Source organism: Corythoichthys intestinalis, chromosome 2 (genome assembly GCF_030265065.1).
Source record: "Corythoichthys intestinalis isolate RoL2023-P3 chromosome 2, ASM3026506v1, whole genome shotgun sequence".
NCBI lineage: Eukaryota > Metazoa > Chordata > Actinopteri > Syngnathiformes > Syngnathidae > Corythoichthys > Corythoichthys intestinalis.
This window is the reverse complement of record NC_080396.1, coordinates 65,213,317-66,334,234: the sequence shown is the minus strand read 5'-3', so window position 1 is coordinate 66,334,234 and position 1,120,918 is coordinate 65,213,317. Positions and strand designations below refer to the sequence as shown.

Here is a 1,120,918-nt window from a genome sequence, read left to right as displayed (position 1 = left end):
TTAATTTGTTTTGATTTTAGCAAGGCACATATGTAGATTAGGGTTGCAAGATAGTGTCATATTTATGTGCCTTCTCAGTTCTTTTCTTTCCTTTCCAGCACATTATGCAGCTGGATGGGCGGGGCTGTGCTACACACCTGTGGCACATTTGGAGCACTCATTATTTAAAGACAGCTGTCACAGTGTACGAGTGTTGGACTATTACATTCTACTTGCTTACTGCTGTGTGCGTCTTCTGGAGATCTCTTGCCTGTTGTATCTTTTTGTTATCACATTGCTGTTAGTATTTTTCGTTGGACTTTGCTGTTATTTGAATCAGCTTTTTCTGGCCATTGTTGCCTTCCTCTTAGTTCTCTCGCCGACTAGGTTCGTGCCCTTTTTGCGTTGCATTTTTCTCTCGCGTGTTTTAGCGTGCTCCCTTTGTTCTCGTTTTTGTAATAAATACTTCTAATTTCAAAGTCTGTGTTTGGATCCATATTGTAACAGAATAGTCCGACCATGGATCCCGCAGATTCTGAAAGTACTCGCCGTGTAATCGCCTGTCACGGTCACATGATAAGCCAGCACGAACAGTCACTGCGTGAACTAGCAAACGCGATCGGCTCGCTAATAGGAGGGTTTCACGTGACGTCACAGCGCTGCCTTGGGAGAGCGCCAAAATCAGATGGAGGGCAGGAAGTGAAGTACCGCTATTTAGAAACAGGATTTTTCGTCTGGAAAAATGCCAATGTTCTGTGTTGTTTACGGTTGCTCCAATCGTTCTAACCGAGAAAAAGAAAATAAGTTTTTTAGAGTGACAAAGATTGTCGTCCACAAAGGTGAGAGATGTAAAAAAACTCACAAAACAACGCCGTAAAAAGTGGATTTCAAACTTACGTCTACTCTCGGGGGGAGCTGAGTCTGCTAATGCCCGAGTCTGCTCCGACCACTTCGTCAGAGGTATGTTAGCCAGCCGACTTATTTTTTGTGGTTGTGCTTATAAGACATTAGGTTGTTGTTAGAAGTTATCTGTTAATTACCGGTGGTGTAATATAGACTTATTTGGGACTTTTTAGGCTGCCGCAGCGCTTTGGGTGAGGTTGACTCGCTAGACTGGGCTCCGGCGGTCAACCTCGGTTACCAAAAAACTAAGTCCAAATCAGAGGCATCCCTGAAACAAGAACATAGGATGAAACTCAAGGAAGACCAACAGCGACGGTGGGAATGTGCAGAGGCTATGTTGGATCTACAACAGACAGCTGAGAGCCGGAGTATGAGCCCGGACCTGAGGCAGACAGCTGCGAACTCAAAACCGATGCAGCTAGCTGACAACTCACTATCAGAGGACATCAGTGGGAATGGGACATTAAATAATCTAGGTAAATTATTGCAGTCCTACTAAGGTGTGTAAACAGCATTAAAAGCAAATATTACAAATGTGATTGACAGCAGATTAAGACTGTCAGTTGCATACTCATGAATTAACTAATATGGTCCCCACTGCTGTGTGTGTGTGTGGGGGGGGCTGTTAATCAGTCCCGCACCTGAGCTCTCACTCATGGTCCAACTGTATTAATATGTTATTTGTAGTTAAATGGATTCCAATTTATTATTGCACACTATGTTATTGTATAACAATTGTTGAAAAATCTTATCTTGTAAATAAACCACCATGTATTACTGTCTCAATGGCATTTAATCTTTTCAATAAACATCTTCAGTGCTATTCAATATACAACCCAATTACAGTGCTCTCACAAAATGTGAACCAATTCTGACAAGTAATGTTAATTTAATTGTCAAGGAACATTATACAACAGCCAGAACTATATTCAAAACGTCATCTTGTCTCATAAAACAGTATTGATTTAATAATATATTGCCCACTTTCAAGAGTGTGTGGATGTACATATTTACAATTGAATTACACATCTAAGTTTGTAACTTGCTGTCCCAGTATTTCTGGAAGTAAACTTTTTCTAAAAAAAAAAAAAACAAAAAAAAAAAACTCAGCTTTGGGAATCACATTATCCCAAAATGCAGGATCAGGCAAAATCCTTTGAACAAAAATATCATGGCGGTTCCACACAACAAAGTCACAGTACTCAGCATCTACAATGTGAAGCTGTGCCTGAATTTGGTAATAGTAGTCATGACTCCGGTTCAGTATGACATTTTCCCCATCGTTGATGAGGCAGAAGCCCTTTCCTCCAGCACACAAGCGCAGATTGGCCTCATCTTGGTGAGAGTGTGGGCACTAAAATCACAGTGAGAAAAATGTGAATACATTAGCAGATATTTTGTGCCTTTTTGCTCTGTTGTATGGAAAGAGGTAACACTAATAGTGTTAACTATGGCCCGACCTCGTCTCCACAACGACTGTCAGACTCACGTCTATGATCGTTAAGATGTAATGCATGTTTGTTAACATTACAGCAGGTACTGCTAGCATCTTAACACGTCAAACAATAAATGAGTAAATACTCACCCTGGCAAAGACCAATCGATGATTATCGCGGAGCCATTTAGTACCGAGGTGATTTACCCACCCGCTGACAAAAAAATTATATGCCTCCAGACTTTTGTAGGCTTTCATCTGCTGTCTGGTGTAGTATGAGGTATGTAGGACCAGATAGTTCGTAATAGAACACCGGTAAATCTCGAAGTTCTGTCGAAAACTCGCTCATTTTCATAACATACGGGTCGCTTCCAACATATTTGCTAATTAATTTTGTATATCTTTGTTTTGAAATTGGGTCTAAATCCTTACAATACAGACTCTCCGCAACAGTTTCCACCATAGACGCATTCTCCATTTTAACTTCCTGCCCTCCGTCTGAATTCGCGCGTCATGACAGTGACGTAACTGAAACCCTCCTATTACACGAGTAGAAAAGATGACGTCACCTTCACAGTCTTGTGGCGTAGTTGACGCTGCGGTGGCGCCCGATCAGCTCCCTCCCTCTTCGATGGGCCCGCCGGCGTCCTTTCGGGAGCCGGTGTTGCCTATGGAGGACCAGGAGTGCAAAAATTCAATAAATAAATACACAATTAAATAAATAATTAAAAGTGTCATTAAAATGCTTTTATTTCAATATTTATTTATTTATTTCAATATTTATTTCAATTTTTATTTATTTATTTCAATTTATATTTATTTATTTCTATATTTATTTATTTCAATTTTTATTTATTTATTTCAATTTATATTTATTTATTTCAATTTTTATTTATTTATTTCAATTTATATTTATTTATTTCGATTTATATTTATTTATTTCGATTTTTATTTATTTATTTCAATTTTTATTTCGATTTTTATTTATTTATTTCAATTTTTATTCATTTATTTCAATTTTTATTTATTTATTTCAATTTGTATTTATTTATTTCAGTTTTTATTTATTTATTTCATCATTTATTTATTTATTTCAACTTTTATTTATTTCACTTTTTATTTATTTCATTCTTGCACTCTTGTTCCTCTGGAGGTGCAACCATGCAATAATTTTATCTGTCACGTTTGCTCGTCAAAGTTTCTAACGTCTGATTGGTTGCTCAGCAAAGCAAGTCTTAACTAGTCGATCTCAGATAATAGATTGACGCCTGAGACGGTTCTTGTCTCGTGACGTTTCTGGCGCAATGCATTGTGGGTTTTCGTGTATTGCAGAACAACAACAAGCCCGCGACGTGATCCTTTGCTAGGCATCCATTCTGCGTGATAATCGTTGAAAATGGTACACTCGTGTTGTGTGAAAGACTGACATTCTAGGTCCCATGATAGAAACGAATGCAAAAAGGATGGGATAGGTTTTTTTTTAGCATTCCCGCCTGGAAGAGAAGATATGGAACTCAGATGAGTTGACCAAGAGGCTTCGAATGGTTGCAGCGGTGAGAAGAAAGGCCATCACTTTTTATTCATCAACTGAAAACATCTCGGTCTGTTCCCGACATTTCCATAAAGGTTAGTAACTAGAAGTGTTAATGTTCTTCGGATGCTGATACTGACTGCATTTAAACGCTTATGGCGTGTGGTTGTGTTGTTTACTTTGGCTAACCACGCTAGTGTCTAAGAGAGGCTAACTGTAGCCCTACTGGCTAACTGTGCATAAGCAACAGGCGTTCATCGTATGGTACTAGTACACAAAAAAAAAAAAAAAAAAAAAAAACAGTTCAAGGGTAAAAAAGTAAGGGTAGTAATGAAGATGTAACAGCACACAATGAATGATTATAAGTATGGGAGATGTGTTAGAAAAAAATGCGATATTTACCTCCCGCTTAGACTACTGATATGCTTGACCAAGCACTCTGTGGAGGAGACTACAGATCTACTAAATCACCAGAAGAATCTTCTGCTTGTTTGTTATGCCTAATGATCAGTTAAACTTTAAAAAAAAAAAAATTTTTTAAGTCTGTTGCATACAAATCAGTGCCATATGAGGGCAGGTCCCACCAGTTTAGACACACTACAAAGCTTTAAAATCCATTTTAAGTTACTAATGTTAACCTGTTGTATAACTGATACGACTTTTATAATTTCAGGAAAACCAGCATATGAAATAAATGAGGCAGACCCTGACTGGGCACCATCCTTACGCCTGGACACACATGTGTTCAGCCCACCAACGTGGACCGCTCTTTTAGGCGAAGTAGGCGTGAGAAATTGAGGATGGAGGAAGACGTTGGTGAGCTACAGGAGGAGCCGTCAGCACCCTTTAGATCAGCGGTCTCAAACCGACTCCACAAAGGGCCGCAGTGGGTCCTGGTTTTTGTTCCAACAGATCCAGCACAAACAGTTCAACCAATGAGGTTTCTACTAACATAAGCAGCACCTGATTGCAATCAACTGATTACACTTGTAAGAAACCAGATTGGTGAAAAGGTATTTGTCTCGTTTGGTTGGAATGAAATCCAGTACCCCCTGCGGCCCTTTGAGGACCGGTTTGAGACCACTGCTTTAGATGCTCCTTCTGACCTTCATGTGCCTGCGTTTGGACCTGCCTACACTACACATTGCACACAAATTCCATGTTTCCCGTAAGACTGTGTATTGAGTGTTCAGTGGCATGGTGCCCTTTTTACATGCTAACTTGAGACGAGCAATTGTTTGGCCCAACAGAGAAACACTCTATAAAACAATGCCTCACGAGTTTGTTGAGTTCTTCAGACGCAGAGTTGCAGTGATTATTGAGTTTTTTGAAATTTTTACAGAGAAACCATCAAATCTTAAGGCGCATGCGCAAATGTTTTCTAGTTACAAGCATAACTACACCATGAAATACCTAACTGGAATCACACGAAAGGGGGGAATTTGTTTGATGTCAAAAGGTTGGGGTGGTCGCACAAGTGACAAACATATCACCTTGAACAGTGCTTTTTTTAATAACTTTTTGCCCGGGGACATTGTCTTGACTGACAGAGGCTTTGATATTCAAGAACATGTGGGTATGTTATGTGCAGAGGTCAAACTCCCTGCGTTCACAAAAGGTCGCTGTCAGTTAGCTGGTAGAGATGTGGAGGAGACTAGGAAGATAGCACATTTGAGGATTCATGTTGAACGGGTAATTGGTAATCTTTGCCAGAAGTATAAGATCCAACAGGAACTATACCTATTAACTTGGTTCTGCCATGTGACGGCGAAGATTGCACATTGTTGGATAAGATTGTTTATGTATGCGGTGCCCTTACAAACCTTTGCCCAACTGTTGTGTAGTTTGTACTGTTATGACATTTATTATGCTAACCGTTTCAGCCTTTCAAACTTAGCTGTTATTGATATTTTGTATTTTGTTGTGACTTGATTGTATTTAATAAAAAATATTAAGTCATCTTGAATCCTATTCTTTGTAAGTACAGCATGTGTCAATACTGTATTATATATATATATATATATATATACACACATACACACACACACATAATAATGTTTATACAAAGGACGACAGTTAACTACTTTGGCCAGGTACTTTTAATGTTGCCAAATTGTCAGTTAAAACAAATCACAAACTAGCAACCACCACTAACTTAAGTGGACCACAGAGAGCAGAACCAACACGTCTTTATCTGTTTCATGCGGTGTAGACCAACACAGGTTAAATAATAATGGGGCAGATCTCATTATCACACGCAACCATGTCATCTTTGGTCTCCAGACCACAGCAGAGGCACCATAACTGACAAATACCGATCTCTCGCTTCCTTTTCAAGCTTCTCCACATAAAGAGTCTTGTCGTTCTTCTGGCTTTTTCCCATTTTGATGTGACATTCGCGTGGCTGCTTACCCGCAAAATTGTCAACAAAACAAACGTGACCGGGGCGGATGTAGTCCAGGTCACTGAGATACACGAAAGATGGCGGCTCAGGTGGTCGTGATGACGTAGGTGACAACAACGTAAGGTGGCAGTGTAGATCCGTACAATCTGAAAAATAATTGCTCCCTCAAAATCACAAAGACGACGAAGATTAGTAGCGTCATGAGCGTGGTCAGTGTAGCGGTAGTAGGCTTTGACGCATTTCGCGTGTTGTCCAAGCAAAACATACATATGTCCAAAATATACCCGGAGCTGCTCAGAGAAACAGCAAATTTAATCGAGGACACTCTGAGGAGAACTCCACCAGCAGCCCATGGTGGAGTCCAGTCTGTGGCTTCTACATCGCACGGGCCAGCGCCTTTAAACGGGCTGATGTCTGCATACGAGAAACTCTAGTATAACTCAGAAGTGGAACGGTCCTTGGATATTTACCAGATTTTATTTTATTTTTTTATCAAGTTTTGAAATAAAGCTAAATGACAGAAATAACTAGCAGTTTTCTAAGTAGTTTTACTCTGAACTCCGACATCATTTTTACATGATCATGATTTAGTTTGGGTCTAGGGGTGCTCCAGTGTCTCTCTAAAGTGGACCAGTTGTCGAATAGGTCACCGTTTTTTCCCCATATAATTAATAAAGGGACTTGCGCTCTGAAGCCACCTCATTGCATTCTGAAGCCAGCGCATTGCATTACCGTAATGCACATAATGCAAACAATAATCCAAATGAGGGGCGGCTGGTTTGACTTCGTTTTTACGAGTAGAGGCTGGCTTGACCGCAGTTCTAAACTATCGAACACTCGATCAACATCTTGATCTGACAGAGCCGAGATGATGCCAATAACGTTAATTAATTGCTCTGTTTTGTAGGACACGTACTCAGGGTCCAAATGTCCTGCTTCAATTTGTTCTGAGAAATCTAACATGTCCCAAGGGAGCTCATGCAAAATCTCAGAAAATGCCGCCATGTTGGGAAGAAATGGGACGAAGCAATCGCTTATTACTCGATCAACTCAAACCCCGCCTAGTTCACGCCCGCCCACCGAGTTTGATGAGCCAATGAAAGATAAAATTATTTCATGCGGCCACACGGGGAACTATGGAGGTATGGAGGACCAGGAGTGCAAAAATTCAATAAATAAATACACAATTAAATAAATAATTAAAAGTGTCATTAAAATGCTTTTATTTCAATATTTATTTATTTATTTATTTCAATATTTATTTCAATTTTTATTTATTTATTTCAATTTATATTTATTTATTTCAATTTATATTTATTTATTTCGATTTATATTTATTTATTTCAATTTTTATTTATTTATTTCAATTTATATTTATTTATTTCGATTTATATTTATTTATTTCAATTTTTATTTATTTATTTCAATTTTTATTTCGATTTTTATTTATTTATTTCAATTTTTATTCATTTATTTCAACTTTTATTTATTTATTTCAATTTTTATTTATTTATTTCAATTTTTATTTATTTATTTCATCATTTATTTATTTATTTCAACTTTTATTTATTTCACTTTTTATTTATTTCATTCTTGCACTCTTGTTCCTCTGGAGGTGCAACCATGCAATAATTTTATCTGTCACGTTTGCTCGTCAAAGTTTCTAACGTCTGATTGGTTGCTCAGCAAAGCAAGTCTTAACTAGTCGATCTCAGATAATAGATTGACGCCTGAGACGGTTCTTGTCTCGTGACGTTTCTGGCGCAATGCATTGTGGGTTTTCGTGTATTGCAGAACAACAACAAGCCCGCGACGTGATCCTTTGCTAGGCATCCATTCTGCGTGATAATCATTGAAAATGGTACACTCGTGTTGTGTGAAAGACTGCCATTCTAGGTCCCATGATAGAAACGAATGCAAAAAGGATGGGATAGGGTTTTTTTTAGCATTCCCGCCTGGAAGAGAAGATATGGAACTCAGATGAGTTGACCAAGAGGCTTCGAATGGTTGCAGCGGTGAGAAGAAAGGCCATCACTTTTTATTCATCAACTGAAAACATCTCGGTCTGTTCCCGACATTTCCATAAAGGTTAGTAACTAGAAGTGTTAATGTTCTTCGGATGCTGATACTGACTGCATTTAAACGCTTATGGCGTGTGGTTGTGTTGTTTACTTTGGCTAACCACGCTAGTGTCTAAGAGAGGCTAACTGTAGCCCTACTGGCTAACTGTACACAAGCAACAGGCGTTCATCGTATGGTACTAGTACACAAAAAAAAAAAAAAAAAAAAAAACAGTTCAAGGGTAAAAAAGTAAGGGTAGTAATGAAGATGTAACAGCACACAATGAATGATTATAAGTATGGGAGATGTGTTAGAAAAAAATGCGATATTTACCTCCCGCTTAGGCGACTGATATGCTTGACCAAGCACTCTGTGGAGGAGACTACAGATCTACTAAATCACCAGAAGAATCTTCTGCTTGTTTGTTATGCCTAATGATCAGTTAAACTTTAAAAAAAAAAATTTTTTTTAAGTCTGTTGCATACAAATCAGTGCCATATGAGGGCAGGTCCCACCAGTTTAGACACACTACAAAGCTTTAAAATCCATTTTAAGTTACTAATGTTAACCTGTTGTATAACTGATACGACTTTTATAATTTCAGGAAAACCAGCATATGAAATAAATGAGGCAGACCCTGACTGGGCACCATCCTTACGCCTGGACACACATGTGTTCAGCCCACCAACGTGGACCGCTCTTCTAGGCGAAGTAGGCGTGAGAAATTGAGGATGGAGGAAGACGTTGGTGAGCTACAGGAGAAGCCGTCAGCACCCTTTAGATGCTCCTTCTGACCTTCATGTGCCTGCGTTTGGACCTGCCTACACTACACATTGCACACATATTCCATGTTTCCCGTAAGACTGTGTATTGAGTGTTCAGTGGCATGGTGCCCTTTTTACATGCTAACTTGAGACGAGCAATTGTTTGGCCCAACAGAGAAACACTCTATAAAACAATGCCTCACGAGTTTGTTGAGTTCTTCAGACGCAGAGTTGCAGTGATTATTGAGTTTTTTGAAATTTTTACAGAGAAACCATCAAATCTTAAGGCGCATGCGCAAATGTTTTCTAGTTACAAGCATAACTACACCATGAAATACCTAACTGGAATCACACGAAAGGGGGGAATTTGTTTGATGTCAAAAGGTTGGGGTGGTCGCACAAGTGACAAACATATCACCTTGAACAGTGCTTTTTTTAATAACTTTTTGCCCGGGGACATTGTCTTGACTGACAGAGGCTTTGATATTCAAGAACATGTGGGTATGTTATGTGCAGAGGTCAAACTCCCTGCGTTCACAAAAGGTCGCTGTCAGTTAGCTGGTAGAGATGTGGAGGAGACTAGGAAGATAACACATTTGAGGATTCATGTTGAACGGGTAATTGGTAATCTTTGCCAGAAGTATAAGATCCAACAGGAACTATACCTATTAACTTGGTTCTGCCATGTGACGGCGAAGATTGCACATTGTTGGATAAGATTGTTTATGTATGCGGTGCCCTTACAAACCTTTGCCCAACTGTTGTGTAGTTTGTACTGTTATGACATTTATTATGCTAACCGTTTCAGCCTTTCAAACTTAGCTGTTATTGATATTTTGTATTTTGTTGTGACTTGATTGTATTTAATAAAAAATATTAAGTCATCTTGAATCCTATTCTTTGTAAGTACAGCATGTGTCAATACTGTATTATATATATATATATATATACACACATACACACACACACATAATAATGTTTATACAAAGGACGACAGTTAACTACTTTGGCCAGGTACTTTTAATGTTGCCAAATTGTCAGTTAAAACAAATCACAAACTAGCAACCACCACTAACTTAAGTGGACCACAGAGAGCAGAACCAACACGTCTTTATCTGTTTCATGCGGTGTAGACCAACACAGGTTAAATAATAATGGGGCAGATCTCATTATCACACGCAACCATGTCATCTTTGGTCTCCAGACCACAGCAGAGGCACCATAACTGACAAATACCGATCTCTCGCTTCCTTTTCAAGCTTCTCCACATAAAGAGTCTTGTCGTTCTTCTGGCTTTTTCCCATTTTGATGTGACATTCGCGTGGCTGCTTACCCGCAAAATTGTCAACAAAACAAACGTGACCGGGGCGGATGTAGTCCAGGTCACTGAGATACACGAAAGATGGCGGCTCAGGTGGTCGTGATGACGTAGGTGACAACAACGTAAGGTGGCAGTGTAGATCCGTACAATCTGAAAAATAATTGCTCCCTCAAAATCACAAAGACGACGAAGATTAGTAGCGTCATGAGCGTGGTCAGTGTAGCGGTAGTAGGCTTTGACGCATTTCGCGTGTTGTCCAAGCAAAACATACATATGTCCAAAATATACCCGGAGCTGCTCAGAGAAACAGCAAATTTAATCGAGGACACTCTGAGGAGAACTCCACCAGCAGCCCATGGTGGAGTCCAGTCTGTGGCTTCTACATCGCACGGGCCAGCGCCTTTAAACGGGCTGATGTCTGCATACGAGAAACTCTAGTATAACTCAGAAGTGGAACGGTCCTTGGATATTTACCAGATTTTATTTTATTTTTTTATCAAGTTTTGAAATAAAGCTAAATGACAGAAATAACTAGCAGTTTTCTAAGTAGTTTTACTCTGAACTCCGACATCATTTTTACATGATCATGATTTAGTTTGGGTCTAGGGGTGCTCCAGTGTCTCTCTAAAGTGGACCAGTTGTCGAATAGGTCACCGTTTTTTCCCCATATAATTAATAAAGGGACTTGCGCTCTGAAGCCACCTCATTGCATTCTGAAGCCAGCGCATTGCATTACCGTAATGCACATAATGCAAACAATAATCCAAATGAGGGGCGGCTGGTTTGACTTCGTTTTTACGAGTAGAGGCTGGCTTGACCGCAGTTCTAAACTATCGAACACTCGATCAACATCTTGATCTGACAGAGCCGAGATGATGCCAATAACGTTAATTAATTGCTCTGTTTTGTAGGACACGTACTCAGGGTCCAAATGTCCTGCTTCAATTTGTTCTGAGAAATCTAACATGTCCCAAGGGAGCTCATGCAAAATCTCAGAAAATGCCGCCATGTTGGGAAGAAATGGGACGAAGCAATCGCTTATTACTCGATCAACTCAAACCCCGCCTAGTTCACGCCCGCCCACCGAGTTTGATGAGCCAATGAAAGATAAAATTATTTCATGCGGCCACACGGGGAACTATGGAGGTATGGAGGACCAGGAGTGCAAAAATTCAATAAATAAATACACAATTAAATAAATAATTAAAAGTGTCATTAAAATGCTTTTATTTCAATATTTATTTATTTATTTATTTCAATATTTATTTCAATTTTTATTTATTTATTTCAATTTATATTTATTTATTTCAATTTATATTTATTTATTTCGATTTATATTTATTTATTTCAATTTTTATTTATTTATTTCAATTTATATTTATTTATTTCGATTTATATTTATTTATTTCAATTTTTATTTATTTATTTCAATTTTTATTTCGATTTTTATTTATTTATTTCAATTTTTATTCATTTATTTCAACTTTTATTTATTTATTTCAATTTTTATTTATTTATTTCAATTTTTATTTATTTATTTCATCATTTATTTATTTATTTCAACTTTTATTTATTTCACTTTTTATTTATTTCATTCTTGCACTCTTGTTCCTCTGGAGGTGCAACCATGCAATAATTTTATCTGTCACGTTTGCTCGTCAAAGTTTCTAACGTCTGATTGGTTGCTCAGCAAAGCAAGTCTTAACTAGTCGATCTCAGATAATAGATTGACGCCTGAGACGGTTCTTGTCTCGTGACGTTTCTGGCGCAATGCATTGTGGGTTTTCGTGTATTGCAGAACAACAACAAGCCCGCGACGTGATCCTTTGCTAGGCATCCATTCTGCGTGATAATCATTGAAAATGGTACACTCGTGTTGTGTGAAAGACTGCCATTCTAGGTCCCATGATAGAAACGAATGCAAAAAGGATGGGATAGGGTTTTTTTTAGCATTCCCGCCTGGAAGAGAAGATATGGAACTCAGATGAGTTGACCAAGAGGCTTCGAATGGTTGCAGCGGTGAGAAGAAAGGCCATCACTTTTTATTCATCAACTGAAAACATCTCGGTCTGTTCCCGACATTTCCATAAAGGTTAGTAACTAGAAGTGTTAATGTTCTTCGGATGCTGATACTGACTGCATTTAAACGCTTATGGCGTGTGGTTGTGTTGTTTACTTTGGCTAACCACGCTAGTGTCTAAGAGAGGCTAACTGTAGCCCTACTGGCTAACTGTACACAAGCAACAGGCGTTCATCGTATGGTACTAGTACACAAAAAAAAAAAAAAAAAAAAAAAACAGTTCAAGGGTAAAAAAGTAAGGGTAGTAATGAAGATGTAACAGCACACAATGAATGATTATAAGTATGGGAGATGTGTTAGAAAAAAATGCGATATTTACCTCCCGCTTAGGCGACTGATATGCTTGACCAAGCACTCTGTGGAGGAGACTACAGATCTACTAAATCACCAGAAGAATCTTCTGCTTGTTTGTTATGCCTAATGATCAGTTAAACTTTAAAAAAAAAAATTTTTTTTAAGTCTGTTGCATACAAATCAGTGCCATATGAGGGCAGGTCCCACCAGTTTAGACACACTACAAAGCTTTAAAATCCATTTTAAGTTACTAATGTTAACCTGTTGTATAACTGATACGACTTTTATAATTTCAGGAAAACCAGCATATGAAATAAATGAGGCAGACCCTGACTGGGCACCATCCTTACGCCTGGACACACATGTGTTCAGCCCACCAACGTGGACCGCTCTTCTAGGCGAAGTAGGCGTGAGAAATTGAGGATGGAGGAAGACGTTGGTGAGCTACAGGAGAAGCCGTCAGCACCCTTTAGATGCTCCTTCTGACCTTCATGTGCCTGCGTTTGGACCTGCCTACACTACACATTGCACACATATTCCATGTTTCCCGTAAGACTGTGTATTGAGTGTTCAGTGGCATGGTGCCCTTTTTACATGCTAACTTGAGACGAGCAATTGTTTGGCCCAACAGAGAAACACTCTATAAAACAATGCCTCACGAGTTTGTTGAGTTCTTCAGACGCAGAGTTGCAGTGATTATTGAGTTTTTTGAAATTTTTACAGAGAAACCATCAAATCTTAAGGCGCATGCGCAAATGTTTTCTAGTTACAAGCATAACTACACCATGAAATACCTAACTGGAATCACACGAAAGGGGGGAATTTGTTTGATGTCAAAAGGTTGGGGTGGTCGCACAAGTGACAAACATATCACCTTGAACAGTGCTTTTTTTAATAACTTTTTGCCCGGGGACATTGTCTTGACTGACAGAGGCTTTGATATTCAAGAACATGTGGGTATGTTATGTGCAGAGGTCAAACTCCCTGCGTTCACAAAAGGTCGCTGTCAGTTAGCTGGTAGAGATGTGGAGGAGACTAGGAAGATAACACATTTGAGGATTCATGTTGAACGGGTAATTGGTAATCTTTGCCAGAAGTATAAGATCCAACAGGAACTATACCTATTAACTTGGTTCTGCCATGTGACGGCGAAGATTGCACATTGTTGGATAAGATTGTTTATGTATGCGGTGCCCTTACAAACCTTTGCCCAACTGTTGTGTAGTTTGTACTGTTATGACATTTATTATGCTAACCGTTTCAGCCTTTCAAACTTAGCTGTTATTGATATTTTGTATTTTGTTGTGACTTGATTGTATTTAATAAAAAATATTAAGTCATCTTGAATCCTATTCTTTGTAAGTACAGCATGTGTCAATACTGTATTATATATATATATATATATACACACATACACACACACACATAATAATGTTTATACAAAGGACGACAGTTAACTACTTTGGCCAGGTACTTTTAATGTTGCCAAATTGTCAGTTAAAACAAATCACAAACTAGCAACCACCACTAACTTAAGTGGACCACAGAGAGCAGAACCAACACGTCTTTATCTGTTTCATGCGGTGTAGACCAACACAGGTTAAATAATAATGGGGCAGATCTCATTATCACACGCAACCATGTCATCTTTGGTCTCCAGACCACAGCAGAGGCACCATAACTGACAAATACCGATCTCTCGCTTCCTTTTCAAGCTTCTCCACATAAAGAGTCTTGTCGTTCTTCTGGCTTTTTCCCATTTTGATGTGACATTCGCGTGGCTGCTTACCCGCAAAATTGTCAACAAAACAAACGTGACCGGGGCGGATGTAGTCCAGGTCACTGAGATACACGAAAGATGGCGGCTCAGGTGGTCGTGATGACGTAGGTGACAACAACGTAAGGTGGCAGTGTAGATCCGTACAATCTGAAAAATAATTGCTCCCTCAAAATCACAAAGACGACGAAGATTAGTAGCGTCATGAGCGTGGTCAGTGTAGCGGTAGTAGGCTTTGACGCATTTCGCGTGTTGTCCAAGCAAAACATACATATGTCCAAAATATACCCGGAGCTGCTCAGAGAAACAGCAAATTTAATCGAGGACACTCTGAGGAGAACTCCACCAGCAGCCCATGGTGGAGTCCAGTCTGTGGCTTCTACATCGCACGGGCCAGCGCCTTTAAACGGGCTGATGTCTGCATACGAGAAACTCTAGTATAACTCAGAAGTGGAACGGTCCTTGGATATTTACCAGATTTTATTTTATTTTTTTATCAAGTTTTGAAATAAAGCTAAATGACAGAAATAACTAGCAGTTTTCTAAGTAGTTTTACTCTGAACTCCGACATCATTTTTACATGATCATGATTTAGTTTGGGTCTAGGGGTGCTCCAGTGTCTCTCTAAAGTGGACCAGTTGTCGAATAGGTCACCGTTTTTTCCCCATATAATTAATAAAGGGACTTGCGCTCTGAAGCCACCTCATTGCATTCTGAAGCCAGCGCATTGCATTACCGTAATGCACATAATGCAAACAATAATCCAAATGAGGGGCGGCTGGTTTGACTTCGTTTTTACGAGTAGAGGCTGGCTTGACCGCAGTTCTAAACTATCGAACACTCGATCAACATCTTGATCTGACAGAGCCGAGATGATGCCAATAACGTTAATTAATTGCTCTGTTTTGTAGGACACGTACTCAGGGTCCAAATGTCCTGCTTCAATTTGTTCTGAGAAATCTAACATGTCCCAAGGGAGCTCATGCAAAATCTCAGAAAATGCCGCCATGTTGGGAAGAAATGGGACGAAGCAATCGCTTATTACTCGATCAACTCAAACCCCGCCTAGTTCACGCCCGCCCACCGAGTTTGATGAGCCAATGAAAGATAAAATTATTTCATGCGGCCACACGGGGAACTATGGAGGTATGGAGGACCAGGAGTGCAAAAATTCAATAAATAAATACACAATTAAATAAATAATTAAAAGTGTCATTAAAATGCTTTTATTTCAATATTTATTTATTTATTTATTTCAATATTTATTTCAATTTTTATTTATTTATTTCAATTTATATTTATTTATTTCGATTTATATTTATTTATTTCAATTTATATTTATTTATTTCGATTTATATTTATTTATTTCAATTTTTATTTATTTATTTCAATTTATATTTATTTATTTCGATTTATATTTATTTATTTCAATTTTTATTTATTTATTTCAATTTTTATTTCGATTTTTATTTATTTATTTCAACTTTTATTCATTTATTTCAACTTTTATTTATTTATTTCAATTTTTATTTATTTATTTCAATTTTTATTTATTTATTTCATCATTTATTTATTTATTTCAACTTTTATTTATTTCACTTTTTATTTATTTCATTCTTGCACTCTTGTTCCTCTGGAGGTGCAACCATGCAATAATTTTATCTGTCACGTTTGCTCGTCAAAGTTTCTAACGTCTGATTGGTTGCTCAGCAAAGCAAGTCTTAACTAGTCGATCTCAGATAATAGATTGACGCCTGAGACGGTTCTTGTCTCGTGACGTTTCTGGCGCAATGCATTGTGGGTTTTCGTGTATTGCAGAACAACAACAAGCCCGCGACGTGATCCTTTGCTAGGCATCCATTCTGCGTGATAATCATTGAAAATGGTACACTCGTGTTGTGTGAAAGACTGCCATTCTAGGTCCCATGATAGAAACGAATGCAAAAAGGATGGGATAGGGTTTTTTTTAGCATTCCCGCCTGGAAGAGAAGATATGGAACTCAGATGAGTTGACCAAGAGGCTTCGAATGGTTGCAGCGGTGAGAAGAAAGGCCATCACTTTTTATTCATCAACTGAAAACATCTCGGTCTGTTCCCGACATTTCCATAAAGGTTAGTAACTAGAAGTGTTAATGTTCTTCGGATGCTGATACTGACTGCATTTAAACGCTTATGGCGTGTGGTTGTGTTGTTTACTTTGGCTAACCACGCTAGTGTCTAAGAGAGGCTAACTGTAGCCCTACTGGCTAACTGTACACAAGCAACAGGCGTTCATCGTATGGTACTAGTACACAAAAAAAAAAAAAAAAAAAAAAAACAGTTCAAGGGTAAAAAAGTAAGGGTAGTAATGAAGATGTAACAGCACACAATGAATGATTATAAGTATGGGAGATGTGTTAGAAAAAAATGCGATATTTACCTCCCGCTTAGGCGACTGATATGCTTGACCAAGCACTCTGTGGAGGAGACTACAGATCTACTAAATCACCAGAAGAATCTTCTGCTTGTTTGTTATGCCTAATGATCAGTTAAACTTTAAAAAAAAAAATTTTTTTTAAGTCTGTTGCATACAAATCAGTGCCATATGAGGGCAGGTCCCACCAGTTTAGACACACTACAAAGCTTTAAAATCCATTTTAAGTTACTAATGTTAACCTGTTGTATAACTGATACGACTTTTATAATTTCAGGAAAACCAGCATATGAAATAAATGAGGCAGACCCTGACTGGGCACCATCCTTACGCCTGGACACACATGTGTTCAGCCCACCAACGTGGACCGCTCTTCTAGGCGAAGTAGGCGTGAGAAATTGAGGATGGAGGAAGACGTTGGTGAGCTACAGGAGAAGCCGTCAGCACCCTTTAGATGCTCCTTCTGACCTTCATGTGCCTGCGTTTGGACCTGCCTACACTACACATTGCACACATATTCCATGTTTCCCGTAAGACTGTGTATTGAGTGTTCAGTGGCATGGTGCCCTTTTTACATGCTAACTTGAGACGAGCAATTGTTTGGCCCAACAGAGAAACACTCTATAAAACAATGCCTCACGAGTTTGTTGAGTTCTTCAGACGCAGAGTTGCAGTGATTATTGAGTTTTTTGAAATTTTTACAGAGAAACCATCAAATCTTAAGGCGCATGCGCAAATGTTTTCTAGTTACAAGCATAACTACACCATGAAATACCTAACTGGAATCACACGAAAGGGGGGAATTTGTTTGATGTCAAAAGGTTGGGGTGGTCGCACAAGTGACAAACATATCACCTTGAACAGTGCTTTTTTTAATAACTTTTTGCCCGGGGACATTGTCTTGACTGACAGAGGCTTTGATATTCAAGAACATGTGGGTATGTTATGTGCAGAGGTCAAACTCCCTGCGTTCACAAAAGGTCGCTGTCAGTTAGCTGGTAGAGATGTGGAGGAGACTAGGAAGATAACACATTTGAGGATTCATGTTGAACGGGTAATTGGTAATCTTTGCCAGAAGTATAAGATCCAACAGGAACTATACCTATTAACTTGGTTCTGCCATGTGACGGCGAAGATTGCACATTGTTGGATAAGATTGTTTATGTATGCGGTGCCCTTACAAACCTTTGCCCAACTGTTGTGTAGTTTGTACTGTTATGACATTTATTATGCTAACCGTTTCAGCCTTTCAAACTTAGCTGTTATTGATATTTTGTATTTTGTTGTGACTTGATTGTATTTAATAAAAAATATTAAGTCATCTTGAATCCTATTCTTTGTAAGTACAGCATGTGTCAATACTGTATTATATATATATATATATATACACACATACACACACACACATAATAATGTTTATACAAAGGACGACAGTTAACTACTTTGGCCAGGTACTTTTAATGTTGCCAAATTGTCAGTTAAAACAAATCACAAACTAGCAACCACCACTAACTTAAGTGGACCACAGAGAGCAGAACCAACACGTCTTTATCTGTTTCATGCGGTGTAGACCAACACAGGTTAAATAATAATGGGGCAGATCTCATTATCACACGCAACCATGTCATCTTTGGTCTCCAGACCACAGCAGAGGCACCATAACTGACAAATACCGATCTCTCGCTTCCTTTTCAAGCTTCTCCACATAAAGAGTCTTGTCGTTCTTCTGGCTTTTTCCCATTTTGATGTGACATTCGCGTGGCTGCTTACCCGCAAAATTGTCAACAAAACAAACGTGACCGGGGCGGATGTAGTCCAGGTCACTGAGATACACGAAAGATGGCGGCTCAGGTGGTCGTGATGACGTAGGTGACAACAACGTAAGGTGGCAGTGTAGATCCGTACAATCTGAAAAATAATTGCTCCCTCAAAATCACAAAGACGACGAAGATTAGTAGCGTCATGAGCGTGGTCAGTGTAGCGGTAGTAGGCTTTGACGCATTTCGCGTGTTGTCCAAGCAAAACATACATATGTCCAAAATATACCCGGAGCTGCTCAGAGAAACAGCAAATTTAATCGAGGACACTCTGAGGAGAACTCCACCAGCAGCCCATGGTGGAGTCCAGTCTGTGGCTTCTACATCGCACGGGCCAGCGCCTTTAAACGGGCTGATGTCTGCATACGAGAAACTCTAGTATGACTCAGAAGTGGAACGGTCCTTGGATATTTACCAGATTTTTTTTTTTTTTTTTTTATCAAGTTTTGAAATAAAGCTAAATGACAGAAATAACTAGCAGTTTTCTAAGTAGTTTTACTCTGAACTCCGACATCATTTTTACATGATCATGATTTAGTTTGGGTCTAGGGGTGCTCCAGTGTCTCTCTAAAGTGGACCAGTTGTCGAATAGGTCACCGTTTTTTCCCCATATAATTAATAAAGGGACTTGCGCTCTGAAGCCACCTCATTGCATTCTGAAGCCAGCGCATTGCATTACCGTAATGCACATAATGCAAACAATAATCCAAATGAGGGGCGGCTGGTTTGACTTCGTTTTTACGAGTAGAGGCTGGCTTGACCGCAGTTCTAAACTATCGAACACTCGATCAACATCTTGATCTGACAGAGCCGAGATGATGCCAATAACGTTAATTAATTGCTCTGTTTTGTAGGACACGTACTCAGGGTCCAAATGTCCTGCTTCAATTTGTTCTGAGAAATCTAACATGTCCCAAGGGAGCTCATGCAAAATCTCAGAAAATGCCGCCATGTGGGGAAGAAATGGGACGAAGCAATTGCTTATTACTCGATCAACTCAAACCCCGCCTAGTTCACGCCCGCCCACCGAGTTTGATGAGCCAATGACAGATAAAATTATTTCATGCGGCCACACGGGGAACAAGAGTGCAAGAATGAAATAAATAAAAAGTGAAATAAATAAATGTTGAAATAAATAAATAAATGATGAAATAAATAAATAAAAATTGAAATAAATGAAAAAAATTGAAATAAATAAAAGTTGAAATAAATAAATAAAAATCGAAATAAAAATTGAAATAAATGAATATAAATTGAAATAAATAAATAAAAATTGAAATAAATATAAATTTAAATAAATAAATATAAATCGAAATAAATAAATAAAAATTGAAATAAATAAATAAAAATCGAAATAAATAAATATAAATTGAAATAAATAAACAAAAATTGAAATAAATAAATATAAATTGAAATAAATAAATATAAATTGAAATAAATAAATAAAAATTGAAATAAATATTGAAATAAATAAATAAATATTGAAATAGAAGCATTTTAATGACACTTTTAATTATTTATTTAATTGTGTATTTATTTATTGAATTTTTGCACTCCTGGTCCTCCATACCCGTGTAGCATATGCCATGAGTCTCCTCGCCGGTAAAGCTGCTACGTGGGCCATGGCAGTAAGCAACTCTAGACCTCGAATCGTGGGGCAATACTGCCACCTACTGGGCTGACGGTTTGGCGCGAGGTCAGGCAGTTACAGACTAAAATTATGCTTCATGATTTTTTGACATCAGGCTTAATCTTCGAGTTAGGGGGGTTAATTAGTCAGTGGAGTATTTAGGGGGGTGAATTAGTCAGTGGAGTTGATTTAAAAACATTCCATATCGTTTGTTAGTCTTTTATTATTTTCAGGGCTCCAGAGTGGCTATGCTAATGCAAGTGTATGTGGACAATTAGCATACTAATAAAAAAGACACAGTCTATGCACGCAGGAGAATCACCGATGACGCATGCTATCAATAGTGTTGGCTATGTTTTCAGGATAAAGTTATGAAAACTTACCATTGCATGTCAAGAAGTGCGGTAAGAACAGCAACATTTGGAATTCAGTAGCTTTGCAGAGAACAAGCTGCCTGCAAGCAGGGCGGAGGGATATCACATTGGTCTTTTCACCGCTTGTTTTTTTTTTTTTTTTTTTTTTTTTGTGGCGACGAAGCAACTTCCCTCCCCCAAAATCAGTAGACTGGTGGTGATGGTTTAAATCAGGGGTTCCCAACCTATTCCACTAAGGCACACTGTGGGTGCAGGATTTCATTCTTACCAAACAAGATGACAACACTTTTTCCCCAATCTGGTGTTTTACAAGTGCAATCAGTTGATTGCAGTCAGGTGTGGCTTGTTTTAGCAGAAGCCTCATTGGTTCAACTGTCTCTGCTGGATCGGCTGGAACAAAAACCAGGACCCACAGTGTGCCTTGAGGACTGGGTTGAAAACCCCTGGTTTAAATTAAAAAAAAAAAAAAAAAAAAAAAAAAAAAAAAAGGCGTCGAAATAGCAACAGATGGGGAATCTTTTTGCTGCAGGGAATGGGAGTTGGTTAATCAACAATTGCAAGAATTGGAGCTGGACCCGAGTTTTTCGGAACTCAATATATCGTTGCAAGTGAATCCTAAGACTTTTTACCACTTCTCAACAAAGGTGTTCTTGAAACTTTTTTCTACATAGACAAGATCAACTGAAAAAAAAAAAAAAACAAGGCCAGCAGGCCCAGATTGGCAGCTATCAATGAGGTAAGTGGATTCCTGCATGCCTGTTTTGCCGTTGGGCAAATATTCGTCATGGTGTCATAATAAAAACACCTACAATATACTCCAGGCTTAGTTCTAATTCAGGAAAGCAGCTATATCATCACAACAGTAATGCAATGTGAGCGTAAAAGCATGATGTCAATACAAAAAGCAGTAGCAGTATGGCAATTATTTACGAGAATGTGCCTAAATCATCACGTGATACGTCAAAAATGAGAAACGTTATAAAACTCTGAGATAGGCAAATGTGTGTTGAACATAACTTCAAGTACGACTTCATGCATTTCAAGTGCTGGTGATGGTCTCCTTAGAGCACTCGATTTAAAAACTTAAGTTACGTTATTTGCGAACTATAAGCCGCTACTTTTTCCCCCTCATTTTGAATCCTGCTGCTTATAGTCAAGCGCTGCTCATTTGTTGGGTATATTGAACATGAGTCCAAGCTAGAGTTCTCTAACTTTTTTATAAATACTTTTGGTCTATCACGTGATGATTTGGGCACTTTCTTTTTTCATCACCCTGTATTATGGTTTTCTTGTTTTAGGCAAGTCCGATTGGTGGCATATAGAGTTGTTCTCGATTGGGCGTTGAAAGGCCAACATCTGGGAAGAGGCCAGCGACGTGTTCTTCCATCGTGTGTCGTCTCCTGCATCCGTGACAAGTAGCCTTCTGTCAGTGGGAACTACAATGGTTTTAGGGAAGCTGAAGATGATCTGCAATTGTTCCAAGTACAACTCCTACATACCCAGAAACTTTTGATCTTTTAAACCTTCACATTTCACAAATAAGACAACGTGTGGGTGGGTGTGGTTTTTTTTTTTTTTTCTTTTCTTTTCTTTATTGTAGCGCATTCAAAAGCATCTATTAAAAAAAAAAAAAAGGAAAATGTCAGCCTACTTATTTTTTTCATCTATACTGACATGTTGTAAGATAACTTTTACTCTATCAGACCTTTCGATGCCTGCCATGTTTTGGGGAATTGTAGTTGGAGGCTTGAAATAAAAGTCTGGATCAGCAAACTTCACTGATGAATCCTGCCGTCTTTCCAGGACACGCTCCACCAAATTCTGTCTGATTGTCTGCGTTGTTGGCTCGTAACTCCACCAGGCAACCCATCTTTTTGTGACCTTTGGAAACTCCAAGCTGTATCTCAAAGTCCCTAATAGGGTAAATTTGATTGAGATATGTACACATAAGAAAGGTAGAGTGTGATTGCTGATGGGACAAATGTTGATAGATTTCAATTTGGTCCATGTCGTATGAGTAAGCTCACCATCAGCGTTCCTCACTTGCTGGCGGCCAACATTTTCATTGTGGTCCATCACAGACACGAGTGTCCTTGCCTTCATGGAGTTGAAGACAAAGTGGAGCCTCTTCTAGGTGTAATTCAGCATCGCACTGTGGTACACTGCCAGATCACCACCTAGAGATCACAGTAAAAAGTAGCTTGTTAGATCTGTCATGATAATATGCCTGTGTTGTAGACACAACCGCACCACGGAATAAGGTACACCCTAAAAAAAAAAAAAAAAAATACAGGATTGTCATGTTCAGCAAAAAAACAAGTTTTAGAAATTATTCTTTTTAATTCTTACTTGGGAGCGTTGCTCAACACCTTCCCAAAGACCAACTCGGAGGTTACTTCTTGGCTTATTCCTTTATTGATTACAAGCTAGGTAGGTGTCACTTATCTAAGGACATAGAAGACTAACAGTTATCACCAGGGGGGAAAGTGGATAGAATTTCTTGCCGGAACTCCCAGATGTGATGGTCGCCACGGAGCCAGAAATTTTATTTATTTATTTCATTTTGAGGGGGGGTTCAAACTTCTTAAACTACTGAAATGCAAATAAAACTGTTTTATTTCTATAACACATACAAAAACTGATTTTCTTTCAAAATTGTATTTTTTCAATGATTTGCAAAAATAAAAGTTGACAAAAACAGCAATAACCCCAACCTCTATCTCCTAATTTTTTATTTTCCCTCATTTCCTCACATACTAAATGCCAAATCTTAATTTTATCTAGTTAAGAACATAGGATGTTTATTAAAATTGAAGTTAATGGAAACATTTACTTTTTTTTGTTTTTGTTTAATAATAATAAAGACACAAGTAACATACATTCAGAAAAAAAGTACAAATGACTTATATTATGCAGAGTGAAATGGAATATATTTTGAAGATCGCGTGAACAAGGACCTTTTTTTTTTTTTTTTTTAAATCATAAGGAAATGAACAAGTAGCCTAACATCAATGAACAAATATAAGTCCAAAGTGCACATTGACAGCTAAGATGTTCTGAACCTCCCCATCAGAGCAAATAAAACTAAATATGATAAATAGGCCTCCTCAACTCTTTCGTTGCGCTTAAAGATTTGATTCTTTTTATCTTGCATTGCCCTTTTTTTGTTGTATCAATTCAACAACCTTTTTTTTTTTTTTTTTGCGGTTCCACAAAACATGCACATTTGAACACATCAGAGCTAACTATCTCTGCCGATCACATGTCAGTATCAGGCATGAAAATCTCCCACCTTTCGGCGAAATTCGCCGTTTTGAAGTCAAAAAGGGCGACCTACGTGAATTGCGTAGATCCGAGGAGAAATTATTTTTGGGGGGGTGGTCGGGAGGTTTTATTTAATTATTATTATTATCATCATGTGATTAACTTAGTACGTAAACTGAGCACTTAAGAACACAGTCAGCAAATCCTTCTAGATGCTTCGCTGACGAGAACCAATCATCGGCCCAAGCTGCGTTCCATTATTCCAAACGCGCGTACTCCTTACTGTACATGGAGTGCTCGGAGAGCCTTTGGTTGCATTGCAAAGCTGCGAAACAAAAGGCTGGCCTTATCCACACCGGGGCAGACCAGAGCGCAGCATACACACTTGCCTCTATTTGCCAGCAGATTGAATTTGGTGAGTAATGGTTTCAATCTTTTTCACATTTTGCGATATAAAAAAGTTACTGCCATTCGTTGCAGCTTGCGTTGAACACTGCCAGAGCTAGCCAAATCTCCCATGAAAAAAATAGCTCCCGTTAAATTGGCGTCAAGCTTGTGTATTTAGCGGTAATATAAACGAAGAAACACACTGTTGAGTCAAATTAAGCGGCGTGCTGTCGGATGGAGGTGGCGCCTCACATCGCTCCCGTCGTCCGCCGGAGACGCGTTATTTTCGGCTTGGATTTGAGCTGACAGCCGGTGTCGGCACAACACCGGCCCGACGAGTGGTGGGAATGAGTCCTGCTTCTTAAAGCTTTTCAGAAATACAGGGATCCCTCGTTTTTTGCGGTTAATGGGGACCAGAACCCGCCGCAATAAGTGAAAACCGCGAAGTAGCGCCCCCCCCCCCCCCCATTTTTTTGTGCGTGTTCAATGCATTTATTCAGATTTTACATTGGAAAAACCATACATATATATATAAGGCATGTTTTTCACTTTTTTCACCAAAGTATCATTTATAAATGGTTTTCAAGCACTTCAAAATGTAAGAATTATGATAAGATTTAAACATGTTACTGCCCCACCGAATTATTTTTTAACAAGAATAAAGTAGTAAGAAAATGCTTGGCTTTATTAAATGCTTCATAGTGAGTCTACTCAAACCCTCTCAGGCTTTGGTAAGCGGTGATTGACACATGTGCCAAGTTTTTCTTTTTATATATATATTTTTTGTTTGAAGCAACTTATTTGATTGAATAATAAAGACACAAATGTCCTAGCCAAAATGTGGCCCAAACGCAAAACAACATTACTTCAATGGAAATGTTTCAATCAAGAAAAATAGTTTTCAAATGCTTTTTTTGTCTCAAATTTATTTTTGCAATCAAAAACAATTGTTTTCATTGAAGTGACTTTTTGGGGATCAGGGGTCGCGTTAACCGGATATTTTCCGTCGTTGACCGGTTTTTTAAAACGGTGACGGAAAAAACTGAAATCCGTCCGTCATTTTGACAAGTTGCAATTCACACCCCAGACCACAGGGTGACAAGTCAGCATATTAGCTATTGTCTCTCTTAATGCATGACGTCGTTGGCTCTTCTGTCAGAATATTGTAGCGTCACCGGGGTCTGGCGGCGGCACCGTGATTGACACATCAACGCGAGGTTCTTATTGGTGCGCCCGGTGTGCCAGCGCGTCATCCAATCACCCAATCACATGACGTCACAACTCCGCCCCCCTGACCGGAGCCGCCATATTGTGTGTCAGCTCGTCATATTTACACATTACCGCTACGTACATGCCTCCTATTACGGCGTGTTTTTCTGCTCGTTAATAATCAAAATGGTGAAGGCGTGTGTGGCGGTTGGTTGCTGTAACAGAGAAGATAGACGGAGAGACTTGAAGTTCTACCGTATTCTGAGAGACCCGAGATGAGAGCGAGATGGACTGCTGTAATTCGACAAGAAATCTGGGTACCAAACGATCACCACAGACTATGTAGTAGTCTTTTTATATCTGGTAAGATGCATTTAATATATATTTAGAAGTTTTTGGGCTGACAACCACAATTAAGATCGTTGTGTGACGTTGGTGATTGAGGTCTATATCGTTGCCTCTTTTTCTTTGGGGGCGGAGTTGTTGGTAAGCAGAGTAAAAAGGGAGAAAAATACCACGACTTCCGTGTCTAATTTTTCGCCGCCAAGCAAGTGTTACAATATTAATTAAAAATGAATGAAAACTAAATACTATTGAATATGTCATCATTATCATTTAAAAAATTCAAGTGACGGGTAAAAATAGACTATGACCGGATTTTTATGACCCTGTCAGTCAAAATGACAGACAACGAAAATGTCTAGCGCAATCTCTGTTGGGGATTAAAAGTATATACTGTATTTTGATTGAAGCAACTTTGTTTTTGATAGAAGTAACTTTGTTTTTTGATTGAATAATAAAAACACAAATCTACCTCCATCGTTATTGAGAGAGAAAGAAATTAAGAAAGCTTTAAAACTAAAAGCCACCGAGGAGTCTGTTTTTTTTATTTTTTTATTTTTATTTTTTAATATTTATATTTCATTACATAGACATGCCTCGTAGGGAAAGGAGATTGAGGGATAAAAAAAGGAGTTGGATGAGGCTGCTAAAGGCAGTGGATACCTCATCAGCTGGGTGAATAGCAGACCTGGTAAGAACAAGTTTGCAAGGATAGTCGGGTATTAAATACAATTATAAACACAATTACAATGTTATTTTTCTATAAGATTTTTATGTCATTGCTTTATTAATCATTAGGTGCTAGAGTTGTTAAGTATGGATAATAATGAAATAATAGTTTTAAGAAAATTGTGCTGTTGGTGGCTCAGTGACCATCTGATGTGGTTTGTTCTCAGATGAACAAGTTGAGGAAGGAAGTTTTGATGCAGAGGTTGAAGGAAGAAAATAGGCAGACTGACCGAGTCAGAGCCAGAAAGTGTTGATGACGGTTTTGATTTCTATTCACTGTTGCCCCCTCCCAATTAAAGTATGTCACAGTCGCAGCCAATTATCATCTAAAGCTGGTTAAAATTGAAGTTATGTTGTTTTAAGGTGTATTAAATACTTGTTCATGTGCCCCTTTTGATCTACGAGCACCCGCCCCTCCACCGGTCTCTGCACGGCCCTGCTGAAACACAGTGTGGGTCGACAGAGCTCAATATTTTGTTGGGGTGTACAGTGTACTGGAACATATTTCCTCCACACCCTTCTCACCTTTTTAACCCCTGACCCATTTTCATGCCTGCAGTATGTCAGCCAATTGAAGGGATAAACGAGTCCAGGAGTTTTGCTTCGCTGCGTGCTTTCGCACATTGACGTGACTCATCATCGTCAGCCTCAGATAACTGCAGCAGCTGCGGAAACCTCCATGCCGTCCGTGGAATAAAATAAAATTATAAATATTGGTTCGAAACGGATTACGCTACACAAGCACTTTATTATGCTTGTTCTTAACACTTGTGTACCGTAATTTCCGGACTACAAGCCGCTACTTTTTCCCCTCATTTTGGGTCCTGCGGCGTGTGCAATGATGCGGCCAATTTGTGTATTTTTCTGACGGCCGCCAGGGGCGCTCGAGCATGGGATGTGGGAGTGAGACACGTGGAATATACAGTATGTGTCGAGGGAGACGCTAGTTGGCACTATTTCCGGTAGTTTAACTTTGTGCGTTGTGCATGAATAGAGGTGGCGGACCCTCGTCTTTGTGCATGAGTAGAATTGGCAGACCTGCATCATGGGAAGTGCTAGAAGAAATTAAATTGGCCATCCGAGTTGTATGGGACGCTTTGATGACGAGCGGCGAGAGATCGTTTGCCAAGACTCGCCGCATGCGAAGAGCAGCTTTTGCACAGGTTTGCCGGGGGAGCCTGGCAGCGTGAAGCGCTGTGAAAGAGTCCGCCATCACCAACGGGTTTCGAGGGGCCAGTCTGCTGCGTGACGAGGCGAGGAGGACGGCACAGGCTGGCAGTGAATATGCCTCATTATGGGAGACATTGAAGGCGACGGCGAAGGAGAGACTGAGTAAGTGCGTGGCGAAGTGCATCTGAGAGTCTTCATATCCGACACTGAGGGTGAAGACTTCCATGGTTTGAATGCACAGGAGGAAGATGAAGATTGCTAACAAAGACGTTTATGTTTTTGTTAACCAGCACAATTATGGGGAGAGATTTGTTTCCAAAATATTCTCACAAATACATCCGCGATTCACACCTATTTTTTGTAGATGCACAAATATATCCAAGATTTTCATTCGAGAGCCACAAATATAGTCGCGAGATTCACATGTGTTTTTGTGATCCACAAATATATCCGTGAGTTTTACGTGTGGTTTTTTTGTGTTGTGCGTGCACACATCATGAATTATTCTTTGCAAACATTCAAATTGTATTTGTGAATCGGCGGCCGTGTGCATTTATTTTTGAGACAAACATAACAAGAAACGGTCAAATTCTCACACACAAGCGCATTCGCGATTCACACGTGTTTTTCAAATTCACAAATACATCCGCGATTCTCACAAATACATTAGTCATTTTCACATGTTTTTCAGATCCACAAACACGTCCTTGTTTTCCACATGTATTTTTCAAATCCACAAATACTTCCGCAAATTTCACATGTGTTTTTTAATGATGTGTGTGCAATTACCACGACTTGACATTTTTTAAGTATTCAATTTTGCTTGTGAATTGTTGGAGCTGTGTTTTTTAACAGCGAACACGCGCATTTCTTTTTGAGACAAACGTCACTCGATGCTTGACCAAGATTTTCTCACACACAAGCCGACAATTTTCACGTGTCTCAAAACACCTCCGCTTCCACCCGATAGGTGGCAGTATTAAGCGCATAGACTATAAAGGTATGATTCCCAAACTTCAAGAACTATCAAGACGGTCCGTGTACCTTTTGGCCGTTTGTTTTTCCTTGTATATCTATGTCCTTTTAATATTTGTTTTCCTCCGAGTTTGCTTTTACGATGAGACTTGACCCGGAAAAAGTTCCTCTTCAACAAGGCATCGTCTTCCGGGTCTTGGCTTATTGAATTCTTTATAAAAACAAATCTTTATTCTTGGACAATTAGATGCAGAAGAAAATCATTTTTGTGTCACAACTTTTGAACTGCAACGGGCACCTGATGTTTTACGCAGAGTGTTTGGATTATTTTCAGTTACCAGTTAGACCTCAGCAATATGCTATTGTTTATGATGCGATTCCTTCAGGATTCATTATGCTGTGCAGAAATGTAAACACGCCATTTCAAACTTTATCTCCTCCAAATATACTAAATTCAAGTGTGGGTAAATTATGTTAACTACATTACAAAAATTCGAATAGATACACTCGATCTCTATTTCAGAATGAGATTAGATCCACACCATATCTTAAGTCTTTTTGGAATCAATTTGTTGGAGATATCATTTGGTCTAAGGCAGGGGTGTCCAAACTTTTTGCAAAGGGGGCCAGATTTGGTCTGGTAAAAATGTGGGGGGCCGAACTTGGCTGACGTCTTTTACGAAGAAGAATATATTTAAGCAAATTTTAGCAACCCATTCTGTGTGTCACATTTGCTTTATTTTTTTTTTTTTAAATCAATAATTTCAACAATCTCGCAACTAGCCTTTGTGGCGTTTTCTTTCGACTCTCGAGCTCTTGCAAAATACTACTGCTGTGAAATTTAACTAGCTTCAAGTTGCTTCAATTTCTCGCTGCGTATCTTCCCTGTAATCTTGTTGTACATGTCAGCATGTCTTGTTTGTTAATATCGCCTCACACTGAACTTTTTAAAACCAGCGACTGTCTCTTTGCAAATGAGGCAGACACAGTTGTTGCATATTTTAGTAAAGAAATAGTCCAATTTCCACTTATCCTTGAAGCGTTGGCCATCATCGCAGTCAACTTTATTTTGTTGATTGTCGCCATTTTAGAAAATTGGAAGTAAAGGGTCACACGGGGTAATGTTGCTTAGAGTGCTGATGCCTTATAGTGGATAAATGAGGAGCAGCATTTAGTGTGTTAACTACGTAATATGCTGGTAGCAGTACTGCTGACCAATTTATTAAGTGTGTGCGGGCCAGACATTATTGATTTTATGACAGAGGCTGGGGGCCGGATGAAATTTGACCACGGGCCGCATTTGGCCCCCGGGCCGGACTTTGGACATGTCTGGTCTAAGGTATGGACTATCCCCAATATGTTTCCGTTGACAAGTAAGGTCAAAGAAGTCACTTTCAAAATTATCTATAGATACTGTCCTGCAAACCACTATATGAAAAAATTCAAGCGGGACATTGAGACAAACTGTTTTTTTTTTTCTGTGGAAATCATCCAGAGACAGTTCAGCACCTTTTTTGTACCTGCTCTTTTTCCGATAAATTTTGGAAAGAACTTTGCAAGTTCATCATCAGGAACCTACATGAGGACTTCAAACTCAAATGGGAAAATGTCATTTTTTTGTTTCAATAAGAATCGCAAGAATGAGTGTTTTCATTATTAATCTTCTCATTTGGCTATCGAAATTCTACCTCCACAAATTTATATTTAGCAAGGTTTTTTTTTCTTTTTTTTTTTTATCTCACTTTCATAACGAGAGTGTGTGCTACATAAATCGGTTTTTAAAAAAATCAAATAATTCACTTTCATAACGAGAGTGTGTGCTACATAAATCGGTTTTAAAAAAATCAAATGATTCACTTTCATAATGAGAGTGTGTGCTACATAAATTTGTTTTTAAAAAAAAATCAAATCTAAAAGCGGAAAAAACATTATTTGTGAAAAACTTTGTGAATAATTGATGACAGCATTATTCATTGTTTTGTTTTGTTTTTCTCTGATTTGTAATGTTTGAAATGTTTATGCCCCCTGCCATATTTGTGTTTGTGTTGTTTTTGGTTTGTATTAAAGATGCACGATAATATCGGTTACCGCTAATTATCGGCCGATAATGGCAATTATGACGACACACAGATAATCCAGATTTTTTAAAAATTCAACCGATAATGCAATCCGATAATCATATACTTGATTTAGCCTCCAAATGTGTGCAACTGAAGCAGTTTTGTCCACTTCTGCAAATTATACTATTATGACAATGCAGCGAACAGGAAGGGGTCATGGGGGAACAGAAGAAAAGAAACACAAGAAAGAAACGAAACACAAACAATAATAAGAAATACATTGAACGCCTACATTAACTATGAATATGTTGGTGCTATCGTTAGCTAGATGTATTTCCGGTTGACACCATGTGGGGGGCTTGTTGACCAGGGAAAGAAGGGGGGGGGGGGGGGGGAGTCTCAAAGCTAAGTGATTGGGAGGGGTAGAGTGTACACAAATCAACTTTGTGATCTAGAACCCAGTAATCGTGTGAATCCCTTGTGAGTGTAAGCCCTTTGGCAACCGACCCTTGAAGTAAATATTGCCATTTGTTCTTATTAAGCCCATACATCAAAAAAAAAAAAAAAAAAAAAAAAAAAAAAGGTAATTTTTCACCTAAATCATGAAAAAATTGCTTTCAAATGGTTTGAACCATACCTATTCTTGAATTAAGAACATTTCTGACATGTTTTTTTAGGATTAAGTCAAATAATTTATTGTTCAAAATAAGGCTGTTAAGATTATTTTCAGCTAGCTATTTTTCTTCAAGAAGTCTGAGCGAAATACTCTTGAAGCTCTGGCAGATAATTTCACTTATTTCCAATAGATTTACACTGAAAACAAGGGAATTTAACTAGTTTGAAGGAGGTGTGTTTTTGCAGTGTTGTAATGTTTTTTTGTTAGGAATGGCTTACTTTTAAAGGCATTTTTGTGCAACTTAGGTATTTACTTTGTAAGTACAGTGGGGAGAACAAGTATTTGATACACTGCCGATTTTGCTGGTTTTCCCACTTGCAAGCCATGTAGAGAGAGGTCTGTAATTGGTATCATAAGTTCTCTTCAACTGTGAGGGACGGAATCTAATACAAAAATTCAGAAAATGACATTTTATAATTTTTAAATAATACATTTGTATTTCACTGCATGAACTAAGTACAGTGGTACCTCGACATACGATCGCTTCGACACACGATCTTTTCGACATCCGACGTAAAATTTGACTCGCCATTTGTTTCTACATCCGACGACATGCTCGAAATACGACGACATGACAGCACTGCAAACGAACGCACGGTGGATTTTCTTGTGTGAGAAATCAACACAGTTTTCAAGAAAAGTTGATACAGTTGGAGAAACAAGGAAAAAAGTGATGCTTACCTTTGAAATGAAGATGCAAGTTATAGAAAAATATGAGCTTGGGGTGCGTGTCCCTGAACTGGCTCAACAATACAGCTCCATGGTCCTCTTGCGACCACCGTTCGCCACTATTTATAAGTTAAGGTGACAATTATTATTGTGGTAACATTGCCAAGGAAATCGCCAGCTTCGTCACGTTTTTATCATTTATTTAAGAACTTATCCAACACAAAACGCCCATTGTCTTAAGCAGTTGACTGCTCTCAAGAAAACGAAAGTATTATCTCTACCGCACCGACCTATCTCACTGAGACGTCAGCTTCGCGGTGCGTTCAGGGACAGTAAAAAGTGTCCGCCATATTAGAATCCGATTCGTTACATTATTTACAGGAATAATTATTAATTCTTCTTATTATTATTATATTATTCTGAATTATTTATTTATAACTTATTTGTTTCTCTATGTTTAATTGCCATTTGTAACAGTGCCAGCAGTATTTATTAAGAATTGAGTGTATGTTTTTAGGCTTTGGAACGAATTAATGGAATTATAATGTATTCCTATGGGAAAATCCTGCTCGACATACGACCATTTCGACTTACAAACAAGGTCCTGGAACGAATTAAATTCGTATGTAGAGGTACCACTGTATTTGATACATTACCAGCTAGTAAATATTTCGGCTCTTAGTTCTTTTTTAAGCACCCCTCCTGTTCTCCACTCATTACCGGAAGTAACTGCATCTGTTTGAACTTGTTACCTGTATAAAAGACACCTGTTCACATGCTCAGACAAACAAACTCCAACCTCTCCACAATGGCCAAGACCAAAGAGCTGTGTAAGGACATCAGGGATAAAATAATAGACCCGCACAAGGCTGGGATGGGCTACAGGAAAATAAGCAAGGTGGTGAGAAGGTTGGAGCGATTATTAGAAAATGGAAGAAGTTCAAGTTGACGGTCAATCTGCCTCGTTCTGGGGCTCCATGCAAGATCTCACCTCGTGGGGCATCACTGATCATGAGGAAGGTGAGGGATCAGCCCAGAACTACACGGCAGGACCTGGCCAATTACCTGAAGAGAGCTGGAACCACAGTCTCGAAGAAAACCATCGGAAACACATCACGCCGTCATGGATTAAAATCCTACAGCGCACGCAAGGTCCCGCTGCTGAAGCCAGTGCATGTCCAGACACGTCTGAAGTTTGCCACTGACCATCTGAATGATCCAGAGGAGCAATGGGAGAAGGTCATGTGGTCGGATGAGACCAAAATGGAACTTTTTGGTCTAAACTCGGCTTGTCGTGTTTGGAGGAAAAAGAAGGATAGTACAACCCCAAGAACACCATCCCAACCGTGAAACATGGAGGAGGAAACATCATTTTTTGGGGCTGCTTCTCTGCCAAGGGTACAGGACGACTGCACAGTTGAAGAGAACTTATGATACAAATTACAGACCTCGACATGCTTTGCAAGTGGGAAAACCAGCGAAAATTGGCAGTGTATCAAATACTTGTTCTCCCCACTGTAATTGTTGCCAAAAGTTTACCATTACACAATGTCAGACAATCTGTCTTTATTTAGATGTTGGAATTGACTACTTGTTCACATTTGATGTTGAAAAAAGAGCAATAAATGATAGTTTTGCACAGTAATGTTTTCCCTTGTGTATACTTTAAAATTTTACATAAATCTTTGAATAGAATTATCGGCTTGACATTATCGGTTATCGGTATCGGTTGAAAACGTATTAACGTGCATCACTAGTTTGTATTGCTGATTCTTCATTTTTCAGTTTTTTGTTTTGTTTTTTGTTAGTAAAAAAAATATTGGACGCATTTTGTTTTTCGACTTCCTTTTAAAAAAAACAGTTATTGGAAAGATGGATTAAGGCTCGTTTCCGTTATTGAATTAGCAGTTTTTAATTGGGAAACGGGAGAGGATTCATTCCTCTTTTTTTGTTGTTGTTGTTAACACACATAAAAACAAAAAATGGAACTGGGCTTGTTTTCCAAAATGAGAAGAAAAAACGAATGGCCAACGGACCCAAGACAGCTGTTTATCTGTTGCCCGGTGTAATGTCACCCACTTGGTGTGTGTGTGGTGTGGTATGTGATCACTTTTGGTGGGTACTTTTACTTACGCTGCTATATAACTGCCGTGTTTGCCGGCGCTGTTTGGAACGAAAAGTTAAGGTGTGTTATGAAAAGTTTGAAAACTGTATTTCTTTGTCAACGTCTCTTGTTACTCAGTGGGCAGGAGAGGCTTATGTATGTACAAAATGGTTTTTTTCTTTAAAAACGTCCTGGATGAGGCTTGTAATCAGGGGCGCCCAATAGTCCAGAAATTACGGTATGTAAATCGGATGTTGGTAGATTGTTTTCTTCTTGGAGATGAAATGCATGTGTGGCAGCTTAGCATTATTATTAATTTTTTGACATAGCGTTTTGACAGTTGCCGTCATAATCAGAATCAAAGCACAGTGTACCGGTGTTCTGCCAAAATCTGCTACGTCGGCGAAACGTCCTACATTGGTCGACTTTGACACCCAAGGTACTACCGTGCGCTCTAAACTTGCTTTGTTTGGATGCATACAGGAATAACGCACTAAAAAAATGCCTGCAGAAAATAATTATATCTAGTTATATCAAATAAGGACGGTTCAAATACGCTACGTGACTAATGTGGTCAATTGCTTCAAAGCTTAACACAAAAAAAAACACAATGGTTAAAAGTATGAGAGGGGTAATACATGCAAAAAGTATCTTTGAGGCAGTGAAAAGGTTCTAAATAACTAAAAACAAAAATAGTGAGTACTCGCCGCTTCTAACCGATGTGCGCATGCGTGTGGATGCTTGCGCAAGCGCGCTGAGCATTGTGTAGGACGTTTCGCCGCGTAGTAAGGAATGGCCGAACACCGGAACAGCATTCCGGCCCTGAATCTTATACTGGAACTGCGTTCTGGCCCTGAATCTTATACCGGAACTGCGTTCCTGACCGTTCTGGCCAGGGCCGGAGTGGGACTCATTTTCGGCCCTGGAATTTCATGCCTCAGACCGGCCCACTCATTTAAAATTATGTCATTATGCATACACGTGTTAAGTTCAGTGTTCTCTAAAGCCGTGTACTGTAATTCTGTGTATTCCAATTCAGTGCAGGTCATGGTTGTTTAACAAGGTGGCTTTATTTTAACAAGTGCAACACAACATATTTTGAACAAATTTAAAAATGGATTTAAAAAAAAACTATATTAAATGATACATTTGAAAAATAAATTAGGCCTGTCAAATGATTAAAATTTTTGATCGAGTTAATTACAGCTTAAAAATTAATCGTAATTAATCGCAATTCAAACCATCTCTAAAATATGCCATATTTTTCTGTAAATTATTGTTGGAATGGAAAGATGAGACACAAGATGGATATATACATTCAACATAAGGTACATAAGGACTGTATTTGTTTATTATAACAATAAATCAACAAGATGGCATTAACATTATTAACATTCTGTTAAAGCGATCCATGGATAGAAAGACTTGTAGTTCTTATAAGATAAATGTTAGTACAAGTTATAGAAATTTTATATTAAAACCCCTCTTAATGTTTTCGTTTTAATAAAATTTGTAAAATTTTCAATCAAAAAATAAACTAGTAGCCCGCCATTGTTGATGTCAATAATTACTTACACAATGCTCATGGGTGCTGAAGCCTATAAAATCAGTCGCACCCAAACGCCAGCGGAGGGCGGCAAAACTCCATAAAGCACAATTAACAAGTGGGCATGTCATTGTACTGTCATTTAAATCTGTCTGAGCAGGGCATGTGCGTTAATTGCGTCAAATATTTTAACGTGATTCATTAAAAAAATTAATTACCGCCCGTTAACGCGATAATTTTGGCAGCCCCAAAATAAATGAATAAATAAGACCTTTTCTGCAACATCAAATATTAACAAAATGAGTGCTTACAGATAAAACATAGCAACATAACAATATGAAAAATAAAGAATACGTATTGCACATTGTAACAACTTCTAATGATACTATTATCCATTTTCCATTTCCACTTTAAAAACGCCACGTAATTGATTATATTAATTCTAATGTTCACTCGCTGAACGACATGGCAATCCTACCTTCCAGCTCTGCACCTGTGGTGTGTTCATTATGGCTAATGCTTGCTGCTACATATCCCTTGTGAGCAGTGGCGGAGCTAGAGGGGGGGCCGGGGTAGCACTGGACCCCCCTAAAATCTGATTGGACCCCCCAGGTGCCACCCCAGATGATTGACAATGACATATCGCGGCACCGACTGCTAAGTCCTTCCTGTACCGTAGTTGGCGCTATGTACCATAAAGCGTTGCAAATTCGCTTTGATGAGGAGAAGAAGAATCGCCACTGAAACGGAGGAAGATTTGAGATTTGAGTACCGTTTGAGTATCGTTGACGGAACGGAACACGGAAGATAAACAAAGTGACAAGAACAAACAAGGAGACGAACTTGGATACCCTGCCTTCAAGCCACTGAAATCCTCGTCGTAATGTAAGTTTTATGCTGGTGTCCTAATGAGTCAATGTTTAAATTTGTAGGAGGGAGATTTTTTGTTGTCGCTAAAAGAGAGAGCCACGGCATCAAGCAAACGTTAACGTTATCTCATGTCGTCCAGCTTCCAACAGCCGCTCGATATTAACGTCTATATTTAATTCATTTGGGTCGCTATTTACATACATGTTTCTCGTATAATTGTAGAGCATTAGCCAGCTGTCTCATGCTCTCTTGCCTTAAATGAAACATCACGTGAACACGGTAGTTGGCCGGGCCTGCTGTCAACTAGCTTGAAAGTCAGAATATTATGTCTATTATGTATTATTATGTATATATGTATTATTATATTATGTAATATAATGTCTACGGTGGTTTATTTGCCCTGAATTTTTTAAGGCTTGAAGTAGGGATTTAATCATTTACCAACATTGTGTGATTATGAGTGATGCTAGGAGTAACGTTAACAGGACTGGCTCATTGTTTCATAGGGACAGTTCAGAATGAAAAGGCAGGGGGCGAAGATTTCCTCTTTTTAAAGCGATCAAAGTCTGGGACGAGTCAGGCTCAGGATGAGAAAGAATCTGGCACACACTGCCCATCACCAGGTCAGTCAGAGCAGAGAAGCAGCTTCTCTGGTCTGAGAAGCAGTCACATGCTCACTTCAGCAGTCATTTTTCAGATACAGGTTTCCTACATGAGTATGGAAAGTATGGAACTTGATTTTTTATATTTAGTTCTATAGTAGTAGTTTTACGATATATTTCCATACAATGGCTTCCATACCACTAGTATGGAAGCCATTGTATGGAAATATATTTATCTTAATAGTTATCTTAAAATATTTGGATTAATTATTTTGCATACATCACTTATCTACAATCTCTTGGAAATAATTTAGTGACATAATGACATACAAATTCAGACTAATAACAAATGATTTGCATGATGAATTGCATCATCTATTCATAAGATAGATTGATAAGAGAGAAGGGGGGGGGGTCGTATGAGTAACTGTGAATGTGTTGGTGCATTTTCACCATTTTTGTAAAAAATAGTTATTATCAAGTTAATAAACAAATTATATACATAAATCTCATCACCTGTGTGCTTAGTATGTACATTTCAACATTTGACACTCTGATAGCAATTGATAAGTCAAGAAACAAATGTATTGTTATAGTCTGTGGACCCCCTGAAATAGCCTCGGCCACCCCCTGGCCACCCCAAGAATAAAAGTCTAGCTCCGCCACTGCTTGTGAGGTGCTACAAGAAGCCAAAGTTTCCACAATTACATATTGTCGTATCACACGGTGCAAGTTGCATTTTATTCGCCATCTGGCCTTACCACTTTCGTTGTAATCCTCTGTAGTTTGAGGCAGCAAGGTCGTTGCATGAAAAAAATTAGCTATTTTCGCGCATTTTGCCGATTCTTTCACGAGTGCTTTTCTCTTTTTAATTCTTATTTTTCAGCGCCACCCTTGCTCTTTTTATCCATCCGAGCACCGAGATAGCAGCTAATTTGGCTCAATACAGACTACAATTAGGGGGCGGAGCTGCATGCTGTATTTTTCGTCTGCACACGTGAGGATGAGTCTGGAAAAAAAAATAATACTGTTTTTTTTTATTTTAAGACGGCCCACAGGGACAGCGGTTACAGAATGTAAGTTATACTCAGTGACACTGTCATAAATAAATACCAAACAAAAAATGATAACAGTGTAATTTTTTTTTTTTTTTTTGATAAAACGCGGACCGGCCCATCTGGCCGGCCGGCCCTTCTGGAATCGTCCAGAAGCTCCCGATTAGTCACTCCGGGCCTGGTTCTGGCCCACTTTCACCCCTGGTTATCACTCGGTGTACGCTCAAAAGGTTTCCTCTCAGTTTTTCATGATAGTGATAAAGTATTCCAATATCCCCCAGTTCACTCACAACCCTTACTATAAATAACCCTTTAATAACTGATTGCGGGAAGTGTCTGGGGCGAATAGTAAAGCATTAAAAAAATATATTGTATGATTGACATTTTACTTACATACTACCGACTACGAGTACCAATGAGGAAGAGTCAGAGTACGTGTCTGTGTGTGGGGGTGTGCAAAAAAAGGCGGTTGCTCACGCGCATAACCTACGAACCATTCGTATACTGAATCCCAAACCGAAGTGGAATGATTTACTGCATTCGGGATGGTGATCTGGAATTTGGCTGTACTATTCCCCTTGTGTGACAGTGTTGTATCGGTCGCGAACGATTCGTTCTTTTTGAACGAATTGTTTTGGTGAACGAGACCGAACTAATCATCATCTGCACTGATTCGTTCTATGAAGGTGGTGCTTGTTCGCTGCGTGGGAGGGCGTTGAGCAAGCGGCAGCGTCTTCTGACATCGCACACGACCAATCAGACGCCAGCCTCATCGCGGGCAGGGGAGGGACCGGAAACAGAATCAGGGCGTTTGTCACTCACGTCCACGTGTGGCCAATAAGCAGCCTGCGTGCAGGCAGGGGGGCAAGACTGAGTTTTGTCACTTCCCGTTCAGTGACTCGGTCCTCCGGTTCCTGACCTAGCTTGCTGCTAACTTGATTTTCCAGTAATGACTATGCGGTGAATGAATCAGAAAATGAAAGGAAATGACTTTGTCACATATTTGTTAACGTGGAGCCTATCAAATGCTGCTCAAACAGACAAAAACACCACACAAATCTAGCGAGCATTGTTTAGAGTAGTACTTTTCTCAACAAACTCGTGACTGCCTATGACGACATACTATCAAATTTACAGTAATTTAAAACACGGGTAGCTACGAGGCAAGCAAAAGCTGAGCTGCGGTCGCGTGACGGCAGTGAAGCGGGCAGAGAACTGTCACTATATGGAGGCTTCATGGCAGCGATATTTACCTCACATGTGCACAGAAAAAAATATTTAGTATGATCACCATAATACTGATTTGCAATGAAACTGCATATACATGTCAATTTTTTCCCGAGTGTTTTATTTATTTTTTCGTGTCAGCGTGTCGGGTGTTGGTTGGTTTGACAAATTATGTCAATCCGTCCATCATGTGCTACTCAAGCGCCCAAAACAACGCACGCAGACACGGGAGATGTCGCAATATGTCTACATTTTTCTTAACAGACTAATGAGAGTAGAAAGGCGACATCGTAAAGAGCTAACAATTATTTCTCGTCAGCATTTGACGATCTGAGATGCGGGGACGACAGGGGAGCTGACCGGATTATTTTATTTATTAATACCAGTGCAAAAAAACAATATGATCACCATAATACTGATTTGCAATGAAACTGTATATACATGTAATTTTTTTCCGAGTGTTTTTTTTTTTTTTTCTTCTTCGTGTCAGGTGTTGGTTGGTTTGACAAATTATGTCAATCCGTCCATCATGTGCTACTCAAGCGCCCAAAAACAAAGCACGCGGACACGGGAGATGTCGCAATATGTCTACATTTTTCTTAACAGACTAATGAGAGTAGAAAGGCGACATCGTAAAGAGCAAACAATTATTTCTCGTCAGCATTTGACGATCTGAGATGCGGGGACGACAGGGGAGCTGACCGGATTATTTTATTTATTAATACCAGTGCAAAAATTCAACACGATCATCTTAATACTAAAAAACAAAAATACAACAGAGCGAGATGTAAATATGATGTGTTGGTCGTTCCATATTCAGAAATTAAACTTTCGATGTATTTTTATTTTCGTGACAGCAAACATGCTGTATATGTGATTGTATGTGTGATCAAGAACCTGCTAAAGAAAGTCCGTGCGCCCCCGCCCCCTACTCCCCTCACAAAAGGAAAATGTTTAACCGTGTCCTAAATCGAAATGCAAGCACGAGCCATGACTTTGAGCCCATAGAACTAGGACAGACGACGCGGAAGTTCTCCCTCGCTTTTGCAGCAGCAGGAGGGAGTAGTGTTGTATCGGTCGCGAACGATTCGTTCTTTTAGAACGAATTGTTTGGGTGAACGAGACCGAACTAATCACCATCTGCACTGATTCGTTCTATGAAGTTGGTGGCGCTTGTGGGAGGGCGTTGAGCAAGCGGCAGCGTCTTCTGACATCGCACACGACCAATCAGACGCCAGCCTCATCGCGGGCAGGGGAGGGAGCGGAAACAGAATCATGGCGTATGTCACTCATTTCCACGTGTGGCCAATAAGCAGCCAGCGTGCAGGCAGGGGGGAAAGACTGAGTTTTGTCACTTCCCGTTCAGTGATTCGGTCCTCCGGTTCCTGACCTAGCTTGCTGCTAACTTGACTTTCCAGTAATGACTATGCGGTGAACGAGTCATAAAATGAAAGGAAACGACTTTGTCACATATTTGTTAACGTGGAGCCTATCAAATGCTGCTCAAAAAGACAAAAACACCACACAAATCTAGCGAGCATGGTTTAGTGTTCTACTTTTCTCAACAGACTCGGGACTGTGCCTATGACGATATACTATCAAATTTACAGTAATTTAAAACACGCGTAGCTGCGAGGCAAGCAAAACCTGAGCTGCGGTCACGTGACGGCAGTGAAGCGGGCAGAGAACTGTCACTATATGGAGGCTTCATGGCAGCGATATGTACCTCATATGTGCACAGAAAAAAAATAATATTTAGTATGATCACCATAATACTGATTTGCAATGAAACTGTATATACATGTCAATTTTTTCCGAGTGTTTTTTTTTTTTTTTTTTTTCGTGTCAGAGGGTGTCGGTTGGTTTGACAAATTATGTCAATCCGTCCATCATGTGCTACTCAAGCGCCCCAAAAACAAAGCGCGCGGACACGGGAGATGTCGCAATATGTCTACATTTTTCTTAACAGACTAATGAGAGTAGAAAGGCGAAATCATAAAGCAAACAATTATTTCTCGTCAGCATTTGACGATCTGAGATGCGGGGACGACAGGGGAGCTGACCGGATTATTTTATTTATTAATACCAGTGCAAAAATTCAAAACGATCATCTTAATAATAAAAAACAAAAATACAACAGAGCGAGAGGTTAATATGATGTGTTGGCCGTTCCATAATTAGAAATTAAACTTTCGATTTATTTTCATTTTCGTGACAGCAGGCATGCCGCGTTGGCTGTTAGCAGCAGCATTGTATATGTGAGCAAGATCATGCTAAAGAAAGTCCGTGCGCCCCCGACCCCAAACCCCGACTTCCCCCTCAAAAGGAAAATGTTTAACCGTGTCCTAATTCGAAATGCAAGCACGAGCCATGACTTTGAGCCCATAAAACTAGGACAGACGACGCGGAAGTTCTCCCTCGCTTTTGCAGCAGCGGGAGGGAGACGAGGCTGTCTCTGAGAGCAGAATGATATCGCCTGTCACTCATTTCTGAAACTACGACGAGTGGTCAATGTGCAAGAGAGGGAGGGACCAAGCAATGTCACTTCCCGTTCAGTTATACTGCGAAGCGGTCTTTGGTGATTCGTTCGGCAACGTCACTTCCCGTTCACTAACCGAACGATTCATTTGGGTGGGGAGGGAGATGAGGGGGGCGAACGATTCGTTGAACGATTCGTTTGAACGAATCGTTTTACTGAACGAACCGGAATGGATTCGTTTACTCAAGTGAACGACAGATCCCGTCACTAGGAGGGAGACGAGGCTGTCTGTGAAAGCAGAATGATACCGCCTGTCACTCATTTCTGAAACTACGACGAGTGGTCAATGTGGAAGAGAGGGAGGGACCAAGCAATGTCACTTCCCGTTCAGTTATACTGCGAAGCGGTCTTTGGTGATTCGTTCGGCAACGTCACTTCCCGTTCAGTAACCGAACGATTCGTTTGGGCAGGGAGGGAGATGAGGGGGGCGAACGATTCGTTGAACGATTTGTTTGAACGAATCTTTTTACTGAACGAACCGGAATGGATTCGTTTGCTCAAGTGAACGACAAATCTCGTCACTATTGTGTGAGTGAGAGGGTGAGAGAGAGAGAGAGAGAGAGAGAGAGAGAGAGAGAGAGAGAGAGAGAGAGAGAGAGAGAGAGAGAGAGAGAGAGAGAGTACACAAGTGTACAGTCAGCCAAACTCCATTCATAATGAATACGGGAGTCGGGCGGTAGCGTCCGAGCTCCAGGTGCTTTATTGTGCTGCACTGTCGCATCCAAAAATGAATCAGAGTGAAAAGACGATGCCTTCAAAAGGGCCAACAACACAACCAGCTCGCACCAAACGACGGACTGACGAAAATACTACAAAAATGGCCGCCGCAGTACTTCCTTCCTGTCAAACGGCTGCTAAAATAATAGCACGAAGGAAAAATGCACTTCGTGAGATATTGGACAGAAATTGTTTCCAATTTAAAACCGCGAACCATAAATATGCATGGTCTTTGTTACAAGCCTCACTAACGCGAGCTGCGATGTTGAGGCGTACATGCACATATAGGCAATATATTTTCATATACGATTTTTTTTTTTTTTTTAAACCTGTTTATCAGAAGCTCTTGAAGACGTTTGGATAGTCGAAGGCACAGCATTTGGTTTCAGGAGAGGATAGCGAGAAAAAATGCGCGCTGCAAATTCTCCAAAGCAGTACTTTTTCCACCGGTGTGTGTATAAATCCATATCCAGCAGAGTAACCACAGTTAATATAGTTCCTCGTTCTTCACAGGCAGGCGGTGGAAACTTTCCTTTGTCCGTTTGTTGAGGTAATTATCGGGGTTTGATTGATTAAAGGTTTGCTTGGTTGATTGATTGAATATTTGCTTGTGCTCATATATACCATAAATAATACATATTGCCATATTTTTCTTACTTATATATTTGCTTGTGCTCATATATACCATAAATAATACATATTGCCATATTTTTCTTACTTATATAACCAGTAAATGATTATTGCTTGCTATACCAGTTGTAGTATAATGCTCAAGTGTTACAAAGAGTAAAAGAGGGTCGGGATGACAACTATTTTGCCTCATGGCCGCACCATTGCTAACTAGACCTTCCGAGGCATCTTCAGCACCTGGCGTCTGGACTTTCGTCTAGACCTCCGAGGACAATTTTCCATCCGAGGACATCTTCCATGGCCGCAGCGTTGCGTAACTGAAGTGTCTGGATTATTTTGACTGTTTATATGATTGTAATGACTGATTACATGATGACTTAGTTCCACCTACATGCACACACATATCCAATCGAAAACCACATGGGTGTCTCCAGCTTGCTCCCCCTCCCTTAGGACGGCATCCATCTTTGTTTAGGACAAACCCCTAAATAAAATACCAAGGAGGGTTTTTTACTTTAGACCAATTTTGGTGACTCACGAGTCACATTTTGTTCTCCTTGGCCAAGAAAACTGAGTGTCTTCTCTCCTTATTTTTGGGTAATTTTACAATGTCTACCTAAGGATCTATTTTTGAACCTGACACCGTTTGTTCAGGGAAACTTTCCTTTGTCCATTTCTTCTGTATGTTTCCCCAACTTCTACAAGAACATTTCGTGAACCTTCAGCATGGCAGACTGAGGTGAAGACGAGTGGCCGTAGCACTGCTCTCTAGTGTAGTGTCGTTACGCATACCGTATAAAAAAATAGAATAAAATTAAATTGAAAAAAAAAAAAACAGTCCCGCTGATTTAAATGAATTACGGCAGTTTGGTGCGACATTGTTTTGGCTGCAGGGGATTTTTTTGAATTTATTTGACTATGACTTTGACATTTGTCATTTGATTATGACTACATCCGTCGCAATCACGTTTGTTGTGTTGACAATTTTGCGGGTAAGCAGTCACGCGAATATCACATCGAAATGGAAAAAAGCAAGAGGAACGACAAGACTCCTTAAAGGGTAAGTACAGATTTTTTTTACATCAGGCTTATTGTTCGAGTTAGGGGGGGGTTAAATAGTCAGTGGAGTTGATTTCAAAATATTCCGTATCGTTTGTTAGTCCTCTATTATTCTTCAGGGCTCCGGAGTGGCTATGCTAATGCTAACCAATATGGCCAATTAGCATGCTCAAGAAAACAACATATGCACGTAGGAGAATCACCGATGACGCATGCAATCAATAGTGTTGGCTATGTTTTCAGGATAAAGTTATTAAAACCTGCTGCATAGAGTAGAGTGCTGCTTATTTGTTGGGAATAGTGGCTCACCTGGGAGTGCACCTGCAGCTCATCCGTGATCTACACTGCTTATAAGGAGCGGCCTGGGCAGCAAGCAGGTGCCAGATGACTCTGCCAGTCACCATTGGTACATCGGCCAACCAAGCCTTTAGTTTGTCACTCTTGTCTTTGAACGCTTAACTAATTCTGTTCTTTGCCGTCAGGACACCCACCTATCAAAGCCCTCGCCGTCACAGCCACAGCCAGCGACCATCCAATCCACCAGCCGCTCAACACCCTGCCCTTGTACAATAAATATCACTTCACACTTCATCTGTTTCCGGCTCGCATTTTGGTCCACATTAACTTTGCCTACCCTGCCTTAACATTTTGCATTGCAACGACGCAACTTCCAGCCCCCAAATCAATAACCCGACTCATTTTAGTTTATTCTGAACAAGACATGGCTTCGTTTGAACCGCATGCGTATTTTTCGGACACGGAACGAGATGATATATAGGATATTGTTAGTATTATAAACATTTTACCATATCAGTTTGAGCCGGAATACACAGATGAAGAACCGAAAGACATGGATGAAAAGCGAAGACTGACAAGCACAGACCCTGCAGAAGCTGCCGCAGCCTTGGACACCCCCGTCAGGACAACAGGAGGTTTCGTTGCAAAAAATGCATCCAAATGCCAACAGATGTGGAATCTTTTTGCTGCAGGAAGTAGCAATTGGTTAATGAACAATTGCAACAATCGGAGCTGGGCGCGAGTTTTCACGAACTCAATATATCGTTGCATAGTGATAACGAAGAAAAAGCATTACGATGCACAAGTGAACACGAAGACTTTTTACCACTTCCCAACAAAGTTGTTCTAGAACTTTTTTTTTTCGTCGACAAGATCAACTGGAAGAAAAAAAGAATGCCAGCAGGCCCAAATGGGCAGCCATCAATGAGGTAAGTGTATTCCTGCATGCCTTGTTTTGCCGCTGGGCAAATATTCGTCATGGTCTCATAATAAAACCACCTCTGATGTGCTCTAAGCTTAGTTTTACTTCAGGAAAGCAGCTATATCATCTCAACCGTAATGCATTGTGAGCGTAAAAGCATGATGTCAATATAAAAAGCAGTAGCTGTATGGCAATTGTATTGGCATTTTAGCAAATTCAAAGTCAAGCCAATACCGAGAACACCTTCGGAACCTGAATGCAAGGGCGTAGGTTTGGTCTCAATATTGGCAGGGACGATATAACAGCAGAACCTCCATGTACACTCTTTGCTTGAGACGGTACATTAATAAGACCAAGCAGATTGGGTGAACGGCGGCCACGGCTACACTTCTCACCGATGTGAACCAAATTAATTGATAGGCTCAATTAATAAATGCAAAATAAATCAATACAAATGTATTTGACTTCCGCACTGCAAATGTATAATGTCTTAATCTGATAATTTTTCTGAAATCTAGTCGAATAATTTTCTCCATCTTGTTCTGAGTGTTAAAGGCTGGTTAACAGATTAATGCGTCAGATTCTTCCACTTACTTTAAGTAACTATTACTACAGCATTTGTTCTTACAAAGGCCATACAACTACAAGTTGGTCTTTTTTCACCTAAATCAAGAAAAATATGCTTTCAAATAATGTTTTGAACAATATCTATTCTGGAATTAAGAACATTTCTGACAAACATTTTTTTTTTCTTTAAATATTAAATTTACAAACGTTTTGCTTAAAATAAGTCTGTTAAAATAGCTAGCTGAAAATAAGCTTATTTCAAATCTGAGAGAGCAAAAATTCTTGTAGAACCCGGCAGATAATTTCACTTAATTCTTGTAGATTTACGCTGAAAACAAGGGAGTTTTGTAGTGCATGTGTATTGATTTAGGTGGTACTCCGTTCGATTCAAACCTTTGTTTTCAAAAACTACTATGGAAACCTTTTGATAACTTTCAGAATAAGTGCCTGGATTTTATAAGCAAATTCAAATAACAATATTGAAACGCGGAGGTGGGTAGCGTAGCCAAAATTTTTACTCAAGTAAGCAGGGGTGAAAGTGGCGTGAATTTCTTGCCGGAACGCCCCGACGTGAAGGTTGCCACGGAGCCAGAAATTGTATTTATTTATTTATTTTCTTTCTTTCTTTCACCCCCCCCCCCGGGTGGGTCAAACCTCTTAAACTACTCAAATGCAAAGGAAACTGTTTTAGCACAGTTATTTTTATACCACATAAAAAAAAATATTTTCTTTCAAAATTGTGTTGTTGTTTTTTTTCAATGATTTGCAAAATAAAAGTTAACAAAAACAACAATAACCCCAACCTCCTTGTCCTAATTTTTATTTTCCCTCTTACTCACATACTAAATGCCATGTCTCAATTTTAACTACTTAAGAACATAGGATCTATATTAAAATTGAAGTTAGTGTAAACATTTACTTTTTCTTTCTTTCCTTTTTTTTTTTTTTTAAAATAACAAAGATATAAGTAACATACATACGTGACGTCACAACTCCGCCCCCCTGACTGGTGCCGCCATATTGTCCGTCAGCTCATCGTGTTTACATATCACCGCTACGTACATTCCTCCTATTACTGCGTGTTTTTCTGCTTGTCTAAGCCTAGTAGACGAACCCAAAAACCCTCCTGACAATCGTTAACATTGATTAATCAAAATGGGGAAGGCATGTGTGGCGGTTGGTTGCAGTAACAGAGAAGATAAACGGTCATTTTAGTAGTTGCTGTGTGCCCATTGTTAAAAGGACAAATCTCTAAAGCAGCACGGTTTGTTTATCTCGGTCTATGATGCGTTTGTGTCGACAGCCGTCAGACAGCGGCCAAAACATTAATATGCTGCCAACACGATCGCAGGCATCATCAGACGGAGACTACGAAGCTCGTCGCCACGGTCCCGCAGCAAGAAGTTGAGCGCAACAACGGGTGTTGTGCCGAAAATAGCCCCCCCTGCGTGAAATGTCCCCCCTGACGGGAGCACCCACACGGAAACTACTTTCTTGTACCCTTAATATGTATTATTTTACTCTGCTTGAACTAATAAATGTCATACCTGTGTGATTGTCATTGTGATATGGTCGTGAAAACCTGTAGACTAATACATTCCTGTTCAAAGATGGTTATGCGGCCCAGTCCACGGTTTGCTACTAAAATACAGTCCTAATATTTTGTGTAATTTAACTGTTTAAAACTGATCTTACAGTCGTAAATCCATTACTGTAATGCGTCCATGAAAACATTTGATGTTTTCACGTCAGTAAAGCGTGATAAATAAGCGCTCCGTCAGGGGGGACATTTCACGCGGGGCAGCCATTTTTCGGCACACACCGGCCCGTTGTCGACCAAGTTTCATTTTACAATCGTGACAACGGTGACGCTTAGCTGACCAAAAGTCGGTTTATTTATTCGGGCCGGTGCCGATTTTGGGTACCAGACTCCTCATCGTGACATAAACTGGAGTATGATTGGAAATTTTGTGGTCTCAGGACGAGCTCTGACGCACGGGATGGGACCGGACGGGAGGAAACATCGGTTTGGGCATCAAATATGGATCTGGCGACTGGATCGCCCGAAGCTTTTCCAAATAACGGCTTTTATGCAATGTGTTTACAGCGTCTGAAAGCACCGGGGGTTCCATAATTTGCAAGTGAATCCACCTTCAGAAACTACGATCATTGACAATATGGACACACAATGACGGACAATACAGCGATCACGTGATTGTGTGACGTTGGTGATTGGGGTCTATATGTCAGAACAGAGAAAAATGGAAAATTTAGACAAACGAATTAGAGATCTGGAGATTAAACTCAATGTAAATTATGATCCTATTCAAGAAAAAGACTTGTTGGGACTGAGAACTAGGTACAACAAGCTTTCAGCTGATAAGGTGGCCATTAGCCTTTTACGGTTGAAACGTACCTCTTATGATCTTGGAGAGAAGGCCGGAAAATTGTTATTCTGGCAAATAAAAAAGATACAATCTGAGAGAACTATTAAAGGTATAAAAACTTCATCTGGCCATTTGACCAGAGATCAGTTTCAGAGAATATTATCAATTGATATATAAATCAGAATGATCAAAAACCTTTGATGAAACACATTGAATTTCTGGATCAATATCAATTTCAAACATTAGGAGAAGACTTTAAGACTGAATTGGAGAGTAATTTAACGATTGAGGAAATTTCAAAAGCAATTCAAAATACATGTAGTGGGAAAGTGTGTGGACATGATGGCATACCGATTGAATTCTATGAAATATTCAACGACAAGTTGGTAATCCCATTACTAGATATGTTTCATGAATCATTTCAAAATGGAGTGCTCCAACCATCATTACGATTGGCAGTTGTAACACTGATTTTAAAACCAGGGAAACCTCCTACAGAACAGTCCTCTTATAGACCAATACGTTTGATGTGCTGCGACACTAAGATACTTTGTAAATTATTAGCCCAGAGGTTGGAAAACTGTATTCCTTATTTAATACTTGAAGATCAAAGTGGTTTTGTGCAAAAACGCCAAGGGTCTTCTTATCTACTTACATTTATATGTTCACTTGTATGCATAATGTAGTCTTTTATTTTTAGTCAAAGCAATCATACATTCACATTCCGCTTAGTTTTAACATATACCATTTGGTATCTTAAGAGTAAGCTCAGCCATCTTAGTCGTTTGAAGACCATAAAAGGTGTAACATGAATCCCCCTCAGTCGACTCAAGTCTTTGTTCATCTAAGCAGGGGAAGTCGCAAGACACCCCCCAGAACTGTTCCTTGTTGACCACTGGTTTGAATGAGTAAACGCCCACTAGATTGCAAAATGTGAGGTATTTATTGGAGTCAGATGCTGTAATGTGTGTGCCTCGTTCATTAAAACGTGTTTGTTGTTTGACCGCACCCTGAGACTCTCAGTATTTGTGTGTCGATTCCGTTTTTATTAAAGCCTCCAGAAGAGAAAAAGAATGCGCGGCGTTGAAGGTACAAGGTCGAGAGCCAACGCCAAGAAAATGGTGACCGCCGAGGTGATGTTCTGGGGGTCCAGGACGAACTGACGATCTTCTTCACAGACTAGTGGCCACATACTTAAATAGGTGAGCAGATTTTACGTCTGCGCCATTTACACAAACATCCACATTTTAATAGAGTCTGTGAGGAGTGATCTGAGGAAGAAGTCCCGGTAAAGAAAACTTGTTATACACGGAGTTTGTATGTCAGTGTCATTGTTTTTTACCTTCAAAGGAAAAATTAGTGTTAATGCGGTAAATCTGGGACTATGGTAAATAAGATAAATCGGGGATTACCTTAAATAAAATCAGTTAGGAAATGAATGCGATAAGTCTGGGACTATCGTAAATAAGATAAATCGGGGGTTATCTTGAATAAAATAAGTTAGGAAATCAATGCGATAAGTCTGGGACTATCTTAAATAAAATAGGGGATTAATGCCATAAGTCTGGGACTATCTTAAATAAAATAAGTTAGTCCCAGACTTATGGCATTAATTCCCTATCTTAAATAAAAAAGGTTAGGGAATTGATGCGATAAGTCAGGGACTAGCTTAAATAAAATAAGTCAGGGAATTCATGTTAATGCGATAAATTTGGGAAATCTTAAATAAAATAGGTTAGGGACTTATTGTAAATAAATTAAGGATCCACAAAAACTAACATTTGTGTTTGCTTGTCTGTGTGAGTGAGAACCTCCCAGGATTTGACATAACCGGGAAGAATGTTGTGACTTTTTCCCGAAGTGAATTAAAAGAATGTAAAGAGAAAAGGTGCAGTATTTATACTATAGAAGCTTCCTTTTCTGCACTTTTCATTCGCCACATGGCATTCACTTTTCTACAAAAGAGTCACCATTTCATAAACTGTTATTAACACCACAGCATTGTGAATACCAAATACGTGAATAAACAAATAAATATACGAATAAATAAAGTAGCTCATGAATAAGTAAGTAATGCTGAAAGAAAGCAAAGTAAGTGAATAAATGAAATGAATTACAATGGGTGGCGTATGGCTGAGTACAAGACTCTCCTTATCAATTAGGCTAGACAGAGAGTAGCGGGGGTCAAAGAAGGAGATAAGATCAGTCAGAAGATAAGAGACTGGCTTAAAGGGGATGTAGTGCCCTGGGAACATTTTAATATTCCATCATTTATCCATAAACGCATGCCTTTTGTATTCATATCATGCCACTTCGTGTAATTACACACAAGAAAATGAGAGAAATTTGGCTCGATTGTCAAGCTAAAACGACCGGCGCCCGAGATCTGGCAGATTGTGTGCGTGACGTCACGACAAGTGAAGAGAGTGCCACCGGCCACTAGGGGGGCAGCGCCTGTCTGCATCAATATAATTCCTTCTAGTGAGGGGAGAATTAGGGGTGTTTTGAGCTGTTTATGCTGATGCATTGTGTTCGTCCTGCACCTATTCCAGGTTCCCTCATGAAGAAACACCCCTCGTTGTCAATAAAAGAGAATTCAGAATTGACAGTGAGGGGTGTTTCTTCAACAAGAAAAAGGCTCAGTGCTTTAATACTGAATGGCGGCGATGATGGCAGACAATTTCGTTTCTAGTTTCAGCGACGAATCCGACGTAGAAGGACGTAACGAATGTTCATCTAATGGTGACGAGGAGAGTTACGAAGCTTTAATCGGGGTTTTAGGTTACCAATTTGAGCCCAAACGAACGCCAATGCAGCGTAATGAAACGGTCATTGAGGGGAGCAATGACACTGATGAAACGTCGGCAGCAGATTGTGTGGGAAACACCAATGATTTGTTTTGCATTTCTTTTTGTGAAGCTGATACACCGTGACTGCATAATAAAGGAATGCATAGAATAATTATCGTTTATTGCGCTATCATAGCTTTTCGCTCTGCCAACAGACACAAATATGAATGGGATCAGAGGATTTGTTCTATATATTTTACGAACGATAATGTATACATGTGTCCAGTCCTGTATCCAATGCGTGACATTTTTTTATTATAAAAGAGTACTCACTCTGGCCATTTCGAGCTTGGCTGCTCCCCTTCTTTGCTTAGCCTTAGCCTCCTTTGCTAGTCATCATCCTCTTTCTTGATATCTCGGGACAGTTAGGTCGCTGCGCGTGTATGGTCGGCACCGCATCTCCTTTGAGCAGCAATCTTTTAGCAAAATCCGATTTCACTTGTCCATAGTTCGAGAAGCTTTCAGGTGGAAAATGCGCACCACAGAAAAGCTGTGTCTAGAAAATTAGCCCTCTTTGCACAGACGAACTTTACCCATCGTCTGCGTAGTCCAGCTTTTTTTTTCGCGTTCTGGAACTCATGGATACTATATTCCGATCAATAGCTATTTGTACACCACATAGCACAGCAGTTTTGAACCATTTTTGAGATGTTTTCGTCAAACAAACCCCAACGCTACTCTCTCGTCGTTAAAAAACAATGGCACCTGGCTCCGCCTCGACTGTCAATCACTTGTCGTGACGTCGCCGCCCCATTCGGCTGTTTCCGGAACACTTTCGGGAATGTTCGTCATTTTCGATCTATTTTCGATAATTGCTCATTAATGTGATTGTTTTTTTGTTGTTGTTGTTGTTAACTTTACCAATATTTGTTATCTTGGCACATAACGGTTCTATTGATGTCTCACACCCCCTTTGCCGCTACATCCCCTTTAAAGAGAAACAAAATAATGTTTTGAAAAGGGAGAAATATTAAAAATAAAAATAAATAATAATAATGTAGAGGATTATAATATGTTGAAAACACAATTAAATGAGAAGAACACTGCAAAAATACACCTTGAAACTAGCTCAATTCAATTAAGTGAAATTATCTGCCAGTGTTTGAAGTATAAATTTTACTCAGATTTTTTGAAATATGAAAAATAGCTTTTAGACTCTGATGAAGGCGTAAGTGTTTGCAAAAAAATATGTAATTGGACAATCTAAAACAATTGTCTGGGATAGATTAAAAAACAAACAAACAAAAAAAAACATGTTTTTTTTTTTTTAAATCAGCTAAGGAAAAATAGCTATTTGAAAATAAATTTAACAGATTTACTTTAAGAGTTAGTATATTTAATAAAAAAGAAAATTAGATTGTCAGAAATTTTCTTTATTCAAGAATAGATATCGTTCACAACATTATTTGAAAGTAAATTCTTCTTAATTCAAGTGAAAAATGACCAACTTTTAGATGTATGAGGCTAATAAGAACAAACAGTAATATGTACTCCAAGTAAGTGGAGTAATCTGACGCATTAATCTGTAAACTAGTCTTTAACATTCAAAACAAGATGGAGAAAATGTTTCGGCTAGATTTAAGAAAAATGATCTGAGTGAGACATTCTCAAATTTACAGTGAAGAATGTGATTCAGAAATAGACAAATGTGCGCACTATTGGCAGATTTAAAGAGAAAAGGAATCACACATGATGACATAGTAGATGGATTGACTGAATTAGATTTTGAAGAAAAGATATCAATACAAGTCTTATAGATAAGAAGAGGTCCAACTGTTGATCAGCAAATGCCTATTGAGGAAGAAGCAGGGTTTTGGTGTATGTAAATAAAATAAAATAAATATTAACAGCCGGTACAGAATCAGTTTTAGCAGACGTTACAGCCATTTTAAAAACGGGCGGCTTTTTAAGATGGACAGAAATTGAGAATGCCGAATATTTAAGTGTGAGAGATGTTTTTCACAACCGTTCACAGGAATTGTTTGCAATAGAATATTGAAATGGACGCCTTTCCTCCATCCAAGGCCGCTAAATCAGGGGTCCCCAACGACCGGTCCGTGGCGCATTTGGTACCGGGCCGCACAGAAATAATAAATGATTTATTAACGGCTGCATTCTGGCCGATTGACTTTGGCCTGTGCCGCTTAACACACCAATATCCCTGTCTACTCTAGATATACAACTACAGGATAGGAGGTCGTCACGGAAATGCATTGATTGGACTGTTAGCAGTACATCTTGTTTTGTATCTCTACAGTGGGGAGAACAAGTATTTGATACACTGCCAATGGGTGGCCGTGTATCAAATACTTGTTCTCCCCACTGTATGTGCGCTTGGCCTCGATAATAACGTAGGACGTCGCCCATCACATTCGTTCCCAGAAATAATTAGCCCCCACGGTAGAATGACTGAAAAACAGACGTCTTTTTTTACGGGAAAAGGGAAGGTGAGCCTACAACCTCGCAGAAAACAAAATCTATGCTACTTCCCAATCACTAAAGACCCACGAACTGCGAAGGAGTGGATTCGTTACCCGTATGTGAGTAAACCGAGTGATTTGAGCATGTCTGTGCAACAGAAATATCAGCTTGTACGGATCGCAAATGACGGCGACTTTAAGCCTACATTTGAGACAACAACTCTTCCAGGTTCTGGATTAAAGTCATTTCGGAATATCCTGACATCACTAGGAGAGCAGTAAAAACTGTGCTACAATTTCCAACATCGTATCTTTGTGAAGCGGGCTTCTCTCACTCTCCCATCTCGGGACCATCTCGTCTTAACGAAACGAGCTCAGGCCTCCCATTCAGCGGGTGAGTTGTGTTTTCCCTGCACTTAACATTTGTTCGTGTTATTTTATATTTGTGTAGTGTATTTGCGGCAGTGTATTTTTCTGCCGCACATTGCCGGTGTTCTGACAAATTTGTGCATGCACGTAACGTTATAAATGACCGCGAATGCAGCGATTCCAAAGTACACACTACAAACTTTCTTTAAAGAAAGGAATATTAACTTACGTTCGCCATGTAAGCTGCACACAACAACTGCACGCAACTCTGTCACTTAACAACTTCTCTGTGTCGTTAAGCATTCATTTACGCCATGTTCGTGTTGCACATGCACAGCGGGAGTATTTGATACACTGCCAATGGGTTTTCCCACTGGCAGTGTATCAAGTACTTGTTCTCCCCACTGTATGTTTATGATGTAGTTTTTTAGCACCGTTGGATAACATTGAGGGTCCAACTGAATATAAAAGAGGGCTTTTTTTTCACCGTCACAAAAGCTTTGGGAGCAAAATTTTATAAGGGTGCAAAATTTGACAGAACACCGGTCCGTGAAAATAAAGACCCAAATCACACCGATCCGTGGTGTAAAAAAGGTTGGGGACCCCCTGGTATATACCACGATGTGATCGTGAGATTTCACACACCTTCCGTGCCGGTGTGACCAACTGATGCCGAATCACGTTTTTTGGCATCGCCATTGCCAATGATGTCAGCAAGAAAGTCCTTGTACTTCTGGCGAGAGTGTCCGTCTTTCTGATGCACACGTTGCATTGTAACATTGACGTTGTTATGCGTTGAAATGGCTTTCATCCTGGGAGGCATCTGAAGTCTGTAATGTCCATTCCGAGGCTGGGCAAAGCTTTCCATTAAGTCCAGAAACCCTTTGTTTTCCCTTGACGTTGCATCTTCAGTGGATGCTTGCTCAGTGAAGTCAAAGTCGCTGTTTAACAGTTCCTCAATCTTTTCAGTGGCGATTGCGTTGGCGTTAACCGAAGGACTTTCCTGTTCACAGTCGCTACCGCTCCCTAACGGACCGTTTGTAACCCACCCCAATGGGGTTCTGAACGCATATGGTCCAGCTTCAGGGCTGTTTATGACAGCCAAGGGCTCCAACAACTTGGATGCATTTGTGCCAGCCAACCAGCAGGTCAACAGAGGCGAAAGGAATCTCTATGGAATTTGAATAGGGCAAATTTCTCAGCTCCCTCTCACCGATTACGTTGGTGGTAGAGACAGGCATTTGCTCATCGGTGCACACTGCGGGAAGACTGTGGAGGCCTGTTATCCGATTTTGTTCTTGTAGGGTTTGTAATGAGTGTTGGTCTTTCCTTGGTGGAATTCCTTGAGTGAAGGTTGTGTTTGGTTTTCACTGAAGTGGTTGGGAGGCTTGCCTGACAATTGGGTTTGTTTGTGATTGAGAATAGGTGGGTTGTTTTGGCGGATCAACTTGCTTGAATGAGATATGGTTGTGGGCACAACCAATGATGAAGCATGACTTTGCAGTGGTGGAAAAGCTTGCTGCGGTGTTGGTGGAGGCACGTATGTTGCAGCCTCTGGATTGTGCGAGGTGAGGTCGGTCTTAGGTCGAGCCCCCTTTTGATAATGTAGGATGCCATTCCATAAGATCGATTTGAATGGATGCCGCTCCCATCCTGAAGCGCCGCTAGCTTAGCCGAGGTGGCAGCGATTTCAGCTTTCAGCTCAAGCTGCTCATTTCCCTCCTGCTCCTCCAATGCTCTCCTCGCTGCGAGCTCCTGCTCCTCTAATGCATAGCCCGTTCTGCCTCCGCCCTGAGTCTAGCTGAAGAAGTGGCGGAACTGCTACTCGATGATCTACTTGAGGAGTGACCGCTTGAGCCATGGTTCTGTGACTGCACATTTGAAATGCTGTCTTGTCGTATTATTGGATTTTTCTCCTCCTCCTCATCCTTGATGTTAGCAACTTTATTTCCATTGCAATTGTTCACAGTGCTTTCCGTTTCTATTGGTCCCATTTTATTTCCACTTTAGACCCTTTGAACTGCCGTTTTGAATGAATGAAATATTTATTGTCGTCATCATCGGTATCATTGACAATCACAAAATGTGATGTGATTTGCCCGAAGGAAGAACCGAAGAAAAGGACAAAGGCAGACGGGAGGAAGCATATGCTTATCATTTTCCCCGTCGCCCCATACAGCTCAAGACGCACAATCAGACATGGTACAGTTACATGCATCACATGGCCACAAAGTGTACAATAGCACAATCAACAATAACTCAGCGTCCAGTCAAGCGGTTGTCGAGCATACAGCAGTCTTGTGCACAAAATTAGTGGTCTGAGTTTCAGGGCGTACAAGGTTATGGCTTTGTCATTGTCCCTGACATTATCGCTGTACTGACTGATCCCTGTTCCCAGTCTAGTACTGGATGATAGTTAGGGGATTGTAGTGTTGACGTGCGCTCAGTGCAGTTGGAGACGCGAAGCAAACACCAGCGAGTCCATTTCTCCGTTCAACTAGTTTATTCTGGTGGCATTTAGTAAGTTAACTCAAAAGCACTTTGTCCAAATAAAAGTAACAAACCAAAAGACTCAAAACGTATTCACAAAAGAACAAACAAAATGAGTAATTTCCATTCCTGCACGCTGCACTAAGACACAGTCAAAAACTGTTTGCCCTCCTAACTATGGAGGTAGATTTGTGTCTTTATTATTCAATCCCAAAAAAAAGTTGCTTCGATCAAATAAAAAGTTGCTTCAATCAAAATATATACTTTCAATCGAAGAAAACGTCACTTCAATCCAAAAAAATGTGTTTGAATGCAAAAATAAATTTGAAACTCAAAAAAATATATTTGAAAACTATTTTTCTTTGATTGAATTTTATTTTTTTGATCAAAGTCAAGTTTTTTTTTAATTGAAACACCATTTTTGATTGAAGTCATGTAATTTTCCGTTTGGACCACATTTTGGCTAGGACATTTGTGTCTTTATTATTCAATCAAAAAATAAATTGCTTCAAACAAAAATATATATATTTTCAAAAGAAAAATCACCTCAATCAAACTTTTTTTTTTAAATCAATCGTAGAAAAAAAGGTTTGAATGTGAAAACATATTTGAGACTCAGAAATTCGCATTTGAACACTTTATTTTTCATTCAAACTGTTTTCTTTGATTGAAGCAATCCTTTTTGTGTTTGAGCCATATTAGGGGTAGGACATTTGTGTCAAAATCATTCAATCGCAATAAAAGTTGCTTTAATCAAAAAACTATTTTTAATCAAAGAAAAAAATCATTTGCAAAAACTTTTTTTTTTTTAATATATTTTTTATTTGAAATATATATATATTTCTTTTATTGAAGTGTCACTTTTTTTGAAAAGCAAAAAGTTTTAAACTTATTTTTTTCAAAGTGGAAAAAGTTTTGAACACACTTTTTTTTTTTGAAGTGGAAAAAGTTTTGAAGGCACTTTTTTTTCAATTGAATCATTTTGACACAAAGATTCTCCTTCAACGCTAGTTCCGGTGTGTTTGATTGGCAGGTATCGTCATCGCCAACACATAGTTTCGCCGGTGATTCGAAATGAAGTGGCGCACCGAGACGACAGGTGACACTGACACACCCAGCTCGCATCTTCAAACCTAAATTCAATCGGATTCATTTTGCAATGGACGCACTGTCCAACATCGAAAAAGAAGAGCGCATCCCCTGTCTGGGACCATTTTGAGCAGTTCTCTCCTAAAAAGGTACAAATTAATAACCAGTGTGAATATATAATTGTAAATTATTGTGACAACACAGTGTATCCCTCGTTTTAATGTCTTTCTTCTACTTGCTGATTTTTCAAAAGGTGACGTGCAAACTTTGTTCTAAAGAACTTGGGTACCAAGAGAACACTTCATCTATGTTGAGGCATTGTACCCCGGCCTCATCCGTCCCTTGCGAATGACTATTTTCAAAAGCAGGAGAAATTCTATCTTTAAAAAAAAAAAATAATAAATGAAACCGTTGCAAGCCAAAAACTTTAATTATTCCTAAGAAATTAGGAAAGTTTTCCTCAATAAAAATGAATGAAAGGTGTGCCTTGTTTCTTGTTTATGTGTCAATGTCTAATATAAGGCAATCATTCTTTCAAATAGAGCCTAGATCTTGAGCTCAGGTCGGGCCAAAAATGTCACTCATTTACGTTCGGGTCGGGTCGGGCCGGACTTCTTCTCTCGCTAACTTTTTTTTTTTTTTTTAGAATAAATGTATATTTGTGTATGGATGTTAAACTAAGGAATACTTGTTATAAAATAAATAAATTGGATAAAACAGAGAAAGGGCGCTGTGGTAATCCAAAATGAGCCGCATGCAGAGCCAGTGCATTGTTTGCGCACATGAAGGCTCAGCATGGGGCTCTCCGCGAGTCTGCAACTCTGCATCCTGATATTTCCTTTTCGAATTTCGATATGGATATATTAGTCAAACATCTTTATTATCATGTGTTTCGAGGCACGTACCTCTTCGTGCAAAGCAGGACTTCGTGGTGTTCTTTAAAATGTTCTTATTTTGTTTCAGTGCTCCTTAAGGCAGGTTGTTCTTTTGGCTGTTCTGATGCGAGTCATTAAAATAAAGAATGTTATTTAAAAGTATTTTAGTTTATTTTTGTATATGCTGCTGTTCCTCTCCTTGTCAGAGAGGTGCGTCCATGAGAGCACAATATCCCACACAGAAATATACAGTGGTACCTCTACATACGATCGCTTCGACACACGAACTTTTCGACATCCGACGTAAAATTTGACTCGCCATTTGTTTCTACATCCGACGACATGCTCGAAATACGACGACAACGGCAGCACCGCAGACGAATGCACGGCGGATTTTCTTGTGTGACAAATCAACACAGGTTTCAGAAAAGGTTGGTACAGGTGGTGAAACAAGGAAAAAGTTGACGCTTACCTTCTAAATGAAGATGCAAATGACAGAAAAATATGAGCGTAGGGTGGGCATCCGTGAAATGGCTCAACAATACATCTCCACGGTCCTCCTCCGACCATCGTTCGCCAGTCTTTATAAGTTAAGCTGACAATTCTTATTGTGGTAACATCTCCAGAGAAATCGCCAGCTTCGCCACGTTTTCATCATTTCTTTCACAACTTATTCAACACAAAACGCCTGCTGTCTGCCGCAATTGACGATGTTCTCAAGAAAGCATTGAAAGCGAAAGTAAACTTTCACCCGCTCCCCTCCCTCTTAGTCACGTCAGCGCCGCGGTGCCTTCAGGTACAGAAAAAAACGTCCGCCTTATTAGAACCCGTTTCGTTACACTATTACAGGAATTATTATTATTATTATATTATTAATCCGATTTTTATTTATTATTTATTTGTTTTGCTATATGTAATTGCCATTTGTAATAGTACCAGCAGTATTTTTTAAGGATTTAGTGCAGGTTTTTGGGCTGTGGAACGAATTAATGGAATTATAATGTATTCCTATGGGAAAATCCTGCTCGACATACGACCATTTCGATTTACAAACAAGCTCCTGGAACGGATTAACTTCGTATGTAGAGGTACCACTGTATTTAACAAACCTATCCAGCGTTATTTCGTTGTGTACATGCATTTATTATTATCATAAAAATATGTAGACTATTTAAACGTTAATAAAAATTGCATTCTTTTCTGCCAACTTGAAGAAATTAAAATAAATGTCTGTTGCTGCATTTTACCAAGGAAATGACGCATGAACTATCCACCTGATAGAACAGACACACAAATATGAAAGATATAAATGTTTATTGAATATGCATTTTACAGTCTTGTTCAACTGGGAGAATTTGTTATAAAAGACAGGCTTTAATTTGTTATCATTATGCACATAGGTGTTGTCACAAGTGTGATCACGCAAAATGCAGCCATTTTCCAAGCAGTGCTCTGTCCAGGTCTGAGTGATGCATTGTATCCCTGCATTTCCTTCTTCTGGGTTCTCACAAATAAAAAATAAAATTTCGGCTTTTTTTTTCGGGCTCGGGTATACAAATTAAAAAAAATACAATTTCGGGTTTATTCGGGCTCGGACCTGACAGTTAAGTTCATTACTCGGGCCGGGTCAGGCTGGATTTCTTAGGCCCAATCTAGGCTCTATTTTCAAGTAACACACGCACATTCATTCACATAACTCCCTGCCCTTTTGACCCCATCAAATCCATGGTATCATTTTAATCACTCTCTCTGTCATGACATTTATTTTCCACATGAAGGCGCAATAGAACAAATGAAGCCTCATGATGCTTCGGCCCAGGAGCGAACCAGTTTGATGGAAAGCCTCATTGCTTCATGATGCTTCAGTTTGCCATCACTAATTTTTTCACATTCAAACCTTTTTTTCTACGATTGATTTTTTTTAAAAAATTTGATTGATTTTTCTTTTGAAAATATATATTTTTTTGTTTGAAGCAATTTATTTTTTGATTGAATAATAAAGACACAAATGTCCTAGCCAAAATGTGGTCCAAACGGAAAATTACATGACTTCAATCAAAAATGGTGTTTCAATTAAAAAAAACTTGACTTTGATCCAAAAAATAAAATTCAATCAAAGAAAAATAGTTTTCAAATATATTTTTTTGAGTTTCAAATTTATTTTTGCATTCAAACACATTTTTTTGAATTGAAGTGACGTTTTCTTCGATTGAAAGTATATATTTTGATTGAAGCAACTTTTTATTTGATCGAAGCAACTTTTTTTTTGGATTGAATAATAAAGACACAAATCTACCTCCATACCTAACTACCAACACCTGTGACATGATTAGCTGTCATTTTAAGCATACCTGGGCCTATTCCAGGTCAGTGGAAAGACGCGATTGACAGCCTCCAGTGGCGAGGAGTAAAATTACATATAATCATACAAATCAGGAATATGGCTCTTACAATAGCATCTTTTTGTTGTGGCTATTTTATTACCAACACCATGATAATCACCCACCAAAGCATTCTTATTGTCAGACAACCATTGAGTTGTACCACCAACACATTCATTGAGTCACAACATTTTGCCTTTGTACCATACATCATGTTTGCCTGCTTCATCGGCAGGTAGCAACCCCAATATAGACATATGAACCTTTTGTATTTTGTCACACAGCTCATTAAACATGTTAAATTCGGTTTCTACCCCATTTGCGTGCCTTTTATTGCACATAAATTCTGCAATATTTTCCTTTACTCTTGACAGTTCAAGATATCCAGGCATCCTTTGCTTTTCTAAGTTACCCTGGTTTTCCATTAAAACCTTCGGTGATCACACGTTTTTTTTCCCGTACACCCGCATAAAGTTCAGTCTTGTGACGTAGTTTTCCTTTTTCCTCTTCGGCCATAACGACCACGAAAGTTTAGTTGGCTTTTTATTAGCCCGCCAAGAAGTGTTGCGCAACTCGTCTCGACGGAAAGTTTTAGACGATCGCGATTTCGATGACGTCACCAATGCATCGGATTTGCGTGAATGTGTGCACACCAATTAAAATGGCCATTCAAATCAGCGCTGATCACCACATAGCCCAGGGGTCAGAAACCCTGGTCCTCGAGTGCCACTATCCAGCTTGTTTTCCATGCCTCCCTCCTTTAACACACCTGGATCAAATAATCATGATCGTTATCAGGCTCCTGCAGAGCTTGCTGATGAGCTGATCATTTGATTCAGGTGTGTCAAAGGAGGGAGAGATGGAAAACAAGCTGGATAGTGGCACTCGAGGACCAGGGTTGCTGACCCCTGACATAGCCCAATCGAGCGTTGGCCGGCTTGATGAAGGGCGCTCCTGTGCGATGACGATCCGCTGCTGGTCTCGTAAGAAGCTCCAATTAGCGATCGGTGACTCCAAACGTTGCCCAGCTCTTCCCAGCGGTCATCCGTTCCTCCCAAACGAGCTCGTAAATCCACAACGCTGCGTTCAGCTCCGCGTCCTCTTGACGATCGTTTTCCACACCAAAAAAGGCAGTTTTTGACCTAAATTGTACTGACTAATCCCTGTATTTAGTCAAGTACTGGATGATAGTTAGGAGTCTGTGTTGATGACGTGCGCCTGGTGCAGTTGAAGAAGCGAAGCCAGCACTGCGAGTCAATTTCTCAGTTCCAATAATTTATTTTAGGCGGCGTCTAAGAACATAACTCAAATACTCTTCATCCAAATTAAAAAAGCAAACCAAAAGACTCCAAATGTATTCACAACCAAACAAACCAAAGTGAGTACTTTCCTTTCCTGCACGCTACACTAAGCCACAGTCAAAAACTACCAACACCTGTGACATGATTAGCTGTCATTTTAAGCCGACCCAGGCTGACTCCAGGTCAGTAGACAGACACGACTTACAGCCCCCAGTGCCAAGGAGTAAAATTACAAATAAAAATACAAATCAGGAATGAATATGGCTCTCACACTTTATTACTTGTACTTGAGTACTTTCTTGGATGACTACTTTGACTTTGACTTGAGTAATATTACTTTTTGAAGTAACGCTACTCTTACTCGAGTCAAATTTTTGGCTACTCCACCCAATTTGGAGAAGCACTGTTTTACCTTCAGTTGGACTTTCATTATTCAAAAGGTGCCCAAACAACATTCATATGCAACACGATACGCCATAAACATATGCTTAAGATGGATTAGCGACACGGAAAACGAATGAATGCATTCAATGTTTGATTGCTGGCTATTTGTATTCTTATTTCTGCCAAAGAGATGATAACGACGCCTTACTTTGCACATTGAGCTATAAGAGGACTGTCAGGCACATTATTAGTACATAAAGCGGGTGATAGTATGTGCAATGTTTATCGATCGATTAGCTGCAATCAGGAACAAGTCCTCAGATGAAAACCAACAAATCGGAACGTTTGACCAACTCGTGAACTTAAATAACTACTACAGGCTTGACATGCATAATAAATAGTATGTCAACATGCCTTGTGTAGGAATTGACCTTAAATGCAACATATTGAAAGTCGAAGCTGTCAGTCATAGATAGATAGATCACAACTGATTTTATTTTCAAGATTTCCATCTTTAATTGCCCTCTCCGGTCTCGGAAACAGTCGGACCGGGGCGATTGGGCTGCCCCCTCCGGTAATCTCCCCTGGAGTTCCCCGCAGCAATGGTCTGACTGACCAAGATCTGCAGGTTAGCCGGGCTGAAATGGAATCAAATGAATCTTTTATTTCACTCGTCCGGGTGAGGGGCGGATCGTACCCTTACTTTTGCCCCGGGAGAAAGTTGGGAGGAGGTGGGTTCTGCGTGGAGCCCGCGGCGCCCCCACCCAGGCTGAAATGGAATCAAATGAATCTTTTATTTCACTCGTCCGGGTGAGAGGCGGATCGTACCCTTACTTTTGCCCCTGGGGAAAGGTGGGAGGAGGTGGGGCCGGCGGGTTCTGCGTGGAGCCCGCACACCCTGCGGCGCCCCCACCCAGGCTGAAATGGAATCAAATGAATCTTTTATTTCACTCGTCCGGGTGAGAGGCGGATCGTACCCTTACCTCACTGTGGCGCCCGCTTGGCCCACGTTGACCGCTTCCTGCTGCTCGACGCGCCGGTTCCTGCGGAGGCGCCTGCGGAGGCGCCCCCAAAGCCCACGACCCAAGTTGTGGCCGCGCTGAACATTAGGACTGCCGGATGCCGTGATGTTGCCGAGACAGTTGTCAGAAAGAAAAGCGTTAGTTTTTAACTGTACAAAAGTCCGGGTGAGGGCCGGATCGTACCCTTACCTCTGCGGCGCGGGCGGGCCCCCCGCGTCGTTGCGCCGGCCACGAGTCACGCGGCGTATGAAGGAGCCAAAGGTCTGAACCAAGGTCCGGTGGCGCCGGCCATCATTACTGCCGGATGCCGTGTTGCTGCCAGTGAGAAAAGTGTTAGTTTTTAACGCAACAAAAGTGTATAATGTTTTTAAAACAATTTCTTCTTTTTGATATGAACACTGTAAAATTCCATATGGTTAACGGCGTTGTTAATCTTGCTTTAAAAAAAGCAATTAATTACACTTACAAATTACTTCTCCCAAAAAGTAATTGAGTTTGTAACTCGGTTACCTGTATGTAAGAGTAATGAGTTACTTGGCAAAGTAATGGGAGTTACTTTTAATGTTTGTTTGTTTTTTCCATTCTAGGCAACCATAGAATTGGTCATGTGACCACAGATTTTTGAAGACTCAGTCATTTCACTCATCCTGAAAAGATAGGCTCAGTGCATGAGAGGTAGCACATTTAAGTTTAAAAAAAAAAAAAAAAAAAAAAAAATGTAAGTAAAATTTCTAAGATCACATTTTTTTGATTGTTTTGTCTGAACAGTTATAGACAAGTTTGAAAACATTTCACACCTTTTAGTGCTTTGCTAAGCTACTCGATGTATCTGTACAGCTAGCATGATGGATGAAGCAATTTTTCCAAAGTGGTGGGGTTGGGGTGATTTGTGCCACAGGGCCTGCACTTCTGAATATTTTTAAGCATACAATTTTATTGTAATTCTGCATTTTACAGTGACATTTTTCATTTTAGACCAAAAATACAAATACAGTACACCATCATGTCAAGGAGTTATATGACTGACAGGGCCTCCACTCCTCTACAGGACAGACACAAGATGAGAAAAGTAATTAATTACTCACCACTGGGGGACACACACACACAAAAACGCCGTTATTAACGACACTGATGGTTAACATAGAACCAGGGGTCGGGAACCTTTTTGGCTGAGCGAGCCATGAACACCACATTTGTTTCAATGTAATTCTTTGAGAGCCATACAAGGTTTAAAACTAAAAATACATGTAATATGAGTAATATTGGTCATGAAAAGCCGTTTTATTTCGTCAAAGTAAATCATTTAACTTGTTCAAAAGTCGTTTCTTTACAGGCTCGATGATAATCCAAACAATGATTGCGAGCAAAGAAGTAATAGCTAGTAATAGCTTCATTGGTGCGAAAGAATTTGGAGTCTAATCGCTGTACGAGTAACGCGTGCGTCAGGGGATACAATTCACGCGGAGGAGATATTTTTCGGATCCCACCTCATCTTTATCTCCTGCTGCTGCCTTCGTGTGGAGAGAATGCGTTGTTCGTTTTGGCCGTTGGGAGGGCACAAATGATTTCAAATAAGAAACCAAATTTAAATCTTCTTCTTGTTGTTTGAATGGTATTTTACCCCTCGAATCGTGGGGCAATACTGCCACCTACTGGGATGACGGTTTGGCGCGAGGTCAGGCAGTTACAGACTAAAATTATGCTTCATGATTTTTTGACATCAGGCTTAATCTTCGAGTTAGGGGGGTTAATTAGTCAGTGGAGTATTTAGGGGGGTGAATTAGTCAGTGGCGTTGATTTAAAAACATTCCATATCGTTTGTTAGTCTTTTATTATTTTCAGGGCTCCAGAGTGGCTATGCTAATGCAAGTCTATGTGGACAATTAGCATACTAATAAAAAAGACACAGTCTATGCACGCAGGAGAATCACCGATGACGCATGCTATCAATAGCGTTGGCTATGTTTTCAGGATAAAGTTATGAAAACTTACCATTGCATGTCCAGAAGTGCGGTAAGAACAGCAACATTTGGAATTCAGTAGCTTTGCAGAGAACAAGCTGCCTGCAAGCAGGGCGGAGGGATATCACATTGGTCTTTTCACCGCTTGTTTTTTTTTTTATTTTTTTATTTATTTATTTATTTTTTTTTTTTGTGGCGACGAAGCAACTTCCCTCCCCCAAAATCAGTAGACTGGTGGTGATGGTTTAAATTAAAAAAAGTAAATAAAAAAAAAGGCGTCGAAATAGCAACAGATGGGGAATCTTTTTGCTGCAGGGAATGGGAGTTGGTTAATCAACAATTGCAAGAATTGGAGCTGGACCCGAGTTTTTCGGAACTCAATATATCGTTGCAAGTGAACCCTAAGACTTTTTACCACTTCTCAACAAAGGTGTTCTTGAAACTTTTTTCTACATAGACAAGATCAACTGAAAAAAAAAAAAAAAACCAAGGCCAGCAGGCCCAGATTGGCAGCTATCAATGAGGTAAGTGGATTCCTGCATGCCTGTTTTGCCGCTGGGCAAATATTCGTAATGGTGTCATAATAAAAATACCTACAATATACTCCAGGCTTAGTTCTAATTCAGGAAAGCAGCTATATCATCACAACAGTAATGCAATGTGAGCGTAAAAGCATGATGTCAATACAAAAAGCAGTAGCAGTATGGCAATTATTTACGAGAATGTGCCTAAATCATCACGTGATACGTCAAAAATGAGAAACGTTATAAAACTCTGAGATAGGCAAATGTGTGTTGAACATAACTTCAAGTACGACTTCATGCATTTCAAGTGCTGGTGATGGTCTCCTTAGAGCACTCGATTTAAAAACTGAAGTTACGTTATTTGCGAACTATAAGCCGCTACTTTTCCCCCCTCATTTTGAATCCTGCTGCTTATAGTCAAGCGCTGCTCATTTGTTGGGTATATTGAACATGAGTCCAAGCTAGAGTTCTGTAACTTTTTTATAAATACTTTTGGTCTATCACGTGATGATTTGGGCACTTTCTTTTTTCATCACCCTGTATTATGGTTTTCTTGTTTTAGGCAAGTCCGATTGGTGGCATATAGAGTTGTTCTCGAGTGGGCGTTGAAAGGCCAACATCTGGGAAGAGGCCAGCGACGTGTTCTTCCATCGTGTGTCGTCTCCTGCATCCGTGACAAGTAGCCTTCTGTCAGTGGGAACTACAATGGTTTTAGGGAAGCTGAAGATGATCTGCAATTGTTCCAAGTACAACTCCTACATACCCAGAAACTTTTGATCTTTTAAACCTTCACATTTCACAAATAAGACAACGTGTGGGTGGGTGTGTTTTTTTTTTTTTTTTTTCTTTCTTTTCTTTATTGTAGCGCATTCAAAAGCATCTATTAAAAAAAAAAAAAAGGAAAATGTCAGCCTACTTATTTTTTTCATCTATACTGACATGTTGTAAGATAACTTTTACTCTATCAGACCTTTCGATGCCTGCCATGTTTTGGGGAATTGTAGTTGGAGGCTTGAAATAAAAGTCTGGATCAGCAAACTTCACTGATGAATCCTGCCGTCTTTCCAGGACACGCTCCACCAAATTCTGTCTGATTGTCTGCGTTGTTGGCTCGTAACTCCACCAGGCAACCCATCTTTTTGTGACCTTTGGAAACTCCAAGCTGTATCTCAAAGTCCCTAATAGGGTAAATTTGATTGAGATATGTACACATAAGAAAGGTAGAGTGTGATTGCTGATGGGACAAATGTTGATAGATTTCAATTTGGTCCATGTCGTATGAGTAAGCTCACCATCAGCGTTCCTCACTTGCTGGCGGCCAACATTTTCATTGTGGTCCATCACAGACACGAGTGTCCTTGCCTTCATGGAGTTGAAGACAAAGTGGAGCCTCTTCTAGGTGTAATTCAGCATCGCACTGTGGTACACTGCCAGATCACCACCTAGAGATCACAGTAAAAAGTAGCTTGTTAGATCTGTCATGATAATATGCCTGTGTTGTAGACACAACCGCACCACGGAATAAGGTACACCCTAAAAAAAAAAAAAAAAAATACAGGATTGTCATGTTCAGCAAAAAAACAAGTTTTAGAAATTATTCTTTTTAATTCTTACTTGGGAGCGTTGCTCAACACCTTCCCAAAGACCAACTCGGAGGTTACTTCTTGGCTTATTCCTTTATTGATTACAAGCTAGGTAGGTGTCACTTATCTAAGGACATAGAAGACTAACAGTTATCACCAGGGGGGAAAGTGGATAGAATTTCTTGCCGGAACTCCCAGATGTGATGGTCGCCACGGAGCCAGAAATTTTATTTATTTATTTCATTTTGAGGGGGGGTTCAAACTTCTTAAACTACTGAAATGCAAATAAAACTGTTTTATTTCTATAACACATACAAAAACTGATTTTCTTTCAAAATTGTATTTTTTCAATGATTTGCAAAAATAAAAGTTGACAAAAACAGCAATAACCCCAACCTCTATCTCCTAATTTTTTATTTTCCCTCATTTCCTCACATACTAAATGCCAAATCTTAATTTTATCTAGTTAAGAACATAGGATGTTTATTAAAATTGAAGTTAATGGAAACATTTACTTTTTTTTGTTTTTGTTTAATAATAATAAAGACACAAGTAACATACATTCAGAAAAAAAGTACAAATGACTTATATTATGCAGAGTGAAATGGAATATATTTTGAAGATCGCGTGAACAAGGACCTTTTTTTTTTTTTTTTTTTAAATCATAAGGAAATGAACAAGTAGCCTAACATCAATGAACAAATATAAGTCCAAAGTGCACATTGACAGCTAAGATGTTCTGAACCTCCCCATCAGAGCAAATAAAACTAAATATGATAAATAGGCCTCCTCAACTCTTTCGTTGCGCTTAAAGATTTGATTCTTTTTATCTTGCATTGCCCTTTTTTTGTTGTATCAATTCAACAACCTTTTTTTTTTTTTTTTGCGGTTCCACAAAACATGCACATTTGAACACATCAGAGCTAACTATCTCTGCCGATCACATGTCAGTATCAGGCATGAAAATCTCCCACCTTTCGGCGAAATTCGCCGTTTTGAAGTCAAAAAGGGCGACCTACGTGAATTGCGTAGATCCGAGGAGAAATTATTTTTGGGGGGGTGGTCGGGAGGTTTTATTTAATTATTATTATTATCATCATGTGATTAACTTAGTACGTAAACTGAGCACTTAAGAACACAGTCAGCAAATCCTTCTAGATGCTTCGCTGACGAGAACCAATCATCGGCCCAAGCTGCGTTCCATTATTCCAAACGCGCGTACTCCTTACTGTACATGGAGTGCTCGGAGAGCCTTTGGTTGCATTGCAAAGCTGCGAAACAAAAGGCTGGCCTTATCCACACCGGGGCAGACCAGAGCGCAGCATACACACTTGCCTCTATTTGCCAGCAGATTGAATTTGGTGAGTAATGGTTTCAATCTTTTTCACATTTTGCGATATAAAAAAGTTACTGCCATTCGTTGCAGCTTGCGTTGAACACTGCCAGAGCTAGCCAAATCTCCCATGAAAAAAATAGCTCCCGTTAAATTGGCGTCAAGCTTGTGTATTTAGCGGTAATATAAACGAAGAAACACACTGTTGAGTCAAATTAAGCGGCGTGCTGTCGGATGGAGGTGGCGCCTCACATCGCTCCCGTCGTCCGCCGGAGACGCGTTATTTTCGGCTTGGATTTGAGCTGACAGCCGGTGTCGGCACAACACCGGCCCGACGAGTGGTGGGAATGAGTCCTGCTTCTTAAAGCTTTTCAGAAATACAGGGATCCCTCGTTTTTTGCGGTTAATGGGGACCAGAACCCGCCGCAATAAGTGAAAACCGCGAAGTAGCGCCCCCCCCCCCCCCATTTTTTTGTGCGTGTTCAATGCATTTATTCAGATTTTACATTGGAAAAACCATACATATAAGGCATGTTTTTCACTTTTTTCACCAAAGTATCATTTATAAATGGTTTTCAAGCACTTCAAAATGTAAGAATTATGATAAGATTTAAACATGTTACTGCCCCACCGAATTATTTTTTAACAAGAATAAAGTAGTAAGAAAATGCTTGGCTTTATTAAATGCTTCATAGTGAGTCTACTCAAACCCTCTCAGGCTTTGGTAAGCGGTGATTGACACATGTGCCAAGTTTTTCTTTTTATATATATATTTTTTGTTTGAAGCAACTTATTTGATTGAATAATAAAGACACAAATGTCCTAGCCAAAACAACATTACTTCAATGGAAATGTTTCAATCAAGAAAAATAGTTTTCAAATGCTTTTTTTGTCTCAAATTTATTTTTGCAATCAAAAACAATTGTTTTCATTGAAGTGACTTTTTGGGGATCAGGGGTCGCGTTAACCGGATATTTTCCGTCGTTGACCGGTTTTTTAAAACGGTGATCGAAAAAACTGAAATCCGTCCGTCATTTTGACAAGTTGCAATTCACACCCCAGACCACAGGGTGGCGAGTCAGCATATTAGCTATTGTCTCTCTTAATGCATGACGTCGTTGGCTCTTCTGTCAGAATATTGTAGCATCACCGGGGTCTGGCGGCGGCACCGTGATTGACACATCAACGCGAGGTTCTTATTGGTGCGCCCGGTGTGCCAGCGCGTCATCCAATCACCCAATCACATGACGTCACAACTCCGCCCCCCTGACCGGAGCCGCCATATTGTGTGTCAGCTCGTCATATTTACACATTACCGCTACGTACATGCCTCCTATTACGGCGTGTTTTTCTGCTCGTTAATATTAATAATCAAAATGGTGAAGGCGTGTGTGGCGGTTGGTTGCTGTAACAGAGAAGATAGACGGAGAGACTTGAAGTTCTACCGTATTCTGAGAGACCCGAGATGAGAGCGAGATGGACTGCTGTAATTCGACAAGAAATCTGGGCACCAAACGATCACCACAGACTATGTAGTAGTCTTTTTATATCTGGTAAGATGCATTTAATATATATTTAGAAGTTTTTGGGCTGACAACCACAATTAAGATCGTTGTGTGACGTTGGTGATTGGGGTCTATATCGTTGCCTCTTTTTCTTTGGGGGCGGAGTTGTTGCTAAGCAGAGTAAAAAGGGAGAAAAATACCACGACTTCCGTGTCTAATTTTTCGCCGCCAAGCAAGTGTTAACATATTAATTAAAAATGAATGAAAACTAAATACTATTGAATATGTCATCATTATCATTTAAAAAATTCAAGTGACGGGTAAAAATAGACTATGACCGGATTTTTATGACCCTGTCAGTCAAAATGACAGACAACGAAAATGTCTAGCGCAATCTCTGTTGGGGATTAAAAGTATATACTGTATTTTGATTGAAGCAACTTTGTTTTTGATAGAAGTAACTTTGTTTTTTGATTGAATAATAAAAACACAAATCTACCTCCATCGTTATTGAGAGAGAAAGAAATTAAGAAAGCTTTAAAACTAAAAGCCACCGAGGAGTCTGTTTTTTTTATTTTTTTATTTTTATTTTTTAATATTTATATTTCATTACATAGACATGCCTCGTAGGGAAAGGAGATTGAGGGATAAAAAAAGGAGTTGGATGAGGCTGCTAAAGGCAGTGGATACCTCATCAGCTGGGTGAATAGCAGACCTGGTAAGAACAAGTTTGCAAGGATAGTCGGGTATTAAATACAATTATAAACACAATTACAATGTTATTTTTCTATAAGATTTTTATGTCATTGCTTTATTAATCATTAGGTGCTAGAGTTGTTAAGTATGGATAATAATGAAATAATAGTTTTAAGAAAATTGTGCTGTTGGTGGCTCAGTGACCATCTGATGTGGTTTGTTCTCAGATGAACAAGTTGAGGAAGGAAGTTTTGATGCAGAGGTTGAAGGAAGAAAATAGGCAGACTGACCGAGTCAGAGCCAGAAAGTGTTGATGACAGTTTTGATTTCTATTCACTGTTGCCCCCTCCCAATTAAAGTATGTCACAGTCGCAGCCAATTATCATCTAAAGCTGGTTAAAATTGAAGTTATGTTGTTTTAAGGTGTATTAAATACTTGTTCATGTGCCCCTTTTGATCTACGAGCACCCGCCCCTCCACCGGTCTCTGCACGGCCCTGCTGAAACACAGTGTGGGTCGACAGAGCTCAATATTTTGTTGGGGTGTACAGTGTACTGGAACATATTTCCTCCACACCCTTCTCACCTTTTTAACCCCTGACCCATTTTCATGCCTGCAGTATGTCAGCCAATTGAAGGGATAAACGAGTCCAGGAGTTTTGCTTCGCTGCGTGCTTTCGCACATTGACGTGACTCATCATCGTCAGCCTCAGATAACTGCAGCAGCTGCGGAAACCTCCATGCCGTCCGTGGAATAAAATAAAATTATAAATATTGGTTCGAAACGGATTACGCTACACAAGCACTTTATTATGCTTGTTCTTAACACTTGTGTACCGTAATTTCCGGACTACAAGCCGCTACTTTTTCCCCTCATTTTGGGTCCTGCGGCGTGTGCAATGATGCGGCCAATTTGTGTATTTTTCTGACGGCCGCCAGGGGCACTCGAGCATGGGATGTGGGAGTGAGACACGTGGAATATACAGTATGTGTCGAGGAAGACGCTAGTTGGCACTATTTCCGGTAGTTTAACTTTGTGCGTTGTGCATGAATAGAGGTGGCGGACCCTCGTCTTTGTGCATGAGTAGAATTGGCAGACCTGCATCATGGGAAGTGCTAGAAGAAATTAAATTGGCCATCCGAGTTGTATGGGACACTTTGATGACGAGCGGCGAAGAGCAGCTTTTGCACAGGTTTGCCGGGGGAGCCTGGCAGCGTGAAGCGCTGTGAAAGAGTCCGCCATCACCAACGGGTTTCGAGGGGCCAGTCTGCTGCGTGACGAGGCGAGGAGGACGGCACAGGCTGGGAGTGAATATGCCTCATTATGGGAGACATTGAAGGCGGTGGCGAAGGAGAGACTGAGTAAGTGCGTGGCGAAGTGCATCTGAGAGTCTTCATATCCGACACTGAGGGTGAAGACTTCCATGGTTTGAATGCACAGGAGGAAGATGAAGATTGCTAACAAATACGTTTATGTTTTTGTTAACCAGCACAATTATGGGGAGGGATTTGTCTCAAAAATATTCTCACAAATACATCCGATATTCACACATATTTTTTGTAGATGCACAAATATATCCAAGATTTTCATTCGAGAGCCACAAATATAGTCGCGAGATTCACATGTGTTTTTGTAATCCACAAATATATCCGTGAGTTTTACGTGTGGTTTTTTTGTGTTGTGCGTGCACACATCATGAATTATTCTTTGCAAACATTCTGTTACGGCTCACTCACCTTCACCTCCTCCCACTCCTCACTGACTCTGCTGTGCACACCTGTCATCAATCTCCACACCTGCCTCCACTTCACAATCAACAGCCTGCCACTACAAAAGACTGGTCTGCACGTCATTCAACGCCAGAGCTTCACCTAACCTCACATGGTAAAGTACAGGCCACTCAATCCACCAAACTTTGACTCATTGATACTCTTTTTTTCTTCACAGCAACTCCAAGCCATCCCAGCCCTTCCAGCACTACCAGAAAATCCACAGAGCCACAGCTTCGCACTGGTTTTCTTCTGTTTTTTTGTGTTCAATAAACGCGCCCTCGGGCTGCTTTTATTAACTGACTTCTCACTGCTGAGCTTTTGGGTCACATCCTTCAGCCAACATAACACATTCAAATTGCATTTGTGAATCGGCGGCCGTGTGCATTTATTTTTGAGACAAACATAACAAGAAACGGTCAAATTCTCACACACAAGCGCATTCGCGATTCACACGTGTTTTTCAAATTCACAAATACATCCGCGATTCTCACAAATACATTAGTCATTTTCACATGTTTTTCAGATCCACAAACACGTCCTTGTTTTCCACATGTATTTTTCAAATCCACAAATACTTCCGCAAATTTCACATGTGTTTTTTAATGATGTGTGTGCAATTACCACGACTTGACATTTTTTAAGTATTCAATTTTGCTTGTGAATTGTTGGAGCTGTGTTTTTTAACAGCGAACACGCGCATTTCTTTTTGAGACAAACGTCACTCGATGCTTGACCAAGATTTTCTCACACACAAGCCGACAATTTTCACGTGTCTCAAAACACCTCCGCTTCCACCCGATAGGTGGCAGTATTAAGCGCATAGACTATAAAGGTATGATTCCCAAACTTCAAGAACTATCAAGACGGTCCGTGTACCTTTTGGCCGTTTGTTTTTCCTTGTATATCTATGTCCTTTTAATATTTGTTTTTCTCCGAGTTCGCTTTTACGATGAGACTTGACCCGGAAAAAGTTCCTCTTCAACAAGGCATCGTCTTCCGGGTCTTGGCTTATTGAATTCTTTACAAAAACAAATCTTTATTCTTGGACAATTAGATGCAGAAGAAAATCATTTTTGTGTCACAACTTTTGAACTGCAACGGGCACCTGATGTTTTACGCAGAGTGTTTGGATTATTTTCAGTTACCAGTTAGACCTCAGCAATATGCTATTGTTTATGATGCGATTCCTTCAGGATTCATTATGCTGTGCAGAAATGTAAACACGCCATTTCAAACTTTATCTCCTCCAAATATACTAAATTCAAGTGTGGGTAAATTATGTTAACTACATTACAAAAATTCGAATAGATACACTCGATCTCTATTTCAGAATGAGATTAGATCCACACCATATCTTAAGTCTTTTTGGAATCAATTTGTTGGAGATATCATTTGGTCTAAGGTATGGACTATCCCCAATATGTTTCCGTTGACAAGTAAGGTCAAAGAAGTCGCTTTCAAAATTATCTATAGATACTGTCCTGCAAACCACTATATGAAAAAATTCAAGCGGGACATTGAGACAAACTGTTTTTTTTTTTCTGTGGAAATCATCCAGAGACAGTTCAGCACCTTTTTTGTACCTGCTCTTTTTCCGATAAATTTTGGAAAGAACTTTGCAAGTCTCGGACGAGCAGTCACTCAGATATTTTATCATGTATCAACTCGGATAAAAAGCTTTAAAAAAAAAAAAAAAGAATTAGTTCAAAAGTGGAACTCTTCAGCATTCAGAAACACTAAAAGAAATGACTAAAAAAACACTGTGGTGGTATGTCAATGTTATTTTTATAGAGTAAGTGCAGGGAAATATATATGGAATCACTCCGTTCTGAGGGAAAAAAATATGGAATCGTGAGAAACAAACAAAGAAATAACAATCAAAACACATCTGTAGTATTTAGTAGCATCACCTCTGGCTTTTATGACAGCTTGCAGTCTCTGAGGCATGGACTTGATGAGTATTTTTCATCAATTTGGTGCCAACTCTCTTTGATTGCCATTGCCAGATTATTTATATGTATATATAAATATATATACTGTATATATAATATGAGGCAACTCATTAAGTAGTACAGTGCAATAAATACAGGATATCATCAGCTTCCTCTGTCTCAAGCCAACAAATTAAATTGTGAACACAAGAATTCATTATTACCGTCATCAATTATGTAAATTATGATTTAGTGACGGGAAATGGTAGTGCACATGTTAAAGTTTCATGTTTAATCAGTTTGTGATATCATAATCATATTGTGTTAATTTAATGCCCACGCCCAACTGCAGATACTTTCACACACACAAAGTGTAAGTTGAGTTGTCTGATAATGACTTTTTAACCGATACCCAATATTGTCCAACTCTAAAAATCCGACACATATATCAAACGGATACCAGACCTAACATATTATGGCTAATTGTACTGTCATTCCCCACTGGATACTTTAATATTGATAAATGTAACAACTTAAAGGTTTTCCAATAAGCACTCTGTAAAAAATAGGAACAACTTTAACTGAAGTTATGAAAAAAAGGGCCTATATCGCACCACTATATTTTTGTTGAAATCAAAATAGTGCAAACATCAGTTTTTTGGATGAAGTGTAAAGTGCCAATAAGACACTGCCATATCACATATGACTCACACAGTGCTTGTGGCTCAAAATAACAACAAAGGCACACAGCTTCACGTCAGTGAATGAGGTATGTAATGACTTTATCAATTATTGTTCCTTTAATTTTTGCACCCTTATTGCAAATTGAAAAACCGCTGTCAATAATATCAGATATCATTTTAAAATACGTTTATTGGCCGATATTGTCAGATAGCCGATAGTATCGGCTTTCTTATCCCGTAATGATCTTATGTTCTCTTATCCCGGGTTCCCGATAATATCAGACCAAGTTTATAATCAGACAACTCTAATAATTTTTTTTTTTTTTTTTTAAAGTTGTTGTTTTTAACTGTAAAGTTTACAATTTAATGCCTCAATTTTTAATGCTTTTCAATGTCTTTTAGGGCTTGAATTTTGACAAAATCCATTGAATGACTTTTAATGCTTTTTAATGAACCGGATAAACCCTGTTTAAAGAAAAAATGAAAGGGTACATTATAATTTGGTTAAAACCGAGAAAGGATCGAGCTAGACATGTTTAATAACAATCCCCACTAGAATTAATCTGGCATATTTGGGTTAAATTATACAGGACATTCTTGTTTACTCTGAGATTTGGCCCTGTATACCTGATGCAGCATGAATAGGCCACCTTTTGTTACTATTCAGCAGTACCATTACCTGAAATGAGATCTGGTTGGTCCTGCAGGAAAGTGCAGCTTGTGGTATTATTGCACTTTGGGACTGCTTCTGAGCTTGAACCTGAGCCAAGGATTGTTGGTCAATCATCAGAAGCTGTCCACTTTCACTCCTAACGAAAACCATACCTGAAAGAGTCAAAGGGAGAGAATTCATAAGCCACCTAAAAATTCTAACAATCATATCACTTTCTGTTTGAGAATATATTCACTTCGGCAGGAAAGCCTTTTTCTGCCAATCCAACACAGAAGGATAATCTATCAACGCACAACTAATCTCTTTTGTTCATTTCTGTTTGCATGCATGTGTTCCAGAGATTCTGACATAAGGAAAATTTAAATAATATGACAGCTTCCAGGAAGTTACCTGCAGGGAACCTGATATTTTGGACATTTGCGCCAGGTGGGAGGGACGAGGTGCCAACGCCTGTGGAGCAACAGATTTTAAATCACCCGCTGGAGTTCGAGTGGAGGGTACAGGAATCCCAGGGTTCTGCACCACGGTCGTGCTACTGATTGTCATTGACCCAGTTGTTAAACTTGAACCTTCCACAGATTTTCCGGTTTGCACTGCTGTTCTGTTTGCTAGTGTGACGGCGGAATATTGTGAAGTGATGAGTGATTGTAAAGACTTTCACAAGCGCCCCTGTAACAGGGCTATTCCCACTCTTTTTAATTACCGTATTGGCCCGAATATAAGGCGGCCCTGATTATAAGACGACCCCCTCTTTTTCAAGACTCAAGTTTGAAAAAACACTTTTTGAACAGCAAATTAATTTTTATACAGAAAATAATAACAGTACATCTGAGACAAATGATGATAACAATATATTTGAGAGAAAAAGCGTGTTATTTTGTCTCATTCAAATCTTCATATCTGAACATTTAAATATGTAAACTAAAGTGCAATCACATTCATAAATGAATGGCTTCTGGTTTTTGAAATGTAAATAAACCAATTTATTGTGATGAAACAACAAAATTTCAGTAACTGCATTAACCATCAAAGTGAGGTCTAACTGTAACTGTGGTCTTGAAACAAATCTGAATAAGGAAAAACATTGCAATAAAATAATGCAAACTGGTTAAACTTGAGAGTAGCTGAGATCTGTCATGACAGAACATTACTCCTCAAGTTCAGCATTGGCTTCAATGATATCTGGCGCCATCTAGCGTCATGAATGGGTATAATGTCTATACCCCGAATATAAGACGACTCCCACTTTTTCAGTCTTATTTCAATGCAAAAAAACATCTTATATTCGGGCCAATACAGTAGTTAAAATTATTGCACTGGCTGGTGCGGACACGCTTGTAATGTTCCCAATTTGTCGGTCCGCTTTTCACATCAGTGGTGGAAACTGTGGAACTGGACAGTGGAGTTTGGGCGTGAAGCCTGAGTTATGCTTCTGCATTGCGGTGACGACGAAGCTACTAAGGCGTCAATGAGCATTCGATAGTTCTGCGGCAAGGGAACGTGTTGCTCTGTAATTCACCGCCAAGCCACTAGAGGGTTGTGGCGTTGTGTTGTTGTACGGTTTGGGGGGGACACTTGTCAACCTCCTCTAGTTTTCTTCCAGTTACACAATAATGCTAACGGACATGGAACGCTTGAATATGGAAACTAGTATGCGCGAGTCCTTTAAGAGGCGATCAGACTGGGGAGCGGGAAAGAACTGCAGAAAGCGAAAGTTAGCGGTCGCATGTTGCAGCAGCCTGCTATTATTTTGTTATTTCTTTATTTTATTGTTGCCTCAATGAAGTGGGGAAAGCCGTCATTGACTACTCTCCTTCTTCCCCCCATCCGGGGCTATAAGAATACAAATGTTGAGGCGCAGGCGACGCAGAACTTGGTTGCGATAGAAGCCAGCAAGCTGTGTTGTCCAGCATTTTGTCCGATTTCTTTCTTATTTCCCAAACTGCGTTGAAAGCCTCGATGGTAAACACATTATCATAAAAGCACCGAGGCACTATCAATCATTGATGATGTATCAAGTGTGTGAACTGTCTTGTTAAAAATTAAACGTCAAAACAACTCTTTTGACACCAAACCTGTGCTTTATTCTTCATGTACTTGAAGTGTCACGTGTAAATAAGTCACAGACTCACAGCAAACATATGCACACAATAAATATTGAAGTGCAGCAACAAAAAATACGACATAAAGTGATAAAAAGCTGGCAGTTTTTGGCCGATTGGGCCACCGCTTCGGGTGGCCATTCGCTTCCGAACACACACATACTTGTCTCTGTGGTTCTTCCTTTATTGTATGCAGTCGCTGACCTTGCCATTTGGGAATCTTTATAATGTCTTGACGAGAAATTGTAGAAGTTTTCGTACTTGCTCTTCGATGATACTCTCGTCGGCTTGGTCCATTTTTGTGTGTAGCAAAACAATGTTTGAAAATGCCAGTGATTTTGCGTTGAACCGGTGTTTTGCCAAAATCTGCTACATCGGCGAAACGTCCTACATTAGTCGAATTTGACACCCAAAGTACTACTGTGCGCTCTAAACTTGTTTTGTTTAGATGCATACAGGAATAACGTACTAAAAAAATGCCTGCAGAAAATACTTAAATATAGTTATATCAAATAAGGACGGTTTAAATACGCTACGTGACTAATGTGATCGACTGCTTCAAAGCTAACACAAAAAAAACAGAATGGTTAAAAATATGAGAGGGTAATACATGCAAAAAGTATCTTTGAGGCAGTGAAAAGGTTCTAAATAACTAAATAAAAACAAAAATAGTGAGTACTCGCCGCTTCTAACCGATGTGTGCATGCGTGTGAATGCTTGCGGAAGCGCGCTGAGCATTGTGTAGGACGTTTAACCGCGTAGTAAGTAAAGATACACGATAATATCGGTCACCGATAATTATCGGCCGATAATGGCAATTATGACGTCACACAGACAATCCAGATAATAAAAAAATTCAACCGATAATGCAATCCGATAATCATATACTTGATTTAGCCTCCAAATGTGCGCAACCGGAGAATTCAGCGCGCCGCCTCCTCAACACCTCCCCTCTCTTAAGCCCCTGAGGGAGGAGGGGCTGGGTACATGACATCTCGCTCTTTTGAGTTAATCATTTTCACAGTGAGCAACAAAGCATATAACATTAGCAATCACTTTTCAAATTAATTTAACTTATTTGTCTGCTCAATTACAGTCACAGTAGATAATTAAAACTTATTGGCACTTATTAACCCTTATCAATTTTTATATGCACATACCTGTTGTAATGAAATAACAATAATATTCTGTAGCCACAAATATTATTCAAAAACTTTCCTTCTTCCAAGTTTTTTTTTTTTTTTTTGGATTAAGTATAATAATGTATTGCTTAAAATAAGGCTGTTAAGATTATTTTCAGCTAGCTATTTTTCTTCCAAGAAATCTGAGAGAAATACACTTGAAGCGCCGGCAGATAATTTAACTTATTTCCAATAGATTTACACTTAAAACTGACGAGTTTTAAGGCGGTGTGTTTTGCAGTGTAGTAATGTTATATATGTTAGGAATGGCTTACTTTTAAAGGCATTTTTGTGCAACTTAGGTATCTACTCTGTAAGTAATTGTTGCCAAAAGTTTACCATTACACGATGTCAGACAATCTGTCGTTATTTAGATGTTGGAATCAACTACTTGTTCAAATTTTATGTTGAAAAAAAGAGCAATAAATTATATTTTTGCACAGTACTACTTTCTTTTGTGTATACTTTAAAATTTTACATAAATCTTTTAATAGAATTATCGGCTTGATATTATCGGTTATCGGTTGGAATGAGGAGGAATTTATCGGTTATCGGTATCAGTTGAAAAATGTAATATCATGCATCACTAGTAGTAAGGAAGGGCCGAACACCGGAAACAACACTCTGAGCGGACCAATCACAGTCCATTTGCGTCACGCTACCACCCGTTGACGCGTCGACCTGTCATAAAATTGTGGAGACGCACATCAGGCTACGGCGAAGGGTCGTAAACCGGGTTTGCCTTGGTGGCGTAGGTCTGCTGCAGAAGCATAAAGGCCAAGTTAGGCTTCCGCGTCAGACCTGTGCCGTCAAGGAAGACCTAATTTACGACCCTGCGCTGTAGCCTGACGTGTGCCTATTTAATTTTCAAACCCTAGCGTCACGTCGACACATATGTGTGTTTTGTGTTGTATTTTTCCTAGTGTGACTTGTCCCTGTGATTACCCATTGATTTCACCTGTTGTGCCTGCACATAGTGAGTCCTCCTGTATTACCCAGCTGTTCCTCGTGGTCTCGTTACCCCTTGTCTGCATGTGTGTGTATATAAGCACCCAGTTTCTTTTCAGTCCTTCTTGCGTCATTGTCAATGTCAGTGTCTATGTCAATGTTGAAGTCAAGTCCCGTCCAAGCCCTCGTTACCCGTCCCACCGTTTAAGTAAGTTTTGTTTGAAGATTGCCTTTTGGTCCCTAGTTTTTTGTTTGTACTTTGTGATTTTGTTAGTTATTATTAAAACGTTTTTTGAGTTCACTGCCACCTGCCACGCTGCATTTTTTGTTTCCCTGCATTTGGGTCCACACAACCTGCCTGCCCGCGTTCCTGACAATATGACGTGGCGGAAAGGGACTGTAATTGGTCCGCTCAGGCTGTTGTTTCCGGTTCAGTGCGAAATCACCGCAGCCCTACGAATTGGGACACCCCTTCACACTCACGTACGTCAGAAGTTTCAAGCCCTACCCCTTGTTGCTTCTTTGGAAGGGCCAAAGGGTAGGAGTAGAAAAATAGAAATGGGATGCGGCCGGCGGTGCATAAGTAATGGCCTCATTTACAAAACAAAGGCTATGCTAGGCTAGGCTTAGGGTGGATCCCAGGGTGTCCTAAAATGGGACAGCCTTGGTAAGATTAGGGAGCACCAAAACCCCTGGTACTTCTAGTCGGAGAAAAAATAAACAATGCAAGATGGAACGCTTGAATGGGGATCTTCAGCTCATCAACATTGAATAAATGTTGATCCTACAAATGTTGAGTTGCAGGCGACGCAGAAGACGGTTTTGAGGCGTTCTGTCCAACCTTTGATGCCGCATTGAGAGTTCTAGCCTCGGGTGGAAATTTGCAAGTAAAGAGAAAGTAGCTTGACTTAGGAAGGGCCAAACCAGTCAGGCAGATTTTGAAAGTAGCTTGACTTAGGAAGGGCCAAACCAGTCAGTCAGGCATTAGCTCAGGAGGGGGTTGGGCGAAACCTTCTTCAGGCAGGCTACTTTCAGACACTTTTACTTATTACTTGACACTGAACTGCTAAACTTCTGAGGATATTTTAATAATAGTATTTTAATAATTCTAATGTATTCGAATGTGTTTGTTTGAACACCCTCTACATGTTAAAAAAAACATTTTTGAAAAGATCAATTAACAATTTGCTGTGGATATACATTGATATACATAGATATTTATATATACTACAACTAAGCACACCAAGCAACAGTGGTAAAAAGAAAAGCACCTCACATGAAATTGCTGGAAAAAAACATGCAAGATTAGTAAATACCACTCTTGGTTCAGAAACAAACTATCATTCAGGTTTCATACAATGTTGTAAATATTCCATTTAATTTGAAACCAAATTAAATTAAACTGAACTAGTGCTCCACATCTATGTGCACGTGTTGTGGACCCTTCCGTTAGTTGCAAGTGTTTGTTTTGTTTGCTTTGCTTAAATTAAATGAAGCAAGCTTGATACATCCAAATAATAATCTAACAGCTGATGACCAGTATTATCTACTCTCAATGTGTTTTTTTTTCACTCAGAAAAGTAATAGTTAAAAAAGATTAATCACGTTAAAAAGTGCACTAATTAAATAAATATGGACACTGTAATTGTAATGTTAGTTCATTGTTCATTGTGTTTCTTCATTTGTCATGTTTGTTTTGTTTTTAGGTTTTGCTAAACGCCCAAGTTTCCTTTTTATCATCGCTTTTGGTTACGTAACAACTGGCCGAAAGGTCTTCTAACGTACGAGAGTGTGAAGGGGTGTCCCAATTCGTAATGCTGATGTTTCAAGCCCTACCCCTCATTGCTCCGTTTGAAGGGCCATAGGGTAGGAGTAGAAAAATAGAAATGGGATGCGGCTGGCGTTGCATAAGTAACGGCCTCATTTACAAAACAAAGGCTAGGCTAGGCTTGGAGGCGGATCACACCCTTGGGGATGATCCCAGGATGTCCCAAAATGGGACACCCGTGGGACTTCTACTAGACAAGAGGAAGTCAACAAGCATGCCCCAAAACGTACAAACATAACGCCACACCCCTTTAGTGGCTTGGCAGTGAATTACAGAGCAATGCGTCACCTGGACGGAGAACCATCGAATGTCGAATGACGCCGTAGTCGCTGCGCCGTCATAACTCAGGCTTAACTCAGCCTTTGCTGTCAACAGATGCAGGTTTGTCAGCAAGGACAGTCGCAGTTTTGTTGTCAACACCACGTGTCGCATCCGATGCATCCAAGCCGGTCTCCTGAGCAGCTGTCACATTTGGTGCTCTTACGGATGCTGATCAGTTTCTTTCAGCCATGCTTAAACGGTAGAGTCCCGCGCTGCCAAAAGGACATCTGTCCACTTGAATGTTTGGTAAAGTCCCATTTTGCGACTTTCAAACAACATTTGAAATACCAACAACAGCTGCATTTGCGGTGTCAATATCGGTCAAGACAACTGTGGTGGTAGTTGTCAAAGTGACCTGGTATAAATCTGACTGAGCTATATTACTCACTACTTTTTTTCCTCTCTTGAATCGGAAACCGATGCCATCTTTGCCTAGCTGCGGAGCTTCGTATGACGCATGAGTCGATGGATGCCGTGTCATTGACGTAACATTAAAAATAATTTTCATTGGTTATTTGAATATAATAAAGTGTGGTGCCAATATGGAGAGTTTTATGTTTATGACAGACAGTTCTGTACTTAGTGCAGACCTACAACACTACAATAATCCTGTAATTTCATTGCAGGTATTATGTTTGAAGTTTCAGTTTGAAGTGATTTTCTGATAAATGAGCTACTACAGCGTACTTTACCAGTTGTCAGAGGACTTTTAGTAGAACTAAACTTGTCATAATGTGTCCTCGGCAGTGGTGGTTCTAGGATTTTTCTGAAACACGGGTCAAGAAGTCAAAATCTTGACTTGAATCTATCTTTAAAGGATGAAACAGTTTTAAAACTTTAACACGTCAAAAGTAGACAGAAGGGAACTAATGCAATAACGCGAGCAATTTTAACAACTCTAATGGTTGATACACAAAATTAAATGACTTCAAAACATAGGAAAGATTATTATGTTTTTTTTTTGTTTGTTTGTTTTTTTGGGGGGGTGGAAAAAAAAACATGAAAGGTAACACCAGTTACTTTGCAAAGTAACTAATTACTTTTACATTCAGGAAACTGAGTTGCTAACTCAATTACTTTTTGGGAGAAGTAATTTGTAACTTTAATTAATTACTTTTTTAAAGTAAAATTAACAACACTGGTGTTCAGTCAGCATAACATGCACATTTTTGGGGGGTTTTGTGACGTGAAAGGAACCCGGAGAATAGGGATGGGAATCGAAATCCGATTCCAATTCGGAACCGGTTCCTAGTGTTTCGAGGCCTCGACATCACAATGAAAAAGCCTTAACGATCCCTTTAACGAGTCCTGAAGACGCATATTGCGTCGTGACTGTCTTGTTGTCCAAACGCATCAAACTAGCATGGCGCCAAGAACCACCCGCTCCAAAGTTTGGCTACACTTCACCAGGAAAGAGGGTGAAAATGAAAGGTTACGATGGTTTAGAACGAAGCAAGCACTGCAGCCGTAAACATAACAATGACAGCACGTAGGTTCAAACGTTCGAAAGTGTGTCTTCACTTCACGAGGAAAAATTACAACAAAACGACTCGCAATCATTGCAAGGAGGAGATAACTGCATCGGGAGGGAATAGACTGCACTGTCCTCTCCGAGACAGTTATACAGCTAGCTAAACTCCGAAATGACGATACAGAAGACGTTGGTATAATTTGCTGACTTTATTCAACCATCACTTGAAGAGTGAAACTGAAAATAGAAATGAAACAAATCAATTTCGTCCCCAATAACAAACAGGTTTGCATCAACGTAAATCAGCGATGATTAGCTGCTAATTCAATAATAATAAAACAGTTAGCATGCGTTCGCTACCATTAGCACATCGTTCAAACCACTACACAACTGGATTTAAGTGTCCGATCGCGAGTGGAAACACACAACAACAACAACAACAACACAAAAGATGATACATGCAGGCGTTGCCTCTGTAGATATTTTACAAGCATTGACAAAGAACGTAGGGTCGTCGCAGTGCTTCCCTCTCTCACTAACTCGCTCACTCGCTTGGATGCGGCATTTCTTCTTCTTTGCGTGTAAGCGGGCTCTTCTTCACGTGAGCGCGTTCTTCTTCGCATGAGGAAGCGAAAGGGCGCCCCCACATTAGCGTGAAAGCGCCATAAAAACTAAAAGGCCTGCATTTCAATATACTGGTAAATAATACACTTTAACAGGGGTCCCCAAACTACGGCCCGCAGGCCGAATACGGCCCGCCCGACATTTGGTCCAGCCCCCTGAACAATACCAGAGAGCTTTTTTTTTTTTCCTAATAGTGTTATTTATTTTCTGTCCTTTTTCTGTGAAGAACTCAGAGAGGGTTATTTGGTTATTATCTATTTGAATTATAATGTTATTATTATTAAATATTATTATATTATATTATTATTTTTATTTTATTTACTTTTGTTCCGTGAAATATCCAGAAAGGGTTATTTGATTGTGGCTCTCTGAAAAACAATATTTTTTTTACATTTAGGCACTCCTGCAATCGTCACACTTTTTCTGTTACAAACTGACCCCGGCCCCTCATCAGAGAAGGGAAAAGTTATGCGGCCCTCACTGGAAAAAGTTTGGGGACCCCTGCAAGTTTAACACATATTGCTAACGGCAGACCAACGACCTATATGCCAATATATACCAATATTTTTTATTTCTATTAGAAAAATGTTTCAGTAAAATGTTACAAATTCTTGTGCATTTGCCACTTATTGCCACAGTTAATATTGAGGCTTTGGGCCTCTTTTGACCTTGTTGAGAGTTTGTAAGGTCGTGACTTCTGATTAAACAAACTCGATGCCAATCAAAACATTTGTTGTTCTTTTCCCCCAAATTAGAATCGATAAGAGAATCGATAAAGAATTGAATCGTTAAGCAATATCGATAATGGAATCGGAATCATAAAAATCCTATCAATTCCCATCCCTACCGGAGAAAACCCATCCTACCCACCTTCATAATGTGAATTATTTCTGAACAAGAATAACGTTAAAAACAATGGTTGTCTAAATGCTTCATTGAGTGAGTCCACTCAAATTCACTCACGCTTTGATGCTCACGCTGGGGAGAACCATTCTCACTTACCCAATGAATGAGTTGCCAAAGCACACTTCAGACTGGGCTATCGCAAGTGTATTACAAGCTTAACAATGATTAACACATTTGTGCATTTGATCCTAGAACTACTGAGTCTTCTCTGGTCAGATCAAAGCTACCAGCCTGTGAATCATTGTAAACTTTAAGTACCAAACGCTAGCTGCAATGGTGACCATGAAAAACAGTTTGGTCACACTGCATAGCACAAGGGAGGGTGAGCGGCTGTGGCGCTGTACAAGCATGAAGCAGAAAAACAAGTTTGCGTCATCAAAAAAAAATAATTATCGCACGTCCTTGCGTTGCTCGGGTTGTATTTACAAAGTGTGTTGAAAACTTTTTGCACTTCAAAAAAGAGAAAAGAAAGTTCAAAACTTTTTGCACTTAAATAAAAAAGTGAATTCAAAACCTTTTGCACTTCAATCAAAAAAATAATAATTTCAAATGAAAATAATATTTAAAAAATATATATTGTTTTTAGAGGAGGGCAATTTAAATTTTGCAAATGATTTTTATCTTTGATTGATTTTTTTTTTTTTTTTTTTTTTTAATTGAACTTTTGGGGGAATCCACATAATATGGCCAAAACACAAAATGTTTTGCTTCAATCAAGGAAAACATTTTCAATGAAAAAAAAAAAACTGTTCAAATGCAAATTTTTGAGTCTCAAATATTTTTTCGCATTAAAAAACTTTTTTTTTCTATGATTGAATGTTTTTTTGTGATTTTTCTTTTGAAAATATTTTTTGTTTGAAGCAACTTATTTTTTGATTGAATAATAAAAACACAAATGTTCTAGTTAAAATGTGGCCCAAACGCAAAACAAAACTACTTCAATCAAAAAAGTTTCAATCAAAAAAAACCTTCATTTCAATCAAAATTAAAATAATTCAATCAAAGGATAATAGTTTTCAAATGCTTCTTTTGAGTCACAAAACACATTTTGTTTTTTGATTGAAGAGACTTTGTGTCTGCAAATATATATTTTGATTGAAGCAACTTTTTTGGGATTGAATAATGAAACACAAATCTACCTCCATAGGACAGCCACTGAAAAGTTTACGCTTAATACTCGGTAAAGTGGCTATTTTGGTCACTAAAAAAACACTTAAGACCTCTTCTCTAACCCTTTACAGGGTGACTAATTTTAAAAATTATTTTTTAATGTAATTATAAATTAATTGATGAATTAATACAATGTAAAAATAAATACATAAAAAGAAGCTTTATCAATACAATTAAAATGAAAAAACAAAAAAACAAAAACGGAAATATACATTTGTTACAGCCCTAAGTGAAACTCTAAAGTAGATTTCTTTTTCATATACCGTATTGGCCCGAATATAAGACGGTGTTTTTTTGCATTGAAATAAGACTGAGAAAGAGAGGGTCGTCTTACATTCACGGTCTAGACATCATACCCTTTCACCACGCTAGATGGCGCCAGATATCATTGAATTTATGTTCTGTCATGGCAGATCTCAGCTACTCTCCCCATTCACGACGCTAGATGGCGCCGGATATCATTGAAGCCAGTTTTAAACAATTTGCATTGTTTTATTGCAATGTTTTTCCTTATTCAGATTTGTTTCAAGACTACAGTTACAGTTAGACTTCACTTTGATGGTTAATGTAGTTATTGCAATTTTGTTGTTTTATCACAAAAGATTGGTTTATTTACATTTCAAAAACCAGAAGCCATTCATTTAGGAATGTGATTGCACTTTAGTTTACATATTTAAATGTTCAGGTATTAAGATGTGAATGAGGCAAAATTACATGCTTTTTCTCTCAAATATATTGCTATCATCATTTGTTTTGCATGTGCTGTAATTATTTTCAGTATAAAAATTAATTTGGTGTTCAAAAAGTCTTTTTTTCAAACTTGAGTGTTGAAAAAGAGGGGGACGTCTTATAATCAGGGCCGTCTTATATTCCGGCCAAAACGGTAATTTAATTCATTGCATGCCATTGACGGTGATAGATGCCCAATTCGTTTACACTGGGAGGACTCGCCGTGGTCATCTTTCAATGAGTTAAATGGGTTAAAAAAGAAAAAAAGCATGAAAGCATTAAATAAAGAAACATTGATTTCAAACACTACATTTATTTCCATTCATTTAAAAAAATAGCTTCATGGTTCAAGTTGTCACGAGATGAGTCACACCCAAACAATTATATTTAAGGATGAAAAGTCAAAGCCTCATCATGACCAGGTGTGATGAAGCATTTGTGGGTGTGGCTTAATGTTATCTTAGAGCAGACCTTTCAAATTTCAATTTGTTGCTTGCACTGCCTGATTCAGGCTTGTAAAACTCATGAGGCCTTTGAGAAACGGTCATGAGTTCTGTGAAGCCATATATTGGCTGCAAAATAGGGCTACTTTCAAGAGCCCAAAATCGTTACGAGGGGATTTTGTACACAATTGACAAAGTCAACTCCACAGTTGTTCTGGCAAAAGGTGAGTAAAAACAGCAACTCAAGCAGGGACTTGCTCTACAACAATTAAGCCTCATTGATACATCTCATCTAGTCAAATGTTTTGGAACGGAAGGACGACCTACCGATAGACCCACACCTCCCAAAGATGATATTCACGAGTATATCACGTTCCGGGGAAGTGATATCCGAGACATCACTTTGTGTGAAGCTCCAAAGCACCATGGTCTACCTGCAGATCCAGCAATAGTACAGGTGAGATAGATTTTTGTTTAATGGTTTCACATTTGTTTTGTATAGAGAATCTTTAATGGGTTCTTTTAACAGTCATACAATTCATCATTATTAGTAAGTGTTTTGCAGATTAAAGCTTTGATGGTAAATTGTGAAATTATCGACTGTGTTTTTTTTTTTTTTTTTTTTTTTTAATTTTTTGCCAGTCATCAAGTGTAGGTCCTTCAAGTGCCTACCCACCTTTTAGTCCAATGCAGATGCCTCCCTACAGCCAGCTTGCTGCCAGTTCGCTTCTTACTCATCAGTATGCTGCAGCTCTTGGCCTTGGTATGCTAGTGGCAAATTTCATCATGTATTTGACGCTTATACTTTAATATTTTTCCATTCCCATTTATTTCCACTTCAGGGTCCATCCTTCCAGGTTTGCATGTTCGAAAAGGCTTCATGGTGGAAAAGGCAGTTCAAATTCTGAGTGCAGAAGAGTTTAGAGAGTTGAGTGTTACTGCACCTCAGGAGCAAGATCAGCAGTGGGAGAAGAGAAGGCCTTTACGAGTGAGAAGAGAAACCAGAAGGGGCACTGGGTCCAGCAGTGAGTGTGAAGTGCATTACTTTTCAAATCTGTTAAGCAGATCGGTTTAACTTTTTAATTGGGAATGAATCGAGCTGTGTTGTTAATGTCATAAACATGTATGTTATTTGAAGTGAGGTCAGTCCCGGTTGTTTCCAATTCACAAGAATCCTCTCAGCAGCAAAATGGCAATGGGCCTCCTACCAGACGGCAAGGTAAATATTCCTAAAATACCAGCAGGCGGATTTGGAAATGAGTAACTGATTCCTCATGATTGGACTATAGGTGCCCGAAGACGCAGGAACCGTAATAGGGGCCCGCTGATGGTAGCAAAGGGTCCCTCAGCCACTCTCAAATTTGACACGGATTTTGATTTTGACTACTCAAATGCACAGTTTAATAAGGAGTTGGAGCGGGAGATACAGGATAGGTTGAATATGAAAGGTTGGTTCACATAGCATAAATTGCATCTATGGTTACTCAAAGATGTTTTTTTTTTTTTTTTTTTCTTGGATGTGTATTTAAGTAAAAAATAAGTGACATTGCTAAAACAGACCATTATCATAACTTGGATCTGTACATTTTCTTCAGATGGAAATACAGACATAAAACAAAGCAATGAAGCGCATCTGAATCCAGAAGATCATTTTGGACCAAAATGCTACTATGACAAAGCAAAATCCTTCTTCGATAATATATCTTCTGATAATAAACTTAGGTATTCTACCTTGTACGGTTCAACACCTAGCTCAAACTGGATTAACTTGTTCATGGCTGTTTTTGTCCAACATTTGTTTCAGATTAACCTGGGCAGAGGAACGCAAGCGCAATCTGGAGACATTTGGGGTGCCTGGATGGTTTCGCAGGGGGCAAGGTAGCAGAGGGGGCTATGTCGGGAGAAGGGGACGAGGCCCAACTCGTCGAATTCCTTAAAGAACGGTCATGGACAGCTGTACAGGTCAGGGATGATTGTATGTGCTCTGGTTATTTTTTCCAAAGTCTGTTTTCTATAATTATCTTCTGGAGAAATTGATGTAGTAATTGATGGAGAATCTTTGATAGCTATTTCTGACTCTCTCATATTTCCATTCCGCTGTGTTTTTAATTTTCATTTGACTGTCACTTCTGATTGCATGTCTGTTATGTAAAATTAATTTCTCACCCCCTAATTGCCCAAGGTACTTTTTCGTTATCGTGTTTTTTTGTGACTTATCTAACTGGAGTGCAGGTTAGGTTAAATCCCCCGCACTCACATATGAGTTTTTTTGTTTTTGTTTTATCAAATCTGAATGATAGCCTGACCTTGAGGTTCATGAAGTTGTATTTTGCGTTGTGGAAGCTGTGTAGAATATATGTAAATAAAAAGGAATTATGTCAAACAGGATGCCTATTGCATTTATGACATCAATATGAATGCCAACAAATTGTAAACTTTAACAAGCAATTTAATTTACTCTGATCATACAGAAAATTCAGGGGGGCGGAGGTGACTGTTTCAAACGCAATGATTTTTGACCAAGTGGCTTGGAGTGTTGGCATAGCATGCTCGTTATCGTTAGTGTTGGCATTTAGCGTGGCGAGTGTAAAGGGCTTTTTATTTATTTTTTTTAAACATAGTTTGTGGCGTTCTGGTGGGTACAATTGGAAATAATGCACACTCAGTAGGAAAATTGTATATTATCATCTCCAAGTTGGCATCCTTGTAGATGCTACAATATACAGTAATTTGGTTTTTTTTAATCAAAAATAGTCACTTTCCCTAAACGTTTATTGAATGACGTATCCTTTTGTCATGGCCTCAGTCCCTGCTGCAGCATTGCCTGATTGCCTTCAATTATCCCCACCTGTTTTCAATCCACCTACTCACAGCCCAGCCAATAGCACTGCTTCACTCAGCTATCAACCTGTGTATTTAAAGCCTTGATTTTTCAGTTCCACTCTGTCAGACCGTCTGCAAAGCCTGCATTTTGCCTGCATGCCAAGCTGTCCAAATCTGCCTGACTTCGCCCTGCTCTCCTGCCCCGGTACCTTGATTCTGCCTTTTAGAATTCTGCCTAGCCCTTTTTTGTAGTGCTGCCTGCTTTTTGCCTGGCCTGCTGTTGTGTGTGGGCCTCACCATCCCTTCAATAAAAGGAAAGAACTGTAAACGTGATGCATTTGTGGTCCTCTTCTGTCTGGCCCCTGACACCTTTGTTTTCAAAAACTACTAAAACATTATAGAATAAATATAAATGTCCAGAATAAATGTCTGGATTTTATTAGCAAATTTAAATTGCAATATTCAACATAAATTATACTTACGTTTTACCTCGACAATGATTAATGTATGAATATCTGAAAAGTCTGCACAGGCTGCAAATAACAATATTTTAAGATAATTCATGTAGAAAATCAATTTTAAATAAATGCAAGTCATCAGCCAATCAAACGTGCATTTGAGGGGGAAAAAGTGGACTGGCACATTCAAGAGAAGAGGAAAATGTAAGTCTTAACGAATAATATTCACCTAATATTGGTAGGATCAGTTCTAACAGCATTTTGGAAGACAAAATTACACAAAATTACCTGTATAACTCATTATTTTATGCAAATAAGGTTGTTTGAAAGTTGGTGGGGACAATTTGACCATCCTAGTGTTATGTCCCTTCCGTTCCTATGCAAACCTACGGCCTTGGTATCCATGAACCTTATGTGATTTTTTTTTTTTTTTTTTTAATTAAAACAACTAGAGCAAAGATAGGAGAGGCAGGAGATTCAGAGCCTCACCTGCATATTAAATAGATATTAAGGGTTTGACTAATCGATACAAGTCACAGTTCAATACCTCGGTTTGGGGGTCACAGTTTGGTACGGGTTCAGTACAACAGGAAAAACAAGGCTTTTTTTTCCCTCAGCATTTGAAAGTTTGTATACTATTACACACTTATATAGGTGATTTTAGGTGGTTTTTTTTTTTTTTTTTAAAGTGTGAGCTACCGCAATTTCCCGAATATAACGCGCACTTTTTTCCCCCAAAATCAACTTGTAAAATCATGGTGCGCATTATACACGGGTACAAGGATGGAGACAGAAATATATATATATATATATATATATATATATATATATATATATATATACTTTAATAAAAAACGATTTAAATTTTTTTTTTTTATTGACACGGCCATGTGTTGAACAAACATGCGGCGATCCGTTGCCGACCATTACGGTACATGACGTCACCATTTTGTTTCGGTAATACTTCACTCTGATCGGCCGAATGATTTCGTCTGTGTTAAATTCTGCTTTTTTCACTCTTCAAAAAGCACAAAATTTAGTTTCTTGAACTCATTTGAGTCAACGTTTATTGCAGCTCCGCAAGTCGGACCATAACAAACGTAACAACAAAGACTTCCTGTGTGTGTCCCTCAATATCTGTCCCTCGGGAAACTCAAACCCAAATACCAATAGTTCCTATTGTTACTGTCGTGTCGACAGCGATGAGCTCTCAGATTTCCGACTTACGTTCTCACTTTCATTTTACCGTATCAATCCATGGAGTAAACATTTATTCATCATGATGAAACGAGCAAGTTATACAGCAGCCTTTAAAAGAAAAGTCACATCTGTTTTGTTTTCTCCTGGATTCTGGTAAATTCAAGAAGTTATTAGATCATATTATTGCCGTACATATTGTCAGTTTAAGGTAATGTTTTGAACTACAAATGTGCATTGCTTGTGCTGTGTTTCACCAGTCATGAAAATTACATTTCTGTATCTACACGAGCTCTGTTTCTTGTATTCTTCTATTTATTGGTGCTAAAATTAGGGTGCGCGTCATACACGGGTACAATAATTTTCCCTAGATTTTTCAAGTAAATTTGGGGTGCACGTTATACACGGGTGTGCCTAATATTCGGCAAATTACGGTATGTTTTTTCAATGAAAAAAAAAAAACAGTTCAATCAGTTAATAGTAATTAATCTTTGATGTGAAAGATGTCATAGAATAAATAATGTAGTAATGCGTAAAACATGAAAGGTAACGTTGACCAGTGACTTTGAGTAATTACTCTAACAAAGAGGTAACTGAGTTACTAAGTTTTGGGGAGAAGTAATTTGTAACAAATTACTTTTTAAACAAAGATTAACAACACTTAAAATTACCCATATTGGTGCTCTGGACATATCTGGAACTAAATTCATGAATGAGAAGACTAATTTTGGGAGTCGTGACAACATTACAAGGGTGGAGAATTACAATGAATTTGTTTTTGTGGTCATTATTTTGTTGCATGGACTTGGGAAAACAATACCATTATTTTCGCATGCGCTGTGCTTTGATTGAAACAGTTCTCAAATGTTATATCGCCAACGACAGAACTGTTTTACCACTCTTGTTGGCTGTCATGCCTCCTACATACCTGAGGATGGCAGTAAAGTACAAAAAAAAAAAACACCTTGTCAATATTAGTTTTGTCTTTCCGTGTTTCCCGTAGTGATAGTTGACGTTTCTTCCGCTGAAGTCACATTGTTGATTTGTTTTCCTGAGCGGTAGGACATTATTGGATTTTTATGCCTAGAATAACTAAATGGAGCGATGCAAACGTCTGAGACCGAATCTTCGAAATGCTAGCTACATTTTTGAGTTTTCAGAGTCCTCTTCGGCTTCTTTTAGACCGAACTTTTGGACCCGCATGTCTTTTGGCTGGGAAGAGGCTCACCTTGTCAGCTTACCGTCTGCTTCCAGTGGCGTGGAGACAGAGAGTCCCCAGCAGATATATTGGCACTGCTACTCCACTGCATGCTAAAGCCCAATTCAACAGAAGAAGACGACAGTTTCCGAAAAGAAGCTGGTAGGTTTATAGGGTGAAGGTTTGGTCTCAAGGTTGGTAGGGACGGTACAACAGCATAACCTGTGTGTACACTTTTTGCTAGGGATGGGACATTAATAAGATCAAACCGGTTGGGTGAACGGGGGTCGGGGCTAAATTTTTCGCACATATACATTAAATAATGTTAATGATCAATGCAAAAATAAATCTATTGATTTATACTGTACTAACTTTCATGTGTATTGGTCAAGTGATACGCCGTTTGATTCAAACCTTTGTCATCAAAAACTACTTAAACAATTTGAAAACTTCCAGAATAAATGTCTGGATTTTATTGGCAAATTTAAATTGCAATATTTGAAAAGAAATTATATTAACATACTTACATGCATTTTACCTCGACTATGATTAATGTATAATTATCTGAAAAACAGCCACCACAAGTAACAGTCTTGCTGACAAATTCAATGATTACTTTGTCTCTATTGGTAGTAATATACCTAGTAAAATCAGTCAGCCTCAAGATGCCTCCTTTAGAGACTGTTTATCAGGTAACTAACTACCTGTGCTCTTTCTTCCTGAATCCAACTACCTATGATGAAGTGTATAAAACAATCATGAACATAACGAATTCAAATTCAGCTGCAGCAGATGGAATTTCAAAACAGAATTCAGGGTTCCCCCTAGGATTTTTTTTTTTTAAGCTGCGGTGGTGGGCTGCATCGGAGTCGGAACCGCCTCACCATGTCGTGCCACGGCAAAATTGCGTCATATCATGATTTTTTTTTTTTTTCACATTTTGTTTCCCCAAGAAGAACCATATTAAAGATCTATTTGAAATATTTCTTTAGCCAGGCTAATGTAGCTCACAACAACAGTACATGTAAGTAAAATGCGTAGCTGATTACAGCTACATTACCCTACGTGATAATACTTTTTTTTTCTTGAAGCAATAGTACTACTTACATCTCGTCCTCCTTTTTCATTTTTTGGCCGTAATATGTACTACATTAACACAATAATATTCATCCTTCTGTTAATGGACCAATGGCATAGGTTTGAATAGGGAAAAAATAAATGCCAGTCATCAGCCAATCAAACGTGAATTTGAGGAGAAAAAATAGACCGGAAAATTGAAAGACGTAAGTGTAAGTCTTAACATAATGAAAACAATTCATTTAATAATGGTAGGGTCAGTTCTATCCTTACAACATTTGGGAAGACAAAATCACACAAAATTACCTATATAACTGGACTCATTATTATATGCCAATAAGGTTGCTTAAAAGTTGGTGGGGACAATTTGAACATCCTGAAAAGTTGGTAGTGTTATGTCTAACTTGCAAACTTACGCTCTTGGGTTTGTCAGAAACTAATGGAAAACACTAATGGAAGGGTTGTTCCGATCATGTTTTTTTGCTCCCGATCCGATCCCGATCGTTTTAGTTTGAGTATCTGCCGATCCCGATATTTTCCGATCTGATTGCTTTTTTTTTTTTTTGCTCCCGATTCAATTCCAATCATTCCCGATGATTTTTCCCAATCATATACATTTTGGCAATGCATAAAGAAAAAAATGAATAAAACTCAGACGAATATACATTCAACATACAGTACATAAGTACTGTATTTGTTTATTATGACAATAAATCCTCAAGATGGCATTTACATTATTAACATTCTTTCTGTGAGAGGGATCCACGGATAGAAAGACTTTTGACTTTGTATATTGTGACTAAATATTGCCATCTAGTGTATTTGTTGAGCTTTCAGTAAATGTTACTGTAGTCATGCCCAAATGCGTGATGGGAAGTGGAACCATGACTGTGCGTAGTGCTACCAATTGATATATCTTCTCTGCGTTGGCAAATAACATAAAGTGTTAAGATGAAGATCAATTGCTACCTTGCTTTCCCACATTGCTTCCCATGATATTTCTAATCGTAGGGAGAGGGATTGTAAGGTTCTAGCCAATTATAAAAGGCTCCAAAGGCTGGCAAAATTCACGGCGCCATTACAGATTGAGCGCGACAATGCGTGAATGGGTCGTGCAGCGCATGCATTAATTGCGCTAAATATTATAACGTGGTACATTTTTTTGAAAAATTAATTACCGCCGTTATTAGGATAAATTTGATAACCCAACCTTAAGCCTAAACTAAAGACTCTGGAAGAGTGAAACATATGTCTGTAACGTTAAATACAATTGGAAAACGATTTAATAAAAAAATTAAAAAAAGAATATATTTATATATGTTCAGGGGTGCACATAAGTGGTCCGCATGCGTACTGGACGTAGACAAACGCGCTGGCCCTCAACGGCTTCCATACGCTTTTGCGGACCGATGGCTGACCACTGTATTTGCGGCGGACACGCGAAAATAACTTCTCAAAATGTCGAAGAGGCAGGCCACACTGAGTAATTACTTCCGTGTTCCCCCACCCCCGTCAAAAAACAGACAGACGACAGAGACGTCACCGGAGCTACCGAAAAAAAGGACTTTTGCTGAAAAGTGGCTACAGGAGGTTCCATGGCTAGAAGCATATGATGCTCGCACGGAAATGAGGTACAAGATGTGCCGTGAGAATCCCAATGTCGCCGATAAGAGCAGCGCATTTTATGTAGGGTCAAAGAATTTCAGCCATCCAAACTTTGAAAAGCACGAAAAAAACAGAGAGCATGTGGCAATTAAGCAAACTATCTATGTCAAACAGGACCCCACTCACCCTATGGACAAGTGACGGAATAGGGCGGAATAAAGGTAATGAACAGCTACATGCACTGACAAACGTGTTTTTGCTCGCATTTTACAAAGCTAAACATGCACGTTCAACGAGGTCTTATGAGGAGGACATCCCACTTTTAAAAAGGCTTGGAGTTAATGAGGGAGCTGCATAATGCCCTTTATTTTTAATTGGTGCTTTTTTTTTCTTTACATTTCACTTCAAAGTAATGGCAATTTTGTTGTGCCAGTTGATGTTAATCAAGCATTAATTGTTAATATAATTAATTAAAGTTAATTGGCTCTAAGTAAAGCTTGTCATAAATTTATCGCATCAGGCGGGTCGGCTTTCAAGCTCAATGAGGACCAAGTCACATCTCCAGGTCCTCCTCTGAGAACCTGGGCAAAAAAATTATGTGCACCCCTGTATATATTTTAAAAAATGCATGGCCGATATTTTTTTGCCGATTCCGATACTTTGAAAATGACGTGATTGGACCCGATCGATCGGCATCCCAATCAATCGGGATACCTCTAGAAAAGACTTTACCAAACAAAAGTGTCGCAAAAAAGGCCCCTTTGGCAGTACAGTGATTCTTGTCATATGTTCTAGAGTGGGAACCTCCTGGGTACCTCTCGCTATCATTTACAATGCAAGGCTCACGATAACGAGTATCTTACAATTTAAAAAAAGGATGTGAAATTCAAGCCAAGATATTATGCTTCCCTGTATTAAATAAATGACAATTTTAAGATGTTGATTGGAAGATAGTCATGAAAGCGTAAAATATATGGCAATCGACCCCATTCTACCTTATTTGTGAAGAATCCACCACTCTTTGGCACCCTCTGCTGCTGTATTGTTTACGATAACAAGTGAGACTTGTTCTCTCTTTACATTAAACTATTGGAGCAGAAGAAATGAAGTAGCAAAGATTTTATATTGGGTTGTGTGAATTTTGTTGTCGTTTATTCACAGACTCGCCACTTTGTTGACTACAAACGTGTGCGACTTGTAGCCGGTTCGGGTGGAAAATGGGCCTGCTGCTTTCACAGTGAGCCTCGGAAAGAGTGGGGTGGGCCTGATGGAGGAAATGGGGGTGATGGAGGAAAAATCTCCTTCAAGGGTGAGAAAATAGTTTCAAAATTTTAAAACCCAGACGTATTTTGAGTTAAAAGTCTGTCTTTCTTTTATAACTCAGCTGATCGAATGATCAAGTCTCTGGCTGAAGTAATTTCAGTATACACGGCAGAAGATGGACAACCCGGAGGGAGCAAGAACTGCTATGGTCGGAATGGACGCCCAACCATTATTTCTGTGAGATGAAACTGTACTTTTCAAGTTTCAACGAGCCGTCTTGGTTATTATAAATTACTGTGATCCTTTTTTTAAATTTTATTTTCTAAAGGTTCCAATTGGCACTGTAGTGAAGGAGCAAGGCAAGACACTAGTTGATCTTTCTGAGAATGGCCAAGTTTATCTGGCAGTATTTGGAGGGGCCGGAGGTAAAGGAAACAGGTTTTTTCTCTCCAATGAGAATCGCGCTCCAATGACTGCAACCCCTGGAACTGAGGGCCAAGAGAGAATCCTTCAATTAGAACTGCGCACGATGGCCCATGCTGGACTGGTAACAGCGTTATTCAGTTTGAAAGTGCATGCTTTTTGTCTTTGCAACAAGTCTGCAACTGTTTAAAGCCCAACTACAGTGCCCTCCATAATTATTGGCACCCCTGGTTTAGATGTGTTTTTTAGCTTCTAATAATTTTTTTAAAATTCAAATAATATGGGACCTTATTAGAAAAAAAAGAGGAAAAATCCAACCTTCAATACAAGTGCATTTATTGAGTGGGGAAAAAATCCCACATAAAGAAATAATGATTTGACATCAAATAATGTGTGTCACAGTTATTAGCACCCCTGGTGTTAATACTTTGTACAACCCCCTTTTGCCAACAAAACAAGGTCTGGGGACTGAGATGGCCATGGGAGGAGCTTGATTTTGTGTCTGGTGAACCATTTCTTTGTAGATTTGGCCATATGTTTGGGGTCATTGTCTTGCTGAAGGACCCAGTGATGACCCATCTTCAGCTTTCGGGCAGAGGGCAACAGATTTTGATTTAAAATGTCCTGGTATTTCAAAGCATTCATGATGCCATGCACCCTAACAAGGTTCCCAGGGCCTTTGGAAGCGAAACAGCCCCACAGCATCACTGACCCACCGCCATACTTCACATTGGGTGTGAGGTACTTTTCAGCATGCGCATCTTTCGTGGCACGCCAGACCCACTTAGAGTGTTTGGTTCCAAAAAGCTCAATCTTGGTCTCATCTTAATATGTAGGCTACATTAATTATCAAGCACACGGTCCCAGTTGAAGCGTGAAGACCGTCATGAATGCTTTGAAATACCTGGACATTTTAAATCAAAATCCTTTGCCCTCTGCCCAAAAGCTGAAGATGGGTCGTCACTGGGTCTTTCAGCAAGACAATGACCCTAAACGTATGGCCAAATCTACACAGAAAAGGTTCACCAGACACAAAATCAAGCTCCTCCCATGGCCATCTCAGTCCCTAGACCTTGTTTTGTTGGCAAAAGGGGGTTGTACGAAGTATTAACACCAGGGGTGCTAATAATTGTGACACACATTATTTGATGTCAAATAATTATTTCTTAATGTGGGATATTTTTCCCCACTGAATAAACGCACTTGTATTGAAGGTTGGATTTTTCTCTTTTTTTTCCATTAAGGTCCCATATTATTTGAATTTTTAAAAAATTATTAGAATGGTAAATGGTAAGCTATAAAACACATCTTAACCAGGGTTGCCAATAATTATGGAGGGCACTGTATCCTACTTTTTCACCCTATTTAACACAATTTTAAGAAAAAAATGTCCATTAAGTTTGTTGTTTGCAACTCAGTCCAAAATCAGGAGTTAAAACGAGCAGTTGAGAATTTCCAGGGTTTTCTACGTCAACCACACTTACACACGGTTGCCATTACTAATCGGACCGCTCCCGCTAGAAGTTTGACATGTTTAACTTTCGCTGGTCTTTCTTCTGATTGTTTGAATCATCTTCAGTGTCTAAAGCTGCGTCAGACCGGCCGCGTTTTTACGCGCAACATCACTTCACACACCCTACGTCCTTTGCCAAATGCTGTTTGTGTTCACACCAAACTTTACGTTGCCAAAGGTTGAAGTCCGCGTATCCCGAACAACTTATGGTTCATGTAACGTATATGAGTAATATAACAACTTTAATCTTATATTTTGACAGGTTTTTTCTCCTAATATTACTTAAATCTCCTAATATTGTGCCAAAATGTTTTGTGTTCATAAAAACTTTAGGTTGGTAAAAGTCTCAACTCGTGAAACAAAACAACTTCCGGTTCACATAACGTTAAAATACACAACAAAATGGCTGTAATCTCATAATATTATTATTTTAATTAGAAGTGGGAACCTAATGGTACCTCACGATACGATACGATTGGCGATACAAAGCTCACGATAACGATTATCTCACGCTATCACGATACAGTGATTATCGATATATTGGTCAGAAATTTGATACATGATATTCTACGATACAACTGTTGAAACGAAACAAAAAGATATTTAAAAAATAAACAACAGTGCTGTAGGTGTCAGTCAGCAGTTGAGCTTGGATTGGGCCAATGATGAAATTGGTGGGTCTTTTCTATGTATATGACCTTTGTTGCCAAAAGCATTGGTTTGAACACTTCCACCATCTGCTTCAGCATTTAAGATGTCGGACTCAGTCAGTCACATTCTTCCTCACCTTAAAAACAACAAAATAAAATAAAAAAAATTAGTTACTTAATAGCTTTTGAGTTTAATCTTGACTTTTTTTTGTGTTGAAGGTATAGAGTGAATTTAAAAAATATTAATTGAATGTATAGAAATTAAAAATGCAATAATTACCTACTTTTAATATGTAGGCTACATTAATTATCATGCACATCACCTTATATATCTTGGAAGCTATTCAAACCCTTTTTATAGTTTATTGTATCAAAATGGCTGTAATAACAGTTTGTGTAGTAAACTAGATTGAAAGTGGTTCTCAAATAATATCAAATAAATCAGTGGACTCATGTAGGCTTGTTCGATATTCATTTTCATCCAGTTTAGGGTCCTGGTTTATTTTATATTATTCAACACCAAATGTCATCAAAATAATACATGTAAATTAAAAAATCAATTACATTGCAAAACTTTCTTACCTGAAGTGATGAAAGTGAAGCACTCCGTCACCAGCTGCCAGTGGACCTTATTTTTGTTTGACAATTCTTGAATACAGCAAAGTCCTTGTTCACCTTACTTCCTTTCTTGTTGGTGTAAAATCTAAAGTGTGTCCACATGTGTGATTTGTAGCAATATTTTTCTCTTTTTCCTCCACAGTTCTAACGAAAATTATTTTTTTTCCAATCCACTTGGAGCTTCCTCTCTTCTTCTCTAGACGACTTGTGCGCACTTTACCTTCACCGCTACTCTTGAGCGCCCCGAGTGGACCGCCAAGGAATTGCTCAACAAACATTTAGCAGTTTACAGCATCCATACTCCATTGTTTGGCCAATCTGTCAAATAAAAGTTTCGATACTTGGCGGGAGCATATCGATAACCAATCGGGTTGCAAAATATCGCGATATATCGCTGTATCGAGATATTGTCACACTCTTAATTTTACTCCTTAATTTTACAATATATGACTTAATTCTCATAATGTGGCAACTTTTATTTCCTAATATTTTGACTGTTCTCGTAGTCTTATATTTTTTTCTTTCTTTCTTAAGACATTTGTTGACCTTAATGAAGCTGGCCCCCTATCAGACACAAATGTATATAAAAATGTCAAATGTTCAAATGTGCTTGTTTGTGCTGTAAAGTTTCGTTTTTGCAGCTTTTGTTTTTGAGATATTTAAAATTCTTCTATAGGTCAATTTGAGGTCAACCAGCCCACCATTTTGTTTAAAAATGGCTAAAAATGGTATTGATCGTTTATTCTTCATTTGTGCTGTAAAATTTTTGGTTTGTGCTGCTATCATTTTAGAGATATAGGGATATTAATTTTGAGTGATGATGTCAATCGCAGCCTCTCCGTCGCGGCCGACGGAGCGTACTAACTCTCTCAATAACAGAGGGATGTCCCAACATCGAGCACAAACAAATTGAACCCCTTCAGGTCCATTTAGCAGTAAATGGGAGGCTGGGAGTCACATCATCACTCGAAATTAATGTCTCAAGCCTAGTGATATGACTAAAATTGTCATCACGATAAAAATGTTCTTGTAAGCCGAACGCTTTTCTCTTTCAAATCAAGTCTGCTTTTTGCTCCTTAGTGAAAGTTGACAAAACCAGATGCTGCTTTAACCAATCTTTAATGTCAGAACAAATGTGAATGGTGACTAACTACTGCACAGCATTCCACAAAATTAAATGTTAACTGAATGCAGAACATTTCACATGAGTTAATCAAAATGCACAACATTGCACAAAATCTTGGTGGAATCCCACTCGTGCTCATCAGTCTTCTGGGGAGTTCCTTTCGTTCCCACCATAAAAATCTGCGGTGAAAAAAAAATGTGATATCATTCCGCCCTGCTTGCCTAAAAAGCCTGTTCCCTGCAGAGCTGCTGGATTACAAGTGTTACTGTTCATACTAAAATAGTGCAATGGTAAGTTTTAATAACGTTATCCTGAAAACAAAGCCAACACTATTGATTGAATGGGTCATCAATGATTTTCATGCGTGCATACAGTGGGGGGAACAAGTATTTGATACACTGCCGATTTTGCTGGTTTTCCCACTTGCAAAGCATGTAGAGGTCTGTAATTTGTATCATAAGTTCTCTTCAACTGTAAGAGACGGAATATAATACAAAAAACAAAAACAAAATCATGTTGTATGATTTTTAAATAATAAATTTGCATTTAATTGCATGAAATAAGCATTTGATACATCACAAAAATCGAACTTAATATTTGGTACAGAAACCTTTGTTTGTTATTACAGATACCAAACGTTTCCTGTAGCCCTTGACAAGGTTTGCACACACTGCAGCAGGGATTTTGGCCCACTCCTCCATGCAGATCTTCTCCAGAGCCTTCAGGTTTCGGGGCTGCTGCCGGGCAACACGGACTTTCAGCTCCCTCCATAGATTTTCTATCGGGTTCAGATCTGGTTACTGGCTAGGCCACTCCAGGACCTTAAGATGCTTCTTACGGAGCCACTCTTTAGTTGCCTTGGCTGTGTGCTTTGGGTCGTTGTCATGCTGGAAGACCCAGCCACGACCCATCTTCAGGGCTCTCACTGAAGGAAGGAGGTTGTCAGCCAAGATCTGGCGATACATAGCCCCATCCATCCTCCCCTCAATACGGTGCATTCGTCCTGTACCCTTGGCAGAGAAGCAGCCCCAAAAAATGTTTCCTCCTCCATGTTTCACGGTTGGGATGGTGTTCGGGATGGTGTTCTTGGGGTTGTACTCATCCTTCTTTTTCTTCCAAACACGACGAGCCGAGTTTAGACCAAAAAGTTCAATTTTTGTCTCATCCATCCGACCACATGACCTTCTCCCATTGCTCCTCTGGATCATCCAGATGGTCAGTGGCAAACTTCAGACGTGTCTGGACATGCACTGGCTTCAGCAGCAGGACCTAGCGTGTGCTGTAGGATTTTAAGCCGTGACGCCGTAATGTGTTTCCGATGGTTTTCTTCGAGACTGTGGTTCCAGCTCTCTTCAGGTCATTGACCAGGTCCTGCCGTGTAGTTCTGGGGTGATCCCTCACCTTCCTCATGATCAGTGATGCCCCACGAGGTGAGATCTTGCATGGAGCCCCAGAACGAGGCAGATTGACCGTCAATTTGAACTTCTTCCATTTTCTAATAATCGCTCCAACAGTTGTTACCTTATCACCAAGCTGCTTGCTTATTTTCCTGTGGCCCATCCCAGCCTTGTGCAGGTCTATTATTTTATCCCTGATGTCCTTACACAGCTCTTTGGTCTTGGCCATTGTGCAGAGGTTGGAGTTTGTTTGTTTGAGCATGTGAACAGGTGTCTTTTATACAGGTAACAAGTTCAAACAGGTGCGGTTACTTCCGGTAATGAGTGGAGAACAGGAGGGGTTCTTAAAAAAGAACTAAGAGCTGAAATATTTACTAGTTGGTAATGTATCAAATACTTATTTTATGCAGTTAAATACAAATTTATTATTTAAAAATTATACAATGTGATTTTCTGGATTTTTGTATTAGATTCCGTCCCTCACAGTTGAAGAGAACTTATGATACAAATTACAGACCTCTACATCGCTTGCAAGTGGGAAAACCAGCAAAATCGGCAGTGTATCAAATACTTGTTCTCCCCACTGTATGTTGTTTTTTATTGGCATGCTGAGCAGGCGCCATTGACTTGCACTAGCTTAGCCACTGTGGAGCCCTGAAACTAACAAATAACTGACAAACTGCATGGAATTTTTTTAAATCAACTCCACCGACTAATTAAACCCCCACTAACTCGAAGATGAAGCCTTATGTCAAAATTCTGAACTTCCCCTTTAAGGTGCCTGACAATTTCAGCAATATAAATACACAAAAGGAAACGTTCCGTTTAAAAAAAATGTTACAAATAAACAAGACAGCCATTGCTTGGAAGGTTACAGGCCAGAAAAATAAGTCTGTCCACAGTATCAGGCTTCAATGCTGCTCTGTGACGGATCACAATGATCCCTCTTGGACCGAGTACCCTCTCTGAGCTAGCGTTCACACCGCATCAGCGCCCCCGTTGTCTACGGTGTTTGGGTGGTGTAGTTACACATTAAATCTATCGACTTATATTGAACGTTTTTATTATTTATGTTGACAAAAATTATATGGCGATGATTATCGTTTTATCGCCCAGGGTTACTCAAGCTCCCAATTTACTGTAAAATGTACACGAAGGGGTGCCAAGTGTTTGTGCTATGGTTGCGCTAGCTGTTGGGACACCCCTTATTCAGAGAGTTGGTACGCTCCATCAGCTGGATACGGAAAAGCTGTGAGTGATGTCATCACTCAAAATTAATATCTCAATATTTTTTAAGCGAAGGCAGCACAAACAAAAGTTTTTACAGCACAAACGTAGCATAAACGAATGGTACCATTTTGGATCCATTTTGCAATAAATAGGGGGCTGTGTGAAGTCATCACACAAAACTAATGTCTCAAAAACAATAGCATAAACAAAAATGTTTACAGCACAAACCAGCACACACAAAGAATAAACGATTGACACCATATTTAGCAATTCTTAATCATGGGGGGGCTGGTTGACCTCAAATTGACCTATACAAGAATTGACAATATCTTAACGTTAGCAATATAAACAAAACTATTTACAGCACAAACAGGAACAAACGTAGCACAAATGATTGCCACCATTTATAAATTTGCATCTGGTGAGGGGCCAACTTCACGGAGGTCTTTTGTTGACTGTATGTTGGGGAAGGTTCCCAGCCGTCTCCAGCAACTGAAGTCACGTGAATGAGAAAACGTATTTGATTGTCTGCTTCCTAGCCGTCGCTGTTGTCGGTCGCAGAAAGATCAATTGAGCCATCTCAGCGCCAAAATTTTCACGCGCAGGGTGCGGCCTATCTGGTCGAACTGACGACGTTGCGCAATTACATTGACTTTGAATGAGAATCCGTCGTGTGACGATGAAAAAAAAAACTGCATCCTGTCTAAACACAGCTTAAAGCTGTGGGGACTCAGTTTCAACAGTGTCGTGAACCAAAACTACTATGGTGTTTTTCCGCCTTTGCACGTCGCCCCTGTGGCGGAGCCTCTATGTGAGAGACAGATTCGTTTTAATGGGGAAAAGTTATACGTTTGTTCACACCATATACACAATGTTTGTTTCACAAACTTAGCCCAGTTCACTGGAGGTTTTGCCAATGAAGTTATACTTGTAGCTGGAGCTATATCTGAAATTTGACCCCCACCCCCTCCCCAAAAAAACTTAAAAATGTCAGCGATATGTTTATTTTCCTTGAGAAATTGGTTCACAAAATATTAGTGCAAGTATATGACTGGGAACAAGTGCTTTTTCAGTGGCTGTGATGGGAGATAAAAAGGTTGAAATGTCAAATGTTGAAAGATTGAATGTCATACATTGGCAAGTTGCTTAACTAATCAAAGGACTGGTTTGCTGTGATGTCAATCATTCACTTCAGAATTTGACACCAAACTAAAAAGGATTGGTTTGTTGAGAGATCAATCATTCCCCTCATGAATGAGCCTCAGAAAACGAGACATTTTGGAAACAGCACAGAAGGTGCGTCTATTTAAAAGCCTTGAGGTTTTTGGAGCAATCAGTTGCACGTAGCGATTTTAGATGATTAAAAACATTTAAATTTAAGTTATAATAGGATAATACTTGGGCTCTAATTTAAACACATTTTGTATTTATTAGGTCGGTTTTCCAAATGCTGGCAAATCCTCTCTATTGAGAGCCATCTCCAATGCCAGGCCTGCTGTGGCTGCTTACCCTTTCACAACTCTCAACCCACATGTCGGGATTGTAAAATACAGAGATCATGAGCAAGTTGCAGGTAGGTGAGATAACACGAGTATTTTTTTTTTACATTTTGGTTATTGTATGATGGTAACAGATCTTGCTGTGTTTGTAGTTCAATCTTCTTCAAATTGTGTGGAAGCAGAATCAAGATTTTGCCAATTAATCATAAATAACAGTACAGGGTTTCCCCCAGTGCTTCCGCCAGTTTTTCCCTTGCATTTTGTTATTTTATTTTACTGTTAAAGTGACCAGTAATTGTTTTAAATAAATCACTGGGATTTATTTTAAGTGAAAACAAATGTATATATATGTACACAGTGTTGTCAGTAACGCGTTACTAAAGTCAGTTTCCTTAACTCATTCACTCCCAGCCATTTTCACAGAAGCCACCCCCTTTGCTCCGGGCTGTATTAGTGGATTTTGACTGATTTTGCAAGGACCACATAAAATTCTGTTCTATTGCTATATAAACGTGGAACCCACCAAAAGAAAGATTTGACTCTCTTTCAGCAGGGAAAAAAGTTAGTTCATATCGTTTTCCATTCTTTAGAAATCAGCATTAGAAAATAGCTCAGTTTGAGCGATTTTCCAATTTATGATGAGAAAACAGAGGAATTTAGCTTTTTGTAAAAGCATACATTTCAAACATAACTTTGACTTTAACACAGCTATTTTTTGCTTTTGTGACATCTGAATAATGTTTTTCTTCTACAAAATAACATAAACAACAAGACAAATAGAGCTTTTGATAGCAAGGTAACAATGTATTTACACATAACTATTGAACTGAGAGATGACGCTGTTGTGGCCGCGGCTGTATCGGCAGACTGGGTAAATTTTTCCCTCATTATCACCTGTCTCATCAAGATGGATTTTTTTTTAATGTTTCCTTTGTAGTGACCACTACCTCATAACAGAATTCACCTAGGGAAAAGAAAACGTAAAAGACGTATAAATACGTTTTTGGGACATTGAAATAATTAAAAATAGAACGTATTTATACATTTTTAGGAGCAAATGAGTTAATGTCTGTGCGTTACTATTTTGTTATTGCCTCATAATGTATGTTGAATGAAGAATACTAGTCATGTACGAAGAGCATTTCTAATAGAAATGTTACTCTTGCGTTCGGAAGTGACATCACATGTCACGTCTTTTTCATCGGAGAACAAAAAAAAACTGTTCACGGTTATTACCATGCCGTGTGAGCTGCGCTGAGAGTGCGGCCAAAACAATAGCCTAGCTACCTCGTCAAGACGCGACTAATGACTAATGACCGAGCCAGGAGAGATACTACAAACGGCTGCATTTGCTCACTGGAAACACAGCCATTACTTCACAACTCTGTCCTGTGAAGATGAAAAAAAATATCTGTCTGCATTGCAAACTTTGCGCTGGCTCAAAAACACTGTGGAGTGATAAAAATTTTACATCCAATTCAAGAACCTTTTGGAATTACAGCACAACGCATTAAAACTCAAAGCAAAGCCTACAGGTAATGAGAGCACTTCTACAGTTTGTAACCAGGCTTTACTTACATTTTATAGTTACAGTTTGTAACCATAGGCGGAGTTTGACTTTTTGGGGAGTGTGGGGTGGAGGGGCCCGAAATTTTGGCCTTTACTGTACATATATACACCTAAACACTTCTTGTTCAATTCTCGGTTCAAGCTCAGCTGTTGTTGAAGCTTTTGAAAGCTTAGGTTTAGAGAAATTCTAAATATCTTCCCTCAGCTGTAGTTTTGGCTAAGCAAAGCAAAGGACCATCCCTAAGGTGCTTGTCACATGATCTGTTCGAAAGATCATTTTGACAGATTATGAAATACTACTGTAGGATTCTTTTTTCATTCATTTTTACTGTTTGTTTTCTTGCTTTAACGCTTTTATTGACAATATTTTAACGGCTAGGTCTTTATTTCAAAGGGGAAGTTCTGAATTTTTGACATTAGGCCTAATCTTCGAGTTGGCAGGGGTCCTTGGAGTTGATTTGAACAAATTCTGTGTAGTTTGTCAGTCATTTGTTAGTTCCAGGACTCCGGAGTGGCTAATCTAGCGCGCGTCAACAATGGTTGAAATCAACTCCATCGACTAATTAAACCCCGCTAACTCGAAGATTAAGCCTCATGTGAAAGATTTGGATTTTCTCCTTTAAATTCAATTCTCGGAAAGTCAATTACATGTGATGACATTTTTCTGTTGTCATTCCTATGTTGAGTTAGCAAAGGGGGGAAATTGGTCAAAAGTAACTGATAAATTACTTTTAAAGTAACTTAGTTACTTTGATTATGAAGTGATCAGTAAAGTAACTAGATTACTTTTTTGAGGCGTAATCAGTAATTACTTTTTCAAGTAATCGGTGACAACACTGTATATATATTTTAATGTTGTTTGTTAAAGCTGTATTAACACTTTTTTTTTTTTTTTCTCAAAAACATGAGTTTTCTGGGGGAACTATTCCTGTAAATAACCTTTAAGAAATAGTATACAGGATTTTACAGGTATACACGATTTTGTGTACTTATAGTTTGTGTAAAAATACTGTACTTTCCAAATGCATTATTAAACGTAAATGACATGCTTTTAAAAATATCGGTGCTGTCTGATACAGTTGCTGACATCCCAGGCATCATTCAAGGAGCACACCTAAATCGAGGGTTGGGCATCTCTTTCCTGCGGCACATTGAGCGTTGCCGATTCCTCCTCTTTGTTCTGGACTTGTCCTCTCCAGACCCCTGGAGCCAGCTCCAACACCTGCACTATGAACTGGATCAGTATGACCCTGGTCTGTCTCGGCGGCCTCATGCCATCATAGCAAACAAAATAGACCTACCCCAAGCCCGGGAGAACTTAAAGACTTTAAAGAGCCATGTAACTCAGAGAATCATTCCTGTGTCAGCTGTGACAGGGCAGAACACAGAAGAACTCATCCTTCACCTTAGAGAGCTTTATGATGGCTATCTACATGGAAATGGTAGCACAGAGAAAGGAAAGATCGTCAGGTGGTGATAAGAATGCTGCAAAGTTTGTCAGAAAGGTTCCCGTATCAGTGTCACCAAAGATTGAAATTGAAATTTCAAACCAAGAATACATTAATCGTAAGGATCATAATTTGATTTTTTAAAAACTTTTTATTTATTTTTTGTGACCCTAACCCTGGAAATTTAGTCACACCTGTTTATATGAGTGTTCAGCTATTGAATAAATGTAAACGAACAAATGTTGGAAATTTTTGTTTTGTGAATTCATGCAGTTTAGGATGCAACACATTCCACATTTTTATTTCAGTATTTACTGTATAAGCTTTTCATACGTTGTCCACAATGGCAAAAAAAAAAAAAAGAGTAAACTTAAAAAGCAAGTATGCAACCCATATCTTGCAAATAAAAAATACCGTGATCCCTCGCTACTTCACGCTTCAAACTTCACGCCCTCAGTCCATCGCGGATTTAATAAAAAAAAAAAAAAAAAGCATTATAAAATGTTAAGATGTATACGTGTACAAATCATTGTTTTTATACAAATAATTGTTACATTTGCAGTCCTTAAAAAACATTTATAAAAATAAACATAAGGATGTTTTTTTTTTTTTTTAATACTTTGGGGGGGTCCCCATTAACCGCGAAAAATGAGGGATCACTGTCGATGCATGCATTACTGTAAGAATTGCCTGCATATGGCAGAGGCCACCCCCCCTTTCCTCAGGCAAATCATAAAATGTGTGTTTATATATATAGCAGAAAATACAGACAAGGCTGAAAAAACATTTTCTGCTCTTGGACCCCTCTATAAAACAAACTACTGTATTTTAAGCCAAAAGAATTGTTGTCTCTGACAGAATAATAGCAGATTCATGGCGCATTAAGTCCCCGAACTATTTTTAATTTGTCCGTTTTACCCTGAAAACCCCCGTTTACAGACATCGCGCAAGCGCTTGTTTCAACCCAGCCATAAAAAGAAGGTATGCAATTATATTTATTATTCAAAATGTCATTTTTAACTTAGAATCATTAATTGATGTCTACTATTTCGTTTAAAAAAAAAAAAACCCTAAAAAAAATTATTTACTTGCATATTTTAAAGTTTTAAACGAATTGTCACAATGAAAAAATTGGCATCTGTAAAAATGTCAAGGATATCTCTACCTCATAACTATCACTTAATTGTATTTTTTTCGTTGCTGTCGCATTTTCCCCAATATTTTAATGATAAATAATTGATCCAAACAAAGAAAAATTGGGAAAAAAAATAAATAAAATTTAAATAATAAAATTAAAATTAAAAGGGTAAATATATGAAAATCTCGATTACTCCTTGACGTCTGCGATTTCTGCATCGCGACGCTTGTTATATTACCATGTTTCACCCATAAAATCCGGAAAAAAATCCAGTTTTGGCCACTCACATCTGTGCCATGACACTCGATGATACAGTGCCTTGCAAAAGTATTCGGCCCCCTTGAACCTTGCAACCTTTCGCCACATTTCAGGCTTCAAACATAAAGATATAAAATTTTATTTTTTTGTCAAGAATCAACAACAAGTGGGACACAGTCGTGAAGTGGAACAAAATTTATTGGATAATTTAAACTTTTTTAACAAATAAAAAACTGAAAAGTGGGGCGTGCAATATTATTCGGCCCCCTTGCGTTAATACTTTGTAGCGCCACCTTTTGCTCCAATTACAGCTGCAGGTCGCTTGGGGTATGTTTCTATCAGTTTTGCACATCGAGAGACTGACATTCTTGACCATTCTTCCTTGCAAAACAGCTCGAGCTCAGTGAGGTTGGATGGAGAGTGTTTGTGAACAGCAGTCTTCAGCTCTTTCCACAGATTCTCGATTGGATTCAGGTCTGGACTTTGACTTGGCTATTCTAACACCTGGATACGTTTATTTTTGAACCATTCCATTGTAGATTTGGCTTTATGTTTTGGATCATTGTCCTGTTGGAAGATAAATCTCCGTCCCAGTCTCAGGTCTTGTGCAGATACCAACAGGTTTTCTTCCAGAATGTTCCTGTATTTGGCTGCATCCATCTTCCCGTCAATTTTAACCATCTTCCCTGTCCCTGCTGAAGAAAAGCAGGCCCAAACCATGATGTGCCACGACCATGTTTGACAGTGGGGATGGTGTGTTCAGGGTGATGAGCTGTGTTGCTGTTACGCCATACATATCGTTTTGCATTGTGGCCAAAAAGTTCAATTTTGGTTTCATCTGACCAGAGCACCTTCTTCCACATGTTTGGTGTGTCTCCCAGGTGGCTTTTGGCAAACTTTAACGAGACTTTTTATGGATATCTTTGAGAAATGGCTTTCTTCTTGCCCCTCTTCCTTAAAGACCAGATTTGTGCAGTGTGCGACTGATTGTTGTCCTATGGACAGACTCTCCCACCTCAGCTGTAGATCTCTGCAGTTCATCCAGAGTGATCATGGGCCTCTTGGCTGCATCTCTGATCACTTTTCTCCTTGTTTGAGAAGAAAGTTTGGAAGGACGGCCGGGTCTTAGTAGATTTGCAGTGGTCTGATGCTCCTTCCATTTCAATATGATGGCTTGCACAGTGCTCCTTGAGATGTTTAAAGCTTGGGAAATCTTTTTGTATCCAAATCCGGCTTTAAACTTCTCCACAACAGTATCTCGGATCTGCCTGGTGTGTTCCTTGGTTTTCATAATGCTCTCTGCACTTTAAACAGAACCCTGAGACTATCACAGAGCAGGTGCATTTATACGGGACTTGATTACACACAGTTGGATTCTATTTATCATCATCGGTCATTTAGGACAACATTGGATCATTCGGAGATCCTCACTGAACTTCTGGAGTGAGTTTGCTGCACTGAAAGTAAAGGGGCCGAATAATATTGCACGCCCCACTTTTCAGTTTTTTATTTGTTAAAAAAGTTGAAATTATCCAATAAATGTTGTTCCACTTCACGATTGTGTCCCACTTGTTGTTGATTCTTGACAAAAAAATTAAATTTCATATCTTTATGTTTGAAGCCTGAAATGTGGCGAAAGGTTGCAAGATTCAAGGGGGCCGAATACTTTTGCAAGGCACTGTACATGCTATATGGAGTTTTTGGATCGAAACAAGGTAAGTATGCGATATCCTGTTAAATCATGGCATCTTTAATTCTGCTCTCGCGTGCTCTCACCTCCCATTAGGGTTTTGCTGTTTCAAAAAAAAATTTTTTTTTAAATGCCCTCCTGTTCAAAATTTTTCTTCCCCCAGAAAATTGAGATTTTAAGCTTTCCAATGATGTATCACACGTGCATATCGGACAATTTTGAAATTTGGCCAAATTGGGGGTCTTAGAGCAGAACTTCAAGTCACCTGAGTGTTTTCCGCCATATATATATACAGTATATATACAGTGCTGCTCAAAAGTTTGTGAACCCCCTCAACATTTTGGAATTTTCTATTATTTCAACCTGATTTCCTAATCAATCAATTCAGTAGTTTTTTTTTTTTGTTTTTTTAACAGTTGTGTTGTCGAGACTAAATTAAAAAGAGTTTTCATCAACTGATGTAGGTGCAAAATTGAACTGTTTGGTCACAACCAAAACCGCCATGTCTGGCAAAAAGTCAACACTGCATACCACCAAAAGAACCTTCTCCCAACAGTGAAGCATGGAGGTGGGAATGTCAAGATCTGGGCTTGCTTTTCATCCTCAGGACCTGGACAACTCCACATAGTCCAGGGAATCATGAATTCTGAGGAATATTGTCAAATCCTAGAACATAACCTGACGCCATCTGTTTTGAAGTTAAAGCTTGGCAGAAGGTGGATCATGCAACATGATAATGATCCAAAGCATTCCAGCAATACAACCAAGGAATGGCTGAAAAAGAAGAAGATTCGTGTTCTGGACTGGCCCAGTCAAAGTCCTGACCTAAATCCCATTGAAATGCTGTGGCGGGACCTGAAGCGAGCAGTTCATGCCAGACGCCCATCAATCCTCTCTCAACTGACTGCGTTCTGCAAGGAAGAATGGGCAAAAATCCCCCAAAGTAGATGTGAGAGGCTGATTAGTCACTACAGAAACCGTTTGGTTGAGGTAATCTCTGCAAAAGGAGGCGCAATATCCTATTAACTGAAGGGGTTCACATACTTTTGCACACATGATATCTGAGTTTTTCTTAAATCAACCACTTTTGTTAAATAAAGAATGACAATATAACTATTTCTTTTATTTCAGTCCATTATTTGGAATGTCAGTATTGTGGATTTGGGTATAACTTAACATTTAATAAGGTTATTTTAGTTTTTTTTACAAAAAATCTGACCATCGCTGTGGGGTTCACAAACTTTCGAGCAGCACTGTATTTAGGAAGACATTTCTTGATTTCATTCTCCAAATGAACTGCCCTGTGTTTAATTAATAACATTGTGTATTAGACCACTAGATGGTAGTAGATGATGAATTGTGTCTAATTAAATGTTTACAATTGCAAGACAGTGGCTTGTCTTTTCGATTAGGCTACGTAATTTTCGGACTGTAAGCCGCTAACTGCACACACACACATTTAACCGTGCGGTTTATAGTCCAGCTCAGCTAATTTATGGATTTTACGGGCAAATGAGTTCCATATCTTTTGGTATAAATATCCCGTAAGGTAATACGGATACCTGCGGTCTTTACATCGCGTCTTATATGTGAAGAAAACGTGCGTTTTGTAGTAAAAAGAAGAAAAAAAAAAGACCACACTGTGTCCAGCCTTGTGCTTGTTTTACCACCCATGCATTACAATTGTGCTCTTGCCTTTATGACTTTCTCCCCAAAAATATTTGTACCAACATTAATATACCCAGGTTCACAGGCGTCATAATATATACAGGCAGGACCGGCCCAGGCCATTTGGGGGCCCTAAGCAAAATAATGTCAAGGGGCCCATATTTTTGTAAAAATGTATTAAAATTGTAACTTAATGTGCATTTTTCTTGATTCTTGATCTCATAACTATGTAAGCGACATTGCCGAGCATTACCTTGAATTGTACATTTGGGGAAATCATCACCTTGTGAAGAGGACGGCACTCCACCCCCAATTCTAGGATACTTCTCAATAGCTCCTTTGAATCATCCAAAGGGCAAACTATGATTACATGGAATAAAATTCAGCCCAGGAAAATATTCGTCAACAAACACGTGTACTGTGGGGAGTGCGTAACTAATTAAGTAGATTCACCGTAGCCTGATACATGGCATACTACTTGATAATAATGTCCAGGGTATTTTGCCGACTATTTTTATACCTGTCCACACTTCGTTTAAAGGCCTGCCCGCTTCCGCGAGGTACGCCTGCATTTGCGCAAACTGCGCTTGTTTTACGTCATCGCCCGCGCGGTTTATCTCTGAAACGGAAACTCATCCCTAGCCCACGGAAAATTTCAAAATTACTACTCCTTCTAGACTGTCATTATTTTTTGATCACTGTTTTTTTCGTGATCGCAATTAAACGCATCACACAGGAGCGAGAGTAGAAGGAAGAGCAGGCTCCGCTTTTACATGCAGGCGCCGTGTTGTGATTGGAATAAATCTTTGTAAAACAATGGAAGCCTGACATCATTACTTAAGATGTTACAATGGATGCTCAGTTGCGCTCTCACCACTAGGAAAATAACAAATAGAAGCATATGGTGTGCCTGCTTGTGCAAACGTGGCGATCCTGGAAGTGGCAACAGTTTTGACAGGCAGAAATGTCTGGGGAAAAAAATTGATCGCACACCTCTTTGACTGGGGGTACCATGCAGGTCACTCTTCGGGTTTAATTCTCCTGTACGCATTTTTATATACAGTACTCATGTTCGGTCAGTACGGAGTTGGGAGGGGCCAGCCCCGCAGCTGACTAATCTGAGACAACTCGGGAGACGAGCGCTGTAAAAAACGCTCATCTCCACCTTATCCGCAATGGGAGGACCCCAAATGGGCACTGAATTGAAGCATATTATTGAGACATAGTTTGAAGGGTTGTTACGTGCCAAAGATGGCTCGCGAAAGGCGTAACATAAAACAATCCACACAAATGGACAAGTGGACACAAATTTATTTACACAATAATCAAACTCGCAATGAATATGTACAAAATGCCGAGGAAGCGTGACTTCAGGGTAAGCCCAGGCCAAAACAATAAACAAAAGAAATTACACTCAAACCCCCACCCGCTAACTAAGCCCTGATCATGTAAAAGGAACAAAGAAAAGACAGCTTTTAACCTAACTTCCTACTCTATACAAAACAGGAGAAAACGGGTTGAACAGAAATGGCGACTTACCCTTACTTGCTTCAGTGCTCTTATTTACAGTGGTGAACAAAAACGATCCAATAACGAATAAACACAAAAGACCTCACCGAAAAAGCGGGAGTGTATCAAACTAGCGATGAAAATGCAAACGAGCGTGAATGGCGAGCAAATAGCTAGCGAGGAGGAACGCGACAGAATGCTGCCAAATTGCGACCTCCTAGAACGTTGACAGCGGCAGGTTTTAAGAAGCTTGGCGCCTTTTCCGGTGGCCAATCAGCGGTGGTGACGTCGTCGGTCCGTCCTGCGTCGATCAGCTGTCGTCACAGTGGGAGGGGAAGCAGCCAGCTGGCGGAGGCGACGATCAGCTGACTGGAAGAATCTCAGAAAATTAACCATTAAACGGCCAGGGCCGTCACAAGGGTCAAGAAAAATATGTGGAAAAGAAAAGAGCAGGAATGCCACGTCTAAGGCCATTATACGTCCTAGTGTAGTGTAGTGTGGTGCCTATATCTACGCTCTCCAGTCCAAATGCATATTATGCCAATATTTCGTGTTACTAATATCAGCGGGAGCCGTACATTTGCCGTTGCCGACAGGTGACAAATTGCTCGGCTTTACTTGATTCGCTCCAGGCCTTCGCCCTGCCTTACCTAAAGAAACGATATGTCCGACATCCAAGCGAGAACGCGAACGCAGCGCAGCAGCTCCAATTTAAGAATTTACCGGTAATTCCTCACAATGGCGTCCTCATCATCTGGGCAACCTGCAGGTGCAGGTACAGGTACACAGGTAAGAAATGCTCTCTAACGATAAAGTACAGTGGAAAGTAGGCAAAAAAACCAAGTACTGATTAACTTCTGAGACGTAGCGTTATCCAGAAAGGCATTTTTGTTAATGTGTCTAGTCTACGAAGTAGGTAAGCTTCAGGTTAGCATGAGCTACGTTCATTCGAGTACTGTTCATGTTTAAGCTTTTAAAGTGTTCATATGGAACTTCTGTCTTCTGTTGTTTCTGTCAAGACTTTTTTTTTTTTTTTTTTTTTGCCAAAATGTCGAGGGTAATTCCACATTGACTGCAGCAGCACAAACCCTCATCAATGTGCTTACACAGAATCTTACTCAGGGACAGCAGCAGCAAGAGCCAAAGACAGGCAGCAACAGGGATCAACCATGTGTAGATCAGGAAATGTCCAGGTTTCTGTGTGTGCGCGTTTGTGCATTTTGGAAACCTCTTGTACATATACAGTGGGGAGAATAAGTATTTGATACACTGCCAATTGGAAAACCCATTGGCAGTGTATCAAATACTTGTTCTCCCCACTGTATCAATTTCTAATCACTTATTGAAATAGGTAATACATATATACATTTCTGATCATGTTGTAAATTATTCAGAGCATTCCCAGGGTTTTTTACAAGGAGAATTGGACTTGGAAAGCGACGGACACAGAGTTTGAAGCCATATAGCAAAGCATCTACCAAACCCTGGAAGCCTTTTAGTTTCTATGCGTACCTGCTCAATAGAAATTCAGAGGTAACTCCAGTTTCATCTGAGGAGTTTGAACTTGCCTAGGCTGGTCTTGGCAAAAGACATGTCACCATGTCAAAAGATATGTGCCATGAAGAGGTGAGATTGGACAATACATATATAGGTGTGTGTGTGGGGGGTAAAGAAAAAAATTAAGTGCAAGTAATGTCTATAATTTAATTGCTCATGTCTATACAGCTATAGTAGCTGATGTTTTACTATTTATCCTTTCAGATCTTTGGACTATTTCAAAATGAATTTCCAAAGATGCAGGGGCTGACAGGAGGATGGCTGCTACACAAGGCTACAGGTAATAAAAATAGTAATATTGTAACAATGGCACAAAATTGTCATTTGGTATGCATATCAAATAAAAAAAAACCTCTCTAAAACATACAAATACCTTGTCTCTTCAGGTGGCCAGGGCAAAAGAAAACTAATAATGATCCCCCCGGATTCTAATGGTTACACTGGGACCCAAATCCGCAATGTTACAGGGTCAGGAAAAATGACTCTCTATATTGTGCCTTTGCAACACCAGTTTGACCTGACTCCACTACCCCCAGATGCCATTGAATTTGAAGGCATGCCAAAAGCCCAATGCCAAACCTGCAAAGTATCATTTCCTTTCCAAATTTTGGCCCTTCATGTAAAGGAATGCATGGGGTCTCAAACTTCAGAAGAAGATACTGAGGTGAGTGTAGGTCTGAAATACATTTAAGTTGACTTTAAGTATGATTTCAACTCATTGCGTTGTAATAAAGGATAATTGTGGGTCATATTATAGCCAGGTCAAAGTGAGTCAATTGTGGGTCATATTATAGCCAGGTCAAAGTGAGTCAGAGGTTCTGTGCCATGGAACAAAGAAATCTGATGAAGAGGTACAGTACATTACTTAAAATTTACTGTTACGTGGTGAAATGCCTACATGATTGGGATTGTGGCAAATGTTTAACATTAAAAAAAAAAAAAAAATCTCTTTTAGAAGTTGCCATGTCCTATCTGTTTCCTGAAATTTACACCAGAGTTCCTAGAACTCCATGCAAGCATGTGCGGAGAAAGGTAATTTGGAGTGGAGACCCACCGTCCCAAACCTAATTTTATGTGTATGCAACTTACAATACCTTGTTTCACTATGAATTCTAATAGGTGTGTATTTTATTTTTTTAGAGAAAAGGCAGAGCTCATAACTGATGACACAAATGGCATGAACCAGGAGAATGAAGAGGAGCTGATCAAAAGGTAAATATAGGGTTTTTGTAATACAGAACATTAAGGCCGTTTAGTGATTTGTCTTTAACATTTTCAGTTTGTATCTCCCCCCCGCCCCCCCCCTATTTGGCAGTGTTGATGATGTCTTGGAAACCATTTGTGGGAGAGTTGATGCTGAGAAGCGCTTTACCATTCAGATCACCAGAACAAACCTCTTTGAAAGAGGTCTTCTGCAATGGCAGCGACAGAAGAAGAACTCGCCCACTTCTACTTTGGAAGTGACCTTCCTTGGAGAGGCTGGGGTAGACACAGGCGCCCTTCGAAAAGAATTTCTCACTGGTAGACTTAATTTTTTTTCCTTTTTAACCTTCATTTTTATAAGTTTATTTGTTGATGTAACAAATTATAAGAAACTGGTTCCCCTTGAGCACCACAGTAAATGCTGTTTGTATTGCTCCATGTAGAAATGGTGGCTGAGATTGAGCGTCGAGGGACTACAAAATCAGAAGAGCCCACGGTACTCCCTGAATGACTTTGACAATGGTCTTTACAGGTGTGTTTATTTTCAATGAAGGCAAGTAAAAGCCGATGATTAAAAATGCTAAAACTTCCTGTCTATAGGACTGTCGGAGAAATTTTCGCAGTCAGTTTGGCACAAGGTGGCCCAGCCCCTACCTTTTTCAGTCCATGGACTTACACTTACCTCAGTGGTGGGCAGACAAACCCCACAGTTCTTAACAGCGATGCTGTGGCCGATGTCCAGTTAAGAAATTTAATTGACCAGGTATTCCCTCCTTAGGTAGGAACTGATAAGTTGGCATGGAATAGAAGAGTATTTTGCATCCTGGAGTAGATTGTAATGAAGTAGATTTACTTCAGTACTGCACTGAAGTACATTTTTTGAAGTATACGTATGTACTAGAGTTTTATCAATTCTGGAAAATGACTTCTACACCTAAATTTTGAAAGACAAATATTGGACAGTTACTCGATACTTTTAAGTAATGCTTTGAAGTCAGCATACGAAATTCTCTTCTATAATGTGATTTGTTCAGGTGGTGATAACATGCCTGTACCTTGTGCATGCACTTCTCAGATCAGGCATGTAAATGCTGAACTAAGATAGCTAAGATGACGTGCATCAATACTTTCGTCAAAGTAATATGGTTGAGTAGTTTGTCCTTCACTTTTTTTTATATCAGACAATAATGTCCAGTTAAATATATATTTTTTGCCATGCTATTTTTACTCAGGTTGAGCTGTCGACAGATGAGACACTGCCACATCTAGCTGATGAAATCCTACTTTGTGGATATACTGGAGTTATCTCCATTCATAACAAGCATTCTATTGTTCGGTATGCAAGGACATTTCTTCTGTTTGGATGGAAATAATCTTCATTTTATCCCCAATTATATATACATATTTTTTTTTAGTGCCATCATACTAAGTGCAGTGCTGAGATTACATCCCATGCTAGATCAAATTAAGGAAGGCCTGCAGCTATATGTTCTCCTCTCATTGATGAAGCAGTACCCGGATGTGTGCCAGTCCTTGTTTGTTGCTGCTGAAGATGTGAAAGTAAGGAAAATCAAAGACAATTTAAAAACTATTTATACTGTGTTTCTTCAAAATTGTACTCAACATATTTTGTTTCATCACAGGTGACTGCAGAATTTATAATGGCATCTATTTCTCCAGTACTGAGTGACAAAGGGACTACCAGGCGTCAGACTGAACTGGAGTTGGTAAACTACATTCAAGACTTTCTTTATGAAGGAGGTAAGTATTTTATTAGTTAGTAAACCACATTCAAGACTTTATTTATGAAGGAGGTAAGTATTTTTATTTTTGTAGTTCTAATGACTCAAACTGTTTTTTTGTTTTAAATTTCAGATCTACTTGATTATACTGATATTTACCAGGTTTTTTTCTTTAAGCAAGGCCATACTCAAAATGGGTATTTTAATTATTTAAACCAATGATTCACATTTTCCCTTAACCCTTAAATACCTGCAACATGAAGCAATTATCAGAGAATCCCAAAATTAGGAAAAATAAGGTCCTAATGAAAGCTTTTTCCAAATTTCTAAAAAGTCAAAATGAATGTGTATTAAGTGCTCTAATATCTATAACCCTTGCTAAATCCTGTTTTGTTTTGTTTTCTCATGGAACCTGCAGATGCATGTGTCAGTAGGTGAATAGTGAGATAGTGTAAAGCGCTTTGAGCGCCTTGAAAGGTGGAAAAGCGCTATATAAGTATAACACCATTTACCATTGACTTGCATCGATCATTTTTTTTCTCAAAAATGTCACAATTCTGAAGTAGTCTCAATCATGAAATTTTAGGTGTATCAAATGTGATACATTTGGCAATAAAGGGCTAAACCTATTGTTCTTAAAACTTGCCACTGTCATTATCACCATCTATTTTGTGTGTGTACCAAATTGCTGTCAATTAAGCTGAATTGCAACATTTTCTTGTGTATTTGTGATAGCTGAAGATCAAGAGGAAATAGAGCCAAGGCACGGCATTACACCTTCCCGGTTTCTGCAGTGGATCACAGGCCAAGGTCACATCCCAATTCTCCCTTCAGAAAAGAAGGATTTTGCTGTGATTGTCGAGTTTAACCATGACTGTAGTGAAGAACATGGCCTTCACAGGATCTGTTATCCTGTTATCTCAGCATGTGCCAAAACTATTACACTACCTGTAAAGCACATGAGGTCCTATGAAAGCTTCAAAAGCGTTCTTACTGAGGCTTTTCATTTAGGCCAAGAATTTAACATTGTGTAACTGAATTACTGTTGAATTAGCTGTTCCATGTGTTTGAAGAAAGACCAATGTGCCTGAAATTTGTTGTAAGGCCAGTTTATTGTATTACTGTTGAGCAATTAAGATTGTCCTCCTGATGTTAAATGGTTAAACCCATTGAATGTTTCATTTACTGCACATTATGTTGGACATATGGCAGAGACATTTATTTAAATATATTGCACTAAGACTCTGATGGTCTCGTGATATCAAAAGATGCTCTGAGATCCTCCATTGCCTGCTCAGAGAGGGGGCATTCAACAGGAGGAATAATCACTCCAGAACTGCCTGCTTCCTCCGGCTCACTGGAAATGTTGAGAAGAGGATCCCCATCTTCAATGTCCTACAATCTATAAAATTAAAAAAAGACACTTTTCATGAAATAAGAAATCACAGTTCTACATTCACATGTTGACTAAAATATTTTGTCAAAATTCATAGGCGCCTTTTATGGTTAGGGTTTAAGGTCGCTGTATAAAGGTCAAATAAGTAAAAACATGCAATACGAAACAAAGTCGTAAGTCCCAAGATATGTCAGTTCGTGAATGTGCTTGTCTTAAAGGTCAATTTTAAGGCGTGATTTGAAAGTGGTGACAGAGTTGGTGTTGAATGTCCAGTGGCAGTGCATTCCAGAGGTGAGGCGCTGAGCGGCTGAAAGCTCTTGACCCCGTGGTGGACAGGTGGAATGGAAAGATGGATGGAGGAAGACCTGAGAGTATGGGTGGGTAATCTTATGTGGAGGAACTCATTCATATACTGGGGAGCGAAATTGTTGAAAGCCCTGAAGGTGAGTATTTTATAAATTATGCGGAATTTGATTGGATGCCAATAGAGCTGCTGCAAAACTGGTATTATATAACTGGAGGAGGGGGTTCTGGAAATGACACTCCATTTAAGTGAAAGAAATACTAGCGTTATTATGACAGAAAACCTCGTCGGAATTATGAGTGCCCTTGGAATTTATTTGATCAGTACCTGTGACAAATCTGGTGTATCGATTGGATTCTGGAGTAGCCCGACAGTCCACAGTTGTTGTGGGGACAGATTTTGTTCAGTCCTCAGTGGGTGATTATCCCAACCAAACCTGAAGACATCAAGGTCCCTCTGCAGGCGTGGAAGAAAAACATGCTGGGCACAGAAGAGGTGGATGCTGTCAGAGGGATCTAAAAGACCTTCATCCTCAAGGCTGTGTAGAGTCTCATAGTGCACGTTTGTTACAGCCATCCAAACATCTCGCCACAAACGCTCTATCCTATTAAAGGACAAGACAACTCTCAAATGTCAGAGTGTATTCAAAGTTTTGGCCCAGGTTATTTGTATAATGAAAATACATACCGCTGATTGTGCACACTCTTTCCTGACAGGAAACTGCCCCTGCCACAGCCCCTGATGGTGAACATGCACCTTGCAATGTCAATGTTTTCAAATCCTTGGGCACCTCTTACTCTGAAGAATTGTAAAATCCAGAGAGAAATTAGATGAAACACCTATCTGTGTGTGTTTTGTTTTTGTTTTTTATAGGCAAAAGAATATGGGATTGTAACTTTCATCATTTATCAACAAATTCTCATGTGCTCAGCTGCCTATAAATCCAATGCGGCATATTTTTGGTTAACTATGCCAGCCATCTTTAGGCTCAGAGCCAGATTCTTGTCTTGTGGATTAATCACTCAATGCTAATTCCACAACACCCATTATCAGCCAAATCTTTGTTATATGTCCAGACGTGAAGTCAGTTTTTGAAGCACTGTGTGTTTTGTTTACTAGGAATCAAACAGGTTTAGATGAATAGGTTTTGGTTTGTTTTAATTAGACAAATACTAAATACAATATTTGTTTGACGATTCGATGACCTTACCTTAATGGAAAGCCATACTTTTGTGCAGCCTCCAGGAAGAAGTCAAGTGCAGTAGATGCTTTGTTATTGTTTGCAGCAGCCAGGTACATGATCTGGGGCCAAGAATAGGATTCAGCATAATTTTCATACATTTTAGATTTTAAAATATTTAAAATCAACCAACACTGATACAAAAACACATTTTTCTAAAGCATCACTACATCCTACAGCAACCAACACTATATCGATAAAACTATTTGCAACTTACATCACTTTAGTCCCAAACGAAAAAAAAAAAAAAAGTATTACCTTTCGTCAAAATCCATCAACTCCTCCAAAAATGACAAGGCCATATCTGTTTTATAAGGGATTAAAAAAATCAAACTATTAGTGTTTGTGTCAAAATTATATCAGGGTGCTGAATAACAAAGTAAAATGTAAATAACTTAAATCTTTTGACATAGACTTGGTTGAAAACAATGTTCATTGAACTTAAATTATATTGATAAAAGCTGTTCTTAGATAAATATTTGTTCATCAATCTGTCAGCAGTAAAATGCTCACGAAAGTGGGATACAGGCAACAAAACAATGTAAAAGTTATAGAATGTTTTAAAAACTGAAGCACTCCACAGGTGAACAGGTTTATTGGTACTATGATATGGAAAATTAATTGGATGTAAATTGGCAACAGAGCCATTCTTGAAAGATGTTCACATGCATGAATAACAGGAAATTGTTTTCCAATTTTTCACACAAATAATATGAATGTTAGTACACCGACCAGAAAATTTGCATCATCTGATATGCATGTTAATACTAAATGACCTACCTGATGAGCTTATGGTTAGTATCAATATGCATTAAGTGCAGAGGACCTGGAACAGAGTAAGTTCTCCTTGCAACACACCCCATGCTTGTCATTCTTGATAATATACCGACAGAGTCAACACGATGCATGGATGAAGCTATTCTTTGCCACTGAACTCTGTGTCCCATAGCTTGCAGTATTCCTTTCATAATTCTGTATCCCACATGTGGTGTCCTCGCCTTTACTGACTTCACCAAACTGTCAAGTTGCTCATTGGTTAGGTGACTGTAGGACAACTTGACGCAAATCCCATTGTCATGCATCCGCCGTCTCACTGTTCTCTCAGAAACCTCCAGAAATTTTGCAATCCATGTCACTGGCATGGACATATCTACAAAGTTTTTAAGGTCTTGAATAGAAATATCAAGTTTTGGGCGTCCAGTCTCTCCATATAGCTGGTGCACCTGGTGAGGAGTTAAAGTTGTGTTGTTAATCCTAGTAACCAATGTTGACAACTCAGTCAAAGCACTGATTACATCGAGTGGCATCTCAATTTGGCTTGAAAGTGTTCTTAACAGAACCATCTCCTGGTTGACCACAAACTGTAAATAGTCCACATCAAGTGGCAGTCTTTGTATGGCCTGTGAAACTTTGCTAAGAAGTCTCTGAAGATGCACCCTTCTCACGACCTCCTGTAAAAAAAAATAAAAAAAAATAAATAAATATATGTATGTATGTATACATGTACATATATATAATTTCAATTTCGTGTGCTGGTTAAGAAGTAATGAAAAGTGAATTGAGCACATTTTAACTCTTAAATCACAAATATAGACAGAAACAATGGAAGACCGGAGTTTTAGCTGAACACTTTAAAGGCTTAAACATGAACAGTACTCGAATGAACGTAGCTTATGCTAACCTGGAGCTTACCTACTTCGTAGAGACATTAACAAAAATACCTTTCTGGATAACGCTACGTCTTAGAAGTTAAACAGTTCCGGGATTTTGCGTAATTTTCACTGCATTTTATCGTTAAAGAGTATTTCTTACCTGTGTGCCTGTACCTGTACCTGCACCAGCAGGTGATGCAGATGATGAGGACGCCATTGTGAGGATTCAAGTTCTCAAACTAGCGCTGTTGCGCTGCGCTGCGTTCGGGTTCTGGCTTGGATTTCGGACAAATGGTGTCTTTAGGTAAAGGTCTACATCCTGGCATATTTTCCAATTGTTATTTATCAAAACTGACCAACAACTGTCCAGAATGACTTACAAAAGTTCCCCCCACCCTTAGCATGACTTTAGCTACAGATTCCAAGAAAACTAAGTGGAGAGAGTGTGGAGTCATAATTCATCAAAGTACCCACGTTACCTGAAGGCAACATCATTCGGGGTTGCTTTGATAGGCTGTCTCTCACAACTCAACACGCCTCCCGTCGAGGCCGCGCCCCCCACGTTAAAACACGGCCAAAAGTTTTGAAACTGAAAAAAAAAGATCTGAAAGCGAAAAAAAGATTCGAAAGTGAAAAAAAGATTTGAATGTGAAGAAAAAAACTGAAACTGAAAAAAAAAGACCTGAAAGTGAAAAGAAAATCTTTGAACCTGAAAATAACAACTTTGTAACTGGGAAAAAAAAAAAAAAAAAATCGCTTTTGAAAGATTCAAGAATAAAACTTAAACATTCAGTTTCAAACATTTTTTTTTCAATCGTTTCTTTTTTTCAGATTACAAAACTTTTGGCCTTGATTTAACACCATATGGTTCCCAGAACTTTTCTCTCGGTGTTTGAAAAATACAGGGAGAACAGTCTGGCCGTGCCAGGCAAGGATTGAGAATAGCACGGGTAGCGCCGGGTGCACATTTCAGACGAGTGCAGCCACCTGTAAAGACGTGTGCAAGGGAAAGTTATTCCGTGTGCGTCATTGAACGAACTTATTTCCCCTGCAAGTTTTATGAAGTTTGTGCAGTTATAAGCACGACCGTTTTCGTAACTTTACAGGTACGTCGGCGGGTAGTCATTGCCCGCTCGTCCTCGCGTCTCCTGCTCGTTCTTGCTGCGCCGAGGAGAGCATTGTTACGTTGTGTTTGTACAACACATTTGTGCTAGGAGAAGATGTGCTTGTCTAGCATCTTTGGATGTTATGTACATTCACGTGAGTGTGGAATGCTTTAGTTTTCGCCACCTTTGTGGATAAGTTGGCCGCACGTGCGCGCAACGTGCTTCCTGGTTGTGCGCGCGCACCCGCGCACCACCTTTGTGTTTAGTTTACTCTGCGAGTCAGATATGCGTGTATTAGTGACTGCTTCCACTCAATGTGAATTGTTATTGCATAATATGCTGTATTTTCTCTCCTTTAGAACCACACACACTCCTTGCACACATATTAAAGTCACACACATATATTCCTCCACACGCAGCTAACATACACATAGTCAAGCCTTCACACACTCACTCAGCTAAGTCTTCCTCCTCACATCAAGTGCCATTCCTGTAAAGAGTTCTGCGTGTTGCCACCCTGTTGCCAAATTTGAATTAAAAGATGCAAAGACAAACTCCGCTCTCCTTCTCCTTTCTCCTTCTGACCAACACCCCGGGGCGAACAGACCATAACCTATATTGAATCAGAACCTCCATACAGTCCATAGTCTGCCTCTCCAACAGGTATAATGTTGTAGAAATTAATCCCACAGAGAATAAACTCTTAATTCAACAATACCTGTAAATGCAGTGACATGTCAAGCAGGTTTGGGTTGAGCACAATTCTTTTGAGTTGTGGGTGGGCCGGGATGATGCTAAATGTAGTCCTGTTATGATTGGATGTTAGTAATTCACATAGGTGTAATTCTATTTAATTTTATTTATTTACTTGTGGGTGTGTGTGTGTGTGTGTGTGGGGGGGGGGGGTTGACAAATCAATGTGGAGCCCGTCCATCCTGTGCGCCCAAAATCAACGCACAGGAGGTGTAGCCATATGCCTCCATTTCCTTTACAGACTAATGGGAGTGGAAAGGTGACATTGCCAGCTATTTACACTTAAGTTTTAATGAGTTACCGAAAATAATTGTGGAGCATAAAAACAAACAATACAACAAAGTGTGAGGTAAATATGATGTGTTGGTTGTTCTAGATTTCTAAATTAAACTTTCGATTTCACTTATAATTCAGTCACGCCGCAGGAAGCGTGTCACGTAGGCTGATAGCGGCAATATTGTATGTGTGATCAAGATCTTGGTAAAGAAAGTCTGTCATTTTGATTCCAATTGTGATTTTATTTCCATTAATTATGCTCATTCTCATCTGGAAATATTCAAAAACACCGCCCTGCCTATGAGGCAGCTGGTGAGGAAGGCACAGGGGGCTGAAGGGAGATCCGAAGGAGCCGACGGCCCTCCTAGGCCCTGCCCTACCGGACATACGCCCCCCTGACACCCTGAAAGCCCTGGGGACCAGGTCTTTGTGTTCACATTCTGTTGGCAGAGAGAGAAAGTGTTAGTTTTTATCTCTACTTAAGTCTAGAATGTTGCTTGAGCAAAATAATTTGTCTTTGAGATGAACACAGTAAAATCTTTAACCTAAAACTATAAAAATGGCAAGAAAATAAATTGAATCGGGTTGTGATAAATGGAATCAACTATCCTGACAGCAAGTGTGCAAGAATCGGCGTCAGCTCGCCAGCTCGACATAGCAATCACGCCCGTTGAATGTCTCAGTAGCTACCTGCACCGTAGTTTTCACGAGAGATCAGAACGTTCTCTCAAGAAGCAGAAAGTTATCGCTATTTGATCCACCTGTTCACCAGCCCAAAAAGGCTCACACCGCTCTCCCTGGTGTAGCAACAAAAGTCACGTGTTATATGAAACATGCTTTTTTTGTCATATACACTATATTAAGCATCAAAAGCATTGTACTCTCGTTTTTGTTTCATATGTGTAAGCCCATTTGTAGGTGTAAAACCTTGTTGCACCCTTTTTTTTTTCTGCTATGAACCTATATATAATTTTTTTATTGCAAACATGCCCTCTGATAATTTTAGATGCTCATTAAATATTTGCATTTAACAATGATTGTTTCAAATAAAGTCGATTTACTGATGATTTATTGCAAGAAATATTTGAGTGATTGATTGCCTCTTAACATCTGCCTTGTTGTCATTTAGACCGGCCTTCATTCCAATTGCATTGTATTGTTCTCCTTGCAAGTTTCTCACAAGCTGAATTACTTCTCTCCTTATTTTGGGTAATTTTATGAATGCCATCCTAAGGATTTGTGTTTGAACTTGCCATGTTCCAAGTTTTTTCCCCCCTTGTTTAGTTGGCTGCAGCAACGTTCCATGAAAGGGCGTAGGTTTGCATAGGGACATAATATGACCAACTTTTCATGACGCTCAAGTAGTCCCCACCAACTTTTACGTAACCTTACTTGCATTATATAATGACTTCAATTATATAGGTAATTTAGATTGTCTTCCCATGTTGTCAGGATATAATTAACCCAACCATTATTAAGTGAATTACAGTACTTTCAATATGTTCAGACCATAGACCAGAGGTCACGGAACCGCGGACCTCGGTCCGGTTCTGGACCCCCAAGCCGTCTGGACCGGATCTCAAGCTGTCCGGACTAATACACGTTGCAACAACAAAAATCTTTTTTTTTCTGCGGGTTTGCAGAGCGGAGGGAGGCAACAAACAAAAACCTTAGCGGTGACGCGCGTAAGCCAGCCAATGGGAGTGAAGCATTTGAAAGTTATTTTTAGAACAGTATGTCTCACACTCGCTTTCCAGACTCCGCGGAGTGACAGCCATAAACTGAGCCGAATGAAGTTGGAGGATGAGGCGAAAAGGTACAACAAATGGCGTGCTCAAAACTACGCAAGATTGATGCAGAAAACAGTGTTTAAGGAGGAGTAGACCAACACATTGTTGTTAATTTTACCTGGCGGCAGCACAAGACCACTAGGCCTCATCGAACGTCCTATATTAGTCAAATTTGACACCCAAAGTATAACCGTGCGCGCTAAACTTGTTTAGTTTGGATGCATATTGGTAGAACGTAATAAAAATGCCATAAGAAAACACTTAAATGCAGTTATACCAAATAAGAACGGTTTAAATACGCTACGTGACTAATGTGGTCAACTGCTTCAAAGCTAACACAAAAAAAACACAATGGTTAAAAGTATGAGAGGGTAAAACATGCAAAAAGTATTTTCGAGGCAATGAAAAGGTTCTAAAAAAACAAAATAAAAACAAAAATAGTGAGTACTCGCCTCTTCTGACCGATGTGCGCATGCGAGCGGATGCTTGCGCAAGCACGCTGAGCGTTGTGTAGACGTTTCGCCGCGTAGTAAGGAATGGCCGAACACCGGTAGCGCTTGTAAAAAGCAGCACTTTGAAAAGGCACTATGAGACGAAGCACGCAGCTTTTTCGCAAAGTATCCCTATGAACTCTGCCATCCGTTCTCAAAAAATAGCGGAATTAAGGGCTCAATATGAGCTCAGTCAGGTCGGGGGGCTTGCTGGTCGGTGGCCTGCAAGTTCCCTGCTACTGGTATTCTGTAATCCAGTACTACCTGTTTCAGGGTCGGGTTGACGGCGACTAAACCGTCTCACCCACTATCTCCTTCTGGAGATTGCTGGGGAGGGTGGCTGGACACCCTGATGGATTGAAAAGTAAGATCCTTCTACAAGGGCGCAGGTTCAGGTGAGCCAACAGCGGCCATCCAGCAAAAAGGACAAGGACAGTCTGTTATAAAACCTACGACTCGAGGACCTCACTGCCACCGTCCCAGCTTGCTAGGCCATGACAGATGAACCTCGGGTGTAAAGCGTGGGGCCAGGACCGCGCACACTGTACTCCACCTTAAAACTCCACTGCGCAGGCTTGAAGGACATGCCCACATTCTCGGACAAACTTTACCAAGCCCTGTAGCGATGGGAACGGGGCGAAAATGGCAGGTGGAAGATGTCACTGGAAGCCGCAGTTCCAATCCTGCATGCAGGCGGTTCAGGACATTGGTCGCCTGATGTTGACCCGGAGACGACAGCATCATTCGGCAGCACCCTGAACGACCAAGCAGCCTTATCTAGGGACAGCACTGCTTGCTCCACATGGACAGGGGCCTAGAAAATGTGGCCTAACCAAAGCTCGTCTCCCATCCCCCAGTTGGCTAGCCGCGGTCAACGGGCATCTTCTCATGCGGTAGAACGACAACAAAGAAAGGAAGGTACGCACTCACCTGTAAGGGTGCAAAAACAGAGACAATGAAACTGGCATGCTGGAACATCAGAACCATGCTTGACCAAACTGACAGCAAACGACCTGAGCGTCGCTCTGCTCTGATTGCGCATGAACTGTCCAGGCTTGATATCGACATTGCTGCCCTCAGTGAAGTTCGCTTCCCAGAAGAAGGCAGCCTACAGGAGCATGGCGCTGGATACACCCTCTTCTGGTCAGGGAAACCTGTAACAGAAAGGCGTCTCGCTGGCGTTGGCTTCATGCTCAGGACCTCCATCGCATCCAAGCTGGAAAACCTGCCATCCGGTCATTCTGACCGCATCATGTCCATGCGCCTTCCTCTGGAAAACAAGCAGTATGCAATAGGCCTGAACGATATATCGTTTAAACATCGCCATCGCGATGTGCGCATGCGCAATAGTCCCATCGCAAGGACCTGCGATAGTTTTTTTCATTTCATTTTTTTTAATCCACAAACGTTTGTTTTGAGGAAGGAGAGAGAAGGAGAGCGCACAGCTGCTCTTTCCCTCCAGCAAGTCATCGGCTCCTCCCCCTCCCCCCGCGGCAGCGTGGGGAGGGAGGAGGGGCCGAACAGCAGAGCGGAGGGAGGAGGGGCCGTTCTCAAAGTGAAAGCAAGAAAGCAACACGTTGAAGCAAGGAAACGAGGCAAGACCGTCTCCAAAAGGAGTTTTGGAAGTATTTTGGCAAGAAAAAGACTATAAGGGACAAAAAGCAGCCCTGTCGACAGTGCCTCGCCATGGTTGCATCAACAAGAAGTAATCTGTCGAACATGTGGGACCATTTAAAACGCAGGTATCTATGCATTCCTGCTAAGACCTTTCCATCAGAGGCTTTTTAGTACAGGTGGGAACATTGTTACGTGCCAACGTTCTTGTCTCAAGCCTGCAATAGTGGATAAACTAGTAGTCTTGGCCAAAAACCTATGAGACCCAGTTGAGAATTGCTGAGCAAGGAAGGTGGACGATATGCTGACAAATACATAACACAGCTGGAGGAATGTCTTTTCTTTTTATTCATGTGACAGCTATCAGGAAGGCAGGAAATTTGGTTCTGTTATTCATCAGTTATTCAGGTCAATTATTTACAAGTTCAATTGAGTTTCTGTTTCTTTTATATTTATTGTAAATCGTATTTTTCAAATAACTATATATAGTACTGCTGCACATAAAGTTTTGACACTTAATATTTTTGTTTAAATATTTTTACAACTTTGTTGCCGTTTTGCAGTTTTATATTGTAATATTTTGTGTAAACAGCTCGGGACTAATGCACTTGCACTTTTATTAGTCAGATTTAATATTTAAGTTCAAATATGTTGACAACTTTGTTGTTTTACTGAGGTTTTTATTTATTGTTATAGTTTGTGAACAACTCTTTTATTTGTCATATTTAATATTTTTGTTCAAATATGTTTACAACTTTGTTGTTATTTTACAGAAGTTTTTATTTATTGTTATATTTTGTCAAAAACTTAGGGGACTAATGCACCTGCTCTTTTATTTATCATTTAATGTATTTGCTGCTGTTGAAGTGTAAAATATTGTGTTCAATAAATGATCTATTTTGTGCAGACATGGCTTCCTGGATCCCTTCATAAAGCAATCTTCATCATTCACAAATGAAACGGTATTATATGAATACACTGTGGTCACGGTGTGTCAAGTAAAGTATTTCCAAACAGCTATTCAAGTCATCTAGTGAAAATTTCTTTAAAAAAGATAAAAAATATATATATATAATATCGCAATATAATATCGCAATATATTGCAAACCTCAAAAAAATTGCAACAATAGTTTTTTCCAATATCGTTCAGGCCTAGTATGCAACGCTTTTTAGTGTGTATGCTCCAACTCTTCAAGCTGAGCCTGCAGAAAAAGACAAGTTTTACTCAGAACTCCGCAGCCTTCTCCAAAGCACCCCTGCAGACGACAAGCTACTAATTCTTGGCGACTTCAACGCTAGAGTGGGCCAAGACACAGTTGCCTGGAAAGGAGTACTTGGCAGACATGGCGTTGGAAACTGCAACGACAATGGGCGCTTACTGCTGGAGTTCTGCACGGAACAACAACTTGTCATCACCAACACCATCTTCCAGCAAAAGGACAGTCTGAAGACAACCTGGATGCATCCTCGGTCTAAACACTGGCACCTCATTGATTATGTTCTAGTGCGCCAACGAAACCTAAACGACATCCTACACACCAGAGTGATGCCCAGCGCAGAATGTCATACCGATCATCGTCTAGTGCGCTGCAAAATCAGGATCCACTTCAAACCCAAGCCAAGGAAAGGAGGGCCCCACAAGAAGAAGTTCAAGCAGCTCAGCAAGCTACAGTCAGCTGAAGTGAAAGCTGCCTTCCAGGAAGGCTTACAGGCCAAGCTGGGAAACAACAACTGCCCAGAAGATCCCTCTCCTGAAATACTCTGGGACCAACTGAAAACCACCATCCTGCAGACATCTAAAGAAGTCCTTGGGTTTACCACTAAAAGAAATAAAGACTGGTTTGACGAAAACAACGAAGAGATCCAGAAAGTGCTAGCAAAAAAGAGATCAGCCCACCAGGCCCACCTGGCTTACCCATCCTGCCCTGTTAGGAAAACTGCCTTTCGCCACATCTGCAACAATCTCTAGCTCAAGCTTCGAGTGATGCAAAATGATTGGTGGACCAACCTCGCAGTGATAACTCAGCAGTGCGCAGATGCTGGTGACTTCAGAGGCTTCTATGAAGCCCTTAAGGCAGTGTATGGCCCAACACATCAGACCCAGAGTCCTTTGCGCAGTGCAGATGGACAGGCACTCCTCAAAGACAAGACATCCATCCTGAGCCGTTGGTCTGAGCACTTCCAAGCACTCTTTAGTGCTGATCGAGTTGTCCAGGACACAGCACTACTCCGTATCCATCAGCTGCCAGTCAAATTGGAACTGGATGAAATGCCTACTATGCAGGAACTTACTAAAGCCATAGAGCAGTTAAAGAATGGCAAAGCAGCGGGAGTTGATGGAATTCCACCTGAACTTTGGAAAAGTGGAGGCCCAGCGCTACACAGCAAGCTCCACAAACTCCTCGTTTGTTGTTGGGAGCAGGGCAAACTGCCAAGAGACCTCCGCGATGCAGTCATCATTACCTTATACAAGAACAAGGGGAAAAAGTCTGACTGCTCCAACTACCGGGGGATCACTCTGCTCTCCATTGCAGAAAAAATATTTGCTCGTGTGCTCCTGAACAGACTAGTACCTATCATTGAAGAAGACCACCTCCCAGAAACCCAGCGTGGCTTCAGAACAAACCGGGGAACCACAGACATGGTTTTCGTCCTCCGGCAGCTCCAAGAAAAGTGTCGGGAGCAGAACAAAGGACTATATGTAATATTTGTCGATTTAACCAAGGCGTTTGACACGGTGAGCAGGAAGGGTCTTTGGCTAATCATGGAGCGCCTTGGCTGCCCCCCAAAGTTCCTCAGTATGGTCAAGCAGCTGCATGAAGACCAGCATGGCCAAGTTAGGTTAAACAGCGACCTCTGAACCCTTCCCCATTATCAACGGCGTGAAACAGGGTTGCATCCTGGCACCGACTTTGTTCAGCATCTTCTTCAGCATGATTCTCAAGCAGGCCATGGAAGACTTTGACGATGAAGATGCTGTCTACGTCCGCTATCGTCTTGACGGCAGTCTATTCAACCTTAGGAGACTGCAGGCCCACACAAAGACTCGTGAGCAGCTATTTCGAGACCTTCTCTTTGTCGACGACGCTGCCCTAGTTGCACATTCCGAAAGAGCCTTGCAGCGCCTGACATCCTGCTTCGCAGAAGCTGCCCAGCTCTTCGGACTAGAGGTCAGCTTGAAAAAGACGGAAGTCCTCCACCAGCCTGCACCTCGAGAAGAGTATCGCCTTCCTCACATCACCATTGGCGAGACTGTGTTGAAGACAGTTCACCAGTTCACCTACCTGGGATGCACAATTACATCAGACGCCAAGATAGACAGGGAAGTAGATAACAAGCTGGCCAAGGCAAACAGCGCTTTTGGCAGACTGTGCAACAGAGCCTGGAGAAACAAACATCTGAAGAAGGGCACTAAGATCAGCGTGTACAGAGCCGTCGTACTCACCACCCTACTGTACGGCTCCGAGTCGTGGGTTACATACCGTCACCACCTGCGACTCCTGGAGCGTTTCCATCAGCGCTGTCTCCGTGTTATCCTCAACATTCACTGGAGTGACTACGTCACAAATGTTGAGGTTCTTGAACAGGCTGAGATCACCAGCATTGAGGCCATGCTGCTGAAGTCACAGCTACGCTGGGCAGGACATGTCGCCAGAATGGACGAACATCGCCTGCCCAAGATAGTCTTGTACGGCGAGCTTTCCACTGGCCACCGTGATAGAGGGGCACCAAAAAAGCGTTACAAAGACTCCCTGAAAAAGTCCCTCGGTACCTGCCACATTGACCATAGCCAGTGGTCTAATCTGGCTGCTGACCGCGACTCCTGGCGCCACATCATCCACCAGGCTGCCTCCTCATTTGAGGATTCCCGCAAAAACAACCTGAGGGATAAACGCAGCAGGAGGAAAACTAGAGAAGCCTCAGCAGTCGTAACTGACGTGACCTTTGACTGCAGCCGCTGCGGCCGCACCTGCCTATCTCGCATTGGCCTTGTCAGCCACGAGCGTGCTTGCAGTCGACGTGGGAAACCTCCTTCATGAAATCTTGGTTCGCGAAGCCAAGCCGAGAGATGATTGCTTTATTATCTATTACTAATTAATTATTATTAAATATTATTTAATACTTACTATGAATGTATTTTTTATATTTACATTTTTGAATGCTGTAATTATCAGCATGGCCACGTAAAGATACGTTTGTATTTTTGGGAAAAAAAGAAGCATTAAAAATATTTCCGGACCCGAGATTGTTGTAATTTTTTAAATTCGGACCCAGAGGATTTTTAATTCATGACCCCTGCCATAGAATTAATAATGTATTGATGGGGCACGGGGCACAAGGCCTTTAAATAGGGGGCCTGCATTGTTGGCGAGGCCGTCAAAGCTGACCGAGTAGAATCTCAGACAAAAAGCTTTTTTCATTGAAAATTATTGTGAATAAAGGCTTAAATCCCTGAATTCTTAATAGCAATGGTCGTAAAACAGTCTCAATTCTTGGTTAAAAGGAAACAACAAAACGGGCAGTTATTTTACATAAATATGTAGTATAATGCTACTCTGTCAGTGAATGTAGCTAGCGCCATCCTTATGTAAACAGCTTTTCTGGTGAAAATTCTTGTGAATAAAAGCTTAAATCCCTTATTCTTTTTATAAATATGGACGTAAAACTGTCTCGATTCTTGGTTAAAAGCAAAAAAAAACGTGCAGTTACTATTCATTTTACGTAAATATTGCAAACTATGATGACAATGCCGTACCGGCTAATTTCTCACATTGATTTTTTTTTCACAACGTTTCCAAATGCGTGTATGGTACATCAAATATACAAATCACTCCTGAGACAATCCTTACTGTTTGTATGCGGTACCAGCTTTCCTACTTTTTAAACCGATATCCGGCGTTAGATTGAAGATAGATAGAAGTTATGAAGTCTGTTCAGACTTACATTGACCCCTTTTCACTTACTGATAGTCCATTTTCCCCCCTCAAACGCAAGTTTGATTGGCTGATGACGCCTCAGCCCCCCTCCCTACACACAAGCGTTCACAGCCAGTGTTCTGTCGAATTTTTCACCCTGATAATATTTTGCTCCCGAAGCTTTTGCGGTGGTGAATAAGCACTCTTTTAGATTCAGTTGGACTCTCAATGTTATCAAAGGTGCTAAATCAACAAGTTACATCATAAACATACGCGTGCAACATCAATATGGCTTAAATAAATGCTTAAAGACGTGGCTAAGACGTTAAAAGTGAGAGAGCGGCGTGCAGTTGAGTTGTGTGCAGCCATATGGCAGGATGTGTCTGAGGCGAAATTTTCTACACGTCCGTCCTTGATCAAACGTAAGTAAATTTTCCTGTCATTATCGAAAATTTGTAGTGCTTACTTTGGAACCAATGCGTTCGCAGGCATTTTTTAAATTTATTTTTTAGCATTCCTGGACAAGTTTGTATTTCTCGTGTATGTTAATATAATTTGTGTTCAAATATTGCAGTTTAAATATGCTTATAAAATCCAGATGTCTATTCTGGAAGTTTTCAAAATGTTTCTTTAGTAGTTTTTGAAAACAAAGGTTTGAATCGTACGGTGTACCACCTAAACCAATACATATGAACTGCAAAACTCCACCGCCTTAAAACGGGGGGTGACCCCGACCCCTAGTTGTCAGTGTAAATCTACTAGAAATAAGTGAAATTATGTGCTACTACTTCGAGTACATTTTACTCAGACTTCTTGAAATGAAATAGCTGGCTGAAAATAAGCTCAACACTTATTTTTAGCAAAAAGTTTGTATATTTAATATTCAAAAACACGTGTTTGTCAGAAATATTCTTAATTCAAGAATAGATATTGTTCAAAACATTGGAAAGCATTTTTTTTTTTTTTTTTAGGTGAAAAATGACCAACTTTTAGATGTACGGCCTTAAGAAAAAATACTGTAGTAATACTTACCGTATTGGCCCGAATATAAGACGGCCCTGTTTATAAGACAACCCCCTCTTTTTCAAGACTCAAGTTTGAAAAAAGACTCTTTGAACAACAAATTATTTTTTATACAGAATATAACTACTGTACATCTGAAACAAATGATTATAACAATATTTATGAGGGGAAAAAGCATGTTATTTTGCCTCACACAAATCTTAATATTTGAACATTTAAATATGTAAACTAAAGTGCAATCACATTCGTAAATGAATGGCTTCTGGTTTTTGATATGTAAATAAACCAATCTATTGTGATAAAACAACAAAATTGCAATAACTGCATTAACCATCAAAGTGAAGTCTCACTGTAACTGCAGTCTTTAAACAAATCTGAATAAGGAAAAACATTGCAATAAAATAATGCAAACTGGTTAAACTTGAGAGTAGCCAAGATCCATCATGACAGAACATCGCTTCAATGATAATCTGGCGCCATCTAGCATCGTGAATGGGTATAATGTCTAGACCGCGACTATAAAATGACCCCTACTTTTTCAGTCTTATTTCAATGTAAAAAAAAAAAAGTCTTACATTCGGGCCAACACGGTATTCAACATAAATGGAATAATCTGAAACAATCTGTTGACTAGTCTTTAACACTCAAAATGGAGAAAATGAGTCGACTAGATTAAAGAAAAATCATCAGATCAATACATTAAAATCAAACTAATTAAATTTGCAGTGTGAAAGTTAGTAAAAGTCAATACAGATATATTTTGCATTAATCCTTTAGCCTATCAATTAATTAGCTTCATATTTTGGTCCTAGTTTGCTCTTATAATGTCCTGTCCCCAGCACAAAGTGTACATGCAGTTTATGCTGTTATATTTTCCCTACCAGTGTTGAGACCAAACCTACGCCCTTGCAAAGTGTTTCTAATTGCTTCAAAAGAATGGATGTAAATATTTTATAGTCTGTATTTAAAAAACTTATTTGGTGACAGCTACTACAATTTAATACAGCTTCCCCTTCTTTTGGCAGTATTGATATTATTGCTTCCCTCAATGAATTTGGAATCTCCTTTTTGCCCCCATCACCCAGTTCAATATTTGTAGCAAAGTTGGTATCAGGTGGATCTCCATTGATTTGTACCATTCGGGACCAACTCCATCAGCCCCCTGCTATTTTTCAACCTCTTAATGGCCCAGTGAATCTCTTCTTTTGTAATATCCGCTTGAAGTTTAACGTTCTGTTCATCTGTCAAAGTTGGTCAACTTTAATCTAGCTACCAAAAAAAGGAGTCAATTTGTTCATGGTTATCTATGCTTGATTGAGAGTATAGATCTCTGTAGGAATTTTGAAAACATGGTTTGATTTTGTTTTGTTCAAATTCTATTTGCTAATTTAATTTCTAATTCTGTATATTTTTTCAATTAATAGAATCTTAACTTAATGTTTATTCTTTGAATTGATTGAAACATGGAAAGCATTTCCACCTATCAAATGGCTTCCCTTCAGTATATTTTTATTTTTTTCATTTAATAGAGACAGTGCACACTGATGAACATCTAAAATACGCCTCATAATCAACAGGGAGTGACCAGAACTCAACAGGAAATGAACCGAAATATCGCAAAATTAACTTATAGGCTGTCATTGACATGCTATAGACGTCCAGTCCGTTTGAACTGGGTGGGATGGCAGCAAATATTCATTCACTCGCTGCCACCCTCCCACTTCATATGAATTGGACGTCTACTTGTCATAAACTCATTGAAAGTCACTGCAGAAGGATGAAAAGAGCTTCATTTTTTTTGTTGTATTGTAGGAATTCGTTAAATGATTCCCTGACCCATGTATTGGATGTGGCAAACAAAGGTTCCCAGCCTAAACGTATATGGCACTTTATTCAGACTTTTTTTTATAGAAACGTTAACTTTAAACTGGCGTATGTACTCACCTTAAGTAATCCACACCACAAATAAATACACCACACAAGCGAACAGCAACACTGCTCCCAGGATCACTTTGATAGAAAACCCCAGAAAAATGGTGGATCTCCGGACATTACTGTCATACGGCACGGCTGCAACAAGAGCACAAACAGGCAGTGTTTGCACAATGTACTGATCTTAAATCAAATCCGAATTAAAGTGGCCTGTCATAGATCAAGGACGCCCAGAAAATACGCCGGTGTGGAGGCGCTGATCTTCATCCCAACCGCTTAACACTCGCCTGCGAACCGCTCCAGTGAGAGTTGTTGGTCACGGCTTGATGAAGCCAACAGCACCACATCATCTGCAAAAAGCAGAGATGCAATGCCGAGGCCACCAAACCCCGACCCCCTCAACGCTTCGGCAGCGCCTAGAAATTCTGTGCATATAAATTATGACCAGAATCGGTGACAAAGGGCAGCCTTCGCTGAGTCCAACCCTCACTGGGAACGAATTTGACTTACCGCCGGCAATGCGGACCAAACCCTGGCACCGGTGTTCTGCCAAAATGTTCTACATCAGCGAAATGTGCTACATGAGGCGAATTTGACACCCAAAGTACTACTGTGCGCTTTCAACTTATTTTGTTTAGATACATACAGGCAGAATATACTAAAAAATGATGGTGTAGTGCTGGTCCACTGTTCCACGGCCGGGACAAAAACCACACTGCTGCTCCTAAATCCGAGATTAGACTTCCTGACGGACCCTCCTCTCCAGCACCCCTGAACGGACTTTACTAGGGAGGCTGAGGAGTTTGATCCCTCTATAATTGGAGCATACACTCCGGTCTGCCAATCCAGAGTCACTGTCCCCAATGTCCACGCCAAGTTGTACAGGCATGTCAGCCATGACATCCCCACAACATTCAGAGCCTTTCGGACAGGGGTGTCCAAACTTTTAGCAAAGGGGGCCAGATGTGGTGTGGTAAAAATGTGGGGGGGCGACCTTGACGGACATCCTTTACGTAGAACAATATATTTAAGCAAATTTTAGCAATCCATTTTGTGTGTCAAATTGGCTTTATTATTATTTTTAATTAATAATTTCAACAATCTCGCAACCATCCTTTTTGGCGTTCTCTTTCGACTCTTGGGCTCTTCCGAAATACTGCTGCTGAAAAATGAACTACCTTCAAGTTGCTTCAATTTCTCGCTTGTAATCTTGTCGTACATGTCAGCGTGTCTTGTTTGGTAATATCGCCTCACATTGAACTCTTTGAAAAACAGCGACTGTCTCTTTGCAAATGAGGCAGACACAGACGTTACGTATTTTAGTGAATAGTTCAATTTCCACCTATCCTTGAAGCGTCGGCCGTCGCAGTCAACTTTCTTTTTTTTGTTGATTGACACCATTTTAGAAAATTGGGAGTAAAAGGTCACACGGGGTAATGTTGCTTAGAGTGCTGCTGACTTTTAGTGGGTAAATGAGGAGCAGCATTTAGTGTGTACGCTATTTCATATGCTGGTAGCAGTACTCCTGACCAATTTATTAAGCCTGTGTGCGGGCCAGACGTTATTGATTTTATGACAGAGGCTGGGGGCCGGGTGAAATTTGACCATGGGCCGCATTTGGCCCCCGGGCCAGACTTTGGACGTGTCTGCTTTAGGAACTCCGTGTGGATCTCATCCACCCACCACCCCCGGGCCTTTGCCACCGAAGAGCTCTCCAAAACACCTCAGTGACTTCGACCCCAGAGATAGGCAAGCCCACCTCGGAGTCACCAGACTCTGCTTACTCAAAAGAATGAAGGAATTCATCTGCTACCCTCTGGCAGGCGATACAGATCCATATTGGCTAGAAAAAACAGACTTAGAGACAGCTTCTTCCCTAAAGCTGTCACAATACTCAACTCCAGTCTGCACTGAGTAACAATATCGTAAATGTATTTTTTTTGCACTGTTAATAACCAATATTTATTACTGAAAGCTATCACACGTCACTTTACCTATACTACTGCGGCGATCTACAAATGGACTCATACCGTAAACTGAAATCTGTTTTTTATTGCGCTTTTAATAACAAATATTTATTACTGATGCTGCTATCAAATATCACTTTATCCTTACCACAAGAGTATCACTATTACAAGTCATTGACTCCTCTCTGATGCATTTTATATTGTTACATACTTTTTTAAAATTTTGCATATTGGAGACTGTATATACTATTATTCCATTCTATGTGTAAGTATGTGTGCACTCTATAGGGCAGCTTTGAATTTCATAACACTTTGTGTAATGACAATAAAGGCATTCTATTCTTTTCTATTCTGAATTGAAGGTTGGAATTGAGGTCTTTGAAGTATTCTCCCCACTGTCCCGAGTCGAGGTAAGCAGCACCCCACTGCTTTCCTCTCCTGAGACGCCAGATGGCTGACCAAATTTCCTCGAAGCCGTCCGGAGGTTGTTTTGTTTTTTTAAATACATTTGAATGATAATGCTGGGGACTATGTCTTGTTAAAAATGCCCAAGTCAAATTTTTATAGGAAAAGATAAAAAGATTACTTACTCTCTGGTTTTTTTTCCGCCAACAATATTACTTCCACTGAAAAAAAAAAAAAAAAACTGGTGTGATTTACTTGATCAAATCTTTGTAACATTTTGCACAATCAATTACATTTGACTTACCACTGAACCTACTGTTTTCTTAACTATCAAGTAAATGTTACTTTGTCGTACTGAGTTAATATATGTGAAATCTAGCAAGAGAAATGAAATAAAATCGATTGTTTTATTTCCAGGAGCCGAACTTTAGGTTACATGTAGCAACAAAAAGAAAATGATTACAAGACAGGAACCAAATTTTATTATTTTCTGTAACATGGTCTAATGTACTGTATACCAATAACAACGTATCACCCTTTGATAAAGACAATCATATTTTTTTATTGAACAATTGGTGAAATTGGTGTCATTGGTTCATCCATAATGAGTGGAACACACAGGCGCAGCCTCCTTTGGCGCCCGGTCCACACTTTGCACCTCCAGGCTGCACCCCGCCATGCCAGCATACTCCACCAATTGAATGAAAGATCAACAAAGTGATGACAAAAATTATCCTCTCATCTACGTCGTGCCACATCCATTTGTGGAGATTCTGTGGGTTCCTCTGGCTTGATTTCACAGTTGTAACTTAATCAACACACTGCTAACTTCAACCGCAACTCATGAGGTTTTTTCTGAACCGGCTCCAGTCTCGGGTTTAGGACGAATTCCACTGTGACGTCACCCGGGCCAGCATCTAACAATACAGCGTTGCTTTATAGCAGAGTTCACTAAATCCGGACCTCGGTGCCACTTTTCCTGTCGTGTTTTCCACGTCTTTCTCCCTTAACACAACTGAATCAAATGATTATGCCATCAGCAACCTCTCCAGAAGCCTGATAATGATCCTGATTATTTGATTCAGGTGTGTTGGAAGATGGAGACATGGAAAACACGACAGGAAAAGTGGCACCGAGGTCCGGATTTAGTGAACCCTGCTTTATAGCATGCAGATGGACTGCGGATTCAGCTGATTTTGCGGATTAATTTGTTTTTTTTTTTTGCATCACGCCAGCCAAACGGCTGCAGGCTTTTGTAGCTGCACCAGGGAGAGACGTGTGAGCCTTTTTGGGTTTCAGAAAATTCCCGTTCACCCCGAGATCGGCCAAGACAAGTGTGCGACAACTGTGGGACCATTGGACTTACGAGGAAGTAAGTAAATATCGTGTTTTGTATTATGTCAAATACTGAGATCATGGCACACTGTTTAATACGGAGGTGGCTCGCATTTTGTGGCCGACAATGCTGCTTGTCCACCGAGAATGACATTCGGCCGACAACCGGCAGCTGGTCGCACCCCCCACCCCCACCCCCGCCCCCCGGCGGGGAGAGCGCTATACTCGGCTTATTACCTTCTTCCTGTGCCCAGTGTTCTGTCAAATTTTCCACCCCACCAGAAATTGCAACTTTGTGTTAAAATGGCCACAAATACAGCGATTATAAAGTAAACACGACAACCCCACGCCTTTCGCTGGCTGTTTACGTCTTCAATGTTTAGTTAAGCATTATTTATGCCATATTCGTGTCAGCCGGTTTGTCCAGTGGTCATTGTCCAGCTGCTTTCCCGCAAACGAGTTCTCCTTTACCAGGGGAACGCCGAGCTGTAACTTGCTGGCCGCCGGGCGGGTTACTGATCGGCGAAGACAATCGACAACCCTGCCGCTGTGTGACATGAAAAAAGCGAAAATAAGATTTTAAGACGTCACTCGGTTCGGGTTAGCATGTCGGCTAGCTGTCACGCCTCTTAGTTTGTTTACATTTTCCGAAGCCGGGGCAAGGAAATGACAAATGCCGGACTAACTCCGGTGGCATAAAATATCGTTCGGGAGGTGCGACAGTAAAGGTGAAGTCGACAGTTGTGACTATTGTGGAGCAATTTTGCCATGTCGTACTGAATAAATGCATTTTTAATATTTCATATTCAATTTAGCACAAGACTGTTTTTTGTCATGACAATACCATTTATTTAGCAATTGGGGAAAAATACTTGGATAAAAAGAATATCCTGTAAAATACTACTGAACAAATGCATTTTTAATATTTCATTCAATTTATTTATTATTTTTCATTTCAATTGGAGTACAGAGATTGAAACTTTGACATTTTGCTGCTCTTTTCGTCGCATTTTCCTCGTTCTGAATAATTCCCCCTCAAGGGGCTGAATTCTAAATCAGCTGAAATCCTGATCCTGCCAATGTCATCCTCCAGCTGGGGACGTTAAAGCGCTATAATGACAGGCGTGGCTAAACGGTAGATTAAAAAACTAATTTCTCGTCATCTGCGCTTTGCCAAATTGTTGTACTTACTCAAATCGTCTCCAAATATGATTCTAATTTACATTCATTCATTCATTCGTTCATTTTCCATGCTGCTTTTCCTCACGAGGGTCGCGGAGGTGCTGAAGCCTATCCCAGCTAACTACGGACAGAAGGCAGGGTACACCCTGACCTGGTTGCCAACCAATCGACATACAACCATTCACACACACACTCAAATTTAGAGTATTCAATCAGCTTAACATGCATGTTTTTTGGAAACCGGAGTTCCCGGAGAAAACGGGAGAACATGCAAACTCCACACAGGAAGGCCGAAGGGGATTGAACCCTTGATCTCAGAACTGTGAGGTGGACGTGCTAACTACTCAGCCACCGTGCCGCAAGAATTCACATAATAATGCTATTTTAAGAGCATACGACACGAGAAAAAAAGTCTTAAATGGCATTATTATGTGAATTAGAATCATATTTTGAGACGATTCGACTATATACAACAATTTAACAAAGCACAGATGACGAGAAATTAGCCTTTTAATCTGCCAGTTAGCCACGCCTACCATTATAGGGCTTTAGCGTCCCCAACAGGTGGATGACGTCAGCGGTAGACTGGGCTCATCGATTTTACTATTCAGCCCATTGAGGGGGAATTATTCAGAACGAGGAAAACGCGACGAAGAAAGCCGCCGAATGTCATTGTTTCAGTCTCTCTACTCCAATATTTTTACAGGATATTCTTTTTATCCAAGTATTTTCCCCCAATAGCAATATAAATGGCTTGAGAAGGACCAGTCAGCCTGTCGAGGGGGAACTATTCACAATGAGGAAAACGCGACGAAGAGAGCGGCAAAATGTCATTGTTTCTGTCTCTTTACTTCAATATTTTTACAGGATATTCTTTTTATCCAAGTATTTTCCCCAATTGCTAAATAAATGGCATGGTCATGACAAATAACAGTCTTGTGCTGAATGGAATATGAAATAATAAAAATGCATTTATTCAGGACGACATGGCAAAATTACTCCATAATGGTCAAAACTGTCGACTTCACCTTTACTGTCGCACCTCCCGAACTATATTTTATGACACCTAAATCGGACATATGTCATTTCCCTTCCCCGGCTTCGGAGAATGTAAACAAACCAGAAGGCGTGACAGCTAGCCGACATGCTAACCCGAACCGAGTGATGTTTCAAAGTCTTCAAAGCGGAAAATCACACATAACTCTCCTGGATTATTTGACATGACGACCCGGTTGTCTATTGTCGTCGCGGATCGGCAAACCGCCCGGCGGAGAGCAATTTACAGTTCGTTCCCCGGAGGAGGGTGGCTGGAGCTAACGCAGCTAACGTGCTGCTGCTAATGCATTAGGACAGCTTTTTACATGCCTATCAATGATCAAACGTAAGTAGTCCTTCATTTAAAGGAAGTTTGTAGTGTTTACTTTGTAATCGCTGTATTCGTATTTGACATAATACAAAACAAGATGTTTACTCACTTCCTCGTAAGTCCAATGGTCCCACAGTAAATATCCACGGTGAATGGGAACCTTTTGAAACTCCAAAAAGGCGCATACGCCTCTCCCTCATACAGAATGATTTTTCTGCAGCCGTTTGGCTGGCGTGATGCGAAAAATAAACGTATTAATCCGCAAAATCAGCTGAATCCTTCGTCTTCATACACAACAGTACACTGTAGCGTGAAGAGGACGTCTTCTACCGTACACGTCACAGCGCCCTCCTCCTTAATGCAAGACCGAAGCCGGAAGTCACTCATTTTCCTGGCGCGGGATTAAAAAAACTAAATAAATATAGCGATCGCTTCCACACACATCCAAGCGGTCCATATCATTCAGGAGCATAAAATACCGCGTGTATTATGAAATAAACATGCTTTTTCGTGTCACAGGCACTTTAAAGGGATCCTCGATCTTAAAGACATGTAGGCTCTAATAAACCATAATTGTTCTCTTGTATTAAAATGAAGTTGTTTGAAACACATAAAATGTTAAATCAATGGCAATATTTTATAATATTTAGTACATATTCTGACCGTTAGTTGGCGCCATGTTTTGCGGGCTCGGAGTGATGACGTAAATGGAACATTTCTTGCCTGGAACACCAGACTCACCGCTGTTCCAGCTATTGAGTCTGGCCACCATTCAAGCGGATACAATTTCCAGGGCGGAGCAAGCCACAGCAAACAGACAGCGGAGTGGACCAATCAGCGACGGGCAGACGTGACGTTAGTAAACTGACGAGGGAAGGACGAGGGACTTGCGCGCGGAAGTAAACATACGAAGAGAGCGGAGTTTATTCAACATGGCTAGCGCGAGACAGACTGCTGTCAATGACTCGTGTCGATGTGTTTTTGGTAATTTAAAACTGATTTTACCGTGGATTGGAACATATTCTCGGCTCTCCCGTTGACCATCTGTGTTGTGGAGACGACTTTCGACGCGCAAGAGTGACGTTGCTCGTTAAGAACACGTCACGCAAATAAACAAATCTGATTTGTCGATTGATTTTGTACCTGCTCGAGAGGCCATTAATTGGATGGTTCCCAGACTATTTCTCTCAGTGTTTGAAAATTACAGGGAGAATAGTCTGGCAGAGCCAGGCAAGGACATTTCCAATTGTGTACGACAACGATGTGCTGCTTTTGGATGCAATTCCCAGTCAAATGGAAACAAGGGGAGTGATGTGTGTCTCCACAGATTTCCTATTGACAAGAAGAGGAGATAGGTTTGGGAAAATGCCTGTACACTGTCAAGACTTCCCGAAGACCCAAGCCTTTGTTCTCGTCATTTTTCTCCTACCGCATTCGAGGCTTTTAGTCGACGACAACTTATGAAAGAGCTCACCGGAGCCGGTGGATGTAAGCGGAGACTAAAATCAAATGCTGTTCCAACTATTTTCCCTTAAAAGAAGCCTCAACGCGCTCGGATAGCGAGCGAAATGCGCGCAATAGAGCGCCAAAGACAAGAAACTCTGGCCGTTCGCAAGCCGCTCTTGTCGTTACACCGGTAGTCGAACCTGCGGTCTTACCGCTAGTCACAGAGGAAGCTAATAATTCACCTCTACTGTCAGTTCATCAGGCAGTAAGTGTGTCTGTGCAGTATTCACCTAATATGAGACATGCTGCCACTCAAACTGATCCGGACACGTCCGATGCAGCGGTACAGTGGCCAGCTGATGCGCGCTGAGCACTTAATATGGAGCACCCTTACGTAGCTAAACGTGAGTTAGATGTACAAGACATGGAGGACAGTCGATCCCAGGATTTGTTCCTGTCAAATGATGAATTTAATGAGGACAGTCACCCACGACAATTCCAACCATGACTATCACATGTGTGCATTCATGGTTTTATTATCTTCAGTGAGAGTTTACAATGTCAATATTCATGAAAATAAAAATGCACGGATGACAAGGTGTGTTCAATCTTTTGACCTGTACTGTATGTAGAGCACACGGCAGCTCTGGATGCTAACAATCTACATAATTAAATTGGAGTAAGTTTGATCATGCAATAGCTCTCCTTGAAGATCGGCGAACAAAAGCCGAAGTTCTCGACAGCATACTCTCTCTCTCCATTGTCATTGAGATGCACTTGCCGCAAGTACACCACCAGTTATGCCCAACTCTTGTCTCATCAGGTATTTCCTGCTCTGCATTTTGCCTTTGCTGCTCGTCTTGTGAACGACCGACAGTGCTGTCCTGCTCTTCTCTTTTCTGCTCTGGTTCAAATTGGAAGGGCAGAACCGACGACATGTTGGGGTAGCTAACGAGTGACATGCGGGAAGTTCAGCAGCAGCGGACCATGTGACGTCACTGCGCTGCGACGTCAACAAGAATGGCAAACTATCAGTTAAAATAATTTTTTTCATTTTATTAAAACGAAAACACTAAGAGGGCTTTTTATATCAAATTATTATAACTCATACTAACATTTATCTTTTAAGGATTACATGTCTTTAAGATCGAGAATCTTCATTAACTTTTCTTTATCCTGTTATACGCACTTTAAAGTAAAATATGAAAGCACATTTAATTCTAGGGAGATTATAATGACGCGCCAAATTTTCTTATAGATCATATAGACGGCGGTACGCTATTTGAGGACCACGGTCCACGACAAACCTCTCTGTGGACCCAGAAAAAATGGCACTTTTCGAAAAAGGCACTTGTTTTTTTTAACATTTATTATTTGTGTGAATCGCCGATCTATCACTATGTCCTACTATTCTATCGCTAAATTCGGTTTCATTTTTAGTCAAATATCTTCCATTTCCCACTTTTGCTGTCATTTCTATAATGGTGCGCTGATTGGCTGAGAAAGCCTGCATAGATGCGCTGATTGGCTGAGAGAGCCAACATGCTGGTAGCTAGAGTGGATAGACAGTGTAAACCGCGAGTCGCTCGCGGCACTTTGCAATCTTTTTGTTTACATGCCACCAGTGAAAGACCAAATCTAACAAAATGGCATGCTCAAAGTTGACCAAGAGAAGAAAAGTGGACAACGAAAATCACCGTTTCCATGAGGAATGGACTGACAAATATGCATCCATTTTACCAACTACAAGTACCAAACAATTGTGCTTAATATGCTTAAAGAGCATATGACACCAGAAAAAAAATCTTAAATGGCATTATTATGTGAATTAGAATCATATTTTGAGACGATTCGACTATATACAACAATTTAGCAAAGCGCAGATGACGAGAAATTAGTCTTTTAATCTGCCGGTTAGCCACGCCTACCATTATAGGGCTTTAGCGTCCCCAACAGGTGGATGACGTCAGCGGTAGACTGGGCTCATCGGTTTTACTATTCAGCCCATTGAGGGGGAATTGTTCAGAACGAGGAAAACGCGACGAAGAGAGCCGCAAAATGTCATTGTTTCAGTCTCTCTACTCCAATATTTTTACAGAATATTCTTTTTATCCAAGTATTTTTCCCCAATAGCTATATAAATGGCTTGAGAAGGACCAGTCAGCCCGTCGAGGGGGAACTATTCACAATGACCAAAACGTGACGAAGAGAGCGGCAAAATGTCATTGTTTCTGTCTCTTTACTTCCATATTTTTACAGGATATTCTTTTTATCCAAGTATTTTTCCCCAATAGCTATATAAATGGCTTGAGAAGGACCAGTCAGCCCGTCGAGGGGGAACTATTCACAATGAGGAAAACGCGACGAAGAGAGCGGCAAAATGTCATTGTTTCTGTCTCTTTACTTCCATATTTTTACAGGATATTCTTTTTATCCAAGTATTTTCCCCAATTGCTAAATAAATGGCATGGTCAAGACAAATAACAATCTTGTGCTAAATGGAATATGAAATAATAAAAATCCATTTATTCAAGACGACATGGCAAAATTACTCCATAATGGTCAAAACTGTCGACTTCACCTTTACTGTCGCACCTCCCGAACGATATTTTATGACACCTAAATCAGACATATGTTGTACATATGTCATTTCCCTTCCCCGGCTTCGGAGAATGTAAACAAACCAGAAGGAGTGACAGCTAGCCGACATGCTAACCCGAACCGAGGGATGTTTCAAAGTCTTCGAAGTGGAAAATCACACGTAACTAGCCTGGATTATTTGACATGACGACCCGGTCCCAAATTGCTAAATAAATGGCATGGTCAAGACAAATAACAATCTTGTAGTAAATGGAATATGAAATAATAAAAATCCATTTATTCAAGACGACATGGCAAAATTACTACATAATGGTCAAAACTGTCGACTTCACCTTTACTGTCGCACCTCCCGAACGATATTTTATGACACCTAAATCGGACATATGTTGTACATGTGTCATTTCCCTTCCCCGGCTTCATAGAATGTAAACAAACCAGAAGGAGTGACAGCTAGCCGACATGCTAACCCGAACCGAGGGATGTTTCAAAGTCTTCGAAGTGGAAAATCACACGTAACTAGCCTGGATTATTTGACATGACGACCCGGTTGTCGATTGTCTTCGCGGATCGGCAAAACGCCGTTTACAGTTCGTTCCCGGGAGGAGGGTGGCTGGAGTTGCTAACAGCTAGGCTAACGTGCTAACAGCTAACTGCTAATGAGCATGAGGAGAGCTTTTTACATGCCTATCAATGATCGAACGTAAGTAGTCCTTTATTTAAAGGAATTTTGTAGTGTTTACTTTGTAATCACTGTATTCGTATTTGACATAATACAAAACAAGATGTTTACTCACTTCCTCGTAAGTCCAATGGTCCCACAGTAAATATCCACGGTGAATGGGAACCTTTTGAAACTCCAAAAAGGCGCATACGCCTCTCCCGCAGACAGAATGATTTTTCTGCAGCCATTTGGCTGGCGTGATGCGAAAAATAAACGTATTAATCCGCAAAATCAGCTGAATCCTTCGTCTTCATACACAACAGTACACTGTAGCGTGAAGAGGACGTCTTCTACCGTACACGTCACAGCGCCCTCCTCCTCAATGCAAGACTGAAGCCGGAAGTCACTCATTTTCCTGGCGCGGGATTCAAAAAACTAAATAAATATAGCGATCGCTTCCACACACATCCAAGCGGTCCATATCATTCAGGAGCATAAAATACCGCGTGTATTATGAAATAAACATTCTTTTTCGTGTCACAGGCACTTTAAAGACAATTGCGCTATTAAAAGTGAAAATATGAAATGCCATTATGTTAAAAAGCACAGCTCTTTTGAAGAGAAGTTTCCTTCTAAGAAAGGCAAGAAATTAACAGGTTGAAGCAGTCATATCAAGACTCAGGCAAGGTTTTTGTTAAATCTATGACACCACAACAAATTGCAACGGACTGCTCACTCAGTGTCGTGGATGTTGGGCACACAGAAAAAGCCGTTCTCTGACGAAGAAATAATAAAATAGTGCATGACTGAAGTGATGGCAGCAATGTTCAAAGGAAAAGAAAAGAAGGAAATGACAAAAAAAAAATCTGACAAATCTCACTCCCAGGTTCATCACCCACAAGACACACAGAAGTAATGGCTGGTTATGTAAGTAAACAGCTTTGTGACCGCCAAATGCCATTTCTCTCATTGAGCAGTTAGTTACTGTCAATCATTATTATGCTCACCTCTTAATGGCAGAGCTTGTCATTTATGTTCTGAATATGTGAACATGTACTGTACTACTTGCACACGTTTTCTTTTGTCCTTTTTTTGTCCACCACTGTTTTGTAGTTACAAAATGTACTGTCGATAGTTATTGTTTGCACCAAATGACAGATCTTGTAATTATTTAGTGTACATGTGTAAACATTGTACTTGCATGGTTTTTTTTTTTTTTATTTTAAGTCAAGAAAATGTTTTTGTTAATTTATTTTTATTTAACCACAATGCGCATTGTATTTTTGTTTGGTCAAAAGAAAACCACCTTCAACCTGCCTTGTACTTGATCGACATTAATAAATGGATCCATGCTTGAATGAAAAAAAAAAAAGCAATTGTGGACCTTCAATATTTGTATTTGAGGACCCCTGTTATAGATAGAATAGCAGTAAAAACTACTCAACACTCCAGATTTAAGAGTAGAGCATTTATCAGTGAAAGACTTTCAGTTGTTGATTTATGACAGTTTTTGAACCCTGACAAAAGGGAATCCACATGGAGTAATGCTAAAAGGTCTTTGCAGTCAAGTATTGATTTGTGTCTTATTTCACCATCAGGTTTACTATACAGTGGGGCAAATAAGTATTTAGTCAACCACTAATTGTGCAAGTTCTCCCACTTGAAAATATTTGCGAGGCCTGTAATTGTCAAAATGAGTAAACCTCAACCATGAGAGACACAATGTGGGGAAAAAAAAACAGAAAATCACATTGTTTGATTTTTAAAGAATTTATTTGCAAATCATGGTGGAAAATAAGTATTTGGTCAATACCAAAAGTTCATCTCAATACTTTGTATGTACCCTTTGTTGGCAATAACGGAGGCCAAACGTTTTCTGTAACTCTTCACAAGCTTTTCACATACTTGCTGGTAATTTGGCCCATTCCTCCATGCAGATCTCCTCCAGACTAGTGATGTTTTGGGGCTGTCGTTGGGCAACACGGACTTTCAACTCCCTCCAACAGATTTTCGATGGGGTTGACATCTAAAGACTGGCTAGGCCACTCCAGGACCTTGAAAAGCTTCTTACGAAGCCACTCCTTTGTTGCCCTGGCTGTGTGTTTGAGATCATTGTCATGCTGAAAGACCCAGCCACGTCTCATCTTCAATGCCCTTGCTGACGGAAGGAGATTTTCACTCAAAATCTCACGATACACGGCCCCATTCATTCTTTCTTTCACACAGATCAGTCATCCTGGTCCCTTTGCAGAAAAACAGCCCCAAAGCATGATGTTTCCACCCCAATGCTTCACAGAGGGTATGGTGTTCTTTGGATGCAATTCAGTAGTCTTTCTCCTCCATACACGAGAACCTGTGTTTCTACCAAAAAGTTCCATTTTGGTTTAATCTGACCATAACACATTCTCCCAGTCCTCTTCTTTTTTTGTTTTTTTTAACCGGTCCTGTTCAGCTGTTTGAAACGGAGAATGGAAGTCTAAGTGCCCGGATAGTATGAAGAGTTTTAATGTTTCACATTGAGAGTTTGACATACTTACTCCCTTTGTGATCATTCAACATACCTCATTTATTATGACAAAACAGCGAACAGGAAGGGGTTATGGGGGAACAGAAGAAAAGAAACAAGAGAAGAAAGAGAAGAAACACAAACAACAACAAGAAACCGACCCTACGCCGCCCCATCGCCAATCTCGGCACCAGGACCCCCCGCCCGAGCGCGCCCAATAACATCCAGCCGCACGCGAGCCCCGCCGGGCACGCAGCAGCCACGCAGAGGAGCGGAGACGCCACGCGGGCACCGACACAGGGCCACGGCCCCCAACCAGCCAGCCCGGGGAGGGGGGGTGGACCTGGGGGGGCAGCGCAGCCCATCCCTCCTCCCGCAGCCTAGCAAAGGAGCCCTCGTCCACCCCCCCCGGAATCCAGGGTGGTCCCCCAGGCCACCCGCGCGCCCATTTACCGGCCCTTGGGGATGGCAAGAGGGGACGCACCACCAACCCCACGCCCGTCCCCAAACCCGTCCGCCCACCCGGGCCACGAGCTGCCGCTGCAGCCCCCCAGCCGACACGGCACGCCACGGGGCCCCCAGCGGCCCACCAAGCCCATGGCAGGGCAGGGTCCCCCGCCGTAGCAGGCAACATCCAGCCGATACTCCGCCACCCAGCCAGTGATCCACGGCGGAGCACAGGGCGGATACCCAGTTAGAGAAGAGAGGGGAAGGCGGAGGCAGGAGAATGCTGAGGAGCCGCCGTGGGGCGACGCGAGACCGGAGCCCCGACCTCCCCCCACTCCCGCGGCCGGCAGCCCAGGCAGAGAGGAGGCCACGCCTTGGGAGCCATGCCATAGAAAGACGTGTGAGACCCACCTACCACCCTATTACTGTGGCTGCCAGGTTCCCGGCTGGCAGTCATAACCCCGCACCGTGATGGGATTGTGAGGGGAGGGTATAGCTATGTATGCATTAAAATAGGAGATCTTGGCTTGGGGTAGTGGGACCGCAGCATGGGAATTCAACACAGCTGCCCGCCCACCGCCCTTTGCCAGAGCTCTCCTGTGTAGTATGATGTGTGTGGTACGTTAAAAAAATGTGCAAGGATGGTAGGGCCTGCCGTGAGGAGGTAACCGTATGTAAGTGCCAGGGTGAAAGATATTTACAGTGCTGAAGTGAATAGTGCGTGAGTTAAGAGGCAGGCTCCCGCGGGCGTGGCCCCGTCCACTGGAGCAAACGGCCGCAGGGCGGGAGAAGAGCCAGGGCCCCGATCAACCCCCGCCCCAGACCACCCACGGCGCACCCGCAACCGACCACCCCTCCCGCTCCCCGAGCAGGCGCAACGCCAAACGCCAGGGGGCACCTCCCCTGTATCCGGTACAAGGAGACGCGGCTCTGGCAGGGCCGTCCCGGGAGGGAACTATGGCCGGCGCACACACCACCCAACCCCTGCCCCACTCCACCCCACCCCGGCCGGGGAAGGGCCGCGGCCCACGACCGGGAGACCAGCGCGCGCCAGACGTGATCCACGCACGGCCAGACGCCACCAGACAAGCCCTAGCCTAAAACCCCGGGGCCAGGACCGCCGACGGGACGGCACAGGGCAGGACGCCAACAAACTCCACCAGTGAAGCTGACAGAAGGATAGGTTATCAAACACCCTTAGATGTATGCCAAGGACCAGTAAAGTGTATTATTTAAGCATAGTTCCTTAAATGTTCAGAATCTGGTAATTAATATACAGTGCCTTGCAAAAGTATTCGGCCCCCTTGAATCTTGCAACCTTTCGCCACATTTCAGGCTTCAAACATAAAGATATGAAATTTAATTTTTTTGTCAAGAATCAACAACAAGTGGGACACAATCGTGAGTTGAAACAACATTTATTGGATAATTTAAACTTTTTAACAAATAAAAAACTGAAAAGTGGGGCGTGCAATATTATTCGGCCCCTTTACTTTCAGTGCAGCAAACTCACTCCAGAAGTTCAGTGAGGATCTCTGAATGATCCAATGTTGTCCTAAATGACCGATGATGATATATAGCAGGGGTCGGCAACCTATGACACGCGTGTCAGCACTGGCACGCGAAGGGTTAACCAGTGACACACAAGCGCATGGCAAAATAAAAGAAAACAACATATTTTTTTTACCTGAAATTAAGACATTTTTAGTTGCGCGCCCTGTTATTTAGGGCTTTATGGGAGCGTCCCTCCCACCCCCTCTGCCTATAGCGTTATTTGCGAACAATAATGGATTTTGAGCACACTTCCAGCTCTTCCTCAATTTCTTGATTCCTGCGCTCGTCGTTTTTTTTTTCTCTCTGCGTGCTCAATTCAGCACCCGCTACTAACGTGTCACGAAGCCAACCAATCAGAGAGCTGGAGGAAGTACACGGTGTTACCAATCTGCACTTTTTGGTGCTGTTACTCCCCGCACCAGCGTGGAGGCCAGCGAGTGGCCCGACACTATCCGGCCCAGTAAGTGAGTAGACATCCGGCAAATCGCCGGCGTCCGCGCCGGGAGCCCCGTCGCTTCAACTTTGAATTGAGATCCCGATGTCACACCCCCGCCCCGGTACGGAGGCCGGTCGCTTAAGATACGGGGCAGCGCATTGCGACACTCCAGTTGGACCCCGATTGCCAGCCGTCAGGTAAGGGCAGCGGGTGAAGCTGTGCTTTCAACTCCGCACTGTAGTATGGAGTTGACCGGCGATTAACATGGCTCGTTGACGTCGATTCGTCCAGTGCTTACTTCGGAGGGGTGGCAATGTGTATAAAAACACTGTGACGCGTTGGATGGGGTTTTATTGGATACTTTTATTAAACAAAACAAAAACCAGCGGGGGACACTGCCTCTTCTCTCATTTTCACGGCGCCCTCCGCTCTCTCTCAACACCTTGCTTCGCTCCCTCTCTTTTTCTCGCCCAAACGCCCAATTCTTCTTCTACGCTTAACTAGTAAGCCGATCATATTGTAGGGGACAGTGGCCCCTTGGGGATACCAGTAACAACTGGTTGGCTGGTTACCTCCGGTAGCTCTTTTTGTGCATCTTGCCTCGAGAGCGTTGTGTGTCGCACAACAAGTGTCAAACGCCACTACGAGACAAAACATGAAAATTCATACAAAACAGGGCCAAGAAACACTTTAAGGTAGGCATCTTTTATATTTGTAATATAAAATCTAAATTTGTGCATATAATTCACTGTTTAAGTTGCTAGTGTACAAGACAAAATGTAAGAGTCGGCTGTTCTGACTTTGAAGGCTCTCTGTACTGTGAGAGACCTGCACTGAGAATCACACCTGTTCCCCTTTGCGTGCTGGATTGTGTGTCTATGTGTGTGTGATATGTTTGCATAAAATGGTGCAGCTGTACAGCTGTTATTACTGTTGCACTTATTTTCAAGTTTTGATATTTTCTACAATACGCATTAGTTTTTAGTTAATTCATAAAGAAGAATGGTAGTTATACAAATTAAATGTATGTCCATTTTTTTTTCCTTTGGAGTAAAAGTACAGCTCTGCCGGATATAAAAATTCGGATGTGCGTCATTAATCTTGGGGTGGCACACTGATTGACAAGAAAATTTGAAAGTGGCACTCCACACCAAAAAGGTTGCTGACCCCTGATATATAGAATCCACCTGTGTGTAATCAAGTCTCCGTATAAATGCACCTGCTCTGTGAGTCTCAGGGTTCTGTTTAAAGTGCAGAGAGCATTATGAAAACCAAGGAACACACCAGGCAGGTTCGAGATACTGTTGTGGACAAGTTTAAAGCCGGATGTGGATACAAAAAGATTTCCCAAGCTTTAAACATCTCAAGGAGCACTGTGCAAGCCATCATATTGAAATGGAAGGAGCATCAGACCGCTGCAAATCTACCAAGACCCGGCCGTCCTTCCAAAATTTCTTCTCAACTAAGGAGAAAACTGATCAGAGATGCAGCCAAGAGGCCCATGATCACTCTGGAGGAACTGCAGAGATCTACAGCTGAGGTGGGAGAGTCTGTCCATAGGACAACAATCAGTCGTACACTGCACAAATCTGGCCTTTATGGAAGAGTGGCAAGAAGAAAGCCATTTCTCAAAGATATCCATAATAAGTCTCGTTTAAAGTTTGCCACAAGCCACCTGGGAGACACACCAAACATGTGGAAGAAGGTGCTCTGGTCAGATGAAACCAAAATTGAACTTTTTGGCCACAATGCAAAACGATATGTTTGGCGTAAAAGCAACACAGCTCATCACCCTGAACACACCATCCCCACTGTCAAACATGGTGGTGGCAGCATCATGGTTTGGGCCAGCTTTTCTTCAGCAGGGACAGGGAAGATGGTTAAAATTGACGGGAAGATGGATGCAGCCAAATAGAGGAACATTCTGGAAGAAAACCTGTTGGTATCTGCACAAGACCTGAGACTGGGACGGAGATTTATCTTCCAACAGGACAATGATCCAAAACATAAAGCCAAATCTACAATGGAATGGTTCAAAAATAAACGTATCCAGGTGTTAGAATGGCCAAGTCAAAGTCCAGACCTGAATCCAATCGAGAATCTGTGGAAAGAGCTGAAGACTGCTGTTCACAAACACTCTCCATCCAACCTCACTGAGCTCGAGCTGCTTTGCAAGGAAGAATGGGCAAGAATGTCAGTCTCTCGATGTGCAAAACTGATAGAAACATACCCCAAGCGACTTGCAGCTGTAATTGGAGCAAAAGGTGGCGCTACAAAGTATTAACGCAAGGGGGCCGAATAATATTGCACGCCCCACTTTTCAGTTTTTTATTTGTTAAAAAAGTTTAAATTATCCAATAAATTTTGTTCCACTTCACGATTGTGTCCCACTTGTTGTTGATTCTTGAGAAAAAATTAAAATTTTATATCGTTATGTTTGAAGCCTGAAATGTGGCGAAAGGTTGCAAGGTTCAAGGGGGCCGAATACTTTTGCAAAGCACTGTATAGGGTGTCCCAGAAAAATTGCATACGTTCCGCAGCAGCTGGCAACCAAATTGTCAATGGGTTTCTTTGTAGATTTAACCCATGGACTGACTAATCTTTGGAGGAAGAAAATTATTTATCATATGCTGCTGGGAGTGTGTAAAGCGGTTCAGGTTTAAACATATCCAGTTTTCAGCCGCAGAAGGATGCATACAACTTCCCTGGACACCCTGCGTACATCAATTTATGTATACATATTTATTATTTTTATGGCATTCCTTCGCAGACGAGAGAGAATCCTTATTCTATGTTCATCATTTTTGCGACTGTTTCCAACTGTTGTTCATATTTGTCCATTTTATTTGACTGTTTGGCAGATATTTTTTCTAATGTTATATATTCAATGATTAGATTTAGCCATTGGTTCATGCTAACATTTTGTTTGTTTTTCCAATTCAGCAATATTGTTTTTTTGGCTATCGTTAAACTTGCTAGTAGTGGATGGCCTTGATGGTTTGAGATATTCACTGTATTCAGATCGCCAAGCAGACAAAGAATTTGAGACAATGGAATCCTGCAGTTCAATAGGAAAGAAAGTTTCTTGGTTACCTGTGACCAGAAATCTTGTATTGGTTTACATTGCCAAAGAGCATGAAAGTATGTATCTGAAGTATCTTCGTTGCAGCTTGTACATTTATCGGATTGGGAGAACCCCATTTTGTGTATTTTAGATTGAGTAATATGCCATCTGTGCAGTATTTTGAACTGTACAAGTTGAAGGTTCTTATTCTTTGTCATTATAAATGTATTTTCACAGATGTCGGACCAATGTTTATTATCTAATGTTACCGGAAGATCGTTACTCCATTTTTCGATTGGTAGACAAGTAGAGTTGCTACATGAGAAAGCTTTATATACTTTTGAAAGTATTTTTTTTCTTGAGGATTGATATTTACTATTCTATTTACGAAAGGTGCCGGGTCTAACATACCCATTAGTGATGGGAGTTTGCTTTAGATGGCTGCTGTTAGGTCTAAACTTAATACTTGAACTAAGAAAACAACAAAAGACCTAGGAAGGGACGGAGGAAGAATCAGACTTGAGACGAAGATAAAGCTTTTACGCTAACGGCCGTCAGGAGAAAGATTGATGTGGAGCATGTGGCTCACAACAAGCTTATCTAACCTAACCCCTGAGGAGCGCAGCCTTTTATTGAGAACAGAAACATTATGGTGACGTCTACTGAAAAAGGAAACATTATGGGGACGTCTACTGAAAACGGAAACATTATGGTGACGTCTACTGAAAACAGAAACATTATGGTGACGTCTACTGGAAAAGGAAACATTATGACTCTTTTCATTGTGTAAGCACTAAAGCACAAGCGAATAGACTGTTACATGAGAAAACATAATCATAACACCTAGTTTTAAACACACATAATTGCTTTAATTATTATAAATACTGTTATTGTGAATACTGTTAATACTGTTATTGTGCAAAAGCATTAAAGCACATCTCACAGCTGCCCTGATTTTATTGTATTGAAGGAAATTGACCCCTTTGATTTGGAAATCTTGGACTATATTTTCATATGACATGAATGTATCATCTTTAAACAAATGCTGTAACTGGTTAATTCCTGTATCTTCCCATGTTCTAAAATAAATAGGAATTTTATTAACTCCAAAGATTGGTGAAAATTTACACAGCGCAAATTGTGATTGTGTAATTTCCATACCTCTCCACCAGGCTTTCAAGGTACATGCTATCATAGGATTCTTGAAGCAGCTATGGGGCTTAATACTAGGACTAATAAAGGGGAGGTTTGCCAGTTGTATTCGATCGCAGTCAGTTTGCTCTAATTCTAGCCATGACTGTTGTTCAATGTTAAGGTTTAAACACTTAATAAGATATTGTATTTGATTTGCTATATAATAGTGTTGGAAATTGGGAGCTTCTAAACCCCCCTCTGGTTTATTTCTTTGCAAATTGACAAGGCTAATTCTATTTTTCTTGTTTTTAAAGTAGAATTTTGTTACGGCTGAGTGTAGGTCTTGAAACCATTTTTGATTAGGTTTAAAAGGAATCATTGCGAACAAATAATTAATTTGTGGTAATATTTTCATCTTGACTGTTGCTATCCGGCCCAGAAGTGAGATGGATAGATTATTCCAGTGTATCAAATCTTCACATATTTTTGCTAAGAGAGGAGTGTGATTTAGCTTAGTTAATTCTGTCAGTTTTGGTGAGATGTTTATTCCAAGATACTTTATGTTCCCTACTGGAATGTTATAATTTAGATTTTGATCTGCAGGATTCCATGAGTTTGTCGATAAGGGCATTATAATGGATTTTGACCAATTTATAGCATAATCTGGTATTTGTGAAAATTTCTTTATAAATTTAAAAACCTCACGAAGAGAGGATTCTGTTTTTTCTAGATATAATAATATATCGTCTGCATATACATTGATTTTATGTTTCTGATGTTTGCAAGCGGATCCCTTTAATATTAGTATTTTGTCTTATTGCAATTGCTAAGGGTTTAATAAATAGAGCGAATAATAGGGGGGAAAGTGGGCAGCCTTGTCGAGTTCCCCTTTGACGACAGTAACTTTGTGAGATTACCCCATTTGTGTTGACAGTGGCCTTTGGGGCGTTGTAGAATGTTCTTATCTAGAGGATAAATGGCTCACCAAAGCCAAATTTTTTCAAACTTTTAAAGAGAAAAATCCAGTTGACTTCGTCAAATGCTTTTTCTGCGTCCAAAGAGAGGATAATTGCTTTATCTTTATTATCCTGTACTCTATTAATGAGGTTTAACAGTCGTCTTATGTTGTTTGTAGAGTTGCGTCCTTTAATAAAGCCGGTCTGGTCATTATGAATTATAGTGGGAAGAATTTGTTCTAAACTAGCAGCTAAAGCCTTTGCAATAATTTTAATATCTGTATTCATTAAAGGGGAAATGTGAACTAAGGTTTGCCAACCATGTTTTTGAATAATATCAATGGCTAAACAGTTATAAGCATATTTTCATTATTATTTTTAACGGAACCCTTCCAGATTCTTTCTTTAACCCATAGCAACGCCCTTGACAACGAAAATGCGTTTCTTCAGCAATCTTCGGAAATTACGTCACACCAGGAAGTGCGAGGGAAGTCCGCCATAGAACAGTATTGTTTGTTGCATTGCTTCTCGGTAAGATGCCACGGCGTTTTGTGGCGATGTTTTGTTCTCACTCAAACGAAAAGTTGTATGAGTGGCCAAAGGATAGCAGGGCATGTAAATGGACATCTTTCCTTCGCACAAAGTGAATGAATTTCACGCCATCATCGAGTAGTGTTCTCTGCTGCAAACACTTCGAAGATGCCTGCTTCCTTAACCGGTCTGCTTATGATCAAGGATTTGCCAAAAAGTAAGTGTGATTTTTGGATAGATGACTTATGACTTTGTCAAAGCAGAGCTGCCAACTGTTGTGGAATGAACAGTATAAGCTGGCGAGGTTAGCCGAAAGTTAACTCGTGGCAATCCCCGATCATAGTTGTTGTTACGTTTGCTAGGTTAAGCGTGTTTAAATTGTGCGTCATCAACGATCATGTCCGATCTTGTCCGGGTTAATCCACTGTCAATCGGGAAAGGGGTGTGGATGTGCATATAAGCGGGTCGGCGTCGGGGTAATTCACGGTCACGTTGCCGTAAGAGACACACACCGCCGGTGAGTTTGTGCACATTTATTTGTATTTGTATTATGCATTTCCACCTTCATGCTTCAAGCATTGCATTGCATTCGTACGGTTCGGCGTTTCTTTCAAGGTGATTGCTTGACAGCCTTCTAGTTTGTGTTTTATGTACGAGAGCCGCTGACAGGTGACAACAACAAGCGTGTTGGTTTTGATTTCTGGCAGCAAATCAGCGAGCGCGCAGGTCACGCAGTGAATCATGGGAAATGTAGTCTCGGGACAACACTGAAGTGGCGCTTTGTAATCTGTTCGCTTGTGTGAAAAAACTACATTTCCCCACGCCATTAGACGCCACTTCCTGCCGAGAGCCCCAAGCTGTGTTCGTGCTGTTAGCTCCATGTGTTAATAAAGAAACAAAGTTGTCAGCACGTCATGTGTTCGATACATTTTTAAACAAAAAGCTCATAACAAGACACTGCACGATCTATTTAAGAGACGCTGGAGTAGTAGGAGGCGAGGACGAGATCAGCGAGAAGCAAAACGTCGCGGTCAAATGTGGCGGCAGTCCGCTATTATTTTGTTTTCTTATTGTTGCCACAATAAAGTGGAGAAAGACGTCAATGACTCATCTACTTCTTTCCCCCCAACATTTTTATATTATTATTTTATATATACACAAGAGCTGTCAGATCTGCCAAAATGAACATGAAGTCTGACTATTATTTTTTTTTAACAACGTCAGATAGACAAAAACATAAAATTATGTGCAAATGTCTGCATCTTCAAATCATGAAAATAATAACAGCCTATATTTTACCAATCTTGTAATCTCAAAGGGTCTTGTATCCATTCCATGTCAGGTAGTCTAGGCACATTGTTTGCATCCTGAATAGCGTCTGGCTAATACATGTTAGGTCCAACATAAAATTCCAACCTCCTCTTCTTCCTCCAACTCTTCAAAACTTGGATCTCCTCCCTTGCGCTCGATCTATCGCTTATATCGCTGTTTGAATCATTGTTTGAAGGGCTTTGTATGGCGGCCGTATGTATGGAGCTGCCATCGCTGTTCCCGGTGTGACGTATCACTTCCGGGTTCATCCCCTTTCAGGCTCGAACTTCGGAAACGCGATTATTTTGTCAAATATACAACATGTAAATTATTTTTTCATGCTTTATTTGTTGGACAATGTTTGATTACTTTAATTGTGACCCTATTTGGCATGTTATGAAATTACTTCACATTTCTGCTTTAAGGATATTGGTCTATAGTTTGCTGGTTGGGTTGGGTCTTTCCCAGCTTTTGGTAGTAGTTTGATTACTGCAGTGTTCATAATGTATCTAATTTGACCCTTGGCCCTGATTTCTTGCACCATTCTATAGAAAGGTGGTGCCAGCATATTCCAAAAGTATTTAAAATAAGACGTTGAGAACCCGTCGGGCCCCGGTGCGCGACCTGTTGGCATGTCCTTAGCAGCATTCCATAATTCAGCGACGGTAAGGGGGGTATCTAGCAATTGTTGGCTTTCTAAAGTTATTTGGGGGATGTCAAGATTACTAACGGATAAAAGGTTCGAATTACAGCGCCAGGTTGCGTGGGGTGTCGTGCGGGAGTCAATTCTAAGGGCTAAAGAGATTGGTGCATGATCACTGATGATTATTGGATGTATTTTTGGCGAAATATTGTTAATAGCGGAGTTATTAGCTAGAAAAAAATCGATTCTTGAGCACGAACCATGAACTAGGGATTGAAAGGTATATTCCCTTTTTGTTAAATGTGTTAGCTCTCCAAACGTCACTCAAGCCGAAATCATCCATATATTTCCTAAGGGTTCTTGCAGTTTGTGACTGTTTAGTGAGTTTAAAATTAGAACTGTCTATACTGGGATCAAGTATTGTGTTAAAGTCCCCTCCTATAATAATTATTGAGTTCACTGACATGTCACTCAATTTACCAAAGATATTGTGGAAGAACTGTGTATCCTCGTTGTTTGGGGCATATATGTTCACTAATGTGAACAGTTTATGACTTATGGTAGCTTGTACTATTATGAATCTACCTTCAGGGTCTGCAATTGCATTAATTAATGTGAATAAGATTCTTTTATGTATTAGTATAGCTACTCCTCTTTGCTGTTATAGCCGGCTGAATACATCAAGTTAAAATTGGAGTTACTAAGATAGTTCTCTTCGGATTTGGCTAGATGTGATTCTTGCATAAAGAAGAGGTCTGCCTTTAATTTTATAATGTATTCCATAATTTTAGTTCTCTTTGCCTGCGATCGGAAGCCATTCACATTAAATGAAACAAAATGTATATATGTCATATTAGGGCTGGGCGATATGGCCTTAAGTACGTATAACGATAAATTGAGCAAATTTACCTCGATAACGATAAATGACGATAAATTCGCCCAAGCGGACTGTTATATAATTTGAAAATTGGAATCAATGCATGGAATACAAATTAACCGTTTCTTGTTAAATTTATTTCACCAGCTTTCAATTTAACAATTGCACATGCAGTCTAAACATTAAGTATTAAAAAAATCTTGTAAACAATAAGAATTTTAACAATTGCACATGCAGTCTAAACATTAAGTATTAAAAAAATCTTGTAAACAATAAGAATTTTAGTGTGAACATTTATAACAGCTTGTAGGACTTGAAAAATGTACATTATAAAAAACAATATGACGACAGTGCAAACATGTCATTCTAACACAAATGACTTGCAGCTTTAACAGTACACTTCAGACAACTTATTGGTAATGGCTGCTGTGACATAATTATTCAAAACAAGTGTTTACGTCAAGGTTTCAGGTTTTTTTTTCCCCCAGAACATTTTTTAATACATGCACCCCCACACAGACACAACCACATTAAAGCTGTATTGCACTGATGCCAATGAAACATTTTGGGTTTTATGATGTCAGATTAAAGCAAACACATACAGAAAAATAGCTGTGGCCATTAAACTGTCATATTTTATATACGCTTCACTGTAGGATTATTTTCCATGCTCAGTGCTTTGCCATCATGAAAGCTTTCAGAGAAATCCCACACCAAATAACGCGACATAATGATTGCTACATGAAGTCCGTGCCCAGTCCCCTCATTAATTTCAGCCGTTTCGACCAGGTTAGAGCCGCTATCCGACTCCATCACGTTCATTTGTAGCCGCTATTAGCCGCTAGCGTTAGCCTGTGGCTTTGCTACAAAGCACTGAAAGCATCCTCTCTTGAAATCGTGAGAACCAGGGAGGACAGCAGGTGAAAGCCCGTCTGGAACCCGCCAAGAGTTTACTTAATGTCGGGTGAAAGTTTGGCGAAGCTAACTTAAGCCCGACTCCATCCTGTTTACTTGTAGCGTTAGCCGCTAGCGTTAGCCTACCGGGCTTCTGTTTGTTTGGCTTCCTGAATACCACGTGACTCCACATAAGCACACTGTCTGCTTTCTTAAAGGGGAACGAACGTAGCCGAACAACACAGAGTCAAAGCGGGATGAAAAGACTATATTTTCTTGTTTTATTAAATTACCGAATTTACCGACATGGTCAAAATTACGTCGGTCATCGTGAAGAATTTCGGTGCCGTTGAATTTTCGGTTTACCGCCCTGCTCTATGTCATATGCAGATATTTATAAGTATCTTAAAGAAAGTAATGATCTCAGGAAGTGTATTATAATATTCGGTCCTGAATGTCATTAACCATTCACATTCAGTGTTTCCCACCAATGAACGAGACTGTGGCGGGCCTCGTTTGCGCCCCCCCCGCGGAAAAAAAAAAAGATACTAATTAGATGCGTCAGTCAGCTGATTACACAGCTGTAGCCCACTCCACTCTACTACCCGCGCGAGCGAGAGCAGCATTTTAGAGTAGTATTTTATTTATTTATTTATTTATTTAAGAGACGCAAGGGGAACGAGTAGGAAGAATGGGAGAACGAGCGAGATAGCGAGAGATAGCGGTCGCATGTCGTAGCAGCCCGCTGTTATTTTGTTATTGTTTTTCTTTATTATTGTTACCACAATCAAGTGGGTAAGCAAATACAGACTTCTCTCCTTCTTCCCCATATCCGGGGCATTACAATAATTTGGATCGGACTTTTCGGCGAAAGTGAGCGGTGGACGGCCGTCTTGGACGGAAAGCAAACTTTGATTGAACTGCGCGGAGAGGCGGGGCCCTAAATAAAGCCTTGCTCTATTTTCAGAGCGTTGGTCACAGTAAAGTATTTATTAGTTCAAGCAGAGTAAAATGATACATATTCACGGTACATGAAGGTCGTTTCCGTGTCCATCGATTGGTAAGAAAAGGCTGTTTGTACGAGTGACGTGTGGCCGCTCCCGTCGGGGGGACATTTCGCGTGGAGTGGCTATTTTTCGGCACAACACCGACGCGCCAACTTCAGACAATTACGGCTGACCAAACTCTCCTTGCTAAGTTAATGGTACCTCGATGTGCGGCCGTCTGGAAATTTAGTTCACGAACAACGGGGAAAAAACTATTCACCTTCTCACCGAATCAAGAAAAACTCTTTACACGGCACACGGCCATTAGAATTCCCCCAGTCCTGTAAATGGGTCAGTTGACAGAAGGACTGTTATTGTTGTGGTAATGTAGTACTTATGAGGGTCAAATAAAAAGGAAAAAGGAGGGCTACGACGGCGGTCTGAAACCCGCGGCTCTTGGGCCGCATGCGGCTCTTTAGTGCTGCTTCGGAGCTTTTTTTTTTTTTTTTTTTTTTTATGGAAAAAGATGGGGGAGGGAAATATCTTTTTTGTTTTAATATGATTTCTAGGAGGACAAACATGATACAAACAGTCTTTCAACTCATTAATATTGTAATGAAGTTAAACTTGTGGTGTCATCGTACAACAGAGTAGTCACGTGGTGCGCTATAGGATCCACTGCAGGGAAAATAAACATTTAATCATGAAGGCTAATTATGTATTTCTAACCAACTTAAGTCATTTTTATAGTAGGCTAATATAGCTAGTATTGATAATTATAAGGCTTGTACAAGGCTTTTAATTTTTTGCTGCTCCAGACATACTTTATCAGTTTTTTTTTTTTTGGGGGGGGGGGTCAAATATGGCTCTTTCAACAGTTTGGGTTGCCAACCCTGAGTCACTACGAGATGTAAGTCGTACTATTGCTACGAGAAAAAAAGTCGCATTATTACATAGGGTAACGTAGCTGTAATCAGCAACGCATTTTACATACATGTACCGTAGCTGAGAGCTATAACATTAGCCTAGCTAATGAAATATTTCAAATATATCTTTGTTATGGTTCTTCTTGGGGGAAAAAAATAATGAAAAAAAAAAAAAAATTCGCCGTGGCACGACATGGTGTGGCTGTCCGACTCCGATGCAGCCCACCACCACAGTTTCAAAAAATCCTATGGTCAGAGACCCTCCCACCACAGTCTCCTAAAATCCTGTGGGAAACACTGCACATTCATTACAAATCATACAAATATGTAGCAAATCAAATTCTAATATAACTGAATGCAATTTTTTTTGTAAACTGCTTGGGATAATTCACACGACATTAAGACGTTGTTAGAAGGATTAAATACATGGGAAGCAACAACAATGAGCATTAAGGTTTTAAAATGTGTACTTAGTGTGTGTTTGAAAATTGCAGTGCAAAAGGAGAGGTGAGACAGATAACCCAGAAAAAGAAAAAAAGATATGCGTGGCGGCACAGGAAATTGTAGTGTGAGGCATGCGTGACTCTTATAGACTGAGTGATTATCATGCAACCCTGATCTGTACATGTGCATTGCTTAACTCAGATCGACTTAATACGGCATTACGTACATATTGGAAGTGTTTAGGAAGTACAGACAAAGTGATTATCATGCAATCCTAATCTACACGTGTGCCTTGCTCAAACCAGAACACACGTGTGCCTTGCTCAAACCAGAACAACCTAACTCAGCATTATATACGACCCAGAAGTGCCTAGAAAGTACAGACAAAATAACTATCATGCAACCCTAATCTACATATGTGCCTTGCTAAAATCAAAACAAATTAATTCAGCATTAATTCAGCGTTGTATGCATACTGGAAGTGATTAGGAATAGCAAACGAAGTATTAAGCATCTCTAATCTATACATATGTCTTACTTAAATCAGAACAGCTTCAGTCAGCATTATATACAATGGGGAGAACACGTATTTGATACACTGCCAATGGGTTTGGGCAGTGTATCAAATACTTATTTGCCCCACTGTACGTTTCTGAGTCTTCTCATTATCTAGCTCCTTTATCCGACCACAAATTAAATTCAATTCATAAAATAGGATCAACACTACACAGGAGCAGTTTTGGAGACGAAATAACGATTTGTTAACTTAAAAGACAAGTCATTTTGTGATATGGTAAAGCGGACAGGGAAACAACTACTTGGGGAAATGGAGATGAACCCAGTACAGAAATGGGAATATTTCAAATTTAAAATAAGAGAAATAGCAATAAAACGTAGTAACGAAATCAAGACAGATAATTCCGTCGAAGTAAAAATGATGTCGGAAAAAAATTATTTGATGATAAAAGAAAATCTAACAAAGGATGAAGTAATCAAATTTTTTTTAAAATAATAAAGAAGAAATTGAAAATGCTTAAATTAATTTGGCTAAAAGAGCCTTTATAAGGTCAAAAGAAAAATGGCTAAAGTCAAGTGAAAAAAAGCTGGGTACTTTTTTGGTCAGGGGAAACGAAATAGCAAAAGAAATAATACAGTGGGGCGAATAAGTATTTAGTCAACCACTAATTGTGCAAGTTCTCCTACTTGAAAAGATTAGAGAGGCCTGTAGTTGTCAACATGGGTAAACCTCAACCACGAGAGACAGAATGTGGAATAAAAAAAACAGAAACTCACATTGTTTGATTTTTAATTTATTTATTTCCCAATTATAGTGGAAAATAAGTATTTGGTCACCTACAAACAAGCAAGATTTCTGGCTGTCAAAGAGGTCTAATTTCTTCTAACGAGGTCTAACGAGGCTCCACTCGTTACCTGTATAAATGGCACCTGTTTTAACTCATTATCGTTATAAAAGACATCTGTCCACAACCTCAGTCAGTCACACTCCAAACTCCACTATGGCCGAGACCAAAGAGCTGTCGAAGGACACCAGAGACAAAATTCTAGACCTGCACCAGGCTGGGAAGACTGAATCTGCAATACATAAAATGGTTGGTGTAAAGAAATCAACTGTGGGAGCAATTATTAGAAAATGGTAGACATACAAAGGGCGGCGGTGGCGCAGTTGGTAGCTGGAGTTGTCCTTGGACCGAAGAGTCAGGGGTTCCTGGCTACGACTGCCAACTGTTGAAGCCCCCTTGGGCAAGGCACTGAACCCTGACTTGCCTCCAATGGGTTGACAGCGCCTTGCATGGCAGCAGCCCCATTAGGTGTGTGAATGTGTGCGTGAATGGGTAAAGCGCTTTGGGCATGGTAACCATGCAGATAAATGCGCTATATAAGTTCTGTCCATTTACCATTTTTACAAGACCCCTGATAATCTCCCTCGATCTGGGGCTCCATGCAAGATCTCACCCCGTGGTGTCAAAATGATAACAAGAACGGTGAGCAAAAATCCCAGAACCACACGGGGGACCTAGTGAATGACCTACAGAGAGCTGGGACCACAGTAACAAATGCGCCGCCAGGGACTCTAATCCTGCGCTGCCAGACGTGTCCCCCTGCTGAAGCCAGTACACGTCCAGGCCCGTCTGCGGTTCGCTAGAGAGCTTTTGGATGATCCAGAAGAGGACTGGGAGAATGTGTTATGGTCAGATGAAACCAAAATAGACTTTTTGGTAGAAACACAGGTTCTCGTGTTTGGAGGAGAAAGAATACCGAATTGCATCCGAAGAACATAATACCCACTGTGAAGCATGGGCAGGCATGAAAATTGGTCAGGGGTTAAAAAGGTGAGAAGGGTGTGGAGGAAATATATTCCAGTACACTGTATTGTACACCCCAACAAAATATTGAGCTCTGTCGACCCACACTGTGTTTCAGCAGGGCCATGCAGAGACCGGTGGAGGGGTGGGTGCTCGTAGATCAAAAGGGGCACATGAACAAGTATTTAATACACCTTAAAACAACATAACTTCAATTTTAACCAGCTTTGGATAATAATTGGCTGCGACTGTGACATACTTTAATTGGGAGGGGGCAACAGTGAATAGAAATCAAAACTGTCATCAACACTTTCTGGCTGTGACTCAGTCAGTCTGCCTCTTTTCTTCCTTTAACCTCTGCATCAAAACTTCCTTCCTCAACTTGTTCATCTGAGAACAAACCACATCAGATGGTCACTGAGCCACCAACAGCACAGATTTCTTAAAACTATTATTTCATTATTATCCATACTTAACAACTCTAGCACCTAATGATTAATAAAGCAATTACATTAAAATCTTATAGAAAAATAACATTGTAATTGTGTTTATAATTGGATTTAATACCCGACTATCCTTGCAAACTTGTTCTTACCAGGTCTGCTATTCACCCAGCTGATGAGGTATCCACTGCCTTTAGCAGCCTCATCTAACTCCTTTTTTTTATCCCTCAATCTCCCTTCCCTACGACGCATGTCTATGTAATGAAATATAAATATTTAAAAAAACAAACAGACTCCCCGGTGGCTTTTAGTTTTAAAGCTTTCTTAATTTCTCACTCAATAACGATGGAGTTAGATTTGTGTTTTTATTATTCAATCAAAAAACAAAGTTACTTCTATCAAAAACAAAGTTGCTTCAATCAAAATACAGTATATACTTTTAATCCCAAAAAGTAGCTTCAATGAAAAAAAAAAAGTTTTTGATTGCAATAATAAATTTGAGACAAAAAAAGCATTTGAAAACTATTTTTCTTGATTGAAATAAATTTTTCCATTGAAGTAATGTTTTGCGTTTGGGCCACATTTTGGCTAGGACATTTGTGTCTTTATTATTCAATCAAATAAGTTGCTTCAAACAAAAAAATATATATAAAAAGAAAAACTTTGCACATGTGCCAATCACCGTTTACCAAAGCCTGAGAGGGTTTGAGTAGACTCACTATGAAGCTTTTAATAAAGCCAAGCATTTTCTAACTACTTTATTCTTGTTTAAAAATAATTCGGTGGGGCAGTAACATGTTTAAAACTTATCATAATTCTTACATTTTGAAGTGCTTGAAAACCATTTATACATGATACTTTGGTGAAAAAAGTGAAAAAACATGTCTTTTATATATATGTATCTTTTTTCCAATGTAAAATCTGAATAAATGCATTGAACACGCACAAAAAAAATGGGGGGGGGGTTGGGGCGCTACTTCGCGTTTTTCACTTATTGCGGCGGGTTCTGGTCCCCATTAACCGCAAAAAACGAGGGATCCCTGTATTTCTGAAAAGCTTTAAGAAGCAGGACTCATTCCCACCACTCGTCGGGCCGCTGTTGTGCCAACACCGGCCGTCAGCTCAAATCCAAGCCGAAAATAACGCGTCTCCGGCGGACGACGGGAGCGATGTGAGGCGCCCCCTCCATCCGAGAGAATGCCCCTTAATTTGACTCAACAGTGTGTTTCTTCGTTTATATTACCGTTAAATACACAAGCTTGACGCCAATTTAACGGGAGCTATTTTTTTTCATGGGAGATTTGGCTAGCTCTGGCAGTGTTCAACGCAAGCTGCAACGAATGGCAGTAACTTTTTTATATCGCAAAACGTGAAAACGATTGAAACCATTACTCACCAAATTCAATCTGCTGGCAAATACAGGCAAGTGTGTATGCTGCGCTCTGGTCTGCCCCGATGTGGATGAGGCCTGCTTTTTGTTTTCGCAGCTTTGCAATGCAACCGAAGGCTCTCCGAGCACTCCATGTACACGCGTAAGGAGTGCGCGCGTTTGGAATAATGGAACGCAGCTTTGGCCGATGATTGGTCCTCGTCAGCGAAGCATCTAGAAGGATTTGCTGACTGTGTTCTTAAGTGCTCAGTTTACGTACTAAGTTAATCACATGATAATAATAATAATAATTAAATAAAACCTCCCGACCCCCCCCTCCTCCCAAAAAGAATTTCTCCTCGGATCTACGCAATTCACGTAGGTCGCCCTTTTTGACTTCAAAACGGCGAATTTCGCCAAAAGGTGAGAGATTTTCATGCCTGATGGGGGTGGAAACATCATGCTTTGGGGCTATTTTTCTGCAAAGGGACCAGGATGACTAATCTGTGTAAAGGAAAGAATGAATGGGGCCAAGTATCGAGAGATTTTGAGTGAAAATCTCCTTCCATCAGCAAGGGCATTGAAGATGAGACGTGGCTGGGTCTTTCAGCATGACAATGATCCCAAACACACAGCTTCATAAGAAGCATTTCAAGATCCTGGAGGGGACAAGCTAGTCTCCAGATCTCAACCCCATAAAAAAATCTGTGGAGGGAGTTGTAAGTCCGTGTTGCCAAACAACAGCCCAAAACATCACTGGTCTAAAGGAGATCTGCATGGAGGAATGGGCCAAAATACCAGCAACAGTGTGTGAAAAGCTTGTGAAGGGTTACAGAAAACGTTTGGCCTCCATTATTGCCAACAAAGGGTACATAACAAAGTACTGAGACAAACTTTTGGTATTGACCAAATACTTATTTTCCACCATGATTTGCAAATAAATTCTTTAAAAATCAAACAATGTGATTTTCTGGGGGGGGTTTTCCACATTCTGTCTCTCATGGTTGAGGTTTACCCATGTTGACAATTACAGGCCTCTCTAATATTTTAAGTGGGAGAACTTTTAGTTAGTAACAATTAGTGATTGACTAAATACTTCTTTGCCCCACTGTACCTTGTTCAGGCAATAATTCAAAACGTGTTCCTAATCATGTTTGTGTATTCTTGGTACACCAATGGCTTATAGTAATCACTACATGCCGAGCTGAACATCGGTCGGTATATTGTGTTACATTTGCATAGTGTAAACATCTTTGTTACTTTACTTGTAGGAATCAGAAAAAGTTAAACTCACCAAATCGAATATCCATCGCCCGGAGAACCGTCCAAAACACCTGGTTCATTCTTCCGACCTTGTATGAGAAGTGAATGAATTTTCAAAAGATGTGCTGAGCGCTTTGACAGAATTTTTAAAAATAACCAAAACTTAATGTAAATGGTGCTCATGGCAGCCAAAAGCGTTGCGGGCTCCACCAAGTGGCAGCCGATGGCGATACGAGTCGAGTCTAAGCCTGTCACAATATTCCATAATTGAATTTATCGCACGGTAAATAAAAATGAAGGCGGTAATTTTTCCGCTGCAATTTATCGCCTCGCGTGCACGTGTGGCAGACGTGCTGTTAAAGGTTCGGCTTCTTTGTTACCAACAACGCAAAATGCATCTACATTCCAGGTCTGGCAAAAAATAGTGCCGGAGCCAATCAGTTTCCATTATATCCTATTGTTGTACTCCGGATTGACTGCGGACCATCTCCACCGTGCCGGAGCCCACAGGATGGTTAAGGGACCAAATACACCAGATGCATGACCGTTCCGGTTCCAGTTGTGCCAAAAAATGTACCCCCCCCCCCCCGGGTGAAATGTCCCCCCTGACAGTAGCGTTTATTGATGATGCTTTATTGAGGTGAAAACATCCAATGTTTTCTTGGACGCACTACAGTAATGGATTTACTACTGAAAAATCAGTTTTGAATAAATAGATTACGCAAAATACTAGTACTGTATTTTGGTAACAAATCGTGGACTGAGCCACATACCCATCTTTGAACTGAAATGTATTAGTCTACAGGTTTTCACGACCATATCCCAATGGGAATCACACAGGTATGACATTAGTTCAAGCAGAGTAAAATACATATTCACAGTACAAGATTTATTAATTCAAGCAGAGTAAAATAATGCATATTCACACTACAAGAAAGTCATTTCCGTGTCCATCGATTGGTAAGAAAAAGCTGTTTGTACGAGTGACGTGTGGGCGCTCCCGTCAGGGGGCACATTTCACGCGTTGGGGACATTTACCGGCACAACACCGGCTCAGTGTTGACTGTGCGCCACGCAGTAAGTCAAAACCAGGCAACAGGCAACTAATACCCGCTGCGCACGGCTGCGGTCCGCCACCTCTGTTCCCTCGTGAGCTCTCGAGTGATCGCGCGCTATAACGTGCCATTTAAAACAACGAAAAACACACGGAGTCTGTACTCAGCAGAGAAGCAGAGAGAGAGAGCACATTTTTTCTTTGCATATTGATGTTTTAGTTATGTCTATCTCTTAATTGCAGATTGACTGCATCATGTTGAGATCAGGGCTCCATGTGTGGGGGGTAGGAGGCGGGGCCCTATTATGCCTTTGGTTGTGTCGGTGGGCTTATATCTTTGTGCATATTTAAAATGTATGGCACATAACATCTCATAGAGCTGTTATAAACAACTGTTAAATCATCTGTAATATTTATAAAATGGATAGCGAATTATATCCTACACGAACTAAAAAACAGCATACTTGGAATTGGTGTCTCAACAATCCAGATTCATGTGCCCAGTGCAAACTGTTGGTCTTTCTATGAAAAGTCAAGTAAAATGTAGGAAAGAAAAAGGAGAAACGTCTTGAATAGACCACCAGGTCGAAACTTGTGGGTGTCTCTTTATTCCCTTTCGTACTTTTCCCCCTTGACTCTGTATACAAACCGACATTGTGTGTGCGCCGGGCACGAGAATTTCTGCAGTGGAACCACTTCCAGATAGGCTGCATTTTTTTTTTCCCGCTCAAAGTTGTTAGCACGTCGTGTGTTTGATATCATTGCCAGAAAAACACACATTATAGGACACAAGGGCGTAGGTTTGGTCTCAACATTGATAGGGACAATATACAGTGGGGAGAACAAGTATTGTATACACTGCCGATTTTGCTGGTTTTCCCACTTGCAAAGCATGTAGAGGTCTGTAATTTGTATCATAAGTTCTCTTCAACTGTGAGGGACGGAATCTAATACAAAAACCCAGAAAATCACGTTCTATGATTTTTAAATAATAAATTTGCATTTAATTGGATGAAATAAGTATTTGATACATCACAAAAATCGAACTTAATATTTGGTACAGAAACCTTTGTTTGCTATTACAAACACCAAATGTTTCCTTTAGTCCTTGACAAGGTTTGCACACACTGCAGCAGGGATTTTGGCCCACTCCTCCATGCAGATCTTTTCCAGAGCCTTCAGGTTTCGGGGCTGCTACCGGGCAACACGGACTTTCAGCTCCCTCCATAGATTTTCTATCGGGTTCAGATCTGGTGACTGGCTAGGCCACTCCAGGACCTTAAGATGCTTCTTATGGAGCCACTATTTACTTGCCTTGGCTGTGTGCTTTGGGTCATTGTCATGCTGGAAGCCCATCTTCAGGGCTCTCACTGAAGGAAGGAGGTTGTCAGCCAAGATCTGGCGATACATAGCCCCATCCACCCTCCCCTCAATACGGTGCAGTCGTCCTGTACCCTTGGCAGAGAAGCAGCCCCAAAAAATGTTTCCTCCTCCATGTTTCACGGTTGGGATGGTGTTCTTGGGGTTGTACTCATCCTTCTTTTTCTTCCAAACACGACGAGCCGAGTTTAGACCAAAAAGTTCAATTTTTGTCTCATCCGACCACATGACCTTCTCCCATTGCTCCTCTGGATCATCCAGATGGTCAGTGGCAAACTTCAGTCGTGTCTGGACATGCACTGGCTTCAGCAGCGGAACCTTGCGTGCGCTGTACGATTTTAATCCATGACGGCGTAATGTGTTTCCAATGGTTTTCTTCAAGACTGTGGTCCCAGCTCTCTTCAGGTCATTGACCAGGTCCTGCCATGCAGTTCTGGGCTGATCCCTCACCTTCCTCATGTTCAGAGATGCCCCACAAGGTGAGATCTTACTTCCCAACGCAGAGAAGATATACCAATTGGTACCACAACGCACGGTCATGGTTGCACTTCCCATCATGCATTGGGGCAGAAGTTAAATGGCTACAGCAGGGGTTTTCAACCCAGTCCTCAAGGCACACTGTGGGTCCTGGTTTTTGTTCCAGCCGATCCAGCAGAGACAGTTGAACCAATGAGGCTTCTGCTAAAACAAGCCACACCTGACTGCAATCAACTGATTGCACTTGTAAAACACCAGATTGGGGAAAAAGTGTTGTCATCTTGTTTGGTAAGAATGAAATCCTGCACCCACAGTGTGCCTTAGTGGAATAGGTTGGGGACCCCTGGGCTACAGTATTATTTACTGAAAGCTCAACAAATACATTAAATGGCAGTATTTAGTCACAATCCACAAAGTCCCATTTATCCTTTAAGAATTACATGTCTTTTTATCCGAGGATCCCTCTCACAGAGAGAATGTTATTAATGTAAATGTCATCTTGAGGATTTATTTTCATAATATACAAATACAGTACTTATGTACTGTATGTTGAATGTATATATTCGTCCGAGTTTTATTCATTTTTTTTTTTCTTAATGCATTGCCAAAATGTATATGATCGGGAAAAATTATCGGGAATGATTGGAATTGAATCGGGAGCAAAAAAAAAGCAATCAGATCGGGAAATATCGGGATCGGCAGATACTCAAACTAAAACGATCGGGATCAGATCGGGAGCAAAAAAACATGATCGGAACAACCCTAATGGATGAAGAACGCTTCATCATGGAGGTGGAAAGTCACAAAGTGATTTGTGATGCAGCATATCATCATTGTAAGTGCAACATTAAAGCTGTATGGTGTCATATTATGTGTGTTTTTCTGGCAATGATATCAAACACACTACGTGCTGACAACTTTGTTTTTTATTAACACACGGTGCTAAGAACACTTCCTCAACCTGTGGCCCTCGGCAGTCGGCAGGCTGTATCTCTCTCACTGCCACGTCACATGAAAAAAACAACATCACCGTTGCGTTCAGGGTGCCTCGGAAAACATACAATCAGGATATTACACATGGAACGCCATAGCAGAAGCTGAGAGGGAGAAAATTTTCATTTGCTTAAATGCTTAAGTTATTAAGTGCAATTTAATTTATTTTCTTGAAAAATACATGTTATTTATTCTGTGTTTCTGTGCGGTATCAATATTATTGTCTTTTACTTAAAAGAAGCATGGTCTATTGTTTTTAGTTGTGATTTCTTAAAAAGTATTTTTGAATTTAAGAGTAAACATTTATCGCGTTTAAATGGGTGTACTTGATCTATTAATATATACTGTATTGTCATTGTGCTATTGTAAATTGGTTTAAAAAAAATAATAATAATAAAAATTGGGGGGGGGGGGGCAATAATATCCCATATCCCAATAATTTATTAGATAAATTATCGCACAGTAAAATTTGTTATCGCGACTGGCCTAGTTGAGTCTTAAATTCATCCTACCATTATGGACATTTTTTGAAATGGCAGCCAATAGCGTTCCCATTTCTTGGAATGGCAGCCAGAGTTACGCTAAAGTGGCAGCCTATGGCGATACAAGTTAAGTTGTAAAATCATCTACGGTTTCGGACAACCTTGCACAAAGGATAGATTGCAATTTTCCGATGATGGCCTCTGACGAAATAATTGAAAACGCTGAGTTTATTCAAAGTTAAGGTTTTAACCATGTTATTTAAAAAAATATATATGTGTTTTTGTACCTTTTAAGAAGGTAAACCATAGACTTAATCATGTAATTGACAGAAAATGGGGCCGATAAATAAGGGGCCTGCATTGTTGGCCAGCCCATCAAAGCTGACCGAGTGGAATCACAAAGAGCTTTTATCCTTGAAAATTCTTGTGAATAAATGTTTGATTTCTTTATAGATATGGATGTAAAACAGTCTTGATTCTTAGTTAAAAACCAAAAAAAATTGTGCAGGTAGCATTTATTTTATGTAAATATTTCGAATGTGCGGCACATTTTTAAGTTCACTGTGGCCCCTTACCACAACAAAGAGCTTTTTACGTTGAAATTGTCGTGAATAAATGCTTAAATTCTTTATAGATATGGACGTAAAACAGTCTCGATTCTTGGTTAAAAGCAAAAGAAACGGGCAGGTAGCATTTATTTAACGTAAATATTGCGAACTATGATGCCAATGCCTTAGCGGCTAATTCCTCCATGTTTTTACACAACGTTTCAAAATCCATGGATGGTACGAAAAATATAATAATTACCTTGAATCCTCGAACAAATCACTCCTGAGACAATCCTTCCTGTTTGTATGTAGTCCAGCTTTCGTACTTTTTGAACCGAAATCCACCGTTAGTTCGCTGCGTGCGTGTTTGTGAATAGCTCCTTTTGATGTGGGCGGCCCTGGCCTGTGGTGGGGGAAAATGTCTTTCATGCGTGAACTGTTTTCCCTGACGGGGGCACCCACGTCACTCATACAGCGTTTAGAACAGGGCCAAGAGGTTTGCGACACTCTCTGATCTCGCCGTGGGTGGTCACGTATGGCGTGAGTAGTTCGGACAAGCCGCGCTGTAGTGGTTTTCAATGGAACCGACAGGAAAAATGAATAGAATCACGTATCTAAGTACAGTACTTGTTTGCAACGGCGTATGTTTGCATAGGGGCGGTAGGGACATAACAGTACCACTTGTCAGGATGCTCACATTGTCCCTACCAACTTTTAAGCAGCTTTATTTGCATTATAGAGAGAGTTCAGTTGGATAGTTAATTTAGATTGTCTTCCCATATGTTGTAAGTATAGAATCAAGGTCGTGGGTTTACATAGGGACGGTAGGGACATAACACGACCAACTTTTCAGGATGCTTAGATTGTCCCGACCAACTTTTATGCAACCTTATTTGCATTATATAATGACTTCAATTATACCAATCAGACGCAAGCTTGCCGTTCTAGCTTCAAGCGAGCCTGCTGAATCATGTGGTGTCCTGAGCACCCTAAAAAAGCTCTCAACATGACTCGAAAGTCCGAATTTCAACCTCTCTACCAATTATTATTTGGCACTGATTGACCAAGGAAAACCGGATATATGCTTTTAATTTCCAAATTGTAATTATGAAGGAACTCTTCACTATTCAAATTAGGAACTATTTTGTCCACCAGAGGGCACTCATGCTCTTTGGACGAATCATGCCTCATTTGATTTTTCTCATTGGAATTCAATGAGTTTTTGTTTGTTTGTATTTCCTTGGCTTAAAGCGGAAATGTGAACTAAGGTTGGCCAACAACCATGTTTTTGAATAATATCAATGGCTAAACAATTAAAAGCATATTTTCGTTATTTTTTTAAACCCAACCCTTCCAGATTCTTTGTTTAGCCCATAGCAACGCCCTTGACAACGAAAATGCTTTTCTTCAGCAATCTTCGGAAATGACGTCACACCTAGAAGTGCGAGGGCAGTCCGCCATAGAACAGTATTGTTTGTTGCATTGTTTCTCGGTAAGATGCCACGGCGGTGTGTGGCGATGTTTTGTTCTCACTCAAACGAAAAGTTGTTTGAGTGGCCAAAGGATAGCAGGGCATGTAAATGGACATCTTTCGTTCGCACGAAGCGAATGAATTTCACGCCATCATCGAGTAGTGTTCTCTGCTACAAACACTTCGAAGATACCTGCTTCCTTAACCGGTCTGCTTATGATCAAGGATTTGCCAAAAAGTAAGTGTGATTTTTGGATAGATGACTGATGACTTTGTCAAAGCAGAGCTGCCAACTGTTGTGGAATGTACAGTAGAAGCTAGCGACTAGCCGAAAGACAACTCGTGGCAATCCCCGATCATAGTTGTTGCGTTCGCTAGGTTAAGGATGTTTAAATTGTGCGTTATGTACGATCTTGTCTGAAAGTGTTAATCCACTGTCAATCTGGAAAGGGGTGTGGATGTACATATAAGCGGGTCGGGGTAATTCACGGTCACGTTGCCGTAAGAGACACACACCGCCGGTGAGTTTGTGCACATTTATTTGTATTTGTATTATGTATTTCCACCTTCATGCTTCAAGCATTGCATTGCATTTGTACGGTTCAGTGTTTCTTTCACGGTGATCGCTTTGATAGCCTTCTAGTTTGTGTTTTACGAGAGCCGCTGACAGGTGACAACAACAAGCGTGTTGGGTTAATGTCTGGCAGCGAATCAGCGAGCACGCAGGTCACGCAGTGAATCATGGGAAATGTAGTCTCGAGACAACACTGAAATGGTGCTTTGTAATCTGTTCGCTTGTGTGAAAAAACATTTCCTCACGCCATTAGACGCCACTTCCTGCCGAGAACCCCAAGCTGTGTTCTTACTGTTAGCTCCATGTGTTAATAAAGAAACAAAGTTGTCAGCACGTCGTGTGTTCGATACATTTGTAAACAAAAAGCTCATAATAAGACACTATGCACAATCCGTTTAAGAGACGCTGGAGTAGTAGGAGGCGAGGAGGAGATCAGTGAGAAGCAAAACTTCACGGTCAATGTGGCGGTAGTCCGCTATGTTCTTATTGTTGCCACAATAAAGTGAAGAAAGCCATCAACGACTCATCTCCTTCTTTCCCCCCAACGTTTTTATATGATTATTTTATATGCACGAGAGCTGCCGGATCTGCCAAAATGAACATGAAGTTTGATTATTATTATTTTTAACAATGTCATCAGATAGACAAAAACCTAAAATTATGTGCAAATGCCTGCATCTTCAAATCATGAAAATAATAGCCTATATCTTACCAATCTTGTACACTCAAAGGGTCTTGTATCAATTCCATGTCAGGTAGTCTAGGCACATTGTTTGCATCCTGATTAGCGTCTGGCTAATACATGTAAGGTCCAACATAAAATTCCAAACTCCTCTTCTTCCTCCAACTCTTCAAAAACTTGGATCTCCACCCTTGCGCTCGATCTATCGCTTATATCGCTGTTTGAATCATTGTTTGAAGGGCTCTGTATGGCGGCCGTTTGTATGGATCTGCCATCGCGGTTCCCGGTGTGACGTATCCCTTCCGGGTTCGTCCCCTTTCAGGCTCGAACTTCGGAAATCCGATTATTTTGTCAAATATACAACATATAAATTATTTTTTTCATGCTTTATTTGTTGGACAATGTTTAATTACTTTACTTGTGACCCTATTTGGAATGTAAAGATATTACTTCACATTACTGCTTTAAATTCATATGCACAGAACATTTCCCTGCTACAAGTTGTATTTGATCAAATTTTAATCTACCTAAGTTAAATATTTTGTATTTAATTAAAGAAGGGATTAATAGTAGCATGTTACCACCCTCTAAGGACAGATCATTGAAAACAAATCCAATAAACAATTGTCACTTGCAATTAAAAAAAAAAAAAAGGAATAATAGCTAATGTTAGAAATACAGTACGGGGAGGTCTGTGTGTTTAAAATTTTAAGTAATAATTCATATATTTTTTATACCCAACTTGCTTGCTAGTAGTTCACTTGACTATCCCATGGAATGTGATGTGGGCTGATTTGTCCTCATTGTATCACAAATGACTAAAACGGAGACTCACATTTAGGTTACAGTAATACTTCACTGTTGAATATGTCACTATGGTCATTTTACCGTTTTTATATAATGCAGTATGAACTTTGCTTTTCACAAACAAGATGTAGCTATAACTTTCCATTACAAAGCATATTCAATAGTGCTGAAAAGTTCTTTATGTGAGATGACAAAAACACCATATTTATCGTTTCATATTGCACTTCAGCCACTAATGCTTATATCGTCTCTGATTATCTATTAGCACCTACGTTACTTGGATAAGTCCTGCCTTTCGCAATCGCCCCTTCTAAAGTACTTTGCTGTGCTTCGGCAGCGTGCTCGTCTTTTCTCGTGTCCTCCTCGGCTTGAGCGGCATGTTTTTCATTTAATTCGTCGTGTGCTTCGGGATGCACGCTTCGTAAGTGTTTCGTGAGGCTTTTGGTATAACCAGAATATCTGACAGTTTCGGCACAAACTGTGCACTTAGCCTCGTTGCTATTTATTAAAATGAAACATGTCCAAACCAGACTTCTTTTACGATCCGTCGTCGATGCGCCCATGCTACCATTAGCTTCCAAATGTTTGTTTGTTTGTTGTGACTGTGTTGGTGCCTCGTGAGCGGGGCGGGGGAAAAGCATGCCGATCGACATATGATAGGGACGTAAATGGGGCGGGAGCAGACACCGGTGCTCTGCTTATGTGCGTGCACTGCTTACGTGCATGTAGAACGCGAAAGGCAAAAGTTGTACAAAAAAGTGCACAAAAATATACCCAAAAAACAAAGAAAATATACTATATTTATTCCAAATATCGATACTTTTGCTTGGGGATCGATACCTAAAACCTAACGCGCTGGATCGAAATATCGATATTTTGGTATCAATCCGCCCATCCTTACTTTCAGCTCAAGGGGCTCCCTTTTCCTCTTCAATGTGAGCTCCTGAGTCCCGCTCCTCCAATGCTCTCCTCACTGCGAGCTCCTGCTCCTCTAATGTATGCTGTTTTTTTAATACAGCGGCTTGAGGCAAGGGCACAGCCCGTTCTGCCTCCGCTCGGAGTCTGGCTGAAAAAGTGGAGGAACTGCCACTCGATGATCTACTTGAGGAGTGACGGCTTGAGCCATGGTTCTGTGACTGCACATTTGAAATGCTGTCTTGTCGTCGTTGGATTTCCCTCCTCCTCCTCATCCTTGATATTAGCAACTTTATTTCCATTGCAATTGTTCAGTGCTTTCCGTTTCTATTGGTCCCATTTTATTTCCACTTTGGACCCTTTGAACTCCCATTTTATTACCAACACCATGATAATCACCCACCAAACCATTCTTACTGTCAGACAACCATTGAGTCGTACCACCAACACATTCATTGAGTCACAACATTTTGCCTTTGTACCATACATCATGTTTGCCTGCTTCATCAGCAGGTAGCAAGCCCAGTATAGATATATGAACCTTATGTATTTTGTCACACAGCTCATTAAACATGTTAAATTCGGTTTCTACCTCATTTGCGTGCCTTTTTTTGCACATTAATTTTGCAATATTTTCCTTTACTCTTGACGGTTCAAGATATCCAGACATCCTTTGCTTTTCTAAGTTACTTAGGTTTTCCATTAAAACCTTAGGTGTTATTTTAATCACACGTTTTTCACGTACACCCGCATAAAGTTCAGTCTTGTGACGTAGTTTTCATTTTTCCTCTTCGGCCATAATGACCACGAAAGATTAGTTGGTTTTTAATCTGGGAACCTTGTTAGGGTGCATGGCATCATGAATGCTTTGAAATACCAGGACATTTTAAATCAAAATCTGTTTCCCTCTGCCCGAAAGCTGAAGATGGGTCTAGGTATGTGCCGGTATGAGAACTTTTTTCTGGGATTTTTTTATTTTTCAGAAAATATTTGCAAATTGGAACATGAATATTATGTTAAAATAAATAAATAAAACATATAATATTTCAAATAAAATTAAAATAAATAGAACTTATAGACTACCCACAGCTCACGTTGCTCAAGATTGGAGCAAGAACTAAATTAATTGCTATAAAGACGTAAAAACACTTGTAATAAAATTGAAAAATATTGACTACTTTTTTTTTTTTTTTTTTTTTTTGAGGGGGCAAAAGCTCAAGTGAAGTTTCGCCATTTTCAGCCACTGTGTCAACTCTCCTCTACATGTCATGCTTTTGTGTTAAAAAGAACACAGAATTCATGAGTCAATAAGTTAAAAATGGATAAGTTAGTTAAAATGTGAATGTTGTTGTGCAAAGGTTTCATCTAAAAACACTGGGAGTGAGACCTCTCCTTGTCCAGCGAGCGTACATTTGTGCTTAGGGCAAGATCATCTGTCGCAATTAGCGATCTTTGATGTTATCCCTTTTCCTTCATTCAAGCTTGTTTCTCAGTGGCCGTGAGATTTATAACCTCGACTAAGTTGCTCTCCCAGCTAAGACTAGGCTAACATTAGTCTTTGTAAGTTATTAGTTATTTTTTATTTTGATTTTGAAAGGAAAATGTGTGTTGTTTTTAGCGAACTTTTTCATGGATGACTTCCTCACATTCTGTTGTGTTTATGCTAATGAAGCTACTCACACGTGTAAAATACTATTGTGCAACGTTTTAAAACTGTATATTTCAGTTACCATGATTTGAGACCTCCATAAATTCAAGAAAAGTACGCCTTTTATTTGGAGTGTTTCTTTCTTGGTGTTTAGCAGAATGGCGTCAATGACACATACACATCAACTACCGGAGAGGGAATATACTCCTGGCTGCATTTTTGAGACTTGTAATATAGCGAATACCGTACTACCTTATGACGGAACATTCTAGTGGCTTTGAAACCGTGACGTTTTCATACCACAGTAAACCTTGAAACCGGTAACCGGCACATGCCTAGATGGGTCTTTCAGCAAGAAAATGACCCTAAACATATGGCCAAATCTACACAGAAATGGTTCAACAGACACAAAATCAAGCTCCTCCCATGGCCATCTCCGTCCCCAGACCTCAACCCCATTGAAAACCTGTGGGATGAGCTGAAGAGGAGAACAGATGAGAGGACCCAGGTCTCTGGATAATTTAGAGAGATTCTGCAAAGAGGAATGGCTGAAGATCCCTCTTTCTGTCTTTTCCCATCTTGTGAAACATTATAGGAGAAGATTAGGTGCTGTTTTGTTGGCAAAAGGGGGTTGTACAAAGTATTACCACCAGGGGTGCGAATAATTGTGACACACATTATTTGATGTCAAATAATTATTTCTTTATGTGAGATTTTTCCCCACTGAATAAATGCACATGTATTGAAGGTTTGATTTCTTTTTTTCCATTAAGGTCCCATATTATTTAGAAGAAGAAAAAATATTAGAAGCTAAAAAACACATAATTATTATAAATCCAATAATTATGGAGGGCACTGTATTTGCCCCACTGTACATCCCACTGAAAAACGACCTGATAGTTAAAAAAAAAAAAGAAAGCACCACATCTCTTTCCAAGAATCATTACTTTATTCAAATTTAAATTCTATTTCACTTTGGTCACCATCAGGGGCGAACTGGTAATCTGTGGGTTCTGGAGGATCACAGAAAGGCCGGTGCCCTGGAAGGCCGGCGGGCGCCATTCATTACACATCACTGTTTTTATCCCCCCTAGCCTCTGATTATCTACAGTTCGCATCCAATCCGACAGGTGGCATCAGTTCGCATGCTGTTCATCGCCAGTCTGATAGAAGAACGAAGAAAGCACAAAGTAGCCTTCATTGGTTCTTTGTGGAAGCAAACTAGCGACGAGCGTCAATGCACATGGTGGTGGCATAAAAAGAAAAGAGAAGGGTGGCGCGGAGAAGGTTAGGGAGAAAAAAAATAAACTGGAGAGCGAAGCATTAAAATGTCACAAGTTGACAAATATTTTCGCAAGCAGCAGTCCATACAACGGCCACGTCGGGTAACAGCAGCTCAGCCCCCGGCAATGGTGAGAGGGGGAACGGGAGCCGCTCTGACGTGCAGCCGGTGCAGGGAGAGAGAAAAGAAGAGGGTGTAATGATAAGCTGGTGGAAGTTCCCCAGACAAGCGCAGGGCAAGTAAAAAGGGATGAAGAGGGTCACTTGCTCGGTATAGACCCTACCCACGTGACGTCACAACTCCTTCCTCCTGACTGGTGCCGCCCAATTGTCCGTCAACACATCATGTTTACCTGTTACGGCTACATACATTCCTCCTATTTACGACGTGTTTTTCTGCTCGTTAACATTAATAATCAAAATGGTGAAGGCGTGTGTGGCAGTCGGTTGCAATAACAGAGAAGAAAGACGGAGAAGACGGAGAGACTTGAAGTTCTACCGGATTCCGAGAGACCCGGAGAGAAGAGAGCGAGATGGGCTGCTGCAATTCGACGAGAAAACTGGGCTCCAAACGATTACCACAGATTATGTAGTAGTCATTTTATATCTGGTAAGATGCATTTAATATATATTTAGAGGGTTTTGGGCTGACAACCACAATTAAGATCATTGCTAGGCTAATCGCCGACAACATACACGTATGTATGTAGTGAGAGTGCTATCGCTAAACCATATAAACATTAAAAGCCCTAGCTCCATTGACAAACGACATGAAATACATTAGACTTAACAGTGGATGTTAGCAATAACAAAAGATTTTGAATTGAAAATTTCGTAACTCACCTTTCCAAGCACAAGATAGGTTCCTGCCGAATTTTCGTGGACGAGGACCTGTTTCACCCAACCAGCAACGAAGTATTTATAAGCCTCCAAGCTCTTAAAGTTTTTCAAACTTTCGTGAGAATAGGCTGACTTTGTGTGGACAAGATAGTTGTACATATCAGGGTAGCTAGCAGATGTCAGGCAAATACGGCGGAGACAGCGGGTCGAAAAACATCGATTTAGGCATCAAATATGGATCTGGCGAATGGATAAACTGAAGCTTTTCCACATAACGCCTTTTATGCAACGCATCAAGTGAGTTTACGGCATCCGAAAGCACCGAGTCTTCCATGAAATGCATTATAAATTGCTCGATCAATTGAGACCATTGATAATACAGACACAATATGACGGACAAGGGGGCGGAACCATACAGTGAGCACGTGATTTTGTGACGTCGGTGGGTAGGGTCTATACTGGCAATTGTTATCCACCAGGTAACTACATTTTAAATGAAATAAATGACAATTAAAGGGTTAGTGCCAGCTAGTCCATTTGCAATTGTGTCAAGTTACAGTATGCTAGTCCTACTATCACTCTCCTAAGGAAAAATATTTTAGCTGTAAAACAACGTATGCAGCAATATTAATTCAGAAGAAATATAACAAAATATTAATAAAATGAATGGTTTTACTTTAAAGTTTAGTTAAATTGATATGATATATATTTTTTAATCATGTATATATCGTTTTGTTTTCTGGTTAATACTTTCCAAAAAAGGTTATGGGGCTGGGCCGAGTCAAAGTCCAGGGCAGCTTTTTAGTCCCAGTCCGCCCCTGGTCACCATATGTATCGATGAAGAATGTCAGAGGAATTTGTCAGTCAAAATCTAAGTGGCTGTCTTAAAACTTAAAGAGGAACTGAAGACCTTTCCGGACTTTGGTGTAATTTTATGAATATAAACTTGGGACAAGTTCGTCAAAACAACCATGACATTATCAACACGTAATTGTAAGGATAATTTGCGTTTTTTTTTATTTTTTTTGCACTCCGTTAATGGTCCCTTCGCAAACCTGGAAGTGTGACGTAGGCAACAGAAGACTACCCACAGCTAACATAGCAGCAACAACGATGTCAGTGATATTTCCACCAAAGGTAACCATTCAGGATCGCTCTTTCGTGACGCTACCGATGGCAAAGGCTCCCAGGAAAGATGAACTACAATTAATCCCTACATGTTTGAACCTGAGGCGTCAGATGACGGCGATTTACTTGACACAGTAGATGGCGTCATGACGCCAATTGACAGCTCGACACTTCACGAACGGGAGAGTGAGTGGTAAGTCCAGCATCGTGATTTTTTTTTATTAGAATGCGATTACATGGTTGTATTTTTTTTTTTTGGCCCACTCCTAGAGTCTCGAGTCTTCCTGTGAGTAATTCATATCGCTACACATCGAGATGGCATGACGAATCCCGCGAGTAAAACCCAGAAAATGTTTGCAATATATGGCGAGGATAGCGTGGTGCTATATTTCCGTGTTCAGAGTGGTGGCGAGGCTTCCTGGAAGTTACGTCACGAGGTAGGGGTCGGCAGGACGGCGCGTCCCTCGTTGCTATGGTGTTGCTATGGCCATAACTCAAAAACTACGCGGTCAATTATTATTATTTTTTTTTAAGTGACTTTTTGAGAGAGCGAATGACGCATTTAATACAATTCAACTGAGTAAAACACTTAAGAGCGAAATCTGAAAACCTCTTCAGTTCCCCTTTAAGCCATTCTTAATGTTTTTTGCCAGTCTGTCAAATGAGAGAGAAAAAAGATAGCCTCAGGTAATGATTTTGAAATTAGAAACCACCCACTGGTGAAAAGTAATTAAAAGCAGTTTTCTTTTACAAAAAAACGAAAATAAAACTGTACCAGAGATTTTACTCGTGTGTGCTATAAAAAGGAGGCGTTTGGGTCAGCCAGATAGCAAAGGTATTTCTCTTATTCAAACCGCACAGGCGTTGCATTTACATGACAAAGTGTACATGCTGCACAAAATGTTGAAAATGTAATATTAAAAAAAAAAAAAAAAATCCCTGCCTCTCCCATACAGGCCTATTACCCATCAATCAAGCCCCCTTATTACAAACACAGACACTACACATTTGGCTACATGGTTTTAATTTTCAATTTGGAACTGATATCGGTACATATTGAAACCGTACTTGATGCATGAACTTGCTCTCACAGTATAGTCTGTCAACGTCAACAAACAGCCACAAGTCCTCTTGTCATCATAGTAATTGTCATTTGTACAAGTTTACAATGTCATTCCTGTGCATGTGACACATTGTGAAAGAAAAAAAAAAAAACATTCCAAACCCTTTTTCAAATACAACGTAAACACGATGCTACATATATTTTCAGAGGGGCTCTTTTTTTGTTTTTTGTTTACATCATAACATCTTTTTTTTCCCCTTGCTTGAACAAATGGGTGCAAAGCTTAACACATTGGCAATTGGAGAACAAGCATCCCTCAATTTGGCGGAGGAGTTACTTGATGCCGTACTTCCTGGCTACCTCAATCCGGGCGTACGCTTCTTCGCACTTTGCGTAGATGTCGGTCATCTCCATCTCCGTTTTAGTCAAGTTGATAACCTTGTTGAACATTTCGATTGCCTTGTCCAGATTTTTACTAAAAAGGAAGTTATGCATAGTTATTTCATGTCAACATAAAGTGGGTCAGAAGACAATTTGTATTTTATGTGTGCTAGGATCAGACTGTCAACCCATTTTGGCAGTTTATGGATGAACACGGCTGTTATACTGGTATCCTGTTAACATTTTGAAAATGAATGTGCACTGGTGGATGTGTCTATCCCAAACAATAGATCTGCTCTAAAAATGAACTTTTTACATTGACCACATTGTAATTTTGACATATTGCCAGTTACAAAACTCAAAGGAAACAGATCACCAACCTTTCTCCTGTTCTAATTGCTTTAATGTTAATTCATATATAAATACACATCGAATCCATTTGGACTTGGAGGCATGTGAATGATCATGTTTTTCTAATGGAAAAAAAGTTCCATTAAAAAGATTGTATTATTTTGATTTTTTTTTTAAATCAAAAACTTTTTTTTTTTTTAAATTTAAAAAATAATACTTCAGTGTCCATCAACTCAGTGGCACTGAAACATGATTATTTACTGCTATCCTCCGAGTTCAAATTGATTGACTGTCAATAGCAGCAAGTGTTAAAATGCGGACTAGCATATACAGTGTATCACAAAACTGAGCACACCCCTCGCATTTCTGCAGATATTTAAGTACCTTTTCATGGGACAACACTGACAAAATGACACTTTGACACAATGAAAAGTAGTCTGTGTGCAGCTTATATAATAGAGTGAATTTATTTTCCCCTCAAAATACGAGCCATTAATATTAAAGATACACGATAATATCGGTCACCGATAATTATCGGCCGATAATGGCAATTATGAAGTCACACAGATAATCCAGATAATAAAAAAATTCAACCGATAATGCAATCCGATAATTATATACTTGATTTTGCCTCCAAATGTGCGCAACCGAAGAATTCAGCACGCCGCCTCCTCAACCCCTCCCCTCTCTGAAGTCCCTGAGGGAGGAGGGGTTGAGGAAGCGGAGTTACAAGACAAGAAGTACAGTAGTTGAATATTATGGCGGCTGTTACTAAAAAAACGACGCTCTCGCCATCTGCGAAACATGTACCGTAGAAGTTCCACGAGGCAGAAAGAACGCGTCCTCATTCAAAACCACTAACCCAGCAGCCATTTAAAACTGCATCACAAAGAATTTTGGAACAAATACGAGGCTGCTGCTAGCAGGAATGCTAAAGCTATTGTAAACACTACAGGGCTTGTGACGATACAGAGTCGGGCTGTTTGGGAATGCAGCCCAAGGCGGGTGGTAAATTCGCATCTCAGGCTAAACACCGGCACTACTTGAGACCGATAGTCGGCAAGTAGCCGTCTTCCGACGGAGCCCGCCGCTCTGGTCAGTCCGGCAGGCCGCCGCCGCCTCGCCATAGGCGGGGCGGGCCGAGCACGGTTCCCCGACCTCTGGACCTCCGGCGAACACCCCGGTTTCTCGAGCGTTCCCCCACGGCGTGCGAGCAGAGCCAGGACCCGAATACGCCGCGGCAAACCGGCCGGGACGGGCGGATTATCCGGTACGAACGTAGCTGCCGCCGCCGCCGAGGCGAGACACAGTTTTTTTTTTTTTTACCTTAATGACCCGAGAACCACAGCCCTGGATAAAACAAAATAATGCAGTTTATACGACCACCATTCTTCATGAAAAAGTGATGTCCGGTAAGCAAGCTTATCATGACGGCACAGTGGTTATAAGATAATTTAAACATGGAGAAAACGAAGCCAGCCAGTCAATAATGCATTCAGAATGTGAAATGACGAGCGGTCAGATGACTTTGTAACGCTGCCTTTATTTTCGGCTTAATAAAACTCAGGCACAAAACAACACGCACGCGGATGCGAGCTCCAACTCCGTCCAAATAGTACTGCCGTGTAGCAGTTTAGCTGCTGTAACGCAAATGTCGTGAAAGCCGCAAATGTAAACAAAGCGCTGCAGAATGGGTAAATGACATCTCGCTCTTTTGAGGTAATCATTTTCACAGTGTGCAACAAAGCATATAACATTAGCAATCACTTTTCAAATTATTTAACTTATTTCTCTGCTCAGTTACAGTCACAGTAGATAATCTAATTCTTAAATCAATATTCTGTAGCCACAAATATTATTCAAAATCTTTCCTTCTTCGAGTTTTTTTTTTTTTTTTTTAGGATTAAGTATAATAATGTTTTGCTTAAAACAAGGCTGTTAAGATTATTTTCAGCTAGCTATTTTTCTTTCAAGAAATCTGAGAGAAATACACTTGAAGCGATGGCAGATAATTTCACTTACTGCCAATAGATTTACACTTAAAACTGACTAGTTTTAAGGAGGTGTGTTTTGCAGCGGATTAATGTTATATATGTTAGGAATGGCTTACTTTTAAACGCATTTTTGTGCAACTTAGGTATTTACTCTGTAAGTAATTGTTGCCAAAGATTTTCCATTACACAATGTCAGACAATCTGTCATTATTTAGATGTTTGAATTGACGACTTGTTCATACTTTATGTTGAAAAAAAGAGCAACAAATTATATTTTTGCACAGTAATATTTTCTTTTGTGTATACTTTAAAATTTTACATAAATATTTTAATAGAATTATCGGCTTGACATTATCGGTTATCGGTTGGAACGAGGAGGAAATTATCGGTTATCGGTTTCGGTTGAAAAATGCATTATCGTGCATCACTAATTAATATCCAAAACCCTGGCAACAAGAGTACACCCCTCTGAAAAAACATACATCCCTGAATGTCCAAATTGAGTACTGCTTGTCATTTTCCCTCCAAAATGTCATGTTGCTCGTTACAGGGGTGCTGTCAGCATTGCTGCAGAGATTAAAGAGGTGGGGGGGGTCACCCTGTTAGTGCTCAGACCATACGCCGCACTCTACATCAAATTGGTGTGAATGGCTATCACCCCAGGAAGAAGCCTCTTCTGAAGACGGTACACAAGAAAGCCCGCCCGTCTCATCAGACCGTAGGATATGGTTCCAGTAATCCCTGTGATTTGTTGACATGTCTTCAGCAAACTGTTTGCGGGCTTTCTTGTGTACCGTCTTCAAAAGAGGCTTCCTCCTTTAGAGATTGGTGTCGGCAACCTAAAATGTTGTAAGAGCCATATTGGAGCAAAAACACGTATGTCTAAAGCCGCAAGAAATTAAAAGCCTGATAATTAAGGCAACACATACCGTATGTATCTATATTAGCTATACTAGCCTACGATCAAAATGACTAAGTTGGCTACAAATACATCATGAGCATTCATGATTAAACGTTTATTTTCCCTGCAATGCATTCTATACAGAATGACGCACCACGTGACTACAAGTACTCTGTTGTATGATGCCACTTAAAAGGCAGCTGAAGAGTTTTTGGGATTTCGTTCTTGAGCGTTTTACTCAGTTGAATTGTATTAAATGTATCATTCGCTGTCTCAAAACTCATATTACAAAAAAAATCAAATGACCCTGTAGTTTTTGAGTTACAGCCATAGCAACACCTTAGCGACGAGGGACGCGCCTCGCTGCCGACCGCTACCTGATGACGAAACTGCCAGGGGGCCTTGACTGCGCTAGCGCTCTTAACACGAAAGTATAGCACCACGCTATCCTCGCCATATATTGCAAACATTTTCTGGGTTTTACTCGCGAGATTCGTCATGTCATCTCCATGTGTAGCGATAAATTGCTCACACGAAGGTTCCAGACTCTAGGAGTGGCCCATAAAAACGTCTACTGCAAAGATTTGGATCGTTTTTGTGATCATGCAAACAGCTCCCCGATCGGCCCTTTGTTTTCATCATTTCAACGACGACAGCTTTGAAATCCTACAACAATACAACCTTAATTTTGCAAAGACGTAAGTAGACCCTTACTGGCTTTTTGTAATTCTAAAATTTGATGCACTTCTGTTGATAAACAAGGGGAAATCCTACTGCCTGCCTCATAAATTAACCATCGATAGGCTCCACCCATTTTTTAAAAGAAAAATCTAGTTACCTTCATACTTTAATAATTATATAAATTTATCTTTGGAGAAGACACTAAGTGCTACGGAACAAAAGTGTAAATACATTTTTTCCACTCTAAACGGCTTCTCAGTCTTTTGCCATTATCATTTTTTACTTTGTTGCATTACCTGGAGGTAGGTGTGGGCGATATGGCCTTAAGCACGTATCACGGTAAATTGAGCAGATTTACCTCGATAACGATAAATGACGATAAATTTGCCCAAGCGGACTGTTATATAATTTGAAAATCTGAATCAATGCATGAAAAACAGATTAACCGTTTCTCGTTGATTTATTTAACAATTGTACATGCAGTCTAAACATTAAGTATATAAAAATGTATTGTACACAATAAGAATTATGAACTAAGAATTAAGAAGTATGAACATTTATAACAGCGTAATGTATGGCTTGTGACAATGTACATTGTCAAAATCAATATGCCTGTGCAAACATGTCATTGTAACACAAATGACATGCAGCTTGAACTTTTGAAGGGTCACTTCAAAAAGACAACTTAATGTTAATGGCTGCTGTGACATAATTACTCAACACAAGTGTTTACTTCATGGTTTCAGGTTTTTTCCCCCAGTGCATTTTTTAATACAAACACGCACACATGAACCCCCAAACAGACACACACACATTACAGCTATATTGATCTTCTGCAAATGAAACATTTGAAACAAAGATTTTATGATGGCTGTAATGACACAGACTAAAACAAGCACATACAGAAAAATAGCTGGGGCCATTAATCGGTCAAATTATAAAATTCACCCTTGGATTGTACTTTATGCTGAATGCTTTACCATCACAAAAGCTATCAGAGAAATCACAGACAGATACAAAATAACGCGACATAGTAATTGCTAGATGCAGTCCGTGCCCAATCCACTCATTAAGTTCAGCCGTTTTGACATGGATAGAGCCGCTATCCGACTCCATTGTGTTCATTTGTAGCCACTAGTGTTAGCCGCTAGCGCTAGCCTGTGGCCTGGCTACCAGTAGAAAACACTGAAAGCACCATCTCCGGAAATCGTGCGGGGATGGGCATACTTATTGCACCCCGGCTTGGAGCTTGTTGGCGAGAGGGTAGACTCACTCCGCCTTCGGGTGGGGGGACGGGTTCTGACTGCCGTTTGTGCCTATGCACCGAACAGAACCCTTTTTGGAGTCTTTGGAGTGTGTACTGGAGAGTGACCCCGCTGGGGACTCCCTCGTCCTTCTGGGGGACTTCAACGCTGACGTGGGCAATGACAGTGAGACCTGAAGGGGCGTGATTAGGAATGGCCCCCCCTAGTCAAAACCCGAGTGGTATTGTTATTGGACTTCTGAGCTCGTCACTGTTTGTCCATTGCGAACACCATGTTCAAACATAGGGGTGTCCACATGTGCACTTGGCACCAGGACACCCTAAGCCGCAGTTTGATGATTGACTTTGTAATCGTGTCATTGGACTTGTTTTGGACACTCGGGTGAAGAGAGGGGCGGAGCTGTCAACTGATCACCACCTTGTGGTGCGTTGGCTCCGATGGCGGGGGAAGTTGCTGGCCAGCCCTGGCAGGCCCAAACGCATTGTGAGGTTATGCTGGGAACGCCTGGCAGAATCCCCTGTCAGAAAGAGCTTCAACACCTACCTATGGCAGAACTTCTCCCTTGTCGCTGGGGAGGTGGGGGACATTGAGTCCGAGTGGGCCATGTCCCGCACCTCCATTGTTGAGGCGGCCGATCGGCGCTGTGGCCGTAAGGTAGTTGGTGTCTGTCGTAGCAGCAATCCCCAAACCCGCTGGTGGACACCAGAGGTAACTGATGCCGTCAAGATGAAGGAGGAGGCCTACTGAGCCTTTTTGGCCTGTGGGACACCGGAGGCAGCTGACAGGCATCGGCTGGCCAAACGGACTGCAGCTTCGCCAGTCGCAGAGGCAAAAAACTCTGACATGGGAGGTGTTTGGCGAGGCCATGGAAAACGACTGCTGGACGGCTTCGAAGAAATTCTGGTCCACCATCCGGCGTCTGAGGAGTGGAAAGCAGTGCACTATTAACACTGTGTATAGTGAAGATGGGGTACTGCTGACCTCGACTCGGGACGTCATGAGTCGGTGGGGAGAATACGTCGAAGACCTCCTCAATTCCACCGACACGCCTTCCTTTGAGAGACCAAAGTCTGGGGACTCCGAGGGGGGCTCTCCAATCTCTGGGGTTGAAGTCACTGAGGTGGTTGGAAAACTCTTCGGTGGCAAGGCCCCTGGGGTCGATGAGATCCGCCCGGAGTTCCTTAAGGCTCTGAATGTTGTGGGGCTGTTGTGGCTGACACGCCTCTACAACATCGCGTGGACATCGGGCACAATGCCTCTGGATTGGCAGACCGGGGTGGTGGTCCCCCTTTTTAAGAAGGGTGACCGGAGGGTGTGTTCCAATTATAGAGGGACTCCTCAGCCTCTCCGGTTAAGTCTATTCAGGGGTGCTGGAGAGGAGGGTCCGTCGGGAAGTCGAATCTTGGATTCAGGAGGAGCAGTGTGGTTTTCGTCCCGGCCGTGGAACAGTGGACCAGCTCTACACCCTCGGCAGGGTCCTCGAGGGTGCATGGGAGTTCGCCCAATCAATCTACATGTGTTTTGTGGATCTGGAGAAGGCCGTCGACAGTGTGCCTCAGGGAGTACTGTGGGGGGTGCTCCGGGAGTACGGGGTACCGAGCCCCTTGTTAAGGGCTGCTCTGTTCCTGTACGACCGGTGTCAGTTTGGTCCGCATTCCCGGCAGTAAGTCAAATTCATTTCCAGTGAGGGTTGGACTCCGTCAAGGCTGCCCTTTTGTCACCGATTCTCTTCATAAATTTTATGGACAGAATTTCTAGGCGCACCCGAAGCGTTGCGGGGGTCCGGTTTGGTGACCATAGCGTTGCATCTCTGCTTTATGTGGTGCTGTTGGCTTCATCAGGCCATGACCTCCAACTCTCACAGAGTGTGAAGCGGTTGGGATGAAGATTAGCACCTCCAAATCCGAGACCATGGTCCTCAGTCGGAAAAGGGTGGATTGTGCTCTCCGGGTCGGGGATGAGATCCCGCCTCAAGTGGAGGAGTTCTTTGGGGTCTTGTTCACGTGTGAGGGTGGGAGGGAGCGCGAGATCGACAGGTGGATCGGTGCAGCGTCTGTAGTAATGCGGACTCTGCACCTGTCCCTAGTGAAGAAAGAGCTGAGCCGAAAGGTGAAGCTCTCGATTTACCAGTCGATCTACGTTCCTACCATCACCTATGGTCACAAGCTGTGGGTCGTGACTGAAAGAAGATCCAGGATGCAAACGGCCGAAATGAGTTTTCTCAGCAGGGTGTCCGGGCTCTCCATTAGAGACAGGGTGAGAAGCTCGGTCATCCGGGAGGGACTCGGCGTTGAGCCGCTACTCCTCCGCGTTGAGAGGAACCAGCTTAGATGGTTTGAGCAACTGGTTCGGATGCCTCCTGGACGCCTCTCCGGCAAGGTGTTTCGGGTATGTCCCACCGGCGGGAGGCCCCGGGGACGACCCAGGACACACTGGAGAGACTATGTCTCTCGGCGGGCCTGGGAACGCCTTGGGATCCCGCCGTAGGAGCTGGTTGAAGTGGCTGAGGAGAGGGAAGTCTGGGCTTCCCTGCTAAAGCTGCTGCCCCCGCGACCCGACCTCAGAGCAAGCGGAAGATGATGGTATGGTAATGTTGCACTAGTCCCTTGCTATCCTAACTTTGTGCTGCTTACTACATTTATGTTCTTTGATGTTTGCGGTTGTTTGCTTGGCATAGCTTAGCTTTCCATCTTGTGTCACAATCTGACAGTGAAAGCTGATGCTGATTCAACATAAATTTGTTGTCATTGTTATTATTGTAGCCTATTGAATATTGTTTCAGAATGTCATATATTTACAATATTTTACATACCAATAGAATAAGTTACTTCACTTGCAATTTTGGTTTATTTTAGGGCTGTCTAACGATTTAAATTTTTAATCGTAATTAATCGCAATTCAAACCATCTATAAATTATGCCATATTTTTCTGTAAATTATTGTTGGAATGAAAAGATAAGACACAAGACGGATATACACATTCAACATATGGTACATAAGTACTGTATTTATTATAAAAATCAACAAGATGGCATTAACATTACTAACATTCTCTTAAAGCGATCCACAGATAGAAAAACTTGTAGTTCTTAAAAGATAAATGTTAGTACAAGTTTGAGAAATTTCATATTAAAACCTCTCTTAATGTTTCCGTTTCATTAAAATCTGTAAAATTTTTAATAAAAAAAATAAACTAGTAGCTCGCCATTGTTGATGTCATTACACCATGCTAACTCCCCAAACCCATAAAATCATTTGGACCCAAGCACCAGCAGAGGGCGCCAAACCACAAAAAACAAGTAACAAACAGACATTACTCTGCTGTCATTTTAATCTGAGCGGGGCATGTGTGTTAATTGCGTCCAATATTTTAACGTAATTAATTAACAAAATTACCGCCCGTTAACGCGATAATTTTGACAGCCCTAGTTTATTTACATTTCAAAAATCAGAAGCCATTCATTTACGAATGTGATTGCACTGTAGTTTACATTTTTAAATGTTCAGATATTAAGATTTGAATCAGGCAAAATAATATGCTTTTTCTCTCAAATATATTGTTCTAATCATGTTTCAGATATACTGTAATTTTTTTCTGTATAAAAAATTAATTTAGTGTTCAAAAAGTCTTTTTTCAAACTTGAGTCTTGAAAAAGAGGGGGTCGTCTTATATTCGGGCCAATACGGTATATCACAGAATGACTAGTGAAAGAAAGGCTTAAAGAAAAATCATGCGGCTGGATATAGGCTTACAACTCTCCCGTTGGTGAAGTGTTGAGCTATCAATCAGCATCATCACAACGTCTGCTGTGTCAAGTAAATCGTCGTCATATGACGCCTCAGGTTCAAACATGTAGGCATTAACTGTACATCATCTTTCCTGGAAGCCTTTGCCATAGTTCGAAAGAGCGATCCTGAATGAATACTTTCAGTGGAAATATCACTGATATTGTTGCTGCTGCTGCTGCTACGCTCGCTGTGGATAGCCTTCTGTTGCTTACGTCACACTTCCGGGTTTGGTAAGCAGGGCCGGATTATGGGGGTCATGGCCCCAGGGCCAAAAGTTTGCAAGCCCCCCCCGCCAACCTACCGTACCTACGGATCCTACAAAAGTTTCTTCCTGCTCGTCCTTCTCGCAAAGTCGTCCACTAACTCATCAAAGTTGAGCTGTCGAACAAACTCTGATTCTATTGCAAGAAGGGAGAGTGAATTCAACCGATTTTGGCACATTTTCATCCTGAGCTCATTTTTAATTCGAGTCAGTCTGGAGAATGACCGTTCCCCTTCACAGTTTGTTATTGGCAGGGTTCAAAAATAGTCTGACTGCTATGTAAACGTTTGAGAACGTGGACTATAAATCCAAATTTACCATGGTGTTTAGCATTTGGACACTTTTGTTCCTCTGAAATGAATGATGAATGATTTGTACTGAACAAGTTCATCTGGCAAGCTGATGGTCAGATCAGTGGGATATGCTGCAGCAAGAGATTTGGCCCCTCAAAGTGAGCTCACTCTTGGACATATTATTAGGCATGAAAAGAACATGAAAAAGATTGGTCAAGTGTGTGTATGCAGTTAATTGATGGTAAGACAGGACACAAGTTTGTCAATTAGAAAATTGAACGTTTCAGTTCGAAACTTTTCTTTTCCAACACCTGGCTCTACACTTTCATCAGCCATACATTTGCGCTTCTTTGTACATTGGAGGTATTGTCTGTAGACTTGGGAGACTGAATCAGTAGCATTTAAAGCTTGTCTCTCTATGCTGCCACAAAGTCATGAAGTGAAAGGAGAAGCTGTGCAGCTATTTGGATGTCAAGGTCATGTTTCTGCAACTGCAGGTTCGTGGCTTGGAACCGCTTCAGTATTGTATCCCAAAAGTGGGCCATGAAAGCTATCTCTAAGGTGTCCAGCTTGCCACAGAGTGGGGAGGCCTCACTCCTAGTTTCACGTTTCTCCTGTGAATCTTTGGAAATATTGTTCAATGCCTCTCTCAATTGTGCATAATCTTTCCAAAGAGCCTTTGTTGATTCAGCTCTGGAACTCCAGCGAGTACCTGACAAAGATTTCAGGGTGAGTTTTACATCCGTATCACAGAACACCTTTCCTGTCCCAAATCACACACTGTCATTTCCACCCCCGGCCCCCTGGATCCTTGGGCCCCTGGGCGCCGGCCCCACTGGCCCAGTCCGTAATACGGCCATGTTGGTAAGGGACACTGATCGGAGTGCAAAAAAAATTGGGGAAAAAAAATAAATAAAAAAACAACACAAATTATCGTCTGAGTGTCGCGTTAATCATGACATGGTTATTTTGACGAACTCTTCCATAGTTTATTTTCGTAAAATTACACCAAAATCGGAAAAGCTCTTCAGCTGCCCTTTAATGTTTAACTTCCATATGACATTAATGAATTGGAAAAAAATGTTTTTGTCATTTTGGTCCTCCTACAAAAACCTACTACTCCTCCTAGTAAAACAAAAAAAATACATTTCCCTCTCCCATCATTCTCCATTTTCAAGAATTTTTAAAAAAGATACAGAAAGCCACTTGGGCAGTGCAAAAGAGCTGCACGCGCCCCTAGAGCTGCGACCCCCGACCTAAGCAGACAAATTCTCACTACCCCAAGATGTAATAGCCGCTTCAGTTTCATGTTACAAACATAAGCTTGATCAAGTTTGATCATTCCTTTTTTCATTCTAGGTTATCGCAAAATTCTTTTTCAAACCTTTGTGACCCTTGACCTCATTACTCCAAAATGTTATCACCTTTTTTGTTTCTTATTACCAACATATCCTGCAAGTTTATCTTTATTTATCCTTCAGTTATCTTGAACACAAACATACAAACAAACATGCACACAGAACCGAATAAATAACCCCTTTCTGTTGGTTTCACCAACGGTTGGAGGTAAAAATCCATCCAGACAGTTGTGTCCTTACCTAAGAAATTCGATTGTTCCTATTGCTTCGTATGCAAAGTCACATTTGTTGTCAATTTCAATGGCTTTGTTGATGAGGTCCAGGCCCAAGTCAGACAGGCTTCGTTTCCACTGGAGCTGTAATAATCTGCAACAAAACGGGGACCAAGAACTAGCGCATACGTTTAACATCCTTTTAAAAGTACCATAACATCTTTTCAGCTGACACTTTCCACATTCAAGTTACAATGTGAAAGGCAAAAATCCTCATATCGGTTATTGCTTGACATTATAAGGTCTCGATATGTGCATGTGTGGTACTTAATCCAAGCCTTTGCAACTGCTTAAAGGGATCCTCGATCTTAAAGACATGTAGGCTCTAATAAACCACAATTTTTCTCTTGTACTGAAATATGTTGTTTGAAACACATAAAATATTAACATAAATGGCAGTATTTTTTCATATTTAGTGCATATTTTGACCGATAGTTGGCGCCATGTTTTGCGGGCTTGATGTGATGACGTAATTGGGACGTTTTCAATTGTGTATTGCTGCCTAAACTCTGTAGGCAAAATGCCACGATGTGCTGCTTTTGGATGCAATTTCCAGTCAAATAGTAACAGGGGGAGAGATGTGAGTCTCCACAGTTTTCCTATTGACAAGAAGAGGAGAATGGTTTGGGAAAATATCTGTAGACTGACAAAACTTCCAAAAGACCCAAGGGTTTGTTCTCGCCATTTTTCTCCTACCGCATTCGAAGCTTTTAGTCGACGACAACTTATGAAAGAGCTCACCGGAGTGCCTGGATATAAAAGGAGACTAAAATCAAATGCTGTTCGATTTTCCCTCACAACAAGCCTCAACACGCTCGGATAGCAAGTGAAATGCGCGCAATAAAGCGACAAAGACAACCTGCTGGCCTCTCTGTTAAGCAGGCGAGCCGCTCCTGTCGCCACAGCGTACCGTTAGTCACAAATAATAATTCACCTCTACTTTCAGTTAATCAGGCAGTAAGTGTGTCTGTTCAGTATTCACCTAATGTGAGTGATGTTGCCACTCAAACTGATCGAGGCACGTCCGATGCAGCGATACAGCTAATGCTCGCCGAGCACTTATTATGGACCACCCTTACGTAGCTAAACGTGAGTTGGATGTACAAGACATGGAGGACACTCGATCCAGATGGCGAATTTAATGAAGACAGTCAGCCACGACACGACTCCGATCTTGACTATCACACATGTGCATTCATAGTTTTATTACCTTCAGTGAGAGTTTATAATGTCAATAGTCATGAAAATAAAAAGGCACGAATGACGAGGTGTGTTCAAACTTTTGGCCAGTATGTAAAGCACACGAAAGTTCTGGGTGCTAACAATCGACATAATTATATTGGAATAAGTTTGATCACGCAATAGCTCACCTTGATAATCTGCTAACAAAAAACGGAGTTCTCAACAGCATACTCTCTCGCTCCGTTGTCATTGAGACACACTTGCCGCGAGTACATCAACAGTTTTGCCCAACTGTTGTCTTATCAGGTATTTCCTGGTCTGCATTTTACCTTTGCTGCTCGTCTTATGAACGACCGAAAGTGCGGTCCTGCTTTTCGCTTTTCCGCTCCGGTTCAAATTGGAAGGGCAGAACCGACAACATGTTGGGGTAGCTAACGAGTGACACGCTGGAAGTTCGGCAGCGGGCCCAGTGACATCACCGCACTGTGACGTCAACAAGAATGGCGACCTATCACTTAAAATAATTTTACAAATTTTATTAAAACGAAAACATTAAGATGGGTTTTAATATCAAAATATTTTAACTAATACTAACATTTATCTTTTAAGAATTACTTGTCGGGGATCCCTTTAAGAGTGTCACCCTTACCCTTTGTAGACATATTTGGTGGCGTTGTCTGGTTCCAGTTCAATACACTTGTCGTACATCTCGTCTGCCTTTTCGTACTGTTGCTCAGCGGTTAAAACCTGGGAAAGACAACCGAGAATGTTAAAGTTTAGATGTCACAATAAGAATGAATACACATTCCTACCCAAGCGTATAGTGTGTAGCCCTCGGCACACTTGGGAAACCTTCTGATAATGTCCTCGAATCCATCCAAGACTATCTGTTGTGATGGGTTGTTGTTCAATGCTTGTGTGTACTGGAGAACACAGTTGTCGCTTTTAACCCAAAATAATCAACAAATGTGATGGATGATCATTAAAACTCACCAGAGCGAAGCACCTGAGCGCATGGTCGAGAGCAAAGTCCCATCTTAGCAGGATGCATTTATCAAAGTCTTCTACAGATTCATCTATATTGCCCAACTTGAGGTCAAGCTGAGAGTAAATAGAACCGCAGTACATCACCTTTCGGAGAGATTTCCAGCGGAATGAAAAGCTGCTTGCTCCTACCAGCCCCCTGTGATGGTACACATCGGGATTGCGTGTGTCGATCTCTGCTGCCATGTTGAAGTCCTGTGTGGCAAGCAACGGTTGCATCTGCTCCATGTACATGCTCCCACGCTTAATGAGGGCATTGGCTCGCAGCTGCAAACAACAATGGACAAGAAAATGAATGAGCAGGTGTATGAGGAAGCATTTTAAATAGGATTTGACCCAGCGCTTTATAAGCCTGGAATGCCACAATGCTTAGATCTTGGGGCTTTGGGTAGATTTAGTGTCTCTGCCTACTAGCAGAAGTGTGCCATTATTCAACAACACTCTTGAGTTATCAAGTGTAGCAGTGCGTGTTTATCGTTGACTGTCAAAGGCACCCTCATAGTGTTAGCATTCCCAAGGAATCGTTTGTGAGAAGGCGAGCGAATCACCAGTAAAGGCTGACAAGAGGAAGATGTTTAATGATAATACAGATGAAGAATTTAAGGCTAACCATTTCTTTGTTATACGTCAATAAATAGTCACATTTTGCTTCGACGAAGTTGCTATTCTAGCGAGCCGCTTGCTGTGTTCATGAGGCACTATAGGTATTTAATTGCTAAAGAGGACTCTAATGATTTCTACCACGAGAGAAGAACAAGTTAAAGTGCCTGTGACAGAAAAAAGCATGTTTATTTCATAATACACGCGGTATTTTATGCTCCTAAATGAAATGGACCACTTGGATGTGTGAAAATTTTTTGAATCCTGTGCTTCGAAAATGACATACTTCCGGCTTCGGTCTTGCATTGAGGAAGAGGACACTGTGACGTTTACGGAGGGAGGAGTCCTCTTCACTATACAGCCGTACTGTTGTATGAGAAGGACTAAGGATTCAGCTGATTTTGCGGATTAATACGTTTATTTTTCGCATCACGCCAGCCAAACGGCTGCAGAAAAATCTTGCTGTACTAGGGAGAGGCGTGTGCGCCTTTTGGGGGTTTCAAAAGGTTCCCATTCACCGGTGGATATTGGCCAAAACAAGCCCTACTACTGTGGGACCATGCGACTTGCGAGGAAGTCGGTAAACATCGTGTTTTGTCAATATGTCAAATACTGGGATCATTTCAAAATGTAAGTGGCTTGCGTTTGATCATGGATGGGCATGTAAAAAGCTCTCCTCATACACATTAGCTGCACATGTTAGCTGCACAACAACTGCAGCCGCTCTCGTATGACTCTCGCTGTTTACGTCTTCGCCGTGTATTAAAGCATTATTTTGCCATAATCGTGTTGACCATTTGGCAGCTACACGCTCCTATGACGTCGGCCGGTTTGTTCGGCGGTCATTGTCCAGCTGCTTCCCCGGCGAGCTCTCCTATCTGTAGTAGCAGGGGAACGAGCTGTAAATTTATGGTAATCAGGGCATCGATAGTGAAAGCTGATGGCAGCCCAGCTCACTCCCAACCCTGTACATGTTACTATCTTTACGTTTCCTGATATTACAACCATTCATCCATCCATGGGATCTGGCGCTATTAGCACATCTACCTTGACGTTGGCTTCCTGCATATTGATGACGCGGTCCAAGTCGGGCTGAGCGGCTGTGTCGTTGCAGGTCAAAAGGTAAAAGGTGGCACGCAGGAGCAGCGCCTCAGCCATGTAGCGACCCTCAGAGTCCACCTCCTTAGTGCATTCGCTGATGATTTTGTCGTAGTCCTCCTCATCCATGTAGTGCTTGGCTTTCAGGTAGCCCGAACTGAGGCGGTGACACAGACCAAGTATTAATAGGGTTGTCCTGATGCTCATTTTCTGACATCCGGGCTGATTCTTTCCAAGATATGTTTTGCCAATCAGATACCTATATTTTTAGACCAGCGGTCTCAAACCGACTCCACAAAGGGCCGCAGTGGGTCCTGGTTTTTGTTCCAACAGATCCAGCACAAACAGTTCAACCAATGAGGTTTCTACTAACATAAGCAGCACCTGATTGCAATCAACTGATTACACTTGTAAGAAACCAGATTGGTGAAAAGGTATTTGTCTCGTTTGGTTGGAATGAAATCCAGTACCCCCTGCGGCCCTTTGAGGACCGGTTTGAGACCACTGTTTTAGACCAATAAAATTAAAGCCCCCCCCAAAAAAATCATACTTTTTGTATTAAAATGAGCTCTGCTGCTACCTTTTGAATAGAATAGAATAGAATAGAATAGAATAGAATAGAATAGAATAGAATAGAATAGAATAGAAAGCCTTGATTGTCTTACTACAGAGTATGAGATTTAAAGCTTCGCCATAATGTGCATCACATACAAAAAGCAGTTCAATAAGGCTTATATAAAAACACAGGTTATAGTGTACACAGATTGGGAATAAATTGAATAAGTGCAGCAAGTGGTGATGTGGTGGTAATGTAACAGAGCGCAACAGTGCGCATGTGACATTTTACTGTACTTAGACAAGGAGGCAGATGGCTGACCTGATATGATAGTGAAAATTACAGTTTGTGCATATATATTGATGTAACATTGCAAAAATGCTATAACTGCAAATATTACATACGGAGTACTCAGACTGAGAAAGATGCCTGAGAACATATGGCTTGGTGAGATGCATGTGACAATGTTGTAGCATTACCAGTGCAACTACAGTGACATTTCAGTGCATACTTGAGTATGGCGACAGCTCTTGGAAACAAAGAATATTACACGATGCGCTGTTACTAACGGTAGGTTTTTAAAAAAAAAATTTTTTCAAAGCAGTAGTCTCACTCAGCTTATATATTTGCCTAGTGGTTTGATTTACAGCAGCCGAAAAGCCCAATGCTACTGAAAACACGCGACTACTGGATCAGATTCGATCTTGTAACCAATTCCGATACTGTCCGATACTCGAAAAATAGTCATATTGGGCGCCAATACAGATACAGAGTATCATATCTGGATATCACTAGTTATTAACCATTAGAGGTGTGCAAAAGCTCCGATTCTTAGATTATTTGTGATTCGGCCGTGGAAGATTCGAGAACGATTCACAAACATCCAAATTCTGATTATTTATTTATGCTAGGTAAAGCAGAACTAAAAGTCTTTGGGAAGCAATAGGGAACGGATCGAGAGTAGAAATTACGTTCAACTCAGTGCGCTAGATAAAAAAACAATAATACCTGACTGCGGCCGACAGCCGCTACAAACAACGGCCAGTTGTTACAAACTATGGCCACATAATGCTACGGTAGATATCACATGTATATAGATCTGGATGCGAAATGACAGACTTGCCGGCATTAGTAAACAGCCGCCATCTTAAAGCAGTAGACTATTCTGGAAGGCTCTGATGTAGCGAACCTAATTAACTTTTTATCTAAAATACACCTAAATCGGCAAAATCTTGACTTGACTCTATCTTTAAATGATGAAACAGTTTTAAAACATTTAAATGTCGAAAGTAGACAAAAGGGAAATCGTGGAACAACGGGAGCAATTTTAACAACTTTAACGGTTGTTTCACAGCATTATTTATCTATTTTAAACCTGTCCTGTTTAACTGTTTGACACAGAGAATCGAAGTCTAAGTGTCCTGTGGCCTATAGACCCTACTCACATGACGTCACAACCACGCCTCCGCGCCATATTGTCCGTCTACTCGTTGTGTTGACGCATTACCGCTACGTAAATTCCTCCAATTATGGCGTGTTTTTCTGCTCGTTAACATTAATAATCAAAATGGTGAAGGCGTGTGTGGCGGTTGGTTGCAATAACAGAGAAGATCGACGGAGAGACTTGAAGTTTTACTGTATTCCGAGAGACCTGGAGAGGAGAGCGAGATGGACTGCTGCAATTCGACGAGAAAACTGGGCTCCAAACGATTACCACGGATTATGTAGTAGTCATTTTATATCTGGTAAGATGCATTTAATATATATTTAGAGGTTTTTGGGCTGACCACAATTAAGATCATTGCGAGGCTAATCGCCGACAACATACAGTTTCAAATTCAAGATGCTTATTTCATCCACCATCATTACATTTTGAATAATATTTAGCTGGTACCAAGTGAAAAGCTGGCCTCGTCTACGGATCATCAGTTAAACAGGTGTGTCCAAACCTTTTGCAAAGGGCCAGATTTGGTGTGGTAAAAATGCGGGGGGCTACCTTGGCTGATTTACATAGAACAATATATTTAAACACATTTTAGGAAGCCCTTCTGTGTGTCACATTTGCTTTATTATTTTTTTTAATTCATAATTTCAACAGTCTCGTCTTTGTGGCGTTCTCTTTCTACACTCGGGCTCTTGCGAAATACTGCTGCTGTGAAATTAAACTAGCTTCAAGTTGCTATAATTTCTCGCTGCGTATCTTCCCTGTAATGTTGTCGTACACGTCAGCGCGTCTTGTTCGGTAATTTCATCGCGTCACATCGACTGTGTCTTTGCAAATGAGGCAGACACAGTTGTTGCGTATTTTATTGAAGAAATAGTCCAATATCCACCTATCCTTGAAGCGTCGGCCATCGCAGTCAACTTTTTTTTTATTGATTGTCGCCATTTTAGAAAATTGGAAGTAAAGGGTCACACGGGGTAATGTTGCTTACAGTGCTGCTCTTAAAGTTTTTCAAACTTTTGTGAGAATACGCTGAGTTTCTGTGGACAAGATAGTTGTAAATATCAGGGTAGCAGATGTCAGGCAGAGAGGGCGAAGACAGCGGGTCGAAAAATATCGATTTAGGCATCAAATATGGATCTGGTGAATGGATAGACTGAAGCTTTTCCACATAAAGCCTTTTATGCAACGCATCCAATGAGTTTACAGCGTCTGAAAGCACTGGGGCTTCCATGAATTGCACTAGAAGGTCATAATGACAAATTGAAACCATTGAGAATACGGATAAACAAAGACGGACAATATGGCGGCCGGATACAGCGACACGTCATTCTGTGACGTTGGTGAGTAGGGTCTGTACTACGAAGCCGGTTTTCTGGCTTAGCAGGGTAACTTAGAGAGTAACTTAATCACGTGCGGCCTAAGTTCGCAGCTAAGCGAGACTACGAAAGGTGGATATGTTGGAACCGAGAAGTGATGCCACGGCAACATACGCCACACGCCAAATCTGGTCTCAGAGTTAGATCTTTCTTAACACCAGGATTCCGATTAACCATGCTCTATTCAAACAGCACTCCTCCGCGGATGTGTCCTCTTGACAATGAAAGCGAACCTGAACGAACTGTACGCCATTGGCGAGCGAATTGTGAGGGGCTCTCTTCGGAGGGCACGGGTTTTTGGAGACCGCCGGAATCCGCTGGCGTACCCGGAAGATGTTCTCCATGAAAGATATAGATTTTCAGTTGAGGGAATTCGTTACCTGTGCCAGCTGATCGAGGCGGACGTCACTAATGTAACCCGCCGAAGTCAGGCCCTCACAACCGCGTAGATTGTGTGCCTGTCCTTGTGCTCTTTCGCCAGCGACAATATATGCATTCCATCGGTGATGCTGAATATCTGAGTAGGAACACTGTATGCCTTGCGATTCGGAGTTTATGGAAACGCTTCAAATTGATTGTTGAAATCGCTGAATGTAAACGATTTATAATATTAATAAAAATATGCAGACTATTTATACATTAAGAAAATTTACATTTTTTTCTGCCTACTCGAAGAGATTAAAATCTCAAATCCACTGATAGGACAGACACACAAATATAAAAGATTTAAATGTTTATTGAATACGCATCTTACAGTCTTGTTTAACTGTGAGAATTCGTTACAAAAGACGGGCTTTAATTTACGCAACCACGCATGGACTCTCCTGAGTCCTCACAAATATAACATAAAATTTCGGGCTCGGGCCTGCAAATCAAGTTAATTGATCGGGCCGGGTCGGCCTAGATTTTTTTTAGGCCCAATCTTAAAAAAAAAAAAAAAAAGGACATACGTATTCATACAGTCAATGGGACTAAACTTACAATCATCCTACTTCATGTGGTAATGCACGATAAATTATTTCTTACAGTTAACAAACTAAATCTTATTTTATTGCCGACAGCAGGCTTCATTTCTTTTAATGGACATAAGTAAACTGGCATATTGACGCATTCACAAATCACACGATCTGTAAATTCGCTGCCAACAGACCAGTCGCGCTGTACTCGCCAAAGCGGTGTTGGATTTCGCGGTGAGGGTGGATTTTAATTCCTCATAACTCCGCATGATTATCGCGCATTCCTCCTCCGTGAAGTAAGGTGCCCGTGCCATCGTCACAAGTAGTGTTTGACTCTGGTCTCCGCCCCCTTTTATGTGAACGCGCAGTAACTCTGACTGGGTTGACACAGGTTTGACTAATCAACCTCATAATCAGCGTCGTAGCACCAATTGACCACAAAGTAGATAACGAGATTATGTCAACTCCGGTTACCCGCTGGTAAACAGGATTACTTCTGGGGAGGTTGAACTCCGTTCGTAGTATAGGCCACAGTTGGTCTGAACAGTTTTAATGTTTCTAATTGAGAGTATGGCATACTCCCATTGTGATCATTCAACATACCTCATTTATTACGACAAAATAGCGAACAGGAAGGAGTTATGGGGGAACAGAAGAAATGAAACACAAATAAAATTGAATAGAATTGAAAAGAAACACAAACAACAACAAAAAATACAGTGAACGCCTGCACTAGATATTAGTATGTTGGTGCTATCGTCAGCTAGATGTACTTCCGGTTGACACCATGTGGGGGGCCTGTTGACCAGGGAAAGAAGAGGAGGGGGGTGGGGAAGTCTATAAACTAAGTGATTGGGAGGGGTAGAGTGTACACAAATCAGCTCTGTGATCTAGAACCCCGTAATAGTGTGAATCCCTTGTGAGTGCAAGCCCGTTGGCAACCGACCCTACGCCGCACCACCGCCAATCCCAGGACCGGGACCCCCCACCCGAGCTCGCCCAATCACATCCAGCCGTTAGTAAACAGCTGCCATCTTAAAGCAGTAGACTTCTCTGGAAGGTTCTGATGTCGCAAACCTAATTAACTTTTTATCTAAAATACACCTAAATCAACAAAATCTTTACTTGAATCTATCTTTAAATAATGAAACCGTTTTAAAACTTTCACATGTCGAAAGTAGATAAAAGGGAAATTATGGAATAATGGGAGCCATTTCAACAACTTTAACAGTTGATTCACAAGATTTAATATTTTAAAGCTACTGATACAGAATGGGGATTTCAGTATTTTATATACTGTTTTGAACTGTTAACTTCATTCTTAAGTAGTAGTTTATTAAAGCCTGAAAGGATTTTTGTACAATTTTGGAACTAATGTACATCAAATTAAAAGCAGCTAAGAGTTGCATCAATAATTGATTTATAATCGGATTGTAGCCTCTGAATCATAATCGAATTGTTAGGTGACCCAAGATTCCCCCCTCCATTAACCATAGTGGCAAAATGTTCTCTCGTACCGAGCTATGACCTCGTAGGCCTCGCCCTCGTTGTCCTTGTCTTCATCTTTTTTCTCGCCCTTCTGCAGTGGCTGCGAGATGATGTCATCGGTGAAAGAACCAAAGTAGGATTTGATGAACTGAGAAGAAGGCATCATCGGCTCTCGGTTCTGGATCCCAAAGAAGATTTTACTTTTTTTTTTTTTTTTTGAGAACAACTTGGGCGTTAATAGCAAAAGTACTTACCTTGTATTTGTCTTTGGCCTTCTCGAATCCCAGCTGGTCGGATACGTTGTTCAAAACCAACATGGTCTGCTGGTTCTGGATGTTCTGTGTCTCCTCCAGGATCAACACAGCTGTGACATCTGACAGAAGTAACGCAACAACCATTAATGTCAGGCCCGATCAATATTTGACTAGTTTTACTCACCTTCCAGGCATTCTTTCTTATTGCCCAGTTGCTCATGAGCTTTGGCCCTCCTGAAGAGAGCTTCCATGTAAGGTGGGTTGAGCGTTACTGCCTGTGAGCAGTCTTGCACCACCTTAGTCCATTTCATCTATGGTGAAAGCCAACCGTTGGTAACAGAAAAGTCTCCCATATGCAGCAGACACACATTAAAGCGCTCTTTGCTAATGTAGTAGAGTAAGTGCCAACCTGCTGCTCATACGCTGCTGCTCGGTTCTGATAGAACGTCGACAGGTCGCTCTTCTGTTCAGTGGGGCAGAGTGCAATGGCCTCTGTGAAACACTGGATGGCGTTCTCGTACTTGCCCGCCTCAAAGTATTTGTTGCCTTTGTTATTTGTCGCTAGGGCACGACCCAAAGGACTCTAAAAGGGGAGACAGATATCTATTAGGCTGTAATTGTCATTTAGCAGCAAAGATAAACTATATTGCGCAGATCCTGTGGCATCAACAATCAACTACAAACCCCTTTCAGGAGAAGTGTCAATTATTCACGTGTTCACATTACAGACCACAAAAATGGCTAACAGATTTCAACTGATATACGGAAAATTGTTCACACGTTAACTAAACTATATTATAGAACCGGGCGGTTTACCAAAAATGTATCATTACCTAGATCACAGGTATCAAACAGATTCCAGAAAGGGCCAAGTGGGTGCTGGATTTTGTTCCAACCGATAATGCGCAGAGTTTAACCAATGAACTTCCTGCTGAAACAAGCAGCACTTGAAAACGTTTAACTGATTACACATGTAAAAGATCTAAATGGTGAAAAGATGTCCTGTTCATTGGTTGGAAAGCAAACCTGCACCCACTTGGCACTTTCTGTAATCGGTTTGACAACTGTGACCTAGATGGTTCACGAAGACCGACATGATTTTCAACATGTCGGTAAATTTTTTTTTTTTTTTAATGAAATGAAAAAAATGAAGTCTTTTCAGCCCGCTTTGGCTAAGTGTTATTCGGCTAGGCTCATTCTCCTTCCAGCCAGAGCGATAACGTGTGAAGTTACGTGGCTATCAGAAACTCGAAGCACGTTGCTATGAACCGGGGCGCTAATGCTACAAGTGAATATGATGACGTCAGATAAAAGTGAAACTGCTATCGGTAGCCAGGCCACAGGCATTTCGAGTATTGCATTAGTCTACGCTCATAGTGGTGCTGGCGCCAAGAAAAAATATAATCCAACAATGTAGCCTGTAACATGACCGTTTAATGGCCACAGCTATTTTTCTGTATGTGATTGCTTTATTCTGTTATTACTGCCATTTAAGATGCACCATGATATCGGTTACCCATAATTATCATCCGATAATGGCAATTGTGATGTCACACAGGTAATCCAGATTTTTTTTTTAAATCAACTGATGATGCAATGCGATAGTTATATACTTGATTTAGCCTCCAAATGTGCGAAATCGACAAAGTTTTGTGCGATTCTACACCGCGTGGCCTCAACCCGTCCTCCCTCTGGAGCCCGTTGCATGAGTGACGTCACACGAATGGCTTGATATCATGTCGGCTCCGTCACAAGTGTGCGTTTCCTTTTACGTGGGTGAAACAAATTACGCTCTCGCCATCTGCAAAACACGTACTAGAGAAGTTCCGCTAGGCGGAGAGAAAACATCCTCATTTAACACCACCAACCTAATTTGCCATCTAAAGCTGCATCACAAAGATTTGTGGAACAAATATGAGGCTGCCGCTAGCACGAAACCTAAAGCTAATAGTAAACAAACAGAAAAGCTATCGGAGACACTTTTGACACGCCAGGATCAGTAGGAGGATAGCATCTGGGGACCTACTACTTTTCGGATGCGTGTTTTCCTGCCTTATATGACCACCATTCTTCGTGAAAAACATGCCGATCACATCAGATTTACCACGGACAAGGGATGTCAGTCAAGTAAGCATGCTTATCAGGACGGCACAGTGGTTAGATGATTATTTCAACATGCACCAAACCACACTCACAACAGCAGTAGTGCACTCAGAACACTGCAACTTTATAACGTTTTAATCAGATTATTTTTCTTAAATCTAGTCAAATAATATTTTTCACCCTTGTTTTGAGTGGTAAAGAGTAGTTAACAGATGATGAATGCGCCAGATTATTTCACTAAGTAAATATGAGTATTTGTTTATTTAGTCCATACATCTAAAACCTGGTCATTTTTTACCTAAATCAAGAAAAATCTGATTTCAAATAATGTTTTGAACCATATTTTCTTGAATAAAAAACATTTTTAATAAACAAGTTTTTTTTTAGGATTAAATGGTAACTCTGATAGAAAGACATGTAGTTCTTAATAGATAAATGTTCACGTGAGTTACTACCCTTTAAGTATAATTTATTGCTTAAAAGAAGACTGTTCATCTTATTTTCAGCTAGCCATTTTTCATATTTCAAGAAATCTGACAAATTTACTTGAAGCGCTGGCAGATAATTTTACTTATTTCCAATAAATTTACACTGAAAACAAGGGAATTTAACTAGTTTTAAGTAGGTGTGTTTGAGCGGTGTATGATATAATTGTTAGGAATGGCTTACTTTTAAAGGCATTTTTGTGCAACCTAGGTATTTACGCTCTAACGAACTGCCATCATTCTATCTTTAATGTTTTATTGGCATAGGAATAAGAGAGTATAGCTTCATGCGTGCATGTGTTGGGTTGGGGCGTGTAAATGAGAAAATACTCTGAAGAAACACCTGAAACCATGAAGTAAACTAAAAAACACTTGTTTTGAGTGATCATGTCACTGCAGCCATTAAAATTAAGTTGTCTGATACTCGGTCCTCTGTTTGAAGTGCACTGTTCAAGACCTCTTGCTGTAAGTCATTTGTGTTACAATGACATTTTTGCACAGTGGCCACTGGCCATAGATATATTTACAATGTTGTACATTGTTCAAGTCATACAAGGTGTTTTATATATTTATACTTGAATGCTTATGAATGAATGTTTTGCTTTATTTGGACAAGAGAAAACAAAAATAAACAAAATAAAACATTTTTAAAAATCTGACAAAACCAATTAAAACACTTGAGATAACAGCAACAATATTAAAGACAATAATAATAATAATAAATAGTATCAGAATGTATTCATTGTGTCCTTCATTGTCCATGATTAGTATCTGTGTCGGGCATCCCTGTCACTTGCTGGTACTAATCCATTACTTCTCGAATAGCAGCGATGCCGGAGGGAGCGCGTATGACCCCCGTGAAAAAGGCTTTGCTTATGTCGTGTAAAGTGTAAACATCCACGGCAGCATGTAGTGCAGTTGGGCACCTCCAGGCGGTGGGAGACAGTATGGTGTGGACAGCAACTATAGGGTTAACCTTGTCAAACTCCTTACAGCACTTTAGCGGTGACTGACGTCGGCAATATAAAAATTCAGCTGTCCTCAGGCCATTGTCATTGAAGTCTCTAACAAACAACTCGAGAGACATCGTGAAGACTTATTTAACAGTAAAGGAAAAGACAGTGAGATGGAGGTAAAGAAACAAACGAAAGACTCCCAAAAGCTAAAATGAGATACGATGAACCTTATCTGGTGTGCTCTCTGTGTCCTAAAATGTGAACAGCAGACAGCATGAGGCCAAATAAATCAAGACGTCACCTTCAGACATTACATCCCCAACACGCTGACAAGTAGCTGGAGTTTCTCCAGCGAAAACATGCAGAGTACATCCAACAATCATCTCGCTTTGTGGCCGCTACATCGGTACACAGTTTTGCTGTGTGTCAAAATCACGTTAATATTCATTGAAAGTTAATTTATTTTGTTTTGTCTTTTGTGAATGTGAAAAGGATACAATATTAAGTATATTAAAAAAAAAAATTATAGGTATTAATCTTTTATAGTCTACGTGGTGTTGGGGGGTGCAAAGTATTTTTCTTTTCTAGGGGGGCTTTGTAAAAAAATAACTGAGAAGCACTGAACTAGTCAAACGCAACTATCAACTATTGCAGTTTTGCACGAATGACACACGGTTATCCTATTATGCAAGAGTTGTGCTACCAGTATGGAAAGAGCATGGCTATCAAGCATATCAAAGACATTTTCAAAATTTGAGTAAATTTAAAAGCTCGCACAGCTTCCCATATGTAACTCTAACTTGCCTTTCATCATACAAAACTTTGCGGAATATTGTCAGATTGCACAGTTGTCTATTTTTATATATATTTATTTCTTTTTACTTGCCACTGAAGTGAGGGAGTGACGCAATTTCAAGTCTCTGTCTGTCCTTGCACATGTGGTAGAATTGCCAATAAAGCAAACTTTGAACTTTATTGTTGGAGAGGCTTGATTTGGACTGTAAGAGGTTCTGGGTTCAATATGGTTTATATTTCACTCGTCTCTGGGTGTCGGTTAGAACACAAAGAGTGGAGTTGGTCTTTGGCACTTTTAATGCATTGGCAACACCAAAGTCCATCCCTCCTCCCGCAGTATGGCCCCGTCCCTACTCTCCCCGGAGGAATGAATGAGTATGTAGGTGCCAGGGTGAAAGATATTTACAGTGCAAAGTAAGTGAGGAGTGCGCGAGTTAAGAGGCAGGCTCCCGCAGGCGTGGCCCCGTCCGCCAGAGCCACCGGCTGCAAGGCGGGAGAAGCGCCAAGGCCCTGATCAACCCCCGCCCCAAACAACCCCCACGAAACTTACTCAGACTTTGGTCAAAATCTATCCAAACATGTTAGCAAATCGTTTAGCTCAACAAATACACTGGATGGCAATATTTAGTTACAATATATACAAACTACGATGCTAAGAGCCATTATGAGGAGTCTTGAACGTTGTGAAGGCAGCACTCAAATGACCGTAAAGTTAAATGGACCCAGTAAACAGGGAACTACGGCGTCAGTTGAGGGACACAACGCGCTCATTGGCTGGAGCTCCAATTAATTTAAAAACTTGTTATTGACACATTGGGATGTATTTAAATCACTACCTTACATAGTTAAAGAGTGACACTGTAAAGTACGGCTTCGTGGCCACATGACGTCACCGCCGTGCGACCTCAACAACAATGGCGAGCAACTAGTTTATTTAAAAGTTTAAAAACATTTATGAAAACGAAAACATTAAGAGGGGTTTTGATATCAAATCATTGTAACTTGCATGAACATTTATCTTTTAAGTACTACATGTCTTGCTACCCGAGGTACCCTTTAATCCTAAAGTAAACGTGTTTATCTCAAATGTTCTTTATTCAAAAATATTTGGTTCAAAACAGTATTTGAAAACAATTTTTTCTTGATTTAGGTGAAAAATGACCAGGTTTTAGACGTATGGACTAAATAAGAACAAATACTCATATTTACTTCAAGAAAGTGGAATAATCTGGCACATTCATCATCCGTTAACTAGTCTTTACCACAACAAGGTGTAGAATATTATTTGACTAGATTAAGAAAAATAATCTGATTAAGATGTTATAAAGTTGCAGTGTTCTGAGTGCATTACTGCTCTTGTAAGTGTGGTTTAGTGCATGTTGAAATTATCATCTAACCACTGTGCTGTCATGATAAGCATGCTTACTTGACTGACATCACTTGTCCGTGATGAAGCTGATGTGATCGGCATGTTTTCCACGAAGAATGGTGGTCACATGAGGTAGAAAAATACGCATCCGGAAAAGTGGCAGGACACCAGATTCTCTCGTCCGAGCGAGCCTGGCGGCGTCTGCCGCCTGTGGTCTTCTGTCCATTCAGCCCCTAAATGAGCACCCGTGCCAGGCCTCAGTCTGGCCTTGGTGCTTACGTTAGCTTTTCCTTTTGTTTACAATTGGCTTTAGCTTTCGTGCTGGTGTCAGCCTCCTAATTGTTCCACGAATCTTTGTGATGCATCTTTAAATGTGATGCGCATCGTCATCTAGATTAACCGGTGTGTCAGTGCCGCCCCGCGTTCCGCTCCCACCTCTGACCAGGCCGGGACGCGAACCGCGCGCCACGTCGCTAACCACTGCGCCAATAAAGCTCGAGCCAACGGCACAGCCGTCAGCGTCTCTACATGAAGGAATCGACAGGGAGGTTTCCACGCTCCACAACGGAACTGCGTGTACCCGTTACTTAGAGACGCTAAACAAGCACATACCCTTTTTACACAAATGTGCGCAGCGAATACAATGTAAACAACGCTCTCTCCGACGCATCAAGGCAAGGAGAAGCGGAAGCAACGAGCCGACATAACAGTAAACGCAAGTAACGGTCGGACATATAGCGGCTCTAGATTATCACCACAACTTTATAGTATGAAGGGGAAATACTAACTTTCGTTCATGGACGCACACAAATTAACATTCCCTCGCACGCATCTAAACAGGTGCCCGGACTCTGCTCGAAATGCGCACCATGTGTGATATAGGACAAAAACAAGAAATAACTGACTGGTTGCCATGGGAACAAACGAACAACAGGAATCTTTCTAACCGTTAAAAATTATTAATTCAACTCAATTGTTTGTTAGAGCCCATTTTTAAGACAAAACGTTCGCAGCAAGGTTAGTTTCATTATTAATGTGTAGCATTAGTCCTACCATCCGTTTCCATAGATATAAGCCTACCACCCCGAGCACTATGGGCACGCCGATCAGCAGAGCTAGCTGCAAACGGGAGACGCCGGTGGCCGACTGAAGCTCGACTGGCTTGGAGCCATCCATGATGAGCAACCCTGGTGACAATAGAGTAATGACAAGCAGCACTGGGCCAGTTGTCTTTGTCATTACCCGAATGACAGTCTTCTTTATGCGTGCGCAGCGTACGTCATGAGGAACTCTGGGATATGAGATGATGGTATATGGAGGTAGATATGGGACAAAAAGATTTGTTCTCGTATTAACACATTAATGTTCGTATATAAAATATTTGTGTTCTTATAGAAATATTCGTGCTCATATTTACGGATCCGTTTTCATAATTAGGCGGTCACTCAAATGGATCTAGATGAACTTTTCTTTATACTATACATACGTTGCTATACAGTACCAAATAAAAGTGCTACCCATTTTTAGTAAATAGCGTTTTCGTGTCAGTCTTTTTTTCCCCGTGACGCAGTGATATTGATTCGGGCGGAGTCTTATCCTCAGTGTGTGAAGCTATTTTAGATCACGTGCACCAATAGGAGACGAGGATTGTATCTTCGCTCGTGCCGTAGCTTGTCAGAGGTCGCTGCCATGTTGTTTTAGAAACCAATAGACCCAATCACGTGACGTCACAACTTCGCCCCCCTGACTGGTGCCGCAATATTGTCCGTCAACTCATCGTGTTTACATATTACCAGTGTTGTCACGGACTACTTAACGTAATTTAATTACTGATTACACCTCAGAAAAGTAATCTAGTTACTGATTACTTTATTATCAAAGTAACTAAGTTACTTTAAAGAGCATACGACAGGAGGAAAAAAGGAAGGAAAAAAGTCTTAAATAGCATTATTATGTGAATTAGAAACATAATTTTAGAGGATTCGACTATATACAGCAAATTTGCAAAGCACAGATAACTATAAATTAGACTTTTAATCTGCTGTCCGGCCCCTCCTCCTATTAAAGCCCTCTGGCGCCGCCATCTTGCTGATGACGTCGACGGTAGAACGATTTCAGGGAGCTTTAGCATTGAGCCCAATGGAGGAGGAAACATTTTCCAGCGATTCTGGTTCAAGTGTGGAATTTTCTAACATAATTGGCTATCCAGAGGAAGTATGTGCCATACAGCCATATAGGTTTGAGCCATATTTGGAGGAAAAAGATATGGAATCAGAAAGCAGTGACACAGACGAGACTGAGCCAAACTCCCTGATGACCACAGCAGACTGGGCAACACTGCATGGTGAGTAGCTGAAAATTAGAACAGTTTTGGTATATTCTGTTTTGTTCACATACAGTGGGGAGAACAAGTATTTGATACACTGTCAATGGGTTTTCCCATTGGCAGTGTATCAAATACTTGTTCTCCCCACTGTATATCTGTTCATTTTTTTATAGTAAGAAATTTTCATTGTTATTACTTTTTTTTATTTGTGGAGACCTGAGAACATTACATTTTTCTTGCAAGGAGTCTTTCACTGCAATCCATGTTCTGCATTTAGATTTAAAATTTCATTTATTTTTCTGAAGGTGTTCATGTGAATGCTGTGCAGTGATGCCCACAGTAGATGAGTGTGTTTGCTGTGGTGAACAGGGGCGAGTCAGGGAGAAGATGGAGGGGGCTGGGGTCCAATGTATTACCCAACACCCTGGATTTCAGCTCGTCTGCCTGAAGGTAGACGTCCTTCAGACAGCCTATTATGCCTACAAGCAAAACTATGAGGACTAGGGACTAGGAGGAAACAAGTATGTGTCATATATATGCACTGATCAGAATTTCATAAGCAAACCTTATTTGTGATTGGCAGTCACTTAGGCTATTTAGGATTGTCTCACAAATTACAATGTAAAATAACGGTTTGCATTACTGTGTTGGTTTTCAAATGGAAAAGGAAATGAATGACCCCATCCTATTGTTCTTTCAGCTGGAAACGTTACACGGCGTATCGCCAGTTTGTGCGCTGGGTGTACGAGTTCCTGGGGCGGAGGATCAGGGTTCCTCTACCAGCCTGTGTGGTCGCGCAGATCAGGACAAGCTACCCATCACCTGAGTTTGTTGGATACCAACCTCCTAAAACTCCTTAAAACTCCAAGTTTAATAAAATATTGTAATCGTTCCATTATACAGTCATCCTGATGTGATTTCTAAAAGCCTCAGTGGTTAGTCTTATTACATATTTACTAAGTGCAAAACAAAAATGGTATTTCCATGACAAAGTATTGTGCTGAATGGAATATGGAAATATGACCGATGCAAGGACGTTATAGGATACTTATTTCTGACATGCTGATACAAGTATAAAAACAATTACTACTGTATCAAGCTCAAGACAATAATGTAGCAAAACACACAAAATGTTTTTATTCACCAGAATTTAAGTGTGCCATTATATTTTATGTATACGAACATATTTACAAAGTGCTCGAACCGATGATACCTTATAATTTCAAAAAACTAGCTCACATTTTCGAAAGATGACAACGAAAGAACTGGGGAACACAATTATACAAAATTAAAGGTTCAATCATGGCACATTAAAACGTGTGACATGATCCCGGACCGCCTGTTCTTTGTCAGGTCGCTGAAAGCTGCTGCTGAGGGATAACCTATCATTTTGACACCACGGGGTGAGATCTTGCATGTAGCCCCAGATCGAGGGAGATTATCAGGGGTCTTGTATAAATGGTAAATGGACAGAACTTACATAGCGCATTTATCTGCATGGTTACCATGCCCAAAGCGCTTTACCCATTCACGCACACATTCAAACACCTAATGGGGCTGCTGCCATGCAAGGCGCTGTCAACCCATTGGAGGCAAGTCAGGGTTCAGTGCCTTGCCCAAGGGGGCTTCGACAGTTGGCAGTCGTAGCCAGGAACCCCTGACTCTTCGGTCCAAGGACAACTCCAGCTACCAACTGCGCCACCGCCGCCCTTTGTATGTCTTCCATTTTCTAATAATTGCTCCCACAGTTGATTTCTTTACACCACCCGTTTTATGTATTGCAGATTCAGTCTTCCCAGCCTGGTGCAGGTCTACAATTTTGTCTCTGGTGTCCTTCGACAGCTCTTTGGTCTTGGCCATAGTGGAGTTTGGAGTGTGACTGACTGAGGTTGTGGACAGGTGTCTTTTATAACGATAGAGTTAAAACAGGTGCCATTTATACAGGTAACGAGTGGAGCCTTGTTAGACCTCGTTAGAAGAAATTAGACCTCTTTGACAGCCAGAAATCTTGCTTGTTTGTAGGTGACCAAATACTTATTTTCCACTATAATTTGGAAATAAATTCATTAAAAAAATCAAACAATACGAGTTTCTGTTTTTTTTATTCCACATTCTGTCTCTCATGGTTGAGGTTTACCCATGTTGACAACTACAGGCCTCTCTAATATTTTCAAGTAGGAGAACTTGCACAATTAGTGATTGACTAAATACTTATTCGCCGCACTGTATTATTTCTTTTCCTATTTCATTTCTCCAGAGCAAAAAAGGATCCAGTTTTTTTTCACCTGACTCTAGCCATTTTCTTTTGACCTTATAAAGGCTCTTTTAGCCAAATTAATTTAAGCATTGTCAATTTCTTCTTTATTATTATTTTTAAATTTGATTCCTCCGTTGTTAAATTTTCTTTTATCATCAAAGATTTCTTTTCCGACATCATTTTTACTTTGACGGAATTATCTGTCTTGATTTCCTTACTACGTTTTTTGCTATTTGTCTTATTTTAAATTTGAAATATTCCCATTTCTGTACTGGCTTCATCTCCATTTCCCCAAGTAGTTGTTTCCCTGTCCGCTTTACCATATCACAAAATGACTTGTCTTTTAACAAATCGTTATTTCGTTTCCAAAACTGCTCCTGTGTAGTGTTGATCCGATTTTATGAATTGTATTTAATTTGTGGTCGGATAAAGGAGCTAGATAAGACTCAGAAACGTACAGTGGGGCAAATAAGTATTTGATACACTGCCAATGGGAAAACCCATTGGCAGTGTATCAAATACTTGTTCTCCCCATTGTATATAATGCTGAATGAAGCTGTTCTGATTTAAGTAAGACATATGTATAGATTAGGGATGCTTAATACTTCGTTTGCTATTCCTAATCACTTCCAGTATGCATACAACGCTGAATTAATTTGTTTTGATTTTAGCAAGGCACATATGTAGATTAGGGTTGCATGATAGTTATTTTGTCTGTACTTTCTAGGCACTTCTGGTTCGTATATAATGCTGAGTTAGGTTGTTCTTGTTTGAGCAAGGCACATGTGTAGATTAGGGTTGCGTGATAATCACTTTGTCTGTACTTCCTAAACACTTCCAATATGTACGTAATGCCGTATTAAGTCGATCTGAGTTAAGCAATGCACACGTACAGATCAGGGTTGCATGATAATCACTCAGTCTATAAGAGTCAAGCATGCCTCACACTACAATTTCCTGTGCCGCCGCTCATATCTTTTTTTCTTTTTCTGGGTTATCTGTCTCACCTCTCCTTTCGCACTGCAATTTTCAAACACACACTAAGTACACATTTTAAAACCTTAATGCTCATTGTTGTTGCTTCCCATGTATTTAATCCTTCTAACAACGTCTTAATGTCGTGTGAATTATCCCAAGCAGTTTACAAAAAAAATTGCATTCAGTTATATTAGAATTTGATTTGCTACATATTCGTATGATTTGTAATGGATGTGAATGGTTGATGATATTCAGGACCGAATATTATAATACATTTCCTAAGATCATTACTTTCCTTAAAGTGCCTGTGACACGAAAAAGCATGTTTATTTTATAATACACGCGGTATTTTATGCTCCTGAATGATATGGACCGCTTGGATGTGTGTGGAAGCGATCGCTATATTTATTTAGTTTTTTGAATCCCGCGCCAGGAAAATGAGTGACTTCCGGCTTCGGTCTTGCATTGAGGAGGAGGGCGCTGTGACGTGTACGGTAGTAGACGTCCTCTTCACGCTACAGTGTACTGTTGTGTATGAGGACGAAGGATTCAGCTGATTTTGCGGATTAATACGTTTATTTTTCGCATCACGCCAGCCAAACGGCTGCAGAAAAATCATTCTGTATGAGGGAGAGGCGTATGCGCCTTTTTGGAGTTTCAAAAGGTTCCCATTCACCGTGGATATTTACTGTGGGACCATTGGACTTACGAGGAAGTGAGTAAACATCTTGTTTTGTATTATTTCAAATACGAATACAGCGATTACAAAGTAAACACTACAAACTTGCTTTAAATGAAGGACTACTTACGTTTGATCATTGATAGGCTTGTAAAAAGCTCTCCTAATGCTCATTAGCAGCAGCACGTTAGCTGCACAACAACTCCAGCCACCCTCCTCCGGGGAGCGAACTGTAAATTGCTCTCCGCCGGGCGGTTTGCCGATCCGCTAAGACATTTGACAACCGGGTCGTCATGTCAAATAATCCAGGATAGCTATGTGTGATTTTCCGCTTTGAAGACTTTGAAACATCACTCGGTTCGGGTTAGCATGTCGGCTAGCTGTCACGCCTTCTGGTTTGTTTACATTCTCCGAAGCCGGGGAAGGGAAATGACATATGTCCGATTTAGGTGTCATAAAATATCGTTCGGGAGGTGCGACAGTAAAGGTGAAGTCGACAGGTTTGACCATTATGGAGTAATTTTGCCATGTCGTCCTGAATAAATGCATTTTTATTATTTCATATTCCATTCAGCACAAGACTGTTATTTGTCATGACCATGCCATTTATTTAGCAATTGGGGAAATACTTGGATAAAAAGAGTATCCTGTAAAAATATTGAAGTAAAGAGACAGAAACAATGACATTTTGCCGCTCTCTTTGTCGCGTTTTCCTCGTGAATAGTTCCCCCTCAACGGGCTGACTGGTCCTTCTCAAGCCATTTATATAGTAGCTATTGGGGAAAAATACTTGGGTAAAAAGAATATCCTGTAAAAATATTGGAGTAGAGAGACTGAAACAATGACATTTTGTGGCTTTCTTCATCGCGTTTTGCTCGTTCTGAATAATTTCCCCTCAATGGGCTGAATAGTAAAATCGATGAGCCAAGTCTACCGCTGACGTCATCCACCTGTTGGGGACGCTAAAGCCCTATAATGGTAGGCGTGGCTAACCGGCAGATTAAAAGACTAATTTCTCGTCATCTGCGCTTTGCTAAATTGTTGTATATAGTCGAATCGTCTCAAAATATGATTCTAATTCACATAATAATGCCATTTAAGACTTTTTTTCTCGTGTCATATGCTCTTTAAGATACTTGTAAATATCTGCATATGACATGTATACATTTTGTTTCATTTAATGTGAATGGCTTCCGATCGCATGCAAAGAGGACTAAAATTATGGAATACATTATAAAATTAAAGGCAGACCTCTTCTTTATGCTAGAATCACATCTAGCCAAATCCGAAGAGAAATATCTTCGTAACTCCAATTTTAACTTGATGTATTCAGCTGGCTATAACGGCAAATAGGAGTAGCTATACTAATACATAAAATAATCTTATTCACATTTTTTTTTTTAATTTTATTTTTTATTATTTTATTTATTTATTTATTTATTTAAAAAAAAAATTTTTTTAATTTTTTAAATTTTTATTTTATTTTATTATTTTTAAATTTATTTTATTTTATTTATTTATTTATTTATTTATTCACATTAATTAATGCAATTGCAGACCCTGAAGGTAGATTCATAATAGTACAAGCTACCATAAGTAATAAACTGTTCACATTAGTGAACATATATGCCCCAAACAACGAGGATACACAGTTCTTCCACAATATCTTTAGTAAATTGAGTGACATGTCAGTGAACTCAATAATTATTATAGGAGGGGACTTTAACCCAACACTTGATCCCAGTATAGACAGTTCTAATTTTAAACTCACTAAACAGTCACAAACTGCAAGAACCCTTAGGAAATATATGGATGATTTCGGCTTAAGTGACGTTTGGAGAGCCAACACATTTAACAAAAAGGGAGTATACCTTTCAATCCCTAGCTCATGGTTCGTGCTCAAGAATCGATTTTTTTTCTAGCTAATAACTCCGCTATTAACAATATTTTGCCAAGAATACATCCAATAATCATCAGTTGCCACGTTTACATGGAGCCAAATATTACAATTACAATCGGAATATTTGTTCAAACCGAATAAATGTGTTCCATATAAACACCTCATTCGGAATGAACAGGCCCAAACCGAATGGAATTTCATTCCGATTCACAGGGGTGGAATATTCCTTTTCCCAAACCGATTAGAAGTAAAATTATATCATGTAAACAGGGAAGCGGAATGGTGTCTGGTTGCGTTCTTTCTGCGCATGCTCCGTACTGACGTGCTGACGTCACTTGGTGACGTAAGTAACGTCACTTGCAACATGGCTTCCAAGCACACGCACAGCGCACCCACACAACTTTTTAAATGAACGGCGTATCATTCTGAAGTTTTGTTTCCACTCGAAAAGTTAAAACAGCAGCTGATCTGACGATCGATCTCCATGTTTTGCAACGTGACGCTTTGTTTTGATTAATCTGCGCATGTCAGACGGCAGTTGTCAAACGTCCTTTCGGAATAAAGGCAGTGTCACATGTAAACGCTGGATCGGAATAGATGAAGTGACATGTAAACAGCTGATGTGAAATTTCCACTCGGAATGATTTGAATCGGTATGAATAAAAGTCAGCATGTAAACGTGGCTATTGATCATGCACCAATCTCTTTAGCCCTTAGAATTGACTCCCGCACGTCACCCCACGCAACCTGGCGCTGGCTGTAATTTGAACCTTTTATTCGTTAGTAATCTTGACATCCCCCAAATAAATTTAGAAAGCCAACAATTGCTAGATACCCCCCTTACCCTCGCTGAATTATGGAATGCTGCTCAGGACATGCCAACAGGTCGCGCACCGGGGCCCGACGGGTTCTCGACGTCTTATTTTAAATACTTTTGGAACATGCTGGCACCACCTTTCTATAGAATGGTGCAAGAAATCAGGGCCAAGGGTCAAATTAGAGACATTATGAACACTGCAGTAATCAGACTACTACCAAAAGCTGGGAAAGACCCAACCCAACCAGCAAACTATAGACCAATATCTTTAAAGCAGAAATGTGAAGTAATTTCATAACATGCCAAATAGGGTCACGATTAAAGTAATTAAACATTGTCCAACAAATAAAGCATGAACAAATAATTTATATGTTGTATATTTGACAAAATAATTGCGTTTCCGAAGTTTGAGCCTGAAAGGGGATGAAGCCGGAAGTGATACGTCACACCGGGAACAGCGATGGCAGCTCCATACATACGGCCGCCATACAAAGCCCTTCAAACAATGATTCAAACAGCTATATAAGCGATAGATCGAGCGCAAGGAAGGAGATCGAAGTTTTTGAAGAGTTGGAGGAAGAAGAGGAGGTTGGAATTTTATGTTGGACCTAACATGTATTAGCCAGACGCTAATCAGGATGCAAACAATGTGCCTAGACTACCTGACATGGAATGGATACAAGACCCATCGAGATTACAAGATTGGTAAGATATAGGCTGTTATTATTTTCATGATTTGAAGATGCAGGCATTTGCACATAATTTTATGTTTTTGTCTGACATTTAAAAAAAAAAATAATCAGACTTCATGTTCATTTTGGCAGATCCGACAGCTCTCGTGCATATATAAAATAATAATATAAAAACGTTGGGGGGAGAGAAGGAGATGAGTCGTTGATGGCTTTCTCCACTTTATTGTGGCAACAATAAGAAAACAAAATAATAGCGGACTGCCGCCACATTCGACCGCGACGTTTTGCTTCTCGCTGATCTACTCCTCGCTTCCTATAGGCCGTCAGGTCACCTACCTTTTTGTTCAGTTTCGCTCCACTACCAGGGGCACTAAACCAGGGGCACTAAATAATGTTTTCTTCATAAAATAGATTTATTAGTTCTAAGTAAGAATCCGTGGAGTTCACCCTCTGAAAACGTGCCCATTTTTTGTTCACGGTGGTGAAACCCCGGGAGTATTTTGCGTTGAGGCGCATTGATCTCTGGTGTGCGCGTAGTGCCATTAGGTCGGGAGTGGTGTGATTTTGGTCACATGAGCCAATCAGGTAGCCGCTTTCTCCTCACCATCACAACCAGATTTCAAAAATGGCGACCACCTCGTCGGAGAGCGAAGAAGAGCGAATGGAGAAAAAAGTTAAAAAGAGAGCGCAGAAAGTGGGAAATAAACGATGCTATATGCATCTTTTTTCCGTGAAGAATGAGAACGTCTTGGACTTCACTTTTCAACGGTGGAACAGGTACAGAACCTGCTTAAAAAAGTGGCTTTGTCTTCACGGTGCTAACAAGGATCTTGCAGGAATATACAAACATTGCGTGGTATGGATTTTGAAAATATTCCTGGCGACGCTGGATTCCACACTACATGCTACCGGCGTTTTACTGATAAACAGAAATTGTTAAAGGCTGAGAAAAAATCTGCGCGTGCTGGGGGAGAGCCATCTGCAGCCGCGAGCCATTCTGACCCCCCTGCGAGTACTAGCGAAGTTGCAGAAGCGTCTGAAACTCCCAGAAAAAAAACTTCGTTCCCGTTCTGGTTTGCCCATCGCTTCTGCTGGCCCTGTCCTTCAAGCCATCTGCATCGTTTGTAAAAAAGTGTCAAAGCATGCTCGTTTGGGATCGGAAGGCAAACGGCAGCGGGATCATCTCGCCAAAGCAGAGACATTGTCGGCAGGTATGTGCCTCGCACACACGCGCCCATTTTTATTTACAATAGGACCGATATTTATTAATGGACTGAAAATGATTTGTTGTTAAGTTAATTTTTAAGGCTATAGTTTAGTAAAAATGCGAGCTGCTGAATGATTTATCGAGTGAATCCAGCAGTTGTTACCAAACTCGGGTTAGCTGTGCCCCTCACAGGCATAGATCACAGCCCTCCTGTCACCAACCTCAACAAACCCTTTACTTTTAAATATGTGATGCATATATACTGTGAAAAGCGGTGATGTGACAATAATACTTATTTATAATATACCAGTACAGTGGCGGTCCTGGCTACTTTCGCGCCCTGGGCGAACCACCCCATCAGCTTTCTTTCTTTCTCTTCTCTCTCTCTCTTCTCTCTAATGAGCTGGCCTGTGAAAACCAACATCACAGTAAAGGCTGGTCCTATCGGTCCTAGTGAAACACCCCTTGCACATAATTATAGGGTCAAAACTGACTGGAGTCTAGTGATGGGCGATACCAGTGATTTTGGATTTGATCCGATACCAAGTAATACCAAGGCCAAATACTGCGATCCCGATCCGATATCGATACCGGAAGTTCATATTTTTATGTATGTGTACATATATATATATATACGTATATATATATGTATATATATATGTATATCAGTGTTTCCCATAGGATTTTTTGAAACTGTGGTGGTGGGCTGCATCAGAGTCGGACAGCCTCAACATGTCGTGCCACGGCGAATTTTTTTTTCTTCTTCATTATTTTTTCCCCCCAAGAAGAACCATAACAAAGATATATTTGAAATATTTCATTAGCTAGGCTAATGTTATAGCTCTCAGCTACGGTACATGTATGTAAAATGCGTAGCTGATTACAGCTACGTTACCCTATGTAATAATGCGACTTTTTTTCTCGTAGCAATAGTACGACTTACATCTCGTAGTGACTCAGGGTTGGCAACCCAAACTGTTGAAAGAGCCATATTTGACCCCCCCCCCCCCCCCTAAAAAAAACCCAAACTGATACAGTATGTCTGGAGCAGCAAAAAATTCAAAGCCTTGTACAAGCCTTATAATTATCAATACTAGCTATATTAGCCTACTATAAAAATGACTAAGTTGGCTAGAAATACATAATTAGCCTTCATGATTAAATGTTTATTTTCCCTGCAGTGGATCCTGTAGCGCACCACATGACTACTCTGTTGTACGATGCCACCACAAGTTTAACTTCATTACAATATTAATGAATTGAAAGAATGTTTGTGTCATGTTTGTCCTCCTAGAAATCCTATTAAAACAAAAAATATATTTCCCTCCCCCATCTTTTTCCATTAAAAAAAAAAAAAAAAAAAAGCAGCGCTAAAGAGCCGCATGCGGCCCGAGAGCCGCGGGTTTCAGACCACCGTCGTAGTCCTCCTTTTTCCTTTTTATTTGACCCTCGTAAGTACTACATTACCACAACAATAACAGTCCTTCTGTCATCTGACCCATTTACAGGACTGGGAGAATTCTAATAGCCGTGTAAAGAGTTTTACTTGATTCGGTGAGAAGGTGAATAGTTTTTCCCCCCTTGTTCGTGAACTAAATTTCCACACAAACGCACATCGAGGTACCATTAACTTAGCAAGGATAGGTATGAGAGTCATTTTTCGAGTGTCCCAGAGCTCGCGAAATTGGGGGCGGGGGCGCATTTATCAAAGTTTCGTCAGCCGTCTGCAGTCTGAAGTTGGCGCGCCGGTGTTGTGCCGAAAAATAGCCACTCCACGCGAAATGTCCCCCCTGACGGGAGCGCCCACACGTCACTCGTACAAACAGCCTTTTCTTACCAATCGATGGACACGGAAACGACGTTCTTGTACCGTGAATATGTATCATTTTACTCTGCTTGAACTAATAAATATTTTACTGTGACCAACGCTCTGAAAATAGAGCAAGGCTTTATTTTGGGCCCCGCCTCTTCGCGCAAGTTCAATCAAAGTTTGCTTTCCGTTCAAGACGGCCGTCCACCGCTCACTTTCGCCGAAAAGTCCGATCCAAACTATTGTAATGCCCCGGATATGGGGAAGAAGGAGAGAAGTCTGTATTTGCTTACCCTCTTGATTGTGGTAACAATAGGGAATGGGTCGTACTACGTCATTGTTTGGACGCGCCTCCATGCTGGCAATATGATTCACTTCCGGGCCGGCAGAGTCAATGCGGATTGTAACGTGTGGTAGTGCTAAGCTAACTCTTTCGGTGTTTTAGAAAGAAAATATGGGTGCTTATTGTTGCGTTACCGGGTGCAACAGCGTCTCCTACGACAAAAAAAGGGGTTAGGAAAGATGGACTCACTTTTCACCGTTTTCCTGCATGGAGGACCAAATATCAGATCACGAAGGTACGACGGATGGCTGGATTGCAGCGGTTCGTCGGAAAAGCATTTATGATCATATTTCTGCTGGAATGAGAGTGTGTTCCTGTCATCTCTACTCTTGTAAGTTGAACGCTTTATCCACTTTTGGTTTCAATACGTTTTTGTTTTTTTACACCGTTGTGTAAATCTGCCTCGGTAGCATTGCTCGCCTACTACGACTCACCTACCTGTTGTGTTCCTAGGTAAACCTGCTGACAACACATCCCGATTGGTCACCATCTCTCTTCTTGGATCATTTGACAAAGAAAATTTGTTCATTGGAGTGGTTCCATTTGTCCTGTGTCGGACTCAAACAAGCCCCTGCAGCAGACGCCATCTGGGTCTGCCCTTCTCGTCGATGAACTGCGGGCTTTTAACTTGTGAAAATGCAAGAACTTTAATGCACATATTTATTCTGCCTGGCTATTTAACTATGGCCAGTGACGTATTTTTTTTTTTTTTTTTTTTTTTTTAAACCACTTTGACAAAGACACGTTTCATTGTAATGTTGAATTTATATATTCTATTATTATTTTTAAATTATAATATTCTTATTTGCACTTATGGAGACTTTAGACTGTCAATTCAAATAGTGTTGGAAAAGTTGCAATACCTAAAATAGAAATGCAAGAACTGTAAAGTACATATTTATACACCTTTATTTACCTAAGGCCACTGGATGTTTTTTAACTGCTTTGAAAAAATACAGGTTTTGTTGTGATCTTGTATTTATATAGTATATAGCTTTTTATAATGTATTATGTATTATAATATTTGCTGCCCCCTGCCAGAGTGTGGGCCATTTTGTACTAAAAGGATTTTAAACTGTCAGTTCAAATACTGTGTTGGAGACTAGTACTTGCAATACTTAAAATGGAAATGCAAGAACTTTAAAGCACATATTTATCCTGTCTGGCAATTTACCCAAGGCCAGTAAATAGTGTTTTAAACTGCTTTGACAAAGACACGTTTATTGTGATCTTGTATTTGTGTATTACTTATAATTATATAATATTTGCTGCCACCGTCAGAGGGTGGGCCTTGTTTGCACTAATTTAAAGATTTTAAACTGTCAATTCAAATATCGTATTGGAGAAATTGCATTACTTGAAATAAATCTATTGCAACTTATCAGTCCCAGTTCTTGTCTACAACACTGTCCAAAAATTGTCAATGCATATTCCAAATAGAATAACAAAATTAAGTCACCTGACTTTGTAATTATTACACCTGTTTATTATGAAGACCTGAAGTAAACAACAAGCAGTTACAGTTTGTCAAGAAGTTGTTCAAGTCATGTTTTGGTATTCATATTTTATTGACTTTTCACAACAACACTTGGGATCGTGTATGTAAGAGCAGAGCAAACTGAAGTTTCAGCGTGCACTCTTCACCTTTCCAACCTCTCATAACGCTCCGATGTGGTGCGCTTGACCTCAGAATAACCCAAGAAGAGATATGGTGACCAATCGGGATGTGTTGTCAGCATTTCATATGCAGGTTTTCCTAGTAACACAACAGGTAGGTGAGGAGGAGGAGAAGGTTAGCATTGCTACCGAGGCAGATTTACACAGTAAAATAAACAAAAAAAACAAAAACGTATTGAAACCAAAACGGATAAATCGTTCAACTTACAAGAGTAGAGATGAGGGGAATACACTCTCATTCCAGCAGAAATATGATCAAGAGAAATGCTTTTCCAACGAACCGCTGCGCCCCAGCCATCTGTCGTGCCTTCGTGATCTGATATTTGGTCCTCCATGCAGGAAAACGGTGAAAAGTGAGTCCAGTTTTCCTCGCCCTTTTTTTAGTCGTAGGAGAAGCTGTTGCACCCGGTAACACAACAATACACACCCATAATTTCTTTCTAAAACACCGAAAGAGTTAGCTTAGCACGACCACACGTTACAATCCGCATTGAGTCTGCCGGCCCGGAAGTGAATCATATTGCCAGCATGGAGGCGCGTCCAAACAATGACGTAGTACGTCCCATTCCCTATAATACAGAAAAACAATAACAAAATAACAGCATGCTGCTAAGACATGCGACCGCTATCTCTCGCTATCTCGCTCGTTCTCCCATTCTTCCTACTCGTTCCCCTTGCGTTTCTTAAATAAATAAATAAATAAAATACTACTCTAAAATGCTACTCTACTACCCGCGTGCGCTCTCGCGGGTAGTAGAGTGGAGTGGGCTACAGCTGTGTAATCGGCTGACTGACGCATCTGATTATTATCTTCTTTTTTTTTTCGGCGGGGGGGCAAACGAGACTGTGGCGGGCCCAAATGAGACTGTGGCGGCCCGCCACAGTCTCGTTCATTTGTGGGAAACACTGTGTATATATATATATATATATATATATATATATATATATATATATATATATATATAGGCGATACCAGTGATTTTGGATTCGATCCGATACCTAGTAATACCAAGGCCAAATATTGCGATCCCGATCCGATATCGATACCGGAAGTTCATATTTTATATATGTGTGAGTGTGTGTATACATCCCTGCAGAGTTCTCAGCCATTCTGATGATATCTACTGTACAACAACAGCAAGCACTCAAAAACTAATAAAAGTCTCTTTGTGTTAAACATGCATTGCAATGGAAAAACTGCTGCTTTTAATAACTAGCAAAGCAGTTTCCCTACAAACTCACAAACCAATCCATCAACAACAAAATCTGATTAGTCAGTCTCACTCTTTAAACATGACCTTTAAATTCATATGCACAGAAAATTTCCCTGCTACACATTGTATTTGATCAAATTTTAATCTACTTAAGTTAAATAAATTGAATCTAATTAAAGAAAGAATTAATAGTAGCATGTTACCGCCCTCTAATGATAGATCATTAAAAACAAATCCAATAAACAATAATCACTTGCAATTTAAAAAAAAAAAGGAATAATAGCTAATGTTAGAAATACAGTAAGGGGAGATGTGTGTATTTAGGGGAGATGTGTGTATTTAAAATGTTAAGTAATAATTCATATATTTTTTTTATACCCAACTTGCTTGCTTGTAGTTCACTTGACTATCCTATGGAATGTGATGTGGGCTGATTTGTCCTCATTGTATCAAAAACTAATAAAATGGAGACTCACATTTAGGTTACAGTAATACTTCACTGTTGAATATGTCACTATGGTCATTTTACTTTTTTTATATAATGCAGTATGAACTTTGCTTTTCACAAACAAGATGTAGCTATAACTTTCCATTACAAAGCATATTCAATAGTGCTGCAAAGTTCTTTTTATGTGAGATGACAAAAACGCCATATTCATCGTTTCATATTGCACATCAGCCACTAATGCTTATATCGTCTCTGATTATCTATTAGCACCTGCGTTACCTGGATAAGTCCTGCCTTTCGCAATCGCCCCTTCTAAAGTACTTTGCTTTGCTTCGGCGGCGTGCTCTTGTCTTTTCTCGTGTCCTCCTCGGCTTGAGCGGCATGTTTTTCATTTAATTCGTCGTGTGCTTCGGGATGCATGTTTCTTAAGTGTTTCGTGAGGCTTTTGGTATTACCAGAATATCTGACAGTTTCGGCACAAACTGTGCACTTAGCCTCGTTGCTATTTATTGAAATGAAATATGTCCAAACCAGACTTCTTTTACGTTCCTTCGTCAATGCCGCAGCCATATGCTACCAGCCTACCAGCTTCCAAATGTTTGTTGTGGCTGTGTTGGTGCCTCGTGAGAGGGGCGGAGGAAAAGCATGCTGATCGATACACAGAATAGGGACGTAAATAGGGGCAGGAGCAGACGCCGGTGCACTGCTTATGTGCGTGCATTGCTTACGTGCGTGTAGAACGCGAAAGGGAAAAGTAGTACATAAAGTGTGCACAAAAATATAGCCAAAAAATAGACAAAGAAAATAATAATACTCTATATTAATTCCAAATATCGATACTTTAGCTTGGGGATCGATACCCAAAATTTAACGCGCTGGATCGAAATATCGATATTTTGGTATCGATCCGCCCATCATTAATATATATACAGTGGTACCTCTACATACGATCACTTCGACACACGATCTTTTCGACATCCGACGTAAAATTTGAGCCGCCATTTGTTTCTACATCCGACGAGTTGCTCGAAATACGACGACATGACAGCACTGCAAACGAACGCACGGTGGATTTTCTTGTGTGAGAAATCAACACAGTTTTCAAAAAAAGTTGATACAGTTGGAGAAACAAGGAAAAAAGTGATGCTTACCTTTGAAATGAAGATGCAAGTTATAGAAAAATATGAGCTTGGTGTGCGCGTCCCTGAACTGGCTCAACAATACAGCTCCATGGTCCTCTTCCGACCACCGTTCGCCACTATTTATAAGTTAAGGTGACAATTATTATTGTGGTAACATTGCCAAGGAAATCGCCAGCTTCGTCACGTTTTTATCATTTATTTAAGAACTTATCCAACACAAAACGCCCATTGTCTTAAGCAGTTGACTGCTCTCAAGAAAACGAAAGTATTATCTCTACCGCACCGACCTATCTCACCGTGACGTCAGCTTCGCGGTGCGTTCAGGGACAGTAAAAAGTGTCCGCCATATTAGAATCCAATTCGTTACATTATTTACAGGAATAATTATTAATTATTCTTCTTCATATTATATTATTCTAACTTATTTATTTATAACTTATTTGTTTTTCTATGTTTAATTGCCATTTGTAACAGTGCCAGCAGTATTTATTAAGAATTTAGTGTATGTTTTTAGGCTTTGGAACGAATTAATGGAATTATAATGTATTCCTATGGGAAAATCCTGCTCGACATACGACCATTTCGACTTACAAACAAGGTCCTGGAACGAATTAAATTCGTATGTAGAGGTACCACTGTATATATATATATATATATATACCGTATGTGTATATACAACCCTGCAGAGTTCTCAGCCATTCTGATGATATCTAATGTACAACAACAGCAAGCACTCAAAAACTAATAAAAGTCTCTGTGTCAAACATGCATTGCAATGGAAAAACTGCTGCTTTTAATAACTAGCAAAGCAGTTTCCCTGCAAACTCACAAACCAATCCATCAACAACAAAATCTGATTAGTCAGTCTCACTCTTTAAACATGACCCTTAAATTCATATGCACAGAAAATTTCCCTGCTACACGTTGTATTTGATCAAAATTTAATATACCTAAGTTAAATATTTTGAATCTAATTAAAGAAAGAATTAATAGTAGCATGTTACCGCCCTCTAATGATAGATCATTAAAAACAAATCCAATACACAATAATCACTTGCAATTTATAAAAAAACAACAACAAAAAAAAAAAAAAAGGAATAATAGCTAATGTTAGAAATACAGTCAGGGGAGATGTGTGTATTTAAAATGTTAAGTAATAATTCATATATTTTTTTATACCCAACTTGTTTGCTTGTAGTTCACTTGACTATCCTATGGAATGTGATGTGGGCTGATTTGTCCTCATTGTATCAAAAACTAATAAAATGGAGACTCACATTTAGGTTACAGTAATACTTCACTGTTGAATATGTCACTATGCTCATTTTACTTTTTTTATATAATGCGGTATGAACTTTGCTTTTCACAAACAAGATGTAGCTATAACTTTCCAATACAAAGCATATTCAATAGTGCTGCAAAGTTCTTTTTATGTGAGATGACAAAAACGCCATATTTATCGTTTCATATTGCACATCAGCCACTAATGCTTATATCGTCTCTGATTATCAATTAGCACCTGCGTTACCTGGATAAGTCCTGCCTTTCGCAATCGCCCCTTCTAAAGTACTTTGCTTTGCTTCGGCGGCGTGCTCTTGTCTTTTCTCGTGTCCTCCTCGGTTGAGCGGCATATTTTTCATTTAATTCGTCGTGTGCTTCGGAATGCATGTTTCTTACGTGTTTCGTGAGGCTTTTGGTATAACCAGAGTACCTGACGGTTTCGGCACAAACTGTGCACTTAGCCTCGTTGCTATTTATTGAAATGAAATATGTCCAAACCAGACTTCTTTTACGTTCCGTCGTCAATGCCGCAGCCATATGCTACCAGCCTACCAGCTTCCAAATGTTTGTTGTGGCTGTGTTGGTGCCTCGTGAGAGGGGCGGAGGAAAAGCATGCTGATCAATACACAGGATAGACCCTACCCACCGACGTCATAAAACCACGTGCTCGCTGTATGGTTCCGCCCACTTGTCCGTCATTTTGTCTCTGTATTAGCATTGGTTTCAATTGATCGAGGAATTTAAAATGCATTTCATGGAAGACCCGGTGCTTTCTGATGCTGTAAACTCATTGGATGTGTTGCATAAAAGGCATTATGTGGAAAAGCTTCGTTCTATACAGTCGCCAGGTCCATATTTGATGCCCAAATCGATGTTTTTCGACCCACTGTCTTCGCCCTGTCTGCCTGACATCTGCTACGCTGATATTATCTTGTCCACACAAAATCAGCCTATTCTCACGAAAATTTGAAAAACTTCAAGAGCTTGGAGGCTTATAAATACTTCGTTGCTGGTTGGGTGAAACAGTTCCTCGTCCACGAAAATTCGGCAGGAATCTATCTTGTGCTTGGAAAGGTGAGTTACGAAATTTTCAATTCAAAATCTTTTGTTATTGCTAACATCCACTGTCAAGTCTAATGTATTTCATGTCGTTTGTCAATGGAGTTAAGGCTTTTAATGTTTATATGGTTTAGCGATAGCACTCTCACTACATACATACGTGTATGTTGTCGGCGATTAGCCTAGCAATGATCTTAATTGTGGTTATTTGTCAGCCCAAAACCCTCTAAGTATATCTTAAATGCATCTTACCAGATATAAAATGACTACTACATAGTCTGTGGTGATTTTTTGGTGCCCAGTTTTCACGTCGAATTGCAGCCGTCCATTTCGCTCTCCTCTTTGGATCCCTCGGAATACGGTAAAACTTCAAGTCTCTCCTTCCATCTTCTCTGTTAGTGCAACCAACAGCCACACACGCCTTCACCATTTTGATTATTATTGTTAAGGAGCAGAAAAACACGCCTTAAATAGGAGGAATGCACGTAGCCGTAACAGGTTAACACTATGTTTTGACGGACAATTGGGCGGTACCATTCAGGAGAGCGGAGTTGTGACGTCACATGGGTAGGGTCTATAGGGACGTAAATGGGGGCGGGAGCAAACGCCGGTGCACTGCTTATGTGCGTGCATTGCTTACGTGCGTGTGGAACGCGAAAGGGAAAAGTAGTACATAAAGTGTGCACAAAAATATAGCCAAAAAATAGACAAAGAAAATAATAATACTGTATATTAATTCCAAATATTGATACTTTTGCTTGGGGATCGATACCCAAAACTTAACGCGCTGGATCGAAATATCGATATTTTGGTATTGATCCGCCCATCATTACTGGAGTAGAATACACATGATTACTCTTTGGAACTGATATCAGAAATGAAAGTTAATTTGCTAAATAAATCCATGGTGTTTGATCATAGCCAATCGGTCTTTGTCAGGTGACGTAACGCTGTCAAAAGCCGCAGTGCATTGTGGGTTGAATCGCCATTTTGAGTGCACTTATTGTAAACAACTGAGCAGCAGTGAGAATCGTCTTTGCTTTCATCATCGTCTTTGATAAATGGGACACTCGTGTTGTTTGAAAGGCTGCCATACTAAATCACACGACAAAAATGGCAGCAAAGTTGACCACGACTTAAGATTTTTTCGTTTTCCCTCTTGGAAAAGAGGTTATAGACAGCAGGTTGAGTAACTAACGAAGCGGCGTCGGATGGCCTGGGTCGCAGCGGTGAAACGACTTTCTACACCATATCTCCCTTCCGGCGTGTTTGCTCTCGGCATTTTCATAAAGGCAAGTCAGTTTTTTTCAAAGTATTGATACTGAATATGCTGTTTTTTTTTTTGCTTTCTAAAGTCACAATTTTCTCATTGGCTAACCTTAGCTAGCTTGCCTCACTTGTAAACCACAGGCAAAGAGGGAGGGCAGTTGAAATGGGTTAATCTGTACGTGATAAATCAGTGTTTAATTTATTCAGTCATCGTTTATAAAAACATTATAGAGTGAATGATTTAAAAGATACAGGTAAACAGCAAAAATGCACAGAAATATTTATCAATGCGAGAGATTTCCTTTTGTGATCTGAGAGATCTGATGGGATGGTAGCATGTCTGATTAAGTGTTTACGAAAGTGAAATGCCATGGAAATATCCAATCTTACCTAGCTTTCTAAATAAAACCTGTGATTGCAGGTGAACCAGCTTGTGAAATGATGGAGACTGACCCAGACTGGGCACCATCCCTACATCTGGGACACACATCTGTTACACCGACAAACACTGCACGCTCTGCAAGACGAACGTGAGCAGCTACAGAAAGAGACACTGCAAGCACCAGAGATGGGGGTCCAGCAGGATGCAAACATTTAAGAGCTGCAGACCAAGGAGGGACCATCTGAGCCTGGTGAAATAAACAGTCACCAACAGAATGAGGAAGGGACACCTGACGCTGGAGAAGAAAGTGGTCAGCTACAGATTGAAGAGGGGACACATGAAGCTGGAGAAGAAGGTGATCAGCTAATCACAGAGGATGTGACACAGACTGTGATTATTGACCGTTTTGAAATTTTCACAGAAAACCCATCAGATCTGAAAGCACGTGCCCAAATGTTTTCCAGCTACAAGCACCACCACACTATGAAGTATTTAATATGTATTACACCCAAGGGAGCATTTTGTTTCTTATCAAAAGGCTGGGGAGGGCGTACAAGTGACAAACATATAACCCTGAACAGTGATTTTTTTTTTGGTGATAATTTGTGAACAGTGATTTTTTTTTTGGTGATAATTTGTTACCTGGGGACATTGTCCTGGCTGACAGAGGTTTTGACATACAAGAATGTGTGGGCATGTAGTGTTCAGATGTCAAACTCCCAGCATTTACAAAAGGCCGCTGTCAGCACATTTGAGAATCCATGTTGAAAGGGTCATCGGAAATGTTTGTCAGAAGTATAAGATCTTAACAGGAACCATACCCATAAACATGATTCTTCCATGTGAAGGTAAAGAAGCCACAATGTTGGATAAGGTCACTTTCTGCTGTGCCCTGATAAGCCATTGCCCAACAGTAGTATAGTACAATTTTCTTTGCGTAGTGTTTGTACAAGCAGTTTTTTATACGTTTGTAGATGACTTAAACCTGTTTAATAAAGTATGTCAGTGACAATTTTGAAGTCTTGACTCCTTGCCTCTCTTAGGTACGTAAAACACTAGTGCTGGTTTTGATAATGAAAAGTACTTTTTTTTTTTTTTTTTTTTTTTTTTTTTACTAATTACATTCAAACAATTTTGTGGAGATAAACACTGAATAGGAAATACAATGTTTGCTAACAAAACGAGATGTTTGACAGGTTTACTTTTTTTGGATTTATAATTTTTACTAAAATAATCAAAACAGCAGCAGCACAATGGTAAACAGAAAATAGCAATACAAGGAAATATAAAACATCTGCATATGAAGTAAAATAACACTAGTTGTAGAATAACGTGTTCAAGTAAAGTTGTCCCACTTCAGATGATAAGTCCTACATTGAGAGAATTGCACATCTTTGCATGGCAATGTCAACACTGAAACAATATATTGTGCAATATACATGAATTTGCATGTCATTATGACAGATCCTTCACCTGTTTTAGTCATGTGATGTTTAAGATGATATTCAAGGTACAATTCAAGTTCAAGGATGTTCAAGTAAGAGCTGTATCATGTTTCTGAGAGTAGCAACGAGTGAAGACTGTGTTGTCGCAGTCCTGTGGTCGAAATGCGAAGATCCTGCACCGAGCCATTCGTTAAATGTCCGTGAGCTTCGAGAGATTTATAGTTTTTAAAATGTAAGCGCTGATACCGTAAACGAGGGTCTTTTTTATATCCAGCGATGAAGTTGGAGGCAGTAATGTGGCGTCGGAGCTACTCCTGTTCTGGTTTGTTTACATCCGTGATACACTCAAAATGGCGCATGGGGGCGTGTCCGCTAGTTTGGGCACGTGACTGACAAAGACCGATACGTATATACCCTACCCACCGACGTCACAAAACCACGTGCTCGCTATGTGGTTCCGCCCACTTGTCCGTCATTTTGTCTCTGTATTAGCATTGTTTTCAATTGATCGAGGAATTTAAAATGCATTTCATGGAAGACCCGGTGCTTTCTGATGCCGTAAACTCACTGGATGTGTTGCATAAAAGGCGTTATGTGGAAAAGCTTCGTTCTATACAGTCGCCAGATCCATATTTGATGCCCAAATCGATGTTTTTCGACCCACTGTCTTCGCCCTGTCTGCCTGACATCTGCTACGCTGATATTTACAATTATCTTGTCCACACAAAATCAGCCTATTCCCACGAAAATTTGAAAAACTTCAAGAGCTTGGAGGCTTATAAATACTTCGTTGCTGGTTGGGTGAAACAGGTCCTCGTCCACGAAAATTCGGCAGGAATCTATCTTGTGCTTGGAAAGGTGAGTTACGAAATTTTCAATTCAAAATCTTTTGTTATTGCTAACATCCACTGTCAAGTCTAATGTATTTCATGTCGTTTGTCAATGGAGTTGAGGCTTTTAATGTTTATATGGTTTAGCGATAGCACTCTCACTACATACATACGTGTATGTTGTCGGCGATTAGCCTAGCAATGATCTTAATTGTGGTTATTTGTCAGCCCCGTAGACGAGGCCAGTTTCTTTCACTTGGTACCAGCTAAATATTATTCAAAAAATAACGATGGTGGAAGAAAGGGAAGTCACAAACATCTTGAATTTGAAACTATGTCGTACTACGTCGTATGTTGTCGGCTATTAGCCTCGCAATGATCTTAATTGTGGTTATTTGTCAGCCCCGTAGACGAGGCCAGTTTCTTTCACTTGGTACCAGCTAAATATTATTCAAAAAATAACGATGGTGGAAGAAAGGGAAGTCACAAACATCTTGAATTTGAAACTATGTCGTACTACGTCGTGTGTTGTCGGCGATTAGCCTCGCAATGATCGTAATTGTGGTTATTTGTCAGCCCAAAACCCTCTAAGTATATCTTAAATGCATCTTACCGGATATAAAATGACTACTGTGGTGATTTTTTGGTGCCCAGTTTTCACGTCGAATTGCAGCCGTCCATTTCGCTCTCCTCTTTGGATCCCTCGGAAAACGGTAAAACTTCAAGTCTGTCCTTCCATCTTCTCTGTTAGTGCAACCAACAGCCACACACGCCTTCACCATTTTGATTATTAATGTTAAGGAGCAGAAAAACACATCTCCTCTCAGAAGATGTGCCTACAACCTCAAAGAAAACAAAATTTATGCTACTTCCCAATCACTAAAGACCCACGAACTGCGAAGGAGTGAATTCGTGACCCGTATGTGAATAAATCGAGTGATTCGAGCATGTCTGTGGAACAGGAATATCAGCTTGTAGAGATCGCAAATCCCGGCGACTTAAACGTACATTTGAGACAACAACTCTACCGAACTTCTGGATTAAAGTAATTTCAGAATATCCTGACATCGCTAGGAGCGAGCTGAAAACTGTGCTACAATTTCCAACATCGTGTATTTGTGATGCTAGCTTCTCTCACTCTACCATCTCGTCTCAACGAAACAAACTCAGCCCTCCCATTGATTCAGCGGGTGAGTTGTATTTTTCCCTGCACTTAACACGACGGGGCTAAAAACAAATGCTATTTTATATTTGCTGTATTTTTCTGCTGCACATTGCCGGTGTTCTGACAAAGTTGGCATGCGCGTAACATTAAAAAGGACCGCGAATGCAGCGATTCCTAAGTACACACTACAAACTTTCTTTAAAGAAAGGAATATTAACTTACGTTTGCCATGTTTGGCGCACACAACAACTGCACGTAGCCCTCTCACTTAACGACTTCGCTGTGTCGTTAAGCGTTAATTTACGCCATTTCCGTGTTGCACATGTATGTTTGTGATGTAAATAGTTTTTTAGCACCATTGGATAACATTGAGAGTCCAACTGAATATAAAAGTGGGACACCGGTCCGTGAAAAAAAGACCCAAATCACACCGGTCCGTGATGCAAAAAAGGTTGGGGACCCCTGCTCTAATCCCATTCATATTTGTGTCGGTTGGCAGAGCGAAACCCATGATAGCATATTAAAAGATAATTATTCTATACATTACTTTATTTTGCGGTCACGGTGTATGAGCTTCACAAAAAGAAATGCAAAACATACCATTTGGTATTTCCCACACGAACTGTTGTCGGGGTTTCATCAGTGTGATTGCTCCTCTCAATGATCCTTTCATTAGGCTGCACTGGCTTTCGTTTGGGCTCAAATTGATAACCCAAAACACCAAAGAAAGGTTCATAACTCTCCTCGTCATCATTAGAAGAATGTTCGTTTCGTCGGATTCGTCGCTGCAAATAGAAACAAAATAGTCCGCCATCATCGCCGCCATTCAGTACAAAGCACTGAGCCGTCTGTTTCCCGAAAGTGACGTCACGCACACAATATGCTAGATTTCCGGCATCTCGGGGGCGGGTCCTTTTAGCTTGACAATCGACCTAATTTCTATCATTTTCTTGGTGTTGTGATGTGTGTAATTACACGAAGTGGCATGATATGAATTGAAAAGGCATGCGTTAATGGATAAATGATGGAATATTAGCGTTTCCCCAGGTGTTGTCATACCCTTTAAAGTGCCTGTGACACGAAAAAGCATGTTTATTTCATAATACACACGGTATTTTATGCTCCTGAATGATATGGACCGCTTGGATGTGTGTGGAGGCGATCGCTATATTTATTTAGTTTTTTGAATCCCGCGCCAGGAAAATGAGTGACTTCCAGCTTCGGTCTTGCATTGAGGAGGAGGGCGCTGTGACGTGTACGGTAGAAGACGTCCTCTTCACTATACAGCGTACTGTTGTGTATGGGGACGAATGATTCAGCTGATTTTGCGGATTAATACGTTTATTTTTCGCATCACGCCAGCCAAACGGCTGCAGAAAAATCATTCTGTATGAGGGAGAGGCGTATGCGCCTTTTTGGAGTTTCAAAAGGTTCCCATTCACCGTGGATATTTACTGTGGGACCATGGGACTTACGGGGAAGTGAGTAAACATCTTGTTTTGTATTATGTCAAACACGAATACAGCGATTACAAAGTAAACACTACAAACTTCCTTTAAATGAAGGACTACTTACGTTTGATCATTGATAGGCATGTAAAAAGCTGTCCTAATAGTCATTAGCAGCAGCCCGTTAGCTGCACAACAACTCCAGCCACCCTCCTCCGGGGAACGAACTGTAAATTGCTCTCCGCCGGGCGGTTTGCCGATCCGCAACGACAATAGACAACCGGGTCGTCATGTCAAATAATTCAGGATAGTTATGTGTGATTTTCCGCTTTGAAGACTTTGAAACATCACTCGGTTTGGGTTAGCATGTCGGCTAGCTGTCACGCCTTCTGGTTTGTTTACATTCTCCGAAGCCGGGGAAGGGAAATGACATATGTCCGATTTAGGTGTCATAAAATATAGTTCGGGAGGGGCGACAGTAAAGGTGAAGTCGACAGTTTTGACCATTATGGAGTAATTTTGCCATGTCGTCCTGAATAAATGCATTTTTATTATTTCATTCAGCACAAGACTGTTATTTGTCATGACCATGCCATTTATATAGCAATTGGGGAAAATATTTGGATAAAAAGAATATCCTGTAAAAATATTGAAGTAAAGAGACAGAAACAATGACATTTTGCCGCTCTCTTCGTCGCGTTTTCCTCATTGTGAATAGTTCCCCCTCGACGGGCTGACTGGTCCTTCTCAAGCCATTTATATAGCTATTGGGGAAAAATACTTGGATAAAAAGAATATCCTGTAAAAATATTGAAGTAAAGAGACAGAAACAATGACATTTTGCTGCTCTCTTCGTCGCGTTTTCCTCATTGTGAATAGTTCCCCCTCGACGGGCTGACTGGTCCTTCTCAAGCCATTTATATAGCTATTGGGGAAAAATACTTGGATAAAAAGAATATCCTGTAAAAATATTGAAGTAAAGAGACAGAAACAATGACGTTTTGCTGCTCTCTTCGTCGCGTTTTCCTCGTTCTGAATAGTTCTCCCTCGACAGGCTGACTGTTCCTTCTCAAGCCATTTATGTTGCTATTGGGGAAAAATACTTGGATAAAAAGAATATCCTGTAAAAATATTGGAGTAGAGAGACTGAAACAATGACATTTGGCGGCTTTCTTCGTCACGTTTTCCTCGTTCTGAATAATTCCCCCTCAATGGGCTGAATAGTAAAATCGATGAGACCAGTCTACCGCTGACGTCATTCACCTGTTGGGGACGCTAAAGCCCTATAATGGTAGGCGTGGCTAACTGGCAGATTTAAAGGCTAATTTCTCGTCATCTGTGCTTTGCTAAATTGTTGTATATAGTCGAATCGTCTCAAAATATGATTCTAATTCACATAATAATGCCATTTAAGACTTTTTTTTCTCATGTCGTATGCTCTTTAAAAGAATCACATTTCTTTTTTACTGTTGTTTGATAAGTGTAGTATCACGGCCCGTTCCATTTACCATTATGAGGGGTAGCATTTGCGTCTCTTAACTCCGCTGTACTGTTATTAGCTAGCTAACTTGCGTGGCGCGAATGGGCAGGGCTTATATGCGCAACCCCGTCAACGCTATGATTGGCTGCGTAGCCAAGTGACATGAACTGTATCATATTATTGGCTAGCTGCTCATTCGTGCTTGCAAAAATTGACAACTGAATGTTGCTTCAGTAAATCAGCACTAGGCATGTGCCAGTATGAGATTCTGACGGCATGATAACCTTAATCAAAGATATCACGGTTTCACGGTATCACAGTATTGCAATTACAGCTCTAAAATGTTTTGAGATTTCTGGTTTACAAAAAAGAACTTTTTTCCATTGAACAAGATATTTTATCTATTTTTCAGAACAATATATTAGCAAATTGGAATATAAGTATAATGTTAAGTTAAATAACTTAAAAATAAAGATTTAATTAAATATTCTAAATAAGATTAAATTAGCATGCTAATTAGCCACATTATCTGCCTGTAAGTTTACCTTACAGTATGTTTTACCACTGCTAGACACAATATACACGCCGGAGTTAACTCTCGTAGCTACTGGGAAACATTCATGACAGTGTTAACTAGAGGTGGGCATTAGAGACTCGGGTACCCGCACTGCTGGTTGCTGTGTTTTGCATCTCAGGTTTGCAGACAGTGGAGAGACAAGAGCGACCGCCCAAAGGACGTTGGACTCCACCTGGCCAAGATCAACTTCGAGTGCCCTCCTCCAATTGTTGGCTTGTGACTTTTATGGTTTTAGCCCTTTATCATTTTTTTTAGCCCTTTAGCATTTTTTAGCCTTTTTAGTTTTTTGAAATTTTAATAAATATTGTGAACTGTGAAGTCTCGAGTATCTCCTTGGTCCCATGGTGTCGCTCTCCACCCGGTTTCTCACATTTCCCCCCCGTGACACGGGCAGGCAGGTGTGTGTGGACCCAAACGCAGGAAAAGTGAAGCGAGGCAAAAAGGCGGTGCAAAAATGATTTAATTAAGGCCGACAGAAAAAACAAAGTACAAACAAAAACCGAGGTGATCCCAAAAAACACAGTAGCAAACCAAACTCAAGTTAGTAACAAAAGGCTGGGTATCAAAAACTTACTGAGGTAGAGAAACACGAGGGCTGTGACGTAGGAACGAGCAAGAATTAACACTGGCATGAACGAAGATATTGACGTTGACAGAGACTCTGACATTGACAATGACGCAACAAGGAGTGAAAAGAAACTGGGTGCTTATATACACATATGCAGACAAGGTGTAACGAGACAGCGAGGAACAGCTGGGTAATACAGGAGGACTCACTAGGAGCAGGAACAACAGGTGAAATCAATGGGTAATCACAGGGACAAGTCACACTAGGAAAATACCAACACAAAACCTAACAGTACCCCCCCCCCCAAGGGACGGATCCCAGACGCCCCCTAGAAAAACAAAGTCCCAAACATGGCGGGCAGAAAGGGGCCCGGAGGAAGGCGCAACATCAGCCCATCAAAGCTAGTCAGGCGGGCGTCCTGGTCGGCAGACATGGGCCGACCGCACAGGTCGATCGGGAGGGCGCCCGGGGCGCCAGACGTTGGGCGAGCGCACGGGCCGATCAGGCGGGCTTCCCAGACGAGGTCGTGCTCGGCCGTCCATGCCGCCAAGCCGTGGCAGGAAGCGGGGAGCAGCATCGTCGGGGCGAGGGTCAGGAACTTCGGAGTCTGCTGGCGGGACAGCAGCGGTGTCGTCGGCGTCTGCTGGCGGGACAGCAGCGTGGTCGCAGGCGTCTGCTGGCGGGACAGCAGCGTGGTCGCAGGAGTCTGCTGGCGGGACAGCAGCGTGGCCCACGTAAGCCACGGCTGTCCTTAACTTTCCTTTATCCGAAGTATTCCCATACCAGCGACTTCTTTTTCTTCGATAGGGGAAAAAGTTAAGGTGTTTCATGTCCTCCAGCCAACGTTCAGCACAGCTGACTCACTCACACTGAGCAACAACTTGAGCGGGAGTGGTGAGCCCTGCATTTTTGGGCCATAAAAAATAGTGATGCACGATAATGCATTTTTCAGCCGATACCGATAACCGATAATTTCCTCCTCGTTCCAACCGATAACCGATAATGTCAAGCCGATAATTTTATTAAAGATTTATGTAAAATTTTAAAGTATACACAAGAGAAAATATTGCTGTGCAAAAATAATATTGCTCTTTTTTTTTCAACATCAAATGTGAACAAGTAGTAGTAGTAGTAGTAAATTCCAACATCTAAATAAAGACAGATTGTCTGACATTGTGTAATGGTAAACTTTTGGCAACAATTACTTACAGAGTAAATACATAAGTTGCACAAAAATGGCTTTAAAAGTATGCCATTCCTAAAGTATAACATTACTACACAGCAAAAACACAGCTCCTTGAGACTAGTTAAAGTCCCTTGTTTTCAGTGTAAATCTATTGGAAATAAGTTAAATTAACTGCCAGCACTTCAAGTATATTTCACTCAGATTTCTTGAAGAAAAATGGCCAGCTGAAAATAAGATTAACAGCCTTATTTTAAGCAATAAATTATTATACATAATCCTAAAAAAAAAATTAAAAAAAAAAAAAACTTGTCAGAAATGTTCTTTATTCAAGAATATGTACTGTATGGTTCAAAACATTATTTGAAAGCAATTTTTTCTTGATTTAGGTGAAAATGACCTTATTTTTTTAGATGTTTGGGCTTAATAAGAACAAATTGCAATATTTAGTTCAAGTAAGTGGAATAATCTGGCGCATTCAACTAGTCTTCAACACTTAAACAAGATGGGGAAAATTATTTGACTAGATTTAAGAAGAATGATCTGATTAAGACGTCATAAATTTAAAGCGTACTGAATGCATTACTGACTGGATGACTTCTTTGTGTCGTTTGGTGCATGTTACAATTATCAACTAACCACTGTGCCGTCATGATAAACATGGTTTGTTGACATCACCTGTGTAAATGTCCGTGGTAAAACTGATGTGATCGGCATGTCTTTCACGAAGAATCGTGGTCGTATAAACTGCATTATTTTTTCATCCAGGGATTTGGCTATCGGGTCATTTCGGGAATTTCCTCCCGCCTGTGCCCTTCAGTCCGCCCGGCTGCCAAATTAGCACCCGCGCCAGGCCTCTCTCTTGAACCGGAGTGGCGGCGGCAGCTAAGTTCGTACCGGATATCTGCCCGCCCCGGCCGGCTCGCTGCGGCGCATTCGGTGCATGGCTCTGCTCTCATCCTCTACCCACCTAGGGCGAGGCGGCGGCCTGCCGGACCGGCGGGCTCCATCGGAAGACAGCTACTTGTCAACTATCGATCTCGTGAGGTGTTTAGCCATAGATGGGAGTTTACCACTCGCTTTGGGCTGCATTCCCCAACCCCCCGACTCCGGGAGGACCGCAGCGTCTCTGTATCGTCACAAGCCCCGTAGCTTCCTTTATAGTTTATTTGTTAACAACAGCTTTAGCATTCATGCTAGCAGCAGCCTCATATTCGTTCCAAAAATCATTGTGATGCAGTTTTAAATGGCTGCTGGGTTAGTGCTAGTGGTGTTCAATGAGGACGTTTTCTTTAGGCCTTGAGGAACTGTTTTGTAGATGGCGAGAGCATCGTTTATTTCATTTCACACACGGGAAAAGCAACGCACGCTAGTGAGAGCGCCTCAACAGTGTCAACACTGATGTGTAACACCGCCTCCTCTATGACGCCGTACTCCTAAACCCCTCCTCCCACAGGGGCTTCAGAGAGGGGAGGGGTTGAGCAGGCGGCAGTGAAGAAGTGGAGAAAACTGCTTGGTTGCGCACATTTGGAGGCTAAATCAAGTATATAATTATCGGATTGCATTATCGGTTGATTTTTTTATTATCTGTATTATCTGTGTGACGTCATAATTGCCATTATCGGCCGATAATTATCGGTAGCCGATATTATCGTGTATCTTTAATAAAAAATAGCTAATACCGTAGGGACGGTATGACGGAAAATTTCAGTGGTTTGAAACCTTGACGTTTGCAAACCGCGGTATACCTTGAAACCGGTAACCGGCAGACGCCTAATCAGCACAGGAGTCTAGGTCACTTTTCACTCTTTATTTTTCTCTGTACTCACACAGGTCATGCAAATCACAACTATATACAATCGTGGCGTAATAACCCACCAATGGGAGCGTCGAGCTGCTGTATCCGACGTACCAATAAGAGTGTTGCGCTGACACATCACTGCGGCGCTGACAGTAGTCCTAGTGATGCTACAATAGGTTTCTGTAGGACTTTATTTTGTGCGCTGCATAGATTTTATGTGCAAGCAGTGCGCGATTGCGCACGCGTGTAGCTTAGAGGGAATATTGGACACAAGCTCTCAGTTTTGTCTTGAGTAATGCTCACAATTTCTGTAACATCTGAGAGTGCAATTTGTCTAACTTAAAAAGATACAAATTGTGTTTTTGTTTTGTTTTGGCAGGCTAGAATGAATTACTGGCATTTCCATTCTTTTCAATAGGAGAAAGGTGATTTGAGTTACAATGTTTTGCATTACAAGCTTGGTCAGTAAACGAATTTAACTCCAATTTTGTTAAGAATGACAAAGAAACATCTGAGTTAAGTATGGAAATGAATATGTGGTCATTAGTACTGTTAGTACAACTGCATAAAGTTTTTGACTTATTTCTGCATCAACCAGCAAGATACCAACTGAAAACATACTGTACAATAGTACTTTTGTTTTAAAGACAGGCCATTTAATAATTTGTTCAGTTGCTGTACCAATAATCACAATGCAGAACTAATGCAGTTTAATTTGAATGAGATTGTGTGACCCAGTTCACAGAAGAAACAGATGAGGCCAAAGCAGGAAAACAGATTGCACAGGGATTTATTCACAAAAGTGTAAACTGACACTAACCTCTTTTACAATGCCTGTTGTTATTCAATACAAGCAACACTGACATGGAAAGGATTAGCACAGCACAGTATCTCGTCTACCTTCCAAGATATTGCTGTATGCATAAGCGTATATACAAGAAAAGCATAGGCTATGTGTAAAACGGAACACTACAAAGATATTGATGTATTAATTAGAGGTGGGAATCTTTGGGCAACTAACGATTCGATTACGATTCAGAGGCTACGATTCGATTACGAATCGGAAATTGTGCACACCTCTAGTATTCATGTCAAAGTCACTCCCAATTTCTTATATTGACAAGTAGGCATGTGCTGGTATGAGATTTTGACGGTACGATAACCGTGAGCAAAAATACCGCGGTTTCACGGTATCGCGGTATTGCAATTATAGCTCCAAAATGTGTTATTTTGAGATCTATGGGTTAAAAAAGAATAACTTTTTTCCATTGAACAGGATTTTTTTTTTTTCAGAACATAGTTGCAAATTGGAATATGAATGTATTGTTAAAATACATAAATTATCAATAAAAAAAACAAATATTTTAAATAAAATTAAAATATAAAGTAGACTATACCCACAGCCACAGCTCAAGTTGCTCAAGTTTAGAGCAAGAACAAAATAATTTCTATAAAAAAAGTAAAAACTCTTGTGAATAAATTTTTTAAAAATTTATACTGCATAATTTTTTTTGAGGATTGAAAAGCTCAAGTGAAGTTTCGCCATTTTCAGCCACTGTGTCAACTCTAGTCTACATGATGTCATGCCTTTGTGTTAGAAAGAACAAAGAATTCAAAAGTTAATAAGTTAGTTAAAGATGTATAACTTAGTTAAAATGTAAATATTGTTGTGGAAAGGTTTCACCTAAAAAATTTTTTTTTTAAATCATTGGGAGTGAGACCTCTCCTTGACCCAGCGAACGTGGTTTGTGCTTAGGGCAAGATCATCTTTCCTCAATTAACGATCTTTGTTGCTATGCCTTTTTTCCCCTTCATTCAAGTGAATCAAGCTTGTTTTCTCACTCTGCGACTGTAACACTCGACGAAGTTGCTCTCCCAGCTAAGCCTATGCTAACATTCGTCTTTTATAAGCTTTTAGTTAGTTTGTATATCGAATTTCAAAGAAAAATATGTGTTTTGTTTTTGGCGAACTTTTTCATAGTGCTAATCTGTTTAGGAAAAATACAATTGTACAACGTTTAAAATGTATTCATTTTGTATAGTCCCTTTACCACGATTTGAGAGCTCAATAAATTGAAGAAAAGAACGCCTTAAGTTTGGAGTATTTGTTTCGGGTTCGCTGGCTGTTTAGCCGATAGTCACTTTCACACACAGCAACAAACGGGAGGGGGTGAGCGCTGCCGCGCCACGCGACTTCTGGCTGCATTTTTGACACATGAAAAATGGCGAACACCGTACTACGGTCTGACGGAAAATTTTATTGGTTTTGAAACCGCGACGTTTTCACACCACGGTAAACCGTGAAACCGGTAACCGGCACATGTCTATTGACAAGTAATTTATGAGTTGACTGTTTGACATTCACGCCCAAAAGCAGTAAAATTATTTTCAATTTAATGGCAAAGGTGTAATTAGTCCTATCAGAAATGTTTAGGTCTGCATCTATTGATTATTCAAGTAAATTAGTTCAAACAATCGATTAATCGGATTACAAACATTTAATGCCTTGGAGAATAAAATTTAGGGGATGTAAAACAGCAGAAACAAGCGTGTATACTTGCAATAATATTTATTTTGGCTTGCTAAGATTGCCCTTTCAAAAGAACATTAAATGCGAATTCAAAATAAAATTCCTGAGTGTTTCTTCAAGCTATGCAGGATTGCACTTTCATTTCACAAGAGCAATAAATGCCTTTAAAACTAAATTAAAATACCTCAGCTTAGCCTCAAACTAGGGCTCCAACTAACGATTATTTTTATAATCGATTAATCGGATGATTAAAGGGTATGACAACACCTGGGGAAATGCTAATATTCCATCATTCATCCATCAACGCATGCCTTTTTGAATTCATATCATGCCACTTCGTGTAATTAGACACATCGCAACACCAAGAAAATGATAGAAATTAGGTCGATTGTCAAGCTAAAACGACCCGCCCCCGAGATGCCGGAAATCTAGCATATTGTGTGCGTGACGTCACTATAAGGAAACAACCGGCTCAGTGCTTATTACTGAATGGCGGCGATGATGGCGGACAATTTTGTTTTTCTAGTTGCAGCGACGAATCCGACGTAACGAACATTCTTCTAATGGTGACGAGGAGAGTTACGAACCTTTCTTTGGCGTTTTGGGTTATCAATTTGAGCCCAAACGAAAGCCAATGCAGCCTAATGAAAGGATCATTGAGGGGAGCAATCACATTGAAGAAACACCGGCGGCAACAGAAACACCGAATGGTTTGTTTTGCATTTCTTTTTGTGAAGCTGATACACCATGACCGCAAAATACAGTAATGTATAGAATAATTATCATTTAATGTGCTATCATCGGTTTTCGCTCTGCCAACCGACACAAATATGAATGGGATTGGAGGATTTGTTCTATATATTTTATGAGTGATAACTTATACATGTATCCAGTCCTATATCCAATGCGTGATATGTTTTTTATTATAAAAGAGTACTCACTCTGGCCATTTCCCTCCTTTGCTTTGCCTGGGGTGGTGGGGTGGTCTCATCAGAGCCAGTCATCGTCCTCTTTCTTGTTATTTCGGGACATTTAGGTGGCTGCGCGTGTAAGTGGGCACCGCATCTGCTTTCAGCAGCAATTTCCTAGCAAAACCTGATTTCATTTGTCCATAGTTCGTATAGCTTTCAGGTGTAAAATGCGCACCACACAAAACCGTGCCGGAGGCTGGGTCTGCAAAATTAGCCCTCTTAGCACCAGTGTTGTTAATCTTACTGAAAAAAAGTAATTAATTATAGTTACAAATTACTTCTCCCAAAAAGTAATTGCGTTACTAACTCAATTACCTGAATGTAAGAGTAATTAGTTACTTGGCAAAGTAATTGGTGATAATTACTTTTTTTTTTTCTTCCTCAAAAAAAAAAAAACCTTGGCCATACTACTGGTATGTGAAGTTTTTTGTGGAGGTTTTTGGTACAATTGGCCCGAGCCCAATTCTTTACCCTAATTTACCCTTTACCTTGAATCATCTGTTAAAAGTTGTTAAAATTGCTCCCATTATTGCATTAGTTCCCTTCTCTCTACTTTCGACATATGAAAGTTTTAAAACTGTTTCATCATTTAAAGATAGATTCAAATCAAGATTTTGCCGATTTAGAAGTCTTTTAGATAAAAAGTTACTTAGGTTCGCGAGGAAGGTTCTCTACAACAGAGCCGTCCGAAAAAGCCTACTGCTTTAAGATGGCGGCTGTCATTTTGCATCTAGTTATATCTATAGACCCTACCCACCGACGTCACAAAACCACGTGCTCGCTGTATGGTTCCGCCCACTTGTCCGTCATTTTGTCTCTGTATTAGCATTGGTTTCAATTGATCGAGGAATTTAAAATGCATTTCATGGAAGACCCGGTGCTTTCTGATGCCGTAAACTCACTGGATGTGTTGCATAAAAGGCGTTATGTGGAAAAGCTTCGTTCTATACAGTCGCCAGATCCATATTTGATGCCCAAATCGATGTTTTTCGACTCACTGTCTTCGCCCTGTCTGCCTGACATCTGCGACGCTGATATTTACAATTATCTTGTCCACACAAAATCAGCCTATTCTCACGAAAATTTGAAAAACTTCAAGAGCTTGGAGGCTTATAAATACTTTGTTGCTGGTTGGGTGAAACAGGTCCTCGTCCACGAAAATTCGGCAGGAACCTATCTTGTGCTTGGAAAGGTGAGTTACGAAATTTTCAATTCAAAATCTTTTGTTATTGCTAACATCCACTGTCAAGTCTAATGTATTTCATGTCGTTTTTCAATGGAGTTAAGGCTTTTAATGTTTATATGGTTTAGCGATAGCACTCTCACTACATACATACGTGTATGTTGTCGGCGATTAGCCTAGCAATGATCTTAATTGTGGTTATTTGTCAGCCCAAAACCCTCCAAGTATATCTTAAATGCATCTTACCGGATATAAAATGACTACTACATAGTCTGTGGTAATTTTTTTGGTGCCCAGTTTTCACGTCGAATTGCAGCCGTCCATTTCGCTCTACTCTTTGGATCCCTCGGAATGCGGTAAAACTTCAAGTCTCTCCTTCCATCTTCTCTGTTAGTGCAACCAACAGCCACACACGCCTTCACCATTTTGATTATTAATGTTAAGGAGCAGAAAAACACGCCGTAAATAGGAGGAATGTACATAGCCGTAACAGGTTAACACTATGTTTTGACGGACAATTGGACGGTACCATTCAGGAGAGCGGAGTTGTGACGTCACGTGGGTAGGGTCTATATACAGTACATGTGATATCTACCATGTCTACCATATCTACCATAACATGCGGTCGTAGTTTGTCGGCTATCGGCTACAACATGAATTATTGGAGCTACCTGGCATCGCGTTTGCTCGGCGTCACAACTTTCTTGCTTCCTCCCCGCTCCTGCTCTGCTCTTTCGTCTCGGTGAGTCCGTCTCCCTCAGACTTTTCGACCAATATAGTAACGCATAGTAACGCATGCCTTTCCGTCCTCAGTAACGGTAACGGCGTTGCCAAGATGAGAAAAGTAATTAAATAGATTACCCACTACTGAAAAAAATAACGCCGTTAGCAACGCCGTTATATTGTAACGCCGTTATTAACAACACTGCTTAGCACTGACGAACTGTACTCATTGTCTGCGTAGTCCAGCTCTTTTTCTCGCGTTCGGGAACTCATGGGTACTACATTGCGACAAATGGCTATTTGTTAACCACATAGCATGACAGGTGGGTCATTATCAATATACGGTGCCTTTGAGAACTTCCAACTTGCCCAAAAAAAAGCTGAGATTTTCCATTCAACTTCACATTTATAGTATCAATTACCTGTTGTACTGTTAGGAATGCACGTCGGTCAAGCTCCCACACTTTTTTAATAATAACTACAAGCAGACAAAGTACACGTAAACAGCAAATTATGTCAACTCTGTCATGGACAAATTCAAAGCAGAATAAATATATTCTAATTGCATAGTGATTATAAAATGTATATTTTGAGGAAGGTTTTTTGTCCTTATCTACAGCCTACGTTTTGTTTAATTGGAAAAGTATTTGGATAATAATTAAATTAGGGGAAATTATTTGATTTTCCTGAAAATCAGCAAAAATTCTACATTCTTTTCTTAATAAAATCTGTCAACAAAGATATGTGGTCAAATTTTCAGCTGATACTATAAGGCCCTTACTTGTTCATGCAGAAATCGCACAAAAAGTTTGCTAACTTGTGAAAAAAAATGCATTATTTTCCTAGAATATAAAAAATAACAGAGTGGACAGTAAACTGACAGGGTTGACCTAGCATGACAGAGTGGACAAATTGTGAAAGATCGTTGAATGAATCAAATAATTTAAATGTAAATATATATACCAGAGGTCCTATCCCCTTCAGATGGAACTACCAGAACCTACCAAAACACCAAAATGAGCCATAATTGTGGCATTCTACAACTTAACTCCATGGATGATTCTGCTGAATCAGCCAAACATTGAACTGTACAATGAGATGGTAAATTGCTGAATAATGATTGACCTGAAGAGAAACAAATGAACATAACTGAACACCAATGAGGCACATCTATAAACAAATTTTATTTCTGCAGAGGCATGGCTTAAGATGGTTCAATCTGTACAGAGCGCTTGTTCACACCCTGTGGTTCTGGTATTCGGCAAAGTACCTGCCAGTCATGGTACCAACAAATGTCATCCCAGGTACTTGGCCAATAGAACTTGTTTATGCAATGGCGGTGCATGCACTGAACTTTCACACTGTGCCCTTAGACCTCTCTGATGACATCTGAATATGCTTCATTGTCATTATTAACGACACACCAGTTTCCAATGTGTTTTACCGCAATCATATTTGGTCTCCAAGTATTTTCTGATGTCTTTCCACATGATGGGGACTCGTTAGATGAATCAGCAGGAGTGACCTCTTAAATGCTTGGTGGATTCTCATGGTGTCCTTTATGGCAGCTATTGCAGGTACTTCACTTTTGGATACAATATCCTTTTCTGAGATGAAGAGCAACTCGACAGATGTGTCAAGGCTTTTCAGCTTGTCATACTAGGTCTGAGCATCAGGGATATCTGTATCTGCTGAGCTCATGAGGACCCCACCCACAGCATCTGGTGCCCCTTTGCCATGACTTGCCGCAAAGTAATTCCATGTCATTTCGTTGAATCCATACTAGTAGGGCTTTGCTGAGAGGGAAGTTATATGTCCTTTGTCGATACCGCATAGCAGGCCCATAACTGATAAAATTATTGTGACGTGTAGGTGTCGTTCTGTCACTACCTTCAAAACTGGATCGAGGTGGGCCCAGACTGACAAGGGATCATGTCTTTCGGAGGGTCATTTGGAAGCCCTTTCTTTTTCCAGATATTCTCTTCTTCTTTCAGTGTCAGCACCACGACTTTCCTGATTATCTCCTTACTGTCTTAGCTCCTTTTGATCTCGTACCTTGAAAATGTCAACACAAAAAGTGTAACTTAACCAATTTAATGGGGAGTAAATCTGCCTTGCCCAATCAAACTAGGCTTTCTGTAGTGCTGCTCTGATCCATTTTTACCATGTCTAGCATGACCCATTATAAAATGTACGTAATAACTCTTATCATATTAGCACGTTGACATTATCAGTATGTGACTTAAACTTTTAAGAACCCTGTCCACCCTGTCATGGAAGCTTTGCTGACAGGGAGGACAATGACAGGGTGGAGATTTTTGTCTAATATTGGTATTTATTAACCACATGGTGGACCTTCAGTGCGCAAAATGGTTAAATTAGCAAGCAGACTGTGGACGTATTTACATACAGCTTTCAAATATATCAAATGTTTTTATAATAATTGATATTTTATAATGACAGAGTGGACACCTAATATGACAAAAATTGCGAAACATAAGTGTAAATACATACTCAGCAACTAGCCTCTGTTTTAGTCACCGATAAAGGAAGACAAAATTGGTCTTGTGACATCACTGAAAAAATCAGCAGGTTTTCTAAAGAGGCAGTTTTCCCTAAATGACAGGGAGGACAATTTTTTCAGGGACATTGTATTTTTTGGGGAAAATGTTAAATATTTTCATGAAAGTAAGGATATGCATGGTCAAAATGACCAATTCTATCAAATAACTTGCTATGGCAATAAGTTAATATGTAAAAACGTTTCATTTTTTATCATTTAACCATTTATTACACACACTGAAGTTAGTAGTGCAGTGTGTGGGACATGCCAAAATGGAGTATATCAAATGGAAAACGTACACATAAAATAAAGGAAACAGATTTTAAGAAACATATTGTTGTCCAGGTATGTGTGAAAATCTTTGTTCTCCCATAATAAGACATAAGATTTTAATTATTTGTATACATTTTCATGATAACTGAGTGTTTCTGATGAGGACACCAAAAGGCACTTTATATTGATAATGACCCAGGTTTGAACCATTTTAGCGATTTTTTTTGATAAAACACGAACGCAACTCTCTCGTCAATAAACAACGATGGCACCTGCCTTGACCTTTTGTTTCCTTGTTATGACGTCTCCGCCCCATTCGGCTGTTTCCGGAATACTTTCGGAAATGTTCGGAATTTTCGATCTATTTTCGATAATTGCTCATGAATGCGATTTATTTTTTTGTTAACTTTATTAATATTTGTTATCTTGCCACATAACGGTTCTATTGATATCTCACAGCTGCTTAGTGTTTTCATACCCTTTAATTAAACGATTAATTGATTCCCCCGATAAATGTCACTTTTTTCAATGACATTCACAATTTAACTTGGACGTTGTTTAAGGCATGTTTTAAGTAACAATAAAGACAAAATGTATGCGTATTTCCTTAAAAATTAATATTTTATTACAGCTTCCTGACTTAACTGTAGTCTACAATTTTAAGTACATAAAACGTCGATCCATCCCATCCATTATCTTCCGCTGAGTCCGGGGTCGGGTCGCGTGGGCAGCAGCTTTAGCAGGGAAACCCAGACTTCCCTCTCCCCAGCAACTTCAGCCAGCTCCTCCGGCGGGATTCCAAGGCGTTCCCAGGCCAGCCGAGCGATATAGTCTCTCCAGCGTGTCCTGGGTCGTGCCCGGGCCTCCCGCCGGTGGGACATGCCCGGAACACCTCTCCAAGGAGGCGTCCAGGAGGCATCCGAACCAGATGCCCGAGCCACCTCAACTGGCTCCTCTCAACACGGAGGAGTAGCGGCATTAAACGTATTAAAGTTTTTAATAAAGGTTTTGCGATTTCACAGGACACAAATCAGACAAAAGTCCTGTTCATTCTAATTAAAAAAAAGTGCTGCTGATTGAGATTTTTTTTCTTGTGGGCAAAGCGCTGATATATAAATTGTGTCAATAACTGATTTATTTTCTTCATACAAGAAAAATAACAAAATTGAACTAGGCCTGCAAGCAGGACTGAACGGGCCCTCGCAATCTAGCGCAACTCGGACGTCACGCAACTCGGACTGTGTGCAGGTCAGGGTGGTGGCAGATCCTCCTCTCTCATCATCTCATTAGAACCTAACATGCTCGAAAGTCGCCTATTTACATTCCCACACCCAAGAGATAAAAACCCCTATTGGAGAGAGTACTACAAAAAAGGAGCCACTACTGAGCTGTGCAGCCAAGCCCTTATTCAAAACCAAAATTAATCTTCTAACTGGGCCAATTCGACCAAGTGTGCCAAATATTGTGGCTATATAAACTGCCTGAGTCTTTGAAAAAAAATATTTCCTTTAAATGGCGAATAAAGGGTTGTCACGGCAACAGACAGAGACACGTGGACATGGGCCGTAAATAAGTATTACAATAGGTCTTCAAACTACAATGACCAACCTGAAAAGAACTGGACATGTATTGGAAAAACGAGTGACTTTCTATTGCCACTAGTTGGCGCTGTAGGGTTGATGCAAATGACCCCTACAAGGCCCTTCAGGGCATGACTCTCAACAAGCACGGGAAGTTTGGCGCAGATATGTTGTATATCTGCCGAGTTATGACTGTTCAAAGTTTTTGGAGAGAAAAATTGTTGACAGTCATTTTCACTTTCCTGTTTGGACCCCTCCGCTTCAACGAAACTTCAATATTTTTCATCAGGCACCTGAAGACAGGTCTTAAGGCTACCCTTATGCAGGTTTGAGGTCAACAGATTTTTTTTCCTTGGAGGACGAACCTGTCTCGTAAAAAAAGGCATTTCCTGTTCTCACTAGGGGGCGCTAGGCCTAATGGGTAATATTTCAATGCACTCGTGTTAAGGGTGGGATGTCGCACATACATGCCAGATATGAAAAAGATTGAACGTTGTGTGAAGGAACTATTAGTCATTTACTGAATTTGTCATTTTGCCGAAAAAATGGCCGACTTTGGCACCCCGCCCAGGTCAGGCCCGTGAATGAAAACACACCATTTTGATAACTTAAGATTTCATATGCCTCATGAACAGTCTCGCCAATTTTGAGAATGATCAAACTAATTCCCTAGGTGCCAAGGTGTAAAATGTGCACACTGTAAATCGATAAAAAATTCGCATTCAAACCAAAATACCCGATTTCCTGTTGGGTTTGGAATACGCATGCAAGAGACTTTTTGGAGCAGTTTTGTACAAGGTATCGACTCACCGAATTTCATCCCTCTACGTAGAAAAAACCTAAATGGAGAGGCCTTTTTGAAAATTTCAAGGGGGCGCCACTGAGCCATTTTGTTACATGTTTTCGTAACGTTGCAAGATTATTGAACGTTATGGAAAGCCGCATTTATGTCCAAATTTTTGTGAGTTTTCGTGCATGTTGAAGCTTCCAAATGTAAACTCCTACTGTGAACCGATAAAAATTTCACATTCGATTCAAAATACCCGATTTCCTGTTGGATTTGGAATACGGGTGCAAGAGACTTTTTGGAGCAGTTTTGCATAAGGTATCTACTCCCCAAATTTCCTCGCTCTATGTTGAAAAAACCCAATAGGAAAGGCCTTTTTTAAAACTTCTTTCTGTCGCCACTAGTTGGCACTGTAGAGTTGATGCAAATGACCCCTACAAGAACCTTCAGGGTATGACTCTCAACAAACACGGAAAGTTTGGCGCAGATATGTTGCATATCTGCCGAGTTATGACTGTTCAAAATTTTTGGCGAGACAAATTGTTGACGGTCATTTTCACTTCCAGTTTGGACCTCTCCGCTTCAACGAAACCTCAATATTTTTCATCAGGGACCTGAACACATGTCTTGAGGCTCCCCTGAAACAGGTTTGAGGTCAATAGATTTTTTTCCCTTGGAGGAGGAGCCTGTCTCGTAAAGAAGGCCATTTCCTGTTCCCACTAGGGGGCGCCAGGCCTAATGGGTAATATTTCAATGCAGTCGTGTTCAGGCTGGGATATCTCATATACATGCTAGAAATGAAAAAGATTGAACGTTGTATCACGGAGTTTTTAATCATTTTCTGAATTTGGTATTTTGCCCAAAAATGGCCGACTTTGGGACCACGCCCAGGCCAGACCCTTGAATGAAAACACACCATTTTGAAAACTTAAGATCTCATATGTCTCCTGAATAGTCTGGCCAATTTTGAAGACGATCCAACTATTTTCTTCAGCGACAAGGTCTCAAATGTAAATCGATAAAATTTCACATTTGATCCAAAATTTCTGGCTTCCTGTTGGGTTTGGAATATGGGTGCAAGAGACTTTTTGGAGCAGTTTTGCACAATGTATCGACTCGCCAAATTTCATCGTTCTACGTTGAAAAAACCTAATAGGAAAGGCCTTTTTGAAAATTTCAAGGGGGCGCCACTGAGCCATTTTGTTAAATTTTTTTGTAGATTATCAAAATTTACGCAAAGTTGAATGTATGTGCAAATTTTGGTGAGTTTTCGTGCATGTTCAAGCCTCCAAACGTAAACTCCAACTGTGAACCGAAAAAATTTCACATTCGATCCAAAATACCCGATTTCCTGTTGGATTTGGAATATGGGTGCAAGAGGCTTTTTTGAACAGTTAGGCATAAGGTATCTACTCCCCAAATTTCATTGCTCTACGTTGAAAACCTGAGAGGAGAGGCCTTTTTGAAAATTTTAAGGGTCAAGGGGGCGCCACTGAGCCATTTTTTGACATTTTTTCAAAACGACGCAAGATTATCGAAATTTACGCGAATCTGCACGTATGTGCAAATTTTGGTGACTTTTCGTGCATGTTCAGGCCTCCAAATTGGCCATTTTCATTTGCCATGAAGAAAGAATAATAATAATAATAATAATAATAATAACTAGGCCTGCAAGCAGGACTGAACGGGCCCTCGCAATCTAGCGCAACTCGGACGTCACGCAACTCGGACTGTGTGCAGGTCAGGGTGGTGGGAGATCCTCCTCTCTAATCATCTCATTAGAACCTAACATGCTCGAAAGTCGCCTATTTACATTCCCACACCCAAGAGATAAAAACCCCTATTGGAGAGAGTACTACAAAAAAGGAGCCACTACTGAGCTGTGCAGCCAAGCCCTTATTCAAAACCAAAATTAATCTTCTAACTGGGCCAATTCGACCAAGTGTGCCAACTATTGTGGCTCTATAAGCTCCCTGAGTCTCTGAAAAAAAAAATTTCCTTTAAATGGCGAACAAAGGGTCGTCACGGCAACAGACAGAGACACGTGGACATGGGCCGTAAAAAAGTATTTTAATAGGTCTTGAAACTACAATGACCAACATGAAAAGAACTGGACATGTTTTGGAAAAACGAGTGACTTTCTATCGCCACTAGTTGGCGCTGTAGGGTTGATGCAAATGACCCCTACAAGGCCCTTCAGGGTATGACTCTCAACAAGCACGGGAAGTTTGGCGCAGATATCTTGTATATCTGCCGAGTTATGACTGTTCAAAGTTTTTGGAGAGAAAAATTGTTGACAGTCATTTTCACTTTACTGTTTGGACCCCTCCGCTTCAACAAAACTTCAATTTTTGTCATCAGGCACCTGAAGACAGGTCTTAAGGTTTCCCTTATGCAGGTTTGAGGTAGATTGATTTTTTCCATTTAGAGGAGGAGTGTGTCCCGTAAAAAAGGGCATTTCCTGTTCCCACTAGGAGGCGCCAGGCACAAATGGTAAATTTTCTATCCAGTCCTGCTCAGGCTGGTATACCTCACACACATGGCAGATTTAAAATAGATTGAACATTGTATGAGGGAGTTATCAGTCATTTTCCGAATTCGGTGTTTTGGCGAAAAAATGGAAGAATTTGGCGCCCCGCCCAGGTCAGGCCCGTGAATGAAAACACACCATTTTTATAACTTAAGATTTCATATGCCTCATGAACAGTCTCACCAATTTTGAGAATGATCAAACTAATTCCCTAGGTGCCAAGGTGTAAAATGTGCACACTGTAAATCGATAAAAAGTTCACATTCAATCCAAAATACCCGATTTCCTGTAGGATTTGGAATGTGTGTGCAAGAGACTTTTTGGAGCAGTTTTGCACAAAGTTTTGACTCTCCAAATTTCATCACTCTATGTTAGAAAAACCTAAATGGAGAGGCCTTTTTGAAAATTTCAAGGGGGCGCCACTGAGCCATTTTGTTAAATTGTTTCGTAACGTTGCAAGATTATCGAACGTTATCCAAAGCCGCATGTATGTGCAAATTTTGGTGAGTTTTTATGCATATTCAAGCCTCCAAATGTAAACTCTTACTGTGAACCCATGAAAATTTCACATTCGATCCAAAATACCCGATTTCCTGTTGGATTTGGAATATGGGTGCAAGAGACTTTTTGGAGCAGTTTTGCATAAGGTATCTACTCCCCAAATTTCCTTGCTCTATGTTGAAAAAACCCAATAGGAAAGGCCTTTTTTAAAACTTCTTTCTGTCGCCACTAGTTGGCACTGTAGAGTTGATGCAAATGACCCCTACAAGAACCTTCAGGGTATGACTCTCAACAAACACGGAAAGTTTGGCGCAGATATGTTGCATATCTGCCGAGTTATGACTGTTCAAAATTTTTGGCGAGACAAATTGTTGACGGTCATTTTCACTTGCTGTTTGGACCTCTCCGCTTCAACGAAACCTCAATATTTTTCATCAGGGACCTGAACACATGTCTTGAGGCTCCCCTGAAACAGGTTTGAGGTCAATAGATTTTTTTCCCTTGGAGGAGGAGCCTGTCTCGTAAAGAAGGCCATTTCCTGTTCCCACTAGGGGGCGCCAGGCCTAATAGGTAATATTTCAATGCAGTCGTGTTCAGGCTGGGATATCTCATATACATGCTAGAAATGAAAAAGATTGAACGTTGTATCACGGAGTTTTTAATCATTTTCTGAATTTGGTATTTTGCCCCAAAATGGCCGACTTTGGGACCACGCCCAGGTCAGACCCTTGAGTGAAAACTCACCATTTTGAAAACTTAAGATCTCATATGTCTCCTGAATAGTCTGACCAATTTTGAAGACGATCCAACTATTTTCTTCAGCGACAAGGTCTCAAATGTAAATCAATAAAATTTCGCATTTGATCCAAAATTTCCGACTTCCTGTTGGATTTGGAATATAGGTGCAAGAGACTTTTTGGAGCAGTTTTACACAATGTATCGACTCACCAAATTTCATCATTCTACGTTGAAAAAACCTAATAGGACAGGCCTTTTTGAAAATTTCAAGGGGGCGCCACTGAGCCTTTTTGTTAATTTTTTTCAAAGATTATCAAAATTTACGCAAAGTTGAACATATGTGCACATTTTGGTGAGTTTTCGTGCATGTTCAGGCCTCCAAATGTGAACTCCAACTGTGAACCGAAAAAATTTCAGATTCGATCCAAAATAACCGATTTCCTGTTGGATTTGGAATATGGGTGCAAGAGGCTTTTTTGAGCAGTTAGGCATAAGGTATCTACTCCCCAAATTTCATTGCTCTACGTTGAAAACCTGAGAGGAGAGGCCTTTTTGAAAATTTTAAGGGTCAAGGGGGCGCCACTGAGCCATTTTTTGACATTTTTTCAAAACGACGCAAGATTATCGAAATTTACGCGAATCTGCACGTATGTGCAAATTTTGGTGACTTTTCGTGCATGTTCAGGCCTCCAAATTGGCCATTTTCATTTGCCATGAAGAAAGAAGAATAATAATAATAATAACTAGGCCTGCAAGCAGGACTGAACGGGCCCTCGCAATCTAGCGCAACTCGGACCTCACGCAACTCGGACTGTGTGCAGGTCAGGGTGGTGGCAGATCCTCCTCTATAATCATCTCATTAGAACCTAACATGCTCGAAAGTCGCCTATTTAAATTCCCACACCCAAGAGATAAAAACCCCTATTGGAGAGAGTACTACAAAAAAGGAGCCACTACTGAGCTGTGCAGCCAAGCCCTTATTCAAAACCAAAATTAATCTTCGAACTGGGCCAATTCGACCAAGTGTGCCAACTATTGTGGCTCCATAAGTTCCCTGAGTCTCTGAAAAAAAAAATTTCCTTTAAATGGCGAACAAAGGGTCGTCACGGCAACAGACAGAGACACGTGGACATGGGCCGTAAAAAAGTATTTTAATAGGTCTTGAAACTACAATGACCAACATGAAAAGAACTGGACATGTTTTGGAAAAACGAGTGACTTTCTATCGCCACTAGTTGGCGCTGTAGGGTTGATGCAAATGACCCCTACAAGGCCCTTCAGGGTATGACTCTCAACAAGCACGGGAAGTTTGGCGCAGATATCTTGTATATCTGCCGAGTTATGACTGTTCAAAGTTTTTGGAGAGAAAAATTGTTGACAGTCATTTTCACTTTCCTGTTTGGACCCCTCCGCTTCAACGAAACTTAAATATTTTTCATCAGGCACCTGAAGACAGGTCTTAAGGTTTCCCTTATGCAGGTTTGAGGTAGATTGATTTTTTCCCTTTAGAGGAGGAGTGTGTCCCGTAAAAAAGGGCATTTCCTGTTCCCACTAGGAGGCGCCAGGCACAAATGATAAATTTTCAATCCAGTCCTGCTCAGGCTGGTATACCTCACACACATGCCAGATTTCAAATAGATTGAACGTTGTATGAGGGAGTTATCAGTCATTTTCCGAATTCGGTGTTTTGGCGAAAAAATGGAAGAATTTGGCGCCCCGCCCAGGTGAGGCCCGTGAATGAAAACACGCCATTTTTATAACTTAAGATTTCATATGCCTCATGAACAGTCTCACCAATTTTGAGAATGATCAAACTAATTCCCTAGGTGCCAAGGTGTAAAATGTGCACACTGTAAATCGATAAAAAGTTCACATTCAATCCAAAATACCCGATTTCCTGTAGGATTTGGAATGTGTGTGCAAGAGACTTTTTGGAGCAGTTTTGCACAAAGTTTTGATTCTCCAAATTTCATCACTCTATGTTAGAAAAACCTAAATGGAGAGGCCTTTTTGAAAATTTCAAGGGGGCGCCACTGAGCCATTTTGTTAAATTGTTTCGTAACGTTGCAAGATTATCGAACGTTATCCAAAGCCGCATGTATGTGCAAATTTTGGTGAGTTTTTATGCATATTCAAGCCTCCAAATGTAAACTCTTACTGTGAACCCATGAAAATTTCACATTCGATCCAAAATACCCGATTTCCTGTTGGATTTGGAATATGGGTGCAAGAGACTTTTTGGAGCAGTTTTGCATAAGGTATCTACTCCCCAAATTTCCTTGCTCTATGTTGAAAAAACCCAATAGGAAAGGCCTTTTTTAAAACTTCTTTCTGTCGCCACTAGTGGGCACTGTAGAGTTGATGCAAATGACCCCTACAAGAACCTTCAGGGTATGACTCTCAACAAACACGGAAAGTTTGGCGCAGATATGTTGCATATCTGCCGAGTTATGACTGTTCAAAATTTTTGGCGAGACAAATTGTTGACGGTCATTTTCACTTCCAGTTTGGACCTCTCCGCTTCAACGAAACCTCAATATTTTTCATCAGGGACCTGAACACATGTCTTGAGGCTCCCCTGAAACAGGTTTGAGGTCAATAGATTTTTTTCCCTTGGAGGAGGAGCCTGTCTCGTAAAGAAGGCCATTTCCTGTTTCCACTAGGGGGCGCCAGGCCTAATGGGTAATATTTCAATGCAGTCGTGTTCAGGCTGGGATATCTCATATACATGCTAGAAATGAAAAAGATTGAACGTTGTATCACCGAGTTTTTAATCATATTCTGAATTTGGTATTTTGCCCAAAAATGGCTGACTTTGGGACCACGCCCAGGTCAGACCCTTGAGTGAAAACTCACCATTTTGAAAACTTAAGATCTCATATGTCTCCTGAATAGTCTGACCAATTTTGAAGACGATCCAACTATTTTCTTCAGCGACAAGGTCTCAAATGTAAATCGATAAAATTTCACATTTGATCCAAAATTTCCGGCTTCCTGTTGGGTTTGGAATATGGGTGCAAGAGACTTTTTGGAGCAGTTTTACACAATGTATCGACTCACCAAATTTCATCATTCTACGTTGAAAAAACCTAATAGGACAGGCCTTTTTGAAAATTTCAAGGGGGCGCCACTGAGCGATTTTGTTAAATTTTTTTGTAGATTATCAAAATTTACGCAAAGTTGCATGTATGTGCAAATTTTGGTGAGTTTTCGTGCATGTTCAGGCCTCCAAACGTAAACTCCAACTGTGAACCGAAAAAATTTCACATTTGATCCAAAATATCCGATTTCCTGTCGGATTTGGAATATGGGTGCAAGAGGCTTTTTTGAACAGTTAGGCATAAGGTATCTACTCCCCAAATTTCATCGCTCTACGTTGAAAACCTGAGAGGAGAGGCCTTTTTGAAAATTTTAAGGGTCAAGGGGGCGCCACTGAGCCATTTTTTGAAATTTTTTCAAAACGACGCTAGATTATCAAATTTTACGCGAATCTGCACGTATGTGCAAATTTTGGTGACTTTTCGTGCATGTTCAGGCCTCCAAATTGGCCATTTTCATTTGCCATGAAGAAAGAAGAATAATAATAATAATAATAATAACTAGGCCTGCAAGCAGGACTGAACGGGCCCTCGCAATCTAGCGCAACTCGGACGTCACGCAACTCGGACTGTGTGCAGGTCAGGGTGGTGGCAGATCCTCCTCTCTAATCATCTCATTAGAACCTAACATGCTCGAAAGTCGCCTATTTACATTCCCACACCCAAGAGATAAAAACCACTATTGGAAAGAGTACTACAAAAAAGGAGCCACTACTGAGCTGTGCAGCCAAGCCCTTATTCAAAACCAAAATTAATCTTCTAACTGGGCCAATTCGACCAAGTGTGCCAACTATTGTGGCTCCATAAGCTCCCTGAGTCTCTGAAAAAAAATATTTCCTTTAAATGGCGAACAAAGGGTCGTCACGGCAACAGACAGAGACACGTGGACATGGGCCGTAAAAAAGTATTTTAATAGGTCTTGAAACTACAATGACCAACATGAAAAGAACTGGACATGTTTTGGAAAAACGAGTGACTTTCTATCGCCACTAGTTGGCGCTGTAGGGTTGATGCAAATGACCCCTACAAGGCCCTTCAGGGTATGACTCTCAACAAGCACGGGAAGTTTGGCGCAGATATCTTGTATATCTGCCGAGTTATGACTGTTCAAAGTTTTTGGAGAGAAAAATTGTTGACAGTCATTTTCACTTTCCTGTTTGGACCCCTCCGCTTCAACGAAACTTCAATATTTTTCATCAGGCACCTGAACACAGGTCTTAAGGTTTCCCTTATGCAGGTTTGAGGTAGATTGATTTTTTCCCTTTAGAGGAGGAGTGTGTCCCGTAAAAAAGGGCATTTCCTGTTCCCACTAGGAGGCGCCAGGCACAAATGGTAAATTTTCAATCCAGTCCTGCTCAGGCTGGTATACCTCACACACATGCCAGATTTAAAATAGATTGAACGTTGTATGAGGGAGTTATCAGTCATTTTCCGAATTCGGTGTTTTGGCGAAAAAATGGAAGAATTTGGCGCCCCGCCCAGGTCAGGCCCGTGAATGAAAACACACCATTTTTATAACTTAAGATTTCATATGCCTCATGAACAGTCTCACCAATTTTGAGAATGATCAAACTAATTCCCTAGGTGCCAAGGTGTAAAATGTGCACACTGTAAATCGATAAAAAGTTCACATTCAATCCAAAATACCCGATTTCCTGTAGGATTTGGAATGTGTGTGCAAGAGACTTTTTGGAGCAGTTTTGCACAAAGTTTTGACTCTCCAAATTTCATCACTCTATGTTAGAAAAACCTAAATGGAGAGGCCTTTTTGAAAATTTCAAGGGGGCGCCACTGAGCCATTTTGTTAAATTGTTTCGTAACGTTGCAAGATTATCGAACGTTATCCAAAGCCGCATGTATGTGCAAATTTTGGTGAGTTTTTATGCATATTCAAGCCTCCAAATGTAAACTCTTACTGTGAACCCATGAAAATTTCACATTCGAGCCAAAATACCCGATTTCCTGTTGGATTTGGAATATGGGTGCAAGAGACTTTTTGGAGCAGTTTTGCATAAGGTATCTACTCCCCAAATTTCCTTGCTCTATGTTGAAAAAACCCAATAGGAAAGGCCTTTTTTAAAACTTCTTTCTGTCGCCACTAGTGGGCACTGTAGAGTTGATGCAAATGACCCCTACAAAAACCTTCAGGGTATGACTCTCAACAAACACGGAAAGTTTGGCGCAGATATGTTGCATATCTGCCGAGTTATGACTGTTCAAAATTTTTGGCGAGACAAATTGTTGACGGTCATTTTCACTTCCAGTTTGGACCTCTCCGCTTCAACGAAACCTCAATATTTTTCATCAGGGACCTGAACACATGTCTTGAGGCTCCCCTGAAACAGGTTTGAGGTCAATAGATTTTTTTCCCTTGGAGGAGGAGCCTGTCTCGTAAAGAAGGCCATTTCCTGTTTCCACTAGGGGGCGCCAGGCCTAATGGGTAATATTTCAATGCAGTCGTGTTCAGGCTGGGATATCTCATATACATGCTAGAAATGAAAAAGATTGAACGTTGTATCACCGAGTTTTTAATCATATTCTGAATTTGGTATTTTGCCCAAAAATGGCCGACTTTGGGACCACGCCCAGGTCAGACCCTTGAGTGAAAACTCACCATTTTGAAAACTTAAGATCTCATATGTCTCCTGAATAGTCTGACCAATTTTGAAGACGATCCAACTATTTTCTTCAGCGACAAGGTCTCAAATGTAAATCGATAAAATTTCACATTTGATCCAAAATTTCCGGCTTCCTGTTGGGTTTGGAATATGGGTGCAAGAGACTTTTTGGAGCAGTTTTACACAATGTATCGACTCACCAAATTTCATCATTCTACGTTGAAAAAACCTAATAGGACAGGCCTTTTTGAAAATTTCAAGGGGGCGCCACTGAGCGATTTTGTTAAATTTTTTTGTAGATTATCAAAATTTACGCAAAGTTGCATGTATGTGCAAATTTTGGTGAGTTTTCGTGCATGTTCAGGCCTCCAAACGTAAACTCCAACTGTGAACCGAAAAAATTTCACATTTGATCCAAAATATCCGATTTCCTGTCGGATTTGGAATATGGGTGCAAGAGGCTTTTTTGAACAGTTAGGCATAAGGTATCTACTCCCCAAATTTCATCGCTCTACGTTGAAAACCTGAGAGGAGAGGCCTTTTTGAAAATTTTAAGGGTCAAGGGGGCGCCACTGAGCCATTTTTTGAAATTTTTTCAAAACGACGCTAGATTATCAAATTTTACGCGAATCTGCACGTATGTGCAAATTTTGGTGACTTTTCGTGCATGTTCAGGCCTCCAAATTGGCCATTTTCATTTGCCATGAAGAAAGAATAATAATAATAATAATAACTAGGCCTGCAAGCAGGACTGAACGGGCCCTCGCAATCTAGCGCAACTCGGACGTCATGCAACTCGGACAGTGTGCAGGTCAGGGTGGTGGCAGATCGTCCTCTCTAATCATCTCATTAGAACCTAACATGCGCGAAAGTTGCCTCTTTACATTCACACACCTAAGAGATAAAAACCCCTATTGGACAGAGGACTACAAAAAAGGAGCGAATAAAGGGTCATCACAGCAACAGACAGAGACATGTGGACATGGGCCGTAAAATAAGTATTTTAAAAGGTCTTGAAACTACAATGACCAACCTGAAAAGAACTGGACATATATTTAAAAAAATGAGTGACTTTCTATTGCCACTAGTTGGCGCTGTAGGGTTGATGCAAATGACCCCTACAGGACCCTTCAGACTATGACTCAACAAGCACGATATGTTTGGCGCAGATATGTTGTAGAAGTTATGACTGTTGAAAACTTGTGGTGAGACGAAATGGCTTCAGTCATTTTTACTTCTCCTGTTGGACCCTTCTGCTTCAACCAAACCTCAGTATTTTTCATCAGGCACCTGAACACATGTCTTCAGGCTCCCCTGATGCAGGTTTGAGGTGAATAGATTTTTTTTTCCTTGGAGGAGGAGCCTGTTTCGTAAAAAAGGCATTTCCTGTTCCCACTAGGGGGCGCTAGGCCTAATGAGTAATATTTCAATGCACTCGTGTTCAGGGTGGGATCCCGCACATACATGCCAGATATGAAAAAGATTGAACGTTGTTTCAAGGAGCTATTAGTCCTTTACTGAATTTGTCATTTTGCCGAAAAAATGGCCGACTTTGGCACCACGCCCAGGTCAGACCCATGAATGAAAACACACCATTTTGAAAAGTTTAGATTTCATAGGTCTCCTGAATTGTCTAACCAATTTTGAAGATGATCCAATTGATTCCCTCTGTGACAAGGTCTCAAATGTGCACCCTGTTAATTGATAAAAATTTCACATTCGATCCAAAATACCCGATTTCCTGTTGGGTTTGGAATATGGGTGCAAGAGACTTTTTGGAGCAGTTTTGCACAAGGTATCGACTCCCCAAATTTCATTGCTCTACGTTAAAAAAACCTAATAGGAAACGCCTTTTTGAAAAATTCAAGGGGGCGCCACTGAGCCATTTTGTTACATTTTTTTGTAACGTTGCAAGATTATCGAAATCCACACAAAGCCGCATGTATGTGCAAAATTTGGTGAGTTTTCGTGCATGTCCAGGCCTCCAAATGTAAACTGTACTAGAAATGGACAGAAATTTCACATTTGATCCAAAATACCCGATTTTCTGTTGGATTTGGAATATGGGTGCAAGAGGCTTTTTTGAGCAGTTAGGCATAAGGTATCTACTCCCCAAATTTCATTGCTCTACGTTGAAAAAACCCAACAGGAAAGGCCTTTTTTAAAACTTCTTTCTGTCGCCACTAGTTGGCACTGTAGAGTTGATGCAAATGACCCCTACAAGAACCTTCAGGGTATGACTCTCAACAAACACGGAAAGTTTGGCGCAGATATGTTGCATATCTGCCGAGTTATGACTGTTCAAAGTTTTTGGCGAGACAAATTGTTGACGGTCATTTTCACTTCCAGTTTGGACCTCTCCGCTTCAACGAAACCTCAATATTTTTCATCAGGCACCTGAACACATGTCTTGAGGCTCCCCTGAAACAGGTTTGAGGTCAATAGATTTTTTTCCCTTGGAGGAGGAGCCTGTCTCGTAAAGAAGGCCATTTCCTGTTTCCACTAGGGGCGCCAGGCCTAATGGGTAATATTTCAATGCAGTCGTGTTCAGGCTGGGATATCTCATAAACATGCTAAAAATGAAAAAGATTGAACGTTGGATCACGGAGTTTTTAATCATTTTCTGAATTTGGTATTTTGCCTAAAAATGGCCGACTTTGGGACCACGCCCAGGCCAGACCCTTGAATGAAAACACACCATTTTGAAAACTTAAGATCTCATAGGTCTCCTGAATAGTCTGACCAATTTTGAAGACGATCCAACTTTATCCTTCAGCGACAAGGTCTCAAATGTAAATCGATAAAATTTCGCATTTGACCCAAAATTTCCAGCTTCCTGTTGGGTTTGGAATATGGGTGCAAGAGACTTTTTGGAGCAGTTTTGTACAATGTATCGACTCACTAAATTTCATTGTTCTACGTTGAAAAAACCTAATAGGAGAGGCCTTTTTGAAAATTTCAAGGGGGCGCCACTGAGCCATTTTGTTAAATTTTTTTGTAGATTATCAAAATTTACGCAAAGTTGAATGTATGTGCAAATTTTGGTGAGTTTTCGTGCATGTTCAAGCCTCCAAACGTAAACTCCAACTGTGAACCGAAAAAATTTCACATTCGATCCAAAATACCCGATTTCCTGTTGGATTTGGAATATGGGTGCAAGAGGCTTTTTTGAACAGTTAGGCATAAGGTATCTACTCCCCAAATTTCATTGCTCTACGTTGAAAACCTGAGAGGAGAGGCCTTTTTGAAAATTTTAAGGGTCAAGGGGGCGCCACTGAGCCATTTTTTGACATTTTTTCAAAACGACGCAAGATTATCGAAATTTACGCGAATCTGCACGTATGTGCAAATTTTGGTGACTTTTCGTGCATGTTCAGGCCTCCAAATTGGCCATTTTCATTTGCCATGAAGAAAGAAGAATAATAATAATAATAATAACTAGGCCTGCAAGCAGGACTGAACGGGCCCTCGCAATCTAGCGCAACTCGGACGTCACGCAACTCGGACTGTGTGCAGGTCAGGGTGGTGGCAGATCCTCCTCTCTAATCATCTCATTAGAACCTAACATGCTCGAAAGTCGCCTATTTACATTCCCACACCAAAGAGATAAAAACCCCTATTGGAGAGAGTACTACAAAAAAGGAGCCACTACTGAGCTGTGCAGTCAAGCCCTTATTCAAAACCAAAATTAATCTTCTAACTGGGCCAATTCGACCAAGTGTGCCAACTATTGTGGCTCTATAAGCTCCCTGAGTCTCTGAAAAAAAATATTTCCTTTAAATGGCGAACAAAGGGTCGTCACGGCAACAGACAGAGACACGTGGACATGGGCCGTAAAAAAGTATTTTAATAGGTCTTGAAACTACAATGACCAACATGAAAAGAACTGGACATGTTTTGGAAAAACGAGTGACTTTCTATCGCCACTAGTTGGCGCTGTAGGGTTGATGCAAATGACCCCTACAAGGCCCTTCAGGGTATGACTCTCAACAAGCACGGGAAGTTTGGCGCAGATATCTTGTATATCTGCCGAGTTATGACTGTTCAAAGTTTTTGGAGAGAAAAATTGTTGACAGTCATTTTCACTTTCCTGTTTGGACCCCTCCGCTTCAACGAAACTTCAATATTTTTCATCAGGAACCTGAAGACAGGTCTTAAGGTTTCCCTTATGCAGGTTTGAGGTAGATTGATTTTTTCCCTTTAGAGGAGGAGTGTGTCCCGTAAAAAAGGGCATTTCCTGTTCCCACTAGGAGGCGCCAGGCACAAATGATAAATTTTCAATCCAGTCCTGCTCAGGCTGGTATACCTCACACACATGGCAGATTTAAAATAGATTGAACGTTGTATGAGGGAGCTATCAGTCATTTTCCGAATTCGGTGTTTTGGCGAAACAATGGAAGAATTTGGCGCCCCGCCCAGGTCAGGCCCGTGAATGAAAACACACCATTTTTATAATTTAAGATTTCATATGCCTCATGAACAGTCTCACCAATTTTGAGAATGATCAAACTAATTCCCTAGGTGCCAAGGTGTAAAATGTGCACACTGTAAATCGATAAAAAGTTCACATTCAATCCAAAATACCCGATTTCCTGTAGGATTTGGAATGTGTGTGCAAGAGACTTTTTGGAGCAGTTTTGCACAAAGTTTTGACTCTCCAAATTTCATCACTCTATGTTAGAAAAACCTAAATGGAGAGGCCTTTTTGAAAATTTCAAGGGGGCGCCACTGAGCCATTTTGTTAAATTGTTTCGTAACGTTGCAAGATTATCGAACGTTATCCAAAGCCGCATGTATGTGCAAATTTTGGTGAGTTTTTATGCATATTCAAGCCTCCAAATGTAAACTCTTACTGTGAACCCATGAAAATTTCACATTCGATCCAAAATACCCGATTTCCTGTTGGATTTGGAATATGGGTGCAAGAGACTTTTTGGAGCAGTTTTGCATAAGGTATCTACTCCCCAAATTTCCTTGCTCTATGTTGAAAAAACCCAATAGGAAAGGCCTTTTTTAAAACTTCTTTCTGTCGCCACTAGTTGGCACTGTAGAGTTGATGCAAATGACCCCTACAAGAACCTTCAGGGTATGACTCTCAACAAACACGGAAAGTTTGGCGCAGATATGTTGCATATCTGCCGAGTTATGACTGTTCAAAATTTTTGGCGAGACAAATTGTTGTCGGTCATTTTCACTTCCAGTTTGGACCTCTCCGCTTCAACGAAATCTCAATATTTTTCATCAGGGACCTGAACACATGTCTTGAGGCTCCCCTGAAACAGGTTTGAGGTCAATAGATTTTTTTCCCTTGGAGGAGGAGCCTGTCTTGTAAAGAAGGCCATTTCCTGTTCCCACTAGGGGGCGCCAGGCCTAATGGGTAATATTTCAATGCAGTCGTGTTCAGGCTGGGATATCTCATATACATGCTAGAAATGAAAAAGATTGAACGTTGTATCACGGAGTTTTTAATCATTTTCTGAATTTGGTATTTTGCCCAAAAATGGCCGACTTTGGGACCACGCCCAGGCCAGACCCTTGAATGAAAACACACCATTTTGAAAACTTAAGATCTCATAGGTCTCCTGAATAGTCTGACCAATTTTGAAGACGATCCAACTTTATCCTTCAGCGACAAGGTCTCAAATGTAAATCGATAAAATTTCGCATTTGACCCAAAATTTCCAGCTTCCTGTTGGGTTTGGAATATGGGTGCAAGAGACTTTTTGGAGCAGTTTTGCACAATGTATCGACTCGCCAAATTTCATCGTTCTACGTTGAAAAAACCTAATAGGAAAGGCCTTTTTGAAAATTTCAAGGGGGCGCCACTGAGCCATTTTGTTAAATTTTTTTGTAGATTATCAAAATTTACGCAAAGTTGAATGTATGTGCAAATTTTGGTGAGTTTTCGTGCATGTTCAAGCCTCCAAACGTAAACTCCAACTGTGAACCGAAAAAATTTCACATTCGATCCAAAATACCCGATTTCCTGTTGGATTTGGAATATGGGTGCAAGAGGCTTTTTTGAACAGTTAGGCATAAGGTATCTACTCCCCAAATTTCATTGCTCTACGTTGAAAACCTGAGAGGAGAGGCCTTTTTGAAAATTTTAAGGGTCAAGGGGGCGCCACTGAGCCATTTTTTGACATTTTTTCAAAACGACGCAAGATTATCGAAATTTACGCGAATCTGCACGTATGTGCAAATTTTGGTGACTTTTCGTGCATGTTCAGGCCTCCAAATTGGCCATTTTCATTTGCCATGAAGAAAGAAGAATAATAATAATAATAATAATAATAATAATAATCCTTTGCATTACAATAGGGCCTTCGCACGTCTAGTGCTCGGGCCCTAATAATAATAATAATCCTTTGCATTACAATAGGGCCTTCGCACGTCTAGTGCTCGGGCCCTAATAATAATAATCCTTTGCATTACAATAGGGCCTTCGCACGCCTAGTGCTCGGGCCCTAATAATAATCCTTTGCATTACAATAGGGCCTTCGCACGCCTAGTGCTCGGGCCCTAATAATAATAATCCTTTGCATTACAATAGGGCCTTCGCACGCCTAGTGCTCGGGCCCTAATAATAATAATAATAATCCTTTGCATTACAATAGGGCCTTCGCACGTCTAGTGCTCGGGCCCTAATAAGGAGGAGGCGGATTGTAATGAATGTTTTTTTTTTTTTTTTTTTTTGTTATCAAACAGTTGTTCATGAATACAATCCAAATCCAATTTCAAAGGACACTGTTGGATGACATTTTACAGAGTTTGTGTTGAAAGGAGACTCTTGGCTGATATGAATGGGTTTATGTGTGTGGTTTCTTTATTAAAAGGAAGGAGACAACTTTACTATTGAACAATAACTCAAGTGCTAATACAGTGCCTTGCAAAAGTATTCGGCCCCCTTGAACCTTGCAACCTTTCGCCACATTTCAGGCTTCAAACATAAAGATATAAAATTTTAATTTTTTCTCAAGAATCAACAACAATTGGGACACAATCGTGAAGTGGAACAACATTTATTGGATAATTTAAACTTTTTTAACAAATAAAAAACTGAAAAGTGGGGCGTGCAATATTATTCGCCCCCCTTGCGTTAATACTTTGTAGCGCCACCTTTTGCTCCAATTACAGCTGCAAGTCGCTTGGGGTATGTTTCTATCAGTTTTGCACATCGAGAGACTGACATTCTTGCCCATTATTCCTTGCAAAATAGCTCGAGCTCAGTGAGGTTGGATGGAGAGTGTTTGTGAACAGCAGTCTTCAGCTCTTTCCACAGATTCTCGATTGGATTCAGGTCTGGACTTTGACTTGGCCATTCTAACACCTGGATACGTTTATTTTTGAACCATTCCATTGTAGATTTGGCTTAATGTTTTGGATCATTGTCCTGTTGGAAGATAAATCTCCGTCCCAGTCTCAGGTCTTGTGCAGATACCAACAGGTTTTCTTCCAGAATGTTCCTGTATTTGGCTGCATCCATCTTCCCGTCAATTTTAACCATCTTCCCTGTCCCTGCTGAAGAAAAGCAGGCCCAAACCATGATGCTGCCACCACCATGTTTGACAGTGGGGATGGTGTGTTTTTACGCCAAACATGTCATTTTGCATTGTGGCCAAAAAGTTCAATTTTGGTTTCATCTGACCAGAGCACCTTCTTCCACATGTTTGGTGTGTCTCCCAGGTGGCTTGTGGCAAACTTTAAACGAGACTTTTTATGGATATCTTTGAGAAATGGCTTTCTTCTTGCCACTCTTCCATAAAGGCCAGATTTGTGCAGTGTACGACTGATTGTTGTCCTATGGACAGACTCTCCCACCTCAGCTGTAGATCTCTGCAGTTCATCCAGAGTGATCATTGGCCTCTTGGTTGCATCTCTGATCAGTTTTCTCCTTGTTTGAGAAGAAAGTTTGGAAGGACGGCCGGGTCTTGGTAGATTTGCAGTGGTCTGATGCTCCTTCCATTTCAATATGATGGCTTGCACAGTGCTCCTTGAGATGTTTAAAGCTTGGGAAATCTTTTTGTATCTAAATCCGGCTTTAGACTTCTCCACAACAGTATCTCGGACCTGCCTGGTGTGTTCCTTGGTTTTCATAATGCTCTCTGCACTTTAAACAGAACCCTGAGACTATCACAAAGCAGGTGCATTTATACGGAGACTTGATTACACACCGGTGGATTATATTTATCATCATCGGTCATTTAGGACAACATTGGATCATTCAGAGATCCTCACTGAACTTCTGGAGTGAGTTTGCTGCACTGAAAGTAAAGGGGCCGAATAATATTGCACGCCCCACTTTTCAGTTTTTTATTTGTTAAAAAAGTTTAAATTATCCAATAAGTGTTGTTCCACTTCACGATTGTGTCCCACTTGTTGTTGATTCTTGACAAAAAAAATTAATTTCATATCTTTATTATTGAAGCCTGAAATGTGGCGAAAGGTTGCAAGATTCAAGGGGGCCGAATACTTTTGCAAGGCACTGTATGCTTCTCCAGACCACAATACACTTAAGACACTAATTAGCATTATCGCTAACTAGTTTAAAGGGATCCTCGGACTTAGACTTGTAGGCTCTAATAAGCTACAATTGTTGTCTTTTCCCAAAATATGTTATTAGAAACACATATATTTTACATTACTCAAAAACAAGGACCCAAACAATTCAAATCGATTATCAAATTAGTTGGTAACTAATTTATTAAGCCATTTTTATCGATTAGACGGTGTAAACAGTATTGAAAAAAATAATAAATGAAATCTAAGTACAACAAAGAACAATTGACTAACTTGCAAGGGAATTTCCGCTAGCTTAAATGCTATTTTTTTTTTCAACAATGCTCCTAACAAATCGTTCAAACACATATTGCCACAAAAAAAGCGCTAAATATGCCACTAAACTATATGATGAATGCATAAGCAATCATATTAGACAAATTAAGACACAAAGAGATGACACATTAAACGAAAAATTACAAGCTCATGTTGACCTTAACAGGGAAGCAGTTGGATTCAGCCGTTAGACGAATTATGTCATATTCACTATTCCAACTAGAGGGAAGTGTACCCAACCAAATAAATAAAACTAAATACAAACACTTTCAAAACAAAACATGACAACACCACTGTAATTAAATGAATCCTCGTAGCAGCAAAATTTGATTTCAAGCTTTTTTCTAGTCAAATTACTGGAGTTAATCGATTAATCGTGACAGATGTTCGTCCCTTATCTAACATTGGAACATTCTTATTTTTATAACTGCTTTTAGAGGTAAGCGTTGCCAGTAGTTTTGGGGAAAAAAAAACAAAAAAACCCCAGAATGATTATCTCTTGTGTTTCTTTAAAGCCCTGAACTGATTTGAGCTCAGAGTATGATTGTGTAACATCTGACTAGTAATCAAATGTGCATGGCGGGTCAGAAAGGATTAATTGTTACTGGGCAGCTTTTCCATCTTGAGTGGGAAAATCTGTTTTCTCCTGTTGTTGGTAGATTAGTGAATTTGTAAATAGATTGCCATCATGCCTTGAATATTGTTTCTCAGTGAGTAAGGGCCTATCCAAGGTGTTCCAGATACTGGCCTGAGCATGCTGGTGAAATGGATCCTAACTCAGGCATCCGCATCCTCTTTTGAAGGTTACCAGGATGAAGATTTCACTAATATTCTGTGTGCTTTGGTGACGGAGTAAATTTCGCCAGTGGTCTGGTTGGGACCATAATCAAGTGTCAAGTAGCCAACAGTAAAATAGCAATCAATGTGTCTGGGTACAAAATGATACACAATCACCCTACAATAGACCAGAACCAGCTTCAGCTAGCTGTTTATTGTCATCAAGTCGAAAGTCACTCTCTTATTTTTACTCAACTGCTTATATACTGTATGTTCACTGAAGTTAAACTGCCATCTACTTCTCACCAGTCCAGGGCTCCAGACTAACATATTTTACCAGGAGCACAGTAGCCTTTAACTTAAAATTTGTTTTAGTTAAAATTTGCCTTATGTACTTGTCACAGTAAATTGAGCAGATTTACCTCGATAATGATAAATGACGATAAATTCGCCCAAGTGGACTTATATAATTTGAAAATCTGAATGAATGAATGAATGAATGAATGAATCAATCAATCAATCAATCAAACATAAATTAACCATTTCTCATTTCTTTACCAACTTTCAATTTAACATATTTAACAATTGTGCATTCAGTGTAAACGTTAACTATAGAAAAATCTCTTGCAAACAATAAACATTCAAGTGTAAATATTTAAATAGGCTTGTCTGACTAATAAGGGTGTAACGGTACATGTAGTAGTATTGCACCATTTCGGTACGTGGTGCTTGGTTCGGAACGGACCGTACCGAACGAGTTTCTGACGTAATGTAACCCTTACTTTTCGAGGCTGTGAGTTGATCGGGTTACAGTTTCTCCGTGTAGATTATATTTAATCCGTCTTCTCTACTATAATGGGGATCAACACGGTTGGACAGTATAACCCAGAAACATCAACGGCGCGTCAACTTGGCTGCCGCGAGAATGCAGTGAAGCGCGGACGTTAGAGTCAATCAGCCAATGCACACTAGTCGCAGTGCGGCCGCGTGTTAGATGCGTCCCAGAAGCGACTCAACGCGACGCACGCAAGAAGAACGGCAGAGTTTATTATTTGACGCGAGACGCGGCCCTCCTGCGTCAATACTACTACCGGTAGCTAAGATCGGGCTGGAAGTCACTCGTGTAAAAATACGGTGGATCCAGTCGATTTTCAAACTAATATGCAATCGTAACCTACTTTTTGACTCCATCAGATCTCTTGAGTGGTAGATCGGGGCACAGTTGACTTGTCTTTGTTGATGTAGTGCTATCTTCTCTGCTATAATCATAACCAACACGGCCCCGTGTTCAATACAAAACCCTCCAACCACAACAAAACAAGTAGGAACTAATATTCACATAGGAACTAAAGTTATACAACATAAAATATACAATATAAATGAATACTACATCACATTGGTAAAATATAAACAATAATAGCCCATTTAAATAAAATAAATTGAAATGAGCTAAAACACCTGTAATTAAATAATAAGAATAATACACATATCATGCTTACACAATTAAATTTATTAATTTCTGTGTGGCACTTTAACATGAGAAAATCCACCAACAAAGCTTTTGAAAACCGTTCATAAGAAAAAAAATGTTTCATTGAGGCATTTCATTTGTAAAATACATGTTAAAATCTTTGTCATTGGGATTGCTTTTCTCTTTAGCACAGGACTTCTTTTTTCTCCTTTCTTTCAGAAAGAAAGCTGACCAATACGCGGGGTCTGAACGGCAAATTGTTGTTGGGTTATCTTTAAATACCCGCTACTTTTTGAGCAGAATTCTAGCTTTGTATAGGCTACTGTTGAAAGCACAAAAGTGTGTAATAAACAACTAGCACATTCATATTTTGCATTTTGTTTTCTCACTGTACCAAAAATGAACCGAACCGGGACCTCAAAATCGAGGTACGTACCGAACCGAGATTTTTGTGTACCATTACACCCCTAATGACTAACAATGTACAATATTGTAACTATTCCAATGGCAACTGTACAAAAATGTCATTGCAACATAAATGACTTACAGCAAGAGGGGATTGAACAGTGCACTTCAGTGGACCGAGTATCAGACAACATATTGTTAATGGCTGCTGTGACATGACGCATGTGTTTACTTCTAGTTCCTACTGCATGTTAAACTAGCATGTTAACCATTTCCAGTTTGATTTTTTTTCAAAGCATTTTCTAAAATGCACGCACACACACACACACCCCACACATTAAGCTTTAGTGCTCTAACTCTTATGTCAATGAAACATTTAACATTTTATGATGGCATACACATACAGAAAAATGGCTGTGGCCATTAACCCTTTAACACCTAAGCCTATTTTGGCCGAATTTGCATGCATTTGATGTTGCCTTTATATTTCAAAGAAAAAATTGTTCACAATGGCCAAGTTGGGTCCCTTTTTTAAGGACACCTTGAACTTCATGTCCAAACTGTTGTTTTCTTCACTGACCAATTATAATCCACATTTTGGACCCAAAAAGACAAAAAAATCCCAAAATATTTTTTCAAAATTTGTAATGTTGATGTCCCATTGACAACCAAACATGCTCGACCAAACGTTTTGAAGCCTGATAATATTTATTCTACTTGTTAGGATAAACATTCAATAGAAAAAAATAAGATTGAATAGTTTTATGTTTGACAATTCAACACAAACAGCAAGTATGGTCATAGGCGTTTTTGGCATTTACACATACTATGGTCAAAACGGGTTATATACAGTGCAAAATAGTGAGAGAAAAAAATATATATATATCATCTAACACAAAAAGGGCTTGTAGGATATCTCTTTGTGAAGTTAGGTATTATACCCATCACCTTATCTAAAGTATTTACGTACATGCAACCAAGCTTCTCGAACACTCATCTTTATAAGATTTTCTTGAAGAAAAATATATATAACATTGAAAAAAAGTATTGACAAGTAGTTCAGTTCAATTCAAATTTTTCTGGCATACGACCCAATAAAGTTTTTTTTTTTTTTTTTTTGCGAACTCAATAAAGCTTCTGCATGAACAGGTCACGGAGCTGCGTCACACACAACGTCACACAGCCTACTCCGTCCCGTTTGCGTGCTGCTGTCAGCCTGTCACTTCTACTAGTGACGGGATCTGTCGTTCACTTGAGTAAACGAATCCATTCCGGTTCGTTCAGTAAAAAGATTCGTTCAAACAAATCGTTCAACGAATCGTTCGCCCCCCTCATCTCCCTCCCCGCCCAAACGAATCATTCGGTTACTGAACGGGAAGTGACGTTGCCGAATGAATCACCAAAGACCGCTTCGCAGTATAACTGAACAGGAAGTGATATTGCTTGGTCCCTCCCTCTCTTGCACACAGGCACCGCTCGTCGTAGTTTCAGAAATGAGTGACAGGCGGTATCATTCTGCTTTCACAGACAGCCTCGTCTCCCTCCTGCTGCTGCAAAAGCGAGGGAGAACTTCCGCGTCGTCTGTCCTAGTTCTATGGGCTCAAAGTCATGGCTCGTGCTTGCATTTCGATTTAGGACACGGTTAAACTTTTCATTTTGTGAGGGGAGTAGGGGGCGGGGGCACACGGACTTTCTTTAGCAGGTTCTTGATCACATATACAATGCTGCTGCTACCAGCCAACGCAGCATGCTTGCTGTCACGAAAATAAAAATACATCGAAAGTTTAATTTCTAAATATGGAACGACCAACACATCATATTTACATCTCGCTCTGTTGTATTTTTGTTTTTTAGTATTAAGATGATCGTGTTGAATTTTTGCACTGGTATTAATAAATAAAATAACCCGGTCAGCTCCCCTGTCGTCCCCGCATCTCAGATCGTCAAATGCTGACGAGAAATAATTGTTTGCTCTTCACGATGTCGCCTTTCTACTCTCATTAGTCTGTTAAGAAAAATGTAGACATATTGCGACATCTCCCGTGTCCGCGTGCTTTGTTTTTGGGCGCTTGAGAAGCACATGATGGACGGATTGACATAATTTGTCAAACCAACCAACACCCGACACGCTGACACGAAAAAAAAATAAAACACTCGGGAAAAAATTGACATGTATATACAGTTTCATTGCAAATCAGTATTATGGTTATCATACTAAATATTTTTTTCTGTGCACATATGAGGTAAATATCGCTGCCATGAAGCCTCCATATAGTGACAGTTCTCTGCCCGCTTCACTGCCGTCACGCGACCGCAGCTCAGCTTTTGCTTGCCTCCTAGCTACCCGTGTTTTAAATTACTGTAAATTTGATAGTATGTCGTCATAGGCAGTCATGAGTTTGTTGAGAAAAGTACTACTCTAAACCATGCTCGCTAGATTTGTGTGGTGTTTTTGTCTGTTTGAGCAGCATTTGATAGGCTCCACGTTAACAAATATGTGACAAAGTCATTTCCTTTCATTTTCTGATTCGTTCACCGCATAGTCATTACTGGAAAATCAAGTTAGCAGCAAGCTTGGTCAGGAACCGGAGGACCGAGTCACTGAACGGGAAGTGACAAAACTCAGTCTTGCCCCCCTGCCTGCACGCTGGCCGCTTATTGGCCACACGTGGACGTGAGTGACAGACGCCCTGATTCTGTTTCCGCTCCCTCCCCTGCCCGCGATGAGGCTGGCGTCTGATTGGTCGTGTGCGATGTCAGAAGACGCTGCCGCTTGCTCAACGCCCTCCCACGCAGCGAACAAGCACCACCTTCATAGAACGAATCAGTGCAGATGGTGATTAGTTCGGTCTCGTTCACCAAAACAATTCGTTCAAAAAGAACGAATCGTTCGCGACCGATACAACACTAACTTCTACTCGTAGAAACGCCGACTCATCCCAGGAAAACAACGGCAAATACGGCTCATCTTCTTCTTTGAGTAAATGAAATAATGCATTAGCTTGCGCTAAATTTAGTTTTAGATTCATTCTGCACGTTTCAAAGTCGCTCGCTCAAACTGGCCGTTGTTTGCTTCAGCATGCCTCCTTTTCCTTAGTTGGCGCCTCGCTCGGAAATTTATTATTTTATTTTTCAACAAATGTCCACATTCGGTTCGTCCTTCTTGACATCACAACAACTGTTGGGATATGTAGTCTTTCGTGCTTCTTTCGGTTTTGAAAAAGGACAAGAAATGATGGAAATATGGAGATAGATACATGGTCCATGCAGCGTTTTAAAACATATTTATGAGTGCAATAAAACTATAAAACTCAAATGACAATATCTCCCGTTTTTCTTGGTCGATTGACTTCAAATAAAAACTGGTGTGGACATCAACTTCCGTACTTTCAAATGAGACCAACCAGCGGCACGTGGGTGACGTAATTACAGCGTGACGAAGCTTCTAAGACGACATGGGTAAACGCGTCGCTGCCGACACGTTCGGTGTTAAAGGGTTAAACAGTCATATTGTAGGCTACGCTCTTGGATTGTACTTTATGCTGAATGCTGAGCTGATCCGTTGTAAATTGTACCATCATAAAAATTATCAGAGAACTCATACACACACACACACACACAGAAACAAAATAATGCGAGATACGTGCAGTCCGTACGTAACGGGTGTACGCGGATCCGTTGTGTGCGGTGCATAGAAACCTCCCTCCCGATGCCTTCAAGAGGGTGCGCTGGCCTGCTCCCCTGCCGTGCTGGACACGCTGTGTGGCGTGTTGCCAGTCCTGACCTGGAAGAGGGGGCTGGGCGGCTCCATGCAGACGGTTTCGCGTGCCCAAAGCACTGCTTCCGCATCAACTCATTGAGTTAAGCCGCTGTCGGTGGTGATGGCGACTTCACGTCCCACGCACTTTCTGGGCCTGGGCAATCATTTCACCCGTGTATTTGTCCAAGAAACAGGATGTATCCAGCACCCCTCCCACTTGTTTATGAAGTGGACCGTCGAGCTGATGTCGGGCTCCATGGTTTGTCGTCCTTCTCGAATTAAAAATACAACCTACGTCGAGTTCTTTCTAGACACCAACACCACACTATGAGCGTCAACTAATGCTATACTCAAAATGCCTGTGGCCTGGTTCCGGTAGCCGTTTCAATATTATAGTACTCAATCACATTCACTTGTAGCTTTAGCATACTGGCTGATCGCAACATGCTTCTGTTTGTTTGATTTTCTGATAACCACGTGACTTACACACACACGTAAGCACACTGGCTGCTTTCTTAAAGGGGAATGAGCATAGCTTAACAACACATAGTCAAAGCGGGCTGAATTTTTTTCCCCCGTTTTATTAAAAAAAAATGAATTTACCGACATGGTCAAAATTACGTCGGTCATCGTGAACCATCTCGTTAAGGGAAAATTTTCGGTAAACCGCCAGGCTCTAAGATGCAAGCAGAAGATTCTGGGCCACACACTGTAAATTGACATGCAAAGTTTTCCTCTTAATTTTCACTGTTTAACTGATAAATATTTTTCTCATAAATACATAAAACTACAAACTAAGCCTGTCGCGATATTCAATAGGTCAATTTATCGCAGGGTAAATAAAAAAGAGGTCGGTAATTTTCCCAGCTGTGATTTGCGTGCGTGCTAACATTTGTGCGTGCGTGTTGCGTGTGCTGCGTGCATTCGGGACACGTGCGTGTTGATTGCATATGATACTCACAGACGTTTATTGGTAATCAACACACCGTAGAATTAAAATTCAGACATACAAAATAAGAAAACAGATCTGTATTAATAAACATTGGAAGCATTGTTTGACTGTCTTATGACACCGCTGTAAAATAAAGTCTTACCCAAATAAATCAACAAATAAGCCACACTGGACTATAAGCCGCAGAATTTAAAATGAGGGAGTCCGAAAATTACGGTAATTAAAATATGGTTCATACTTACACAAATTTGGCAAAATGTATATTGAATGAGTAAGTGTGCTGCTACCCTCTTGGCTAGGTCTCTCTTGAAAAGGAGCACTTTGATCTCTTTGAATAAGATTTTTAAAAGTGCACAAGAAATTCCAGCCAAAGAATTATTAATTTGAGAAAAATTCATTTAATTACAGTTTGCATTTGCTGTTGTAATTTATTACTGTTAAGAATAAACTTTTCCTCCCACTGTAGATTGTACAGTGAATATTTGCTATAAATGTACCAATAGTTCTTGTGCACGTTCCCCCAGCACTTTGACTTTTCACCACCGTTTGAGTACCGCATGATAGGTACCCCTTTGACAAACCTGAAATGACCATCTCAAAGCATCAAAGACCCTTTATATTCACTCCTCAAACCATATGTACGCCATGGCTGAAATGAAAATCATAAAGCAGTAATAAAAAAAGCTTAGGAGAGAGTAAAAATGTTATACTGAACATCATTTTCTTGATTTAACAGAGCTGCAAAAAGTAATAAACCCAATGACTGTTTCAGTTAATCAGTGCAGTCAAGTACTGTGTATTTATTCTATTCCGAGAACAGTACACTTCAGAGAAGTGCACACACACAATCACACCACAGATCATTTGTCATATCAAAACTAACATTTTTAGATTTGGCCAGCAAAAGGGGATGTGCATTATGATGCAATTTTGGTACTCTCTTGCTTTACTGGTATAGTAAGTACATTCCACGAATTAACTGGACACTTCTGTTTAACAATGTAAAACTCAGCATTCTTTTTTATAGTCAGGGATGTAATGTTAAATTTTAGGCGACTTTGATTTCATTTTGTCAGATTTCCCAACCGTGAGCTAATGCTGTATTAATTATGTTCAAAGTCGTAATCTATAAATCTTTACGATATGTGTCTGTCATGTCTATCATTGCAATAGAGATTAATGAGAGTTTAATTTTCCATCTGCCAGTTGTGCACGTTCACTATCTATTGAACTACAGCATCATGTGATAAAACTAGCTTGATTGTCTTCCTGGGTTTTTGAATGATGCCGTCTTCACGTGCTCAGGGAAAGACGATCCTTACCACTTTTTAATTGATAATTGCAAGTGCGTCCTGTTCATAAGTAAAAACACGGCATACACAAATTTGTTTTTTGTTTTTTTTTTGTGGGTGGACAAAAGTGTTTAAGACCTATTAATTCATCTATCATAACCAGGGGTCGCGTTAACCGGATATTTTCCGTCGTTGACCGGTTTTTTAAAACGGTGACGGAAAAAACTGAAGTCCGTCCGTCATTTTGACAGGTTGCAATTCACACCCCAGACCACAGGGTGGCGATTTAGCATATTCATTAGCTATTGTCTCTCTTAATGCATGACGTCGTTGGCTCTTCTGTCAGAATATTGTAGCGTCACCGGGGTCTGGCGGCGGCACCGTGACTGACACATCAACGCGAGGTTCTTATTGGTGCACCCGGTGTGCCAGCGCGTCATCCAATTGATGGACAAGATCGCCGCCTGTGTATAGACCCCAATCACATGACATCACAACTCCGCCCCCCTGACTGGAGCCGCCATATTGTGTTTCAGCTTGTCATGTTTACACATTACCGCTACGTACATGCCTCCTATTACGGCGTGTTTTTCTGCTCGTTAATATTAATAATCAAAATGGTGAAGGCGTGTGTGGCGGTTAGTTGCTGTAACAGAGAAGATAGACGGAGAGACTTGAAGTTCTACCGTATTCTGAGAGACCCGAAGATGAGAGCGAGATGGACTGCTGTAATTCGACAAGAAATCTGGGCACCAAACGATCACCACAGACTATGTAGTAGTCATTTTATATCTGGTAAGATGCATTTAATATATATTTAGAAGATTTTGGGCTGACAACCACAATTAAAATCATTGTGTGATGTTGGTGATTGGGGTCTATATCGTTGCCTCTTTTTCTTTGGGGGTGGAGTTGTTGGCGGTAAGCAGAGTAAAAAGGGAGAAAAATACCACGACTTCTGTGTCTAATTTTTCGCCGCCAAGCAAGCGTTACAATATTAATTAAAAATGAATGAAAACTAAATACTATTGAATATGTCATCATTATCATTTTAAAAATTTAAGTGACGGGTAAAAATAGACTATGACCGGATTTTTATGACCCTGTCAGTCAAAATGACAGACAACGAAAATGTCTAGCGCAACCTCTGATCATAACATTCCTCCAACCACATCCACCACTCATTACAGTGTCTTTGTTTGATACAGTAAACTGTCTTTAGCTAGCGGTCCTGGGCGCACCATTTGTAGTGCAGTAATGTCTTGAAAACCTTTTTTTTAGTTGATGATGTTTCAGCATTTGCGTAGTTTATCCATAGAGTGGTATGGGAATGCGGCTCCACTTACAACGTGCCGTCTCAAGTGGCAATACTCTGATCAGGCATGCCCAAATGAATTTTTGAATCGATTAACAAGAAAGGTGGAGCGACTCATTGCTGAGTCCTCTTGATAATTTTTATATTCTGCTTTGGAGAGGATTTTTTTTTCATATTTTTTGAGCGATGGAAGTTTTTGACAAACTGATAAACGGAATAGTTTAATTGTTGTTTTCAATTATTTTCTTTTTCAAAGTGCTTCATGTCACACTCCCCTGTCTTGCTTTTGCACATTGTAGTTCATTAAGATCCAAATCTGCAATTGGTAACTTCTAGCTACATTTCATCTGGTTTTAAAATTTTGATCAGGTCTGTATTTGAGATACAACAGAGATACCTAGCAGTCATTTGTCAAATTTGCTACAAATGAAACAAGAGCATCTTCAATGGAGTCCAGTCCACATATAATCTCTTTGGAGTTTGCAACAACTCATTTAAAAAATGTGAAATCCAATGTGACTGTTGACACCTGCCATGTGTAACTGGATTTTCTGCTTCTGAGATGCATAGCCTCAGAGTTCCTTGCTTCGTCAGAAGTCTTTGTTTATCACAGTGTAGGAAGGACCTTCTTAGAAATCAAAGCAAATAGGATCCTGCTGTGAAGATAAAAGACTGGGAATGTTGACTTTCTCTGATCTCACTTTGAAAACACAAATGAAAAGGCAAATATCAAAACCTAAACAGGCATGTCTGGGAGCTATGTGATCACGTCAGTGCAAAACCACTTGCTATCAAGACAGACTTTCAGTATTTGTAAAGTTTTCTCCCCTATCGTTGCTCTTTAGCCTTTCTCGGTGTGTTGAGCACACGGTTGGCAGCAGGGTGCTCTAAAGCTGGCATGCCTGGGTGCTATCTAAAGAGAGAACGCATGTTTGGGATATCGGCACGGCAAGACACTGCATGTCAATATTGCACTGGTGGGCCGCTGATGGAAACAAAAGTTCTTATGTAGTGGGGAAAAAAATCATATCTGCCAATGATTGGCCATAAGTGACCTGGCCTGCCAGCTGACAGCCCTAGTGATAGTATACAGTACAGAAAATGCAACTCAGGGCATTGAATCACAATAGCCTTTCCGAGCTGTTCTAGTGGTAAGTACGATCTTGCAAGTAGATTATGTATAGCACCAGCATGAGCATGTTCCTCCCACTGGGCGTGTCCTGATGTGCTGCCTCAGCACTCCTCTATAAGAGGCTTGCTGAGATGGGCGTAGAATTTATTTCTTACATCTTTTCAAGTCATTATTTTTCCATACTCATTGAATTTTACATTTTGGAATGGAGGTAAGGGTTATTTTACATTTGTCCGCCAGTGTTTTCCTAAGGACACACAAAACATAAATTTGATATTTTTAAAAATGGTATTCCTAGCTATGAATTGTAAATAGCCAATGTTTTTTGCTATTATTATCATATCCTTATCAGAGTTATGGTATATGCACGTTTTATGACATTCATAATTATCTTTCAGTCACTGCTGTATTGGTTCACATGCCTGACTGTGCAGGCAGCTTGGGTTGACTCAGTGGTTGCGAGCTTGAATGGTTGGCTATCTCTCCATTCTCTGTGATTGACTCTTGACCAGATTTCCAGGTTGTAGTCAGCCTTTTTCCAAAGAATGTATTCATTTTTACGATGGCCACATTATGTGATGCTACTATTTAAACAATAAGTTAGTTTAACATATTCATTCATTCATCTTCCATATCCTCACAAGGGTTGCGGCGAGGTACACCCTGACCCTGAAGTGCTTGCCATCCAGTTGCAGGATAATAATGAGAGATACATGAACGTTCATTATCAACCCTATGGACAATTTCGAGCAGTCTTACATATTGAGAGGTTAATTACATTGTACATCTCGAAATTATCTCTAAAAGGACATTTTAACCCTATGATTTTTTTCTCACAAATGTTAAAAAAATCTGATTTCATTCCTAAGATCATCAGGCAAATATTACCTGGCGGAGATTTTAAAATGTTCAAAGCATAGCAAAATATTGTTTGAAAATGGTTAAGAGAGGAATGTCAGTTAAACTATGAAAACAAGTTATCGCAAAGGTACCTTTAATGATTGACTGATGTAAATGTCTAGCCAGGCATCTTTTCATGCATTTTTTTCCTTACAAAATGAATTCCTCTACATACCAGTCATAATGATCTTCAGTATTTCTTTAAATACTTGATATGCTGCTCTTTTGTTTCACACATTTTTCACAGTAGGTAGCTACAACCTCAAGTTTAAAAGTAAAATTATAAAATAATTTTTCTTAAATGCACCTAATTTTGTCATATTTTCCTTCAAAGTGAATTAGACAATGTAAGAATATACAGTTATGTCTGCCATTTATATCATGTGTTTTCTTTTTAAAGGACGCCATGAGTAGCGTTGCCTTATAGAGCACCAGAACAGCCTTAAGACACCCTCAACGTTGTGGATGGATGGGATAAATACACAAGAAAGAAGCCATTCAATTTCACTCACCTGCTGGATTAAGATTTTATATATTTGACCATCTTCAGTTTTTCTACTACCTTAAGTTGTTACACAAGTACGTTCCTTAGTAATCTCCAAGTAGTTTCCACATTCATGCCTACATCTCAGCCTAAGACAATGCTTAGTGCTGATGCCTCCTTCAGCTCCAGGCAGGAGCTCCTTGACCTTCATGGCCTCTCTTTGACCAGAGGTCCCTCTCTGGACACACCCAGCCCTGTGGACTCTCATCTCACAGACTCAGGACCCAGAAGCGCTGAAACTCCCGTTCAACAATGCATTTTCACTGGAGCTTCCACCTTTCCAGAACAGATTCATGGGAAGCAAGCGACCCCTTGCACAGAGTCACAGATTAGATCAAATCAAACACCCACAGAGTCGGTTCAACTTTGTGGCTGGGGGGCTCTGACACCCAAAGCTATCCAAGTCTTCAACACTCCACGCTGGGTGTTGTTTTTTCTGTGTGTGGCCTCTTTCCTCCAAGGGATGATCATAAATGGCTTGATCAACACAGTGGTGACAACTATTGAGAGGCGCTTCGACCTGCGAAGCTACCAAGCGGGTCTCATCGCCAGCTCCTATGATATAGCAGCATGCGTTTGTTTAGCCTTTGTCAGCTACTTCGGCGGAACGGGCCACAAGCCTCACTGGCTTGGTTGGGGGGTGCTTCTCATGGCACTGGGTTCTCTGGTCTTCGCCCTGCCTCACTTCACCACGCCACCTTACCAGGTCAATCTTCCTGAACAAACTGAAATATGCTCTGCCAACCGGACCAGCTCGTGCCAGAACCAAGAAGTTGGGGGATTGTCCAACTATCGATTTGTATTCATGCTGGGACAATTTCTGCATGGTGTCGGTGCCACACCTCTTTACACCTTGGGAGTCACGTATCTGGACGAGAATGTTAAGTCAAGCTACGGGCCTGTTTACACCGGTGAGTCATTAGTAGGAATGTGCCAAAATATCAAAATGTTGATATATCGTGATACTTTGTATCCCAAAAGGTTATCTTTGTGCTCCTGCCAAGAATACATATATCGTTTTAAAATGGGTTCACTGTTTAAAACAAAAAGGAAGCAACAAGTTGATACCAAAATATTTCACTAGAATAGTGTCAGTTGCCTCAGTGGCTGCTGTCCATTTAGACTGGGACCGGACCAGAGAATCGGCAGCCAGGCTTTCCAATTTTCATTTACATTTGCATTTACAGGTCACTTTCTGTTCATTTTAGGGCATATACAGGGCACTTATTGTTTTGTAACCCAAAATAACAGGAAGTGACCCATAAATGCCCTTGAAACAAAAGGGAATTACCCGGAAATGTGCCAAAATCAACAGGAAGTGACTGAAAATCAACTGCAATGACCTGAAATGCCCCAAAATTAACTTATTGGCTGTCACTAACAGCCACAGACGTCTGATCCATTTAAAGTGAGTTCAAATAGATTGGATGTCTACTAGGGTTACAGTCATTTCAGTTCAAAGCTAAAGAATGAAAAGAGCTTGGTTTTCTGTTCCATTAGTTATATTGTAGAATATTGTAAAATGATTTCCTGGGCCATGTATCGATAATCGTTGAATCACAATATTGTGAAATTGTTATCATGATCCTTGTATCGGATATTGTATCGTGGGATACCCAGAGGTTCCCACTCCTCGGCATGAGTGAATGAGTTAGCCCACAATAAATTAACTGGACAACCCACTGGGTAGTATTTTGTAGATATTAAAGAGGCAGTAAGGTTACAGTATTTTCCAAACTTTAAACTGTTTCATATATAAGATCGGTCGAAATGGGAGCTCAGGTGTTATCTGGGTAATTTTTTTATTTGATTGCAATTGTGTTTCTAGTAGGGATGTCCCGATCACATTATTTTTACACACGAGTCCTAAGCCCCTTTCCCATACTCTGAAAACCGGGTATATCGCAGGACTTAACCGTGCAGCGGTTATGTGTGAAAACAATTCCCTGTGTCGACTGACACGGAGATTACGCAGACATTTCACGGGTCGCATCCTAGTATCATGTCCGAGACATTCCTGGGAAGCAGTGTGCATGAAAGCAGGCGTTAAATTCCTGGGTCACAGCACGATGACTGATGACATAAATATCATGGCGGGCCGATCGTCACTTCCTCCTTCTTCGCAGTAAGACGAAAAACGGTAAACAAACATTGCAATTATAAACATAGCAAGCTGGTAATACCTAAATTAAACTGAAAACAACAAAATTAAAGACCAAATGTGAAGTAATTTCATAACATGCCAAATAGGGTCACAATTAAAGTAATTAAACATTGTCCAACAAATAAAGCATGAAAAAATAATTTATATGTTGTATATTTGACAAAATAATCGCGTTTCCGAAATTCGAGCCTAAATGGGGACAAAGCCGGAAGTGATACGTCACACCGAGAACAGCGATGGCAGCGCTCCATATGGCCGCCATACAAAGCCCTTCAAACAATGATTCAAACAGCGATATAAGCGATAGATCGAGTGCAAGGGAGGAGTTTTTGAAGAGTAGGAGGAAGAAGAGGAGGTTGGAATTTTATGTTGGACCTAACATGTATTAGCCAGACGCTAATCAGGATGCAAACAATGTGCCTGGACTACCTGACATGGAATGGAGACAAGACCCATCGAGATTACAAGATTGGTAGGATATACTGTAGGCTGTTATTATTTTTGTGATTTGAAGATTCAGGCATTTGCACATAATTTTATGTTTTTGTCTATCTGATGACATTGTTTAAAAAAAAAAAAAAAAATCAGACTTCATGTTCATTTTGGCAGATCCGGCAGCTCTCGTGCATATAAAATAATAATATAAAAACGTTGGGGGGAAAGAAGGAGATGAGTCGTTGATGGCTTTCTTCACTTTATTGTGGCAACAATAAAAAAACAAAATAATAGCGGACTGCCGCCACATTCGACCGCAAAGTTTTGCTTCTCGCTCATCTCCCCCTCGCCTCCTACTTCTCACAGCTCTCCAGTCCCAGCGCCTCTTAAACGGATCGTGCATAGTGTCTTGTTATGAGCTTTTTGTTGACAAAGGTATCGAACACACGACGTGCTGACAACTTTGTTTCTTTATTAACACATGGTGCTAACAGTACGAACACAGCTTGGGGCTCTCGGCAGGCTGTGCGGAGCAATAGATAGAGCCTGTGCCTCTGTGTCTCACTCACGCGTCACGTGACCAAAACAAGAGTAACGTTGCGTGCACTTCAGGGTACCACGAAAAACATTATATCAGAATATTACACGCAGTTACGACATTACAGTATAAAATAAAATAATAATGGTGCACTGAGAAGCTGGACCAACAAATCACACTCCTGATATTTAAAAAAAAAAAAAACAAAAAAAAAAACTTGAAATTTGCGGCATCTTGGGAGCAAGCAGCCAGGATCAAACGGTATTTCAACATGCCAAAAAGACTGTTGCATTTACTGTCTTTTTCAAAAAGAAGGAAGATGGTTCAAAACGAGTCAGAAAAGCACATAGAAAAGAAAGAAAAAAAGGAAAGTCCCACAGCATGGCAAGTGGGCATTTGCGTTTTGTTTTCAGCACCATTTTCTGCATAATGTTATGTCCGTAATTGTGTTCGGGCCCTTGAAGGGGCCATCGGACAGCAGAGTGGTGACGTAGCGGGAAGTGAGGAGAAGAGTGCGGCGTGAGAGCGAAGTTGGCGGTCGCATGTTGCAGCAGTCCGCTGTAATTTTTGTTATTTGTTATTTAACTGTTACCACAATAAAGTGAAGCAAGCCATCATTCACTTCTCTGCTTTCTATTTCCCTATTCGGGCTATTACAATATGTTCTGGGACCTGTCCGCGTGCCGTCATCCCTGCGCTGTCATATGTACTTTGCGTTCCGGCACCTTATGATTTACAAATTAAGCACTGTTCCACAACAGTTGGCAGCTCTGCTTTGACAAAGTCATCAGTCATCTATCCAAAAATCACACTTACTTTTTTGCAAATCCTTGATCATAAGCAGACCGGTTGAGGAAGCAGGCATCTTCAAAGTCCTTGTAGCAGAGAACACGACTCGATGATGGCGTGAAATTCATTCGCTTAGTGTGAACAAAAGATGTCCATTTACGTGCCCTGCTATCCTTCAGCCACTCATACAACTTTTCTTTAGATTGAGAACAATACAGTACATCGCCACACACCGCCGTGGCATCTTACCGAGAAGCAATGCAACAATACTGTGTGTATGGCGGACTTCCCTCGCAGTTCTCGGTGTGACGTCAATTCCGAAGATTGTCGAAGAAAAGCATTTTCGTTGTCAAGGGCGTTGCTATGGGTTAAACAAAGAATCTGGAAGGGTTGCGTTAAAAAAGATAACGATAAATATGCTTATAATTGTTTAGCCATTGATATTATTCAAAAACATGGTTGGCCAACCTTACTTCACATTTGGCCGTTAAAATGTCAATTATTACGTTCGAGTCGGGCCGGGCCGGGGTTCTCTCTCGCTAACTTTTTATAATAAATATATATTTATATATACCGTAATTTTCAGACTATAAGCTGCTACTTTTTTCCCTCATTTTATGCGGTTATACCCTGCGGTTTATAGTCCAGTGCGGCTTATTTGTTGATTTATTTGGGTTAATAGGTAACACTTTATTTGACGGCGGCGTCATAAGACTGCCATAAGACAGTCATAATTATGAGATGACACTATCATGGGCATTAATGAATGCTTATGACATATTTCATTTAGTATCATGCAGCAAATTATGTCACTAAGACCATTTATTTCCAGCTCGGATCTTTTGCATCCATTCATAAGTGATATAATTTTGCCGGCTGGCACAAAATGACACCTGTCATAAGTATGATGATGGTCTTATGACAGTCTTATGGCACCAATGTCAAATACAGTGCTACTATATACCATAACTAGCAATTAATGAAACAACTGGAGCAGTAACTGAAGAAATAATTATCAAAGAACATGAATTTTGATTGTTATTTACATCTGTAGCGCTGCAATGCATGATAGGAGGCATGCTGGATGACAACAGTATTGACAGCAGGTGGCAGCAAAGGTTGACGGTCTCCCCCAAGAGAACAGTGATGACCAAATGAAGCGAGAACAATGAAGGCCAAATGAAGCTTCTTGAAGCAATGAAGCTTTGCAGCCAATTGTTTCACGGTGGTTCATTTGGTCTAATGACAGCCTTATGATGCTACTGTCAAATTAAGTGTTACCGGTTTATATCTTTATGTGTAACTATCTCATACTACAGTGAGGACAGCTGTGGCTTATAGTCCAGTGCGGCATATCTATGAACAAATGCAGTTTTTGTGTCAAACTTGGTGGGTGGCGGCTTATAGTCAGGTGCGCCTTATAGTCCAGAAATTACGGTATACAGTGCCTTGCAAAAGTATTCGGCCCCCTTGAACCATGCAACCTTTCGCCACATTTCAGGCTTCAAACATAAAGATATAAAATTTTAATTTTTTGTCAAGAATCAACAACAAGTGGGACACAATCGTGAAGTGGAACAAAATTTATTGGATAATTTAAACTTTTTTAACAAATAAAAAACTGAAAAGTGGGGCGTGCAATATTATTCGGCCCCCTTGCGTTAATACTTTGTAGCACCACCTTTTGCTCCAATTACAGCTGCAAGTCGCTTGGGGTATGTTTCTATCAGTTTTGCACATCGAGAGACTGACATTCTTGCCAATTCTTCCCTGCAAAACAGCTCGAGCTCAGTGAGGTTGGATGGAGAGTGTTTGTGAACAGCAGTCTTCAGCTCTTTCCACAGATTCTCGATTGGATTCAGGTCTGGACTTTGACTTGGCCATTCTAACACCTGGATATGTTTATTTTTTACCCATTCCATTGTAGATTTGGCTTTATGTTTCGGATCATTGTCCTGTTGGAAGATAAATCTCCGTCCAGTCTCAGGTCTTGTGCAGATACCAACAGGTTTTCTTCCAGAATGTTCCTGTATTTGGCTGCATCCATCTTCCCGTCAATTTTAACCATCTTCCCTGTCCCTGCTGAAGAAAAGCAGGCCCAAACCATGATGCTGCCACCACCATGTTTGACAGTGGGGATGGCATTGTGGCCAAAAAGTTCAATTTTGGTTTCATCTGACCAGAGCATCTTCTTCCACATGTTTGGTGTGTCTCCCAGGTGGCTTGTGGCAAACTTTAAACGAGACTTTTTATGGATATCTTTGAGAAATGGCTTTCTTCTTGCCACTCTTCCATAAAGGCCAGATTTGTGCAGTGTACGACTGATTGTTGTCCTATGGACAGACTCTCCCACCTCAGCTGTAGATCTCTGCAGTTCATCCAGAGTGATCATGGGCCTCTTGGCTGCATCTCTGTTCAGTTTTCTCCTTGTTTGAGAAGAAAGTTTGGAAGGACGGCCGGGTCTTGGTAGATTTGCAGTGGTCTGATGCTCCTTCCATTTCAATATGATGGCTTGCACAGTGCTCCTTGAGATGTTTAAAGCTTGGGAAATCTTTTTGTATCCAAATCCGGCTTTAAACTTCTCCACAACAGTATCTCGGACCTGCCTGGTGTGTTCCTTGGTTTTCATAATGCTCTCTGCACTTTAAACAGAACCCTGAGACTATCACAGAGCAGGTGCATTTATACGGAGACTTGATTACACACAGGTGGATTCTATTTATCATCATCGGTCATTTAGGACAACATTGGATCATTCAGAGATCCTCACTGAACTTCTGGAGTGAGTTTGCTGCACTGAAAGTAAAGGGGCCGAATAATATTGCACGCCCCACTTTTGAGTTTTTTATTTGTTAAAAAAGTTTAAATTATCCAATAAATGTTGTTCCACTTCACGATTGTGTCCCACTTGTTGTTGATTCTTGACAAAAAAATTAAATTTCATATCTTTATGTTTGAAGCCTGAAATGTGGCGAAAGGTTGCGAGATTCAAGGGGGCCGAATACTTTTGCAAGGCACTGTATATATACTAAAACGATGTATGGATGTTAAACTAAGGAATACTTGTTATAAAATAAATAATTTGGATAAAAAAGAGAAGGCGCTGTACTGTATGGTCATTGCAGAGCCAGAGCATGCCATGCGCCCTCTTTTTAATCTTCCCCTCTGCGAGCCCGCAAAACCGCATCTGTTTATTTATATTTAACAAACTTTTCCAGGGTTATTTCATTCTGTTTATTTAATTTATTTCCTGACCCGTTTTTGAACAAAGAACCCCAATAACAAAGGAAAATTGAACTTTTATCTTAAATAGGAAATGCTTGTTAATAAAAAGGAACGAGAAAGTACCGAAAGTATCACACATGCTTTGACTTTCTGCCCCCAGGAATCTTTTATACTGCAGCCATTGTGGGTCCAGCAGCAGGTTATCTGCTCGGGGGTTACTTCCTCAACATTTACACTGACATCAACCTCAAGTAAGTCTTCATTTGTGTGTGTATTTGGAGTCAGATTTCATGGGGGAACTCAACTAGGATGACAAACTCCATAAGATCAAAAAAAGTGGCCATATTTTGAAAAAAATAATCCATCAGACTCACGTGTACTTTCATCAACAATAAAGCAGGCATGAAAATCTCTCACCTTTCAACAAAATTCGCCATTTTGAAGTAAAAAAGGGTGACCTATGTGAATTGTGTAGATCCGAAGAGAACATTTTTAAGGGGGGGTGGGGGGTTTCGGGAGATTTTTTTTTTTATGTCGCTTGGTATGCAAGCAGGGAAAGCGGCACAAAGCCAAAAAAGCGCACCAGAGTGGCCAAAACATATTTCAATAAAACACCTATTTCAATAAAACAAAGGAGGGTACACTGTTGTGTCCTGTCTCTTCAATGCCAAGCTTGGCTGCTTGTCAGCCGTGATTGAATTCCTAAAGCGCCGTCACCCAGTTGTAATGTTGGAAGACGACAGAAGACAATTACAAGATGGTTATTAAAAAAAAAAAAAAAAAAAAAAACGCTAGTAAGTACTACGAAATCTGAATGTCAAAAATTGTTATTCGATATTTTCTGCGTCCTATATGGTACACTGGGGGCAGGATTCAATAAGCTTCGGCTTCTCTCGTCTGGCCTTTTCGGGTTGAATTAATTGTAAACACATATAAATACTTTGGATTTGTCATGCCTGAAGGGAAAATAAATAAAAATGAAGATTAAAAAAAATAATTAAAAAAAGATTGTAAGTCCATCTAACTAACTAACGACATGTTTTATTGAAGTTGCTAAGCCTGTCGCGATATGCAATGAGTCAATTTATCGCACAGTAAATAAAAATGAGGGCGGTAATTTTCACGGCTGCGTTTTATCGCTGCGCACGCACGTGCATACATTTATGCGTGCGTGCTGATAGCATATTAGACAACAGTTCATCACAAGCACTTTATTAGGCTTGTTTTCAACACCCGTGTATGTACACATCTAATTTTTGGATATTATTTTTTTCTTGGCAGGGGCGCCGTATAGGGGTAAAGTGATACTGATTCTAAGGGCCCGTGCCTTGATGGGGGCCAACAATGAAAATTAGAACATTAGGTAATCGTTTGCAAATTTAAATATTAATCATTATAATTTTAACATGAATAAAACTAAGGGTTTCGTTTTCTTGTTTTGTTTTTGGCAAAACGTAAACAACCAGAGAGCATATGTATTGCCAGCCACCCCCACCCCCCCACCCCGCATTCCCCCACACCACCATATTTTCATTAAATGGTTTGGTCCGCCCGGGAGAAGCGGTGCGCACTTACCCCAGTCAATGACTCGAAGCCCGCAGAGCGCGGTAGTGCAGAAATGTTTTCAAAACAAAAATCAGGTTTTCAAAAGAGGAAAGAAAAGAAAGCAAAACAGGAGATGGGTAGAAAAGGCCAACAGGATGTGACAAAGTACTTCACAAAGCAAGGTTGGTGTCTTGTGTCAGTGTAGTGCTGAAAATTAACCTGTTATCTTAGCTCCGAAGTGAGGTCCCAGCTTACTCCGTAAGAAATACGGGGTTTTCCAGGCCTCAATGAGCGACATGCACCTATTCAAAAACATGAATTCCAAATAATGATGACATTTTTTGGTATCCTACAGATGTTGAAAGTTGGTGTGGAAATTTTCTTTTTTAAAATCGGCTTGAATCCAGTTTGTCAAGAATTTATTCAATTTAGTTTGTCATTAAGTGAATTTAGTTTGGTAACAAGGGACCTCACTTCAGAGCTGTAGCCTATAGTGGAGATTGCGAGTTTCCAGATGAGGCTAAGCCTACTCTATAATGAAATACTGTAATTGTTTGCTTGCTAGTGTTTGCTTCACTTTTAGCTTACATTTAATCAGTACAGCAGGCAAATCCTTAGCAATCTCTTCATACTAAAACATTGTATACTGTAATGTACAGTATACTGTAGTATAGTTAAGTTCAAACAAAACATTTATTCCAGTGCTTCTCAATTATTTTCTGCTACGCCCCCCCAAGCAAGACGTAAATGTTTCGCGCCCCCCCAAACTCTCTGCCGCCACTGTAAATAGTATTATTTGTCTATAAAATTACTATTATAAATACGCATCTGCCTAATATTGTGTCCTTTTTTTCTAATAAAGAAAAAAAGTAACATCGATCAACTTATAATAAAGTATAACTTTATTAACATTGTTTTGTTTGTAACAGAGAAGACTTGACGTGCATCAATTTGCCTGAATTAAAAAAAAAAAAAAAGTCACATTCAAACTGTAAAAATACACTCAAGGTACATTTTTTACCATTTGATACAGAAAAATAAAATGTAATAAAATCAGTAAATAATAACAAATTCAAATTGATTAGAAACATTCACTCATGAGGACAATATGCCAAAAAGTTTGACCGAAAAAACAAAAATGAATAAAGGAAAAAAAAGAGTGTCCTTGGACAGAAGGACAGTTTTTATTTTTGCTGCTCACACTCAGTATTACCTCCTTTGCAATGGTGTGGAGTCATTTTGCAATGACCATGCTAACAATGCTCACTGGTTTACTGATATAACACTGACAAAGCAGGACGATTGTTGGCAATATTCGGCACGTTTTCGCTGGAAAACAATCAAGCGGCTTATCAATGAGATTGGGGTCGAATGTCTTTAAGTGGCGTCTTAATTGATTTGGCTTCTGGCGGTCCGCTATAATTATTTTTAGACACAGTAAACAGTCTTTCCTCATCACCCACAGTATTAAAAGTCAAAGCTAAAAGGCAAATGGCACAAACAAAGCGCATTCTCGGCGGCCGAGGTAGAACCGTAGGTGAGGGCGGTCGTCGTTACGATCCCAAGCCGAAAATGGCACTTATCGGGCGGCGGCGTGAGAACCGGACAAGACAGTGGGTCGCTGCGTGAGTGAGTCCGGTCGGAAAACGGCTTTCGAAAACGGCGGCGGCGCACTGCTCTTCATATTTGTTTTCTGTGTGATGAGTGCTCTTCCTTAGTTCAAAAATACTGCACGCACTCTGAAAATGAGAGCGCCACTGCCACCCACTGATTGGATGCGCAAGTACACTTTATTCCAGTACGGCAGAAAAAAAAAAAAAAGCATGTTCCCCAAGGTCACACGCGCCCCCCCTGGCATCGCTCTGCACCCCCCCAGGGGGGCGCGCCCCACTATTTGAGAAGTACTGATTTATTCTAAGTCATTCATTATGGTATTTGCTTTGAGAATATTTCTATAAAAAATATATTTAGATTGTAAAAGATGGCCTTCAGTACATTTCTTATGGATGTTATCAGTCCATTCATTATTGCTCTATACACTGTATGTTTACATAAATATATTTTCATCTCAAACTAATGCAGAAAATGCACAAATTAGTGGGTAAAGATTCACCAGAATGCAGGAAATTACATAGTTGATACTCTAAATGTGTGTGTGGGTGTGTGTGTCCCGGCACTGGTGGTGGGGCCCAAAGTGATTTTTTTTCATGGGGCCCAAAATCCCTGGCTGCGCCCCTGCTTCTTGGAGATGTGTGTGGCAGCCCGGCAGATTTTTTTTTAACATGGAGGTTTGACAGTTGCCGTCATATTTTCGGGATCAAAGCACCGTTCCGCCTACGAATATTAAACTGCAACGGTGTTCCGGCCCACTTTCACCCCTGAAGCGCAGCCACAAAGCTGCTGATAACCATCAGACTACTTTTCAAAGGCAGTTTCATAGACAAAAATGAATCTGCAGTGCACACACTTCCCTTTGATGCTGACAACATTACGCAGTTGCATTTTTTCTTGTGTCCAAGATCATTTTTGAACAAACCAGGCTTGTTCAGTGAGGAGGTAAACAAGGCAAGACATCATATTTGTCGGTAAATGAGAGAAATGACTTTATACCGTATTCAGAAACTCATTGACAGTCTGGTGGTTAGGAAGTGTAACTGACATTTCTCAAGTTCAGGGATTTTTTTTAAAGTTAAAAAAATATTAAAAACCTTTGTAATTGTCAAAGGAATTTTTACTGTAATTTGTGTATTTATGTTTGGTGACAGGACAAGAATGACTCCAGAGAACCCTTTGTGGGTTGGTGCTTGGTGGATTGGCTTCCTTGTCGGAGGAGCAGCAGCATTGTTGGTGGCCTTTCCCATCCTGGGCTACCCAAGGCAGCTGCCAGGTACTCATAATGCATAGATCTATAGTGTAGATGCACGCGGATGGTCACCGGTGGAGATAAATAATGCCATTAGGGCTTTAAACACATTTCAGTAAGATATGAACTCCTCCATTCCACTACTTTGTCAATCCATCGGCTGTCACAGATGTGCTGAATGAATTGAGTAATTGCTAAATGCTAAAAATAAATAAATAAATAAAACACACCTCTGTATAAAGCTCAGTATCGATAAAATTATAAAAATGATCACTTACCCTCTAAAACTATCTCCGATTGATATATGTTGTCCATAAGGACAACATACTGTGATATAGAAACGGAATCATTGCACCCTAGGTTTTAAATTACAACCCCAGTTTTAATGAAGTTGGGACGTGTTAAACATGGGGGGGGGGGGGGGGGGGGGGGGTATTGAGAAACAAAACAATTGTTTGCAAATCATTTTCAACCAATATTGAATTGAATACGCAACAGAGACAAAATACTGAATGTTTAATTGATAAACTTAAACATTTAGCAAATAATCATTAACCTAGAATTTTATGGCTGAAACAAAATCCGAAAGTGCTCGGTCACATGGCAAAAAAGGCTTACATACATTGGTACCTCGACATACGATTGCTTCGACACACGATCTTTTCGACATCTGATGTAAAATTTGACTCGCCATTTACTGTATAAGTTAAAGTGACAATTCTTATTGTGGTAACACGCCAAAGAAATCACCAGCTATGTCAGGTTTTTTAATAATTTATTCCATCAACTCGCCTAGTGTCCGCTTCTGTTGACGCCAGGTTTGAAACCGAAAGTAAAATAGCGCTCTCTTGCCCTCCGTCACGTTAGCCCCGTGGTGCGTTCAGGTACAGTAAAAAAAGTCCGCCACATTAGAACCCGATTCGTTACATTATTACTGATATGATTATATTATTGTTATTCTGATTTTTATTCATTATTTATTTGTTTTGCTCTTTGTAATTGTAATAGTAACAGCAGTATTTATTAAGGATGTAGTGTAGGTTTTTGGGCTGTGGAACAAATTAGTGGAATTATAATGTATTCTTATGGGAAAATCCTGCTCGACATACGACCATTTTGACTTACAATCAAGTTCATGGAACGAATTAACTTCGTATGTAGAGGTACCACTGTATTTGAGAAATGCTCTTCAAACACCTGTTCCTAACAACCCACCGGTAAACATGATTGTCTATAAAAGTTGCTCAGTCATTCACAAGCAAAGATGGGACAAGGTTCACCTCTTTGTGAATAAGTGTGTAAGAAAATAGTTGAACTCTTCAAGGGCAGATGAAGAGTTTGCCAGATTTTGGTGTAATTTGACAAATTTAAACTTTGGACGAGTTAATTGAAACGACTACGTCATTTCTAACGCGTAACTGGGAGAAGAATTTGCTAGGCCTGAAAGATATTGGAAAAAAACTTTTGTTGCGATTATTTGGGGGTTTGCGATATATTGCGATATTAAAAAAAAGATATATACTGTACATATATATATATATGTATATATATATATATATATATTTTTTTAGAGACATTTTCACTAGATGACTTGAAAAGCTGTTTGGAAAGACTTTGGATGATTCACCGTGACCACAGTGTTCAGTGATCCCTTGTTTTTCGCAGTTAATGGGGACCAGAACCCGCCCCGATAAGTGAAAAACCCCAAAGTAGCCCAGTCGTGGTGTGTGTTCAATGTATTTATTCAGATTTAGCATTGAAAAGAGATACATATAAGACAGGTTTTTTTTTTACTTTTTTTTTTCCCAAAGTATGATTTATAAAAATGTATATATATATTTTAATAAATGATTTTTAAGCACTTCAAATTTAATAATTATGATCAGTTTTAAACATAACTGTCCCACTGAATCATTTTTAAACAAGAATAAAGCACTGTAGAAGAAAAATGCTTGGCTTTATTAAATTCTTCTGTTTACCTACCTTGACTGTGACTCCTAGAGTGACATGTAGAAATTACAAATTCAAGATCACGTCTGGCGTTTATTGCCGCGACACAACATGTCTGGCTGCGCACACACACACACACACACACACACACATTCATTCCAGCGCACGCTTCCTTGCGCAGCAACTATTTAACAAGTTAAACGATAATTGACATATGCCGTGCATGTGAAGTCCGGTTCTCTGGCAAGATCAATCAACCATCTGTCAAAGAGCTGGGAGACGGAGGAGGGAGGCTGTGCGGAGCGCATGAAGCAAATCAAAAGTTTGTGGATTTAAAAAAAAAAATAAACCAAAAAAAACGCACACGTCCTTGCGATGGGACTATTGCGCATGCGCACATTGCGATGGCGATGTTTTAACGAAATATCGTTCAGGGTTAGAATTGGCATCTTTTTAGTTTTTCAGCACTCCGTCAATACTGCCTTCTAAGCCTGAACGATATATCGTTTAAACATCGCCATCGCGATGTGCACTTGCGCGATAGTCCCATCGCAAGCACGTTGATAGTTTTTTTTGTTTTTTTTTAAATCCATATACGCCTTGCTTTCTACTCTGCGCACAGCCTCACACCCTCCTTCTCCAAGCCCTTTGTTCCTCTCAGTCACTGCGGCACTTGCTTATTAAAGTTAACAATGGCTTTGATCTGGCCAAAGAAGCAGACTTCACACGGGCATCTGTCAATCATCGTTTAACTTGTTAAACAGTTTCTGCAAGGAAGCTGTGCTGGACTGAATGTGTGTGTGTGTGTGTGCGTGCGTGCGTGCGTGCGTGCGTGTGTGTGTGTGGAGACGTTGGAAACATATAAATGCCAGAAGTGATCATGAGGAGTTTGAAATTTCTACATGTCACTCCAACGGTCACAGCTAAGGTAGATAAACAGAAGCATTTAATAAAGCCAAGCATTTATATACTACAGTACTTTATTCTTGTTCAAAAATGATTTGGTTGGACAGTTATGTTAAAAACTGATCATAATTTTGACATATGAAGTGCTTAAAAACCATTGTATATACGTTTTTTAAATCTCTTTGGGGAAAAAAGTGAGAAAAAACATGTCTTATACTCTTTCCAATGCTAAATCTGAATAAAAACATTGAGCACAAAAAACACACACACAAAAAAAAAAATTGGGGGGTGCGCTACTTCGCGGTTTTTCACTTATTGTGGCGGGTTCTGGTCCCAATTAACTGTGAAAAACGAGGGATCACTGTGCACTGTGGTGATGGTAAGAAATCCAAAGTCTTTCCAAACAGCTATTTAAGTCATCAAGTGAAAATTTCTTTTTAAAAAAAAATATATTTTTTTTTTAACATCGCAATATAATATCGCAATATATTGCAAACCCCCAAAAAATCACAACAATCATTTTTTCGAATACCGTTCAGGCCTACTGCCTTCCCAAACTCGGAAGTGTGACGTCATTTTCAGAAGGCATCAGAAGACATGGCAGACTTTATCCATAGCAGCACCAGCGATAGTGATATTTCCAGCGAAAGTACCTGTTCAGGATCGCTTTTTCGTGACGTTAGCAATGACGAGGGCTCCCAGGGAAGATTATCTAAACTCTAATCCTTACATGTATGACCTGAGGCGTGAGTTAGATGACGCCCATTTACTCGGCACAGCAGACAGTGGTGATGACGCCGATTGGCGCATCGACACCTCGCGAAAGGAGGATTGGTAAGCCTTTGTCTAACACTGTGAGTTCACTCAGAAGCTTTCTTTCTCCAGTCATTCTAGTCATTGTAATTATCAGTAATTACAGACGAGTAGTTATATAGATCCAGTAATAAATGTATCAAATTCACATAATTATGTGACGTGTGAGCTGTCCTATCTACTTATGACAGGCCAGCAGGAACAACAACAAAACCAGGTTACACTTCAAGAACAAGCAGTAGGATTTGCCCTCCTATACCACCAGAATTGCATCATATTTCAGAATTTTAGCTTGCCAGATCCGCATAGTAATCACGCCTGCTGAACATACAGTACTGTGCAAAAGTTTTAGGGAGGACACCTGCCTAAAACTTTTGCACAGTACTGTATATATATATTTTTAATTATTAAATTTATTAGGATCATGGAAGCTTCCACTTTGGGAAAATATATACATACAGTATATCCTGTATATACATAATTTAATAAAAATATACAGTACTGTGCAAACGTTTTAGGCAGGTGTTTTGCACAGTACTGTATGTGCGCCGTATGCAGCGGGGATCATCAATCTGACAGCCCAAATGATGGTTATGCACTGGACCGTACAGACCGGACGCGCAAAAAACCTGAACTTTAAAGTTCGCCGTGTGACGTCACAACAGCGCGCACTGTACTTTACTTTTGTTGCTTTTTAAAAATATTATTTATTTTGCCATTCATGTTCATTAATTGATTTCAGGTTCTCAGGAGCATAAGGCCATGCGCGTGTCTGAAGCCCACCAGCTCAAAGATGGCAGTCATACCACAGCTTCTGACCCTCAGTTTGGCAAATCTGTGAAGGACATGCCAAAGTAAGTGATGCGTCGCTCTGCAGTTGTATGGAACTGTTCAAGTCAACATATGGAAGTTGCTCAGCCCATTTCCTAAATGTAAGAAATTTTGATGCAAATCTATAAAAAAAAATTACAGAGGCTGAAGCTCAAAATATTTTTGCTTGCCTTACTGACGAACCTTTTGACAAACAAATTACCACTCCATACAATTAAATAAAAATTAAACAGCATCTTGAACCACTGATCGTAGCTTAAACTAAAACTGTATACAAAAGTAGAACAAAGCACAACTACAGCATGAGGTACTGTTATTAGTTTACCTATTTTTGTTGGAGGAATTATTTTTCATTTTTTTAAATCAAGGTTTCACGTGGTTTGGAGCCAAAATAGTCTGGTGCCCTCTTTTTTAGCATTCAATTTTGATAAAATTCAGTGCTCTACTCCCATTACAGTTGTTAATCGCAACTTACTAAAATACTTGTTTTTTCTTCTTCTTGTGAATAGATGAACTACCATTCTAATTTCAGGCTATGCTATAATATACCGGTAGTGCTGTGCTTTAGCGTTTTTGACAGCTATCCCATTGCACAGTTATAAAATGCTGTTTGATGCAGAGCTGATTCTTTTTTAACTATTATCCATATTTTCCGCACTATAAGGCGCACCTAAAAGCCTTCAATTTTCTCAGGAGCCGATAGTGCGCCTTATAATCCGATGCACCTTATATATGGATCAATATTAGTTAATCATGGCATGACATTCCCTTTAACGTAGCTTCATCTAGTGGATGCATAATGCAACCCCAACAACTACTACTACCGCGCCTTATAATGCATTGTGCCCTATGTCTGAAAACAGTTTTCAAATAGGCCTTTAATTGAAGGTGGGCCGTATACAATAATTAAAACATGAACCTTCAACAAGAAATATCATAAATTTTATATCTGATTGTTTGAGAAAAGGTCTTTGCATTAAAACATTTCCAGTTTCACAAGTTTCAAGGTTTAACTTTATTTCAGATAATCCACTGTGATTAATCAGGGTGCATTATATAACATCACGTCTTTCAATGTTGTGCCATACCAATGTATACTGAGAATGACTCAGAGCAGTTGGTATTAGAGCAGCAGGGTTTAATCAAAATAGTTCATTCACAGAGCTGGGCCTTAATCGTCCATCCAGTTAACAAACATTTCTCAAACAATATGGTGGTTTTCAATATATTCAATTTTTCCTTTTTTGTAGATCTGTACTACTTCTCCTAAAGAATCCCACCTTCTTGTTTTTGTGCTTGGCTGGTGCTACAGAGGCCACCCTCATTGCTGGCATCTCTACATTTGGTCCAAAATTCTTGGAGTCTCAATTCAGTTTCAGTGCATCTGAAGCTGCCACATGGTTTGGTGAGTGACCAAGAAACATTTGAGGATTAGGGGATTGATTCTGTTTACACCAGTGAAAATGCAAAAAGGGAATTTTACCTGTATGCCACCCTTGTGTGATTTTTTTTTTTTAAGCATCAAAAAGTTGCCGTACATGTGAACTGTGACTCGTGACGAGTCCTTCACTTAGTGCTCTGTTCTGCCTTCTCCTTCTGTCATCGTTCAGGTTTAGCCTTACGGTCTGTTGTTTAGGGCTTTTTCTCTGCCTTCTACACTTAGTGAGGGACAGACTAAAAAACTTGTCAGCAATAGTAAAACCTCAGTGGGCATGGAACAGGAAGCATATGCATGCATGTCCTGGCATATCACTGTCATTCCAAGTTGGGTCACATTCTGTGGCATTTGGTGCGCATTAAATCAAACGTGCAATACTGCACATTGCATTAGTCTATATGGTCTAATGCAGTAAGCATGGTCTTTCAAGGGTTTGTCATCTCTGAAGAAAAGTTCCTCGACTATCTAAAAGCAAAACCATGTACTGTACTTCATTTACGGTTCAATAGCCAATAAATGAGGGTAATGGGAATGGCATTGTCATTCATTTTACGGATGTGAGCTATTTTAGGACTGTTCTTTTTTTCTCCCCTGTTAATATTTCCAGGCTTCATGGTGGTCCCCGCAGGAGGCGGGGGCACCTTCTTCGGGGGCTATATCGTAAAGAAACTGAACCTCCGCTGCCGAGGCATCATTCGTTTCTGCATGATCTGCGCCATAGTCAGTCTGATCGCCATCTTCATCTTTCTCTTCCACTGCCCCAATCCACCCTTGGCCGGCATCACTGCTCCTTATCAGTCTGCTCTCAAGAGCCCGATGGACCAGTTCAAACAGCTTTATGACCAACCCAATCGTCTGGGTCCAGGAAACAGGTAAACATCTACTTTGTAATTTGTTAAAATTGCGTGGTATGTGACAGCAAGGGTTGGGATGGTTAGCACGACGCCTCACAGTTCTGACATCAAGGGTTCGATCCAAGGCTCTAGCCCTCCTGTGTGGAGTTTGCATGATTTCCCCGTACCTGCGTGGGTTTTCTCCAGTTTCCTCCTGCATCCCAAAAACATGCATTCTAAGATGATTGAACACCCCAGATTCTCCTCTGAGTGACAGATTGTTTGTCTATGGCTACTCTGCGATTGGATAGCAACCAGTTCAGGGTGTTCCCCTAGTTCCTCGTAAAGCTAGTCTTATTTTTCCCCCCTTTACACTTCACCCAGACAGAATAAATGGAAGCAAAAATTAATTTCTTCCTTTTGTGATTCTTTCAGCAGCTCTTCTGTACCAGAGGGCTTAATAGTGGGCTGTAATGCAGGTTGTGGCTGTGTCGAGGAGCTATACAACCCAGTGTGTGGTTCTGATAACATCATGTATTATTCCCCCTGTCATGCTGGTTGCACCTCCATCAACCACACAGAAAACGCTACAGGCAAAAAGGTACAGCACACCAATTTTAGTGAAGTTTCCGGTGTTTCTTAAAGTTTCATTTAAAGTATCCATCAATTCTCTGCAACACTTGTCCTTTTTAGGACAGGAAAGTACACTGAAGAGGAAAAAAACATAAAAGTCACACTGGATTCTAAGTCATATTTTGGGGGTAATTTCAGTAGAGAACAAGTACGAACATTGTGCGTTATAGTAATACCAATAAAATGGAAAAGAGTGTACGCAGAGAGTGTAAGCCAGTACTTCTCAAATAGGCCAAGGGCGATGTCGGCTGTGGCGCATGTGACCTCAGGGAACAACTTTTTGCCACGCTATAATAAAATAAATTTCACATCCACTCAGTGGGTGGCAGTGACGCGCTCATTTTCAGAGTATGCGCAGTCTTTTTTGAACCAAAAAAGAGCACACAGCAAAGATCACTGGAAATATGAAGAGCTAAGACGAGGAATTGTGACGAAGTGTATGTCGCGTTTAGATTTGACTTTTAATACAGCTGGACATGAGTAAAGACCAGTCTGTTTCCTGTGTCTAAAAATGTTTGCTGCGGACAGCAGGAAGCCAAATCAATTAAGACGTCACTTAACACTTAAAGACATTAGACCCCAATTACATTGATAAGCTGCTTGATATTTTTTTCCGTGAAAACGTGCCGAGTATTGCCAACAATGGTCCCGCTTTGTCAGTGTTACATCAGTAAACCAGTGTGCACTGTTTCATATAAGATAGCATAGTTGCTTAGTGCAAAATAACCCCACACTATAGCAAAGGAGGTGATACTGCCTGCAGCAAAAATAAATACTGTCCCTCTGTTCAATGACACTGTCGATTTTGTTTGATTAATTTTTGTTTTGTTTTTTTCGGTCAATTTGTTTAACATATTGTCCTCATGAGTTCAATGTTGCTAATCAATTTGAATTTATTGTTATTTATTAATTTTTTTTTTCTTTTTTTTTTTTCAGTATCAAATGGTCAAAAAATTGAGCAATGTGCCTTTTTTAAATTCAGGCAAATTGATGCACTTTAGGGGCATAACAGAAAATAATTGAGAAGCACTGATGTAAGCCATCAATAGTTATTAGTTACTTAAATAACTATAGCCTAAACAACACAGCATAGCTTGTTTACCAAATATTAATTTATTCCAAATTACTATCAAGTACATTAAAGTCTTCATCTACAGTATCACTTCCGAATAAATCCACCAACTATCCAAGTGGTTGAGGGCAAGCCCAGAATGCTCTTCCCATGGCTGTCAGTGTGAAGATATACATGAGTCGCACCTGAGAATAATAAATTGCGTCCCCAGCATCCATCCATGCACCCATTCGGCTATATCCCCTCAGGGATCACAACAGCGAAACAGTCGATTCACATAACAGATTTGCTACACAAGTTTTAATTGCTTCTTAGAGATAATATTTGAAAAAGTTCTGATGGGTAAAGTTATTTTATTTGTGACATTCATAATTGTCAAATAAAGATTTTGGCTCGTAAAGTGAACCAATTTGGTCTGGTGTTGTTTTACGAGACACTCATGAGATCATTAAAGCTAACTCTAAACAAAATTAGCAAGAGGGAGAATAGATGGATAGAATGCAAAAAATGGGAGGGTAAGGATGAGACAGCCAGTGTGTTACATCATATCCTGTGGGGTGTTTGTAGGTTTACTCTGAGTGCAGCTGTGTGGATGTAAAGAACGTCTCCTTGGACCAGAATGGAATTGCTACAGCAGGAAAGTGTAGTACCACCTGTCACCATATGCCAGCCTTCCTATCATTCCTCTTCATCCTCATCCTCTTCACCTTCCTCTGTAGCATCCCGGCGCTCACTGCCACACTCAGGTGAGGTTGTCAAATGTAGCATGTTTGCCAAGAAACTTTTGTGTCATATATTTTGCCTTGACAAGAGTCAGAATTCTCTCTTTTGATTGAAGTATTCATTTACTACATCATGCTACCAAGTCTGTGTAATATTTATAAATACTGTACTTTTTTAGGTGCATGCCAGACAGTCAGAGATCCTTTGGACTTGGCATCCAGTGGATTGTGGTGCGCACATTAGGTAAGTGTCATGTATACTGTCACTTTGACGCCAAAGGAACCACAGTGTAGAGAAAATTAAAGGGATTTTCTTAACATCTAATGAGCGCATAATCATAGACTTCATAATGATATTGACTGGACACGGTGCCGATTATTGGGGGCCTGCATTGTCGGCGTGAATAACAAAGAGCTTTTGTCTTTGAAAATTCTTGTGAATAAATGCTTAAATCCCTGAATTCATTATAGATATGGACATAAAACAGTCTCGATTCTTGGTTAAAAGCAAAAAAAAGTGCAGTTAGTATTTATTTTACGTAAATACAGTATGTCGAAGTACGATGCTAGTCTGTCAGTCAATGACATATGTAAACCAAGCTTTTCCGGTGAAAATTCTTGTGAATAAATGCTTAAATCCCTGAATTCTATATAGTTATTGACGTAAAACAGTCTCGATTCTTGGTTAAAGGCAAAAAAAACGTGCAGGTAGCATTTATTTTACGTAAATATTGTGGTCTATGAGGCTGGTCAGTAAGGAAATTAGCGTCCGCCATAGTAAACAAAGCTTTTTCCAGGAAAATTCTTGTGAATAAATAAATCCATGAATTCTTTATAGATATGGACGTAAAAGAGTCTTGATTCTTGGTTATAAGCAAAAAAACGTGCTGGTAGCATTTTACGTAAATATTGTAACGTAATGTTGATGTTGTAGCGGCTAATTCCTCCCATTGATTTTTTTTCACGTTTCAAAATGCATGCATGGTACGGAAAATAAAATAATTACCTTAATTCCTTGAACAAATCACTCCTGAGACAATCCTTCCTGTTTGTATGCGGTACAGCTTTTGTACTTTTTCAACACAAATCCGGCGTTGGATCGCTACATGTGTCGCTGTGACCGACTACGAATAACTGAAGCAGATTGTGGGATGGCCCCCTACTTGAAGGCGTGGTGCACTGAAGGTCGAATCTGACCCATCAATATCATTCTGAAATCTATGGCGTAGTAAACCTGCATGTGTTAAGTTTTAATGGTGTTGGGAGCCACTTAGGCTAGGTTCATACTGCAGGTCTTAATGCACAAATCTGATTTTTTCATGTTTTTCTGACTCGAGTGAGGCATTAACTTGACGGTCTGAACAGGACAAGTCGCATAGAAGTGGACCATTTCAAATCCGATCAGGATCACTTTCGTTTGTGGTTTAAATCCGATCCGGGCCACATTTATCCAATATGTCGCGGCGGTCCGAACTGTCAAGTCTTCCAAATCGGAATTCATGCAGCAATTACGTCATCAAAGAGCGAGAAAGACGGGGCGCTACTGTAGCGGTGCAGCTTTGCGTTATTAGAGCCAAGCCTGCCTTGAACACTGCTTTTGGGGAAGGGTCAGGCTTGGCAACAGTCCTAAAAAAATTAAAATGGATTGAGGACAGGGCCGGAGTGGGACTCATTTTCGGCCCTGGAATTTCATGCCTCAGACCGGCCCACTCATTTAAAATTATGTCATTATGCATAGACGTGTTAAGTTCAGTGTTCTCTAAAGCCGTGTACTATAATTCTGTGTATTCCAATTCAGTGCAGGTAATGGTTGTTTAACAAGGTGGCTTTATTTTAACAAGTGCAACACAACATATTTTGAACAAATTTAAAAATGGATTTTAAAAAAAACTATATTAAATGATACATTTGGAAAATAAATTAGGCCTGTCAAACGATTAAAATTTTTGATCGAGTTAATTACAGCTTGAAAATTAATCGTAATTAATCGCAATTCAAACCATCTATAAAATATGCCATAGTTTTCTGTAAATTATTGTTGGTATGGAAAGATAAGACACAAGATGGATATATACATTCAACATAAGGTACATAAGGACTGTATTTGTTTATTATAACAATAAATCAACAAGATGGCATTAACAGTATTAACATTCTGTTAAAGCAATCCATGGATAGAAAGACTTGTAGTTCTTAAAAGATAAATGTTAGTACAAGTTATAGAAATTTTATATTAAAACCCCTCTTAATTAAAATTTTCAATCAAAAAATAAACTAGTAGCCCGCCATTGTTGATGTCAATAATTACTTACACAATGCTCATGGGTGCTGAAGCCTATAAAATCAGTCGCACCCAAGCGCCAGCGGAGGGCGGCAAAACTCCATAAAACACAATTAACAAGTGGGCATGTCATTGTACTGTCATTTAAATCTGTCTGAGCAGGGCATGTGCGTTAATTGCGTCAAATATTTTAACGTGATTCATTTAAAAAATTAATTACCGCCCGTTAACGCGTTAATTTTGACAGCCCTAAAATAAATGAATAAATAAGACCTTTTCTGCAACATCAAATATTAACAAAATGAGTGCTTACAGATAAAACAAACATAGCAACATAACAATATGAAAAATAAAGAATACGTATTGCACATTGTAACAACTTCTAATGATACTATTATCCATTTTCCATTTCCACTTTAAAAACGCCACGTAATTGAATATATTCATTCTAATGTTCACTCGCTGAACGACATGGCAATCCTACCTTCCAGCTCTGCACCTGTGGTGTGTTCATTATGGCTAATGCTTGCTGCTACATATCCCTTGTGAGGTGCTACAAGAAGCCAAAGTTTCCACAATTACATATTGTCGTATCACACGGTGCAACTTGCACCGTGCAAGTTGCATTTTATTCGCCATCCGGCCTTACCACTTTCGTTGTAATCCTCTGTAGTTTGAGGCCGCAAGGTCGTTGCATGAAAAAAATTAGCTATTTTCGCGCATTTTGCCGATTCTTTCACGAGTGATTTTCTCTTTTTAATTCTTAATTTTCAGCGCCACCCTTGCTCTTTTTATCCATCCGAGCACCGAGATAGCAGCTAATTTGGCTCAATACAGACTACAATTAGGGGGCGGAGCTGCATGCTGTATTTTTCGTCTGCACACGTGAGGATGAGTCTGGGAAAAAAAATAATAGTTTTTTTTTTTTTTTTTTTTTAAGACGGCCCACAGGGACAGCGGTAACAGAATGTAAGTTATACTCAGTGGCACTGTCATAAATAAATACCAAACAAAAAATGATAACAGTGTAATTTTTTTTTTTTTTTTTAATAAAACCCGGACCGGCCCATCTGGCCAGCCGGCCCTTCTGGAATCGTCCAGAAGCTCCCGATTAGTCACTCCGGGCCTGATTGAGGATAAGCCTGAGAATGCTCGGTTTTCTCTCTGCTCCATATTAGCAATATTTCAAGAATGCTTACACGGCCGAGAGTCGGGGGAAACTGTCTGTATGTGTGTGTGACATGCATGGACAGTGCGTGCATGCTATCGATCCATATAAACTTTGAATATAAGCCTAAACGGGGATTATTTATCTCTGTTATTTGTGTCTTCTTTTTGGAAATCAAAACATGCTCTCCCTGGAATGACGGATGACAGCCAGCATGTGTAGTTATTTGTTTTGATGCTTCTGCACATGCGGGACTTCTTGCTCAGCACGTGTCGGACTACGAAATGCTTAATAGTTGAATGGGCTCACTGGACAAAGGCAGTCTGAACGGGCACGCCCAAAAAACATATAACAAAAAATCAGATTTGTGCATTAAGACCTGCGGTATGAACCTAGCCTAAGGCACATCCTTAAAGGGAAGGACATCACCTTTATCATGTGCATCCCAGTGGAAATATTTTTTTTTAACAAATTGAAAAAACAGGATTTCATTTTTTTTGTAATAGTGGGAAAAACGTAAATAAAAGCTATTATTTCCAGGAAGTGGCCGTCCGGCATTCGTGCAGACTTTTTATCAATGCCAGTACTATTTTAGCCAATCAAAGCAAGTATTCCAGATTGCCCACCCTTTCTCATGAAGTCATCAATACTCATTATCACATACACCTGTGCTCAAGTCGATCATTGTGTATGTGCGTGGGTATAACTGTTATTGGCTGAAGGCCTTCCAAGTCGCCACTCAGGTAGTTGTTCTTCTTGTGGACACTAACTTTGAAGTCCTTCTCCTCTGTTATTCGTGAACTGATCACGTTGAAATTTGATATCTATATAACATGGGCCCTGATTTATTTTTATTTTTTTATTTATATTTTGTGCGTGTCAGGGCTTATTAATTGAATGCGAACTTATTATGCCTGCAGGTTAAAAATTAGCCAGTAGAGTGCAGCATTCAGCCTGTAATAGCACACTATTGCTTATTCATAACAGTTCTATATATTTCTACTTTAACTAAGTAGTTTTACTTCCATTTCATTAAATTGGTGAAAGTTTTACTTTCATTTGCTTGTTCATAACAAAGTTCTTTTATTTGCTAAACATTAACCAATTTAAAATAGCTAATTGCAAAAATGAAATGAAATTGAAATGGCTTTTTTTTTTTTTTTAATTATTAAACATATTGACTAGTTTACCAGATAAATCAAAGAGATTCTGATTTGTTCTGATTCGTTCTGATTGCTTGCTAAAGGCAAGATGATGCAGCAGTGGTCAGAGAGTAACATTCATGCAGAAATCTCAATTTGGCCCAAAAATGACTTGGCTATTTTGCTATTAGGCTAACAGCATTGTAGTTTTGTTCATTTGACGTGATTTCAATTGTCATTTGCTGTTCCCTCACAGGTGTCATCCCGGGACGCATTGCATTTGGATCCATGATTGACATTTCCTGCTTGCTGTGGCAGGATCAGTGTGGGGAGCAGGGCTCCTGCTACCTCTATCAAAACTCTGCCATGAGCCAATACACACTCCTTGCTGGAGTCATATATAAGGTAGACATACATGAAGACCTCATCGAAACCTGAACACTGAAGGGGCTGTATATATTGTTTTTGTCCAATTCTGAGGCTCAACTGGCCAAATGGACATTGTCTAGTTAAAATAATGTCATTTTGCATCCTGTGATTTGTGGGTCTTTATATTAATGGTGGCAAAAAGGGGACCAAACGCAGGGACGCTCTTTGGTCTTTTTTAAAGGACATAAGAGTATACAGTACTGTCCAAAAGTATTGGCACCCCTGCAGTTCTGTCAGATAATGCTCAATTTCTCCCCAAAAATGATTTCAATTACAAATGCTTTGGTAGTAATTCTTCATTATTTTGTTTGCAATAAAAAACACAAAAGAGGATGTAAAAAAAATTAAGTCATTATCATTTTACACAAAACTCCAAAAATGGGCCGGACAAAAGTATTTGCACCCTTTGAAAAATCATGTGATGCTTTTAATTTGTGTAATTAACAGCACCTGTTACTTACCTGTGGCACATAAGAGGGGGTGGCAGTAACTAAATCACACTTGCAGCCAGTTAAAATGGATTAAAGCTAACTCAACCTCTGCCCTGTGTCCATGTGTGTACCACATTGAGCATGGAGAAAAGAAAGAAGACCAAAGAACTGTCTAAGGACTTGAGAAGCAAAATTGTGAGGAAACATAGGCAATCTCAAGGCTTCAAGTCCATCTCCAAACACCTGAATGTTCCTGTGTCTACTGTGCACAGTGTCATCAATAAGTGTAAAGCCCATGGCACTGTGGCTAACCTCCCTAGATGTGGACGGAAAAAAAAAATGGACGAGAAATTTCAACAAAAGATTGTGAAGATGGTGGCTAAAGAACCGCAACTAATATCCAAACAAGTTCAAGCTATCCTGCAGTCCGAGGGTACAACAGCATCAACCCGTACTATCCGTCGGCGTCTGAATGAAAAGGAACTCTATTGTAGGATACCCCGGAATACCCCACTTCTGACTCAGAGACATAAAAAAGCCTGGCTGGAGTTTGCCGAAACTTACTTGAGAAAGCCAAAAACGTTTTGGAAGAGTGTTCTCTGGTCAGATGAGACAAAAGTAGAGCTTTTGGGGAACAGGCATCAACATAAATATACAGGGAAAAAAACAAGGCCTTCAAAGAAAAGAACACAGTCCCCAGTCAAAATTGGCGGATGTTCCCTGATGTTTTGGGGTTGCTTTGCTCCTTCTGGCACTGGACTGCTTGACCGTGTGCATGGCATTATGAAGTCTTAAGACTACCAACAAATTTTGCAGCATAATATAGGGCCTAGTGTGAGAAAGCTTGATCTCCCTCAGACGTCATGGATCTTCCAGCAGGACAATGACCCAAAACACAATTCAAAAAGCACTAGAAAATGGTTTGAGAGAAAGCACTGGAGACTTCTAAAGTGGCCTGCATTGCGTCCAGACCTGAATCCCATAGAACACATGTGGAGAGACCTGAAAACGGCAGTTTGGAGAAGGCACCCTTCAAATCTCAGAGACCTGGAGCAGTTGGCCAAAGAAGAATGGTCTAAAATTTCAGCAGAGAATTGTAAGAATTTCATTGATGGACAACGGAAGCGGTTGTTCGCGGTTATTTTGTCTAAATGTTGTGCTACCAAGTATTAGGCTGAGGGTGCCAATACTTTTGTCCGGCCCATTTTTGGAGTTTTATGTAAAATGATAATGATTTTTTTTTTTTTTTTTACATTCTCTTTTGTGTTTTTTTCATTGCAAACTAAATAAATGAAGATATTACTACCAAAGCATTTGTAATTGCAATCATTTTCTGGGAGAAATTGAGCATTATCTGACAGAATTTTAGGGGAGCCAATACTTTTGGTCAGCATTGTATGTCATAATATTTACCTACTGCCACACCCACACATTGCTTATTTACAAAGCAGTAGCAATTGAAAGGTTGCTTAGTAGACTTCAAATCTTACCCTTAACTGGTATTTGTTCATCCTAGTTTTTGGGGGTAATCTTCTTCATGCTGGCCAGCATCCTGTACCAGCCTCCTCCAGAGTCGCCTCAAAGCAGCAATGGAAGTAGTGACCACGAAACCTGTGACAAGAGCGACTTTCCCGTCGACCTGGCTACAGACGTTGTCATCGTCAACCCGCATGCCAGGTTTTGACAACAGAGACCTTCATCTGCTGATTCTCGGTGCTTCTTGGATACCTCCAGCCTTCTCTTAGTCATAGGGAGATCCCCTCCAAAACACTCTCGGTTCTTCCTTTACAGTTTGACATCAACATCACCTTCAAAGGGGCGATCGAGTAAAGGGAAATTAACTAAAATCACTTAGACACCAATTTCCTAATGTAAAGCATGAAGAATGCATGAATGTTGAGAAGAATGAAAGTGAAGTCCATCTCTAAACATATTGCCTTTGCTGTTACCAAATGTTAAAATGCATTTCCGCCACCAAATATTGTTTCAGTGTTGTATGATTTCTTTAGACCTAGACGCCAGGAATGTGGGCCAATTGGGAAACATTCCAGTGGGAAGGTCGATTTCTGAGGACATGGTTGGACTGCAGAGGATTAAGTCGCTTCTGGAGTTATCGTAATCCTTTTAAAATCTTTATTCAGTCAGATTATAATGCTATAAGAATATTTTATTTTGATGGTGGCATCAGCAGCATAAATGTGATTGCCACCCACCCATGAGTCAAATATAGTCTTTAAAACCTTTAAGGATGAAAGAATCCTAAAAATTTAAAACAATCCGTCCCAATTAAGAAGTAGCTAAAATTGACACCCATACTGAAAAGTACTAAACAGAACCAGACTGAGTTAAAAAGAATGCATGATGGCCGACAAAGTTAAATGACTGTTAATATCTAGTTAGTTTACATTCTTTAAATTGAAAATTTACCTTGCTCATTTTGTCTATGCCTCAGTGCCAGAAGATAGAACAACTTTCTTAATTGCTCTCTACAAATATAGACCCTACCCACGTGACGTCACAACTCCGCCCTCCTGACTGGTGCCGCCCAATTGTCCGTCAACACATCGTGTTTACCTGTTACGGCTACGTACATTCCTCCTATTTACGGCGTGTTTTTCTGCTCGTTAACATTAATAATCAAAATGGTGAAGGCGTGTGTGGCGGTCGGTTGCAATAACAGAGAAGATAGACGGAGAGACTTGAAGTTCTACCAGATTCCGAGAGACCCGGAGAGGAGAGAGCGAGATGGGCTGCTGCAATTCGACGAGAAAACTGGGCTCCAAACGATTACCACAGATTATGTAGTAGTCATTTTATATCTGGTAAGATGCATTTAATATATATTTAGAGGGTTTTGGGCTGACAACCACAATTAAGATCATTGCTAGGCTAATCGCCGACAACATACACGTATGTATGTAGCGAGAGCGCTATTGCTAAACCGTATAAACATTAAAAGCCCTAGCTCCATTGACAAATGACATGAAATACAATAGACTTGACAGTGGATGTTAGCAAGAACAAAAGATTTTGAATTAAAAATTTTGTAATTCACCTTTCCAAGCACAAGATAGATTCCTGCCGAATTTTCGTGGACGAGGACCTGTTTCACCCAACCAGCAACGAAGTATTTATAAGCCTCCAAGCTCTTTTTTCAAACTTTCGTGAGAATAGGCTGATTTTGGTGGACAAGATAGTTGTAAATATCAGGGTCAGGCGAAGACAGCGGGTTGAAAAACATCGATTTAGGCATCAAATATGGATCTGGCGAATGGATAAACTGAAGCTTTTCCACATAACGCCTTTTATTCAACGCATCAAGTGAGTTTACGGCATCCGAAAGCACCGGGTCTTCCATGAAATGCATTATAAATTGCTCGATCAATTGAGACCATTGATAATACAGGCACAAAATGACGGACAAGGAGGCGGAACAATACAGCGATCACGTGATTTTGTGACGTCGGTGGGTAAGGTCTATAGCCATGACCCTCCTCTGGAAGTAAATGTCTTCCAATTTAAGTCAATTCCACTTATAGGTCATATAATGAAAGCACTTTAAAACGTTGGCAATCACAGCAGTTCAAACATACAATCGAAACATATAAGCACATTTGCATTTTTGATATCTATTTGCACACTTGCGATTTTTTTTTTAAAGGAGTTGGTCCATTTCAAGTCATTATTTTGTTTGATTTGCAATGGTTTTGACTGAAGAGGTAGCAACTCGCTCGTTTCTCCTTGAAGCCCTACAAACCTAGTAGCTGCACAGTAATTGAATAGAAAATAATAATGGAGCTTCCAGTTTTTTTTTTTTTTTTAATGAGCTGCAATAGAAATGTGACTACAAATGTGCCAAACTGGATTTCTATTTTTCACTGCTGTTCTTGGAAACGCTGAAGCGTATACAGTGCTATATAATTTCAACACACTTTTAATTTTACATTAGTTATTTAATTTTATTAGGAATACGGCTTACATTCTCGTTCATCTGTTTTCGGAACAAAATGTTGTCTCTTGTTGTGATGGAAGAAGTATGTTGTTAGTGTTGTACTGACTGCTAGCTGTGCTTTACTGACTTATTTTTTGTCGCTCTTGTTGCTTTGGGTTTCATGTTTTGTTTTATAATGAAAGCTAAAGCTGAATTCGAATATATTTTTAAGCGATGATTCAAAGATGTCAAATGTTTCATAAATAAAGATCCACATAAAGTTTTACCTGTGTGCTTGTATCTAATTAAAACCTTGCAATGCATCGTGCAAAGTCTCAATCGTCTTTGTTGGATATGTTGATACAGACTAGGCCTGAACGATATTGGAAAAAACTATTGTTGCGATTTTTTTTAGGTTTGCAATATATTGCAATATTAAAAAAAAAAAAGATCTATCTTTTTAAAAGAAATTTTCACTAAATGACTTGAATAGCTGTTTGGAAATACTTTACATAACACACCGTGACCACAGTGTATTCATATAATACCGTTTAATTTGTGAATGATGAAGATTTCTGTATGAAGGTATCCAGGAAGTCATGTCTGCACAAAATAGATCATTTATTGAATACAATATTTTACACTTCAACAGCAGCAAATACATTAAATGATAAATAAAAGAACAGGTGCATTAGTCCCCTAAGTTTTTGACAAAATATAACAATAAATAAAAACTTCTGTAAAATAACAACAAAGTTGTCAACATATTTGAACAAAAATATTAAATATGACAAATAAAAGAGTTGTTCACAAACTATAACAATAAATAAAAACCTCAGTAAAACAACAAAGTTGTCAACATATTTGAACAAAAATATTAAATATGACAAAAGAGTTCACAAACTATAACAATACATAAAAACCTCAGTTAAACAACAAAGTTGTCAACATATTTGAACTTAAATATTAAATCTGACTAATAAAAGTGCAAGTGCATTAGTCCCCTGAGTTGTTTACACAAAATATAACAATATAAAACTGCAAAACGGCAACAAAGTTGTAAAAATATTTCAACAAAAATATTAAGTATCAAAACTTTATGTGCAGCTGTACTATATATAGTTATTTGAAAAATACGGTTTACAATAAATTTAAATATAAAAGAAACAAACTCAATTGAACTTGTAAATAATTGAACTGAATAACTGCAAATAACTGTGATGAATAACAGAACCATTTTAACTCCCAAATTTCCTGCCTTCCTGATAGCTGTCACATGAATAAAAAGAAGAAAAGACATTCCTCCAGCTGTGTTATGTATTTGTCTGCATATCGTCCACCTTCCTTGCTCAGCAATTCTCAACTGGGTCTCATAGGTTTTTGGCCAAGACTATTAGTTTATCCACTATAGCAGGCTTGAGACAAGAACATTGGCACGTAACAATGTTCCCACCTGTGCTAAAAAGCCTCTGATGGGGAGCTCGTAGCAGGAATGCATAGATACCTGCGTTTTAAATGGTCCCACATGTTTGACAGATTACTTCTTGTTGAGGCAACCATGGCGAGGCACTGTCGACAGGGCTGTTTTTTGTCCCTTATAGTCTTGTTCTTGCCAAAATACTTCCAAAACTCCTTTTGGATACAGTCTTCCTTGCTCCTCCAACGTGTTGATTGCTTGCTTTCACTTTGAGAACGGGCCCTCCTCCCTCCGCTCTGCTGTTCGGCCCCTCCTCCCTCCACTCCGCTGTTGCAGGGGGAGGGGGAGGAGCCGATGACTTGCTGGAGAGAAAGAGAAACTGCGCTTTTTTCCCCTCTCCTTCCTCAAAACAAACGTTTGTGGATTAAAAAAAATGAAATTAAAAAACTATCGCAAGTCCTTGCGATGGGACTATTGCACATGCGCACATCGCGATGGCGATGTTTAAACGATATATCGTTCAGGCCTAATACAGACCCACTTAAAAACGGGATGAATCTAACCAAATGAATTTATATATGTTGTTCATCCTCATGCAACCGTTTATATTGTAGTGTGAATGGATCATAGACATGTTGATGAATAGATCATTAGAGAGCCAATGTAAAACAAGCATATTCAACACACAATTTACAGGTTCTACTCTTCTTTTTCCTTTCGGGTTTTCCCTTCAGGGGTCGCCACAGCGAATCAATTGTCTCCATCTAACCCTGTCCTCTGCATCCTCTGCTCTCACACCAACTACTTTCATGTCCTCTTTAACTACATCCATAAACCTCCTCTTTGGTCGTCCTCTAGACCTCCTGCCTGGCATATAGAAATTCAGCATCCATTTTGGACATGCCAAACCATCTCAGCCTGAAGTCTCTGCCTTTCTCCAAATTCTGTAACAAGCGCTGTACTGCTGATATGCTCATGTCTGATCCTATCCATCCTGGTCACCCCCAAAGAGAACCTCAGCATCTTCGTCTCTGCCACCTCCAGCTCTTCCTCCTGTCTTTTCTTCAATGGCGTTGTCTCCAGACCAAACAACATCGCCGGTCTCACCACATTTTATAAACCTTTCCTTTCATTTTAGCTAAAGGGGGGGGCATGAAACCATACTGCTGCTCACAAATGTTCACCTCTGCCTTCAGTATAGTTTCAGCGAATGAACTCTTTCTCATAGCTTCATTGTGTGGCTCATCAACTTTATTTCTATGTAGTTGCCACAACTCTATACGTCTCCTTTGTTCTTAAGAACGGGCACCCCGCACTTCCCCATTCCTCAGGCATCTTCTCAATATCTAACATCCTGTTGAACAACCCAGTATCAAATTATACTGCTACCTTTCCTAGACAATTCTACTCATATTTATTTATTGTTTTGAGCAGTCAAGTTAAAGAATAAAACAACAATTTTTGTTCATGTACAAAACTTTTATTATTGAAGAGGAAGGCGTAGTTACATAAGGGGGTTGAAAGTCGGCCCTTTGGCTGATAGTAAACATGCCAGTGGGGTGGGTTTGTCTTTTTTTTCCATTTGGATTTTGGATCTGTTAAGTCTTAAGTGTTTATTTATCTGTGTTATTGTCACGTTACAGTAATGGGTGAACAGCTGAATTGCTTTTCTGTGAATGAGGTTTAGAACATGCTTTGTCCCCTTACATCCCATGCTCTTGGTGCTACTATGGCTACACGTATTACTTGCAACAGTTGCTGACTTTGGAAATTTGCTTAAAAGGATGTCAGTTATTTTAGAATGAATTAAACAATTCTGTAAAATATCCTGATTGCTTAGTTGGCTGCATTTAACTGCATTTTCTCATTTAGAATGGAGCAAACATAGCAGCAATTTGATCAATTACATGGAAGGCAAAAAAGTCTGCAAACCACAATTTAAAAATTAGTACTCGATCCATCAAGAAACCTGAGAACGTAATCAAAAGAGTTGAACATGCAGCATATTTTGATCAATTTCTCACTCATATCTGCACACCCTCTACCAAAGTCTTTTGTAGGGGGCTACGGAAATCAATTATTTACAAACCATGCAAGGGCTTCTTAAATTAGCAACTATCATGGAGAGATACTCTGTACTTAAAAACAATAATGACACTGAAACTCCCTCTAAAAACTCCAATTTCAATGAAGTTCGGACAATGTGTAAAACACATTAAAACAGAATACAACTAAGAGAGATATAATCACCTACTCAGTTTCATATTCCAAACATAACCTGCAAAGTTGATAAAAATCCATCTCTTTGTTCTTAAATTATCTTGAACACATCGTACATAAGGACAAACAAACAGACATATGGAACCATATACATAACCAGTGATAATGATTTCCTAAACCGTTTCAACATATATTCAGTTGAAGACACTATTAGGATAAGAAACTTAATGTTTTACATTTTTTGGGTTTTCATTCCAAATTTGATGCCTGCGACACATTCCAAAAAATTGGCACAGGAGAGACCGCCAGTGATTTCCGACCACTGAGCCGGAAACTGGTACAGGGCCCGTGCTGCCTCTTGTCTAATCCGAGTAGAGATTTGTGTTTGTCGCCCTCCAGTGGTTGACCGCCATTACTGGGGTGTTTGCACACTTATAGCAGCCCAGCCTCAGTCCATGTAAACAGTAACGTAAGCTGCTGTTGACTGTGTGCTGCGGGCGGCAACATCTTGGGATAGGCCACCTGCTGAGCCGGAATAGGAGCCTACAACCATACCCATTCTGCATAATATGTGGCTAAAAGCTAGCAAACGAGGCAATAAAAGTAAATGCACTGAGAGCATCATACCTTGTGGTGAATCGTATTGCTAAAGCCAAGAAACCTTTCACAATTGGAGAAGAACTCATTATGCTTGCGACCAAGGATATTTGCCGTCAAGTTTAGGAGAGGCCGCTGGTAAAAAAAGGTTTATTCAGCGTATGGTGACTTACATTTTCCCTGCACTTGATCGTTTTTTAGCCTCGTTGTGTTATTTTATATTTATTTTTTGCCACACATTGCCGCTCCGTGAAAAAAGGCCCACATCATACCGGTCCGTGGTGCAAAAAATGTTGGTGACTACTACTTACTTCATGTGTGAAATCACATGGGCTTTATAACATTTAGGAAATCAGTTAACATTTCATTACAACATTGTCAAATGCAAGTTAAACCACCACCATGCAAGCAATATAAGAACAACAGTGAGAAACACTGCCAGCTTCGTTGGGCCTGAGCTCATCTGTAATGAACTGATGCAAAGTGGAAAGCTGTGTCATGGTCTAACCAGTTCAAAATGTCCTTTCCTCCAGATTGCAATAACCTCAAGATTCAAAAGCCAGCATCTGGGATGCTACTGAGGTGTGTTTGTGTCCATGGGCACATCTGAGAAGGCACCATTAATGCTGAATAGTACAAAGAGGTTTTAGAGTAACATATGCTGCAATCCAAGCAAATACTTCTTCTGAGATGACGCTGCTTATTTCAGTAAGACAATGCCAAGCCAGATTCTTCACGTATTGCAGCAGCATAGCTTTGTAGTAAAACATTAAGTAACACTTTATTTGTACTCTGTGTCATGAGACTGTCATAAGACCGTCATAATTAAAACATGACACTGTCATGAACATTAATGAATGCATATGACACATTATTATGTGTCACAACTAGTGCTGCAACAATCAATCGATTAACTTGAGTAATTCGATTAGAAAAATGTTTTTTAAAAATTGCTGCTTCGAGGATTCGTGTAATTAGTGGCGTTGTAATGGTTTATTGTGAACGTGTTTGCATTTAGTTTTATTGATTTGAGTGGATATGCTCCCCTCTAATGGCAACAGTGAATATGACATAACTCATCAGATATGGCTGGATCCAGTGGCTCCCTGGTAAGACCAACTTAAGGTTGTAAGTTTTTGCTTATACTAATATGGCTGTTTATGCATTCGTCATTTAGTTTCGAGGTATATTTAGCAGTTTTTTGTGGGAATATGTGTTTGAATGATATGTTAAGCACATGGTAAAAAAAAAAGTTAGCATTTTATACCATTTAATCTAGCAGACTTTTGCTTCGCAAGTTAGCCAATTGTTCTTTTTGCGGTTCGATCCTCATTTTTTTTTTTTTTTTTTGGATACCATTTGAGGCAAAGCTCAGGTATTACAATTTATTTTTAAATGCTTTTAGGGCTCTTGTGAAATGAAAGTGAGACGTTGCATAGTTTGAAGAAACACTCAGTAATTTTATTTTGTATCGCATTTAATGCTCTTTTGAAAGTAATCTTTGCAAGCCTGTTAAACATCTCCTAAAATTTCTTCTGCTACACATTAAATGTTCCAATCCAATTACTCGATTTAAAAAAAAAAAATTGATAGATTAATCGATGATTTAAATAATCGATAGCTGCAGCCCTAGTCCTAACACTGTTCCTAAATTCTAATAACAACTCAAAGACATTTGAAAAATCTCAATATTGCATCAAAATAAATTAACATTTAACAACATTCAAAACATAATTTATTAAATCACACTCAATGACATCTGTCATAAGCCCTCCATTATATTCATGACAGTGTAATGCCATCATCATGACAGTCCTATGACGGCAAGTTCAAATAAAGTGTAACCAAAGACTGCGACTACAACACAGGCTTGCGAATAATTCAGACGCGATCCCCATTGAAAATGAAATATCTTGCTTTTTATTGTATTCAATTGAAGACAGGTTGAAAAGTAATTTTGGAAGAAAAAATATATTTACATACAGTGTATCACAAAAGTGAGTACACCCCTCGCATTTCTGCAGATATTTAAAGAATATGTTTTCATGGGACAACACTGACAAAATGACACTTTGACACAATGAAAAGTAGTCTTTGCGCAGCGTATATTATAACAGAGTTCATTTATTTTCCCCTCAAAATTTCGCCATTAATATCTAAACTCCTGGCAACAAAAGTGAGTACACCGCATGGGAACTACGTACATCTAGATGTACTAGATGTCCAAATTGAGTACTGCTTGTCATTTTCCCTCCAAAATGTCATGTGACTCGATACAGGAGTGCTGTTAGCATTGCTGCAGAAATTGAAGAGGTGGGAGGTCAGCCTGTTAGTGCTCAGACCATATGCCGTACTCTACATCAAATTGGTGTGCATGGCTGTCATCCCAGGAGGAAGCCTCTTCTGAAGATGGTACACAAGAAAGCCCGCCCGTCTCATCAGACCATCGGACATGGTTCTAGTAATCCATGTACTTTGTTGACATGGCTTCAGCAAACTGTTTGTGGACTTTCTGACACAATGAAAAGTAGTCTGTGTGCAGCTTATATAATAGAGTTAATTTATTTTCCCCTCAAAATAACTCATTATATAGCCACTAATATCTAAACCCCTGGCAACAAAAGTGAGTACACCCCATAGTAAATACGTACATCCCTAAATATCCAAACTGAGTACTGCTTGTAATTTTCCCTCCAAAATGTCATTTGACTTGTTACAGGAGTGCTGTCAGCATTGCTGCAGAGATTGGAGAAGTGGGGGGTCAGCCTGTTCGTGTTCAGACCAGAGGTTGCTCTAGACTTTTTCGTTGTCTGTCATTTTGACTGACAGGGTCATATAAATCTGGTCATAATCTATTTTTACCAGTCACTTAAATTTTTAAAATGATGCTAATGACATTGTGGTAACCCTTTGTTTGGCATAATTCACCTTCCGTACTTGTGTGTCCATTTGGCCGAGCGCGTTACCGGCTACGACACAGTCACGTGACAGAGACATTTAAGAGCCGCGCGCGTTCCGGCGTGAATAGAGAGTTCACAGAGAGCAGCAGAGCTTCAGCGGTTGGACACAGCAATTCGAGCTAACAAGACTCTTAACATTGCATACCGCTTCAACAGTATTTAGTAGTGATGGCCAAATGAAGCCTCATGAAGCAATGAAGCTTTGCAGCCAATCGGTTTGCACATGTAGCAAAGCTTCATTGTGCTTCATTTACTCTATGGCGCCATCAAGTGGTCTACAACAGGGGTCCCCAACCTATTCCACTAATGCCCACTGTGGGTGCAGGATTTCATTCTTACCGAACAAGATGACAACACTTTTTCCCCAATCTGGTGTTTTACAAGTGCAATCAGTTGATTGCAGTCAGGTGTGGCTTGTTTTAGCAGAAGCCTCATTGGTTCAACTGTCTCTGCTGGATCAGCTGGAACAAAAACCAGGACCCACAGTGGGCCTTGAGGACTGGGTTGGAGACCCCTGGTCTACAAGCCCAAGTGGTCAACATTGTTAAGAATTCAATGGTTATTTGATTATGACAAAGATATGAATGTGCTTATGTTAGTAATTTAGTATGTGAACAAAATACAACAAGTGCTAAGGATAATTTGTTATTCATTTTTGTTGAGAAATAATAGCTTTGCCACAGTGGCTGGCTACACAAATGGATTGTTCATTCTGTTGATGTTTGGTTCAGATAGGTTCACACACTCACATTTATATTAATGAAGTTCTTCTCCCTTACCTTATTGAAAGCAATCAAATGAAAATGTTCCCATACAGGGGAGGGTCGCTTTTTTTGCGCAGATTCCATCGCAAGCAAAGGACAAGGCTCGAAAAAAGATTGCACTGGTTGCACTGTTGCGCACAGATCATGCAACAAGTACAGGAGCCCGAAATGCACAAAATGTGAGATAACAGGCGATCGCCATTGCGTTTTGCAACCAATTTATACCGTAGTCTGTAGCCTACTGTGTTTGCAATGCGCGCCGAACGTCGGATCACTTCCGAAGCGTTCATTAGATTCAACCGGCCGGCGAGGCTTCTCACGACATCATTTCCGGGTTCTGCCGAAATGACGTGCGCCACGCTACAAGCTTCGTGGAAACACTCCTCCCATTACTCGACACAAGCTCCGGAACCTCGGCCCATTTCGTCCCATCACGAGTATTTAGTTTTCATTCAAATTAATATTCTGTCCGAACAAGTTTAACAGAGAATCCACACCGTGCCATCACACATCAAGCAGAAGAATATGTAACTTTTTCTCCGCAGTGACAAAAACAGCTGACTGTGGCCCAGGTCGGTATGGAACAATGAAATTAATAGTTCACCTGCTGTGGCCTGAACGCAGTCTTCCTCCTGGTGCGCGTGGACTTGAATTGCGTGCCCGCTTGTGCAGTCCCTGTTTTTTCACCTCTTTTATCAACACCATCGTCGTTTTGGGGCTTTTTGAAGAAACTTCGGACACTCAGTTGCCTTGACATTTTTCAGAGTAAAGCCAACGACGTCATGCATCAAGAGGGACAATAGTTAATTAATATGCCCACTCGCCACCCTGTGGTCTGGGGTGTGAATTGCAACCTGTCAAAATGATGGATGGACTTCAGTTTTTTCCGTCACCGTTTTAAAAAATCGGTCAACGACGGAAAATATTCGGTTAACGCGACCCCTGATATATATATATATATATATATATATATATATATATATACATATATATATATATATACATACGTATTACTAATCTTGTCAATTGAACTCATTGGTGTAATTTTTTGTGTGTCATCGTAATGTATAAACCTTTGGATACTTTATTATAGGATACAGTGTCAACTGTTCATTGTGTTTTTAAAATTTGTCCCATTTGTGCTTAATTGATATTTGCAAGATAGAATGGATTTCATGTGGAATTATCTCTGTGCATTTGGTACGCAGTTGGTGAATTTTTTAGTAATGTTTGCTTCCCCCGTTATCAGATTATGTTGGCGAGCTGATGTCGGCGGTGGAGAGGCTGGTGCAGGACATCAGTGACGTAGAGCTGGATGAATGGGAGGTGATACCGGCTGTGCCCGACGCTAGGAGGTTACCCATCAGCAGCAGCTGTCATCGACCTGACAAAGAACCGGCGGTCCAGGACCATGTCACAAGTTTTAATGTGCTACGAATGAGCTTGTTCAAGAACCTTTAATTTTGTTTAGTTGTGTTCGCCGGTTCTTAAAGTGATCCTCTCACTTAAATACATTGAGGCTCTAATAAACCACAATTGTTCTTTTGAACTAAAATATGTTGTTAGAAACACATAAAGTGTTAAATCAATGGCAATATTTTATAATATTTAGTCCATATTTTGGCTGTTAGTTGGCGCCATGGTTTGCGGGCTTGCAGTGATGACATCATTGGTATCTTTCCAAATTTGTAGCGTGTTAAACAATTGCCTATTGCTGCCTAAACTCGCGAACTAAAATGCCACGATGTGCTGCTTTTGGATGCAATTTCCAGTCAAATGGAAACAAGGGGAGTGAAGTGAGTGGTCAAGGTGGAATTATTATTTTTAGTGAATAAATGTGCATAAGTGGAAGCTTCTCCCCCTTTTTGGTCCCTGTATGCCCGTACCCTAACCACCACGCGTTACAACTGGCGCCCGAACATGTTTCCTGGATCCTCAGTCAAGTAAGGGATCTGTCTATTTTCTGGATCCGACGTTCCCACCACGTCTGCAATATTGGTTTCGGATCTGTCCATTTTTTGATTCGTCGGTCCCACAATGGCTTTTCGGATCAGTCTATTTTGTGGAATCGACGGCTGCGACATTGCCTTGGGATCGGTCTAATTCTTGGATCTTCGAGTGAGTAAAAAACGCGGATTTGGATTACTATTGCTATCTTTTATGTTGACTATTCTTCGTGGGAGTTTTCCCAAATCATACTAAATAATTAAAGCACTATGGCACGGTACAGTGACGACAGTGACTCTGACGTGGATCTCACAACAATGTTGGGAGTTCGTCAGAGAACGCTTGTTTGCTTACTGCTGAGCTCCCGAGTAAAGAGTGGTCAAGGTGGAAATATTTTTTGTGAATAAATGTGCATAGTCGAGGCTTCTCCCCTTTTTGGTACCTTTATACACGTATCCTAGCTACCACGCTTTACAATGTACAAGACATGGATTACACAAGGTGTGCTCTTTGGCCTGTACTGTATGTAAAGCACACGACAGCTCTGGATGCTAACAATCTACATAATTATATTGGGATAAGTTTGAAAACGCAATATGCTTACCTTGAATATCTGCTAATAAAACCGGACAGCATACACTCTCGCTCCCAACCGGAGTTCCCAACAGGACTCTCTCCCATCACCAGTTTTGCCCAACTTTTGTCTTATCAGGTATTTGCTGCACGCATTTTTCCCTGAAGCTCATCTTGTGAACGACCGACAGTGCTGTACTGCTCTTCACTTTTCAGATCTGGTTCAAATAGGAAGGGTAGAACTGATGACCTTGGGAAAGCTAACGAGTGACACGCTGGAATTTCGGCCACGGGACCAGTGACGTCACGCACTGCGACGTAACAAGAATGGCAACCTATCACTTGAAATAATTTTACAAACTTTATTAAAACAAAAACATTAAGAGGGGTTTTAATATCAAATTATTATAACTCATACTAACATTTATCTTTTATGAATTACTTGTCTTAAAAATAGAGGATCCCTTTAAGTTGTCATCTTTCCAAAAATGAGTATGTGAGCTACTTTTTTTTTTTAAAGGGTATATTCGGTTCGAACCCTTTGTAAATATGTTAGTATTAATACAATATAATCGTACAGTTGAATTCTTGTGAGTAAAAACATATTGTGTACGTTGCTACATCTTTGTCTTGAACTTGATACAGTAGCAATTCAGTTTTTTATTTGTATTAGCTTGTCAACATGAGTATCTTATAACGTCCTTGCATTTGTCATATTTCCATATTCCATTCAGCACAATACTTATGTCATGGAAATATTATTTGTATGGCAGTTAGGAAATAATATGTAATAAGACTTAACCGCACCAACCACTGAGGCTGTTATCAATACTTATACAAGGAAAATCTTGCAAAAATACTGTAAAAGGAAACAATTAAAATATTTTATTAAGCCCACAAACTGGCCATAAGCTGTGTACCGGTTCCAGCTGAAAGAAGAATAGAATGGGGCCATTCATTTCCCTTTCCAACAGAAAACCAGCACAGTAATGCAAACCGTTTTTTACAATGTAATTTGTGTAACAATCCTCGTTTGTAGCCTAAGTCAGGGGTTTTCAACCCAGTCCTCAAGGCACACTGTGGGTCCTGGTTTTTGTTCCAGCCGATCCAGCAGAGACAGTTGAACCAATGAGGCTTCTGCTAAAACAAGCCACACCTGACTGCAATCAACTGATTGCACTTGTAAAACACCAGATTGGGGAAAAAGTGTTGTCATCTTGTTTGGTAAGAATGAAATCCTGCACCCACAGTGTGCCTTAGTGGAATAGGTTGGGAACCCCTGGCCTAAGTGACTGGCAATCACAAATAAGGTTGGTTTATGACACTGATTGGTGTATATATATATATATGTATGTATATTAGAGCTGGGAATCTTTGGGCACCTAACGATTCGATTACGATTACGATTCAGAGGCTCCGATTCGATTATAAAACGATTATTGATGCACCCCCCTCCTTTTTTTTTTCTCTTTTTTTTTAATGTACATTAGTTACAAAATTGTTCAAAAATACTCTCAGGCTAAACCACACTACTATTTCAATATCAAGTTATATATACATATATTATATACATATAGCAGTAAACAAATATACAAAAATAACATTAAATAAAAAACTCCAGTCCCCATTCTGTATCAGCAGCTTTAAACTACATTCAATTAATTTAATGTTGTGAATCAACCGTTAAATTTGTTAAAATTGCTCCCGTTATTCCATAATTTCCCTTTTGTCTACTTTCGACATGTGAAAGTTTTTAAAACTATTTTAAAGATAGATTCAAGTCAATATTTTACCGATTTAGGAGTATTTTAGATAAAAAGTTAATTAATTTGCTTGGAAGGTTCGCTACAACAGCCTTGCAGGGAAGTGTACTGCTTTAAGATGGCGGCCGTTTATAACGTCCGCATCTAGCTTTTTGTAGATGTGCTGCTAACACTACCAAATCTGTATTGCATCTAGTCCTATATAAATGATATCCACCGTAACATATGGATGTACTTTGCAGCAGCTTTTCGGCAGCAGTCAGGTATGTTGTTGTGTTGTTTTTTTTTTATCTCATTGCATGAGTTGCGCTAGAGCCGTGAGTTGAGCATTGGCATTACCCGAGGGGCCGGGTAATGGGAAGCATGATGTTTAGCTACTCTCGCTCCGTTCCGTCCCGAAGACTGGGCGGCGCGCTGAGTGTTGTGTACTTCCGCTTTACTTCGCATATTTCAATAATCGGAATTTGGATGTTTGTGAATCGTTCTCGAATCTTCCACGGCCGAATCACGAATAATCTAAGAATCGGAAATTTTGCACACCTCTAATGTATATATATATATATATATATATATATATATATATATATATATATATATATATATATATATATACATATATATATATATATATATATATATATATATATATATATACAGGGATTCCCTTACATAGAGAACATTGTGGCGGGCCGCCACACCAAAATAAAAGCCGCCACGCCTCGCAAATGAGATGATTTTTTTTTTTATTTTATTTTTTTAGCTGCATTTAATTTACAATGTATGTAATTCAACATGACCTCTAAATGAATGTATATAGCTCATTTTACGCACTATTCGCCGTAAGTTGTCTGAAATGGCACGTCAAATACACGCTTTATTTTGAAAATCACATCGGCTCTCGCGTTGCGAGATTGCACCTGACATTGCCGAAGCGAAGTTCGAAAGCGGGAGAAAAACCGACAGAAAGGTATTTCAAGTTAATGAATCAATGTAATTCTGGTTTATTCCTATGATAACGACCTCAATATTATCATTAGAAGTAAGTTACTATTTTTATGTGTCCTAATTTCGTTACGGTAACGTTTAAATTCTTAATTGCATGTGTTGACCCGAGTCGTCCTGTTTTAGCTTAAAACGAGTTCGTTGCTAATTCGTCACCGGTTGTAATTTCAGATGAGTATTTTGAAGTATTTTGGCAAGAGAAAAATTCCTGAGGACGAGGTCCAGGTAACAAAAGGACTATTATTGTTGTGGTGATGGAGACCGTCACGTTCCGAAATATTTAATTAGCCAGCGTAACTTCCGTAATAATTAATTAGCCTGGGCTAACGCTGGCTAGTTAAAATTTTCCTTTACATAAACCTTTTTTTTTGCCAACCGTTACTTGAAAAATTGAATCGTACCGCATTCAGAAACAAAAGGTTTCAAGAGACGCTGTACTTGAGACGGCGAGTGGAGGAGGGGAGAAATCTGGACACGCAGATCTTGAAAGCGCACAGACCAGGGAAGAAGTGTCAACAACAAAAAAAAGCAAACACCGGGAGTCTGGCTGGGACCCAACGTGGGCTGAAATGGCTAAATTCAAGCCCTGGCTGTACCACACAAATCAAGGTGAATATTAAGAATTGTGCAAGTATTATTTTTCATAGTCAGACATAATTGTATTGTTTTAACTTAAGTTACGGTGTTGTAAAAGGATTATTGTTCATAACTTGACCCCCCCCCCCCCCCCCCCAAAAAAAAATATATATATACAAAACATGGCGAATTTGCATTGGAATGAGAATTTTTCATTTGTAACAAATCACTATTTTATATTAGTTTGCATGAGGGAGTAATTTTAAACAATCAGAAATGTATCTCCCACAAAGACACTTGATCTTAAGTTGAATTGATTCATATTAATTTTATTGTCCCGCTCTGCAGGAATGTTCTGCAGGTTATGCCGCCAACATAGGCAAACGATTAAACAGGGGAATGCCATGCGTCCATTTATTGAAGCTGGAGCAACAATATACCGTGCTGATTACCTTGACCGGCACATGGCAACAGAGCACCACAAAAATTGTGCCAAGTCAGAAACCTTACTGCAACAAGGTTAATTTGTTTGAGTTAAATGTGACATGATGCCAGAAGTTTTCATAAGGCATTGTCTAAGACAAGCCCGCAGATGGATTTATTTTTATGATTTTGATTTAGTTTTTCCAATAATGGGCTAATTAAAGTATTTTAAATTGAATTGGAAAAAAATGCTTATCTCTGCCTGCTTTACACAGGAACTTCAGTTATTACTGCATTTGACCCAGTCATCAGAATGGAGCATGATGCAATCCTGGGTGGCTTCAAGTGCCTTTATTTCTTAAACAAGAGGGAACAGGCACACCACACAAACTACCCAGCTCTTTTGGATCTGGCTGAGTTGCTGGGCTGTGACTATTTTAAAAAGCTAAAAGTAATTTTCTTTTGTATTTTTTTTTTTATATACCTCACAGCCTTAAAATCTTAATATGTGTTTCCTTCACTCTTAGGTTGGCAAAAAGACAAACTACAGGTCTCATCGAATAATAGATGAAATGCTGGAAATTTTAGCCACTGTGGTGGAAGAGCCAATCCTCCAGGACATCCAATCCTCTGTTGCTATTGGGATAGAGGTAGATGAAAGTACAGATCTGTCTGTCACAAAACAGCTGGATCTGCATGTTAGGTATGAATTGTAGGAGGAGTATCATCTTAAAAATCAATTCTGATTAAAACAAAATAAATAGACTCTGTTTGTGTATGTTTTTTTTTCTTTTTTTCTACCCTTTAAGATATCTGAACAAGGAAGGAGACCTTTTCAGCCAGTTCCTTGACCTTGTTCCTATTAATGATGGAAAGGCAAACACTATTGTGGCTATAATAAAAGAGGTGCTGTACAAAAAAGGGATCCCTACTGGACGGCTGTATGGGTTGGGGACGGATGGAGCAGCTGTGATGACTGGTATGTGAGAACTGATACAAAAAGCTGACCTGAACAAGAAATACTTTAAATATTTTACTCTTTTTTTATTGTTACTTTTGTTTTTAACAGGGAAGACGAATGGTGTGGCAAAACAGCTGCAGGATGACTTCCCCTGGTTGCTGCCAGTAGCGTGTGCAGCACATCGCCTGGCCCTGGCATGTAGAGATGCTTCATCTCATGTTGCCTATATGTCCACCTTCAGAGACCACTTGCAGCAGCTACATCTGTATTTTCACAACAGTGCCAATAGAACAGCTGTCTTAAAAAGTGCAGCACAGTCCCTTGGATTGGATGCCTTGAAAGTAACGGTGAGATTGACAAAAATGGATATTTAGAGACATAAAATATCGCAGTTGTATAGAAGCGGTGTATTTTATCTCATGTAAACAGGAGGTAAAAGACACCCGCTGGCTCTCTCAACATTTGGCAATCGCCAAACTGCAGAGAAACTTACCTGCAGTTTTGGCTGCTTTGGCTGAAGAGACCGAGGTCAACAAATGCCCTTTGGCCAAGGGCCTTTATAGTTTTTGTTGCACATATAGATTTGTTGCAGCAGTCTACATGCAAGCTGATGTGTTGCCACATCTGGCTCACCTCTCAAAGATTTTTCAAAGGGAGAATGTAAACTTTTTAGCCATCAAAGATCAGGTAGATAATAGTCACAAATAATACTGTTAATGATTTTTATGTACTATTTAAAAAATGTATCATGACTGCCATCATTAGGTCCCAGTGACAAAGGGATGCCTGAGATCAATTAAAGATGCTGCAGATAAACAGCCAATAGGCTCTTTCCTTGCTCGGCTACATGAGGACCTGGAAGCACCTGCTGGCCTGGGTGCATTTCAGATTACACATGAAGAGGAGAGGCACAAGAGATGCAGAGGCCAAGAAGAGGAGCAGACAAGGAAGGGGCATTGGTTTCGCTTTAGAACTCAGGTACATTTTGGATGGGTGTATAAAATTGATATTACAAATTGGGAATCAAATAGATTTCCATTTTGTCTATTTAAAATGTTAATTGATTACAAATGTTTTAACGTGTCATAATATTTAGGTAATGGAGCCTTATCTGGATGGCCTGGTGGAAAATATCAATAGACGTTTTCAACACTTGGATGTGCTTGGAGCATTTCATGTACTGGGACCCCAAGCAACCAAAGAGGATGATTCTGTTAATATACAACATCTTCTGACCCTGTCTGCTAAGTTTCTTGGAAGGCCAGACAATCCAGAACTTCTCCAAGAATGGTTAGCATACAAGCATCTGCAAGCCGGTGCCTTCAAGGTAAAATAAGAATTAAACCATTAAGGTAATTGTGAAAACAGGTGGGATTGAAGCAGTGTAGTCCTAATGGGTAATCCATTGAATGTGTTTCAGAATATGGACCAGCTTGGCATGATGTCGAAGATGGCATCACAGAGAGAGGAATGGGGAGTACTGTACCCTTCCTTGAGTCAACTGTCTGCCATTGCATTGACAGTCCCCATTTCAACAGTTAACTGTGAGAGAGATTTCTCTACAATGAACAGAGTAAGACATTTGCTCAACTGTACAATGTAAGTTAGAGATGCTTGTGTGCCTTCGTTCTCATTTTGATATTCTTGTGTAGGTGAAGACAGACCTAAGGAACAGGCTGCAGGGGGATCACCTAGCAGCTTGCCTTACATTAAGTATAAATGGACCACCTATTTCCGATTTCCCGTACGATAGAGCCCTCAAACTGTTTTTTAAAAAAAACAGGAAAATCAGGTGTTCACAGACAGGGTGTACACTTTGTAAATAGTTCATTTGTTATGGTTTGTTTTTGGAAAAAATAAATGTTGTAATGTTAAAAAAATATTTGTCATGATATGAAACAATTTTGCCGCGGCACGACATGGTCGGGCCGTCCGACTCCGATGAGGCCCACCCACCACCACAACATAAAAAAATCCTAGGGGAAACACTGATATATATATATATACAGTGCCTTGCAAAAGTATTCGGCCCCCTTGAATCTTGCAACCTTTCGCCACATTTCAGGCTTCAAACATAAAGATATGAAATTTAATTTTTTTGTCAAGAATCAACAACAAGTGGGACACAATCGTGAAGTGGAACAACATTTATTGGATAATTTAAACTTTTTTAACAAATAAAAAACTGAAAAGTAGGGTGTGCAATATTATTCGGCCCCTTTACTTTCAGTGCAGCAAACTCACTCCAGAAGTTCAGTGAGGATCTCTGAATGATCCAATGTTGTCCTAAATGACCGATGATGATAAATAGAATCCAAATGTGTGTAATCAAGTCTCCGTATAAATGCACCTGCACTGTGATAGTCTCAGGGTTCTGTTTAAAGTGCAGAGAGCATTATGAAAACCAAGGAACACACCAGGCAGGTCCGAGATACTGTTGTGGAGAAGTTTAAAGCCGGATTTGGAGACAAAAAGATTTCCCAAGCTTTAAACATCTTAAGGAGCACTGTGCAAGCCATCATATTGAAATGGAAGGAGCATCAGACCACTGCAAATCTACCAAGACCCGGCCGTCCTTCCAAACTTTCTTCTCAAACAAGGAGAAAACTGATCAGAGATGCAGCCAAGAGGCCCATGATCACTCTGGATGAACTGCAGAGATCTACAGCTGAGGTGGGAGAGTCCGTCCATAGGACAACAAACAGTCGTACACTGCACAAATCTGGCCTTTATGGAAGAGTGGCAAGAAGAAAGCCATTTCTCAAAGCTATCCATAAAAGTCTCGTTTAAAGTTTGCCACAAGCTACCTGGGAGACACACCAAACATGTGGAAGAAGGTGCTCTGGTCAGATGAAACCAAAATTGAACTTTTTGGCCACAATGCAAAACGACATGTTTGGCGTAAAAGCAACACAGCTCATCACCCTGAACACACCATCCCCACTGTCAAACATGGTGGTGGCAGCATCATGGTTTGTGCCTGCTTTTCATCAGCAGGGACAGGGAAGATGGTTAAAATTGACGGGAAGATGGATGCAGCCAAATACAGGAACATTCTGGAAGAAAACCTGTTGGTATCTGCACAAGACCTGAGACTGGGACGGAGATTTATCTTCCAACAGGACAATGATCCAAAACATAAAGCCAAATCTACAATGGAATGGTTAAAAAATAAACGTATCCAGGTGTTAGAATGGCCAAGTCAAAGTCCAGACCTGAATCCAATCGAGAATCTGTGGAAAGAGCTGAAGACTGCTGTTCACAAACACTCTCCATCCAACCTCACTGAGCTCGAGCTGTTTTGCAAGGAAGAATGGGCAAGAATGTCAGTCTCTCCATGTGCAAAACTGATAGAAACATACACCAAGCGACTTGCAGCTGTAATTGGAGCAAAAGGTGGCGCTACAAAGTATTAACGCAAGGGGGCCGAATAATATTACACGCCCCACTTTTCAGTTTTTTATTTGTTAAAAAAGTTTAAATTATCCAATAAATTTTGTTCCACTTCACGATTGTGTCCCACTTGTTGTTGATTCTTGACAAAAAATTAAAATTTTATATCTTTATGTTCGAAGCCTGAAATGTGGCGAAAGGTTGCAAGGTTCAAGGGGGCCGAATACTTTTGCAAGGCACTGTAGGGTGTTCCAAAAAAAGTTGCATATGTTCCCCAGTAGCTGGAAACCAAATTGTCTATGAGTATCCTTGTAAAATAAGCCCATTGACCAACTAAACTGTGAAGGAAGAAAAATTATTTATTACATGCTGTTGGGAGTGTATAAAACAGTTCGGATTTAAACATGTCCAGTTTCCAGCTGCAGAAGGATGCATACAACTTCCCTGGACACCCCGCATACATCAATTTATGTATACATTTTTATTATTTTTGTGGCATTCCTTCGCAGGTGAGAGAGAATCCTTATTCTATGTTCATCATTCTTGCGACCGTTTCCCACTGTTGTTCGTATTTGTCCATTTTATTTGTCTGTTTGGCAGATATTTTCTCTAATGTTATATATTCAATGATTAGATTTAGCCATTGGTTAATGCTAATGTTTTGTTTGTTTTTCCAATTCAACAATATTGTTTTTTTGGCTATCGTTAGACTTGCTAGTAGTGGACGGGTTTGATGGATAGAGATATTCACTGTATTCAGATCGCCAAGCAGACAAAGAGTTGGAGACAATGGAATCCTGCAGTTCAATAGGAAAGAGAGTTTCTTCGTTACCTGTGCCCAGAAATCTTGTATTGGTTTACATTGCCAAAGAGCATAAAAGTATGTATCTGAAGTATCTTCGTTGCAGCTTGTACATTTATCGGATTGGGAGAACCCCATTTTGTGCATTTTAGATTGAGTAATATGCCATCTGTGCAGTATTTTGAACTGTATAAGCTGAAGGTTCTTATTCTTTGTCATTATAAATGTATTTTTACAGATGTTGGACCAATAGTTATTATCTAATCTTACCGAAAGTTCGTTATTCCATTTTTCGATTGGTAGGCAAGTAGAGTTGTTACATGAGAGGGCTTTATATACTTTTGAAAGTATTTTTTGTTGTTGAGGATGTATATTTATTATTTTATTTACGAAAGGTGGTGGGTCTAACGTACCCGTTAGTGATGGAAATTTGCTTCTGATGGCTGCCCTGATTTTATTGTATTGAAGGAAATTGACCCCTTTGATCTGGAAATCTTGTAATATTTTTTCATATGACATGAATGTATTATCTTTAAACAAATGCTGTAACTGGTTTATTCCCGTATCATCCCATGTGCTGAAATAAATAGGAATTTTATTAACTCCAAAGTCTGGGTTGTGCCAGATTGGTGAGAATTTACACGGGGCTTGTTGTGATTGCGTAATTTCCATACCTCTCCACCAGGCTTTCAAGGTACATGCTATCATTGGGGTTTTGAAGCAGCTATGGTGCTTAATACTAGAACTAATAAAGGGGAGGTTTGCCAATTGTATTTGGTTGCAGTCTGTTTGCTCTAATTCTAGCCATGACTGTTGTTCAGTGTTAAGATATAACCACCTAATAAGATATTGTATTTGATTTGCTATATAATAGTGTTGGAAATTAGGGGCCTCTAGACCCCCCTCTGGTTTATTTCTTTGCAATTTGGCAAGGCTAATTCTGTTTTTCTTGTTTTTAAAGTAGAATTTTGTGACGGCTGAGTCTAGGTCTTGAAACCATTTTTGAGTGAGTTTAAAGGGGATCATTGAGAACAAATAGTTTATTTGTGGTATTTGTGGTATGTCCTATCTCTCATGTGAGCAGGGTCTATATTTTGTTTGAAGCCATTTTTTTTGGGGGGGGGCGGGGGGGGGGTTGAACAATAAAGACACAAATCTACCTACAACTTTATCAACCAACATTAGGCTCTCAAAGCTGTGACTGATTCTAATAAAATATAAAAACATATCATAAGCAAAATAAATTTACCGAACACAACAATTATTTTGTCTATCTTTTCATTTTAGTCATCATGCAAAATACATGGTGTCTCAGCGGTGGTGCTGACGTATTCTGTCTGGGCTGTCATAACAGGGTTGGCACTCCAATGCCGGCTCCTTCTTGCATTTGCCACAGGTGTGCAAAGGGGTGGGCCAAGGGGTAGAAATGAGATAGGCTTGGTGGAGGATCTCCTTATAAGGCTGTCCCAAAATGGGACACCCTTGGGGATGATCCTAGGTTGTCCCAAAATGGGACACCCATGGTAATTCTAGTGTTAATAATTATAAGTCGCTGGAAGCTCATGAACAGTTTACAAGTGGCTTGGTACAAGACCTTGTCACATTTCGACCACCGGGTTGTACTAACACAGTCGTCTTCGGAAAGGTGAGTTTACGCTGATCTAATCGTTCTTAGTGGCAGAGCATACATGTGTTTGAAAGCAAAATATCTTTTCGTGTAGTCTTGTCAGTAGGCCTAGGTGACAACTACTTATACAGATGGCAAAGGCTCCCAGGAAAGATGAACTACAATTAATCCCTACATGTTTGAACCTGAGGCATCAGATGACAGCAATTTACTTGACACAGCAGATGGCGTCATGACACCAATTGACAGCTCGACACTTCACGAACGGGAGAGTGAGTGGTAAGCCTAAGTCCAGCATCCTGATTTTTTTTTATTAGAGAGAATGCAATTACATGGTTGTATATTTTTCCATGCTCTCCAGATAACTAAAACTGGATATTAGGTAATGGGACAGCTCCTACCGATCTAAATATGGTAAAGCTAGCCCAAATGTGGCTAAATGAATGATATGTTATTGATTTTTCAAAATAAATGACAAAACAATTTTATTTTCCAGGTGTTGCTGTAAACCGTCACGTAATTACCCTTCCAAAAGTATGCCTGTGTCGTCAGGAGATCCCAGACGTGAGAGCCAAACTTGAGGAGGCTGAAGCAGTGACAGGTGCATGAATTACATTCAAAAAATAAAACCATAAATTGTAAACAACATTGACACATTTTGTTGACTGTTTAATGTATTCTATTTGTATATAATATATTGTAATTATATTACATTCTGAAAAAATATTTAATACGCCACAATAATAAATGATACCAGATATATGTTGAATCCGCATCAGCTTTCGCTGTCAGATTGTGACACAATATATAAGCTAAGTTATACCAAGCACACAATGGCACACATCAAAGAACAAAAATTTAGTAAGCAATACAAAGTTAGGATAGCAACAGACTAGCGCAACATAGAAAAATGATCATGGCAGTGGGAAATATGTATTTACTCTTTTCTGTAGCATTAAGTGTTCTCTACACAAAGATAAATAATTATCATTAAAATATGAAGGTAACTAGATTTTTCTTTTAAAAAATGTGTACTGTATATATGACTAGTTTATGATTTCATGTCATCAAAATTAGCTACATTTATTTCTCCTAAGTCGTCGTCATCTGATGTCGCAGACGGAAGAAATTCAGCATCTGGCAGGCCTCATAGGATCTCTTCAGTCGTCATCGCTGAACACCGCATCACTTGGGTCATCATATGACTCGACCCACTCTCTATATTTTGGGAAACTGGGTGGCGACTGACTTGCAACGCTTTTTTCACCGTGTTGAGGGTTTCCGCCGCTTAATTTTTTATGTTTGGCTTGCTGGAGAAAAAAAAAAAATCACTGCAGCATGAAAATATTGGATGAATCCTAATTTTAATTTAATAATAATTTCTTGGTGATCAAATAATAATGCACCAGTCAAAGCACCATCTATTTGATGCTATTGTTCCCTCTTCAAATAGGCAGACCTTGATGTTTATGCTGTAGTACAATAGTTATTGTTTTATTGAGATGTATTTGATACATTAGGGCCTGGGAGGTGGATTGTTTTATATATAGGCTTTATATTTATCCTGTGACAGGCCAAAAAACAATGAGCCAAGGACCTATTTGTGTTTTTGGGACATTTGAATTTACAGAATACCTATTGATATAGTAATAAAATCACATGAGTAGACCTGTCAGCAAACCTATCTACTTATGACAAGTCAACAGCAACAAACAAACAAAATGTCGCGCTTCAACAAACAGGCAGTAGGAGTCACCCTCGTTTATCAACAGAAGTGCATCAAATTTTACAATCAGGGGTCTACTTACGTCTTTGTAAAACCAAGGTTGCATTGTTGTAGGTTTTCAAAGATGTCGTCGCTGAAATGATGAAAACAATGACCCGATTGGGGACCTGTATGCATGCTCACAAAAACGGTCCAAACCTTTGCAGATGAAGTTTTTTTGGACCACTTATAGTCTCGAGTCTTCCTGTGAGCAATTCATCGCTACACATCGAGATGGCATGACGAATTTCGCGAGTAAAACCCAGAAAATGTTTGCAATTAGGGCTGTCCCAAACGACTAATTTTCTCCCGATTAATCAGCCGACTATTTTTACGATTAGTCGACTAATCTTTTTCAAAAACATTTTTTTTTTACTAATTAAGCAATGAAATTTTTGTTGACGCTTATCAATTCACAAAAACATTTTGGAACACTTAAATTCTTTATTAAAGTACAAATAAACAGATAAATAACAATAATAAATCACAAACAATGAGTTCAAATGCTGATAGAATTAACTTGTGCAAAAGAATGGAATGTAAACAGATTCAGAACACTGACTTCACCTTTCCAACATGATTCAAAACAATTCTTAAAAAACATACCTAGCATTAATATTATAGTATACTGTAGTACTATATATAATCGTATTATAATAATTATTCATTGCCAGATTTTTCATAAAGGGTGTCATTTTTAAAGTATTCTTAGTGTAGAATCTGAGGTATGTGGGATTAACTCCAGAAATCGTTATTTATATGACGAACATGACATGCTTTTATTTTGAAATGTTCACCGGAAGTACGCTCACTAAACCGCTAATTTATGCTTTACAGTCCACAAAAAAAAATACTATTTGTCATTGCATGTGGTGTCAGTAATAGATTTTTTGTCCTTTTGCAAATGCTGTTAACCAGCGATTTTTCATGTTTGAAGTGTCACCTTTTAACTTCAAGTTTTGGACAAGGCTGCTTGTTTTATAGCCGGCTAAAGTAGGTCGTCTTTTTTCCCATTCACTTCAATGTAGCAATGCTAACGTATATAGTGTTTAATATAGATGTGTTTTCTTATTTTGTATGTCTGAACTTTAATTCTACAGTGTGTTGATGACAGAAAAGAACTGGAGTTTAATATGCCATCAGCACGCACGCACAAATGTACGCATGCACGCGCGCAGCGATAAAACGCAGCCGTGAAAATGACCGCCCTAATTTTTATTTACCATGCGATAAATGGAATCATTGCATATCACGACAGGCTTAGCAACTTCAATAAACATGTCATTAGTTAGTTAGATGGACTTACAATCTCCTGTCGTTATCATCCACGGCCGACGTGCAGCCAATCTTGGCATTGAAGAGACAGGACACAATAGTGTACCCTCCTTTCTTTCTTTAAAAATAAGTCAATGTTTTGGACTCTCTGGTGCGCTTTTTTTGGCTTTGTGCCGATTTCCCCGCTTGCATACCAAGCGTCCGACATTCTGAACTTTCCACGCATATATTTTTTTAACCCTTCATTAACCGTCGACGGGATGTTGTGCCCGTCGACGGATTTACGTCATCGATGACGTCGACAATGTCGACTAGTCGGGACAGCTCTATTTGCAATATATGGCGAGGATGGTGTGGTGCTATATTTCCGTGTTCAGAGTGGTGGCGAGCCTCCCTGGAAGTTACGTCATCAGGTAGCGATCGGCAGGGCGGCGCGTCCCTCGTTGCTATGGTGTTGCTATGGCCATAACTAAAAAACTATGCGGTCAATTATTATTATTATTTTTTTAGTGTGACTTTTTGAGACAGCGAATGATGCATTTAATACAATTCAACTGAGTAAAACACTCGAGCGAAATCCGAAAAGCTCTTCAGTTGCCCTTAAAGTGCAGATTGGGTGAACGGTGGTCAGGGCTACAATTCTCACCAATGTGAACCAAATTAATTGATAGGCTAAATTATTAAAGCAATACAAATTTATTTAACTTCGATTTGACAATATCTATTCTTGAATTAAGAACATTTCTGACAAGTTTTTTTAAAGCTTATTTTCAGCTAGTTATTTTTTTCATTTCAAGAAATCTAAGTGAGTAAAATTTACTTGAAACACTAGCAGATAATTTCACTTATTTCTCATAGATTTACACAGAAAACAAGGGGAGTTTTTTTTGGGGGGGGGGGGTTGCAGTGCATATGTATTGGTTTCGGTGGTACACTGTTTGATTAAACCTTTGTTTTTAAAAACTACGAAAGAAACATTTTGAAAACTTCCAGAATAATTGTCTGGATTTTATAAGCAAATGATTTTGCAAGATTTAAACGCAGAGGTGGGTAGAGTAGCCAAAACTTGTACTCAAGTAGGAGTAAAAGTAATCATCCAAAAAATGTAGTGAAGTACAAGTAATAAAGTATACAGTGAAAAGAATACTCAAGTAAGAGTAACATTTTGAGTAACTGCTTATTTTTGTTAGATTTTTTTTTTTTAAACGATTGTATATGAATTGTTGTTATAATGATACTGAACAATAACAAATTACATCACCACATTAAGCCGGAGAAATACAAAAAAAAAAAAAAAAAAAATCATTGAATTCCAATGAGAGAAAAAATAACACAAATGAGGCATTATTCGTCCAAAGAGCATGAGTGCCCTCTGGTGGAGAAAACAGTTCCTAGTTTTAATAGTGAAGCATTCCTTAATTATTACTATTTGGAAATCGAAACGAGCATATATCTGGTTTTCCTTGGTCAGTCAGTGCCAAATAAAAACCTGAGATAGAGGGTGAAATCCACACTTTCGAGTCATGTTGAGAGCAGCGCTCAATATCAAAAGTGCTTAAGACTACATGAATGAGCAGGCTGGCGTGAAGCTGGAACAGCAAGCTTGCGTCTGATTAGTATCTATTATTTTTTTCATATACATATATATATACATACATACATACATACATATATATATAATATATATATATATATATATATTAGGGCTGTCAAACGATTACAATTTTTTAATCGAGTTAATTACAGCTTAAAAATTAATTAATCGTAATTAATCGCAATTAATCGCAATTCAAACCATCAATAAAATATGCCATATTTTTCTGTGAATTACATATATATTCTATAAAATAAATTGTTGGAATGGAAAGATAAGACACAAGATGGATATATGCATTCAACATACGGTACATAAGGACTGTAGTGGGCATTTCACTCTACTGTCATTTAAATCTGTCTATGCTGTCCTCACTCCGAAGCATCTACTTTTTCCAAAGCTAGACAGCTAGTGAACAACGCCTTAATAATCAGACTTCTTCCTTTTTCATCTGACTTATTAATAAAATGGCCTCAAACCATTGTCCTCTTTTGACCGTCGTAAAACTACAAAAAAAAGTACACAAGCATTGCATTAGCAACAACGTTAGCTTAGCACGCTATACAGGTTCACTAAACAGAAACAAAAAGCGTCTCATACAAAAAATATAACATTTCGCTTACTAACATAATATGTACATTCTTTACAACAACCATACTTACAGACAAATCTTGTCCAAGGATCATATAAGCACAACGTTACAACGTAGGCGTCAGCCCGAGACGTCGTGCAGCCATATTGAACTGGCAAGAAAACAATAAACCATGTCGCAAAGCGACCACAAGAGTTTGCTGTTAGACAGCACAAAAAGCCTTGCTGTAAAACTTACCAAAAGGCAGAATACTGTCTGAGCGGGACATGTGCGTTAATTGCGTCAAATATTTTAACGTGATTAATTAAAAAAAATAATTACCGCCCGTTAACGCGATAATTTTGACAGCCCTAATATATATATATATATATATATATATATATATATATATATATATATATATATTTGTATATATATAAAAAAAAAGTTACAGAACTCTAGCTTGGAGACATTTTCAATATACCCAACATATAAGCAGCACTTGACTATAAGCAGCAGGATTCAAAATGGGGGGGGGGGGGGGGGGGGGGGGGGGAGCGGCTTATAGTCCGCAAATTACGTAACTTCAGTTTTTAAATCAGGTGCTCAAAGGTGCCCATCACCGGCACTTGTAATACATGAAATAATACTTGAAGCGGTCCTTTGCTAGGCATCGATTCTGCGTGGTAATCATTGAAAATGGTACACTCGTGTTGTGTGAAAGACTGCCATTCTAGGTTGGGGTGACCAAACGTCTTCTTTTGCCCGGACAAGTCCTATTTTCACGTAGTATCCTTGTGGTCCGGGCGGGTTTTATAAATTCATAAAAATGTCCGGTTTTTATAATTTTTCACAGGATCAATTTGAAGAGAATCCCTCCGGCCGCTGGGTGGCAGCGCCTGGCACCTGCCTGCAATGACATGGCTCCTAGTAGTAGGGAGGGAAGTAGTTCTTCTTGTTTTTGTTGGCAGTTTACCCCTATTATGAGGCATTATCGCCATCTACTGGGTTGACGATTTGGCCACAACGCCTGAAGTTTTTTACGATAAATACTAATATAATGGCAACTGTTGACTTCAGTCGGAGCTTTGACGGTAAAATCCCGTTTGGTGTTGCATCGTTGCGCTGCCGATGATTGTAAACTTTTATAGCAAAGTTTGATTTTTGCCTCAGCTAGCTATCAGTAAGCTAAACCGCGCTAGGCATTATGGGAAACGTAGTTTTGAACTGCTACGTTTGGAAACATGCTGGTTGAATAGTTTGTCAGTTTGTTTTTGTTTGTGTGCAATCCAGAACATTGAATGAGAATATCAATTGAATGGGAATAACAATTTGTCAAGGACAATTGCCGTGATAGTAATTTATAAAAATGTTTAGTTGGCACATAGCCTTCTGTGTGTATGTGTATTGAATAGACTACATTTCTCTCTCTCTCTCTCTCTCTCTCTCTCTCTCTCTCTCTCTCTCTCTCTCTCTCTCTCTCTATATATATATATATATATATATATATATATATACATATATACATATATATATATATACAGAGCCTTGCAAAAGTATTCGGCCCCCTTGAACCTTGCAACCTTTCGCCACATTTCAGGCTTCAAACATAAAGATATGAAATTTAATTTTTTTGTCAAGAATCAACAACAAGTGGGACACAATCGTGAAGTGGAACAACATTTATTGGATAATTTAAACTTTTTTAACAAATCAAAAACTGAAAAGTGGGGCGTGCAATATTATTCGGCCCCTTTACTTTCATTGCAGCAAACTCACTCCAGAAGTTCAGTGAGGATCTCTGAATGATCCAATGTTGTCCTAAATGACCGATGATGATAAATAGAATCCACCTGTGTGTAATAAAGTCGCCGTATAAATGCACCTGCTCTGTGATAGTCTCAGGGTTCTGTTTAAAGTGCAGAGAGCATTATGAAAACCAAGGAGCACACCAGGCAGGTCCGAGATACTGTTGTGGAGAAGTTTAAAGCCGGATTTGGATACAAAAAGATTTCCCAAGCTTTAAACATCTCAAGGAGCACTGTGCAAGCCATCATATTGAAATGGAAGGAGCATCAGACCACTGCAAATCTACCAAGACCCGGCCGTCCTTCCAAACTTTCTTCTCAAACAAGGAGAAAACTGATCAGAGATGCAGCCAAGAGGCCCATGATCACTCTGGATGAACTGCAGAGACCTACAGCTGAGGTGGGAGAGTCTGTCCATAGGACAACAATCAGTCGTACACTGCACAAATCTGGCCTTTATGGAAGAGTGGCAAGAAGAAAGCCATTTCTCAAAGATATCCATAAAAAGTCTCGTTTAAAGTTTGCCACAAGCCACCTTGGAGACACACCAAACATCTGGAAGAAGGTGCTCTGGTCAGATGAAACCAAAATTGAACTTTTTGGCCACAATGCAAAACAATATGTTTGGCGTTAAAGCAACACAGCTCATCACCCTGAACACACCATCCCCACTGTCAAACATGGTGGTGGCAGCATCATGGTTTGGGCCTGCTTTTCTTCAGCAGGGACAGGGAAGATGGTTAAAATTGACGGGAAGATGGATGCAGCCAAATACAGGAACATTCTGGAAGAAAACCTGTTGGTATCTGCACAAGACCTGAGACTGGGACGGAGATTTATCTTCCAACAGGACAATGATCCAAAACATAAAGCCAAATCTACAATGGAATGGTTCTAAAATAAACATATCCAGGTGTTAGAATGGCCAAGTCAAAGTCCAGACCTGAATCCAATCCAGAATCTTTGGAAAGAGCTGAAGACTGCTGTTCACAAACACTCTCCATCCAACCTCACTGAGCTCGAGCAGTTTTGCAAGGAAGAATGGGCAAGAATGTCAGGCTCTCGATGTGCAAAACTGATAGAAACATACCCCAAGCGACTTGCAGCTGTAATTGGAGCAAAAGGTGGCGCTACAAAGTATTAACGCAAGGGGGCCGAATAATATTGCACGCCCCACTTTTCAGTTTTTTATTTGTTAAAAAAGTTTAAATTATCCAATAAATGTAGTTCCACTTCACGATTGTGTCACACTTGTTGTTGATTCTTGACAAAAAATTAAAATGTTATATCTTTATGTTTGAAGCCTGAAATGTGGCGAAAGGTTGCAAGGTTCAAGGGGGCCGAATACTTTTGCAAGGCACTGTATATATATATATTAGGGCTGTTAAACGATTAAAATTTGTAATCGAGTTAATTACAGCTTAAAAATTAATCGTAATTCATCGCAATTAATCGCAATTCAAACTCCAAAATATGCCATATTTTTCTTCTATTTAAACCCTAACCCTATTGTTGGAATGGAAAGGTAAGACACAAGATGGATACATACATTCAACATACGGTACATAAGTACTGTATTTCTTTATTATAACAATAAATCAACAAGATGGCAATAACATTATTAACATTCTGTTAAAGCGATCCATGGATAGAAAGACTTGTAGTTCTTAAAAGACAAGTTATAGAAATTTTATATCAAAACCCCTCTTCATGTTTTCCTTTTTAATAAAATTTGTAAAATTTTCAATCAAAAAATAAACTAGTAGCCCGCCATTGTTGATGTCAATAATTACTTACACAATGCTCATCATGGGTGCTGAATCCTATAAAATCAGTCGCACCCAAGCGCCAGCAGAGGGCGGCAAAACTCCGAAAAACACAACAAGTACACCTTTCACTGTGCTCTCATTTTAATCTGTTTGAGCGGGGCATTTGTGCGTTAATTGCGTCAAATATTTTAACGGGATTAATTTTAAAAATTAATTATCGCTCGTTAACGCGATAATTTTGACAGCCCTAATAATTATATATATATATATTTTGTTGTTGTTGTTGTTGTTGTTGTTGTTGAAGTCATTATTATTTTATTTTTTTTCAAACTGCATTTTTCCATCCAGAGTGAGGGGGCACACTTTAAATATTTTAAAGTGATATAGGCATCTTTGAGTGAACTTCGAGTAAAATTCAAGTATCTTGAGGCCGGGCTGAGTGTAAAGGATAAAGGATGGGATGCGTTTTTTAGCATTCCCGCCTGGAAGAGAAAGTATGGACCTCAGATAGATGAGTGGCGTCGAATGGCTTGGGTTGCAGCGGTGAGAAGAAAGGCCATCGCTTTTCATACATCAACAGAAAACATGTTGGTCTGTTCCCTACATTTCCATAAAGGTAAGTAACTGGAAGTGTTAATGTTCTTCGGATGCTAATACTGACCGCATTTGAACGCTTATGGCGTGTGGTTGAGTTGTTTACTTTGGCTAACCACCCTAGTGTCTAAGACTGGCTAACTGTAGCCCTACTGGTTAACTGTGCATAAGCCACAGGCGTTCACCGTATGATACTAATACACACAAAACCAGCTCAAGGGTAACAAAGAAAGTAAGGGTAGTAATGAAGATGTAACAGCACACCACGAATGATTATGACTATGGGACATGTGTTGGAAAAAAATGCCATATTTACCTCCAGCTTAGGCTACTGATATGCTTGACCAAGCCCTCTGTGGAGGAGACTACAGATCTACTAAATCCCCAGAAGAATCTTCTGCTTGTTTGTTATGCCTAATGATCAGTTAATCTTTTTAAAACAAAATCTGTTGCAAACACATAAGTGCCATGTGAAGGCAGTTCTGACCAGTTTAGACACACTACAAAGCTTTAAATAAATTTTAAGTAACTAATATTAACCTGTTGTATGACTGATACGACTTTTGTAATTGCAGGAAAACCAGCATATGAAATGAATGAGGCAGACCCTAACTGGGCACCATCCTTACGCCTGGGACACACATTTGTTCAACCAACCAACGTGGATTGCTCTTCTAGACGAAGTGAGCAATTGAGGATGGAGGATGACGTTGGTGAGCTCCAGGAAGAGCCTCCAGCGCCCGATGAGAGGCATCAGCAACAGGGAGAGGAGGATAGTATTATATTTTGTATTTTGTTGTGACTTGATTGTACTTAATAAAACATCATACTAAAGTGCCTGTGACACACAAAAAAAATCTTAAATAGCATTATTATTGGAATTAAAATCATATTTTGAGACGATTCGACTATATACGACAATTTGGAGAAGCGCACATGATGAGAAAAGCGTCTTTGAATCTGCCGTTCGGCCCCTCCTCCCATTATAGCCCTCTGGCACTGCCATTTTGCTGATGACGTCAGCGGAGTCAGGCTTTCAGGCAGCTCTAGCATTGAGCCCAATGGAGGAGGAAACATTTTCCAGCGATTCTGGTTCAAGTGTGGATTTTCCAAACATTATTGTTGGTCCAGAGGAAATATGTGACGTACAGCCATATAGGTTTGAGCCATATTTGGAAGAAGAAAACAATTTAGAGGGTGAGGAGGAGCATGCTGTGACGTCGTTACTCTTGCGAGACTCCGTTGACGCATGACGCAATCAACTGGCTAGGCTAGCAAGTAACTTTGCTCAAGAAGACTTCAACTAATTTTTCCCTAAAAATTTTCACGATCGTGATTTACCTTTTTTCTCCGACTCCGCCACACATCAAGGAAACGCCATGGCAACATCCAGTCAACGCAGTGATCTCCCGACGAAGCGTAAAAAGGCAGATTCTATTGATTCGGCTACATCGACCGACGATCTGTTGTTAGCAAGCCCACCCGAATACACAAAGTCACTTAGCGAGGGAATTGGATCAATCGATAAGAAAATATCGATAGCATTAGAAATCCTTCAAGCCGAGATTAAAGAGTTAAAAGAAAGCCTCGTGTTTACTCAGCAGGAGGTAGTATATCTCAAGTCGCAAAACGATACCCTTAAAGGCACCTTCGAGTCGACGACAGGTCTATTATAATCCCTGAAAAAAGAGAACAAGATAATGAAAGAATCTATTTTGGACCTTCAATCAAGGAGCATGAGGGACAATTTAATTTTCTCTGGCATCGAAGAAAACACAGTAGACAAACCAGAAGCCCTCGTTAAGTCATTTATGGCAACATCTCTCAAGCTGCCCAAGGAAATGGTGGATTCAATCAAGTTTGCGAGGGTACACCGTCTTGGGAAGCCAAGAGGAAGCGGTCCGCGTCCAATAATCGCCAAGTTCGAGCTCTACCAGCAGAAAGTACTGGTGAAATCCAACGGAAGAGAATTACAAGGAACAAGATTCGGTATGAATGATCATTTCCCGCGCGAGATTAACGAAAGACGGAAAATCCTCTAAAGCGGTCCAGAGCAGAGGGCAAACGTGCAATTATCACGTTCGACAAACTTTTGATTGATGGTCAACTATACCGAGACCAAGTACTCACCCCATGGCTATTCTGACCGATAAGTAATGCCTAAATATTTCTATTATGCATACAATGCTGAATGTAGCTGTCTTGATTTAAGCAAGACATATGTATAGATTAGGGATGCTTAATACTTAGTTTGCTATTCCTAAACACTTCCAGTATGCATATAATGCTGAATTAAATTGTTTTGGGTTGATTAAGGCACATATGTAGATTAGGGCTGCATGATAACTATTTTGTCTGTACTTTCGAAACACTTCCAGTTCGTATATAATGCTGAATTAAGTGTTTTTTTGTTTGAGCAAGGCACATGTGTAGATTAGGATTGCATGATAATCACTTTGTCTGTACTTCCTAAACACTTCCAATATGTACACAATGCCGTATTAAGTCGATTTTATTTCAACAATGCACACGTACAGATCAGGGTTGCATGATAATCACTTAGTCTATAAGAGTCACGCATGTCTCACACTACACATTTCTGTACTGGCGCTCATATCTTTTCTTTTTCTGGGTTATTTGTCTCACCTTTTCCACACCGCTGTTTTCAAACACACACTAAGTACACGCTTTAAAATTGTAATGTTTAGTGATGATGCTACCCATGTATTTAATCCTTCTAACAACGTCTTAATGTCGTGTGAATTATGCCAAGCGGTTTACAAAAAATTGAATTTGATTTATTACATACTCGTATGGCTTCTAACGAATGTGAATGGTTGATGACACTCAGGACCAAATATTATAACACACATCCTGAGATCATTACTTTCCTTAAGATACTTAGAAATATCCGCATATGACATATATAAATTTTGTTTCATTTAATGTGAATGGCTTCCGATCGCAGGCAAAGAGAACTAAAATTATGGAATACATCACCAAATTAAAGGCAGACCTCTTCTTCATGCAAAAATCACATCTAGCCAAATCCGAAGAGAAATATCTTAAACACTCAAATTTTAACTTGATGTATTCAGCCAGCTATAACAGCAGACAAAGAGGAGTATCAATATTAATAAATAAAAGAATCTCATACACATTAAATAGTGCAATTGCAGACCCGTAAGGTAGATTCATAATAGTTCAAGCTACCATAAGTAATAAACTGTTCACATTAGTGAACATATATGCCCCAAACAACGAGGATACACAGTTCTTCCACAATATCTTTTGTAAACTGAGTGACATGTCAGTGAACTCAACAATTATTATAGGAGGGGACTTTAACACTACACTTGATCCAAGTATAGATAGCTCCAATTATAAACTCACTAAACAGTCACAAACTGCAAGAACCATTAGGAAATATATGGACGATTTTGGCTTAAGTGACGTCTGGAGAGCAAAACATTTAACAAAAAGGGAATATACCTTTCAATCCCTAGCCCATGGTTCGTGCTCAAGAATCGATTTTTTTCTAGCGAGTAATTCCGCTATTAATAATATTTCGCCAAGAATACATCCAATAATCATCAGTGATCATGCACCAATTTCTTTAGCCCTTAAAATTGACTCCCGCACGATATCCCACGCAACCTGGCGCTGTAATGATTCCTTATTAGATGACCCAGCATTTGATACATTCGTTAAGAAAGAATGGAAAGACTTTATGGAACTTAACGATTCCCCAAACATCTCACCGTCATTGCTTTGGGAAACAGGAAAATGCGTAATTCGAGGCAAGATTATCTCATATTCATCATATAAAAAAAAACAAGAACAGAAGTTGGAAAATGAATTAGAAATAAAAAATCAAACAACTGACGGAGGAATTCACCAATAATCCCACAGACAATACCACAAAAGAACTTTTCAGCGCCAAAGAACGGCTCAATAGTATTCTGTCTAAAAAAACTCAGTTTCTGTTACAACAACTACGATATACCAATTTTGAGCATAATAACAAATCCGGGAAATATTTAGCAAACCAACTCGAACGTAACAAAGAAAAAACATTAATTACAACAATACAAGATTCAGCCGGCATAATAACACAATCACCAGAAAAAATTAACAAAACTTTCTATAGCTACTACAAAAACTTATACTCGGGGACAAACGATCATAATGAAGACATTGACCTATTCGTTAATAATCTTGACATCCCCCAAATAACTTTAGAAAGCCAACAATTGCTAGATACCCCACTTACCCTCGCTGAATTATGGAATGCCGTAAAGGACATGCCAATAGGTCGCGCACCGGGGCCCGACGGGTTCTCGACATCATATTTTAAACACTTTTGGAATATGCTGGCACCACTTTTCTATAGAATGGTTCAAGAAATCAGTGCCAAGGGTCAAATTAGAGACAATATGAACACTGCAGTAATCAAACTACTGCCAAAAGAAGGGAAAGACCTAACCCAACCAGCAAACTATAGACCAATATCCTTAATGAATACAGATATTAAAATTATTGCAAAGGCTTTAGCTACTAGATTAGAACAAACTCTTCCCACTATAATTCATAAAGACCAGACCGGCTTTATTAAAGGACGTAACTCTACAAACAATATAAGACGCTTGTTAAATCTTATTAATATTGCACAGAATTATAAACAGAAAGCAATTATCCTCTCTTTGGACGCAGAAAAAGCATTTGACAAAGTCAACTGGTTTTTTCTCTTCAAAGTTTTGGAAAAATTTGGCTTCGGTGAGCCATTTATCCGCTGGATAAAAATATTCTACAACGCCCCAAAAGCCACTGTAAACACAAACGGGGTCATTTCACAAAGTTTCTGTCTTCAAAGGGGAACTCGACAAGGCTGTCCACTCTCACCCCTATTATTCGCTCTATTTATTGAACCATTAGCAATTGCAATAAGACAAAACGCTAATATCAAAGGGATCTGCTCGCACACATCGGAACACAAAATTAACTTATACGCAGACGATATACTTTTATATCTAGAAAAACCAGAATCCTCCCTACATGAGACTTTTGAACTAATAAAGACATTTTCACAAATATCAGATTATGCTATAAATTGGTCAAAATCAATTATAATGCCCTTATCAACAAACTCATGGAATCCTGCAAATCAAAATCACAATATTCCAACAGGGAATATAAAGTATCTTGGAATCAACATTTCACCAAAACTTACAGAATTAACTAAACTAAACCATACACCCCTCCTAGCAAAAATATGTGAAGATTTGACACACTGGAATAATCTACCCATCTCACTTTTGGGCCGGATAGCAACAGTCAAAATGAAAGTATTACCACAAATAAACTATTTGTTCTCAATGATCCCCTTTAAACCCACTCAAAAATGGTTTCAAGACCTAGACTCAGCCGTCACAAAATTCTATTTTAAAAACAAGAAAAACAGAATTAGCCTTGCCAAATTGCAAAGAAATAAATCTGAGGGGGGTCTAGAGGCCCCTAATTTCCAACACTATTATATAGCAAATCAAATACAATATCTTATTAGGTGGTTATATCTTAACACTGAACAACAGTCATGGCTAGAATTAGAGCAAACAGACTGCAACCAAATACAATTGGCAAACCTCCCCTTTATTAGTTCTAGTATTAAGCACCATAGCTGCTTCAAAAACCCAATGATAGCATGTACCTTGAAAGCCTGGTGGAGAGGTATGGAAATTACGCAATCACAACAAGCCCCGTGTAAATTCTCACCAATCTGGCACAACCCAGACTTTGGAGTTAATAAAATTCCTATTTATTTCAGCACATGGGATGATACGGGAATAAACCAGTTACAGCATTTGTTTAAAGATAATACATTCATGTCATATGAAAAAATATTACAACATTTCCAGATCAAAGGGGTCAATTTCCTTCAATACAATAAAATCAGGGCAGCCATCAGAAGCAAATTTCCATCACTAACGGGTACGTTAGACCCACCACCTTTCGTAAATAAAATAATAAATATACATCCTCAACAAAAAAAAAAACTTTCAAACAGGGGTCGCGTTAACCGAATATTTTCCGCCGTTGACCGGTTTTTTAAAACGGTGACGGAAAAAACTGAAGTCCATCCGTCATTTTGACAGGTTGCAATTCACACCCACAGGGTGGCAAGTGAGCATATTAATTAGCTATTGTCTCTCTTGATGCATGACGTCGTTGGCCTTACTCGGAAAAATGTTAAGGCAACTGAGTGTTTGCCTTGCACGGCCAGACTGTTCTCCCTGTATTTTTCAAACACTGAGAGCAAAGTCTGGGACACAGCCTCTCGAGAAGGTACAAAATCAATCGACAAATCAGATTTGTTCATTTGCGTGACGTGTTCTTCACGAGCAACGTCACTCTTGCGCGCCGAAAGTCGTCTCTAGAATAACACGGATGGCGAACGGGAGGGCCGAGAATATGTTCCAATCCGCGGTAAATTCAGTTTTAAATAAGCTAAAACACAACGAGTCATTGACAAGTCTGTCTCTCGCTAGCCATGTTGAATAAACTCCGTTCTCCTCGTATGTTTACTTCCGCGCGCAAGTCCCTCGTCCTGCCCTTGTTGCTTTGCTAGCGGCACGTCTGCCCGTCGCTGATTGGTGAACTCCGCTGGCTGTTTGCCTCTTGTTAAGTGTAGAAAAGGCTACAAAGTTATGTGATTGTTTGCTTAAGATGTTCACAGTTGCTCGTTCAATGCCTTCAGCATCATTTGATTCCCACATTTGGCTGACGTAAATAGGTGAAAAGTTGGATTGCGCATGCACCGTACCAGAATGCGGATGTCAATAGTAAGAAAGTCACGGGTGGATGCACGACATGAGCGTGCGTCTAATTGTGTGTTTGTTCATTGCTGTGCGTAAATGCAAAGTGAGTATCACAAGCAGCATTCATATTTACGTAGACAATTTGTTATGATTACCTTTTGCTGTTGTTATGATAGTTCGTCCGATTGTTTTGCGTGGTAGTCCGTTAGCGTGTTGCTATGCTGCGATTCTAAAATAGCGACAAGTTGCGGCATAGCGCACCGGAAGTAGAGTGAATCCGCCTTCACAATAAGTGCCCGAAACCGGAAGTGCTTAGCTGGAGCGTAGAAAATAGTTCAAGCTTAACTTCGAATATTCCATCTACATGTTTAAATGTAATTAAGTTGAATTTAAGCAATGTATATTTATTTATTGTTTCTTTTCATGTCTTTTGTACAGATAAACCACACACACAGATACACACATATATACACACAAACACCTACTCAAGAATATAACCATTTCGACATCTACATGGACAGTTGGGATGAATGGACTGTATAAAGTTGATTTAAGAGGATTTGCCTGAAAGAAAAAGGAGAAATCCAGCCACCTGTCCAAGTGCCGTGATTGCCTCTACTTTGAGTGGGCCTTAAGTGGTGTTTGGCCAACACACTGACGTGAACACAGCTAAAATCAACCTGAATCAGCAAGAATCCAGTTTTCTCCACTACATTAAGCTTATTCGGACAGAATATTAATTAAAAATGAATGAAAACTAAATACTATAGAATATGTCATTATTATCATTTTAAAAATGTAAGTGACTGGTAAAAATAGATTATGACCGGATTTTTATGACACTGTCAGTCAAAATGACAGACGACGAAAAAGTCTAGCGCAACCTCTGCTTTCAAAAGTATATAAAGCCCTCTCATGTAACAACTCTACTTGCCTACCAATCGAAAAATGGAATAACGAACTTTCGGTAAGATTAGATAATAACTATTGGTCCAACATCTGTAAAAATACATTTATAATGACAAAGAATAAGAACCTTCAGCTTATACAGTTCAAAATACTGCACAGATGGCATATTACTCAATCTAAAATGCACAAAATGGGGTTCTCCCAATCCGATAAATGTACAAGCTGCAACGAAGATACTTCAGATACATACTTTCATGCTCTTTGGCAATGTAAACCAATACAAGATTTCTGGGCACAGGTAACGAAGAAACTCTCTTTCCTATTGAACTGCAGGATTCCATTGTCTCCAACTCTTTGTCTGCTTGGCGATCTGAATACAGTGAATATCACTATCCATCAAACCCGTCCACTACTAGCAAGTCTAACGATAGCCAAAAAAACAATATTGTTGAATTGGAAAAACAAACAAAACATTAGCATTAACCAATGGCTAAATCTAATCATTGAATATATAACATTAGAGAAAATATCTGCCAAACAGACAAATAAAATGGACAAATACGAACAACAGTGGGAAACGGTCGCAAGAATGATGAACATAGAATAAGGATTCTCTCTCACCTGCGAAGGAATGCCACAAAAATAATAAAAATGTATACATAAATTGATGTATGCGGGGTGTCCAGGGAAGTTGTATGCATCCTTCTGCATCTGGAAACTGGACATGTTTAAATCCGAACTGTTTTATACACTCCCAACAGCATGTAATAAATAATTTTTCTTCCTTCACAGTTTAGTCGGTCAATGGGCTTATTTTACAAGGATACTCATCATGGGGCTTGCGTGCTGCTGGATGTGGTAGGGCATGCTCGGGTTGGGGGTTCCGGTGCCGGGATTGGCGATGCGGCGGCGTAGGGTTGGTCACCAACGGGCTTACACTCATAAGAGATTCACACGATTACTGGGTTCTAGATCACAGAACTGATTTGTGAACACTCTACCCCTTTCAATCACTTAGCTTATAGTCTTATACACACCCCCACCCCCATTCTCCTCTTTCACTGGCCAATAGGCCCCCACATGGTGTAAACCGGAAATACATCTCGCTGACGATAGCACCAGCATATTAGTAACTAGTTTAGATGTTCAATGTATTTCTTGTTGTTGTTTGTGTATGTGTTTCTTTTCTTTCTTCTCTTGTATTTCTTTTCTTCTGTCCCCCCATAATCTCTTCCTGTTCGCTGCTTTGTCATAATAAAAAGGTATTTTGAATGATCACAATGGGAGTATGTCAGACTCTCAATGTGAAACATTAAAACTGTTCAGAATCCGGGCACTTAGACTTCCATTCTCTGTGTCAAAAAGCTGAACAGGACAGGTTTAAAAAAAAAAAAAAAAAAAAAAAAAGTAATACCACAAATTGGACTTGTTTGGCAAAATGCTCAATGTAGGATTATTTCACCTACCGCGTTATGTAACAAGAATAAATGAAGCATTCGAAAACGCAGCCAGCTAAACTAGCCACATTTACAATAACAGTATTTTCGTGAGCTGTTTTGTAGAGGTGTGCAAAATTTCCGATTCTTAGATTATTCGCGATTCGGCCGTGGAAGATTCGAGAACGATTCACAAACATCCAAATTCCGATTATTGAAATATGCCAAGTAAAGCGGAAGTACAACACACTCAGCGCGCCGCGCGTTCTTCGGGGCGCAACGAGGAAGAACGCAGTGAGAGTAGCTAAACATCATGCTTCTCATTACCCGGCCCCTCGGGTAATGCCAATGCTCAACTCACAGCTCTAGCTCAACTCATGCCACGAGATAAAAAAACACAACAACATACCTGACTGCTGCCGAAAAGCTGCTACAAAGTACGTCATCCACATAATGTAATGGTAGATATCATTTATATAGGACTAGATAAACGGCCGCCATCTTAAAGCAGTACACTTCCCTGCAAGGCTGTTGTAGTGAACCTTCCAAGCAAACCTAATTAACTTTTTATCTAAAATACTCCTAAATCGGTAAAATATTGACTTGAATCTATCTTTAAAATAGTTTTAAAACTTTCACATGTCGAAAGTAGACAAAAGGGAAATTATGGAATAACGGGAGCAATTTTAACAACTTTAACAGTTGATTCACAACATTAAATTAATTGAATGTAGTTTAAAGCTGCTGTTACAGAATGGGGACTGGAGTTTTTTATTTACTGTTATTTTTGTATATTTGTTTACTGCTATATGTTAACTTGATACTGAAATAGTAGTTTGGTTTAGCCTGAGAGGATTTTTGAACAATTTTAGAACTAATGTACAAAACATTTAATTTAAAAAAAAAAAAAAAAAAAGGAGGGGGGGGTGCATCAATAATCGTTTTATAATCAAATCGGAGCCTCTGAATCGTAATCATAATCGAATCGTTAGGTGCCCAAAGATTCCCAGCTCTACTGTTTTGATAGTGCGCAGAAGAATTTGCACGAGAGTAGTTAGACATGTAGAAGTGGAATAGTGTATAAAAGAGAAATAAATGCAAATGTGTTGTAAAATTAACGCTAGCTAAATTTTTTTTATAATACACTGATTCAATGGAAAACACCCGTTGTGCCGAAAAATGTCCCCCCCGCGTGAAATGTCTCCCCGGACGGGAGTGCCCATAGGTCACTCGTACAAACAGCTTTTTCTTACCAATCAATGGACACGGAAATGACTTTCTTTTACTGCGACGATGTTATTATTTCACTCTGCTTGAACTAATAAATCTTCTCCTGTGTATATGTATAATTTGACTCAGCTTGAACTAATAAATGTCATACCTGTGTGATTCTCATTGGAATATGGTCGTGAAAACCTGTAGACTAATACATTTCTGTTCAAAGATGCTTATGTGGCCCAGTCCACGATTTGTTACTAAAATACAGTTCTAGTATTTTGTGTAATTTATTTATTTATATACCCTGATTTTACAGTCGTAAATCCATTACTGTAATGCGTCCATGAAAACATTTGATGTTTTCACCTCAAAAAAAGCGTCATAAACGCTCCTGTCAGAAGGGTACATTACACGCGGGGGTGGGGTATTTTTCGGCATAACAAATGTAACCCCCATTATTACTGATTAAATAATCAAAAAGCATCAAAAAAAGTATTATGATCAGAACAATGTGGAGTTTCAAGTATCCTAAAAGTTTCACTGTATATTGCAGAAACGTGTGTTATAAAAAATTACCAGACTAAAACCTGGAAAAATATGGAGAAGAATTGATCATGAAAAAAAGCCAAACAAAAGACCAAGAAGAACTGCAGAATTGGTGAGTTACTTGGTATAGCTGTGCTGCAATAGACTTAAAGCGTATTTCATTTTCTAATATACTATTTTGCTCTTTGCAGTCATTGTTCCCTGCATCCAATAGTGTTCACATGGAGACTGAACAGCAATATTTAGGTATGTTACGTAGTGTGTGCATGTGTGTTTGTATTATGATAAAAAGCCATCTTCTGACCTGTTTTTGTGCAGAGAATACTAATTTGTTAAAAAACAAAACAAACATTACTGCTTCAAATCATAAATCTTTTACAAATTATGAAAACATATTTAGTGCTGACATATACATTCTGCAATATATTAAACAAGTTTAAAAAATATAATTTAGAACTTCATCCAAAAATGTACACAATTAAGTATGTATATAATACGCATACGCACACACGTTAGTTTTTGTGTCTGTCCGTCAATTTTTGTGTTTGTCTGTCTGCCAGTTTGTTTATTTGTCTGTTTGTTTGTATGAGAGTATTAAGTGTGTGAGTGATTGTGTAGTCGTAGAGAGTGAGGCCAAATAGATGTATTTTCATATGCCTGCCCCCAATGTTCCTTCTAATTTTCCATGTGTCTGAGCAAACACATAATCTCCCTGAGCACACTGCGGCCCACAGTGAGCAACATCAGATGTGTACCGTATTTTTTGGACTATAAGTCGCACCAGCCAAAAAATGCGCAATGAAAAGTTAAAAACATATATGTCGCACCGGCGTATAAGTTGCATTTTGGGGGGGAATTTATTTGGTATAACCCACCACCAAAAACAGACATGTCATTTTGAAAGGCAATTTAGAATAATAATACAATAGAGAACAACAGGCTGAATAAGTGTACGGTATGATAACATTACATGACTCATAAACAACGAACTGAGAACATGCCTGGTATGTCAATGTAACATAGCTATTTAGAGTTATTCAGATAACTATAGCATAAAGAACATGCTAACTAGCAACAATGATATAATAATGTGTGAATAAGTTCACATATAAGTCGCTCCAGAAAATAAGACGCACCCTCTGCCAAACTAAGAAAAAAAACTGCGATTTATAGTCCGAAAAATACGGTACATAGTGGCCACACACCAGTATCATGCCTTTTCACGCCTATTAGCATTTCTACTGCCCGTAAATTATCCAGTAGTAAGAGCATTTAATGATTAATATCCATTATTAAAATGTCTTAATAAATGTCACTGGAATACACACCAATCTGACTTAAATTGTACCTTATTATTCACGTCTTAATATATAGGACTTGCATTTGGTGTACTGATATGTCAGTGCTCTCATCTACTATCAGTGTATGCCAGGGTGCATTTTTAACACTGCACATAGTCTCGTTCTCCACTATATCATTGATTGAGTTTACAAATTTAAAGGCATAGTTTTTACTTCGCCAGCTTTCTGGTATACTCACATACTTTGCCATGTGATTGTGGATTTGTTGAACTGACACCATAGACGCATTCATTTCGATGGTGAGTAAAATATTGTCAATGAGAACTTCAACTTGCTCTGGGTCAGATTTTGTTTTGTGGGACAGCTCGTTTCTCTTCTGTCGGTCTTTTGCTTTCTCCCGCAATAATGTACCAATCCCCTATCACATCTTGAGTCTTTGTAATTTTCAACAGCTTTCAAATGACTTTTCTGCTGAATATGACGCTTGAGGTAGTAAAACTTCCATTTAGTCCACATTTTTCCCTCTGAAAACTCACTTGGTACTTTGGCTTCAGTTTCACCGCTTGTTCGTCTATTTGCACATGCTCCGACAGCCACTCCTTCTTATTAGGCTCGAGCGTTTACGTCACAGCAGCACGGGATCATGCGAGATTTGCGACAACGCAACCATTGCGGAAGCTTCACGGGACATTTAAACTTAGCGGCAACCAAAGATGGAAAAAAGTAAGGAATACTTGCCAGTTCGATACAGAGACAAAGTTGTTACCACGGCGAAGGACAGATATGTGAGCAATTTTAAGGATGTGAACAATGTTGACCCTCACGAGCAAGCCGAACACAAATGGAATAAAGATGTCGACAAGCTTCCACCACTACGCTAAATGGACATCATGCTGTATTTAGTGTTTGGTATATGTTACTACACTCATCAGCAATTCCGAAACTACAAATCGCTACAAAGCTACGAACAGTTTTGCTGCGGATGGGTGCAGGATCTTCACTTTATGACCATAGCAAACGGCAACACCATCTTTCTAGCAAAGGTAGGCAATGTGTGTTTACATTAGTCTGTGACCACGGATGTACAAAACTTTTGCTGCATAAAATGTAGCCTGTGTACAAATTCTTTGCCACTCTCTCACATCAAAATATTACAGCTTTTTCATTTAGCAACGACATGGATTATGTCTTATGAAGACAATGCACATGTATGCATGCTAGTTGTTTAGCTGTAGCAATAGCTAACAACAGGCCGACTTAGGGCGTAAAGTTGCTGAAATTTGCGTAAACAAACGAAATTAACTTACCGGAGTGGAAGTGCATAGAGCAAACTCAGTGTGTAAATGGAGAATCAAACGTTATGCCCTTCCTTCTGATCGAGGCCACCCATGCCATTCTTCGACGTTTGGTAAGTTCAGATATGAGCTTTCCCTCGCCTTTTCTCCATGTAGGGATCCGGAAGAAACTCAATGGTGTTCCGTCGAGCTGTACATTCTCCTTTTTCTATTCGATCGGTTGTTGCAAATCTTTACCGCACAATAATTTCCAACCATTTTTAAAGAGCGACCTGTGTTGAAATGCCTCAGTTTATCTTCCACAATGGCGATAGCGGCGGAAACCTCGCGAGTGCCACGTCATACGCTCGAGCCTAATATGGACCGCATTTCATTTTTACTTTGGCTTGGTGAGTGGATGTGTCGCTGCCCATTCGTTTCGCCATGATAAGGGGTTGGCCTTTACGTCTCTCCGCTCCGCCGCACTCACGCACTGTTGTCAGCTTGCTAACCTACACCGCGCGTGTAGGCTGGGCAATACACAAGCAATGTCAATGCTATGATTGGCTGCGTAGCGGAAGTGAACCTTATCGTATCATTTGCTGGACACCTGTCACTCACCGAGTTACAACATACGTTTCTGTTGATTTTTTTTTTTGTGTGTGCGCAGCATTGAATTTCTTGTGCGCAGAGTAGGTGCCAGCAGTGCGCGATTGTGCACGCACGCAGCTTAGAGGGAACATTGCCTGCCCCCACTGTGCCATGTGAGAGAATATTCTCAAAAGCTGGAGAGGTCATTAGCAGTGTTGTTAATTTTACTTTAAAAAAGTAATTAATTAGAGTTACAAATTACTTCTCCCAAAAAGTAATTGCGACTGTTCAATGTTTTGTATAATCCACAATCTCTAAATATCTCTGAGGCACTAATCTCGCTCGACACAGAGAAAGCATTTGATAGAGTAGAATGGCGTTATCTCTTTTATACATTGAGTAAATTTGGGTTTGGGTCAAGATTTATTTCCTGGGTCAAACTTATATTCATCGCCAAAAGCGTCCGTTAGGACAAACAGTTCATATTCAGACTACTTTTCTCTACAACGGTCAACACGACAGGGTTGCCCTCTTAGTCCGTAGCTGTTCACCTTAGCAGTAGAACCCCTGGCGATATCATTACGCTCACAAGTTGTTATAAAGGGAATAGTCAGATATGGAATTGAGCACAAAGTGTCGCTGTATGCTGATGGCCTGCTGCTGTATGTTTCTGAGCTCCCAAGATCTATGCCTGCCATTTTAACAACACTTTCAACATTCCGTAGGTTATCAGGCTATAAGCTCAATTTGAACAAAAGCGAGCTGATGCCTCTTAAATCTGATCTGGGCCACATTTTTCCAGAACGTCGCAGCAGTCTGACTGTCATGTCTCAGAAACCGGAATTCATGCAGCAATTACGTCATCAAAGAGCGAGACCGACAGGGCGCTCCGGTAGCGGTGCAGCTGTGCGTTAGCGCCTAGCTTGCTTTGAACACGGCTTTTGGGGAAGGGTCAGGCTTGACAACAGTCAATAAAAAATTGGTTAAGAATAAGTCTGAGAATGTTTGGTTTTCTCTCTGCTCTATATGAGCAATATCAGTTCTTGTCTCGTGACGTTTCCGGCGCAATGCATTTTGGGTTTTCGTGCATTGCACAACAACAAGCCCGCGACGTGATCCTTTGCTAGGCATCGATTCTGCGTGGTAATCATTGAAAATGGAACACTCGTGTTGAGTGAAAGACTGCCATTTTAGGTCCCATGATAGAAACGGATGCAAAAAGGATGAGATGCGTTTTTTTTTAGCATTCCCCCCTGCAAGATAAAGTATGGACCTCAGATAGATGAGTTGACCAACAGGCGTCGAATGGCTTGGGTTGCAGCGGTGAGAAGAAAGGCCATCGCTTTTCATACATCAACAGAAAACATGTTGGTCTGTTCCCTACATTTCCATAAAGGTAAGTAACTGGAAGTGTTAATGTTCTTCGGATGCTGATACTGTCGGCATTTGAACGCTTATGGCGTGTGGTTGTATTGTTTACTTTGGTTCATGTTGGAGGGAGTCTTTCAGGTCCTCCGCATGTTTGTTTCCAATTCAGGTGAGACAGCTAGACTGGATTGCAAAGTAAAAGACTGACTGGAGGCAAGAGATCATTACTGCACAGTTTTAATTTCAGAAATTTCTGGGTGCATTCAATGACAGAACAAGGCTGTGTAGACAAAATACACACCAAACAGAGAGCTCAGCGTTGCTTAAATACTATACTTAAAAGGAGGTGTGTCTGTTTGGTGATTAATTGATCATGCAAAACAGGTCATGAGCCATGCTGGTTGGCAGTTAAAAGTCCATGATTATTGTTGGCAGTTAAAGTCCATTATTATCTGAGGCAAAACTAACTATCAGCAGTTTCAGTGAAAAACAACTGGTCATGCTTGAGAGCATATCAGAAGATTGCATTAGGCGAGATGTATACTGACTTCAATCCCCCTTTCATACTCGAAAGAGTCTGATAATAGCAGAGCGAATTTTGTTTCCCCCTTTTGAACTCAACTTATGAGTTCAACACCACGTCATAGAGAAAAGTACCAGCAGAAAAGGTTTGACATATTTTCAAATGAACCCATTGAATATTGGATGCATATGGCACCAGGATAAAATTCACACATCCTTTATGGATCACTGGGTGGAAGGACAATGGGATCAGGAACCACAGAATCATCTTCATACTGACAGATGCGGGGAGAAAACTCAGCGATGTCTTCATCTTCTTTGGAACCTTAGGGTTAGACTACTGCTGTGGTCTTTCATCAGCAGGTGATACTAAAGGGTGTTCCTGCTCAGGTGAGGGTGAGTCATAGGAGGTCAGTCTCCAAAATTGTGTTGGTTCGTTCCACTGAAATGGATCTACATGACCTCTGCATTGTAATTTACATACGTTGCTAATTACTACCAAAAAAATAAAGTTCTACTCACGGTTTCCAGTCATTTTTTAGTAATTTAGTCGGTCTTTTTTTCCCCCGTGGCGCAGTGATATTGATACGGCGGAGTCGTATCGTCAGTGTGTGAAGCCATTTTAGGTCACGTGCACCAATAGGAGACGAGGACTGTTGCTATGCGCTTCTAAAACAAACAATATGGCGGCGACCGTGTCAAGCTACGACACGAGCGAAGATGAACCAAAGATAAGAAAACCGCATTCGGAATTTAGTCAAAAGGCATCGAAACGATGCTATATGCATCTCTCAACTGTCCAAGGGCGAAAAAGGGCAGGAATTTGGAAAAAAACGTGCAGAGGTCGCGTGGTTGCGTCAGACAATGGCTTTCTCTCCAGGCTCCGTCGAAGGATCTTGCTGAAAATGCGTCGACTGGGATTTTTAACGACATTGACTACAGGTAAGCCACACACACGCCTTTTGTTGTGAATAACTATGGGAGTTGTGGGCTTCTGGTCAGATCACATATGAAGTTAAGACTTGCAATGTGAGTTCTGGGCTGTAGCGGTCATTATTATGATGTTAGATTGTTAACTTTGAGCAAAAAGTTTAGATTGACAAATAACATAGTATTTAGTCTGTTTAACCGTAGTTCCAAAAACCTATTTGATAATTTTACTCAGGAAAAAATGGCAGAATGGACAAGCCTATATAATTTGGATTGGAAGGTTATGTAAATATGATATGGATGAAACAGTTCTCACATGGTTTATGTGTGTGTGCGTGTTTTTCAGAACTGAAACACCCTTCACTGACAGCTACAACTTCTTCTGTGAGACCGTCGTCCATTAAAAGATTAGAGTTGACCAGGAAGTGCTGCGAATGGACAAGCTTGTGTAAATATGGCTTTATTGGGACCATGGAAAAAGTGCTTAGAAAATGGATTTTTTTCAAAGACAATACCCTCCTAACTTAGTCACCAGCCAGAAATGTATCTTGATGTGAATACACAAAAATACAGATCTAGTGTTGCTGTTTTTGCTTGTTTTAAGTGTTATATTAATTCTGGCAACACAAAATCTTTATCAAATGTCATAAACACTTCTACCAAACATTTGAAACAAGTATTGGTGCCTTAGTATACACATAGGTGAATTCAGAATGAGAAATGTAGCTAATTTCTTGAAGGAAACACTTCAACATTAATGATTTGCACCCAGCACAATGAAATATGTATTGAATTAAGCTAAAGGCTTATGTGTCATATTAAAAATATCACAACCTACTATGCAATGAAATATATAAAATAAAAAATGCACGCCATGATCATAAATAGCTGAAAATCAACCCAATTGCTACCACACCCTCCTAAATGTGAATCATGGCAAAAATGGAATAAGACAAAAAAATTACAGGGTGATCAAAAATATAATGTGCCAAAATCATAAGGTGATACTTAAAAAATGAAAGACATCACAAAAGAAGTGATGGACACGTGTTGAAGATAACTTCCAAGTTTTATTTCATGTTTCACAAGTGCTCAAATGTGAGCACACCCAGCAGCACGGACAAAATCAAGCCACGATGAGAATTCCTCTCAAACGTGTGCATGTCGCAGTTATTGTCTCGATTGCAACTGTTGTTCGATATTTCACATCATCAGTACTTGCTGGACGTGTCGGTATGTTAAAGACAAAGTTCGTTATCCATCTTTATGGCACATAACGTATGTTATACACTAAGTGTATGTTCCACCACTTCCAGCAAATATTGATGACATGAAAGATTACATAACAGACGCAATCAACGCAGGAGGGAGGAATTCTCATGTCAACTTGATGTTGTCCATGCTGCTGGTGATGGCCATATTTGAGTACTATGAAAACATGAAATTAAACTTATTTACTTCCTACATCTGTCCAAGGTAGTTTTTTTTTTAATTTATTTTTTTTTTAATGTTTTTCGTTTTTGACATGGCATTTTGATTTTGGCACAGCCTTTTTTAATCACACTGTATATACACAAAAGTTTGGAATCATTCAAGTATGGTACTGTTGGTACACATTTATTTAAACATGGAAGTGTCTCATACTATAAAAATACACATTATTACACATACAAATATTGAAAAACGAATTAAAAAAAAAAATAGAAATAAAAGAATAGTAAAACTGTACATGACAACATTACTCCTCAAAATCGCTTTACTCAAAGTCATCATCCCATCCAAGTGTCTTCTGTTTCTTTGGAAACATTCTCACATGCTTGGCACCGATATAAATCAGGACAAGAAAGTTTTGCAGACATACAGGAACATCTTCCCATGTCACAATTGGTTGCCTTTCAACTACAGTTGACTACTTGCAAAACAGTATCAGGGGCAGGATTTTTAGTCATCCATGTCACTGCCAACTGCCCATCCTCAATGTCCCACCCATTCCCAATGGGTGAAGGGGCACACATTTTAACTGTCAGACAACGTTTCATAATTGCTGCTTGATAGTTTGCTGTCCTGCAATGTCGGTACAGAGCATCAGTTTTGGGGGGAATAGAATGTTCTGGCAAGACTGACGAGGCTATACAGAAAGATCTGCATTTGGCATCATTTTTGGCACATGACTGGCCAAACAGGTGGCACACGTATTTACACAACGTGTTAAATGTTTGTAGGTCAAGTTTAAAACTGCTGCCCAGCTTTGCAAACCCAGTCAGGTATTCTTTTTTATGACGTGCAAAAGAAAAGGTTTTTTTTTGCCTTTGCCATGAAAGGCAAAAGCAGAGTCACAACCTGTGAATGTATGGATGCCAATGAGTGCTAAACACAAACTAGTGCCAGGAGCTGCAGAGACCTTAGAGACGTCAGTCCTCGTTCTGTTGCCTCCTCCTGTGAAAAAATGCAATTTACACTGTAAATCTATCTGCAGACTTACAGCAATCACTGCCACGTCAGTATCAGGGCTTTTATTGACTACAGCTTGATGTTCTTGAGCCAAAAGGTTTATTTAACCATTGTCACCCATAACTGGTATGCAATAAAAAGTTATACTGGATTCACTTTCGACACACTGTACCCTATATACATTTTATAACAAAGTGGTATTGATATCTGGGCTAAAAAATGGTATCGTTACAACACTAGTTTAAATAAGAATTTTTTGAGCATAAGTTAATAACAATTAACCTTGTAGTAAAGGCGTGCGTGTGGCTTACCTGTAGTGAATGTCGTTAAAAATCCCAGTCGACGCATTTTCAGCAAGATCCTTCGACGGAGCCTGGGGAGAAAGCCATTGTCTGACGCAACCACGCGGGCTCTGCACGTTTTTTCCAAATTCCTGCCCTTTTTCGCCCTTGGACAGTTGAGCGATGCATATAGCATCGTTTCGATGCCTTTTGACTAAATTCCGAATGCGGTTTTCTTATCTTTGGTTCATCTTCGCTCGTGTCGTAGCTTGACACGGTCGCCGCCATATTGTTTGTTTTAGAAGCGCATAGCAACAGTCCTCGTCTCCTATTGGTGCACGTGACCTAAAATGGCTTCACACACTGACGATACGACTCCGCCGTATCAATATCACTGCGCCACGGGGGGAAAAAAGACCGACACGAAAACGTTAATTACTAAAAAATGACTGGAAACCGTGAGTAGTACTTTTTTTTTGGTAGTAATTAGCAACGTATGTAAATTAAAATGCAGAGGTCATGTAGATCCATTTCAGTGGAACAAACCAACACAATTTTGGCTCAGCCAATACAGCCTAGAATGGGGTCCTCCTTTTGTATTTTTTTTTTATTAGGATCCCCATTAGCTGATGAAAACATCCGCTACTCTTCCTGGGGTCCACACAAAACATAAAACAGACAAAACATCAACATACTAATCAACATAGGCTATACTGTATATACTGTATATTTGAGGAATAGAAAAGGGTGTCGGTTTTAATAACCAAATGCTTCATCCTACTCCTTTTTGGACAATAAATTTTGATCATTTATTGTCTTAAATATTGTGCTGTTATCTCGAGAATATCATTGGTTCTGTCTGATTTTTTTGCTTTGATTTTCTTTATAGTTTGAGTTGTGTATTATATTTTCTCAATCTTAAAGCATTCATTCATACATACAGATAACGGTGAAGGCACAGGTAATGTACATTTTTGTACAGTAGATGGCATTATGCACTAAAAATTGTTTGCAATCCACCATTAATAAAAAAAGAATAATTCTAACACGCATGCGCAGACAGTTGTCCCATCGCGACAGTTATCATATGACTGCGCCACGTCACTTCCTTTGAAGGCTTTATGCTTTATAAACGCGAGAGATTCGGACATATAAAGTAATTATTCTTCGAGTAGTCTGGCGTGTGGGTTGATTAATAATGTTTTTATACTTCTTAATCCACCACATAAATCATTCTTAGGGCATCATGGCTCCAGTGGGGGCGGTGCATTACGTGCATGCGCAGAACCAATCGAGGCCTGCCGAAGATTTATTGATGATTAAATAAAGTCTTACGGTTTTCTTTTTATGTCTACACATGCGTTGCTTGGATCTGGGTGTACCTCACACGCCCTACCATTATAACAAATATATTTTAAATGTATTTCGTTCTATTGAATATCACGTATATGCCTATATCTCCCATCATCCCTCGGGAGAAAATGGCGTCGATTTGCGCGTGCGCAGTAGCAATCCGTTGCGATGGGGGAGCCTGTCACGATCGGGCAGCGACAGGCACTTCAATGACCGTAAAGTACAATGGACCCAGTAAACCGGGAACTACAGCGTTGGTCAAGGGACAAAACGCACTCATTGGCTTGCTCTCTAATTAATTTAAAACTCGTTATTGACAACTTGTGGTGTATTCAAATCACTACCTTACATAGTTAAAGACCAAATGTGAGGTAATTTCATAAAATGCCAAATAGGTCACAATGTAATTAAACATTGTCCAACAAATAAAGCATAAAAAAATAATATTTATGTTATATATTTGACAAATAATCGCGTTTCCGAAGTTCGAGCCTGAAAGTGACGAACCCGAAAGTGATACGTCACACCGAAAACAGCGATGGCAGCACTCCGTACGGCTGCCATACAAACCCATTCAAACAATGATTCAAACAGCGATATAAGCGATAGATCGAGTGCAAGTGAGGAGATCCAAATTTTTGAAGAGTTGGAGGAAGAGGTTGGAATTTTATTTTGGACCTTACATGTATTAGCCAGATGCTAATCAGGATGCAAACAATGTGCCCAGACGACCTGACATGGAATGGAGACAAGACCCATCGAGATTACAAGATTGGTAAGTATATGCTGTCATTATTTTTATAAATTGAAGATGCTATTATGTTTTTGTCTATCTGATGGGGGGGGGGGGGGGGGGGGGGGGGGGGGGAGACAATAATCCACCCAGTCCCAGTGTTTCCAATGCGGGGGATGGAAATTAAACTTCACACTATTTCAATGTTTACTTAAAACTTTAAAATAAAATAAATTTCAATCAATGACTGACAGCTTCGACTTTCAATATGTTGCATTTGAAGTCAATTCCTACACAAGGCATGTTGACATACTATTTATTATGCATGTCAAGCCTGTAGCAGTTTTAAGTTCATGAGTTGGTCAAACTTTCCGATTTGTTGGTTTTCATGAATGATGGGCGGATCGATACCAAAATATCAATATTTCGATCCAGCGCGTTAATTTCTAGGTATCGATCCCCAAGCAAAAGTATCGATATTTGTAATTAATATACAGTATTACATTTTCTTTGTCTATTTTTTGTGTATATTTTTGCCCACAATTTTTGTACTACTTTTCCCTTTCGCGTTCTACACGCACGTAAGCAGTGCACGCACATAAGCAGTGCACCGGCGTCTGCTCCCGCCCTCATTTACGTCCCTATCCTGTATATTGATCAGCATGCTTTTCCTCCGCCCCTCTCACGAGGCCCCAACACAGCCACAACAAACATTTGGAAGCTGGTATTACCTACTAGTCTGGTAGCATGGCTGCGGCATTGACGACAGACTGTAAAATAAGTCTGGTTTGGACATATTTCAATTCACTAAATAGCAACGAGGCTAAGTGCACAGTTTGTGCCAAAACTGTGAGGTATTGTGGTAATACCACAAACCTCACGAAACACCTTAAAAACGTGCATCCCGAAGCACATGACGAATTAAATGATAAACGTGCCGCTCAAGCCGAGGGGGAAACGAGAAAAAAGACCATTTATGGATAAATGATGGAATATTAGCATTTCCCCAGGTGTTGTCATACCCTTTGACAGTCAAGTATTACTGTAACCTAAATGTGAGTCTCCATTTTATTAATTTTTGATACAATGAGGACAAATCAGCCTACATCACATTCTATATGACAGTCAAGTGAACTACTAGCAAGCAAGTTGGTTATAAAAAATATGTAAATTATTACTTAATGTTTTAAAGGGTATGTAGTGCCCTGGGAAAATTTTAATATTCCATCATTTATCCATAAACGCATGCCTTTTGTATTCATATCATGCCACTTCGTGTAATTACACACAAGAAAATGAGAGAAATTTGGCTCGATTGTCAAGCTAAAACGACCGGCGCCCGAGATCTGGCAGATTGTGTGCGTGACGTCACGACAAGTGAAGAGAGTGCCACCGGCCGCTAGGGGGGCAGCGCCTGTCTGCATCAATATAATTCCTTCTAGTGAGGGGACAATTAGGGGTGTTTTGAGCTGTTTATGCTAATGCATTGTGTTCGTCCTGCACATATTCCAGGTTCCCTCATGAAGAAACACCCCTCGTTGTCAATAAAACAGAATTCAGAATTGACAGTGAGGGGTGTTTCTTCAACAAGAAAAAGGCTCAGTGCTTTAATACTGAATGGCGGCGATGATGGCAGACAATTTCGTTTCTAGTTTCAGCGACGAATCCGATGTAGAAGGACGTAACGAATGTTCATCTAATGGTGACGAGGAGAGTTACGAAGCTTTAATCGGTGTTTTAGGTTACCAATTTGAGCCCAAACGAACGCCAATGCAGCGTAATGAAACGGTCATTGAGGGGAGCAATGACACTGATGAACCATCGGCAGCAGTTCGTGTGGGAAACACCAATGATTTGTTTTGCATTTGTTTTTGTGAAGCTGATACACCATGACTGCAAAATAAAGGAATGCATAGAATAATTATCATTTTTTGCGCTATCATAGCTTTTCGCTCTGCCAACAGACACAAATATGAATGGGATCAGAGGATTTGTTCTATATATTTTACGAACGATAATTTATACATGTGTCCAGTCCTGTATCCAATGCGTGACATTTTTTTATTATAAAAGAGTACTCACTCTGGCCATTTCGAGCTTGGCTGCTCCCCTCCTTTGCCTAGCTTTAGCCTCCTTTACCAGTCATCGTCCTCTTTCTTGATATCTCGGGACATTTAGGTGGCTGCACCTGTATGGTCGGCACCGCATCTCCTTTGAGCAGCAATCTTTTAGCAAAACCCGATTTCTCTTGTCCATGTTTCGAGAAGCTTTCAGGTGGAAAATGTGCACCACAGAAAAGCGTGCCGGAGGCTGTTTCTAGAAAATTAGCCCTCTTTGCACGGACGAACTTTACCCATTGTCTGTGTAGTCCCGCTTTTTTTTTCGCGTTCAGGAACTCATGGATACTATATTCCGATAAATAACTATTTTTACACCCCATAGCACAGCAGTTTTGAACCATTTTTGTGATGTTTTGGTCAAACAAACCCCAACGCTACTCTCTCGTCGTTAAAAAACAATGGCACCTGGCTCCGCCTCGACTGTCAATCACTTGTCGTGATGTCTCCGCCCCATTCGGCTGTTTCCGGAACACTTTCGGAAATGTTCGTCATTTTCGATCTATTTTCGATAATTGCTCATTAATGTGATTGATTTTTTTGTTAACTTTATCAATATTTGTTATCTTGGCACATAACGGTTCTATTGATGTCTCACACCCCCTTTGCCGCTACATACTCTTTAAATAGACACATCTCCCCTTACTGTATTTCGAAAATTAACCATTATTACTTTTTTTTTTTTTATTTTTTTTATTGCTCCCCTTAATGCATTTCCAAACAGTTAATACATGTACACAGCAATACATTATTTGTTTTATTGTTTGTCTCAATAGATGACTCTCCAAGAGCAAGGAACATTACCAGGCTCATTGCAGAGATTATTTGCCTGGACCTCCAACCAATTTCAATTGTAGAGGACAGTGGATTTAATGCTCTTTTGAAGTATGTTGATCCATGCTACAAAATGCCTAGCCGCAAAACAATTAAAGAAGCAACAATCAAACAATTGTACACAAACTGTTGCAGTGATGTAAAGAGAGCTTTAGATGGTGCTGAGAGTGTAGTTTTAACTACAGATATGTGGACGTCTAGATGCACTGAGGCCTATTTGACAGTAACCTGTCATTTTGTGCACAATTGGAAGATGGCATAATATGTCTTAGAGGCTAGTTCCTTTACTGAACAGCACACTGCCACCAACATCAGTTCAGCGCTGAGAAGAATCACAGATCATTGGGGCATTACTCACAAGGTGATTGCAGTCATTGCAGACAATGGTGCTAATATCGTCTCTGCAGTTCACAAGGATGGTTGGACCCACTACCCCTGTTTCGCCTACACGATGAACCTGGTTGTGAAAGATGCCATGAAAGCTGTCCCTGGAACTGTTAACCTCTTGCAAAAATACAGCAGCATCGTTTCATTTTTTCACCACAGCTCCAAAGCCACAGAGAAACTTTTAGTCCTGCAGAAGCAACTGAACCATCCAGAACACAAACGCATTCAATCTGTTGAGACTAGATGGAATTCTGTATTTTACATGTTGGAGAGGATTCAGGAGCAGAGAGAAGCAGTCACCACTGCTCTTTGCATACTTGGAAGGAATGACCTGTGCCTGAGCAGTGAAAAGATGGACTTGATCCTGCCTACCATTGAAGCTTTGAGGCCATTTGAACAGGCAACCCAAGAGATATCAGCATCTGAGCATGTGTCCATGTCAAAGGTGATTCCTCTTGTTTCTGTTCTTCTAAAAGTTACAGCTGCTGCTGAAAATCAAGAGAACATCATTTCAAAGCAACTGTTACACCAATGCCAACGCAGATTCCATTCTATTGAGACATTTTACTGTATCGCAGCTTGCAGATTCCTAGATGTTCGCTTTCGAGGCGTTGCTTTTCGCAACAAAGACAATGTGGAAAACATAAGAAGGCAAATACTTGCAGAAATAAAAGAAAACCTACAAACTTCGCCTCAAGCTGGATCATCTGTGCCTCAAGCAGAAGCATCTATATCTCCAACAACTCCTGAATCTTCCACACCTTCATGTTCTGCCACACCAGCAGACAGGCATTCCCATCTCTCAGTCGTCTGGCATCAAAATACCTAGGCATTGTAGCATCCTCAGTTCCCTCGGAGAGGGTGTTTTCTAAAACAGGAGAGCTCATAAACAAAAGGCGAAACCGTCTGAAGGGTAAAAATGTTAATATGCTCCTTTTTCTCAACAAGAATCTTGCCCTCATGATTTAGTTGGTGTGAGCAGCTATGTGTTCTTGGCTTGTTAATTTTTTATGTTTAATATTTATTTTGTTTAATATTTTATTTATTTTTCTGTGAAATATATTTTTCCTTATTGTTTTGTTACAAATGCTTGATTTCTTATGTTTTGTTGCTATTATTTATTTTTATTTTGTTAAAGGTGTTTCAATTATTTCAAAATCTATTTGAAAATCATGTTTGTAAAATAAATTTTCCAAAAATCGCAAGTGACTATTGTTTATTGGATTTGTTTTTAATGATCTACCATTAGAGGGCGGTAACATGCTACTAGTAATTAGGTCTTTAATTAGATAAAAAATCTTTAACTTAGATTAAAATTTGATCCAATACAACATGTAGCAGGGAAATGTTCAGTGCATATGAATTTAACGGTCATGGCTAAAGAGTGACACTGACTAATCAGATTTTGTTGTTGATGGATTGGTTTATGAGTTTGTAGGGAAACTGCTTTGCTAGTTATTATAAGCAGCAGTTTTTCCATTGCAATGGATATTTGACACAAATAGACTTTTAATAGTTTTTGAGTGCTTGCTGTAGTTGTACATTATATATCATCAGAATGGCTGAGAACTCTGAACTTTATGAACTTCCGGTATCGATATCGGATCGGGATCGCGATATTTGGCCTTGGTATTACTTGGTATCGGATTAACTCCAAAATCACTGGTATCGCCCATCCCTATTGAAAACGCGCGGGGCGGTGCACTGAGCAGAGCTAACGAGGTAACTAGGCAACGAACCCGGAAATGGAGCGCAGTGCAGGGCAGACAGCAGCGGTCAGGCAGATAACTATATTGCTGTCTTTAATATCTCCTGCCCTTTTTGTTCATTATTGTTGGCTCAGTGGTCACTTGTGAGCGAAGGTGTGTTTGTGTGTGACAGACGTGCATGGGCTGGGCGCACTGCCGCCCGCCACTCCCCGCTGCCTTAAAATCTTTCTCGATTACGAACATTAGGGCTCGCCTATCGAATACATGTGATGCAGCGCTTACGAGTACAGAATCATTTAGTTACTTCAAAAAGATGTACAAGGAAACCATTCTAAATCGCTACTCGAACCAAAATGACACATAATAGTGACGGGATCTGTCATTCACTTGAGTAAACGAATCCATTCCGGTTCGTTCAGTAAAAAGATTCGTTCAAACAAATCGTTCAACGAATCGTTTGCCCCCCTCATCTTCCTCCCCACCCAAATGAATCGTTCGGTTAGTGAACTGGAAGTGACGTTGCTGAACGAATCACCAAAAACCGCTTCGCAGTATAACTGAACGGGAAGTGACATTGCTTGGTCCCTCCCTCTCTTGCACACAGGCTCCTCAGAAATGACAGACAGGTGATATCATTCTGCTTTCACAGACAGCCTCGTCTCCCTCCGGCTGCTGCAAAAGCGAGGGAGAACTTCCGCGTCGTCTGTCCTAGTTCAATGGGATCAAAGTCATGGCTCGTGCTTGCATTTCGATTTAGGACACGATTAATCATTTTCCTTTTGTGGGGGGAGTGGGGGTTTGGGGTCGGGGGCGCACGGACTTTCTTTAGCATGATCTTGATCACATATACAATGCTGCTGCTACCAGCCAACCCGGCATGCTTGCTGTCATGAAAATAAAAACGTGCTGCTCTGAAAAAAACAATACTACATTTTGATATTTGACAGTTTAATTGCAAATCAGTATTAAGATGATTGTATTGAATTTTTGCACTGGTATTAATAAAATAATCCGGTCAGCTCCCCTGTCATCCCCTCATCTCAGATCGTCAAATTCTGACAAGAAATAATTGTTTGCTCTTTACGATGTCGCCTTTCTACTCTCATTAGTCTGTTAAGAAAAATGTAGACATATTGCGACATCTCCCGTGTCCGCGTGCATTGTTTTTGGTCGCTTGAGTAGCACATGGTGGACGGATGGACATAATTTGTCAAACCAACCGACACCCGACACGCTCTGATATGAAAAAAAATAAAACAGTCGGAAAAAATGGACATGTATATGCAGTTTCATTGCAAATCAGTATTATGGTGATCATACTAATTTTTTTTTTTTTTCTGTGCACATATGAGGTAAATATCGCTGCCATGAAGCCTCCATATAGTGACAGTTCTCTGCCGCAGCACTGAATGCCGTCACGCGACCGCAGCTCAGATTTTGCTTGCCTCGTAGCTACCCGTGTTTTAAATTACTGTAAATTTGATAATATGTCGTCATAGGTAGTCCCGAGTCTGTATGCTCGCTAGATTTGTGTGGTGTTTTTGTCTGTTTGAGCAGCATTTGATAGGCTCCACATTAACAAATATGTGACAAAGTCATTTCATGTCATTTTTTGACTCGTTCACCGCATTACTGGAAAGTCAAGTTAGCAGTAAGCTAGGTCAGAAACCGGAGGACCGAGTCACTGAACGGGAAGTGACATAACTCAGTCTTGCCCCCCTGCCTGCACGCTGGCTGCTTATTGGCTACATGTGGAAGTGAGTGACAGACGCCCTGATTCTGTTTCCCCTTCCTCCCCTGCCCGCGATGAGGCTGGCGTCTGATTGGTCGTGTGCGATGTCAGAAGGGGCTGCCGCTTGCTCAACGCCCTCCCATGCAGCGAACAAGCCCCAACTTCATAGAACGAATCAATGCAGATGGTGATTAGTTCGGTCTCGTTCACCCAAACAATTCGTTCAAATAGAACGAATGGTTCGCGACCGATACAACACTAACACATTAGTGACGGGATCTGTCGTTCACTTCAGTAAACGAATCAATTCCGGTTCGTTCAGTAAAAAGATTCGTTCAAACAAATAGTTCAACGAATCGTTCGCCCCCCTCATCTCCCTCCCTGCCCAAACAAATCGTTCGGTTACTGAACGGGAAGTGACGTTGCCGAACGAATCACCAAAGACCGCTTCGCAGTATAACTGAACGGGAAGTGACATTGCTTGGTCCCTCCCTCTCTTGCACACAGGCTCCTCATAGTTTCAGAAATGAGTGACAGGCGATATCATTCTGCTTTCACAGACAGCCTCGTCTCCCTCCCGCTGCTGCAAAAGCGAGGGAGAACTTCCGCGTCGTCTGTCATAGTTCTATGGGCTCAAAGTCATGGCTCGTGCTTGCATTTTGATTTAGGACACGGTTAAACATTTTCCTTTTGTGGGGGGAGTGGAGGTTTGGGGTCGGGGGCGCACAGACTTTCTTTAGCATGTTCTTGATCACATATACAATGCTGCTGCTACCAGCAACGCAGCATGCTTGCTGTCACGAAAATAAAAATAAATTGAAAGTTTAATTTCTAAATATGGAACGACCAACACATCATATTTACCTCTCGCTCTGTTGTATTTTTGTTATTATGCTCATCACTATTATTTTTGGTCACTATTGTTAAAACTAAAGTGTAAATGGCTCATTGTAAAATGTGCTGCTCTGAAATAAAAACAATACTACATTTTGATATTTGACAGTTTAATTGCTAATCAGTATTAAGATGATCGTATTGAATTTTTGCACTGGTATGAATAAAATAATCCGGTCAGCTCCCCTGTCGTCCCCGCATCTCAGATCGTCAAATGCTGACGAGAAATAATTGTTTGCTCTTTACGATATCGCCTTTCTACTCTTGTTAGTCTGTTCAGAAAAATGTAGACATATTGCGACATCTCCCGTGTCCGCGTGCGTTGTTTTTGGGCGCTTGAGTAGCACATGATGGACGGATTGACATAATTTGTCAAACCAACCAACACCCGACACGCTCTGACACGAAAAAAAATAAAACACTCGGAAAAAAATGACATGTATATACCAGTGACGTGCGGTCAGGGGAGGCAGGTGAGGCAGAGCCTCACCTGTCATCATGACAAAAAAATAATTATAATTATATATAATTATATTCAAATTTATATTAATATTTGTCCATTGCTCTTTATTTATGACTCATTTCAAACATTTTTTATAGTCAAAATCGCTGAATTTGCCTATTTCCTGTTCAAATAAAGAAATGAAACGAGAGGTGCGGCAGCAACGAGTAAAGCCTCACCTCTGATTGCGCAATCCTTAACAAACTGGGTTGATACATGGAATTGGAGCGTGCTGGTTGCCGTACATCTGCATGTCGCCATTATAATGTTTCCAGATACGTTTATTTGACCTGATTTTCCTCAGTCTGGCTAATGTCTTTAACCCTTAAAGTTTAATGTTTGTTAGCTACATAATTAGTTTTGCTGATGGGAAATAAAACCGCAGTGAAAAGACACAGGCTGCGGCAGATAGTACTCTGCCGCACTGCAAGGGGGCGTACGTGAAACTGGACTTTCCGTTAAAAGTGGACGCGGTTAACACAATGCCGGAGCTAAAAGGTTTGCTTCAAACTACGGGACAGAGGATAACTCGCGCTTTTCAAACGGACTGGTACACCCGAAAAGAAAAGACTGTCTATGTGGCTGTCCTTCGAAAAATCGCCTTTGCTGCTTTCCCTGCCTTTTCTTCTCAACTTGTGCCAATGTCTGGACTAACACGAGATATTGTGACATTAAAAAACTACCACGAAGCCTCAGCAAACATGAGAGCTCGACCACTCACATTCAAAGCCTGTTTGCTTTACAAACTTTTGGAAGCTCGAGGATCGATTTGGCTTTGACGAACACCGGAAGCTCAACGGTAGCATCCTCAAAAGCTAAGGTAAAGAAAAGAATTTGAAAGATCTCATTAATGCAACCTGCATCCTAGCTAAACAGGAGTTAACATTTCGTGGTAACGATGAGCGTGTAGCTCTTCTTCTAAAAGTGGCATATATGTAGAACGATTACATGGTTTTGCTGAGAAAGATGAAAGGTTAGCTAGACATTTGGACACATCCACTGTGTTTTCTGGCATGTCAAATAGAACACAGAACGATCTAATTGAAGCAATCCTCTCCATTGAGGCGGAGAGATTTTTTTTTTTTAAGTAAAGGAAAATAAGGAGGACTTTTACTAAAAGGGCGTAGGTTTGCATAGGGACGGTAGGGACATAACACTACCAACTTTTCAGCATGCTAAAATTGTCCCCAACAACTTTTAAGCAACCTTACCTTTTTTGCATGATATAATGTTCAGTTATATAGAGAATTTAGATCTTTCAATAGTTCCATATGTTGTAAGGATAGAATTGACCCTACCATTATTAAGTGAATTATTTTCACTATGTTTATGTTTGCTAATAAAAACAGGAAGTTTTCAAAATGTTTCTTTAGTATTCTTTGAAAACAAAGGTTTGAATTGAACAGTGTATCATCTAAACCAATGCACGTAAAAGTTATTATCAGTAGATAGGGATTTATTTTGCATTGATCATTTTGCCTATTAATTAATTAGGTTCATATACATTAGAAATGTGGCCCTTTGCCCCCTTCATCCAATCTGTTTGGTCTAATTAATGTCCCGTCCCCAGCAAAAAGTGTACCTACATGCAGGTTATGCTGTTATATCGTCCCTACGAATGTTGAGACAAAACCTATGCCCTTCCAAAGTAACGCCGGTTTTTGTGGTGAAGGACAGGCGCAAGACCACAAACAGTTTTCATTTCAATCTTATTAAAAAAAAAAAAAAAAAAAGAGCTTGGACCAAGAAAAATACAATAGAATATTTAAAAACTAAATTTTGGCCTTAAATAAAATATTATTTGTTTTTCTTTTCACACTTTTTGTTTAGCAATCTGTAATAAATTGATTAAAGTTTCAGAATTAAAAGTTTTAAAAACAACTGAATATTTCACTAAAGGTCAGAATTGAATTCTGTGGTTTTGTACACCACTCTTTACTCTCATTTATGTTGCATTAATTATAGAATGGTGACGGCCAACACATTGAGGGTGTAGAGCAAATGCATGTTATTTTCTTACTTTTACGTATCGATAATATGTACCGTGTGTGCCTGTTTTGTGAAGAATGCTGATGAGATATGAAATAAGCAGTAGCCAATTGAACAAGCTACCCTTTTTGGTTTATATATTTGGAAATCTGACACTAAAGGAGTCAGTGCCTCACCAACCATGAACCTCACCGCACGTCACTGGTATATACAGTTTCATTGCAAATCAGTATTAGGGTGATCAGACTAAATATTTTTTTTTCTGTGCACATATGAGGTAAATATCGCTGCCATGAAGCCTCCATATAGTGACAGCTCTCTGCCGCAGCACTGACTGCCGTCACGCGACCGCAGCTCAGCTTTTGCTTGCCTCGTAGCTACCCGTGTTTTAAATTACTGTAAATTTGATAATATGTCGTCATAGGTAGTCCCGAGTCTGTTGAGAAAAGTAGTACACTAAACCATGCTTGCTAGATTTGTGTGGTGTTTTTGTCTGTTTGAGCAGCATTTGATAGGCTCCACGTTAACAAATATGTGACAAAGTCATTTCCTTTCATTTTTTGATTCGTTCACCGCATAGCCATTACTGGAAAGTCAAGTTAGCAGCAAGCTAGGTCAGGAACCGGAGGACCGAGTCACTGAACGGGAAGTGACAAAACTCAGTCTTGCCCCCTGCCTGCACGCTGGCTGCTTATTGGCCACACGTGGAAGTGAGTGACAGACGCCCTGATTCTGTTTCCCCTCCCTCCCCTGCCCGCGATGAGGCTGGCGTCTGATTGGTCGTGTGCGGTGTCAGAAGACACTGCCGCTTGCTCAACGCCCTCCCACGCAGCGAACAAGCCCCAACTTCATAGAACGAATCAGTGCAGATGGTGATTAGTTCGGTCTCGTTCACCCAAACAATTCGTTCAAATAGAACGAATCGTTCGCGACCGATACAACACTAACACATAACTCCACTGCACACACACATCCGCATGAAAATGTTCCCACAACAAAAAGACAACAAAAGGATGAATAAATGTCAGGGACAGAGACTAAGACATAACATTGCACGCCCTGAAGATATGCCCTGCAGCAAACTTAGATCACTGATCTGTAAGTGCAACGTGCGCGCTGTGTGCTTTTAACGTCTCTGAAATGGAGCTGCTTGACTGGTCGCTAAGCTCACTGGACAGAATCTTCTCTACAATGCGACCTACACCAAACCAATGGCCATGTCCGGCTAACACCTTGACCTCTGGATATGCAGAGGATGCCTGGGAAAATGGAGGCCCATATGCTTAACGTCTCTCCAGATTGAGGACGTCGAAGACCTCTTTATCTTCGGCTCACTGATGGTGCTTGCCCACCTGCTGCTTATTGGTGCCCTCTGGATACACTGATTTTCAGTGGGAATGATGCGACAACACAAAGAGGCAATGGAGATTGCTTGTAGCATCGGCGACGAATTGTCCCAGGTGAGGAAGGAACAAGCAGCGTTAAGTGATGCTGCCGCTGGTCACGAAATGGTCAGGAAAATCATCACGAAGATCCGGGATCAAGAAAGGCTCGCTCGCTGGAACCGGACAAGGGCAGATGACGACTAATCTTCAGGAGCGGATTACAGCAAACATGGGCCTCCATGACACCCCCGGCCACCCCTCCCTACACCAACTTGAAAATCAACTTATCCAATGAACCTACTCGAATTGACAATATTGCATAGTACCATGGTAATCAATGACTTTTGATAAGATATATAAGTGAAAAAACGAACAAAAAGAAAAAAAACGGAAAATGAAAGCTCATGTAATGTGACTATGCAACTCCACCATGCTAGACTGTGCGTCCCGGGCTGTAGGGGGACGGGTATTGATAAGCATATGCTTTTTCCTGTCTTCCTTTGTCTGTCATCGGTCTTTTCGGGCAAATTATTCCATATTTTTGTAACTGTCATTGATACTGATGATGATGACAATAAATATTTCATTCATTCATTCATTCATTCATTCATACTTTTATGTTGAAGTTCGTTTGGGAACGCGTGTGTGCCTACCGCTGAGCTCCCGAGTGACTAGTGTGAAGGTGGAAATATATTATTTTTTTGTGAATAAATGTGCCTAAGTGGAAGCTTCTCCCCTTTTGGTACTTTTATTTTTACAATGTACAAGACATGGATTACACTCGCTTCCAGGAATTGTTCCCGTCAGATGATGAATTTAATGACAGTCAGCCACGACACGACCACGATCCTGACCAACACACTTGTACATTCATAGTTTTATTACCTTCAGTGAGAGTTTATAATGTCAATGTCATGAAAATAAAAATGCACGAATGACAAGGTGTGTTCAGACTTTTGGCCTGTACTGTATGTAAAGCACACGACAGCCCTGGATGCTAAAAATCTACATAAATATACTGGGATTAGTTTGAAAACGCAAAGCTTACCTTGAGGATCTGCTAACATAAACCGGAGTTCTCAACAGCATACACTCTCTAGCTCCATTGTCACTGAGACGCACTTGCCGTGAGTACATCGCCAGTTTTTCCTAACTCTTGTCTTAACAGGTACTGTATTTCCTGCTCTCATTTTTCCTTTGCTGCTCGTCTTGTGAACGACCGACAGTGCTGTCCTGTTCTTCACTTTTCCAATCTGGTTCAAATTGGAAGGGCAGAACCGACGACATGTTGGGGTAGCTAAGAGTGACACGCTGAAAGTTCGGCAATGGGCCCGGTGACGTCACGCACTGTGACGTAACAAGAATGGCGACCTATCACTTAAAATAATTTTACAAACTTTATTAAAATGAAAACATTAAGAGGGGTTTTAATATCACATTAATATAACTCATACTAACATTTATCTTTTAAGAATTACTTGTCTTAAAGATCGAGGATCACTTTAAGCACTACTGTGAGTACTTGCAAATACATTGTTGGCACACAGGAGCAGTGGGATTCGTATTTGGGACAACTGCAGCAAGCATCTCCAAAGTCTGCAATTTTGTCTACACATACAGACTTTTACGATACATTTGCAGATCCCGTGCAGCACCTTTCAGCACCAAAATCACTGAAACATCTCAGAGATACATCTTTGAATGCATGTGAGTTACCTGCACTGCGCATTCACTGCCACTCTTTAATTGACAAAGCACAGCTTTCCCAAGAACAGGCAGATCTCATTGAAAGAACAACCCGGCAACAGGATAAGTCAGCATCTTGGTTTCACCATCACCTCGGGAGGATCACTGCATCCAATATGCACGATGTGTAAGTGTCGAACTTGGACAAGCTAGCGATATCAACAGTGAAAGCAGTTTGCTCTCCCAGCAGTACTGCTTGCATTAAAGGACCTGCTCCAACTTGGGGCAAAGAAAATGAAGAAAGAGCACTAACACAGTACAGACACCAGATGGAGAATGAACACTGTGATTTGGAAGTGAGTCCATGTAGTTTGTTCATACACCCCAATTTCCCACAGGTTGGGGCTTCACCAGATGGCTTGGTGCGGTGCAGCTGCTGTGGAAAAGGCATCATTGAAATCAAATGCCCATACAAGTATCGTGACACTACAGTGAACGAAGCGTGTGGTGACAAAACATTCTGTTTGGAGCTAGTGGATGGAGAATTGGAGTTTAAGAAGCATCTGTACTATAAGCAGTTGCAGACTCAAATATTTGTCACAGACACAGAGTATGCAGACTTTAGTGTGTGGACACTGAGAGATTGTGTGGTGTTGCGTGTCGAACCTGACCCACAGCTCTGGAGTTCTCTCCTGGAAAAGGCAAAGCAATTTTTTTAGTTTGTCTGCCTGAACTGATAAGCTGCAACTTTACATCGCGGGTAAAACAGTCACCACTCACAGAGACGTCTGTTTCCGAAAACAAAAAAACAAGCCAAACCTCAAAGGCAGTCACGTCGGTCTGCAAACAAAGAAAAATACGTCAGTTATGATGCCACTGCTGTGGTCTGGAGACCAAAGATGACATGGTTGCGTGTGATAATGAGAACTGCCCCATAATGTGGTATCATTTGGTCTACAGCATGACACAGCTAAAGACATGTGTTGGTCCTGCTCTCTGTGCTCCACTTAAGTTAGTGGTAATTGGTAGTTTGTGATTTGTTTTAACTGACAATTTGGCAACATTGAAAGTACATGGCCAAAGTAGTAAACTGTCTTGTCCTTTGTGAGTATTAACATTATTATGTACTGTATACATGTATATGGCGGAAAACACTAAGGTGACTTGAAATTCCGCTCTGAGACACCCAATTTGGCCAACTTTCAAAATTGTCTGATATGCACATGTGATACATCATTGGAAAGCTTAAAATCTCAATTTTCTGGGGGAAGAAACATATCGAACAGGAGGGCATTTTGAAAAAAAAAAAAGTTTTTTAAACAGCAAAACCCTATCTGGAGGTGAGAGCACGCGAGAGCAGAATTACAGACGCCATGACTTTAACGAGATATTATCGCGTACTTACCTTGTTTCGATCCAAAAACTCCATGTAGCATGTATAACTGAGTGTCAAGACACAGCTGTGAATCAACAAAAGGTAATCATAACAATTTGTCTACGTAAATATGAATGCTAATTGCTGCTTAGATTTACGCACAAGCAATGAACAAACACACAATTAGATGCACGCTCACGTCGTGCATCCACCCGTGACTTTCATACAATTGACTTCCGCATTCTGGTGCATGCGCAATCCAACTTTTCACATATTTACGTCAGCCAAATGTGGGAATCAAATGATGCTGAAGGCACTGAACAAACAACTGTGAACATCTTAAGGAAACAATCACATAACTTTGTGGCCTTTTATACAACAACAGTGTTGTTTTGACTTAGAATACAGCAGTTTATTTCAAAGAGGAGTGCAAGACCAGAAACTGCTTTTTCAGTCTTATCTGTGTTTTCCGCCATATATATATATATATATGTATATATATATATATATATATATATATATATATATATATATATATATATATATATATATATATATATAAAATACAGTATTCTGACACAAATGCTGTACTTACAAAGATTCAGGATTCAAGATGACTTAATATGATGTTTCATTAAGTACAATCAAGTCACAACAAAATACAAAATATCAATAACAGCTAAGTTTGAAAGGTACAGCTAAAGCATTCTTAAATGCAAGACAACTGAACAAACAATTGTGAACATCTTAAGGAAACAATCACATAACTTTGTGGCCTTTTATACAGCCGCCCCCAAATGTATGTAGTATATTTGAACATTAATAAAGGTAACAAAGTCTATTATTGAGCAGGGGTAGAGTCTTCCTCGCTGTGTCCAGAAAGAAGAGCAGGCAGGACGACGAGCCTGGCAATAGGTCGCGTATAAACTCTCCCCTTCACTTTCACGTCAGCGGAACGGATGTGTCCATCAGCACTTGGGTGAGTCTTGATCAATGTTCCAATGGGCCATAAGGCTCTGGGAAGCTGAGGATCAGCAATCACGACCACACAGTCTTGAGCAGAGGTTGCGCTAGACATTTTCGTTGTCTGTCATTTTGACTGACAGGGTCATAAAAATCCGGTCATAATCTATTTTTACCAGTCACTGAAATTTTTAAAATGATAATGATGACATATTCAATAGTATTTAGTTTTCATTCATTTTTAATTTTGTAACGCTTGCTTGGCGGCGAAAAATTAGACACTGAAGTTGTATTTTTCTCCCTCTTTTTACTCTGCTTACCGCCAACAACACCAACAAAACAACTCCACTCCCAAAGAAAAAGAGGCAACCATATAGACCCCAATCACCAACGTCACACAATGATCTTAATTGTGGTTGTCAGCCCAAAATCTTCTAAATATATATTAAATGCATCTTACCAGATATAAAATGACTACTACATAGTCTGTGGTGATCGTTTGGTGCCCCGATTTCTTGTCGAATTACAGCAGTCCATCTCGCTCTCCTCTTCGGTAATTCCAGCTCCAATAGCATATATTTAAAAATGCTACCGTTCACAAGTTCGTAGTTGGATCACGGCGATCTCGGCGAACCACCGTCTGTCACAATTCCTGCCTCTCTCGGCCTCTCCCGGGAGTCGAGCTGTCATCATCATTGTGGAACGCAAACTATATATGTTCGATATATGTCCATCAACGTACAAGTCAAGTTGTCTTCTCTTTTATAACAGCATTTCCCAGCTGTAAACAAACGAATAAAAACTTGTAACACTTGGATATATGCGGTGCATTCAAACACGATTAGCAACAGGCGGCTAGCAGCAGTAGCAGAAGCTAGTTGTTGTAAAAATGATCAAACTTCGTAATTACAATCATCATCGTAATATCAATAGCAAAGGCAACAAGTCGTTTCATGCGCCAGATTTTAGGTTTCGTATTTTTAGAGCACATTACCTTCCATAACAGCGGGGGCATGACTGCAGGAGCTGTCAGTTTTGTCCATCTCCTTATGACGAGTACGAGCACCCATGGTTTGGAAATCGACATGGTACGAAGCATGGAGGCCTTAGCTTGGTTCTCCACCCGCCTACATCAAAATAACATTCCCGGGATCTTGTATAAAGACCTTCCAACTTCGATTCCACCGCCATTGACTTCAATGGTAAACAGGCGGAAACGGAAGGGGAAGGAAGACATAAGGATCACGCGCTGGCACACCGGGTGCACCAATAAGAACCTCGCGTTGATGTGTCAATCACGGTGCCGCCGCCAGACCCCGGTTACGCTACAATATTCTGACAGAATAGCCAACAACGTCATGCATTAAGAGAGACAATAGCTAATTAATGTGCCACCCTGTGGTCTGGGGTGTGAATTGCAACCTGTCAAAATGACTGACGGACTTCAGTTTTTTCCGTCACCGTTTTAAAAAACCGGTCAACGACGGAAAATTTCCGGTTAACGCGACCCCTGGTCTTGAGTGACGTCAGCCGATGACGACTGCCACTTGTGTCGTGGTTGAAGACTTGGTATGTAGAGTTTGATGAAACAAGCCCAGAAGTGGTCCACCAGAACTTGGGTATGCCTCCAGCGTCGGCGACTGAGGAGTTCATTCTTTGGGTAGACAACCTGAGGTAGTGACCCATCAGGCCGCCCCATCAGAAGAACATTTGGGGTCACTGGATCTGGGTCTTGAGCTTCTGAAGGCACATATCCCAGGTGCTTACTGTTAAGAATGCCTTCCACGTCGACGAGCACCGTGTGGAGAACTTCTTCTGCAACAGGCTGAGCGCCCAGTGTAGTAGCGAGGGCAGTCTTGACCGAGCGTACCTAGCGCTCCCAAACTCCTCCAAAATGAGGTGCTGCTGGAGGGTTGAAACGGAAGGCAGTCTTTTGAGGTGCAAGAAGCTCTTGTAGTGCAGGACAGATTTCCGCAAAAGCCCTCTGTAATTCCTTCTCGCCTCCTTTGAAATTCGTTCCCTGGTCGGACAGCAGTTCTGCAGGTGTTCCTCGACGGGAAATGAATCGACGACGAGTCATGAGGAAGGAGTCAGTATCAATGGCTGCCAGCAGTTCGAGATGCACAGCTCTGGTGGTGAGGCATTTGAAGATGATTCCCCATCTTTTCTCTAGATGTCGGCTCACCTTCACTTCAAATGGTCCGAAACAGTCCATTCCGGTGGAGTAGAAGGCTGGCTTGAACAAACGGACAGGAGCTGCAGGCATGTCCGCCATCTTTGGGACAGCATGTCTCCATTTCCTTCGTCGACAATCAGCACAACTGTATTGATGGCGCCGAACAGCTTCCCGCCCTCGTAACACCCAAAAGGAGCGTCGCAGCACAGCAAACACACGTTCAGGACCTGGGTGATGGAGGCGACTGTCGAAATCTTGGATCAGAAGCTTGGTCGCTTTATGCCCTGGGTCAAGTATAACTGGATGGTGAGTTGACAGCTCCAAATCCTCTGCCCGTCGAAGTCATCCTCCTACTACGATGAGTTCCTCACTTTCATCCAGCTCAGGTGATAACGCGATTAGTCGACTGCTTCTAGGGACCAGTTTCCCCGCTTTCAAGAAGCTGTATTCTTGGGGAAAGCTATCCATCTGTACTCTCTGAAGTATCAACTTCTCAGCCTCGCGGTAATCATTCGCAGTAGGTGAACCATTGGGGTCGGCCCCCCCTTGTAGCACCTGCGCTGTCGCCTCCAGCAAATCCTTCCATGGGCTGTACTGGTCAAGATCCAAAGTATGTTTACAAGATATCACGGACGTGACACCACAAAAGGCAGGTTTGCGAATCTCCGACAAGTCTGGTGTTGCACTGACTTTAGGGTCTTCTGGCCAAGAATCTGGACTCTGCAGGGGAAAGGAAGGCCCTTGACTCCATCGATTGGGCTGCACCAACTCTCTCTGAGACGTCCCTTGTGTCAAATCATCTTTCCTTCTGGTAGAATCCACGTGTGGCATGTCTCTCCAGCGGTGCAGTGGGGATGCATTATGAGATGTGCCACTAACCTTCTCTCCTTTGGTCTTGGTTTCAAGAAACTTAATGGCTTCTTGCGCTTGTTTTGAATGAGTAACCAGTTTTCTCATTCCGGAATGGGACTGTGTCAACCATCAGCTCATTCTCTTTAGGGGCTAACGTCGTCAACAAGCACTGCTGTGGTTGAGCAGGTTGACTGATTAGATTGGCAGGACCCTGTAGCGTCCAACCGAGCCTGGTACGGATAGCTGCAGGTCCTCCTGGACGTCCCAACTTGACTGGTTCCATGGGGGTGAAGAGATGAGGGTGATCACTCCAAATGAGAAGGAAAGGTTGTACATCAGTGAGAGTTGGCAGAGGAAGACCAATGAGATGCTTGTACCTTTTCCTGAGCTGCTTCATAGGGTAGTTGTGACTGGCTAGTTGTTTGTTTGTATGTTTGCTGCGGTGAATGCCTCTTTAATCCTGAACAACTTCTTTGGCATAGCAGGGGAGGAAATCAAGAATGAAACTGATGCACCACACAGCGTCTGTACTTCTTGTCTAATAGTGCGTAGAGGAAGGTTCTCTGGAGTCCCTTGCAATCCTAACTTCTCCACTGCATCTGGCAACAACATGGTTCTCTCAGAACCGTCATCCAATATGGCATAGATGCTCAGCGTTCGGCTAGCATAATGGAGGCAAACGCTGACAACTTTTAGCAATACACGGCTTCCTTGTGTGGGCCGAAAGTAGATAGGTCAAAAAATTATCTGAGCTCTATCCTCAATACTTCCTGCCGTCACGCCGACTTACTATTCAAAATAACAGCCCCCGCTGCCCACTTTTATCGTACGACATGACGTCACAAACTTGTCTCACCAAATCCGAATAAACAAATAGCAATCCTGTTTTATTTAACTAAATAACAATTGACAGTGAAGATTGGTTCCATTATCCGAAAACATTTCTGTGACCGTCCTCTTCTGGCAATAAATCTTCTGATTGCGTTGAGACAAGCGTCTGTGTGAAGCGAAGATGCAACTTCCAGATGTATGGCTCTTATAGCAAGACATGCGAAGATTACGCCACATTTCCTTACTCGTCCTCCTCCCCTTTTTTCTGGGAAAGGACCGAAGTAATTAATGCCGACCCCTGTGAAAGGTGGATCGTCAGGCAGCAACCTGCAGGAAGGTAGATCTGCCATGAGTTGCTGGCCTGTGGTTCCATGAAGCCTTTTGCAATAACACATTTGGATAACATCCTTCTGATGGCTCCAACAATCCAGAATCTTTCACGTAGAATAGCCATCATGTGGTTTCTTCCAGCTAAAAATGTAATTTCAGAGCCAAAGTGTCTTTTACCTTCAACGAGTTGTGGATAAAACTTGCCTGTAGTTTGTAGGCATCTCTGTCTTAATCTTATCCTTGAGGTCCTCGACGGAGGTGAACTTGTCGCTCTCCATGAACTTTTGCTCCATCCTCACCGCCTTCGCAACCTGTATCAACCTCCTGACCATCGATGTGGCCATGGACGGAGACCTCTTGGGGGCGGGAGGTGCTTCCTGCATGCAGGGCAGGTAGCAACACTTCTTCCCCATGGTGTTTCACTGAAAGTTATTAGATTGAAATGTTACATAAAATAAAACACGTAAAAGCTTATTGTTTTCTAATTAGGCTCGTGCGTATGACGTGGCACTCACGAGGTTTCCACCCCTATCGCCATGTTGGAAGCAGAAAGTTCGGTGTCAGAACTCTGGGAAACATAAACAGTGAGGCATTTCGACACAGGTCGCTCTTTAAAAATGGTTGGAAATTATTGTGCGGTAAAGAATTGCAACAACCGATCGAACAGAAAAAAGAATGTACAGATCGACGGAACCCCATTGAGCTTCTTCCGGATCCCTACATGGAGAAAAGGCGAGGGAAAGCTCATTTCTGAACTTGCCAAACATCAAAGAATGTCATGAGTGGCCTCGATCAGAAGAAAGGACATAACGTTTGATTGTACAGTTAGACACAGAGTTTGCTCTATGCACTCCCACTCCGGTAAATTAATATCATTTGTCTACGCAAATTTCGGTAACTTCATGCCTTAAGTCGGCCTGTTGTCAACTATAATTACAGCTAAACAACTAGCTTGCATACATGTGCATTGTCTTCAGAAATCCTTCATAAGACATAATTCCTGTCATTTCTAAATGAAAAAGCTGTAATATGTTGGCGTGAGAGTATGGCAAAGAATTTGTACACTGGCTACATTTTCTGCAACAAAAATTTTGTACATCTGTGGTCACAGAGTGATGTTTTCTTTGTGTTGCTTGTTCTTATATTGTTTACAGGTAAGCCATTTTATGAAATGCTACAGAACCATCCATATTGGAAACCGTCATTGCGGTTGGGCCACGGTGAAGTGCAGGTAGGTGACAGATAAGGCAAGATTTCAGAGGCATCTAAGACGCAGACAGGCCTGGCCACCCCCTCCTGCTGCCACAAGATCCGATTTGGACCAGCCACCCTCTCCTTCTGCAATGCACACAGGCATGGAGCAGCCACCTTGTCATGTTGCCACAGAGACAGACATGGACCAGCCACCAGTCTGTGTCTTGTGTGAACCAAGGCAAGACATGCTAAACAACTTTTTGGAAGAAAACCGGCTATTGAAAGAAAAGTTGGATGATTATAAGCTCCTTATACTATAAGAGAGTAATTTGTGTTGTACGTAACAATTACAGGATTTTGCTATCGGTTGTGCCTATCACCATGCTACTTCGCTTGGGAGGGGAAAATCTGACAATGTTAGATCAAATAGTAACTGTTTGCTGTGCCTTAACTAATATTTGCAAAAGTGTAGTTTGATGTGAACTTAATATTTGCCTTTATTAAATAAACACTTGAAAACACAATCCAAATGACATGGTTTATTTTTATTTAATCATCAACAAAATGCAAGGTTACACGGAAAGAAAAGGTCCAAAACACAAAAATAGGTACTTTAGTGAAAATTTTGCAAGTCCTTCAAGTGACGTCAGAACTTGAACATGCAATATATTTTGTGTACTGTACACCAAAGTCATTCCCAACTGTTAATATGAGTGACATACATTGGTAATATTGAAGAATAATTTAAAACAGTGCAAAACAGTAAAGAGGATAAGATGCACAAACACACTGTTGTGCTTTGTGTTAACAATGTACAGTGTCAGGGCATGTTTATGTAGTTGTTTACAGTGCAATGTATAAGATCAGACAATGTAAGCAATTACATGGGACAACAATGGAAACAATGCTAAAAATGTAAAAATGGTGGCGTATTGGAACATATGCTATATAACCACAGATTGCATTTGTAAATACAATAGCATGTTGCATACAGAAAGCATAATGTCAATCATTTTTGCACAATGGGCAAAACCATACTGAATCAGCTGGAGGCCTGTCAACAATGCCTATACACTGGAAGTGGAACCATTGGACAGAGCAGATGGTGTTGTAACATGCAACCATCGCATCATGCTCATGCGTGCAGGACTCAGCCACACTTGCCATGCATGTGCAGTGTGCTGAAAGGACTTGCCCCTCTGGTGCCAGGATAACCCATGGAGTTAATGGTGGCTGACTCTGACACTGTGAGTGCAACACCTGTGCAGAAACAAAGAGGAAATTTAACATTCAGGGTTAGTAGAGGGTCAAATCAAGATAACAATGGAGTAACCCAGTGCTTCTCAATTATTTTCTGTTACATCCCCCCCAAGGAAGACGTAAATGTTTCGCGCCCCCCAAACTCTCGGCCACCACTTTAAATAGTATAATTTGACTATAAAATTACTATTATTAGTACACCGCTGCCTAACATTGTGTCCTTTTTTTCTATTGAAGAAAAAAAAGGACCATAGATCAACTTATAATAAAGTATAACTTTATTAATATTGTTTTGTTTGTAACAGAAAATATTCAAAGCGCATCAAATTCCACCCCCCCCAAAAAAAAAAAAAAAAAAAAATCACATCCAAACTGTAAAAATAAACTCAAGGTATATTTTTGACAATTTGATAATGAAAAGTAAAATGTAATAAAATTAATGAATAATTACAAATTCAAATTGATAAGAAACATTAACTCATGAGGACAATATGCCAAAAAATTTGACCGAAAAAACAAAACTTAATAGAAGAAAAACGACAGTGTCATTTGACAGAGAGACAGTTTTTATTTTTGCTGCTTGCAGTATCACCTCCTTTGCAATGTTTGCAATTGTCAGGAATGAACGGGCAGGCAGGCAGGTTGTTATGGACCCAAATGCAGGGAAAACGAAAAAGGCAGCGAGGCAGGTGGCAGAGAACTCAAAAGGGCTTTAATGATAACTAACAAAAGGCACAAAGTACAAAACAAAGGCTGTGGTGATCAAAAAACTATCAACAAATAACTTAGGTCACTAACAAAGGCTGAATATCAAAAACTTACTGAGACGAACACGAGGGCTAGGACTGGACTTCAACTTTGACGCAGGCACAGACATTGACATAGACAATGACGCAGCAAGGAGTGAACAGAAAATGGGAGCATATATACACAAGCAGACAAGGGATAACGAGACAAGGAACAGCTGGGTAACACAGGTGGATGCAGATTGCAGAATACACTGGGAAAACACACACAGGTGAGAGCAATGGTTAATCACAGGACAAGTCACACAAGGAGAAACCAAACACAAAACCTAACAGTACCCCCCCCTCAAGGGACGGATCCCAGACGTCCCGAGGAAACAAAAAGTCAGAAGGTTGCTCGGAGGAGGGAGCAACACCAGCCCGTCACGGCCAGTCAGGCGGGCGTCCAGGACGCCAGACGTGGGCCGATCGCACGGGTCGATCGGGAGGGCGCCCGGGGCGCCCGGGGCGCCAGACATTGGGCGACCGCACAGGCAGATCAGGCGGGCGTCCCCGACGAGGTAGTGCTCGGTTGTCCATACCGCCACGTTTTGGCAGGAAACGGGGAGCAGCATCCTCGGGGCGAGGGTCAGGAACAGAGTCGGAGTCGTCGTGCGGACCAGGAACGGAGTCGGAGTCGGAGTCGTCGTGCGGACCAGGAACGGAGTCGGAGTCGGAGTAGTCGTGCGGACCAGGAACGGAGTCGGAGTCGGAGTCGTCGTGCGGACCAGGAACGGAGTCGGAGTCGGAGTCGTCGTGCGGACCAGGAACAGAGTCGGAGTCGGAGTCGTCGTGCGGACCAGGAACAGAGTCGGAGTCGGAGTCGTCGTGCGGACCAGGAACAGAGTCGGAGTCGGAGTCATCGTGCGGACCAGGAACAGAGTCGGAGTCGGAGTCGTCGTGCGGACCAGGAACAGAGTCGGAGTCGGAGTCGTCGTGCGGACCAGGAACAGAGTCGGAGTCGGAGTCGTCGTGCGGACCAGGAACAGAGTCGGAGTCGGAGTCGGAGTCGTCGTCGTCGTCTGCTGGCGGGACAGCAGCGGTGTCGTCTGCTGGCGGGACAGCAGCGGTGTCGTCTGCTGGCGGGACAGCAGCGGTGTCGTCTGCTGGCGGGACAGCAGCGGTGTCGTCTGCTGGCGGGACAGCAGCGGTGTCGTCTGCTGGCGGGACAGCAGCGGTGTCGTCTGCTGGCGGGACAGCAGCGGTGTCGTCTGCTGGCGGGACAGCAGCGGTGTCGTCTGCTGGCGGGACAGCAGCGGTGTCGTCTGCTGGCGGGACAGCAGCGGAGTCGTCTGCTGGCGGGACAGCAGCGGAGTCGTCTGCTGGCGGGACAGCAGCGGAGTCGTCTGCTGGCGGGACAGCAGCGGAGTCGTCTGCTGGCGGGACAGCAGCGGAGTCGCAGGAGACTGCTGGCGGAGCAGCAGCGGAGTCGCAGGAGACTGCTGGCGGAGCAGCAGCGGAGTCGCAGGAGACTGCTGGCGGAGCAGCAGCGGAGTCGCAGGAGACTGCTGGCGGAGCAGCAGCGGCGTCGCAGGAGGCTGCTGGCGGAACAGCAGCGGCGTCGCAGGAGGCTGCTGGCGGAACAGCAGCGGCGTCGCAGGAGGCTGCTGGCGGAACAGCAGCGGCGTCGCAGGAGGCTGCTGGCGGAACAGCAGCGGCGTCGCAGGAGACTGCTGGCGGAACAGCAGCGGCGTCGCAGGAGACTGCTGGCGGAACAGCAGCGGCGTCGCAGGAGACTGCTGGCGGAACAGCAGCGGAGTCGCAGGAGTCTGCTGGCGGAACAGCAGCGGAGTCGCAGGAGTCTGCTGGCGGAACAGCAGCGGAGTCGCAGGAGTCTGCTGGCGGAACAGCAGCGGAGTCGCAGGAGTCTGCTGGCGGAACAGCAGCGGAGTCGCAGGAGACTGCTGGCGGAACAGCAGCGGAGTCGCAGGAGACTGCTGGCGGAACAGCAGCGGAGTCGCAGGAGTCTGCTGGCGGAACAGCAGCGGAGTCGCAGGAGTCTGCTGGCGGAACAGCAGCGGAGTCGCAGGAGTCTGCTGGCGGAACAGCAGCGGAGTCGTCGGGCACTGGAACGAAGGTCAGACGGCGAGGCGCCGGGACAGGGACTAGGCGACGAGGCGCCGGGACGGGCACCTCGGGCAGCTTGGACGTTGGCGCGGGCACTAGACTGCGTGCAGTCGGCGCGGGCACTGGAACGGAGGCCAGACGGCGAGGTGCCGGGACAGGGAGTAGGCGACGAGGCGCCGGGACGGGCACCTCGGGCAGCTTGGACTTTGGCGCGGGCACTGGACTGCGTGGAATCAGCGCAGGCACTGGAACGGAGGCCAGACGGCGAGGTGCCGGGACAGGGACTAGGCGACGAGGCGCCGGGACAGGGACTAGGCGACGAGGCGCCGGGACGGGCACCTCGGGCAGCTTGGACGTCGGCGCGGGCACTTGACTGCGGGGAGCCGGCGCTGGAGGAACTTGACTGCGGGGAGCCGGCGCTGGAGGAACTTGACTGCGGGGAGCCGGCGCTGGAGGAACTTGACTGCGGGGAGCCGGCGCTGGAGGAACTTGACTGCGTGGAGCCGGCGCGGGAGGAACTTGACTGCGTGGAGCCGGCGCGGGAGGAACTTGACTGCGTGGAGCCGGCGCGGGAGGAACTTGACTGCGTGGAGCCGGCGCGGGAGGAACTTGACTGCGTGGAGCCGGCGCGGGAGGAACTTGACTGCGTGGAGCCGGCGCGGGAGGAACTTGACTGCGTGGAGCCGGCGCGGGAGGAACTTGACTGCGTGGAGCCGGCGTTGGCGGAACTTGACTGCGGGGAGCCGGCGTTGGCGGAACTTGACTGCGGGGAGCCGGCGTTGGCGGAACTTGACTGCGGGGAGCCGGCGTTGGCGGAACTTGACTGCGGGGAGCCGGCGCGGGAGCTTCGGGAACCCACGACGTCAGCACCGCCGCCCGCCGTCGGCGTTGACGGCCACGCCGAGGCTTTTGCTGAGGGCCTTCAGGTGGCAGGGGCGGCAGAATAGCCCCATTAGGCCGCAGTGAGCCTGGGCGTCCCCGCAGACCACCCCGGGGGGGTCCCCGATAGATGGCCCACCGGGATCCCAGGTAGGAGTCTTTGGCCAAGATTTCAGAACGGGATATAAAGTGCGACGGGTGGAAAGAAAAATTACCAGGGGAAACGGAGGGCGTGAAATCAAAATCCAGGTCGGAGTCGGAATCAGAATGGAAATCATATGAATCGTGATCTTCAAAATCAGAAAAATCTGAATCTAAAAAAACGTGGCGAGGCAGAATATAATCAGGGGAACATGCGGATGGTCGTCGGCGTGTACGCCGGTGCTGGATTTTTCCCGCTGGGTCCACTAGTGGCTGCGTCATTCTGTCAGGAATGAACGGGCAGGCAGGCAGGTTGTTATGGACCCAAATGCAGGGAAAACGAAAAAGGCAGCGAGGCAGGTGGCAGAGAACTCAAAAGGGCTTTAATGATAACTAACAAAAGGCACAAAGTACAAAACAAAGGCTGTGGTGATCAAAAAACTATCAACAAATAACTTAGGTCACTAACAAAGGCTGAATATCAAAAACTTACTGAGACGAACACGAGGGCTAGGACTGGACTTCAACTTTGACGCAGGCACAGACATTGACATAGACAATGACGCAGCAAGGAGTGAACAGAAAATGGGAGCATATATACACAAGCAGACAAGGGATAACGAGACAAGGAACAGCTGGGTAACACAGGTGGATGCAGATTGCAGAATACACTGGGAAAACACACACAGGTGAGAGCAATGGTTAATCACAGGACAAGTCACACAAGGAGAAACCAAACACAAAACCTAACAGCAATGGTGTGGGGTTATTTTGCACTGAGCATGCTAACAGTGCTCACTGGTTTACTGAAATAACACTGACAAAGCGGGACGATTGTTGGCAATATTCGGCACGTTTTCAACAACAATCAAGCGGCTTATCAATGAGATTGGGGTCTAATGTATTTAAGTGACGTCTTAATTGATTTGGCTTCCCGCAGTGCGCTACAATCCTTTTTAAACACAGTAAACAGAGTGGTCTTTCCTTGTCTCTCGTATTTAAAGTCAAAGTCAAAAGCCAAACGGCCTGAAAACACCGCATTTTCGTCGGCCGGGGGAGAACCGGAGGTGAGAGCAGTCGTCATGACGATCCCAAGCTGAAAACAGCAGTTCTCGGGCGGACACGTGGATACCAGAAAAGACAGTGGGTCGCTGCTTGAGTCCGGCCAGCAGGGGCGAACTGGGACTAAAAGGCAGCCCTGGACTTTGACTCAGCCCAGCCCACAAGAATCGCTATACGAACGGAAACAGACCCCCTAGGGGTGTCCGGGGGCATACCGCCCAACCCCTGGGGAGAATTTTTTTTTTTTTTTTTTTTACATTTTATTGTAAAATGCATCAATTTCTTGCACTTTAAGAGAAAATGAAGAAAATATGTCTAGACTGTCACTGTCTGACTTGGGGCGCTCAAAGTACTGCAAGGCTGAACTGGAGTTGGGTTCATTTTCTGTACTAGCTCTATGATAGACCTGAATAAACAAATTAAATGTATTCTCCAAAGCAAGTTTTATGTATTCGGGCAAATTCCACATTCTGAAACTGTCAATGATTATGATGATGATGACAATGGCAATAAATTCATTCATTCATTCATGTATCCAATTGATTATAATGTATCTCTATATATCTCTGTCTATAAAACGATTTCATTGTTTATGCCATAATTCAGTGGTCTCCAAATTATTCCACATAGGGCCGCAGCGGGCGCAGGATTTCATTCCAACAAAACAAGACAACACCTATGCACCAATCTGGTGTCTTACAAGTGTAATCAGTTGATTGCAGTCAGGTGCTGCTTGTTTTAGCAGAAACGTCATTAAAACTGTCGGTACTCGATCGGTTGAAAGAAAAACCAGGCCCCACAGTGGCCCTTGAGGACCGGTTTGGAGACCCCTGCCATAATTAATCTTGCCTTACAAATAATAAATTTCAATGAAAATACAATAAACATTTCAAGACAAATCCTGTATACATAACCTTCATTGGAAAGTATTAACCAGAAAACAAAACGATATATATAAATGATTAAAAATATATATCAATTTAACTACCTAAACTTTAAAACCATTCATTTTATTAATATTTTGTTATATTTCTTCTGAATTAATATTGCTGCTGTGTGTGCATACGTTGTTTTACAGCTAAAATATTTTTTCTTACGAGAGTGATAGTAGGACTAGCATATTGTAACTTGACACGATTGCAAACGGGTACATCAACTAGCTGGCACTAACCCTTTAATTGTCATTTATTTCATTTAAAATGTACCTACCTGGTGGATAACAATTGCCAGTATACCAAGCAAGTGACCCTCTTCATCCCTTTTTACTTGCTCTGCGCTTGTCAGGGGAACTTCCCTTTCGAACTTCCACCAGCTTATTATTACCCCCTCCCTCTTTTTTTCTCTCTCCCTGCACCGGCTGCACGTCAGAGCGGCTGCCGCTCCCCCTCTCACCATCGCCGGGGCTGGGCTGCTGTTACCCGACGTGGCCGTTGCAGCCAGACTGCTGCTTGCGAAAATATTTGTCAACTTATGACATTTTAATGCTTCGCTCTCCAGTTTCTTTCATTTTTTTCTTCCCAACCTTCTCCGCGCCACCCTTCTCTTTTCTTTTTTTGCCACCACCATCCATATTGTGCATTAACGCTCGTCGCCATTTTGCTTCCACAAGGAACCAATGAAGGCAACTTTGTGCTTCTTTCGTTCTTCTATCAGACTGGCGATGAACAGCCAGGCGCATTGCTGCCACCTGTCGGATTGGATGCGAACTGTAGATAATCAGAGGCTAGGGGGACAAAAACAGTGATGTATAATGAATGGCGGCCGCCGGCCGTCCAGGGCATCGGCCGTTCTGTGATCCTCCAGAACCCACAGATTACCAGTCCGCCCCTGCCGGCCAGGAAAATGCTCTCGAAAATGGTGCACAGCTCTTCATATCGTTTTTCTGTGTGCTCTTGCTTGGTTCAAAAATACTGCGCGCACTCTGAAAATGAGCGCGCCACTGCCATCCACTAAATGATGTGCAAGTATACTTTATTCTAGTACGGCAAAAAAAAAGCATGTTCCCCGAGGTCACATGCGCCACCCCTGGCATTGGCCTGTGCCCCCCTGGGCGCACCCCTCTATTTGAGAAGTACCGGAGTAACCCAATGTTGTGCAATACGTTTTACTTTTTAGATATATAAGTTGCTTGCAGTAGGCCAACTGAGAAACATTGAGCAAGGTAAATGTTTTCTAAAACACAGCATTGATTTGTCACTTAACAATCTCAGCACAGCACAAATTCAGATGTTCATGGCAATGAAAATAGTAAACACACATAGCCTACCTTTGCAAGAACAATGGAGTTGCCGTTTGATACGATCGTAATGTGCAGGTCCTGCACCCATCCCAGCAAAATGGTTCGTAGCTTTGTAGCGATTTGTAATTTCGGAATCGCTGATGAGTTTAGTAACATACACCAAACAATAAATACAGCAGAATGTCTATTTCGCGTAATTGTGGAAGCCCGTCGACATCTATACTCCATTTGTCTTCGGCTTGCTTGTAAGGGTCAACATTGTTCACATCCTTCAGTTTGATCACATACACATTTACATTGCGACAAATGGCTATTTGTAGACCACATAGCATGACAGGTTTGAACCATTTTAGCGATTTTTTGATAAAACACGAACGCAACTCTCTCATCGATAAACAACGATTGCACCTGCCCCGACCTTTCGTTTCCTTGTTCTGACGTCTCCGCCCCATTCGGCTGTTTCCGGAATACTTTCGGAAATGTTCGTAATTTTCGGTCTATTTTCGATAATTGCTCATGAATGCGATGTATTTTTTGTTGACTTTATTAATATTTGTTATCTTGCCACATAACGGCTCTATTGATATCTCACAGCCCCTTACGTTTTAATACCCTTTAAACTAGCTTCAAGTTGCTTCAATTTCTCGCTACGTATCTTCCCTGTAATGTTGTACATGTCAGCGTGTCTTGTTTGGTAATATCGCCTCTCATCGAACTCTTTGAAAACAGGAACTGTCTCTTTGCAAATGAGGCAGACACAGTTGTTGCGTATTTTAGTAAAGAAATAGTCCAATTTTCACCTATCCTTGAAGGGTCGGCTGTCGCAGTCAACTTTTTTGTTGTTGTTGATTGTTGCCATTTTAGAAAATTGGGAGTAAAGATACACACGGGGTAATGTTGCTTAGAGTGCTGCTGCCTTTTAATGGGTAAATGAGGAGCAGCATTTAGTGTGTAAGCTACTTCATATGCTGGTAGCAGTACTGCTGACCAATTTATTACGTTTGTGTGCGGGCCAGACGTTATTGATTTTATGACAGCGCCTGGGGGCCGGATGAAATTTGACCACGGGCCGCATTTGGCTCCCGGGCCGGACATTGGACATGTCTGCTTTAGACGCAAAGCAAGCCTTGCTCACTTTTTGCACACAGTTATTCACATAACAGTCACACAAGTCATGAATTCACAAACTATGTAACATCACGGTGCCACTCGGAAGCTGCACCCACGAGTCTTTCCACAAGTGTGAATGGCGCAAAGACCAGGTGATTAATTCTGTGCTTTTTAGTTTTCGGAGGAAATGCAGCTCTGGAGCCACAGCTAGTAGGTGTCGATCATTGTTAATGAGTTCATTTTCATCGTCTTTAAGGTTTGGTCACAATTTTTAAAAAGTCCTATCATCTCTTATGTTCATACAAATCTGAGGAAATAGACATTTTTCGTGTTACAGCACGTAGCCAGACATGACACAAGCATAACTTTGACACGAACCCTTTACTATTTCAACATATTTAGACAGCCATTGATGTTATTTTTTTAATATTCAGGATTTAGATCAAGTTCACTGAATGAATGTAGTTATAAGAGTGAGATACAATAATCCCAACTCAGCCTTTTCTGGTTCTGTTATGGCTATGTTTATCATGGAAACAGTGCATCTTCCAGGACCTCACCCAGTTCTGCAATACCTATCATAATCCTTTGGTTGCGCTTGTTGCATGCAATTGTCCGAAGGATTTAACATTGATAAAAAGTTAGGTTTCATACTTCATGACTAACTGAGCAAACACACATCACTGACAGGTGTGGCAAGTGCCTTTGAATACTGAACAACGCTCACAAAGTCAATAAAAGACCTCTGATATTTATTCTTACCAACACCTTGATTGCTATCATAATATACAGTAGATTATTTTGTCAGAGTAATTACTGATATAATTGCAAAATTAAATGTGTTTTCATCAACAAATGTGCAATTTAAAATAATACTTTCCTGACAAATTAAACTCCTGAGCAAAAAAATATGCAAAGTGACAGGTACGCCAACTCATATAAAAGACAAGCAATCCAAAATGTTCTCATGAGAATGCAATACAATTTGAGACAAATATTGTAAATACGAATGCAAAATATATTTTCAGGCACGTTTAGCTAATTAAAACATTTTTTAAAGCTTTCATTTGAGGGAATATGAAATAAATAAACCAACTCATTGACATTACAGAGGAATTATGGTTAATGTGGTGTTATCTTGGCGAAATATGGCAAGTGTTAGTGGAAAAATCATATTCCATTCTTAATACCGGTGCTACTTACTAATACAATCAACCAATAAGACAAAGCTGCCAGCTTAAAAATACAGTAATTGGCCAGTGCTACCCTTTTCAACCCTTGCGTGAATTAAATTTGATCTGTAATTTAGTTCAACTGGAAAATACAAAACCTTTAATCCAGTATATTGTTTTCGTGTCAAGATTGACCATTCTCAGGTTTGGTTGTGTAAAAATTACCATTGATTTTGCATACCCAAACTTAAAAATGGGTCAATTTTGACCACAACAGAATACAAGTGTTAAATTTGTATGCTTTTTTCCTGGATTAACTGGTTGCAAATCCTGGCAAAGGGTTTAAACTTGGGTCCCAAATCATTCAAAAACTGAAAACTTTCTCCATAATTGCTAAAAGACAGTTGATCCAGTGACTGACATCTGCTCTCATCTCCCTCGTAGACGTACTCATGTGGTTGGTATTCTGGGTGGTTTGCAGCATTTCCGTCAATCATTTTCAGTCTCTGTGGGTGCACAGATTAAAATTAACTCCTCTCATTTTGACTGTGGTAATTACTGTGGCCCTGCTTTGTATGGTTTATCTGAAACATGTGATGCAAACACATCTCTTACCTTGTTGAGGTGATCCGAAATGTTATGATTGAACAACCAGTTGTTTGTCTGTTGAGACCTGAATGAGCCTCCCTATCCATACAATTATATACAATCAAAAATCATGTATAGAAATATTGTATTTTCATTGTAAAAAAAGGAAAAAAAATAGTAAAAAAAAAAAAAAAGAAAAATAATGATGTGATTACATGCAGTAATTATTACTATTCTCAAACACATCTAAAGACACACTCAAATCATCAATTATTCTTGCCTCTTTTTAGATCTGTTTTTGATCTTACCTGGTATGTGTTCTTGTTCCATGTAGAGTCCTGAAATAAAGACCATTAATAGTAATTCGGCTAATAATAATCCCAACACACATAGGGTTGTATTCAATGTAGCAAGGGCGTAGGTTTGCATAGGGAAAGTAGGGACATAACTCTATCAACTTTTCAGGATCCTCAAATTCTCCCCACCAACTTTTAAAAAACCTCATTTGCATGATGTAATAACTTCAGTTACACTGCTGGCCAAAAGTATTGACACCCCTCCAATTCTGTCAAATAATGCTCAATTTTTCCCAGAAAATGATTGCAATTACAAATGTTTTGGTACTAATATCTTTATTTATTTTGCTTGCAATGAAAAAACACAAAAGAGAATGCAAAAAAATAATGAATCATTATAATTTTACACAAAACTCCAAAAATTGGCCGGACAAAAATTTTGGCACCCTCAGCCTAATACTTGGTAGGACATCCTTTAGACAAAATAACTGCAAACAACCACTTCCGGTATCCAGCAGTGAGATTCATACAATGCTCTGCTGGATTATTAGAGCATTTTTCTTTGGCCAATTGATCCAGGTCTCTGAGATTTGAAGGGTGCCTTCTCCAAACTGCCATTTTCAGATCTCTCTGCAGGTGTTCTATGGGATTCAGTTCTGGACTCATTGCTGGCCACTTTTCTATTGTTTTTTGAAGTGTGTTTTGGGTCATTGTCCTGCTGGAAGACCCATCACCTCTGAGCGAGACCCAGCTTTCTCACACTGGGCCCTACATTATGCTGCATAAATTGTTTTTAGTCTTCAGACTTCATAATGCCATGCACACGGTCAAGTAGTCCAGTGCCAGAGGCAGTAAAGCAATCCCAAAACATCAGGGAACTACCGTCATGTTTGACTGTGGGGACCGTGTTCCTTTCGTTGAAGGCCTCGTTTTTCCCCTGTAAACTCTATGTTGATGCCTTTTCCCAAAAAGCTCTACTTTTGTCTCATCTAACCAGAGAACTTTCTTCCAAAACATTTTTGGCTTTCTCAGGTAAGTTTTGGCAAACCCCAGCCTGGCTTTTTTATGTCTCTGCGTCAGAATTGGGGTATTCCTAGGTATCCTATCATAGAGTCCCTTCTCATTCAGACGCCGATGGATAGTAAGGGTTGACACTGTTTTACCCTCGGACTGCTGGACAGCTTGAACTTGTTTGGATATTAGTCGAGGTTCTTTATCCACCATCCGCACAATCTTTCTTTAAAATTTCTCGTCAATTTTTCCTTTGTGTCCACATCCAGGGAGTTTATCCACAGTGCCATGGGCTTTACACTTATTGATGACACTTGGAGATGGACTTGTAGCCTTGAGATAGCCCATGTTTCCTCACAATTTTGCTTCTCAAGTCCTCAGACAGTTCTTTGGTCTTCTTTCTTTTCTCCATGCTCAATGTGGTACACTCAAGGACACAGGACAGAGGTTGAGTCAACTTTAATCCTAACTGGCTGCAAGTGTGATTTAGTTATTGCCACCACCTGTTATGTGCCACAGGTAAGTAACAGGTGCTGTTAATTACACAAATTAGAGAAGCATCACATTATTTTTCAAAGGGTGCCAATACTTTTGTCCGGCATATTTTTGGAGTTTTGTGTGAAACGATAATGATTTAATTTTTTCCCCATTCTCTTTTGTGTTTTTTCATTGCAAGCGAAATATAAATAAACAAAGATATTACTACCAAAGCATTTGTAATTGCAATCATTTTCTGGGAGAAATTGAGCATAATCTGACAGAATTGCAAGGGTGCCAATACTTTTGGCCAGCAGTGTATATAGGTAATTTAGATTGTCTTCCCATATGTTGTATCTATCACCTGAACCAATACACATGAAAGTTAGTTTAAGTCAATACAGATTTATTTTGCATGGATTATTTAGCCGATCAATTAATTAGGTTCGTATTTGTGAGAAATGTAGCCCTAACCTCCGTTCAACAATCTGTTTGGTTTTATTAATGTCCCATCTCCGGCAAAAAGTACATGCAGGTTATGCTGTTATATCGTCCCTACCAATGCTGAGACCAAACGTACGCCCATGTAATGTACAGTATATGTTGGGGAACCCCCCCGGGACCCCCCCCCCACACACACACACACACACACACACACTCACACAGATTACCTGTAATAGCACAATTTAGATGTGGTTGTGAATACTCACTGTGTGCTCCTTATTGCCCCAGAATGACTCTCTATGATAAGTCTGGCCCAATGATGCCATGTCAGAGTTAATCTGTTGGAAAAATCCATTAAAATTCGTATTTACTTATCACGCAGTAATTCTGCTTGGATTATTATGTACTATTATCACAACCCAGAAATTTTATTGCCTTGTGACTCACCATCATCCCAGAGTTGTAATTATTCAAGTCTTTCATTACACGAGCCCTCTTAGATATCTGCGTGAAAAATGCAGTTTCTGATTCAGTTGAGCCAGAGATTTGCAATATGAATATATATGATATATTGTATTAGATAGCACTGAGTCAAAGAATTTATATGAACTCTCACTGCCATTAAGATTGATAGACCTCCAATTTTATGGCTTTTTTCAGCCTACTGCTGTGAATTTAAATGAGTTTGCTAACTCTCCTACTTCAATTGGATTGGACGTCAATTGGTGTCAATGGCAGCACTAAACTGTTTATTTTTAAAGTTGTTTTACTGCAGGATATTTCGAATGACTGAATTTCATTTGTTTTGTTTTATCTTTAGTCATATTTCATTCATTACATTTTTATTCTATATGAAATATGTGTTTTATGGAAAAAATGAGTATCTATATATAGCATGTAGTAAAAAATAACAGAAAATGTCCATTTATATTATTTAATTTTAGAGAATAACCAGGGCTCCAGACTAACACCCAACATATTTTAAAACGAGCCCTGTTTCTTTCGTGAACGCAATTTAATATATCACATGGGAGGGAGAGTGTGGTCACCCTCTGCTTCTACAAGCAATCGCAGAGTTGCGGTTCCTAAATCTTGAAAATGAAAAACTCTAGCATCGTTACTTAGGATGTTACAATCGTTGCGCACTCAACATTTTGAAAATATAAAATAGGAACATGGTGTGACGCCGCATATATTTCCTTGAAACGCAAACCACAACCAGAGACGACCAGGAAGACGTGTGTGGAAATGTGGCTGAGGCAGGCGGAGCTTCTCGGGGCGGCCGTTTAGTGAGTCTCGCTCTCTTTCCTAGAAGTCCTCTTTCTTCAGATGTATTTTGCCTTGGCAAACCAGCTCTTTACATTACAGCGAACTAGTCGATTTTACCGTGAAGGAGTTTGTGGCAACAGAAAAAAATCTTGGTCATGCATGTGCGAGTGGATGAAAACAATACTTGCACTGGCTCGAATTTTAGTTGCAAAATAACCCCATTTGGGGGCAGTCTGGAGCCCTGATGATGTTAGAGCAAGATAGATACAAGACTACTATTCGGATATAAACTTAAGTCTAGTTGAGCAAATGAATATGACAAATAATTCAGACTAAAGGGTAGCAGTGGCAATGTAATGACATTATTTATTTTCCTGTAAACAATTTAATCTTTTTGTTTGTTTGTTTGTTTGTTGTTTGTTAAATATAACTTAGATAACTGTGAAGAATGGTTTTGCAATGGAGGAATCTAGATTATATTTACCATGACTAAAGGTGCTGAGTTAAATTTTTTATGCAGCACAAAACTGAAAAAAAAAAAATCTAATTAAATAAGACTATCTCACGATTTTGAGGCCCACATCGTAGTTTGGGAAAAATGGCAGAAAAATGTCATTGCATGTAATTGACTTTCCTATAAATCAGTACTTCTCGAATTGTGGGCGTGGCGCATTTGACCTCGGGGTACATACTTTTTTGCCGTACTAGAATAAAGTGTGATTGCACATCCACTCAGTGGATTGCAGTGGCACTCTCATTTTGCATGCGTGCATATGTTGTTTTCATTGGTATGCTAAGCAGGCACCATGGACTTGCGCTAGCTTAGCCACTCCAGAGCCGTGAAAATAACATAACTAACAAACTGCACAAAATTTGTTGAAATCAACTCGACTGACTCATTAAACCCCCGATAACTTGAAGGTTAAGCTTAATGTAAAAAAAAAAAAAAGTCTGAATTTCCCTTGAACTGAGGATTGAACACTAACAGGGTCAAGATATATACAATATATTTCGGGGTCAATATACATGTTTTGTCCCCTCTTCCACAAAAGCCAAACTTCACCTATGACCCAGATAGAGAAGAAGCTGTGAAATAGAATTGAGAGAATACAGTACCTCCATGGTTCCCTTTGGCGTCAGCAATAAAGTTGGCGCAGTCTATTAGAAACAAAATACATTTCTACTGTTATTGTCACATACAGTATGTCCATCCTTCCTCTATTTTCATAGGCAGTTTAGAGTACATATCCCTGTGCATAGACTTTATAATAATATTGACGGTTCAGATTCGACCTTCAGTGCGCCATGCCTTCAAGTAGGGGGCCATCCCACAATCCGCTTAAGTTATTCGCAGTCGGTTGCAGTGACACATGCAGCGATCTAACGCCGGATTTATGTTGAAAAAGTATGAAAGCTGTACCGCATACAAACAGGAAGGATTGTCTCAGGAGTGATTTGTTCGCGGATTCAAGGTAATTATCATATTATTTGTACCATGCATGCATTTTGAAACGTTGTGAAAAACATCAATGGGAGGAATTAGCCACTACAGCATTGACATTATACTTTGGAATGTTTACGTAAAATAAATGCTACCTGTGCGTTTTTTTGCTTTTAACCAAGAATCTAGACTGTTTTACATCCATATCTATAAAGAATTCAGGGATTTCAGCATTTTTTCACTAGAATTTTCACCGGAACCTCTCTGTTTACATATGTGGGCTGCCACACTGACTGACAGACTAGCATCATACGTTGACAGACAGACTAGCATCATACTTTGACATATTTACGTAAATTAAATGTCAACTGCAGATTTTTTTTTTTTTTTTTGCTTTTAACCATGAATCGAGACTGTTTTATGTCCATATCTATTAGGAATTCAGGGATTTCAGCATTTATTCACATGAATTTTCATCGAAAAAGCTCTGTTTACATATGGCGGCTGCCACATTGACTGACAGACTAGCATCCTATTTCGACATACTTACGTAAAATAAATGCGACCTGCACGTTTTTTTTGTTTTGTTTTTTTTTTGCTTTTAACCAAGAATCAAGACTGTTTTACTTCCATATATTTAAAGAATGCAGGGATTTAAGCATTTATTCACAAGAATTTTCACTGGAAAAGCTCTGTTTACATTTGGCGGCCGCCACATTGACTGACAGACTAGCATCGTAGTAAAATAAATGCTAACTGCACGTTTTTTTTTCTTTGCTTTTAACCAAGACTCAAGATGGCTTTGTGATATGATTAACCTGAAAAAAAAAATGAAGAAAAGACACGGGCTGACGGGAAAAGCATATGCTTATCAAGTCCGGTCCCCTTCAACCAAGGACGCACAATCAATACATGGTAGAGTAGGCATTATACATTGCGATACATGAGCAGCTTTTTTTTTTTTTTTTTTTTTTTGTCTTCACATGAATTTTCTTCCCAAGATTTCTACTGACTCTGTTAATGCCTTGTGGAGTGCTTTTTCCTAAACCCATACTGGCTATCATGTAGCAAATGATGCTTTGTTATGAATTTGTCCAGTCTGTTATTGAAGGGTTTTTCCAGGATTTTGGATAATTGAGGCAGAATTGAAATTAACCAAGAATCAAGACTGTTTTACGTCCATATCTATAAGGAATTAAGGGATTTAAGCATTTATTCACAAGAACTTTCAACGAAAAAAGCTCTTTGTCTGTGATTCCACTCTGTCAGGCTCCCTATTAATCGGCCTTGTGTCCCGTCAATATCATTATGAAGTCTGCACCCTGTGTCAATAATTTGCCATTGTTGTCCTCAAATGATTTTTCAAATTTTTGAGATGAAAATGAACAACTGAAGATGCTTCCTTTTAATCTTGTATCATGTGTGAAGTGACGGGCATTTATGTCTTGTAGTCTTCAACTAAGAGCCCAGTCAGTTTCCCCGATTCAAATATTTCAGTTTACCATGACCTGAATGACTGCATGCAGAGCAAAGCCAACACACCTTGCATTCAGCGCCGCCTCCTTCTTGGTTGTACTTGATTAAGGTCTGATAACCCACATCTTCATGTACTTCAGACAAGTTCTTGAACTGTTTTTCACACTTACAGATCGAGACGAATAAGATTACTGAAAACACAAATGATAAACAGTCTGATTTTCATGTATTTTAAGAACATTGTACTTGGCATTACCGATGACCCTCAAACTAACCCTGGATGGGTGTGTTAAGTGGTTTAGAGATACAGTATGACTGGATGCAGTGTTATGATCAGGGATTTCTTCATTGAGGGAGCTTTGCAGGAGTGTTAACACTCCAAAATATCATATTGTAAATGCAAAGGTTTTTTTGTTTTTGTTTTGTTTTTGCTTGAAAAAAAAAAGGTTGAAAGATTCCAAAGTACAGACTGTAAAACTAATCATGAACAAGTAAAGAAGTGAATCGTAATAGTAATGAAATAACAGACACTTGATTTCCCTCTAATAATTAATTTAGTGAAGCAATTAAATAATTATAATACTCACACAAAAATAAAAGGAGAGCTGCAAAGACAAGTCCAATAGCACTTGGTCCCAGACTTGTTGAGAGTGGCTTTTTATGGCGACACACTTCTCCTCCTTCACAATCACACACAGTTATGACCGCAGTATCCTCTCCTGTTGTGCCCTGTTGGTCCTTAATCAAGAGGGGCACTGAGTATTTGCCGTAAGGTAGTGTCTTCAAGCTAACTAGCCCAACTTCCTCACCTGGTGAAAGATGTGAAGAAAACTATTTAGTGGTTTGTCAAATTGAACAATTTCAGCTTTAAAAAGACGTATACGTATACATGAATGGCAATTCCATTGAAGTGGTGACATTGTGTAAAAAGCAAACGAAAAATTAATACAATGATTTGAAAATACTTTTCGACATTGAACGCTAAATAGCATTAAATATACATGATATTCAATTGAATTGGTTTACTCAGATTTGTAAAGTCGAGTTGATGTTTTCTTTTTGCAGGTTTTTTAATTTACTTAAATGAACAGAGGATGACGACACGCAATCCCAGAGCAACAAAGAAAATATTAATACCAATATTGAATAAAACGCGGAATGCAAAAGAGCAAGTTCAACCCAGCCTCCTGGACCCCACCATGGAATCACACATGATGGAAAAGAACTTGCTGGCAACGATAAATTCCCATGTCATCTTATCACGGTTTTGAGGAGGAGAGTTCAAAAGGGAGCAGTCACGTCTGTGCATAAGCTGGAGCACAGCAATAGAACAGCAATGAAAAAATAACAACAATGATCAGGGGGGAAAGTGGGCCGGAACGGTCCGGAACGCCATTCTGGTATAAAATTCGGGCAACTGTAAAAACCTCCATGTCAAAAAAAATAATAATGCCAGGCTGCCCCACACACGGGAAGAATACAATCTACTAATGTCAGATTTACATACACAAGCGTTAACAACAAGCCTACTAAAGTGCTTGTGTAGCGTCATCCGTTTCCACCGATATTTATTTATTCGAGGAGTTCCCCCAGCGTGTGTATGTGTTGAGTCTGACGAGACAGTCGAGTCACATCGATGTGCGCATGCGCTCAGCCAACCACCCTGCCTGGACTCAAGTTGTCCGTTCAATTGACTGACATACTGATATGTTATCAACATGGATAGTTAGCTCTGATTGGTTCAAATGCACATTTCTGGGACCCAAAAAAAAAAACAAGCTTGTTGAATGAATGCGATAAGAAAAGGGCAATGCAACAGAAAATTGATCAGATCTTTAAGAGAAAGGAAAGAGTTGTAGAGGTTTATTTTATTTTATTTGTTCTGATAGGGAGGTTCACAACATCTTTCAAGTTATTATGCCTGACCCCAGAAAAAATGAGCAGAAAAATTTAAATTTGAATGTTTGATGTTGTCCTTAAACATAATATAATTACGGTAAGCTTTTTAAACATTTTCAAAAAAGTAATTTGTATGTATACGTTCTCTAATTTGTATCATAAATGATACATTAAGCATTATTTGCAGTTGTCATGGTAAAACAGATATAACTAAATTGAGATTTAACACAATAAGGTTTTAAACAAACAAACAAAAAAAAATCTGCAATGAGGTCCAGAAATGCTTGTCTCAAATGTGTTACATTTGACAATATAGTTAATATGCACTTTGGACTTGTTTTTGTTCATTTACCCATGTTAGGCTACTTATCTATTTCGCTATAATATAGAAAAAAATTACAAGTTTGCGTTATCATCAAAATATAATTCATTTCACTGTGCATAACGGAAGTCATTTGTACTTATTTTTGTTAAAATATGTTACCTTTTAAAAATATATATATACATTATATACTTAAAGTCAACGTTTACATTATCTTCAATTTTAATGTACTGTACATCCTAAGTTATTAAGTATTTAAAATTGAGGTTTCGCATCTAGATGTGAGGAAAATGAGGGGAAATAACATTTTTAAAAAAAAATAGGAGATGGAGATTGGGATTACTGTATGGTGTTTTTGTAAACTGTTAGTTTCCACATCATTGAAAAAATACAAATTTGTATGAGCATCAGTTTCTTTTGTGTGCCTTGTTACAGCAAATGTAAGGCAGCATGTGTAAGCATGTGTAAAACATGTTGTGTTTCATTGTGTGTTATAGGTATGACTGCCAAAAGCAGTTTTCTTTGCATTTCTTTTGTTTTAGGAGCTTTGACCCACCCCCTCAAAAAAACAACAACAACAAAAAATAGTCTGGATCCGTTGTGAACTTTATGTCAGGGAGTTCCGGTAAGAAATTCTAGCCTCTTTGACCCCTGATAATAATACATGATTATTTGAAACTACTGGACTGTCTCAGAAAATTAGAATACACAATATTCTAATTTTTTGAGACAGTCCTGTGTATATATACAGGACTGTCTCAGGAAATTAGAATACACAATATTCTAATTTCCTGAGACAGTCAGGAAAGTATATTCCTTCAGATTATATTGAGATTTTACACAATGTGCCAACTTCATTAGTTTATATGTTTACCCGTGGCAGGGTCCACTTTCCATCGCTTTAGTTGGGTTGCATCATCACTCTTTAGTGAGATTGTGAAGGGTCCACTGTAAGGATGCAAGTCAAGATCCTTTATGGAAAGTTTCACCTTGTTTCCACACATGGTGACACTGTTATTGTTTAGCTTGGGCTGGTTATCATTGATATCCAGGAGGTGAACCAAGATACTGCTTGTACTTGTGCCTGGAGGTTGACCTTGGTAGCCACAGCAACGAAAGTAGCAAATGTCAATAGCAACGACTTTCTGTTTTGTTTTCTAAGACCAGTTAACATTAGTTTGGATTTCCTCCATACCATCATCTATTGCAGCAATTTGGATTTTATAAACATCGTCATGAACGAAGGATGATTCTCTATCCATCTTCTTCGTGGTTGTGACTTGTCCTGTTTTTTTATCAATGGTCACCCATCCAGCTGGATCATCTACCAAGACAAACCTAGAAATAGAAATGTGTTGAGCCTTAATTGCAGCTGTACAAAACAGTGAAACAATAAATCAGTAATGATGATGAGCCATAGACTTCATAATGATTGATGGGTCAGATTTGACCTTCGGTGCGCCACGCCTTCAAGCAGGGGGCCATTCCACAATCCGTTTCATTTATTCGCAGTCGGTTGAAGCGACACATGCAGCAAACCAATGCCGGATTTATGTTGAAAAATTACAAACTGTACCGCATACAAACAGGAAGGATTGTCTCAGGAGTGATTTGTTCGAGAATTCAAGGTAATTAATATATTTTCTGTACCATGCATGCCTTTTGAAACGTTGTGAAAAAAAATAAATGGGAGAAATCAGCCGCTCCACCATTGGCATTACATTTCGCAATATTTACATGAAATAAATGCCACCTGCACGTTTTTTTTTTTTGCTTTTAACCAAGAATCGAGACTGTTTTATTTCCATATCTACAAAGAATTCAGGGATTTAAGCATTTATTCGCAAGAATTTTAAACGGAAAAAGCTCTTTGTATACTTTGGATACATTTGGTTTATCTCAGCATGTCACAGTTCCAACACATAACAGAGGGCACATACTGGACTTAATAATATCCAAAGGTCTTAACATCTCTGAGGTCACAGTGAATGATGTTGCTCTGTCTGATCACTACTGCATTATGTTTAAAATGACCACCCCTGTCCATCCTCTGAAAAGGGAAACAGAGGTGATTAGGAAGCGTTACATAAGTGATAACACATGTGCGTTATTCACACAGGCCTATGCCTCATCATTAACCTCCACAATAGCTCCAGTGGAAGAACTTGTAAATAGTTTCAGTTCCAGTGTGATGACTGTAATGGACACTATTGCCCCGATTAAGACAAAAACTTTGTCAAGAAAGAAGAGGTCACCCTGGAGAAATGCCATACTAGCTATAAAACAAAAACAAGTTTGTAGACGAGCAGAACGCAGATGGCGAAAAAACAAACTCCTAGTTTTTTATGATATCTACAAAGAGAGTCTTCGCAAATACAACCAGGAACTGAAAAATGCTAGACAATCATATTTTTCAGAGATCATTAGTAGAAACACCAACAATACTCGCACACTATTTTCTGTTGTTGACAAACTGACAAACCCACAAGCATCAATACCTCAGGAATTTGCATCTGAGGTGTCCTGTAATAATTTCGCAGCATTCTTTACACACAAAGTACTAAAGATTAGACAGGCTGTGTGCAACTCCGGATTAACAAATGTTACACTAAACACCTCCCAAAATGTCCCCCACGTCAATCTTAGACAGTTTAGCCTCCTGGACTATGCCACTTTAACAGAAATTGTGTCGAAATTAAAGCCCACAACATGCTGCCTTGACATCCTTCCTTCAAACTTTTTCAAAACTGTTTTTCATTGCATAGCCCCAGACATACTTCAGATTATAAATACTTCCCTCCAAACAGGAGAGTTTCCTCAGACTTTAAAAACTGCAGTAATAAAACCTCTCCTAAAAAAACCTAATCTGGATGCCTCAACCATTAGTAATTACAGGCCAATATCAAATCTGACATTCCTGGGGAAAATTATCGAAAGGGTTGTGTTTGAACAGATCCAGACTTTTATGATGCAAAACAATCATTTTAACTCATTTCAGTCTGGATTTCGGCCACAACACAGCACCGAGACCGTGCTTATCAAAGTCCTAAATGATATTCGTCGGAATACCGATGCAGGCAAATCATCTGTTCTGCTACTATTGGATCTCAGCGCCGCATTTGACACGGTTGATCACAACATACTACTCAGCAGATTGGAACAGTGGGTAGGGCTTACTGACACTAGTCTTCAGTGGTTCACATCCTATTTACATGATAGAGATTTCTTTGTGTCAATTGGAAACTATCAGTCAGAACGAACCAAATTCACGTGTGGAGTCCCTTAAGGGTCAATTCTTGGACCACTCTTATTTAACATCTATATGCTTCCGTTAGCTCAGATAATGGAACAGTATGACATCTCCTATCACACCTATGCAGATGACACACAACTGTACATTTCTGTGTCCCCACATGATTATAGTCCCTTAGTCTCCCTGAGTAAATGCATTCGTCAAATCAATGAATGGATGTGCCAGAATTTTCTCCAGTTAAATGTAGAGAAGACAGAGGTGATCATTTTTGGGCCAAAAAAGGAAAGGTCAAAGATAAGCAGCCAACTTAGCACAATGTCACTAACAGCTACAAATCAAGTCAGAAACCTTGGCGTAATTATTGACTCAGACCTAAAATTTGATAGCCATCTAAAGTCCGTCACTAAATCCGCTTATTACCACCTAAAAAATATAACCAGAATTAAGGGGCTTCTGACTCAACAAGACATGGAAAAACTTATGCATGCATTCATTTTCAGCAGATTGGACTACTGCAACGGTATATTTACAGGTCTTGATAAAAAATCAGTCAGGAAGCTGCAGCTAGTACAGAATGCTGCAGCCAGAGTCCTCACAAATACAAGGAAGCTGGACCACATTACACCGGTTTTGAAATCGCTACACTGGCTTCCAGTGAGTCAAAGGATAGACTATAAAATACTACTGCTCGTCTACAAAACACTTAATGGCCTTGGACCAAAATACATGCTTGACTTGTTAGATTCCTATGAGACATCTAGACCCCTAAGGTCGTCTGGAACGGGTCTTCTGCATGTTCCAAGAACAAGAACCAAGCAGGGTGAGGCAGCATTTAGTTATTATGCTCCTCACCTCTGGAACAAGTTACCCGAACGTCTGAAGTATGCTCAAACTGTTAGCTCCTTTAAATCAGGGCTAAAAACGCTTTTGTTTGGCACTGCATATCCATAACTGTCTATATATTTCAACCTACCTGCCTTCTATTCCTATTGTGCTTATCTCCATTGCTGATTTCAATGATTATTAGTAGTAGTAGTTTTTGCTTTATTTTTATTTTTGTTTTATTTATTTATTTATTTTTATTCTGTGATTAGATGTGATCATTTGTCTTGGTTTTTACGTTGTGTTGATTTAAATGTGATTTTTATGGTCTTCATGTGATGTAAAGCACTTTGAATTGCCTTGTGTTGAATTGTGCTATATAAATAAATTTGCCTTGCCTTGCCTTTGTTTACATTTGGCGGCCGCTAATTTCCGTACCGACTAATAGCTCGTAATATTTACGCAAAATAATTGGTACCTGCACGTTGTTTTTGTTGTTGTTGCTTTTATTTATTTATTTATTGTGTTGTTGCTTTTATTTATTTATTTATTGTCATCATCATCATTATCATTGACAGTTACAAGATGGCTTTGTGATATGATTAACCCGAAAAAAACAAAGAAAAGACAAGGGCTGACGGGAGAAGCAGATGCTTATCAAGTCCCGTCCCCTTCAACCAAGGATACACAATCAATACATGGTAGAGTAGGCATGAATTTGTCCAGTCTGTTATTGAAGAGTTTTTCGAGGATTTTGTATAATTGAGGCAGAATTGAAATTAACCAAGAATCAAGACTGTTTTACGTCCATTTCTATAAAGAATTCAGGGATTTAAGCATTTATTCGCAAGAATTTTCTACGGAAAAAGCTCTTTGTTTACATTTGGCAGCCGCTAATTTCCTTACTGACTAGCCTCGTAGGTCGCAATAGTTACGTAAAATAAATGCTACTTGCACATTTTTTTGCTTTTGACCAAGAATAGAGACTGTTTTACGTTCATTTCTAAAAAGATTTCAGGGATTTAAGCATTTATTCACAAGAATTTTCAACCGAAAAAGCTCTTTGTCTGTGTTTCCACTCGGTCAGCTTTGACGGAGATAGGCCCCCTATGAATCGGCCCCGTGTCCCGTCAATACAGTACAATATGAAGTCTATGGATGAGCATTCAAATGCCTAGTTTTTCGCAAAATGAATGATAAAGGTAAACACCAACCTAATTTTGGATACATCTGAATCAACATCATGAACCTTTGGAGTGTACAGCAACTTTCCTGGTTCTTCCTCTTCCTTCTCATAGATTTCAACTGACTCTTTCTCAAACTGAGGTGGGTCATTGACATCTATTACTTTGACTGTGACATTAATTGAATCAGGGGAGGACAAGCCATTGCGGGAGGATGCTGCATCATTACATACAAATAAGGGCTCTTCATTCTCTACTCCAATTTGCAGGTTTGCAATTTCTGTTTTCTCAAAATCCTTCCCCTTGATGACACACATACAAAGACATTCAGGTTGCAGCCAATGATGACTGAATAATTGTGAGGTCTGGGGAGAAGGAAAATACCTTGATAACACTCAGAATACCCTCATTAGTATCAGGGTCAGTTTCAATTTTGTAATTGTTTTCCTCATTTCCACTGATGATGAAGTACTTGGCCCGCCACCCAGGTGTTTTGGGAGTGTCCTTGTCTTCTACCTCAAGTCTTAAAACATTTTCCTTTAAAACCATTTCTGGAACTTCACTATGATACTGAAACAGAGAAACATTTTCATCCTTAGAGTCTATTATAGTCTTAATCAATAGCAGTGTTAACAAACATCCTTACTTTCCTCGCTTTGAATGTTGGTGGATGACTGTTGGTGTCAATGATGTTGAGAGTGACAACAGCAGTGGATGACAGAGATGGGTTTCCATGATCTTTCGCTTGAAGTATTATTTCATATTTTTTAACTTTCTGAAACATGAATATAGAGACCTTATTAGATGAGATTGCTTGGACTGAATCACTGTTTGTGAGTGTCTTTAAATGCACTTACGTCGTAGTTGAAACACCCTTTAAAAGTAAGCTGAGCCATTTGTACGTCAATCTGGTCTAAGTCAATTTTTGGCTCTTGTGGCGACTGTGATATCACACTCAGAGTCACTGTAGAATTTGGGGTGTTCCGTTGATCAGGGTCAATGACCTCTATCCTAACTGGCAAGTAGCCTTGATGTGTGATTTTAAGGGTGACACACACAAAATCTAATATAAAGCACTACATATACATACATATTATATAATTAATCTTTAGTGTACTTAGAAGCAAAAACTCACCCTCTTCTGTGTCCTCTCTGACTTCAGCGTTCATTTGTGGGTGGACAAATCTTGGCGCATTGTCATTGATGTCTTTAATTTCAATATCAAATGCTAATTCTCTGTCTATAGCTCCACCCGTTTGTACGTCCAAAATGTCAAACTTGATCTGTGGATGAATGCAGGAAGCGTCATACTTGTAAAGGCGGAGGCAAATTTACAATGCAATTTGAGCTCACATGAAAGAAACTGTGCTTCTCTCTGTCGATGGCTTTATGGGCGTAGATCTTCCCGCTTCGTTCATCAAGAGAGAAGATGCCGATTGGCTCCTCATCAAAGCCCATTCCTCTTAATACATATTTGTGATTAAGGTATTGATTTGACTTGTCGTTGAATATCTAAAAAAAAAATCATAACAATAAAAATAATCTAAATTAGCTGTTGGCTAGCATTTTTTGTTTTGGTCTATCAGTATTGTTTTAACCTGAGATATGAATTTCGGGTAAGGACCCGGATCCTCTTCAACTAATTCAATCGTAGTCAAAGACCACCTCCTTTTGGAACGTAACAAAATTTCCTGTCGATAACAAAATTAAGCAAAAAAACAAACATTTACCAATTCATATTGTATTACAAAACTTATTTGTGCAGAAGGGTTCCAAAATTGTTTCTGTTACCTGCTTAGCAAGTTGGATATTGTGTCCTCTCTGAAAGGCTGTTGTCGATATGACTATGTATATAACCTAAGCAAACAATAAAAACAAGACGTTTGACCAAACGTTTCAGGTAAAGTAAACCACTGAATTCACACTTCAGATATCAAACCACACGCGCACAAAATTCTACACAGTATAAGACTTGATCATAAAACAACTTCAGCTCGGTGAATAAATCAAAAAAGTAGTTTCTTGTGACACCACCAGTAAGAGCACTGGTTTTGGTTAAAAAAAAAAATAAAAATGAAGCCCTAATTGGCTATGTAATAAAGAGATACGTACATGTCTTTAAAAAAAGTTTGCAATAAATGTTAGGTAGTACTGGGTTTCGACATACCCCACTTATGTGATTTAAACTTTACAACGCCAGAATCTCATCCGCCGTTTTTTCTCCAGTCGTTTTATTTATTTTTTTGTCGCGTAAAGCCCCTTTCAGACTTATATCCCGCTAAATTCCCATGTGATGTGATGCAGGATTTGCCTGTGTTATGGCTTTCAGACATGGAGAGATGTACCATGAATTACTCAGGTAGGACACTTTCAGACTTGTCCTGTGTTGACGACTTAACGCTCTGTGTGTTGAGTGCGGGGACAGGATTTTATAACCCGGACATTACGTCATTTTTAGTCGGCATTGGCAACTAAATAAACCACAAATTTCCAAAGATGGACTATGAATTGTCTCATCCTTGGCTTAAGATCCAGTAGCAATTTAATTTTGTTACGTTTTCTGTTTAATTTGGCTATCATTCCAGTTTGCAATGTTGATAATTGCGATGTTTGTTTATCGATTTTCGTCTAACTGCAAAGAAAGGGAAAATGACGTTCGCCCCACCATGATATGTATGTCATCAACTTTCGCGTTGTGACACGGGAATTAACCGGCTGCTTTCATACATACATTATAGGAGGACACGACCCGGTTAATGTCTGTGTCATCTCCGTGTCAGTCGACCCCAGAAATTGCTTTCAGGCGTAAGGGCTACACGTTTAAATCCCTGGACTTTAATTTTCGGGGAGTTCAGCGTATTTCTGAAAAGGGTTTAACAGTAACACCTCACAGCATTAATGGTAAGTACAGTATCCTTTAGGGAGTATTTGGGGTACTTAAAGAGTTCATTTTGATTACGCGGAAATTTGGGTTACGTCGCCAGTCTAGAAACTCGTTCGTAACCCATGGACTACCTGTAATGGCCAATTTTAATAACAAGAATTCTTTTGGAAAGTCCATTTGGAAAATATTCACTTATTATCATGGTACAAATCTTGTCCAAAATGCTATGAGCAATCAAAATAGTTGGGAATAAAAATAAGTTCAGTTTCATAATATTATACTTTATTTAGAGTTATTATTTACACGTGCGATTTACAGATGACTATTGGTCCATTTCCAGTGGGTACATTTTATTAAACATGTTCTTATCATCTAGGAATTATTTGAAATTGAGATTGGAAACCTTTAATACCTCAATTGACTGAGTCACACCATAGCCTACAAACAAATGCCAGCTGCTTTAGAGACAGTGATATGTACAGATACGCCGTTCCTATTTATTAAAAGATATATCTTCAAATATTCTTTACTTGTACATTTGCACATGAGACAACGTAATCAATTAAGCAATATTATGAGACTAGTGGATGGTTGGATGGATGGATGTACACACAGGTATAAAATAAATGCATGCATTCTAAAATAAGATTATTGTTGTATGAATGAATTTGTGCATGCCTGACAGGTAGAACAGGCAGGGCTGCATTGGACCCTCTCGAAAGCACATTTTTAGATTATGACACATGTAAATAGAACAATCAGATTTCCATAGTTGCATTCAATTAAATTCAGTTGTGTTCTTTAAGCATTAAAACATTCATTGCCACAAGACTACCTCAAGATTGAACTAGTTCGGCATCGGCACTGTGTTTTTACAAGGGGTGCAAAAGTGTGAGAGAGCAAATTTCTGAGAAATACACTAGGATTAAACTAAATTCGACTTCGACAGTTCAATTTTTTACTAATGCAAATACTTCATTTAACTACAAAAGTAACAATTCATGCCTACCAGCAGAAGTATGGAGATGGTCATCATCCTGATCCTCCCTGCTTGATGTCATATGTTATTGTGCTGTTATTAGCCTTGATAGGAAGCAGCACACTGCGCCCACAGGCAGCAAGTTGCTCCACATGAATGCTTTAACAAAGGAGTGTTATTTGACATGCGCAGCATTTAAACTGTGATAATGGTATGTACACTAATAGGGAGTTGTATTTTTGGCATACATTTCTATTCATTTTTTTTCATATCTGAGAAAGTGTTTGACTGAGTGTGGAACTGTAAATATTAACTGAGCTGTACTTTTATTCAAAAATTTAGTCTCAGCTATACTCCATTCAGGGGACAGCTCGGGTGACTTTATCACACATGTATCACATTCAGCCGCGCAAACACACAAATACTGAACCCTAACCCCTCAAAGTATATTTACTTTAACGCAGAGGTGGGTAGTAATGAGTGAGTAACTTTTTGAGAAAAATGTACTTCTTAAAGTAGTTTTATAACACAATACTTTTTACTTTTATTTGAGTAAATTTGTGAAGAGGAAAAGCTACTCTTACTCCGCTATTTTGGGCTACACAAGAGTCGTTACGTTTTTCCTCTTTATTCTACATATTGACTTTATTTTTGCCAGCGATGTCAACAAAGGCTGCCTCAGTTTCACCAATGAGACGTTGCAATAATAACCCCGCACTCCATTGTACTAATCAAAGGTAACAATGTTTTTTTTCTCTACTAATGATGTTTTTTTGTGTGTTTTTTTTTCACAAGAAAATTATACCTAATTTCATCACGTAAAAACAATTCCGAAAGTGTTTCACAATACTGTATCAGCAAACCATTAGTTTTTTGGTTGTACCCAAAAAACTAATGGTTGACATTGTTATCTCATTAAGGCATAAGGTAAAACGGTTACTAATGTTTTAAGCAGAAGTGGGTCGAGTAGCCAAACATTTTACTCAAGTAAGAGTAGCGTTACTTCTAAATAATATTACTGAAGTAAAAGTAAACGTAGACATCCAAAAATTTACTCAAGTACAAGTAAAAAAGTATTTGTTGAAAAGAATGATCAAGTGACGAGTAACATTGTGAGTAACCGCTTACAATGTCAGATTGAAAAAAAAAAAAAGGTATACATATACATATATTTTTTTTTTCAGCACAACTTTATCTATATGAACTGTTATTATTATACTTTACTATAACCTATTACATTACCATATTAGGCCAAAAAGATAAAAAAATCATTGAATCCAGACCAGAACAACACTATGAAATATCACCTGTCGAAAACGCATGACTGCCCTCAAGTGGAGAAAAACAGTGTTACCTTTGACTGGTATAATAGAGTCATGTGGTTATGTTGATGTTGCAACGTCTCGTTGGTGAAACTGAGACAGCCACTGCCGGCATCTCTGGCAACAATAAAGTCGGCGTCTGGCCTTGGAGGCAGCAGCTTTAGCAGGGAAGCCCCGACTTCCCTCTCCCCAGCCACTTCAATCAGCCTTTCCGCCGGGATCCCAAGGCGTTCCCAGGCCAGCCGAGAGACATAGTCTCTTCAGCGTGTCCTGGGTCATCCCTGGGGCCTCCCGCCGGTGGGACATGGGACACCTCTCTAGGAAGGCGTCAGGGTTAGGCACTCACCCAGTATGTACAGTAGAATAAAGAGGAGAAATGTAACTACTCTAGTGTAGCCTAAAGTAGCAGAGTAAGAGTATTGTTTCTACTTCACAATTCTACTCAAGTAAAAGTAAAAAGTATTGCATGGTAAAACTACTCTAAGAAGTACATTTTTTCTCAAAAAGTTACTCAAGTAAATGTAAGGGAGTAAATGTAACACGTTACTACCCACCTCTTGTTATAAGATTAAAGGACGAGTAATGTTTCAGGTGTTGTTGTGGTCTGAATTCGTTGATTCTTGTCTAATCTTTATGGCCTAATATGGTCATGTCATAGGTTATAGTACAATATAATAATAACAGATGACGTTGTGCTAAGGAAAAAAGAATACCGTCATTAAAAAAATCTGACATTCTAAGCAGTTACTCACAATGTTACTTATTAGTGGCTTTTTTTTTCAACAAATACTTTTTTACTTGTACTTGACTGATATTATTTGGAAGAAACGCTCCCCTTACTGCATTTATTCCCCGCTTTCAACTGTACTGACATATAGTGTACTGTGAATGTGTAATTAGAGTCGTAGTCGCTCTGATTCACTCTTCTGACACCTTACTCAGGAAGCACTCCCACACCCCAGCCTCCAACAACTGAATAACAAATTAACAACCATGCTCAGCTTCCACGCTTAGAAAAACCAATTAAATAAAAATCAAACTAATATCCAGACAATTCATTCATAACACCCGCCACGCACTACAATCTTGGCTCAAATATGAGGATTTATCAATGGTTTATGGAAATTGGTTTACCGTAATTTTCGGACTATAAGCCTCTACTTTTTTCCCTAATTTTGAATCCTGTGGCTTATAGACCAGTGCGGTTTATTTTTATATTTATTTGGGTTAATAGGTAACACATTATTTCACAGCGGCTGCATAAGACTGCCGTAAGACCGTCATAATTATGACATGACACTATCATGGGCATTAATGAATGCGGATGTCACTAAGTGTCATCCAGCAAATTATGTCACTAACTCCATTTATGTCAAGCTTGAATCTTTTACATCCATTCAAAAGTGAGATAATTTCCCGGATGACACAAAATGATGTCCGTCATAAGCATTCCTTGTTACAAATTTAATGGTCTACTCTTATGACAGTCTTATGGTAACACTGTCAAATAAAGTGTGACCAAATTCCATAACTAGCAGTTAATGAAACAACTACAGAAGTAACCGAAGAACTAATTATAATATCTGGGATATAAATATTAATAAAAACACAAAACATTGAATTTTGATTATTATTTACATCTGTAGCGCTTCAATGCATGCTAGGGGGCATGTTGGATGACAGCGGTGTTGACAGCAGAAGGTAGCAGAGGTTGATTGTCACTTCCAAGAGAGCAGTGATGGCCAAATGAAGCTTCTTGAAGCAATAATTAATGGTGTTTAAATTGGTCTTATGATGCCACTGTCAAATAAAGTGTTACCGGTTAATATCTTTTGGTATAAATATCCCATAATACAATAAGGATAGCTGTGGCTTATAGTCCAGTGCGGCTTATCTATGAACAAATACCGTTTTCATGTCAAATTTGGTGGGTGGCGGCTTATAGTCAGGTGCGCCTTATAGTGCGAAAAATATGGTAGTTCTTTGCAGAATTTCAAAACTTGAATAGTTCTACTCTCTCACTGTCAAAATGCTTTGAAAAGTTTAATTAAAACAACGGTAGTGCCTGCATTAAATCTCTGCATTTTTGTTTTGTTTTGTGTTATGTGTCCTGTGCTGTAGTTGTTGTGAAAAACATATTGTGAAATAAACTTTATTTATAAACTTGAGTTTAGTGAGTAATAAACTAGATTTACCATTGCCAGTGTTACTAATTAAATTGTTCATATTTTAAGTTATTTGTTTGAAAAATTTTTAAAGGCTTGTCTGCTTGACTTGTCCGTCCACAGTGCTCTCAAAACCTTTGCTAGTTTCCTCAAAAACAGTGTTTTTTTATAGTCCCTGGATTTTGCTCATCCCAAAATATACTGTAGCCCCAGATCACTTTTCTTATCGTATTTCATTACTAGTGCTGCAAAGACTGTGACCTGCAGGCAATAAGCTCAATGCCTTCCCCTTTCTGCAGCCGCACCTCTCCAGCCTCATGTCATGTTGCAATTTCTTTCAAATGTTTGTCACTAAACAAATATAAGTTAAATCCCTATATGGCAAAACCATAGCTTTAACTATAGAACTTTGCATGGGATATCATCCCAGATTATTTAATGTAAAATAAATGGGGTTTTTTTCTGTTGTGAAAAAAAAGTCAAATTTTACAAGATCAGTTCGACTTGTTTCTCCACGAAGGGAAAACAAACCTTTCAAAAGGTTGTAGTGGCGCCGTTAATGCTGTTGGTGACAAGTGATAATAAAACTATAGCTTTACAAACCTGTTGAACTGGAACGCAAAGTACACAAAATGACGTTGATGATTTTGGGCCGCGAATGCATGTTTGGGAGGTAATACATGAGCCTTTAATCAGTATGTCTCAATACGTAAGCAGCTTTTAGAGAAGGGAATGCTAACATGGGAATGAGTGGCAATTTTAAAGAAACGCAGTGTGTGTAAGAAAGTTTTGGACCAGGTGTAAATTTCACTTACTTTTATTGATATGAGAGTAAATTTTCAAATTGGGAAACAACATTCACATAAGGTTTGATTGTGAAAGGTTGCAAAATTGCTCAACATACTTACGGAACACCCAGTTTAATCGGAGCATCTTTGAATCCACAACCTACGCATATAGTAAACCACTTTGACATGAAATAAAGGCTACCTTCAATTAAGGCACATCATGTACCGTATTTTTCAGACTATAAATCACAGTTTTTTTCATAGTTTGGCTGGGGTGCGACTTATACTCGGGAGTTACTTTTGTGTGAAATTATTAACACATTATTACCTCATTTCACATGTTATTTTGGTGTTTTGGAGTGACACTGATGGTTTGGTAAACTTGTTAGCATTTTCTTTATGCTATAGCTTTCTGAATAACTCTTAATAGCTATGTTACGTTAACATACCGGCCATGTTCGCATTTCGTTGTTCATGCATCATACTGTACACTTATTCAGCATGTTGTTCTGTATTGTATTTTTATTTTAAATTGACTTTCAAGATGACATATCTGTTCTTCGTGTTGGATTTTATCAAGTAAATTTCCCCCCAAAATGCGACTTATACTCCGGTGCGACTTGTATACAGGGTGTCCATAAAGTCTCTTTACCATTTCAAAAATGTATTAAAAATGCAATTGATTAGATATTTTATTCTGATTTGTTCTATTGTATTCAGTGTTTATTAGAGTTTTTTTTTATTACACTGCATTTGTGTGGGGTTTTTTTTCATCGAGACATCAATTTCTGCAAATGTTTACCTTGACCTTTTAACTGCATATGTGGCACCACAACTGAATGACCGCCAACCAACCATCATTTTTCAACAAGATGGTGCACCACTACATTGGGGACTGCATGTTCGTGGGTTCCTCAATCAAACATTTCCAGACCGATGGATTGGAAGGGAGGGCCAATTCCAGATATGGTGAACCTGGATTTCTTTCTATGGGGCTATGTTAAAGATTTCGTGTATCAAACAAAGATAAGGGATATTACTGACCTTAAGCGAAGGATTACTGATGTCATTGCCACAATTGATGAGGCTATGCTACAGCGAACATGGCAAGAAATCGAGTACCGTCTTGATGTGCTTCGTGCAACTAATGGTGCCCATGTAGAAGTGTATTAAAAGAGGTAAAAAAAACAAAAACTTCAATAGAGGCTGAATACAATAGAACAAATCTGAATAAAATATCTAATCAATTGCATTTTTAATAAATTTTCTAAATGGTAAAGAGACTTTATGGATACCCTGTATGTTTTTTCCCTATTCGTTGGGCATTTTATGGCTGGTGCGACTTATACTCAGGTGCAACTTATAGTCCGAAAAATACGGTACCAAGTATTACCCGTAGAGATGAGGAATTGATAATTATTTTTCTTCTCATTTTTCTTCCATTATATTTATACATGACAATCTATGGATAACGACCTCAGTTGGCCTTGTGTTTTTTCAACTTCTCAGTTCGATAATCTCTCACACCCACTCAAATTGATACGTCAGGCATGAAAAGTCATTTCACACAGATACAACTTGTCCGACCAAGCACTTAGCAATTACAAGAGATTTTAGCTTAGACATTCATGCATTACGATGATGTTGCACAACATAAATATATATGTACTGTACTAGTCACAAAAGGCATGCATTCACAACTTCAGTGCATTTGTAAACATGTATACAGTATCATTTTGTAAAGACTCAAAAACACCTGTTTTGGGGTACTTGCCTTGTTTCAAAAGATTGTATGGGTGAGTGGTTTTATACATTAAACAGCTGCACAACATTTGCACCTCACAGAAAAATACAATAGTATTGTGCATTTTTGGTGACACATAGCAGTTGCAAGGTTTTTTATTCACAGTGGAGAATGACAAATCATGTACAGTGATATGAAAAAGTATCTCAACCTTTTGGAATTTCTCACATTTCTGCATAAAATCACCATCAAATATGATCTGATCTGTCAAAATCACACGGATGTAAAAACAGTGTCTGCTTGAGGATAGCGTGAAAACAATGACAGAAGGGGTGGCAAATAAGTAAGTGAACCCTCCGCCTAAGGAGACTTAAAGAACAATTAAAAAACATTTTTACCAAACAATTTAAGTCAGGTGTGTGCCCAATCCCTGAAGAGTGGTTTAAAGCTGCCCTGACCATTCTAAAACACACACCTGGTAAGAATTGTCTTGATGAGAAGCATTGTCTGATGTGCATCATGGCTCGGTGAAAAGAGCTGTCTGAAGATCTGCGATCAAGGATTGTTGATTTGTACAAAGCTGGGAAAGGACACAAAACCATCTCTAAAAGTCTGGAAGATTGTCTACAAATGGAGAGAGTTTGACACTGTTGCTTCTCTCCCAAGAGGTTGCCGTTGACCAAAGATGATGCCAAGGGTTCAGCACAGAATACACAGAGAGGTAAAAAAGAACCCTAGTGTCTGCTGAAGACTCACAGAAATCACTGGCACAGTCCAAGATCTCTGAGCACAAATCAACTATATGTACAACTATGGCCAAGAATGGTGTTCATGGGAGGACTCCACGGAGGAAGCCACTGCTGTCAAAAAAAACAAAAACAAAACATTGTTGCTCCTTTAACGTTCCCAAAAAGACACTAGGACACTCCACAGAAGTTTTGGCTAAATATTTCGTGGACTGATGAAACCAAAGTTGAATTGTTTGGGAGTAACACACAACGTCATGTATGGTGGAGGGAGCATAATGATTTGGGGCTGTTTTGCTACCTCAGGGCCTGGACAACTTGCAATCATTAATGGAAGAATAAATTCAAAAAGTTTATCAGGATAATTTGCAGGAAAACCTGAGGCCGTCTGTCAGACAGTTGAAGCAAAAAGAGGATGGATTCTGCAACAAGACAATGATCCAAAATAAATCAACCTCAGACTGGTTTCAGAAGAACAAAATACAAGTTCTGGAGCGGCCAAGTCAAAGTCCAGACTTGAACCCCATTAAGATGCTGTGGCATTACCTAAAGACAGCAATTCATGTCAGACATCCCTAGAATCTGACTGAACTACAGCAGTTTTGTACAGAAGAATCACATTTGATGGTAATTTTATGCAGAAATGTGAGAAATTCCATAAGTTTCAGATACTTTTTCATACCACTGTATAATGAAAATATTAGACATGATCAGCTTATTAAAGCACGTTTTTTCTATGGCTTCCCTAGCAGTGCTTGCGTTACACTTTATTTCAACAATTTTTGATGGATGAAATCAGTGAAGTTTAAGTCACAGTGAGAAAACTGATTGGTATGTAAAAAGGCAATCCCATCTTTTAAATTTTAATTCGAGGCATGCCATTATGTAACAAAAAAAAAGGCGGATATTAAAGCTCAGCTAATGCAATTTATCAGCTTTACATGATTATCATTTTTCGTTAATGGTTTACAGACCTTTGTTGAGATCTCAGTGTGAATTTCAGAACCTAGATTTATTAAAGATACATATTACCGTTAACCCACTCAACATATAGTTTTTTAGTGATTCCGGTGTTGAGACATTTTTGAAAAATATTATGTGTGTAAAAATCTATATTTACAATGTTAATCTCTCATTCACATAACGTTGTAAATCCACACAAAATATGGGCTAGGGTAGAAAAATACCTGCTCTTTACAACAGTCATGAAGTAGCAGAGTGAGTGATACAAGATCTCACTACCAAATCACTACCAAAACAAATACACGTGAGCACGTTTTTAGTAAGTGCATTCATAACACACACTTCTGCGAATTCAACACACCCATCAAAAGTGTCGTTTTCAAACTGACGCTTTATGGCCACTGCTTTTAATTGTCAACGTAAACCCTGCAATGCAAGCGCATAAGGCGTAAGATCCAAGCAATTAACTTTTAAGACTTGGAAACTGTTTCGCCTGGCACACCCTTCCACTCTGTTGGCCAAGAAAACTACCTATATTGACGAAAGCAATTCACTCTAGGCATGTCAGCATTACTAAAGTACAATGAATTGCAGATTGTTATGGTTTAACATAAAATAAAAATCAGAAAAGTCAAGTTGCACTGCAGCTTTCTTTTTTTCAACATGGCTGCTTGATACCTGCTTTGAAATCACAATCAACGCAAGGGAGGTTCTCAGGAAGCAAGCAGTAACATTAACTACAGTAAGTGTGTGGGCGTTGAATAACTCCTACTGTATAATTTGTGTTGAATGTCTCAACAGGAACTTTGACTGAAATGTTTTTTCCATTAACAAAGAGGAAAAAATGTACCGTTTAAATTGTGAAGTATATTATCTTGATATTATACACACAAGTATTCAAAGGACAAATCACAGCAGGTGAATCATGCTTAGGTTTCACAAGAAATGTACAGAGACGTTTCTTTCTATTTTAGTCTTTGTGATTTCGTCAGCAGGCATCTTTGCTCTTCTTCTTCATCCTCTGTTTCGTCATCACCAGTATGAGGAACAGAGGTCAGCAGTTGGGTATCAGCATGGATTTCCTCATCGTCTGACTGAATTACCGGTGTGTCTGCTCTGCCACCACTCGTATCACTGGAGCCCGACGACGTCGAAGAAATGCGGGACTTTGAAGAGTTGGAGTCTTCATTTTGCCGTTGCAATGGTGGACACACCCTGTAGATAACCTCGGCCTCTTCGTCTGCTTCATCATCATCTTCATCCTCTCCATCTGTAAACAAAAGCGGTTCAAATGTCTGTTGAGTCTTGTTTCGGTTGAGTCGCCTTCATTATTTTCAGCCTCTTGAGATGGACCCTTTCAGGAACAGCGGTCACTACAGTGGATTAGCTACAGGTAGTCCCCAGGTTACGACGTACCCTTCTTACGTGATTTCGACTTCACAACGTTGGAGTCTCGTCCACTATTTTGTCTCCAGTCGTTTTATTTTATTTATTTTTAGTCACGTAAACAGTACCTCACAGTATTATATTTTTTACTTTCTTTCATTAATGTGACTCTGTGACCTGCTTTTTGTTGACAAAATTAAACAACTGCATGAACATCCTCTTACTTTTGTTTCCATAATTGTTGACAGGGGTTGTAGTTAAAATTGGGGTTTTGCATTTAGATGTGAGGGGGATTCTATTTATTTTACGTATTTTATTACAATGACTGTTCTGCCCTTTGGTGAAAGGTGTATTTGTTTATAATGTTGAGTTTTTGTTCTGTGACATCCTTCCTTCAAACTTTTTCAAAACTGTTTTTCATTGCATAGCCCCAGACATACTTCAGATTATAAATACAGTGGTACCTCTACATACGAAGTTAATCCGTTCCAGGAGCTTGTTTGTAAGTCGAAATGGTCGTATGTCGAGCAGGATTTTCCCATAGGAATACATTATAATTCCATTAATTCGTTCCACAGCCCAAAAACCTGCACTAAATCCTTAAAAAATATTGCTGGTACTATTACAAATGGCAATTACATATAGCAAAACAAATAAATAATAAATAAAAATCGGATTAATAATATAATAATAATAATAATTCCTGTAATAGTGTAACGAAACGGCTTCTAATAAGGCGGACGTTTTTTTCTGTACCTGAAGGCACCGCGGCGCTGACGTGACAAAGAGGGAGGGGAGCTGGTGAAAGTTTACTTTCGCTTTCAATGCTTTCTTGAGAACATCGTCAATTGCAGCAGACAGCAGGCGTTTTGTGTTGAATAAGTTGTGAAAGAAATGATGAAAACGTGGCGAAGCTGGCGATTTCTCTGGAGATGTTACCACAATAAGAATTGTCAGCTTAACTTATAAAGACTGGCGAACGATGGTCGGAGGAGGACCGTGGAGATGTATTGTTGAGCCATTTCACGGATGCCCACCCTACGCTCATATTTTTCTGTCATTTGCATCTTCATTTAGAAGGTAAGCGTCAACTTTTTCCTTGTTTCACCACCTGTACCAACCTTTTCTGAAACCAGTGTTGATTTGTCACACAAGAAAATCCGCCGTGCATTCATCTGCGGTGCTGCCATTGTCGTCGTATTTCGAGCATGTCGTCGGATGTAGAAACAAATGGCGAGTCAAATTTTACGTCGGATGTCGAAAAGTTCGTGTGTCGAAGCGATCGTATGTAGAGGTACCACTGTACTCCTCTCCAAACAGGAGAGTTTCCACAGACTTTAAAAACTGCAGTAATAAAACCTCTCCTAAAAAAACCTAATCTGGATGCCTCAATCATTAGTAATTACAGCCCAATATCAAATCTGACATTCCTGGGGAAAATTATCGAAAGGGTTGTGTTCGAACAGATCCAGACTTTCATGATGCAAAACAGTCTTTTTAACTCATTTCAGTCTGGATTTCGGCCACAACACAGCACCGAGACCGTGCTTATCAAAGTCCGAAATGACATTCGTCGGAATACCGATGCAGGCAAATCATCTGTTCTGTTACTATTGGATCTCAGCGCCGCATTCGACACGGTTGATCACAACATAATACTCAGCAGATTGGAACAGTGGGTAGGGCTTACTGACACTATACTTCAATGGTTCATATTCTATTTACATGATAGGGATTTCTTTGTGTCAATCGGAAACCATCAGTCAGAACGAACCAAATTCACGTGTGGAGTCCCTCAAGGGTCAATTCTTGGACCACTCTTATTTAACATCTATATGCTTCCCTTAGCTCAGATAATGGAACAGTATGACATCTCCTATCACGCCTATGCAGATGACACACAACTGTACATTTCTGTGTCCCCACATGATTATAGTCCCTTAGTCTCCCTGAGTAAATGCATTCATCAAATCAATGAATGGATATGCCAGAATTTTCTCCAGTTAAATGTGGAGAAGACAGAGTTGATCATTTTTGGGCCAAAAAAGGAAAAGTCAAAGATAAGCTGGCAACTTAGCTCAATGTCACTTACAGCTACAAATCAAGTCAGAAACCTTGGCGTAATTATTGACTCAGACCTAAAATTTGATAGCCATCTAAAGTCCGTCACTACCGTAAACCCGCTTATTACCACCTAAAAAATCTAACCAGAATTAAGGGGCTTCTGACTCAACAAGACATGGAAAAACTTATGCATGCATTCATTTTCAGCAGATTGGACTATTGCAACGGTATATTTACGGGTCTTGATAAAAAAAATCAGTCAGGAAGCTGCAGCTAGTACAGAATGCTGCAGCCAGAGTCCTCACAAATACAAGGAAGCTGGACCACATTACACCGGTTTTGAAATCGCTACACTGGCTTCCAGTGAGTCAAAGGATAGACTATAAAATACTACTGCTCGTCTACAAAACACTTAATGGCCTTGGACCAAAATACTTGATTTGTTAGATTCCTATGAGACATCTAGACCCCTAAGGCCGTCTGGAACCAGTCTTCTGCATGTTCCAAGAACAAGAACCAAGCAGGGTGAGGCAGCATTTAGTTATTATGCTCCTCACCTCTGGAACAAGTTACCTGAACGTCTGAAGTATGCTCAAACTGTTAACTCTTTTAAATCAGGGCTAAAAACGCTTTTGTTTAGCACTGCATATCCATAACTGTCTATATATTTCAATCTACTTGCTTTCTATTCCTTTTGTGCTTATCTCCATTGCTGATTTCAATTATTATTAGTAGTAGTAGTTTTTGTTTTGTTTTTATTTATTTATTTTTATTCTATTTGTTATTAAATACAATTTTTATGTATAATTTTATTTCCAATTTTGATTGTCTTGGTTTTTACATTGTATTGATTTAAATGTGATTTTTACGATCTTCATGTGATGTAAAGCACTTTGAATTGCCTTGTGTTGAATTGTGCTATATAAATACATTTGCCTTGCCTTGCCTTGTGATGCATGTTTTTATTTTGGTGCAGGAAGCATAGACTAGGTCGCACTTCCGCACGTGAGTAAGAGCTCATGTGCATATGAAGAGGAACATATTTGCGCACACGAAGAAGAGCACATTTGCACACACGAGGAAGAGCACATTTGCGCCCACAAAGAAGTGGCGCAGCCGAGTGAGCGAGTGGGACTGTAACCTGGGGACTACCTGTATAGACTTTTGTGCCTTTCTGTATGTCTTTCAGTGCCTCTGTAACAAACCTGGGGCCACATTCACTTTAAATTTGACACACAGAGGAATTCGTATCAAAGATAGCAATAAAGGGCCTTGTACTGTAAATTATTGCGTGATCGCATGACATACGACGGAGTAAGTGCCAAAGAAAGAAATCGAAAAAAATAGGACTACAACTACGAACTATTAAAATGAAAATAAAGTCGTATTTTTACGTATGGCTAATGTAGCTGAATTGGCAGCTACGTACTTACGTACTTTATGAAGCGATTTCCCGCTTCTGCTAAAATCAACAATATTAACAGCATCTCCTGAGGCTGTGTTTTAGAATTGGTTTCAGAACTAGGGAACCCCTTAATCTTTTGGCTCATTTACATAAAGAATATAAGAGATTATGCTAATAATTCGTCATAGACCCCAGCTATAGTAAACTAACTTATGTAGTTTTATGCACTTTGCATAATAGTGAAATGGAACAGTGCATCTCGTGAGTCCATATTTTAGAATCTGGTTTATAAATACAGTGGTACCTCGACATACAACTGCTTCGACACACGATCTTTTCTACATCCGACGTAAAATTTGACTCGTCATTTGTTTTTACATCCGATGACATGCCGAAATACAACAATTTATGACAGCCCAGCAGTGTCTTTGTTTTCCCACAAGACGGACGCATGATGGATTTTCCTGTGAGAGAAATCAACATAGGTTCCAACAATGTTAGTGCAGGTGGTGAAAAAAAAGGAAAAAGGTGAGGCTTACCATTGAAATGAAGTTTGAAATAATAGCGAAATGTGAGCGTGGTGTCCGCGTCAGTAAACTTGCTCGATCATACGGCCGTAGAACGCCCAGATAACAGTTTGAATAAACGTTGATTTTCCATCAAAATCATCAGTATGGTTGACATCGAAATTTTCGACGTCAAGTGACATTGAAACAACGTTGTTCTATGGTATGTCAGACGATGGTTGGGTTAACATTGTTTTATAGTTGATGAACTAATGTTGACAAATAGTCGACTTATGATTAACCGGGAAATATGATTGAAAAGTCATTGAATTATGGATGAGCGGGCGTTTTGGTCGAAAACAACATCGATTCAGCGTTGTTCAAATATTATTAATAATCAAATGACGTTTAGGTTTTGTAAGGATTTCAACGTTGAAATAACATTGATTGAAGGTGCAAAAGTGACGTTGATTCAACGATATAAGATCAACAGCGGAATGTTGATCCAACAACTTTTAAACGCCAGTCTGCTATCTGGGTGGCTACGAGCTCGGCGGTCCTCCTCCGTTCGCCAGTCTTTATAAGTTAAGGAGACAATTATTATTATTATTGTAACGTCGCCAAAAAGATCGCCAGCTTCGTCAGGTTTTTAATCATTTATTTCAGAACTTCACAACATGCCTACTGTTCCCCGCAGCTGACGCCCAACAACAGAACACAGAAAAATGAAGGTTAAAACTTTAATACACTCTCTCTCTCACTTTGTCGTCAGCCATGCGGTGCGTTCAGGTACACAACGCAAAATACGTCCGCCACATTAGAACCCGATTATTACATTATTACAAGCTTTATTATTAGTTTTATTATTATTACTATTGTTATATTATTATTCCTATTTTTATTCATAAATTATTTGTTTTGCTCTTTGTAATTGCTATTTGCAATAGTAACAGCAGTATTTATCAAGGATTTAGTGTGTTTTTGTGCTGTTGAACGAATTAATGAAATTGTAATGTATTCTTATGGGAAAATCCTATTCGACATACGACCATTTTGACTTGCAAACAAGGACCTGGAACGAATTAACTTCGTATGTAGATGTACCACTGTAAAGAATTCCTTGATCTTTTGGTGCATCAGCATCAAAATCGGGTGATTCAAACAGAATGTGCTAAAATCATCACGCATTTATTCATTTTAAAAAACCCATTGGCAGTGTATTAAATACTTGTTCTCCCCACTGTATACTGAATTAGCAGTCATTTGATACAGGAATTATCTTTGTTTAACTGGGAGTCAGTTCCAATTTGTCTTTGTCTGAAAATCACTCGATTATTAACGCTCGAAATGGCGACTCCTCGGCAGAAAGCGTTTTGTGTGTTTGAGCTTGTGTGTATCCTGAAGCGCGTTTAGGGAGGAATTTTCATATCGGCTTGATGTTGTCCGTGCTGCTGGTAGTGGTCTCACTGAGCACCTGTAAAGCATGAAATAAAATTTTTGAAGTTATATACAATACTTGAATCCATACTTGAATCCAGCTAGTTATTTTTTTTTTTTTCTTAATATACCGCTGTAGTGACCACTACCTCTTTAAAGAATTCACCTAGGGAACTAGTATGGGGCATGTTGTGTACCGGGGGGAAAACTTTGTTGTCGCGCACGTTTCCGGCTGAGTTAACAGAGTCACGACAGACACTAGAGAGTTAACAGAGTTAAGAGAGTCACGAGCGGCCGAACACGGCATCACGTACTCAGCGAGCTATCGAGACTCAACAACATTCATCCGCTACACCGCAAGGGTTTTGGCACATTCTTTTTGCCTCGTTGAAGTCTCAGAGGCATTTTACGAACACTTAAAGCAATGGTGGACTCTAGCTTTCTTGAGCTAACAATGTTCAACGAATCTTCTGCGGCCACGTGGTCGCGTGCACGGAGGCGCAGTTCGCCCTCCACGGTATAGCTGACGATACCATGCACTTCTACTCGGGTACTCGATGGTGGTCAGAGTTAGGCGAGTCGTTGCTTTTCCACCGAAAGAGGACAAATATGGGGCACTTAAGGCGGACCTTCTCTGGTGTTTTGAACCGTCACATGCGCTATCGACTTCAAAGTCGCCCTGCTCAGTCATCCACTGCCTGGCATCCTGGATGTCCTCCTGATCGTGGCATTCGGTTGCCCTCCGCCTGGCATCCTGGACGTCCTCCAGATTGTCACACTTGGTCGTTCATCGCCTGGCATCCCGGACGTCCTCCCGATCATCCTGCTCGGACGTCCCACACCTGGCATCCTGGACGTCCTCCTGATCGTCCATTCGGTCGTCTTCCACCGGCGCCCCGGCCGTGCAACCCGACCGTCCCGTTCCGTTATATCGGGTTGCGCCTGGCGTCCTGTGTGGGTGAATTGTGGGGGGGACCTGGGTAGTGACCACTACCTCTTAACAGAATTCACCTAGGGAACGTGTATGGACTATGGACTATTTGTGTTCCGGGGGGAAAACTTTGTTGTCGCGCGCGTTTCCGGCTGGGTTAACAGAGTTACGACAGACACTAGAGAGTTAACAGAGTTAAGAGTCACGAGCGGCCGGACACGGCATCACATACTCAGCGAGCTATCGAGACTCGAGACGGGGTGGCGTGGCTCAGTGGTAGTTGTCCCCTAACCCAGAGGTTGTGGGTTCGATTCTTCGCCCTGATGAACTCATCTAAGTGTCCTTGAGCAAGATACTGAACCCCACATTACTCCTGGTGCTGCGTCACCAGTAGGTGGATGGCGAGATAGTGTAGAGCGCCTTGAAAGGTGGAAAAGCGCTATATAAGTATAACACCACCACTCAACAACATTCATCCGCTACACCGCAATGGTTTTGGCACTTTCTTTTTGAATCACCCTGTATATTCTACAGTATTAATGATGTGCCAAATATTGCATTATATTGTATTGTATTGTATTGTAATGTATTGTATTGTATTCATTAAAAACTGCAATGGTTTCTAATGAGGTAAGACTTGTAGACTTTCCCTGGGCTTTAGCACAGAAGTACTCAGTACCCTTTCCTTTTCAAGCCCTAAGTATGCAATGACGGTTTTTGTTTTCTTTGACTCACTCAGTGATGCAAATCAGTTCAGTGCAGTTGCAGAGTAAAAACAGAGAAGTCAGGGCTTTGCAATATCAAGTCAGTATGTACAGTATATTACTGTGCTTACTTGTGCCACCTGGTGGTACGCCAGGCATTACAGGATTACACTGCTGGCCAAAAGTATTGGCACACCTGCAATTCTGTCAATGATCAATTTCTCCCAGAAAATGATTGCAATTACAAATGCTTTGGTAGTAATAGCTTCATTTGTTTTGCTTGTAATGAAAAAAGACATAAGAGATTAACAAAAAAAACCAAAAAAAAATCATTATCATTTTACACAAAAGTAGCCAAGACTAAAATATTGGCACCCTTTGAAAAATCATGTGATTCTTCTCTAATTTGTGTAATTAACAGCACCTGTTACTTACCTGTGGCACATAAAAGGTGCTGTCAATAACTAAATCACACTTAGCCAGTTAAAATGTATTAAAGTTGACTCAACCTCTGTCCTGTGTCCTTGTGTGTACCACATTGAGCATGGAGAAAAGAAAGAAGACCAAAGAACTGTCTGAGGACTTGAGAAGCAAAATTGTGCAAGGAAGCATGGGCAATCTCAAGACTACTAGTCCATCTCCAAAGACCTAAATGTTCCTGTGTCTATCTTGCGGAGTGTCATCAATAAGTGTAAAGCCCATGGCACTTTGGCTAACCTCCCTAGAAGTGGACGGAAAAGAAAATTTGACGAGAGATTTCAACGAAAGATTGTGCGGATGGTGGATAAAGAACCTCGACTAACCTCCAAACAAGTTCAAGCTGTCCTGCAGTCCAAGGGTACAACAGTGTCAACCCGTACTATCTGTCGGCGTCTGAATGAAAAGGGACTCTATTGTAGGATACCTGGGAAGACCCCACTTCTGACCCAGAGAAATTTAAAAAGCCAGACTGGAGTTTGCCAAAACTTACCTGAGAAAGCCAAAAACGTTTTGGAAAAATGTTCTCAGGTCAGATGAGACAAAAGTACACTGTAAAAAGTTGCTGTAAATTTACGGCCAATTTTGAACACTAAAATACCATTTTTGTGTTAAACAGTTTATTACTGTAGTTAGCAATGCATTGTGGGTTACCAGCATTAAAGCAACAAGACAAATGCTGTAAACGGTATGTTAATATTTCAATTACATGACACTACCGTATTTTTTGGAAACTGAGTTTTGACTGGAAATTTTGAGCATGGTCAGTAATCTGACATCTTTTACATTGTGGCAATATAGACTGTGTTTTTTGCCAATTTAAATTAAGATAACTAGATACCGCAAATAATTTGCCATCAAATCCTGGAGGACATAATTAGCCATAATTTGGATGTTGGAGACTCTTCAGAGGATGACTTTAGATGACATTTGCTGCTTTTCAGTGCTTGTTTTTCAACTTATATTGGGATTTATGTGTACCAATTTATAAACGGTGAGTTAATTAAGTCTTACTCATGTTACCTAAATTATTGTATATTAAACTAAAGTTCTGAGGATTGCTGGATAGCGATATATAATATTGATAAAAGATGCAGCTGAGTGAATTTTTTGGGGAAATAAATTAAAGGTGTTTGCCAGTGAGGGGTTAAAAAGGCAAAATCCGAGTGTCTCATATGTATCCAACAGTGGAGTTACAATACGATAAAATTTATTTTTAATTATTTCTCTATTTATATTATTATTTATTTAATACATTTATTATGTTTATGTTTTGATTGTTAGTAGTTTTAAATTTTGATGTAGCAAATGTTAGCTAAATGCATTAGCGTTAGCTGTAGCGGATGATGTATGGGAGTTGAGCCTCAGACTAAAACACAATCACATCGACGCAAACACCAGACTGGATGTTTTGTTGGCCTATAGGCTATATTATTATATTATTTGATGTCGCCTCCATTCTATTCCACTCATATGTTATATTTTTCTTGTTGTATCCCCACTCTGATCTAAACTGGCCCTTCTCCAAAAATTGTAGTATTCCATCACCCTGAAGGCTGATTTACAGTATGCTTCTGTGTAGCGGTGACAGCGGACCTATGCCATTAACGCAGACCTGATTATGACCCTACACCATAGCCTGACGTACACCTCCAAAAAGTCCTGACTACACATCACGTCAACGCGCTTGACGTGAACGTCAAAGGACTGTGATTCGTCCGCTTAGAACATTGTTTCCGGTTCAGCACAACAACAACACCGTTTTCAAACATTCGCCATCGACTTCTGTGTCGCCTACGCTTCAACATTTGTACTGACAACATTTGTTGTTTAATATTAATCAGCTGCAAATGCACACGTTTCATCTCCATTGCCATTGCTGTCAATGACCGGTGGAAAATAAAGGAATTCGACAAGAGTCCCCCAAAACCACACAAAGACAAAGCCACACCAATCTAGTGGTATGGCGGTGAATTACTGTGGAAATGTCACTGGCTGCGACAAACTTTGTCCCCACATCACACATGAGACCAATGTTTACATTTGGAGTAAATTATACAGGTGCTTTTTTGCTTCATTTTTTTTTCTTTTTACAAACTCTTACTTCTTCATATTGAAGAACCCATGCGAAGAATGGGAGTATTATGGACAATGATTTTTCACGCATTGTAAAGTCAAACCCTGATAAACATCAACAAAAAAGCATTGAGCAGACAACCAAGGCGTGAACTGAAAAATCACCGGCATGCAAGCACTATGGAAACGATGCACAGCTGGAAGAGATTGGCCAATCAACCCATGAGCAACCCAGAGCTATAAAAGCATGAAAGGAAGATGGCAGCCTGGTTTGGCTATTGACACTTGCAGTCCTGTGCAGCTGGAGACGTTGGCAAAAGATAACCAGAGAAGCAGCCGGTAAGCAGCAGAATTAAAAGATGAAATGTGCCAGCAGCGGCCATTAGCACATGGCTTGACTCACCGGTGGAAATGTTTGGACAATTGTAGTATATTGTTTAGGGGTAATTTGGGATTTGTCCTTGACCGATCACCACTTCTAACCCAGCCTGCCTGCCTGACCCGACTACGCCCGAGTTCCAGCCCAATCAACTTGCTCAGCCTGTGCTATGCCAGCACTCCATTGAGCCCAACCTGTCCTGCTTGACCCGATTACGGCAGATCTCCAGCCTGCTCAGCCTGACCTACACGACCCGACTGCACCATGGCTCTAGTTCCTGTCCGTTTTCACTGCCTGCCAACACGATGAAATAAAACCTGTTCTGTTTCGTTCCTGAGATCAGCATTTTTTTCTGTACTAGACGGAAATATATGCATTCATAGACTGTAAAGTCATTTTCCCAAATACCGTTAAAACACAGTATATCGTTAAAAACGCAGCGCACTGCAGCTCCTCAGTTGCCTGCTCTTTACTGTGAATTCTGGTAATACAGGAATAGTTTTTCCTGGATTAGACTACTACTGTTAAATATTTTTACATTACCAAGACGGTAAAATAAGTCTGGTAATGGCAATCCTGCTGACGGACTTTTACTGTATTTTCTATAAATACAGGAATCAACCGTTTTTCTGGATTACGGACTATTACTGTGAAACATTTTTACATTACCAAGACTGTAAAATAACAGTCTGGTAATGGCAATCCTGCTGACAGACTTTCACTGTATTTTCTATAAATACAGCAATCAACAGTTTTTCTAGATACCGGACTATTACTGTGAAACATTTTTACATTACCAAGACTGTAAAATAACAGTATATAAATGGCAACCCTGCTGTCAGCTCTTTACTGTTATTTTACACTGAATTTTTTTACAGTGTAGAGCTTTTTGGGAAAGGCAACAACATAGTTTCCAGGAAAAAAAAAACACGAGGCCTTCAAAGAAAAGAACACGGTCCACACAGTCAAAAATGGCGGAGGTTCCTTTATGTTTCGGGGTTGCTTTACTGCCTCTGGCCTTCGACTGCTCGACTCGTGTGCATGGCATTATGAAGTCTGAAGACCACCAACAAATTTTGCAGCATAATGTAGGGCCCAGTGTGAGAAAGCTGGGTCTCCCTCAGAGGTCAAGGGGCTTCCAGCAGGACAATGACCCAAAATGCACTTCAAAAATAAATGATATTACTACCAAAGCATTTTTAATTGCAATAATTTTCTGGGAGAAATTGAGCATAATCTGACAGAATTGCTGGGGTGCGAATACTTTTGGCCAGCAGAGTAGGTCATAATTAGGATATGATTTGGCCAATTAGTTTCCAATTTTGGGTGAGATATGACCCACTGGGTTCTTTAAAATCCAATGGCCACTGGTAACCTTCTGTATCGAACATTATACAGTATTTAAAGCCTGACAATGGCAAAGTATTTTTGTATTGTCATTCAAAAGTTTTATAAAGTCAAATTATGGTAAGTTAACTTTGAGAAGTTAGAGCATTTTTGTATCATCTGTAAGCTTTACCCCAAGCCAAATATCAAACTTTTTTTTTTACTGTTGGTTATTTCTTTGCAGTATAGAAGTAAGTATTCAAAATTCTGTATTGATTTAGAACTGTGTTGTTTTTTAGGTTTAGTTTCTTCACCTGGTAGTGGGGATGCAAGGGCTCCCTCGTCTCCTCCTGATCCAGCATTAAGGAACACATCAAGGGCTTCTTGGTCAGATATGTCCATCAGGTCCATTTGCTCTAGCACATCCACATTTACCTCCATTGATGAGATACTTCCCATGGGGGCTGCAAAAACAGTTTGTGTTATGAAAGTGTCTGTAAAGCAGGAGAGGTGATCTGAATGGCTCTAATAAAGCTTTTTATCATTTTTATTATGGTTGCTGAAAGGCAATAAATGTGCCTCTGTATAAGACTACAACTTTGCAATATGCATTTTCCTCTGAAATAAAATCCAATGTTGTTTCTTACGTTTCCTGCTGTCAATCTGCAGGTGGGCAGAGGGCAGGTAGTTATCAACATCTTGCTGGTAGACCTCCTCAAAAAAACGCTGTCTCTCCCTCAGCTTGAGATGTTGTGTAGATTCGTTGCCCAACACTCTCTGGGAGTTGTCTGTCTCAGCTGAATGGGAACAAGGCAGTATAAATTTTTAAATTATTTTTATTGAGCTCATTTTTCATATTTTAAAAACCTAGCATTATAACAATGGTGTTAAGACATTTTATATCCTCTATACAGGTGTTTTTCCAGTGTTTTTCAACCAATGTGCTATGGCACACTAGTGTGCCGTGAGAGATCGTCAGGCGTGCCGCGAGAAATATATTACAATATTGTTTTTTGTTGTTGTTTTTTTTATGTCGTCGGGCAGAGTTGCAGTAGGATGGAAGGAGTACATGTAGATAAAAGGTTGAGGTTGTATGCAGATGAGCGAGGTATTGCTCATGTCGCGTTCAAGAACTGCTCAAATTTCTAGCCACCAGCCACCTTTATCCATATGTGATAACTGCCATTCCTCCCCTCTGTGTTTTATTTCAATGTGTTTTATTCCAACACATTGTCGAGGACAGCAAGGTGGCTGATGGCTAGAAATCCGAGCAGTTCTTGAACACGACATGAGCGGCTATCCAACAGCGTCATGGTGCCAAGCAAGTTTTAACATCATCTCCAAACGAAACACCTGTCGCTTCAAAACAAGTCGATGGGCTATTTTGTTCGCCTTCGTGAAAACAAAGAGAAACAGGCAACTTTTTTGTGTGTGCAAAACTACAAAGGTAAATTAGAAGTCCTCAAAGCCAGTTACCTTGTTGCTGAATATGTTGCTAAATCCAAAAAGTCCCACACTGTGGCAGAGACATTAATACTACCTGCCTGCAAAGCCATTGTCAGCTAGATGCTTGTCCCTGATGCGTTTAAAGACATTGCTAAAGTCCCCCTGTCTAATAACTCAAGCCTAACTGCTATAAAAAGATAAAAAACAGAGAAAGACTGAGAGCTGTTGAAGAAGATTCCTGCCAGGATATCGGCTTTGTGTTCATCTAAACAGGCTCAAGTTTCATACTGAGTAAGTATAAATATTGAGAAATTATTTTCAAATTAAAAATTTTGTACAGAAAGTAATTTTGGAACAATTTTGGTTTTTGGTGTGCCGTGATTTTTTCCAATGTAGAAACGTGCCGTGACTCAGAAAATGTTGAAAAACACTGCTCTGTGCATAGGTGAATATCTATCCTAATGTCCATATTTAGGATAATGAATTGAAAAACGGACTATCTTTGGTTGTATAACTGTGCTGACTTCTCAACACGCTGTGCCTTTCCCCACTGGGCTGCATGGGCTTGCACTTCAACTCCGTTCACCAGTGCTGTTATTCATTTGCGCCCGCATGAGTGCATTTCTGTGTGTGTGTTCATACGTCTGTGTGATCGTGCGATGATGTTTCATGACGGCCGTGGCAATGTCGGTAGAGTGGGTCATCCAGTGCCCGAAGAGTCAGTAGTTTGAATCCTGGATCCCACTGTGAAAGTGTCCTTGGGCAAGGAGCTGAAGCCTAACTTGCCACCAGTGGGTCTGGCAGTGACTTGCATGGGAGCAGCTGTCCACTAGCACATGAATATGTGAATGTGAGCCACTTTAAAGATGGTGTAAAAAAGTTTCTAATTCCCCGTGGTTGAAGGCTGATAATGTGTATATAACGAACAAATTATTTTGAATATCTGTAAAGCCAAGAACCCTCTCAGTTCAAATTCCACAAATAGGGTTCTGTAGTTAAAAATATATTTGGGATGCTTTGCAAAGCAAATCTCCCCACATATGATATTCATGTTTTATTCCCGTCCACGGTGCAAAGCCCATGAACTTTGGCTACGTCTCACTGTTTCAACTTCAAAATGTGCCAAAAATTTACAAAGTTAAATTAAAAACATCGTCTTGTCCTACATTTTTTATCCGTTTCATATAATTCACACATGAAAACTTTAACAAAATCGTGTACAGTTCTTGCCTACACGTAGAGTTGCACCAAAATTTGGATTTTAAAAAATTCCATTTATTTACCTCAGGGGAAAAAGGGACCCAATATCAACAGCATGTGACTGGGAAAAAGCCCCAAAATCTATAGGAAGTGACCAATGAACACAAAATCACCCAGAAATGTCCTAATATCAACAGGAAATGTTCCAAAATATTACTCCGGAATCCCCCAAAATGTGCTGGAAGTGACCCAAAATCAACAGAAACTGTCCTTGTAGTACCCAAAAATTGTCACCTGGAAGTAAATCATTGCCTGCCAGATAACAATAGACAAGCAATTTCATTTAAACGGGGAAAACTTGCTGTGAATCTGTATGTCTCAGTGCAATTGACGGCGCTAGACGTCCAATCCATTTTGACCGAGAGGGGTGAATAAAGAAACATTCCTTTGCCCTTCCCAGTCAAAATGGATTGGACGTCTAGGGCCGTCATTGGTAGCCAATGAGTTAACAAGGAAATGACCCGCAAATGCCCCAAAATCAAGAAATGATCGAAAATCTACAGAAACTGACCTATGAAAGAGCCAAGCATAGCTCTCAACAAAATGTGCAGTTTACAACATGCAAACTTAAAAGTTGAATTAGGATTGTTACCTTTAACGTCATTTATTTCCTTCACATGCCAACCTTATACATTGTACCTTACTTTAGCTACTCTAACAACACAATGATTGAAATAAACATGGTTGCAGCAGAATGACTCATGTAATTATTAACCTCGTGCTATTTTGTCTTCCAGGAAGTGTTGGAGATGCAATTTAGCTAAGGTTACTTTGGTTGGCGTTCAAAGCCTCCTTTGGAGATTGCCCATCTTTTCTGACAGAGGGTATTCTGCCAAGGAACCTTATGCGACTCTGTGGAATAATTAAGTTAAGTGATTTCTACATTTGAGTGTGATTTTTAAGAAAGTGTTTAATCTGCATTTGTCAGTAGCAGGATTGCAAGAAGAAAGAAGAATGAATTCGAAAGAAGGGCTAATACCTTCAATGGTTAAGTTTATACATGCCGTGTATATGCTGGACTGCAGTGGTGGATGAAGTACTCACTTTTTTTTTTAACCATCAGTAAAAGTACAGATACAGGTGCAAAAAAAATACTAAAAATAATATATAATAATAAATAGTAGTAAAAGTACCTAAGTATCTAAGAAAAAATTGACTCAAGTAAAAGTACTACCTTTATGTAATATGTAATAATAATATATATATATATATATATATATATATATATATATATATATATATATATATATATATATATATATATATATATATATAGGTAGTGTAAAGCGCTTTGAGCGCCTTCAAAGGTGGAAAAGCGCTATATAAGTATAACACCATTTACCATATACGTATACTGTATATATACACATACATACAGAGATCTGAATCAACATGCAGAATGGAAAAAACAAGCAATAAAATTTACTGCAATGTAAATAGACGCTAAAAAAAACGAGGCATGAAAACGAAACTGTCAATTCACAGCGAGAAAAAAAGAAAACAAACAAAAGTAACGTCTAACGCAGGCGACAGTTTGAAAAGTAGTGGAGTATAAAGAACTGATACGTGCTGTAAAATATAGTGAAGTAAAAGTAAAAAGTACCACTTCATATTTGTACTCAAGTAAAGTACAGATACACAAAAAATGTACTTAAGTACATTAATGAAGTACTTTTACTTTGTTACATCTCACCACTGCAGCATTGTATGTAACATTACTGATAGGTAAAGCAGTTTAATACTGTGCTTGTTCATCATCTGTCTTAATTTGTTAATTACACTATTCATTAATCTTTTTGTTGTTTTTTTTTTTTTTTTAATCCCAGTCCTGACACTGACCAGTCCCATTTTGTTTTTTTTTATTTTTCTTGAAACAAAACAACGGTAATTGCCAATAGCGTACCGCCTGGATTTTTAGACCGTGACGTTGCCATCGTAGCGCGGGAATGGGACATTATCTACACGCTCTCAAATACAAACCATGTTATTTCTGCTTGTTTTTTCTCATGTAATCTTAAAAAAAAAAAAAGAAGAAGAACGTGCCGATCAAACACTGCTGCTATGGAACTTGTAGAAACGACTCAAGACATTACGACATATGAAGGATGTTTTCTTCAGACCAAAAAGTCGGAGAAAAAATGTGAAGAATGGATCAACTTGCGCGAACGTCCAAAAGACCAGTTTAACGCCAGCGACGTCAAGCCATTCACATTACATATGCAGTAAACATTTTGTTGGGGGCCGTGGTTCTTTAGAAGACGAAGAGGTAACCCATTTTGATATTATTACTTATTTTTTAGTGTGACGTTTTGCCGTGCTGCTTCTGTCTGACAATGAATTACCTGAAAAAAATTAAAATAGTATCTGGCTACCACTGTTACCTTTTCTGTTGTAAAAAAAAAACAACTTTTGTAAGGGGGAAGTGTAAATAAATTATAGAATTAAGATTTGTCATTAATGAAAAAATTTAAGTGTTCGTTGGCTGTCATTGATTAGCATTTGCGATCGTTACACAAAAATAGCAATGTAAATTGTCCCCAAGAACGGACAGAGATGTAAGACAACCAGAGGATACATTATATATAAGAAAGACAGGGCATATGGTGGTAAAGGATAGATTGTTGAAACAGGAGAATATCATTGTCAGTGGCGTAAGGCAATGCACACTAGAAAAAGGTGTTGATAGCAAATCTAACTCTGGATGAGGTCGGCTGGTCTTTTTCAGCCCTCGACACTACAGCCATCTCTTTAACTGAACATTTGTATGTTGTTCCACATCTTTATCAGTGAATTTGGCACCAGGGACATCATTTTCGGACAGAATTGGTAGGTTTAGCTCAGTAAACATCCCGTTCGTACACCATTTGCATGCATTTACAACTAGGGACAAACCGGAGGTTGACCCGCCTAGCCACAACTGCTAATGTCAAGAATATTAACGAGCAAAAGTGACATGTTGCTTGCCGTATGGCATTCTGATGTCGATAGACTACAGTGGCACGCTTACATAAATGAAGGTTTCTGATTCACATACAGTATTGGCCTTCGAAGACATGTTCTCTCAGAGCGATTCTGTTTGAAACAGAAGTTTGAACAAATGGATTGATTGCCTTGGAATGCACTTTGAGCCTTTCTTGTTCATGGAAACAACTGAGTAATTCCTTGTTAGGCTGCTGCTTTATCCTGATCTGGCTATGAAACAAAGGTCACATGGAAGGGATTTCTTATGGCGGGTGAAGGAAGAGAGAACAGCTGGGATGGCTGCTGTCGATGTGCCTCAGCATATTAAAAGACATGACTTACTGTAGTAAAGGGTGCATAGTTCTTAACAGTCGGTCCACTGTAGGGGAGTACGGGCAGGCAAAGGTGCAAAAAGCATACAACAAAATTTATAGTGTATGTATACTGTGCATGTGCATGTAGTGTCTCTATCTATCTACCTTAACAAAACACTAAAATTCCATGACACTTGTGATCTGAGACAGAACCAATGGCTTCTAAAGTCCCTCTCTGTCTAAGCCCACAGTGAATCATAATAGCCTTAGGCTTGCTCTTATGTAATGAGCGTACAGTTCTTCAGCTGCATTCTTCCATAGCGCATCGCTGTGCAAGACCTACTGCCTTCTACACGCATATTTGCCGAGAAAGAGAAATTGACAAGACAATGATATGAAGAATTATGCAACATTGTCATGTTGTCAATTAAATGTAATGTAAATGTTTTGAAATTTGTAAATGCCTGACCGCTGTTGGCCTCGGATAACATAAATTTTGGGCGATCTATTCTATTCTATTCTATTCTATTCTATTCTATTCTATTCTATTCTATTCTATTCTATTCTCACAGGATATGAATGAGCACAATGCCAAATGTAAAGCCTTTCATTTCTGAGATGTCTTTGTTGTTATCGGGCTGTCAACTATTCACATTGTGAATGAATATGGTCAAGATGTTAACTTCCATGCATCCTTAATTTTAGGGTCTATAAAATTCACTGTGTACTGGTGTTTCCAAAGTGTCCCTGTGATGAAAAGTGAGCTACATGCATCATTGACTGCTCTGTGTCGTTTTAATGGGGCAGTCATAGATCAAGAGACCTAGGAACTGCACTGGAAGCATAAAACAAATGGTCCTATTGAACCAGGCAGTCACATGGTAAGGCTTTCAATCCCCTTGTGACGACTGGGAAGAAATCTTATGATCGCTTTTGTGTCTTCATGGAAAATTGAATGTGTTTATGTTTGGGTCAGAGATACGTTCACTCGATGAGCATTCACATCTGAGCGCTCATCCATCTCCAACACCATGCTGCTGAGATGACCCACAGCTTTTATTTCTCCCCAATGGATTAATAAGGGTGCAACTCAGCTCTCAGCAGTGTGAGACCTCATCATCGTTAGGTCCAAGTGTATTAAAGCTATGAGGCAGTCAGTCTTTCTCTTGTCCAAAGAGTCATCTCAGACAAGTGTAAATCATTTATGGGTGAGATCACTGCATCACAGCAGTCACCACTCCCACCATGACCCCCCTCCCCCCGCCCCCTACATACAAACCCCATACTTTCTCGGCTGTAAACACACTGTGTGTAAAATCTGTAAATTCTCGTTTAGAAGGTGTCAAGATAGAGAAATTCCACATAATTATATCTATAAATCGTCACCTTTGTAGTTAAAATGAATGTAAACAAGTGGAAAAAATACCTCCACTACATTGTTTCCAGCTACAGAAGCCCACTAAGCTTTGATTGCATCTTGTGATCATATTTTGAAATTCCCATGCCACTTCCATCCTCATTCGCAAAGCCATTAAGGATCATCACTCAAACTAAAGGCAACAATCACCACCACTATTCCCGATAGCTTTCCATTTGGAAAAAGGGTTTTGGTAGGCTCTGCTGGGCTTTGTGGTGCCTCACTTTCCACGTGAATGCACCAGCATACAGAAATAAAGGGGCAAGAATATAGCAACTTGACATTTTGACACTAAGACTCTGATGAGATTAATTTTAATGCAAGACCATGGTCATGCCTTTTCGGTACCACTAATTCTTGCTCCTGCAACACTTTTGGAAATAGTTTTAGTTTTGACCTGCTGCAACACTGTTGCACAACTATAAAGTCAAATATATTTGAAAAAATTGGTATAACAAGAGTATTATGTTATTCAATTTGTTTTAATGAGTGTTTTTCAAATCATTTATTGAACATGGGTTGTATTAAATAAAAGCCTCTGAGAGCCAACCGTAAACAATGCAAGTCACAAAGTTTAGCAGACATGTTTTTTAATGGTGGTATTTATAATTTATTCTTACGTAAATTATATAATCCACAATCATAGTGAAGTAAGATTTTTTTAAAAATCTCCCCACTTAATTAGAATGAACAGTTTCATATAGCTTAAGTAAACAATGTGATGCATTAGTTATAGATGGAATTGCAGCAATTCCACCCAAAGTGTGCCGCATTTACCAATTACACAAAATTAGGGCTGTCAAACAATTAAAATTTTTAATCGAGTTAATGACAGTTTAAAAATTAAGCAATTAAGCAATTCAAACCATCTATAGAATATGCCATATGTTTCTGTAAATTATTGTTGGAATGGAAAGATAAGACACAGGAAGGATATACAGTATACATTCAACATACTGTACATAAGTTCTGTATTTGTTTATTATAACAATAAAACAACAAGATGGCATTAACATTAGCATTCTGTTAAAGCGATCCATGGATAAAAAGACTTGTAGTTCTTAAAAGATAAATATTAGTAAAAGTTATAGAAATTTTATATTAGAACCCCTCTTAATGGTTTCATTTTAATAAAATTAGTCAAATTTTCATTCAAAAAATAAACTAGTAGCTCGCCATTGTTGATGTCAATAATTGCACAATGCTCATGGTGCTTAAACACATAAAGTCAGTTGCACCAAAGCGCCAGCAGAGGGAGACAAAAAACACAACAAGTGGACATGACTCTGCTGTCGTCTTAATCTGTTGAGCAGGGCATGTGCGTTAATTGCGTCAAATATTTTAACGTGATTAATTTAAAAAATTAATTACCGCCCGTTAACGCGATAATTTTGACAGCACTACATCAAATATTATGAGTTGGTTACTTACACGCCAGACGTTTGTTGTGTTTGGTTGACCCCGTAGATGACATGGTGCTGTAGTGTAGCAGTGTATGCCAATTTGTCGTGTCAACTCCTGTCAAGGCTGCAGAGCAGGATGCTGAGGCACGTCGTAGCTGATCATCTAGTCATCACATCGCTACACTTTAGCACCACGTTTTTCCAATGCCACGCTTTTTTCTGCTGTTCCCTTTACCCCTTTATGATTGCCCCAGTTGTCCTTTCTAGGTACCCCTCACACTGCTTCGCTCTCTCGGTCTATCTCCCTTCCCCTCTCTTGCTTTCTCTCTCTCTCGCTCTCTGTCTCTCACACACACAAACACACACAAACACTATCTTGCATACTGTGCAGCTTAGAGGCAGGGTGAGTGATTGTAGACTTTGTGGCCCGTACCAACTGGTAATAGCGAGGGGGCTATAGGATCAGGAGGCTTTTTATGTAACATTGAGGCACATACCAAGAACTCGAATTCAAAGGGAAGCTCTACATTATATACACTGCTGGCCATAAGTATTGGCACCCTTGCAATTCTGTCAGATAATGCTCAGTTTCTCCCAGAAAATGATCTCAATTACAAATGCTTTGGTAGTAATATCTTTTATTTTGCTTGCAATGAAAAAACACAAAAGAGAATGGGGGAAAAAAATTAAATCATCATCATTTTATACAAAACTCAAAAAATGGGCCGGACAAAAGTATTGGCACCCTTTGAAAAATCAAGTGATGCTTCTCTAATTTGTGTAATTAACAGCACCTGTTACTTACCCGCGGCTCATAACAGGTGGTGGCAATAACTAAATCACACTTGCCGCCAGTTAAAATGGATTAAAGTTGACTCAACCTCTGTCATGTGTCCTTGTGTGAACCGCATTGAGCATAATGAAAAGAAAGAAGACCAAAGAACTGTCTGAGTACTTGAGAAGCAAAATTGTGAGGAAGCATGGGCAATCTCAAGGCTACAAGTCCATCTCCAAAGACCTGAATGTTCATGTGTCTACCGTGCGCAGTGTCATCAATAAGTGCCCATGGCACTTTGGCTAACCTCCCTCGATGTGAACGGAAAAGAAAAATTGACGAGAGATTTCAACGAAAGACTGTGCAGAAAGTGGATATAGAATCTCGACTAACGTCCAAACAAGTTCAACCTGTCCTGCAGTCCGAGGGTACAACTGCGTCCACCCGTAGTATCCATCAGCATCTGAATGAAAAGGGACTCGATGGTAGGATACCCAGGAAGACCCCACTTCTGACCCAGAGACATAAAAAAGCCAGGCTGGAGTTTTCCAAAACCTACCTGAGAAAGCCAAAAATGTTTTGGAAGAATGTTCTCTGGTCAGATGAGACAAAAGTAGAGCTTTTTGGGAAAAGGCATCAACATAGAGTTTACAGGAAACAAAACAAGGCCTTCAAAGAAAAGAACACGGTCCCCACAGTCAAAAATGGCGGATGTTCCCTGATGTTTCGGGGTTGCTTTGCTGCCTCTGGCACTGGGCTGCTTGACCGTGTGCATGGCATTATGAAGTCTGAATTTTGCTGCATAATGTAGGGCCCAGTGTGAGAAAGCTGGGTCTCCCTCAGAGGTCATGGGTCTTCCAGCAGGACAATGATCCAAAACACACTTCAAAAAGCACTTGAAAATGGTTTGAGAGAAAGCAGTGGAGACTTCTAAAGTGGCCAGCAATGAGTCCAGACTTGAATCCCATAGAACACCTGTGGCGAGATCTGAAAATGGCAGTTTGGAGAAGGCACCCTTCAAATCTCAGAGACCTGGAGCAGTTGGCCAAAGAAGAATGGTCTAAAATTCCAACAGAGCATTTTAAGAAACTCATTGATGGATACAGGAAGCGGTTGTTCGCAGTTATTTTGTCTAAAGGTTTTGCTACCAAGTATTAGGTTGAGGGGGGCAATACTTTTGTCCGGCCCATTTTTGGAGTTTTGTGTAAGATGATAATGATTTTTTTAAAATGAGATTCAAGAGCAGAAGATACCTGGTTTGCATACCCTAAATGGTGTTTACACAAAAAGATTAGGTTTGGTATTGATACCTGAAGTTATGTGTTTTGTTCAATTAACCCTTACAGAGACAGTGGTCACTGCGGTTGTCAGTTATTCAAAAGCACTTAAGACTTTAAAACCTTTATGGGGCAAGCGACTCTTTTGAAAAAAATTTTTTTCAATTCTTAATCATTATTGTATTCTATATCTTAGTTGCCCGTCGTGTTCGATGATGAATGTTGCTCCAAAGGTGGGATGCCGCAGGGGGTAGCGACACTGTTTGCTGATGCCACTTCTCGTGGGTGTAAACTCTGATCCTTGAGCCGCATACCTGCTCACAGATGACGGGGGGTACCACCCCTGCAGATCTGTCGAGTCTCAAGCTGTGTGGTGTTGATGTTGGCTCGCTTTAGGAGGTCCCTGGCATAGTCCTTAAAGTGTGGCTTTTGCTGTGTAATTTTTATCTGTATTTTTTGAATTGTAAAATTTCAATGATTTGCAAAATAACAGTTAACAGCCTATCACCAACCTCTGTCTCCTAATTTTATGTTCTCTCATTTCCTCTTATTTAAATGCAAAAACTCAATTTTAAATAGTTAAGAACATAGGATGTACATCAAAAACCGACGATAATGCATACATTTACTTTTTTTTTTTTCTATAATAAAGATAAAAGTAACATACATTAACAAAAATAAGTACATATGACTTACATCATGCACTGTGAAATGGAATATATTTGGAAGATAACCATTTTTAAACTATAAGGAAATAAATAGGTAGCTTAACATAAATGAACAAAAATAAATCCAAAGTGCACATTAACATAGATATTCTGAACCTCCCAAACAGTGTAATGACATATCATATTGCATGCCCACCACTAGGTGGCAGAGGAAGCATACAAATATGGGAGCGTCAGGAAGAAAAGAAACATTTTGTCATTGACTCCATTCATGTCCAGCTTGAATCTTTTACATCAATTCAAAAGTGAATTTCGACATTTCTGCGTCTATACAAAAAAATCAAAACAAAACCAGCTTTTACAGGTTAAAGTGATTGTTGAAGGACAAGGTGTCAGACGGGGAGTTGAGTAACTATTATAGGGGGGAGGAACCCCTGCATACGATGCAGGGCCGAAGTGGGACTCATTTTCAACCCGGGAATTTCATGCCTTAGACCGGCTCACTTTTTATCTGCAGAAATGCGAGGGATGTACTTACTTTTGTGATACACTCTAGATGCTAATCATGGCAACACAGCCACAGGCCTTGAGCACCAGAGCAATAGTGGCCCAGACACGATACAACACCGGGAAAGATCCTATGTGCAGGCGGTGCAAAGAGGCCACAGAAAAAGTCCAACACATAATAGGAGGGTGTATAATGTCTACAGAAACATTTGTGCAGAGTATGGACGGGAGACCCCGAGATCGCAATGGGATACACCTCCCAAGCTGGTAAAAAATGAGAGGGCTAAATCCTGTGGGACTTCCAGATATAAAGATGGTCCTGGCATAGGACAGCCATTGTGATCGCTCTAGCCCAATGATGGCGTTATTAGGAAAAATGAACACATGAAACTAGAGAAATACCAAGGGCTCAAGGAAGAAATGGAGAGAGCCTGGAACATTAAAGTAACAATGGTGCCGATGGTCATAGGAGCGGGGGCTGTGTCCCCCAATATGGAGAAGTGGCTCCAGCAGATACGTGGAGAAACAGTAGACCGCTCCGTCAAGATGAGCGCAGTCCTAGGAACAGCAAAAATACTGCGCAAGACCCTCAATCTCCCAAGCAGCTGGTAGAGGACCCGAGTTTGACTTGAACACCCACCTGCCCTACCAGGGGGAGATGGTGGGTACGTAGGTGAGGGAAGAGTTTTTAATATAATACTGAGCTAGTTCATGATTTCTCTTTGAGCGCTAAACATTGTTTTATAAATTTATATTATGACCCGAACAATATCAAAGTTTAATTTTCACTGGAATATTTTTATACCCACCCATCCATTTAATTTCTTGAAATTGCTTGTTTTTGTCTTCTTTAGATAAAGAGAAAAAGGTTAAATGGGCACCAGAGCATCCACACTGTAAAATTGTCAGACTAATGGGCATACTTGCAAAAAGTCCTTCTATCTTCCAGACGTTATTGTCTAGTGTCTAATAACATACCACACTGACAGCTGAAGTCAAATGTGGATTAAATCTAGTGAATTTGAATATTAGCTAAAGTAATTATAACTTTAAAAAGAAAAATGTAATGACATAATATCCACCGGCAGGATAAATGCCTGATGTTGCAAAGGTCAGAGGTGCTACTGAGTATAGTGCCCACCACAATTTCCAACCAAACTAAAAAAACAACTGTCAGATATTATTAATACTCCTAACATTCACAGATTATTTTCTTTTCATTTTACAGTTCGAAATAAACAGTACAATTCGTGAATTTCAAGAGGTTTTTACTATACCGCTGGATTAGACAGGATGGACAGGTCCATGGATGCCACAGTGGATCATTAAAGTATTATCTTTATATGTCCGAGTGAAATGGTGATACAAATTCCAATCTTTATTGAGATCCTCACTAATGTACTTCCATAAGCGCTTAAACTTATTACCGTACTCAGTACAAGTAATATGCAGTGCATCTCAAGATCTCAGCAGTGCTAGCTGAAATCATATTTGTATTACTGTATGTCTTTATATTATATAGTCCAAACATTTAGAAATGTACTTACTGTATAAAGGTGCAGGCTGACTCCATATCCAGAACAATAAAATCCCAATAAATGCAATAGCGCAAAGATACAAAGCAACTGCCACACATGGAATGTTAATAGTCACTTCTTATTCTGGACCCCTATAGGGTAATAGTCACTTCTCATTCTGGACCCCTCTAGGGCTCTGCTGTGATAAGAGGCTTCTAACAATTATGACACTCTTTGGCTGGAAGAGCGGAGCTATGCATAGTCCAACCACTGTCTGTAAACTGTTTTGCAGTCCAAGCTATTAACAGACTTTAAATGGCGTGTTGTATTCCTACTGTATTCTGATGATGTTAAGTGTAAATTTCAGTCGTCAGTGTCTAACAATTGGTGGGCCTCGATCCGAGAATATGCTCTCTCTCTCTTGGCCCAACTCTCCATGTGATATAAATGATGTTCTAGAATACAATTCGTAGACAATCAACACATATTTGTAATGAAACGATAAAGGGATGATTCTACAAAATTACATACGCTTATAAAAATACTGTATAATTTAATGAAAGACTACGCGTTAAAGTCATTCAGCAAAACTTTTATAACTTTTTTTTTACATTAGTGACATCTACTGGCTAAAATTGTGTTGCAAATTACAGTCACAGAAGATGTACTGGAACACTTTTATCATGCTTCAATTTAATAATCCCACTGGATAGAGGGAGGTGACCTTTGAATTGATTTGATCAAATAAGGTCACATTACGAGTAGAAATATAGTCCTACAAATTAAAAAGCTTGTCACTATCCAATGGATTTTTGTTATATCCTTTAAAATAAGAGGGAAATTTTCAAAGGAAGGCAGCACGGTGGAAGAGTGGTTAGCGCATCTGCTTCACAGTTCTGACATCAAGGGTTCAATCCTATAATGCCATAACGTTCCTGCCTTCCTGTGTGGAGTTTGCATGTTCTCCCCGTGCCTGTGTGGGTAATCGTCTCCGGTTTCCTCTCACATCCCAAAAACATGTATTGTAGGCTGATGATGATCCCTAGGGATGAGTGTGTGCATGTATGGTTGTTTGTCCTGTTGTTGTGCCCTGCGATTGGCTGGCAAGCCATTCAGGGTGTACCCTGCCTACTGCCCATAGTAGAGTTTATGTATGTATGTAGGTATGTATGTATTAAAGGAACCTGTGTTTTAAATTACCTGTTAAATGATTAATCCTCAAGGTTCCACTCGTGTTCGTTTTCGTTAAAGGACTCCAATAACGACGACATGTTCAAAGTCAACAATTTATTGCCCTAAGTTACTGACAGAGGAGTTCTAAGCAGCATGCTGGGTCAGTGAACTACTCCTGGTCCTAGCCCAAAAAAGATCGGAGTAGACTGACAAAGTCTTTCTGGCTTGCCCAGTATTTTATACATGTGAGTGAAGAACTGAGGATGTGAGTTCATGTGATTAGAGTCATTATGTCCATGGAAATCCCGGTCATTATTGTCACATGTGATGAATGATAATCAAAGACGTCTGCTGTCGATATGGCCGGACTGCTGGACACCCCACGTTGTCGACCGGCCTGAAGACTGTTGCCCTTTGTTGTCCTCTGGTCCTAGGGAGCTTCCAAAGCGAATGGCCTTCCTATGGCCCATTGACCTTTTGCTGCTACCTCCCTCCTGACCTCCAGTCACGAGTCCCAAGTAGTCTCTTGTCAAAAGGCCCCTGTGCCTAGAGAAACAGTCTTAACATCCTTGTAGCAATTACATTTCATTGTTTCATTCTTTTAATTTGTTATTAAACATCAGCTATTTAATTTCACTTCCCTTCAGTATGTAAATGCATTTTAAAACGATGTCGGATAATATCAACATTGTTTTTTTTTTATTATCTGTATTGGGCCAATTTCCATGTTGCCATCAAAGTGAATGTAAAAGCCTTCTGCCTTTGTACAAGGGCTGCTCACAGTTTAGCACAGCATTTAAGCTTATTGACCATTAGATGTCTACAAACTAAGATGCTTAGGATTTGTCATGTGAGCTGACCATTTGACCTGGGCAGTGGGGTCCCTAGCCTACATGGTGCCCTGGGCAACAAGACACGTTGGCGCCCCAAAACAAACGCAAAAATAAAAACTGTTGATCCAGAGCAATTAATCCGCGCAAGAGAATATCAATTTAACATTGCAAACATGAATACATTTGAATGATAAACCAACTACAGTGAACATTTGCACGCTATCTCCCTTCAAACCACTACATTCACTGCTCACATTAGTTATTTTGATATGATGCTAACAGTCGTAGCCAATAAAAAAAAAAACAAGTTAACAACTACGAAATTAGGTGAACAATAAAAAGACAACAGACACAAAAACACATTTAACACAACTATTCCTCCACCTACAATTGTGAGGAATCTTCATGATTTATGTTCAGCGCCTTTAATTCACTTTACAATGTATACTCATGTCACCATTGAAGGAACAGACGCAGCAACTGGGAAATGCAGAACATGAAAAAGCACGAGCAGTTTCCAAAATACTGTAGTTTCTCCTTATGGGATTGCATGCAGACAGTCCCGGGGGGGACTCATTGTAGCGCTTAGGGAGCTAATTATAATAGTGGACAACAAGGGCGTAGGTTTGGTCTCAATATTGGTAGGGACGATATAACAGCATAACCAGCTTGTACACTTTTTGCTGGGGATGGGACATTGAGAAGACAAAACAGATTGGATGAATGTGGGTCAGGCTTACATTTCTCAGTAAGCCAAAGAAATACAAAGGGGGAAAAAAAAAAAAAAAAGTGAATTCCGGCATGAGAGAAAAAAAAGAAATGAAGCATTATTCATCCAAAGAGCATGAGTGCCCTCTTGTGGAGAAAATAGTTCCTAGTTTGAACAGTGAATACTGTAGTTCCGTCATAGTTACTATGATGACATTAAAAGGATCATATCTCCGGTTTTCCGTGGTCAATCAGTGCCAAATAAAAACTAAGAGCGAGATTTAATTCCGCGCATTCGAGTCATGTTGAGGGCAGTGCTCTATGTCAAACAGCTTTACAGACGCCTCGTGATTGAACAGTGTGGCGTGATCATACAGTGGTATGAAAAAGTATCTGAAACAAGTTTTGGAATTTCCCACATTTCTGCATAAAATCACCATCAAATGTGATCTGATCTTTGTCAAAATCACATAGATGAAAAAAACAGTGTCTGCTTTAACTAAACCCTCCCAAACATTTTAGTTTTCATATTTTAATGCGGATAGTATGCAAACAATGACAGAAGGGGGGGGGGGGGGTTAAGTAAGTGTCACATTTAATATTTTGTGGCCCCCGCCCCTTTGGCAGCAATAACTTCAACCAGACACTTCCGGTGCTGCAGATCACTCCGATACATCGATCGGGACAAATCTTGGCCCCTTCTTCTCTACAAAACTGGTGTAGTTCAGTCAGATTCCTGGGATGTTTGGCATGAATCGCTGTCTTCAGGTCATGCCACAGCATCTCAATGGGGTTCAAGTCTGGACTTTGACTTGGCCGCACCAGAACGTGTATTTTGTTCTCCTGAAACCATTCTGAAGTTGATTTACTTCTGTGTTTTGGATCATTGTCTTCTTGCAGCATCCATCCTCTTTCTAGCTTCAACTGTCTGACAGACGGGCCTCAGGTTTTCCTGAAAAACTTTTGAATTCATTCTTCCATTAATGATTGCAAGTTTTCCAGGACCTGATGTAGCAAAACAGCCCCAAATCATGATGCTCCTGCCACCATGCTTCACGGTGGGAATGAGGTGTTCATGTTGTTAAGCTGTTCCATTTTTCTTCCACACATTTCGTTGTGTGTTACTCCCAAACAATTCAACTTTGCTTTCATCAGTCCACAAAATAATTTGCCAAAACTACAGTGATTTCTGTAAGTCTTTAGCAGACACTCTAGGGTTCTTTTTTACCTCTCCTAGTATTCTGCGCTAAACTCTTGGCATCATCTTTGGTGGACGCCCACTCCTTGGGAGAGAAGCAACAGTGCCAAACTCTCTAGATTTGTAGACAACTTCTCTGACTGCTGACATCCAGATTTTTAGAGATGGTTTTGTATACTTTCCTAGCATTATACAAATCAAAAATCCTTAATCACAGTTCTTCAGACAGCTCTTTTGACCGAGCCATGATGCACATCAGGCAATGCTTCTCATCGAGAAAATTCTTACCAGGTGGGCAGGGCAGCTTTAAACCACTCATCAGTGATTGGGCACATACCTGACTTAAATTGTTTGTGTAAAAATTGGTTTCAATTACTCTTTAAGTCTCCTTAGGGCAGGGGTGTCCAAACCGGTCCTCAAGGGCCGCTGTGGGTCCTGGTTTTTGTTCATACAAATCGATCACAGACAGTTTAACCAATAAGTTTCTTCTAAAAAAAAGCAGCACCTGACTGCAATCAACTGATTTCACTTGTAAGACACGAGATTGGTGAAAAGGTGTCTTCTTGTTTTGTTGGAATTAAATCCAGCACTCCCTATGTGGAATAGTATGGACACCCCTGCCTTAGGCAGAGGGTTCACTTACTTATTTTCCCCCTTCTGTCATTGTTTGCATACTATCCTCAATAAAATATGAAAACCAATAAATGTTTGGGTAGTTTTAGTTAAAGCAGACACAGTTTTTACAGGTACAGTTCCTATCACATTTGATTGTGATTTTTATGCAGAAATGTGAGAAATTCCAAAAGGATCAGATACTTGTTCATCCCACTGTAGAACGGCAAGCTCTCATCTGATTGGTGTAATGGAGTCATGTGATTATTGTTGCGATGTCTCATTGGTGAAATTAGTAGCGCTACTATTGGCAATGGCATCGCTGGCAAAAAAACAAAAAACAAAACTGATATGTAGAATAAAGAGGAAAAATGTAACGACCCTTGTGTAGCCTATAGTAGCGGAGTAAGAGTACCGTTTTCTTTTCCACAAATCTACTCAAGTAAAATTAAGCAGTATGGCTCAGTAAAACTACTCTTGGAAGTACATTTTTCTCAAAAAGTTACTGAAGTAAATATAACTTACTACTTGTGGCGCGTTACTAACCACCTCTGAACGTTACCCAGTAGTAAGCAAGGTGTCAGGTGCTGTTATCATCAACAACAACAACAACAAAAACATTTCAACATATATATTTAATTCCCAAAGTTAAATACGCTATAGACCCTACTCACCAACGTCACAGAATAACGTGTCGCTGTATCCGGCCGCCATATTGTCCGTCATTGTTTATCTGTATTCTCAATGGTTTCAATTTGTCGTGCAATTTATAGTGCAATTCATGGAAGCCCCGGTGCTTTCAGACGCTGTAAACTCATTGGATGCGTTGCATAAAAGGCGTTATGTGGAAAAGCTTCAGTCTATCCATTCGCCAGATCCATATTTGATGCCTAAATCGATATTTTTCAACCCGCTGTCTTCGCCCTCTCTGCCTGACATCTGCTACCCTGATATCTACAACTATCTTGTCCACACAAAATCAGCCTATTCTCACGAAAGTTTGAAAAACTTTAAGAGCAGCACTCTAAGCAACATTACCCCGTGTGACCCTTTACTTCCAATTTTTTTAAATGGCGACAATCAATAATAAAAAAAAAAGTTGACTGCGATGGCCGACGCTTCAAGGATAAGTGGATATTGGACTATTTCTTCAATAAAACACGCAACAACTGTGTCTGCCTCATTTGCAAAGAGACAGTCGCCGTTTTCAAAGAGTTCAATGTGATGCGATAATGATATTACCGAACAAGACACGCTGACATGTACGACAACATTACAGGGAAGATACGTAGCGAGAAACTCTCCTCTCCGGGTCTCTTGGAATACGGTAGAATTTCAAGTCTCTCCGTCTATCTTCTCTGTTACTGCAACCAACCCCCACACACGCCTTCACCATTATGATTATTAATGTTAACGAGCAGAAAAACACGCCATAACAGGAGGAATTTACGTAGCGGTAATACGTAAACACGACGACCTGACGGACAATATGGCGCGGAGGCGTGGTTGTGACGTCATGTGAGTGGGATCTATCGGTCTTTGTCAGGTGACGTAACGCTTGCAAAAGCTGCAGTGCATTGTGGGTTGAATCGCCATTTTGGGTGCACCGCTCACTTATTGTAAACAACTGAGCAGTGAGAATCGTCTTTGCTTTCATCATTGTCTTTGATAAAACGGGACACTCGTGTTGTGTGAAAGGCTGCCATACTAAATCACATGACAAAAATGGCAGTAAAGTTGACCACGACGCAAGATTTTTTCGTTTCCCCACTTGGAAAAGAGGTTATGGACGGCAGGTTGAGGAACTAACGAAGAGGCGTCGGATGACCTGGCCTGGGTCGCAGCGGTGAGACGGAAGGGTGACTTCATGCGTGTTTTCTCTCGGCATTTTCATAAAGGCAAGTCAGAGCTTTTTTTTAAGTATTGATATTGAATATACTGTTTTTTGTTTTCTAAATTTGCTATTTTCTCATTGGCTAACCTTAGCTAGCTAGCCAGCCTCACTTGTAAACTGCAGGCAAAGAGGGAGGGCAGAGGAAATGGGTTAATCTGTTCGTGATAAATCAGTGTTTAATTTATTCAGTCATGGTTTATAAAAACATTACAGCGTGAATGATTTGAAAGATAATGGTAAACAGCAAAAATGCACAGAAATATTTATCAATGCGTGAGATTTCCTCTTGACATCTGATGGAATGGTTGGATGGGATGGTAGCATGTCTTATTAAGTGGTTATGATTGTGAAATGCCATGGAAACATCCAATCTTACCTGACTTTCTATATAAAACCTAACGTGATTGCCAGCTTATGAAATGATGGAGACTGACCTAGACTGGGCACCATCCCTACATCTGGGACACACATCTGTTACACCAACAAACACTGCACGCTCTGCAAGACGAAGTAGGCGTGAGCAGCTACGGAAAGAGACATTGCAAACACCAGAGATGGGGGTTCAGCAGGATGCAAACATTGAAGAGCTGCAGACCAAGGAGGGACCATCTGAACCTGGTGAAATAAACAGTCACCAACAGAATGAGGATGGGACACCTGATGCTGAAGAAGAAAGTGGTCAGCTACAGATTGAAGAGGGGACACATGAAGCTGGAGAAGGTGATCAACTAATCACAGAGGATGAGACGCACAACACCAGTCAGAATTTGACACAGCCTGTGATTATTGACTGTTTTGAAATTTTCACAGAGAAACCATCAAATCTGAAAGCACGTGCCCAAATGTTTTCCAGCAACAAACACCACCACACTATGACGTACTTAAAAGGTATTACACCCAAGGTAGCTATTTGTTTCTTATCAAAAGGCTGGGGAGGTCGTACAAGTGACAAACTTATAACCCTGAACAGTGTTTTTTTTTTTTTTTGATAATTTGTTACTTGGGGACATTGTCTTGGCTGACAGAGGTTTTGACATACAGGAATGTATGGGCATGTTGTGTGCGGAGGTCAAACTCCCAGCAGCTAGAGATGTAGAGAAAACTCGGAAAATAGCACATTTGAGAATCCATGGTGAAAAGTTCATCGGAAATGTTTGTCAGAAGTATAAGATCTTAACAGGAACCAAACCCATAAACATCATTCTTCCATGAGAAGGTGAAGAAGCCACAATGTTGGATAATAATAATAATATAATATGTCTGTGCAAGCAAAGTTTTATACGTTTTTAGATGACCTAAACCTGTTTAATAAAGTATGTCAATGACAATTTTGAAGTCTTCTCGAGTCTTTGTCTCTCTTAAAGTGATCCTCTAGTTTTAAGACAAGTAATTCTTAAAAGATACATCTTAGTATGAGTTATAATAATTTGACATTAAATCCCTCTTAATCTTTTCATTTTAATGAAATTTGTAAAATTATTTTAACTGATTGTTCGCCATGGTTGTTGACGTCGCAGTGCTGTGACGTCACAAATCCCGCTGCCGGACTTCAGCGTGTCATTCATTAGCTATCCCAACATGTCGTCGGTTCGTCCCTTCCAATTTGAAGAGCGGAAAAGTGAAGAGCAGAACAGCACTGTCGTTCGTTCACAAGACGAGCAGCAAAGGCGAAATGCAGAGCAGGAAATACCTGATGAGGCAAGAGTTGGGCTAAACTTCTGGTGTACTTGCGGCAAGTGCATCTCGATGACAACGGAGCGAGAGAGCGTATGTTGTCGAGAACTCAGGTTTTTGTCAGCAGATCTTCAAGGTGAGTTATTGCGCCATCAAACTCATTCCAATATAATTGTGTAGATTGTTAGCATCCAGAGCTGTCGTATGCTTTACATACAGTACAGGCCAAAACACCTTGGCATTCGTGCCTTTTTATTTTCTTGACCATTGACATTATAAACTCTCACTGAAGGCAATAAAACTATGAATGTGTGGCGAGCTAGGGAAGGAGGCGGAGTATCAAACCACGGAGCTAATCCGCGTTGTTTTATTGACATTTAGGCTGCAAGAAATAGCAATGTCTGTCTGGCATGCGACCCGCGGAAGGTAGCGTTATTTCCAGCTGTTCCCTTCACAAAGTACCCCCCCCCCCCCCAACCACACAACGTGCCAACATAATTCTCGCGATGAGCTTGAGAGGAGTCCCCTAAAATGGATTTTGACTTCACATGTATGCCATTCCGGCGATGAGAATTTATTGCTTTATCAATGGGACATTTGTGTTGCATTGAATGAATTGCATTGTACGTGCTTTGATCAGTTTGAGTGGCAGCATCACTCATATTAGCTGAATACTGAACACACACACTTACGGCCTGATGAACTGACAGTAGAGGTGAATTATTAGCTTCCTCTGTGACTAGCGGTACGCCCGAAGGTTCGCCTCCCGCTGTAGCGACAGGAGCGGCTTGGGTGCTTAAGAGGGCGGCCAGAGTGTCTCGTCCGTCTCGCTTCATTGCGCGCATTTCACTCGATATCCGAGCAGGCTGAGGCTTCTTGTGCGGGAAAATAGTTGGAACAGCATTTGGTTTTAGTCTGCGCTTCTATCTAGCCGCTCCGGTGAGATCTTTCATTAGTTGTCATCTACTAAAATCCTCAAACGCGGTAGGAGAAAAATGGCGACAACAAAGCCTTGGTTGTTTGAGAAGATTTGCTTGTCTACAGGCATTTTCCCAAACCTTTCTCCTCTTCTTGTCAACAGGAAATTTGTGGAGACTCTCATCACTCTCCTTGTTTCCATCGTGGCATTTTACTTCGCGAGTTAAGCCAGTAATACACAGTTGTTGTACACACGCTACACGATTGGAAAAATATCATCTACGTCATCACTCCGCGCCCGCAGAACATGGCGCCAACTATCGGTCAAAATAGGCACTAAATATTATAAAATATTTCCATTGATTTAACATTTTATGTGTTTCTAACGACATATTTTAATATAAGAGAACAATTGTGGTTTATTAGAGCCTACATGTCTTTAAAATCGAGGATCACTTTAAGTACATAAAGAACTGGTGTTGGTTTTGATAATGAAAAGTACTTTTTTTTTATTATTTACATTCAAGCAATGTTGTGGAGATAAACACTGTATAGGAAATACGATGTTTGCTAACAAAACAAGCATGACAGTTTTACTTTTTTTTTTTTCCCATATATTTTACTAAAATTCTCAAAAGTGCACATCTTTGCATAGCAATGTCAGCACTGAAACAATATATTGTGCAATATACATGAATTTGCATGTCATTATGACAGTTCCTTAACCTGTTTTAGTCATATGATGTTTAAGATGATATTCAAGGTACAATTAAAGTTCAACAATGTTCAAGTAAGAGCTGTATCATGTTTCTGAGAGGAGCAACTAGAGTGACGGCTGTGTTTTCACAGTCCTGCGGTTGAAATGAGAAGAGATCCTGCACCCAGCCATTCGTGAAATGTCCGTGAGCTTCGAGAGATTTATAGTTTTTAAAATGTAAAGCTGATACCATAAAAGAGGGAGTTTTTTTTATATCCAGCGATGAAGTTGGAGGGAGTAATGTGGCGTTGGAGCTATTCCTGTTCTGGTTTGTTTACATCCGTGGTACACTCAAAATGGCGCAAGGAGGCGTGTCCGCTAGTTTGGGCACGTGACTGACAAAGACCGCTTGTTTCAATGTTTTTTATTCATTTTTACCACCCCAAAAATCTATCAAAACACTTTTTTCTCCCCAACACCAGGAGGTGCTGCAGCATCCTCAGCTCCCACTTCTCGCGTCCCTTATTAGGCTCGAGCGTTTACGTCACAGCAGCACGGGATCATGCGAGATTTGCGACAACGCAACCATTGCGGAAGCATCACGGGACATTTAAACTTAGCGGCAACCAAAGATGGAAAAAAGTAAGGAATACTTGCCAGTTCGATACAGAGACAAACTTGTTACCACGGCGAAGGACAGATATGTGAGCAATTTTAAGGATGTGAACAATGTTGACCCTCACGAGCAAGCCGAACACAAATGGAATAAAGATGTCGACAAGCTTCCACCACTACGCGAAATGGACATCATGCTGTATTTAGTGTTTGGTATATGTTACTACACTCATCAGCAATTCCGAAACTACAAATCGCTACAAAGCTACGAACAGTTTTGCTGCGGATGGGTGCAGGATCTTCACTTTATGACCATAGCAAACGGCAACACATCTTTCTAGCAAAGGTAGGCAATGTGTGTTTATATTAGTCTGTGACCACGGATGTACAAATCTTTTGCTGCATAAAATGTATCCTGTGTACAAATTCTTTGCCACTCTCTCACGTCAAAATATTACAGCTTTTTCATTTAGCAACGACATGAATTATGTCTTATGAAGACAATGCACATGTATGCATGCTAGTTGTTTAGCTATAGCAATAGCTAACAACAGGCCGACTTAGGGCGTAAAGTTACTGAAATTTGCGTAAACAAACGAAATTAACTTACCGGAGTGGAAGTGCATAGAGCAAACTCAGTGTGTAACTGGAGAATCAAACGTTATGCCCTTCCTTCTGATCGAGGCCACCCATGCCATTCTTCGACGTTTGGTAAGTTCAGATATGAGCTTTCCCTCGCCTTTTCTCCATGTAGGGATCCGGAAGAAACTCAATGGTGTTCCGTCGAGCTGTACATTCTCCTTTCTATTCGATCGGTTGTTGCAATTCTTTACCGCACAATAATTTCCAACCATTTTTAAAGAGCGACCTGTGTTGAAATGCCTCATTGCTTATGTTTCTCGCTTCCACAATGGCGATAGCGGCGGAAACCTCGCGAGTGCCACGTCATACGCTCGAGCCTAATTGAGCTGCTTTATTATTGTTATCAGTCATTATTATACATTTTTTGTCATATTATGTAACATGATAATGTATTAAAACATTATAATATTAATGTTATTTTATTATTTTTAAACAATTTGTTTTCAAACATAACCACAACGACTGCGCACGTAGTACCGATGGTGTCACCGTGTCACTAACCCCCCCTCGCCATATTTACTTTCACAACGAGGCAACGTGCTTATCAGAGACTTCCTGCATGGCTGCGGCTGTCGGCATGCAGCACTCTATCACTGTCATTATTCTCTCAGGAAAGCAAACGTTGTGAGAGGAGGACGAGTGTATATGGAGGTTCTTTTCAAGGTAAGCTCCATGCGTTTTAAGGGGGGGGGGGTTCCAGCGGATGCTCCTGACTGCAAGGTGCATATCCGCGCTAAACATGCCACAAGCATACAACCTGCACCTTGGTTGCGTCAACAACGAACACGAGGTATAGACTTTCTGTAATCTATTATGTGAAAGAAACGTTATTTTCATAACAATAAAATGAATAAATAAACCACACACATCGAAAAAATAATACATTTAGCCTTATTGTTTCACGTGAGGCACCCTAATACCTCAATAAGGCAGTGATATGTATAATTCTGATATTTTCCACGTCGATATCGTAAATCCTTACTACCGCGTTTCTAATGCGTGGTTTGATTCCTTTGTCAACGCATGGCCGCAGATGGCCAGGGTGGTTCCCGCCTTGTGCCGGTGTGTATATGTGTGTGTGTGTGTGTGTGTGTGTGTGTGTGTGTGTGTGTGTGTGTGTGTGTGTGTGTGGTGGTGGTGGTGGGGTTTAGGGTGCACCTTGCACAGCTAAATTTGCATACAATATCTTTAGATAGACAGACAGACAGACTGCTCTATAGCAGTTTTCTCAACCTTTTCTGAGTCAAGGCACATTTTTACATTGGGAAAAATCTTGCGGCACACCACAAACTAAAAATTCTCTAAAATGACTTTCTGTGCAGTATATTTAATTATAATATAATTTTAAAATATTTATATACTTATTCAGTTTGATATTTGATGATGGACATTATTCAGTTTGATATTTGATGATGAACATAATGGAGTAGGTTTTGTCTCATCCCCGGTTAAAGTAAAGTCGAGCTTTGAGCACCTTGAAAGGTGGAAAAGCGCTATACAAGTATAACACCATTACCAAAACAGCTTTCACTGTATTGCCCTGCTTTTGAGCTCTCCGTCTTTGCGTTTTTTTTTTTTTTTTAACCATGACTCTTACTAGGATAGCGTGACCATATTTTGATTTCCAAAAAAGAAGACTTTCGGCCCGGCCTCGAGATACTTGAATTTTACTCGAAGTTCACTCAAAGATGCCTGTATCACTTTAATATATTTAAAATTTGCTTCCTCAGTCTGGATATAAAAATTCACTTTTATTGAAAAAAAAAAAAAAAAATTTAATAATGAGAAAAATCAATACACTCAATACACTCACAGTAGGCTATGTGCCAACAAAACATTTTTATAAATTACTATCGCGACAATTGTCGTTGACAAATTGTTATTCCCACTCAATTGTTACTCTCATTTAGTGTTCTAGATTGCACGCAAACAATTTGCCTGGTACACCAGACACACCGCTGTTCCAGCTATTGAGTCTGGCCACCATTCAGCGGATACAATTTTCCAAGGCGGAGCAAGCAACAGCAAACAGACAGCGGAGTGGACCAATCAGCGACGGGCAGACGTGACGTTAGTAAAATGACGAGGGCAGGACGAGGGACTTGCGTGCGGAAGTAAACATACGAAGAGAGTGGAGTTTATTCACCATGGCTAGCGCGAGACAGACTGTTGTCAATGACTCATATCGATGTGTTTTTGGTAATTTAAAACTGTTTTTACCGTGGATTGGAACATATTCTCGGCTCTCCCGTTCACCATCTGTGTTGTTGTGGAGACGACTTTCGACGCGCAAGAGTGACGTTGCTCGTTAAGAACACGTCACGCAAATAAACAAATCTGATTTGTCGATTGATTTTGTACCTGCTCGAGAGGCTGTTAATGGGCTGGTTCCCAGACTTTTCTCTCAGTGTTTGAAAAATACAGGAGAACAGTCTGGCCTTGCCAGGCAAGCAAACAATAACCGAAATAAACTGACAAATTATTCAAAGGAAAAGCGCTATATAAGTAAAACACCATAGCCATAACCAATGTTTCCAAATGCAGCAGTTCAAAACTACATTTCCCATAATGCCTAGCGCGGCTTAGCTCACTGATAGCTACCCCTTTAGTGAGTACCGGGAGCCGAGGCAAAATCAAACTTTGCTATAAAAGTTTAGAATCATCGGCAGCGCAACGATGCGACACCGGACGGGATTTTACAGATCACGCCAGTACAAAGTTCAGACAGAAGTCAACAGTTGCCATTATATACGAATTTATCATAAAAAACATAACAACTGTGCAGGCGCTCTGGAAACAGGCAGCAGTACCGTAGTATTGCGTGCGAAGTGTCAATTTTAACAGAGGCTGATTGTGAAGAAATACTCCTCCATGTCAATTTTGAATTTCCTTTTATTAACATAGATGACGGAACCCTGAGGCATAAGAAATACAGCTACTTAGAATATGATACTAACATTCAACAAAATACAAGACTAATACAATATACTGCATCTCTGTGTACACATATAACCCAATATACAACAGAAGACACATGATCAACATTAACAGGAGGTAAACTTACAGAAAGGTGTATGGAGCCATGTCTCTTAGAACTACTCCTTATTGTAGTCTGTAACTGCCGTGAAACTGTGAAAAATCATAAAAACCGGACATTTCATGAATTTATAAAACCCAGCCTGATGCTATGGAGAGGATGTGAAACGAGGACTTGTCCTGGCAAACAAAGACGTTTGGTCACCCTATACCTGGGCCATCATCTTGGTCAAAATCTTGTCCACAGCTCAGTTTGGATTTCGAAGTTGTCCTTTTATAAACTTATCCATGACTGCCACCACAACTTCCGTCAGTGTTACAAAGAAGGTTCTCGGTCGCGTGCGGGCGAGTGAGGTAACTGCTCGTCTTGCGTTCAAGAATTGCTCGGAATTATAGCCATCAGCCACCTTGCTGTCCGTGACACTGTGGACCCCAGCACATCTACTGTACATCATTTAGTTAGACTCATCAAGTGTCGATATACACGAAAGTATCCTTTCCATTTTATCCATATGTGACGACTGTCAATCTTCCCCCTGCGTTTTATTCCAACACATTATCGTGGACAGCAAGGTGGCTGATGGCTAGAAATCCGAGCAGTTTTTGAATGCAAAATGAGCACTTACTCGGTTGCCGGCACGTGACTGGGAACCATCCATCTACTCCTTCCTTCCTACTGCAAGTCCGCCTTACGACGTCCGCGTGCTGTTAACAAGGCTGAGTGTCCTTCAAAATACAGTGAGGGGCCTCCCTAATAATGTTATACTGTAAATTACAGTGGTACCTCGACATTCGATCGCTTCGGCACGCGATCTTTTCGACATCTGACGTAAAATTTGACTCGCCATTTGTTTTCACATCCGACGAAATGCTCAAAATACGACAATTCATGATAGCGTCGCAATTTCATTGTTTTCCTGCTAGAAGGACGTACGGTGGAATTTCATGTGAGAGAAATCAACATGGGTTCCAAGAATTTTAAAGCGGGTGGTGAAAAAAGAAAAAAAGGTGAGGCTTACCATTGAAATGAAGATGGAAATGATAGAAATATATGAGCATGGTGTGCCCGTCCGTGAACTGCTTGAAAATACAGCAGTAGATCTCGACGGTCCTCCTCCGACCTGTGTTCATCAGTCTTCCTAAGTTAAGGTGACAAATATTATCGTGGTAACATCACCAAACAATCGCCAGCTTCGTCAGGTTTTTAATCATTTATTTCAGAACTTGTGCAACACAACATGCCTACTGTCTGGCGCAGCCGAACAAAGTGAAAGTAAAAAATCCTCTCTCACACTGGCATGTCAGCCACAAGGTGCGTTCAGGTAAACCACGCAAAACTTACCGATTCGTTACATTATTACTGGTGTTATTATTACTATTATTATATTAGTATTCCGATTTTTATTCATAATTTATGTATTTGTTTTGCTCTATGTAATTGATATTTGCAATTGTACCAGCAGTATTAGTTATGGATTTAGTGTAGGTTTTCGAGCTGTGGAACGAATTAATGGAATTATAATTTATTGTTATGGGAAAATCCTGCTCGACATACGACCATTTCCACTTAGAAACAAGGTCCTGGAACGAATTATCTTCGTATGTAGAGGTGCCAGGTACTGTATATATATTTTTTGAAAAGCGATATTGGATAATTTCTTGCAGCACACCTGATGATTTCCCAAGGCACACTAGTGTGCGGCGGCACACCGGTTGAAAAATACTGCTCTGTAGTACATGGAATTGGTACTGTAATGGTTTAAATGTTAAATGTACCCATCCCTAGAGTAACATCAGATTGAATACCTGTGAACAGCCCAAATTAATGGGTTCTTCGACACTGCTTTACTTTCCGCTGTATGTGCAGTTTGAAAAGGCCTTTGACACTAGCAATGTTCCCTCTAATTTTTCATGTGTCTGAGCAGACACATAAGCCCCCTGAGCACACCGTAGACCACCGTGAGCAACATCAGATGTGTACGCTGTGGTCACACACCAGTATCACGCCTGTTCAAAACCTTGGATCATAGCAAGTGAAATGTCTTATTAGAAGAATGAAATTGCAGAAGCAATTTTCATTAGTTTACTTTTAATCTAATTGATTTGGCCCACCTAAAATGAACAAAACAAAAATCTTGTTGTTCATGAGATGTGTACTATGTTATACGTGAGAGTCCTGCTTTAGCCTGGGTAAGGTCCAGTTGTGTCATGGGTGAGTTAATAAATAAAACATAATCAACAACCACAAATGGGAGTATATCAAACTCCCATATTAAAACTGTTCAGACAACTAGGACACTGTAGATTCCTATTCTCCATGTCTAAGCAGCTGTAGAGGACAGGTTAAAAAAATACAAAAACACAGAAAAAATCTCACTCAGTTTTACCGCTTGTTCTCCCAATTTGCCTATACTCCGACAGCCATTCCATCTTAAAAGAATCACATTTCTTTTTTACTGTTGCTTGATAAGTGTAGTATCATGGCCCGTTCCATTTACCATTATGAGGGGTAGCATTTGCGTCTCTTAACTCCGCTGTACTGTTATTAGCTAGCTAATTTGCATGGCGCGAATGGGCAGGGCTTATATGCGCAACCCCGGTGCCCAACCACACTATGATTGGCTGCGTAGCGCAAGTGACGTGAACTGTATCATATTATTGGCTAGCTGCTCATTCGTGCTTGCAAAAATTGACAACAGAATGTTGCTTCAGTAAATCAGCTCTAGGCATGTGCCGGTATGAGATTCTGACGGTATGATAACCTTAATCAAAGATATCACGGTTTCACGTTATCACAGTATTGCTATTACAGCTCTAAAATGTTTTGAGATTTCTGGTTTACAAAAAAAGATCTTTTTTCCATTGAACAAGATATTTTATCTTTTTTTCAGAACAGCATATTAGCAAATTGGAATATAAGTATAATGTTAAGTTAAATAAATAGAAAATAAAAATTAAATTAAATATTTTAAATAAGATTAAATTAGCATGCTAATTAGCCACATTATCTGCCTGTAAGTTTACCTTAAAGTATGTTTTACCACTGCTAGACACAATATACACGCTGGAGTCAACTCTCGTAGCTACTGGGAAACATTCATGACAGTGTCAACTAGAGGTGGGAATCTTGGGGCAACTAACGATTCGATTTCAATTACAATGCAATGGCTCAGATTCGATTATAAATCGATTATTGACGTACTCATCCCCCCCATGTTTCAGTATCAAGTTTACAGTTCAATACAGTAAATAAAATACTTAAGTCCCCATTCTGTAACAACAGCTTTAAACTACATTCTATTTATTTAATGTTGTGAATCAACCGTTTAAGTTCCATAATTCCATAATTTCCCTTTTAAAACTAATTCATCATTGAAAGATAGATTCAAGTCAAGATCTTGCCGATTTAGGAGTATTATAGATAAAAAGTTAATGAGGTTCGCTACAAGAGAGCCTTCCAGAGAAGTCTACTGCTTTAAGATGGCGGCTGTTTACTAATGCCGGCAAGTCTGTCATTTAGCATCTAGTGCTCTATAAATGTTGTAACGCCACCGTAGTCTGTCATTTTGCATCTAGTTCTACATATGTGTGATATCTACTGTAGCCGTATGTGGCCGTATGTTTGTAGCAACTAGCAACTGGGAATTGTTTGTAGCAGTTGTCGGCCGCAGCCAAGTATTATTGTTTTTTTATCTAGCGGCATGAGTTGAACATGATATTTACTCTTGGTCCGTTCCTCATTGCGTCCTGAAGACTGCGCTGACTGTGTTTTAATTCCGCTTTACCTGGTATGATTCAATAATCGGAATTTGGATGTTTGTGAATCGTTCTCAAATCTTCCACGGCCGAATCGCGAATAATCTAAGAATCGGAAATTTCTCACGCCTCTATTGTTTACTAACCTTTAATTTTGTATAAATGCGAACTCTTAGTGGAGATGTTGCCTTCTCTGGTAGCCACCCCCTGTAAACATGTTTTTCATGTCAGTTGGCCCACGTAAGCCACAGCTGTCCTTAACTTTCCTTTATCCGAAGTATTCCCATACCAGCGACTTCTTTTTCTTCGATAGGGGAAAAAGTTTAGGTGTTTCATGTCCTCCAGCCAACGTTCAGCACAGCTGACTCACTCACACTGAGCAACGACTGGCTCACTCACACTGAGCAACGACTGGAGCGGGAGTGGTGAGCCCTGCATTTTTGGGCCATAAAAATAGCTAATAACGGTATGACGGAATATTTTTGTGGTTTGAAACCTTGACGTTTGCATACTGCGGTATACCTTGAAACTGGTAACCGGCACACGCCTAATCAGCACAGGAGTCTAGCTCACTTTTTACTCTTTATTTTTCTCTGTACCCACACAGGTCATGCAAATCACAACTATATACAATCGTGGTGTATTAACCCACCAATGGGAGCGTCACGCTGCTCTATCCGACGTACCAATAAGAGTGTCGCGCTGACACATCACTGCGGCGCTGACAGTAGTCCTAGTGATACTATAATAGGTTTCTGTAGGATTTTATTTTCTGCATAGAGTTTATGTGCAAGCAGTGCGCGATTTTGCACGCGTGTAGCTTAGAGGGAATATTGGACACAAGCTCTCAGTTTTGTTTTGAGTAATGCTCACAATTTCTATAACATCTGAGAGTGCAATTTGTCTAACTAAAAAAGATACAAATTGTGTTTTTGTTTTGTTTTGGTGGGCTAGAATGGATAACTGGCATTTCCATTCTTTTCAATGGGAGAAAGGTGATTTGAGTTACAATGTTTTGCATTACAAGCGTGGTCAGTAAACGAATTTAACTCCAATTTTGATGAGAATGACAAAGAAACATCTGAGGGAAGTATGGAAATGAATTTGTGGTCATTAGTACTGTTAGTACAACTGCACAAAGTTTTTGTCTTATTTCTGCATCAACCAGCAAGATACCAACTGAAAACATACTGTACAATATTACTTTTGTTTTAAAGACAGGCCGTTTAATAATTTGTTCAGTTGCTGTGGCAATAATCACAGTGCAGAACTAATGCAGTTTAATTTGAATGAGATTGTGTGACCCAGTTCACAGAAGAAACAGATGAGGCCAAAGCAGGAAAACAGATTGCACAGGGATTTATGCGCAAAAGTGTAAACTGACACTAACCTCTTTTACAATGCCTGTTGTTATTCAATACAAACAACACTGACATGGAAAGGATTAGCAAAGCACAGTATCTCGTCTACCTTCCAAGATATTGCTGTATGCATAAGCGTATACAGTGGGGAGAACAAGTATTTGATACACTGCCGATTTTGCTGGTTTTCCCACTTGCAAAGCATGTAGAGGTTTGTAATTTGTATCATAAGTTCTCTTCAACTGTGAGGGACGGAATCTAATACAAATAAACTATTTTTAAATAATAAATTTGCATTTAATTGCATGAAATAAGTATTTGATACATCACAAAAATCGAACTTAATATTTGGTACAGAAACCTTTGTTTGCTATTACAGATACCAAACGTTTCCTGTAGTCCTTGACAAGGTTTGCACACACTGCAGCACGGAGCCACTCTTTAGTTGCCTTGGCTGTGTGCTTTGGGTCGCTGTCATGCTGGAAGACCCAGCCACCACCCATCTTCAGGGCTCTCACTGAAGGAAGGAGGTTGTCAGCCAAGATCTGGCGATACATAGCCCCATCCATCCTCCCCTCAATACGGTGCAGTCGTCCTGTACCATTGGCAGAGAAGCAGCCCCAAAAAATGATGTTTCCTCCTCCATGTTTCACGGTTGGGATGGTGTTCTTGGGGTTGTACTCATCCTTCTTTTTCCTCCAAACACGACGAGCCAAGTTTAGACCAAAAAGTTTTGGTCTCATCTGACCACATGACCTTCTCCCATTGCTCCTCTGGATCATCCAGATGGTCAGTGGCAAACTTCAGACGTGTCTGGACATGCATTGGCTTCAGCAGCGGGACCTTGCGTGCGCTTTAGGATTTTAATCCATGACGGCGTAATGTGTTTCTGATGGTTTTCTTCGAGACTGTGGTTCCAGCTCTCTTCAGGTCATTGACCAGGTCCTGTTGTGTAGTTCTGGGCTGATCCCTCACCTTCCTCATGATCAGTGATGCCCCACGAGGTGAGATCTTGCATGGAGCCCCAGAACGAGGCAGATTGACTGTCAACTTGAACTTCTTCCATTTTCTAATAATCGCTCCAACAGTTGTTACCTTCTCACCAAGCTGCTTGCTTATTTTCCTGTAGCCCATCCCAGCCTTGTGCAGGTCTATTATTTTATCCCTGATGTCCTTACACAGCTCTTTGGTCTTGGCCATTGTGGAGAAGTTGGAGTTTGTTTGTTTGAGCATGGTAACAGGTGTCTTTTATACAGGTAACAAGTTCAATCAGGTGCAGTTACTTCCGGTAATGAGTGGAGAACAGGAGGGGTTCTTAAAAAAGAACTAAGAGCCAAAATATTTACTAGTTGGTAATGTATCAAATACTTATTTCATGCAGTTAAATACAAATTTATTATTTAAAAATTATACAGTGTGATTTTCTGGATTTTTGTATTATATTCCGTCCCTCACAGTTGAAGAGAACTTATGATACAAATTACAGACATGGCTTGCAAGTGGGAAAACCAGCAAAATCGGCAGTGTATCAAATACTTGTGTCCCCCCCCCCCCTTGTATAAGAGAATAGCATAGGCTATGTGTAAAATGGAACACTACAAAGATATTGATGTATTAATTAGAGGTGGGAATCTTTCGATTACGATTCAGAGGCTACAATTCGATTACGAATCAGAAATTGCGCACACCTCTAGTATTAATGTCAAAGTCACTCCCAATTTCTTATATTGACAAGTAATTTATGAGTTGACTGTTTAACATTCACGCACAAAAGCAGTAAGATTATTTTCAATTTAATGGCAAAGGTGTAATTAGTCCTATCACAAATTTTTAGGTCTGCAGCTATTGATTATTCAAGTAAAGTAGTTCAAACAATCGAGTAATCGGATTACAAACATTTAATGCCTTGCAGAATAAAATTTAGGAGATGTAAAACAGCAGAAACAAGCGTATATACTTCCAATAATATTTATTTTGGCTTGCTAATATTGCACTTTCAAAAGAACATTAAATGCGAATTCAAAATAAAATTCCTGAGTGTTTCTTCAAACTATGCAGAATTGCACTTTCATTTCACAAGAGCAATAAATGCCGTTAAAATTAAATTAAAATACCTACGTTTAGCCTCAAAGTTGGGCTGCAACTAACGATTATTTTTCTAATCGATTAATCTGATTATTAATTAACAGTAACTGATTAATCGGATAAATGTCACTTTTTTCAATTACATTCACAATTTAACTTGGAAGTTGTTTTAGACATGTTTTAAGTAACAATGAAGACAAAATGTATGACTATTTCCTTAAAAAATATTTTATTACTGCTTCCTGACTTAACTAATCTACAGCAATTTAAAATACATAAAACGTATTAAAGTTTTTAATAAAGGTTTTGCGATTTCACAGGACACAAATCAGACAAAAGTCATGTTCATTCAAATTAAAAAAAGTGCTGCTGATTGACATTTTTTTTTTCGTGTGGGCAAAGCGCTGATATATAAAATGTGTCAATAATTCATTTATTTTCTTCACACAAGAAAAATAACAAAATTGAAAAAGGAGGAGGCAGACTGTAATGAAAGTTTTTTTTTTTTTTTTTTTTTTTTTTTTTTTTTTAATCAAACAGTTGTTCGCGAATATAATCCAAATCCAATTTCAAAGCACACTCTTGGATGACAATTTACAGTTTGATTTTGTGTTGAAAGGCAATCTTGGCTGTTATATGAATGGGTTTATGTGTGTGGTTTCTTTATTAAAAGGAAGGAGACAACTTGACTATTGAACAGTAACTCAAGTGCTAATATGCTTCTCCAGACCACAATACAAACGGACACTTAAGTCACTATTTTAGCATAACTGCTAACTAGTTTAAAGGGATCCTCGGACTTAGTCTTGTAAACTCTAATAAGCCACAATTGTTCTCTTTTACCAAAATATGTTATTAAAAAACACATATATTATTGCCATTGATTTAAAAATCTATAATATTTAGTACATGTTTTGAACTACACAGGGCGCCATGTTTTACGCACGCAGTGCACGCTGGGGGTGATGACGCGGTTGGCCTTGACTGGGAGAAAAGCTGTCCTAGCTAGCAAGCGAAGCTAGTATGACGACTGGCATGATTTTGCCACATTCTGCTGCTGGTCAGATTGTTTTGTTACAGAGATTTGGGATGAGTTCCCACCGTCATACCTGCATCCAATTCCAGCTCATCAGCAGTGTCCTAATACCGATCCTAGGTGGTTTGTATTGACTTGCTGCCATTTGATAGTTTGTATATCCCTTTGTCGTTAGTTGCCTCATTGCTTTGTTTTTTTCATTTGTCTGCCTCTCACCGCGGTTTACCCTCGGGGTTTTGTGTTTTTTTTTAATTCATCCCAACCTACTGTCATGGACCCTTTTTGTGTCTCCCTTTTGGCGATCGCGTGTTTTATTTGTGTGTTTAAAATGTGTGTTATGTAGCCCAGTGATGTCACCGCTCAAAGTGCATTGTGTCGTCAACAACAATTGCGAGCTATTAGTTAAACAAATTTTCCAAATTTGATAAAAACGAAAACATTTAGAGGGGTTTGAATATCGAATTACCGTATTATAAATCATCCTAAAATGTATCTTTTATGAACTACAAGTCTTTCTGTCCGTGGTTCCCTTTAACATTCCGTACTAAGTATTAATGTCCCATCAACAAAGAATACAAACAATACAATTGGCCTGACAGACGCACACTGGATCTAACAACGCAAAAGAAAATCTAACTCTTGACACTTAATAATAATATTGATTCAGCAACCCTACAACAACAGCTGCAGCAGCAGTTGCAGCAGTGAAATCTCTCTCTCTTGCGCTAATCACTGGAGTATGCGCGTAGCCTCACATTACTCAAAAACAAGGACCCAAACAATCAAAATCGATTATCAAATTAGTTGGTAACTAATTTATTAATCCATTTTTATCGATTAGACGGTGTAACAAGTGTTGAAAAAAATAATAAATGAGGATCTAAGTACAACAAAGAACAATTGACTAACTTGCAAGGGAATTTCCGCTAGCTTAAATGCTATTTTTTTTCAACAATGTTCTTAACAAATCATTCAAACACATATTGCCACAAAAAAAAAACGCTAAATATACCTCTAAACTATATGACGAATGCATAAACAATCCTATTAGACAAATTAAGACACAAGGAGATGACACATTAAACTAAAAATTACAACCTCATGTTGGCCTTAACAGGGAAGCAGTTTGATTCAGCCGTTAGACGAATTATGTCATATTCACTGTTCCAACTAGAGGGCAGTGTACCCAACCAAATAAATAAAACTAAATGCAAACCCTTTCAAAACAAACCATGAAAACACCACTGAAATTAAACGAATCCTCGTAGCAGCAAAATTTGATTCGAAGCTTTTTTCTAGTCAAATTACTGGAGTTAATCGATTAATCGTTGCAGCAAGACAGATGTTCATCCCTTATCTAACATTGGAACATTCTTCTTTTTATTACCGTATTTTTTGGACACAAGTCGCACCTGAGTATAAGTCGCACCAGCCATAAAATGCCCAACGAAGAGAAAAAAAACATATATAAGTCGCACCGGAGTATAAGTCGCATTTTGGGGGACATTTATTTGATAAAATCCAACACATAGAACAGATCTGTCATCTTGAAAGGCAATTTAATATAAAAATACAATAGAGAACAACATGCTGAATAAGTGTACAGTGCATGAACAACGAAATGCGAATATACTGTCCTCACTAGGACGCTACGGCTCGGTCCTGGCTATACAGCAAGATAAACTCCCAAATGATGATGCTTGACGTCCGTATAATTTGCGGAATCAATTTCGTCCTCGATACCAAACAGGTTCGCATAAACGTAAATAAATGACAATTTGGTGCTGTTACACAATGACACAAAAGGTTAGCATGCGTTCGCTAGCATTAGCACATCGTTCAAACAACCACACAACTGGCTTTAAGTGTCCGATTGCAGGTGGAAAACACACAACAACAACAGAAAAGAGGATACACACAGGCGTTGCCTCTGTAGAGGATATTTTACAAGCATAAACAATGAACGTAGGTTCGCAGCTTGTTTCTCTCTCGCTAACTCGCCCACTCGCTCAAGCTGCGTAGCTGTCTGTCTTCTTCTGGCGTCTTCACGTAAACAAGTGCGAGTGCGCCCTCATGTGGGTGTGAAAGCGCCACAAACTAAAAGCATGCATTTCAATATAAAAAAGTCAATCATACAATTAAACACACATTGCCAAAGGCAGAACACGAATGTGGCCATAGCTATTAAGTTATTCAGATAACTATAGCATAAAGAACATGCTAACAAGTTTACCAAACCATCAGTGTCACTCCAGAACACCAAAATAACATGTGAAATGATATCATAATGTGTTAATAATTTCACACGTAAGTCGCTCCTGAGTATAAGTCGCACCCCCAGCCAAACTATGAAAAAAACTGCGACTTATAGTCTGAAAAATACGGTACTGGTTTTAAAGGTAGGTAAGTGTTGCCAGTAGTTTCGAAAAAAAACCAAACAAACAGAATGATTATCTCTTGTGATTCTATAAAGCCCTAAACTGATTTGAGCTCAGAGTATGATTGTGTAACATCTGACTAGTAATCAAATGTGCATGGCGGGTCAGAAAGGATTAATTGTTACTGGGCAGCTTTTCCATCTTGAGTGGGAAAATCTGTTTTCTCTTGTTGTTGGTAGATTAGTGAATTTCTAAATAGATTGCCTTCATGCCTTTAATATTGTTTCTCAGTGAGTCAGGGCCTATCCAAGGTGCTCCAGATACTGGCCTGAGCATGCTGGTGAAATGGATCCTAACTCAGGCGTCAGCATTCTCTTTTGAAGGTTACCAGGATGAAAATTTCACTAATATTCTGTGTGCTTTGGTGACGGAGTAAATTTTGTCAGTGGTCTGGTTGGGACCATAATCAAGTGTCAAGTAGCCAACAGTAAAATAGCAATCAATGTTTCTGGGTACAAAATGATACAAAATCACCCTACAATAGACCAGAATTGTCATTAAGTCGAAAGTCACGCTCTTGTACTTACTCAACTGCTTATATATGTTCACTGACGTTAAACTGCCATCTACGGGTGACTTCTCACCAGTCTAGGGCTCCAGACCAGAGGTTGCGCTAGACTTTTTCGTTGTCTGTCATTTTGACTGACAGGGTCATAAAAATCCGGTCATAATCTATTTTTACCCGTCACTTAAATTTTTAAAATGATGATAATGACATTGTGGTGACCCTTTGTTTGGCATAATTCACCTTCCGTACTTGTGTGTCCATTTGGCCGAGCGCGTTACCGGCTACGACAGTCACGTGACAGAGACACTTAAGAGCCGCGCGCGGTCCCCTCACTATCCACTCGCTCTCGCTATATGATTGGCCGAAGAGTTGAAATGCTCTCCCGTGAAACGCTTGTTTAAAAATGTTCCCGTTGTTACTTCTTGCGTTCGCTTATAAGTGCCCATTTAAAAAGGAAAAGCGATGGATAATACTACACACAGAGCGTATTATTAACAAATGTTAAAGTTGTATAATCATATAGCGAGAATAAGGAACGTCACTGACAAGCGCAGGCCCCCGCGATTCGATAGTGAGGGGAATAGGATAGTGCGCCTACAGCTAACAAGACTCTTAACATTGCATACCGCTTCAACATATTCAATAGTATTTAGTTTTCATTCATTTTAAATTAATATTCTGTCCGAACAAGCTTAACAGAAAATCCACACCGTGCCATCACACATCAAGCAGATGAATATGTAACTTTTTCTCCGCAGTGACAAAAACAGCTGACTGTGGCCCCAGTATGTAGGTAGCCTACCATATCTGGCATATGGAGCAATGAAATTAACAGTTCACCTGCTGTGGCCTGAACGTCGTCTCACACTTTCCTCCTGGTGCGCATGGACTTGAATTGCGTCCCCGCTTGTGCAGTCCCTGTTTTTTCACCTCTTTTATCAACACCATCGTCGTTTTGGGGCTTTTTGAAGAAACTTCGGACACTCAGTTGCCTTGACATTTTACAGAGTAAGGCCAACGACGTCATGCATCAAGAGAGACAATAGCTAATTAATATGCTCACTCGCCACCCTGTGGTCTGGGGTGTGAATTGCAACCGGTCAAAATGACGGATGGACTTCAGTTTTTTCCGTCACCGTTTTAAAAAATCGGTCAACGACGGAAAATATTCGGTTAACGCGACCCCTGCTCCAGACTAACATTTTTTAATAGGAGCACAGTGGCCTTTAATTTAAAATTTCTATTAATTAAAATTTGCCTTATGTAGTTGTCACGGTAAATTGAGCAGATTTACCTCAATAATGATAAATGACAATAAATTCGCCCAAATGGACTTATATAATTTGAAAATCTGAATGAATGAATGAATCAAACATAAATTAACCATTTCTCATTTCTTTACCAACTTTCAATTTAGCATATTTAACAATTGTGCATTCAGTGTAAACGTTAACTATAGACCCTACCCACGTGACGTCACAACTCCTTCCTCCTGACTGGTGCCGCCCAATTGTCCGTCAACACATCATGTTTACCTGTTACGGCTACGTACATTCCTCCTATTTACGAGGTGTTTTTCTGCTCGTTAACATTAATAATCAAAATGGTGAAGGCGTGTGTGGCGGTCGGTTGCAATAACAGAAAAGATAGACGGAAAAGACGGAGAGACGAAGTTCTACCGGATTCCGACAGACCCGGAGAGAAGAGAGCGAGATGGGCTGCTGCAATTCGACGACAAAACTGGGCTCCAAACGATTACCACAGATTATGTAGTAGTCATTTTATATCTGGTAAGATGCATTTAATATATATTTAGAGGGTTTTGGGCTGACAACCACAATTAAGATCATTGCTAGGCTAATCGCCGACAACATACACGTATGTATGTAGTGAGAGTGCTATCGCTAAACCATATAAACATTAAAAGCCCTAACTCCATTGACAAACGACATGAAATACATTAGACTTGACAGTGGATGTTAGCAATAACAAAAGATTTTGAATTGAAAATTTCGTAACTCACCTTTCCAAGCACAAGATAGATTCCTGCCGAATTTTCGTGGACGAGGACCTGTTTCACCCAACCAGCAACGAAGTATTTATAAGCCTCCAAGCTCATAAAGTTTTTCAAACTTTCGTGAGAATAGGCTGATTTTGTGTGGACAAGATAGTTGTACATATCAGGCTAGCTAGCAGATGTCAGGCAAATACGGCGGAGACAGCGGGTCGAAAAACATCGATTTAGGCATCAAATATGGATCTGGCGAATGGATAAACTGAAGCTTTTCCACATAACGCCTTTTATGCAACGCATCAAGTGAGTTTACGGCATCCGAAAGCACCGGGTCTTCCATGAAATGCATTATAAATTGCTCGATCAATTGAGACCATTGATAATACAGACACAAAATGACGGACAAGGGGGCGGAACCATACAGCGAGCACGTGATTTTGTGACGTCGGTGGGTAGGGTCTATAGAAAAATCTCTTGCAAACAATAAACATTCAAGTGTAAATATTTAAATAGGCTTGTATGACTAATAAGGGTGTAACAGTACATGTAATAGTATTGAACCATTTCGGTACGTGGTGCTTGGTTCGGAACGGACACGTACCGAACGAGTTTCTGACATAATGTAACCCTTACTTTTCGAGGCTGTGAGTCGATCGTGTTACAGTTTCTTTGTGTAGATTATATTTACTCAGTCTACTATAATGAGGACCAACACGGTAGGACAGTATAACCCAGAAACGTCAACGGCGCGACAACGTGGCCGCCGTGAGAACGCAGTAAAACGCGGGCGTTAGAGTCAATCAGCCAATGACCACTAGTCAAAGTGTGGCCGCGTGTTAGATGCGTCCCAGAAGCGACTCAACGCGACGCACGCGAAAAGAACGGCAGAGTTTATTATTTGACGCGAGACGCGGCCCTCCTGCGTCAATACGACTACTGGTAGCTAAGATCGGGCCGGAAGTCACTCGTGTAAAAATACGGTGGATCCGGTCGATTTTCAAACTAATATGCAATTGTAACCTACTTTTTGAGTCCATCAGATCTCTTGAGTGGTAGATCGGGGCACAGTTGACTTTTCTTTGTTGATTTACTGCTGTCTTCTCTGCTATAATAATAACCAACACGGCCCCGTGTTCAATACAAACCCCTCCTACCACAACAAAACAAGTAGGAACTAATATTCACATAGGAACTAAAGTTATACAACATAAAATATACAATATAAATGAATACTACATCACATTTGTAAAATATAAACAATAATAGCCCATTTAAATAAAATACATTGAAATGAGCTAAAACACCTATAATTAAATAATAAGAATAATACACATATCATGCTTACACAATTAAATTTATTAATTTCTGTGTGGCGCTTTAACTTGAGAAAAGCCACCAATAAAGCTTTTGAAAACCGTTCATAAGAAAAAAAAATGTTTCATTGAGGCATTTCATTTGTAAAATGCATGTTAAAATCTTTTTCATTGGGATTGCTTTTCTCTTTAGCACAGGACTTCTTTTTTCTTTCTTTCAGAAAGAAAGCTGACCAATATGCGGGGTCTGAAAGGCAAATTGTTGTTGGATTATCTTTAAATACCCGCTTTTTACCCACTTTTTGAGCAGAATTCTAGCTTTGTATAGGCTACTGTTGAAAGCACAAACGTGTGTAATAAACAACTAGCACATTTATATTTTGCATTTTGTTTTCTTACTGAACCGTGACCTCAAAACCGAGGTACGTACCTAACCGAGATTTTTGTGTACCATCACACCCCATTGACTAACGATGTACAATATTGTAACTATTGTAATGGCAAATGTACAAAAATGTCATTGCAACATAAATGACTTACAGCAAGCGGGGATTGAACAGTGCACTTCAGTGGACCGAGTATCAGACAACTTATTGTTAATCGCTGCTGTGACATGACGCATGTGTTTACTTCTAGTTCCTACTGCGAAAAACTAGCCTGTTAAACATTTCCGGTTTGATTTTTTTTTAAAGCATTTTCTAAAATGCACGCACACACACACCCACACATTAAGCCATAGTGCTCTAACTCTTATGCCAATGAAACATTTAACATTTTATGATGGCAGTCATGACACAGAATGAAGCAAACACATACAGAAAAATGGCCGTGGCCATTAAACGGTCATATTGTAGGCTACACTCTTGGATTGTACTTTATGCTGAATGCTGAGCTGATCCGTTGTAAACTGTACCATTAGACCTGTCGCGATAAAATTTTAGTGTGCGATAATTATTCTCATAAATTATTGCGATATGCGATATTATTGCCCCCCCCCCAATTTTTTAAAAACTAATTTACAATAACACAGTGAGAATACATTATATATTAATAGATGAAGTACACCCATTTAAACGCGATAAATATTGACTCAATTCAAAAATACTTTTTAAGAAATCACTAAAAACAATAGACCATGCCTCTTAAGTAAAAAACAACAATATTGATACCGCACAAAAACACAGAATAAATAAAATGTGTTTTAAAAAAAAAAATTGCAATTAATGAAATGAAATGAAATGAAAATGAAATGAAAACTTTTCCCATCATAGCCTCTGCAGCGGTGTTCCATAGGGATGCAACGATACAGTTAAGTCACAGTTCGGTACGATTTTTGATACGAGGGACACGATTTTCGATCCGATTCAATACATTTAATGCTCTGTAAAAAAAAAAAAAAAAAATTGTTTCGGGTTTTTTTTTTTTTTTTTGCTAACGAGCAAAAATTAAATTAGCATCATATAAACATGCATTTTAGTGCATAATATTTATGTGCTTTCTTCATACTGATCTGAAAAAAGTTTGTATAAAAGTGCTAAGAACAATCTTTACTGTTTGTAAAGTGAGGCAGGGCACACTGTAGACTGCTACAGCTCTCTTTGCAGCTAGGTTTACTACATGAGCAAGACATCCTATTTGTGGTCCGAATCCATCTGTGTCACGTACTGAACTAACAATATTTGCAACATTATCTATAGTCACTGGTATGGATTGATTTGGCCTTCTTAACTTCCATTCAGTCATGACAGTTTAGAATTCATCTATATAGTATATGGACTACGTGTCCCATAATCACTCTGGGCTCACGTAGCCAATGGCATGGAACGTAGCACATCTAGTTTGCCATTTCATGATATCTAGTGTGTGGGCGCATTAAAAAAGATAGCAAGCACCGCTGAAGTCACGTCTGCTCATTACTACACAACATCAGACTTTCATAAACAGGACGAGTTTGAAGCACAGCGCTCTTAATTTGACACACGTCAACAACACCGGCGCGCCGTAGATGGTCCACAGTCACTCCCGAGCACTGACGCGGTCGGCATACGTTGAACAATAGGATATAATGGGAACGATTGGCTCCGGCGCTAGTTTTTGCCAGACCTGGAAGGAAGATGCATTTTGCGCAGTTGGTAACGAACTTTTAACAGCATGTCAGCCGCACGCGCGCACGCACGTGCACGCAAGGCGATAAATCGCAGCGGGAAAATTACCGCCTTCATTTTAATTTATCGCGCGATAAATTGAATTATTGCATATTGCGACAGGCTTATGTACCATCATAAAAAATTATCAGAGAACTCATACAGACACAGATACAAAATAATGTGAGATACATGCAGTCCGTACGTAACGGGTGTACGCGGATCAGTTGTGTGCGGTGCATAGAAACCTCCCTCCCGATGCCTTCAAGCGGGCTGCTCGAGCTGGCCTGCTCGCCTGCCGTACTGGACACGCTGTGTGGCGCGTTGCGAGTCCTGACCTGGACGAGGGGGCTGGGCGGCTCCATGCAGATGGTTACGCGTGCCCAAAGCACTGCTTCCGCATGAACTCATTGAGTTAAGCCGCTGTCGGTGGTGATGGAGACTTCACGTCCCACGCAGAGAGCATTTCTTTCCGGGCCTGAGCAATCATTTCACCCGTGTATTTGTCCAAGAAACAGGATGTATCCAGCACCCCTCCCACTTGTTTATGAAGTGGACCGTCGAGCTGATGTCGGGCTCCATGGTTTGTCGTCCTTCTCGAAATAAAAATACAACCTACGTCGAGTTCTTTCTAGGACCAAACACCACACTATGAGCGTCGACTAATGCTATACTCAAAATGCCTGTGGCCTGGTTCTGGTAGCCGTTTCAGTATTAAATACTCAATCACATTCACTTGTACCTTTAGCGTACCGGCTGATCGCAACATGCTTCTGTTTGTTTGATTTTCTGATAACCACGTGACACGTAAGCACACTGGCTGCTTTCTTAAAGGGGAATGAGCATAGCTGAACAACACATAGTCAAAGCGGGCTGAATTTTTTCCCCCCCGTTTCATTAAAAAAAACGAATTTACCGACATGGTCAAAATTACGTCGGTCATCGAGAACGATCTCGTTAAGGGAAAATTTTCGGTAAACCGCCCGGCTCTAAGATGCAAGCAGAAGATTCTGGGTCACACACTGTAAATTGACATGCAAAGTTTTCCTCTTAATTTTCACTGTTTAACTGATAAATATTTTTCTCATAAATACATAAAACTACAAACTAAGCCTGTCGCGATATTCAATAGGTCAATTTATCGCAGGGTAAAAAAAAATGAAGTCTGTAATTTTCCCAGCTGTGATTTGCGTGCATGCAAACATTTGTGCGTGCGTGTTGCGTGTGCTGCGTGCATTGGGGACACGTGCGTGTTGATTGCATATGATACTCACAGACGTTTATTGGTAATCGACACACCATAGAATTAAAATTCAGACATACAAAAAATAAGGCGGCACGATGGCTGAGTGGTTAGCATGTCTGCCTCACAGTTCTGAGATCAAGGGTTCAATCCCGGGCTTCGGCCTTCCTGTGTGGAGTTTGCATGTTCTCCCCGTGCCTGCGTGGGTTTCCTCCGGGAACTCCGGTTTCCTCCCACATCCCAAAAACATGCATGGTAGGCTGATTGAACACTCTAAATTGTCCGTAGGTATGATTGTGTGCGTGAATGGTTGTATGTCTCCTTGTGCCCTGTGATTGGCTGGCAACCAGTTCAGGGTGTCCCCTGCCGACTGCCCATAGTTAACTGGAATGGGCTCCAGCACCTCCGCGACCCTCGTGAGGAAAAAAAGCGGCATGGAAAATGAATGAATGAACATACAAAATAAGAAAACACATCTGTATTAAACATCGGAAGCATTGTTTGACGGTCTTATGACACCGCTGTAAAATAAAGTCTTACCCAAATAAATCAACAAATAAGCCGCACTGGACTATAAGCCGCAGAATTCAAAATGAGGGAGTCCGAAAATTACGTTAATTAAAATATGGTTGATACTTAACACAAATTTGGCAAAATGTATATTTGAATGAGTAAGTGTGCTGCTACCCTCTTGGCCAGGTCTCTCTTGAAAAGGAGATCTTTGATCTCTTTGAATTAACTTGATTAGATGAATTCTAAATGAAAAATATTTTTAAAAGTGCACAAGAAATTCCAGCCAAAGAAATATTAATTTGAGAAAAATTCATTTAATTACAGTTTGCATTTGCTATTGTAATTTATTACTGTTAGGAATAAACTTTTCCTCTCACTGTAGACAGTACAGTAAATATTTGCAATAAATGTACCAATAGTGTTTATGTACGTGCCCCCAGCACTTTGACTTTTCACCACCATTTGAGTACCGCATGATAGGTACCCCTTTGACAAACCTAAAATGACCATCTCAAAGCATCAAAGACCCTTTATATTCACTCCTCAAACCTTATGTACGCCATGGCTGAAATAAAAATCATAAAGCAGTAAAAAAAAAAAAAAAAAAAAAAAAAAAAGCTTAGGAGAGAATAAAAGTGTTATACTGGACATCATTTTCTTGATTCAACAGAGCTGCAAAAAGGATCCAGATCAGATCACAAATTGGTAATTACGTGGAGATAATGGAATTTGTGATTATTGTTTAGGTTTTGTACATGTCATGAAATCAAATTCACGTTTTCAGTCAATATGAAGATTTCAGTGAACAGCAGCTGGCGTCTTACAGTTTGCACTTAATTATATAGCCTACACTTGCAAGATTTAGTAACCTCATTGTGCAGTTAGCTCATTCAGTGTTATCTTTACAGTTAAAAGGCTGGTTGGATAGAGATAAGATAAGTTTACAATACATGTAGTAATTCGCAAAATCGAAATCTCGCAATTACAAAATTGGTGATGGAAACGCCTGAATTTTACCAAAAAAAACAAACAAAAAACTCTCAAATATAACAAAAACATTTCACACTTGAGTAGTTTGTAGCTCGTTCAGGTTATGGGTCGTGCTGGAGAGAGGCAGATTACACCCTGGACTCCATTGGTTATCAATTTAAATCAAATCAAATTAATATGTAACACGATTCCTTGGTTAAAGTAGCTGGTTGGTGTGTTTTGAGCAAGTAAAATAGGGGTAACAGGAACAAAGCCTTCTTCACATGACACAATCACTCAGTTAAGAAAAAAAGCTAACAAAAGCGTGTCGAGTCTAAAGCTGGGTTGAAAGCTAAGAAATAGAAATTTGAGATTAGTGACTCAGACTCAGAAAAAGTTGTTTTTTTTGTGGGGTTTGTTTTCCTTAGCCTTGTTAGCAAGTATCAATGAAAGTCACACTGGCATGCATACCTCTATACAGTATTTGATCAATGTTCATTTTAAACAACTTCTCAAGGGGTGGTAATAAACCCAATGACTGTTTCAGTTCAGCAGTGCAGTCAAATACTGTGTATTTATTCTATTCCGAGAACAGTACACTTCAGAGAAGTGCACACACACAATCACACCACAGATCATTTGTCATATCAAAACTAACATTTTTAGATTTGGCCAGCAAAAGGGGATGTGCATTATGATGCAATTTTGGTACTCTCTTGCTTTACTGGTATAGTAAGTACGTTCCACGAATTAACTGCACACTTCTGTTTAACAATGTAAAACTCAGCATTCTTTTTGTAGTCAGGGACGTAATGTTAAATTTTAGGCGACTTTGATTTCATTTTCTCAGATTTCCCAACAGTGAGCCAATGCTGTATTAATTATGTTCAAAGTCGTGATCTATAAATCTTTACGATATGTGTCTGTCATGTCTATCATTGCAATAGAGATTAATGAGAGTTTAATTTTCCATCTGCCAGTTGTGCATGTTCACTATCTATTGAACTACAGCATCATGTGATAAAACTAGCTTGATTGTCTTCCTGGGTTTTTGAATGATGCCGTCTTCACGTGTTCAGGGAAAGACGATCCTTACCACTTTTTAATTGATAATTGCAAGTGCGTCCTGTTCATAAGTAAAAACACGGCATACACAAATTTGTTTTTTTGTGGGTGGACAAAAGTGTTTAAGACCTATAGACCCTACCCACGTGACGTCACAACTCCTTCCTCCTGACTGGTGCCGCCCAATTGTTCGTCAACACATCATGTTTCCCTGTTACGGCTATGTACATTCCTCCTATTTACGACGTGTTTTTCTGCTTGTTAACATTAATAATCAAAATGGTGAAGGCGTGTGTGGCGGTCGGTTGCAATAACAGAGAAGATAGACGGAGAAGACGGAGAGACTTGAAGTTCTACCGGATTCCGAGAGACCCGGAGAGAAGAGAGCGAGATGGGCTGCTGCAATTCGACGAGAAAACTGGGCTCCAAACGATTACCACAGATTATGTAGTAGTCATTTTATATCTGGTAAGATGCATTTAATATATATTTTGAGGGTTTTGGGCTAACAACCACAATTAAGATCATTGCTAGGCTAATCGCCGACAACATACACGTATGTATGTAGTGAGAGTGCTATCGCTAAACCATATAAACATTAAAAGCCCTAACTCCATTGACAAACGACATGAAATACATTAGACTTGACAGTGGATGTTAGCAATAACAAAAGATTTTGAATTGAAAATTTCGTAACTCACCTTTCCAAGCACAAGATAGATTCCTGCCGAATTTTCGTGGACGAGGACCTGTTTCACCCAACCAGCAACGAAGTATTTATCAGCCTCCAAGCTCTTAAAGTTTTTCAAACTTTCGTGAGAATTGGCTAATTTTGTGTGGACAAGATAGTTGTACAGTTCAGGGTAGCTAGCAGATGTCAGGCAAATACGGCGGAGACAGCGGGTCGAAAAACATCGATTTAGGCATCAAATATGGATCTGGCAAATGGATAAACTGAAGCTTTTCCACATAACGCCTTTTATGCAACGCATCAAGTGAGTTTACGGCATCCGAAAGCACCGGGTCTTCCATGAAATGCATTATAAATTGCTCGATCAATTGAGACCATTGATAATACAGACACAAAATGACAGACAAGTGGGCGGAACCACACAGCGAGCACGTGATTTTGTGACGTCGGTGGGTAGGGTCTATTAATTCATCTATCATAACCATTCCTCCAACCACATCCACCACTCATTACAGTGTCTTTGTTTGATACAGTAAAATCTTTAGCTAACCGTCCTGGGCACACCATTTGTAGTGCTTTAATGTCTTGAAAACCTTTTTTTTAGTTGATGATGTTTCAGCATTTGCGTAGTTTATCCATAGAGTGGTACGGGAATGCGGCTCCACATACAACGTGCCGTCTCAAGGGGCAATACTCTGATCAGGCATGCCCAAATTAATTTTTGAATCAATTAACAAGAAAGGTGGAGCTACTCATTGCCGAGTCCTCTTGATATTTTATTTACTCTGCTTTGGAGAGGATTTTTTTTCCTTATTTTTTGAGCGATGGAAGTTTTTGACCAACTGATAAACGGCCTAGTTTAATTGTTGTTTTCAATTAATTACTTTTTCAAAGTGCTTTATGTCACAGTCCCCTGTCTTGTTTTTGCACATTGTAGTTCATTAAGATCCAAATCTGCAATTGGCAATTTCTAGCTACTTTTCATCTGGTTTTAAAATTTTGATCAGGTCTGTATTTGAGATACAACAGAGATACCTAGCAGTTATGTGTCAAATTTGCTACAAATGAAACGAGAGCATCTTCAATGGAGTCCAGTCCACATATAATCTCTTTGGAGTTTGCAACAGCTCATTTAAAAAATGTGAAATCCAATGTGACTGTTGACACCTGCCATGTGTAACTGGATTTCCTGCTTCTGAGATGCATAGCCTCAGAGTTCCTTGCTTCGTCAGAAGTCTTTGTTTATCACAGTGTAGGAAGGACCTTCTTAGAAATCAAAGCAAATAGGATCCTGCTGTGAAGATAAAAGACTGGGAATGTTGACTTTCTCTGATCTCACTTTGAAAACACAAATGAAAAGGCAAATATCAAAACCTAAACAGGCATGTCTGGGAGCTATGTGATCACGTCAGTGCAAAACCACTGGCTATCAAGACAGACTTATTTGTAAAGTTTTCTCCCCTATCGTTGCTCTTTAGCCTTTCTCGGTGTGTTGAGCACACAGTTGGCAGCAGGGTGCTCTAAAGCTGGCATGCCTTGGTGCTATCTAAAGAGAGAACGCATTTTTGGGATATCGGCATGGCAAGACACTGCATGTCAATATTGCATTGGTTGGCCGCTGATGGAAACAAAAGTTCTTATGTAGTGGAGGGAAAAAATCATATCTTCCAATGATTGGCCATAAGTGACCTGGCCTGCCAGCTGACAGCCCTAGTGATAATATACAGTACAGAAAATACAACTCAGGGCATTGAATCACAATAGCCTTTCTGTGCAGTTCTAGTGGTAAGTACGATCTTGCAAGTAGATTATGTATAGCACCAGCATGAGCATGTTCCTCCCACTGGGCGTGTCCTGATGTGCTGCCTCAGCACTCCTCTATAAGAGGCTTGCTGAGATGGGCTTAGAATTTATTTCTTAAATCTTTTCAAGTCATTATTTTTCCATACTCATTGAATTTTACATTTTGAAATGGAGGTAGGGGTTATTTTACATTTGTCAGCCAGTGTTTTCCTAAGGACACACAAAACATTGAATTTGATATTTTTTAAAATGTTATTTCTAGCGATGAATTGTAAATAGCCAATGTTTTTTGCTATTATTATCATATCCTTATCAGAGTTATGGTATTTGCACGTTTTATGACATTCATAATTATCTTTCAGTCACTGCTGTATTGCTTCACATGCATGACTGTGCAGGCAGCTTGGGTTCACTCAGTGGTTGCGAGCTTGAATGGTTGGCTATCTTTCCATTCTCTGTGACTGACTCTTGACCAGATTTCCAGGTTGTAGTCAGCCTTTTGCCAAAGAATGTATTCATTTTTACGATGGCCACATTATGTGATGCTACTATTTAAACAATACGTTAGTTTAACATGTTCATTCATTCATCTTCCATATCCTCACGAGGGTTGCGGCGAGGTACACCCTGACCCTGAAGTGCTTGCCATCCAGTTGCAGGATAATACAGGCATGAAAATCTCTCACCTTTCGGCGAAATTCGCCGTTTTGAAGTCAAAAAGGGCGACCTACGTGAATTGCGTAGATCCGAGGAGAAATTCTTTTTGGGAGGGGGGCGGGGTCGGGAGGTTTTATTTAATTATTATTATTATCATCATGTGATTAACTTAGTACGTAAACTGAGCACTTAAGAACACAGTCAGCAAATCCTTCTAGATCAGTGGTCTCAAACCGGTCCTCAAAGGGCCGCAGGGGGTACTGGATTTCATTCCAACCAAACGAGACAAATACCTTTTCACCAATCTGGTTTCTTACAAGTGTAATCAGTTGATTGCAATCAGGTGCTGCTTATGTTAGTAGAAACCTCATTGGTTGAACTGTTTGTGCTGGATCTGTTGGAACAAAAACCAGGACCCACTGCGGCCCTTTGTGGAGTCGGTTTGAGACCGCTGTTCTAGATGCTTCGCTGACGAGAACCAATCATCGGCCCAAGTTGCGTTCCATTATTCCAAACGCGCGCACTCCTTACTCGTGTACATGGAGTGTTCGGAGAGCCTTCGGTTGCGTTGCAAAGCAGCAAAAACAAAAAGCAGGCCTTATCCACATCGGGGCAGACCAGAGCGCAGCATACACACTTGCCTGTATTTGCCAGCAGATTGAATTTGGTTAGTAATGGTTTCAATCGTTTTCACGTTTTGCGATATAAAAAAGTTACTGCCATTCGTTGCAGCTTGCGTTGAACACTGCCAGAGCTAGCCAAATCTCCCATGAAAAAAAATAGCTCCCGTTAAATTGGCGTCAAGCTTGTGTATTTAGCGGTAATATAAACAAAGAAACACACTGTTGAGTCAAATTAAGCGGCATTCTCTCGGATGGAGGGGGCGCCTCACATCGCTCCCGTCGTCCGCCGGAGACGCGTTATTTTCGGCTTGGATTTGAGCTGACGGCCGGTGTCGGCACAACAGCGGCCCGACGAGTGGTGGGAATGAGTCCTGCTTCTTAAAGCTTTTCAGAAATACAGGGATCCCTCGTTTTTCGCGGTTAATGGGGACCAGAACCCGCCGCAATAAGTGAAAACCGCAAAGTAGCGCCCCAACCCCCCACATTTTTTTGTGCGTGTTCAATGCATTTATTCAGATTTTACATTGGAAAAAAGATACATATATATAAGACATGTTTTTTCACTTTTTTCACCAAAGTATCATTTATAAATGGTTTTCAAGCACTTCAAAATGTAAGAATTATGATAAGTTTTAAACATGTTACTGCCCCACCGAATTATTTTAAAACAAGAATAAAGTAGTTAGAAAATGCTTGGCTTTATTAAAAGCTTCATAGTGAGTCTACTCAAACCCTCTCAGGCTTTGGTAAACGGTGATTGGCACATGTGCAAAGTTTTTCTTTTTATATATATTTTTTTGTTTGAAGCAACTTATTTGATTGAATAATAAAGACACAAATGTCCTAGCCAAAATGTGGCCCAAACGCAAAACATTACTTAAATGGAAAAATTTGTTTCAATCAAGAAAAATAGTTTTCAAATGCTTTTTTTGTCTCAAATTTATTATTGCAATCAAAAACTTTTTTTTTTTTTATTGAAGCTACTTTTTGGGATTAAAAGTATATACTGTATTTTGATTGAAGCAACTTTGCTTTTGATAGAAGTAACTTTGTTTTTTGATTGAATAATAAAAACACAAATCTAACTCCATCGTTATTGAGTGAGAAAGAAATTAAGAAAGCTTTAAAACTAAAAGCCACTGGGAGTCTGTTTTTTTTAAATATTTATATTTCATTACATAGACATGCGTCGTAGGGAAGGGAGATTGAGGGATAAAAAAAGGAGTTAGATGAGGCTGCTAAAGGCAGTGGATACCTCATCAGCTGGGTGAATAGCAGACCTGGTAAGAACAAGTTTGCAAGGATAGTCGGGTATTAAATCCAATTATAAACACAATTACAATGTTATTTTTCTATAAGATTTTTATGTCATTGCTTTATTAATCATTAGGTGCTAGAGTTGTTAAGTATGGATAATAATGAAATAATAGTTTTAAGAAAACTGTGCTGTTGGTGGCTCAGTGACCATCTGATGTGGTTTGTTCTCAGATGAACAAGTTGAGGAAGGAAGTTTTGATGCAGAGGTTGAAGGAAGAAAAGAGGCAGACTGACTGAGTCACAGCCAGAAAGTGTTGATGACAGTTTTGATTTCTATTCACTGTTGCCCCCTCCCAATTAAAGTATGTCACAGTCGCAGCCAATTATTATCTAAAGCTGGTTAAAATTTAAGTTATGTTGTTTTAAGGTGTATTAAATACTTGTTCATGTGCCCCTTTTGATCTACGAGCACCCGCCCCTCCACCGGTCTCTGCATGGCCCTGCTGAAACACAGTGTGGGTCGACAGAGCTCAATATTTTGTTGGGGTGTACAATACAGTGTACTGGAACATATTTCCTCCACACCCTTCTCACCTTTTTAACCCCTGACCCATTTTCATGCCTGATAATAATGAGCGATACATGAACGTTCATTATCAACCCTATGGACAATTTGGAGCAGTCTTACATATTGAGAGGTTAAATTATCTCTAAAAGGACATTTTAATCCTATGATTTTTTTCTCACAAATGTTAAAAAAAATGTGATTAAGATCATCAGGTAAATATTACTTGGCGGAGATTTTAAAATGTTCAAAGCACAGCAAAAAATTGTTGGAAAATGGTTAAGGGAGGAATGTTAGTTAAACTATGAAAACAAGTTATTGCAAAGGTACCTTTAATGATTGACTGATGTAAATGTCTAGCCAGGCATCTTTTCATGCATTTTTTTCCCTTACAAAATGAATTCCTCTACATACCAGCTGTAATGATCTTCAGTATTTCTTTAAATACTTGATATGCTGCTCTTTTGTTTCACACATTTTTCACAGTAGGTAGCTGGAACCTCAAGTTTAAAAGTAAAATTATAAAATAATTTATCTTAAATGCTCGGAATTTTGTCATATTTTCCTTCAAAGTGAATTAGACAGTGTAAGAATATACAGTTATGTCTGTCATTTATATCATGTGTTTTCTTTTTAAAGGATGCCATGAGTCAATCCTGTGGCGTTGCCTTATAAAGCACCAGAACAGCCTTAAGACACCCTCAGCATTGTGGATGGATGGGATAAATACACAAGAAAGAAGCCATTCAATTTCACACACCTGCTGGATTAAGATTTTATATATTTGACCATCTTCAGTTTTTCTACTACCTTCAGTTGTTACACAAGTACGTTCCTTAGTAATCTCCAAGTAGTTTCCACATTCATGCCTACATCTCAGCCTAAGACAATGCTTAGTGCTGATGCCTCCTTCAGCTCCAGGCAGGAGCTCCTTGACCTTCATGGCCTCTCTTTGACCAGAGGTCCCTCTCTGGACACACCCAGCCCTGTGGACTCTCATCTCACAGACTCAGGACCCAGAAGCGCTGAAACTCCCGTTCAACAATGCATTTTCACTGGAGCTTCCACCTTTCCAGAACAGATTTATGGGAAGCAAGCGACTCCTTGCACAGAGTCACAGATTAGATCAACTCAAACACCCACAGAGTCGGTTCAACTTTGTGGCTGGGGGGCTCTGACACCCAAAGCTATCCAAGTCTTCAACACTCCACGCTGGGTGTTGTTTTTTCTGTGTGTGGCCTCTTTCCTCCAAGGGATGATCATAAATGGCTTGATCAACACAGTGGTGACAACTATTGAGAGGCGCTTCGACCTGCGAAGCTACCAAGCGGGTCTCATCGCCAGCTCCTATGATATAGCAGCATGCGTTTGTTTAACCTTTGTCAGCTACTTCGGGGGAACGGGCCACAAGCCTCACTGGCTTGGTTGGGGGGTGCTTCTCATGGCATTGGGTTCTCTGGTCTTCGCCCTGCCTCACTTCACCACGCCACCATACCAGGTCAATCTTCCTGAACAAACTGGAATATGCTCTGCCAACCGGACCAGCTCGTGCCAGAACCAAGAAGCTGGGGGATTGTCCAACTATCGATTTGTATTCATGCTAGGACAATTTCTCCATGGTGTCGGGGCCACGCCTCTTTACACCTTGGGAGTCACGTATCTGGACGAGAATGTTAAGTCAAGCTACGGGCCTGTTTACACGGGTGAGTCATGAGTAGGGGTGTGCCAAAATATCAAAATGTTGATATATCGTGATACTTTGTATCCCAAAAGGTTATCTACGTGCTCCTGCCAAGAATAAATATATCATTTTAAAAAGGGTTCACTGTTTAAAACAAAAAGGAAGCAACAAGTTGCGACCAAAATATTTCACTAGAATAGTGTCAGTTGCCTCAATGGTTGCTGTCCATTTAGACTGGGACCAGACAATAGAATTCGCAGCCAAGCTTTCCAATTTTCATTTACATTTGCATTTACAGGTCACTTTCTGTTCATTTTAGGGCATATACAGGGCACTTCCTGTTTTGTAACCCAAAATAACAGGAAGTGACCCATAAATGCTCTTGAAACAACAGTAAATGTCCCGGAAATGTGCCAAAATCAACAGAAGGTGACTGAAAATCAACAGCAATTAATTGAAATGCCCCAAAATTAACTTATTGGCTGCCACTGACAAGCACAGACGTCTGATCAATTTAAAGTGAGATAATGGCAGCGCTGCCACCCTCCCAGTTCAAATAGATTGGATGTCTACTGGGTTACAGTCATTTCAATTCACAGCTAAAGGATGAAAAGAGCTTGTTTTTCTGTTCCATTAGTTATATTGTAGAATATTGTAAAATGATTTCCTGGCCCATGTATCGATAATCGTTGTATTACTATATTGTGAAATTGTTATCGTGATCCTTGTATCGGATATTGTATCGTGAGATACCCAGAGATTCCCACTCCTCATCATGAGTGAGTAAGTTAGCCCCCAATAAATTAACTGGACAACCCACCGGGTAGTATTTTGTAGATATTAAAGAGGCAGTAAAGTTATTTTCCAAACTTTTAACTGTTTCATATATAAGCTCGGTCAAAATGGGAGCTCAGGTATGTTATCTGGGTAATTTTTTATTTGATTGCAATTGTGTTTCTAGGAGGGATGTCCTGATCACATTATTTTTACACACGCGTCCTAAGCCCCTTTCACATACTCTGAAAACCGGGTACATCGCAGGACTTAACCGTGCAGCGGTTATGTGTGAAAACAATTCCCCGTGTCGACTGACACGGAGATTACACACGGGTCGCATCCTAGTATCATGTCCTGGACGTTCCTGGGAAGCAGTGTGCGTGAAAGCAGGCGTCAAATTCCCGGGTCACATCACGATGACTGATGACATAAATATCATGGTGGGCCGATCGTCACTTCCTCCTTCTTCGCAGTAAGACGAAAAACGGTAAACAAACATCGCAATTATAAACATAGCAAGCTGGAAATAGCTAAATTAAACTGAAAACATAACAAAATTAAAATGTCAATTATTACGTTGGGGTCGGGCCTGGGTTCTCTCTCGCTAACTTTTTAAAATATATATATTAGGGCTGCAGCTATCGAATATTTTAGTAGTCGATTAATCGATGGACTAGTTCGAATAATCGAGTAATCGGATAAAAAAACATGAAAAATTAAAATACCTGAGCTGAGTCTCAAACAATATATATTTTTGAAATGAGGATCAATGTACAACAAAATAACAATTGGCTGACTTACAAAGAAAAAGTCCGCTAGCTAAAATGCTAAAGTTTTTTTTTTTTTTTTTTCAATACTCTTAACAAATGGCTAAGACACATATTCCCATTAAAAAAACGGCTAAATATACCTATAAACTAAATTATGAATGCATTAAAAATAATTAGCTCAAACAAAAACTTGGCGTTGGTCTTAACAGGGAGCAGTTGGATTCAGCCATGTGAAAAGAGGCAGACCAGAGGGCAGTGTATCCACGCCAATCAATAAAACTAAATGCAAACACTTTCAAAATAAACCATTACAACGCCACTTTAATTAAATGAATACTCGAAGCAACATTTTATTAGAATTTTTTTTTTCTAATCGAATAATCGAGTTAATCCATTAATCATCGCAGCACTAAAATATATATTTATATAAATATACTAAAACGATGTATGGATGTTAAACTAAGGAATACTTGTTATAAAATAAATAATTTGGATAAAAAAGAGAAGGCGCTGTATGGTCATTGCAGAGCCAGAGCATGCCATGCGCCCTCTTTTTAATCTTCCCCTCTGCGAGTCCGCAAAACTGCATCCGTTTATTCATATTTAACAAACTTTTCCAGGGTTATTTCATTCTGTTTATTTATTATTATTATTTATTTTTGAACAAAGAACCCCAATAACAAAGGAAAATTAAACTTTTATCTTAAATAGGAAATGCTTGTTAGTAAAAAGGAACGAGAAAGTACGGAAAGTATCACACATGCTTTGACTTTCTGCCCCCAGGAATCTTTTATACTGCAGCCATTGTGGGTCCAGCAGCAGGTTATCTGCTCGGGGGTTACTTCCTCAACATTTACACTGAAATCAACCTCAAGTAAGTCTTCATTTGTGTGTGTATTTGGAGTCACATTTCATAGGGGAACTCAACTAGGGTGACAAACTCCTTAAGGTAAAAAAAGAGGCCATATTTTCATCAACAATAAAGCAGGCATGAAAATCTCTCACCTTTCGCCGAAATTCGCCATTTTGAAGTAAAAAAGGGTGACTTTTGAAGTAAAAAAGGGTGACCTAATTGAATTGTGTAGATCCCAGGAGAAAATTTTTAAGGGGGGGGGGGTCGGGAGATTTTTGTATTTTTAATGTCGCTTAGTGTGCAAGCAGGGAAAGCGGCACAAAGCCAAAAAAGCGCACCAGAGTAGCCAAAACATTGACCTATTTCAATGAAATAAAGGAGGGTACACTGTTGTGTCCTGTCTCTTCAATTCCAAGCTTGGCTGCTCGTCGGCCATGATTGAATTCCTAAAGCGCTGTCACCCAGTTGTAATTTTGGAAGACGACAGAAGACAATTACAAGCTGGCAGATTGTAAGTCCATCTAACTAACTAACGACATGTTTTTATTGAAGATGCTAAGCCTGTCGCAATATACAATGAGTCAATTTATCGCACAGTAAATAAAAATGAGGGCGGTAATTTTCACGGCTGCGTTTTATCGCCGAGCACGCACGTGCATACATTTGTGCGTGCGTGCTGATAGCATATTAGACAACAGTTCATCACAAGCACTTTATTAGGCTTGTTTTTAACACCCGTGTATGTAAACATCTAATTTTTGGATACTATTTTCTTCTTGGCAAGGGCGCCGTATAGGGGTAAAGTGATACTGATTCTAAGGGCCCATGCCCTGATGGGGGGCCCACAAAGAAAATTAGAACATTAGGTAATCGTTTGCATATTTAAATATTAATCATTATAATTTTAACATGAATAAAACGAAGGGTTTCGTTTTCTTGTTTTGTTTTTGGCAAAACGTAAACAACCAGAGAGCATATGTATTGCCAGCCCCGCACCCCAAAACCACCATATTTTCATTAAATGGTTTGTTCCGCCCGGGAGCAGCGGTGCGCACTTACACCAGCCAATGACTTGAAGCGCCCAGAGCGCGGTAGTGCAGAAATGTTTTCAAAACAAAAATCAGGTTTTCAAAAGAGGAAATAAAAGAAAGCAAAACAGGAGATGGGTAGAAAAGGCCAACAGGATGTGACAAAGTACTTCACAAAGGAAGGTTGGTGTCTTGTGTCAGTGTAGTGCTGAAAATTAACCTGTTATCTTAGCTCCGAAGCGAGGTCCCAGCTCACTCCGTAAGAAATACGGGATTTTCCCGGCCTCAATGAGCAACATGCACCTACGGTATTCAAAAACATGAATTCCAAATAATGACGACATTTTTTGGTATCCTACGGATGTTGAAAGTTGGTGGGTAAATTTTCTTTTTTAAAATCTGCTTGAATCCAGTTTGTCAAGAATTTATTGAATTTAGTTTGTCATCAATTGAATTTAGTTTGTTAACAAGGGACCTCACTTCGGAGCTGTAGCTTATAGTGGAGATTGTGAGTTTCCAGATGAGGCTAAGCCTACTCCATAATGAAATACTGTAATTGTTCGCTAGCTAGTGTTTGCTCCACTTTTAGCTTACATTTAATCAGTACAGCAGGCAAATGCTTAGCAATCTCTTCATACTAAAACAGTTGTATACTGTATACTGTAATGTATACTGTAGTATAGTTAAGTTCAAACAAAACATTTATTCTAAGTCATTCACTATGGTATTTACTTTGAGAATATTTCTAATAAAAATATATTTAGATTTTAAAAGTTCAGTACATTTCTTATGGGTGATATCAGTCTATTCATTATTGCTCTATACGTCGTATGTTTACATAAATATATTTAAATCTTAAATTAATGCAGAAAATGCACAAATTAGTGGGTAAAGATTCACCAGAATGCAGGAAATTACGTAGTTGATACTCTAAATGTGTGTGTGTATCCCGGCACTGGTGGGCGGGCCCAAAGTGATTTCTTTTCATGGGGCCCAAAATCACTGGCAGCGCCCCTGCTTCTTGGAGATGTGTGTGGCAGCCAGGCAGATTTTTTTTTTTAACATGGAGGTTTGACAGTTGCCGTCATATTTTCGGGATCAAAGCACAGTTCCGCCTACGAATATTAAACTGCAACGGTGTTCCGGCCCACTTTCACCCCTGGCTGGTCGGCCAGCGAGCATAGCCACAAAGCTGCTAATAACCATCAGACTACTTTTCAAAGGCACTAATGAATCTGCAGTGCACACACTTCCCTTTGATGCTGACAACATGACGCAATTGCATTTTTCTTGTATCGAAGATTATTTTTGAACAAACCAGGCTTGTTCAGTGAGGAAGTAATCAAGGCAAGACATCATATTTGTCAGTAAATAACAGAAATTTTCACTGTAATTTGTGTATTTGTTTGGTGACAGGACAAGAATGACTCCAGAGAACCCTTTGTGGGTTGGTGCTTGGTGGATTGGCTTCCTTGTCGGAGGAGCAGCAGCATTGTTGGTGGCCTTCCCCATCCTGGGGTACCCAAGACAGCTGCCAGGTACTCATAATGCATAGATCTATAGCAGGGGTGTCCAAACTTTTTTGCAAAGGGGGCCAGATTTGGTGTCATAAAAATGTGGGGGGCCGACCTTGGCTGACGTCCTCTACGTAGAACAATATATTTAAGCAAATATTAGCAAGCCATTCTGTGCGTCACATTTGCTTTATTATTTTTTTAAATTAATAATTTCAACAATCTCACAAATAGCCTTCGTGGCATTCTCTTTCGACTCTCGGGCTCTTGCGAAATACTACTGTGAAATAAACTAGCTTCAAGTTGTTTCAATTTCTCACAACATATCTTCCCTGTAATCTTGTCGGTGCATGTCAGCGTGTCTTGTTTGGTAATATCGCCTCACATTGAACTCTTTAAAAACAGTGACTATCTCTCTGAAGAAATAGTCTAATTTCCACCTATCCTTGAAGCGTCGGCCGTCACAGTCAACTTTCTTTTTTTTTGTTGAATGTTGTCATTTTAGAAAATTGGGAGTAAAGGGTCACATGGGGTAATGTTGGTTAGAGTGCTGCTGCCTTTTAGTGGGTAAATGAGGAGCAGCATTTAGTGTGTAAGCTACTTCATATGGTGGTTGCAGTACTGCTGACCAATTTATTAAGTCTGTGCGCGGGCCAGACGTTATTGATTGTAGGACAGTGGCTGGGGGCTAGTCTTTACAGTATAAGTTAAAGTGACAATTTTTATTGTGGTAACATCGCCAAAGAAATCACCAGCTTTGTCATGTTTTCTAATCATTTATTCCATCAACTCGCCTAGTGTCCGCTGCTGTTGATGGCAGGATTGAAACAGAAAGTAAAATAGCCCTCTCTTGCCCACCGTCACGTCAGCCCCGTGGTGCGTTCAGGTACAGCAAAAAAAGTCCGCCACTTTAGAAACCGATTCGTTAGATTATTACTGATATTATTATATTATTGTTATTCTGATTTTTATTCATAATTTATTTGTTTTGCTCTTTGTAATTGTAATTGTAATAGTAACAGCAGTATTAAGGATGTAGCGTAGGTTTTTGGGCTGTGGAAGAAACTGGTGGAATTATAATGTATTCTTATGGGAAAATCCTGCTCTACATACGACCATTTTGATTTACAAACAAGTTCCTGGAACAAATTAACTTCGTATGTAGCGGTACCACTGTATTTGAGAAATGCTCTTCAAACACCTGTTCCTAACAACCAATCGGTAAACATGATTGTCTATAAAAGTTGCTCAGTCATTCACAAGCAAAGATGGAACAAGGTTCACCTCTTTGTGAATAAGTCTGTAAGAAAATAGTTGAACTCTTCAAGGGCAGATGAAGAGTTTGCCAGATTTTGGTGTAATTTGAAGAATTAAAACTTTGGACGAGTTAATTGAAACGACTATGTTTAACGCGTAACTGGGAGAAGAATTTGCTAGGCCTGAACGATATTGGAAAAAACTATTGTTGCGTTTTTTTTGGGGTTTGCGATATATTGCGATATTAAAAAAAGATATATATATATATATATATATCTTTTTTTTTTTAAGACATTTTAACTAGATGACTTGAAAAGCTGTTTGGAAAGACTTTGGATGATTCACCGTGACCACAGTGTTCAGTGAGCCCTTGTTTTTCGCGGTTAATGGGGACCAGAACCCGCCCCGATAAGTGAAAAACCCCAAAGATGCCCAGTCGTGGTGTGTGTTCAATGTATTTATTCAGATTTAGCATTGAAAAGATATACATATGAGACCGTCTTTTTTTACTTTTTTTGTTTTTCCCAAAGTATGATTTATAAAAATGTATATATATATTTTAATACATGGTTTTTAAGCACTTCAAATTTAATAATTATGATCAGTTTTAAACATAACTGTCCCACTGAATCATTTTTAAACAAGAATAAAGTACTGTAGAAGAAAAATGCTTGGCTTTATTAAATTCTTCTGTTTACCTACCTTGACTGTGACTCCTAGAGTGACATGTAGAAATTACAAATTAAAAATCCCGTCTTGTGTTTATTGCCGCGACACAACATGTCTGGCTGCGCACACACACACACATTCATTCCAGCGCACGCTTCCTTGCGCAGCAACTATTTAACAAGTTAAACGATGATTGACGTATGCCGTGCATGTGAAGTCCGGTTCTCTGGCAAGATCAATCAACCATCTGTCAACATCGTTAACTTTAATAAGCAAGTGCCACAGTGACTAAGGAACAAAGAGCTGGGAGACGGAGGGAGGGAGGCTGTGCGGAGCGCATGAAGCAAATCAAAAGTTTGTGGATTTAAAAAAAAAAACTGTCGCACATCCTTGCGATGGGACTATTGCGCATGCGCACATTGCGATGGCGATGTTTAAACGATATATCGTTCAAGGTTAGAATTGGCATCTTTTTAGTTTTTCAGCACTCCGTCAATACTGCCTTCCCAAACCCGGAAGTGTGACGTCATTTTCAGAAGGCATCAGAAGACATGGCAGACTTTATCCATAGCAGCACCAGCGATAGTGATATTTCCAGCGAAAGTACCCGTTCAGGATCGCTTTTTCGTGACATTAGCAATGACGAGGGCTCCCAGGGAAGATTATCTAAACTTAATGCTTTCATGTATGACCTGAGGCGTTAGATGACGCCGATTTACTCGGCACTGCAGACAGTGGTGATGACGCCGATTGGCGCATCGACACCTCACGAAAGGAGGAGTGGTAAGCCTTTGTCTAGCATTGTGAGTTGACTCAGAAGCTTTCTTTCTTCAGTCATTGTAGTCATTGTAATTATCAGTAATTACAAAAACAGACGAGTAGTTATATAGCTGTAGTAATAAATGTATCAAATTCACATAATTATGTGACGTGTGACGTGTATCTATTTCTGACAGGCCAGCAGGAACAACAACAAACCAGGTTACACTTCAAGCCAAGCAGTAGGATTTGCCCTCCTATTCCACCAGAATTGCATCATATTTCAGGATTTTAGCTCGCCAGATCAGCATAGCAATCACGCCCGCTGAACGTATGTGTGTCATATGCTGCGGGGATCATCAATCTGACAGTCCAAATGATAGGTTATGCACTGGTCCGGGGCGGACGGTACGGACCGGACGCACTAAAAACCTGAAATTTAACGTTTGCCGTGTGACGTCACAACAGCGCGCACTGTACTGTACTTTTGTTGCTTTTTAAAAATATTATTTATTTTGGCATTCATGTTCATTAATTGATTTCAGGTTCCCAGGAGCATAAGGCCATGCGTGTGTCTGAAGCCCACCAGCTTAAAGATGGCAGTCATACCACAGCTTCTGACCCTCAGTTTGGCAAATCTGTGAAGGACATGCCAAAGTAAGTGATGCGTTGCTCTGCAGTTTTATGGAACTGTTCAAATCAACATATGGAAGTTGCACAGCCCATTTCCTAAATGTAAGAAATTTTTATGCAAATCCAGAAAAAAAAATACAGAGGCTTAAGCTCAAAATATTTTTTCTTGCCATACTGACGAACCTTTTGACGAACAAATTACCACTCCATACAATTAAATAAAAATTAAACAGCATCTTGAACCATTGATCGTAGCTTAAACTAATACTGTATACAAAGGTAGAAAAAAGCACAACTACAGCATGATGTACTGTCATTAGTTTACCTATTTTTGTTGGAGGAATTATTTTTTATTTTTTTAAATCAAGGTTTCACGTGGTTTGGAGCCAAAATAGTCTGGTGCCCTCTTTTTTAGCATTCAATTTTGATAAAATTCAGTGCTCTACTCCCATTACAGTTGTTAATCGCAACTTACTAAAATACTTGTTTTTTTTTTCTTGTGAATAGATGAACTACCATTCTAATTTCAGGCTATGCTATAATATAGTGCTGTACTTTAGCGTGTTTGACAGCTATTCCATTGCACAGGCATAAAATGCTGTTTGATGCAGATCTGATTCTTTTTCAACTATTAACCATATTTTCCGCACTATAATGCGCACCTAAAAAGCCTTCAATTTTCTCAAAAGCCGATTGTGTGCCTTATAATCCGATGCACTTTATATATGAATCAATATTAGTTAATCATGGCATGACATTCCCTTTAACGTAGCTTCATCTAGTGGATGCATAATGCAACCCCAGAACAACTACTACCGTGTCTTATTATGCATTGTGCCCTATGTCTGAAAAAAGTTTTTAAATAGGCCTTTAATTGAAGGTGCGCCATATACAATAATTAAAACATGAACCTTCAACAAGAAATATCATAAATTTTATATCTGATTGTTTGAGAAAAGGTCTTTGCATTAAAACATTTCCAGTTTCACAAGTTTCAATCAAGGTTTAACTTTATTTCAGATAATCCACTGTGATTATTCAGGGTGCATTATATAACATCACGTGTCTTTCAATGTAGTGCCATACCAATGTATACTGAGAATGACTCAGAGCAGTTGGTATTAGAGCAGCAGGATTAATTAAAATAGAGTTCATTCACAGAGCTGGGCCTTAATCGTCCATCCAGTTAACAAACATTTCTGAAACAATATGGTGGTTTTCAATATATTCAATTTTTCCTTTTTTGTAGATCAGTACTACTTCTCCTAAAGAATCCCACCTTCTTGTTTCTGTGCTTGGCTGGTGCTACAGAAGCCACCCTCATTGCTGGCATGTCTACATTTGGTCCAAAATTCTTGGAGTCTCAATTCAGTTTCAGTGCATCTGAAGCTGCCACATGGTTTGGTGAGTGACCAAGAAACAATTGAGGATTAGGGGATTGATTCTGTTTATTCCAGTGAAAATGCAAAAAGGGAATTTTACCTGTATGCCACCCTTGTGTAATTTTTTTTTTTACGGATCAAAAAGTTGCCGTACATGGGAACTGTGAATCGGGACGAGTCCTTCACTTGGTGCTCTGTTCTGGCTTCTCCTTCTGTCATCGTTCAGGTTTAGCCTTAGGGTCTGTTGTTTAGGGCTTTTTCTGCCTTCTACACTTAGTGAGGGACAGACTAAAAAACTAGTCAGCAATAGTAAAACCGCAGTGGGCATGGAACAGGAAGCATATGCATGCATGTCCTGGCATATCACTGTCCAAGTTGGGTCACATTCTGTGGCATTTGGTGCGCATTAAATCAAACGTGCAACACTGCACATTGCATTAGTCTATATGGTCTAATGCGGTAAGCGTGGTCTTTCAAGGGTTCGTCATCTCTGAAGAAAAGTTCCTCGACTATCTAAAAGCAAAACCATGTACTGTACTTCATTTACGGTTCAATAGCCAATAAATGAGGGTAATGGGAATGGCATTGTCATTCATTTTACGGATGTGAGCTATTTTAGGACTGTTCTTTTCTCCCCTATTAATATTTCCAGGCTTCATGGTGGTCCCCGCAGGAGGCGGGGGCACCTTCCTGGGGGGCTATATCGTTAAGAAACTGAACCTCCGCTGCCGAGGCATCATTCGTTTCTGCATGATCTGCGCCATAGTCAGTCTGATCGCCATCTTCATCTTTCTCTTCCACTGCCCCAATCCACCCATGGCCGGCATCACTGCTCCTTATCAGTCTGCTCTCAAGAGCCCGATGGACCAGTTCAAACAGCTTTATGACCAACCCAATCGTCTGGGTCCAGGAAACAGGTAAACAACTACTTTTTAATTTGTTAAAATTGCGTGGTATGTGACAGCAAGGGCTGGGATGGTTAGCACGACGCCTCACAGTTCTGACATCAAGGGTTCGATCCAAGGCTCTAGCCCTCCTGTGTGGAGTTTGCATGATTTCCCCGTACCTGCGTGGGCTTTCTCCAGTTTCCTCCTGCATCCCAAAAACATGCATTCTAAGATGATTGAACACCCTAGATTCTCCTCTGAGTGACAGATTGTTTGTCTATGGCTACCCTGCGATTGGCTAGCAACCAGTTCAGGGTGTTCCCCTAGTTCCTCATATAGCTAGTCTTATTTTTCCCCCCTTTACATTTCACACAGACAGAATAAATGGAAGCAAAAATTAATGTCTTCCTTTTGTGATTCTTTCAGCAGCTCTTCTGTACCAGAGCGCTTAATAGTGGGCTGTAATGCAGGTTGTGGCTGTGTCCAGGAGCTATACAACCCAGTGTGTGGTTCTGATAACATCATGTATTATTCCCCCTGTCATGCTGGTTGCACCTCCATCAACCACACAGAAAACGCTACAGGCAAAAAGGTACAGCACACCAATTTTAGAGAAGTTTCCGGTGTTTCTTAAAGTTTCATTTAAAGTATCCATCAATTCTCTGCAACACTTGTCCTTTTTACGACAGGAAAGTACACTGAAGAGGAAAAAAACATAAAAGTCACACTGGATTATAAGTCATATTTTGGTTGTAATTTCATTAGAGAACAAGTACGAACATTGTGCGTTATAGTGATAACAATAAAATGGAGAAGAGTGTACGCAGAGAGTGTAAGCCAGTACTTCTCAAATAGGCCAAGGGCGATGTCGGGTGTGGCGTTTGTGACCTCAGGCAACAACTTTTTGCCACGCTATAATAGAATAAATTTCACATCCACTCAGTGGATGGCAGTGGCGCACTCATTTTCAGAGTATGCGCAGTCTTTTTTGAACCAAAAAAGAGCACACAGCAAAGATCACTTGAGATATGAAGAGCTGAGACGAGGAATTGTGACAAAGTGTATGTCGCATTTGGATTTGACTTTTAATACAGCGGGAGATGAGTAAAGACCAGTCTGTTTCCTGTGTCTAAAAATGTTTGCTGCGGACAGCAGGAAGCCAAATCAATTAAGACGTCACTTAAACACTTAAAGACATTAGACCCCAATCACATTGATAAGTTGCTCGATATTTTTTTTTCGCGAAAATGTGCCGAATATTGCCAACAATCGTCCCACTTTGTCAGTGATACATCAATAAACCAGTGTGCACTGTATCATATAAGATGGCAAAGTTGCTTAGTGCAAAATAACCCCACACCATAGCAAAGGAGGTGATACTGCGTGCAGCAAAAATAAAAACTGTCCCTCTGTCCAATGACACTGTCGATTTTGTTTGATTAATTTTTGTTTTTTTCGTTCAATTTGTTTAACATATTGTCCTCATGAGTTCAATGTTGCTAATCAATTTGAATTTATTGTTATTTATTAATTAATTTATTTTTTCAGTATCAAATGGTTAAAAAATTGAGCAATGTGCCTTTTTTAAATTCAGGCAAATTGATGCACTTTAGGGGCATAACAGAAAATTATTGAGAAGCACTGGTGTAAGCCATCAATAGCTATTAGTTACTCAAATAACTATAGCCTAAACAACACAGCATAGCTTGTTTACCAAATATGATTTTTTTCCAAATTACTACCAAGTACATTAAAGTCTTCATCTACAGTATCACTTCCGAATAAATCCACCAACTATCCAAGTGGTTGAGGGCAAGCCCAGAATGCCCTTCCCATGGCTGTCAGTGTGAAGATATACATGAGTCGCACCTGAGAATAATAAGTTGCGTCCCCAGCATCCATCCATGCACCCATTCGGCTATATCCCCTCAGGTATCACAACAGCGAAACAGTCGATTCACATAACAGATTTGCCACACAAGTTTTAATTGCTTCTTAGAGATAATATTTGAAAAAGTTCTGATGGGTAAAGTTATTTTATTTGTGACATTCATAATTGTCAAATAAAGATTTTGGCTCATAATGTGAACCAATTTGGTCTGGTGTTATGTTTTACCAGACACTCATGAGATCATTAAACCTAACTCTAAACAAAAATAGCAATATAGAGAATAGATAGATAGAATGCAAAAAATGGGAGGGTAAGGATGAGAAAGCCAGTGTGTGACATCATATCCTGTGTGGTGTTCGTAGGTTTACTCTGAGTGCAGCTGTGTGGATGTAAAGAACGTCTCCTTGGACCAGAATGGAATTGCTACAGCAGGAAAGTGTAGTAGCACCTGTCACCATATGCCAGCCTTCCTATCATTCCTCTTCATCCTCATCCTCTTCACCTTCCTCTGTAGCATCCCGGCGCTCACTGCCACACTCAGGTGAGGTTGTCAAATGTACCATGTTTGCAAAGAAACTTTTTTATCATATATTTTGCCTTGACAAGAGTCAGAATTCTCTGTTTTGATTGAAGTATTCATTTACTACATCATGCTAACAAGTGTGTGTAATATTTATAAATACTGTACTTTTTTAGGTGCGTGCCAGACAGTCAGAGATCCTTTGGACTTGGCATCCAGTGGATTGTGGTGCGCACATTAGGTAAGTGTCATGTATACTGTCACTTTGACGCCAAAGGAACCACAGTGTAGAGAAAAATTAAAGGGATTTTCTTAACATCTAATGAGCACATAGTCATAGACTTCATAATGATATTGACTGGACACAGTGCTGATTATTGGGGACCTGCATTGTTGGCGTGGCCGTCAAACCTGACCGAGTGGAATAACAGTCAAAGAGCTTTTTTCATTGAAAATTGTTGTGAATAAATGCTTCAATCCCTGAATTCATTATAGATATGGACATAAAACAGTCTCGATTCTTGGTTAAAAGCAAAAAAAAAAAAAAAATAATTGCAGTTAGTATTTATTTTACGTAAATATTGGGATCTATGAGGCTGTTCAGTAAGGAAATTAGCGGCCGCCATAGTAAACAAAGCGTTTTCCGGGAAAATTCTTGTGAATAAATGCTTAAATCCATGAATTCTTTATAGATATGGACGTAAAAGAGTCTTGAATCTTGGTTATAAGCAAAAAACCGTACTGGTAGCATTTATTTTACGTAAATATTGCAACGTAATGTTAATGTTGTAGCGGCGAATTCCTCCCATTAATTTTTTTTCACGTTTCAAAATGCATGCATGGTACGAAAAATAAAATAATTACCTTAATTCCTCGAACAAATCACTCCTGAGACAATCCTTCCTGTTTGTATGCGGTACAGCTTTTGTACTTTTTCAACATAATTGTCATAATTTTATCGCATCAGGCGGGTCGGCTCTCAATCTCAATGAGGACCAAGTCACATCTCCAGGTCCTCCTCTGAGAACCTGGGCAAAAAAAATATGTGCACCCCTGTTCATAACTGTTCTATATATTTCTACCTTAACTAAGTAGTTTTACTTCCATTTCATCAAATTGGTCATAAAATTTTGCTATTTGTATACATTTAACCAAGGTTTACTCTCATTTGCTTGTTTATAACAAAGTTCTGTTATTTGTTAAACATTAACCAATTTAAAATAACTAATTGCAAAAAAGCTTGAAATGGCTTTTTTTTTTTTTTTTTTTTAATTATTAAACATATTGACTAGTTTACCAGATAAATCAAAGAGATTCTGATTTGTTCTGATTCGTTCTGATTGCTTGTTAAAGGCAAGATGATGCAGCAGTGGTCAGAGAGTAACATTTATGCAGAAATCTCAATTTGGCCCAAAAATAACTTCGGCTATTATGCTATTAGGCTAACAGCATTGTAGTTTTGTTCATTCGACGTGATTTCAATTGTCATTTGCTGTTCCCTCACAGGTGGTATCCCTGGACCCATTGCATTTGGATCCATGATTGACATTTCCTGCTTGCTGTGGCAGGATCAGTGTGGGGAGCAGGGCTCCTGCTACCTCTATCAAAACTCTGCCATGAGCCAATACACACTCCTTGCTGGGGTCATATATAAGGTAGACACAAATGAAGACCTTTCAATTTCATTACAACTTCTTTCCATCATTTAAATGTGAAAACCCATCGAAACTTGAACCCTGAAGGGGCTGGAATATTCTTTTTGTCCAATTCTGAGGCTCAATTGGCCAAATGGACATTGTCGACTTAAAATAATGTCATTTCGCATCCTGTGGTTTGTGGGTCTTTATATTAATAATGGCAAAAAGTGGAAAAAACGCAAGGACGCTCTTTGGTCTTTTTTAAAGGACATGAGAGTACACAGTACTGGCCAAAGGTATTGGCACCCCTGCAGTTCTGTCAGATAATGTTCAATTTCTCCCCAAAAATGATTTCAATTACAAAGGTTTTGGTAGTAATATCTTCATTTATTTTGTTTGCAATGAAAAAACACATAAGAGAATGTAAAAAAAAATTAAATCATTATCATTTTACACCAAACCCCTAAAATGGGCCAGACAACAGTATTGACATTGATTATAATATATCTCTATAGATCACTGTCTATAAAATGACTTAATTGTTTATGCCATAATTCAGTGGTCTCCAAACTATTCCACATAGGGCTGCGGCGGGCGCAGGATTTCATTCCAACAAAACAAGACAAAACCTCTGCACCAATCTGGTGTCTTACAAGTGTAATCAGTTGATTGCAGTCAGGTGCTGCTTGTTTTAGCAGAAACTTCATTGGTTAAACTGTCGGTACTCGATCGGTTAAAACAAAAACCAGGCCCCACAGCGGCCCTTGAGGACCGGTTTGGAGACCCCTGCCATAATTAATCTTGCCATACAAATAATAAATTTCAATGAAAATACAATACACATTTCAAGACAAATCCTGTATACATAAACTTCATTGGAAAGTATTAACCAGAAAACAAAACGATATATAAATGATTAATAATGTATATAACATCAATTTAACTACCTAAACTTTAAAGTAAAATCATTCATTTTATTAATATTTTGTTATATTTCTTTTGGATTAATATTGCTATGCTGCGTGTGCATACATTGTTTTACGGCTAAAATATTTTTTCTTAGGAGAGGGATAGTAGGACTAGCATACTGTAACTTGACACGATTGCAAACGGGTACATCGACTAGCTGGCACTAACCCTTTAATTGTCATTTATTTGATTTAAAATGTAGCTACCTGATGGATAACAATTGCCAGTTTACAGAGCAAGTAACCCTCTTCATCCCAATTTACTTGCCCTGCGCTTGTCTGGGGAACTTCCAACAGTTTATCGTTGCCCCCTCCCTCTTCTTTTCTCTCTCCCAGCACCGTCTGCACGTCAGAGCGGCTGCAGCTCCCTCTCACCATCGCCGGGAGCTGAGCTGTTGTTACCCGACGTGGCCGTTGCAGCCAGACTGCTGCTTGCGAAAATATTTGTCGATTTATGACATTTTAATGCTTCACTCTCCAGTTTCTTTAATTTTTTCTCTCTAACCTTTTCCGCGCCACCCTGCTCTTTTCAGTTTTTTTGCCACCACCATCCATATTGTGCATTAACACTCGTCGCTATTTTGCTTCCACAAGGAAGGAACCAATGAAGGCTACTCTGTGCTTTCGTCGTTCCTAGTCTATCAGATTGGCAGGGAAAAGCCAGGCGCATTGCTGCCACCTGTCGGATTGGATGCGAACTGTAGATAATCAGAGGATAGGGGGGATAAAAACAGTGATGCATAATGAATGGCGGCCGCCGGCCGTCCAGGGCACCGGCCGTTCTGTGATCCTCCAGAACCCACAGATTACCAGTCCGCCCCTGGTGTCTACTGTGCACAGTGTCATCAATAAGTGTAAAGCCCATGGCACTGTGGCTAACCTCCCTAGATGTGGACGAAAAAAGTTTGCCAAAACTTACCTGAGAAAGCCAAAAACGTTTTGGAAGAGTGTTCTCTGGTCAGATGAGACAAAAGTAGAGCTTTTTGGGAACAGGCATCAACATAAATATACAGGGAAAAAAACAAGGCCTTCAAAGAAAAGAACACAGTCCCCAGACAAAATTGGCGGATGTTCCCTGATGTTTTGGGGTTGCTTTGCTGCTTCTGGCATTGGACTGCTTGACCCTGTGCATGGCATTATGAAGTCTTTGGACTACCAACAAATTTTGCAGCATAATATAGAGCCTAGTGTGAGAAAGCTGGTTCTCCCTCAGAGGTCATGGATCTTCCAGCAGGACAATGACCCAAAACACACTTCAAAAAGCACTAGAAAATGGTTTGAGAGAAAGCACTGGAGACTTCTAAAGTGGCCTGCATTGAGTCCAGACCTGAATCCCATTGAACACTTGTGGAGAGACCTGAAAACGGCAGTTTGGAGAAGGCACCCTTCAAATCTCAGAGACCTGGAGCAGTTGGCCAAAGAAGAATGGTCTAAAATTTCAGCAGAGAATTGTAAGAATTTCATTGATGGACAACGGAAGCGGTTGTTCGCGGTTATTTTGTCTAAATGTTGTGCTGAGGGTGCCAATACTTTTTTAACCGGCCCATTTTTGGAGTTTTGTGTAAAATGATTTTATTTTTTTTTTTTATTTTTATTTTTTTACATTTTCTTTTGTGTTTTTTTCATTGCAAACTAAATAAATGGAGATATTACTACCAAAGCATTTGTAATTGCAATCATTTTCTGGGAGAAATTGAGCATTATCTGACAGAATTGCAGGGGAGCCAATACTTTTGGTCAGCACTGTATGTCATAATATTTACCTACTGCCACACCCACACATTGCTTATTTACAAAGCAGTAGCATTGTAAACTAAACTGCGCCAATTGAAAGGTTGCTTAGTAGACTTCAAATCTTACACTTAACTGGTATTTGTTTATCCTAGTTTTTGGGGGTAATCTTCTTCATGCTGGCCAGCATCCTGTACCAGCCTCCTTCAGAGTCGCCTCAAAGCAGCCATGGGAGCAGTGACCACGAAACCTGTGACAAGAGCGACTTTCCCGTCGACCTGGCTACAGACGTTGTTATCGTCAACCCGCATGCCAGGTTTTGACAACAGAGACCTTCATCTGCTGATTCTCGGTGCTTCTTGGATACCTCCAGCCTTCTCTTAGTCATAGGGAGATCCCCTCCAAAACACTCTCGGTTCTTCCTTTACAGTTTGACATCAACATCACCTTCAAAGGGGCGATCGAGTAAAGGGAAATTAACTAAAATCACTTAGACACCAATTTCCTAATGTAAAGCATGAAGAATGCATGAATGTTGAGAAGAATGAAAGTGAAGTCCATCTCTAAACATATTGCCTTTGCTGTTACCAAATGTTAAAATGCATTTCCGCCACCAAATATTGTTTCAGTGTTGTATGATTTCTTTAGATCTAGACGCCAGGAATGTGGGCCAATTGGGAAACATTCCAGTGGGAAGGTCGATCTCTGAGGACACGGTTGGACTGCAGAGGATTAAGTCGCATCTGGAGTTATCGTAATCCTTTTACAATCTTTATTCTGTCAGATTATAATGGCATAAGAATATTTTATTTTGATGGTGGCGTCAGCAGCATAAATGTGATTGCCACCCACCCACGAGTCAAAGATAGTCTTTAAAACCTTTAAGGATGAAAGAATCCTAAAAATTTAAAACAATCCGTCCCAATCAAGAAGTTGCTAAAATTGACACCCATACTGAAAAGTACTAAACAGAACCAGACTGAGTTAAAAAGAATGCATGATGGCTGACAAAGTTAAATGACTGTTAATATCTAGTTAGTTTACATTCGTTAAATTGAAAATTTACCTTGCTCATTTTGTCTATGCCTCAGTGCCAGAAGAAAGAACTGCTTTCTTAATTGCTCTCTACAAATATAGCCATGATCCTCCCCTGGAAGTAAATGTCTTCCAATTTAAGTCAATTCCACTTATAGGTCATATAATGAAAGCACTTTAAAACGTTGGCAATCACAGCAGTTCAAACATACAATCAAAACATAAAAGCACATTTGCATTTTTGATATCTATTTGCACACGCAATGAGCTTGCGATTTTTTTTTTTTAAGGAGTTGGTCCATTTCAAGTCATTATTTTGTTTGATTTGCAATGGTTTTGACTGAAGAGGTAGCAGCTCGCTTGTTTCTCCTTGAAGCCCTACAAACCTAGTAGCTGCACAGTAATTGAATAGAAAATAATAATGGAGCTTCCAGTTTTTTTTTTTTTTTTTTTTTTTTTTTTTTTTTTTTTTTTTTTTTTTTTTTTTTTTTGTTATGAGCTGCAATAGAAATGTGACTACAAATGTGCCAAACTGGATTTCTATTTTTCACTGCTGTTCTTGGAAACGCTGAAGCGTATACAGTGCTATATAATTTCAACACACTTTTAATTTTACATTAGTTGTTTAATTTTATTAGGAATACGGCTTACATTCTCGTTCATCTGTTTTCGGAACAAAATGTTGTCTCTTGTGATGGAAGAAGTATGTTGTTAGTGTTGTACTGACTGCTAGCTGTGCTTTACTGACTTATTTTTTGTCGCTCTTGTTGCTTTGGATTTCATGTTTTGTTTTATAATGAAAGCTAAAGCTGAATTCGAATATATTTTTAAGCGATGATTCAAAGATGTCAAATGTTTCATAAATAAAGATCCACATAAAGTTTTACCTGTGTGCTTGTATCTAATTAAAACCTTGCAATGCATCGTGCAAAGACTCAATCGTCTTTGTTGGATATGTTGATACAGACCCACTTAAAAACGGGATGAATCTAACCAAATGGATTTATATATGTTGTTCATCCTCACGCAACCGTTTATATTGTAGTGTGAATGGATCGTAGACATGTTGATGAATAGATCATTAGAGAGCCAATGGAAAACAAGCATATTCAACACACAATTTAAAGGTTCTACTCTTCTTTTTCCTTTCGGGTTTTCCCTTCAGGGGTCACCACAGCGAATCAATTGTCTCCATCTAAGCCTGTCCTCTGCATCCTCTGCTCTCACACCAACTACCTTCATGTCCTCTTTAACTACATCCATAAACCTCCTCTTTGGTCGTCCTCTAAACCTCCTGCCTGGCATATAGAAATTCAGCATCCATTTTGGACATGCCAAACCATCTCAGTCAGAACTCTATGCCTTTCTCCAAATTCTATAACAAGCGCTGTACTGCTGATATGCTCATGTCCGATCCTATCCATTCTGGTCACTCCCAAAGAGAACCTTAGCATCTTCGTCTCTGCCACCTCCAGCTGTGGCTCCTGTCTTTTCTTCAATGGCGCTGTCTCCAGACCAAACAACATCGCAGGTCTCACTACATTTTATAAACCTTTCCTTTCATTTTAGCTAAGGGGGGGGGGGGGGGGGGGGGCATGAAACCATACTGCTGCTCACAAATGTTCACCTCTTCCTTCAGTCTAGCTTCAACAAATGAACTCTTTCTCATAGCTTCATTGTGTGGCTCATCAACTTTATTCCTCTGTAGTTGCCACAACTCTATACATCTCCTTTGTTCTTAAAAATGGGCACCCGCACACTTCCCCATTCCTCAGGCATCTTCTCAATATCTAAGATCCTGTTGAACAACCCAGTCACAAATTCTACTGCTTCCTTTCCTAGTCAATTCTACTCATATTTATTTATTGTTTTGAGCAGTCAAGTTAAAGAATAAACCAACATTTTTTGTTCATGTAGAAAACTTTTATTATTGAAGAGGAAGGCGTAGTTACATAAGGGGGTTGAAAGTCAGCCCTTTGGCTGATAGTAAACATGCCAGTGGGGTGGGTTTTTCTTTTTTTTTCCATTTGGATTTTGGATCTGTTAAGTCTTAAGTGTTTATGTACCTGTGTTATTGTCACATTACAGTAATGGGTGAACAGTTGAATTGCTTTTCTGTGAATGAGGTTTAGAACATGCTTTGTTCCCTTACGTCCCATGCTCTTGGTGCTACTATGGCTACACGTATTACTTGCAACAGTTGCTGACTTTGGAAATTTGCTTAAAAGGATGTCAGTTATTTTAGAATGAATTAAACAATTCTGTAAAATATCCTGATTGCTTAGTTGGCTGCATTTAACTGCATTTTCTCATTTAGAATGGAGCAAACATAGCAGCAATTTGATCAATTACATGGAAGGCAAAAAAGTCTGCAAACCACAATTTAAAAATTAGTACTCGATCCATCAAGAAACCTGAGAACGTAATCAAAAGAGTTGAACATGCAGCATATTTTGATCAATTTCTCACTCATATCTGCACACCCTCTGCCAAAGTCTTTTGTAGGGGGCAACGGAAATCAATTATTTACAAACCATGCAAGGGCTTCTTAAATTAGCAACGATCATGGAGAGATACTCTGTACTTAAAAACAATAATGATACTGAAACTCCCTCTAAAAACTCCAATTTCAATGAAGTTAGGACAATGTGTAAAACACATTAAAACAGAATACAACTATGAGAGATATAATCACCTACTCAGTTTCATATTCCAAACATATCCTGCAAAGTTGATAAAAATCCATCTCTTTGTTCTTAAATTATCTTGAACACATCGTACATCAGGACAAACAAACAGACATATGGAAACATATACATAACCAGTGATAATGATTTCCTAAATCGTTTCAACATATATTCAGTTGAAGACACTATTTGGATAAGAAACTTAATGTTTTACATTTTTTGGCATTTTCATTCCAAATTTGATGCCTGCAGCACATTCCAAAAAATTGGCACAGGAGCGACCGAAGACTAAAAGCCAGTGATTTCCGACCACTGAGCAGGAAACTGGTACAGGGTCCTTGGCGCATTTGCTACCGGGCCGCAGAGAAATAATACAAAATTTTGTAACGACCGCAATCTGGCATGTGCCTGTTGTCTAATCTGAGTAGAGAGTTGTGTTTGTCGCCCTCCAGTGGTTGACCGCCATTACTGGGGTGTTTGCACACTTACAGCAGCCCAGCGTCAGTCAATGTAAACAGCAACGTTAGCTGCTGTTGACTGTGTGCTGCGGGCGGCAACATCTTTGGATAGGCCACCTGCTGAGCCGGAAGAGGAGCCTACAACAAACCCATTCTGCATAATATGTGGCTAAAAGCTAGCAAACGAGGCAATAAAAGTAAATGCACTGAGAGCATCATACCTTGTGGCGAATCGTATTGCTAAAGCCAAGAAACCTTTCACAATTGGAGAAGAACTCATTATGCTTGCGACCAAGGATGTTTGCCGTCAAGTTTAGGAGAGGCCGCTGGTAAAAAAAGGTTTATTCAGCGTATGGTGACTTACATTTTCCCTGCACTTGATCGTTTTTTAGCCTCGTTGTGTTATTTTATATTTATTTTTTGCCACACATTGCCGCTCCGTGAAAAAAGGCCCACATCATACCGGTCCATGGTGCAAAAAATGTTGGTGACCACTACTTACTTAATGTGTGAAATCACATGGGCTTTATAACATTTAGGAAATCAGTTAACACTTCATTACAACACTGTCAAATGCAAGTTAAACCACCACCATGCAAGCAATATAAGAACAACAGCGAGAAACACTGCCAGCTTCGTTGGGCCTGAGCTCATCTGTAATGAATTGATGCAAAGTGGAAAACTGTCATGGTCTAACCAGTTCAAAATGTCCTTTCCTCCAGATTGCAATAACCTCAAGATTCAAAAGCCGGCATCTGGGATGCTACTGAGGTGTGTTTGTGTCCATGGGCACATCTGAGAAGGCACCATTAATGCTGAATAGTACAAAGAGGTTTTAGAGTAACATATGCTGCAATCCAAGCAAATACTCTTCTGAGATGACGCTGCTTATTTCAGTAAGACAATGCCAAGCCAGATTCTTCACGTATTGCAGCAGCATAGCTTTGTAGTAAAACACTAAGTAACACTTTATTTGTACTCTGTGTCATGAGACTGTCATAAGACTGTCATAATGATTACATGACACTGTCATGAACATTAATGAATGCGTATGACACATTATAATGTGTCACAACTAGTGCTGCAACAATTAATCGATTAACTTGAGTAATTCGATTAGAAAAATGTTTTTTTTTTAAATTGCTGCTTCGAAGATTCGTTTAATTAATGGCGTGGTAATGGTTTATTGTGAATGTGTTTGCATTCAGTTTTATTGATTTGAGTGGATATGCTCCCCTCTAATGGCAACAGTGAATATGACATAACTCATCAGACATGGCTGGATCCAGTGGCTCCCTGTTAAGACCAACTTAAGGTTGTAAGTTTTTGTTTAAGCTGATATGATTGTTTATGCATTCGTCATTTAGTTTCGAGGTATATTTAGCAGTTTTTTGGGGGGGAATATGCGTTTGAACAATTTGTTAAGCGCATGGTAAAAGAAAAAAGTTAGCATTTTAAAGCATTTAAGCTAGCACACTTTTGCTTCGCAAGTTAGCCAATTGTTCTTTTGTTGCGGTTCGATCCTCATTTATTAATTTTTTTTTTTTTATACCTTTTGAGGCAAAGCTCAGGTATTTTATTTTGAAATGCTTTTAGGCCTCTTGTGAAATGAAAGTGAGATTTTGCATAGTTTGAAGAAACACTCGGTAATTTTATTTTGTATCGCATTTAATGCTCTTTTGAAAGTAATCTTTGCAAGCCTGTTTAACATCTCCTAAAATTTCTTCTGCTACACATTAAATGTTCGAATCCAATTACTTGATTTTTTGAAATAATTGATAGATTAATCGATTACTCAAATAAACGATAGCTGCAGCCCTAGTCCTAAAACTGTTCCTAAATTCTAATATCAACTCAAAGACATTTGAAAAATCTCAATATTGCATCATAATAATTTAACATTTAACAACATTCAAAACATAATTTATAAAAACACACTCAATGACATCTGTCATAAGCCCTCCATTATATTCATGACATCTTGACAGTCCTATGACCCCAAGTTCAAATAAAGTGTAACCAAAGACTGCGACTAAAACACGGGCTTGCGAATAATTCAGAAGTGATCCCCATTGAAAATGAAATATCTTGCTTTTTATTGTATTCAGTTGAAGACAGTTTGAAAAGTAATTTTGGAAGAAAAAAATATATTTACATACAGTGTATCACAAAAGTGAGTACACCCCTCGCATTTCTGCAGATATTTAAAGTATATCTTTTCAAGGGACAACACTGACAAAATGACACTTTGACACAATGAAAAGTAGTCTTTGTGCAGCTTATATAACAGAGTTCATTTATTTTCCCCTCAAAATATAGCCATTAATATCTAAACTCCTGGCAACAAAAGTGAGTACACCGCATGGGAACTACGTACATCCCTAAATGTCCAAATTGAGTACTGCTTGTCATTTTCTCTCCAATATGTCATGTGACTCGATACAGGAGTGCTGTTAGCATTGCTGCAGAAATTGAAGAGGTGGGAGGTCAGCCTGTTAGTGCTCAGACCATATGCCGTACTCTACATCAAATTGGTGTGCATGGCTGTCATCCCAGGAGGAAGCCTCTTCTGAAGACGGTACACAAGAAAGCCCGCCCGTCTCATCATACCATAGGACATAGTTCTAGTAATCCATGTACTTTGTTGACATGTCTTCAGCAAACTGTTTGTGGGCTTTCTGACACAATGAAAAGTAGTCTGTGTGCAGCTTATATAATAGAGTTAATTTATTTTCCCCTCAAAATAACTCATTATATAGCCATTAATATCTAAACCCTTGGCAACAAAAGTGAGTACACCCCATAGTAAATACGTACATCCCTAAATATCCAAACTGAGTACTGCTTGTAATTTTCCCTCCAAAATGTCATTTGACTTGTTACAGGAGTGCTGTCAGCATTGCTGCAGAGATTGGAGAAGTGGGGGGTCAGCCTGTTAGTGTTCAGACCATACGCCGCACTCTACATCAAATTGTTGTGCATGGCTGCCACCCCAGAAGGAAGCCTCTTCTGAAGACGGTACACAAGAAAACCCGCTAACAGTTTGCTGAATACATGTCAACAAAGCACATGGATTACTGGAACCATGTCCTATGGTCTGATATGACGAAGATAAATTTGTTTGGTTTCGATGGTCTCAAGCATGTGTGGCGGCGACCAGGTGAGGAGTACAAAGATAAGTGTGTCATGCCTACAGTCAAGCATGGTGATGGGAATGACCCCCCCACCTCTTCAATCTCTGCAGCAATGCAGACAGCACTCCTGTAACGAGTCACATTACATTTTGGAGAGAAGATGACAAGCAGTACTCAATATGGACATTTAGGGATATACGTAGTTCCCATGCGGTGTACTCACTTTTGTTGTCAGGGGTTTAGATATTAATGGCTATATTTTGAGTTATTTTGAGGGGAAAATAAAATAACTCTATTATATAAATAGCACACCGAATACTTTTCATTGTGTCAAAGTGTCATTTTGTCAGTGTTGTACCATGAAAACATACCGTATTGGCCCGAATATAAGACGGTGTTTTTTGCATTGAAATCAGACTGAAAAAATGGGGGTCTAGACATTATACCCATTCACGACGCTAGATGGCGCCAGATATCATCGAAGCGAATGCTGAACTTGACTCCCCAGGCCAAAGCGACCCCTTATGGTTAATGCAGTTCTTGCAATTTTGTTGTTTTATCCCAATAGATTGGTTTGTTTACATTTCAAAAACCAGAAGCCATTCATCTACGAATGTGATTGCACTTTAGTTTACATATTTAAATGTTCAGATATAAGATTTGAATGAGGCAAAATAACATGCTTTTTCTCTCAAATATATTCTTATAATCATTTGTTTCAGATGTACTGTAATTATTTTCTATATAAAAAATAATTTAGTGTTCAAAAAGTCTTTTTTCAAACTTGAGTCTTGAAAAAGAAGGGGTCGTCTTATAATCAGGGCCGTCTTATATTCGGGCCAATACGGTACTTAAATATCTTCAGAAATGCGAGGGGTGTACTCACTTTTGTGATACACTGTATTACTCAATGTCCAAACTTAATCGGAATTGGGCTTTCTCATTTTTTATAATGAGTGTTTTTGAGCTAATGTCTCTGTATTAGCTTTGCTAACCAGTCTACACAATGGCGTGTTCTATTAACATTTATCAGGATTCACATTTGCTTTCTAGAAACTAGTATCCTTTGCAAAATTTAAGTAAATCATCGCTGTCCATATTCAATCATACGATAAATGCACACTCATGCATCCTAAATGCCCGTAGGTCCAGCTCACCCACCCCCCTGGTGAGTTTAAGTGGTACAGAAAATGGATGTTTAAAATGAGTCGTATTTTTTCCAGCTATGAATAGTGTTTTTTTTTCACTTTGTCTAGCTGTATGATAACACTTTTTGTTTCCTGGATATGCCAGACCATAACATTTTTTAATCTCAGACAGGTGCAGGGCGACATGAATAGGTAGGAAGATAAAATTAGCAAAAAAGTGGAAATATTTATTCCGCTATCCCCAATTATTTTCATCTGGCATTAGTCCTGAAATCCATTGATTTCTTTTTTTGAGCCTATTTAAGCAATGTGTTAAAGCACTGCTTCTCCTGTTATATCCCATACAAAGACTGTGTTCAAGGGCACATCGTGTCATTGTTCATTGGTAAATCATCATCCATCAATCAAAAGCAATTAAATGTTGTGAACATTGGCTTGTAGGTCACCACGCCATTTCAGGATCTTTGCCAACCAGGGCAGCATGGGCAGAGCTACTTGAGTCCGGGCCATCCTCTCTCACCGCAGGAAGCCTCACCAGTGAAGGAAAGGGGCGAGGGAGCGTAAAGGTCAGAGTCTGTGTCGGATTCACCCTCCGCTAAGAAAGGCCTCACCTTGGCACATTGAGGAGGTGGGGCTCCTGCTTCAGTTCCTGCTACGGACCCGCCTCCGCCACCAGCGGAGCCTGGGAAGAACGACGTCCCGAAAAAGTCCTCCTTGGCCTGAGAGATGCTGAAACCACTGAAGGAGCGCTCCAGCTCCTCGTGGTCCACGGAAGGAATGGAAAGGGATGTGTCGCTGCCAGCGTTGGTAGCATCCTGCAGGCGACGCCTCTGCCTCCGGTGACGTCTTTTGCTCATAGAGCCGCTCTCTTGGCTCGAACGGTCATGGGGAGGGGGTGGAGGAGGGAGACGGAAGAGTTGGGGGGAACCGTTACCGGCAAGAGGTGAAGGGGTATTGGCCACGCTGCTATTCCAGGCCGGCTGGCTGACGGGGTGCTGCAGCTGATGCTGCCACGAGGTAGAAGCTCGACTGTTACCATCAGATGGAGAACCCTCTGATACCACTCCATGCTCTATCGATAAAGGATCTTTCTGCTCCATAGACCCATCAGTGCACAAGAAATTCGCAGCTGAGCAAGCCTTCACCTCCTCCTCCTCCTTGACCATCTGCTCCTTCTCCTTGCTCTCCTCAGGGCTGTGGTAAGGCGGGACTGGATATGGTTCTTTGGAGTTAAAAAAGGCCTCTGTTTCAGAGCGAGAGATGCCCATGCGCTGAATATACACATGGACTAGAAAATCCAGCTTTCTGTCCATGCAGACTACCTGAAAGTAGAAGGAAAGCACACACACACACACACACACACACAAAAAAAATGGATATATTCAAAGAAACAATCCAAGAGAAAAGCTGATCCATCCCCACCAGAGATGCCGCACTCACCTGTTTTTCGACTTTGACCAAACGTCCCATCATGCTTGCGTCATCTGTGGTCTCTGGATCACCTTTTGAGCCTTTACCAACTATTTGGTCAACTCTAACATAGGAAAATGTCAGATCAGGTGTTAGAAATACTGTATAGTTCTGCAACAAACAGTGATGTAAGAGGTAATGTGTGGATTTTCTTGTCTTTAAGAATGCTCAAAGAAAATAATATTGCTGTCTAATATACAGAATCTCCAAATTTGGTGAGTTTCAATCAAACCTGGAAATTTGTACATTTCACTGGACAGAACAAATACCGACACAATTACAAATTACCATATTCGGGTTTAAAAAAAAACAAGGATAAAAACGACATAATATTCAATAAGCCTTTTTTCATGTTTGTTAACAGAAAACTCCACACGTACTACCTTTGAAAAAAGAAAGAGTGATTTAGATGATAAATACATGAAATGTATGAATTTATTTTGATGTTGTCATGCTGACCATGGATTAAGGATAGAAACATCTTGAAACTACAGTGGAAACTCTTAATTCAGATTCTCATATAGCAGTACAATTTACTACTCAGTCAAATTTAATATTTAAAAAAATGGTGGTTTGCTTTCTCTTTTGGGGGTTTTCGCAAGGGTGAAACTGAATCAATTGCAAAACTAGGTCTGAACTGACTGCTTGGTTAAATCAAGCTATCGATCACAAAATAATAATGCACACAAAAAAATTTGCTGTGTTTACTCTGTGAGTGAGTAGACTTACTGAGCAGTAATGTCACGATACACATTCACTACTATGTCACCAAAATATGAGTACACATGATTATAATAAAATCCATGTCCTTCTACACAGCGTATAAGATTATAGTAACTTTTTTTTTAACGATACCAGTAGTCAGACCATCTGGTGGGCAGGTGCTCAGAGGGCAAAAAAGGGCACCTCTTGCAGCGTACGTAACTCGGCTGGCTTGTGAGAACAATGTGAATTAATAAAAGAAATAAAAATAATTGCAGATGTATTAGATGTATTTATGTTTTTAAATAAACAGCAACCCATTCCAAGCTGGCAAGGTGTCAACAAAACACTTTAATTTTCTTATTCTTTCCTTTCGAGGCATGATTGCTGCTGCAAGTGGTATATACAGTGCCTTGCAAAAGTATTCGGCCCCCTTGAACCTTGCAACCTTTCGCCACATTTCAGGCTTCAAACATAAAGATATAAAATTTTAATTTTTTGTCAAGAATCAACAACAAGTGGGACACAATCGTGAAGTGGAACAAAATTTATTGGATAATTTAAACTTTTTTAACAAATAAAAAACTGAAAAGTGGGGCGTGTAATATTATTTGGCCCCTTTGCGTTAATACTTTGTAGCGCCAACCTTTTGCTTTTGCTAAGTCGCTTGGGGTATGTTTCTATCAGTTTTGCACATCGAGAGACTGACATTCATGAAATTTTGGTTTCATCTGACCAGAGCACCTTCTTCCACATGTTTGGTGTGTCTCCCAGGTGGCTTGTGGCAAACTTTAAACAAGACTTTTTATGGATATCTTTGAGAAATGGCTTTCTTCTTGCCACTCTTCCATAAAGGCCAGATTTGTGCAGTGTACGACTGATTGTTGTCCTATGGACAGACTCTCCCACCTCAGCCGTAGATCTCTGCAGTTCATCCAGAGTGATCATGGGCCTCTTGGCTGCATCTCTGATCAGTTTTCTCCTTGTTTGAGAAGAAAGTTTGGAAGGACGCCCGGGTCTTGGTAGATTTGCAGTGGTCTGATGCTCCTTCCATTTCAATATGATGGCTTGCACAGTGCTCCTTGAGATGTTTAAAGCTTGGGAAATCTTTTTGTATCCAAATCCGGCTTTAAACTTCTCCACAACAGTATCTTGGACCTGCCTGGTGTGTTCCTTGGTTTTCATAATGCTCTCTGCACTTTAAACAGAACCCTGAGACTATCACAGAGCAGGTGCATTTATACGGAGACTTGATTACACACAGGTAGATTCTATTTATCATCATCGGTCATTTAGGACAACATTGGATCATTCAGAGATCCTCACTGAACTTCTGGAGTGAGTTTGCTGCACTGAAAGTAAAGGGGCCGAATAATATTGGACGCCCCACTTTTCAGTTTTTTATTCGTTAAAAAAGTTTAAATTATCCAATAAATGTTGTTCCACTTCACGATTGTGTCCCACTTGTTGTTGATTCTTGACAAAAAAAGATTAAATTTCATATCTTTATGTTTGAAGCCTGAAATGTGGCGAAAGGTTGCAAGATTCAAGGGGGCCGAATACTTTTGCAAGGCACTGTATCATATCCATGATTGAAATTTCAGACCTCTACCTATTTTTCCCCTACACACACATATATACAGTGGGGCAAATAAGTATTTAGTCAACCACCAATTGTGCAAGTTCTCCTACTTGAAAAGATTAGAGAGGTCTGTAATTGTCAACATGGGTAAACCTCAACCATGAGAGGAAAAACAAACAAACACAAAATCACATTGTTTGATTTTTAAAGAATTTATTTCCAAATTAGAATGGAAAATAAGTATTTGGTCACCTACAAACAAGCAAGATTTCTGGCTGTCAAAGAGGTCTAGCTTCTTCTAACGAGGTTTAACGATGTCTAACGAGGCTCCACTCGTTACCTGTATTAATGGCACCTGTTTTAACTCATTATAGGTATAAAAGACACCTGTCCAAAATCTCAGTCAGTCACACTCCAAACTCCACTATGGCCAAGATCAAAGAGCTGTTGAAGGACACCAAAGACAAAACTGTAGACCTGCACCAGGCTGGGAAGACTGAATCTGCAATAGGTAAAACACTTGGTGCAAAGAAATCAACTGTGGGAGCAATTATTAGAAAATGGAAGACATACGAGACCACTGATAATCTCCCTGAATCTGGGGCTCCATGCAAGATCTCACCCCGTGGTCTCAAAATGATAACAAGAACGGTGAGCAAAAATCCCAGAACCACACGGGGGGACCTAGTGAATGACCTACAGAGAACTGGGACCACAGTAACAAAGGCAGTAACACAATGCACCGCCAGGGACACAAATCCTGCACTGCCAGACGTGTCCCCCTGCTGAAGAAAGTACACGTCCAGGCCCGTCTGCGGTTCGTTAGAGAGCATTTGGATGATCCAGAAGAGGACTGAGAGAATGTGTTATGGTCAGATGAAACCAAATTAGAACTTTTTGCTAAAAACACAGGTTCTCGTGTTGGGAGGAGAAAGAATACTGAATTGCATCCGAAAAATACCATACCCAATGTGAAGCATGGGGGTGGAAACATCATATTTTGGGCCTGTTTTTATGCAAAGTGACTAGGACGACTAATCTATGTAAAGGAAAGAATGAATGGGGCCATGTATCGAGAGATTTTGAGTGAAAATCATCTTCCATCAGAAAGGGCATTAAAGATGAGACGTGGCTGGGTCTTTCAGCATGATAATGATCCCAAACACACAGCCAGAGCAACAAAGGAGTGGCTTCGTAAGAAGCATTTCAAGGTCCTGGAATGACCTAGCCAGTCTCCAGATCTCAACCCCATAGAAAATCGGTGGAGGGAGTTGAAAGTCCGTGTTGCCCAACGACAGCCACAAAACATCAGTGCTCTAGAGGAGATCTGCATGGAGGAATGGGCCAAAATACCAGCAACAGTGTGTGAAAAGCTTGTGAAGAGTTACAGAAAACGTTTGGCCTCCATTACTGCCAACAAAGGGTACACAAAAAAGTATTGAGATTAACTTTTGGTATTGACCAAATACTTATTTTCCACAATGAATTGCAAATAAATTACTGAAAAATCATACAATGTGAGTTTTGGATTTCTTTTTTCAGATTATGTCTCTGTGAGTTGAAATGCATCTATGATTGAAATTTCAGACCTCTACCTATTTTCTATGTGGATGAACTTGCACAATTAGAGGTTGACTAAATACTTACAGAGCGCTGTCACACTGATTACCGCTGCGGGACTTGGGGGGGGTGGGGGGCACATGTTACTAACATAATAATGATCATGATTTAATAACCTTGATAAGTGCACCTGGGGTTATGAAATTTCACAAGACAAATAAAATTGACTTCAACGAGCACTGCAGAAAAAAGAAATCGCTAGACCTGTGAGGTTCCACTGTTTCTCAAAATGAAGTGAGAATTTCCAAGACTAATGTGTGGATCTCAGATGTGCACACGAATGAATACATGCAGAAAATATACAGTAAAGTACGAGGTTTGCCGGTCTTCATTGTATAGTGATGAATGATTCAAAATGCAACACTTTGCATGCAACATGTTCTCACAAAAACTCTACAAGAATGAAGACTGTATTATGTGGATAACTGATTACTGTAACTATTTTCTGTACCCTTAGATGCATAAGTGGGTCAAAAATGACCCGGTCGGGTTGTTTTCTTTAAATATCTTTGTCATGAAAAATTGTTATCAATTCATATACCTGGTATTCCTCAACAAACATGTTTGATATAGTGCCATTTAATTTTTTAACGAAGGTTTTTATACATTTGAAAAATGTTACTTTTTGTATTATTACCCCAAGCTTCTTTAAGTGGGTCAAAAATGACCCACATGCATTTTCTATGGAATCCAATGGGAACCTTTGATTCTTATCAACTTTGGCTGTCAGGAATAAATTTACTGTGGACCACACAGACTAGGTAAATAAGAAATGTCACACGTCAGGACGATTATTTTACACAGCAAGAGCACTGTAAGTATAGTATAGTATTTTGTCTGTGTGTCTTTCATGACTGTTGTTATTATTTATCGAGAAATTAGCCAACTTTATAATCAGCTAGCTAACTAAGTTAGCTAATATTACTGTGTATGTAGCGTGTGTATTCATTTGTATAGCTACATGTAGCTACATTTTTCCACATAGAGTGATGAAATTTGGGGAGTCGATACTTTGTGCAAAAATGCTCCAAAAGTCTCTTGCATCTATATTCCAAACCCAACAGGAAATCAGGTATTTTGAATGTTAAAAAACATGCACTTTTAGTCGATAAACAGTGTGCATGTTTGAGACCATTGCTCCTAGGCAGTTAGTTGGAACCTCCTCAAAATTGGTGAGACTCTTCATGAGACGTATGAGATGTTAAGTTATCAAAATGGTGAGTTTTCATTCACGGGCCTGACCTGGGCGGGGCATCAAAGTCGTGCGTTTTTTTGGCAACACGCCAAATTCAGTAAATGACTAAAAACTTCTTGATACAAGGTGCAATCTTTATCATATCTGGCATACAGGTGAGGGATCCAAGCCTGAACACCACTGTTTTGAAATATTACCCATTAGGCCTGGCGCCTTCTAGTGGGAACAGGAAACACCCTTTTTTTTTTTTTTTTTTTTACGAGAAAGGCTCCTCCTCCTCTGAAAAAATATCAATTGACCTCAAACCTGCATCAGGGGAGCCTTAAGAAATGTGTTCACATATCTGATGAAAAACATTGAGTTTTTATTTTATATTGAGAGGAGAGAAAGGCTCCTCCTCCTTTGGAAAAAAATCAATTGTTGAGTTTTCTTTGAAGCGGCTGGGTCCAAACAGGAAAGTAAAAAGACCCTCGGCCTTTTGTCTCAAAATGACCAATATATTCCTGATACAATGTGCAATCTTTTTCATATCTGGCATGCACGTGAGGTATTTGAGCCTGAACACGTCTGCATTGAAATATTATACATTAGTCCTGGCGCCCCCTAGTGGGAACAGGAAACACCCTTTTTTACAAGAAAGGCGCCTCCTCTTCGGGAAAAAAAATCAATTGACCTATAGCCTGCATCACGGGAGACTTAACACATGTGTTCAGGTTATCTGATAAAAAATATTGAGCTTTCGTCAAAGCGGCGGTGTCCAAACAGGAAAGTGAAAAGACCCTCGGCATTTTTTCTCAAAATGGACAATTTGAAGGCCTGAACGTGCTCAAAATCTCACCAAAATTTGCACATACATGCAGCTTCACTTGAATTTTGATTATTTTGCATTGTTGCAGAAAAAAATGTAAGAAAATGGCTCAGTAGCGCCCCCTTGAAATTTTCAAAAAGGCCTATCTATTTAGGTTTTTTCAACACAGACCAATGAAATTTGGTGAGTTGATACCTTTTGCAAAACTGCTCCAAAATCTCTTGCACCCGTATTCCAAACCCAACAGGAAATCAGGTATTTTGGATCGAATGTGAAATTTTTATCGATTTACATGGTGCACATTTGAGACCTTGTCGCCTAGGAAGTTAGTTGGATCGTCTTCAAAATTGGTCAGACTGTTCAGGAGACATATGAGATCTTAATTTATAAAAATGGTGAGTTTTCCTTCACGGGCCTGACCTGGGCGGGGTGCCAAAGTCGGCCATTTTTTGGCAACAAGCCAAAATCTATAAAAGTAAATGACTAATAACTCCCTCATATAAGGTGCAGTCTTTTTCATCTCCAGCATGTATGACCGGTATGACCGGTATCACAGCCTGAACACGACTGCATTGAAATATTACCCATTAGGCCTGGCGCCCCCTGCTGGGAACAGCAAACCTTTTTCACTAGACAGCCTCCTCCTCCAAGGGAAAAAAATCAATTGTCCTCAAACCTGCATAAAGGGAGCCTTAAGATATGCATTCAGGTACCTTGATGAAAAATATTGAAGTTTCGTTGAAGCAGAGGGGTCCAAACAGGAAAGTAGTCATTTTGTCTTACCACAAATTTTGAACAGTCGTAGCTTGGCAGATATAAAACATATCTGCGCCAAACTTCTCGTGCTTGTTCAGAGTCATGACATGAAGGGTCCAACAGGAAATCGGCATTTTGGATTGAGCCAAGTTTCATGCATGTTAGGTAGGTTCTCATTAGATGATTAGAGGGGGACGACCTGCCACCATCCCGGCCTGCAGGCCCGGAGTGACTAATCCGGAGCTTCTGGACGATTCCCGATTGTTTTATAAAAAAAAAAATTACACTGTTATAATTTTTTGTTTGGTATTTATTTATGACAGTGTCAGTGAGTATAACTTACATTCTGTTACCACTGTCCCTGTGGGCCGTCTTAAAAAAAAAAAAAATAAATAAATAAATATATATATATATACACCCATATATATATACACATATATATACATATATATATATACAGTGCCTTGCAAAAGTTTTCGGCCCCCTTGAACCTTGCAACCTTTCGCCACATTTCAGGCTTCAAACATAAAGATATAAAATTTTAATTTTTTGTCAAGAATCAACAACAAGTGGGACACAATCGTGAAGTGGAACAAAATTTATTGGATAATTTAAACTTTTTTAACAAAAAAAAACTGAAAAGTGGGGCGTGCAATATTATTCGGCCCCCTTGCGTTAATACTTTGTAGCGCCACCTTTTGCTCCAATTACAGCTGCAAGTCACTTGGGGTATGTTTCTATCAGTTTTGCACATCGAGAGACTGACATTCTTGCTCATTCTTCCTTGCAAAACAGCTCGAGCTCAGTGAGGTCGGATGGAGAGTCTTTGTGAACAGCAGTCTTCAGCTCTTTCCACAGATTCTCGAATGGATTCAGGTCTGGACTTTGACTTGGCCATTCTAACACCTGGATACGTTTATTTTTTAACCATTCCATTGTAGATTTGGCTTTATGTTTTGGATCATTGTCCTGTTGGAAGATAAATCTCCGTCCCAGTCTCAGGTCTTGTGCAGATACCAACAGGTTTTCTTCCAGAATGTTCCTGTATTTGGCTGCATCCATCTTCCCGTCAATTTTAACCATCTTCCCTGTCCCTGTTGAAGAAAAGCAGGCCCAAACCATGATGCTGCCACTACCATGTTTGACAGTGGGGATGGTGTGTTCAGGGTGATGAGCTGTGTTGCTTTTATGCCAAACATATCGTTTTGCATTGTGGCCAAAAAGTTCAATTTTGGTTTCATCTGACCAGAGCACCTTCTTCCACGTGTTTGGTGTGTCTCCCAGGTGGCTTGTGGCAAACTTTAAACGAGACTTTTTATGGATATCTTTGAGAAATGGCTTTCTTCTTGCCACTCTTCCATAAAAGCCAGATTTGTGCAGTGTACGACTGATTGTTGTCCTATGGACAGACTCTCCCACCTCAGCTGTAGATCTCTGCAGTTCATCCAGAGTGATCATGGGCCTCTTGGCTGCATCTCTGATCAGTTTTCTCCTTGTTTGAGAAGAAAGTTTGGAAGGACGGCCGGGTCTTGGTAGATTTGCAGTGGTCTGATGCTCCTTCCATTTCAATATGATGGCTTGCACAGTGCTCCTTGAGATGTTTAAAGCTTGGGAAATCTTTTTGTATCCAAATCCGGCTTTAAACTTCACCACAACAGTATCTCGGACCTGCCTGGTGTGTTCCTTGGTTTTCATAATGCTCTCTGCACTTTAAACAGAACACTGAGACTATCTCAGAGCAGGTGCATTTATACGGAGACTTGATTACCCACAGGTGGATTCTATTTATCATCATCGGTCATTTAGGACAACATTGGATCATTCAGAGATCCTCACTGAACTTCTGGAGTGAGTTTGCTGCACTGAAAGTAAAGGGGCCGAATAATATTGCACGCACCACTTTTCAGTGTTTTATTTGTTAAAAAAGTTTAAATTATCCAATGAATGTTGTTCCACTTCACGATTGTGTCCCACTTGTTGTTGATTCTTGACAAAAAAATTAAATTTCATATCTTTATGTTTGAAGCCTGAAATGTGGCGAAAGGTTGCAAGATTCAAGGGGGCCGAATACTTTTGCAAGGCACTGTATATACATATATACAGGGTGACCCAAAAAAAAGGTTACACTGCCATAATACAACTTAAATGCCATGTTTATTCATCTTAGAATTAGAATTTAATCACAAATTATACATTATTGTAAAGAACATGTACAGTACACTCTATTTTTCAATGTGTCCTCCCTTAAGTGTCACAACAGCCTCCAGGCGCCTGCGGAACGCTTCTTTATGGAGGATGCTGTCATCTTTTCCCAAGATCTAACAATGGACCTCTCCAAGGCTGCCACAGAAGTTTGTGGCTTCTTACAGGCACTGTCCTCCACAGTTGCCCATATGCTATAATCCAGGGGATTGAGATCTGGACTCTGGGGTGGTCACATATCACCTTGTCAATCAACTTTTTGGTCCGCACAGATCGGCACTTCCAGACCCAGGTTTTCGTGAGGCTGTTCCAGTATCTTTCAGGTTCTTTTTAACTTTGTAGACTGCACATCTGGATATTCTCAGATTTGCTGCAATCTCAGTAGGTGTCAGACCGGCACGCAGCAATTCAGGTACAGCTAAAGTTTTCTTCATTTTCAGCAGAAGCACAGGAATTGTAGAGATGAGAGATTACCAGCTGCATTGAGTGACCTTAACGCATCACTTAAGCATGACAACCTATTTAGATATGTTTCAATGGCTTTTAAACAAGCAGTCAACTGAGTGTAAACTTTTTTGGGGGTCACCCTGTATATATATATATATATATATATATATATATATATATATATATATATATATATATATATATATATTTTTTTTTTCCAGAAGCATCCTCACGTGTGCAGACTAAAAATACAGCATGCAGCTCCGCCCCCCAATTGTAGTCTGTATTGAGCCAAATTAGCTGCTATCTCGGTGCTCGGATGGATAAAAAGAGCAAGGGTGGCGCTGAAAAAATAAGAATTAAAAAGAGAAAAGCACTTGTGAAAAAACCGGCAAAATAGCTTTTTTTTTTTTTCCATGCAACCACCTCGCTGCCTCAAACTACAGAGGATTACAACGAAAGTGGTAAGGCCAGATGCCGAATAAAATGCAACTTGCACTGTGTGGTACGACAATATGTAATTGTGGAAACTTTGGCTTCTTGTAGCACCTCACAAGGGATATGTAGCAGTAAGCATTAGCCATAATGAACACACCATAGGTGCAGAGCTGGAAGGTAGGATTGCCATGTTGTTCAGTGAGTGAAAATTAGAATTTAATCAATTACGTGGCGTTTTAAAGTGGAAATGGAAAATGGGTAATAGTATCATTAGAAGTTGTTACAATGTGCAATACTTATTCTTTATTTTTCATATTGTTATGTTGCTACGTTTGTTTTATCTGTAAGCACTCATTTTGTTAATATTTGATGTTGCAGAAAAGGTCTTATTTATTAATTTATTTTTCAAATGTATCATTAAATATAGTTTTTTTAAATCCATTTTTAAATTTGTTCAAAATGATGTGTTGCACTTGTCAAAATAAAGCCACCTTGTTAAACAACCATTACCTGCACTGAATTGGAATACACAGAATTACAGTACACGGCTTTAGAGAACACTGAACTTAACACATGTATGCATAATGACATTATTTTAAATGAGTGGGCCGGTCTGAGGCATGAAATTCCAGGGCCGAAAATGAGTCCCACTCCTGCCCTGCCGACCTGTATGCTGTCCAAGTTTGCGTGGCGTCCGAGTTGCGCCAAACTGTGAGGGCCTGTTCAGTCCTGCTTGCAGGGCTAGTTCTAAATATTATTTGAGTGATTATTCTTTACCAAAATGGCATATAAAAACATTGACTCTAATACAAGTCATTTTTGACCCCCTTAGGGAAGAGTGTAGGGTCTAGTCACCTGTGCATTTAAGGGTTAAAACATGTCTTTCTATGTGCAAGACCACAACATTTGTTTTAACATTAAAAAAAAAAAAGATTAAAAACCTCTTTAAAAAAAAACTTCACTGATAAAAAAATTAACTTTTCACACAACCCTGAAAAGCAAAGCTTTTTTTCATCAGTATTTCTATTTTCTACAAGATCATAATTTGTAATTGTGAGAACATGCTCTTTCATATCTATTTGTGATTTCATGCGTCATTAATATTTCAACCTGATTAAGGTTCTACTGTATCGGTCTTTCCAGTTTGACACAAAGCAAAGGAACCCCATCTGAGTGAGGCCACAGTCACATGACTCAGAATTGCCTTGATTTTGGTACATAGTCATCTTTTGTGTTACTATGTGTCTGCATGCATTCTCTACCTGAATGAAACATCCAAGTGGTTTGAACTCAAGTGGGGGTCCTTCCATTAAAACTACCGAGATAAGTTAGCATCTGTAGCTGCTTCAACGTTGAAGGAAAATGTTTGCAATCTATTGACCTAACCTAGGACCTTCAGTGGACTTCTTATGACGAGGTGTTGTTGGGGGAGGGGCCCCAACAATCATATCTATCCTGGCAAGGCACACAGAGACGATATCAGCGAAACGTAAATGAAACAATGTGGGAAATCCCAATTTAAAGTGTTGAGTACACAGAAGTTACTGGTTAAGTTAGGTCAGCGATTTCTGCATGGAAACAATTTTCCAAAAATAAAAACCCAACATCAATTATATAAAAAAATAATCCAAAATATAAAAAATTGTATTATGCAATGAAAATTGCAGCGTCAAATAAAGCTATTTTGAGCACTTCAAAATTCAACAATTTGAAAAATACCAGACTAAACAATACTACAGTATCAATATCTGAAAATTGACCAAATTTGGACATAAAATGTATGTTTCCGGCGTTATACTGAATTTATGTTTATGTTTCATGGACAGACATGAGATCTTGTGCAAGAAAAGCTGCTGAAAAACAACAACGCATTGCAGGCTGAGATTCAAATTAGTGAATTGTACTTTTTACAATGTCACTAATGTAAAGAACTGAATACAACACATGTCTGATTAATGAATGGCTTATGTGCACATGTGTGTATAGAGCAACATGGCCTATATTAAATAACACATCATCCTTTTAGAAAGGTATTCATTCAATAAATTGACTCAATGAGTCTAGATTTCATAGTTGATAGCATAACCAAAGTGATGCTCGTGTGCATTCTTCATGGAGACATTTAGCCCATGTAATGTGAGGATTATTAGGTTTGCCCTGTAAAGGGAAACTTGTGCTTGCCTGGATTGCAAGTTTTTAATGCGGGTCAGCATGTCCAGGTGACCTGCAGAGTACTGCTCAATCACATCCATGACATCATATGGGCGTAGGCTCTCCTTGAATCTTCTCTTTGACACCAGGAATGTCATGATGCTGAGGGAAGACACATGGTTCAACGTTAACAAAATTTTAATAAAAATAATCAAGAAGAATATTTGTTTCTATTAGTTGTACCTACCCACCAAATATGAACACAAAGTACCATAGTTTACAGCAGAAGTAAGCATTTTTGTGGTAACCAATCACCTGCATGCATCTGGTCCCAATATACATTGCAATGTATACCAGTTGTATTGCTGGGTTTTATGTTATATGGGGTTTTGATTCAAACAGAAAAAAAGGTTGGGGAACCACTGTTTTAGAGCACAGTAATGTTTAATTGTCTTTGCTATGGGCCTTTTGGTTTACGGTTTATCTAAACTGGAGTAGTATAAACTAGGGGTAAAAGTGGCTAGAATTTATTGCTGGAGCACCCTGACATAAAGGTCGCCACAGAACCAAGATTTTTTTTTTTTTTTTTTTAATTTTAGGGGGGTGTCAACGTCCTAAAACCACAGAAATGCAAAAAAAGTTTTTGAAAGCTATACCTACAAAACACAATGAAACACAATAGGTTTTATACATGCATTAGGCATACATGAGAAACTGTCATTCAAAATCGTATTTTTTTTTTCCAATGGTGTGCACGATAACAGTTAGGAAAAACACCATACAGTAACCCCAACTTTCATCTCCAAACTTTTATTTTCCTTCATTTCCTCACATATAAATGCAAAACCTCAATTATAACTACTTAAGAACATAGGATGTGCAGTAAATTGGAGATAATATAAATATTGACTTATATATTCTTAAAAACAAAGTGACATACATTAAAAAAATAAGTACAAATACTTAAGTATAAATAAGTACATAATGCACATTGAAATTGAATATATTTTGAAGAAAACTCAAACACCGACTTTTCCCAAAAAATAAATATTATAAGGAAATAAATAAGTAGCATAACATAGGTAAATGAACAAAATAAGTCCAAAGTGCACATTAAGTATATTGCCAAATGTATCACATTTGAGACAAGCATTTTTGGACCTCATTGCAGAAAAAAAATGTTTAACACCTTATTGTGTTCAATCTCACTTTAGTTATATTTGTTTTGCCACGAGAACTGCATGTAATGCTTAATGTATCATTTATGATACACATTAGAGGACATATACAGGTATACAAATTAATTTTTAAATATATATTTTTTTAAATTCTATTATATTAAGTTTAAGGGCCACATTAAACTTTCAAATTAAAAAAAAAAAAAAAAAATCTGAATTTTCTGTTTATCATTTCTGTGGTCAGGCATTATAACATGGAAAATGTTCTGAACCACCCCATCGGAGCAAATAAAATAAAAATAAGCCTCTTCAACCATCTCCTTTCACTGATCAATTTTACATTGCGTTGCACTCTTTTATCGCATTAACTCAACAAGCTTGTTCTTTTTTTCTTTTCTTTTTTTGCTTTCCGACAAACGTGCATTTGAACCAGTCAGAGCTAGCTATCCATGCTGATAACATTGACCGGACAACTGTAGTCCAGGCAGGGGGGTTTGTTGTACACACATCGACGCGAGTCGACTGTCTCGTCGAACTCAGATACACACACTGTGAAAACTCCAAGGAACTCAGTGGAATAAATTAATAATAAATATCGGTGGAAACAGATAATGATACACAAACACTTTATTAGGCTTGTTGTGTATTTACTGTAAAAATGACGTTAGTAGATTGTTTTCATCTTGGAGAGGCGCGTGTGGCATCCTGGCAGTTTTTTTAACATGGTGGTTTGACAGTTGCCGTCATATTTTCAGGATCAAAGCATTGTTCCGTCCCAATCTGCCTCCGAGTTTTATACCGCAACGGTGTTCTGGACCGTTCCGGCCCACTTTCACCCCGGGTATGAACTTCTTGAAAGCAATCATCATTGGACTCTTTTTGAGTTGACTGTTCAAAAGCTGCAAAACTAGTCGGTATGCATCTAGCCCTTATACCTTATGTTTATACTGTACATATATTAGGGATGTCCTAATCGCATATTTTTGCACCCAAGTCCGAGTCACCTGATTTTGAGAATCTGCCGACACAGAGTCCCGATCAGACAAAAAGTTTTTTTTTTTTTTTTTTGAACAAAAGTTCACGTTTATGCTACAGTACCGTACTTTTTAAAGTACTTCCTATTCTACTTTTTGTTGATTTGTTGTGGAGTATAAAACGTATATATTTTTGTATCTTTGGGCAATGCCATTGTATGTCTGGATTATTTTGTTACTTTTTAGCCCTTAATAAGTAAAAAAAAAAAAAAAAAAAATTAGGCCTGAATAATATTGGGAAAAAATTGCAATATACTGTATATTGCCAAGACACCACACTTACTTTTTGCATTGGTTGCACTGGTGTGCCTAATTTTTTTCTTAAGGTGCACCAGTATTAAATGTAGGCGCACAACTTTTTCACTGCATCACCTTTAACTCCTTACTTTCTTGTCCACTCAAAATCCACTCACGCTTTGACGCTCACGCTGCCGAGAATGGCCTCTAGACAACGAAGATTGACGAAACGATCATGACACATTTGTGTCTTTGATCATGGATCTACAGAGCCTTCACTCGCAGATCAAAGTTACAAACCTGTCAATCATCGTTAACTTTAAGTAGCAAACTCCAGCTGCCTGCTGACCAAGAAAAGCAGCAGGAGGAAGAGTTAGAGGCTGTACAAGCATAAAGCAAAAAAACAAATATATTTTTTTAAATTAAAAACCTGATCGTTTTCACCTGATTCCGATCCTCTGATAAATGGCGCGATCAGCCCGATTTCCGATCACGTGATCAGATCAGGACATCCTTAGTACGTATATTCTTTATATCGTGTATTTGTATGACTTTCTGGCAGTGACAAAATGCTAAAAAATAGCCAGGACAATTTCACGGGTGAAGCCAACAGAGGAGAGAAAACATTGAAGGGAGGTCTTACCATATTGATCGTATTGCAACCCTTAACCCAGGTGGCAATTCTTGATTGAGAAAGTCACAGTGACAACTCTTGTCGTCGCCAATGTCCTCTCCTGGAAAGCTCGCTTCTACAGAACAAAGAGAAGGACACTTTCAAAAAAGATAACTTTGTCCGCCCACTACCCGCATCAGGCTGAGATGCTAAGCAAAGCTCTTGCTGTTGTCTTTGACGGAATATGATAAGTATTACACATTTGTTGGCTTCGTGAAACAGAATAAAATCAGTGCAGAATTAAAGGACAGTACAGAGATGGTGTGAAGCTTTGTTGAAACCTTTGACAAGTACTCCGAAATTAAGACAAATCATTCTTAAATTCATCTGAGCCAAGTCTCATTATGATGGATCTTGCGGCAGTCAGGCAAAGGTCTCTGGACTTGCATTTTCCCTTTTTTATTGACACCACTTGACTTGAACCCACTGTTGACTTACAGTAGTCACCAACCCTTATTACCAATGACAAAGTATTCATTTAATCCAGCAATTTGTTCATGGCTACAGATATCTATGTGATTCAAAAAGACAAATATAAACGGGGTTCATGTCAAGTGAAAAAAATCTCAGCAGATTCCAGCATGCATATTTTTCAAATAGATGAAGCTCGTCTTGACGATCCCCATATAAGGCAACCAAAAAGATCCCAATGTCTTACTTATTAAACCTTCAATTGCTGCGAGGAGAAAGAAGGGGAGAGACAAACATTCATGAAGTATTCTAATAAAAATATAAATTGCAGACCAACGAGACAAATGGTTTTGAGTGATTCTTGAATATATATATTTTTTTAAATCACAAATGAGCTCCATGAATGACACAAAAATATAGGATTCTAATGTGAGAAAAGAATTAGTTGACGCAGAAAAGATACAAAAAATTTAATAGAAGAAAACCTGATTCATTCACCAATCACCACTGAATGTCATGTAAAGGCTATTGGGTCAGCGAGTATGAAATATTGTAGGCAAATAACCACACTGCAACTCCTCGATGTCAACAAACCTACATAACAAGAGATGCTCAGTTACAAATGTTGTAATTCCATTGACACCTCATGATTGTTTACTGACTGACATTTGCCTTCTATATATGGGCAGCTGTGGTGCAGTTGGTAGAGTTCATAGTGCCATTTACCATGTACAGTATTGAAAAAAATTCCTACCTCCTTATGGCTATAATCAAGTCTGGTGTATCAAGTGTTTCCATGCATGATTCCCATGCAGGGGTGAACTGGAACCAAAAAATGGCCCTGGCATTTCTGTCCTGGGCGGCCCACCTTCTCTGGCTGTGGGTGGGTGTATTCTTTCAATACATTAGAACAATGTGTATTTCTATTTATGTCATTTACTTACGGTGTTATTTAGTTTGTGACCAGAATGTCTGACTGTTTCATGACTCTCTTTCAGCTGTGTAAGCAAAAAGTTTACGTTTTATTACTTTATAGGGGGCAATTAGGACAAAAGAATGTTTGTTTCAACGACTGTTGATGAGATCAGTGACCATAGATGGACATTCTTTAACCTCCTTTGTTTGCAACAAATCTCCTCCTCTGGTAGCCTTTCTATGCATTTTCCACCTTTGTGGACGTGTCCTGAAAGCAGGGCCCTCCCTTGAACCTGGATGTCACCGAAAGGTGGACAGAGGGAGGGGGCCCAGGCCAGTCTGTATGGTTTAATTGTTTTGTCTCATTGAAGTTTCAATATATCTTACTGTTCGATGTGTGTTTTGTTACGTTTTGTCATCTTATTGTTAAATGTTTACCTTCTTCGCCAGCTGTTTATTGCAGCATACAAAAAATAGCATCTTCTACAAAAAAAAAAAAAAAAAATATATATATATATATATATATATATATATGTATGTGTGTGTGTGTGTGTGTGTGTGCGTGTGTGTGTGTGTGTGTGTGGGTGTGTGTGTGTATACAGTGCCTTGCAAAAGTATTCGGCCCCCTTGAACCTTGCAATCTTTCGCCACATTTCAGGCTTCAAACATAAAGATATAAAATTTTAATTTTTTGTCAAGAATCAACAACAAGTGGGACACAATCGTGAAGTGGAACAAAATTTATTGGATAATTTAAACTTTTTTAACAAATAAAAAACTGAAAAGTGGGGTGTGCAATATTATTCGGCCCCCTTGCGTTAATACTTTGTAGCGCCACCTTTTGCTCCAATTACAGCTGCAAGTCACTTGGGGTATGTTTCTATCAGTTTTGCACATCGAGAGACTGACATTCTTGCCCATTCTTCCTTGCAAAACAGCTCGAGCTGAGTGAAGTTGGATGGAGAGTGTTTGTGAACAGCAGTCTTCAGCTCTTTCCACAGATTCTCGATTGGATTCAGGTCTGGACTTTGACTTTGCCATTCTAACACCTGGATACGTTTATTTTTGAACCATTCCATTGTAGATTTGGCTTTATGTTTTGGATCATTGTCCTGTTGGAAGACAAATCTCCGTCCCAGTCTCAGGTCTTGTGCAGATACTAACAGGTTTTCTTCCAGAATGTTCCTGTATTTGGCTGCATCCATCTTCCCGTCAATTTTAACCATCTTCCCTGTCCCTGCTGAAGAAAAGCAGGCCCAAACCATGATGCTGCCACCACCATGTTTGACAGTGGGGATGGTGTGTTCAGGGTGATGAGCTGTGTTGCTTTTACGCCAAACATATCGTTTTGCATTGTGGCCAAAAAGTTCAATTTTGGTTTCATCTGACCAGAGCACCTTCTTCCACATGTTTGGTGTGTCTCCCAGGTGGCTTGTGGCAAACTTTAAACGAGACTTTTTATGGATATCTTTGAGAAATGGCTTTCTTCTTGCCACTCTTCCATAAAAGCCAGATTTGTGCAGTGTACGACTGATTGTTGTGTACGACTGATTGTTGTCCTATGGACAGACTCTCCCACCTCAGCTGTAGATCTCTGCAGTTCATCCAGAGTGATCATGGGCCTCTTGGCTGCATCTCTGATCAGTTTTCTCCTTGTCTGAGAAGAAAGTTTGGAAGGACGGCCGGGTCTTGGTAGATTTGCAGTGGTCTGATGCTCCTTCCATTTCAATATGATGGCTTGCACAGTGCTCCTTGAGATGTTTAAAGCTTGGGAAATCTTTTTGTATCCAAATCCGGCTTTAAACTTCTCCACAACAGTATCTCGGACCTGCCTGGTGTGTTCCTTGGTTTTCATAATGCTCTCTGCACTTTAAACAGAACCCTGAGACTATCACAGAGCAGGTGCATTTATACGGAGACTTGATTACACACAGGTGGATTCTATTTATCATCATCGGTCATTTAGGACAACATTGGATCATTCAGAGATCCTCACTGAACTTCTGGAGTGAGTTTGCTGCACTGAAAGTAAAGGGGCCGAATAATATTGCACGCCCCACTTTTCCGTTTTTTATTTGTTAAAAAAGTTTAAATTATCCAATAAATGTTTTTCCACTTCACGATTGTGTCCCACTTGTTGTTGATTCTTGACAAAAAAATTAAATTTCATATCTTTATGTTTGAAGCCTGAAATGTGGCGAAAGGTTGCAAGATTCAAGGGGGCCGAATACTTTTGCAAGGCACTGTATATCAGTGTATCAAATACTTGTTCTCCCCACTGTATAAATATGTATATATATGTATAAGTATACTTTATATGAGTTCCTTTACCCTCTGAGTTTTGACGTGAAGCGCTGCCGCGCACTCTGAAAGCATGCTTGGGCCCTCGGTTCTTCTCTGTAAAGCTCCAGCTCTTAGTGACCTTCCCAGGGCTCTGCTCAGCACCATCTTCTGGCCCAGGAGATTGGTCTTTTCCTTTGGCCAGTGGAGTCTTAGAAGGACTGGGGAAGACTTTGTCCTTCAGGCTCGCCTTCCGACTAGGAGGATCAAGTCACAGAATGGTTAACTTGTGTAAAAAAAAATTTTTTTAAATCATGGCATCTTTACATTAAGTACTAATTTGTTAAGAAAACAAAATACATTTCTGTCTTCTTGCTGGTTTCAACAGACTGTAAAACATTACAGTAGTGTGACTCTTACCTCACGGAAACCTACAGCAGTGGAAGCTATGTCCATATAGGGACATACAGTTGTAGGGCACTCAGCAAGTCAGGCTAGCAGTAGAATGCGACAAGCAAACATGCATGGGCAGGCAAGGTGGCATCTCAAAAGATTGAGCTGTGGTGTCTCTATGTGCAAAAACAAAACACAACGCATGCAATAAAGAAATAAACGATCATACTCAATGTCATTTGTGAAAAGAAGGCAAAAGGAGCAATTCAAAAGATCTTCAGTCCTGGTAGATACGCAGCAAGCAAATTAAAATATTTAGTAAATGAATTAGCTTTGATACGGTAATAACTAGGTTGCCAACTGTCCCTTGAAAAATGGAATCGTCCCGTATTCAAATACAAAGTAACGCGTCCTGCATTGAGCTTTCAAGGTTTTGTCACGTATTATAATGAAACTTGAAAATAGTGTCTTATTTGTAGAACAAATGAATACTGGTATGGTGCATTACATGAATATGCAGGGAAACGCATTCCCCAACCTCTCTTGCGTTTTGACCAATGAGCTAATGCAGTGCTTCTCAATTATTTTCTATTACGCCTCCCTCAGGAAGACGTCAATGTTTCGCCCCCCCACAACCCTCTGCCGCCACTGTAAATAGTATCATTTGTCTATAAAATTATTATTATTACACGTAAACCTCTGCATAACTTTGTCCTTTTTAATATTCATGAAAATAAGTAATTTAGATCAATTTACGATAAAGTATAAATTTATTAACATTGTTTTGTTTGTAGCAGAAAAAGACTTAAAGCCTGAATTAATTTTTTAAAAAGTTACATCCAAATTGTAAAAATACACTCAAGGTATATTTTTGACCAGTTGATAGTAAAAAATAAAATTTAATATAATCAATAAATAATAAATTCTAATTGATCAGCAACATTAACTTATGAGGACAATATGCCAAAAAATTTACCACCATTAGAGAAGTACTGAGCTAACGGAACAATGACAATACGAAATCGCACTCATCTCATTGGTCGAGGTACTGTTGCTTGCCATGATGAAAATGGAAGACCTCCATGGGTTGATACATTTTATTTTCATCGATCATTTTTGTGTGATTTTGTTGTCAGCACATTCAACTATGGAAAGAACAAAGTATTTAATAATAAAAAAAAATTCATTCATTCAGATCTACAACGTGTTACGTTAGCGTTCCCTTTATTATTTTTTTTTTTTAGCAAAGTATTATATTTTTGTGTTCTGTCAATTTCATTTGTATTTCCACATTATATTTGGAGTGATTATTTATGGAAATGTTATTGCTGAGTTGACTTTGGACTCACCTAAATTGTTGAAAAAAAAAAAAAGAAAGAAAAAAAAAAAAAAAGATTTCCTTAGGGATTATGTTTGCAAATTTGAAAAAAGTATTTTTTAAAAACCGGCCAAAAAACATACAAACACACACACACACAAAATTAAGAAAAAAATTAAAGTGTATGGTTATCGGGCTAGCCAGCTTTCTAATGGGATGTCCCTTATTTTTTTTTTTTTTTTTCAGAGAATTGGCAACCCTAATAATAACCAGGATGTGTAATATAGGATAGTACAGGATAGTAAAATAAGCAAATTGTCTTTACGTTCTCTTTAAACTACCCTGCAAATGCCAGGTTCACAGATACAGTGTATGTTGAGCAGGTACATATCATTTTGTTGTATAGCATACTTCTCCTGAGGGTAAGAAAAGGAGGCGTATATTCATGTACATGCACAACAATTTTTCTGTGTATATTGCACCTTCATATTATTTGCATCACGCACCCTACAATTTAGATCTTATAGTATAAAATATATTTTCGATGTTATGACAGCAAAACAGTCATGATATTACAAACAATACAATATGATTAGGTGATATTCTAAGTCGGATAAATAAGAAAATGTACAGTATGTAATTTTGAGTATAAATCCGGACCTCCATGGGTTGATACATTTCATTTTTATGGATAATTTTTGTCTGCCTTTGTTGCCAGCACATTCAACTATGTAAAGTATTTAATACGGTAAAAATGAACGGTAGGATCTCTATGTATTAATTGCTCTAAAACAGTTTTTGCATCTACCTAAAAACGTTACATTTTCAAAAAAATGTAATTGTGTTGAAGGTGGGATTGGAACTGAGGTGCGGGAGGTGTGACACAGACTTGCAGTGCAGTAGGTACAGTAGTAGGTGTGCAATAACTATACCTAAATGTTCTCGGACAGCAACCACAAAGTCTGTCTTTGTGTGCATTGTCATGACTGGAGCGGTAGAGGAGACACAAACAAAGCAGTGGATATGGTGGCAAAAACAACGTTATGTGTTACACTGTGTTTTTAATGACACTTTATTGTAATTGGCACATCTCTGCAAGAATCACCTCACCAAATTAACACTATTATGCTTGAATTATGATTTTTTTTTTTCTTGAATGGTTTTATTACATTCATACAAGGGCGTAGGTTTGCATAGGGACGCTAGGGACAAAACACTACCAACTTTTCAGGATGCTCAAATTGTCCCCACCAACTTTTAAGCAACCTTACTTGCATCATAGAATGTGTTCAGTTATATAGGTCATTTAGATTGTCTTCCCATATGTTGTAACAATAGAATTGACCCTAGCATTATTAAATGAATTCTTTTCATTATGTTCAGACTTATATTGACCCCTTTTTCAGTTGCTGAATGTGCCGCTCCATTTTTTCCCTCAAATGCACGTTTGATTGGGTGATCACTTGACCCACCCCCAACACACACATGCACGCGCACACACTCACAGTTCAGAATTACGTTGCATGTCGGCATTCCCTCCTCTATGGGGTTATATTGCAGAATAGTGTCAGCAATATAACCCCATACTCCTCTGCCCACTTCGAAGAGGAGGGACATTAGAAGTTTTTTTCAGCCAGCAGCCACTGTAAGTAATGGAAGTAATAGAGTTGGCATTACCATTACGATAAACTCTGCGAACTTGTTAACCTGAGTAGAAAGCTGCTTAAGTACAGTAGAAATGTCCTACTGTATACGTTTTCCACTATGTTAATGAAAATTAAATTCTGAGAAATATAATAAACTCTGCTCAGCTGTAAGAAGTGTAGTGATCCAAGGTTTACACCCTTCTCCCAAGTTTTCGTTTTTATTTTACTTATGTGATCTTAAAGCAGCCCAAAGGAGCTTTCATTTTTTGTTGAGTTTGGCTATGCTTTGGCTGTACGAAAATAGTAGTGTTAATCCTGAAGGAAGGCTCCATTTTTATTTTGTTTATTTATTCCATGACTAAGAACTTTTTTGTTATATTTAATTTATTTAGAAAGAAAATTTTGAGTGGCAAAAAGAAAATTTGTCTTTTTTTTCTTCTTTTTTTTGCATTCCTGGATACTTAAGATGATTCACAAGTTTGTATTTCTTGTGTATTTTAATATAATATAGTTATATATTTATATTATATAATATATTATAAACTGTAATAATAATATAATGCAATTTAAATTTGTTAATAAAAGACATTTATTCTGGAAGTTTTCAAAATGTGTCTTTAGTAGTTTTTGATAAAGATGGGTACAATCGAATGGTGTATCACCTGAACCAATATATGCAGTGCAAAAACCCACCTCCTTAAAACTGGGGGGAAAAAAACTTAAATTCCCTTGTTTTCAGTGTAAATATACTACAAATAAGTGAAATTATCTGACAGTGCTTCAAGTAAATTTTACTCAAATTTCTTGAAATAAAAATCGCTAGCTGAAAATAAGACTTATTTGAAACAAAAGGTTTGTATATTTAATCTTAAAAAAAAACTTGTTCATCAGAAATGATCTGAATTGAAGAATAGATATTGTTTGAAACATTATTTGAAAGTATTTTTTCTTGATTTAGGTGAAAAATGACCGACTTTTAGATGTATGGGCTTAATAAGAAAAAATAGTAATATTTACAAAAAGTAAGTGAAAGAATCTGACACATTTATCTGTTAACTAGCCTTTAAAAATCAAAACAAGATGAAAAAAATTATTCGACTAGATTTAAGAAAAATTAGATTCAAACGGTTTACCGTAAAATTTGCAGTGTGAAAGTGTGTCAATACAGATTTATTTTGCGTTAATCATTTAGCCTATCAATTAGTTAGGTTCTCATTGGTGAGAAATGTGGCCCTGACCCCCGTTCACCCAATCTCGTTTGGTCTTATTCACGTCCTGTCCGCAGCAAAAAATGTACATGCAGCTTATGCTGTTATATCGTCCCTACTAATATTGAGACCAAACCTACGCCCTTGCATTCATATAGGACATTGATCTTAACGGATACCACGGATAGAAAGACATGTAGTTCTTAAAAGATAAATGTTAGTACGAGTTAAAATAATTTGGTATTTGATATATAAAATTTGTAAAATTAAAAACAAAAAAAAAAAAAGTAGTAGCTAGCCATTGTTGTTGACGTCACAGGGCGTTGACGTCACATTGCCACGCTGCCGTACTTCACAGTGTCTCTCTTTAACTATGTAAGGTAGTGATTTAAATACACCAAAAGGTGTCAATGGTGAGTTTTAAATTAATAAGAGATCAAGCCAATGAGTGTATTTTGTCCCTCGACTGACGCCGTAGTTTCCTGTTTAGTGCGGGTCCATTGTGATTTACGTTCATTTGAGTGTTGTCTTCACAACAGCACACTCCTGATAATGGCTCAAAGCATCATAGTTTGTATATTGTGACTAAATACTGCCATCCAGTGTATTTGTTGAGCTAAATGAGTTGCTAAAATGTTTAAATAGAGTTTGACCAAAGTCTGAGTTAGTTTTATGTGTATTTTACATACAGTATCTATTTTGATTGTGAATTTGTGAATGCCAGTTCACTTTGCATTGTTGTTTAACTGTGTGAGAATAGGGCCTCATTGATACAGATTGAAGCACTTTTCTTTTTGTGAACATTATTTTTTCAGAGGATATGAATATTGTTTTTGTTGTATTTTCACTATATGATACTAATGGTTGTTGTGAAGGAGTTGCCGAAGCTTATGCCAATAAACGGCGCGGTCCGAGCTACGAATTTGAATGCCTGTGTCCACTCTCCTTTCGCTCTGCCTTACACCCCACTGTGGATTAAAGTAAAAGTATGGCGTCAGTCAAGGGACAAAACGCACTCATTGGCTTGATCCCTAATTAATTTAAAACTCGCCATTGACACCTTGTGGCTTATTAAAACCACTACTTTACATAATTAGAGACACATTCTTTTTTTTTTATATTTGACACGTGGAATTCCTGCAGCATGGCCATGACGTCACCGCCCTGCGACGTCAACAGCAATTGCGACCTTCTAATTAAAATAATTTTACAAATTTTATTGAAACGAAAAAATTAAAGAGGGGTTTGAATATCAAATTATTATAACTCGTACTAAGATTTATCTTTTAAGAACTACACGTCCTTCTATACGTGGTTCCCTTTAAGCTGACGGCCCGCGGGACAATATTTTGCAGAACCCATTTGACACTGAATTGTACTGTATTAGTTTTGCATATTTTACAATGGGCAATAAAACTAATATAGTAATCATTTTCCAAGCCGCTTATCCTCACGAGATTCCCAAGGGGTGCAAATACTTCTGCTTCCCTTATACAGTGTATCACAAAAGTGAGTACACCCCTCGCATTTCTGCAGATATTCAAGTATATCTTTTCAAGGGACAACACTGACAAAATGACACTTTTGACACAATGAAAAGTACTCTGTGTGCAGCTTATACTGTATAATAGATTTAATTCATTTTCCCCTTAAAATAACTCAAAATATAGCCATTAATATCTAAACCCCTGGCAACAAAAGTGAGTACACCCCTTAGAAACTATGTACATCCCTAAATGTCCAAATTGAGTACCGCTTGTCATTTTTCCTCCAAAATGTCATGTGACTCGCTACAGGAGTGCTGTCAGCATTGCTGCAGAGATTGAACAGGTGGGGGGTCAGCCTGTTAGTGCTCAGACTTTACGCCGCACTCTACATCAAATTGGTGTGCATAGCTGTCACCCCAGGAGGAAGCCTCTTCTGAAGACGGTAGACAAGAAAGACCGCCCGTCTCATCAGACCATAGGACATGTTTTCAGTAATCCATGTGCTTTGTTGCCAAGCACACCAATTTGATATAGACTGCGGCGTATGGTCTGAGCACTAACAGGCTGACCCCCCACCTCTTCAATCTCTGCAGCAATGCTGACAGCACTCTTGTAACGAGTCACATGACATTTTGAAGGGAAAATGACAAGCAGTACTCAATTTGGGCATTTAGGGATGTACGTAGTTTCTAAGGGGTGTACTCACTTTTGTTGCGAGGGGTTTAGATATTAATGGCTATCTTTTGAGTTATTTTGAGGGGAAAATAAATTAATTCTATTATATATGCTGCACACAGACTACTTTTCAATGTGTTATGTGTCATTTTGTCAGTTTTGTCCCATGAAAAGATATACTTAAATATCTGCAGAAATGCGAGGGGTGTACTCACTTTTGTGATACACTGTATATACCAGTATATATATGTTTAAATGGCAGTAGATGTCCAATCCATTTTAAATGGGAGGGGCTGGAAGTAATCGACCCTTTGCAATTAAAATGGATTGGACGTCTATTGCCGTCGGTAGGTGTTTTCAATATCAATTACCCTCTCTTACTAGCTACAACAAAACATATTCTCACTCTGTTACTCATACTCTCACTCTGTTGGCATTGAATGAGTTAGGTAAATCCTAACTTTTGAATACATATACACTGTAGTAACCACTGTCCCAGTAAGGGTTAAATATTTATTTTTTTGAGGTCACTCAAGTGTCTGAAGTCACAATAAAGTGTTGATACTACTATGTCAACAAGCACATGTCTCTTTGTCAAAATACAGTGTGGAAAGAAAAAAACAAGCAAAGCATTGAAAAGTGTTTAAAGTTCACTTTTTCCTGTGCTGAATGCTTCACTGTCAAAAATCAGCTTATTGATGAAATGTCAGTGAAGCTGTGAATGCTCATCCGTGAACATCATAGCAGGATATGCAAAAGCAGAATGGCCATTCTTGAAGGAGGCATTCGTAACACATAGCCACCCCCGTGGCAGCCAACGTACACACACACGCACAGCACACGTACTCCCCCCAAGAAGAATGGCTCAGCAGCAGCTAAAAGCAGAGTTGAAGAGAAGCCAACAGGAGGAAGAGACAAATTAATCAATCACATTACAGACCTGGGAGAGGTTTCTGTTTGGGACTCCTTCCTGTGAGCAGAATGTGTTGAAAAAGTGATAGAATAGAGATTAGGTTTGTTAAAACTCATTAAGAACCAACATATAATTTAATCAAATGATTATATATTTGAAGAAATCTTAAAAATGAATTGCCTTGTAGAAAGCATTAAAAAATGAATGCTATACAAATTACCAGTACTCAGCAAATTCTGGATTTTGATATGCTTTCAAACTCACAAGTGTATGTAATCCTAATTATGGTGTAAAACGGAACAAGAATTTGCAATGTACAATTTAGAATTCAACATTTTTAATGAAAATATCTGCTTTAATCCTTAAGGCCTCTTTGGGCTGTCTTTGAAACTATCATTTTTATTCTAATGCAAACAATCACCTAACAAATGGAGAAAAAAAAACTAATAGGGAACATTTATGTTTTGTTTATATATTATACATTCAATATTAACTAATAAACTTCTTATATTGGATCATGTCTAGTCTGACATGATCAAGTTACTTCTTCAGGGTCATTCATCATCATGGCTTCATCTTAATTATTCCAATGAGCATCTTCACACAAGTGTTGTAAACATACCTGAAAGACCTTCCTTTTAGATTCCTCAGCAAGTCCAATTGATTCAAGGGCGGAATTAATCTGAAAAGGTGGAAGAAGACTTAAAGCATTCAGCAACGCCTTCAAAACATGTTCACTTCTCTGCTGACCAAAGGTTGATTTTTGCCTACAGGCTGCAATTCCATTCAACCTGACAGTTGACTTTTGCGTTGCTTGTCACCTTTTCACCTCCATTTACAACTTGGATGAAATATCGGAGTTGTAAGCAGAAAAGAAAAGCTGCAATATCCTGATCCTGAATAAAATCAAGATGTTTTAAATAGCAGCTTGCTTGCTGGCAGTGAAAAGGACTCGACAGGGTACGTCAGTTCTAGCTGCACATGTGCACATGAGGTCATACGCATGCAAAAAATTAGCATCTTCCATGTCATTTTTAACAGCATGATTTGCTGTGAAGGATAAAAACTCCACTTTGAGTATCCAATTCTGATGCATGGGAGCACCGTTTCATTCATACTTTTGTGAGAGAAAGTCGACCGATAAGCGATAGCCTACCTGTACATTGGGGTTGCTACAGTCTGCTCATAAAAATCCCAAGTGGATATCAGATCAGTACGGGATAGGTTAGTTGCATAAAACCTCCATGCACCCTGTTAGTGGAAGATGTGCCACAAAATTAAGAGAGAGATTGTGTCTGGTACACGCAAATGAGCAAAGTAAAACATTGTTACATTTAAATGGGTACCTGGATGAGGCTTGCTGCGGGATTGCGTCTCTTTTCAAAATGTTTCTGCCTGTGCTGCTCTTGGACTTTGAGGGCGAAACCAGAACCAAGGATGCCCTGCAAGCAATTACCAACGGTAGGTAGAGCAGGCAAAACATTAACTCAAGTACGAGTAGTGTTACTTCAATATAATGTTACACAATTAAAAGTAAAAGTAGGCATCCAAAAAAATGTACTCAAGGCCAAGTAAAAAAGTATTTGGTCAAAAGAATACTCAATTAATTAATAAGTAAGTAAGTAAATGAGTACCTGCTTAAGATGTTTGATTTGTGTTTTTTTCTTTTTAATTGTATTTTTTTTCTCAGCACAGTTATCTATATGAACTGTTATTATTGTACTGTACTACAATATATTACAAAACCACATTAAGTCAAAGACACACACACAAAAAAAAAACCATTGAATTCCAGCGAGAGAAGAAAACTTACAGAAATTAAGCATTATTCGTCACAGGGCATGAGTGCCAAACTAAAAAGATCATATCTTCGGCTTTCCATGGTAAATCAGTGCCAAATAAAAACTGAGAGAGGGATTAGAATCAGCGCTTTCGAGTCATGTTGACTATGTCAAATACTTAAGTTTTTATGGTGCTTTAAAGACGCCACATGATTGAACAGGCTGGCGTGATCAAAGAACGGCAAGATTGATTGCAAGCAAGATTGGTATAATAGAGTCTGTGATCGCGACGTGTCATTGGTGAAACTGGTTGAGCCACTGTTGGCGTCTCTGGCAAAAAAAAAAAGTAAAATCTAATATGTAGAATAAAGAGGAGAAATGTACCGACTCGTGTAACTCAAAGTAGCAGAGTAAGAGTAGCATTTCTTCTTCACAAATCTATTCAAGTAAAAGTAAAAAGTATTGCTCAGTAAAACTAATCTTAGAAGTACGTTTTTCTCAACACAGACTCATGTAAATGCAACACGTTACTACCTACCTCTTGCAACTACAGTTGCAATAAGTCAATTATTTACCGTATACTTTTTTGTTTTACAGATGGAGTAATATATTGTCATGGAACTTCAGCTCATATTGTATTGTAAACTATTGTTTTAAACACACACAAAAAAAATATTGTTTAATTTTCCTGAATTTTTTTGTTTGTATAAATGGTAAGGGTGTAGGTTTGAATGGGGATGGTAGGGACATAACACTACCAACTTTTCAGGATGCTCATATTGTCCCCACCAACTTTTAGGCAACCTTATTTGCATTATATAATGAGTTCGGTTATATAGGTAATTCAGTCTTACCATATGTTGGAAGGATAGAATTGACCCTACCATTATTGAGGGAATTATTTTCATTATGGTCAGACATGCATTTACCACTTTTTACTGGCTGAATGTGCTGGTGTTCTGCCTAAATATACTACACGGCGAAATGTCCTACCAATGCCTAGTGCGCTTGCGCACGAATGCACACATCATTTAAAACCAGCGAGTAATTATTATTTTTGTTTTTATTGAGTCTTTTTTCACCTTCCCATTGCCTCAAAATACTTTTGGCATGTTTTCCTCTGATACCTTTAAGCATTTTATTTTTTTGTAGCTTTAAGGCAGAGTATATATCTGACCAAATTATTCACGTGATATATTTAAACCATCCTATTTGATATTATTACGTTTAAGTATTTTCTTAGGGCATTTTTTGTACGTTCTGCCAGTATGCATCTAAACAAAACAAGCTGAAACGCGCGATAAAACTTTGCAACTGGTAGAACGTTTTGCTGGTGTAGCATATTCTGGCAGAAAACCGGTTCATTTCTTTTCCCCTCAACGCAAGTTTGATTGGCTGATGACTTGACCCACCATACACACACCCACACACGCATGCATAATCACATTCACACAGGCCCGACATTAATACACGTCGACAACATGCCTCTTCCTCCGCCCTCTTCGAAGAGGGATATTAGAAGTTTTTTCGGCCAACAGCAGCCACTGTAAGTAGGAAACACACCACTAATTTTGCTACTGGAAGTCCAACCTGCATCAGTGTTAGCATAACGTTAAATTGTCTGGACTTGCTAACCTGCAAAACACAAGTAGGAAGTTGCTTAGAGAGAAGTGTCCTTCTGTTTGTGTTTTCACCTGTAAACGTTAATTAAACTGTGTGAACTGTGGTGAACTATAGAAACTATAGAACCAGAAAAATGTGAGCAAGAAGCTGCTTAGACAGAGAGGTCCAAGTCTGTGTTGACAGTCACTGCATAACCTCATATGTTGCTCACAGAACATAAATAACTATGTACATTTAAATAGTGCTGCATAACCTCATATGTTGCTCACTCAAAACAATATACACAAAATCATCATAATTACTTATGTATATTAAAAAAATATGTGTGTGTGTGTGTGGGGGGGGGGGGGGGGGGTGCTGCGAGCTACCCACACTAGCGTTGCAATTGACTGGTCAATCGCGATCGACGTAATGAGCACCCCTGATTTAACCAAATCTATTCTAATCTATTAGTTAGGTTCATATTCATGTAAAATGTAGCCCTGACCCCTGTTCACCCAATCTGTCTTATTAATGTTCCGTCCCCAGCAAAAAGTGTACATGCATGTTATGCTGCTGCAGTATATCGTCACTACCAATGTAGAGACCAAACCTACGCCCTTGATAAACGGTATTGAAAATGAATCAATGTGTGGTTGGTTTACGGTACTCTTTGAAAGGTATACTTAACAGAAAAATCCTTAATCAAGCAAAAATAGTGAAAGTGTATTTTGTTTCACAGGCACAACTTCCTGTCAACTGAGTGCTGACAATGCATCATAGTGTTGTTTTTTTTTCACAAGGGGTACATTGAACCCAGATAACTGCTGAGTCTGACTTCTTTGAATCTGAGCTAAAAAGCTGAGCGTGTAATAACGAGTAACATATACATCTGCAGTCGGCATTATAACACCACATGGGAGCTTTGTGAATGTGAAGGGGACACAGAACTTGATAACAGAGTTTTTGTGGGATAGTTTGAATTTTGTTTTAACACAGCACACAGACAACATACTTGAAATTAAGATGCTATGACTTTAATTTGGATAAAAGCATTTCTTGCCCAATCGCTTAAAAAAATGTAAACTCGTTTTTCCTCTGCCTAAGATGCGTCTTCTCAGCAAGTTTGACGACCAGTAATTCATAGTCTCCAAATAAAGCTGGCCGGCCGGACAGGCAGTCAGATTCTGGTGAATTGGAGTTCACCGTATGTACTGTATCGAGCATGCTACTTACTGCGGGAAGAGCAAAGAAAGCCACGCCGATCATACTGAAGGTTGCTGCCAGCAATCGCCCATTCCAAGTCTTGGGAACCTTATCACCATAGCCAATAGTAGTAAGAGTTATCTGAGGAAAGAGTTGAAAAATAAATAGATTCCATGAAATGTGTAAGATGCTAAATTGAAAAAACGAATAAGTTTGACCATTGTGATGACTGAGGAATATTAATACGTAAGTCCTACCAGTCCCCACCAAAGGGCATCAGCATAGGTCTCAAATTCTTTGTTAGACTCCTTCTCCACTGAGTAGACAAGGAATGATGCAAGGATGAGACACAGGAATCCAATGTACCAAGCCGTGATGAGCTCCTACACACAAAACCAACATAAAGGCGGTATCAGCAAATCAGTAATATGTCTTTCTGACATTTAAGTAGGCATTTTGGGAAGAGCACTGGACATAATGGTTTGAATCAAAGTATTTCTTTAATGTCTTAGAATGTTTACCCATCAGTCTTCACTTCCCACCACATTAACACAAGCTGTCTTCTGTGGGTTTGGCCTGCATTCTAGATCCCACTAATAGTTCACTTGTTAGACACATTAAGGTCACATGACGGTACATTAAAAGTACCAGCATAGACTGCACATTGATATTGAAGGGATACATGCCAAAGACACTGCGCCACGCCTTCAAGTAGGGGGCCGTCCCACAGCCCGTTTTAGTTATTCGCAGTCGGTCGCAGTTACAGTGGGGCAAATAAGTATTTAGTCAACCACTAATTGTGCAAGTTCTCCCACTTGAAAATATTAGAGGCCTATAATTGTCAACATTGGTAAACCTCAACCAAAAGAGACAGAATGTGAGAAAAAAAACAGTAAATCACATTGTTTAATTTTTAAAGAATTTCTTCGCAAATCATGGTGGAAAATAAGTATTTGGTCAATACCAAAAGTTCATCTCAATACTTTGTTATGTACCCTTTGTTGGCAATAATGGAGGCCAAACGTTTTCTGTAACTCACAAGCTTTTCACACACTGTTGCTGGTATTTTTTGGTATCCCTTCTAGAGCAATGATGTTTTGGGGCTGTCGTTGGGCAACACGGACTTTCAACTCCTTCCACAGATTTTCTATGGGGTTGAGATCTGGAGACTGGCTAGGCCACTCCGGGACCTTGAAATGCTTCTTATGAAGCCACTCCTTTGTTGCTCTGGCTGTGTGTTTGGGATCATTGTCATGCTGAAAGACCCAGCCACGTCTCATCTTCAATGCCCTTGCTGATGGAAGGAGATTTTCACTCAAAAATCTCTCGATACATGGCCCCATTCATTCTTTCCTTTACACAGATCAGTCGTCCTGGTCCCTTTGCTGAAAAACAGTCCAAAAGCATGATGTTTCCACCCCCATGCTTCACATTGGGTATGGTGCAATTCAATATTCTTCTTCCTCCAAACATGAGAACCTGTGTTTCTCCCAAAAAGTTCTATTTTGGTTTCATCTGATCATAACACATTTTCCCAGTCCTCTTTTGGATCATCCAAATGCTCTCTAGCGAACCGCAGAGAGCCCTGGACGTGTACTGGCTTCAGCAGGGGGACACGTCTGGCAGTGCAGGATTTGAGTCCCTGGCGGCTTATTGTGTTACTGATAGTAGCCTTTGTTACTGTGGTCCCAGCTCTCTGTAGGTCATTCACTAGAAAAAAAAATCTTTAATGATGGTAAAATTTGACCCAGGAACAGCATATAACAATTGACATTTTTATTGTTTAAAAACTGAAATTACTACCACAGTAGTTCTACAATCAGAGGAGGGGAGTAACGCGTTACATTTACTTGAGAAATGGTTTGAGAAAAATGTATTTCTCAGAGTAGTTTTACTACACACAACTTTTTACTTTTACTTGAGTAGATTTGTGAAGAAGAAACACAACTCCTACTCCGCTACTTTGGGCTACACTAGAGTCGGTACATTTTTTTCTTTATGCTTCATATTTCTGGCCAAAGATGCTGACAGTAGCGCTACCTGTTTCACCAATGAGATGTCGCAAACATAAACACATGACTCCGATATACCATTCAGAAGTAACAATGTTTTATCTTCACTAGAGGGAACTCATGCTTTTTGGACTGGTAATGGGTCAGAGTGCTCTGGTCTAAATTTGATGACTTCTGTGTCATCATATTTAGCATAATACAGTCATGTAATAGGCTCAGCAACCATTGGGCTGGGCCACAGAGAAATAATAATTTGTTAACGACCGCAATCTGGCCTGTGCTTCTTGACCAATCTGAGTAGATACAGTGGTACCTCGACATACAATCGCTTCGACCTGCGATCCTTTCGATATCTGACTTAAAATTTGACTCGTCATTTGTCTCGACATATGACGGCATGCTCGAAATACGATGACTTATGACAGCGTCACATGTTCATTCTTTTCCTGCAAGATGGACGCACGGCAGGTTTTCTTGTGAGAGAAATCAACATGGTCCCAAGAAGGTTAGTGCAGGTGGTGAAAAAAAGAAAAAGGTGACGCTTACTATTGAAATTAAGAATGAAATGATAGAAAAATATGAGCATGGTATGTGTATGAGTTAACTGGCTAGACAAGACGACTCACCGGTCCTCCCTCACCTACCTACCCACCCGCTGTCTCCTCCATGAGACCTCTGTTCACCAGTAAGTTAAGGTGACAATAAAATTGCTTTTGTTATTTCTTATTGTTTCATTTTTTAAAATTTCTTTACATGTGTCTTATTTAATGCATTTCTTAAATTAGGCCAGTGGTTCTTAACCTTGCTGAAGGTACCGAACCCCACTAGTTTCACATGTGGATTCACCGAACCCTTCAGAATTGGATAATAAAGCTTTTTTTTTTTTTTTAAATTCAAAACCGACGTATCGAAGCTAGCAAGCTAATAATTTAGCAAATTCCTGTTTAAAATTCTTCTCAATTTTGAAAGCATGTTGTATAAACAGGTCAAAATTTGAGACCACGCTGCCCATTGGTCTGTTGTTTTCCCTCTTACATAATGCGAGTCAACCTTCCACTGAGCAATACAGTTCCTCCTCCCGTCAAATCGAGGCCTAGCAGTTAAAAGAAATGTAAATTGGGAGCAAACCAGTCCAAAATCTGGTCCAAAAAGCCACTTTGCGTAGATTTAATCAGCATACGAAAATAGGGCTCTGAGTTTCTTTACCTTCGCCAAACTTAGACTTACTCACCGAACCCCTGGGGTTCGAGCGAACCCAGATTAAGAACCACTGAATTAGGCGGAACATGGCTCAACGTATCTGCATGCACCAGCCGTCTCCTCCCACCTCTGCTCGCCAGTCTCTAAGGTGACACTAAAAACACTTTTTTTGAAAAAAATTTCCATTTATTACTATTATTATTCCGATTTTTATTCATAATTCATTTGTTTTGCTATGTGTAATTGCTATTAGTAATTGTACCTGGAGTAATAATTAAGGATTTAGCGTAGGTTTTTGGGTTGTGGAACAAATTAATGGAATTATAATGTATTTTTATGGGAAAATCTTGCTCGAAATATGACCATTTCCACCTACAAACCAGGTCCTGGAGCGAATTAAATTCATATGTTGGGGTACCACTGTATTTCCGTATGTCCCCCTCTAGTGGTTGGCCGCCATTACTAGGGTGTTTACGAACCTATAGCAGCCCAGCATCAGTCAATGTAAACAGTAACCCTAGCTGCTGTTGGCTGTATGGTGCGGGCGGCGACATCTTCGGACAGCTTTTTTACAGGGCAAAGGCCACCAACTGAGCCATAAGAGGAGCCTACAACCAAGTCCGTTATGCGTAATATGTTGCTACAAGCTAGTAAACAAGGCAACAAAAGCAAATGCAATGAGAGCATCACATCTCATGGCGAATTGTATTGCCAAAGCCGAGAAACCTGTCACGACTGGAGAAGAACTCATTATGCCTGCGACCAAGGATATTTGCTGTCAAGCTTTAAGAGAGGCCGCTGTTAAAAAAGGTTTATTCAACGTATGGTGAGGTACATTTTCCCTGCACTAAATTGTTCGTTATTAGCCCCATCGAGTTATTTTATATTTACGGTAATTTTCTGCCACACATTGCCCGTCCACAAGAAAAAGGCCCATATCCGTTACGGCTCGCTCAACTTCACCTTCACATCCTCCTCCACCTCCTCACTGACTCAGCTGTGCACACCTGTCACCAATCTCTACACCTGCCTCCACTTCCCAATCAACTGCCTGCCACAATAAGAGACCAGTCTGCACGTCATTCAACGCCAGAGATTCACCTAACCTCTCATGGTAAAAGTGCAAGCCACTCTAATTACTAACTTTGTGACTCAATTTTACTTGCTCTCTTTACAGTAATACCGAGCCAACTCAGCCTTCAAGCGCAATCAAGAAATCTGCAGAGCCACCACTTCCCACCAACTTTCCTGTTTTTTTCTCTTTGTCTAATAAAAACCCTTGGATTTTGAATTCCAGACTTCTCATTGCTGTGCTTTTGGGTCACACCATCCAGCCACCCTAACACATATCACACCGTTCCGTGGTGCAAAAAAGGTTTGGGGGCCACTGGGTACAGTATACGGTAATAATAAAAGTTCATATAGATGTGAAGTTGTGCTAAGAATTAAATATACCGTTTTTTTTTTTTTTAAATTAGACATTATAAGCAGTTGCTCACAATGGCACTCATTACTTGAAATTCCTTTCAATGATTTTTTTTTTTTTTTACCTGTACTTGAGTAAAATTTTTGGACGTCTACTTTTACTTTTATTTGGGTAATAATATTTAGAATTAACGCAACTCTTACTTGGGTAAAATTTTTAGCTATTTTACCCACCTCTGTCTACAATACATTCTGCATGTCTGCCCACCTTGCTGTGAGCATACACGACTGATCCAAGCAGCTTCCAAGTGCCCCCACGACGGTCCATACGCAGCATGCGAAGGATCTGCAGGAACCTCAGACTCCTGATTGCCGATGTGGCAAAAACATTGCCTTGAGATCCAGCCGCCAGCACTGACACCGAGGCAACCAGCACCATCATATCTGACGAAAGCAGCACGCCACATTGAATGCTCTTGTCCGAAAATACATTGAAAGGAAATCTATGCGGGTCTTTAATGTGAATGCTTCTTACCGATGACACAGAAAGGTTTCCTGGCAAATTTGAGCCTCCCTCTCCATCCTCTGTATCGACAGCAGCAGCCAGCAGCCCATATCCTCACTATGTACTCCACTCCAAACACCACGATGGTCACAATTTCCTGTAGGAGCAAAAATGGAAGGGTGCCGTTAGCACTTTGGATTGAAGGCACACTGAGTTAAAGTTGTGTGTTAAATGCTGGAATTAATACATACCAGGATGTACAAGGCACTCTCTGAGCTATTTTTGAATTCTCTAATGGTGGCAAAGACTGAGAGAATAAGACAGGAAAAGACCAAGAGGAAGCTAAGAAAAAAAGAAAGGAAACAAGAAAAGACCATAAGTATATGATAGTTAAAGAAAAAGAGTTTACAAGAGTCAAGAAAGCTTACCCCAAAATCTCTCAGACAGAATGCAAGATTTTGCTGAATCTACCTAGAATATTAGTTGAGCTCAGATCCAACACCGGGCTGTGATTCCCTAGATCAATGTATCACAGACTTAACGATTTTAAAAATTTGGCCCACTTGAAAAATGAATTAATCATTTCACGGTGCTGCTCTCATTTACAGAGATTGGTCAATCAGCTCATTTAGGATGATTAATAGTAGAGAGTACACTGTATAATATGACAAGTTGACTTCACGTAAAAAAGAAATGCAAACTTGCTGCCTTAGGAAATATTATTTATGTTACTTACATTATTTAGATGCAATTTACTTAATTATTTCACGTTTTAAGGACTCAAATTAACTTTAATAATTGGATTAGTACAGCCAATTGTTTAGTACCCAAGTACAGTACAGTACTCAAAGGCTAGGTTCATAGTGCATGTCTTAATGCACAATTCCGATTTTTTGTCATATCTGTTTTTCTTTTTTGGCATGCACGTTCAGACGGCCTTTGTCCATTGAGCCCGTTCAAGTATTATGCATGTGCACTAGTTCGCAGTCCGACACATGCTGGGCAAACTGATCCGAATGCGCAGAAGCATCAAAACAAATGACTACACATGCTTGCTGTGTATTATTCCAGGGTGATCATATTTTGATTTCCAAAAAGAGGACACAAAAAAAGAGACATTATTCTGGTTTAGTCTTATATTCAATTGATAGAACGCATGCACGCACTGTGCGTGTATGACACACACACATAAGCCTTAGTTTGCCCCGACTCAGCCATGTAAGCAATAATGAAATATTGCTAATTTGGCGCACATAAAGAAAACCGAGCATTATCAGGCTTATCATTTTCTTCATTTTATTGTTTTATGACCGTGGTCAAGACCGTGAGTTCAAGATAGGCGCTAACGCTAATGCAGAGCTTCATCACTGCCATCCTCCCTGCCGCTCTCGCTCTTTGCTGACGTAATTTTCGCACGAATTCTGATTTGGGAGACTTGACAGTTCAGACCGCTGCAACACTCTGAAAAAATGTGGCCCAGATCGGATTTAAACCATATAGGAAAGTGACCCGGATCGGATTTGAAATGGTCCACTTTAATGCAACTTGTCCCGTTCAGATCGCCAAGTTAATGCCTCACTCGAATAGGAAAAACATGAAAAAATCAGATTTGTGCGTTGAACCTATTCAAATTAACTTGAATGAATTACAATAACTTATTTATTGTGAACTTCTAGTACTGAAATGATACCTTAGTTATCTTTAGTGCTGCTCATTCATCACATGCAGGTGAACATTTTTGTTTTACCTGAAATAATTCTCCAACATAAATAGCACACGCTAATTTAATTAATAATACAATTTCAAACAGTAATGACCCGTCCCCCCAAATAAATAAAGGGAAAACACTCAATGGATTAATTCACGGGAATTAAAATATTATAAAATGCTCATTAATGCATTTAAGACACAAGAGACATTGGCTCTTGACACGCTGCTGAATGTTTTGTTATTAATGCTTGGTGTTACATGAACAGTCAGTAGTATAAACTTTTATCGTTTAACCAGACCTCACTTTAACACCTTTACATCAATTTGGTAAGTATATATTGTGGCGGGCGACTTGGAGAAAAATGACAGAGACTGGCTCCTGTTTTTATCACTTGCTGTTCTTGTACACCATGTACCAAGAGTCACCATGAAACAACACACTTTATTGAACAGAACTCACATGACATAACAGCAGCAATCACTACTCTCAATCATGGTTGCCACAAATACCCATCATCCATTGCAGTGAAACAAATAAATAACAGTCGCTACAATATTTCACTCTTTTCTAAACTGTAGTGTAGGGCAACACGATAGTTTCAAGAAAGAGTAAAATATTTACTTACCAAAACAATGTGAAATAAGTAAAGTAAGTGAAGCGGCTAAAGAGAGCTCTGGTTGACAGCGCGATTCACTGTGGATGTGTGCGGTGTCAGAAAAGTGCGAAATAGACGAGGCAGAGCTGCGCATGTCTGAAAGAACGCCCAAAGAACACTGTGTACAAAAAAATATTTTTTTCTAATTTGACGTAACCGATATACATCAATGTTTTCCAGCCCCAAATTACTACATACTTGTTAGAAAATAGTGTTCACAACAGGTTGATAAAAATTGAGTTTATTTCACTTATGATTTTTAATTAAGTTGTATATTAGCATTTACAGTGAAGCAATTAGTAAGGACAAATGGAAGAAATGAATGAAAACAGTTATAATAAATGATTCTGGTTTCACCAAGTTCTGTTAGGTTTTTATTCAAGCTCTACTGTTGTAGTTAAAGTTTTCAACAACGAATAAATATCTGTCAGTTAAGACACTTGTCAAATCAGTATATTATGGATTTTGAGTCACTAATGCAATCAAAAAATCATTTCTGCAACCGTCCCTTCCTTCCCAAAATGACTTCCAGCTAGCATTTCATTGGCCGTGTGATAACTGGATTATAAGAGCAAGAGACAGGGCAGGATGCATCCTGAGGGATTTCCTATAGAAAGATTTCCTGGAAAGAGTCCAATGCTTAACTGATGGAAAACGCTTGGTGAAATTCAAAACTGGAACTAATGCTGGAGATGAAACAGAATCATGCATGATCCATTGTACATTAAGTAAAGTATGATGACCGTACACACCAGAGAAGCTCTGGAAGTGATTGTTCAGTGTTGAAAAATGACAATCTAGTAACTTTTTTTTTTTAATTCTATATCAAAGTGAGGAATCATTATGCTGTCAGACAGCTGATAGGTTGTCGAATGAATTGAAATGTCTATAGTGAAACGGTAGGGCTTCAACAGTACAATTGGGGGTTCTTGACTTTCCATGTTATGTCCTTTTGTTTTTCTAGTTGAATAAATTGCCCAGTTTTGCATTAATGCAGTGCTTCTCAATTATTTTCTGTTACACCCTCCTCCAGTATGACGTAAACGCTTCGCGCCCCTCCACCTCTCTGCCGCCACTCTAAATGATATCACTGTCCATTAAATTATTATTATAAGTACACCTTTGCATAACATTATGTCCTTTTTAACATTAAAGAAAATAAAGTAATATAGATCAACTTGCTATAAAGTCTAACTTTATTAACATTGTTTCGTTCTGTTGCGAGAGCTGCCTTGGAACCGACAGGCTCTGTGTGCGCATGCGCGGGCAGGGAGATAGGGAAGCGTGCACTGTAATGAATGTGTGTGTGTGTGGTGACGTTCGAGGCAGCCGGACGTGTTAGTGTGCTCGGCCATAAACGCCACAAGTTAAAAAGTGATCTTGAGCAGTTGTGATTTCCACATGTCACTCCAAGAGTCACACAAGGGAGGTAGCAGCTTGTAACAGAAAAGACTTAAAGCGCATCAATTTGCCTGAATTAAAAAAAAAAAAGTCACATCCAAATTGGTAAAATACACTCAAGGTACATTTTTTGACCATTTGATACTGAAAAATAAAATGGAATAAAATAAGTAAACAAAAATACATTTAAATTCATTAGCAATATTAACTCATGAGGAGAATATGCCAATTTGACCAAAAAAAAACAAGAATTAATCGAACAAAAACGACATTCATTCATGTCATTGGACAGAAGGATAATTGTTATTTTTGCTGCAGGCAGTATCAGTTCCTTGGCTATGGTGTGGGGCAGAGCCGTGGAGAAAGAGAGTTGCGACAATCTCTGATCTCGCCACGGGTGGTCACGTGGTTCATGTACGGCCTGAGTAGTTCCAAGCACAAGCAGCGCTGTAATGGTTTTCAATGGAACTAACAGCGGTGATTGCAACATTTATGGGAAAATGGACAAAAATCACACATCTAAGTATTTGTTTGATTATGTCATTGCATTATAACATACTACAGTGGTACCTCTACATACGAATTTAATTCGTTCCAGGACCTTGTTTGTAAGTCGAAATGGTCGTATGTCGAGCAGTATTTTCCCATAGGAATACATTATAATTCCATTAATTCGTTCCAAAGCCTAAAAACATACACTAAATTCTTAATAAATACTGCTGGCACTGTTACAAATGGCAATTAAACATAGAAAAACAAATAAGTTATAAATAAATCATTCAGAATAATATAATAATAAGAAGAATAATTAATAATTATTCCTGTAAATAATGTAACGAATCGGATTCTAATATGGCGGACACTTTTTACTGTCCCTGAACGCACCGCGAAGCTGACGTCTCAGTGAGATAGGTCGGTGCGGTAGAGATAATACTTTCGTTTTCTTGAGAGCAGTCAACTGCTTAAGACAATGGGCGTTTTGTGTTGGATAAGTTCTTAAATAAATGATAAAAACGTGACGAAGCTGGCGATTTCCTTGGCAATGTTACCACAATAATAATTGTCACCTTAACTTATAAATAGTGGCGAACGGTGGTCGGAAGAGGACCATGGAGCTGTATTGTTGAGCCAGTTCAGAGACGCGCACCCCAAGCTCATATTTTTCTATAACTTGCATCTTCATTTCAAAGGTAAGCATCACTTTTTTCCTTGTTTCTCCAACTGTATCAACTTTTTTTGAAAACTGTGTTGATTTCTCACACAAGAAAATCCACCGTGCGTTCGTTTGCAGTGCTGTCATGTCGTCGTATTTCGAGCAACTCGTCGGATGTAGAAACAAATGGCGGCTCAAATTTTACGTCGGATGTCGAAAAGATCGTGTGTCGAAGTGATCGTATGTAGAGGTACCACTGTATATGTAAATGCTAGTTTTACATTTGGAGTGGTAAGGCGACAACTGACAACTATGTAAACTGTTACGCAGAAAGAAACTTTCCCATGTTGAGGAGTGAAAGTTTTGTGTTTGTGTTACCATTAGCACGGTAAATCGACTTTTACATTGAAATTCAAGATGATTTAGGTTTTTCTTTTTTCTCAACTAGAATACTGGTTTTCCAGATAAAGTCTAGATGTCCTTGATTCACCTTCCTGTGGTAATATATTAAAAAGAACACCATCCATGTATAACATATTTTGGTCCCAAGTTCTAAGTGGTAGTTCCTAGTTTATTTTGTCGCATTGACATATAAAAACACTTTTGATTCCCAAAAAGTTTGGGTTTGTGGTCATGACATTTAAAAATTTATTTTCCACTTTTCTTTACTGTTGTACTTTCAAATATTTACATGGGTGTGTGTATATGTGTGTGTGCGTGGTTACATTTTCCCTTATTTTTTACACTTAGTTTGACCTAAAACACAAATAAATGACTTTTAACAAATATTTCCTTCATAGCTCGCATGTAAAATCAGAAATTCTGAATATAGCCTCTAATTTTAGCAAAACCAAATCTGTACCCCTTTAGAGGTATTTTTCTTTTAGTTTGGACCCAAGCAACACACATAAACTGATTACAAGACAGGAACATTTTGTTTTCCTGTAACATGGTGTAATGTATAATAATAACAATTTATTACCCTTTGATAAAGAAAATCATATTTTTTATTGAAAATTTGGTGAAATTGGTGTCATGGTTCATTGTTTACACCTAACATTTTATAGATCAGTGGCCTGTGATGGTTGGTTGTGCAGCATGGCTCCACCAAGAACCAAGAGCAGTAAAAAAAAAATGGATGGCAATGGACAGTAGAGGTTAGATCTTGTGCCCGAACCCGAACTCGACCCAACCTGACCCGACATTCGGGAGCAGGCTCTCTGTATTGCGCTTTTGCTTGTGCACAAACGCACATGAACGCCGTGGCGCCGCCCGCTTTTTCTTCTTGTCCTCCCGCTGTAGCGCTTGCGCACAGTCGAGGCACCGCCCTCTTTTTCATTTTCTCCTGCTCTGGCGCCTTCTGCGTGTACACAACTCCACAACTCCTCATCCTCGTGGTATGTCTTTTTCAATATGGAGCAGCAAGAAGTTAAAGACAAACTGAAGACGGGGGAATGGAAGAGACAAGAATGCACCGGTAGGAGTGAGGTGTGGAAAGAATTTCAATTGATCGTGGAAGATGCAACAAAAAACTGTGTCGGCCTCGTCGAATGCAACAAATATGTACCCCAAACTTTCCAAGTTGGCAAGAAAAAGTGTTGTGCATCCCTGCAAGCAGCAGCAGCAGCAGCGAGAGAGATTTCAGCGCTGCAGGCCGCACAATAGATAAGCGGAGAACGTCACTGAAACCTGCCAGTGGACGCAATCTTTATTCCTGCACGACGACGACCCAAAAATATAAACACTGTAAGTAAGCCATATTATCCTGCTGTTCAAATCGCCATTTTTAGTCCGAGCCGGTCTAATTATTTCCCTTATTTCACAGGAATAAAGAGCAGGACATGAGGCCGCAAGTTGCAGACTGCAGTCAAGGCCAGCCCGCAGTTTAAAAGCTTTTATTTCATTTTTATTTTTTTATAATTTATTTTTTGGTTGTCACTACAATAACGAGTGTTATTTCAAAGCATTTGTAGGTTTTTTTTTTTTTTTTTTTTTTTGCTACTGTTCCCTCTCCTTGTCAGAGAGGCGCGTCCATGTGAGAACGATATCCCACGCACTCAGAAATATATTTAACAAACTTTCCCAGCGTTATTTCGTTGTGTAAATGCTTTTATAATGCTCATAAAAATATGTAGACTATTTAAATATTGAGTAAACTTGCATTTTTTTTTCTGACAACTGTGAATTCGTTACGAAAGACACTTTTATTTATGCACACAAAGGCAACACAAATGTGATCCGTTTGAATCTTCTCCTCTGTGTGTCTGCAAAACCGCATATATATTTTTTTAATATTAAACTTTCCCAGCGTTATTTCGTTGTGTAAATGTTTTTATAATGATCATAAAAATATGTAGACTATATAAACATTAAGAAAACTTGCGTTTTTTCTGCCAACTCGAAGAAATGAAAATAAATTGCTGCTGCGTTTTTTTTATTTTCTTCGCGTGACTCCAACAACAACAACAAAAAAAATCGGGTTTTTCGGGCTCGGGCCTGCAAATCTAGTTAATTGATCAGGCTCGGGCCGGGTCGGGCCTCAATACCAGCGGGCCGTGTCGGGTCGGGCTGGATTTTTTAGGCCCGAACTAGGCTCTAATGGACAGCCGTCAAAACATGAAATAAAAGTTTTTGTTTGTTTTTTGCTGTTTAAAAATGGGCTTAGCACCCTCAGCCAGTAGTCACCATCAGCAGGCACCAGCAGCTGTCCCCAGCAGAAGCAGCAGCATGAGGTGGATCATGAAAATATAACCTAAAAAATAATCTACATAAAATTAGTTTTCTATTATGAATTTGTGTCTATTATTTGTTGACATCACTTTTCAATCAATGCACATCTCTAAAATATAATAATGTCAAACATTTTGGTGTGAAGAATACAGGTTGTCATGCATTGACTTGGTACTCTTCCATGAGGGTGATACCTTCAAAGCTTACAAAATCGAGCTAATAAGCACGTGAAAGCCGGTCGTCTACCGATACTCACAAATACAGATGAGCGTGTACGTCACAAAGGACCGCTGAAAGAGTTAACAATTTAAAAGAGGTAGTGACTTAATCCCTTGTGATACCTTCTCAGTTAGCAGAGTCATCTTAAAAAGTACGATAAAATCGCTCGCCAACCAAGATAAAACATATGTATAATTACACCACGCACATACAAATAAAGCTAAACATATACATCATAAAGCGCCACTGATAGAAAACAGACTGTTGAAAATTAAAAAGGAATCGGTTTTTTTTTCAGCAACTTACCTCCGTAGTTACTTGCAACCAGCTATTCATATGAATACGCTCCGCCCTCGTCGAAGCGATGTTTGGAACTACCCGAGCCTCCACTACCCGGATGTACCCGGAAGTAAAATCATATAACGGATCCCTATGGGATGCTAACATGTTGGCAAAATTTGGCACGTTTACGTTGGGAAAAAAAAAATCAAGCGGCTTACAAATGTGATTGAGGTCGAATGTCTTTATGTGAAGTCTTAATTGATTTGGCTTTCTGATATGCGCTGCAAACATTTTTAGACACAGTAAACAGACTGGTCTTTCTTCGTCTCCCAATGTATTATAACTCAATGCCAAAAGCCAAACGCTACATAGGCTTTGTCATATTTCCTCGTCTTAGCTCTTCATATCTCTGGTGTTCATTGCTGTGTGCTCTTGTTTGTTTAAAAAAAATACTGAGCACTCTAAAAATGAGAGCACCACTGTATGGAAGCAATCTTCATTAACACTGATACCCAATGAGTGGATTGCAATTACATTTTATTCTAGTACGGCAAAAAAAGTATGTTCCCGAGTATACATGTGCCACAATACACTATTTGAGAAGTACTGCATTAATAGGTTCATGACATGATTAATTAACAATCTATATCACACGACAGGCAGAATGAAATATTAATCAGTCAATAATAATGTGTGAATCAATGCTATTCATTCCTGCAAAACACACATAGAAGTTTTACTGTAATCAGGCAGTCCACACATGTTTTTTTTCCAGTTTGGTGTCATATTCTTGAAAGGTTTTGAAGGAAACACAAAACCCTTTACCATATCACTTTTTGTTAGGGTACTAACCACAGCGGTACATTAATGAAATAGAGGATGTACTGTACATAGGTCCACTGCTCTCTATTGATTGTGCTACTACAGGAACAGAAAGGAGAATATGCACAACTGCTGTCATGTTATAGTGTTAGAAAGCTGAAACAGACACACCCCACTGTGCAAAACAATAGACATCAGAGTTTTATCCAGCAGCGCTAGCTGAGCTGTGCAGATACTGGATTGGAAATGTACCTGACGACAACCATAGAATCCAAACATTTTCTCTAATGCTTAATCATTTAAACTGGCTTTAGAACATGAGCTGATGTCGTTTATTATGGTGACTTGCTAAATGAGAGGGAATGTGTTGAAACAGATGGATGGGCAATTCACGAGATTTCATTTCATTGTGCTTCTTCTGTGATGTGAAGCACATTTCTGAAAGCAGTCCAACTGTGTTTTCTGTCCACGGTCAGTTGTTTTAGTCAGGTTACAGTGAGGTCATCCTTCATAATGAACATGTCTGTGTTTTGAGATTCTCATACATCATTGATGGCCGCTGTAGTCAAAGCCTGCTGGATCTAAGAGAGCTCTTAGAATGTGTTAAAGGAGTTTTTCGTTCTGATTCGCTGTCCTATTCAATGAATTGTTGTTTTGCAATATGTGATCTGTTTTTTTCCCACTCTTATTCTGCAATTATTTAGAATGAGTGATAAATATCTTTATAGTTTCTATTTTAAGCATTATTTCCAGAAACATTTGTACAATTACACTTATAACTCATAAGGATAAGTAGTATAGAAGATAAATGAATGCACATGTCTTAGTGTAGGTTGAATATTGAATCATGATCATTACTAATTGTTTTTATCAGTCATGCGATCTACCATGCAGTCTTTATATATCAATAGGTTGGGGAAATAAGAAATAAATCCACTTGGAACTGTTGAGGTCAAATTGTTCCAGTAAAAAATGTCATGTTTATTAGCATTAAAGTTACAATATACTGTACACTAAAAGGCAATTGATACGGTGACAGCATTCCCAGTGTTTTTTGTCATTCTTGGATTTGGCTAGCCACACAATACATGTGGATCCCCTCTATCTACAAACAACTTTTACAAATAGTGTTGTGGATAATGTTAAATGTCAATTTAGCCACAAATGGCCTTTATTTAGGCACCTGTATTACTTATCCAGTACATCATAACTATCTAAGTTTGCTACCATTTTTTTTAATCCATTTGTCACACACTGCCATCAGCAATTATGTGCTTAGTTGCTTCACATATTTGGTTCACTTTCTATTTTATTTTGGTGGGTTCCTCATTGGTGTGTGTGTAATACATCATTGGCTACATTTACGTGGAGAAAATTTCCTTAATCTGATCTGTTTTCGGTACAAAAATTATGATCGGACGCACTGTTTTCAAGGACACTAAAAATACCGATATGATCCGGACTTGCGTGTTCATGCATCACACTTTCAGTCGGAAGAAATTATTTGAACAAATATACCAGAAATAGTAGTAGACGAAGACGAAGCACTACTGAATTCTGTTTCCAAAAAACATGGCTCCTTCCATTTCTACATTAATCTTTAGTGTTATTTTGTGTATTGTTCCTGTTTTTCTACCATGAAGTCTTTTAACAATTTTAAGATCTATTAAAGTTTTTTTCAATAGCTTTGGTAGGTTTCTCAAATCAGACTTGTAATTCTTACAACTACTTCAATCCTCACAACATCACATCACTGGTGCACATCAAAAAAGCAGTTTCTCATTCCTTTGAGCAGGTTGCAAATGTTTTCGTGCATCCATGCAAATGATTGTGACCAATTCTATACTGCTTCCTATATTATCAGTTGCATCTGCCATGATGGTCAAAATGGATTATCATGGGTCTCTATTGAATAGTCTCACCACCCACAACATCTAGTCATTACTTCATTGCATAGGCCTTTACATGCAAAATGGATGACCACGTCAGAATATGTCAACATGTGTGTGCTTATTTTTGAGCATTTTCATTACTTAATTTACGTAACTTATTTTACTCTGCCAAAATTTTTAATAGTTTGCGACAATGTGAATTTTCACCACGCCAGCATAATCAGGGAACGGTTTGCAACCCACAACAGAATAAGAATGAAGTTCCTACCACTATACTCCCCATTCCTCAATCCAATAGAATTTTCTCCACATGGAGATGGCAAGTGTATGTTCGCCAGCCTCACAATCAGATGACTCTCCTGGATGCCATGAATGCAGCATGCAGTGACATCACAGCAGAAGCTTGCAGAGGCTGGGTAAGGCATTCAAAAAGATTCTCTCCACGCTGCATAGCAAGAGAGGACATCCTTTGTGATGCAGATGAAAATTTGTGGCCAAACAGAGAGGAACGTCTAGATGTGTAGAAAGAATGGACGAATAATCCTGACAGCATTTGAAGTTTAGTAGTGCCGATTGTCCTATGTTCACATTTCTAATTTTGCTTTTGTGTTATATTTCTTTGTGATACTCAGTGCTGTCTTTGCTTTCTGTATTGCAATGACATGGTCTGTCAAGACCAGTGTTGTTAATGTTACTTTAAAAAAGTAATTAATTGCAGTTACAAATTACTTCTCCCAAAAAGAAATGCGTTAGTAACTCAGTTACCTGAATGTAAGAGTAATTAGTTAATTGGCAAAGTAACTGGGGATAATTTTCATGTTTTTTTTTTCTCCCAAAAAAATAAAAAAATAAAAAATAGGTCACTCAATGTGAAGTTTAAAGGGTTTTTTGGGTCAATTGGCCCTAGCCCAATTCTTAACCCTAAACTTAACTAGACACAGGGGTATTGCGGCTATTGCGATAACTAGATAGTAACCTTTGCTATGTGTGGAAGTCAATTAATGTTGTGAATCAACCTTTAAAGTTGAAAAAAAAAATGCTCCCGTTATTGCATTAGTTCTCTTCTGTCTGCTTTTGACATGTGAAAGTTTTAAAACTATTTCATCATTTAAAGATAGATGTAAGTCAAGATTTTGCCGATTTAGGAACATTTTACATAAAAATCTACTGCTTTAAGATGGCGGCTGTTTACGAACGCATCTAGTTCTTTATTTTACATGTTGCTAATGCAGCTGTGTATGTCATTTGCATCCAGTTCTGTATATATAGGATATCTACCGAAGCATCATGTGGGCGTAGTTTGTAGGCTATCGGCTACAGTCAGGTATTATTGGAGCCACCTAGCATAGTAGCATCGCGTTTGCAACGGCGTCACCCTCCCTTGCCTCCTCCCCACTCCTGCTCTGCTCTTTCGTCTCCATGAGTTAGTGTTTCTCGGACTTTTCTCGCGTCAGTCAACAAATATAGTAACGCACGCCTTTCCCGCCTTAGTAACGGTAACGGCGTTGCCAAGATGAGAAAAGTAATTAATTAGATTACTCACTACTGAAGAAAATAACGCGGTTAGCAACGCCGTTATATTCTAATGCCGTTAGTAACAAAACTGGTCAAGACATTGTAAAAACAGAAAAGTGTAAACTGAATCTTGTCCAGTCTCTTGAATCAATCTCCCTCACACAAAGGTGTAACTTGCAATTCTCATCAAAACGTACGTACACCATCTTCAGCATCCTAGCCTTCCACCAGAGTAACTGTTCAATTGAGAGCATGACTAAGCAATTTGACTGTCTTTTCTGTACACAATGAAACAAGTACTTGTCATTCTGAAAGCACTGACATTTTCATTGACACAGAAATTTAATTTTTAGCGATAGGCGAAAAATTTTGCACAGAAAACTGTCTTTTGCGAGTAATCCATGTTGTTTTGTTACTTGTGTGACATGTGAGGATTGAACAAATAGTTTTGAGAATATCAATTCTGATCTGAGAAACGTACCACAGCAATTAAGAAAAACTGTAATAGCTCCAGCAACACGTTTTTCTCAAATACAGACCAGGTCATTCTTGCGTCCTCGATGTCTTTCGCTAGTTCTGCTTCTACTTACCAGAAACTCTTATGCTGATGTCACAGACATGCACGGCATGAGTTTGTTCCGAAATTTTGGAATAAGTGTTTTCATGTGTGCGAATCGGATTATAAATCGACTAAACCGCTCCTTTTGTTCGGAATGGGCTTCATCGGGTCAGATTTTTCCAAATGGGGTGTGTACTTGTGGCATTTTCATTCTATAAGGCTTTTAATCTGAAAAAATGTGTCCATGTAAACAAAGCCAATCTTGTCTCTCCTGAATGCCTATACCTGTGTATCATTAATCCAAGTCCTGATATTTCCCCTTTTCTTATCACGTGCCGATGTGTCACCTGTGTGTTAAGATACAGTAATATGAAGACCACTTTTCTGTTATTTGTGAAAACTCCCTGACACTTATGTAAGCCCCTTATGTTCCTGGATGCCCTGTTGAACCTTGGAATCTTTTGCCTGACCTTGAAGTGACCTTGAAGTGAGGGTATTGCATAAAACCAGGATAAGGGCTTAGGCATGTAAATATTGGTTGTCCCAGATCATGTAAGCCCAAATTGGTTGCTTCAAAGCAGGCCAAGTTTATTGTGGACAAATAAACATGATGACTTAAGATGTGTCTCTTTGAAGGGGAGTTACTACATCACAGATCCACAGCAAGCGCTGTCCCAATTCATTGAAAACCAGAAGGACGCTTCACTCAAACACTCCTCTCACGCACTTCTTGTCAACCACTTTGCGACGATTTGGAAATGTACTCCCGACTGCACTTCTCTCACTTCTTCTCGCTAACCATACCCAGAATCTTTGCGAGGTGCTGCAACTGAGAGTATTCAATTCCAACTGGTGGCATCTACTGGGGATATGACGTATAAATAAAGTACTGACATTTCACGTTTTAACTTTAAAGATTTTGTTTTATTTGAACATCCATGCCATATTTAATTAAGACCTCATTATTCCGTTAATATCTGTGACTGTTAATGCTGAGTAATGTTTGCTTATTGCAATAAAAACATAGCTTTTAAATGTTTGAGGTTTAAATTTTATTTAACCGTGCAGGCTAAAAATGTTAAAGTCGTAAAACGAACTAAGGGAACAATGGTGACGCCCTCAGGAAAAACATCAAATGGCAGACAGTCCCATTTGGTTAATGAGGAGGAGTGGGATTAACCATAGATAACTATGGGTTAACTTCCAGGCAGGGGTTTACGTCAATAATGACAATAACGAAAATATTTTGCCAACGAACACTTTTTTCATGACGATGATGAGCTAAAAACGTGTTTTGGGAGAAAAGGAGTTGAAAATGCGCAATTGTTTCCATCACATGTTCACCATGTGTGATATTTTATGTGTAGTTAGTCTGCATGTAGCAGTGTCTGGTTGTGTCACTCGTGACGTGTTAAACCCCCCCCCCCCCCCCCCTGACTCACCAGTGTGTCTTCTCTCCATGCAGGCTTGCACACACGTAACGATTTGTTTTCGTGGCCAGAGGGAATATGCAACGTTGCTTTAGCCTTTAAAAGTCTTTGCTCTGTGATCATCACATGCTAAATGCAACTCATAGCGTTTGCGTACCATTCGCATTAGCATTAGGCTAATGCAACGGTGAGCATCCTCTAAATTCGCGGACAACTTATTTTTACATACAGTTCGTAGCGTCCAGGTGGCTGTAATTAATTAAAAATAATATTATAATAATAATATTGTTTTCCTGCTGAGTGTGTATAATCACCAAGTTGGAGTGGCCTTGTAGACACTACAATATGTGCTTGTCTGTCAATGTTCATTCGAAATAGCTGGAAACATTTATTTATTTATGGAGTTTTTTTTTTTTTTTTTTACAGATGAAAACATGTCTAGGAAATGTCAACTAAAACTAGACAAAATTAGTCTTGAGTTTTCGTCAACAAAAATTAGATGAAGACAACATTTTGAGATGACTAAAATATGACTAAGACTAATAGGTATTATCATCTAAAAGAATAAGACGCCACATAAAAGGGCTCCCAAAAAAAAAAAGACTAAAATATGACTAAGACTAATAGGTATTATCGTCTAAAAGACTAAGACGCCACGTAAAAGGGCTCCCAAAAAAAACTCTGCTTCCAGGTAGAGCCGGTTGGTATACCGAAAATTTACCGTTACCGAAATTCTTCACGATGACCGAAGTAATTTTGACTATGTCATTTTCGTTCCGCTTTGACTCTGTGTTATTCGGCTATGTTCATTCCCCTCTCTGTCAGTGTGCTTGTGTATGAAGTCACGTGGTTATCAGGAACTCAAACAAACAGAAGCCCGGCAGGCTAACTCTATCGTCTATCGCTACAAGCAAACGTGATGGAGTCGGGCTCAAGAGAGCTTCGCCAAACTTTCACCCTACTCTTGGCGGCCTCCAAACGGGCTTTCACCTGCTTTCCTGGTTCTCACGATTTCAGGAGAGGGTGCTTTCTATTGGTAGCCAGGCCACAGGTTAACGCTAGCAGCTAACGCTATAAAATGAATGTGATGGGGTCATATTGCGGCTCTAACTTTGTCAAAATGGCTGAACTTAATGAGTGGATTGGGCACGGACTGCATCTAGCAATTAGTATGTAGCATTATTTTGTATCTGTGTGTGTGTGTGTGATTTATTTGATATCTTATACGAGGGTAAAGCATTCAGCATAAATTATAACAGTGAAGCCTATAATATGACCGTTTAATGGCCACAGCTATTTTTCTGTTTGTGCTTGCTTCATTCTGTGTCATTACTGCCATGATAAAATCTTAAATGTTTCATTGGCAAAAGAGCACTATATCTTGAATGTGTTTGTGTGTGTGGGGAGGGAGTGCATGTGTGCATGCATGTATTAAAAAATGCTGTGGGGAAAAAAACCTGAAACCTTGAAGTAAACACTTGTGTTGAGTAATTATGTCACAGCAGCCATTAACAATAAGTTGTCTGTTTAAAGTGTTTTGTTCAGATTGTAAGTCATTTGTGTTACAATGACATGTTTGCACAGTCGGCGTATTGATTTTGATAATGTTGTACATTGTTTGAATCATATAAGCTGTTATAAATATTCATATTTGAATTCTTATGGTTTACAAGAATTTTTTATATACTTAATGTTTAGACTGCATGTACAATTGTTTAAATATGTTAAATTGAAATCTGGTAAATAAATCAACGAGAAACAGTTACTTTGTATTTCACCCATTGATTCATATTTTCAAATTATATATAAATCCGCTTGGGCGAGTTTATCGTCATTTATCATTATCGAGGTAAATCTGCTCAATTTACCGTGATACGTACTTTAGGCCATATCGTCCAGTCCTACTTCTAGCGTAAACTTACTCCAGTATTTGATTGTGCCATTCCACTACACCTGTTCTCATACTCGTCACCATTTTAAAAATTCTAGATTCTTGCAATGCAACAATACCAAGTAGTATAAAAAGTATACATGTGGCTTTTGATCAATTAAGACGAGTGTCTGTTGATGAAAGCAGAAAAGTGTGCATTTCTCACTGAGCTGCAGATGAAGCACTCAGCATTACTTTGCCTCCCCAGACATTTTGGTTGAAGCTATATATAGACTGCGTCAAACTCGAGCAGAGGAAATCGGGGAAGTGAAGTCGGTTGGTGGGTTTGTCATGCCCCACCCTGGCAACCACCGGTAGGAAATTAAGGACATTTTATTCGTCACATCAAGATATGAAAAGAAACACAAAATGTAGGACCATATTGCTAATATGTCAGACCATGAGACGAAACCGCTCAAATAAAAGTTCCAACAGTCCAAGTTTGACTTAAAATCTTGTTCATACGATTTTTCCTTGGGATCATATGTCACCACTAAGCCGCACTTCCTCCAATAAGTTATTTTTAATGTTTAATTATTTATTTTTCATTTTGTCTTTACCAAAACGTTTGTACAGTGTTTAAAAAACAGTAACTGACAGTATGCTTCACTGAAACATTATCAAACTCATAAACATAAGCAGCACACACTAGCACTGTTTCCACCATTATGGTTAATTGTGATATACAACCGACAATGATCACATAGACAAAATCACTGAAGATCATCAGCCAGAATCAGACGATACACTGACCTGTATTTCCTCATATGAAATAAAAACTGTACCGAAATAAATGTGCTACTGTCTACATGCAAACGGTAAATAATATATGTGTTGATCTCATTGAGCTCAGTTGCTCATGGGAACAGGAGCACTGAGGCACATGATTTCCTCAAGTTAAATTCAAGTGTGCTGTCTTATCACAAAACAAAGTCACTGCGCAGTGAAAATTATCTTATAATATTTGTTGACTGCTTCTTGAAGCAAAATAAAGTAGTAAACACTGACAGAATCACTCTGTGTATTTGCTGTTTTCAGAAACAACATGAATTATTAGCCCAGCCCAGAGCCATGTAGAAAAAGATTTGCGACACTCCCATAGGGATCCATTATACGATTTTACTGGAGCCTCGAATAGTTATCTGTATTTGCGATTATTGGCTTTCATGTGCTTGTTGGCTCAATTTTGTAAGCTTTGAAGGTATCTCCCTCATTGTAGAGCATCAAGTTAATGCATGACAACCTGTATTCTCGACATCAAAATGTTGAAGATACTATATTTTAGAGATGTGTATAGATTGTGAAAGTGATGTCAACAAATAGACACAAAATTATAAAACTAATTTAATTGATATATGTATATTATTTTTTTAGGTCAGACAAGACATTTTCATGATGACCATCATGCTGCTGCTTGTGCTGGGGACAGCTGCTGGTGCCTGCTGATGGCCGTGGGCACTTTTTAAAGAGCAAAAAATAAAAATAAAAAAAAAAATAAAAAAATAAACCTTAAAAAATTAAAGTTTTGACAGCGACCAATGCAATCTATTTTTTTTTCTGCTGTGCTTGGTCATTCGGGAAACCATGCATATGATAGCCCTTTCAGACCGATTGGTGTATCCAAATGCTGCACAAACAACCATCACTACCCCTGATCCATAAAATTTTGAACCGTGACACAATTTTCACCAATTGGTTGATAAAAAATATGATTTTCTTTATCAAAGGTTAATGAATTTTTATTGTTGTACATTATCTATAATATATTACCCCAATAAGTGAATCAAGGAAATCTAGATATTCTCTGGAAAAGCACTAATCTAGTTGTGAAAAAAGAAAAACCTAAATCATCGTTTCAATGTAAAAGTTGATTTCCCTTGCTAATGTTAGAACAAACATGAAACGTTCCCTCCACAACATGGGAAAGTTCCCTTCTGCGTAACAGTTTACATAGTTTTCAGTTGTCGCTTTACCACTCCAAATGTAAAACTAGCATTTACAGTGGTATGAAAAAGTATCTGAACCTTTAGGAATTTCTCACATTTCTGCATAAAATCACCATCAAATGTGATCTGATATTTGTCAAAATCACACAGATGAAAAAAACTGGTTTAACTAAAACCACCCAAACATTTAAAGGTTTTCATATTTTAATGAGGATAGCATACAAACAATGACAGAAGGGGGAGAAATAAGTGAACCTTCACATTTAATATTTTTTTAACCCCCCGCCCCTCCTTTGGCAGCAATAACCATATAATGCTTCCTGTAGGTGCAGATCAGTCTGGCACATCGATCAGGACTTATCTTGGCCAATTCCTCTCTCTAAAGCTGCTGTAGTTCAGTCAGATTCCTGGGATGTCTGGCATGAATCGCTGTCTTTAGGTCATGCCGCAGCATCTTAATGGGGTTCAAGTCTGGACTTTGACTTGGCCACTCCAGAATGTGTATTTTGTTCTTCTGAAACCATTCTGAAGTTGATTTACTTCTGCGTTTTGGATCATTGTCTTGTAGCAGCGTTCATCTTCTTTTTAGCTTCAACTGTCTGATACACGGCTTCAGGTTTTCCTGAAAAAAATCCTAATAAACTTTTGAATTCATTCTTCCATTGATGATTGCAAGTTGTCCAGGGCCTGAGGAAGAAAAACAGCCCCGAATCACGATGCTCCCTCCACCATGCTTCACGGTGGGGATGAGCTGTTGATGTTGGTGAGCTGTTCCATTTTTCCTCTAAACATGACATGTGTTACTCTAAAACAACTCAACTTTGGCTTCACCAGTCCATAAAATATGTTGCCAAAACGTCTGTGGAGTGCCAAGTGCATTTTTGCGAACAATGAACGAGCAACAATGTTTTTTTTTTTTTGACAGCAGTGGCTTCCTCCGTGGAGTCCTCCAGTGAACACCATTCTTGGCCATAGTTTTACATATAGTTTATATTTGTACAGAGATGTTGGACTGTGCCTGTGATTTCTGTAAGTCTTTAGCAGACACTGTAGGTTTCTTTTTTACCTCTCCGAGTATTCTGCACTGAACTCTTGCCGTCATATTTGGTGGATGGCCACTCCTTGGGAGAGAAGCAATAGTGCCAAACTCTCCATCTGTAGATAATTTCTCTGACTGTCGATTGATGAACATTGTCACAGGGGGCACACACGGCTGGACTCAAATGCAAAAGACGGTGGGAAAAATGCAGTTTCCAATGAGTTTTATTTTACTGGCATGTAACACAGGCCAGCTTCAAAGTACAACATAAACCAAAGTAACAACATAAAATCTTCGGCAATGTAGACTTGGGACAAAACATGACAAGACCAAGACTTACTGAAGATGGTGTCTTAGCTTCTTACAGCTTCTCTCACAAAAAAACGCACTGCAACAAGACAAGGCAAGGCAAAACAATTTAAGGTCTAGGGCTAATGATACACAGATGTGGGCACTCAGGTGATTAACGGGAAGGCAAGACAAGACTGACAAAGGTGAACACTGGGCAACAAAAGGGAACCTACCAAAATAAAACAGGATCTGAACTGACATGAATCAATGGCAGCGTGTAACAAACAGCGAGACTTTTAGACATGGTTTCGTTTTCTTTCCCAGCTTTATACAAATCAACAATCCTTGATCACAGGTCTTCAGACAGCTCTTTTGAAAGAGCCATGATGCACATCAGACAATGCTTCTCATCAAGACATTTCTTATCAGATGTGTTTTATAGTGGGCAAGGCAGCTTTCAACCACTCATCAGTGATTGGGCACACACACCTGACTTAAACTGTTCGGTAAAATATGTTTCAATTGATCGTTAAGTCTCTTTAGCCAGAGGGTTCACTTACTTATTTTTCCCCTTTCTGTCATTGTTTACATGCTATCCTCAATAAAATGTGAAAACCGTAATTACCGTAATTTCTGGACTATGGGCCCCCCTGATTACAAGCCTCACCCAGTACATTTTTAAAGGAAAAACCATTTTGTACATACATAAGCCTCTCCTGGCTATAAGCTGCGTATGCCCACTTAGTAACATGAGATATTGACAAAGAAATACACAGTTTTCAAAATTTTAATAACACACCTTAACTTTTCGTTCCAAACAGCGCCAGCAAACATGGCAGTTACAAAGCAGCGGCACGGAAGTTACATAGCATCAGCACGGCGGTACAGCACAAATTGGGCTGGTTATTAAAAATATTTACTTGTTAGCAATCTTCATCTTCCTCCTGTGCACTCAAACCATCAAAGTCTTCACCCTCAGTGTCGGGTATGAAGACGCTCAGATACACTTCGCCACGCACCTACTCAGTCTCTCCTTCGCCGTTGCCTTCAATGTCTACCATAATGAGGCAAATTCACTCTTGAGCCCGTTCCGTCCTCTTCGGCACGCAGCACACTGGCCCCTCGAAACCCGTTGGTGATGGCGGACTTCTTTCACACTGCTTCACGCTGCCAGGCTCCCCCGGCATACCTGCGCAATAGCTGCTCTTCGCATGAGGCGCGTCTTGGCAAACAATCTTTCGCCGCAAGTTGTCAAAACGTCCCATACAACTCGGATTTCAAATTTTAATTTTTTCTAGCGTTCTCCATGATGCAGATCTGCCAATTCTACTCATGCACAAAGAAGAGGGTCCGCCACCTCTTTTCATGCACAACGTACAAAGTTAAACCACCAGTCATAGTGCAAACTAGCTTCTTCCTCGACACTTATATTCCACGTGTCTCACTCCCACATTCCATGCTCGAGCGCCCCGGGTGGCAGTCAGAAAAATGCACAAATTGGCCGCATCATTGCACATGCCGCAGGATCCAAAATGAAGGAAAAAAGTAGCGGCTTGTAGTCCGCAAATTACGGTAATTCCTGGGTGGTTTTAGTTTAAGCAGATACTGTTTTAACATTTGTGTGATTTTGAAAAAGATCAGATCACATTTGATGGTGATATTATTATTAAAAGGTTCAGATACTTTTTCATTCCACTGTACAAATGTTATAATGCAATTACAAACAGGTACTTAGATACAAAATTTTATCCATTTTTTCCCATAAATGTTGCAATCACTACTGTCAGTTGAATAAATAACCATTACAGCGCTACTTGTGCTTGGAACTATTCACGTCTACTTGAACCAGGTGACCAACCGCGGCGAGATCAGAGAGTGTCGCAACTCTCTTTTTATATGGCTCTGGCTCAGACTATGCTGTCTTGGACTGATGCATTTTAAATATTTTCTGTTTATGAATTAACATTGTGTTAATAAAATCATTTGCCTTTGGAAGTTCAACTGTTTCTTCTTCTTTTTTTTTCTTTTGTTGATAATAAAGATTAGGGCTGTCAAAATTATCGCGTTAACGCGCGGTAATTATTTTTTAAATTAATCACGTTAAAATATTTGACGCATTTAACGCACATGTCCCGCTCAGACAGTATTCTGCCTTTTGGTAAGTTTTACAGCAAGGTTTTTTGTGCTGTCTAACAGCGAACTTTTGTGGTCGCTTTGCGACATGGTTTATTGCTTTCTTGCCAGTTCAATATGGCTGCACGACGTCTCGGGCTGACGCCTACGTTGTAATGTTGTGCTTATATGATCCTTGGACAAGATTTGTCCGTAAGTATGGTTGTTGTAAGGAAAGTACATATTATGTTAGTAAGCGAAATGTTATATTTTTTGTATGAGACGCTTTTTGTTTATGTTTAGTGAACCTGTATAGCGTGCTAAGCTAACGTTGTTGCTAAAGCAATGCTTGTGTACTTTTTTTTTTGTAGTTTCACTACGGTCTAAAGAGGACAATGGTTTGAGGCCATTTTATTAATAAATCAGATGAAAAAGGAAGAAGTCTGATTATTAAGGCGTCGTTCACTAGCTGTCTAGCTTTGGAAAAAGTAGACGCTTCGGAGTGAGGACAGCATAGACAGATTTAAATGACAGTAGAGGGAAATGCCCACTACAGTCCTTATGTACCGTATGTTAAATGTATATATCCATCTTGTGTCTTATCTTTCCATTCCAACAAGGTTTTTTACAGAATATATATATATATTATATATATATATAATTTACAGAAAAATATGGCATATTTTATAGATGGTATGAATTGCGATTAATTGCGATTAATTACGATTAATTAATTTTTAAGCTGTAATTAACTCGATTAAAAATTTTAATCATTTGACAGCCCTAATAAAGATACAATGTTAGGTCTACTAAAGACAATTTTATACCCATGATACCATGCGGGGGGGGGGGGGGGGGGGGGTGTTGCAAATGTTTTCTTCTTCCTGGAGGGGCGTAACAGAAAATAACTGAGAAGCACTGGTACTATAGTAATCATTTTAACCTTCATCTGGCATGTCTTTGCAAGTAGCATGTGATTGCCACCAGGCTCCACAAGAGTCTTAACCTGACTAGCTGAGGAAAAAAGAAAGGGGGTAAGAGGGTGCTAGACAATGTCCTCAGTGCCTTTGCCTTTGGGTAACTGTAACTGACTTTTTCAGGCTCACTGCTAAAGACACTTCTCTACTTTGAAATAATAGCAAAAAGTGGCACAAATATAATCTAGCCTCACAGTCAGGAGCTGCGTCTGGAGCTGCCATCAGTCAAATTGATCAGTGTGAGAGGTTAAATTGGCATATGATGTTGGATTCACTCAAGGAATGCCAACCAGCTCATTCGCTGATGAGAGTTCAAATAGTTGAATCTATGTTATTGATTGGTATGTCTTGGACTTAAATATCAAAGGTACTGCACTGTTTTAAGTACATAAAACGTGTTAAAGTTTTTAACAAAGGTTCTGAATATAAAACATAAAAAGAATATCTCAGTACACAAATCAGACTAAGGTCATTTTCATTCAAGTTAAAAAAAACTGCTGCTGATTGAATTTTTGAAAGCACTGATATAAATCGTTTCAATGACTCATTTATTTTGACCAACCTGAGTCTATCAGTGAAGTCTCTCTCTCTTGCTCTAATCACGGGCAAGCGCATGCACCCTCATATTACACACAAACAAGGACCCAAATGGAACTGCTCATAGCTGCCTGCAAAAATCGATCATCAAATTCATTGGCAACTAATTTAATAAAGAGAATGATGATACTAAGGGGCTGTGAGATATCAATAGAACCGTTATGTGGCAAGATAGCAAATATTAATAAAGTTAACAAAAAAATAAATCACATTCATGAGCAATTATCGAAAATAGATCGAAAATTCTATTTCGATTTCTATATAGTATTTAAGTATATAGTTCGTCCATGCAAAGAGTGCTAATTTTGCAGACCCAGCCTCCGGCACGGTTTTGTGTGGTGCGCATTTTCCACCTGAAAGCTATTCGAACTATGGACAAATGACCACCCCACCACCCCAGGCTAAGCAAAGGAGGGGAGCAGCCAAGCTCGAAATGGCCAGAGTGAGTACTCTTTTATTATAAAAAACATATCACGCATTGGATATAGGACTGGACACATGTATAATTATCGCTCGTAAAATATATACAATAAATCCTCTAATCCCTTTCATATCTGTGTCTGCGGTCATGGTGTATCAGCTTCACAAAAAGAAATGCAAAACAAACTATTCGGTGTTTCCCACACGATCTGTTGCCGGTGTTTCATCAGTGTGATTGCTCCCCTCAATGATCGTTTCATTAGGCTGCATTGGCTTTCATTTGGGCTCAAATTGATAACCCAAAATACCAAAGAAAGGTTCATAACTCTCCTCGTCACCATTAGAAGAACGTTTGTAACGTCGGATTCATCGCCGCAACTAGAAACAAAATTGTCCGCCATCATCGCCGCCATTCAGTACTAAGCACTGAGCCGGGTGTTTCGTAGTTGTGACGTCATGCACACAATATGCTAGATTTCTGGGATCTCGGGCGCCGGTCGTTTTAGCTTGACAAACGATCCAAATTTCTATCATTTTCTTGGTGTTGCGATGTGTGTAATTACACGAAGTGGCATGATGTGAATCCAAAAGGCATGCGTTTACTGATAAATGATGGAATATTAGCATTTCCCCATGTGTTGTCATACTCTTTAAGCGATTTAAATCGATGTAATCAAGTCGTTGTTGCAGCCTTACATGTGATACATGAAAACTTTTCAGACCATGAGGACACTCAGATTCCTATTCTCCATGTCTAAACAGCTGAACAGGACAGATGGATTGGAATTGTAATGTAGGACTCATTCTGAGACAGTAGAAGAAATCCCACAAAATTTTGTTTCAAAGGATTATCAATTTTCATAACTGCTTAGTGTGCAAACACTTTAAAAATTTGTCCGTGATGATAACGGCGTAATGTGAGGGTCAGTAACATCACTCATCTCTTAGCCTCAACCATTTTTAGGGTCACCTAGTGCCGTCAATGAGTTATAATCTGAGCGACAGGGTCGAAATTTAATATTTAAACGCTCCACTCTGATTGTCCGTTGGTGAGATTTGGCATTATTCCTTACAAGATCTTTTTTTTTTTTTTTTTTTTTTAATTATTAAAATTATCTCATGATAACTCCTCGTTAACAATACAGTGTTACCTAGTTGATTGGTGTTAATTGATTCTGGAAGTAGTTTCGTAACTTGAAAATCCTGTCAATAGACACGCGTTTTCTTCGTAAATACCTTAATCCGTTCCAACACACCCAAAATTCAGACATAAATCTTTTATAATGCATAAAAATGCATCACAAAATGCAACAAATACATGTTAAAATTAGATTATTGCACAATAAACATAAAATCAGAGTTATGCATAATGTAAATTTTTTTTTTTTTTTAATTTAGAGTGAACAATAAATGTTGTACACTCATGCAAAGCTGTTCGAACACGAGGGGTGAATGAAGAGGGCGCTGGGATACACACACACACACACACACACACACACACACACACACACACACACACACACACACACACACAGTCGAGGTCCCTCTTAGTCAATTGTATGCCAGGAATGCTAGGCAACAGCCAACGGCAGAGCAGCTACAATGGTATAAAAACGTATCTGAACCATTTGGAATTCATCACATTTCTGCATAAAATCACCATCAAATGTATCTGATCTTTGTCAAAGTCACACAGATGTAAAAACAGTGTCTTCTTCAACTAAAACCACCCAAACATTTGTAGGTTTTCTTATGTCAATGAGTATATTATGCAAACAATGACAGCAGGGGCAAAAATAAGTAAGCCCCATTAGCAGCAATACCTTCAACCAGACGCTTCCTGTAGCTGCAGATCAGTCTAGCACATCGATCAGGACTAATCTTGGCCCATTCTTCTCGACAAAACTGCTGTCGTGCTTGTAGTGTTTTTTTTTTTGTGTGATTTTGACAAAGATCAGATCACATTTGATGGTAATTTTATGCAGAAATTCTAAAAGGTTCAGATACTTTTCGTACACTGGATAAGTATGTTATGTTCAGTAAACTCTGGGAGCTGCGAGCAACATTTTCCCATTGTGGCGTGTCTTAATCTGAAAATTCTGTATGTAGAGATGTTCGTAGGTAGAGGCACCGCTGCAGCTGGAAAGTTAACCATTGTTAGTGTTAAAAAAAAAAAAAAAAAAAAAAGATTTCTGGGGCAGATTGAATCGAAATGTTGTATTCTCTTGCATAACGTGGATTCAGCTCAAGACAGATACAAGGTCATCTGAGGACTGCGATTTATTGAAGTACTATTTTTCAGAACTATGTGTGTGTCTCTGTGCGTGTCTGTCTGTCTGCCTGTGTCTGGGTTTCCACATGAAAGCACACTCACTCCTACTTCCAAAGGGGGTTAATTTGCCATGCGCTTTAAATTTTTCAGTCGATGGGCCATTTTGACTGTCAACTAGCCAAGAGTGCATTTTCACTACCACAATAACATACTCACGGCCAGAAGGTGAGTTATTATCTCTACCTCTCTTATCTGACTGTGGCCAACAGGCAGGTTACACTGTGTCCAAACCATCGAAGTCTGTCCTTTCCATCTTTGTCTCTAAAAACATCTCACCCTGGCTGTTGCTCTGAAGAAACAATATTTGATCCTATCCAACACGGTCACTGCTTGTGACCAACATTTTAATTTCCACAACCTCCAGCTCGGCTCTAGTCCGGACATCCTGGGTGGCCTCAGCACTATTTTATCAACTTTGGCCTTCATTCTACAGCTGAAACCTTCTTCTAACCGTTGCGCTCCTTCACTTCCTTACCACACTCATTGTTGCTTTGGGCTGTTGACCCAAAGTACAGTATTTAATATGTTCTACACCTTGGCTACAGTATTTCTTCTTTCTGTGGCCTCATTCTTCCAACTCCACTCCTCTCATTTACAGTATGTACAAATATTGTTTTACTTGGCTAATCTTGACGCCTCTCCTTTCCTTCGCTGTTCCTCCACCTGCTCCCTGTTTTAACTGCAGATCACATTGTCTTCTGTGAACATCATGGTCCATTTGGATTCCAGTCTAGCTTTATCTGTCAAACTATCAGTGTTGTTTTGGTCAACAATGACAATAACGAAAATATTTCATTGATGATTTTTTTTTTTTTGTGACGATGAAGGGATAAAACGTGACACTGGAGACTCGAACATAAAGTGGGGCAAATAAATATTAAGTCAACCACTAATTGTGCAAGTTCTCCCACTTGAAAATATTAGAGAGGCCTGTAATTGTCAACATGGGTAAACCTCAACCATGAGAGACAGAATGTGGAGAAAAAAAACAGAAAATCACATTGTTTGATTTTTATAGAATTTATTTGCAAATCATGGTGGAAAATAAGTATTTGGTCAATACCAAAAGTTCATCTCAATACTTTGTTATGTACCCTTTGATGGCAATTGCAACAGAGACCAAACGTTTTCTGTAACTCTTCACAAGCTTTTCACACACTGTTCCTGGTATTTTGGCCCATTCCTCCATGCTGATCTCCTCTAGAGCAGTGATGTTCTGGGGCTGTCGTTGGGCAACACGGACTTTCAACTCCCTCTGCAGATTTTCTATGGGGTTGAGACCTGGAGACTGGCTAGGCCACTCCAGGACCTTGCAATGCTTCTTACGAAGCCACTCCTTTGTTGCCCTGGCTGTGTGTTTGGGATCACTGTCATGTGGAAAGACCCAGCCACGTCTCATCTTCAATGCCCTTGCTGATGAAAGGAGATTTTCACTCAAAATCTCTCGATACATGGCCCCATTCATTCTTTCCTTTACACCGATCAGTCGTCCTGGTCCCTTTGCAGAAAAACAGCCCCAAAGCATGATGTTTCCAACCCCATGGTTCACATTGTGTATGGTGTTATTTGGATGCAATTCAGTATTCTTTCTCCTCCAAACACAAGAACCTGTGTTTCTACCAAAAAGTTGTATTTTGGTTTTGTCTGACCATAACACATTCTCCCAGTCCTCTTCTGGATCATCCAAATGCTCTCTAGCGAACCGCAGACGGGCCTGGACGTGTACTTTCTTCACCAGGGGGGCACGTCTGGCAGTGCAGGATTTGAGTCCCTGGCGGCGCATTGTGTTACTGATAGTAGCCTTTGTTACTGTGGTCCCAGCTCTCTGTAGGTCATTCACTAGATCCCCCGTGTGGTTCTGGGATTTTTGCTCACCGTTTTTGTTATCATTTTGACGCCACGGGGTGAGATCTTGCATGGAGCCCCAGATCGAGGGAGATTATCAGTGGTCTTGTACGTCTTCCATTTTCTAATAACACACATATCCACAGTTGATTTCTTTACACCATGCGTTTTACTTATTGCAGATTCAGTCTTCCCAGCCTGGCCATAGTGGAGTTTGGAGTGTGACTGACTGAGGTTGTGGTGAGGTGTCTTTTATACCAATAATGAGTTAAAATAGGTGCCATTAATACAGGTAATGAGTGGAGCCTCGTTAGACCTCGTTAGAAGAAGTTAGACCTCTTTGATAGCCAGAAATCTTGCATGTTAGGTGACCAAATACTTATTTTTCACTCTAATTTGGAAATAAATTCTTTAAAAATCAAACAATGTGATTTTCAGTTTTTTTCCCCACATTGTCTCTCATGGTTGAGGTTTACCCATGTTGACAATTACAGGCCTCTCTAATATTTTCAAGTTGGAGAACCTGCACAATTGGTGGTTGACTAAATATTTATTTGCCCCCACTCTAACAAAACAAATGCCAGTTAATGAGACGACTACGAGACGAAAATATTATATCGTTTGTCATATGTTCACAATGTATATGGTGGACGTCAGCTTGCATCGTGGCAGTGTTTTGGTCGTGTCACTCATGTGAGATGTGCTGTGCCTCTCCCTCCTCCGGGAATTTAGGATCCATCTCAAGCTATGCTAAGCTCCCTCTTCCTTGTTTGGAAACACGGTAAGATTTATTTTCTTATCTTGGCAGGAGAGAATATTCAGTGTTGCTTTTAGCCTTTAAAGGTCTGTGCTAAGTGATCATCAGACGCTAAATGTAATCTTAGTGTTAGCGTAGCATTAGCATTAGCTTCAGAATGGCGAGCATCTGACCAGTCTAAAGAAAGGCCACTTGGCTTTTCTGGTCAGTAAGTCTAGAGGATGTTAAACGCTCGGATTTTTAAAAATTTATTTACATACAGTTCATCGCTTCTAGGTAGGTTTAATTGAAATTAATGTACTGCTTTCCCTGCTGAGTGTGTATTATCACCACAAAGTTGCCGTTGTCCTTGTGAACGTTACAATATTTGTTCGTCTGTCTATATGCATTCGTAATTGTTGGAAACCTTTATTTATTTTTGGACTAAAACTTTGAATTTTACAGATGAAAATATTTTGAGAAACTGTCGACTAAAACGAGACCAAATTTAAATGAGATTTCATCGACCAAAATTAGACGAAAACATTTTGAAATGACTAAAATATGACAAAGACTAAAAAGTATTTTCTTACAAAAGACTAAGGCTAACATAAACATTAACAGGGCTGCTTAAAACAACTCTGCTATTTATCATGACTGCAAACAGGAAGGGGTTTAGAGCTAATCCTTGAACTTGGATGAACGCTCATATTTGTTTGACAAGTTTTATGCCGGATGCCCCTCCTGTCAAAACCCTTTGCATTTATCCCGGCTTGGGACAAGGCTAAACATACTGTATTACTGGAAAACGTGAGCATGGTGTATGTGTTTGGTTTGCCAAAATCTCCTATTTGTAGTTCTTGAATGGGCCTCAATATTTTAGCCGCGTTCCCTCCTCTAAGGGCTTGTGAATAGTGGGTGAACAATCCAACATGCCATGGTAATTTTACGTGATCAAAACGCGATTTAGCTAAGTGACGGCTGCTTAGATATGACCAAAGGCCAATCAAAGTAAGAGTGTTTACCATATCAATACTGAAAATGAGCAATCCAATCAGAGCAAAACTTATTTAGATGTACGAGCAGCTGAAAAAGACAAAATCTTTCCAATTCTTGTTGGTCATATTTGTTCATGCTTCCAGACAGTGTCATTGCACCACATCAACAAATAATGCATCGCACCATGGGTCCTCTAGTGGTCAAAGGCATATACCTATGCCATGTGATTCTTCAGACAATAAACTAAAAAAGTAAAAAAAATAAGTAATTTAAAAGACAGCTTTAATTTGCATCCATCTATAAGTTATTTTAAATATGGAGTTTTCAATTACATATTTTATTATTTTCTCTTTAGCAACTTTAAACTGGAAGTATTATAATTACTATTGATTTAAAGGTTCTAAGAAATGGTGATGTTATTTTCAGAGATGGGTAGATTAGCCAAAACGTTTACTCAACTAAAAGCATTACTTCAGGATAGTATTACTCCAGTAAGAGTAAAACTAGTCATCCAAATTGATTTTTTTTCTTTAAACAATGCATTTTTTAAACCTGTCCTGCTCAGCTGTTTGACACGGAGAATTGAATTCTAAGTGTTCGGTTGGTCTGAACAGTTTTAATGCTTCACATTGAGAGTACGACATACTCCCATTGTGATCATTCAACATACCTAATTTATTTAGACAAAGCAGCGAACAGGAAGGGGTTATCGGAGAACAGAAAAAAAGAAACAAGAAAGAAAGAAAAGAAAAGCAACAACAGGAAATACATTGAACGCCCACACTAACTATTAATATGTTGGTGCTATCGTCAGCTAGATGTATTTCCGGTTGACACCATGTGGGGGGGCCTGTTGACCAGGGAAAGAAGGGGAGTGAGGTGGGGGAGACTATAAGCTAAGTGATTGGGAAAGGTAGAGTGTACACAAATCAGCACTGTGATCTAGAACCCAGTAATTGTGTGAATCCCTAGTGAGTGTGTAAGCCCGTTGGCAACCGACCCTACGCCGCCCCATCGCTAATCCCGGCACCGGGACCCCACACCCGAGCGTGCCCAAACACAACCAGCTGCACGCGAGCCCAACCAAACACGCAACAGCCAAGCAGGTGAGCGGGAACGCCGCGCAGGCACCAACCCTGGGCCACAGCCCCCCACCCAGCCAGCCTGGGGAGGGAGGGCCATCGTCACCCCCCCGGGCCACCCTGGATCCCATCAACCGGCCTTTAGGGATGGGAAGAAGGGACGCACCACCAACCTCACAAAACTGAAACTGGTAGAACTGTTGTTGGCATCACTGGAGAAAAAAAGGAAAATCTAATATGTACAATAAAAAATGAAAAATGTAACAACTAGTGTAGACCAAAGTAGTGGAGAAAGAGTAGCGTTTTTTCTTCACAAATCTACTCAAGTAAAACTAAAATGTATGGCTTGGTAAAACTACTTTTAGAAGTTCTTTTTTTTTTTAATTATTATTAAAGTAACAAGTAAATGTAACGGCGTAAATGTAACACGTTACTTACCAACCTCTGGTAATTTTACATGAAGAAAACAAATTTGGCATTTAAATCTCGCTGTCTTTTACCATTTCATAGCTACTCCGTCCGCAACATTGCATCAGGGAGCACTGACTTTTTTTCCAGTAAATCTGGTTGTGACGTCCCAATCATCATTGATGATCATGCCTAGCTAGTGCTGCTCTAGTTGGTACATGTTGACGGAATAACAAAACGGTCATACAGCAACAAAGAATAGAAAGCCTTCGGATAACATGCTCGTAGACTGCAAAAACCGGCAGCTCATTCTGGTTGTGACATTAATTTCGGTTTGGAGAATTTTTAGTAGTGGTGCAATGGCAGCTGAGAATGCAAGACTAATTCCGATCTACTTTTATTGTTAAGCATTTTCTATCACTTATTTTGATGAATTGTGTCAAAAATGTGATCTGCTATCATTTTAAAGTCACTTGCCATCATACTGCTGCAGCACCTCCTTGTGTTGGGGAGGGAAAAAAGTGTTTTGGTAGCTTCTTTTTTTAAAACATTTTATTTAAACAATGGTGTATTTAGCTTTGGTGATTAAATACATACAGTATGTAGAAAACGTTTTCTTTGTTGTTGTTAATAACATGGTCACCACCTGACACCTTGCTTGCTACCAAGTCACGTTGGCGCTATTGGAACGGAAAAGTTAACTGTTGACAGACGAGGCGTTAACATGGTGCAGAAACAAGTTAGTGATTTTTTTCCTTACAAAAACAGCTAAATTTTCTAAAATTTAATTCAAGGTAAAAGATATAGATGATTATGGCAGTTTATAATCGTGCCCAGCGTGGAAAAGTTAGCTGCAGATTTAGACCATGGAGAACTTCAAATAGTTTGCATCGTAGCCATATTATTGTTTGTTGTTGCTGATTTGATTTGATTTGTGAAAAGAGCGTGATAAAACCAATGCTTATTGGACCTTTTAGTTTTCAAATGTGTTTGTGTGTCATTGCACCGTCTAGCTGTGGGGATTTGCATTATAGTACACGGGCGCTTTTAATTCCAATACAAAAAACTCCAACACAAACTGTAGGTGAAATAGAATGCTGTCTTTGTAGTAGCCTAGTACGTAAACTATCCAGCATGCGTGTGTACTGCGATTGTGCATGCCTTGGATCGAAAAAAAGCGCGAGCATGACAAATTTGCACAGAAACGGCTGTTTTTGAATAGGGGAAAAACAAAATAAAATCCTCAGCACCCCCTTCTCTGAGTGACTTCCAGCGCCCCTGTATTTCACGGAACCTTTAAATTCAGTCACTTCCGTAAAGTACACAGATACTAGTCCCTATTACAGTTTCTTTGCAAATATTGTTTTTTTTGGGGGGGGGGGGATTTCCTAGCTTCTTTAGTAATAAAATCAATATTTAATTATTTTTTGGGGGACTTTGTTGTAGTATCAAGGTGGTGGGCACCATCTGACTTTTTCACCTTCCTGGTTCCAGTCTGGATATCACAATCAGAGCATTTACATCTCAAATGTAGTCCTAAAGTCTAACTTTGTCCTATTTTTACTATGTGGTGGAGATGTCCGATCAAATGATACTTAAAAAGTATCACAGGCAAATAAATATTCATGAAAACTGCAGATAGATTTAAAAAAAAAAAAAAAAAAAAAAAAAAAAAGACTCATAAATCCTACCCTGGAACAAAAATGCCGCAAAAAAATAAAGCCCGAGCAACACAATGGCGATCAAAAATGATGATACAGTGCATGTGAGATGATGCCAACTTGGCAGCTGCAGCATCAAGACCGAATGAACTTTTTTTTTTTTTTTTTTTTTTTTTAATCCCAAAGTGAAGCTCGTCATCAGCAAAGAGAAGGTGCATCCCATTCCATTATGTCCCCTCCATGCATAAAAGAGCCAGAAACATCAATCTGCCCACCTCCCAAAGTAAAAGGCCAAGAAGAATGAGCACTCACACATAAGCGTGGTAGATGAACGCCCATCCCCGCGGTCTTTCCAGCGCATTGTAGAGGAAATTCTGCAGTTTGCGGTAGCTGGCGTTCTTTTTTGGGTGTCTGGCTCTCCCACCGGGGGAGATGCTGCCTCTGGGTCTGCATAAGATGCTGCCGGCCCGCTTAGGGCTGCTCTCCGCGCCCGCAATGAGCAGCGCCCCGTCCCGACTGGATTCGGGAGCGCCGGGCTCCAGACCCACGAAGCCGACTTTGTGCTTCCTCTCGCCGGCTGGAGTCGGGTAAACGCCGCCGTTGAGGGATTTCTGCACCATCCTAAGACCGGGCTGACTCTTGCGAGGAGTGGTCCGTGGCGTCGGAATGCATCGCCCTGGCTGAGTGGAGGGAATGTGGGGAGTGAGGGGTGTGTGCGCTGCGGCCAATGCGGTCGCTGTGGGAGAGCCAAATGGAATATCTACCGCACCTCACCGAGCTGCAGTTTGACTTTCACCTCATCTTCTTCCACTTCCGGCTGCCTGCCTGGCACTTGGAAAAATAGCAGGCAAAGTGTGTTTTTGCCAGCTCATCAATTAGCTGCTGCTTAAGTGATCAATGTTTCCTTTTAGAGGAATGAATGTGTCTCCTTTCTCCCAGTTTGAGACAAATTTGAAACAACGCATAACGGTGCGATGCTGAGGCCGAAAGAAAAATGACTTCAGGATTTAAGCGATTATTCAACGCAATGGTCAGTGCATATAGGAAGTGCACACATCCATTTAACATCTTTAACGCTTTCATGCACAAATTATATGTTATACTTTTTTTTCTCTGAAATGTTTTTATTACATCCAGTCATAAGCGGATTTTAAGGGGGCAGGCCCCCTGGTGGCCGAAAAGTGTCATTGCATGTAATTGACTTTCATATATATATATATATATATATATATATACTGTATATACTGTATATACTGTATATACTGTATATAAATGTAAACGTTGTAAAGCAATAAAACTGCAACAAAAATGAATGAAATGAACAAAAAAACATTTTAATAATGGGTCAAAATTATTTTTCGAGCACCTTAAACGGTAATTTGCTTATATATATATATATATATATATATATATATATATATATATATATATATATATATATATATATATATATATATATATATACTGTATATGGCGGAAAACACAGACAAGACTGAAAAAGCAGCCTCTGCTCTTGCACTCCTCTTTAAAAGAAACTGCTGCACTTTAAGCCAAAACAACTGTTGTGTTTGATAGAACAATATGTCTATATGCTGCCATAGCAGATTCATGGCACATGAAGCTCCAGAACTATTTTTAATATGTCCGTTTTACCCTGGAAACCCCCATTTACAGATGTCACGCAACCGCTTTTGTTTCAACCAAGCCATAAAAAGAATTCATAATATTTGATTTTCAAAATGTCTGTCATTTTAAAGCTTAGAATCATTAATTGATGTCTAAAATTTTGTTTAAAAAAAAAAAAAAAACGACTTTAAAAAATTATTCACTCGCATATTTCAAACTTTTAAACAAATTACGTCACAATGAAAAAAATGGTGTCTTTAAAAAAGTCCTGGATATCTACCTCATAACTATCGCTTATTTGTATTTTTTTTTTGTTTTTTTGTTACTGTCACAGTTTCTCCGATATGTTGGATGATAAATAATGGATCTACACAAAGAAAAATTGAAAAAAAACCTTTAAGAGGGTAAATATATGAAAAACAAAATCTCGACCACTTTTGGTATATTACCATGTTCCACCCATAAAATCCCCCCAAAATCCAGCTGTGGCCATTCACAGCTGTGTCTTGCCATGCTACATGGAGTTTTTGAATCGAAACAAGGTAAGTACATGATAATATCTCGTTAAAGTCATGGCGTCTGTAATTCTGCTCTCGCGTGATCTCACCTCCAGATAGGGTTTTGCTGTTTAAAAAAAACAAAATTAAATGCCCTCCTGTTCAAATTTTTTCCCCCAGAAAATTGAGATTTTAAGCTTTCCAATGATGTATTACACATGCATATAGGACAATTTTTTAATTTGGACAAATTGGGGGTCTCAGAGCGGAACCTCAAGTCACCTGAGTGTTATATATACATATATATGTATATATATTTTGGGGATTGAATAATTTAGACACAAATGTCCTAATCATGATACGGCCCAAACACAAAAAGGATTGCTTCAATCAAAGAAAACTTTCAATGGAATATTGTGTTCAAATGCAAATTTTTCAATCTCAAATATTTTTTCGCATTCAAAACTTTTTTCTATGATTGAAATTTTTCTTTTTTTGATTGATGTGATTTTTCTTTTTGAAAGTCTATATATATATATATATATATATTTTTTTTTTTTTTGAAGCAACTTATTTTTTGATTGATTAACAAAGACAAAAAATTTCCTAGCCAAATGTGGCCCAAACACAAATCAACATTACTTCAATCAAAAAGTTTCTTCAGTCAACAAAACTTGACTTCAATGGAAAAAAAAATAAAAATTAATCAAAGAAAAAAAGCTTTCACATGCATTTTTTGAGATTTTTGAGTTTCAAATTTATTTTTGCATTCAACCACATTTTTTTTTTTTGATTGAAGCGACTTTTTTTGGGGTTGAAAATATATATTTTGATTGAAGCAACTTTTTTTTTTTTTTTATTGAAGCAACTTTTGATTGAATAATAGAGACACAAATCTACCTCCATATGGCTCCGCCCAGGGGATATACCATTTTTTGACTGGGGTAACTACATTGACAGAACACCGGCGGGCGTACCAAATTCAATAGATGACAAAAAAACGCTCATTGTCAACTTATTATTATAAATATTCCTGTAAGTTAATTTTATTGCTAACACTGCGTTTCGGGGTCATCAACATCTTGTGCCCCCCCTGCCCCAAAAGTCAAACTGGCCTATGATCCATAGACAAAGGTGGGTAATAATGCGTTACATGTACTCCGTTATATTTACTTGAGTAACATTTTGAGAAAAATTTACTTCTAAGAGTAGTTTTACCAAGCCATACCTTTTACATTTACTTGAGTAGATTTGTGATGAAAAAAACGCCACTCTTACTCCGCTACTTTGGGCTACACAAGAGTAGTTACATTTTACCTCTTTATTCTACTTTTTTTTTTTTTTGCCAGTGATGCCAAAAGTAGTTTTAATTTCACCAATAAGACGTCTTAAACAATAATCACATGACTCCATTTCACCAATTAGACGCGAGTTTGCCATTCTATGATCACACCAGCATGTTCAATCATGTGGCGTCTTTAAAGCGCCGTAAAAAATCAAGTATTTGACATAGATCGCTGTCCTCAACATGACTCGAAAGCGTGGATTTAAACCTCTCACCTTGTTTTTATTTGAAACAGATTGACCTAGGAAAACCGGAGATGTGATCCTTTTAATTTCATAATAATAACTATGAAGGAACCATTCACTATTCAAACTGGGAACTATTTTCTCCACTAGAGGGCACGCATGCTCTTTGGACGAATAATGTTTCATTCCTTTGTTTTTTTTCCCCCCTCTCTCGCCAGGATTCTTTTTTTTTTTTTAATTTGGCTTAATGTGGTTAAAATATTCACTATAACTTAGTAAAATAAAATATAAATGATGAAAATCAGTTGTTATATCAAATACTTTGCGGACACTACAATCATGTGTGAATATATACTCAGTATAATCTCACTACTTGTTCCACATAGTGCAGTATGTACCGCTGTGATCACAACAATCAGAATTGCAGCAGCATTGTCGCCAAAATGACAAAGAAAAAAAATTTAGTAATTTCAAAGCCTCAAGGCAATTAAGGCTATCCAGTGATGGGATCTAATACATACAAAGCCATCAAGTACAATATTACAAAGGAATAATGAAACAAATTGTTTAATCTTATTGTACTGTAACTGTACATGAGTGGGTGGTTTGTCATTTTTCTGACCCAACAAAGAGGCAATTAAGGCTGTTAAACAGAAAAAAGAAATACTAATTATAATATCGTAATAATATTCTGGCAATATTTGATCAATGATGGACTATTTTAAAAATACACATCATAATGATAGAAGAAAATTTGTTCAGAGATTAAAGTGCATTCGATCATTACATATTTTATATAAACATAGAATAACATTGTATAGAAATATTCACCAGATTTAGCTATCCACACTTCACACAAGAACTTTCATACTTGGAACATTTTATTTACTACCTTGTTAAGATTGCATTTACAGTGATAATTTGAAAAACAATGATCCTTTGTACAGTTATTTTCAAGCAAAATAAATTGCAAATATCATATATATACAGTAAGAAACATTAGAATAATGTAAATACAACGTGTCAATGACATGCTTAATTTTTCAACATGCTGCACTAATTAGCAAATTGAAACCAATAATGGATATGGATGAACTGATGTTGCAATTAAGGGCTTGCAAGTTGCTTGCATCGCGACCCAACTGCATTTGGTTTGCGCCCTCCTTTTATTTGAATAAATAGTCTGTGTGGAAGAATCCATCAGTCGAATGAATGCAGCATGCCAAGACTGCTGAAATGTAATTTTAAACATTTATGTTATCATAGCCATAACAACACTGATTGGTGAGGTTACACTTGTCAGAGACAATGTCCATTAAAAACAAAAAAATTATGTTTTAGACATAAAAAATTGCCAATTGAACATATGGCATTACTCATCTGCTTTAAGACATGCTAACATTTGCGCTGGTCATTATTACAGCTTGCTAGTACAAAGAAATGTTATAATCCCTTTGTGCCACCTAAAAACTTTACAGTACTTCTGTGGTAACACTGTCACATGCCCTTATTGAGTCTATTTTATTACCTACAGTCTTATGACCATTTAAAAAGTTAAAAACAACAACGACTCAGTATCAGAAGGTAATCCTTCAGGTAGTACATTTCAATGAATATATTAATAATTTACCAATGGTTAAATATCCCTAACTGCTTATTGTTTTGTTTGTCTGGATTCTGGGGAATGTCCCTCTATTATAATCCCTGAATATGAATGTTAGACCTCCTGTCAAAATCCCATATAAATAGGTCACAAGAAACAAGCAGTGATGGCAGATCATTGGTCCTTGAAATACTGTTCAATATGCCAGTTGGAATGCTAGTAGATTCTCTCAAAACCTGCTATGATACACATAAGGGATTTAAAAACAATAACAACGCTCCTTTCGGACACAATAAATAACTATCCTTCATATAGTGCCGCGATACAGTACTCACACAAAACCTACAGTAATTGCACGGTAACCACATGCACTGGGTTGATCCCTACTTTCCATCCTTCTGCCATGAACGTCTGCTACTACCCAGCCAGCAATCATACATACTGTTCAGTCGGGCTTCAAACATTAAACCCAATCGAACACCAACTTTATTATAGCAGAGAAAGCCTTCTGGAGTTGCAGTCTGAGGCAAAAATAGACAACCTTCTGGATCTGGATGGTAGCTACAGCTAGTTTGGTTGACCCAGGTACTGTGAGATCTGTGTAGACAGACAACTCAAGCAGATATGGGGCCTCTTGCCAATAGAACTCTCCAGGATAAGGTTTGGAAATCCAGGTTGCATTGGTCTTGAACGGTGAAACCAGATACCATCAATATCTTCAGTCAAGTTAAGATTTATGTTGGAATCCTATGAGAACAATGCACTGTCAGAAAAGAGGTTCTTTCCATAAGTTGTGTCCTTTTGGCAGAAAAGTGGCAAGGCATGTTTTCATTTCTTGCCGGCATCGTCCACAAGTGCGGCTTCTCTCAGAGTTCTTTCGTATTCTTAGAGTTCTCCATCTGAGGGCGGCAAACATAGCTTGAAGAGTCTGTTGAAAGGACAAAGCATAGAATGAGGGAACTCTGTCCGAACAAAGTCATAAATTGAGGAATAGTTTTAAACATTACCTTGGTGCTGAAGGTGGCATCTGGTCCATCACCTTGAGATTTTTAGCAGAGAGCTCAACTCTTGCCCCCTGTTGGCAGGCAGAGAAAATATCACATTTAATTAACTAAATACCGTATTTACTTATTGTACACTACTTTGCTGATGCAAATGAATCAAACGTAGGGAAAATTATAACTACAAGCCTCTCGTGTCTCTTAAAAAACCATAGCAATCTGTGATACATGTTGATATGAGTATAGAGTTGATCGACAAAGTTGTCAAAACATCAAAATTGCTTTGTATTTTGTGTTGCTTTAAGTGAAATGTAACCAATTATATTATAAATGTATCAATTGAAAGGGCTTTAGTCTAATTTAATCATGGCAGACTTCGGAATATCGGCATATATCCTATCTTTGTCCAAACACTCAATATCCTGTCATATTGTCATGAAATTGGTGGTTTACAACCCCAGTGGCACCCAACAGGGAGAAATTCAAAGTAGTTGAAGCCTTTTACACTTGAACACAGTATGTGCTGAGGTAGTTAGCAGAAGTAGGTGTATACATTCGACAACCACAACTACAGTAAATTCAAGTTGGACATAAAATATCTAATAAAAGACATGACTTTTCGACATGTGAATAGCAAGTAAACATAACAGTCTACACAACAGACGTTAATTCTTCTAAGTTATGCCACCCATGACGTGTAACTATATGCCTTAAAGTGCCTGTGACACAAAAAAGTATGTTTATTTCATAATACACGCTGTATTTTATGCTCCTCAATGAAATGGACCACTTGGATGTGTGAAGAAGCGATCGATATATTCATTCAATGTTTTGAATCCCGCGCTACGAAAACGACCGACTTCCCGCTTCGGTCTTGCATTGAGGAAGAGGGCGCTGTGACGTCTACAGGAAAAGGAGTCCTCTTCACTATACAGCCGTACTGTTGTATGAGAAGGACTAAGGATTCAGCTGATTTTGCGGATTAATTCGTTTATTTTTCGCATCATGCAAGCCAAACGGCTGTAGGAAAATCTTGCTATACGAGGGGGAGGTGTGTGAGCCTTTTTGAGGTTTCAAAAGGTTCCCATTCACCGGTGGATATTGGCCAAAACAAGCCCTATTACTGTGGGACCGTGGGACTTACGAGGAAGTGAGTAAACAATGTGTTTTGTATTATGTCAAATACTGGGATCATTTTAATATGTATGTGGCTTGCATTTTGTGGCTGACATGCTCCTTGTCCCCTCGGCCGACGACCGGCGGCTTGTCACACATTCCCCCGCCGGGAGAGCACTATACTCGGCTTATTGCCCTCTTCAAGTGCCTGGTGTTCTGTCAAATTTTCTAACCGATCAGAAATTGCACCTTTGTGTTAAAAATAGCCGTGAATACAGCGATTACAAAGTAAACACTACAAACTTTCTTTTAATAAAGGAGTACTTACGTTTGATCATGGATGGGCATGTAAAAAGCTCTCCTCATACACATATTGTAATGTTAGCTGCGTAACAACTGCAGCCGCCCTCCTATGAGTCTCTCGCTGTTCGTTCTGAATAATTCCCCCTCAATGGGCTGAATAGTAAAACTGATGAGCCCATTCTCCCGCCAACGTCATCCACCTGTTGGGGACGCTAGAGCCCTATAATGGTAGGCGTGGCTAAACGGCAGATTAAAAGACTAATTTCTCATCATCTGCGCTTTGCTAAATTGTTGTATATAGTCAAATCGTCTCAACATATGATTCTAATTCACATAAAAATGCTATTTAAGACTCTTTTTCTCCTGTCGTACGGACTTTAATACTAGTGTTGCAACGTTAATCGATTAATTTGAGTAATTCGATTTAAAAAAAAAAAAAAGCTTCAAATCAAATTTTGGTGCTTCGAAGATTCTTTTAATTAGAGTGGCGTTGTCATGGTTAGTTTTGAATGTATTTTTGCGTTCAGTTGTATTGATTCTGATAGATGCACTGTTCTCTAGTAGCAACAGTGAATATGACATCACTCATCTAACATGGCTGGATCCAGCTGCTCCCTGTTAGGACCAACATGAGGTTGTAAGCTTTTGTTTGAGCTAATATGATTGTTTATGCATTCGTCATTTATTTTAGAGGTATATTTAGCAGTTAGCGTTTTATAGCATTTAGGCCAGTGGACTTTTGCTATGCAAGTTAGCCAATTGTTCTTTTGTTGTACTTTGATCCTCATTTATTAATTTTTTAAAACAATTTGAGGCTAAGCTCATGTAGTTTTATTTATTTTCAAATGCAATTATTGCTCCTCGAAATTAAAGTGCAATTTTGCATAGTTTGAAAAAAACACTCGTGACCTTTATTTTGGATTCACATTTAATGCTTTTTTGAAAGTGCAATCTTAGCATGCTTTTGTTTTACATCTCCTAAAATTTATTCTGCAACACATTAAATGTTCCTAATCCGATTACTCAATTATTCGAACTAAATAATTGATAGATTAATCGATTACTTAGATAATCGATAGCTGCAGCCCTACTCAATACGTGATTATTTTACGATTACAATCCATGACCAATTGCCAACATATGACCAACATATATTTACCTGCTTGCGCATTATGTCCATAGTCTGCATGATGCATCGGGGCATGAGGCCGTGGTTCCTTGCGAGGATCATTGCCTGTTCCAGTGTCACACTTAGGGTACTTCTGCAAATATGTCAAGGTTTACGTGTAAATTATGAGTGTCTCCTCAAATGCCTCGCGGTGACAAAGCATGATGTCGCTGGTGTGCGTTTGCAAGGCTAACCTCTGCATGCCTGTAGCGCACATAGTGATGTGGCAGGCTCCAAGGCGGTTGCACAACTCGGAGGACACACACAGCACGCTGACACCAGAAGGATGGCCGTGGGCATTGGGCCGCACGTTCACGTATGACTGCATGAGTCGACAAAGGTCTTCCAACGTGTTGAGCGGTCGTAGTAGCTGTAAGTAGGAGATAAGGTCAACGCCTGGCAACCATGCTGTACTATCCTAATTTAGGAGATAAGGTCAATGCCTGGCAGGCATGCTGTACTATCCTAATTAAGTGTCAGCATGTCAGTATTTTATGAAAAAAATGACAGTTGTTGTTGTCACTGATTAAATACATGAAAAGTGGTGGTACTAGCTCTCTCAACAGATGGTTGACAACGGCAAGCCCAAGATTTAATTGTTAACTAGTCCCGCAGCAGAGAATAACTAGAAAAATAATTTCTTTCTTACATTATAAAACCTTTGAATAACCTTTACCAGTCTTACCATTTGCTCAACTGAATGTAAAATAAAATAAGTTGATGATAATTAATTAAAACCCCCTCAAGATATTATACTTTTTTTGAAAGATTGATTGAAACACAATTTGTGCCATACAGTGCTGCTCGAAAGTTTGTGAACCCCACAGCGATGGTCAGATTTTTTGTAAAAAAAACTAAAATAACCTTATTAAATGTTAAGTTATACCCAAATCCACAATACTGACATTCCAAATAATGGACTGAAACTAAAGAAATAGTTATATTGTCATTCTTTATTTAACAAAAGTGGTTGATTTAAGAAAAACTCAGATATCATGTGTGCAAAAGTATGTGAACCCCTTCAGTTAATAGGATATTGCGCCTCCTTTTGCAGAGATTACCTCAACCAAACGGTTTCTGTAGTGACTAATCAGCCTCTCACATCTACTTTGGGGGATTTTTGCCCATTCTTCCTTGCAGAACGCAGTCAGTTGAGAGAGGTTTGATGGGCGTCTGGCATGAACTGCTCGCTTCAGGTCCCGCCACAGCATTTCAATGGGATTTAGGTCAGGACTTTGACTGGGCCAGTCCAGAACACGAATCTTCTTCTTTTTCAGCCATTCCTTGGTTGTATTGCTGGAATGCTTTGGATCATTATCATGTTGCATGATCCACCTTCTGCCAAGCTTTAACTTCAAAACAGATGGCGTCAGGTTATGTTCTAGGATTTGACAATATTCCTCAGAATTCATGATTCCCTGGACTATGTGGAGTTCTCCAGGTCCTGAGGATGAAAAGCAAGCCCAGATCTTGACATTCCCACCTCCATGCTTCACTGTTGGGAGAAGGTTCTTTTGGTGGTATGCAGTGTTGACTTTTCGCCAGACATGGCGGTTTTGGTTGTGACCAAACAGTTCAATTTTGCACCTACATCAGTTGATGAAAACTCTTTTTAATTTAGTCTCGACAACACAACTGTTAAAAAAACAAAAAAAAAAACTACTGAATTGATTGATTAGGAAATCAGGTTGAAATAATAGAAAATTCCAAAATGTTGAGGGGGTTCACAAACTTTTGAGCAGCACTGTATGTGGACAAAAGTACTCAGACATACTCTACCTCCGAATCAATTAATGAATCAGCTAATGGTTCACACTTAAATTCCATCAGAACTCTAGAACCACATGCTACAAGCTAGCTTTAGAATGTTTGAATACGATAATTGAAGATCATACATTTTAATGTCAGTGTGGGGTTCTAAAATCTAAATACTGCTGAGGTATTGATGGAGGTGATAGAGAATGCTAAAGTGTCGATGTTAGTTAGAGTTAATGGAGGGTTCTCAACACGCTAATGGGATTCCAGTAAGGGAACAGGTCAGCATTCCATCTTACTTTTGCAATGCTCGGTCGAAGATCTCTAACTTCAAGGCCCAGTATCTGTGCTTGCATTTATATATTCAGTCACAACATTGCATACAACCGGGTTTAGATGGCACAAATAGCACAAAAAGTAATACTGGAAAAGAGTAATAGCAAAGTAAAGGCAAAATACAGAATAGTAATAACTGAATATTTACCTGATCAATCTTCATAGCTGTAGTGTTTGAGTCTGTGGGGAGATTTGACTTCTCCAAATAGAAGGCCCTGTTGCAACAACAAATATCATTGTACGTATATTTTGGGTTTTTAAGTTTGAAAACATAGATATTCATGCTAATGAATTGGTATTATTGACAAATGTTAACAGATCAGTCAACCTAACTTAAAAGATGAAAAATGCAAACTCACAGGTTCACCTAGTAATAAGGAGTTTGGGGGGAGAAAACAACCTCTGTATTTTGCTAAAAAAAATTGCCTGTTCACCGTTTTTGTGCTTATGCCTATCTAACAGAACTACATTTATTTATCAAGCGTTGTCATGCATTAAAATGATCAGAAAGTTCTGACTCCTGTCTAGAAAAGTGCACTGAAACATCAGTCAACCAACACTGACACACTCAAGGGACACCTTCAGCTACAGTATCTGAAAAGTTTTTGTTTCAATATTATATACTGAATATTCATGGTTCAGGGCCCCCAAATTGATCAGTTTGCAATATTCTTTTAATTAAAAAAAATATATACATATATACAGTATATGTTGGGAATATTTTCAAGATTACAGTTTTTCTTTTCATTTTTCTTTTTCATAATCAACTAATGGAAAAGGCTTATTGCTCCTTTGTTACAGTTTATTGGATAAATCGGAAGGTTTGATTTTTGTTTTTTTCTTCAATGCATTTCAAAGGGCTGTCAATTCACTGATTTGCTGGGCCACTGACTGTACTAGCTATAACAATTAACCAGTACTGTTTTGTTTCAACAATAACGATAACGAAAATATTTGTTATAAATATACTGTATGTTTTTTTTCATGACATCACGATGATGAGCTAAAAACGTGGCTTGGCGAGTCTAGAATATAACTAGACAAATGGCAGTTTCCGTATGACGAGACGGCAATGACACAAAAGTGCGATATTGTATCTGTCACATCTTAACAATGCATGACATTTTCACATTGTATGTGGAGTATGTGAGCTTGCATCATAGCAGTGTTTGGGTCGTGTCACTCATGTGACATGTGCTGCGCCTCGCCCTTACTCTACTCACCGGAGTTTAGGTTGCATCTAGAGCTAGGTTGCGCTCCATCTTGCTTCTTTGGAAACACGGTAAGATTTGATGATTCAGACCTCTAACGTAATTCAGAACTGTGAGGTAGACCAATAGGGATGAGGTCTACCACAAAATATCAGGCTTTTCAGAACTGATCATTGTCAAATCGTCACAAACTAATACTAGATTACCATGTCTGTCAACTATGTGTTTTGTTTTTGTTTGAGTGGAATGCTTTGATGCCAGATCTCGTACTATACAGCAATGACAAATGCTACGTTAGAGGGAGCCAAAAAGAAACAATAAAACGAAAGTATATTTGAATTACAGTAAGTACATTGACTGCATATACTATAATAAGTACCTGAGTTTGCGGTAGTAGACCTTGACCTTCTCCAAGGAGACAGCATTGGTGCGCTGCTGGAACTCTTCCATGGGGATGTACTCTTGCTGGGACAACCCCTCTGGCCGCTCCAGTGCTGCAAAACCAAGCAGGGAAGAGAGATAGGCAGAATTCATTTTATCTGTGCAGCCTGCAGCATGTGACAGAGAAGGAGACAATCTCGGGTTCCCAGTCAAACCGCCCTCCACACATGCACACAGAAAAAGCAAACAAATTGCCCTTTTTGGATTCATGACTTCATTACACACCACATTGGACATGTGGATTGAATAAAAAAAAAAAAAAAAAAAAACTTTTTTTTTTTTTTTTTTGGTAAAAAGGCTTGAATATGGTTTCAGTATGTTTTTTTGTTGTTGTTTTTTTTAACATAAATCCACGTGTCAATCAAAATTCTTAAACAAATGTGTAATTCACAGTGAATAATTATATCATCTTAATACATTACATTATGTAATAGTTTTACAGCCTTTATCCATACCAATTATCGTATTGAATTATCATTTATTGTTAAATTGTCTTTTAGTTATTTAAATCTACTTCTTATACAAATACAACTGAATTGAATTGAATTGAATTGAAGAAGTTAAATCAGAATTGGTCGCAATCGGCAGCATTTACCGCTAGAGGGCGTTGGATATTCTCCCATTTACGCATAGCTGTCTGCAGCCTGCAGCACCACTCCAACAATCAAACACATGAACTTGTTTGTTGAATAAACGTTCCAATTGGCAATTGTCTGTCGAAAAACAACTACTTTCTGGACCTCAACTCCATGATGCATGAGGCGAGGCTTTTCACATTGTGCTGACCTGAAACTAACGGAGAAGAAAACACTTTTGAAGTGACAAGAGAAAGTAAAGGTGGATGTTTAAATCGCTTCAGACAGACATAAAAAACACTTAAATGTGTCATGAGAGCAGCTAAGTGTCTAAGTAATGTTTGAAGCCAGAGTTAAAAAAATGTTACAGCTTGTGTTTCAATTGACACTTCCCAACAACCACTGTCAAATACTGATTCCAGCATACCTCTAGTGAACAGAACGGTGTGGAGTTTGAGGTTGCCACCATTTTGTAGCCGACTGGGCAGCTCGCTGAAGTGCCAGCTATCCAGGTAGAGTGTCACCTTCAAGGCCTGTCGGCTGCCCTCCACCTGGTAGCACACGGGTGAGTCTGCAACACACAGACAGACAGATACTATATAGATATCTGAGGCTTGACAGTGAAATATTGTAATTTCTATGGAATTTAAGGAGTGAATAACAACAGTCGTTCTATGATGTTAGAAACTGGTAAACATTAGTTGTATTCTTTTATTTTAAACGATAGCACTTTCTTAGAATACCATCTTATAAATTGTGTTAGTTGCACTGCCATGTAATAATCTTACCAATCTCCACGAATCATAAGAGCGTCTCGTAATTTTATTACAGTGCACATGGCAAAACATATCTTTTGGGATCTTTGAGAGCACTAATGGGATTTTTGCAACTGTGGTCACTCAGATAAATGAAATGATAACATTTATCGAGTCAACTATAAGGTCAGCATGTTTCCTTGGAAAGCATCATGCTCAAAGTGTGCAAAATTAGCCGAGACTACGAGGTGAAATCTTACTTCAAAATGCTACCTATTCAGTAGCCCTGTGCTGTCTGATCAGTAATATGGCATTTGCACATATCAGCAGGGCAACAAGTAAAACAACATGGATATGTTTTTTGCATCATAATAAAAATACATTTTATTTCTAGGCACCTTTCAGGACACTCAAGAAACAAATGAGGAAAAAAATAAGTTAAAATACAAACATACAGACAAAACCCATGAGAACATGAAATTACAAAGAAAGAATAACGAAATTATTATTTTAGGATTTCAATCCAGATTTTATTCAAGCCGAATCATCATTTTATTTGGGTTTTAATTCTAAATTTTTTAACGGGATCTAACAAATGGCCTTTCTTCGTATTCTTTCGCATTAGAACAAGGTAAACAGTCATGTCAAAGTGACCATATGCACCCATAAAGGAACTTGATTTCAATTCAGTTGAACCATACAGCTGCTCGTCACCAGCAGTCTAGTTTGACTGACTGAATACGTCTTTGTAGCTTACTTGCAACTAGACATTCATCCTCCAGTTGCCTGAAGAACACTGTGACTTTGTCCAAGTCTGACAGAGCCGCCTTGGTGTCTTCGAGCATGGTCCGCTCTTCTTTCTGCAGGGAGGGAGAAGAAGGCAGATGAGAAGATGCACCAGCACCAGCAGGACAGTTTTAATACAATACATGCACAAAAGTATTCAAACTCTGAATCCATTCCAATCAGGTGTCCCAATCTCTTACTACTGTACTTATGTATGGAATTATAAATATAACCCAAGTTCATAATTGTAGACTGAGAGCACCCATAAAACATAAAAATTAGCTCCACAATGTAAAGTTTCTAAGAGTAAATGTTTAATAGAAAATCCATCCTATCCTCTGTTGCTAGCAGAAAAGCTAACATATTCACTACAATACATTATAATTCCATTAATTTGTTCCACAGCCCCAAAACCTACACTAAATCCTTAATAAATACAGCTGGTACTATTACAAATGTCAATAACACATAGCAAAACAAATTATAAATAAAAACTGGAAAATAAAAATTCCTGTAATAATGTAACGTATCGGGTTCTAATGTGGCGGACGTGTTTCGCGTGCTGTACCTGAATGCACCGCATCGCTGACATGACAGCGGGACGGAGCGGAGCGGTTGAGAGTCTATTTTCACTTTTAATGTTTTGTTTAGTACACTGTCAACTGCAGCGGACAGTGGGCGTGTTGTGTTGGACAAGTTCTGAAATGAATGATAAAAACCAGACGAAGCTGGAAATTTCTTTGGCGATGTTACCACAATAATTGTCACCTTAACTTATAAACACTGGTGAACGGAGGTCGGAGGAGGACCGTGGAGATCGTAGACATTCTACGGCTGTATTGTTTAGTCAGTTCATGGATGCACACCCCACGCTCATATTTTTCTATCATTTGCATCTTCATTTCAATGGTAAGCGCCACCTTTTTCCTTGTTTCACCACCTGTACAACCTTTTTGAAACCCGTCTCTCTATAATATACTATATATATGGCGGAAAACATAGAGAAGGCTGAAAAAGCAGTTTTTGCTCTTGCAACCCTCTTTAAAATAAACTGCTGTACTTTAAGCCAAAAGAACTGTTGGGTTTGATAGAAAAATATGTCTTTATGCTGCCATAGCAGATTCATGGCGCATTAAGTCCCCAAACTAATTTTAATTTGTCCGTTTTACCCTGGAAATCCCTGTTTACAGACGTCGCGCAACCGCTTTTGTTTCAACCTAGCCATAAAAAGAAGGTAAGTAATTGTATTTATTATTTGAAATGTCTGTCATTTTTAGCTTAGAATCATTAATTGATGTCTAATATTTAATTAAAAAAAAAAAAAAAAAAAACGACTTTGAAAAATTATTCACTAGCATATTTTAAACTTTTAAACAAATTACGTCACAATGAAAAAATGAGCGTCTGTAAAAAGGTCAAGAATATCTACCTCATAACTATTGCTTTTTATTGCTATTTTTTTCGTTACCGTCCCCAATATTTTAGATGATAAATAATCGATCCAAAGAAAAATAGAAAAAAAACATTTAAAGGGGTAAGTAAATGAAAAAGAAAATCTCAACCACTCCTTGATGTGTGCGATTTCTGCATCGCGACCCTTGTTATATTACCATGTTTCACCTATAAAATCCCTCCAAAATCAGGCTGTGGCCATTCACAGCTGTGTCTTGACACTCGGTGATACATGCTACATGGAGTTTTTGGATCGAAAAGAGGTAAGAATGCGATAAAATTTCGTTAATGTCATGGCGTCTTTAATTTTGCTCTCGTGAGCTCTCACCTCCAGTTAGGATTTTGCAGTTTAAAAAAAAAAAAAAAAAAATTCAATGCCATCCTGTTCAAAAATTTTCTACCCCCAGAAAATTGAGATTCTAAGCATTCCAATGATGTATCACACATGCATATAGGACAATTTTAAAATCTGGCCAAATTGGGGGTCTCAGAGTGGAACTTCAAGTCACCTGAGTGTTTTCTGCCATATATGTATAATGGCATAATTTACCCAGTGCCCACACTAGCGTTGCGATCGACTGGTAGGTAAATCGCGATCGACGTAATGAACACCCCTGACTTAAACTATTTGCATAAAGTGCTAATACACATTTGTTTGTCCATTTGTTAATTCATGTGAACATTAGTTGATTGTGTATACTCCAGAATAGGAGTCACCGAATGTTTTGAAGCTCAGAGCTTTTTTTTTTTAATTATTTCAAATGACTGCTCCTTAATTAATTATTATTCAAAATATTAGATATAAAACATATTTTTTAAATAATTAAGTAGCTTAATTATGAATATAATAATTAGTTATGATCAGTCATGAATTATATTCATCTCCATAAAGAAAAAGTTTGCGCTTGAAATTGCATGACGAAAAATGAGCAGGTTTGCAAGTTATCCTCACCACATGTGGCGCGAGCGTCGACTGCAAGTGCAGCAGCACACCGATGGCAGATATTTGCTCCAGCCATTTGCGACTAGTCTCTTTGCTGTCCTCCTGGTACTCGCCGGCGTTGTTGAAGCGGCATCTTAATGCAGCCAACAGCTGCTCGGCCAGCGTGCACACAGCAGCCGTAGCTGCCTGGCAAAAGATGACATCTCGTCGAAGTTGAAGAGAGGTGTCTAGCGAAACAGACAGAAATCCGAGTTTGAAAGAGGCATTCCGGCACCTCAGGAGGAGCCCATCCATCCATTTTAGGAACCACTTGCTAAATAATATTCATTTTATTGGCTGCCATTGATGCTGACAGATGTCTAATCCATTTTTACTAGGAGTGCAGTTTGCAGTTAACAAAGCGTTTTTAGTACTCATAAATGACATAGGGGGAAAATATGAGGAATTCTCACACAGTTCTGGATTCTTACTTTTACAATCATAATGAGAACAATGAAATGTTGCACTACCTGTGCATTTAAGTAGAGCCAGGAGAAGTTGGTTCTTTCCATCTGAAAAAGTGGGCAGAAAACAAATAATTATGAGTATGTACTAGAGGTGCCACAATACAACGATCGGAATCAATACAGCCATCGGATAAAGCAATAGTCTGATCAAATTTATTGAAACATTGTCACTTTGTCAGATGTTATTTGGTCTCAGGGTGAAGAAAAATTAGGATTGTCGTGCAGCCTGCTGCAGTCACATGATACCTACATTATCAAACTATGCGCTTTAAAACAAAACATTACTTGCTGCCTACTTGTGACTAGGTCGTGAGCTGGTAAAGTTCTGGTTAATATCCATGTCAGCAGAACCGTAAAATTGTGTTAACACATTGCGCCGTATACCTGTACATTACCAGACTTCATCGTATGTCTGAAAGGGGCTTTTCAAGTGTTGCCATAACAAATGTAATCAAACGGCACCCACTGATTGAAAGAAACCAGTTCCGTATTAATTGAAATAACGACTTTATAGTTTGTATAAGCGATTGGTACTGAAAGCGCCCTAAATTAATCTCAATAAAAATATGATGGTTGCCAAGGAAAACCTATAGAGTAACAGTGTGGTATGTATTTTGCTGGGGATAGTCAATGAACCTCATGAGGCAAATTGTGTCACATGCCAGCCATGTTTTCAAACTTAAAAGCATACGGGTTGTAAAGTTTATTTCTATGTGGTCATATTGCTGCGGCCGCGAGGGCGGGACTGACCGCTAGTTTACTGTTATACTGTGTGTGTTTGTATTCGTATGTGCGTGCATTAGTATTTAACACACCATCCACAAATCTTTGCAGGCTCTCCACCAGAGTTTTAATCGAGTTGGGAAGGTTCCAAGGGTCCTCCTGGATGTTCTTGTGGATGACGTAACGACAACGAACTGTCCAGTCTTCCGTCTGGCGAAACTCTATACACACAATACGCGGAATATGTGAGCGTGTCTGTTGGGCTGGGGACACTATTAAAAACATACAGGCATTCACACGGTTACATCTACAAACACACATAAGCTAAGCTAATATGAACCTGGTTGGCTGTGGTCAGAGTAAAAGTGCTTGGTTTCCTCACAGGCCTTGGTCATGACACTTCCTTTGAGGAGGCAGTTGATGGAGTCAACCTGAGTGCAACACAAAAAAACTTAAAAATAAACACATACTCACAAAGGAATGCAAACAAATCTCAGAATCAGAATTAACTCTCTGAACAGCTTTTTTGTTGGGTAAAACTCCCTCGTCCCTAAAAAGCAAATGCAACAAAGAGTCAAACAGATAGCTCCTTTCGTGCATCAGTATACCATTGATGTAAAGTACCCAATGGAAAATGCGACAAGTAAAAAAGTATGATAGATGTTTAGGTAGCATCCACAATTATTCACATAAAAAGTTGTTCATGCATTTGAGTAATTAATACAGTGGTACCAGCACTTACGTACGTCTCTACATACAGAATTTTCAGTTTAAGACACGCCTCAATGGGAAAATATTGCCTCTTGTTACGAAAGAAATATTAGGATATGAAAAGGCAAAAATACAGTATGGCTGGTACTCGCAGCTCCCAGTGTTTATTATTATATTTATGTCACACTGCTGTTGCCATCGTTGTGGGCTCCCTGTTGTGGTATTACGGTAAAAAGAAACCTAAGTGATGAGTCGTATGCACACGTGACTGCACATGCACACTGAATAAACATAAATAAAGTGTTGTTCCACTCAAGTCTCGGCCCTAAATGTACTTAGATTGAGGAAGTACATAACAATACTTATAACTGCTCTGCCATTGGCTATTGCCTAACATTCCTGGCATCCATTTGGCTAAGAGGGACCTCTATTGTATGTGTGTATCCCAGCATCCTCTTCATTCACCCCTCTTGTTCCGACAGCTTTACATGTGTATTAACTTTTATTTTTTACTCTATTTTTTTTTTTTTACATTATGCACAACTCTGATTGTATATTTATTGTGCAATAATCTAATTGTGACATGTAATTGTTACCGTATTTTTCGGACTATAAGTCGCAGTTTTTTTTCATAGTTTGGCTGGGGGTGCGACTTATACTCTGGAGCGCCTTGTGGGAAATTATTAACACATTATTATATCATTTCACATGTTATTTGGTGTATGGAGTGACACTGATGGTTTGGTAAACTTGTTAGCATGTTCTTTATGTTATAGTTATCTCAATAACTCTTAATAGCTATGTTACGTTAACATACCGGCCATGTTTGCATTTCGTTGTTCATGCATTATGTAACATTATCATACTGTACACTTATTCAGCATGTTGTTTTCTATTGTAATTTTATTTTAAATTGCCTTTCAAGATGACATAACTGTTCTATGTGTTTGCGACTTATACTCCGGTGCAACTTATATATGTTTTTTTCCTCTTCGTTGGGCATTTTATAGCTGGTGCGACTTATACTCAGGTGCGACTTAAAGTCCGAAAAATATGGTACATGTTTTTATGCATTTTTATGCATTATAAGATTTATGTCTTAATTTGGGGGGGCTTGGAACAGATTGGGGCATTTACATGGAAAACATGTCCGACTTACAGAATTTTAAAGTTACGAAACTACTTCAAGAACCCATTAATTTCATAAGTAGAGGTACCACTGTACACAGATCTTACTGTAGGTAAAACTACCCTTAAACGTACGCATATACCCCGTATTTATTCAGAAATGAACATACCTGGTTGAAAAGGTGCTCAAGACAGCCATGCAGCTTGTCCTGCTTGTCTGAGGGGATCCTCATGTCACATGGCAGCTCATCCCCTACCATGCAGAATATACATACAATATAACCATTTTGGCCCCAACATTCAAATACATTAAATTCAACAGTGCGCAAAATTTATCTTGTGCTTTGTTGCCACCTATAAATGGGTATGAACGGGCAACTAGTCGACTTCATTTCATCAGCATCTTTAAAAATGTGTCCATATTGATTGATGATTACTGTGGCCACAACTTCACTGTCACCTCTTTGTGCCTCGAGCCATATGTACTGTACTGTACTGTGCAAATAGGTGGGGTCTGGTCAAGCAATAATAGAAACCAGTAGAAAGTAGGTTATATGGACAATAGCAGTGTCCACCATGGCAACGCGCTATTCTCTAAACCAATGCAATTCAGTATACCATTGACATCGTACTGTATTAAGCTTGAACGTTTACTTACTGTATTTTCAAAAAGTATGCAAAAGTCATAGTTCCATGACTGATTTCATGATCCAATGGTTTAAAATAAATACATGAAAATATATATATATATTTTTTCACGAGTACTGTATTTCACATTTGCACACATAAGAAGTGTACAGAGGGCACACCTATTTTGTTTGTGCGTGACCGTTTCTGTAAATGTTAGTAGTAAGATGCAGTGACACAAATTTTCCTTGTGTTGGCTCTCACAATGGACAAGAAGCCAGGAACCGGAAAAAAGAGGACAAAAGTGTGTGAGTACAGATAAAACGAAAGTGAGAATGTGGCATTTTGGATGAACACCAAACAACAAAAAGTGGAACACTATATTTTCTGTTTAGCTTTTTGTTACCTGATCCCATTTCATCACTCCCCAGGTAAGAGCTGTTACTCCTCACGCTCGTGTATGATAGGACGGAATCTCGGTTGCTGTTGCATTCGCTGACAAAAGCACATAGAAACAACGAAAACATAACAACAAAGTTAAAATTGTGTTATTATGCTACACAGTCACAAACATTTTTCAAGGCATTATCTTGTCATTATACTGTCAAGTATCTTTATGATAGTGAATGCCTCTTGTTGATTTACAGTACCTCAAAAGTAATGAAATGTTTCAACAAAGGAGGCTTTCATTAAAATGTAGGCGCATCTGCTAGTATTATAATACTCAATATGGAAAAGATAGATAACCTAGAATCAAGTAAATGCAGTAACCTGTGCCTTTTTCAAGCTTTGTATTTATGGACATGTGTCACCATGATTCAATGATTTTTGCAGTAGCACATGGGCGATTTATGTGACTTAAATTATACAGCAATTTTAATTGCTCGCACTTGATTGGCTCTGGGGCACTGCAAATGATTCACAGACTCTGGAATGATGGATGGGCTAGTTGTGAGTGTACTGTGCCTCAACAAGACAAGACTGCCTTTGTCTTCCTCTTGGACGGATGACACAGTAGGGGAGCTACGGATAGTTATCGCCGCCTGAATGTGTGTGCGTGTGTGTCTGCCTGGTGGGGGGCAGGATGGCAGCAATTAAGCGGACAGTGTTAAGATAGCAATCTGTCGCAGGTTTGGCTCAGGTTCACCTTTCACTTTTTATTCACTGGCGCGCTCATGCAAACAATGAAGCACCCATTTTAATGAGTGCATTTGTGTAAGCCGAAGTAGACATGTGCTGATTACTGGATTCAAGGTATACCGTGGTATGAAAATGTCAAGGTTTCAAAACCGCAAAAATTTTTGCGTCATACCGTCTCTAAGGTATTAGCTATTTTTTATGTGCCAAAAATTCATGGAGAAATGCATGGCTCAACACTATCCCACCGGTTGTTGCTCAGTGTCAGTGAGTCAGCTGTGCTACATGATGGCTGGAGGAGGTGAAACTCCTGAACTTTTTCCCACATCGAAGAAAACGAAATGGCTCGTATGGGAATACTTCGGCTAGAGAAAAGTTACAGACGGTCGCGGCTTAGAGGAGGAGGGCCAACCGCCATGTAAAACATGGTGGCTGCCGAGGAGACAATACGATTACGATATGATTTCGCATTTATACAAAATTAAAGGTTATTAAACACCGACATGAATGTTTCCCACAAGCTATGAGAGTTCACGCAAGCATGTTTAGTGTAGACTCTAGCGGAGGTAAAACACGTGGTTTTATTCCTCTCTGGCAACTGTTTGTTGAGAAAGAGTGTGTGAATAATGCAAACATGACATACACACGTGCTTCTTATGGAAAATAATTCAATTATTTTTGTTCTGGTGGTAATAATGTTAAGCTGTGGCTGTGGGTTTTCACTTAAAGGACTGCATTTATTGTCATTTTATTTAGAATATACTGTGTATGTATATATATATATATATATTAGGGCTGGGCGATATGGCCTTAAACATGTATCACGATAAATTGAGCAGATTTATCTCGGTAACGATAAATGACGATAAATTCGCCCAAGCGTACCGTTATATAATTTGAAAATCTGAATCAATGCATGAAATACAGATTAACTGTTTCTTGTTGATTTATTTACCAGCATTCAATTTCATATACCGTATTTAACAATTGTACATGCAGTCTAAACATTAAGTTTATAAAAATGTATCGTAAGCAATAAGAATTCAAGTATGAACATTTATAACAGCGTGTATGACTTGAACAACGTACATTGTCAAAATCAATATGCCTGTGCAAACATGTCATTGTAACACAAATGACTTGCAGCTTGAACAGTACACTTCAAAAAGACAACTTATTGTTAATGGCTGCTGTGACATAATTATTAAATACAAGTGTCTACTTTATGGTTTCAGGCCCCCCCCCCCCCCCAGTGCATTTTTTAATAAATGCACGCACAAATGAACCCCCAAACAAACAGAGAGACACACACACATTAAAGCTATATTGATCTTTTTCAAATGAAACGCTTAAGATTTTATGATAGCAATAATGACACAGAAATAAGCACATACAGAAAAATAGCTGGGGCCATTTCTCGGTCATTATAAGTTTCGCCGTTGGATTGTACTTTATGTTGAATGCTTTACCATCACAAAAGCTATCAGAGGAATCACACACAGACAGATACAAAATAACGCCACATAGTAGCTGCTGGATGCTGTCCGTGCCCAATCCACTCATTAAGTTCAGGCGTTTCGACAAGGTTAGAGCCGCTATCCGACTCCATCACGTTCATTTGTAGCGTTAGCCGCTAGCTAGCGTTAGCCTGGCTACCAGTAGAAAGCCACGAAAGCACCATCTCTGGAAATCGTGAGAACAAGGGAGGACAGCGGGTGAAAGTCCGTCTGGTTGCCACCAAGAGTCTACTAAATGTCGGGTGAAAGTTTGGTGAACCTCCCTTAAGCCACACTCCATCACGTTTTGCTTGTAGCGTTAGCTGCTAGCGTTAGCTTACCAGGCCTTTGTTTGATTGGCTTCTTGATGATCACGTGACTCCCTACGTAAGCCCATTGACTGCTTTCTTAAAGGGGAATGAACATAGACGAACAACAGAATCAAAGCGGGATGAAAAGACTATATTTTCTTGTTTTATTAATTTACCGAATTTACCGACATGGTCAAAATTACGTCGGTCATCGTTAAGAATTTCGGTGACGGTAAATTTTCGGTTTACCGCCCTGCTCTAATATATATATATATATATATATATATATATATATATATATATATATATATATATATATATATATATATATATATATATATATATATATATATTGCTTATTTTAACCTAACATAATACTTTACAGTACCTATGTTTCCAATTTTAAACCCAGATATCTCAAAGTAACACAATTTAGAGTTGTAATTGCAATATCGTGATACCGTAAAACCGTGATATTTTGGCATAACGTTATCATACCTTCAAAATATCATACCGGCACATGCCTAATTATAGTATGATGTATTTTACACCCTTACAGCTTAGATTTAAAAATGTTTTTACAAATTCATTTTTGTCATAACAGGAAATGCAGACTGTGTCAAACCACGAAAAGAAGTATCTAAACTTGTGTATAAATGTTTCTGTTCGTTCCCTATGGACTCCGAAAGGGCTGGGCAGATTTTGACGAAATTTTACAAAGTTTTACTTCATGTTTCTGAGAGTGTTCTTTAGTGTGGAGAATTAATTTGACGCTCCAAAACTTAGCATAGAAAATCTCTAATTGTACTTTACGGTATCATGTACAAATTGTAGATTTGTTTTAAATGTATTGTGATGATACATTGCTTTGAGTACTCCACAGGAAGATGCTGGATTTAAAAAAAATATTAGAAGAAGAATATTACTAAGGGATTAAATTGGGTTGGATTTTAATACTGTAGCCACTTTTATTTATTAGAAGTTACGCCCGCAGTGGTTCATGGGTAGTTGTGGCAACCATGACTTACTGTGGTGGTTGCCGTTGCTATGTTCTGGTGTTTTCTGTTCAAAAAAGGCACAGTCTCTACTGGTCGTGTGGTGTATAGGGCACAAGAGCTGCAAGTGTGAAACATAAAAACAGTCTCTTCTCTACATTGCTCACCACAACATTGTACCCATTAATGGAAAACGATTGTGAATTAACCCTTTTAAAGTAAAGTATCTTTTATCTGCCCTTCGGTTGTATTGCATTCACGTTACACAAACCCGATAAACGCCGGGCCGTACTGCCAGTGAACTCTAAATGCAGTAGAACCCTGCATTTCTGGGACATAGACTTCATAAAGTATCGACGTGACACATTTGCCATTCACTGCGTCACGCCTTCTCGAAGGGGGCTGTCCCACACGACGTTTCACTTATTAGCAGTCGGTCACATGCAGCAATCTAACGCCGGGTTGAAAAAGGTTAGGTTGAAAAAGTACGAAAGTTGTACTGCATACAAACAGGATGGATTGTCTCAGGAGTGATTTGTTCAAGGATTCAAGGTAATAATTATATTTTTCGTACCATGCATGCATTTTGAAACCTTGTGGAAAAAAATCAATGGGAGAAATTAGCTGCTACAGCAGTGGCATTATACTTCGCAATATTTACATAAAATAACTGCTAACTACCCGTTTTTTTTTTTTTTTTTTTTGCTTTTAACCAAGACTCGAGACTGTTTTACGTCCATATCTATAAAGAATTCAGGGATTTAAGCATTTATTCACAACAATTTTCAATGCAAAAAGCGCTTTGTTGTACTAAGGGGGACACCACAGTGACTTAACTAGCAGCACATCCGACATATTTTCGTAAAATAAATGCTAACCACTCGTTTTTTTGTTTTGTTTTTTGTTTTGCTTTTAACCAAGAATCGAGAATGTTTAAGTCCATATCTATGAAGAATTCAGGGATTTAAGCATTTATTCACAAGAAATTTCAACTGAAAAAGCTCTTCGTTTACATATGGCGGCCGCTAATTTGCTTACTGACTAGCATCATAGTTCGCAATATTTACGTGAAATAAATGCTAACTGTACGTTTTTTTTTTTTTTTTGCTTTTAACCAAGAATCGAGACTGTTTTATGTCCATATCTATAAAGAATTCAGGGATTTAAGCATTTATTCACAAGAATTTTCAACGGAAAAAGCTGTTTGTCTGTGTTTCCACTCGGTCAGCTTTGACGGAGATAGGCCCGCGCCCTGTGTCCTGTCGATGCATTATGAAGTCTATGTCTGGGGGAATGGGAAACCACAAATTATTGACTTAATTTGAAAGGGCACTGGGAAAGAAATAATCACTATTAAAAGTTAAACACAAACAAATGCTAACAAATTTCCCCGCTGGTTGGTTCTCATTTAACATTGAAAGACACAGACAAATGACGGTAAGAATTTACAGCACATCCAGATGTATGACTGTATACAGGACATACCGGGGCAAAGTATCATAATACTCCTCTTGTTGTATTTTAGTAATTACAGTAATAAAGCAGAAAATATCAAAACAGTCCTTGCATGCCAGCCAACTAGTGGATGTCACTGTATTACTCTATCTAGAATGTGCCTCAACTTTACTACTCCTCTTCTCAGATGACTCTCAATCACATGTAAGAGATGTTGCATAGCTGTTTGCGACTGAAGCTACTCGATCATAATATCAGCATGCAATTACTGCAGTTGCTTTTTATTATCTACCATCTGTGATCATAAGCCAGTTTCATCGCTCAGCTTACAACACTGCACAAGACTGCTAATTAAAAACAATACTCCCCAGTGCATCAACCTGCTATCGAGAATTTATAGTCAAACAAATGAGTAAACAAACAAAGCTTGGCCAACATTTTACATCACATCCTATTGCGATGACGTAGTTACATACACATTGTGGCTGAGCCTTAATGAAAGAGTGGGCAAGGAGGCCGCACCCCAAATGCCTGGCTCTATTATAGACCGTCCCACCACACCGACAACCAATAACTACATCTCTGTGGGTGGTGGAGGGCGGGGCTCAGTCGGGCATTACACACACACATGCATCTTGAGTGAGCTAGCAACAAGCAAATTACATAACCAGATCAGACTGAAACATTTTGAAGTCATTTTTAGAACTGCAAACTTAAATTAAAATGCCAACATCTGGAATGAATTGTCAGGCTCCAAAGGGGGGAAATGAGCTGCATTATGGGTTTGTGAAGTCAGTAAAGGAGTTTGAAGACTTGCCCATGTTTAATCCAGGTGTGAGACAAGGGTTTCCTGTGTCTCCGCTTGACAAGGCTAAGGACTTGAGTGATGAATATGAATGAGATTCAATGTAGTGTACTTGGAATTAGAAGCTACTGAAAACTCTAGAGAAGATTCAACCACCTGTAGGAATCTCTGTAGCTCATTGTGTCGTGACCCGAGTCCTCCTGGTCCTCCTCGTTCACCTTGAAGCAAACCCTTTTAATGCCACCTTGCTCCACCTTGTCCTGGTCGCAGCAGTCTTCACAGGGACCCAAAGGGGGAGGCTGGCCTGTCTCATAGACGGGAGCCTCCCTCCCACTTGTCTGGTTCTGTGTGGGCTCGGTGATGGATGACAAAAGACTGAAAAAAATAAAAGAAAAATGTTGAATCTGACAAACACAGTCATTATAAGAATAACAGAATAATCGCGTAAACTGTTATGTCACAAGACTCTCTCACAAAGATTTCAGTCAATGTTACGTGTTACACCCCTTCCTAGGGATAAACTCACAATGTGCCTGTATTTCTCTTCTATTCTTGCACTGGCCTGGCCCATAAATATTTTGGGTCTGAGGAATGTTCCTTTTTTAAAATCCTCAGCCTTAAACAAGGCAAAGGGCACGGCATAAAAAGCACAAATGACGTGGGTTTGACAACTCCAAACTTTTTCCACAGTTTTCTCTAAATAAAGGCTAGACACACATAAATGTCTTTGCCAATGTTTTGATAAGTAAAGACTTCCTGCTAAATAAAAGATAAGAAGAGGACAATCAATCTATTCTACTCACACATCTATCTGAGCCACATATTGCTTCATTTCTCGAACAGCAACATCCAGGCGGCTGTACAAATGAAGGTAGGCGTCCTGCGTCTCTGTGTCCTCTTGCTTGAGCAGAAAACTCAAGCCGCCTTCGCCATGACCTCTACTGTCCATCAAACCTTCGCCTCCATTCATGGATTCCTCACAGTCTTCGCCGTCCAGGCCTGAAGAGTTCCAAGAAGGAGCTCCCATGCTGGTCACACAATGCTGGGTGTGTGACATGGGGTTCAGTTGAGCTGGATGTGAGAAGAGTACAGTAGATTAATTCAGCATAGCGTATAGAAGGAATGAGGAAAATACAATTCCAGATAACAGCGGCAGTGGAAAAATAAAGAGGCATTCAAGTTATTTTCCAATGTTTGTCACTTTTTCATGCTGAACAGAGGTATGTGTGGGATAGGTTGAAGTGTGTTATCTATGTCTTATTTGATTTGATTGCATTCCCTTTGGTAAGTACAATTACTGTGCAAAAGGTAGGTTTTGAAACTGTTCACAGTGTGGCGTCACACCTTGCCTGCCCTCTTTATTCTTCCATCTTGTCCACTATTATAGGGAACACTGAACACTGAGAAAAGCTCTCTGGAGGTTGCCAATTCCAGGTTCTAAAATGTGCCAAGTTGAGTATACAGTATGCATACTCTGTATGCACCGGACCTCTTTGGCCCCTCCCACAGGTGGTGAGCCCATGGGAAGGGGGGGCCACGTTGCCTTTTTGGGTTGTACCAAGCCGGGCCCCACGGATACAAGCCCGGCAGCCAGACGCTCGCCTTCAAGCTCCACCTCCAGGCATGGCTCCAGAGGGGGGGGGGCCGGTAACTCGCGTCCGTGTAAGTGAAAACTAAGTCCATTTATATCACTCATCAGAGGTTGGTCGAGTAGCCAAAAATGTTACTCAAGTAAGAGTGGCGTTACTTCAAAATAATATTACTCAAGTAAAAGTAGTCGACTGAAGTATAAGTACAAAAGTATTAGGTGAAAAGTCTGTTCTATGTGTTGCATTTTTATTTTTTAAGTAAATTTCCCCCAAAAACACGACTTATACTCTGGTGCAACCTAAATGTTTTTTTTCCACTTCATTGTGCATTTTTGGGCTGGTGCGACTTATACTCAGGTGTGACTTCTAGTCCGAAAAATATGGTAATTGGTGAAATCCGTAGCGCCATCCAGGTAATACACCAGGCACGTCTCTACTCATAAATTAATAAATCTAATATGTAGAATAAAGAGGAAAATATAACGACTATTGTGTAGCCCAAAGTAGCGGAGTACGAGTAGCGTTTTTTCTTCCCAACTTTACTCAAAAGTAAAAAGTATAGCTTAATAAAACTACTCTTAGAAGTACATTTTTCTCAGTTACTCAAGTAGATGTAACGGTGTACATGTAACAAATTACTACCCACCTCTGTCACTCATCATAAGGGGTCTTTTGAGCCATGCTTTGTCTGGTCCCTCACCTAGGACCTGTTGCCATGGGTGACCCTGGCAGGGGCATAAAGCCCAAGACAAATAGCTCCTAGGATCATTGGGACAAGCAAACCCCTCCACCAGGATAAGGTGATGACTCACGGAGAAGGATCATCAGGCGGATCGGTGCAGAGTCTGCAGTGATGAGGACTCTGCACCGGTCCATTGTGGTGCAGGAGCTGGGCCAAAAGGCGAAGCTCTTGATTTACCAGTTGATCTACAGTCCTACCCTCACCTATGGTCACGAGCTGTGGCTCATGACCGAGAGAACAAGTAAAAAAACAAATGTAAAACTATTCAGTCTTACTGTTTTTATGTTGAATGTTTATCCTAACAAGTTGAATAAATATTATTACGCTTTAAAACGGTACGTTGAGCATGTTTGGTTGTCAACACGAGATCTATATCACGAATTTTGACTACAAATTGGGGGATTTTTTTTGTCTTTTTGGGTCTAAAATGTTGATTATAATTGGTCAGCGAAGAAAACAGCTGTTTGGACATGAAGGTTATGGTGTCCTGAAAAAAGGGACCTAACCAGGCCATTGTGAACATTTTTTTCTTGAAACATAAAGGCAACATCAAAGGCATGCATAATCGGACAAAATAGGACTGGAGCTTAAAGTGTTAATTAATTTTTTCCCTCTCTCTATCTCCTGTTCATAGTTTCCAGACGAAAATGACCTCCAGACTTTTATGCATTGTGTGGGTGGCGTCAAGTGAGTGAATGTGTTTTGATGAAACATAGAAGATGAATGAATGAATGAATGAATATCTATGCATTTTGGAACCAGGAAGTCTTAGTGAAAGCTTGCCTTCTGACCGGAATCCAACTCTTTCAGTGTATGCGATAAATGACATTCTGGACTGTTTCAATACAAATTATCATGCAAACCTGGTAAAATGGAGTCAAAGGTTATAAAAAAATAATATAAATTAAAAAAAAAAAAAAAAGACCCTTTAGTGCCTCTTTAAGAACAGACACAAAAATAGCCGATCAATGTAATGCGCCGCAGAGTGCAGACGCTTCAAGTACAGTACATTAGCTCTAGAGCAGAACAGAACATTAGAGTAATGCACAGAATAGCATAGTATATGTTAGATTAGTAAATTAGAGTAAAGTGCAACAAAGTGCTATACATAAATTCAACTGGAACACGAGACACTAAAACAAAACATCATTTAGAAAAAAACCACGAAGTTCAAAGCGTAAAATAAAATATAAATAAATCAATGAAGAAGACACAACAAGGGCAGAAACCCAAGCTGTGTTACAAGCCAAGAACTACAAAAGGGTTTTGGAGCGGGTTTTAAAAATGGAGAGAGAGAGGCTACTTGTAGACTGATGTGGGTGAAAAACAGACTTGAGTGTCTGACATTGATATCCACAACAGATGTTTGAATGGATGAAGTAACACTTTTGTCTGCTTTCCATTTGAGGAAAACTTGCTGGGATGCACTCTCACTGACATTAGGAGTGGGAACCTCTTGGTATCTCACGATACAATTAGCGATACAAAGCTCACGATAATGATGATCTGACGATACAACGATTATTGATACATTAGTCAGGAAATCATTCTAGGATATTCTACAAACAACTAATAAACAGAAAAACAAGCTTCTTCTGTGAATTGGAATGAGTTTATCATTTGAAGACGTCCAATACATTTGAACTGGGAGGGTGGCAGCGAATGAACATTCATTCAATCGCTGCCATCCCTCCCACTTCAAATGGATTGAACGTCTATGGCCTGTAGTGGCAGCCAATGCCAGAGAATGAGGTAATTTTGGGCCATTTAAGGTCATTTACCTGTTCATTTTCCGTTACTTCCTGTTGATTTTGGGGTATTTTATAGGTCTCTTCCTGTTTATTTTGAGTTAAAGAACAGGAAATTACCTTGGAATAGCCCAAATGAATATGCAGTGACTCAAACTCAACAGAAAATGACCTGTAAATGCCCTAAAATGAACAGCAAGTGACTTGTAAATGCCCTGAAAATCAGACATGATGACTGTGAATGCTCTGGTTTCGAATGAACGAACGTTCCCAGTCTAAATGGATTGGGCGTCGAGCACCGTCAATGCAGCCTTAGAGTTAACTGAGACACTATTAAGGGGGAAATTTTTTGGTAGCAACTTGTTGGTTCATTTTTATTTATTTATTTTTTTAGACATTGACCCCTTTTCAAAACGATATCTCAATTTTTGGCAGTAACATAGAGTTAACCTTTTGGGATACGAAGTATCACGATATATCACCATTTTGATATTTTGTCACACCCCCAATTGACATGCAGAACTACAAAGTATCACGATTTATCACCATTTTGATTTTTTGTCACACCCCCAATTGACATGCAGAACTACAAAGTATTACAATATATCACCATTTCAATTTTTTGTCACACCCCCAAATGACATGTAGAACTACAAAGTATCACGATATATCACCATTTCGATATTTTGTCACACCCCAAATTGACATGCAGAACTAAGTCAAATGTTTACTTAAGTTAAAAGACGATGCAATCTGCAGTAGACTGAGAAATCGTGCTGGGGACTCAGATCGATGACATTAGACAGTGCCTAATACTCGATTTTGAAATCCTACATTATTTAGATGAATGACGACGTCTGCTCAGTGCAACTGCTAAACAGATGTCTGATGACAAGCAAGGCTTGAGGAACAATGCAAATGATGTTTCTCAACAGCTGTATTGCATTTACATTTTTCATGAGGGTAAATGGAGATATTTATATTTATGGAGATACATTTTTTATGAATTTAAATGGAAATCTACTTTTGATGGTAGAAATATTTGTATAAATTACTGTGCCTAACTTTTTTTCGAAGTACACACAACATATGCCTTTTCTGCCCTTTGACCCATGCAGCAGTAGCACCATCACATTCCTACATTGGCAAGACACTACTTCTCATGTCAATAGCATGAAGAAGGCCGAGGGCTAATGGGATCCAAACAGCGAAAAACTCATCGAGTTTACTATGGGAATTGCTGTAGAGAACTAATGGCATTCCATTCCCTGCACTGTGGGATTTAGATGGCCATAAAGGTCAATTAGCCAGTGTGATGGCTGAGCTGCTGTTAAGTCGACTAATACTACTTGTACCATAAAGGAATCATCTCAGAGGACTGAACGGTATAGTAAAGTTTTTCATTGTTTTGATAAGTATGATTAAAATCTGAAATTATCTTTTGAAGACAGAAAACAAAATTGGGGCTTCTCGTCATTTCACTGAATGATTGTATAAACGTGTTTATGGTTTGCAGACCTCTGATCAAGCAGAACTTAATCAACATTTTTTCCCTGTCATTCATTACATTATTTTTCTTTAATTCGTAATCACAAGGCAACTACCTTGATCTGGGTCGAGCCCAAACAAAGAGTTCTTCCTTCCAAAGCGGATACTGAAGGTCCTGCCAGCTGAGGCACTCTTGGGGTAGGAAACCTGCATCAGGTTGATGTGGAAGTTGGTAGGAACAAAGTCCATGCAGCTCAGCGGGTGGCTTCGCATGCTAGCTTGCCTAATGGTGGGCCAGGCCATATTTTGAAGTTCCGAGGAAAACTGAGAAAATATTAGGAACACAAAAATGACTAATGTAAATATAAATTAATTAACAAATTAATTAACAAAATAAATACTGTAGTAGAAAAGGCAATGGAACTGTAGTGGTAGAGATGTCCCTGATCTGATCACCTGATCGGAAATCGGGCCTGAGCACGTCATTTTTACAAGATCGGAATCGGGTGAAAAAGCGGCTTTTTAACGTAGTTCTTTTAATTTAAGGGCTACAAAGCAACAAAATAAGATGTACAGGAATATCGTCAAAAGAAACAAATAAATTATGTTTTGTACTACGCAACGTTTTTAGAAGATCGGAATCGGGTGGAAAAAGATTGTGTTTTTAGATTTTTATGATGGCTGCAAAGCAACAAAATAATCAAGATCAACAAGGATATTGTCAAAAGAAAAAAGTATGTTTTGACATAAATTACTAAATAAATTAATACATTGCGAGTTATCGGATCGGTAGTCGGTACTGACACATCCTCAAAATCAGGTAACTGACTCGACCTCGGGGGCAAAAAAATGTGATTGGGATAGAGTACAAGAACAGTAATACAGTACAACATTGCATCATAATGAAGTTTTTTTTTTTTTTTATTTGGCAAACTTATCAATTACCAATTTGAATTCCACGACAGTATTTAGCAATGGATATTTTGCTTTACTGCTTAACACCTGATGCTGGACATTGACACTGTAACATTTCCCGTTAGCATACTACACTTTTTATACTTACAAGTTTTAAGAGGACTAACAAGCAAGTAATAATCATGTCCAAGCATTGTTCCAGTCATGCAAAGATTAATTAACTCAAGTCATTCGATTAGAAAAAAAGCTTCAAATCAAATTTTTCTGCTTCGAGGATTTGTTTAATTAGAGTGGCAGTGTAATGCTTTGTTTTGTGTGTTTGCATTTAGTTTTACACATTTGGGTTAGGAGCATTGAAAAAAAAAAAACGTGAACATTTTATAACATTTAAGGTAGCGGACTTTTGCGATGCAAGTTAGCCAATTTTTCTTTTGTTGTACTTTGATCCTCATTTATAATTTTTTTATACCGTTTGAAGCTAAGCTCAGGTATTTCAATTTAGTTTTAAATGCAATTATTGCTCTTGTGAAATCAAAGTGCAATTCTGCAGAGTATGAAAAAAAATATTTTGTATTCACATTTGATGTTCTTCTTAAAGTGCTATATTAGCAAGCCTTTGTTTTACATCTCCTAAAATTTATTTGGCTCCGCATTAAATGTTCCTAATCCCATTACTCAATTATTTGAACTATCTAATTGATAGCGTAACCGATTACTTAAGTAATTGATAGCTGCAGCCCTACATTGTTCATGAAGCAAGACCATTGGGCTTCAGTACCTGCTGGTAGCTATTGATGCGCCATCGTATGCTCTCCAGTTTGGTGTCACAGATGTTCCTGAACTCATACTGTGGCATAGTGACCACTCTGTCATTCTGGGAGATGAGCTGGCTGCAGTTACTAACAAACAGCCTGTCATCACTGGAGAATGCCTCAAGAATCTGCACGAATACAAAGTATAGATTTTCCGGAAATGTACTATTGAATGTGCGAAACACATACAATATTTTATAAGTAAATCCATAATATAATTTCAGCAAAGTGTCATCTGCAAATTACCTTAGCAGTGAGGCTAAAGCAGCCTTTAGGCTCCATTATCTTCTCTAGGACATGGCTCTTGATCCCAGCAGTGCTGACATATTCATAGAGCACCCCGTGCTCCAGGTGGACATTATCCACGGTCAAGTTGACCAGCGGCGTGTCATCTGAGAGAGAAAGGCTTCCAAGTCTATAATCTGAGGTCCAAAAGAAAAGAAAAGAAAAAAAGAAGAACATGACTTTGACCATGAGCAAAGCATCAGACCAGGTTTATAGGATTTTAATTACCCTCATGTTTTTTTGGACAATCTGTATGTTGCAATATATTATATTGTGTTTGTCCTCTTCAAAATAGTTAAAATAACTCTTTAAGATGCATTTATAGAGGGGAGAAAAATGAATTGGAATAATGAAGGATGCACTGCGAGTAGAAAACACAATTTAATTAGAGTTGAAAGTAAACGCAATTCTAGAGAAGGAATATTGATGCTGGTTTCAATTACTCCTAAACGTCTACCTTCCGTACATGTTCTACTGTAATACCACTTATGTTTTATGATCGAAAACAATGGCTAGCAGGATGATTCTTATCGTCCGAAAACTATGGTAACTAGAGATTGACCCGATTATAGGCTGGGCTGATTATTGGCACCGATATTTTGAAATTTGATGTATATCAGTAACTCTGACTGGATGAAAAAAAATCAATTTAAAACCGGGTTAAATCGGCTCAGATGCAGCTGCGCCTCTCTCCCCTACCTGCTGTCTCCCTCACGAGTATTCACCCCATCCTCTGATTGATTAAATGCAAGGGCGTAGGTTTGGTCTCAACATTGGTAGGGATGATATAACAGCCTAATCACACACAAGATGGAACTCGTAGCGTTAATGTAGCATTCACATTCACGTTAGCAATAGGCTAATGCTAATGGCGAGAATGCTCTTAAACTCTCAACTTAAAAAAAAATTTTTTTTTTTACATACACTTCATGGCGTCCAGGTGGGTATAAACAATGGAAAATAATGTACCGTTTTCCTGCTGAGTGTGTATAATCACCAAGGTGGCATTGTCCTTGTAGGCGCTACCATATGTGCTCATCTGTCAATGTTCAAGAATCCAAAATACAGTAGTCGGAAACCTTTATTTTTTTATTTTTGGAGAAAACATTTTCACTGTGCTTCACACTATATTGTCCTCTACCTACTGGTGACGCAGCACCAGGAGCAACATGTGGTTTAGTATCTTGCTCAAGGATGCTTAGACAAGGTCATCAGAGCGTAGAATTCTGGGAAAATTCAGGGAGCTATTATCTAAGTTTTAACTTTACAAGAGGTTCTGCTGAGCCTGAGAACTCCCTGTATTTTTGTTGTATTGTATTTTCGATGAAAATGATCAGAGAGATGTATTTAACCTTTTATTCAACTTTCTAAGAGACGTTTCTAAGTCTATGAAATTCAGGCACTTTCAATGAAGTTCAGTGTTTGCATTATTCAATTGTTTTACTTTCAGATTTACCGTAATTTTTCGGACTACGGACTATAAAACGCTCCTTTTTCCATACTCATTTTGAATCCTGCGGCTTATAGTCCGGTGCGACTTATTTGTTGATTTATTTGGGTTAATAGGCAACACTTTATTTGACAGCGACGTTTTAACTGCAATAAGACAGTCATATTTATGACATGACACTACCATGGGGATAAATGAACGCTTATGACAGATGTCATTAAGTGTCATCCAGTAAATTATGTCATTAACTCAATTTATTTCCAGCTCGGATCCATTAAAAAGTGAGATAATTTGCCGGACGACACACAATGACATCTGTTATAAGCATTCATTAATGCTCATAGCAGTGTCATGTCATAATTATGATGGCCTTATGACAGTCTTATGGCACCACTGTCAAATAAAGTGTTACTAAATACCATAACTAGCAATAAATGATACAACTGAAACAGTAACTGAAGAAATAATTAGCACAGAACATGAATTTGATTTTTTATTTTCATTTGTTGTGCTGCAATGCATGCTAGGAGGCATGTTGGATGACAACAGTTGGCAGCAGAGGTTGACTGTCTCCCTCAAAGGAGCACTGATGGCCAAATGAAGCTTTTTGAAGCAATGAATGGTGGTTCATTTGTTCTTTTGACAGTTTTATGATGTAGCTGTCAAAATAAATGTTATCGGTAAATATCTTTTGGTGTAAACATCCCATAATACAGTGAGGACAGCTGCGGCTTAAAGTCCAGTGTGGCTTTTCTCTGAACAAATGTCGTTTTCGTGTCAAATTTGGTAGGTGGCGGCTTATAGTCGGGTGCGCCTTTTAGTCCGAAAATTACAGTACTACAAATAAATATTGGCTCCAAAAATCGGCTATCAGCCCCTCTAACTACTAATAATTGGTATTGGTCCTGAAAAAGCCATATCTGTCTATCTCGAATGGTAACTGCTAACAATGGACAAAAATACATGACCACAATACAAAATGGTACATTGCATGTGACGCTATGCTGCAGATAATGCCTTAGACTGAAAAAACTGCTGAGCTGGCTTTTTAACAGTCTGGCGTCAAGCACCCAATACAGACATCAATTTAATCTGGCAATCTACACGGAAAATGATGTAAGACGCAATGATGTAATGGTATGGTTATAATATAGCATCAGGCGTTAAGCAGCTTTTGTTTAAATATGAAAAGAAAAATAATTGCGTGACAAATAAGCGTAAAATTGTTCAGTATACTGAAAAAATAATAAATGAGAAATTGTATGCTTTATCAGTCTCACCTGTTCCATTAGTGCCATTTTCCTCTTTGTGGTCAGAACCATTTTCAACTGGGTAAGGCCTGAACGGGCTGTCTTCCTTATCAGCTGAAGCTCGCAGGCTTTGAAGTTCTTCAACATCCTCGAAAGCACGGTATACCCACTGACATTGAGGGTGGAAAAGAGTAAAGCTTAATATGAATAGATGGAACAATTGAGATTATATTTAAAAAACATTTGTATTCATTTTCATGACTATTAACTGTGTCCAACTATCCGTATGGACATTAAGAATTACAGTCATCAAAGGCTGTGTGTACTTTATAAAGAGAATAGAAAAGCTTTGTTGAGGGTGTAGTTCATGGTCTACCCAAACTTAAAAATGTAATCAACCACATGAACAACATCCTGACAATTCATCCTGATAGCAAATGAAGCTGTAACCACTTACTGAAACAAATCTAAACAGGCGTCACACTTTGGCTTAGTCTGTTCATTGGGTGTGGGCAAGGAGGATTTGGAAAAAAAATATTAGACTGGGATGACTATGAAAGAAAGAAAACACTGCAATGCATTTCATACAGTGAGGAGACGTCCCACTCTGTCTACAGCCCTGTGGAAAAATTACCTGGCACCACTTCCTATTAGCTTGACATGAGCGTTGCAGGTTTAATGTCTGTTGTGAAACATTGCGTTTATTTGTTTTACACATGCGTGTCCTCTCACCAGATGGGGAAGCTCGATGTTTGTCTGCTGCGCGCTAAAGTGCTCCAGGACCTCTTGGTAGTCGCTACGGTTGACATTGTTGCCATTGACTTTCAGGATGACTTGACCGGGCTGAAGTCCCGCTCCTGCCGCCTCCCAGCCTGGGCATGGTGTCAATGAATAAGGTCAAAGGTGACATCAGCAGAGTTTGAGAGACAGAAATGAATCGTACAAATAAATACATTGCAGACATGTGTAACCAGAGACATTGTTGGGTGACCATAAACAGCTCATATACAAAAACATGTTGATTATTGAGTGATAAGTCAAATTTAGGGAAACCTAAATAGATCTGAATGAATATTAAAAATAACTTTCGTGTAAACCTGTACTGCACGGTGCCACTGGAAACAAAATCTCATGTCATTCAAGCAGGAGTGCCCAAACTATGGCTCGAAGGGCTAACTGCGATCCACAGCCCAGTTTTCATAGTACCGCACCAGTGCAGCAGTCAACAATGACGATAACAAAAATATTTCAGTGACGAACCATTATTTCATGACGATAACAGGCTAAAAACGTGTCCAAGAGACTAAAACATAACGAGACTAATGCCATTTTCGTCTGATGAGACGAGAATGAAACGAAAATGTTCCATAGTTTCTGTCAAATGTTCACAATGTGTAACATTTTATGTGTAGTTAGCCTGCATCGTAGCAGTGTCTGGTTGTGTCACTCATGTGACGTGCTGCGCCCCCCTCCCAACTCACCGGGGTCCTCTCCAGGCTTGCTTGTTTTGAAACACACACGGTAAGATTCACTTTCTTATCTTGGCAAAAGACAATATGGAATGTTGCTTTAACCTTTAAAGGTCTCTACTGAGTAATCATCGGGCACCAAATGTAACTCAGTATGGAACTTAGCATTAGGCTAATGTTAATTGTATCCATCCTCTTAAACTCTTGGATACTATTGGAACTTTTTTTTTTTTCTCCATACAGTTCTTGGTGTCCAGGTAGAATAATTAATTGAAAATAATGTACTCTTTCCTGCTGAGTATGCACCAAGTTTACATTGTTCCTGTCGATGCTACAATATGTGCTTGTCTGACAATCTTCATTCGAAATTGTTGGAAACCTTTGTTTATTTATTTTTGCACTTAAACCTGAAATACAGACGAAAACATTTTGAGCAAGCGTTGACTAAAACTAGACGAGAGTTTTTGTCAACAAAAATTAGACGAAAACAAACACATTTTGAGTTGATTAAAATATGATTAAGACTAATAAGTATTATCGTCCAAAAGACTAAGACGAAATTTTAAAGGGCCGCCAAAAACAACAAAGGTTCGAAACAAATTAGGAAACTATCATCGAATATGGCTCGCGCAAGAAGCTAGAGTCCAGTCTATATTCTGTTGCACTTCTCAACTTCGACACTAGAAGAAGCTAGTAACTTATACAGTACCTCTCCATTAGCTCAGACTCAAAATATTGCAAGATGTTGAAATGAAGGTAGAAAACTAGAATTCCAGTTGTAGAAGTCTAAGTGATATATACTTCTTGATGTCAACAAAAGGCTGAAAAAGGAGAAGATTCCTCGTATATCATTATTGATCATGGTTTACATTGTATCGGCTTGTTTAGGAGTGTTAATCTGTCTTTTTAAGAATGCCTGTGCAATAATAATGATTTCATACTGCTAATAACACTTAATGTTTTGCAAGGTTTTCATTAATCGAGGTTTAAGGTTAAGGTTTAATTATCGAGGAAGCCATGTTGGCGACACCAATATGATACACACCAGGTCCAGGCTGTGACAACATTACAAAGACTGCTCTGTCCCAGCAAAAGCCGGGGCCCTACGGAGTACAGTCTGTATGCTCAACAATCCCAGTGGTGATAAACAACAAAAAAAAAGGGCTAGACTGGTGATACATAAAAAATGTTCAATCAACTCTGCCAACCTGTTAAGCATAGTATGTCATTCCCAAAACTCACCAGTGAATCCAGTCTGGCATCTCCAATTGGCTCTGCTAAATATCAGATCTTTAGCTGGCAAATCTTTCTTAATTAATGATTTTATCAGCAAACATAACCTTGACATGATGTTCCTAACAGAAACTTGGTTAGATCAGGATAAGAGCTCGACAGTTCTGATTGAGGCAACCCCCACAAACTTCAATTTCTTTAGTGCGCCGAGAACCCATAAGAAAGGAGGTGGGGTTGCCAGTCTGATCAGGGACAGTTTTCAATGCACGAATATTTCATGTGGTCAGTTTGATTCCTTTGAATATATTGTCATTCAGCTAAAAAGCCCTTGCAGAGCTGCCTTGGTAACAATTTACAGACCAAAAAAGTATAACACAATGTTTTTTGATGAGTTTACCAAAATACTGTCTTCTGTCTGCATGAACTTTGATTGTGTTGTTTTAGTGGGTGACTTTAACATTCATGTTGATAATCCTGAAGAAGGATGTGCTAGAGAGCTTTTAAATATTTTGGATACATTTGGTTTATCTCAGCATGTCACAGTTCCAACACATAACAGAGGGCACATACTGGACTTAATAATATCCAAAGGTCTTAACATCTCTGAGGTCACAGTGAATGATGTTGCTCTGTCTGATCACTACTGCATTATGTTTAAAATAACCACCCCTGTCCATCCTCTGAAAACAGAAACCGAGGTGATTAGGAAGCGTTACATAAGTGATAACACTTGTGCATTATTCAGACAGGCCTATGCCTCATCAACCTCTACAATAGCTCCAGTGGAAGAACTTGTAAATAGTTTCAGTTCCAGTGTGATGACTGTAATTGACATTATTGCCCCGATTAAGACAAAAACTTTGTCAAGAAAGAAGAGGTCACCCTGGAGAAATGCCATACTAGCTATAAAACAAAAGCAAGTTTGTAGACGAGCAGAACGCAGATGGCGAAAAAACAAACTCCTAGTTATTTATGATATCTACAAAGAGAGTCTTCGCAAATACAACCAGGAACTGAAAAATGCTAGACAGTCATATTTTTCAGAGATCATTAGTAGAAACACCAACAGTACTCGCACACTATTTTCTGTTGTTGACAAACTGACAAACCCACAAGCATCAATACCTCAGGAATTGGCATCTGAGGTGTCCTGTAATAATTTCGCAGCATTCTTTACACACAAAGTACTAAAGATTAGACAGACTGTGTGCAACTCCAGATTAACAAATGTTACACTAAATGCCTCCCAAAATGTCCCCCACGTCAATCTTAGACAGTTTAGCCTCATGGACTATACCACTTTAACAGAAATTGTGTCAAAATTAAAGCCCACAACATGCTGCCTTGACATCCTTCCTTCAAACTTTTTCAAAACTGTTTTTCATTGCATAGCCCCAGACATACTTCAGATTATAAATACTTCTCTCCAAACAGGAGAGTTTCCTCAGACTTTAAAAACTGCAGTAATAAAACCGCTCCCAAAAAAACCTAATCTGGATGCCTCAACCATTAGTAATTACAGGCCAATATCAAATCTGACATTCCTGGGGAAAATTATCGAAAGGGTTGTGTTCGAACAGATCCAAACTTTTATGATGCAAAACAATCTTTTTAACTCATTTCAGTCTGGATTTCGGCCACAACACAGCACCGAGACCGTGCTTATCAAAGTCCTAAATGATATTCGTCGGAATACCGATGCAGGCAAATCATCTGTTCTGCTACTATTGGATCTCAGCGCCGCATTTGACACGGTTGATCACAACATACTACTCAGCAGATTGGAACAGTGGGTAGGGCTTACTGACACTATTCTTCAGTGGTTCACTTCCCATTTACATGATAGGGATTTCTTTGTGTCAATCGGAAACTATCAGTCAGAACGAACCAAATTCACGTGTGGAGTCCCTCAAGGGTCAATTCTTGGACCACTCTTATTTAACATCTATATGCTTCCGTTAGCTCAGATAATGGAACAGTATGACATCTCCTATCACGCCTATGCAGATGACACACAACTGTACATTTCTGTGTCCCCACATGATTATAGTCCCTTAGCCTCCCTGAGTAAATGCATTCATCAAATCAATGAATGGATGTGCAAGAATTTTCTCAAATTAAATGTGGAGAAGACAGAGGTGATCATTTTTGGGCCAAAAAAGGAAAGGTCAAAGATAAGCAGCCAACTTAGCACAATGTCACTTACAGCTACAAATCAAGTCAGAAACCTTGGCGTAATTATTGACTCAGACCTAAAATTTGATAGCCATCTAAAGTCCGTCACTAAATCCGCTTATTACCACCTAAAAAATATAACCAGAATTAAGGGGCTTCTGACTCAACAAGACATGGAAAAACTTATGCATGCATTCATTTTCAGCAGATTGGACTATTGCAATGGTATATTTACAGGTCTTGATAAAAAATCAGTCAGGAAGCTGCAGCTAGTACAGAATGCTGCAGCCAGAGTCCTCACAAATACAAGGAAGCTGGACCACATTACACCGGTTTTGAAATCGCTACACTGGCTTCCAGTGAGTCAAAGGATAGACCATAAAATACTACTGCTCGTCTACAAAACACTTAATGGCCTTGGACCAAAATACATGCTTGACTTGTTAGATTCCTATGAGACATCTAGACCCCTAAGGTCGTCTGGAACCGGTCTTCTGCATGTTCCAAGAACAAGAACCAAGCAGGGGGAGGCAGCATTTAGTTATTATGCTCCTCACCTCTGGAACAAGTTACCCGAACGTCTGAAGTATGCTCAAACTGTTAGCTCTTTTAAATCAGGGCTAAAAACGCTTTTGTTTAGCACTGCATATCCATAACTGTCTATATATTTCAATCTACCTGCTTTCTATTCCTCTTGTGCTTATCTCCATTGCCGATTTCAATTATTATTATTAGTAGTAGTTTTTGTTTTATTTGTATTTGTATTTTTGTTTTATTTTTATTTATTTTTATTCTGTGATTAAATGCGATCTTTGTCTTGGTTTTTTACGTTGTGTTGATTTAAATGTGATTTTTATGATCTTCATGTGATGTAAAGGACTTTGAATTGCCTTGTGTTGAATTGTGCTATATAAATAAATTTGCCTTGCCTTGCCTAATGACACTTTTTTTGCTGTTGTTTTTTTCCCGCAGTAGAACAGAAATCAATTTTCTCCACATGATGCTGTTCTAAGCCACTAATGGATTTATTGAATGAATGCACAGTCAACACCTCCATTATCTGTCTTCCTCTCATCTAAAAATATCACTTACATCACTTCCTCCCCGGGATGCCAGGAATTACCCAACTACAACACCACTGGACTTGGTATTGGACAGCACATGGTGAAACTTTGATAGATGTTAGATTTCACTTGTAAACAGCATTGGTGAGCATTACATCTAGGTAATGGGCCTATTTGACCAGATGCAGTGTGGGTGATGGGTGGTCATAAAAAACAATAAAGGCACACTAATGGCAGAACAGAACAGGTGGCTAAAGGCTAGAGTTTCCTCATCTTTGCCTTGTCTTGAGTAGAGTTATTTGTCTTTTTGACACCATAAACGCTTTCAAAGTGTTTCGCAGTGCTGATGGTGTCATGATGGATAAACTTGCTGAAACATGTGCACAGATCCTCAAACACTTAGGTCTTGCCAGCATAATATATGACGTTTGTAAACTGAGTTAAGAAATGTAAATTTAATTACACCTCTGCAGCCGCATACTTAGTCATTAACAGAATGGTAAGCCTTTGCCAGAGACCAGATGAGTGCTAACAAAGCAATACAGACATTGTGTTTTCATTATTTTTAGTGTAAGCTTGGAAAAGCAGGTTATTTGTGGGCTATGCCAAAACAAAAAGCTGGGCTTCAGGTTGGTTGTTGAAGTGAAGCAATTTGTGGATTTCAAAATGTACCAGTTTTGTGCAAGTGAGATAAAATGATCGTTTCAAATCATCATATCATTCTACCCCCCACCGCCCCAAAAAAAACTTGGGGGGAAAATTCAGATTTTTAAGTAATTTTCCAAAAGCAACACTAGAACTAGAACTAAAAATGGTAATATTTTGCTCTAAAGACATCCACGGATAAAAAGACTTGTAGTTTTTAAAAGAAGAAACGTTATTATGACTTAAAATAATTTGATAATTTGATACCCCTTTTAATGTTTTCGTTTTTATACAATTTGTAAAATTAGTTGAACTAGTATGTCGCCATTTTTGTTGACATTGCAGGGCGATGACGTCACATGGTTACGCTGCCGGGCTTCCAGAGTATGACTTTGGCGACATAAACATGTCATCTGTTCAACCCTTTCAATTTGAACCCGAGATGAACATTGATGAGCATGACAGCACTGTTGACATTTCACAAAACGAGCAGCAAAAGCAAAATGAACAGGAAAGACGGGATGAGATGAGACGAGAGCAGGGGGGAAAAAAAACGATGTTCTGCCAAAATGTGCTACACTGGCGAAACGTGCTACAAAGGCGAATTTGACACCCAAAGTACCACCGTGCTCTTTCAGCTTGTTTTGTTTAGATAAATCCAAACAGAACATAGTAAAGACGCCTTAAGAAAATACTTAAATGTAATAATATAAAAAAAAAAGGGTGATTTAAATATGCTACGCGACTAATGTGGTCAACAGATCAAAAATCTGCTTTAAAGCTACCACAAGAAAACAATGCTTAAAAGTATGAGAGGGAAACACATGCAAAAAGTATTTTGAGACAGTGAAAAAGTAATAATGACTCAATAAAAAAACAAATGGTAAGTACTCGCTGCTTTTAACTGATGAACGCATGTGTTGGACGAAGTCGCGGAGAAGGAATTGCAATAACCCGGTAGTATTCGTCGAGGGACAGTGATAATCTACGTCATCACTCCGAGCATCCATTGCAGGTATAAAAACATGGCCACTCCGTGGGTCAAAACATGTACTAAATATTATCGATTTTTAAATCAAGGGCAACATTTTATGTGTTTCAAAGAACATATTTTAGTAAAAGAGAAAAATTGTGGCTTATTAGAGCCTACAAGTCTTTAAGTCCGAGGTTCCCTCTAAGGAAAACGGCATTTCCCATGAGGACTTGCACTTCGTTGTTGTATAATCCTAAACTCCCGGTCGCCTGCAATTGGATTAAACGACATTTCTGTTTCCAGGGGCTGTGTGAAGGATGACTAGTGATGAGGTAATGAATCAAGTTGTGGCTAAACAATATCATATGACAATGTTGAAAATAAGAAACGTTTGACTTTGAACCTTACTCCCCTACCGGCTCTCCGCCCCCCCGCCCCAACCGAACCCACCCCACCCCGAGTGAAAGCCGGGCCACTCTTTATTTTTGAGTGTCCTTTTATCCTGGTAGCCTCACATTTTCTTTAATTTTACTCCTTAGACAAAACTTTTCGTCTCTTTCGTCACATATGACGTAAAGCAAACAGCCCATTTGTAGTTTTTTTGTGTTGGAGGATTTCTGCCACCCTCCTCAAAGTTATATAGTGCCGGTGAAAGCGATACAGACCCCCTCAGGCCATAACATATGTGCCATTCAACTAGTTGTCAGTCGACATATCATCATAAATGTTATGAAAATATGTTATAAAGGTTGAAAGGTTTCCTAGTGAAGTTCCTAGTGTTGCTTTAATTTCTTTTTGAATATTAAGTTACACAATTTGATGAAAATTGACGGACTTGACATTAAAATTCTTAAGATTAAGAAATTATTTGTCTTAAATCTACAGTGTGATTGCATTATTTCTTACCAACAATTTGTAAAAAAGATGGTAATGAATATTAATGGAAATGAAATAAAAGTACATTACATTAATTGTGAAAGTGTAACAAATTCCTTTACATTTGACAAATGTATGACAAATGACAAATCTAAAAATGTGACAACTGTGGTGTTGCGTATCTATGAATCAGTATTGTTTTTGGCAGCCATTAAATTTTCATCTCAGTCTTAGTCTTTTGGACAATTAATACTATTAGTCATATTTTAGTCATCTCAAAATGTGTCTGTCTTCGTCTAGTGTTTCTTGATGGACACTCAAGACTCGTCTAGTTTTAGTTGAGGTTCACAAATTTTTTTTTTCCTCTGTAAAATTAAAAAACATGTACTCCAAAAATACAAAAATAAAGATCTTTAACTATTTCGAATGAGCATTGACAGACGAGCACATATTGTAGCATCTACAAGGACAACGGAAACTTGAAGATTATGCACTCTCATCAGGAAAACAGTAGGCCTTCATTATTTTCATTTAATTATACCCACCTGGATGCCACAAACTGTGTGTATAAAAAAAAAAAAAAAAAAAAAAAAAAAAGAAGCCCAAACGGTTAAGAGGACGGTTGCTGTTAGCATTAGCCTAATGCTAACGCAAACACTATGCTAACTCTGAGTTACATTTAGTGTGTAATCATCTCTCAGCACAGACCTTTTAAGGCCCAATCAACATTGCATATTCTGTTTGGCCAAGAAAACTAATCTTACCTGTGTGCAAGCCTGCATGAAGCCTGGAGACAAGACACTGATGAGTCAGGAATATGGGGTGGGGGCGCAGCACATCATGAGGGACACAACCAAACACTGCTAAGATGCAGGCTAACTACAAATAAAATGTCACACATTGTGAACTTGTGACGGAAACTATTGCGCATTTTCGTCTCGTCAGATGAAAACTGCCGTGCGTCTTGTTTTAGTCTCCAAAAACACATTTTTAGCTCGTTATCATCTCGTCATCTTCATGACAAAAGTGTTCGTTGATTAAATAAACACTGCTATGAATAAAGTAGGTCTGTGAACAGGTTTTCACTTACGGACTATAAGTCACAGTTTTTTCCATAGTTTGGCTAGGGGTGCGACTTATACTCAGGAGCAACTTATGTGTGAATTTATTAACACATTATGATATCATTCCACATGTTATTTTGGTGTTTTGGAGTGACACTGATAGTTTGGTAAACTTGTTAGCATGTTCTTTATGCTATAGTTATCCGAATAACTTAATAGCTATGGCCACGTTCGCGTTCTGCCTTTGGCAATGTGTGTTCAATTGTATTATTGACTTTTTTATATTGAAATGCATGCTTTTAGTTTGTGGCGCTTTCACGCCCACGTGGGGGCGCACTCACACTTGTTTACGCGAAGAATAGCGCTCACACGCCAGAAGAAGAAGTGGGCGAGAGAGAGAGAGATCGCGAGAGAGCGAGAGAGAGACACGGCTTCGAACCTACGTTCATTGTTTATGCTTGTAAAATATCTCTACAGAGGCAACGCCTGTGTCTATCATCTTTCCTGTTGTTGTGTTTTCCACCCGCGATCGGACACTTAGAGCCAGTTGTGTGGTTGTTTGAACGATGTGCTAATGCTAGCGAACGCATGCTAACCGTTCATTCATGTGTCATTGATGTAATAGCACCTAATTATCATTTATTTACCATGATCCGAACCTGTTTGGTGTCGAGGATGAAATTGATTCAGCAAATTATACGGACGTCCAGCAACGTCATTTGGGAGTTTAGTTCGCTGCATAGTCAGGACCGAGCCGTAGCGTCCTGGTGAGGACAGTATATTCGCATTTTGTTGTTCATGCATCATGTAAAATCATACTGTACTCTTATTCAGCATGTTGTTCTCTATTGTATTTTTATATTAAAATGCCTTTCAAGATGACATATCTGTTCTATGTGTTGGACTTTATCAAGTAAATTTCCCCCCAAAATGCGACTTATACTCCGGTGCGACTTATATATTGTTTTTTTCCTCTTCATTGGGCATTTTAAGGCTGGTGCGACTTATACTAAGGTGCGACTTATAGTACGAAAAATACGGTAGTAATACATGTCACTGTAAAATGTAATTATTCGGTCACTCACCTTTCCTTACAGCGTGGACATGAGGCGGCGCAGAACCACACAGTCGAAAAGAAAGGCTATCGGGATTGTCAGGGACCTTCACAATCCTAAAAGAAAACAGCAGTAAGATAACTGCACCTCATGTTTGTGTGCACTCGTGTGTGCGGATTTACTAACTCCTTGGCCTTGGTGGTGACGAGCAGCCGCAGGGAGCGTCGTATGCAGAAGGCCTGGTTGATCAGGGCTTCCACCTCAGAGAAAGGCCTGAGGAACAACAGGTCCTCATTGATGGTGTGGATCTTTCTGCCCACCTGCAAACCCGCCATCTGGAGAGACAGACGGACATAGATGATCTTTTTTCAATCATAGGTCACACAATCCCACCGTGCCTGAAGTCCATTTGTAAGTGTCACGGGACAACTGTATTAAGTTCATTAAAATAACTAACATGAAATGCTTTGGCTCTTGAATTAACCTGTGATAGAACATGAAATGCAGTCACGTTGTGAGAATAGTGTGTGCTCTGTGCGCGCCCAGTGTGACTCCGGTGTCCCGGACACATATCCGGAGGGGTGGCCTTGGCTGAGCCAGGGCCCCGACTCTGGATAACAGCCTGGGATAGATGAATGACCGGGAAAGGCAGGGAGGAGCTTTCCTGACTTGATGTAATAGTATCATAGTCAAAGGGCTCTGCACGTGCACGAACACGTGCACGTGTTTACGTGTGTGCATATGTGCGTGCGTGTGTGAGAACCCCTTTCAGTGCCCCATGGGAATCAGCTGAGCCGCATTCAATGTGCTGGCACACTAGCTGTGTCACAACTACCAATGGTGTTATTGTGGGGAGGTTGGGGACACTGAGGATGATGAATAAGAAACGAAGAGGGAAAGAAAGGAATGGCAAAAAGAGAGCCGAGATTGAGGGTTTTTCTGTGAAAACAACTCAGATAGAGAAGGATTATCCAGACACTGGATAGGAGAGCAATGTGGGAAACCTAAGTAACAAAAAAAGGTGCTATCAAATAAAGTTAGGGACAAATTATTTTAATTTGGATCCACGCCATATTTTAAACACCTTTATTGATGAACAACAGTCATTTATATGTCAGCTGTCAATTTGACAAATACTGAATTGGTCTGCTTTTTTTTTTTTTTTTTTTTATTTACTCACATGTTGAAAAGTGCTGGTAGCCTACCAAACTGTTGCACACACTGATCACAAAAAGGTACACTTTTCCGACAGTGGTCAATCTAGTGTCTTGAATTTGTGTGAGTTATATTTAAATTTTAACACTATCAAGATTTTCTAGGGGCAAATATGCTGCCCAGCACCATGAAGCTTGTTTTTTGCCTAAAACAACTAAAAACCAGTGTTGTTCCGATATCATTTTTGGCACAAGATACCAGTTCCAATGATCAACTGTGCCGTAAACACACTAATAACAACATGACTAAAACGCGCGAGATTGACTTAAAGCAAAACGTTACAACAGGGCTGTCCAAAATCAAGGGCTGCTGTGGGAGCAGGTTTTTGTTCCAACCGATCCAGCACAGACAATTTAACCAATGAGGTTTCGGCCCTTCTATAATCCCTGATTTAAATCCTGCTGAACAGTAGTGAAAGGAGCTGAAACATGCCTTCTGGAATGTGTATCATTCAAACCTGAGATGATTTTGGAGGAGTTTGCTCATGAAAAGTGGAGTGGACTAAAATACTGAGATGTGTGGGAATATCATTTAAGGTTTTGAAACTTGTTCTATTGCAGTGATTGCCTCAAAAATTTCAACTAAATTAAGGGTACAGTGCTGTACAGTGCAGTGTGTTTTTGAGACCACTGTATATTTTAAAAAAGGGTGGCAACACCTAGGGCAGTGTTTATGTCTGTAGACCTCATCTATCCATACCTACCCTGATTGTTCGTATTCACCCACCACGTATTTGCCAATAGAATGATTTTAAAACAATAGTCATTATAATATGTTGTTTTCTATAATAATTCAGACAGTTTGATACCGATTGTAGTCATATTTATGAATCAAATGTTGAGCCAAGGGGCTCAGATTATGTCTGCCTGTGCCTCAATGAAATTCACTAAAGTTGTGTTAGCCCACCTGGGCAGAAAACTAGACATTCTTTTTTGTGGCGTGTCCTTTAGAATGGTGAAATTGTCATTCTGGCTGATCAAAGGACACTGCAACTGTGCAAGAATGCCCATCTTAGCACTGAGCGGTCTGATAAATTCCCAAACGGGGGAAGCAAGGATTGTGCTGGTTGGAAAATAAACACGCATTGGTTTCTACCCTAAAGCACAGCAGCGCCACTAGGAAATCCACACATTCTCAAATAGAGACAACATTGGATAAGGCTTTATCAAATTTAACGTTTTATTTTTTTTATTTTTTATTTTTATATTTTTTAAACAAATTTCAATTCACAGGTATCAGGCAAAGTACATGTTACACGACTTCTATGACAAGCTATCAATGAATCACAACACTCTGCTGTTTTCAACAGTCATTCACTGTTTATGCATTGCAAATATGTAGATGTCTGAATGGAATAGTCCACATAGATGAAAAGTGGACTAGTCCAGTGGCTTAAAAAAAAACATTTACCATATGTATGAATGTGGCTTGAATGAAGCCACGACTGCTACTTGAGTAACGAAATTGTAAATTGTTTGTTTTGAAGGATTACAGTTAAGTGTGTCAAAAGAAAAAGTCCACACTGCCAAATGCATCATCTGCCTATCCAATGAAATTTCACAGTCCATTTTGTCCTCCAACCATTAACGTGGCAAATTGTACTTTATTTGTTGTGTCTATTTTTGTGGCAAGGACGTGAGTGGGCCTGTCCAGTGGCTTGACATCCAATCATAAAAAAGCTCCTCCAAGGAAACAGAAGGAGACTGACAGCAGCCGTCCAAACATTAGACAGCCATTACCTAAAGGAACTAATGCCATGGGGCAGCTGGTTGAACACTGTGTCCATGTGTGTAAGTGTAAGCGTTACCTCAGCGTGTGAGCCTCTGGTGACAGACTTCACCACAATGGCCTTGTTTTTCTCTTCAATCTCGAAGCCGTAATCCTCCTCCTCGGGGTGAATCTAGCACACAAATATTGAATTACTCAATTTAACCTGTATTGTATAGACACACTGCTGGCCAAAAGTATTAGCGCCCATGCAATTCTGTCAGATAATGCTCAATTTCTCCCAGAAAATGATTGCAATTACAAAAGCCTTTGGTAGTAATATCTTCATTTATTTTTATTGTAATGAAAAAACACAAAAGAGAATGTTTAAAAAAAAAAAAAAACAATCATTATCATTTTACACAAAACTCCCCAAAATGGCCAGACAAAGATATTGGCACCCTTTGAAAAATCATGTGATGCTTCTCTAATTTGTGTAATTAACAGCACCTGTTACTTACATTTGGGACATAACAGGTTGTGGCAATAACTAAATCACACATGCAGCCAGTTTAAATGGATTAAAGTTGACTCAACCTGTGTCCTTGTGTGTATCATATTGGGCATGGATAAGCCTGTCGCAATATGCAATAATTCCATTTATCTTACGATAAATAAAAATGATGGCTGTAATTTTTCCGCTGCGATTTATCGACTCGCGTGCACGTGCGGCAAACGTGCTGTTAAAAGTCCGGATTCCTTGTTACCAACTACGCAAAATGCATTTTCGTTCCAGGTCTGGCAAAAAATAGCGCCAGATCCAATCGTTCCCATTATATCCTATTGTTCAACTTATACCGGCCGCGTCAGTGCTCCGGATTGACAGCGGACCATCTCCGGCGTGCCGGTGTTGTTGACGCGTGGGCGCTCCCGTCAGGGGTGGCCTCTCACGCAGGGCGGCTATTTTTCGGCACAACACTGGATATTTACAACGAAGTCCGCCAAAACATTGTTACTGACTTGGCTGCTACGAGCAACTTCGCTTTGACAACGGACAGCTGACATGATGAACATTGAGTGGCAAATAAAGAGCACTGTGCTTCAAACTCGTCCTGTTTCTGAAAGTCGATTGTCATATGCTGGTGTTGTTCAGTAATGAGCAGACGTGGCTTCCGTGGCGTTTGCTAACTTTTTTATGCGCGCACACACTAGATATCATGAAATAGCAAACTAGATGTGCTACGTCCCGTGCCATTGGCTATGTGAGCCCAGAGTGATTACGGGACACGTAGTCCATATACTTTATCGATGAATTATAAACCCCCATGACTGAATGGAAGTTAAGAAGGCCAAATCAATCCATACCAGTGACTATAGATGCTGCTGCAAATATTGTTAATTCAGTACGTGACACAGATGGATTCGGACCACAAATAGGATGTCTTGCTCATGTAGTAAACATAGCTGCTGAGAGAGCTGTAGCAATCAACAGTGTGCCCCGCCTCACTTTACAAACAGTAAAGATTGTTCTCAGCACTTTTATACAAAATTTCTTCAGATCAGTAAGAAGTAAGCACATAAATATTATGCACTAAAATGCATGTTTATATGATGGCAATTTAATTTTTGCTCGTTAGAAAAAAAAACAAAAACAAAAACAAAAAAAACGTAACAAAAAATACAGGGCATTAAATGTATTGAATCGGATCGAAAATCGTGTCCCCCGTATTGAAAATCGTACCGAACCGTGACTTAACTGTATCGTTGCATTCTTATTGAACACCATAGCAGAAGCTATGAGGGGAAAGGTTTTCATTTGCCTAAATGCTTAAGTTATTAAGTGCAATTTTATCTTTTTTTCTCGAAAAACACATTTGATTTATTCTGTGTTTCTGTGCGGTATTAATATTGTTGTCTTTTACTTAAGAGGCATGGTCTATTGTTTTAGTTGTGATTTCTTAAAAAGTATTTTTGAATTTAAGAGTAAATATCGTGTTTAAATGGGTGTACTTGATCTATTAATATATACTGTATTCTCACTGTGTTATTGTAAATTGGTTTAAAAAAACAAATGGGGGGGCGCAATAATATCGCATATCGCAATAATTTATTAGATAAATTAGCGCACACTAAAATTTGTTATCGCAACAGGCCTAGGCATGGACAGAAGAAAGAACACCAAAGAACTGTCTGAAGACTTGCGAGGCAAAATTGTGAGGAAGCATAGGCAATCTCAAGGCTACAACTCCATCTTCGAAGACCTGAATGTTCCTATGTCTACCGTTCGCAGTGTCATCGATAAGTATAAAGCCCATGGCACTGTGGCTAACCTCCCTAGATGTGGACGGAAAAGAACAATTGACGAGAGATTTCAATGACAGATTGTGCGGATGGTGGATAAAGAACTTTGACTAACATCCAAACAAGTTCAAGCTCTCCTGCAGTCCGACAGTACAACAGTGTCAACCCATACTATCCGTTAGCGTCTGAATGAAAATGGACTCTATGGTAGAATACCCAGGAAGACTCCACTTCTGACCCAGAGCTATAAAAAAGCCAGGATAGAGTTTGCCAAAACTTACCTGAGAAAGCCAAAAACGTTTTGGAAGAATATTCTCTGGTCAGATGAGACAAAAGTAGAGCATTTTGGGAAAACGCATCAACATAGAGTTTACAGGGGGAAAAAAACAACGCCTTCAAAGAAAAGAAACATGGTCGCCACAGTCAAAAATGGCGGAGTTTCTCTGATGTTTTGGGGTTGCTTTGCTATCTCTGGCACTGCACTGCTTGACCGTGTTCATGGCATTATGAAGTCTGAAGACTACCAACAAATTTTACAACATAATGTAGGGCCCAGTGTGAGAAAGCTGGGTCCTCCCTCAGAGGCCATGGGTCTTCCAGCAGGACACTGACCCAAAACACACTTCAAAAGCACTGGAAAATGGTTTGAGAAAAAACACTGGAGACTTCTAAAGTGGCCAGCAATGAGTCCAGACCTGAAACCCATAGAACACCCGTGGAGAGCTCTGAAAATGGCAGTTTGGAGAAAGCACCCTTCAAATCTAAGAGATCTGGAGCAGTTGGCCAAAGAAGAATGGTCTAAAATTCCAGCAGAGCATTGTAAGAAACTTATTGATGGATACCGGAAGCGGTTGTTCGCAGTTATTTCGAATAAAGGTTGTGCTACCAAGTATTAGGCTGAGGGTGCCAATACATTTGTCCGGCCCATTGTTGGAGTTTTGAGTAAAATGATAATATTTTTTTTTGGTCATATTTTGTGCCTTTTTTTATTGCAAGCAAAATAAATGAAGACATTACTACCAAAGTATTTGTATTTCCAATTATTTTCTGGGAGAAATTGAGCATTATCTGACAGAATTGCAAGGGTGCCAATACTTTTGGCCAGCAGTGTATATATAAAAGAAAACAATGATTTGTACATGTATACATGCAGATATCTTGACATTTTCAAAAATAAAATACTGTATTTTTAATTGAAAAAAATCTGCGATGGACTGAGGGAGCGAAGTTTAAAGCACGAAATAGCGAGGGATCACAGTACTCATTTGCCGCTTCTGGTTGTATCAAATATTCTCCCCCTATAAATTTAATGATGCCAATTAAGATTGAAATGTGCCGAGTAACCAACAGTGCTCACATATCCTTGAACATTCCAGTAAAAAAAAAACTTGAGATTTTAAGTTTTCAGTATATATTAGATGCACTTTTACTGTTCGATTGGCTCTGTACTAATCGGCCAAGTCCAGTCTGGGTGTGGTCGTTTTCCTCTGGTCAAGTCTGGGTGAAGTGTTAGGTCATTGGTTTGGTCACTGGATGGACTTTTAAGTTATTTTTGATATTGTATAAGATGATTCAATTTGTTAAATGTTACCTACTCGACATTGTTCCCTGGTCACCCATCAGTGACCCGTTTCCCCCCAAGGTTTCCTATTTTCCCTTGCTGGATTTCTGGGGTTTTTCTCTGTTCTTTTGAGGGTTCAGCTACATTGATTTTGTAATTGTCTTCAAGTGTGGGCCTGTAAAGCCCTTTGAGACATTTGTTGTGATTAAGAGCTATATACTGTAAATAAATATGACTTGACATTATTGTAGTGTTACTACTGTACTGAAATTCCCAATCAGTAGTATAATAAACGTAGAGTCTTGCTTCTCTGAGCACTTCTTGTACTATACTCCCCAGTTGGTGGGAGTTTAATGTTGTAATAACACATTAGCTGGTAAAGGTGGTTGTCAGATGAGTGGAAGATGGCTATGGTAAATAAAGTTGGAAGCATACACCTTTAAAATGTGTTACTAAGAAATAAGATTCAGGGAGGATTAAAGGGGAAGTTTATAATTTTTTACATTAGGCTTAATCTTCGATTAACAGGGGTTTAATTAGTCGGTAGAGTTGATTTCACCAAATTTCATGCAGTTTGTCAGATATTTGTTCGTTTCAGGGCTCCGGAGTGGCTAAGCTAGCGCGAGTCATTGGTACAATCTTAGCATGCCAATCTAAAACAATATTAACAGATCTGAGATAGTCAAATAAAATCAAAATGCAGATCATTGTCACGATTGTCAGATCATGCCAATCTGTCGAAATTCATTTCATTCTACAGGACTGTTTTTTTTTTGTTTTTTTTTAAATGCGTATTGTGACCACAAGACAGGAGTTCTTAGGCCACTCGTGCTCATGCTGCATTTGAAGGTGGGAAGTCGGAATTATCCCACTCGAATGGTACCATTTGCAACCTCATAGCGTTCCAAGCGAATGTAAAAAAAAAATTGTATTGTAGGTATTTTGGCCATCAAAAGACATTTTGACCTCCAGCAAACCTGCGTTCTCGTAAGCGATCAAATAGCGGAGGAAAAACGACGGCTGAGGAAAATAGCACACACTGTAAACTGCCTTCTTTAGTTTTACTATTGGCTGTCTGCTTTTCGACGGGCGGCGCCATTTTGTAGAGTGACGTCACATTAAAGCAACTCGTGATGTCGAGGTACTTTTTTTCAACTTCGCGACTAAGACCTCTCAGTTCGAGTGGCGTTCCAATAATATACCGTATTGGCCCGAATATAAGACTGTGTTTTTTGCATTGAAATAAGATTGAAAAAGTGGGGGTCGTCTTATATTCGCAGTCTGGACATTATACCCATTCACAACGCTAGATGGTGCCAGATATCATTGAAGCAATGTTCTGTCATGACCGATCTCAGCTACTCTCAAGTTTAACCAGTTTGCATTATTTTATTGCAATATTTTTCCTTATTCAGATTTGTTTCAAGACTAGTTACAGTTAGACTTCACTTTGATGGTTAATGCACATATTGCAATTTTGTTGTTTTATCACAATAGATTGGTTTATTTACATTTCAAAAACCAGAAGCCATTCATTTACGAATGTGATTGCACTTTAGTTTACATATTTAAATGTTCAGATATTAAGATTTGAATGAGGCAAAATAACATGCTTTTTCTATCAAATATATTGTTATAATCATTTGTTTCAGATGTACTATAATTATTTTCTGTATAAATATTAATTTGGTGTTCAAAAAGTCTTTTTTCAAACTTGAGTCTTGAAAAAGAGGGGGTCGTCTTATAATCAGGGCCGTCTTATATTCGAGCCAATACGGTATTTCCAGTTCGGAGGTTGGAAACGCCGACTTCCCACCTTCGTTGAATGCAGCATCAGTCTGCTGAGTTGACTGAAGGATGGCAAAATGGTGAACTGTGCATTTAGAGGCTGCGGGAACAGACAGAAGGAATGGGCAAAGGAAAGTTTCCACAAATATCTTATGAAGAACGAAAAACGATATATACTGTTGCTACTTGCTGCTGGCTATGAACTCATCGGTGAACAAAAACGATGTGATATCACGCTGCCCTGCTCCCTGCAGAGCTGCTAGATTACAAATGTTTGTGTTCATACTACAATTATTGACATGCAATGGTAAGATTTCACAATTTTATCCTGAAAACATAGCCAACACTATTGATTGCATGGGTCATCAGTGATTTTCATGCTTGCATATGTTGTATTTCATTGGCATGCAAAGATTTTACCATCGACTCGCGGTAGCTTAGCCATTCCAGAGCCTTGAAAATAACAAATAACTAAAAACTGCACAGAATTAATTGAGATCAACTCAACTGACTACTTAAACCCCTGCTAACTCAAAGATTAAGCCTAATGTCAAAAATTCTAAACTTCCCCTTTAAGGAGTCAGATTCACCCACTGATTGATCACCTGTGTCTAAATGCTTTTGACTGTACAGTGCAAGAATTATGCTTGAATACCAACGAGGCCAGGGCTGTAAAAGTGTATTAAATTACATGTTCTGCTGCAATCCGTAGACGCTCACTAACAAACTATCCTGAAAAGTGGGTTTTACAGTTAAGAGGCCACAAAGAATGTGAGGAAGAAAACTCCAAGATGCCATAGTCCTTGTGGGTATCTCCATGGAAAGACAACACCTTTATCATGTCAGCTCAGTGGAAAGAATGTTGTTTAATAAAGAGAAAAAAATCAGTAATACTGGAGAAAACCAGAAATAAATCTAAATATTTCTCTGAACTAGATGAAATGGCCGTTGCCAGATGTTTTTAAGTGCCAATCAAATGCGAACATCCCAGATTGTCCTGCCTACTTGTCACATATTGGCCACCCACTGTGTTATGAGCTGCTTTTGACAATACATGCTTTAACAGACCCAAGAGGTAAAAGGGACTTAGTCTGTGTCTCAGACCTCCACCAGATTGAACAGTAACTATAAAGCGTTTAAGTGTTTAATTTTATTTTAGCTACGCTACTTTATACGTGCTTTAAACACGTGCGTATAACTGAGGTCGCGGTCGTCATACAGTGGCTGCACTCATAAGCAGTGGTATTTTTTTGTGTGTTTAGACGTAATTTTCTCCGTTATCAGATATATAAGAAATGCACGATTTGCATACTTAAATACTTTGAGCAACTGTCTTCGACATGAAGGTCATTTATACTAAGTGTTGTCTTTACCTTTAAAATTGATGAAACCAGTATCATGTGGACGAGCCATGAAAGAATGTATTATGTTTCGAAACAAGCTTTAACTTGTATTATCTTCTGTTACAATATCAATATATTCGATAAATTCTGATTAGCACAATCTCATTAAACCGTACCAAACCCCCCAAAATTTAGACATCTTTTATAAAGCATACCAATTCATAAAAAAAATGTAACAAATACACGTTACGATTAGATTAAAATTAAAGCTGTGGGAACACCTCATAGCTGGAGGGGCAGATGAAGAGGACGCTGGGATACACACATACACATACAGCAGGGGTCCCTAATTTGATGGCAGGAAGATGCAAGGCAATAGCCAACGGCAGAGCAGATTTAAGTATGTTACGTTCAGTAAACTCTGGGAGCCGCGAGTTGGAGTCCATACTTTATTTGTGCTTCTCTGAAATTTCTTTCGTAACAAGAGGCAATATTTTCCCGTTGAGGCGTGTCATAACCGTAAAATTCTGTTTCCATTGTATATTGATACATTTATCCTCACTGTGTTGAGTTTTAGCGTGTGTATCACTCAAGTCCTGTAATTGTAACAGAGTCTTCTTTCAAATTATCAAGGAAAAGTATAGTACACCACAAATTTTACTTAGAAAAATGTTGGTACATTACTTGTGAAAGAGACCAGCGAATATATTCTCCAGTATATACAGTGTATCACAAAAGTGAGTACACCCCTCGCATTTCTGCAGATATTTAAGTATATCTTTTCATGGGGCAACACTGACCAAATGACACTTTCACACAATGAAAAGTAGTCTGTGCAGCTTATGTAATAGAGTTCAGTGTTTCCCACCAATGAACGAGACTGTGGCGGCCCTAATCAGATGCGTCAGTCAGCCGATTACACAGCTGTAGCCCACTCCACTCTACTACCCGCGCGAGCGAGAGCAGCATTTTAGAGTAGTATTTTATTTATTTATTTATTTATTTATTTAAGAGACGCAAGGGGAACGAGTAGGAAGAATGGGAGAACGAGCGAGATAGCGAGAGATAGCGGTCGCATGTCGTAGCAGCCCGCTGTTATTTTGTTATTGTTTTTCTTTATTATTGTTACCACAATCAAGTGGGTAAGCAAATACAGACTTCTCTCCTTCTTCCCCATATCCGGGGCATTACAATAGTTTGGATCGGACAAATATGGCTCTTTCAACAGTTTGGGTTGCCAACCCTGAGTCACTACGAGATGTAAGTTGTACTATTGCTACGAGAAAAAAAGTTGCATTATTACATAGGGTAACGTAGCTGTAATCAGCAACGCATTTTACATACATGTACCGTAGCTGAGAGCTATAACAATAGCCTAGCTAATGAAATATTTCAAATATATCTTTGTTATGGTTCTTCTTGGGGGAAAAAAAATAATGGAAAAAAAAAAAAAATCGCCGTGGCACGACATGGTGTGGCTCTCCGACTCCGATGCAGCCCACCACCACAGTTTCAAAAAATCCTATGGTCAGAGACCCTCCCACCACAGTCTCCTAAAATCCTGTGGGAAACACTGGAGTTAATTTATTTTCCCCTCAAAATAACTCATAATACAGCCATTAATATCTAAACCCCTGGCAACAAAAGTGAGTACACCCCTTAGAAACTACATAGATCCCTAAATGTCCAAATTGAGTACTGCTTGTCATTTTCCCTACAAAATGTCATGTGACTCGTTACAGGAGTGCTGTCAGCATTGCTGCAGAGATTGAAGAGGTGGGGGTCAGCCTGTTAGTGCTCAGACCATAGGCCGCACTCTGCATCAAATTGGTGTGCATGGCAGTCACCCCATGAGGAAGCCTCTTCTGAAGACGGGACACGATAAAGCCCGCCCGACTCATCAGGCCATAGGATATGGTTCCAGTAATCCATGTGCTTTTTTGACATGTCTTCAGCAAACTGTTTGAGGGCTTTCATGTGTAACACACAACATCTTGTGCCCCCATCAACCGGCCTTCAGGGATGGGAAGAGTGGACACACCACCAACCCCACCGACAGGAAGTACTGATTGCTTGCAACTTCGGGCTCGACTCGAAAAATAGCTAAATAAATCTCACTGGCAACTGCTTTTCTTGGTGTATGTATTATCATCACCAAGTTGGCGTTGTCCTTGTAGACGCTATAATACGTGCTCGTCTATGTTCATTCAAAATTGCTGGAAACCTTTATTTTTGGACTAAAACTTTTCCATTTTACAGACGAAAACATTTTAAATAACTGTCGACTAAAACTAGACGAAATTTGTGTGAGATTTCGTCGACTAAAACTAGAAGAAGACAAACACAGTTTGAAATGACTAAAATATGACTAAGACCAATAAGTATTTTCATCCAAAAGACTAAGACTGAAACAAAAATTAAAAGGGCTGCCAAAAACAACACTGTTTGAAACCCACCACCAGAGATTTGACCAAGATGTTCTCGATGAGTTTGAAGTCATTCCGCTGGAGCTGCTTGCTCTTTGAGCTGGTTCCTTCTGTCTCTTCATCTGCGTAGAAGCGGAAGAACTGAGACTCGTCTTTGAACTCGCTTTTCTCCAAAACTAGAGAAGAGACACAGAATGTAATGATGACTAATAACACAGGAGCTCTGTGTTTGAATATTTAAAGTGCTTATTACAGTAAAGGCCTCTCCATGGAGAAGCAAGGTATTGAGCAGTTAACAGTCTGTCTCACTGTTAAAAGTGTATTGGGTTCAGCTTGTGCCTTTATGTGTGGAATTACCATGTTCAGCCCTTGCGTGCGGATTTATAAAAGGGGACCCAAATTACAAACGTGTGTGTCTTAGTTAAACTGGAAAAATGCCGTTTAAATTCACCTTTGGATAAAATTGCGTGACCCGACTGTGCCCCACAAACTATGTTGCTTCGCTATGCTAACCAGACCCTCAGGGGTTTAAAAGCAGCCTTGGTGGTGTGTTTGTTCATTTCCCAGCTGTGCGCAGCCACAATTTAAATACATTATTTCAACATTATTCATTCATTCATTTTCCATGCCGCTTTTTATATTTTCTGATGTTTCACCTTTGATTGTGGCATAGTCATGCATGAACTATAGACTTGCACAATACTTTACTGATGACATTCACTTTTACAGTATTTTGCATCAGCTCAGTGCACAAGCACAGGCAGATCTCTGCACAATTGTACAACAGTTGCTAAGACACAAGCATGACTCCAAAATTGCTTCTGGTTTTTAACATGTTCGGCAAAAAAACATGTAATGCCTGTGGCCTAATAGTTTGACTTGGATTAGAGCAGGGGTCTCCAAACCGTTCCTCGAGGGCCGCTGTGGGTCCTGGTTTTTGTTCATACCGATCAAGCACAGACCTTTTAACCAATGTGGCTTGTACTAAAACGAGCAGCACCTGACTCCAATCAACTGATTACACTTATAAAACACCAGATTGGTGAAAAGGTGTGGTTTTGTTTTGTTGGAGTGAAATCCTGCACCCGCTGCGGCCCTATGTGGAATAGTTTGGAGACCACTGGTTTAGAGCATCAACCATTAGTATGCCATTGTCAATTTTTGATACAAGGGATGTCACGATCGCATAGTTTTGCACACGAGTCAGAGTCACCAGATTTTGAGAATCTGCCGATACCGAGTCCCGATCCGATACCGAAAACAAAGTGTGATTTTTTTTAATTTTTTTTTTAAACTAAAGTTCCAAATATGTTCCTGTCCCGTTGCGCCACCTTCATAATGTGAATTATTTTTAGTCAAGAATAAGATATAAAAATGATTGTCTTTATTGAATGCTTCATTGAGTGAGTCCACTCACGCTGCAGAAAACAGCCTCTAACTTACACAATGAGTTGCCACAGCACACATTCAGGTTTAATGATGATTGACGGATTTGTGCCTTTGATCGTAGAGCTACCAAGCTTCCCTGCCAACATCAAAGCTATAAACCTGTCAATAATCGTTAACTTTAAATACCAAACGCAAGCTGGGCAGTTTGGTCACACTGCTTAGCAGGAGGGAGGGTGGGAGTGTGTGGCGCTGTACGAGTATGAAGCAGAAAACCAAATATATTTTTTAAATTAAAAAACCGATCCATGTCACCCAATTCCGACCCTATGAAGAATGGCACGATCGGCCCAATTTCTGATCCCGTGATGGGATCGGGACACCCCTAATTGATCATTTTTTCTTGCTTTGGATTTCTCTGAAGCAGCACAGGTTGAAACGTGTGAAAAATAAATCAGTACCTAACAATGCTATTGATGAGGTTGTCTTGGGTTAAGCTTAAGTATAACTCAAGTTTGCTTGTTTGCGCACTATGTACCTTTAAGGTGAGAAATAATGACTAAACAGATGTAGAAGACAACAGATTACACACAGCCAAAGGGACCCAGCTGTTGAGAAGTTTGAAAAGCACCTGCTGCCCCGAGTTCCATAAAGCTCCACAAATTGATAATGCACATGTGCAGACGTTGGTCTTGTGCCACCTCAAACCTATGTGAGTTATTTCCTTTGAGTCATCAATGACAATTATCCCAATTGGAGGGTGGGCAGCACCGCATTTACTTTAACAGGAATTATGGCACACACGGTGATGTTTAAATACAATATTATAAGCCAACCTTCGACAAACATTATGAACAACAAATACAAATCCTCCAGCAATATTAGAATTATTAACTTTCAGCACAAAAATGTAATCATTAAGCTTTTACCCGGACCATTTATCCTTCCAAATGTAACTAGTTTTATAAATGTTTTGTGTTCCTTTGGAATGTTAAAAAATGTGGAATAACTATGGCATAAACTCTCAAAGTGGAAGTTTGTATGAATAATTTAGAGCTCAGATAAAAAACAATCAGTTTTGGCTACATTTTGCACACAGCTAAAAATGTTCATAAAAGTGGGGGATGGGGGGTCATATCTAATTAGTAAAAAAAAAAAAAAAAAAAAAATACTTGTCAAGACACGACTTCTCCCAATGGCAAAGCAGCAGAAGTGAAGCTCAAGTGGCAGCTTTCACACAGGTTGTTCGATGCCTCAGTGTTCTGCTTTTAAGTAATCATGTTGCACGGCAGCACAGTGGGAAACTGGGGGAAATCAAGGACAACCGAATAATAAGAGGAATGAAGAACTAGGCGAAGGGCAACAGATGTGCTGACCAAGGTGAAAGCAGCTGAAAAGAGAAAGGTTGTGACCCTAAAGACGAAAAAAATGAACACACCAGAACAGGTGACTCTTCAAAAGAGGAGAATCATCACTTGCAGTATGACAATGGAAATGAAACAACACAGTAGGGTTCTTTGTTTTATGACAGTCCTGATATACATGGTTCAAGGTTATGAACAGCACACAAAGAACTGTTTTATTGCAGCAGCATATGAAAACATGGTTAGGTAGGATACAAAGGGGTAACACTGTACCTAATAAGGGTGTAACGGTACACAAAATTCTCGGTTCGGTACGTACCTCGGTTTTGAGGTCACGGTTCGGTTTATTTTCGGTACAGTGAGAAAACAAAATGCAAAAAATAAATGTGCTAGTTGTTTATTACACACCTTTGTGCTTTCAACAATAGGAACAGTAGCCTATACAAAGCTAGAATTCTGCTCAAAAAGTAACGGGTATTTAAAGGTAATCCAACAACAATTTGCCTTTCAGACCCTGGGTATTGGTCTGGTTGGTATTGGTAAAAAGAAGTCCTGTGCTAAAGAGAAAAGCAATCCAAATGACAGAAGAAGATTTTAACATGTATTTTACAAATGAAATGCCTCAATGAATCATTTTTTTGGTTTCATGAACAGTTTTCAAAAGTTTTATTGGTGGATTTTCTCAAGTTAAAGCGCCACACAGAAATTAAAACATTTAATTGTATAAGCAGGATCTGTCTATTATTATTATTCAATTACAGGTGTTTTAGCTCATTTCAATTTATTTTATTTAAATGGGCTATTATTTATTTTATTATGTTTATATTTTACAAATGTGATGTTGTATTCATTTATATTGTATAATTTATGTTGTATAACTTAAGTTCCTATGTGAATATTAGTTCCTATTTGTTTTGTTGTGGTAGGAGGGTTTTGTATTGAACATGGGGCCGTGTTGGTTATTATTATAGCAGATATGACAGCAGTAAATCAACAAAGACAAGTCAACTGTGCCCCGATCTACCACTCAAAACATCTGATGGAGTCAAAAAGTAGGTTACGATTGCATATTAGTTTGAAAATCGACCGGAACCACCGTATTTTTACACGAGTGACTTCCGGTCTGCCAGATCCTAGCTACCGGTAGTAGTATTGACGCAGGAGGGTTGCGTCTCGCGTCAAATAATAAACTCTGACGTTCTTTTCGCGTACGTCGTGTTGAGCTGTTTCTGGGACGAGTTTAACACGCGGCCGCACTGCGACTGGTGTGCATTGGCTGATCGACTTTAACGCCCGCGTTTCACTGCGTTCTCGCGGCGGCCACTTTGTCGCTCCGTTGACGTTTCTGGGTCATATACTGTCCTACCGTGTTGGTCCTCATTATAGTAGAGAAGACGGGGTAAATATAATCTACACAAAGAAACTGTAACCCGATCGACTCACAGCCTCGAAAAGTAAGTGTTACATTACGTCAGAAACTTGTTCGGTACGCCTCCGTTCCGGACCAAGCACCACATACCAAAACGGTTCAATACAAATACATGTACCGTTACACACTTAGTACCTAATGTTTTCGACAAATTAAAATTTAGACAAACAATAACATATAAAGGTATTCTTGCAGCGCCCCATGCTCAGCTGAGGCCCCCTGTAAATGTGTCTTTTTTTAAATACGCAATGAACGGCAGTCCTCACACTTAAATGACAGTCAAGCAAGCATTACATCAAATGGACCTTCCCTTCGTGCTGTACCAGACCAATGAAGATGACTAGTTATTATAGAGCCTTGAGAAGGAAGTATTGGTTCAGTGCAACAATCCAGACAGCAATGTTGCCAAGTTAAACAAGCACTGGTTAGGATACACTACTAATACTGTTTATGTTGAACATACTGGGCTCGAGGGCAAGTCCTCACTCTATAGTGTAGGAAAAAAGATTACTGAGCTTAAGACGACAGTTCCTGAATTTGGTGTCAGTTTTTAGTTTCGTGGATTGTCAGAGTAAATTCAAGTAGGCACTCCAATTCTTGCTCCCAACCTTAGAGTATCTATTACTGTAAAATCAATTCAATATTTTACTACATACAGTAGGGAGAACAAGTATTTGATACATTGCCAATGGGAAAACCCATTGACAGTGTATCAAATACTTGTTCTCCGCACTGTATGTGTAGTTAAAAAAAAAAAAAAAAAAAAACATAGCATGGACTTCCTACTGTATTGACATGACACATTTGCCATTCACTGTGTCACCCCTTCCCGAAGGGGGCCTTCCAACACTCCGCTTCATTTATTAATCGGTCACATGCAGCAATCTAACGCCGGATTTAGGTTAAAACGTACAAAAGCTGTACTGCATCCAAACAGGAAGGATTGTCTCAGGAGTCATTTGTTCGAGCATTCAAGGTAATTATTTTATTTTTCGTACCATGCATGCATTTTGAAACGTGAAAAAAAAAAATCAATGGGAGAAATTAGCCGCTACAGCATTGGCATTATACTTTGCAATATTTACGTAAAATAACTGCGAACTGCCCGGTTTTTTGCTTTTAATAAAGAATCGAGACTGTTTTTTGTCCACATCTATAATGAATTTGTTGTCCATATCTATTAAGAATTCAGGGATTTAAGCATTTATTCACAAGAATTTTCAACAGAAAAAGCTCTTTGTTTACATATGGCGGCTGCTTATTTGCTTACTGACTAGAGTCATAGTTCGCAATATTTACAAAAAATAAATGCTAACTGCACGCTTTTTTTTTTTTTTTTTTTTTGCTTTTCACCAAGAATCAAGACTGTTTTACATCCATATCTATAAAGAATACAGGGATTTAAGCATTTATTCACAAGAATTTTCCAACGGAAAAAGCTCTTTGTGTTTCCATTCGGTCAGCTTTGACAGAGAAAGCCCCCTTATGAATCAGCCCCGCTCCCCATGTCCCGTCAATACATTATGAAGTCTATAAACATAGGTTTACACATAAAAACAAATTTGAAGGATAATTGAAAAGGAAAAGAGGACATTCTGCTTAGCAGAATAAACTGACTGTACTGACTATGTTCACTCAGTTAAATAATGAATAGTTTAAAAACACATTAACGTATAATGGGGTAAGAATGTTATTTACTGTATATATAACTTGAATTTTCTAACTAATGCATAACTACAGTGAGATAGGGACTGATACCTGCATTTACAAGTGTGAATAATTAATTACCTTAATAACGGCATTGAATTAAAAAAAAAAAAAAAAAACTTTCTGGAATGAGCAAAAATACACCAAAAATGTTTTTTTTTCTTCCAAGGACAACAACAACAGAAATTCAACAAAACAAAACAAAATTTAAAAAATATTGGGGGGCTGCAAACAAGTAAATCTGCTGTTAGCGAACAGCCAATATGGTGATTCGCTGTAATCACTGAAATTACAACATAATATACTAATTACAATAAAATATTCTCCACAAAATCCTACTCAATCTTGGTAAAAACACAGGTGTAAAAGGGGAATTAATGTCTGAGCAGGGGTAAAAACTGACCGTGATGCAAGAACCCGTTGTTGCAGAGACCCACGCCCAGCGTCACTGCATCCTCTCGTGTCGAGCAGTCTCCCTGGGGAACGATGACGCACACTGTCATTAACTACGTCTGCCTGTTAACATCTTCACACACCTTGACGCACAGCGGATGACACAACGGTTGCCTCAAGTATTATTTGCACTCAATATGAATGGGGTACTCTATGCAAGTAGGAAAACAGTCTAGTTAATGTCAGGAGGTAATTCTGCTTCTGACCATGTTCCTGTGTCTAAAAAGTCATTTTAGTCACTTTCCATCTCTTGTAGCTTAAAGGTTTGAAAGTAATTCCAGCCTCACAAGGTAAACGCTGGAGGAATTCAATAACAATTATTCTCTACTGTTGTTTTAAATTGAAACGGGTAATAACAGTACCTGTGAGAGAAGCCAGTCCACAAGTTTGCAAGCAGGCACTACTGATTTAAATGTTTTCAAATGATGGTCTCGGTCCCTAAAGCAACAAAACATAGAACAGCAATTATTTCTTTTTTGTTTACCCACACAATGCAAGTTCAGTCACAAAGTTGGCATTTCTCCAAAGAATCCAAAGTTTAGTTTACATGCTTCTTTCTTGACACAAAGAAGTATTTTTTTTCCTATTATGTTTTTACGCTAGTTTTTGACAATAAATAATTAAAAACTTTGGCGTACAAATAATTTTGTTGCTCATGCTTGCAGTCAGATTTTTAATTTCAAATTTAATTTTTGACAGCTTTTTAACATGATTAATATTTTTTAAAGATTTCTAAAAAAAATAATGAATAAATAAATAAGTGTTTGTGTACCTGTGGCTACAAAAATACATACAGTGGTATGAAAAAGTATCTGAACCTTTTGGAATTTCTCACATATCACATAAAATCACCATCAAATGTGATCTGATCTTTGTCAAAATCACACAGATGAAAAAACTGTCTGCTTTAACTAAAACCACCCAAACCATTATAGGTTTTCATATTTTAATGATGATAGTATGCAAACAATGACAGAAGGGGGAAAAAATAAGTGAACCATCATATTTAATATTTAGTGCCCCCCCCCTTTCCTGTTGAGGGATTTATGGGTCACTTCCTATTCATTTGGGGTCATTTACAGGTCACTTCCAGTTGATTTTGGGTTACTGAAAAGGAAATGACTCAAGAATGTCCCCAAATTTATAGAAAGTGACTTAAAATAAATAGGAAGTAACCTGTAAATTCCCTAAAATGAATAGGAAGTGACCTGTAAAAATGTCCTCAAAAGACTGGTTTCAATACTCTGGTTTCAGTGCTATTGATGGCACTAGACGTCCAATCCAGTCATAATAAATTGAATGTCTATCGCAGTCAATGGTAGCCAGTGAGCTAACACTATTTTCATGTAAGATTTTGGTAGAAACCTTGGCATTAAGCACATCTTTTGGACATTTTTACTGACTGCAATTTTCCATTAAATGTAAGACAATTTAAGACCTTGATTATTGGGATTTTAAATTGAAGACATTTTAAGACATTTTAAGGACCCGCGGGTACCCTGTTTTTACAGAGAAATTCACATATTCAACAGAATTCTAATGCTTGTTCTTCCCTCAACAATATGAAAATTTGTACACAGGCATAATAAAATGCAGAAAGCAACATCATGTCAGTTGAATTTAAGTTGACGATAACAGTTGTCCTACTTATTTGAACAGTTCAAATGGACTGGACGTCTATTGCTGTCAATGGAATTGAAACATAATTGTTCACTGCTAACCCTCCCAGTTCAAATGGATTGGACATCCGTTGCTGTCAATTGCAGCCAATGAGTTAATTTTGCATTTAAAAAGGTTATGGATATTGCATACTGATGTAACTTACAGTATCTGCAGTGACTTGCCTTCACATGTTTAGGATTTATTCACCATGTACTCTATAAACACTTTTGTGTGCACGAATGCAACCATGATAATTGTAATCAGACGGATTGAAGGAAGAATTGCTGAATGTGTGCTTAAAGGGGTGGTGTGACTTTGATACTCCTTATTTCTTTTCTGTTGCGACATCATTCCTTTAAAGTGAGATAAGATCGAGGGAAAAAACCCAAGCAAGTGAAAGGGCAGGTGCTTACTTGATGACGGGCGTGTGAAGGCTGTGAAGGCGGCAGTACAGCCTGACGCCCTAAAAGAGAAGAACCACCATGTGGTTGAGTAAGAGACCATTTCACACCTACCCTAAACAATCACATAAATGGCTATGAGATGGGAAACTTTTAGCCGAGATATCCTGGGGGCAGTCTTTTAGAGCGTATATATCAAACCTAATGTTGCTAAAGCGGATTACACTGTCCAGCAAAAGGTGGTGCCAGAAGGGATGCACAGAAGTGATTACCTGATTATGTTTTTTTGAAGGGGAAAAAAAAAACAAAAAAAAAACACAGGTAGAGGATGATGATAAAAATGAAATGTGAAACAAGGTACCTTAGACATGATATCCTCCATCTCGCTGCGGGCCTTGTAGGTGCCGTCATCATAGCGGAAACGGTACAACACCTGCTCATTTTTGAACTGATGCTTGTCTGACACTGAAATGTCACCAGAGTGGGAAAAATGAAGTTTGTTTTTAGACATGGTGAATGTCAGAATAATTTGTCTTAAAACCCTGGAATTGAATATTTTTCCCCCCCATTTCTATTCACTTCACCATCAAAGTTGAATTATTTTTCCTTACAGATTATTGTCAAAACTAGAGTTATCACTACCCAATAATATCGGACAATATCAGCCGATAAAAGTATTTTAAAATGATATCGGATAATATCAATATCCGTTCTGGGCCAATATGCATGTTGCCTTCAAACTCAATTGAGAAGCCCCATGCCTTTGTACCAAGCTGGTCCCAACTTTGCACAACAGTTATGCTTATTGACCATTAGATATAATATGCTTGGAATTTGTTTCATGGTACAAAAATTAATTGTACAATAAATGACTGAATAATGCTGAATTATAAACTCATTACATATAACTACTGGGTTACCAGAAAGAAATAGTCACTATGAAAAGTAATAAAATACAAAACTCTTTGTAATAGCCCAGCAAAATGCATATTGGGAATAATTTAATGACAATACATTGTCTGTACTACTGGGTTTATTTGCGACTTATTGCTTTATTTATTTAAAGACATTTTATCTATTTTATTGTTTTTTTTGTTTTTTTTTTTTATATGAGACATTATTTTACTATGCACTTATATTTAAAACTTGATGCAGGCAAATGTAACATTTAGTTGTTACATTTCTCATTATCAAAGCATCCAAAGGGGCATCACAATATAATTAGTAGTAATATGTTAAATCCACAATCACATACAGTGCCTTGCAAAAGTATTCGGCCCCCTTGAACCTTGCAACCTTTCGCCACATTTCAGGCTTCAAACATAAAGATATAAAAATTTAATTTTTTGTCAAGAATCAACAACAAGTGGGACACAATCGTGAAGTGGAACAAAATTTATTGGATAATTTAAACTTTTTTAACAAATAAAAAACTGAAAAGTGGGGCGTGCAATATTATTCGGCCCCCTTGCGTTAATACTTTGTAGCGCCACCTTTTGCTCCAATTACAGCTGCAAGTCGCTTGGAGTATGTTTCTATCAGTTTTGCACATCGAGAGACTGACATTCTTGCCCATTCTTCCTTGCAAAACAGCTCGAGCTCAGTGAGGTTGGATGGAGAGTGTTTGTGAACAGCAGTCTTCAGCTCTTTCCACAGATTCTCGATTGGATTCAGGTCTGGACTTTGACTTGGCCATTCTAACACCTGGATACGTTTATTTTTGAACTATTCCATTGTAGATTTGGCTTTATGTTTTGGATCATTGTCCTGTTGGAAGATAAATCTCCGTCCCAGTCTCAGGTCTTGTGCAGATACCAACAGGTTTTCTTCCAGAATGTTCCTGTATTTGGCTGCATCCATCTTCCCGTCAATTTTAACCATCTTCCCTGTCCCAGCTGAAGAAAAGCAGGCCCAAACCATGATGCTGCCACCACCATGTTTGACAGTGGGGATGGTGTGTTCAGGGTGATGAGCTGTGTTGCTTTTACGCCAAACATATTGTTTTGCATTGTGGCCAAAAAGTTCAATTTTGGTTTCATCTGACCAGAGCACCTTCTTCCACATGTTTGGTGTGTCTCCCAGGTGGCTTGTGGCAAACTTTAAACTTAACTTAAACTTTTTATGGATATCTTTGAGAAATGGCTTTCTTCTTGCCACTCTTCCATAAAGGCCAGATTTGTGCAGTGTACGACTGATTGTTGTCCTATGGACAGACTCTCCTACCTCAGCTGTAGATCTCTGCAGTTCATCCAGAGTGATCATAGGCCTCTTGGCTGCATCTCTGATCAGTTTTCTCCTTGTTTGAGAAGAAAGTTTGGAAGGACGGCCGGGTATTGGTAGATTTGCAGTGGTCTGATGCTCCTTCCATTTCAATATGATGGCTTGCACTGTGCTCCTTGAGATGTTTAAAGCTTGGGAAATCTTTTTGTATCCAAATCCGGCTTTAAACTTCTCCACAACAGTATCTCGGACCTGCCTGGTGTGTTCCTTGGTTTTCATAATGCTCTCTGCACTTTAAACAGAACCCTGAGACTATCACAGAGCAGGTGCATTTATACGGAGACTTGATTACACACAGGTGGATTCTATTTATCATCATCGGTCATTTAGGACAACATTGGATCATTCAGAGATCCTCACTGACTTCTGGAGTGAGTTTGCTGCACTGAAAGTGAAGGGGCCGAATAATATTGCACGCCCCGCTTTTCAGTTTTTTATTTGTTAAAAAAGTTTAAATTATCCAATAAATGTTGTTCCACTTCACGATTGTGTCCCACTTGTTGTTGATTCTTGACAAAAAAATTAAATTTCATATCTTTATGTTTGAAGCCTGAAATGTGGCGAAAGGTTGCAAGATTCAAGGGGGCCGAATACTTTTGCAAGGCACTGTATATCGGGTATATAAAAAGTAATTATCGGACAACTCTAGCAAGAACATTGGTAGTAAAAATATGACATCTAAATACGACACACAACATTGACTTTGTTAACAACACTGCAAAATTAGGATTAAAAAAATGAAGAAAAAAAAAACAAAAAACAAACAAACAAACAAAAAAACATACCAACAAGTTCATAAAATGATACTTGTAAATCATCTGTGCTCTGACCCTGTGTGTGTGTGAAAGCTGGCTGAAATGGAATTTGTTTAAATATACTGTATTGCATGTATTAAGAAACAAATTTGCTTTGAATGGCCTTTGAAGACCAAAGCGATAACACAGCAAACGCATTTGTTCAAGACCGGGCTCAAATGTTCACCTTGGCAGACAGTTATCATTTTCCATAATCATCCTCCAAGCAATTTATTGCGTTCAAATATAAATCTCGCTTCCAGTGAATGCACGGCAGAAACTGAAAAATAATTGTTTGGGCAAACACTGGAGACACCACAACAAACAAGCTGCTAGTTTTCTTCCTCGGGCTTAGTTTATGTCATAAACTGGAGGAATGCGGTGCGCAAATTGTTGTGACGTGTCAAATATGAGATTAAAAATTTGTCAATGAATATCCCACTTTTTCAAGTACTGATAGTACTGTGGTTTGGCAAACAAACAAATGCCAAAAGTCTAAATGTTAATTTTGTGCACTTTTCAGTGTGTACCTCTTTTATTGACACTGATGTGCTAAACCAGAATATTTCCCAAAATCTCGGTGTAAACCCACCAAAGCCAGCATGTCTTCACTGTATCTCCCTCAGGGGGTAGATTTTCCATGGGAACCAAATAATATTGCTGGGAGCCGGTGCGCACTTAAGATGTACAAGAGACCCTTCAGGACCAATGCGGACCACCGGATTCATACATTATTTATAGCTGTTTTGTTTGTCTTTCATTGCCCAATGCATAATTCAGGTAAGTGGAATGGAAAATGTCATGTTTGAGAAAGTTTACAGAATGCAAGGTTTGGCTAAAGTGTGTTGTTGTTGTTGTTTTTCCTTTTAGAAAAGAACTTACCTATTATCAGTACAAATAACTAAAGCAATAATAATAACAAAACACATGCATGATTAACTGAGAGCACTCAGTAAGAGCAGACCTCTAACAATGTTTGAATATATTTACATGAAAATCATACCCTAGATTCTAAATACTGTAAATTTCGAATTATAAGGCGCACCTGACTATAGGCCGCCACCCACCAAATTTGATACGAAAACGGCATTTGTTCATAGATAAGCCGCACTGGACTATAAACCGCATCTGTCCTCACTGTATTATGGTATGTTTACACATAAAAAAATATTTAAGGGTGAGACTTTATTTGACAGCGGCATCATGACTGTCATAAGACCGTCATAATTATTTATGACACTGTCATGAGCATTAATGAATACATATGACAGATGTCATTTTGTGAAATTCAGGAAATTATCATACTTTTGAATTAATGTAAAAGATCAGAGCTGGACATAAATGGAGTTAGTGACAAAATTTGCCGGATGACACTTAATGACATCTGTCATAAGCATTCATTAATGCCTATGACAGTGTCATGTCCTAGTTATGACAGTCTTATGACGCAGCTGTCAAATAAAGTGTTTAACCCAAATCAATCATATATATATATATAATCAGAATGCCCGGAATGGTAGATACAGGCCCAGTTAGTTAGTTATAAGATGATCAGCTCACTAATGACGGAGAAGTGGGACTTCAAAATTAGATTCAAGAAGAACAAGAAGAGCAACTACAAGTAGTCCCCAGGTTACGACGTCCGTCCGCCATTCTGTCTCCAATTGTTTTTTTTTTTTGTTTGTTTGTTTTTTTTGTCGCATATTTTAATCGCGTGTATTTCAGCTTTCTCGAGCTCTATCTCAGTGTAACAGCTATCAAGTTTCCCTGCAAATATATGTTTCGCCAATAAGAGAAGCTGTTTTCTTACCAAGTTTAATTGAAAATTTACATGATGCGTAACTTATTTTTTTTGCATGTTGTTTTTTTGCTTTAGAATAGAATAGAATTTGTCAGCAAGAACTTTGTCAACAACAAATTTTGACGTGGCATTCAAGTATAAAAATATGCATTAAAATAAAAAAATAGGAAAATAGATACTCCAGGGCTATAAAAGAGTAATAATAGCTTGCTTGAACTGTTGTCATCGTCCAATTCTCGGGACTATATTGTTAATAATTACTTGTTGATGAGTTAAATTAAAATGCTAAACTTTTAAAGTTAAACTACAGTGAGTGCAGTGTGGGGGGTGCATAATAAATCGATTTATAATCGAATGGTAGCCTCTGAATCGTTATCGTAATCGAATCGTTAGGTGCCCGAAGATTCCCACCTCTACTTTACATGCCTTCAACCTGTAACAAAGATGGAGAAAGCGTTTTGCAGTCTCACCATGGTGAATGATGCCATTTTCCAACAAGGCTTGTCCTAAGTTGACCCCTTCGTCAGGTTTACTGATCTCTGCGTTCTCGATCAGCCACGAAACAAACTCACTGAGAACAACAAAAGAAAAACGAGTCAATGCAGGCTTTTAAAGTATGCCTGAAACACACAAATGCCTGTTGTTTCAAACTGATTCAGTTGGAGGAGTTTAGGTAAGGTAGGTGAGCAGTCACAGGAACAATAACATTCATTATTAAAAAAATAAACATGAAATCAACTTTTGATTGCACATGCCAATTGTGGTTCATATACCAGTTCAGATAGTGTCAGTTAAATGTTGCCATCTGAATTGTATTAACATATTAGCTGTCAAGACCTAACATCAAACAGAATTCTGTATTCAGAGCTGGAGAGTTCATCTCCTGGGATCCCAGTGAGGTCGACTAACAGCTGGAGGTGGTTTTACTTTTTTGTAAGTGAGCACCAATATTACAGCATGTGAAAGAAACAAACATCGTTAATAAGGCAGCAGCACCATTCACTTGGGTGGTAAAGACTAAATAATATTTGTGGTGCAATTGGAATCCTGCGCCAAAAGAAACTGAGTTTACGTAAAGAGTCAGACTATTTCTCTTGGATTCTGGGTGGTGGTGAAGCTTCAAAAGTTCTTCAAGCATTTACTGTGAAAAAAGAACACTTGGGAGAAGAAAGCCAAGATGTTTTGAGCAGTAAGCATCTTCAGACCCAAAGCTTTGTGCAATGCATTACTGACCAGGCTATTGATTGCTAAATGGGTCTTATGTACTAATGGGAATGCACTCCATTTGAGGCAGTATTTTTCTTTTATTGTATGTAACAAGGGCGTAGGTTTGGTCTCAACATTGGTAGAGACAATATGACATAAGCTGTATGTACACTTTTTGCTGTGGACGGGACATTTTTAATGATCAATGCAAAATAAATCTGTATTGACTTATACTACTTTTCATGTGTATTGGTTCAGCCTACGCCGTTCAATTCAAACCCTTGTTTTCAAAAATAACTAAAGAAACATTTTCAAAACTTCTAAAAAAATGTCCGGATTTTATGAGCAAATTTTTAAATTGCATTATTTAAACATAAATTATTTTCACATACAAAATAAATACAAGCTTCTTTATCATCACTTAACTATCCAGGTATGCAAAAAAAAAAAAAAAAAAAAAAAAAAAAAAAAAAAAAAAAAAAAAAAAAAAAAAAAAAAAAAAACATTAGTCTTAAGACAACTCTACATTGTCTAAATAAAGAAGTTAAATATAACTGAAAAAACTTTGTCAGGGAATGACAAAAAATAAAAAAGGGAGGCGTCCTCCAGGTAAAAAAAAAACTACTGCTTTTGTCTGCAAGCACAGCCAAACTTAACAAAAAAAATGAAAGCTCCAGTGGGCTGCTTTAAGACCACAGAAATAAAATAAAAAGTAAAATTGGTAAGAAGGGGGTAAAACTCCGTTCACTACATTTCTCACAGTTTAATTAACGTTAACTGTAGAAAACACATACAGGAGGACACTTCTCTCTAAGCAGCTACCTACTCGAGTTTTGCAGGTTAGCAAGTTCACACACACAGTTTAATGTTATGTTAACTCTGATGCAGGTCGGACTTTCAGTAGCAAAATTAGTGGTGTGTTCCCCACTTTCACAACATTGACGTCTTTTTACATTTGTTACAGTGGCTGCTGCTGGCTGAAAAAAAACGTCTAATATCCCTAATATATAATGTCTGTGTGTGTTTTTGGGGGTTTGAGGGGTTCGGTGTCAAGTCATCAGCCAATCAAATGTGCGTTTAGGAGGGGGGAAAAATGGACCGGCACTTTTAGCAAGTGAAAAGAGGTACATTTAAGTCTGAACATAATGAAAATACTTCATCTAATAATGGTGGGGTCAATTACAACAATTAAAACATATGGAAAGACAATCTAAACCTACTGCAGGGTTCACTAAATCCGGACCTCGGTGCCACTTTTCCTGTCGTGTTTTCCACCTCTCTCTCCCCTAACACACCTGAATCAAATGATTATGTCATCAGCAACCTCTCCAGAAACCTGATAATGATCCTGATTATTTTGATTCAGGTGTGTTGGAGGAGGGAGACATGGAAACACGACAGGAAAAGTGGCACCGAGGTCTGGATTTAGTGAACCCTGACCTACTGTATATCACTGAAGTCACTATATAACGCAAATAAAGTTGCTTAGAAGTTGGTGGGGACAATTTGAGCATCCTGAAAAGTTGGTAGGATAGTGTTTTATCCCGACTGCCCCTATGCAACCCTACTCCCTTGGTATGTGACAATTGACGAAAGTCCAAACAAACAGAAAGAAGAAAACTAAAACTCAATCAGAGTACACTTTTATCAAATATTTTAACTATAAAAGGATCACCTGTGGAACAGATCTATGATTTTATTTGATAGAAGTTGGGCTCCATTACATTCTTAGTTTTAGTTCTTCCATAGCTTTTTTCTTTAAAACGATGGAAGAATTGAACATAATCCCACATAAGAGCAACACGATGGGATAAAAAAACATGCAAGCTATGTTAAATTTGGAGATATTTAATCTCACACAGATGTCAATGTTATTGTGAACTGGTGTTTAGTTAAACAATATGCGCTCAGTGATTAGTGACCCAAGGCCAAATGGCGCAGGGATAAGCTCAGTCACTTGTTACCATGTATATGATAAGTGGTAGAAAATTCCCATCTAAATAATATATACTATTACTTCGTAGTGTATATTTTTCAATTCAACCTTTGCAGAAATCCCATTTTAAAAAAAACAGAAACCGTAAAGTAAAATCAGCAAAGCAATCAGCATCCAATATGAACATGTTTTTGGCAGATTTGCATATGTAATACACAATGTATGCATTTAAAATGCACATGCATAAGATAATGTGTATAATGTGTTGTGACAAATTATAATAGTTCTGTCTTTCAATATTTCTACTTTACAGTGCCACATTTGATCACTTCACTTCCCTTCACAAGTTCATGGACCCAAGTTAACTTCCCACTATAACATTATTTAGGAAAATACGAACACCATGAGCACATGCTCATTACGTATACTTGAATGAAATTTTGTATCTCACATTTGTTTAAATATGCACAAAGTATATATGAAATAGATAATTATTTTGTGCATCTGAACGAAATTACCGTAATGACTATAAGATGCCAATCACCAAAGTTGACATGAAAATGACATTTGTTCATAGATATGCCGCACTGGACTATAAGCTGCAGCTGTCCTCACTGTTTTATGGAATATTTACACATAAAGATATAAACCGGTAAAATCATATTTGACAGCGACATCATAAGACTAAGACCAAATGAACCACCATGACTGGTTCAGTTGCAGCCATTGGCTGCAATTGATTGGATGGGGGTGGGTCAGTGATGCTGTGGGGCTGTTTCGCTTCCAAAGGCCCTGGGAATCTTGTTAGGGTGCATGGCATCATGAATGCTTTGAAATTCCAGGACATTTTAAATCAAAATCTGTTGCTCTCTGCCCGACAGCTGAAGATGGGTTGTCACTGGGTCTTTCAGCAAGACAATGAACCTAAACATATGGCCAAATCTACACAGAATTGGTTCACCAGACACAAAATCAAGCTTGTGAAACATTATAGGAGAAGAGTAGGTGCTGTTTTGTTGGCAAAAGGGGGTTTGTACAAAGAATTAACACCAGGGGTGCTAATAATTGTGACACACATTATTTGATGTCAAATAATTATTTCTTTATGTGGGATTTTTTCCCCCACTGAATAAATGCATTTGAAGGTTGAATTTTTCTCTTTTTTTCCATTAAGGTCCCATATTATTTGAATTTAAAAAAAAATTATTAGAAACTTAAAAACACATCTTAACCAGGGGTGCCAATAATTATGAAGGGCACTGTATTTGACGTGAAAGATGTTATAGAATGTATGGTGTAATAACGGGTGGAACATGAAAAGTAACGTTGTTTACTTTGCCGAGTAACTAATTACTCTTATAATGAGGTAACTGAGTTACTAACTCAATTACTTTTTGGGAGAAGTAATTCTTAACTAATTACTTTTTAAAGTAAGCTTAACAACACTGCTTGAGAGCCAGGTTGGACTGCATTCATTTTCTGTAAGTGTGTGTTTGCGCATGTGCGTACACTATCTATTAAGACTGATGCTGAATCGGCTTGCAATTTTAAATAATTTCCATAAAGATTATGTTTTCAGACATCTGTCTAATTAATGTATAATGTATGTGACTGAGTCCTTTACTCTGTACACACACACTTACGTATTTGGTATAAAGGTGCAAATGTGTGCATGCATGTTGAGGATGCAACAGAATAAATCGGACACCTTGAGCCATCTGCCATAGCAACCTTTGTCTAGAGCCTGCAGCACAAAAATCACATTTCATTGTAATCATATTTTTTGGCCAGTGAACAATCAGGTGCATACAACACTGTTTTGTGTGAAGTCCATGTTTTCGAGGGTCTGTGTTCCGTTTTAGTGCACATTACGCTAGAGCTGAAACGATTACGCTTATTCGAATAATTTGAGTAATTCGATTTTAAAAAATGATCGAGGAATTTTGTTTGCCTCGAGAACTCGTTTAATTTTGCAAGCGTTTGCTGCTTTTAATGCGGCACAACGCGCTGACGTCACGTTAGGGTAACCACCTGTCCGATTTTAGGACGGACACTCAGCCTTTTTAGTGATTTGCCCGGCGTCGGGCACAACCCATTAGCCGGACGCTGTTTGTCCCGCTTTTAAATAAAATGGGCCGCGGTACAGTTTATGTGACGTAACTCAGCCCCACGGTTATCACAACTGGTCTGTGACTGCCCAAGAGTGGCTCAGTAAAAAAATGTCCAGTATCAGTTGTTCAATGAAATGTAAATAAAGCTTCACGTGCAGCTATCTGACGACATAATTTCCTCGCCAACATTTTACAGCAATGCTAGCAAACATGCCATAACGGCGTACATCCTTGAACATTAAATGGATAAAAGAACACGATTTTCTCGTCAAGAGAAGTTGAGACTCGCTCCACGGTTTCTACATGCTTTGTCGGTGTGACGTGGACTTGAGCTGAAGAGGCAAAGCAGGTGTAAAACATCACGCGGAAAGAAGCGTGTTTCTTGTCATTGAAATGTTTTTTTTCGAGAACCCTAGTCACCTCTGGATAATAAAATAACTGCAGCTGAACTTTGGAAAGTTGTTTCTCTGATAAAAGGTGTACTTCTTTTGAGCAGTTTAATGCTGACATTGTTTTTAAACTAAAAAAATCTTGTACTTAGGAATTTTGTGTCTTACAAATGTTTCCTGTTAATACCGTTTCTGGGGCACCTAGCAATTTGAAAACACTGTACTGTATATAAATAAATTCTCCACCAAAAGTTTGACCTTTAATTGCTTTTTTTTATTATTTAGTTACACAAATATGATCTATAAACGGTGCAAAACTTTATTGTTGATGAAAATACACTGTAAATCGGAAGTGTGATGTATTCTTTTTTTTAAAATAGGTCCTCCATTTTGACCATATGGAAGTGGTCAGCCTACATGCGTGAAGGAGACAGAGGTGGTGGATACATTTGATTTGATTTAAAATGTCAAAAGTGTGGGAGCATTTTAAGCTGGACACCAAGGCGAACACTGTTTCATGTACTCACTGTAAGACAGTGCTTGCATACAATTACAGCACGTCTTCAACGCTGCAGCTACACCATAGTCAGCCTGTTTACTCAGACATCAGAGCACCCATACTTGAGACATGGTCAAATAAAGTTAACGTAGCGCTAATCAAAAAGATTAGCGTTACTGTACTTTGCTAACATAACGTTAGCCCTAGGGAGGGCTCCGATTTCTATCAATTATGACTACTACCGATGCGTGGCTAACGTGCCTTTCATACAGGCTTTATTTAATCTGTAATAACACAGCTCTGTTGACTGATGAAGGTGTAAAATAAAAACACAATAAAGCTAACTGATTGATCGAATTTAGCGTAGTAGTTAGACTAACTTAAAACTTAACTAGAACTTTAAATCAGCTTGACACAAATGGAGATTCGATTGAAACACGTGGGGAAAAACCTTTAAGTGATGTGTGTTATCAAGCGTTTCTAGGTAAGAAATACATTTTTAAATAAGATTTTTGAGAGAAAGTAGTGAATTTCCTTTTTCTAGTCACATCTGAGATGCAATCGTTGGCCTTTTTCAACAAGGTACCGTATTTTCCACACTATAAGGCGCACCACATTATAAGAACAGGTTCAATGAATGGCCTATGTTAAAACTTTTTTTCATATGTAAGGCACACCGCATTATAAGGCGCATAGAATAGACGCTACAGTAGAGGCTGTGGTTATGTTATGCATCTATTAGATGTCATAGTATGTCAAACAGATTCCACAAAGGGCCCCAGTGGGTCCTGGTTTTTGTTCATACCGATTGAGCACAGACAGTTCAACCAATTAGGGGTCTGCTAAAAGAAGTAGCACCTGACTGCAATCAACCGATTACACTTATAAGACCCCAGATTGGTGAAAAGGTATTCATTTCGTTTGGTTGGAACAAAATCCAGCACTGACTGCGGACCGGTTTGACACCCCTGCATTAGATGGAGCTGCGCTCACAGTTGCTGTGAGACCAGTTGCGGCTCAATATTGATTCATATATAAGGTGCGCAGTCGGCTTTTGAGAAAACTTTGTTTTTTTGTTTTTTTTAGGTGTGCCTTTTTGTGCAGAAAATATGGAACATCTAAAATAAAGACATTGAACATTGAGTGAATAAAATGGTTCAGTATAAGTGAAATGTTTTATTTTCTCATGTATATTTAAAACTGCTCTTTAACTAAACAAAAATATGTTTTATCCGATTACTCGATTAATCGATGGAATTTTCAGTGGAATACTTGATTACTACAATATTCTTTAGCTGCAGCCCTACATGACGCCCTTTTGTATACACTGTTAATCAACGTTGACAGAGCACTCAGAGTATGGAGTTTATGCTAGATTATTTAGGTTACAGTGCTGTTAAAGAAATGATCATGATGACCATGACTAATATACTGTATAAATGTGACTGTCTGCACATGTGTGTGCATGTAACAGAAAGACCGAGAACCTTCCCCCACCACGCAGTGGATGATGGACAACAAAGATAATGGCTTGGTGGGACATACGCATGCATGTGGTTTATTTACGTGACACTCAATGGCAGCAAATTAGCTGCAGCGAGGAAATGTATCCATTTATACATCTATTTTTCTTCTCTATCTTCTATAGGGTGTGTCCTCAATAGGGCCCAAGGATGTTAAGATAATAAACATTTTCAGAATTATTCCTATAACCGGAATTAAATACTGTTGTTCTTTTGACACTGACATTTTGGGGTGTGAAAAATATTATTGCTTCCATTGACACTGTTTTTACAGGCCTATAAACTTTGTAACCTAACTGGCCTTCTGGGGTGAAAAAAAAGATGTTTTCACTGAATTGAATTAATGCCACTGCCAATGAAATTCACTGGCGCGTAAAAGAATTTGGACCCGATTTTGTTTATTCCCTCAAGTCTATGTCTTAGCATGAAAAAGTAAAGACAAAATAATATACAGTATACGTGAGCTTCATTACTTTAATGTCTTGCATGCGCTGGTATGAAAATAAAACCAGACATGAAATGCGATCGGTTAATGTGTATTAATGCTGACAAAGATCAGGTCATTATGCTATCAGGACAACAGGCTGTTAGCAAAGCAACCACTTGCCTTAATTAAATAAGCAAGCATACAAGGGCTGCTGCCCATTCATCAGTAAGACCAGTGAAGAAAGCAAATACTAGTTGCCCTCATCAACCGCACTTGACAAAGTGACGATGTGAGGACAGGAAGAATATAAAGCCAATGTTGACTAACATTACAATTTGGACCCGACTCAGAGCGACTGCTGGCACTAAGCGGATATATTCAAGTGGATGGGCAGAACATGATAATTATGACTCACCATTTTAAAATAGTGACGCTCAGATGGGAACAAACAGTATGGTGGCATTTTCGGTTTAAAGGGCAGAGAGAGCAAAGTGCGACCAGAGGAGCTTCACAACCATCCTACTCTTTTATTACTACATTTATTTTTGTTTTATTTGGTTCCAACTCATTAAATCATGTTATTGTACTCTTCGTCTTTAAATCATATTAGAGGTTGACATGTTTTCAAAGACCAGATTTTCTGTTTAAAAACCTTTATGTGGTCCTGCTTTGCTATGCAAGGGTTGTCATTACACTTCACAAACAAGCCGGTGCATGGATTGCACTGACTGCCTTCGCTGCACGTATTTGCCTTCAGGGTACTTAAAAACTGTTGTTGTTTTTTTTTTTTTTTTTAATACGCCGTTCTCAGCTATTATATCTATCTATCTAATGTTAATGTCAGGTGTAGAAAAGAACAGGTATGTTGATTTTGTTTTGAGCACTGCTACAACACAGTATAGCATTAAATAACTTGAGTGTGTGATGAGCAGGGCCGCCGCACTGCATAAGCAGGGAATGTCCTGTGTATTGGGCCCGCACACGTTGCAAACTGCAACACTACGGATGGTTTAGTTTCATTTTAATAATACAGTGGTACCTCTACATACGATCACTTCGACACACGATCTTTTCGACATCCGACGTAAAATTTGAGCCGCCATTTGTTTCTACATCCGACGAGTTGCTCGAAATACGACGACATGACAGCACTGCAAACGAACGCACGGTGGATTTTCTTGTGTGAGAAATCAACACAGTTTTCAAAAAAAGTTGATACAGTTGGAGAAACAAGGAAAAAAGTGATGCTTACCTTTGAAATGAAGATGCAAGTTATAGAAAAATATGAGCTTGGGGTGCGTGTCCCTGAACTGGCTCAACAATACAGCTCCGTGGTCCTCTTCCGACCACCGTTCGCCACTATTTATAAGTTAAGGTGAAAATTATCATTGTGGTAACATTGCCAAGGAAATCGCCAGCTTCGTCACGTTTTTATCATTAATTTAAGAACTTATCCAACACAAAACGCCCATTGTCTTAAGCAGTTGACTGCTCTCAAGAAAACGAAAGTATTATCTCTACCGCACCGACCTATCTCACTTCGCGGTGCGTTCAGGGACAGTAAAAAGTGTCCGCCATATTAGAATCCGATTCGTTACATTATTTACAGGAATAATTATTAATTATTCTTCTTATTATTATATTATTCTGAATTATTTATTTATAACTTATTTGTTTTTCTATGTTTAATTGCCATTTGTAACAGTGCCAGCAGTATTTATTAAGAATTTAGTATATGTTTTTAGGCTTTGGAACGAATTAATGGAATTATAATGTATTCCTATGGGAAAATCCTGCTCGACATACGACCATTTCGACTTACAAACAAGGTCCTGGAACGAATTAAATTCGTATGTAGAGGTACCACTGTATACTGCTGGCATTGACAATAATTGCAGATGTTATTTAACTGTATTACTAACATTTTTTTGTTGGGAAGAAATTTATTTCGCAGGGTGGTCAAATTGTTACTTCTACTGCAAATCACTTGTGTCGTTCCTCGCCCTACTTTTATCACATATGGTGATTAATAGAAAGTTCATGAAAACTAATGAGATTTGAGGTTGTGAACATGAATCACCACGGATAATAAATTGGGAAATAAATAAGCACTAACAAAGACAATAAATTATTAATAATTTTTGTACAAAAGGCCACCGCAAGGCATCCTTGGTGACAGTGAGAGGAAAAAAGACCGATGACAGAAAGCAAAAGCTCTCTTTTGCACTGGAGCACAAGATGCATTCTAAGACAGCAAAAAAATTGGACATTTTAAACTAGGGAGGAATAACATCATCCATTAAATGTCAATTTTTATAATCATTAAATGATGATGTCCTTTCCAACACTGGTAATTCAGCTACAGTCATCTCGTAACCCAGGCGGTAAGTGATGTATTCCGATACAAATTTCAAAATACCCACACTTACAGGCGATTTACATTAAAATGGTTTCCCAACCTCACATCGCCGGAATTGTGTACATTCCACCCCACCTAATCACATCTCCTTTTACCTTCCCTCCCCTTTCTCCTCGGTTATCAGGCCCCTCACATGGTGCCCACGGGTAAATATAATTAACTAACAATAGCACTATTAGTATGTTCATAAGCAGCATAGGCGTTTGATAATGCATTTTTTGCTGTTGTTTGTTCTTCTCCTCTTCAGTCTACTTTCTTACTTTCTGTCCCTTGTAACCCCTTCCTGTTCGGTGCTTTCTCCTAACAAATAAAATATAATGAACAACCGCAATGTGAGTATATCAAACTTCCATGTGATACATTAAAACTGTTCAGACCATAAGGACACTGAGATTTCTATTCCCTGTGTCTAAATAAGCAGCTGAACAGGTTAAGGGTGGGGGGTGAAAATACACGCGTTTAAAACGATATTGCGTTTTTGTGGTGTGCAGTGAGTATTAAAATATGTAAAGATAAAAAAACATGCAGAATTTTTTCATGCAAGTGTAAGCGTGATGACAAAGAAAAGATACAATAACTGTAGAAAATTGTGACAAATGCATGGTAGTGCAACGAAGAAAGTGGTACACGTGTCTGTCATGGATACTCATTACAATATGGTTATACTGGCAATGATACAACATATAATAATATACGCAGTCAACATGTGTCCTCACAATTAAGGAACATAACACAATCTGCTTGGTCTCTTCTGCAAAATAAACTCTTCTGTTCAGCTAAGGGCAAAAAAAAAATAAAGCTTGCTAAAACTATTAAAACCTGGAACAGGCTTAATATCAACAAATAAGAGGCCCATCTGCCTCTCATAGAGGTTCTACTGTTTTTTTCAAACTGCCGTTTTTAGCCATTATTTCAAAGAAGCTTTGAATATATACTGTATTCCATAATGTATGTTATTACATAAGCATCTCATATGTCGTACATGTTCGATTATTTCATGAGGTGATTTCAATACCTCCGTGAAACTGGCCTCACATCGGATGCAAATTTATATAAGAATGATGTCTATTGTTTGTGCTGTAAAATGTTTAGGCTGTGTCATTATCGCTTTTAAGATATTTACAATTCTTTTATAGGTCAATCTGAGGTCAACCAGCCCCCGATTTTGATTAAAAATGGCTAAAAAATTATGTCAATCGTTTATGCTTCGTTTGTGCAGTAAAAAGTTTGTTTTGTGCTGCTATCGTTTTATAGATATTGAGATATTAATTTTGAGCGATGACGTCACTCGCAGCTTTTCCGTATCCAACTCCCGCAGCTGACAGAGCGTACCAACTCTCTCAATGTAAAGTGGTGTTCCAACAATAAGCACAAACGTAACCGAAACAAATGCCACCCCTTCAGTACCATTTTGCAGTAAATAAGGTGTGCTTTACATATTAATTTCGCATTTTGGGTGCCATTTGTTTGTGCTACGTTTGCGCTACTTTTTGGGACACCCCTCTTTTATTAAGAGAGTTGGTATGCTCCGTCAGCTACGACGGAGGGGCTGCAATTGACGTCATCACTTGAAATTAATAGCTGTAATACCTATAACACGATAGCAGCACAAGCGAGCACAAACGCAGAGTTAAGAAATGCCAACATCTCGGGTTCATTTTGCAATAAATGAGGGGCTGCGTGAAGTCTTCACTCGAAATTTATATCTTAATATCTAAAAAACGTTAGCAGCACAAACAAAACTTTTTACAGCACATGCGTAGCATAAACGATTGACACCATTTTTAATCAAAATGAGGGGCTGGTTCACCTCAGATTGACCAATAAAAAGAATTGTAAATATCTTAAAAACGATAGCAGCACAAACAAAACTCAAGTGACATAATTTTTATATAAATTTGCATCTGATGGTGGGCCAAATTCACGGAGGTGATTTCTGACTTGATTTCTTTAGATTTGTTATTTTTACCCTGACCCCGTTCCCATTAATCAGGTTTATTTTTGTACCAAAAAAGTAGTGGTTCATTCTGAGTAACTTTTTCTTTTGTTAAGCCAAGATGGAAACTTGTCTGCAAGTGAAGAATTATAGAAAGAGGGGAAGCAGTATAGTACGGACTAGAACACAGACTGATGGTAGAATCGTCATTTTTCAACAGGAAAATCTAGATTTAACGCTGTATGGAACAAGCCAGTAAATGTAATGGTGCAAAAAAAAAAGTCAAGGTCTGAAGTGTGCAAAAAGCTTAATCTCATAAAATTAATTAGAAAAGTGGGCCAAGTGCACACGCATCACAGCAAAGTCTGTATACATATTAAATTCTAGTAAATTAAAGTTTGGGGGCGCACTCGGTGGTCAAACAAAGACGGTTCTGCCTGTGTTTTTTTAATTGATTTTTCTTGTTTTGATGGTCTCAGAGTGTTATTGAAGATTTCCAGGAGAAGTCTTTAAAAAGGCCCTTATTGTTTATTCGTGGTACAGAAACATGAATGAAATAGCGATAGCCTCAGTTTGAGGTCTACTGATGGTAAACGTCTGGTTGGTACCAGTTATTATTCCTGACGTCAAATTGGCCTCGCTTTTCGGAAAGACTTAGACTAAGGATTTGGCTTTAGATGAAAGGAAAGGCTTTGGGATAGGAAAGCCAAAATGAAGGTAGAGGATCGAGAGGATGTAGGGAAGAGAGTAGAAATCTTGCCAAGACGTTCCAGGAACACTGAATACAAGCTCTTTTGAAAGCAAAGCCATAAAGAGGCATTCTCGCACTCACTTTCCCATGAAGCACTTGGGCACAATACTGAGCTTTCTGCGTCTGTCCTTAATGAGGTGTCGGCTCTTGGTCATCATCATGTGATAGAGCTTCTCTCCTTTCTCCGCGATCATCACATAGGCGTCCCGCTCCATTCCAAGTTTGAGACCTATTTGAAGTAACAAAATCATCATGTATTAGATGAAGGGGGGTATAATACATAATTTCAAGCAATGAGAAAATTACAACATATTGCATAGTCTGACATTTACCAATACAAGGTATACCGGTACTTTGTAATGTCTGCGTGTGATGGTATTTTGCTATCATATTGTAACTTGGCTAATGTTTTAAAGCCGCGGTCAATTGACACAAAAAATTATGTGGACATATCTAATGAGGTCCACTTTAATCTTTAAAAATATCACAACAATCGGCCCAACATTCGGGATTTTATGGAAGTTTTCGACCGCAGCATTGTCCCTGTCGTGTGAAATGTTTCTTGAGACAAAGTCAAGGAGGGCATTGTGATTGTCATCTCGTTTCTGTGTTGATACGTTAACGATTACGTGCACACAGCGGAGCACATTCTTTAAGGGCCTATTGTGAGTTGTGCTGCCCCGCCTGCGAGTCCACATTTAGCGCGCCTTCCTCAACTTCTTGTGGGTTTGGGTGAACTTCTGAACTACATTGTGACACTGTCCCTTTTAAGCGACACATTTCTGAGACTCAAAAAGCATACCAAATCTATCCAATAAGGCTGTTTGACTAATGGATTTTTTTTAACCAAAACGGACCTTTCTGGTTAAAACGATGTTAAAACCCATCATATTGGTACGTTCGATTTCAAAACTGCACCATTTTGGTTTATCTAAGCCACCGTAGTTTCTTCTGCATTTCCACTTCATCCCACGAGAGCGCGTCGTCTTAAGCAACAACTTTTACCCAGCCAACTTTGGACACAAATTGCATAACGCCATAAATAAGCATATTAGCTCATGATGTACTTTAAGTATTGTTGTATATGGAAGAATTGCAGTGGATTGTCAATACATGCAGCCTTGAAACGTTCAAATACTTCCTCATTTACTTATACAGTGGCACCGCTACATACGAAGTTAATTCATTCCAGGACCTTGTTTGTAAATCAAAATGATCAGTATGTCGAGCAGGATTTTCCCCATAAGAAAACATTATAACTCCATTAATTCGTTCCACAGCCCGAAAACCCTACACTAAATCCTTATAAATACTGCTAGTACTATTGCAAATAGCAATTACACAGAGCAAAACAAACAAATTATGAATAAAAATCGGAATAATAATATAATAATAGTAATACCTGTAATAATCTAATGAATTGGGTTCTAATGTGACAGATGTATTTTTGCATGGTGTTTTACTTTCACTTTACATGTTCAGCTGCGACGGACAATGGGCACGTTGTGTTGCACAAGTTCTGAAATAAATGATTAAAAACCTAAGGAAGCTGGCGATTTCTTTGGCAGTGTGACAATAATAATAATTGTCACCTTAACTCAGTGTTTTTCAACCGGTGTGCCGTGATAGATCGTCAGGTGTGCCGCGAGAAATGATCCAATATTGCATTTTTTTTTAAACGTCGTCGGGTGGAGTTGCAGTAGGAAGGAAGGAGTGGGTAGAAAATTCTTGGTCGTGTGCAGATGAGCAAGGTACTGCTCATGTCGCGTTCAAAAACAGCTCGGATTTCCAGCCATCAGCCACCTTGCTGTCTGCAACAACGTGGACCCCAGTACATCCACTTTATATCATTTGATTAGACTCATCAAGCGTAGATATACATGAAAGTGTCCTTTCCATTGCATCCATATTATACGACCGTCAATCCTCCCAGTTTTACTCCAACACATTATCGAGGACAGCAAGTGACTAATGGCTAGAAGTTTAAAGGTCATCTGCAATCGAAACACCCATCGCTTCAAACTATGGACTATTTTGTTTGCCATTGTGAAAACACAGAGAAACAGGCAACTTTTTGGAGAAAAACTACAAAGGTAAATGAGAAAGCCCTCAAAGTCAGTTGGCCTGTTACTGAACTTGATGCTAAATCCAAAACGTCCCACACTGTGGCAGGGATATTAATACTACCTGTCTGCAAAGCAATTGCCAGCGAGATGCTTGGCCCCGATGCGGTTGGACACATTGCTAAAGTCCCCGTGTCTGATAATTCTGAACTTTTCAAGACTATCTGCTATAAATAAAAAAAAACATAAAAACAAAGAGAGACCGTGAGCTGTTGAAGAAGATTCCTGCCAGGATATCGGCTTTGTGTTCATCTAAACAGGCTCAAGTTTCACACTCTTTGTGTTCATCTTAATAGCCTCAAGTGTCACACTCAGTAGGTATAAATACTGAGAAATTATTTTATAATTAAATATACTGTACAGAAAGTAATTTAGGAACATTTTTGGTTTGTGGTTGTGTGAGGTTTTTTCCTGTGTAAAAATGTGCTGTGACTCAGAAAAGGTTGAAAAACACTGCCTTAACTTATAAAGACTGGCGAACGGAGGACGACCGCCAAAATCATAGACCTTCTACGGCCGCATTGTTGAGCCAGTCCATGGATGCGCACCCCACGCTTATATTTTACTATCATTTCCATCCTCATTTCAATGATAAGCCTCACATTTTACCTTTTTTCACCACCTGCACTAACATTGTTGGAACCCATGTTGATTTCTCTCTCAATAAAATTCGCCGTGCATCCGTCTTACGGGAAAACAAAGATATTGCGGCACTGTCATAAATCATCGTATTTAGTCATCGAATGTAGAAACAAATGCCGAGTCAAATTTTACGTCGGATGTCGAAAAGATCGTGTATTGAAGCGATTGTATGTCGATGTACCACTGTTTATATATACACACACACATATAAATATATATATATATATATAGAGCGCCACGTCTGGCTGAGTGTATATTGCACTACACCACAAGTATGAATGTATATGCGTGTGCATGTGTTGTCTGTCCCTTTGTCTCATTTTCCTGTCAGATTGCCGCTACTAGATTACATTAACTAAAAGCATGCCATGTTGTCTTTTTTTTTAAAATAACATTTACGATATTTAATCACATTTCGGCTAAATGCATAAGTCTACATTTGAAAAATGAATCTATATGCACATTGTTCACTGGCCCACAAATGTGATTGATCTTTGACCTTGTCTTTTGTAAAGATGAGGTGCTCATAAACCTAAGGAATCATTGTTTGTCACCTTCAGTGGAGTGCATTTTTGTGTTTGTTTAGACAAGGTGATTATCAACTTGCCTATTGTTATTTTTGACAGTTTTGCACTAATCATTTATTTTTGTAAGTAAGACCAGAGAGAAATGTGACAGCACATCACCCTGAACCTGGCTGCCTACCTACTTCACTGGCTGGCTAGCTGGTTGGCAGACTGACTTGCTGACAGACTGTTTGGTTTACAGACTGACTGACTGACTACCTGTTCTCAAGTTTGATTTTGTTTTAAATGGTATATGCACTCTTCGTATGCATATCTTCTTTCATTATCGCTTCAATTAAGAACAGAGATGGAGTCTGTTGTATAAATAAAATGCTTTTAATCCCAAGGGGCCGTTCTGTGTGTAGAATACAGTCCCAATACTTTGTCATTTTTATTTTGCCAAGAAATCGTAATTGGTATCGGAAAATCGGGTTTGAGAGAAAATAATCAGGATTTTCTTGTTAGACAAAATCGAACAGCCCTACTATCCAACATATCCAACATACTATTTAGAGGCTACTCTGATCCATTTACTTGGATAAACTGTGTTATGCACGTCATCATATAAAAATCTGGCCACTTTGAATCATTTATAAATACTTTAAGACATGATTTCTTGTTTTCCTTTCTGGGTAAAAATAAAAATAAACCAAGTAACAGTTACAGGTTTCATTGGATAGCATTAGAAAAGTGTTAAGATTGTGATTATAAATAAGTACAATAAAGAGGAATGAGAAAGTTAAAAAAATAAATAAAATGATAAGTCAGTTTGCTCATTAAGTCTTGGGTGGTTCAACTGGTCTTTCGTGATGGATGCTGCGTTCTGTTACATGTGACAGCAGCTGAAGTGGACTTAAACAATGGGGGTTATTGAACAACAAATGAGGGTCTTTTAGTGCCGGGACCTTTCAGCTTCTTGCCAGCTGCCACACTTTTTCTTGAGCTGTTTCTTGTCATCTTTCACTTACTAGCATGACCTAATCACATTATCTAAGGAGGCTGTTAACGCGTGAGTTCAGTGGGATTTAATACAGAAAGTGACGTGCCATAACAAGTGAAAGCAGCACTATAATAAGAGCAGAAGCACACAAATTTGTTTGAGCCTTGAGAGTAGTTCTATTCAAATTATGAGCCAATTGCAGCCTATGGCATGAAAATGAAATGACGACACTGCCTATGTCATATGCACACATTGAACCCACTTACTTTTTGAATTATGTGGCAAGGCAGGAGAAATAAAGAAATTTGTTCTCATTTTATGTGGATGGGAACCTCTGGGTAGCTCACAATACAAAACGAATTCCTTTACAAGGCTCACGATAACCATTATCTCACAATATGGCAATATAACAATTATCGATACATAGGTCAGAAAACAATTTTATAATAGTTTGCTATACGAGTAAAAAACAGAAAAACATGCCGTTTTCATCTTTCTGCTGTGAACTCAATTGAGTTTATCACTTGTAGATGTCCAATTCGTTTGAAGTGGGAGGGTAGACTCCCTCCCACTTTAAACGGATAGGACATCTATGGCGGTCAACGGCAACCAATGAGTTTCATTTTGGGCTATTTCAGGTCATTTGCTGTTGATTTTTAGTGACTTCCTATTGATTTTGGAGCATTTATGGGTCACTTGCTTTTGGGTTACAGAACAGAGTCACTGGGAAATCTCCACAAATGAATAGGCAGTGACTCAAACTTAACAGGAAGTGTCTGTCCTGTAAAGGCCCTAAAATGAACAGAAAGTGGCCCGTAAATGACCTGAAAATCGGAAAGACTACCTGCAAAAGCACTGATATCGAAAGGACAAACAGTCAATGGCAGCCCTTGAGTTAACAGAGACACTGTTCCAGTGTAAGATTTTGGTAGCAACTTGTTTTGTTTTTTTGTTTTGTGACACCTTTTTAAAGGGAACCACAGATATTAAGACATGTATTTAAAAGATAAACGTTAGTATGAGTTATAATAATTTGATATTGAGGCCCCTTTTGATGTTGTAGTTTTTATACAATTTGTAAAATTATTTTAACTAACCATTGTTATTATTGATGTTATTGATGTCGCAGTGCACTCTGGGTGGGGACGTAAAATGGTTGCGCTGCCAGGCTTCCAGAGGATAACTCTTTAGAGACATTCAACATGTCATCTGTTCAGCCCTTTCAATCCGAACCCAAGCGGAAAAGTAATGAGCAGGACAGCACTGTTAATCGTTCACAAAACGAGCAGCAAAAGCAAAATGCAGAGCAGGGAAGACTGGTTGAGACAAGAGTTGGGCAAAACCGGTGGTGTACTTGCGGCAAGTGCGTCTCAATGACAACGAAGCGGGAAAGAGTTTGCTGTCAAGAACTCCAGTTTTTGTTAGCAGATCTTCACGATAAACTATTTTGTTATTGAATTTAATCCAATATCATTATTCAGATTGTTAACATCCAGAGCTGTCTTGTGTTTTACATACATGATTAGGATATGCAGTGAAACACAGCAGTTTGATTATTTTTGCAGCTATGCCATGCATCACAGCACATTAAAACTTTGAAACAGTTTGCCTCAACAGAGACGTCTGAATGGACTGCCCTCGAGATAGTCCGCTTCCAAGACCGAGTGCTGCCTTACCTGATTGGAAATGGGTCACCAACCATAATGGTCATGTAAATGCGTTGTCCAGATTGAATATCGCCCTGCCGGTATTCTATTCTATTCTATTTCTTAGCTTTTGGAGTACTGCAAGTCGTCGTACTAGCTTTGCTAGTATCGAGCACAGCTATTCTCCCAGTAGCAACCATTCTGCATTATCACCCCCAGCGTGCATTGGGCATGTAAATCGTCCTCCGTAAATGGTGTTATATAGCGCTTTTCCACCTTTCAAGGTAGGTCAAAATATGTACTAATATAATAGATTTTTTTAAATCAATGGCAATATTTTATGTGCAACTAATAACATATTTTAGTACAAGAGAACAATTGTCGCTTATTAGGTCCTACAAGTCTTTATACCCTTGGATCCCTTTAAAACTATATATCTACTCTTGGCAGGAGCATATCGATAAAGTTTGGGATACAAAGTATCATGATATATCACTATTTCGATATATTCTCACACCCCTATTTCATGTCTTTGTCTAACTACCAGTGATGCATCACTAATTAGACCCATTTTTTATTCATGATGGCCTGATAAAGGATACGCAGTTGTAACAGAAAATAGTTTGAATCACGATTGTTTGCTGCATGTGTCACTCTGTGTTAAGGTCACCTATGTACAGGCCAACCGATGTAAAATTGTCATACATATTTTAACCTACGCAGTTGGATTAGTTGTAGCGGGATGAACACATGAAATTTGAATTTTTTTTTTTTTTTTCTGCATGAATCCCTTTCAAGGAAATCATTTGTACAGCTCACCTTCAGGGAACTTGACTTAACACTATAATGTCTTTTCAGTGCAACATATTTGCCATGTTTGTGGAATGTGTTACAATATTTGGAGGATGCCGCGTTCAGACTCTTCAAGAATATGATTAACGTAATGTGCCTGGCTCACGTTTCATAAACAATCGAGCTATTCTAGGCCAGTTGATTATAGCCACGTGTGAGCGCAGTGAAAACACATGGAACACAAGACGCTTCAGGTGAAATGTCATGCTTTGTTGAAGAGTAGCTTAGAATAAAACAATCTAGACTGCAATATCAAGGCTGGTAGAAAGGTAAAGTCAACAATGAGAAGTGATGACGGTCAAGAGGGAAGCGTAAGTGGAAATGAGGCTCTGTGACTGATCAGACATCTGTTGGCCTCAGGTCACTTTCCGCTGGCTCGTAATTTAACACCACAAGCTGCTGCACACTCCCGTGTGTTCTTATCTGACGTTGTTAAAATCTGCCCTTGGCGATTATTTTACATATTCCTGGATTACAAAGGCAAATTTACCACCTTGTGAAATTTGATCATTTAAGTATTCCTGCATTTCCGACTAAATTGTGTCCAAACAATTAAATTTTGAATCATTTTAGCAATCACTACTATCGGGTGGCATTTAATGTTGCAAAGCAAAACTGGTTAAAGCCTTTCGAGTGTGTAATAAACATTACATTAATAAAGACAGATGGCTCGCTAGACAGGTGGGAACCCTTTTCAAGGCAAAACAGGAGTAAAAAAAATGACAGCAAGAACACAATTTAAGGTGATAAAGGGGTATCGAGTGACATGGCCAAGCTCTTGTTGCATTATTATTGTATTTTCTGGTGTATAAATCACACTTTTTTCCCCCTGTCAAGGAATTGCTTCCCAACATATGCTTCTAAAATGTTGATTTACAGCTTAAGCTTTATTATTGTATAAGTGTTATCTAAAAATTCATAAGTCAGAACACAGCTGTCTACATTACTTTAAAGGGTAAAGCTAATCTTCAAAAAGGACAATGTAACATTTAATCGCGGCCTGGCCACCCACGCTTCATGATATGATGTATTTTGACGTATTTTGTCTTATAATCATGGAACCATTGTTTTACCAGTTAACCCCGCCTTCCAGTATTAGAACAGTCCTCTGCGCTCTGCCACTTCAGAGCTTTGTTTCATTCTGAGTGTGATGGATGTTCTCCTTATGATCAGAAGTAAACTTTTAAAAGACTTTTGGAGTGAGAGCCTTTTTCCTCTAAAAACAAAGGGAGAACGGATTTTCTCCTCTGACCCCCCCCCCCCCCCCCCCCCACACACACACACACACACTCACACATTTGACCGAGTCTGTGATTCACATGTTTATTATTTTTTTTCCCCTTACACATGCCAACTGCAATAAGGGCACTCTAGGTGATTTGGTGATACTAAAGATGAAGATTTTAATGGATTTGGTGGTGATTTGTATTAAGATCAAGTGTTTGATAAACAAATTGTGTTGTTTAGGTCATAGTTATCTGAAAAATCCTTTTATATATAGGGCTGCATTTATAGATTAGTCAAGTAATCGATTAATCTATCTATTAGTTCGAATAACTGAATAATCATAGGAACATGTAATGCCTTGCAGAGCAAATTTCAGGAGATGTAAAACAAAGGCTTTCTAAGGTTGCACTTTCAAAATAGCATTAAATGCAAATACAAAATCACATTTCCGAGTGTTTTGTCAAACTATGCAGAACTGTACTTTCATTTCACAAGAGCAATAATTAAAATACCTGAGCTTAGCCTCAAACAATAAAAAAAGAAAGAAAAGGAAATGAGGATCTAAATCAGGGTTGACTAAATCCGGACCTCGGTGCCACTTTTCCTGTCGTGTTTTCCATGTCTCCCTCCTCCAACACACCTAAATCAAAATAATTAGGATCATTATCAGGCTTCTGGAGAGGTTGCCGATGACATAATCATTTGATTCAGGTGTGTTAGGGGAGAGAGACATGGAACACACGACAGGAAAAGTGGCACCGAGGTCCGGATTTAATGAACCCTGATCTAAGTACAACTAAAGAACAATTGGCTAACTTGCATATCAGAAATCCGCCAGCTTAAATGCAATAAAAGGCTAATTGTTTTTTTCAACGCTCTTAACAAATCGTTGAAACGCATATTCCCACAAAGAACTACTAAATATACTTCTCAACTAAATGATGAATTTACAAACAATCATATTAGCTCAAACAAAAACTTATAACCTTATGGTGGTCTCAACAGGGAGCAGCTGGATCCAGCCATGTTAGATGAGTTAATTAATATTCACTGTTGCCACTAGAGGGAAGTGTACCCACCAATATCCATAAAACTAAATGGAGACACGTTCAAAACAAACCATTACAACGCCACTCTAAATGAATCCTTGAAGCAGCAAAATTTGATCCGAAGCTTTTTTCTAATCGAATTACTCGAGTTAAGCGAATAATCGTTGCAGCACTCGTTATATATGTTAGGTTAATAACTTACTTAGCTGTTATTCTCCATTTTATTGTTATTACTGTTATGTATAATGTTTACTTATACCCCAAAGCAATATGTATAGTATTATTCCTCTCTTCATTGAGCATTTTTTGGCTGATGTGACTTGTACTCTTGGGTCCGTAAAATGAAGTAACCACTGAGGCGAACCACAATTTAGATTCTCCTGCAAATCAATAATTGAGTTCACTTCTTGGAAGTCAATAAAACTAAATAGACAAATAGTTTCCAGAATTTTAAAACATGTTTGCTTGAAGTTATGATAGTAACATGGCATATTTATGACATGCGTTGGTCAGAATGATTCTTCAGCCAAAATTAAACATCATGTTACCTAAAGGTGTAATTTTTGATATTTAATGTTTTGTTCAAGGACGTACACCGCCGCAGGACACTGGGTTGATTATCCAGAACAAAGGCCCATCCAGTCATTAATTTGGGTCACCTGAGGGAGCCTTGTGTGCATCCAAGATGAAAGGCAACAAAAAGGAGAGCAACACAAAAAGCCAATATGATTGAGATGACATCCCAGACAGCAGACCGACGCAGAATAAACATTGATTTTCCATCGGTATGGTTGACATCGAAATTTGCGACACTAAACAATGTGGAATCAATGTTGCAAACAGCGATGACACCTGACAGTGACATTGAAACAACATTGTTCTGTAGTATTTCAGGCAATGTAAATATGATTGAAAAGTCATCGAATTATAGATGAGCGAGAGTTACGGTAAACAAATAGTTGTATTCATGTTCGACCAGGAAGAAAGCGAATCACCTCAAACAAACTCCACTGGAAAAGCCTCATTTAAGGATAGCCATATTTAAAGTTAAGCCTGTTGCTCTTCTTCAGAGCCTTTGACAGCAACAATGTCTTATGGTAGAATGGACCGCATTTGTCATTACTTGTATATAAAACGGTTTGCCTGACACAATGTGACAAAGTTGCCGAAACTGGAAGAAAAGGGTGCATTTGCTGTGATTGGCGAAGGCAAAGACCGACTAAGCCTGGATGTTAGCCAAGTAGAACTTATTTCAGGCAAACTTTTTTTCCCCCCAATTAATGTGCTGAAATCGCTAGATATGACACAATCAAGCCTAATCTAAATTAATGTATTGAACACCAAGAGAGTGCGGTCATTTTTTCATCATTTTGAGATTGGTTGAGAAACTATCTTCACCACGGAATACTAAAGTATGTTAAACTAACCCATGATATCTGCTTGAATTCCATGATATCAATTAACTGTGCATTCCATTTTGTTTTTGTATTCTTCAGATTAACTGAAGAAGCAGATGGGGTTGGACATGTCAGAATATGCATTAGCTGCTGTTGTGCAAAAGTGGCTACGGCGCTACGCTATACTCCAGACAGTGTTGGTGACAAGGGTCGCAGCTAAACTCGCCAGACTGAGGAGGAGACAGAGCGTTAATGACATTTTCTGTCTTTGTGATTAAAAAAATAAATAAATAAAAAAATACAGCAAGTTTTTATTTTTATTGTTTATTTGTCATATTTATATACTATTGTTATACTTATATACAGCATATATACATGTATACATACATGTACATGTATACATATATATATATATATATATATATATATATATATATATATATATATATTTATATTAGGGCTGTCAAACGATTAAAATTTTTAATCGAGTTAATTACAGCTTAAAAATTAATTAATCATAATTAATCGCAATTAATCGCAATTCAAACCATCTATAAAATATGCCATATTTTTCTGTAAATTATATATACATTCTGTAAAAATAAATTGTTGGAATGGAAAGATAAGACACAAGATGGATATATACATTCAACATACAGTATATAAGGACTGTAGTGGGCATTTCACTCTACTGTCATTTAAATCTGTCTATGCTATCCTCACTCCGAACCGTCTACTTTTTCCAAAGCTAGACAGCTAGTGAACGACGCCTTAATAATCAGACTTCTTCCTTTTTCATCTGATTTATTAATAAAATGGCCTCAAACCATTGTTCTCTTTAGACCGTAGTGAAACTACAAAAAAAAAAGTACACAAGCATTGCATTAGCAACAACGTTAGCTTAGCACGCTATACAGGTTCACTAAACATAAACAAAAAGCGTCTCATACAAAAAATATAACATTTCGCTTACTAACATAATATGTACATTCTTTACAACAACCATCCTTACGGACAAATCTTGTCCAAGGATCATATAAGCACAACATTACAACGTAGGCGTCAGCCCGAGACGTCATGCAGCCATATTGAACTGGCAAGAAAGCAATAAACCATGTCGCAAAGCGACCACAAGAGTTCGCTGTTAGGCAGCACAAACAACCTTGCTGTAAAACTTACCAAAAGGCAGAATACTGTCTGACATGGGACAGTGCGGGACATGTGCGTTAATTGCGTCAAATATTTTAACGTGATTAAATTAAAAAATTAATTACCGCGCGTTAACGCGATAATTTTGACAGCCCTAATATATATATATATATATATATATATATATATATATATATATATATATATATATAATATTTAATAATATAATTTATTTATTTTTTTAACATATAATGTTTTATTAGTCAGCTTAGCTCGCGGGTTGGCAACCCGTTTTTTTGAGAGCCGCATAGCGCTGCCCTAGTGGCTCCCTGGAGCATTTGCAAAAATGTTTGAAAATGGAAAAAGTTGGTTTAGGGAAATGTATTTATTGTTTTGATATTTTTGTAGGAGGACAAAAACGACAAAAACTTTCTTAACGTTTTCTGTAAAAATGTGTAGAATAAATATTAAATTTCAACATTTCTGTCAACGACGATTTGCGTTATAGCCTGTGACACACGCCAGGCAGGTGGCTATTGTTAACAAACCGGCGGCTGTGTGATGGGACATGGATCCGAAAGGCAAAAAGAGAAAAATAACTGAGGATTCAACGTTTCTTGGACCGAATCATTTGCATTCATTGCCAATGCGGAAGGATTGCCTGAATGTTTACTCTGTGGCAAGAAGTTGTCGAATAACAAAAGGAGTAATGTGGAAACCTCTCGAGGGAAAGCATGCTACATTTTTAGCCGAGTACCCAGTTAAGAAGTGGAATGCATTGCCAAACTCCACTACTGCTGCATGTTTTGTTGCAACCTGGGAGATAATAAAGTGTGGAAAGCTGTTCACAAATGGTGAGTACATGAAGGTGAAATTCATGAACATATCAGAACACCTATTTGCAGAATTCAAAAACAAAACCGAGAAAATAAAGACAATAAAAGACATAATATAAGGAGCATGTTATGCACGTTTCATTTTGTTGTTTTTCGAAACCTAAAAATAAAAATGACATCAAAAATCAGATTTCTTTATGGCATTTCTATAATTTCGTAAAAACAATGAAACTATTCATTAATATTGTAATGAAGTTAAACTTGAGGTGGCATCATACAACAGAGTAGTCACGTGCTGCGTTGGATGCATTGCAAGGAAAATAAACATAAAATCATGAAGGCTCAATGAATTTTTAGCCGACTTAGTCATTTTGATAGTGGGCTAATATAGCTAACACAGATTGATGCAGTATGTGTTGCCTTCATTATTAGGCTTATTTTTTAAGGCTTTTGATTTTTTTCAGCTCCAAACATATTTGTTTTTTGGTCCAATATGGCTCTTACAACGTTTTGGGTTGCCGATCCCTGGTTTAGCTGTTTCTTCTTTCTGTAAATAGCAGGACCTCTAAATATAAGCATATTTGAAAGCATTAAGAATGTCATTGTTGAAAATGAAGGAAAACATAACATTGAAGAGTTTTTCCAACATCATTAATAATCGAAATTATGTTTAGCTTTTGTAAGGATTTCAATGTTGGAACAACATGAAACATTCAACACGTGCAAAAATGATGACACATCAACGTTGGGTGTCAACGTTGATTCAATGATATAAGATCGACAGCGGAATGCTGATTCAACATCTTTTCAACGTCGGTCTGCTGTCTGGGATATATGAATAATAAGGTAAGAAAATTTAAATAGTATAAGCCACATTGCTCATGTGATGGAAAGTGACAAATATGGAAGAACTACAGATAGACAATAAAATAATATTTGAGTAAATTTAGGTAAAATAAAACCTGGGCCTATCTCACAAACTCTGGTTTCGCTTATCCAAAAGGTCCATTCATCCAAGCCTTAACCTTTTGAGTACTGTGACACAGTAATGCGAGAAGAGCAGAGAGCCTTCCCCAAACTGTTGAGAGCATCCAGTTGCTCACAACGATATTTTCAGGAGAGGAAATCTAGTGTATTTTTCGCTTTATTTCCAAGCCAATAAAAAGACTAAAAACAGGTTACTCACTCTCTCTCTGCTCCCGCTCCCTCAAAATAGCATCTAGCCATTTCTGCTTGTCCTCCGCTGTTTTGGCCATGCAGACAAACCACTTGTTTTTAGCAGTGTTGTGGATCTTCCAGCCATTGGTCACTGTGTAATTGTTGCTGTGATAATCCGCTGTGGAGGAAAAACAAAACATGTAACTGTATTTAGCAACAAAGAGAGGATGAATTTGTTAACATAGAAATGTGGGTGGTTGAACATCAAATCAAAGTAAATGAAAATAATAAAAAAGGACAAAGTACAAACAATGTTATTCTCCTCTTCTTTGCAAGAATGCAACCAGGAAGATGACTGAAACAATGCGACATAACGATTTGTTTATAAATAGTAAATAATAGAGATGGGACCGAAAATTTGGCGCCGAAAAGTGTGACGTACCTTAGTCTTCTTGTAATGATGTAATCAAAACATGGCTAACTAACACTACTGGTTCACGGCCAACATGTCCGCGGTGGAAGTATTTTGAGGTATCAAAGAAATCAATCAATCATTGATTGAAGGAAATTAAATAAAATTGTGTCATCGTTGCTACACGCTCGTTCTGAAGTTGCTTTCCATTGATATCCCGCATCACATTGAGTACAGTGCATTTGAGCCTGTGCTTGATTAGTTTGGGGTTTAATCAAGGGAACAGTATACAAATAAAGTACAAGTAGTCCCCAAGTTACGACATACCCGACTTATGTGATTTGAACTTTACAACGAGTGTCTCGTCTGCTGTATTTTCTCCAGACGTTTTTTTTTCTTCTGTTTTTGTTTAAGTCGCGTAACAGTGTCTCGTACAATGTATTATTGGTCATTTAAATTTTATTAATTATTTGGTCTAACTAACTTGAATGGTTAATCTCTACAGTAATTATTATGCATAGCTGGTATTTCATTAAACTACAGTATATGTGCGGTCTGCTTTTCTTTGTTGCACTTGGACTTTTTTGACGTCACGCCAGCACTATTTTCTGTTAGTTTCGAGCGTTGCTTTCACGTGGGGAAGCAGGGGTGAACGGCAGTTAACATTCAAGATGCCAGAGAAACGGTAAACGGCGCAGGCTCGGCGATGGCCTCCCCTATTAGCTTGCTATTAGCCCGCTAGCTCTTCGTTGTCAACGTTGGTGCCACTAGTATTTGCCGCTTTGCTTGTTGAATTGTCCAGATTTTGACTTTATTTCTCTTGGTAGTATTGTGCAGCCATTGAGGTATGTTTTTGTAAGCAAATATGTCTGTACTTACTTACTTTAAAGCATTATCGTACGCTCTTTGTCATTAATGTATTTTATTGTCTAATCGTGTGCTCATAGACAGTGACAAATTAATAAATGTCAGTTGTAAGAAGAACTATGGTGTGATCAGTATTAGCAGGGGGAAGTAATATCTATCTATCGATCTTATTTTTTACTTTATTTTATTAATATGAGGGATAACACATGTTTTTGTATAGTTATTTTGCAAGGGGGTAATAAATAAATAAATAAATAAATAAATAATATATATATATTTTTTTTTTAAAAGAAATTTTCACTAGATGACTTGAATAGCTGTTTGGAAAGATTTTGGATGACTCACCATCACCACAGTGTACAGTGATCTCTCGTTTTTCACGGTTAATGCGGACCAGAACCCGCCGCGATAAGTGAAAAACCGCGAAGTAGCACCCCCCCCATTTTTTTTTTTTTTTTTTTTTTTTTGTGTGTGTTTTTTGAGCTCAATATATTCATTCAGATTTAGCATTGGAAAGAGATACATACAGTATAAGACATGTTTTTTTCTCACTTTTTCCTCCAAAGTGATTTAAAAAATGTACAGTGCTGCTCGAAAGTTTGTGAACCCCACAGCGATGGTCAGATTTTTTGTAAAAAAAACTAAAATAACCTTATTAAATGTTAAGTTATACCCAAATCCACAATACTGACATTCCAAATAATGGACTGAAACAAAAGAAATAGTTATATTGTCATTCTTTATTTAACAAAAGTGGTTGATTTAAGAAAAACTCAGATATCATGTGTGCAAAAGTATGTGAACCCCTTCAGTTAATAGGATATTGCGCCTCCTTTTGCAGAGATTACCTCAACCAAACGGTTTCTGTAGTGACTAATCAGCCTCTCACATCTACTTTGGGGGATTTTTGCCCATTCTTCCTTGCAGAACGCAGTCAGTTGAGAGGTTTGATGGGCGTCTGGCATGAACTGCTCGCTTCAGGTCCCGCCACAGCATTTCAATGGGATTTAGGTCAGAACTTTGACTGGGCCAGTCCAGAACACGAATCTTCTTCTTTTTCAGCCATTCCTTGGTTGTATTGCTGGAATGCTTTGGATCATTATCATGTTGCATGATCCACCTTCTGCCAAGCTTTAACTTCAAAACAGATGGCGTCAGGTTATGTTCTAGGATTTGACAATATTCCTCAGAATTCATGATTCCCTGGACTATGTGGAGTTGTCCAGGTCCTGAGGATGAAAAGCAAGCCCAGATCTTGACATTCCCACCTCCATGCTTCACTGTTGGGAGAAGGTTCTTTTGGTGGTATGCAGTGTTGACTTTTCGCCAGACATGGCGGTTTTGGTTGTGACCAAACAGTTCAATTTTGCACCTACATCAGTTGATGAAAACTCTTTTTAATTTAGTCTCGACAACACAACTGTTAAAAAAACAAAAAAAAACTACTGAATTGATTGATTAGGAAATCAGGTTGAAATAATAGAAAATTCCAAAATGTTGAGGGGGTTCACAAACTTTTGAGCAGCACTGTATATGAATAAATGGTCTTTAAGCACTTCAAATGTCATAATTATGATCAGTTTTATACATAACTGTCCAAACAAATCATTTTTGAACAAGAATAAAGTACTGTAGTAGATAAATGCTTGGCTTCATTAAATGCTTCTATTTATCCCCCTTAGCTGTGTTGGAGTGACATGTAGAAATTTCAAACCCCTCATGATCACTTCTGGCATTTATATGTCTCCAACGTCTCCACACACACACGCATTCATTCCAGCGCGGCTTCCTTGCAAAAACTGTTAAACAAGTTAAACGATGATTGACAGATGCCCGTGTGAAGTCTGCTTCTTTGGCCATCGTTAACTTTAATAAGCAAGTGCACAGTGACTGAGAGGAACAAAGGGCTGGGAGAGGGACGGTGTGAGGCTGTGCGCAGAGCAGAAAGCAAGGCGTATGTAGATTTAAAAAAATAAAAACTATTGCACGTGCTTGCGATGGGACTATCGTGCACGCGGACATCGCGATGGCGATGTTTAAACGATATATCGTTCAGGCTTACTGTAGTATTTAAATGGATACATGCGGATTTGCTGAGGTTTAGTACAATATGTTTATAGCATGACCACTTCCTCTTTTTGTCACTTTTTTTCCCGAGACTTCCACACCCCCTCTGTCTCCCGGCTGGGAGTGACTTCGCTTGGCTTGGTCGCCGCTAGAACTCGGCCCACTTGCCTGGATCTCGATCGATTCCACTTGTTGCACAAATGCTGAGTCCTATTTTCAGGAGTAAAAGATTGTAATAGCCTTGTAAAGAGCTTTACTAGTTTCGTCGAAAACGGAATAGCTTTTGTTGTTGTTCTGAACTACAGTTCCACACAAATGTACATCGAGATCTCGTTTAGCTTAGCCATTGGAGGCGTGAGACCCATTTTTCGAGTTTGCCAAACTTGTGGTGAGTTGCAATTTCTCATGGAGCGAAAAATCTGACAGAACACCGGGAACGTACCCACCCATGGGGTCTCAGAATTGGCACCTTTCAAACTAAATTTCTCGAGCCTCCGGGATTGTAGAACCAATGCCAAAGCAAATGGCATTAATTGGAAAATAATGAAATTAAAAAAAAAAAAATGTTAATGAAATAAAAAATGCATTATATACACGTGTATTTTTCCGCCTTTCAGTTTTCGTTTTTTTCGGCCAAGCTTTTCCAATATTCGGTCTCAACCAAGAATTTTGCTTTCGGTGCATCCGTAGGAAATAAACATTCCGTACCAGGGGAAAAAAAGTTCAATTAATGTGAACTTTATAAATGATATTCATTTCGACAACAAAATGAAAGTGTTTTGTTATCAAATAACTTTCTAGCAGTTCACCTTTATACTCAGAACATAAAGTTACGTCTGTATGTGCTGTTTTGGGTGAACCCAATTTGCACTGCAGTCTCACGAAAGACATAAGAAGCGAATGGCATCAAAGCAAACAAACTGTACCAAAAGGAAAATAAGAAGTTCACACTCCATCTCCACTCAACAAAAATCTAACCTCTTCTAATTTAATCATCCACTGAGGTGAAGGTGAGAAGGAACTAAATAATGAATAGCTTCTGGTAGACGGTTACTTTAGCTTCATGGTCAAAGGTCACAGGAATACTTGTGATATTTGAATCTCCATTGGGATTAGCTCCAGGACTGTTCGAAGAAGCTGGTGTTCTGTTGGGTATGTATATATACTTGGGTATAGTGTTTTTGCTTCTGATGAAATCAATGAAAGACTAACATCTGGTCAGGTTTAGGAGCCCTTGGGGAAATGTTTAACTTTTACCTGAAAGCTTAAACTTAGCTGCCATTTGAGAAATGAAATAAATGACCTTATCTTCATCAATTCTGGAGTTATCTAACACATTCAACTCTGATTCATACGAAATTCCTATCTAAGCTGATGAGAATTGACCATTACTTTAGTTTAAAGATACAGTGAATTATGTTTTTCGTGTCTTTGTCTTTGTGGTTGCGAGATTGCAAAATATTCTGGCAGTGTACAGGAGAACAAAAAAAACAAAAAGAGGAAACACGTGGTCGAGAGGAAGACAGTGTTTCTACACCATCCCAAACACAGCACTGTCGTCTGTAAGACGCTGATACGAAACCACATTCAGCCCACAGATGAGGCGTTGGCATTCAGCAATAACCAGAAAGCAAGTTTCTCGCTGAGGTTGAGGTGATTTTTTTTTTTTGCATCGGAGAGTTGTAGCCGCACCTTAAACTGAATATTTGACATCAAATAGGTGGTATTCCACATGAGGTTGTGCACTTCATCCTGTTTGAAACTCAGTCAAAAGATGACACCCCACCCAGACCGTTAGCCAGAATTCTCTTAAGTGAAAAAGTTCATATAGCAAGTTAGCCTTTTGTATAGCCTTTCGCAATTTCTTTTTTCCCCAACATCTTTTTTCAGCTTCCTGAGTTCAACAAAGTATAACAGTTACCACACTGTCTTAAATGAAGAAGCGTTTTTCCGTAATAACATTATCTAACTACAGCGGTACCTCGATATAGGATCGCTTCGACACACGATCTTTTTAACATCCGACGTAAAATCTGACTCGCCATTTGCGCCGCAGTTTCTTTGTTTTTCGCAAGACGGACGGACGTATGTCGGATTTTCTTATTACCATTGAAATTAAGATTGAAATGAGAGAAAAATATGAGCCTGGGGTGCGCAACCATGAACTGGCTTGACAATACTCCTCCTCAGACCTCCGTTCGCCAGTCTTTATAAGTTAATGTAACAATTATTTACATTTACACAATTATTATAATTATTTCAGAACTTGTGCAGCACAACACGCCTACTGTCAGCCAAAGTTGACGCCAGCAACAACAGAACATTAAAAGAGAAAGTAAAATCTAAGCTGCACCGTTCATACTCTGTTAGGTCATCCATGCGGTGCATTCAGGTACATCACGCAAAACACGTCCGCCACATTAGAACCCAATTTATTACATTATTATAGGAATTATTATTATCATTATATTATTATTATGATTTTTATTGATAATTTATTTGTTTTGCAATGTATAATTGCCATTTGTAATAGTACCAGTAGTATTTATTATGGATTTAGAGTAGGTTTTCAGGCTGTGGAACAAATTAATGGAATTATAATGTATTCTTATGGGAAAATCCTGCTCGACATACGACCGTTTCGACTTACAAACAAGGTCCTGGAATAAATTAACTTCGTATGTAGAGATACCACAGAACAACTATTTAAACATACATTAGATATTATACCACAGCCAGCCAACCTAATTTTGAGCTGTTTCCCATATTTTGATCACGTTAGTCACAAGAAAAATGAAGGTTTTTATTCTGAATGACATTGAATCTATGGGGGAATTTCAAAATTTCATAAAACGGAATAAGAAAGGGGAAGAAACCACATTTACTTATACAGGAAGTGTGTTTCTATGAAAGTATGCAGTACGCTAATATTCAAAGTTGGATGTTTGTTTGTTTTTCCTTTGATTTGTTGACTGGCAGATGCTCTATTGCCATTCTTCTATAATCACTTGTGCCATTGACGAGATTTAATTAAGCACTGGAATGCAAAGAAATATTCCCTGGTCTCAACATGCAATATTGCTGAGCAAACACTAACCTGTTCCATCCTCCACGTTTTCCACCTCCATCACCTCTGTGTTGATTCTTCCCCTGAACACATAGAGAGGACCGCTAATAGACTTGGTCCTCTTGGTGGACTTTTTTCCAGAAACCCTAGGAAATGAGACAGCCTTGTGGTTACACTCAGCATGGAAAACATCCGCCAGCAGCAGTGAAACAGCGTCTGCAACACTTGTATATTCATACAAACACACAGAAGCATCAAGCATGGATATCCTGGACAGAAAAAAAAAGTTGTTTTGGACATTCGTTCAAATTTCCCATGTTTTTCCCCCCATCAACAACACATTCAACACCAAGTTTTTTTTCCCCATGTGTCATTTTCTTCTACTGCCATTACTCACCTGGACTTCCTCTTACAGTAGACCAAAAGATTATCAAACAGGAAGAAGACTCGCTCTTGAATATTGCCCGCAGAGATCTTGAGGAGATTACCATGAAGCAGCAACTCTGTGCAGATATCCGTTAAGTTAGTCCCCTAAACGAAAAATAAAAAGGAGGGAAATCATCTTCCATGCAAGAGGCAATTTTATTTGAAATAATAGTTAATTTTCAATTGAACCATTTTAAAATGGATACCTTGTGTGTGCATTTTTGCTTTTGAGTGTCCCTTGACCAGGAAGTAAGCCACACCAAATCCCTATATTTGCGGTGTGTAACACTTAAGGCGCTCTGCACTTAGTGCAAATGTTATCTGGACGCAGCTGTTACGGTAAGCACTAAACATCACAGTAGATGGGGTTTACCTTGCTTTATATTTTCCTATGGGGAACGTAAATCTCATTTAGTGGGAGGGGATAAACCAGCACATAGGATGTACAATGCAACCTAAATGCAACACCGTACCAGTCAGAGGTGGAGATCCGTTTTCAAAATGGGGCTGGGGGGAACAATAAACAGTAAAAATTTAGAGACTAATTAAAGTTATAAGACTTAAGGCAATACTGCTAAATAATAAATACTCATACAGTAGTACCTCTACATACATGCATCACAGCACAGCGTTTTAAGTCGAAATGCCCGTATGTCGAGCAGGATTTTCCCATAAGAATACATTATAATTTGATGAATTCAGTCCACAGCCTGAAAACTTACGCTAAATCCTTCATAAATACTGCAGGTACAATTCTAAATAGCAATTACACATAGCAAAACAAATAAATTGTAAACACATATCGGAATAATAATAACATAAAAAATTATAATCTAACGAATCGGGTTCTAATGTGGCGGTTGTGTTTTGCAAACTGTTCCTGAATGCACCGTGTGACTGACAGACTTTCACTTTTCATGTTCTGTTGTTGTTGGTGTCGGCTACAGCGGACAGTAGCCATGTGTTGCACAAGTTCTGAAATAAATGTTTAAAAACCTGACGAAGCTGACGAGTTCCTTGACGATGTTATAATAATAATAACTGTCAACTTAACTTATAAAGACTGGAAAACGGAGGTCGGAGGTGGACCGTCGAGATCGTCGACACATTCCATCATTTCCAGCTTAATTTCAATGGTGCCACCTTTTTCCTTTTTTTCACCTTCCCCACTAACCTTATTGGGACCCATGTTGATTTCTCTCACAAGAAAATCCGCTATACTATCGTCTTGCCGGATAACAATGAAATGGCGTACCGTACGCAGGCCATTTTTAGACCGTGACATCGCATCGTAAAGCGGAAGTAAAGCCGAAGTGGGACATTATAGACCCGCCCTCGCATAGACTCAACGTAATTTGTGCTACTTTTCGCCGGTAATCTTTCAAAAACGAACTTGACGATCACGCATTTCTTTTTTGGAACTTGTAGAAACACTCTAGACATTACGACACATTAAGGATGTTTTCTTCTTACGTTTCCGGAAACCAAAAACTCGGGAGAAAAAAAGGTGAAGACTGAATCAACTTGCGCGGACTTTAACACGAGCTCGGTGATGGATTCACATTTCATATGCATAAAACATTATGTTGGGTTGGCATGGTCTTTCAGAGGATAAAGAGGTAAGCCATTTTTATATTTTTAACTTATTTTTTTAGCGTAACGTTGTGCCGTACTGCTTCTGTCTGACAATGAATGACCTGAAAAGAATTACAATGGTATCTGACTGCCACTGTTACCGTTTATGTTATATATATATATATATATATTTAAAAAACAACAACAACTTTAGTAAGGGGGAAGTGTAAATAAATTATAGAATTAAGATGTGTTATCAATGAAAACATTAAAAGTGTTCGTTGGCTGTCACTAACTAGCATTTGCGATCGCTACACAAAGCTAACTAAATTACCCCCAAGAACGGTAAGAGACATAGGACAACCAGAGGATATATAAGAAAGACAGGGCTGATGGTAAAGGGTAGCTTGTTGAAACAGGAGAATGTCATTGTCAGTCGCGTCGATAAAAAAGCTAAAGCTATGCTTAGGTCGGCTCGGTTTTTTTTGTCTTTTTCAGCCTTCGACACTCAAGCCATCTCTTTAACTGAACATTTTTATGTTCTTCCACATCTTTGCCAGTGAATTTGGCACCAGGCACATCATTTTCGGAGAGAATTGGTAGGTTTAGCCCTGTAAACATCTCCTTCGTACACGATTTCCATTCATTTCCTATTAGGGACAAACGGGGGCTTGTCCCTACTTAGCAACAGTAGCTAATCTCATGAATATTAATGAGTGGAAGTGACGTGTTGCTTGCGGTACGCCATTGCGCCGCTGTTGTCAGTTGTCGTATTTCGAGCATGTCGTCATATGTTAAGACAAATGACGAGTCAAATTTGACATCGGATGTCAAAAGGATCGTATGTCGATGTGATCATATGTTAAGGTACCACTGTATAGCATAAATATTATATACATTAGAATAAATACTGCTTCTGGTTTGGAGAGTTTTTATTGTTATTTTTTTGAGTGATGGTCTAACTTTTGATCAGGTGATAAACAGCCTATTTTAGTTTATTTGCTGTTTTCAATAATTTACTTTTTTAAAGTGTTTTTTAATCACCCTCCCTCTTCAAGCCTTTGCATTCTGTAGTTATACTTAAAGCCAACTGAGATCCAAATTTGCAAAATGCAAATTCTTGCAATTTTTCAACCGGTCTTAAGATTTTGATCAGGAGTGTATAGACTACTTTCCCTGAGAGACAAAAACCAATCAATCTTTCCAGGAAATAAATCTTAAATGTCATTAAAATCTGAACAATTTCTGATATCAATATCCAGACAGTTAGCCATTTAGAGTGACAGACATCAATCATTACAGGCAGCTCCTCTCTGTCTTTGAATTTCACCTTATTCTTAGCTATTATTAACTTTCAACTCAGTTCAACAGCACTCATCAGTAATACAGAGTAAAACTTTGAACAATGCAGGAGAAATGATGCAGATAGTCTGAACCTAGAGATTTTAGTTCATGGGATGTTTTAGAACTTGCGTGTTGTCTGTATTTGTGAGTGGATGTCTCACCCAATCCTGCAGCGGTGCGCTATAGGCACTTATGCAGAGGGCAAACAGTACAGAGATCAGCCTCTACCGTGTGAAGTGGACTAAACTATTTTCAGAGAAGGAAGGGGTGAGAGAAAGATTCAATATTTAAATAGTACATTATTGCATGACTAAAACGAGACACAAAAATACATTTTTTGTCCCAAATTATTGGGTGGGGCAGGTAAGTTGAGGAGGGGGACGTGACGGGATATCCGCCCATGGTACCAGTTCATACAACAACTAGAAAGGAAATGTCACACTGCAAACCCTTCACTAATAACCTAATTGCTGAGACTCAAATACAGTGGTACCTCTACATACGAAGTTAATTCGTTCCAGGACCTTGGTTGTAAGTCGAAATGGTCACATGTCGAGCAGGGTTTTCCCATAAGAATACATTATAATTCCATTAATTTGTTCCACAGCCTGAAAACTTACACTAAATTCTCAATAAATACTGATGCTACTATTGCAAATATCAATTACAAAGAGCAAAACAAATACATTTTGAATAAAAATTGGAATAATAATAATAATAGCCAGAATAATAATAATACCTGTACTAATGTAAGAAACTGGGTTCTAATGTGGCGAATGTGTTAGCGTTCTGTACCTGAACGCATCGCGTGGCTGACTTGATAGTGAGCCTTTTTAAGGCTGAGTTAGTTTCACTTTCACCTTGTTTACTTGCTGCGGGGGACACTAGGCACAAGTTGATGGAATAAATGATTAGAAACCTGACGAAGCTGGCGATTTCTTGGGCTATGTTACCACAATACCGATTGCCACGTTAACTTATAAAGACTGGCGAACAGAGGAGGACCGTCATAGACAGTCTAACGGCTGTATTGTTGAGCGAGCCATATCACGTATGCACTCCCCACGCTCATATTTGTCTTTTTTTTTTGTCTTTTTTTTTTCACGCTCATATTTTTCTATCATATCTATCTTCATGTCAATGGTAACAGTAAGCATCACCTTTTTTCCTTTTATTCACCACCTGCACTCACATTGTAGGAACCAATGTTGATTTCTCTCACAAGAAAATTTGCCATGCCTCATTCTTGCGGGAAAACAAACTGTGGTGCTGTCATAGATCGTCGTATTTAGAACATGTTGTCTGATGTAGAAACAAATGTCAAGTCAAATTTTACGTCGGATCTCGAAAAGATCATTTGTCGAAGCGATCGTATGTCGAGGTTCCACTGTATTCGTATCGGAAGAGCACACTGGACAAAACAAGACCTGCCGAAATTGAAAGACCGTCAGGTCTCATTACTCATCGTATAATGGCTCATTCCACTCTTAATCACCTGGAACTAAATACGCCCATATGCAAGACGCTAACGTAGGCACTCGCATACATACATCAGATTTGGACCACACTGTGGTCTTTCATGTTTAGACAGCATGGAAACTCCCTCAACTGGCCACACCCGTGCTCAAATGTCACATATTGAGTCTCATGGGGGTGTTTTCATGATAGAAGGTCATCAGACCAAAGTTCATAGACAAGAAGAAGGCTGACTGGACCTCAATATGGAATTGTTTATCAGACTACAATCAATATGACCTCACATTAACTGCACAGAGTTAAGCTGTGTGTGTGCCCGCCTGCGTGTGCATGTGTATGTGCATCTGTGTGTAATGTATCTGAACCTGATTGGGTACGAGTGGCTTGGTCTTCCATTATGGCTGCAGGTGAACAGCCTAAAGAGAGTCTACTGAGATGAGGGAAACAGAGTGAAACTAATACTGTTAGGCATCAGTGGGGAGTGGGTGCTTTTCTGAGTATTGCCCTGATGTTCACGGAAGCAACACAAAAATAGCTGTATTGAGATACAAAATAACATCCATTTGATGCTGTTGTTCCCTGGCACTATTAATTGTATGACCAAGGCAGGACTTAAATGTATTTGTTTGCATTAAAACAAATTTGAAAGGTATACAACAAAACAAAACAAAAAAAGTGCAGGCAAAAAAGGCAAGCATTTGGTGATGTTGCTTTCTAAAGAAACATGAAACAGGCTCATATCTGAAGAAGCCCTTTGAAAGCCTTTTGTCTGCCCCTATGATCTATTATAGGGATGTCACCTGATTTTCAGAATCTGCCAATACCAAGTCCCGATACGATACCGGAAACAGAAAAAGTCTTTTTAGCATCACTGAGTTGTCATTTTATTCCCCATTCAGTTTTGTGTGCACCCAAAGCATCCCCACGCATTGTCAGTGAGATAACTGATTTCCAAAAGTGTGGGACTTATTGTATAGATTCTCCAAGGATCATACAGAATTGTATTTTATGAGCCTACAGTATTTGTTGACATACCCCATTTAAGGAGCACTTTCTTGGCTTTTATTTTGTTTTTGGTTAACTATGACCGTGGTCAAATGTTGACATTTTTGTGGAAGGGAAATTCGAGATGGTGGCTTGGTTCTGGCAAGCAAACAGTGGGATGCACCAGTAAGGCCCACTCTCATGGTCCCATCCTTCTGTTTTTTGCCTCTCTTCCCTCCAAAGGTCCCCTCAAAGAACCACCCCTTCCAAGCCTAAGTATTGGTAAGACTAGATCTCAGCATCCTCAATCTCTCTTGTGATTGGGCAGAATGCCTGTTGGCATCCCCCTTGGCACCCTGTGTAGGTGGATTGTCCCTGTGGTGCCTCCTAAAACAAGGCCTCTGTTGTGGTGGGTGAGAGAGGCGTGAAAAATGCACTGGACCCTTCATTCAGCTCCCGAGCCCCATCCGTGCCCCTGCTGTAGCGAGTTGGCTGTGATGGCAATTAACTCTTTAGGATGGATAAAAAAATATCAAGGTTGCTTAAAAAGTGAAATAGTGTAAACACTTATACCATGTTTGTGAAGTCTATACAGGGTGTAAATGTATGATGTATTATTACACGTATTACCTTTTTCTTTCTCAGTCCGATCTGAATACAAATCTTCTTCTATCATTTAGGGTTGTGCCATCTTTGACACCCCACGATTCGATTCGATTACGATTCGGGGAGCTATGATTCGATTCTTGAACGATGATCACGGTAGTCATGATTATCGATGCATCGTAAGTTACTAATTAATAAAGTAGACAAACAAATTTTTGCCCATTATTTATTTAAAATATCCTAATGATTCAACAGGAACCATGGAAACATGCACATACTACAAAAAGCTGCCCTTAAGCTGCTTTTTTATTTATTTATTTTTACAAGAAAGTGCAAAAACATTAACCATTTTAAAGGGAGTACTTATTTCTCTCAACAATAAAATTAAAGTTACACAGGTGGAATGAATTCCACATTTTCTGGAAACAAAGTGTCTTTAGACATAAGACTTCTTTTAACCAATATACTTTGTTTTCACAGATTTCTGTACTATTTTGCTTGTTTGTAGTGTTACCCATGTACTTAATCATGGTTTTACACGTTCTGCATATGAAATACACGTTAGGGAATTAGCTAATTAGCTTAGCGCTCGGCGCTAACTATTAACACCACAAAAACAACAACAATAAAGGCTAAACAGTACAAGAGGGTTTGTGTATTCACCTCTTATAGACGCACACGGGTCTTAGGAAAAGACTCAGGATATTTTTCAATTGACATGACTTGAAACTACAGCTGGACATCTAAAGGCAATGAGCAACGAACTATCTCGCTTCCCCTCTCGCTCTAAAAAATAACGGTGCGGTCGCGCTTCTTTTTCTGCCTGTCTCATACACAAATTTATTTTCCAGTCTTTTGAAAAGGAGTAAATCTCTCACTCAGTTACAGGCAGCATCCATTATAACGTTGTGCATGCGTGCGTCCGTTAAAGGTGTCCAGGCGGCAGACGTTTCTTGAATTTCGTTCCGCTACAAGCGACTGCCGTAAAGTTATGTGGGAAAATCATCGTTTTTGAACCTTTATGAATCATAATCAAATCGTCACGTGTCGAATCGCGATGCATGTAATAATCGATTTTTTGGAACGTCTCTACTGTCATTGGTGGGCCTCAAGCAATCATACATTTGGAACACTTCTCCACACACTGTACACAGTCTCTCTTATTTAATCCTCTAAAAAGGCAAAATAAACAAATGGAATTATCAATTAGTTTATGGAGTGGGCCTACACTACACAACACGGTTGCCAGCTACATGGACTCATCGTAGCTTTCCTCGCCTCATTTCGGGAAGCAAAATGTATTCCGTATTGAGACAATAAGACAACAATGAAGAACGAGGGTGTTAACTTTTGAAAATAAGGTTCATCGCCGTGGTAAGAAAGAATGTTATGTCACCCACAAGGTTATCTGCTCAGCACACTTGGAGTCTTGACTTACCAGGTAGCATTGATAGTATGTAGAGCCGAGTAGGTAAGGGTATGTTTACACTATGCCGAACAGCCATAAGATACCCATTTGCTTAAAATGAGTTTGCACATTTGCTATTGTCATGTTTAGTGGCATTTACCACTATTTTATGGCAACCAATTAGGTTTTTGTGACTGCCGTGACAGTTAACAATCTCGCCAAGCATCCATGGCAATCAAGTTTGCCCAACCCCCCTTGCTTTGTCTAGTGACTATCCCACTCCATCCATGTCTGTGGGTGCTGTGTGTAAAATGCAGCTTAACATGCTGTGGTTTATGCCCCCCCCCCCTCGAAATCTATATCTAGACATAAGTGAGTAATGAGAGTGAGTGAGTGAGTGAGTGAGTGAGTGAGTGAGTGAGTGAGTGAGTGAGTGAGTGAGTGAGTGAGTGAGTGAGTGAGTGAGTGAGTGAGTGAGTGAGTGAGTGAGTGAGTGAGTGAGTGAGTGAGTGAGTGAGTGAGTGAGTGAGAAGTTTGAATATGTCAGGAGAAGCATACCAAGGGAATGTTCTTCATTTCCACCCCTTTCCCCACATATTTCCCAACCTGATTACAATTTTCACGCTTTCACTCAAGCTTCGTTCGTGTCTCACTCTGTCCTTGTTCTCACCTCCCAGCCTTCAATGTGAGACTGCAGCTGTTCCAAGGCTTCCAGTTTCTCCATCTGCCGCTTAGTCTCATTGATGTTGGAGCAGACAGCCTTCATGGCCTGCAGAGCCTCCTCAACAGCAGGATAGTCAGTATGCTTCTTAGGGGTCCTCTTCAGTAACTCCTGAGTGTGGAGATGCGTGAGAAGCAGGATGTAACTAAGAGCACATATTTCACAATCCTAAAAAACCTGTGATAAGACATAGACTGCCTAGAACCTAAAAAAGGCTCCATTGCATTAAAAATCTTGTCAAAAAGTTGCACACCAACAGTCAGGTAAGGCCAAATGTTAATGTATATAACTTTGTTGACATACGGTAAATAAACAAAGTCTAATGGCATTAAGTTCTCCGACCTTCCTCAAGTACTGTAATTCAGTAATTACTTAAAGTGAGTTAAGTGACAGACAACACTTAGTATAAATGCCCTTCAAGGACTGATTGGCATACAGGGATACCGGGGATTTCCCCGTTGGGCCGGTGTTGGGAGAAATAAGTAGCGTCATAATTCCTAAAATAAGTAGGGTTTGGTGTCACTGCACATGTACGAACCGAGACCCAACATATTATACATGTACACAGGAAAAATAAGTATTGGGTGAAAAATAAGTAGGAGTTGGTAACTGCGTTCAAGCTAGCGGACGTTGGTGCTACCGTGGTCAAATGAGCCGACACTAAAAATAGCGCACTCACGTAATCTAAGTATTACGGTAAATGCATTCCGACTGAGTGACAAGGCAGTGTGCTCCCAACTCTTTAAAACACTCTCAGAACTCTTAAATATGTAACGGCGCCATTGTCATCATTTAATAAAGAAAATACAGTCACCTGATCTTAAAACCGCTCCATCTACATGTGAGTTATGTGCGCTGTCACGTCAGTGCAATAATATGTGATTCGTCTTAGCAACGGGTCGTTTTAGTAGATGGTAGGTTACAGTTCTCATTTTTGTGCCACTGTAAATCCACAAATTTGAATAAATTCCGGCCAAGGTTGGTGAATATTAATAGTAGAGCTCTGTGACTACTCACATACAAAATACTATGCATTTTCGCTGCACCAATATTTAGAAAAATGAATAAAAAGTCCTACATGTATGCTTTGATCAGTTTACAGTTCTCATTTTTGTGGTACGGTAAATCCACAATTTTGAATAAGTTGTGGCCAAGGTTGGTGATTTTTAGTAGTTAACCTCTCTGACTGCTGACATACTCAACACTGCATTTTTAGTGGAGCAATATTTAGAAAAATGAATTATACGTCCTTCATGTGAACTTTGATCTGGTTATAGGTCACAGGTCTATTTTTTTGTGGTACTGTAAATCAGCTATTCTGATGAAATTCTGGTCATGGTTGGTAAATATTAGTAGTAGTGCACCTCTCTGTCTACTCACGAACTCAAAACGATGCATTGTTACTTCTCCGATATTTATCAAATTTGAATTAAAGAGTCCTAAATGTGTATTTCGATCAAGTTACAGTTCTCAAACAGTTTACTTGTGCTATAGTTTATTGTATCAATGACCTGTTTGTATTAAAATCACTGTTGTAAGTAAATCGTGAGGCCCAGGGGTGTCCAAACCAGTCCTCAAGGGCTGCTGTGGGTCCTGGTTTTTGTTGCTACCAATCGAGCACAGAGAGTTTAACCAATTACGTTTCTGCTAAAACAAGCTGCACCTGACTGTAATCAACTGATTACACTTGTAAGACACCAGATTGTTGAAAAGGTGTCATCTTGTTTTTATAGAATGAATTCCAGCACCCACTGTGGCCCTATGTGGAATAGTTTGTACACCCCCGCTCTAGGCTAATTAATTGCTCGGGTTATTGTTTACGACATGATTTTTGTCCAAAACAACATCAAATGCGGTTTTCTTTTTTTTTTTATCAAGGTACATGTACTTGTGTTGCCGGCTGGATGGCTTCCAACACCATCCATGAAGTGGGCATGTCTTTCAATAACTCCCGGGCTACTCTACTACCCCAGTCAGCCCCTGATGCCCCTCCTTTGAAAGATAGTTGCTCGAAGTACTTATGTATTGAAATGGCTCATTTCTTAGACCTCTGATGATGTTTAAAACAAAAAATGGCAGAGGTTACATTTATATCATGCACATATACACTGAGAGACTCAAACACAGATGCATGTGACAAAGGGTAGTACCGATGCCAGAGGAATGATGGACAATCTGGGATGCTCACATTTGATCAGCTAAAATAGTACCAAAACGGATAATACTGTATGTCTGCCGAATTTTTCAATTTATTACACCAGATTCTTTCCACTGAAATGTGCATATTAATCGTTCCTTTACATGGACAGCTGAAAGCAAAATAGAAATACTGTACATTCAAACTGCTGCATACTACACTAAACTACTACATTAAAATGTTTGAGCATGAAACAAAAACACAATTGGTGCAGTTTTTAAAACTTAAAAATAAATAAATAAATAAATAAATACCTTCAGTAGCAGAGGGTACTTGCAGATCCTCTGGATGGGAGTGAGAAGATAGCCTTCTAAGGGAATATCTGTGCTCTTCTTCCCTCCCAGTAGCATACAGTGCTGAGAAAGAGATGAAATGACATAAAATCACATGCAAATGAACATACAAATAACATGGAGCACTGCTTTCCAAAACATTAATACTCATACTTTCAAAACATGGAAGGAGAGATGTAAATACTTAAACTACAAAGTACAATAAGAATTCTAATGTCTTCAAAAAGACATCCATTTTAATTAAGGAAACAAGTGTATAGCACGGGCCAAGAAGAAGTTATGGCAATTAGAGTGACTTTCACATTGGATTTGTTCCATGACCAATATTATGACTCAGTTCACTCTTGCATCAAATATATCAAACCACAGGGCAGAAATAGACTGTAATGCATTGTAGAATAGAATAGAATAGAATAGAATAGAATAGAATAGAATAGAATAGAATAGAATAGAATAGAATACAATACAATACAATACATTTATAGTATTTAAAAACAGGACTTAATTGTATAAGAACATGATAAAGATGAAGGGCGGCTGTCAAGAAATACAGTTTTTATAAAGCTCCAAGGTTTTGACTTGCTTGTTTATTTTTCTGTTCTAGCGATAACCTCTGACTTTGTGATGAACTGTTTTCATTTCAATTCCTGTTGCAGCAGTAGAAGATGTGTAACATTTCCAGTTGCAGGACTGTAAGCCATTCATGTTGGGAGCAAATCCAGGGGAGTGCCACATTTTCTAAATATCTTTTTATACGCATATTGTTACATGTTTATACAGCGCTAGTCATGCCCTCGATTCAAAGCATGCCAATATGAGACAAATGTTTTATTATCTTTGGAAAGGAATTTGAGCTATGCAACTTTGAGGTTGCAAAAATGTTACATTTTAAGCAATAGTGTGATGTGAAGAGTTTAACTTGGCACTGTTTTCTAACCCCTTTATCTCAACATTAATACAGTTACTGTAGTTTTTGTGTTATAAACACCAATGTTTTGCCAAAGTTTTGACCAGCAACATAATATGGTCATGTGTTTATGTCAAATACCTATATAACGTATAATATACTGTAATATCTAAAACAAAAATCAATCTTCCTGTTTCGCTTTTTGTCCTATGGAAGTACCGGTCTTCTTGTAGTTATATGTAGTTAAAGCTAAAACAGAGGCCCTCAGTAATAAAGTTATGCTCCTGCGGAACCATCTTCTAGATTTTTCCCATCTCAGTCTGATGGGCAGGGACAATCTCTATATTTAAGAGTTCCATTTTGGTAAGGCTTATACTTAAGGCTGGCTAAGACTTGTCCAGAATCATCTCTTTGTTATCCTGCAATAGGCCTAGACTGCTTCGGGATTTCCCATAATGCATTACATTGCTCTTTGACCTAATATCTGTTCAAGATATTTCGACAACAAGACGAAAATGTGGCATAGTTTCTGTCATATGTTCAGAATTCGTGACATTTTCATATTGTACGTGGAGTACATCAGCTTGCATCGTAGCAGTGTTTGGGTCGTTTCACTCATGTGAGATGAACTGCGCTTCTCCCTCGCTCTCCTGACCGGAGTTTAGGATGTGTCTAAAGCTAGACTGCACTCAGTCTTGTTTGGAAGCACGGTAAGGATTTGTTTTCTTATCTTGGCAAGAGAGAATATGTAATGCTGTCTTAGCCTTTAAAGGTTGAGCATCAGACACTAAATGTAACTCCTAGCGCACGCGTAGTGTTCGTGTGAGTAGTAGCTTCAGAACGGTGAGCGTCCTCTTAAAACACTGGCCAGTCTAAAGCAGAGCCACTTGGTTCTTCTGGTCAGTAAGTCTAGAGTAGAGCCAGTTGGCGAAATAGCATTTAGCTAATAGACTACTTCAGCTGTTTTGTTTGGTAAATGAGCCATTACTTGGAAATACGGATTGCTTGCAACTTCAGGCTACACTCTAAGAATTGCTTTAAAAAAAAAAAAAAATCCTAGACTTCCAACGATTAAACGCTCGGACATTTCTTTTCTTTTTTTTTTCTAATACATACAGTTTTTGGCTTCCATGGGTTTAACTGAAAATGATGCTTTTCCTGCTGAGTGTGTATCATCATCACCAATTTGGTGTTGTCCTTGTAGACGTTACAATATATGTCATATGTCTACGTTCATTCAAAATTGTTGGAAACCTTTATTTTTGGACTAAAACTTTTGAATTTTACAGACAGAAACATTTTGAGTAACTGCCGACTAAAACTAGACAAAATTTGTATGAGATTTCGTCGACTAAAACTAGAGGAAGACAAATACATTACTACAAATGACTAAAATATGATGAAGATTAATAAACATTTTTGTCCAAAAGACTGACTAAAACAAAAATTAAAAGAGCTGCCAAAAACAACGCTGAAATGACATACGTACATTACTCTCGTTTTCTTTGTTTTAGGACATTATCACAACTGGTTGACAAAGTGGAAAGTTAGTGATGGTGATGATGGAACAAAAACTGCAACAAAAGCAGTGCGCACATTTCTAAATTCTAAACTGAAATGGCAGGCCAATTTAAAGACTTGGGTTTTCTAAATTCATCCTTACTTTCTTAGTGAACTTGTTCATGGATAATTGTGCCACATTTGCGCGGGGAAATTTATCCTTAAATGCAGACTGTAAAATTCTCCCAATCTATCTGTCTTAAACACTCCACTTTCTAACTCCAGTCAAGCTCAGCTTTTTACTTTTTTCCTACTTGTTTATAATCTGCCAGCCTAAAGCAAGAACTCCCCCAGTTCTTTCTCAGTTCTTTACTCTGACCTCCTTTTTTGCTTTCAACTTTTCTTATTCTCCCTCCAACCAATTAACACTTGATTTTCCAAAGAATTCCAGAGGCTCCCTTCCCTTTATGAGTTAATTATTTCAATTATCATGAAAATGCCCAGATTAAGAGAATGGAATTCAACACTGTACGGAATAGAGCAACATTCAATTCCAGCAGTGTGATTTATGGCAACTCTTTGAAGCAGCGTGACTTTCATTTCAATCAACTGGAACCCTGAAACTAACAAGATCCATTTCCAGTTGGGCTTGAATCTGAGACTGTGGTCTTCCAATGACAAGTTTGCACGTTGCTCACGACCAGCATGGTTTCTCTTCAGGTAGTCCAGTTTCCTCCCACATATACACACATATATATATATATATATATATATATATATATACAGTGGGGAGAACAAGTATTTGATACACTGCCAATGGGAAAACCCATTGGCAGTGTATCAAATACTTGTTCTCCCCACTGTACATATACACACACACACACACATATATATATATATATATATACACACACATATGTATATATATATATAGACTGGACCCATGTACATGGTTCTCCAATTAATGAAGCACTGTATTATCAACGTAGTAATGTTTTCAAACAGAAACTACCCAATTTTCATCATATAGTTTGCATTCATTGTCTACCCCATGCAGGGGTAGACAATAAGGGAAATTAGCCACTGGCCCAACCATCAAACTACTAGCCTAGGTCAACGCATCAGTTATTGACACCCAATAATCACGAAAAAGAACAATATGATTGAAAAAATGAATAATATTGATTTTTTTTTTAGGTACTGTATATTTAATGAAAAGTGCAGCAAAACGGTGAAAAAACATGAATCTAGTGCAAACAGTCCTATTCCAATTCCATAATCATTCCATAATCACTCCAGTATACAGTACATTATTAAACCCAAATTGACTACACTGACCACTTACACATATTTTAATGTTTTCGGGAAATATACACACACACAAAAACATTTTTTTCTTGGGAGCTCCAGGGGTAGGCGGGCCCGCGGGATAGCCCCGTGCCTGGGCGAAGCTGTCTTCACCTTACCACCCTCTGGAAGTCTCCCTCAGCTCGGTTGTTGTGGCAACAATTTAGAAGTCAAAAAGACTATAGCAATTATGGCTAAGGATTTTCAAGTTAGACTGTCGGGATGACGATATTATTTTAACAGCAGTCACGCGGATTGATTATCACGTTAGGTTCATACCATAGGTTTCATACGCGTTAAAGTTTCTCAAACTTACTTGTCTGCATAAGTTGGCATTTATCTGCAGACCTCACAATGAACCTCGTTTATTTGTCTCATTGTAGCAGAGCCAATTCCAGCTGTCTCGCCACTAATGCTGAAAATTTCTCTCCCTTTTCTTTTCATATTGGATTTTGCTTTCCCTCAATTCCTCCAGTGACTTTCTCTTTCTTGAGTCCCCCCCCCCAACCCCTCCCGGTGCTTAGCCGGGTGCTGGGGGTTTCAGAAACATGTCATCTTGTATTATAACGTAAGGTGGGTACTAAAACTGACAATCAACAACAGTTATCCGTTTGCAAGCAAGGTGTGTTTACACCCCACGGAGAGCAAGTGGCTGCATAGACTATAAGGTTGTCTTTGATCGGGCGTAAGTTCGTCACAATACTGAACCGCTGGGAATTAAAGTGAAATGAGATTTTTTTTTTTTTTTTTTTTAAATCGACACATTATTTTTGCTGGCTCTGTATGTATGCATTATAACAGTGTGTAAAGCTGGATAGTTTAAAATGTACATTCCGACATTCTGGAGATTGTTGTCATTTTTTTCCCCCCAGAGGTCAAAGCTAGCATGTGTATGTCACTGTTTTAGAATAATAAGCTACTTTACGAAGTGATAGTAGATATCAACACACTCTCAAACGAATTCACAATGAGTAGCCAAAACATACATTTGTAATATTAGAATATTATCTTGGAATGACAGGACACCTGGTTTTCATGCTCTATCTAACAGTACATGTCTACACAAAACGACTGAAGTTCTTAATTTTTCTTGCACCTACTGTATGTATTATTTGACCCCCCCCCCCTCAATTTCTGATAATATTTTAAGCAGAAATTGTGCAAAATGCTAGAGGACTAGAGTCAAAAGTCAGGACTAAACGTTGTGACTGTCATCCCACTGTTTCCAGACTTATGGTTCAAACACCTGGCAGCGACCAACTCATGAGTATTGGCTCTTTCTACCAATCCCATCAAGGCTGCCAGCACTACACAGCTGGCTGACCCACAGCCCTCCTATCTTCCCACCCCCTCCGAAGTCTGCTGAAAATTTCCCCAGCAAATCCTGTTCACTGCTTTGAGCTTATTGTCTGGGGCCAACATTTGGGGTGTCAAAACATGGAAACAGCTGGCAGCGGAAACACTACAAGAGCATCACATTAAAGTGGCCTTGATGGCAGTTCCATCCTGTGCAGGCAGGAAGAACAGCTATATTATGGTCTCAGTTTCTTTATGCAAGTGCTAAAACATGGAAATGGATTTGACATAATGATAGGAAAAAAGAGCCGGAGAGAAATGACATTAAGACTGAATATGTGACAGAGCGATTCGGCGAGGCAGATGATGTTGATGGCAATAGAGAACAGCAAATTATGTGAAGCGTGAGGACAACCACCACATACTGTATTTCGCTCTATTTAAGATAAACTGTTCATAAAGATAAGCAGAATTAAGTCGGAGTAAGTGAAATGTAAAAATGGATGTATTGTGTTTAACCCTTGAGAGTCGAAGGACGCGCCGGCGCGTCCTCAGCGCACGTCGTCTTTGAAGCGCCCTCACGTTTTAATTACGTCACCCACATGCCGTTGGTTGGTCTCGTTTTAAAGTGCGGAAGTTGCGGTTTACTCTCGTTATTATTTGAAGTCAATCGACCAACTAAAACGTGAGATATTGTCATTTAAGTTTTATAGTTTTATTGTCCTCTCAAAAAAACATTAAAACGCTGCATGGATCATTTGTTTATGTCTATATTTCCATCATTTATTGTCCTTTTTCAAAACGGAAGCTCCATGAAAAAAACACAAATCAAACGAACCCTTTCGAAGTCACAGTGGAAGCACAAAATGCGTTTCTTTTTTAAATAAATTTAACTGCCGTGCGAGGTTCCACCGAACGAGAGGGAGGAGTGTTCTGAAGCAGCGAGGTGGCGAGCAACGGCCGTTTGGATCGAGCAGCGACTTTGTGTGACTTTGAGAATGAACGGAAAACTAAATTTAGTGCAAGCAATTGTGCTTTTTGATCAACTTGAGGAAGAGGATGGTCCAAATTCGTCATCATCATCTTCTTCGGAAGAGTCCTCGAGTGAAGATAGTGACGGATTTGAACACGTGGGTGACGCCATCGACGAGCAGAGGTAAGCCAACTCACTTTTTTTTTGTGCTGAAAAAGTTTCTTTTGAAAGTTTCTTTTGATATTGCAAGACAAAGTTAATTTTGATGCAATATAAGTGTGTGTTTGTGTATATAATAATAAAATGCGCATATCAGATCAAAGTCGTATGTGCACTGTGTGTATACCAGGCAGGAATTTATAATTTGTGGTGTTCTTCTTTCTATATGAAGATTAGGGATGTAGCACATATTCAGCTATGGTATTCTTTCTATTGTCATACATATAGATTTCCATTATTATTTATTGCTGTATATATTTTTATTTTATACTTTATTATTTTCATAAATACTAACTTTTTTTCATGTACATTTATAGTGACAATGAAAGTAAAGTGAAATGAAAATGGAAGGGTTGAAAGAGGACCGACACCCCATGGAAGTGTGGGCTGTGTGATGTAGCCCTGTGTCTAATTCCAGGCCGAAACTGCTTTTCGGAGTGGCATGCCTTAAAAAAATTTAACTTGTTTATTGTAAATATTTTTGAAAATGCTTTTTTTCCCAATGTTATATATATATATATATATTTCCCACAATCAGTCTTCTCAATTTGTGTATATAAATGTGTGTTCAAGAAGCTTGATTGTGTGTACATAGTTTTCATCAGGTGATGGGCCGCAAAACCTAAACTCATAAAGAGATGGCCTCTAAACACTTTTTGTGTTAGATGGTATATTTTTTTTCACTGTTCTTCACTGTTTGGTCTGCTGTATATAACCTGTTTTGACTAGCGCATGTATAAAGGCAAAATACGCCTATGGCTATACCTGTTGTTTATGTTGAATTGTGAAAAATAAGACTATTTATTCTAAATTTTTTTGGTTGAATGTTCATCCTAACATGTTGAATAAATATTACAAAGTTTCAAAACGGTTCGTTACGCATGTTTGGTTGTCAATTGGACATCAATATTAAAAATTTTGACAAAACGATTTTGGAATTTTTGGTCTTTTTGAGCCCAAAATGATGATTTATAATTTGTCAGTGAAGGAAACAAAAGTTTGGACATGAAGTTCAAGGTGTCACAAAAAAAGGGACCAAACCAGGCCATCGTAAACGATTCTTTCTTTGAAATATAAAGGCAACTTCAAAGGCATGCAAAATCAGACAAAATAGGCCCAGACCTTAAAGGGTTAAAGTTATTCTTGGCGTTGGTAATAAGCTTTTTAAAGTACTATGCAATCAGCTCATTTTTCCCAATGTATTATAGGTAGAACGACAGAATCCAACTAAATACATATTGAGAAGAAGATGGAAGTGGAGCAGTTGTGCATTGACGTTAAAGCTGAGGGCAACTGTGGCTTCTTACCAGGAGGAAGGTCCTGATGTGGGGTATCTTGTTAAGCTCCATCAGAAGCCGCAGAGCCTTCTCATGATTACTGCAGTACTCCCCGTACACTGAGAAACTTTCCCTCTGCCAAACAGAAGAAACAAATTCACAATAGGAATGACAGCACGTGTACAATTTGTTACCACATTTTGCTAGTTATTAAAATTGAAATATCACATGTAGTATTTTCGGAAAAGGCACATTACTGTTTTATAAATAAAGAGTACTCAAAGGTTAGCTACATTTGACTACTTATGCATTGCTCTTTATGTGTAATGTGATACATGGGCCTGTGGAAATATAGTAGTTTGTCATTCATTATTCACATCCCAAGCATTGCACACACAATATACCAGTTTGCTACAGTCGTTGGAACGAGACACCATGCATTTCATGGGGTGACGGTTGAGGTACATGCCGATTTGTTGACAAGAGAAGATCCTTGCTGCAACAACAGGAGCCATTTAAACCTCACCACGAATAAATTGACATATTTTAAAAGAATGGATATCCAAATTTTGCCATGACATGGCTCTGGGCTGCTACACAAGCACCGCAAAGCTTGCCAGAAGCTTCGTCAGACTTCATCAAAAACTGGATTTTATAGAAGAATAGGACTCCTTCTGAGGCTATATGCCGCTACAAAAGAAGTTTGAAGGGGATGGACATGCAGTGTTTGCTACGACAAGAGGACGTGATACAAGCACTGATGAGCCATTTTCATCAAGCACTCAGAAGGCATTACTGACCAGGAAGGCTCCGACCGATGATTGATCCCATTACAGAGGAACAGTTGAAGGCTAGCCCTGGGTGTTTCGATTCTGCTTTGATATAAAAGGATGTATTGCTTCAGTGTGCTAAAACAAACAAAGCTACTATACTAGTCACAACTAAGTTTTTAGCTCTGAGCCTCAGTACATCAGATGCTATGGTGGAGATCTTTCAGAGGACTTTATCCACTCCAAGTTTAGAAGGCAAGGTAAAGTGGATTTTATTTTTTTCATCCTTATAAATACATGACCTTTTTTTTTTTTTAAGTTATGGATTCTTTTAAAGGTTAACACGAGTTCTTGTGTTTGGCTCCTCCGAGAGACAGGCCGCTGCATATGAATGAGTACGAAACTTGCGTGCTGATAAGTGTATATTTGGTTAATCAAGATATTTTTGATAGTTCAAATAGTTCTATATAACATCTCTGTATGTAAATATCCTTTATCAGGAAATAGACACCTGCGGATTATAGTCAGGTGCGGCATATATATTAATTTTTATCTACATTTTGTGAAATTTGGGCAGTGCGTCTTATACGTCGTAAACCCATTTCAGACATATGCTGAACTCCGGTTTCATCCCGGGATTTAAACTTATAGCCTTTATGTCGGAAACGAATTTCCCGGGTCGACTGGCATTGACATGAACCAGGTCGCGTTCTAGTATAATGTCCAAGATTTACCCGGGACACGGCATGTGTGAAAGCAGTTGTTTAATTCACAGGTCACAACGCGTAGGCTGATGACGTAAATATCATGGTGGGCTGATCTCCATTTCCTTCGAAGTAAGACGAAAAGCGGTAAAAAAGCAACGCAATCATCAACATGGCAAACTAGAAAGAAAAATTTAACTGGAAACATGACGAAATTTAATTGCTACTTGATCTTAGAGCTGAGAAATAGACAGTCCGTCGTCCATCTTTGGAAATGTGTGGTATATTTTGTCGCCGATGCAGACCAAAAATGACGTAATGTCCGAGTTATAACACCCCCCCCCCCGCCATCCCCGCACAGAGAAGACTGAGTAGTCAACAAGGTATAAGTCAGAAAGTGTCCAACCCTGGTAATTACCAGTACATCTTCTCAGGTCTGTAAGACATGACACGGGTAAATCCAGCGTCATCTTACCCGGGAATTTTAGCGGGAAGTCTGAAAGGGGTTTTATATGCAGGTGTTCTTCATCTTCCGGAAATTATGGTCTTCTTCTTTTCCTCTCAGCTTTTCCCTTCATGGGTCGCCACAGTGTGTCAGTTGACTCCATCTAGCCCTGTCATCTGCTTCTTCTGCTCTCACACCAACTACCTTCATACCCTCTTTAACTACATCCATAAACCACCTCTTTGGTCGTCCTCAATGTAAGCGCTGCTTATTTATGGATTTTTACAAGCTAATGAGCTGCAAGTCTTTTGGTGTAAATGGTGGCTAATAGTCTAGTGCGGCTTATAAACTGTAAGAACAAATATGGATTTCTTGTCAAACATGATGGGGTAAGGTCTATAGTAAGGTATACCTTAATGTCCAAAAATTGCAGTTATACACAATTAATTAATATACCAAATATTCTATATATTGTTTAGGAATATAATAGGTTGTGGAGAAAAAAAAATAGTCCCAAATATTTTTAATTTTAATTTTGAATTTTTGTAGTTGCAGTACTTTGTACAACAGTATATGACATCTTTGCTCAAAGACACCATACTGTCAGAATGTGATACCTACCCATGCTGAGTTTCATTTTGGCAACAGCTGACTTTGGTATTGATTATTTCCATATCAATCATTTCCAATACGAAAAATATCACAATTCGAACAAATCTTAGGTCAACCACTCATTGAATAAGACTATGTTTTAGCTCTGGACCCCCAAGTAGGAATGTGGAAGGTTTTACAATTTACCAAGCAAACTGACATCAACCAACCGGCAATAATTGTTTGTCTCCTCAATCACAGTCATCAAAAACATTATTCTATGCACAAACAACATGGAGTAACAAGAGAGTTTTGCAGTTAAATTATACCGACAACCAAAGCCCATCCTGAAGTATTTCCTTTCCTTGGAGGTCAACAAACAGAGTAACCTCAAGTACACGCAAAGAAGTATTCATCTATTCATTTGGTGAAACTTAAAACATTGGGCCGATGGTGAAAGACACCACTTGTGCCCAGAATAGTACCATGACTTTTTGATAAACGTAAAGCTTTATTTAAAATTCTTCTTCACTGGAATGTTATTTCTGAGGCTAGTTTAGAAGCTTGTGTCACGCTCTGAGAAGTCAAAGCATAATGGCTGTAGTTCAGAACATATAATGACGTGAGTGTTGGAGGACTCACAGAAGAGACGCCCAGATTGAGCAAATATTGACGCCTCAGATTTCTCGTCCAACATGCAATTACTTTTCTGACTTTGTAGAGTTGGAGTAACCCTAAATGCAGAGGTTTTAAGTGTGATTTCTTGACTCCAAGAATAAGTATATAGTGTGCTTCCTCAACAAAACGCTCAGCCTTTGAATCTTAACGCTCGGTTGTGATTGGCAGCTGGTTTTATGGAACAATGTGGGAGGTTAATTTAATCCCAGTCATGGTGTTGACCTCATCCTGGGGTCAAGGGCTACGACCTGAGGGTGGTAGACCGGGTCGACCAACTGGCTGAGAGCTATCAGTGCTGAAGGTGACAAAGGTCATGGACTGCAAAAGGAAGTGTAATAGATATGCAGCAACAAAGGAGATGCGTGTGGGGAAGCTCAGTACATCCAAAGAACAACACATAAACACTGTGCCACGCACATCAGACACACATTCACGCTAATGACATTCGTCCGAATTCATCTACTTTCAAAAATAAACCTAAGTGACAATTAGGATATCAAAGACTTGAGTTATAATATAGTATTTCTTGACCAAAATATGGTGTCTGCTAAATCTTAAAAAGGTAAAGGGCTCACAAACATTTAACTGAAAATGGCTTTATTAAAAATAGAAGACAATTTATTGAGTGGGCAAAGAGGTCTTTAAAACCAATTACACTGTTGGCCAAAAGTATTGGCACCCTGCATTTCTGTCAGATAATGCTCAATTTCTCCCAGAAAATGATTGCAATTCCAAATGCTTTGGTAGTAATATCTTCATTTATTCTGCTTGCAATGAAAAACACAAAAGAGAATGGGGTAAAAAATAAATCATTATCACTTTACACAAACTCCAAAAATGGGCTGTACTAAAGTATTGGCACCCTCAGCCTAATACTTGGCAGCACAACCTTTAGACAAAATAACTGCGAACAACCGCTTCGGGTATCCATCAATGAGTTTCTTTCAATGCTCTGCTAGAATGTTAGACCATTCTTTGGCCAACTGCTCCAGGTCTCTGAGATTTGAAGGGTGCCTTCTCCAAAGTGCTATTTTCAGATCTTTCCACAGGTGTTCAATGGGATTCAGGTCTGGACTCTCCAGTCTCCAGTGCTTTCTCTCAGACCATTTTCTAGTGCTTTTTGAAGTTTGTTTTGGGTCATTGTCCCGCTGGAAGACCTATGACCGCTGAGGGAGACCCAGCTTTCTCACACTGGGCCCTACATTATGCTGCAAAATTTGTTGTTAGTTTTCAGACTTCATAATGTACACAGTCAAGCAGTCCAGTGCCAGAGGCCGCAAGTAGCCCCAAAACATCAGGGAACCTCCGCCATGTTTGACTGTGGGGACCGTGTTCTTTTCTCTGAAGGCCTCCTTTTTTTCCTGTAAACTATGTTTTTTTGGATCAAAATCTCTTTATTTTCCAAAATTTCACAATAGTTGTGTAAACTCTATGTTGATGCCTTTTCCCAGAAAGCTCTACTTTTGTCTCATCTGACCAGAGAACATTCTTCCAAAACGTTTTTAGCTTTCTCAGGTAAGTTTTGGCAAACTCCAGCCTGGCATTTCTATGTCTCTGGGTCAGAAGTGGGGTCTTCCTGGGTATCCTACCATGAAGTCCCTTTTCATTTAGACGCGAATGGATAGTACAGGTTGACACTGTTGTACCCTCGGACTGCAGGACAGGTTAAACTTGTTTGGATGTTAGTCGAGGTTCTTTATCCACCATCCGCACAATGTTTTGTTGAAATCCCTCGTCATTTTTTCTTTTTCGTCCACATCGAGGGAGGTTAGCCACAGTGCCATGGGCTTTACACTTATTGATGACACTGCGCACGGTAGACACAGGAACATTCAGGTCTTTGGAGATGGACTTGTAGCCTTGAGATTGCCTCACAATTTTGCTTCCCAAGTCCTCAGACAGTTCTTTGGTCTTCTTTCTTTTCTCCATGCTCAATGTGGTACACACAAGGACACAGGACAGAGGTTGAGTCAACTTTAATCTATTTTAACTGGCTGTAAGTGTGATTTAGTTATTGCCACCACCTGTAATGTGCCACAGGGAAGTAACAAGTGCTGTTTACACAAATTACACAAATTAGAGAAGCATCACATGATTTTTCCAAAGGGTGCCAATACTTTTGTCTGGCCAATTTTTGGAGATTTGTGTAAAATGATGATTTAATTTTTTTTCTCCATTCTCTTTTGTGTTTTTTCATTGCAAGCAAAATAAATGAAGATGACACATTTGTAACTGCAATTATTTTCTGGGAGAAATTGAACATTATCTGACAGAACTGCAGGGGTGCCAATACTTTTGGCCAGCAGTGTATCTAGCATTTCAGAAACATGTATATCAAGCACTTCAGTTAAAATGTTAACATTTTAAAATCTGCTCACAAATAAGGAGATACGAGAAATCATTAGACGTGAATATGTATGCATTTCAAGGCAATTCTTGTAAAATGTCACGGTGTAATTAGGCAAGTGCGGGTATGAGATTCTGACTGTATGATAACCTTAAGCCAAAATATCACGGTTTCACGGTATTGCAATTACAGCTCTAAAATGTGTTACTTTGAGATATCTGGGTTTAAAAAACAAAACAAAACAAAAAACAGGATTTTGAACAGGATTTTTATTTTTCAAAACGTATTAGCAAATTGGAACATAAGTATAATGATAAGTTAAAATAAAGTTAAAGAAAGTACTGTATTATTGTAAATAAAATTTAAGTAAATGCAGTTCTTTATGTGAACCTAAATCCACAGCCACAGCTCAATATTATTACCATAAGAACAAAAATAATTGAATTATTTTTCATAAAAAGCACGTGTGTTTGACTCCTATCATGTTTACATCAAATAAACACTCTCTTTCTCAACACAGACAGTTGCCAGAGAGAAGAAAACACCATGTTTTTCCACCGCTAGACACACTAAACACGTTGGAGTTAACTCTCATAGCTGGTGGGAAATGTTAATGACAGAGTTTACCAACCTTGAATTTTGTATACATGCAAAATCATATTGGAGGAATTGCCTCCTCAGCAGCCACCCTCTGCAGACATGTTTAACATGTCGGTTGTCCCTCCTCCTCTAAGCCGCGGCCGTCTGTAACCAAAATATTCCAATAGCAGCAATTTCGTTTTCTTCGATGGGGGGAAAAAAGTGCAGGAGTTTCACCTCCTTCAGCCATTTTGTAGCACAGCTGACTCACTGACAGTGAGCAACAACTGGTGAGGGATGGTTGAGCCTTGCAGCTGCAAGCGAGGGACTTCTCCATGCATTTTTGGGACATAAAAAAAATCGCTAATACGTTAGGGGACAGTATGACGGAAAATTTTTGCGGTTTTGAAATCGTGGCGTTTTCATACCACGGTATACCTTGAAACCGGTAATCAGCACGTCTTGGCGTAATATGTTTTTAATTTCAATGTTTTACAGATAGCCGAGGGGTTATTTGTATTTAACATAATTAAGATTTAGAACAAGATTTTGAGAGATAAATACAGTGCTTATTAAATGGTGGTGTAGTTTAGGTGTTATAAAACAACATGGTGCAAAATTAAACATGGAGATTTAATTTAAATGCATTCAATCAAATTATAAATAACGACATTTAATATGGTTTGATTTATTGCTTTGACTTAGTATCTCTTAAGATATCAGGGTCTAATATTGCCTTCATACATCTTGCCTGTCGAATTCAGTTGCACTTTTTTCCTTAGTTAAGTTTAGTGCAAATCCATGCAGTGCATGCTTGCACATCCACAGTCTGACCTTTCCGTGCCCCAGTCTGACCACACAGTGATGGAAAAAAACTCCTGTAATCAATTTTACACCCTGACAGACGGAACGGCCTTGACGTCTCGGCACATGTGTGAAGGTTTTCTGTTGATGAGCCAATTGAAGGAGACACTTGCAATGAAAATGACTTCATGCATCAAGCCATTGTTGAGCTGTATGGGACCTATCCCTAAAGATAGCTACAGCTTCTGTATCACAGTCCGGTAAATGTCCTTAAACAATGGCCAGACATACTGTACGACAGTTACATTCCTGTTTTCTGTGCTTTAGAAGTGTGCATGAAAAAAAATGCATGTCGCAGAGCAGAACCAATTATCACAGTTAAGGTCTTGTGTTTAAACTGTTAAGTGTAATTTTTTCAAGATGCAGTTTAAAACTCTGGCATCACTGCAACAGACCGTGGAATGGTACCCAGCTGGGACTATCAAAGGAATTAGTGAAAGTTTGACTTGAAAATAGTCAAAGTAAGACACAGTGAGAGGGACAGCGATTTGGGGTTGGAGTGCGAGCAGCAGAAAGGCATTGTCTCTTCGCAGACTGACACAGCAGCTCTTCCTCCCTGGACACAAACCCTTCTTTGTTTGTCCCCAGAGGCCATACGGGTTCAAACAGAGGGGAGCGATGGTAGTGGTGGGTGGGGTGAAAAGCAGGATGGATGGTTGGAATGTACCCAAAAAAGAACCAAGAAGACACTAAAAATGTTTATATGACACTACAGAATCAGTCAGTCCAAATGTGTAAAGGTTCACGACACAAATTAAATTTTGTGTTTGCTACTTTTAATTAGTTATGTTTGCAGCATGTTTTTCAGTTGTGGTCAACGAGAGAACGTGATAGGCCAACATATTTATTCGGGTAGTTTGCTAGTAATGACTCACAACCTGCACAGAATCAGTGTTAACCCATTGTAAAGTAACTTGTATATTTTTGTTTTTTAATACGCCTTATTCTTTAGGTAATATACTTCAATGTATTTATTTATTAAATCAGAAGCTCAGGGTCTAGCTTCATCGGACAATGATCAATTTTCCAAAAGATGGACTTTAAAGATAATCCATTGGAAATATATTTTTATACATACTGTACAGCAGGGGTAGACATTGTTTTTTGCTCCAAGATGTACTATTCAAGGAGACAACCTCCCATGATCTACCTTAACAGCTGGGGCTGGGGGTGGGGTCACTACCGTTCAAAAGTTTAGGGTCTAAGTGACCCCAAACTTTTGAACTGTAGTGTAGTTAATTATGTCGTGTGTGCAACATATGAGGTTATGTTGCCCACAAAACATAAATAATTAAGTAGGTGCATTAATAACAAAATAAAATAAAAAGAATGGGGGGGGGGGGGGGCGCGTTTATATATTCATTTTTTGAATCCCGCGCCATGAAAATGAGTTACTTCCTGCACTGTCGATGAATGCGAATGTGACGTCATCTGGGTCAGCATCTCACAATACAGAATTGCTTTATAGCATGCAGATGGACTGGATTTTGGATTCATCTGATTTTTTGGGATTAATTCATTTATTTTTCGCATCACGCCAGCCAAATGTGCTGCAGGTTTTTGTTTCTGTACCAGGAAGAGGCATGGTTTCTAAAAGTTCCCGTTCACCCTGGAGATTGGTTGGCCAAAACAATTCTGACAACTGTGGGACTACTGGACTTACGAGGAAGTGAGTAACTACGTGTTTTGTATTATGTCAAATCCCGGGATCTTGGTACACATTTTAATAAGGAGGTGGCTTGCATTTTAACGCTGATTATGCACCGAGAAGGCCACTCGGCCGACGGCTTGTCGCACCCCCCCCCCCCCGGTCCTCTTCGGGTGCGCGCCGAGATAACGCTACACTCGGCTTATGCTTATGAAGCCCCCCGCTCTCGTCTGAGGTTCGCCATATCGTCCAGACTTCCAGCCCCCTCTGCCCTCTTCGTGTGTCCGGCAATAGATTAATATCCTCAGGTTGGGCTCGGGCAGCCACGGGCTCCTCCGATGTCGGCCGGTTTGTCCGGCGGTGTGTCTCTCAGCTGCTTCCCCTCAACGAGCATTCCTGCTCGCAGCAGGGGAACGACGAGCTTGCTCGCTGTCACCCTCGCTGCCGTGTGACATGATCCAGGGTACTTTTATGTGCTTTTTCATTTTCAAAAGCCGTGAATAAAACTTGGAAACACCGCCCTGTTCAGGTTAGCATGTCGGGTAGCTGTCACGCCTCCTGCTTTATTTATGCTCTTTCCTCAGTCACCGAAGCCGGGGCAGGGAAATGACAAAAGCGGGACAAATTTCGGTGGCTTAAAATACCGTTCGGGAGGTGCAACAAGTCAACAGTTTTGACCATTATGCAGTAAATTTTGCCCTGTCGTACTGAATAAATGCATTTTTTATATTTCATATGGCATTTAGCACAAGACTGTTATTTGTCATGACCATATCATTTATTTAGCAATTCGGGAAAAATACTTCGATAAAAAGAATATCCTGTAAAAATATTGGCGTAGAGAGATTGAAACAATAATGACATTTTGCTGCTCTGTGTCGTATTTTCCTAGTTCTGAATTTTCCCTCTCAAAGGGCTGAATTCTAAATCAGCTGAAATCGTGATCTGCCGATGTCATCCTCCAGCTGGGGATGCTAGAGACAGGTGTGGCTAAACGGTAGATTAAAAAACTAATTTCTCATCATCTGCGCTTTGCCAAATTGTTGTATATTGTCGAATCATCTCAATTTTTTTATGCTGTCGCAGGCACTTTAAATGGTCAAAGCCAGTTACATGATATCAAAAGCTCTAAGAGCCACACAGTTACCTTGTTTTAGTGTGGCAATAGGTCAACTGGAAAAATTCCCAAAGTTACAAAGTAAGTCACACAGATTTCTAACATCATTATACAATGTTGATAGCGCAAATTCATTACGTGTACTATAAATATGCTGAGTGGCTGAAAAAGAGATGGAGGGAAATTCAACGGAAGATGCAGACCTTTTTGGGAAAGGAAAACAGTCTTGTGTGTTTGTGTGTGTGTCAGGGTGGGGGGCAGTGGTGGCAAGTTAGAATTACTGTTGGGTTATTTCCCTTGCATCTGTGGTGGGTAAAAAAAAATAGTGTGCATGTTTTGCATGCCCATGTAGTTGCTCTTTGTAGGCTTCTGTAATTTTTGGACTTACAAACTGGAGAAACACATGCCCCAGGGCATGATGAGGCTGAGGTTCAGGCTGCAGGATGGCCTCCACAGAGGACAACACCTCTTTGTGCAATTCCAGGATGTCCTCAATGTTGGAAAAAAGAATCTATAAACAGTGGGGTGATTAAAGAGAGAGGATAGAGAGCAAAGTGGAGATAAAGGAAAAGGAAAGGAGTGAGGAAGGAAGTGACCAACAGATGGATGGAAAAGAGGGGCAGAAGGGCAAAGCAGGACAAATAAATCCAATGTTGAAGACAATCCAGATTCACTTGTTTAAATATGTCAGTCCTACCTTGACGTGTTCAGGTGAAAGACACTGTTGGTCATCTGCAGTTTGTCTGATTCGTTGCAAAAATGCCTGAGGAGGGAATATAAAATATTCTAAGTATGTTTGACAAAGCAATTAGATTTAAAGCAAAACACGAGCATGGACAGAGCCATATTTTTTGGTGCTTTTTAGCCGAGTATTGCGAAGCATGAAAGCATATATTGTCCAATTGGATAGCGATACACAAGCATCTTAAATAAGTCATCATGCCTTTGGGCAACATAAAAGCCAAATGAGGATCAACATCCTTTCATTTTCAATGAAGGACAACTAGAAAGGAACAAAACCTGAACTGATATGTTCAATAGAATTTCTGGCCAAAGTCAGAACTGTGCACTGTTATGCACTACTTTTGTGTTTAATTGCTGGTAGGATACACAACGTCGCACCGCTATGATGTCATGTTTATTGCTATCGTGCCATGGAAACACAACCAGCTCAGGAATTACAACGGTAATCCAAACCTTGGTGATTTCAACTGTCCTGCTATGCTAAATGAAATATAACATCATTTACAACCATTCCAAATACATTAGTTTTTCATAAGTTATTGATAGAGTTGACACGCTCAAGTTATTGTGAATGAAAGAGACCAAAATAACTGTAACAGTCAACCAGTACTTGTAATATGACAACCAACAACCGGCTCCTGTCGAGCAGATTTGTGGTGGTGTGCACATTTTGTGTTTGATTGCTGGCCAATCACAAACGTGACACACGAACAGAGACAGTAAAAAGGGGGATGTGAATCTTTCTACAACCATTATTTCCCCCTTTTTTCTGTCCATTAGCCATTCTTAAGCCTGTACCAGTCTGACTTTCGACCTCAGCTTCAGACTAACACTGACTAAAAAAATGGGTAAAGCAAAGATGTCAACTCCAAAACCACTGGATTTCTTTCCCATACTTTCCTCATCTTCCTTCCTCTTCCATCACTAGAATGAATGGTGTTCCAGTGCATGATTGCTGCTCAAGGCCATTCTTGATGGCAATGAATTTAGCAAACTCAATTGCACAGTCACTCAAAGTAACGAGAGACTTTTGTGAATTCCCCACACTGACTCGACACTTATAATGCCACTGCAACCAACTGTAGTCAATCACTAACTTTCTGTGTAAAAACAAACACTTATAGGCCTTGAGTATAACACAATCAAACAACTAAGACTTCTTGAGCCTCGTGTATGACATTTTCAAGGTTATTGTAAATCGATGACCCCCATCTGGGGAAATTAATAATCAATTCACTTATATTTAAGTATGGGATGATCCCAATCAGCAGATTGCCTGCCTGGAGAAGTTGTGACCTAGTGATGAATACAGCTCAACATTTCATTGCTTATGTCATTCCTTGGTTCTTGGGACCTCAAACTAGGTGAAACCGAATTAATAGTATACCGATATAGTCCAGACTGTATACACCCTTTTGCTTCAATTACTAATGGAATATAAAAATGATTAACAGCATGCTTTCATTAATTAGCAATTCCACACAGGCAACAGAATTCAAAATGTTATTAAAAAGTAAAACTAAATAACCATTGGGCGGTGTTTTTAGTCTTCTGCAATGTATGTGCAACAGTGGCACAGAAGACCTATATACGAATTAAAATGAATGGTACCATGAGATGGTATTACAACTTAGTAGTAGCACAGGTTAGAATGGTAGTTTTAATGACAACTAGAGATGTCCAGATCAGATATTTTTGCACCAGAGTCCGAGTCACCCGATACAATCTGCTGATACTGAGTCCCCATCCGGTAGCATATATATTTTTGTATCTTTTGGCAATGCTATTGTATTTCTGGATTAACTTTTTAATCCTTACAAAAAATATATATATATACATATATATATATTAAAGATGCACCGATACCGATACTAGTATCGGCAGGGGGCGCCTATCCGGCCCGAAATGGTGGTATCGGTATCGGCGAGTACCAACAAAGACGGCGCCGATACCATTTACCGGTCTATTATTATAACATTTGACCGCAGCCTCTTTTTTTTTTCCTCCTGGCGCTCACTACACTCTGTCACCGTGTTGCGTGATGACACGTGAACACCAAGCAGCTATCGCTATTGGCCTGCTCCAGACCAATGAGAACGGGCCAATAGCCACTCCTGACCAATGACAAGGCCGCTTGGTGGCGCCGACATGGCGGCGCCGACATAGCGGCAGTCGGGGAATATTTCAAAATAGAAATCCCGTCAAATAAAATCAATGGCTGCATGCAAAATTTATGGCCTGAAAGTTTCGAGATGTGAAATCGGCCAGTTTCAATACCTCGAACATGATAAAACATTTAAAGACGAAGCGTGAACGAACACAACGAGTTTGAGCCTGCAAGAGCAGGACTGCTATGGAAGGGCGCTGGACCAGTGCAACAATCTCTGGTCAGTTCACTACGTCAACTTTACTTTGTCTTTTACTTAAAGAAATGCTGCAGTTGGGAACTGTTTCCAAAGTAGGGTTGCCACCTTTCAGAAATAGAAATAAGGGACCCCCCTCCTGAAAAAAGGAGGCTAATAGAGAGACGGGATGCTGTGATCAATTATTATTACTTATAATTGTTAACGTCCGCAAATGCGAAAACAAGGTTGGACCTCGAAGCGGACAACAAGCGGGGGATACGTACAAGGGTTTAATGATTGCAAACAAAAAAATAACACGCGATCGCGGGATAGTAGAAATAACAAAAGGAGTCCGTGACAGCAGGTCGACGGAGCTCAATACTACAGACTCGAAGGTTAACTAAGACGATAGGCAGCGAGCCAAAAAGTCATAATAAAAACACTCAAATACCTGCACAGGGTAGATGTTACAAATGAGTGCAGCAAACTAACAGAAAAAAACCAATGCAGGGGCGTAACAAGCAAATGTAGCGAGACTATAGTGCGAGATGTCAAATGGCAATCAGCAAAGCAAATCTCTCGGCAGCCTTCTCTGAGCTCACCCATGCTTAAATGCTGCGTTGATGAGCCCGCATTGGATTCAGGTGCGACGTCAGGAACGCCCCCACTAACAGCCCAGCAACAAAACACAATCTAACCAGCAGCAGAATGTGACAATAATTTCATGAAAGTTGCACTGTTTGGCCTTTGAGAGGTTTAAAAAAGTTTACTCAGTTCATTCAGAGTTTATTATTATGAACTTATTTTTACTTTCTTACTGTTGGGCTAGTATTATACTTTGTACAAATCCTTTTCCTATTTTGCAAAGGTAAGCAACAGCCTGACAAAGCCTTGATAGCATAGATTTCACATCCAATTATGTAGCTCTTTGGGGGAGAAAAAAAAAAAGATTTCACATCCAATTATGTAGCTCTTTGGGGGAGAAATATATATATATATATATATATATATATATATATATATATATAAACGGGGTGGTATCGGTATGGTATCGGCCGATACTGCACAGCCAGGTATCGGTATCAGGGCCAAAAAATGGTATCGGTGCAACACTAATATATATATATACACAGTGTATCACAAAAGTGAGTACACCCTTCGATTTCAGCAGATATTTAAGTATATCTTTTCATGGGACAACACTGACAAAATGACACTTTGACACAATGAAAAGTAGTATGTGTGCAGCTTATATAATAGAGTTAATTTATTTTCCCCTCAAAATAATTCAAAATATAGCCATTAATATCTAAACCCCTGGCAACAGAAGTGAGTACACCCCTATGAAAAAATGTATATCCCTAAATGTCCAAATTGAGTACTGCTTGTCATTTTCCCACCAAAATGTCATGTGACTCGTTACAGGAGTGCTGTCAGCATTGCTGCAGAGATTGATGAGGTGGGGGGGGGTCAACCTGCTAGTGCTCAGACCATAAACTGCACTCTACATCAAATTGGTGTGCATGGCAGTCACCCCAGGAGGAAGCCTCTTCTGAAGACCGTACACAAGAAAGCCCGCAAACAGTTTGCTGAAGACATGTCAACAAAGCACATGGATTACTGGAACCATGTCCTATGGTCTGATGAGACGGACGGGCTTTCTTGTCCACTCAAATTCACTCACGCTTTGACGCTCACGCTGCCAAGAACAGCCTAAAGACAACGAAGATTAACTAGACAATGATTGACAAATTCGTGCCTTTGATCGTAGAGCTCCAGAGCCTTCACTTGCCAGATCATAGCAACAAACCTGTCAATCGTCGTTAACTTTAACTAGCAAACTCCAGCTGCATTGTTGACCAAAAAAAAGCAGCAGGAGGGAGAGTGAGAGGCTGTATGAGCATGAAAAGCAGAAAAACAATATATATTTAAAATTAAAAACCCAATCCTTTTCACCTGATTCCGATCTTCAGAATAACGGCCCGATTTCCGATCACATGTTCAGATCGGGATATCCCTACTTGGCACGTTTAATTGCAACTGCAGTATATGACTTCGTATGTTTCATAATGGATCAAAATGTTTATCAAAAGGTGGCAAACTACAAATTAGTTTTTGGGATCTCATTCAAACTTCAGTAAACTGTCTGGATTTGGGTCTTACTTGCAACAGTAGCAATATTTAGCGATTATTAAAACCGTACTGCTTCATGCAAATTTTTTTAATGCTAAAATTATGATAAGTTACTACTTAAGGTTAAAGCAGTGCTTCTCAATTATTTTCTTTTACACCCCCGCCAGGAATACTTAAGCCTTTCGCTCCCTAACTCTCTGCCGCCACAGTAAATAGTATAATTTGTCAATGAAATTATTATAAGCACACCTCTGCATAGCGTCCTTTTAAATATCAAAGAAAAAAATAATACAGCTCAACTTACAATAAAGTATAACTTTATTAACATTATTTTGTTTGTAACAGAAAAGACTTAAAGCGCATCAATTTGCCAGAATTGAAAAAAAAAAAAAAAAAAAAACACACACACACACATCCAAACTAAAAGTTCAATCAAGGTACATTTTTTGACCATTTGATACTGAAAAATAAAATCAATAAATAATAATAAATTCAAATTGATTAGCAACATTAACTCACGAGGACAATTTGTCAAACAATTTGACCGAAAAAACAAAAAAATAATATAGAACAAAAACGACAGTGGGATTGGACAGAGGGACCGTTTTAATTTTTGCTGCAGGCCGTATGAGATCCTTCGCTATGGTGTGGCGTTATTTTGCACTGAGAAACTTAATATGCCACCTAATATGACGCTAACAGTGCTTGATGGTTTAATGATGTAACACTGACAAAGCAGGACGATTGTTGGCAATATTCGGCATGTTTTTGCTGGGGAAAAAAAAAAAAAAATCAAGCGGCTCATCAATGTGATTGGGGTCTAATGTCTTTAAGTGACGTCATAATTGATTTGGCTTCCTGCTGTCCGTTGCCATCATTTTTAGGCACAGTAAAAAGACTGGTCTTTCCTCGTCTCCCACTGTATTAAAAGTCAAACACTAACCCAAACACAACATAGGCTTCGACATATTTCCTCGTCTTAGCTCTTCATATCTCCAGTGCTCTTTGCTGTGTGCTCTTGTCTGGTTAAAAAAATAATCTGCACACTCTGAAAATGAGAGCGGCATTGCCACCCACTGAGTGAATGTGCAATTACAATTTATTCTAGTACGTCAAAAGTATGTTCCCCGAGGGCAAAAGGGCACATGCGCCCACGGGGGGGGGGGGGCAGCCCACTATTTGAGAAGCGCTGGGTTAAAGTCAGCCTTATAGAGTCAGCTATACAGAATGCATTTCAAGTTAACACTAAGTGTTACTTACAAAGCTCCCTTTCTTTAAAAAGGCAGACACATACTGTATAATCACACATTTGCGCAGAAGAGTAAAGTAATCATAATTTTCGAGAAGACCAAAATAGAATGCAGAAACAGTGAGGTGTCACCTCTATAATTAAAACCAGAGATAAATGCTTTCAGAAGAAATACTGGCTTGTTATTTTCAGGATCGAATTACTGTCTTTTGGTGTGTACTAATTATTTTTTTCTTCCAGATGGCAATTTGTCACAAATCCACACTGAAGGGTTCAATCATGCGAGAGAGCTCAGTTCTAAATAAGATGGGGATGATGCTGATGATAACAACAATAACAATAGCAGTAGGAAATAATGGGACAAGAGAAAGCAAGTAAAATGCTAAAAATATCTTCACAACATTCAAGTATTGACAGTGTTTCAACAAAAGGTGCTACACAGATGTAATGACAGAGGGGATTAGAATCGGGAGGATAGTGGGCCGAAGCAACAAAGGGATCCTTTCAGTTCAGTTCTTACTCAATTGGCCATCCTCACCCAGGATTGTTTTGGCTGTTGTCATTGTTCCATTACAAAGCACACAGGTTTGTTTAGAGAGAATATTCTGGCTTTTTCCATCCACCATCCTCACTCAGAAACTAACCTCAGTAGATGGAGCAAGGTGTGCATGTACACCACATATGTTTTGCCCTGGAGGTGTCTAAAGTTCAAACAATGGTCATCCTGAATGATGTTTTGAGAGGATTTAAAAGCAGTCTAAAACAAAATCGGCATTAACAGAATGGCACAACACAAGTATACAGTAGATCCTTCATTGAAAAGTGGTTACACGTGTTGCTTTTCCACTACAAAGTACAAATTTTGCTCATCTTTAATGATTCAGATGAATTTGTAAAGTCAAAAGATATTGTATGGACGAAAGATCAGATGAGCTAAAGGTTATAGTAGAGGCTGTATACCGAAAATTTACAGTACAATTCTTCACGATGATCGACGTAGTTTTGACCATGTCGGTGAATTCGGTAATTCATTAAAACAAGAAAATATAGGCTGTTCATCCCGCTTTGACTTTGTGTTGTTCGGCTATGTTCATTACCCTTTAAGAAAGCAGTCAGTGTGCTTACGTACGAAGTCACGTGGTTATCAGGAAATCAAACAAACAGAAGCCCTGTAGGCTAACGCTAGCGGCTAATGCGACATGCAAACGTGATGGAGTCGGGCTTAAGGGAGCTTCGTCAAACTTTCACCAGACATTAAGGAGACTCTTGGCGGCCTCCAGACAGGCTTTCACCCGCTGTCCTCCCTGGTTCTCACGAGTTCAGGACAGGGAGCTTTCAGTGCTTTCTAATGGTAGCCAGGCCACAGGTTAATGCTAGCGGCTAACGCTACAAATGAACATGATGGAGTCTCAACAATAATGTCTATTGTTTATAAACTATTGTGAAAAGGTGCCATTTTTGGAATGTAAATTACTCCATGCTCACTTGCTCAACCTCGATGTGCAATATGTCAAATTAAAGCCAAGATGTTAACTTTTTATGACCACTTGTCAAAACCTCACTGGGATTTATAGGATATTGGCATTTGAAGTTCAACTTTCGCTGGTTATGGCTGGTGTTGCACCGATACCATTTTTTGGCCCCGATACCGATACCTGGCTGTCCAGTATCTGCCGATACCATACCGATACCACTTTGTTTGAAACATACATATAGAAGTCAATCCAGTAGAACCTTTTATTGCATACCTGGTATGGGTGACAATAGTTAAATAAATCTTTGGCTCTTAAAGGCCAAAATAGTGCTAAATCCGTGAAATTAAAACATGTATAATACTAGCCTAAGAAAGTAAAAATACAATGAATGAATAATGAATTAACTTTTTTAAACCCTGAGTTTGGGCTCTAAAAGCCCAGACAGTGCAACCTTCATGAAATTATAAGTAATAATTATTGACCACAGCATCCTGTCTCTATTAGCCTCCCTTTCTGTGCATCAGCAGCAAGACACACTTAACCCCTTAGCTTAGCTTACTTTGCTTACTTCTACAGCCCTTTGGAATAGGCTTGCCACTAGAGCTGGGAATCTTTGGGCACCTAACGATTCGATTACGATTACGATTCAGAAGCTCCGATTCGATTATAAAACGATTATTGATGCACCCCCCCTCTTTTTTTTTTAAATTTTTTAAAAATGTTTTGTACATTAGTTCCAAAATTGTTCAAAAATCCTCCCAGGCTAAACCAAACTACTATTTTAGTATCAAGTTAACATATAACAGTAAACAAATATACAAAAATAACAGTAAATAAAAAAAACTCCAGTCCCTATTCTGTATCAGCAGCTTTAAACAACATTCAATTCATTTAATGTTGTGAATCAACTGTTACAGTTGTTAAAATTACTCCCGTTATTCCATAATTTCCCTTCTGTCTACTTTTGTCAAAGTTTTAAAACTATTTCATCATTTAAAGATAGATTCAAGACAAGATTCTGCCGATTTAGGAGTATTTTAGATAAAAAGTTAATTAGGTACGCTACAACAGAGCCTTCTAGAGAGGTCTACTGCTTTAAGATGGCGGCTGTTTACTTACGCCGGAAAGTCTGTCATTTTGCATCTCTGTTCAATAATACATGTTTTAACACCGACGTCGTCTGTCATTTTGCATCTAGTTCTATATATATATGATATCTACTGTAGCCGTATGTTTGTAGCAACTGGGCGTTGTTTATAGTGGCTGTCAGCCGCAGTCAGGTATGATTGGTTTTTTATCTAGCGGCATGAGTTGAACATGATATTTACTCTCGGTCCGTTCCTCATTGCGTCCCAAAGACCGCGCTGACTGTGTTTTACTTCCGCTTTACCTGGTATAATTCAATAACCGGAATTTGGATATTTGTGAATCGTTCTCGAACCTTCCACGGCCGAATCGCGAATAATCTAAGAATCGGAAATTTTGCACGGCTCTACTTGCCAACCATCCTTTGAAAAAAGGAATCGTTCCAAATTGGGAATTAAAAGTTGCGTTTTGTATTGAACCCATACGGAATATTTATAAATAGATATATTTCAATGCATTTTAGGAGTTTTGGGGATGTCCCTTTTTTTCGTCGCCTGCCCGGCTTTGGGCGCGAGGGGAGAGTCCCTTATTTCTATTTCTGAAAGGTGGCAACCCTACTTTTGAAACAGGTCTCAAATTATTGCTGCATTTCTTTCAGGAAAAGACAATAAAAGCAAAGTAGTCAAACTGAACTGACCAGGGATTGTTGCTCCGGTTCAGCCCCCTTGCTCTGGATAACATTCCTGCTGTTGCAGCCTCAAACTCTTTGTGGTCGTTCACGTTTCGTCTTCAAATGTTTTATCAGGTTCGAGGTATTGAATCTTCAGGCTGCGATTCTTGCATGCAGCCATTGTACTTGACGGAGATTATAAACTGAAATATTTCCAGACCGCCAGCATTTTCCTCTCATAGTTTGTTTTTCCTACATATGAAAAAGCGGCCCCGGCATTAGTTAAGAGCGGCTATTGGCCCGCTCTCATTGGTCTGGAGCAGGCCAATTGTAATAGCTGCTTGGCATGCAAAGTGATCACGTGTCATCACACAACAGGGACTGTAGTGAGCGTCAGGAGAGAAAAAGGCTGCGGTCAAGTGTTATAATACTGGACCTGTAAATGGTATCTGCACACTCTTTGTTGGTACTCGCCGATACAGATACCACCATTTCGGGCTGGATCGCCCCCCCACCCCTGCGGATACTGGTATCGATATTGGTGCATCTTTAGTTATGACATTTTGAAAAATGTAAAAAAAATTTGGAAAAAAGTTCATGACATAATCCTTTGATGATTTAGGAATTAAAAAAAAAAAGGTGCAACAAAGCATGTTAGAACTGTTCTTTTAGTTTATGAATACTCATAGAAAAACCAACCCCTAATTTCTCAAAAAAATGCTCAGAGTGTATGGGGTTGAGATATGAGCTGAATATTGAAAATGCTATCACTTCCACAGGCTGTACGTAAACTGCTTGAAAAGCAAACAGTGTAACTCGATTCTCCCCTCTGGACACAGTTGTTGAGCTCATTACTTCTTAATCAACATACTGAGAGGCAGCTGATGGTCCTTGTTTACTGTCTCCATCTCAGATCACCCCCCCCCCCACACACACACACACACACACACACACACACACTCAAAACAGAAATTACACACAATTAACTAAATTCTTTAATCGGTTAGATTGTATTTGGTTTAAATTCATCTACAGTAATTAAAACTTTGTTAGTTTGGAATTTACACAGGCCTTGAAATAACGCAAGTGTCAATTAAATTAGCTTCTGATCAGCATTAAAGTTATAGCTTGAGAGTGTCAAATTGCTTGCATGTTGAGGATGGCACCCCACAGTTCAAATGGATAGGGCCTCTATTACTGTCACTGGAAGGAAACGAGTTCAAGGTTGTGATTTTGTTGTGTTATTTGGCAAAAAAAAAAAAAAAAAAAAAGCACTTTCAACATAGCATTGTTTTGGACATTTTGGACGCAGAGTTCAAAGTGCTAAAGCTGGCAATAGCTGCGCTTATGATAGAAATGACAGGTAATAAAGAGTAGAACCAGTTCTTGGCTTGATCGTTTTTTAGCACACGATTTATCAATGTACGATTTGATTGTTTGCAGATGATGTATACATTGCTACCTCGGTGAAAAAAAAGAAAAGACATCCATCAGTATGTTAACAATAGCTGGTCAGAAGGGACACAAATTCATCTTGCAAACTGCCACAATGACTCAAGAGAGATGTTGCACATGACGGCCTCTTGCCAGGAGGGCGGCAGGCTGTGAAGGTAAACTGCTGATGATGCAATCCCACTGGAGGCAAAGAACAAGCCTGTGTCGCTCTTCAAAGAGCTCATATGAGGCTTCCGAGTACAACCCGGGTGCACTTAAATACTAACATTCCAAAATGACAAACACCCAAAACAGCACAAAACGGAGCTTGTACAGGTTACGTGCTACAAACCAAAATGAAAAGTTTTTAAAATATTGACCTATATATTTGTAAATGTTTTAATTCTAATTACTGATCTTCAAACCACTTTAAACCCATACATTAAAGAATTCAGACTAGAACCCCAATGATTTGAACAAACTCTGAATTTAAATTTTCCCATGCAAAACAATCTGAAATAATCTGTCAGTCAATTTCTCAATCAGGGAAATTGTACTACATGCATTTTAAAAGCATTGATTCATAAACTGGGCTCTAGACTAACTTGTTTTATTAGGAGCACAGTAGCCAGTAACCTTAAAATTTTAGGAGGCAAACAGAAAATTAACAGGTGCAAATTCTAAATTATCTTGGTAAGTATTGTAAACATTTCAACTCAATTTGAACTCGAATGTTTCATCTGGCACACGAAGAGCGTTCACACAAGGAAAGGCCATAGTTCGCTTTCTTTATCTGCACCAAAATACATTTGGTCTGGACTTTATTGATGCGGTTCCTTTTCACATTGCAATTTGAGCAATCGACAACAAACCTACACATGTGCAAAAATCGTTTAAACATAGGAGAAAACGGTCTGGGTGGGGTAACACGGTAAAATAAGGAAGTAAACAATCACGGAGCACCAGAGTACTGCAAATGTGCTCATAATGATTTGTTGTTTTTTTTTTCCAGTTACACGTGTTTGTGGGAAATTTGGAGCATCAGAGGACTTTGATGCCACGTTCATTTTGCAAGGACAGTAGACATTCCGCTCCTCATTGCTCCCCGTTGAACTCAGACTCATATTAGCCGATGTACTGTTAACCACAGACTGTGATGCTAACCAAACAACAATTCCTTGCTATGGAAGTCTGTCACGTGCAAAAATGGTATGTGACCACCATTGTCCGCTAGGAAGCGAAACGAGACCACCTCTCCGGCAAGGTCTCGGACCAGCTGTTTGGTCCGCACCTACGGTTGCCAACAGTCCCAGATTGCGCGGGACAACCTGGAATATAGGAAGTTTTGATTGTTACCAGACTTCGCTGGTTTATATTAGAACCAGTCTAAAATGTGCGCATCACACACTTTTTTGGTTTGGTCCGGACCAAACAGGGAAGGTGTGAAAAAATTTACTAAGGAGAAAGTAATCTAGGGATCTGATCTAGGGATGGATCGGAATCGTGTGAAAAGGATCGGGTTATCAATTAAAAACATATACAGTGGTACCTTGACATACAGTGCCTTGCAAAAGTATTCGGCCCCCTTGAATCTTGCAACCTTTCGCCACATTTCAGGCTTCAAACATAAAGATATGAAATTTGATTTTTTTTTGTCAAGAATCAACAACAAGTGGGACACAATCGTGAAGTGGAACAAAATTTATTGGATAATTTAAACTTTTTTAACAAATAAAAAACTGAAAAGTGAGGCGTGCAATATTATTCGGCCCCCTTGCGTTAATACTTTGTAGCGCCACCTTTTGCTCCAATTACAGCTGCAAGTCGCTTGGGGTATGTTTCTATCAGTTTTGCACATCGAGAGACTGACATTCTTGCCCATTCTTCCTTGCAAAACAGCTCGAGCTCAGTGAGGTTGGATGGAGAGTGTTTGTGAACAGCAGTCTTCAGCTCTTTCCACAGATTCTCGATTGGATTCAGGTCTGGACTTTGACTTGGCCATTCTAACACCTGGATATGTTTATTTTTTAACCATTCCATTGTAGATTTGGCTTTATGTTTTGGATCATTGTCCTGTTGGAAGATAAATCTCCGTCCCAGTCTCAGGTCTTGTGCAGATACCAACAGGTTTTCTTCCAGAATGTTCCTGTATTTGGCTGCATCGTTCTTTCCCGTCAATTTTAACCATCTTCCCTGTCCCTGCTGAAGAAAAGCAGGCCCAAACCATGATGCTGCCACCACCATGTTTGACAGTGGGGATGGTGTGTTCAGGGTGATGAGCTGTGTTGCTTTTACGCCAAACATATCGTTTTGCGTTGTGGCCAAAAAGTTCAATTTTGGTTTCATCTGACCAGAGCACCTTCTTCCACATGTTTGGTGTGTCTCCCAGGTGGCTTGTGGCAAACTTTAAACGAGACTTTTTATGGATATCTTTGAGAAATGGCTTTCTTCTTGCCATTCTTCCATAAAGGCCAGATTTGTGCAGTGTACGACTGATTGTTGTCCTATGGACAGACTCTCCCACCTCAGCTGTAGATCTCTGCAGTTCATCCAGAGTGATCATGGGCCTCTTGGCTGCATCTCTGATCAGTTTTCTCCTTGTTTGAGAAGAAAGTTTGGAAAGACGGCCGGGTCTTGGTAGATTTGCAGTGGTCTGATGCTCCTTCCATTTCAATATGATGGTTTGCACAGTGCTCCTTGAGATGTTTAAAGCTTGGGAAATCTTTTTGTATCCAAATCCGGCTTTAAACTTCAGTATCTCAGTATCAGTATCTCGGACCTGCCTGGTGTGTTCCTTGGTTTTCATAATGCTCTCTGCACTTTAAACAGAACCCTGAGACTATCACAGAGCAGGTGCATTTATACGGAGACTTGATTACACACAGTTGGATTCTATTTATCATCATCGGTCATTTAGGACAACATTGGATCATTCAGAGATCCTCACTGAACTTCTGGAGTGAGTTTGCTGCACTGAAAGTAAAGGGGCCGAATAATATTGCACGCCCCACTTTTCAGTTTTTTATTTGTTAAAAAAGTTTAAATTATCCAATAAATGTTGTTCCACGTCACGATTGTGTCCCACTTGTTGTTGATTGTTGACAAAAAAATTAAATTTCATATCTTTATGTTTGAAGCCTGAAATGTGGCGAAAGGTTGCAAGATTCAAGGGGGCCGAATACTTTTGCAAGGCACTGTATGATCGTTCGACACACGATCTTTTCAACATCCAACGTAAAATTTGACTCGCTATTTGTTTCTACATCCGACGACATGCTCGAAATACCACGATTTATGACAGCGTCGCAAGTACTTTGTTTTCCCGCGAGACTGACGCACAGTGGATTTCTTGTGAGAGGAATCAACATGGGCCCCAGAATGTTAGTGGAGGTGGCGTAAAAAGGAAAAAGGTGGGGCTCACCATTGAAATGAAGTTGGAAATAATACAAAAATATGAGCATGAACTGATTTGACAATACAGTCGTAGAGTGTCTAGAATCTCGACGTCCTCCTTCGACCTCTTTATAAGTTAAAGTGACAAATATTATTGTGGTAACATCGCCAAAAAAAATCGCCAGCTTCGTCAGGTTTTTAATCATTTATTTCAGGAATTCAGCAACAAGCCTATTGCCCACTCCAGCTGAATAAAGTGAAAGTAAAAAGTCCTCCCTCCCTCAGTCAAGTCAGCTGCACGGTGCGTTCAGGTACACCAAGCAAAATACATCCACCACATTAGTACCACATTCGTTACATTATTACAGGTATTATTATTATTATTACTATTATCATATTATTAGATTTTTATTCATAATTTATTTGGTTTACTCTGTGTAATTGCTTTTTGTAATAAGTACCAGCAGCATTTATCAAGGATTTCGTGTAGGTTTTCGGGCCGTGGAACGAATGAATGGGATTTTAATGTATTTTTTTAGGAAAATCCTGCTTGACATACGACCATTTCGACTTACAAACAAGGTCTTGGAACGAATTAGGTTTGCATGTAGAGGTACCACTGTGTTTATCTTTTTCTGCTTCTTGCCGTACAGCGCTACTGCCTCTCACTCTCCCTCCTGCTAAGCAGTGCAGCCAAACTGGCCAGCTTGTTTGTTACTTTTTTGTTACTAATGCCCCTTTCCCACTGAAACTAGTGGGTCAACGCGCGTTTTTTCCAAGCCGATGCAATCCACTAGCAATTGGCATTTGGCACCTTTCCCATTGACAAAAAAAAAGTTGTGTCTTTTTTTCCACCCGTCTAACCCCCCACCCCTCCTCAGCCATACGCAAGGTTACGTGACGTCACCACGCTAAGATCAACGTCGACAAGTGCGACCGAATTCATTCATTCAAGGAAGTAAACAATGCAGAGCATTATGGAAGCCTCCTTTCCGTTTGTGTTCTCTGTTTTCGTGCTTTTTACTGCCCACAAAATGGTCGAAATGCGGCAAAGGATCAACACGCTTGTGCTGAGGCAACATAGGCGACGTGAATTCTTCTTCTTCAACAAGCTTTGTTGTTAGCATCGACGTAACTACGGTTGTGGGGCGTGTTAAATGGGAGCCGACTGGCATGTTGTTATGACGCATCACATAAGAGCCTACGTCACCACGTAGATTAGGGTGTTGACTGTTGACCCGGGGTTTTGCTTTCACACTGCATGACGATCAGAGCCGAGGTGATTTTAACGCGGGTCGCTTGGCGGGTTGATTGACACGGGTCGAGGCGGGTCGCTGCACCTTTCCCACTGCCACTAAAAGCCGACTGTTAGTGGGTTGACACGGTTTTTTTGGCCAGTGGGAAAGGAGTATTAGTTAATGATGATTGATAGATTTTTAGCTTTGATCTCGCCACTGAAATTGGACTCACTCAATGAAACATTTAATAAAGACAAGCATTTTTCTATGTTATTATTGTTTAAAAATAATTCACATTATGAAGGCTGCACGGTGGGACAGTAACATGTTTGGAACTTTTTTTTTTCAAAAATATGCAATCGGACATCCCTACACTGATCTCATCTTTAGCATTATTAGTTTTCTATTTATTTTTTAAAAATTATTATTATATATATTACAGGCTACCATATATATTACATATAATTAGGGGTGTAACGGTACACAAAAATCTCGGTTCGGTACGTACCTCGGTTTTGAGGTCACGGTTCGGTTCACTTTCAGTACAGTAAGAAAACAAAATGCAAAATATAAATGTGCTAGTTGTTTATTACACACTTTTGTGCTTTCAACAATAAGGAACAGTAGCCTATACAAAGGTAGAATTCTGCTCAAAAAAGTAGCAGGTATTTAAACATAATAATCCAACAACAATTTGCCTTTCAGACCCCGTTTATTGGTAAGCTTTCTTTCTGAAAGAAAGAAGAAAAAAGAAGTCCTGGGCTATAGAGAAAAGCAATCCCAATGACAAAGATTTTAACATGTATTTTACAAATGAAATGCCTCAATAAATTTTTTTTTTTCTTATGAATGGTTTTTCAAAAGCTTTATTGGTGGATTTTCTCAAGTTAACATGCCACGCAGAAATTAATAAATTTAATTGTGTAAGCAGGATCTGTCTATTATTCTTATTACAGGTGTTTTAGCTCATTTCAATTTATTTTATTTAAATGGGTTATTATTTATTTTATTATGTGTTTGTATTTTACAAATGTGATGTAGTATTCATTTATATTGTATATTTTGTGTTGTATAACTTTAGTTCCTATGTGAATATTAGTTCTTACTTGTTTTGTTGTGGTAGGAGGGTTTTGTAGTGAACACGGGGCCGTGTTGGTTATTATTATAGCAGAGAAGACAACTGTAAATCAACAAAGACAATTCAACTGTGCCCCGATCTACCACTCAAGAGATCTGATGGACTCAAAAAGTGGGTTAAGATTGCATATTAGTTTGAAAATCGACCGGATCCACCGTATTTTTACACGAGTGACTTCCAGTCTGCCCGGTGTTGTGCCGAAAAATAGCCGCCCCGCGTGAAATGTCCCCCCCGACGGGAACGCTTTATTTTATTTATTCTATTTTATTTTATTTATTTGTTAATTTATTTTATTATTAAGCGCCCACACGTCACTCATACAAACAGCTTTTTCTTACCAATCGATGGACATGGAAACAATTTTCTTGTACCGTGAATATGTATTATTTTATTCTTCTTCAACTAATAAATGTCATACCTGTGTGATTGTCATTAGGATCTGGTCGTGAAAACCTGTAGACTAATACATTTCTCTTCAAAGATGGTTATGTGGCCCAGTCCACGATTTGTTACTAAAATACAGTACTAGTATTTTGTGTAATTTATTTATTTAAAACTGATTTTACCGACGTAAATCCATTACTGTAATGCGTCCATGAAAACATTTGATGTTTTCACCTCAATAAAGCGTTATAAATAAGCGTTCCCGTCAGGGGGGACATTTCACGAGGGGCGGCTATTTTTCGGCACAACACCGGTCTGCTAGCTAGTAGTATTGACGCAGGAGGGCCGCGTCTCGCGTCAAATAATAAACTCTGTCGTTCTTTTCACGTGCATCGCGTTGAGCCGCTTCTGGGACGCGTCTAACACGCGGCCGCACTGCGACTGGTGTGCTTTGGCTGATTGACTTTAACGGCCGCGTTTCACTGCGTTCTCGCGGCGGCCACATTGTCGCGCCATTGACGTTTCTTACTGTCTTACCGTGTTGGCCCTCATTATAGTACAGAATATATTCAACACAAAGAAACTGTAACCCGATCGACTCACAGCCTCGAAAGGTAAGGGTTACATTACATCAGAAACTCGTTCGGTATGCCTCCGTTCCGAACCGAGCACCAAGTACCGAAACGGTTCAATATGAATACATGTACCGTTACACCTTTATATATTATTATTATTATTTATTATATACATTTATATTTATTCATATTTATTGTGTGAAACCTATAGATTTGGCCAATATCCCAAAGGTCCACCTCATTTCACACATTAGCCAATCATTGTAGGGTTATGTAATCTGTCCTTAAAATACACCCCTTGAGAGTGCTGCCTCTGAAAATGCAATTCCCAAATTTTTAATCAATGTTTTTCCGTCACTACATAGAAAAATATGGCCATATTCAAAACACTAATGTGGCCCTTTAAACACACCCCTTAGCACAGTACATTTTAATACAGTTACATTCAAAATATCCCCTTTTGGATTAATATGTAAAAAACTAAACAATTATTCAGTCAACAAAAGGTCTTGAAGAAGTGTGGTGGATATATATTTTTTTGTTTGTTATTGGATTTTATAGATTCCGTTTATCTTGTAATTTTGTTTAAAATCAAACCAGATTATGACCGATTTGTGCATAGATTAAACAAATTCCAAAGGGTTCTCATACTTTTTCCTCCCACTGTACATACTTTGTTCACCGATTTAGCGCAACTGCACTGAAACTGCTTTGGGGCAGCCCAGCTTCCAAAATGTTTAGAAGCCCTGCTCAAAGCCAAAAGCAATGGAGCAGGATTATTTTCACACTTAAACCAAGAACAAGTGTGGCCGTAAAATGGTCATGCAGAAGGCCGACACCGGTTCTCACATGACAAGAAGCACCGCACGCGTTTACAGAAGTTAGAATTCTCATCATAGTGGCACGTTGTCTTATCTACCTCCAGTAACCGGATAGGAAGCGGAGTTGTGAAATTGACAATTGCTGCGTCACTGCCCATTTTATTACGAAATATACAATATTAGGTACATTCACACAATGTAATGAACTGCAAATGAAATGCAGCATGAACTATTCCGTTTGTATTAGATATAAATGGCTCTCTGTACTTGCCATGTCCTAAATGTGCTCGTTACTTGCCAACCCCCCAAAAATGTTTCTGATCACTTTTGATTAAAATGGTTTATGACATGTATGCTATATACAGTACTTAGAGTTGCGGTTTGCATTGCATTGCATTCAACTGCTTTTTGATGTGGCTTGTAAATGTACATGTAAATTAGGAAAACAAAACAAAACAAAAAAAAGACTTAAAAAGAGAAGGAAAACAAAGTGCGACAGAAGTGCACGGGCACACCTCTGCAAGTGTGTTTCCGGGTGGCCCAACAAACAGGAAGAAGTGGAAGGAGAACAAAACATGCTCTTTTTCAGACATACACAAATATCATTCTATTCAAGCAGATAGCCTTGTGGCACAAGGAGCCGGGGCAGGAAAATAAACAGTCTGGACAACGAAGCGGTGCCTCTGACAGCAGATGTTGTTTCAGGGCAGGAAGCAGGGCTTTGTGAGGAAAGGAAGGGCATACTTAACTACTAATGCCACTAAATATCAAGTCAAGTGTGAAAGTCTATGCTGCGCCAGGTCTGTTACAAACTAATGCTTTCATAAGCCTTAAAGAATAAATCCCGTCGCCAGTTAACACAGGGTTTCACAGTAAAATTGATGACAAAAACAAATTGAGTTACTCTCTGGAACTCCACTTTACAACATCAACATACAATGACATTGGCAAATGCTAAATATAACAACATGCACAGGGATAGCGAAAAGAGATTGAAAACATCCTCAATTCATGCAAAACGTAACATTCTCTGACCAATGCCTACACAAGCCTGCAGTGGAAGTAAATAGCGTACTGCACGAATGCTATTTTTAGACCGCAGGGCTGCGTGACGTCACTATTGTAAACCTGAAGGTATTCTCATATTCTGCTGGTAATCTTTTAAAAAAGAACATGCCGAGTAAACACTGCTGCTTTGGAACTAGGCGAAACGACTCTAGAAATTACGACCGTCCACATATGAAGGACGTTTTCTTCATACGTTTCCCGAAGCCAAAAACTCAGCGGGGAAAAAATGTGAACAATGGATCAACTTGTGCAGACATCCAAAAGACGTAGTTTAGCGTAGTTTAACGCCAGCAAGGTGAAACCATTCACCTTCATATGCAGCGAACATTTTTTTGGGAGCCATGGTCCTACAGATAACAATCCTGATCCAATGCCTGCCACAGCCTGCCCCGAAGAAGAAAACCATTTTGATATTTTTATTTTTTAGCGTGACACTTTGCTGTGCTGCTTCTGTCTGACAATGAATTACCTGACAAAAAAATTATAATTTATATTTTATCACAACAGTCATGTAAGCCTATTTTTCTAAAATACGGATATTAACAGCTTTACCTTTTCTGTTGTAAAGAAACAACCTCAGTAAGGGGGAAGTGTAAATAAATAAATAGAATTAAGATTTGTTATTAATGAAAAAGTTAAAAGGGTTTGTTGGCTGTCACTAAGTAGCATTTGCGATCGCTACACAAACCCCAAGAACGGTCAGAGATGTAAGAAACCCAAAGGATATAATATATAACAAAGACGGGGCATATGGTGTTAAAGGATAGCTTGTTGAAACAGGAGAATGTCATTGTCAGTGGCGTAAGGCAGGGATCCCCAGTCCGTGGCGCATTTGCTACCGGGCCGCATAGAAATAATAATTTAATAATAGCGACCGCATTCTGACTGAATTAACCCTTTGCCCCTGCTTAACACACCAATATCCCTGTCGACTCTAGATATAATACTACGGGATAGATTAGAATGTCGTCATAGAAATTCATTGATTGGACTGCTAGCAGTACATCTTGTTTGTGTATATAATATATCTATGTGCGCTTGTCCTCGATAATAACGTATTGCTAGGCCGCGGGCGCAGCACATTTGTTCCCGGAAATAATTGGCCCCCACACGAGCGAAGATGACTGGAAAACAGACGTCTTTGGAGATATTTTTACGGCGAAAAGGGCACCTGACGAGCCTACAACCTCGAAGACCAACGAACTGCGAAGGAGTGGATTCGTGACCCGTTTGTGAATAGACAGAGTGATTCGAGCATGTCTGTGAAACATGAAGATCAACTTGTAGAGATTGCAAATGACGGCGACCTTATTAAACGTACATTTGAGACAACAACTCTACCGAGGTTCTGGATTAAAGTCATTCTGGAATATCCTGACATCGCTACAAGAGCATTGAAAACCTTGCTACAATTTCCAACATCTTATCTTTGTGAAGCGGGCTTCTTAATTAATGTTTAACGACAAGGCCAAGTCGTTAATGGTGAGAGCGGTGTGCAGTTGTTGTGTGCAGCTTACATGGCAGGATGTATCTGAGGAGAACTTTTCAACAAGTCCTTCCATGATCAAACTTAAGTTAATATTCTTTCAAGAAAGTTTGTAGTGTTTACTTTGGAATCGCTGCATTTGTGCATTTTGCGGCTAAGTTTAACGTTACGCGCATGCGCAGAACCGCATCGTTGCAATTTTTGATGGGTTGCAAAATTTGTCAGAACACCGGTCCGTGAAAAAAAAAGACCCAAATAATACCGGTCCGTGGTGCAAAAAAGGTTGGGGACCCCTGGCGTAAGGGAATGCCCACAAGAAAAAGCTTCTATGGATCAGGTTGCCTCTTTCTCCAGTCTTTTTCAGCCCTCGACACTCAAGCCATCTCTTTAACTGAACATTTGTATGTTCTTCCACACATTTACCAGTGAATTTGGCTCCAGAGACATCATTTTCGGACAGAATTAATAGGTTTAGCTCAGTAAATATCTCGTTTGTACACTATTTACATGCATCTAGCATGAGGGACAAATGCGAGTTTGACCCCCCCCCCAGCAACAGTTGCTAACGTCATGAATATCAATGAGAAAAGGTAACGTGTTATGTGCGGTACACTATTGATTTCACAAGCCTGCAAATAAACTATGAAACACATACAGACCTTTTCTAGGAATTGGTGCCAAATTTCAAATGTTTAAGAAAAAATAATTTTAGTTGATGATATTTTAAATATAAGATCATTTATTCCCATGTCTTGAATATAATTATGAACCAACTGGTAACCAAACAGCCATTCTGTCATGTCTACAATTTTACATTGTCATCATCCCTTATGATAAAATATAGCTGATTTAAACTATGTCATTCTGTTCCAGATAAAGAACGTTAAAAAAGGTGTGAGCTTTAATGCAATTTGTTTATGGGCAAAAAACCCCAAAGTCGAGTTGAACAAATTTATAGGCTGATATTTTGTACCATCAGATATTAAATCTGAAGTGCTAAAATGAACCCCAGACTGATCGTTTTCAACCTAACCTCAGAAGGTCATTCAACTGACCTGATATCCAGATCAAAGCCAACATCCATCATCACTACCACATTGCAAAAACTGTTAATCATAGCCAACTAAGATCAGTTGTAAAGCATCCAGCATGATTGTATGACCCACAGTCAAAGGGTCAGATACGTGTCGGATGGTCTGAAAACTGCTGCGGTTGATCGGCTGCAACAAAGAGCCAGACAGTAAGGTGTGAAGAGCCAGATGGACCATATGCTGGTGTGGCCTTGTGTTCGCTCCAGTGGACGGTGAGTAAAGGAGCCTGCTGCCCTCACGTCTGCCATGTTCGTCTCTGGACACTTTTTGACCTACGCCAAGCCAGTTCTCACTGTATAATGTGATATTTATTCACCATCCTTCTACTAAGGTTTTCACTCCTGTTCTGAAAGCATTCAGTTAAATGACACTATCGATGAAACAGCAATTGAAGTTAATTAAAGAAAACTAATTGTTCGTATATAAGCCGTGCTGGACTATATACCGGGTCCAAAGCGGAGGGGTAAGTAGTTGTTTATAGTCCAAAAATGATGGAACTTGTTCATTTGAAATCAGTGTTGTTTTTGTCAACAATGATGATAACGAAAGACGAAAACAATTATTTTCATAACAATGACGTCACGATGATGAGCTAAAAACATGGCTTGGGAGACTAGAACATAACGAGATAAATGCCAGTTTTCGTCTGATGAGATGACAACGAGACGAAAATGTGACAAAGTTTCTGTCATATGTTCACAATAAGTGACATTTTCATATTGTATGTGGAGTACATCAGCTTACATCGTAGCAGTGTCTGGGTTGTGTCACTCATGTGAGATGTGTTGCGCCTCTCCCTCACTTTCCTCAACGGAGTTTAGGATGTGTCTAAAGCAAGGCTGTGCTCCATCAAGCGTGTTTGGAAACACAGTAAGATTTGTTTTCTATCTTGGGTAGAGAGAATATGCAATGCTGCTTTAGCCTTTAAAGGTCTGTGCTGAGTGATCGTCAGACGCTAAATGTAACTCCTAGCGTTATCGTAGGGTTTGCATTAGCATTATCTTCAGAATGGCGAGCGTCCTCTTACAACACTGGCCAGTCTAAAGCAGAGGCATTTGGCTTTTCTGGCATGTAAATCTAAAGGAGAGCCAGTTGGGGAAATGGCATTTAGCTAATAGCCCACACTTAGCCGTTTTGTTTGTTTACACTGTAAGAATAGCAAAACAAAAACAAAAAAATCCCAGTCAAACACACTCGGACATTATTATTTATTTATTTATTTATTTTTTTTTTTACACACAGTTCATGGTTTCCAGGTGCGATTGATTGAAAATGATGTACTGCTTTTCCTGCTGTGTATTATCATCATGTTGGCGTTGTCCTTGTAGAAGTTACAATATGTGATCGTCTGTTTATGCCTATAGAAAATTGTTGGAAACTTAATTATTTTTTGACTAAAACTTTTGAATTTTACAGACGAAAACATTATGAGTACCGTATTTCCCGCTCGCACCTAAAAGCCTTCCATTTTCTCAAAAGCAGACAGTGCGCCTTATATTCCGACGTGAATATAAATCAATATTGGTTAATCATGGCATGACATTCCCTTTAGCGCAGCACCATCTAGTGGATGTGTAACGCAACCCTAACCCCTACTACTACTACTGCGCCTTACAATGCAGTGCGCCCTATATATGAAAACAGTTTTAAAATAAAAATTCATTAAAGGTGCGCCTTATAGTCCGATGCACCTTATAGCATGGAAAATATGGTAAGTGTCGACTAAAACTAAGAAGAAAATTGAATGATATTTCGTCGACGAAAACTAGACGAAGACGAACACATTTGGAAATGACTATAATATGACTAAGACTAATAAGTGCATCCAAAAGACTAAAAACAAAAGTGCTTGAAATGAATGAAATTGCTGCTTCTTGTTATTGATTTTGAAGTAAATAAAGAATTGAAAATGGAACATGGTAATGGGCCTTTGTGTTTCTTACATCAGGAAATAAGTCTGGGGCAGTAAATCATCAGTACTTTGTGAAAAATATGCCTTTACAATGTTAATAATAGCCTTCTTTATTTAAATATTTAATTCTTTTTAATCAATTTAACATTTTATTATGGTAATGTAGAAATACACTGCCATATAAATGGAATTTTTACTGATATTGAGATTATTTTTTTTTCCTGGTTTTGTAAATGCATTATTACTAAACTTGAGAAGGAGATTAATGAGTCAGCGTCACTAACCAAAGCATGCATTTCCGTTGAGCAGCTTTTCTGGTGCTGGAAAGCTGCCCAGTGTGCCAGCATCATGTAAAAAAATATATGTCAGATTGCAGGACCCTGAAAGAACTTGCTCAAGGTCACTGGCCAGATGTTGAGTGTATTTGCTCAAATATGTGGGACAATTTTAATTTGATTACCGTACTTTTCAGACTGTAAGTCGCAGTTTATTTCATAGTTTGGCTGGGGGTGCGACTTATACTCAGGAGCGACTTATGTGTGAAATTATTAACACATTATGATAGCATTTCACATGTTATTTTGGGGTTTTGGAGTGACACTGATGGTTTGGTGAACTTGCTAGCATGTTTTTTATGCTATAGTTATCTGAATAACTTAATAGCTATGGCCACGTTCGCGTTCTGCCTTTGGCAATGTGTATTCAGTTGTATTATTGACTTTTTTGTATTGAAATGCATGCTTTTAGTTTGTGGCGCTTTCACGCCCACGTGAGGGCGCACTCGCACTTGGTTACGTGAAGAAGACCGCTCACACGCCAGAAGAAGACAGTCAGCTACGCAGCTTGAGTGAGTGGGTGAGTTAGCGAGAGAGAAACACGGCTGCGAACCTACGTTCATTGTTTATGCTTGTAAAATATCTCTACAGAGGCAATGCCTGTGTGTACCATCTTTTCTGTTGTTGTGTGTTTTTCACCCGTGATCGGACACTTAAAGCCAGTTGTGTAGTTGTTTGAACGATGTGCTAATGCTAACAAACGCATGCTAACCGTTTGTGTCATTGCTGTAACAGCACCTAATTATCATTTATTTACGTTGATGCAAACCTGTTAGGTATCAAGGACGAAATTGATTCCGCAAATTATATGGACGTCAAGCATCGTCATTTGGGAGTTTAGCTCACTGTATAGCCAGGAATGAGCCGTAGCGTCCTGGTGAGGACAGTATATTCGCATTTCGTTGTTCATGCACTGTACACTTGTTCAGCATGTTGTTCTCTATTTTTATATTAAATTGCCTTTCAAGATGACAGATCTGTTCTATGTGTTGGATTTTATCAAGTAAATGTCCCCCAAAATGTGACTTATACACCGGTGCGACTTATATATGTTTTTTTTCCTGTTCGTTGGGCATTTTATGGCTGGTGCGACTTATACTCAGGTGCGACTTGTAGTCCGAAAAATACGGTATGTGCCTTGCACAAAGGCTTATTCAAATTCAAAAGGGATATTGGTGAATATCTAGGCATTTCAGGTGGTTATATTGATCTCAACAGCAACGATCCTACAGGCAATTTTGCAAGATTGAAAATTGTATCAAGTCAGCAGACATGAAATGAACTGAAATAATAATTTACTGTACAAAAAGAAAGAATTGAAGACTTGTTCAACTTTGCCACTTGGAAGGAAAATAGGTTCTACATCGAACAAATGGAGAGCGATATAGAGCAGTTAAATGCTTTCATTGGTCACGCAGTATAAAGGGAAACACCAAAATGAAGACTCTTGGTCAAAAGCGAAAACTGAAAATGAGGAAACCAAGGGAAAAAAACAATTAATAAACAAAACAGGTCTACATCCTATACACTTGGCCAAATTTGTGTAAGCATGAGCACTCTTTTTGCTTCTTTCGTGATACCTTGGCCTAACCGAATCATCTTTTATACAGTATATCATTTGTCATGTGAAAAATAATGCATACCATACATTTGACATACTGTAACATGAGAGCAAAACCAAACAGATGGCATATGTGTATACATAATATATACACACGTATTGCACGTTTGTTTTTATAAGCACGCATAATTTGGAACGGTAATATAAAGAGAAATAGAATTAAGCAAATTATTTTTCTTTCTGAGGTCTAAAATACTATAATGACAAGTTGTAGTACGCAGAGTTAACAGCAAGTGATGTATCGATATTCTGACGCCCCTTCAGTATGGGTATGCGTTTTGATAATTAACCAATCAGGAGTTTGCTAAAACATTTAAGTTTCCAATTCTCTTAAGTGACTATAGAAGTGTAATACTTCCAAATGAAAAACCCCTTTATGGTTTTTACAGGCCATTAGTTCCCACAACTACTGACAGAAAAGTGCAAGCCAAATCACACACTGAGGATTCTGGTATGCAAGTTCTCTGGTCACCAGCCTCAAACTCTCCACCCCTTCCCATCCAGGAGAAAACAACAAGCTGTAAAACAACAATGCATCCATTAATGGGTCTCTTTTTTGGGGGGTAGCCTGCTACAAAGGGGGGGAAGGGCACTTTTGGCCAGGGGCCATTTTGGGGTCGACGTGACATGAAATTGAATAAATAAATGTGAAAAGTCCCTCTTTAGAAAGCAAAATGCTTAAGAGTTTTGAAAATGGCCCACAGTGCTGTCGCAATGAGGGACTCCAGTGAACCTCGGTCGACTTCTTTCTCCCTAAGGCCCTAATTCACAGCTCTACCCTCACACGCCCCTAAAACTCCCACAATGCTCCAACCAATCCGTTGCCATCTTCCAAGAGAAAGTAGTTTTGGCACAGGGCCAACAAAAAAACAAACAAATGAAGTCTTCTTTGAATGTTTTCCATTTCCTTCCCTTGCCCCGCTTACTCCCAGTTTGAAAAACTTCAAACTTCAGGGTTCTTTCAGTCCCTCACAAGGAGATGAAAGGGGACGCACCAAAACTAGTCCCAAGAATGGACATTTAATTGTGTGAAAAGTGCTATACTATACATCATTCATCATAATACTACATATCGAGGGAAATTCCCATGTAAAGTGACGCGGGATTTACTCGCATCATTGCTTTCACGCATGTAGAGATGTCACGAGAATGAAGCGGGTTTGACACCATCACAGACTTGTCTCGCGTTGCCCACTGGTGCTCTCTGTTCGGGGAAATCGCTGGCGCGATTTAATAACCCGGACATTATGTCATTTTTGGTCGGCATCGTCTGTCACAATGTTAGTAAAATAGTGATTTGTTCCATAGGGAGCATTCCCAACATCATAACTGCAGCCAATTAAAGCTCATCAAGACTGTAAGCCCAGGCAATCCAAGGGTGGAAGGAAGAATCCCGGTGGCTTTGTTTTGTTGTCTTATCGGCTCTCTGCCTACCGCTTAGGTTAGTATTATATTTATCCCCGTCGACCTACAGTCACGGACCCATTGTGTTTTTCCTCCTCTTCCGCGATTGCGTGTATTTTTGTATTTAATAAACCCTTGAACGCATCCCTTCGTTGTTTTTTTATTTGAAGTACAACCTTGTTTCCGCAGTAGCGGACCCTAACCTCGGCAACAAAATAAACCACACATTTCCAAAGATAGACGATTGACTTTCTTCCTTGGCTCTACGACCGTGTAGCAATTTAATTTTGTTATGTTTTCAGTTTAATTTAACTATTTCCAGCTTGCTATGTTGACAATTGCTATGTTTGTCTATCACTTTTAATCTTACTGCGAAGAGGGAGGAAGTGACGATCGGCCCGCCATGATATTTACGTCATCAACTATCGTGCTGTGACCCGGGAATTTAACGCCTGCTTTCACGCTTCCAGGGAAAGTCCCAGACATTATACTAAGACCTTGTAATCTCCGTGTCAGTCGACCCTGGACATTGTTTTCACATACAACTGTCGCACGGTTAACTCCCGCGATATTCCCGGTGTTTCGGAGTGATTTTTAATGCTTGTTCAAAATCCTTCCAAAGCAATAATTGAATGCCAATCGATAGAACGCGGAACACATTTTTGTCCCCACATTTCAGTACAATGGAAACAGTAAGTTCACTGAGAGGTAATTGCATATTACAACTTCCTTTTCAAACAGTAGTCCCTAATTCTCTACATTTGTTTGTCCATTACAGTGGTACCTCTACTTACGTATGTCTCTATATCCAGAATTTTCAGGTTACGACATGCCTCAACGGGAAAATATTGCTTCTCGTTACGAAAGAAATTTCAGGATACGAAAGGCAAAAATATAGTATGGGCTGCTACTCGTAGCTCCCATAGTTTACTGAATGTAACATACTAATACCTGCTTTGCCAGGGGTGGGCAAACCGGTCCTCGAGGGCCGCAGTGGGTCCTGGTCTTTGTTCCCACTGATTCAGCACACACAGTATAACCAATGAGGTTTCATTGGAAACAAGGAGCACCTGACTGCAATCAACTGATTGCACTTGTAAGAAACCAGATTGGTGAAAGGCTGTCCTCATGATGGGTATGAACAAAAACCCGCACCCACTGCGGCCCTTTGTGGAATTAATTGCCCACCCCTGTGCTTTGCCATTGGCTATTGCCTAGCATCTTCCTGGCATCCAATTGGCTAAGCGGGATCTCTCCTGTATGTAATGTAATTAATTTCTTAAGTAGAGGTACGACTATATATTGAAACTTTGTCATCGTTAAATGTCCTGCAAAAGTAATGCAGATATACAACGAACACTCACAGCATTTGAAAGTGAAGAGAGTGGCTAAATATCTTTTTTTCCCAATTTGAAGCCTCATTTGATAAACACTGTTGGCCAGACCTATTGGCACCCCTGCAATTTTAACAGACAATGCTCAATTTCTCCTAGAAAATGAAATCAATTACAAATGCTTTGGTAGTAATATCTTCATTTATTTTGCTTGCCATGAAAAAACACAAAAGAGAATGGGTGGGGGAGGGGGCTTAAATCATTATCATTTTACACAAAACTCACAAAATGGGCCAGACAAAAGTATTGCCACCCTTTGAAAAATCATGTGATGCTTCTCTAATTTGTGTAATAAACAGCACCTGTTACTTACCTGTGGCACATAACAGGTGGTGGGAATAACTAAATCACACTTGCAGCCAGTTAAAATTGATTAAAGTTGACTCAACCTTTGTCCTGTGTCCTTGTGTGTAAGCATGGAGAGAAGAAATAAGACCAAAGAACTGTCTGAGGACTTAAGCAAAATTGTGAGGAAGCGTGGGCAATCTCAAGGCTACAAAGTCCATCTCCAAAGCCCTGAATGTTCCTGTGTCTACTGTGCGCAGTGTCATCAATAAGTGTAAAGCCCATCGCACTGTGGCTAACATCCCTACATGTGGACGGAAAAGAAAAATTGACCAGAGATTTCAACGAAAAATTATGCGGATGATAAAGAACCTAGACTAACATCCAAACACGTTCAAGCGGTCCTGCAGTCCGAGGGTACAGCAGTGTCAACCTGTACTATCCATAGGCGTCTGAATGAAAAGGGACTCCATGGTAGGATACCCAGGAAGACCCCACTTCTGACACAGAGACATAAAAATGCCAGGCTGGAGTTTGCCAAAAGCAGTCAAAGGGTACAACAGTGTCAACCCGTACTATCCGTCGGCATCTGAATGAAAAGGGACTCAATGGTAGGATACCCAGGAAGACCCAACTTCTGACACAGAGACATAAAAAAGCCAGCCTGGAGTTTGCAAAACTTACCTGAGAAAGCTAAAAACGTTTTGGAAGAATGTTCTCTGGTCAGATGAGACGAAAGTAGAGCTTTTGGAAAAAGGCATCAATATAGTTTACGGGGGGAAAAACGAGGTCTTCAGAGAAAAGAACACGGTCCCCACAGTCAAACATGGCGGATTACGATTCCCTGATGTTTTGGGGTTGCTTTACTGTCTCTGGCACTGGACTGCTTGACTGCGTGCATGGCATTATGAATTCTGAAGACTACCAACAAATTTTTCCAGCACAATGTAGGGCCTAGTGTGAGAAAGCTGGGTCTCCCTCACATGTCACGGGTCTTCCAGCAGGACAATGACCCAAAACACACTTCAAAAAGCACTACAAAATGGTTTGAGAGAAAGCACTGGAGACTTCTAAAGTGGCCAGCAATGAGTCCAGACCTGAATCCCATAGAGCACCTGTGGCAAGATCTGAAAATGGTGCCTTCTCCAAACTGCTCTTTAAATCTCAGAGACCTGGAGCACTTGGCCAAAGAAGAATGGTCTAAAATTCCAGCTGAGCATTGTAAGAAACTCATTGATGGATACCAGAAGCGGTTGTTCGCACTATTTTGTCTAAAGGTTGTGTTACCAAGTATTAGGCTGAGGATGCCAATACTTTTGTCCGGCCCATTTTTAGTTTTGTGTAAAATGATAATGATTTAATTTTTCTTTCATTCTCTTTTGTGTTTTTTCATTGCAAGCAAAATAAATGAAGATATTACTATCAAAGAATTTGTAATTTCAATCATTTTCTGGGAGAAATTGCATTATCTGATAGAATTGCAGGGGTGCCAATACTTTAGGCCAGCAGTGGATATGGTGATGTTTTTTTTTTTTTTTAATGATTAAAATGTGCCAGTCTTAAAAAAATCTCTCAACCATTTTGACTTACAACCCAGGTCCTGGAACAAATTAAATTCGTATGTAGACGTACCACGGTATTTAACTAATTGTAATTAATAGTTGTAACTTAAATTTTAATGTATGTAAAACAAACATCTATCCATCCATTTTCTCCCGCTTATCCGACGGTCGGGTCGCAGGGGCAGCAGTGTACTCTATCGGCCCTTATTCCTCAATATTCATCCAGGTTTGTTCAGTAATTGAGTACTTCATCTGTTGCAGGGCTGGCAGTCTGGCTCCGTTTTTCCACAAAAGTTTTATTTACGCGTGTGTGACGTGTGGTGATCTGCAGATAACATCATGGAACAGATTGTGGAGGCCATTTGGACAATGGATTGTGATGTAGTCTTAGCCACTGATAGCCCATGTGGAATCAAACAGACCAAAAAACCAGGTGGGACAAAAAATCTAAGTTGATCATTGAAGCAAATTTCTGACAAAATCACTTAAAATAGTAAGTTTTGTGTAAGATTTTTTTTGTAGGACGCAAATATGTTTTGGCTAATTTATGGGAATTACTAGAGAATATTGTATTGCAATGTATTAATAAAAAATAATTAAAGTGTAGTACATACTTCAAACACCAACCGCTGATATGATAATTAGGGTTGGGCATCCTTTGAATTTCAACAGTCCCGGTTCCGATTCCGGTTCAATGTTTCGACTGCGGTTCAAAACGATTAAGATTCTTTTAATAGGCAGGGTAAAAAAATTGCATAGTTTGTATTAATTTCTTAACTTCTCGATTATTTTTTTAATTATATGACCATCCCATTAACTTTGCTATGAATTTCTCACAGGGCTATTTTTGACTTGTATATAAATATCAGTCTTTGAACTTGAATATGATGACGTTTCTTTCCACAGGAGTGCACTTTCACAAAGATGTTTATTTTTCAAACGATCACAGAGAAAACGTTTACACATATTCTTTTGCCTATGTTTTAGAGTGTCTTATTGCAGGCGTTTATTGTATTGAATTGTTTGTTTTAGGTGGTATTTCTACAAGTTAGTTAAGGGCTGACATCTTGCAGATACTGTATCAGGTGGGAAGTGTTCTGTCCCTTGATCTTAAGTTGACTACTTTTTAATTTTGATTTCTTTCTAAACTGATATATTGTTCATCCGTCCACAAGATGACACTATTCTAACTCCGAACTCTACAGGTTTTCTTTGGTTTTGCTATGTGCGCTTGGCTTCCCCTAGTGGTGACTTACTGGAAGCAGCAGGCAAAAACAACATTAGTTGGAAAAGAATCCTTGAAGTGTAGAGAGGTTACACACCTCCTCTACACTACACATTGTTGGGAAGCCTTGGTCAAACAAAATCTATAAGTTTGCAGGTTCTAACAGAGGGTGTGATATGATTTCTGTGTGTTTATTCTATAACTTTGTTGTCATTTATGTGAAGCAAAGCAACATGTTTTTGTGCTGAACTAAATTAGCCACTTCATTTAATTTGCTCATAACGGAGCTAGTCTTCATGTCGCTTCTTCTTCGTGGTGTTCGGCAGCTATTTTTTTTCCATTCGGCGGTCAGGGCATTGAAATAAAAAAATTAGAACGGTTCCGGGAGAACCGGAGTGTTAGTCCCGGATCACATCAATGCTCGATGCCCAACCCTAATGATAATAATACAATAAATTTACAATTACTAACCGGAATAAAAATATGTAATGGTACTAGCAACGGAACAGTGGTGATTGCATGGAAAAGTAATTTGCCAGCCCAGAATACATAAACTGACCTATATGCATTCTCATCTTCATTTGCGGAGACAACCACTCCCTGACTACTACTTGTTCTCAATCCTGAAAGCATCCTGGAGAAAAATAAATATAGATTATAGGGAATGAAAATTATATAGCCACCTATGGTGAAAATAAATTATGGAACATTTCCCAGTCTAAATCACCATGTCAGACAATGCTTCTGGTCAGCAGCCAAGAACAAAGTCATCTCTAAAATCTCAAATGACTAAGCCCTTAATGCTGTGATATTGGCTGATAGAAATGTCATCACGCTGAGAAAATGCATAAGTAAAAGCCCTTCAGTATTCACGCCACAAGAAGCTGTCAAGAACAATTATGTCATGGAGTGGAGTGAGTCATAAGCAATTGAAGCTCACGCAAAAAAAAAAAAAAAATAAAAGCTGCAAAATGAGCAGATACATCTATATTCCTAATTAGACAACTTTACGGTACCACTCATAAGCAGTACGAAATATAAGAATTTGTACATCAAGCATTTTGGAATCTACTGTAATTTAAAAAAAAATTCAAGTACTGAAATGACATGCAACCAATTATGTTAAATTACAAAAGATGCTGGATTCTGTACTTTGTGAGGTTTTCACTTCAGCAATATTGGAAATGGAGTCTTGTGTAACTGCATGTGAAAGACAGTATGTGTGTGTTTCGCTACACAACGCACTTTATGACATCCTTTAAAAATAAAAATAAAAAATAAAATAAACAACCTAACACTGAGGTCGCAAAGATCGGACCTGAACCAACATTTTTTTTTTTCGACAAAATCAGTTGCTTAACTTCTGAAGTCCATGGCTTACGTTTTTTTTTTTTTTTCTTCAGAATTAGTGACACATGTAGTATTTCCAAAGAGACAGCAGCCTCAACCAAGGGTGTAGCAACTCTATTTCTGGTTTAAATAGCAGTTAGCAGCGGTTAACTTCTTATCACTCTTGTGTGACATTAAGAAAATTAACGGCAGTCAATTGCTGCTTTAAGATGGAGTTTGACCGGATTGATCATTCTTATTTTTATTTGAGATGTCAGGACCTAAATAAATCTAAAATAAAATGCAAAAACTGCCAAAACATGTAGAGAAGATTATAGAATATTCCTTTCAATACAGCATCTTGCAGCGCAAAACAATAAAATAGCCATTTCCCATCGTACAGGGTTGTGTCTTGAGCGTGTTGCGCGATAGGCTTGCTGCCACAGACCACAAGCAGGCCAGGACTTTTATGCTGACGTTCCCTTATGAGACACATTTCGTAATCTTGGACAAGTTTAAAACTTCTAGAATCTCTTAAACCATTTTTCGATTGGGTAAAACACCTTTGACCCCAGGGAAAAGGCCCACATCTGGTTGTATTTTGAGCAAGCCAACAAACATTTTAAGTCTGCTACCTTAGTTGGTGAAGCTTCTGGAAGCTTCAGTGATTATTCAGCTTCAATAAATGTCCTGTGCACTTAAAGATACGTTTGATACTAATAAAAACCTATAGATATTGCGGTAACAACACAGTAAAAAAGAAAAAAAAAGAAAAAACAAATTGATCTTTTATATGCATTAAACGTTTTTATGAGGACCATGTGACTTTTCCACAATGTTAATACACAGAGGCAGCACCTCTTGATGGAAGGAGGTGGGGTGCGCTCCGGGTGTGGCTTTTGACATCATGCCTCTGGGTATTACAGTGGTTTAGACTTGTTAACGTTTAATTCCTTAAATTCCTGCAGCAGCTTTGTGCCTAGAAGAACGTGACTCAGGAACAATACCATGGCGCAGTTGGTAGCTCGAGTTGTCCTGGGACCCAAGGGTGATCAGTTCGATTCCAGAGTAAGACTGCCCACTGTCGAAGGGCCCTTGGGCAAGGCACTAAACCATAATTTGCTCCCAACGGGTTGGCAGCGCCTTGAGTGGTGGCAGCAGCACCATTGGTGTATGAATGTGTGCATGAAAGGGTAAATGTGTGCGAATGTAAAGTGCTTTGGACATGGTAAACATGTTTATAAATGTGCTATATGTATAAGTACTCTTCATTTATCATTACCACACGTGACAGAAAACGTGCTTTATTCACCTTCATTTTTGATGATATCACTATGGTATATACTGTACCATATGATAAAGTGGTACCTCGACATACGATCGCATCGACATAAGGGCTGCAGGTTTCGATTATTTAAGTAGTCGATTAATCTATCAACCATTTAGTTCGAATAATAGAGTAATCGGCTGAGGAACATTTGATGCTTTGCGGAATAAATTTTAGGAGTTGTAAAACAAAGGCTTGCTAAGACTGGACTTTCAAAAGACCATTAAATGCGTACACAAAGAGTAAGAGTTGCACTTTCATTTAAAAATAAACTAAATTTAATTAAATTCATTAAAAGCTAAGGATCAAACGGTATTTTAAAAAAAATAAGGATCTAAGTACAACAAAAGAACAACTGGCTAACTTGCATTCTGCTAGCTTAAATGTTATAAAATGCCAACTTTTTTTTTTTTTTTTTTTTACAATACTCTGAACAAATCGTTCAAAAACATGTTGCCACAAAACACAGCTAAATATATCTATAAACTAAATTATGAACACAAAAAAAACATTAACTTATGTTGGCCTTAACAGGGAGCAGCTGGATTCAGCCATGTTAAATGAGTTATGTCATATTCACTGTTGCAACTAGAAGGCAGTGTATCCACCCAATGAATAAAACTAAATGCAAACACTTTCAAAACAAACCATTGTAATGCCACTAATTAAACGAATACTTGAAGCTGCAAAATTTGATTCGAATACCTTTTTTCTAATCGAATTACTTAAGTGAATCGATTAATCGTTGCAGCGCAAATCAACATACTATCCTTTTGACATCTGACGTAAAATTTGACTCGTCATTTGTTTCGACATATGACGACATGTCGAAATACGTCGATTTATGACAGCGTAACAATTTCGTTGTTTTCCCGCAAGATCTTGTTAGAGAAATCACCATGGGTCGCAAGAAGGTTGGTCCAGGTGGTGAAAAAAAAAAGATAAAGGTGACGCTTAATACTGAAATTGAGATGGTAATGATATGAAAATATGAGCATGGTGTGCGTGTCAATGAACTGGCTCGACAATATGGCCGGAATATGAATATGAATGAACTCAACGGTCCTCCTCCTACCTCCGTTCGCCAGTCTTTATAAGTTAAGGTGACAAATATTATTGTAACATTAGCAAAGAAAGGTTTTTATTCATTTATTTCAGAACTTGTGCAACACTACACGGCTACTGTCCGCTGTGGCAGACGCCAATGACAACATGAAAAGTAAAAACTCTACTGCACCTCTCTCATCCAGTCGTCAGTCACACTATGCGTTCAGGAAAAGCCTGCAAAACACAACTGCCACATTGGAACCCGATTCGCTACATTATTAGTATTATTTACATAAATTTGTATGTAGAGGTACCACTGTAAAAGACAAGGGAGCAGTCATTTGGTGTGATGTGGCTCAATGCACATAAAGTGACACGAGTTGACTGTCGCAAAGTGCGTGTGATTCTGCAACTCGCTTTCATGGGTTTCAACTACAATTATGCAGATGTACGACCAATCGAAAACGGCACGTTGCAGCACACATCTTTCAATACAAACATATCTGCCAGGGTTGGGGGGAAAATTGACAGTGCAATTTTCTCAGCAGAGAGCAGAGGTCATTTGTGTAAAGTCAACCTGTTTTTTAAATGCATTGTCTTAAGGAGCAGTGGAACATGATGTTGCTTAGCATATGGCACGGGTTGGATTCCAGGTCAGTGACCAATAACCTATCATTAAAAATGGGTGGGTTGAATCAGGAAGGGCATTCAATATAAATTTATACTGCCATACAAATCATACACCTTTGATAGGCTGTGAAGTTAAAATTATAGCTAGACCATAACAAGAGTCTTCTTAAATTTGAATGTGAAAATGAAAAACGCAAAAAATTGCTGAAATGCTCATCTGATTTGAAACAACATTTGTAACAAGACAGTTATTGATAAAAAGAGAATAATTTACAATATTTTATATATACTATATACTGTATATGTGGCTAAAAATAAAAATTGAGCATATAGATTTAGGGGTGTTCTCTCACTAAAACACATTGAAATGAGTACTTTCAATAAATTGACTGAATGGAATAACCTCTGAAATGACTACTCTCTTTTGATCTCGTAGTTCTGCTTGAATAATTCTTAAGCAAAACAACTTTGAAACCACACCAGATGTTGTTTCCATTTCCCCCTCCTCTAGTAAAGTGAACACTCACTACACCTGCATCCTTCCAGTGGAGTAATATTACTGATACTTACATGGGGTCAAAACTTAAACCCATGTTATTCCAAACCTGTGAGGATAATCGGTTCCTTTGTTCTTTTCTGGTCTGGCCTACATATTGGGTATTTTCAGTGATTTTTACAGATCCATGTACACAGAGATTGTTTTGACTAGGTGTCGTTACGTATATCCAACAACCCTAGAGACACATACGTAGCCGTTTCACCACGGTTGTTGCCGGTTAACCGTAAAAGAAACAAATCAAGTAAAATTATTTAGCTGTCCCCTCACTGTTTCGTCAGAGCACAAGAATATCAGCAACCGCCAACCTTTGACGGCTAGATTAATATGGGTGTGCACATTGCCTGTTGAGCGTAAATGGCCTGTTTAAAGCCGGGTTTATAATAATAAACCCTTGCAAAACCTCAGCAGGCCTCCATCGTAACTGTTCTACCTCCTGTTAAAAACCCTTCTATTACACGATGTGTGCGCTGCTATGATTTCAACTCGGGTGAGGCTGCAGTGGATTGAAACCACCAGCATTGGTGGCCAAAAAATAGATTTATGCTATTTATACCACTTCATCCTCCCCTCCTTAGAGAAAGCCCAGGGAAATTTGATGCTGGTGTGTGCCATAATAAGGGAAAGGCTCAGATGATGAAGTAAAGAAAACAAAAAACAAATAAAAAGAAGTTAACGCACGCTGAAGATAAAACGGAAGTCGAAACTCCCTTCCTTGCATGTCGGCCTCACGGCACCCACAATGTATTGTATAAGCGTGTAAGTGTGTCATCCTGTTTGATTGCAAAAACAAAAACACACTGCAGAGAAACGCAAGCCAGAAAAACACACAAGCTACTGAGCTCCTATAATCTCACGTGTGTGTGGCCCAGAGGAAGGACAGGATTTCCAGATCTTTCCTATTATTCCACAGCAGTGATGATGAACCCACTGGCTCATTCGGTATTCACTTTTCTCGGGGTCACGAAAGGGGGCCACAACTGTTGTCTATCATGAACAGGCGTTAGAGATAAGGTAAGGAGTTTCTACAGTCAGGGGGAGAGGCACAGAGTCTGACAAGTACACATTAGACAATGTTTGATCATAAACAATAGATGCTTCCTCTTTTACGCCATTGAAAGGGTTGTCAAGGAAGACAGTAGTTGGTAAAACACTACAATAGCACCGTGTTCTATATTATTTTAAATGTAAAGCTCAGTTACCTTTCAGTATGGTACCAAAGCCACGTACAAATAACCATGTGCAGTATTTTCGGCGTGTTCACTGACACAAAATTTATAGCAGTGTTGTCATCGTCAACATAAGGATAACGAAAAAATGTGGCTTAGGAGGCTAGAACATAAGACAAATGCCAGTTTTCGTCTGACGAGACAAAAATGCGAATTTCTGTCATATGTTCGCAATGCGTGACATTTTCATATCGTACGTGGAGTACGTCAGCTTGCATCGTAGCAGTGTTTAGGTTGTGTTACTTCTGTGAGATGTGCTGCGACTCTACCTAGCCTGTGCTCCATCTTGTTTGGAAACACATGGTAAGATTTGTTTTCTTACCTTGGCAAGAGAGAATATGTAATGTTGCTTTAGCCTTTATAGGTCTGTGCCAAGTGATCATCACACGTCGCGTTAGCATAGCATTCGTGTTAGCATCATCCTCAACTTCAGCATGGTGAGCATCCTCTTAAACGGTCCGACAACTTTTTTTAATACAGTTCATGGCTTCTTGGTGGTTTTGGTTGAAAATAATGTACTGCTTTTCCTGCTGAGTGTGTATTTTTATCACAAAGTTGGCAATGTCCTTGCAGACGCTACAATATGTGCTCGTCTGTCTATGTTCATTCGAAACTGTCGGTAGCCTTTACTTTTGAACTAAAACTTTTGAATTTTACAGATTGAAACATTTTGAGCAACTGTTGACTAAAACTAGACGAATACAAACACATTTTGAAATGACGAAAATATGACTAATACCGTAATTTTTGGACTATAAGATGCCACTTTTTTCCCTCATTTTGAATCATGTGGCTTAAAGTGCGGCTTATTTGTTGATTTATTTGGGTTATTAAGCAGCACTATATTTGTCAGCAGCGTCATAAGACCGTCATAATTATGACATGACACTGTCATGGGCATGAATGAATGCTGATGACAGATGTCATTAAGTGTCATCCGGCAAAATTTGTCAGTAACTTCATTTATGTCCAGCTCAGATCTTTTACATCCATTCCAAAATGAGATAATTAGCTGGATGACACTAGATGACATCTGTCATAAGCATTCATTAATGCTCTTTACAGTGAGATGTCAATTATGACGGTCTTATGACAGTCTTATGACATCGCTGTCAAATAAAGTGTTACCAGTTAATACTGTATCTTTTGGTGTAAATATCCCATAATACAGTGAGGACATCTGCAATTTATAGTCCGGTGCGGCTGATCTATGAACAAATGTTGTTTTCTTGTCAAATTTGGTGGGTGGCGTCTTATAGTCAGGTGCGCCTATAGTCTGAAAATGATGGTGTTTTAAGACAAAGACTAAAGGGGCTCGACACACGGGAGGCAATGAACGATGACGAAATGCGAAAGTCATCGCCGTTGAGCTGAAAGCAGACAAATAGTGTGCGATGCAACTGTCGCGGAAGTGACAGTGACATCGCTCTTTGCCTGTGCGTCATCGCTCGTCTGTGAATGGCTATGAATTTGGAGGGCATTTCAAAATTTCCGGTCTTTTCTCACCAACAACTTCCCATACTTCTGCGTTTTTATTTATGTCCCGGAAATCATGCCAAGCGGTATCATAAAGTATGTGCTGATCGCACGTACACTGCTAAAATGACAAACTCCTCCATGTTGACAGTTTTGTTTCTTTTTAATGACAAGCAATGTTATCCAATCATTGAAACTTGTAAAGAACAACAAACGGACAAGAGATAGGAGAGAGAAATTGAGTATCTATGTTGACATTTTTTTCCCCCCATGTTGACAACTTGTGGCGTGTGAATGTCCTTGCCGGTGATTTGTCGATCAATAAATCCATAATTGTTTGGTTTTAATACCAGCCGACAGCGAGAGAAATAAGAACCATTTCCTCTTTTCTTATAGACAAGTTTCCGAGGTACTTCCGCTGTACTTCCTTATGTCTGCAAGCAACTTCCGTTTTAGAATTTCTCCACTGAAAACGACAGTGGAGTTGGAGTAACATTACTCATCAAAATCCCTTAAAAAAAAGACCATTTGGAAATACCGCATCAATCTGCCATCAACGCGACAGGGGAGGACAACATGTTCATGAAGGCAGATGTGGAACCAAGCTCGTGCCACCAAATAGGTCGGGTGCTTTGGTAGCTATATTGCCGCTGGTGTTGTGGAAGGTAAATTCTTCCTATCCCGGCATTTTCATGTGTCACTTTAGAAACACATTTCTCAAGTCAACTGTGCTAAAAAAAAAAAAAAAAAAGTACTAAAGCTAAACTCTTACGCATGAAACAACTTTTTGCCTTTGATATTGTTATTACGATGATTGTTATTATGATGATCTTTAATATTATTTACTACAACTACTGTATCTGCTGCTAGCCTGTTGCTAATCAGTAATTGTAGATGGCACAATTATGTTAACGCGAAATGCGAGCGTTACAAGTTTTTTGTTCGTTCGTGAACAGCTGGAAAACGCTGTTAGGCAAGGGAAGACAACTTGACTTGTACGTTGATGGACATATATCGAGACTACATGAGTTCTACTTTGATGATGGAAGTTTGCCCAAAAGGCAGGGGCGGGCACAGACAGTGGCTCACCTCACGGCGGACCGTCAGCTCAATCCCAAGATCCAACCAGGCCCGGAGTGACTAATCGGGAGCTTCTGGACGATTCCAGAAGGGCCGGCCGGCCAGATGGGCCGGTCCGCGTTTTATTAAAAAAAAAAAAAAAAAAATTACACTGTTATCATTTTTTGTTTGGTATTTATTTATGACAGTGTCACTGAGTATAACTTACATTCTGTTACCGCTGTCCCTGTGGGCCGTCTTAAAAAAAAAAAAAACAGTATTATTTTTTTTTTCCAGACTCATCTTCACGTGTGCAGACGAAAAATACAGCATGCAGCTCCGCCCCCTAATTGTAGTCTGTATTGAGCCAAATTAGCTGCTATCTCGGTGCTCGGATGGATAAAAAGAGCAAGGGTGGCGCTGAAAAATAAGAATTAAAAAGAGAAAAGCACTCGTGAAAGAATCGGCAAAATGCGCGAAAATAGCTAATTTTTTTCATGCAACGACCTTGCTGCCTCAAACTACAGAGGATTACAACGAAAGTGGTAAGGCCAGATGGCGAATAAAATGCAACTTGCACCGTGTGATACGACAATATGTAATTGTGGAAACTTTGGCTTCTTGTAGCACCTCACAAGGGATATGTAGCAGCAAGCATTAGCCATAATGAACACACCACAGGTGCAGAGCTGGAAGGTAGGATTGCCATGTCGTTCAGCGAGTGAACATTAGAATTAATATAATCAATTACGTGGCGTTTTTAAAGTGGAAATGGAAAATGGATAATAGTATCATTAGAAGTTGTTACAATGTGCAATACGTATTCTTTATTTTTCATATTGTTATGTTGCTATGTTTGTTTTATCTGTAAGCACTCATTTTGTTAATATTTGATGTTGCAGAAAAGGTCTTATTTATTCATTTATTTTGGGGCTGCCAAAATTATCGCGTTAACGGGCGGTAATTAATTTTTTTAATGAATCACGTTAAAATATTTGACGCAATTAACGCACATGCCCTGCTCAGACAGATTTAAATGACAGTACAATGACATGCCCACTTGTTAATTGTGCTTTATGGAGTTTTGCCGCCCTCCGCTGGCGTTTGGGTGCAACTGATTTTATAGGCTTCAGCACCCATGAGCATTGTGTAAGTAATTATTGACATCAACAATGGCGGGCTACTAGTTTATTTTTTGATTGAAAATTTTACAAATTTTATTAAAACGAAAACATTAAGAGGGGTTTTAATATAAAATTTCTATAACTTGTACTAACATTTATCTTTTAAGAACTACAAGTCTTTCTATCCATGGATCGCTTTAACAGAATGTTAATAATATTAATGCCATCTTGTTGATTTATTGTTATAATAAACAAATACAGTCCTTATGTACCTTATGTTGAATGTATATATCCATCTTGTGTCTCATCTTTCCATTCCAACAATAATTTACAGAAAAATATGGCATATTTTATAGATGGTTTGAATTGCGATTAATTACAATTAATTTTTAAGTTGTAATTAACTCGATCAAAAATTTTAATCATTTGACAGGCCTAATTTATTTTTCAAATGTATCATTTAATATAGTTTTTTTTTAAATCCATTTTTAAATTTGTTCAAAATATGTTGTGTTGCACTTGTTAAAATAAAGCCACCTTGTTAAACAACCATGACCTGCACTGAATTGGAATACATAGAATTACAGTACACGGCTTTAGAGAACACTGAACTTAACACGTGTATGCATAATGACATAATTTTAAATGAGTGGGCCGGTCTGAGGCATGAAATTCCAGGGCCGAAAATGAGTCCCACTCCGGCCCTGGATCCAACTACGACCTTTATAACTAACTGCAGCAGTTTTACAATACGCTATTGGAGCTGGAATTACCGAGGACAGCGAGAAAAAGTCCGTCTGTATGCCGCCAAGGGTCTCGTAATGTCGAATGAAAGTTTGGCTACTTTAAGCTCTGCTGTCTGAGAACACATTCCTCGTATGCTCAACCTTCGTTAATATTTTTCTAAACATTTTATAAATTGTGATTTATTGACCTGTTTGGCACATGCACCAATCGTTTTAAATAAAATAAATGGAATCATGTTGTCGAAATGTTTTATCACGATCAATATCTGCAATAAAAAAGAAGGAAATACTATTTTTGTTTTTATGTACATACCTTGTCGTATTTCCTTGTAACAACAAAATCCGAACCAGCCCTTTTGCATTCGGCAAATGTAATATAATTTATTGTATTTAATATAATTTCACCTCATTTTGGTCACTCAAGTGGCCGGCGTATCAATCAATACCTGACGTCAACACAGGCTGACAGGTTGTTATAGTTTTGTCCACGAGTGATCGACGAAGTGATAAGAACAATCATACAATCTCATCTACGTCGTGCTGAATCCATTTTTGGATATTCTGTGAGTTCCTCTGCTTTGATTTTGCAGTTTTAACTTTGTCAACACACTGCTTAATGCAACCTTAGTTCATGTTGTTTTTTCTAAACTGGAAGTTCGGAGCAGACAATGTCCAAGATGGGGCCGCCCATGTTTCACTCAGGGAACTTGTCTATAGACCCTACCCACGTGACGTCACAACTCCGCTCTCCTGAATGGTACCGCCCAATTGTCCGTCAAAACATAGTGTTAACCTGTTACGGCTACGTACATTCCTCCTATTTACGGCGTGTTTTTCTGCTCCTTAACATTAATAATCAAAATGGTGAAGGCGTGTGTGGCTGTTGGTTGCACTAACAGAGAAGATGGAAGGAGAGACTTGAAGTTTTACCGTATTCCGAGGGATCCAAAGAGGAGAGCGAAATGGACGGCTGCAATTCGACGTGAAAACTGGGCACCAAAAAATCACCACAGACTATGTAGTAGTCATTTTATATCCGGTAAGATGCATTTAAGATATACTTAGAGGGTTTTGGGCTGACAAATAACCACAATTAAGATCATTGCTAGGCTAATCGCCGACAACATACACGTATGTATGTAGTGAGAGTGCTATCGCTAAACCATATAAACATTAAAAGCCTTAACTCCATTGACAAACGACATGAAATACATTAGACTTGACAGTGGATGTTAGCAATAACAAAAGATTTTGAATTGAAAATTTCGTAACTCACCTTTCCAAGCACATGATAGATTCCTGCCGAATTTTCGTGGACGAGGACCTGTTTCACCCAACCAGCAACGAAGTATTTAAAAGCCTCCAAGCTCTTGAAGTTTTTCAAATTTTCGTGAGAATAGGCTGATTTTGTGTGGACAAGATAATTGTAAATATCAGCGTAGCAGATGTCAGGCAGACAGGGCGAAGACAGTGGGTCGAAAAACATCGATTTGGGCATCAAATATGGATCTGGCGACTGTATAGAACGAAGCTTTTCCACATAATGCCTTTTATGCAACACATCCAGTGAGTTTACGGCATCAGAAAGCACCGGGTCTTCCATGAAATGCATTTTAAATTCCTTGATCAATTGAAACCAATGCTAATACAGAGACAAAATGACGGACAAGTGGGCGGAACCATTCAGCGAGCACGTGGTTTTGTGACGTCGGTGGGTAGGGTCTATACCGTGTCGCTGGTCCGCGGGTGTACATGTACGAGTGCGAAATTTCACGTGCACAAACGTCTCGTGTCACTTTGCCACAAGAGGGTTGGCAATTTTTGCCTCGTCGCGCTCGTTCCATAAAATGTATTAAAAGCGAGCGATGTCGCCTGCCATGTGTTTTGCCCCCAAGACAAAAATAAAACGGGCTGCCAAAAGCAACACATATTTAACAAAAGGCAAATTCAGTCGCATGAATGTCACTTTGTGAATGACAACAATAAAAGAGTCAGTATTAGGGCTACTTGGTCTCGGGTGGAAATGAGGCACAAAGGAAAGCGGACGTCCCAAAAAAAAAAAAAAAAAAGCAGCTTTTATGGCAGCATTGTTCTCCATCTATAGGGAAACCCCCACCATCAACACCCACCGAGAGTGAAATAGAGGTTCAGAAGCCATAGATGGCCTAAATTGTTGCACTGTACTGTATATAGCAAGATTAAACACAAAGCTGCTTCATAAGAAATCTCTACTATAGAGCAGCGATTGAGTGATCAGATGCTAACAAGGGAATTTGTCGCTGAAAAAAGCTGCTCCCGTATTTGATTCGGTCTTGTTTGTGAGCCAGCTTTCACTCGAGCAGAAAATTCAGATGTGCAATGATAACACCTCAAAAAACAAACACAAAACCAATCCTCTAATCCCTCTTGTTACAGTCCCAACCCCCTCTTCCCTTCCCACCATCCCTACCTGGCTGCATTCAACTCACAGAATGAGCTCCTAGGCACCACATATTCTTGTCTTTTCCTTTTAACTGCGGTTATAAAGCATGCTTTGTGCAGATCTAGGAAGAGTTCCGGGAAGCTTACAAAGAGAGGTTAAAAATAAATCTGTGTTAATTAGTAAAAAAGGTGATGTTCAATATCTCCAGGGGTTGAAAAGTGCCAATTAGACCGTGGGCAAGCAGAAACATCTACCAGGTCTCAGAAATGGAAGTGAACAGTTTGGCTGTGCAACAGGCAAGTTTGATACACTCCCTCTGTGGTCATTTGTGCCACTGCGGATATTTATTAGAAAGGGAGTCAAACAGAAGCTGTGAGAAGGGACAGACAGAGAGAAAAGGGAGATCTTTGAATCACTATCTATACTGAAACCATATGTCATGGGCTCCCACAGCCGGACCTCCCTTATCTACACCCCTGTGAGCTAAGTGGTAACAAAGCCTCTGCTCCCACTGAGGTAAGAGGGCAGGCTCAGCTGGAGTCTGGATGGAGAGCAAGTGAAGGATTAGCGGCCTAGGGCTCTGGGTAGACAACTCTTTTTTGTTAGAATACTACAGCATATTCTCTCCTTGGCCATTCAGACCTGGTTGGCTCCAACACCACAGTGTAAAGAAAACTGAATCGCACATGAATGTGTTTCATATAAAATGTTGTAATGGATGCCAAACTCATTCATACCACAATTTGGCACTCTGACATTGGCGTAGCACATTCTTTAAGGGTAACGATCAAAACACTGCTGTGTGCCGATTAGGAGTGTGAAAAAATATCGAAATGGTGATATATTGTGATACTTTGTACGCCAATAAGTTATCGATATGCTCCTGCCAAGAATCGATTTATCGTAAAATGAAAAAAAGAAACCAACAAGATGCTGCCAAAATCATCCACTAGAATAGAGTCTCAATGGCTACCATTGACAGCGCTGTACGCCCAGTCTGTTAAAACTGGGAGGGATGAATAAATCTTTGTTCATTCAAAACCAGAGCATTTGCAGCCAGTCTTTCCAATTTTCGGGGCATTTACAGGTCACTTCTCGTTCATTTTAGGACATTTACAGGTCACTTCCTGTTGAGTTTGAGTCACTGCCTATTCATTTGGTGAGATTCCCAGGCCACTTCCTGTTTTGGAACGCAAAATTAACAGGAAGTGACCCAGAAATGCCCCAAAATCAACAGGAAGTGACCCAGAAATGCTCCAACATCACAGGAAGTGACAAATGACCTGAAACACCCAAAAATTAAACTCAATGGTTGCCATTGACCGGCATGGATGTCCAAGCCGTTTGAGTGGGAGGGATGGCAGCAAATGAACGAACGTCCATTCGCTGCCACCCTCTCACTTCAAATGGATTAGACGTCTACTAGTGATAAACTCATTTCTATTTGCAGCAGAAGGATGTAATAAGCTTGTTTTTCTGTATATTAGTTGTTTTGTAGAATAGCCTAGAATGATTTCCTGACCCATGTATCGATAATTGTTGTATCGCCATATCATGAGATCATCGTTATTCGTGAGCCTTGTATCGCAAATCGTATCATGAGCATGAGCATGTGCTGGTATGATTTTCTGACGGTAGGAAAATATCATGGTATTGCAATTACAGCTCTAAAATGTGTTACTTTGAGATATCTGGGTTTTAAAAAAAACTTTTTTCCATTTTTATTTTGCAAAACATACTAGCAAATTAGAACATAAGTCCGTCCATCCATCCATCATCTTCCGCTTGTTCCGGGGTCGGGTCGCAGGGGCAGCAGCTTTAACAGGGAAGCCCAGACTTCCCTCTCCCCAGCCACTTTAACCAGCTCCTCCGGCAGGATCCCAAGGCATTGCCAGGCCAGCCGAGAGACAGTCTCTCCAGCGTGTCCTGGGTCGTCCCCGGGTGGTACATGCCCGGAACACCTCTCTGGGGAGGCGTTCAGGAGGCATCTGAACCAGATGCCCGAGCCACCCTCAGCTGGCTCCTCTCAACACGGAGGAGTAGCGGCTCGACGCAGAGTCCCTCCCGGATGACCGAGCTTCTCTCCCTATCTCTAAGGGAGAGCCCGGACACCCTGCGCAGGAAACTCATTTCGGCCGCTTGTATCCAGGATCTTGTTCTTTCAGTCACGACCCACAGCTCGTGACCATAGGTGAGGTTAGGAACGTAGATTGACTGGTTAATCGAGAGCTTCGCCTTTCGGCTCAGCTTCTTCTTCACCACTACGGACCGGTGCAGAGTCTGCATCACTGCAGACGCTGCAACGATCCGCCTGTCGATCAACCGCTCCCTCCTTCCTTCACTCGTGAACAAGACCCAAAGAACTCCTCCAATCAGGCTCCTTCCCTGCCAGAGAGGTAACATTCCATGTCCCAAGAGTTCGCTTCTGCAGCTGGGGGTCGGACCGCCAAGGCCCACGCCATTGGCTGCTGCCCAACTCCCTACGCACCCGACACATTTGGCCCGTCCCACAGGTGGTGAGCCCATGGGAAGAGTAACCCACGTCTCCTTTTTGGGCTGTGCCCAGCCGGGCCACCAGACGCTCACCTTTGAGCCCCACCTCCAGGCCTGGCTCCAGAGGGGGGCCCCGGTAAGCCGCGTACGGGCAAGGGAAACTTGTGTCCATTTATGTTATTCGTCATAAGTATAATGTTAAAAATAAATAAATATATAAAAAACAAAATATTCTAAATAAAATTAAAATAAATGCAGTCCTTTAGGTGAGCCTAAACCAGCGGTCGGCAACCACTGTTTTGAGAGCCTCATGTGGCTCTTTAGCGCTGCCCAAGCGGCTTAATGGAGTGTTTAAAAAATGTTTGAAAATGGAAAAAGATTAAGGAAATACTTGTATATTTATTGTTTTGACATGGTTTCTTTAGGAGGACAAACATGACACCAACAATCTGAACGTTTTCCAATGCTGTAAAATGTGTACAATAATTATGACATTTTAACATTTCTGTCAACGAAGAGGTGGCTGTTGTAAAATAAACCGGCGGCTATATGATGGGACATGGATTCCAAAAAGGAGGAAAAAAAACCATAGGGAGAACAGAGGATTCAACGTTTCTTGGACCGAATCAATTGCATTCATTGCTAATGCGGAAGGATTTTCTGAATATTTGCTCTGTAGCGAGAAGGTGTCAAATCACAAAAGGAGTAATGTGGAAAGACATTTGCAGGGAAGGCATACTACTTTTGCAGCAGAGTACCCAGTAAGTGCGATTGCATTACTTCAGGAGAAATTAGAGGTGTGCAAAAATAGATTTAAAAAGTGGATTGCAGCTCCAAACTACATTACTGCAGCGAGTTTTCTTGCAACACGGGATAAATAAAGCGTGGAAAACCGTTCACAGATGGTGAATGGTAAATGAAGGAGTCATTCATCAACATATCAGAACACCTATTTGCAGACTTCAAAAACAAAACCGAGATAATACAAAAAAATCAAATACATGCCTCTCGCAATAAGACAGTGAAGGAAAGGGCCATAAAAATGACAGGCAACTTCACCAATCAGCAAATCAAGGACATCAGCAGCATACTCTGATGAGTCGTGTGATGTGATCAATATTGAACACCCATCGCTTTTATGTAGGTAGGTGAACTCCGATTATATACTTTACCTTTCCAAAAGGGTGCTGTTTTATTTTTTATAAATGCAGGCCCCTTTTTGTTGCACTATGTTTGTTAACCAGATAAGGGGCACGTGATGCACATTCTATTTTGTTGTTGTTTTTTCGAATTTTCAAAATACAAATGACATCAGAATTCGGATTTCTTTATTGAATTTCTTTAATTTCATTAAAGCAATTGAACATGATTCATTAATATTGTAATGAAGACAAACTTGAGGCAGTATTGGACAACAACTAGTAGTCACGTGGTGCGTCATTCTCTATTGAATGCACTGCATGGAGAATAAACATTTAATCATGAAGGCTCACTGTGTATTTATAGCCAACTTAGTCATTTTGATAGTAGGCTAATATAGATACATAAAACATGTTTTGTCTTCATTATAATGCTTATATAAGGCTTTTAATTTTTTGCGGCTCCAGACACATTTGTTTTTTGTTATTTTGGCCTAATATGGCTCTTCAACATTTTGGACATGACATCAACACCCTGTCTTAAACCCACAGCCACAGCTCAACATTTTTAACATCAGAACAAACATAATTGAATTATTTTCCATAAAAAGCATGTGTGTATGACTCGTATCATGTTTACGTTATACACACACATACACACACACGCTCTTTCTCAACACAGACAGTTGCCAGAGAGAAAAAAAAGCACGTTTTACCACCGCTAGACACACTAAACACGCTGGAGTTAACTCTCGTAGCTGGTGGGAAAATGACAGTGTTTACTAACCTTTAATTTTGTATAAATGCGAAATCATATTGGAGGTATTGCCTCCTCGGCAGCCACCCTCCGCAAACATGTCGGTTGGCCCTCCTCCTCTAAGCCGCAGCTGTCTATGACTTTTCTGTAGCCGAATCTTTCCCATACCAGCGATTTCATTTTCTTCAATGGGGGGGAAAAAATCAGGAGTTTCACCTCCTCCAGCCATCGTGTTGCACAGCTGACTCACTGAGATTGATCAACAACCGGTGGGGGAGGGTTAAGCCTTACAGCTGCAAGTGAGGGATTTCTCCATGGATTTTTGTGACATAAAAAGAAGCTAATACCATAGGGACGATATGACGTAAAATTTTTGCGGTTTTGAAACCTTAACATTTTCATACCACGGTATACCTTGGAACCGGTAATGGGCACAGGTCTAAGATTCGTGACGTACTCAGAGGTTTCCACCCCTACTGCCGACTGCTTCATAAAAAAATCCCGAATTCCACGCAACAATTGGAATGGTTCATTTTGGATGAGTAGGTTTGCACGTCAAATATGTACTGTGAAAAACTGAGAACCCATGCTGCACTGAAGATATATACCAGTGAGAATTAGACACGATTACAAATGTCGTAAAGAAAAGGATTTTCTGTGTTAACTTCTTAACAAGTGGTTGTTGGACACAGTAAAGAGACATACAATATATCATGGTACAACAACAAGACAGCCCAACGCCAATTTTCACATGCCCACTGCCATTTCTGATAAATCTTTTAGGCTGCGCCATTATCACTGCTCTCGGAAGGGGGTTAGGTAAGGGGAGGGGAACGTAACCCATCCCCTGCTGCTGCCGGGACCGTCTTGCAACACTAGATAAGCACCGACTGCATGGCGGGGCCCAGGATATGAGCTTCTTTTTCTACTGTAAGTGTATAATTAAGAACCATGCATCACACTGGTACAGTGTTCCTATAGGTATAATGGCAAAACAATGAATAATGAATAACAGGCAATCAAACATGAGAGTAACATGAAGTAAGGACAGGGATGGATGAAAAGACTTATTTCAGAGTGGGGAAGTGCACAAAAGCATGTGACCGAAATGAAGAGAAAGAGGAAACTGCATGTGACAAACACTTGCCAATGTTGAAGTTGGACAACAACTACTGGCATGTGCATAAAAGAATAGCGTTTGCTGACGGCCACATTCAAAACAGAGGGATGCCACATGAAGCCAGGCTGGTCTTTGACCTTGTTGTGACAATAAGAGATGAAGCAGAAAATAATACACCACATTGTTGTTAATAAATACTGCTAAATCAGAAGTAAGCCATCAATGATGCACTTTCAGAAGGATGCCAATAGCACCTGATGTCTGTGGGTAGCAATTTGCAAGATTACCACGATATATACAGATAAAGTTGGGGATGTTGATCGAAAAAAGGTGTTAAATGCTTTGTTTATCTTGGTTGAAAGTGAAAATGAGGTTGTTTATGAATATTTTGACTGTTTTGAACCTGACCAAACAAACTCGTCAATGACGCCCGCATACGTCATAATGTCTGATTTAACAGCATGCTTAGATGTCATGCAAATTGTTGAACAAGTTAAATGGAGAAGAGTTCTAAAAGTAGCTGAAACTGCTGCCGTGATGCCCACGCCAAACCCCGTTGAGATTCAAAGTGTTTTAAGGACGACAAACACCGCTTTACAGCAACACAAACAATGTAAGATAAACGTGGAATTCGCCACGAAGTGGCAACATCAGTAGCGCCGAATTCATAAAGGTATTTTATCCAAATAGGACAGACACGTGCAAGACATTCAGCGTGACAGTTTGGAGTTGGTGAAGTCGCCCCCCAAAAATGTAAAGATTTGTGAATGGAGTTCGACGTGGTTACCCAGCGAAGCATGTGAAGAGTGAATTGGAACACAAAAGATGAGTTGAAGTCAAGCTTACCGACTGGAGGAAGAGTAAAGTCCGCACGTAATCCCGCTCTGTGTTTAACATTTCGTTGAGGACACACAGTCTGAGACGCTGCTGTCGGTCCGACTCCTTAACGGCGTGGACGGCGTTCTCCAGATGCCCGTCTTCCTCTTCCATGGTGGGGGAGTCTAGCCCTCAGAAAGGTGCCTCGCAACAAGAGGTCAAAGGGGGGGGGGGGGGAAAGTAGTCTTCTCACGCAGAGTATCCACACCTGGCCCACTAGTGGACCGTCAGTCCATCGCGAATCGTCCACCACAAAGTCCCCGAGGCGGAGATGCTGATCACGCGTGAAGCTCGACCAGTACGAGAAGAGAAGTCTGCTCGTGTGAGCCCCTCGCAGCTGAGAGCCCAACAGCGTGCGCTAGAGGAGGAGGGGCCGTTTGACTTTCTGGGACCTCGGCTCTCCTCTAGTGGCCAGTAAATGATTTTATTTTTTATTAGGGCCCGAGCCCGAGCAGCAAGTGGTGCGAGCACAATATGTCGATGACCCCAAAACGCAGTGTCAGCGATAAAATTAACTTACAAGAATATTTAAAATAGCGGTGTCAAACGATTTAAATTTTTAATCGAGTTAATTACAGCTTAAAAATTAATTAATCGTAATTAATCGCAATTAAAACCATCTATAAAATATGCCATGTTCTTCTGTAAATTATTGTTGGAATGGAAAGATAAGACACAAGATGGATATATACATTCAACATACGGTACATAAGTACTGTATTTCTTTATTACAACAATAAATCAACAAGATGGCATTACCATTATTAACATTCTGTGAAGGCGATCCATGGATAGAAAGACTTGTAGTTCTTAAAAGATAAATTTTAGTACAAGTTATAGAAATTTTATATTAAATCCCCTCTTCATGTTTTCGTTTTAATAAAATTTGTAAAATTTTCAATCAAAAAATAAACTAGTAGCCCGCCATTGTTGATGTCAATAATTACTTACACAATGCTCATGGGTGCTGAAGCCTATAAAATCAGTCGCACCCAAGCCCCAGCAGAGGGCGGCAAAACTCCGAAAAACACAAGTACACCTTTCACTATACTCTTATTTTAATCTGAGCGGGGCATTTGTGCGTTAATTGCGTCAAATATTTTAACGGGATTAATAAAAAAACTAATTACCGCTCATTAACGCGATAATTTTGACAGCCCTAATTTATAATAATAAGTTGACAATGAGCGTTTTTGTTTCCCATCATTCTTGAGGGAAATTCTAAATCAGGCTGTTTAGGCAATACTTCTCGCCAAGATCGTCATCCATTGAATTTGGTACGCCCACCGGTGTCTTGTCAATGTAGTTACCCCAGTCAAAAATTGTATCCCCTGGGCGGAGCCATATGAAGGTAGATTTGGGTCTTTATTATTCAATCAAAAATAAGTTGCTTCAATTAAAAAAAAAGGTTGCTTCAATCAAAATATATATTTTCAACAAAAAAAAAGTCGCTTCAATTAAAAAAAAAAAATGTGTTTGAATGCAAAAATAAATTGGAAACTCAAAAAACTAAAAAAAAAAAAATGCATGTGAAAGCTCTTTTTCTTTGATTAGTTTTTATTTATCCATTTATTTATTTTTTATTGAAATCAAGCTTTTTTTTCTTTTTTTTTTACTGAAGCAACTTTTTGATTGAAGTTATGTTGATTTGTGTTTGGGCTACATTTTGGCTAGGACATTTTTCTCTTTATTAGTCATATACAAAAGTATAAATAAGTTGCTTAAAAATATATAGATTTTCAAAAAGAAAAATCACTTCAATCAAAAAAAGAACATTTTCAATCATAGAAAAGTGTTTTTGAATGCGAAAAAATATTTGAGATTGAAAAATTTGCATTCGAACACTTAATTTTTCATTGAAAAAGTTTTCTGTGATTGAAGCAATCCTTTTTGTGTTTGGGCCATATTATGATTAGGACATTTGTGTTTAAATCATTCAATCCCCAAAAAGTTGCTTCAATCAAAAAATATATATAAATATTTTCAATCAACGAAATAAAAGCATTTTAAAAAATATTTTTTTCTCTAATATATAAAAAAATTATATATATATATATATATATATATATATATATATATACAGTGCCTTGCAAAAGTATTCGGCCCCCTTGAACCTTGCAACCTTTCGCCACATTTCAGGCTTCAAACATAAAGATATAAAATTTTAATTTTTTGTCAAGAATCAACAACAAGTGGGACACAATCGTGAAGTGGAACAAAATGTATTGGATAATTTAAACTTTTTTAACAAATAAAAAACTAAAATTATCCAATAAATGTTGTTCCACTTCACGAAAATGTATTGGATAATTTAAACTTTTTTAACAAATAAAAAACTAAAATTATCCAATAAATGTTGTTCCACTTCACGATTGTGTCCCACTTGTTGTTGATTCTTGACAAAAAAATTAAATTTCATATCTTTATGTTTGAAGCCTGAAATGTGGCGAAAGGTTGCAAGATTCAAGGGGGCCGAATACTTTTGCAAGGCACTGTACATACAGTGGGGAGAACAAGTATTTGATACACTGCCGATTTTGCTGGTTTTCCCACTTGCAAAGCATGTAGAGGTCTGTAATTTGTATCATAAGTTCTCTTCAACTGTGAGGGACGGAATCTAATACAAAAAAAAAAAAAAAAAACAGAAAATCACGTTGTATGATTTTTAAATAATAAATTTGCATTTAATTGCATGAAATAAGTATTTGATACATCACAAAAATCAAACTTAATATTTGGTACAGAAAACTTTGTTTGCTATTGCAGATACAAAACGTTTCCTGTAGTCCTTGACAAGGTTTGCACACACTGCAGCAGGGATTTTGGCCCACTCCTCCATGCAGATCTTCTCCAGAGCCTTCAGGTTTCGGGGCTGCTGCTGGGCAACACGGACTTTCAGCTCCCTCCATAGATTTTCTATCGGGTTCAGATCTGGTGACTGGCTAGGCCACTCCAGGACCTTAAGATGCTTCTTACGGAGCCACTCTTTAGTTGCCTTGGCTGTGTGTTTTGGGTCGTTGTCATGCTGGAAGACCCAGCCACGACCCATCTTCAGGGCTCTCACTGAAGGAAGGAGATTGTCAGCCAAGATCTGGCGATACATAGCCCCATCCATCCTCCCCTCAATACGGTGCAGTCGTCCTGTACCCTTGGCAGAGAAGCAGCCCCAAAAAATGATGTTTCCTCCTCCATGTTTCACGGTTGGGATGGTGTTCTTGGGGTTGTACTCATCCTTTTCCTCCAAACACGACGAGCTGAGTTTAGACCAAAAGGTTCCATTTTGGTCTCATCCGAACACATGACCTTCTCCCATTGCTCCTCTGGATCATCCAGATGGTCAGGGGCAAACTACAAACGTGTCTGGACATGCACTGGCTTCAGCAGCGGGACCATGCGTGCGCTGTAGGATTTTAATCCATGACGGCGTAATGTGTTTCCGATGGTTTTCTTCGAGACTGTGGTTCCAGCTCTCTTCAGGTCATTGACCAGGTCCTGCCGTGTAGTTCTGGGCTGATCCCTCACCTTCCTCATGATCAGTGATGCCCCACGAGGTGAGATCTTGCATGGAGCCCCAGAACGAGGCAGATTGACCGTCAACTTGAACTTCTTCCATTTTCTAATAATCGCTCCAACAGTTGTTACCTTCTCACCAAGCTGCTTGCTTATTTTCCTGTAGCCCATCCCAGCCTTGTGCAGGTCTATTATTTTATTCCTGATGTCCTTACACGGCTCTTTGGTTTTGGCCATTGTGGAGAGGTTGGAGTTTGTTTGTTTGTTTGTTTGTTTGAGCATGTGGACAGGTGTCTTTTATACAGGTAACAAGTTTAAACAGGTGCAGTTACTTCCGGTAATGAGTGGAGAACAGGAGGGGTTCTTAAAAAAGAACTAAGAGCCGAAATATTTACTAGTTGGTAATGTATCAAATACTTATTTCATGCAGTTAAATACAAATTTATTATTTGAAAATTACACCATGTGATTTTCTGGATTTTTGTATTAGATTCCGTCCCTCACAGTTGAAGAGAACTTATGATACAAATTACAGACCTCTACATGGCTTGCAAGTGGGAAAAACAGCAAAATCGGCAGTGTATCAAATACTTGTTCTCCCCACCGTATTATATATACATATACATATATATTATATGCAAAGCAAATGACTGTCTGAGGTGCTCGAAAAATAATTTCAACCCTTATAAAAATGTTTTTTGTTCATTTCATTCATTTTTGTTGCAGTTTTATTGCTTTACAACTCATACATACATATATATATATATATATATATATATATATATATATATATATATATATATATATATATATATATATACATAAATATATACATATACAAATATAGGAAAGTCAATTACATGCAGAGACACTTTTCGGCTACCAGGTGGGCCTGGCCACCCTGAAAATCCGCTTATGTGCGAGAGCCCTATTCTAATGCAAATAATTATTATTATCATTATATTTATTCTTTCTTCAGGGCAAATGAAAATGGACAATTTGAAGCATACGCTGAGATTAAGGCCATACCCCCTCTCAGTGGCCGAAAATGTAATTGCATACAATAGACTTTCCAATTAGGGTTGGGAATCTCTGGCATGAAGCAGATTCGATATGTAACTAGATACACAGGTTACGATTCGATTAAAAAATGATACATTTTTATGGCCGAGTGATTCGATACGATTCGATACAGTTTAGGAACGATACGGTTCGATACAAAGTGAAAACGATACGATAGTAAACATTTGTTGTGTGTGTTCGTACAGTATTTTAAACATATAAAAAAGACCACATTTCTATTAGCAAAACTAAACAACAAAATTTCATACCAATGTTATGTTTTATTCTTTTAATGAAAAAAAAAATTAAAGCTTACTATATGACCGTCATTTTGTTGGATGGGATTGATAATAAAACTCCAGTGACAACAGACAATAATAAAGTGCAGTAATTCAATTACTCTATTTCCTGGTGTTTTGAAGACAAGAGGTAAGTAATTTAAGTGCAAACTTTGAACGTAAACGTCTTACAAACAAAAAATATTAATTATATGCAGCAGCTCTAGAAAAAAAGAATTAAACCTGCAATGTTATTATAAATACATAATAAATTATGCTTTACCACTGGTATAATTGGGGGAATGAAAATATGGCATTTTAGACAGACAGGTCAATAATCATTACTTTAACCTTATACACAGCAAACTCTTTCACTTATGCCTGTGTTTCCACATTTTTTACTCCTCATCACTGTCCATATCTTTTTTGAAGGGCAGATTTTTTCTTGAGGAAGATCAACTAATCCACATGTTCATGTTTAAGTAGACTGCGTTTCGGGGGGGGAAAAAAATCTCCAGAGGGTCGTGCTGCCCTTTCCACCATAGTAGTGGGTTATTTTTCAGGTTTAAAAACTCACGATCTCTGTACTGATCCACACTTCACACTACCTCTGTCCCACGCGAACAGATCTGGCTGCCTTCCTCACTTCAAAGTCCGACTTTTGTTTTCCTGGGTGCGTTGAAAATCAATCGCTGCACGTCGCTGCCGTCTGTGCTCAAACTGTCCGTTGTTTTAGCATGTTGCTTCGTTGCTACTACTAGTTTCGTTTTGGGCTGTGAAGAAAACGCTACGGAGCGTGCGTTACAGTGGTTTAGTTAGCTCTCGCGTTGTTATGACACGCCCGTGACGATCGGGTAATGACGGCGACTAGTAGCGGTTCTTCTGAGGCAACCACGACCGTGAGTTGTGCTTGTCCATATTATATCATGCGTGCGGTCTCAGTCTAAGTGCGCTGTGTGGTGAATGACACAAGCGCAGCATGTGAAGTAAAAGCTAAATTATTATCCCATTAAGCAATGCATTGAACTAGGCATTAGAAGCCGATTCTCGTGCTCGCGATAGCCGAATTCTATCGCTACTATGGGTTCATTGAATATTTAATGGGTAATTGCTGTCAAATGGTAACTTTACTATCGATACAGCTGTATCCCTCACCTGTAAAACCGGATATCCGGTCGTATCGGTTTATCGTTCTTAAGCTTATTTCCAATACAGTGGTACCTCTACATCCGATCGCTTCGACACACGAACTTCTCGACATCCGACGAAAATTTTGACTCACCACTTGTTTCTACATCCGGCGACATGCTTGAAATACAGCGATCTATGACAGCGCCGCAGTTTCTTGTGAAAGCACAGTTGGTGGCTGACTAAATGTTTTTTTTTGCCCCATTGTAATATATAATATATAATAATTTATACAACTACAATAATTTTTAAAGGGTCATCATGGCAATAGACAGACGTGGACTTGGGCCTTAAAATGTAGTACCTATATTACAAAAGGTCTTGTAACATACTGACCAACCTGAAAGGAACTGGACATTTATAAGTAAAATGAGTGACATCCTTATGCCACTAGTTGGCGCTCCAGAGTTGATGCAAATGATCCTTACAGGACCCTTCAGGGTACAACTCTGATCAAGCACGGGAAGTTTGGCGCAGATATGTTTTATATCTGCCAAGTTACGACTGTTCAAAATTTGTGGTGAGACAAAATGTCGACGGCCATTTTCACTCTTTTGTTTGGACTCCTCTGCTTCAACGAAACCTCAATATTTTTAATCAGGCACCTGAACACATCTACATTGGTACCTCGACATACGATCACTTAAACACGCGATCTTTTCGACATCCAATGTGATATTTTATTAGCCATTTGTTTCTACATTTATGACAGCGCCACAGTTTGTTTTACCACAAGATGGACGCACGGCGGATTTTCTTGTGAGAGAAATCAACATGGGTTCCAATAATGTTAGTGCAGGCGGTGGGAAAAAAAGGAAAAAGGTGAGGCTTACTATTGAAATGAAGATGGAAATGATAGAAAAATATGAGCGTCGTGTGCGCATCCGTGAACTGGCTCGACAATACCGCCGTAGAATGTCTACCCTCGACGGTCCTCCTCCGATCTCCAATCGCCAGTTTTTATAAGTTGAGGTGATTATTATTGTGGTAACAACGCCAAAGAAATCGCCAGCTTCGTAAGGTTTCTAATCATTTATTCCATCAACTTGTGCAACACACCATGCCTACTGTCCCCCGCAAATGAACAAAGTCAAAGTTAAAAAAGTCCCATCTCACTCTGTCAAGTCAGCAACGCACAGTATCTTGGACCCATTACCCAAACCCAACAGGAAATTGTGTGTCCTTAATTGAATATGAAAAAAAACGAAGTTTTAGTCTATTCACAGGGTGCACATTTAAAAATACGGCGCCTCGGGAGTTAGTTGGATCCTCCTCAAAATTGGTGAGTCTCTTAATGAGACTTTTTGGGGGGGAAATTCAGTAAATGACTAAATTATTATAATTTTATAAATTATGATATATACAGTATATGACAATGGGGCAAAAAAGTATTTAGTCAGCCACCAACTGTGCAATAAAAAAAAGACGAGAGAGGCCTGTAATTTTCATCATATGTAGGTGTACCTCAACTATGAGAGACAAAATGAGAGAAAGAAATCCAGAAATTCACTTGTCTGATTTTTAAAGAATTTATTTGCAAATTATGGTGGGAAAAAAAGTATTTGGTCAAAAACAAAAGTTCATCTCAATACTTTGTTATACTCCGTTTGTTGAGGTCAAAACATTTTCTCTAAGTCTTCACAAGGTTTTCACACACTGTTGTTGGTATTTTGGCCCATTCCTCCATGCAGAGCTCCTCGAGAGCAGTGGTGTTTTGGGGCTGTTGTTGGGCAAAACAGACTTTCAACTTCCTCCAAAGATTTTCTATGGGGTTGAGATCTGGAGACTGGCTAGGCCACTCTAGGACGTTGAAATGTTTCTTACGAAGCCACGCCTTTGTTTCCCAGGCATTGTGTTTGGGATCATTGTCATGCTGAAAGACTCGTTTCATCTTCACTGCCCTTGCTGATGGAAGGAGGATTTCACTCAAAACCTCACGATACATGGCCCCATTTATCCTTTCCTTTGCACGGATCAGGCGTCCAGGTCCCTTTGCAGAAAAAAAGCCGTAAGGGATGATGTTTCCTCCCCCTTGCTACACTGCTGATATGGTGTTCTTTGGATGCAATTCAGCATTCTTTCTCCTCCAAGTTGCATTTCTACCAAAAAGTTACATTTTTTTTTTCATCTGACCATATGACATTCTCCCAATCCTCTTCTGGATCATCCAAATGCTCTCTAGCAAACTTCAGACTTAAGCAGGGGGACACATCTGCCACTGCAGGATTTCAGTCTCTCGTGGCGTAGTGCATTAATGATAGTAGCCTTTGTTACTTTGGTCCCAGCTCTCTGCAGGTCATTCATGAGGTCACCCCGTGTGGTTCTGGGAATTTTGCTCACTGTTTTTGTGATTATTTCGACCCCACAGGCTGAGATCTTGCATGGAACCCCAAATCAATGGAGATTTTCAGCGGTCTTGTATAGTTTCCATTTTCTAATACAGTGGTACCTCTACATACGAATTTAATTCGTTCCAGGACCTTGTTTGTAAGTCGAAATGGTCGTATGTCGAGCAGGATTTTCCCATAGGAATACATTATAATTCCATTAATTCGTTCCAAAGCCTAAAAACATACACTAAATTCTTAATAAATACTGCTGGCACTGTTACAAATGGCAATTAAACATAGAAAAACAAATAAGTTATAAATAAATAATTCAGAATAATATAATAATAAGAAGAATAATTAATAATTATTCCTGTAAATAATGTAACGAATCGGATTCTAATATGGCGGACACTTTTTACTGTCCCTGAACGCACCGCGAAGGTGACGTCTCAGTGAGATAGGTCGGTGCGGTAGAGATAATACTTTCGTTTTCTTGAGAGGGGTCAACTGCTTAAGACAATGGGCGTTTTGTGTTGGATAAGTTCTTAAATAAATGATAAAAACGTGACGAAGCTGGCGATTTCCTTGGCAATGTTACCACAATAATAATTGTCACCTTAACTTATAAATAGTGGCGAACGGTGGTCGGAAGAGGACCATGGAGCTGTATTGTTGAGCCAGTTCAGGGACGCGCACTCCAAGCTCATATTTTTCTATAACTTGCATCTTCATTTCAAAGGTAAGCATCACTTTTTTCCTTGTTTCTCCAACTGTATCAACTTTTTTTGAAAACTGTGTTGATTTCTCACACAAGAAAATCCACCGTGCGTTCGTTTGCAGTGCTGTCATGTCGTCGTATTTCGAGCAACTCGTCGGATGTAGAAACAAATGGCGGCTCAAATTTTAGGTCGGATGTCGAAAAGATCGTGTGTCGAAGTGATCGTATGTAGAGGTACCACTGTACTTGCTCCCACAGTTTATTTCTTCACACCAAGCTGCTTACCTATTTCAGATTCAGTCTTCCCAGCCAGGTGCAGGTCGACAATTTTGTTTCGAGTGTTCTTTGACAGCTCTTTGGTCTTGGCCATAGTGAGTTTGGAGTATGACTGTTTGAGGTTGTGGACAAGTGTCTTTTATACTGAGAATGAGTTCAAACAGGTGCCATTAATACAGGTAACGAGTGAGGAGGACAGAGGAGCCTCTTAAGGAAGTCACAGCTCTGGAACAGCCAGAAATTTTGCCTTTTTGTAGGTGACCAAATACTTATTTTCCACCATAATTTGCAAATAAATTATTTAAAAATCGGACAAAGTGATTTTCTGGATTTTTTTTTTTTCCTTCTCATAGTTGAGGTATACCTATGATGACAATTACAGGCTTCTCTCATCTTTTTAAGTGGGAGAACTTGCACAATTGATGGCTGACTTTTTTGCTCCTCTGTATATATGTACAGTGGAACAAATAAGTATGTAGTCAACCACCAATTGTGCAAGTTGTCCTACTTGAAAAGATTAGAGAGGCCTGTAATTGTCAACATGGGTAAACCTCAACCATGACAGACAGAATTTGAAAAAAAAACAGAAAATCACATTGTTTGATTTTTAAAGAACTTATTTCCAAATTAGAGTGGAATATAGGTATTTGGTCACCAACAAACAAGCAAGATTTCTGGCTGTCAAAGAGGTCTAACGTCTTCGAACGAGGTTTAACAAGGATCCATTCGTTACCTGTATTAATGGCACCTGTTTTAAGTTTTATCGGTATAAAAGACATCTGTCCACAATCTCATTCAGTCACACTCTAAACTCCACTATGGCCAAGACCAAAGAGCTGTCGAAGGACACTAGAGACAAAATTGTAGACTTGCACCAGGCTGGGAAGACTGAATCTGCAATAGGTAAAACGCTTGGTGTAAAGAAATCAGCTGTGGGAGCAATTATTAGAAAATGGAAGACATACAAGACCACTGATAATCTCCCTCGATCTGGGGCTCCATGCAAGATCTCACCCCGTGGCGTCAAAATGATAAGAACGGTGATCAAAAATCCTAGAAACACACGGGGGGACCTAGTGAATGACTTACAGAGAGCTGGGACCACAGTAACAAAGGCTACTATCAGTAACACAATGCGCCGCCAGGGACTCAAATCCTCCACTGCCAGACATGTCCCCCTGCTGAAGAAAGTACACGTCCATGCCGGTCTGCGCTTCGCAAGAGAGCATTTGGATGATCCAGAAGAGGACTGGGAGAATGTGTTATGGTCAGTGTTGGGAGTAACGCCGTTATAAATAACGCCATTACGTAACGGCGATATTTTTTCAGTAACGGGGTAATCTAACTAATTACTTTTTCCACCGTTACAACGCCGTTACCGTTACTGACTGTCAAAAGCGGTGCGTTACTTACTCTGAATAAATTGAAGAAACTACCAGCCGTGTCAAGTCGACTCTCTGCTCTGTTGATTTGTCATCCAAGACTTGGGGTGCGTTCAGGTTCAAGAATAGCGCACGTACTTCTGACTCCAAGCTGTTTGTCCCTGCTCATTCAATTAGACAATGCTTTCCAAAATTTGGTAACGTTTCAGTGTTTGCTACACCTGATGATAGCCTCGTTCCCATCTCCCACTGTCAGCCAGCAATAATTCTGCTTCCATCTTGAGGATGGCAGACGCTTTGAAGGCGACGTGAATTGTCGGGAAACGAGCCTACCTGAATGCGGCCCCTCGAGAGATGCGATGGAAGTGATTGTGATTGGCTGAGGGTTAGAGTCATGTGTCGTGGTAAGCCAATCAGAGCCGGTGATTTCACAAGCAAACCGGAACAGCGCGTGCGGCAAACACACACACGCAAAACAGATGCACAGGGTCGGGATGGCAGAGCATTCAGAAGAAAAATAGTCCTTTAAGAGGTGGAGATATAGACACTATTTCAAGTTTGTCGAAATTAAAGGAAAGAACCTGCATGTAATGTGTAATTTATGTCCCGGGGTAAAGCTTTTGTCGACATCTGTGGTAAGCAATTCAAATCTGCTGAAGCACCTAACAAGTTAACTATCTGTCTGTTCTTCTCCAATCCACTGACTCGAATACTGCTCAGAAAATTTCAAATTCTTTGACATACAACAAGTTCTATTTAAAGTAACGGAAATAGTTCCTTTCCCTGGTAACTAGTTACTTTTACTATAGAGTAATTCAGTTACTAACTCAGTTACTTTTTGGAAGAAGTAGTGAGTAATGTAACTAATTACTTTTTTAAAGTAATGTGCCCAACACTGGTTATGGTCAGATGAAACCAAAATAGAACTTTTTGGTAGAAACACAGGTTCTCGTGTTTGGAGGAGAAAGAATACTGAATTGCATCCAAAGAACACCATACCCACTGCGAAGCATGGGGGTGGAAACATCATGCTTTGGGGCTGTTTTTCTGCAAAGGGACCAGGACGACTGATCTGTGTAAAGGAAAGAATGAATGGGGCCATGTATTGAGAGATTTTGAGTGAAAATCTCCTTCCATCAGCAAGGGCATTGAAGATGAGCCGTGGCTGGGTCTTTCAGCATGACAATGATCCCAAACACACAGCCAGGGCAACAAAGGAGCGGCTTCGTAAGAAGCATTTCAAGGTCCTGGAGTTGCCTAGCCAGTCTCCAGATCTCAACCCCATAATAAATCTGTGGAGGGAGTTGAAAGTCCGTGTTGCCAAACGACAGCCACAAATCATCACTGCTGTGGAGGAGATCTGCACGGAGGAATGGGCCAAAATACCAGCAACAGTGTGTGAAAAGCTTGTGAAGAGTTACAGAAAACATTTGGCCTCCGTTATTGCCAACAAAGGGTACATAACAAAGTATTGAGATGAACTTTTGGTACTGACCAAATACTTATTTTCCACCATGATTTGCAAATGAATTCTTTAAAAATCAAACAATGTGATTTTCTGGGTTTTTTTTTTTTCACATTCTGTCTCTCATGTTTGAGGTTTACCCATGTTGACAATTACAGGCCTCTCTAATATTTTCAAGTGGGAGAACCTGCACAATTAGTGGTTGACTAAATACTTATTTGCCCCACTGTATCTATCTATATTATTATTATTATTATATTGTATAAATATTTAAATTATTGTTAAACAGAAGTCACTTTCTTCAGGGACTCCGGCAGCTTATAGAGCCGCGAAATTTGGCACACTTGGTCGAACTGGCCCAATTAGAAGATTCATTTTGGTCTGTCTGCACAGCACAGCGGCACCTTTTTTGTGGGACCCTCTTCAATTGGGTTTTTTCAGCTAGGTGTGTGAATGTATTTCTCGTTACAAGAAAGAGGTGAATTTCAAACATGTTAGTTTCTCATGATATGGAGGAGGACGATCTGCCAGCACCCTGAGCTGCGTGCCGTCCGAGTTGCGCCAAACTGCGATTTGCTTTTTAAAGCTAATACAGAGCACTCATTTAACTCAATGGCTGCCATTGACGGCGCGAGACGACCAATCCATTTTGACTGGATTCACGTTCATTCGCCTCTCCCATTCAAAATGGATTGGATGTTTAGCGCCGTCATTGGCACTGAAACATGATCATTCAAAGCCAGTATTTCCAGTTTAAATTAATTGGACATCTATCGCAGTCAAAGGCATGCAGTAAGTCAAATAATGATTAAAATTTTTTTAAAAATTAAAAATCAACTTTACAGTATGACTTCGGGCCAAATCCAGTGTGCATTTCTGGTTTTATTCATTTTAATTTCATTGTTTTTAATGGTACTGTATTCATTCTTACACTTATTTGAAAATATATTTGAAAAATACAATCATGATCAATATTTTAAACAATATAACAATAATTCATATTTGAATTTTTTTTTAATGACCAAAAATAGTCATTTGCTCAAGCAGCAGTGTCCAAACTATGAACCGCGAATCAACTGCGCCATACAGCAAATTATGAAAATATCATTGAATATGGCCCACGCAAGAGGCTTCAGTTCGGCCTACATTCTCTTGCACTTTTTAGCTTCAACACTTGATGAAGCTAGTCACTTAAAAATCCCTCTCCATTAGCTCAATCCTACTTTTCTCAATCTTTAATCAATTATCAAAAAGCCGTTAGCATTCTAAAGATTTACAAGGATGGTTAAACTTGGTACACAAACATGCATAGAAAAAACTAAAGTTGGAGATCTCAAAACCTAAAACACACACAGGATGGAACAAATACAGTACAATGAAGAGGATTTTTAAATTGAAGATGATGAATAATCTGGCCTTGGCGAAAGCACCCCCAAATAAGCATAACGTCGAGTAATTGTAAATAAATGCATACATATTAGTGTTGTACGATAACACTAAATACATTGTCACATTTAACAAATGAAAGTTGAAGTTGGCCACTGTCCCTGAACGGGTTACAATTAAACTAAGATAAAAATAAATAAAGAGTAGGGGAATAGGGAACACAACTAAAACTCTCTAATTATGTCAAAACAAAACAAAACAAAAAAAATCAGATAGATATATATGTAGTGCTCTTGCACAGACGGGTAAATTGCCTTTTTCTTTAGCCCATTTTTCCTTCATTTATCACGGTTTAAAAAACAAAATACACAGTGTAATGTGAATATCAAGCTTAGAATTTCACATTCAAACTGTCTATCGCCGTCAATCGCAGCCAAATAATAAAAAAATAAAAAAAGGGGTGGGTCTTAGACAGCATTCCACTAAACGCCATTATGGAAGTAGAGAGGCAAAGTCAGAACCTCATAAGTGCATAGGACGCGTGTTATCCACCCACACACAATGCTACAAAAGCAGGATGCGTGGCTATATATTTTTCTCCTGAGCGCTCTTCAAATTGGGTAATTAAAAGTCAAAAAGTGCCACCCACTTACCGGTAATACTCTTGGCAGCTGACCGACATGTATATCTGGGAGACGCCCTCTGGCGGCCATAAGGCTGCATAACTCATGTAGTTTATATAACCCCTAGCAAAAAGTACAGAAGCATCAGTCTCGGACGAGGACTCACTCAGACATTTTATCATATAGAACTCCGATAAAAAGCTTGAAAAAAAATAATGAAATTAAAATCAGATCAGAGATAGGAGATAGTTCTGTCGAAAACGAATAATAAGCATGTCTTTGTTTGTGGAGACTTGAACATTGATCTGTTAAATCCTAACAAGAGTTTACATATTGAAAATTTTACTGGTACTATGTACACATTAGGGCTGCATCCATTGATAACACAGCCGACTAGAATTACGACGCATAGTGCTACCCTATTAGACAAGATCTTTACTAATGTCATGCTAAATGAGACCAAAAGTGGTACCTCAATTACTGATATTACCGACCACTTACAAATTTTCACTAATTATACTCTGCACACAAGTAACACAAATCAAACTCTATGGGAGACTTAGATCAGAGCAAAATATCGCAGAATTAAAAAAGGACTTGTTAACTCAAAGCTGGGACTGTGTCTATCATACAAGTGATGTAAATGAAGCGTATGGCTGTTTCATAAAAAAACTAAAACAACTATATGATAAACACTGTCCAATGAAGGTAATTCACAGACAACGCAATTCTCAAAATAAACCTTGGATGACCAAGTCCCTTATAAATGCTTGCAGAAAAAAGAATACTTTATACAAAATTGTCATTACCCAAAAGACAAAACAGGAAGAGGTTAGGTACAAAAAAATATCAAAATAAACTATTTCGAGAGCTTGTAAAAAACAGTATTATACAAAATTATTAGAAGATAACAGAGACTACGCTTGCAGATCATGGAAAATCATGAATGAAATTATAAAAAACAAAAAGTCTGTACAAACGTATCCAAATCATTTTTACGCTAATGACTTGAAAATAACTAAGGCAGATGACACTGCAAATAATTTTAATGAATTGTTTTGTTACAATCGCTCCTAAATTAGCGGAGAACATACCACATTTGCAATACAATAACAAACAGGAAAGGGCCCTGCACTCCTTATTTTTGCACCCTGTGAAGGACACTGAGATAAGGCATCTGATCGGGACATTGGGAAACAAAGCCTCGACAGACGTGCAAGGCTTGGACATGAGGCTTATAAAACTTATAATTATGACATCAGAACCTGGACAACGCGCCTGCCTGGAAAACACCTTAAAGTCTGGATATTGTGGAGGATAGCTGGGGTAGATGGCGGCCGCTGTGTCTGACCACACTCGAAGAAGAACGATATCGAGGATGTTTCCTTTTTGGTGCGCTGCTGGCAGTTTGTGATTGTGCCAGGTGGGACAGTGATCGCTGGGACGGTCCTTCTGAAGGACCTAGCGACGCCAGTCCCCCAGGCCATGAGGCTACAACCGAAATGGTGATGCAACCTACTTCGAAGCTGCGCAACCTTGAAATGAATGTTCGTCGGGAGTCAGCAAGGAACGAAAACTGCGACGAGGATTAAGTCAACAAAAGGAGGGTGGCGGACACGGCCTACCATCGATCCTCAGCTATTCCCTATCTTCTGGATCGAATCAACTGAATAAACTAATTACTAAATTATGAACTAGTCTACTGGATCTAATCAACATAACGAGCACATCGATCGACTATGGACTATTGGGAAAATGAACAATCAGAGGGGATGGTTATTATAAAAAAACTTGTAATCATTACGAAATCTGAATTTCAAAAATTGATATTTGATGTTTTCTGCATCCTTTATGGTATACTGGGAACGGGTTTCAATAAGCTTCGGCTTCTCCCGTCAGCCCTTTTCTTTTCGGGTTGAATTAATTGTAAACACATATACAGTAATGCTGTATATTTGGATTTGTCATGCCTGAAGGGGAAATAAATAAATAAATAAAATAAATCAATATTGTGGTGGTCAGTAAATGTTAATTTTAGAGCAAGTGCAGGGACTTATATATGGAATCACTCTATTCTGAGGGAATAAATATGGAATCATGAGAAACAAAGAAATAACAATCAAAACACATCTCTAGTATTTAGTTGCACCACCTCTGGATTTTATGACAGCTTGCGGTCTCTGAGGCATGGACTTGATGAGTATTCGTCATCAATTTTGTGCCAACTCTCTTTGATTGCAGTTGCCCGATCATAGTTGTAGGGTGGAGCCTTGCTGTGGACCTTTTTTTTTTTTTTTTTTCCAATTTCCACCACAGGTTATCAATAGGGTTGAGATCTGGGCTATTTGCAGGCCATGACATTGACTGGATGAGTCTTTCTCCAAGGAATGCTGTAAAAGTTTTAGCTCTGTGGCATGATGCACTGTCATCTTCGAAAATGACATATTTTCAAGTGAAGGAATCGGAAAGCTGTCTAAAATGTCAATGTAAATCTGTGCATTTATTGAAAATTTAACCACAGCCATCTCCCGACCGTCTTCTTCAGGCAGTCACCTTTGTAAATCTCACTGGAACAGCACCGAACAAAAGTTCCAGCATCATCACCTTGTCCAATGCAGATTCTTGACTCTTGCCACCTTGTCCAATGCAGATTCTTGACTCTTGACAAGGTGATGATGCTGGAACTAATGTTTGGTGCTGTTCGAGTGAGATTTACAAGGATGACTGCCTTAAAAAAAACATCAAAATTCCCTCAATCCTTGATGATATGGGGCTGCATGTCAGGCAAAGGCACTAGGGAGATGGCTGTGGTTAAATCTTCAATAAAAAGTTTACATTGAAATTTTAGACAGCTTTCTTAACCCTTCAATTGAAAATATGTTTGGGGATAATGAAATCATTTTCCAAGATGACAATGCATCATGCCACGGAGCTAAAACTGTTAAAGCATTCCTTTGAGAAAGACTCATCCAGTCAATGTCATGGCCTGCAAATAGCCAAGATCTCAACCCTATAGACCCTACCCACCGACGTCACAAAACCACGTGCTCGCTGTATGGTTCCGCCCACTTGTCCGTCATTTTGTCTCTGTATTAGCATTGGTTTCAATTGATCGAGGAATTTAAAATGCATTTCATGGAAGACCCGGTGCTTTCTGATGCCGTAAACTCACTGGATGTGTTGCATAAAAGGCGTTATGTGGAAAAGCTTCGCTCTATACAGTCGCCAGATCCATATTTGATGCCCAAATCGATATTTTTCGACCCACTGTCTTCGCCCTGTCTGCCTGACATCTGCTACGCTGATATTTACAATTATCTTGTCCACACAAAATCAGCCTATTCTCACGAAAATTTGAAAAACTTCAAGAGCTTGGAGGCTTATATATACTTCGTTGCTGGTTGGGTGAAACAGGTCCTCGTCCACGAAAATTCGGCAGGAATCTATCTTGTGCTTGGAAAGGTGAGTTACGAAATTTTCAATTCAAAATCTTTTGTTATTGCTAACATCCACTGTCAAGTCTAATGTATTTCATGTCGTTTGTCAATGGAGTTAAGGCTTTTAATGTTTATATGGTTTAGCGATAGCACTCTCACTACATACATACGTGTATGTTGTCGGCGATTAGCCTAGCAATGATCTTAATTGTGGTTATTTGTCAGCCCAAAACCCTCTAAGTATATCTTAAATGCATCTTACCGGATATAAAATGACTACTACATAGTCTGTGGTGATTTTTTGGTGCCCAGTTTTCACGTCGAATTGCAGCCGTCCATTTCGCTCTCCTCTTTGGATCCCTCGGAATACGGTAAAACTTCAAGTCTCTCCTTCCATCTTCTCTGTTAGTGCAACCAACAGCCACACACGCCTTCACCATTTTGATTATTAATGTTAAGGAGCAGAAAAACACGCCGTAAATAGGAGGAATGTACGTAGCCGTAACAGGTTAACACTATGTTTTGATGGACAATTGGGCGGTACCATTCAGGAGAGCGGAGTTGTGACGTCACGTGGGTAGGGTCTATAGATATCCTGTGGTGGAAACTGAAAAAAAAGGTCCACGCCGACCTGCAAGCAATGATCTGGCAACTGCAATCAAAGAGAGTTGGCACCAAATTGATGAAGAACACTCTTCAGCGTATATGCTCTGTGTTTTTATACGCATGTTTGCATGTGGGGAGAAAGGAAAGAAATTTCATCTGTGCTGTATGTTCTACGTATATGCATATTTGACAATAAAGCTGAACTTGAACTTCAAGTCCATGCCTCAGAGACTGCAAGCTGTCATAAAAGCCAGGGGTGGTGCTACTAGAGATGTGTTTTGATTGTTATTACTTTGTCATAAAAGCCAGAGGTGGTGCTACTAGAGCTGTGTTTTGATTGTTATTACTTTGTTTCTCATGATTCCATATTTATTTCCTCAGAATGGAGTGATTTCATACAGTGCCTTGCAAAAGTATTCGGCCCCCTTGAATCTTGCAACCTTTCGCCACATTTCAGGCTTCAAACATAAAGATATGAAATTTAATTTTTGTTTGTCAAGAATCAACAACAAGTGGGACACAATCGTGAAGTGGAACAACATTTATTGGATAATTTAAACTTTTTTAACAAATAAAAAACTGAAAAGTGGGGCGTGCAATATTATTCGGCCCCTTTACTTTCAGTGCAGCAAACTCACTCTAGAAGTTCAGTGAGGATCTCTGAATGATCCAATGTTGTCCTAAATGACCGATGATGATAAATAGAATCCACCTGTGTGTAATCAAGTCTCCGTATAAATGCACCTGCTCTGTGATAGTCTCAGGGTTCTGTTTAAAGTGCAGAGAGCATTATGAATACCAAGGAACACACCAGGCAGGTCCGAGATACTGTTGTGGAGAAGTTTAAAGCCGGATTTGGATAAAAAAAAGATTTCCCAAGCTTTAAACATCTCAAGGAGCACTGTGCAAGCCATCATATTGAAATGGAAGGAGCATCAGACCACTGCAAATCTACCAAGATCCGGCCGTCCTTCCAAACTTTCTTCTCAAACAAGGAGAAAACTGATCAGAGATGCAGCCAAGAGGCCCATGATCACTCTGGATGAACTGCAGAGATCTACAGCAGTGGGAGAGTCTGTCCATAGGACAACAATCAGTCGTACACTGCACAAATCTGGCCTTTATGGAAGAGTGGCAAGAAGAAAGCCATTTCTCAAAGATATCCATAAAAAGTCTCGTTTAAAGTTTGCCATAAGCCACCTGGGAGACACACCAAACATGTGGAAGAAGGTGCTCTGGTCGGATGAAACCAAAATTGAACTTTTTGGTCACAATACAAAACGATATGTTTGGCGTAAAAGCAACACAGCTCATCACCCTGAACACACCATCCCCACTGTCAAACATGGTGGTGGCAGCATCATGGTTTGGGCCTGCTTTTCTTCAGCAGGGACAGGGAAGATGGTTAAAATTGACGGGAAGATGGATGCAGCCAAATACAGGAACATTCTGGAAGAAAACCTGTTGGTATCTGCACAAGACCTGAGACTGGGACGGAGATTTATCTTCCAACAGGACAATGATCCAAAACATAAAGCCAAATCTACAATGGAATGGTTCAAAAATAAACGTATCCAGGTGTTAGAATGGCCAAGTCAAAGTCCAGACCTGAATCCAATCGAGAATCTGTGGAAAGAGCTGAAGACTACTGTTCACAAACACTCTCCATCCAACCTCACTGAGCTTGAGCTGTTTTGCAAGGAAGAATGGGCAAGAATGTCAGTCTCTCGATGTGCAAAACTGATAGAAACATACCCCAAGCGACTTGCAGCTGTAATTGGAGCAAAAGGTGGCGCTACAAAGTATTAACGCAAGGGGGCCGAATAATATTGCACGCCCCACTTTTCAGTTTTTTATTTGTTAAAAAAGTTTAAATTATCCAATAAATTTTGTTCCACTTCACGATTGTGTCCCACTTGTTGTTGATTCTTGACAAAAAATTAAAATTTTATATCTTTATGTTTGAAGCCTGAAATGTGGCGAAAGGTTGCAAGGTTCAAGGGGGCCGAATACTTTTGCAAGGCACTGTATATATATATTGCCCTGGACCTGCTCCATTAAAGTTAACATTTACTGACCACGACTATGTTTTTAATTAATTTCGTTTAGTGGTTCTGAATGCTAAAGTGTTGCACTTCTGAACTAATTCATTATTTTTTCAAGCTTTTTATCGGAGTTTGTTCTACATGATAAAATGTCTGAGAGTGCTCGTCCGAGACTGGTGATTCCATACTTTTTGCTAGGGGTTGCATTATTCTTCAGCATTGGCTGATGGGATTTTAATGAAGTATAAAGTCAATTGGGTGTTCGTTTCAAATGTTATTTGTTCTTGATTGCGATGTAATTTAATTTGTAAACTGGTTTTAAAGGTTGACATTTGAATTTATTTTCTTAACGTGCTCACTTAGTGCCAGAGGCTACCATTTCCAAGATGATCCGTTTTATTTCATTGATGGCACAATTTACCCCAGTTTATTTTCCCAAGTGACACAATTTACTATGCATGAACAAATGCACGGGTCCGCAACCTTTAACACTCAAAGGCCCATTTTGACCCTGTTTCTTAATATATGTATGCATATGCCGCAGTCTTGTGGGTACAACCACATTGCAACCGTACCTTTACATAGTTGGTGAATCAATGATCTGCGTAGATTAACTATATAAAATCTTCTGTGTAGCAACCATAACTATACGTAGTTAATGAAGTCATCGCATGTGTGTGTTTTGTTAATAAACACACAAAACAGTAAGCCTGACTTGATTTGCCTACTAGAGGAAAGTCACAAGCACCAGAAAACCAAATAATTCATTTTTTAAACATAAAACCTCGCCGTGCAGTGTTCTAAAGCTGCGGGTTGCCGACCCCTGATCAGTTAAAGGCATTACTGTCATCATCTTGCTATAAGGTAAAAACTGGCAGAACACATCCTACTCTTCAATTATGACTGTATTTCACTGCGTTAGCAATAGTTCGTAGGATGCCGACTGATGAACAACTCAATCAAATAATTTGATGGTTATAACTTAAAAGATTAATTAAAGGAACTTAAGGTAAAATTGAAAGTTCAATTTTGTAATTTATTTATTTCAAGATGCATAAAAAAGTAATGGCAATGAAAATATCAATAGTAGCTTTAATGGATGTATGTTACATTCAGCACTCCTCCCACACAAAACTTACACAACCTGTCTCCCCATCTTTAGTGAGGAGTGCATCAGACAACTCATAAATGCCTTGTTCTGTATTATATTTACAATTCATCCTTCATCATGACTGTACATGGCAAAGTCCTTAAATATGATTAAACGGAAATAAAAACAGGACAAAAGTTGGGACGTCTTGAATGTATGTGGGCTTTCCTCCAAGCAGATTTAAAAGGATTTCTTTTCTCCTTCCAATAAAAGGCATGTGCATAAAGCACTGTAGAAAAAAGTGAGTCACACAAAATTGGGCGATAAGTTAAAAAGTCCATGGAGCCACTTTTTGTTTTTACATTTTCACATGATTAGCCTCTTTCTTCAGCAGGGGTTTCTTTACAAATGCACACCCACACCACAAAGACTGTACAAAAAAATTAGAAATGTTCAGGTAACCCAAAGGGTTAAAAATAAAAATGTTCAGTGCATTAAGACTTTCCTAATAGAAAAAAAATAGACTCGCCGTGTTCCACGTGTGTGATAAATAAGTTCACGTTGTTACAGGCAAGACAGTGGAAGTGGCCTTGAACCAAAATTACAGTGACTGAACAAAAGCATCGTGGGAGTTGTGTGTAAAGGATGGAAAAATCACATTTTAGTGTAACACAATATAAAGCAGTCATATTAAATACTCTCCCAGGATGAGGATGTAAAAACACAGATCAATGCAGTCTGAAGTTTTGCATGTTTGCTATGAATAATGCTGTGAGGCTATAAGCTTATGAAAACATTGCCGAAGACATTTTTTAAAGTAGACACTTGCTGTGGTTGTATTTAGGAAGCAGAATCAAATACTTTAAAGAAACAATCAAATACTTAAAGGGTAGTAAGTCATATCTCAGAAGTGTACTTTTTTTTTTTTAAATTAAGTAATTTAAGAAAAAAAAAATCCTTGGTGGAAACCTTCCATATATTCTTTGGGTATATCATGTTTGTGTCATTGCTAAAAACACACAGTATTTCATTGCTTGTGAAAAGTTGACAAGTTCCTAAAAATACCACAATTTGACACAGGCGTTACTTTGTAATATATCACAAAATTATTGTACAATTTGACTTTTTTGTCCCTATTAGGAATTAACTGGCCAAATAGTTGTTCTCTATAAATGTGACTTTGAATTGTACGAAAGAGGATTAGGGCCAATGAAGAAGGAAATACAAACGGTTGATTCTGAAAATAAGATCGGAATTCTGACTATGAATTCTTCAAATTCTCAAAATTCTTTAAAGTCAGGATTCTCACTTTAAAATCAGAATTTGAAGGCTTTAAAGTGAGAATTCGGAGAAAAGTCAGAATTCTCACTTTAAAGTCACATATCCGACTTCAAAATTCATAATCTTGGCAAACTATTTTTTTCCTTCAGTGGCCCTAATCTTCTTCCGTTGCATTGTGACTTCACTCTCCTAGTTCTATTATCCAAATATTCCTTTAAAAAAAATACTTAAAATATTTTCAGTGAACTGAATTCTTAGCAAGGACAAATTTCAAGCAGGATTGTAATCATTTCATCAATTAAAGTGACTCTTTAAATGTCTTGGGTGGTGTGTTTGGGTAGAGGGTTTAAGTCTGTTTGACTGGCTGGACAAGCATACACACAAAAAGAAGCGCACACACAGTAGTGGCTTGTGAGACTGGACAGTTTAGGGAGGTATAAAACATCTCCATACAATTTACCACGCGCTGCAATTAAAAACCAAAGTGTGCTCGTGAGCTGATGCCGCGGCCATCAGTGTGCATGAGGAAGACTTTAGCAGGCGTCAGCATGTCCGTGAAACGATGTGTCAGTAGATTCGTAAACATTTCATGTTTCCACCTTGGCGACGATTCCACCACCTGTCTGTGGAAATGTGTGCTCGGACACTAGTGCGAGTGAGCGACAAGAAACTCAGCTTGTTGCAATCGCAAAGACCATTTTTACGATCTTAAAAAGGCTGACAGAAGCGCTTTGTATTGCAGTTTAGGACGAGAACAAATGATACAAATGATTTTTGAAGCAAAAGCGCAAACCATGATTATTTTAGTTGAAAATGTTTTTGGAGGGAGAGTTTTTATTTTTGAGCCAGAAAATGGAAATAATTAAAAAGTGTCAGGATTATATGGACGTTTGTGAACACTAGCATTAGGAACGCAGAAGGTCGTCTGTAAAAGTAAAGGGCATTGCAGCTAAGACAGCAATGATCAATGCGAAGCCTTCCAGTCAAAATGAATTGGACGTTGATTTAAATGGAAATGCAACACAGCATTTTTGTGGAAAAAAAATATTTAGGAAACGAGTATTTTGAATTATAAGCGTGATTGCGGAACCCCGTACGGTGGTAAAAATGTATCTCAAGTCCCCACTGTTATAGTATGTAACTGTGATTCCCACCTCTAGTATGAATTTCACATACTGTTGAACGCCCACCGAGACTGCACGCAAACAAAACTGCGTGTCCTTTGCCTTCACAAACTACCATTTTCATTATCGACACTGAAATGGTAACTTCCGCTTTGGGTACATTGTCAGTTATTCTGGCTCAAAGACCATAATGTCGCAGTTTGTGTTCTCTTGTAGACAGCTAATGAATAAGCGACACAGTCACGACCGTTTGGATGATTAATGAGTTGTGACCTCCAAACGAAGCCTTTTTCCACCCACTTTACTCTCAGAGTCAAAGTCAGACAGTATTGATATATGAATTCGTATAAATAACAAAGTTGAACAGTATAAATATAAAGAATCTGTGTTTTCAATGCCATATGAATGTTTAGCATGTTTGTGTTGTGTGCACTTGTGAGCCAGTGTTAAGACAAAACAGTGAGAGAGCTGTGTTAGAGATGAGGCTTTCCCTCCCCGACCTCGTGGAAGAGGGATGTGTAAAATTCGGGCTCCAGTTGCTTGTTGCGGTAACGCTGCACAATCTCTGTGATTCTCTGCTTCCGCCTCACATGTGGCGGGTTGTATGAGTCACTTTCTAGGCGTTTCCGTCGGCACACATTGATAATGGTTTGCCGCACCAGGAAGCCTAAGAGGACACGATGGCAAGTGAAGGTTTTATTCAGAATTCCTCGTTGCATTTATTTGAACAGTGGTACCTCTACTTACGACATTAATTGGTTCCGGTCGCGTAACCTGAAAATTTCCTTAATAGAGACGCGTTTTACATGTAAATGCCCTAATCCGTTCTAAGCACTGCTGACAAGCCACATTAAATTTTATAATTAGGGTAAAACCGGAATAAAACAACAGTCTAACACATTTTAATCATTCTTGTTACCTAACCTAACCGTTAATACCTGTATTGTAATAGTTAATAGAACAAAATGCAAAGAATAAAATATTATATCTTACCTTTCGAATGAGGCAATGTCCTCTTTCACGAGTTCGATGGTGCCTATTGCCTGTCTCACTCTTCGTGACAAAAAAACGCGAGGAGACCAATGCTACCATGTGCTACTAATGTAATGAATTGTCTATGGGCTTAAAAAAAAAAACTCTGAGACAAAAATACTAGGAGCCTTGTGCTCATTTAGCTAAGACAGACTCGCTATAGCTACAATAACACCGTCGTGCCTGTCATCAACAATAGGCCAATAGGAGAGAGGAATCCCATTACTGAAGCATGATGGGAAAAATTATGACAGATAGGGCAGCAGGATCTTTTGGCGCGATATTTAAAAGCAGAAAGTACATACGTATCCTTTACAGTACAGTGATCCTTTGCTATATCGCGCTTGAAACTTTTAAAAACGTTACGATATACGCATGCATACATGCACAAACATTGTTCTCTTTTAAATGAATATATCTCATTTCTATCATAATTATTACATTTGCAGTGCTTAAAAAATATTTAATAAATATATATACTTTTTTTTTTCTTCTTTAAATTATACTTTAGGAAAAAAAGGGGGGAAATATGTCATGTAATATATATGCTTAAAAAATATTTAATAAGTATATATACTTTTTTTTTTTTTTTTTTTTTTAATTATACTTTAGGAAAAAAGGGGGAAAATATGTCTTATATGTATACCCTTCCAATGCTGTTAAATCTGAATAAATACAATGAACACACACAAAAAAATTATTGTAAATAAACTTTGCGGATTTTCGATGTTCGCGAGGAGGCGGTCCCCATTATCTACAAAAAAGGAGGGATCACTGTATTGTATAGCATTTTTGCCTCTTGTAATCTGAAATTTCTTGACAAGTGGGAATATTTTCCCGTTTAAACGTGTCATAACCTGAAAATAACGTTTGTAGAGACGTCCATAAGTAGTGGTACCACTGCATTTCAATTTTTCGTTTCTTTTTTTTTTTTTTTTTACTTTGATCGTCAATGAAAAACTGATGGCAAAGGGAAATTGGGAAAAGAAAACATACATATATAGCTTTCCATGTCCAAATAAATTTTGTAAGTATGGCGACTACAACGTTTTAATGTATTGTTGATCAAAAAAAGACCTTTTTTTCCGTTTGACATGGTTTTGTTTAGAAATTTTGCCATAACTTGAGAAATCTTCGATGTTTTCTTCACAAATTTGTTACACATATGAAGAATGGCATGCTTATTAATAGAGCTGTCTGATAATATCAGTAGCCAATGATAGCATTTTAAAATGGTATTGGATAATATCGACATCACTTTTTCCTTATTGGTTTTGGGCCAATATGAATGTTGGGTTCAAAGTGAATGTAGAAGTCTTCTGCCTTCTCCCTTTGTACAAGGGCTGGTCACAAAATTAGCACAGCAGTTATGTTTACTGACCATTAGATGTCTACTAACTAAGATGCTTGGGATTTGTTAAGTTCTGCAATGATTAATCGATTGACTCGAGTAAATCAATTAGAAAAAAAGCCTCGAATCAAATTTTGCTGCTTCGAGTGTACATTTAATTAGAATAATGGTTTGTTTTTAAACAGTTTGCATTTAGTTTTATTGATTTGGGTGGATACACTGCCCTTTAGTGGCAACAGTGAATGAGATAACATCTAACATTGCTGGATCCAGCTGCTCCCCGTTAAGACCAACGTAAGGTTGTAAGTTTTTGTTTGAGCTAATATGATTGTTTATGGATTCGTAATTTAAATTTGAGTTTGTTTTTTTTTTTTTTAATGTGGGAATATGCTTTTGGACGATTTGTTAAGAGCATTGTAAAAAAGAAAATAATTAAAAAACGTTTAATATTTTATTATTTTTTGGCTTTTAAACTAGCGCACTTTTGTTTTACTAGTTAGCCAACTTTTCTTTTGATGTACTTAAATCCCATTTTTTATTTTTATAACCTCCAGAATATTAATTTATTATAGATTTTTTTTTTAAATTTGGAAAGCGTTGAAAGAAAAACCAGAATTTTATTTTGTATTCGCATTTACTGCTCTTTTGAAAGTGCAATCTTAGCAAGCCTTTGTTTAACATCTCCTAAAATTGATTTTGCAACACATTAAATGGTCCTAATCCGATTAAGCCATAAACCCTAACTGATAGATTAATCGATTACTTAATTAACCGATAGCTGCAGCCCTAGATTTGTTATGTGAGCAAACCAATTGATCTGGGCATCACTATATAATGAGCCATGATATGTTAAGTCCACAATCACATGTATCAGTATCTGTTTGATATTGGTATTGGATTTTTGGAGTTGGACAATATCGGGATATCGATTTTCGGTTAAAAAGTAATTATTGGAAAACTCTTATCAATATAATTCAGAATTGAAAAATTATGGACTTCAGTTTTCAAGTTATTGACAGTTGAATCTTGACCGGATATTACCGGTTGTCATGGTAACAGAACATTAAAAAAAAAAAAAAATCAAAATAAAATTCTTATTGAGGTATCTACTGACCAAATATGAACAATAAGTACTTCAGAACCATAATTTACAGCAGGACTAAGCATTTTTGTGGTAACCAGTTACCTGTATGCATTTGGTCACCATAGTAACCACACACACACTATGATAACATTGCAATGTGTACCACTGTTTTGCTGAGATTACTAACTACAACCTACCTAACGCCCTACGGCTGACTACCATGCCATCCACCAGCGGGATCACCATGCTAAACTTGCCCACAGCTCCATGCAGTCGGATTCGAAAGAGGCCCGTCTTCAGAGGGTGGATGAATATCAGAGGAACATCCTTCTCAAGTAATCCCGATCTAAAGAAGGAGCAAAATAATTAGTGATAATGTGGATGTAGGATTTGTCAATTGATAATAAAAAATATTTTAAAAAAACAAAACAAAACAAAACAAAAAAAACCCATCTACACTAAAACAATGATAACATGGGTCTTAAATTCAAGACAATTTAGTAAGGACAGCAAAATAACCTTGAATCAGCAATAACCATTGCTGATGCAGTAGTAACAACCTAATTGCAGTAAAATATTTGCATGAAACAACACGTTACGTTCATGTCTGATGATGAATTCTTATGTAGGTGCACAAACTATTTAATTTCACACTGTTAATCCCCTTAAAATGAAGGGTTGCTGGTTTCCCGTGTGTGAAGTTTAAAAAAAAAACAGTTGATGTAAACTATAATGCCATAACCATGGGAACCTCCGAAATTTGCAAACGCCGTCATGAAATTAGATGACAGTTTGTTATGTATGTTTAGTGAGACCGATAACAAAAACATATTAGGAAAAGAAGTGCAAATGATGCATTTGAATCGTTCTTAAACTCGTAACTTTTATCCCAAGGTGACTTTATTGAATGTGTCTGATTATCATGCTTTACTGCCATCACAAGTCAGGCAAAATTCCTTTTCTTGGCAAGCCATTGCATGTTTCAAGTCTTGTTTTGCGTGGAAGGGTTAGCAGCGCTTTGCTTTTTGCAGCAGCCCACACAATTTGCAGGTTTGTTTGGACCAGGAGTTTCAGTTTGGCATCTGACCAAAGCCAAACTCAAGTAAACCAGGTCAATTTGAGCAGTAGGGTGTTAATATACCTGCAAGAGGTGCTGTTGCTCATACTTGCTTCTAAACCTGTGCTGGTTTCTCCAAGGAGATCAGACAGTGGGAAGTTTTCTAAAAACACAAACAGCGCTTTTCAAGAAACCATGTGAAGATCACAGGATATATCAAGTATTTGTATGATGCTATTACGTCTTTTGTAACTCTATATACTGAGTGAAATGCTAAACAGTTACAGGAAAAACATGCTTACCAATATCATCGAAGCACTCCACCCAGACAACAAATACTTTTGTCTCCGGGCCCAGTGGTGGAAAAGATTTTCCACTTGAAGACCGCTTGGTCTTCACCAAAGGACTCAGCTACACAAAGTCACACAAACACAAATTAAATTGTCCCGTCACCATTTTGTTCTGTAAAGTTGGCATTACCTTTTTAGCGGACTCCAGGTTGTCAGAGTGATTAGGAAACAGCTCCAGAGTGAGATTGGGCTGTTTAAGTATGCTGGGCATGAGGTCCATATTGGTATCAGCCTCCAGTGTAGAGTCACTATGGACTGATGACTCCTCTGTGAGATAAACCAGATTTTTCAGAACTTTCATAATCTTCCTGTTGACTCACACATGCATTATTTAAAAAATATACCCTAAAAACAGATTTCAAAGGACTCTAAATGGAGTACAAATTGCAGTTATTGAAACTTTGAGAATTTTGAAGAAAGCATGTTAAAAAAAAAATGTTAGCTGATTTAAATTGTAAAATGAAAAATAAACAATACAGCACCTTTAAACTTAGTTCATAATCAACTTGTGAAACTATGAAATAAAGTAAATTGTTTTAAAAAATGGTGTTATGTAGATATTATTTTATAACATACATAACTAATTATCCTTTGAGATGTCTTTGATAATATAAATACTAACCAGAATGTTCAGTTAGCGACGGAACAACAAAGGCAATTTCAGTCAGTGCATCAGCGTAGTACAAAACTTTCTTCTCGCCATTGAATACTGCACCCCCTGTGTCTTCAGGGGTAGTAACTGATTCATCTGTAGAAGAACAGAAACATTTCAAAGTCTATATCACTGATTTTGACAAGTTTTTCATGTCTGAATCAATTACCAGTCTGTTGTACATCATTTTCAGAGCACGAGTTGAGGGACCAGCTAGTGTCCAGGTGTCCTGTCCACCCAGGGTGGCTTCCTACGTCCACAGGCCAGCCTAAAGACAGAAGGAACTCCAAGAAGTGCGGCTGAACGCTGGCAGATGACTCTACATTCCTCAGAATCTGAGTACATAACATGAGAAAGCAAAGTCAAGACTTACTGATCCTGGAAATCTTTATTAGAAAGAGCTATTTTTGTGAGTTAAAGTGGGTAATAAATTGTCGCTTGAGTAACACAGAATGGACAGATGGACTCCAAATTAATTTGTCAAATTTGTACCCAAACCAACACCAGACATGCTCTGACACAAGAAAAATACATAAAACACTCGGAAAAAAAATTGCCATGAAAATACTGTTTCATTTCAAATTAGTATTATGGTGATCGTACAAAAGTCATTTTTCCTGTGCACAGATGAGATAAATTTCACTGCCGTGAAGTCCCCTTAGCCCAGCTAGAGTCTCTGACAGCACTCTCCCCTGCCCATGTGACGTCTCCGCAGCTCAGCTTTTGCTCGCCTTGTAGCACCTAGCGAAAGAGTTTTAAACTACTGTAAAGTTGATAGTATGTCGTATGAGAAAAGTCTGAGGAACGTAGTACACTAAACCATGCTCACCATGTTTGGATGGTGATTTTGTGCGTTTGAGTAGCATATGATAGGCCCCACATTAAAGATAATGTGACAGTGCCCTTTCCTTTTAGGTCTTGACTCATTCACTACGTGACTGGAAAGCCAAGTTACGTGTTGTGTGCAGCAATCTCGGTCAGGACCGAGTAAGTGAACGGGAAGTGACATAACTCAATCTTGCCCCCTGCCTGCACATTGGCTGCTTATTGGATTTGATTGACAGATGCTCTGATTCTGTTTCCGCTCCCTCCCCTGCATGTGATGAGGCTAGCTGGTTGGTCGTGCACGACGTCGGACGCTGCAGCTTGCTCAACGCCCTCCCACGCAAGTCCCAACTTCCTTTGGAACGAATCAGTGCAGAAGGTGATTAGTCTCTGTCGCGAACGATTCGTTCTTTTTTTGAATGCATCGTTCGCGACCGACTGAATACTATTATCCAAAGCGAATGTAACACGTTCCATTGTTGCTGTTTTTTTAAATGAGTTTTTTAAAATTTAAACTTAATTAATAACTAAGCAGTTGACTTGATTGGTTATGGTTATTTACTATGTCCCAGACGACTGGTTATTTCTTATTTGTTACTGCTTAGGTAATATTTTACTGCAGAAAAGGTGACTGTCACACAATGAATATGATGTAAAAAAAAAATATATAATATTTCAGTTACAATCACAGTATTTTAAAACCTTTTTATTTTTTTACCTCGTGGCTGCTTTTCTGTCCAGCCCTCATGTAGAAAACAAAGACGGTATCAAATGGGCGGCAGGGGAGCAGATCAAGGTAGTTGATGTCCTCAAAGAATCCTGGCAAGGATGACTCCAAGCCAATGAGATGAGGAGGTAGACGACTGTTGTTGGGCTCCTATCAGTAATTCACCAACAAATGTGAATGAAGTAACAATAACAAACACATTTATCTGCTCAGTGACCCAAAGTACTTCAACAGAGTCAATAAACTGTGCCACTGGGAACCAAAATAAAATATTTCATCAGAAATGCTTGCAAACCTTGAGGGCCTCCAGAGAAAGAAAGCCAAAGTGGGAGAGGAAGAGACGAGCTGTCTGGAACTCTTGAGAAGGTGGAGGAGGTTTGCAGTCTATCTGTGGGTCAGGGAAAGGCTTCGACTTCCAGATGTCATCACTTTGCCGCTCCAACGTGCTTTCATAATCTATCTGCTTGGTCATCAGAATGCGAAGCTTGTCATGTTGAACTTCCAACTAAATAAGAACAATGAGAGGAAACATTGTTTAGGAGTATTACAAAGCAAGGTGAAGCTAGGTCAAGGCATCCTACATAAACTACATTTTGCAGTTCTAATACCAAAAATTGAAATATGAAGTTGCCAGTAATTATGAATTTATTGCAACACCATTTAATAGGGATTGAAACAGACAACAAATTTGAATTTTAAATTTTGTGGACATAAGGATTTGAATTTAAATGACTAAATTAGCCAATCGGGACTTAATAGTCACTGAGACTTAATAGTTGCCGTGTTTTGCATGGAGAAGTAAGCATCTAAGCACATGCTCACATCAAAGTTTCAAACGTGCAATTTATGTCTCTAGTGGGGCTGCTGCTGCTATCGATTATTTTAGTAGTCGATTAACCTATCAACTAGTTAGTCCGAATAATCGGATTAGGAAAATTTAATGCGTGAGTGAATAAATTTTGGGAGATGTAAAACAGGCTTGCTAAGATTGCACTTTTAAAAGTGCATGAAACGCGAATACAAAAAAAAAAAAATTCACGAGTATATCTTCAAACTACGCAGGATTGCACTTTCATTTAAAAATTAATTAAAATACCTGAGTTTAGCCTCAAATGGTATAAAAAAATTAGAGGATCTAGGTATTTAAAAAATGAACAATTGGCTAACTTGCATAGCAAATGTCCGCTAGCTTAAATGCTATAAAATGCTAACGTTTGTTTTTACAATGCTCTTCACAGATCGTTCAAACACATATTTTCAGAAAAAAAGGCTAAATATACTGTACCTTTACACTAAATTACGAATGCATTAAAAACTTGCCACTAAAGAGCAGTGTATCGATAAAACTAAATGCAAACACTTTCAAAACAAGCCAGTACATCGCCACTCTAACTAAAAGAATACTCGAAGCAGCATAATTTGATTCAAAGCTTTTTTCTAATCGAATTACTTGAGTTAATCATCTAATCATTGCAGCACTACTCCCTAGCAATGCTCAGCAAGAATGAGTCAGTCATTAACTTCCACCAGGCTCTTTTCTTACCGTGGGCAAAAAAATGTGCCAATGATTGAAAATTCTGTGGCAATTTTCAAGCATGAAAGAGGCTGATGAACTACCAAGATGCCAATCTCCAAGACCACTAACTCTTTTTAATGTAACCAGATAAATCAATTAGAACTTTTTCTCCCTGCCAGCACCCAAGAAACATATTAACCCTTCATCACTGTAACTCTGTGGAAACTGACATAGTATGGGAGTGGCTCTCTGATCATCCTGCGAGGCAATACAACATACAGTAGCTGAGCTTGTATGGTAACACAGCTGATTTAATTGCTGAGAGCAATTTAGCATTTTGATGTAGCAAGCCTTCCTCTCACCTCTTTGCTAACAATGTCGTCGAGGTCAGGAATGCTAACATCTGCTTTGACCAGGGGGATTTTATCCACTTCTTCAGGGAACGGCCTTTGCTTGACATTATATTTGATCCCCACATCATTGTTTGGTGTTGGACGGCCCTCAGGAACAAATACCTGCTGTGGATGGAGGACAGAGGAAAAGAAAAGGAGGCCAATCAGGGTTGTCTGTCTTGTTTCAACACATTTCTGATGTCATTATTGTTTGGCAAAATCTGACTTCACGATGTACCAATCTCCTGCGTAATCTCACCTTTTGATTGGCCCGAGCCCCTCGAGGTTGGTGGAAGAGCTGCATGGTCCAGGCATGTCTGCCGGCAGTCCCTCTGATCAGAACTGTCACTGAAGGACTGGGGTCTGTTAGGGGAGAAAAGCACCACATCTTATTTAACCTTCACCTTTCACTGGTTCTTAGAATGATGAAAGGGGAAAAGAAGGAGTTCTTTACTAACTTTGCTCATTGCCAAGAGGTTGCTCCAGCATGGCAAGAATGACAGAATTGTCCAACACAAAGTAACGGAAGTTACTGGCCCCGGTGGCGCTGAGTCTGGCGTAACGAATCAAGGTGTCTTCGTTGAGCAGACTACAAGTGGAGGCGGGCCCACTTGGGGAGGGGAAAGCTCCCAAAACCTGCATGATACTGAATGAGCAGACAACGGCACAAACAAAGGCATCAAGTAAAGCTTTGTCTGTGTGTTTTTTTTTTTTTTTTAAGGTTTGAAGTGAAGTTCGAGACTTCACAAAGCTTTGTCTTTGATCTTTGTGAGTAGACATGGAAAATTGACCATCTTACCATGATAGAGTGGCCTCAGCTGCATCTTTCACTCTCATTGAAGCGGGGTTATGCTCCTTCTCCCCTTTGTGTCGCACTTCCTGTTCCTGTCGTGACTTGCTGCCGGAGATTCCCAACTCTACGATCTCCAAGACTTCAACTAAACAATCCTTATGCAAAACAGGGTTATGTGAAAAGTGAGTTAGTACACAATAGTGCTATTTTAACAGCGGAGCTTGGAACGATTCATTTGGCCCGTGTAGAATGTAACATACCTTTTCATCCAGCATGTCAGGATGTTCAGTAAGCCACACACAAAGAAATTGGAAGGCAGCTACAATCATGGAGTGAAGGTCTCTGGACTGAAGAGGCGCTGGACGGCTACACTGGTACACAATGTAGCCACATATCGAGCTGACGGCCCGTTTCCGGTCCGCAGAGTCAACTCCCACCTTGACCTGTACAAAAGACAACATTGTAGAAAGTGTGCTTATGTGATGCCCTAAGTAAAAGGGAAACACCTCAACTACATGTCTGTAAGTTTTGGGCATACAAGAAGTAGATTTACCTTGGCAAGGCCAGCCAGAAGTTCCAGGGCAGCTAGTGAAATGCTCATGTCTTGCCTCCACTGGGAATTGAGCCTCTGAGTGACCAGGTGGATGCTACGCACCAATAGGCCTGCCGCTGTATCTGGAAGAGCTAAAACATATAACAGCCCGAAATACCAAATAGAGCACAGCAAAGAAAACACACCACAATTGTTGGTGTTAAAACATGCCTTAAAGAGAGTGGAGAACAGACTGAGGAGAATATTAACATATTCAGACCAAGCCAATGTAAAATGGGGCTGGGCACTGCTCACATTTTATGTCATCAGTTTCTCAACTTCTTGCCCGATAATGTCCCACATCATCAAGAACTGTGGTTACAGTATGTGATGCGTTCAAATAAGTGATCACGGCATAGGTCTTGCTCCACATAAAGGACAGATTCTTCACTATGTGTCATTGACCATAGGACGTAAAAACATGTAGTGGTTGTTGAGTCCCACTCAGCCCAATCACTTTAGGATGGAAGGATATTACATGCCTTAAATCAGCACCCTTATGATGTTTGTCACATTCAATGTCACAAATGTACTTCTGTTGTACGCATTGCTCAGCCCTAAATTACTGTAAATTTCAAAAGGATAATATGTTTGAGATAGAAGGAGCATCTCCAGCACTCTATTTCCTGTAGTTATAGATGTGTTAAAGCACAGCATCACAGCAATTTCGTACATCGTCACCCACAGAGGCATTTTATCCACCGCCTCTTAACTCTGCATACAACTTTAACCACGTTAGCTATTAGGAGTACAAAAAAAAAATAATTTAGTATGCTGCATACTCGAGCTCAAAAAGCAAGCAAAGATCACTCATGATTTCCATGTTACCATGTACAGTACATTTGTGTATTAATCTCCCAATATGTTGCAGATTTTTCTGTAAATGTATTTTTAATTTTTCTGAGCCGGAATTCCTTGCTTCACTGCTTTACTGCTTACTGCTTAGAGTTTTCTTATCGCAGACAGCAGAGCACAATTTAAATATGTTAAAATAGGATGGGTATTTTAAACAATACATATGGTCCCAGTAAATTGCAGATTTTATGATGGATGGTTCTGGAACATAACTCCAAAGATGAACATGCGATCACTGTAATGCCATTCATTGTAAAGCAGTACCATAGTCTCGGAGCAGGGCTTGGGCAGGACGCTCACAATCTGGACTGGTAGCCTCTGTGCTGCCTCCACTGTTGAAGCTAATGCCACTGTTGTTTCTGCTGTGACTCTGGCTTCTCATGGTCACATGGCTGCTATCTATGCTACCCTGCCAAAATCAAACACAGCATATTAGAAGCTTGGTACAGGACACTGAGCACATACAATAAAATACCACTTTTTAAATGCCTTTAAAATGTGAAATATAACTCCCCGTAACTCTTTCAGTGTCTTTGATGGTAGATGTCCAATTATTTGGCTCTTTTCAGCCATTTGCATTGAATGTAAATTAGTTTGTCACTCGTCATTGCGTCAATGGTAGCCAATGAGTATATAGGACTTACCGTTTCAGTCTGAGCACCGATGGACTCCAAGAGCGCAGAGTCTTGAACAATATTTAGCATTGCACCTAAGAAGGGAGATGAATTAGACATTAAACAGAAAATGTCCCTTTTCCTTTTTTATTTCAAATTGGAAATGCACGTGCATAACATTAAATGAAGAACTAACTTTGTGATACGTAATTTCAAGTTTAAAAAAAAAAAAAAAAACGCAAAAGGTACCCAAGATGAGCTGTGTGTTTGCAGGATCAGTTTCAGTCTGCAGAGCTCCAATCAAAATATTGACGAGACGCAGCCTCAGGGACAAAAAAGACACAGGCTGGTCGTGAGGCAATCCATCCTCCTCGTTAAACTTGCCCTCTAACAAAACCTTTAAAAAGACAGCATCCTCTCAACTGTGTAGTGGATATACTACTATTATGCAGAACGTTGACTTATAAAAAAGCTTAGGGAATGAATTAAAGCAGCAAATTACCTCTGACTTGATGTTTCCAAAGTGATGTGGCAAAGGCAGCATGGCCAGTAGAATGTTTATGGAGGCTCTTCTCAGATCAGTGGGATTTACATAAATCTTGAATTTAGACAGCTCCCTAATAGAAATCACCACAGCATGTACAGTGCATTTGAAGAAACCTAAATTCCCCATTGGAAATATTCATTACAATGACACCCAGTGGAAACGAAGCCATATACCGAATAAAATAAGGCTCCAACAACTAATAGATTAAATCGATTAATAAAGTAGTTGGTAACTAATTTCATAATCGATTTTTGCCGGCAGCTATGAGCAGTCCGGCTTAGGTCCTTGTTTGCGTGCAATGCGAAACTGCGCGCGCGCACCATTGATTACGGCTAGAGAGAGAGTTCACTGCTACACTCAGGTTGGGTTGCTGAATCAATATTACAAAGTGTCAAGAGTTAGATTGTCTTTTTTGTTGTTAGATCCAGTCTGCCTCCGTCAGAGGTGAGTAAATGAAGCCAAATGTATTGTTTTTATTCTCTAGGATGAGACGTTACTACTTAGCACATAGCACCAAGCTATTTAGCAATTATGCTAATCAGTGTCTTAAGAGTCCAGTGGTACCTCGACATACGATCGCATCGACATACAATCCTTTCGACATCCGACGTAAAATTTCAATCGTCATTTGTCTCGACATTTGACAACATGCTCGATATACGACGATTTGTGACAGTGTCGCAATTTTATTGTTTTCCCCCAAGACGGACGCACGGCGGATTTTCTTGTGAGAGATCAACATGGTTCACAAGAAAGTTATTGCAGGTGGTGAAAAAAGGAAAAGGTGACGCTTACCATTGAAATTAAGATGGAAATGATAGAAAAGTATGAGCATAATGTGCACGTCAGTGAACTGGCTCGACAATACAGCCGGAATATGTCTACGATCTCGATGGTCCTCCTCCAACCTCTGTTCGGCAGTCTTTAGAAGGTGACAATTATTATTGTAATATCGGCAAGGAAATCACCTGCTTTGTCAGGTTTTTAGTCGTTTCAGAACTTGTGCAACACAAGATAGCTGCTCTCCGCCGTAAGCTATGCAAACAACAACAGAACATGAAAAGAGTAAGTAACACCTTTCCACTTCGCCACACCTATCTCACTCAGTCATGTCAGTTACGTGGTGCGTTCAGGAACAGCATGCACAAAACAACTATTAGACAATTAGACAACAACAATTACAACCCGATTTGTTACATTAATCTTATTATTATATTACTATGCTTTGTATTTATAATGTATTTGTTTTGCTATGTGTGATTGCTATTTATTTGTACCAGCAGTATTTAATAAGGATTTAGTGGAGGATTTCGGGCTGTTGAAAGAATTAATCAATTCTTATGGGAAAATCCAGCTCGAAATTCGACCTTTTCGACTTACAGACAAGGTCCTCGAACGAATTAAATTCATATGTTGTGGTACCACTGTATTGTGCTTTGGAGAAGCATATTAGCACTTGAGTTATTGTTAGATAGGAAAGTTGTTTCATTTCTTTTTATAAAGACGCCACACACATAAACCTATTTATATAACAGCTTTCAACACAAACACCAGTTCAAACTGTAAATTGAGTGTGCTTTGAAATTGGATTTGGTTTGCATTTATGAACAACTGTTTGAGAAAGAAAACTGATTCATTACAGTCTACCTCCTCCTTATTAGGTTTTGTTTATTTTGTTAAAAGAAAATAAATGATGATTACTTTAAAACCGTTGCATCATTGTAGGAGCCTGACCTGTCTGGGACAATAGTCTCCAAAGCTGCTATGAAGTATGGTACAACCACATTGATGCCCTTCAGGTCAGTGCAGAAGAGAGAGGAAGAGTTAAGAATGATGGAGGCCAAGACCGGTCTACAGATGAAATCAGAGATCTGGAGACCTTGAATCAGCACCATGTAGAACCTGTTGGATAGGGAGAAAGACATTTCTGAACAATGTTTCAGGATTTGAAATAAAGACTTTTAAAAATAAAAAACTCCTTAACTGGGGATGGTTTCCGAAATCAATATACTAGTATATGAAATAATACCAGTGGACTCCTCTGTATCGTATTTGTACAAATTAGAGGCCCCACCAAATTTTTGAAAAACCTGACGATCTTGATTTCATTTTATAAACAACTATTCTAATCAATTCCAATCAATTTTATGTTATTGTAAAATATTTGAATATTACTAGTGAAATGCGACTGTTTTTTTTGTTGTTTTTTTTAACTGTACATCAAGTAGTTCTCAAGAAAAAAAATGAAAAAGTGTACAAAATCCAATTAAAATTAGGTTATTTGGTCAATGGTGTCGATTACGACATTTCGGAAAGATATGCATAAAACAGTCAGACAACTGAAAATACCTGGAGAGGTAAACGGGTAGAATTTCTTCACCAGTTTTCTTGCTACAGAAGATTCGGCACAGAGTCCCGCAAGCTTCAGCTCGGCCTGCTTCATAGCTTTCTGGGAACTCATTTGCATCGAACATAGGGTTGGACACCATTGAGTCGGTGGACATTTGGGAACCTTTCCTTCTCAGCTCCAGGCCTACTTGGGTTGCTATTGCTGCAGAGGGTGGGAAGAGAGAGAATGAAAGAAACCTGAATTGCAATGTGGCTATTCACATACAGTATGTGACTAGCAGTCATGCACATACTGCACAGACAAATTTTAGATGTTAGCACAACAAAAAGTACCATAAAAGAAAACAAAATTGCCATCACATCCATGAAGAACTAATACATCCAAGACAATCCACACGCTCACGAGTTTCATAGCATACAATAGAGGGAATTCTGACACAAAGAGTTTGCCATTAAGTTCTGCTATCCAGGGACAAGAATATCAACATGTAAAGGGAAAACAAATGTGTCTGTTGCGATACTACAAAACAAAATCCCTGTGTCAGCTTTCTGGTTTTTGCAATTGACGACTATCACTCAGGGCACAGACCATTCACTTCATGCATTGAGATACCAAACCAGTAAAACCAGAGATCAAGTCAAACTGACAATACAAAATGAACAAAATGAAGCTGAACTAAGCCTGTCGCGATATGCGATAAGTCTATTAATCACACGGTAAATAAAAATGAGGTTGGTAATTTTCCCGGCTGCGATATATCGCCCCATGTGTTTGCGTGTACTGCATGCACTCGGCACACTTGCATGTTGATTGCATACAGGACTCCAGTTCTTTTAGCAGATAATTATTTATTGGTCATCAACAAACCGTAGAACTAAAGTTCAGCCATATAAAATTTAAAAAAAAATATTGATATGAAACATCGTAAAACGTTAGCATTGCTACATTGGGGCTAACAGAAAAGACAATGTACTGACCAGAGGTGGGTAGAGTAGCCAGAATCTTTACTCAAGTAAGAGTAGCATTACTTAAATAAAAAAAATATATTGCTCATGTAAAAGTAGTCATTAAACATGTGCCGATTACCAGTTTCAAGGTATGCCGTGGTATGAAAACGTCCGGTTTTCAAAACCGCCAAAATTTTCTGTCATACCATCCCAATGGTATTAGCCATTTCTATGTAAAAAAAAAAAAAAATGCAGGGAGAAATCCCTCGCTTGCATCTGCAAGGTTTAAACCTCCCCCACCAGTTGTTGCTTAGTGTCAGTGAGTCAGCTGTGCAACACAATGATTGGAGGAGGTGAAACTCCTGAACCCCCCCCCCCCCCCCCCAATCGAAGAAAATCGCTGGTATGGAATACTTCGGCTACAGAAAAGTTACAGACAGCCACAGTTTAGAGGAGGAGAGCCAACCGACATCTAAAACATGTTTGTGGAGGGTGGCCGCCGAGCAAGCAATACCTCCAATATGATTACGCATTTATACAAAATTAAAGGTTCGTAAACACTGTCATGAATGTTTCCCATCAGCTACAAGACCTCCAGCGTGTTTAGTGTATCTAGCGGTGGTAAAACATGTGGCGTTGTATTCTCTCTGGCAACTGTGTGTTGACAAAGAGAGTGTATCATATGAAGGTGATAGAGGTTATACACGTGCATTTTTATGGAAAATAATTCATTTATTTTTGTTCTGATGGTAATAATGCTGAGCTGTGGGTTTAGGCTCGCCTAAAGGACTGCATTTATTTCAATTTCATTTAGAATATTTAATTTTTTTTTATTTTTTATTTTTTTAAATTTATATTAATTTAACATTATTCTTATGTTCCATTTTGCGAATGTTTTAAAAAATAAAAATCCTGTTTAATGGCAAAATGTTTTGTTTATGTTTTTTTTTTTTTCTTAACCCAGATATCTCAGAGTAACACATTTTAGAGCTGTAATTGCAATACAGTGATATCGTGAAACCGTGCTATTTTTGCTTAAGGTTATCATACCGTCAGAATCTCAGACTGGCTCGTGTCTAGAAGTCATCCAAAAAATGTACTGAAGTACAAGTAAAAAAGTTTGCGGTGAAAAGAGTACTCAAGAAGACTCAAGTAGTGAGTAACAGTATTTTTAATAATAATGCTATATACAGTATTATTTCCTCAGCACAATATAATCTATATGAACTAGGCCTGAACGATATTGGAAAAAACTATTGTTGCGATTTTTTTTAGGTTTGCAATATATTGCGATATTATATTGCGATATTAAAAAAAAAAAGATCTATCTTTTTTAAAGAAATTTTCACTAAATGACTTGAATAGCTGTTTGGAAATACTTTACATAACACACCGTGACCACAGTGTATTCATATAATACCGTTTAATTTGTGAATGATGAAGATTTCTGTATGAAGGTATCCAGGAAGTCATGTCTGCACAAAATAGATCATTTATTGAATACAATATTTTACACTTCAACAGCAGCAAATAAATTAAATGATAATAAAAGAGCAGGTGCATTAGTCCCCTAAGTTTTTGACAAAATATAACAATAAATAAAAACTTCTGTAAAATAACAACAAAGTTGTCAACATATTTGAACAAAAATATTAAATATGACAAATAAAAAAGTTGTTCACAAACTATAACTATAAATAAAAACCTCAGTAAAACAACAAAGTTGTCAACATATTTTAACAAAAATATTAAATATGACAAAAGAGTTCACAAACTATAACAATACATAAAAACCTCAGTTAAACAACAAAGTTGTCAACATATTTGAACTTAAATATTAAATCTGACTAATAAAAGTGCAAGTGCATTAGTCCCCTGAGTTGTTTACACAAAATATAACAATATAAAACTGCAAAACGGCAACAAAGTTGTAAAAATATTTCAACAAAAATATTAAGTATCAAAACTTTATGTGCAGCTGTACTATATATAGTTATTTGAAAAATACGGTTTACAATAAATTTAAATATAAAAGAAACAAACTCAATTGAACTTGTAAATAATTGAACTGAATAACTGCAAATAACTGTGATGAATAACAGAACCATTTTAACTCCCAAATTTCCTGCCTTCCTGATAGCTGTCACATGAATAAAAAGAAGAAAAGACATTCCTTCAGCTGTGTTATGTATTTGTCTGCATATCGTCCACCTTCCTTGCTCAGCAATTCTCAACTGGGTCTCATAGGTTTTTGGCCAAGACTATTAGTTTATCCACTATAGCAGGCTTGAGACAAGAACGTTGGCACTTAACAATGTTCCCACCTGTGCTAAAAAGCCTCTGATGGGGAGCTCGTAGCAGGAATGCATAGATACCTGCGTTTTAAATGGTCCCACATGTTTGACAGATTACTTCTTGTTGGGGCAACCATGGCGAGGCACTGTCGACAGGGCTGTTTTTTGTCCCTTATAGTCTTGTTCTTGCCAAAATACTTCCAAAACTCCTTTTGGATACAGTCTTCCTTGCTCCTCCAACGTGTTGATTGCTTGCTTTCACTTTGAGAACGGGCCCTCCTCCCTCCGCTCTGCTGTTCGGCCCCTCCTCCCTCCACTCCGCTGTTGCAGGGGGAGGGGGAGGAGCCGATGACTTGCTGGAGAGAAAGAGAAGCTGTGCGCTTTTTTTCCCCTCTCCTTCCTCAAAACAAACGTTTGTGGATTAAAAAAAATGAAATTAAAAAACTATCGCACGTCCTTGCGATGGGACTATTGCACATGCGCACATCGCGATGGCGATGTTTAAACGATATATCGTTCAGGCCTAATATGAACTGTTATAATTATACTGTAATATAACCTATTCCATGACCATATTAGGCCAAAAAAATGAACAAAAATCATTGGATTCAAACTAGAAAATGAAACACTGCCTGTCCAAAAAGCGTGCCCTCTAGTGGAGAAAAAACAATTTTGAACCATGATTTGAAAACAAATCCATCAGTGTCAAATAAATCACTGCCAAATAAAAACTTCTTAAAAGTCTCAAATAAATCCGCACTTTGGAGTAAAGTTGATTATATGTCAAATAGTTTATTTTTTACGTCACTTTAAAGACGCCACGTGATTGAACAGGCCGGCGTAATTATAGGACTTCCGGCTGCAAACCTGCGTCTGGCAATGCGTGTGCAAGTGTTATTTATTTTTTACGTTTTCTTTATACACACGTTTACGTATTTACGTTTCTTTATTTACAAGGCAAAGATGAGCCGGACATTATAGCGAGAGAGACCACAAAAAAATTTCGGAAAATACATTTTGGGAGCTTTTTCCAATTGGATCGAATGTTTTTGCGTATTAAATCGAAGAGGGCTTATCGAACGGTTCAATATAAAACCGAGTATTGTTGCATTCTTACTACCCACCACTGGTAGTAACCACTTTAGCCTGCTATAAAACATTGGCAGTCTTTTCCAAAATGCAAACTTGCGGTTAAAAGGTGACACCTCAAACATGAAAAATCGCCGGTTTACAGCATTGGCAAATGACGCGAAAAATAGAAACAAATCCACATCTGACACCACATGCATGACGAAAATAGAAGACAAATGCACTTTTTGTACCGAGTGTAACGCTTACAGTTAGCGGCTTAGCGAACTTACTTCCGGTGAACATTTCCAAATAAAAGCAAATCAACAAGATGTCTGGAATTTCTCTCAAATACTTCCCATTCAACAGTAAGATTGTAAAAATATACTCATTATGAAAAATTTGATTGGCAATGAATAATTTGGCTTCAAATTTGCTAACATGTGGAGTTTTCAAGACAAGATGACAGTCATTTTGGATCAAATCAACACTTTTGATGGGTTCTATTAGGCAGAAAACGTACAGAGCAATAGGTTTCACACCTATTTCATATTCTACGAACACTTACCTATCTTTCAAATGCCAAGTTGTGCATTGTGTGAGTTTGCGTTTTATTTCAGAATAACAATTTATTGCAGTTGAATAGGTGATTTAATAGGATGTATTGTCACTACATTAGAGGTTGAATTGGTTTAAAAATTAAAAATAAAAAAGACAATAATATCGCATATCAGCAATAATTTATGAGACAATATATCGCCTACTAAAATTTGTTATCGCGACAGGCCTAAGCTGAACTTGAGATGATCTGAAGCCAAATAAGAAGAATTAGTGTGACCGAAGAAAAGTAAAATAAAACGGACTGGTAACATATGGTCGAGACAAGTGGTCAGTTGGTGAAAATCATTCCATCACCTCCAGAAGACGCTGAGAGAACGCTGATGTACTTTTTTCCCCTTTTTTGAGGGGGTTGATGAGTGAAAAACAAAACGATGGCAGTAATGGCAATGATCATGGGGCAACTCAAATCAAAAACGGGAAGATTGGTCAAGAACGCAAATCAAGTGAGGGAAAACAAAGCTGCTGTTCCTACTTACAAGATTTATAAGAAAGGAGAATTTGGATAAAAGAGGCTGCAAGATAACAGAAATAGTGGAGAAGACACAAAATCAAAGTACAGCCAATTCATTTCAGGCATGAATTGTGTTTTGGTTGTCGGTGACTTCTTTTTATGACATTGACCCACTATAATCAGACATTGGAGCGTACAAGACACTACACAAAGAAAAAGAAATGGGGAAAGAGGGAAGCAGTAAACAAGTTCCAGGCGTACTGTAGGTCAGTGGGCTTAGAATAATGCTAAAATAGGCACTAAGGAATGTTTAATTTTTTTTAAAGTGTATGTAAATAGGTTTGAGTGTGCTTAAAGTAAAAATGTAGTTCTCTATATTCGGAGCATTTACCCCGCGACACACCGGTAAACTGCAGTAAATTAGGGCTGCACAACATCATATCGACAACGCGGTAATGGCATGTGTAACATGCATATCAAAAGGACTTAATACAAACTACATGTATGCCGTGCATACTTTGTTTGAACGCTTTTGTCATTTATTCATATGAAGAAAAAAAATCAAAATCCGCCTTACATGCGTATCGTCATTCACACCACTTGATGGTTTTCTCCTACTGCATGTCTGCTACACACGGCTCAATACGAAGAAAATTATTGATGAAGAGTTATTTCTATATTATTTTCCAACGAATGTTGATGCAACAAAATAGTTTAGCCTTAATTACAATTCTTTTAATCAGATTGCATTAGCCCACTAATTTTGCCATATTACAGATTACCGTGTTTTCCACAATAAAAGACACTTTTATTATAGATCAATATTGGCTGCTCAATGACATTCCCTTTAGCGCAGCTCTCCCTAGTGGATGTATAACGCAACCCCAACCACAACTACTACTACCCTTAATAATGCTGTGCACCCTTTATATGAAAACTGTTTTAACATTATAGGTGTGCCTTATAGTGTGGAAAATACAGTTATAATTATATTACCTAATATAACTGAATTACTTTAAAGGCATGTTAACGAGTGCCATAATATTGATATCGTGATATTAAACACTCATATCACATATTTTTCTAATATCGTGCAGCCCTAGTATTAACTTTTGGATGATGTAAATGAATTAGAATCTGATAACAATCTCAGACCAGTCCACTTCTAGCCAAGCGCTCCACATATAAAGGCACAAAAAATGGTTGGGAAATAAAAGAAAAGCACATCCAAACAACGTACAAAAAAAAACACCAAATAGACAGAAAACTCCACAAAAAAGAGGCATATAAATTGGCCAGCTGCAACACACCCACCTGCCCATGCATGGAATGGAAAAGAGAGAGTGAAGTATAGTGTCGTGTCTTACCAGTCATGCTGGGATCTCGACTGAGGCCACTGTGGAGCTTACAGTGGACCAACGCAGCATCAAACAGCCACTGGCCAAATAAGTTAAGGATGCTGTTGACCTTTGGCCGCGCTGGAGCAGGGAGTGGCCGTGATTCCAAACTACTCTGGTTTGGGCTTGACAACAGGGTTGGAGATGAAGTTTGTTGCTGCTGCTGTTGGGATGCTTTTGTTGGTTGACTCCCACTGCCCTGCATGGTTTAAGATTAAATGAATGTTTAAAAAAAAAAAAAAAAAAAGTTTCTGAGAAAACTACTCAGAAAAAACATTCATGAATGAATACGAAGAAAAAAAAAAAAGATACAAAACATAGGAACAAGCAAATTTTTAAAAATCCATCATAATGTATCTAGGCGTTCGCGTAACTCGGAACCTACAGGCAACAATAAGTCCGCAATTAATTAATTTAATTAATCAGCCTTGAGACAAAGAAAATCCAGCTCCAAGGATTGATGCGTATATACAGTGCTGGCAAAAAGTATTGGCACCCCTACAATTCTGTCAGACAATGCTCAATTTCTGCCAGAAAACGGTTGCTGGCCACTCAAGAAGTCTCCAATGCTTTCTCTCAAACCATTTTCCGTGCTTTTTGAAGAGTGTTTTGTTATAGTCTTCAGACTTCATAATGCATACGGTCAAGCAGTCCAGTGCCAGAGGCAGCAAGCAACCCCAAAACATCAGGGAACCTCTGCCATGTTTGACTGTGGGGACCGTGTTCTTTTCTTTGAAGGCCTCGTTTTTTTCACTTAACTCTATGTTGATGCCTTTTCCCCCCCAAATGCTCTACTTTTGTCCCATCTAACCAGAGAACATTCTTCAAAAACGTTTTTGGCTTTCTCAGGAAAGTTTTGGCAAACTCCAGCCAAAACTTACCTTTTTATGTCTCTAGGTCAGAAGTGGGGTCTTCCTGGGTATCCTACCATAGAGTCCCTTTTCATTCAGATTCCTACAGATAGTATGGGTTGCCACTGTTGTACCCTTGGACTGCAGGACAGCTTGAACTTGTTTCGATGTTAGTCGAGGTTCTTTATCCGCCATCCGCACAATCTTTCGTTGAAATCTCTCGTCAATTTTTCTTTTCCGTCCACATCTAGGGAGGTTAGCCACAGTGCCATGGGCTTTACACTTACACTGACGTAGTTTTTAACATATGCTCATTCACTTTTACAGTACACTTCCTGTTGGTCGCATTGACACTGTTGCATGGTTTTTGTTACCTTTCAGCTTTGGAAGCTATACGTCTGTGTTTTATATCTATACCAACCCGTTAATATGCAGTATATGTGGGTTTGTATACCAACCCGTTAATATGCAGTATATGTGGGTTTGTAGAAAAAAAGCTATATGAACAAAATCTGTTAATAAGTCCTGCCGTATGGAAGCTAACTTATACCTTAAGCTTGTAGCTCAAGTGAAGTGTAGTGTCTACATGCCATTTGTATACCGCCGTGTATTGTGCAGTTGTGTTGAATGCATATAAGCATGTTTATTTGATACAGTTTCACAAACATAATCAAATTACTTCATATAAAAACAAAAATAGACCAAGCCTTGTTTTATTCGAGGACATACAATGTTAACTGGCTGTCGGGCAACGCACAAGGGAACGCACTGTTTTGGGCAGTACATACGTACGTATATTATATATATATAGTATATATTATGGCTGTCAAAATGATCGCGTTAACGAGCGGTAATTAATTTTTAAAATTAATCCCGTTAAAATATTTGACGCAATTAACGCACAAATGCCCCCGCTCAGATTAAAATGACTGCACAGTGAAAGGTGTACTTGTTGTGTTTTTTGGAGTTTTGCCGCCTTCTGCTGGCACTTGGGTGCGACTGATTTTATTGGCTTTAGAACCCATGAGCATTGTGTAAGTAATTATTGACATCAACAATGGCAGGCTACTAGTTTATTTTTTTGATTGAAAATTTTACAAATTTTATTAAAACGAAAACATGAAGAGGGGTTTTACATTATAACTTGTAATAACATTTATCTTTTAAGAACTACAAGTCTTTCTATCCATGGATCGCTTTAACAGAATGTTAATAATGGTAATGCCATCTTGTTGATTTATTGTTATGATAAAGAAATACAGTACTTATGTACCGTATGTTGAATGTATATATCCCTCTTGTGTCTTATTTTTCCATTCCAACAATAATTTACAGAAAAATATGGCATATTTTAGAGATGGTTTGAATTGCGATTAATTGCGATTAATTACGATTAATTAATTTTTAAGCTGTAATTAACTCGATTAAAAATTTTAATCGTTTGACAGCCCTAATATATATACATATATATATACATATATACATATATATACACACATTTATACATATATACACACACATATATACATACATACATATATACATACACATATATACATATATATATATACATACATATACACATATTAGGGCTGTCAAAATTATCGCGTTAACGGGCGTTAATTAATTTTTTAAATCAATCAAGTTAAAATATTTGACGCAATTAACGCACTAGGCCCGCTCAGACAGATTTAAATGTCAGTACAGTGAAAGGCCAACTTGTTAATTGTGTTTTATGGAGTTTTTCCGCCCTCTGCTGGCGCTTGGGTGGGACTTGCATATGTTATGTGGCGTAATGTCGCCCTCTGCTGGCGATTCAGTGCAGCTGATTATTTGGGTTTCGGCGCGCTTTTCTGACGTGATTATATGTCGACGCAAACTCACACTAAGAGACAGTGCTATTCAGACCAGCTAACGTCCGCATCCAGTATTCAGTGGCAGTTCTCATAGCCCCATCACACTGTTTGTGTCTAATACATGCATCGCTTGTGAGTTATATTCCTCCTTTGTTTATATTCATGAGCATTAGATAGTTATTGATAACGTGTATTTGAATTTGTTCACATATATGGTGAAATGCAGTTACATTGTTAGATGCTTGTGAGCTAATTGGCTAGTGCTACTGCTCAAATGGACACGTGTGTGTACATTTTATGTTATTTTGTGATTTATGCAAGTTATTGACACATTGCCTTGTTATTTTCAGTTTTACAAAAATACAAGAAACGTGCTCCTGTCAAAAAGAGATGACTTCAGTAAAGCCCATGCAACTTTGCCACGCCGTCTGATTTCTTTTTGGAACTTATGTTCGCTATCTGTCAATTTGTGTATTCACGCACATTGAAGACAGAATAGGGCTACTAGTTTATTTTTTGATTGAAAATTTTACAAATTTTATTAAAACGAAAACATTAAGAGGCGTTTTAATATAACATTTCTATAACTTGTACTAATATTCATCTTTTAAGAACTACAAGTCTTCCTATCCATGGATCACTTTAACAGAATGTTAATAATGTTAATGCCATCTTGTTGATTTATTGTTATAATAAACAAATACAGTCCTTATGTACCGTATGTTGAATGTATATATCCATCTTGTCTTATCTTTCCATTCCAACAATAATTTACAGAAAAATATGGCATATTTTATAGATGGTTTGAATTGCGATTAATTGCGATTAATTACGATTAATTAATTTTTAAGCTGTAATTAACTCGATTAAAAATTTTAATCGTTTGGCAGCCCTAATACAGCCCTATATATATATATATATATATATATATATATATATATATATATATGAGATGTCCCGATCGATCGGGTCCGATCACGTCATTTTCAAAGTATCGGAATCGGCAAAAAAATATCGGCCATGCCATTTTTTAAAATATATTTTTTTTTTTTTCTATTAAATCGTTTTCTAATTGTATTTAACGTTACAGACATAATATGTTACACTCATCCAGAGTCTTTAGTTTAGGCTTAAGGTAGGTTTATCTAATTTATCCCGATAACGGCGGTAATAAGTTTTTTAAAAAATGTATCACGATAAAATATTTAACGCAATTAATGCATGAGTTGCACGACCCACTCACGCATTGTCGCGCTCAATCTGTAATGACGCCATTTTACCTATATTGAGAGATAAAAGGCAGCGTAAAATGAGTAGAGTGAATTTTGGCAGCCTTTGGAGGCTTATTTTAATTGGCTAAAGCCTTACAATCCCTCTCCCTTCGATTAGAAATATCATGGGAAGCAATGTGGGGAAGCAAGGCAGCAATTGACCTTTATTTTAACACCTTATTTTCTTTGCCAACGCAGAGAATATATATCAATTGGTAGCACTGCGCACAGTCATGGTTCCACTTCCCACCATGCATTGCGGCATGGCTACAGTATCATTTACTGAAAACTCAACAAATACACTAGATGGCAATATTTAGTCACAATATACAAAGTCACAAGTCTTTCTATCCGTGGATCCCTCTCACATAAAGAATGTTAATAATGTAAATGCCATCTTGAGGATTTATTGTCATAATAGACAAATACAGTACTTATGTACTGTATGTTGAATGTATATATTCGTCCGAATTTTATTCATTTTTTTCTTAATGCATTGCCAAAATGTATATGATCGGGAATGATTGGAATTGAATCGGGAGCAAACAAAAAAAGCAATCGGATCAGCAAATATCGGGATCGGCAGATACTCAAACTAAAACGATCGGATCGGGAGCAAAAAAACATGATCGGAACAACCGTAATATATATACATATATATATATATATATATATATATATATATATATATATATATATATATATATATATATATATATATATATATTAGGGGTGCAACGGTTTGGTTCGAACCTCGGTTTTGGGATCACGTTTTGCTTTTTTTTTTTTTTTTTTTTTTAACTGCCTTTATTTTGCTTTTAAGAACGTGAAATAAACACTTAAAATGTAAACATTTTTGACTGTTAAAATGCCTCTCAGCTCTTTGGCTAGTGTAGTGACTACTGAAATACACACACAGTAGTAAAAAAGTTACTTGGCAAAGTAACTGGCATTACCTTTCATGTTTTTTTTTTCCATTTTTTTCAAAAAAAAAAAACAAAAAACATAGTAACCTTTGCTATCTTTGGAGGTCATTTCATGCTGTGAATCAACCGTTAAAGTAGATAACATTGCTCCCGTTTTTCCATTAGTTCCCTTCTGTCTACTTACGACATGTGAAAATTTTAAAACTGTTTCATCCTTTAACGATAGACTCAAGTCAGGTTTTGCCGATTTAGGAGTATGTTAGATAAAAAGTTACTTAGGTTCGCTAGGAAGGTTCACTACAACAGAGCCTTTCTGAGAAGTTTACTGCTGTAAAATGGCGGCTGTTTACTAACGCTACCGAGTGTCATTTCGTATGTAGTTCTATATGTATGAGATATCTAGGTGTAGATTGTAGGCTGTCGGCTCCAGTCAGGAAATATTGGAACCACCTAGCCTAGCATCGCGTTTGCTACAGCGTCACAACAAACACTCTTCCCTCTCTGTGTCTCTGACTTTTCTGGCGTCATTCAACCAACTTATTAACGCACATTGTCTCGTTGCCGAAAAGGGTGACAAAACCCGAACGGAGGGAAAAAAAAAGTAATGCACGAAAAACGTACACATTTAAAAATCAGTGCTGACTTGTACAAATTACGCCAAGACCGTACAACTTGACAGGTATGAATTATAGTGGACCGTCACAGTTAGGTAGTAGCACTCTGTAGCACGGGACGTCCAACTATCAGCGGTCAGGGCGAAACTATGTGCTTTAGCGAAATCATCCTCGATGGCTTTGCGTTCCATTTCATAAATGTCGGGGATTACGTTGTTGGAGAAATATGTCCGCGAGGGAACAATGTAACGCGGGTCAAGCGTTGCAAGTAAATGAACGAAGCCCGTCGTGTGTTTTCACTGGTGTCCTCTTCGGGGTAGTCCTGCTCTGAGAAAGTGATATCTGTGGGTGATGCCAGCCGGCTGAGGTGCCGGAGTCATGTTATAAGTGTTGCCATTAGCATAGGGAACAAGCGCTGAGCAATGCTTGAAAATTGTTTTTTTTTTTTTTCTTTCAATATTTTCTCTCCCTCCGCATTGTAGTCCACGGGGAAACCGAAATATTGCCACACCGCAGATTTGAAAGAGGCCGGTGCTTCCTCAAAATTCGGTCTCTCCACTCCTCCGCTCGCCATAACGTTTTGTTTTCTTTCTTGTTTTACTTTCACCTCGCTCGTAAGCGAGAGAGGGCATTTCTCTGCTTCTATTACACAGCTGCTTGACAGCGATCGGACATTTACTTGCGGGGCGGCAATTTCTCCACAGCTGTGCTTCACGTCACATACAGGCACACAGAGCTCGACCAATTAATTCCACAAGCGTTCGAAATAAATTAATTGCAAAACCGAAAAGGCGCGGTTCATAAAGGCGTATTGAACCGTACAGGGCGAACCGTACGGTTCGGCTTTGAAACGCAAACCGTTGCACTGCTAATATATATATATATATATATATATATTATATATATACAGTGCCTTGCAAAAGTATTCGGCCCCCTTGAATCTTGCAACCTTTCGCCACATTTCCGGCTTCAAACATAAAGATATGAAATTTAATTTTTTTTGTCAAGAATCAACAACAAGTGGAACAACATTTATTGTATAATTTAAACTTTTTTAACAAATAAAAAACTGAAAAGTGGGGCGTGCAATATTATTCGGCCCCTTTACTTTCAGTGCAGCAAACTCACTCCAGAAGTTCAGTGAGGACCTCTGAATGATCCAATGTTGTCCTAAATGACCGATGATGATAAATAGAATCCACCTGTGTGTAATCAAGTCTCCGTATAAATGCACCTGCTCTGTGATAGTCTCAGGGTTCTGTTTAAAGTGCAGAGAGCATTATGAAAACCAAGGAACACACCAGGCAGGTCCGAGATACTGTTGTGGAGAAGTTTAAAGCCGGATTTGGATACAAAAAGATTTCCCAAGCTTTAAACATCTCAAGGAGCACTCTGCAAGCCATCATATTGAAATGGAAGGAGCATCAGACCACTGCAAATCTACCAAGACCCGGCCGTCCTTCCAAACAAGGAGAAAACTGGTCAGAGATGCAGCCAAGAGGCCCATGATCACTCTGGATGAACTGCAGAGATCTACAGCTGAGGTGGGAGAGTCTGTCCATAGGACAACAATCAGTCGTACACTGCACAAATCTGGCCTTTATGGAAGAGTGGCAAGAAGAAAGCCATTTCTCAAAGATATCCATAAAAAGTCTCGTTTAAAGTTTGCCACAAGCCACCTGGGAGACACACCAAACATGTGGAAGAAGGTGCTCTGGTCAGATGAAACCAAAATTGAACTTTTTGGCCACAATGCAAAACGATATGTTTGGCGTAAAAGCAACACAGCTCATCACCCTGAACACACCATCCCCACTGTCAAACATGGTGGTGGCAGCATCATGGTTTGGGCCTGCTTTTCTTCAGCAAGGACAGGGAAGATGGTTAAAATTGACGGGAAGATGGATGCAGCCAAATACAGGAACATTCTGGAAGAAAACCTGTTGGTATCTGCACAAGACCTGAGACTGGGACGGGGATTTATCTTCCAACAGGACAATGATCCAAAACATAAAGCCAAATCTACAATGGAATGGTTAAAAAATAAACGTATCCAGGTGTAAGAATGGCCAAGTCAAATTCCAGACCTGAATCCAATCGAGAATCTGTGGAAAGAGCTGAAGACTGCTGTTCACAAACACGCTCCATCCAACCTCACTGATCTCAAGCTGTTTTGCAAGGATTAATGGGCAAGAATGTCAGTCTCTCGATGTGCAAAACTGATAGAAACATACCCCAAGCGACTTGCAGCTGTAATTGGAGCAAAAGGTGGCGCTACAAAGTATTAATGCAAGGGGGCCGAATAATATTGCACGCCCCACTTTTCAGTTTTTTGTTAAAAAAGTTTAAATTATCCAATAAATTTTGTTCCACTTCACGATTGTGTCCCACTTGTTGTTGATTCTTGATAAAAAATTAAAATTTTATATCTTTATGTTTGAAGCCTGAAATGTGCGAAAGGTTGCAAGGTTCAAGGGGGCCGAATACTTTTGCAAGGCACTGTATATATATATATATATACGACTGTCAAAATTATCGCGTTAACAGGTGCTAATTAATTTTTTTTAATTAATCACGTTAAAATATTTGACGCATTTAACGCACATGCCCCGCTCAAACAGATTAAAATGACAGCAAAGTGTCATTTCCACTTGTTAGTTGTGTTTTTTGGTCTTTCGTCGCCCTCTGCTGGCGCTTGGGTGCAACTGATTTTATAGGTTTCAGCACCCATGAGCATTGTGTAAGTAATTATTGACATCAACAATGGTGGGCTACTAGTTTATTTTTTGATTGAAAATTTTACAAACTTTATTAAAACGAAAACATTAAGAGGGGTTTTAATATAAAATATCTATAACTTGTACTAACATTTATCTTTTAAGAACTACAAGTCTTTCTATCCATGGATTGCTTTAACAGAATGTTAATAATGTTAATGCCATCTTGTTAATTTATTGTTATAATAAACAAATACAGTACTTACGTACAGTATGTTAAATGTATACGTATATCAGTCTTGTGTCTTATCTTTCCATTCAAACAATAATTTACAGAAAAATATGGCATATTTTATAGATGGTTTGAATTACGATTAATTCTTAGCTGTGATTAACTTGAATAAAAAATGTAATCGTTTGACAGCCCTAATATATATATATATATATATATATATATATATATATATATATATATATATATATATATATATACATATATATATACATACATATACATATATACATATACACATACATTTTTTTTTTTTTTTTTTTTAAAGAGCTAAAAAGTAACAAAATAATCCAAAATTACAAAGACAGAGAAATACTGCAGTGTTTCCCACAGGATTTTAGGACACTGTGGGGGTGGGCTGCATCGGAGTCGGACAGCCTCACCATGTCGTGCCACGGCGAAATTTTTTTTTAATTCATTATTTTTTTCCCCCAAGAAGAACCATAACAAAGATATATTTGAAATATTTCATTAGCTAGGCTAATGTTATAGCTCTCAGCTACGGTATATGTATGTAAAATGCGTAGCTGATTACAGCTACGTTACCCTATGTAATAATGCGACTTTTTTTCTCGTAGCAATAGTACGACTTACATCTCGTAGTGACTCAGGGTTGGCAACCCAAACTGTTGAAAGAGCCATATTTGAGTGTCCCAGAGCTCGCGAAATTGGGGGGGCGCATTTATCAAAGTTTCGTCAGCCGTAATTTGTCTGAAGTTGGCGCGCCGGTGTTGTGCCGAAAAATAGCCACTCCACGCGAAATGTCCCCCCTGACGGGAGCGCCCACGCGTCACTCGTACAAACAGCCTTTTCTTACCAATCGATGGACACGGAAACGACGTTCTTGTACCGTGAATATGCATCATTTTACTCTGCTTGAACTAATAAATATTTTACTGTGACCAACGCTCTGAAAATAGAGCAAGGCTTTATTTTGGGCCCCGCCTCTCCGCGCAAGTTCAATCAAAGTTTGCTTTACGTCCAAGACGGCCGTCCACCGCTCACTTTCGCCGAAAAGTCCGATCCAAACTATTGTAATGCCCCGGATATGGGGAAGAAGGAGAGAAGTCTGTATTTGCTTACCCACTTGATTGTGGTAACAATAATACAGACAAACAATAACAAAATAACAGCGTGCTGCTAAGACATGCGACCGCCATCTCTCGCTATCTCGCTCGTTCTCCCATTCTTCCTACTCGTTCCCCTTGCGTCTCTTAAATAAATAAATAAAATACTACTCTAAAATGCTACTCTACTACCCGCGCGCGCTCTCGCGGGTAGTAGAGTTGAGTGGGCTATAGCTGTGTAATCGGCTGACTGACGCATCTGATTATTATCTTCTTTTTTTTATTCGGGGGGGGCAAACGAGACTGTGGCGGGCCCAAACGAGACTGTGGCGGGCCGCCACAGTCTCTTTCATTTGTGGGAAACACTGTACTGTACCTGTATATACGTTTTATCCTTCGCAACACTCACGGAAAAAGAGGAAGAGGAAGTACACTACTGTAACATGTTTGGAACTTGTGTTCAAATGGGGGGGGGGGGGGGTATCGCATCTAGACTCAGATTCTCAAAATCTGGTGACTGACTCGAGTGCAAAAATATGCGATCGGGACATCCCTAATAAAAAACTCTCGCCCCAACTTTTTTCATTTTATGGAAAAAGAATTTTGCATGTGGGCTCTCACTCTTTCCAAAAATGCAAGTGGTGTATTATGCAAAAAAAAAGCGACTAATCATCATTCGCTATAGCCATTACGATTCCTTCTGGCAAAGTCAACCACCATCCATAGCTCCAAGTGTGGACTACTACACAAGATTTGGTTGACTCGGTCTACGTCGGTGGCGATTGTCCAGCATATTGATCCTCAGTTTCGGTGTTGAAATTTGTGCTAGCTAATTCGTGCTAGCTTAAAGCAAATTTATTGCATACAACAAAATAAATGCAAGTATAAATCACACAAAACATAAATTAAACTTACAGTAGAACTCTTGCTTGTGGTTTTGGTGACAACTGTGTGACGCTGCTTGCGGCTATGAGGGGGTGTGGTATTGGCAATGGAAGGGGGCGGAGACATGCTCATTCTGTTGACAGGAGTGGGCGGGGCACTGTCAGCTCTCGGACGGGATATGCCTGACAAGAAAGAAAGATACAATGAGTTCTGTGCCAGTCTAATGGCTGCAATGGGAAGAAGACAAGGTAAAAATCACTTAAAGCGTTTTTATTCTTTTGGGGAGAAGGAAATAAGATGACATGAAACAAACTGTGAGTTGATTTTAAGCAGAATTAATTGGTTAACATGCGAGACAAGTGGTTAGAACCAAATCACAGGTGCCTGATATTCATCCTGATTGACTTTTTCTTGCCCACAAATGAGCCTTTGCAGGTGTTGCAGATGCACCTGTCAGAAGGTCTGAAACTCCTTCCTCCCCTGTTGTTAATCTCATCACCAACAATGAATAGACCACTTTATTAATAGCCCCTATTATACAACATGGCAGCTGGTGTCTGTACCATGGGAGATCAGCACTGGACAGAAAGAGAACACCCTTTCCCGCACATCTCTCTTTTCAACTGAGACACCTATAGTGTAGAGAAAAAAAATACATACGGACATAGTAATTCTCATGACTAAAATGAGTTCACGCATCTGGATTTTACGCAGTAGAAAGCTCAAGTAATCGAAATAATGTGAAATGAGGGGAAAAAAACCTTGCCTTGCAAATCTTGGAGATACCACCTATGCGAGATAATGGTTTATTAAAGGTGCTTTCACACTAGCACTTCTTGGTCCTTTTTAAATGGACTACAGTTCTTTTTGTAAGATAGTCCGCTCAGTTTTGTAAATGTGAACGTGCATCCGAACTCTAGTTCGAACCAAAAAACACGAACTCTGGGCCAGTTAAAAATAGTGGGTCTCAGTCGGCTTTAAGCGCACCCTGTTTCGCTTGTAAATGCAAGCAGAGCAAGGTGTGCTTACGCTACATGCAGCGTCACAGCACCACACCGTGACGCTCCACACTCCCTACCGACCCAGGAGGGAGCTATTTCCTCTCCTAAATTTGTCCAATCAATGAGCGCACTTTTCGTCCACGTGATGCTACTCGGAAAGTTCGATTGCCGCAGTGTGAATACTGAACCTATTCAACAAGTCATTTGCAACTGTTGTTGCGAGGTAGCTCTCAAACCGTACCCTGGTCCTCTTGGTGTACTGTGATAGTGCCCTAACTTTCAAGGATATCTTTACAACATGCGTGCATGATGCTATCCATGCAAATGTCAGAAGCAAACATTTAAAAATTGGTGGCCTGTCAGTCAGCACTGTGCTATTTAAAGTTTATATATATATTAGTACATTACCAAGGAAAGCATCCACAAGGCAGCTAACTCCCCTCATGGCCCTGAAGAAAATCTGTGGTAGTTGTTTAAGACAGGGATGCAGCACCACTTCATGAGGGATGCTGCTGGAATTGAGAAATTGTTCTTGAAACTTTGGAGTGGTGCTAACAATCGCTGGGTTGCTCAGGTCCACTGGGTTACTAGAAACAAAAAGTACAATGGAATTACTTTGGTAAAATGACTCAGTCATCAAGTGATAAAAAAAATGGGCATTCCTCATTTAAAATGCATGTCTAATGAGTCGATACAACGTGTTGGTTTGACTTTATGAACTGAAACTGACAAAGGCATTATGAGCTTTTTCACTATATTCCAATTATAAGAAATCTCTACCTGTAAATGCAGGGTGGTAAATGCATCAATATTGGATTAGATAGATGTACCTGAGCATGTGTAAAAAACGATACCACGTCTGTGCAATGCAATCATTGTCCATCTCTAAAGGGATTTGGTTGGCGTCCTCATCAGGAACTTTAAAAACTGGAAATGAAGGTCCATGGGTGAAGCGCAGAAGTCTGAAAGGAAGATTCCAAACAGGACCATATTCACAGAAAACTCAAAAATTGCCAAATACATAAATTAACTAACGAGACTATCAAAACGAGGAATAGCACAGAGCATATTATAGCAGTTCTCAGATGCTGTACAAAGACGCATTGTTTTACAATTAGTTGAATTTCAATCTTGATTTGGGGGGCGCCAATTAAATCAACTTAAAAGCTGGTGGTTATAACATTTCAAATGTGGGCTCTGCAGCAATCCTAATTAGACTTTTCCTAAAGTTCACCAACCACCAGCGGGAGAGCGCATGGTTGAGGTTTTATTAAACTGCCTATATATGAAGCAAGCATCTCCGGATAAGTAATGACACCAAAGAATTTAAAAATCAACACATTCTCTCCTTAAAATGACACATTTTTTCATTTTAAACTTGACCTTGAAATCGCAATTTGGCCCTTCCACATCATTGCAATTTTGCATTCAGTTTTTTTCCCACAATCTGTCTACAGTCCCACCTTTTTTGGAATCCGGGTATACCCATACAAAATTTAAAAAATCTGACATGAGTTACTGCCTTGAAAGTGATCAAGCTTTAATGTCTGGCCTTGCACATATTAATGGCATGTGACGTTACAGTAATACTATTACTATCTACTCAGCTAAATATATACAGCATATTAAGTCGATTTTTTTGGTACTACCATTTATTCTAGAGTTGTCCGATAATGACTTTCTAACCAAAATATCCCCCTATTGTCCAACTCCAAAAATCCGATACCAATATCAAACCGATACCGCTATATGCGGTCATGGACTTAAGAGTCTCCTTTCAACACAAACTCAAACTGTACATTGTCATACAAGAGAGTGTGTAATGAAATTGGATTGTATTTATGAACAACTCTTCCGCCTTCTTATTCGATTTTGTTTAGTTTGTTTAAAGTAAACAAATGAGTCACTTACTCAATTTATGCCAGTGCTTTGCCCAAAAGTAAAAAAAAAAAAAAAAAATACTGTAAAATTCTTATGTTTTATACTCAGAACTTTATTAAAAACTTTTAACAAGTTTTATGTACTTAAAACAGTGCAGTTGTACATTACAGTACAGTTAAGTCAGGAAGCAGTAATAAAATATTTTTTAAGGAAAGTCATCCATTCTGTCTTCATTGTTACGTAAGACATGCCTAAAACAACTACGAGTTAAATTGTGAGGGTAATTGAAAAAAGTGGCATTTATTTGATTAGCCGCTTAAATACCGTATTGGCCCGAATATAAGACTGTGTTTTTTGCATTGAAATAAGACTGAAAAAGTGGAGGTCGTCTTATAGTCGCGGTCTAGACGTTATACCCATTCACGACACTAGATGGCGCCAGATATAATTGAAGCTATGTTCTGTCATGACAGATCTCAGCTACTCTCAAGTTTAACCAGTTAGGATTATTTTATTGCAATGTTTTTCCTTATTCAGATTTTTTTCAAGACTACAGTTACAGTTAGACTTCACTTTGATGGTAAATGCAGTTATTGCAATTTTGATGTTTTATCACAATAGATTGGTTCATTTACATTTCACAAACCAGAAGCCATTCATTTACGAGTGTGAATGCACTTTAGTTTACAATTTAAATGTTCAGATATTAAGATTTGAATGGGGGCAAAATAACATGCTTTTTCTCTCAAATATATTGTTATAATCATTGTACTGTAATTATTTTCTGTATAAAAATTAACTTGGTGTTCAAAAAGTCTTTTTTGCAAACTTGAGTCCTGAAAAAGAGGGAGTCGTCTTATAATCAGGGCAGTCTTAAATCCAGGCCAATACGGTATTTGTCCAGTTAATCGATTATAAAAATAATTGTTAGTTGCAGCCCTATCTGGAACTGTCTTTGATAACATGCTGAGTTCTAAAATGCAAATGGATCATGTAGTAGATGTGTTTTACAACTAACCTGGAAGTTAAGGCACAGGCTACCCGACTCCACTGCTCGACAACGGGTGGATGGTGTCTCCAGTTGGCAAGCATCTCTCTCGCTGTCTTCCAGTACGGTGGCGTGGGAAAGCAACGGGCACATGCCAGGAGCCACACCTCAAACAGTACTGCCATTAACTTCTCTGCAAGTTTCTCTGCCACTCCCACTGGTAAACAAGTTGTGGTTGGTAATGTAATGAATGTTTTTTGCTAATCAAATCATGTCGAGGAATAACAGAACTTACCTCCGACTGTAGGTGGAGCAAGCAAGGTGTCATTGATGCGAAGCAGGAATAATAGTAGTACTTCCCAGGTCTCCCTTACCATGCAAAAAGATTCCCGTGCCAGTTTTTGGACGGCAGTAAGGACCTGATGGCAAAGCCTGATATGATTCAGGCTGTGTTGCTCAGGCCTGGAGGGGTACACAGGCAACAGTTTGACACAGGTTTCATGCACTTTTGCATGTATACAATTCCTAAAATCTAATCACAACTTTACAAATTACATTTTAATACATGATAATACTTACATAATAACTAACAATATAGATATAGGAGCACGTTAAGATCTCAGCAAACACAACAAAGGTTTTATTTCAAAAACAAATATTTGATATTGTTTTATTCCCTCCCAAAAAGTACATTTGCTAAACTGCTGTACATTTTGTATCATTTAACCATTGTTAAAACAAATGTTACGACAGTTGACCTGTAAAATGGGAAAATCTTGGCTTTACCATTTAGAATTTTATTAGAAATAATGGCAAAAACACGCTTCTTTAATGTCTATTGAAATATTAGGGCTATTTAATAAATAATTGAAGTGCATTTCTTAATTCTTACTAGAGCAGGGCGGTAAACCGAAAATTTACCGTTACCGAAATTCTTCACGATGACCGACGTAATTTTGACCATGTCGGTAAATTCGGTAATTTAATAAAAGAAAATATAGTCTTTTCATCCCGCTTTGACTCTGTGTTGTTCGGCTATGTTCATTCCCCTTTAAGAAAGCAGACAGTGTGCTTACGTCTGGAGTCACATGGTTTTCAGGAAGCCAATCAAACAGAAGCCCGGTAGGCTAACGCTAGCAGCTAACGCTAGCGGCTAACGCTACAAGTAAACGGGATGAAGTCGGGCTTAAGTTAGCTTCGCCAAACTTTCACCCGACATTAAGTAAACTCTTGATGGGTTCCAGATAGGGATGGAAAAACCGAGGATTTCTGAAACAATGAACCACTTTTAAGACAATTGCCCTAAATTGAATCACTGTTTGACACACTGCAAGAGCCCCATCTACTGGATAAACAGTGCACGTTTCTTTTTAAAAGTAAAGTTGACAAATTGCCTCAGCATTACATATCTTCAATAGAATTAAGTGGATGTCGTCTATTTCAACCAGGAGATCGTATCGTCATTAAGTGTGATTTACACAATTAAAGTTGACCTCTTTAAGCCTGTGTCATTGCTTTTGTCTGTGAAGATGTGTTCAAAGCAGTATTTGTAATACACGACAGTGCTAGTCTTGTAAGTGGCTCGTCCTAGATGATGGGGAGTAACTATGTATTGTTTATTTTTTGTAAAAATTACAGTACAGTAAGCACAGTGCTTGGGAACAGGAATATTATTTATTGCATACTGTAAGGATTTCCAAAATCATAAGATGTAAATAATTGAGCCGAATAAAAGAAAGGAAAGGTTTGTGAAACATTTTATTTTTTAATTAAGTATAATTTCTGGGGAGCGGGTGGATGTGTCGTATTTGTATCTATTCTAAATATCTAAACGTATGCCACTATCTAGTGTATAACAATGCGGAATGAATTTAATGAAATTCAAGTGATGATATTTTTCAAGTCATACAAGCTGTTATAAATGTTCACACAAGAATTCTTATTGTTTACAAGATTTTTTTTAATACTTAATGTTTAGACTGCATGTGCAATAGTTAAATTGAAAGCTGGTAAATAAATTTAACGAGAAACTGTTAATTTGTATTCCATGCATTGATTCAAATTTTCAAATTATATAACAGTTTGCTTGGGCGAATTTATCGTCATTTATCGTTATCGAGGTAAATCTGCTCAATTTATCGTGATACTTACTTAAGGCCATATCGCCCAGCCCTAATTCTTACATATGGCTACTTTAAGCTAGCTGGCTAATGAGAAGCTAATGATGATAGCAATCATGCTGTGTAAGTTTAGGAAAAGTTTAGGGACCCACCTTGGTACAAAGACATTGTGGAGATGTTTCAGGATGGTCTGCACGTACATATTGGGCTCTTTAACCACAGGCGTAGGCATCGAGTCTCTGGGTGACACAAGGGCCATCATCCAGTCTGTGTACACGTCCACGCACAGCTTTACAGTGTCGCCTTCTAGGGGAAGAGTGAGGCCATAGCACAGCACCTCCATGGTCCACTTCACCTGGGGGGCCAAACCATTTTTATTAATACAAGTCTCAATTTTCCTTATTTTTAATTGTTATTATTGTAACTGTATACATCAATCTCAACCTGTGTCTGTTTTTATTTTGTTTTTGTAAATATTCTGTGTTTGTGTTTACTAATGTTTACTAATAAATGAACGTTTCAAACAAAGATGTTGTCCATAGTGGTAACCCTAAAGGGAATCTTGTTTACATTTTAAAGATTCGTCCAAAATATTAGCAGTTTTTCAAACCTTGAAAGGAATTATTAACCAATGTAACACACGAGCTTCTCTCACCTCCTTGTCGGTCTTGAGGATGTTCTCCGTGGCGACAGGGCTGACAGCCGTGCAGAGTGGCTTGACCACCGCGTTGGCCACCTCAGTGCCCACATTGGTGGGATAGGAGTGCAGAACACTGAGATGGCCCTGGTCGCTTTGCACTACCAGCTGCAGTGAGCGCCACTCCGAGTACATGGTGACAATATCTGCAGTGCTTCTACTCGCACTTCATGCCCACACCTGGCAAACACACATGTTCAAAGGTTAAGCACGAGAATACACAGGGAGCTCTCGGTTTAAGATGGTCAATATACTACCGTAGTGTATCACAAGGGATTTTTTATTCTGCACACTCCGGTTCAAAAGTTTGGGGTTGCTGCAACTCCAAACTTTTGAATGGTAGTGTACATTAAATTTTGTTTTTTTACGAAAAGGGAATGACACAAGGATTACACAACACAAAGTGCCCAAGCTCAGTTGCTGCTACTGCACTTAGCATTTTTCATTTGGTTGATCAATTTATGGCCTAAGAAGTACTCTATTCATCATGCAAAATGTACCGTAATTCATTTCTTACTTACTACTTACTCTATGTTAGCGTTGCCAAATGAGAGAAAAAGGGGTGCAATGTAAAATGTATATTGTACCAGCACACTGTATTAAAAACTTCCTAAATAAATAACCCTTTATTTTTATGTTTAACAGGTTAGTGCTTTTAAGTATCGAAAAGTATTTATTAGTCCTGCAATTTATCATTTGAACATTGCCATCCCAATATGTGCATGCGCAATAGTCCTATCGCAGGACGTGCAATTGTTTTTCGTTTAATTTTTTTGAACATGTCAACTTTTGTTTTGCTTCATAAAAGCAGCAAGTATGCAGAGACGTGGCCTCCTGGATCCCTTTTGCATACATCAAACTTCATAATTCACAGATGAAGCCCCTTAGCCTGGAGTAAACTGTATTATATGAATACAATGTGGTCATGGTGAGTCAACCAAAGTCTTCCCAAACAAAGCTATTCAAGTCATCTGGTCAAAATTCTTCTCGTTTTAATATTGCAATATATCGCAAACCCTCCAAAAAGTCACAATGCGAGTTTTTTCCAATATCGTTCAGCCCTAGTATCGATACTGAAATCCTGTATCCGAATAAGATATGTGATTGCAAAAGTACTCAATACTCTTGAGTAATGGAGGACATTTTTACATTTTCCTTGTTTAAACCCCCCCCATAAATATGTGGTGGTGAAAATGGTAATGACTATAAACTATAGAGGTTTTTTTCCCATATAGGGTTTTTTTTTTTTCAGATCGACATCTCGTTGGAAAATTTTAGTGTTGTACAAATATACAAGCTGTTACTACACTCGCATACAGTATAAACAATGAATGAACTTGGGTCACAGGTTTGCTGGAGGTTATCCCAGACGACACAGCAAAAACATGCAAACTCCTTGGAGAACGAAAGGAATTAATTGATTGATAGTCCAGAGAACAGGGCTTCTACAAATAATTTCAGAAATGCAGACAAACAAGCTTTATAAAAGGTCGCAAGTCACATTTAAAAGTATTTACACTTTTAATATTCTGGCCAGGTATTAGATCATATTTATATATTTTCACAAATAGAAAGTTGAATTTCATGCAATGGCCAAGTCAATCACCCGACCCAAATCTGATTGAGCATGCATTTCACTTGCTGAAGAGAGGGAAAGCAAAACATTTAATTGTAGAACACGTAGACCATCACCAGGGAGGAAATTAAGAATTTGGCATTTACTTCCAGATTTAAGACTGTAATTGACTGCAAGAATTTGCAGCTAAGTACTAAAAAGTGACAGTTTGATTCATGTTAAAAATTTGTGGCTTTACTTTCGGTCCTTGAAAAAAACAGACATATACACGCTGTTGTAATCCTAATGCCACTCACCTGATTTGGACGCAGATACCATAAAATTGCTGAAAAAGCTGATGGTCTGCAGTCAAGGTTTCATGTCAAATCAGTTACAGTGATGTTTAGAGCCAAAAGATGAGAATTGTGACGATGAAGCAATATTTATGAATCTAATTACACGTGCATTAGTGCATATCCTTTCCTTTGTGGTTCTATTAGGACGGTGGGTTACAATGACTAAGCTTCATCAGCAAGCGTTTCATTTAATGCAAAGTTAAACCAGTTCTGTTGGCGCACTATTGCGTGTTAAAATGCAGAAGTTTACACAATGCAAAATAAAACACTGCATAACTGATTGTGAGATTTGTAGTTTGCCACTATGCATCTCTCATACGACGAGGTTAGCATTAGCTAGTTACGCCCCCCAACCTCAAATACAAAAATAATTGCTCAGATTTGTCTCTGCTAGAGAACGTCTGTGCATGTGCCAGAATTATTACTGCATTCTAAGCTTCGGGTCCGAATCCTACCCAGGAAACAGTACCGAAAAGCATTAGCCTGCTGTCGCTAGCTAGCAAGACAACCACAACATCTAGGATTAGCTCGCTCACGTTAGCCGCTGCTTGACATCCAACTGTGTCACAAATAACACCAAATGTAGCGCATTCATGATATCAAAACAGTGATGCAAATCAACAACGTAGTTAATTCCACTCCTAATGTATCCTCACCGAATTAGCATCGTCGCTGACATTCGCCGCGACGTTTGTCATCAGTGCTCAAAGTGAACCAAAATACTTACATTTAGCGAATACACAATGCATTTTTTCACTTTACCTGGCTTAGGTGAGGATGTCATAACAGGTTTCAGAAACGTGCAGTATTTGCTCCCGGTTATTGCCCAGGTTTAGACCCAAACAGCCTCCATCTTCGCAATGTCAAGACTTGAATTGTACTGCTTGACACGGGAAACAGGATGTGGTACTGACGCCTCCAACTGGTTGTTAAATAAACAGCAGCAGACTTCATTCCAAAGTATTGGACGCCGTCGTGGACGGGATTCCTGTTTTCGACGACGAAGACGCTTACCGATTTTTAACTTCTTAAACTATTAATAAAATGTTATCAACCTACTCAAGGCAACGGGATAAATCCCAAAACGACATTCGTTGTTTTGACTGCCAGAGTATATGTAAATCGTTGTACCAAAACTGACCTGCAGGAGGGAGCACGGTGACATTTGGAATCACGACTGCAGAAAAAATATTTGACTAGTACAAATTGCAACGCAGACACTGTTCGTATACTGGCTTCTCGCAATCATTGGGAAACACTTGATTTAAAAATAAATAAATAATAAACATTGCATTTTCAAATGATTATTTGTACTTCTACTACTACAGAGCTACCTGGTGACCCCTGATTAAATGTACACACATTAACAAAATTATTAACCAGCATCTCTGATGAGTATAATGTACTGAATTTAAATGTTTTTGACGTTATTGGATATTCATTCAAAACTGCTCCTGATGATGTACTGTGCATGTAACAGTCGCAAGCGGTTACATTGCATGTTTGAATTAAATGGTTTAAACCCTGTGAATCCCCAGATGTGCAACAAGCTGGTCTTAGGTATAAAATAGTGATAGCAGTAGTAGTCATAGTACTAGTAGTACAACAGGAAGAAGAGAAGCCTTTTATTGAAAACCCGTCAACACAGTTACCAGAAGTCCTTAGACATCAGTAAAAACTACTCTTACGACAAGATATACTTCCTAAAATCTTTCTGAGTTTGTTAAATATGTGATAAAATAAGATTTATTTGAAATCAAACCCTCAGTTTGCTCGTCAATCCATCCATCCATCCATCCATCATCTGGGTCGCGGGGGCAGCAGCTTTAGCAGGGAAGCCCCCGACTTCCCTCTCCCCAACCACTTCAACCACCACAACCACTTCAAGCTCCTCCAGCGGGATCCCAAGGCGTTCCCAGGCTAGCCAAGAGACATGGTCTCTCCAGCGTGTCCTAGGTTGTCCCCAGGGCCTCCCGCCAGTGGAACGTGCCCGGAAGACCTCTTCAGGGAGGCGTCCAGGAAGCATCCAAACCAAATGCCCGAGCCACCTCAACTGGCTCCTCTCAACGTGGAGTATAGCGGGTCAACACAGAGTCCCTCCCGGATGACAGAGCTTCTCACCACCATCTCTAAGGGAGAGCCCGGATACCCTGTGGAGGAAACTCATTTCGGCCGCATCTATGCAAGATCTTGTTCTTTCGGTCACGACCCACAGCTCGTGACCATAGGTGGGGTTAGGAACGTAGATCGACTGGTAAATCGAGAGCTTTGCCTTCTTCACCACTACGGACCCGTGCAGAGTCCATATCACTGCAGACGCTGCACCGATCCGCCTGTCAATCTCCCGCTCCCTCCTACCCTCACTCATGAACAAGACCCCAAGATACTTGAACTCCTCCACTTGGGGCAGGATCTCATCTCAGACCCGGAGAGGGCACGCCACCCTTTTCCGGCTGAGGGCCATGGTCTCGGATTTGGAGGTGCTGATCTTCATCCCGACCGCTTCACACTCGGCTGCGAACCGCTCCAGTGAGAGTTGGAGGTCACGGGTTGATGAAGCCAACAGCACCATAACATCTGCAAAAAGCAGAGATACAATGCTGAGGCCACCAAACCTGACACCCTCAACGCTTCGGCTGCGCCTAGAAATTCTGTCCATAAAAATTATAAAAAGTATGAAAAATTATGAACAGAATCGGTGACAAAGGGCAGCCTTAGTGGAGTCCAACCCTCACTGGGAATGAATTCGACTTACTGCCGGCAATGCGGACCAAGCTCGGACACCGGTCATACATGGACCGAACAGCCTTTAACTCTCAGTTCAATTAATATTAATAAAAACTCTCCATTTTGATTAATTCACAAACGTTCATGTAAATTTATTCAGCCAAGTTAGCCAATAGGTAATTGGTGTAAAATGAGGGCCTAAAGCAATTGTAAACATTATTAATATAAACAGAAAAATATAGCATAATTTGACAGCCATCTAAAGTTTGGCACTAAATCTGCCTATTACCACCCAAGAAAATATACCCAGAATTAAGTGCCTTCTGTCTAAACATGTCATAGAAAAACTTGTGCATGCATTCATTTTCAGTAGATTGGACGACTGCAACTGTATATTTACAGGTCCTAATAATTTTTTTTTTTTAAATCAGTCAGGAAGCTGCACCTAGTACAGAATGCTGCTGCCAGAGACCTTAAAAATACAAGGAAACTTGACCACATTACACCGGTTATGAAATCGTAACACTGGCTTCCAGTGAATCAAAGGATAGACTATAAAATACTTCTGCTTGTCTACAAATCACTTAGTGACCTTGGACATGCTCCATAAATGCTTGATTTGTCTTACCCTTAAAAAGCATCTAGACCCCTATGGTCGTCTGGAACAGGTCTGTCATATGTTTCAAGAACAAGAACCAAGCAAGGTGAGGCAGCATTTAGTTACTATGCTCCTCACTTGAAAGTCTAAAGTGTGCTCAAACTGTTAGTTCCTTTAAATCAGGGCTAAGACACTACTGTTTACCACAGCGTATTCATAACTGCCTCTAGACAGTATTTCAAATTTCAAGCTTTTTACTTTTTATTGTTTTTTTTTTGTTTTGTTTTGTTTTCTATTTCCGATTTCAATTGTTTTTGAATTCTCTTCATTATTTAACTTGTTATGTATAATTTTATTTCCCGTTTCAATTGTTTGTTTTTAACTTTTTTTTTAAAATGTGATTTTTACGAATATTTTTTTCTGTTTCTGGATCTTCATGTGATGCAAACCAATTCTAATTGCCTTGTGTTGAATTGTGCTGTACAAATAAATTTGCCTTGCCTTGTTGAAGCATTTCCTATTGGAGACATAAAGAGCAAATGAAAACGAAAGGAATAAATAAAAGAATTTGACTTGATGTTAACAAAACCATCAAATGACTTTATTGCAAGCTGATACAAAGTAGGACAGTTCAACACGATTATTACAAGTTGAAGGCCTGTTAAGTCGTTGCTCATGTTGGTGGTGTGTACAAGATCATTTTTCGAATCTATTCCTGTTTTTCGTGGACGGATCACAACGTAATTTGATAGGTATATTCTAGGGATGTATACACATCAGTTCACAGAGCCTGATTTTTAAAAAAAAATTATTTATGTTCGAGTTGATTAATTTAGTGCGGACTTACAGTATATTTGCCTGTAGTTTAGAAGTTAGCCTGTAACTTTCAGCCTGTATAGTACACTAGTGGTTGTATTGCAATAAAGTTGCCGTACTTTCTGGCAATACATGGCAACAAAGACTAAGTCAGTAACAGCCTTGAACTATAAATACTGTACTATTGTACTTACACTATTATTAATATTAAATATAATACCGGGGTTGTGTGATGAAAAAATATGAATGATGGAATCTTACATTATTATTATTAACATTATTTCAGATATCTGTAGTATATTTGTTTGGTCAATGAATCTCTCTTAAACTGAATGGTTTTACAAAACATAACCATCCAAAATATAAGGATAGGACAGATGTTTGCTCTTTAGGCATGGGGGGAAAAAATCAAAACAACAGCTTTGTGGTTGAGCCCCTCCAATCGTGCCAAACATTTTCCAAAACAAGCCACATCAATCACCCTCTCTATTCCCACAGTGTTAAAACCTGAGATTAAAACGCACCATTTAACAGGGATTTTCAGTATGGGAATACTACAGCTACTAATACACAGGCTGCCTCTAGCAGTACATAAAATTATCTTTGCCGAAGTGCAATTCAGTTGTATCTAAATTTTAGATTACATTAAAACAATATACTGTATATGCTGTTTGTTTTAAAAATAATAATTTAGGTGTAAGTTTTATTTAACCCTTACAATTCAAGTGAATAATTATTGTAGCAGTTTTTTTTTTGGTTTTGTTTTTAATTATTTTAGGCCTCAGCTCAACCGTAACCCTGGTTGGTTTCTGGTGCACAGAAAAATGATAATCGAATTTATATTAAAATACAGTGTAGCAATGGTCAAACTACAAAATATTACAGAAGCTTATCATTTTTTATGGACTTTTCAGGGGGAAAAAAAACATCCGTCTCATTTTTGTGAATACTTGTGTTGTGCAAATTACAATGCTTTAATGAACAGACTCCACTGAGCCTCTAATGCAACAGCTATGATAGATGCTATTAAATAAACGCTTTTACGATACACAGGTGATAGCACTTCAGTATGCATCATTGAACAGAATCTATGCTTTTAAGATGGGCAAATTAGTACAATTAGTAACCCAAATACTATAGTCTTTTGGCTTTCCAAATGTTGGCAGAGAGCATAAACCCACATTCTACCAGACCATTCCTGAGTGTCTGTGGTTTGCACACGAGTGCTCAGAATGCCAAGTAACACATAATTCCTAGATGATATCCACAAATTGAGGAAAATCATAGGAAAGAATTATGAATGAAAAGTCAGCATTGTTCCTCCTGCCTCCATGTTCGGGGTTAGGTGCACAGACTGTTCTGCGGTGCTATGATTGGTAGCCGTACGTTGCTGCATCTGGAGGGCAGAGGGAGAACACAATAAAACAAACATTAATAATAAAACAAAGTGTTTACATAAGTGTGAAGTGCAACTAACACCTCCGTACTGTAGTAGTCAAACCTCTTACTTTCTCAATGAATACAGACATAATTACTTGGGATTTGAATTGCACTTCTTAATTATTGTGCTATCAATTAAGTCAAATAACCAGTCTCAATTTCTGTCTCAGGATTTAGGCAATAAATTGAAATGTTGTATTTTATTATGGTCCGAGAGACTACACCTGCAGATCAGCCTAACTTTTATCTGGCATGTGTGGCAGACTAAAACTAGAAAGACAATACATAAAATTGCTCTGCTACGTTGTACTGGTCACATTTTGAATGAGTATTTGTTACCATTCATAACACATATGGAACTCTATTGACCCACACAGCTGAGAAAGGATGGAGCTATCCGATGTGATAGAAGTCAGGTACAAGAAATTAGTCCAATAACTGAACGACAAAGATGTGCGATACAAACATTTATGAATCCCTTGAATCAGGACTCTCCTGAATTGAAAAAAACAACATTTTTTTTAACTACAAATGGATTTAAAGGGAAAACTTTCCCAAGGTGCTAGTAAATGAGATGAGCATTGTCTTCATATTTACAGTAGGTAAAGACCAATACACATACTAAGTATGTTGCTAACCTGAGGAAAATTTTGCCGTGCAGCACAGTCCCTCTCCCCTTGCTGTCTTATAAATGGGTGACACGCACACCCTTGCTGAAGGAGGGAGTTCAGTAAGTCGCGTAGACAGAGAATTGGGCGGCAAGTAGAAAGATGAACGCTGGTCGACTCTTTGTTGCCCTTCCCAGGTGAGCCAGTAGCCCTTTAAACCATCAAAGCTGCCCCTCCAGTTCACCTGCACAGAGTTGCTGTCCACTGTAGTCAGCTGCAGGTCAGCCAGGGCTGGAGTGGCTGCAAAACACATCAAAATTGATAACATCTACACCTGGGTGTATGCTCAGTCCCCCCCACTGTTTACTAACACCGCCGTCGTCTATCATTTCGCATCTAGTTCTATATATATGTGATATCTCCTGTGGCATGATGTGGCCGTATGTTTGTAGCAACTAGCAACTCGGCGTTGTTTGTAGCGGCTGTCGGCCGCAGTCAGGTATTATTGTTTTTTTTTACCTAGCGGCATGAGTTGAACATGATATTTACTGTCCATTCCTCATTGCGCCCCGAAGACCGCGCTGACTGTGTTTTAGTTCCGCTTTACCTGGTATAATGAAATATACGGAATTTGGATGTTTGTGAATCGTTCTCGAATCTTCCACGGCCGAATTGCGAATAATCTAAGAATCGGAACTTTCGCACGGCTCTAGAAGCTACTGTTGCTTTTTCTTGGCAACCCATTTATTTTGACACATTCGGATTGATTTGAGGCCATTTCCTTCTGCAGCAATCACTAATCCGAAATTTAAAGTCGTTCTTGCGGTCAATGGGGACCAGTTGGTTCCCGTCGTGAGAGCAATCCCTGATGGTTAAAAGAGAAACCATCAGTTGTGTTTGATTCATATCATATTTTAACCAATTTTGGGGCAATTTTTTTTGACCATTCGCTTAAAAAAATATAAACTTATTCTTCTTATGGCCAAGATGTACCTTCCCAGCAAGTTTGGCAACTGTGCAATTCATACTCCGAATACAGCCGTTTGGCAACTGTGCGATTCATACTCCGAATACAGCAAGACAAACAGACAGTGAATTATGATATAAGTAATTATGTTGTGAACTATGTGCAGATTACAATACTTAATTTGCAATGCGAAGTTGGCAGTAGGCTTTGAGCAATCATATTAGGGATGTACAAATTCTGACGTCATTGTGGGCTAGATAGTTGGCCCTCTGAGGTGAATTTGAAATCTGATTGGTTGAATAAACTGTTCTATTGTTTAAAATTTTATTGGACTAGTGGGTCCAATTTCCGTTGCACCAACAAATAGTCTAATCTGAACGTACAAAAAAATGCATTATACGCACTTGAGGAGTGCACCTAAGAGAAAGACTATGAAATAAAGAGAATATTCTGTTCAGAAAATGTTTAGGACCCGCTTTCCACTGTTAGATGATCACCAATTTGTTCACATATTGTAGCTCACCTTCCTGTGTGCATACTTTGACTGACATTGCCTTCTCTTTGCCCGATGAATGCCTGGCAGTAACGGTGACCAAGTAGGTGCTATCTGGTTGAAGGTTCTTGAGGAGCGTGGAGTTATGCCGCTTGTCCACTGTCACAGTATGCAGCTTTCCAGTCGGCAGGGCAGAGTATTCTATGTAGTAACTTGTGACTGTCTCAGGCTGGAGAGGACCCCAGCTCACCCGAACACTGGTCGACCCCGACTCAGAGACCGTGACCAAAGCTGGACTGTGTACTTCTGGTGGGGGCAGCAGGTTAAAAGATAATACAATGAAAGGTTATCATTTATTCAAGATCATGTTTGCCTTTTTAATACAATAGCTAAAGGCTTAGCAGGCTATGCTTCAAAGTTTATAGGGTTTAAAATCCAACCTGATTGTGTCCTGAAGGTGACCGACAGAGTGTTGAAAGCTTGTTCATTTGACTCCGGTGTCAAAGTAGCAGTATAGACCGTGTCAGACTTCAGCCCTGTTAGCCTGACACTATTGGAATCTGACGACTGGACCAGTCTCTGGTACTGACTACCACCAGTGCTTGGACTGGTCCCAGTACCACTTCCTCCACTTCCTGTCCCACCTGAGGGAAGTGGACCAAAGCGGATCTCGTAGTAGCCCGCCAACCCAGAGAGGACAGGTCGCCACTGGAGTGTGGCGGCATTGGAGGACACATCCCGGACATTGATACGCTCAGCACGGATTATTTCTGTGGTAGACATGATGGAAAACAAAAGTGATGTTTTTTACCACAAAAAAAAAAAAAAAAATTAGTTGCCTCCAGTCCAGTTATACTAAAAATTAGAGCATCATATTTTTAACGTCAATGTGCTAAAATACAGAGATGTATGTGTACTGTTTTACATTTTTTAATAGTCATAAAGACAAATTTAAAAATACCTGGCTTGCAGAGGCTGCAATTCATCAACTTTTTTTTTATTCTGGTCATGTGACACATTTGTACTGCCATTTGTTGCTAGGCAGATTTCATTGGTTTAAAAAAAAAATGTACCTCTAAATTTAATCATTAAAATTAGCAATTGCAGGGTATTCTATTTTTTTGCCAGTTGCATAACATGGAGAGTGCCACCAGAACCATAAGGTCATACAGACTCACCTGGATACAGTATATGTAGAAACTACATTTTATAAACATTGATCATGCAATGTATCCTGGAGTTTTCATAATGCAATAATCACCACACAAAAACATCACTCAGCATTTTAAACCACACTATGATTCAGGGAGATGTTGGGGCAAGACAGAGAGCTAAAAATGTCTCAGCTCAGAGATCGTATCCAAAGTCCAGACCAGCTTGGGTTTCTCAATACATTCATAACCCTTGCAATAAGAACCTGAAATAGCCAACCCAGTCAAGCCTGGCAAAATAATAACACTGAGGTGTTGATATCTGGAATTGTGAGGTTATCCGTTTGTATTTGTTGTGCACATATGGCATATTGATTCACGCAAAGCACCAAGGCTTTGAGCTGCAGTATGACTGTAAAATTGTTGAGCAGTCCCTTGGGGGTCTTATGGTAGTTACCAAATCTGGCAGTTGAGAACTGGACAGTCTCTGACTTCAGTCTATATATAGTAAGAAATATATGCATCTGTATAGGTTTCTTGTCTGTCACAGTGCAGTGAGATGTTGCAACTCATTAATCCCTGAATAGATCAAGCTATCCAATTACACATGCAGTCAGTCGTACTCCAGATTGCCATCCAGTGTCCATGTCTGTAGCAGCATGCACGGAATTTGGGTGAACTACAGCCACTCGAAATACAATTTATGATGGAAGCAAAGCCAGTCCAATCCAAGTGGGTTGAAGGAATTAGTTCCTCTTTATCCAAGAGCAATGACCTTGTACTGTTGTTGACTCAGATTAGTGCTTCAAAATATGTACTTCTTGTGGCTTTGTAACATAAAGAGTAAAAAAATATCACACTCACCGATGATGGCGTCCCGCAGGTCCTCTACAATGATGCTCATGTCATCAATGTCCACAAAGTACAGGTGGTTCTCAGCAGGTGAAGACACAACTTGCCTCAACACCTGATAGTTACCATGGCCAGTGGATACCACCAGCACGGCCACACCTTCTTCCCTCAGCTCATCCATTGGGCCAATCACATCACCTGGTTTCACGCCATCCGTCAGCCAAACCAGCACTCTAGGAAGCCCCGGACGGGCTCCTGCCCCAGGTCCAGGTCTCAACACTCGATCTGCAATTTTCAGTGCTTCTACAGTGTTGGTATCCCCCCTGAGGGCTTTGGTGCTCCTCAAGGCTCCTTGCAGGCCGCTTTGCGTGCGGAAGGCATCAAAGCCAAACTCAAGGCGTGGTTGGGTGCCCACCTGTACAAGTCCAATCCTCACCTGATCCTCCCCCAGAGAAAATGGCAGGAGAAGCTCAGACAGGAAGTCGAGCATGCGGGAGTGCTCGTAGGATGACACGCTACCAGAGGAATCCAACAAGAAAAGAACATCCCCCTCACAGCAGTTGAGAACTGTTGAGTAAGATACAAGACATTGACCAACAGTTAAAACTCATACATTGTTTTTTCAGATGGTGGTGGTGAAACATGTTTGATGATTTTGTCTCATTGCATTGCAAAACTCAAATAGCACATGCACTTTCTTCTTCATATGTGTATCTTATTCCTACAATTTAATGTCTGTATCCATTTTGAGCTACAATTTATTTTTCTAACTCCTTAGCCGCCCACACACAATTCCTTATCTCACGCTTTAAAATTACTCTCCAAATGAAAAGTTACTTGAAAAGTTAGTTGTCCTGGTCACATATTTTTGCACCCGAGTTTGAATCCGAGTCACCTAATTTTCAGGATCTGCCGATACAGAGTACGGATCTAATACCTTGGCAACTTATTAATTGATTTAATAACTTATAACAAAAGATTTTTATCTCTTTTGACAACATCCTTGTCCAACCTATGTGGTTGCTTTGTAGCCATTAAAAAAATCTTTTAAAAAATGATCTTTTTCCAATTGATTTCGATATTCTAAAAAATATTGCATAGTACAAAACCATTTTTTTGTGCTTCTTTTGACAATATCCTTGTACATCTTATTTTGTTGCTTTGTTGTCCTTAAATTAAAAAGTATCTTAAAAACCTGATCTGGTTCACCCTATTGTGATTTAATTATTTAATTAATTATATTAATTATTGTGATTGTGTGCTCGGGCCCGATTTCTGATCACGTGATTGGATCGGGGACATCACTAGTTGCTTGTTATGATAATTTTTAGTTTTACAGTAACTGGTGTCCAGTTACTGTGAACAAACTAACACATTCGTAACAAGGGGTGTGACAAAATATTGAAATTGTGATATAAAGTGATACTTTGCATCCCAAAAGATTATCTATACGCTCATGCCAAGAATCGAAATATCGTTCTAAAAAGGTGTCAATCGGCAGCTCTGGCTGCCAGTGACAGCGCTCGACGCCCATTCCAACTTTCGTTCATTCAAAACCAAGAGTATTCACAGTCAATCCGATTTTTGGGGCATTTACAGATCACTTTCTGTTTATTTTAGGGCATTTACAGGTCAATTCCTGTTGGGCAAAAATGTTGATAATCCCAAAACGCAATGCGTCAGCAATAAAATTAACTTACAAGATATATGCTTAGATAGTAGCTTAGCCCATGCTCGTACATGCACATACAAATGTGTGTGCGTGCGTGTGAGCGCGCGCATTTTTTTGTCGTACCGATTGGAGAAGTAGACGCCGCATACTTTTTGATTGAATATTCCAGCCAGAAATATTTATAATAATAATGAGTGATATCTTGTTTACCTTCATTTTTGAGGGCAATTCTAAATCAGGCTGCTGAGGACAGCTATGCTTTTGGCCAATATTGTCGGCCACTGAAAATGGTACGCTCGGTGGTGGCTCTGTTGTACAATTAACATCTTTAGTGGGGCAAATTGAAACTCTGCTATCCATTTTAGCAGTGCTCTCCGGTGTTTCATGGTCTGCATCTTCAATCCTTGGTTCTCACACAGTAGTTGTTCTTGCTTTTGAAAGATTAGGTTTGAAAAAATCAAGTTCATCCATCTTGCCTCTTCTGTCCTCAGGTGTAAAGCAATCGACCGTCTCTAGGGTGCTAGTCACATGATCTGTTCAAAAAATAATTTTGACTCATGATAAGAATTTATTTTTTGTTCATTTCATTCATTTTTGTTTGTTTTATTGCTTTACAACTTTTATAGAAAACATTTTATCGGCAAAGTCTTAATTTTATAATTTATATATTGGAAAATGAATTATATGCAATGACATTTTGGCCACCAGGGTTGGGCTATGCCCCCTCCCCTTAATCTCTGCGTATGATTCCCGGGTCACTTCCTGTTCTGATATCAATATCAACAGGAAGTGACCCATAAAATGCCCCAAAATCAACAGGAGGTGACTAAAAATCAAAAGGAAGTGAATGAAAATACTAATACTAAAACTAATATTACCTCGTTGCCTGGCATTGGCTGTCACTGACGGCCATAGAAGTGGGAGGGGCCCATTTGAAGTGAGAAGGGTTCAATCGTCGCCGCTCTCTCAGTTCAAATGGATTGAACGTCTATTAGTGATTAGGATGAAGAGAGCTTGTTTTTCTGTTTATTAGTTGTTTTGTAGAATATCTTAGAATGATTTCCTGACCAATATATCGATAATTGTTGGATCGCCATATTGTGAGATCATCGTCATCAACAGCTTTGTATCGCGTATGGTATCATGAGTTACCAAGAGGTTCCCAAACCTACTCGTAACTGTTAGCTGTCATCAAGACTCCTCCATCGTGCCTCTCCAAAGAAAAAAAAAAGTTTCATAAACTGAAATTAAATTACGGAAGAATAAATAAAATGATTACAAAACAAAATCAAATCAAACAAAGAATCCATCCATCCATCCAAAGTGAGGTCATCAATGTGATAACATGAGAGCTGGAGTGTTTAATAAAAGCAGACAAGCTCAGCAGTCAAAGCTTTTGTTTCCTATGTTTATGTTCTTATGTTTCGTTAAATGGTAAACCACTGTAAGTAGCTGAGAACTACACAATAGGAGGACTGCAGATTGCAGCCAAGTGCCTTTCCATGTTGCCTCACTTGTTTGACAACAGCAGTGAATTTAAAAAAAAAAACAAAAAAAAACACTCATTTCACTCACCAACGTCCCCCATAAATTATACAAACTATAGCGAGAGCATTTCATATTTTCATAAGGGTAACCCTGATGTTTTCTACCAGAATGTGAGAGAATAAATAAAACAATAAATGACTCGATCTTTTAAATATGAAGATGATACTACATATCTATTGTTTCATTAAATACAAAATAAAAGATTAAGGAATGGGTATAATAACAAACAGATTAGTTGATCATTCATAGAAGTTGAGCCAGAAGCAGTGAAATTCCATGGTTCAAAAGAGTTCAGGACTAAATGAGGGAATATGCACGAGGGGGCTACCAAATTAGGATTATTTGGCTGCAGGGTGTCAAGTAAGTAAAGAAAGGAGGTTGGATGTGGGAACAGAGAAGGCAATAAAAAAGGAAGAGGGGCGGTCTGCGGGTAGTTCCATGTGAGAAAGAGGGAGGAATGTTTGGATGGTTACGCACGCACAGTAAGTGACAGCAGTAGAGGGAGAATATAAAAAAGTAATATGGTGTGTCAGATTTTCAACCTGTTAGAGGGGGGAAAGTTCAGTATAGCTAAACATGCTAGTGTCAGATATCAGATCGGAGCTCAAAAAGTACCTCTACCGTGATATAAGAATAATCCTTATAATAAACTTCTATTGTAAAATTGAACGTTTTACACAGACGCACACAAATGCAGCTTGTCTTGACATCAGGATAGAGAATTCTTTACAGGCCATTGTTTGGACTTTGAACCATGCAGGGGTCCTCCCTATCATAACACTTGGCCCCCCTCCCCACCTTTGTGCAGGTATGCTGTTATCTTAAACATCTTAAGGTACATTTTCGGACATATTGGGATGCCTTTGGAGTTAACCTACAAAAACTCATTGATGATTTATTTTATTTATTTCATTTATCTAGGACTTAATTGGATTAATGGCTAAAAAAAAAATGAAGCCACCCCTTATTCAACCTAGCCCAGGATTTCACAACCTGCAGAAGATGATTAAAAAAAAAACTAAATGTATAATGTGATGATTTCTGGATAGTACAGATTAGAAAATGATCTGTTGCAATGACAAAATAATAATTTTCTAAATGTGCACACAATCAAGCAAATGACATGCACATATAAACAGTTGCTCTTTTAGTGGATGGACTCTGTGGGTTTACTACATCATCCCCTATTCATGGACATAGCTGGACATAGCACAGTGGCAGCATCTCACTCACAACCACTATATTAACTCTCAATGACAGACTCAGCAGTTATACCATCTGGGTTTAGCCTCCTGGGTGCTTAAAGCTTTTGTTTTGTTTTGAAAGAACTATTTGTGTCAGAATAAGATGTTATTGGTGGGTAGATACTGTAGATCAGAGGTGTCCAGACCGTTTCTACTGAGGGCCACTTTCAGAAAAATCCAAGGATGCAAAGGCCAACAATTTCTTGAAAATTGAGTAAAGATTTTTTAAAAAGTCAGGGTAGGTTGAAACCCCTTTTAACAAAAAGAAAAAATAGTATTGTCTTTGTATTAACTCTTTCAGTGCCATTGACGATGACCAATCAATCATGTGACTAAACTAAAAGTCTTTTAATGATTTTATCACTAGTAGACGTCCAATCTATTTGAACCGGGAGAGTGGGAGAACAAATGGGCTGCAGCTATCAGTTATTTAAGTAATCGATTAATCTATCAATCAGTTAGTTCAAATAATCGAGTAATCGGGTTAGGAACATTTAATGCGTTGTAGAATACATTTATAGGAAATGTAAAACAAAGGCTTGCTAAGATTGCATTGTCAAAGGAGCATTAAATGCGAATAAAAAAATAAAATTCACTACAGTATTTTCAAACTATGTAGAATTGCACTTTCATTTCATGAGAGCAATAAATGCATTTAAAAATAAAGTATAACATTTAGCTTTAACGGTAATAAAAATAACAATGAACGAGGATCAAAGTACAGCAAAAGAACAATTGGCTAACTTGCATAGCAAAAGTCCGCTAGCTTCAAAGCTATAAAACACTTTTTCTTTAAGTGCTCTTGACAAATCGTTCCAACACATATTCCCACAAAAAACTGCTAAATATACCTCTAAACTAAATTACAGATGCATAAATTATCATATTAGCTCAAACTAAAACTTACAACCTTAGGTTGGTCAGGGAGACGCTAGTTCCAGCCATGTTAGATGAGTTATTTCATATTCACTGTTCTAGAGCGCAGTGTATGCTCCCAAATGAAAAAACTAAACGTAAACACTTTCAAAACAAACCATTACAACGCCACTCTAAACGAATGTTCGAAGCAGCAAAATTTGATTCAAAGCTTTTTTCTAATCTAATTATTTGATTTGATCGATTATTGTTGCGGCACTATAATGGGCTGGACGTCTATCACTGTCAATGGTAGCAATTAGTTAAAAAGGTGAGCAGAAATTGGATGATTAGGTAATTTGGGGGAATTTCACATTATCTGTTGATTGTCAGTCACTTTCTGTTGATATTTTGGCATCTTATGGGTCACTTCTTGTTGATTTGGGGTTACAGAACAGAAAGTAAACTGGGAATCTCCCAAATAATTAAGCAGTGACTCAAACTGTGACCGGTAAATGCCCTAAAATGAACAGAAAGTGACCTATAAATGCCCTTAAAATCGGAAGAAATGACTGTGAATGCTCTGGTTTGGAATGAACGAATTTTCATTCGCCCCTCCCAGTCTAAATGGATTGGGTGTCGAACACTATCAATGGCAGCCATAGAGTTAGCTGTGACACTATTATGGTGGAAGATTTTATTAGCAATTTGTCGGTTCCTTTTTTTTTTTCTTAAACATTGACACTTTTTAAAACAGTATCTCGATTTTTGGCAGGAGCATATCGATAACCTTTTGGTATACGAAGTAGAGCTGAAACGAATACTCGAGCAACTCGAGTTTAAAAACTGATCCGAGTAATTTTATTCACCTCGAGGAATCGTTTAATTTTGCCAGCTCTAAGCATCACGTTTTGCCTAGACTACTTTTAATGCGGGACAACGCGCTGATGTCACGTGCGTAGAGGAAGAAGCAATAAAAAAATATTTAAAAACTTTCTGCAGCCGACAGCCGCAGCAAACTACGCCGACGTTGCTAAAAACTAGCCCGCGTGAGGCTACGGCGGTAGCAGGTAGCGTCTGATGCGTCTGATAGATATCACATGTATGTTGAACTAGATGCGAAATGACAGAGTCAGCGGTGTTGGTAAACAGCCGCCATCTTAAAGCAGTGCACTTCTCAGCGCTAATAAATACGATTAACGTTACTGTCACTCGCTCACGTAACGTTAGCCCTGGGGAGGCCTAGGTTTCTATTAATTATGACCACTGTCGATGCGTGGCTAACGTGTCTTACATACAGGCTTTATTTAATCTGTGAAAACATAGCGCTGTAGAACAGGGGTGTCCAAACTTTTTGGAAAGGGGGCTTGGCTGACGTCCTTTACGTAGAACAATATAATTAAGCAAATTTCAGCAAGCCATTCTGTGTCTCACATTTGCTTTATTTTTTTTTTTTAAGGGTTAACAATCTCGCAACTTGCCTTTGTGGCGTTCTCTTTCGACTCTCGGGCTCTTGCGAAATACTGCTGCAGTAAAATTAAACTAGCTTCAAGTTGTTCAATTTCTTGCTACGCATCTTCCCTGTAATCTTGTCATACATGTCAGCGTGTCTTGTTTGGTAATATCGCCTCACATTGAACTCTTTAAAAACAGCGACTGTCTCTTTGGAAATGAGGCAGACACAGTTGTTGCGTATTTTAGTGAAGAAATAGTCCAAATTCCATCAATCTTTGAATCGTCGGTCGTCGCAGTCAACTTTCTTTTTTTTTTTTTGTCTATTGTCGCCATTTTAGAAAATTGGGAGTAAAGGGTCACACGGGGTAATGTTGCTTAAATGCTGCTGCCTTTTAATGGGTTAATACGGAGCAGCATTTAGTGTGCTACTTCATATGCTGGTAGCAGTACTGCTGACCAATTTATTAAGTCTATGTGCGGGCCAGACGTTATTGATTTTATGACGGAGGATGGGGGCCGGATGAAATTTGACCAAGGGCCGCATTTGGCCCCCGGGCCAGACTTTGGACATGTCTGCTGTAGAGTGATGAGGGTGTAAAATGAAAATATGATAAAGCTAACTGTCAATTTTAGCTCAGTAGTCATTGCTGGATAAAACACCAAGTAGCACTGGTCCCTAATGTGCTCCAATACAGCAGGTATCATACTGTAACACTGACAAAGAGCCACCCGCTTCGTTAGGTTGCAATTATTTTTGGGGGGGAATTTGTGGAAAGACAACAACAGGAAGGCACGTCTGTCGCTCTCCCGCACCTCCCTCACCCCCGCACGTCACGTGGTGCATTCAGAAACTCATGCAAATATCCCCGCCATATTATAACCTGATATGTTATAATACATTTATTTTGAACACTGCAAAAACTCAAAATCCTATGAGGACCTACAGTTTAGAAAAACTTAAAACTTAACTAGAACTTAAAAATGGCTTGACACAAATGGAAATTCAATTGAAACACGTGGGAAAAACACCTAACTTTTAAGTGATTTGAGTTATCAAGCGTAATGGCATTTCTAGGTAAGAAATATATATTTTTTATAAGATCTAAACGTTTTGGGAGTGAAAGCAGTGAAATGGTCTTTTTATTCTAGTCACATCTGAGAGGAAATTGTTGGCTGTTTTCAAAAATGTACATAGAAAATAAAGACATTGATTGACTGAAAATGGTTCAATATTAGATGAAATGACTTGTTTTGTCATGTATATTTATAATTGCTCTTTACCTAAAACATATGTTTTATCCAATTACTCGATTAATCGATAGGATTTTCAGCCGATTACTCGATTACTAAAATATTCGATGGCTGCAGCCCTAATACGAAGTATTACCATATATCACCATTTCGAAATTTTGTCACACCCCAAATAGCGTACCACACTAATGCTATTTTTAGACCGTGACGTCACATTGTAAAGCGGAACATTATAGACGCGCCCTCGCATACAAACCATTATATTTCTACTACTTTTCACCGGTAATCTTTCAAAAACGAACATGCCGATCAAACTACAAACAACTCTAGACATTACGACCGTCCACGTTTCTTGTCCAATGTCCAATGTTTTCTTCATACGTTTCCCGAAACCGAAGACTCAAAGGAAAAAATGTGAACAATGAATCAGCTTGTGCGGATGTCCGAAAGACCAGTTTAACGCCAGCAAGGTGAAGTCATTCACCTACAAATGACAATCCTGACCCATTGCCTGCCATAGCGTCCCCCGAAGAGGTAAGCAGTTTTGATATTTTTACTTATTTTTTAGCGTGGCGTTTTGCATTGCTGCTTCTGTCTGACAATGAATGACTGAGAAAAAAATTAAAGTGGTATCTGACTGCCTCCATTGTTACCTTTTCTGTTGTAAAGAAACAACTTTAGTAAGGGGGAAGTGTAAATTAATTAATAGAATTAAGATTTGTTACTGATGAAAAAATTAAAAGTGTTCGTTGACTGTCACTGAGTAGAATTCGCTACAAAAAAACTAACAATATAAATTACCTCCAAGAACGGTTAGAGATGTAAGACAACCAGAGGATGTAATATATAAGAAAGACAGGGCATATGGGGGTAAAGGATACCGTATTTTTCGGACTACAAGTCGCACCTGAGTATAAGTCGCACCAGCCATAAAATGCCCAACGAAGAGGAAAAAAACATATATAAGTCGCACTGGAGTATAAGTCGCATTTTGGGGAGAAATTTACTTGATATAATCCAACATATAGAACACATATGTCATCTTGAAAGGCAATTTAATATAAAAATACAATAGAGAACAACATGCTGAATACGTGTACAGTATGATGTTACATGATGCATGAACAACAAAATGCAAATATACTGTCCTCACCAGGACGCTACAGCTCAGTCCTGGCTATACAGTGAGCTAAACTCCCAAATGACGATGCTGGACGTCCGTATAATTTGCTGAATCAATTTCGTCTTCGATACCAAACAGGTTCGCGTCAACGTAAAGAAATGATAATTAGGTGCTATTAAAGCAATGACACAAACAGTGAGCATGCGTTCGCTAGGATTAGCACATCGTTCAAACAACAACACAACTGGCTGTAAGTGTCCAATCCCGTGTGGAAAACACACAACAACAACAGAAAAGATTATACACACAGGCGTTGCCTCAGTAGAGATATTTTACAAGTAAAAACAATGAACGTAGGTTCGCAGCCGTGTCTCTCTCACTCTCTATCCCACTCGCTCAGAGACGCTGCGTAGCTGTCCGTCTTCTTCTGGCGTGTGAGCGCTCTTCTTCGTGTAAACAACTGCGAGTGCGCCCCCACTTGGGCGTGAAAGCGCCACAAACTAAAAGCATGCATTTCAATATAATATAGTCAATAATACAATTGAACACACATTGCTAAAGGCAGAACGCGAACGCGGCCATAGCTATAGACCCTACTCACCAACATCACAGAATGACGTGTTGCTGTATCCAGCCGCCATACTGTCCGTCTTTGTTTATACGTATTTTCAATGGTTTCAATTTGTTGTGCAATTTATAGTGCAATTCATGGAAGCCCTTTCAGACGCTGTAAACTCATTGGATGCGTTGCATAAAAGGCGTTATGTGGAAAAGCTTCAGTCTATCCATTCGCCAGATCCATATTTGATGCCTAAATCGATATTTTTCGACCCGCTGTCTTCGCCCTCTCTGCCTGACATCTGCTACCCTGATATCTACAACTATCTTGTCCAACCAAAATCAGCCTATTCTCCCGAAAGTTTGAAAAACTTTAAGAGCAGCACTCTAAGCAACATAACCCCATGTGACCCTTTACTTCCAATTTTCTAAAATGGCGACAATCAATAAAAAAAAAAGTTGACTGCGATGGCCGACGCTTCAAGGATAGGTGGATATTGGACAATTTCTTCAATAAAACACGCAACAACTGTGTCTGCCTCATTTGCAAAGAGACAGTCGCTGTTTTCAAAGAGTTCGATGTGACGCGATAATGATATTACCGAACAAGACACGCTGACATGTACGACAACATTACAGGGAAGATACGCAGCGAGAAATTATAGCAACTTGAAGCTAGTTTAATTTCACTGCAGCAGTATTTCGCAAGAGCCCGAGTGTCGAAAGAGAACGCCACAAAGTCGAGACTGTTGAAATTATGAATTAAAAAAAATAATAAAGCAAATGTGACACACAGAAGGGCTTGCTAAAATTTGTTTAAATATATTGTTCTATGTAAATCAGCCAAGGTAGCCCCCCGCATTTTTACCACACCAAATCTGGCCCCCTTTGCAAAAGGTTTGGACACACCTGTTTAACTGACGATCCGTAGACGAGGCCAGCTTCTTTCACTTGGTACCAGCTAAATATTATTCAAAATGTAATGATGGTGGAAGAAATAAGCATCTTGAATTTGTTGTCGGCGATTAGCCTCGCAATGATCTTAATTGTGGTTGTCAGCCCAAAACCCTCTAAATATATATTAAATGCATCTTACCAGATATAAAATGACTACTACATAATCTGTGGTAATCGTTTGGAGCCCAGTTTTCTCGTCGAATTGCAGCAGTCCATCTCGCTCTCCTCTCCGGGTCTCTCGGAATACGGTAGAACTTCAAGTCTCTCCGTCTATCTTCTCTGTTATTGCAACCAACCGCCACACACGCCTTCCCCATTTTGGTTATTAGTGTTAACGAGCAGAAAAACACGCCATAATAGGAGGAATTTACGTAGCGGTAATGCGTCAACACGACGAGTAGACGGACAATATGGCGCAGAGGCGTGGTTGTGACGTCATGTAAGTAGGGTCTATTAAGAGTTATTCAGATAACTATAGCATAAACAACATGCTAACAAGTTTATCAAGCCATCAGTGTCACTCCAAAACACCAAAATAACATGTGAAATGATATCATAATGTGTTAATAATTTCACACATAAGTCGCTCCTGAGTATAAGTCGCACCCCCAGCCAAACTATGGAAAAAAACTGACTTATAGTCCGAAAAATACGGTAGCTTGTTGAAACAGGAGAACGTCATTGTCAGTGGCGTAAGGAAAAAGGTGTGGGTCAGCTCGGCTTTTTTTCAGCCCTCGACACTGAAGCCATCTCTTTAACTGAACATTTGTATGTTCTTCCACATCTTTACCAATTAACTTGGCACCAGGGACATCATTTTCTGACAGAATTGGTTGGTTTAGCCCTGTAAGCATCTCCTTCGTACACTATTTCCATTCATTTACTATTGGGGACAAACGGTAGCGTGTCTCCCCCCTTAGCAACAGTTGCTAACGTCATGAATATTAATGAGTGGAAGTGACGTGTAGCGTGCGGTACGCCATTGGTACACAAGGAGAAGAGACAAGAGGAAAAACTTTGTCTTAGGAGCTAAATGCAGAGGCACTGTTTAAGTGACTAGCTCCATCTAGTGTTGAAAATGAAAAGTGGAACAGAGTGGAGGTTGAGATCAAGCTTCTTGTGCGGCCTTATTAAAAGGGAATTTTCATAATTTGCTGTGGGCCAAAAAAAAAACTGTCTTATGCGCAGGCTGTAGTTTGGACACCTCTGCTATAGATAGAAAAGTGACAACTAATAGAATGGATTTTTTTCTCATCATTTTGTATGTTGATGAAAGTGAGCGCGTAGTCTCGTAAGAACAATAGACTAATTCACTTAAGATAGAAAAGTTGACTTTAAAAAGCTATGACTTTCATAGCTTTTAGAAAGTAGAAAGTTCAACCACTTTCACAAATTGTATTTTGTTGTTAACAAGACACAACTTTATACCATGTTAATATGAGTAATAAATGTAAACAAAACTGATTTCCCTAATTTAATTCTGGATTTTCATCGTCACAAAATAATAATAATAATAATAATAGTAATAATCTATACTTCAAGACTTTCAAGCTAGTTTCCTTAATTAGCACAAGTTTAGTGGCCTTCCTACACTTACTGTAAGTTATTGCACTTGTGTAGTTTTGTAAGCATCTTATCTTACCCCCGAGGCACTTTTTTCTTTTTAATTCAAGTTTGACTCACCTCCCTCAGGTGCACCAGCTTGTGCCGTCAACGTTGTCGGGAGCAAACACATGAGTAACCATGTCAGCAAATGGCTCAGCTCCATTACTGCAACAAGGGGATTATGGGTCCAGACACCTAAAATTAAAAATTAAGGCACTGTTGCGCTGTTTCAAGATAACTGTAAATCCGCAAATTCAGCACTGAGCGATGAACTCTAAATTTGAAAAATAAACTTCTGTCAAAGCATAATAAAGTATTCCTGTCTTTTCCGTGTGGTATCTGCTTTGTATTTTAAATATCGTTCAGCTCAACGAAGTGTACGCGTTGCAAACTGAAGCTCAAATGAAACGCCGTTTTCCCTCACGCTCCTCGGCCATGCAAATGAAATAAACCATAGACACCATTGGGAAAATCCCTGCAATACAGTGAAGTGTTTCCGGTTTCCAGAGATTTCTAAAATAAAGCAATTCTTTGCTTTTGCGCCATAACTTTTTGCGACAACCTTTACACAATTAAAGGCAGAGATAAATTTGCTATGTTGATTCTACAATGTTTAAACAGAATTATTACTACTATTTCCCTCAACATATAATTAAAAAAAAAAAAAAAAAAAAACTTTTATGTATATGTATATTTTAATATATGGGTTTTAAGCACTGCAAATATAATAATTAGGATATAAATGATAAATACATATATATGTATATATATATATATATATACATACATACATACATACATACATACATACATATAATTTATAGATAACAATGAGAACAATGATTCGTACATGTATAGAAATCTTAACATTTTTAAATAAAATACTGTATTTGTTTATTTATTCATTTATTTATTTTTTGAAAAAAATCCACGATGGACTGAGGGCGCAAAGTTTGAAGCGCGACGTAGCTAGAGATCACTGTATTTACATTTTTTTGTCCAATCAGATTCCAAGGCAAAATATCCTTGAAGCATCTGTCTGTCCTCTGATTGATTGATTGATTGATTGATTGATTGATTGATTGATTGATTGATTGATTGATTGATTGATTGATTGATTGATTGATCCGCATACATGATTATATTTTAAATAGGGCTGTCAAACGATTAAAATTTTTAATCGAGTTAATCACATAAAAATGAATTAATCGTAATTAATCGCAATTCAATCCATCTATAAAATATGCCATATTTTTCTGTAAATTATTGTTGGAATGGAAAGATAAGACACAAGACTGATATATACATTAAACATACTGTACATAAGTACTGTATTTGTTAATTATAACAATAAATCAACAAGATGGCATCAAAATTCTGTTAAAGTGATCCATGGATAGAAAGACTAGAGAAACTTATAGAAATTTTATATTAAAACCCCTCTTAATGTTTTCGTTTTAATAAAATTTGTAAAAAATTTCAATCAAAAAGTAAACTAGTAGCTCGCCATTGTTGATGTCAATAATTACGCGATGCTCACGGTGCTTAAACCCATAAAATCAGTCGCACCAAAGCGCCAGCAGAGGGAGACAAAAAACACAAGCAACAAGTGGGCATGACACTGTGCTGTCATTTTAATCTGTTTGAGCAGGGCATGTGCGTTAATTAATTGCGTCAAATATTTTAACGTGATTAATATAAAAAATTAATTACTGGCCGTTAACGCGATAATTTTGACAGCCCTAATTTCAAAATAAGAGTCTTTGATTATTACGATGTGTTTTATTCAATTTGATGTTGTAGGATTCTGAGGCACTCTGGTTTCGGGATATCTGTGGGATGTTTTTATATTGTATTTTGTGCTCAGTACTTAATTTATTAATTTATGCATATTTATGTACACTTTCATAATTCCCACAGCTGTACAGTTTCTTCTTCTTTTCATGTGGTGCTACTGCCACACTAAAGTGGTTCTTTAGCTGTAGAGTATGTAAAATGTCAGTAATGGAGAAACTCAGTGTGCATTCTTTTGATCAGTTCTACTGTTAATGGGAAAGACAACACCTTTATCATGTCCATCCAAACAGAAATACTGGTATTCTTATTTAATAAAGTGAAAATTAATTCCAAATGTAATTTTTCTGATGTGAAATAGTGTGGAAAACATAAATTAAAAGCCTCTATTTCCAGGAATTGGCGACCCAACATGGGAACAAACATTTGATCAAAATTGGTACTATTTAAGCTAATCAAATCACTTACACTACAGTGTGTGTGCGTGGGTATATGTGACACCACAAAAATGGCTGCGCCTGAAAGCGATGTAATTTTGAGGGGGTTTAAACATTGCCCCATAATCAGAGATGAAAAATACTTTGTGCAACTGTCCTTCACATGAAGCTCATTTAAACTACGTGTTGTCTTAACATCTGAGAGCAAAATGGCTGGGTTACATGCTTTATTAGAAACAAGTAGCATAGACTTAAAAAAATCTATTGACCTGACACATCGTCATTCTTTGCGTCACGCCTTCCTGTAGGGGGCTGTACCAAAGTCCACTTTATTTAGTAATAGTCAGTCAAAGACAAAACACGCTGCGAGCCCAAGCTTAGATTTTTGAAAAAGTACGAAAGCTGTACGGCATGTAGACATTGTCTCATGAGTGATTTGTTCGAGGATTCAAGGTAATTATTATATTTTTCGTACCATACCTGCATTTTGAAACGTTGTGAAAAAAATCAGTGGGAGAAAATAGGGGCTACAACATTGGCATTATACTTCCACATATTTACGTAAAAAAACCTTTTTTTTTTTTTTTTTTTTACTTCTAACCAAGAATCGAGACTGTTTTACATCCATATCTGTAAAGAATTCAGGGATTTAAGCATTTATTCAAGAAATTTCAAAGCAAAAAGCTATGTGTTCCGTAGGGGGCGACCACAGTGACTAAAATAGCTGCACATTGGACATATTTACGTTAAAAAAACTGCTAACTGCCCATTTCTTTTTTTTTTTTTTTTTTTCTTCCTCGCTTTTTTTTCCTCGCTTTTAACCAAGAATCAAGAAGAATCGAGACTGTATTACGTCCAAATCTACAAAGACTTCAGGGATTTAAGCATTTATTGACAAGAATTTTTAACGCAAAAAGCTCCTTGTTGTCCTAAGGGGGCGAGCACAGTGACTAAACTACCAGCACATTCGACATGTTTATGTAAAAAAAAACCTGCTAACTGCCCGTTTTTTTTTTTGTTTGTTTGTTTTAAATTCAGGGATTTAAGCATTTATTCACAAGAATTTTCAGCGGGAAAAGCTTTTTGTTTGTGTTTCACCTCGGTCAGCTTTGATGGCCACGTCAACAATGCTGGTTACTACGCCAGCCTTGAGCTCCCGAGGGCACCTGGTCCTACACCAACCCCTACGCTGACGGCAACAAGCAGATCTTAGTCTACTTTGTCCCCATGCACCTTTGGAAGAACATCTACGGCAGCTTCCACAACAACGGTTGTATGGTGCTGCCCAAGTGTCCTGGGGCTGAAGTAAGTGGCCAGCATTATTCACTTTATAAAAAAGATCAATCAAAACACCTATCTTTCTAAAACAAACATGTTTTTAGGAGCCTGAGAGGCCAGCTACAAGTTGACCCTGAAGGTGCTGACGCGCTCTTTGATTGAGAAGCAGAGCATCGAGCTCATCATGGCGGTCATCAATCCCAACATGGTCGCCGGGCTGAGGCTCCTCGCCATGACCACGGGCAAGCGGGAACACAGGGACATGGCCTGGAGATGTTCCAGTCGACAAAAGAGAGCTGGAGACTGGCCGGGCGGTCCTCAAGTAGCCATCTCTCCCCATGGCCCACATGGCGTCCTTCAGAATGTTGCTGTGGGACTATCTGATGTGCAGGAAGCACAAGAACACCTTCTGGAGTTCCTGGTGGTCCCTCTTCAACTGTTTTGGTGTGAACTTCTCCAAGGATATGACTTCAGAAGCGAGGAAGAACAAGTCCTTGGAAATGGAGCAGAAAGAAGACGGCAAGGAACAGGGACTTGCACAAGTCGAGGAAGCTGACCAGAAAACGCAAGGCATAAAAAAAGGCTATGTGATTGTTGAAAGACGAGGCTCATACCCTGGTAAAACCACATTGATTATTTGCACTGCCTAGATTATAGGACTATTTCATACTCATTTTATGTTTATGTTTATTTAGATTTCATACTTTATACTTGCAAGTCACTTTTGAGATTTTAACTTATCTTATCCTGCACTGTAAAGGGAGATGCTCCACATTTTCATTGTAAAACTCTATAGTGACAATAAAGGGCTATTCTATTCTATAATAAGTTGTGATTGTATATAGAATTCTGCATGTTTTCCTCAAGTATTAAGTTTTTGATGTGAAAATTGAGTAATTTGTTAGCTGTAAATAAAAGAAAAAATAAGTTGGTATTTTGGGCAAAAACGTATATATGTTAAATATTTCTATTGGTCCTGAAAACATAGGTGATTATCTCTGCATTTTGGTGATTTTTGTGCATCTAGTGTAAAATCTGAGAATTTTATAGCCATGTTTATAGCCAAGTTTTGTTATACTTACAGTGGGGAGAACAAGTATTTGATACACTGCCAATGGGTTTTCCCATTGTGAGTGTATCAAATACACTCACAGTGTATTTGATACATTGTGAGTATTTGATACATTGTGAGTATACATTGTGAGTGGGGAGAACAAGTATTTGATACACTGCCAATGGGTTTTCCCATTGTGAGTGTATCAAATACTTGTTCTCCCCACTGTATATACAAAAATAATCGGGATTTTATAAGGGAACAACTTTGAATTTTTTGATACCGCTGCTCATGGAGACTATATGCCTAAGGTAGGTGCCTGGTTTTAGGTCGGTAGCAGCTTTGGTTTTGAAAATACTTGAATTTAAAGTTTTTGAGAATAGGCCCCCTATGGATCGGCCCTGCATCCTGTGTCATGTCAATATATTATGAAGTCTATGCAAGTAGATAACTAAATGCTGTATTTACTTGGTTGTTTCATTTAACACTATTGGTAGAGAAGAGATCAATTATTTTTATACACTGTACAAAGAATAAAAAGTAGATTTTCTGAACAACTGTCTTCTTTAACACTTCATTTTAAAGTGAACTCCACGGAAGAGCCCTCAGGCGCTCTCTACCCAACTTGACTTACTTCCCTTGTCTTCTCTTCTCACTCCTCCCTTCCCTGTTCAGTTTCTCCAACCAGGAATAGGAAATAAGCTCGTGCTCACCATTCAGGCATCAACACCTTGGATGTGAGACAGAAAAGTTCCCCCATTTGCAAGGATAGAAATACATCTTTACTTCAGCACATCTTTTTCTAACATGGACAGAAATAGATATGAGGTCATAAATTATAGGGGAATAAATACCTGCAGATTTTGGACATCATCGGTGGATTTAAACCTTTTTGGAGATACTTTCTTTTCATAGCTTTTCGACGATGTCAGTCAAGCTAAGGATTTGAATATACATTTTCCAATAAAAGGGGGTGGGGGGGCATGTAAAAGACAATGTCAGTATCTCCGTTCACACTGAATAACTGAACACGTTATAGTCGTGATGGATTTTATGTTGTAAAGAGATGTGTAACAACTGATTGTCCCTTCAAGTCTTACCTAAGATTGTCTTTTGATGATTCGGGTATAAATTCAACCTTGCAAGTCTGTAGTCTGATAAATACTGTGTCCCAAATCATCACTGTGTGCTACATCCCCAAATAGATTGTTTTCCCCCTCAGTGGCCCCACTGAGACTGGGTTAACCCTACACAGTTCAAGTGACACAACTCAGATTTTTTTGCTCTTCAGTGGTATAATTGAGACATGTACCATGGCGGCAAAAAGTGACAAATCTAATTAATTAGATATCGTCAGAGTTTAATCTGAGTTTTCCCAAATGTGGATGCAAATCTGATACATATTAGAATCTGCTGATGCAGGGCGCAGTGTACCCACACAGACCGAACACATCCCGTTAACGTGAGCCTAACTTTTTAAATCTAACTCCACAAATACTTAAACAATACAAATTAACACATTAAAAAATAACCGCAAATCAAACCAGGGAAACCACAATTATAGACTAAAAATCCTATACTAGATGTTAATGCAAATGTTTGCTTTGTTATCAACAAATGACCCCCATCAAACTATTTTCTGTTACATAAAAGTACAATGGTACAGCATCTCTATTTAAGAATGTCTCTACATACAGAATTTTTAGGTTAAGACACGCTCAAAGGGAAAATACTGCCTCTTGTTACGAAAGAAATTCAGGATACGAAAGGCAAAAACATAGTCTGGCTGGTACTGAACATAACATACTTATACCTGCTCTGCCATTGGCTATTGCCTAGCATTCCTAACATCCAATTGGCTAAGAGGAACCTCGACTGTACGTGTATGTGTGTATCCTAGCGTCCACTTCATTTGCCACTCGTGTTCCGACAGTTTTACATTAGTGTATTAATTTTCATTCTTTTCTCTAGTCTAGGTTTTTTACATTATGCATAACTCTGATTTTACGTTTATTGTGCATGAATTTGTAACATGTATTTGTTACATGTTTTGATGCATTTTTATGCATTATAATAGATTTATGACTGAATTTTGGGGGCATGGAACGGATTTAGGGTTTTTCCATGGAAAACGCGTCTCTACTTACAGAATTTTCAGGTTTAGAAACTACTTCTGGAATAGAGCTGAGCGATATGGCCTTAAGCACGTATCACGGTAAATTAAGCAGATTTACTTCGATAACGATAAATGACAATAAATTCGCCCAAGCTGACTGTTATATTAATTTGAAAATCTGAAACAATGCATGGAACACAGATAAGCCATTTCTCGTTGACTTATTTACCAGCTTTCAATTTAATATATTTAACAATTGTACATGCAGTCTAAACAGTAAGTATATGCATTTTTTTTTTTTGCAAACAATAAGAATTCAAGTATGAACACTTATAACAGCTTGTATGGCTTTAACAATGTACATTGTCAAAATCAATATGCCTGTGCAAACATGTCATTGTAACACAAATGACTTACAGCTTGAACAGTACATTTCAAAAGGACAACTTATTGTTAATGGTTGCTGTGACATAATTACTCAACACAAGTGTTTACTTCATGGTTTCCGTTTTTTTTTTTTTTTCCCCAGTGCATTTTGTAATACATGGACGCACACATGGCCCCTAACACAGATACATACACTAAAGCTATATTGATCTGAATCCAGAACCAATTAATTTCGTAAGTATAGGTACCACTGTATTTGGGGGTGGGGGGGGCTCTCCCTTCACGATATTTTGGCTTGTAAAGCTCTTAGACTCACTGGGGTAAAAGAGCTTCATCCATCCAAGACATTAGAGAACGTCTGGCACACAGAGACAACACCACAAATACTGAAACACAGTGTTTTGTGTAACAGAAGCCAAGTGGAAACAAAGCCAGTAGGGGACCCTGAGCGATAAATGGACGGTTGAGGATGCCGGAATTCAAGTGGGATAAACAAAGGTCTGAATTCCACTGTGACACTTTGAATTCAAATATGTCTTCCAGTTAAGACACTATGAACCCACACTTTTTAACACAGGCACTAACTTAACACAACCCTACCATTAAAGTAGACCTAGGGATGTGAATGTTTCCCTGTTAAATCTAACACTGCTTGATCAACTTGTAACTGCATATGCAACATCAACCCTGGCAAGTATTTAAACCAGTGGTTCTAAACCCTGCAAAAGGTACTGAACCCCACTAGTTTCACACGTGCATTCACCGAACCCTTCGGAATTAGATAATAAAGCTTTTTTTTTTACAAATTCAAAACTGATATATCTAAGCTAGCAAGCTAATTATTTCAGAAATTCGTGTTCAAATTTCTTCTCATTTTGAAAGCATGTTTTATAAACAGGTCAAAATTTGAGACCACGCTCCCCATTGATCTGTTGTATTCCTTCTTACCAAGTGCGAGTCAATCTTCCACTGAGCAAACCAGTTCCTTTTCCCGTCAGATCGAGGACTAGCAGTTAAAAGAAATGGATTAAGCCTGTAAATTGGGAGCACACCAGTCCAAAACCTGGTCTAAAAAGTCACTTTGCCTAGATTAAATCAGCATACCAAAATATGGCTTTGTGTTTCTTTACCTTCGCCGAACCCCTTAGACTTACTCACCGAAACCCTGGGGTTCGATCGAACCCTGGTTAAGAACCGCTGCTCTAAACGTTCTTAGCGGACCAATCCCCAATCACAGTCCTTGATAGACAAATTTAATTTGCAATTTAAACACATTACAGTATGATACAATGAACAAAATGGAACCAAAAATTTAATACTGAAAACGCTTTTGATACAAATCTGGCCCAGATTGAGTAAGGTGTGCCATATCTGGGCCATACATTAATGTCGTGTGCTACCTTGGACCAGTTGTGGCCCAAAACTGGTTGCTGATCCGGCAAGTGACTCCGTACTGAGTTTAGGCCATTGTTCAAAAAGACACTGGGGCGGATCCGTTTTACGAAGTTGGGCCGGAATCCGCAGTACATCTGGCTGTTGTCTGCTCCAGTTGTATTTGCTATCTGGGATATACTGTATTTGCAGTATGGTCAACAGCAGTATTATTATAAAATGTGAGTCCTCATAAAGTGTTTTGGCTGTAAATTTGCTGGACAAATGTAGAAAATTCTTCACTTGGAATATTATTTTAAAATTTGGATGCGTATAATTTCTTCTTCGCACATGTATGCACAAGCCCGCTGTGTATTAAATCACATAGCATTCATTACACACAGCTGACTGACCCGTGTGGAGCACATGCACCTACAGTTGGGCTGCGTTTGTACTGTATTGCACAGCAATCCAGCTGTTTCTAACCGCATGGTCATGTGTCAGCACGTCCCAGTGCCTCAATCTTGGGATTCTGCAATTTGGTCATAAGTGGAAGCATTTTGGGAAAGAAAATTGCAGCAGTCCTTTGCTGTTGTCAGCTTTAGCTCATTGCCAGACAAAGCAGTGCATCCCTTGGGAGGAGCAAGAAGGAGAGGCAAAAACTGCAAAATGGAAAACTATGACATTTTGTTCATAACTTGGAGGGTGTGATATACTGTAATGGAATTTTAGCAGTACATCCTTTGGGGGAAGGAGTGGGCTGAAACTGTCAATTGGCCACAGCTTAACTCATAACTTGGAGCCTTGTAAGCAGCCTACACGTAATTAAAAATCTTTCGGCACACTGTTTTGGTACAGTATGACTGCGACTGTCAGCCTCTTAGTGAATTCCACGTGTCTAGGGTTCCCAACATTTTCTGCTGTTTTACCAGTTTTTCGTATTTTCGTATTGTGCGAATCATCAAGTGTGGAAAAAGAATGCAGGCTGTCCCTCAACAAATTGCAAAACATCAAGAGGAAAGCTTGAGGAGAAAACACGTACATCAGAGGGCGATAATTATGAGTAATTGTATCTGTGCTTGTTTCAGATCCACCTTCAGGGTATGGTAGGAGACAGAGACAGATTTTGGGCTGTGTATGAGGGCTCCTTCTAGTGGTTCGCAATACTTTTTCTTTATTCAGGCACACGCAAAAAACAAAACAAAACAACAACACTTGGCACCATTTACTGTACCATTTTATGTAAAACATTCCAATTCCATCAGCTCTCTGGTGTGAACGTCTATAGATAACTTCCTCTCAGGAATTGAAAAGCATACAACTGTGTAACAGTGACTCCCAACAACAGTGCCACAGCATATTAAAGTGACGGAAGATTTTCCGACATGTCAAGAGAAATGATCATTTCAATCAACAAATCCAAAGATTCACATTTGTTCATGACAAGTAAACAAAATAATAAAAGTTTCTTTCTCATCTTTATCAATAACAGTTATGTATGTTCCTGGGCAGAATATAACCTGAACCTTTACCTGTTGCAATTCATACAACATAATTACTTCATATTCTGCTAAACAGTCCTAGATTTTATACTGAGCAGGGGTGTTCTATAGTTTCAGAAGGCCACAGGCAAGAAGTAGTGTTGTTTTCGTCAACGATGACGATAATGAAAATATTTTGTCAACGAACCCTTTTTTTCACGACGATGATGAGACGATAACGAGCTAGAAACGTGTTTTGGGAGATTAAAGCATTACGAGATAAATGCCAGTTTTTTGTCTGACGAGACAAAAATGCGCAACAGTTTCCCGTCACATGTTCACAATATGTGTCATTTTAATGTTTAGTTAGCCAGTATTGTAGCAGTGTCTGGTTGTGTCACTCATGTGACATGCTGCACCCCCCAACCCATCAGTGTGCTGCCTCCAGTCCCCATGCAGGCTTGCACACGGTAAGATTTGCCAGAGAGAATATGCAATGTTGCTTTACCCTTTAAAGCAGTGGTCCCTAATCACCGGGCCGTGGACCGGCACCTGTCCGTGGCGCATTTGCTAACCCGCCGCAGAAAAATTAATAATTTATTAACGACTGCAATCTGGCCTGTGGCTCTTGACACATCAATATCCCTGTCTACTCTATCGACTAATCCAAGTAGAGATTTGTATAAGTCGCAATCTAGTGGTTGGCCGCAAATACTAGGGTGTTTTCACAGTTATAGCAGCCAGCGCCAGTAAACAGTAACTTTAGCTGCTGTTGGCTGCACGGTGCGGGCGGCGACGTCTTTCTTTCTTTTTTTAACGGTGAAAAAGCCACCGGCTCAGCCAGAAGAGGAACCTGCAAGCTACAACCAAGTCTATTCCACATAAAATGAGGCTAAAAGCTAGCAAACGAGGCGACAAAAGTGAATGCGCTGAGAGCATCATACCTCATGGTGAACTGTATCTCTAAATCTAAGAAACCTTTCACGATTGGAGAACTCATTATGCTTCCGACCACGGATATTTGCTGACAAGTTTTAGGTGAGGCCGCTGTTAAAAAAAGGTTGATTCAGTATATGGTGAGTGGCATTTTCCCTGCACTTAATACTGTATTAGTTTTTAGCCTCGACGTGTTAGTTTATATTTACCGTCATTTTCTGACGCACATTGCCGGTCTGTGAAAAAAAGCCCCAATTATACCGGTCCGTGGTGCAAAAAAAGTTGGGGACCACTGCACAAGGTCTGGGCTGAGTGATCACACACTAAAGGTAACTTGTAGCATTAGCATAGCATTCATGTTAGCATTAGGCGAACGCTAACGGCGAGCACCCTTTTAAACTGTCGTACGACTTTTTAAAAAAATACAGTCTGTCATGTTCATTTGAAATAGTTGGAAACCTTTATTTATTTATTTTTGGAGTAATGTTTTTAATTTTACAGACAAAAACATTTTAGTAAACGTCGACTCAGGCTTTGTCTACACGTAGCAGAGTCTTTTTTTAAAACCGAGGCTCCTGCCCTAATAAGTCCGGAAAAAAATAGTTACTACAGTTTACACCAGCACGTTCGTAGAAAAAAAAGCTTCCACAGCCAACCACGTTCATTCATTTTTAAGTACATTCACAACAATGCGTGAAAAATAATTGTCCATAATACCTCCATCCTCCGCATATGTTCTTCAATATGAAGCACTGCAAGAGTTTATAAATAAATGGAAGCAAAAGGCACATGTCTAATTTACTCCAAATGAAAACTCATGTCTCATGTGTGACGTAGGGACAAAGTTTGTCGCAGTCAGTGATGTTTCCCCAGTTAAATCTTTGGTTATCAGTGTCCACATGATGGCACTACAAACGCAGAATTCACACATCTTCACTTTGGACGGAGTGTTTAAGAACCCTTGTTTAAATGTGCGTGTGGATGATAGGCCACATCGTAGAAAAATTCTTCTTTTTGCCAAATACCCTGCTACGTCTAGACATGGCCTAAAACTAGACGAAATTAGTCTTGTGTTTTTGTCAACGAAAACTAGATGAAGACAAACATACTGTATTTGTATGAGACAATGGCAAGAAGGGAACAGTGAAGGCCTTACCAGGCAAAAAAAAAAAAAAAAAACACATGTCTTTGATAAGGCTATGATATTCACCATCTGTTTGGGCCAGCTGCCATCAGTCAACAATAGGTAGTTAGGGATCCTTCGCAGGGGATTTCTGACATCTTGTCCCTGCAATGTTGAAAGCAGCGCCCATGTTTTTGTTATTAGGCCAATATCATCCCTCTCTCGACTCCCTTCCGCTACAGGCCCTCGTCTCTGACACAAGGTTCATACATTTGTGTGTAAGTTGAGACGAGATCATTATTCCCATACTTTTTTTGGTACTTTTGCTTTGCAAGAGAAGGTGTAGAAACGGTACCGAATCAAGAGGACTCCTCGCCTTTTCAATTAATCAATCACCAGGGCAAAAATGAAGAGTGAAAAACAAACCAAAAATAGAGACAGGGAATTCAGCAGTACTTCCTCTCACAGGGATGGAAAGAAGGCCAGAAATGCCGACAAGTGGCTTCTACCTTCCTGAAAAGCACTGATAGGATGGTACCTCCCCACCTGCGTCAGTGGTACTTTCCTGCCCTCTTCATCGGCATCCTGTGTACATCCACAGTGGGTATTTTTCTGTAAATGACCATCTGTTAACCTTTAACCTGAGGGGTATTGTTTGATTTTCTTAATATGGCAATAAGTGCATCAGAGCGGAAATCCAAATCGAAATGCCAGGAAGATATAATTCAGAGGTTGCATATTGTTCTCCTGTTTCAGAATGGTTTCATGAATCCATTACTTATATGCAGAGGTGGATAGTAACGCGTTACATGTACTCCGTTACATTTGCTTGAGTAACTTTTTGAGAAAAATGTACTTCTAAGAGTAGTTTTACTAAGCCATACTTTTTACTTTTACTTGAGTAGATTTGTAAAAAAAAAAAAAAAAAAAAAAAAAAAAAAAAACGCTACTCTTACTCCACTACTTTGGGCTACACATGAGTCATTACATTTTTCCTCTTTATTCTACATATTAGATTTTTTTTTAATTTTTGCTAGCGATGCTATTGCCAAGAGTAGTGCTACTAATTTCACCAATGAGACATCATAACAATAATCACATGACTCTAGTACACCAATCAGACGCAAGCTTGCCATTCTATGATCATGCAAGCCTGTTCAATCAAGCCTCTTTAAAGCACCGTAACAAATGAATTCTTTGAAATAGAGCGAGCCCTCAACATGAATCGAAAGCGCGTATTTAAAACTCTCTCCCAGTTTTAATTTGGCACCAATTGACCACGGATAACCGGAGAAATTATCCTTTTGATTTCATAATAGTAACTATGAAGGATCTACAGTATTCACTATTCAAACTAGGAACTATTTTCTCTTCTAGAGGGCAGGGCAATCATGCTCTTCAGACGAATAGTGCTTCATTACTGGTTTTTCCCACTCTTTAATTTTTAATGATTTAAAAAAAAAAATCTTTGGCTTAATGTAGTTATGTAATGGTTTATTGTACAGTATCATTATTACAACAGTTCATACAGATAAGTTTGTGCTGACAGAAAAAAATACCATTGTTTATAGAAGAAATCAAACAAAAATAAGCAGTTACTCAAAATGTTACTTATCACATGAGTATTATTTTCACTGGATACTTTTTTACTTGTAAAGTACTTGAATACATTTTTTGGGTGACTACTTTTACTCTTCCTTGAGTAATATTACTTTGAAGTGACGCTACTCTTGCTTGAGTAAATTTTTTGGCTACTTTACACATCTCTGCTTAAATGCAGGGGTGGAGCCACCAGGGTGGCATGGGGTGGCAACTGCCACCATAAAAGACAGACTTGCCACCTCAGTTGCCACCAATGGGGAAAAAAACAACAAAAAAAGCTCCAGTCAATTTGACATTGACTTTCATCAATGAAGTCGTGGTGTCAATGAAGATCCTTATAATAATAAAATATTTTACGGATAAATGTCACTTGTGGCTTTTTGTAGTGTCCACATATAGCTTCTAACCGAACTCCAATTCAATACATACAGTATACACATCGGCTTTATGTTCATAACAAATAACATGATCGTAACAATTAATCGATGTGGATCAATATATCGATTGAATCAGAATAACTGGATGTAATTTAATCAAAATGAAAAACGATTAAAATTTCCAAATGCCGTTTCTTGAACTTTTTTAAAATTGTCATACACATCCAAAACTGATTTATATTTTTATTGCTTTAGATTAATTTAAACTAATTGTCTTAATATTGAAAACGAGTATGCTGTCATAAGAAAGAAAAATATTGTAACCAATTTTTCATTGCTATAGAAGCCTAACAACGTAACCAAGAGCGAAGAGACACGTTGGGTCAGAAATGTTTTTTTTTTTTTTTTTAATGGTATTTTATGGCAGATTTAAAAGACAGGTCATAAACGACCCTAACACCAGGGAAAGTAACAGAAAGCTAACACCAGACCAAAGTTAAATGTCTTCATGATTTTGTATTAAATCAATTGAAGGCCCTTGAGTTGAATTGTCACAGAATATTGTATGATTTATCATATTATCATGAAATATTTGCCACCCTCATTAAGTTCTTGCCCCTCCTCTCGACACCCTTTCAATATTTTTCTAGATCTGACCCTGCGTAGTTAATATTATCGGCAGCAACAGCCAATTCTGTAAAACTGAGGATCTACTAGTACTGTAGATGTAAGACTACAGTGTACAATAAACCACTGTTAACAACCGTAGCATATACTACTACAAAATAGGAAGCTGCAATGGCTTTCACTTGGAAGATGCATCTTAACCTCAAATTCTCAACTTTTGGGCTGCAAGGACATGCAGGAGGATTTTAGAATGATAAATCTTTGGCAAATCCAAACAAATATGACAAGTAAGATTAAACAAATGCAACTGAGACGCTGGGTTGCTTTTTCCCAAACTACATCAAAGTGCTTATTCAAGTTTCCACATGCCTGCTAACTTTCTTGGACTAAACCTCAGGAGGCCACTGTTGGTTCTCTCTGGCTTGAGTTGGCACATCTGTTTAGTAATAAACAACAGCAAAGAGGCCAACACCCACAGCAAGTTTCCACACAAAAATGTCACAACTTTTGGTTGTACTAAGATGGGACAGTGCAAGTTCTCTCTGTAGCACCCAAGTTGGTGGTTTTTGAGACGTTAGCTCAGATGCTAAAGTCTTTTATGCGGAAAAGCATAGCTAATTGACCAAAAGAGAAGAGCAAGCTATAAGATGAGATGCAGAGAAGTGCAGTTGCAGGGGAGAGGCACATGCTGTGTTTACATCTCAGTAGTGAATCTCATGTAATAAAAAGTTTCATGTACACATCTGATCCTGACTCCAGCTGTATAGGAGCAACTTGACCACTAATGAGCCTTGCGTCTCATGGAAACACTTCACTGGTTGTTTCCAAAACCCCTCAGCAGAGTAATTGATACACGCGTAGGATGAATCCTACTCTGTTGACTACAGTTCAGCAATACAAAAGGAAGTGAAATTCCATTGAAACCCTTCATGAGCCCCAAGCGCTCCCTTGTACTGAATGGCACAAAAGACATTCACCCAAACAAGCAACCCACAAAATAATGAAGTCCCGCTTATTCTGAAACCACATAAGAAAGGTCAACAGCGGTGACTCATCTGCAGCCTGCTGCCTGTGGGAAGCAAAACAGTGACTACACTTGGTGGGAATTAACTGGCAACTCTCACATTTATCACAGTCTTGTACTGTGCTGAATATCACACAAGGGCACGAATAAACCCTCGCTTCTTGACGGGCTATTTTTTTTTTTTGCACATGTAAGCATGAAGCGCTGGTTACTTCTTGAAGAGTTTTGGCTTGATGTTTCAGATGGCACAAATGCAAATAAAGTAGTACTGTGAGTTATTTTTGTTGTTTGTTTGGATTTTACAGTTGTTTGTTTGTATTACACATAACCGACAATACATTTCAGATGGATTACCAAGGAGGTCAACAGTAGGTGGAGGTCATCCAATTACAATTGTAGTTCTCTCTGAAAGGGCTAGATAAATGGATGGATGGATGGACGGACGGACGGGCGGACAGATGGATGGATGGCCGGATGGAGGATCAAATCTGTGACATAGGAATGACAAAAGGCTGGTACGCAACGGTGTAGGGTTTCTTTACATGACATTGTTAACTAGGTTACTGACATCCATTTCAGGCATACGTGGAGATTAAGGGGGGGCCGGAGGGGCATAGCTCCCCCTGGTAGCCGAAAATATCATTGCACGTAATTGACTTTCCACTGCAGTATATGAATTTAGAGTACCTATGACAGCAAAAAGCATGTTTATTTCATATTTCACGTCGTATTTTATGCTCCTGAATGAAATGGACCACTTAGATGTGTGTGGAAGCGATCGTTTTATTTATTCAATTTTTTGAATGCGGCTCCAGTCTTGGATTGAAGATGAATGCGAATGTGATGTCACCCAGGTCAGCATCTCACGACACAGCATTGCTTTATAGCATGCAGATGGACTGCCGATTCATCTTTTCTTTTCAAATTTCTTTTTATTGGTTTTACAAAAATACAGAACACACCCCCCAAACTAAAAAAAAAAAAAAATGTTTCACTCTAAGTTATCCAACACAAACAACCATGAAGTCTAAGTCTAATCGTAAATGTCCAGACAGTCATAGAAAGTTCTTCTGTGCTATCACTTCCAATACATAATGGTTACAGAATAAAAATACAGTGCAATACATTCAAATATCCCACCAAATAGGAGCAGCATGGAAAGCAACTGTACCGTTGCCCATCCCCCATGGCTATATTAGCAATATAACAGTGTATATGTCATTCCTGCACTTGTGTAGCGGTGTCGTCAAAGAATGAAAGAAAAGGTCCCCATGTACTATAAAATTTCTTTTCAGAACCGCGAAGAATATATCTGATTTTCTCGAGCCTAAGGTTCATCAGCACATCCCTTATCCAATGCGACGTTGTGGGTGGGGCAGCCTCCTTCCACCTCAAAAGAACTAAACGTCGTGCCAAAAGGGTGGTAAACGCAATAACCCTACACCCCCAAGTAGGCAGCCACAGTCCCTCCGGTAAAACTCCAAATATTAATATTAAAGGATCAGGAGTTATTCCGACCCCTCACACTAGGGAGAGGGCTTCAAAAATACCCTTCCAAAATATTTCTAAGTTTGGACATAACCAAAACATATGGATCAGTGTTGCAACCGCCAGCTTACACCTATCACACAAAGGGTTGATTTCTGGAAAGATTCTGGACAATCTTACCGTAGAATAGTGTACCCAATGTACTACCTTAAATTGAATCAGAGCATGACGACCGCACATAGATGAATTATGTACCCTACCCAAAACCTTAGACCACAGTCCCTCTCCGATTGGTGTTTGAAGATCCCGTGCCCACAGGTCTTTGATTCTGGATAAGGACGGAGCTACCATATGAGAAATTAGATTAAAGATGCGCTTAATTCCCCCTTTCTCTGTCGGATCTAAAGACAAAACATCATCTAAAACTGTTGTAGGAGGTTTATATGGGAAAAGCGGTATGGTACTCTTAACGAAGCTTCTAAATTGCAGATATCTAAAATGATGAGAGTTAGGAATATTAAATCTTTGGACTAGCTGTGCGAAAGAGGCAAAAATATCATCCACAAAAAGGTCATTTAAACGTGTAAGACCCAGGCTGGACCACAAATGAAAGGCTTTATCAACTGTTGAGGGTACCAAAAAATGATTCGACGCCACTGGGCTAAAAAGGCAAGTACCAACTACACCATTTTTTTTCCTAAATTGAGATAGTATCCGAAGGGAGTGAGATAATACTGGTTTATTTCCCGATACCCCAACTTTCAAGGGCAGTGGCGCACCACACAAGGCAGCTAATGAATTTGGGAGACATGCACATGCTTCCATCTGCACCCAAGTGGGACCATTCTCCTTAAGATGGTAATATAACCAATATGCCATACAATTTAGATTTGCGGCCCAGTAATACAACTGAAAATTAGGAAGAGCCAAACCGCCCTCGCTTTTAGCCCCTTGCAGGAGTTCTTTACGTAAACGTGGCTGCGGATTCATCTGATTTTGCGGATTAATTCGTTTATTTTGCGCATCACGCCAGCCAAATGTACTGCAGGTTTTTGTTGCTGCACCAGGAAGAGGCGTGGGAGCCTTTTTGGGTTTCCAAGGATTTCTAAAGATTGGCGGTCATTCTCCAGCTGCTTCCCCCTCAACGAGAGCTCCTGCTCGCAGCAGGGAAACGACGAGCTGTGACTTGCTCGCCACAAGTTGTCGATGAAGACAGTCAAACCCACTGCCGTGTGACATAATCTGGGGTAGTTTTGTTTGCTTTTTCATTTTCGAAAAGCGTGAATAAGACTTGGAAATGCTGCTTGGTTCGGGTTAGCATGTCGGCTAGCTGTCACGCCTCCTGCTTTGTTTACATTCTTTCCTCCGTCTCCAAAGCCAGGGCAGGGAAATGACAAAAGCCGGACTAACACCGGTAGCATAAAATACTGTTCGGGAGGTGCAAGAAGAACAGTTTTGACCATTATGCAGAAATTTTGCCCTGTCTTACTGATTAAATGCATTTTTCAAATTTCATATTCCATTTAGCACAAGACTGTTCGTCATGACCATACTATTTATTTAGGAATTGGGGAAAAATACTTAGCTTAAAATAATATCCTGTAAAAATATTAGAGTAGAGACACTGAAACAATAATGACATTTTGCTGCTCTGTGTCATATATTCCTCGTTCTGAATCTTCTCTCTCAATGGGCTGAATTCTAAATCAGCTGAAATCGTGACCCTGCCGAAAAGAACATAGGATGTACAGTACATTAAAATTGAAGATAATGTGAACATTAACATATCTGTATCATTTTTTTAAAGAAGTAACATACATTAACAAAAATAAGTGCAAATGACTTATATTATGCACAGTGAAATGGAAAATATTCTGAAGATAACACAAACATTGACTTTTTTTTTATATTATAAGGAAATAAATAAGTAGCTTAACGGAGGTAAATGAATAAAAAGCCCATAGTGCACATTAACCTTATTGCCAAATTATCACATTAGAGACAGGCATTTCTGGATCTCTTTGCAGTAAAAAAAAATGTTTAAAACCTTATAGTGTTCAATCTCAATTTAATTATATTTGTTTTACTACAAAAACTACATGTAATGCTTATTGTATCATTTTTGATACAAATTAGAGAACATTTAAAAGAATTTAAAAATGTATTATATTATGTTTAAGGATCACATAAAGCTTTCAAATTAAAAAAATTCTGTTCATTATTTCTGGGGTCAGGCATTATTACATGGAAGATGATTAAATAAAATAAAATAAAACAAAATAAAGAAAAACACTTCAACGCAATCCTTTCTCATAAAAATCTGCTCAATTTTCCGTTGCATTGCCCTTTTTTATCGCATTAATAATAGATATGTGATAGATGAGCTTGCTTCAGTTACAAGAAATTATTTTTACACACACACACACACACACACACACACGCACACACACACGCACACACACACACACACACTCACACACACTCACAAACACACACCCCTACATACACAGATATCTATGAATATATATATGGCGGAAAACAAAGACAAGGCTGAAAAAGCAGTTTTTGCTCTTGCACCCCTCTTTAAAGGGATCCTCTATTTTTAAGACAAGTAATTCTTAAAAGATAAATGTTAGTATGAGTCATAATAATTTGATATTAAAACCCCTCTTAATGGTTTTGTTTTAATGAAGTTTGTAAAATTATTTTAAGTGATAGGTTGCCATTCTTGTTACGTCGCAGTGCGTGAAATTCCAGCGTGTCACTCGTTAGATTAGTGCAGTGCTTCTCAATTATTTTCTGTTACGCCCCAAGGAAGACGTAAATGTTTCGCGCCCCCCCCCAACTCTCTGCCGCCACTGTAAATAGTATCATTCGTCTATATTACTATTATAAGTACGCCTCAGCCTAACATTGTGTCCTTTTTTTTCTATTAAAGAAAAAAAGTAACATAGATCAACTTATAATAAAGTATAACTTTTTTAACATTGTGTTGCTTGTAACAGAAAAGACTTAATGCGCATCAATTTGCCTGAAGTTAAAAAAAAAAAAAAAAAAAAAAAAAGTCACATCCAAACTGTAAAAATACACTCAAGGTACATTTTTGACCATTTGATACTGAAAAATAAAATGTAATAAAATCAGTAAATAATAACAAATTCAAATTGATTAGAAACATTTACTCTTCAGGACAACATGCCAAAAAATTTGACCGAAAAAAAACAAAACTGAATAGAAGGGGGGAAAAAGGTCTCTGGACAGAAGGAAAGTTTTTATTTTCGCTGATTCACCACAGTGCTCACTGGTTTACTGATATAACACTGACAAAGCGGGACGATTGTGACAATTGGCAATATTCGGCACATTTTCGCTGAAAAACAATCAAGTAGTGATGGCCAAATGAAGCCTTATGAAGCAATGAAGCTTTGCAGCCAATTGGTTTGCACATGTAGCAAAGCTTCATTGTGCTTCATTTACTCTATGGCGCCATCAAGTGGTCTACAAGCCCAAGAGGTCAACATTGTTAAGAATTCAATGGTTATTTGATTATGAGAAAGATATGAATGTGCTTATGTTAGTAATTTAGTATGTGAACAAAATAACAAAACAAAAATAACAAAACAAGTACTAAGGATAATTTGTTATTCATTTTTGTTGAGAAATAATAGCTTTCCCACAGTGGCTGGCTTTAAACGGTTTCTTTTTTTTGGACAATATTTCACCAGCTTTAGAAAATATTCTTCTTTCACAAGGCACAGATGAAGCTGGGGTGCTGATAAATGTGAGTGTCAGTTTTTATAAATTTGGGTAGGTATTCTTTTGTGCCTCCCAGTACACTAATGGATTGTTCATTCTGTTGATGTTTGGTTCAGATAGGTACACACACTCACATTTATATTAATGTAGTTCTTCTCCCTTACCTTATTGAAAGCAATCAAATGAAAATGTTCCCATACAGGGGAGGATCGCTTTTTTTTTTTTGCGCAATTTCCATCGCAAGCAAAGGACAAGGCTCGAAAAAAGATTGCACTGGTTGCACTGTTGCGCACAGATCATGTAACAAGTACAGGAGCCCGAAATGCACAAAATGTGAGATAACAGGCGATCGCCATTGCGTTTTGCAACCAATTTATACCGTAGTCTGTAGCCTACTGTGTTTGCAATGCGCGCCGAACGTCGGATCACTTCCGAAGCGTACATCAGCTTCAGCCGGCCGGCGAGGCTTCTCACGTCATCATTTCCGGGTTCTGCCGAAATGACGCGCGCCTCGCTACAAGCCTCGTGGAAACACCCCTCCCATTACTCGACACAAGCTTCGGAACCTCGGCCCATTTCGTCCCATCACTACAATCAAGCGGCTTGTCAATGAGATTGAGGTCTAATGTCTTTAAGTGGCGTCTTAACTGATTTGGCTTCTCCGCTATAATCATTTTTAGACTCAGTAAACAGTGGTCTTTCCTCATTTCCCACTATATTAAAAGTCAAAGGCAAACGGCCCGAAAAAAGCGCATTCTCGGCGGCCGAGGGAGAACCGTAGGTGAGGGCGGTGGTCGTGACGATCCCAAGCCGAAAACGGCACTTCTCGGCCGGACACGTGAGAAAGACAGTGGGTCGCTGCCTGAGTCCAGCTCTGCATGAGTCTCTTCCGTGACTGTGCTCTTGCTTACTTCAAAAATACTGCACGCACTTTGAAAATGAGAGCGCCACTGCCACCCACGGAGTGGATGTGCAAGTACACTTTATTCTAGTACGGCATAAAAAAATTTTTTAAAAAAAGCATGTTCCCCGAGGTCACTCGCGCCCCCCCTGGCATCGCTCTGCGCCCCCCTGGGGGGGCGCGCCCCACCATTTGAGAAGTACTGGATTAGTGTAAAGTTTTGGACGGATCTTCAGAAATATATTTTATGTCAAACTAAACAAAACATTGACTTGACAGGAAAAGCGATCATTACTGTATTTGAATCCAAAGATAAACAAATATTTGCTATATTAAATCTTTATATATTGCTAGGGAAATTTCATATTCATAAATCTAAATTTCAAAAGGTAAATCCGAACTTTAAGATTTTTTTGGTTGAATTTGAATCATATTTCACATCACTTAATATAATACAAAATAATAAATGCAAGTCTACTATAGAGCCTCATGCAAAATTGTTTGGTACTTAATTAATTTCCTCTTGAGTTATTATTTTTATTTATTTACTATTTTTTGTATGTCTTATGATGTAAATATGTTGAGATGGTTATATTCTATGTGAACTAGTTGTTTTGTATTATTTGTTATTTGTATGTTTTGTAGTGTTCAATAATTTTTATTTTATTTTTTAATTTTTAAAAAGCGTGTCACTCGTTAGCTTTCCCAACATGTCGTCAGTTTCTACCCTTCCTATTTGAACCAGATCTGAAAAGGGAAGAACAGGACAGCACTGTCGGTCGTTCACAAGATGAGCTTCAGGGAAAAATGCGTGCTGCAAATACCTGATAAGACAAAAGTTGGGCAAAACTGGTGATGCGAGAGAGTCCTGTTGGGAACTCCGGTTGGGAGCGAGAGTGTATGCTGTCCGGTTTTATTAGGAGATATTCAAGGTAAGCATATTGCGTTTTCAAACTTATCCCATTATAATTATGTAGATTGTTAGCATGCAGAGCTGTCGTGTGCTTTACATACAGTACAGGCCAAAGAGCACACCTTGTGTAATCCATGTCTTGTACATTGTAAGGCGTGGTAGCTAGGATACGTGTATAAAAGTACAAAAAAAGGGAGAAGCTTCCACTATGCACATTTATTCACAAGAAATAATATTTCCACCTTGACCACTCTTCCCTCGGGAGCTCAGCAGTACGCAACCACGCGTTCCCTGACGAACTCCAACATTGTTGTGAGGTCCAAGTCAGAGTCACTGTCGTCACTGTAGCGTGCCATAGTGCTTTAATTATTTAGTATGATTTGGCGAAAACTCCCACGAAGAATAGTCAACATAAAAGATAGCATTAGTAATCCAAATCCGCGTTTTTTTACTCACTCGAAGATCCAGGAATTAGACCGATCCCATGGCAATGTCGCAGCCGTCGATTCCACAAAATAGACTGATCCGAAAAGCCGCTGTGGGACCGACAAATCAAAAAAATGGACAGATCCAAAACCAATATTGCAGACGTGGTGGGACCGTTGGATCCAGAAAATAGACGGATCCCTTACTTGAGTGAGGATCCAGGAAAAATGTTCGGGCGCTAGTTGTAACGCGTGGTGGGTAGGGTACGTGCATACAGGGACCAAAAAGGGGGAGAAGCTTCCACTTATGCACATTTATTCACTAAAAATAATAATTCCACCTTGACCACTCACTTCACTCCCCTTGTTTCCATTTGACTGGAAATTGCATCCAAAAGCAGCACATCATGGCATTTAACTTCGCGAGTTTAGGCAGCAATAAGCAATTGTTTAACATGCTACACATTTGGAAAGATACCAATTATGTCATCACTGCGAGCCCGCAAACCATGGCGCCAACTAACGGTCAAAATATGGACTAAATATTATAAAATATCGCCATTGATTTAACATTTTATGTGTTTCTAACAACATATTTTAGTACAAGAGAACAACTGTGGTTTATTAGAGCCTACATGTATTTAAGTTAGAGGATCACTTTAAAATAAAATGCTATATTTTAAGCCAAAAGAACTGTTGTGTTTGTTAGAACAATATGTCTATACACTGTCATAGCAGATTAATGCCGCATTAAGCCCCCGAACTATTTTTAATTTGCCTGTTTTACCCTGGAGACCCCCATTTACAGACGTCACACAACCGCTTTTGTTTCAACCCAGCCATAAAAAGAAGCTAAGCAATTATATTTATTATTTGAAATGTCTGTCATTTTTAGCTTAGAATCCTTAATTGATGGCTAATATTTAGTTTTAAAAAAAAAACGGCTTAAAAAAATTATTCACTCGCATATTTTTAAACTTTTAAACAAATTAGGTCACAATGAAAAAAAATGGTGTCCGTAAATAAGTCATGGATATCTACCTCATAACTATCGCTTAATTTTGTTTTATTTTTTTTGTTACTGTCGCATTTTCTCTAATATGTTAGATCACAGGTGTCAAACCAATTCCAGAAAGGACCAAGTGGGTGCTGGATTTTGTTCCAACCGATAACGCGCAGAGAGTTTAACCAATGAACTTCCTGCTGAAACAAGCAGCACCTGACAAAGTTTAACTGATTACACATTTAAAAGATCTAATTGGTGAAAAGGTGTCCTCTTCATTGGTTGGAAAGCAAACCTGCACCCACTTGGCCCTTTCTGGAATCGGTTTGACACCTGTGTGTTAGATGATAAATAATCGATCCAAACAAAGAAAAAAAAAAAAAAAGTTTAAAAGTGAAAATATTTGGAAAAGAAAATCTGATGTCTGCGATTTCTGCATTTCGACCCTTGTTGTATTACCGCGTTTTACCTATAAAATCCCCAAAAAGTCCGGCTGTGGTCATTCACAGCTCTCTCCTCACATTCGGATCTCTGCAGCAATGCTGACAGCACTCCTGTAACGAGTCACATGACATTTTGGAGGAAAAATGACAAGCAGTACTCAATTTAGACATTTAGGGTTGTACGTAGTTCCCATGCGATGTACTCACTTTTGTTGCCAGGGATTTGGTTATTAATGGCTATATTTTGAGTTATTTTGAGAGGAAAATAAATTAACTCTATTATATAAGCTGCGCACAGACAGCTTTTCATTGTGTCAAAGTGTCATTTTGTCAGTGTTGTCCCATGAAAAGATATAGTTAAATATTTGCAAAAATGCGAGGGGTGTACTCACTTTTGTGATACACTGTAAGTGTGCGATAATATCTCTTTAATATTTAACGTCTTTAATTATGCTATTGCATCCTCTCACCTCCAGTTAGGGTTTTGCTGTTTAAAAAAAAAAAATTTTTTAAATGCCCTCCTGTTCAAAAAATTTCTTCCACCAGAAAATTGAGATTTTAAGCTTTCCAATGATGTATCACACATGCACATAGGACAATTTTGAAATTTGGCCAAATTGTGGGTCTCAGAGCAGAACTTCAAGTCACCTGAGTTTTTTCCACCAAATATATACACCGACACAAGGTGGGCCGCCCAGTACAGAAATGCCAGGTTCCATTTTTGGTTCCAGTCCACCCCTGGATATGCGGGATCGTGGACTTAACATATTCATTATTTTTCAGTCATTTATTGTTGATTTTAATTTTTGCACCATGATTACAAATGGTCTGCTCACATAACAAATCCCAAGCATCTTTGATACTTTAATAGTGAACATCTAATGGTCAGTAAGCATAACGGCTGTGCCAAACTGTCACCAGCAGTTGCACAAAAGCAGAAAACATCAACATTTACTCTGAAGGCAACATGCAAATTGTTCCAAAACTGATAATGGAAAAAAAAAAAATCAAAGGTGATATTATCCGATACCATTTTCAAATGCTTTTATCGGCCGATATTATCAGCTACCCGATAATACCGACAACTCTGCTTTTTCGCATTTTAAAAAACTTATTTAGCTTGTTTAATAATAGTTAAATTGTCCTTATTGCTGGTTTTATTGGCTGTATAGAATATTGTAACATGGAAAAAAGGTTAGTTTTTTAATTTAATATTGTTATTTTTGTTGTTGCTACTATTGAATGCATTTTCCCCCAAATTGATAGTTCTATAGTGTAGAGCAGAGCAGCTGCATTGTGCATTAATTCCTCCGATTGTGATTCATCCCACTACTGCTGCTTCACTTCCTGCACACTCCCTCCATTGAAACACCAGCTGCTTTAGTGACACTCCACACAAAACACTCACATGAACACACACCCACACAAGCCCTCACATGTACCATGACAAGTGCACTTGTGGAATAAATGCCCTCATCGACCGATCCATGCACACACATAAACGTAAAGGTACTTGGCTGAAGTCACTTTTGTGGTATGTGAGTTTGATTTACAAAAAAAAATAATAATAAAAAAGGAACATGGTTGTACTTAAATGCAAATTTGCAGAGGAATATGTTGTGGCAGGTTGAATCAAAGGCTGAGCTTGTGACCCCTAATGTTATTAGACAAACCACACCTATGGCAACACAAAACTAGAAGAAAAATGGCAACCGACACAAAAGACACAATCTTCCCACCTGGTCAAATCTTGATTATTGACAGACATACCAGAGCAGGACCAACGACCCAAACTCAAACTCGTACCTGTATGCCTCACCAGGTATGACGAACACCCGGATGTCCTTTAAGTAGACAGCAAGATGACAAGCTTTCCGATAGGCCTGTTAACACTGTCATCTGCTCTGCACATCCCTCTCAAGTTTTCCCTGCCTTTCACTTCCAGACATGTTGTCGTCTTTAAGATCACTTCTGTTATTTGCTTCCCAACTTCCTGCTTTTACTGTATGTATACACACACACACACCCTCCAGCATTATCCACAAGGTCAAAGAGTCCTCCCAGTTGGTTTCAACTCCTGCTGATTGTCAAGGAGACAGATGGGAGAAAAGACTTGTCATTGTCTGTTAGTGATAGGAAAAGGGGAGGATTTGTTTGAACTTGCCGGATTTGAGCCAAGCTCGTCTACCTGTCTGCTTACCAATGAGTAATCCATTGTCAAGCTAAACACACAAAAGCAGAGATTATGCAGGGGTGGAGAAGGAGAATTTGGTTGAAGTCTGGCTCGATAGCTGATGGCTGACAGAGGGAGGCTCGTAAAAGCATCTGTCTTGTGACATGAAATGTTTGAAATGCCTCTGCTCTTCAAGACAAAATACAATGTTAACAGTGAACTTTGAAAATTACAGGAAGTGTTTGCGGGCTGTGGTAGTTGTGGACAATTATTCTTCACATTTTCGTGGGCCCTTCAAGATGATCGTCCGGTGTGTGTGTTTCGAGGGTGCAAATGGAATTTTTTTTTCCAGACAACTGGCCAAGCAGGGGAGCTGGCAGAGATATTTTAACACTTAAACACCATATTGCAGCTCCGCACAACATCTTAACTTTCTGTTTGACCTCCCCTCGCCTAACCATGCCCACTTTATGCACGTAAACCTGGCCCCTAAGAGGCCCAGTCCCCCAGGACCCCCTAAGTTCCGCCCCCTGGTCCCGTGAATGGCTGGCAATCAGTTCAGGTTGTACCCATAGGCGGAGTTCACTTTTGGAGCATTGGGGACACAACATGTTGATGACTCCGCAACTCAGTGTCAGCAATAAAATTAACTTGCAAGAATATTTATAATAATAAGTTGAAAATGAGTGTTTTTTGTTTCCTGTCATTTTTAGGGAGTTTCTAAATCAGGCTGCTTAGAACAGCTATAATTTTCCCGAAGATTGTCATCCATTGAATATGGTACGCCCGTCGGTGTTGCCTCTGTTGTACAATTAGGGTCTTTAGAGGGGCAAATTGAAACTCCGCTCACGATTTTGGCGGTGCTCTCTGGCGTTTCATGGTCCACATTTTCAATCCCTGCTTCTTGCTCAGTAGTAGTCGTAAAAAAATCTGTATATCCATCTTGCCTCTTCAGTTCTCAGGTGGTTTCGGCTAAGCAAAGCAAATGACCATCTAAGGTGCTGGTCACATGATCTGTTCGAAAAATAATTTTGACGCGTTTTAAAGATTTTTTTTGTTGTTCGTTTCATTTATTTATTTATTTATTTTTATTTTTTTATTACTTTACAAGTTTTGTAGACAATATTCTTAATTTTAAAATCATATATAGGAAAGACAATTACATGCAATGACACTTTTCGGCCACTGGAGGGGGCATGCCCCCTTGACTCCCCTTAAAGTCCGTTTATGGTTGTACCTTGCCTCATGGCCACATTCAGCTGGAATACGCTCCAGGTTGTTTTTGTAAATCCTGATCAGACTTGTGTCTCCAAGCAGGTTGATAATTGCATCAACTACAGTGTATTGCAAAAGTGAGTACACCCCTCACATTTCTGCAGATATTTAATTATATCTTTTCATGGGATAACACTGACAAAATGACAATTTGACACAATGAAAAGTAGTCTATGTGCAGATTATATAATAGAGTTAATTTATTTTCCCCTCAAAATAACTCAAAATATAGCCATTAATATCTAACCCCTGGCAACAAAAGTGAGTACACCGCATGGAAACTTCGTAGAGCCCTAAATGTCCAAATTGAATACTGCTTGTCATTTTCCCTCCAAAATGTCATGTGACTCGTGACAGGAGTGCTTTCAGCTTTGCTGCACAAATTGAAGAGGTGGGGGGTCAGCCTGTTAATGCTCAGACCATACGCCGTACTCTACATCAAATTGGTGTACATGGCTGTCACCCCAGGAGGAAGCCTCTTCTGAAGACGGTACACAAGAAAGCCCGCAAACAGTTTGCTGAAGACATGTCAACAAAGCACATGGATTACTGGAACCATGTCCTATGGTCTGATGAGACAAAGATTAATTTGTTTGGTTCCGATGGTCTCAAGCATGTGTGGCGGCGACCAGGTGAGGAGTACAAAGATAAGTGTGTCATGCCTACAGTCAAGCATGGTGGTGGGAATGACCCCCCCACCTCTTCAGTCTCTGCAGCAATGTTGACAGCACTCCTGTAATGAGTCACATGACATTTTGGAGGGAAAATGACAATCAGTACTCAATTTGGACATTTAGGGATGTACGTAGTTTCTAAGGGGGTGTACTCACTTTTGGTGCCCGGGATTTAGATATTAATGGCTATATTTTTGAGGGGAAAATAAATTAACTCTATTATATAAGCAGCACACAGACTACTTTTCATTGTGTCAAAGTGTCATTTTGTCAGTGTTGTCCCATGAAAAGATATACTTAAATATCTGCAGAAATGCAAGGGGTGTACTCACTTTTGTGATACACTGTACGTAAAGAGTGTTTTTTAACCTATCAATTCTTTTCAGCAGGAGAATAGCTTGCAAATTTCTCCCAATTTCAAAACAGAAAATACTCTAGATGCAACTGTGCATTTGTTTGACATTACATTCAAACAAGCAATCGCGTGATTCTATTGCCGCTCATCAGTAACAATTGTCTGTAAAACAAAACAGCAGGCTTTGTTCTCTAAACAAGAAAGCATGCTGATCAAACAAGTCTCAGTACAAGAATTATTCTGCGTTAGAGTTCAAATAAGGTCCTGGTATTTACACAAGGAGAATTTTTTCAATTTATGGATTTATTTCAAATTTATACAGTATACTTTCTAACAATCACTGTATTCTCAACACTGGACGTTTCATATCATTTATTTTCCCTGATCATTTGTGGGTTGGCCTTTTTTTTTTTTTTTTTTTTTGCATGTTTATCATAATGGACATGGTTAATGGGTATTGTTTAAGGCCTTAATCATCAGAAGACAGAGAACACAAAACATGAAGCTATTATGCATTTGCAATTTCAGATGAGCAAGCCTATTAAAAAGTTCTGATGCATTACTTTACAGGCTACAGACTGATACAAACAAGATACTGTACTTTTCTAAAATACACAAACTGCTCATGTGGATTTTGAAATTCTTCTGTGACATGTTGAGTGTATTATTTTGACAAAGTACCCTCATTGCACAGTTGAATTTGTTCCACATGACGTTTACCACCTGCTTTTCACAGCTTAGCACTTCTTTTTTGTTTATGCACGTGATTCACATCTTCTCCCAAAGAAACAGTCGACTTGATGGGAGTAAAGGCCAAGTATAGACAATACAGTACTGTACTATACTGATCTGCCTCTACAGACTGAATTTGGACTTTTGAGCGTATCACGTCGATTTATAGGTTGAAACTGCCCCCTGTTGGTAATACATAGTTGTTGTTTTGTTTTTTAAGATATACCTGTATGGTTCTGGTACATTTGATACGTTTAATGTAAAATGTTTAATGAGTTATGTGCAAACACTCTTAACAATGCATTGACAAATATTTAGACTATTGACTTATGACAACACTATCCACTCATATTCGTTTTGATGAGGATAACTGTACAGAAAATCGATGGCTTTTTATTTTTTTAATTTTTACTATATGGATTATGCAGACAAATATTATGGGAGATTTATATTAACTGTTAAAAAATCTGACATGTTCAAATGTGTTAATAATAATATAAATAAGTTATTTTTAGTTATTATTAATTAGATTTTTAGCCAGGTTTATCAAATAATTATTATTGTTATGTGAGTCGATAGATTTGACCATAGACATCACCTACATAGAGAGCTAGATGCGAAAAGCTAGAGTAGACCTTGTTAGTAATCGGCGGCTCTCTCGGCTATCTTATCCCCTGAAACGTACCTTTATCTTTAATGCATTGGTGTCTCTGGTTTAAGGTGGAAAAGCGCTATATAAGTATAACACCATAACACCATAACTGCGAAGCAACATCAAGAGTGCTGTCTGCTGCCATACTCTATTGAGGTCAGTTCAATAGTCAGATGGTGTAACTGCACGTAAATATCCTCTGAATCCAAGATAGATACACCTGCCACTCGTGTCAATTACAAATGGCATGTGCTGTCAATATTTCTATGCCCAAATTATAATACAGTGACTAGGAAAAGATAATATCTGTTTGGAATATGAATTATAATACAATATCTAGGAAAAGATAGTATCTGTTTGGAATATGAAATATTTGTGTATAATATGTAGAAATTTATGATTTACCACGTTTCCAATGTAGTGGACATCATTCATCCTCCAGTATATTTTTGAACGCATGATACTTAATTGTGTTGCTGTTTTTATGACTGTTTAAGTTATAAGTTCGTATGTAGTTGTTATATTTATGAGCAGTTAATTTAAAATATACATTTTTGTGAAGATTAGCTGTAGTTTCATCAATCAGGGCTAAAAACGCTTTTGTTTATTACAGCATATCCATAACTGTCTACATATTTCAAACTTCAGGCTATTTGCTTTTTATTCCTTTTCTGCTTTATTTCCATTTCTGATTCCAATTTAATGCTATTTTTATGTATAAATTCCTTCCTGTTTCGATTGCCTTTGTTTTAACGATCTATTGATTTAAATGTGATTTTTATGACCTTCATGTGATGTAAAGCACTTTGAATTGCCTTGTGGTGACTTGCGCTATACAAATAAATTTCCCTTGCCTTGCCTTGCGCAGTTTGCATGACTATATGCATTTTATCTTATTTTGTCGACTTCAAAAGCAGCAAAGAATAAGGCAGTTTACGGAATAGCCCATGAAATTCCATCCATTTGTGCCGAGGTGTAGGAGTCACAACTAGTTTCATTGTTTTTCTTATGCCTATTGTGTTGAAAGTGTTGAACTTTCCCAAAGATTGTTTAAATGTTTATCAAAGCAAAAATGGGATCAATGGTTTCTATGTTCACAATAGAACACAAATTAATTCATTTTTGATAGTAAATTTACATTGTTTTATGTTGAGTGTGCAGGTGCATGGAGTCCACTATGGTGTTGTGTTAAATGAGTGTGTGCATCGCACATGTGTGTGTGTTCCTTATGAGACTGATCTGGTCCCATGGAAAGTAATCTTGAACAAGGATTTCATAATTCATGCATCAGAAGGTTAGAGCAGCTGACTTCCCTGGCGGATTATTTTGTGGAGAAGCTAAGGTGAAAAAACAAAACAAAAACAAAACCCCCAAAATACGAATAACTCGGAGAAAGCTTGACAGATTTTCAAATGGCTTGTTTTTTAAACAAATTGTATTAATGTGCATTATTTCAGGCTGGATGTTGAATATATATTTTTTTTAATATTCTCTTAATTTAATGCAAATTTGAAGTTTATGGCAAACCAAGTTTGAAAATCGGTTAAAAACGGAGCAATTTATAGTGTTTTAAATTACACGCTCCTTTGATCATAATGTTACGTTTCTCGAATAGCACTGATACAACATGGCCGGCAAGGGATAACAGTGGTCAAATGCGCATTATTCATCTAGCGCTTTTTAAATGTAATATCTATGTAAGAGGGGACACGTCCTGTTGAAAGGCTCCACCCAGTTTTAGGCCACGTGGAAAAACGTCACAAAAAAACTATTCAACAAAAGATGCCCATTAGGTTTGAACGTACATGTCCGTATTAGTGTTTTTTAATTTGGTTTTATACAGGTAGAAATAACAGTGGTTCCACATGAAGGTTTCGTGGAGTTTTTCCTAAACTTTAATAAGTGCCTAATATGGGCATGACATCTCCGAGCTCGGTCCGGAAACTTGAAGGCAACATCACAAGTTCGACCCTGAGAGTTGGGACATAGAATGGAGGAACAGCAAAGCAGTACGGATATTAATTTTACCCCTGGTATGTGAAACACTGTATTATGAGGTTAGAGTATGTTGGCGTTATATATATTTTATTAGAAATCAGTAGCTTGCAAGTTACCGAGACTGCGTTCGCATCCGTCTAATGGCGCGAACTCGAGTGATACTTGTTACTGCCAACAAGCCATCTTTCTTCCATACATATGTTTCAATAGCTTCACTTATAAAAGAGCACATACAGAGCTTGCAAGTCCACAATGGATTCCGATCAGCTCCCATGAGAAGTAGTAATCTGGTTCATTGGAGCTTTATGGGTCGCATGCCTGTCAAAATTCAATATCCACACGCCCATTTGCTTAAAAAGCGGCCCAAAATACATTTGGAATAATAACGTAATTTTTAATAATAACAACTGTAATTTACTGGTGAACTTTGCGTGTCTTCGATGTTCCTTTTATACACGAAGTACATGCATGTCACTGCTGATTTAGTTAATAATTAAATTTAAGTGCCTGTTTATCTTTTCAGATCCAGGGGGAGCAAAAGCAACAAAGAATTCTTCCTATGACCAAAGCCCTGAGGAAATTATCAGTAGACAGATGAGTGAACAGGGCCGATTTGCCTATGCTGCCTTGTGTGGCGTGTCACTGGGACATTTATTTACTGGGAATGAAAACAGGTAATACAAGCTAGATAGGAACATGTCAACTTAGGTACACACAAAAAACATAGAAATGTTACCCCCCCAAAAAAGTAAGAACTATAACTGTGCTCCCATCCTCATATCAGTGCATTCAGGGAACAGTACCTGAAGGGGTTGGTCGGCTGGCTAGACCTTGATGAATCTGTGATGCCCGTCATGGGGGCCTTCCTGTCAGGCCTGGGTTTTGAGGGCTCTGACACCTTCTTGTCCATCCTGCGAGCTGAACCACTAATGGCTACAGGAGCTATCCCCATCATACAGGTATCACTCTTATAGCAAACTAGAATATGGAAAAACAAAGGTTTTATGTGTAAAATGTTCAGCTAAATGTATTTTAGTGGATTTAATACATGATCAGATTAGATCAGTATTTTGCTGATTGCAAAAACAAATCCAGGAAAATGCATATTGGCAATCTTCTATGAATCAGGTATTAGACAGTGATAAAAGAAAGTTGCCTTTCGAATACTACATCTAGTGTCCTGACTCCTGGCATGTTTTTTTTGTTCGTTTTAATTCCTAGTCTTTAAACATACTTATTCTTTTATTGCAGGACTTGGTGTCTTTCTCAGTGAAAGATGGTAAGAAACCTTACTGATACTGTAAGTCTGTTGCATGTAAATTTAGTCGGATTTTGTGATAGTAATTCACTGTAATTACAAGGAAACCTTTTTTTGTTTCCCCTTTAATTTCAAATGTTCTTTTAATTATTGAAATTTATGGCATTACTTTCCTGAGAGTGCCGATATTGCAGTCATGGGATAAGAATTAAAGGGAATAATTAATCAATCACAAAAGGGCGTAATGTTGGGCATATTATATTGTGCTGGCGATGTCACAAATCCCATCATGTGCAGAGTAAAATTCATGTGACCAAACCCCCCACAAAAAAACAGCTTAGCAAACTACATATCTGTTGTATGCTGCTAGTTATGATGCCATTGTTTGAACCTCAAATCGATAACCTGAGACAAAAAAATGAGTTAGTTTCACTTAAACAGTGCTTCTAAATTATTTTCTGTTACCCCTCCTCCAGGAAGACTTAAACGTTTCGCGCCCCCACAACTTTCTGCCCCCACTGTAAATAGTATCATTTGTCTATAAAATTATTATTATTAAAAGTACATTTCTGCATAACAAATTTGTCCATTTTAATATTAAAGAAAAAAAACAACTTACAATAAAGTTTAACTTTCTTAACATTGTTTTGTTGTAACAGAAACGACTTAAAGCGCATCACTTGGCCTAAATTAAAGCAAAAAATAAAATAAAATAAATAAAAGTCATGTCCAAACTGTAAAATACACTCAAGGTACATTTTTCACCATTTAATACTGAAAATTAAAATTTAATAAGAGCAATATATAATAACAAATTCAAATTGATGAGCAACATTAACTCATGAGGACAATATGCCAAACAATTTGACCAAAAAAACAACAATTAATAGAACAAAAACGACAGTTTCATTGGACAGAGGGACAGTTTTTAGTGATGCACGATAATACATTTTTCAACCGATACCGATAATTTACTCATCCTTCCAGCCGATAACCGATAATGTAAAGCCAATAATTCTATTAAAAGATATATGTAAAATTTTGAAGTATACACAACAGCAAATGTTACTGTGCAAAAGTAGAATTTATTGCTACTTTTTCCACATTAAATGTGAACAAGTAGTAAATTCTAACATCTACATGACAGATTGTATGAAAATATGTACTGGTAAGCTTTTGGCAACAATTACTTGCTTACAGAGTAAATAGATAAGTTGCACAAAAAAGTCTTGAAAAGTAAGCCATTCTTAACATATAAAACATTACCACGCTGCAAAAACCCAGTTCCTTAAAACTAGTTAAATTTCCTTGTTTTCAGTGTAAATCGATTGGAAATGAGAAATTATCAGCCAGTGCTGCAAGTAAATTTCACTCACTCAGATTTTTTGAAATAAGAAAAATAGCTAGCTGAAAATAAGATTAACAGCCTCATTTTAAGCAATAAATTATTGTATTTAATCTTAAAAAAGATTGCTTGTCAGAAATATTCTTTATTCAAGAATAGATATAGTTCAAAACATTATTTGGAAGCAAATTATTCTTGCTGGCTGGTCATTGAAGGCTATAAACTGCATTATTTTTTCATCCAGGTCTTTGGCTCTTGGATCACTTCCATCAAAACGTCTCTGCTTGTCAAAAGCGTCTCCAATCGTCACAAGCCCTGTAGCTTCACATTATTAGCTTTAGCCTTCGCGCCAGCGGCAGCCACGCATTTGTTCCACAAATCTTTGTGATGCAGCTTTAAATGGCTGATCAAGTTAGAGGTGTTGAATGAGGACGCTTTTTTTCCGTCTCATGGAACTTCTGCAGTGCATATTTTGCAGATAGCGAGAGCGTCATTTGTTTCACACACGGAAAAGTCAACCCACACTGACAGAGCTGCCATGATAGCCAACTGCTTCAACCATGTCATGTTAAGCATCACTCATTCGACAGGGGCTTCAGAGGGAAGAGGGGTTGAGGCGGCGGTGCAGAATTGGACAAAAGTGCATCGATTGCGTACATTTGGAGTCTAAATCAAGTATATAACTATCGGATTGCATTATCGGTTGAATTTTTTTAATGTGGATTATTTTCGGTAACCGATGTTATCGTACATCTTTAACAGTTTTTTTTGTGCAGGCAGTATCAGCTCCTTTGCTATGATGTGGGTTTATTTTGCACTGAACAACTTGGTATGCCACCTTATATGATGCTAACAGTGCTCGCTGGTTTACTGATGTAACACTGACAAAGCGGGATGATTATTGGCAATATTTGGCATGTTTTTCGCATTTTGTCCTCATGAGTAAATGTGGCGAATCAATTAGAATTTATTATTATAAAGTGATTTTATGAAATTTTATTTTTCAATACCAAATGGTCAAAAAAATGTACCTTGTTTGTATTTTTACAGTTTCGATGTGACTTTTTAAATTTTTTATTTATTTATTTATTTTTTTATTCAGGCTACAATTGATGCGCTTTAAGAGTTTTCTGTTTAAACAAAATTTTAATCAAGTTATACTTTATTGTAAGTTGATCTAAATTACTCTTTTCTTTCATGTTAAAAAGGACAGTGTTATAAAGAGGTGTACTTATAATGATAATACTTTTATAGACAAATGACACTATTTACAGTGGCGGCAGAGAGTTTGGGAGGAGTGTGAAATGTTTACGTGTTCCTGAGGGAGGGGGCGTAACAGAAAATAATTGAGAAGCAGTGGTGTAGAGTTTGAATTCTGGTCTCACTTTGTCACTGATGTTTCTTTGTTTATTCAGTAACGTGTGCTACTGCAACGCATAGGAATACGAGTTTTACTGAAATATAATGCAGCTCAAGCATACATTGGAACCTGTTATGACAAAAATAATGTGTCTGAGGATACTCTATGATTTTTTTCCGTTCACAGTTCCCATTGGAAATTAGGATTTCCAGGATCCATATGTCTCGATTCTGAAGTATTTTTAACTGCACTTTTGTTAAGTTTTATAATAGACTGGCATAACAACAAATTAAACAATGATATAAAGAAGTACCCCCCCAAGAAAAACAATTAAAAAAAAAACATTTTTATGTTCATGAATGAAAAAGACACAACTTGAATCAAATGAAGCATCTGAAACTCTGAAATGACCTTTTTACTGAAATAATCTATTCAAAATTTTTGTTTTATATAATATCATGCTAAATTCCGGTTACAAATTGCCTCCTTCATTATCTTAAAAGTAAGATGTACCTAATGCTCCTAGGCCACTATGATGCCAGAGCAAGGGTGCTCATCCGGCACGTTGGCTTTTTGCTCCGAGTGTCTCCACAAGAGCTGGAAGACTTTGAGGAGACGCTTGGTGAGAAGCTGAGGGAAGGAGGAGAGGAGAGCGAGTAAGTTGCTAAAGAAGTGCACTACCGTTTTCAAATGTTTATCTCAAAAGATGGATTTAAGCCTTGACAAAAATGTAACTACAGCAGCTGATTCCATTGCTTTGTTAACTAGGGAGGAGTCATCCAGGCGACAGAGGAGAGAAAGGGGTCGAAAATTAAGACGCTATCTCCTCGTTGGACTAGCAACTGTTGGTGGTGGAACTTTAATTGGTGATTGATCTTTCATTTCCCATGCAGTTTGTCATGTGATCATAGAGGAGCCTTAGAGCCAGCTGCTAAGGCAGGAGAAGGGGTATGCCAGTGTGCCATATAGCATATAAGTTTGTCAGCAAAAACACATGTGTGAGTAGCAAGCCCGTCGACAAGGGGGTGGGGGGCAACCGGGTATGTTGTACGCGCCTCAGGACCATAGGGGCCCCTGAATGACCCTTAATTTATTTTACTTTACATTCACGTATTTCTTTATTTAAATCATTCTCTGATTAAATATTATGTTCTACTCGATATATGGCGGAAAACACTCAGGTGACTTGAAGTTCTGCTCCGAGACCCCCAATTTGGCCAACTTTCTAAATTGTCCGATATCCATGTGTGATACATCATTGAAAGCTTAAAATCTCAATTTTCTGGGGGACAAAAATTTTTGAACAGGAGGGCATTTTTCAAAAAAAAAAGTTTTTTAAACAGCAAAACCCTATTTGGAGGTGAGAGCACTCGAGAGCAGAATTACAGACGCCATGACTTTAACAAGATTTTATCGCGTACTCACCTTGTTTTGATCCAGAAAACTCCATGTAGCATGTATCACTGAGTGTCAACACAGCTGTGAATGGCCACAGCTGGATTTTTGGGGGATTTTATGGGTGAAACATGGTAATATGACAAGGGTGGCGATACAGAAATCGCAGACATCAAGGAGTGGTCGAGATTTTCTTTTTCATATAGTTACCCTTTTAAAGTTTTTTTTTTTTTTTCCCCCAATTTTTCTTTGTTTGGATCAATTATTTATCATCTAACATATCCGAGAAAATGCGACAGTAACAAAAAAAAATTCAATTAAGCGATAGTTATGAGGTAGATATCAGTGACTTTTTTACAGACGCCATTTTTTTCATTGTGACATCCCTTAATTTTCGGACTATAAGCCGCAACTTTTTTCCCTCATTTTGAATCCTGCGGCTCATAGTCCAGTGCGGCTTATTTATTGATTTATTTGGGTTGATAGGTAACTTTATTTGACAGCAGCGTCATAAAACTGCTATAAGACCGTCAAAATTATGACATGATTATGACACTATCATGGGAATTGATGAATGAATGAATGTCATTAAGTATCATCCGGAAAATTTTGTCAACAACATTCCATTTGTGTCCAGCTCAGATCTTAAACATCCATTCAAAAGTGAGATAATTTGACATATGTCATAAGCATTCAATAATCATTATTATGATGGTCTTATGACAGTTTTATGGTGCCACTGTCAAATAAAGTGTTACCAAATACCACTTAATGAAACAACTGGGAGAGTAACTGAAGAAATAATTAACACAGGCCATGAATTTTGATTGTTATTTACATCTGTAGCACTGCAATGCATGCTAGGTTACCGGTTAATATCTTTTGGTGTAAATATCCCATAATTCAATGAGGAAAGCTGCAGTTTATTTTCCAGTGCGGCTTATCTATGAACAAATGCCCTTTTCTTGTCAAATTTGGTGGGTGGCGGCTTATGGTCAGGTGCGCCTTATAGTCCAGAAATTACGGTAATTTGTTTAAAAGTTTAAAATATGTGAGTGAATAATTTTTTTAAGTCGTTTTTTTTTTTTTAAACGAAATATGAGTCATCAATTAATGATTCTAAGCTAAAAACGACAGACATTTTGAATAATAAATATGATTAATTACCTTCGTTTTATGGCTGGGTTGAAACAAAGCGGTTGCGCGACGTCTGTAAACAGAGGTTTTCAGGGTAAAACGAACAAATTAAAAATATTTCGGGGGCTTAATGCGTCATGAATGTGCTATGGCAGCATATAGACATATTGTTCGATCAAACACAACAGTTGTTTTGCTTTAAAATACAGCAGTTTCTTTAAAAGAGGAGTGCAAGAGCAGAAACTGCTTTTTCAGTCTTGTCTCTGTTTTCCGCCATATACTTAAAAACTTTAACATAGTAAATATTTCAAATATATGTTTTTGCCTTTTTTTGCACAACGCCCCCACTCCCTCTGTCTTAGCAGAGAATGGTTTGACCCCGCTCTGGCGCACTCAAGGCTACACTACGTACGTGCCCTGAAGCGGGAAATGTGTCATTGTTATTCATTCTAAACATGGCGAGTTGTCATTTATCGTTTGCGCAGAAAAGAAAAGAAAAAAGAGATGAAGACCATAGATGTGAACGAGAAAAAAATGATTGTTTTAAAAGGCGGACAAGAAACCAGAGAATTAGGGCTAGAGTTGTCTGTGGACGGTAATGTTGGTAAGTGTACAACAGCTGCCAACACTGAACGTTTACATTCGTGATCACCGCGACCAAAGCCCGATTCGAATCTGTCATTGGCAGTTTGTAGCCTATTGAGCTGCGTTATGACAAGACATTCTGCTCGCGTTGAGCCGAGAAGAGAGAAGGTGATGGTAGATCAGGGATATATGTTAGTCTGTGGGGAGCAGGTGCGCGAGGCTGAACAGAATCAGGTCCGGCGGCTGGATTTATCTTGGGTTTACTGTGTTATAAATGTTATATGTTATAAATTACTTTGCTGTCAAAAAATCTAGGCACATCACTGTTTGAGGGCTTGATAACCCCAGGGATGTGGAGGGGGCAGGCACAGGATTTTTAGTTATACTGTTTTGTTGCTTAGCAGGCATGCATAGCAGTCTCAGTTGTATTGTATTGTAGCTTACATGGGACAATAGATGGAAATTGTTTGTTTATATTGTGTCACATCACATTAAGGTCTGTAAAATAACTGTCCATCTCAAATTAACTAATTTGAAAGTTTACACTGTCATTGCTTGCAAAGAATTAAAAGTACTGTGTATGTTGTCGTGACAAGCTGGTGGCAGGGGTGGGCTGGGATGGGGCTTGGGGGGCTATAATGGTCTCTTGTCCCCAGGCCCCTGCAAGTCTGTTGACAGCCCTGGTGAGTAGATGAAAACAACACTTGTATTGGCTGTAATTTTAGCCACAAAATGTGACCGTTTCGTCGCAGTCTGGAGCCCTGAATGTTCTGCTTCTGAAGCACAGGTTACTGACATAGCTATCGCACGACTCGAATGCACACCGGAGTACGCAACATTTCCTTGTCTTTCTGCACTCCAAGAAGTAGCAACTTTTGATAAGCAGAAAGCAAAGTCCCACAGCTGCACAATCTTAAGGCTGAGGATGAGACAGTTAAATTCATGAATGTGAATGAATGGGACTCAGGGGCTACAGTAGCATCACTATCAAGTGATGATGAGAGATGGAAGTGCATCGCAGCAAAAGTCACTTTGTAAATAGTTTGTGGTTAAACAAAAATGTGTGTATATGGTGCTTATTGAGGCAAACAGTACCAACGAATAAATTAAAAGACTATCACTATCCTTGTTTGTCAGGCGTAACTGGTGGGCTGGCAGCCCCCTTAGTGGCAGCAGGGGCCGGCGCTGTGCTGGGGGCTGGTGGGGCTGCTGCTCTGGGGTCGGCTACAGGCATCGCAATCATGGCCTCCCTGTTTGGGGCAGCTGGAGCTGGACTTACCGGTGGGTGCAAAGAAAAGTAATTGTCTCTACTAATTGCGCCATAATCTTATAATCTTTTATTTTCTACTCATTTTTTGCTCTCACTCGCCACAGAGGTTTTGTTATCTTTCGGGAAAAAAATCCCAGCATTTGCTTTTTTTACATTATGTTTCTCATCAGGTTACAAGATGAATAAGTGTGTCGGTGCAATAGAGGAATTTGAGTTCTTGCCGCTCAGCTCTGGAAAGCATCTTCATCTTACCGTAACAGTGACAGGGTGGCTCTGCACTGGTAAATACAGTAAGTGTTGATAATACTATTATTTTAAATTGGTGATGTTAATCAAGCTAATTTGTAAATGACCTTTCCCTTTTTTTTGTTGCAATTTAAATTTATGGTGTATAGATACTTTAACAGTAAATGCAGTACATACTGTGAAACTAGTTGCAGAATTATCATTCAGTTATTATGTTTCTTTCTCTCTACACTGCTAGTCAGTGTTGTTTTTGGCAGCACTTTGCATTTTTGTCTTAGTCTTTTGGACGAAAATACTTATTAGTCTTAGTCATATTTTAGTCATTTGAAAATGTTTTCATCTAGTTTTAGTCAACGAAATTGCATACAAATTGTGTCTAGTTTTAGTCGACAGTTACTCAAAATGTTTTTGTCTATAAAATTAAAAGGTTTTAGTCCAAAAATGACTTAAGGTTTTGTAACAATTTTGAATGAACATAGACAGATGAGCACAACTTTGTGATGACTATACACACTGACAGATGAGCACAACTTTTTGATGACTATACAAACTCGGTAGGAAAAGTAGTACATTATTGTCAATTAAACCTACCTAGAAGCCACGAACTGCGTGTTTAAAAAAGTCGTCCGAGCATTTAACATCCTCTAGCCCGAGGGTAGACAACCCGCGGCTTAGAGCCACATGCGGCTCTTTAGCGTTGCTATAGTTTTTTTTAAAAATGTTTGAAAATGGAAAAAGATGGGGGAGGGAAATGTATTTTTTGTTTTAATATGGTTTCTGTAGGAGGACAAACATTGTTCTACTTCATTAATATTGTAATGATGTTAAACTTGAGGCGGCATTGTACAACAGAGTAGTCACGTGGTGCATCATCCTCTATAGGGTGCACTGCAGGGAAAATAAACATTTAATCGTTAAGCCTCATTGTGTATTTGTAACAAACTTAGTCATTTTTATCGTCGGCAAATATAGATACATACAGCATGTGTTACTTTCATTATAAGGCTTTTAACTTTTTGCGGCTCCAGACATACTTGGTTTATATTTTGTTTTTTTTCTTTGGTCCAATATGGTTCTTTCAATATTCTGGGTTGCTGACCCCTGCTCTAGACTTACTGACCAGAAAAGCCAAGTGGCTTTGCTTTAGACTGGCCAGTGTTTTAAGAGGACGCTCCCCATTTTGAAGCTAATGCTAACGTGAATGCTACGCTGATGCTAGGACTTTCATTTAGCGTCTGATGATCATTCAGCACAGACCTCTAAAGGGTAAACCAATATCACATATAAGATTAAATCTTTCTGTGTTTTCAAGAAAACACAATGGAGCGCAGCCTAGCTTGAGATACATCCTAATCTCCGGTGAAGGAGGGTGAGGGGCAGCACATCTCACATGAGTGACACGACCCAAACAATGCTACGATGCAAGCTGACGTAAACCACGTACAATATGCAAAGGTCAAGCATTGTGAACATAGAAACGATGCCGCATTTTTGTCTCGTCTCGTCAGACGAAAACTGGGATTCGAGCCAAGTTTTTATTAGCTCGTCATCGTCATGAAAAAATTGTCGACATATTTTCGTTTTCGTCATTGTTGACATAACAGCACTGTTGCTAGTTATACTACATACTGTACTTCACATCTAATAGTTATGTAGCACTTAATTTGAAAATGCCACCCAATTAACCTTATGTAAGAGGCCAATTGCTCTTGTACAGGCTCGTTCCAGGCTCCTTGGTGCAGCCTGGGAGTGTGTGGGGAGCAGTACTGTTTGGTGTGGGAGTCACGTTTCCTCAGAGATCTGGGCTCGGCCATGACCTCTCTTTTAGATGGGCTGGTCAGCATGATGGCTCAGGAAGCCCTGAAGTACACAGTTCTCTCAGGTAGATAAGAAAAAAGATCATCCTGTGCTTGAAACATCTAAATATCTTTTTCAATACAATGTAACACCAACAGTCAAAAATTTATACATACAGTGGGGAGAACAAATATTTGATACACTGCCAATGGGTTTTAGTTAATTCTTTAGATGTTCACTCAGTGAAAACTCTGGTCATATTAGTCTTATTTGTGCTCAGAAGTGTATTTTTCCTGAGTATTTTTTTGTTTTTAATAAAAATTGAAGGGGAATTTGACTTTATGATTTCTTCTCTATTCAACACTTGCATATTGTAAAATTAAATACTTCAGTGATGTGTTTCTTGACCATTGTTGTCCAGGTATTGTAACTGCTCTGACATGGCCTGCCTCTTTGCTGGCTGCCGCCAGTGTCATCGACAATCCCTGGTGCGTTTGTTTGAACCGCTCGGCTGAGGTGGGGAAACACCTTGCTCAGGTTTTGAGAAGCAGACAGCAGGTAATAGGGGATGCTATTACAAGCCTGTTGTAGTGGGTCAGCTGACACATACCTAAAACTGAAAATCATCTTTCTAGGACATGACCCATATTTGATTCATTGAATCGCAAAGAGAGCAACTTTCTATATTTTGTTATGGTGTAACAAAATGCTTTTACTGCACATTCCAAGTCTGTTCTTTGTAATTAAAGGGGAAGCGGCCAGTCAGTCTGATAGGTTTCAGTCTCGGAGCTAGAGTTATCTACTTCTGTCTTCAGGAGCTCGCTAACGAGGAAGGTATAAACAAGTTTCTTCTTACATTCTTTTCTACTGCGTGGTACCTACCTGCTATTTTTGCTTATCCATAGGCAAAACCACTTTACGATGAAGTACAATTCTTCGCCTACGCCCTTTTAAAGCCATATCTCCAAGCCCAAGAACAACTCATCGTACTTGATTGTGTTTTTCCAGTCGTCGTATTTATTTATATTGTGTAAGACGGCTCTTTATCAGTAGTAACTTAAAATTATCACATTATATAGCAACTGTATTAGACTATTTCTGGTGACTGAACTCGCATTTATATATTTCTCATACCATTAATTGGGGGTGGGAACCTCTGGGTACTTCATGATACGATACGATTTGCGATACAAGCCTCACGATAATGATCTCACAATATGGCGATATAACGGTTATCGATACATGGGTCAGGAAATAATTCTACACTTTTTTACAATACAAGTAATAAAAAGAAAAACAAGCTTTTTCATCCTTCTGCTGTGAATTCAATTGAGTTTATTAATAGTAGACGTCCAGTTCATTTGAACCCTCACACTTTAAACAGATTTGACGTCTATGGCGGTCAATGACAATCAATGAGTGTAACTTTAGGGTATTTCAGGTCATTTGCTGTTGATTTTCAGTCACTTTCTGTTGATTTTGGGGCATTTCTGGGTCACGTGTTGACTTTGGGGCATTTCTGGGTCACTTCAAGTTGATTTTGGGTTACTGAACAGGAATTGACCTTGGAATCTCCCCGAATGAATAGGCAGTGACTCAAACTCAACAGGAATAGATCTGTAAATGCGCTAAAATGAACAGAAAGTGATCTGTAAATGCCCAAGCGAATGCTCTGGTTTCGATGGAACTAACGTCCCCCTCCCAGTCTGAATGGATTCTCGCGTCATCAATGGCAGCCATTGAGTTAAGAGACATTATTCTAGTGGAAAATTTTGGTAGCAACTTATTTTTTTAAACAGTAACACCTTTTTAAAACAATATATCGATTCTTGGCAGAAGTATATCGATAACCTTTTGGGATACAAAGTATTGCGATGTATTACCATTTCGATATTTTGTTACACACCTGCCATTAACAACATGGAACAAACAGGTCAGTCATGAAAATGTTATGCTTTGTTATGGTTCTTCCCCAGGCAGTGAAGGTGTTGTGGAGGATGTGGTCCTGCTGGGGGCTCCAGTGGATGGCTCAGAGAAGGCCTGGGAGAGAATCACCAAGGTGGTGGCTGGAAAAATAGTCAATGGATACTGTAGGTAAGATGTGTTTACAAATTCGAACGTTGATTTAAATACCACTAACGGTAAGTGGGGGCTTTTGTCTTGTAGTACTTGAAAGAAAAGTTAAAATAAATATGAACACGAACATATGGCGGAAAATGCAGACAAGGCTGAAAAAAAAGTTTCTGCTCTTGCATCCCTCTTTAAAATGAACTGCTGTATTTTAAGCCAAAAGAACTGTTGTGTTTGATAGAACAATATATCTGTATATGCTGCCACAGCAGTTTCATGGCGCATTAAGCCTCCAAACTATTTTTAAACTGTCCGTTTTACCCTGGAGACCCCCATTTACAGACACCGCGCAACCGCTTTTGTTTCAGCCCAGCCATAAAGAAGGTAAGTTATAATAAATATTATTTGAAATGTTCATTTTTAGCTTGGAATCATTCATGTCTAATACTTAGTATGACTTTTATTCACTCACATATTTTAAACTTTAAAAACAAACTTTAAAACAAATTACGTCATACTGAAAAAAAATTGTGTCTCTAAATTGGTCACCGATATCCCCCTCGTAACTATCGCTTAATTGTATTTTTTTTGTTACTGTCGCATTTTCTCCAATATTTAGATGATAAATAATGGATCCAAACAAAGAAAATTTGAAATAAAAAAGTTTAAAAGCGTAAATATTTGATAAAGAAAATCTCGACCACTCCTTGATGTCTGCGATTTCTGCATCGCAACCCTTGTTATATTACCGTGTTTCACCTATAAAATCCCCAAAAAGCCCGGCTGTGGCCATTCACAGCTGTGTCTTGACACTCGGTGATACATGCTACACAGTGTTTTTGGACCGAAATAAGGTAAGTACGCGATAATATCACCTCGAGTTAGGGTGTAGGAGTTGAAAAAAAAATTTCTTTTTTATATGCCCTTCCACACAAAATTTTTCTTCCACCAGAAAATAGAGATTTTAAGATTTCCGATGATGTATTACCGTACACATGCATAAATGACTATTTGGAGAATTTGTAAATTTGGCCAAATTGGGGGTCTCAGAGCGGAACTTCAAGCCACCTGTGTTTTCCGCCATATACAGTTTGCAAGTGCAGAACTTTTTTTTTTTTTTTTTAAGTACAGGTCAGTAACTTGTACGTACATCACAATATATTTGCACTCAATCCTTAAGAACTTTTTTTTTAAACATTCAACTCCATGTTTTATTTATCTTCATGTACATTTTTATTGACTTGTTAAGTCCATCTTTATTGTGTGTAATTATTGTGGTAATGTTCAAACTATGCGTAATGTCACATTGACTAACAATGGTGAACACAGGTATACTTCTCGTCCTCATTTCTGATAATCATTCAGGACTACTAGTTACTGTATTTCAATGGTGGATGGTTGCATTGGTAACTAAGAAATCTTTACAGTGTAAAAGGTTGGAGAACCACTTACTTAGAAAAATTGCAAGATGTCAGTTGTCAAGTATTCTCAGCAGGATATTTTCCACCTTTCAGAGGGGATTGGCTCCTTGGGTTCTTGTACCGAAGCTCAGCTGCCCAGCTGTGTGTTGCTGGGCTACAACCAATTAACATCAAGGATCGACGTGTTATTAATGTAGACCTTTCCTCTGTGGTGAGCCTTTTTTTTTTTTTTTTTTTTTTTTTTTTGTTAATTTCCATTTTTTAATCAGGTTACCAAGTGTCAGTACATTTTCAAGTGAACCAACCAATTACTGCATGGTAGCAGTTTTCTCAGGTGGGTCATTCAACCATAAAATATCTTGGGGTCTGCCGTTAAGGCACTATTATGGATGGAAATTTAGATACTGCATAATTGAATGGATAAAATAAGTGTGTAGTAGAGCATGTTCATGCAATAATATGTACATAAAGTATATTTTATTCAGGGAAAAAGACACTACATATTATTTTACATTAAAACCATAACTAACATACATGCTAATTAGCGCTACTATTAAGATAGCGGACTGAAAGACTTGCTCTGCTTGTTACTTAGTTTTGGTTTAGTTTGATAGTAAAAGTGTACTGGGAGTAGCAGTTAAAAGCTTCAGACTTTATTTTCGAAGAATTGTTCTCTATTTGGCTGTTTATTGGGTTGTTGAATTCAGTGCCACCAAATGGCGCTCCTATCACTTACAGTTAAGCCTTCAAGTTAAAGCAAACTAATCAGCCACATACAGTGATCACTCGCTACTTCGCAGCTCAACTTTTGCGCCCTCAGTGCATCGCGGATTAAAAAAAATATTCATTGAAAAATAAAAAATTTAGAAAATATGGCACAAAAGTTAAAGTTAGGCTAGGTTAAAAGCTAGCAGAAGGCAAGGAGAGCCTGCACAACTCAAAATCCACCTCTCTGATTTGCTGGCCACCAACCCTCTAAGAGATCCCTTCTGACTCAGCAAACCTGCAAGCTGATTGGCCGAGACGTGAGAGAATGTATAGTGCGTATTATTTATATGATTTATACATTATTTTATGTGTTATTTATTAATACTTTATTTACACATTTCAAACTATAATGTTCTAATGATAACATATGCATTTATAGGGTTTCATATACACTTATTGATATTACAGGTAGTCCCCTGGTGACCAACAAGTTCCGTTCCTACCCTGGCGACGTAACCTGAATTTCCACGTAAATCGGAATTAACCCCTTAAGTACCCCTAAATACCTCCTAAATCTCAAAATAACTATACAAAAACATTTATTATACATGATTGTACTGTCCTCGCCAAGACGTTAGTTCTAAGTCCTAGCTAAATAGCAAGCTAAGCTATAATCTTTTCCCTCTCTGTCTCACTCACTCGGTTGCGTGACTTTTTTGTGGGTGTGAATGAGTTCTTCTTCGCGTGCGCAAATATGGTTTTTTTCGTGTGTACATGTGCTCTAACTCGCGTGTAGGCATGTGCTGGTATGAGATTCTGACGGTATGATAACCTTAAGCCAAAATACCACGGTCGTCAGTTGCACAGTATTGCAATTACAGCTCTAAAATGTTACTTCGAGATATCTGGATTTTAAAAAAAAATCCATTGAACAGGATTTTTATTTTTCAAAACATATTAGCAAATTGGAACATAAGTATAATGTTAAGTTAATATAAATTTACAAAATAACAAAATATTCTAAATAAAATGAAAATAAATGCAGTCCTTTAGGTGAGCCTAAACCCATAGCCACTTGCCTGGTACACCCGACTCACTGCTGTTCTAGCTATAGAGTCTGGCGACCGTTCGGCGGATCAAATTGATAAAGCACAAGAAAGTCTAGCGCGAGGGAATAAACGTACAAGGAGAGCGAAGTACGGAGAAGTGTATTCAACATGGCTAGCGCAAAATAGACTGTTGGTTTTAGCGACTCAATGTGTTTTTGGTCATTTAAAACTGAATTTACAGCGGATTGGAACATATTCTCGGCTCTCCCGTTCACCATCTGTGTTGTTGTGGAGACGACTTCCAACGCGCAAGAGTGACGTTGCTCCTTAAAAACACATCACGCAAATAAACGAATATAATCAAATCTGATTGCACGGATGATTTTGTTCTGGCTCGAGAGGCCAATAAGGAGATAGGTCCCAGACTCTTCTCACGGTGGTTGAAAAATACTGGGAGAAAAGTCTGGAGGTGCCAGGCAAATAGCCACAACTCAACATTATTACCATCAGAACAAAAATAATTGAATTGTTTTCCATAAAAAGCACGTGTGTATGAATTGTATCACGTTTACATTATATACATACTCTCTTTCTCAATACAGACAGTTGCCAGAGAGAAACAAACACCAAATGTTTTACCACCGCTAGACACATTAAACACACTGGAGTTACAGTAACTGTCGTAGCTGGTGGCAAACGTTCATGACAGCGTTTACTAACCTTTAATTTTGTATAAAAGCGAAATCATAATGGAGTTATTGACTCCTCAGCAGCCACCCTCCTCAAACATGTTGTCCATGTCTGTTGGCCCTCCTCCTCTAAGCCGCGGCCGTCTGTAGTAGTAGAAGTATTAAGTACTGTAAGTACTGTAGAAGTATTCCCATACCAGCGATTTTGTTTTCTTCGACGGGGGATAAAAGTTCAGGAGTTTCACCTCCTCCAGCCATTGTACAGCACAGCTGACTCACTGACACTGAGCAACAACCGGTGGGGGAGGGTTGAGCCTTGCAGCTGCAAGCGTGGGATTTCTCCATGCATTTTTGGGACATAAAAAATATCTAATACCGTAGTGATAGTATGATAGAATGTTTTTGAGGTTTTAAAGCCTTAACGTTTTCATACCACTGTATACCTTGAAACAGGCCTAATCGGTACATGTCTACTCGCGTGCGGAAGTAGAACCCGCTATATGCTTCGTGCGCCAAAATAAAAGCATGTATCACAAAACAAAAGTCAACATCATAATCAAATACACATTTCACCAAAGGGCAGAACAGTAATATTAATAAAGTAAGATACTGTGAGGTACAGTAAGCTGCTGTTAACATGATTTTAAAAACAAAGGACTGGAGACAAAATGGCGTCGTAAAGTCGAAATCAGGTAAATCTGGTATGTCATAACCCAGGGACAACCTGTATATATACACTAGGCCTGCACAATATATTGTTTGAATAGGATGTGCGATTATTATTATTTTTTTGAGTACTTAAACTTTTGGTTAGCTTCATAAAAGCAGCAAGTATGCCGAGACATAACTTCCTGTACTGTATTCCTTTAATATCCAGCAATCTTCAGCATTCACATATAAACCCTCTTAGCCTGGATTAAATGGTATTATAGGAATACAATCATGTATCGCGGTTTTGCAATTTTTTGCACTTTTGGTTCTTAAATGCATGAATAATGAATGCATACATTAAATATATATTGCAACAATAAAACAAATCTCCTAAGGTACTGAATGCAATACACTAATACAATAACATGGTAAGTCAACCAAAGTCTTCCCAAACAGGGCTATTCAAGTCATCTGGTGAAAATAGTTTTATTATTGCAATATACACTCACCGGCCACTTTATTAGGTACACCATGCTAGTAACGGGTTGGACCCCCTTTTGCCTTCAGAACTGCCTCAATTCTTCGTGGCATAGATTCAACAAGGTGCTGGAAGCATTCCTCAGAGAGTCTGGTCCATATTGACATGATGGCATTACACAGTTGGTGCAGATTTGTCGGCTGCACATCCATGATGCGAATCTCCCGTTCCACCACCGCCCCAAAGATGCTCTACTGGATTGAGATCTGGTGACTGTGGAGGCCATTTGAGTATAGTGAACTCATTGTCATGTTCAAGAAACCAGTCTGAGATGATTCCAGCTTTATGACATGGCGCATTATCCTACTGAAAGTAGCCATCAGAAGTTGGATACATTCTGGTCATAAAGAAATGGACATGGTCAGCAACAAATATCAGGTAGGCTGTGGCGTTCCAACGATGCTCAATTGGTACCAAGGGGCCCAAAGAGTGCCAAGAAAATATTCCCCACACCATTACACCACCACCACCAGCCTGAACCGTTGATACAAGGCAGGGTGGATCCATGCTTTCATGTTGTTGACGCCAAATTCTGACCCTATCATCCGAATGTCGCAGCAGAAATCGAAACTCATCAGACCAGGCAACGTTTTTCCAATCTTCTATTGTCCAATTTCGATGAACTTGTACAAATTGTAGCCTAAGTTTCCTGTTTTTAGCTGAAAGGACTGGCACCCGGCGTGGTCTTCTGCTGCTGTAGCCCATCTGCCTCAAAGTTCGACGTACTGTGCGTTCAGAGATGCTCTTCTGCCTACCTTGGTTGTAACGGGTGGTTGTTTGAGTCACTGTTGCCTTTCTATCAGCTCGAACCAGTCTGGCCATTCTTCTCTGACCTCTGGCATTAACAAGGCATTTCCGCCCACAGAACTGCTGCTCACTGGATATTTTTTCTTTTTCGGACCATTCTCTGTAAACCCTAGAGATGGTTGTGCGTGAAAATCCCAGTAGATCAGCAGTTTCTGAAATACTCAGACCAGCCCTTCGGGCACCAAAGACCACGCCACGTTCAAAGTCACTCAAATCACCTTTCTTCTCCATACTGATGCTCGGTTTGAACTGCAGGAGATTGTCTTAAACCATGTCTACATGCCTAAATGCACTGAGTTGCCGCCATGTGATTGGCTGATTAGAAATTAAGTGTTAACGAGCAGTTGGACAGGTGTACCTAATAAAGTGACCGGTGAGTGTATATTGCAATATATCGTGAACCCCCAAAAAGTCGCAATGTACTGTAATTTTTTCCCAATATCGTTCAGCCCTAAATTACAAACAAAAAAAATGGATGTTAAAAATGAGGGGGGTGACACTATCTTTCAGTTTTTCACTTTACGCGGTCATTTCTGGTCCCCATTAACCATGATAATTGAGGGATCAGTGCAATTGCTTGTACTTCAAACCACATTGACACAATACATCAATGCAACCATATTTTGTCCTAAAATTATAATAAAATAGCAAACAAACAATTACTGTAGTATTCTTGGAAATTGAACAAAGGTTTTGTCAAAATTCCTTTTACACATTTTTAATGTAAAAAAAAAAACAAACAAACAAAAAACAGACATTTAAGCACATATTTAGTATTTTCGTGTTCCCTAGGTGAAAGGTCACTTAGACTACATGCATCAAATGGACACCATCTTGGTGGCAGTGGGAGTTCCCACCAAAGAGGTCCCAGGATCCTCCTTTGTGCTTCCTCAACCTGTAACTACTACAAAGGGACCAACAGACACTCATCCCCAAGCTGAAATAAAGCACCCCTTGCGGGAGACCCAAAGTCCCATCCTGGAGGATGAGACTTGTCTGGCAGACATTGGTGAGGAATCAACAAGGACTACGGAGATTGCAGATGGCTGGGATGTCCCCGATATCTCAGACCTTTTGGATGCTCTCAATAGTGAGGATAACGAGTCTGAAACTCCACCCAGAACAATGAACAATATACCTGTCTGTCAGGGGAGTGCCACTGATGATAGACTTGTTTTTAATGAGAGTGATGATGAACATGTGTCTTGGGGCTGGGAAGATGCACACTGGACTGCTGAGCACAGCCACACACAAACAGGACCAAAGCTGTAGGGAATTCTCTCTAGGATTAGCTCCTTACTAAACATTTTTATTAAATAAGGTAAAAATTCTACTAGCATAAAGCCTCTATTCATGAGGGATGACTCATTTTGCTGTACAACATTTGAACAAGCTTGTGAAGTACTTGGAACAATATTGTGTGGTCAAATGAGTCAGAGATTGAGCTATTTGAATGCATATACAAAAATGTTATACAAAATAACACATCACCCAAAAATACCACAGCAGCGGTTACAGTAATATGCAAAAGTGTGGGCACCCCTTATACTTTTTTAGATTTTCAATTGTAACTGGTTGTTTGGAACAAAAATCTTGGTTAAATACTTTGTAGCAGATGAACACAGAAATATTTGCGAAGTGAAATGAAGTCTATGGGATAAAAACACAGTGCGTAATATTAATATAAACAAAAATAGGTTGGTGCATAAATCTGGGCACCCTTTTGTTTTTATTGTTTAGAAAATGTTTAGTACTAATTTTTGGAACTCAAAATTTGTTTGATAAGCTGACTGTCGCTGACTTACATACACAGGTGAAGCCAATCATGGGAAAACAAGTTGCAAATTGTTCTCTTTGCATTATCTCTGAAGAGTGGAAACATGGGAGCCTAAAACAACTGTCAAATGATCTGAAAGCAAAGATTATTCAACATTATAGTTTAGGGGAAGGATACAAAAAGCTGTCGCAGACATTTCAGCTGTCAGTTTCCACTGTGAGGAACATAGTGAGGAAATGGAGGACCACAGGCACAGTTTAAGTTAAAGTCCAGAGTGGCAAGCTAAGTAAAATCTCAAATAAGCAGGGGCGAAGGATGGTGAAGAGTCAAATTGAACTAGTGCTGCAACGATTACTCAATTAAATCGAATTATTCGATTAGAAAAAGCTTCCATCTCAATTTTGCTGCTTCGATTAATCGTTTAATTTCAGTGACGTTGGTTTGTTTTGAAAGTGTTGTACAGTATTTAGTTTTATGGATTTAGGAGGATACACTGCCCTCTGGTGACAACTCTGAATATGACACAACTTGTTTGGCTGAAGAGCAGCTGCTCCCTGGTAAGGCCAACATAAGGCTGTAAGTTTTTGTCTGAGCGAATATGTTTGTTTATGCATTTATAATTTAGTTAAGAGGTACTGTATATCTGGCAGTTTTTGTGGAAATATTTGAATGATATGATGAAAGAATTATTTTTTAAAAAGTTAGCATTTTATAGCATTTAAGCTACTGAACATTTGCTATTCAAGTTAGGTTAATTTGATCTACTAAATTTACATATCAATTCGACTAATTAGACATTTAAACTCCAAATGTTAAATCTTTTATTGTCTTTTTGGTCATAGTTTTTCATGTATTTTTGTTAGAGCTTGACAAAAAATGACTAACATGACTTCTGTGGTCTGATTTGAAGTGGGCTATTCATGCTCGTCAGCTATCAAAACTGACTGAGCTGGAGATGTTTTGTAAAGAAGAATGTTCAAAAATACCTTCAACCCATACCCAGACCCTCATTGGAAGCTATAGGATACGTTTACAACCGTTATTTCTGTAAAAGGAAGCTATACTAAATATTGCTAATGTTTTTTTCTGTAAGGGTGCCTACATTTATGCGCCAACCTATTTTTTCTATAAACTTCATTTCTCAAATATGACTGTGTTCATCTGCTATAGGATATATTTAACTCCCCAAACAGTTAGTGATTTACAAAGGAAAATCATAAAAAAATATCATATTGCATACACTGTAAGTTTTGGGGTGCGGGACATCATTCTATGAGGCTGTTTCACAGCATATGGAACTGGCAAAGTCAGTATAATTGAACGAAAGATGAATTGGCAAATGTACATGTCAGGATGATGAAGATGAAAGGAGGGTAGACATTTGAACAAGGCAATTATCCCTCAAATATAGCCAAGGAAAGTCTTAAATTGTTTCAAAGAAAGAAAAAACGTTACTAGAATGGCGCAGCCAGTCACCTGATAGAAACCCCATTGAAAATGAATAGAAAGAACTAAAGATCAAAGTATATCGAAGAGGCCCTTGAACATTCAAGATTTCAAGACATTTCGTACGGGTCAAAATCAAAACTGACCATGGCATGCAATTAGTTTCATCATGCAGGAGGAACCTTGAAGCTGTCATTACCAGCAAATATATATAAATTTTTTTACATACAGTAGTACCGCTAATTTCAGACTATAAGCCGCTACTTTTTTCCTTCCTTTTGAATCCTTTGGTTTATAGTCCAGTGTGGTTTTTTTGTTGATTTATTTGGATTAATAGGTAACATTTTATATGACAGCGGCCTCATAAGACTGTCATGAGACCGTCATAATTTTGACATGACATTATCAAGAGCATTACTGAATGTTTATAGCAGATGTCATTAAGAGTCATCCGGCAAATTATGTCACTAACTTCATTTATGTCCAGCTCGGATCTTTTACCTGCATTCAGAAGTGTAATAATTTGCCAGATAGTTTTAATATATAATTATAATTATGATTAATGACAGTCTTATGGCGCCACTGTCAAATAATGTGTTATCAATTACCATAACTAGCAATTAATGAAACAACTAAAACAGTAAGTGAAGAAATAATTAGCACAGAACATGAATTTTGATTGTTATTTACATCTGTAGCGCTGCAATGCATGCTTGGAGGCATGTTGGACAACAACAGTGTTGACAGCAGGTGGCAGCAGAGGTTGACTGTTTCCCCCAAGGGAGCAGTGATGGCCAAACGAAGCTTTGCAGTCAATTGGTTCAAAGCTTCACGGTGGTTCATGCCTGGTGTGCCTTATTGTGCGAAAATTACGGTACTAAATACATTTCAGTATGTGTGCTTGTTCATTCAGTGCCTACAAGACTTGCTGATGTCTTCATAGTACAAGTCAAGCAAGCATTGTATAAAACAGTTATGTTGAAATTGTAAATACTGTTCTTCTAAGAATTGAGATGTAGACTAAAATCTTACTTTCCAAGGAGGGTGTACGCAATAATGATAGGGTTTAGCTGCAGTATTTATTAAGGATTTTGCGTAGGTTTTTGGGCTGTGGAACAAATTAATCGAATTATAATGTATTGTTATCGAAAAATCCCGCTCGACATACGACCATTTCGACTTACAAACCAGGTCCTGGAATGTACTGTATACAGGTTTAGTTCACATAGAAAAAGATTCACTTTTGAATTGTCACAACTGGACTAAACCCAAGAGCGTAGGTTTGGTCTCAACATTGGTATGGACGATATAACACCATAACCTCTATGTACAGTTTTTGATGGGGACGGGACATTAATAAGACCAAACAGATTATTCAATTGTGGTCAGGACTACATTTCCCACGAATATAAACCTAATTAATTGACAACCTAAATGATCAATTCAAAATAAATCTGTATTGACTAATACTCGCTTTCATGTGTATTGGTTCAGGTGATAGAACGTTCAATTCAAACCTTTGTTTTCCAAAACTACTAAAGAAACATTTTGAAGTGCAAGTCCCTTTGTTTAAAAAACAGGGAGCTATCCAAGAATGGGTCCACTACTGAGGGACACTGGAGCACACCGAGACTCAAACTAAAGTATTGTATTATAAAAGGGATTTGTGAAAAAAATTGTGAAAAAAATTTGAGACAACCAATGACCGATTTACATCTAGTCATACTAGACTACCCCAAGACATGTCAGTTCATGTTTATGTCAGTTTCCCCCTGAAGTGGACCCATTCTTGGATAGCTCCCCATTTTTTTTAAACAAAGGGACTTGTACTCTGAAGCCACAGCGTTACTTTACCGTAATGCAAACAATGATCCAAATGAGGGACGGCTCGCTTGACTTTGTTGTTCCTTGTGGAGGCTGGCCTGACCGCAGCAGTTTTGTAGGTTAGCAAGTTCACACAGTTTAATGAAATGCTAACTCTGCTGCAGGTCGAACTTTCAGGAGCAAATTTAGTGGTGCTTCCCCCACCTTCACAACATTGACTGCTTTTTACATTCCTTCCAACTTCTAATATCCCTCCTCTTCGAATGGGGCGGTGGAGGCAGCATGTTGTCGACATGAATCTGTCAGGGCTGTGGGTGTGTTTGTGTAATTCATAATGCAAATAAGGTTGCTTAAAGGGTCCCACGGATAGAAAGATAAATGTTAGTACGAGGCATAATAATTTGATATTAAAACCCCTCTTAATGTTTTCGTTTTAATAAAATTTGTAAAACTTTAAATAAAAAAATAAACTAGTAGCTCGCCATTGTTGTTGACATCGCAGGGCGGTGACGTCACATAGCCACTCTGCCGTACTTCACAGTGTCATTCTTTAACGATGTAAGGTAGTGATGTAAATACACCACAAGGTGTCAATGGCGAGTTTTAAATTAATAAGAGATCAAACCAATGAGTGCGTTTTGTCCCTCGACTGACGCTGTATTTTTCCTGTTTAATGCGGGTCCATCGTGATTTACTTTCATTTGAGTGTTGTCTTCACAACAAACAAGACTCCTGATCATGGCTCCCAGCATGATAGTTGGTATATTGTGACTAAATATTGCCATCCAGTGTATTTGCTGAGCTAAACGAGTTGCTAAAATGTTTAAATAGAGTTTGACCATAAGTTTTATGTGTATTTTGCATATTTATTTTGATTGTAAATTTATGATCCAATTCTCTTTGCATTGTTGTTTAATTGTGTGAGAATAGGGCTTCTTTAATACAGATTGTAACACTTTTTGTTTACATTATTTTTTTGAGCGATATGAATATTATTTTTGTTGTATTTTCACTATATGGTACTTATGTTTGTTGTGAAGGAGTTGCCACTCCTTTCTCCCTTTCTCTCTGCCTTACACCCCACTGTTGTTTAAAGGAAAACTACGGCGTCAGTCAAGGAACAAAACCGCTCATTGGCTTGATCTCTAATTAATTTAAAACTTACCATTGACATCTTGTGGCATATTTAAATCACTACCATACAAAATTAAAGAGTGACACGTTGTTTTGTTTTGTGTTTTTTTAAAGAGTGACGCGCGGAATAGCATAGCACGAATGCCATTTTTAGACCGCAAGGCTCCGTGACGTCACCATCGTACACCGGAAGGGGGTCAACATATCAGCGCGCACGCATACAACCAATGCTATTACTTCTTGTTTTTTGCCGGTAATCTTTCAAAAAAGAGCACGCCGATTAAACACTGCTACTATGGAACTTGTAGAAAAGACTTTAGACATTACAACCGTCCACATATGAAGGATGTTTTTTTCATACGTTTCCCAAAGCCAAAAACTCGGAGGGAAAAAATGTGAACAATGGATAAATTAGTGCGGACGTCCAAAAGACCATTTTAACGCCAGCAAGGTGAAGCTACTCACCTTCATATGCATTTGTATTGTAAGCCTGTTCATGCCTACAGGTAGGCTCTAGATTTAACAGCTTTACCTTTTGGAAACCTGTTGGAAAGAAACAACAATGCCACTTCTAAAATGAGTAAAAAATGATTCTAAATGAGATAAGATTTGCTTATAACAAATAAGAAAATTCTGCCAATGGAACAAACAATTTTTGTCTTGGTGGGAATTCTAAAAATGAGATATCCATTTAGGATAACGTAGTAAAATATAACTAGTTTCAAGATCTTGTTGAACTAGTAAAATATAACTAGTTTCAAGATCTCATTCATCCTGAATAGATGTCCTATTTTAAGAACTCTTACCAAGACAAAAATTGCTTATCCATTAGCAGAATTTTCTTGTTATGAGCAAATTTCCAGTGGGGGCAGTGTAAATAAATTAATAGAATTACGATTTGGTATTAATGAAAAAATTAAAGTTGTTCGTCGGCTGTCACAGAGTAGCATTTGCGATCGCTACACAAAAATAGCAATTTAAATGACCCCCAAGAACGGTCAGAGACGGAAGACAAACAGAGGATATGATATATAAGAAAGCCAGGGCATATGGGGGTGAAGGATAGCTTGTTGAAACAGGAGAATGTCATTGTCAGTGGCATAAGGCAATGCACACAAGAAAAAGGTCAATAAAAAAAAAAAAACTACCTATGGATCAGGTTGGCTCTTTTTCCCGTCTTTTTCAGCCCTCAACACTCAAGCCACCTCTTTAACTGAAAATATGTATGTTCTTTCACATCTTTACCAGTGAATTTGGCACCAAGAACATCATTTTCGGACAGAATTGGTAGGTTTAGCTCAAGAAACATCTTGCTTGTACACTAATTACATGCATCTAGCATGAGGGACAAACGTGAGCCCTAGCAACAGTTGCTAACATCATGAATATTAATGAGCACAAGTGACGTGTTGCGTGCGGTCCGCTATTCCGGCAGGGTGGCCCTGTGATGTCACCGCCCTGCTACGTCAACAACAATGGCGACCTACAAGTTACAATAATTTTACAAATTTTATTGAAACAAAAGTATTCAGGGGTTTTTTAATATCAAATTATTATAATTTGTACTAAGATTTATCTTTTAAGAACTACATGTCCTTATATCCGTGGTTCCCTTCAAAAGTTGGTGTGGACAATTTCAGCATCCTGAGAAGTTGGTAATGTTATGTCCCTATGCAAACCTTTGCGCTTGACTAAACCCTCTTCCCAAAAATGTCTGTTAGTTCAAGTATCCAACTCATTGTTACTCATTGAGACCTTGCGTGACTACCTGATTAGGGAGAAGAATAGGCAGTTCAATTTCAGCATGCTCGGCATCCAGCAAATTCACAGCATCGGTGGCGGTGGCAGGTGGAGGTGTTGTGTCTGAAGCCTGAGGGGATGGGGGATCGCTGCAGATGTTGGGTTCTACTGAGTTGCGGAGGGACAGGGACAGTGCCGGCGAGAGTTGTCTTGGCACCCGTGAGGAGGAACAGGGAAAGATTTTCCCAAGTGCTCGCTTGAAGTCCCTCATGAAGAGCGGGTAGATGATGGGATTCATGGTGCTGTTGCAGTAGCCCAGCCATGTAATAGCATCGAAGAGTGCCAGGGGGACACAGTCGCACACTGCCTGAATGAACAAAGTGAAATTCACTGCACCTGTACTATAGGTTCAGTACTATTTTCCTTTTAGATTCAAAAACATATGAGGTTGGCATATTACAGTATTTAAAACCAATAAAAACAATAAGATGATTTACAAATCATTTCCTACCTCTGATAACTAACTCTACTACAAAGATGAGAAAGTTAATTCCAACTGATGAGTGTTGTAAAGCCCAAATAATGATCATTAGTTTTAACAGTAAGTATTTTGTCTTTGTAAATGTTTCAATTAAATGTAAGATGAAAAGGATTTGCAAATCATCCTATTCTATTTTCATAAGTTTTACACACTGCTACAACTTTATTGAAATTGTAGATTGTAACATTTGTGATACTTTGGTATGTCTATTAAATCGTTAATTTGTCACTGGGTTGGCCACCTTGTCTGAATTGGAACTGTACTTCACAAGGTGATTAAATTTCACAGCCTGGAAACCATTTTCTCAAAAATATTTAACACTCCCTCCTGTTATGGTGACAGGTCAAATTGACCCGTTTTAAATTTTACCACAATTCTAAAGGGAAATTTATATATTTTTTTCATTTGGATGTTTACTCACAGAGGTCTTAATGACCTGTTTTTTTCCCAATTTCAAATTGTCTAATTTTTTAATGAAACATTTAACATATTTTGCAATGAAATTATCAGTTGGGTTATTTTATGAGGAAATTTAGTTTTAGAGGTGAAATTATCCCATCTTTTTGTAAAAAAAAAAAAAAAGATTCTTTTTATTTTGTATTAGTATTTTGGGGGTATTAAACATGTTTTACTTAACTTAATAAAGGTTAGTGCTTACCATTAGATTAAAGTATTAAAAATTCAGTATCTGACACGTTCAACTCTCATTGTCATTGACGGCGATAGACGTCCAATCCATTTTGACTCAGAGGGACACAGTGCTACGGGAAGTGGGGTGCTGATGGTGCTGCAGCGCCCCCTGTTATGGAGGGGAAAAATGTGTTTTGATAGATTCCTTTTGGTTGTTGTTAAAAAAATAAATCAATAAATAAAACATTTTGAAACAATAGCGTATTTAACTTTGGGGAGTAAATATATATGTTGAAAAAGGTTTTTGTTGTTAATAACATGGTCACCACCTGACAGCTTGCTTGCTACCAGGTCAAGTTGGATAAGGTGCTATTGGAACGGAAAAGTTAACTGTTGACAGAGGAGGTGTGAACATGGCGCAAAAACGAATTAGGGTTTTTTTCTTGACAAAAACAGCAAAACTTTCTAAAATTCAATCTGAGGTTGAAAATGATGACTTAGTCGTGGAGAACTTCAAATAGTTTGCATTGTAGCCATATTATTGTTTGTTGTTGCTGTTGAGCTTGAGATATTCGTGTGCAATTTATTTGAGTGTTGTGAAAAGTGGCTATTAAACCGAAGCTTATTGGATCTTTTAATTTTCGACTGTGTTTGTGTGTCCTTGCGCCATCTAGCTACGGGGATTTGCATTATAATACACGGGCGCTTTTATTTCCAATACAAAAACTCCAACACACACTGTAGGTGAAATAGAACGCTGTTTTTGTTGTAGCCGAATACTGTATGTAAACTATCCAGCATACGTGTGAAAATCCTCATTTCTAACCTTGTCAACGTCTTGACTATATGTTCTGTTCATTTTGCAGCTCATTTAAAAAGTAAAAGTAGGACTTTTCAAGGAAAACACAAAATTGTCTGGGTGACCCAAAACTTTTGAACTGTAGTGTATATGAATGGCGTAAAACACAAACAAGGCTGAAAAAGCAGTTTCTTCTCTTCCAACCCTCTTTAAAATAAACTGCTGTATTTAAGCCAAAAGAACTGCTGTGTTTGATAGAACAACATGTCTATATGCTGCCATAGCAGTTTCATGACGCATTAAGCCCCGACCTATTTTTAATTGGTCCGTTTTACCCTGGAGACCCCTGTTTATGGACACCGCGCAACCGCTTTTGTTTCCACCCAGCCATAAAAAGAATGTAAGTAACTATATTTAATATTCGAAATATCGATCATTTTTAGCTTAAAATCATTAATTGATGTCTAATATTTAGTTTAAAAAAACGACTTATAAAATTATTCACTCGCATATTTTAAACTTTTAAACTAATTGCGTCACATTGAAAAAAATAGTGTCTGTACATAGGTCAAGGATGTCTACCTCATAGCTGTCGCTTAATTGTGTTTTTGTTGCATTTTTTTCCTGATATTTTAGATGATAGATAATCAATCGAAATGAAGAAGAAATGAAAAAAAAATAAAATTTAATAAAATAAAAGGGTAAATATTTGAAAAACAAAATCTCAACCACTCTTTCTTGTCCGTGACTTCCGCATTGCGACCCTTGTTACATTACGGTGTTTCATCCATAAAATCCCCACAAAGCAAGGCTGTGGCCTTTCACAGCTGTGTCTTGAGACTCGGTGATACATGCTACACAGAGTTTTTGGATCATATCATTAATGATAGTCGCTCATGCTCACACCTCAAGTTACCGGAAAGCCACAAAAAGACGTACAATGCATTAGAACTTTAGCGCGAGAATTATTACACAGCAGGCTCACTTACTAGCGTGCTATCCATTATCTTTTCTACTCTTGTTGCTGTTTGGATTGATTTTTATGGAATGATTTCGATGTATTAGATACGTTAGGTTCTTAAATCATAAAGCCTAGGTCTTAGGCTTCAAGGTTAAATAGATTGTGGTCTGTACTGTACTCACATTTATATGTTCCCTTTATGCATATGGAGCCTTTTATTCTCAGTATCTCACATTCACATTCTTTAATCATAATTGAAAAAATATTTTAAAAGCCCACTGCAAAACTTTGAATATTATGGTATAGGAATTTAACCCTTAAAAACCTTTTGGAATTCCTCACATTTCTGCATTAAATCACCATCAAATGTTATCTGATCTTTGTCAAAATCACACAGATGAAAAAACTGTGCTTTAACTAAAACCACCCAAACATTTATAGGTTTTCATATTTTAATGAGGATAGTATGCAAACAATGACAGAAGGGGGAAAAATAAGTATGTAAACCATCACATTTAAAATTTTGTGGACATTTGTAGACAACTTCTCTGACTGTGGATTGATGAAGATCCAGACTTTTAGAGATGGTTTTGTATCCTTTCCCAGCTTTTTACAAATCAACAATACTTGATCGCAGGTCTTCAGACATTTCTTTTGACAGAGCCATGACGACAGACAGTGCTTCTCATCTAGACAATTCTTACTAGGTGTGTGTTTTTATAGTGGGTAGGGCAGCTTCAAACCACTCATCAGTGATTGGGAACACACCTGACTTAAAGTGTTTGGTAAAAATTAGGGCTGTCAAACGATTAAATTTTTTAATCGAGTTAATTACAGCTTAAAAATTAATTAATCGTAATTAATCGCAATTAATCGCAATTCAAACCATCTATAAAATATGCCATATTTTTCTGTAAATTATTGTTGGAATGGAAAGATAAGACACACGACGGATATATACATACAACATACTGTACATAAGTATTGTATTTGTTTATTGTAACAATAAATCCACAAATGGCATTCACATTCTTTCTGTTAAAGTGATCCACGGATAGAAAGACTTGTAGTTCTTAAACGATAAATGTTATAGTTACAAGTTATAGTAATTAGGGCCCGAGCACTAAGCGTGCGAAGGCCCTATTGTTTTGCAAAGGATTATTTTTTTTTTTATTTTTTTTTTTTTTTTTTTTTTTCAGGGCAAATGAAAACGGCCAATTTGGAGGCCTGAACATGCACGAAAAGTCACCAAAATTTGCACATACGTCCGAAAAATTGTAAATTTCGATAATTTTGCAACGTTGCAAAAAAATATAACAAAATGGCTCAGTGGCGCCCCCTTGAAATTTTAAAATTGGCCTATAACATTAGGGTCTGTCAGCGTAGAGCAATGAAATTTGGGGGGTCTATACCTTGTCCAAAACCGCTCCAAAAAAGCATTTACACGCATATTCCAAACCCAACAGGAAATCGGTTATTTTGGATCAAATATGAAATTTTTATCGATTTACAGGGTGCACATTTGAGACCTTTTCGCCGAGGGAGTTAGTTGGATCATCTTCAAAATTGGTGAGACTGTTCAGGAGACATATGAAATCTTAAGTTTTGAAAATGGTGCGTTTTCATTCACGGGTCTGACCTGGGCGTGGTGCCAAAGTCGACCATTTTTTCGGCAAAATGACAAATTCAGTAAATGACTTATAGTTCCTTGACACAACGTTCAATCTTTTTCATATTTGGCATGTATGTGTGGTATCCCACCCTTAACACGAGTGCATTGAAATATTACCCATTAGGTCTAGCGCCCCCTAGTGAGAACAGGAAATGCCTTTTTTTACGAGACAGGTTCCTCCTCCAAGGGAAAAAAATCTGTTGACCTCAAACCTGCATCAGGGGAGCCTTAAGACCTGTGTTCAGGTGCCTGATGAAAAATATTGAGGTTTCGTTGAGGCGGAGGGGTCCAAACAGGAAAGTGAAAATGAACGTCAACAATTTGTCACGCAAAAAACTTTGAACAGTCATAACTCGGCAGATATACAACATATCTGCGCCAAACTTCCCGTGTTTGTTGAGAGTCATACCCTGAAGGTTCTTGTAGGGGTCATTTGCATCAACTCTACAGTGCCAACTAGTGGCGACAGAAAGAAGTTTTAAAAAAGGCCTTTCCTATTGGGTTTTTTCAACATAGAGCAAGGAAATTTGGGGAGTAGATACCTTATGCAAAACTGATCCAAAAAGTCTCTTGCACCCATATTCCAAATCCAACAGGAAATCGGGTATTTTGGATCGAATGTGAAATTTTCATGGGTTCACAGTAGGAGTTTACATTTGGAGGCTTGAATATGCACAAAAACTTGTACAAATTTGCACATACATGCGGCTTTAGATAACGTTCGATAATCTTGCAATGTTACGAAAAAATGTAGCAAAATGCCTCAGTGGCGCCCCCTTGAATTTTTCAAAAAGGCGTTTCCTATTAGGTTTTTTTAACAGAGAGTGATGAAATTTGGGGAGTCGATACCTTGTGCAAAACTGCTCCAAAAAGTCTCTTGCACCCGTATTCCAAATCCAACAGGAAATCGGGTATTTTGGATCGAATGTGAAATTTTTATCGGTTCACAGTAGGAGTTTACATTTGGAGGCTTGAACATGCACGAAAACTCACAAAAATTTGGACATACATGTGGCTTTGCATAACGTTCAATAATCTTGCAACGTTACGAAAACATGTAACAAAATGGCTCAGTGGCGCCCCCTTGAAATTTTCAAAAAGGCCTCTCCATTTAGGTTTTTTCAACGTAGAGGGATGAAATTCGGAGAGTCGATACCTTGTACAAAACTGCTCCAAAAAGTCTCTTGCATGCATATTCCAAACCCAACAGGAAATCGGGTATTTTGGATTGAATGTGAAATTTTTATCGATTTACAGTGTGCACATTTTACACCTTGGCACCTAGGGAATTAGTTTGATCATTCTCAAAATTGGCGAGACTGTTCATGAGGCTTATGAAATCTTAAGTTATCAAAATGGTGTGTTTTCATTCACGGGCCTGACCTGGGCGGGGTGCCAAAGTCGGCCATTTTTTCGGCAAAATGACAAATTCAGTAAATGACTAATAGTTCCTTCACACAACGTTCCATCTTTTTCATATCTGGCATGTATGTGCGACATCCCACCCTTAACACGAGTGCATTGAAATATTACCCATTAGGCCTAGCGCCCCCTAGTGAGAACAGGAAATGCCTTTTTTTACGAGACAGGTTCCTCCTCCAAGGAAAAAAAATCTGTTGACCTCAAACCTGCATAAGGGAAGGCTTAAGACCTGTCTTCAGGTGCCTGATGAAAAATATTGAAGTTTCGTTGAAGCGGAGGGGTCCAAACAGGAAAGTGAAAATGACTGTCAACAATTTTTCTCTCCAAAAACTTTGAACAGTCATAACTCGGCAGATATACAACATATCTGCGCCAAACTTCCCGTGCTTGTTGAGAGTCATACCCTGAAGGGCCTTGTAGAGATCATTTGCATCAACCCTACAGCGCCAACTAGTGGCAATAGAAAGTCACTCGTTTTTCCAATACATGTCCAGTTCTTTTCAGGTTGGTCATTGTAATTTGAAGACCTATTGTAATACTTATTTACAGCCCATGTCCACGTGTCTCTGTCTGTTGCCGTGACGACCCTTTATTCGCCATTTAAAGGAAATATTTTTTTTCAAAGACTCAGGCAGCTTATATAGCCACAATATTTGGCACACTTCGTCGAATTGGCCCAGTTAGAAGATTAATTTTGGTTTTGAATAAGGGCTTGGCTGCACAGCTCAGTAGTGGCTCCTTTTTTGTAGTACTCTCTCCAATAGGGGTTTTTATCTCTTGGGTGTGGGAATGTAAATAGGCGACTTTCGAGCATGTTATGTTCTAATGAGATGATTAGAGAGGAGCATCTGCCAACACCCTGACCTGCACACAGTCCGAGTTGCGTGACGTCCGAGTTGCGCTAGATTGCGAGGGCCCGTTCAGTCCTGCTTGCAGGCCTAGTTTTATATTAAAACCCCTCTTCATGTTTTCGTTTTAATAAAATTTGTAAAATTTTCAATCAAAAGTAGTGTTAATATAATAATAAAAAGAATAAAAATAACAATAATAAAAATAGAGTGAAAAGTTTTACGTGTATTTTGAATAGCTATTTTGATATGGAATGCCAGTTCATTTTGCATTGTTGTTTAACTGTGTGTCAGAATAGGGCCTCATTACTATAGACTGAAGTGCTTTTCTTTTTGTGAACATTATTTTTTTGGGGGGAGAGATAGGAATATTATTTTTGTTGTGCTTTCACTAAATGATACTTACAGTGGGGAGAACAAGTATTTGATACACTGCCAATATTGGCAGTGTATCAAATACTTGTTCTCCCCACTGTATGTTTGTTGTGAAGGAGTTGTCAATAAACGGCGCGGTCCAAAGAACGCCTGTGTCCACTCGCCTCTACTGTATAACATATATCTGTACATATCTTACCCAAAATACAACAAGAGACACATAATTGCCACTAAAAGAAAGAAAACTTACCAAAATATGTGTGGAGCACAAATAGCAATTTGCATTGCATTGTGAATACAGCATAAACGTCTCACAACTACTAATTCTCCCACGTTTAGAAAAAATAACATGAGTATGGAACGGCGCTGCCCCCAAGCGGCCGGTGGCATTCTCTTCACTCTTAATGTCCATAAACGGCCTCATTGTAATCTGTTTGAGGCAATATACGAGATAGTCATTCACCCAAGCGCCAGCAGAGGGCGGCAAAACTCCATAACAACAAGTGAGCGTTTCAGTGTACTGTCATTTAAATCTGTCTGAGCGGGACATCTGCGTTAATTGCGTCAAATATTTTAACGTGATTAATTTTAAAAAATTAATTAACGCCCGTTAATGCGATAATTTTGACAGCCCTAGTAAAAATCGTTTTCAATTTCTCTTTAAGTCTCCTTAAGCGGAGGGTTCACTTGCTTATTTTCCTCCTTCTGTCATTGTTTGCATGCTATCCTCATTAAAATATGAAAACCTATAAATCTTTGGGTGGTTTTAGTTAAAGCAGGCACTGTTTTTACATCTGTATGATTTTAACAAAGATCAGATCATATTTGATGGTGATTTTATGCAGAAATGTGAGAAATTCCAAAAGGTTCAGATACTTTTTCATACCACTGTGTTATTATTATTACCTGTATTATAATATTATTATTCCGATATGAATTAATAATTTATTTGTTTTGTGTAATTGCTAGTAGTAATTTTAGCTGCAGTATTTATTAAGGATTTAGCGTAGGTTTTTGGGCTGTGGAACAGCCAGTTGGGTTCACTTACTTATTTTTCCCCCCTTCTGTCATTGTTTGCATGTTATGTTAATAAAATATGAAAACCTATAAATAATAGGGTGGTTTTAGTTAAAGCAGACAGTTTTTACATTTGTGTGATTTTGACAAACATCAGATCATATGTGATGGTGATTTTATGCAGAAATGTGAGAAATTCCAAAAGGTTCAGATATTTCTTTATACCACTCTATATTTATATTATATATATATATATATATATATATATATATATATATATATATATATATATATATATATATATATATATTACAATTCCTCTTAATAGAACTGTGTTCTTTCTATTTCTAAGAAAATAAAAATGGGAACATATAAACCACTGTGTGATTTGGCTTCTAACAAAACAATCTCCTATAACTCGAAGTGCACACATGTGACACATGTGATAAAGTGCTATATAAATAAACTTGACTCATAAGTGAGCCTGTGAACCACTGTGATGAAGATGAATAAACATTAGATTGAAAGAGGACTCATAGAGAAAGAGACAGCTGCTACAGGACAGCTTCCAATACTATCAAGTTTAGATGGTGGTGGGGTGGGGGGGCACGAGAACAGAGTAGGTGTGTGTGTGTCTTTCACACACCATCTTGAGTGTCAGAAACAAGACAAGCACAGGCACAGTGTGTGCGCGCCTGTGTTCTCTGTCATCCAGTTCTGGGCTAGGGTTGAATGAGAGGTGGGGTGATTGGGGGTGGTTGTTAGAGGGCACAGATGGGAAATCAGAAATGTTCGAAAAACAGCGCACGTCATCACCATTTCACCGTGGATGGATGGAGCTGTTTGGACTGACATTGCAATGAAATTCAAAAAGTGAAGATGGAAAAGAAACATAAGTGGTGACTACAAAGTGTTATTTTCTTGATTATGGAATGAGTCAGGCACACAGCTAAAATGTCAATCTACAATGTATGTACTCTATGTCTGTTGGATAGCTTGGATTTGATGCCAAAATACAAAAATAGACGAGTATCCAAGCTGCTTTCTTGCTTGTGCATTTATATAAAGTCATGTGAAGAAATTAGGACACCCCATTAAATATTCAGTTCTTTATTTGGAAATGTTCACATATCAATGGCTGATCTTGTTTGTCTTTATCTCTGGATAAGAACGTAATTTGATTGCAAGTAAACAACAAAAATTAACATTGTTTTACTCATTAAACCAAATACATCAACAAAAATGCATATTCTAACTGAGGAAAAAGTTAGGACACCTTACCAACTAATAGCTAGTGTTACCCCCTTTGGCTGAAATAACTTCAGTGAGACGCTTTTTGTAGCCATCTACCAGTCTTTGACATCGGTCTGAAGAAAGTTTGCCCCACTCTTCTACGCAGAATAATTTCAACAGTGACTGACTGTGAAGTTAGAGAAAACAGCATGGTGAGATCAAAGGAGCTGTCTGAGCCCTTCAGAAAGAAGATTGTAGATGCTTATGAGTCTTGTAAGCGAATTCAAAAGATCTCAAAAGAATATAAAATCCGTCATTCCACTGTCTGGAAAATAGTCTACAAGTGGAGGGCATTCAAAACAACTGCCAACATGCCCAGGTCAAGGCAAGTTCACCCTGAGAGCAGACCGCAAGATGCTAGTCTCCAAAGTCTCCAAAAACCCTAAAATGTCATCACGGGACCTACAAAAGGCTCTTGCTACTGTTGATGTGAAAGTGCATGCCCCTACAATCAGAAAGAGACGACACAAATTTAACATTCATGGGAGGTGTGCAAGGAGGAAACCTTTGCTCTCCAAGAAGAACATGAAAGCTGGACTGAAGTTTGCCGGAGTGAATGTAGACAAAGACAAGGACCTCTGGAATAATGTTCTCTGGACAGATTAATCTAAAATTGAATTATTTGGACACCAGAACAGAGGATGTGGTTGGCATAAACCCAATACAGCATTCCAGGAAAAGAACCTCATACCAACTGTGAAGCATGGAAGTGGAAGAGTCATGGTTTGGGTTTGCTTTGCTGCCGCAGGACCTGGCCAGCTTCCCATCATAGAATCCACCATGAATTGTATCGTGTATCAGGGGGTGCTTGAGGAACATGTGAGATCCTCTGTGAAAAAATTAAAGCTGAAACGTACTCGACCCTGCAACATGAAAATGGCCTAAAACACACCAGTAAATCCACAAAGGACTGGCTGAAAAGAAATGGAGAGTCCTGGAATGGCCAAGCCAAAGCCCAGATCTTAATCCCATTGAGATGCTGTGGGGTGATTTGAAATGGGCTGTACATGCAAGAAATCCCGCAAACATCTTACTGTTGAAAGTATTCTGCGTTGAGGAGTGGGGCAAATTTTCGTCAGACCGATTTCAAAGACTGGTAGATGGCTACAGAAAGCGTCTCACTGAAGTTATTTCAGCCAAAAGGGGTAACACTAGCTATTAGGTGGTAAGGTGTCCTAACTTTTTCCTCAGTTAGAATATGCAGTTTTGTTGATATATTTGGTTCAATGAGTAATACAAAGTTAATTTTTGTTGTTTACCTGCAATTAAATCACTTTCTTTTCCAGAGATAAAGAAAAACAAGATCAGACATTGATATGTGAACATTTCTTAATAAAGAACTGAATATAACATTCTATCAGCTATCATTAATCACTTTGAGACAATCATCCACATTGAGGCCATTAAGATGGGTTCAAAGGAGGAGCTGGCTAGGGGGAATTTTAAAGAAGAAAAAAAAAATCGAAGACGAGTACTAGTAGTACTACCCTGCACAGTTAACCAACTGTAATGTTGGTTTCTTTGACATATCAAAAATTACGGTGGCTCTGAACTGCAAAACACAATGGCAAATCAAAAAAACAAAACGGCAAATAAAAAAAATAAAATAAAAAAACTTCCTAGTTTAACAGTACCTACACTCTCCAGGAGATTCGTCCAATCAGCGATGAGTGTACTTTTTGACCGGTACCTACGTTTTCCGATTCCTTATAATGTAATTTTGTTTTTTTTGATTTGCCGTTGTGTTTTTTGATTTGTGTTTTTTGATTTTTTTTTTTTTTTTTTTGTTATGTGGTTGCCGTTGTGCTTTTGAATTTGCCGTATTGTTTTTTTTTGATTTGCCATTTTGTTTTTTGAGTTGCCGTTTTGTTTTTGAATTGGCCGTTTTGTGTTCTGATTTGTCATTGTGTTTTGCACATCAAGGCCACTGTAAAGAGTAGTCGACTAAATTTGATTCACCAGCTATCGATACTTCTTGGATCATTACTCTCATTACTTTTTACTTCTACTCCCTACATTATCTCCTCAAAATGGGGTTGCTAGCTTCCCCAACATCTGCAAATGACAACACAACATAAAAAAGATGCAAATGGAGAGAGGCATCATCAGCTTTCAACACTTGAGAGCTTGTTTGTCTGATTGACTGAGATTTGGAGAATAGTCTCTATTTTTGGACCTAATTCAGAGAATTGTTCTGTCAAAAATTCTCTCCCTCTTCAAGTTACATTTATCTATATATAATACAGTGGTACATAGACATACGATCCTTTCGACATCTGACATAATATTTGATTCGCCATTCGTCTCGACATATGACGACATTATCAAAGTACGACGATTTAGGACAGCGTGGCAATTTCATTGTTTTCCCGTAAGACTGAAACACAGCGGATTTTCTTGTGAGAGGAATCAACATGGTCCTAAGAATGTTAGTGCAGGTGGTGAAAAAATGAAAAAGGTGACTCTTACCATTGAAATTAGAAGGGAAATGATAGAAAAATATGAGATTGGTGTGCATGTGAGTTAACTGGCTAGACAACGCGGCTCCTGCATTTATAATTTATTTTGTTCTGCTATGGTTATTTGGTATTAGTAATTGTAGCTGCAGTATTTATTAAGGAGGTAGTATAGTTTTTTGGGGCTGTGAAACAAATTACATGTAGAACGATTTCAGTTCCTAGGCTGGCGATGTAACCCGAATTTCTGCGTAAATCGGAATTAAACCTTTAAGTACCCCGAAATACCTCCTAAACCTCAAAATAACTGTCCAAAAACATGTATTTTACATCATAATAATAAGATAAAGTCAAAAGTAAGATACTGTGAGGCATGTTGTGTAAAATGATGTTGTATTAAATGACTGTTCGGGCTTTGAAAAAAATAAACACGATTGGACTTCACTCGCGAGTGAGTGTTGCTGAGGGAAAAGTGCACTGTGGAAAAAGTAAGGAGGAGAGCCAGGCGAGATATCATGGCTGCTCAGGTCATCAGTGTCGCCTCTCTCAACGGGAGGCCGCCGTCCGAACTAAAAAAAAAATGAATCGAGATTCACAAGAGGAGTTGGTGCCTGGGGAGAAGCAGCAGCAGCATGAGAACAAGGAAGTGTGACCTGATGCCGTCAGGAACTGCAGGACGGCAGCGATGCTGCTGGGGGAGGAGGAGATCCTGACATGGCAAGGACTAGGTACTGTTTACGCAATTAAAAAAAAACAAAAAAAAAAAACGGCTTGAGACAGAATGGCGGACGAGACTCTGGCTTTTGCAGGTAATTGTTTTGCTACTTGTGCCACATGTTGTGAGGATTGAACAAGTAATTTTGAGAATTGCAAGTCTGAGAAACGTACCAAAGCATTTGAGAAAAACTGTAACAGTAAATGAAATAAGTAAATATTATAAGTACAAATTTATATCAAAAGCAATTAATGCAATCAGTGATGACATCCTCTGATCTGAACCCCCCAAAGCGCGATCTAATCTAATCTAGAGGTAAGGTTTTTGTATTATGTTGTTCGTCACTTTTACTTTTTATTCAGAGCCTCTACCCTTTTTTTTAAGAATGGTAAATTGAGTCAGCACTTATCAGCTACCTATAGTCACCTACATATACTTATAAATGCAGAGTGTGAATATGGTTTCCACATCTGTGTCTAGTTATGCCACACTGCATGTTATACATACAGTGGGGAGAACAAGTATTTGATACACTGCCAATGGGAAAACGCATTGACAGTGTATCAAATACTTGTTCTCCCCACTGTACATTATATACTGTATGTAACCTTTAAAGTAGTTCAGTATATATTTATTGTACAATACCAATGGTATAAATTTATTTTGAAAAATATTTCATAAAAATATCAGCAGATCTTTTTATTAATTCATTTATTTTAATAACACCAGTCAGTTTGGCCTGTAACCTTAATAGGAAGGTTAGCTCTCCCTGTTTGTAACTGTATCTTTGACGCAACTACTTTGTACGTTGGCCCTAAAAAGTCTATAAAATTCGATACTGGTAACGCAGGTGACTCTGTAGTAGAGTTTCAAATGCATGACATGTGCACACACTTTCAGTCGTGTCACTTAAATTTCTGACAAAATTGTTGCTGATATGCCACAATCAAATTGCTCTGATGTCATGGAGGCATGCAGCCGCTATTCCAATGCTTATTATTAAGGGAGTCCTATGATGTACTGCATGATGATATGATTTTGTGTGTTACTAACCTCGGCCATGTTAGTGATGAAAAAAGGTAGCCAGGTGAAGAAGAAGAGCCCCAGGAGAACTCCAAGCGTCAGACTGGCCTTCAGTGCCCTCCGCCCCTGTCTGTGAGCTAGGTGACGCTCACTGTTCACTGATGGCTACCGACAGAAGTGAAATGGAAATGGGATTCAACTTGATTTGCATGTAATATGCTCAGTATTGTGGGATCTTTGGTTACCCAACAAAAAATTCTTTATGATATGATAAAACGTAATTCATAGTATAAGTTTTTAAATTCAGCACAATGTCATGTTTATTTATACAGTCCTATACAGTGTTGTTAATCTTACTTTAAACATAGACTTCACTATCAGATGGTGAAGTTATGCTTTAAAAAGTAATTCGTTACAGTTACAAATTACTTCTCCCCAAAAGTAATTGAGTTAGTAAGAGTTATCTCCTTTAAGAGTAATTAGTTATTCAGCAAAGTACAGGGAGGCGTCCAGGAAGCATCCGAACCAGATGCCTGAGCCACCTCATCTGACTCCTCTCAATGCGGAGGAGTAACGGCTCGACACAGAGTCCCTCCCGGATGAGCGAGCATATCACCCTATCTCTAAGGGAGACGCGGCCACCCTGCGGAGGAAACTCATTTCGGCTGCTTGTATCCAAGATCTTGTTCTTTCGGTCACGACCCACAACTCGTGACCATGGGTGAGGGTATAGGAACGTAGATCGACATGTAAATCCAGCGCTTTGCTTTTGATTTAACTTACTCCCGGCAATGCAGACCAAACTCTGAAACCGAACAGGGACCGAACAGCCCTTACTCGGGGGCTCGGTACCCCGTACTCCAGAGGCACTCCCCATAGGACTCCCCGTGGGACACGCTCAGACGCCTTCTCCAAAACACATGTAGACCGGTTGGGCACCATCGAGGACTCTGCCAATTGAGTAGAGCTGGTCCACTGTTCACGGCCAGGACGAAACCCACACTGCTCCTCCTGAATCCGAGATTCGACTTTCTGACAGACTCTCCTCTCAAGCACCCCTAAATAGACTTTACCGGGGAGGCTGAGTAGTGTGATTCCTCTATAGTTGGAACACACCCTCCTTTTTTTCATGCTAATTCAACAATTAAATCTTGTGAGCAGGTCCCTAAAAATCAGACTCACTCCGATCCATAACAACTTTGATTCAGTAAATCTAAGTGAATACTACAAGCATTAGATACAAAAGGTAACAAGTATAACAAAATGGAAGAAATACCATTATGTTTATCAAAGAGTATTTTCACAGGTTTATCCTCTTGCACCCTCCTCCAATCCTTCATGTGTGAAAGATTGCTTTATCGCAGTAACAAAGTATATAACCATAGCAAAGTGTCTTTACAACTATACTAGAGTGGGGAAAGCAGGACATTTTCCTCATTCTACACCAGTGGTGTCCAAACTATTCCACATAGGGCCGCAGTGGGTGCTGGATTTCATTCCTACAAAACAAGACGACATCTTTAAAACAATCTGGTGTCTCACAAGTGTTATCAGTTGATTGCAGTCAGGCGCTGCTTGTTTTAGCAAATACATCATTGGTTAAACTGTCAGTGCTCAATTGGTAGGAACAAAAACCAGGACCCACAGCGGGCCTTTAGGACAGGTTTGGACACCCATGTTCTAGACCAGTGTTTTTCAACCGGTGTGCCGCGCCACACTAGTGTGCCGTGAGAGATCGTAAGGTGTGCCGCGAGAAGTTATCCAATATTGCATTTTTTTTTTTTTTTACGTCGTCGGGCGGAGTTTGTAACAGTCACCTCCTTAAATGGTGCTCCACCCGACATCCACCACGCGGTGGCGCTGCTTTATTTACATTGAATATGTTCTTCTTCTGTTGTTGCTTACTTTTATGTTGGAGTTCTACGAACGCGTGTGTGCGAACCGCTGAGCTCCCGAGTGACGAGTGGTCAAGGTGGATTTATTATTATTTTTTTGTGAATAAATGTGCATAAGTGGAAGCTTCTCCCCTTTTTGTAACTTTTATGCACGCATCCTACTTACCATGCGTTACAAGTTGCAGTAGGAAAGGAGGCATAGGTAGAAGCTTGCTGTCGTGTGCAAATCAGCGATGTATTGCTCGTGTCGCGTTCAAGAACTGCTCAGATTTATAGCCATCGGTTACCTTGCTGTCCGCGAAAATGTGGACCCCAGCATGTCTACTGTTTATCCTTTGATTAGAGTCGTCAAGTGTCAATATACACGGATGTGTCCTTTCCATTTCATCCATATTTGAGACATTATTATTTATTTTTTATTTAATTATTAGATATTTTTCAATCCTCTCCCTGTGTTTTATTCCAACACATTGTTGAGGACAGCAAGGTAGCTGATGGCAGGAGTTCTTGAACGTGACGCGAGCAGTTGCATTTGGTCTCGTTTCAAACCAAGTCAATTGACTATATTGTTCGCCTCCATGAAAACACAGAGAAAAAGGCAACTTTTTTGAGAAAACACTACAAAGGTAAATGAGAAAGCCCTCAAAGCCAGTTACCTTGTTGCTAAACTTGTTGCTGAAGCTGAATCCCAAAAAGAGGCAATACTACCTGCCTGCAAAGCCATTGTCAGTGAGATGCTTGCGATTAAAGACATTTCTAAAGTCTGACAATTCTGAGCTTTTCAAGCCTAACTGCTATAAAAAATAAAAACAGAGAGCCGAAGAACTAATGACGAAGATTCCTGCAAGGATATCGGCTTTGTGTTCATCCATACAGGCTCAAGTTTCACACTGAGTAAGTATAAATATTGAGAAATCATTTCATAATTAAATATACTGTACAGAAAGTAATTTTGGAACATTTTTGATTTGTGGTGTGCCGCGAAACGGTTGTGCCACAGAAAAGGTTGAAAAACACTGTTGTAGACTGACACTTATTTTCACATCACCAAACCTGTGAAGCACAATGGCCAATAAGGATCAATAAGAGAAGATCGACAAGTTGGAGGCAACCACGCCATTACTCTAATTTACAGGCTTGCACAAAACTACAATTTACTGAGACCAAGTCAAGATCAAGACCTCTGGAAGTTAAGACTATGAATGTTTTGGGAGTCAATTATTCTTTCTACACAGAGCAATAGAATATCAGCACATTATTACTATTATTATTATTACTGGGGCTAGTATGAGTACACCCTTACTTACTGGTAAATTCTGTGGTACTGGGGCATCCTGGTGACTGCAATCATCTCCATCCCCAAGTGAAGGAGGCCGAGATGGTTCCCCGAGTGATGGATGAGGGTGCGGTGGATGGCTCAGGGCTGCGACCCTTTTGGCTTGTCTACGAGCTGCCAGAAGAATTCGACAATAGGTAAAGCAGATGGCACTAGAGGGCAGAAAGAAGGTGAGCAAAGTTGCCACCAGAGCGAAGGGCAAGGTGGCCTTCAATCGGCACTGAAAGTGAAGACCGTGGAGATGAAAGGAGGATGCCGGATACAGCAAGTCCGAGTAAGAGCTATTGTTGGTACTCCCGCCTCCCGGACCCAAAGGATGCTCGCTCGAGCGGCCTAAGCTGTGCCACTTCATTTCGATAGGTAGGAATGAAGCGAGCGCTGCAAGCCCCCAAGCAGCTCCGACCAGCAGCAGCGCCCTAGGCAAAGTCATCCTCTGTTTGTAGCGCAGTGGTGAGATGATGAAAATATAGCGGTCCAGACTGATCACGCACAGGTTAAGAATGGAGGCGCTGCAGCACATGACGTCAAAGCAGAGCCAGATGGGGCAGAAGGCTGGCCACAGTACCCAGGCCCCACACAACACATTGAGCATGGCAGGGGGCATTACTACCAGTGCCACCATGAGGTCCGATAGAAACAGGGACACTAAAAAGCAGTTGGAGGTGCACCGCAAAGAACGGTGGGCAAAAACCAACACAATGAGCAACACGTTGCCGCACACAGTGGCAAGGATGATAATAGTCAACAGGAAGGCTAGCAACCAGGGACCAGCACCACTGATGCTCCAAGTGCTGGTACTTGGAAAGCTATTGTTGAAGCTTCTGAATGAGTCAGACATGGTACTGGTTGGATAAACAATAAATTAGCTCCAGATATATCCTTGGGGACAAGGCATATACAAACAGGACTAAGTAGGTGATCCAGTGATGAACATCTTCTGTACATTTAGATGAATCTTGTTGTCTTCGAGTTATTTCCTCAAAATTCCAAATAGTCTTATCCATCCATTCTGGCTGCTAAATCTGTTTTTTCCTCTGCGAACAGCATGAATGAGTCACCCGATTGCAATGAAAAGTTAAAAAAATGAGTGTCATGCAGATTATAAAGGCGCAAAGCAAGAAATTCTTCAAAATTCCACCTCACATAAGTGTAATTGTCTTCATAAGTCTGCACGGAGCTTCTGCTTTGCCTGCACTTCTTTCTATTCTAGTAGAAGGAGCAGGGAAGGAAAAAAATGACATCAAAATCATCTTTAACGATGTCCACAACTATCACGGTCCTTTGCAATGCTGTTTTTCGAGTACCTCGCTCTTCTTAATCCCCGTGTCGGCCACTCCAGCGCGCCTCCCCGCCAAGGCTCACAGACTCTGAGAAGGAGTGTGTCAAAGCATTGAGCTGTTAATGCATAAGCATGCACATTCACAGCCAAGATGTACTAATTCGACATCATAAGCACTGGTGTGGGCGGTGGTGCTCCATGTTTGGTCATGGTGATTTCTACCAATAGAACAAGTAGCCATGGTTTACAAAAAGGTTCATGTGCAAAACAATTCAGTTTTAAAGGTGTTTTTAGGTTAACTAAAAGACTGTTGAAGTTGCCTCAGTAATGATATATTGTGATTAATGATAAGATTTTTGTGTGGTGTTTTTCATTTATCAAGCTTTTACTTGACTATCCACTTTCTATTCACTAATTCATACACTGTAATTTTCGGACTATAAGGCACACCGGACTATATTATAAGCCGCCACCCACCAAATTTGACACAAAAATGGCATTTGTTCATAGATAAGCAGCACTGGACTATAAGCCGCAGCTGTCCTCACTGTATTATGAGGTATTTACACCAAAAGATATTAATCGGTAACACTTTATTTGGCAGCAGCATCATAACACCAAATGAACCACCGTGAAGCTTTAAACTAATTGGCTGCAAAGCTTCATTGCTTCAAAAAGCTTCATTTAACCATCGCTGCATCGTTGAGGGAGACAGTCAACCTCTGTTGCCACCTGCTGTCAACACTGTCGTCGTCCAACATGCCTCCTAGCACTCATGCAGCGCGACAGATGTAAATGACAATCAAAATTAATGTTCTGTGCTAATTATATCTTCAGTTACTGTTCCAGTTGTTTCATTAATTGCTAGTTATGGTATTTGGTGACACTTTATTTGACAGTAGCACCATTAGACTGTCATAACACCATCATACGTATGACATGAAACTGCAATGAGCATTAATCAATGCTTATGACAGATATCATTTTGCTTCATCCGGCAATTGATCTCACTTTTGAATGTATGTAAAAGATCCAAGCTGGATATAAATGGAGTTAGTGACATAATTTGCTGGATGACAATGACATTTGTCATATTCATTCGTGAATACCCGTGATAGTGTCATATCATAATTATGACAGTCTTACAGCAGTCTTAAAAGTGTTACCTATTAACCCAATAAATCAACAAATAAACCGCACTGGACTATAAGCCGCAGGATTCAAAATGAGGGAAAAAAGTAGCAGTTTATAGTCCAAAAATTACAGTAAAGTATCTGCATAATATAATGACATCTGATAAAAGACGGATAAAGTATTGAGGCTTGACAAAAAGGTTTTTATTTACAAGATCAGAAAAGGAAGAAATGTGACCATTTATTATTGATCACTAATGGCGTAATGGTACATTCACCTGATGCTGGTGTAGAAAGCATGGATTTGGTTCCTACCACGTCTATCTTGATTAGTGCCCTGTGACTGACTGGTGAACAGTCCATAGGCCACCTTCTGCCCCAAGTCTGGCTCCAGCTACACCTTGCCAGTACTTTAACTACTTTTACTTTAATGTACAATATTTGCTGTGCAATCAAACATTGCAATGTTTCTGTTTTAACTTACCATATTTTCCGCACTATACGGCGCATCGGAGTATAAAGGTGCACATTCAATGAATGTCCAATTTTAAAACTGCTTTCATATATAGGTAGTAGTGGTTGGGGTTGTGTTATGCACCCACAAGATGAAACTGTGCTAAAGGAAATGTCATGCAATAATTAATCAACATTGATCTATATGTAAGGTGCATCGGATTATAAGGCGCACTGTCAGCTTTTGAGAAATTTAAAGGCTATTAGGTGCGCCTTATAGTGCGGAAAATACAGTATGTTTTTTGTCACCTCATTAAGTCTTTAACAGTGCTTCCTTTTCACTAAATTTTTTGCCTTTTCATTCTTTTACACAAATGAATTTACCCACAGAAAGCCAATAAAATCTTAATTTTCAGGGATGGGACTATTTGCCAAACAACTGGACTCGAGTCACAGAGATTCAAGTTGACTTGTCACGCAAATTTGATGACTCGCAACTCGACTTGGACTTGAGGAAAAAAAAAAAAAAAAAACGCAGACTCAGACGTGTCTCACTTGAGCTGGGAGGGTCTGACTCAACTTGACTTGTGAGGCAATAACTTAAGACTCGACAAGCTGACTCGAAAAACTATGATCGTTGCCACCTGCCAGGCATCCGCTTATTCCATGCAGATTATACTGCAGTTTTTTTGTTTTTTTACACTGACAGTAAGGTTTGCCTCAAAGATAAACCTGAGTGCTTTGTGGGTGGGCTGGGGAACAATGGTGAAGGCCTTGACTAACCTGTGACTCAACTCAGCACAACTTATCTTTACAACCAGTGACTTTACACGACTCGTCTTTACAACTTTTGTGTCCCGCCTCGACTCAACATCACCTTGAGACTCGACTCGACTCGACGTAACCTTATGACCAGAGGTGGATAGAGTACCTAAAAATTTTACTCAAGTAGGAGTAGTGTTACTCCAAAATAATATTACTCACATAAAAGTAGTCATCCAAAAAAATGCACCAAAGTACAAATAAAAAAGTATTTGGTGAAAAGAATACTCAAGTAATGAGTAACATTGTGAGTAAGTGCTTATGATGTTTTTTTTTTAAAACATTTTTTTTCTCAGCACAACTGAAGAAGACTATAACCTACTACATAACCACATTAAGCCAAAGAAATCATAAAAAACATTGAATTCCGGCGAGAAAAAAATATACAGAAATGAAGCATCATTTGTCCAAAGAGAATGAGTGCCCTCTAGTGGAGAAAACATTTCCTATTATGAAACTAAAAGGATCATATCTCCTGTTTTCCGTGGTCAATCAGTGCCAAATAAAAACTGGAAGGGAGGTTAAAATCCGAGCTTTCAAGTCACGTTGACGGCAGCGCTCTATGTCAAATAGTTAATTTTTTACGATACCTTAAAGACACCGTGTGATTGAAAAGGCCGGCGTGATCATAGAATGGCAAGCTTGAGTCTGATTGGTATAATGGAGTCATGTGATTATTTTTGCGACGTCTCATTGGTAAAACTGGTAGTGCCACTGTTGCGTGTTGGAAAATGCAACGACTAATGTTGCCCAAAGTAGCCGAGAGAGTTGCATCTCTTCTTCCTCACAAATATACTCAAGTAAAATTAAAAAGTATGGCTTAGTAAAACTACTCTTAGAAGAACATTTTTCTCAAAAAGTTACTCAAGTAAATGTAAAACGTTACTACCCACCTCTGCTAATGACTTGACTAGACTCCACAGGTCAGATTTGGACTTACTTGTGATTTGAATCATGGTGACTCAATTGTCTGTTATTTAATGAAAAAAAAAAAAAAACTGGGAAATGAGTTTACATTTTAATACATAATAGTATAAAATCAAAATATCCCAGGCGAAACCTGATTTCATCTTGAGTTTTGAATTTAAATACAAATAATTAAAAAAATATATTTAACGCAAAGTGAACTCTTTTCCTCTGGTCAGACAACCAAAAACATAAAATGGTTTCATGAAAGGCCTTTATTTGTGCCTTTACTTAGCCTGTTACGTGAGAAATAACCTATAAGGTACTAAGCGGGTTGAGTGGCAGTCTTGTCCGGTTCACTCGGCTCGCAAGGGGGCTGAGTAGGAAGAAGGTGGGGCACATGGCTATTAACATTGTGATCAGAATCCTACAGCAACACATGCCCTCAAGAGTACAGATGGATGAGGTAAACATCTGGACTACCACAAGTTCATCATGTGGGAACAGGTTTAGGAGGTATAATCCTTTCTTTATAAGGAAAAAAAAAAAAATTCCATTAAACTATCAACTTTCCTGTTATATTAGAATACTATATATACTAGTATACTGTATATATATATATATATATATATATATATACAGTGGAGAGAACAAGTATTTGATACCCATTGGCAGTGTATCAAATACTTGTTCTCCCCACTGTATGGCGGAAAACAGACAAGCAGTTTCTGCTCTTGCAACCCTCTTTAAAATAAACTGCTGTTTTTTAAGCCAAAAAAAACTGTTGTGTTTGATATACTATATGTCTATATGATGCCATAGCAGTGTCATGGAGCATTAAGCCCCTGAGCTATTTTTAATTTTTCTATTTTACCCTGGAGACCCGTTTACAGAAACCGTGCAACCGCTTTTTTATTTCAACCCAGCCATAAAAAGAAGGTAATTATATTTATTATTCGAAATGACTGTCATTTTTAGCTTAGAATCATTAAATGATGTCTAATATTTAGTTGAAAAAAAGCGACTTTATAAAATTACTCGCATATTTTAAACCTTTAAACAAATTATGTGACAATGAAAAAGTGTCTGTAAATAAGTCACGGATATCTACCTCATAACTATCGCTTAATTGTATTTTTTTTTGTTACTGTCGCATTTCCCCTGATATTTCAGATGATAAGCAATCGATCCAAACAAAGAAAAATTGGGGGAAAAAAATTAAAAGGGTATATTTGAAAAAGAAAATATCGACCACTCCTTGATGTCTGCAATTTCTGCATTGCGACCCTTGTTATATTACCGTGTTTCACCAATAAAATCTCCAAAAAGTCCGGCTGTGGCCATTCACAGCTGTGTCTTGACACTCGGTGAGACATGCTACACAAAGTTTTTGGATCGAAACAAGGTAAGTACGCAATAATATCTCTTTATAATCCCAGTGTCTTTAATTATGCTCTCACCTCCAGTTAGGGTTTTATTTATTTTTTAATTTTTTAAATGCCCTCCAGTTCAAAAATTTTCTTCCCCCAGATAATTGACATTTTAAGCTTTCCAATGATGTGTCACACATGCATATAGGACCATTTAGAAATTTGGCCAAATTGGTGGTCTCAGAGCAGAACTTTAAGTCACCTGAGTGTTTTCCACCATATATTTTTCCATAATAAATCAACTTTTCCATGATATTCAAGCTCTAATATTTTGGAATGGGTCTGTTGTTTCACACAGTCCTACAATCGGTGCCTTATCATAGCTGGTACAGCACTCAGTCTGAAGATCTGACCAGAACGAGATCATAAGTAGAATAAGAGTGTCAAAGATCTAGAGAGGTACTTTTTTTTTTCCACTTTAGACTTGAGAACACACGTATTAACAGGATTTGAGGTATGAAGGCAATATTTACTTTTTATTGGGAGTTGTGTGGGAGAACCTTTCTATGTCACGTTTGTTAAATGGATCACTGGGATTCATGATAACAGAATATTATACAAAATTCCAGAAATGTGTCAGGTAAACCGAAAATAATCCATTTCCATCCAAAGACTGCATATGTGGCATGTTGACAGGCAGGTCTCGTTTCACTCTAGCGTCAGCTTGATAGACTTAGGCTCCTTGCTATCTTTTCAATTACTGTGGATTTAATCTGTTTATTCTTATCAACTTTTGTGTGTTTGAGAGAAAAAAAAAACTTTACAGTGTTGTTTTCATACCAATTTTATTACATAAACAGTCTGTCCTGACCAACCAATATTATGTCATACAGAACCACACTGGGAGAAGGTCTTCCAATAAGCAGACATTGGTGCCTAATAGGAGGACAGTGCAAATAGTGACTCCCACGAAAGTAAAACAACTGAAGTCGAGATTCTTTTTTAAAACAGTCCTTTGATGACTTGATGCTACTGGTCCTGTAGAAGAGAGACAATGGTTATATAAATTTAGAGATGCGACGTACTGCAGCTCAAAGTAAAACCACTTTTGCCTGAGTTCAATAAAAAGAACTCTTTGTTTGTGTGGTTAATTTTAACAACCACCACTGTATTCAAGTGACCAGCTTCTTAATGTCTTTTTGTATTCCAATACGCAAGTTGATGAAAGTATAACCAGTGTGTAGTTGCTCTACCTAGTGGTGATGTTGGTAAATTACAGTTGAATGACAAATTACAACTATCAGGACTTAAGTACAAAAAAACCCTTTTTGACAAAATCTTCCCCACATATTTTCACAACACAGAATGTAAACACATAGAAACAAACAAAACCTACAATGGGGAGAACAAGTATTTGATACACTGCCAAATTGTTCTGTATGTTCTGTAAACATATTCTTTTTCCCACTGACTTGGATAATTACTAAAATAGGGCTGCACCTCCTGCAACAATTATTTTAATCATTGTGTAAGGAAGCAAAGTGTGTTTTCCCTATCAAAATACATTTTCAGAGGGACAATTTAAACACAAAAGGTTTGAACGTTGCATTTCTTCCATCAAAAACATGAAGTATTCTTTAAAAAAAAAAAAAAAAAATCATTAACAGCCTTCGTGCAGCATCATTGGCAAATAATCATACACCATAATACTGAACTGTAAGTAGTAGCTAATGACTGTGTTAATGAGCGGGAGGCAGTATGTGAGGCTAATTTAGAAAGAAATACAGCTCTGAGTATCATTCAGGGCAGTTCTATACTCCTGTCAACTAAACCGCCACCCAAAAACATGGTAAAATGAATATATTTTTAAATGTCAATCAAAAAGAAAGGAAGACATCTAATCCATTATGGGAGATGCTAGCAGCTGTTGCCAGGCACTGAAACATGAGCATTTCTTCAAGACAGATTTTTTTTCTCATTGTCTTATAGCCTACCTCATGTTGTGACCTACGTGCGTATATGAATCATACTAACCTTTTTAGGCAGCAAGTAATGTAACCTCAAGTCATTCTGACAATTGGCATATGCCATGCCAAGGCCCATTCCTGAGCCTAACGTAATGGGCCATGTGTGCCCTGAAAAAAGACACAAAAAGATTTTTTGTGGTATTAACTGGTTGTTTGTTCGTCAGGTAGGACTACAACAATGAGAACTTACTTTTGAAGAAGATGACAGAAAACACAATTCCCAAACCCAGACCTGTGCCTGGGGAAATAAAAAAACAAGCTCGTGAACCCAAATGGATGTGATACATTCTGAATACTTGATTCTCTCCTAAGTATTACCAAGACAACCACTAAAGATAGTTCTCGCTTTACACTACAATAGCGATGTAACCCAAAATTAGGGCGGCCAAACATCCTCCTTTTTACATCCTGTCTGGGGCATCCGGTGGGGTTTTATATAATCATGAAATGTCCGTTTTCATTACTTTTCGTGGGCCCAAATTGCGTGTGTTGAAATTGGCTGACTCTTTGCACAGAATATGACGGTACCATGCTGCCTGTGATGTGTTAAAAGAGAGCCTGCCTAGTGGTTGGTTTTACTGTGAGAAGACAGACGTCGGAGCAGTGTTCCATAATCCCCCAAAATGCCTAAACGCAATTGCATGTTCACAGATGAGCTGTAAAATAAAATAAAAAAATCCCCACATACAGCCCTGGTCAGTGCAATACAATTTCAAAGAAACGTCTTGCAAAGATTTTCATACTGATTTTTTGAACAACCGAAAACTGCTGGGAAAGATCAGCTCTACAGTAAAATATGCATGGGGAGACAAGGAAGATGAAGAAGAAAAGCAGGGTGAAGAATAAAACAGATGAGGAAGAAAACTTAACACTAAAGTGACAATGGGTCAGCAGCGCCTTGCATGGCAGCAGCACCATTGGTGTGCGAATTTGTGCGTGTAAGGGTAAATGTGTGCTAATGTAAGCACTTTGGGCTTTGTAACAATGTAGATAAAAGCGCTAAATACAGTGCTGGCCAAAAGAATTGGCACCCCTGCAATTCTGTCAGAAAATACTCAATTTCTCCCAATAATGATTCCAATTACAAATGCTTTAGAAGTAATATCTTCATTCATTTTGCTTGCAATAAAAAAAACACAAAATGAGAGAGAATGAAAAAAAATTAGACCGTCATCATTTTACACAAAACTCCAAAAATGAGCCAGACACAAGTATTGGCACCCTCAGCCTACTTGGTAGCATAACCTTTAGACAAAAGAACTGCGAACAACCGCTTCCGGTATCCATCAATGAGTTTCTTACAATGCTCTGCTAGATTTTTAGACCATTCTTCTTTGGCCAATTGCTCCAGGTCTCTGAGATTTGACCGGTGTCTTCTCCAAACTGCAGTTTTCAGATCTCTCCACTAGTGTTCTATGGTATTCAGGTCTAGACTCATTACTGACCACTTTAGAAGTCTCCAGTGCTTTCTCTCAAACCATTTTCTAGTGCTTTTTGAAGTGGTTTTTGGTCATTGTCCTGCTGGAAGACCCATGACCTCTGAGGGAGACCCAGCTTTCTCACACTGGGCCCTACATTATGCTGAAAAATTTGTTGGTAGTCTTCAGATTTCATAATGCCATGCACATGGTCAAGCAGTCCAGTGCCAGAGGCAGCAAAGCAACCCCATGAGATCAGGGAACCCCCGCCATGTTTGACTGTGGGGACCGAGTTCTTTTCTTTGCAGGCCTCGTTTTTTCCCCCCTGTAAACTCTTATGTTGCTGCCTTTTCCCAAAAAGCTCTACTTTTGTCTCATCTGACTAGAGAACATTCTTCCAAAATGTTTTTGGCTTTGTCAGGTAAGTTTTGGCAAACTCCAGCCTGGCTTTTTTATGTCTCTGGGTCAGAAGTGGGGTCTTTTAGGGTATCCTACCATAGAGTCCCTTTTCATTCAAACGCCGACGGTCAGTACGGGTTGCCACTGTTGTACCCTCGGACTGCAGGACAGCTTGAACTTGATTTGATGTTAGTCGAGGTTCTTTTTCCACAATCCACTCAATCTTTCATTGAAATCTCTCGTCAATTTTTCTTTTCCCTCCACATCTAGGGAGGTTAGCCACAGTGCCATGGGCTTTACACTTATTGATGACACTGCGCACAGTAAACACAGGAAAATTCAGGGCTTTGGGGATGGACTTGTAGCCTTGAGATTGCCTCACAATTTTGCTACCCAAGTCCTCAGACAGTTCTTTGGTCTTCTTTCTTTTCTCCATGCTCAATGTGGTACACACAAGGACACAGGACAGAGGTTGCGTCAACTTTAATCCATTTTAACTAGCTGCAAATGTGATTTAGTAATTGCCACCACCTGTTATGTGCCACAGGTAAGTAAAATGTGCTGTTAATTACACAAATTAGAGAAGCATCACATGATTTTTCAAAGGGTGCCAATACTTTTGCCCAGCCCATTTTTGGAGTTTTGTGTAAAATGATAATGATTTAATTTTCCCCCCAATCTCTTTTGTGTTTTTCATTGAAAGCAAAATAAATGAAGGTATTAATACCAAAGCATTTGTAATTGCAAACATTTTCTCGGAGAAATTGAGCATTATCTGACAGAATTGCAGGGGTGCCAATACTTTTGGCCAGCACTATAAGTGTTCTCCATTTACCATTTTTGTTCTTTAAATTAGTATCGTTGTGAGGCTACTGTTTTATAGTTCACTGAAAAGAGAAACTAGCTCTTTCAGATTATTTGTACAGTAAGAATTGAAAAAACAGGTACTATTTTGTTCAAGGATGATTCGTACACAAGAGGCATTATAACTATTAATATTTTTAATCATTATTTCATTCTAGCTTTTTAAAGTTATTATTTTAGGAATAATAAAGCCTGTTGAGTAACCGCTGCGAATCTGTCTTTAATTATATAGGTATATTTTGTACTAAAACTGGATTTTCTATCCATACAGAAAAGACATATTTGAAATATATTAGTGATATGGATTCTTTGAATTAACTTTGAGTATAATTTAGGTATCTCGAGGCCGAGCCGAATGCCCTCTGTTTTTGAAAATCACATTTATTCATAAATTTTGTACACTGTACGATGTTCTTCAAAATGTTTCTTAAAAAGCTATTATTACGATTACCGTTTTCCGTCCGGGAACACAAATATAGGACTACATCCCTGCTACGAAAACCAGCAAGACCAGTACCAAAACAGAAAAGATCCAGCAGAACCTTGCAAGCAGGGATATTATTAATTCAATAAATAACGTAACATACGTTTTTAATTGAATTGATTCATATCGTTGTCCTACAGAATAAACACAGTCCAGGCAATGTACAGTAGTAATAGTCGCACACTACAAACCATACTGAATGAAGTGACATTTGTTTTGACTTTAAACAATGCAACCAAATTACCCACCACTAGAGTAAATGTCCTGGTATATTTTTTTTTAGTGTTGAAAAGTCCCGACGGATGTGTTATACGTGTAATTAAGAATAAATAAACATTTCTGATGGTCATTGGTTTGCCCTTTGCTAGCTAGTTAGCTGCATCACCACTCAATGACAACTGCTGCTTCTAATTTCGTTCCCCATGCTTACAATCACTACTATAAATACAGATAAATCGGGGAAGTATTACCAAGCTTGATGACACCATCCGCGAGGCATCGGTCCCACTTTTTCCCCAGCTCTTTCTCAGACATGCTGAGCTTTTAGCTTGAAGCAGGCTCCAAGTGTCAAAAGCTGACTCGTGCTGCTTTCACGTGTTATCTGAAATATGGAAAAATGGGGTAAAATGAACTCGTGATGAATAAAGCGGGGATTACAGCAATAGGCCAAATGAGTTACGTAGAACTACATAAAATTGGAATAGATTGGATATGATGAAACATGTCAATAATGTAATGGAAGTGCGACATTAAAAGAACGGAAACATAAACCATATCCTATACTTACTTACCTGAATGCAGCACACTGTTCTCGCGATATTGATACATTCACTGCGTTGAAACGCCCATTCAACTCATCGTGGTCGTCCAAAATAGTTTTAGTTAAGATATATTTTTATTTCATAGTTTGCCACGAAGAAGTTATTATTTCCTGAGAAATCTATTAACAATTTCTGACAAAAAAAAAAAACAAAAAACAAAAAAAACATAACATAGTCTGAAACTAGCGGTGAACAGAAATCAACATGTACATCTTTCTAATATCAAGCATAGTCTTGTTATATCTGTGCATTATACATAGTTGGCTACTTCAGATACAGTCAAACATGGGTGGCTGTGAACAACTGTGTGAAAAGCAAAGAGGTAGAAACTATATCCTTTTAGATCAAATATATCTTTGGCCTAAAACAACAAAATTTCAAACTCCACGTGTCATACTGTACATGTCATTGTTCTTTTCAAAAGCAATCACTGAATTTACATCAACATAGCAATGTGCCTAATTATGTGAAATCGACAATTACATAAAAACTTGCATCACTCCAAAATGTGGTTCCAGATCCATTATAAGCATATTTGCCTAAAAGTTCCAAAACAAGCAGTTTATTTCAATCATTGGACTCTAGCTGGGGATTGTTTTCATGTGTTGATGTTGCAAGCTGCGTGCTTTCCTCCCTCGCTGCTGCCATTGAGTCTTTGCTGATGGCCAAGAGGTCTCGTAGCTCCTTATTCTCAATCTGACCAAGAAAGCGACAAGGAAACATTTTTTTTTTAAAAATCTATGTTCCGTGTTAAACATTGTTTTCTGATTTCTTTACCCATCTGAAAAAAAAAGGTTAAAAAGCATTTCCCAACATATTGCAATACATACAGTATTGCAATTTGTCTTTGCCATTTTGAATCGTATCGCAATTCGCTTCAAGCTGCAATACCCAACACTATGTATTTTATTAAAAGATTTAAGAATTGTATCTAGGGATGTCCCGATCCAATCACGTGATCGGAAATTGGGCCAGTCACACCATTTTTCAGAGGATCGGTATCGAGTAAAAAGGATCAGGTTTTTAATTTAAACAATATATTTATGTTTTTCTGCTTAATGCTCGTAGCCTGTCACCCTCCCTCCTGCTGCTTTTCTTGCTTACCAGTGCAGCTGGCGTTTGCAACTTTAAGTTAACGATTATTGACAGGTTTGTAGCTTTGATCTGGCGAGAGAAAGGCTCGATAGCTCTACGATCAAAGGCAAAAATGTGGTAATCATGGTTTAGTGAATCTTTGTTGTCGAGAGGCTGTTCTCAGCAGCGTAAGCACAAAAGCGCAAGTGAGTTTGAGTGGACTCAGTCAATGAAGCATTCAATAAAGACAAGCATTTTTCTACATTGTTCTTGTTTAAAAAGAAGTTTAGGTTTTCTCCAGGTTCCTGCCAAATCCCAAAAAAACATGCATGGTATGTTGATTGAACACACCAAATTGTCCGTAGGTGGGTGTGCGTGAATGGTTGTGTGTCTGGAATCTCTGGATGTGCCCTGTGATTGGCTGGCAACCTTTTTAGTGTGTACCCCACCTTCTGCCTGGAGTTAGCTGTGGTAGGCTCCAGCAACCCCGCGACCTTCGTTAGGATAAGTGGTTCAGAAGATGAATGAATTACAGGTAGTCCCCGGTGTACGATGTACCCAATTTACGTGATTTCGACTTTATGACGCCAGAGTCTTGTCCGCCTTACAGTGTGTGTTTGAGCTCTGTGTTTTTCTCAAGTCTAACATCAGTCAAGTTCGCCTGCAAATATTTGTTTCGCCAAAAAGGAGTGCTGTTGTCTCACTAAGGTTAAATGAAAATTTACATGATATGCAACTTTTTTTTTCATGCATTGTTTTTGTTTTACTGTTGTCATTGTACAATTCTTGAGACTATATTATTGTTAAAAGTAAAACATCAGTAAACACCAGTGAAACAAGAACTCTTGTGTCTCCACTTTATACAACTCGGCATACTTAGTGCCTTTTTTACCATACATCAGCATTGATGGTAAGAACATTATATTATTTCTTTTAACTGTATTTCATTAATATAACACATGTTTTGGGATAGTTATTTTGAGGTTTAGGGGATATTTAGGGGTGCTCTAAGTGTTAATTCTGACCTGCGCGGAAATTTTGGGCTACGTCTCCAGCGTTGGAATGGAACTCGTTCGTAACCTGGGGACTACCTGTATATAACTGTTATGGAGAGTGATTAAAAGTATGATGTTAAAGATGATGCAATGAAAAATGTGTGTGTGCCTACATTTTGTGCTGGTCCACCTGAAGAAAAAAGTTCACCAGTGTAACCAATACAAAAAGTAAGTGTGGAGTCTTGGCAATATATATATCAATTTTAATTTTTTCCAATATCGTTCCGACCTAATTTACTGATATATAAATATCTCTTTTTTACATTTTAAGGGCTAAAAAGTAATAAAATAATCCAGAAATACAATGGCATAGCCAAAAGATAAAAAATGTTTTGTACTCCGAAACACTCCTTGAAAAAGCAGAAGGGAAGTACAAAAAGTACAGTATTGTAAAATATTTATACTGTTTGTTCAAAAAAAAAAAAAAAAAAAAAAAAAAAAAGACAAAAAACCCCCACTTTTTTTTCAGTATCTGATCGGGACTTGGTATCGGCAGATTCTCAAAATCAGGTGACTGACTTGGGTGCGAAAATATACGATCAGGACATCCCTAATTTTATTCATAAATTTATTAAGATTCAGTGAATGGTTCGGTTCATAACATGTCAGAAAATATGCCTAAATGTTGGTAATTGTTTTCCAAAACAAGCGGGGCACCTTCCGTTAAGAAACTCTAAACATAAGAACTTAACGGTATCCATAACGTCATGGAAAAAAATAATAATTGAGTTTTATCTTGTAATGTGTGAAATCCATGTAAACATTGACTAAAGATCCTGTAGGACAATTTCTTCCTGTTTATTTTCTTAATTTTGACAGCAAGAAGTTTAGTCACCTCGAGCTGGGCAAGCTTCTCTCTAATGGAACAGTAGCGCTGATCATCCACCTGCACGGCCCGTCTCATCACTTGGCCCATCTCGCATATTCGCTCCACCTGGGTCTGCACTTCCTGGATAACAGCAGTCAGCATATTTCTAAATTTAGTGGATTTACGCTGCAGCTGTCTTTATCTTTGCATAGTCTTATAGCCAATGAATACTGTGGAGACAGTGACCATACTTTTGCATGGTCCTCGTGCAGTGTAAGAACAGGCTTTGTGTCCATCTCTTCCTTCACCATCATCATCTGGAGCATCTGCTTTCGGTAACGACCCATGATCAGCTCTAATGTGTATTGATGCTCTTCAAGAGACAACCAGAGCTCTGCAGACAAAAATGCATGTGAAAGGGTTACATTGGTGATGAATGAATAAAATATGCTGTTTTAAAAACCTTTATTTTCCTGCTGGAGCTCCTTGATTTGAGTATTCTCCTGAGTCAAAAGGACATGAGGCTTGTACTTGATCATCTCTTGGACCTCTGAAGTGTCTTCTGTATGCTGAGGAGAAATAAAGGTAAAGGTTTGAGTAAAGCCAGCCACACACAAAACAATGTGATTGAACTGAACCAGACAATCGCGAAAAAAAGAGGCCTGGAAACTGAACCTGGCACACTTATAAGATCAACAAAAGTAAATGTGAACCCTGACCTTCTTATCGAGGAATCGTTTTGAAATAATATAAGGACTATTTTATTGAACCTCAAACAACATTGCAGGATTGTCCCCTACCACTGGCTGCAGAGAATGCAACATGAGCAAAGTGCAACAAGAAAGGATCGATTGTAGATTTCTGCAGGACACTTATTTTCGAGTCTACCATTAATTGACTGCGTAAACACAAATTACTGTGCATGCATTTTGGTGGCAGAAACACTCGACAATTCTTTGCATTTTGGTCATACGTTCTAAGTCCAGTCCACACATCTGTTTTGATGAGCTAGTGCTGCTGAAAGGTCCTTCCTGGACTAGTTGCTACTCAATCGTAGGGCACAAACTACTATTTTTACCTAAAGACAATTTGGAGGCGTGTGTATGTTTAAATGATGGACTTACCTTGTCTGGAAGAGCATTTCCCACCTCTTTCATGCTCTGCACCCTCTGACTGAGAGCCCCGGACTGCTCGATGAGACCCTCAGCGGCGGTGTCGTGCTCCTTTAACCTCTCCAGCAGAGTCCGTGCATCTCCCAATACTTTCTCTAAAGTGCAGGCCATCTGCACGAAGGTGAACCGTCTATGTCACACAAACAAGCTACTCCTGTTGGCTTAAACAGTCACAGAGTAAAGCGATTCAAATCGTCGAGGTCTTCTATCTTCCCAAATAAGCTCCTATTATTTTGTAGCTAAGATACAGTACTAGTAATTAATTAGAGATAATTAGTAACTAGAAACAACTATGACACTGAAACAAACCAAAGCACAAAAACACGAACAGTGTACTACTGTTTCGTATCAGTAAGCGTAGCATAATAATGACGTCACATCCGCACACACTCGTCGCCTTTATTTTTATTTATTTATTTATTTATTTATTTTTTGCCCCATCTCGCCATCATTTAAACAGAAATGTACCACTGTGGCTAAAATTTCAAAAGTGTTACTTTATACAATTAAAAATCTAATTCCCTCACAAAATATACTGCGACGTGTTAAAAAAAAAACACACAAACGCACAATTACTCAAACAGATTAAAAGTCATTGGAGTGCATTTTGGGATGTGAATAAAAATGTGTCTTCGCTGAGCCTTTTACAGAGATACAACATGAATGTTTATTTCCGAAATGAACTGCACTCTTGATGCGGAAGGACTGTTTGCGAAAAAAACAACAACAACAACAACAACATGTAGGGTAAGGGTTCCTCTCTTTCCCTTTAAACTCTTTGGTTGTTGAACTTTAGGCAAGTATCGCGATAGCAGCCATCAAATTCACTACGTAATGTGCCGTGCTGCTTCTAGCGGCGCTGGTGACAGTGCTGAAAGCTGTTGGGGTGAGTTTTTATTAATATTTACGGTCAATTATTGTATTCAAACACATTTATGGATATGTGTAATGAGTAGCTATAACTTGTTGTGCCGGTGACTTGAAAATAGAATGTTTATGGCCGAGCTTGTGGGGCCTTGGTCGGAGCCGACGTTCCCCCCTCAGCATAAATCACCACCCCACACAAGGACCCACCAGTTTAGCATAGCTATGTAGCTTTAGCAGGTAGCACCGGGTAGGGCCTAACTAAATCCCCGATGGCGACTATCATTGGACATCATACTATTCAAGTGAAACTAGTACTTGGTAGTTATTTTTGAGGCCCTGTCACTCAAAGCCTTTGGCAGTACAATAATATTAAAGCGATATCGTGTTCCACTCGCTGCTTCTTTGTTGTCCAGTCCTCGTGCGGCTAGCCTTTCATTAACTGGAGACTACTGGGACCAATTAAAGTCCAACTTTACGTCCTTTGATGCCCACATCTGATGAGTTGCTGTTAAAAACCGAATTGTGTGAGTGATGTTCCTGTAGTGGAGGAAGTGGGCTTTCATCATTAAGTTATTGTTCATTAGAAATTGATCTTAAACTACCAACAACGATTCGCTTCGAATGATGTTTTGCCTATTTCTCTTATGTGCAGTCGGGCTGAATATGCTTTGCGACAATGGAAGCCGCAAGCGCATCCGTGCAGTGACAAACTTAATGTGGGATGATGTACCACTGCCGCTCTCATCGATTGGGAACGCCCTGGACAGCCACCAAATAGTTAGCTAAATGCTAATGTGCGTGTCCGGACAAGGTCATTGATAGCACACTAATTCGTCAGAGCGATAATCATTTGCACCGACCTTACCGGGAGAAATGACTGCTAAGCACCTTCGTTTGATTTGGGACACATTTTCTGTTTATGTGACAACACAGCTGTGGCGCTTTGGGCCGCTGCGGTTGTGTTGCGACGTGTTTGGTCAGGCCCTCAGTCCAGCTGAGAATGGCGGACTGCTGAGAAGTCACATGGCGATTCCTGTCAGATGGTTTGTTTTTCTGGAGCACGCGTTGGGCCCATCAAATGTTATCAGGGATTTAACACTGGAGTACTGTGTTTTCAAAACTTCTCTATTTGCCCGTCATAAAAAGTAGGACTTTACCCCTCTCCTTTTCCAGCATGCAAGTCAAATTTCTGCGCTGTTTTCAAAATACTGCGGTCCTGAATGTCTATTTTGTAATTACTGTAATTGAGGACAGCACTCTCGACGAGGGATGTACCGATTTCATATTTTTGCACTCAAATCAGTCACCTGATTTTGAGAATCTGCCGATAGTTCGATCTGATACCGAAAATGTTGTTGTTGTTTTTTTTTTTAAACTCATTTGCTCCCAAAAAACGTATAAATATGTTCTATTTTTAATTGTTTCAGTGTCCCAAAACCGTATTTATACGTCTTTTACGTTTTTTTTTTTTTCACAAGAGACATCTCTAGGTTCTGATGCAACTCCGCTCCAAAGCACAACGCTCAAAATCCATTTTAAAGCAATAAAACAGGCCATTGGAGGGCAGTAGCATATTTGATAAGAACTCATATCGGACCATGAAAGGAAATGAAGAGAAATAGTCAGGAAACAAGTTGGAAGAAGTAAAAAGCGTGAGAAAAATGTGGAGAGAGGTGTAAAACACAAGGCACATGCCCCACACAAGTTTTCTAGGTGAATTCTGTTATGAGGTAGTGGTCACTACAAAAGAAGGATTAAAAAAGATCATCTTCATGAGACAGGCGGTGATGAGGGAAAATTTTACCCCGTCTTCCGATACAGCCATGGCCACAACAGCGTCATCTCTCAGTTCAATAGTTATGTGTAAATAAATTGTTGCTTTGCTATCAAAAGCTCTATTTGTCTTGTTGTTTGTTATTTTGTAGAAGCAAAATATTATTTAGATGTTTGGGATGTCACAAAAGCAAAAAGTAGCTGTGTTAAAGGCAGTTATCTTTGAAATGTATACTTTTACAAAAAGCTCAATTTCTCTGTTTTTTCATCAGAAATAGGAAAATTACTCCCAACTAAGCTATTTTCTAATGCTGATTTCTAAAGAATGGAAAAAGATATGAACTTTTTTTTCCTGCTGAAATAAGAGAGTCTGATCTTTATTTTGGTGGGTTCCATGTTTATATAGCAGAGTTTTCTGTGGGCCTTGCAAAATCAGTCAAAATCCAGTAAAACGGTCGGGAGCGAAGGGGGTTGCACCGGTGAAAATGGCTGGGAGTGAATAAGTTTATTTGAACAAAAGTTTCAAACATGTTACAGTACTGTACGTTTTACTGTACTGGTAGTCCTCGAGTTACGAGCGAGTTCTGTTCCTACGCTGGCGATATAATCCGAATTGGAATTAATCCCCTAGGTACCCCTAAATACCCCCTGAATCTCAAAATGACAATCCAATAACATGTAATATAAATCATTGTACTGTCCTCGCCAAGATGTTAGAGCTAAATCCTAGCTAGACAGCGAGCTTAAGCTCTGAAATGACAATGTCAGACGTCCATGCGGTTTGCTGACTTTATTCAGCTGATGATATCAACACTTGCAGAATGTACAGTGGCTAGAGGTGTGCAAAATTTCCGATTCTTAGATTATTCGCGATTCGGCCGTGGAAGATTCGAGAACGATTCACAAACATCCAAATTCCGATTATTGAAATATGCCAAGTAAAGCGGAAGTACAACACACTCAGCGCGCCGCGCGGTCAATGAGGAATGGAGCGAGAGTAGCTAAACATCATGCTTATCATTATCCGGCCCCTCGGGTAATGCCAATGCTCAACTCACGGCTCTAGCTCAACTCATGCCGCGAGATAAAAAAAACACAACAACATACCTGACTGCTGCCGAAAAGCTGCTACAAAGTACATCCACATAATGTTACGGTAGATATCATTTATATAGGACTAGATGGATTAACGATTCAATAGCGTTAGCAGCACACCTACAAAAAGCTAGATGCGGGCGTTAGTAAACGGCCGCCATCTTAAAGCAGTACTCTTCCCTGCAAGGCTGTTGTAGCGAACCTTCCAAACAAACCTAATTAACTTTTTATCTAAAGTACTCCTAAATCGGTAAAATATTGACTTGAATCCATCTTTAAAATAGTTTTAAAACTTTCACATGTCGAAAGTAGACAAAAGGGAAATTACGGAATAACGGGAGCAATTTTAACAATTTTAACGGTTGATTCACAACATTAAGTTAATTGAATGTAGTTTAAAGCTGCTGATACAGAATAGGGAATGGAGTTTTTTATTTACTGTTATTTTTGTATATTTGTTTACTGCTATATGTTAACTTCATACTGAAATAGTAGTTTGGTTTAGCCTGAGAGTATTTTTGAACAATTTTGGAACTAATGTACAAAACATTTTTAAAAAATTAATTAATTAAAAAAAAAAAAAAAAAGGAGGGGGGTGCATCAAAAATCGTTTTATAATCGAATCGGAGCCTCTGAATCGTAATCGAATCGTTAGGTGCCCAAAGATTCCCGGCTCTAACAGTGGGGAGAACAAGTGTATCAAATACTTGTTCTCCCCACTGTAACTAAAATAAAAATGAAATAAAATCAGTTTCATCTCCAATAACAGCAATTCAAATTTGCGTTTATTACAGCAATAACAATCCATGAAAACGTTTAGCTTCTACCACTTAGTGCCCGCACAACATCAAAACAATGACATTAACTTGCCCCAAATATTCGACTACATTGGAAAACCCACAATAAAAGGTACAAAAGGTGTTATAAACAGGTGTTGTCTCTGTGGATGCTTTACAAGCAACAAATTTGCTTGCAGGCTTTCCCCTCTTTGTCTGACTCGGCTGCGCTACTTCTTTGTTGGAACAAATGAGCTCTTCCTTATGTGTGCGCATGTGCTCTTCTTCGTGTGCAGAAATACGTTCTTCGTCTGTACATGCGCTCTTACTCACGGGCCATTTGTACTACTTGCTCTACGCTTCCTGCGCCAAGATAAAAGCATGCATCACAAAACAATAGTCAACATTATTAAAACAAACAAACGAGACTCCGGTGTCATAAAGTAAAAATCGCGTAAGTCGGATACGTCGTAACCCTGGGACTGGGACTACCTGTAATTCCTCTTCCGCTGTTTCGGGAGTCTTGCGGCGAATAAAACGTATATATTTTTGCATCTTAAAGAAAAAAAATAATATATATATATATATATATATATATAAGGCCTGAATGATATTGGAAAAAAATTAACATTCCGATTAAGCCTGTCGCAATATGCAATAATTCCATTTATCGCGCGATAAATTAAAATGAAGGCGGTAATTTTTCCGCTGCGATTTATCGCCTCGCGTGCACGTGTGTGCGCGCGTGCGGCTGACGTGCTGTTAAAAGTTCGTTACCAACTGCGCAAAATGCATCTTCCTTCCAGGTCTGGCAAAAACTAGCGCCGGAGCCAATCGTTCCCATTATATTCTATTGTTCAACGTATGCCGGCCGCGTCAGTGCTCCAGAGTGACTGTGGACCATCTACGGCGCGCCGGTGTTGTTGACGTGTGGGCGCTCCCGTCAGGAGTGACATTTCACGCGGGCCAGCTATTTTTCGGCACAACGCCGGATATTTACAACGAAGTCCGCCAAAACAATGTTACCGACTTGGCTGCTACGAACAACCTCGCTTCGACACCGAACAGCTGAATGAAATTAAGAGCGCTGTGCTTCAAACTCGTCCTGTTTATGAAAGTCTGGTGTTGTGTAGTAATGAGCAGACATGACTTCAGCGGTGCTTGCTAACTTTTTTAATGCGCCCACACACTAGATACCATGAAATGGCAAACTAGATGTGCTACGTCCCATGCCATTGGCTACGTGAGCCCAGAGTGATTATGGGACATGTAGTCCATATACTACATAGATGAATTCTAAACTGTCATGACTGAATGGAAGTTAAGAAGGCCAGATCAATCCATACCAGTGACTATAGATAATGTTGCAATTATTGTTAATTCAGTACGTGACACAGATGGATTCGGACCACAAATAGGATGTCTTGCTCACGTAGTAAACCTAGCTGCTAAGAGAGCTGTAGCGTCAACAGTAGAGGTGTGCAAAATTTCCGATTCTTAGATTATTCGCGATTCGGCCGTGGAAGATTCGAGAACGATTCACAAACATCCAAATTCCGATTATTGAAATATGCCATGTAAAGCGGAAGTACAACACACTCAGCGCGCCGCGCGGTCTTCGGGACAGAACGGAGCGGGAGTAGCTAAACATTATGCTTCTCATTAACCGGCCCCTCGGGTAATGCCAACGCTCAACTCACGGCTCTAGCTCAACTCATGCCACGAGATAAAAAAACACAACAACATACCTGACTGCTGCCGAAAAGCTGCTACAAGTACAGCTAAGCTACATAATGTTACGGTAGATATCATTTATATAGGACTAGATGGATTATAGACTCGGTAGCGGTAGCAGCACATCTGCAAAAAGCTAGATGCGGTTGTTAGTAAACGGCTGCCATCTTAAAGCAGTAAACTTCCCTGCAATGCTGTTGTAGCGAAGCTTCCAAGCAAACCTAATTAACTTTTTATCTAAAATACTCCTAAATCGGTAAAATATTGACTTGAATCTATCTTTAAAATAGTTTTAAAACTTTCACATGTCAAAAGTAGACAAAAGGGAAATTATGGAATAACGGGAGCAATTTTAACAACTTTAACGGTTGATTCACAACATTAAATTAATTGAATGTAGTTTAAAGCTGCTGATACAGAATGGGGACTGGAGTTTTTTTATTTAATGTTATTTTTGTATATTTGTTTACTGCTATATGTTAACTTGATACTGAAATAGTAGTTTGGTTTAGCCTGAGAGTATTTTTGAACAATTTTGGAACTAATGTACAAAACTTCATTTAAAAAAAAAAAAAAAAAAAAAAAAAAAAAAAAAGGAGGGGGGTGCATCAATAATCGTTTTATAATCGAATCGGAGCCTCTGAATCGTAATCGTAATCGAATCGTTAGGTGCCCAAAGATTCCCAGCTCTAGTCAACAGTGTGCCCTGTCTCACTTTTCAAACAGTAAAGATTGTTCTCAGCACTTTTATACAAACTTTTTTCAGATCAGTAAGAAGTAAGCACATAAATATTATGCTCTAAAATGCATGTTTATATGATGCCAATTTAATTTTTGCTCATTAGCAAAAAAAAAAAGAAAGAAACAAAAATTTTTTTTTTTTTTTTTTTTTTTTACAGAGCATTAAATGTATTGAATCGGATCGAAAATCGTGTCCCTCGTATCAAAAATCGTACCGATCTGTGACTTAACTGTATCGTTGCATCCCTGTGGAACACCGCTGCAGAGGCTCTGACGGGAAACGTTTTCATTTGCCTAAATGCTTAAGTTATTAAGTGCATTTTTTTTAAACACATTTTATTTATTCTGTGTTTTTGTGCGGTATCAATATTGTTGTTTTTTACTTAAGAGGCATGGTATATTGTTTTTAGTGATTTCTTAAAAAGTATTTTTGAATTTAGTCAATATTTATCGCGTTTAAATGGGTGTACTTGATCTATTAATATATAGTGTATTCTCACTGTGTTATTGTAAATTAGTTTTTAAAAAATTGGGGGAGCGCAATAATATCGCATATCGCAATAATTTATGAGAATAATTATCGCACACTAAAATTTGTTATCGCGACAGGTCTAATTCCGATATATATTGCCAAGGCTCCACAGTTACTTTTTGCATTGGTTGCACTGAACTTTTTTCTTCAATTGCACCAACACAAAATGTAGGCGCACAAAGTGTGAGGTGGACATGCTAACCACTGTCCCACAGTGCTGCCTTCATAATGTGAATTATCTTTAAACAAGAATAACGTAGAAAAATGGTTGTCTTTATTAAATGCTTCATTGAGTGAGTCCCCTCAAATTCACTAACGCTTTGATGCTCACGCTACTGAGAACAGCCCCTCACTTGAATGAGTTGCCACAGACTGGTGTAACTGGAAGAAAAAAAAAAGAGTCCTCCAAAACCGCTCAAACACAACGCAACACCCCTCTAGTGGCTTGGCGGTGAATTATAGAGCAACGCGTCCCATGACTCAGAACTTCAAATGTTCATTGACGACCTCGGGTCCATGCCGTTGTTACTGAGTCACCGCAATGCAGAAGCATAACATGTTTCACAAACTAAAAGATATACATTTGCGCCTTTGATCGCAGACCTACTGAGCCTTGTCTCGCTAGCTCAAAGCTAAAAACCTGACTATTATCATTAACTATAAGTACCAAACACCAACTGGTGAAAAACCAAAAAACAAGTTTGGTCGCACTGCTTAGCTAGCAGGAGGAAGGTGAGAGGCTGTACGAGTATGAAGGGACAGATATATTTTTAAAATTAAAAACCCGATCCTTTTCACCCGATTTCGATCCTCTGAAAAATGCGAATGCGCGATCGGCCCGATTTCCAATCACGTGATCGGATCAGGATATCCCTACACTAGACTATTCCTAAATTGCTGCATTTTGTTCCTAAAATATGAGTGAATGTTCATAAATTGTTCATCCATACGTACTGGAGCAACTGGTAAATTTGCTAATTGATAAAACGTGTTCAAACATAAACATATCCATCCTTTTTGTTCTTCATATTGATTTTGGGGTGAGTCACTCTAGAACATCCCGATTTGATTTGATATGATTTGCAATGCTGACGATAACTGATTTTACGATATGGTGATACATGGGTCAGGAAATCATTCTACGATATTCCACGACATTATTTAAGACAAAAATCAGCAATTTCTAAATGGAAAACTAAACAATGTTATTTTTTTTGCACTGTCGTGGACAATCTGTCAAAAACTTCCTCACAGACTATGAGAATATTTCAAGTGCAACGTTTCTGTAAATAAATACAGCAACGCTATATTACTGCAACAAACAAATTTGTGTTTAACTCACCGCCTGCCATTGACAATGGTAGATGTCCAATTTGTTTAAACTGGGAATACTAGCTTTTAATTCTAATGTTTAAGTGGTGGTGCTAGACGACCAATTATTTTGACTGCGAGGGACGAATGAACATTCCAAGTTAAAATGGATTGGATGTCTAGCGCTGTCAATGTCAGCCACTGAGTTAACGTAGACAATATTATCATGGTAAATTTTGGTCTAGTGGAAAATGTTGGTAGGAACGTATTGGTTCCTTAATTAAATAGCAACATATTTTTAAAACAATATATCGATTCTTGGTGGGAGCATATCGATAACCTATTGGCATACAAAGTATTGTCATATATATCGCCATATCGATACTAGAGCTGAAACGAATACTCGAGCAACTTGAGTAACTGGAGTTTAAAAACTAATCCGAGTAATTTTATTCACCTCGAGGAATCATTTAATTTTGCCAGCTCTAAGCGTCACGTTTTGCCCCGACCACTTTTCATGCGGGACAACGCGCTGACGTCATGTGCGTAGAGGAAGAAGCAATACAAAAAAAAAAAAAACCTAACTGCGCCGACGTTTGTAAAAACTGCACTAGCATGTTACTATGGTGGTAGCACGTAGCGTCTGATGTGTGTCATAGATATCAAATGTACGTAGAACTAGATGCGAAATGACAGACTTGGTGGTGTTCATAAAACAGCCGCCATCTTAAAGCGGTACACTTCTCAGCGCTCATGAGTAAGATTAACGTTACCGTTACTCGCTCATGTAACATTATCCCTGCGGAGGGCTAGGTTTCTATTCATTATGACCACTATCGATGCGTGGTTAACTCTTACATACAGGCTTTATTTAATCTGTGAAAACAGCGCTGTAGAGTGATTAGGCTGTAAAATAAAAACTTAATAATGCTAACTTGTCAATTTTAGCTCAGTAGTCAATGCTGGATAAAACACCACTTAGCACTCGTGCCTAATGTGCTCCAATACAGCACAACATTTATTTTGAACACTGCAAAAACTCAAAATCCTATCAGGACTTGCAGTTTAGACCAATTTAAAACTTAAATAGAACTTTTAGCTTGACACAAGTGGAAATTCAATTGAAACACGAGGGAAAAACACCTAACTTTTAAGTGATGTGTGTAATCAAGCGTAATGACATTTTTAGGTAAGAAATGTTTTATAAGATCTAAAAGTTTTTTGAGTGAAAGCAGTGAATTAGTCTTTTTTTTTTTTTTTTTAGTTACATTTGAGATGCAATTGTTGGCTGTTTTCAACAATGTACATCGAAAATAAAGACATTGATTGACTGAAAAGGGTTCTTCAATATTAGATGAAATGTCTTGTTTTCTCATCTATATTTATAATTGCTCGTTACCTAAAAAAATGTTTTATCCGATTACTCGATTAATTGATAGAATTTTCAGTCGATTACTCGATTACTAAAATATTTGATCGCTGCAGCCCTAATCGATATATTGTCACACTCCTAGTGTTTAACAACCTTTATTAACCCATTGGCTGTTATTGACGTTGATAGAAGATTCGTTCTCCACTGCCAGCCCTCCCAGTTCAAATGGATTGAACGTCTGCTAGTTACTGACAAACTAATTTAAATTCACAGCAGAAAGATAAAAAAAAGCCACATGAGTGGACGTCTATCAGTGGTGGTGTCCCAGAAAGTGATCCATGTTGACATTTTTTTAAAAACGCAATCACGATTTAACTGAACAAAAATATTCCGCTCCGTTCAAATTGTCTCAACAGTGCATACAGTCCAAATTCAAAGTTTTTACCAGGCTTTTAGCAGGTTTATTTTGATGGTGAAATCGGGCATTTGATAATGAACTCTATGAGAGATTGGTTCCCTGTACCTTTCGGCCATTCGTTTTTCTGTCTAATTTTTGAAAGCGGAAAATGAGCCTAATTCAGTTTGTTTTTATGGGTATTGACAAAAAAACGACAAATGAATTGTCTCCTGTTTCCCGATTAAAAACTGGCTATTCAATAACTGAAAACGAGCCTTTGTGCGTTTTTCCAATATGTCTCTTGAAGTCGAAAAGTAAGATACACGCAATATTTGTTTTCCACCACATTTGCTTTTACAATGAGCGATCAAGCGGAAGACAATGTTTTTCTTTTAATTAGACAAGACCCAGCTGCAGCCGCATAATATTTGTTCTTATAAAAACGGATTAAGGCTCGTTTTTCGTCATTGAATTGCCAGTTTTTAATTGGGAAAGGGAGATGGGGATGGGATAATTGGGAGACGATTCAGTTCTCGTTTTTTTGTTAACGGACATAAAAACAAAAAATCGGAATTGGGCTCGTATTCAGTTTATTTTCCAAAATGAGAATAAAAAAACAAATGGCCGAAAGGTACAGGGACCAGATTGCCTTTTTGAAGCCAGCCTCCAAGTTTTAAAACGCTTCGGTGGCTTCATTTTCCCATGTTAAAATCATATTTAATCTTTTTGATTACAAAGTCGAATTAGTTATACTTAAATTCCAGTCAGAAATTATATTCTGGCATTCAGCTTTTCATTCCTTTCAAAATGGTAAAACACGTCGCCCAATGAAATTGACAATTTACGTTAAAGCTTGTTTTGTTTTTATGATCATGTGGCCTATGCTTGCTAAACAAAGTACATTTCGTGCATGTAGTCGCAATGGAAGGTATTGCATCACACACGGAAAAGAAAAACAACCTATGTGTTTGGCCTTGCCTCTTGTTTTTAACGCTGTGTATAGTATTTAGGTCACCAAGTCTCAATGTCTAACCCACTGATGGAATTTTTTCCCTGTTAGTCGGGCCTCAATCTAATTTATCACTGAATATCTTCTCTTGAGTACGCAAAAATGGTTGTGTTTGTAACTGTAGCGCTAGATCACTTTCGAGAAACACAGCCATAAATATCACGACCTGATCTGAAGGTATGCATGTGAGCCTGTTGCTCCAGGCTTCTCGCTGTGCTCTTACTAGCCTGATGCATTCACGGGCATTTGGGGAGAACCTATTTTAATATTGTGAGTCAGGCCTCCCAAGACACGCAATGGCACGTCCCCTTTGCGTGTGACAGAATATACAATGGCATGAAATTGTATGGGCATACCCAGTGTTGCCAACTATTTCCATTGTAGTTTATAAATGAGGGTACTTCCTGACTCCTGATCACATTTTTTGGGAACAGGTACCCTTTAATTTCACTTGATTTTGAGTGTGTGCTGGAATTGAGTACTGATCAGATACCTTCGGTGGACAAAGCAGAATGATAAAAAAGTCCAGCAAATGAAAAATCCAATCTTATCAGAATAGTGAATAAGTGCACTTTTGTGTTGCACTTTTGCCATGTCATATGACACTTAAAAACAAACCCTTACTTATTTGGTTAAAAACAAAACCATAACTATTTTGAGACATTCTTTAGAACCGGAGAGTACAGTGGAGCGTTTCAACTAAAGCTGGGCACTATTATTGATGTATAAGTATATTGCGATATGAAGTGACACAATACACATATCGTAATAACACGTTATTCCGTTTCCGTTTCAGTAATGATCTTTTTGAGAGATACCTTTTTTTTTTTTCCATTTTTCGCAGTCTGTTTGAATTTCAAAAATCCCTTAAAATGTGACTTAAATTTTTTTTTTTAAATCAACTGTTGTTCTGCCAAAATGTGCTACATCGGCGAACCGTCTTACAAGATGCGAATTTGACACCCAAAGTACGACCATGCCCTTTCAACTTGTTTTGTTTAGATGCATACAGGCAGAACTTACTAAAAAAATGCCTTAAGTAAATACTTAAATGTAGTTACAGTATATCAAATAAGGATGGTTTAAATATGCTATGTGACTAATGTGGTCAAATGCTTCAAAGCTAACACAAAAAAACAATGGTTGAAAGTATGTGAGGGTAAAACATGCAATAGTATTTTTGGGGCATTGAAATATGGAGTCACAGGAGTGCTAAAATTAAAAATAAATAAATGAATAGGTAAATAAATAAATATAAAGAGAAATAAATATATAAATAAATAAAAATATAACGGTGTACTTTGTCATTGCCATTTACTTTTGGTCATTAACAACCACAAACGGAAAAACCAATGACAATATTTTTCATTGACTTTTACTTTCTGTCATTGAATACCACAAACGGAAAAAACAATGACAATTGTATTTTTTGCCTTTGCCTTTTCTGCTGGCTTTCACATTGTCATTGTCATTTGTCGATCGCCTTTCCTCTTCGGGAATGCAAATAGCAAATGCGCAGAGAAACGGTCTGTCAATCAAATGACGTTGGGAGGGGCTTTCCAACCAGGAATAGTAGTCGATAACTGATTATTCCTAGTTTACCTGAAGGAAAGTGATGTCGGTTATCGAGTTGCACGTGCGGTTTTTATGGATAGGATAGACTGGATAGATATGGATATGGATAGACTTTTTACGTGATAGATTTAACGATAGAAATACATTTTTCTAGACCGGTAAAAAAAATATATTATAAAATATATTATTCGACACACATGCCAGACCATTCAAAGAATAATTATTTTCGATGTCCGAATCTTCGCGTTATAATCATGACGACATTGGAGGAAGTGGCGTAGTGCAGTCACACAAAACAGCCGCGGTCGCGCTTGGGTAGCCGTACGGCGCATGTGCGGAAAGTTAAACCAGGAATAATCAGTTATCGAATATCGACTATTATTCCTGGTTGGAAAGCCCCTCCCAACGTCATTTGACTGACAGACCGTTTCTCTGCGCATTTGCCATTTACATTCCCAAAGAGGAAAGGCGATCGACAAATGACAATGTGAAAGCCAAACAGAAAAGGCAAAGGCAAAAACTACAATTGCCATTGTTTTTTCCGTTTGTGGTGTTCAATGACAGAAAGTAAAAGTCAATGAAAAATATTGTCATTGTTTTTTCCGTTTGTGGTTGTTAATGACCAAAAGTAAATGTCAATTACAAAGTATACCGTTATATTTTTATTTATTTATATATTTCTCTTTATATTTATTTATTCGTTCGTTTATTTACCTATTCATTTATTTATTTTTAATTTTGGCACTCCTGTGACTCCATATTGAAAAGGTAATAAACTCAATAAAAGCAAAAATAGTGAGTACTCAGCGCTTTTAGCCAATGTGCGCATGCGTGCGGATGTTTGCACAAGCGTACTGAGCATTGTGGAGGACGTCTCGCCGCGAAATTGCAGTATACCGTAGTACTCCCAAGCCTGCATTTTAATATTGTTTTTGATTGTCTATACACATGTGGATTCCAAGTGAAAAATCAATGTGCATTAGAGGTTGACCGATATGGGATTTTCAGATGCCAATATCTAAAAAAAAAAAAAAAAAAATTCGGCCGATTGCCGATATCCATAGCCGATTTTGTAAGCCAATATTTGAGGCCAATATATATATTTTTAAAGCACGTAGTTTATGAAAGGCTTTTTTTTTTTTTCTTTCAATGCTTCAACAGCTTCAAATTTACAATGACGACCATGGACTTAAAGCATTAATTTGGTCTAGTGCTACCAAACCAATGAATATATATTTTTAGTATTATTATTATTATTATGCAAACCCTGCAAGAACAGTACATTTTCATTAAATTAAACCCACCAGGACGTCACGACGAGATGTAATCAAGTGAGAGTGATAGTTCAAGAGGATGCTCGCCATGCTAAAGCTAATGCTAACTTGAATGTTATGCTAACGCTACAAGTTACATTTAGAATGTAAGGATCACTCAGTAAACACCTTAAAAGGCTAAAGCAACATTGCATATTCTCTCATGCAAGATAAATACGTTACAATATTTACAAAACTGGCAAGCCTGTAGTTTCCTGTAGCAACCTGCCTTAAAGCTGCTGGAAGGTCCTTCCAGGGTCCTACCCTCAGTCAGGGATGGCCACAGTTGCCCACACAGATGCCTGATCAAAATCCTTTTTTATGGGCTTTATTTTTATTTTAAAATTTTTTTTAAAGTCCCTTTATCGGCCAGACTATTTCTCATAGTCCAAATATTCCGACAAATATCAACATTTTAGGTCAATCCCATGAGTAGTTTGCTTTCATTGACAAAACAAATGATCAACATTACATATAGTTAACATATACTATTCAATGACCTAAGGTCAGTGGAAGTTTAAAATACTGCTGTAGTTTGTAATATTTTGGTTTATCTGTTATTTTCCTTACAATATTAATTTATCATACCTATTAATGTATCATTGTGCTTCTTCCCAACAGTATGAAGTAAAACGGGACTGAATTTTTTTGTACCATCCGCAACTGCTTCAAAGTTCAGATCGTAAGAAAGAAACCGAAGAGAAACTTCCAAAGCAAAACAAGCAACGTTGCAACTTCCAAGACCCGTTGGATCCACGATCATTTCAAGGGTTTCAAACAACATAAGCAACCAAATCCTGAATTGACCAAAAACCAACATCAGGCAGTCTAAGCAGAAAAGAAGCAATTCTACACCCAAATCAATTGTGGGAAGACGACAACTGATCTGAAACCAGAAGTTTGTGCCTACTCAACAGCTTTGACAAAGCACACGTCCCAACGCTGCTCCTAGCTCTCCTCATCCTCACCACACCACCAACTCAAACCCTGGGGTGTGGAGTGAGCTGCTGTCTGCTATTTTATTTTATTTTTCCCATAACTCCCCACTCTTAAACCTACTCTCCTCATCCACTGTTTTCATCAAACATTTTTTGGGAAGCAGTTTTTTTTTCTACCTGCTTTTGTCTTTTTTTTTCTTTTTGCGCTACATAACTTTCTGCTTTTGCTTGATGCAAGCATCTACAACTTGTGCCACAAACCTGTAACAAGTGTGTGTGCGTGATTATTTGTGTCGGACTGTGTATGAAGAGATCTGCAAGAACTGATTAGTCATCAAGAACGAAGGAATTGCCTTACAAGAGAACATAAAAAGGTGGGTCTTCATTGATTTCATGCCTAACATAAAATAACCTGTATTTAGTTATGCATCACATTTGCTCTCATTTTTCTTATTTCTTCCTGATTTTTTAATTAGATTTTAAAACAAAGCAGGGTTTAGTGGTTTTCTTTTAATCATTTGGTGCCTTTATTCAAGCATTTTTCAGGTAACAACAGCTACCAGTGAGTGTTGTTGCTTGGTAGCTCCTTTAATTTTTGTCTTCATCTTTTTGGATGAAAATGCTTATTAGTCTTAGTCATATTTTAGTCAATTCAAAATGTGTTAATCTTCGTCTAGTTTTAGTCGATGAACTCTCATACAAATTTCCAGTTTTAGACGACAGTCACTCAATGTTTTCGTCTGTAAAATTCAAAAGTTCTGTCCCCCCAAAAATAAAGGTTCTTTTCAAATGAACGTACACAGACTAGCACATATTGTAGCGTTATACAAGGACAACACCAACTTTGTAATGATAATACACACTCAGCAGGACTAGTAGTACAATATTTATAGATAAACCCACCTAGAAGCTCTGAACTGTATGCAAAAAAACAAACAAACAAAAAAGTTGATGCTAATGCTAACGCGAAGGCTATGCTAACACGGCGTGTGATGATGACTCTCCACAGACCTTTAAAGGCTAAAGCAACATTGCATATTCTCTTTTGCCAAGGTAAAAAAACAAATCTTACCATGTGTTTCCAAACAAGCAAGATGGAGCACAGTCTAGCTTTAAACCCATCCTAAACTCTGGGAAGAAGAGTGAGGGAGAGGAGCAGCACAGCTCACATGAGTGACACGACCCAAACACTGCTACGATGCAAACTGACGGACACCACGTATAATATGGAAATGTCACGCATTGTGAACATGACCAAAAAACTGTCATTTTCGTCTCGTCAGAAGAAAACTGGCATTCATCTCATTATATTCTTGTCTCCCAAGCCTTGTTTTTAGCTCGTCATAGTCATGAAAAAGTTGTTGACGAAATATTTTAGTTATTGTCATTGTTGATGAAAACAACAATGCCGCCAATGTTTGGTTACATTAGCGGTATTTCTCACAAATTTGAAAATGACAGCATAAAAATGTTCTATATTCAAAGTGTTGGCATCTAACATATGAAGCAATTAACAATTAGTGTGGTAAGATATGCCAGTACTGTGCTGGTGTTAAAAAAAAAAAAACAACCTTACAACTTTATAGCACACCAGATACGAATTACTTACAAAAGGAACCACTTAACATTACGGTAATATAAACGTTAGGCAACAGTTAAATGAAAAAGAGTGGAATGAGCTCTTCTTCCCCAAGGCTGTACTACGCTTTCATCGGCAGTACTTTTGCACTTCTCTCCCGGGCACAGTACCACACAGATGCATTTACCTTGGTGTATGGCTGTTGGGTTTCCACTTCAAAGTTTTGTACCATAGTACTATGTGAAAATATCTTCAAATGTGAACATAAGGGAAAAAATGAGACCTTATTCAGAAGACATCGACTTTACAGTACTGGGTTTTCCTTTGAATCATGCCTCAGGGTTCACAAAAGTTGCTTTTTTTTTTTCTGGTAATTTTGTGAAATCGTTTGAACCAGTGAAACGTAGTCATCTATAAAATGTTAATAGATTCTTAGGTGATAGTTACCAAAGCCAGTCATCAACAGTAGAGCACAGTTTGCCTTTGGTAGATGCCACCTTGCACGTATAGTGCTGTTTTTTCAAGCCATGTTCTCCTGAGTGTTAGTTTTTAACATTCTCTAGACTGCCCTGTCAAGAGAGAGCCCGCACACGGTTTCCTTTGTTTGTTTGTGAAACTGTGGCCGGCTGACCTTTTATGCCTCACCCATCTTGTTTGTTCCTCTTTTACCCCTACAGACATCCAGCGGTGTATCATTGGGGTGGCATTAGAACTATTCATTTACCCTCAAGGAAAACTAAGAACAAAAAAACATACAAACACTCATCCAAATTGACAAGTGTGATTTGAGTTTATGGGAAAATATGGGCAGCCCCTGGAAAGGCTTTGTTGAATTTACCATGCCTGCGTCGCCACCCACCACGTTTGTTAGCGCTGACCTGAGCAGCACTTCCCATGCCGGACTCAGCCTTTCGCCATATGGGCGATCTGTAAGTTCCACCTTGCCACATATTTTCTAAAATTCCCCACCGTCTTGCCTTCCATCGAATGCCCATCCACCACCCTTCTCATCGAATGCCCATCAGACTGCCTTGCAACCGCATCTCTTTGCTGTAAATGGCCTACAACATTCCACCCCCTTCCATCTGGGCTCCAGAGACTAGCCTCTGTAAGGGGTATTGCTCCAGGGTGACTGCAATGAAGAGTAAAATACATGTAACATTCTGAAGTTTCCTAACTCTCTGCCAATGTCGATCTACGCCCGCACCCTAAAAAATCAGAAGTTTCATCTTTTCATCTACAGGCTGGCAAATCACTGTACGTAAATCAAGACGAAGAAAATGTGTGATATTTGGCTGTTGGCCACCGAAGATTGATTTTGCTCGCACGTTTAATGGACAAAAAAAATTAAATGAGAACCCAAACCATATATGGGACTGTTATTCATTCCTGGAACAACAAAAGAGGCTGATCTTGGACCCCCACTCCCCTCCCCCGCTATTCCCATAACCCATTACCTATCACCTTTCTCCACTGTAGATGCACTGCAGTTTGCCCTATCATTTCGATTTTCCCTCTGAAGTGTATTTCTATTCTTACAGTAACGGGACACTGGTTTTGTAATATTTTATTAAACTGACTGAAGTTGATTTTATTTTTTAACTGTAGGGAAAATAATCATTTTGTGATGTGACAGCTGGAACTTGTTTGGGGCTGCTTTTTTTGCTTGTTCTCTTGCAGGTTTTTCCATAGCCTTTTGGCATTCTTTGCCAAATTCTAAATTGTAATTTGGCAATTGGGTAGATGCCATGTACAGGGAAAAAAATTAGGTACCATATTTTTGCGGACTATGAGTCGCACCTGAGGATAAATCGCATTTTTGGGGGAAGTTTATGCTAACGTTATGTGACGCTTAAACAACGCATAAATAACTCCAAACTTTCTTCTGCTCGACTACTGTTTTCGGCTGCATATTTCTCCACCTGCAGCTTGCAATCTGCAGAATCTGATTTGTTTTCAGTGCCATTTTGTTCAGCCCTTCTCAGTTGTTTTTATTTGCTTTTATAAGTTACTGTCACTGTTGAAACAAAGACCTTGAGCATCCTCTTGTGGCATGTGAAATGATATAATATGTTAATAATTTCACACATAAATTGCTCCAGAGTAACAGGCACTCCCCTGGCCAAAATATGAAGAAAAAAAAAACTGCGACTTGTAGTCCGAAAAATACTGTAACATTTTAGCGAAATGTGGATGGCATGAGATTTTGAATAATTGCATTCTATTGTCCGTGCAAAAATAGGTAAATGTTAAAATGCTCCTCTTTAAACAGCATAGCCAAGCCAGAATGTCAGACAGGGAAAGAGGTACTTCCGAGCCCCCTGGGGCTCGCAACACTGGGCCATCTACCTCTATCACTCCCATGTCTATTCCTCGCTCCTCCTCAGTCTCTTGCCACCCCCAGTCAGGAAGTAAAAAACACAAGCGGACTCCCTTGTACCAGAGATCAGTAAGAGGGCATGCTGGGTGTCAATGTTGATTTTTAGTTTTCTAAAACCATAATCTATTGGGTGACTTTACATACCGGCATGAAAATTGTGTGGTGTTCTAAAACCATGTTTAACCAAGGATGTGGACTGGTTCTGTAATTTTTTTTACTGGGATTTGGAATACACAAGAAAGCCCGCAAACAGTTTGCTGAAGACATGTCAACAAAGCACATGGACTACTGGAACCATGTCCTATGGTCTGATTAGACGGGCGGGCTTTCTTGTGTACCGTCTTCAGAAGAGGCTTCCCCCTGGGGTGACAGCCATGCACACCAATTTGATGTAGAGTGCGGCGTATTGTCTGAGCACTAATAAGCTGACCCCCCACGTCTTCAATCTCTGCAGCAATGCTGACAGCACTCCTGTAATGAGTCACATGACATTTTGGAGGGAAAATGACAAGCAGTACTCAATTTGGACATTTAGAGATGTACATAGTTTCTAAGGGGTGTACTCACTTTTGTTGCCAGGGGTTTCGATATCAATGGCTATATTTTGAGTTATTTTTAAGGGGAAGATAAATTAACTCTATTATACACGGTGCACACAGACTACTTTTCATTGTGTCATTTTGTCAGTGTTGTCCCATGAAAAGACATACTTAAATATCTGCAGAAATGTGAGGGGTGTACTCACTTTTGTGATGCACTGTAGGTCTGACAGCTGTTCGTCACTAATCTTTGGGTGCGGAATCTGTAATTGATCGTGGTTTCCCTGTCACATTAAGTTTCGGAGCTGTCGGAGCCCCATTTTCTTTTAAAAAAAAAACAAATTGAAAAATACTTGCCGTTCTTTGTGGATCTGCTGATACTGAATGTATTGAGGGGGGAAAAAAGCAGATAGAAATGTAAAATACTTCCATATTTCAGACATACTTTTAGATCACAGGTGTCAAACCGATTCCAGAAAGGGCCTAGTGGGTGCTGGATTTTGTTCCAACCGATAACGCGCAGAGAGTTTAACCAATGAACTTCCTGCTGAAACAAGCAGCACCTGACAAAGTTTAACTGATTACACATGTAAAAGATCTAATTGGTGAAAAGGTCTTCATTGGTTGGAAAGCAAACCTGCACCCACTAGGCCCTTTCTGGAATCTGTTTGACACCTGTGTTTTAGATGAATCTATTTTAGTGTTGTTTTCCCACGACAGATGGCATATATGCTCGTCTACTGGTGGCGTTGCATAGTATAAAACAATGTTCTTGTAAATCTTGATTGATCGGCGACATCCCTTACCAAGGCATTTGCCTTTTTTCTAATATGTTACCGACCAAATGAATGAATGACTCAATGAATTCGTTTATGCATTTTCCACACTGTTGAAACCATGTCATGCTTTTTTGATTAAAAGCATGGAAATATTCAAATTATCGATTGCTCTAAAATGTTTTAGCAGTCATTTTAAAGCACCCTCTCATTGGTTAACCATGCATTTAACCATTAACCGCGGCCAAACTCTCAAATTTCTTCTAGGGCTGCAGTGATCAATTAAGTAATCGATTAATTTATTGATTAGTTAGTTTGAATAATCGAGTAATTGGATTACAAGCATTTAATGCAGAGGTGCTCATACATTTTTGCTCCAAAAGCGACTTTTCAAGGAGACAACCTCCCGCAATCCACTTTAACACTGGAGGATGCTGCATAACCCAAAAAAGTTGCTCACACAACATAGCTACCTATGTACAAAAAAAAAAAAAAATGCTGCGAGCTACCCACACTAGTGTTGCGATCGACTGGTCTATTACAATACACGTGATAGGCACGCCTGATTTAATGCCTTGCAGAATACATTTTAGGAGATGTAAAACGAAAGAAACAAGTGTTTATACTTGCAGTATTTATTTTGGCTTGCCAAGATTGCACTTTTAAAAAAACCTTAAATGCGAATACAAAATAAAATTCCCAAGTTTCCTCAAACTAAGCAGCGTTGCACTTTCACAAGAGAAATAAATGCATTGAAAACTAAATTATAATATCAGAGCTTAGTCTCAAACGGTATTAAGAGAAATAATAAATGAGGATGGATGTACACCAATTAGCTAACTTGCATAGCAAAAGTTCGCTAACTTGAATGCTATAAAACGCTAATGTTTTTTTTCTTTTACAAAGCTCTTAACATATCATTAAAACACATTCCCTCAGAAAAAATATGAATATTCTTCTAATATAGATTACAAATGCATAAACAAACATATTAGCTCCAACAAAAGCTTAGACCCTTATATTGGCCTAAAAAGGGGAGCAGTTTGATTCAGCTGTTAGACAAGTTGTCATATTCACTGTTGCCACTAAAGGGCACTGTATCCACCCAAGTCAATAAAACTAAATGCAAACACCTTCGAAACAAACCATTAGAACGCCACTCTAATTAAACGAATCCTCAAAGCTGCAAAATTTGATTCGAAGTTTTTTTGTTATCGAATTGCTCGGGTTAATAAATTGCTCGGGTTAATAGATTAATTGTTGCAGCACTATTGCTTTATAATTAAGTTTTCGGTCATCATTCTATTCTGTGGGAGTCAGCCAATGAATGCTAATATTTGTGAATTCCCTTTTGTACGACAACAATATAACCTCCAAAGGTTTTGTCTCTTATTAAGCATTTGTGTAACTAAGCTGATGAAAGGTTTACTTTGATGAAAAGCATGTCTGTATCTCTGTCCGGACCAGATCCTGCCTGCGCAAGACCTCTGTCTTATTTGGGTGAACAGCTTTCATGTTCGAAAACAAGATCTTAATTACTTTTGTTACTGTACTAATGACTTGACAGGCAAATTGAAAAGTTGTCTGCACTGCATAGCATACTACTAAAACTGTGGTGCAACACTTTGTATTTATACTGTATGTGTAGAATTAGAATTTTCGTTGAATTCAGTTATCAATTGATTGTCTGAGTTTGCCCTGACACTCTGTTGCTCAAAATGAGACTTGCTTTTTCCCCACCTCCTTCCCTTTCCACCTTTTTTAAAGTTTGCTGTGTGCATGTCATTGTATTTTTTTTTTTTTTTTTTTCATTTTGAAGGTTTGCAGGAGATTCCTTATAATTGTATGCATTTTTTGCTTGTTATTTTCTCTGATATCTCAAAACACGTTCCTTTTCCACAGATGAGTTTTGACCCAGGCATGCTTCATAACAATGGACACACCGCTTACGCTAATGGCACAGGTCCTGGCATTAGAGAGATGGGTGTAATAGAGAAGCTTCTGACTTCATATGGGTTCATCCAGTGCTCTGAACGTCAGGCTCGTCTTTTTTTCCACTGTTCACAGTACAATGGCAACCTGCAGGACCTCAAAATAGGAGGTGAGGAACACTGAACCCACAGAAATGTTTGTGCTTATTTCTGGCTGCAGTAAATGATTATTTTCCCCTGCTTTTTTTCCCTTTGCAGATGATGTTGAGTTTGAGGTGTCCTCTGACAGGCGCACTGGCAAGCCCATAGCAGTGAAGCTGCTAAAGATTAAGCCAGAGGTGCTGCCAGAGGAGCGCATTTCAGGCCAGGTGGGGCCAGACCTGCACGTCTATCCCTTTACTGTGCTGCATGGTTATATTCATCCAGTTAAGGAACACCGTTTTATATTTGGTTCTGTCCTTGTCTTTAAACCTGAAGCCCTATTTCATTTCCAAGTGTTTGTTAAAAGTGCATGAGATCATCCCCTGCCAATTTTGTATTATGAGACAGACGGCCGCAGCACAGCTACTTATACAGCTATACATGTTAGTACTTTATTTTATGTAAGCATGTTTGCCACAGGAAGCATAAAAGTCATGCTTAAGAGCTTTGTAATTGTGGGGGAGTGCTCTTAGCAACTCGTATATGATAATTTAGGAGTCTTTCAACTGTAGTGAATAAAACATACCAGAGTTGGCCTCCTTTTGCTACGTATTTAGTGTGATTTGAATAAGAACTCAAAAAATGAATAATGGAGTGACATAACTGATGTTATCAACATTTAGGAGATCACACATAAATCATTTTAAGACTGCGCTTAAAAGCTTAAGACAGCTATTCAAATTCAACATTTTACATCATATACTGATAAAATGTAAAATAACTACAAACATTAGAAGAATGAGTAGTTTTGATTGAGGCCTGTGACAGGGTATCAGATCTGGTTTACGTTACTGGCATTGAAATATGGGATGGTTGTTGAGCAGCCCGTTCTTTGCGTAATGCTTCACAATCAGAGCTGAGCTTAAGCGATGTTTAATCCCCTATGCTGCTAGATAGCTGATTGCTGTGCCTGTTTGTCACTAAGAGAGTGCACTTTTGTTTTTTGTTTATTTTACCGGTAGTAGTGAGCCTTGTGTCTTGTGTTTTCAACTTAATTCTAGATTAAAAACTGCTGAAATTGTCAAAGATGTTTATTAAATAATTTCCATGTTTTCTATAGGTCGTCTCCTCAATTCATGGAAATATAGATGGGAAGTCTGCACCTGGCCAGGTGCCAACTGGAAGTGTTTGTTATGAACGAAATGGGGTAAAGTGTCAATTTATTCCTGAATTATCTACCTAACTAAGTTACATGTAATTCCTACATACAGTGGGGCAAATAAGTATTTATTCAACCACTAATTGTGCAAGTTCTCCCACTTGAAAATATTAGAGAGGCCTGTAATTGTCAACATGGGTAAACCTCAACCATGAGAGACAGAATGTGGAAAAAAAACAGATAATCACAGTGTTTGATTTTTAAAGAATTTATTTGCAAATCATGGTGGAAAATAAGTATTTGGTCAATACCAAAAGTTCATCTCAATACTTTGTTATGTACCCTTTGTTAGCAATAACGGAGGCCAAACGCTTTTTTGTAACTCTTCACAAGCTTTTCACACACTGTTGCTGGTATTTTGGCCCATTCCTCCATGCAGATCTCCTCTAGAGCAGTGATGTTTTGGGCCTGCCGGTGGGCAACACGGACTTTCAACTCCCTCCACAGATTTTCTATGGGGTTGCGATCTGGAGACTGGCTAGGCCATTCCAGGACCTTGAAATGCTTCTTACGAAGCCACTCCTTTGTTGCCCTGGCTGTGTGTTTGAGATCATTGTCATGCTGAAAGACCCAGCCACGTCTCATCTTCAATGCCCTTGCTGATGGAAGGAGATTTTCACTCAAAATCTCATACATGGCCCCATTCATTCTTTCCTTTACACAGATCAGTCGAGTGGAGTTTGGAGTGTGACTGACTGAGGTTGTGGACAGGTGTCTTTTATACAGATAATGAGTTAAAACAGGTGCCATTAATACAGGTAACGAGTGGAGCCTGTTAGACCTCGTTAGAAGAAGTTAGACCTCTTTGACAGCCAGAAATCCTGCTTGTTTGTAGGTGACCAAATACTTATCAACTCTAATTTGAAAATAAATTCTTTAAAAATCAAACAATGTGATTTTTTTCCCCCACATTCTATTCCTCATGGTTGAGGTTTACCCATGTTGACAATTACAGGCCTCTCTAATCTTTTCAAGTAGGAAACTTGCACAATTGGTGGTTGACTAAATACTTATTTGCGCGACTGTATGCAAGACATACTGTACCTTAATTTACACTGCGGCCCTCGAGGACCGGTTTGCCCACCCCTGGCCTAGATCTTGAGCCCGAACCTGACCGCTTAATGTCTGACCGCTTGTGTTGCCTCATGATTCACGAAAAATATGCTTTGCTTTAGAATTTTAATGCATCCCGAGCTTTAATGCATCGCAATGCATTGCCGAATTGAATCGAATCGTGACCCTCTGAATTGAATCGAATCGTGGCCCTCCGAATCGTAATCGAATCGTGAGGGCAGTGCCGAATCACATCTCTAGTGAATGCCACTGAAACCTGTGCATCAGAAAGTGATGGCTATGCTCCCACCAAGAATCACTATATTGTTTTTTAAAAAAAAGTGTCACCTTGGGGGACAAAGAAGTTGCTCCCAAAATCTTCCATTTATAATCGTGTCTACGATAAAACACTGGTCGACATTCACGGTGCTAGACATTCAATTCACTTTGACTGGATTGGACATCTAGCGCAGTCACTGGCACTGAAACCTGAGGATTCACAGCCAGTTTTGTGAGCAATTCAAGTCACTCCCTGTTCATTTTCATTTCAAATGACATGAAATGCCCCAATATTAACTCATTGGCTGCTTTTGATGTCCAATATTTTTGAATTGGGAGGGGTGGCAGCGAATGAACGAATTTGCTGCCACCCTCCCAATTCAAATGAACTTGATGTCTACTAGAGGTGAACTCATTCAAATCCACAGCAGAAGTAAGAAAATATCTTCTATTTCTGTTATTATTTGTTTTGTAGAATATCCTAGAAAGACCAATGTATCAATAATTGTTGTATTGCCATATCGTGAGATCAGCGTTATCGTGTGAGCCTTCTATCGCATATCGTATCATGAGGTACCCAGAAGTTGCCACCCCTTAAAAATGCGGTGCATCTGACTATACTCTAAGCCACAGTTGTCAATGTCTTAATATGGGATATTTGCATTCATTCCCATTTCGTCAAAAGTATCGTCATCGCAAATTGTATTTAAATATCGTGATAGAATTTTGAGAATATATCACCCACCTCGAGTGGCCACTTGCCAGTGTTTGTATCTTTTGAAGATGTTTACGTGAGGGTACAATGTTTGATAGTTCTGAATCTTTGTTTCTATTATTATTCCTAGCCCCTATTGAGTTTATTTTTTTACACTCTGCAGTACACTGAATGAATTACCTAGTAATTAACAGTATAGTTCCATGTTTTCAACGATTCAGCATATTACTTTGGTCTCGACATTGAATTCGATTTTGTACATGTGATGAAGCATCCTATGTTTTGTCTGTTTAATTAAAGTTTGCCAGTGGTGTGTTTTCTACAGGAAGTGTTCTATCTGACCTACACTACTGATGATGTGGAGGGAAATACCCACTTGGACACTGGTGACAAAGTCAGCTTTTATATGGAGACCAACAAGCAGTGAGTTTTAGCCAATCCGTTGTCTTAACTGGTTCCTTGCTCAAATTAGACTCTCTAAACTGTATCCACTTCTTGTTTTCCCCAGTACTGGTGCAGTCAGCGCGCGCAATATTCAACTTGTGACGAAAAAGCAAATGAGGTGCCAGGGAGTTGTGTGCGCTACAAAGGTAATAGTCATGTGTTATAATGCTTGAGTTTAAAACAAAAAGCAACCTCTAGTAGCACTGGTTTGAAAACTATTAAACCTAGGTTGTTTTGGCTTGATGTTTTCATAATATGCAGTCTTTATGTATGCCAATTCCTTATAATTAAATAGATTGTCACACAACTGAATACATAAGGACTTCCTCGAATTTAAATATGGTACCTGAAGTTGGCCCTCCCATCAAAAATGATGTCAATCGTTTGTGCTGGAAAAAAATTTGTATGTGCTGCAACGGTTTTGTCGATACAGTGGCACCTCGACATGCGATCGCTTCAACACATGATCTTTTCGACATCCGACGTAAAATTTGACTCGCCATTTGTTTCTACATCCGACGACACCGTCACAGTTTCTTTGTTTTGCCGGAAGACTGATGCACGGCGAGTTTTCTTGTAAAAGAAATCAACACCGGTTCCAAGAAGGTTAGTGCCAGTGGGCGGGGAAAGGAAAAAGTGACACTTACAATTGAAATGAAGATGAAAATTAAAGAAAAATATGAGTATAGTGTGTGCATCTGCGAACTGGCTCGACAATACCTCCGTAGAATGTCGATCTCGATGGTCCTCCTCCGACCTCCGTTCACCAGGTTACAATTATTATTGTGGTAACATTGCCAAAGAAATCGCCAGCTTCGTCATGTTTCTAATCATTTATTCCATCAACTTGTGCAACACAACATGCCTACCGTCGGCTGCAGTTGACACCAGCAACAAAACATTAAGAGAGAAAGTAAATTAAAACCGCACTCTCACCATCACGTGGTGCATTCAGGTACAGCAAAAACGTCCGCCATATTAGAACCCAATTCGTTACATTATGACAGGAATTATTATAATCCAATTATTATTTAAAATTGTTTTGCCATGTGTAGTTGCCATTTGTAATAGTAACAGCAATATTTATTATGGATTTATTGTGGGTTTTCGAGCTGTGGAACGAATTAATCGATTTATAATGTATTCTTATGGGAAAATCTTGCTCAAAGTAGGACCATTTCGACTTACAAACAAGGTCCTGGAACGAATTAACTTCGTATATAGAGGTACCACTGTATTTTGCTTTTAATTTATAGTGATGCAGTCCCTCATCCACTGGGGAATGGAACTGCAATGGTGTCATTGGTTTGTGCTCATTTGTGTCCCCCATTTACTGCAAAATGGACCCAAAGTGGTGCCAATGGTTTGCGCTACATTTGTTCTAGTTGTTGGGACACCCTTCTGTTATTAAGAGAGTTGTGACGCTCCATCAACCACTCGAGTTTGGATACGGAAAGGCTGCGAGTGACGCCATCACTCAAAAATGAATATATCAAACAATAGCAGCACAAATGAAAATTTTTACAGCACAGACGTTTGACATCATTTTTACATAAATTTGCGTCTGATGGAGGGGCCATCTTCACGTAGTTAAATGTGGTTGGTCCTGCAGTTTAAAACCTGATGAAATATATTATTTTGCCAAGATAAAGATATAAGTAATGATAACACCACATTCATTGATTGCCAAATGACAATCATGGAAATCTGTTCATACCTGATAAATAAAACTGAAGCTTATTTAAAAGAAATATATATATCACCACCCCTCTGCAATTAGTAATTATTTTCCCCCCCAAAATATGTGCTTATACTTTGGAAAGTTACAGAATTTGTCTTTTACGATACATGGAAATCATTTTGGTGGAATGTTTTCCGATATTCTAAATTCTTGGAAACTATTTACAATTATGTCAGTTTTTGACATATTTCAGTATTTTTAACCATCTATTCTCATTTCAGGAGGCTTTTGGCTTCATCGAGAGGGCTGATGTGGTGAAGGAGATCTTTTTTCACTACAGTGAGTTTAAGGGTGATCTTGAGGCTCTGCAGGCAGGAGATGATGTAGAGTTTACAATCAAAGACAGACAGGTGCCTTTCAGTTTTTTACCCATCTAAACATGTACACAATTCTTCAAATAATGTATTCTGACTTCTTAATCCATGTGTTCTTGTTGTTATAGGGTAAAGAGGTTGCCACAGAAGTGAAACTTCTCCCTCAAGGTACGGTCATCTTTGAAGATATAAGCATTGAACAATTTGAAGGAACAGTCACTAAGGTCATCCCCAAGGTTCCCACTAAAAATCAGGCAAGTTGATAGTTTGATTGTTTTAGAAAATTGCTTGAATAGAGAGCACCTTAATTTTAATTGATCTTTCTTCTGCTGGCACAGAATGACCCTCTCCCAGGCCGTATCAGCGCTCGGATTGGATTCACTGACAAAGAAATGCCGTTTGGTGAAAAGGACACAAAGTCAAAGGTGACTCTTTTAGAGGGAGACCATGTACAATTCAACATTTCCACTGACCGCAGAGACAAGCTGGAGAGAGCCACAAATATCGACATCCTCCCAGACTCCTTTGATATCACTAAGGAGACTCGTGAAATGGTAAGCAAGTCAGATTGATGTGGTGGTGGTAAATGAAGACGCTGAACTAACGTTGAGCGTTATTTTAGGGGGTGATTGCTGCTATACGTGATGGATTCGGATTCATTAAGTGTGTGGATCGTGATGCTCGGATGTTCTTCCACTTCAGTGAAGTTCTGGAGGAAAGCCAGCTACACATCTCTGATGAAGTGGAGTTTACTGTTGTGCCTGTTTGTTTCATTTTCCCTTTAATGCTCTTTGAGGTTTGCCTGAAGTTTGTAATTAATGAAAGTAACTCAATCTTATGATCTCGTCTTTGCAAGGATATGCTGTCTGCCCAGAGGAACCATGCAGTACGCATCAAGAAACTACCGAAGGGCACGGTGTCCTTTCATACCCAGTCTGAGCAACGCTTTATCGGGGTAGTGCAAAAAGAAGGCGTGTCAGCCACAGCTAAAAACGCGAGTCCCAGCAAGGGCAAGGAAAAGGTACTTACCTATCATTAATTTGAACATATATAGGCAATTGATGTTACACTGAAAAGGGGTTACTCAGATTTTATCATTTTCTTTTACCTTTTTGCTTTCTTGTTCAATGACCACTTCCTCTTCCCTCTTCTTGTGGTTAGAAAAAAGACAAGGTAGGACTCAGGCCTACTGCATGTCGTTGAAGTTAATTATATCACACAAATCCTCAATCTCAGTTTTCTTGATAAGAACATTTCGATCTAATTGGCGCCTGTTCCTCTTTTTAAGGGTAAAATGGTAGACAAGGTTAGTGTTTACAGTTACGAAGTTGATTTCCTTTTTGATGTTTGCAGCTGACGGCATGCATTTGGTCATCAATTAACTCAGAGTTTTGGAGATATCAATTTAATAAGGATGGCTGCAGAATTATTATTAGAAAGAACTTCAACAATGTTAATATATTAACTCATTTGCTGCTATTGATGGAGATAAACCTCCTATCCATTTGAACTGGGAAAGCTGGCAAAACGAATGAACAAATGTTCGTCGCCTGCCAACCTTTCCACTTCAAATGGATGGAACCTCTAGAGTGACAAAATAATCAGAATTCTCAGCAGACGGATGAAACGAGCCACACGATTTGACCGCTATCATCGTCAGTGGAATTAAAAAAAAAAAAAAAAAGTTATGCGCCTATATATAATTTGCCTGGCGACCGGCCGGTGGATCACATTCCGAGGGCGAAGCAAGCCACAGCAAACAGACAGCGGAGTGCAAACGTGACGTTGCTAAAGCGACAAGTAATTGGCGTGAGCGGAGAATGGAGAAGTTTATTCAACATGGCTAGCGCGAGCCATGATGACTGTTGTCAATGACTTGTTTCGATGTGTTTTTGGTAATTTAAAACTGGTTTTACCGCGGATTGGAACATATTCTCGGCTCTCCCGTTCGCCATCTGTGTTGTTGTAGACACGAATTTCGGCGCGCAAGAGTGACGTTACTCGTTAAGACCACGTCACGCAAATAAACGAATCTGATTGGACGATTGAGTTTGTACCTTGCTCGAGAGGCCGTTAATGGGCTGGGTCCCAGACTATTTCTCACAGTGTTTGAAAAATACAGGGAGAATAGTCTGGCTGTGCCAGGCAAATATATAATGCATATTCTAAACAATATTTTGCTTTTTAGTGGCGGTAATCCCTGATGCTGGTAAAGGGGAAAATGCATACTATGTTTTATCAATTTACAGCTGTTGATAAATGTTTTCACGTTGCAAAATATATTTTACCTCACTTTGAGGCTTTGGTGGTCCTTATCAAACTTGTTTGGGAAAGATATAGTTAGGATTACAAGAACTTTACTGTAACATCATTACCAATGCCTACATGACCATTATACTTGACCAAGTTCATTATCAATTTAGGTCTCTCATGCATGCAGTATTTTTAACAAGCTTTTAAATCATATGATTCCTTTGATTTGCGAGTTTGGTGTGGTTCATTGCTAATTTTTTAATTTTATTTTTTTAGAATTGTTTTTAAATAAAGGTTGATTGCCATGTGATACATGTAGCCATGTACTTACCCACTTCATGCTCATTAATATTAGTTTATTATGTTACATTTGATTTAAATTGTTCCATTCATTGTAGGAACCTGAGGATGGAGTGATTGCGTATGAAGACTGCGGAGTGAAGCTCACTGTGGCGTACCATATAAAAGATTTGGAGGGGGGATATCGCCCTCAGGTTGGAGACAAGGTATCATCTGACTCTATAACTTGGGATATTTTATATACAGTGGGGAGAACAAGTATTTGATACACTGCCAATGAGAAAACCCATTGGCAGTGTATCAAATACTTGTTCTCCCCACTGTATATACATGTACAAGCTGTAATGATGTAAGACCGAAATTACCAGTTACATTTTTGTATTCAGATATCGGTCACTCTCCTAGATTTTTGACCAGGTATAACATGTCTAGACATGTGCCGATAACCAATTTCAAGGTATACCGTAGTATGAAAACGTCATGGTTTCAAAACCGCTAGAATTTTCCGTTATACCGTCCCTACGGTATTGGCTATTTTGTATGTCCCAAAAATGCAGGGAGAAATCCCTCGTTTACAGCTGCAAGGCTCAAGTCAGTCATGATCACAAGTGCCTCGTCCTTCTCTGTTGCAGTCATTAATAACTATGCTATAACTCCCTTCAGCCAAATTTACACTTGCACAACCATAAATTAGCCATGCGAAAGATGAATGAATGGTAGGAGGTAAGCCTGCACAATATATCGTTTGAACATCGCCATCGCAATGTGCGCATGCGCAATAGTCGCATCGCAGGACGTGCAAATTCTTTTTTTTTTTTTTTTTTTTTTCAACATTTAAAATTTTGTTTTACTTCATGAACGCAGCAAGTGTGCAGATCCTGGATTAAACTGAGTTATAAAAATTTGGGCCGATGGCGCCATTATTCAGAGCATCGGAATCGGGTGAAAAGGATCGGATTTTTATTTCAAAACAACATACATTCCACAGTGTCTCACTCTCCCTCCTGCTCGGCAGCGCGACCAAACTGTTTTTCTTCATCAACAGTGCCGCTATCCCGAACGGAGCTTTTCAAGTTATTTGGTGAAAAATTTCTCGTTTTAATATCGCAATATAATATCGCAAACTCCCCAAAAAATCGCAATGATAGTTTTTTCCAATATCGTTCAGGCCTAGTAGGAGGCATATCTGTTCGTCAAAGTAAAGGATGGACTTGGGTCTTGTGTGCATTGCCCAAGTACTGTAGCTCTTATGAAAGAATATTGACACTACAAGGTATGTTGACATGAAGTAAATCAAAAGTGGAGCAAACTGTGCTTGAATGAAAATGTACTGTACATACTTTTTTTTTGTGGTTGGCCTTTGAACAAGATCGCAATTAACAGGGAACTTGAAACTGCAGATGGCGAGAGACAAAACTTATCTAGAAAAGTGACAAATACATTGGATTTCTTGTGTTTATTTTAAAGTTTGTTTGTTCCAGATTCAATGTTTAAGCAAAACTTCAGTGTGTTGTAATTGGAGCAGGGGGAAAAATGCAAAATTTTCGTTTGTACTATTGTTTTTGAGATATGAGATATTAATTTTGAGTGATGATGTCAGGCAGCCCCCCATTTATTGCAAAATAGACCCCAAATTAGGCCTGAACGATATTGGAAAAAACTATTGCTGCGATTTTTTGGGTGTTTGCTATATTATATTGCGATATTAAAAAAATATGTATTAAATTTTTTAAAGAAATTTTCACTAGATGACTTGAAAGCTGTTTGGAAAGACTATGGATGACTCACCATGACCACAGTGTACAGTGATCTTTCGTTTTTCGCGGTTAATGGGGACCAGAACCCGCCGCGATAAGTGAAAAACCTCGAAGTCGTGCACCCCGCCCTCCAAATTTTTTTTTTTTTTTTGTGTGTGTGTGTGTGTGCTCAATGTATTTATTCAGCTTTAGCATTGGAAGGAGATACATATGACATGTTTTTGTCTCACTTTTTCCCCAAAGTATGAATTTAAAAAATGTGTGTGTGTGTATGTATATATTTATCTCTGTCTCTCTCTCTGTCTCTGTCTCTCTCTCTCTATATATATATAAATGGTTTTAAGCACTTCAAATGTAATAATTATGATCAGTTTTAAACATAACTGTCCAACCAAATAATTTTTGAACAAGAATAAAGTACTGTAGTAGAAAAATGCTTGGCTTTATTAAATACTTCTGTTTATCTACCTTAGGTGTGACATGTAAAAATTACAAACTCCTCATGATCACTTCTGGCATTTATTTCATATGTCACGAACGTCCCCACACACACGCATTCATTCCAAAGCGGCTTCTTTCCAGAAACTAACACGTTAAACGATGATTGACACTTGCTGCGTTGTGATGTCCGCTTCTTTGGCAAGATCAAAGACAACTAGCATCGTTAACTTTAATAAGCAAGTGCTGCAGTGACTGTGAGGTTCAAAGAGCTGGGAGAGGGATGGTGTGAGGCTGTGCTCAGAGTAGAAAGCAAGGCGTATGTGGATTAAAAAAAAATAAAAACTATCGCAAGTCCTTGTGATGGGACTGTCGCGCACATCGCGATGGCGATGTTTGAACGATATTTCGTTCAGGCTTACCCCAAATGGTGCCATTCGTTTATGCTATGTTTGTGCTGTAAAAATTTTTGTTTGTGCTGCTATCGTTTCATAGAAATTGAGATCGCAGCACCTCCGTTGCGGTAACACAAGAGGGGCCTAACAGAAGGGTGTCCCAGCAACTAGCGCAAACGTAGCACAAACAAATGGCACCCCTTCGGGTATGTTTTGCAAGCTGCAAGTCACGTCTTCACTCAAAATTAATAGCTCAAGTCCCCCATTTACTGCAAAATGGACCCAAAGGAGTGCCATTTGTTTGCGCTACGCTTGCACTAGTTGTTGGGACAGCCCTCTGAGAGTTGGTACGCTCCGCCAGCCGCGACGGAGGTGATGTGATTTATGTCATCATTTTTAAAAATCAATATATGGGGCTGATTGACCTCGGATTGACCTATAAAAGAATTTTTAATATCTCAAGATAGCAGCACATTTTTTTTCAGCATAAACGAATGACATAATTTTTCTATAAAGTTGCTTCTGATGGGGGGGCTAACTTCAAGGAGGTTTCTTATTTCATTGGGATTCAAATCAAACTAAGCCATTTCAGCTTTGTATGACATGGTCCTCTTTAACCACTAGGTGGAGTTCTCTATCAATGAGGTGAAAAGAAGCGGCCAGCAGACTGCTGTTTCCATCAGAGTCCTGAACCGTAATGCCAACAGTGGCAAGCGACTGCAAGGCTTTATTGCCACACTGAAGGATAACTTTGGCTTCATTGAGACTGCAAATCATGACCAGGAGATCTTTTTTCACTATAGGTAAAATTTTGAATTCTTATATGGAAACTTCAACGAAGGAATGAAATATGTGTTGAAGCGTGTGTTGTTTTCAACTTCAGTGAAATGTGTGGAGACTTGGATAATCTTGAATTGGGCGACACAGTGGAGTATACTCTCTCCAAGGGAAAAGGAAATAAAGTCAGTGCTGAAAAAGTCACCAAAGTAGCAGCTGGTATGAGTTCACTTGTTTTTGTGGGTGCAGTTGTCAGTGTCATAGCATTCAATGAACATGGTCAAATCCACTGTTCTCAGTGAATGGAATTGGGGATGATGTAAGCACGACAGTGAATGGAGGTAAAGTCATCCGTCCAATACGCAGTGTGGACCCCTCTCAGAAAGAATATCAAGGGCTTATTGAGGTCATTGAAGAAGGTTGGTCTTAGAGTTCAATGTCAATGTTTTTCTGTCTAATAAGAAAAAAATATTCATTATTATTATTTGCTCTTTGGTTGGTTGTCAGGTGGAGGAAAAGGCCAAAGTTATCCATTTGGAATCATGGGTTTGGCTAACAAGGTTGACTGTCTGCAAAAAGGAGAACTGGTCAAATTTCAGGTTTGCACAATATCCCAGACTGGACAGAAGATGGCCTGTAATGTGGTTCCCCAGCGCCGAGCCATGGTGGAGTGTGTTAAAGACCAGGTTGTTGCCACACACAAACTCATTGCCTCAATATTGAAGTGTTTTGCCTGTAGAAATCTAGTCTCAAGTTGATGCGTTTTTTTTCCCATAGTTTGGTTTCATCACATACGAAGTTGGCGAAAGCAAGAAGCTTTTCTTTCATGTCAAAGAAGTGCAGGATGGCTTGGAGCTCCAGACTGGTGACGAAGTGGAGTTCTCAGTCGTCTTTAATCAACGCACAGGAAAATGTAGTGCCTGCAACGTGCGCCGAGTCAGGTGGGACCATTTTTTGAGATTTGTGACTCCATTCAGCCCACTGATCATTTGTAAAAGTTTAAACATCAAATTTTATTCTCTGACCCTGATGTTTCAGTGAAGGGCCGAAACCGGTAGTGACTCCACGTCCTGACCGTCTGGTCAACAGACTGAAGAGCATCACTCTGGATGACGCCAGCGCCCCTCGGCTTGTCATCGTTAGACAGCCACGTGGTCCGGACAATTCAAAGGTACTTCATTCTGATAACCACACAAAAGCCTCCCTACTAATAGGATGCTATTTCTTAATTAATTGCTGGACCCATTGTTCACCAAAACCAATGAACAAATATCTTCATTAATCTGGAAAACAATTAGTATTGAAAAGGGAGCTCCTACTAAATACCATCTAGCATCTCTGCAGACAGCAACTAATTTCGTAATCGATTTAATCGATTAGTTGTTGCAACCTTAGAAACAATAGCATTCAGGCTTAGGGTTTACTAAAGTAAAATCCTACCACTATTTAGGAAATGGACTTAAATGAATTATAGTTGCCAGAATTTAGCATCTCTTATTGAGCTATTAACAGAGCTGGGCAATACTATAGATATATTGTTTTTTTTGCGATATGAAAAGACATAATAGGCATATTACAATTAGGGTTGTTCCGATCATGTTTTTTTGCTCCCAATCCGATCCCGATCGTTTTAGTTTGAGTATCTGCCGATCCCGATATTTCCCGATCTGATTGCTTTTTTTTGCTCCCGATTCAATTCCAATCATTCCCGCTAATTTTTCCCAATCATATACATTTTGGCAATGCATTAAGTAAAAAACGAATAAAACTCAGGCGAATACATACATTCAACATACAGTACATAAGCACTGTATTTGTTTATTATGACAATAAATCCTCAAGATGGCATTTACATTATTAACATTCTTTCTGAGAGAGGGATCCACGGATAGAAAGACTTGACTTTGTATATTGTGACTAAATATCGCCATCTAGTGTATTTGTTGAGCTTCCAGTAAATGATACTGAAGGCCATGCCCAATGCATGATGGGAAGTGGAACCATGACAAGTGAAAACACGACTGGGCATAGTGCTACCAATTCATATATCTTCTCTGCGATGGGATATAATTCAAGGTGATAAGAAAAAGATCAATTGTTATCTTACGTCCCCACATTGCTTCCCATGATATTTCAAATCGTAGGGAGGGGGATTGTAAGGTTTTAGCCTATTAAAATAAGGTTCTAAAGGCTGCCAAAATTCTCTCTACTCATTTTACGCTGACTTTTAGCTCTCTAGATTAGCAAAACGGCGCCATTACAGATGAAGTGCGACACTGCGTGAGTGAGTCGTGCAGCGCATGCATTAATTGCGTTAAATACTTTAACGTGATACATTACTAAAAAAATTAATTACCGCCGTTATTGGGATAAATTTGATAACCCTACCTTAAGCCTAAACTAAAGACTCTGGATAAGTGTAACATATTATGTCTGTAACGTTAAATACAATTAGAAAACGATTTAATTAAAAAAAATATATATATTAAAAAAAGGCATGGCCGATATTTTTTTGCCGATTCCAATACTTTGAAAGTGATGTGATCGGACCCGATCGATCGGGACGCCGATCAATCGGGACATCTCTAATTACAATACGATGTTCCGTTTCAAATACATTGCAAAAATATATTTTTGCGAAATACGTGATTTTCCATTTAGCATCTTGCAGTCCGAACATTTTGTAAATAGAGACGCGTTTTAAATGCCCCGATCTGTTCCAAGCACAACTGACAAGCCACATGAAATTTTATAATTGGGGTAAAACCGCAATAAAACAACAGCCAAACACATTTGAATCATTCCATATACATAACCTAACCAAACCGTTAATACCTGTAATGAAGTAGATAATAGAACGAAATGCAAGGGAGGGAAAAAAAAAATCTTACCTTTCGAATGAGACCGTGTCCTTTCATGAAATCGATTATGCCTATCGCCTATCTCACTCTTCGTGACACAAAAGCAGAAGGAGACCTATGTTCTAATGTGCTATTAATGTAATGTAATGTGGGCTTAAAAAAACTATTCGAGTCAAAAACACGAGGAGCCTTGTGCTCATTTGGAAGTCGACCCGCAACAATAACACAGTCACGCCTTTGCATGTCATCATACTGCGACACATGAATTAAAACGTAATGGGAGAGCAGAATTTCATTACTAAGCATGATGGGACATATTATGACCAATAGGGCAGCAGGATCTTATGGCGTGACATTTAAAAGCAGGGAGTACATACATCTTTTACAGTATTGTATAGTATTTTTGCCTCTCGTAACCTGAAGTTTCTTTAACAAGAGGCAATATTTTCCCGTTCAAACGTGTCTTAACAAATAACATTTGAAGAGACGTTCGTAAAGAAAGTTACCACTGTATATAGAAAAATACCATCATTAAAAGATATTTGTACCATACAGAAGATTAGATTTTGCAAACAATGGCTTCAATCAAAAACAATGTAAACGTTGATTTTCATGGGACACAGCTTTCACAGAATATTATTTTATTAGAAAATACAGTTTGTGTGAGATCATTAACATACAAATCAATTGTCTCCCATACAGGGCTTCAATGTGGAGCGCAAGACTCACCAACCTGGTGTCATTGACTGAGCAATACTGTTTGGTGCTGGTAGGAGGGGGGAAGGGGTCAGATCGGGGATATACTAGTCAACCCAACATGGCACGAGACGCTTAAAATCCAAACAATACAACAAAACAAACAATACAATTTGGCCCACTTAATTCAAGCGGGTCAGATTTCCCCACCCCGGCCCTCCTCCTTTGTATGACGTTCTTGATGATTGCACATGGAATCTGAGCGTGTGCATGTGTGATGTGTCCTAGCTGTGTGAAGGGACACAGCCTTGTCCCTCTCAACCAGACTGTGGCCACCTGTGCCCCCAATTGTTTTGGAATTAGCTTTGTCTGGAATTCTGCACCTGTAAAGTGTCTACTTGTTTAGTTGGAGTGAATGGGTGTGCGCGCATGTGTGACTGCATGTCTTAGAGTGACTTTTCCATCTATTGTTTCCCCTATATTGTTTGCTTCTTTACACATAGACACTTGAAATGGTTTCATTGTGAGATCTCTGCTACTGTATGCTTTCCTACAAAATGCATAAAGCAAAGTTCCCTCCATAAGGAGGATCATATTTCTCATGTGTGAGCTTCAACCGAGGATTTGTCTCTGCTCGTTTTTTTGAGCAGTTTTTAAATGCTTGAATTGAGAGCTTTTTGAAAGCATGGCGCGTGTGTATGTGTGTTCCAATGGGATTTACTTTTACCAATCTGGAGCCTTTAGATACTTTTTTGGTATTCGCGAGCTCCACTAAAGCAATTTCTCCCAGGTGCAGAATTCCTTTTGGCATGTTATATCTGCGAATCGTTTTTTTTTTTCTTTTTGTAATTGCTCACGTTATTGCTTTTTCCATTGAAACTCAGTCTATTACGAAAAACAAGGTGCCTAAAATAATTAAAAAAAAAAAAAAAAAAAAAAACTACAAGCAAAACGAAGTGGGTTGGTGGGGCTCAAGACGGTTTGTTTGGTTATCAGCCGGCCACCAATATAGAGAGCAATCTTTGGATGGCTCTCTTGTTCAGTAGACATAATGTTATGCATCCCAAACCCGGGAGTTGAACAATACTGTATGTAATGTGTGCTTTTCTTCCCTTAGTTAAAGTCAAACTTCATATATAAGAGAACAAATTTATGGGGAAAGAGTAAGGTATTAGAAACTTAAGTTAAAAAAAAAAAAAAAAAACAACAACAAAAAAAAAACAGAATGAGGATCAATCAGTCTGCAGAGATCACTGGGTTTCAGTTGAACCGCGTACAAAGGTTCCTATGTACGTTTGTTAATGGTCTTGAATGAATAAGCAAATTAAAGTTTTATGAACATTAATGTGGTCTTTTTGTTGTCATTTTTGAGTATCGCACTGTTGTCGAGAGGTAGAGTGCATGTACACACGAAGAATGTATTTGCGCACACGAGGAAGAGCGCATTTGCTCACACGAAGATGATGTGCAGTGGAGAGAGAAAGAGGGGAAAGATTGCAGCTTAGCTCGCTGTTGTGCTTTATTTAGATTTAGGGTCTATTTAGGGGTACTTAAAGGGTTAATTCTGACTTGTGCGGGAATTCGATTTACGTCGCCAGCCTCAGAACGGAACTCATTCTTGACCCGGGGACCATCTGTACTGCATACTATATTTTTCAGACTCTTAAGTTGCACTGGAGTATAAATCGCACCAATCAAAATGCACAATGAAGAGGGAATAAAGGTATAAAAGTCGCACTGGCGTAGCAGTTGAATTTTGGTGAGGTCATTTTATTTAGAGACTAAGGCCATGTCCACACGTAGCAGGGTATTTGGCAAAAAGAAGATATTTTTCTATGGTTTGACCTATCATCCACATGCGCACGCAGATTTAAACCAGGCTCCATCATGTGGACACTGATAACCGAAAATTTTCGTCACTGGCTACGACAAATTTTGTCCTCACATCACACATGAGACCGATTTTTACATTCATTCATTTTCCATGCCGCTTATTCCTCACGAGGGTTGCGGAGGTGCTGGAGCCTATCCCAGCTAACTTCGGGCAGTAGGCAGGGTACACCCTGAATTGGTTGCCAGCCAATCGCAGGGCACAAGGAGACACACAAACATTCACGCACACACTCACACCTATGGACAATTTAGAGTGTTCACTCAGCCTACCATGCATGTTTTGGGGATGTGGGAGGAAACCGGACTTCCCGGAGGAAACCCACGCAGGCACGGGGAGAACATGCAAACTCCACACAGGAAGGCCGAAGCCCGGGATTGAACCCTTGATCTCAGAACTGTGAGGTAGACGTGCTAACCACTCAGCCACCGTGCCGCCCCGATTTTTACATTAGGAGTATATTAAATAGGCACTTTTTTGCTTCCTTTTTTTTTTTTTTTTTTTTACAAACTCTTGCTGTGCTTCTTATTGAATAATGGGTATTTTGGACAATTATGTTATCGTTTTGAATGTACTTAAAAGTTAATGAAAGCGGTTGGCTGTGGAAGTTTTTTTTTTTTTTAACACAAACGTGCTGATGTGGACGCAATTATTTTTCCCCGACGTATTAGGGCAGAATCCTCGTTTTAAAAAAAAAAACCTGCTACGTGTGGACATGGCCTAAGTAAGCACAAACATACAGAGGTTGGACAAAATAATAGAAATACCCAAAATTTTGGCATCATAATCATTGAACATATTTGTTAAAGAATGGCATGAAGAACATTCTAATGAAGATGAGCATCTCGTATGGCCGGCACAATCTGCAGACCTCAACATTATTGAGCATTTATGGGGCGTTTTAAAGATTCAATTAAGACGTTGATTTCCACCACCATCGTCTTTAAATGAGGGTATTATAACTGAAGAATTGCTTAAAAATCCTTAGGAAACAATTCACAACTTGAAAGAATCAATACTTCGGAGAATTGAGGCTTTAATTGCCGCAAAAGGCGGACCTACACCATATTAAATTGATTTGTTAAGGTGTTTCCATTATTTTGTCCAACCATTGTACATTATAGCTGGAATAAAATGAACAAAGTGCTAAATAGGTATCTGTTAACATAGTCATTCAAATACGATAAACTCTGAATATCACTCCAAAAAAAACTACCAAATCCGTTCAAGTCTTCATCTACAGCATTGGTCCCCAACCTTTTTTGCGCCACTGACTGGTGTAATGTGGGCCTTTTTTTTCACAGACCGGCAACGTGGCAGAAAATGACAATATAAAATAACACGTCAAGGCTAAAAACGATGAATTGCAGGGAAAATGTTACCATACACTGAATCAGCCTTTTTTAACAGCAGCGTCTCCTAAAACTTGTCGGCAAACATCCTTGGTCGATAGCCTAATGAGTTCTTCTCCAATCGTGAAAGGTTTCTTAGCTTTAGCAATACGGTTCGCCATGAGGTATGATGCTCTCAGTACGTTTGCTTTTGTTTCCTCGTTTGCTAGCTTTTAGCCACATAATATGCAGAATGGGCTTCGTTCTGGCTCAGCAGGGGGCCTTTTCCCCGTAAAAAAAAGCTGTCCAAAGATGTCGCCGCCCGCAGCACACCCCAACAGCAGCTAAACTTACTGTTTACATTGACTGGCGCTGGGCTGCTATAGGTGTGCAAACACCCTAGTACTTGCGGCCAACCACTAGATGGCGACCTATGCAAATCTTTACTCTGAGTAGTCTACCTGCATAGACCCTACTCACCAACGTCACAGAATAACGTGTCGCTGTATCCGGCCGCCATATCGTCCGTCATTGTTTATCCGTGTTCTCAATGGTTTCAATTTATAGTGCAATTAATGGAAACTCAGGTGCTTTCCGACGCTGCAAACTCATTGGATGAGTTGCATAAAAGGCGTTATGTGGAAAAGCTTCAGTCTATCCATTCACCAGATCCATATTTGATGCCCAAATCGATATTTTTCGAGCCGCTGTCTTCGCCCTCTCTGCCTGACATCTGCTACCCTGATATCTACAACTATCTTGTCCACACAAAATCAGCTTATTCTCACGAAAGTTTGAAAAACTTTAAGAGCAGCACTCTAAGCAACATTACCCCGTGTGACCCTTCAAATTTTCTAAAATGGCGACAATCAGTAAAATAAAAAAGTTGACTGCGATGGCGAATGCTTCAAGGATAGGTGGATATCGGACTATTTCTTCAATAAAACACGCAACAACTGTGTCCGCCTCATTTGCAAAGAGACAGTGGCTGTTTTCAAAGAGTTCGATGTGACGCGATAATGATATTACCGAACAAGACACGCTGACATGTACGACAACATTACAGGGAAGATACGCAGCGAGAAATTACAGCAACTTGAAGCTAGTTTAATTTCACAGCAGCAGTATTTCGCAAGAGCCCGAGTGTCGAAAGAGAACGCCACAAAGACAAGACTGTTGAAATTATGAATTAAAAAAAAAAAAAAAAAAAAAAAAAGCAAATGTGAAGGGCTTGCTAAAATTTGTTTAAGTATATTGTTCTATGTAAATCAGCCAAGGTAGCCCCCCGCATTTTTACCACACCATATCCGGCCCCCTTTGCAAAAGGTTTGGACACACCTGTTTACCTGATGATCCGTAGACGAGGCCAGCTTCTTTCACTTGGTACCAGCTAAATATTATTCAAAATGTAATGATGGTGGAAGAAATAAGCATCTTGAATTTGAAACTGTATGTTGTCGCCGATTAGCCTCGCAATGATCTTAATTGTGGTTGTCAGCCCAAAACCCTCTAAATATATAAAATGCATCTTACCAGATATAAAATGACTACTACATAATCTGTGGTAATCGTTTGGAGCCCAGTTTTCTCGTCGAATTGCAGCAGTCCATCTCGCTCTCCTCTCCGGGTCTCTCGGAATACGGTAGAACCTCAAGTCTCTCCGTCTATCTTCTCTGTTATTGCAACCAACCGCCACACACGCCTTCACCATTTTGATTATTAATATTAACGAGCAGAAAAACTCGCCATAATAGGAGGAATTTACGTAGCGGTAATGCGTCAACACGACGAGTTGATGGACAATATGGCGCGGAGGCGTGGTTGTAACGTCATGTGAGTAGGGTCTATAGAGTAGACGGGGATAGTGATGTGTCAAGTCTCAAGAGCCACAGGCCAGATTGCAGTCGTTAATAAATTATTTCTCTGCGGCCCGGTAGCAAATGTGCCACGGACCGGTCCCAGGGGTTGGGGACCACCGAGCTACAGTATTACTTTTGAACAACTGCACCAACTCAAACTAAGAGGGCATGCCTCGAGCATAAGTATTAACATATATATCAATCCCAGCCAAACTATTATAAAAATAAAAAAAGTCATATATAGTCTAGAAAATACAGTATATACTTTTTTTCCCCAATCCCCGACTTATGAGTTTTGTATAATTGACGGCCTTTTGCAAGTAGGAGGGTCTATGTAATTTACTGTATTTGGTCCTAAATCTTTCACACAGATCCGCCATCAAGTTGCTAACGTGTAAATATTTGTATTAAGATGCAGCAACCTTACGAGGATGAATGTGATGTCCATCAACTTGCACTTCTGCATATAGTTTAGGATAGTTTGGTATTGTGAAGAATATCTTTAGATTCTTCACACTGTGTGGCACAATGTGTCAGATCCCAATTATCAGCAGTTATTTTATGACTGGCTAAAGATTGGCCATGCCACTGGTTCTGCTGCACAGTAACAGTCGATCATAATGCAATTGGGCTTTTATTCATATGCAAAAAATCTTAAACTGTCAACAGTCAGTACAATTACAGTGTACATTATGTAACAATACATAAATATTTGTAATTAAATGTACAATGGGATGAAAATGGTCTGTCTTGTAGTCTGTCTCCAAAATGGATGTGTGCAATGAACATAGCACACCAGCTACAGTGGTATGAAAAAAGTATCTGAATCTTTTGGAATTTCTCACATTTCTGCATAAAATCACCATCAAATGTGATCTGATCTTTGTCAAAATTGCACAGATGTAAAAACGGTGTTTGCTTTAACTAAAACCACCCAAACATTTACAGTACATCATATTTTAATGAGGATAGCATGCAAACAATGACAGAAGGGGGAAAAATCGGTGAACTCTCTGCCTAAGGGGCAATTGAAACTAATTTTTACCGACCAATTCAAGTCAGGTGTGTGCCCAATCACTAATGAGTGGGTTTAAAGCCACCCTGCCCACTATAAAACACATACCTGGTAAGAATTGTCTCAAAGAGAAGGATTGTCTGATGTGCATCATGGCTCGGTCAAAAGAGCTGTCCTGAAGACCTGCGATCAAGGATTGCTGATTTGTATAAAATTGGGAAAGGATACAAAACCATCCCGAAAAGTCTGTTCATCAATCAACAGTCAGAAAAGTTGTCTAAAAATGGTGAGAGTTCGGCACTGTTGCTTCTCTCTCAAGGAGTGGCCCTCCACCAAAGATGACGCCAAGAGTTTAGCGTAGAATACTCACAGAGATAAAAAAGAACCCCAGAGTGTCTGCTAAAGACTTACAGAAATCACTAGCACAGTCCAATATCTCTGTGCACACATCAAGTAGATGTAAAACTATGGCCAAGAATGGTGTTCATGGGAAGACTCCACGGAGGAAGCCACTACTGTCTAAAATCAACATTGCTGCTCGTTTAATGTATGCAAAAAAGCACTTGGACACTTCATTGGAGTTTTGGCAAAATCTTTTGTGGATTGATGAAATCAAAGTTGAATTGTTTGGGAGTAACACGCAATATCATGTGTGGAGGGAAAATGGAACAGCTCACCAACATCAACACCTCATCCCCACCGTGAAGCATGGTGTAGGGAGCATAGTGATTTGGGGCTATTTGCTGCCTCCCACCCTAGAGGCAGCAAACATTATTGGAAGAATGAATTCAAAAGTTTATCAGGATGTTTTGCAGAAAAACCTGAGGCCGTCTGCCAGACAGTTGAAGCTAAAAAGAGGATGGATGCTGCAACAAGACAATGATCTATAACACAGAAGTAAATCACCTTCAGAATGGTTTCAGAAGAACAAAATACACGTTCTGGAGTGGTCAAGTAAAGCCCAGACTTAAACCCCATTGAGATATTGTGGCATGACCTAAAGACAGCGATTAATGCCAGACATCCCAGGAATCTGACTGAAGTACAGCAGTTTTGGAGAGAAGAATGGGCCAAGATTATTCCTGATCGATATGCCAGACTGATCTGCAGCTACAGGAAGCATCTGGTTGAAGTTACTGCTGCCAAAGGGGGGGTGGGGCACAAAATATTAACTGTGACATTTAACTTACTTATTTTTACTCCCCCTCTCATATTTTGCCTACTATCCTTATTAAAATATGAAAACCTATACATGGTGGTTTTAGTTAAAGCAGTTTTTTCATCTGTGAGATTTTGATAAAGATCCCATCGCATTTAATGGTGTCTTGAATGCAGAAATGTGAGAAATTCCAAAAGGCTCAGATACTTTTTCCATACCATTGTACTGTCAGTGATTTAAATTGCTACAGTCACAGGGAAGATTTAGATCAAGCGCATCCCAGCATAAAGATCTTGTTTAACAGTTCAAAATAATAATTTCATCGTTGTGATGTGTAGTAGTAAAGAAAACATTAATATAAGCAGATATTTCCAGGAAGTAACTAAAATTTACTGTAAGCAGATATTTTTATTAATCCAAACAAATCAGAGTATTTCCGATCATCTACCATTGCTCATAATGTGTTTTATACCCCAAATTTCCTAATTAATTATGATGCCAATGTTCATGTGAGTTGTCCATCCACTATATGACACTAACAACATTGGAATACTTCATAAGCAAGCACTATCGGTGCTACAACATTGAAAAATTTTAATACATTGGTCTCCGATTTTCATATTTTTTCCACATTTAGTGAACAGATAACATAAGAAAAAAATAAGTGTAATGGAGTGCATATTAACTAACTTTTACCCCCTAATTTTTGGTACCGCCCAAAAAGACTGTGAGCTCTGAGCGGTGGATCTTGGTGTTCATCGTGTTTGTCTTGGACTTTTGGACTGCAGACCAGCGTGCCCACCACTCCCTCAGCTCAGCTGGCCCGGTGGGCCGGCGTGCTTTTATCGGACTAGGAGGAATTAAATCAGCGGGAGGAGGGTTGCAATCTCTTCTGGGCGGCCACTTCCTGTCACTATTTACATCAACTTCTGTCTCAAATAGCTGCCCACTTATTGTCTCATTTGTCGGTTTGTCATCTGCAGCGTCTTGCCCCTCATTTGGGCAAATGTTTTGATCTCCACAGAAGCCAAGTTTTTGCATTTTGGTCTTGTAGTCCCCCAGTTTGGTTTTGCAGTTCACAACCTTAGCTTTCATGTCATGGAAGTGATTCTGCAAATCTCTCTCAAAAATGTCTTCTGCCTTTAGTTCATACTCCCAGAACCTGATTTGCTCCATCTCATCTTGAATCAACTTTTGCTCTTCTCTGACCCGCTCCCTTTCCTCTAGTTCTGAAATTTCATAGTCTACCTTCTCAATCAGGACTTGGAGCTTTTGAAGGTAGCTTAGTTGGTATATAATCATTTCTCTTAGGTGATACTTCTCATCTTCACAGTTATTGGAGATGTCAAGTTTTTCCCTGTGGCTTTTCTTGGGGCTTTCCTTAACCTTCTGGTGGGTTCCCATGCAGCAAGATGTTTGATGATCCAAGTCAGACTTGGAGTTTCTCTGACGCCTTTTCTGATCACGTGGATTTTTACCTACAGCAGAAAGTGTGATACTCAAAAAACTTCGCTTATTTTTTTCATTCCTCTTGCTGCTATCCGTATCACATGATGTACTGTAAACTTGTGTTTTTCCCAGGTTTTCCAGCCATTCCCAGGCTTCCTCCATGAAGGTCAAGGACTTTCTTTTGGGTCTTTTCAGGTGCTCCTGCTTCTGTTCTGTGTCCCGCTTCAAGCAGGACAGTGGAAGACTATGTCGATGCTGATTCAGAGACTCACTACGACGCCAAACTCTAGCACTGGCTTCTTTCCTCCTTAATGGCGGGCAAGGCTGGCGTCGACCCACTTTTGCCCGGCTCATTTCGTCAGAAACTGAAGGCCTACTATGGAGCAATGCAAGCTGGACTTCCTTGGCGTGTTCTCCATACTTCCTTAGTATCTCCAGAGGGTGCTCATTTGGAGCCATGCATCTCTCAAAGTCTTTAAACGTCTCACGTAACATGTAGCGTCCAGGCTGGCCTAAATGGAAATTACATTTTATTGGTTGCGGTTCAACAAAATGTATACCCACCACACAAAGGCACGTACCTAAAGCTTGAGCTAATACTGTGACCACCTCCTGGCATGTTGTCTCCTCTGTTACTCCACAAACCAAACGTGGCAGATTATCCACAGACACTTTGATTTCCATCGCATCCAATCTAAGATAAAAGATTTGTCAGAAAGAAACTAAAATACATTGAGTCTTCTATGAATAGGTCTCTACGTACATTCATACTGATTAATCATTATACCCATTGGACCTTTCAGTGTAGTTTAACAGTATAAAAAGACTCCCATAAAACAAGACATCCTCCAATTGGTCATTCATTTATTCATTCATCCATCTGGCCTGGCCTGAAGAGGGGAAAAACTAATAACTGAATCAAATCCCTGAAAGCACCAAATTATGATACTACAACATTTGTAAAGATGATGTTTAATGGGACCTTACCGTTTCGTGCTGTTCTTGGTAAAGATGATCAGACCTATTTGCCTAGCTGAGAGCTCTGCTTGAGAGGAAAAAACAGCCCAATTAGGACTCATTTCAACTCCCAAAGGCATTTAAACAACTCAGAAGTAGCTTGATTCCACCCCTATTATCCTCACTGACTTCTTTCCTCAAATGTAATCACATTTGTTGCATTTACAGCTTGATGTCAAATGTGCCTTATTCATTTTTCTTAATATCAAACTGTGTCCTCCTGGAACTTTCATCTCCACGCAAAATCCTACAATTCAGTAGTCCCCAACCATTTTTGCACCACGGACCGGTGTGATGTAAGGTTTTTTTCCCATGGACCGGCAATGTGGCAGAAAAATACAGGGGGACGGGTTTCAATAAGCTTCGGCTTCTCCCGTCAGCCCTTTTCTTTTCGGGTTGAATTAATTGTAAACACATATAAATGCTGTATGTTTGTTTGGATTTGTCATGCCTGAAGGGAAAATGAATAAATAAATAAATAAATAAATATAAAAATACATGACGTGGCTAAAAATGAACGTTTAGTGCAGCATAAATGTAACTCACCATACGCTGAATCAACCATTTTTTTGTTAAACAGTGGTCTCTCCTAAAACTTTACAGCAAATACCATTGGTTGCAGGCATAAAAAATGTTCCTTTGCTTTTAGCAATAGTTTGGCATGATGCTCTGAGTGCATTGATGCTTTGTCTCTATGAGCCAAAGCAGCTTTGAAGACTTCAACGCCTCGTTTGCTAGCTTTTGGCCACATATTATGCAGAGTTGACTTGGCGCTTGAGAGTCACCTGTTGTGACAAACCCATATTTAGGTGGGATTCTTGGTATTGTCTGTTAAATGAAGTTTTCCCTGCAAAAAAGCTGTCCAATGACTGTTTTTCAGTCATCTTCGCTATCGTGTGGGCTCATTATATACGGGAAAGGATCTGATGTGCCTTCGTTATTATCGAGGATAGGCACACATAGATATAAAAGAATAGATGCTAGCTCCAAAGGATTTCTAGTTTTATTATTATATGGGGGAAAAGACAGACAAGGCTCTTGCACCCCTCTTTAAAATAGAGTGCTGAATTTTAAGCCAAAAGAACAGTTGTGTTTAATAGAACAATAAGTCTATATGCTGCCATAGCAGTTTCATGGCGCATTAAGTCCCTGAACTATTTTTAATTTGTCGTTTACCCTGGAGACCCCCGTTTACAGACAGTGCGCAACCGCTTTTGTTTAAACCCAGCCATAAAAAGAAGGTGAGTAATTATATTTATTATTTGAAATGTCTATCATTTTTAGCTTAGACTCATGAATTGATGTCTAATATTTAGTTTAAAAAAATGACTTCATAAAATTATTCCCTCGCATGTTTTTAAACTTTTAAACAAATTACTTCACAATGAAATAGTGTCTGTAAATAGGTCACGGATATCTACCTCATGACTATCGCACAGTTGTATATACAGTATCAGGGGTCGCGTTAACCGAATATTTTCCGTCGTTGACCGGTTTTTTAAAACGGTGACGGAAAAAACTGAAGTCCATCCGTCATTTTGACACGTTGCAATTCACACCCCAGACCACAGGATGGCGAGTGAGCATATTAATAAGCTATTGTCTCTCTTGATGCATGACGTCGCTGGCCTTACTCGGAAAAATATCCGAACTAGCATTCAGGTGTAGCAAACACGGAAACGTTAGGAAGCTTTGGAGAGCATTGTCTAAGGCTACGTTCATTCTACAGGTCTTTATGCACGAATCCAATTTTTTCGTGTTTTTCCGACTCAAGTCAGGCATTAACTTGATGGTCTGAACGGGACAAGTCGCATAGAAGTGGACCATTTCAAATCCGATCTGGGTCATTTTTTTATGTGGTTCAAATCCGATCTGGGCCACATTTTTCCAGACTGTCGCGGCGGTCTGTACCGTCCAGTGTCCCAAATCCGATTTCAGTTGTGCGTTATTAGCGCCTAGCTTGCAGTGAACACGGCTTTTGGGGAAGGGCCGGGCTTGACAACAGTCTTAAAAAAATAAAAATGGGTTGAGGATAAGCATGAGAATGATCGGTTTTCTCTCTGCTCTATGTGAGTTATATTTCAACATTTCCTACACGGCCGAGAGTCGGGAGAGGGGTCTGGCTGCGAGTCAGGGCAAACTGCCCGTATGTGTGTATGACATGCACGGACAGTGCGTTCATGCTATCGATCCAAATAAACTGTGAATATAAGCCTAAACGGGGATTATTTATGTCTGTTATTTGTGTCCTCCTTTTGAAAAGCAAAATATGATAGCCCTGGAATGACGGATGACTTGTCATTTGTTTTGATGCTTCTGCGCACCGGCGCGTGTTGGACTGCGAATTAGAGCGGATGCATAATACTTGAATGGTCTCAATGGACAAAGGCAGTCTGAACGGGCACGCCAAAAAAACGGATATGACAAAAAAATTGGATTTGTGCAATAAGACCTGTAGTATGAACGTAGCCTAATTGAATGAGCAGGGACAAACAGCTTGGAGTCAGAAGTACGTGCGCTATTCTCAAACCTGAACGCACCCCGAGTCTTGGATGACAAATCAACAGAGCAGAGAGTAGACACAACATGGCTGGTAGTTTCTTCAATTTATTCAGAGTTGAGTAAGTAACGCACCACTTTTGACCAACACTGCTATTGCATATGTCATTATTATCATTTTAAAAATTTAAGTGACGGGTAAAAATAGATTATGACCGGATTTTTATGACCCTGTCAGTCAAAATGACAGACAACGAAAAAGTCTAGCGCAACCTCTGTACAGTGTATATATTTTTTTGTTACTGTTGCATTTTCCCTGATATTTCAAATGACAAATAATCGATTCAAACAAAGAAGTATTGGGGAAAAAAAACGTTTAAAAGGGTAAATATTTAAAAAAACAAAATCTCGACCATTCCTTGATGTCTGCGATTTCTGCATTGCGACCCTTGTCATATTCCCGTGTTTCACGCATAAAATCTCCGAAAAGTCCAGCTGTGGCCATTCACAGCTGTGTTTTGATACTCTGTGAGACATGCTAAACAGAGTTTTTGGATCTCTTATACTCTCACCTCGACTAAGGGTTTAGGGTTTTAAATTTATTATTGTTATTTTTTAAATGCCTTCCTTTTCAAAAAATTTCATCCCACAGAAAATTTAGATTTTAAGCTTTCCAATGATGTTGGAAAGTAATGTTGAAATTTGGCCAAATTGGGGTTCTCAGAGCGGAACTTGAAGTCACCTGAGTCCCCCCCCATATCTATAGTGTAGACAGGCATACTGGTGTGTTAAGAGGCATAGGCCAGAATGTGGTCATTAAACAATTATTTCTTATTTCTGTTTGACAGGGTTAGATGTCCAATCCATTTTAAAAGTTCTCGGTCAGTGGCAGCCAACTGAAATGAGATCTACATGGTTAGAAAGTCTTAAAAATGTAGCGCTTGTAGTACCACTGGCGGCCCACGAAAAAATTGCTGTTGAAAGAATTCTGTTATATTTACTTTTTGATAAAGTTGTCCGATAATGAATTCTTCACTTATATCCCGAAATTGTCCAACTCTGGAAAATCTGTTACTGATATCAATCAGATACAGATATATGCGGTCGTGGACTTAACATGTTATGGCTAATTTGATTGTGATGCCCCACTGGATACTTTAATAATGATAAATGTAACAACTTCAAGGTTTTCCAATAAACATTCTGTGAAAAAGAGAACAGAACAACTTCAACTGAAGTTATGGAAAAAGTGCCTATATTGCACCACTATATTTATTGTTGAAATCAAAATAGAGCAAAGTCAGTTTTTTTTATCAAGTGCAAAGTGCTAATAAGGCACAGCCATATTACATATGGCTCACACAGTGCTTCTGGCACAAAATAACATGCGCACAGCTTCAGTACAGTGAATGAGGTATGTAATGAGTTTATGATTATTTTACAATCATTTATTGTTCATTTAATTTTTGCACCCTGAATGCAAATGCTCTGCTCACATAACAAATCACAAGTATCTTAGTTTGGAGATATGCTTATTGATCATTAGATATCTGCTGTGACCAGCCATTGTAGGAAGGCAGAAGGCTTCTACATTCATTTTGAAGGCAATATGCATATTGGCCCAAAACCGATATCGGGTAGCCGATAATATCGGACAACTCTACCTTTTAGTGCAATGTATTTGCATTTAATCAATGTATTAACATTTATTTTGGGTACAATTGATTATAAAAATGATTTTCCTATATGTAATTGTTCAAGCGGTGTAATTGATGAATGGAGAAATGTCTCAAAACTGAATTGATTTCTAGTTTTTGACGAACGCTTGGCGCTACTGCACTTCAGAATTTTAATCTTGTTCATAATGGTGGTACTACGAATATATTCCTTTGTGATGCTGAATGCAAAAAGTTTGAGAACCACTGAACATGTTTTGAAATCAAGCACAACCACACAGTGTATTGCCAAACAGCTGCTGTTGGCTATTCGAGGGGCTCCGGTTGGAGTTGCAAGGTAACATGATAGGACAACTTTGACCCCTCCATCTCCATGTTGTCATGTGAACCATGTCCAGTACATGCCCACCTTGGAAGCAAATAAGATCCCAAACGAAAAGTGATGATTAATTAATTTGTTTAAATGTAAATTTAAAACCGTGTCCTTAAAGTCTAACCTTAGCCTTAGAGCAGACCCCTTCACGCTCTCAGGTGTCAGTATTATGAGAACCCAGCAAGATCAGATATTCCTGAACAACAATTTGTTGTTGTTGGATGAGTATCTTTATGAAGCGGAATGACAGCCAAGTCTCAAAATGTGTAAAGTTTTCACAAGTTTTAAAATAGTTGTCTCTTTCTTATTCGCTCAGGTTACACATTCCATAACACAGTAAGTATTCGATTTCATTATTTTTGCTATGATCCAGGAATGAACTGCCCAGGTTTGAACCATCAGACCGTTATTCTTTTTTTATTTGATGTCTTGAGTTGCTGAAAAGTAAAATGAACTCTGACATTTAAGACCACATTCCCTAAAAATAGAAGTCTTGCTGACTGTCTTCACATTGCAATGTCTTATGATGTATGGTGCAACAAAAACATGTTGCATAAATCAATATTCGTTTTACAATTTTGATGAAAAACTAAACAAATAATGCTCGGAACGCCACATTTTAAAGTAGCAAATAGGACATCGCTTTAAGTAGTTTAGAGTAAACTATTTGATATAGAGTCAACATTGCTCCAAAATGTGAATTTGTTTGAACCTTTCTCCCAGTTTTTATTCGGCAGCGATTTTATTTGACGCAGATACTCTTTTTTTAATTCATGGTGGTAAATATTTTTTCTCCACTAGAGGGCACGCTTGCTCTTTGGGCGGTTAATGTTTCATTTTTCTAGTTTGAATTACAGGATTTTTTGGGGGGCCTATATAACTTTTCAAATTGGTGGGTGGCGGTTGTAACTTCGGGGAACATGCGTTTTTGCCGTACTAGAATAAAGTGTAATTGCACATTCACTCATTGGGTGGTAGTGGCGCTCTCATTTTCAGAGTGCGCAATATTTTTGAACCAAACAAGAGCACACAGCTAAGAGCACTGGAGATATGAAGAGCTAAGACGAGGAAATATAACGAAGTGTATGTAGCTTTTGGCTTTGACTTTTAATACAATGGGAGATGATGAAAGACCGGTCAGTTTACTGTATCTAAAAATGTTTGCAAGAGACAGCAGGAAGCCAAATCAATTTGACCTCACTTGTTTTTTTTTTCTTTTCGCGAAAACATACCGAATATTGCCAACAATCGTCCCACTTTGTTTCGCAGATTTACAATAGTAAACCAGCAAACACCAGTAGCAGCATATAAGGTGCATACCAAGTTGCTAAGTGCAAAATAACACCATAGCGAAGGAGCTGTTACTGTCCGCAGTAACAATAAAAACAGCCCCTCTGACCAATTACACTGTCATTTTTTTCCTATTTATTTATTTATTTAAACTTTTTTTTTCTCGGTCAAATTGTTTAGCATATTGTCCTCATGAGTTAATATTGCTAATCAATTTGAATTTTTTCAAATGGTCAAAAATGTATCTTGAGTATATTTTTACAGTTTGAATGTGATTTTTTTTTTTTTTTTAATTGAGGCAAATTAATGCGCTTAAGCCTTTTCTGTTACATACAAAAGAATGTTAATAAAGTTATACTTAATTTTACGTTGATCTATATTACTTTAGTATTATAAAGGACACAAAGTTATAATTGCGAAGCACTGTAAGACAGTAACGCCAAAGCGTCTTGTCGCCCAGGGCACCATGTATGCATGAGGGGGTTTGACTTTTGGGGGGAGGGGGGCAAAAATGTTGATGACCCCGAAACGCAGTGTCTGCAATAAAATTAATTTGCAAGATATACGCTCGGATAGTAGCTTAGCCCATGCTCGTACATACAGGCATCCCAGTTGTGTGTGTGGTGGTGCGCGTACGTGTGTAAGTGCGTGCATTTTTATTTCATGCCTAGTGGAGAAGTTGACGCCGCATCCTTTGACAAATGATTATATTATTTCGGAATATTCCAGCCAGGAACATTTATAATAATACGTTGAGAATGAACGTTTTTCTGTTTCCCCTCATTTTTTAGGGGAATTCTAAATCAGCCTGCTAAGCATAAGCGGATTTTAAGGGGGGGGGGCAGAGGGGCCATTAACCCATTGCATGTAATTGACTTTTTTTGTTTTTCAATAAAACTGCAACAAAAATGAATTAAATGAGCAAAAAACATATTTTTATAATCAGTCAACATTATTTTTCGAGCACCTTAGACTTTTTTTGTTATTAATTTTTCAATCTCAAATATTTTTTTGCATTCAAAAACGTTTTTCTATGATTGAAATTTTTCTTTTTTGATTGAAGTGATTTTTCTTTTTGAAAATCTATATTTTTTTGAAGCAACTTATTTTTGGATTGAAGAGAAAAATGTCCTAGCCAAAATGTGGCCCAAACACAAATCATCATTACTTCAATCAAAAAGTTACTTCAATCAAAAAAAAAAAAAAAAAAAAAAAAAAAAAAAAAAAACAACAACAACTGACTTTAATTAAAAAAAAAAAAAAAAAATTATCAAAGAAAAATAGCTTTCACGCGCATTTAAAAAAAAAAATTTTTTAAATTATAACCTTTTCTGTTCAGCTGTTTGACACAGAGAATGGAAGTCTAAGTGCCCGGATAGTCTGAACAGTTTTAATGTTCCACTTTGAGATTCTGACATACTCCTATTGTGATCATTCAACATACCTCGTTTATTATGACAAAGCAGCGAACAGGAAGGGGTTATGGGGGGACCGAAGAAAAGAAACACGAGAAGAAAGAAAAGAAACACAAATTACAAGAAGAAATACATTGAACGTCTAGACTAACTACTAATATGTTGGTGCTATCTTCAGCTAGATGTATTTCCGGTTAACACCATGTGGGGGCCTGTTGACCAGGGAGAGAGGGGGGTGGGGGTGTCTATAAGCTAAGTGATTGAAAGGGGTAGAGTGTACACAAATCAGCTCTGTAATCTAGAACCCAGTAATCGTGTGAATCCTTTGTGAGTGTAAGCCCGTCGGCGACCAACCCTACCCCGCCCCATCGCCAATCCTGGCACCGGGACCCCCCACCCGAGCGCGCCACATGCATTTTTTTTTTTTTTTTAGTTTTTTGAGTTTCAAATGTATTTTTGCATTCAAACACATTTTTGTTTGATTGAAGCGACTTTTTTTTTGCTTGAAAATATATATTTTGATAGAAGGAACTTTTTTTTTTTTTTTTTTAAATAAGCAGCTTTTTAATAATAATAATAATAATTAATAATTAAGACACAAATCTACCTCAATATGGCTCCGCCCAGGGGATACAATTTTTGACTGGGGTAATTACATTGGCACGACACCGGCGGGCGTACCATATTCAATAGTTGACGATCTTGGCGAAAAATATTGCTTAAGCAGCCTGATTTAAAATTCCCCTCAAGAATGATGGGAAACAAAAAACGCTCATTGTCGACTCATTATTATAAATATTCTTGTAAGTTCATTTTATTGCTGACACTGCGTTTTGGGGTCATCAACATGTTGTGCCCCCCAAAAAGTCAAACTCCGCCTATGCCCCCCGCCCCTTAATCTCCGCGTATGCATGTATGCTAGGAATGCCACTGCATCCTTCCCCTTTCTTTGTATCACTTACAGTATCCTCCGGTGCACCCTTGGCAGGCCACCGGCCAATTGCTGGGAATAAATGGACAAATAACCATTCACATGTTCAAACCTTTGGTGGATCTAGATTCTTAAGTCATCAACGGCGATAAACATTTGAATTGGGAGTAATCATTTACCCCCAGTGGCGGACTTGGCAATTTTAGGGCCTAAGGCGAACATATCCAGGGGCCCTCTACATGGGTCAGGGGTTAAAAAGGTGAGAAGGGTGTGGAGGAAATATGTTCCGGTACACTAGGGCTGTCCTAAACGACAAATTTTCTCCTGATTATTCAGTCACCTAGTTTTACGATTAGTCGACTAATCTAATATTTTTTTTTTCTTTTTTTTTTTTTTTTTTTAAACTAATTTAGCAATGCAATTTTTGTTGAGGTTTAATAATTCACAAAACAATTTTGGAACACTTGATTTTTTTTTTTATTAAAGTACAAATAATCATGTAAATAAATAACAATAATTAATCACAAATAAACAATGAGGTTAAATGCTGATAGCATTTACTAATGCAAAAGAATGGAAAGTAAACAGATTCAGAACACTAACTTTGCCTTTCCAACATTATTCAAAACAATTCTTTAAAAAAATTCTAGCATTATTATTATAGTATACTAATATATATAATAGTAGTATAATAATTATAATGATTATTCATTGCCAATCATATTTTTCATAAAGAGTCATTTGAAAGCTATTCTTAGTGTAGAATCTGTATTCTGTAGTATTTACTCCACATATTATAATATAAATTCTGAGGTATGTGGGATTAACTCCAGAAATCGTTATTTATATGACAAACATTACGAGCTTTTATTTTGAAATGTTCACAGGAGGTATGTTCGCTAAACCGCTAACAGAAAGCTTTACACTCCTTAAAAAAACATTCTTCGTCATTGCTTGTGGTGTCACTAATAGATTTAAAATTGTTTTCGTTAGCAAATGCTGTTAACCAGCTGTTGAGTGTTATTGCATGACTGATTGGAACTGTACTGCATTGTTTCGCCACAGGGTGTGCTGTGGTGTATTTTATGTTCGCTGTGAAGAAGACAGTTAAAAGAGGCATTAGCGGGCCTGTTCTGAACTTCTCCCTTACTGCACTTTGGCTCTCATGGAGAGCACGTTCACTCATGTGTTCAAAATAAACGATAGCTGACGTGCAAAGTAGCAAGTGAGCTGTAAAAATAGCGAACTTAGTGGCGTGAAAAACGCGGGAGAGCTAATGCCGTACCGCAAGCAACACGTCACTTCCGCTCATTAATATTCATGGCATTAGCTACTGTTGCTAAGCTAGGACAAGCAAGCCATGTTTGTCCCTAATACAGTGCTTCTCAATTATTTTCTGTTACCCCCCCAAGCAAGACGTAAATGTTTCGCGCCCCCCCCCCAAACTATCTGCCGCCACTGTAAATAGTATCATTTGTCTATAAAATTACTATCATAAATACGCATCTGCCTAACACTGTGTCCTTTTTTTTCTAATAAAGAAAAAAAGTAACATAGATCAACTTATAATAAAGTATAACTTTATTAACGTTGTTTTGTTTGTAACAGAGAAGACTTGACGAGCATCAATTTGCCTGAATTAAAAAAAAAAAAAAGTCAACGTTCAAACTGTAAAAATACACTCAAGGTACATTTTTGACCATTTAATACAGAAAAATAAAATGTAATAAAATCAGTAAATAATAACAAATTCGAATTGATTAGAAACATTCACTCATGAGGACAATATGCCAAAAAATTTGACCGAAAAAAACAAAAGTGAATAAAAGAAAAAAAGAGTGTCCTTGGACAGAAGGACAGTTTTTATTTTTGCTGCTCACACTCAGTATTACCTCCTTTGCAATGGTGTGGAGTTATTTTGCAATGAGCATGCGATCAATGCTCACTGGTTTACTGATATAACACTGACAAAGCAGGACGATTGTTGGCAATATTCGGCACGTTTTCGCTAAAAAACAATCAAGCGGCTTATCAATGAGATTGGGGTCGAATGTCTTTAAGTGGCGTCTTAATTGATTTGGCTTCTGGCTGTCCGCTATAAATATTTTTGGACACAGTAAACAGTGGTCTTTCCTCATCACACACTGTATTAAAAGTCAAAGCTAAAAGGCAAACGGCACGAAAAAAGCGTGACGATACCAAGCCGAAAATGGCACTTCTCGGGCGGCGACGTGAGAACCCGACAAGACCGTGGGTCGCTGCGTGAGTGAGTCCGGTGACCCCATAGATGTCCCATAGAAAACGGCTTTCGAAAACGGCGGCGGCGCACTGCTCTTCATATCTGTTTTCTGTGTGCTGAGTGCTCTTCCTTAGTTCAAAAATACTGAACGCACTCTGTAAATGAGAGCGCCACTGCCACCCACTGAGTGGATGTGCAAGTACACGTTATTCCAGTACGGCAAAAAAAAAAAAAAAAAAAAAAGCATGTTCCCCGAGGACACATGCGCCCCCCCTGGCATCGCTCTGCGCCCCCCCATGGGGGCGCGCCCCACTATTTGAGAAGTACTGCCCTAATAGGAAATGAATGGAAATCGTGTACGAAGATGTTTACAGCGCTAAACCTACCAGTTCTCTCCGAAAATGATGTGCCTGGTGCCAAACTGACTGGCATGGATGGGGAAGAACATAAAAATGTTCAGTTAAAGAGATGGCTTTAGTGTCGAAGGCTGAAAAAGACGAAAAAAACGAGCCGACCTAAGCATAGCTTTAGCTTTTTTTTTTATCGACGCGACTGACAATGACATTCTCCGGTTTCAATAAGCTATCCTTTACCATCAGCCCTGTCTTTCTTATATATCATCTGGTTGTCCTACGTCTCTTACCGTTCCTGGGGGTAATTTAGTTAGCTTTGTGTAGCGATCACAAATGCTACTCAGTGACAGCCAACGAACACTTTTAATTTTTTCGTTGATAATACATCTTAATTCTATAAATTATTTACACTTCCCCCTTACTAAAGTTTTATAACAGAAACAGTAACAGTGGCAGTCAGATACCATTGTAATCCTTTTCAGGTCATTCATTGTCAGACAGAAGCAGTACGGCACAACGTTACGCTAAAAAAATAAAGTAAAAATATAAAAATGGCTTACCTCTTCGTCCTCTGAAAGACCATGCCAACCCAACATAATGTTTACTGCATATGAAACGTGAATGGATTCGCGGAGCTGGTGTTAAAGTCCGCGCAAGTTGATTCGGTTTTCACATTTTTTCCTCCCGAGTTTTTGGTTTCCGGGAACGTATGAAGAAAACATCCTTCATGGTCGTAATGTCTAGAGTCGTTTCTACAAGTTCCAAAAAAGCAATGCGTGATCGGCATGTTCGTTTTTGAAAGATTACCGGCGAAAAGTAGCACTTTATACATTGGGTCTATGCGAGGGCGGGTCTATAATGTCCCACTTCGGCTTTACTTCCGCTTTACGATGCGACGTCACGGTCTAAAAATAGCCTGTGTGCGGTACGCCATTGAAGCTAACGAACAGCTAAGCGAAGCTAGGCGATGCTAAACGGAGCTAAGCGAAGCTATATGGCGCTAAATGAAGCTAAGCAACTGATACTCAGTCCGTCGTCGTGGAACAGTCCATTGGAGTGCATGTGTGTGGGGGAGAGATAATATAAATGCAGCATTCAAATGGCTTTCTTTTTTTTTGTTATTTGTTTGTTTGGGATGCTGACATTATTATACATGACGAATAGTTGGGGATGTTGCTGGCACCGGTGGCCCAAGCCCTTGCTCGTTGGGGGCCCCCTACTGGTTGAGGGGCTAAGGCGATCGCCTACTTTGCCTGAATAGTAGATCCGCCTATGTTTACCCCAAACCTTCCAAGTTTAAATGTAGTCTATCACCATCAATGGCAGCTAGTGAGATAAACGAGCTTATACCTGCAACCCCAACCACTATTTTTCCATGCTTTTAATCCAACCAACAAATAATCATTTTATATATTTACGGTTGAATGTGATTATGTTGACAAGCTCAATATTTCCCTTGTTATGGGTCATCATTACCCGAGTCTTAAAGACTTTATTAATGTATTTTATCAAGTCCCAATTTAAAAACACTATGATGATTTCCCCGCTCAGGGCTCGATGCCTTACGCGCGTCTTTGTTACGTACGCGGACTCTGTGCGTGGTGGGCCACGCATCTGAAAATAGAGGCGCACACCTCTGACTGCGTGTGATGTCGGGGAGGGGTCGATGGATGCCCGGCTCGGCGTGCACACTTTTCGAGCTCAGCGGATTCCGGTTACAAGTGCGCCTCCCGGAGCTTCATATTGCCGTGACCCAACACTTGAATCCCGCACTTCCACCAGCACTGCAGTGGTCCAGTGGCCCACCACCCCTCTTGATTCACACCCGTAGAGACGTGCACGAAGCGAGTCACCATGCCGAAAGTTGTGGTACCAGGTGAGTGTGGGCAGTGTGCTTCAACACTATTTAAAGGGCATTTGTGGAATTTATTTAAAGAGCTATATGTATGCGAGCTATCAAAGTGTCCATACTGGGGAGTTGGGGGGTCATAAAAAGTGAGCCCTTGTAATCTTTTGAATGCATATGTCAGAGGGCACGCCTTTGCTGTGCTGTATATTATCAACAAAGGTCAGATAAACTAGTTCTAACTTTAGAAGGCACTTTGTGAGCAAGTAGAGAGTAAACCGTTGATATTATGACATGACAAACTGTTCATCTTTCCACCAGGTAGTGCTTTTAATAAAGTTGAAACATAACTGGAGTCCTACAAATTACTTTAACAGATTCATAACAGCTAAATCGAAGTTGTGTCCTATTACAGAAAGTGTCATTGAAAGTATGTGAGCCCCTACACTACACTTATAAGATTTGCACTGCCTTGCCCAGCAATAAAACTACCAAGCATTGTTTCAAAACATACTGTAGCTCTCAATATTGACATCAATCATAGTTTGGGACTGCAGTTACCTCACAATCTGGATGCATTGTTATCATCAATAGAAAAAATAATTTCCAAGATATCACGTAGGGCGGGGTTCAGCAACCCGTGGCTCTAGAGCCGCATGTGGCTCATTAGCGCTGCCCTTGTGGCTCCCTGGAGCTTTTTCAAAAATGTTTGACAATGGAAAAAGATGGGGGTGGAAAATATATTTTTTTTGTTTTAATTTGGTTTCTGAAGGGGGGCAAACAGGATTCTAAGTCATTAATATTGTAAAAAAAAAAAAAAAAAAAAAACTTGAAGCAGCATCATCCAACATAGTCACGTGGTGCGTCATTCTCTATAGGATCCACTGCAGGGAAATAATCATGAAGGCTCATAATGTATTTGTAGCCAACTTAGTCATTTTGATAGAGCTAATGTAGATACAGTGGGGAGAACAAGTATTTGATACACTGCCGATTTTGCTGGTTTTCCCACTTGCAAAGCATGTAGAGGTCTGTAATTTGTATCATAAGTTCTCTTCACCTGACAGAATCTAATACAAAAAAAACAGAAAATAACCTTGTATGATTTTTAAATAATACATTTGCTTTTAATTGCATGAAATAAGTATTTGATACATCACAAAAATCGAACTTAATATTTTGTACAGAAAACTTTGTTTGCTATTGCAGATACTAAACGTTTCCTGTAGTCCTTGACAAGGTTTGCACACACTGCAGCAGGGATTTTGGCCCACTCCTCCATGCAAATCTTCTCCAGAGCCTTCAGGTTTCAGGGCTGCTGCCGGGCAACACGGACTTTCAGCTCCCTCCATAGATTTCCTATCGGGTTCAGATCTGGTGACTGGCTAGGCCACTCCAGGACCTTAAGATGCTTCTTACGGAGCCACTCTTTAGTTGCCTTGGCTGTGTGCTTTGGGTCGTTGTCATGCTGGAAGACCCAGCCACGACCCATCTTCAGGGCTCTCACTGAAGGAAGGAGATTGTCAGCCAAGATCTGGCGATACATAGCCCCATCCATCCTCCCCTCAATACGGTGCAGTCTTCCTGTACCCTTGGCAGAGAAGCAGCCCCAAAAAATAATGTTTCCTCCTCCATGTTTCACGGTTGGGATGGTGTTCTTGGGGTTGTACTCATCCTTCTTATTCCTCCAAACACGACGAGCTGAGTTTAGACCAAAAAGTTCCATTTTGGTCTCATCTGACCAAATGACCTTCTCCCATTGCTCCTCTGGATCATCCAGATGGTCAGTGGCAAACTTCAGACGTGTCTGGACATGCACTGGCTTCAGCAGCGGGACCTTGCGTGCGCTGTAGGATTCTAATCCATGACGGCGTAATGTGTTTCCGATGGTTTTCTTCGAGACTGTGGTTCCAGCTCTCTTCAGGTCATTGACCAGGTCCTGCCGTGTAGTTCTGGGCTGATCCCTCACCTTCCTCATGATCAGTGATGCCCCACGAGGTGAGATCTTGCATGGAGCCCCAGAACGAGGCAGATTGACCGTCAACTTGAACTTCTTCCATTTTCTAATAATCGCTCCAACAGTTGTTACCTTCTCACCAAGCTGCTTGCTTATTTTCCTGTAGCCCATCCCAGCCTTGTGCAGGTCTATTATTTTATCCCTGATCTCCTTACACAGCTCTTTGGTCTTGGCCATTGTGGAGAGGTTGGAGTTTGTTTGTTTGAGCATGTGAACAGGTGTCTTTTATACAGGTAACAAGTTCAAACAGGTGCAGTTACTTCCGGTAATGAGTGGAGAACAGGAGGGGTTCTTAAAAAAGAACTAAGAGCCGAAATATTTACTAGTTGGTAATGTATGAAATACTTTTTTCATGCAGTTAAATACAAATTTATTACTTAAAAATTATACCATGTGATTTTCTGGATTTTTGTATTAGATTCCGTCCCTCACAGTTGAAGAGAACTTATGATACAAATTACAGACCTCTACATGGCTTCAAGTGGGAAAACCAGCAAAATCGGCAGTGCATCAAATATTTGTTCTCCCCGCTGTACGTACTCGGGATGTCCTGATTGCATTTTTACACTCGATTCCGAGTTACCTGATTTTGAGAATCTGTAGATATCGAGTCCCGATCCGAGACCGGGACAAATAGTTTTAAACATGTTAATGTGCCACCTTCATAAAGCAAATTATCATTAAAAGAGAATAATGGAGAAAAACGCTTGTGTTTATTAAATGACTCATTGAGGGAGTTCACTCAAATCCACTCACGCTTTGACGCTCACGCTGCTGAGAACAGCCTCTCACTTACACAATGTTGCCCACAGCACACTACCGCTAGTGTTTAACAAGCTAAACGATGATTGACACATTTGTTGTTTTTTTCTGTTATGGTAGAGCTACCTACTGTAGCTTCTCTGACAAAATCAAAGCTACAAACCTGTTAATCATTGTTTAACTTTAAATAGCTAACTCTGGGGAATTGCTGACCAAGAAAGACAGAAGCAGGGAGGGTGATGGGCTGTACGAGCATGAATTTTTAAAATGAAAAACCTGATCTCTTTCACCCAATTCCGATCCTCTAAAAAAGGTCGCGATCGGCCCAATTTCCGATCACAAGATTGGGTTGGACATCCCTAATACATAGAGCATGTGTTGCCTTCATTATAAGGTTTGTAATTTTTTGCGGCTCAAGACATTTTTGGGGGGGGGGGGTTTGCTGACAGGGGCACTCACAGCAGGGGGTGCTGAGGATCTTATTTTGTTTTTCCCATCCAAAAACCGCGGTTTTGGTCCAAATTTGTCATGCGCGCGCCTTTTCTCCATACAATGCCTGCACAATGGCAGTACATATGCATACAGGATAGTTTAGGTAATACTAATAAGCTACTACAAAGACAGCGTTCTATTTCACTTACAGTGTGTGTTGGAGTTTTTGTATTGGCAATAAAAGCGCTCGTGTATTATAATGCAAATTATAATACAATAATTATAATGCAGTTAGACACACAAACACATTTGAAAACTAAAGGGTCCAATAAACCTTGGTTTAACCCTTAGATGCACAAGTTACTGGACCCTACACTCTTCCATAAGTGGGTCAAAAATGACCCATATTAGAACCAATGTGTTTTTATGCCATTTTGGTGAAGAATAGTCACTTGTATATTAATTAGTATGATATTTAAAGCCACAAAAGAATGATTTCATGCTTGAAATATCTTTTGATTCAATTAAAAGTTTTTGAAAAAAAAAAAAAAAAAAACAGAACAGCAATAGACTTCATCCTTCCTTGTATTTTATCATCAATGATGAAGCGCTCCCATCCATCTTTTTGGTGAGACAGCGGTGCTAAGCCCTTTTCTGAGGATATTGTGGCTCTTTGTTCTGCCCTGGGTGGGAGGTAATTCTCTCTAGTAAGAACCCTGCCAACTCATTCTGTTGACCATGATTTGGACACTTTCCTCTTCAGAGGACACATAAGTAGAATCTTATGGGTCAGATTGATCCTGTTCAGTTGGATTTCCAGGTGGACAACTGCCACTGCCACCTGGACAATAGTCTGGGTCCTCATCATCAGAAATTTCGGACACTTGAGTCCAACCCCGTCACTGCCTCTCCATCATCCAACATCTGTAGGACCATTTCAGCTGTAAATCTAGCACAAATCTGATTTTTTCGTGTTTTTCCGACTCGACTGAACGGGGAAAGTCGCATAAAAGAGGACCATTTTCAAATTTGATCCAGGTCACTTTCGTATGTGGTTAAAATCCCCTCCAAACCACATTTTTCCAGAATATGGCTGCGGTCCGAACTGTCAAGTCCCCCAAATTGGACTTCATGCAGCAATTAACATCAGCAAAGAGCGAGAGAGACAGGGTGCTACGGTAGTGATGCAGCTGTGCATTAGCGTTAGCGTCTAGGTTGAACGCAGCTTTTGGGGAAGGAGCAGGCTTGACAACAATCATAAAAAAATAAAATGAGTTGAGAATAAGCCTGACAATGCTCGGTTTTCTCTCTGCTCCTTGCTCAGCGCATCACGTACTGCGAATTAGAGCGTATGTGTGATACTTGAATAGCCTCAATGGACAAGGGCAGTCTGAACGGGTTCGCCCAAAAAAACAGATATGACAAAAAAAATCTGAATTTTGCATTAGGACCTGCGGTATGAACCTAGCCTTAGTTAGCTAGCTAGTTATGAAGTAGGTTAATTTGTTGATAAATAATAATAAAGAGTCATGAAAGACACACACACAAAATACTATATGGACATAATACTTACAGTACACGTATCAGCTCTTGCTGTGTAAAATAATCTTCTTAAGGGATGTCACTTTTTACATACCTAGTCTGTGTGGTCCACGGTAAATTTATTCCTGACAACCAAAGTTGATAAGAATGAAAGATTCCCATTGGATTCCATAGAAAGTGCATGTGGGTCATTTTTGACCCACTTGTGGAAGCTTAGGGTAGTCATACAAAAATGACAATTTCTTCAAATGGATAAAACGTTCATCAAAAATTTGAATGGCATTATATCAAAAACATGTTTTTTGAGGAATACCTGCAATATAAATTGATAACAATTTTTCATTCCGAAGATATTTTAAGAAAACAACCTCACCGGGTCATTTTTGACCCACTTATGGATCTAAGGGTTAACACCCGCATTTCACAACACCCAAATAAATTGCTGACACATATCTTAACAGCGCTCTGCACGGCGGCAGCTCAACAGCAACAACAGACAATAATGTAACTACAAAGTTAAAAATCCTATTGTTTCAATATGTTTTATTTATTGATTTATTTTTAACAACGAAAACAAAATCTATCAACTTTTTTTTTTTTTTTTAATCACTTACCACGCCACTGGTAGCCGACCGCTGATGTAGGGAAAGTAAGACATGCTAATTGATATGTGACCGAAAATTCTGTGCCGAAAACTCAGCCAAATTGCATTTTCGGTTTTTGGTTAAAAGGCCAAAAGTTTACCACCGAAAAGTGTGAAGAACCTTAGTCCTCATGTGATGATGTCATCAAAACATGGCGAGCTAACACTACTGGCTCACAGCCAACATGTTCATAGTGGAAGTATTTTGAGATATCAAAGAAATATATCAATTATTCAATTAAGGAAAATAAAAAAATAATTTTGCTTCATCGCTGCTACACGCTCGTTTTTTCACCACTTAAAATTTTCAACTCTAACAAAATAAATTTTAAAAAAATGAATACAGTAATTCTATGCAAAATACACAGAGCGCTTATTCGAAAATCGGCATCAGTTATTTATGGAAATTCACTATTCACGCTGGGCTATCTATGCCCTAAAAATATTTGGTTTCCATCATACATGGTTTTCACCTTTTTTATTAGCAATGGTGTTAGTGTTTGCTGCATTAAAAAAAACCTAGGGAGATATTTGATATTGGTGAACAGCATTGTTCCATATTCCCAGTCACTATTCCTGGGTCAAAATGTACAAGTCCATAACTAATAACGCTTTTTTTTTTTCTTTCCAACTAATCTCTTTTCTAACCCTCTCTTTTTTTTTACCTTGGGTGGTCCTACTTTCTTGCCGGTCATGATCAGGTCAACATAGTAAGTATGGAGGGTGAGACGTGGTCCTTTTGATCACATGGGCTATAGTGGAATGGTTGTCTCTCGTGTGGAAATGTAGACAATTTGCATGTAGGCCATTGCTGCATCTGTAGCAGGCATTGTGAGATTGTACTGAGGCCATCATGTTGTGCATCGTCATTATTGTCTTAAGGTATCTCTCTTCCTTTCTTTCTGTTCATACCATTTTTGTGTCATTTTGGCCATGTCTTGATAGCATATTATCAGAATTGTGCCTGATAGGACTGCAGTAGCTTTTTTTTTTTTTTTTTAAGCATAGTTCTGCATGACAGAATGAGGAACCGGGAATGTTTCTATGCACTTACCTGCAATGGTGTCATTGTTGTCCACCAGAGACCGATGAGAAGATGCGGGCCTTTGCCGAGCAGGTCTTCGCATCTGAAACCAAAGGCGAGGACGTCCGAGATGAGATTTCGGTGTTTGACGTGCCCGATGACTGTCCCATCATCCACCATGAAATGGCACACCACTTGCATGCTGACGATGATCTTGAGAAGCGGTGAGTTTGTCATCCCAAAAGGAAAAGATATACTGTATTTTTTGGACTATAAGCCACTACTTTTTACCCTCATTTTGAATCCTGCAGTTTATAGTCCAGTTCGGCTAATTTGTTGATTTATTTGTATGAACAAGTAATACTATATTTGACAGCAGTGTCGTAAAACTGCCATAAGACCATCATAATCAAGACATGACACTATCATGGGCATTAATGAATGCTTATGACAGATGTCCTTATGTGTCATCTGGCAAATAATGTCACTAACTCCATTTATGTCCACTTCTGTTCTTTTACATCCATTCAAAAGTGAGATCATTTGCCGGATGACCCAAACTGACATCTGTCATCAGCATTCAGTAATGCTCACAGCAGTGTCAATTCATAATTAGGTGGTCTTACAACAGTCCTATGGTGCTACTATCAAATAAAGTGTTACTAAATATCAAAACTAGCAATTAATAAAACAACTGGAACAGAAGTAATAATTAGCACAGACATGAATTTTGATTGTTATTTACATCTAACGCTGCAATGCATGCTAGGAGGCACGTTGGACGACAGTAGTGTTGACAGCAGGTGGCAGCAAAGGTTGACTGTCTCACCCAAGAGAGCAGTGATGGCCAAATGAAGCTTGTTGAAGCAATAAAACTTTGCAGCCAATTGGTTCAAAGCTTCATGGTGGTTCATTTGGTCTTATGAGTCTTATGCTGCCGCTGTCAAATAAAGTGTTACTGGTTAATATCTTTTGGTGTAAATATCCCATAATACAGTGAGGACAGCTGCGGCTAATAGTCCAGTGTGGCTAATCTGTGAACTAATGCCGTTTTCGTCTCAAATTTGGTGGGTGGAGACTTCTAGTCAGGTGCGCCTCAAAGTCCAAAAATTACGGTATATACAGTGCCTTGCAAAAGTATTCGGCCCCCTTGAACCTTGCAACCTTTCGCCACATTTCAGGCTTCAAACATAAAGATGTAAAATTTTAATTTTTTGTCAAGAATCAACAACAAGTGGGACACAATCATGAAGTGGAACAAAATTTATTGGATAATTTAAACTTTTTTAACAAATAAAAAACTGAAAAGTGGGGCGTGCAATATTATTCGGCCCCCTTGCGTTAATACTTTGTAGCGCCACCTTTTGCTCCAATTACAGCTGCAAGTCGCTCGGGGTATGTTTCTATCAGTTTTGCACATCGAGAGACTGACATTCTTGCCCATGCTTCCTTGCAAAACAGCTCGAGCTCAGTGAGGTTGGATGGAGAGTGTTTGTGAACAGCAGTCTTCAGCTCTTTCCACAGATTCTCGATTGGATTCAGGTCTGGACTTTGACTTGGCCATTCTAACACCTGGATATGTTTATTTTTGAACCATTCCATTGTAGATTTGGCTTTATGTTTTGGATCATTGTCCTGTTGGAAGATAAATCTCCGTCCCAGTCTCAGGTCTTGTGCAGATACCAACAGGTTTTCATCCAGAATGTTCCTTTATTTGGCTGCATCCATCTTCCCGCCAATTTTAACCATCTTCCCTGTCCCTGCTGAAGAAAAGCAGGCCCAAACCATGATGCTGCCACCACCATGTTTGACAGTGGGGATGGTGTGTTCAGGGTGATGAGCTGTGTTGCTTTTACGCCAAACATATCGTTTTGCATTGTGGCCAAAAAGTTCAATTTTGGTTTCATCTGACCAGAGCACCTTCTTCCAGATGTTTGGTGTGTCTCCCAGGTGGCTTGTGGCAAACTTTAAACGAGACTTTTCATGGATATCTTTGAGAAATGGCTTTCTTCTTGCCACTCTTCCATAAAGGCCAGATTTGTGCAGTGTACAACTGATTGTTGTCCTATGGACAGACTCTCCCACCTCAGCTGTAGATCTCTGCAGTTCATCCAGAGTGATCATGGGCCTCTTGGCTGCATCTCTGATCAGTTTTCTCCTTGTTTGAGAAGAAAGTTTGGAAGGACGGCCGGGTCTTGGTAGATTTGCAGTGGTCTGATGCTCCTTCCATTTCAATATAATGGCTTGCACAGTGCTCCTTGAGATGTTTAAAGCTTGGGAAATCTTTTTGTATCCAAATCCGGCTTTAAACTGCTCCACAACAGTATCTCGGACCTGCCTGGTGTGTTCCTTGGTTTTCATAATGCTCTCTGCTTTTTAAACAGAACCCTGAGACTATCACAGAGCAGGTGCATTTATACGGAGACTTGATTACACACAGGTGGATTCTATTTATCATCATCGGTCATTTAGGACGACATTGGATCATTCAGAGATCCTCACTGAACTTCTGGAGTGAGTTTGCTGCACTGAACGTAAAGGGGCCGAATAATATTGCACGCCCCACTTTTCAGTTTTTTATTTGTTAAAAAAGTTTTAATTATCCAATAAATGTTGTTCCACTGCACGATTGTGTCCCACTTGTTGTTGATTCTTGACAAAAAAATTAAATTTCATATCTTTATGTTTGAAGCCTGAAATGTGGCGAAAGGTTGCAAGATTCAAGGGGGCCGAATACTTTTGCAAGGCACTGTAAACATTTATAAAGTTCATATCGATTTTATCTGGAACTTGTATGGAAAGAATGTGACATTCAAACCACATCTTCGATCCTTAGTAAATTTGTACAATATGAAACTTCTACAGTATAATTTGGGAACTTAAAAGAACAATAGTTGACAGGAATTGCACATAGTGGATATGTGTAAAATCAAACTTATTCGAGTTAGAAAACCATCAATGAAACTAAAATCTTGCAAGTATTATAGAAAACAAAATAGGTGCAGTGGCACATATATGATATATTGAAATAAAAAAACAACAACATAACAACAGACTACTAAAATTAATTTGTTGTTTTGGCACGTAGTAACACGAATGTTAAAGTTTGCATTTTCCCAAAGACAAGTAGCTTATTCTCTCTTAACCATTTGATTTTCTTAAAACAATGGGTAATACATAATATTTTAGCAATTGCAGTAATCCCTTGCTACTTAGCGGTTTGACTGTCATGAATTCTAGACTAAGCGGGACGAATTCCTAAAAAATATTTTTGTGAGTTTTTTTGTACTTGGTAACATGAAAATTGTCTTTTTATTCACATTTCAACAACATATTTCAAAATTGTGAGTTAAATAACAAGGTTTGGCATAAAATTCTTTCTCAGTTTTTCTTTGCATCACAAAATTTGCCAATTTTATCAAAAATAAATAAATAAAATATCCTGCTGATTTCCGGGCATTCGCAACAGACAGAGATTGAGGAGGGGCGTTCTACCCCCCCACCCCCCCACCCCACCGGTGGCGAAAAATGTTATTGCATGTAGTTGTGTAATTGTCTTTCCTATAAATTAATTTTAAGGGGAAGTTCAGAATTTTTTACATGAGGCTTTATCGGGGCTTTATTTAGTCGGTGGAAATGATTCAAACAAATTCTCTGCAGTTTGTTAGTTATTTGTTAGTTTCAGCGCTCCGGAGGGGCTAAGCTACCACGGGTAAATGTTGCCTGCTTAGCATACCAATAAAAATGAACATATGCATGCATGAGAATCACCCATGACCCATGCCATCTATGGTGTTGGCTATGTTTTCAGGATAAAGATATTAATGCGAAAGTGGCCATTTTCAAGAGTAAACAAAAGTATGAGACTTATAAAGATTTATTACTGGAAGTGATGTAAATTCATAGGTTAGTTCTATTTCTTTTCCATATGGGATGCTCTTCGTTTTGTACTTAATATAGGCCTAAGGTATAAAATATTCTTTGTTGTACCTTTGTTTTACACAATTTAATTTGACTCATTTGTATACATGCACGTGTCATATTCCGCTTATACCCCGTTCTGGGATGCATTTTCAGACATGTCGTTATTCACGAACACACGTCAACTCTTCATTGGTTATCAAAAGTGAGACTTATTGATTATTGATTCGACTCTACTTCAACAGCAAGCGGCGCTTTCGCGGTATGCCCAGACCTGATGCCCAAACATCTGCAGCCAATGTAGTGTCAACCCAAGTGGACACACCCACCTATCTGGAAGTGCCGGACTTCCAAAGAGTCGCCATCATTGGAGACTACGCCTCTGGGGTACTGTGCACTATATCATTCGCATTGTTTACTGCCAGAATATTAAACATGCGAAAACTTGCCAGATGGAGACATAGTCTCCATCAACGCCAATCCTTTCAGTATTAAACTACAGTTTTAGATTTTATTATAAAAGGAAGCACATTAAAGTACCTTTTATTGTTGATTTTTCTTTCTCTTATAACTCACACTGGTAAAACTTGAATTATGTTTCTAACTTGTGAATGTGATATAAGTTTAGGAAAATGTGATCTTATTTTTCCATTGTAAATGTAGACTGCTGCCAATGCTTAATCTTGGCTGGATCCAAATGAAATTGGATTTAGCTTTTCAGCTTCCGATTTTGCGTACATACGTAGGTAATTTAGTTGACGGAAATACAAACAGAAATTAAACAAAACTATAATTTCCACAATTGACCTGATATTTTGTCTGTTTACACTGCTATTTACGTCCTTAGATTCTTATCAGTGTTTTATTTGAATACTCTGGGGGAAAAAAATCAACTCATATAGATTATATAGAACGACGTAGTCTCGATATAAACAGTATGTCCATCAATGAGCAGTAAGTGTTGCTGTGAGGCACATCAACTTATCTTCCCTTGCCTAAGTGTTTTACACAAAAACTTTTAATCGGGTTAATTATGGATTAAAAATTAATTAATCGTAATTAATCGCAATTCAAACCATCTATAAAATATGCCATTTTTTTCTTGTAAATTATTGTTGGAATGGAAAGATAAGACACAAGACGGATATATACATTCAGCATACGGTACATAAGTACTGTATTTGTTTATTGTAACAATAAATAAACAAGATGGCATTAACATTATTAACATTCTGTTAAAGCGATCCATGGATTGAAAGACTTGTAGTTCTTAAAAGATAAATGTTAGTCCAAGTTATAGAAATTTTATATTAAAACCCCTCTTAATGTTTTCGTTTTGATAAAATTTGTAAAATTTTTAATCCAAAAATAAACTAGTAGCTCGCCATTGTTTATGTCAGTAATTACACAATTCTCATGGTGCTGAAACCCATAAAATCAGTAGCACCAAAGCGCCAGCAGAGGGCTACACAACACCAAAAAACACAAGTAACAAGTGGACATTACACTGTGCTGTCATTTTAATCTGTTTGAGCAGGGCATGTGCGTTAAATGTGTGAAATATTTTAACGTGATTAATTTAAAAAATTAATTACCGCCCGTTAACGCGATAATTTTGACAGCCCTACTTGCAACACTTGCATTTATGCGTTGACATAATTGTGACATCTACACTTACTAATTAGCAACAGGCTAACAGCAGATACAGTAGTTGTAGTAAATAATATTAAAGATCATCATAATTACAATCATCATCCTACCTAACAACAATATCAAAGGCAACAAGTCATTTCATGCGCAAGATTTTAGCTTTAGTATTTTTTGAACACCGGACACATGAAAATGCAGGGATAGGAAGAACATACCTTCCATAACACAGCGGCAACATGGCTGCAAAAACACCCGGTCTTTGTGGTGTCACGAGCTTGGTTCCACATCTGCCTTCATGAACATGTTGCCAAATTGTATTTCCAAATTGTCCTTTTTAAGGGATGTTGATAAGTAATGTTACTTCAGCTCCACTGTTGTTTTGGATGGCGAAATTCTAAAACGGAAGTTGCTTGCAGACATAAAGGAAGTAAAGCGGAAGTACCTCGGAAACTTGTCTATATAAAATTAGATCAAAAAGGCTACAAAAAAAAAAACAATCACAAAAATCCACTATTACTTTGAAAGATACACATCTCTCTTTTCTTCAGGTTACCATGGACGACTTTGAGCTGTCCTGCAAAGGTTTATACCGTGCGTTGACCATCAGAGAGAAGTACATGAGGCTAGCCTATCAGCGTTTTCCAAGGACCGCCTCGCAGCACCTCCGCGATATTGAAGGCGAAACCTTCAAGGTCGAGGACCAGGTGCAACCTGGTGAGGATAATGTCGTATTGTAGCTAGTTTTCCAACCTATAGAACAGTGGTTCTTAAAGTGTCTGTGGCAGCATAAAAAAAAAAAACTTAAATAGCATTATTATGCGAATTCAAATAATATTTTGAGAGGATTACAACAACGAATACAACAATTTGCCAAAGTCCAGATGACGAGAAATTAGCCTTTTAATCTGCCGTTTAGGCCCGCCTGTCATTACAGCGCTCTAGCGTCCCCAGATGGATGATATCGCAAGGTCACGATTTCAGCTGATTTAGAATTCGGCCCATTGAGGGGGAAGATTCAGAACGGGGAAAATGCGACAGAGAGCAGCAAAATGTCAATATCGTTTTAATCTCTTTACTCCAATATTTTTTACAGGATATTGTTTTTATCTAAGTATTTTTCCCCAATTGCTAAATAAATGGGATGGTCATGACAAATAACGGTCTTGTGCTAAATGGAATATGAAATATTAAAAATGCATTTATTCAGAACGACAGGGCAAAATTACTGCATAACGGTCAAAACTGCCGACTTTTTAACCTCCCAAACGGGGATGCCACCGGAGTTAGTCCGGCTGTTGTCATTTCCCTGCCCCGGATTTGGAGACGCAGGAAAGAGCGTATCCAAAACAGGAGGTGAGACAGCTAGCTGACGTGCTAACCCGAACTGAGCAGCTTTTCCAAGCATTTTTCTTGCCTTTCGAAAACGAAGAATCACACAAAACTACACCGACTCATGTCACAGACGGAGGTGGGGTTGATTGTCTTCACAGATCGGCCAGGCCCCGGTAGTGAGCAAGTTGCGGCTTGTCGTTCACCTGCTGCGGGCAGGGGTGCTCGTTGCCGGGCAAGCAGCTGGAGAATGACCGCCGAGCAGTTGTTCCAATCATTTTTGCCTGTCGAAAACGAAAAATCACACAAAATTACCCCGACTCATGTCACACACGGTGGCGAGGGTGACAGTCTTCACCGATCGGCCAGGCCCTGGTGGTGAACAAGTTTCGGCTCATCGTTCATCTGCTGCGGGCAGGAGTGCCGGGGACGCAGCTGGAGAATGACCACCTGACAAACCGGCCGACGTCAGAGGAACGCGTGGCTGCCCGAGCCCAAGATGAGGATAGTTGTCTACTGGAAGGCAGACGAAGAGGACTGAGGGGGTGGAAGTGACCATGGTGTGAGACAAGCTGCTGGTCGTCGGCCGACTGGCCTTCTCGGTGGACAGGCCGCATTGTCACCCACAAAATGCAAGCCACCACCTTATTCAAACGTGTACCATGATCCCAGTATTTGACATAATACAAAACACGTAGTTTACTCACTTCCTCGTCGGTCCAATGGTCCCACAGTTGTCAGACTTGTTTTGGCCATTCTCCGCAGTGAACAGGAACTTTTTGAAACACACAAAGGCTCACACGCCTCTCTCTGGTGCAGCAAAAAAAGCCTGCAGCACATTGGGCTGGCGTAATGCGAAAAATAAACGAATTAATCTGCAAAATCAGCTGAATCCGCAGTCCTTCTGCATGCAATATAGTAATGGCTGTATTGTGAGGTGGTGACCCGGCTGACGTCACATTCGCATTCTTCCACAATCCAGGAAGTCACTCATTTTCATGGCGAGGGATTAAAAAAATTGGAATCAATAAATAGCTTCCACACACATCCAAGTGGTCCATTTCATTCAGGAGCATAAAATACTGCTTGAAATGTGAAATGAACATGCTTTTTGCTGTCATAAGCACTAAACTTATTAAATGTACCGAACTCCACGGGTTTCACATGAGCATTTACCCAACCCTTCGGAATTCACTACTGAAGCACCCTACCCACCCCCCAAATTCAAACGGATATAGCTAAGCTAGCGAGCAAATTCCTGTTGAAATTTATTGAAAATTTCAAATTTATTTACTACAAATGAATTTGGTGTTTTGCAGTTAATTTTCGCATTGGAAAAGGAAAATTTATGTCTACATTATTTTATTTTTTATTTATTTATTTTACTTTTAAACTCTTCTGTTCAGCTGCTTAGACACGCAGAATAAGAATCTGAGTATACTTATGGTCTGAACCGCTTTGATTTATCACATGGGAGTTTCAAATACTCCCATAGTGGTTGTTCATCATGTCTACATTCTCATTGTATGGTCGCATCCTTGCATCGCATACTATTTTCATGGCGTAAAATGTGATGCAAATGTTTTTGTTTATTTTCTGCGCAGTGCATGCTGCCTGTAGGTCTGATACACTTACTCATACCAAGTGTGAGCCAACCTTCCACTTAGCAAACCACTTTCTCCTTCCATTAGATAGAGGGCTAGAAAGCATCCCAGTCCAAAACCTAGTCTAAAACGATACTTGGCTTTCGTCAGAGTGTGAAAATAGGGGCCATTTGTGTCTTAACGTCCACGGATGGACTTACTCACCAAACCCTTGGAGTTCAATCGAACCCAGGTTAAGAACCACTGCTCTAGAATGATGAAATGATTACGTAACCCTTTCATGCAGAAATTACATTTTTTTTAAAACACATACAGGGCACTCATTTAACTCATTGTCTGTAATTGACGGCACTATACTTCCAATCCATTTTCACTTGGGGGGATCGAATGATCGAGGTTCATACACGCCTCCCAGTCAAAAAATGTATTGGATGCCTAGCGTCATCAATGACGTTGATGACGCTAGAAAAAAAACAACAACTTTAGAGTGTTACATGAGGCCATGACCAGAGTTTATTTCAATTATTAATCCATTTTAATTTAATTGATTTAGCATCTATACAGTCGTACCTCTACTTACGAGTGTCTCTACATATTAAATTGTCAGGTTAAGACACACCTCAACGGGATAATATTGCCTCTTGTTAAGAAAGAAATTTCAGGATACGAAAGGCAAAATACAGTATGGGCGGCTACTGGCAGCTCCCAGAGTTTACAGAAAGTAACATATTTATAGCTGCTCTGCCATTGGCTATTTTGTAGCATTCCAGGCATCCAATTGGCTAAGAGTAAGTCTAATGCATATATATGTGTGTATCCCAGCATCCTCTTCATTCGCCACTCGTGTTCTGACAGCTTTACATGAGTGTATTAACGCTTCTTTTTTAATCTAGTCTTGTTTTTTTCCATTATGCACAACATTTATTTTAGAAGTCATGTGAAAAAATGAGGACACCCCATTAAATATTCAGTTCTTTTTATTAAGAGATGTTCACATATCAATGTCTGATCTTATTTTTCTTTATCTCTGGAAAAAAAAAAGTGATTTAATTGCAGGTAAACAACAAAAAATAACATTGTTTTACTCATTAAACCAAATATATCAACAAAAAGGCATATTCTAACTGAGGAAAAAGGACACCCTACCACCTAATAGCTAGTGTTACCCCCTTTGACTGAAATAACTTCAGTCAGTCAGAAATAACTACTTTTTGTAGCCATCTACCAATGCAGAATACTTTCAACAGTGACTGACTGTTGAAGTGAGAGAAAACAGCATGGTGCGATCAAAGGAGCTGTCTGAGGCCTTCAGAAAGAAGATTGTAGATGCATATGAGTCTGGTAAGGGATTTCAAAAGATCTAAAACGAATATGAAATCCGCCAATCCTCTGTCCAGAAAATAGTCTACAGGTGAAGGACATTCACAACAATGTTTGGCATACACCCAATACAGCATTCCAGGAAAATAACCTCATACCAACTGTGAAGCATGGAGGTGGAAGTGTCATGGTTTGGGGATGCTTTGCTGCAGTAGGACCGGTCCAGCTCACCATCATAGAATCCACCATGAATTATATCGTGTATCAGAGGGTGCTTGAGGAACATGTGAGATCATTTGTAAAAAAAAAAAAAAAAAAAAAAAAAAAAAAAAAAACTCAAGCTGAAGTGAAAATGGACCAAGCAAAATGACAATGCAGGGCAGACCAGTAAATCCACCAAGAACTGTCTGAAAAGGAATAAATGGAGAGTCTTGAAATGGCCGAGTCAAAGCCCAGATCTTAATCCCATTGAGATGCTGTGGGGTGACTTGAAACTGGCTGTACATGCAAGAAACCCCTCAAACATCTCACAGCTGAAAGTATTCTGTGTTCAGGAATAGGGCAGACATTCCTCAGACCGATGTCAAAGACTGGTAAATGGTTACAAAATTCGTTTCACGTTCAAGTTATTTCAGCCAAAGGGGGTAACACTAGCCATTAGGTGGTAGGGTGTCCTAACTTTTTCCTAAGTTAGAATATGCGTTTTTGTTTATATATTTTGGTTAATGAGTAAAACTATGTGAATTTTTGTTGTTTACCTGCAATTAAATCACTTTCTTTTCCAGTGATAAAGAAAAACAAGATCAGACATTGATATGTAAAAATTTCTTAATAAAGAACCGAATATTTATTGGGGTGTCCTAATTTTTTCACAGTATGTTAATTGTGCAATAATCTAATTGTAACGTGTATTTGTTACATGTTATGATGTATTTTTATGCTTTATAAAAGATTTATGTCTGAATTTTGGGGATTTTGGAATGGTTTAGCGCATTTACATGGAAAACGCGTCTCTACTCATGGAATTCTCAGTTTACTAAACTACTTCCAGAAACAATTAGTTTTGTAAGTAGAGGTACCACTGTAATTTGTAAATGTGCGTAGTTATAATTGTATAAAAATAAAATACAAATACAATAATGTTTAATCAATAAAAAAAAAATATATAATAGCTAATATCTAAGTTTTTTAATGACCAAAAGTAATATTTGCCCTAATAAAGTCTTAAGGTTCGCGTTGATACCGGCGTTCTACATGAAAATTCTATTAAGAAGGGCAGTTGACTTGATTTGTACTTTTCGTATGAGTAATGCAAACCTTTCTGTTTATTTTTCTCACCAATATAGCAGTTGCTTTTTGTTCTCTGTATTTGGTATAACATTTAACATTTTCTATCAATGATGTTTTTTCCAGTTTTCACACCCCCACCGAAGGATGGAGAGGATCCATTTGAAACAGCAGACCTGCCAGAGAATCTGGGCTACGTTGCACGTATGAAGGATGGTCTCATCTATTTGTATGACGATGCCCAAGCTGCCGACAAACATCAGCCCAGAGACCTGCCATATCCCAACCACACTACCTTCATTGATGACATGAACTTCCTCATCGCTCTCATTGCTCAGGGCCCCACGTGAGTCTTGTCTTTGATTGGGTGTGACTTAAAACCAGTACGCTTAAATAGAAAAAGCTCTTAGGGAAATGAGCAATAAACAAATGAGATATTCGTGCAAGAATCCACTCCTTGTCTTCCGAATTGACCAAAAATTCGTATAAAATAAAGCTAAGATGTTTTCGTGGGCTCTTCCTAGCGTGTTCTCCCTTTGTTTATTTCAATGTCGGTTTATTTTCAGAAAGACATACACTCATCGTCGTCTGAAGTTCCTCATCTCCAAATTCAACGTGCATGAAATGCTGAATGAGATGGAGGAGATGAAAGAGCTGAAGAATAACCCTCACAGGGATTTCTACAATTGTAGGAAGGTAGCCATCCATTCAACAGAGCTTGGTTTGCTCCCCTCCTTTATCAGAGTTTTAACACGGGAAATATTTGTCTCATCAGGTGGACACACACATCCACGCCGCTGCATGCATGAACCAGAAACACCTCCTGCGCTTCATCAAGAAGTCATACCGAGTGGACGCTAACCGCATCGTGCACAATCTTAAAGGGAAAGAGGTCACCTTGAAGGAGCTTTTTGAATCCCTCAGCCTGCATCCATATGACCTCACTGTGGATTCGCTGGACGTGCACGCTGTAAGTGCATGACAGGAAGTGGTTATTGTGTATTTATTTTTGTGTGTTTTGTTATGTATCATCAGTGTTTATTATGTTCTAATTTTTTTTTAAATCTAGAAAATATCAATATACTACAAGGTGACCCAAAAAAAAGTTTACACTGCCATAATACAACTTAAATGCCATGTTTATTCAGCTTAGAATTAGAATTGAATCACAAATTATACATTATTGTAAAGAACATGTACAGTACACTCTATTTTTCAATGTGTCCTCCCTTAAGTGTCACAACAGCCTCCAGGCGTCTGCGGAACGCTTGACAGGTCTTCTTTATGTAGGATGCTGTCATCTTTTCCCAAGATCTAACAATGGACCTCTCCAAGGCTGCCACAGAAGTTTGTGGCTTCTTACAGGCACTGTCCTCCACAGTTGCCCATATGCTATAATCCAGGGGATTGAGATCTGGACTCTAGGGTGGCCACATAACACCTTGTCAATCAACTTTTTGGTCCGCACAGATCGTCCCTTCCAGACCCAGGTTTTCGTGAGGCTGTTTCAGTATCTTTCAGCTTCTTTTTAACTTTGTAGACTGCACATCTGGATATTCTCAGATTTGCTGCAATCTCAGTAGGTGTCAGACCGGCACGCAGCAATTCAGGTACAGCTAAAGTTTTCTTCATTTTCAGCAGAAGCACAGGAATTGTAGAGACGAGAGATTACCAACTGCATTGAGTGACCTTAATGTATCACTTAACCATGACAACCTATTTAGATATGTTTCAATGGCTTTTAAACAAGCAGTCAACTGAGTGTAAACTTTTTTTGGGGTCACCCTGTACATCAGCAGTCAGAAAAACATGGTTATACTGATTATTAATGTCTAATTCCCAAATGTATGTACACTGGAGGCCAAAAGTATTGGCACCCCTGCAATTCTGTCAGATAATGATCAATTTCTCCCAGAAAATGATTGCAATTACAAATGCTTTGGTAGTAATGTCTTCATTTATTTTGCTTGCAATGAAAAAGCACAAAAGACAATGAAAAAAAAATTAAATCATTATCATTTTACACAAAACTCCAAAAATGGGCCGGACAAAGTATTGGCACCCTCAGCCTAATACTTGGTAGCACAACCTTTAGACAAAATAACTGCGAAAAACTGCTTCTGGTTTCCATCAATGAGTTTCTTACAATGCTCTGCTGGAATTTTAGACCATTCTTCTTTGGCCAACTGCTCTGGGTCTCCGAGATTTGAAGGGTGCCATCTCCAAACTGCCATTTTCAGATCTTTCCACAGGTCTTGTAAGGGATTCAGGTCTGGACTCATTGCTGGCCACTTTAGAAGTCTCCAGTGGTTTCTCTCACACCATTTTCAAGTGTTTTTTGAAGTGTGTTTTGGGTCATTGTCCTGCTGGAAGACCCATGACTTCTGAGGGAGACCCAGCTTTCTCACACTGGGCCCTACATTATGCTGCAAAATTTGTTGTTAGTCTCCAGACTTCATAATGTCATGCACACAGTCAAGCAGTCAAGTACCAGAAGCAGCAAAGCAACCCCAAAACATCAGGGAACCTCTGCCATGTTTCATTGTGGGGACCATGTTCTTTTCCTTGAAGGCAATGTTTGTTTTCCTGTAAACTCTATGTTGACGCTTTTTCACTAAAAGCTCTACTTTTGTCTCATATGACCAGAGAACATTCTTCCAAAACGTTTTTGGCTTTCTCAGGTAAGTTTTGGCAAACTCCAGCCTGGCTTTTTTATGTCACTGGGTCAGAAGTGGGGTCTTTCTGGGTATCCTACCATAGAGTCCCTTTTCATTCAGACGCCGACAGGTAGTACGGATTGACACTGTTGTACCCTCGGACTGCAGATCAGCTTGAACTTGTTTGGATGTTAATCGAGGTTCTTTATCCACCATCCGCACAATCTTTTGTTGAAATCTCTTATCATTTTTTCTTTTCCCTCCACATCTAGGGAGGTTAGCCACATTGCCATGGGCTTTACACTTATTGATGACACTGTGCATGGTAGACATAGGAACATTCAGGTCTTTAAAGATAGACTTGTACCCTTGATATTGCCCATGCTTCCTCACAATTTTGCTTGTCAAGTCCTCAAGACATTTCATTGGTTTCCTTTCTTTTCTCCGTGCTCAATGTGGTACACACAGGACACAGGACAGAGGTTGAGTCAACTTTAGTCCATTTTAACTGGCTGCAAGTGTGATTGTTATTGCCACCACCTGTTATGTGCCACATATAAGTAACAGGTGCTGTTAATTACACAAACTAAAGAAGCATTACATGATGTTTTGTGTAAAATGATAATGATTTAATTTTTTCCCATTCCCTTTTGTCTTTTTTCATTTCAATAAATGAAGATATTACAACCAAAGGGTTTGAAATAGCAATTATTTTCTGGGAGAAATTGAGCATTATCTGACAGAATTGCAGGGGTGCCAATACTTTTGGCCAGCAGTGTACATTTAAAGACCCCAACATTGGTATGTCTTGTATGCCAGTTTTCAAACTTTGAGAAACTATCAATTTTTTGTTGTATATTTGTTTGTTTTAAAGGGCAGACAAACCTTTCAGCGTTTTGATAAGTTCAATGCCAAGTACAACCCTGTTGGAGCAAGCGAACTGCGTGACCTCTACCTGAAGACAGAGAATCACATCAATGGAGAATACTTTGCTACTATCATCAAGGTCAGTCACAAAACTATTAATTACGTGTTCTATTACTTATAACTGTCATATTTTAAATATCTCTATACTGTGTGCACAAATATCCACTGAACTGCTCGTATAAAAAGGTGAAGCAAAATGTTAAAATTAAATGTTCGTCCACTTACTCACATTGAGGAGAGAGCAGGGCTCTTTCTGACACGCTGCATCCACGAAGACTAGTGATGTATCAAGATGCGCCAAGCCTTCGGCGCGTGTCGAGTAATGAAGGGACATTTCCGCGAAGGGTGTGCCAAGGCTCGCTTCATTTAGGGGCGGTTCCTAAAAAAGTGATGTCCGAAGCCTCGATGCCCAGCTGTACCATGCGATTGCTTCAGGAAGTGCTTTAGATTTTGCCGCGCTGTTTGACAGCTCGCTACAGTATATGAATACCTCTGGCCACACGGATAGGTTGAAGGTAGTTTGGAGAGTGAAATGTTTAGGAGTGAGGAGAAGGAGTGATACATTACTTAATAGGATGGAGCCACCAAGAAAGAAGACTTCATCTGTGTGGAAAAACTTTTGTTTTTGAATGAAAATGAATGAAACCCCCCTCCATCCTGTACATCAATGTTTAGGTTACACTTTTACGGTCCTATGCCTGATTACATTCATGCCAATTTGAGAAAAAAAATGCACAATCTCTCATGTTATGATTATAACATTTGGGGAATCATTTTCACACTCATACACTATTTCTTACAGTAACCCCTCGCTATTTCATGGCTCAACTTTCGCACAGTCAGTGTTCTAAAATCATACTTATGTACACTTGATTTTCATCTACGTATTTTATGTCCACCCACCCACACACCTATCATGAGAGAATGAATATCCATTATGTATTATAAATTATTTTATGTAGTTGATGTATATTAATATTTTATTAATATCTGAAACTATTCTTTAATGTTCAGACGATAACATACGCATTTATAGGATTTTAAATACACTTATAGATATCATACACACACAAAAAAATGTATGTTAAAAATGGGGGGTGACCTTATTTTGCGGTTTTTCACTCTACGCGGTTGGTTCCGGTCCCCATTAAAAGTGATAAGTGAGGGATCACTGTACATACGTATGTCACAATCTATGTACATAGAGGATTTGGTCAAACAATAGTGTGTAAATTAATTCCTTCCAAACAGACAAACACATATGAAGAAAAAAAACAACAATGAATCACTCATGTGGTTGAGCGACAACTGACCGTGATCATACACTTAACCAGTAGGGGGTACCATGCTTACATGAAGCTTCGAGAAATGAACCCTTTCTCGAACCAACTGGCTCAAGTGGTTCAATGCCTCACGAGGGTTCATCTCACCATCACCAACGAAGACTCACGTGAGGCCGGGACTGTCAGCCGTTGACTTTCAGTCGATAATTTTTGCCTCAATGTGATCGTGTGTATCAAAAGAAAATCACCACCCTGCCTCCTCTCTCTTCCTACCTTAATCAAACCTTCCCAGTTACATGTGGTTTTAGGAATGTGGAATTTAAATTGGAATTCAAACCTCTGTAGACTTTGACTCATTGTGCTTTGTTGAAATTCTTTGAGAATTCAAAAATTGATCAAATAGTAAAACATTTTTTTAACCTAATCAAGATACATCAAGATATGCTGTGTTTTTCCAGGGTAAAAATACAGTGGGGAGAACAAGTATTTGATACACTGCCAATGGGTTTTCCCATTGACTGTGTATCAAATACTTGTTCTCCCTGCTGTATATTTTACAGTCATGTTAGCTTCATGGCTGTTAACTAAGCTAACAAAATACAACTGTGTGAAACCAGCTACTGTATGTGCATATTTTCTTGCTTGACTTTTGGATTCCTTTTTTTTCTTATTTTGAGTCAGTTAACCTTTGTTTGAACAGGAAGTAGCCAGCGACCTAGAAGATGCAAAGTACCAATACGCTGAGCCGCGCCTGTCAATCTACGGCTGCACGGCCAATGAGTGGAACAAACTCTCCAACTGGTTCGTCAAGCACAGAGTCTACTCTCCTCACCTCAAGTGGATGATTCAAATTCCCAGGATCTAGTAGGTCCTTTTTGTAATTTAAGAAAGCTTAATGGCAGCCTTTTACATTGCAACGTATGTATTTTGTAAAACTATATTTTAATCACAATGTTTCTTCTAATCTAGTGACATCTTCAGAGCAAGGGACTTTGTCCCCCACTTTGGCAAGATGCTGGAGAACATTTTCCTCCCTGTGTTCAATGCCACTATTGACCCAAAGTCCAACCCTGAGCTCAGCATCTTCCTCAAGCATGTGAGCAATTTTGACTTGTTTCAAACCCTTCCTCTTCCCATTTATAAAACAATATTTTTTTTCCACAGTCATTTGATATATTACACCAAATACAGCAGCTTTGACTCATGAATTACTGTTTTAAATGTAAATATGAGGTTCTTTTTTTTTTTTTTAACCCTTTCAGGGACAATACTCACTACATTGGACAGCTATTCATAAGTTGGCACAATAGACCTTTAACCCTTTATAGGGCAAGTAATATATTTTTGGTCATTAAAAAAATATAATAAATTCTTATTATATCCAATATATTAACCATTATATATATATACACACACATGGCGGAAAACACTCAAGCGACTTGAAGACCCCCAATTTGGCCAAATTTCAAAATTGCATGTGTGATACATCATTGGAAAGCTTAAAATCTCAATTTTCTGGGGGAAGAAAATTTTTGAACAGAAGGGCATTTAAAAAAAATTTTTTTAAACAGCAAAACCCTAACGCCATGATTTTGACGAGATATTATCTCGTACCCGTATTTAGCTGGGATAGGCTCCAGCACCTCCGCGACCCTCGTGAGGAAAAGCGGCATGGAAAATGAATGAATGAATGAACTTACCTCTTTTTGATCCCAAAACTCCATATAGCATGTATCACCGAGTTTTAGGACACAGCTATGAATGACCACAGCCGGATTTTGGAGGGATTTATGGGCGAAACATGGTAAATTATCAAGGGTCGCAATGCAGAAATTGCAGACATCAAGGAGTAATCGAGATTTACATTTTTCATATATTTACCCTTTTAAACGTTTTTTTTTTTTAATTTCAATTTTATATACATACATATTGGGGAAAATGCGACAGTAACGAAAAAATACAATTAAGCCATAGTTATGAGGTAGATATCCGTGACTTTTTTACAGACAATATTTTCATTGTGACGTAATTTGTTTAAAAGTTTAAAATATGCGAGTGAATAATTTTTTCAGGTCGTTTTTTTTTTTTTTAAACTAAATATTAGACATCAATTAATGATTCTAAGCTAAAAATGACTGACATATCGAATAGTAAATACAATTACTCAACTTTTTATGGCTGGGTTGAAACAAAAACGGTTGCGCGATGTCTGTAAACAGGGGTTTCCAGGTTAAAATGGACAAATTAAAAATAGTTTGGGGGCTTATTGTGCCATTAATCTTCTATGGCAGCATATACACATATTATTCTATCAAACGCAACAGTTCTTTTGGCTTAAAATACAGCAGTTTGTTTTAAAGAGGGGTGCGAGAGCAGAAACTGCTTTTTCAGCCTTGTCTGTGTTTTCCGTCATACACATATTAATAAATACTAAATTAACCCCTTCAGACCTTCATTTTTTCTGCCGGGCAAAAAAAAAAAAAAAAAAAAATATTTTTAATGTAAATGCGTTTTTAATGAGAGATGAGCACATAACATCCTTTTTGAAGTTGCCCAGCCACCCATTTTCAAAGAGTCAAAAATAGCAAAGAGGGCATGCCAAACCTCGTGATTTGATTTCATGGGTAACGTTCCATCCAATCATTTTCCAGAAGTGGCAATAGCCACTAAATTCAGTGTATTTATTGGTTTAGAGACGGGAACACCTCATGTCCTTCAGCAGCATGCTTAGGTCTGAAGGGGTTAAGGAATAAAAACAGAAATACACTCTGGTATAAAAATACACGAAATTAGTCACACTCTAAAGTTGATTTTTTTTGTGTGTGTGTGTGTTTAACTCATTGTATGCCATTGTTGGCGATAGAATGCTCATGTTTCAATCTAGTCGCTTTCGCACTCTAGGAAAAATCCGCAGTACCTAGAACCTTTTGGGGTACAATGATGTCATTTTGCGTGTTTGCACATGTAGGAACTAAGGACCAGGTATTCGAGTTTTGAGAACCATTTTAGTTTTTACTCTGAAGTAGGGGCTTTTAGTGGGCCTGTAGGAACTCGATTACGTAGGTTTTGGCGATTTGATTAAATCAGCCTTTACGCCCCTTCCACACACCGCATCTCAAAGGGCCGCCATATTTAAAAACTACCCTGTACTAAATTTGTGCTCTTCCAGTCTCATCGTTAAACGCTGGATATGCTCGCCGATGGAAACTAGCCTTCAAACAAGCAAGAATTTTCACTGTGTCTTCGACGGTCTCCATTTCGTTGATTTCCACTCAGCTTAGTTTTCACAGTTTTATTTTGCCAGAGGTGACTAGGGCCAGTAAATACTGCATCACTGGCACAGACTACAACGTCAAAGCAGTTTTTATGAAGCGCAGTACCCATGTGCTGTGCAACATGACTGCCTGGCGAAGGATAGTTCCTATAACTACTGGAGAGCCCTATAGTTGGAGAGTTCATTCGCCCCTCCAAGTCAAAAAGGGTTGGCCCCGTCAATGGCAGACAATGAGTCAAATTTGAGTAAAAAAAAAAAAAAAAAATAATAATCATAATTCATACATGAAAAGTTTAAATTCTCTATTATTTGAAGCGTTGATCAATCTCTCTGGTGCATAGGTGACAGGTTTTGACAGTGTGGATGATGAGTCGAAGCACAGTGGTCATATGTTCTCCACCAAGAGTCCCAAACCAGAGGAGTGGGACATTGCTAAGAACCCGTCTTACACCTACTACATCTACTACATGTATGCCAATATCTCTGTGCTCAACCAGCTACGAAGGTCAGTAATATCAAGTTGTGATGAAACTGGTTAGTGAAACAATTTCCCCCTTTGGATTTGTTCAACTTATAAAAAACAGTTTGCATTCATAAATAATGATTTTAATTTGTGTTTATTGTTACAGACAGAGAGGCATGAACACATTCATGTTCAGGCCTCATTGCGGTGAAGCCGGCGCCATCACCCATCTGTTGGCTGCCTTCATGACAGCTGACAACATCTCACACGGCCTCAACCTCAAAAAGGTCGCTGGCAAAAAGGCCAAGAATATGCGAGATTTTCAGTACATTAAGTTAGATCCAGTATTCTGACAATGAAAGCATAGTCATGTATCTACTCTGCCTTCTCTGGCAAGATGACCTTTGAGGCCAGAAAATGATACTGTTAAACCAGTAGACCAGAATTTGGTAACGTTCATGCGCTCAAGACCTGAAACTATTATCAAATAGATAATGATTTCCATCTAAGTATTGAAAATTAGCCATATTGGGAATTACGTCAATGGTCCAAGTACCTCTCAGGAAATACAGGTACTTTGTATAAAACATATGCCGTATTTTTTGGACTATAAGTCGCACCTGAGTATAAGTCGCACCAGCCAAAAAATGCGCAATGTAGTGGAAAAAAAACATATATTAGTCACACCCAAGTATATGTCATCATTTTGGGGGAAATTTATTTGATAAAATCCAACACCAAGAACAGACATGTCATCTTGAAATGCAATTTAAAATAAAAACAGAAGCAATCAAATCAATCAATCAAATTTATTTCTATAGCCCTTTAGAAAAACCCGAAAGGTCCTCAAAGTGCTTTACAACAACGACATAGTTCATGATAAATAAAAGGCAGGAAAGTACTATACAATGACATTAAGAAAAATAAAATACAAAACAACGCATCGCGATAAAAGTCAAAACAGCAAATAAAACAGATGAAATCCGAAAACATTAAAACCCTTAAGAAATAAAACCAGGCTACCCTAGCATGGAGAAAAAGCGAGTCTAGAAAAGTGGGTCTTTAACCATTATTGAAAAAGGCCTAGATTCATAATGGTGCGGATTTCAGGGGGCAGGCTATTCCACAACCTGTAGGTAGCAACTGCAAAAGATTGGTCTCCCAACTGTTTAAGTCTTGACCGCAGAATTTGCAAAAGAAGCTGGCAGGTAGAACAAAGAGCCCTGCCGGAGTTAGGGACGGTTAAAATCTCCAATAAATAAAAAGGAGCCTGGCCATTAGTAGAATTAAAAAAAAAAAAAAAATGTGAAAGTTTGAAATCCATTATATGATGAACTGGAAGCCAGTGGAGCGACGATAGCACGAGGGTAATATGTTTATGTCTAGGTGTATTGGTTAAATATCGAGCAGCAGCGTTTTGAAGTTGAAGATGAGAAATGGAGGACATGGGAAGATTAACATAAAGTGCATTCCAGTAGTCCAGTAGGGGAGGGAAAAAATTATATATATACATATATATATATATATATATATATTTGATTTTATAAGTTGCCATCAATGTTGAAACACAGGCTTTGGCGCCCTCTTGCGGTTTCATGTGAAATAACATGTGAAATGATATAATAATGTGTTAATAATTTCACACGTAAATCGCTCCAGAGTATAAATCAAACCGTCGGCAAAATTATGAAAAAAAATCTGTGACTTACAGTCCTACAGTAGCAGCTAGTAGTGTGAGGAAATATTCCACCGAAAAGAACTCGGAATCAAATCCATCGACAATGAATACGAGAAACTGTAAAAAAAAATGACTGGCAAAGACAGTGCTGTTTACCCCTAACCATCACAATATCCTATATATCACCAAGAAACAGTGCCACCACTCCAAACTTCCTTTTCCACTTTCTTTTCTGCCTAACATCAACCTTTTCTAGTTCTGAGTGATAGCCATAAAGCAGAAACAAACCTAATCCTCAATAACATGTTTTTTTTTTTAGTTCAACTTTATTGGAGTGGTGTATAAAAAGGCTAGAAAATGCAAAGCTAGTACGATTTAACATCCAAATACAGTATTCCTAGGCAAAGGTGGGCACTGTGTGCACACATTTTGCACACACACACACACACACGCACATACAGATTTCATACCCATGATGAGGGTTCTTTAACAGCTTTTCACTATCCCAAAATACCATATTTTCTGCACTATAAGGCGCATCGGTGTATAAGGCGCAACTTCAATGAATGGCCTATTTCAAAACTGTTTTAATATATAGGGCGCACCACAATATAAGGCACAGTAGACATAGTAGTAGTGGTTGGGGTTGCGTTATACATTCATGCCATAATTGACCAATACTGATCCATTTATATCAGGCGCATCGGATTATAAGGTGCACTGTCTACTTTTAATTTAAGGCTTTAAGTGTGCCTTATAATGCGGAAGATACAATAATACTTTCTCTACCAATGGATAAGCATGACAGCCAATGAATGAAACAGCGTTTGACGAGTTGCGTAAAACTATTTTCGATTGCAATACTACTTATAGAATTGGCTTTTAGGAAACATTCATGGCTACTGGACTCACGGTAAACAACCAAGGAAGTTATATTGAGGTCATTTGTTTGCCTAAATTTTCTGAACATATTCCTCTACCACCAGAGTCCAGTACTGCAGTACCTGTACTACCTGACCCAGATCCCCATTGCCATGTCTCCCCTAAGCAACAACAGTCTCTTCCTTGAGTACGCCAAGAACCCACTACTGGAGTTCCAAAAGAAAGGCCTGGTGGTCTCTCTCTCCACTGATGACCCGATGCAGTTCCACTACACCAAGGTTTTGACATTCATTGAAGAAATGAATCAAAATACAAATTGCTAGATATCTTATGTTTTTGATTTGTTTAACCTGCAGGAGCCTCTGATGGAGGAGTATGCCATCGCAGCACAGGTTTTCAAGCTAAGCACCTGCGATATGTGCGAGATCTCCAGAAACAGTGTGTTGCAGAGTGCAATGTCAGATGAGGTAATGCAATAAAATTCCCAATTTTTCTGCAAGGGCGAGAACGAAAAATGGTATTTGGTATACGTGAAAATTGCTTTTGGTATATGGCAAAATGGCTTTTGGCATATAGCATTTTTTTTGCATATGGCAAAATGGCTTATGGCTTATGGTAGATTTTTTTGGTAATGGTCCTTCTCAAAAAATTAGCATATTGTGATAAAATTCATTATTTTCTGTAATGTACTGATAAACATTAGACTGTCAACACACAACTGAAGTAGTTCAAGCTTTTTGTTGTTTTAATATTGATGATTTTGGCAAAAAAAGTCAAGAAAAACCAAAAATCCCTATCTCAAAAAATTAGCATATCATGAAAATGTACTCTAAAGAAGCTACTAACCTAATCATCTCAATCAACGAATTTACCCAAAACCCCTGCTAAAGATTCTTGAGGCTTTTAAAAATTCCCAGCCTGGTTCATTACTCAAAACTGAAATCATGGGCAAGACTGCTGACCTGACTGCTGTCCAGAAGGCCATCATTGACACCCTCACGCAAGAGGCTAAGACACAGAAAGAAATTTCTGAGCGAATAGGCTGTTCCCAGAGTGCTCTATCAAGGCACCTCAGTGGGAAGGAAAAAGTGTGGCAGGAAACTCTGCACAACCAAAAGAGGTGACCGCACCCTGAGAAAGATTGTGGAGAACGGCCGATTCCAGACCTTGGGGGACCTTCAGAAACAGTGGACTGAGTCTGGAGTAGAAACATCCAGAGCCACAGTGCACAGGCGTGTGCTGGAAATGGGCTAAGGTGCCGCATTCCCCAGGTCAAGCCACTTTTGAACCTGAAACAGCGGCAGAAGCGCCTGACCTGGGCTACAGAGAAGCAGCACTGGACTGTAGCTCAGTGGTCCAAAGTACTTTTTTCAGATGAAAGCAAATTTTGCATGTCATTCGGAAATAAGGTGCCAGAGTTTGGAGGAAGACTGGGGAGAAGGAAATGCCAAAATGCCTGAAGTCCAGTGTCAAGTACCCCACAATCAGTGATGGTCTGGGGTGCCATGTCAGCTGCTGGTGTTGGTCTACTGTGTGGCAGGGTCAATGCAGCTGGCTATCAGGAGATTTTGGAGCACTTCATGCTTCCATCTGCTGAAAAGCTTTATGGAGATGAAGATTTCATTTTCCAGCACGACCTGGCACCTGCTCACAGTGCCAAAACCACTGGTAAATGGTTTACTAACCATGCCATTACTGTGCTCAATTGGCCTGCCAACTCTCCTGACCTGAACCGCATAGAGAATCTTTGGGATATTGTGAAGAGGAAGTTGAGAGACACCAGACCCAACACTGTGGATGAGCTTAAGGCTGCTATTGAAGCATCCTGGGCCTCCATAACACCTCAGCAGTGCCACAGGCTGATTGCCTCTATGCCACGCCGCATTGAAGCAGTCATTTCTGCAAAAGGATTTCCGACCAAGTAATGAGTGCATAGCTGATATAATCAATTGAAGGTTGTCTTTTTTTGCATTAAAAAACACTTTTTTTGTATTGGTCGGATGAAATATGTTAATTTTTTGAGAAGGACTATATGGCAAAAAATGCCTTTTACAGCACACTGATGTTCAACTGGCGCCCAGGTAAGGCGATGCCATTGACAGCCTTGCACAAAAATAAATGGTAAATTTGGATGTGCATAGCCGTCATTGGCATGGACGTGCATGGCCTGTAAAAAATGCAACATGCTAAAAGCCATTTTGCCATTTACCAAAAAAGCCATATACCAAAAATGCCATATGCCAAAAGCCATTTTGCCAAATACAAAAAAAATTACCATATGCCAAAAGCTCTTTTGTCGTTTACAAAAAAATAAAACTGCCATATGTGGGGGAAAAAAAGCCATATGCCACAAGCCATTTTGCCGTTACCAAAATAAAAATGCCAAAGGCCATTTTGACATATACAAAAAAATGCCATATGTCAAAAGCCATTTTGCCATATGCCCAAAAAACCTGCAATATGCCAAACGCCATTTGGACATATGTCGAATACCACTTTTCGTTCTTGCTGTCTCTTCAATTTTTAGTACCAATAAATATGGTGACGCTAGCGTCTTACTGCTTTAAATGTACGTGAATGCACAAGTGAACCTCTCAAGTTAACTCTCTGGAAACTGTCCCCTATTATTTGCAGTGTTTATGTTAAGCCCCCCACAGTGAAAGTAATTTGACAAGATTGACACCAAAGAAATTTAGTGTTTTGCTGCCATCTTGTGGCATCTAAATGCCCAGAAATTGTATTGACAACAGTGGAGTTTTATTTTTGGGGGACAAATGGATTCTGGTCTGTCATTTTATAACATTTACTTGCAATTCAAAAATTTTTTTTAAGGATCGGGTATGTTGTTTTCTCATGGTTGCAGTCTGAATAAGATTAAAAAAAGTAAATTTGATTTTGATTCGATTAAAATTCTGCTGTGTCATCTTTCTGTGCTCAGGAGAAGAGTCACTTCTTGGGTCAGAACTACTTGAAGGAGGGTCCGGAGGGGAACGACATCAGGAAAACCAATGTGGCCCAGATCCGTATGGCGTACCGCTTTGAGACCATTTGCTATGAGCTCAACCTCATCAAGGAGGGTCTGAAGTCTGAATAAAACAAACCGACAAATTTTGGATGTGAAAATTAACGCCAATGGAAAATGTATGTCTTTAGTTTTCACTCAAAGCATCACTGTTGTTTCATCTGGAGACACTGTTGATAATTCATCACTGTAATGTATTTAAGTGCATTATTTGTCTTCTTTTGGAACATCATTGCTAAAGGTATATTAAAAAGAGAATAGGAGGAAAAACATTTATGTCTGTCCGTGACGTTTGTACTTGATCATTACTTCAGGATAGCAGGATGGCGTTATTTGTTTTACAAAAGGATATTGGCCAGTATTGACCTAGTGACTTGGCACTTGTTTATTCACCACTGCCCAACCAATAGTTTGATCTGAGAATCAGGGTCAATCTGATTTATAGTATATTATTATTACAATTTCAAAATGAGTAAATTGCTCAAGTTTACTAAATCCTAATCATATCCAGTATAACAAATAAGAGTGTCCCAATTTAATCTGATGAGCGATTACAGTATACAGTGTTCCTGTAACATTTTATATTATATAAACATGTCAGATGAAAGATTTTTTTCTCCTGAATCCTTTTAGTGGAAACGGATTTCCCACGCTTGGCAAGGAAACAGCAAAGGTGTTGATTTTTTTTCTTCTTCTAAATGTATTTACAGGCACACAACCGGCAGCTGAGAGACTATAAAGAACATCCACATTTTGCATTGCACTTTATAGCTCAAGAAATCCTTAAAGAAATACACATAAGGGTCAAAGGCCGTTGACAGCTGCATAAAGTGGGCGGGATTACGTCACTGTAAAACGCAGCTCAACTTTCTCGGATAACATTTTGTCAAGTTAGATTTAATGTATATTTTGCGAGCCAGTTCTTTTTTTAAAAATTTGATTCCGCCTGTCTTTGCGTTGTCTTTGGTTTTCCAGACTTGTCCCACATAAATAAATATAGTAAAAGTTCACAGTCTTCAGCTAAGCTTTTTTTCCTGGCAAATTTTCAATCGAAACATCTAAAAAAAAACGTAATTAAAGCAACTATTATAGAAGGAAAAAAAAAAAAAAACGAAATAAATCAAATTATACATAAATATACGCATTGTGGTTAGCTACATTTATAAATTACAGCTAAGAAAAACATTGGAAATGTGAAAAATCGTACCGTTTTATGGTCCTGCAAATGATTTTTTTTCTGGCTTTATTTTGAAATCCTAAACGGAACTTGTTTGGGTTGAATGGTTTGAACTTTTGTTATTGTCCCCAATCGCAGGGCGACGGCTGTAAAACGCTACTCGTCCTCTCTTTTTGTCACATTCTTTGTTTTTGTTGGACTGTACAAGAAAAAAAGTGACACTCATACAAATATTTTTGAAGCTTAACTAAACTTTAACCTCCTCCATTTGATAGCCAGTGGAATACTAAAGTGCACATTTCCACTCAAACTTTTCATTGAACGATGAGCGCGACTCAAGCCTCAACTTTCAGTCAAAAATTACATGGCCGAGGGGGACAAGGATGAGTTCCGCACTGCACTTCATAGGTAAGCTATTATCATTACTTTTAAATCATTGCTTGTTCGATTCTATAAAGAGTCCACGGCGATGTGAGTCGACAACAAATGAGCTAAAGATTTGTTGGCATTTAGTAATCATCGCAGCGTGATTGTCGTTTCCAACACCCATTATTATGTGTTCATAATGTTTTACCCTGGTTTACGTTTGAGAAAATGTAGTTTTCATCCCTTGTTGCTCTATATTGATTTTGGGGCCAGTCACTTTATAACAACCCGAGGCCGTCGGCAATCTTACAAATAGTGACGTATGCCCTTACAAATTGGTGACTAATCTTACAACGTTGTATATAGCGTGCAATATGAAACAAAAATAAAACAGTTTTTAAAATAATATGAATTTATTGGTAATACTGTAACATATAACCTGGTGCAATCAAAGAACAGTATCTTCAGTTAGATCATGTTTACTAAAATTTAACAGTGACTTTTGTTATAATTGTATGTAGCACTATTGGAAATTTTTATCATATCTTTTGTTGGCTGCACTTCAGCTCGCAATTCAGTTTGACTTGAAGGTAGTTCGTTAGTGTGTCCAATTATGAATAAAAAATGTCAATTGATAAAATTAACTTAGCCATGCAATCTTTGAGTCAGGGTACATTCTTTTGCTAATTCTGAGAAGTGATCAGCAATAGTTGCAGGCAAATTGTGTTCAGCAACAAATTGGCAGAATAAAATCTCCGCTTTCATCACTTTTCATTCTGCAGACCTCATCTTTATGACCAGTGTTGTTAATCTTACTTTAAAAAAGTAATTATTATTTACAAATTACTTCTCCCAAAAAGTAATTTGTCATTTATGACAGCCCTAGTGTACCAGAACATATTTCCTCCACACCCTTCTCACCTTTTAACCTCTGACCCATGAAGAGGGCCCCTGGATATGTTCGCCTTAGGCCCCAAAATTGCCAAGTCCACCAATGGGAGTGAGAAAAAGTGTGATTCAATTACTTCTCAAGAACTTAGAGGAGCGCAAAAATAAATTTAAAAAGTGGATTGCATCGGCAAACACTACTGCTGCATGTTTTGCAGTAGTATATGCGAACAGTATATATTGTATACAGTATCTATATACAGTACATATATACAGTACATATATACAGTGGGGCAAATAAGTATTTAGTTAACCACCAATTGTGCAAGTTCTCCTACTTGAAAAGATTAGAGAGGCCTGTAATTGTCATCATGGGTAAACCTCAACCATGAGAGACAGAATGTGGAAAAAAAACTGAAAATCACATTGTTTGATTTTTAAAGAATTTATTTCCAAATTAGAGTGGAAAATAAGTATTTGGTCACCAACAAACAAGAAAACTTTCTGGCTGTCAAAGAGGTCTAACTTCTTCTAATGAGGTCTAACGAGGCTCCACTCATTACCTAATGGCACCTGTTTTAACTCATTATCGGTATAAAAGACACCTGTCCACAACTTGAGTCAGTCACACTCCAAACTCCACTATGACCAAGACCAAAGAGCTGTCGAAGGACACCAGAGACAAAATTGTAGACCTGCACCAGGCTGGGAAGACTGAATCTGCAATAGGTAAAACGCTTGGTGTAAAGAAATCAACTGTGGGAGCAATTATTAGAAAATGGAAGACATACAAGACCACTGATAATCTCCCTCGATCTGGGGCTCCATGCAAGCCCTCACCCCATGGCGTCAAAATGATAACATGAACGGTTAGCAAAAATCCCAGAACCACACAGGGAGACCTAGTGAAAGACCTACAGAGAGCTGGGACCACAGTAACAAAGGCTACTCTTAGTAACACAATGCGCCGTCAGGGACTCAAATCCTGCACTGCTAGACGTTTCCCCCTGCTGAAGAAAGTACATGTCCAGGCCCGTCTGCGGTTCGCTAGAGAGCATTTGGATGATCCAGAAGAGGACTGGGAGAATTTGTTATGGTCAGATGAAACCAAAATAGAACTTTTTGGTAGAAACACAGGTTCTCGTGTTTGGAGGAGAAAGAAAGCTGAATTGCATCCGAAGAACACTATACCAACTGTGAAGCATGGGGGTAGAAACATCATGCTTTGGGGCTGTTTTTCTGCAAAGGGACCAGGACGACTGATCTGTGTAAAGGAAAGAATGAAGGGTGCCGTGCATCGAGAGATTTTGAGTGAAAATCTCCTTCCATCAGCAAGGGCATTAAAGATGAGAAGCGGCTGGGTCTTTCAGCAAGACAATGATCCCAAACACACAGACAGGGCAACAAAGGAGTGGCTTTGTAAGAAGCATTTCAAGGTCCTGGAGTGGCTTAGCCAGTCTCCAGATCTCAACCCCATAGAAAATCTGTGGAGAGAGTTAAAAGTCCGTGTTGCCCAACGACAGCCCCAAAACATCACTGCTCTAGAGGAGATCTGCATGGAGGAATGGGCCAAAATACCAGCAACAGTGTGTGAAAAGCTTGTGAAGAGTTACAGAAAACGTTTGGCCTCCGTTATTGCCAACAAAGGGTACATAACAAAGTATTGAGATGAACTTTTGGTATTGACCAAATACTTATTTTCCAAATAAATAAATAGATATGCTATTATACTATGGCTCGTAGCCAGTAACACTTGAAAGTACTTGAATTGTCTGTCTCCCCCCCCCCCCCCCCCCCCCAACATTTCATAGCTGATTGGCTGCCATTGTCAAAAATAGACGTCTAATTCATTTAAATTGTGAAAACTTTTTGTAAATGCTCATCTTTCAATGTCATTGACAGCGCTACATGTCCAATTCATTTTATCTGGAAGGGCTCTCAGGAATCATTTGCTGCTAGTCTCTCCCAGTCAAAATGGATTGTATGTTTAGCATAGTCGATGGCAGCCAATGTGTTAAATGAGTGAGTGAGTTAAACGGCTGAGTGGGTGAGTTAAAGCTGTCTCTTTTAGCCACAAATAAAACTCTTCTTGCAAGACTGGTGACCTGAAAGGTACCAGGTGTTTGATGGGCTTGTTTTCCCGATCAAACTCAAGCATGCCCTTTGTGGACTGGGGCACAGTCATGCCAAAATAAAATTTCTTCCCCTGAGGCCAGAGATATGAATCATACAGTTGTTCAGAATGACCATAGGCTTATCCTGGGAAAACCAGCACGTAAGCAGGCCAAGTAGAGAAGTGTGATTAATCAGTTTTTACAACTTTGGAGTCAAGTAGTGGTTTGCGATACACATCTCAATTTGACACTTGGAATTCTGCCTTATAAGTGTCATTTCTGAGACTTGCATGCAGCTGTGCAGTCAAGGAAAACCATCTCAGGAAAAACACTTTTTGTGACAAAAACTACCTGGATTACAACATCAACTAGAGGACTTTCACCTAAGCAGTGAAATTTAAAGCATCGCCATGTTTGGTAGAGTGAACATTCCCTTTAAGTACTAAAGTTTCTCTTCTCAACATATCACATACACTACAAATTTGAGTCAAACAAGTTAAACCTTTATCAAGTTATCAAGAAATTCCTTTTATGTCCTCTCTGACCTTTGACCTAATAACCCCAAACTTTATTTAAACCGTGTGTTTCATATTACAAACCTATCCTTTAAAGAGCATACGACAGGAGGAAAAAAAAGTCATAAATGGCATTATTATGTGAATTAGAATCATATTTTGAGACGATTCGACTGTATACAACAATTTAGCAAAGCGCAGATGATGAGAAATTAGTCTTTTAATCTGCCGGTTAGCCACGCCTACCATTATAGGGCTTTAGCGTCCCCAACATGTGGATGACGTCAGCGGGAGACTGGGCTCATCGGTTTTACTATTCAGCCCATTGAGGGGGAATTATTTAGAACAAGGAAAACGCGACGAAGAAAGCTGCAAAATGTCATTGTTTCAGTCTCTCTACTCCAATATTTTTACAGGATATTCTTTTTATCCAAGTATTTTTCCCCAATAGCTATATAAATGGCTTGAGAAGGACCAGTCAGCCTGTCGAGGGGGAACTATTCACAACAAGGAAAACGCGACGAAAACGTATTAATCCTCAAAATCAGCTGAATCCTTCGTCCTCATACACAAGAGTACGCTGTAGTATAGTGAAGAGGACACCTTCACCCGTACACGTCACAGCGCCCTCCTCCACAATGCAAGACCGAAGCCGGAAGTAACTCATTTTCATGGCGCGGGATTCAAAAACTAAACTGTCCTGCAGTCCGAGGGTACAATAGGGTCAATCCATACTATCTGTCGGCTTCTGAATGGAAAGGGACTCTATGGTAGGATACCCAGGAAGAACCCACTTCTGGCCCAGGGACATAAAAAAGCCAGGCTGGAATTTGCCAAAACTTGCCTGAGAAAGGAAGAATGTTCTCTGGTCAGATGAGACAAATGTAGAGATTTTTGGGAAAAGGCATCAACATAGAGTTTACAGGAAAAAAATGAGGCCTTCAAAGAAAAGATCACGGTCCCCACAGTCAAACATAGCAGAGGTTCCCTTATGTTTTGGGGTTGCTTTGCTGCCTCTAGCACTGGGCTGCTTGACCATGTGCATTGAAATATGAAGTCTAAAGACTAACAGCAAATTTTGCAGCATAATGTAGGGTCTAGTGTGAGAAAGCTGGGTCTCCCTCAGAGGTCATGGGTCTTCCAGCAGTACAATGACTCAAAACACACTTCAAAAAGCACTAGAAATGGTTTGAGAGAAAGCACTGGAGAGTTGTAAAGTGGCCAGCAATGAGTCCAGACCTGAATCCCATAGAACACCTGTGGAGAGATCTGAAAATTGCAGTTTGGAGAAGGCACCCTTCAAATCTCAGAGACCTGGAGCAGTTGGCCAAAGAAGAATGATCTAAATTTTCAGCAGAGCATTGTAAGAATCTCATTGATGAATACCGGAAGCGGTTGTTTGCTGTTATTTTGTCTAAAGGTTATGCTACCAAGTATTAGGCTGAGGGTGCCAATACTTTTGTCCAGCCCATTTTTGAATTTTTGTGTAAAATGATAATGATTTAATTAGGGCTGTCAAACGATTAAAATTTTTAATCGAGTTAATTACAGCTTAAAATTTATATATATATATATATATATATATATATATATATATTAGGGCTGTCAAACGATTAAAAATTTTAATTGAGTTAATTACAGCTTAAAAATTAATTAATCGTAATTAATCGCAATTCTAACCATTTATAAAATATGCCATATTTTTCTGTAAATTATATATATATTCTGTAAAATAAATTGTTGGAATGGAAAGATAAGACACAAGATGGATATATACATTCAACATACGGTACATAAGGACTGTAGTGGGCATTTCACTCTACTGTCATTTAAATCTGTCTATGCTGTCCTCACTCCGAAGCGTCTACTTTTTCCAAAGCTAGACAGCTAGTGAACGACGCCATAATAATCAGACTTCTTTCTTTTTCATCTGATTTATTAATAAAATGGCCTCACACCATTGTCCTCTTTAGACCGTCGTAAAACTACAAAAAAAAAAGTACACAAGCATTGCATTAGCAACAACGTTAGCTTAGCACGCTATAAATGGTAAATGGTGTTATACTTATATAGTGCTTTTCCACCTTTCAAGGCGCTCAAAGCGCTTTACACTATCTCGCCATTCACCTACTGGTGACAGGTTCACAAAACATAAACAAAAAGTTTAATAAAAAAAATCATACAAAAAATATAACATTTCCCTTACTAACATAATATGTGCATTATTTACAACAACCATACTTACGGACAAATCTTGTCCAAGGATTAAATAAGCACAACATTACAACGTAGGCGTCAGCCCGAGACGTCCTGCAGCCATATTGAACTGGCAAGACAACATTAAACCATGTTGCAAAGCGACCACAAGAGTTCGCTGTTAGACAGCACAAAAAGCCTTGCTGTAAAACTTACCAAAAGGCAGAATACTGTCTGAGCGGGACATGTGCGGTAATTGCGTCAAATATTTTAACGTGATTAATTAAAAAAATTAATTACCGCGCGTTAACGCGATAATTTTGACAGCCCTAGATTTAATTTTTTTCACCCAATCTCTTTTGTGTTTTTCATTGAAAGCAAAATTAATGAAGATATTACTACCAAAGCATTTGTAATTGCAATCATTTTCTGGGAGAAATAAAACATTATCTGACAGAATTGCAGGGGTGCCAATACTTTTGGCCAGCAGTGTATACAGGATACAAGCGCCCAATTTGCTCTTTTGTTTCAGCTGATAAATTACATCTGAATGATAATTCATGTTGAAACGAAAGTGCACTAAGAATTAATGATGATGATTACCGTACATTTTACATAAACACCACATGCTTCTCAATGCCAACTTTATGTTTCATTTATTGAATAGGCACTCTTTTATTACCACCACATGGCTCAAATGTGTCCGATCCCAATATAGCTCAAATAAGAGGTTGCAACTTATGCGCCATAATTAGGGATAGTCCGCTGATCCGTCGTCCTAAAGTGCAGGAAACACAGCTGAGGCCTTCCTGTGAAAATGGGCAAATAATGCAAGTGGGTCAGTTTAGCAGACACATTGTCATCGCATGACACTGGGAGCACATTCCAGTCCAAGCACACATTTGATTGAGGTCAGGCAAAAACAAAAGCGACACTTGACTGACAGACTGGGTCTGGTTAAATGTATTCCCCAAATTCCTTCATTATAGCTCCAATGGAATTTAGCCCATATCATTATAAAGACCATGAGTTGTGTTGGAAATTTACAACACACCCTGTTTCCCTCAAGCTTACACTGACTGCACACGATTAGATGTCTGATCTGGGTTAATGGTTAATGGATTAATCATGAATATGAATGGATCTAAAGACACAACTGTTCTTGTTTGTTGCTGTTTGCAAACTGAAACCTGAAAAGAAAATATTTATATGGTGTATTTTTGACGCTCTGTTTTAAAGTTCCACCCAATACATTCTAATTTGAGCACAAAGAATTCATCAGTCACCTCTTTATCTTTTTAAAAAGCTTTTATTCCTTTGACAGTAAAGTGCTTTGGATGTTGTACCAGATTAAACAGGTAAAGCCTGTTTAGTTTTATAATTATGAATATGGCGGGAAAACACAGACAAGGCTGAAAAAGCAGTTTCTGCTGTTGCACCCCTCTTTAATATAAACTGCTGTATTTTAAGCCAAAAGAACTGTTGTGTTTGATAGAACAATACGTATATATGCTGCCATAGCAGATTCATGGCGCATTGAGCCCCCGAACTATTTTTAATTTGGCCGTTTTACCCTGGAAACCCACACTTACAGACGTCGTACAACCGCTTTTGTTTCAACCCACCCATAAATAGAAGGTAAGTAATTCTATTTATTATTCGAAATTTCTGTCATTTTTATCTTAGAATCATTAATTGATGTCTAATATTTAGTTTAAAAAACTTTCAAAAATTATTCACTCGCATATTTTAAACTTTTAAATAAATTACGTCACAATGAAAAAAATAATGTCTGAAAAAAGTCACGGATATCTATTTTTTTCATTACTGTCACATTTCCCCCAATATTTTAGGTGATAAATAATCCATCCAAACAAAGAAAAACTAAAAAAAAAAAAAAAAAAAAGTTTAAAAGGGTAAATATATGAAAATTAAAATCTCGATTACTCCTTGATGTCTGCGATTTCTGCAATGCGACCTTTGTCATATTACCATGTTTCACCCATAAAATCCCCCAAAAATCCAGCTGTGGCCATTCACAGCTGTGTCTTGACACTCTGTGATACATGCTAAATGGAGTTTTTGGATCGAAAAGAGGTAAGTACGCCATAATATCTCGTTAAAATCATGGCGTCTTTAATTATGCTCTCGCGTGCTCTCACCTCCAGTTAGGGTTTTGCTGTTCACGTTTTTTTTTTTTTTTTTTTTTTTTAAATGCCCTCGTGTTCATAAATTTTCTTCCCCCAGAAAATTGAGATTTTAAGCTTTCCAATGATGTATCACACATGCATCCGCTATGAGACATCCAATTTGGTCAAATTTCAAAATTGTCCTATACGCATATGTTATCATTGGAAAGCTTAAAATCTCTATTTACTGAGGGAAGACAAATTTTCAAAAGTGGGGCATTTTTTTAAACCTGAAAAATAGCCCAAATCAGGTGAGTTAAAAGTCTCAAAAATATCTCTTTTTGAACATTTCTTTAAGTTTCTCGTTTAAAAAAAGATTTTGGACGTCCATCCTGGTGCATCGTAAATAACAAACACTTAAGATGATTTCCCCACTCCTTGTCATTTCATAGTCGTTGGGTGAAAGGACACATCGACTTGTATGAAAAAAACTAACTGTTACTTCGGGGCCGTGCCACGCTTCTCGCACAGATACTCACCATGTCCTTGGAGTTGCGGAAGTTTTTTCCAGAGTGCACGACTCTTCTGAGGACCTTGGAGAGGAAAGGCCAAATTATACTGGACGTGTTTGCAGTACGGATCCGCAAAGCTCCGTGTTGTCTGCGTGCTCCGCAGTACGTCAAAAATAGGACAAAACATACTGGTTGCGCACAACTGCGGTTGGGCAGCTCCGTCCCATCGTGAGCTGTCGCGTGATCCTGTGCAACAGTGTGACATTAAAAAAATGACACACGAATTTGATTGAACATTCCTTCCCCGTTTTTTTTTTTTTTTTTAAATGCTTTTACCATGGGTTTGTGACATCCCTGACCACGCCAACAACCCGTTCTCTACTATGTAATTACTGTTTTAAATTACATAACTTGCATAACAACACACCGTCCATCCTCATAGCTTCTGCTATGCCGTTCCATGCACATTCCTTTTTGATGTTGTCTTTATAAAAAGGATCTGCTGCATCATAAAACACTTTGTGACTTTCCACCTCCATTATGAAGCATTCCTCGTCCACGTTCGCTGGTGTTTAAACCGTGAATAAGCACCTGGCCTGTTGACTCCAGGCCTTGCTCCACCCATTTTGACGGATGCGTCTCCGGCAAAAATAGAAAATAGCCCTGACCATCCGGCGGGCTCCGGCACGTCAGAGATGGTCCACAGTCAATCCATGGCGTTGACGCGGCCCGTATAATTTGAACAATTTGATAGAATTGAAACGGATTGGCTCTGGCGCTTTATCTTGCCGGACCGCAAACACGTCCGGTTTAATTTGGCCTGAAGTCAATCTCTCCATCACTCTCCCCTTTGCTGTGCCATAGAAGTAATGTTGAGCCTTGTGGTGCAGCATTGTCAAGTCATGAAATGTTGATTTATTCTGATTAATGGAAGCAATAGAAATTAGGAATAACAACATTAAAAAAAAATGCACACACACTTATGAAGGCTGATGAACAAAACCTAATTTGTACCGACTTGCAGCAGCATCTCTCCACATTGTCAGCCTTTTCCATGTCAGTTTTGTGCTTATCCTTGACCTGTGTTTTAAACTCGTTGACTGCCTTGTGTTTGATGTCATCTGTCATAAAGATGTGGGCCTCCCTGACCACACCGTCCTCCCCACATCTATAATAGCATCACTCAGCTTCTCATATTCATTTTGCTTCATTTCTCTACTCCACTGTGTATGTCATGTGGCATGATGACTTCTGAAAAGTAATGCAGGCAATTATGTGAACGTGAATGGAGAATTCCCAATAAAAAGATCGATTTATATATCCATCCATCTTGACTGTTTAGCTTCAAAGCCTGGGACCTCGGGTTTATAATGTAAACATCTAATGTAGCTAATACATTGATATGATCCCATAATAAACAATACAAACGGCAACACAGGTTGAAAAGATAATGGGAAGGACGCTAATCAGGTAGCCTGCTATGTTCGTACTTCTTCTCATGCTCACGTTAGACTGCACTACATTTCCGGTAACTTGTTGCTCGATCAAGCGCAAGCAGAATTAAAGACACGCTGATTTTAACTTGTTATTATCGAGTACTTACCTTGTTTTGATCAAAAAACACCATGTAGCATGTATCACCGAATGTAAAGACACAGCAGGGAATAGGCACAACCAGGCTTTGTTTGGCTTTTAGCTCTTAAAAACGGACATAAAAAGTTGTCAAGATTTTCTTTCTCAAACATTGTCTCTTTTAAAAGTTTATTTTTATTTTAATTGTTTGGCTCGATTATTTATTATCTGAAATATCAGAAAAATGCAACAGTTACAAAAAACAAAAACAAAACAAAGCGATAGCTATGAGGTAGATAGCTGTGACCTATTTATAGACGCAATTTTTTTCCTTGTGACGGAATTGGTTTAAAAGGTAAAATCACACAAGTGAATAACTTTGTAGTGTCATTTTTTTATAGAGAGTTTTCAATGATTCGAATTTAAAAATGACAGATTCGAATAATAAATGTAATTACTTACCTTGGTTTTATTGCTGGGTTGGAATGAAATCACTTGCGATGTGTCAGTTAACTGGGGTCTCAGTTAAAAGTAGTTCAGGGCGTATTGCACGATGAAACTGCTATGACAGCATCTAGACGTTTTGTTCTATCAAATACAACAATTCTTTTGTGTTAATACAGTACAGTGGTTTATTTAAAAGTCGGTTGCACGGACAGAAACTGCTTTTTCAGCCTTTTGTGTGTTTTCCGCCATATATATTTACTGTATTTCGTTTGCTACCAGCCAGCCTTAACACATACTTTTATATGAGTGGAAGAGAGGAATAGATTGAAATTCCCATTCCCAAAAGTCTTTGTTCTTATTCAGTTATGGACTAACCTGAGGGATGAGACAGCTTAAGCCCTGCACAAAGCTTTTATTCGTCAACTTCAATAATTTTATATAACAGAAACAGTTCAGTTAATTTCACCTTCAATTTTTGCTGTACTAACCTTCCACCATTCCTGTATTGATTGTAACTTTAACTGCGTAAAATAATAATAATTTCTACGGTCTTGGCCTTGTCACAGTATTAGCTTGTCAGGCTCTTGGTCTTGTGTAGGTTTCGGCTCTCAAAATTCTTGCTCTTGTTCTCTGGTAGCTTTGTCAGGACCACAACACTATCAAATTGTGAAAAGAGGTATGTTGGATCTGGAAGTTTAAAACAAATAATTAATATAGAAACCCAACTTTAAAAAGAAAGAAAAACTCTCCAAATTGGCGTTGTAAAGCATGCACTGCTCCACTTTATAGCAGAATACCAAGAAAAGGGCTTCCTCAAACATTTGCTAAAGACGTGTGTTTGCCAGCTGACTAAGCCATGCTAGAATGCATGATTGGAATGAGAAACAAATGAGTTGGATGATCTGACATTTGTTTCCAATAACACAGAGTAGTGAGCATCTCATTTATAATGTAGCGTAGATTAAGGGTAAGTGCAATATCTTTGAATTGTTTTATGTTTTCAGATGAAAGGAACATAGGAGGAAAGAAACAGTAGGGCAAAGATACAGTAAAAGCTTTAGCATCGGCTCAAATTGAGAGTATGAGGAGTATGTGTGTGAAAGTATACGTACTGCAACTGTGTGTGTGTGAAGTTTGTGAGTTGTAGCCGACAGCATTTCTTGTGTGTGTTCTTATATCATGACAATAAGTGACTAAATTGCACCAGCTTTAGATTTAGGACGAAATATTGTTCGTTAAGGATCGCGATACGACGATACGCATCGAGTTTCATATATAGACTACAGGCACTGCCACATGATTTGTGCAATATAGTCGTTAATGTTTTTAGTGAAATCACTTTGCTTACCCTGCATCATTACCACGGGTAATCACCAGCCATTTCGTGGTGCTCATGAGGCAGTGAGGATCAATTCTGTCTTGTAATGTGTAAGAGAAGAATCTAGGCTTCCACTCACTTCAAGAACATGCCCAAGTAACAGCAGGTCATTAAATCAAAGGTCATTCAAACTAGGTATGTGCCGGTATGATATTCGGACAGTATAATAACCGTAAACCAAAATATCACTGTTTCACGGTATTGCAATTACAGCTGTAAAATGTGTTAGAGATATCTGATATAGAGCTTTCTAAAAGAAAAAAAAAATCCATTAAACAGGATTTATATTTTTTCAAAACATACAGAACATAAGTATAATGTTAAGTTTAAAAAAAAATCTTAATAAAATTAAAATAATTGCAGTCTTTTAGGTGAGCCTAAACCCACAGCCAATGCTCCACATTATTACCATCAGAACAAAAATAATTGAGTTAATTTTCCATAAAAAGCACGTGTGTATGACGCTTATCATGTTTACATTATACACACACTCCCTTTCTCAACAGAGACAGTTGCCAGAAAGAATAAAAACACCATGTTTTACCACCGCTAGACACACTAAACACACTGGAGTTAACTCTCGTAGCTGGTGGGAAACGTTCATGACATTGTTTACTAACCTTTAATTTTGTAGAAATGCGAAATTATAATGGAGGTATTGCCTCCTCGGCAGCCACCCTCCGCAAACATGTTTTGCATGTCGGTTGGCCCTGCTCCTCTAAGCCGTGGCCGTCTGTACCTTTTCTGCAGCCGAAGTATTCCCATACCAGCGATTTCGTTTTCTTCGATGGTGGGAAAAAGTTCAGCAGTTTCACCTCCTCCAGCCATCGTGTACCACTGATGACTCACTGACACAGAGCAACAACCAGTGGGGGATGGTTGAGCCTTGCAGCTGCAAGCAAGGGATTTCTCCATCTATTTTTGGGACATAGAAAATAGCTAATACCTTAGGGACGGTATGACGTAAAATTTTTGCGGTTTTGAAAACTTGACGTTTTCATACCACGGTTTACCTTGAAACTGGTAATCGGCACATGCCTAATTCAAACTCCTGGTTTCAAAACGAAATGAAAATAATCAGATAACAACAAACTTAATAGCATAACTAGCATTTAATAAGATAACTGAAACCGCAACGGAAGGAATAATTAGCACAGAACATGAACTTTGAACTTTATTTGGATCCTTACAGCCGTATTGCATGCTGGGAGGCAGGAGGCACACACAGCACTATGTTGTACGACAGCAGTGTTGACAGCAGGTGGCAGCAGACGTTGTCTGTCTTTCCCAAGGGAAGTGAGGGATTACATTGAGCAGTGATGGCCAAATGAAGCTTTTTGTAGGTTCGTGGGGGTTCATATGTTCTATGGCACTATCAAGTGGTTTTGAAGCCCAAGAGGCCAACAGTGTTCAGAATTCTATGGCTATCTGTTTAAGAAAATATGAATGTGCTTGTGTTACTAAATGAACAAAAACAACAAGTGCTATAAAGATAATTTGTTATTCATATTTAATGAGAAATAATAGTGTTCCTCTAGTGTTTGGCCTTAAACAGTTCCTCTTTTTCTGGAAAGTATTTCACTAGCTTTAGTTAACATTCTTTCACAGCCCAAAATCCACAAAATGTGAAAAAACAGGCGATCGCCATATTGTTTTGCCGCCGCTTTATATTGTAGTCTGTACTGCATTTGTGTGAGCAAATGAAACAAAAATAGATACCGTAAGTTTTAATTACATCGAATTTTCTCAAAAGCATTTTTTGATGTATTTTGTAACGTGATCTATCGTATCTTGGCCCTGGCATGTCGAGGTGCTTCCTATCGTAAATTGAAGTGCAGCAAATGAGAATTACTGTGTGAACAACACTTACATAAATAATTTTAAACCCGGAAAGCAAAATAAAATGGAATTGTTCTTCTGTTTCACTAACTTTCCCTCTATGTGAGTTGAGACAAAACCAGAATTCCCCTGATGTCTCAGTGAGGGTTGGGTCACTTAAAATGTGACCCTATTCCTGTCACAATCTTAACGTTTATTTCCTTATTCTTACTTGGTTTATTTTTAGAAAATGGTTTTGACAGGGGTCAGTCCTTTCTGACCTTCTGGCTCTGCTCACATCTTGTATACGGCTTCACGTGTCGACCTGGGTGATCCTACAGAGAGTTGTCTGGACTTTTTTTGTTAAGCATTGACTGGTTAATCTATGCTTTTTGTGTTTTTTTTCTGTGTACATTTTAGGTTGTTTGCAAAAGAAAAAAAGGCAAACACAAGAGCAAGAAGGTACGTCAAGACTTCCTCGTAGTACTCCCGAATGGAGATCTGGAGGCGTGTTGATTTTAGCACCCTCTGATCATGCTGGCTCTGAGCGTGGAGCAGGGCAAGCGAAGGGGTGCTAAAGTTGATCATTTGGACAAAGAGGCTGCTGTAGGATGGCAGGGCCGGCAGTCTCCTGAGCAGAGGCGTAACATCAAGGAGAGGATCTCCCAGTGGGAGAGTCGCAGCAAGGATGTTTTAATACAGGCTACCCCACTGAATGTCTCCCAATTTCAGTCTGAGGATGTCCTTAGTAATGGATGTTTGAACAAGGGCTCAACTAGAGGTTTTCATACTAAAGATCTCACTAAAGCTCAGAGTTTGGCTTTAGATTTTCGGGAAACCCAAACACACTCTAGAAACTGCAGGATTGGTCCAAGAAACAAGCTGACGCAAAAACCGGTGTTGCCTTTCTCAGATCCCAACACCAATAAAATGAGAGTCCAAGATGAGCTAAAATCAGACTGTATCTTAGATGTTGATTCGGTGTCAAAAAAACTACCGCTGCTAGCAGATGACAACGAAGACAATATGCCCGCTGGGAACTTTTATACTTCTCGGGGTTTCTGGCGGCGTCTCGAAGGGGACCGATTTCTTTGGGAAAAAGGCAGAACATCCATAGGGGAAGCTCCTCCTAAACCACAGCGCACGTTCAAATATCAAGGCGCTAAAAAGGATGCAACGCCATTGAGCAGCAGATCACCACACAACATGCAGCCTAGTGGGAGAAGTCGCAGAGTCGCCCAACCGCCAAGCTTCCCACCACCTCCATGTCCTGTTGCCAGGATCAATGGACTTTCAAGGCATAAAAGTAACAGGTGGGTTGATGTACCAATACAATTTGGAGGGATTAAAGTCCAACAGAATCTGGGGTTTTCAGGTTCTTAGCCAGGAAAGTGAATTGACCAAACTTCAAATAGCATAAACAAAGGTTAAAGTGTTCTCTCTAATTAACTTTTACGCCCGTTTCATCTTTATTTAACTGTAGATATTAGATTGATATGAATTATGGTTAGAATGTGTCCCACAGAATTTTTTCTTTGATGTTGTTACTCATTCTGTTAGGGCGTTTTTATGGCATGGCTTTGATAGAAGTCCCGGCTTGAATTTAACGATGATGTCACATGTTATCTGCCATCATCGTTCCCTATTATTTCAGAACGTAACCGCCCTCTAACTTCTGCAGGGTTGTCATCTCTTGACTTGCTTCTGCTCTCGCTGCCGTTCACTTACATAACTGTCGATAGAGAATGCACGACTAAGTCCTGACTTGTTCGGAAATAAGACCTCAAGCAAAGCAGCTCAATAGTTGTCACACCCATGGGATGATACACACCCATGATGGAATTATTCTTGAATATTAAATATATTATGGGATGTTCAGTTGCCACTTTTTCAAATAAATCTGAAATTACATTCACACATATTCACAAAATAAAATATTGGTTAGATCACTGGTGTCAAAGTCATGGTTTGAGGCCAGATGCGGCCCACTACATCATTATGTGTGGCCCGCAAAAGTAAATCATTTTTCAGTTTTTTTTTTGTTTTTTTTTAACTAATACCTCTTTTAGGTTAAATGAATTAGTGGTTGAGATGAACGTTTTTATCGGCTTCTAATTTCAAAACTAGCTATCCGGTCTCCCAACTGACTCCTACATGGAGATACAGTTGTACCTCGACATTTGCAAATATAATGGCCCTTTAAAGGAAACCAAAGCCTATGTTGTCCGTAACCAAAATTAGTTTGACACCATTGGTTTAGAAGAGAGGTCGGGAACCTTTAAGACCAGGGGTGTCCAAACTTTTTGCAAAGTGGCCAGATTTGGTGTGGTAAAAATGTGGGGGGCCGACCTTGGTTGACGTCCTTTACGTAGAACAATATATTTAAGTAAATTTTAGGAAGCCATTCTGTATGTCACATTTGCTTTATTATTTTTTTTTTAATGAATAATTTCAACGATCTCGCAACTAGCCTTTGTGGCGTTCTCTTTCGACTCTAGAGCTCTTGTGAAATACTGCTGCTGTGAAATTAAACTAGCTTCAAGTTGCTTTAATTTCTCGCTGCGTATCTTCCCAGTAATCTTGTTGTACATTTCAGTATGTCTTGTTTGGTAATATCACCTCACATTGAACTCTTTAAAAACAGCGACTGTCTCTTTGCAAATGAGGCATACACAGTTTTTGCATATTTTAGTGAAGAAATAGTTCGGTTTCCACCTATCCTTGAAGCGTCGGCCATCGCAGTCAACTTTCTTTTTGTTGTTGATTAGCGCTATTTTAGAAAATTGGAAGTAAAGAGTCACACGGGGTAATGTAGCTCAGAGTGTTTGCTGCCTTTTAGTGGGTAAATGAGGAGCAGCATTTAGTGTGTAAGCTACTTCATATTCTGGTTGCAGGACTGCTGACCAATTTATTAAGTCTGTGTTCGGGTCAGACGTTATTGATTTTGTGACAGAGGCTGGGGCCGGATGAAATTTGACCACGGGCCGCATTTGGCCCCCAGGCCGGACTTTGGACACGTCTGTTTTAGACAGACAACCAAAACCCAACATATTTTAAAATGTGATTCCAAAAGAGCTATACAGTGTGTGCCTATGTGTAAGAATGTATATAAACACACGCTGTATAGTCTATGTTCTTTTGCCAGCTTGTCCGGGTCCGTTTTGTAAGCACCGTTTCTTTCGTAAACGCATTTGAATGGATTACACGGGAGGCAGAGGGCGGTCACGCTCTGCTTTTACGAGCAGTCGCCGAGTTGCGATTGAAATAAATCTTGAGAAAACGACAACGAAAATCTAACATCGTTTTTGGGTTGTTACAACCGTTGTGCATTTGTGCACTCACCAGAAGGAAAATAACAAATAGAAACATGATGTGGCGCCGCGTATAAATCCTGGAATAGGAAACCACAATCGGGGACGACCAGGGGGACGTGTGCGTTAACGTGGCTGAGACAGTTTCGTGAGTCTCCCGCTTCTGGAAGTGGCGACAATTTGACAGTCCACAAAGTCACGAAACGGAAGCGCCTGTGTGACTTGGGGTACTATGCGGTTCCATTTCGTGGTTTAATTTTTCCCTCATGTATTTTATATATTCCAGTTCGCTCGGCATCGAGTCGGGAGGGGCCGATCCCGCCACTGGCCGAGTGGTGACCTAACGCACGAGGCGATCTTGCCCATCTCCACGCAACCCGACTTGAAGCATATTGTTGCGATGCACATTTGAAGTGTCCAGGATTAATGTCCGAATGCGCCATCAGCTCATCAAAGCTGGTTCATGACAAATAAGCCGTCAGGTTCCACATTTAAGATGACGACGGGTTGGCAGAGAGCCATATATGGCTCACGAGACATAGGTTCCTGACCCCTGGTTTAGACTTTGGCTTGACTTATGACAGTTAAATGCATACTGATATAAGTTGTCATCTACCTGCTTTATTAGCTACTTTTGGACTGTAGTCACCTGAATATTTAGTTCCTATAACTATAGGCCGCTTCAGTAGTTATAGGAACTATCTTTCGCCAGACAACGAACGATTATTTTTTAAAATCATCGATTAATTGGACGATTAATTAAATGATTAATCTAATAAATGTCGCTTTTTCTAATTACCTTGACAATTTTAACTTGACTATAAGATATTTTAGGCATGTTATAATTAACAATGAAGACAAACTGGATGACTATTTCCTTCAAATATAACATTTCCTGACTGAACTGTATTCTACTACTGTACTATTTAAGTGCGTAAAACTTAATAATGGTTCTGAGTTTAAAACATTAAAAAAAAAATTCCCAGGACACTAATCGGTCAAAAGTCCTGTTCATTCAAATAAAAAAAAAGTTTTGCTGATTGACATTTTTTTTCTTGTGAGCAAAGCGCTGATATAGATCGTGTGAATGACTCATTTATTTCCTTCAAACAAACTAAACAACAAAATTGAAGGAGGAGGCAGACGGTAATGAATTTTTGTGCATAAATACAATCCAAATCCAATTTCATAACATACTCTCTTGTATCCCAATTTACAGTTTGAATGGGAGTTTGTGTTAAAAGGAGACTAAGCTGTTATATGAATTTGTTTATGTTTGCAGTTTCTTTATAAAAAGAAATGAGAAAAAAACCCTTTACTATCTAACAATAACTCAAGTGCTAATATGCTTCTCCAAAACACAATACAAACGAACACTTGAGACACTGATTAGCGTAATCGCTAAATAGTATCGTCTCATTAACAAAGAATACAAACATTACAATTGGCCTTATTTACTCACCTCTGGCGGAGACTCACTGGATCTAACAACAATACTCACCTCTGATGGAGACGCATTGGATCTAACAACAAAAAGACAATCTAACGCTTGACACTTTGTAATATTATTGATTCAGCTACCCGAATATAGCAGTAAAATCCCTCTCTCTTCTTCAAATCACCGGCACGCACGCGCTGCCTCACATTATACACAACCAAGTACCCAAACGGGACTGCTCATAGCTGCCGGCAAAAATCGATGATTAAATTCTTTGGCTAATTTATTAATTGATTTTAATCGATATAAGCGATTAGGTGTTGCAGCATTATCATGTTCGCACATGGGTACTGCGCCTGATACGAACTGTTGTGACGTTGCATCCTGCGCCAGTGGCGCATTATTACCTCGCCACACCCACCTCTGGTAAAATAAAACCGCAAAAAACTAAGCTGAACGGAAAATAACGAATAGTATAAAAGAGAAAAAATGCATTGCAAATAAAAAAAAACTCTTGTCTCAGAAGGATTGGTTTTTGGCCGGGTTCTATTACTTTTGGAGCATTTTGGGGTCATTTCCTTGTCAACTCATTGGCCGCCGTTGATGGTGCTAGACGTCCAACCATTTTGACTGGTGCTCTTTAAAGACTAAAACTTAACTTTTTCCATAGTCTCTAAAGACCAAATGTGAAGTACGGTTGGCCAACCATGTTTTTGAATAATATCAATGGCTAAACAATTATAAGCATATTTTCGTTATTTTTTTTAACGCAACCCTTCCAGATTCTTTGTTTAACCCAAAGCAATGCCCTTGACAACGAAAATGGTTTTCTTCGACAATCTTCGGAAATCTTTGGAAATTACGTCACACCGAGAACTGCGAGGGAAGTCCGCCATACACACAGTATTGTTGCATTGCTTCTCGGTAAGATGCCACGGCGGTGTTTGGCAATGTATTGTTCTCAATCTAAAGAAAAGTTGTATGAGTGGCTGAAGAATAGCAGAGCACGTAAATGGACATCTTTTGTTCGTACTAAGCGAATGAATGAACAGCCTATATCTTACCAATCTTGTAATCTCGATGGGTCTTATCTCCATTCCATGTCAGGTAGTCTAGGCACATTGTTTGCATCCTGATTAGCGTCTGGCTAATACATGTTAGGTGCAACATATAATTCCAACCTCCTCTTCTTCCTCCAACTCTTCAAAAACTTGGATCTCCTCCCTTGCGCTCGATCTATCGCTTATATCGGTTTGAATCATTGTTTGAAGGGCTTTGTATGGCGGCCGTATGGAGCGCTGCCGTCGCTGTTCTCGGTTTGACGTATCACTTCCGGGTTCGTCCCCTTTCAGGCTCGAACTTCGGAAACACGATTATTTTGTCAAATATACAACATATAAATTATTTTTTCATGCTTTATTTGTTGGACAATGTTCAATTACTTTAATTGTGACCCTATTTTGCATGTTATGAAATTACGTCACATTTGGTCTTTAAACAATCGGATACAAAAACGTAGGATGAGATACATTTTGAAATTTGAAATGTTTTTGCCTTATTTTTTTGTCAAAAAGCATCCATTTTCCCCACAACAGTAACGTTAGGGGGCAAAATTCAAAGAGAGACTGTATCGTGTAAATTTTTGGAATGTTTTAAAGTTGCCCTGGTGAGAAATGCCACGCGCCCAAAAAGTGCATAGGGAAAAAGTATGAAAATTATATGTGGGGAGCATCCCCACAATAATTGTCTAGCTTTCAAGAAAATGACTCAGGAGGATAACAATGCTATTACGATAACGAGATTATACATTGCCTTTCACTGCTCTTTCATCCCAAAATCCTATAGGAGGTCCTTTGAGTATGAAGATGCAATTCGTCCCGCTGCGAAGCAAGGCATCGTTGAAATCAAGGCCAGACACTCAGGCCTTCACCATGCGTATTCTGATGATAATATTTATGAAGACATCATCTGTAAGTTGTGCTTGTGTGAGTGAGTCATGGTTTTATTTGCATTTAATTATCTGCCAGAGATTTTTGGTAAAAAGAGAATAGTTGGATGTTTTATTTAGACCAAGCGCAAACTTCATTTGTTGTGTTTGGTGATGTACTTGTGACCGCAACTCGGTATGAAGTTATGCTGTTGTTTGTGGCGCATATAAAGTACCAAAAACAATTGAAAGAATGCATTGTCGACCATGCATTTCCAGTTTATAATGCTCATATTGCTTGACTATACATGTGAACTTATCTTCATTGTGCAAATGACCCGCTGCTCATTATTCTTGGCAATTGAATTAACAACTAAATGTTTGAGTTTATTAAACTTTATTTGTGATTTAAATTTCACCCATTGCTTGTTTTTTCCTAAGGTGAAGTGGCCAGAGATAACCCTTATGAGGATGTCAAGTTATCCCCTATGTGTCTTCCTATCACCAGACCTCACAGCTCAAAGGTAAGGAGTCCATACAGTGAAGTTCACTGTTTGATAACACCATGTTACAGGGGGAAAAAATGTTCCTGGCTTTTAATCATTTTATTTGTGTTGCTTGTGTCCAAACTAAATGAAAAAGTTCCACTAAAAAGGTAAAAGTTTGGTTTTGCTCAAAATTACTCTATATTCAAAATATCCGATTTTACCAGTGTTGTTAAATTTGCTTTAAAAAAGTAATTAGTTACAGTTACAAATTACTTCTCCCAAAAAGTAATTTAGTGTATGTCTGAATATATATATACATACATATACATACATACATACATATATGTATATATATATATATATATATATATATATATATATATACATATACATATACTGTATATAATGTATATAATATTTATTTATAACTTAGTAATTTAGTAAGTATCTCGGTTACCTCAGCGTAAGAGTAATCATTTACCCGGCAAAGTAACTGACGTTACTTTTAGTGTTCTACACGTTATTAAATGATCCATTCTATGACGTCTTTCACATCAGGTAAAATTATTTTACGTAAATATGTCGAATGTGCTGCTAGTCTTTAAGCCACTGTGGCGCCGCTTAATCACAACAAAGAGCTTTTTACATTGAAAATTCTTGTGAATAAATGCTTAAATCCCTGAATTCTTTGTAGATATGGATGTAAAACAGTCTAGATTCTTGGTTAAAAGCAAAAAACTGGGCAGTTAGCATTTATTTTCCGTAAATATGTCGAATGTGCTGCTAGTCTTTAAGCCACTGTGGCGCCGCCTTATCACAACAAAGAGCTTTTTATGTTGAAATTTTGGGGGGATAAATGCTTAAATACCTGAGTTTTTTATAGATATGGATGTAAAACGGTCTTGATTATTGGTTAAAAGCAAAAAAACTGGGCAGTTAGCATTTATTTTCCGTAAATATGTCGAATGTGCTGCTAGTCTTTAAGCCACTGTGGCGCCGCCTTATCACAACAAAGAGCTTTTTATGTTGAAATTTTGGGGGATAAATGCTTAAATACCTGAATTCTTTATAGATATGGATGTAAAATGGTCTTGATTATTGGTTAATAGCAAAAAAAAAAAAAACTGGCCAGTTAGCACTTATTTTACGTAAATATGTCAAATGTGCTGCTCGTCTTTAAGCCACTGTGGCGCCGCCTTATCACAACAAAGAGATTTTTACGTTGAAAATTCTTGTGAATAAATGCTTAAATCCCTGAATTCTTTATAGATATGGACATAAAACAGTTGATTCATGGTTAAAACAAAACAAAAACAAAAAAAAAACGAGCAGTTAGCATTAATTTTACGTGAATATTGCGAATTATGACGCCAATACCATAGCGGTTAATTTGTCCCATTGATTTTTTTCACAACGTTTCAAAATGCATGCATGGTACGAAATAAATAATAATTACGTTGAATCCTCGAACAAATCACTCCTGAGATAATCCTTCCTCTTTGCATGCAGTACAGCTTTCATACTTTTCAACCTAAATTCGGCATTGGATCGCTGGATGTGTTGAATAACTGCAACCGACTGAAGCGGAGTGTAGGACGGCTCCCTACTTGAAGGCGTGGCGCAGTGTCTGGCGAATGTGACCCGTCAATATCATGAAGTCTATGGATGGGAAAAGACAAAATTAGATTACTCACTACTGACAAAAATAACGCCTTTAGTAATGCTGTTATACTCTAACGCTGTTATTAACAACACTGGATTTTACGTCCTAGTAATGCGTTAAATGCCAGTTCTTTGTGTTTCAGGTCAAATTCAGTCTGTATAATAAGCAGAAAAATGTACATATATACATATATAAAAGCATTAGAAAGTACAACAGTAAAGAAAAGTGGAAAAATAATTTCCAAGTCGTGACCACAAACCCTAGCTTTATGGGAAACAAAAGGGTTTTGTATGTCTATGCGACGAAACAAACTAGGAAATATAACTTAGAACCTGGGAACAAAATATGTGTTACATGGTATTATTTCAAGATTTTGGAGTTTGAGAACCTATGTATTTCTTACCTGTCATGTCTAAACTAATAATATTGCATTGACGCCATCATTCTACCAAGCAAAGCAACTACAGTATATTAAACAGAGGGAAGGAGTGTCATATAGTCAGGCTTTCAAAGCCTTGAGTAGAAAAAGTGCTTTTCCATCTTGTGTCATATTTTATCAATTATAAACCTTTTGGGGTCTGTCTCAAATTCTCTTACTTTCGGAATTTGTGTTCCGGACCCTATCACCATGAATTTTTATTCTAACAAACTATTTTACAGTTCAACAAAAAACCCCAAATCATACAAGGGGGATCTGGCAACATAGCAAGGAGGACAATGCCACCACTGAGGTCAACAGTCGTAGATAATCCCAAGCCTGCTCTGCCCCAGCGCATAAACGCTTATAAAATTCAGAAGACACCTCAGGTAATAGTTTGATTTTGTCATCGTCTTTCACGTGACCTTAAGCCAGTCATACAGTAATTTGGCAGCAATGTAGTCGAACAAGTGACGTCATTTGTTTAGGTGGAGGCGGTAGTGTGCGTAGAAGGAAGTACAAGACACTGAACAAACCAGAGAGTGGTAGAGCAACTTAGTGCATATATGTGAATGAAGCTGCAAAGCATGAGTCATGGCGGTAGAAAGCGACTTGACAGAGACAATCTTTAGCAGTAAGGTACTGTAACAATTTACTAAAAAACACCAAGACAAACTCTGGGATTTTGCTATTCCGTATTACCTATTTCAAGGGGAACCTGCCAGAGCTTTGATGATTGATAGCACCAATCCCAGTGATTTGTTACATTTCAGAGTTCTGTTAAGGAATTAATGTACTAAATGTTTCTTTCAAGACATGATTTTAAAAAAAATAGACATGTTGTTGGTGTTAAACACATTTGTGCATCCATTGAATTGCCTTTTTTACATTATAAACGTTTTACCACGTTTACCACTGGCTCTGAAAGGGAAAGAAAATTTGTTCCTGGTTGCTGTTTGTTCTATGCTATTTTGATGATAGTCACCAGATTTCAAATTCCAAAGTATACCACTTTAGGGATATATTGCGAAATCAAATGGCAGTGCCCCTTTAACTCACCGGGTACGTTTACATGGGTAGTTGTCCTCAATCCGATTGAAATCAGTCATATTAAGTGAATAGGATTTGATCTGTATACATGATGTTTAGGTAAAAAGATTGACGTTCAATCTGCGTTCGCATGGCCAAGCTGAATCCGACTGTATAGTTCTTTTTGACATGCGCATTACGTTACTCTCTGCCACTACCTTTAATGTGTAATTCCGCTTTCACATGCTTTGGGACTCTGCTACTACCTTTAATGTGTAATTCTGCCTTCACATGCGCTGGGAAAGATGATCCTTACCACTTGCTACAGTGGTATGAAAAAGTATCTGAACTTTTTGGTATTTCTCACATTTCCGCATAAAATTACCATCAAATGTGATCTGATCTTTGTCAAAATCGCACAGATGAAAAAAACAGCATTTGCTTTAACTAAAACCACCCAAACATTTATAGGTTTCCATATAATTTATAGAGGACAGAATGCAAACAACGACAGTAGGGGGAAAATCAGTAAGTGAACCATCACATTTAATATTTTGTGGCCCCCCTTTTGGCAGCAAAAACTTTAACCAAACGCTTCCTGTAACTTCAGATCAGTCTGGCACATCGATCAGGACTAATCTTGGCCGATTCATCTTCTACAAAACTGCTGTAGTTCAGTCAGATTCCTGGGATGTCTGGCATGAATTGCTGTCTTTAGGTCATGCCACTCACAGCATCTCACTGAGGTGTCAAGTCTGGACTTTGACTTGGCCACTTCAGAACGTGTATTTTGTTCTTCTTGTCATTGTCTTGTTGCAGCGTCCATCCTCTTTTAGCTTTAACTGTCTGACAGACAGCCTCAGGTTTTCCTGCAAAACATCCTGATAAACTTTTCCAGCGTTATACAAGAACAATTCTTGATAGCAAGTCTTCAGACAGCTATTTTGACCGAGCCATGATGCACATCAGACAATGCTTCTCATCAAGACAACTCTTACCAGGCTTGTGTTTTACAGTGGGCAGGGCAGCTTTAAACCACTCATTAGTGATTGGCATGGGCACACACCTAACTTAAATTGTTTGGTAAAAATTAATTTCAATTGCTCTTTAAGTCTCCTTAGGCAGAGTGTTCACTTACTTATTTTCCCCCTTCTGTCATTGTTTGCATGCTATCCTCATTAAAATATGAAAACCTATAACTGTATGGGTGGTTTTCGTTGAAGCAGACTCTGTTTTTACATCTGATAATCTGAAAATCTGATCACGTTTGATGGTGATTTTATGCAAAAATGTGAGAAATTCCAAAAGGTTCAGATAGTTTTTCATACCAGTTGCTATTTGGTAGGTATGAGTACGTCCTGTTCATGTGCTTTTGTTGTCGTAGCAAAAAAAAAAAAAAAAAAACAAAAAACAGCCAACATGGATTTCATTTTAGTTTGTTACGTGGGTAAAACGGTTTTACACCTATTAATTCATCAACTACGATCAAAAGAGATTACATTAAAATGCATAGACTATTAGTATAGTCTTATCTGTGATCATCATTCAATTTACCAACAAAATCTTGGTATCTAACAAATGTATGTCTCTTTGCCCGTGTGTGTGCTCTTTCCACCGCACAGTACATTAATAAGATCGAGACAATATTTGATGATAAACGAGGGCGGAAGCGAGTGAAGAACCAAGGAGTTTCAGTGCGAGGTGACACACGCACACCACAAACATGTACACAACATGTTAACAACAGCACGCACACAAATGCAGCTTCCATATAACATACAGTACATTAACAGTTTAGACGAAGCTGAATACATCTGACATCACAAGTGATTCATTTTTTAAACTAAGCCCAACTGTCTGCTTTCTGCGACCTGTTTTCTCCACCATTACATTTTGCTGATCTCTCTCTTTTACCTCACCAGGGGAGACTAGTGGGACTGAGAGTGACCCCGAAGACAGCAGCAAAGGTATATTGAGCCGAGAGAGGCTTTTTATATCTGTAATTCCCAATCATGTGAAAGTTGGCATTGTCAGTGATATCCAAATGATTTAGCAGTATGACTTCATTTGATACACAAATAGGATAACCCCATGATTATTATCAGTTGATTTTATATGCCACACTGCTTATTTCCCTTGCAGAGACAACCACAGTATACCATAAAAATTGGCTATACCATAGGTAGATTCATTAGAAAACACAGTAACAGCAACAGAAACAGATATTGCTAGCTTAAAGAGAACCACGGACAGAAAGACATGTAGTTCTTAAAACATGAATGTTAGTATGAGTTATAATAATTTGATATTTAAACCCCTCCTAATGTTTTCGTTTTTATAAAATTTGAAAAATTAGTTTAACTAGTAGGTCACCATTGTTGTTGACGACGCACTAGGCAGCGCTGCCGTACTTCGGCAGTGTCACTCGTTAGCTACATAAACATGCTATCGGTTCTGCCCTTCCAATTTTAACCTGAGTGGAAAAGGAATGAGTAGGACAACATTGTTGATATTGTATACAAAACGAGCAATGTAAATGAAAGTCTCCAACGGGATTTGAACCCGTGGTTTCCGTGTGGTAGACGAGCGTGTAGATCACAGGACCATACTGCTGCGTGACATTGGGGTTATGATTTTCTTTATGAAGCAATTGCAACCCACACACGTTGTCTGTCTGCGCGGTAAAAATTAAAAGGCAAACGCAACTTAAAAGAAAGTGCGGCTGGCTTGACCACGGAATTAGAAAACACGGCTCACTTCAGACAGCAAACAGACAACAATGACACGCGACCGCGAAAAGGGAGACACAAAAAGGGTCCGTGACAGTAGGTCGGGATCAATTTTAAAAAAAGTCGAGGGAAAACCGCGGCGAGAGACAGACGAATGAAAAAAGCAAGGCAATGATGCGACCCGCAACGAAGGGATACATATATTTACAAACAATTCAATATCTCGCCAAGCCGCCTACGATCAGTTTAAAGACACTGTTGATGAGCTGGAATTAGATGCAGGTACGACGTTGGGAACTCATCCCACATCTCTGTAAAAAAAAAAAAAAAAAAAAAATCTGACCAGCAGCAGAATGTGACAAAATCATGCCATTCGTCATACTAGCTTCGCTTGCTAGCTAGCACAGCTATTGTCCCGGTCCAGACCAACCGCGTCATCACCCCCAGCGTGCATTGCGCGTGTAAAACATGGCACCATCCGGAGGTGAAAACATGTACTAAATATGATAGATTTTTAAATCAATGTCAATAATATATGTTTCTCATAACATATGTTAGTATGAGAACAATTGTGGCTTATTAGAGCCTGCAAGTCTTTAAGTCAGACGTTTCCTTTAAATCTTATATTTATTTTTTGGACTATAAGTAGCACCAGTCTACATGGATTACACGCCTGTCGCTGTCAATGGCAGCCAATGACTTTAAAAATGGGTCTTTTAAAGAGTTAAAGTAAAATGTGAAGATCCTCTAAAATACAACGTACTGATAAATATGTAAAAGTATTGTATTTGAATGATATAAAAATTGATAATAATTACTATGACTAATTATAATAAAATGTGAAACACTACAATCTTTATAAATGCTTCATGTTCTGAACAAACTGAGCTGAACAAACTGAGATCTATTGGTTTGAAGTTGATAGCATAGAACATAACATGGTTGTAGTTAGGAGTGGGAACCTCTTGGTACCTCACGATACGATACGATTTGCGATACAAAGCTCACGATAACGATGGTCTGACGATATGGCGATACAACGATTATCGATACAGTGCTCAAGTAATAGTTCTAGGATATTCTACAAATAACTAATGAACAGAAAAAAAGGTTCTGCTGTGAATTGGAATGACTTTATCACTAGCAGACGTCCAATCCATTTGAACTGGGAGGGTGTTCATTCACTGCGATCCCTCCCGCTTCAAACGGATTGAACGTCTATGGCCGTCAGTGGCAGCCAACGGCAGGCAATGAGGTAACCTTGGGCCATTTAAGGTCATTTACCTGTTGATTTTCAGTTACTTCCTGTTGATTTTGGGGTATTTTATGGGTCACTTCCTGTTTATTTTGCGTTACAGAACAGGAAATCACCTGGGAATCACCCAAATGAATAGGCAGTGACTCAAACTCAACAGGAAATGACCTGTAAATGCCCTAAAATGAACAGCAAGTGACCTGTACATGCCCTGAAAATCGGACAGAATGACTGTGAATGCTCTAGTTTTGAATGAACGAATGTTCCCAGTCTAAATGGATTGGGCGTCGAGCACCGTCAATGCAGCCTTATGGTAACCGAGACACTAAACACAAGATTTTGGTAGCAACTTGTTTGTTCCTTTTTTAATTTTTAAATTAAAAAAAATTTTTTTTAAGACATTAGCCACGTTTACATGCTGACTTTTATTCATACCGATTCAAATCATTCCGAATGGAAATTTCACATCAGCTGTTTACATGTCACTTCATCTATTCTGATCCAGCGTTTACATGTGACTGCCTTTATTCCGAAAGGACGTTTGACAACTGCCGTCTGACATGCGCAGATTAATCAAAACAAAGCGTCACGTTGCAAAACATGGAGATCGATCGTCAGATCAGCTGCTGTTTTAACTTTTCGAGTGGAAACAAAACTTCAGAATGATACGCCGTTCATTTAAAAAGTTGTGTGGGTGCGCTGTGCGTGTGCTTGGAAGCCATGTTGCAAGTGACGTTACTTACGTCACCAAGTGACGTCACCACGTCAGTACGGAGCATGCGCAGAAAGAACGCAACCAGACACCATTCCGCTTCCCTGTTTACATGATATAATTTTACTTCTAATCGGTTTGGGAAAAGGAATATTCCACCCCTGTGAATCGGAATGAAATTCCATTCGGTTTGGGCCTGTTCATTCCGAATGAGGTGTTTATATGGAACGCATTTATTCGGTTTGAACAAATATTCCGATTGTAATTGGAATATTTGGCTCCATGTAAACGTGGCAAGTGACACCATTTTAAAACGATAACTCGATTCTTGACAGGAGCATTTTGGGATAGAAAGTATCACGATATATCACCATTTTGATATTTTGTCACACCCCTAGTTGTAGTTCTAGTATTATATTACAACATTTAAGTACAATGTAGGCATTTATGTCAGCAGTTTATTTTGGTGGTCAAAATTGGTTTTAAATACAGTAGAACATAGAAATAATTACTCACTTGTGCTTTTTACCTTATAGAGAACTAGAATGTTTTGGACAGTCAGTGTTGTTTTTGGCAGCCCTTTTAATTTTTTGTCTTTTGGATAAAAATACTTATATGTCTTAGGCATATTTTAGTCATTGTAAAACGTGTTCATCTAGTTTTAGTCAATGAAATCTCATAAATCTTCGTCTAGCTTTAGTCGACAGTTACTCAAAATGTTTTCGTCTGTAAAATTCAAAAGTACTAATAAGTCCAAAAATAAAGGTTTCCAACAATTTCGAATGAACATAGACAGACGAGCACATATTGTAGCGTCTTCAAGGACAACGCCAACTTCGTGATGATAATATACACACTCAGCAGGAAAAGCAGTCCATTATTTTCAATTAAACCAGCCTAGAAGCCACGAACTTTATGTAAAAAATAGATTGTCTAAGCGTTAAAAAGGATGCTTGCCACGCTAAAGTTGACGCTAATGCTAACGCGTTGGGTTACATTTAGTGCGTGATGATCACTCGACACAGACCTTAAAAGGCTAAAGCAACATTGCATATTGTCTCTTGCCAAGATAAGAAAACAATTCTTACCATGTGTTTCCAAACAAGCGAGATGGAGCGCAACCTAGCTTGAAAAACATCCTAAACTACAGTGAGGAGAGTCAAGGAGAGGCGCAGGTGTCATTGTTGACAAAAACAACAATATTCAAAACTATTATATACAGGGCGTCCCAAAAATGTATACACTCTTTAGCAGTTGGTAACAAAATTGTCTATGGATTTTTTGTAGATTAAACCCATTAAATCCATGATGGCAGCAGCCAGATTAAACTTTAAAGAAAGAAAATGTATTCTCAAATGCTACTGGAAGTATGAAAACCCAGTTCAAGTGTAAACATGTCAAGTTATTAGCTGCAAAAGGGTGTATACATTATTTGGGACACCCTGTATATAATTTTCAGGAATCTGACTTTGTGATTGTGTGCAGGTTTAAAGAGATCCGTTCACAAACCGTTACTTCTGAAGCGCAAGGCAGGCTACCGCACTCTGGAGAAAGACCTGATCCAGGCACAGCAGCAGCAGCAGCTTTTCCAAATGTTTGTGGTAGTGTCTTTGAGGAAAGGCTCCCCAGCAAACACCTACTCCCCTGAAATAACGCAGCAGTTCCCCAAAATGGTTTGTAACTGCTGATATCTACTGATGATTCATTCTAGTTGTCAAACTATTTTATTGTTGTTGTTAAAAGACTAAATGTTGTTTGGTTGGGAGTCACTTAGTTTGTATGGGGTTTACAGTACACCTTAAGGATTGCTCCTGGATAATGAAACACAAATTAATTTGTTTCAGTTTGAAAAGTCATCCAGACTCTCTAAGGAAGCTGAAGATCAACTGAGAGTCATCCCCAAATTTTGTTTCCCCGACATACGCGACTGGAAGCCTTCTGGACACACGCCAAGGTCTGCCATAATGAATCTTGACATGTCTTTAATGTTAACTTTGATAACGTTCTTTCTTGATTTTATTATGAACAACTGAATCCCAATCCTCTTCAGTTTATATAAAAGCCATACCTGGCATGGCTGCCGTCACCACGATCTTTAAATCGGGTAACAGTTTTTAAGTATAGCGGACTATCGGCCAATCAGTATCTTCCCTCTGGTTTTTAAAGGGTACCACGGATAGAAAGATGTAGTTCTTAAAAGATAAATGTTAGTACGAGTTTTAATAATTTGGTATTAAAACCGCTCTTAATGTTTTCATTTTAATAAAATTAGTAAAATTATCTTAACTACTAGGTCGTTATTGTTGTTGACGTTGCAAGGCGGTGATATGTACGCTGCCGGACTTCTACAGTGTCACTCTTTAACTACATAAACATGTCATCCGTTCTGCCCTTCCAATTTTAACCCGATTGGAACATTAATGAGAAGGACAGCAAAAGCAAAATGAGCAGGAAAGACGGGATGAGATGTGTAGCGTTCATGTGTCAAATTCGCTAGTGACAGCACTCTCCTGCTCTAGTGACGAGAGCAGGAGAGTGTTTGATGTCAAAAACTGTTTGCAGATCTTCACGGTAAACTATTGTGTGATCCAGCTTATTCCAATATTATTAGGGAGATAGTTAGCATGATGTCAAAAACTGTTTGCAGATCTTCACGGTAAACTATTGTGTGATCAAACTTATTCCAATATTATTATGGAGATAGCATCCAGAGTTGTCGTGTGCTTTCCATATGATTAGGGTATACAGTGAAACACCAGTTTGATTATTTTTGCTGATAGCCCGTGCATCACAGCACACGAAAACGTTGATGCAGTTTGCCTCTACCGAGACATCTAAGGGGCTCCGTAACTGAGAGACTACTGCATTACCTTATTTTTGTCATGTAAAAGCAGATGTTCATATCGTTGATCATCCTGCTGGTGTTCTCAGATATATCAACTTTATCAGATATTGCTCCCGAAGCTTGCTTTCCGGTGAATAAGCGACACGGAAAACAAATAAATGTATTAAACTTAGTGTGATTGCTGGCTATTCGTATTATTTTATGCCCAACAGATTATAATGATACCTTATTTTGCACATTGAGATCTAAGAAGCAGAGAAAGCACACAGGCGTTCAGATTCCTAGCTCAGACCGTGCCGTTTATTGGCATAAACTTGGGCAACTCCTCCTTCACGACATACAATTGAACATAAGTATTATGTAGTGAAAATAAGACAAAAATAATTTTCATAGCTCTCAAAAAAATAATATTCACAAAAAGAAAAGTGCTTCAATCTGTATTAATGAGGCCCTATTCTTACACAGTTAAACAACAATGCAAAGAGAGCTGGCATTCACAAATTCACAATCAAAATAGATATGCAAAATACACATAAGACTTAGACTTTGGTCAAACTCAATTTGAACATTTTAGCAACTCGTTTAGCTCAACAAATACACTGGATGGCAATATTTAGTCACAATATACATACTACAGTATGATGCTGGGAGCCATTATCAAGTGTCTTAGCTTCACAACATACAATTGAAGATTAGGCACAATGGACCTGTACTGGGGAATAAAAAGAAAACTACGGTTCAGACAAGGGACAAAACGCACTCATTGGCTTGATCTCTAATTAACGTAAAACTCGCCATTGACACCTTGTGGCGTATTTAAATCAATACCTTACAAAGTTAAAGAGTGACACTGTGGAAGTACGGTCAGCGTGACCATGTGACGTCACCGCCCTGCGACGTCTACAACAATGGCGAGCTGCTAGTTAATTTTTTTTGCTGAAATTTTTACAAATTTTATTTAAACGAAAACATTAAGAGGGATTTTAATATCAAATCATTATAACTCGTACTAACTTTATCTTTTAAGAGCCACATGTCTTTCTATCCATGGTTCCCATTAAAGTTGCTGAGAGATGGGTAGAAAAAATTATGAATGAACATTTAAATAAAGACCACTCTCTTTTGCATCCAATGTAATTTGGTTTCTGTGAAAATCATTCCACAGAGTTTGCAAACTGTTCGATTAGATTTGAAAAGATCAAACGCATGTTGGACACCAAACCTCGCGTTGGTGCAGTATTTCAAGATCTGAGAAAAGTATTAGACACCGTAAATCATGAAATTATTTTTACTTGGATGCAATTCAGTGGATAAAATCATACTGTATTTAGAATTCAGGAAACTGTGTGTCTCCATTAACAGTGTCAAATATATAATATACAATATTTCTAGTTGTCTCTGTTGGCCTCACGGGTCAGTAATTGGCCCACTGTTATTTTCTATGTATATCAATGACTTGCGAAATTGGAGTGTAAATATTGAATTTCAAATATACGCTGATAGTGCTGTCATCATCACTAGTGCAAAAAATATTCAAGACGCAGCCTCTGCTCTCATATTAGCGATGGTTCCTATAAATGAATGGTTTTACAAATCTTGCCTGCTACCAGTGTTGGGAAAGGTCATTTTCTACATTAAGTAGTTCAAATTGCAGTTCATAAACTTTGAAATCAACTCTTCAGTTCATAGTTCATAATTCAAAATTTTGAACTACAGTTCAGGGTTAGAAAAATGAATTTTAGTAGTTATTTTATTGTTTATTCATTTTTTTTTTTTTAACTTTTGTAATTCTTTCTTCTCCCCAATAATTACTGCAAGCTACTATTGACAGAGTCGATATTAAAACCACTGACAGCAATTATTTTATCCACGTAAACACATAAACTCTGTCAGATTCGTCTTCATATTCAATTTCAAATCTGTGTCGGTACTGACCTGTTCGTAAAACTCACTTAAATGTTGGTAATAGGCTAGTGTTCTGTCAGATTTGTACCCCATCAGAAATTGGAACTTTGCATTTCTGCACATGCACGTAACGTTATGAACGACCACGAAGGTAGCCATTCCAAAGTAAACACCAAAAAACAAAAACTTTCTATAAATAGGGTTGTATGTATATATGTACTTAAGTTTGGTCATGGAGGCACACGAAGGAAAGTCCTCTCTCACCGCGTCTTCCCCGTGCCGTTTGGCATTTATTTGCACTTTATTCATGTTGCAGAAGTATGTTCATGATGCAGGTTGTTTAAATATTATCAAAAGATGCTAAATTAAGTCCAACTGAATGTAAAAGAGTGGTTATTCACCGCCATAAAAGCTTCGGGAGCAAAAGCTGTCAGCTTTTGATCTCATTAATTTGTAATACGGATTACGTGTCCCATAATCAACCTGGGTTCACACAGCCAATGGGATGAGACTTGGGGGATGGGGGAAATCACTGTTCTGTTATATAATCTCTAGTGAGATGTGCGCGAGAGTTACGGTGCATAAAAAAAGAGCTGACATCACATATACAGCAGTAGTCGCTTATGTCCTTTCCTGCACAACACCAGTACTTGACAATGAACAAGGTTATGAGCGCCGCTCACAACCACTAGAATGAGCGCATTCACAATAATGTTTATGAGACAAAAATACGATGTGTTCAGTTCATGTTCGCCCAAAATATGAACGTTTCCATGAACGATCATTCAACTTGTTCATGCACAACACTGTCTATTACTAAATACAACTAAAACTGTATGATGTTCACAAAGTGACCTTTGGACATCAAACATTCAGGTGTATTTTGGGGAGGACAGGAACTAAAAAATTGTCTCTGAAGTACCTTGGAGTGACACTGGATTCCACAATGTCTTTTAAGAGCCACATTAAAAGAATAGAAGAAAGGAACAGGCCACCACTCGTCATCAGGGAGTGTCCTTCATTTCAAACCTTTAAAACTCACCTCAAGCAATGGTTGAAAGTAAACCAGTCCTGTAACTACTAACTTTTACTTCGTAGTAACTGATTGTACTGTACTGTGTTTTATTGTAACCTCTTGTTCTCTATTACAGTATGTCTTCTATTGTCTATTGTTTAGTTACCTGCCTAGGGACTGTGAATGTAAATTCGCATTTTTGCTATAATCCGGCATTCATTCATTCATTTTCCATGCCGCTTTTCCTCACGAGGGTCACGGAGGTGCTGGAGCCTATCCCAACTAACTACGGGCAGTAGGGAGGGTACACCCTGAACTGGTTGCCAACCAATCATAATCCGGCATATTTACGTTTTTTAGATGTGTCTAAATAAATGTGCACAAATGTGCACCGTCCCCATCAAATAAATAAAAAAATGCCTGACAATTGTGATTTTGCGTGTTTTCCCAGTGAGACCTTCTCCTTTGTCCTGACCGGGGAAGATGGGAGCCGCTGGTTCTGTTACTGCCGTAAGATCCTGGTGAGTCACTTTGGCGTGATGTTTTTGTGATGACATGGCAGCCAGCCATACTGTTACTCAACTCTCCGGGCCCAGTGCATGTGAATCGCAGACCACATGATTGAAAGTGAGAAGAATTTCCCCTGTCTTTTGTCTCAGTCTGAGCCGTCAAAACACTTTCGTCCCCACACACACTTTATGGGTTGAAATTATGTGGCCTTACTGTTGTGTTGTGCGGTTTTGGCCTTTTGTGCACTGGCGAAGATTTGTTGTTTTACATTTGCTGATTGCTGCTTCTGTCATAAAAAGGAATCTTGTTAACTGCACTGACAAAGCTATTTTCTGTGTTGCTTCTGGCTATAAATGCTTCTAAACCCACCTTTGAATGGTGTTGAGACTCGTGTGGTTATACATAGTATGTTTGCTGAGCTGTTGACAATTGAGCATTGATGTCAAGGGGTGTGTCTGACATATGAAACTTTTGTCTTCTTAAAGCCCAGCGGAAAGGGCAAAAGGCTCCCTGAGGTTCATTGTGTTGTCAGCAAGCTGGGCTGTTTCAACCTGTTTGCCAAGGTAAAGCAAGCACACACTGCAGCATTAAGCATGTTTCATTCAGAAGACACAGTGGTAGATACAATGTTTTTAACTCAATGGCTGCCGTTGACAGCGACAGATGTCCAATCCAGTTCAAATGGATTGGACTAGTGATAAACTAATTAAATTCTAGGGAGTGCGAGTCACCTGATTTTGAGAATCCAAATACAGAGTCCCGATCCGATGCCTGAAAATTTTATTTAATTTCTTATTTATTTGAACGAAAGTTCCAAACATGTTCCAGTTCTCTACTGTTTACAGTACTTCCTTCTCCTCTTTTCTGAGAGTGTTGCGTAGGATAAAACTGAATTTTTTTTTTTCTTTTGGCCATTGTATTTCTGGGTTATTTTGTTACTTTTAGGTCTTAAAATATAAAAAATATATATACACAGTGGGGCAAATAAGTATTTAGTCAACCACCAATTGTGCAAGTTCTCCTACTTGAAAAGATTAGAGAGGCCTGTAATTGTGGGTAAACCTCAACCAGGAGAGACGGAATGTGGAGAAAAAAAAAAAAAAACAGAAAATCACATTGTTTGATTTTTAAAGAATTTATTTCCAAATTAGAGTGGAAAATAAGTATTTGGCCACCTACAAACAAGCAAAATTTCTGGCTGTCAAAGAGGTCTAACTTCCTCTAACGAGGTCTAACGAGGCTCCACTCGTTACCTGTATTAATGGCACCTGTTTTAACTCATTATCGGTATAAAAGACACCTGTCCACAACCTCAGTCAGTCACACTCCAAACTCCACTATGGCCAAGACCGAAGAGCTGTCGAAGGACACCAGAGACAAAATTGTGGACCTGCACCAGGCTGGGAAGACTAAATCTGCAATAGCTAAAACGCATGGTGTAAAGAAATCAACTGTGGGAGCAATTATTAGAAAATGGAAGACATACAAGACCACTGATAATCTCCCTCGATCTGGGGCTCCATGCAAGATCTCACCCCGTGGCGTCAAAATGATAACAAGAATGGTGAGCAAAAATCCCAGAACCACACGGGGGGACCTAGTGAATGACCTACAGAGAGCTGGGACCACAGTAACAAAGGCTACTACCAGTAACACAATGCACCACCAGGGACTCAAATCCTGCACTGCCAGACGTGTCCCCCTGCTGAAGAAAGTACACGTCCAGGCCTGTCTGCGGTTCGCTAGAGAGCATTTGGATGATCCAGAAGAGTGCTGGGAGAATGTGTTATGGTCAGATGAAACCAAAATAGAACTTTTTGGTAGAAACGCATGTTCTCGTGTTTGGAGGAGAAAGGATACTGAATTGCATCCGAAAAACACCATACCCACTGCGATGCATGGGGGTGGAAACATCATGCTTTGGGGCTGTTTTTCTGCAAAGGGACCAGGATGACTGATCTGTGTAAAGGAAAGAATGAATGGGCCATGTATGATAAATGGTGTTATACTTGTATAGCGCTTTTCTACCTATCAAGGTACTCAAAGCGCTTTACACTACATTGCCATCTACCTACTGGTGACACAGCACCAGGAGCAATGTGGGGTTCAGTATCTTGCTCAAGGATACTTAGGCGAGTTCATCAGGGTGGAGAATCGAACCCACAGCCTCAGGTTGGGGGACAACTACTCCACCACTGAGCCACGCCATCCCCGCCATCGCCATCCCCATGTATCGAGAGATTTTGAGTGAAAATCTCCTTCCATCACCAAGGGCTTTGAAGATGAGACGTGGCTGGGTCTTTCAGCATGACAATGATCCCAAACACGCAGCCAGGGCAACAAAGGAGTGGCTTCGTAAGAAGCATTTCAAGGTCCTGGAGTGGCTTAGCCAGTCTGCAGATCTCAACCCCATAGAAAATCTGTGGAGGGAGTTGAAAGTCTGTGTTGCCCAACAACAGCCCCAAAACATCACTGCGCTAGAGGAGATCTGCATGAAGGAATGGGCCAAAATACCAGTAACAGTGTGTGAAAAGCTTGTAAAGAGTTACAGAAAATATTTGGTCTCCGTTATTTCCAACAAAGGGTACATAACACCGTATTAAGATGAACTTTTAGTATTGACAAAATACTTATTTTCCACCATGATTTGCAAATAAATTCTTTAAAAATCAAACAATGTGATTTTCAGTTTTTTTTCTTCCACATTCTGTCTTTCATGGTTTAGGTTTACCCATGTTGACAATTACAGGCCTCTCTAATATTTTCAAGTGGGAGAACTTGCACAATTAGTGGTTGACTAAATACTTACTGGTATTTGCACCACTGTAAATGTACTGCCCAAAGCACTGTGTTTCCTTGTGCACTGCCCGAAAGCCAGCTAACATTGTATGTCCTCCAATAAACCACAAGGCTTGGCCTTTTCCTCTTTTTATATGAAATAAATTGTTCGCGTGTGTGAAACTGTAACAAAGAAACATGCATGCATTCAACACAACTGCACAATACACGCTGGTAGACACAACACTTCACTTGAGCTACAAGCTATAAGTATAGGTTAGCTTCCATACAGCAGGACTTAGAGTATGAACTAATTTCGTTCATATAACTTTTCCCCATAAACACACATATACTGTAGATGACAGGTTGGCAGGAAGGAGGGTGAGAGGCTATACGAGCATGAAGCAGAAAAATAAAAAAATATTTTTTTTAAATTAAAAACCTGATCCTTTTCACCCGATTCCTATCCTCTGAAAAATGGCGTGATCGGCCTGATTTCCGATCACGTGATTGAATCGGGACATCCCTAACATCAACCCTTTGTGTCAATTTGTCTGCCTCCTTGCTGCACAGATTTTGGAGGAGGTGGAGCGGCGCCGAGAGATTGCCCCAGCATTGGTTTACCCTTTTATGCGTAGTGTGATGGAAGCGCCTTTCCCGGCTCCAGGTCGCACAGTCACGGTCAAGAGTTTCCTGCCTGGTGCTGGGAATGAGGTACAGTAAGCCACAGTACAAATGGGTATTGAGCACGTTTGTTCCCCTTAACCGATCTTCCATGTCTGAGGCTGTCTATGTAAGACTGCATTTAAACTTTTACTACCCAATCACATGGGAAGAGATTGTATGGTTGAGATCAGAAAACCCAGACAAATGCTCATTATGTAGTTTTAGATAAATACACTTACCAAAAAATAAGCTTCATCCAAGGCGAAAAACATTTAGAATATGGGGGGAGGTGAGACTTTAAGATAATGTTCATCATGATAATAATCCAAATAACAAAAACTAAATGAGCACTATGAGAGCAGAACCATGCCTAAGGAGCCAAATTGAAAGCATTGCCATATTTGGTAGCATGGCCAATCGTTTCCCTTGTCGTTGTACCACATACCTTGCAAATCTGAGTTAACTTTACAACAGATTAGTCTATTTATCGATAAATTCCTTTTCTGACATCTGTGGCCTTCCGTTTCATGTTACATCATGTAACATCCTGTAAGTTAACTGAAGAACGAATAAAGGTATTATAAGTAATCTTGAACACAGACAACCAAGTACATTACCTCCGGCTTCCGTAGGTTTCACCTTATGGGAGAGCTAATACATGAAAAGTGTGTGCATTTAACATCATGTGTGTAAATTAGAGCACGTGTATGGATTTTGTTTGATTCAGCAAGATTCTTCCAAAACAATTAAAATGAAATTAATTACATAAATTGATTATTTGATTATTGATTTTTTAAAGTCTGAAATTTGGGCTCTTTTTGTCTTTTACTGAAAAAACGGAGGCATGGAGTATTTAGAATCCTGGGTTTAAGCAGGTTTGAACTAAAGCAAATTTGCACTTAAATAGAGAATGTTACTGTATATTGAAAGCCATAATTTTATGTTGTTCAAACATAAAAACATTTTTACTTGAGTGCTGGATGAAGCTTCAGGAATAAATTGATATAATGTACTTTTATGCTTACGCGGAGAAACTGCTTTTTCAGCCTTGTCTGTGTTTTCCGCCATATATAAAATTTTTAAATGAAGACCTAGTTATAAAATATCTAAAATATTTGGAAAGCAATAAAACAAACAACCACAATGTATTAAATGGAAAAGAATCCTACAAAATATTTCATAATTGGTCAAAATTATTTTTTGAACGGACCATGTGACTAGCACCTTAGAGATGGTCCTTTGCTTAGCCAAACTTACACCTGAGGAGGCAAGATGGATATTTCAGATTTCTGTTTCATTTTTGCCCCCGCCCCTACTAAAGTCAAACAACGCCTATGCTTTTACGTCCATTTTGATATGTTTTTTTCTAAAGTGATATGCAAATATCGTAATAACAGTCCTCAAGTGTCGTATCGGGATTAATCGGGATCGAATGACTTTCCAGAAAATTATAGTTTTTTTTTTCCATATCCAGCGTCTTGATGGGGAGTACTCAAAGCCACAACATATCGTCATAGCACAATTAATTTGTACATGAAAACGTAAAGTTTAAAAGGCAACTGCGACATTGTAATCGCAAGAGACTCATCTTTTGCCCAAAAAACGGTGCTGTCGCCTCCACAATCAGGGATTTTCTATGCTATTTCTTGGAGTGAATTAATTTTTCGCACTAAATTGAGGCTTACAGAGATGAAATGCACGCCTAGAAATATATATAAATATAACATATAATAATAGTATCAATACATATAATATACTGTATACTATAATATAAATTATAATAAGTACAGCAGTGTTTTTCTTTTCCCTGTCAAAAGCCGCCCAGCCGTTTCGGAGTCCAGAGGAACACACACAAAGTTCCATTTATATATACAGTACAGGCCAAAATAATGAACACACCTTCTCATTCGTGCATTTTTTTTTTTTAATTTTCATGACTAATTGCATTGTAAATTCTCACTGAAGGTAATAAAACTATGAATGAATATGTGTGGAATTATGTACTTAGCAAAAAAAGGTGAAATAACTAAAAATGAGAGGTGGGTAGAATAGTCAACAATTTTACTCAAGTAAAAGTAAAAGTAGTCATCAAAACAATGTACTCAAGTACAAGTAGAAAAAGGTATTTGGTGAAAAGAATACTCAAGTAATGATTAACATTGTGAGTAACTGCTTATGATATATATATATATTTAGGGCTGTCAAAATTATCGCGTTAACGGACGGTAATTAATTTTTAAAATTAATCACGTTAAAATATTTGACGCAATTAACGCACATGCCCCGCTCAGACAGATTTAAATGCCAGTACAGTGAAATGCCCACATGTTGTGTTTTATGGAGTTTTGCCGCCCTCTGCTGGCGCTTGGGTGTGACTGATTTTATAGGCTTAAGCACCCATGAGCATTGTGTAAGTAATTATTGACATCAACAATGGCGGGCTACTAGTTCATTTTTTGATTGAAATTTTTACAAATTTTATTTAAACGAAAACATTAAGAGGGGTTTTAATATAGAATTTCTATAACTTGTACTAACATTTATCTTTTAAGAACTACAGGTCTTTCTATCCATGGATCGCTTTAACAGAATGTTAATAATGTTAATGCCATCTTGTTGATTTATTGTTATAATAAACAAATACAGTCCCTATGTAGCGTATGTTGAATGTATATATCCATCTTTGTTCTTATCTTTCCATTCCAACAATAATTTTTACAGAAAAATATGGCCTATTTTATAGATGGTTTGAATTGCGATTAATTGCGATTAATTACGATTAATTAATTTTTAAGCTGTAATTAACTCGAATAAAAATTTTAAACGTTTGACAATTTTTTTTTTTTTTTGGGGTGAAACATGGTAATATATCAAGGGTCGCGGTGCCGTAATCGCAGACATCAAGCAGTGGTCAAGATTTTCTTTTTCATATATTTACCCTTTTAAACGTTGTTTTTCAATTTTTCTTTGTTTGGATCGATTATTTACCATCTAACATCAGGGAATATGCGACAGTAACAAACAAAAAAAAAACAATTAAGCGATAGTTATGAGGTCGATACCCATGACTTATTTACAGACACCATTTTTTTCATTGTGATGCAATTTGTTTAAAAGTTTAAAATATGTGAGTGAATAATTTTTTCAAACGAAATATTAGACACCAATGAATGATTCTAAGCTAAAAATGACAGACATTTTTGAATAATAGATATAATTACTTACCTTCTTTTTATGGCTGGGTTGAGACAAAAGTTTGGGGGCTTAATGCGCCCATGAATCTGCTATAGCAGCATATAGACATGTTGTTCTATCAAACACAACAGTTCTTTTGGCTTAAAATACAGCACTTTATTTTAAAGAGGGGTGCAAGAGCAGGAACTGCTTTTTCAGCCATGTCTGTGTTTTCCGTCATATATATATGAATATATATCAAGGGTGTAGGTTTGCATAGAGACGGTAGGAACATAACACGACCAACTTTTCAGGATACTCAAATTGTCCCCACCAACTTTTCAGCAACCTTATTTGAATTATAGGGTGATTCAAAATGAATGTGCCAAGTCATAACACAACATGTCAAAAATGAAAAACATTACAAAACTCTAGCTTGGACACCAGTGTCGAACATCATTTCAAGTTTTACACATTAATTTATTATTTTTGCTCTATGTCTCTCTCTAAAATGTGTATTTACTGCCATCCTATGGCAAACACATGACATGACATACATTTATTATTACGTACACTGCTGGCCAAAAGTATTGGCACTCCTGCAGTTCTGTCAGATAATGCTCAATTTCTCCCAGAAAATGATTGCAATAACAAATGCTTTGGTAGTAATATCTTCATTTATTTTGCCACACTGAGTACTTGTAAGTAGTAGTTTGTAGTAGTAGTAGTAGTAGTAGTAGTTTGAGCACTTATAAAACATGGAATAAAACTTGAAATGATGTTCATCACATACGTCCAAGCTAGAGTTGTGTAATGTTTTTCATTTTTGACATGTTGTGTTATGATTTTGGCACATTCATTTTGTGTCACCCGATAGGTCGTTTAGATTGTCTTCCTACTGTATATGTTGTAAGGATATAATTGACCCTACCATTATTAAATGACACATTTTCATTATGTTCAGACTTACATTTACCCTTTTTCACTTGCTGAATAAGCCGGTCAACCCCCCCCCCAAAAAAAAAACACATTTGATTGGCTGATGACTTGGATTTATTTAAAATTTATTTATTTTCTACTATATTTATTAAGAGAAGATTTTTATTTGCAGCCTACGCAGACATTTTTTCTTCTTCAGATAATCATACATTAATCATAATCGAGGTAAAAAGTTTTCTTATTTTGTTGAGTTTGGCTGTACTTGTGGACAAAAGCAGTAGTGTTTTACCTGAACGAAGGCTCCATTTTTTTTATACCCTAAGTTTTTTCAGTTATATTTAATTTCTTTATTACGACAGATAATGTTGAGTGGTCTTAAGACAAATCTTTATATTTTGCATTACTGGATAGTTAAGAGATTATTTACAAGTTTGTAGTTATGGGGCATGCTAATATAATTTATGTTCAAATATTGCAATTTATATTTGCTAATAAAATCTGGTCATTTATTCTGGAAGTTTTCAAAATGTTTCTTCAGCAGTTTTGAATCATACAGGGGGGTCACAAGATGGGATACACGTGATAGTTAGTATAAATCAATACAGATTTTTTTTGTTTTGCATTGATCATTTGACATATCAATTATTAGGTTCCTATTCGTGAGAAATGTAGCCCTGACCCCAGTTAATTTGTTTGGTCCTATTAATTTCCCGTCCCCAGCAAAAAATTTACATGCATTTTATGCTATTATATCGTCCCTACCAATGTTGACACCAAACCTACGCCCTTGATATATATACATATATATATATATATATATATAATTTCTTTTACAATGGTACTATTTTTCTCTCAGCACAAACCTATCTAAATGAACTGTTGTTATAATGATACTGTACAATAACTAGGGGGTGTGCCATCTTAGGCACCCCACGATTTGATTCGATTACGATTCAGGGTGCTACGATTCGATTTTTGAATGAGGATTGCGGTATTGATGATGATCACGATTATCACGATTATCACGATAATCGATGCATCGTTCAGTACTGGTTAATAAAGTAGCCAAACAAATTTACAGTGGTACCTCGACATATGATTGCTTCGACACACGATCTTTTCGACATCCGACGTAAAATTTGACTCGCCATTTGTATCTACATCCGACGAAAAACTCGAAATACGACGACATGGCAGCACCGCAGACGAATGCACGGCGGATTTTCTTGTGTGACAAATCGACACAGGTTTCAAAAAAAGGTTGGTACAGGTGGTGAAACAAGGAAAAAGTTGACGCTTACCTTCTAAATGAAAATGCAAATTATAGAAAAATATGAGCGTGGGCTGGGCATCCGTGAAATGGCTAAACAATAAATCTCCACAGTCCTCCTCCGACCATCGTTCGCCAGTCTTTATAAATTAAGCTGACAATTCTTATTGTGGTAACATCTCCATATAAATTGCCAGATTCGCCACGTTTTTATCATTTATTTCACAACTTATTCAAGACAAAACACCTACTGTGTGCTGCAATTGATGGTGTTCTCAAGAAAACATTAAAAGTCAAAGTGAAACTCTCTGGCACGTCAGCCCCGCGGTGCGTTCAGGTAGCACATAAAACGTCCGCCACATTATAACCCGATTCATTACATTAATACAGGAATTATTTTTATTATTTTTATTATATTACTCCGATTTTTATTTATAATTTATTTGTTTTGCTATGTGTAATTGCAATTTGTAATAGTACCAGCAGTATTTATTAGGGATTTAATGTAGGTTTTTGAGCTGTGGAACGAATTAATGGAATTATAATGTATTCCTATTGGAAAATCCTGCTCGACATACGACCATTTCGACTTACAAACAAGGTCCTGGAACGGATTAACTTCCTATGTAGAGGTACCACTGTATGTCCATTATTTATTTAAAATTCATGATTCAACAGGAAAGATGGAAACATGCCCATACAACAAAAAGCTGCCCTTAAGCTGCCTTTTTATTTATTTATTTTTTACAAGAACGTGCAAAAACATTAACCATTTTAAAGGGAGTTCTTATTTCTCTCAACAGTACAATAAAATTTACCCTGGTGGAATAAATTCCACATTTTCTGGACACAAACAAAGTGTCTTTAGAATTAAGACTTCTTTTAACCAATATACTTTGTTTTCACAGTGTTACAGTTGGAAATCACAACTGCTCTTGGCACCGCCACACACACAGTCATTACAGTGCGCGCACTTCTCTCCCTCTCTCTCCCGCAACAACAGATTTCTGTACTATTTCGCATGTTTGTAGTGTTACCGCTGTACTTAATCATGGTTTTACACGTTCTGCATATGAAATACCCGTTAGCGAATTAGCTAATTAGCTTAGCGCTCGGCACTAACTATTAACATCTCAAAAACAACAACAATAAAGGCTAAACAGTACAAGAGGGTTCGTGTACTCACCTCTTATAGACGCACACAGGTCTTAACAACACACTCAGGACATTTATGCCTTAAAACTACTTGCCTGGCACAGCCAGACTATTCTCACTGTATTTTTCAAACACTGTGAGAAATAGTCTGGGACCCAGCCCATTAACGGCCTCTCGAGCAAGATACAAAATCAACAGTCCAATCAAATTCGTGTATTTGCGTGACGTGTTCTTAACGAGTAACGTCATTCTTGCGTGCCGAAAGTCGTCTCTACAACGACACAGATGGCGAACGGGAGAGCCGAGAATATGTTCCAATCCGCGGTAAAACAAGTTTTAAATTAGCAAAAACACATCAAAACAAGTCATTGACAACAGTCAACATGGCTCGCGCTAGCCATGTTGAATAAACTTCTCCATTCTCCGCTCACGCTAATTTTCGCTTTAACAACATCACGTCTGCCCGTCGCTGATTGGTCCACTCTGCTCTCTGTTTGCTGTGGCTTGCTCCGCCCTCAGAATTTTATCCGCCAGATGGTCGCCAGACTCAATCGCCGGAACAGCGGTGAGTCTGGTATACCAGGCAATAAAACTACTGCTGGACGGTAGGAAAGACAAGGAGCAACGAACTATCTCTCTTCCCCTCTCTCTCTAATAAATAACTTGCGCACAAAAGCGCGACCGCCGGGTCACGCTTCTGTCTCATACACAAATTTAATTTCCAGTCTTTTAAAAAGGAGTAAATCTTTAGTAACAGTAACAGGGAGCATCCATCATAACGTTGTGCAAGCGTCCGTTAACGGTGTCCGAGCGGCAGACGTGTCTTGAATTTCATTCGGCAACGAGCGGCTCTCATAAAGTTATGAGTGGAAATCATCGTTTTTTAACCTTTATGAATCGTAATCGAATCGTCACGTGTCGAATCGCGATGCATGTAATAATCGATTTTTTGGGAACTCCTCTAAGATAAACAGGACATCATTCTCGTTGCAGGTTCTGACTTTGTGCCGTCCTGTCGACTCCAGATTAGAACACGTGGATTTTGACACGCTTCTCCAATGTCTCAGTGTGGGGAATCTCCTGCAGGTGTTTGCTTCCCTACTTCTTGAGAGGAGGGTAATCTTTGTGGCTGAAAAACTCAGGTGAATCCTTTGCCCCCAGTAGCCTAACAAACGCACACGCCTCTGTCCTTCACTAAATCACACTTGTTCAGTACTTATCTTGCTTCAAAGTTTGTCATCTTTGTTGTTTTGTTGTATCCACCAGTATGCTGTCCCGTTGCGGTCACGCAGTGCTGGCGCTGTTGTACCCTTTCACATGGCAGCACACCTTTGTGCCCGTATTGCCTACCAGCATGTTGGACATCAGCTGCTCCCCCACGCCGTTCCTGATCGGGGTGCTTGCTCCTTCTTTGCCCCAAGTGCTTGAACTACCTATAGAGGAGGTGAGTCAAAATTTTCCCTGCATACGTATGTGAAAGATGTTCAATGTCTTCTCTTTCCGTCTTTGCAGGTACTTATCGTGGATTTGTGTGCAGATGAGTTTGTCACTCAGGTGTGTATTTTGAGCTTGATGGGGTTAATTTGAATGCATGCATGCTTTTGAATGCATAGAATGCGATTACCTGCATTGTTAAAAATTAAAATTGTTAAAAATTAAAAGATATTACTAGAGATGTGACCAAAAATTCGGCGCCAAATATAGCTAAAATCGCATTTTTAGTTTTCAGTTAAAAGGCCGAACGTTTACCACCAAAAAGTGTGAAGAACCTTAGTCCTCTTGTGATGACGTTATAAAAAGTCGGCAAAATCTTGACTTAAATCTATCTTTAAATTATGAAAGTTTTAAAACTTACACATGTCGAAAGTAGACAGAAGGGAAGTAATGCAATAACGGGAGCAATTTTAACAATTTTAACAACTTTAACAGTTGATTCACAACATTAAATGACTTCCACACATAGCAAACTTTACTATCTAGTTATCGCAATACCCGCAATACCTCTGTGTCTAGTTAAGTTTAGGGTAAAGAATTGGGCTAGAGCCAATTGTCCCAAAACCCTTTAAATTTCACATTGTGTGACCAGTTTTTGTTTTTTGTCTTTTTTTGGGGGGGAGAAAAAAAAACATGAAAATATCACCAATTACTTTGCCAAGTAACTAATTACTCTTACATTCAGGTAACTGAGTTACTAACTCAATTACTTTTTGGGAGAAATAATTTGTAACTGTAATTAATTACTCTTTTAAAGTAAGATTAACAACACTGCTACCAAAGCATTTGCAATTGCAATCATTTTCTGGGAGAAATTGAGCATCATCTGACAGAATTGCAGGGGTGCCAATACTTTTGGCCAGCACTGTCGACATTTGTATTTTTAGGCAGTTTTTTTTTTTTTGACCAGGGTTTCCAATATTCGGTTTTGGTCAAGGATTTTGCTTTCGGTTCATCGCTACTGATTACCTGAATTGTGAAAAAATAAAGCTAATGCCATACCTTGAATCCAACATTGCACCAGCAAATTGATATTCCTGATTGTCGTGCAGCTCGGAGATGAGGACTGCATCCTGCCTAGTAAGCTGCAAGCAGCATTACAACAGATTCTGGATGAGCGGGAAGATATTCTCAAGCAGGATGGGGACACGACTGAAGGTTTGTGCCATACAATGGCGTTAATCTTTGACTTGAGTCACAGTCGCACTTTTGGAGCTACTGCACTGTATGTACTTTGTAAGAGACTCCTCTCAATCTTCTGTTAACAAACAAACTAACAAACATCTTTCTGAATAGAAAAAAAATAACTTGTATGTTAATTTCGTTTCCTGTGCAGACCAGACGGTAGACCTCTGCTCCCTGGTGTCGGAGGCCTTTGTGCACTTCTTCGTGGAGCTGGTGGGCCACTACCCTCTCCACATGGAGTCATCCAATGGGAGCAGGGAGCTTCAGCGCGATAATTTCCGCAAGTCTCACCCGTCGCGCGGTGTCCGGCAGTTCCTGCAGCTGTTCATGGAATCGCAGATGTTTGCCGGTTTCATTCAGGACAAAGAGCTGCGCAAGGGGGGAGGAAGAGGTAATGTTAAGCTTCTAGTAAAGGAAAAAAACAGTTGCATCGTATACTAAGAGTAATTTTGAAAGGTCAGTATTTCTAAAATACGTAACCCCAGACATGACATAAATGAAAGAAAAAAAAATTAGCTCGTGCGCACGCTCGAATTGTTCATGCACACGAGCTACTACTTTGTGCGCACAGGGGATGTGAAGGTAAACACATCGAGCGCGCGCCAGCGGAGGGCAAATAGCCAAACAGTGTACTTCCGCTAGTGGAAGGCAAACAGTCAGCCAGTGTGCTTCCGCTAGCTTTCTGATTGGTTGGCTTTGTGACACGTTGGTAGCGTGTGCTCAAGTGAGCGCGCGGAGAAAAAAAACTGAAGAGCACAGGAGTCGAGAAATTTAGCGAGAGCGGGAGGTGTGCTCAAAATCCATTTTTGGTCGCTCAGAATAGAGACAGCACAGGTGTGCAGAAATTGAGCGAGAGCAGGAGGGGTGTTTTCTGTGCTCAAAATCTATTATTGCTAGCTCAGAATAGAGGCAGCGATATAACGCCTTATTTGCCAGTGACTGTGGCTGGAGGAGAGCGAGCCTTCAGTAAAATGAAAATAATAAAAAACTACCTACGCTCCACCATATCACAGGGCAGGCTTAACAACCTAGCCATGCTCCCCATTACGCGTGAGCTTGCTCAAAAACTGGATTTCACTGATGATGTAAATGTCTTTGCTCTCAAAAAAATCTAGGCGCATCACTGTTTGAGGGCTTGATAACCCCAGGGATGTGGAGGGGGCAGGCACAGGATGTTTAGTTATACTGTTTTGTTGCTTAGCAGGCAGGCATAGCACCCTCATTTGTATTGTATTGTAGCCTACATGGGACAATAGATGGAGATGTTTATATTCTGTCACATAACATTACGGTCTGTTAAATTGAACTGTCCATTTTGATTTAAATAATTTGAAAATTTACACTGTCATTGCTTGCAAAGGGTTAAAAGTACTGCGTATGTTGTCGTGACAAGCCGGTGGCAGGGGTGGGGTTAGGGTAGCCTATAATGGTCTCTTGTCCCCGGGCCGCTGCAAGTCTGTTGACAGCCCTTAGTGCAAGCATAAACTCTGAGGTAAACTTTTTTTTTCACAACTTAGGTGCTTTCGGAGTCCCCTCAGCAATGACATTTTCGCAAATGATCACTCCAAATATAAAGTGGAAATACAAATGAAATTTACAGAATACAAAAATACAATACAATTACTGAAAATAATGTTTCTGTTGGTTTCATCACCTGACCTGTGACCTCCAACTCTCACTGGAGCGGTTCGGAGCCGCGTGTGAAGTAATTGGGATGAAGATCCGCACCTCCAGATCCGAGACCATGGTCCTCAGTTGGAAAAGGGTGGCGTGCTCTCTCCGGGTCGGAGAGGAGATCCTGCCCCAATTGGAGGAGTTTAAGTGTCTTAGGGTCTTGTTCACGAGTAAGGGTAGGAGGGAGCGGGAGATCGACAGGCGAATCGGTGTTTATTTATTTATTTAGAAATTGAAATTGCAAATGTAAAGGGGCAGAACATGTAACAATTATACCGAACTTACCTTTGCTCCTATTCATTGAATGTTGCATTTCATGTAAATTTACTGTTTCCTGTTTTTGACCCAAAGAAAAACATGGCCTTTAGAATTATCTGTTTGATGGACTGCACTCATATGAAACTTATTCCCACCTCAGATAGTGAACCCTCAATTAGTTGGTATTTGTGCTTTTGCCTGTGTGTGTATTTTTGTGGGGGGGGGAACACAGTAATATGTGCACTCAAAGCAATGTCAAAAAGCAAAATAATGCTTTGCCGCCACCTAGTGATATTTTTGTGTCAAGCACCTTTGTCAAGTTGAGCAAATGAGCGTCATTCAGTCATGCCATAGCCTTGCCCGTAACATTTAATTTCATGGCAACACGTTTTATCCACATGATATTAGACCGTTAATTACAATATATTGATATTTGCCACGGAATGAAATTGATACATAGACGTCACTATCAGTTGACGGGACACGGGGCACGGAGCCGATCCGTGTGGGGGGGGGGGGGGGGGGGGTCTATTTTAAAAAACTTAAAATTCAATTTTTTTTTCCAAAACCAAAGCCACTAGCGACCTAAAAGAGAAACAGGTACATCCCTTAGGCATATTTGAGTCTCCATAAGCAGCAGCATCTAAAAATGCAAAGTCGTTCCATAATAAAATCCTGATTAATTTTAATGTAAGTATAACAAAACTTAAAATGGCTATGAAATTCTCAGATTTTATGCTAATTGCACAAAAAATCACCAAATGCAGAGATAATCACCTATATTTTCAGGATCAATAGCAATATTTAACATATAAGTTTTTGCTAGAAATAGATTTTTTTTTTTTAACAAAATCCAACATGGCGGCCGTCACAAAACAAAGAGCTTTTTAAGATGAAAATTCTAGTCATTAAATGCTTAAATTGCGCAATTTCTATTGATATGAATGTAAAACAGTATAGATTTTTGGTTAAAAGCAAAAAACAGGCTGCTATCCTTCATTTTACGTAAATATTTCATGCCAAAGTGACAGTATTGTGTAATCTGACATGGCGGCTGTCACCAAACATAGAGCTTTCTAAGATGAAAATTCTAGTAAATACCGTATTTTTCGGACTACAAGTCAGTTTTTTTTTCATAGTTTGGCTGGGGGTGCGACTTATACTCTGAAGTGACTTATTTGTGAAATTATTAACACATTATTATATCATTTGATTGTTTGGTAAACTTGTTAGCATATTCTTTATGCTATAGTTATCTGAATAACTCTTAATAGCTATGGTACATTAACATACCGGCCACGTTCGCATTTTGTTGTTCATGCATCATGTAACATTATCATACTGTACACTTATTCAGCATGTTGCTCTCTATTGTATTTTTATTTTAAATTGCTTTTCAAGATGACATCTGTTGTATGTGTTGGATTTTATCGAGTAAATTCCCCCCAAAAATGCGACTAATACTCCAGTGCGACTTATATATGTTTTTTTTCCTCTTCGTTGGGCATTTTATGGCGGGAGCGACTTATACTCAGGCGCGACTTGTAGTCCGAAAAATACGGTAAATGCTTAAATCGTGCAATTTCTATAGATATGAACATAGAACAGTCTGGATTCTTGGCTAAAAGCAAAAAACGGGCTGTTATCGTTCGTTCTACGTAAATATTTCAAGTCAAAGTTACACCAATTTTATCCATTGATTTTTTTTCTTTTTCTGTCAACGTTTCATAGTGCATGCATGGTGCTATTTAATATAATAATTACCTTGAATCCTCAACCACATCACTTTTGAGACACTCTTGCCTGCTTGTATGCAGTAAAACCTTTGTCCTGTTCCCACCTAAATCCACCGTTAGAACGCAGCTTGCGTTTTGAGTTTTTCACAGTGAAAGCCAACTCAATGTTCTGCCTTGGTCGGCCCCCGATGGGAAGGCGTCGTGCAAAGTCTGTGGGAGCTGTCTTGTCAACTGATGGTAGAGTCTAGGATTGATAATATTCAAAAATGCTTGTTTCATTACAAAAAAAAAAAAAAAAAAATCCAGATTTGCACTGAACTACAATAGCGTATTTGTCTCATTGATGTTGATGTACATGTTTTCTCCTGTATAGGGTTGTTTGAAATTAGAGTGGCTGAATATTTGGACTGTACTCCTGACCCAGAACCAAGTGGAGTGAACAAGTTTCTTAAAGGACTGGGTGAGTCTTCTTTCATTTTGTTATTATTCAATAAGAAACAGCTTACCTCAGCTAATTGTTGGTTGCTTCTTTCAGGAAACAAGATGAAGCTACTACAAATGAAATAAATTTTAAAAAGCTATATTTTCCATCATCATTTTCTAGTTAAAACTGTAATTTCAGGAGAAACCTTTGTAGGAATTCATTCAAATGGAAACGTCTTTCCAGCTTGTACTGTTTGTTTGAGTGACACAAATACTGTTTGAGTATGTGGAACGGCAACAAACATTCCCTCTGCTTGACCTCTCTTGTCCTCATGTGATTGCAACAATTTTCTTTGTTTGTTTAAATATTGCTAATTTACGATGAATGCAACAGGAGTGTTCTATTTCAGTCTTAATCTGCATGCAAAGTGTAAGATGATATGTTTAGGACCAAACTAATGAGTACTTTTGTAAATAGTCACGTAACGCACAATGTGTAGGAAAAAACGTGTGTTTGTTTGTATTGGATCTTAATATTGAGATTTATTGTCTGATTAGTGTCAAACCTGCAGCTGTGTAAACTGGATTTGTACATATTTGTTTTAATACATTTTGCACATTAAGAATCTGTGAACACATATTTTGAGCTTGATATGTTTTTTTATTATTAAATTGTCGAAAGTCCCACATTAGTGGGCTACAAGAACAGTATTTACTGTTGTCTTTTTTAGCATTAGCCATGAGCATAACATTTTTTAGCCTGTCCTGCTGTCCTGTTCAGCTGCTTGACACAGAGAATGGGAATCTGAGTGTCCTATTAATTGGTCTGAACAGTTTGAATGTATCACATTGGAGTATGATATACTCCCATTGTGATTATTCATTGTGTTTCGTTTATTAGGGCACAGCAGTGAGAGGAAGGGGATAAGGCGGGACAGAGAGGAAAATGGATAGGAGAGAGAGACAAGAGAAGAACAAATAACAAGAAATACGTTAAATGGCGACACTAACCATGAATAGAGTGGTGCTGTCCTTAGCTAATTGTATTTCCGGTGGACATCATGTGGGCGGCCCGATGACAGCATAGAATTCATAATGATACTGACGGGTCAGATTCCAGCTTGACTAAGCCACGCCTTCAAGTAGGGGGCCATCCCACAATCCGCTTCAGTTATTTGCAGTCAGTCGCAGTGACACATGCAGCGATCCAACGCCGGATTTAGGTTGAAAATGTACAAAAGCTGTACCGGAAGGATTGTCTCAGGAGTGATTTGTTTGAGGATTCAAGGTATAATATTTTTAGTTTTTTCACAAGAAAGTTTTTCACAAGAATGTTCAATGTAAAAAGCTCTTTTTTTGTAAGGCTGCCACCACATTGTCTAACATTCTAGCATCATTCTTCGACATATTTACGTAAAATAAATGCTAACTGCCTGTTTTTTTTTGCTCTTTTAACGAAGAATCGAGACTGTTTTACGTTCATATCTATGAGGAATTCGGGGATTTAAGCATTTATTCATATTAATTTTCAACTTGAAAAGCTCTTTGTTGTAAGGCTGCCGCCACATTGACGAACAGACTAGCATCTTACTTTGATATTTACGTAAAATAAATGCTAACTGCACATTTTTTTTTTTGCTTTCAACCATAAATCGAGACTGTTTTAAGTCCATATCTATAAAGAATTCAGGGATTTAAGCATTTATTCACAAGAATTGTCACCGGAGAAGCTCTGTTTACATAAGGCGACTGCCACATTGACTAACAGACTAGCATTATACTTTGACATATTTGCGTAAAATAAATGCTAACTGCACTTTTTTTTTTTTTTTTTGCTTTTAACCAAGAATCGAGACTGTTTTGCATCCATATCTATAAAGAATTCAGGGATGTAAGTATTTATTCACAAGAATTTTCAACGAAAAAGCCCTTTGTCTGTGATATCACTTGTTAAGCTTTTACGGCCACGCCAAGAACGCAGACCCCCTATTAATTGGTCCCGCGCTCCATGTTTCCCCGTCACTATCATGATGAATTCTATGGACTGAGGAGAGGGGCAGGGGCGTCAAAAAGAGATGTGATTAGGCAGTGTAGAGCATACGCAAATCAGGAATGTGAGGTGAACGACCCAGTATTATTTGGAACACCCAGTATTATTTGGAACACCTGTAAGTGTGGATATTTTGACATCCTAGTCTGTGCTGCCTGATCACTAATCCTGGCACGGATAGTTTCACTGCTTGAGTGTGTTTCATAGTTTATTCATAGTTGTCTTCATTTGTGTGCGCAAATGAAAAGATTGTTCTTGCTCAGGCTTTTTGAATGTATTTTTTTCCAGAGTGGATTTCAAAATCTGTTGAATCACGACATGCTCCTGAACTCCATTCATGACAGATGCAGTCATTGTAAGTGTCTGAATGTAAACATAGCCGAAAACATCGACTACTCCCAGCAGAACGGGTATTGGCAACGCCTTGCCCTGCTTTAAGCTCTTACCTTACTTCTCAATCACTGTATTTATTAAGGGCGCAACCAGTTAAGTTTGTTTAAACATTGAACGGGTTCAACTGAATTGAACTCAGTTTTAAGCTTGGTGATTGCCCAGGATTCAATCACATGCAAAGTCCACACTCATCGGACTGAACGCATGACCTCTGAACAAGACAGACGTTCAAACCAGTTGCCCACGATCCTGAGAAACCACTGATAATTAGAAGCCAAATGTTTGTATTTGAGCTTGAAACTGAGTGTGTTTGAAAAGGTGATTTAGATTTCCCTCCTGAGAATGAAAGCGCGGTAAGTACTGAACTTAGGGTAGCTGCTTTACAATAGTGGTACTCAAGACTTTAACACCATGTTCCACAAAAGCAAGTGGTATGAAAAGGTATCTGAAACCTGGAATTCATTTACATTCATTTACATTTCTGCATAAAATCACCATCAAATGTGATCTGATCTTCTCACAGATGTAAAAACAGTGCTTTAACTAAAACCACCCAAAAATTTATAGGTTTTCATATTTTAATGAGGATAGTATGCAAACAATGTCAGAAGGGGGAAAAAATATAAGTGAACCATCACATTTAATATTTTGTGCCCCCCACCCTTTGGCAGCAATAACTTCAACCAGACACTTCCTGTAGCTGCACATAAGTCTGCCACATCGATCAGGACTAATCTTGAACCATTCTTCTCAACAAAACTGCTGTAGTTCAGTCAAATTGCTGGGATGTCTAGCATGAATCGCTGTCTTTAGGTCATGCCACAGCATCTCAATGGGGTTCAAGTCTGGACTTGGACTTCGCCACTCCAGAACGTGTATTTTGTTCTTCTGAAACCATTCTGAAGTTAATTTACTTCTGTTTTGGATCATTGTCTTGTTGCAGCATCCATCCTTTTTTTTAGCTTCAACTGTCTGACAGATGACCTCAGGTTTTCCTGCAAAACATCCTGATAAACTTTTGAATTCATTCTTCCAAGTTGTCCAGGCTCTGAGGCAGCAAAACAGCCCCAAATCATGATGCCCCCTCTACCATGCTTCATGGTGGGGATGAGGTGTTGATGTTGGTGAGCTGTTCCATTTTTTCCTTCACACGTGATGTTGTGTGTTACTCCCCCAAAAAATCAACTTTGGTTTCATCAGTCCACAACATATTTTGCCAAGACGTCTGTGGAGTGTCCAAATGCCTTTTTGCGAACATTAAACGAGCAAGAATGTTTTCTTTAGAGTGGCTTCCTCCATGGAGTCCTCCTATGAACACCATTCTTGGACATAGTTTTACATATAGTTGATGTGTGCACAGAGATATTGGACTGTGCCATTGATTTCTGTAAGTCTTTAGCAGACACTCTAGGGTTCTTTTTTACCTCTCTGAGTGTTCTGCGTTGAACCAACATTAAAATACAACAGTGTAATAACCCTCAGTCTTAATAAAAAACAAGACTGAGCTTTCTTCCTCTCGTATTTTTTTTATTTACAGGTAGTCCCCGGGTTACGAATGACTTACGCTGGCGACGTAACCCAAATTCCCACGTAAATCAGAATTAAGTCTTTAGGTATCCCTAGATACCCCCAAATCTCGAGATAACTATCCAAAAAAATATGTATTATTCAGCATTGTATTGTATTGTAAATTGTATTGGTGCTAAGTCCTAGACAGCGAGTAAAGCACCAAAATGACGATGTCAGACATTCGTGTGGTTTGCTGACATTATTCAGCAGCTCATGACATCAACACTTGCAGAATGAAACAAAAATAAAAATGAAATTAAATAAATTTCATCTTCAATGAGAGCTATTCAAATTTGTGTTTATAGCTAGCGGCTGATACAGCAATAAAAATCCACACAAACGATTAGCATGTATCAACTAGCGTCCACACATCATTAAGAACAATCCCATATACCGTAATTTCTTGACTTCAAGCCGCTACTTTTTCCCCTCATTTTAGGTCCTGCAGCGTGTGCAATGATGCGGCCAATTTGTGTATTTTTCTGACGGCCGCCAGGGGCGATCGAGCATGGAATGTGGGAGTGAGACACGTGGAATATACGTGTGGAGGAAGACGCTAGTTTGCACTATTACCGGTAGTTTAACTTTGTGCGTTTTGCATCCGCCTTTGTGCATGAGTAGAATTGGCATACCTGCATCATGGAAAATGCTCGAAGAAATTAAATTGGCCATCCGAGTTGTATGGGAAGCTTTGATGACGAGCGGCGAGAGATCGTTTGCCAAGACTCACCGCATGCAAACAGCAGCTTTTGCACAGGTTTGCCGGGGGAGCCTGGCAGCGTGAAGCGCTCTGAAAGAGTCCACCATCACCAACGGGTTTCGAAGGGGCCATTCTGCTGCGTGACGAGGACAGCACGGGCTGGGAGTGAATTTGCCTCATTATGGGAGACACTGAAGGCGACAGTGAAGGAGAGACTGAGTAGGTGCGTGGCGAAGTGCATCTGAGTGTCTTCATATCCGACACTGAGGGTGAAGACTTCCATGGTTTGAATGCACAGGAGGAAGATGAAGATTGCTAACAAAGACTTTTATGTTTTTATTAACCAGCACAATTAGTGCTGCACCACCATGCTGATGTAATGTAACTTTTGTGCCGCTGCTATATAACTGTCGTGTTTGCCGGCGCTGTTTGGAAAGAAAAGTTAAGGTGTGTTATTAAAATTTTGAAAACTGTATATTTCTTTGTCAATGTCTCTTGTTACTAAGTGGGAACACGTGGCTTATAGGCAGGAGAGGCTTATGTATGTACAAAAAGGTTTTTCCTTTAAAAATGTACTGGGTGAGGCTTGTAATCAGGGGCGCCCAATAGTCCAGAAATTACGGTACTCGCTCCAAGTATTTGACCACTATTGAAAATGCATAACAAACAGTACAAAAGATATTATATACAGGTGTTGCTTGTGTGGATGCGTCACAAGCAAAAAGTGTGAGCGCAGGTTTGCAGTTGTAATCTTTCTCCTCGCTCTCTCAATCAGCTGTGCTACTTCTTCATTGGAGCAAACGTGCTCCTCCTCGTTTGTGCGTGTGTGCTCTTCTTCGTGTGCACAAATACATTCTTTGTGTGTACATGCGCTCATACTCTCATGTGGAAATAGTACTTGCTCTATGCTTCCTGTGCTAAAATAAAAATTTGCGTCAAAAAATTACGTTCTTAAAATGGGGTCCTCCTGTACGAATACTCTCTTGCTACCTCATTGATTCCTCATCTGAGCTGGGATACTGTGAATTTCATCCTGAATTCACCATAGTTACTAAAATGGCAGATTGTTATCTTGCTCAAGGTTACTGTCTTGCAGTGCTGCCACTTGCTCATGTCTGCCAATATGAAAAAAATCCCCATTTTTTTCCAACAAGGGTCAAGGATTTCAAGAATGCATTCATGCAAGGAAACACCATTTAAATGACACAATTTTTAAATGAAAATTCCATAATTGGTTCTTAAAAGCATGTTTTAAGTTTTCAATTACTGTGGATAAAATATTTTCCTTCCATCACTCTTGGTTTTATTGGTTTGTTAAAAAGTTCCCATTTTCCCCCTCACCTTGTACATTATAAGTTAAAAAAAAAATGCTACAAACAAAAAGCCTATTATTCATAACTATTTAAATAAATATTTTTTGTCTCGATATAAATGCATTTATAAATTAATAATATAAAATTAATCGAATTTAAATAAAAAAAAAAGAGAACAGGTACACAATGGTTGTGGCCCCAAGTATCACTCTAAAGTTATTTTATTTTATTGTATTATGAAAAATGTGTATATGTTATACTTATTGTCAGCCACTGACATCAATAGACATTCAATTCATTTATACTGGGAGCACTGGTTGTGAATGCTCATGTTTCAGTGCCATTGACGGTGCTAGAAATCCAATCTATTTTGACTGGGAGGGGGCAAAAATGAGTGCCCTGTAAGTTATATTCAATGTTGTTAGTTACAGTGTTATTTTTTTTGAGTAGTGAATAATCTAATTAATACTTTTCCCATCTTTGCAATGCCATTACCGTAACGGAGGATGTGAAGGGGTGCATTTCTACAATTTGGTTGAATGAAGTGCGAGTTGTCTGATTTTGTCGCAGCTGCCTGGGAGTGAGCAGAGCGGGGGGGGGGGGGGGGGGTGTGTGTGAATCCATTGCAAACGCGATGATGATTGGCTAGGTGGCTCGGAGTGTTAGCATAAAATTTGCGTGGTCTTTAATATTTGCATTTCACGTGATAAGCGCCATGTTAAACTATTGGGCAACTTTTTTTTTTTTTTTTTTCCATATACAGTGTGTGCCGTCCAGGTGGGTACAATTAATTGAAAATAATGTAGTTTTTTCCTGCTGTGTGTGCATTATCATCATGAAGTTGGCGTTGTCCTTTTAGACGGGACAATATAATATATAGAATTTTTTTAATTACCAAAAATAGTCACCTGCCCTAAACTTGAATGAAGTATCCATGAATCTTGTGTGATATTTTTTAATCAAAACAACTAGGGCAAAGACAGTAGAGGCAGGAGATTCAGAGATTCATCTACATATTGAAAAATATATCTATAAATTTTAGAGGCGTGACGAAACACAGAAGTCACGGTTTAGTACTTACCTCGGTACGGGTGTAACAGGAATGTGCGAGTTCAGTACAACAGGAAAATCAAAATAGTTTTTTTTTTCCTCACAGTATTTGAACGTTTAAGATTGTATACCGTTACACGCTTATATACAGTGCTGGCCAAAAGTATTGGCACCCCTTCAATTCTTTCAGATAATGGTCAATTTCTCCCAGAAAATGATTGCAATCACAGATGCTTCGGTAGTAATATCTAATATCTAAATGGGCCAGACAAAGTATTAGCACCCTTTGAAAAATCATGTGATGCTTCTCTAATTTGTGTAATTAACAACAGCTTTTACTTACCTGTGGCACATAACAGGTGGTGGCAATAACAATCACACTTGCAGCCAGTTAAAATGGATTAAAGTTGACTCAACCTCTGTCCTGTGTCCTTGTGTGTACCACGTTGAGCATGGAGAGAAGAAAGAAGACCAAAGAACTGTCTGAGGACTTGATAAGCAAACTTGTGAGGAAGAATGGGCAATCTCAAGGCTACAAGTCCATCTCCAAAGACCTGAATGTTTCTGTGTCTTCCATGCGCAGTGTCATCAATAAATGTAAAGCCCATGGCACTGTGGCTAACCTCCCTAGATGTGAAGGGAAAAGAAAAATTGACAAGAGATTTCAACGAAAGATGTGCAGACTGTGGATAAAGAACCTTGACTAACATGCAAACAAGTGCAAGGCGTCCTGCAGTCTGCTGGTACAAGAGTGTCAACCCGTACTATTTGCCGGCATCTGAATGAAAGTGACTCAATGGTAGGGTACCTAGGAAGACCCAACTTCTGACCCAGAGACATAAAAAAAGCCAGGCTGGAGTTTGCCAAAACTTACCTGAGAAAGCCAAAAACGTTTTGGAAGAATGTTCCCTGGTCAGACGAGACAAAAGTAGAGCTTTTTAGGAAAAGGCATTAACATAGAGTTTACAGGGAAAAAAACGAGGCCTTCAAAGAAAAGAACACAGTTCCCACAGTCAAACATGGCGGAGATTCACTGATGTTTTGGGCTTGCTTTGCTAACTCTGGCACTGGACTGCTTGATCGTGTGCATAGCATTATGAAGTCTGAAGACTGCCAACAAATTTTGCAGCATAATGTAGGGCCCAGTGTGAGAAAGCTGGGTCTCCCTCAGAGGTCACAGGTCTTCCAGCGGTACAATGACCCAAAACACACTTCAAAAAGCAGTAGAAAATGGTTTGAGAGAAAGCACTGGAGACTCCTAAAGTAGCCAGACCTGAATCCTGTAAAACACCTGTGGAGAGATCTTAAAAATGGCAGTTTGGAGAGACTTGGAGCAGTTGGCCAAAGAAGAATGGTCTAAAATTCCAGCAGAGCATTGTAAGAATATCATTGATGGACACCGGAAGCGGTTGTTCACAGTCATTGCGTCTAAAGGTTGTGCTACCAACTATTGTGCTAAGGGTGCCAATACTTTTGTCCGGCTGATTTTTGGAGTTTTGTATAAAATGATAATAATTTAATTATTATTTATTTAATTATTTCTCTTTTGTGTTTTAGATAAGATATTACTACCAAAGCATTTGTAATTGCAATCATTTTCTGGGAGAAATTGAGCATTATAAGACAGAATTGCAGGGGTGCCAATACTTTTGGCCAGCACTGTAGGTGAAATTTAAAAAAGCAAATGTAAAAACTGTGACTTATGATTTTTTTTTTTTTTCTTTAATGAAAAACATCTTTGATACGAAAGATGTTATAGAATATACTGCATAATGTGATAATGTGTAGAACATGAAATGTAATGCCAGTCACTGTATCCAATTACTTTTTTAAAGTAGGATTAACAACAGTGCTTATATTTTACATTTACTGTACATATTAATAGTGATCTGGATCCAGAAACATGACATTCACAAGGTAACTCATCTCAGAAAGCCAAGCCCTTAACAGAAAAAAAGCATCATCACCTTGGTCTTCCCAGTAAGGGAAATATTGACTCACATGATGATTTATTCCCTTCCTTGTCTGGATGAATGTGTCAGTCAGTTTATTTTTTGAGAAACGTGACTGCCTTCTAGAACCATAAAGATAAGTTGATGACCTAAAGTGATATAAAGTCAATTGTACACTCAAGCTATAGTGTGTTGTAAACACGTTCTATTTGGATGTTTAACGACATTGTTTGGCCCCAAACATTTAATAGAGCCGGCTGAACACAAAGCAATTATTTTGAAGCTGGATAAAATTGTTTGTAGTATAGCAAAATTGCATTTAATCATTCTGCCTGGAAATGAATTATTCTGCACAAACAATGCCAAAATCAACATCAGTAGCAATATTACATTTCCCTTAAGGGAACATAAACTGTAAAATCCAACAATTTTAAAAAGTGCACCTCCACACAAACAAATAGTTCTCGATAACATTGAGCTCCGACAGTCCTTCTGTAAATACTTCATCCTCTCACGTGTACCCATCCCCTTTACCTGAGTCATCCTGCCAAATTATTTAATATAAAACCTAGCCATGACGAGAAGGCATCATTAATCCAAGGTGTTGTTGTTCAAGGAAGAAGAATTTCGGGAGCCATTTATTTGACTACAGTTGTTCCTGAAAGCGGCTGTGATATATTGCGCACTAAAATACTGCTCTGCTGATATGACACAGCATTAAATGACTTGTAGTTACTGAATAAACCAGTTGTAATATGGAAAAAATGTTAGCACACATTTAAGGAAGAACATACAAATGTGGTAATGGTGACTTTTTACTCTTGGTGAGCAACAAAGTTGTTGTTTGAACAGTTTCAGGATTCTGGTTTTCCAGGATGAAGTGATTTATACAAATCATATTAAATGTGTTCAATGGCATACATTGGGATCATAACATTTTTTTCTGTTTTCTTTTTTACAGCTGCTTGGACACAGAGCGTGGTAAATTTGCGGGTCTATAAAAGCTGAAACCATTTTAATGTGCCGCATGAGAGATTGGTGTGCTCTCCTTGAGTTTTTTTTTATATTGTGGTGTTTATTCAAAAAATGGAATTGGAAAAAAGAGGATTTATGGGGACAGAAAGAAAAACAACAGGGAGAATAGCTACCCAGAAACATAAAGAGATATTTATGGTACCTAATTGTAAATAGCGACACAAGCTCGAAATGACTTGTGGGGAGAGGATGCACCTAGTAACCAGAGGGCTAAGATGAGGGAAGTCATGTTTTCCACCGCATAATGCAACAATAGGAAAAAGGTAGGTTTGAAAATTAGATTTTAAAAAAATGAATTAAAAAAAAAAGAAAATTTGATTTGTACTCACAAGGGCAATATATCTAAAATGATTGTTGAAAAAAAAAAAAATTGTGACATAAAACTTTGAATTTTTTTTTTACGGCCCGTCGTCTATGGATATGGCACAATCAGAAAAAAACAAGTACATAAATACCATATTTTCCGCACTATAAGGCGCACAATGGCCTATTTGAAAACCGGTTTCATATATAGGCCACACTGCATTATAAGGCGCAGTAGTAGAAGTCGTTGGGGTTGTATTATGCATCCACTAGATCGGGGTGGGAAATTAATCCACAAAGGGTCATGGTGGGTTCGTCGGTTTTTGTTCAAACCCATTAAGAGGACACCTTTTCACCAATTTGGTGTTTCTCCTGAAAACTCATTGATTGAACCAGTGGATCAAATGTTTAGCTCATCAGCAAGCTCTCCAGGTGCCTAATAACGATTCGGATTATTTGATTCAGGTGTGTTGGAGGATGGAGACATGGAAAACAAGCTGGATAGGGGCTCGAGGACCGAACTTGACCACCCCTGGTCTAAACTGTCTGTGTGTCTCTGTCAGCTTTAAAGGGAATGTTATGCCATGATTAACTAATATTGATCCATATACTGTATAGGGCGCATCGGATTACAAGGTTTACTCTTGGCTTTTGAGAAAGTAGTAGGCTTTTAGGTGCTCCTTATAGTGCGGAAAATACGGTATATAAGTTCTTTAAGGGGTCTAGTATATTAATTCACTCATCTTAAAATAACACAATTAAAAAAAAAACAAATAAATGTATAACCACCTCAGAGCTTGATGTCTACATAGCATAATTTAAGGGCATCCAGAAAGTCTGAGTACACGGTAAATGACACTTCTTAAAAAAGAACATTTTATTCAATAGTTATATTTATAGATAATATTTTCAGCATGGCTTTCAACAACATTTCAATGCAAAACTTCACATAAAACTGTCCTGTTTTACATTTAATTTTGGCAGAGACAGTTGAGATAACTGCTTCAAATTTTTTATTGCAAGGTAAAACAATTTGCAATTAAAAAAAAAAAAAAAATCATTCAGCAGAAATACAAAATGAATACATATTCATTCAAACAAGAAAAAAGAAAAACAATTTCTGTTGTCTTACTATGTAAAAAGTAAAATAAACATTTTAATAATTTTATTTGAGCTATGCATAAGTTTAAAGTTTTTATTTAACTTCCTGGTTTCTCAATTTGTAATGTTTGCCATTGAACAGGAATACATAATGGATAAATAAATAATGATTATTTGAATAAGAAAAAAAAAAAACCTACAAATATATATATTTTTTTTAAACAAAGAGAGGATATATCATGGTAGTGCTAGGCTTTGTGTTGGTTTTCTCCTAGTGTGACTTGTCTCTGTGATTGCCCATTGATTTCACCTGTTGTGCCTTCTCCTAGTGTACCCTGCAATATGCATCCTACTGTGTTACCCAGCTGTTCCTCGTTGTCTCGTTACCCCTTGTCTGCGTGTGTGTATATAAGCACCCAGTTTCTTGTCACTCCTTGATGCGTCATTGTCAATGTCCATGTCCATATCATGGTCAGCATTATTCCCGTTTATCCAAGCCCTCGTGTTCTGTGTAGGTTTTTGCAAAGCAGTCTTTTGTTAGTGACAGTTTTGTTTGCCTCAGTGCTATCTTTGGATTACCACAGCCTTTGTTTTGTACTTTGTTTTTGCTGGCTTTAATTAAATCATTTTTGCACCGTTATCTGCCTCGCCTCCATTTCCCTGCATTTGGGTCCACCTTGCCCGCCCGCGCTCCCTGACAGGTAGGGTTATTTACATTTTTGTGTTGGATCAGGTGGTTGTCAGTTCGAATCCTGCAAGAAACATAAAAATTACAGTGGCGATACACCAAGTGATGAATTGAGTGTAAACACTGTTGAGATCATAAAGTAAGGAAAAAATGGGAAAAATTGTAAAATGTCCTCCTTTTCTTTTTTCCTTCCCCTTGTCTTTCCCCCACGCGGGCAGTCCATTTTGCACCATCTTTGACTGTAACAGTCATATACCAGTCTGTCTATTGACAGCAAATTATGTGTGTTTGATAGTCGTGAGGGGAATAGAACTGTAGTCATATTGATTGTCACACCGCGTGGTTCCCCCAGTCGATCTGAGCCAAGGCCAACCAGCCCCTGGGAATAGGACGAGGGCTTGCAAGAACTTAATTTTTCAGCTGCATCTGTGATGGACAAGCCAAATGCCATCTGGAATAAACCTTTAAGGTGAGATATAGCAAATACATTCATATCAGAATTGGTTTTGGAATGGGTTTCCCAAAGACCTTAAAGTATCCCCATCTTCTTAAAGTATTGAACTCTTTTGGACTACACCATGAGTAATGGAAATGGTGTTCATAAATCATTAAAAGTTAAAAGCCAATATAACCTTGTCCGTGATGAGTTCATGTAAACCACAGGTGTCAAACCGATTCCAGAAAGGGCCAAGTGGGTGCTGGATTTTGTTCCAACCGGTACCGTGCAGAGTTTTTAACCAATGAACTTCCAACTGAAACAAGCAGCACCTGACAAAGTTTAACTGATTCCACATGTATAAGATCTGATTGGTGAAAAGGTGTCCTCTTCATTGGTTGGAAAGCAAACCGGCACCCACTTGGCCCTTTCTGGAGTCTGTTTGACACCTGTGATGTAAACCTTTTGGAGACAATTCTACAGTACAACTACAACCTGAATAAAAAATGAGAAAATGACATGGATGGAGTGTTCCTTAACCATTTCTTGACCCAAAGTATGTGCCTAGACCTTGATTTAGCCACTTTTTAGAGTTGAACGCTCTAGCGTTGACCGTTTTTTAGCTATTATCAATCTTCAGCAATACAGTGGTGTCCAAACTTTTTTCTTCCGGGGCCCACTTTCAGAAAAATAGAAGGATGCAGGGGACAAACAACTTTTTGAAATATGATTAAAGCTTTAGGAAAAGTTGAAACTCCTTTTTAACAAAACAAAAAGGTCACTGAGAATATAAACCCGTATTGTCACTTTCAGTGCCATTGAAGATGATAGACATACAGTACAATCTTGCCCAGTGTTGTTAATCTTACTTTAAAAAAGGAATGTTGCAGTTACAAATTACTTCTTCCAAAAAGTAATTTAGTAACTCAGTTACCTCAACGTAGGAGTAATTAGTTACCATTCAAAATAACTGACGGTGCTTTTCATGTTCAACACGTTATTACTAGGGCTGTCAAATGATTAAAATTTTTAATCGAGTTAATCACAGCTTAAAAATTAATTAATCATAATTAATTGCAATTCAAACCATCCATGAAATATGCAATATTTTACTGTAAATTATTGTTGGAATAGAAAGATAAGACACAAGACGAATATATGCAATCAGCAAGATGGCATTAACATTAACATCCTGTTAGAGTGATCCATGGATAGAAAGACTTGTAGTTCTTAAAAGATAAATGTTAGTACAAGTTATAGAAATTTTGTATTAAAACCCCTCTTAATGTTTTTGTTTTAATAAAATTAGTAAACATTTCAAACAAAAAATACTAGTAGCTCGCCATTGTTGATGTCAATAATCACACAATGCTCATGGCGCTTAAACTCATGAAATCAGTCGCACCCAAGCGCCAGCAGAGGGCGACAAAACACATGTAACAAGTGGACATGACATGACATGACATGACACTGTGCCCTGTTTGAGGGGGCATGTGCGTTAATTGCGTCAAATATTTTAACGTGATTAATTTAAAAAATTAATTACCGCCCGTTAACGCGATAATTTTGACAGCCCTAGTTATTACATGATCCATTCTATAACGTAAACTTCACCTACAGTGTATCACAAAAGTGAGTACACCCCTCGCATTTCTGCAGATATTTAAGTATTTCTTTTCAAGGGACAACACTGACAAAATGACACTTTGACACAATGAAAAGTTGTTTCTGTGCAGCTTATATAATCGAGTTTATTTTCCCCTCAAAATAAATCAAAATATAGCCATTGATACCTAAACCCCTGGCAACAAAAGTGAGTACACCGCATGGGAACTACGTAAATGTCCAAATTGAGTACTGCTTGTCATTTTCCCTCCAAAATGTCATGCGACTCGTTACAGGAATGCTGTCAACATTGCTGCAGAGATTGAAGAGGGGGGGGGGGGTCAGCCTGTTAGTACTTAGACCATACGCCGTACTCTACATCAAATTGGTGTGCATGGCTGTCACCCCAGGAGAAGCCTCTTCTGAAGACGGTACACAAGAAAGCCCGCAAACAGTTTGCTGAACACATGTCAACAAAGCACATGGATTACTGGAACCATGTCCTATGGTCTGATGAGACGAAGATCAATTTGTTTGGTTCCGATGGTCTCAAGCTTTTGTGGCGGCGACCAGGTGAGGAGTACGAAGATAATTGTGTCATGCCTACAGTCAAGCATGGTGGTGGAAATGACACCCCCCCCCCCCCCCCCCCCCACATCCTCTTCAATCTCTGCAGCAATGCTGACAGCACTCCTGTAACGAGTCACATGACATTTTGGTGGGAAAATGACAAGCAGTACTCAATTTGGATATTTAGGGATGTACGTAGTTCCCATGCTGTGTACTCCCTTTTGTTGCCAGGGGTTTAGATATTAATGGCTATATTTTGAGTTATTTTGAGGGGAAATTAAATGAACTCTATTATATAAGCTGCACACAGACTACTTTTCATTGTGTCAAAGTGTCATTTTGTCTGTGTTGTCCCATGAAAAGATATACTTAAATATCTGCACAAATGCGAGGGGTGTACTCACTTTTGAACGCCCACTTGGTGATGATAATGCATACTGAACAGGAAAACAGTCTATTATTTCAATTAATTGTACCTAACTGAACGCCACGGACTGTATGTAAAAATTTTCCCGAGCGTTTAACATGACGCTCACCACACTAAATGCTAATGCTAGCGAGAACGCCGATGCTATGCTAACGCTCTGGGTCACCTAGCATAGCGTTTGCAACAGCGTCACAACCCCTTCCAATCCTTTCCTCCTGTGCGCTCTCCGTGTCTCTGAGACATTTCTCGTCATTCAACCAAATTATAGTAACGCACGCCTTCACGTCCTCAGTTTCGGTAACTGCGTTGCAAAGATGGGAAAAGTCATTCATTAGATTACTCACTACTGACAAAACTAACACCGTTAGTCACGCCGTTTTACACTTGCGTCGTTATTAAGAATACTGATCCTGTCTATCAAAAAACTAATTAAAACACTTCAAATGAGTTCATCACTAGTAGATGTCCAATCCATTTGAAGTTGGAGGGTAAGAGCGAATTGTCAGTCCTCCCACTTCAAATGGATTGGACGCCTATCGTCGTCAATGGCAGCCAACGAGTTAAAATGGTGGGCAGCGCTTGATGAGTTTTCATCAGTTTTTAAGATCTGCTATCTGTGCTCTCATATAGTCAGCAACTGAAATCCTACAACATTTCCAACCTTAAATTCAACATGCTAAGTTATGGGCTTGCCATTTTTACCATATTCTCTAACAGCTGTTTGTCAAATGTTTGCTGTATTGCTACACAGTAAGAAGAGACACGAGGAATCACACCATCAGATTTTCATAATTTTCTGCGCACCAATAAAAACAGGCTCACAGGCCGTAGTATGCACTGTAAAATGTGACAAGCTGACTTTACTTGAAAAACAAAAAGCAAAGTTGCTGCCTTAGAAAATATGTTTGTTACATTAATTACATGAAATTTACTTAAATATTTCAAGTTTTAATGGCTCAACCTCAAAAATTCGATAACAGTAACTTGTTTATTTCGAGTTTACAGAACTCAAATGAACTTGAATGAATTACATTACAGTTACTTGTTATGAGCTTCCAGTACTGTAGTGATACCTTGACTTTAGTGCTACTCATTCATCATATCCATGTGAACTTCATTTTTTTATCCGAAATAATTCTGCAATATAAACAGCACATGCAAATTTTAATTAATAACACATTTTCAAACCTACCCCTAAATAAATGAAGGGAGACTACTCAGGGGAATTAAACCATTTTAAAATGCTCAAAAATGCATTCAAGACACTCTTGACATGCTGCTGAATGTTTTGTTAATGCTTGTTGTGAAATGAACACTCACTAGTACAACCTTACATAGTATAACCAGCACTCTCTTGAACACCTTCACTTACTTCACATCGATTTGGTAAGTAAAAATTGTGGCCTGTGACGTGAAGAAGAATGACAGTTGCTTTTGTTTTTAACACTTGCTGTTTTCGTGCCCCATACACCGCACGTCCCCAAGAAACAACAGACATTACTGAACAAAGCACACATGACATAACAACAGGAATTAGCCATCTACCATTGCGGCGGAACCGACAAATAAGTCGCTACAATATTTTACTCTTTTATAAAGTGTTGCATTGCCTTGTTATGGCAATGCAACAGTTTATAAAAGAGCTAAATTTTCATTTACCAAATCGATGTGAAGTAAGTAAAGTAAGTGAAGGTGCTGAGGAGGGCTCTGGTTGACAGTGCTGTTCACCGTGGAGGTGTGTGGGAATGTTTGCGTGTCAGAAAAGCGTGAAATAGATGAGGCAGATCTGTGCATGTCTGAAAGAACGGCCAAAGAACACTGGGTGCAAAAAATTTTTTTGGTTTTATTTGAAGGTAACTTTTCAGTTTTGGACGATTTTAACGATGCTGGTGAACCAAGGTGGTAGTGTTTTGCCTTAAGTGAGACTGTGTTTCCCATGAGGACTAGCGCACAGTGTCGTAAAATCGTGATCTACTGGTCGCCTGCCGATGGATTGGACGACATTTGTTTCCAGCGGCTGTGTGAAGGATGAATAGTAATGAGTTAATGAATCCAATTGTGGTTAGGCAATAGCATATAATGTTGAAAATAAGAAACTTTTGATATTGTACTGCATTCCCACACCGCGCATAACTGACGAGCTGGGGTTAGTGGGTTGGGGTGGGTTGACACCATTGAAATCCAGGGCAATGTTTATTCTTGAGTGTCCTTTTATCCTGGTAGCCTCCCTTATTCTTTTTTTTTGGTCTCCTCTGACAAAACTTTAAGTCTCTTTTGTTGCTCTAATCTTTGCAGAATTCACGCGAAAGCGTTCGCATCGACTTCCGTCTTTATAACGAATGGGGAAAGGGGAAGTGACGTATGCTGTAGGTAGTCAGCACATTTGTAGTTTTTTTGAATGGCAGCATTCCTGCCAGCCTCCTCAAAGCGAAATAGTGCCGGTGAAAGCGATACAGACCCATTCAAGATATAAAAGACGTGTCATTCAACTAGTGGTCAGTTGACATATCATCACAAATGTTATGGAAATATTTTATAAAGGTTGAAAGTTACCCAGTGTTCCTTTATTGAGATACATCCATGAAGTTAGGCATGTTTTCCCAGCCCCAAATTACTACTTACAGTGAGGAAAATAAGCATTTGAACACACTGCGATTTTGCAAGTTGTCCCACTTAGAAATGATGGGCGGGTTTGAAATTTTAATGGTAGATGCTTGTCCACTGTGAGAGACAATCTTAAAAAAAAAAAAAAAAAAAAATCCAGAAATCAGAGTGTATGATTTTTTAACAATTTATTTGTATTATCCTGCTGCAAATAATATTTGAAAACCTGTCTATTAGCTAGAATTGTGAGCTTCAAAGACCTGTTAGTCACCTTTAAAAAATCCAATGAATAAGTGGAGTGGAGGTAGATTTTATGAGTCTGACGTTTTGACATGTTTGAGGCGGTGAGCTGAATATAAACACCTCTCCACCACATACAATCAGGAAGACTCCAATTACATGGTCAAGACCAAAGAGCTGTCCAAAGACACCAGAGACAGAAGTGTAGACATCCACAATGCTGGAAAGGATTACGGGGGAATTGCCAAGCAGCTTGGTGATATAAGATCCACTGTTGGAGCCATTATTAGAAAATGGAAGAATCCAAACATGACAGTCAATATCCCTTGGACTGGGGCTCCATGCAAGATCTACCTCGTAGGGGCTCAGTGATCTTAAGAATGGTGAAGAATCAGCCAAGAACTATACAGGAGGAGCTAGTCAATGACCTGAAAGGAGCTTGGACCACCATTTCCAAGGTTACTGTCGGTAATACACTAAGACGTCATGGTTTAAAATCATGCATGGAACGGAAGGTTGCCCTGCTTAAACCAGAACATGTCCATGACTGTTTAAGTTTGCCAATGACCATTTGGATGATCCAGAGGAGTCATGGGAGAAAGTCATGCGGTCATATGAGATGAAAATTGAACTTTTTGGTGTTTATTACAATCATAGTGTTTGGAGGAAGAAGAATGATGAGTACCATCCCAAGAACAGCATCCCTACTGTGAAGCATGTGTGGTAGCATAATACTTTGGGGGTGTTTCCTGCACATGGGACTGGACGACTGCACTGTATTAAGGAGAGGATGACCAGGGCCATGTATCGTGAATAACCTCCTTCCTTCAGTTAGAGCAGGGGTCCCCAACCTTTTTTGCACCACAGACCGGTGTGATATGGGTCTTTTTTTCATGGACCGGTGTCCTGTCAAATTATGCATCCTTATAAAATTTTGCTCCCAAAGCTTTTGTGGCGGTGAAAAAAGCCCTCTTTTATATTCAGTTGGACTCTCAATGTTATCCAATGGTCCTAAAAACTATTTACATCATAAACATACATGTGCAACACGGAAATGACGTAAATTAATGCTTAACGACACGGCGAAGTCGTTAAGTGAGAGGGCTACGTGCAGTTGTGTGCACCTAACATGGCAAACGTAAGTTAATATTCCTTTCTTTAAAGAAATTTTGTAGTGTGTACTTTGGAATCGCTGCATTCACGCCTTTTTAACGTTACGTGCATGCCAACTTTGTCAGAACACCGGCAACGTGCGGCAGAAAAATACAGCAAATATAAAATAGCATTTGTTTTTAGCCCCGTCGTGTTAAGTGCAGGGAAAAAATACAACTCAGGCCTGAGTTTGTTTCGTTGAGACGAAATGGTCCCGAGATGGGAGAGTGAGAGAAGCTAGCATCACAAATACACTATGTTGGAAATTGTAGCACAGTTTTCAGCGTGCTCCTAGCAATGTCAGGATATTCCGAAATGACTTTAATCCAGAACTTCCGTAGAGTTGTTGTCTCAAATGTACGTTTAAGTCGCCGGGATTTGCGATCTCTACAAACTGATATTCCTGTTCCACAGACATGCTCGAATCACTGGTTTATTC

General features: G+C 39.3%; 20 protein-coding genes and 4 long non-coding RNA genes across 57 annotated transcripts; 13 read left to right on the top strand and 11 right to left on the bottom strand.

Moving 5' to 3' along the window:
• Positions 1-7,744: 7,744 nt before the first annotated feature.
• On the top strand, positions 7,745-9,968 carry LOC130911887 (uncharacterized). Its single transcript, XR_009062492.1, has 2 exons — positions 7,745-8,340; positions 8,918-9,968. It is a non-coding gene; the product is annotated as an uncharacterized LOC130911887 (long non-coding RNA).
• Positions 9,969-11,894: 1,926 nt separating this feature from the next.
• Positions 11,895-14,119, top strand: LOC130911893 (uncharacterized). Its single transcript, XR_009062493.1, has 2 exons — positions 11,895-12,490; positions 13,069-14,119. It is a non-coding gene; the product is annotated as an uncharacterized LOC130911893 (long non-coding RNA).
• A 2,006-nt stretch (positions 14,120-16,125) lies between these two features.
• Positions 16,126-18,290, top strand: LOC130911973 (uncharacterized). Its single transcript, XR_009062511.1, has 2 exons — positions 16,126-16,661; positions 17,240-18,290. It is a non-coding gene; the product is annotated as an uncharacterized LOC130911973 (long non-coding RNA).
• Positions 18,291-88,338: 70,048 nt separating this feature from the next.
• Positions 88,339-91,447, top strand: LOC130912358 (protein LSM14 homolog B-like). Of its 2 annotated transcripts, XM_057830402.1 has the most exons (9): positions 88,339-88,574; positions 88,647-88,807; positions 88,993-89,113; positions 89,193-89,375; positions 89,489-89,569; positions 89,640-89,798; positions 89,946-90,072; positions 90,155-90,312; positions 91,287-91,447. In XM_057830402.1, the coding sequence occupies exons 1-8, from the start codon at positions 88,454-88,456 to the stop codon at positions 90,285-90,287; spliced, it is 1,086 nt and encodes a 361-aa protein (XP_057686385.1). In that variant the 5' UTR covers positions 88,339-88,453; the 3' UTR covers positions 90,288-90,312; positions 91,287-91,447. The 2 variants fall into 2 exon arrangements, with proteins under 2 accessions (XP_057686385.1, XP_057686384.1); XM_057830401.1 differs by lacking the exon at positions 91,287-91,447 and having other exon boundaries at positions 90,155-90,733.
• A 2,383-nt stretch (positions 91,448-93,830) lies between these two features.
• LOC130912357 (mitochondrial ribosome-associated GTPase 2-like) lies at positions 93,831-110,907 on the top strand. The gene is given in 7 exon segments (XM_057830400.1): positions 93,831-94,148; positions 94,151-94,188; positions 97,870-98,017; positions 98,093-98,208; positions 98,300-98,518; positions 106,363-106,501; positions 109,076-110,907. Coding segments are annotated over 7 exon segments (1,245 nt in total). The 5' UTR covers positions 93,831-93,961; the 3' UTR covers positions 109,474-110,907.
• Positions 110,908-117,109: 6,202 nt separating this feature from the next.
• Positions 117,110-121,756, top strand: LOC130911751 (uncharacterized). Of its 3 annotated transcripts, XR_009062444.1 has the most exons (14): positions 117,110-117,333; positions 117,469-117,544; positions 117,651-117,928; positions 118,059-118,115; positions 118,220-118,296; positions 118,405-118,476; positions 118,580-118,785; positions 118,911-118,999; positions 119,068-119,230; positions 119,543-119,612; positions 119,700-119,803; positions 119,883-120,027; positions 120,111-120,228; positions 120,945-121,756. XR_009062444.1 is itself a non-coding variant. In XM_057829300.1 (8 exons), exons 1-8 carry the CDS (start codon positions 117,307-117,309, stop codon positions 118,976-118,978), a joined length of 861 nt encoding a protein of 286 aa, XP_057685283.1. In that variant the 5' UTR covers positions 117,110-117,306; the 3' UTR covers positions 118,979-119,025. The 3 variants fall into 3 exon arrangements, 1 of the variants encoding a protein (XP_057685283.1); XR_009062443.1 differs by lacking the exon at positions 119,543-119,612; XM_057829300.1 differs by lacking the exons at positions 119,068-119,230; positions 119,543-119,612; positions 119,700-119,803; ... (1 more) ...; positions 120,111-120,228; positions 120,945-121,756 and having other exon boundaries at positions 118,911-119,025.
• Positions 121,757-186,975: 65,219 nt separating this feature from the next.
• LOC130904786 (mitochondrial import receptor subunit TOM70-like) lies at positions 186,976-215,608 on the bottom strand. Of its 2 annotated transcripts, none has more exons than XM_057817805.1 (12): positions 215,426-215,608; positions 209,074-209,247; positions 208,849-208,975; positions 208,665-208,783; positions 208,440-208,588; positions 202,537-202,744; positions 201,022-201,156; positions 200,839-200,946; positions 200,658-200,768; positions 200,495-200,592; positions 198,632-198,757; positions 186,976-187,591 (listed from the first exon to the last, which is right to left on the bottom strand). In XM_057817805.1, the coding sequence occupies exons 1-12, from the start codon at positions 215,546-215,548 to the stop codon at positions 187,450-187,452; spliced, it is 1,620 nt and encodes a 539-aa protein (XP_057673788.1). In that variant the 5' UTR covers positions 215,549-215,608; the 3' UTR covers positions 186,976-187,449. The 2 variants fall into 2 exon arrangements, with proteins under 2 accessions (XP_057673788.1, XP_057673797.1); XM_057817814.1 differs by lacking the exon at positions 215,426-215,608 and adding an exon at positions 215,161-215,246.
• A 70,890-nt stretch (positions 215,609-286,498) lies between these two features.
• On the top strand, positions 286,499-316,015 carry LOC130904773 (solute carrier organic anion transporter family member 4A1-like). 2 transcript variants are annotated; one of them, XM_057817792.1, is made up of 12 exons: positions 286,499-286,595; positions 287,685-288,739; positions 295,140-295,230; positions 299,290-299,411; positions 303,799-303,910; positions 305,138-305,292; positions 305,933-306,197; positions 306,597-306,759; positions 308,431-308,609; positions 308,765-308,829; positions 313,433-313,581; positions 315,553-316,015. In XM_057817792.1, exons 2-12 carry the CDS (start codon positions 287,902-287,904, stop codon positions 315,718-315,720), a joined length of 2,307 nt encoding a protein of 768 aa, XP_057673775.1. In that variant the 5' UTR covers positions 286,499-286,595; positions 287,685-287,901; the 3' UTR covers positions 315,721-316,015. The 2 variants fall into 2 exon arrangements, with proteins under 2 accessions (XP_057673775.1, XP_057673767.1); XM_057817784.1 differs by having other exon boundaries at positions 306,594-306,759.
• Positions 316,016-354,785: 38,770 nt separating this feature from the next.
• On the top strand, positions 354,786-359,673 carry LOC130904794 (uncharacterized). The gene is made up of 3 exons (XR_009060905.1): positions 354,786-354,851; positions 359,300-359,404; positions 359,484-359,673. It is a non-coding gene; the product is annotated as an uncharacterized LOC130904794 (long non-coding RNA).
• Positions 359,674-400,782: 41,109 nt separating this feature from the next.
• On the bottom strand, positions 400,783-420,266 carry LOC130930141 (cadherin-like protein 26). The gene is made up of 19 exons (XM_057857895.1): positions 420,143-420,266; positions 418,041-418,106; positions 417,848-417,940; positions 417,603-417,761; positions 417,385-417,532; positions 417,107-417,276; positions 416,896-417,024; positions 416,634-416,819; positions 416,280-416,551; positions 412,186-412,328; positions 411,865-412,086; positions 409,357-409,578; positions 408,836-408,960; positions 406,969-407,010; positions 405,031-405,087; positions 404,850-404,921; positions 402,664-402,693; positions 402,383-402,454; positions 400,783-402,273 (listed from the first exon to the last, which is right to left on the bottom strand). The coding sequence occupies exons 1-19, from the start codon at positions 420,167-420,169 to the stop codon at positions 402,055-402,057; spliced, it is 2,454 nt and encodes an 817-aa protein (XP_057713878.1). The 5' UTR covers positions 420,170-420,266; the 3' UTR covers positions 400,783-402,054.
• A 5,087-nt stretch (positions 420,267-425,353) lies between these two features.
• On the bottom strand, positions 425,354-449,723 carry si:ch211-253b8.5 (dysbindin). Its single transcript, XM_057858432.1, has 4 exons — positions 449,361-449,723; positions 441,179-441,328; positions 440,846-440,995; positions 425,354-429,110 (listed from the first exon to the last, which is right to left on the bottom strand). Exons 1-4 carry the CDS (start codon positions 449,401-449,403, stop codon positions 428,806-428,808), a joined length of 648 nt encoding a protein of 215 aa, XP_057714415.1. The 5' UTR covers positions 449,404-449,723; the 3' UTR covers positions 425,354-428,805.
• Positions 449,724-465,538: 15,815 nt separating this feature from the next.
• Positions 465,539-513,692, top strand: LOC130910879 (solute carrier organic anion transporter family member 4A1-like). 5 transcript variants are annotated; one of them, XM_057828534.1, is made up of 12 exons: positions 465,539-465,703; positions 494,757-495,820; positions 498,129-498,219; positions 500,643-500,764; positions 503,971-504,082; positions 505,308-505,462; positions 506,093-506,357; positions 506,757-506,919; positions 508,581-508,759; positions 508,915-508,979; positions 510,245-510,393; positions 513,230-513,692. In XM_057828534.1, exons 2-12 carry the CDS (start codon positions 494,983-494,985, stop codon positions 513,395-513,397), a joined length of 2,307 nt encoding a protein of 768 aa, XP_057684517.1. In that variant the 5' UTR covers positions 465,539-465,703; positions 494,757-494,982; the 3' UTR covers positions 513,398-513,692. The 5 variants fall into 5 exon arrangements, with proteins under 5 accessions (XP_057684517.1, XP_057684482.1, XP_057684491.1 ...); XM_057828499.1 differs by having other exon boundaries at positions 506,754-506,919; XM_057828508.1 differs by lacking the exon at positions 465,539-465,703 and adding an exon at positions 484,082-487,192 and having other exon boundaries at positions 506,754-506,919.
• Positions 513,693-520,714: 7,022 nt separating this feature from the next.
• On the bottom strand, positions 520,715-592,447 carry kcnq2a (potassium voltage-gated channel, KQT-like subfamily, member 2a). Of its 9 annotated transcripts, XM_057829640.1 has the most exons (17): positions 592,063-592,447; positions 559,258-559,348; positions 559,037-559,163; positions 558,770-558,945; positions 554,122-554,247; positions 553,895-554,005; positions 550,622-550,717; positions 550,432-550,526; positions 549,898-549,957; positions 549,303-549,332; positions 541,687-541,892; positions 538,688-538,705; positions 538,000-538,105; positions 534,938-535,069; positions 534,143-534,211; positions 522,977-523,070; positions 520,715-522,858 (listed from the first exon to the last, which is right to left on the bottom strand). In XM_057829640.1, exons 1-17 carry the CDS (start codon positions 592,368-592,370, stop codon positions 522,028-522,030), a joined length of 2,676 nt encoding a protein of 891 aa, XP_057685623.1. In that variant the 5' UTR covers positions 592,371-592,447; the 3' UTR covers positions 520,715-522,027. The 9 variants fall into 9 exon arrangements, 8 of the variants coding, with proteins under 8 accessions (XP_057685623.1, XP_057685625.1, XP_057685624.1 ...); XM_057829642.1 differs by lacking the exon at positions 534,143-534,211; XM_057829641.1 differs by lacking the exon at positions 538,688-538,705.
• A 4,475-nt stretch (positions 592,448-596,922) lies between these two features.
• On the bottom strand, positions 596,923-778,456 carry prex1 (phosphatidylinositol-3,4,5-trisphosphate-dependent Rac exchange factor 1). Of its 2 annotated transcripts, XM_057856132.1 has the most exons (41): positions 778,049-778,456; positions 727,378-727,443; positions 727,069-727,191; positions 716,968-717,072; positions 709,380-709,481; positions 706,878-707,039; positions 698,786-698,919; positions 698,419-698,534; positions 692,004-692,153; positions 678,472-678,619; positions 665,664-665,764; positions 660,680-660,783; positions 660,331-660,380; positions 658,618-658,693; positions 658,206-658,278; positions 651,947-652,092; positions 642,598-642,690; positions 639,762-639,910; positions 639,606-639,691; positions 629,754-629,893; positions 629,052-629,190; positions 626,283-626,458; positions 626,003-626,164; positions 624,426-624,633; positions 619,546-619,813; positions 618,899-619,117; positions 612,950-613,038; positions 612,087-612,169; positions 610,418-610,508; positions 610,170-610,298; positions 609,358-609,399; positions 608,858-609,075; positions 606,425-606,527; positions 605,340-605,483; positions 604,276-604,390; positions 602,834-602,900; positions 602,649-602,693; positions 600,789-600,964; positions 600,586-600,688; positions 598,014-598,081; positions 596,923-597,934 (listed from the first exon to the last, which is right to left on the bottom strand). In XM_057856132.1, exons 1-41 carry the CDS (start codon positions 778,190-778,192, stop codon positions 597,892-597,894), a joined length of 4,956 nt encoding a protein of 1,651 aa, XP_057712115.1. In that variant the 5' UTR covers positions 778,193-778,456; the 3' UTR covers positions 596,923-597,891. The 2 variants fall into 2 exon arrangements, with proteins under 2 accessions (XP_057712115.1, XP_057712125.1); XM_057856142.1 differs by lacking the exon at positions 602,649-602,693 and having other exon boundaries at positions 778,049-778,455.
• Positions 778,457-798,422: 19,966 nt separating this feature from the next.
• On the bottom strand, positions 798,423-843,472 carry ralgapb (Ral GTPase activating protein non-catalytic subunit beta). Of its 8 annotated transcripts, none has more exons than XM_057827276.1 (31): positions 843,234-843,472; positions 840,519-840,740; positions 840,016-840,218; positions 838,039-838,205; positions 837,774-837,960; positions 835,705-835,836; positions 835,283-835,461; positions 833,904-834,055; positions 823,365-823,593; positions 822,023-822,058; positions 816,616-816,817; positions 816,001-816,168; positions 814,222-814,336; positions 813,969-814,116; positions 813,750-813,814; positions 813,370-813,514; positions 812,212-812,342; positions 811,919-812,101; positions 811,665-811,813; positions 811,324-811,511; positions 811,125-811,228; positions 810,836-810,988; positions 809,253-809,462; positions 808,949-809,107; positions 807,575-807,740; positions 807,376-807,501; positions 806,884-807,020; positions 806,706-806,814; positions 806,488-806,566; positions 805,544-805,692; positions 798,430-802,546 (listed from the first exon to the last, which is right to left on the bottom strand). In XM_057827276.1, exons 2-31 carry the CDS (start codon positions 840,693-840,695, stop codon positions 802,353-802,355), a joined length of 4,542 nt encoding a protein of 1,513 aa, XP_057683259.1. In that variant the 5' UTR covers positions 840,696-840,740; positions 843,234-843,472; the 3' UTR covers positions 798,430-802,352. The 8 variants fall into 8 exon arrangements, with proteins under 8 accessions (XP_057683315.1, XP_057683259.1, XP_057683277.1 ...); XM_057827294.1 differs by having other exon boundaries at positions 812,212-812,333; XM_057827266.1 differs by having other exon boundaries at positions 810,836-810,991; positions 843,234-843,471.
• Positions 843,473-846,044: 2,572 nt separating this feature from the next.
• Positions 846,045-869,634, bottom strand: vwa1 (von Willebrand factor A domain containing 1). Its single transcript, XM_057855641.1, has 7 exons — positions 869,589-869,634; positions 864,470-864,586; positions 852,136-852,690; positions 850,561-850,890; positions 850,151-850,426; positions 848,691-848,960; positions 846,045-848,008 (listed from the first exon to the last, which is right to left on the bottom strand). The coding sequence occupies exons 2-7, from the start codon at positions 864,552-864,554 to the stop codon at positions 847,980-847,982; spliced, it is 1,545 nt and encodes a 514-aa protein (XP_057711624.1). The 5' UTR covers positions 864,555-864,586; positions 869,589-869,634; the 3' UTR covers positions 846,045-847,979.
• Positions 869,635-896,549: 26,915 nt separating this feature from the next.
• Positions 896,550-925,307, top strand: tmco4 (transmembrane and coiled-coil domains 4). The gene is made up of 14 exons (XM_057827772.1): positions 896,550-896,821; positions 897,310-897,460; positions 897,571-897,745; positions 898,038-898,065; positions 901,276-901,405; positions 901,518-901,615; positions 905,004-905,147; positions 905,307-905,426; positions 907,100-907,264; positions 907,601-907,737; positions 907,929-908,013; positions 909,156-909,273; positions 910,764-910,881; positions 915,905-925,307. The coding sequence occupies exons 1-14, from the start codon at positions 896,779-896,781 to the stop codon at positions 916,382-916,384; spliced, it is 1,992 nt and encodes a 663-aa protein (XP_057683755.1). The 5' UTR covers positions 896,550-896,778; the 3' UTR covers positions 916,385-925,307.
• On the bottom strand, positions 909,470-941,598 carry htr6 (5-hydroxytryptamine (serotonin) receptor 6). 2 transcript variants are annotated; one of them, XR_009061866.1, is made up of 4 exons: positions 939,988-941,598; positions 936,816-936,950; positions 920,160-923,400; positions 909,470-919,919 (listed from the first exon to the last, which is right to left on the bottom strand). XR_009061866.1 is itself a non-coding variant. In XM_057827789.1 (4 exons), exons 2-4 carry the CDS (start codon positions 940,852-940,854, stop codon positions 923,035-923,037), a joined length of 1,368 nt encoding a protein of 455 aa, XP_057683772.1. In that variant the 5' UTR covers positions 940,855-941,222; positions 941,321-941,345; the 3' UTR covers positions 909,470-923,034. The 2 variants fall into 2 exon arrangements, 1 of the variants encoding a protein (XP_057683772.1); XM_057827789.1 differs by having other exon boundaries at positions 909,470-923,400; positions 939,988-941,222; positions 941,321-941,345.
• Positions 941,599-947,008: 5,410 nt separating this feature from the next.
• Positions 947,009-951,924, bottom strand: micos10 (mitochondrial contact site and cristae organizing system subunit 10). The gene is made up of 4 exons (XM_057856960.1): positions 951,642-951,924; positions 948,197-948,244; positions 948,014-948,114; positions 947,009-947,017 (listed from the first exon to the last, which is right to left on the bottom strand). The coding sequence occupies exons 1-4, from the start codon at positions 951,703-951,705 to the stop codon at positions 947,009-947,011; spliced, it is 222 nt and encodes a 73-aa protein (XP_057712943.1). The 5' UTR covers positions 951,706-951,924.
• A 148-nt stretch (positions 951,925-952,072) lies between these two features.
• Positions 952,073-956,469, bottom strand: sike1 (suppressor of IKBKE 1). Its single transcript, XM_057829659.1, has 5 exons — positions 956,054-956,469; positions 955,393-955,498; positions 955,181-955,323; positions 954,957-955,070; positions 952,073-952,688 (listed from the first exon to the last, which is right to left on the bottom strand). The coding sequence occupies exons 1-5, from the start codon at positions 956,210-956,212 to the stop codon at positions 952,560-952,562; spliced, it is 651 nt and encodes a 216-aa protein (XP_057685642.1). The 5' UTR covers positions 956,213-956,469; the 3' UTR covers positions 952,073-952,559.
• Positions 956,470-956,884: 415 nt separating this feature from the next.
• csde1 (cold shock domain containing E1, RNA-binding) lies at positions 956,885-995,467 on the top strand. 4 transcript variants are annotated; one of them, XM_057824792.1, is made up of 22 exons: positions 956,885-956,987; positions 971,218-971,908; positions 973,791-974,042; positions 975,386-975,562; positions 978,711-978,909; positions 978,998-979,107; positions 980,001-980,087; positions 982,472-982,569; positions 982,655-982,736; positions 984,553-984,681; positions 984,774-984,899; positions 984,984-985,199; positions 985,268-985,408; positions 985,502-985,666; positions 987,297-987,404; positions 990,413-990,591; positions 990,672-990,784; positions 990,865-990,984; positions 991,073-991,251; positions 991,343-991,506; positions 991,604-991,736; positions 994,129-995,467. In XM_057824792.1, the coding sequence occupies exons 3-22, from the start codon at positions 973,917-973,919 to the stop codon at positions 994,174-994,176; spliced, it is 2,700 nt and encodes an 899-aa protein (XP_057680775.1). In that variant the 5' UTR covers positions 956,885-956,987; positions 971,218-971,908; positions 973,791-973,916; the 3' UTR covers positions 994,177-995,467. The 4 variants fall into 4 exon arrangements, with proteins under 4 accessions (XP_057680775.1, XP_057680768.1, XP_057680786.1 ...); XM_057824785.1 differs by having other exon boundaries at positions 978,998-979,164; XM_057824803.1 differs by lacking the exon at positions 975,386-975,562 and having other exon boundaries at positions 978,998-979,164.
• A 4,352-nt stretch (positions 995,468-999,819) lies between these two features.
• rassf11 (Ras association domain family member 11) lies at positions 999,820-1,004,494 on the bottom strand. 3 transcript variants are annotated; one of them, XM_057824839.1, is made up of 4 exons: positions 1,004,390-1,004,494; positions 1,003,814-1,003,868; positions 1,003,408-1,003,520; positions 999,820-1,003,338 (listed from the first exon to the last, which is right to left on the bottom strand). In XM_057824839.1, exons 1-4 carry the CDS (start codon positions 1,004,406-1,004,408, stop codon positions 1,002,077-1,002,079), a joined length of 1,449 nt encoding a protein of 482 aa, XP_057680822.1. In that variant the 5' UTR covers positions 1,004,409-1,004,494; the 3' UTR covers positions 999,820-1,002,076. The 3 variants fall into 3 exon arrangements, with proteins under 3 accessions (XP_057680822.1, XP_057680814.1, XP_057680803.1); XM_057824831.1 differs by having other exon boundaries at positions 1,003,814-1,003,871; positions 1,004,390-1,004,451; XM_057824820.1 differs by lacking the exon at positions 1,004,390-1,004,494 and having other exon boundaries at positions 1,003,814-1,003,920.
• A 96-nt stretch (positions 1,004,495-1,004,590) lies between these two features.
• Positions 1,004,591-1,048,534, top strand: ampd1 (adenosine monophosphate deaminase 1 (isoform M)). Of its 3 annotated transcripts, none has more exons than XM_057855748.1 (15): positions 1,004,591-1,004,652; positions 1,022,944-1,023,109; positions 1,027,052-1,027,193; positions 1,029,005-1,029,170; positions 1,034,123-1,034,342; positions 1,034,563-1,034,692; positions 1,034,772-1,034,966; positions 1,037,528-1,037,659; positions 1,039,564-1,039,727; positions 1,039,833-1,039,959; positions 1,042,479-1,042,642; positions 1,042,767-1,042,887; positions 1,045,265-1,045,438; positions 1,045,517-1,045,627; positions 1,048,099-1,048,534. In XM_057855748.1, exons 2-15 carry the CDS (start codon positions 1,022,958-1,022,960, stop codon positions 1,048,252-1,048,254), a joined length of 2,154 nt encoding a protein of 717 aa, XP_057711731.1. In that variant the 5' UTR covers positions 1,004,591-1,004,652; positions 1,022,944-1,022,957; the 3' UTR covers positions 1,048,255-1,048,534. The 3 variants fall into 3 exon arrangements, with proteins under 3 accessions (XP_057711731.1, XP_057711725.1, XP_057711715.1); XM_057855742.1 differs by lacking the exon at positions 1,004,591-1,004,652 and adding an exon at positions 1,004,667-1,005,084; XM_057855732.1 differs by lacking the exon at positions 1,004,591-1,004,652 and adding an exon at positions 1,016,296-1,016,495.
• Positions 1,048,535-1,049,498: 964 nt separating this feature from the next.
• dennd2c (DENN/MADD domain containing 2C) lies at positions 1,049,499-1,104,457 on the top strand. Its single transcript, XM_057824756.1, has 19 exons — positions 1,049,499-1,049,767; positions 1,063,715-1,064,607; positions 1,069,889-1,070,013; positions 1,070,412-1,070,494; positions 1,072,782-1,072,928; positions 1,075,191-1,075,269; positions 1,075,491-1,075,535; positions 1,079,750-1,079,937; positions 1,080,109-1,080,218; positions 1,084,481-1,084,550; positions 1,085,025-1,085,102; positions 1,087,891-1,088,031; positions 1,095,515-1,095,663; positions 1,095,788-1,095,965; positions 1,096,034-1,096,075; positions 1,097,068-1,097,173; positions 1,097,352-1,097,591; positions 1,101,242-1,101,328; positions 1,101,404-1,104,457. Exons 2-19 carry the CDS (start codon positions 1,063,829-1,063,831, stop codon positions 1,101,433-1,101,435), a joined length of 2,679 nt encoding a protein of 892 aa, XP_057680739.1. The 5' UTR covers positions 1,049,499-1,049,767; positions 1,063,715-1,063,828; the 3' UTR covers positions 1,101,436-1,104,457.
• Positions 1,104,458-1,120,918: the final 16,461 nt, after the last annotated feature.

Excerpts from the sequence above, each read along its gene's own strand:
- ampd1 (XM_057855732.1), top strand. The coding sequence starts at position 1,016,474 with ATGCCGAAAGTTGTGGTACCAG. Across the intron at positions 1,027,194-1,029,004 it reads TTGGAGACTACGCCTCTGGG|GTTACCATGGACGACTTTGA; the intron begins GTACTGTGCACT and ends TCTTTTCTTCAG. Across the intron at positions 1,039,728-1,039,832 it reads ATTCAAATTCCCAGGATCTA|TGACATCTTCAGAGCAAGGG; the intron begins GTAGGTCCTTTT and ends CTTCTAATCTAG.
- LOC130911751 (XM_057829300.1), top strand. The coding sequence starts at position 117,307 with ATGTCAAAAGATATGTGCCATGAAGAG. Across the intron at positions 117,545-117,650 it reads GCTGCTACACAAGGCTACAG|GTGGCCAGGGCAAAAGAAAA; the intron begins GTAATAAAAATA and ends TTGTCTCTTCAG. Across the intron at positions 118,116-118,219 it reads CAAAGAAATCTGATGAAGAG|AAGTTGCCATGTCCTATCTG; the intron begins GTACAGTACATT and ends AATCTCTTTTAG.
- htr6 (XM_057827789.1), bottom strand. The coding sequence starts at position 940,854 with ATGTCTGACTCATTCAGAAGCTTCAACAATAGCTTTCCAAGTACCAGC. Across the intron at positions 936,951-939,987 it reads CAGTACCACAGAATTTACCA|CCATCAGTGAACAGTGAGCG; the intron begins GTAAGTAAGGGT and ends TTCTGTCGGTAG. Across the intron at positions 923,401-936,815 it reads TCATCACTAACATGGCCGAG|GCAGTGTGCGACTGTGTCCC; the intron begins GTTAGTAACACA and ends TTGTTCATTCAG.
- csde1 (XM_057824785.1), top strand. The coding sequence starts at position 973,917 with ATGGGCAGCCCCTGGAAAGGCTTTGTTGAATTTACCATGCCTGCGTCG. Across the intron at positions 978,910-978,997 it reads GCAGGACCTCAAAATAGGAG|ATGATGTTGAGTTTGAGGTG; the intron begins GTGAGGAACACT and ends TTCCCTTTGCAG. Across the intron at positions 984,900-984,983 it reads AGGTTCCCACTAAAAATCAG|AATGACCCTCTCCCAGGCCG; the intron begins GCAAGTTGATAG and ends CTGCTGGCACAG.
- ralgapb (XM_057827266.1), bottom strand. The coding sequence starts at position 840,695 with ATGTACTCGGAGTGGCGCTCACTGCAGCTGGTAGTGCAAAGCGACCAG. Across the intron at positions 811,229-811,323 it reads ACCTCTTGGCAATGAGCAAA|ACCCCAGTCCTTCAGTGACA; the intron begins GTTAGTAAAGAA and ends CTCCCCTAACAG. Across the intron at positions 809,463-810,835 it reads ACGACATTGTTAGCAAAGAG|TTGGAAGTTCAACATGACAA; the intron begins GTGAGAGGAAGG and ends GTTCTTATTTAG.
- vwa1 (XM_057855641.1), bottom strand. The coding sequence starts at position 864,554 with ATGGAGCTGAGCCATTTGCTGACATGGTTACTCATGTGTTTGCTCCCG. Across the intron at positions 852,691-864,469 it reads AGCTGGTGCACCTGAGGGAG|TTCTCAACTGCTGTGAGGGG; the intron begins GTGAGTCAAACT and ends CTTACTCAACAG. Across the intron at positions 848,961-850,150 it reads CAAAGTATGCACACAGGAAG|CCACTCCAGCCCTGGCTGAC; the intron begins GTGAGCTACAAT and ends TGTGTTTTGCAG.
- sike1 (XM_057829659.1), bottom strand. The coding sequence starts at position 956,212 with ATGGCCTGCACTTTAGAGAAAGTATTGGGAGATGCACGGACTCTGCTG. Across the intron at positions 955,499-956,053 it reads GAAATGCTCTTCCAGACAAG|CATACAGAAGACACTTCAGA; the intron begins GTAAGTCCATCA and ends ATTTCTCCTCAG. Across the intron at positions 955,071-955,180 it reads TGCACGAGGACCATGCAAAA|GAAGTGCAGACCCAGGTGGA; the intron begins GTATGGTCACTG and ends GCTGTTATCCAG.
- micos10 (XM_057856960.1), bottom strand. The coding sequence starts at position 951,705 with ATGTCTGAGAAAGAGCTGGGGAAAAAGTGGGACCGATGCCTCGCGGAT. Across the intron at positions 948,245-951,641 it reads GGATGGTGTCATCAAGCTTG|GCACAGGTCTGGGTTTGGGA; the intron begins GTAATACTTCCC and ends TTATTTCCCCAG. Across the intron at positions 948,115-948,196 it reads TTCTGTCATCTTCTTCAAAA|GGCACACATGGCCCATTACG; the intron begins GTAAGTTCTCAT and ends GTCTTTTTTCAG.
- LOC130910879 (XM_057828499.1), top strand. The coding sequence starts at position 494,983 with ATGCCTACATCTCAGCCTAAGACAATGCTTAGTGCTGATGCCTCCTTC. Across the intron at positions 498,220-500,642 it reads TACACTGAAATCAACCTCAA|GACAAGAATGACTCCAGAGA; the intron begins GTAAGTCTTCAT and ends GTTTGGTGACAG. Across the intron at positions 505,463-506,092 it reads TGAAGCTGCCACATGGTTTG|GCTTCATGGTGGTCCCCGCA; the intron begins GTGAGTGACCAA and ends TAATATTTCCAG.
- LOC130904773 (XM_057817784.1), top strand. The coding sequence starts at position 287,902 with ATGCCTACATCTCAGCCTAAGACAATGCTTAGTGCTGATGCCTCCTTC. Across the intron at positions 288,740-295,139 it reads CTACGGGCCTGTTTACACCG|GAATCTTTTATACTGCAGCC; the intron begins GTGAGTCATTAG and ends TTCTGCCCCCAG. Across the intron at positions 299,412-303,798 it reads CTACCCAAGGCAGCTGCCAG|GTTCTCAGGAGCATAAGGCC; the intron begins GTACTCATAATG and ends AATTGATTTCAG.
- si:ch211-253b8.5 (XM_057858432.1), bottom strand. The coding sequence starts at position 449,403 with ATGTCATCTACGGGGTCAACCAAACACAACAAACGTCTGGCGT. Across the intron at positions 440,996-441,178 it reads GCAGATTGACAGCAGGAAAC|CCCCCATGGGAAGTATCTCA; the intron begins GTAAGAAACAAC and ends CTGTTTTTGCAG. Across the intron at positions 429,111-440,845 it reads CCTTGCATCCCCACTACCAG|ATGGAGAGGATGAAGATGAT; the intron begins GTGAAGAAACTA and ends TTTTGTTTACAG.
- LOC130904786 (XM_057817805.1), bottom strand. The coding sequence starts at position 215,548 with ATGGATGGCTCCAAGCCAGTCGAGCTTCAGTCGGCCACCGGCGTCTCC. Across the intron at positions 200,769-200,838 it reads CGCTCAGGTGCTTCGCTCTG|TACACACAAGCATTGAACAA; the intron begins GTGAGTTTTAAT and ends TGTGTTCTCCAG. Across the intron at positions 200,593-200,657 it reads GCTACACACTATACGCTTGG|GTTTTAACCGCTGAGCAACA; the intron begins GTAGGAATGTGT and ends TGTCTTTCCCAG.
- rassf11 (XM_057824820.1), bottom strand. The coding sequence starts at position 1,003,905 with ATGAGTCCTAATTGGGCTGTTTTTTCCTCTCAAGCAGAGCTCTCAGCT. Across the intron at positions 1,003,521-1,003,813 it reads ACCAAGAACAGCACGAAACG|ATTGGATGCGATGGAAATCA; the intron begins GTAAGGTCCCAT and ends CTTTTATCTTAG. Across the intron at positions 1,003,339-1,003,407 it reads AGTATTAGCTCAAGCTTTAG|GCCAGCCTGGACGCTACATG; the intron begins GTACGTGCCTTT and ends ATTTCCATTTAG.
- dennd2c (XM_057824756.1), top strand. The coding sequence starts at position 1,063,829 with ATGCTGGCTCTGAGCGTGGAGCAGGGCAAGCGAAGGGGTGCTAAAGTT. Across the intron at positions 1,072,929-1,075,190 it reads AAATTCAGAAGACACCTCAG|TACATTAATAAGATCGAGAC; the intron begins GTAATAGTTTGA and ends TCCACCGCACAG. Across the intron at positions 1,096,076-1,097,067 it reads CAGATGAGTTTGTCACTCAG|CTCGGAGATGAGGACTGCAT; the intron begins GTGTGTATTTTG and ends ATTGTCGTGCAG.
- prex1 (XM_057856132.1), bottom strand. The coding sequence starts at position 778,192 with ATGGAAGAGGAAGACGGGCATCTGGAGAACGCCGTCCACGCCGTTAAG. Across the intron at positions 639,911-642,597 it reads CCAGAGGCTCACACGCTGAG|ATGGCGGGTTTGCAGGTGGG; the intron begins GTAACGCTTACA and ends CTGTCTCTCCAG. Across the intron at positions 609,400-610,169 it reads CCTGCAAAGATTTGTGGATG|ATGGAAAGAACCAACTTCTC; the intron begins GTGTGTTAAATA and ends CCACTTTTTCAG.
- tmco4 (XM_057827772.1), top strand. The coding sequence starts at position 896,779 with ATGGAGGAACAGCAAAGCAGTACGGATATTAATTTTACCCCTG. Across the intron at positions 897,746-898,037 it reads GAGCTATCCCCATCATACAG|GACTTGGTGTCTTTCTCAGT; the intron begins GTATCACTCTTA and ends CTTTTATTGCAG. Across the intron at positions 898,066-901,275 it reads GTCTTTCTCAGTGAAAGATG|GCCACTATGATGCCAGAGCA; the intron begins GTAAGAAACCTT and ends TAATGCTCCTAG.
- kcnq2a (XM_057829640.1), bottom strand. The coding sequence starts at position 592,370 with ATGGTGCAGAAATCCCTCAACGGCGGCGTTTACCCGACTCCAGCCGGC. Across the intron at positions 554,248-558,769 it reads TCGTGTATGCTCACAGCAAG|GAGCTCATCACGGCTTGGTA; the intron begins GTGGGCAGACAT and ends TTTTGTGTGTAG. Across the intron at positions 522,859-522,976 it reads TGGTCAAAGTCGAAAAACAG|GTAGTCTGCATGGACAGAAA; the intron begins GTGAGTGCGGCA and ends TTCTACTTTCAG.
- LOC130912358 (XM_057830402.1), top strand. The coding sequence starts at position 88,454 with ATGAGTTCTGTGAAGCCATATATTGGCTGCAAAATAGGGCTACTTTCA. Across the intron at positions 88,575-88,646 it reads CACAGTTGTTCTGGCAAAAG|TCAAATGTTTTGGAACGGAA; the intron begins GTGAGTAAAAAC and ends CATCTCATCTAG. Across the intron at positions 89,570-89,639 it reads GCCTCCTACCAGACGGCAAG|GTGCCCGAAGACGCAGGAAC; the intron begins GTAAATATTCCT and ends ATTGGACTATAG.
- LOC130930141 (XM_057857895.1), bottom strand. The coding sequence starts at position 420,169 with ATGATGACCATCTCCATACTTCTGCTG. Across the intron at positions 416,820-416,895 it reads CAACATTCAAAGCGAGGAAA|TATCATAGTGAAGTTCCAGA; the intron begins GTAAGGATGTTT and ends TCTCTGTTTCAG. Across the intron at positions 412,329-416,279 it reads TCAGATGTATCCAAAATTAG|GTTTGTCTTGGTAGATGATC; the intron begins GTTGGTGTTTAC and ends TTCTATTTCTAG.